The following is an 871,485-nucleotide window of genomic DNA, read 5'->3' as shown; positions in this document are numbered from 1 at the left end:
CGCCGCGCTTGGTACCCCACCATTCACACCGGGCAGGATGGGAAACAATGAAGAAGCAAAAGATACAAGATCCCCCCCCCCCCCCCCCCCGCCCCCCAACACTTCTCTCACGCCGTCTGCTGCTTCATGTCCTGGGCAGGGGCAGTCGGGCGATTCTCCCGGCCGCCCTAACGCCGAGGGAGGTTGCCGTAAGAGCCCTTTCCAAAATTATTCCCATACGCCCCTGAATTGAACCCCTGGGTGATGCTCTGCCGCACAATCGCTGCCGCCGCCTGGCTCGCCGCCATCCTCTCCTTCTGCCGGTGCCTCTCTCGGAGGTAACCTGCCGCCTCGGGCCGCATCCGTAGAATCCGGAGGATCATATCGTCCGAAGGGTCTGCTTGCGCCTCTTTTCGCTTCTCCTCCTTGGCACGCTTCATCGTGCCCAGGTTGCGGCTCATCATGATGGACTTGCCCCGGCGGATTGTGCCCATGCTGCCAAAGGCCCCCGCACCCGAGTTGAAAGTCGGCCCAAAGGTCGCTGGCGCAGACTGCCGGCTGGCCTGTTGCACTTGCTGCTGTGCCCGCTGTTGAGTGGCCGCCACCATGCGCTCCGACGTTCGAATGAGCGTTTCTGTCGGGTCAAAGTACCAGAAGTTGAGCGAGGCCAGTTCGTGCCACTTAGGCGACTTGAGCACCTCTGCCGGAACTCCCAGTACTTCGCCGTCCTCGTCCTTGGCGTTGAAGAATTCAAACAGCATGTCAAGCCACTTGTACACCACGTCGAGCTCGACCTGTGTGAGCGGCTTCTGTGTCGATGGCTTGTCTGACAGCGGTGGCACCAGCAGGCCTTCTATTGCCATGAGGACCTCCTTCCACAAACGGGTCATGACGGCCATCATTGTTGCTTCGGTAAGTGTCTGCTTCATGATGGCAAAGTTCTCGTCGAAGTAGTTGAAGAGCGCCTGGAGCGCGTTCTCGATATCGGCCTGTGTAACCGGCGGAGCAGCGGTCTTCCTAGTCTTCCACATGTTTCCGATCGATGCAGCAATGCCACGGCTGAGCAGGGACTTCAGGGCTTCGTGAGAAAGCGACGCGTTGATGACAGTTGTCAGCTGTGATGGTGTCAGTTGCAACTCCTACACAGCAAGAAGACCGACCGTTGTCAAACCTACCTTGTCTGTGATCTTGCGCACCATGTCTCGCTCTGTCCTCTTCAAGTGTCTGAAGGCCTTGCCGAAGTGGAACTGGATGTCATCTTTCTCACCCTCCATGCTGACTCTGATCAAGAGCCTGCCCTGTGTGTCGAGATCCAGCCAGAACTCACGCGGGAGGTAGTCGCTGAAGTGGACAGGGTCGAGCTTCAGTGAGGTCCTGCCAACAAAGTCATGGTCTCCGAAAGTATCGTAGTCCCACAGTGTCGCGATCACGTTCACTGGCCCGGTGACAGTAACATCCACCGACTCATCCCAGCGCGGGTTCAGCGTTCTGGAAACGACGCGAGTCTTGGCCAGCCGCTTCTGGTACTCATCGACCAAGACCACATACGGGTCACTATACCCATTTGGGTCGCACGCCTTGATGTCTTCTGCCTCGACAACCTTGATCGTAAAAACATACTTGTCCGGCTTGCGATACTGCTTCGGGCCTTCTTTGGACCTAAGCACATCGGCACATCCCTCCACATTCATCGCCTTTTCTAGCTTATCCAACGACTGCATCGCATACTCGATGTTGTTCAATTTTACAAAGGACTGAGCCGCGACGTGTTAGTCAATTTTCAAAAGGTGTGCCGGACACGCGGTCAGATGCTTACCTCCGGATAGAATTGGAACGGCTCTATGCCGTCCTTGGTGGCCCAGGCGTCCTTCGCCATCTGCATGAACCTCTCCTGCGTTGTCCTCTGAGCTGCGGCCAGCTCCTGAGCCGTCTGGCGGTCCATCTCCTTTGCGAACTTGCCCTCCACAATCTCGCAGTATCGGCCGATCCCCGCTGCAAACGCCTTGGCCAAGGCCGTCATGAACTTGGAGTGGTGAACGTCGTCATCCCATTCGAGCTGGAAGATCTGGTCGACGGTTTGGTTGAACAGCTGGAATATGTCAATGATAGACACGCTGTGGCGCTCCGCGTCCGTCGGGATGTTGCCCGGATGATTCGTCCTGACTTGGAACTGGTCCTGTTTGATGGCTTCCTCCACAAACTGTGTCATCCTCGCCTCCGCCTCCCCGATCCAGCGCCAGACAAACTCCTCCAGCACACTCTCAATGTGGAAGGCGAACGGGAGCCCTGGGAGGAACTCGACGTGGATCTTGCGGAGCTCGACCAGCTCCTTGTACAGGTCAAAACCGTCCTGCACGTTCACCTCCTCCCCTCTTTCCTTGGCCGCTATGACGATTGTCTCGATCAAGGCCTTGGCGTCTTCCTCGAAGCTGGGAAATACCGTCTGGACCAGGACCGCGAAGGGCGAGACCCCCATGACCTTAGGGTTCTTGGCATACTTCTTCTTGATCCTCGTGCACAACTTTGTCACTGCTCGACCAAGATTTACGACATGAGAAAAGTCCCAATCTTCTTTGGCTTGGGGAACCTCCTTTTCAAGAAATCCGTGGTACACTTGTTCAGCCTGCTGCTTGAGGCCCTCGGTGAGCGTCTTGGCAAACTCCTCCAGCTCTTCTTCCCGTTCGGAAAACACCGGATCTGGGTACACGTGGTTCATGAGAAGGGCCATTGTCACACCTACGGAAGGTGCCTTGGGTTCATAGCAGTGCATCAGCACGTCATAGACATCTCGGAGGAGGGCATCGTGAAGAGCGTTGAGTATTTGCTGGTACACGGTGAAGTCCACCAACGTCCACCGGCTTGGATCGATCTCTGGCAGGGGAGAGGTGAACAGTTGGATATACGGTAGCTTCTTGGGCTCCGGGGGTGGGTCCTTGACAAAGTCAAAGCAGACATCGAGCTCGTCACCTCGGAGTTCTTGGTCCAGAAATTTGCGCACAGAGACCTCGAGAAAGGTGATGTGCCTGGTGAACTGTGGAATACGCCAGTATGTGGACAGCTCGTACAGCAGCTCCAGGGATTGATGTGAAAGCGGAACAAAGTCCTCAGACTCGGCGTGCAACTGATCAAACGTCATTGCGTTCTGGAGGATCATCTTATAGAACGCCCTCGGGTCAGGAGGAATGAAGGTGTAGCTGGGCTCATCCACGCTGCGTATACTGGAATTGTCATCAAATGAGAGGGAGCTCAGGCTGAAGGACGGGTCGCCCCCAGGGCCGGCTGAATCTGGGTTATTGATCATCTTTGCCAGGTCTGCGAATGCCTGGTCGTCCGAGAAGATTGACGTGGGGCGGACGGGCAAAGGTTTCTCGAAGCTCGTGACAGTCTTGCTGAGATCGGGGCGAACCTTTAATATGTCCAGCATCAGCGACGTCAGGTGCTGACGCTCGCCTCCTTTCCATTCCTCAAAGGACTCGTTGACATCGAAGTCCTGCCGCCTCAGGGCGCCCTCCATATTCGAGTCCAGGCGGTGCTGGTAGGCCTTCAGATCCTTGAGGGCAGACTCCTCGGTCCATATGTTTCGGTTTACATCGACATCGGACTGCAGTTGGGAATTGGTGCGGCCAAAGATCTTGCCCACGATTTGCACCATGTGCATGTCCTTGACCTGGTAACTATGTGGTATGTCGACCTCGATGGTCTTGTGCTCGCCACCGCCCTGGCTGCTGTCAATCGACAGGTTCTCGTCGTTGCGTAGCAGCTTCTGCTCCAGCGTCTGGAGCTTGCTCATGAGCTCAGGCTTGTCCTTGTCGGTGCCGTGCTCCCTGAATATGCTCAGGATGAGCCTCACGAACAGGGCGAGGTGCCTATCCACCAGGATCTTCCAGGTGTGGTCATCGGGGGCTTTCCCTCGGCCCTGGGCTCTAGACGCAGACGAGTAGAAGATGAGAATCAGGGGCTCGAGCTTTCGGTCCTTGTCAAGACTCTTGCGGAAGCTCGACTCCGTGAAAGAGGTGTAGGCCTCGGCGAAGCTCCTCTTCAGGTTCGGGTCGCTGAAGCCCTGCAATTTCTCGGTCCCCCTAACCACATGCCCCATGCGCTTCTCCAGCCAGCCAGGGAAGCTGTGAGGGAGCTTGACCTCCTTGCCCGAGGTTGAGCCCGTGGGGATGAACTCCTTCACCAGCTCGCCGATGTTCTGCGTGTACGTGTGCACCCTGGTGGGCGCCTTGGGTACCGTGACATACTCCTTCCTCTTCTTCTTGGGCTGCAGCAGGTAGTGCAGGAAAGCGACGCTCAGGGCGTAGTTGTACGCATCCTCGTAGCTGACCTGGGACTGGAAGGCCCGCGAGCCGGCCCTTGACCTCCGAGGCGAGCCACCATCCTCGCGCTGCAGGCGATTTATGCTCTTGTTCAGACTCCTGCTGTTGTGCTTGTACTGGCGGTCCGAAGATGTCGACATCTTGAGAGTTGCAGTCTAGGACGGAGTAGCGCAGGGCGAGGCAGGGCGGGGTGTTGCCGTGGCGTGGGTGGAAGTGACGTCCGCGCCCCTTATCTTGACGACAACATCACTCGAGGGGGCGGGTTGCAACAGGACGCACCAGGCAGTTGGATCGTTGGCTCGCGGGTATTGGGGGAGTGGATGCAGCGCAGCTTTTGATGGAGCGGAGGATTGGTTGTAGAACGGGTAGACTAGCTGTCAACAACGGCGCCGTTGGGGTTGCCGGCTACTTTGTATGTTACGTATGCACGTTGGACGTTGTACGTGGTGTGTAGTGTGTATAGTGCCGTATGCACGAACGGTGCGCAGTTGGACTAAGGAGCGTCGGGTCCTGGTCGCGGTGAGAGGGCAGCAAGGGCGGCACTGGCACAACTTTTTGCTTGTTCAGGAGTTTGGTAGATACGGTAGATACAGTAGACCTAGTTGGCTGCAGGGTGTCCAGGCGCAGTGCAGGGACGGGCAGGGCAGGATGGATGTGGAGGATGGAGGGTGGAGGAAGGGTGGACTTGCTCTCTGTTTAGTTCCCACCGATTGCAGCCCAAAGGGACGTCATCAGCCAGCCAGCCAGCCAGTCTGGCCAGTCTCTGCCGGCCATTCTAGCAGCCCAGCGCGCGAGGACGAATGGGAGACAGATGCGCCTGCTCATGGGTTCTCCCTGCCTGTGTCTGTTGTTTGGTGGTTTGACGCCGATGCGGAATCCCCCCCTCCCCTCCCCCACTGGGCCTTTCTAATTCCAGCTTACCCCTTACCGTATCACAGAATTAAACATGCGGACCTGCTAGACTATTATCCAGTGAGACACGCAGATTGTTATGAACGAGCCAGGTTCTCCAACTTTTCTAGTCAGTTGCAGTCGGTCACCTCCCGCGACAGGAGAGAATGCACGGTAGACTATTGCATTATTGTAACCATCCTCCACCGTTCAGACCACTTTGAGCATACTCAAGCCTCGTCAAGTAGCCATCTGCACAACTCTTGGCACTTCGCAGAATTGCCTATGAGCATGCTCCCTGCATGATGCGCAGCAATAACTTTGAACGGCAAGTCAATATCATAAGCTTGACAGCACGGCTTCTCGGCACCGCAACCACGCCGCGCAGTGCTTGATCTCTGCTGGTGATTGCATCTTGGTCCTCTGGTAAACACATCGTCACAGCCATGATGCCTAGGTATCAGTAGCTGCGAGATGGCTACGCGCGAGTACCGCACCCGGCGGTGAGTGTCGGCCCGTACAGGCTATTTTGAGATGCCCAGGGTGCCTGAGGCTAGCTCTCTCACGATCTGTCAAGCGGATACAAAGATGGACACAGCTGTGTCCAGAACCGACGCTGTGGGGCAGTCCTATACGAGTGACAGTTCAAGCTGCAGGAAGACGACAACACGCTCAGAATGCGTGCGATGACGAGTAAAGCGAGCCTCGTGGACGTTGCCGCAGTCCCAGGGTGATAGGTCAGCTCTCTGACCTCGCTCTCGGATTGGCCATTAGCGTGTGCTTGAAATCTGATTGACAAGGAGGATCAGAAGCAAACTGAGCAAACAGGCAGGTGTTTTGCCGTCCCGGCCGAAGAAGTCGTCACCGTCACCGCCTCACGAAGGCTTAGATCTCGTGTTGGAAGAGTCAACGGCGAAGTTCTGTTTCTCCCTGTGGCAGCTGCTGCCAGATATGTATGCATGGTCAGGACGGTTCATATGCGTGAGAAAGTCTGGGCGGGTGGACGTTGCTTGTGGCCGTTGCTTGTGACCGAGACTGACGGGCCCGAGGCCTTAGTCTTTTTGTGAGTGATGCAATAACTGGGGCAGGGGGGCAATCTAACGGAGGCGTTTCGAAGAGCTGGCCCAAGGTTTCCCCCCCTGAAGGGGTCTCACCTGCATGGGGGCAACTGGCCGATCCCCGGGCCTCGATTGAAGATCAGATGGTGTTGCTTAGCTTTGGTGCAGGTCACTAGTAATGTCATTCCAGGGTGCTGGTGCTGGAGTCGTGATCTGGAGAAATGAGCCTTCATGCCCAACCCGAGCTGCCTGTACCTGTTCCAGCTGCTCCCAAGGCGGTCCGTAGTCATGCGGGATGGTGACGCTGGCTCTTATCTCGAGTCAAAGAAACCAGCGCCCACCCGTTCTCGAAAAAACTTAGGCAGGTTGGCTTGGTTACTGGTGATTGAATCCCATGTTGGCCGCGGCCTAGTGTCGAGCGCGAGCGTGACAATCGAAGAAGGACGACAGATATAAATAATCAATAGGACTGGGACTGGACTGGAATGCCACCTCACCTATACACACAGTACGATACCGACAATTGACATTGCAGCTCGCACATCTGCAATCGATGTTGGAGCCAGGAATAGAAACTCAAACCCCAACCTCCAAAACCTACTCGGCCGCCTGGGTACCGAATCTACCTAGGTGCTAGGCTCGATCCTGTATGTACATCATGTAGCCTAGTCACAGTACCTGTGCCTTGTGCCTGTGCCAGTGCCACGGCAAACGCGCGCCGCAGCAGCAGGCAGTCGAGGCTAATAAGATCAGGTCCCAGTAGGTCGGGCACAGGGACGCCTTGCCGTCGAGCCTTGAGCCTTGAGCCAAGCACTTATCTACGTCTTCCTGCAGATTGTCCGTCTATCTATCTGTCTGCCTGCTTACTCCCTCTGTCCATCGTCGTGCGCGCCGTGTCACGCTGGGTTCAACTCATCCTCAATCTGGCTGCTGGTCCCTGAGGATCCACACACATCCTCTGCCGCCTCCTGCAGCACAAGCACGAGCACGAACACAAGCACCATCAGCTCCCTGTACTGTCCCAGCCCAGCCCAGCCTGCCCTGCCCTGCCCTGCCCTGCGCAACCCCGCGACAACTTGAGTGGCCCACATAGCCAGGTGCCCTTGCCATGTTGGACTTCCAACCTCTTTAATAATATCGCAGCAGATCAGATACCAGACCACTCGCCCTCGACAATTAATCCCATCTCCCCATTCGCCTCTTAGCCGCACCTGCACCCATTATACGCGACACAATAGCCTTCCCCTCTACATGACTACGGCCACCGCCCCGTCCCATACGACAGCTCACAACCCCTCGCCCTGCCTCCCGGCTCTGGGAGAGGCCCTCGAGCCCCTGACGCTTCATCATGGGTAACGTCTCGAGCAGGCCCGATGATGGCGCCTCGCTCTATCTCAGGGACCAGAATCGATGTGAGTCCGGCCTCTGCACCTACAGTGCGTCTTGCCTCCAGCCTTGGGCCCTGTGCTGACTCTGCGCCCCTCTCCCCTAGTATCTATCGCATCGCTCGTCATAAGCAATAACCGAAAGCGCACATCTATCATCATCTCTCCCAATGCATTTCCCGCCACAAGAGTATTAGCATCGCGCCCCGCCGGCGACAGCGCCCCAGTTGAGTTTATACAGGTCAGCCCTGTCCCCGCTCCTTTGGTCGCCGTCCCTGTCACGAGGGTCACCAAGAGTTACATCTCATCCTACACCGGAGACTGACTGGCTTGTGTATGATCTGCAGGATCCCGAGTCGGCGACAAACCCCGGCGCGCCTGCCTTCCTGCTGAAGCTCAGCAATGATGACGAGCTCATGTTCACATTTACCTTCAACGTCCGCCAAACACCGATAGCGAGCCCCGACCCGAATGGCAATGCCGTGGACACCCAGATTAATGGCCTCACATATGTCTACGCGCCCACTTCCAAGGAAGTTGAGAACCTCGTCACACGGGAGTTCCACGCCGACCCGAACCTTCACAAGAACTCCAACGTCGAGCTGATTGGCGACTTCACAACTGGTGGCAGCGGCTCTGTCACCTTCGACTGGGCTTGGAAGTGGAAACCCCCCAGAAATGCTGAGGACTCAGGCGGTGGATGGAGGAACTCCTGCAGCGTACGTTCGGACGCCCATGCTGTAATGTTTGCGCCTCTCTGACTCCCTCACAGTTTGTGCAATACGACTCGCGCGCGCATGAGCTGCAGACCCTTGCCAGCTTCTCATTCTGGGTCCAGAGTAGGTCTCACAGACTACTGATCCCCCAGCTACCATATTCTAACTATATACAGACGCTTCGCCCTACCTCAGCCAGCCCAGCTCCCCACCACCCTTTCTCCTGACCGTGCCACCAAGAAGCCGCGGTGCTTCGTCCCAGTCCGTCGATTCGAGAATAAGCACTCTCGAGATTGACGAACCTGCTTCTCCGACTGTCACGGCGCACGACACTAACAATGGGGTATCTCCCTCGGTCACTACCGTAGCCGTCCCAGCCATCCCGGCCATCCCTATTCCAGAGCCAGTAAAGGTCGATGTTTCTTGTCCGAAGCCAAACGAAGATGTGTCCGCATCGGACGATGGGCCTGTGTTCCGCGCGACAATGAAGGCGTTGGAGCAAAAGACAGGGAACATGCGAACACAGATGAAGCGCATGATCAAGAAGGCTGAGGCCGCCCACGCAGCACAGATCGAGGCAAATGACGCCCAAGTGGCTTTCGTCGACTCTCTCAGAGGCGCATCTTCTACAAACGCAAACGCGGTCCAGCCGGCCATCGAACATTACTTTGACAAGATTGCGCGGGAGATACTGAGCTACGAGAGGCAAAACACACTCAACCTGCAGAAGATAGTGATCGAGCCACTGAGCAAGCTGTACCAGATCGACATCAAGCAGGCCGAGGCCAAAAAGCGGGATTTCGAGGAAGAAAGCAAGGACTTTTATGCGTACGTTGGTCGATATCTCGGTCAGCGACATGATTCCGTCAAGGCCAAGCACAGCGATACCAAGTACCAGACGAAGCGGCGCAATTTCGAACTCAAGCGCTTCGACTACTCATCGTTCATGCAGGACCTATCAGGAGGCCGCAAGGAACAAGAAGTGCTGTCACATCTCACTAGATATGCGGATGCCCAGGCTCGAGCTTACCTGCAGGCTTCCAAAAAGGTCGAAAGGCTCCTCCCGCAGCTCGAGGCTCTGTCGAGCGAGGTCCAGGTGGCGGACAAGGAGTACCAGTACCAACGACGAGAGCGCGAGGAGAAACGAAGGCTTCTTGAGAAGAGCAACCTCAACTATGTAGAGCCAGAGTCCATCCCCTCTTCCATCTCAGGCAACAACGCGAACGGGAACACATCCGACACGGAGATGAGCAGGGCAGACAGCACGGGCTCACAGCTCAAGTCGATTGCGATCAGCAGCTCAAACACGCCAGCCCCAAGTGCTAGTGACCTCTCCAGGTCTCCAGGCAGCCTGAGCCACGCCATGCTGGCCAGCCCGTCCCAGGGCTCAAAATTCAAGGGAATCCGGGACTTGGAAGAGCGCGACACGACTCAGACCGAGACGGAATCGCAGAGGAAGGAAGGGCTCCTGTGGGCTCTGAACCGCCCTGGTGGCCACGTCGACCCTCGAAACTTGAATAAGCAGGGCTGGCACAAGTATGTTACTATCGTCCCCAATCCACTTCTTGGCTAACCCCCCTCCCCTCAGGTTCTGGATTGTGCTAGATGGTGGCAAGCTCTCAGAGTACAGTAATTGGAAACAAAGGCTCGATTTGCACATGGACCCCATCGATTTGCGAATGGCATCCGTGAGAGAGGCAAGAAATGCAGAGCGACGCTTCTGTTTCGAAGTCATCACCCCGCATTTCAAGCGTGTATACCAGGCGACGTCCGAGGAGGACATGAACAGCTGGATCACAGCGATCAACAACGCGCTACAGAGCGCAGTCGAGCGGGGGTTGAAGGACCAGCCGGCACATTCCAGCACACCGTCAAACGAATCCGGGTCCTTTAGGAGAGACATCGGGTCCATCTTGACAGGCAAGAGTCCTTCACTTGGTCATGCGCAGGCACACCCGCCATCAGCGGCAGGTATGCCAGGTCGTCGGACGACCGTGGGTGCTCGACCGCAGACCCGGGGAGGCGCCCCGACCGGCGGCACCTTTGACGAGAATCCTGACAAGCTGCTCCAACTGCTTCGCGACAATGACCAAGGGAATTGCTGGTGCGCTGATTGTGGTTCGGGGGCCAAGGTCGAATGGGTATCCATCAACCTCGCCATTATCCTGTGTATCGAATGTAGCGGCATCCACAGGTCACTAGGGACACACATCAGCAAGGTCCGGTCGCTCACCCTGGACATTACGTCTTTCACACCCGATATCGTTGAGCTACTCCTGCTCGTGGGCAACCGGGTCTCCAACATGATCTGGGAGTCGAGGCTGGAACCCGGCGTGAAGCCGTCGCCTCAGGCAACCCGCGAGCAGAGGCTCCGCTACATTACCGCCAAGTACGTGGACAGGGCTTTCGTCGAGCCGATCTCGTCAACACTGTCCAGGTACCCCTCTCCCGATGACACGCTCCTCGCGGCCATCAAGAAGAACGAGATTCAGCAAGTCATCTACGCCCTCGCCCTCCGCGCCAACCCCAACGTCGCCGACAAATCCCGCGGCACTCATCCCGTATTCCTCGCCCTCGCCGCTGCCGACCCCGCCTCCCCAAGCCCAGCAGTTTCACCACAACCACCACCGACCGCTGACGCGAAGACTGTCCCGTTCCCCATCGCCGAAATGCTCCTGCAGAACGGTGCTGAAGTACCCGCTGGGCTGCCCGCATTCCCGCTCAGCCGCAGCGCCCAGCTGTACCTCGAAAACAAGCGAGGAAAGTCAACGCACGGGTCATTCCTGACAGGCAACCTCGGCGTTGACGGTGTGGGGAGCCTGCCCATGACCGGCGGCGGAGCGAGCCCGCTGGCGTCCAAGGACAAGGAGGGCCGGATCGCGAAGCGGGCCAGCGCGGGAGGCAGGCTGGCCAAGTCACCCATTCCTGAGAGATAGGGCTGCTCCGTACCGTTGACGTTCTGGCCAATCCACTTCCGCAGCAGCCACAAGGAGGGTGACCACGCAAGGAGGCTGCTGCAGATGTCATCTTCGTCGTGAACACCCTTAGTTGTTCTTCTTTCCTCCTCCTGTTGTTTTTGTTTCACCGGCGGCAGCATTGGAAGCAGTGTCTGCCCCCTGTCTTTATTGAATGTTTTCGCTCCCAAGGGTGGTCCAGTCGTTGCACGTCACCTATTTCCCATCTGACTCTCTAAGCAATTTGGGATTCCGGGTATCTGAGGTTTCACACTTGAGGGCGTCACGGAGCAAAGCCAGCAAAGCATGAGAGCATCGCCTCTCCCACCTTGAAGTCGCGAGAGTGGTCCGTCTGTTTGCTTTTCCTCGTTGGCTGTCGAGTTTCTCATACAATCATCTATCTGTGGGCAGGGGCGAGAGAAGGTCACACACATATATATATACACGCATTACTCACGCAGTCGTATATCGAACATTCGATGCGATACCGCATAGGGAGACGGTTGGGAAGTGGGGTGCCAGGGGTGGATCGCACCCACAGGAAAGCAGGAAATGTCAGAGAGCGCTTTTTGGAAAGTTCTGGATTGATTGATGGATGGAAGGAAGGATGGACGGACGATGGGGATATGATGATTTTCCGACTACGACGATGATGACGGCTACTACACTTTTCATCGGATTGGTTTGGTCGGTCGGTCATGAGGAAATGGCGGGGGAACGGACGGTGTAAGGATAGGTTCTACAGGTCTAATGGTAATATGGAATGAACGATCGAAGAATATCGATGATCGACTGCTACATTTCAAGTAACCGCTTGCGTACGTACTGCACGAGATAAGCAGCACGATGTAGAGACCGTATGTGATGATTTGGAAATGGGAGACGCCCTAGTTCTGGCCAAGATGCCTTGTGCGACTAGATGGCATCTGGTGGCATAGAAAATTGTATGAACAAGTAATGCATTCATCGACAAGATCACAGGCCATTGTTGTTTTGATAATGTCTTTGAGAGGTCCTATGTACTAATAGACATAACGTGAAGTGACCTCCGACCCCATAACGCCATGGCTTTTCCTTAACAAGTACTGATTCGGCAGCTTCCTCCTTTGTTCTGGTCTGTTGTGGCCTGCCTGCTGTCATTCCCGTGGCACATTCGAAACAATTTCAATCCTTCAACCGTTCTGAAATGACATCTCATGGCCGCGAACCTCCTGAATGTCGGCCAGTGAATAGAATGCATCAATCGTCCCCCGTAAAAGCAACAACGAGATGCAGAACCCATCGTCCGTGAGCAAGCGACAAGATACTCGACATACCATAATCAAGGCCACCCTCAGCAAAATTAAAATCAACAAAACCTCGACAATTCAAACTTCGTCCCTCAGAAGTCGAAATCCATCTCAAACGAGTCGCCCATCCAGTCTCGCCGGAATCGTCCCATAAGGTTCGTCAAGGAAGGCTTGGCAGGCGAGGTGGGGATCTCACAATACTATTGTTTGTTTCCCTTGGCCGCCTTTCCCTTGACAGCCTTCGGCTTCACTCCATTGGCGTTCTTGGTTGATGTCGTCGCTGGACCTGGCTCTTCTGGAAGGTCATCCTTGGTGTAGTGGCTGTTCGCATCATGACTGAAAAGGGTTTCATCGCCCTTGCCGCCCATTGCCACGAACTCCTCCGGGTCCCTACCGTCGAAGGGTCTGGGCTCCGCAACCACCGGCCGAGTATTCTTCTTGTACACAGTGACAGGATCCTTGCCGTTGACACCAGGGACTTCTTTGACTCGGACCGAGTTGATGCTGCTGAGTAGAGTGCGCTCGCGGACGACACCGCGGCGCTGGAGATCAAGCCCGTTAACGCCGCCAACCAAGCCGTCGGTGCTGTCATTTACTGCGGGACCCTTGGCAGTCATCCACGGGTGGTCCAGGCATTGGTCGACAGTGAACCGCTTCTCCGGGTCGACAACAAGCATAGAATCGATCAAGTCAACTGTGAATACCGGTCAATCGGGGATACGATCCAAAGAGAAAGTGTGCTATGTTGACTTACGAGCAGGGTCGCCGACGGAGTCCCAGTACGGCGAAGGATAGTCGAATCTGCCGCTCTTGATCTGCTGTGACAGTGTGTATGGAAAGTCCTGCGAGTACAGCTCATCTGAGAATGGCGGGAACCCGCAGAGGCAGATGTACATGACGACTCCGAGTGACCAGATATCGACGGCCTTCGTGTACTTTCTATGCCTGGTATCGGCAAGGATTTCTGGTGCCACGTAGCTTGGCGTGCCGCAGAGCGTGGTGGTGAATGACTCCTCGCCGATGATCTTCGCGAGGCCAAAGTCTGCAAGTTTGACGTGAAGGTCGCGATCCACCATCAGGATGTTCTCGGGCTTGATGTCACGATGAACAATGTTTCGGTCATGCTGTTGCTTGAGTTAGCAGATGCGACATGGGTGAGGTCGAACTGTCTCACCAGATACTTGATTCCCTGGAACAGCTGGATGAACAGCTTCCGCGTCTCATTCTCGCTCAGCTTCTGCTTCATTACGATGAAGTTGAAAAGCTCTCCCTCTGCCGCGAGCTCGAGCACGAGGAAGACAGCGTGCTTCTCGTTGAAGGTGTCTTTCAAGCACAGCACATTGGGATGGCTGACACCCATAAGAACAGCAATCTCCTGCTGCAGACCGTCCGTCTTTGATCGATCCTCTACGCCCGGAGTCTTTGTGAAGATCTTGACAGCATATCTCGTTCCGGTCGCTTTCTCAACGCACAGGAAGACTTCAGCAAAATGGCCCTTGCCCAGCTGCTCGAGTAAGGTGTACTGCTGGAGGAATGCGTTGCTCTGCCGGGCCTTGGGATACTTGAAGATGAAACGCGCCTTGTCCAGCACTGCTATCTCGTCACCCTCCTTCAGCTCTCGCCGTTGGTTCCGACCAATGATCGCTTCGTTGACAAAGGTGCCGTTGCTCGACAGATCCTCCACTATTGCAACAGTGTCATGGGTCTTGTGCTCTGTGAATAGCAAGCAATGGCGATTTGAGACGCTAGGATCATCCACGACAATATCTACCACAGGTTAGCATCGTTTCTCAAAGAGACGGCTGGCGCCCGCTGGAGCCCGCTGGAAACGTACCACACTCCGGATGGCGGCCTATTAAGTAACCACCAGAGGGAGCATCGCTGAGCTTGGTGTGCTCGAAGCTCTCCTCCTGCTCCTTGGGCGACTTCTTGGCTCCTTTCTTCTTCTGTCCGCCATCGCTCAGCGCATCTGACCTCGGACACGCAGCTCTCTTCCTCATCACCAGGCACTTGCCACCATATTTCGTGTTCAGAGGGAATAGATATCCCCAGACTCCTTCCTTGACCTCATCCTTGACTTCTTTCGAGTATGGCTCGTTCGGGTCTATGACCTGCTGAGAGAAGGCCTGGGTGTCCTGAGGTGGCGACGAGAAGCCTTGAACTTGGGAATAGGTCTCCTGGCTCTTGGTGAGGACCTGGCTGGGGCGGCCCTCGGGCGGGGTGGCGGTACCCTCCTTGAAGCGCGAGCTGCTGTCCTCGGGGGAGATGTGTGTTACGGGTGAGGGCAGCTGCTGCTTGGTGTTGACGGGTGTCTTGACCGAGTGCTGTTGCGACGACAGGCGCTCGGATCGGCGAACTTTCTTGGACGAGTCAGGTTCGTGCTCTGCGGGCGAACCCTGGCAAGGAAGCGTGCGAGTTAGTAATACTGTTAAGCAGCGCGGTAAAGATGATCAAATTTTGTGAAGCGACGCCAAGCAAGGCAACTCTCAAGAACGCGATGCGCGTATGGTCTCTCGGTGGAAGGCAAGCGGATGATGGGTGGGCGTGTAAGCCAGAAGTGGGACTCGGGGACCTACGGCAGCGCGCTTCAATTGGCTCTGCTCGGCACGGGGAGCCATTTTCTTGTAGGTACGCAGGCAATGGGAGCTGCGAACGGGGTGGAGGAGCCAGGTAGGAGCAGGCGAGATGTTGCAATTCACGGTGAGCGGCGAGGATCGTGAGGTTCTGCCTGGAGGGCGGAGGGTTGGTAGTCACAAGTGGGCAAGGTGGGCACGGTGGGCAGGGTAGGCGAGGTGGATAGATAGATGGATGATGTCTGCGTCTACCAGGAAGAGCCGCGAATGCGATTACTGTACAAAAAGGCACCTACCCTGGGGGATTTTTAGTCCTAGTGTGCCAATGTCGCCGCCTGGACGTTCTTTTCCTACGACAAAACCCCTGCAAGTGCAAAGCGCGGGCGCGGGCGCAGGTGCAGGTGCAGGGCCAGAGGCAGGTGCAGGAGGTGCAGGTGCGCGGTCGTCCCAGTCCCAGTCCCCAGGCCCAGGCAGATCAGGTCCAGGTTCCGGGTCCTGGTCCTGGTCCAGGGGTGGCCCGAGGGTCAACTGGTGTGTGTTGAGCCTCCGGTTTCTCAGCTGACTGACATCATTCAGTCTGCATCAAAGGAGGTGGGCAGGCCTGGCAGGTAGACTGGTAGACTAGGAGACTAGATAGGGAGTCTCGGGAGGAAACTGGATTGGGAGCGCATTGCCTGCTTGTAAGTCGAATCATCGAGTGGCTCACCAGTCCCTCCTGAAACATATTGTGACTCGATGCCGAGCTCGGGCGGGCACGCGTGCTTGTCCGCCTATTGTCTCTGCCATCCAGCCTGCTCTGCTCCTTTTCGGTGTGAAGTTGCTCAGCCCTGTTTGGAACCAAGGACTTGTTGTTTCTAATGGCATCAAGGAAGTAGATTATGTATGGAGTTACTGGTATAGTATGCAGAAGGCAATCTCTAACTCATCCCAGACTGATAAGGTTGGCCCAAGTATCGATCGGATGACTCTTCTTGCCCCCCCGGCTCCTTGAGCCAACCGTGAATACGAGAGTGGTGCGCGTACCCCTGTATCACTCACCGTGACGTTGGTTTTCTGTCCAGAAATTGAACGACATGGCCGTCAAGGCCGATAACCATAGAATCAATCAAAGCAAAGTCATGCAATATTGAATATTTTATGGCAACCTTGGAAAACTGCAGCACGGAATGATGACCCCGGCACAACCTTGGAAGCTTGGAGATTTTCTCAGATCCCACTTGACCCTAGGGCAAGCTCGACCGCGAGCGAGGCGTGTGTGATCTATTGGAAACTCAGCAGCATGTTCCTGTCACATGGTCTGCCTGGCCCTGGTGAAGAGAAATGGAAGACATATGCACAGACGGATGGTTGTCTTAGCAGTACGGTCTGCTGGTCGGATGGGTCAGAATCCCGGCCAGGTACTTCGTGACTGACGAAGTGGGCAGCTGAACTTTGGGAAGCAAGCACGCAGTGGTGCGCCACAGAGCACGTCTGCCCCTCACCTGCCCGCGCCTGGCCGCCTCCCCATCCTGCCAGCCTGCCCGTCCAGCCGTTCACGTAGCTCCTGGCCTGAGCTCCTGACCCCTGCCTAGCGCGCTTTTCAAGCCACATGCCACAAAACACTCTCACTGAATTTTCTGGCAAAGTGCGGCGTTGCTTGCCCAAAAAAACGGGGACTCTGCTTGAGCTTGAGCCTGATTGCAAGCGAGCGCCAGTGGGGTCTGTGAATCTGAGGGTGAAAGAAATCTCTCCTTCTGCAACAACCAGCGCCCAAGACGTCTCCGGGTCGACATCCCGCCTCTCTGCCCACTCTCGCTCCCTCTCCTACACTCACTGTCCTCCCGAGTCCCGAGGCCAGGCGCATACTTCCCCGGAGAAGGATTAAAAAAAGAGTCACCCGCAAAAAAAGACACCCAATATGGCGCCCCGTGGCCTGGTCTTCGTCGATGGGAGCAGCAGCGATGTCCTGCAGGAAGTCGCCGACTACGTCAAGGTCAGCGACGAGGTCCGACCACTGCTCGAGAAGAACCAGACCGAGGATGCCATCACGGCCATCGTCAAGGCCTCCTCTGTCCTGAACTCGGCCCCCGAGAAGGAGTTTGGCCCCGCCTACAACCTGCTCATCTACGCCGTCATCAACTACTCGAAAGAACCGAAGAAGCACCTGCCCCAGATCTGCCAAAACCTCACGAAACCAATCACCTCCTCCCCCATAAACGGCCGCGACCTCGCCCTCGGCAGCCTGTCCACCATCTTCAACCTCCTCGCCAAGGACGACCCCATACGGTTCAACGTCCTGTTCCAGATCGTCCGCTTCGTCAAGGCCAACAACCTGTTTGACACCATCAAGCCGGCCCTCAAGAACATCCCCGGCTGGCTCGAGGCCTGGGACACCGATGACGAGGACAAGCAGCGGTTGTACGTCGAAATTGCCGACGCGGCAGAGGCCGCCGACGAGAACAAGATCGCATACGAGTACCTCCTGCAGGCCCTGCAAACGTTCGACGCCGATGACAAGGACGACATCGCCTCCGAGGAGGCGCAGAAGCTCTCCCTGCGCGCCCTCAAGATGGTCCTCGTCATCGACCGGCCGTGGGCCTACGACTTCCAGGGCCTGCGCGTCCTGGCCCCGGTCCAGGCCCTCGCCGACTCCCACCCCGTCTACGCCCAGCTCCTCGACATCTTCGCCGAGCAGGACCTCGAGGACTTTAACGACTTCAACGACGAGCACGAGGGCTTCCTGGAGAAGGAGAAGCTGGACCACAAGACGCTGCAGACCAAGATGCGCCTCCTGACCTTTGCCAGTCTGGCAGCGTCCCAGCAGGAGCGCGAGATCCCCTACGCCGTGATCGCCAAGGGCCTGCAGGTGCCGTCCGAGGAGGTGGAGCACTGGATCATCGACGTCATCCGTTCACAGCTGGTCGAGGGCCGCATGTCGCAGAGGGAAAAGGTGTTCAAGGTGCACAAGACCATCTACCGCGTGTTCGGCGACAAGCAATGGCGGGAGCTGCAGTCGCGCATCGACGTCTGGAAGACGACCCTCAACAACGTCCACGGCGTCCTGAGGGTCCAGCAGCAGGAGGCCGAGAAGCAGAAGGAGAGGCAGCAGCAGGAGCTGGAGAAGAAGCTGGCAGGAGTTGGGTTCAACGACGGCCCCAGCCGCGGAGGGCGCAGGCAGCAGCAACGAACCGATAACGACGACTAGAGACCATGCCAGAACGAAATCATGACGTCCGAATCATGTCCAAGGGTAGCTGAATGAATCCCTAGCGGAAATGCTCCTATCTTCTCAAAGGAGATAATCACCCAGGGAGGGGGCGGACGCGACCCCCTGGGGTTGCCAGGCGTTGGGAGGACAGAGCATAGGTAAAAAATGCTTCGGAATAAAAACTTGCATTTTCGATCCATGTCGTCGTCCCGCTACCAGAGTGTATATATACCGTGACCGTGGTAGCTTTGTTCTATGTTGTATCTTGATAGTCTCTGGACCGTATATCTAATGTCCCGATCCCATCATCAAACGCCTATTCTATGGCTTCTCCCGCTCTCTCTCTCTTTCCCAGCCAGCCAGCCTGCTTCCCAGCCTGCTCGCCCCCACCAGCTCAGAAATCCGCACCCAGCCTCTCCTTGATGGCGGCCTTGGTGTGCTCGGCGACCTCCTCGGGGGGCGGCGTGGCGTCGATCTTGACGACGCGGCCCTGCTTCTCGTAGTACTCGACGACGGGCATGCTGGTGTCGACAAAGGTGCGGAAGCGCTTGCGGATGCTCTCCTCGTTGTCGTCGGCGCGGCCGCTGGTCTTGCCGCGCTCGAGGAGGCGCTCCTCCATGACGGCCTCGGGGCAGTCGTAGAAGAGGACGAACTCGGCGGCGCACACCGACTCCTCGAACTTGAGCGCCTGGTCCAGCTTGCGCGGGAACCCGTCGATCAGGAACCGCCGGCCCTTGGGGCTCGTCGGGTTGCCCGCGATCGACGCCTTCATCGCGTTCTCCAGCAGCGCGATCGTCACCTCCATCGGCACGATCTTGCCGTCCTTGATGTAGTCCTTGATCAGCTGCCCGTACTCGGACCCCGCCCGGTCCTGCTCCTCCCGCAGCAGGTCGCCCGCCGACAGGTGCGTGAAGCCGTAGGTCGAGACTAGCTTGGAGCACTGGGTGCCCTTGCCGGCTCCGGGGCCTGTGGGAGAGGGTGTGTCAGCAGTCGTGTTCTACTCTGGGAATTGGGAGCTGCTATCGTCTACTGAGGGTGGGTTGACTGACCGCCAAGGACAAAGAGTACTGTTGTGTCGGTGATAGGCATGTTGAGTGGTTTCTTTGTGGTTATAGGGTTGAACGCAGGTATTGGGCACGTCTGACGTAAAGTTGATGTTTTGCTGGAACTGGAGGAGAGGAGATGGGGCGCAGAAAAGCAGAGGGCAGGACTCGGTGTAGAGGTAGGTCCCTGGATCTTGTGAAGCCAGCTTCCAAGGTTGGTGAGTGACGTGGGGCGGTTTTCAGGGGTCTCGCCTCGACTGGAGCTTGAAATGGTCGAGAACAAAGAGCTTGCTGGTCCGTGCCCGTGCCCCGTCAAGGTGGGATGGCATGGTTTGTACCGTCTGAAATCGAAACATGCCAACGTCTATTCCCCAATGCGTCAATTATGAGATTCTATATTTTCTGTCTTTTCCCCGTCTGGGTCACCAGTGTTCATGAGACTGCGCTGTGACAATACGCATAGTAGCACTTCCTGGTCCGAACAACTCATGGTCTACATCTGGCTCATGCTCCACCACCAACGCGATCTTGGCCGGCTTATTGAGGCGGAATATTGACACTCAAGATGTTCACAATGCACATCAAATCATGCTCCTCAAGGTGTTCTCACCAATTTTGTCTGGTTTCAAGTCTCTCACTTCCAACGGAGCTCATCGGATTTCGTCTCCATGTCCCGTACTCGTTGACATGCTCGTGCAGTAGTCTCAAAATAGGAACCTGCACGCTCCAAGTTGAATGACCTAAGGTCACAGGAGCATCTCCCGAGACAAATCTCACAAAAAATCACCTCGGACGGGTAGTGTATGCATAAATGTCAAGACATGTGCTCGTCATTCTTTCTAGACTAAACAGTCAAGCAGTCCTACTTGTACAAAGTAGTCCCAATTTCATCAATCCCACACATTAAAAAAGAACGGCTTGCCAGTTCCTCTCATAGATATTTGCCCAGTCCAAGAAAACGCCGGTGGTATAGGTAAGACAGCCCGGCTCAGCGCAGCTGCTTGGTAGACAAAGAAGATCGATCACTCATATATATAGACAATTAGAAACTCCATTCCCTCGCAACCAGTGCACCCCGCATTTTTTACCTCATGTTGAAGCTTGTCTGTGCTGGTGGTGGGCTCTTGATGGCCTGACCAGCGTATGCACCAGGAATCGGCACGCTCTCATACACAGGCTCGTCTGCCGAAGCAGGACCGTGACCGTGCTCGTTGACGGTGATTGAGGGCACGTTGGGTGGCGGTGTCGATGAGGATGGCCAAGAGGCTGTGGGGCTGGGACCCTCGACGGGCGAGAAGGACTCCTTGGTACCAGCCTTGGGGGTCGCGCTGGGTGCCTTGACCGGAGGGGCCTGGAGCTTGAAAGGCTTCTCGGACTTCTGGGCGAAGGTGCTTGCTGGCTCGGGGATGTGCTTTCCGCCGGGAGTGAATGGGTTGCCCTCTTCGATGTCGCCCAGGGAGCGGAACGCAGCGGAGGGCGGCAGGCGTGGGGACAAGGCGTGCTGGGAGTACCCGCCTGGTGACTTGGGCCCGTAGACGGATGCAAAGCCGGGGGACTTGGGCCCGAAGCCGGGGGTGTTGGGGGCGGACTGGGTTCGGAGCTGTGCGAGGTAGAGGTCGGATCGGGCCTTGTCGCGCATGTCCATGGACTTCATGAGCTTTCTCTTGGTGTGGTAACGGTAGAAGACGATCGAGTACAGGGTGATGGAGATCACTTCGATGACAACTTCGATGATCATGCAGATCAGAGACCAGTTCTATTCAACGGTTAGCTTTATTTCCATGTGGGTGGGGGGACGCCAAACAGTCTCGTCTTACCTGGAGTCTGCAAACCAGCGCGTAGTCGACCTGGTTGGAAAAGAGCTGTGACCGGGTGTTCTTGACGCAAGACCATCCCCACATATCCTTGTTGTTGCTGTTGTTCCTCGAGTTCTGCAGGACGGCGATGGCGAGGACCCACATGACCATGCTGACAATGAACCAGCCGACGGCGAAGAGCGTGTAGTAGACTCCGACCTTCTCGGCCCTTCGGTGGCCGCCGCGGCAGTATCCAACAAAGACGAGGATGCAGATGAGCAGGGACAGGCACGATGCGGCGAGGACGAGGCATTGTGGCCAGATACTGGTGTTCGTTGCCCAGGCCGGGAGGTTGTTCTGGGCTGGGAGAGCCTTGGTGGCGTTGAAGATGGCGAAGGAGGTCCCGAGCATGGAGAGCACGATCAGACTGCAGCTAAAGTTGACGCTCCGCAGTGCTACCTTGGCGAGCCGCACCCGTGTCTTGATTTTCTGTCGTGGAGATTAGCTTGGTTTCCGACTTTACTGTTCAGGTGGAGGTACATACCAAATCATTTTGCTGCTCCTTCTCCGTCATCTCCTCCCTCTTCTCCAGCATCTGCTCTTCCCTGAAGGTTGGGCTGAGGGGGTTTAGGCCGCGGCCTGGTGTTCCGGGCGCCTTCATGGCGCTCTTGAGTGGTGATCTCGGGCTCATCGGTACGGCGACGGATTCCCGCTGGTTGCTGATGTATCCGAACCCGATGTCCCCTGGCTGTGACTGGGGAACCACGTTCCTGTCTCCAAAACCGTTGCCTGTCGACTCGACGGGCGAGTGGATGCTGGTGGCCTCGGCGAAGCGTGGTGTCCTTGGTGGCTTGCCTATTGATGATGTGGAAGAGGAGGAATCTGTGGATGCTGACCGCACGGGTTGAAGGTTGAGAGCGGCAGGCCGCCTCTTGTCGTCGTTGATCGCCATTGCGACGCTGGGTTGAGTGACGATGCCAGCAGAGAAAGAAGAAAAGAAAGAAAGTGTCTATGGTCCTGTGAGGAAGACGACACTGAGAAGGAAAGAAAAGAGCTTGTCTATCTGCTTATTTGTGGGAGCAAAAGAGTCTGACAAGGCAAAGGAGATGTGAATAAGAGATGTGGATGAGGCCAGCTATCGAGGAGGTGAAGAAAGTTCCAAGGCCGGGCCTGAAGGGGAGGGCAATGGTTTTCAGTAGCCGCTGGCCACGAGGAGGGACGATCTAATTCGGTCCTCGTGGGAGTACCGGGGAGGTGAGTGGCCTGCATGGGTGGTGTTAGCAGATATTTTGTGTAGGTCAGGTAGGACGATCAAGCAGCGGGCGAGGTTCCATACGCAGGACTGGGGTACACGGCATCCGTCAGCTTCCGGGAAGCTGATAGGGCGAACCGACCAAGGTGCCAATGTAAGCCGGCGATTCGTGATGGAAATAGACGCCCAGCAGGGTGATTGAGGTATCAAGGTGGCGCCCGGGCTGGGAGACTCGAGACGGCGGGATAGATGTTGCCCGTGAGGGTGGAGTGTCAGATCGATGTGGCTCCAGGCGCGAAGCTTCCCCGGGACCTGCAGAGATGGGTCTCACGCGATCGATATAATTTTCCAGAGAGAGGAGAGGACAAAAGACACAATCAGAGGAGATTCGGGAGACTCGAGAAATTCTCGAGCAGACAGGGCGAGAGGGGATAGGTAAGGTACATGTACGGGGGGACGCAGGTGTGGGTGGAAATGTACTGAACAGTCAAATCCACACACACCACCACAATCAGAGCGGGACAATTCCATTGATGAGAGCCGTGGTATTGGGACTGCTGAAAATATCACAGCTCCCCTCCCTCGTGCCTCTGCCCCCTCTCACCACTCACCACTAGCCACTCACCTCTGGCCCCTCAGACTAGGCGGGAAGATGCAGCCGAGGGCGACTCGAGCGACAGGAATTGGCGCCATGAGGGCCCTTGTCGTTGCAGTCCCGAGCTTGCCATGCTGGGGTAGAGAGGGACCAGAGGGAGGACGAGCAGGTGATTGGCCTGGGCGGGGGTGGGCTTCCACTCGCATTCTGCCAGATTGAGGCACCACGGCAGAAATGCAGCCTCTTGGTTGGCGACTTGGGCGGCTACGTGACAGCCTGAGAGGCAGACAGGCTCCAGAGATGGGCAGGCGATGGAGACGGTTGGGAGTCCACCCATCCAGCCATCACACCTTCCTCCCGCACCCGCCTGGGATGAGGTGTGCTACCCCTGCACCCTCTGCACCCTGTCGGCAGCCAGGGCACCCCCCGTCCGAGTCGTCCTGGGCGCCTCATTGGCTGCTCATGATCGACATGCTGGAAACGGCCGCCCAATCAACAGACGGTTGCGTGTGATTCTTGGTCGGCGCATCTGCAGCCTGCAGGCGCCTTGCAACCCTCGGCGGCAAGAACCAGTCGATATCACCATCTGGACGCCGGTCTACGAGCTTGGCCCTATCTGACGAGCTGGGGCTCGGAACCCTCTCCTGTCCCGGTGTCTGTGCAGTCCCATCACCAACTGGGCGAGTGATTGCTGTCAGTTCATGTTAGACTGTATAACTAAGTCCTCGAGGTTTAACTGACTGACTGAGTGACTGAGTGACGAGCCGAGCCTATTTGATGGGGTTGCACAAGCACACACACCCGTTGGGGATCGTCGTTCGTCGGGTGGAGGTCACTCGCACTGCGGGGCCAAATCTCACTCACCCGTCAGCTTCATGAGCTCGTACTCTTTTCCTGTCCTGAACTTCGACAATCGAGTTATTTCTGTCTGCCCTTCACGCATTTGTTTCTGCATGTCGAGACGTCATGTTCAACATGGGAGGAAGGCCTTCATGAGCAGGAAAAAGGGGGCGGTCAGATGGGAACGATGCCATCTCGTTTCCCAGTTTAGCATCCCAATTTCTTTATTCGTCGCCACCCTCGACATGAGACCTACCCCGTGGTCTTTGACAGTACTGTGGTAAAAATAATAGTCAGCCTAGTGCTGGTGTTGCGTCTGTAGCGGCCCCCAGGGAAGAGCTGTGGTTGTGTGCGTACAGATGTCACATGGCCAAGAGGTTATTATCTGACTGCGTCTGCCATAGTACCTGATTTAAGGCGTCTTATGCTCGGGCGCTCCCTAAATATAGCTCAGGCCTTTTGCTCACACCTCCACTGATGAACAAGCTTCGCTATTCGGAGGAGGGGTGATGGGTTGCCGACATTCCATCTCTCCGGCGGCACAGCAATCGTTCTTCAACATCCCACGGCAGTGGAATCGGCTGGATGCATCCCCTCTCGTCGCACAGGTATGGTTGTCTGCTTACGTTGTGGTGCATACGTCTCCTAGGAGATCTCTATCTCAGTATCCAGTAACCTGTTGTGGCACACTGGATGATACCTCCGTAGGTTTGTTTCAAGATCCGTGATATCCGAGCCAATGTATGGCATTCTCGTTGGCTGTGTAAGTCATTTGGCGATTAGGTTGTAAAGCTGGCGATGTGCTATGCTACATCCTGAGATGCCTTAATAAGTGTTGCTTGTCATCATCGAATGATGAGTCCCATGTCTTCGAGAACATGGATTCATTGGCCAAGACGAGGTTGGACTCCAGCTGCTATAAGCCAGACTTATAGCATGCAATAACCCATCGTGACGTTCGTGAGGGCGTCTTTTCCGAGATTCGCCTTACTTGAGCACGACAGCCCAGCTTCACCTGACTCGAGGACACCCGAAGCCAACCGCACCGCAAAGCAGACGACCAAGAGATCGTTAAGCCTGCTCCACCCATATTGACAACAAACGATGATTATGTGATCAACCCAGCGGTGTATGTTGAGGAAATACTTCCTTCCGCCTCTAAGACCCGATTGCTAATGTCCCGGACGCGTGCTAGCTACTCCGAAGACGGCATAGGCCGGCCGTATCACCGCCACGGCTGCCGGTCCACATCGGCCACCAGCCCGTCGCCAGGCTGCTTAAAGCCAGCCATGTTCGGCGGCTGTGAATGATTCACGCTCATCATCGCTCTGTCCAGTGCTCATCCGCTCATCACATCCTCCCAGAAGCCCAACATGTCGCAGACGGCCACCATCTCGCTCGAAACGCTCACCAGGGAGACGCAGCAGCCCACCGGAGACACGACCCCACGGGACGAACCCGGTGATGCCTTCGAATCCGGCCCGGGCTCTCACCAGGAGTTCTCTCTGCCTCCAGTCGACATCGGGAAGGATGCGTGGCTCTTCTTGGCCGCCTGTTTCGTCATCGAGGCGCTGGTCTGGGGTGAGCATGTCCCTAGTCCCGGCAACTGAAGACGCTCTGGCCGGGTCATGTCGCGATCGATACTGACATCTCAGCAGGCTTCCCATTCTCCTTCGGTATCTTCCAGAAATACTACAGCAGCCATGAGCCCTTTATGGGGTCACACAATATCGCCATCATCGGCACCTGCACCTCAGGTATCATGTACTTGTCTGGCCTGCCCGCTCTCGTCCTGAACCGCATGTACCCCCGGCTGGGCCGCTGGTTGCCCATCGTGGGGCTGCTGATCATGTGCCTGTCGCTGGCGTTGAGCTCCTTCGCCACGACGGTGACACAGCTCATCGCGACCCAGGGCGTCCTGTACGCCGTCGGCGGGTCCATCGGCTACCTGCCCTGCATCTTGTACATGGACGAGTGGTTCGTACGGCGCAAGGGCCTCGCATACGGCATTATGTGGTCCGGCACTGGCCTGGCTGGCGTCGTCCTCCCGCTGCTGCTCGAGTACCTGCTCAACGCCTACGGCTACCAGACCACCCTGCGCGTGTGGGCCTGCGCCCTCTTTGTCCTGACCGCGCCCTTGGCCTACTTCATCAAGCCGCGCCTGCCGCCCTCCCCCGTCACTCATCTCCGCGCGTTCAACCTCCGCTTCGCACTCTCGGGGCCCTTCATGTTTTATCAGCTCGCCAATGTCGTCGAAGCCGTCGGCTTCTTCCTCCCGGGCATCTACCTCCCTTCCTACGCGGCCGACACCCTCAAGGCCGGGCCCTTTCCCTCGGCCCTGACTGCCCTGCTCGTCAACGTGTCGTCTGTGGCAGGTTGCGTGGGCTTGGGCTTCCTCATCGACCGCCTGCATGTCACGACGTGCATACTCGCCTGTACCGTGGGCGCAACAGTGGGCACGTTTCTCCTGTGGGGGTTTGCTGTCAACCTCCCCGTGCTGTACATCTTCTGCATCATGTACGGCCTCTTTGCCGGCTCCTTCACGACGACGTGGACCGGAATCATGCGGGAGGTGTCGATGAGGTACAATGCCAGCGCCGGCCACAGTCGAAGTATCGATCCAAGCATGGTCTTTGTCTTGTTGGCGGCCGGCCGCGGGATCGGCAATGTTGTCTCGGGCCCGCTGAGCGAGGTGCTTGTCAAAGGGCGGCCCTGGCAGGGAGAGGCTGGCGCGGGATACGGAAGTGGTTACGGGGCACTCATTGTCTTTACTGGCGTCTCGGCTCTTCTTGGGGGCGGGTCGTTCTTGGGCAGGGTTGCGGGTCAGCTATGATGTGAAGATGTCTTGATGAAAGGGATGGAATTTGAAAGTCTGATCTCAACGATGAGTGCTATGTCTTGCCGTCTCAGTTCCATGTAGATTAGTTATCAGATGATTTCAACTTGAGCCAACGCAGTAGTCCAGACTGGAGACAACATGACAGCTGCTGGAAATTTCTCTGGTTATGATTCAATATCTAGCATTCATTGCTATCCAGCGGACCTCGAGGCGAATTCCTGCCATGGTTCAGGAGGTAATTCATTGCTGAAATGGTCCATCCCAAACACCGACTCCACGTCCGTGTCCGAGTCCAGGTCTGAATCATCATCATCCAGGCGATCATAGGCTCTTTGCCGTCGCCAGAGCATTTTCCCTCCCATCGACACCAGTATTAGCCCAAGCAGCCCACCGCCCATCAACGCCCACGTGCCCGCAGAGATCCCGGTACTCCTGGGCGGCTCAGTGAACGTCCAGTCAGGCTCCTTGCTATCCGCAAGAATGGTGACGTTCCCATGAACCAAGTCCAAGACCTGGGTAGACCTGAGAACAGTCCCTTTGCTGTCCAGTGCATCGGCCCAGAGGCGCTGCAAGCCCGTCCCATTCGCCGTCAACCTGGTCTCGAAGCCGGTCCGTGGCGACCTCGCGAGCTCGCCGCCCGTCCCGCCGCGCACGACCCACTCGCGCACCTCCGTCGCCCCGTTCCAGCTGACGTAAACGCTGAGGTTGCCCTCAGGGTTCTCCCTGATCGCGAGAGCCGGGTCCCAATGCGGCGTCGCCACCCAATCCATCTTGTACGCCCGGTAGTTGTCGAGTGCGTTCGGGATCTCGTCGCTGTGCCATGGCGAGAACTGCACGTCCATGACCGTCGCGCCCGAGGCGGTGTGCTCCGTGAACGACGGGCAGCGACCCCAGCCTATGAAGACATTCTCGATCGTATCGCTCGCGGTGGGGAGGACCTGGACGCTCCCCTGGCTCTGGGCCTGCAGGTGCGACGGGTGAAGGTACTCACGAAGGAGCTGCACGGTCGGGGGCGAGGAGGTGTCGTCGATGGCGATGTGCAGACCGCGCGAGCAGGTCGCGCGGCACTTCCCGTGGCTGGTAGTCTTGACGTGGTTGTCGAACAGGGTCATCTCGGTCTCATTGCTATGGGGCACAAAGCGGGCGTGGTGTTGCCAGCCCATAGTGAGCACCGGATTGAGAGTTTCGACGCCTTTGGGTGGTGCGAGTTCGGTGAAGTCGTTCCGCTTGCCGCCGAGTGTCCAGATGACGTCGCCGGACGTTCCGTTGATCAGCATGACGGAGCTGGTGTGTCGGATCGAGATGAGGTAGTTGCCTGCGTGAGTCTGAACGGAATGTCAGTGTGCTGCCCTCTTGGATTGAAAACCGTCGTGGCACGGGTCAGCTTCATGGTTGCTGGTGATGCTGTACCTTCTGGACGCTGTTGAGGTGGAAGGCGTCCCAGTCCTTCGCCATTGTCTCGAAGGAATCCAAGGGGCTGATGTGATCGAGAGCCCGCCAGCTGAAGAGCACTTCATTTGTCTCGAGGTCGATCTCCTGAAAGAGTGCGTCCAGAACCGGGAACGCTGCAGGTCCCTGCCAGTCCTTCCAGCCCGCCGTGTCAACGAGAACGTCCTCGACTCCCGTGACTAGCGCCGTCCCATGGCCCGTCAGTGCAAACTCATGCAGGTCGCTGTGCAGAGCTATTCCCTGTGCCGAGACGTTGTATGCCAGGCGGTAGTTAGCATCGAAGACGAGCCCGAAGCCATCCCCAAGACCGTAGCCCTTCTTGCCCGCCCAGAAGGTCAGGTACCGTTTCCCGAAATTCTCCTGGACACGAGTGCCAAAGACATTGGCGTACTTCCGGTCCACAAACACCGTGGTCAGGTCCCTAGCATCGAGGATCAAGGGCGACGACAGCGGCGACGCTGGCTCTCCGTCATGTCGAATGAATATGTGCGATCCCTTGTCGGAGATGGCGCTTTCGTTCCACGTGTTTACTTGCAGCACAGGCGAGTATTCCTCACTGGTGATGAACTTCAGGCTGGGCCGGTGTCCCAGCTCGCCGCTATTGTAAAATTGATAGTCCCTCGAAATGTAGTCCCCGCAACATGGTGCAGTGAGGACGGCAAGCCACAACCAGATGAGCAAGGAAGCCATGGCTGTGACAAGCAACGAGGTGCGAAACTTGGCTCCCCCGGCTGCCCTGCTGCTGGACAAGGAGTGCTGTGTTGATAAGGCATGGCGAACAAATGCATAGTAGAACAAAAGGGTATGATGATGTGGACGTGCGCGTCATCTGGAGACACCCATTTTTTACTCAGGGGGCTCGAATGTTCTGGGGATAGCCAGGAGGTCGACGAGGTCCAGTTGAGACTAGCCTTGGCCGTAGATCGTTACTCATCTCGCTCGACATCTTGGTTTGATGGCCAAGCGGCTCACCGTCGACGGCAATGCGGGCGAGGTGAGATGAGACTTGTTGCGGCTCTCCCCAGGATGGCTGTGTGGGTGGACACCTGCCCCACGGGTGGCTTTGATTTCCTGCACCACTGTCGTGTGCTCTGGAGCCAACGCCGGACTTACGAGCGCTCCGGGCCAGTAGCCTGCCAGATCGTTTCGGTCCGGTGCTTGGCATAGGTGAACCGAGATTTCGTTGCGAATTCTCGAGGTCCACGCCCGTCCTTACGCGTCTGATCCACCCTCGTCGTCTCCTTTCCTGCTGGGCCACGACAGCGTCGGGTAGTGGGCAGATACGGCGGGTTAGGGTTTATGCCGGAGGACGGAGTGAGCTTGGCAGTGTCCACAATCTTTTATGCCGTCTGTCTCTTCTCACAAGTTCATGTTGGCGTCGGGGTCGCCGACTTGCTGCGGTGCCTCAATGTCAAGAGTCGTGGACGGCATCGACATTCAAAACAAGAGGGGAACAGCCGTTCCACAGGGCACCCGTGGACTAGCTTGTGAAAAGACAGAAGGAAAGAGAAGGAAAAAACTGTAGCTAACAGCATTGAGTTCGGTGCAAATTCCGAGCTGCGCAGTGGGAAGGCCGGCAACACGCCGAGAGATGCTGGACCGAAGCCGTGCCCACTTCATCCGCGCAAAACGGAACGGCACCACAACAGCCAAAATGATTGTCCTCGGATACGGGGAATCGAACCCCGAGCTGGTGAGTGAGAGTCACCGATGTTAACCATTACACCATATCCGACTACGGTGTGAGGACCTGTTGATGTTTTCGGCCGTTCCGTGGGGTTTATGAAGCAAATTTGGATGGCCGGGTGGGGCCAACAGCAAATCTCGTAGATAAGCTATCAGGGCCCACAAGGTCAGCCATTGGGGGGTGTTGGATTGGCCAGCCTCGATATGCACATGGGTACCTAGGTGATCTATAACTAACATGCTGTTCTACAGCTCACATTTGCCGTCTTTATGATCGACTAAACAAGATCGGATACATCTGTTATCGGCAGACTAGCAGCCAAGCACTTCTTCAACTGTAGCAGCATGATACGCCACGGTGCGTACGCATCTGCTGCTTTCGTGATGGTCTTCTTGAGTTTGCCTTGGATCAAGGTCGCGGCTCAGTGATGTTCAGAACTTGATCTGTCGAACTTGAATCGATGTGAGTTCGGCCATTTCGAGACAGAAATGTTGCTGCCCGGAATGGGCGGGTGGGTGGCCTTTGTGGAAGAAGCCTGAGAAATTCAATACAATTCCAAATTCGTCTAGGCTTCTGGCTGGAAGCAGATTAGTGGCCAGTTCCCGCAGACTAGTTCAGGATACTATTCACGGCTCGCAATTGTGGCATGCAAAATCAATCAAATGAGGTCGTGTTTCAACTGCAGATATGCCACGCATGCTCCTTGGAGGGCCTAGGTAACCGATGGCAGAGAACCTCTGGCAAGTGTGAGCAGTGATATTATCCTCCAAGGATAGCAAGATACAGCGTCCATAACATCAATAAGATATGGACAAGGAGACAAAGCGCAATGAATTTGCCTATCATGACGAAACGAAAAGAGAGGAGGGCGACTGTAGAAGAAAAGCAGAGTATTGGGAACGGGACTGATTTCTCGGGCAGACAGCAAAGTCTTTGGGGGACACTAGACAACCTTTAGGTAAGAAAATAATACTTCTGGGAGAGCAGATCTTACCAGATGGAGACGCAAGTACCTGCTCCAAAATGTGGATCAGTCCGCTGCAAGAGAATGTATCTGGCTCTAGGCTGATGTGACGGTGAAGCTAGAACAGCGAGGCCAGTGTCAGGAGAACCAGAAATCATCCAGCTTGTACGTGTGCACACAGGCACGCATTGTAGAGCCAAACTAAAACAAATGTGCGGTTCTCAACGCAGTCCCTGGATGCTACCTTGTAGTCAAAGTCACAGACAGACAGATATTGAATTAGGGTAGGATCAAAAACCAAAGCAAACGGACAAAGCTTGTATTATCCGGTGAGGCCGGCGCAAATTGGTGAGTTAGGACCCAGAGACCGCAAGTATGGTCTATTCCGTATGAGCTAGGGAACTAGGTCTCCAAATTCAAAGGATTTTCCAAGGCGTCCTGGGAGTGTTCATCCAGCCTCTAAGCTGCCAATCTAGGCAAGGCTGGTGTGAAAATGTTACAGAATGGTGTTCATGCCCACAGATTTCTAACTGATACTGGTCATTCTCTTCTGGGATTCAAGGTCGTCGTACGCGTGTCACGGGATCTGAGCTCAGGCTTGAACTTTAGTTCATATCAACGCCGTCCATAAGAAACAAGCATCTCAGTATGTGGATGTTCCTGGAACAACTCTGTGCAGGTGCTCCAGAATGTTTGGCTGGGCTGAGCCGCACACCCCACAGCTTGGCGTGTGCTTGTCCATTCGCTATTGATATGCCAAACGTGAGGCTTTCAAAAATGCCCTGGCATGTGTGACTGTTTCCATGAGCCATGATTGTCCTAAGTATCTGTATTTCTCTGTTACCAGGGTTGACCTGTTCGTCAATCTGTGATGTTGATGGTACAGATGATTAGCCAGGCAGCCCGTTGCAGTTTCAAATGGTGCGGCTCCTTGGAACCTCAATGATTTTCTCATGGCAGGCAGAGCCATCGCACGGAGTTAGAACAAGTGTGCACTCATATGTAAGATCCCTAAAAGGTCCTTGCCCCTTGAAGGAACGTCCATCCCGAACAGGGGTAAGCCATAAAACCAACACCGCATTACTCTTTCGGGGATGTATGCTGATTGGTCCCCTCTGCTACTCCAATTCTCAGCCTTGCCTATGCTAGTCGAATCGAGCCCTGCCGTTGGGTCATGCCCCAGACAAGGCTGAATGTAAATGGATGAGTGAAGATGACGCGCCTGGGGCTGCACTGAGGACTTGCAATGGCCTCGAATTGGTCCACATGGACATACCACACTCAATCAGGGCGGTTCCGACATCTGGTAATTCCATTCTATACACGCCAGCCGGTCAGTGACTTCTGCACCGTTGTCGATCCACCTCGCAGTTGAATATCGATTCACCCATCAACTATCGGGGTGCAATAACGTGCGAAAATCAATATCCCACAACACTTCCGTCCGATACTTCCCAATACCTACCTGCGCGGATTCTATACATGAGCCCATGACTCCACTTGATGTCATTCGTGCTACACACCATCCCGTCACACGGAAACATGGACATGTGCCCTGAACCACAAACGTAAAGCATCGCATGTATTCCGCATACTCCATTCATCGACCAGGCATGCCTACTGCAAGCCCCGGGATGCACAGGGTCCAAGCACGCACAGACAATGCAAGGAGGGACGCGATGCTGCCCCCGGTGGCATCATCGCGACGCTGCAGGAACGTTCCACCCGGCAGCCGCTGTCGTGGGCCGGAAGTCAGCCGCCTGTACTTGTACCTGTACCTGCACCTGCAACTTGCGCCTGTGCATGTGCCTGTGTATCACCGCCGGCCCGCACCCAGCTGAGATGGAGACCAGTGCGTCCTCGCCGAGAAGTTGGATTGGATTCCCCGGCTTCCGGGTTATAGGTCAGCTCATATGGATGTCTCAACGCCGAAATGGTTCAAGAGCCACCACCCCCCACAAGACAGGGGGGAAGCAAGGGGCTTCTCCCCGCCGTGGCACGAGAAGGATGCTGTGTACGTAGGCACCCGCCAAATCCCCATGGTCAGGCCACATCAACACGAGACAATCGCCAGATCTGCGGCTCAGGAGAATCAGTCCGTCGTCATGGACACGCAGCCGGGCGAGAGTTGCGTCCGTGTTCGGATGCGGAGCTGTTCGACGTGTGCCGAGGGTGGAGATGGGCGCCGCAAAGCACTGGTAGCACTGCCATCAGGCAGTGTCACGCCTCGGCGCCGCCCTCGTCCATTCCTGGATGGAGCTACACGGCATTGGGCATCAAGCAGCGTCGAAAACAACCTTTGCGACGCCACCGTTTGTGCCCTTCGATCCGGTCGGACAGGGACCCTTACACAGGGACTGCCGTGCGCTGCGGGCGCTGGCGTGCTGCAGGCTGCAAGACCGCAGCTCTCTGCTCAGGCGCGGCCTCGTTGCGCGTTCAAGGTGGTCTGATGCGCTGCTCGCCATTGGAAATAAAAGACACCGCGCAAAGGGATACGACCACGCCGTGCCGCGCAGCTTTGCCCAGGAACAGCTTGGCGGTCGTCACCAGCCGCCGAACCCACATGCCACACAGCCCGCCCGGGCTCTCAGACGTGAAGGGCCCCATAGCGGGCGGCTGCGCTATGGGCGGATCTGCTCCGCAAATCTCCCCGGAGCGGGAAGCAAGGGCCAGGTGAGACACCAGCAGGCAGCTAGGCATTTCCGCGCGAGGCCGGGTCAAAGGTTCTGGTTCGTCGGCTGATTTTGAGCAGCGATTTTCCCTGTCCCCGGGCGGATAAATCCGCTCTGGAAAGGGGCTTGAGCGAGTCTCGGCCCGCGATCTTGTCAGGGGTAGGCTCTGTAGTTTATTTTAACGTCCGGCGTCTTCGTCGCTGGCCTCCTTTTTTCCTCTCTTTCTCTGCGTCGTTCTCCCGATGGTCGTCCCTTGCCCGCAGGCCACGATGATACGTCGCCATCGTCTGCCAGCGTGGCGCCTGCACACTGTACGTGGCAAACCTGCCTGCGTCTGCGTCCTCCCGGCTTGTGTTGACACAGCTTCATGCGCTCCCCGCCGCGGCCTTGCATTCTCCTCGCTTCGCCAGCTGCAGTGAGCCTACTGCCCAGAGGGTCGTGTGACTAGTCACCTCGCGGAGGGAACTCCGGGCAGAATTGTGCCGACCAAGAACGACGTTCCTAACCCAGCTCGAACATGTTTCTCGCCCTGTGGCCTGATACTGAACCCCTCTCTTTCTCTCTTGGTCACTGGTGGGTGAACATGACCTCATATGGCCATAGCTAGCGTAAGTCGTCGCAAATGATGACCTCGCCATGGCGCCCCCGCGCTGGACCGACCAAGCCTTAGACGCCCGTGATCGACGGGGCTTGCTGCACCTTGCCTCTGTCTCCGAGGCCTGCGAGTCCAGGTTGGTCTTCTAAGGACCAGTGCAACCTTTTGATACGGCATGCTCGCCATTGGTGCCTCTCCGTCAGGCCTCTCGGTGAGCTGCCACGGAGAACTAGTCCATTGCGACAGTTGTCCTGCAGATAATTATACTTTCACCTCTGCATTTGCAGCCCTCCTCTTCACCGCAAGAATCCGGACGCGCACGATGTGACAGTAGCCATTCTGGACCATCCAGAGACAAATGGATGCTTGTAAATTCATCTTCCCCTTTCCCACATCGCCGTTTCAAGCCCCGACGGGTCCAATGAAGCCGCCTGTAACACGGCGACTCTGTTTGATAGGGGCGATTTTATAGCGGCAGCCATATGGCGATCCGTCAGGGGATGGCGGCTCAACCGGATTCGTGGGTTTCGTTGATTGCTAGCCGCATCAAGCTATAGTGTTTGCTTTGCAGCATATGTCAGTCAGGATGACGCCGTCTAGACGGTGGAATGGCGTACTTACTTAATGTTGCCATCCGCTCCATGCATGCAGACCGGGTACTGGCCGCTGGCTAGGGTTTCGTTGAGCATGCCCGCAGCAGATATACAGAGCGCTCGAAGGTTTGCCCACTGTGCACATCTGGACTGGGCCGTGCCTCGCTAGAACAGGGGTGTTGATGGCTATGTACTGGAAATGTTCGTGGGTGCTCAGCCGTGGCTGCAAGATGATTATCTGCGGCGGGAGGTGATGCTCTCTCGTGGTACATAGGCATGGCTGGACACCTCGCGGCGTAGAGCACATGCATGTGTTTACCAACTGTCGGTAGTTATCGTTCGAGCATGGTTGTTTCGTGCGTAGGGAGCTTTTGCGACAGTGTCACGTCAGTATTACTTCTTGTTCCTCTTCAGGCACGAGGTCTTGAAACCTACGTGCGCTCGCTCCTCAACGACGAGCCTTTCCGCGACACATGTCTCTCGGCTTCCCGTTTGTGGTGTCTCCCGTGGTCCATTCGCCTCCTGTAAACATGTTGGATCCCAGAGACCAGGCTCAAGTCCGTCCGTGGCTGGACGGTGCTGCGGGAGTTGCTGTCCTAGACCGGGAAGCTGCATCGCGGATGAACACTTGCTGCTCCCGTGTCACTCAATGGGCGAAAGTCGCGACAATAATCTTTCGATTGGCCTGTTCCCGAGGGGAACTGGAATGTTGAATGTACTCGTAGCTCCAAGGCACGTTGGGCCCCTTTGAAATGAGTAGCGGAGTCCAGCCCTGGGAGATCACAGTAGCACGGACCAGTGCGTGACTGGGGCTAAGTTGGGAAGCACATTAGGCCCCGTCACTCATCGCCATAGGTAGGTAGGGAAATTTTCTTGACAGCAAGTTTTCAAGTGTTACTCTACTGTATGGGCCAGAATCATTCTGAATTCAACATACTTTGTATTCTGAAAAAGACTTGACCCTATCTTGGTTTCTTACGATGGCGGTCCACCGTCTTTTCCACAATGTGTACCCCTATCTAATTTCTGCTCCTACAACTAGTACCCAACAATTCGCCCAGATTAAGACGTCGCAAATAGCTGCCATAAACGTAGTGAAAGAAGCGAACCAAATTGTTGCTCTAGGAGGTATCCAACTATGCAGACCACGCAAATGCCTTGTCCTCAGAACAAGAAGCCGTTGGACGATGATAATGATATCCACAATCGTGTCCCGGGACGCCATGACCATCCTTTTCAAGCCTTTTCTATGGACCAGAAAACTTTTTGTGTGACCTGCGATTCCCGTCAAACACACAAATGCGCCATCCTGACGCCATTCCAGGGGCCAAGGGCAAATCAAAGCAGACCAAGTGAACGAACACACGCAAGGTATTAAAACAGACCAAAAAGACCAGTTACTACTGCCATGTACAGCATAGATAAATGACTGAGAAGGTGGGGACCTAAATTGTTGCTTTGGAACGGGTAGGGAGGTGGCTGGGATATCCTGTTCGGGGATGCCAACACTATATCTGTTTGCAGCCCGCGTGCCAAAGCGGTGGGGACAAAGTCACCAAGGCTTCAGTTGGGGTGCTTTCGTAGAGGCACAAAATGTTCGGGCATCGGCTCAATGTGCCACACCTTGTCGGACTGCTTTTCAAAAGCATCGGACCATTCCCGGCTCAGACTCGGGGGGATAGACCAGCCGAGTGTGGAACTCCGCAGACGCATGCGAACCAGATGTCGCTGGGAGGCCCCGTCGTTGACAAAGCCATCACGACGGTGAAGAACGGACAGGTTGTTGATGAAGTGAATGTCACCGGCCTGGGTGGCGAATTGGAACTCAGTGGCGCGAGCGATCGCTTCGATGGCATCCAGGGCTTCAATCTGTTGTGCGTTAAGAGTAGGCAGGCGAGTCTTGCGGGGGTGAGCAGCCGATCCCAGGAGAGGAGCACGGCCAAAATTCATGATAAGCTTGCCACTCTCGTGAAATAGAACAGGGCGGCACTGATATCGGGGGCTGGAAGTGTGCATTGTCAGCTCGCTCCTGGATAGCAGAGCATTCACACACCAGAGACTCACAGCGCGAACGGCCAGTCACCCCGCGAGAGGACTCGGACAAGGTCAGGGCGGGTGGCAGCCAGGACGTTGTAGACGGTTGCGGCGGATGCAATCACGCACTTGCCACCGGCAGCGGCAGCTCCTCGAGTGAGCCAGGAAACAATGTCTCCGGCCTCTTCGTTGTGAAAGGTCTGGCATGCAAGAGTCAGTCAATCAACAATTTGAGGGTCACACGCAAAGGGTTCAGGCTTACAATAGGATCTGTAGAGTGGCGATGGTGCTTGTCGTTGGCCTTGGTGGCAACAATATGGACTAATCATAAATCAGAAACCACCCGTGTACTGGTATGCAGGGCAGGGGGGGGGGGAGCCAACTTACCCAGCATATTGCCAAGCTTGTCCTGGCAACCTCGCTTGTCGGCAACGTATGAGGAGACGCCCATATAGGCGATGGTGAGGTCCTCGACACTGTAGTCTCCAGGGTTTATTCCACGTATGACAGAGAACCCGCGGCCGTTGTGGACGTCCAGACTGAGCTCCACAAGCTTCGGGCCAAGCGTGGGTAATCGAAACGTATTTACATTGATCTGGGACCCATCGAGCCCAAGTTCTGCAAGTGAAAGCGATCAACACCAAGTTTGGCCGAGCCGGTGTGATTTGCGAGCTGGGATGGTATGCGAGACCAAGTCAAGGGGGTGGCACGTACCCTTGAAGGCAATAACAGCCTTGTAGATCTCAGCAAGATCGGCCTTGGTGAGATGATAGACGTAGTCCCCGTCAGAGATCCTGGCTCCAATCCAGACACTCTCGCCATCGACGCTGGCGGGAAAGCCCGTGGGGAGAGCGTTCAGACCTGTGGTGGCGTTGCCCGGAACGCTGGCCAGGGGGGTGGATGTCATGGACTGGGCCTTGACAGAAGACATGGTGACTACTTATAGCTGTTTAAAACGTCAGAGTTACCTTTCACATGGTCTGCTCGTGATCTAGAAAGGCCAGCTTGCCTTTATGAACGTGTTTGGAGTGGGAAAGGGGCTGGGGATCGGACAGTCAGTCTGTCTGTCTGTCTGTCTGTCTGTCTGTCGTCAGGAGTGACCCGTGGAGAGGTGATGTGCCAAGCAGGATGCCCGCTCTCAAAGGGACAGTCAGGACGTGGATGGGATCGGAGTTATCTATGAAGGGAATCGTCGGGTGGTGTTGTGTTGCCACCGAGCTAAGATGTGTTTCGAGACCTGATGGAGTTTTTGTGGTTGCGAGAGTCAAGGTAGAGAGGTAAACACAGATGTTGTGACCGTGTGGAGCGCAGAGACAGGACGAGATGTTGGGGACGGGACGTGAAGAAATAAATACTTGGATGCGAGCAACGCTGCAACAAGCGGAGGAACGGAAAAAGCAGCCTTAAAGAAAAGGGCGGACGAGGAACTACTCCTTTGAAGTGCTTCAACTGACGACACCTTGTGGGAGGATGGCAGCAATGCACGCCGGAGGTGACCCGGAGAGGAAAAGCATTTCAGAGCGTTCTTCGAGGACGGACCAGGGCAGCGCTAAAAGCGCAGTCTTCCTGCTATGCATCAAGCTCTGAGGAGCTCATGCGCATTGGGTCCGGCTTCAGAGAAGGAAACAGGAAGAGGGACACGGCAGCTGCAGGCAGGTACCCTTTTGTGAGATTGGGAAGACTTCATTGTATTGAGGACGGTGGCAGCCAGCTGTAGCAGTACGGACTGCACAGTGTTGTCGAAATGATATCCACCATTTGGGGACTTGCATATATGCATGTAGCAGGACCAAGACCCAATTCAACAGCAGTCCCATGAGGTGACGTTGAATTGAGGCTGTCAATCAGCTTCAGTGCAGCCATGGGCTGCCGGAAAGCACCTCTCGGCTTTCTTGAATCGGTATAGGGAGGGGCAGTTCGTCCCGAGGCTGTTACTCGTTGGGCGTCACAGGCAACACCAAGGCCCGTCGGATTGCCCAGGTACAAGAACATCTGGGAACCTTGGGAAACTTGTGATCCCCACATCCGAGACTAACAAAGGACATCTGCCAAGGGAGACAAATCCAAGCCCAGACGGGCTTGGAATCCTGACCAGGGGTTGGGGGAGGAGGGGAGGGGGGTGACTTAGAGCCGTTGATAATGAACATTGATTTGAGATTCGGGGACTGACGGGAGGGCAGTATCAAACTATTACTTACCGCCATGGCGAATGAGGTTCACATCTAACTAAGGAGGGATTGTCTTGGTTCTGCAAGTGGTGTCTGAGGGGCATCGATCCGTGCAAGTAATGCCAGTTCATCAGGGTCAAAAGAAAGGGCTAATACGAGAAAGGGTGTGTGTAGAGAAACAAGTTGGGCGTGCAAAGATCAGACCGGGGCAGAGGTATCTAGCAACTCGGGCGCCCTTGAGGGAGCCGATTCAAGCTCTGGGAGAGATAGGCTTCGTCCGTTTTGGGCCAGCCCTGGGGAGAAACGAGCGAGGACGGCAGTGAAACCGATGCTGCGCTGCATAGCCACTTGGCGTTTTCCCATGCAATCGCATGATGAACTCTGAAGACTGGAGAGCAGCCCGGGGCCACTCACAGCAAGGTAGCATCGACGTACGGCTAGGGAAGGTCCCACAGAGAATTTTTCTAGTAAAATATAAGGAGACGGGAACTTCGGCCAGGGTTCCTGTGGCACCCAACGAGTGGTCGGGTTCCATCCATCAGGGAGGAGCCCAGAGATTCAGGAGGAGTCGATGGCGGGAATGGCCGCGGGAGGGAGCAGGGAATAAGATTGGAAGCCCTGGACACTTACAGTGCAAGGGGGGGGCTGCTGAAGAAAACTCTGATGTCGTCTCTGCATCGTAAACTGTGGGGAGCGCATGTTGATATCCATACACATATGCGACCGCACCCGGCGACACGGCTAGGGTAGTGACCCCCCTTCGGACAAGCGAATCCCGTGCAGTTAGTATTATGTTGTGCATAGCTCTCCGGCCTGGCTTTCGTGGCGCTGTGAAACCTCGGGCGCATGTCTTGACGGCAACGCGGGAGCGTGGAGATGCTCACAATTGATCGATCTGCCTGCCCGTAACCGTGATGGTCGGATTGCCGTGGTCGTGTACAACAAACACGCGTCGCATAATATCGAGTGGGCGGGCGTGTAGAATTTCACTGATGTCAATGGCAGCCAATGACGGGTCTTGGCAGAGATAGGCAACCCCTACTCGTCCTCGTCCCTCGTGCTTGTGCTCCTCCACCTCTCAAAAGCCCCTCGTCCGTAGATGCAAGGGAACCGAGGCAGCTGAGAGCCGCCCGGGGACTCTTGCCAGGGTGAAGAAGCAACAAACACTTGTCACCGGCTGTGGGCTGTCGGTCTAGGGGCTGTCGGTCGGTGGCTTGCAGGCGAGCAAACACCCGTGGCATGTCGCACGGGTGTGTAATAAGTAATATGGCTCAATGATGCCCTTGTACCTCGGTAGGAATGTCGCCTTCGTGGGTGTCACTGTATTGTGGAAGATGAGCTGACGGGGAGGGAGAGAGAGAGAGAGAGAGAGAGGGTGAGAAAGAGACTGAGAAACAAAAGGAGACTCTGGGGCCGCACGTACACCGCCTGGTAGAGTCTTGGTGAGTCTCGGAAACCCTGGGGTGGAACAATCTGGGGACGCATTTTGACAGCGTTCTTGTGTGACCCCGATTGACCATTGATTCCATCAACTCCTCGCCACCTGGTGATTGGTCAGGTGTCGAGACGCTCAACCCGTCGCACCAGTCTATGATCAGTCGACTTGGCTCAGGCCAGGCCAGGAGAGGTCAGGCCAGGTCAGACCAACTGGCAAAAGCAAGCTCAAGTCGGGTGGTCAAGAACAGCATTCCAGGCAGGAAGTCGATGCGTGGGCAGATGGGCAAGACACAAAAAGGCGTCTGCAAAGGCGGGTCGGCAAATGCATGAATGGTTGATTTGTTTGTTTGCTCGTGGGTGTGAAGAATGGCCCCGACCGAAGCGAAACCTTGCCCGTTGCACTATGTTCCTTTCAGGGCTGTCAGGGTACTTGCTTTTTTCCAGCAGACCATACTACGCCTGCCTCCCCCTGCGCCGCCGCGCCTCCCCCCCCCCTTCCTCAGGCCCTAAGGCAAGCTCAACGGGTGGGGAAGCCGACCTTTTTGCTGTTCAAGAGGCGCACACCCCATTTTCGGACATTTCAGCCGGAGCTTGCAGACAAGAAGCATCTCCAGCCTGCCAGCCTGCCAACTCCATCCGACGACGCCTTACGATTTGCCACCAAAGCTGTGATTGCGATCCTGGACGTGCTGGATGACATGGACTCAGATTGTTCGAATTTGAGCTCCGCCTCTGGCTTTTCCCCCTTGTTCAAACTACCTGAGGTCTTCCACTACTCCCGCCTGTCTCTCTCTCTCTCTGTGTGTGCGTGTGTGTGTGTGTGTGTGTCCAGAAAATGACAAACAGAAAAACTGATTATAAAAATAGGGACAAGACGGCTCCATACTACATGCGAATAGGTTCAATAGACCCTTCCTTGGGCGTGCTCCTGAAGTGGCCAAAATAGCACCGGCTGAACCCAACCAGCAAATCCTTGGACCGAGAAAGCAAATACAATGCACCCCCTTGTGGCCACTCCTCAGAGAGTCTTGTACACCCATCTCTCAATATGCGTGCCGGCCCCGCTTCCAGATAAGAATTCCGCACGCTTGTGATGAGGTTTCCGGGCGCCGGTGGTATCGAAACATGAAACGGCATCAAGACTACCACAGTATACGCAGTCCACAAAACCAGAAAGAAAGCACACAGAAGCACTTCGCACACAAGCTAGTCCATCCTCTATCCCCTCCAATCACGCGCGGTCACGCCGATGCCTTTGGGGTATCGACGACTGGAGAGAAGACACCTTTTTTTGCTTTGTGAGAGCGAGGCGTGCGACCGGTGTGGATCGTTGACGTTGCTGGTTGGTGGGGGTGTTCGTGCGTGTCCTATGCGGCAGCTAGGGTAGGCTGCAAGGTGCAGCCATAGGCCCACACCGGACAGCTCTTGCCCTTCACCCGGTAGGCGAGAAGGGACAGGGTTCCGATGGGCATCCATGGAGTCCCTCCTCCGTGGCGAGCTCCTCATGCATGCCTGCTGATGCTGCAGAACGGGTGGCCCACATCGCTTACGAAACTCAATTCTCCGACTGAACTGTGTCGTGCTGTAGAAAGAGCAAATCGACGACCTCCGCCCTCCCCCATCCCCCCACCTAGTCGACTATCGTGTTCTGGGGCGTCCAGTTCTGCTCGAACAGCTGTCTGATGAAGTAGTAGTCGTTGCCGTAGTCCTTGGCCTCATGCAGATCGTCCCACTGATCCTCTGTTCGCAGTATGCGGTCAGCACCTTGATTTCACCACCCGGGCCTTTGCAACTGCCATCCTCCGCGTGCGTGTGCGCGTGAGTGTGTATCGACTTACTGTGCTCCTTGGCGTAATTCCTGGTGTATTTAATAAAATTGATCGACTCTTCATCCAGCTCAGCCAGATTCTGCAGGTCAGAATCCTTGCATTCTGTGGAGAATGGGTACACGCCTTTGTTGCAATAATGATAGTAGGCTAAAAAGATGCTCGCGCCTGTCATAGAACGTTAGTATAAAGCACCGACAAGAGTTTTGTGTTCCCTGGCATCGAAGATGCACCAAATTCGGAGGGACAGCAACCGGGCTTACCCAAGTGATACTGCTCGACCATATCCTTCCTGGCAAAATTGCTCTGTTCGCCCCTGTGGTCAGCCATCCTGATTCTAATTGCGTGCTCACGAAGGCTACTTACTTTAAGGCCATGCTTCTTGGCATAGCTGCGGTCGTGAGCCGTGATAAGGGCCACGTTGTGTAGTAGGATGAACGTGACCAGGTACGTCGTCAGCCAAGTCTTCTGCTTCTTCGCCTGCGTCATGGTCTGCAACAACTCCAACGTCTCCCTTCGAAGCTTGGGCAGCGTCTGGTTGAGGAGGATGAAATCCAGCTGCGCTCCCATGACGGGTGGGATGGGAATGTTCCCTTTGAGTGGTCGGATTCCGAGCGTCTCTTGCCCGATGATCTGGAACGATTTCGTCGTCAGGCGGACAGCTGCCCATAGATCGAGAGTTTTGGAGATAAGGTCTTTCTCTTCCTCTGGCGTCCCCGGCCTCTTAAGTCGCCGGATAGCGTGCTCATATGTCCGCCACAGCAGCTTCTCCTTTGGCCCAAGCAGCGCCTTCAACATCCCATTCAGCCCTGACTTCAGATAGTTGTCGTATTGCGTCCTCGCCCCTTCAAGGTCAACCAGCGCGTACGGCTCTATGTACCAGCGCTGCTCCTTGCCGTTTTCGTACCAGGTGCGGTGTAACCTATCGCCATTCTGCTGGACAAACCGACGAACCCGCAACTGAACACCGTCCGCGTAACCCTCAGTCAGCGTGATGATCTTCACATCGGGAGAGTCCCACTGGCAGATGTCAGGCGCCATCGTGGTGTCTTTCCACCGTCTCGTCCACTCGAGTCCCTTGACCTGGCCCGGCTTGAAGAGCTTGACCTCGGTTATTTTCCACCGTTTGCACGGTAGCCGGTGGATTTTGGAATTGGCGCCAATTTTCCTGCAACCGTCGCACGGCGCGTCGTGGTCGTCAGGGGCGTCAGTGTTGGCCTCGCACTATGTTCAAGGGTCAGTACTTCCTAACGCGTCATCTTGTCATGCATTTCCACCTACCCTGATGCGCTGCATTCGACACCGTATACAACTGCCGATTTTCCTTACATGCGCAGTTTGTTTCCGCTTCTCTTGGTTCCTGAAAGGTCCCCGCTTCGTAATTGGAGGCTTATGATTCGGCATGACCACCTCTAACCCATTGCCTTGTTGAGCTAGCTGGAAGCGGTCCATTTGCTCAGCGTTGAGCCCGTCATGGGGGGTGTAGCCATGTAGAAAGGAATAGTGCGGCGGCGGGGCCTGGTAGCCCACCACGCCTTGGCGGGCGTAGTTTTCCTCTGGCCTGGTGATGCCAGAATGCGTATAAGGTGTCTCTGCCACTGTACGTAGTGGCGCTGCGTTGCTCTGGAACCCGGGCACGGGAAATCCAGGGTCTGCACCTTCTGATTTGACGAAGGTCGGACTTGCTTCTGATTTGAGAAACCCATGGTTCGTCTCCTGGGCTGCGTAAACCATGGTGTCCGGACTGGTGGTAGGCTGGTTGCTGCTTAAGTGACTTGTTGGCTGAAGAGGAGGATAGCCCTGCAGGTGGGCCGAATGATTTGACTCTTCGGCACCAAACATCAACGGATGTTGAGGGCCGTGGCTTGACGTCAAGGGATGCTCGGGGATTTGGTTGTGCACTGGGGACAACAAATCCGCCGAGTACGCTCGTGGTACCACACCATCATAGGAGGTTGTAGAAGGAATAGCATGATACCCTATGAACCGTTTATGAGTCTTTGCGGATCGACAATGGGACATCTTCCTTACCTGTTGTGGCGGCATCGAAACCCGGGAACGTCGGGCGTGTGTCAACAATTCCCAGACATTTTCGAAGGGAAGCAGTGACGCCTATACAAGACGCTTGGCCGTCATCTTGACCGTCAGACCCACCACCGGAGACTGGCGACTTCTCATCGTCGACCTGGCTAGGAAGGCACCTCGAGAACAAGGAAGATATCGGCATGTTCGTTGAGTCAACCCGCTGTCGTTTCCGGGGATATTGTTGGTGATCTGATTCAAAATATTGTTGGTTCTGCTCCTGGAAAGGCTGCTGATGACCGTGGCCTTGTTGGGTATACTGCTGGTTGAAATCTGGCAGACCTCCGTAGGAGTAACGAAGGAAGTCTGAGTTGTTGATGGCTGTGTTTGGTTGTTCTGGGATATAGAACTGATGTGGGAAGGAATATGTGACTGGTCCTTCAAACGAAGTAACAAAGGGCGGGTCTTGTATGACTTGGTCTGATGGATCATCAAGGTAGCCGCGAACGCGGCGTTGGGTGAGGTGGCCGCTCTATATAACATCAACTGGCTGCACCATCAAGACCGAGAGACGGGAGGGTGGGGATGAGAGAGGGAGGGTGCACTATTGAATGAGGGAGAGGTGACACAACCAGGAGACGTGCTGAGCTGGCACAGGACTCGAGGCGACCAACAGACCGAGGAAAGAAATAAGGTGAGAATGTGCTTGTGTTTGCAGCAGCAGGCCGGGACAGACGTCGATGAGGACGGTCAGGGACGAAGAGAGACCGATGATATATCCAATGCAGTCTGCCGCAAACCGGGGAACAGGGACTGGAGGAACTTACCATGACTGCTGCAGAGAGGGTGTGTTGGGAAAATGCCCACACACAGTAAACGTATGAGTACTTCGGTCAGAGGTACCAGGCGCACGAAGCAAGGAACCTGAGCCCGGTGAGTGAGCCAAGCAGCAATGCTAGTTGTTTGAGGCGTTGGTCGTAATGCCAGAGCCAGGAGCCGCAAGTACGGGCGCAGGATCAACACAAAATCGACACAGACAAGGAGAGGGAAGGAAAAAGCCGCCTGATTTGAGATACCGGGGTGGAGAAGGGGTGCAATTAGGTGTCGACGCAGCTGGGGTTCCTCACAGGAAGACCATCACCACGGTAGCAGAGCACCCTTGGCAGGACAGTGTGGACCACTGCAGCAACGAAGAGCAACAATGCAGCAAAGAGGAAGAAAAAAAAGGTGGTGACAGGGTAGTGGGGTGGCTGTATCGAGATGGAGGTGCAGGGGGGAGGGGTGACTGATGCAGGACGGTAAGGTACAGAGGAGTACAAGCTACCTCGCTAAGTCTGCTGCGAACCGTCGTCCACTCGAATGGCTCCTCCAAGGTACTGTTCCCGGCTCTTGTTCTCCTGATGCTCCTGACCGAGTCTGACAAGTGCAAGACGGTGAGCGCTGGCCTAGGGGGCAGCGAGAGCGGCCAAGGATGAGAGGCGGTAGCTAGACCGTAGTGCAAGGTCGGGAGATTCAAACCCACAGTAACAAGAGGTTGGGGTTAGATGAGCCTCCGATGCCTCGATCCGCAGTTCAGCCTCAGATTAGCAAGGACACCTCACCTCGTTCGAACAGACTCTCTCGTTCGTGAGCGTGTGTTAATCTGCACGTATGCCCCTTTGGAGTCGACGGTGTTGCAGTGAACGACCGACTCACAAAGCGCCGCAGCCGCTGAGGTGGCACAGAACCGCCTGAGGGGAAGAGAGAGGTAGTAGCTAGGTTGGCGCCTAGGGTCAAGCTTGGACTCGCAGGTGTTGCTCGAGCATGGGGCTCTTCTGGCCTGTAGTCAAGCGGGCGTATGACGCGGTGTTCCGTGGTTTGTCGTTACGCGCACCCAGCCGGTCAAGCCCACAACCACAACAATGCATGTGCAAGAGTTGCCTCTGATGTGGGGACACGAGGAGACCAGAGCGGGTCAGGAGCGCCTGCAATTGGGAGCCGATCCTTACGACCGGTAAAGAAGCGCCGGACGAGCGCCGCTGTCTTTGATTGCGACGTCAGCGAGAGGATTCCAGGAATGACTAACGCCTTGTGTAGCTCAAGCAGAGGAAAAAGCAAAGGGCACAGAGCAGGAAAGGGGGAAAAAAGCATAAATCAGAGGGATAGGACTCGGTGAGAATGGCCCGGTGGGGAAGCGGGCAGTTGTGGGCGGCGTGCATTGGTGCGCGCCCAAGCGCATTTCGGCAGAGGAGCTCTGCCTGCAAAGCCTCAACCCTCTCACCGGTGGCTGTTGCTGTTGCTGCCGGTGCCATATGTTGCTAAAAGCTGCCATACGCCTTGACGATCTAGCTAAAAGGATCTAGGTAGGAAAGAGGGGTAGTTACAAGTTGAAGACCGTCCGAACCTGGCACTGAAGTGATGGCCGTTGGGGACGAGCCGCCTCGGCCTGGTGCCTCACGAGAGCTTGAACAGGCAAGAGGAAGACTGCAGTTGCAGGGTTGGAGAACTAAGACAGAGCTGCGAGGTCGAGGCGCGGGTCCAAGATCCCAGCGCGGGTGGCGATGCGGGCGGGACAAGGAACAGATAGAAAGGCTCAACGTCGTTTCGTGCGATCCGGTCCTGGTCCTGATCGGACTCGGCTCGTTCCGTCCACAGAAAGAGGGACAGCTCGCACAGAGAGAGCTGTTTGTTGGCCGGTTCCGTCAGTGTCGGGCTAGCTGGCGCTCTGTCTCTCTGTGTCCTGTCGGGCTGCTCGGCAAAACGGCGGGCAGTCAGTCAGCGGCCGGTCGGTCGGTCGGTGAGAGATTGGGCTCAAGAGCAGTCAAGAAGCTGCGCAACAGTGCAAGTGATATGACAGAAGCCGAGGGCGTGGAAAGGAAGCGCTGCGGATGAGTGAGCGGGGGTGGTGGTTTATCGAGAGCGACGGTCGCCGTCCACTTGTCGCGACGGGCTTGCGGCTGAACTGCGACACAGCTGCGACAGTGCCAACTCACAGCTTGCCGTTGTGCTTCTTTTCCTGCAGTCTGCAGTCTGCAGCAGGCGGGCAGGGAGAGAGCGGGCGAGCGAGCCCCAACGCAACACGCACGCGATCGGCAGGGCAAGGGCAGGCCAGGCCAGGCGCAGGAAAGCAATGATGGGCGGATTCGTGACCGAAGCTGACGATGCGGATCAGAGAAGGGCGACCGATGGAGAGCTGGACTTCCAAAGAAGGTTGGTGGTCGAGACGACAGGCAGAGGGCAATTGACGCAGGTCGCCTAGAGTGTGAACGGGGATATTAAGGCGAGAAGTAGGTAGGTAGGTGAGTAGGTAGGTAGGTAGTTAGGTAGGGCGGGCAGGTGGGCAGACAGACGAGCGGGCAGGCAGCGCCAGCACGACGGCCTCGCAATATAGATCGCAGAGTGAGGCAGGTAGCAGAATGGGCGTCCTGCTTCTGGGGTACCGAAGCAAACAGCCAACCTCGAAGCAGCAGCAGCAGCAGCAGCAGCAGCAGCAGCAGCAATGATGGTGGTGGCTGTCTTGGTGGTGGTGGTGGTGGTGGTGGTGGTGGTGGCAGTAAGCAGGCCGAGCTTAGGCCTGAGTGGTCGATCACTCAGTCGCTCGCTTAATCACGCTGTCTGCAGTATTGTTCTTTTGTGCCGTGATAGCTGAGGTGTGCTGTGCTGTGCTGTGCTTTGCTGCGCTGTGTTGTGCAGGACAGAGCGTAGAGGGGGATACGAGCAGCTGTCATGTTCATGCTGGAGGAGGTGGACGAGATAGGCAAGCTTCGTCCTGATGGCTGTTGGTGGCATGCGCTCGGCTCCCGTTGCGGGAAGGGGAACCGTTCCAACGGTGTCGGGTTCGGGAGGCCCAGCTCAACCTGACAGCTGGATTGGCCTGGACTGGACTGGTGTGGACTAGGTTTAGATTGACTCGACTGGACAACAGGCCTGCTGAATGGAGCCATGTTCCCTGCGCAGCACATGGCTGGAACGATAGGAGACGGTCCAAGGGAAAGGGTGTGCGCATGGGCCCGCTAACCTCTATTGTGTGGTCTAGGTCTAGGTGCTGCCAATCTCCTTGGTTCCTTGATCCCGGGTCAGCTCGTGGTCTGACTCGACTCCACCACCTCCTCCCCATCCATCGCATTGCATCGCAGCGCAGCGCAGCGCAGCGCATCGCATGCCATCGAGCCACCATGTCCAAACCTCCTCACCAACGCTCTGAACTTGGCCCCATCGCACCAAGCCAGAAGTACGTACGGTTGCAGGCGTAGGCGCAGGCACAGGCACAGGCAGAGAGGCAAAGACAGAGGCACAGGTGCACGTATTTGGAGGTGCAGCTGCGGTATGCTCGGTCCACCTCGTCAACCTCTTCTACCACTCCCGACAGCACACACCCGTCCCGTTCCATCTGCTCCATCTGCTACCTCTCGACAAGGTATTTCAATCACTCGTCCAGCTTCAATGATCGGCCCGCGGTTCCATCTCTGTCTCCGATGCAGTCAATCAACAGTACAGCCACCTCCAGTAATCTACACCCCAGCCGGCTAAGTGCAGGGGCCCTGGGCTGGAGTCCAACACACCATGGCCCTCCCCCTTGGGTTTGGGTGACACGGGTAGCCACCCTTGGCTGCTCGAGTTTCGAGTCTCATGCGCGAAGAGGGTTGCAACCAGCACGTGTGCTCGCCTCTCAGCACCTGTCCGCATGCACTACGGCACTGCGACTCACTACTGTATGCCATGGGGTGGGGTGGCTCGAGGGCAATCACTTCAAGCTGTTGAATACCATCACTTCGGCCGTCTGGAAAAGACGACGCATCTCCATCCACTTGGTCGTCCTCGCTGGGCAATGCAATGGTCGCTGAGAAGGGGGATGGATGACTCCTGGCCTCGCCTCTTCTGCCAGACTCGCCCCCAGGCTCAGTGGCAATCCCTGGTCACTTTCATCCTCTCAGAGCCATCAGCCGAACTTGGCGCCGCAATAATTGCCCAAATGATCAATCTTACTCTGCATGAGAGACTTCTTGCAGACCGCCATGCGTCCATCCATAGCTGGACGACACCACAGACGCTGCAAGCCAAAGCCTTGCGCACTCAATAGCCTGTTCGCCTGGCAGGCCTCGTCGGGGTCGCTGCGCTTGGTCGGCCTCTCCAATCACTTTCATGCGTGGCTCTGTCATGCCTGTCTTCCACTCACCACGGGCAATGCGGCAATGTGGTTCTGGTTGACGCTGAGCTGATGCAGGTGCTCTCCACCATACCGCCTGCAGGCAATCAGCGCCATTCTACGTGGCCGCCCCGCGCCCTGCTTACTCTGGTCATGGGAACTGCAATCCTCTCAACAATATCAGGATCGTCCACTCCCGAGATCAATGATTGGCAGGCGCCCAACCCAGCAACTGGGTTATTCCAACGTTCCACCACATGTGCGACGCACTTGCTGAGCAAATGACCAACGTGCCTCTTCGCGAACCTCAAGCTTACCAACCCCGTCATCTTGTTGGGTTGGGTCAACAGCTGGCGACGTGTGATAACGACCGCCCTGTTCAGACTCGTGACATGCGAAATCTTTTGGTATTTGCGGCCTACCCACGTCCGGTTCATCTTATCCCGCTGCCAGCAGCGCAGCCGGCGACTCGAGCCCTAGGCTACAGGCTGCGGTGCGTGACCGACCGTGTGGAAGCAACCAAGGTGTCCACACATCCCTGTGACATCGGCTTACCTGCTGGATCGCACGCCCACTGTTTCCAACACACCGGGACCGATCTCGCTTGGGTGTAAGACGCCACTTCTGCTGTTTACGGAAGGCACTGTTGCAAATCGCGCAAATCAGCACAGAGCATTGACTGGACGGCCAGGAGCTTGACCGCATGAGCTGTATCAACATTTCATGTAGAGGGAAACCGAAGAGTCCACGGTCGGATTGACGGAAAGACGGGGCTACTCAGGGGTTCGTGCATGCGGGCGGCCTGACCCGGCTGGCTGGTCAGCCTAGCTGTGATAGGAGCAATGCCGATGATATCGTGCATGGCATCCGGAAACAGCAAAGACTCACCTTTACCCATCGCATGAGCTTCCTTCCTCCAAGCCACTGGGGGATACGGGAGTTCGGGGACAGAAATTAAGCCCGAGCGTGGTCGTTAAGGTCGTCGCGGGTACCGACCATCATCACACCACCAATATTCCAAAACCTCATCACCAAAAACAGGTGCATGCATAAACTTATGAGACCAGGTTGACAATCATCATCAGAGGTCTGCTGGTGATTGCGCAAGACTCTGAACGTCGACAATTGGCATTGCGAGAAGTCCTGCAGCCTGGTCATGGATTGCCAAGTAAGCTGGCAAGCCATTCGTCTCCGCAACTCCCCAATGGCCGAAGCGCAGGAATCACTTGGAATCATGCCGACATGGAAATGGGTGGTTTTTCACTACGCCTAGCTCGGCCGTGCACCAACAAGTTCTCAGGTGAAGCGGTAGTGGCTGCGGCTGAACAATCGGAAAGTTGCCCACGGAGCCTTGTCACCTTTGTGAGCTCAAGCGCTGGCTCGCCTCGCGATCTCCCAGCATTGGTGACGCGCCGTAACAATGATCACTCAGCAATCTGGGCATTGAGCTTGAGATCGATCGCTGCGAATTCGAGCTTGAGCTGTACCACACACTTCACGGCATGCACACTTCGCAGATGCGGGTCCTCATCCCTATGGCGATTCTGACGAGTCACATGCAACAAGTGTCGAACCAGTTCAGTAATCTCTATAACAAGAGTGAGCCCGTAGTATCAGCACGGTCGATTCTTTGGTATCACGATATCCTCTTGCCCCTTATCAAAATGCAAGATATCACTAACAGCACCTGCAACATGACCCTCCGTGACGGTACAAGGATGGCCAACTCATCAACTCCAACTTTGCCACTGCCGCTACTGGAAACTCCCGCTTGAACCCGTTCCACGGGGCAGAGACTTGGAGAGCAAGTACTGCAATACAGACTTGCTATCCCCATACCTTTCCACAGCGCCATTTGACTTGGTCCACGACTCTGACTCCCGCAGATTCGCAGACCGGTAAGTGATGACTGCTTTTTTCAGCATCTTTACCGGTCCAGAAGTCCGACATGGCAAATGGAAACCCGTCAGTCGGCCGTCAGAATTGCATCACTAAGCCGTCACCTTCACTAGCGTAGTGTGATTGAATCCACCTGGTGCAATGAGGCATCGACCGACGAGGCCTGCTCCCAATATGGATAAGAAGAGGTGTTCGCCCACAGCCTTGTGCCCTTGTTGTGGGGGATCTACAGCCGTTTTTGCACCCGTTGTGTAACTGAATCCGCAGCACGGCATAACGCTCGCCTTGATACCTGCGGGCTTCTTCATGCATTGCAACTAAAGAAGCATTTGCGACACATGGCAAAGTCTGCCCGGATCATCGCAATGTGGGTTGCGATGTTGACATTGCTGTCCGCCACCGCTGGCTCACTTGATCGGAACCGATCCCCGGTTGAAAAGCTTGTGACGGGGCACGAGAGTATAAACATACCTTGGCACGTGAGGCATGAGGGAACGTGCCATGGCCGATGAAAAGAACACTACTCATTGCTTGAAGCCCCTGCTTGAAGTTGCCTCGATGGCCTGTCCACTGGACTTGGTCTCGACAGTTGCGTGGGGTGTGCCGCAAGATTCATGAAGTGCTCCATAATTGTTCCTTGTCTACACGTGCAGACAACTGCATTCCCGCGCCTCGCGTGCGCCTTGGTGGTTTGATAGTCAGGCACCTCCCTCTTTCATCGCCAGACGCCCCTTGCCTGAGATACATCCGAGTGACAAGTGGAGGCATGGAGAGCAGACATCAGGACCCGTCGGTAGACAGATAATATTGGCTTCCATATGCATACTCACCGCAATCCAACTCAATCCATGGGCCAGCGAGCGGACTGCATACTGTCCTCATCGCATTAATGGCGGAGCGCCAGTAAGCCAAAGTTACAGAGTCTCTACAACACTACTCAGGGCTCGCTCGCGTGTGTGATGGCTTTCCATTGCAGCATCGTGGGAAATAGGCTTGACGCCCGCGGGTGGGGCATCTTCTTTGCGCGCAGACCCACCCTTTCTCAATCCGTGTCTACCACGGGGTCATTGAAGTGAGGATTCCTGCCCAATGGTGAAGGTTTCGTCAGGTCAGCGGCGTGGTGTTGGAAATCATTCCTCCTGGGCTCCCGCTCGCCCTTCAAGGCGGGATGCAGCCAGGTATATCCTGACCCAAGACAGCGGCTCGGCGGGAATACCCAGCAGACCTGTCCCCTGCATGGATTGCAGTGGGTACCGGATCGAGCACCCCTTGACGGCACCTCGCCCCGCGCCTTGCGGATCGTGAGCTTCAGAAAGGGTCTGTCCGTGAAAATCCGTGTGGTTGAGCTCTGTTTTCAGCCATCTGTCCCCAGGCTGTTCGGACCGGCAGGCTACCTCGAGAGCAGCGCAGGCGGTCTGAAGCAAGACCCGACGGGGACGAACGCTCCGGTCCAGCATCAGGTGGCTTTCCAGCTGGTAGCAAGGTCGTCATCCATGTTGGCCGTTTCAACACCTGAACAGGAGCCCAAGGCTACGGGAGGGGGGATGATCTGCTGACAGCATAATGGGCATGGGTCGTCACTTGGCCTGTTTAGGGCACTACTCCATTCCACATTGGCTTCTGTCGAGATCGCGCTCGCCCTGGACAAGCCCTGGGGTTGGCTGCGGCTCCACACTGGCGCGACCGGTGAGCCACCCGCCTTTTGACTTTTGACCGCTTGACCGGTGCAGGCAGGGCCGAAACGACGAGCGAGTCGACCACCTGCATCTCTTTCTGCCCTATTCGGCTACCGGTGAGGAGGGTTCCAGCGCAAAGCAGGACGCAACTCGCCAAATCATCTGGTCTCCTGCAGGCCTTGGTCCTGGTTCCCATCTGCCAGCGGCTCAATCTGGAAAGAGTGTGGGCACTGCACGCCGGCGAAGGTCGGAAAGGGCCCAAGGACAACCATGGATAGACCGAAGCCAGGGGGGTGGCTCCCCCTTCGCCGACTGCGCCGAGTCGCCAGCATCCACTTCGCAGGTGGAAGTTTGCACGATTGAATTCTAGCTCTCATCCACCCTCTCTGATCGCGTCTTGTTTGCTTCGCTGTCGGTCGGCCGCTTGCTTGATCTGGGCGCCTCATTCTCTCTCACCGGACTGTGCGCAGTACGTTGCGCCGTCTGTCACAGTACTTGTCGTATGTCTTTCTTCGATCGCACAGCCAGAACAGAAAGGTTCGGTCAGTCCGGTATCCTGCTTACACGACACGCGTCAACTGCACTGCAGATACGACCACGACAGGGAGGAAGCAATCCGCCTCGAGTTGCTCGAAGGCGTGCCTACCCGGCGTCATTCCACCTCCGACATCCATGCCGATAGAGGGCGTTCTATGCCCATAGCCGATTGCAAACGAGTGTCGCGGTGTCAATTCCCAGGCTCCTGGCCGGGTTTCAACAGCACCTGGCGGCTGATCCGTCTCGCGAAAAGCAAACAGCCGCACTTGAGCACGAACAGAGTTGGTCACCAGAGAACTGCAAGCCCAAACCCGTCGTTGTTTGCTCTGTCGTCGTCCGACCGGTCCCGTCATGAACTCGCTCCCCAGTCAAGCATGTTGATTCATCTCATCACCTGGTCGTGTGGAATCAGGCCATTTTTGAAGGCTGGCAGGCGAGATCAGACATGGCCTCGGCATTCGCAGAGCTTTCTGTAGTAGATTGCTGCCCATTCTCGTTCAGAGGAAACCGTACTGCCCTGTCCCAAGGACATGGACACACGCCGGCTTCCCCCAGTTCTCTCTCCACGTGGAACCGTACAGTCGAACAAGCTTCGACTTCTTTTTCTCACGCTTGCAGTCGCTCATGATTGATGTCCGGGTCTTTTCTGGCCACCTGGGCAGTTTCCTATTGCGATTCTCTCGAAAGTTGGTGCAAGGAATAGCTTTAGGCATCAGCTTGTACCGCGGGGTCGAGGATTGCCGCATGAAGATGCCCCTGATACTCGAACCGTGCTTCCTTCAGCACATTCCGCTCTAGATATAGATTCTCGCCCTTCACATACTCGTAGGCAAGCGGCTGGGTGCCGTCTCAAAGACTGGGGCCCAGGTCTGAGACAGCGCCGTGCTCCGGTCCGCACCCGGGGCCGAACACGGCTTGCTCCTCATGCATATGTAGACCCATGTCATGCCCTAATACCACCTCAAGCAAAAGCAATCAGAGACGTTGGCGCTGCCGGCCTGTCACGACCAAAATCATTCAAGTCTACCACATTGCCCTTTCCAAGGCCCCAAGTCACTGGGTACTGTAGCCAGATAGTCATGGATGGCACCACCTGAGCAGTGACTGTGTTGAAAGACCCGAGTTCAACAAGAAGGGTGGCGGCAAATTGCGCTCCCGTACCCTATAAAGCGGCCATTTGAGTGACGACTGAACCAACAGAACTGGGTCACTTGTCAAAATTCTGCAGGCCTCGCTCCATGCTTGAGCTCCCTACTCGAAGCAGGCACTTAATTTTGGCGCATAGAATTTGACACCTGAGACGACTCTCTGGCTTCATGCGTAAAAGTCGCCCGCCTCAAGAGCTGCAAATCACCAACCGTGCCGCAATAACAATCAAGGCAAGCAGATCCTACAAAACTGTCCTACCCTGACTCTTCCTAGCCACCTTTCCGTTGACAATGACTGTGCTGATGGCGTATTTGTCAGACTCAGGAAGAACGGGGAGCCGGCACTGTGGCTCCAGCGCAACATCGCTCAGATCTTCGCCTACATCTGATATCAACGTGGATAGTTCAGCATTGCCACAGATCCTTGTCAGTCCTTCACCAGTGCCTCACACGTCTGACTGCTCGTCTTGAACCCTGTGACGTCCTTACTGGTGGTGTCTGGTCCGTGTCCTGCCTCAAAACTGCCCCAGTGCGTCCAAGGTAAGCCACAGTCTGTCCTACTCTCCTGTGGAATGCCTTCAGACGGATACCCTCTGGTGGTGGGCCTGCTGGCAGAGACGCTGCCAGTAGAATGCTCTTCAGTGGGAGGACCTCCACCCTGACAGTGGGACGCTCTCCGGTGGGAAAATTAGCATTTAACCCTTCTCTGGGCTGGAGACTTGACCATAAGGGCTTCAAGCAGGCCCTTAGCCATCCCATGTCTTCTTGGAGTCGCCCAAAAATCCTGACCACATCCTTTAGGCCCAATCATACCAGCCTCCCCTGTACGATCGGGTTGATTCCACCTGCAGGGGAACATTGGGGCCAGGACGTCCAACGACTCGTAACCCACCCACCTCCACCATCCAGATTCCCCGGAGACGCCAGCCCAGTTCTTCGGGCTGCTGTTTTGCTTGGGCAGCATCTCCTATAGGCTGTCTCAGATCGGAACGCCTTCGGTTCGGCACGAACCTGCCGACGCAGGCTCCGGCTTGTCAGATATCAGGTTTGGGATCAGGCACAAACCTCTGGGGTTACGTAGGAAGTACCTAGAATACACGGCCAAATCCTGCCTGACACAGGATTGCTGTTTTCCACAAACACAAACATTGTCCACAGTCGCTCGTTTCTTCCCTTGGACGCATCTCGGGACCAACGGCTCGGACAGTCACCACGGCGTCCACACTCTCCTCCCCTTCTCAAACAAAAGAATAGGTACACCATAGGCCAGGGGCCAAGTTCAACATGGATCTGACCTCAGAGGCAATCCACGACGTGATACACCCGACGGCAATCTACGAATTGCCAATCGACCGCCTTGTGCCAGACCAAAACCAGACCGACTCGCTCGAGACCTCGTGGGGGGAGTCGCAACTGAACCCAAAGAATCGAATCGACAGCCTCGCGCCCTTGAGATCGGCACTCTGGACCATAGATGGCGGAGCCGGATTGGGCACACAATACTTCGCAGTTGCTACCTTCATCAAAGATGCTCCCCCGATGCGCTTCGATGTGTTCATATCTGAGAAGGCAACAGAGTCGCGATTGGTACGAGAACTCCTTGACCTGGACGACGCTTTTCACGCCCGTGATCGCACCCGAGTCCAGCAGCAGGCCATTGCCTCTTACATCGTCAGAGCGCTGCAACTATGGACAACGCAAGTGTGCGGGCTGGAGAGGGTCAAGGACATGTACTATAACCAGCCTTTTGGCACCCGGATCGTCTTTGAGAATCTCCCTCTAAATGTTCGCGATGCCAAAATTGTCATTGGTCCAATGCATAATCTCGAGTACCACCAGCTTTCCCCTCGGGAACTGGGGGAAATGTGGCAGATGGACGCGGAGGAAATGCCACCGACTGTTGATCTCTTCAGCTTGATCCATGTTCGACAGCTGCAGGACAGTGTGTGCCTAGTCAAATATCGTGGAGAGGAGGGGAAAGAGGTGCTCTGGGCGCTCAAGGCCCTCATCAGCAGTGTCAAGTACATGTACCACGAGCTCCGAAACCTCCTGACCATGCCGCTCCACCCAAACGTGCTCGACCGACCAACCAGACTGGTCACGAAAAAGACACGGTCCAACGCGAGGAGGACAGTGGTCATCGGCTTCCTGGAGCCATACTACTCGGGGATCAACCTGCGGGACGCACTGCCGGTGCTGCGGATGAACAAGAAGCTCTACCTCGAGGACCAGGTCCGCTGGGCCAAGCAGATATGCTCGGGGCTGGTCCACATCCGACAGAAGGGCAAGATGTATTACGCGGACATGCGCCTGGACCAGATAGTGCTGACACCCGACAACACGCGGCCCGTGATCATCGACTTCGAGCAGCGCGGCGTGTGGTGCGAATTCGCCTCCCCAGAAGTCAACGCGCTCGAATACATGCGCATCCTCGCCAGCGACGACGAAGACGACGAAGACGACGACGAAAGCTACGTGGCGGTGCCGACGGCGGCCGAGGCGGCCCAGCTCCGCAACCGCGACCTCCGCTTGCGCTACGCCGCGCTCCTCGACCGGCTGCACCCCGGGTGGCGGGACCTCGGCGGCACAGACAACCACTACCACAACCCACCGCACGGCTACAATGTGGCCTGGGCGTGCCTGACGCCCACGGAGCAGGAGCGCGCCGAGGTCTACATGCTCGGCCGGCTGCTGTGGTGCGTCTTCGAGGGCATGAGCGCCCCACAGCGCGGCGCCGTCTGGCAGTCGTACCGCAACGAGCCCGAGTTCGAGTTCCCGGCGTTCGAGCGCACGCCGCCGGAGCTCAGGCCCCTTATCGAACGCTGCACCGGCGGCAGGCGACCCCAGCTCAGCGGCCTCGTCGTCCGGAAGGGCAGCAAGCTCGAGCTGCGTGGTGAGCTCGGGTCATCAGAACTGTTCCGGCCTGCGGAGAGGGATTCAAAATACTACAGGGGCCGGGGAGAAAGAGTTCGCGTGATACGCCAGGTCGCCGCCAACTTCTGGAGGGAGGAGGTCGCCTGGGCTGAGAATTTCCTGCTAGAGAGGGAGAGGAAGATGAAGAATGGGACATGGAATGAGAACATCTTCAACCGGCCTTCGCTTGAGGAGGTCGACGGTGCAATGGAAGCTTTCCAGCGCAAGGTGCTGGGTGAGTAAATTTGTTTGCGAGTGCATTTTTGAGTCCTTTTAGTGACAGTCACGGAGAGTGGTCATCAATACCCTCGACCATTCACGATGGGTTTCGGAGTATTGGAATCTGGGATCTAATGGTTCATAGAGGATAGGGTTCGGCAAGGACTGGCACGAGGACAGATGCTTACGAGCTCTCCGCCTCCTTCCCGTACACCTAAACAGTGAGCATGGCTGTTCATCAGCCCTTCATTTGGCATAGCCTCAGCGATGCTATTATCAAAGAAAATAGAAAAGACTTTCTCTTGTTGGACCAGCTGACTCGCATTGAATGACCTATTACCATGGCTACGACGCAGGGTATCCGTGACTTCCTTGTAAACGACTATTAGATGGAAAATAAAATGTTGGTGTGAGAATGGAAAATTGCACCTCTTGAGTATCAAGACAGGTCTGTCAGACTGAAGGCTTGGACTCGGTGTATACATCGCTCTTCAGGTGCAACCATGAAACTCTTGGCAGTGACAAACCGAGCCAGCACGGTTACTCCCTCCCTGAAAACCACCCTCGCCCCATACAATTCCTCTTTCCTCCTCTCTCTATCTCTCTCTCTCTCTCTCTCTCTCTCTCTAACCTGTCACTTCACTCTCTTGGCTCCGCCCTCTCTCCCGTTCCCGCCACCCCTGCTCCTCTTGCTGCCCGCCGCATTGCCACCGCCCCTTCGACTTGGGCCGGACATGTGGGCTTCCGGGGCTGGAGCTGGTCGACTACTCCTCATGGACAAGATGACGTCCCTCAGTCGACTCACGTACCCTGCAGGCGGGGCGTACGTGCTCAGCCTATCATCGATCTCCTCGAGCGTCTCAATCCACTGATTCTGCTCGGGCAGCTGGGCGAGTACGTCAATCACAAAGGCAGAGGGTCCATGAGTCCGTCCTCCAATGAGTCTGTGGTACAGATTGGTCTCGTTCCGGGATGGTGCTGTTGTTGTCTGTGCAGGGTTTGGGGATGAGCCGCTGCTGCTTGTTGAGGTAGTTGTGGCCGGAAGATGGATGATTTCGCGGTTCCAGTCGAACACAATGATGAACAGGATCCGCACCAGTGCTCGAGCTGCGCTAGCTCGCTCTGTGGGAGCTGATGGTGCGTCGGACCTGTTTTGCAACAGAGACTGGATCGTGGACACGGCCCTCTCGACATGCGCAGCGGCCCAAGGAACATCTTTATGGCCCTCCAAGGCGCTCGTGGCCGTTGAATTTCGGCCAGTATCTCGAGAAAAGGCCGCCAGGTCGCCCAGTACTCGGTCAACGCGTTGCTGGATCTTTCTGAAGGGGTCGCGTGCTCTTGAGCTTGGCTCGAGAAGTCTCAGGAAGTAAGCAAAGAATTCCTTATTGTCAAGGAGCATATTTGCGACAGTATGGGTAAGATCCCCATAAGAGATAACCTCGTCCTCGCCAGGGATGGCCTGTGGGTTGTCGAAAATATCAGGGCGGAAGCGCTCGAAGGCATAATCGTCAAGATCGGGTTCCGCAACAGACGCCAGAATCTCACGCACATCTTGCAAGTGCGCTGGATTGGTCTCTGACTTGAAGTCTGGAGATTTAAGGTCACAGTGTAAGCTGCTGGCTAGCTGGTCAAGGTGGAATTCCGATATCCTCTCGAACGGGTGGCCCATCTCGCTTGCATATCCATCTGGCCCAAGGTGCTCTGGCGGTCCAGACTGATGATCGGCTGTGTGAAAGTTGACCTGATCAAGCAAATAGATCAAATGCTTGCAAGGTTTCTCACTGTCCCCCATGCAGAAACACTTTGGCTTGCGGTACTGATTCTTGGGAGACCCCACACGGATTGGCCTGCGCACGGTTTCGTGCATCTCAAAAGCGTAGAAATGGCTGTCGCCGTCAACAAAAGACCGGCACCCCTGTAGGACGAGCTGCGATGATCCCTCGAATGGATTCGGTCCAAAGAGTTGCCTCACCCCATCCTGGGTCTCATTATCAAGGTTCGAGATGTCGTAGCTGATATCCGTAATTGGCGAGCGGACCACCATCGCAGTGTCTCGGCCATCGTCGTCGTCACTGCCGTCGGAGTCCTGGTCAGAGTCATGGCCAGAGTAGGGCTCCTGTTGGCTCTGGGAACGAGTGGTTGGAGGCATGCTCTCAAGTGAAAGCCGACTAAACCTAGAGACGGGGGCAGAAGAAGACATCAATAGCCTCGACAAGACATGGACGACACAAGTCTGAGTCGGCTCACCCAACCTGTGGCAAGGAAGCGACAGCTATATACCGGGAAAGCCAGGAGGCAGACAGGCGCACCAGGTAGCCAGGTAGATTGCTGGAGCCCCCAAAACCGAGGTGAGCCAGAAGGTGTTGGTTGATGTGGGACGGGGACCGCAGACTTGTTTGGGGTGAAAGTAGATATTGCAAGAGTAAAGTCAGAGGTCAGGCCATGGGGTCTGGCGGATCTGAGGCTGATATCCTTGTACAGCCCAACCGGTTCCCAGCACAGCTTGTTGATCCTCCGAGCTCACTTGAGGTGATGCCAACCATGCAGCAGCAGCAGCAGCACTCGTCTCCAGGTCGTGGTAGTCCCGAGACTCTGCAGCCTATATCTTGCAGCAGGGATCGTGACAACTCTGTCATTGGGGCAGACTGCTAATTTGAAGAGGCACAGACTGCCCAAAGCATGAGCTGCCTGGGCGCAAGAGGTCAGGAAGTGAAGGGAGAGAATGAATCTTTGGCCCAACAGTTGCTGTGACGATCTACTAGATCAAGCAATTACTGGCATCCTGGCAGGATCCCAGGCAAGTAGTCGGACCCCGGAACTGCATCAATAAGGAGGGTCAGGCAGGCAGCGGCCAATGCGGGTTGAGAAGAAGGAGCTGGACTGGGTTGGGCCTCGCTAGGCAAAGAACAAACGATGTGGTCATGGTTGTGGCAGCAGACAAGGTGCATCGTCTTCCACAGTGCAGTGGAGAAGCACGATCGGGTACAGTATCTGACACCCCAAGAAGGTATGCGGCACAGCCCTGTGATTGAGTGGTACATGGATGCTCGGTTGAACAGCCCTTGTCAGCTTCCAACAGCCGCGTAGGCGCAGTAGACGAGCCTTGCAATGGGCGCATGTCATGGTGTTGGTCTGCCGTCCTGGTTGCTGGGGCCGTACTGTTGTCACCCTTTGGAGAGAGGAAGCCGGCGGTGCGCGCGCGCGCGTGTGTGTGTGTTGGGGGGTTGTGTGTGTGTGTGTGTGTGTGCGCGCGCGTGTGTGAGACAGGACCGGGCAGGACAGCCTCACTTGAGGTGTGGACAGTTGGATCTCGAGGCCTGACCATGTTGGCTGGCCTGCACAAAAGGGCATGTGAGAGTCTGTCAAATAGGCTTGTTGGCACAGTCAGGAGTCCCTCGAGATGGATCGCGATGGTGCTGATGACTGTCGTTGAGGAGAGCGACGTGAGGAAGCATGATCCTTGTAGACTCTGTGTGGTGCCTGGGGTGGGTTGGACAAGCAGCAGCAAGCGATAACCAAAGTGCTTGCGCAGGAGACAAGTCATGTCCTGGTCGAATGTCTCTGTGCCCTCAATGCTGCAGGCAGTGGTGATATGTGTGGTCGAAGGAGTCGGATCCGGACGGGTGACGTTGGGTGCATCGTCATTGTCGGTACCTGGACCGATCAGAGCAGAGGCGTTGATTGGGTGGAACGCAGTGCGCCTCTTGATTGCGACCTCGCAGCGCAAGAAGCAGAAGTGCCTAGGTTGTCGATCCAGCAATGGTTATGTGGCATTGTGGTATGGTTTCATGGTTCTCCCATGGATCCCTCGCCTTCGCGATAAGATCCGAGTCTGAGCCTGAGCCTGAGCCTGAGCCTCTTGGCCCCAACAATGAGGGATTCAAGGCAGATCTGACATGTACAACCACACTGTAGAGGCAGCAGGAAAAAGATGAGAGGCATCATCTGTCAGACGGCAAGCCATGTCAGCGTTCATTCAGCTACGGCTCTTTCCGCTATGTCGTACAAATGGCGACACACACATACACATACACACACACACACACAGCCTCACGTCGGATGCCCCAGCCTGCTTCTGCTTCTGTTCCAACTCCTAGCCCCACCTCACTGGCTCATATAAACCCCGTTGCCATCGCCAGCTTCTGCGGCCAGTTCTGGCGGCCCCTCCTACATGTTCCCAACTCCCACTCGCCCCTTTTGCGTCTGTCCTGCCGTCCCACCAACCAGTCAGCCGGACGGGCCGCTTTATGGGCCTCGTCGGTCACTTGCAACCTTATCCAACTGCCCAGCGCCTTCTTCCGTCTGCTATCAACGCCTGTGCCGCACAGCCCATGGATTGGCCTCATTTCAGGCCACCAACCAACACGCCCCGGCTGGACTCTCCCAGAGTGACTATGAGAGCCAGAGGTCTGTCAGTCACAAGGCACACACGCGCACACTCACGCTCACGCTCACACCCTGAGGTATGCGCTTGCCTGATCGCATCAACGAGTCAGTCAATAGTGGCATCCCTTGATGCGACATCAGATGGCAAGTCCGACGCTGCACTCGCCTCGGACTGGGCCAACAGGCGGGCTCTGGCCATCTCGAGATCCCCTTTGCAGAGAACGGCTGCTGTCCTGCAGACAACTGCCTTGCTCAGCCCCCGTGGATCATGAGTGACGGGATCGTAGCTTCCTGGTCGTCTTGAGTCGTCGTTGTTATTTCCTTGTCGATCAGGCCCAGTCTTTGTGCTGGCCAGGTCATCGACAAGACAGGGCTGAGGACTCTGCTGTAAAGTTGCTATTCACGCACCAACTACAGTACAAGCATGTCAATCCAGGGAGCATCGGGCGTGCCTGCGTGTCACCCTCCATCGGAAAAGGACGTCTGACCACGTTTGTGTCACGCGAACCAGCCAGCCGGTAGACGGGCAATGGCTGCCCCGTCCTCAACGTTGAACCGGGCCCGCCCTTCATCTTCGTTTCTCGAAGGTTGCCTTGGGGGCCGGAAAGCTACCAATTCTCGTCACTCTTCTCTCACTGTCTCGTAAGATTTCGTACAACTTGCCCCTTTTACCTAAGCTGCTGTTCAGTCTTGAGGTAGCTGTGCCTCTCCCCAACATGCATGTAGGGCTGCACATCAAATGTCGACGCTCGGTGATGGAGTACACTTCATTTTCACAAGGCACCTGCGCATCTCATCTCCCTCAGCCTTTGTTTCTCGGTAACCCACCAACTCTATGATTTCATCGGCAGCCCCTTTACACTCGCATGCAGCTCCTCGGCCAGTGAAACCATGTTTGTGAGTCGTTGCTCGGTCCAAATGACCGAGTAGGTTGCGTGGGGGCAAGGGAGCTCCGTCCCGGCAAAGCCTTTGTGGCCACCGGATTGGATATCCCGCGAGCATGCACCCACGCGTGCCCACGGTAGGCGAACGAGTAATCTTTTACTGTCTCAGCCCTACGAGATCTACCCGTGGCCCGGGCAATTCTGTGCGACCCAATCATGTTACCACAGCCGTTCGTAAGGTGCCAATGTCATCTGCACGAATGCATGCTAGCCTCAACCACTCTAAGCAGTCTCTGATACCGCGAGTGATCGAATCAGCATATTGGAGCGCGTCTTCTCGCTGCAGCTGTGGGTACTTCCATTGCCGAGTGGCTCGCAGACCCGAGGGATTGGGCTGAGACTCGCTGCCTACATGCTGGACAGCTGAAGGCCGTGTTGCACTCGGTGACCACACCGGAAGGCTTCAGAGGAGCTTGTGTCACCTGTCAGCACCGGCATCTTCGGCCAAGATGCTTTGATTACAAACCATAACACAGGAAGGAAACGAGCGGTGATGACGATCGAGCTCAGACCAGCGCACCTATGGAACAGGGCTGCAAAGCAAGCAGAATCACGTCCTGCATGCCACGGCTTCCACACTGGATGATAGGACAGCCTGAGGTCTTACATATGCAAAGAATACATCTCTTGATTCCTTCACCAAGTAGAATTAATGCATGGTAAGTTTTGAAATTGCTAAGAGCATACTGAGTTTTGCCTAGGCGTTTTCAAATTCTATAACATTTCTTTGAGAAAGCAATATCACACTATCATTGAATGTGTAATGCTAATTACTACCGTCAACCCTCACAAAGTAGCTGTGATACGTAACTTGCGGATTTGTCCAGATCCTCTTAGAATAGGATCTGTAGGGTCTAGCTATTGACTCACATTTGTTGTGGGAGACCTTTTGAGCTTGCAACTCGCCTAATTTCTCTGAATAAACGCCAACGGGCAATCATTGTGAATTGTGTGATGTTAGTTGTCCACTTTCTCAAATCCATTAGATTCTCACCACAAAGCGCCCGGCTTAGCTTGGGAAATATCGTAGTAAAGACCTTGGCCTCCTCTAATAGTGGCCATCAACATCTCGCTGGCCTTTTTTCCTGTGCCGGGTCTTGGTAAATGGAAAAACGATCGGACAGTTCATATGCTTGAGAGCAGCCGTGATGGAATAGTGGTCATCAAGGATTTTGTTCACGACCTCTTCGGACACGTAATGGCCACAGAATGTGCGGAGTGATACAGCGCACGAGAGCTTCCGGAAATCGTGCATAAAAGGCACGGACTTGCTGCTTCTCATGGCGAACGGGCATTTCACCAGCTGGATTGAGAGGTCTTCATCAACTACTCGTGAAACAAACTTCCAGGCCTCTATATTACAATAGCACATACCTCGGTGATTCGGACGAAAGGCTTAAAGTAGCTGTCGTATATACAACTTCCCCCAGACCTAGCAAGTAGCCAATGTTGTGAAAAGACTATTCAAACCCCTACGGTAGTCGAGATGGCCCCTTCCGTCCCAAAACACCCAGATGTCAGCAGCTGAGAGTTTGTGTGCGACCCTAACGACGCAAAGCCTCACACAGGCAGGAGAGTTGACAAGCTTCCTTGCCACGTCGACTACATAGCAGAAAAGGATCGGAAAGTGCCGCTCAGCCTTTGTGTGCCTCGTCAAGTTGCCCGCGCAACGTGTTCGGCCCCCGCAAATCGGTGGATTCCCTCCCCCTAGGCATGCATCTTGAGGGCTCCCGTTCCCCTGCATGGCTTGGTTCCAGCTCATCTCACACAATCAAGCTGTAGTACTAGTCGGGATCTCGACAGAATGATTTCAAATTTGCTGGGACAATACATGTAGTTGTGATCAGTCGATGTTGCTTGTCGGGGTCGGCTCAAACCTGTCTCCCTGGGGCAGCGTGGTCTAAGAGAATCTGAGGATGGCATTTCACCAGGCGATTATGGTTCACTCATAGGAACGGCGAATACTGTTGCTGTAGGATGTAGACCTTAAATGTATTCCAGAAGATGAACACAATAGACACACACAAGCCGACCGAACCACCTTGCCCTTGTTGTTTGCCACCCCAAGAATATTAAACAATAAACCATGCTTGCTCCCCGTTCCTTTCCCTGTCTCCTATCGTTTGCTGACCACGAGTCTCTCTCCTATGCAATTATCTCAAAATCTATACGAATTTGGAAATGCAAGAATGACAAGTGATGGGTCAAGTAGATGTATATCCAAGCCATCTATTTCCCAGTGCGTCCTCAATCCAGGAAATAGTCCAGGCCAGACTCAATGTGCTTCAGTGCTTCACTCGCCGACACCGGCCGAGGAATCCCAGCCTCCTATAGGTGTATCCGTTTCCCGGGATGTCCATCATTAAACGCCGTCGCATGTATGCAGTAGAAGACGAGAGAGAAGTCGTAACGATCATAATTCGTCATCCAGATATTGCTCGTACACCGCATGGCCCAGCAAAGGGCACACGATGCAGTTTGCCGCCGCCCGCAACACTATCGGCTGGGATTGTCACCTCACAGCGCCCCGGAGATCTTCCTCGCCGTGTTTGCCGCCGCGGTTGTTGGGCTGTGGTTGTGTATACTGCCGACCCGGCCACTCGTCTTGCGCACACCGGCCGGCTCCTTGCCGCTGGGGTACCCTCGAAGACTGTCGCCGTTTCGCTTGCCACCGCTGCCACCGCGGACCTTTGTCAGAACGCCCGACGCGGAAGTAGCGCGCATGGGCGAGGTCTGGGCCGATTTAACCCGGCCAAGTGAGCTGCCGATGTTCTCGACGTCGTTGGATGCGTCGTCAATGACCGAGGTGTAGATCGAGGTTGTTGTCGTCGTTGTGTGACTAACAGAACGTGACTTGCCCGAGTTGGGAGAGTTGGAAACCTTCCGTGACGCTCGCATGCGCAGGTGCAGCTCCTCGTCAGACTCGGCGGGCGACTGCCGTTGGACGGAGACGATCTCAGTCTGCTGCTGTGTGATGCCATTCTCCTCCTCAATGGACCGGTATGCACCACCGCGGCTACTATACGGGTGATGGCGGGTTTTTCGCGGTTGCCCTGGGGTGGGCGCTGGGAGGTAGTTCTCTTGGTCCGTTGTAGCATTTGTCCTCTCGTTATCCACCTCGCCCAGCGGTGTCCTATTCGAGGGGCTGCGGTTGGGAGGCGTGGAGGTCTTGCTAGCGCTGCGGCCAATGTTGGCTTTTTGCATGGCGCGGATGGGCGTGCTTGGCTGAGGGTTGGAGGCGGCCATCTCCTTGCGCAGCTTCCTCTCGATGCGCTCCTCAACCCACCATTCCCGGAAGGTACCTTGGTTGAGGTGGAGCCAGTGCTGTTGCGGTCCTACGACCATTCCAGGTCGCATGAATCGCATGTATGCAATGACCTCGTTGGCGGTGAAGCCGTACCTGTAGATGAGGTAGGCTCCGATAAGGCACCCTGTGCGGCCGAGCCCTGCCTTGCAGTGGACAGCAATGCCCTTCTTCCTGACAGTGATCATTTCGTGCGCCAGTCTGATGAACTTACGCACCGTGCCCATTGCTGGGCAGGTGCCGTCTTCGAAAATCATGTCCAGGTGCTGGATGCCCAGGCCCTCGAAGTAGGATGGGGAGTACAATGCCGAGTTCAGTCGCACCACCAGGCCAATGTTGCGCTCAGAGAAGTGGGAGAGGACATTCTTGAACGGTTGTGGCAGTGTCGGATGTGCGTCGACGGCGGCCAGGGTCTTTGGTACGGTTTCCCAGAGTTCAGAGTTCTCTGGGATTTTCGCAACCGGCTCGTGTTGTGGGGAGGCGAAGGCCAGGAAGCTAGGGGTGATCCAGTTGAAGTCGCCGTGCTCTACCCTTTCGAACCTCTCGTACTCGTCCAGGTCGAAGTCCTCGAGGGCGCAGACGCCCTCTTCCTTTGCTTTCCACACACCGTAGACAACATCCTGAACAGTGATGCCGTAGTCGGCCTGGCTATACCCGGCGTCACGGAAAGGCATCAATGGAGGGTCGACCTGTGCAATGGGTGCCAGGGCCAGATGTGGTGGCCAGGATTGAATCAGGACCATGTAGCAAGCCAGCAGTGCAGAGGCATTGGCACGACCTGGGGCAATGGTTAGCTTCGAAAGACGGTTGATAAGGTGGGAGGCTGGGGGGGGGGGGGGACATACTCCTTGGGTCCGCTCTGCTCCAGAACACGACAGGGCGATCCTTGTTCTCCTTTGCACCTAGGATCTCGTGGAATTGGAGGGCAAATCTGTAGAGGTGCCCAATGTGGAGCGGGCCAAAGTCATGGTGGAAGTTGTTGTAGAGCAGAGTGTCGTCTACAGTGAAGTAGTAGGGCTGCTTGTAAGAGGACTTGGGAACTGCCTGGGGACCGTTGCCGGCTCTCTGCGACCGCTTTGTGGGCGATTTCACAGGCCCATCTGGGTAAGGGAAGAGAGTATCCTCATTTGGAGGGTGGATGTACGAGGCGAGATACAGGCGGTCTTCGGAGAATGTTAGTAAGTTTACTGGAAGACGCTGGAGCAGGTAGTCAAGTGGGACTGCGGAAATTGGCGCCCCTGTGCTGTTGTCGACAGCGCCGGCAGCAAAAGAAACCCTCATTGTGGTCCATGAGATATTGGTGGGAATATGGGAAAAGGTGCAGAAATGCAGCAGTGAAAGCATAGAGGTGCGGCTCGCCGCCATTCGGCAGAATACGACGTACCTGGGATATACTCGATGATCTGCCCGAGGTTGGAGCTTTTGGAAGGACCCATGGCCGTCGGCGCCGTTTCTGGCTCGGCGGCTTGGTCTAGAACCGATTGTGCTGTCGAGCTCGAAGAAAGAGCCAGGTGCAGATGCAGATGCAGATGCAATTGCGATTGCAATTGCAGTTGCAGTGAGTGTCGCAGAGTGCAGCGCCTGTTGGGCGGGATGCAGTCCTGTACTCAAAAAGAATATCAAGACGCGAGAGTGCACGTGCGCATATGGCTCAATTGCAAAACAATGTATGTGTGTTGGATTGCGGCGCAGAACAAAAGGTAAGTAGCCAGTATTTACGTCCCAAGGTGAAGGCTCAGGATGGCAAGGTGAGGTGGTGAGGTGGTGGTGAGGGGGAGAGGCAACAAGGAGGCTGGGAGCGAGGAGCTAGCAAGCGCGCTATGCAGAGAAGCAAAGACGATCAAGTCGCAGACTGAGACTGAGATTGGGATTGGGGATATTTGGGATGGAGGAGCAGAGGAACTTCAGAATTGATGCTTGAGAGAAGGAAAAAGACAATGACCCGCAGGATGAAGCTGGGCAACAGCGTAAATATGAGTTTTGCCAGCGGTGTGTGTGAGCTGTGTGTGCAGGTGGCAGAGAAACGGAAATGGATGTTGTCATGGCCCTTGTGTTGCACGATAATAGAGAGCTGGTTTGTTATTGCCTGGAGCTGGGCCCCGTTGCCTCGACTGCAGGCCAATGGCGGCCCCTGTCGTGCTGGGGATCCCATCAAGGGTCCTTTTTTAGGTGGTCGCTTGCTGTCGTCCAAGCAACCAGAACCACCTCGGGACGGGACCAGGCGGACCACGGACGGACCACAGACGGGCCAGCCTGCCAGCCAACGCACCCTGAGGGCACTGCACTGCACTGCACTTCGCTGCAAGCACTGCAGCAGCCTGCAGGTCTGCGGCGTGCAGGCCAGGCCCGTTTTCCAAGCCCCCGGGACCCGCCCAGCTGAGTCCCATGCCTGAGCATGAGCCTCCTTCCAAGGTTCGTCTGGCCCCACACGTCTGGGCCCCCCGTCGTGCCCGACAGCCCGTGTCAAGTGTCAAGTGTCCAGTGTCTGGTGTACAATGGCTGCAGAATGGGCGCTTGGTCTCCTTATCTTATCGGCCCCGAGGTTGGGGCTGCAGAGCTCACAGCTTTCGACCGGAGCTCCCCCGCCAGATCGTCGCCTGCGCGCACATAATAATAAGACCACGCTCAATTGGAATCCTCCCGCGGGCAGAGGCTTACGCCCATTCCAGCCGAACGTCCCAGAGAAAGAGCTTTTACTATCGGCCTTTTCCCTTTTCCCCACACACAAAGATGACCGCTCAGGCCGACCCAGACTTCCCCTGCTCGCTGTAAGTAGGCATGACTCTCCTGTCAGACCGAGGATTCCTTCGCTGAGAGAACGCCTGTTTGTGCGCGTGTGCCCACAGGCAGATCGACGTGCCCTTCCCGACCGCCCGGCTGTCCGCGATCGCAATCAAGGCCATAACCGTCGACAAGGAGCTGTCACCCCTGGTGCGCCGAGAGTTCTCTACCGTCAACGCGTCTGGCGGTGGTGCTGATGGCAATGATGATGATGTCACGGGACAAAACGTCATGAGGGTGAACTACAAGGCCACCACAAACCGGATGCTGCGGGTCTCTGTCAACTCTTTCATGGACAGCCTGTCGCTCATCCTGGAGGTCATGGAGAGGCTCGATGCCGATGTGCTCGAGTCCAGACCGATCGAACCGCAAGCTGGGCCGTTCCGGTGATTCACAACACCCCACACAACCACGTCACGTCACATATTCGCGGCTCCACCCCGAGAGGATTGTTTGAGAAACTGGAATAGAAAGCCTTGTCTTTGCACTTCTGAGTTTAAGAATAGGCCCTGTCAGAACCTTTCCATTCCCTCAGGCGCAGCACCGCGAACCCCTGTCACGCGAAGGAGTCGTGACAGTCAGGATGCTCAACACGCCCCACCAGCCCTAGCAGGCCCCCCATGAAGCGCTGCCCACAAAAATCAAGACTTCGTGACCGTCACCTTGCTCTTGTCTGATGCAGAAAGGTCAGCGGGTCTCCAGAACTCTTGCTGCACCTGACCGCGCCCGGATGATGTTCTTCACCCCGCCCCAGAATTTGGGCCATGAACCAGCGAGTAAAACATTTCAACTCACAGAAAGCCACGTGGTTGCGGATGTGCTCGGCCTTCTCCTTCGTCTGCGGGTAGTACCAAGCTGCATTCTCTAGCTTCTGGCCGTCCGCATGGATGCTGTAATAGCTCGCATCCCCCTTCCAGGGGCAGTGGGTCGAGTGATCCGTCTTGGACAAGTAGTCGGTCTTGACAGACGCCGGTGGGAAGTACACATTCCCCTCGACCTCCTCCCACGTGTCTGTCTCGGCGAGCACGGTGTCGCCGACGGTGGCTTTGGCGTGGCCGGAAGGCATAGTGATGACAACTTGGTGAATAAGTCTGCGAGTGTCTTGTGGTGAATTTGGAGTTGTCTCGTAGTCAGAGCCCGAAGCTAACTTGTCGAGACTATGAAACTGCTCTTCCCGGTTTATATATACTCATAAGCTTAATTAATCAGCATGCTCTATCCGACCTCGTTTGCGGGGTAGCTGTTGGGGTCCGAACGTTAAGACAAGGTAGCTAGAGCAGATGAGAGAACAATAGTCTGTCTTTATGTGTCACTGCGTACCTTCAAGTAGGAAGTAATCATCCTACAGAGCTGAGGTGGTCCTCGCGGGAGGATGCTGGCCAAGTCACACCTTAGAGGCTAGGGGCTCTGAGATGAAAGTCAACTCGTCTCTCGAGGTTGCTTCTGTCACCGCTGAGCTCGCCTGTTGAGGTTGGAGGATCGTCTCCAGGTCGACTGGCCCGCCGCCATACTCGGTACTTTTTTTTGTCCGCAACAAGGCAAAAATAATCTTACGGGGAAAGGGCAGTCATCCATTCTATCCTGATATGCAGTATGCCTAGTGAATAAACCCTGCCCATATCTATATCCTGTTCTGGACAAACAAAACAGAGACCGTCAATCTGATGTGAAACAAACGCCTTGCCGTGCTTCAGATGCTAAGAGTACAATTGTGTACACACACGCGCGCCTACTCAATCACCTCGGCTCAGCCGAAGCACGTCTCCTCGAAATTCGCCAGCTTCGGCATCTCATCCTGCACCTTTAAGAACGTCTCCAGCTCACACCACCCGTCGACTCTGCTGGCGTCGCACTCGGGGAAGCTCCATCCCAGCGGTATCGTCCGCTGATTCAGTACGAAGTGGATGTACTTCGTCTCGCCCGTGCCCTCGCCCTCGACGTAGCCGGTCCTGTCCGCCTTGACGGGCTTGGGCGCCTTGATGACCTCCATGTCCAGCCGAGCGCCAAACGGCGTCAGGTGCGACACAGTGAAGTTGTGCTGGCCAGGGTAGGCTTTGGGCGACAGGGGCGGGTCGTCTTGGAATTGCGTCAGCCCCATCGCGGCGAGCACGGAGACAATGTTTGTGTCGTGGCTGAAGTCCAGGTAGAGGGACTGGTTCAATGGGAAGGTCTCGGTGCTGCTGTCGAGGGTGGTGTTGATCTGGGAGCCCGAGTAGCCCAAGGTGTGGTTTCGCAGCCTGGCCATCACTTCTTGCTGGTATCCGATTCCAACGGCTCGCTGTAAGTGGTATGTCAGTTTTGTGTGCATCTGGATGTTTCACCTCATATCACTTACACCTGTCTTTGATTGGAAACCGCTGTCCCCTGAGAAGAAGAGGTCTATTTTTCCCAATTAGTAAACAAGTGAATGCTGGTCGAGTGGAATACGACCATTCGATTGTACATATTCTCTGGGAGCACGCACCGACTGAATAGCTGAAATGGATCCATTCTTCATAATTGAAGAGGTCGCAGAAGCGACTGAAGCCGTAGGCCACCTGGGTAGACATATGTCAGTGTCTGTGAATAAGCCGTCGCTGGGTGGTGAAAAGGCTTTATGCATGCGCCTCAAGGACACTCACCGTTTCGTACGGGCACATGTTCTGTGCCGCGTATGTATCTTCAATAGTCCAGTCGTACCCTTGGATCATGCTGCTGAGGCGAGCAGTCGCTGCAAACAAGTCAGTCTCGCAATCAAATCTGTAAGACATACAAAAAAAGAGAGTCTTACCCTTTTGCAGATAATTCTGCACCCACTCAATCGTGGCATTTCTGCCACCGTGATCATTGTCCGCGTTCGGGCAGTTCTTATAACCCGCCAGCGAGTTATTGAACCCCTTCTCCTCGATAATGACCTCGATGGTCGCGTTCCTTGTCCACTCCAGCCCAAAGAATCCGGCCACAAAGTACTCGGCCGACTTCAACATCCTGTCCTGCGTGGTGGTCCGCACGATGATCCTGCTGTTGGGGTTGTACAGCGAGGAGTACATGTACGAGTGCAGGATGCCCGAGTCAAACAGCTCCTGCCTGCCCTTGGGTACCAGGATCTCGGCGCCGAGGGCATAGCTCCAGTCGTTGAGGAACTCGAGCGGCCCGGAGGCCTTGAAGCCGGACCCGGTCTTCCTTGCCGCTGCTATCCGGTCGCCAAACGTGACCACGTTGGAGCCCGTCCCGCCCGTTGGGTAACGCGAGCCGTGGCGCGACAGCATCTGGACCTGGATGATGTCGGCCCCTGCCGGCAGAGGGTACTCGTTGACTCCAAAGCCGGGCGACGGGTGGTAGGGCGACAAGAAGCCCATCATCTGGAAGATGCTCTCATTCTTGGACGTCATGCCCTCAATGGGGATGGCCGTCTGCAGCGGCTGGTTGGGCACATAGGTTGCGGTGGGGTTCATGGTCCACGTCTGAGCCAGGAAGGCCGGAGCCCCAGTCGCTGTTGGTCCAGCCCATAGTTCGGGGGACGTCTGGAAGTACTGAGGGACCTTGGGAGTCGGTTTTGAGCAGTCACAATCCGAACCGTGGTGGGGGCGGAACCCGAAGACGCCGGGATTGATTGCGAGGTTCAGGGCCACGATGACTAGGAGGGTGGAGATGACGGTGATGAGGACCGCCCTGAGGTTGATATTGCGCAGGCGGCTGGGAGGGTCGGGTTGATATGCTGGGGGCTGCTCGAGGGGCGTCTCAGTCCCGTCCTCGCCATAGTCTTCTCGTCCCTGGACTAGCTGGTAGCCCTGGGCCTCCTTGGCCTTCAGCTTCAGGGGTGCAGGCCGCATCTTCAACGTCGAGTTGAGGACAGAACGGTCAATAGGCAGAGTGAGTTGTGGTCCTCACATGGACGTCGTTACACAGGGCTCGTTGAGTTGGAGATGCATGTGGAGATGTGTCATAGGGAGCTCCCGAGCGCACGGGCCGCTCGTTGCTATATTTACTTCAGCCTCTGTTGGGTCCCCAGTCCCCACACAACCACCAACATCTCAGGAATGCGTAGGATTTGCGCTATGCATAATGGCATGCTCAGATTCCGCACGACAAGCGGATCTCTTTTATGAGGTCCCACTTGTTCAAGAAGGGGCTGCGCACCATGTCCGGAAGGACAGCGGCTATTGTTCATCGACCATGACCACAGTCTCTCTAGACGACGGCTCGTCACTCTTGATATGTTGTAAGAGATGAGAGGATCAGACACTCTATTCTTCCAGCGTGGTCTTATTATATCAGATCCAATTTACAGACCACTGAGAGCCTGGATTCCTTCAACTGCGTCTCTGGGCTGCTAGCGAGCAGCGACAGGAGATCTTTTTAGGGGACGGCACAGCGTTCACGGCATGGTCCCGAGACGGAACGGCATATTACCCGGTCTCAACGCGGTGGTCCCACGGTGATGTCCGGTACAATTGCAGCTCCGTGGCACAAGTGCGCCCTGCCTTTAGGCTGACAGTTGAAGACGAGCAGCTTGGCCTGCGTGCTTGTCCCACCGCCCTGCCGGATACACGCTGTGCGGCGGACCTGCAGAGTGACTACGGCGAAAAAGCAAACTGCATGTCTTGCAGAGTCGTACCTGCAGACTCTGTCTCGGACCATGGTGCCTAGGCGATTTATGAAGGGGTGCTTTTTTTTTCCGGTTGCAAGTGTAAAGATGCCAAAGAAGAGCTGGGCCGACAGAGCGCCGAGCTCTGCAGGGCGAACCCTGAGAATGAGGGCCATGGCAGATCATCAAGAGTTTCAAAGGGAGTAGATCGGCTTGTCATCTGAGTGCATTTCTCGGACTCTGGGTTGTCTGCGTCTTCAGCGTGGTAGAGTGACTGAGAACGGGAAGGAATCCATTTCCTGTGCCTCCGACAGAGACAGTGAGGCCTCAGTGGCCGTTCTGGGCTGACCTGGCATAGTGATCGAAGTCTTATGGTGTACGTCAGGAACCTCGTGAAGACGGCCTGGCAACATGTGTTTTGACGAGACAGGAGGCACGCAGCAAAGACATAGACACTTCGTGTACTCCTTTCATTTCACTGGGGCCAACGAGTTCCAGCGTCAAACACGCAGACGAGATGATTTGTAGACAATGGCAGGTCCTGATCCGCCCGGAAACATATCAAGGTTACTCGGCAGACTGCCAACGTCCGAATCAGAAGCAAGTCATCCGTCTATGATGGCAAGACCAATTCTCCAGCTTCCACTTTGGGTCCCAGGCGGCATACGAGCGAAACAATTTGATATTTGTCAACTCCAACTGAGCAAGATCATGGAATTGAATTGACCAATCGCCTTACACAATTTGTCAACGGGCGGGTAGCAGTGAGTTGGTTGCTGCTGCAAGAAGAAGTAAAGTCGCAGAGATCACAACTGCCAGCCGAGCCAATTGTGGTGGTTCCGCAAGCTGCAATGTTTTTTACCTGCCTCATGCGGGCTCGGTGTCCATTCAGGATGCATCAACCCATGAATGCAGTCACATCTATTCAGGGGCGGTTCTGTCAAGGCAAAGGAGCACATGTATGTACACGCAGAGGGAGGACGGGGTAGTAGGGGACCGGGGCGATGCAATTACTACGTGCACGCCTGCCCGTAGCCTTAGTAATTCTGCTTCGGGACCACCATACTAAGGATCAGGCCTGGATTTACCAGAATCTCGGCGCAGGCCAGAATTCGAGATGGGATGCCCTCAGGTGTCAAAGACATGGACTTGGACAGTTGATATGGTCTCCATCCTGGTCAATTTCTCGGGGGAGAAGCTGCACGATAATCAACAGATGGCTTCGAGTTTCTGTTCCAGCAGCCCAGCTGGGCAGCTCATACGTGTTGATGATATCCAGATCGACGAACCGCGATGCAGCTTCACAGGTGAGATTCCACTGAAAAGAAGCACAGCTCTGTGTTTGTGAGTGTTGACTGAGAAGTCTGTTCGGCTCCTCCTCGCACACGGTGGCACAGCGAGCATCGAGCAACGGAACATGGACCCCTCGATCAAGCTCGAGCCGAAAGCCAGTCCCGTGGAGATCAGCGATCAGCGATCTGCGCGCGGAAATGTCAATTTGGAAGTTCGGGGTGACGTTGACAAGAACTCGAGGATCCCCCGTCGTCATCACGTGTGCCGGCCCCCCGAGTGGCCGCCCAGCCCGTCTGCCCATCCCATGCCATGGCCGTGGCCCATGGCCCCATGCCAAATCCGGCCGGGCCCCCTGAAGCGAGTGACAGACGGCATTGAGAAATCTAACGGCATCTCATTGGACTTCGGCGCTGTCCTTCTTATCTCTTGGCAAAGGCCCGCCTCTGCAATTAGCCCGAGAGCTTGTTTCGACTTGACCGGGGCCCATTTCCACATCTGTACCATGGCAGTGTCTAGTCGGTAGTGGGAGTGGGACGCTGGGTTTCTTTATCCCTCCTGCCTGACGGAATTTGAAATCGGGGATGGTGAGCGACAAAGCTGGGGTGCATGAGAGGGAGGGATGACGACGGTATGCTTTTTTTTCAGCCCTGACCCGGGTCTGAAGCAGGGCCAGGACGGGCGCCCGTCTGGTCTCACCCACTGATCAGGCCATTCGCCCCGTCTTGGGTGCTGGACATGAGGCCCGACAGCAACCTTAAAAAGTTGCTCACGGCACTGTGGTATTCGCCCATGGCCTATTCTGAGACTCTCAGATAGTTTGCCAAGCCTCTTGGATGCGAGCATGAGAGCTTCTTGGCCGGGGGGCAGGTCGAATCAGCATGGGTGCGTGAAGAAATTTACAATTTTGCACTGCTGGGTAAATGCCGGGTATCGGAGATGGGGAGGCGAAGGCGAGTGCAACGCGGGTGCTGCATGACTGATCTGTTTGACATGGAAATTGGGCGAACATGCTCATTGATTGATCTGCCTGCTGGCCTGTCGCCTGTCAGGCTGTCTGATAGTGGTGATGTGCTGCGGCGGACCATTTCTGGATACTATGTTATAGATACGACCGGAGATATGATAAAAACAATGTGGGTATGCTTTTGGGTGAGGCTCAAAGGCTCTTGCTAACAGCTAGGACAAACGATTTGGTAACGGATTCAGCCCTGTCCCCATTTTTAGGACCCGGGGCAGACCGAGACGTTCATGGGAGTGGACGTGGACGTGGATGTGGACGCGGACGGGACGTCTGGACCCTTGAAAATGAGTGCTCTCATGCATGGCATAGCATGGCACGGCATGGCACATGGGTATGTTTGTTCTTGTTTTAACGTAGACCATCTGGTTCCACGTCTCCGTCTCTCCAGACTTCTCGGGAAGAGACGGACAGACGGACGGCCTGAGAGGAAATGAAGCCGCAGCCCAAGTGACAGTTGATGGCTGCTGACCGCTGTCGGAGCCGTCCCGAGATGTTGAGCAGCCATGGGAGGTATGGGACAAAACCTGTCAGTGTCAATGTCAATGTCAATGTACCGTACCGTAGTGCCACGCTGCTGTCCAAGAAGCAAAGTGCCCAAGCTGTGTGTTCCGTGAGCCCGCCCTCCGAAGCCTTCACCCGGGCACAGACCGATCGACCATACACACAACTCTACTGAGGTCAATCTGAATTGCTACCGCTAGAGCAAACTCTACGCAAGTCATCGACTGGCGTGGCATCCTTTAGGACTCAAAACATCGACAACCTGGGAGGCGATCCATCGTGGCCGTGGCCGATGGGCATCCGATCTTTGCACCCGACCTCGTCCTCGACCTCGCCTTGCCCGATCCGGCAGAAAGCACCCCTGTCGCCGAGCCCCCACACGCCTCGAGTCTTGTTGATGCATCTTTTCTTTTCGTCTCTGCTCTCGCGTCCTGCATGTCAACCCCCAATTGACCCAGCAATGCTTCGGATAGAACAAACACGTTGCATGATGGACAGACCTCTTGCTTTTGCTCATCTCCTCGAGGCTGAACGACCGCTAAGAAAAGCTGTCAAAGGGGGGCAGAAGCAGACTCGGGACTTTGACGTCTGCAGGGGTCTGGAGTACTGCATAGTCAGAAAGAACAGTCTCCCCACGGTTCGCCATTCTCTCGTTTGAGACCCCCCACCCCCCTTGTCAGCCTGCAGGTTTCCCCTACGATCAGATGCCAACGGATGCAGGGCGTTGGAGCCTTTCCGTTCGACTGCAGATGTGCCTGGACCGCCGACTACGGAACGAGCGTTGCGACAGTCGAGCCACCAAGGCAGCTGAAGGCTGAGTGAAGGGCTGGACGGATCACAGCGCCAACCCACACGGAACAGCGCCGGCCGTCGCAAGTAGTGTGTATGCTAGCTCGCGGTAAGGCTGCCCGAGCACAGCTCTCTGTGCGTGCGCGGGAAGGAAGTGGACAGGTCCTGCACAGTGAGAGTACAGAGCCTAAAGTCAGGACAGCACCGATCCAGCCACAAGCCGAAGAACCGCCTTCTGGCTAGCAGATCGACGGCTGTCGGCCAGCCAGGCACGCGACAACTGCAGGGCGTCGTATCACTGTAGCCATGAGCTGATGCCTTCACCAAATCCACTTTCCGCGGGATGGACACCGCGTGGGGTACCCTCGATAACGTCGCCGTCACTTTTAGCCACATCCCCTATATGGCGCCCTGCTAAGGCTCTCAGGTCTTCTCCTGCATGGCTTCAGGGCTCCTGGCTAAAACCCCACGAGTGGCAGCATCTGACAGGGTAATCCGACTGACTGGGAGACGACGTTTCCGACGCCACTGTCAGCACCTTGACAATTGGATTCTTCTCCTATTTACTCTCTAGTGTAGTCCCCTCGGGCACTAGCCGCAGCAGGATCCCACTGCGCAGCTTACATGGGCACAAAGGACTGTTGTATACGGGCCGTCGAAAGCAGAAAGACAGCACACCCAAAACCGTCGAGCAGGGTGGTCTGCACACAGAACGGTCCGTTCAGCAAAGCTTCTAGCCTCTCGCACAACCCAGGTCTGAGTCGCCAACGCCGACCCGGAAAACTCGCCCCAATCGACGGTCGAACCAGTCCATTTGGTAGGCTGGAAGACCCGGCTTCTCGGGCTAATCTCCAAGGACTAGCTGGGGCTGGTTTGTGCCCCCAGAAAAGAACCCGGGGGCTTTTCTTCCTCACGCCTTTCTAGATCAAGCCTCAACACCTGCATCGACGTCGAGACCAGGGGCCCCTGTGTTAGTCGCCCACGCATCTTTGGTCGTCTTGGCCCACTGCTCTCCACCGAGATCACCAAGAGCGCATGCCCGGTCCATATTGTTAGCTTTCATATATTACTACTCTTATCCCGCGTTCCACTTGCCTTGGCGCCTCCTTGACTTTCATCCTCTTCCTGAAATCTGGCGAGTGTCCTCCTGTCGTACGTCGTTACACTTCGACAGCTTGAGTAGCGGCACCCGTCTGTTCCATAAGGGGAAGCTTACATCGCTTCTAACCTCCCCTCCTCACCTCCACCACTCACACTTTCCGACCTCCTCACGACAGAGTGGTAGTACCTTAAGCTTCGCTACGAAGCTCCATACGTCTCAACACCATGTCTTACTCATGGATCGGAGCGCCGGCCGTCTTCAATGGCACCAACGCGGAGACCGGTGGTGATTCTGGTATGTAGCTTAGGACCCTCCCGAGACCCAGCAATGCTGTTGCTGTAAAGAGCTGGTGGGAGTGGCAGTGGTATCTGACACTTATTCCAGCCACCGAGAACCTGAACCAATGGTATCAATCCGGTGACCAGGCCTTCATCATCGTGGCCTCGTGTATGGTGTTGATCATGATGCCTGGAATCGCATTCCTCTACTCCGGCCTCGCTCGAAGAAAATCCGCGCTCTCGATGATCTGGGTCGTCATGATGTCCTTTTCAGTCATCGTCTTCCAATGGTACTTTTGGGGTTACTCGCTCGCCTTCAGCTCCGTTGCCACCAACGGCTTCATCGGCGACCTGCACCATTTCGGTCTCATGAACACCCTCGCCACGCCCTCGCCGGGCTCACCCCTGATCCCCGAGCTCCTGTACTCCTTCTACCAGATGCAGTTCTGCGCTGTCACCGCTGCCCTCGTCGTTGGTGCCACCGCTGAGCGCGGCCGAGTCCTTCCTGCCATGGTCTTCACCTTCTTCTGGGCCACGCTCGTCTACTGCCCGATCGCCTGCTGGGTTTGGAACATCAACGGCTGGGCCTTCAACTACGGCGTCCTCGACTACGCCGGCGGCGGTCCCGTCGAGATCGGCTCGGGCATGTCGGCACTTGCCTACTCGTGGGTCCTCGGACGACGAAACGAGAAGATGATGCTCAACTTCCGCCCACACAACATTTCCCTGATCCTCCTGGGCACCATTCTCCTCTGGTTCGGCTGGCTCGGCTTCAACGGAGGTTCTGCGTTCGGTGCCAACCTCCGCGCCACGATGGCTTGCTGGAACTCTTGCCTGACCGCCATGTTCGCAGCCATGACCTGGTGCCTTCTCGATTTCCGCCTGGCCAAGAAGTGGTCCCTCGTCGGTTGGTGCTCCGGCACCATCTCTGGTCTCGTGGCCGCCACCCCTGCGTCTGGTTTCATCCCCCCGTGGGCGTCCATTGTTCTTGGAGTGGTCACTGGTATCTGCTGCAACTTTGGCACCAAGATCAAGTTTTTGGTTGGCATCGACGACTCCCTCGATGTGTTCGCTGAGCACGGTATCGGCGGTATCGTCGGCCTCATCTTCAACGCGCTCTTCGGCGCAGGATACATCATCGGTCTGGACGGTGTTAACACTGGCGTCATCACGGGCGGCTGGTTGGACCACAACTACAAGCAGCTGTACATCCAGATTGCGTACATCTGTGCATGCTCAGGCTACGCCTTTGTCGTGTCCGCCATCATTGCCAAGATCATCGATCTCATTCCCGGCCTGAAGCTGCGGGCTAGCGAGGAGGCTGAGTTGCTCGGTATGGACGACGACCAGCACGGCGAGTTCGGTATGTCTCTATTCCCTTCCGAAACTCATGTGAAGAATTTTTTTCGTGCTAACCACCCTTACCCACAGCTTACGACTACGTCGAGGTCCGCCGAGACTTCCTTGCCTGGACCCCTGCCCAACAGGAGCAACGCATCGACGGCGTCGGCTTGGTTCCCCAGCACGGTATCGAGGAACACCAACAATTGGCGAACGGCAACGCTTCCAGGGGCAGCGAAGATGCGGAGAAGCGGGCGACCGGGTCTTCAGACAGGTCCAACAACGAAAGGACGTAGTGAGGCACCTCACGTTATTTACTTTCCTCGGCTTTAATATATCATGATATTCGAAGATTGGTCACTCCGGTTCGAGCAGCGTGCTTTTGGATAGAGACAACATGGGATGGTACTACTGGCACTGGCGTGAGGGGTTGTTTTTCATGGACGTAGTCGGTTTGGTCACAAAAAGTCGAGTGGTTCTTGTGCTTTCAGGCTCGTTGGCTTCTTTCACTGAGCGTGTCGACCATTCTCGAAGAACCACTTGCTACGTTATTGCTGGTTCAGACTGGCCTATGTCTCGCTTGTCTTCAATATACCCACTTTACCATTACTACTGAAGCCCGGTTCTGGATTTTGTGATGACCGCGCACCCTGGATTGTGTCCTAGCTTGCCAGATGAAATCAGTAAGCGCAAGATCCCGTTGTTCACCGAGACCGATTAGGCCAAGGGGTGCTGTGGTTTGAGTCGTCCGCCAGGCGCCACAATAAAGGGGTGACCGGCTAAACACCATTCCCCCTCCTCGATGGCCTACTCATTTGCACAAGACTATCTGGCGTGCCACAATTGCACACGACGCGTACCAAGACCAGCTTCGAAACTGCCGTATTCATCGCAATCGAGCAAATAGACGACAGCCAGTCAGGCCCAAGCCCCAACCACCCAGACCCCATCGACAACGAACCTGCACGATTATACTGGACAATTACGGGATGCCAAGGATTTTCAAATTCTCTTATCTCGGGAGCATAACCCTGCACACAAGCAGGGACCGGTCGGCGGTCGACTAGTGTGCGCCATGTTGGCGGGCGGTTCACGGCTTCTGATTGCTGGTTCCTCGGCATACTGATCGTCATCGTGCTCGGCGATACTATTATTATTATCTTCTGCGACAGTCTTCAGTCGCCATCGAGCGATCAGCACATGGTTTGACTTGGGGCAAGGGGCCGGTCGTGATGCGTGTGTCATCATCAAACGGCGCAGGATGTAATGTGACGGGACATGTTATGTTTGCTGTGGATGTGTCCACGGTCTCTCAGTATGAGATCACACTCAACTATCGTGGGCGCATGCTTGTCTGGTGGAGAGAGGCAACGAGTCCGACTCCCCACGGGGGCGGGCACGCGGAAGCGGCATGCAACACACCCCAGAGTCTGGGGCCAGATGCAGGCGGCCGTCTCGTCACAGTCCGAGCAATTACCTGCATCTTGAGATCCACTGCGCCGGTAATGCAGTCTCTTCGGTCCGTCGCCACATCATCAACCACACATCTGGGGGAATTTCTTATCTACTCCACCAGTTGGGCGGGCACCAGCTACTGTTAGCCTACCTCAGCCCTCCGTCTCGCGCCTGGGCAGCAAAGATAAGGGGAGCAGACTTAATGCCCTCAAACCACTCCGACCTCCACGCAGCTCATTTGCATAAACTGCCTGGCACTCAGCTGTCGGGACGAGGCATGGATATCCGTGTCGCCTCCCACGCACGCGGCGTCCAGCCTCACCACGGATATCTGGTTGGGGGCCACAGGACACGCATCGTGCATGCCCAGACGTGAGCACTCAGAATTATACCTGCAGCCCCATGATTTTGCTATCTTTCGTTGGACATGCAACCACTCCGTCCCGGAGGGCTGGTAGGTCTTGCGTCGACCCTAATTGCTGGGCAAGGCTTGACGGACGGGCGGGTTGATGCGCTCACGCCCCCCATAATGCCTCATGGCCCACCCCTCACCCACTCTCGTCACGAACAACCAACACCAGCTGGAGCATCGTGAAATCTGTGGGGGTCCCGGCTTGGCGGTCCCAGTGGGCTGGCTCGCCCCGTCTCCAGGTCTAGACCTGACGATAGGTGCAGCATTGTCATTCATGCCCAAAAGGCATGTAAATTGGCGCTCGTGACTGCGTCGACGTCCGGGCATCGGAGTGAGTGGAGGATCGTCTCCTGCTCGTGTTCAGTTGCTGTGTGCCCGAGGTTCTCGCAGCAGATCTCAGAGCAACAACCCCGTTTGAACGAGGTAACAACCCACAGCTGAAGCGACAGAAGCCAAAAAAGCAAGATGCTACTGTGATCGCACAATGCGAGTGCCTCGACAACTGGACTGCACCAACTCGAGCAGCACTATCTTGGCATCATCGACAGCCAGATGGGCAAACAATTCGAGCAAGGCAGGGACATTGCTGGGAGCTCTTCTTATACTCCTCTCGGACTTTCAATTTTTTTGCAAATATCATACATGAACAGTCAATCGTATGCTTCTGCGTCGGGCTTGGGGCGCATACAATCTGAGCAACATGCCAGCGTTGCACTGCTTTGCGGCAGCTAAGCGAGCCACGATTTTGAGCCGCTTAATCACGTTTAACCTCCGATAATCTTGACACTGCCTGTTTTTGGCTGCAATTTCTGTATCGATATTCGCCTTAGTGCACATCATTCACACATCACAGAATCAAATATGCATTAAACCAATTTCTTTTGGACGGGATTTGTATCTCCATTCTTTGATCTCACTATATACATCGGAATCAGAAAAAGGAGGAGGCCACGCTGCATCAACGCATCACTCAAAAAATCTAAGCGACGGTGAGGGAGTAGGCAGTGGTCTTGAAGACGGTCTCAGAGCCGGTGAAGGGCTCGGTGCCGGCCTGCAGGCTGGTGATCCAGTTGCTGTCGGAGACGCCCTCGTTCTTGACGAGGTAGTTGAGGAAGTCCATCATGTCGCCCGAGAAGTCCTCGATGGGCGAGTCCGCCACGAACGAGTAGACGGTCGTGTCGCCGTTGGGGCCCGAGTACAGCTTGAACGTGTTGGACCCGATGGTCGGCGTCGCGATGGTCGAGCCCGTCGACGAGATCGGGCCCGCGCCGCCGTAGGCCGCCAGCCAGACCATGATCTCGTACGAGTTGGTGCCGCCCTCGGTGGGCGCGAGCCACAGGTCGTACGAGACGTCCGCGACGATGTCTGTGTTGGAGTAGCTGTGCCCATTGTTAGTCCACGTTTATTCGTCGCTGTGCTGGCTTGCTGGGAAAACTCACGTCCACTTCCAGCTGGAAGGAATAGAGCTGACGGCGCTCAGCTGCTTGTTGACCTTCTCCAGGGCGGCGTTGGAGTAGGACTTGACAGAGGAGGAGCCACCCTCCCAGGTCCAGTTGGTCTCCCAGGCGACGGTGGTCCCGCTGATGCTATCGAAGGAGGTGCACTGGGATCCCGAGGTGGCCTGCGCCGCGCCCCAGTTGTTGTGGTAGATGGTGTACTGGCCGGCCGTGTACGAGCCGAACGAGTCGCAGGAGATCTGGGTCGACCGCTTGGCGGAGGGAGCGGCCATGGCCGAGGTCGCGGCCAGCACGATAGCGGCGATTTCAGCAGTGAACTTCATATTGACTGTCGTTGAAGGGTTTGTTTATATATATATATATATATATATGCAGGTGGTTGTGTAAATATTGACTTTGGATTCGAATGAATGAAGGTCAGTAGCACCAGGGCTTAGAAACGAAGGAATTGTAGATGAGTAAAGAGACAGAGCTGAAGAGGAAGCAAGGCGTTCAAGAAATGCATCATGATCATCGTCCCCGCGAGGTTATATTCTCTACGGGATCTCCACACGTACCGGGCCCCTGAGCATGGTGGTTCGGCTGGACCCGACTCGACGGCATCCACATGGGTACTGAAGGCGTGTTTCAAGCAGAGCGAAGGCAAATTAATTGAGGCCCACCAATCCGCTCACTGCCCCGGAGCCGCATGCCCCGATTGATGGGAAAAGGCTGCCCATCTACGTGGTGCTGATTCGATTTGATGCCGCCTGACATACGAAAAGGAACATGCTTGTTTCATGCCCGTTTCCTGTTAACACTGCCGGCGTTAGTCTCGCACAACGTCGTCGACTACCGAGCGGCAGCAATAGCGACAATACTACCTGTTCCCCTGTTGCTGTGTTTCTCCAAATCTTTTGTTTGGCAGATCAGGAAACGCCAAGTCCGAGTCAGCATGTTCATCCGCTGCTGTTTGCAGACAGGATCCCCGTGCAGCACAATGGGCTTGACTAAGTCCCCAGGTCCGTCGCCGTCTGGAACAGGGCTGAGCATCTCCTGCGAAAAGTATAAAAATAATGCCAACGATCATGCGCAGTTCACATTTTCCATTATGTCCTTACCCCCTAGGCGCCCCGGGAGTCAGGAACCCCTCCACCACCCGAGTTGTGGGCAGTTCCCGAGTGATTCGAGATGAAGCCCCCTCCAAAAAAGGAGCACGCCTCAAGGACCTGGGAGACAAAACAAGCTCGTCGAGCTCCAGTCCCGAGACACGACCGAGCTCGTGTAATTCCCGTTCAGGAGAGTCCGAGCTGTTTCCCTCGTGGGCCCTTCTCCCCCAGGGGCCCACCAGCCTCGGCCGGACGTGACGCCATTCCGGGCCATGATCGTCGGCCAAACGCGCATGGGAAGACACGGACACCTCGTCATCTTGTGGGGTCCGGCACGACTATGCCTAGTCTAATTGTCTATGCCGCCTCAGTGGTGGGAAGTTCTGTCGTCTGATCTTGACATGCACAAGAGACATGCGGATCCTTTCTCTAAATGTCGTGCCAATTCGTTGATGGTTTACTTAATCATGGATCAGAATAGAAGGGCGGAGGCACAGGAGCGAGTTTGCCCTTCACGTACCCAGTGCAGGACGACGACCTGGTCGCATACTGGCCCACGCTGTCTGGGTTCCGCGGACCTCGCTGGAGGTGCAGTCTCTCGCAACTCGAGTTCTGGTGGATCATATTCGAAGACAGCCAGGCAAGGATCCTTTTATTTTTCTGGTGCTGCACCTCATGCCATGGTCGTCTGTCTAGCTTACAGTCAGTCAAACATCAACGGCCGATGTCTCCGAGAACATGTTTCCGAGAGGAACGGGCTCCGCTGGAGCTTTTCTCGGGCGTACCGATGGGTAAGGAGTGACAATCGTCGCGACAGTTGGCTGTGTGCGAACATCTTGTGAATTGTGCAGCATTGCAGATGCACAAGTGATGAACCATAAAATGCGTGCGTCACGAAGGAACGGGCCACGACAGCGCCAACCTGTTCTCGGAAGCCGCCCAAGCCAGGCCCTGCATATGCCCAATGTACGTGTATGTGCGAAACGGCCAGCAGCTTGTCTTTGTTTGTACGAGATCATCTTGGGCCAACTGCTGCCGACAAACCATTTTGTACAGGAATGGTCGCGATTACAGCCAGTGGATGATCCCTCGGCACCCCAGTGCCACAACAAGACGACAAGAGCGTCAGCTGGAGCGCAAAGCTGCATCTGTCTGATGAAATCCCATGGACTGCTGTCATGCTTTCCATATAGTGAATATCGTCGAGAGCGCAATCAGCTCTGCGTCTGTTCAGCATTCGATATCAGGGGCCTCGAAATAATCCATAAACTCCCAGTCCCCCCAAGGCGCGACCAAGCTCATGCAAGGTATCGTAGCCGCAGGTTTCCTAGCCCCGCCCAAAATTGGAAATGCTTGAATCAACTGTGGCACCCTTTACGCCGAAAGACGTCGTATCCAGAAACGAAACTGCCAATCAGCAATTACTCTCCTCATGCAATCTGCATGTCCGGGAAGTCAATCTCCTCGCCGTCATCTCCCCCGCCCCCAAACGCCGCGTCGAGTTCTTCCTCGGCAAGGTCGTCCAACATTGCATGCACGACCGCCTCCGCGACTATGTCCTCGTGCGGGTCTTGGTCCATCCCGATGGTGATGTCTTCGTCCTCCGAGCTGTCATCCCACGAGTCGCTATCATCGTCCGTGTCACTGCCACGAGCCTTGTACCTCCGACGGGAACGCACCTTGGAGCCCGCAAAGTCGTCCCACGACCCCGTCTCTCCGTGATCCCGTTTCACGATATCGTATTGCATGATAGTATGGTCTTGATAGTTGAGTATCAACCTCCACCTCCTCGGTGGATCCGGCTCGATCGACCGCTCGCCCCCTTTCCCCACCCGCCGGCGCCGTCTCAACTCGAGCCCTCGTGAGCGGGGCTCGGGCATTGGCGAGACCGCTATGCCAAGTAAGCAGACGAATGGACGCTCAGAATTCTCCTGTTCGTGCTGAAAGGGTAAGACGGCGTCGACGCGGAAGCCACGTCGGGGCGCATTCTTTGCGTGCGGCGGCTTGGTTAAGGTGAGGAGTGCAACGCGTCCGCACATGGAGCCTGCGATGACGAGGTGAAGCTCCGGGATGGTGAGAAGCATGCTGCACCTCTTTCCAAATCCCATGTCCCATGGTGGATCATTGGTGTTCGTGTTCACGTTGTCCAGCACACTGTGACGCGGCGTTAGTGTAGAACATCTTGGAGGGACAAAGCCCGGACAAATACAGAATCAGGTTACTTACTGATGGCAGACTACACCAGTTTCAGTTTCACCCAAGGCGAGCATCTCGGCGTCCTCCTCATTGAACCTTAGAAAACTAACATCTCGCAGCAGGTCTTCCCCATCCCACTGCTGAGCTTTCTGCCGGAACTGGTTGATGTTCAGGGGCACATGCAGCTCGTGTGCTCGCCTTGCAGCACCCCTGAATCCTGCAAATTCGACCAGTGACCTGGCTGTGGCAAACTCGGTGTAGTGGTTGCCCGAGTAAGGTACTATCGTCATGGCTAACCGTATGGGGCCTTTGTCAAGGACGGTCCCGTCGTTGGGGTCGTAGACCGGATGCCAAATCTTGTCCGATAGACGTGGCGTTGTGGCGGTGATTTCCTCGAAATCTGCTAGGGCAAAGGTGTCTCTGGTGATTCCATCGGTGTCCTCGCTGTAATCCTCAGACTGAAACGCGGCGATGCGGTGTTTATGCCTCCTCGAGGCAGCGTCGTACCGGACTTCCGACATGCATCTGGATATGTCCTGCCAAGCACCACGGGCTGTCTTTGCTCGATGAACAGTCTTGTCTGGATGTAAGCCAAGTGCCGCATGGACCGTATCGGTGGGCAGCAGCTGCGCATCTGTAATGGGTAGCACGTTCCAGCCCCGAACAGACCTATAGCGTCTTCCGCCCGGATACTGAACGTTATGGGGGGGAATTCTGACTGGTTTCCGACCAATCTGCCAGATGTCCGCAACGTAGAGATAGCCATTGATATCGATTGCTGCGATCCGGCTACCGTACCCATCGGAGTCGTCGACTATGGCGATGCTTGGCATGTTGGACGCCTCTATACCAAAGGACAGGACAACTCTCCACGTCCGCTGCCGTGCTTGCAACCTCTGTTGAAGCATGTCAATTTTCTCTGCGGTTTCCCCCACTGTCGCCGGGCTTTCTCCAACACTGGCCAGGATTTTGGGCTCGGTTCTCTCGGCGCCTGGTCTGTCCACTATGTGAGCAGGTGAATCTGACTCACCTGTCGACTGTTGTGCTGTGACACGGTCCTTCTCGCATTTCAATGGTGCGCTGCCGACATCTTTGTCTCTTTTTGGGACTTCTTCACCAGCCTTTGGGGCAATGTCGACGTTGTCTGTTGAAGCTCCACTGAAAGCCTCGCTCTCGTTATTCAGCGCGAACGCGAATACAGTCACCTCATGACCATTTGAAGAAACCGCTATTAAGCGAGACTTCTTATGGACTGCCAGGCCCCATGCTGAGATGCCGATATTCTCTGCAAAGAAGTGCCTAGGACGGGGCTGCCGTGCTATGTCGTCCGTCCGCCTTCCGTGGCCTTTCGTGGGATCCATGCGGCCTTTTCTCGCCGGCTCCGGCGTCCGAATGTGTTCCGCTATCGTCGCCGTGTACCAGGCATTGACATCGCCGTTGTCCCTGCTGACCACGAGAATTTCCTGGTCCCCCAGCTCGCCCACGACCATGTGGTTGATCTCGTGTGGGCATCGAGGGTTGATGTGGCCGATGACGTATTCAGACATTGCAGTCTTGCTTTCCTTCGGGTCGAGTATTGCCTCGGGCTCCCTCAAGGCGACCTTGACGCCGCGGCCAAGGCGGTAGACATGCACAAATCCCCGGTATGCCACGAAATACAAGTCATAATGCTGGGAAAGCGCGGTGAGGTTCATCCGTGCTCTCGCGATGCGAGGAAAGTCCTCCCACTGGCCAGAGAAGTCTTGGGGGTACGGCTCATTGTCTTGAGCGTCGAGCATGTCTGAGATTTCTTCCCTGCATCCGAAGCCGAATCGATCCTCTGCTTTTTGCGAACCACGATAGTTCACCATATACCCTGGGACGAATCCCCTGCCGCAGTGATCCGGCTGAGGATTGGCAGCCGACATTGTGTCGTTGTCGTCAGTGATGACATGTGACTATGATTTCGATACGGACGTCGGTGGCCGGACTGGGCAGCTAGAGGTTAGCGGGGCGCAACGGACAAGACTTTATTATGCTTGTAGATTGGGAGTGAGCCCAACCAGACGTGCGGATGGTAGAAGAACCATCCATATTCAGGCTGCCAGTAAATAGTGGAGATACCTCACTGAAGGCAGTGGGAGGAGCACAAGTCGACAGAGTAAGGGGCCACATTGATTGGGGGAATACACCATGCAAAAAGTAAACAGCATGAGGCTCCAAAACAAGAACACAAGCGACAGCCAATCCATCTTCTAGGCCAGGCCACAAACCTACTTTCTCTGTCTGCTAGCTGTCCCGCAATGTATCTCCCAAAATCGTCTGGTCGTATCCTTCAAGAAACATGTCTCCGTCGGGTGAGCAGCAGCATGAACTTGGCGCCGTTTGTCCACACTAGCCGGGTAGAACTGCTCTGGACACGCACGGTGATCGTGAAGAAGAGAACGGATCAGGCCAGCCTGGCTAATAAGAAAGTAGTGAAAGGTTGCTCGTTCACATGGAAAGCAGTACGAATGGGGAAGCTTGAGAGTGTGATGAGGTAGAAGTCGGGGGCGTATCCGTTTCCTTGTGAGGGCGAGGGGAAGCTTTATCACGATAAGACCCCCCACTAATAACAACACCGCCAAACCCCTGCCCCTCTTTATGTCGAGTTCAAAGCTATTGTTCAGCTATCTCCTGGATCATTTGCATTAGCATGACATGTCATATCATGAGAGGGCTGGATGCGACACAGCTTGCTTCAAATGACTTTTCAGCTGGATTTGGATGTGTTCTTGATTCCCTCTACTACCATCTCCCCGTAAATGACTGGCTAATCATGGGTATTTCCACAATTCTCTACACCCTTTTCTCGCGGGACACGAGTTAATATAAATGCAATCCGCCTGAGCACCCAAAACAAACTGAACCAAACGCCTTGCGAAACAAAAAAAAAAGTCATGCTGGCAGGGTGCCGATATCCAGGCAACTCGAAACACCAATGCGTAGCCGTAGCAGCAATGATATACATGACGCCCTATCCCCGTCCGTCCAGCTTCTTTCATGGCCCATTCTCATCGCTGGTTGGTGCTGATCTCGTCATCAAGCATTGGAAATCAATGGCCCTGATGAGAACCCGATCAGATCAACTCCCCCCTCGATCACCGACCACAGTATACGCCAGCGCCTGGCGGGCACACTAGGCCCGCATGAGCTCGGTCATATCCCGCATCCTGTAATCCAGCACCGGCGTCACCCAGTCGTCCTCCACGAGCGAGTAAGTCTCCTTCTTGTCGTCCTTGGGCTTGCGCGGGTTGATGGCCCAGTAGCCAAAGTCGGCATTGATCTCCTTGAGGTAGCGCAGCAGGTTGCCCCAGTAGTTGGCGTCGCCCTGGCCCGGGTGCTGCGGCGCGCCAAACTCGCCGATCCAGACAGGCGCGATGTCGCCCTCAATGAGGTAAGCCCAGTTTGCCTGCATCGCCCTGACGAATGAAGGATAGGGGCGCTTTGAGAACCGGCCCTCCATGCTGCCCCATCCAGACCACGCGTACACGTGCGCGCTGTAGACCACCCTGTTGGGGACGTCGAGCTCGATTGGGCGCGTGCGCGCCCCGGAAAGGTCGTTGCCCGACTCGGTGCCGCCCACAATCATGAGCCAGTCGGTCTTCAGCTTCAGCAGCCTGTTGGCGGCCTTCTCGGCCGCCGTGGCCCATCGGTCCCACGTCATGGTGCCCCAGACGCCGCGCACCTCGTTCCGCAGGTCGGCGCCTATCACGTAGGGGTCGTCCACGAAGCGCGACATGACGTCCTCCCAGTGCCGTATCCAGTCCTCCTCGGTCTGCTGAATCCGACACAGGGGGCCCAGGTGGTCGTTCGCCCAGCCCGCATCACACGGGTCTGCCCCGCAGCACCATGTCGCGTGTGTGATGTGGTTGTTGATTATGACTGCGATGCCCTCGTCCGTCAGGGCGCGCACGCACGCCTCGAACACGTCCATGGCGCGCAGGCCGACCAGGTCCGGGTTTGCCGTCAGGAGGTGCGGAAGGATGTGTGGGTTGCGTATTACCAGCTCGTCGGCGTAGGGCATGCGCACGCTGTTGAAGCCCAGCTTGCGTATTGTCTTGGCGATGACGGAGCGGTGCTGAACGTCGAGGCCGCCGGGGATGAAGAGCTCGTCGGAGGCGCCATACCAGTTGACGCTGGAGAGCTGGAAGCGGCGGCCATTGGTGTCGACTATGTCGCGGCCCCTCGTGGTGAGAGGCAGCGAGTATGTGGTGATGCTCGTCTCTGGCACGGGCGGGAGGAGGGGTTGTTGGGCAAAGAGGCGGGCGCCGGGGTCGGGTATCCAGGGCTCGGAGGAGGCTGCTTCTGCTTTCCAGAGGAAGTGGAAGAAGCCCCCGAGGAGGAGGACGGCGAGGAAGATGAACATTCGGAAGGGTTTGACTTCGAAGTGCCGTATTGACCTCATCGAGCTGAGTTGGCTGGGGTTCTGTGGTTAGATACGGTTCCTGGGGTGGGGGGTGCCCGTGAAGTCGGCGGTATAATCTCGTCTTGGAGGGCGGATTGTTGATATCTAAGAAGGTTGTGTGTATGCCATGTCTCTGTCCAGGGCAGCTTACGGCGGTAGCAGTCGTGTCCCTCGGACTTATACTACTACTTAGCAGCACAGCTGACTGAGGAGATGGCCCTTCTGCGCGCGGGTGAGGCGGAAGAGCAACGCTCGTGATTTCATGCAGCTAGGGCTGCAGGGATGCTCGAAGCTCAGCAGAACCAGCTGGCTGGGCAATGGGGGTGGGGGCAGCAGGATCAAGATTTGCACAATCACTGGCGCTTCGACGGAAGGCTCGGTAGACAACAGCAATCAATGTTGTTGAAGACCGGGTAAGGCAAGAGTCCAGAGCGCAGGTCGGTGAGACGGGCTCCCGAGGCTGGGACCAACGTCAGTGCCGGAGCTGAGTTACCTAATCACCTGGGGAGCTCTTCCCAGAGGGGTTGGGCGGCAGATCCCTGCATAGAGCACTGTTCAATCTCAACTTCAAGGTTAGATTAGATGCCAGACTAGACTAGACTAGACCGTATGCTTCTTTTCTTTGTCTGGCTTTTACCTGGGGTTCGTCCGTTCGATCGTTTCTACTTGAGAATTCATTGGCAGTTTATGATCGTGGAGACTACTGAGGTCGCACTTTCATCGTCTGTAGAAAGCTCCACCTCGACTACTTCGGCGATGCTCTTGATAAGCTACTTTAAAGCTGCAGGTGGGATGCAGTCATGCTCACGCTCACGCTCATGCTCATGCTCAGTCTGGACTCTGCTCAGTCTCGAATACCATAGACAATTATCGGAGTATGATAGATAGGTCACGGAAAAATATATACAAATTCAAATTGGGTATCCTTTTTTTCAGTTCCTTTGCTCGCTGCACACTACATCTCACCTCACCTCACGTGTCCTCGGTCATCTCGGAACCCGTGGAGCACGCGACAGACCCCGAGCCCGACTGCCACCTCGATTGCTCATCACCCGGCTTCTCCGGGGCTGAGTCACATCACATATGGCACAATATGGTCTCCTTCTGTTTCTTCACAACACCTATTCGTCGTGGGCTCCCGGAATTTCTCGCTCATTCCGCTCTCCCCGCTCCGTTGCCCCAAAGAGGGTAATGCAACACACTCCCGGCCCTTGACGTGTGAGCGGATCGTTGAGTCGGTCTTCCAGCCTTCTTCACTCATTGCCGTACCACGGCCTTTTGAAACCTTTCCAATATACATCCAATCAATGTTTCCAGTGATTATGCCCTCAGCGGCGCCCATATGCAGACAGCTCCTAAAGTAAGGAGATTTCCTGTGCAAAAGAGCGCACGATCGACGCCGACGGACCAAGTAAATTAATTCGACCGGGAAGAATAACCTCGTCAACGAATAACACCGCGAGCGCCTTGCTTGGTCGTGGTGTGTGTCTGTGTGCGCGTGTACGCGGAGTAATTGGCTCCCTGGACCTCCAGCTGCGATTTTGTCATGGGAGAGACATGGCAATCGTCAAGCTCATGGAGGAGGCAGCGATGAGTGAAAATAAAGTGTGATACAGTTGCGGGAACGACAGGCACGTGAGTGCATTCTCTCTTGTAAGCAAATCAAGCCGGCCGAAGCTTTGTGTCGTGGTTCATGTACATGCTGTGTGTCGTGTACATATCCATATCTCATCCTTAGCCATGGACCGCTGTCCGTTTCTCTCATATTCTGTTCATCCCCAGAGGATTCATATCTTCTTGACCGTAGCTTTGCTGATGTTGGTGTTGGTGCGCCGTTTGCGGGGGACTCTGTGAGTACTGGCCCGTTGGCGGTGGGCTTCGTGAGTATTGTCTTGCCGCGTTTGCGTCCCAGCTGACTTGAGAGCTCTGGCCCTCTCGCGTCGGTGGTCTTGGGCTCGAGAAGGACCTCACAGGCGCCTGATAGCGTGCCTGTGGTCCAAAATAATCCGGTGTTCTTCGGCCCGAGCTCATCTCGGGGCTGTCAATCGTGGGGCTCGCCGTCGAAGCGAGGTAACTTCTTATGGGAGGATAGATCGGACCCTCTCGAACTGTGTCCGGTGTTACCATTTCGTCCATGTAATTCTTCCCGGAGTCCCGGGATAGCATCTCGTACGAACGTGGGTCTGTATTCATCTTAAGGTCATCTAGCCTTGCATCAACCGATACAAATTCACGCTTGGCAGCAGGGCGGCGGCCCAACAAGTCCATCCAGGCCGTCACCATGGACCAGCGCCCGAGTAGCATGAGCAGCCAGAAACCGTTCATCTGCTCTAGGGTCAGTTGTCTGCGGGCTCAATGACAAAGGACAGAAGGGGCAGGAGGGGACGTACAGCCAGAAGGATTAAGACAGCCCCGACGGTTGCCATATCTACGGCTATGCTGCTAGCCTGGTCGAAGCACTTGTTCTTGTCTCCGTCGTTGAGCGTGATGCAAAGGATCCAAGGCAGCGCGACTGAGGGATCGTGCTTGACGGTCTCAATCGTGTTATCCTGGAACACGAAGACGACGGCGAAGAAGATTACATCGGCAATGATGATCAACACGATGGCGATTCCGCGCCACTGAAGCTGGATAACACGGCGAATCCGGCGGTACGCCTGTCGGGGCGTCATGGTACGGATGCTGTTGGTGTATGAAGGCAGGCCTGCCGAGTTCTCGGTGGTGGCATTGTTGTCAGCCAATGATGCGAGGTAGACCTTGATGCAGTAACCGAAGGTCGCGAACTGAATGATAATGGTGGCGCCGGCGAGGACAAGCAAAGGGATCCACAAATCTGCAAGACTGTTCTGGTGATTGATGTGGCAGGTGGCACCGAAACGAAACGAAACACCGCTCAGTGTGAGAGCCAGGATGATACCAATCGCCGGGAGGCCCCATCCCGCGGCCTGCGAGAACCACATGAAATTCCGGCCGACGACGACCTGCCAGCAGATTTGGAGGTGAAGAGATAGTGCCCTAAGAAAGATCCAGAGGACAGCAGCCCAGCCTCCAATGATGATGAATGTCCCCGAAGCGGCGCATACCGAGCTCGTTCGCATGTCGTTTGGCGTGATGGCGTCGTAGCACTGCTCTGGCTCTCCTGCCAGCGGAATGACGAAACCAAGATTCATAAAGACAACTGCAACTGTCAGGCAGATACTGAGGTAATGCCGGTGCGTCTTGTCAATGGGAAGACAGGCCCAGGACAGCAGCAGGAACACGCAGCAGACGGTGCTGGCCACCGCAACCCAGTTTGCTGCTGCGCTCATGGACTCGAAGCTGTCCGGGTAGGCCCAATCGGTCATGGGACATGGCAGACAGCACGAGTAGCCTGTTCGGTTCATACATAGTCGGCCCTCAACAACTATGTGGCAGTCAGTAAGATGATTGGAAGAGGGGTAGAGACTGTTCAAGCATACATCCGCCATCTCCAAACTGCAACTCATTCAGAAAGACACTTGGGCACGCGAGGGCGCTGATGTTGGTAGAGGTAGTCATTTTGCCTGGTCCCAATTGTGGCCAGAGTCGCTACGTGAGGAAACACGTCGACTCGTCGTGAGAGTCCAACAGGTTATGTCGATGGTGCCGGGAGGACTCCCAGGGGCGGGCGATGAGCCAGGCGCTTTGGCCAGTTCCCCAATGAGGAGGCTGTGTGAAAGGTATCCGCGAAGAAAGCAGGTTTTATATTTCCTCCCTTTGTCACGCGTCGAGCTTCCCGGGCGTCGATATTATGGACTGCAAGCTGTTGGAGCCTCCGGTTGGAAGTCACGGTGAGATGCGCCGGGTTCGGTCCTGTTTCCGTAATATGGGATTATACTGCACGAGGACTTTCACATAATGGCCGTCCCAGAAAACCAGGCTGCAGAAGCAAGGAGCCCTCAGTCGCACGACTTGGAGCTTAAAGATGACGGTAAGAAGAAGAGATGGTTCGTCGAGTGTTGCACATGCACAGACACATGCAGAGTCTGAGGGGGGCAGGCAGGTCGTGAATAGCTTATACCAAAAAAATGATACTTTTGGGAGAGCAGACAGATTATGAGAGTGGCATGACCATACGGAGTCAGCCGATGCCAAAGAGCACAGCAAGTTTCAAAGCAGATGCGAAGCGAATCGAGGTGCCAGGTGAGCCGTGCCGTAAGGAGAGTGGGCAGGATGGAAGAAGAAGCACGAATCCATCATAGAAGGACGGTGGAAGGGCGGGGAGGAGGGCAGGGTGGTGGTATTTACGAAGGAGGATTGATGGACGGATGGGTGTGGGTGGGCTGGCAGGCTGGATGGGTGGGCGGCGGCGGACGCACACGCAGTAGCAAGCGGCACCTGCAGGCGCAGGGAGATGGCCGTCCCAAGGTTTCCCAAGGTTTCCTAAGGTTCCCAAGACCTGCACGACCTGCACGCCTACAGGCTAGGGCGGCCAGGGGCCCCGGGAAGGACCGGGGTGCCGCGAGGTTGCGAGAAAGTTTGTTGTGATGCCAGGTGGGCCGCTGATCCTGTCAAGAGAGGATACAGCGTCGCAGCAGTGGTAAAGCGGGAAAGAATCTGCATCCCGCGCACCCATTCGACGAGCAGGCCCTGCTGAACATGTCAAGAACGGGAAAGGCTCGCTGTGCCGTGGACCGGGGGCACCCCTCCCCAATCTCGAGAGGGCACTGGAGAGGGGCCCACCGACGAGGATGGAAAGTCGTCCTCCCTCACTTCTGCTGGTCCTGTTACTGGCTACTGACGACAGCCTACTGGCCTGGCTGCCTGACTGCATGAGGGCAACTGGATTTGCAAATATCGGGAGGCCAGGGTTACTTGAGAACGCGGTGATTAAGACCGCGGTGATTAAGACCGCGGCTGTCTTGTCTTGTTGACCAAATAGAGAACAGAAGACAGCCAGACTGTTTCTCTCTCTCGCTCTCTCTTCAACGCTCCCCCATTCTCCTACACACTACTCCCCCTCACACTCACTCACTTGCTCCCTCACTCACTTTCTCACTCTAAATCAGGTCGCAAGTTTTTGGGCGCAATGATCCTTCCAAGGGCCATGTGTCTGCTGTCCAGCACTTGGCCTGGCATCATCAGAGAATCCAGCAACAGCAGATTAGAGACTGGTGAGGGGCACCAAGAAGCCACCAAAAGCCTTGGTTGTGGCATGGACGCTCTAGGGCCTCCAGACGGGTCACATCAGGGCCCACGAGGATCGCAGACCAGCTGGGCCGGCCATGCTAGGACGTCCCGGGCAAGGTCACGATTATAGTTGCAGGCACTTACAGATACTGTACGGGGGTACATACAGCTGGTGGAGAAGATCCATCATGCGAGCCCCGGCAGGGGATACGAAAAGGGCAGTTCGCCAGCCAGAGGAGCTCCGGTAGCGACCAACAGCCCTCGACCCATGTTCCTGACAGTCCAAGGTTGTGAAAAGGAGAAGGCTTCCACTGGCTGTTCCAGTGCCAGCGCCAGTGCCAGTGCCAGGACGTGCAGTAACATTGATATCCAGAGGCTCTACCGCGTCGACCAAATAACACAGGCGCCCTTGTCACCTTGACAGCGCTGAATGCCCTCGTCTGAGTGCCCAATGCCGTATTGTAGAAATTGCTCGCCGGGAACGAGGACTGGTCCCCCGTCTAACTTCCCCCTAGCACCACAGGAGGAAGGATCTGCCAAGTTGTTAGTTGGTAAGATGAAGGAGTCGCTTGCTCCTTCACCAGGCCGGTGATCTGCTGTGGTACACGCACTGCGTACATCAGCACCTCAGGCTCAGGTACGAGAGGTACAGTACATCTTCGTTTGGGGGCCACTCGACCAACATTGCCCAATGTGTGTAATTCCGTGACGCTGCCCACTTTCTTAGTCACTGGGCTGTATCATTCATACGGCACATTCCTGTGTACATCTCCACCTTTCTGGGCTTTGCTTTGCTTTGGCTCTTCCTGGTGGAACGGTAGACTGGTGGAACGGTGGAATGGTGGGCCTCGACCAGGCCCTTGCATCCTGGCATCCTGGCAATGGTACTACTCATCATCCTCCTCCTCCTCCTCTCCCCACTCCGCTTGAGCCATCCGCCCGCCACTTGCAAAATCCTCCGCCGTCAATCGCGTGGGCACTGATCAGAGAGAGGCCCTCGGTACCGCATGGATCGTCTATGCTGCTGTTAATATCACTACAGAACTATTTACCACGATCACCAACACGTCACCGGCAGTCGTGATAAACTTTGGAACCTCACGCGCACTGCATCTGCTCCCGTCTGCCGAGGGCTGTCGTCATCGGCCATTGCATATACTGCATGTGCTTTGCTGCACATAGATAGAATACTACGCCGCTGGAGATGAATCTCAACCTAGTCATGAACCTCGACTAAAGAGCCTCTGCCCACCACCCTCATCGAAGAATTCAGCCTCGGTGATATAGCCCCGCCCATCACATGAGACTTGGTTCCTCGACTTGGGCCGTAGGATGGGAATGGGGACAGTTGCTGTCCATGAGGCGCACAGCTTGACCGGCAGCCGTCTCACAGGCTCCGCAGATCTCTGCATGCCTCGGTTCTCCGCAGGCTCGACTCGCTCTCCGCCAGTCTTCCATCCCAACTATATTCATCCGTTCAGAGATCATCCCTCCTCTTCTGAACCCCATGACCCCATCCCCGTTGGATGTAACTTTTAGTTCCCAGACGCGTGGAATTGCCCAACAAACTTTCGGGTCGTGGGCAGGCATGTTCCTGCGTCAGTATCAAAAGTCCCTCCCCGCCATCACGGTTTTTTACACCTCTCATGATTAGTGGATCCGCGCCTCAGCAATTTTGCAATTCCGAGGGTGGCTCCTCCCAATCGAGTAATGGAAACAAAGGCCATGTGCGTGCACCATGGGCCTGGAGAGACCTCCACACTCTCTACCTCCAGAGAACGAGTCCAAGGACCAACCCAGACGGGGGTGGGTGTGTTAATCTCGCCCACCACGTGTGGTGCTCAATATTGTCTCAGCCTTGGATAACTCTATTCCAACATCGAGCCCTCACCATCACGACGGCCTCTTCGGGACCTCATGCTCGGCCAGATGCCCCCGGAAGAAGAGCGGGTGGATCTTGAAATCAGTGTTGCTATTCACGGATCAGGCTACTGCAGCCATGAGTGGCCTCTCAGACCCTTCCTAATGACTCCACAAATTACCGTGGAGATTTATTTCGAAGGCCCTGGCCAAGTACACATTTCCTGGGTGTCCGAGCAATGCGATACCCGATCTCCAACGCCCTATGCATACAAACATTAGGCTGCCGGGCTGCCGGGCTAGCCGTGTTTCCTACAAAGGCGTCGTCCAGTGTTTTACTGTGTACTCGCCGAACGGGCACTCGAAACTCACGGTCTGCGCCAAGCATCGTGGTGGACCTTTTCTTGTTCCTGATCGGGACTCCGGCCGGTGCTGAGGACTGGGTGGGCGTTCCACTACCAGTCAGCCTGCCAGCTCTGGACTGGCAAAAACTTTTTCGCACGCCGGCATCGAGCAGATCCGTCCACAACATCCTCGAATCGGACTCGTAACCAGCCTTTTTGACCAGCCCGCCAATCCGTTCCCGCCTTGCATCCGCTGCTCTGGACGCGGCAAATGTCGACCACTCAGAGCCAACAACGCCATTGGTCAACTTTGATAGGCTAATTGCGAGACCCCTTTCCGCCCGGTGAACTAGCTCTCCGTCCATCAACCACCCCTAAATCAAACTCAATTCGCATTCAATCTTACTGGGGTCTTCTTCTCGTGTCCCCTCCCACAGAAGATCGCGTCTGCTTGGCTTCCACCCCGAACGTATGAATGCAAGCTCGAGCAAGGCTGACAGAGCCGTCTCACTGGCTGTTCACCCAGCACGCATGCTGCACCAACCCTCACGTCGGATCACAGTTGATGGCCACAGACATCACGCCGTGCACGCCTTACCAATGTGCACATCCCATGCAAACACTATTGGGACTAGTCGTAGATCAGGGGAAGTCAATAAGTCAATGGATGCCAAGAACATTCTGGTCCAGACTGGCAACCTCTGAGCAATCGCAGGGCTCCGTTGCTCATTACCTTCATGTCTTTGAGTACCTCTAGCCTATGATGGCACCTAGCTGTGCCGATACGAAATTGCTTGCTGGGCTGGCCGTGCCTCATCACACACTTCGGCGCTTATTCAGTTTGAGTTCTACAGTGTCTACGCAGCGTATAAGCTGCGACACAGAGAGCGTCTCCCGTCCTGGTGCATAAAAAAATATGCCGGGAGATACATGCCACCCAACCCAGGGCGAGAGGGGCCACAGTCCTCTGCTTACGTCTGACAGCTCTCTGTGTCACCACACGCCTCCCCCGAAGGCTGTCAGACATTGCTGCGCATGGCCCTGCAACAAGCCATTCGGCCCGTGCTGCGATCAAGATCTCGAAGAGCCACAGATCCGTTGCGTCTGGAACTTGCCACCAAGTCAACCAGCCCCCACCAAGCATCGACACCAGGGCGGTTTGGATCCACTCGTGGCATGGTGCAAACCGCTCTTTCTGAATGTCTTTGATTGAGACATCGGATCGCCTCTAGAATTCATTTCGTGATTGGCTCGGTCAACGATACGCCACAGCTTCTCCTACTGGGCTGTTGGGCTTCTCCACTGTAGACAATCTGACACTCCACGGCGTGATGCCACTCATTGTCCCCACTCGGTGACCGAAACGGGCTTCCCGTCAGATGGTTTGCTCAGGTCAGCACAGTCTCTGGTTTAGCTTCCCTCGAGACAGACAACGGGACTTGCTGGATCATCTCGTTTCAACTCGAGGCAACGCAAGTGTGATTGTATCGAAGCCGTTGTTGAAACACTGTGGGCGAGGCACTGAACAGCAAATCGCGGTCCCGCTGTGCAGGTAGCTACAGTCTTACATACCACATGGGACGATGTTGTTCTTGTGCCGAGTCTCGGTTTGCGGAACATGAAAATGCTATTTCCAGCTGTGGATGACTGTTTCACTAGGCATCCTGCGAGGCGAAAATGATGATGAGAGATGTTGTACCGACAGCTTGGAATCCTCACAGGCCTCATGATGCTCAGTTAGGGCTCTGAGAGCACGTCATCACACTCTTCCCGCGGACAACTTCCAGGACGGGGTTAAAGACACATCAAAAAGCAATACATGTCGATCCTTTCCCAACCTCTATTGGCGCACTTGATTAAACTATGAGACACGGTCAACATGGCTGCATGGGCAACACGGCAACCCCGAAGCAGCCTTGTCTTGGGGGCCAAATGGCTGAATCGCAGGCTGCTCTGCTCGGGCTTGAGCGTCTTCCAGAAACACTCTAGAAGGCAAAGGGTGATCCAAGACCCCGGGTCAAAATACGGCCCGCAGCCAGGCACCCAACCCTGGGGTATCTAGGGATGGCATGGCCGCATTAGGTACACGGCCTGTCTCCTCTCACTTGCTCCATACGGCACCGATCTCCGATGCACGCACACCAACATTCGGCCGCCTTCGGGGTATCAGTACTTCGGGTACATTATAGCGCCCCCTCGCCCGTTGGGGGTGATGGATGAATTTGTCAATGCCACGGTTGTACTGCGTCGCAATCGACGATACTTTTCCTCTGAAACGTCCTCAACATTTTCTGCGGGCGATGTTGCCCTATATTCAAAAAGACACATTACAATCTGCGTGGCGTCGGCGTGGCGCTGCTCATCGTCGTACCTGCACATCGCCAAGCCGTCTTCATTAATTCCAGCCTGAACGATCATGCAGCCTTTCTTGGTATCCTTCACCATCGCCTACAGTCTCGGGCCATCATTGGAAGGGTCCCTCGCATAAGGACGCACAACTCGCAACGGACATGTAGACTGCAACCTCGTGCGCAAATTCGCCTATAGGATCCCAGGCTCGTGGGAAGGCTGCTGCCCATAGACTGGACATCTTGGTCTCCTGCCAGGCTGCCACGGCCGGTTTGCATTTTCATAAAGTGCGATGCACCCACTGACCCATCAAGGTCGACGGGAGCGAAAGGCATGGGTTACATCGTTTTCAGCCTTCTGCGGCCCTTGCTGACGCAATCGCGAAGCAGTCTGTCATGCCAAATCGCGGCAAAGGGGGCGGACGATGTGTTACCTTCCGTTGCGGGGCATCGCGCAGTCAAGCCTTCGTATGTGAACAAACTGGAGCTTCTAGACTCTCTATCTGTTGCCCGGAACTCCTCGCCGTCTCTTGGCAAAGGGTGGGTGAACGAGTCGGACCCCACAGGCTTGCGTCGTCTCCGCTGGACTTGTCTCTAAACTCTGTGCCTCCGTGTATGGAGATGCATTAGCACCAGACGGCTCTGCTGTGAAGAGCATCCGCGCGAACTATCTAGGGTTGCCAAGGCACATTGACAGCGCTGTGGACTTTCTTCAGTGCACGGAGTGCGTCAGCCTGTCAACTAGCCCGGTGCTTTGCATAATGTTTGATATGCTACGGTTCGTCTCAGTCGAAAGTTCGGGAATACGCGACGTTAAGTGACAAGCAAACCCCAGCTTGTCACACAAAGTCGGAGTCGACGGCTGCAACCACAGCAGCACAGAATCAGAGACAGAGCCGCAAAACTCGTTGACAGCTGCTATCGAGCATGCCACAGTCCAGACCTCGCTAGGTAGTTTCGAAGGTCTCTGGTCGTCGTCTGTCCGAGACAACAAGCGTCGTCGGCGCCGCGACAGCATCTTGTGGAAACCTCTTCTGTGGTTGTCGAATGGGTCGATCCATCCCAGGTCGCCCGAGCGTGTGGGTCGCTACCTGTCTCCGCACTGACTAGGGCCGGGTGATCTAGCCTCGGTGGGTTAGATCTTGCAAAGTGTTGCAAGTGTCAAGGTCCAGGGCTGCAGCTGTTGCCTGTCTTCAACGGCGGGTGTCTCCATTGTGATCTGCGGGCTGCTAGCTGCTTTCGACCGCGCATCATCGAAGACAACGTTACTAGACGGCCAGGCTCGAAGCCGCAGATCGTCGACTTGCGAACGATGCAATGCCGACCTCGGGTCTGCACAGCTTCACGGGCACGTTCTCCTAAAATCGCCGACCAGGAGGAGCCCGACGAAGGTTTGGGTGACACCCCCCACGGACGAGCTATCGCCGGGCCGTCGATCTCGTCTTGTTGGATCATGCCAACGACACCTGCCTAAAATGGGCAAAATACTTATCGGGCCACGTTTCTCTGCCGCTTGAGTTCCACGTCCCTTGGGCCACTTTTACTGCTCGCACCATCTGCCAACAGCGTCTTCATGAAACCGGCGCAGGCCCAGTTTATGTGTTGATCAAGAACAAATTCGAGTGCTCTACTCACATCAGATCGGCCACGACGTTTGTTTCAAAAACCAATAACTACTTTGGCGCAGGTGCCACATTTTGTCCTGGCCAGTCAAGAGGCTGAATCGTCTTCAGAAAGCAACGATGGTTCCTGAATCTGACATCAGCCGGCCGGATTGGCGAACTCCACTTGTGAAGCAACGGATGATTTGGCCCTCATCCAAAGTGCTGAGAAAGGAGCCCATCGTAACAGCTTGGTGGCTTGCACTGAATTTCGATCGACGCCAGGCTTCAATCGAAACTGGTTAGTTGATACTCGGGACGAGCTACTACGTAGGCCCACACTAAACAGCATCGTCTATCATGTTCCCGCTCAGCCTCTATTTCGAAAATGGTAGCAAACTCCGCAGCGAGGTCATCAGCTTCAAACTAAGCCTAGATCCGCCCAGCCGCCAAACAGAAACACTGTCCCAGACTCGGATATGTCTGACGAGTTCGAGAACACAATTGCAGGGAATGGGAAATAGTACCCCCAGGGCTGAGCTCCCGATGGATCCCCTACACAGGAGTTCCTGAAGGGGACCTATCCGTGGCAGCCTGGAGATGCATCCTAAGGCTCAACCAGTTGGAATTATACATGGTACGAGCGCCTCCGTATTTTGTTGTTTTAAAGAGGATCCCTCGCGGTGAATGACATGTCCGACAGGTCGGACAAGCACCCAGGACACTAAACTCACATTGTACCTCAACGTGATCGCCGGGGCCTAAAAGCGAGATTGAGGTCCGCCGTGACGTTAGACCCCGTCCAGCGCCGTCGACAGATACACATAGCAGTGGATCGGCTAGGGCGGACACTGCTCTACTGCATTCCCGCACTCCCTGTCTCGGAGCCGAAACAAAGATGCTGTTTGCGAACATGCGAGTGTGTGTAATGGTAGATATGGATATTGTGCTCATTAGGTTCAGCTGAAGCTATACACTCGGCTCAATGCAGTGTGACAGCCTTTGGATCTGCTGCATGCTAAGCCAAACCCTCAAGAGGCATTCTGCCGGGGCCCAGGCAATGGGCATTTCGGTGCCGGTGTGCAAGCCTTACCGTGAGTCTACGAGGTAGACTCATTGGGGCAGGAGGTGCAATGATCTGCACGGCAAGATATCATGGCTTACCAAGAGACCGGGAGACTCATTAACCCGCAAATTGGATATTGGCGCCGTCAGGCAGGATGGCTCTGGCATTTCGGGAAGTCTCCCCACAGATCCGATGGTGGGCGACGGCGTGAAACAATGTTATTGGACCCTTGACGCGTCCCTGCTGCTGTATCACGAAGACATTGCGAACGCGAACTGCTAACTGTTACGGGAATCGGCTCGCGGGCTTACGGCTTGTGGGGACTCTGTCAGGATACTTGCAAGGGTGATTTCCACGGTCCGATTGAGACGCAGCTCCGGCCAAGACAAGGGGGTCAAGTGGTCCCACAGAAGACTTCTCGAGGCTCTCGTGCAGAGCTACGTCTCGATGAGCATGTCTCTGGGAGCCGCCTCTCAAATGGCTGCACGCAGAAACGCAGCAGGGCTTGCTCACAAGTTCTGATCATGGCAGATGAGAGTCGGAGGGTTTTAGTGCTGATCAGGGGGATCAATTCTTAAGGTCTAGGAATGAATTGCCGAGCCTTCCTGTACACTAGGTATCGATCAGTCTTTCGCTCTCGGTCCCAAGGGCCACCACACGAAGAAACCCCTCCCTCGCACTCAAAACGCCCTGACTGCAGCTGACTGCAGCATCTCCTTGGCGCCATTGACCACTGACATTTCGACCTGGCCTCCTGTGCCTCGCATTAGCCGTTGTGCCTTGCATCGACATGCGCAAGTGGGCTTGACCACCCAGCAAAACGGACCTGACTGTTCGGAATTGTATCCGCTGAGATCTCAGGGTCTACAGGTTCCCCAGTTGAGCATGTTCTGGGCCTGCTACTGGGATAGTGGACCAGACCGGAGCTTTGAGGACCGGGGATGGCTGGCCGGGCCGTGGACGGGGATGGAGAGAAGGCCGGACACGGGCATGGCCGACTACGGGGTCCCGGTCGCAAGTATAGATCACCGAGTCTTCGCCCGGAGACCACAACCGGATGAGGCTCTTCGCACGAGAGCCACATCGTGGTATCAGCAGTCTTATACGTGGGCGGATCGCATATCGTCAAGGGTTCTCCTAGGGTATTGTGATGAGCTGCACACAGTACAGTGTGCGCCGGATCTTCCGAGCGTCGACTGCCCCGAGGGACGCGATTCATGACACGGCATCGAGACTGGGGATTCCAACTTGCAGTACCACGGACACCGGCTTGCTTTGAAGTCCGTGAGTCCATCAAAAAGCCTCGCGAACCCTCAATCCAGACTTAAATACGAGGAGCTACGACCGATGTTGTCTCCACCGGTTGTCAGTGTCAACTACGGCGGTTGTTCAACTGGCGGGCCATGACAAGATGGGAAGCTTTCTCATTTCGTTACACTTTGTCGAGCCCGCGTGAGTTCTTGCATGGTTCTTGCACGCGATGAATCTTTTGGAAACGATCGTGTCTCATGAATCGTGTCTCGGCTCGGTGATACCTGGCAATGTAGGCTTCCATCTCCCTAGATCACCTTGGCGCGGTCGAAGTAATTTCATACACTTCTGCGAGTCAACACTGAGTGCGTAGGCGAGAGCTAGCAAACGCGAATAGTCCAAGTACTATTTAGAGCAGGAAAGTTGTAGCCAAGTGCCGGCTGCCCAGCACGTGGTTACTATCCCCGGAGAATGAAACACCGGCTTGGGTCCGATGGTCTGCTTCGTCGACTTCTTGATGAACGTCATTGTAAGTCTGGCGGAGGCGACCTGTTTAAAAGGAATGGCAGGTTTTGGTTATTGATGAAAAGGCTTTACATCGTCAGCCATGTTCCGCCATGAATATGCCATCATAATGGGAATGCCTCACAATGGGAGCGTAGTGGATACGCATCTGTACATAACACAACTCCAAAGCCAAAGCTATCACGGATCATTGATCCTTCACGAAGATTCAATTGAAGGCGTGTTCTCACATATACACATGAATATCCGGATGTTTTCAAGGATATTGAGTAGGCCACCATCATTGAACGCGTCACTTGTAAAGAATTTCTCATTTTGTACATCCGAAGTCTTCAGTAGCAACTCTGTAGACTATGGTGATTGGCTTTGTCTTTTTCGAAACGAGCCGCAGTCCTCACTTGAACTGTGAGATGCATCCCGTGTGTAAATTTACGTGGCCAAGGATCAAGCTCACAGGCCGGTGATATTAAATGAAGACGAGCGCTTCTGCCACTCTTACTTGAATCTCAGGAAACTAATACTGAGTAAGATCTCTATCATTTTCCTTATGAGGGAAAAAACACAAAGAACGGTAACGCAAAGAAATGGCGAGCACTTGCGCCTCCAGAAAGCTCTTCATGCATGGCTCACGAGTTCAGCCGCCTTCTAGCAATTGGACCTCTGAGATGCCGTCACCATAAGAGACGATGTCAATCACTTTTGGAAGGAACAGTTATAAGACGAAAAGGAGATGGTATGGAAAGGGCGGGAAATGCAACTTGCATTTGATAGTTCCTCCGCCGACATATGTTTGGGCAGGATTGAAGTTGTGAAGAAGCTTGCAGTACGCACTTCAAAAGCATCGTTAAAGTAGTTTCCTGGGAAAACAGAAATGTCAGTCAGCCGCAAGAAACACCCAGTGATCACATACCTCATCCATTACTTGTCCGTTGCTATCAAGAGAATGGAGCAGAGGTGTTCAGAATATCAACACGTGATACATGGCGCTATACTTGGTCAAATGACAGTATCAAGCTCAAAAGTAGCTTCCGTGTAACACCCCAAATCATCAGTCCCGGTATCCTATCTTGGCTGAAGAACAACCCTGTAGCAGGATTTATCATTGTTTAACAAAGGGTTGCTTCTGTTGAGGTACGCTGACATCGTCGCTAGCCGGTGTCAAACAAAAAGCATATTACTATAGTCATGGCGCCGCAAGACGAGTCCGTCTGTTCGAAAATATATTCTCTATCGCAAAATATTTCTTTAGGTACTGGCTAGTCCCCGTCAATATCCCTTCTTGTCGTGTCGACCTTAATATCTCCGGCGTGACCGTTCGGCTTCCAATCTGGGCATTTAATATCACCCTACTTAGAACAGTCATTAGCATGTAGTGAGACTGAAAGAAGATAAAGGCACATCTTAACGCCTAACAATTTGGGATAGCTCATTTGAATTCAAATCACATGATTCAATTCTGAAATATACCTAGAGATCATCACGCTTCGGCACATCCTTCATCTCTCACTCGGCTCTTGCGCTATCAGTCCGGAGCGGCAGAAGTAAGACAGGAACTTGACGAAATCTTTTCGCGAAGTATCGACTATGAAACCACATTCTCTAAACCATACACGGCGCAGCCTCCAAGAATATTCGGCGGACATCGAGACTCGGGCCTTCAGAACATAACGAGCTCAACGTAAGTGTAAGCGCCCGCGGCTCATGCAAAATCCATTTGCACGAACAGCCCGACTTTGTACTGATCCCGCCGTCTATGACTACTGTGTCGTCCTGGATATTTCAGATGGTCCAGGACATCTACACGTCATCTCCAGGGTTTTCGAAGTTCCAGCATTTGCGAGCATGGCCAAGCCCTTGGGTCTGCCTCGGAAGCAGAACTTCGGGATGGCTTATTACGCAGGTAGTCTTGCTAAAATTCACGTTGCATTTCGAGTCTAAAAATTTCAGTCAGAGGCACTCACTTGTCTGTGGTGATCTCTAGAAAGGCATACGGAGAAAGCCAATTTGGCATCTCGGAAAATGAGCTGTTCTGTTTGCCACAATGTGCTTCTAGAGGTTCCGTTTCCATTGTCAACTCAACCTCGGTCTCGACAAGCCCCAGAAGAGCTCCCCAAATTCGCGCGGGCAATCTCTTGACAAATCGCAGGGGTCGATGATCGAAACTCGCGGGAATAGGGGTCACTGTGTCGTCTCAAAATGCAATGCTCTATTTCAATGTTGGTACAGACCAGCGGTCGTGCTTCACTTAATCCATCTAGTGTCATCATCCTTCTTGAAGAACCTGTGCAGCCTCCGCATCTTTATGTGTCCACGTCCATCTCGGTCTCTGCAGACACCTCATGCACGTCAACGAATTTCAGGATCTCGTCCTTCTTGATGATCTTCTCGTTCAGCACCGCGGTTGTACCCTTGGGGAACTTGTATGACTTCAGCTTCTGGCTCCTCTCGTTGGGCTTCACGTAGCCCCGGTGCAGTGTCGTCTTATCCGCCGTGATGACCGCAACATCAACATTGCTTCCTGATCCCAGGTCGTTAAAGATACCAGCCTGGATGGCCTGGCTGCACAGCTCCATAGCCTCCTCCTTGGTCAAGCTAGCTTTCCACGAGCTCTCAAAGACGCTCATGGCCGCCAGCGAGCCGGATCCCATGGTCACGTAGGGGAGCTTGTCGGTACTGCCGTGGGCGTGGACGGTGAACAGGTGGGTGCCAGTGGGGTCGACACCCGCCACAACGAGGTAGGCGCCGATGTAGCCTTGGTATCGGAAGAGATGTTGCTTCAGCATGGTCATGCAGGTCACGACACGCGGCTTGCGGCCGGTGGAGAGGGAGTGCAGCTCCAGGTTTGAGGAGATGATGGCGGTTGTGAACTCGGTATCTGCAGCGGTACCGGCACCGGCGCACCAGATCTGAGGGGCGATGTAGTGTAGCTTCTCGCAATTCTTGTCGGCTACGATGGGGCCCGAAGTGGCTCGGGTATCGGCTGCGATCTGTTTGTTGCTGGTTAGTCTCAACGTGGACGGTCGGGCAGGGTGTCGCAGAAGAGCAGCACGAGAGGCGAGCTCAGCGCGAAGTGAAAGCCACAGGTTGAACAAATGAAGGCAAAAGCACTCGAGAGCTCGAGCTGAGCGGTACATACCACCACACCCCCGTCAAATATGCATCCCACGATGGTGGTTCCTGTGCTGGTGGCCTTGGGCAGTGGAACGCCTCGCGCGTGCAGCGCCGCATTGCGGTTGTAGTTCGAGAAGTCGAAGCCCGGCATTATGGCGGCAGCTCGTGTCGGAGAAGGACTGGCTTTTGAAATGGATCACGAAAGCTGTAGGCTGATGGGAAGGTATCGCAGAGGTTCAGGAGCCAGGTATTGATGAAGGTCGTGGGACGGATGGAGGTGGCCGGGAAGCTGCTGCGTGATGGTCGGTCGTTTGGCAAGGCAAGGCAGAGGAGCTGATGGGCCGGATGACGAGGCTAAAAGCTGCCTTCCAGCTGCCTCCCAAGCGCAAGCGCCCCAGACTGCTATGCACTACACGCCCCCCTGTCACAAGAGAGCTGGGCCTCGTTGGCCCAAGCTTGGAGGGGGGGGGGGAGCTCTGAGCAACAGGCAGGGATCTTTTTTTGGGCAGGCAGCGTCGCGATCTTCAAGTCACGGTCAACCTCCTGCAACCAAACCACATTCATCTCTCTTTGTCTTCCTTTGCCTTGTCCATACCCGCTCCTCTCACTATCTTCCCACCTATTTTGCATGTGCAGCATATTGCCTTCCCAGCGTCTTCTGAAAGCCTACTCGCAATACTGCTGCGGCGGAGTTCTTGGTTGCCCATCTGCAATTCCATGCCCAGAACCTGAGTAGGGACTCGTTTGCCTGGATCCGTCGCGACGGCCAAACGGCACTCGGCAAGATGGACAACGGCGCAGATCTTGAAGTGATTCAGACCGAGGTAAGAGTTTCTCGCTTATAGTTTCCTTACAAACTCGCTGACCATAGCCCGATGTGCAATAGAGTCTCGGATTCCTCGCCATCGCTGGCGACGCGAAGGTCCAGTTGACGCCAGCATGGTCTCCACCGCCCGCTCCGACAGCATCCCTCCTCAGCGTAGCCTCTCGAAAGGGCCTCGTGGCTGCCGCTGGTCCAGATGCCGTATATATTTCGTCTACCGAGTCGGCGCGGAAGGCCTTCTCGGGCGAGAAGACTGGGGACACAGAATTTAGAGCCTTCGAACCCCAAGTCAAGATACCCATGTCCATGCGGATATCGCACCTCGCATTCACCCCAGACGAGCAATACCTCATACTTTCAGCCGAACAAGGCGGCGGACTGGCTGTCTATGAGACGCAGGCGCTGCTACAAGGATCTTCGCAGGCTGCCTTTGAGATCTCGACTAGTGGTGAGAGCATCAGAGCGCTGGTTCCGAATCCCATGCCCGAGCTGGCGGAATTCTGCGCCGTTGTGACAACGAATGGCAACCTTTTGATAGCCAACCTGAAGGAGAAATCGCTCGTCAGCGGTCCAAACGGCCCGGTCGTTCGGAACCAGGTGGCGTGCAGCGCATGGAGCACCAAGGGCAAACAGCTGGTCGCGGGACTGTCCGATGGCACCGTCGTCCAGATGACTCCTGACGGTGCCGAGAAAGCTCAGATTCCCAAACCAAGCGCGTTCGGGGACGTACACGTGTCGTCGATATCTTGGTTAGAGAACCATGTGTTCTTGGTCATCTACACCGAGAACTCGGGAGAACCTCCGGCCTCAGAGTACTGCATCATCACGCGGCGCGCGCCACCGGGCCAGTCACCCTCTTTCGAATCCCGGAAATTGGTCGACCCGGTTCTCCCTTTTGGGAACGAGAAAGCGCCGCACCACACCGTCCTGCGCCTGCGAGATTACCCGCCAAACATCCAAGACATACTCATTGTCGCATCCACGGCGCATGACGGGCTCGGTCTGCTCACCCGCGCCAAGGCACCTTTGGCCAGCGATGCACCTGCGGAGGCCATCACCAACGTCTTTACCACAACAGAATTCACCGATGACTCCAGGAGGGCTGAGGTGCCTTCAGATCCCACCGATTATTCTGCTACGTATCCCATCGGAGTCTCTTTGGATCTGTCTGGCAAGGAGAGTGTCTACAGGCCGATCCCACAAGACGAGGAGTACGAACAATCCCCTGGGCCCCTCCCTGCGCTGTGGGCACTCAACTACAGCGGTGTCTTGTCTGCTTGGTGGGTGGTGTACAATGACGCCATTCGAGAGGGCAAGACATATCCCGGCATGGCCGTGGCTGAAGGTCAGCCCGCCGAACATCCAGCAGCACCTGCCGCCAAGCCATCGGCGTTTGGATCGCAGGCAGCAAGCTCTCCTTTCGGCGGATCATCAGCGTTCGGTACCACTGCGCCTGCTCTGGCTCCATCGACTGGAGCGTCAAATCCTTTCGGAGGAGCGGCGACTGCTTCCTCGGCTCCCAAGTTCGGAGCGCCATCGTTTGGCGCACCAAGCGCACTTGGAGCTCAGCCAGGTGCTTCATCCTTTGGCCAGTCTGGCGGGCTAGGGCAAAAGGTTTCACCTTGGGCTACGGCCTCAGCCGGTGGAGCTGCGCCGTCTTTTGGCTCCCCGGGATTCTCTAGCACTGCGGCGCCGGCGGCCGGGACCTCTGCGGGTGGCAAGGTCTTTGGTAGTGCAGCCCCTGCCAACCCTTCAACGGGTGGCGGTTTTGCGTCATTCGCCAGCAAGGGTGGCTTTGGGTCTCTGGGCGGTGATAGCGGCAGCGGCAGCGGCAGTGGCAGTGGCAGCATCTTCTCCAAGCCCTCCTCGTCGCCGAGCCCGTTCTCTGCGAACGCAAGCGGACAGAGTGTTTTTGGAGGCGGTGGACAGAGCTCTTTTGGGAGTGGGCAAAGCGCTTTTGGGAGCGGTGGGCAGAGCGCTTTTGGGAGCGGATCAGGCACCTTCGGCTCCCGGGATACGTCAGGCAACAACAACACTATATTCCCTGCATCAAGCTCGACCCCGAAGGAGAGCTCTGGTCTCGCCTCAACGCCGTTCGTCCTCGGAACCACTTTCAAGGCAGATCCTGCCTCTGCCAACGACAATGAGAAGCCCAGTGGCAAAGGTGGATTTGGTCTTGGAGGTTTTGGCCTGTCACTGGACGATGCTGCTTCGAAGTCGGCTGATTCAAATAACGCGTCTAAAGACGAAGATATGGATGCGCAGACCACTCCGGTCGAGCAAGAGAAACCGAAGTCCATCTTCGGGCAGCCGCAGCCAAAACAAGAACCGAAATCCCTCTTTGGTGCGCAGTCCCAGGAATCGACAACACCAACGTCCACACCCGCGCCTTCGAAATTCTTCTCTACTGACTCCACGGCCTCCAAACCTAATCCGTTCTCTGGCCAAGCCAGCACGAGCAGTCCTTTTGGATCGGCATCTGCAAAACCTTCCATCTTCGGATCCAACAACGACGCAGGCAAGCCAACACAACCACACAACCCTTTTGCGTCGATGTCTGGCAGCAAACCCAACCCTTTCGCATCGGCGACTCAGAGCAAACCAAACCCCTTCGCGGTCAAGAGCGAGAAGGCAGAGACTCCAGAGGCCGCAGAAGATGCACCTCTGCCGCCAGAGTCAACAAGTAAGGCCGTCTACCCGTTTGGAGATTCCTCGTCTTCTTCTACAGCTTCCGCTAAATCTGCAGAAGGTACCAAGAAGGCTACCGACAAGGCCTCCCTTTCAGTCGAGGACGTTCCACTACCGCCTGGTTCCCCATCGAAAGCTAAGGAGACACCAAAGGATGGCGACGAATCCTCGTCGCCCCTGTCAGCACATGGGACTCCTGTTGTGGAGGAGGCCCCTCTGCCGCCCTTTCCCACGAAGCCCAAGCCTGAAGCTACATCGTCCTTGTTTGGTTCAAAACAAGCTCCAGCGGTCCCTGACGGCTCTGATAGTGCTGAGGCCAGTTCGCAGGAGGACGGAAGCCAAAGCGAGGATGAAGGAGACGCAGGCGAGGATGAGGATGAAGAAGGCGACGGTGGAAGCGAAGGCAGCGGTATCGATGTTGCGAAGGATCTCAGCCCCAACTCGACAGGTGCTGGCCAAGATCAGGGCACTACGCCTCAGAGCTCGTTTGGAGGGATGGGCGGAAGCACCTTCTCCATGGTCTCGAGGGCGGAAGCGCCACAGCAGCCGCGCTCTTCGCTATTTGGCGAAATCAATCGGAGTGCCCCGGTGTTTACGAAGCCTGCCCCACCCAGCCCGCGCTCCCCAAGCCCCGTTAGGGGAGCGATCCCACCGCGCATGTTCCCTGCTGATGGTTCGCGGTCAGTCAGTGCTCCTGGAATGGCGTCACAAATTTTGGGAGGCTCTCGGGCGCAAAGCTCGGGACACGGTGCCAAGACGATCAGCACAAGGCTGCAGCCGCAAGAAGACCCCAATGTTGCGTTACAGAGGCAGGCACAGCAGAAGCAGGCCGAGCAAGACGTACAGAGCTTGGAGGATGACGAGTTCGAACACGTACAAAACTTGCTCGACAGCGAGGTTCAGCCGTCGCTGGACATCGGCGAGTTCAACGCCTTCAACAGCGTCGCAGCAGACGTCCACGCCTCTACAGTAGCTGCTCAGGTAGAAGCCTTGTACCGTGACATCAATGGTATGCTGGTGACCTTGGGCCTGAATGCCCGAGCGCTCAAGGGTTTTATCAGGGGTCATGAGGAGCTTCACGGCGAGAAGACCAAGGACAATCTCGCCAACCCTGATGACTGGGTACTCTGCGAAGCCGAAGACCTCAGCCGTATTCTCGATGACAAGCTGGCTCCCGAGTTGGAAGAGGGCCGTCTCCAAGACGTTGACGACACCTGGGACATGTGCCAGGGTCTTGTTCGGGAGATGCCTAAGCTCCGCGCGAAACACCAAGATGTCAAGCGCGTCCTCGACAGCGTTCTGGATCCCGACCACGCCGCAGCCCAACGGTCCATGCCCCTGAACGCCGAGCAGGCTGCGCAACAGACGGAGCTCCGCCAGTCTTACGCCAAGATGATCAGGCTCATGACCGATGCTGAGGGCGCGTTGACCATGCTTAAGACGAAACTCGCCTCGCTGGGCGGTTCTTCTGGCAAGTCTGCCGCCGTGCCAACGGTTGATGCCGTCATGCGCACTATCACAAAGATGACCTCGGCGGCCGAGAAGCGCAGCGGCGATCTCGATGTGCTGGAGAGCCAGATGCGCAAGATGCGATTCAGCAACTCGGTCGGGCCTCCTAGTCGTGAAGGCTCTCCATTCATGACGCCACCATCCAACAAGAGGCACTCGCTCCTCATGAGCTCGTCGTCGACTCAGTTCACCCCGTCACCGCGCAAGAGCCTGATGAACTCGGTCGAATCGCTCAACGGCAGTGTGCGGGCCACCCCCGGGCCGTCGCCGCGGAAGAAGATCAGTGGGTTCACAGACGAGGACAAGGATGTGATCAGGGGCAAGATGCAGAAGCGGCAGGCTGTGCTGGATCGCCTGCGGAGCAAGTTGATGGAGAATGGACCGAAGATGTCGAGGCACGGGGGTGGGAGTTGAGTGCGGACTTAGTCGACAGGCGTAAGTCGTCATTCGCGGCACACTTTGGCATCAAAGCTGTATGATCGTGCCAGGAAATAGTGCCATAGCACCTACGGGTGAGGAGTTACTGCGGTTCACTGCATGAGATACTGGATGATGGGATGAGGTAGATTAGGATGGCTAAGCCCCTATTCTAGGTAAATGACCGGCATACAAGATGAAGGGCCAGCAGACTCTTAGACTGCTCGCAAGCTGTGACGACTGCAGCCTGGTGGTATTCAAGGAGATCTTTGTATTACATATCTAGAGCTTGACGACTGCTAATCATCTAATCAGTCAATATGGACACCTTCGGTGTAAGCGCAACCCAACCCCCTTACTGCTCACCACCATTCATGCTGTGGACGAACAAGCTTGCCATACTTGATGCGCATGAGGAGCTTTTCGTAGTGTCTACATCATTCCAGTTCGCCCTGCGCTACCACATGTAATGCGACTGGAAAGCTTGAGACGTGGTATTGCTACAAGAGGAGACAGCAACGCCCGCCTTCACTAACGTTGCTCTTAGAAATTGCTCCAAGCTCGTTCAAAGCAGCGGTCACGACTACAAATAAGGTCTCTAAACTTAGCACTTGCCCTTCAAGGTACAATGTGTATTCTAAAACGCTCCAGTGCAGATAATGCAAGCCAAACACCCACGTCATTAGACTACTAGCAGAAGCAGCCCGCAGCGACCAGCCCTAGACTTGGATGGGCCCGGTTTATCTGAGAGAGCTGATTCAACTCGACTCTTGGGGAACCAAGACGGTGCTGCCCTCGACCTCACCATTCTTGTCCTTGTCACCGTAGAACTTGTCCAGATCCGAAACCACCTGCCGGCCGTGCCATTTCTTCATGATCTTATGCCCGTCCAGCCGCAACCCATACTGGTACCAATGCGGCATGGAGGCGAGGGCCGTAAGCCCATTGGCAAATGCGGGTGCGATGATCTGACCGCTCTTGCCGCTCAGCACTTGTCTCACGATGGCCTCGGCAACGGTCTCGGGCTCGAGCGTCGGCATCAGGAAAGGCGCTCCGTTGCTGTACCCATCGAAGAGAGGCGTGCGCGTATATCCCTGGTTTACAACGACAGTGCGGACCTTGCGTGCCCTGTAGCGAGTGGCAAGCTCGGCGGCCAGGCCCTCGTGGAATGCGAGGGCGGCATGCTTTGAGGCAGCGTAATCAACCATGTTCGGAACTGTACAGTTTGCTTAGCTATGTATGTTCGACGAGGATGCCTACAAGCAAATGTCACAAACTCACCCGCACACCATGCTGCAATTGAGGCCACAGTCACAACCATGCCGTGGTTATTCTCGATCAGACTCGGGAGAAATTCCTTGATCATCCAATAATGCGCCAGGGAGTTCACATCGAACGTGAAGCGGATGTCTTTCTCAGAAGAGTCGAGGATAGTTTTACCACGGGCCACGCCAGCGTTGTTGATCAACACGGTGGGATAGCCGACTTTGGAACGGATTTCCTTGGCCACAGCGGCGATCTCCTTGGGCGACGTGATGTCGCACTTGAAGTAGTGGACATTGGAAGCTACCGGAAATTGTCAGCATTGAGGCTCTAGTCTGAATTGTTGAACAAGGGAAAGACTTGCGCGCTTCGAAGGTCAGGGGCTGTATATCCAGCACAACGACCTTGATGCCCTTCTCGCTCAGGAACTTGACCACGTGCCCTCCGATGCCCCCAGACCCGCCGGTGATCAGTACAATCTCCCTCCCTCGCCAGTCGTACTGGTCATCTTGCCAGTTGTTTACTACCTTCGTGGAGTACCAGCTGCTCAGCCGGCGTATGAGCCCCAAGTAGAAGAGGAGCTTGACACGCGAGAAGGCCTTCTGGTGAAGGATGGAATAGTTCTCGCCCTTCTTGGTAAACCTCGCGAGCAGGAGGAGAGGCAGCGTGAAGGCGGGGTTGAAAGCCGTGTTGCCAAGGATGCGCACCACCGTGTCTGCCTTGAAGCCCTCGCGGGGCAAGAGGCCGTTGTGCATCGGCATGTTGGGCCGATGGGTTGCTTCTAGTTTGCTTCACAGACGCGGGATTTCGAAGACTTAGAAGAGAGGCAAGGAAACTGATACCATCACGGAGGTAACAGGTTGTACATGAACGAAGAGACGAGACACCGGGTGGAGCTGAAACGGGATGCCTCGGTGTTTCTGGATGATGGGGGAGCTGCATCCATGGCGGTCGTCGTCCACCAGCACGTTACCGGATTCATGCATGTTGCTACAGTAGCCCGCTCTGATCCCTTCAGATGGTCGTCGTAGCACGTCCCAAGCAGTTGGGATCTTCATATGCTACCGCAGCCGAGGGACAAAAAGTGCGGGGAAGACACAGCTCCCTTGAGGTGTGGAGATCGAGGAACGCTGTTGGGGACAGGTACATCACCAGGGGAAGAGACTCAATCGGGCAGCTCATGCATTGTGAGTCTCCCCGATCCGACCTAGCGGGCCGGTGGCAGCATTCACACATCTAGGTAGCTAGTCTACACACTCGGCACGGCTGTTTCCCAACTCCCACCGACTGCAGCAGAGCCCTCAAATGCCATCCTGCTTGGTAGCCAGCTAGTTCGTCATCTCCTCCTCCCCTCCTACCAGCGACATCAAGCCCTCTCCTGCCCACAGGCAGCCAAAAGCTTCTGTCCCAAAGCCCCTAGGTCCGGGCTCACGCTCAGGTGGCTCTTGAGTGTCATGACGGCCGCGTTCTGCGCGACATCAACCAGATCCTCCGCCCTGCCTCCCAGGGCCAAGCCCGCAACCAGTGTCCCGAGGAACGTGTCGCCCATGCCATTGACCGATATGGGAGTGCCGACCCTCTCTACAGCCGGGTAGAGCCTCATGTAGACGGCCCCAACCGACGGGTGGCCCGGCTGCGCCCTGGTGAGGATGTACCGCTCATGCTCGGGGTCGAACAGGCGGGGGTCGTTTGGCTTCAGGATCGTGGTGAGCAGGGCGCCCTTGTCTCCCATCTTTGTGATGATGGTAGGTATGTACGGCAGCAGCTGGATGCTCTGCACCGGCAGCCCTGCGTCCGTGATCTCTGCCGACGTGAGCTGTACAAACCTCTCCCTCGCGCCGCCGTGCATGCCGAAGGCGTCGATGACCTCGAACCACGGTATGCTGTCAAGGTAGCCATTGTCCTTAGCAGCTGTATACATGGCCGCCAGCTCGTATTGGTTCGGCGTCGCAATGGTGACAGCAACCTGTGGGAAGAGAGGTAGCTTGTGGCCTTCGGGGAACAATCCTGCCGCCTTGACAGTCGACACGGGCTCGTATGCGACTTTCGCACCACTTTGGCCTCCGGTCTTGATCCAATTGTGGATATCCTTTGGTGACCAGTTGCCATCCACCACCAGCCAATTGGGCTTCGTGGCCTTGATGATGGAGGCCCAATACGTAGGGAAGGAGTGTGCGGTCAAAATGGCCATGTCCGCCATTGCTGTGAACAGGCTCTTGTCCGCGTCGTTGACTGCAACGTACTGGGCTGTCCGTGCAGAGGCGTACTCGGGGCCCAGTTGACGAATGAAGTCGGTATCGAGCCCATTCTTTTCCATGCTTGTAAGTATGGTTGCGCCAGCGCTGTCAAAAGGTCGTCAGTCAACGGCCTGTTCTCTGCGGGGCAGGGTGGCGGGCTTACATGTCGCTGCCAATCATGCTACATAACTTGACCTTGAGGCCGCGGTGTATACTCTGCGCAGCCAGCGCAACGTTGTGGCCGACGCCGCCTATGGATTGGGTGATCCCCGCAGGATTGGACGTGTACAGTACGGGTGAGACAGGCTTGGGATCAGTGTATCTGTCGTTATGAAAGTTGCAATTGAGGTCGAGAGCGACCGAGCCAGCGACTAAGATGTCGGCTTTGGATGAACCATCTTTCACCTCTGGAAGTCCCTGCTCCTCCTGCCCCTGAGCATGTAATACTGGTGGAGCTGGTCTGAAATATCTTTCAGCCTTGATGTCCTAGTTGCTTATGATATACATGGGGCTCCTTACTGGTGGTGTGACCTTGCAGTCCCAGCTCCGTTCTCAAGTTTGTAAAGCTCAGAAGCAACTCTTGCTGCCCGGGCCACATTAGACTGTACAAGGTGCAAGTTTGCAGGCGCGCTCCGGTCATTGCTCAGCTCCCTGATCCGCTTGAGTATGAAAGGAGTATTCGCACTCCCAGTGAAGCCCTGCTCGTCCGCATCACGCACCGCTGTGTCAATGATCTTGTCCATCACTTCCCTTGGTATCTCATGCTCTTCAGGGATCGGGTTTGCAAGCAACATTCCACTCTCGACCCCGAGTTTCTCCTGGGCCAGGATTATGGCAGCGGCCTGCTTCTCATCATGTACCGTAAACGGGCTCCTGATGCCGCTCTCTCGGGCCCAGAACGCAGGGAGGTCGACGTCGCCGCTGCGTCCGTCCGCAAAGGTAGCAACGAGTACACCCTGCGTCTCCAGATACTCCAGCGTTCGTGGGATGTCCAAGAAGCCCTTGGGCCCGCTGCTGATCACCGCCACCCTGGTGCGACCAAGCTCCGTCAAGTCTGCGGAAATGTCCATCGAGGTCTCACCGCCGCGGTGGACACCTCCAAGCCCGCCGGTGCCAAAGATGCGGATTCCAGCAGCCTGGGCGAGCAGCATTGTTCCAGCGATGGTCGTGCCTCCGTGGAGTTTCCGCCCCGACATGCCCGTGCCGACAACGTAGGCGAGATCCCTCCTCGAGATCTTTCTCGCGCCCTCTTGGACCATACGGTCAATCTCGGCGGGGCTGAGTCCGACCTTGGCCACGCCATCGAGCACACCTATTGTGGCAGGGACTGCGCCATGCTCACGGACGACAGATTCAAGGAGCTCCGGGAGGTCTCTGCCTAGGGCACCGTGGGTGTAGATGGTTGACTCGAGTGCCACCACTGGCTTGTTTGTTGCGATGGCATCTTGAACCTCGTCTGAGACTGTCAGGAACCTGGCCAGTTCACGCGTTGCTGAGCTTGCTGAGCTTAGATGCAGTGTCTGGTTTGCCTGGAGCCGCGACAGGCAAGTTGACTTGGGCAATGGCCTGGCACAAAGGGCATGCGGAAAGCGCCAAAGGCATGAACGCCGTGTTGAGTGTCTGAGCAGTACCATGGTTGTGGTCTGCAAATGGCTGTTTTATGCTCGGCAGAGAATCCTGGGGGCCCCTTTCAAATACAAGCGATGGCTCGAGAGATACTACCGAGGGTAGGACTTGTTTATGCTCGAACGTGCGTTGGGTCAGTGCTGCATCCTGACAAGCACGTTGCAATTCAGCACTCTGCTTCCACAGCCAGTTTTTGTTTCCAAACAATGCCAGTCGACATCTGTCCGGACCAGAAATTGTCGTGAACTTGGCGTCCAGTGTGTCGTTGGCGGTGGAGCTGTGGCTGTCTGATATCGGAGCTGGCCGATCGAGTCACCGGCCAACGGCTGCGGAGCCCTCTCCGACTTGCCGATGGGTGGATCCTTGCGCCAACGTCGGTTGATGACAAGGATTCTAAGGTATCCACCAATGCCCACTGTCTTTGAAACCTGAGTTGCATCACCGTGCTTCCATCAGACAACCCTTTCCCATGATTTCACGCTGTCACGTCGATCAGGGCGATGGAAGTTGATGCTGTTCGCTACCTGTCCACAGCATGACAGGCCCCGATGGAGTTACTGGCCAGCCAATTTTGTCGTCCCTGGCACGCGCCTAGACAGGACGAACCAATTGACCGCGGCGGAACCGTTCTTCTTGTATACCCGAGCCAGCGGATTTCGGTAATTATTCCAAGTGTTATTGCTGGACAACCCCCCTGCCAGGCGAATTTAAGCTTGTCATGGGAGGGCAGAAGGACCAAACTCGAAGGAAGACTTCATCATCTCAGGTGTCTGGTCTATGCCGTTAACCGGCCCTGTTCCCTTCCCCAAGTCTTTTACGCCAGGTGTCGGCATCCCTCATCTTGTGCCACGCTTGGGTTCATCTCTTCTTGCACGCATCTTACTTTGACTGACCATAACGCGCTCTCGCTTTTTGCTACAGACATATGTAGTTGACATACCCCTCTGGTAGTTTGAAGTCCTAAATTTCATCCCATCTAGTACCATTACTATAACGAGTCATCCGTTGTGTGTGGGACTCTGTCGACCCAAGCAATGTTTTCGCAATTCTGGTCAGCGGCCCTGCTGCCGCTTCTCTTCACTTCAGCCCTATGTCAAAACTTCACCATCTCCAATGGGCAGATCTTCACGCCTGGCTTTGCGGTTCTCGACTCCCCGCAGCCGGGCACGCCGATGGGCGGCGGTATGGCTCATGCCCACCTGATTACATTCCTTCCCACATTACCCGGCTGACTAGACATAGACACGATTGAGATCGCTCTGGACGTCACAGCAAATGGCGTCCTCCCCCTCGACGTTGCCGATGACAGCCCCAGCCGGATAAACAATATCACCATCTTCATGTACAGCTTTGACACGGGCCGCAACTTCACTGTCTCCAACGGCACTGCCTCGGGTAACAACGCCAGCTTGGGGGAGATAATGCTGCAGGAGCCTGGCAGCACAGTCAAGCACGTCAAGTGGACCTGGCCAGCGTGCTTAGTTGGCGACGGCCAACCGGCGACGACTGACAGCGACCGTGGCATCTATAATATCTCGATCAGGCAGAACTTCGTCATGAACAACACTAACCTCTACACCATCTTCGACGTCCCGATCTCTGTGACGAACAGCATCCCGAGCTCGATAAGCCGAGCCCAGTGCGATGCGCTCAACAACCCCTTGCTGACGCCGGAGCAGATCAACGCCTCGGCCGCGAACAGCGTCGGCGTCCTGTTTGCGCCGGGGGGCTCGCAGGTGGTGCAAGTGAAGCTGGACAAGGCGGAAAGCGGCCAAGGCCTTGGAGGTGCTGGTATGCTGAGCTGGAGGAGTGGCGCGGAGTGGCTGTGTCTGGCCACTCTTGCTATGGCCTTTGCTTTCTAAGGCCGGTGTGTCGAGCACATGTTGGGCCGAGTTCAAGCACGGACAATTCAACGATACCCCTTTTTGGTTTCTTGCACTACAGGTGTTTCATCGGCAGCCTCATATACCACATGTAATTACCTGGAAATAGACCTGTCAGTTACTCAAATTCAAACCTGGATAGCGATGCATATGGCCGTGTGATTGCTTGTCACGGATCATCCACAACTGTGATGTCTGAGTATGACTGCGTCGAGACTAGCCAATTTCTTGAATGAGGTTGACCTGCCTTCGAAGTGACCACAGAAATGAAGCCGTTTGACGAGTAAGTGTAATAGAAGCTCGATTTTTAAATGCCAGAGCAAGTTTGCTTTGGGGATCCATAGCGAGCTGGGCGCGGCTGACTTAATAAAGTGGGTCAAGATAAGAGCATCCAGTCCTGGAGAGCCGATAAGCTCCACCACTGCAAGGCTGAGAAAGCGAACCTAAATTTTCTGAAGGTTCTTGCAATTTCGCCGATCACGAACGGCGACTTTCCTCCCATCGCACCTCACTAACCACATCCTCAAAATGTCGCGGAAAACTCAAGATGAGATTGTTGATGAGAGCTCATCGCAGAATGAGGATGACTTCTCCGGTTTTGAGGACGAGGACACTCAAGTGAAATCAAACGACCAGATGGATGTCGATGAGCCCGATTCAGATGAGGACGAACTTGAGCGACTCGTGCTCGGAAACAAAGCAGGGTTCCGGGCCAATCTCTTCAAGAATGTCGCTGATTCTGACGATGATGAGGCTTTGAAGAGTCTGAGATTGGACGATGACGGACAAGCACCTGGGACCACCGGCCATGAGGACCTGGACGACTCGGCTCTCTTCATGTTCGACACTGGCTCGGCGCCAATCGATGGAAAACAGCTCACTGAGACGGCCACAACTGTCGCTAGAGTCGACGAGCCTCAGCCTGCCTGGGTCGACAGCGACGATGAGAGACTGGTGGTCTCGCTCGCCGGCGTCAAGCAGCTGCGGAAGCTGCGTGAATCGGAGGCTGATGACCTGGTCAACGGGACAGAGTATACCAGGCGCTTACGACAGCATTACCTGCGTCTCAACCCGCTTCCCTCCTGGGCTAAGGATACCTCGGAGCGCAAGACAAAGAGGCGGCGAAGATCATCTGCTGCCTCGTCCGGCTCAGATTCTTCCTCGGGTTCTGAACTCAGTGGCGATGACGAGGACATCGCTGCCTTGCCACTGGAAAGATTCCTTCGTGATGCCGGCGCTCTTCAAGGTGATGGTGGGAGGAGAAAGAAGCGCAAGCTCCGGCCCGAAGTCATTGACATCCAGCGCACCCGCGACATCGCCGATACGCACAAGGGCCCCGTCGACTCGATTTCATTCCATCCCCAACACCCAGTCCTCCTTTCCTCATCAAAATCATCAATACTGTATCTTCACCACATTGACCCCAGCGCGCACCCCACGCCAAACCCACAACTCACTTCCGTGCAAGTCAAGTCCGTGCCCATCCGACGGTCCGCCTTTTTGCATCCCAGTGGCGACGAGATCATTTTCGCAGGGCGGCGTCGATTCTTTCACAGCTGGAACCTCTCGACTGGCATCGTGAAGAAAGTCACCAAGATTCAGGGTCACCAGGAAGAGCAGAAGACCATGGAACGGTTCCGGCTCAGCCCTGATGGAAACCACATGGCCCTCATAGCGACGAGTCGGAAAGGTGGTGGCATGCTGAACATTGTCAGCGTAAGTAGCATGCAGTGGGTTGCGCAGGCGAGGCTGGACAGCCGTGGTGGTATTGCAGACTTTGTCTGGTGGAAGGACGGCCAGGGTATCACCATTCTTGGCAGGGACGGTCAAGTTGCCGAGTGGTCGCTTGTGACGAGGCGGACGGTGGGCATTTGGAGGGACGAGGGCTCTATCGGTGGCACCGTGGTGGCCTTGGGCGGACGCGACGGGCCACAGGGAGCCGGAGGGGACAGATGGGTCGCTCTGGGCTCGACCAGTGGCGTGTTGAACATCTACGACAGGAGCGAGCTCATCTCCAAGGCTGAAGGGGACGCTGTGGAGATCAAGCCGCTGCCCACACCCACACGCAGTTTTGAGCAACTAACCACGCCAATAACGGTTACCACATTCAGCCCCGACGGACAGTTGCTCGCCTTTGCCAGCCAGCACAAGAAAGATGCTTTCAAGCTCGTGCATCTCCCGAGCTGCACGGTCTATAGGAACTGGCCGACCGAACAGACGCCAATGGGCAGGGTCACGGCGGTCACATTCGGGAAGTCCAAGGACGCTGATGTGCTAGCGGTAGGGAACGACGTTGGCAAGATCAGGATGTGGGAGATTAGGAATTAGGGGAAGAGGATGGGGGCTGTCAGCATTAGGTTCTCTATAATGCCTACATCATTGGTGTCAATACTCCCACGTTCATCATCCACCCATGAACCTGCAGTTGCATCCCACCCTCGCATTGACGATGCTCACTCATCACTGAAGAGAACCTTCACCAGATTCGATCAGCCCGTGACGTCTGGCCCCAGCCACTCGTGATCTGACACCGACCATCACCTTCTGGTATGTACCCCTAGTTCCTGAAAATGTGAGCCAAGAGGTCACGCAGCGGGCTTTCCAACGAGACCTTGTGGCGCGGGAAGATCTTGCGGGTGCGCAACGTGTACGCCGACAAGTCCCGCTCGCTCTTGAAGAACCAGACGTCTTCGGGCTTGTTCTCGGCGAGAAGGAAGTCAAGGATGTTGACCCAGACACCCCTGAGGGCCTGTGCATCCGCGTATCAGCTTATGTGTGCCCACAAAGTGTCTTTCCCATCAAGTGCCCGTGTAGGAAAGAGGGCTCCTCACCTTCCGGCACTGCGTCTTGCTGGTGTACGTCTCGCCCGGCTTGCCAAGGTCGCAGCAGAGCTGCTTCCACTTGGCCAGGTTGTTGTCATTCGGTCCAAAGTAGCTTTCCCACAATACCTCAATCTTCTCGTTAACCTTCTCCTTTTTCTTGGGCTGTCCTGGCTTTGGACGGATCGAGAGGGTCATTTGCTGGGAGTCTTGAGCCGACATGGTAGACTTTGACTCGAGCACTTGGCTCACGATGCTTGACTTCTGTTGCAGACCACCGGGGGGTTTAGGAGAACTCAAACCAGATGCCAATGTGGGCTCAGGGATGTAATAATCTGGCTACCCCGGACAGCAGTGTCCTGTAGGAGCCCCAGGTGAATGTGGTCGAAGATAGACATTCCAAGTCTTATGGAGCAAAGAAATATATTTTCATATTCCCATACACAAACGGACGACAGATGTGATGTTGCCTTAGGCCACAAGAGCCGTCTGGGCATCGATGTTTTACACGCAGACAAAGGCTCGGTTGGTGTGAGTAGTTGCGGTTGTCTGCGGCTACTGCAGCTATCCATATCACCAAACGGCTGTCTGGGCAGATTTCAGGGTCCTATCTTAGGACCACTCTGACTGTGCAGTCTTGATATTTCAAAATTAGACGAGAGTCAAGGCATTGCTGGGGTTGTTTGAACTGAGACCTGTGGTTTTTGATAACCTCATATCACAGTTTAAAGAGACTGACGTACGAGACCAGCAAAGGGTCGCCAACGTGATGTGTGTTCACTCAAAATTCGGACAAACGACGAACACAGCATTGCGGCCGTACGTAAGCTCTCACACTAAATACTCATGAGACCCTGTCGTTCGAAATCCTAAGCAATCCTTTTCTCAATGTCATTCCCAATCAGTACGTTCAGCCCCGTGGGGCGAAGACCGGGGGCAGATGAACAGGCTGCGAGCAAGAAGTCTTCGATGACTGTAGTAGAGCGGCCCACTCACCTGCATACCCGATATCTGAGATAACACGATTTGAATTATGACAAGAACCTTCCGAGAACTTCCAGGGAATGCTTAAGTGCTGTGGGATGACTCTCCTGGGCAATATGCCCGTAGACTCACGCCCTCGTCCACCTCGCGTTCCTGCCGAACGTGGGGTCGGTCGGTGACTGGCAAAACAGCTTGGGGCTCTCTTTTTTCCCGAGATGGGTGGGACCGCAATCATTCCCGTCATCAAGCGAGGATTGTGGTCTGCTGGTCTTTGTGGATTCGGATCGGGTTGCGCTCGGGTTCTGTGTGGACGGAGCAGCGCGAGGCTCGAGACACGTGCAGGCCTCCCAAGTGGGTACGCCTCTCAACGCGCCTTGTGCGTATCTTACAATTCAATGCTACAATATCCTGGGGAGATATGAGACAGCGCGGATATACGAGACCATATCAGGTGGTGCATGACCATGTGAAGACTGGCAGTCTCACTCAACCGGCATCTGATGGCTGGGTGCGGTCCAGAAATGAGACCACAGTGAGGATACACTTGGATGATATTCATGAGGTGTGTTGATATCCCGGAATCGGTAGCCTTGTCGTGCGTGGATAGCAAGGCGCGAATCGTCAGTGGTCGTTCGTTTTTCTTCTAGACTCGTATAAGCCAGGCCCATATACGTAAAGTGCGGACATGGGCCAGCTTGCACGGGCCCGGCGAATCCTTGGTACTGAAAACCGGACCGTTTCCGACCTACTGCTTCTCTGGGTCAAGGCTAATAAAGTCAGATTAGCATTCATCAAAGAGAAATGTGTGTGTTCTTGGCTGCTGGTACCCGGCTTGCTCGACCAGCTCCAGCGGAGTGGTTCAAGGGTTTACTTTGCAGTACAGGCAGTACGATGGGAGCAGCCATCACACCGCATGCCAATAACGAGGCGTCCACAGTCCAGGTCGCATACCACTGTGCATCAAGCCAGCCATTAGAGCCTGTGTGAAGTTAGTCCACATGGGCTAACTGGCAAGTTGGAATCTCAACAAGCACACGCAAGCCGTGAAGCCTGGTGGCTGCCAGTTGCATTGGCCGCGACTTGAGGCCCGGCGAGACGGAGGGTAACTCCAGATGTTGGTCTTTGCCTGGCAAGGCTCCAAAACCGTGGTGCTGTTGACGAGCCCCGTTTTCTATTTCGCCTCTGGCTAGTCTAGGGAGTCACCATGGCGGCATGGCGGTTAGCTCTAGATAGGTAAGACGTAGGTTGCGGCTTACATTACTAGACTACACAGTAGCGACAGCCGACGAGCGTTTCAGCTTCGGTCCCTCCCTGCTTAGGAATCGCACGTTACTAGGCGTTCGGGACATTCATCTGGTCGGTCCTTGCCCGACAACGACGGCGCAGGACGAATTGTCTGTCGTACAGGCAGTCCATGCGGCCACCACCGCCCGCGTGGTAGATACGAGGCCACGCAGGTTGCCGGTTCTCAATAATTGCAGTGGGTGGTGCATAATGCATGCGCTTAATGAGGTTTTTCGACATTGCTGGGGAAACATGTGGAGGGTATCTCCACAGCCGAAATTGCAGATCGGGTCCATCTGGAGCAATTGGCGAATCAGAGGGCGAGGGTGGGATGCTGAGAAGGGCCGTCCGTTGGCAAAAGGAACCAAGCAGGTAAGAACTAGCCCCATGGAGGAGCAAGATTTGGGATTGTCAGGAATGCATCTCAGACCCCCATTTCATCTGTCCGCCACAAGCGCCTCACTCGTGACCTGCAGCTTGCAAAGCAGCAGCCTCGCGGTCGCCTGCAGGATGAAGAAGAAGAAGAAGAAGAAGAAGAAGAAGAAGCAAAAGCATCTATCATATGACCAGCCTGATCTCGCAACCAGACGCACCCGTACAGGCGAAACGGAAATCATGAGGTGAAGAGGCAGCAGGTCTGGAGGTCGAAGCCTCGAAACGTCGGGTTGTATCCAATTGCAAGAACAGGTGGGTGACATTGGCAATCCTCAAGTCAATTTCCGTTTCGTCCCAAGTGTGGCAGCCTTGCTCCTGCAGGGCCGCAGTCGGGCTAAGACGTGCATTGTCGGTGGGCAGTCTGGGATGTCAGCGAGGGCCGCGAGGCAGATCATGATTTGCATCAGATTCATTGCCCCATGTGCGCCACCCGGGGGCTCAGGAGCATAATTGTGGGAAAGGATCATCAGGAGCCCGTCAGGGGAGACGTCGAGGGGACCTGGAGGATCTCGACTCGGGCTAAGGGCTAAAGAAAGGTGCTGACGGATGCTGTGCCACACGAGAGCAGCCAGCCCTAGTGAAGCTGAAGGCAAAGGATCCGGGTGCTACACGGTAATGTTCGGCTGGGCCCATTGCGAGGCAAGGCCCCAGCCAGGCTCGGGAAAGAGGCGTGCCTGGCCCGTCAGCGATAATGATAATTCTTCACGTCCAGCTTCGATAAGATTATAAGGTTTGGCACCAGGCTGGGCGACAGGTGGGGACGGGATTCCGAAAGGAAAAGGCAAGTCTAGGTTAAGCCCAGGAACTATCGTCATGTACCCCGTACAGCGATGATGTGATGCTTAGGGGCGCGGGGGGCCCAGTTTCAGGTTCCAATACGTATACGTATACGGTATTGCGAGATTGTCTTCTGTACTTCCTAATGGACAAGCTCAAAACGTGAGGCTCTCACCGTAACATCACAGACGCAAAAGCCCGGCAGCTTTCCACTTTGAAGAGAAGCGCAACGGACCTGCGCCCCCCAAAACGCTATCACGCTCTTGGGGGCTTGGGACGTGCGTGTCTCGGCAGTCGTCATCCCTTTCCTGCCCGAGCTTTCAGATACCGCGACGCGGGGCCGTAGGTGAGGCCTGCCGAACCTGTCTTGGCGCGAGCTCCCCTGTGGTGCTGTGCAGCCGGTTGTATTTGGTTACAGCGGCAAGTGGAAAAGAGTCAGCGGCGCTGACCGCTCTGCTGGGCAGGTGAAAAGCATGCGGCCTTTATTATTACCTTTGCCGCCGTCTACCACGATGTGAAGGAATTGAGATGATCTCATGGCTTATGTGTGGGGGGCCACGCCTGACTTTTGAATCGTGCATGCGCACCAAGCCACAACCAACTAGCAGCCAGAGGCAAGAGGATCGAGGAGGAGGACGTAACGGGCTGGCGTGTTTTAGCTGTGCAGCGGTGGCTCAGAGCGAATCTTTCTGACGTGCAGGCGGAGGAGGATTTGCAACTGCCTGTGCTGTGCCTCACTGCGACTGATCATCATCCACAAGGGGTCTTTGATGACGGCACCTCAAAGTCAAGGCCATTTGAGGTCTTCACAAGGCATTCTTTCAATCAATTCTGCCAGACTGACGCTGGGGAAAAGAAAGGCTTGGTCTGTGGATGTGGATGTGTGATGACACTGGTGAGGCAGTGTTCCCACGTTAGCTAGCTTATCAGGTAGTCTAGGTAGCTAGCTGGGGTCTAGCTTCATTGACGACAAAAGAGTACCGTACCCAATGGACACACAGATTGCTGTGGTAGATTACCGCGTCCGGCACCATCGCGGAAACGTTGTCCAAACGGTTCTTGCTGGAGCTGCCACCCCGTTGGCTGCTTCTGATGATGGTCTGGTCGTTGGTGTCGACTGCGTCTGGATGAGCCGATGCAACGTCTTGAGTCGGCTGCTTCTGACAAGATGACAATTTCAAAATCGCGGCACGCCCAGCTCTCACCTCCTGGGCAGAGGCAGGTCTGGGCAGTTCTGGGGCCGGCATGATGGCTGGCTGGCAAGCTCCTTCCCTGTGCTGCTTATTCTTAGAGGCACATTTGCACGTATTTGCTGGGACCGCCCTTTGTCCGTTTCGGCGGCCTGAGAGCTCGGGCCATGTGAGTGGGCCCAGTGCGACGGCAAACAGCGGGCTGTCCAATCACATTGGCTGTTTGGGAGCGGCCGTTTCGAGACGCTGAGAAGGAACGGAGGGCTTGCGCAGCTTCCTGCGCACTTCTATTCGCGGTCCGCACCAGGCCCCAGTTCCCTGTCACCTCGACTGTCACCTCGACTGTCACTGTACTGCGCCGTGGAACCGCAGTACAAGGTACATGCGTGCTCCGTTAGTGCCTGTGGCGCCCCCAAACCCCAGCGCCTTCCTCTGTTAGTGCGTTGTTGCCAAATTTGAAATGACAATCATTGTTTCCAAACGCAGAGCACACCTCTGAGAGCAAGCCGTTTCTGCATGCAGTGGCGTGGCAGCACGCGATATCCCATCTCTCCCTCCAGTCTGCAGCCAACAATTTCCCAGTCACAGCGCGCCGTCCCAAGGTTGCAAGCGAACGTGGCACATACCTACGTACCTAGGTACCTACGTAGGTAGTATAGTACGGTACTGCCCTCGGTCGACGCGAGCCACTCGGTCGGTCTACTGGCGTGCGTGTGCGTCGTTGGGCGGGTCGCTTGCGGTTCTCTGGTGCTCGCGTCCAAAGTCCCTCACTCCCTCTTTGGAGAAGCCGTGGGAGCCTCTTGGGAGGCCAACTGCCTCTATTACCACTACCATTACCACTACTACTGCACCAACCGACCGCACTTGGACCTTATTCCCACTTTCAAGGCTACTTCGGACCATTTTGTACCAGTCGCAGCCACCGAGCGGACTGTGTGGCACTGGCACTCACTCCCTCGCTCGTTCTGGGCTGCCTACCCAAGGAACCTGGACACCTGAATACCTGGATACCTGGCCTCGCTTCCGCCTGTCCTCATTTCTCTCAAACCCCATACAATCTCCACCCGGCTGCATCCTGCACCCTTCGCACTTTGACTTGGACCCGCGGGCGCTATTGTCCTGCCCTGCCCTGCCCAGTCCAGCTCCCAGCTCCAGCCCAGTCCTGTCCAGTCCTGTCCAGTCCTGTCGAATGAACCCCAGTGTCTCCTTTTCAATAGTACCCTCCGTCTGCGCTGCATTTTTTTCCCTCCCGATTAAAAAACGCATCCATAATAAAACTGTTCACTTCTGCCCTGCCTTGCCCCGTCCTTCTTAGCAGCCACGGTCCTCGACGAGACGCGCCTCCTTTTGTCTCGCCTTCCCTTCCCTCCCCCTCCTCCCCTACCACCTCCTCCTCCTCGGCACCGGCTCAGTCCCCTCTAACGGTCCAGACATCTCGGTATCCTCCCTTATCGGCACGTCAAAGGGAACGCGGCATCTCTTGTCGTCAACATGTCGCTCTTCACCTGGTGCACCCGCCGGTGCGGAGGGCTGGCCATGCTCGCAGCTTTGGCCCTCTCCTACTGGGTCGTCAGCAAGGAAGCCATCGTATCGCACAATGATCTCTTCAAGCATCAACAGAGAGACATCCTTAGCCCCATCCCCCAGTCGCCCACGACCGCTGAGGGCGCCGGCATATGGACCGTCATCTTCGCCTATTACTGCCTCTTCATCCATGTCCTCGTCGCTGCCTTCCCTCTCCGGTCCTGCTGGGCCATGTGGGACCTCACCCGCAGCCTGAAGAGGGCCGCGCACAGCAAGGCACTCCAGAGCCTCAAGTTTGCCCACCGACGCCGGGGCTCTTCTACCTCTCTGTCAAGCTCCGAGACCCTGACCTCGTCCCATGGATCCTCCGCGAGCAGCGAAGCCGGCGACCTAGAGGCTGAGCTCTACACAGACGGCGATGCCGAGCCCGATCGCGTTGTCCACGCCATCGTCATCCCAAACTACAAGGAGGAATTGGACACTCTGAGGGAGACACTGGAGGTCTTGGGCTGCCATCCCCAGGCTCGCAATAGCTACGACGTGAGTGCCGAGCTCCCAGATCGCTGTCAGCACCACTCGTGGGTGGAGGTCCTGACACGGTCCATCAACTCCCCGCGATAAAAGATCCCCGCGAGCCATTGAGATGCCTTGACGAATCAGTTCGCCGGGCTGTCACTTCGGAGAGCAATGTCAAGCTAACACGTTCCGATGCAGGTCTACCTAGCCATGGAATCTCGTGAGAACAACGTGGAGCTGAAGGCCATGGGGCTTGTCCAAGAGTTCATCAAGAAGTTCCGCTCCATTGACTTCACAATCCACCCGTCCGACATTCCAGGCGAGAGCGCTGGCAAGGGCAGCAACATGGCCTGGGCCGTTCGCAAACTGAGCGAGAAGTACTCTATGGAAGCTCGTAAGGATGTTATCGTCACCGGCATCGATGGTACGTTTTTGAGTGCTGCCCCGTGTGTTCTGCTGCAGCATGCGTTTCCGATTGCTGCATATCACACACACGATACACTAACATTTTGTGCCTGCAGCTGACAGCCACCTCTCCTCCAACTACTTCGCACACCTGACGTCCATGCACTTGTCCTACCCCGAGACCGCTAAGACGACCATGTACGCCGCTCCAATCATTTTCGACCGCAACTCGCACAGCGTCACAGCCCTCGTCCGCGTCGGCGACATCCTCTGGGCTTCAGCTGGCATGTCCGGCCTCTACCGCGGCTCGACAATTGCCCCGCCGACTTCTGTCTACTCTGTGCCTCTGGAGCTGGTCGACCGCGTTGGCGGCTGGGACTGTGACCCCGAAGCAATTGGAGAGGATTTGCACATGTACCTGAAGTGCTTCTTTGCGCTCAACGGAAACCTGACTGTTCGCACCATCATCAGCCCAGTCAGTCAGAGCAACGTAACTGGCGGTGCTGGTGGCGGTGTCAAGGGCATGGTTGCCGACATCAAGGCCCGGTACAAGCAGGCCATCCGACACATGTGGGGAGCTCTCGACTCCGGCTATGCTATTCGCAAGGTGGTTGAGCTCTGGCAAGAGAGGAAGCATACCTCTCGGTCTTTCCGCCCCATCCACAGCACGCTCCAGGATACCACCGATGTCTACGTCCCGCACAACCAGAACCTCGACCCCGAAGCCCCGCCTGCCGAGAACGGTATCTTCTCTGACGTGACCCACGATACTCTTAAGGGGCCCAACTGGGAGCGCATCGTCTACCTTTTCCACCGCCTGTTCGAAGCTCACTTTCTGCCTCTGCAGACTACCATTCTCATTATTGCTTCTACTCTCTACGTCTGGGCCACCGAGGGCAAGCCGGATGTGCACGGAATCAACTGGATCTTCGATGCGTGCAACGTCCTTAGAACCGCTGGTTTCATGGAGATTGCCTTCCTCCTGTTCCTGTACGAGAGCTTCCACAGGATCTGCGTGCAGACTCGCGAGAAGGAAATGAGCGACGCAGGGCTCTCCAAGGGCATGAACTTTTCCCACCGCCACGTCAGCAAGAACTGGAAGGACTACTGCATGGTCCCTATCGTCGCTCCTCTGTTCGGTGCCGTTCCCTGTGCCCAGGCTCAGGTCTGCCACTTTTGGACGCTCGATCTTGTATACACGGTCAGCAAAAAGGTCACACGACAAAGATCACGGTCTGTGACGGCAGCCGCGCTGGCATAATGACACGATTACGAACCCTTCATTCGCTTCTACCCGACGATAATTTCAACCCATTTTTACCTACCCTTCTTCGACTGGCCTGGAAGCTTCTCCCGCATCTCGACGACGAGATCCGCGCCATCCCCCTTTTACGCTTTCGATTCTGTGCACAGTTTTGGAGACCACGCAGATTCCCTTTTTTTTTGGCGCGAATTTGGAAGACACGGCTTTCTGAGCACCTGTGTAAATAGAGGGGCATCATGATGTTTTGCATGGCATTGGCATTCGGCATCTAGAATGGGGGGCCAACTACAACACTGGGGGCTCTCCAGGAGTTTGGGAGCAATAGCGGCAACGGTATGGAAAAGAGGTATCATGCTTCGCCGCAGACGTTCGCTACACAGAAAGAAAGGCAAGGTCATCGGTCCAACCCAACTCGCGGAAGGCTTCAAGAGACGGACCCCTAGCCTCTCTCTGGCCCGGGGTTGGACTGCGACCTCAGCTGCCCGGAATGGGAGGGCAGGGCTAGCTCCACCGGGCAGCGGTGAACCTGGATACCTCGACGCAAAGAAGGCGGAACGAGGCCAGGAATAATCAAATTTAGCCCGGTAATATCTAATTCTTCATGTATGGTGGTGAGCAGCGTGGGGTATACTACAGGTGTCATGACATGATAAGGACTGGTCAAGGAGAACACACCCATCAGAGAAGCGGCGGCGGCGACTCCACCACGCAGAGGTATGGGTATTGTACGGAATACTTTGTATCATGATCAAGACAGAAAGCTACAGCACCTGCTGGGCCGCCTATGAACAGTTGTGGGGACCCACCACCAACACGCGACAATATCTGATGGATGGAATGAATCAATGAAAGAGAAGCCACTCGCTACATGCTCATGTGCCCCTTGTCCGCTCAATGTGATGGCCAGCCACTTGTCGGTTAGCCCCCAATTGCGAAAACGTTCATACAACCCGAGATAGTCCTAGAGCAAAGTGAGCAGGGCGATGATACGCCCCAGATGGCTCAACTACAACTAGCCTGGTGCTAATGCATGGGAGGCGTCGTCAAACGTATAAGTCATTATTGCAGATTGGCAACCTGTACGTCGTTCTCGCCAGTATGGCCTAGTTTACGGATCAACAGTTCAATCACCATTTGTGTATACAGTATGTGGTCAAGCTGCAGATCAACACTCGCGGGAACAGTCGGGCTGTGACGCGGCCATCACCATCGTGCAGGAGATTTTACTCGATTCCTGCTCGATCGTCAAGTAACTCTTTTCCTTTCGGTTCCCATTCGGAGAGGGGGAACTCGACGGGCGCGTTCACTTTAAGCAGTCGCAAATCTCCACACGGACTCGCTCCTGGAAGAGTCGCAGGATTACCGGCCGTGGGTCGTGTAAGTGCCGAGTGGACTCGGAGGTTGTCAGCTTGATCGCCCAATCACGAGCCAGCAGTCCCTCCGCGAAGTCACGGTGGAACAAAGACGATGCTGGAGTCGGCTTGAAAGCTCCGTCCAGATGGGAATATCCGTCTGAGGGAGCCGGAGGTTGGAGGGTTGAATTCGTTGAGTCGGGCAAAGAATGTATGTATATATATTCCATAGGCAACCTCCGGCGATGGGATGGTGATCAGCAGCAGAAAGAACCCCATCGCATCTTCACATCTTCACATCGAACAATATTCTTATCTACAACACCAATTACAAAGCCCACGATAGGATACGTCTCATCAGGAACCGCTTTTGAAGTAAAATTAGACAGCTCGAGCTTCCGCCATGAGTGCCCGCCAACACCTCCACATAGGGGTCTTCATCCCCTCTGCTTCGGCAGCGCAGCTCCTCGACACTGCATGCATCGACGTCTTCGCCATCAATTCTTATCAATATCTCTCATCAATGCCTATGGTTCCCTCGCACCTATCCTCTCTGGCACCGGAAATCAAAATCTCATATATTGGCAGCCAGAAGCCAGGTGAGATCCCGAGCATTTATCATTTAGTTTCTAGGACACTTCCCAACATATAAAAGCTCTGCCGAGATGTTCTTGTCGAAGCAGAACCTGTCTCTACTTTCCATCTTCTCATCTCTCTCAGCTCTTCACAGAACCCTTGCTGAGGAAGTGTCTTGGCAATCCTCATTCCTTGTGCGAAATCTCCGGTAATGTAGATGGCTGACCTCGACATGTGGGCAGGCTCCCTCGTCAAGCTGACCGCGGACATGAAAATCGAGCTCGGCAACCACTTCTCTGACGGAGACGTCGCCCCGGGAAAGTTGGACGTCGTGCTCGTGCCTGGCCCTGACCCCCGGGATACCTGGGACGAGGACGTCCTGTCGTGGCTACGCCAGCAAGGCGCGACGCCAGGCACAGATATCCTCAGCGTCTGCACCGGCATATACCTCTGTGCCGCGGCAGGGCTGGCGGACGGGCGGACAGTATGTGGGCCGAGAGGACTACAGTCCGAGCTGAGGAAGAAGTACCCAAAGGCGAACTTTGTCGGCGAGAAGCTGAGGTGGAAAAGGGATGGGAACTTCTGGAGCAGCGGGGGTGTTACGAACGGGAATGACCTGGTCGCTGCCTACTGCCGGGAGAGCGGACGCTTCCCGGGGCCGGTCGCCGAGTTCGCATGTGTGATGGCCGACGTAGGGGATCGGCCGCAGCTATATGAGCAGAGTCAGGGCGCGTACACTGTTGGTATAGTGTGGCAGCTGATCAAGGCGTGGTTCCTGGGCGTTGGCAAGACCAAGGCGAAGACTGCTTGATGGGTCTACAGCTTGCGTCAACTTGCGCCTCAGATCTGGTATTTGGTATTCGCAGGGCTAAGAGCGGAGAAGCAGGGAAGATTCGGACTCAACTTTCTTCGATATACATTTTACTGGTTCTAAATCTGCCGCGTGCTCTTTTCTTGTGGTGCTCTCCATTGGTAAACGGCTTATGAGCTCTCAACCTCATTCAATTTACTGATCTTTCGACCTCAAATTGGTTCACTAGTTTGCGTTCTTCAGTATCTTGCACTATTATTAGTCTGCCATAACCCACACCACAAAATTGGCTTCGAGACAAGATCTTAAGACATGATTCGCCAATGGAAACCCACAGGTTGACAGTATTAGATTAATCAATCCTATAAGTGTCACAGCGCAGGACTTGGCATTCTCAATTGAAATACAGACGACACGGTATTGGCACTGTCACTAAGCACAGAAGGAACAGCAAATGGGCCTTAAATTCACAATCGCCCGCTAGCACATAGTTTCAATATCCAGATACCATTAGCTACCTGTTGCTATCTGATTACGTGTGATAGTTCGAATCTCAATGACTAGATCCGCAGAATCACCCATGATGAGCCAAGATCACTTCTTGTACTCTTCATCTGTAGTTGTCTCGCACGTGGGACTGAATTAATAAGTCAGTATTCACTAAAAGATTCGAGTGTCTCTAGGCTTCTAATTGTTGAGAGAACTCACGGCTGATATCCTGCCATATTTGCTGGTGTGTAGTTGAGAATGGAAGAATGTGATGAGTAAATAGTTGGTGTTAGAATTTGTCGATGATCGGATCTGATTATTTTTTCTCTTGATTTCTTTGGTGATAAGTGTTGGGAGAAGAGAATCGTGTTTCGTTTGAGAGCAATGGCTGCATCGTTTTATAGGGCAAATTCTGGCATACACATGAACGACACCAAAGACGTGACTAGCAATCAGCATATGCACCGTTCAGACAGTACAGTGAAGCACTCGTGACCAAATCACAATTCGCGGTCGAGATTCAGTAAGTGAGGGGAGGCCTAGTGACTTGGGGAGTTGTTTGAGAGAGCGGTGTTTAGCTACTGCTTTGTTCACCACTGTTTCATTTGGTTGCTACCTGTGAGGGCCAGACCGTGACAGCCCTGCCACAACTATGTGACAACCGCGATCCGAGGCTCATTCGTCCTAAACAATCATTCACGGCACGCTGTCAGAGACAGTCAGCTAAGTGACGATTCATTGGGTGAGGCGCACATCAGCCCTATAACAACCCCCTGCTCTATCGCACCGATATCTGGCATGGCCCGCAATATAAGCTGGCCGAGAAACCAGCAATCAGTCTCGCGGCCAGAGCCCCATGTGGAGGCCCATCTCGTGCTCGGTGCCATAAGGGGTCATAGCTTCTCTCGAGGCAAAACACACTGTGGCTGGTTGGCACCCGTGCTTGTTCCAAGGACTGACAGCCAACAGCCATCGCGTCACGTACATGGTCGAGATTTCAGAGTGGTCCGTCGGAGTGTCTGCACGACACGTGTGGTTCTGTATGGATATTGCTTATCACCCATGCATAGCAGTCTCTTAAATACTCGGGCATCATCTCCGTTTGGAAGTCCATTATCATGGCCGTCGCATTTTTAATCGTCTGACCTAGGAGGTGGCGTTAAGTTGAAGCAGAGGTAGATGGTGGTAATAATGCTGGGGCGGACGGCAGAGGACTGTCAACAAACAAGACTCTTGCCGGTATCGATATCGCTCCTGCTCCAACGCGGCCCTCAGACCACCTTCTCAAAAGTCTTCTGGATCGGCTTGGCGGCATCGATGAATTTCTCCAGGTCATTGTCCAAATTGGCCAGGTCCTCCCTGCGCTTCTTATTCTCGGCGATGAGCTTCTGCTTCCTCTTGAGCAGCTCCTGGCGCTGCTGCTCAAGAGCCTCCCGCTCGGCGCGCTCGTCCTCTATGCGGGCGATCATGAGCGCATTCTCGTCAGAGTCGGAGTGTTCAGGGTGCTTTGCTAGGAACTCATCGACAGGGGCCAAGGGTAGCTTCTGATACTCGTGGCTTGGGAAAAGGCGTCAGCAGTCTAAATGGGAATAATGGACTGAGGCAGAAGGCTGAGCGTAGAGATGCAGAGATGACATACTCGTGGGTCTCGCAAGCGGCGATCTCGCCTTCGAGGTGGCGCTGCTCATAGTACAGGTTCTGTAGCTGCAGGTGCAGGACGTCGACCTCGTGACGGGCGTCGGCAGTCTGTGCCTTCGTGTCGCGGGCGGCGAGGTAGGCGGCACGGTGCAGGCCACGAAGGTGAGACAGGTTGGTGTTGAGCAGCTTCTGCTCCTTGGAGAGGCTGATTTGCTGCTCGGTGGTCAAGGGAGCGGAGATAGCAGCGAGGCGGTCGGCCAGACCGAGGGCCTGCTCGCGGGCATGCTGCGACGTCTGGAGGAATGAGCGGAGGGCTGGGTCGGTGACGATGGAGTCAATGGTCATAGTGACGTGGGGAATTGGAACGGTCGAGAGGGAGGAGACGCTGCGAGGAGTAGGAGCACGAGCAGGAGCAGGGACACGAGGGCGAGGCGGAGGCGGAGGCAGAGGCAGAGGTGGAGGTGGAGGCGGCGCGTCAACTGGCAAGGCTGAAGCATGGGGAGCTTGGACACCTGACGCCTTCTCCTGCTGCACACCTACTCGGGGCTGACGAAGGCGGTCCATTTCTGATGGGATATGCTCCCTAACAGCTTGGGTGGGGAGGATGCGTGGGTGCTGTTAGGGCAGGGTCTCCGACCGACCTCGCTGCCCAAGTGGGGCTGGTAATTGGTGGGACAAGCGCGGTCGAGGTGCCCGTACCCACCTGCCCTTTTGGCGTGCGCGTCTCCTCAGCATACCCAGCACATGTATTGCGGAGGTACCGTACTCTGGCCCACCTGCCTAGGGGTCGTGGATTTTTGGCAGTCCATTACAGGTGCGTCTATAACTGCTGTATGCGAATAGAAATTCATCTCTGGCCCCTCGCCCCTAATTTCTACACTGAGAGCCATCGCAGCCTACACACGCTGGCGTCGCGTCCCACATCGGCGTGGACACAGCTTCGTTGTGATGCTCGAGATCGGGGCATCATGGATGGGCCCAAGTTGACCCGTCAACCAAAGGTCGGAAATCAACGCCGTCAATGCCAATGCGGATGACGGCTTAGCATTAAGGCGCGGGTGCGTTGTTCGTCATCGGCCAAGCGAGCAACAAAGCAACCAAGCAGCTAAGCAAAAAACACCCTCTGCACGACATCATGCTCCCACAAGCCCCGAACGCCGAGTGTGCCAACGCACAGGCACGTCAGCATATATTGTCTTCTGTGGTGACACACAATTCATCAGCCATTAGCCATCAGCCATCAGCCATCAGCCCCCTCGGCCTCGTCAGAACATTGCTCAGGCATCTGCAGCACCCTCCCAGCCCAGGCCTGCCCTGCTCCACCTCAATCAAAAAGACGGAGATTCAGCTTGTTTCGCAAGCCGTTGGTTCCCGTGCCTCGCCCTTCGCCCGCATTGCCTCAGTCTGTTGGTTGCGGCATATTGTCGAAATTGTTGTTGAGCTCCTGTATCAAAACACCTACTACTTCCTCCTGTCCATTCTCCAACTTCTCTGGCCTCGACTGTCAACGACCCCTTTCAGCCTCTGTCCCGTCCTTTCGGGAACTTAGCCCTATTTGTGCTGCACCGGCTGGGCACCCAGATCCTTCCACCCCCAACATTGGCCAATCAACACAAGGTCCCTCACGGAGATCTGCACAGCGTCAAGACGCAGAGAGCCGATCCCTTCCCGTACTTCGCCGCCCCAGCCGAATCGGGGCTGAATCACAGTGCACTGCAGCCCCAAGAATTATAGCGCGAGGGGTGCATTCTCTCTCTCTTCTTCCTCCCGCCTCGCCTCCTCATCGCAGCAGCGAAAGCCCAGTGCATGACGGCCGTTTGACTCGTCGGCCGGCACTACTCGTTGCTGCGTCCAACACCCGCCGCCCATATCAGCCAATTAATCCCGCCTGCAGAGGCTCGTGCCGCTCCCACATGTCAAGGGGATCTTGGCTCGGTGCTCCGTACCTACTTACCATTCGTCGTCTCGCCCCTCCGTCTTCACTCACTCCTCCGCCTTCTCGCTTGCACCCTCAAGCTCGATCATGATGGACGCTCCCTCGTTGACCATGACCCCCTGCGGCCCCCTCGCTGCTCACGCGAACGACAGCAGCCCACAAATTGCCCAGTCCACAAGTACCGGCACCGATCTTCGCCCTGACGTCCGGAGGAGACGTCACAGCCACTTCATCCCGCGTCGAAGAAAATCTATAGTCTCCTCCATTATGGAGGGCGAGGAAGCCGTCATTCTCAAGGTTTGTTTTGTCTAGGTCCCTTTTGCGTCGCATCCCCGGACACCCTGCTGACCCTCATCTCCCCAGGTTGACTTGTTTCTCTCCGAGCTCGAACGCCGGCTGGAGTTCCTGGAGAACTATACCGACCTTACAGTGGATTCCACTCTGTCGAGGGCCTACAACACACTGCAGATAGTCCGGTCACGATGTAACCAGGTTTCGGAGGAGGTCATCGGCGAGGGCCGGAGGCGCTTCCACGTCATGATGGAGACCATGGAGTACAGATACCACGACGCATTAGCAGCTGCCGACTCCATGAGCGACAAGGCGCGCGTGAGCATCGAGCTGCTTGACTCCATGCTCTCTGACGTGGAGATGCGAGCCCACAAGCTCCGTCAACGTGGACTGCAGAACATGACGGACGCCGCAGAGATTGTCATCGGTGAGGGCCGCCATGTGCTGGACAAGGGTCTCGGCAAAGCTCGCGGCGTGGTCGAGGAGGGTATCCGTGGCGCAATGCATGCCGCTGAGAGCCTCGAGGACAAAATCCAGAAGGCAATGTTGCGTGCCAAGGAGCATGGCCTGATCAGCTACGAAGACCTCCCCGTGCCGTGGAGAGTCAACCCTCACATTGTCCGAGGCTACCGCTTCACGGAAACTTATTCTGGCTGCATCCGGTCAGCTTTTGGCGTCTCAAACGAGCTCGTCAACATCTGGTCCCATGCCCTCGGTCTCATCCTCGTCCTTGCCGTGGCATTCTATTTTTACCCAACGAGCATCAACTTCCACCTCAGCACCAACACGGACGTCCTGATTGCGGCGCTCTTCTTCTTCGCAGCTTGCCAGTGTCTCGTCTGCAGTACGATCTGGCATACCATGAACGCCATCACTGACGTGAACCTGATCTCAACTTTTGCGTGCGTCGACTACACAGGCATATCCCTCCTGATTGCCGCGAGCATCATGACCACCGAATATACGGCCTTCTACTGCGAGCCTGTCAGCCGGTGGGTATACATGGTCGTCACAGGGCTCCTGGGGGTCGGAGGTGTCATACTCCCCTGGAACCCGACCTTTAACAGAGCAGACATGGCTTGGGCTCGTGTGGCATTCTTCGTCTTCCTTGGTGCTACAGGATTCCTGGTAAGTGGTGTCTAATTCCTTGGGCGATGTTGGCTGTGGAAAACTTCTCTCCTCAGCTTGATTCGACCACCCTCTCTTGTTGTTAGCAGTACGTCGGACTGTATCACTGACAAAGCTGCCAGCCAATTCTGCAACTATCCATGTCACGCGGTATCGAGTTCGTCACTGAGTTTTACTCGCCCATCGGCAAGAGCATCTTAGTGTACGTTGCAGGTGCCTTTGTCTATGCCAGCAAGGTGCCCGAAAGGTGGTGCCCCGGGATGTTCGATTACTTCGGCGGATCCCACAATCTGTGGCACTGCGCAGTCTTGGGTGGGATCCTTTTCCACTACACCGCTATGCAAGAGTTCTTTGCACAGGCCTTTAGGCGCGCAGAGGGAGGGTGTCCCGCGTACTAAGATGAACAATATTAATGGTTTCAATCATTACATGATCTTGGACTCGGCCAAGGTCTGGGGTATCATAACATCAACCGCATGGGGTATCGTGTCTAGCAAACGTCCCAACGCCGAGATGCGCCCACCGAAAAGAGGCAATCCAATGCATCCAATGCAAGCCCCCCCCCCCAAAAGTCTCCCCTCAAATGAACCCGTCACCATGATCTCAGCAGGAGGACATGAAGAGTGCGACGGCCAGAATCGCAGTGCCCATCCAGATCAGCGTCCAGCGCTCTCTGTTGGCAGCGGACGACGTGGTCGCGGTAGGTGGCATAGGTACATCCTCCTCAGCTGGTATTGCCCGACTCGAAACCTTTGCAGCCTCCGTCTGGGCGCTGATCTCCATCGTGGTCGTGTGGGCTGCCTCTTCGGAACTCGAAAGCCGCAATCGAATCGTTATTGGACCTTTCGACTCTGGCTGAGACTTAATGGCCACCGAATTCACCGACGCGGTCTTGTTTTGCTGCGGCTGTGTCAGCGAGTTGGAGTGCAATTTTGGGATTTCTCATCAGCCATACCACTTTGTACGGCTCTACAGGGAGACAAGGAGATTGTGTGTCGTCGCCGGCGGCCATCAGCATCAGCCCCGAGGTCCACGAAAGCTGGTCTTGATAGACCAAAGACGGTGTGTTGGCGGTGAAGGCCTTCCAGTAGCCAGGTGCATCCTGAGCACGCTTTGCAGCTATTGGTACGAGGACAATACCGAAGATGATAAGGACAATAGTTTCTCGAAGGGCCGATGTTGGGACCATGGTGTTGTCGAGCGACCGCGACAGGCGAGGCGGAGGTGGCGGTTGAGGCTCGGGAGCAGTGGGGTGACGACGGATGAGGACGTCCAAGGATCGGACCCAGCCTCAAAGCTTATTGAAGGCCGAGCTTCAGATGCAGATGCATGGGCTCGCGGCGGTAGACAGCTCACAAAAGATAGATGATAGAAAGAGCTAGACAAGACGGCGATGATTTTCCCCCCTCCCCTTCAGCTTGACGGAGAGGACGTGGAGGATTATTAGAACAGGCAAGAATAGTAGTATTCGCCCGACAAGCTCCAACGGCTGGGCCCACCGTGACGGTTTATCCAATGTTTGAAGGGTGAAACGAGCGACCTCTGCTGGAGCAGAGACGGGAACAGACAAGGTTGCCTCGTGCTGCGACCGTGGGCCGTGCCTTGCTGCCTGACACTGACTGGCAGGCAGACAGACAGGACTCTCTTGGAGGAAAGGAAAGGTAGTAAATGTGTTGACGACTGGTGGGCAATGCGTTGTTAAAAAAAATTTGATACAGGAAATGAAAAGAAAAATGACGAGACAGACTGAGTGACTGACGGGCAGGACAGGAATGACGGACAGGCCGACCGATAGCAACAAAAAGGCTCAATGCCAATGGCTCAATCTATCTATCGGCCGGACGAGTCCCAGATGGGTGGATCCTGCCGGGCCTAAGACGCTACGACGTCGCATCCAACGCTCGCTCTTTGCCTCCCTCATCCCTCGAATCCCATAACATCCAAGGCAGCACAAGCAGGGTCGGTCGCTTGTGGCAGCCACGGTCGCAGCTGCAAGGGCCGCAGCAGCAAGTAGCAGCAGCAGCAGCAGCAGCAGGAGGAGGCGTCGGCGACGACTAGGCCTAGAGCTGGGCCGCTTTGTTGCTATTATGGCCAGATCCAGATCGATCAAGGCAGCACAGGTAGATTGATTGTGTCAGCCGCGCTTGTTGAGCTGTGTGCATATTCTTGGTTACCCCGGCCGCCCCCCCCCCCAATTCATCCATCACATAGGCTATTGGTAGATACACTCTGACAGGGAGCGGGAAAAAAACCATGGTGTCTCCAAGGGCCATACGTCATAAGCATCTTGGGTCGTGCTCGGACGAAACACCACCTCAATGCGTGTCAAGGAAGCTGCCGAACCTTGTCTCGCCCGGCAAACCCGTACCTCCTCGTCCGGTAATGCAAAGACAGGCCTGTTGTTGTTGTTGTTGTTGTTGTTGGCAGCCAGTGAGCGGGCTGCAGAGGGCTGCAGAGGGCTGGGCTAATTTTGGGTTTCGGGAAGCGGGTTCCTTCTGGAAAGGCTGAACGGCTCCAATTGTTGGCCGCCGTTGGTTGAGCAGAGTAGCATCAAGTGGAGAGTGAGATCACCAGCCATGTCCGGGCTGTGACGCACAAACTTGCCGCAACCGCCTGTGCAGTCACAGATCCACGCCGTACACAGACTGGTTCATACATGGTTGAGTCTACACGCTGCGGGCAGACCTGCGACCGTCGTTCCAGGGGGGCCAGGTAATTCGGGACATGTTTCGTCTGATTCTCAACCGTGTGGGTGTCGCTGGCTTTCGACTGCAAGGCGGGTTGGGAGGCCAAGGCGGCTCGCCATGTCGAGCAACTTGGGACGATGGGGGTCACCGCAGGGGGGCAGATCGCGTCTCGAGGTGGGATCATGCGATCGATGTCTTGGGAGGGAAAACCATGGATACATACATATTACAATGATACCACACGCGCAATCACACAAAGGCAACTCTAGGCGGCCCTCTGTACGCACGCCTTCATTCATCATCATCATCATCGTGATCCTTTTTACTGGTACAGAAGCTCTCGCGTCTATTCGTACATGCGCACAGGAAGGTGATGAAGTATTGCGCCTTTCCCATATCTCTTAGAACCAGTCGCCCTTCATATTACATGCATGCACACCTTCCTGGATGACCACTCTCACACCTGGTCAGAGTCTCATGCCGACCGTGTTTCCTCAGTGGTGTCGTTCGTGATTCATTTCATTAGTCGTCGACTCGTAATCGTACAGCATTTTCAATTCGTTTGACAGTGCGTCCGGTCAAACCTACACCCTTATTCCGGCACGGCCTAGGATGGTGTGTTTGGAACCTTTGGGGATACCTCCGACTCCTGGATTTCTCAACGCCGAGGCGAATGCAGACTGTCTTCCTGTCGTCGCGTCGAGCCTCTGTTCAAGCGCTTTACTTGTCCCGTGCACCACGTTGTCCTGAGGTCCGATCGGAAGAGGAAAAGTGTCGTTCCGGTTTGCACCGTGTGTGCCGCTCACATCACATCGCGTGCGAAACAATCTCAGCGTACACATCATCCGGTAGCTTCGCCAAAAGGGCAAGGGTCATAGCCTGCACCTTCTCGGCATTCAGGGCCGGGAATGTTCGCAGAAAATGGCTGGGGCTAGACAAGGCGCAAGCGTCAGTCACTAGAGATGTCACGAGGGGGGCAAGTTTGCAACTTACTTAGGCGAGGCCATGAGCTCATCGCGATGGATGACCAACTGCGCGGCAATGCAAACGATATTCAGGTGAGGCCCATACGCGAACAAGAAATCCCACAACCTCAACACCTCAGGCAGCGGCGGCGTGCAGGCGCACAGCGTCATCACACTGGGGAAAGCATAGAGCTCCGCCTGCATGCCCTTGGACGTCAGGAACATGCTCAGTTTGGCGTCCACTATTCCGAGCACCTTGTCGACCAGCTTCAGGCCCCGGTGGACCCCATCCATGGCGCCGCGGATGTACCCCGGGCACTCCCTGGTGAGTAGCTGGTGAAATGCCACGAAGGCCTCGGCCTCGCTGCGCGCCGCGTACAGGAAAGGTGCGGCCAGGACGTTCATCCCCTGGACGTAGGTGCCCGCCTCGGGGGCCATGCTGCTCTCGGACCCTTCGGTGGTGAGCGTCAAGGCGCGGGCGCGGTTCTTGGCGGCCGGACTGGAGCCGTGAGATGTGTGGCCGCCGTGGGAGCCGTGTGTTGGTGTTTCCTGGTGGGCGGGTAGGGACTGCCGGCTACTTGGGACAGGGTTTTGCGGCCTGGAGTCGTGGAGTTTCCAAGCAATGGCGTTGAGGAGGCGGATGAGACTGGCCTCGCTGACACGGCGGCGGAACAGAGGGTCGGTGGTCAGGGTGCGGAAGGTGTCGTTGCGTATCTTGGAGTAGGCGGGCGACGCGCCGCGGTGGACAAAGCCGAGGTAGTCGTCGGTGCTGAGGACCGGGGCGTCGAGCATGATGAGCCAGACGTATATGCGTAACTTAGACTGCATGCATGGACGGCGGCAGGTGTCAGTCGGCGGCGCAAAGCACAATTGTGGAGACTCGGAACGGCTTACCATGCCATCACTGTCGCTCTTGATTTCTTGCTTCAAGACCTTGATCCTGGCCGATTCAAGGGCACTCTCGAAATCGCCGTCGGGCGGACCATCTCTGATGAGCCGCTCGAGCGACAGTGCATCGTGAGCGAGGGTGCGACCGGCCAGGGCTCCGCTGTTGCGCAGGGCCTGGGAGGACATTGCTGCAGCAGCAGCGTTCAATTGGAGGGCAACTGGAGCGTCGCTGTTGGCTCTGGCGCGCGAGGGAGATGCGTTGAAGGTGGTGCTGGCATGTCTCCTCGCGGGGGCGAGGCCGCGGTGGTGGTAGTGCTGTTGGTGTTGCTGCTGCTGTACGGCCAGTCGCTGCTGTGCGATGAGGGAGGGTGGGTTCGACACTACCGTCGAGGCCCTGAGATTTGTCGGGCCAGAGTATGGAGCCGGATGGGTTGTGAGGTTGTGAGCAGAGGCCAGCTTCCTAAGAGATCGATGAGTGCCAGAGCCGGGCGAGGATGGCTGTGGCTGGTGAATGTTGCTGGGCCCGGGGGCGAACTGTGTGGGCCCCAGTTGAGGGATGGAGGTTGAGTGATCCTGATTAGTTGGGCTGGGCATGTTGACAGTATCGTGGCCAGAGCGTACTGTACTGTACTGTGTGCTGCAACGATGGGAAGACCTGGGAAGAGCAGGGTCCACTACCCGCTGTCGGCTCGACTACACACGGACTGTGGGCTGTTGAGCGTCGAGTCTCGGTGAACGGGGTCGACGAAGACGCGTGCCCTGTACGTGCGTGTGCGTGTGCTCAGGTGTGGCTGGGGATCTCGGTGACCCGCGCAGCAGGTCGCGTCGACAGCCCAGTGCGTATGACAAGGAGAGGAGGCAGTCTCTGTGAGCCAAGGACCACTGACTCGAGGCAAGCTTTCGACCTCAGAACGCCACCATTGCAGCTATTCCAATTGAGTGTGAGATACCAATTCGAGTCAAGAACGGGTCAAAGGCGGCGTCGGCGTTGTTATCGAGGTCGAGGTCTGGGGTTGAGGTCGGGGTGGGGAGTCGAGTCGAGTCGAGTCGAGTCGAGGGCGGGCTACCAGAGCTTGGGCGCGCGGGGACTGGGGGTTGGGGTCCGGATCCGGTCTTGGGGGGGGGCTGGGCTGGGGGGCAAAGCACGTCCTTCGCGTCATGTTCGCGACCCTGCATATCTTTTCTTGTCCCTTTCTTTTGGCAGTTCTCACAGCAAGCAATCATCATCCGCGCACTGATGCAAACGACACGAAGATGCAGGCTCGATGTGTCCAGCGAATGGTCCGTGTGCAGCACAGCTCCCAGTGATGCCAAAACTCTGCCAGAACGTCTCCCAAATGTCTCCCAAATACTCGTGGACGCAAAGGGACGGACACACGCCCTACCTCAACCTCAACCTCAATCTCAATCTCAACCTCTACCTCAGCCTCAATCCGACGCACCATATCAGCATGCACATCGATCGGGCCATCTGAAACTGCCAGGGCCTTGGTGGTTCCGATCTTGGTTGAAACCGTATCTCTAGCATGTGAGATGTGGCCTGGTCCATGTACCGCAGATCTCTGCACACAGCACAGTATAATGGCATGCCGCGTGCCACGCGCCGTGTGCAGTAGGCAATCAGCAATGTGCAGTGTGCCAGTGTGCCAGTGTCAGATTGTCCAGAGCGTGGGCTTTGAGCCAGCAAATCCCTTGTCGACGTCTCGCCTCGTTCGGCCGCTATACCCAGGCAGGATCCGACCCAGGCAGGCGGGTCAAGACAGTGACACAGTACCTACGTAGGTAATGTGCATACATGTAAAGAGAAGGTACGTACCGCCTGACCGCACAGCAGCAATAGCAGCCACTGTTACTGTAGGTACCTAGGAGCCTAGGTAGGGGCTGTGGTGGTTTTGGCTGTATGGGCTGTCTGGTGGTGCGGTGTGCTGTCCTCGGTGCTTCCCTCTCCCCCCAAAGGGCAAAGGGCCCCACCACTTACCTCATCTCTGCCCACCTAGAACCCACTGCGCCTATTTCCATGCCCCGAGCCTCAACCGCCCAGTGGCCCCTGTGCCCCCAAAAAGATACAAATCATGCTCACGTCGTCGTCCTTCTTCCTGCGTCGTAACAGCCGACGACGCGTCCATGACGTTTCTCTTTGTGGTGACCTGTAGATCAGCATCACGGACCGTACAGGGTCAGGGGAGCCAGCCCAACCCCCATGTGGTCGACGGTCCCTTTATATTTTCCACCCACATGTACACACCTACGTACTGTGCAGAGTCCAGATTCTTTGTTGCAAAGCAGATCTGCACCTGTTGATCCATCCCCCTTGCCCCTTTTCCATCCCCTTTGCCATCTAGTCCTGCCTGTGCCAGATAGATCCGCGCAGAGGGCAGCAGGGCAGTAGGCAGCACCACGCACACAGCATTGTACTGCCGCCGCACACCAGCACCCAGGTAGTTGTCGTCAGCCTGCCCACGGCGTGACGTCTGTTCAAGCCTTTCGAGGGGCGTTGCACCTGTTGGCTAGGTCCTTGGCCCTCCTGCTGAAGCCTTCGCGGGACAAGAATCCAAGCAAAGCTTCGACGGCTTGGTCTCGGTCCTTGTGTGTCCGTCACCCGTCAATCCGTCATGCTGAACCGCGCCAGCCTGTCTGGGCTCTCTGGGCTCTCTGGGCTGTCTGGGCGGCCAGGGCACCAAGACGGGACAACAAGTGATGTGTCGTCGATTCGCCCTCATTCTGTTACCAATTCCCACATCCGGGCAATGGCATCAGGGCACTAAGAATGGTGCAATAGTCGCCATCCGCCATGTGATTGGCGGCTCTGCGCCCATCCCTGGGCCTCATCCCCACACTATCGGGCCTGCAGCTTGGCATGCTTTCAACTTCACACTATCCCATCGCTTGCTGCCGTCTTCACTCGGTCCTCTCTCATCTCATCCGCCTGTCTGCCCTGTCAGCCGCACGTCGTCTATCTGGGTGGCCCCTCGATCCTGACCATGCGATGCCCTCCGTCTGGTCCTCGGTTCCTGTCGCTACATGCACGCCACCACCACAGCACCGCAGCCTCAGATCTCGGACCGGGTGGGGGTTCCCAGATTTTACCTCCCGCCAAGCCAGTCCTTGCGGGACCTACTACACACTGTTGACTCTGGCCTCGCCCACGTTCGCCCAAGTGACCGAACGCTCCGGCCTGCTGCTGTGACAGACGGCACAGGCAAGCCCTTTACTCCCGCGAGAACATCTCCCACCTCGGCCCAGGACAGCCCAGTCCAGCCCAGTACTGGGCTGATCATGAGGCCCCTCGTGCGTGGCCTCTTCAGCTGACACGCCGGCGGGAAGCGCGTCGACAATGGTTTCTCGGGCTATGCATGATAAAGCACATGGGCAAACTGCTGCTAGTCATGTCCACCTCAACCCAAAATGCGAGTTTGGGAATTTCATCTCGTCTTGGGGAAACAACCGCGGCTGTTTTCTCGTTCCTCCTCTCGGCCTCTCTCTGTCTCTTCCTTGCCCTGCCGGATGGGGGTCCCTGAACCTGATACCCACACGCTCCACAGCCTCATAGATCTGTCCCGGTTGTGAGTCGAGTCGACGTGCGGTCTCTCTACGTGATATTACCAAGATACCCACTCCTCACCCTTCAACCCTCTGCCCAGCTTCCCTGCTGCCCCGGCCATGCCCACTCTCACTTCAGTACCGATCCTATCTGCTGCTGTTGTGCTGCATAGTACACACTTGGTAAGCGGTGCAAGTTTGGTACCGTACTCTCTGCCTCTACACAGTACTGCAGAGATGCTGCAGCTGCTAGTCTTGGACTGGCAAGGTTTCTCGATCACGCAATTCAGAGCCTGTCAGCCACCCCCCGGGGTATCCCATCACGGCCGTTCCTCCTTTTGATATTCCATATTTCATAATGTCACAATGCTGCTCGAGCTTAAGAGGCTTCCCTCACAGATCCTGTCTACATCGCCTCTGATCCCCCCCCCTTCCACCCTCTCCTTCCTCACCCTGCCCCGTCACCCTGAGCCAGGCCAGGATACTCAAGTGGGATACCGCTTCCAACCCTGACGAGACCCGAGCCCCGTCTCCTTCAGCTCAGCGGTCGACGCACTTGCCACGCCCGAGACGCCCTTGACGTTCGGGACTTTTACCGACGCAGCTGTCCCGTGGGCTTGGGAGGAGCCGGACCAGATCGAATCGGGCCTTGGTGTGATCTAAACGGATTGCGACATTCACCTACGATACTCGCCATCTCGAGGCCGCCCCCCAAACCTCGTACGGGATATCACCTAGCACAGTCCTCGTGTCCAATCAGCCTGTACCTCACTCCGGCCTGTATTCCCTTTCAAGGGGCCGGTCCACGACCTCACTTCGCCGCATTAGCTTACCGACTACCGCCATCCTGGACCCGAGCGCGTGGGTTTGAAGGGGCTAGCACGCGGCTGAGAGATTCATCATTTTCGGTTTTTCTTTGGCATATAGAGCCAAACCTGCCAGCTCTTTCTTCTGTGGCCCCCCACCCTGGCCTATAGAAAATCGTGCTGTCTGTCACCAGCGTGGGATACTTCAAGCCACACGCCACCTGCGGTGATTTCTCTCCCTCTCTGCGGCCTTACCTCCGCGGAAACCCAGCTCCTTTACGGGTCGGCTACTCGAGAAGGATCGCCCTGCTGAAGGATATAAATCAGAGTCGATACCTGCCTGTTAGGTGCTCATCCTGGCTGCATTTCGTGGTTTGTTGCAGAAAGACTGGATCATCTCTCGCTTCCTGCCGACCGGTCTTCGACAACATCTTCTTCCCTACCAGCTCCTCGGGGCGCCAGATATCGAGATGACCACCCCACGCACCAAAATCGGCCATGGGCTGGCCAAGTTCTTCAACATCGAGCTCCAAAAGACTCAACCTTACGAGGATGAGGTGACAAGAGGCGAGTCTGTGTACTCGACAGACACCTTCGTTGAGCAGCCTCCGACCGCTGGAGAGTACTTCCGAGAACTCACGCCTTCCGGGAGCCAAGTTCTCGATTACATCAGATCCCTATTTCCCTTTCTGTACTGGATTGGGAAATACAACATGCAATGGTTCGCTGGTGATCTTGTGGCAGGTGAGTCTATGCCCATCCCGAAGTGCGTAACATGTTGCTAACAGGAACAGGTATCACAATCGGTGCCGTCGTGGTTCCCCAAGGTATGGGCTATGCCTCACTAGCAAACCTTGAGCCTCAATTCGGGCTATACTCTTCCTTCATGGGTGTTTTGATCTACTGGTTCTTTGCTACTTCCAAGGATATTACAATCGGAGTAAGTTTTTGAGCCGGGTCCCCAATCGCGGAGAAAGAAGAGGACACTGACTCTGCAAGCCCGTCGCCGTCATGTCTCAAGTGACTGGTAATGTCGTTTCCGACCTAAGCAAGGAGTTTCCCGACCTTCCAGCGCACTTTATTGCTTCAGCATTGGCTATCCTTTGTGGTGCCATCGTCCTCTTTATCGGTGTCATCCGACTTGGTTGGATCGTCGACATGATTCCCCTCGTGGCTTTGTCGGCTTTCATGACTGGATCGGCCATCAACATTCTCGTTGGCCAAGTCCCGACCATGATGGGCATTTCTTTCCCGAAGCCCTGGACTACTCGAGACTCTACCTACCGTGTCATCATCAATACGCTGAAGTATCTCCCGAAGACCAAGCTCGATGCTGCGATGGGTTTGACTGCCTTGGTCATGCTCTACGCCATCCGAACCGCGTGCCAGTGGGCTGCAAAGAAATACCCGAGACGTCAGAAATTGATCTTCTTCGTCTCGACGTTGCGCACTGTATTCGTCATTCTGCTGTACACCATGATCAGCTGGCTTGTCAATATGCATCGCCGTTCGAAGCCTGCGTTCAAGATTCTCGGTAGTGTTCCCAGAGGTGAGTCTTTACTTTCTCCTCCTTCGTGCCAGGGGGGAAGCATCTCGCTGACAGTGATTTAACCTAGGTTTCCAAAACGCCGAGGTTCCCAGGCTGGACAAAGATCTTGCCAGCGGTCTCGTGTCATATCTCCCGGCATCGTGCATCGTCCTCCTGATCGAGCACATTGCCATCTCCAAATCATTCGGCCGAGTCAACAACTACGCCATCAACCCATCGCAGGAGATGGTTGCGATTGGAGTTACGAATTTGCTGGCCCCCTTTTTGGGCGCCTACCCTGCCACGGGATCCTTCAGTCGCACTGCCATCAAGGCCAGAGCCGGAGTGCGGACCCCTTTCGCTGGTGTCATTTCGGCGATCGTGGTCCTCCTCGCCATCTATGCACTGCCCGCGGTCTTCTTCTACATCCCCAGCCCCTCGCTGGCGGCTGTGATTATTCACGCTGTTGGCGACTTGGTGACTCCACCTAACACAGTGTACCAGTTCTGGCGCGTCTCGCCTTTTGAGGTCTTCATTTTCTTCGTGGGTGTCTTTGTGACCATCTTCACAACCATCGAAGATGGAATCTACTGCACCATTTGCATCTCAGCCGCGATGCTGCTGTACCGCATCCTACGAACTCGTGGCCGCTTCCTTGGACGCATCAAGGTCCACTCCGTACTTGGTGATCAAGTCATCGGCAACGAGTCGAACCGGGCAATTGGCGAGTACGGCACGTTCGCGGGCCAGAAACACCATCACGAGGAGCCTCAGACTCGTAACATCTTCCTCCCCATCGACCACGGCGACGGCTCCAACCCTGCAGTGGAACTCGACCAGCCCTACCCTGGCGTGTTCATCTATCGCTTCAGTGAGGGCTTCAGCTACCCCAATGCCAGCCACACCCTCGAGTACATGACGGACTACATCTTCGAGCGGACCCGGAAGACAAACATGCAAGAGTTCGCACGCCCCGGCGACCGGCCCTGGAACGACCCCGGCCCGTCCAAGCGGGCTCTGAAGAAGGCTGCGGCTGCTGGTGTGAACATTGATGCGGATAAGGAGAAACTCCCCACCTTGAAGGCGGTCATCCTCGATTTCAGCTCCGTCAACTTTGTCGACATCACGTCCGTCCAGCAGCTCATTGATGTGCGCAATCAGCTCGACCGGTACACGGCCCCCGAGTATGTCGACTGGCACATAGCCTGCATCAACAACCGTTGGACCAAGCGTGCCCTCGTCGCGGCTGGCTTTGGCTATCCGACAGAGCGACCTGACGGCCTGCACCACCGGTGGCAGAGCATCTTCTCCGTGGCAGAGATGGGCGGAGAAGACTCTGCGGCTGCGGCAGAGGAGGCTCGACTGAACGAGAAGACGGTCAGGGATCGTGAGGTTGCGGAGCACAATGTCGAAGCGGCACCAGACGACCGCATCAACATTGCCGAGACGGGCAGTGGCAGCGTGGGCAGCTCACAGGAGGAGGAGATCAAGGGCTTCAGGACAACGACGAGCAAGTCGCCTGGCCTGAGGCAACGGAAAGCAGTCGCCGTGCACGGCCTGAACAGGCCGCTGTTCCACGTCGATCTGACAAGCGCACTGCAGAGTGCCATCACAAATATCGAGGCAAGAACTTCAAGTGCGCCGAGGAGATCGACGGGGAGTGAGACCGGCGAAGCAAGCAAGGACCTCTAGGATGTTGCTCTTGATGTCGGGGGGGGGGGGGGCAGATTCTACGCGCTTGTACCGCTGTCTCGCCCTCGGTGCTTACTGCGTGGTTGTGTCGGTCGCGTTGAGGAGTGTTGCATGACTAAATACATACATACCAGCGAGCGTCGTGCATTCTGAAAACGCCGGGGGTCGGCCGCGACTTCATGTTTCAACGATGATCTATGGTTCGGGACACGAGCTTTGGTTGAGAAGGACCCTTCGTCTATAGGTGTGTAGGCGGGGGCCAATAGACTCGGGTATGGAAGTTCCCGCCGGGGGGTGGACTTGTCTATTTATGATATACCCTTGCCGCACTGTTGGGTACATATATTCTGGATTGGCGGTTGTTTTCCCGTTCAGCTTATGAAGTATATATTAATGATATTCTGTCCATGTTTTGAGCTTTGGTGCCTCTGAAAGGCTCTCATCCGTGTTCAAATGCGGCTGATGCATGTGATCAGTACGACGGGCGTACGTTGCCAGATTGTGTTTTCTTCAGTCAACATCTAAACCATTCAAACATGCAGAAACTGGGAGAGGAGCAGAGCTTTAGTAGTCATCAAGATGGATTCGGCCTCGGTCAAAATTTGAACCAAGGGAAGGTGCAAGTGCTCTCAGACACTTGGGAGCATCGTCTCTCATAGTCCGGCAGCCGCTCATTTCAAGCAGCACACAAGGTATGAGCAGGTCTTCTGGTCCATATCCAGCTTCTTCCCACGACGGCTCCCAACTTGATGCTCGTCACGATTCGGCCCACAGTGATGGACGCGGATTTTGAGACTTGTCGAGGCCGCTTACAGATAATCCGCATGGGTTCGGCGGTGCTGGCGTCACCAAAGTCCTGCACACCGCTCATGCCAAAATAAAAAATAAAAAGATAAAAAAACATAAATTAGGTTGAAACTCTTTTCATTTTCTCCTGCGGGGCTTCCTCCCACCAGCCCGACTTTAGACTCGTTGAAAAGAATGTCAGGAGATAGCTGAAATTCTCAGTCCATCGAGCAACTGGCTATGCCCGCCCTAAACGCCTGTATCCTTCAGCAACCCCATATTCCCACATAGTTTTGAATGAGCCCTTTGTTGGCGACACAACAAGGTTCAAGGGATATAATGCAACGATGGTAAGAAAAGGACAAGTATAGGAGGCGTATCCTCCCAAAAAGGCAGTATTAAATGGCGCAAAAGTAGTAAAGGAGTCAGAGTCCCGGTCCATGAAAACTCCACGCCTATGAATGCATGATGAGGTATGTCGCAAACAGAAGCTAGCGAGGGTGTATGAAGTTGTCTAGCTGCTGGTCGTGTAAAGTCGTGCGGTGGAAGCACCGGTCTCAGCAAGGCGAGCTTCGCCATTTAGACGCAACGGTCTTGTCACGGTCAGCCTAAGTCAGACTGAGGGGCCCATCGCGTTTGTGGCCGAATCATAGTCCTCGCGAACGGTTTTTATGGTGCGGGCGTGGCCATCGGATTGGCGGATGGGCGCGTGAGTGGTAACTGACATGTATAGCCATGGTTTGTCAGATGATGAACAGGTCGTTTTGAGATTTGAAGTTGAGGATAGCTCGGGAGCTGCGCCCATTTTGCTGTCGTCAGTGGTATTGATCAGGAGCGAGTGTTACCAAGCGGCATCCCTCAAAATCAAGAGGTTTAACGGCTCGTGATATCAACGAGCCTTCAGTGGCAGGTTCAAATGAATCAGGATTGGGGCGGCCGAAGCACGAAGGAGCGGAAGGCTTGGAGAGCCTACACGTCAGGCGGGTGCTGCTCCACCATTGCTTGGCCGACGACCTCTAGACAACTCGATCGTCCGACGCAGGTTGCTGAGTTCATCCGTCAGCTCGGCATTGTGTCTCTCTACCCTCGCAAGCCGCAAGTTGAGGTCCTTGGAAGTTGCCTCTGCAGTCATACGCCACTCATGCTGATCCTTGACCTTCTCCTCGAGCTGCTGGATATAGGCCCACAAACCCTGCTCGCCTTGCGCAAACAAGTTTGCGGAGCCATCAGCACTGTTTACGTGGTTGGGTGGCCCTGTTGTTACCCTAGCATGAGTGTGGTCCTGCGCTGCTGGTCCCGCAGGTGGTTGCTGGCCTTAAGTCGAGTCAGATCCGTGCTTGTGGACAGGTCAATGGCTTATATCGTGGTGGCTTACCTTGTGGTGGAGGTAGCGGTGCTCCGGGAGCTATCTCTCTCTCAGACACACGCCGAGTATACGGCTGCTGTTGATACTGGCTGGTTGAACCAGGGGAGTGCTGACGGGTCACGGCGTTTTGATCGTGTACAGCAGGGCTCAAAGGCTTGGGGCTTTCGGTGATGCCTAGAATATGCGACCATAAGCTTCTGCCATAGCTGACCGGTAATGCAGAGGTGTGGTAGAGGGGAGCCGAGAAAAAAAGAAGGGGGGGGGGGGGCAAAAACAACTCACCCGCAATACTGTTGACCATACTTGAGGGAGGTGCGTTTGAACTAGCATTGATGCCACCGCGCTCGCCGGATGGAGGGTAAAAGACTCCTGGTGGCCCTGTCCTCGGCCCAACAGGAGGGTACGTGCGAGAGTGAGGTCCCACAGGTTCAGGAGAGCTAGCAGTAGGTTGCGCCTTCATTGCTGGCAGGCTAACTCGGCGATGTTCTTGGTCGGCCATATCCACATCGCCATTGCCTTCGTAGAGAGCCAGTGATGCATCGTCACCTTCGTTCCGAGACATTCCATCATACTCGCCCTGTTCGCCATAGCTCCCCACGGAAGCCCTGCGACCGGCGCAACCGCCAGCCCCCTTGCTGTGGCGAGCCAGCGCATCTCCACGCGCAAACTTGCGGTCGCATTTTGGGCACACGTGAGGTTTCTCGCCCGTATGTAGTTTTCCATGCCGCTTCAAGTCGTGCAGCCGCCGGAACCTCAGATTACAGGTCTGGCACAGGTAGGGCTTCTCTTGGCTGTGGGTCAACAGGTGGCTCTTCAAATTGTGATGGCGCGTGAACTCGGTGTCACAATACGGGCACTTGTGCTTTTTATTCGACGTGGAGGCAGATTCTCCATTGTTTGGCAGGCTGTAGTGGCGATCTGGAGGAGCTGGGGCGCCCATTGCCGAGCCAGGCTGCAAGACTCCAGGGAAGGAGAGCGAGGTCGGTGTCTTTTCCTCCATGTGCGCCTCGGGCTGCGGCAGGATCAGTTGGCGCTCGTCCCGGGAGTCAATCTCCATAGGGGCCGGGCTGTTTAGAACGAGTTGGGCTCCAGCGGTGCCGGTAGGGCCACTTGAGCTATGAGGACTGATGTCTGTCCTCGCGTCGGACACGTTGGGTTGTGGTATCGTGACTGGCCCACCGAGAGCCTTGGTGGCCTCGGCAGCGAGGGCCATTTCCTCCATGTTTGCTGGCGCATCTTGTGGGCGACTTATAGCCATATTCCCCCCCGACAGCAGCTCATTCAAGGTCCTATGGTTCGGGTTCTCACTGACGCCGGGCGGGTTGCGCCTTTGCTCCTCCTCCCTACGGCGTCGCTCCTCCTCAAGCGCAGCGACGCCGGTGAGTTGGAGCGGCGCAGACACTTGTGCCGACAGGCCAAGGCGAGCGACTTTGGCTGGAGAATACTCGCGGGCGAGCCGGCCGGTAACGGGGGAAGTGGGCGAGGAGGGTGATTCGTCGCGTGGCCGCTTGAGAGACGACTGATTGATTTCACTAGCGCTAGGATCTGGAGACGCGGTCGAGGGTGGAGCTGGAGCGAGTTGCTGCTGCTGCTGCTGCTGTGGTAGAGAAGGAGGAGGTGGTGGTGGTGATGCGGCGGCGGCGGCGGCGGCGGCGGTGATGGAAGGGAGTGCTGTCGCGATGGGCCCGTTGTCCGATGCCATGAGGCAGTACTTGGGCAGTTTCGCGCGCGAGGGTGCGATTGTGAGGGCGGGGGCGGGGAGCGAGCTATTGACGGGGCGCACCCAGTGTTGGCGTCTACCGCAACTGGTTGCGCATGGGCATGCGCATATCTAATAAGCGTGTCGCGAAAGCGTAGCGAGAGTGAAGCGACTCGGTGCAGAAGAGGGTGGAAGTGACGGAATGGCGAGGCTGTGAGTGTGGCGTGGCGCGACGCTGGGGATCGTGGCGCGAGCTCTGCAGACGCAGGGTAGAGCACGGCAGTCTAGGTATTTGTGGTTTGGGACGGGCAGAGATTGGGGCCGTGTGAGGACGGGCCCTGGCCGGTGGGAACGCAGATGCGGATGCGGCTCCGTAATTCTTCCTTTTTTTTCTTTTCACCCCTCTCCCTTGTATGAAACAGACAGTGTGTACCGCGTACAGTATTGATTGCTTGATTGGACCCGGTGGCTAGTTGCGTACGTACAGGTACAGCTATCGTGGTGGAGTTGGGTGGCCGAGCGCAAGACGTCTAACTGGACTGGACTCGACTGGGCTGGGCTGGGCTGGGCTGGCTTGGATTGTTCTTGATGTGATTTGAGTTGGGCTGCTTGTACTTGGGGAAGCCGAGGACAAGGAGGGTTGGAGACAGGAAGAGGCGGGTGCAGAGGACTGGTTGTGTGAGACTGAGTGAGTATGTCTGTAAGCTTGTGTGTTTTGTATGTGTTGTGTGCGTGGTTGCGTGGTTGTGTGGATGTTAAGGTGAAAGGTCAAGCCTCACAGCGGCAGGACTGCAAACTTCTCAATCGCAGGGCCCGTCCAAGAGGCAAAGCTGACCAAACAAAAAAAAAAAATAAAAAAAAGTCGGGAGAGCCGACCTTGGGACGGCGACGACTGGCTGGCTGACAATTGTAGGTAAGGACGACTGAGGGACAGACAGGCGGTGCAGGCCCAGGTGGCCGGGACGGTGGACGGGTGGACGGACGGGCAGGAGCTGGCCTAGGTACGTACGCTATTGGTGCCACAGTAGTCCAGGTTTGGTCGGTACCTGCCGGCCTGCTGACCTGCGCAGGCAGTGGATGTATCGCGCCCAGCTGGCTACGGTGCCATGTACCGCAGCACTGGGAATATGCAGGAGGCTACTGTACGGACAGGCTGTCAGAAGGGGGGGCGGATCAAGAGAAGGGCGGGAAAGATCAGCGTTGATAGCGGGAATAGTCGTTGAGGAAAGAGGCGACAAATGACGAGCGCCTTGCCGAGGTGCTGGTCGCTGACTGGCAGGCTGGCAGGCCGAATTGTACCGTGGTACTGGAGAGATGGCCTTAATGCACATGGCACAGTAGTCCTAGATGGGCTCATGGGCAGCATTTGGGCTGCAGATCTGGGCTAGGGGCTAGGGGCTGGACGACATGGACTAGGACTAGGTGCTCGGTACTCGTGGCAAGATACCTACAGTACTGTGTAGGGTGCTGTCCTGTCCTGTAGGCTGCCCACTGCCCAGGGCTGTCAGGTAAGACTTTGTGAGCTGAACCTCGCTGAGAAGAGAAGCTTGGGGGTTCTTGGCAGGCACCTTGAGCCTGGATGCATCCTACGGCTGGCAGCCCCTTGCCCCTTTGGAGGTTCCCAGATCTGACAATTGACCAGAACAACCTTGGAAACCACGAATGCGTTGCGTCTTGCGCACAGTGGCTCCAGAGCAGGTACGGTGCAGTGCAATGGGCAGGCTATAAGACGGCCCACATATCACTTTTCTCCAGGTCAGGAAGGAAGCCCAGGAGCGCTAGGCCGTGTCGGGTTGCCTCGAGAGGGGCAACTGCTCCGACCCTGTCCTCTGCTGGCCGAAAGAGGCAGGGACCTGCCCCCAGGTGCCGCTGCCAAGCCCCAGCCCAGGTCACATTCGGTAAGAGCCAGCCCATCCTCAAAAGTATCCACCTCCGCCTCTGGGTGCTGGCTGGGTGCTGGCCCTGGGGGCTAGCTGGGTATGCTGGTATGCCTCCTCTCATTGCAGCCAGTGATACTGTAGATCTGCTGTGGTGGTATTGCACTGTGGTCTTCTTCACATGGGCAGACCGTCAGACTGGCAGATCAACCGCCCACCTGGGCTGCCTGCAAATCTCATTCATCACCAGCGCCCGGCACCCAGCCAGCCCAGCATGGATGATGCATGGGGTGGAGGGCCACCGCAACAAGGTGGCTGAAGTGGCTGTACGGCTGGTCCACTGTCCGGGCTGTGTGTGTATGTGTGTGTAAGCGCGTGTAAGCAGAGGTGTGCGTGTGTGTGTGTGTGAGGGAGGGAGAGAGTGAGAGAGTGAGAGAGAACAGCACGCTTGTCTGCTACAAACAGCTCTCCACCCCAGTCCATACAGTCTAGTCTGTCCTTACACGGTACGTAAGTCATGCAGTCAAAAACTCTACCAGTTCTACCTGACCGTTGGACCACGTGAATAAGGCATGTGGGCGTCCCTTAAGCACCGAATACATTGAAAATACATTTTGCCTCGCTCATCGAAATCCCGTCTAATGTCGTGACAAGGAACACATCAAGGTTCAACAACAATGACATTCCAAATTGCACCTTCTGCGCCGATGGACCACTCATTTCTTGCAGAGTTGTCTTCATCGGTGAGACACGCACGCGATTCCCTATCCAATGATAAAGCTAGTACACAGGCTCGCCACCAAACATGCCGAACTCGCCCGCCCGTGTATCAAAATGTCACGCGTGAGCATCCCCACCGCGCCACAAGACATCTACAGGCTTGAAAATGCCGACAGGCTCGAAAGGGCCTCGCCGGAGGAAGAGAACATGGTGTTGAACTCGCACGAGCTGCCCAGCGCCGCATTGTCGAGCCATGCAGGCTCCCAGTAGAACACCCCGAGGCCGTCGTCGACTCCAGCCACCACATCGGCAACGTCCTTGAGCCAGGTGGACTGCCCCTCGGCTGAAAATGGAATGTCGGTTGTGTCGGATGGGAATGCGAACTCTGGGCTGGGGCACGACGTCGGCCAGTTCGTCTCAGCAACGATGAGGCCCTTGCCCCATTTCGATGCAGCATTGCCAAGGGACGTCTTGAGGTTGGCCAACGTGGCATCGGAGTTATAGAATGGGTAGTACGACACGCCGATGATATCGAAGTCGGCCGTCTCGAGCTCGCCTGCGCCCAGGATTCCCGAGAAGTACCACTCCAATGTGTCCCAGTCCCAGCCGTTCGCAATGTGTATCATGATCTGGGGCGCTGATCCCAGGTCCGAATCCTTGATGCCCCATGCCGCGCTGTGAAGGAGCGATGCAATATTTTCAAATGAAGCCGAGTCACTGTACTTGCCCGTTGGGAAGAGCAGACCATTGCCGACTGGTGCGCATTTCGTTAGAAGGGCATTCCCACACACCAAGTTGGACGGTGAGAGGCACAACAGCTTGAGTAAAGGGGTGTGTTGGGGTTACTGACTTTCGTTGCCAATAGAAATGATCTTTGGCGTAATGCCCGCCGAGGCAAACTGGTTGGACAAGTCATTGGTATAATTATATAGCTGCCCTGTCTGCAAGTCAGTCATCAAGACAGCCTGGGGAAGGTTCCGGGGCGCGTACAGGACAAGTCGTCCAGGTCTGTAGGCCATCCCGAGGGGATCGCCTGGTTCCCAGTATCTGCCCAGGTATCGCTGAAGTGCAAGTCGAGGTAGACGCCGAGCCCTGCAGCATCTGCCCTCTTGGCCAGAGCGAGGTTGTAGTCGAGGTCGTAGTTGCCGTCAGAAGGGTTCACCCAGATGCGCTGGCGAACCGTGTTGACACCAGCCGAGGCGAGGATCTTCTCGAGGGACTGCGTGGTGCCACTGGACGTCGAGTATGAGACGCCCGAATTTTCTTCGACAGTTACGGAGGACCAATCCGCCCCCTTGTAGGTGAGCGCTGCCGAGGCGGCCGTAACGAACGATAGGTAATGAGCGAGCATGGTTGGTGATGGTAAAAGAGCGATCAAGACAAGTTATATCGACAAGAAACTGTATTTACATTTGTACTGAAGGGAGAAAAGAATGACAACCGACGCAGCTTGCTACGCTTGTAAAAGCCCTCTCTCCTCCTTCTCTGCCAGCCTCGGGGTGGCTCTTCTCTCATTTTTATCAACACCTTCGACACCCCCTTTCCACGCCCGGGAGCGAGCATGTGGAGCTGCTGCCCACGCCATGCGGTCCCATTGTTGGTCCCATATATATCGCCTGCTGCCATCTCGGCGCATGCAGGAAACAAGAAACATTGTCGTTGGCGGGCGAAACATACCCTTCATCTATCTCAGATGGACCAGGCTGGGGTGTGGCACCGGGAAACTGGCCCATAACCGCAAGTGGAGAGCGAGTACTCTTCCTCTTACACTCCTGCGGTCCTGGGTCCTGGCACCGAAATATTCCTACCCCGGATCCCCGTCAATTATGGGGCTCTTCTGACACCATGCCCCTGGGCCCATGTTGTGTAATTGACGGCAAGCTTCCGATGTCTTGTGCAAGCACTCGCCGCCCCCTCATCTGTACCGTTGGACAGTTACTCGGGCCGTCGAAGTGAATCAAGGCATGTTGAAGGCAAGGAGATATGCGCAAATAACGACTAACAACCTCACCACCGGATCGACGCTGCCATCTGAACAGATAGGACGCACAACCATGCCTCGTAATTGCTAGCTACCCACAAAACGACCGACAGGCTCATCCCAGCACATTCCAATACGCACTGACGGTGAGTGCGCGTACGTAGCACAGCGCCCATGTCTCCTGTCTTCCAAATTTCAGAACATGGAACCTGTCGCAACCGCCATACGGCAAGCCTCTTCTCTCGCTGCGTAGGCAAGTAGAGAAAGTTTCCACACATGGAGAGCACATCAATCCAGCTCCATCATCTTACCGATATCGGTAATACCCAGAACTTTGTCGCTGGCCATACCACAACGCCTGACGCCTGACACCTAACACCCTGCCTGCCTTCGATGCCCCATTCCCGTATGCGCCGGTTTTTGACGTCTGTGTCATCATGCCATGGACCAAATCCGAAGAGCAATCCAAAAGAAACATCCTACCCAACGCACGAATCCACAGTGCGCTTGCGGTCTTCAAAGGCATGGCCTGCTTTCAGCCAAGTGATGACCTTGCCAGTGTCCCCTCGACGACTCATTCCTCCGGTGGAGGATATACGATATTACTGTACCCGTGCCAGCTTTTACAGCCAATCTCGGTGCCGATCATGTGATGCGCCTCCGCCATGACCTTTGCCGGGCTGAGAGCTTCCTGGTCCTCATCGACAGAAAGCGGGTCGTTCCGCTGCAGTTGATCGTAAACCCTTTGCCTCATTTCCTGGTGAAGAATCAATGACAGCCCACAGTTGTGATGCTGTCCGATTTCGAAGCCCATGATCTCCTCTCCGGTCTGTTTGATGGAATTTCTGGCGAACGCGTCCATTGAGCCGACGCCACGGACGAATGCCCACAGGATGAAGGACCCCTTGCGTAGCAGCTCTTCTTTAAAGGCCACAACTTTGTATTGGGTTCCTGTAGGGTCCGACTCGAACATCTTCTCAAAATACCTAGGACTTTGGTCAGTATAATATTCCATTATTGGCAACAAATAAGGAGGGGGCAAACGTGGTCGTATAACACATCGGTTGCCCACGCTCTCCTAACGCATCCTCAAGGCCTCCCAAGAGGGTCTTCTTTGCAAATACTCACCGTGTACAGCCTTTAATCGCTCCCTCGCCCAGGGTGAGGAGCCAGGCGAGATCGAGCGTGGCCAGCTCATGGATCGTGTCGAACTGAAGGCTCCGGTGGACCATGATGGCCGAGTGCTGTGCCTCAGCCTCTGCATCGTGCTGCAGCATGACGCCCTGGTCGAATGCATCGATCTTATCGGTTGCATCCTCATCGACATCGCCCGTAACACCATCACCGCCGACCTGCAATAAGGATAGCCGCCTGGTAATCCTATGCTGCACACGCTGGACTTCTGGCCGGGTCTCAAGGTCAGCCAGGCGGTCAGTGATGTAGAGAGCGCGTTTGAGCCCAGCCTTGAACTTCCTGAGTGAATCATCAGTCATGCCTAATGTCTTCGCATTGTCGGTGAGGAGAAATCCGCTGTTGTCGAGAATAGACCCCATCCGTCGCTCGCGTAAATCCAGCTCCTGAATGGTAGCGAAGGAGTGCTTCCCTGTGACTCGGCATCGCCTCTCGTCTTCGGATGACAGAATCTCACCCAGGGGCGGTAGTAGGAACGTCTTGAGTTTGGCGATGGCGATGCTGCGCTCGTTTTGGGAGATTAGGGCATTGACAGCCTATCCGACGTTAGTATGACCGGCGACAGAGAGTTTCGTGGCCATCATAGGACCAGAGGTAACCATGTTCAACGGTGTCTTCTAGTCCAAATGTGACGTTCCCAACAAGACGTCGGCCACAGGCCAGACTCACGCGGTCAGGATAGCGGCCGGGTTTGTCAGTAGGTAACTGACTTACTTTGCTTGTTTGCATCAGAGTACTCAGCGTCGCTCGATCGCAGTAGTCGGCGATGTCGAGGATCAGCTCCGGACTGACTCGGTAGCTCGTCATAGTGAGGACCGATGGCGATTTCTAAAATATCACAGAAGCGATGCAGTGTAGCAATGCAATTACCGACAAGATGATCTATTGTTTGGCATCGGATAAAGGCGAAAAGCAAGTAACTGGAATCCGAAGACGGGCGGTTGTTGTACCTTTATGGTTCGGTGCAGCCACTGTTGTGTATTTGTGGTGGCGGCAGAGAGGACATGAAGGTGTTCACGTCGAGACCCATTTGCGAACCTTGATGGTCACTCACAGCTTCCGGTGACGCAGCCGCCCCTGGCATTCACGGCTCATTGACGGGTCGCGATTGACCCTCAATTCACCACTGCGAATCAGCGAATGGAAGGAAGGCCCGTAAACGATTCCTTGACGCAAGACTGGGATATGAGACATATTCACAAGCTCTCGTCGATTGACGCCCACGAGGATGAGTAAAAAATTATTTTGAAAAGGCTCGCCCTGAGTACCGCTTTGTTCAACGTATGGTTCTGACTCTGGCTTCCCAGCGAACCCTCAGCAATGAAGAAATGCAATCTGACTCTCCACTCTTGCTTCGGAAGAGTTGGTGAGGTGGGACGAAGTGCCCGGGTGTCAAACTGAACCAAGCCTTGATGCGTTGCCTTCACCGGAGCACCTGACGAAAATTCGTCGCGTGAAGTTGGGTTGCGGGGCGTGTTGATGTGTGCACTTCAATTTGATTTCTTGGAGTCTGAATTCACCTGACACGCAGGCCAAAGTCGTCTATCTTGACGTCGGTAAAATACAAGGAAGCGCATCGCCGTTTTGAGACGCCATCGCCCGTTCGGTTTTGAGGAACACGGCTCAACAGCCCACGATTGGTCTCTCGTACATTGGTGCAATGTAAGCATTTCCTTTCAGGCTGATGATAGTTGAAAGTTGTCGACATGGACTTTCGCCATCGGAAGCAGGAATTAGTAGCAGTTGCTGGTGGAAGGGTTCAAGAGTAACTGCCGCGTGATAAATATTTTCCAATCCCAGAAATTCCCCGCTGTGCTGAATGCCGTGAAATAGAGTGGAACGCCGCAACACCGATTATGCATGTCACCGCGGGATTTTCATCGCCCATACTCGGTAGCGCTGGTGCGCAAGGAACTGCGGCTGACTGTGTCGAGGTTTGTGGGGAGATTCACGCCACGCCAGACGTCTAGAGCATCGACTCCAGTGTCAGTAGAGCTGGCACGCAACCGATGCTGCCTGTCATACAGAGCAAAGACTACGTCTGCTTTCCATCTCGCTCCTTGACTTCCACTGTCTTGCCACCCACGCTTCCAAGCGTTCGGATTTTTTCGACCAGCTCGTGGTTGTTATCCATTGCCGCGATGTCATCGGCACCACCAATGCTCTTGCCGTTGATCATGATGTTTGGCACCGTCTTCCGGCCTGTCATCTTTGCCAACCTGTCTTGTATTGGCCTGCCGAGCTGATGGATGTCCAGCTCGACAACGTAGGGCTCGGGTGTGATGGCATACTTGTCGAGAAGAAGGGCCTTTGCCCGCTTGGAGAATTGGCAGTAGGTCTTGGAGAAAATTATGACTGCAGACAGTGTAAGCTCCCATGGCGCAAGCCAGGCATGAATTCGAGACGCTCTTACCTGGCGATTTCTTGAGTATGTCGTTGATAATGATCTCGACCTCATGGTCCTCGTCGGTTTCCTTTTCTGCAAGCTGATTTCCGGCCTTGTCTTTGGACTTGTCCTGTCCGGCGGCGGAATTGCCCACGCCGATGACCTTTTCGGGCGCATCAGGTCTCGGCGCCTTCGCATTGGCCGAATCCTTAGCCTTCTGTTCGGCAGCCTTCAGTCGGTCTGACATCTCCTTGGCCAACTGAGCGTCGTCGGAATCGCCGTCGCCCTTGTTTGTCCCGCCCTTGGAGTCGAGGACTGACTGCTGCTGCTGCTGCTGGCCGCCACGTGCTCGCTCCAGCCCACTCTTCGTTCGACCGTAAAAGTCACCGAACGTTCTCACGTCTGGGTTCTGCGACTGCCTTAGCTGGGAGGTATAAACCAATGTCATGACAACGATGGCCATCACACCCACGAAGGCCAGGCGCATCCGCCGTGCCGAAGGCATGGTCTGTCCCTATCGTTGCCCCTCTGATCGCCCAAGGAAGCAGATATGGCTGTTGCCAGGTGCGGCACTGATGGAAGCGTGGTCGATGGTCCAACCTCGGTCGCACGAAGTGGCTCGGGCTCCTAGGTGGGCGATGATGCAGGCTTCCTTTAGTTCCGCCTAGTTTGGACGTCAGGCGAGCCGCAACAGTCCTGTGGTCGAGAGTGAGCAGTAGACTGGAGTCGCGTCGATGGCAGTTGTCAGTCTGCGATGGTAAGGATAGGGATTGGTGGTGTTGGACGAGAAGGAGCTTGGTCGATGTTCCCGGGCCCAACTAGTTTCGTTGAGAGGATGGGAGCTGACAGCTTGCAAGTGGCAAGATGGAGAGGTTCTCGGTCGGCTGTTCTACCCGTCTGTGCAGAGCTGATCGACAGCGGCTCGTGTTTGGAAATACCGACTTGCAGTGCACCAGATAGGTGATAATTAGGTAGGTCGACTGCCAATCTGCCAGCTTGCCGTCAGCCTGTACGTATGATGTGTATAGGTAAGCTGCTGCCGCTGCGGCAGCTACGCACTACGCACCAGGGATGGGATGTGTGTGTGTGTGTGTGTGGAGCAAGCTGCAACGACGAGCCGCGCAGTCGCAGCTTGGCGTTTTGCACCTGCACCTGCACCTGCACCTTGCAATTTGCATATGGATCTACGAGGAGAACGCCCGAGCTGAGGACACTTGGGCGCACATGCACCAAATGCGTTCCCGCTGCTGCCAGTGTCGATCACAACCTCGGAACCTCTCCTGACCCTGCGAGGGGCCGCCTCTCGCGCCTCTTGCGTTTCGTCTCAGTGCCGCGACTTCCAGACTCTCCGAGGTTAACGCCCTGCAGTACAGCGCATCTCTTCGCCCTCAAATCGATGGGCAGAGATGAGCCTTTCGCTTGCTGCTTCTCACCACCTCTTTGCGCACGCTGACCGTTCAGCCAGCAGCCAGAGACGGGAAGTTTACTTTTCCTCGCGGACTGAGACATGCTAAGCCTTTGACAATTTCTTCGTGCCGTTTTCGGGAACTCCTGTGGTGATTTTCCGAGCCCCCGTGCTTGCTCAGCTTCGCCGACAACTTGGCGCTCAGCATTGACGCAGCGCGATACAAAGTTGCCTCTCGAACCTCAAGGCCAAATCGCTTTGCCTAGTCCCTGAGCCACCAAGAGCACCACCTGTTCATTCAAGAAGTACCATGGTTTGGGGCTCACGCCGGAGAGGTTGAGCCTCGTTCCTAGTCTGGTCTGGTCTGTTCTGTTTAGCATGCAGTCAGACGTGTTAAAGAGGGCGCCCGTCTCCGGCATACATCCTCTTCAGTTTCAGTGCAACCTGAACTGTCCCGTCCGCCATCATGTACCAAATCACTTCGCAGCATCACCGCGGACAGTCTTCTTTTCATGGGAATTACATGTGTCTGTACCAACTTGACACACTTTGGCCGTCCTTGTCCCAGGTAGAGTCACAGGATGATCTCGTCACTCGTGAGAGGGCAAGGCCTACTCGTACAATTTCTGGCACGCTGCTGTGTACGCAGGCCCAGAGAAGGTGTGAATGTCACGCTGCCGGTCCTTGACGTGAAGACGTGAGCTTGAGGCATGTATAGCAAGCTGCCAGTTGCGATGTGTTGACAGGATAGAGGTCAACAATAGCAGCTTTCCAGTTCGATGGTGTAGCCAGGTTTCGAGTATCATGTACCTGTGGCTAATATACATGGGTGGTGAGACTGCCAACAACACCTGAGTACTCCTCACACGACTCACACGAGTGAACTCGTCGGGCAGCCTCACCACAACGGTCGAAAAATAGCCTCTACTATAGTACATACGATATACCAGTGAACTTTCTAATCACCACTTACCAATCAAGTGCTAGCAATGCCAACACTGGTAAAGAAAAGATGACGAGCACTTACTCAGCTCACCTCCACTCCGCACCAGTCCATCCCGAAGTCGGGGTGACCCCGCCATATGAAGAGCGCGGAGATATCTTATAGAAAGCTCTCCTCACTCTTGTGCCATGTTCTAATTGTTCGCGTAAGTTCGTTAAAGCTGTACTACTATATGCCGAGTAACTGACAGTCTTCCATCAGAACCATCTGAGGGGTTCTGCTGTTACCTTTGCCCCAGTTCACGCGCTATGCCTTGGTATATCGTCTCCCATCGGGACCCCATCAGCTCCTCGCAGCGAGATGAACTCGCAAATGCAATTACGAAGGTTCACACAAATCTGTTCACCACACCATCTCTCTTTGTCAATGTGAGATTCGAAGACGCATCCAAAGCGCACCACTATGTTGGGGGCAAACCAGTGAGTCGACCGAGCTCTCCCCAGCCTCTCCGTCTCGCAAGCATCGCTCCACAGGCGGTGATCATCTCAGCCTGGCGTTCAGGTCGCAATGCTCACCATCGCTGTATTACCATCGCGCAGAAACTTGTGAATTGCATTCAAGCACACGTCCGCTCCGGCCCGTCACGCTCCCGCTCATCATATAATGAACTATGCCGCCAGCTCCGCGCCGCCTGGGAATCGGTCCTGGCAACGACGCCTCTTGACACTATCTCAGTGCATGGTTCCCTCGTCGCGGGTGAGGAAAACGGATTCCTCAGACCAGAAGCTGGCCACGACGCTGAGTGGGTGAGAGAGAACATGCCTGAGTTTGAGCGATTAGCAGCAGCAGGGGACGAGGAGATGAGGGCGTTGGTGGAAGAGTGTAGGACCAGGGGACTGGGCGTCTAGGCCGCGAAACGGGTGCTGTGTGGCGGAAATACAGTACAGACATGGGACTTGAAAGTCCAGTGGAATCTGCAGTCCATGAGTTGAACATTCCTGATAACCACCACTCCATAGCGGACTGTAGAGATGATGGAGAGCCCGCACAGTGTCGGTCGGTTCCCCTCTCCTGCTTGATGGATCTGCCACCCTGCCCTCTAGAACTTGAGTTTGAGGTGCTCGTCTGAGATGCTTCATCTAGGTGGGGTTGATCAGATCAGGAGCCCTTAAATGCGGGATATAGCTAATCAACCGCGTGTCCCTATCAAGGAGCCGAGCAGTTCACTATTAGACTAGCATGAACATAGTACATCAATCCGCAAATACTGCCGAGGTACGCACCCCACGAGGAATACGAGACCCCTGGGCAGAGAATGAATATCCCGTAATGTCAAAGACGGACAAGATTAGGTAGTCCGCTGGGCTTGATTGAGCCAATGAGTAATTCCTGGGATAGATGCAATAGGAGGCAGAAGACCACATAGACGATCTGATGGTGGAAAAGCCACGAACACACAGTACAGTACCGTATCGGGGGCCTGGGATGCCGCAGGTGGGCAGAGAAAGTGGATCAGCCCCCACCCAGCGACCCGACGCAGCGGACCGGGCCGCAACCCCCCGGGGGCTGATGAATCATGCACAGGCTGCGGCAGATGTGCATAGATGAACTGCTGATCTGTGCTGAGGTCAATTTCATGGACGAGTCAATGTTGACTTCAGGGCGACGATGATGGTGACTGAGCATCGATGATCAGGGTGGGGCTGTTGGAAGATTCGGGAGCCCGTATACCTAGGCACTCGACATGCAGAGCTCTGGTACTGACATGTGGTTTCTACCACAGTAGACGGCCGCGCGGGTGGTGCGCTGCTGATTGAGCCTGGAGGGCTGCGAGGCTTGGGACGCGGGAAATCCGCCGTTCCGCGCTCCACGTCTGGTCCCAGCAATGACGTGGACGATGATAGGAGGATGCCGGGAAATGGATTCATCTGCATCTGCATCTGCATCTGCATCTGCATGCAGATGAATAATGCTTGAGCTGCGCGGTGGGCACGCGACAGAATCCAATGCGGGGAATACGTTGAGCCTGCAGCGAAGCAGCGCCGGCCCTTAGTAATCGCTGCGGCAAGCCAGTGTCTAAGTCGAAACACATTGTCCACTAACGCGCGCCTGACATATCGTGGGTGTGTTACCGGGAAAACTGTTGATGTCAGGTTCTGGGTCTCAGGTCCTTATAAAATAGAACCCCCCTTCCGCCGTCCGACTCCCAAGGCACGGCCTTACAGAAACACCAACACAATCCACGCGCCAGGACTTGGACTGAAACAAACTTCACCTCGATATCGACCTTCACCTTTAAACACAGCCCACCTCGCCCAACATGGATGAGATACTGAACAAGCCAACCGCCAGCAGACCCGCCGAGGGTGTATCATTCTACACTCCTGCTCAGAACCCCCCCGCCGGCACAGCCCTTGATTTTGACCCGGAACATCCCTCCAAAACACCCACCCTCTTCCATCCCCTCACTATACGGGGTGTCACACTGGCCAATCGCTTCGTTGTCTCCCCAATGTGCCAATATAGCGCAGACGATGGCCACCTTACAGACTGGGTGCGTACTTGCACTTTCCACCCTGCCCTACTTGGCATGTCTAGAGAGAGGCATACCTTGACTAACCAAAATCTCAAGCATCTTGTCAACATCGGCGCATTTTCCGTGCGCGGCGCCGCCTTGACCTTGATCGAAGCAACCTCGGTGCTTCCCAACGGCCGCATCTCCCCTGAAGATTCCGGCCTTTGGAAGGATAGCCAGATAGCCCCGCTGAAACGCATCACGGATTTTGTGCACTCACAGGGCCACAAGGTCGGCTGTCAGCTGTCTCACGCAGGGCGCAAGGCCAGCACCTTGGCACCGTGGCACGGCCAGAGGGGCAAGCCGCACGTTGCTACCAAGGAGCAGGGCGGATGGCCGGACAATGTTTGGGCGCCTAGCCCCGTGCCCTTCTCCGACACATATCCCCAGGTGGAAGGGATGACAACATCACAGATCAGGGATGTCATCGAGGCGTTTGCCACGGCCTCCAAGAGGGTGTTGGAGGCCGGCTTTGACTTGATTGAACTCCACGGTGCTCACGGATATCTCATTAACCAGTTCATGTCACCTCTCAGCAACGTGAGATCCTCCTCATCTCCTGCCAACACGATGCGTGTCTTGCTGATGTCCTCATAGCAACGAACCGACGAGTGGGGCGGCTCCTTTGAAAACCGCACCCGCTTTCTCGTAGAGGTCATCAAAGCTGTGCGCGGCGCCATTCCCGAGTCAATGCCGCTCTTTTTACGTATCTCCATGACTGAATGGATGGAGTGGAGCGGCAAGGACAGCTGGGAGCTTGAGCAGAGCATCAGACTCGCACACTTGCTCCCCGAGCTCGGAGTCGACCTTCTCGACTGCAGTTCGGGCGGTAACAACCACGAACAAAAGATCATTCTCAATCCCTTCTACCAGGTCGACCCGGCCAGCGTGATCCGGCGTAGCCTAAAGGAGGCGAACAAGAAGTTGCTCATCGGCGCGGTCGGCCTCATTACTACTGCAGAAATGGCGCGCGACATCGTCCAGAGCGAATGTATATACACGGTTGGTGAGGACCCCGAGAAGGGCGCCGTAGACTCGGTCGCCGTAACGGAAAAGTGCGAGGATAGGTCCAAGGCGGATGCGGTCATCATCGCGAGGCAATTTCTAAGGGAACCAGAATTTGTACTGAGGACTGCCCAGCACTTGGGTGTCAAGGTCAAGTGGGCAAATCAACACGGCCGAGCAGGTTGGCCGGAAAATCAGAAAGTATAGCTTGATAAGAGCGTCGAGGCTATAGGACACAAAATTAGCTTCAGCTGCGCCGGAATGCCTTCCCGTACAGACAGCGAGGATCTGACCGTCCACGACTTGCGTTTGTTGCTGTACAGAGAATGTGTTTGGCCTGCACCACCCGGAAAGTCCTCATGTGTCAGCCGGAGAGATATGTAACCTGAATGAAATATTGTCGTTGCACACAATGTCCGGCCTTATCGACCCGGCCGGGGACAAGGCCCATGATGTCCTCAAGGCCCATGTACCCTTACAGGGTCATCAGACCTGATTCTGAATTGATATACTGCCTTGCCAACATCAAGTTCACCAAGGCCAGGAGTACATACCTTGGGATCCCCTTCTTGCGTGGAACGGGTCAATACTGGTCTCGCCTTCCAAGTCAGCCGAATACATAAAGTCTGCTGCATGTTGCAATATTAAGCAAACGGAACAGCCGGGCAAGGCAGCGGCTGACAAGGGATTCTAATCGTTTCTGATGTTCACTGTAGGTGTCGCCTATCTGTTCCCTGCCCACCAAACGCCCTCGCTTGCTCGATACGTACATTGGTGACTCCTGCGGTGGCTCAACAGATGCACACAGCGTGCCCTCAAGCCAGAATGCCAATCACGCCTCTCATTTGAGAATTACCTTCAGATGCAGCAAAGACTTGTATGTTTCATAGCTCAACCTCCGCGCCTGCCCCCGAAGCACTGAGCTCGCTCTCAACCATCGATCGCAAGAGCTGTATGGCAATCTCCCGGCCCAAGTCGATAGACTCGTTGTACAGATCTGCGGGCTCTGGTCTCACGGCCGGGACATGCATGAACAAGACTCTTTTCCGCTCCTCGGCCCGGTGGCAAGTGGCAAGACTGTTGAAGTAAATGTAGTCACAGAGAAAATGGCCGGCATCGTCTGAGGACTTGAGAGTGAGGTTGGTCTGTGCAAGTTGCCCATGTCAGGCTCATCAGCACCCTAGGGTTCATGCTGGCAGCATGGTCGTCGGCATGCACTCACCGGGAGGTACGATTCCCATCTCCTCTTGATGTCTGCCACGTCAAGGTCTGTCGTCAACTGAGCAGGTATCCCGTGCCAGGGGTAGTCGTCAGAGGAAGGATTCTGGTTGGGCAGCTTTTCATCCAGATCCAGCAGTTTGTAGTCGTCCCTGTGGCCGAGCCTTTCCAGCACATACTGCTTCTTGGTGGATGCCATACCGATGTGTAGGACGTAGTCGATCTTGTGCACGCCTTCAAAGTGAGGTTGCCACAAGTTCGGTATTAGATGCCGGACGGCCGAGTACGTGACTCGCACTGGCTCGGGATGGACCACGATTCGGACCGGTGGCAGGGGCAGAGACGCGCCTCGAACGGCGGTCGAGGATTTGGCATTGAGGGGAGGAAGGTATTCGGGTAGCGAGGAGGCGATGTCCCAGCTTGGATTTCGAGGGTACTGGTCCTTGAACGGCTGCATGTGCGCGGTCAGTAAGTGGCCAGGCGGACACCAGACAGGGCCTGAGGCAGACTTACACCGAAACCCGTTACCAGGATGGTTATCTCGTCCTGGGACTTGTCTGTAGAGCCCATTTCGACCAGGAGGGTGGCAGGCGACTGGCTGAAGGAGGCTGGAACGCGGATTGTGTGAAGTGCCACAAGCAGGAGAGCCGCCGACGTGGGGAAGGGTGTGTTGCTCTACTGAAGCCTCTCCACCTGGCTAGGAAGGAGTTGGTCCGAGGAGGTCGTCCGGGCGACCGGAGAAGAGAAGGGGGCAACAAAAAAAAAACAGATGCAGGTTCTTGGGAAAACAATGTTAGCATGATGTAGGGAGGAGTGGGCGGAATTGGTGGTGAAGTTGAAGCGGCCGAGGAGATGGCGCGCTTGGGCGAGGAGGGGAGGGGATAGGCGCGTGGAGGGGTAAGGAAGGAAGGGAGCCGGCTACATATGCTTCCTTCTGGGGTCAAAGAGGCAGGCATAGTGCTTCAATGCCCTGTTATGTGCGTCTGACATACCTGGATACCAAGATGCTTAGTCGTCAGGAGCGATGGAGAGGACAGTTCCGAGGCATGAGGAAAAGAAGCACAGTGCTGTGGAGGGGGGCACGCGGATGTAGTTGAGTTGAGTTTTGAGTTGGGCTGGTCGACTCGGGTTGACTGCACGATATGCGCCACAAGTGCAGGCCATCCCCCGCACGTCCGAATGTGGTAGCATCACACCTGGGGAAGCTAGCGACTGCGACCGCGACCGCGACGACCCGATGCAGGCAGGTCGAAATCAGGTGGTTCGGCGGGGGTGGGAAGGAGGGGGAGGGGGCCACATGTACAGTACATGTACACGCAAATGCACCTGCACGGAAACGGGAGCAGGAACAGGAACAGGAACAAGAACAGGAATACAGTACAAGACGGGCAGGTGGTGAGGAAAGTCGAGATTAGTCGCCTAGGTCGGGTCAGGCCAGGTCAGATCAGATCAGACCGGATCAGATATCACTGGCCGGCGATTCCCTCTGGTGTCGTGCCAATGGCCGGGGCCGTCGCACCGCATTGCAGGCCAGGCAGTACGGAGGACCTTCACCGGGGACCGAAGGGCGAAGGACTGCGGCGGCAGCAGTAGCAGTAGCAGTCGCAGCAAATGGCATAGGCTGAGAACGTTTGTGCAACGATTCTGGAAGACGTCTTCTAGAACGCTTCTTCGGCCCTGCCTTTTGGTCTACAGTAGTCGCGCAACGGGACCCGACTGGGCAATTGCGGGGTGCCATGTGCAACCTATCATCTATCTGCCCAGGTGCCCATGTACCTACCTAGGTACCTGGTCTAGGTACCTGGTCTAGGTAGGGTAGGTACTCCCCCCTGGTACCAGCATGGTACGTACAAATCCCATGCCCCGGTACCTACCTACCGACCTATGATATGTAGCCCACTTCCTCTCTCTCTGTCTGTCTGTCTTTCTCTCTCTCTCTCTCTCTCTTCCTCGCTCGCGCGCGCCCTACGTGGCCACGGCTCCTCTGCTTGGTCTGCTGTGGACATGGCCCACGCAAACACATGAGCCATGTCGTGGGTTTGCTTTGTAGTACAGCACTGACGCTCATAGGGTCTAAGAGGCCAGGTGCTCAGTCTCTTGCAGTGTCTCTGATCCTCGCTGCTACCTACTGCCTCCACCATCGTTTCAACGCGGCCTGCTGGGCTTTGTAGGTCAACGTCGCAGTATGAGGTTGTCTCCTCTCGGCGTTCAATGACGCTGGACAATCGATACTCTCCTTCAGATCGTGGAGGGGAAGGAGAAGGTCGTCCTGTGTCGGGCTCACCCGGACGAAAGCGGTGACGGATTTGGTCCAGTTAGCACTCATCGGCTTCTGCTCGGCTGAGGATGTCTCTAGGAAGGCACACCTGAGGGAGGCGAAGCGCCCCTTGTTGCCATTGACGATGAATGGATGCTCGACGTCGGGCAGGAGAAGCTACGATCAAAACATGCCGCCTCGCATGGTATATAGGGGAGAAGGTCGGCCATAGTCTCTGGAGGAAATTCATCATCATTCATCCACACACGCAAACTATCTCAACCCATACAGCCCAGAAACAACAGTCTTGAGAGCATCGACACGCCTTTCATAGCCCTGTTCTGTTCTTCACTGCTATTCCATAACAGAAGCAAAACAGTGCTAGTAAAAATGCACCACCCGGCTTTCTTCATCCTTGCCATCTTCAGCCTTCTCGGCGTCGCCATCTCCGCTCCAACCCAGATCACCACATCCTCTGCCACAGCGGCTCCAACCCATGTTGCGCCCCCCACCTGCACCACTTACTATCCCTCCGTCCTGCGGCAGCTCGTGGAATCTGCCCCTAATGCCAAGCAAGCCAACACGGCCAAGGATACAAAATCGTTCAAGGTCGCCCGTATGTACAAGCCTTCCCCCGCTAGAACCTTCCACAGTTCATCGCCTCGGGCTCCGTAGCAGGTGACTAACGCGTTAATAGAGTCCGTCTCTTTTGCCGACAATGTCAAGTTCGACCGCATTCACCAGTACGTTGTCTTTGACAACATTGCCAGCGGCTCCTGGGACTGTCAGCTCATGATATCTTGGTATGTATCTTACCGTCGGTCACTCCTTCACTTTGCTGAGGAAATCTAGCTGACCACAGGAATCAGGCCATCTTCTGCCAGTCTCAATGTTTCTACTGCTTCCAGGTTCGGTGCCTTCGGCTCCGCCTCCATCAGCCTGGACGTGTACAGTGCTTCCTACAGTGCTTCCTCCATTGGCTCCCACTCCAAGCCTAAGGCCTCTAGGGTTGGCACACCTGACAGCACGCCTTTTGCGACCTGGCATTCGATGATGAACGCCATGAGGGTTCCTACCGGTACTGACGAGCCGTCCGTCAAGGGTGAGGCCGAGAAGACACATGGCAAGGCCCTGGGCAATACGCGCTCCGTGACACTGACGCCCTTTGGTACCGTTGGTGTCAACCCTGGTGAGTATGGAGTGACCATCAACTCCAAGGCCTGTCCTCGGGCCAATGAAGACGGCGCTCTACGCTTTCTGTTTGAGATCCCCAGTACCGACTCTCGTGATGCGAGCGTTGGTTTTTTGGGAAGCACAGTAAAGGGTGCCGGCGTCTACTTGCTCGCCAATTGCTAGAAGGACAGTCTGTGTGCTACATATTCGGCGGGTGGGAGTGGACGAGAGCTTGTTCAGGGGCTTGGTCGCGGATTGTGCCTGTGAGGTCATTCGTCCACGCTTGTTTTGTTTTTTTGGTGCTGTGACTTGAACTCCGAACGCTTGAAAGGAGAGGGCAACTAACTGTAGACATCCCGATATACCTCGGATCAGGGCCAAGTTGCTTTATGAAGGCTTCCAAATAGCATTGAATGCAGTTCAGCAATGCATCCAGATCACTTGTTCTCTAACGTGAGCTCACTTCGAAAGCAAGCATCAACCCTCCCGTTTGCCGCCAGTTTAGCCTATAGCTAGAACGCGTTCCCTGATGTTATCCGGCTAGGGCTGTAAAATTCCATGATTTTCCCATTCGTGCTGAAAAAAAGACTTCGGGCATATCTACCAAGTCCTGACACAAATGCAATGGCTACAGAAGAGGTATGGTTGAGCCAGCTGGTTACGTAATTTATACAAATCACTGCATGTAGAAGTCTTCTTCAAGTCATAAACATTTCATTATTGGGTTGAGTATCTGTGATTGATGAGCCACGCATTCGAACAATCGGCCGAGCTTGCCGTGGACCGACTCTCCAAGCTTCTTCTCAAACATGACATCCCGTCTTGCAATAAGCAGGCCAAGGGTGGGATGTTGCATATGTCGTTGGTTGCTGTGAGACGCGAGATACCCTAATGTTGAAAAAGACCGATCTTTCCCTCGGGACGGCGGATGTTGTGATCAGAGTGTGGGAGCATGCACACCAATTGATTTAGTTGGGGTTGGGTTCAGATCTGAGTTGGCCATTGCAGACTTTTTGACCCGGCATCTTTGTACAGACCATGGCTGATGCCTTTGAATGGACTTTTCGATAGCATGATAGTGTTCATGTCTTTTCTGTCCTCGGGTAGTCCCAGCCTTACTGAGCAATGCTCTTAGCCAGACCACTGAGCTGAAGCATAGTGATGTTTACGTTAATTGTAAGCTACTTTCAATTACTTTGACAGGACAGTCACAAGGTGGGCTGCAGGAAGGCGACCACGAGGAGGACGGAAATGTTACATGAGAGAGGACATATAGTTGTGGGCATGTCTGTGCTCTCAAGCAGTCATATATTACTCAAAATCGCTTGTCGTTACCATTGACGGCCGGCCAATTCCACATCAAACATTTGCTAATATAACCAGCCTTTGGAGTGTAACATCGAGTGAGGCCCAACAAACAAGTTACTTACCGAGTCATGGAGGCCAAAGCGGTAATTATAATGGCATTTGTCATAACCACGCTGACTTGTATTGATTACAGGGTATCAAATAGTTCTTCTTCATGATTAATGCAACTCTATGAGAAGTCCCATAGTTTCATCTGGAGGTTGTCCTCCACCTGCGAATCTATGTCTTGCGGGAGGAATATCCTCTTAGGAATCTGAAACTCTACCACAGGCGCTTTCCTGATGTTTTTCCCCATTTCCGCCTCGAGCAGGCTAGCGTAGGAGTGGTCGAGGAAGTCCTCCATGTTGTAAATTTGCTTGGTGAATTGCTCTGAAACAATCTTAGCGATAGTGGCAACATTAGGATGATAATGCGACTGAAGCTGCACAATCTCCCAAATACAGCTATCGATGGCTTGCGTCTCCATGGGATCCTGCTCATCTGGGTCGAACGGGTCGCCCATGCCCTCATTGGCAAGTTTCTCTTTCTCCTCCTCTGTCCGCGGCACGCGGTGCATCATGAATGTTGTAGTCGGATGCTTTTTGAAGAGGTTGTACATCCAGGGAATGATGGTGACTACTGCACTTGGTGGTGCGTTCAGACTGAGCCGTGCCAGTCGCTTGATGAAGCTTGCCACGAGAGCAGCGGGTAAATGTGAGGAGGCGACGAATACATCGAGGAGGCGGAAGAACCGAGAGCGATATTTAGAATGAAGTATGTCCGCATCCAGTAGAGAGTACAGCTTGGTGTAAAAGGCAGGATAGTCGAGGTTTCGCTCCTGGATGAGGTAGAAGACACCGGACAGCGCAAGCAGGGACATGGAGCCTCCCGAGTCGTAGCAGTCGGTAAGAAAGTCCATCAGCAACTCTGGCTTGGTGAACCACGGCGCAATGACACTGGACATGATGTCGAGCAGGCGTTTTCTCTGATCTTTGGTCATGTCTCGACCCATCAGGGCCAGCCATGCATCCTGCGCCGCCTTCTTGTGCTTTGAGACCGAGAACAGCTCATGACCTTTTTGCTTCTTGGGCGGGTCGACGTAAAAGTCGGAGAGCTCCTCGCGGGACTGCGGAACGCCCTCGATTGAAGAGAGTAGCTCGAAGACTGCCTCAAACGCAGCATCTTGTTTTGATCCCGAGCCCGAGCCTGAGTGTGCATCCTGCTCCGCGAGTTTGTCCTGGATGGCTTTGAATGTGAAGAGTCTTATGTCATCGTACTCGTCGACAAACTTTTCGACAAACTCCCTCCGCACTTGCTCAGCCCCAGGCCGGCAAAGGGCGACCACAATGTCTCTCAGAAGGACCTTTGGAAAGCTGTGCTCGTCGTTCTCGCGGTAGGGGTACTGGCCGTGGGCCTTAAGGAGCCGCATAGACAGGGTGAGGGCAGTCAGGGCATGTTCGTCGCTAGCGAGGAAGGACAGCAAGACCTCATTGTATTCGGCCAGGCGGTCCCTGAGCCAGTGCACCAGGATGACATCCTTGTCGGAGTGGTTCTTCTTCCTAAGAAGACTGCCGGCAGCAAGGAGCCTGATAAAGACCCTGCAAAGGGCCACTGTAGCGAGCAGTGCTTTTCCTTCGTCTCTGTTGTGGTCTCGGGCGATGTGGAGCAGGGTGGTGATGTTGTTGTAGTGTCTTTTGGATTCGAGAATCGCTGTCTCGAGGAGTAGGATCTGGTCTTGGGCGTCTTCGTCGTCGCCGTGAGCTTGCTCCTGGTTACTGCTTGCGCTCTCTGATCGTACTCGCTTCTTTGGTGGCTCGTTTGTGTCTGGTCTCTTCCGTTTCGCCGCCTTTTCTCCCCTCTGCACTTTTACTGCAGAAGGCATTGTGCTTGATGCTGCTGAGGCTCGAGGTGCAGAGTACTTCGGATCTTTGTCAGAGGTCGCAGGATGTGTATCGGAGTCCAGGTCCAGAAATGTTCCGCTGCCCAGTCCAGTCGGACTGTACTCGAAATCGTCAATCGTGAAGAGCATTTAAAAAATACCGGCCCCACATGCTTTTTTGCTACCACCAAGGTACATCGAGCGTGTACCTGCGGACTGCCTGCCTGAGTGGTTGCGGCGAAGGGAGTGCTATCAGGCCAGCCCAGCTGCACTAGCAATGTAGAGCTTGGCCTAGGCGTGCAGGCGTTAGTGAGTCCGGCTGAGCCTGGTAGGAAGGAAAGCTGGGCGTCCGTGCACGCGGGCAGCTTAGGTACCTGTGCCTGGGTAGGCCTAGTGGAGTGCAGCGGTTTGCGGCTTGTGTCCCGGTCCAGCAAGCAAACCTCTCTCTCCGAGAAAGAGAAGCACCTCCGTCAGCGCCCGAGTGCAAAAGGACCTGCGAGAAAGTGTCTCAACCTCAACACCACCACCCGCCCAGACCAGGCCAGACGCCCGCAAAACCACACCGCATCACATCCCACGACATCACAATGGCGTCCCGCTTGGCTAGAACTGCTGTCGGTGAGTTGGACTGGACCCAATGACTGCTGTCCCTCTGCCTACTGCCTCCTCAATTGACCCCAGACTGGGACTGAGACTGACGCGCTGGATTCGCTTCGCTTTCACAGGGGCTGCCCGTTTGCGGCCTTCCATCATGCCGCGGTCTCTCCCCGCCCTGGCCTCGTCCTCCTCCGCCATCAACGCTGCTAGCGCCCGATACTCGTCCAATGTGCCCGCCGAGGAGCCAAAGAAAAAGGCCCAGTCCATCCTCGATGCCCTACCTGGTAACTCCCTCGTCTCCAAGACCGCCATCCTGTCTTCCGCCGCCGGTCTGTCCGTTTACGCCCTCAGCAACGAGTACTATGTCGTCAACGAGGAGACCGTCGTCGCCTTCTGCCTCTTGAGCGTCTGGGGTGCTGTCATCAAGTACGCTGGTCCCGCGTACAGCGAGTGGGCCCAGGGTCAGAGCAAGAAGATCGCCGGCATCCTGAATGCTGCCCGTTCCGACCACACTCAGGCCGTCAAGGACCGCATCGAGAACGTCCAGCAGATGGAGGGTGTCGTCGACATCACCAAGAGCTTGTTCGAGGTTTCCAAGGTATGCCCAGTCGTCGGGGCCCCCCGCGCCCGCGAAACCCGCGCCCCTTCTCACACGCACCGCATTGCATCGCACAGATTCTGACTCCATTGTTGTAGGAAACCGCGAAGCTCGAGGCCGAAGCTTACGAGCTGGAGCAGAAGACCGCTCTGGCTGCCGAGGCCAAGGCCGTCCTGGACTCTTGGGTTCGTTACGAGGGTCAGGTCAAGCAGCGCCAGCAGAAGGAGCTGGCCGATTCCATCATTGCCAAGGTCCAGAAGGAGCTGGAGAACCCCAAGGTCCTGCAACAGATCCTGGCGCAAAGCGTGGCTGATGTTGAAAGTACGTTTCCCCTGGGGTTTTGTGTACTGATCCATTGAAATGTGCTAATCGCTAACACGGCTCGCAGAGATCGTCTCTTCCAAGGCCCAATAAACATGAAGCATAGACAATGCAGATACAGCATATCTGGGGTTTCCTATGTACCGTCCCTGTGTCTAAAACTACAGACACACTGTGCAATATTCAATTTGAAGATTCTTGGAAGACGAACTCCAGTGCTCTGGACCTCTCCGTCTGTCTGATTGGACCAGCAATAATCTAGATCAGGCGTGAAAAATAAGTACTTGACATTAGAGTGCTATGCTAGAGTATCTTGTCTAACGCGCGCAATATTGTATTCCGCCAATGTCGAGAGATTCAATCTGCATTATTTATTTCCCGTCTGTGGTTGTCAAGCCCGGTGCTGAAAGATCGATCATGACTGGTACCTCGAACACCGCGCCGAGCTCGTCCGGCCTGCGCTGTGCGAAAGTGCAGATCAGCTTCTGGCTGGCGGGTAGGTCGTTCTCCCATCGGGCATTCCCCCAGTAATACCTCGACTCGGGGGGGATGTACAGCTCGCCGTCCGCACCACGGACACCGCCTTGCTCTTCCAGCTCTATCAATGCCTTGGCGCCTTGACAAGTCGCGGTCGTGTCCCAGCCATTCTCACGCCACCAGATCCGCTCGAGAAGGCCCACAGCTGTCCGTCGTATAGTGCCGACTCGACACCGCGTGATGACAAACCCAAGCACCGCTACCACGCCAAAGCTCTCGAAGGTATATCCTGTGCATGGAGCCGGCGAGTACTGATTGGGCGTGCTTCGCTTGTTCGTGTCGCTCTCGCTATGACCGAAGCCCCGTCCTAAAAGCTCCGCACAGAGTTTCACGATGCTCTCGAACTCAGTGTTGTGGGCGTCAAACCCCAGGCGAGTACGATCCAAGGCTTCCGCGGCCCAAATGTATAATGTGTCGTATTGGACGCGGATGAGCTTGAGGCCTCGTGAGCACGCCGAATCTGACCCCGGCGCGAGCTGTAACTTGTATATAAACTGTCGCCACTGAAAGAGATGCGCTAGAAGGTGAGCCTGCTCCTCACACGCTTTCAAATAAATACGTTCTTCGCTGTGTTTAGTGTAGTCGCTGTGGCGTAGCCACACCAGACAGCGCGAACTGAAGGATATCCAGACTGATAAGATTTTGTCCATCGAAGACGCTGTAATAGGCCGCTCGCTACAATTTGGTGGAGGTTTGGAGTCAAGAAACATGGTGCTCGGCATGGTCACTACGTTGTGCTTCTGAGATAGATACAACGGGTTGTGGCCGCAAAGCACTGCGGCATTGCGTGTCAGTCTCAAAACTCCAAACGAGATTGGTTTATGAATGTAGGTGCCGGATGAGAATTTTCTGTGCTTAGACTGCCTTACAAGCTACGACCCAACAAGAATGGTCTTGGCGAGGCAGTCCTTGAGGCAACCGATGCGTACGGCAGAGGTCTGTTATTGAGCATGCTGGAGTACTGCTTACTATAAACTTGCAGCATGAGGCAGGTCAACCTTTCCATTTCTTCATCTATGAGCCGACCATTTGTTCCCCCGGGGGACTTTTTCCTTTGCCATATGTGGCATACCTCTTGTAAAACCTTGAGCCCGGATAGCAGTGCTTCGGCGGCCTGATTGTTGTTCTGGAGCATGGTAAATGCCACGAGCAAGGGCGTTACAATGAAGGCGCTCCTGGAGGGGAAGTTCTCGGTGCCATTGGTCATCATCTCCCGAAACAAAGCGAGGGCTTTAGTGTGATGGCAAATCGCAGCTCTGCCATGGATGTTGAGTGTGGCATCTTTGCTGGATGACGACAGGAGATGCTGATTTCGAGCCACCAGAGGGTACGAGGCCGCACCCAAGGCAAGTATAGCGTGACGGATGCATGGATCTGTGAGAGTCTCACATAGAACAGTTTGGGACCAGAATGTAGAAGGGAGGTACCCCGAAAGTTCCTTCGCGGCCTCGAAGCGAAAGAAGTCAAAGTAAAGGACATCAGCGCCGTCTAAGCGAATGGATGGCAGAGATCTCCCAACGGTGATTTCGAGCCCACGTGCCTGGCTATTGATCTGGCGAGGGAGTAGCGAGCGTATCACTGGCTGCGATTCCCTAGGCTTCAGTTCGCTGAGAAGGGGGCTATAGCCTCTGCAGGACTGTCCAGCCCTCGCGCAACGCAAACAGGTTGGCTTTGCCTCATCGCACTTGACACGACGTTCCTTGCATGTGATACAGCCGGTGCGAACTTTGGATTTGCAGACTCGCTTCCGTGTCCTGGGCTGCAGCGAGTGCGCCGGGGTCTTGGACGATCTGTCGTCCATTAAATGAAGAGGATACAACCTGACAACAGCTACCGACGTAACGGACAGAGTAGCCGCAACCGGCTGCCCAGTATGGTATCTTCCGGGTAATGATACGAAGAACAAGAAGCGACATAGACCTGCGAAGAGGTGTCAATACATTGCTTGACTGTCTGGGAGACAGTGTCCGGGTCATACCGTTATGGTCAGCGCCGTGGTCAATGAGGATCATCAAACCAGACAGGCAGGCCTGCGCGCATGCACCAGTTAATACAGACACATTCGACCCCGGTCAGAAGCGGAGCACCTGTCCGCAGCAAAATGGCTGAATGGACGCCTTGAGCTAGAAGGCATGGATGAATGCATGGGCATCAGCTCGCGAGAGGTGGCCTATCAAATGGGAGGATGTGTCTCGATCCGGTACCTTGGTGCGTCTGCTGCTATCTTGGAATCCTTCCCGACGGGTGAGGTGTACCCATCTCGCCTACCAAGGTCGATAGTCCAAGGTGTCTGGCAGTGCTGGGCGTGCCACACAACCTGCCAGCCGGCTCAGTCAGCTCAATGTTGCTGAGATACTGTGGGTAGGATTTCAGCGGCGCCTGCTTGCTTCAAGGCCCAATCGAGTGAGAGGCATCTCATCTCGCATGAAGCGCGACAACTCTGCGACAGCTTTGCGCGACGAGCCGGCCACTGGGAAGTGTTGGCTGCATTTCGACGCTGTCTTTGAGCGATCAAGCCGGGCGCCTCAGAAGCCAAGCACCATGCAAGACTCTGGCTTTGTCTATGCTTGCATAGTTTCGCGGCCTAATTTCATGGCTCAATGGTCCATTTTGCATATTGCATGCTGCGCGGTAGATGGTACATGGCACGTGTTGCAGTCGAGCAATTGAGTTGCAGTAGAGAGGAAGACAGTATGGGGGTGGAGGGACCTGTTTCCAAGGCGGTGAGCTGAGATGCAGGGGCTCCAAGACATTGAGAGCTCCCCCACGTCACAGGGACCCACTGGAAAACGATTCTGCCGTCCGCCATCGTCTCATTCTCCCAAAACTTGTCGGCCTGATCAGCCCATCCAGCAACCGCTGCGTCGCTCGGCGTTCCCTCCCTCTCTTTTTTCCCTCTCTTCTTCTGCTGGCTATCTGTGCTGCCGTCTTGCCATTCCACTAGGAAAGGACGGGTGAATTCTCTCGTCAAATATGAAGCGCAAGGCGGCATCCCAACCAGGGCTCAAGAGGGCGCCTCCCAAGCGCTCCAAGAGTTGTAAGTCGTCTCTCTGTCTCTCTCTCCTGTCCAACTTCGGTCATGCAAACGGCTGACTGTGGAAGCCATAGCTCTCTCAGAGTCTGAAGCCAAGTCTCGGTTCCGGGAGGGTCTCTTCGAGCAACATGTCCTGGACACCTACACCAAGGGCTACGCTGAATCGTCACCCTACAAGCACAGCGTCATCAATGGCTTAGTTGACGACTCGCTGCTTCGCAAAGTCCGCGCCGAGATCCGGGAGAATGTCAGCTTCACCCCAAAAGAGACCGATATCTACAAGATTCATCAGTCTGGAGATCTGGCCAATCTCGACGGCCTGGACGACGAGGCCCTATCCAAGCTGCCCAGCCTGCTCTCCTTGCGAGACGCCATATACTCGGAAACATTCCGCAACTATGTCTCCCATATCACTGGCTGCGGCCCCTTGAGTGGCCGCAAGACCGATATGGCAATCAACGTCTACACTCCCGGCTGCTACCTGCTCTGTCATGACGATGTCATCGGCAGCCGCAAAGTCAGCTACATCCTCTATCTCACCGACCCAGACAAGCCATGGCAGCCCGAGTGGGGCGGTGCCCTCCGCTTGTTCCCCGTCCTCGATCGCAAGGGCAAGGGCGGCGTCATTGCAAAGACTCCTGGGCCTGACGTTGTCAAGGTTATCCCCCCAGCCTGGAACCAGCTGAGCTTCTTCGCAGTCCAGCCTGGTGAGAGCTTCCACGATGTGGAGGAGGTCTATCATGCTGACACCATGGAGGATTTGGAGAGCCAGGGCGGTCGTGTACGCATGGCAATCAGCGGTTGGTTCCACATCCCACAGGTTGGCGAGGACGGCTACGTCAAGGGGGCTGAGGAGGCACAGGTCAAGAACAGCGGCTTGATGCAACTACAGGGTAATCCGGACCAGCATGACAAGCCGGAACCCAATCCCGTTCCCGTCACGCAGAACAAGACCTTTGACGACTTTGGAGAGTCGGATATCGAGTTCTTGCTCAAATTCCTCCACCCGACATACCTGACACCAGACACCCTGGAGCAGATGCAGGAGCACTTCGATGAGAACTCAAGTATCACCTTGCCCAACATACTTAGCAAGAAATTTACAGCAAGACTGAAGGACTACGTCATCCAGAGGGAAGCCGAGAAGCTGCCGGAGGAAAGCGAAGCAATTGAGCAGCAAACAGGTTGGAATGTCGCAAAACCCCCACACAAGCACCGCTTCTTGTATATGCAGCCGGGACAGGGCGACAGGGAAAAAGTCTCTCCGATCAGGGAATTGCTTGATGACTTCCTTCCTAGTGCTCAGTTTCGGGCCTGGTTGTCCATGGCCACCAACTGCACTATTGAGAGTACCGACCTCCTAGCCCGCCGCTTCCGACGCGGCCTCGACTACACGCTTGCCACTGGCCACGTGGGAAAACCTCGTTTGGAACTCAATCTAGGCTTCACACCAACATCTGGTTGGGGTGAGGACGATGACGAAGAAGCAACAGCCACCGAGGAACAAAACAAAGGCAAGCAGACAAACGGAAGTAAATCCAAGCACAAATCAAAGGGCAAGGGCAAGGGCAAGAATGACGTAGTCGCTGAAGAGTCTGAGAAAGAAGAGCCCGAAGAAGTTGGTGGCCATGAGGTGTACATGGCGGGTGATGATGGCGATGAGGAAGACGCTGCAATCTACAAGTCATCTGCTGATGACGACAACATTCTGTTTTTCCAGGCGGCGGCGTGGAACAAGTTGACTATTGTCCTGCGCGATAGCGGAACATTGCGATTTGTCAAGTATGTGAGCCGTAAGGCCAGGGGCGACAGATGGGATATCAGCGCTACAGTGGATATTGAAGAACAGGATGACGATGAGGATGAGGACGAGGACGAGGAAGAGGACAACGGGGCTGGACCTGCAAATGGGGTTTCGCTGGAGGAAGAATCGGAAGAAGAGTTCCAGGGTTTTTCGGACCATGACGATGATTCTGATTCCGAGTGATGCACATACCGGTCACTTGCACATTGACTGAAGAGAAGCGGGATGAAGAAGGCCTGAAGGCTATCAAGTAGCAATTACATGGGAGTGAACAAAACATTCTCGTATATTCCGTCCGTTCCTCCCATCAGCACGAACAGCAAATTTGCGCGAAACCTAACTTCGCGCCCGCACACTCTAGACCTAAGTGGACGATGACCAGCCTCTGGTGTGTTGTTGCAATTCTCCGGAACCGGATGTGTCACGGGCACAAATAGAGAAATCATATGTTCTCGTGCTGGAAGAATTGAACATGTTGGACGTCTGCACCTTTGAGAATACGTCGGGAAACAACTTAAAGCTCTTGATTCACTTGAGCACTGGCAGTACAAGTGGATTATCTGCTCTGTTCCCCCATATCAAAACACGTTATCAAATCTCTCGCGACTCCCGATGTGATCTACTTGTCTGGCCGCGCAAACTCACAGCAGCCACAACAGCCTCAACAACTAGTCACTCCCGCCGTCCTCGTCGAAGTCAACTCTTGCCGTGGAAAGATACCTCAACACTATTTCTTAAGTTGATGCTTTCCCCCATCCGTCGAAGCCGAAAGGTGTGCTCCTACTGCCCTATCATGATACAGTTGTAATATCAATGCAACCACCAGTAGCATCCAAAACCATCTGCCTATGTTCCCGAGTACGAGGTGTATCCTGTCGCTCACATTTTGGACTCCTGTGAATTAGATATTTCGCCCTTGCTGTGGTCATAATTTGAGCGGCGAGGATATACTTGCTTCAAATGGCCTTGATGCCCCCCGTGGCTGGCAAATTGTATTCCACTACAAGTCAAGTGCGTCTGAGGCGCGGGATCGGATGGCGTACTCGATATCCTGAAAGGAGTCTCTCCCCATGATTACCTGTTGTACATGTATTGCCCGTGAATCTCACGTCTGGAGGTCGAGTTATAGGGTCAGTTGTACGGTTGCCCGGGCTAGTCGCGTATACAAACGTAAGGATTATGGATGCGCAATGGTGGGAGTAGAGGAAGAAAATATATAGATTCTATGTACTCACTCAGGGCGCTGGCCCATCCAAGGGAAAGTCTTCGTTCTCTTTTCTGCCGGAGAACCTCACGCTTAGAGGGCTGAAAGCCTCCAGCTCATTTACCTCCCTACTATGGTCTTTGTCCTCTGTGTTCAACCGGAGCTTAGTCTTGGCCTGAGCAAGTTGCTCCTTGATTGTTGCTAGCATGTCAGCCTCCTTGTTCCGCCTGGCAATGCAGTCTGGACAGATATTCTCCAACCTGATGGTCTGCATCGAGTGGAAATTGATCTTCCCACAGCCAGAGGTGGTCTCTGTGTTCTCAAATGCTAGCTGAAGGTGGCATTTTCGGACCAAGCCTGCGAGCTTTGAGTGGTTGTCGGAAAAGATGATCCGCTTGTACCAGCACATCTTGGACTGGGATGGGAGTACGGTTTGTCATCAACCAAAGGCAGACGTCGAAATGATGAAAATAAAACGATGATAGCTCCCACTGGGATGCCGCAGAGCAATGCTCAAGGGAAAGAGATAGGAGGGTAACAACCAAAACACTATGAGACTGATATATGAAGGACAAGCAATTCCCAGGCAAAACTATGAGTCTGTATATAGTACGGATGACGATAGAATAAAGGTCCTGATGAGAAAAGGGTATTGTACACAAGCTTTTGTCCGAACTGCGGCTCGATATGATATGTGCTGAGAGTCTTTTGTTCTTCTCTTTTATGACTCCCCCCCCCCCCCCCCACACACAGAAGGTCCAAATTAAGGCCCCCATGCCTTTGTACATTTTATGTTCGCGACCCGTTTTTGCAGGAAGCTACTCTCCTTTATTTCAGTGAAGTCGCTAGCCCAACAAATTTGCTCGGCCTTGTACTCGAAGACATGAGGGACATTATAGTTAAGCTTTGCTCGCAACACTCGGAGGAGGTCACCAGCACTTCCGGATATTCCGGCTTCAGGGGATACTACAATGCCGCCAAATTCTAGAAGACACTCGAGATCGGTTGTTGAGTCACCGAAGTAGACGATCTCGACGGGCAGTCCTGGCTTGGTCCTCTGTTGCCGCCGATAGAGACATCGCAGAGCTGATAACTTGTCTGATCCGACAGTAAGAACGTTGGGCCAGCCTTCTGAAGTGTTGTCGTCGGCAGTGACTGACAAAGCACTAATAGACCCGTCGGCTGGGTTGACATCGTTGGCAATAACCGACGAAATGTCTTCCTGAGTCAAAACGCCTCTTATGTATGAGGCAGACCAGTTCACCGAGAGAATTTGCACATCGCTCGCTTCTGGTACGGCCTAGATGAGAGTTAGAAAGGCAGTGGCTCAATGAATTGTCAAGATACATGACGAGAGTAGTGACCCGCTGGGAAGGAAGTTCTTACCGAGTGGCTCCGTATCAGATGAACCAGATCGGGAAAGCCTCGGCGTAGTTTAATGGTACCCTGCTCCCTGTGCTTGTGGCCTGACTGGAACAGGTACTCAAGTGGTACACCACAAAATAATCCCGCGTCCTGTACTCGCGACAGTGAGGCTCGTTCTATCTGTCGGCGCTGGTCATTCGAGAAGTGGTTTCTAGCTACATCCAACGGTGTTGAGTCATCAGCCTGAGTAGCGGGACAAAAGCATCTGTGATACGCATCAAGATCTGCCTCGTAGGACTCGACGACACGACGCCAGCTGTTGGCCAGGGAGTGGTAAGTCTCTGGAGAAGAGTTTGCTTTGTGGTAACTCAGAGCGGCGTCTAGGACCCACGCAATGCTGTCGTCTTCTGTTATCGTACCATCGAAGTCGAAGACTAGCTCTAGAGTCATGTTGGAAATGTCGTGGTGTGAGGCCGACACAGACAATGAAGACCATCGGTTGGATGCCAATGGGGTTTCAAACACAGTGCGATGACTGATGTCTCGGTCAGTCGGACTCGCAATCGAGAATCGGGGATTCACTGACGTGGGATGTGCCTGATATCACTTATGTATTTTACTCCACTGTCAAGTGCCGGTCACGGAGGCTCGAGCATGTCGAAAGTCAGCAAGAGTGACCAACCTGGGGCAGCATGATACGAGACAAGAAGTGACGGAGGAGTAATGTGCTTCGCTGGACTAGAGCGACCGGGTTGAAAAGCCTCGTTCCGACCCCTTACAAAAGCTTCCCCGGCTCATGAACTCGAAATCCTACGTTTGCAATTGCTTCTCACCAAACTTATTTGTCAATCAAATCGATCTTTCTGTCAGTACCCCTATAAGAGCGGCAATGTGTCGAGTCGCGATGTACACGTCGCCCAGCTGCCGGTGCAAATGGCTGCAGATCATCGAGCCCTGCGCTCCAAACGCTGGGTTCAGCCAATGCCAAGGATTTGGCACCGGGAGCGTCACATACCCACCTGAGGAATACAAGAGCTATCAATGCCCGCAACACGTGTTGTTTGGGCAATACGATCGCAACTACACTCGCATGGTGGTCAGGGAGAGACGTGCTCTCAGATTTGGAAGCGGGCCCAGCAGGCACGATCCCGGATTCGAGGTGGGATTGTGTAATGTGATGTGACGGAGTGCGAGGGAGTGATAAGGTCAGTACCGCCTCCAAAAAGGCACAACAGCGATTGAGACCCCCGGACTGTTGACAGAGTGTCTGACAATCAATGTCAAAGATCGATGTACTCCAGCCATTCTGTGAGCTTGCGGAAATCTACAACTGGGCCTGCTCTCTTATCTACAAAGGACGGGGACGGCTTTGTTCTCGCCTCATTCAAAGTTTTCCAGTCTTGGACTGGACCGAGTTGCGCAACAAGGAGATGACCTCGGAAGGGTCTTTGGCCCCGAACACGGCGCTTCCTGCCACGATGACATTTGCGCCGGCATCCGCGGCTTGGTCGATGGTGGCCGGTCCCAGCCCACCGTCCACCTCGATGTTCAGATCGGGGTACTTCTTCCTCAACTCCTGGACCTTTGGCAGCTCGCTAGCCATGAACTTCTGGCCGCCGAAGCCAGGCTCGACCGTCATGATCAGCACCATCTGCCAAGAAAAAGAAAATTGATGTCAGCTCCTGTCACCCGCCAACCTCCCCGTCCGCAATGGCACTCGAGACTGGTGACTCACATCGGGCCTCTCCTTTTCGTTGGGGTTCTCGAGAATATCCCACAACACATCAACGCCTGTCTTCGGCTTGATTGCAATGCCGGCCAGCAGCCCACAGTCGTGGATGTAGCGGATCAATTCTTTGGGGTTTGTCTTCAACTCGCTCTCGCCCGAGGGGGTCTCGGCGGCGGTGGAAAAAGCAGCCTCGTAATGGAAGCAGTACAGATCACAACCGGCGTTCTTGAACTCATTTACCCATCGTTTTGGCTCCGCAATCATCATGTGGCAGTCGAAGGTGCCCCGGCCATGGGCAGTAGTGGGCTTGTCGACGTGGGGACGGATCTTTGCAACAACAGGGGCGCCAAATGTTATGTTTGGTACAAAATGCCCATCCCTGGGGCGAGTGTGGTCAGCCTTGAGCGTAGAAAATCGAAGTCTATGGAGAGCACTACCTTCCCACCAACAGTGAAGGCTCGCAGGAGAGGGAGAGAGCTCACATGATGTCGACATGAAGCCAGTCTGCGCCCTGGTCTATTGTCCTTGCACAATCCGCTCCGAGTTGTGCAAAGTCCGCGGACAAGATGGAGGGGGCAATGATAGCATTGGGAGCCATTCTAGTAGATTGGCAGTGGCTGAATTTGGAAAGCTTGGCTCAGTGCGGTGTCTCGGTGTGTGCGCGTGTGTACGTGGTGTTTTAAATCGAGCAAATAAAGTTTAAGCTGGGCCCAAGGTCCTCACGGTACAGGGCAGCTGGACCAGCTCGGTGCTGTGACGTCGCTTGGTGGCCCAATGCCAGGAGCTCCCATTCGGCGGCAGGCGATCGCTTCCCAGGGGTGGGCACGCCAAAAGACAAAGTACGTACCTAGGTGTCTAAATGGGTACCTTGAATGGATGCTAGCCCACTGTCATGTATCTATACCTACAGCCGTATGCTAAGCCAGCGTTGCTCTGCGTACCTATACCCGTTCCCGTTCCCGTGCCATCCGCTGACGTTACAAACTGTGTTCATCTGGCGGCAGGGAGGCTCAGCCGTTGGCCTTCCCCAGCTCCCCCCCCCTCATCGTGCGGCCAGAGTGCAAGCAAAGCTTCAACAGCACAGCCTTCCAAGCCAAAATCACCTCTCCGACCGGCACCGGCCATTGCGACCTGGCCCTGGCCCCCCGGCTGTGACTGCATCCTAACATTGGAGCCATAGCCAGAGCTATACCATCTCACCACCATTCCGTCAGGACAGGAGACGGCCCAAGAGGACAGACGGGCACGGCATCCAAGGAACTGGCACAGCACACAGGCCACTGCGCTTCTCACCACCCACGATGGAGGCGGCGAGCGCCAGGGCCGCCGCGCGAGACCAGTGGGGGGGATACGGCGGCCATGCTCCCTCACAGCTCCAGCGCTTCATCCAGGCTGCCTGCAGCCCCGAGAACTACGAGCCCAACCTCGCCCTGAACCTCGAGATCTCCGACCTGATCAACTCAAAGAAGGGCACTGCCCCCCGCGAGGCTGCCGTCGCCATCGTCAACTACATCAACCACCGCAACCCCAATGTCTCCCTGCTGGCCCTCAACCTGCTCGACATCTGCGTCAAGAACTGCGGCTACCCCTTCCACCTCCAGATCGGCACAAAGGAGTTCCTCAACGAGCTCGTCCGCAGGTTCCCCGAGCGCCCGCCCATGCGCTACAGCAGGGTGCAGATGAAGATCCTCGAGGCCATCGAAGAATGGCGCAGCACCATCTGCGAGACCAGCCGCTATAAGGAGGATATGGGCTTCATCAGGGACATGCACAGGCTGCTGAGTTACAAGGGCTACACGTTTCCCGAGGTCAGGAGAGACGATGCTGCCGTGCTTAATCCGAGCGATGTGAGTTCGCCGTCCTTCTCACTCCCCAACCCTTGGCAGTACCATCTAATCACCGCTGCGCGCAGAACCTCAAGTCGGCCGAGGAGATGGAGGAAGAGGAGCGTGAGGCCCAATCTGCCAAACTACAGGAGCTCATCCGACGAGGCGCTCCCGAGGACCTACAGGAAGCAAATCGACTTATGAAGATCATGGCTGGCTACGACACAAGGTCCAAGGTTGACTACCGCGCAAAGGCCGCCGAAGACGTCTCGAAGATCCAGGCCAAAGCAAAACTTCTCGAGGAAAGGCTAGAAGGCTTCAAAGCAGGTGACAGCATGACAGACGGCGACGTTTTTGAAGAGCTGGCGTCTTCTCTTCAGAGCGCACAGCCCAAGATCCAAAAGATGTGCGAGGAGGAGTCCGACGACCACGAGGCTGTCGCAAGGCTGCTCGAGATCAATGACAGCATACACCGGACTGTGGAGAGGTACAAGCTGATGAAGAAGGGCGACCTCGAGGGGGCGTCCAAGATCGCGCGCGGGGAGCATGTCGCCTCACAAGCGGCCGTCAAGAGTGCAGCCCAGGAGCTCAACCTTATTGATTTCGACGGCGAAGCAGAGGCCAACGGGCCCTCGGGTAATGGATCTGCGGGCCCGAGTGCAGGCAGCCAGTCCCAGCCCGGCGGTCTTGAGGATGATTTGTTAGGGCTGTCTCTTGGTGACGATGCCGGCACTTTTGGCCAGACTGGAGGAATATCGCTAGGGTTCGGGCACAACGGCAGTAAGTCAACGGTCAACGCGCACACAGGCATTCGCTCACCGAGATCAACAGATGTCCCGGGGCCATCATTGCTCTCTTCGATGACACACAACAGCACTGCCCAAGGTTCAGGGATGACCACGTCTACACCTGACCCGTTTTCATCATTCAATGCCTTCAACTCAGCGCCGTCGACATCAAAGAATAACACCCCACAGCCCCCCAATTACCAACAATCAGCGTTCGCTGTCCCAGCGCAGGCCGCAGACCCTTTTGCCGCTCTTGCCTCCCCGAAATTCGCCACTGGTCTCTCCAACATTTCGAAACCGGCCACTCCGGCCCAAACTTCGGCTGCAGCGCCAGCAGCACCAGCAACGCAGGCCAACGATGACGACGAATGGAATTTCGCGTCTGCCTTGCCTACAGATACTCCGGCGCTGCCCAAAGAACACAGAGCTGTGGTCAACAACACCAGTTTGAAGATCGATATGCTCGCAAATCGGACAACGGGCACCTCCAACAGCATCAACCTCTCATTTGCTTTCAGCAATAACACAGCGCAGCCGATTTCAGAAGTACACTTCCAGCTGGCGGTGACAAAAGTGGGTCTACCTGGCCTGGCCTTCCATAAACAAAGCATTGCATGACTGACAAAAGCCGTTTAGGGATATGAATCCCAACTCAAGCCCCAGACAGGGCGGTCGTTGGAGCCAAAACAAAGCCGCGGGATAACGCAGGCCATCGAGGTCTGGCACGCAGGGGACAGGAGCAAGAAGGTCGAGTCCATCAAGCTAAGGTGGAGAGTGGCGTATAAGGTTGGAGCAGAGCTGAAGACGGAGATGGGAGAGATAGCAGACTTCGGTCTGGCATGATGAACCTGTGAATTTTTGAGCCTGACATCACGGGCTGAAAGCGATGAGAGCTCCAGCAAGTACCCCCCGGGAGGCCACGGTCTTGTTCGATGCTAGCGTATCATTCAAGTGCAGACGAATTACGAGACAAGCTCATCGGTGAACATCAAGAGGCAGTAGGTAGGTGCAAACCCTCCAGCTGCTGCTTACACGTAGTTATAATTGTACAGTCCTCACAACCGTGCTCCATAATGTCTTCTCTAGGATCTGTGCCGCGCTAACGCCTGTGTCTGTCTCCACCGCAATGTGTTTTGTATGATACTACAGCTCACAAGGGGCCTAAGCATCTGCGAATACCTTGACAGCACACCCTTCCAGCTGCAAACGTTCAGTGTAATGCCCTCAATGGGATATCCCCCACCTGCAAGGTAGTCTACAGAAGCAAGCTCCTGCGGAACAACCCCGCATAGAACGATCGTTCAAGGCAAGCTTTCGTGTCTAACGATGAGCGGCCTACGCCTGTATCTAGGCATGGAAGTATTACACACCGAGTGGCAAGCCTCTGGGATCCCTTCGAGCCATACGGCTTCCTCATTCATGCATGATACCCAAACCAACACCGCCAGAACTGCTCCTACTCATAGGCGGCGCTCTTGGGAACTCCCTGGTAAGGTCCACACTGACAGGCGTCTCCCCGAACCCTATTATCCTTCCGTTCCCAACGACTATTCCACCAGACCCGGACCGGGCCATCGCCTCCCCCCCGTCACCTGCAGAGTCAATCTCCGGGCTGCCGGCGCTGTGAACGCTGGCGCCGCCCGACACTCGAAGTCCTGCAGTCGGGCTTTGCGACTGAGCCCGCCCACGCAGCCGCCCTGAAGCTCGCTTGTACCACCTTGGGCGTACCGGCACGCCGGCGCCGGGTGTGCTGGCTCCCGGCCTCGGCCATGGGAGGGGTTCGGGGAGGTAGACCCGAGCCTGGCCCGCAGGCACGTCCTGCACCTCATACCTTGGACGAAGGATCGGGCTTGGCTCCGTGACTGCCGACGGTGGTCCGCTGCGGCCAAGCGCAGGGAGGCGGGAGGCTGGTGGCGGTGCTGAGCCCACGGGGCTAGACAAAGGGCTGGAGTGCCTCCGCCCTCTCATTGCAGTGGCGGACGTCGCGAGCGCGAGATTGCCTCCGCGCCTCTTGCTGGCTGACGATTGGTTACTCGATTGCTGGCTTGAGTCTCTTGACATTGGCGCCGATACTGCTCCCGAAGCCGGGATCCAGATGTGTGGTGGGTATGGCACCGCGTTAAGTTCATTGCCAAAGCCCTGCTGCCCATATGGAAGGTTCAGGGCTTCAAGCCGACCCAGTCCTGGAGTGTAAGAGTTGGTATTCCACTGGTGCAGACTCGGTGGAAGAACACGGCGAGAATCAGCAGTCATTCTCTCAACCGGAAGACCCGGTGGATAGAAGGGAGTGACGCCACCGGGGCTAGACCTGGCAGTCCGCGACCCTGCTACTTGTGGGAATGGCGGCATTGTTGCTACATCCTCTGTTCCAGGCGAGGTCTGGACGCTCCCAGGGGTCAGGGCCGTCCTGCTGTTTGAGCTCTCGTTCGACGACCTCCTGCCAGACGGCCTGAGGCTCTCCTTGAATCTTTTCACGGTTTCGGCAGTCCAAGATGAGCCGGATAGAGGCTGACCGCCAGAACCGCGGTAGAACTCGGCCGCTGATGACTTATCGGTGGGTGTCAGGCCGGAAGCTACCCTGGCGTAGTTGTATTCTCCACGGCTCATGATATCCTTTGGTCTAACGGCCGTGCTAGAGCTCTGGCTCCTTCCCTTGTCCTGTATGACCCTTCCGCCACGAGGAGCCGGTGGCGAGGCCTTGCGCATTTTTTGAAGAGCCAACTCAGCTTCACTGTGCGCGCTCAAACGGCCCTTGCTGGAAGATCTGGAGCCACCTCGTGGCGATGAGGTGTGAAAGAATGGCGATCTCGCGATGTCATGGCTAACACCAATCTCTGAGTCGCTCTTATGATGTCCTCTCTGGTTGATTAGAGAATCGGTCCTAGGCCTCTGATGATTGTGGTATATCGGCACAAGCGTCGTCCAGCCGTTTTGGGCCAGGTCTGGCGAGACCTGGCCGACCTTCGGAGTAATCTGTGGCGTCCGCTCCTGTTCATCTTCGTACTGATCCGGTTCGGCGGGAATGGTGCTTCCGTCGGGGTAGGGAAACGGCAGTCCATCCGCATCAAATCGGTGGCCAGGTACAAATGCGACTGGGGACTGGTAGAACCGAGGGTCGTCCTCATCCATTCGCACCCAAGCATCCTGCTGACTCTGGCTTTGGGAGCTGGAGGTGGCCGAGTCGGACTCTGATAGGCTGTTTGTTTTGTCGAAGATTGAAATTTGTGCTATCTCTTCGGATTGGTCGATAATCATTGCCTGAAGTTTGCTCGACAGCCTGTGAACTTTGTCGTGAATGTCTTCCAATCTCGCCTCAACCTCTTTCCTCAACGACTGTAGCTCCGAGTGCCTTCTCTCAAAGCGTTTCAGGTGCTCTGCGAGTTTCTTCCCGTGTATGTAGAATCTTCTGTAATCGTCCGGGAGGCCGACTTTGGGCAATTCTGATATACGTCGGTCTGCCTCATCATAGGACTTAAAAAAGACCTCAACTGTTCGCTCGAGCCAATACGCTTGCTGACCTTTTGCTGCCAAAGATTCGATGAAATATCGCTGGATGACACTGTGAATCCGTAACGTATCTAGGCTCTCCGATGGCAGGGGGAGGCTTTGATGGGAGCTTCTCGAGCTGGTTGGTGACACATCCTGTGACTCCGTCCTCTCTACCAGCGCGAAGGCGATTAGCACTCTCAAGGTATTACTGAGGCTCCCTTTGCCGTGAGTAGAGGCATCACGCGTCTTGTAAGGAACTTCTTTGCCGAGAGCATGGAGGCCTGCAGAGTTGGCGTCAGTCAGCCGCATATAGAGAGCCCCTGTGTGATAATCTGCGGCGGGATAGGATTTGCAACATAGTCTCCAGATAGATTTTGTCTATCCCCGATCATATACAATCGAGTATCTGGCAAGTTTTCGGAATTTTCCCAGCTTGCAGAATGTCGCGGGTGAAGATAGAACTAACCTAGCGCCATCATTTCAACTGGTATGTCGGAGTCCAAGAAGACCAAAATGGACATGACGTTCAGAGCTGCAGTGGCTCCCCGCGCTTGTAGCTGCTCCAACACATATTCGTACGCAGGTACTTTTCCAATTTTCGGTCGGGTGCGGTAGCGCTTGAGGAAAGTGGCCAAAGGTTCCTGATTCGCCTTTATTTGCTGGGAAATGAAGTGAATCATCAAGGGGAGCCGCCCCAGGATCTGTACCAGCTCTGTCGCCTGGCTGAGATCTTCTTGGTTCCATGGCTTCCTTTTCTCTGTCTCCAGCAGCAGCAACTCTTGAGCATCCTGCGCTGGAAGAAGTGGTAGTTGCAGGAGTTGAGGATTGTTGAAGTGGTGATTGCCAGTGACTGCCGCGTCCGTGGAAGTCATAATGATAGACGAGGAAATCGCATCAGGGACAAAGCGTTCTATGCCCGAGTCAAACATGATCCCATCCAGAATCATGAGCCATTCCCGCAAGCCATTGAACCATTGCCGAACAAAATCAATGATTTTGGTATGGTCTTTCAGTTCGTCAATGTCTGTCTTGTCCATGAGATCCTTGAGAGCAGCGGTCCTTGCCACACGCCAGAACTCGCCTTCGAGCTCCTGGACGGATGTTGCACGCAGCCAAAATATCCCCCCTGGATAATCATCCTTGTGTGCAAAGACGTATTGCCTGGCCATGTGAGTTTTCCCCCCTCCCGGAAGACAGGAAATCAGGACCGTAGAAGAACCTTCCGACCTTCGCTTCGGGTCCTGAAGCATTCTGTGAAGGTCATCAAGCTCCTCTTTCCTGCCAACAAAGTACGAGTTGGGCCTAAACGCCTCGGGGTGTAAAAATATGGTCTCCTGCGAGGCATGCTGCTTCTGTGGACTTGGCGTGCCCCGCTCAGGCGGTGCTGGCTGGACCAAGAGAGGAAGAGGAGATGGAGGAGCGGTTTGCTCTTGTGGAGCCGGCAAGCTTGAAGTAGTCTTATTTTGGTCATCTACAAACAGAAAAATCAGCCCATATACCCTGAGGGCATTAGCGGTCGCCTCGACCACCTGGCCGGTCCGTATCATGTGATTCTGCCGGCTCGATGCTGGACAGAGCGCCGCCACTGCTAGCTGATGAAAGCGCTGGGGTCTCTAAAACTTGGAACATACCAGCAACCACTTGTGAGGAGCCCCCGGACTGTGTAAGCTATAGCCAGAAGTCAGCAGGCTCGTCTTTCTGCCGAGGACATCCATAGGCTCAAGGGGCTGAGGGGTATGCACATATGCATGTATACGCATATGAATATACAGTCCATGCGGTACTTGGGCATCTTCTTACAAATGGTCTCGCTCGTTCGTTCATTTCCAGTTGAGCCCGGACACGACGACTGTCGTCCTCGACGCTCCAACGAACACCCATGACTTCAGGTGCTGCTTGAACCCATTCAGCGATGGCTGTGGAAATTGTTCGATATCCAGGCGCATCAAACCCGTCAAATTTACACATGGTTGAATGCTATAAGTTTCAATGTCAGCGAGACTAGCACAGAGGCCAAGGATGCCAGAGTCATGGTGGGCTCTCAGAGGGCAGCGGTGGGACGAGGGCAGGGACGAAAGCATGATAGAGATCAACGTAAGAGGATGATCTCTTGTTGGATACCCTCGAAGGAACATTCGACCTGCCCACAATGCGTATAATTCAGTAGTAACCTACATCTGCTTCCACGCCATAAGATGTGACACCTGGTAAGCGAGGCGCCGCCGATTTTGCGTCCACAATCAGTGATTTCGTCCCCTTCAGGTCGGTCTTCTGGTTCTCATGGACCATGTGGATCTTGAATCTCTGGTAAATATTGAGAAAATTGATGTTGATGTTATCCAGCGTCTCGTTGTCTTTCCTCAAGCTCTCGATGAGAACCGGCTCGCTGTCGAAAAACTTCCTCGGGACGTGACCGGCCATGCCCTGCAGGGCTAATCCCCAGGATGCGAGCTCAGAGCCATCATGTGGCGTGCCCAGGAAAATAATGCCGTAGGTGGACACGTAGATGGAGCGATAGTCTTCGTGGTCGGCGACACGCACACTGTCTGAATGCTCCAGGGCCCGCTTGACAAGGATGCCGCCCAGACTGTGGGCCACCCATATAATTGGGTTTCGTGTCGTCTTCTTGCTTTTCCGATATGTCGTGAGGAAAGTAACCAGGGTCTGCGCATGCTGGTGGATGTAGTTGGTGCTGGGACCGGTGCCGTGCTTCTTGGACGAGACATCTGCGTTGTACCCATACACCAGAACGTTGGCATACGCGTTCTCTGCCTCCAGGGTTTTGGGGAGGAGGTCGGCTGGCCAGAAAGTGCCGTTCCCGCCTGGGCTCTTGGCGGTCCATGTCCTTTGCGGATCACCATTGAGACCATGGACAAGAACTATATCCACCCTCGCACTCGGGTGGCTGTAGACGGCTGTGATGTCGAAGCGGGAGATCTTTCTGTTGATGGTCCCCTAAATGAGACTCAAGTCAGAGAACAAGGCCCTGGCACAACTGAACTGAAGTAGTGAGACTGAATGCGGGCCGGATCAAGTGCTGACGTGAAGTGCCCAGCAATGTGGAAGTCCTTGCTGACTGTTAATCGATCGCGACGTATGCGGCCCGCTCCGTCGGATATGCGATCTCGCGGGACTCGGGCCCGGGTGGACAGACTCGGAGTATGATCCAGTTTGGGCGGGCATACGCAAACTCGCGTCGAAACTTAATACGGGCTCACTTCCCCCAAGCCTACAGGCAGTATGCGGAGGAGCACTGATATTGAATAGGATGACTCACCATGTACGCAGTGTATGAAGCTGCGACGAGAAGCCAATGCCTCTCTGCCGCACTGAAGTGTGTCGATCGATGGTGGTGAAGCAGACCAAGACGGAGACAACAAGCAGACAAAGTTGCCCGTCCGGTGATATGGGTTCCTTGGCGCCACGCAGGGGATAAAAACTAAACAGATTGAGAAGGTTGGCGATTATAATGGCTCGCCGGGCGATCTTCCAGGTTGGCCATGTGACATGAGCTCAGCAGCTCCCGGGTCGTTAAAGTCTGAGACAGCAGCAGCCACGCGCCCACGGGAGAGGCGCATGTGCAGGCATATAAGCCGAAGACTGCCAGGAGGGAAACCAAGCAAGGGGGAGGGGTGGCGCCCAAGATAGATCAAATCGTCTCTAATATCTGCCTGGGGCATGGGTACGTTTGTACCGTGCATATTGCAGGGGTCCCAAAGGACTGGCAAGGAAGAGACTTGAGGAGATGCACCACAGTAGAAGAGGAGAGGCAAAACCCTACACAGAATTTATTCTACGAGTTACATGAGAGAACCTGCAACAGGTTGTCCTGCAAAGGGACATCCTGCTGGAAGTCCTCCCACCAGGATTTCCAGAGCAGTATGAAGCCGGAATACGGGTTGAAGGGCACTTGACCTTGTGACGAAAATAAAGGGATCAAGATGTAGGCCGTGGGCATGAGCAACCAAAAGGGAATAGGCGCCGAGAAGCAGGGGCAACGCCCGATGACTTGCTTAGCTTGTACTTGACCGGGGGGGGGGGGCCAAGAGGCAGCAGGTACAAAGTAGTATCACAGAGTATGTTCTTTGCCCGACGCACGACGGGCTTCCGTCATGGGACGGAGCATGATCCTCTGTTCCCACCCACCATCATCACTCCGAGAGGATGATTATGCTTTTGATCTGCTGAGCCCCTCAGATCCGCCTGGCGCTGGTGATCCGATCGGTTCGTTTATCATGCAAAGCACCTGGCCCGCATACAACAGCCTAGTATGTCCGCTAGCCCACAGGCGTCCGGGGAACGTCTGACAGCCGGGAACAAGGATGCGAGCACCGGTTGGCGGCGTGTGGCGTCACGAACTGCCCGCCAACTGCTGCTGTCAACGTTCTGCGTCTGCAGATGGATGCAGGGCCCCCTGAATTTCCGCGTCGTGCACCCATTGTCAGCTTATTGCCCAAGCTGTCCTGTTCAACCAACCACGAGGCCTCGTCTTGCTGCTTGTGGAAGCCTTGGGCTGTTCAACACACGACCACTCGACACGGCTGACTCTACCACATTGACACCCACACCATCTTCGTCATTTCTTTCCTGGCAGTGATATAAGTATAGTGATACCCCTTCTCAGGCTGCGCCAGACCGATCACCCTGTAGTGCACTTGATGCTCAATGACTCAAGACGGGGCCGTTTTCCTGTCTAGCGATGTGACGCCATCTGATTCCGTCTTGCTGTAGGTCAATCAATATCCGGGTTTGCCTCGGCTGCATGTCATGAGCACCGTCTGTCCGTCTTGTCCTCCACAAGTAGGATCCTGTCACAGGCGAAAAGAGGCCGCCGGGGCGAGACGCTGGGCTATGGGGCAAGTCGCACAGTGGAGTCTTTATCCTATTTACTTGCGCCTGTCAACTCTGCGCCAGAGGCTCGATTGGCCTCACCTCAAGAGGCTTGCGCGGACTACGGCCTGCCCAGGGAAATTGCGAGACGTACGGCAGGGCGTTGGGGCACAAGGGTACCGCCAGCTAGCTCAGCGCGCCTCGCTTCGTGATAAATAACCTCAGCTGGTGGTATCACGGCCGGGCAGATGTTGACCATGATGGTAGGTGGGCTTCCCTGCAGACCTACGTGGGCAGGGCAGCGCTTGCACAACAAGAACTTGTCCATCGTGGGTCTCATGCAACGTCTGTGCCACTGCGCTGGACTGCCGACAAGGTCATGGATAAGATCAGACCCAAATGCCAGTTGATTAGTCTCTCGCGAGCATAATGACATATTCCCTGGTGCTAAGGCCGAACTTGATCACATCCTTGGGCCTCAGCTCAAGGTATCGTCGGTCTGGCACCTTCTCACCGTTCAGCTCGGTGCCGTTTGCACTCTCCAGATCGATCAGGTACGGCTTGACCCTCCCGATCCTGTCGCCAAACTCGTTCCTCTTCTCCGTGTGCCGGAACTGCACCACCGCGTGCTGCTTGGAGATGCTAGGATGCTCGGCGACCATGTCCACTATTGAGGCCTCCCTCCCCACAAGCCAGCAGCTCCGGGTACCCAGCTCGATCGTGTCCACGACATCGTTGCCTTTGAAAATGAAGAGTTTCCAGTCATCGCGCGCCGGGGGCTTGCGGGCCTCTGGCGGCTCGTGATACTTGAGCGTAATAGTCGTTCCGTCTGCTTGCGTGACCGAGTTGGAGGCAGCAGCGAGCGCACCTGTATTGCCGAAGTTGGGTTTTTCCTTGGGTTTCTCGGGTTCTTCGCCGTTGCTGACTGCGAAGGAGTCCGCCTGCGACGGCAACGGACCAGTTCGTCTGACGACTGGCTGGCTGTCGTCGCGTCCATCCTTGCGTGTGCTCATTTCCTGATGGCGGCTGCTTTCTTTGCGCCCGGTCCCGTCACTGATGTCGGCTTCCAGCGAGCGTGGTCTTCTCCGTCGTCGTCGTCTACGTGACTCTGTGTCTTCAGGCGAGCCCGAGTCCCGTCTTGTTCGCCTATTGTCTCCATCTCGATCTCGCGACCTCTGCCTCGTGGACTGAGGGCTCCTGGAACGCCTCTTGTGAAGGTGGCGGTCTCGATTCCTCTCTGTCGACCTGTCGCGCTTGGTGTGGCGTTCTGGCGAGGCGCGGTCACGGTCGCGATGGCTTCGCTTCCTCGTCCGATCGTAGTCGCTGTACTCGTCGTTGCCCTCGTCAAGTTGATGCTTCGCCCTGTGCGAGTCACCTTGATCATAGATCTTTCCAGAACCCATATTGAAAAAGTTGGCCCAGGACCGGGCGTGTTGGCCCGAAAAGATGTTTGCCGGTCTTGCAGAGTTGAGGGCAGCTCGTACCAGAAATGCAGCCTACGGCCAAATACAACAATAAAGTAACGCCTTTTGCTTGGAGTATTGTTGGGAAAAGAGAAGGATGACTGGAGGGTTGGGCCGGCGGGGAGGTCAGCGGGGGAAAGGGTGTGGTAAATGCTTCGTGTACGCGATACTTGTTGCTTGAAGATCGGCCACGCCAGCTCGCGGGGATCCTAAGGGTTTATCAGATACTACACAGGCCGATCTCAGATGAGATGTTGTCCTGCAAGAAGTTATTTCACTGAGGATATATCATTGGGGGGTTTTTCCATTGGAGACTTTCCAGCGAAGGGTACGTCTACTGGGGATCCCACTTAGGGCCCGTGCAGCAGACCACCTACCCAGGCACCACGCCAGTCAGGCCGTCAGCCAGGCCTGACTCCCAGCTCCCAGCTCCCAGCTCCCAGCTCCCAGGACAGAAGAGAACAGCATAGCACTGTACTGCGCTCGTACTTGACTGCGCAGCCACAGGGAGCCGAAGCACACGACCACCACACTCCCTTTCCTCTCCCGGCTCGAGACGCTCTGTGACCTATCTGACCTCCCTTTCCTCGAGGCTGCCTTCCCTCATCAGGTATGTGAATCGACGTGGTCTCGTCTAATTCACGCTCAACATCTCCTCCAGGCCGGCGACGACAACGCCATCTAGGATTATTCCAGGGGTCCTCTGCCTACCTGCCAGCCCAGCCAATCTCCGTCCGTGGGGCTGCGAAATACGGGCCATCTCCATTTCGTCGTCCATACTCTCGTACAATCAATCCATCAGCGCGCCTGGCCTTTTCCCAGCAGGCAGCACAGCGCCATTGCACTCGGAGGAATTAGACTCTCTCGCCTACGTTACGCACTGGGCCTGGCACGTCGTCGAGGCTTACTTTAGTCCCTCGTCCCGCTACATTGACCCCCGATCGCGACGACGTCCGCAACGCGGCTCAGTCACCGAGCCCAACACCCTCGTCCTCCCCGAAAACCCGCGCCCCGAGCTTGGGCACACTCGTCGCCTTGGCCACCTCACTGCACTCCACGGCTTTGACGGTTCGCGATCGAGTCATTCTGGCCCACGAATTCTGGCCACACCCATACCGCCCAACACACGCACACCATCTCTACACACACCACAATGTCATCGTCTTCGGGTTTGACCAGACGCAGGGGCGGTGGCGGCGGCGTTGCTGCTGAAGGCGAGAGCAGCAACGGTGGCATTCAGCGAAACAACTCCTCAAGCAACTTTGATAGTGCCCCGGAGACGAGCTACGAGAGCAACGAGAATGGCCACAAGATCGCATTCGACCCACGGGACATCAGCGAGAGCACAGAGCGCAGCAAGCAGCCCAAGTTGACTCTGATGGAGGAGGTTCTTCTGCTGGGCCTCAAGGACAAGCAGGTTCGTTCTGTCTCCCCTCTTGTTGGTGGAAATACTGGCGCAAAGGCTCAACCCGATGCGACCGTGCTGTGACTGCGACTTTGTCTGCATCTGCATCTGCGTCTGTGGTGATGCTAATGTCTCGGGCCGGTAGGGGTACCTTTCTTTCTGGAACGACAACATATCGTACGCTCTTCGGGGCTGTATCGTCTTGGAGCTTGCCCTCCGCGGCAGGATTAGCATGCAAAAGGATCCCTCGAGAAGGCGCTTCCCCTTGCCAGACCGTGTCATTGAGGTTGTCGACGATACTTTGACGGGGGAGGTGCTACTAGACGAGGCCCTCAAGATGATGAAGGCAAGCGAGAAGATGAGCGTCAGCTCATGGATCGATCTAATGAGTGGTGCGTAAGCCATTAGGCTCAGGGTCCAGATCTAGATCCCACCCGGGTCCCCCTCTCTTGGTGTCGGGCCGCTGACTTGTGCTCTGGTTGTTGCAGGCGAAACGTGGAACCTCATGAAGATCGGCTACCAACTGAAGCAAGTCCGTGAACGGTTGGCGAAAGGGCTCGTCGACAAGGGCATCTTGCGCACCGAGAAGCGCAACTTCCTGCTCTTCGATATGGCAACGCATCCGGTCGCCGACGGCGGCGCGAAGGAAGAGATCCGGCGGCGCGTCAGGAACGTTCTCACACAGAGAACAGTCGTCCTTCCCGCATCACAGTGGCTCCCCGAAAACCTCGAATTCCGCTACACACGAACAATCGCCATGGTATGCGCTGCTTACGCGGCTAATGTCCTCGAGAATGCGCTGTCCACTCTGGGCCATGAGGCCAGGGAGCGCGCCTTTGCCCAGACGGATGAGCTTCTGGCCGAATACAGCCAGTTTCCGTTTGGGAAGAAGGCTACTGGGAACGGGATTGGCGCTAACCTGCCCCAGGTCATCTCTGAGGTTGGTGTCTGCGGCCCGTAGCTTGTGACTGAGTCCGGTACACTGACAGTTTCTTAGGAGGTCAACAAGGCCAAGGACAAGGAGCTTCAACTTGAGGTTGTGGCTGCCTGCCTCAACGTCTTCACCCGCCTCGACTCTCTCCTGTAATGGGATGAGCGAGGCTTCGCAGACACAATGAATCAGTACAACCCCTAATGACAGTCTTGCTCTGATCCAACATAAAAACGGACCCCTCAAGCACTAGACAATTCGAAGCTATCGAAGCGGCTGGGTTGGCACCTGGAAGAGACTCCATGGACATCAACCGCTCTAGGAACGGCTGCGGAAGAAGGATGGGTGTAAGCGAATGGGTTTTATTCATGCGAACGGCCGGGCGTCCTTTCAACTCAGCGGCACGGGGACATGGAGGAACGACGGCAAAGGGGAGGCTCTAGGGACGCAAAACTAACGAGAATGGCATTGTCGTTATGACCAGAAAACAAAACCCATATTATCCCACTTCGCGGGTGGACCAAAACCAGGAGTTTTCGCAGGCCATCTTTTCTCAAACACTGGCATAATTTTTCAATCACTTCATTTGACACCTTGGCTGATGCTTGCTTGCAAGTGGTTGCTGGACATGATAGTTCTCGTGATTAAGTATGCAATGGCCGACCAGCATCCGTGATCCACTTGTGCCTTTTTTTTCCCCCCCGCAGCTATGCTGTTCACCACCCGTGTGACGCCGTAGTTGTAGAAGCAAGATATGTACAATTCCTCCCCAGTCTATTCCTACCAGTGAGTCGGCGATAGTATGGAAGCTACCAAAACCCCAGTCGCTGCCCGCTCCTCTTTGGCCATTCTACTTTCTCCTGCCAAACCCGCTACCCTCAAAGCCGGGCCGGCTTTTCTTGGCCGGTGACTTGCCACCGCTCTTCTTCTTGCCTCCCTTGCCCGCCTGCTTAGTCTCCTTGCGCTTGCGAATGTTTTCTTCGCGTTTCTGCTGGCGTTGTTTCTGGGCGTGCTGCACGCCCTGGATACGATCGTTCCACTCCTTCTCGCTCTTCTTTTTGGCCTTGTCCTTGCGCTTGACGGCCTTCTTGAGCAGGGACTCGTCATTGTGGACCTTTTCTCCCTCTGCCTTTTTCCTAGCAGCAAGCCACGTCTCCTTCTCTAGGACGTCTTTCCGCTTACTGTCGTCCAGGGCTGCAAGACGCTTCTTTTGAGCCTCGAGTTTCGCGAGTGCCCCCTTGGGATCCATCGGACCCTTCTTCTTGCCGCTCTTGTCCTTCATGTAGCTCAGGTCGTGCGACATTTGTGTCCCGTCGGCAAATGCGACACGTCCGAACGAGAAGTTCAGGTCGTGCTCCGGCGAGCCAAAGCTGAGCATCGGCGAGTTTCGCGCGCTTGCCAGCGCCTCCTCGCGCTTCTTGTCCTCGGCCTCCTTGGCCTGCTGCCGGAGTTCCTTCTTGTGCGCCTTGCGCTCGGCAAGCTTCTTGCGTCGCGACTCGATGAGTTCTTGCCGCGTGCGGATCGGCGTACCGTCAGGTCCATCTGCCTTCCGAGCCGCGCGCAGGGCCGCAATCTTGGCGGCCAGGCGGGCGCGGAGCTCGGTGGTATCGGACGGGATTTTGATTTTTCTGGACTTGTCGGCTGGTGCGTTCTCGCTGGCTATTGACGTTGTGGTGCTTGCGGGCTCAGCGGAGGGCTCGCCGGGTTCGGTCGTGTCGAAGGTAGGAGACGCAGGTGTGGAGACCTGGGATGACGATGTTTGATTTGCGTCCTCGTCGGTCAAGCCCGATACATCGATGGGCCTCATGTCCTTGCGGGTTTGAGACTCCTCCCCTTCTGCTGCTTCCCTCGACTGTCTGACACCATCTGGCACTATCGAGTCATCTTCGTTTCCTGGTGCAGAGACGTCGTCCTCAGCTGCGTCGTCCTCAGCTGCGTCGTCCTCAGCTGCGTCGTCCTTGTTGACGGCTTTCGCAGTCTTTGACTTCTTCTTCTCGGCATTTTTTTCTGTCTTTTTCTGCTTCTTGAGAAGCTTTTTTTCTTGATGCGTTGATAGCTTCGCCGCCTTCGCTTCGTCGCTCGCCTTGACTTCCTCGTTCGCTTCATCATCAACCAACTTCCGCTTTTTGAGACCTTCTCCTGGCGTCTCCTTGCTGATACCTCGCCGTTCTAGGTCTACAGCGTCATCGTCGTCCTGGACACTTCCGTCCTCGCTTGGCTCGAGCTCTTGTGCCTTTCGCTTGTTTCGGATCCGCTCGTCCAAAACCTCCTTGGCGTTCCGGTTCAGCGCGCTGTCAGGATCCAGCTTGCTCCGCTTGGCAGCTCTTGCTTGCTCCTTGGTCTGCTTCTTTCTCTGCCACTGATCCTGTAGTGATGACGTGCGGTGTGAGCGGGGTGGCACAGAGAGAGCATGTGGCCTTGTAGGAGTGGGGTAGGCTGAGGAAAGACATACACTTGTGTCTTCTCCGTAGTATAGCTTGGCTGGAATCAGGGACAGCAGGCTGTCAAAAGCCTCCGAATGGTCGCGCAGGCGATCCTGTAGATTTGTGCGGGTCAGTTGCCATGCGCCCTTGGCCGCGGAACTGGTGAGGTAGCCGAACCTTTAACGATGAGTCCGTCATTTTGTGAGCAAGGCTCTACCGCGCTGATGCTGCCTGAAACAGAGTGGAAGTGTCTCTGAGGACGAGGGTGTGCAGCTGGGGGCAGTCCGTTCTAAGTGGTCATTCTACTCGATGTCGCCTGTTCTGGGAATATGTCCAATCGATCCATGGCGGTTGGAATATTTTTTGGGTGGGGATTCGAAATCTTGGCGCGGTCTTATCTCAGGTTGACGCTCTTATCTCAGATCGACGTGCCCTAGTAGTCTGCCAGCCTAGCTCGAGCCTAGAGTACCTAGGTACCTGTTGAGGACTTGGGAGCCAGGGGTCGATTAGCCGCGCTTGGGCCCGATGGACCCACCCGTCCCGTCCAAAGACACCGGAGGTCTGCGCTGGGATAAGCGCACCCCCAGTCCAAGATCCTGCTGCGGTTTCCTGCTACAAGGGCTGGTACACTTGGTACCTAGGCACATCTGGCATAACTCACCGTGGCGCTTGTGAGCCTAGGAATTGTACCACACTCGAAATCGCAGTGAAAATGGGCAGACTTCCTGAGCAGTGAGACTTTGCACAATGAATACCACTGCCGTTCTAAGGGCCACAGCACTGTCTGCCTTTGCTGAACTACAGACGGAAATGGATGCACCCACACCTCTGCGTGTGGTTTGGCCCTCATATGATGACTTCCTGATTCCAACAAGCTTTTATTGTTTCCGCTCCTCAGCCTTCTTTCCTTCCCATAATCCCAAAGGCTCCCAACGCCGACTCGCAAGCACGATACCCGCGTTGTTGTGTACTTGTTCCAACCAGGCAATACCCACAAAACTCCTAACGCTATGCTGTGGTGCACATCACTCATAAACATCTTTCTTGTTACAGCGTCGACCAGACACTTCTTCCCTTGAATGACATATCCTCTGACTTGTAAGCTCACGATTATACACATCAGACTCCTTAGTCGTCTTGTCAACTGCCTACATGCTCAGCCATACACGAATCTTGATAGGTCCAGGCGGCTGCTCGATTTGTGGGATTCCTCGTCAAGTCCAAGCGGTGGATCATTCTCCTCGTCGCCATCGGGGACGATTTGATCCTCGCTGCCGCCAGATTTGTTCAGTGCCTCAACCTCTGCTAGATCGACCTTTGGCAAGGGCACAAAGACTGGATTGAGCGGTAAAGACTCCATGGCATCCTTTAGACTCTGCCGCTTCCTGAATATTCCAGCAGATGGCTTTGCTTTGAGGGAAGGTGAAAGACTGCCTTTATGCCGCTGCAAGGCCTGAGCACCAATCCGTTGCAAAGGAGTCTGATTCGGAGTATCCGCTGAGGAACGGCCACGTGGTCCTGACTCAAAGCCCTGGGTGCTGGAGGCTGGCGTGGGAAGCCCGAAAGCCATGCGCGTCTTAATTGCGGTTTTGGGCAAGTCTGAGGTGCTCGAGAACTCTTTGATCAAACCGCGTAGTGACTCCTTGGATCTCACCTCTTTCGTGGTAGCTGCTTCAATTGCCAACTTATCTCCAGTGCGGACGGACTCCACTTGGGATCTGACGGGGCTGCCCCGGACAACGTCCTCGTCGTTGGTCTTGTCCGCCTCCGTAGTGCCCGATGATCCTGACGAAGTCGCGTCCTGGAAAATTTGCATTGCTTGATGGCCCCCCGACGCTCTCGATACGTTCCACTCCCCGCTTATGTCAGGCAAGCTCGCGAGTGCCTCATCGATCGAATCATCAGAAAATGCAGTAGTATCGGAGGCTTGCTGATGGGTAGACGATTGTTCAAGAGAGAAGAATCTGCTTTTCCGAGGTGGCTGATTTGCCTCCTCACTTTCTCTTTCATCCTCACAAAGTCGTGCTTTCTTCAGTGGCCTTCCTTCAGTTACCGAGATGCGCCTGGTCGGCCCGGCTGTTCGTCGACGGGTCGACGATAGACTCATGGATGGGTCGAGATCAGAGAGCGTCTGAGAGACAGGTTCTGTTCGGCGACGTTGGATTGAAGTGTATGGGCGAGCCACTGGGGGCCGGCTATCCCCATCGATGTATGGCCTCGGCAGGGGAAACACCCGCGGCGTGAGCCCATTCTGCGTGAGGGCAGCCACTCTCCCGGCATCAAGAGAGAAGCAGTTGCGGTCCATCTCTGCCATGGCGATGCGTCTGTTGTCTTGGAAGTACGCGTCAATGGGCTTACCCAGAGATGGTCTAGCCTGTTGGGCCGCTGTGGCCTTTATGGCTGATGTTCTTGTCGTGTCACTCGTCCCCCTCTTTCCTGGAAGCGGAGCGATGACAATTGGCAACTTGGAAATCGGATCCACATCTCCCAAAGCGATAGCGTTGGCAAGTTCTCGGCTGATTTTGGCGCCAATGTACGGCATTTCCTCGATGTCCAATGTTGATGAAGCAGAAGGCTCGGTCAGGAGGACCAGGTCCTTCTTCTTAGGACAGAAGACACGTTGATACAAGAAAGTCAACTCTGCCTGCTTGTACTGGGCAAGATAGTTCTCTGAGACACGAAACTTGCCGTCAAATTGCAGCATCCGGATCACGCGCTCCGGCGTTTTGTACTTGCGCATCATCCGATACGCTGTCTTGAGCCCCATGTTGTTAATGCCTTCGAGGTAGTCGCAGCCGCTGAAGATGGTCATCTGACGAAACTGATCGTCGGTCCAGCCTGTGAGCGATACTTCACGCACGGCGCAGAAGTCTCTCCGGTTAATCTCGATGCATTGGCCGTGCTGGTCCATCTTGGTGAGCAATCGCTTGGCTCCGAAAACCAACAGGTCAGAGTCTTCTGAGATGATACCGTTTATGAAGCCATGCCGTTCCAGGTAGACAAGTTGAGAGTCAGCCTCGTAGGGAGCAACGACATACGGGACATCTGCTTTCTTCAGCTCCTCAATCAGATGCCTGGCCATTTCCGGGGTGACGTCGATGGCCTTTTGGAGCTCGAGATGGGCCTGCGATGGCTTGCCAGCCTTGATGAGCTCGAGGCCAGCCCTTCGGCTATCCTCGCGACGCTTGGCTCGAGCTGCTTCGGTGTGGGCCTTGCTGGGCAGGAAGTCACCGTCAAAGACCAGGTAAGGGGTGACACCGAAATGTTTGACCATCCTAACGCGATGCATGGCAAAGTCGACATATCTACAGAATGGTCAGAGGGACAGACACAAAGCAATCCAGGGAGGGCAAAGGATGGCATCTTGTCTTACCGGCTGGTGGGCTTCCCCTGTGCCAGCTCTATGGCACAGCTAACAGCGCCTCGATGGAGCCATCCATAAGCATCGACCCCGAGGACCTCACCGGAAAATCTTTTCAGCTCCGTCGGCTTCTGAATGGACTTGAGCAAAGGGAGGAGCCCTGGTGCAGGGATTTAGCGATCTAGGTCTCATTCTGGGGCTGAGAAGGCAGCGATTGATGAGGAAGAAGGTCATGTCATGAGTGCTAGGTACCTTGGATGCCCATTGTCTGCGAGAAGCTTCCTGCCGGCGAGTATACGTGTGGGTGGAGGGCAGGATTGTCGAAGCCAAATCATCAGGAGGCCATGCGTAATGTTGCAGGTGGGCCGAATGTACTGTGCAGTTAGGGTGGAATTGAATGTTGGGCTAGAAGTCGGTCTGGTTCAGCCCACGGCAGGACGGGCGAAAGGGGGAGGGGGAGGACGAGACGCGGTCGAGGCGAGGATGCGTGTGTGTATATGTGCCGATGTTTACTTTGCAACAGGCGCGGCACCAGTTAGAGCCACGGATAAGTGAGAGGGTGCAAGCGGGCAAGACGAGTCGGGCAAGACGAGTCGGGCAAGGGTTGGGCAGGAGGCAGCTCTCGTGGCCCTGGAGGTGATCATACATAGGATCAAAAGACCTCTGCGGCCAAAGTGCAGACGGAAGGAAACCTCACGAGAAGTAATTACTACTAGTCTAGTCCACAGTCCACATCACGTAGCGGGCAGGCGCGTCTGTAGCTCGCGTTCTGGTGGGCCCTACACTACGGGCTGTGGGGCGCCTGCGACAGTGCTTACAGGACTTCCTGTTCCAGTCAAGCCAAGACTTTCCCCAGCAACGGGGCTCCAGGGACGGACCCTAGCTCGAGAACCCTGCTGGTGACCCCTGCACACGGCCGAGATGGAGGGGTGGGAAGGGGAGAGAGAAAAAAAAAAAAGGACGATAGCGTATCTGACCGATATCTACATCTTAGATGGACCTACTACCTACATTTACATCGACTTCGATTTCGATTTCGACAAGCCAACGCCCTTCCTCGCGCGATCCATCTGCTCCAAGTCTCTCCTACCCAAAACTTTTGCCCCAATCCTCAACTCAAAATGCCAAAGTCCCTGGAAAAGACCAGGAAGCGCATTGCCAAAAAGCGGAATGGCAACGTCGTTCTTCATGAGTTCTCCCGCGACACCAAGAAGCTCCACAAAGCTCAAGTCCGTGACGAGCGCCTCGAAAAGCTCGCCGCCGCCAGGAAGAAGCATGATCAGCCCCTGAGTCCGCCACGCCCTGCCCTGCCCTGCCCTGCCCTGCCCTGCCCTGCCCGGCTGACAATCGTGCCCGCTCAGTCCACAGAATCACCTTTTTTCAGAAGGCTGCCCAGGAAAATGAGAGCATACCCTTCGATATGGAAAAGATGCAGGAGTACATCAACCAGTAAGCTATCATGCTTCATATCTCACGGATGGACCCCTGACCACGACACAGATACGTACACCAGCACGACCAAGAGCTTGAGCAGCTCAAGAAATCGCGTCGCCCCGGAAGACCGGCAAGTGTCAAGGAGGACCTTCTCAGCCTGAAGGTCGAGACTCTTAGAAAGGAGCAACAGAACGGATTCTGTATGTTGCGGCAATGCCGTCAGCCCCGTCTCTGCAACGGATGCCAACTAACGCCATTGAAGTTCTCCCAGATCTTTCAAAGCAAAACAACATCGATTTGCTCAATAGATGGGAAGGTGCATGGTCCTTTTTAGCGACCATGTCGTACATTCGCATCTCAGAGGCTGGCACCGTCAAACCGTCCAGCTTCCCACCCAGCAGCCAGTGAGGGCCAGCACCTGGGCTGTTGGATGTCACTTCCTCAACGCCGCTGATGGCGCCGGACTCCGGTCCTTTGGCTCTCTATGCTGTCTTTCCCAGCTGTTAGCCATGATCTGAACCCCCTCAATGAAAGGTCCGTTCAAAAGGGCGACGTCAGCTCAGACTGCCCAGCCTGTGTCGTCCAGCCCCGCGACGCTACAGACGCTATTCAAGCCCTTTTAAGCTTATTACTTGACAGTGCTGCCGAGCCTCAGTAATGTGTCTATTTGGGGTGTGAAGGGCTTCAAAATCAAGTAAAACCTCAATCGGTATTGATTACCGTGTTCAGGGATAGCTGGAAGGGCTTACTCAAAGCGAGAACCACTTTGTTGCCCACAATACCTAGCTGAAGGTCGCCGTCAACTCGTCACATCCCGGGAAGTGCCCTAGCCTGCAGTGCTACAAAGCTCACGCATTTTCGCTCACAACAATACTGGCCCAGGGTACTGCAAGACTTGGTTACTAGTCTATCAAACCCTGTCAGCATGAGATCCGCAGTCAATTGAACTGCAGCCACGAGACCTTAGTGACCACGAAGCCCAGCTTACGCATATCGTCTGAGTTGTGGCCACTCGCCCGCTCACCGCGGCGCTCCTCATCATACCAGACCTCCAGACTTCAGGGTCTTGCTTGTGAGCGTGCAACATTACATTACGACATGGCAAAGGTCTTTCGTCCCCTTTTTGCCGTCTTCGACTTCCTCAGCCCCTGCTTCCGTCCCAAATCCACACCAATGGAATTGGCTGGAAGCTACAAGTATCTCGTGTGATGGCTGGTCTCCCTCGAATGAGAAGACGTTTATGCTACAAACTAAGCCAATTTCGAAACTCCGTGGCCACGTCGATATCTGTGGCTCGCGGGACAATATGGCGGGAAATTGGCGGCCTCTAAATATGCCAATTATGTCATGACTTTCTGTTTATGTTTGTGTAGTCTGCTATGACTAGCACATGTATCGGAAGACGAGACGTCAAAGGAGGACCAAAATCCACGAACAGGAATCTGCGTGTCAGGGCCATGAAAAGCTCTTTGCTTAAAGTCAAAATAGTTCCATATCATCGGCGTCTCAATTTGCAATCTTGAACACATCACATCAGGTCACATCATGAGATCTCTGCACAATAATCCTGCAAAATCAGACCCCATCAGATTGTTACAAAAGCTCTGACTGGCAAGTCTAATGGACCTGTCTACAAGGATGACAGAGATTGAACTCTTCAGAAGCAATTTTGCAGCTATGTGACACGCATAAAACCCTGTACTCTCTTTCGAGGCAAGGAGACGGTCATAATTTCTGAAGATGCTTGCGCAGATGAGCAGCCAAGTGGTGTACTTGGAAGCTATGGGACCGTAGACACATGCCGCATGAGACGGCAAGCCGGTTCTGAGTGTGCAAGGACAGCGAGGTGACGGCCAGAAGGCCCTCATGAAGAGCCTCGGCACGAATGACCCAAGTCGACGTGGGTAGCCACCAGTAATGCTTTTCCGGGAGGATCTCTGATAATGGGGAAAGGGAAGCGCTCGCATTGACCGTACGTTGTGGTTCGGACTCAAGGGGGACACTTGGGATGAACATGTACAGCTCGCAAGGTTGCCAAACTTGTTTGAATAAAGAACGCATAGACATGGGTGTATGATATAGTCAAGTATCCCATAATATGCCATGCCTCATCTAATAGGGTTGGCCCATAGTTAACTATTACATTGTAGACTATTCCATTGGAATGTTGTACTGGCTAAGTAGTTGTGCTGAAGACCAAGCCACATGTCGTGCAAATTAGTATAAATAAGCCTTGTTTCCTGCGGCGCCCTTGATACTTCTGAAGGGCCTATTATCAATTTCATTGCATGCAGTGGTTTCCTTGTTGATTTAAACAGTGTCGCCTTGGTATTCTGATGCCGCGCTCTTTACAAGCTCAAAATGCGACCAAACTTCAATGATAGAGACTGAGTAGAGAACTTGACTAGCAGTGACTAGGTACCAAGGCACCTAGGTAGTTTCTAGATTCTCTGCCACGGGCTTAGTCATCACCAATTGGCAGGGGCCTACTGATTCTGGCCCGTGCTGGTCCATGCTGGCCCATGCTTAGGTAGTCAAAAAAAGCTACCAGCCCAGATCCACCTTGCCTAGCATCATCGTCAGAAGCTCATTCTTGTCCCTCATCCCAGCTCTTTTAATGAAAATTTGATCTCCTCAATCACATCCTGTGTTGCGTGCTTTGACATTCAGCTTCGGCAGCCTCTAAGCAGTCTTCCTTCTTTTCAACACCACTTCAGTTCTCCCCCCTAACCACACAACATGTTCCCCGCACGATCTCTGGCGCGCGCTGCGCCCAGGACCGCGGCGCGCCTGTCTTCCGTCGCCAGACCTGCCACCGCCATACACAGTGCCCTGCTGCGCAATCAATACAGAACCTCCAGGTCACAGGTCTCGGCTTTTTCGACTTCTCTGTTCCGACGAGCCGCCTCTGGCGCGGACAGTGAGCTGAGCGCAAAGCTGAACAGCGAGATCCAATTCGAGACCGAGATGAAGGAGAACGAGCCGCAACCAGTCAGCATCAAGGACTTCCTTGATAACAGCCCATTCGAGATCCAAGACACCCCTGGTGTGCAGAACGTCGTTCTCACCCGCACATACAACAACGAGAAGTAAGATGCTCGCTTGTTGTGCACTGGCTATCCCGCGCCGATTCTAACACATCAGGCTTGCAGGATCACCGTGACCTTCTCCATTGCCGACATCGCCAACATGGAGAACGAGATGTTTGATGAGGACTCCGCGTTGGGCGATGAGGAGGCTCGCTCCCAGGAGAACCCCGAGGACATGGACGAAGCCGAGAGTGGTAACGAGCCCAACGTCACATGTCGCCTCAACATCGTCGTCGAGAAGCCAGGCAAGGGCGCCCTAAACATCGAGGCCATCGCCCAGGACGCCAGCATCATTGTCGAAAACATGTACTACTACAACGATCCGGCCATCGCGCACTCGGCAAGCCCCGAGGCCGAGCACAAGAGCCGCGACATCTACCCTGGCCCGCCGTTCGGCACCCTGGACGAGGACCTGCAGCTCCTGATGGAGGGATTCCTGGACGAGCGTGGAATCAACTCCACCCTGGCCGTGTTTGTACCTGACTACATGGATGTCAAGGAGCAGCGGGAGTATCTGGCATGGCTAAACAACGTCAAGGGTTTCGTGGATGCGTGAGGACTCATTCGAGCTGGGCATGGCTTCCTGAGCGCCTGGATAACGACGGACGACCGACTGTAGTCGTCTTGAAACGGATTTCCACTCTAAATTATGAGATTATGTATTATAAGCAGTGGCTTGGGGCAAGGATATTACTTCACATTCGCCGCATTACATACCCCCCGCCCCCAGGGAAAAAAAATTGAAAATGAACAGGAAGCGTTGATCAAGTCTTCTCGAGCAGCACTTGATATATTACAGGTCTGGCACTCGCGGGTGATGGTGTTTCCATTTGGGCCATGAACGCGACGTGACATATATTTGTAGAGGGGTTGTTTGGTTGAGCAGGAGCTACAATAGCAACAACACATCCTTGGGCCAAATTCACAGAGAGACGACAACCCCGTTTGATACATGCTTTCTTAGTCATTTATCTGATATGTCTATGCTGGGCGTCCTGCCCTAACCTTGCTATGCCCCCGGTTGCTCTGCAGATGCTATTTTCTAGGTGGTCAGTCCAAAGGTGGTCGGCCTCCTGACTCGCACGGACCACGGCGGTCTCTGCGACTTTGTAAGTGCCTGCCCTCTATTCTCATGTCTTATGCCCGTGACTCGCCCGAAATGCACGCATGTAGTCTATAGTGCAGACCGACGCCGGGGAGAGGTGCAGCAGGACGCGCCTTGGGAAGACTTCGCCGCAGCGTGTCACCCGGTCATCTCAGTTATAGCGCGCTCTTACGCCGGGTCCTTTTCCAACGCCTCCAGCTCCTTGAGGACGGATACCTTGGTCCCAATCTTTTTCATCTGTGTGTCCTCTAGCTTCTCACCCCCGGCCAGACGCATCTCGAGATCTTCGATCGCCCGAATCTTCTTCTGCAGGCCCCTCATCTTCTTGGCGTTAGGATTCTGAGCCACGTTCGCGCCAGTTTCATCCCCTCGTGCCGGGCCTTGTTCGACCGTCTCTTGCGGCTGATCCCGCCCAGAGGGAGTGTGGTCCCGGAGCCCGTTGCCGCGAATGTTCTCGTTGTTACGTTGCGTGTTGCTGCGGCTACGGCCCTGGCCATTCTGAGGATGGCGCGAGCGGCTCCTTGAGCTCCCGTGATGCTGGCCCCCGCGGCGTTCACCCCTTCGAGTCTCGCCCCCGGATCCACTGCCGTACTCCTGTGACGGAGGGGCTAACCCACCCTCGTTGCCACCCGATGGCTTTCCCTCCGCGTCCTTGGCCTTCTTGTTCCCACGCTTCTTCTTGTTCTTCAAAGCTGTCTTGGACAAGTTCTCGTCGGCCCCAACGACCTCGGCGCCGGGAACGGATGGACGTGCGTGAGCTGCTCCCGGGACCTGGGCCGGCTCCGCGAACTCGGCGCCAGGAACCTGACGACGAGATCGCCCGAACCCGTTCACGCTGGCGGAAGGAGCGCCGTTGCCCATAACATGAGCGGCCCCGCCTTCATCCTCGCGCTTGAAATGTAACGGCGTCAAAGTGCCTCGCGCGCCCGGGGGCCGGTAGGCACCAACGGGCTTCGATGGTGTCTTGACTGTGCCGAGGTAGGCAACCGCAGACTCGTGGGGCGTCGGGACCGGGTTGAGTGGGTCCACGTTCTGGGGCAGCTGGTCGGCCGGCTGAGGCCGCCACATGACGTTGTAAAGCTCGACCATCTCCTCAGTGTACATGATGGCTCCACCAACATGCCACAGTTTTACACCGTTGTCCACACGCAAGCGCGGCGAGGTCGTTGCAGTCATAATGTAGACGCTGTCAGGGCTCCACTGGCAAACACTAGGGTTGCCACTTTCGATGGTGCAGACCTTGCGATGATCCTTTTCGAGGTCGTACACATCGATCTGACCCGCGAGATTACCGAATCCAGCAACCAAGACAAAACGCCCGGTAGGAGAGAAGATGATGGTATTCCTAGGACCCATTGGGAAGGAATGGGTCGCAACGCCTCGGTGGTTGAAAATAGTGGTCTTGGCGGGCATGTACCCGTAAATCACACCGAACTCCCTCCCATTGGGAGACCAAGACACATCATGAATTGGGCCCTCCTTGTCCAGGGTGACACGGGCGTCGAAAGAGCCGTTGGCGCTCAGCAAGTACATTGTGGTCTCTCCGTAGTAGCTCTTGTTCGACTTGTCAACGTCCGTTTGGGCCAGCACAATCAAGCTGGAGCCCTGCTGGTTCCACTTGAGCTGGACCTTGTCTCCCTTGAAAAAAGTCTTCTGGGAGATGGGGTTCGCGAATTGGGGAACATTGAAGACTTTGACGGCAGCGGGTTGGCCCTGTCATCGTTACCGAGAGTCAGCGCAATCACACAGCAAGAAAGAGTGCAAGAATTAGGGGGCGGGCTGCTTACCTTTCTCTCCGGCACAAAGACTGCCAGGTTGTGGGTGGATCCGGGAGCGAGAGCAAAGTCTGTCACACCCTCGACCCTCAGCTTGTTCCAGACGGTTTTGAGGTCGTTGCTGTCGTAGAATTGGACTTCGTTGGTGACGATGCGGGCGCAATACTTCTCATCGGCCGTATACTGGAGGTTCCATCCATTTTGTGACTTTTGCACAAATTGTCCAAGCGGCTGCTTGGCCACCTCATCGGGAGAGGATTCGATGGTGCGCCAAATTTTCAAATTCTTGGCGGCATCGCCAGCCTCGTCCTTGGAAGGTCGTTCCCAGGTGGCAATGAAGGTGCCTCGGGGGGAAAAGCCCAGCTCGTAGACGGCGGTCAGGGGAAGTGAGGCCAAGACCTGGCCGGCGGAGGTGTCAACAACGCTTACGCCCTCATTAGAGGCCCAGGCGAAGTACCGGCCGCAGGGAGAGTATATGCAGCAGCGCAGGTTCCCTTCGGGCTTGACAAACCCAGGAAGAGGAGCGTAGGCAGGCGCGGCATCGAAGACGCCGATTGCCTTTTGGGTCCGATAGGCGAACTGCAACGGACTGGCCATGACTAGTTAAAGTCACAGGTGATCGTGAAGCAGGGAGGATGGATGGATGAGGAACGGTCGGGTCGGTACTGTTCAACTGGTTTTCGATTACGGTAGGGGTGGAGTCCCGTCGATTCCCTGATTTCTTCGCGTGGATGTCCCTTGTCGAGAAGCCCGGCGGGTTGGCGGAAAAAAACGCTGGATTGGACGGTGTGCAGACAGCCGATGAGTCGAAGGCTCGAGTAACAGAGAGGAGCAGAACTGGAGGCTTAGAGGCGGTTGGCAATGCTTTGACCTTGACCGGGCGTGTATCCTTCTGCGTGACTTGTTGAGCCAAGAGTGCGCCGGTGACTGAGGAGGCGAGACGAGGAGCGTCAGTGACTGTTGACGACAGAGCGGATGGAAGCCTTCAAGTCAGGTTGATGCACACGACCTGGTCCAAGAGATGCGGGCTCTAGTGACGGCCTCTCTGGCAAGCAGTGTTCTCCGCTGGCAAAGTTGATGCTGGGCGTCGAAGACGATGACAGGCCGAAGGAGAGCTGCGCAGCGTGGGAGGTCGAGGCGGCGGCGGCGGCGGCGGCGGCGAGACGAGGCGGGCTGGGGGTGACGGCTTGGGGACAAAGAAGCTACCTACCTAGGATGGTGGCTGAAATGGACCACACACAGGAGGGCAGGGGAGAATGAAAACCAGGTGAAAGAAGAAAATGCTAAGGAAAGCACCCGCGGAGGGACAATTGGCAGCGCGGCAGGGTGCGGTGGGCGAGTGTCTTGGACCTTGCTTGGGCTGGGGAAAGGAAGGGAAGGGGAAAAGGGAGGACAGGAAGAGAGGTGAGGCGAGGCAGGCGAGGCAGAGGCAGAGTTGCAGCCGTGCCCGTGCTTGTTGTTTTGACTCGCCAAGTTTTTTTTTTCCCTTTTCTATTTTTTCTCTCTCTTTCTCTGCTGGCGCCGTGGACAGGTACCTGGATGGCTAGGCTGGGCTGGGCTGGCCGCCCTGCTGCTCGCCCTGCTGCTCTGGCACTCCGGGTAGGGACCAACCTGGGCACAGTCAGCACGCCTGGGGCCCTCGGGCACCTGCCTGGGCGGTCTTGGACCCCTACCTGGACTACTAGGTAGGTACTGGGGTAAAGGCAGAGGCTGCTCGTCACCTGGGCAAGGTCATCTGTTAGTCTTGGCCGTAAGCATATATGCCCGCACTAACAACCCAGCCCGGCTTCTGTCTAACCTAGTGCTGTTTCGGTATCCGGCCCAAGGTCCCAACATCTCAGGACCGTGTGTCAGGCCTTCGAGCAATCCTCAATCAGGCATGGCTCCCGCATGAAATGCCGTACGCCGTGCATACCCTGGTACCTGGGTACTTATCTAGTCACAGTCTGTCTACGTAGACTATATAGATATTCAACTGGTCATCACAAGCATACAAAGGTAGCCAGTCTATACACAGGACCTGTCTGAACCGTTTCTTCAGGACTATGAGACCTTTAGAAATAACTGCCCTGCCACCTGGGGCCGACCCATTCACCATTTTCTTACGTACTTCTCTTTAAATCGCCGTGGTGTCTGGACATTGACCGCGGGGCATCATCTTCCACACACACACACACACACACACACACACACCCCCCCAGTTTCCCACTCGGCCGAGACCAATACCCGGCTCAGAAACCCATGCGTGGCCCAGCATTCCTCAGCGACATGCATGCTCAGCCTCGTCCCTTAGGCTGCTGTATATGTGCGCATACACACCCACTTGCGTCGGAGTCAGAAGAACTTGACCGGGACCACTCTCCGGGTGGTCAGGCGTGTTTGTACTACTCTGTTAAGCGTGGATGGTGATGATCCGCTCATCAACAGTGCCTTTCCGAAAATACTGGGCAGAAGTCGACCTTGGTATGCCTTTTCATGAGGATAGTTAAGTTTCACCGCCCTTTCTCCTAGGCTTCTTCGATGTAAGCCCACCGCGACAAAGCTTGTTACCCGTCCAGGCTCATCGCCTAGGGCGATCAATTGCTTTGCAGCCTCGGCGCCAGTTTAGATGCCATGAGATACTCGGGGAAGTTTGCCTGCAGCTGGAGTCGGCTGAGGGACGAGATTGTTCCAAATTCATATGTTCAAGAGGAAACATTGAGTCTTCGATTGGGGCACGTGGACTCCAGTAGTGTGTACATTAGTCTGGCTGCTTCAGCGACGTCCTCCACAAGCTCACCTCTAAATCTGAAATGCGCATCTATTCCCAGAAGACTTACCTCTAATGTATGACTCTTCACAATTGCGAGCAGCGGGACGACTTGACGAGTCCGGCCATCATGCTGGCTATTGGGGAGGAGATCAGCATTACAAATATGCATGTCATGACCGTGGCTACTTCCTTACTCTCGGCGACGGGGATATCGGTGTTAAATGATAGGCTTTCTGATTAATTATAGCTCATGCATTTGACAAAATTCCTCAAGAGCGAATGAATTCCCTCTCCGACCAAGACCGCAGCAGTCACTCGACAGTAGGGACTCGGTGTGGGGCTGGGTTACCTGGCCAGTCCATGATGTCAACTCATGGTTAGAATAGCTTTCTGGTGTCATGATTACCAACACATGGTTGATCCGAGTAAATTGGGATTATCAGGTAGAAGTAAGTGATAACTCGCACTGTTGCTCGAAAGAGAAAACCCCACCGGCAACGACATTTCCTTTCTCGATAAGCGGAATTTTTCACGGGAGGTTTGATCTGGGAAAACCCTCCTGACCTTGAATCAGCCATGGTCCTCAGCCTTCCCAATTCATATTCAAATTTAGCCTCCGAGGTTTTATCCCTTTGTTGTTAGTTTTTTGGTTTGCCAAGCACACACTTCGTTTAGTCCTCCTACACAATATGAGCGACCTGATCGATTTGAGAACCTCCAAAAGATTGCCCCTGCTCTACCTAGACTGAGAAGGCTCTGTACAGAGCGATGTTATGTCCAAAAGGATTCAATATTAGTATTTGCCTCATCTGTATAAAACATACCCGGGAAAGTCCACCTTACGCTGACAGAAAACGAAATCTATGTTAACAAAAACACACAGTGTTGTGATAAGTACTAATGTTTACGAGTCGATATATCCGCACATATCTTGTCGCCTGATTTAGTAGTGAATAAGGGGTCAGTGAATAAGGGGATCAGTCACGTGGGGGTCGTACCGTTTTAAATAGGGTGCCCTGGGGCACTTCTACCCTCAGAACCACAACCAAGCCCACTTCGAATACAAACAATCGCTTATTTGCCAGACCCAGTCTTCCCTACCACACCTGACCTCTGAAACTCATTGTAGCAGGCCTTGCTGCTGCTTTCTTTTCCTTTTTGACACAGTATCGTTTTGATCTTATGGGTGAGAGTACAGGCAGACAGCAAGTTTTGTGCAGAATTTTGGACACGATTATCGAGCAGCCCAAAGCAAGCCGAAGTGAGTGCCCTAAAGTCAATATAGATGTTCAGGTCAAGTCACTTTTATATGGCGCATGTTTAAGCTACCTACGCAGTTTAGCCGACCATTCTTGCTTCAAATGGTCAAAATCCCAAGGGACCGTACGGATTTGGTTGTGGACATCAGGTAGGTCACAATAGCTTGGAATTTCTTGCCCAGGCCTCGCACAAATTATGTTTGAATGAGGGTGCTACACTTCTAAGCCTCGCCTGCAGCGCAGCCATCATATGACGCAGAATTCATCTGGAAGTAGCAAGCTTTTGCATTGATTAGTCTACAGCCAATCATTCAGGACGAATGCTTGCCACTGGGAACCAAAGAAAACCCATGAATCTCGCAAGCCAAGGCATACCAGTCATTTTCCTAACCACATACCCACTGAGCACGCTACATGCCACTCCTACCCTCTTAGACTTCCATGCACAGCGCACTTTACTTGTATTACAACGGCTCGAAACATGACGAAGCAGTATGCCCTTCGATAGGTATTTCTGAATATGATGAACACCAGCAAAACATTACTCTCTGATACGACTCAACACGAAATGTATTACATGAAAGTGTGATAGCGAGTAGTATCTGTATTAGAAACTGAGGCATTATGTAGGTCCCAGTAGCCGACACATATTTCGGTTCACCATGGGCTGCACAAGGTATCAAATCTGGCTTGTCACCGTCTGAAGTGGCCGGACCTTTGTGGTTTTGTATCCAGTCCGAGTAGTCTGGCCCCGTCCGTTCCCCGAGGCTGGACGCGGATACTGATACTGGAGACCCTCAACCCGGGTTCGAGGACCTCGCGGGCTTGTTGTGCGATGGTATTTGTATTTTGTCTGGATGGAGGAGCAGTGGAGCACTATGAATAATTGAAACTGCAGGAGAACACCAAGACCGGGCAGGAAGACCAAAATATGAGGTAGGCCAGGGACATGCGAAAGCGCTTTACAGCTCAAAAATGGGCTCAGTGGACAGGCGCTCGCCCGCCTTCCATGTTTAGCCTTCCAAGGCGAGTCTCGTATTAGGAATGTTGTTTGACCGGGTTCCCGGTGTGCTCACCCAAGCTGTCGCACGCATTCGGCTGCTCGTCCGTCTCGCATCTGTATGACTTTGTGCGGTGTAAGCTCGGCTTGACTCACGCAATTCACCACCACAAATAATGCTGAATGTTGGGTATTGTAAAATATAATTGCGTCTGTATCGGCACCAGGAAGGTAGAAGAGAGCTGATTTCTTGTCTAGCATTGGCAATGCAGCCTGGATGTATGCTAAGCGCCCATCACCAGTCACCCGAACGGTGGATACTTGTGTGTATAAGACCTGTATGTATGTATAAGTGTATGTATATATGTGTGCTTGAGTGTGTCTGTATCTGGCCTTGTTCCACCAGTTCTTGGTAAAAGTGACGCCGACAAATGACGGTCTACAGAGAACAACGCCGCCCCCGATCCAGAGAGCCATGCAACCTCGAATAAAGTGAGCGTGAAGAGCTTTCGTCCACTCAGAACAGCCTGTGGCCAAGCGACCGAGGCTCGCCCCAAGTGACACCAGGAAAGAAGGTTTCACCCTGATTAAAAGTCGTGCCGTACGCCTGGTCAAGACACAATGCCATCCATGTTCCACTCAGCCTTCTGTGCTCGCCTAAGGACCTCCTGGCCTTTCTCGGTCAGCTCGGGCTGGCCGCCGTTCCCCGTCACCTGTTTGAAGAAGACCGGCTTGAAATCCTCCCCCTTCTTTTCCCTTTCCCTGGCCTTCTCGCGTTGCGCTTCTTCCAGATCCTGCTTGATGGTTGTCGCCTTGGAAAATTGCTTGCTGACAATGGCATCTGTCACCCCACTCCAGAGCTTCAGCGACTCGTGAGGGAGCTGCTGTTCCATGGGCGGGAGACACTTGGGTGCCACGCTGAGAGGTTCAATGTCTATAATCGTTGTTCTTGCCTCTGGAGGGTGAGAATCCTGCACGTATTTGGTCAGTACGAACTGTTGACAACCTTGGCAAAAGTCTGGAAACTTACAAAGGGCTTCGGGCCTAGCGTGAATTGAATCTTCTCCTTCCATGCACCGTGTAACCTTACCACAATGTCCTCTTCAGGCACATCCTTTATCTTGGTCTTGTTGTCGTTGTCGGGGTCGTATTTGAAGACAATTCCATCCATTTTGTTGGTCGAGCCTCTCAGCCATCCCTCGTCATAGTAGTTGAGTATTGCCTTCAGCTTTGTCTGCGGGCAGGTGACATAGGCCATGTCTCCCACGCTCACGCTGAGGGCCCCACGGAGGAGACCGCCCAGATGAGCTGCGGGGTGTTTCAACTGGTATGTCTCATTGTTCCTTCTTTCTAAAGTAATGAAAATGCCTAGGTTGTGCTCTCCCGGGCTGACTTTGATGGACGTGCCGGTGAACTTGGCACTGATCTGGTCAAACCCACAGGCATGAAGACCCTTGTCGGGGCAGTCGACATAAAAGGCACTGACTGGAGGATGGTGGGATGTCTGCTCCGTCAAATATGAGATGCGCACTACCGGGGCTGTTGGGTCCTTAGCCGTCTGTGGAACCGATACGGTAGAGGCTGCTCGTGAGCCACCTGAGCCGAGTCCGGCAAGCTTGCCAGACTTCAGGCTGGAGGCACCACTGCCAGGGATACTGCCGCCGGCGGCGGCGTCCTTGGTCTTGATCCTCGGGGCGTTGTCTTCGGCCTCCCAATTGCACTGCACAACGTGAACTGATCAGTGACATGTTGTGGAGAGCAAATAAGGGGTACGTACCCTGAAGAACTCGCCGAGGCAAGAATTGTATGGTTTGCATGGCTTTCCTTTTGCATACTTCAGATCCTTTGTAAACCAGAAGCGTAGAGCTTCCAACATGCGATCGACGGGTTCGTCGGAGGTGCCGATGGCTATGAATGCATTGGGCGCATCGAGATAGTTCCAGTACTCGAGGTTGGGCGTGGGCTCCAAAAGTTGGGAGGGCAGAGAGAAGCGAACAGAGGCGAGATCGGCAACACCGATGAACCTGCACGGTTGAAAGTCAGCATCGTCAACGCAACACCACAATGTCTGCCTAGCATCGCATCGCGGCAGCACCACGGTCAAGCCTCGGACAGCGGGTGGTGGTCCGCGCAACCACAATCCTGGCTGGGGTCGGGGACCTGATGTGGTATTGCGAGGTCTTGCACCCCGTGCCAAACGAGATATGCGCAGGTGGAGCGGCGGCGGCGAGCGAGATGAATGGATGGCGGTGGGCGGGTGGACAAGACACTCACTTCTTCAGGATGCCAATAAAGATGCGTAGCTTGGAGCTGTCGCTGTGGTTTTCCTCTGTATCAGGGGCTATCGTCGGAGGAGCAGCAGATGCTGACATCTTGGAGGGCAGGAGGGGCGGCGAGACAGCGGAACAAAGGGGCAGAGGCCCGGTTTGCAAGGACGAGCCGTCTCTCCTGTGATGACGGCTGCGGTTCCGGGGTGATAGATGGCAACGACTAGGTGAATGTTACGATCAGAGATGGGGGGCGAAGCGCCTGCTGGCTCCGTGGAAGGTGGCTGGACCTTGGTAGGTGTTAGGGACCGGCGGTGTTGCAGACAGATTCGCAAGTCGTTTCAGTCTGGACAGGAGGAATATGTGATGAAGGGGGAGTCTGCGCAAGGCGAGCCGAGACGAGGCCAGACCGCAGCGTAGCAGAATGCGCAATCGGGGGGCCCGATAAGATAAGCAGCTCGGGCCTGAATAGCATCTTTGTCTATCTACGCAGTCAGTGGTCTAGTCTGTCTCCCTCCTCCTGGCACATGCCATGCTCTGCTGCGTGGCCTGGGTGTTGGTGTCCCTGGCTGCGACAAGCACGAGTCCTAACACAGCAGCTAGGCAAGCTGCAGTGGCATACCGGAGGGGCAGCTGAACTCGCCGGGGGGGGGGGGGGGCTCGCTTTCGCAGCCTCACTCTATGCACCACATGATGGGCGGGACAAGAAGAGACACAGAGGCGCACCGGGACCAATCATCCGGCCACGAGCATCCTCTCTCCCACCCTACCCGCCGACGACCTCAACTCCAGACACCACTCGCGCCCGCCTCTGCTTCTTCTAATTGGCAATTTCAACCTTAGAAAGGACTTTAGAAAGGGTGCTCAATTGCGCGATCGCGATTTTTGGGACATATGATGCTCGCGGGTGCGTGCCATGTCAGCATGCCAGTACTATGCCTCAGCACGTTGCCGTCATCTCAGACTGCATTTCCCCAATGCCTGGGATGAGGCTATCAAACTGAAGACAATAGATCCTCGGATCCCGATTTCCTGGGTCGACCTGATTGGGGACGCCGTCCGCACGGAGAAACGTATGTCCACAACCAAGATGAGCTCGTACGGAGATGAATGGAGCGACTGTTCTTTATCAACCTGGCAGGCCGGCCATTGTGCGCTTCAACCATGTAGGCGGCTTCCAGCGCATCATTTGTATCTATGGTTTCCACCCGGCGTCATCATCCGCCTTGCGACAATGGAATATGGCGACCCTGAGTATGGAAACGGTGATGGGAGTCTTCTGCTCACAAAGCCAACCAAGTTTGGTGCGAACCCAAAAAACTGACTCGAGGCTGACGTCAAATCGCATCCTCGTTCTATGCCCTTGGGGGGGTTGGGGGCAATGCTTCGAGGGTGTGTGTATCATCAAGCATGCCCACAACGCTTTGATGACCTCTACCTCAGATACACACAGAGACGCGAAATCTCAAGCACGGTTGATGCGATTCAGCGTACAACAGAGTCATGGTGGCGATATGTCGTGAACCAGGGATGCCTTTCCCCCAAGCGATTACCGCCGGCGCAAGATGAAGCAATAGGGCAAGGATTGGCCTCTTGGGGGGGCTCGTGATCGCACAATCATGAATGAAGATCTTGTGCACACAGACGATGTCACGAGGTAAGCATAGGTATAGACTACCAATCCTACCTACATGTATACCTACTGTGTGCGATGCTGGTTGGGACTCCTTTAGCCGACGGGACACAACCACGCGCACATTGTACGTATAGTTGTGATTCTTGGGGACCCCGGCCACGACCGCCGAAGCCCCGGGGCGGACAGCCACCTGCCGAAGGTCCCCCGTCCCGAGATGTCGTATCCGGGCAGCAATTGTTGAACACGAGGTCTTTTCACCTGCCTCACCCACGTCCGTGGCAGCCGGGGGGCGGGCTTTGGGGGCCGGAGAGAAGGTTTGCACCAAGCGGACGGTCCCATACCTACCGACCTTGCTCGAGAGACCCCTGAGCATGCCATCCCACTTTACACAGTTTACTGCACAGGCAGGTTCACAGGGCCATCTCGGTTGGTTAGTGCGTCCGGGGGACCCAACACGACCCAAAGATGGCGGCGTGATATTCAGGGTCCAACGAGCCGCAGGCTAGCCCGCACAGCAAAGCTTGGATATGGCACAGGTGTCACCGATCGGGGTTGACATGTCATCAGGCCGTGAGTCCCAGCAAGACGATCGTCGTGCCAAAAATAAGTGATGCACTCATGGAAACATATCTATGGTTATCTGGGTACGAGGATGAGACGCAGGGTCCATGCGTGAGCCGTTGCATTATTGACGCCCCGGCCAAGTTTGTGTGTGCCGTGTGCAGAAATGATCGTCGACCATCTCCGGCCAGCAGCTCAAAATCGACAGCCGGCCGCCTACACAGCCAGGACGCATTCCGGAGCGGGAGCCGTTGGGAAGCCATGGTCAAGGGTGTTCGATCCATCCCGTCATCACCGACACTTTTCCATGGCTGACCCCATTCCCTGGATTCGGCGTTCCTTGCCGGAGTGGGCAGCGGACGAAGGCACACGAGCTCGTATCTCGGCACCCAGACGTACACCTTGGATATATGTGTACCATAGTGGGAAAAAAATGGTTTGATGATCGGCAGCCAAAAAGCGCTTCTAGAAAGAAATCCTGGCTTTAGCCCTCCGGCATTGTGACATGGTTTCGTGGACCCTGGATCGGCACGTTGGCTGCACTCGGTTGGACGCATTACAGTATACACACACACACCCACCCCCCCCATACATACACACCAACATACTTGCAGCACTTAATACATCGCATTGTTGGCGACGGTGAGTATCTATGTGGCGTCGGGTGAGCCAGGCTGTTTTGTGTTGTGCCGAGCAGTTCAGTTGTTTGAACACTTGCAACACCAAGGTGGCCATCAAGCAAATCCCATACAGTGTACGGCAGCATCATCAAGACATCTTGGGCTGTTGGAAATTATTCTCTTGGGGTTTTCCTGCCCTTTACAGACACGGAGGGGCCAGGTGGCGTATGCGCACACAGAGCGTGGCCGGGCATGTAACGGTGAGATTTGCCTCTCGCTATAACGTGCTACGTCCTGCGTTACTTGGTCATAGCCCGGCAGTCTGTCACCTTGCTTTCGCGGACGCTTTTGTAATTATTGACAAAGCATGGTGGCCACATGGTCAGGACGCCAGGACGCAAGACTCGGGGCTCAAGACTCACAAAAGGCCCCCCGTCCATGCATGCAGTCCCTGTCGGGGGCCCGTCGGGAGGTTTCGCTGACATCTCGCGTCGCTGGACGAAAAGAGGTTAGGGCGGAAGAAGCGAGCTGTCACATCCCCACAATGACGACACTCTTATGGCCAAATGAACTCCGTTGCTGAGGGCCGTATTTGCACGGTATACTGCGACAGCCGATGGGCCGGGGCGGACGTGCACGACCGCGGGCACAGACAATCTCTGGTCTCTGTGCCCTGAGAGACGCCGTGTGGAGAGGCAGAGACTGAAACAGAAACAGAGACAAGGAGCACCACTGTTGAGTTGAGTGGTGCTCGCTCACACAATCTATTCTCGGCAGGTCGTCATACGCTCACACATGTGTACACACATTAATACGCACACACGCGCGCACACACACACAGACACAATAAAAAAACGGTAGCGTGCGGAAGGTTGCGGGCGGGGCCACTCTCCGAGGGCGAGCCATGAGTCAACTTCCCTGGGCCTTCTGCTTCGCCAGGAGGGACTCGCGCCGCAGATGTGCGTCGGGCGTGTAGACTGTGACGCAAGGAGGCTGTAAGAGAGCCCCATCCTGCTGGCGAAAAGGAGGATATTCCGAGGCAACCCTGGACGTCCATTCAGGCCATTGCAGGCCGTGCCTTTGCGCTGTTTGCCAGAGACCAAGGGACAGACGGAGGCACGGGATCAGCTCGATGAAGAGGGTGGTTTAGCCGATACAAGCCCATGCTGGGTGTGCCGGGCCGACACTGCTCTGTGCCCACGTGCCTACAATAGAACAGATACAGTATATACAACTGGTTTGCTGAGACAGATGGCCCTGGGTGTGTGTTTCCTGGGTGCTGTGTTATGCTTTCTTTGCTGCTGTGGACCTGTAGCCGTGGGCGTGGGCGTGGGCGTGGGCGTGGGCGTGGGCGGGCGAATGGCAGTTCTGCCCGTCCATCTGGGGAGTTGCCAGTTGCCAGTTGTAGGTTTTGAGTTTTTGGACATGGCATGGCAATCTCAGGATGCGGTGACGTCACAGCCGAAAGCCAATTCGCAAGTCAGTCTCGGCAGGTGTGTACCCTGCGACTGGGATTGCGCTGCGACTGGGGGACTGCGACTGTTGTACGGAGCATAGCCAGTGGGGGTCAGACTTGCCGGGCAGGGAACTCGAGTTGAAATGTTCGCTGCAGGTGGGGACGTCGGTGTGGCTGCAGGGGGGTGGTGGACTCTGGTGAAAATGTTTTGACTGTCTTTGACTGTCTGGATAAATTCTGGCTGAGGCTGGCTGGCTCTACCATCATACTGAGCTGTCAAGGACGTCTGGTCTGCACCGGTATGCCCTGATGCCCCCCCCCTCCCCAGGAGGTGGGGCCTGGAGACATGGATGCGGAGATGGGAACGGGTGGATGGATGCCAGCCATGGACCAGTGATTGGATGGCCCGCTTGATTGAGGATTGGAAATGGCATTTTGCATTTCCGCGCCCGCGCAGGTCCGTCCTCGACACTGCCCTGCTGCCCTGCGGCCCTGCGGACATCTCATCTCGGTGCTCAGGGACTGGATGGTCGGTCAGCCAATTCAGTCGGTCAGTGTCAAGTCAGTCAGTCAGTCAGAATTCCAGTCAAGTCAGTCTCTCTCAGTCTTCAGTTCAGTCTTCAGTTCAGGCTCGGGCTCGGGCTCAGGCTCAGGCTCAGGCTCAGGCTCAGGCTCGACCGCGTGGGTCGGGTGTGGGCCCCAAGCTCCCCTCACACACACGCCGAGCCTCCCTCGAGAGGGCCCAGCGCTGAATTTTGTGATGGGGAATGGCATGTCTGCACTGTCTGCACGTCTGCACGTCTGGAGGGATGGAGGGATGGAGGGATGGATGCCCACCGGAAGCTCTTGCCGTCCCACAGACGCCGGCTTTGTGCGTCGGCTTGACTCGAGACCAGGGCTCCTGTGACGTCAATGTCTCCCCGATCATGGTGAAGATTCATCTCCAACATGGCATTTTCTGATCCCGAGCAGCCCAGGATCCAGGGACTCCGTTATCATGCCAATTAAAAGTACCCAACACGCACGTACCCGTTCTCCTGCCAGTCTGCCGTACGCGGTACACAGTCGGCTCCAGTCGACCAGTGGGTGTGCGTGCAACACCACCAAACCAACCCTTCCCCCAAACCCACAACCCGATGGCTGTCCATGCTGTCTTATAACGCACTGCTAATGTATGCTCACCCTCATAACCCTCACCCTCACCCTCACCCTCGCCCCTTATCCTCACCATGGCCCATCCTAGCCGTCAGCTCGACCCGGGACCCGACATCTCAGGCGCTGGGCTCGGTACAACCTGGGGAACCTTGACCTCGGAGGGGTAGAAGCCGGCGTGCAGCCTCGGCGTCGGTCATTGACGTCCAAGGGCGCACGAGCTTTGGATATTCTTGGTCATCAGCCCTATAATAATATATAATCCAGCCGATACTGGACCTGTGCCTGTGGTGAGGCGTCTCTGTGAATAGAATCATGTTTCAACCATCGTCACAAAGGAGCATTGAACCAGAGTTCAGGTCCCTGCCACGCCTGCCACGCATTGTCCAACCCCTTCCACTAGCCTCAACGTCTTTGCAAAGCCGTAATGCACCCGGCCAAGCACCCCAGCATTTCTATGGCAGTCGACCCTGACTTCTGGGCGTTTACTGTAACCAGATGGAACTGCCCGACACGCGGTCTGGTCTGAAAGTCTGGTCCGCCGAGATTTGGCAAGCACTGGAGTCAATGCGTCCGAGAAGCCACATTGTCCTGATTGTTTCCCACTAGCCACCACTACTTGCCCGTGTACATGGAGATGCCCAGATGATACTTCTAGAAGGCCCATGGAAGCCAGGCTCACAAGCGTGCTCCGCAGCCAAAGCTTGGTAGGAAAGAGCCCCCGAGATCGCCACTGAAGCATCCCAACGTGTAGCGCGGCCCAAGGTCGGCCTCGGCAGCGTTGCGTGTCCAACTGGAAATGGGCCGACAAAAAGTGTGGTAGTGCTCCCGTCGCTGCTTTACTTAGCACGGACGTGGGAACCTGGAAACATTCCAGAAGTACCTACGCATGATGCAACGCGCCAAGAGGGGTCACCTGAATTCCAAGCTTACATAGGTCTCTTCTGACAACCCGACAACACGCCGGCGGCCGTTGCCAGTTAACTCTCGGGCCGCACTGGTGGCACAGACCTGGGAGGCCTGGTACCTAGGCGGTCACGTAGTCTATCATAGTAGTTAGTCACCTGCCCTGAGGCTGTCAGCTTTGCGCTGGACGGGGATTGGCTTAGTCCTGTCTGCTTGTCTGCATGTGTGTCAGATAGGTGGGTGGGCATGGAGCCGGCACATTAACACATGCAGCATCGAGGAACCGGTCGTGACTCCCACGCCGACACGCCGTGCTGGCGAGCCACCGGTGCAGTCCGATCGAAAAGGACACTGGATTCCGTTAGCATACCACTGTGGCGACGTACACGCAGCACCAGCCACGCAAGCCACAGGCCTCCAACTCATTCATTCGATGGGAACCTTCAAAGTAGGGTTAGCGATCTGTTTAAGTTTATCTGTACGGCGATCTGCTAGACTTGGCAGGGTAAGGTGCTGTCGATCAAGCCTTGTGGGCTCTGTCATTCCGCATGTGTCCTCAGCCCCTACCGAAACCCAATGTGGCTAACAGAGCTATCCAGTGAAGGTTTCTCACCGCGGCATGTGGTTTACTAACGGCAGTCGTCTACCACGGCAGTGGTCCTAGCCATCGGCCACACGTACTGCAAGGTCGCCGCTGTCCACCGGGGGGCTGTCAACAGCTGTCTCGGTAGTGGGACACTGCCCAGCGCCGGGTAAGGCAACCGAAGTCCAACGACCTGGTAAAAGCCAGCAGTTGGCCTGCCACGTGCTCCCTTGTCACACCACCCACAGGATACTGCTCAGGGCTTGTGGTGTAGTCCCAGAGCTCGACTTTTGGCCTCTAGCCAGCGACCAACGGAGGAGGCACAATAGCGAATGATCCATGCACATTCAGACCGCCCTGAGACAAAGTTCAGCAGCCGCCAACGGCCCGGGAACCAATGGCGCTCCGTTCAGTACGATAGCAGTTAGTAGTCAGAGGGTGCGCAACTACCTGTGTTGCTAGCCCGCAGCCTTGATTCGCCTGCTGCCGCTCGCTACTGGCACTGGACACATGGCAGAGGTTCTGGCGTCCGTGGTCTGGCTTTTGGTGTAGGGTGAGATAGGTCTAGGAGCGGCGTACCGCGGTGACACAGAGGCTTGTGGCGAAAGCAGCTGCACCGCCTCACGGCCCCCCTGGGCAGGGGTGCTCGTCCTCGGGTGAAGATGCAATCGGGACCTTTTAAAGATTTCGAGGGCGCGATGTAACAACGCAGGTCGTGCCCAGGGGTCAAACTGTCGTCACTCTACTCTGCGATGCTACGGCCTAGTCCTCGCCGAGATGAACCCGGACAAACAGAGCCAAGGCATGGCACGGCAGGGAAAAGGCGAGTTTCTGATGAAGGGAGGAGCTGAGGCACTTGTCTTATCTTCGGTGGCGTGCATGTCAATATCAGCCCCGGTGATATTGCACGATACAGCGTTGTAATAATGCGGCCTAGGGTTGGGCAGGCTGGGAGTCCCTGCGTGGGAAAAAGAATGAAAAAGCACATATGGGACGGGCGCAGCCAAAAGAGGCAAAGGGGTTCCGCTTCACCCAACCCTGAGTATTGCTGTCGGGCTTGGATAGGCAGTGTTTCCGGTGTGTGCGTGGTATATGCTCCGAGCGAAGGTTTAGCCTCTGCATAGTTGGGAATCTAAACCGTATATTGACACTTCGTGGGGTTCACGTGCGTCCTTCCTTGGCGGCAGACCTTGTCGACAGGGTGAGGAGCATACAGTACAGTACATGCAGGCCGTCCCCCCGATCTAGTATCACAGGTCGCCTAGTCCACGACACAAGCAATCTCGAGGATGGGAAGGAAGAATGTGGACGACAAGAGTTTGGACAGTCGCCGGCGCAAGTCCCACAATGCCAAGCGCCGGCACGGTGGGCTGCGAAGAGACATACAGGAACCCCACCGTCACTCGAAGCGAGAGCGGCGATCTTGACGCACATGTCTGCTCAGCCACATGAAGAGCCGGAAGAGCTCAAGCCTCGGAGTGGCCTGACGCACATCGAGCCGTCCAGGCCGTGACTCTGTGGCCCTCGGGCTGGAAGGATTGGGATGGGGTAGAGGGAGGGTGTGCCGCTGCCGTCGCTGCCGTTCGGTTTCCCTCCCCCAAATGTTTGAAGATGTCGCTGGCCTGGGGTTGCCACTTGGAAATGACTGATCAGTGGGCGGATGGATGGTGAGAGCAGGGTCGGTACTGTGTAGACTATTGTTGTGGATTGGACGGGTGACGACGAGTCGATTGAGCCGGGAAGCCTCCCGCGCCCCGAAGCTGTGGTACAGGAAGCAGGTGGGGCCCTTGTCCATGTGTCGACATGGACGGACCGTGGACTGGTGCTGTACACAGTACCACCAGCCGGGGCAGATACTTGGTACATTGCCACGGCCGCCGTGGACTGCCATCAGATGGATGGGTGGGTGGATGATGGGTGGGTGGATGCATGCATGCATGGATGGGTCAGGCTGGAGGAGCCTTGCAAAGCAGCAGATTATGATTGCGGTGACATGGTGGGTTTGTATTGCCCCCCCCCGGTCGCGACCCCTTCTGGTCTCTGTCTCCGAATGTCTGTCCGTCTGGCCACTGCTACCGCTCGCTTGGTCAACACACCGCGCTTGTCTCCTCGAGGATTCCGTCATCGAGCCAGCCATAGGATGACTTTCTAGGTGCGATGTATCCAAGACCAGCCTGATAGCACCACCCCTCCCCCCCTCGCGTGACCGATCCTGTGCAGAACGCCTGCTCACCCCCTCCCCGCTGACCTTTGCTTCTGTACCACATACCCACGCAGCAGATATACGCACACACACACACACACACCACACACACACGCTCACCTACTCACTCACTCACTCTCACACACATACTCACAGCTTCTCCTTGGCTCCCCTGCCACTGGTAACTGGGTACTGGGACTGCTACCGCTGCCGCTCCCGCGCCCAAGGGTCAAGGTCAAGGTCAAGCGAGGCCAATGTCGATCGCGCGCGCACACTGTTCTTTTTATGTCTGTTCTGCTGTCACCTCTTGACGATACAAGTCTACTTAGTAGACAGGTTTGTCTACCTCTTTTTCGCAACATCTCCCACGTCTCCAGCAGACGAAGGCAGTCAGCCAGTCCGCCGTCAAAGCTGCACACTGCACGCTGTGCTCTACACCCGCCAACATCTACCTCTTCTTACTCCTTCCAGCCAGCCATCCATTCATCCATCCATCCATCCATCCATCCAGCCAGCCCTGCCAGGCCCGGCCAATTTGTCTGTCTGTCCGTCCGTCCTGGCTATCTACCTGGCCACCTATATCTGAGCACGGCTCCACCTCCCGCCAGTCGGCATTAGCCAGCTACTCTATCCTATATTTCGCGCCAGACCTCGTCCATCTTGCAATTCCACTTCGTCTCGTCTCGACTCGTCTCGTCTCGTCTCGGCTCGACCTGGCCTGGCTGTGCCCTCTATACGTGTGTGCACGCACTACATATGGTGCCTTGCTCCCCAACTGCTGCCCTCGATTGCTGGCTCTCCCTCTCGACTTGACTTGTTGGTCTTGACCTGATCGGGCCTTTTTCTGTCAAGACCCTGCTCGACTTTTTCTTTCCTCCTTACCTAACGACCCTGGCCTAGCCTGCGCGCAAGCCAGTGCCCTGCTCATAACCCTGCCCTGCCCTGCCGTCTGGCGCAATTTATCTCCGCGTCTTTCTGCGTCCTCCTCCTCCTCCTTCTCTACCTCTATTCGTGCATCTATCTACCTTTCACACCTACACCTACACCCACACCTACGCGCCTCTACATTATCCTTCGCGCCGCGATCTCGCGACTACATCGTCCCCTAGGCCACGGACTTCCAACCCAAGGCCTACCTACCTCACGTTGCCCACTCGCTCGCTCACTCGCTCGCTCGCTCACCCACCAACCCTAAGCTTACGGGCGCTGTCTCTCGTTTTACGCACACCCGCGGCCCTTCAGGCAAAACAAACTTCAGAAGAAAAAGACAACGAGGAAAAGAAGAAGAAAAAAGGTTAAACAAAACGCCTATTCTGGACCAGGATAGCCTACTGCTTGATCTGCCACCAGCGGGACGCGGTTGCTTCTAAATTCTACCCGACAAAGTGCAGTGTGGACTGAGACATCAGGCGCATCCGCAGCCAAAGTTATAAAGAGGCGGGCAACGAGGTCATCAACCGAGAGACGCACTGCGCACCCACACCGGCCCTCACCACTCCACTCCACTCGCGATCAAGCCGACCCGGCCCGGCTTGAAATCGACTCGGCTCGACTCGACTCGGCCTGAGAGGCGCATGACCATTCACCACAATTCGCACCTCATTCAGTCCTGTTCAACGCGCGGTTCCGCGTGCTCTATGAAGTCGCAGCCTCGCCATTGCATCAGGCAGCCTTCCCCACATATTTCCGAGACACTGCAGTCACCGCCACCACGACCACCTGGCCGCCATCGCCCCAGCCTGCTTGGACTCTGCATCCTGTCTAGCAGCCCGCCTAACTCTGCCACCGCAACTTTCGCCGCACCTTTCAATCGAATATAGCCTGTCTACGCTTTTGCTGGGAAGTAATCCCCGGGCGAAGCGCCGACTGTGGTCACAAGCCAAATGTTCCGTCAACGGTGAGTAATCAACAGCACGTCGGCCCCTTTGCACCTCGCACTCCGTCTTTGCGTGCCCCTCATTGTTTGGATGGGCTGGGACAGAGTCTAGCGTGCACAGGCGCTCTCTCGTACCCGTTGGGTCGACGCCTGTGCGAGCCGGGGACGGCGCAGGATACGAGCTCGCGTCGCCCGTTGAGATCCAGACCATGGACGCTAACCATTGTCCTTCGCACCCACAGGACAAGCTCGCAAAAGCCAGGCGACGACCTGATTGCCAACTTCAGGCAGCATTTCCCTGAGGTGGCAGCAGGCTCGTCTGCCGCCCCCTCCTCATCACAGACGACTACCGCGGGAAACCCAGGAGCCGCACCCAATGCGCAAGACAGGTACGTGTGCGGTGCGGAGTGTTTGTTTGTGCCTTTGTGCGTTTATTGTGCGTGCGTGCGTGCGTGGGAGAGAAAGTGCCCGTATGTCAGTCATGTCAGGTTATGAACCGTCTCGACTCTGGCGGCTCCGGGCTTAGGCTACAGCATTTGAGTCTGCTTCCTCGGCGATCGTCTCATGTTGCGCCAGGCCCGGCTTGGCAAGATTTCCCCAAATCTGCCGCTGCAAAGTGCGAAGCCTGGGAAGCAAAACGCGGGGTACTGGCGGGTGCAGTGCCCCCTTCACCCTCTGAGACTCTTGGGGATTTTGGGGGAATCGGGGCGGCGCGCGACATGTCCTGAGGGGCAATTTGGGGCCACTTTGGGGCCCAGCCGCTCACCTTGGCTGTCTTGTTGTGGGCTCAGCCCTGTGCCCAAACGACAACCACCACCACCCTACCCTACACATTGTTCTGTTCTTTCTGTCTATTGTTCCAACTTTCTGTTGCCCGGCGGGATGGACAGTCTCGCCAAACAAACGTCCGCTTACTGACCGCCCCTATCCTCTGCAGGGCTCACGGCTTGGGTCATGACGCCTTCCATGACCAAGATCCCACCCCCAGGGCTTCCAACGAGCCCTGGAGGTTCACTCCGTCCCTGATGGATCCCAACTCCTTCGCCTTCACCAACTTCGCCAATGCTCCGCCGGGTTACTACACTCCCACGCCTGGTGGCACGAACACTCTGTATCATCCACAGGCCGGCGATCTTCACACCCCCACCCTGTTTGGCATGGGCCTAGGCACGCCGCTGTCGATGCCCACAACAGAAGCTGCAATGCAGTCCGGTCCTGGCTCTGGCCCAGGTCCAGTCCCAGGTCCCACCCCGGGCCCTCCCATGATGGACCTTGCCGGCTTCCACCACGGCCCCGCGAACCTGCACCCGGGCCAGTTCCATCAGCAGCCGCACTTCAATCCCTTCGTTCAGCCCCATCCGCAACAGCAGTCCTTCGCCCCCTCGAGTTTCGTCCACCAAGACACTGGCTACGAGACCATGGATCAGGATGGTTCTCCGATGGGTTCTGATCAGGGCGACGAGCGCATGGGCTCCATCGATAGCGCCTTCCATGGCCAGTCCCCCATGCTGGGCTTCCAGCCGAGGCAGCAGTACGGAATGGCCATGCCACTGCCCATGCATCCCTCGGCCGAAAAATACCGGTACCATGTGACCCTCAATGCGCCAACGGCCATGATAAAGCACGCCGATGAGATCCCAGTAACCTACCTCAACAAGGGCCAGGCTTATTCACTCTCCATAGTGGACACGCAGCCTGCCATCCCCATCGCGCCAGGAACTCGGCTCAGGACCTTTGTCCGCGTCTCCTTCGAGGATGAACAACAACGCCAGAAGCCTGGTGTGTGTTGGAGCCTGTGGAAGGAAGGCAGGGGCACTAATGAGGCCCACCAGCGAGGCGGAAAGCTGCAGGCCGTAGAGTACGTCGAGGCTGGCCAACCGGCCGACGGTGATGACAAGCGGACGAGGGTGGAACTGGAAAGCGCTTCTTTTGACGGCTTCTCGGTGATATGGACACCAGGTGTCAACGGTTCCGTTGAGTGTAACGTCGCTGTCCGCTTCAACTTCCTATCTACCGACTTCAGCCACTCAAAAGGTGTCAAAGGCATTCCAGTGCGACTTTGCGCCAAGACCAATGCTTTGGACTCAGAAGGCCCGCCTGCGACGGACACCACGCCGGAGATATGCTATTGCAAGGTCAAACTCTTCCGCGATCATGGCGCCGAAAGAAAACTATCCAACGATGTCGCACACGTCAAGAAAACCATCGACAAACTCAAGCAACAAATCGCGCAGGCCGAGAGTGGGTTGAAGGATTTTGGCAAGCGTAAGCGGGCTGGTGGATCACAAATGAAGGGTGTCGACAGTAGCCAGAGGCCTGGCAAGGTTCAAAAACACAAACGCACGTGGTCCATGTCCTCTGCCAGCTCGGCCGGCGGTGGGAACGGTGGCGCTCGGAATGCGCTCGAAGACGACCTTCATTTCAAATTGCAGACTCTTCAGGACATGTTCACTAGCACGCGACCAGTCAGCGTGCTGTACCTGAAGGGTGATGACCTCGACGACCCAGATGCGCACCCAGTCTCGTTGCCTGGCGATTCTTCTCTCGACCTAACGAAGGTTGAGTCCCGGGAAAGCACCACCTGGAGAGATCGCAGCACTCACAGCTCCGTGACCGGGTCGCTCGTGTCCCCATCTCCCAGCTCATTGTCGCTGCACTCAACTGCATCTGTCACGGTACCGGGTGTGCCATGGCAGGAACGTGCCGCTGTCGGATCTGACCCGTCATCACGACAGGGCTCTCTCCAGCCAAGTCGGGTCCCGAAAGCGGTAGACGCAGGTAGCCTCAGCGGCTGGATCGAGGCTCTGGGCGTGGACCCCTCTTACCGGCCACCCCCCGAGCGATCTGTGAAGCCGATCGCGTGCTTCTACGTGCTGAGGAAGGACGGGGCAGAAACCGAGGCGCGCGAGTATCACAGGGCAATCTATCTCATGCAGCGCACGCTTGCAGAGTTCGTCGCGCGCATTGCCTCAAAATGGAACATCGACGTCAAGCGAGTGTCCCGGGTCGTGCACACCTTGCAGAGCGGGCTGGAGGTCGAAATGGATGACGACGTAATTAAGGAGCTCTCCGAAGGGCAGGATATGGTCCTCGAGATTGTTGAGCAGAAACAGCCCGTAAAGCGCGAGTGGGAGATGTCACTGGACGACGCACCCGGAGAAGAAGACGACGCTGCCATGACACAACCGTTGCAGCAAAATAATTACGAGCTTCGGCTTGCCTTCTGAATCACGACATGAGGAGCGGGGGGAAGGTTTTCTTGATGGGCTTCATTGGACCAAGAGCTACTTAGACTCCAGGGTCTTGTAATCATTAGCAGGTCGGCTCCTCAAAGAGAGTTCATCATCGAACACGAACACGAACACAACTAACTATACACGGGTTGGGTGAATATGTGTTTACCGGCGTTGGCAAAAACACTTCTGAGATACCAAGTCCCTCGATGGAGGGCAGTTTTTTGTTCTTCTTTTTGGGAAATGCCCTCCCTGGCCCAGTAATCTGGCGCGACTCGTCTTTTTTTTTTCTGTTGTGGCGAGCGGCATTAGGCTCGGAGCATACGGCGTGCTATCCTGCTCGAGCAACCAAGCAAGGGCGGCACATCATGATCACAGCTCGCGAGCCGGGCGGGAGCCATCTAGGAGGAAGGGGCCGGGGTATGGGTGGAGCAGACGGACCAGGTGTGTACCTGGTGGTGCGTGCGCGCGCGCGCCCGTGGTTGATCAGGACACAGGAGTACGGCAAGGGCGCGGACCAGCAGGAACAGACGGAGTGTCATCAGTGATGTCGGGCGAGGTCTCGAGTAGGGTCTATTGAGGGTGGTAAAATTTATCCATCCGGCGCTTCATACTGGGTACATACAGACAAGCAGGAGCAGTCCATGTCCCCCAGTCTTCCCTCGTGTACCAAAATTCTGTGGCTGCCTCAAGGGAAATGAATCCTAGCGATGCTCAGCTGTGCGTATTAATTGTAGGCCGAAGGGAGAATATAATGGTGCCTGAAAGGTATGCTCATCTCCGACGACGGGGTCTCGTCACCTTGCAGTGCAGCCCGGTTGCGGCTTGCTGCTGCCGCTTGCAGAAACCCAAAAAATATCTATGAACGACTCTAAGTGAATCTGACCCTATACGTTGCCGTCCTATAGGATAGCCTTCAGTGGGATAACCTCCAGTAGACTGCCATCGGATGGATGGGTGCCATTCACCAGCCCCGTACCCAGACATAGCCGCCGGGAAACAAGCGCGAAGACAAGGCACGCCTTGTCGATGTCACTTGGGAACCCCGACGCACTACTGTTGCATCAAGTGACGCCACCAACGGCCGCCGTGGCCCAAAGAAGGGATGGACAGCGAGAATGGAGACAACAAGACTCTGGTCCGCCCTCGACGTGCAGACTGTCAGTGCTGTGCAGAGCAGTGCATATTCCGTGTGGGCGGGGTTGCCGCTCTGGCTCGGAGATTCCACACCGGATAGACCATTTGAAATTTGATGAGATCCCACGAGGGGAGTCCAGCCAAGATGCCTGTTCTGGGCCGTAGGCGGCTGGTGATTGGGAGAAGAGCCACGAGGCGCTAGGCACGGGTAATTTCGCCTGTCACTCTCATTATTTCACTCGAGAATTTTAGTGCCGGCGACTGATGCATGAAACAAAAACGCCTGGGTGTGTACCGCACAAGAAGCCCGTGACAAGAGGGTGAATGTATACAGGCACGTACAGTAGTCTGGGTGCTGCAGCGAGAGGGTTCTACGGGATGGGATGGGATGGGCATAAACGTCCACGACCAGCTCGAGCGTCACCCGAACGTCACTGAGCGTCACCCGAGCGACACTTATCACTGCCATACTCTCATTTTGCGTGAGACAGACAATAAGCCGAGGTGAGATTGGGAATCTGATTCAGCCAGGCTGGGGCATGCTTGACGATATTAGGCCCGGGTGCCAACTATCCCTCGGTCCACATTAAACTACACTTCGCAGAGAAATGACCTTCCTCCTGTGGGATACTGCCCTATAGAATGAGCTTCTATATACTGTGTTGTGGGATAGTGAGCACGAGTGAGTAATACACTTTCGGACAGACTCCCCGTGCCGATATAGGCTTTACTTGGCCTCCAACACTGTGAAGGGACCTGGCAATGGTTGGGAATATCCTTGCGAATTGGTATGGTGTTGGGATTCCAACTCGCCGTTGAGACTCAGTTAAGCGCTACTCGCCTAGGTCACCGGGAGACTTTGCCGCATCGCAGCTGTGGCATCAGAAGCACGCAGTGGTGTGCTGTGTACTGTAGTGTCTCTCGGTTCCTCGGCACAGAGTAGTATTGGGACGCGGGCAATGGTCACATTGTCTGAACGCGGCCCAAAGTGACAAACATCGTCATTCCGTTCCCAAACTGAGGCCGCCAGTCATCCTCGACAGTATACACGAAACTACGGGTGAGTCCAGGCCTTCCTAGCTCGGACGCCATGTAAGAAAGCTCTTGGGCGAAAGACCCAAGGCTCGAGGATCTTCAGAGCGGCTTCAGGTACGGAGTGGGGCTGATAGCCATTGACGAGGTGACGTCGAGTTAGTCGATCAAGCCACAGTGATCGACACTTGCGTTTCCCTAGAGCCACACCTGAGCCGTGGCGAAGCGTGCGCGTCACGGAGTCTGGGCCAGATGCATATACTGTGTATGCGATTGGGTGGCTTTTCTTTTCTGTGCTACAGCTGCAGCTGGCTGGACGGAGGACGGTGGCTGGCCCCCTTCGTACGTGCGAGGCGCATATCCAATGGCACAGGCAAGTCGAGAGAAAAAAGCGTGGCCCCTAAACGAACAGCATGGTAATGGTGATACAAGACATCGACAAAGGATGTTGCTATCTCGAGGGCAGGGCCCTGTGGGGGTGGCCAGACAGCCCAGAGTGTGACGATACTGCAAGACGACCCAGCGAGTAGTCTAGTCCACTGGATTGCTGCAGTCTAGAGCGGCAGGTACAGCTCTCGGCCCTGACGCGAACACTCGCCACACTGGCTCTGGACCGTTGGTGGCTTTCCAAATGGAAGATCAGAAGGGGAGGGGGGCGTGTCAGGCCGGGGACACTCAGAGGTGCGAACGCAGTGAGTCGTCAGGATCGCTCTCGACCACACGCTGACGGCCTTCGGTCACAGGTGGCCGGTACAATTCCTTACCCCCGGCTCCCGTCAAGTTGGGGGTCAAGTCTGGATGATCCCCAGATGCGGATAGCCGTCTGCCGATCACATGTGTGGCTTTTGAACTTTCCAATCTTGTTGGAGAGGTCGCCTCGGGAGCTAAGACTGGTTCTGTGGTCTCTTGTAATACAGGAGGAGACGCCTCGACGCTTCAGAGCCTGGTCTGGCGGCTGCTGCTCGTCCAATCCATGGGCATTTCTTGCACTGCATGGAAAGAGACCGGTGAATGGCAGCAGAAGCTACTGCTACGCAAAGCAGGCCCAGTCGTCAAGGAGATGGAGAGAGCTGTGTGCTGTTGTGTATGGTGGTGCTGGTTGGAGCGGACTCAGGTACTTGGCTCTTTTGTACCGTCCCATGTACAGCCCACACCACACCAGCAGATCAGCAAAATGGCCATGCTGGGGGCAGCTTTGATGCGGGACATTCATTTTAGCGTCACTAGCCACATCGTCTCCAGGGTTGCTCATCCGTACTACCTCGCTCCTGTATATTGATGACAGGATCCGAACGGTGCCGAGGCGGACCCTGAGGCTGCTGCATGTATGACCGCCAACCATTCCAGCCATGCTGTATGTTTCAGCTGTTCATGGTGGCTTTTGATGTGCCACAGTGCACCGGGTGTTTGAATTCCCGATGCAGTAAACGCAGTACACGCAGACATAGGTCGCCACCGAAGGGACAGGCCTTCGCCACATGCCAGCATGCTGGACCAACTGCATGTAACACGTACAAATGGAGCACTGTCAAGCCACAGGACGGAGGCTGCACCACGTCGAATAGCAATCAAGGGCCAATGGGCGTCTTCTTGTCGAACCTAGCTATATGTCCATTGGGAAATCTCGACAGCTTCTCTCTGCCTACCCAAGGCACATCCATTGGTCACACTCGGGGCTGGAGGCCGCCCATACTTAAGGTCCAGCTGATGCGCAGCTCGCAGGGGTTCCAGGCATCAGGATGGCACGACTTGACCAATACACCCTTTCTGGGTGGGATAATTGTCAAGGGGACGAACTGTGTCTTGTCTCCCACAGCTTGACCTCACAAGCTCCTGTGTCTGGTATGTCAGTCCGTGGGACGGTATCTTGGTACACTGCTTGGCAGGAAGACGGCATGAGCAATATTGCTGTTTTAATATAGCTGATCTTTATGAATGAATATTAGAATTGAATGAGAAACGATATTACATCAGACGGCTTGCAAATAGACCACTCATGCTCGAAGCGAGATACCTGACTGGACCACCCATCTAGTTTCACTTGATACCAAGTTAGTTTGCCCCCGGGGGCAGGGGGAGCCTGTCATTGGCTACCATGTGATCATGACTACTCCAACAATGAGGCCGATGAGCCCGGCGTGTACAGCATTCCGGGACGAGCCCGCAGTGAGGTATGTTGCCGAAGCAGATGGCGGAGGCGAGGGCGTATTTCCTGATGGGACCGAGCCGGCGACAGGATTAGAGGCACCATCGCCGGTCACGCCATCTAAGGAAGAGGCCCCAACTAAAGATACAGTCTCTAGCTCGTGGTTCTCCAGGGTCATACTGGCAACAGGCCCATCTATACTAGAGGGTTGACAGCCGTAGCATTCAGCGCCTGGAGTGAACCCGAGAACCGAAGTTTTGAACACGGATGTGTCGCAGGTAGAACATGCTTGGACGGTGACAGCAGGTGTAGGGTCTGGAGATGCAGTATTCGAAGTCTATATCTCTATGAGCATAGGTTCGTCGCATGGGATCAGATGCCAGGTGCTTACCGTTGAGACCGTCATGAGGTGCATGCCGGTCGGCAGCCCGAACTCGCACACATAGCAGGGCATACTCTGCATGGACGTGTGGCAGATGGAACGTGTCATAATCTCGTACGTCTCGGTAGATGTTGTCGTCGCTGCGCATGGATTTTAGCTTTTCGTGTGTATACTCATTCAGGATGCCTGAGTCACTCACAAGTCTGTCCATCAGGGCAGATCTCCACGACGTCAACCATGACGATGACTTCAATACCCACCCACTTGCCGCATTCATCTGTGGGGTTCGTGCCGCTGGGGTAAGACTGAACCAAGGTGTTGGACGTTGGTACTGTGAGAGATCCTGGCCAGCTGTAGCCACCGGGTAGAGATTCGGTGCTTTCCGTCACGGGGACTGTGCTGGTAGAGACCGTACTTTTCGAAACGGTCTCGCTGGTCACTATCGAAAAAGAACCCGGCTGCGTCGGGTTCCATGAATCCATGCTGTCCGAAAGCGATGAAGTCTGCATCGAAGAGGTGCTCAAGCTGGCTGGGGTTGATAGGACACCCGAGCCCCCTAGGCTCGTAGCAGCCCAGGAAAGCAGAGAGCTTGCAGGTAGCCCTGTTGAGCCTGGAGCCAGGGGACTGCTCGGTGGAGGAGCGCCGTATGTGGGAAATATCACAGAAGGTAGTCCTGCTGGTGTCGACGTTGACAAGCTGGCCCCGCCGGTGTCCGGAGACACGATGGAGGATTCAGTCGCGGGTAGCGATGACGTTCCTATAGGGCTGATCGAGCCTCCTCCAACGGATATACTAGTGCTCGGGCGCGAGGTGTCACTTAGAGCCAGGCTTGACGTTTCCGCCGAGGTGCTTGTGATTCCTCCAGTTGTACTCGCAGGGCTGGAGACCGATGAAACTGTCGTGCTGCTCTTGACCTCGGTGCTGTCTGAATTCAACACGTCCGAAGAGCTGACTACTTGAGAGGACGAAGTCACCGGTGCTGGGCTTGAGAGGGGTGTGACGGAGGACAGTGAGTTCGTAGTGGCTAGCTGTTGCCTGTATTAGTCTTGGAGAAGTAGGCTGTTGACTTATTCCCTTTCGCTCATGATACTTACTGATACTGGGCTCGATCGAGATAAAGAAACTGGTGCTGGATTCGAAGCAGTTGATTTTCCAGTTGAAGTATCAGACCCGCTCGATGGACCGGATGATGCTGGCAACGGAGGAACTGGGCGACCAGCAGATGGTGATGGAGCACTCTCAGACAAGCCCTCGGAAAAGGTAGGAATGGGACTGGACGAAAAGGCAGCCGAGCTCGTCACATCGCCAGTGGGTGAAGGCGAAGTCTGGTCAATCACTCCGCTCGAAGCCGAGCTTGCTGGTAGACTGGAGATGACAGTGCTTGATGTCGAGCTCGTTGGCTCTGGAACGGATACGGTCAGACTTATCGTGCTGCTCAGGACGGAAAGGCTGGTGGACTCCGAAATAGATGCAGCTCCACCAGATGAGGCGGACACCGTCCTGCCGCTCGAAGCCGGCAGGCTTGAAACAAAAGTGCTCGAGACTGAGCTTTTAGGTGATGTGATCGAGACACCCGTGCTTTGTCTTGTGCTTAGACTTGGAGAGATCACCGAATCTGAGATTGGAACACTCTGCGGCGGGGAGGTGGACGTTGTCTCAGCGGCCGAAGACGTAGACAAAGTGTTACTCGTCAAATTTGTAGGGGTTGACTCGACGGCTGAGCTGGGGACGCTACTGGCCAATCCCGAGAACACTGTGGTTATCCCGCTGAATGTTGCACTCGCGCTTGAAGGTGGTAGCGGCGCAGACACGTCGTTCGAACTTGAAGAGGATTCTGTGCTTGGAAACGGTGGGCCTGGGGCAGCGGAACCCGAAAGTGGACTGGTTGGAGATGACAACTCCGTGTATGGCCCTGTGGTTGACGATGTTTCGGCCGACGATGAACTGCCAATCAGTGTGGTGCCTCTACTTGATAGTCCAGAGGGAACAGAACTGGCTATAAGTGAGCTTGCTTCGGCGGATGAAGTAAGCGGTATGTTACCTGGGCTTGATGAGCCAGAGGAGACAGGCCCAGCTGTAATTGAGCTTGGCTCGGCGGAGGAAGAATCCAACAAAGTTGTAGATGATCCGAGGCTTGATGCGACAGGCGGGAGAGTGGCAATTGAGCTGCTGCTGGTCATGAAAGTGGTTCCGTGCGAGGTTCCAGAGGCTGATGAGTCCAAACCGCTGCTTAATACAGTTGACAAGGAGCTTTCGAGCCCAATTGAGAGACTCGTGTATGTGCTTGACACCGCAGAAGATGAAGTGACTGTCCAGGTCTCGACCTCGGTCGTAGTAAGGTCCGTGATTTGGGAGGTCGAGTAATTTGTGGCAATGGTAGTGACAATGCTTGTAGTTATCGTCATTGGCAGGCTCGTGGTAGGAATTGCGGGAGTTGGGCTGTCGACAGATAGCAGCGAGCTTGGTTCAGAAGGAGAAGACAATGCTGAACTTGGATTCAACGATGAAAGCACCGCTGAGCTTGCAATAGTCGTAAAAGTGAGCCAGGATGGTGACGCTTGAGGAGGCGACACGTCTGGGCCTGGTAAACTCGAGAGGGGTGAGGGATTTGAGCTTGATGATGGTAGTCCCGACGGCGAAGGAATCGAATTGGGACTGCTCGAATGCAAGACGCCGGTTGAGATACCTACGGACGGTGCTTCGGAGTTTGGAGGACTGGGCGACGCGACTCCTGATGGCGGTGCCCTCGATGATGATACCCCATTTGAACTAAGGCAAACACTGTCAGCGCCTGAGCATAAGAGGGTGGTAGCATTTACTCAGACTTTGCATTTGAAATCGAACTAGTCAGTAATGTAGACGCAGGCGGGTATGTTCTTGAAGAATCAGTCAGCAGTATGTCATTTTGCCTACCAGCAGGGCACCAGGCTGCAAGAAGGGGCGGGAGAGGGACTGGCTCTGTAGTGAAAGATGCTCTTCTACTTCGAATGTTACATACAAAGTCGTAAGTTCAGTCGTAATTAAGTCGGTAATCTGTGAGGTGGAAGAGTTCGTAGCAAGAGTGGTGACAAAGCTACTGGTGATTGTCGTCGAGGTCACAGGCGCTGAAATGGAAGCCGGAGGCGCCATTGCTGATCCCGGGGATGAGACCTGGGATGACCTTGGAAATAGTCAGTCCTCCTCTCTGTCTAATCGATTATTGGAGCCCTACCCAAGACTAGCACTCGACGCTGGCGGTGCTCCAGTGGCTGATGCGGCAGAAGGCATCGAGGATACACCCAATGAAGCACTGTTGCTTGATAGCGCTAGCTCGGTGCTGTCATAGAAATATTGAGCAACGGGCTGGACTTCTCAAGGCATAAACCAGACGACTTACCTGGAGACCACAATGGATATAGAAGACGAATTACTGCCACCAGAGGGAACAACCGACGATTCGAAGATAGAAAAGGCCGACGACACGGAGCCAGAGCTAATCAAAACGGGCTGTCAATATGATGCCGAATGGAGGGTAATTGAGCTACGGACCTGGAGCCTTCGGTAGGAACAATGGCAGAGACAGTTGATATCGCGACAGAACTTGATATGAGTATGGGGGACGATAGCGTTAGTACTGCGGTGGTGGCTCCCGTTTCCGTGGACATCGACGAGCTCGGCGCCAGTGACGATGCACCTGTAGGCACTGAGACGGTAGGAAACCCAGGCAGGGTTGCCGATCTAGTGGCAACGAGATTCATTATCAGCATATAAATCAACAAGTCTGCTCGTGCCGTAATCTCTTACCTCGAGGTCTCTGAAGATGCCAAAGCCACACTTGATGAGACAACGGTTCCGCTGGGCACAGCGCCGCTGCTTGTAACCGTGCTCGGCAAGGAGGCTGACGATAGTGGCATGATGGACTCTGTGGAGCTATTTTAAAATCAGCACGTGGTGCTCAATTTAGATGTCCAAATCACCCTTACCTGGAATTCGTGAACGGTATTGACGAGCTTGCAGGTGATTCCGAGGAAGAAGTAACATTTATCGCTGAAGCACTGGTATCAGACGCCCCAGCCGACGGAGTGGTCGGAACTGAGGCGGAGGGCGTCCATGACGCCGGAGGGACAAAGCTTTGTCTAAGATTAGTCGAAAGGCCTTCAAAGCAACTCATGTCTTCCCACATACCTCAAACTTGACATGGACCAGGACACGAAAGAAGATTCAATGGCACTGGACACAGTGAAAACTTCGGCGCTGGAAGAAGCCAATGCACCTGAGGATGATATAGGTGTTTCAGGTGTCAAAATACTATCAGAAAGTTAGGAATGGGCAGACTGAGTGAAGTCAATGGATTATGTCACCTCGAGCTTGCTGGCCGTAGTGATGATGCTCCAGTAGGCAGTGTGCTGCTTTCACAATTAGCACAATGACATTGAACTAGGGCTCCCTCGAAGTTCACCTCGAGTTGCTGAAGGCGACAGAAGATGACATGTCGGACAACTTTGTCGTGCTTGAGAGAACCGGCGATGAGCTGTTGCCGCTTGCTACAACCGGCGTGCCGGAGAAGGTCGGCGGGACACTACAACGGTGATCAGCCTTGGGCTAGGTATTCTCACAAGACTAACACACTCACCTCGTGCTGCCAGGCGCTGTGGTAGCCGGGCCTGTCGTGGCGGGGGCGACAGGGCTGCACCTGTGTCAAATTTGTACCGCAGAACCGACCGAAGAACAGAGTATTCCTTACGTTTCAGTCGTCATAGATAGTGAAGATGGAGGTACGGCTCCGCTTGAGAGTACACCCGAAGGAACAAGAAGAGTTGAAGGCGACGAAAGTACCGCAGTGGTGGAAATGGGTGCGGAGCTGCCAAAGTATCAGTCAAGACCCGGAAAACCCCCTTAGGGGGTGGGGGAGTCGAGACAAACCTCGAGTTCGTGAATGACCCCAGGGGCGAAATCGACGCCGAGGACGAGTCGTTCGCCCTGGGTGGGTTGCTGGTGGTCGATGCTAGCACACTTCAGATTTGACTAATTAGTTTTCCCAGATGAATGCAGGAGCCGCAGCGAGTCTCACCTGGAGTTCGCAGATACGGGCGAGGAAGCGGACGAGACCACTGTCGAACTTTTTTTTTGTTAGTCAGCGCGCTTCATGTTGCGCATATTGTGGCATACCTTGAGTTAGTGATAGACGGCAGGGACGTAGAGGACGGGGTAGGCAGAGTCGTGCTGAAGGTGGAATTCGGACCCGGTGGCCGACATACACCCGGGGCGACAGATCCATTGAGACATTTGCAGGATGACGAGCAGGAGCTCTCTGGCGTTCCATTCGAAGGGCCGTTGTCACATTCTTCCTCCAGGCTCGCGTCCCATACGCCATCGCCACAGCCAGCCGGCGTTGCCCCTTTGACAATGATGTAGGGAATTCCATTTGAGCCATCCGCGAAGTCCTTCTGCCCGTCCCCAGTGGCTCCTTGTGCAATGGCAAGCGGCTCGAAGCCGAAAAGACCTGTGGTGGGATAGGATGAGAAGACTTCGTGGACGCTACAGGACCAGTCGCTCAGTGCGGCATCATCGAGCTTGCCCAAGGCAGAGGAGTCAGCGACCAAGTGCGCATCATTGTAGCAGGCTAGCCGCCCGCGGACAGTGATGGTTCCAAAGTAGGACAAGGAGTCCACGGTGGCGGTGTCGACGGAGTCATAGTAGCAGGACAGGGCAAAGTATAGGCCAGTACCATTGCCCGAGGCAGAAAACAGAACAGCGTCATCAATGAGGGTCAGCGCGCCGGGTCGACTTGAAGAGTGGAAAGTGGGATCCGTGCCGATGAGGATGATGTTACCCATCACAGCAGGGCCCCAAACCGCCTTTGTCAGGTCGAAAAAGTCGATTGTGCTGACGGCGCCACAGGTAGGATCCGGGATGATGATGGCCTTATACTTCTCGAAATCAGCCGTGGTATAGCTGGCCCATTCTTCAGGGCTTGCAACATGGGCTGAGATGGCCGAGTCGTCAGCGTGGAATACATGGTAGCTCACTCTGGTGCTGCCCTACCTGTCATCCCAAGAACGGTCGTTGCTTGTATGTATTCCTGGGTGTCAGTCATGGTGCTATAGAAGAGGAGGTCCTCGGCCGTGGCGATGCTTGCCAGCCCGACCGAAGCCAGCCCGGCCAGTGAGCTAGATCGCATGGCAACTACTGGTAGATGGCAAAACAGGCAATGGAATATGGAAGAATCGCAAAAATTGAGAGATAGAGACAGCTCGAGAGAAGGAGAGACACAAGTTGGATGATGTTCAGAACAAGCGACTTTAACGAGAAAGTCGCTCAGTGACGACCAACCGCGCTTTATAGGATGCATCCGACGACGAGGCGACATCGCAACATGACATGTCTCGGGCAACACGAGTCTGGCTTCCAGGACTCACTGTGTCATGGCCAGAGCCACTCGCCGAGGGACGTTGGGTGGCGTCGAAGACGCCCCACAATGAGCACGGAGGACTCAGTTTTTGATTGCGAAGAATCAGGTTGACGGGAGACAAGAGTCTGACCGAGTGAATCAGCGCAATGAGAATGCCGTGGGCTGAGGCGACCCGGGCTCGCGCGCATGTTGGAATGACAGTGATTCCGAGAGCCAACATAGCCCTGGGGGTGATCGGCTAGCTGGAAACGAACCATTTTGGTTGTGGACTCTTGCATGTAATGCTTTGGAAGGCGGAAGCCATGACTATCATCCGGAAGCCTGACGATCAGGAACATGCCGAGGCGGCGAGTCCAGGGTAGAAGACAAGCTATTAGCGGGGGCTGTCAAAACGAGCAGACAGGTGCCACAGCGTCGAAGCCACGAGGAAGTCGCATGCAGATGGCGAGACCACACCCAGGGAGGTGGTGATACAGAGCGAGGGCGAGATTGCAGCCAAAGACAGAAAGCGGCGACATGTCTTGCGATGAGGGCATACACATGTACTTGATAGTTGCACCAGTGCGATAGAGTAACGCTAGACGGCTCATGAGTGCTCATGTTTGAGGCTGAACCGAGCGGTTTAAGCACTTTTAACTCTGGCAGGCGTGAGCAACAGCTAGGGTGCTTAACTGTTCAAGCTTGCTCGGGAGCTCTCCAGCTGAAATCTTGTACCTGCATGTGTCTCGGTGTTGATCCACGCCAGGTGGAGGCAAACACATGACCGACCCAGATCAGAAGCGCCGGGTTGTTGACTGCTTGCCCAATCCCACGCCGCATGAAGACAGTGCCGGCATTTCAGATGGATATCGGGCGGGCAAACGTGAGAATAGTAGTGATTGACGGTTGCGGACTGCTGAGCCTTAAGTCAGCCTGTAGAGATACCCCATATACAAAGTCATCTCGACCGGGCATTTTGGGGTACAACCAGTTATTCCACATCCGACAGGAAGTCATCCCACGCGAAGTTACCAATATCGTAGCGATTCATCCTATGGAAGTCGATCCCGGATGGGATTCATCCCACAAGTGTTGATCTCGCTGGGGACTACTCACGCCTGACACATGAGCACCATCACAGGCCATGGACTGTATCTTCTCCAATCCAGGCCTAATTTGTCTGACGTTTCCCAAGAAAGACGGATCAAGAGGGTCCACTCGGCGCCAGAAGAGACGTCTCAACTGGCCGTAGAATAATCAACCACGACCTGAATGATTTATAGTCAGCTCGTGGCTCGGGCTTGAATGCGCAGGACTGGACTTAGCTATGCGATTACAGATCAGTAATTGATGTTATTGGTGGTACAATTCATGTCATGCTGGGCACACAAATGCAGTCGACTCTTATGCCGTGCGAATCCAAACTCAATTTGCTCTGCTGCTCCGGCAAGACGTGGTGCGTTCGTTGTGTGTTGAGCGGCCTTTAGCGTCGAGTAGAGTGACCAGCCCAAGCAAGCCGGTCTGGGGGAACGCACTGAAAGAAAGGAACTGGGCATGCTGAGACCAGATGCAATGACGTCTAGTTACAAAAAGGACATGATGCTCAAACATGCATTCAAGACAAGGGGCCTCACAACATGCGCGACACACCCAAACTCCCAGCCCAGACTGCATGGGTTCAACCAGCGGCAGTCCCTGCCATCCACCATCACACCGAAGTACACGAGAGAGTCCATGCCGGCAATAAGATCATCGAAGACCTGTCAAACGTGCCCGCCACCAACCATGTTGAGTCCGGGACCTGAGTGGAGAGTCCTTCCCGAGGGGGCAATCCTCGTTGTTCGCGGAACCGGTGGCCGGAGCCGCTTATTTCGAGTCGCGGCTTGCCCGTTGCTTGCCTTATATGCTCATTAGGCCGGCCGGGTTGATGGCCCCTGATTAGTGAAAACCCCGTCCGCCGTTGCTTTGGCAAGCATAGGGATCACACATGAGGCAAGAGCCCAGGTTCACGGGCCATACATATGAGTGAGCCGTGGCTCCAAGTCTATGGAGAAGCCGGGCGGGGGGCGCTCAGGCAGCAGTGCCCTGGACTTTCCCGTCCACAGTACCGTCAAGACGGGGCGCATCGTCGCCAGTAGCAGCCTTTTCCTTGTGCCACTCCTCGGGTGTCTGACATTTTGCAGTCCAGCTGTGGGGCAGGGCCAGTCAGAAATGGGCAGACTATGACAAGAGGGGGCAACGAGGTAGGTACCCAGTTGGCGTTGATATGCTCCCAAGGTGGACCGGACTGGAATTGACTGAACTTACGCGTGGATGGCGGCAATCTCCTCCTTCAAGGCGGAGTTGACTGTAGGCATTGCGTGTCAGCGAGTGAGGGAGATGCAAGGGGATGGCAGTCACTGACCTAGGCGATGTCTCTTGAGCGAGTTCTTCCCGGCAAACTCGGGCGAGACAATCAAGGTCGAGAATGCTTGGCCACAGCCGCCTGCAAGAAAACGACAGGAGCGTCAATGCCACAGTGTATTGGGGGGGGGGGGGAGAGAGAGAGAGTGTGTGTGTGTATGTTTGTGAGAGAGAAAGAGACAGAGAGAGAGAGAGAGATGGGCGAGTTGGCTGGTGGTGATGGGAGACGAGGACGACGAACCAGACATGTCGGTGATGTCGACGTGGACGGCGTTGAGCCGCTCTATGATGGAGGCCTTGAGGGCGGCCTCTGACACTGCAGTGTTCTCCATGACCGGTGATTAGTGAACTATGTAGGGTTGCAAGCAGGCAGCTCTGGGTGGTCAAGGGTATGTGGTTGTATATATGAAGGAGGACTGGGTACTGAAGTCTAGTGTGCCGTCGTCTGGTTTGGGGAGGACCACTGTGGACGGCAAAAGATGGGAAGGTGGAGAAACTGGTGTCGGCTGCTTATCGTATTGTTGAGTGGTATGCAGGTACACACACACACACACACAACCCACACACTTACACACACATACACATACACATACACACTGTGCACTGTACGTACAGGGCACGGTACTACCTACCTACCTAAATATCTAGGTAGGTAGGGGCCGCTATCCGCTACCCACTACCCGCTACCATCTACCAGTCAATGGGACTATGGGACCTCAGGAGCTCTCGACGTCAGTCACCTAGTCTACACAGTAGACAGACAGACAGATACCTACCTACCTACCTGCCTGGGTATCTTCCTACCTGCAGCTTTCCAATGACTTTTCCCACGACACGGCTCCGCCTTATGATCCCTCATCCCCTCCGTCTCGCAATCGCAGTCCCAGTCCCAGTCCCAGCCTTCTTGCTGTCAGCCAGCCGCTCACTAGCCGTCGCCACTCGCTCTTGTCCAAGGACTCAGGGCACCCCCACCTTTACCAGAGCCTGTTCCTCGAGGCCTATCCCACTGTCGTCACGAGGAGGAATGGCCTCAGTCGCCGCGCAACCACCGCAAAACACCCCCTTTGCCCGGGCGGTGGTGCAAGCTCTAAGATCATTGTACATAGTCCCGGCCTCAAGCTCATTCGGCCCCGCTGCCTGGCATCCGGATGTGTCGAGCTGACACCCCAACTCCAGGTACCCCGAAGAGGTCGCCGACAGGGTTTGGGACAACGTCGGCTTGCTCCTGGGCAACTTCGACTCGCCCACCCAGCAGAGCCTCGGCCTGGAGCCCTCCTCCGAGCACAAGACCATCCTCCTCACCAATGACCTGAGCCCATCTGTCGCACAGGAGGCTGTCGACAAGAAGGCCTCCCTCATCGTGAGCTATCGTACGTCTGCACCCTGCGCTTTCCCCCGCCCCTTGTCCAACCTCACTGACCATCGCACCTTCTGCCAAAGACCCTTTCATCTTCAGAGGGCTCAAGTCAGTCGATCTCGTCGACCCCCAGCAAAGGCTTCTGCTCCAGCTGGCCCAGAAGAACATCGCTGTCTACTGCCCCCACACCGCCGTCGACGCTGTGCCCGGCGGCCTGAATGACTGGCTGGTCGATGTCATCTGCGGCTCACAACAGCCTCAGAGCCGTTCTGCGGTCCAGCCCACCTCGTCTCCTCCCCCAGCCGGCTTCGAAGGCGCCGGCTATGGTAGGAAAGTCGACTTTGCCCAGCCAGTCGCGGTGAGCGACCTGGTCCGTCGCCTCGCCACGGGCCTGGGCGGCCTGAAGCATGTCATGGTGGCGGCGCCCAGCCGCTTTGATGTCTCGACGGCTAGGGTGCAGTCCGCCGCTGTGTGTGCAGGCTCGGGCTGGGACGTCCTCAAGAGCTGCGCCGTCGATGTCCTCGTCACCGGCGAGATGAGCCACCACAACGCACTCCGGGCCACCATGGAGGGCAAACTGGTCATCACGGTTTTTCACAGCAATTCGGAGAGGGCATACCTTCGGCAGAGGATGCAGCCGGCCTTGGAGGCGGAACTTCACAGGACTGGCGTCGAGGCACAGATCTTGGTGAGCGAGGAGGACAAGGATCCCTTCGAGATCTGGGATGTTGAGCGCCTCACTGCCGGTTCCGCGCCATGACTGGCCAGCGGGGCCTCGGTCACTGGAATGTCTCATCTACACACGGCGCGTTGAGCATGCGTGCATGGACATATAGATATACATGTACGAGACTGGCCCGGGTGCGCAACCCACTGAATCGGGAGAGGCGAGGTGTTGGATGAGAGCGGTCCGTGTGAACCTTGGGGGACGATCTTGACTATCGTGCTGGAGCCCGGGGTATCATTTCAAGGGCACCATCCAATCTACACTCTTACGAAACAGCATCTTTGATGGCTGCATCACCCTCCGCCAGACATGCATCAACATCTGCACCGCCTACCCCCTTCTGTTTCCAAGCCACGAGCAGCTGCCTGGGCAACGCCCACGCCTGCCTCGCTTCCTCGACCTTGCCCTCTTGCACCAGTGTCCGTATCCTTTCCGGCGTTTCCAACACCCCTGCGACGAGCTCCCTGGCCCTCCTCTTCCTGTCCTGAACGTCTTGCCTGCTCTTGGCATCCTCCGGCTTCGGCGTGGACTGCCTCAGAGCGTCCCTGATTGACGAGGCCTGGGAGTAGATGTGGGCAATGGCTGGGTCGAGGGTCGCAGCCATAGGGTTCAGGGGGTCCATGTTGGAGCGCATCTGCCAAACAGACTGTCAGTCACAATTTCCCGAAGCGCCCCACAACCCACCTGGACCTGGCGGGCTGCCGTACCTTGCGTATTGTCTCGGTGGCGGTGATGAGCTTGCTGTAGTTGTCGTAGACCAGCGCCTTCTTCTCGGCGTCGAGTGCCCGGATCTCGCCCAGGACCCGCGTGTAGGTCCTGAGCAGCTCCTCCAGGCTGCTGTCCTTCAGCTTGGACTTGACGTAGGCGTCGGCGTCGAAGCCATCGGCATCGATCTCGGATGTAGGGACGTCTGAGTGGGGAAAGTCGGCGGCATCGGCCAGGGAGGCGGAGTCTGTGTCGGTGACCTCGAGCAGCGGGGGCGTGGCGGCAGCTGGGGTCTTCTTGAGATTGTAGTATTCACGGAGGGCGGCACGGTTATTGCGCTTGTTGGGTGCGGATGCGGATGCGGATGCGGACGTGGATGCGGACGGATTAGGAGAGCTGGTGGCCGATCGGGGAATGTCAAGACTCGGGCGTGTGGACGAGGTAGGAGTTACGATGGCCTGGGAGGAGGGTGTTCGCCGAAAGGCAGAATGGGGGTCTCTAGGGGAAGCTATGGTGGACATGTCGGCGGCAGCAGGCTGGTTCTGCGTTGGAGTTGGTTGATGATGACGGCGGGATGGCTACTGTGGGTGGACAATGGGAAGCTACCTAGGTGCGCTGTAAACAGCTAGCTGCAACAGTAGGTATGGTGGTAGGTGTCCCATAGATGATCGATGCGTTTGACACATGTAAGTAGTACCCCAGGTACCTGCCCGGGGGGGGGGGGGGTCTGTCTACGCAGAGGATGGCTAGGTACCTCTGATGGTTGGTGGGGCTCTACTATCCTGTTTACTGGGCTTGTAGATCGAAACACGCAGCAGCCAACAATCTTCACTCACCAGTCCCCCACTAGTACATCAATACATCAATACATCAATCAATCCTCACTTCACCCCAACATTGTATCAAAACCAGGCATTCTGCGAGTCACTTGCGGACAATCCACACGAGTTGGCAGAAAGGCTGAAACAATACAAAGGGCTGCGTGTGTGTGTGTGGGTGGGCTTGTGCACATCTGGAGGCGGTCACACTCCATACTGCACACACGCACACCTGGTTCATAATGACCCTGGTCGATCACGGAAATCATACAACTTGGATCTCAGTCCCTCGAGTACGATGAGGAGCAATATCCACTGCCCAACATGAGCCTGTCAGCCCAGATACACACCCAACTGCAGAACCTCAACCTCCCGCCGCCGTCTCAACCGTGGCTACAGGCTCTCATCTCGGCCCGCAACCCCCCTCCTCCCCTCCCTTCCTTGGTTATGACCGTCAAGACCCGACTCCTGGCCTCGGACCTCACCACTCCTGGCTTGCTCGACTCCGATTCAGTCCCAGCCATATCTCTTCCGAGCGGCATCAGCAACCCCGCCGTGCAGGAGACTCGGCTAAGCCACCATGTCTACGTCCAGGTTGCCGACATCGAGGATCTGGCAAAGAGCCGGTGGGAGCAGGTCGAGGAGCTCGAGGCCATCGAGAGGGGCGAGCAGACCCGAGGCCGAGAGATCATCCGCCTTCCTACCAACGGTGCTAATACGGACGAGCACCAGAATGGAACGGCCGATGGACCAGAGGCACAGTTATCAGCGCCGGCGACAGCAACAGCACCAGCACCAACCCCCAACAAGGCCACCCATCGACTAGTCTTGCAGGACTGCAAGGGCCAGACGGTATATGGCCTTGAGCTGACGCGTATCCCAAGGATAGCCATCGGGACACTCAACATCGGCGAGAAGATACTACTCAGAAAGGGTGCCCTCGTCGCAAGAGGGGCCATAGTACTCGAACCTACGACTTGTCACATCTTGGGTGGCAAGATCGAAGCCTGGTAAGTACTCTGGCAAAGATGCCTTGCCGCACACAATTAGGATACCCGTGCGGACGCCTCTGTCACAGTGAGAGCGCAAGAATCGACTGACATGGTCCCAGGCAGAGAGCTTGGGTGGGCAGTCGGCTCGCCAGGTTGAGGGAAGCGGCCGGTCCAGATCAGCAAGGCTGAGGAGGCTTATCAAGTCATTTTCGTAATACTGCCGCTTGCTTATGATGAACGCGCGCCAGGGCTTGTGCATGTACTGTACGCACGTGGCTGATTTATCTCCAACTTGTGGCTACGACAAGGAACAACTATCTGGGTTACATGCGCTACTGCTTGCGCACAACGCCAACAAGGTCGTGCCAACCATCTCTCATCCATGGCGCCAGCACAATCGAGACCTGCGAGTTGAGAGCTCGCCCAGTGGACCCATAAGCCTTCGCCAGATCCTCTGCGCCAAGATGACCCTTGGGTGGAATGGCCTGTGATGCCACACGGACTGCCATCTCCCTTGGAAACTCCTCACTATTGTCTGTCATGTCCCCGAGACCAGACCAGCCGTGTGGCAGATGAGGATAGAGAAGGGTGTCCGTCTGCGCCTGAGCCAGCGGTCCCTGCCCCGTACCCTCCTCCGTCAGGGCTGCAGCCGCTTGTAGAACCTCTCCTATGTACAATTGTTCCGCAGACGTGGTCTTCTCGCTTGTGCGAAGTTTCTCCAACTCAATGCGCACCGCATCAAGACTCTCTTCGTCGTCATCTAGGATCCCTATGACGCCCAGCAGGACAACCGACTGCACATGATCGGGTCTGTCGCCAATGATATCGAACAGTAGGTTGCGGGCCTTGTCTCGGGCACCCTCAGACCCTGTTGCCCACAGTACCTGGGCAAGCAGACAAGCGGCATCAGGATTGTTGTCTGATTCCTGCAGAGCAGCATCGAAGTACGCCACGGCCTCTGTCAGGTTGTTTTGATGATAGTGGGCGAGACCCACCGTCAAGTTCGCAGAGAGCCTCGCCTTCTTTCGCTCTTCTGCCCTCAATTCGTTGTCTGACTCGTCACTGCTGAGTTGCAGAGCCGTCTCGCCACAATCAACCGCTCGATCGTAAGAACCAACGGCGAGATGAGCCCTGGCGAGATCTGTCTTCGCGAGTGCAAATCTCCTTAGTGACTGCGCAGACTCAGTCACTTCGTAATCTGCTTCTAAAACAGAGCACATCTCCTCTAGGACTTTTGCCGATAACTGATGCTCATGACTCCGCTCCTGCAGCAAGGCACGCAGGTGCCCCAGGGCAAGGTTCTGTGGCTTTAGCTCTCGAAGCTGGCCTAGTGCAAAGATCGCCTGGATAAGAGATGTCATACCAGCATCCGTGGAGAACGTCGATATAGAATCAAATATTGACGTAGAGTATTGCTGTCTGGAGATGGACGACGAGGCCTCGGCAATTTCCATGGCATGGGCAAAGAGACCACGGGCTTCTTTCACATCGCCATAGATCAAGGCCACGAGGCCTTGGCCAAGCCATGCGTGGGCGTAGTCGGGGTCGGTGGATTGTGCTCTGGTGAATGCCTCGTTCGCCAACTCCAGGTCGTTCTGGAGCAGCCCAAGAGTACCTAGATTTGTCCACGCCTGAACATTTCGCTCATTCAAGTACAGGCTGCGAACAAAAGAATGTTGTGAGACAGCCGCATTGATCTGGCTTGTAATCACGCCGAGTGCGTTCCAGAACTCCGCGTTGCCAGCTTCCAGCTCTATGGCTCGCTTGAAGCATTTGATGGCGGCTTTAGAGTATCGACTAGATCTGCCCTTGAACTCCTCAGGAAGATTCAGATGCGCACGGTACTCTGCCCAACCGAGGTTGTAATATGCTACACTTTGTGCGTGCGCATCGTGAGCTGAAGCGTGAATAGCACGTTTGTGTGCAAGGATGGTAGCATGGAGAGCGCGGGTGAGATCGACACCAACTCTCTCGTCATCGGCAAATATACCTTTGGCAAATACGACATTGTGTCCAACCCCGTCGACCTCTTTCAACACTTCGAATCCTAGCGCATCATCGTTATCCCCGAGTAGTTGACGAATAATTTCGATGGGCAGATCTGTAACGTGTCCCTGGATGCTTGTAAAAATCGAGCAAGAGTCTGCCACCGTTTTCCAGAAGTTGAACGTGTTCTTGATACCTTCCGGAGCTCTGGTGGCGAACTCCAAGGCGCCCTTGGCTGTTGTCACCGCTTTACCAAAGAGGCCCTTTCTAAGACAGTCCGCTGCGCTATCAGCAAGTGTCTGCATCAGCGCAATGGCCACGCCCTCTTCGTCTGGTCTGTGCAGAGTGACATCTTGGTACAACTCAATAGAGTCGTCAAAATCACCTAGTTGGCGTTTGATATTAGCAAGCATGAACTTAGCGAACCAAGTCTCCACGTCTCCAGTGGCATCTGACATTTCCTCTAGCCTCTGCGCATTTTGGATGGCCTTGGTGGCCGAGACGTAGCGGCCGGAGCTGTAGTAACTCTCTCCGAGTCCTACCCAGGAATGATAATCGTCAGGAGATATTCGTAAAGCGGCTTGGAATGACACAACGGCTTTGTGGAAATCCTGTTTGTGCAATTCTGCGACACCAAGGGCCGCGAACGGCCAGCTGATCCCTTTCCTCTTGGAGCCCGGTGGCGGCTTGACTTTGCCCGAGTCGACAATGCGCTGAGCGACGAGCTCAACTCGATCCCAGTCAGCCTCGTCTGCAAAGGAGCGTGCGAGCCTCTCTGCAGAGACGATTTCAGATGACGACAGCTCGACTGCCTTCTGGAAGCACTTTCTGGCCCTCTTCTTGTCCTTGGCGTAGTCGGCATAATACACACCTAGGCTTGTGTACGCCGGTGCAAAGCTCAAATTGCTCTTCAGGGCTTGCAGGAAACACGAGTAGGCCCCGCCAGGTCCGCGATTTTTTCTCGCGGCCTTTGAAGGGTCCAGTGCCCAAATGCAGCTACCAAGCCGGTATAACGTCTGGGCCAAGAGGTCATGAGCGGCGTCGCTCTTGGCTGTGATCAAGGGTATGCATTGCTCAAGCTCCGCTGCGCTGGTTGAGTAATCACCCTTGAGTGCTTTCACCCAGGCTGCCTCAGACTTAACGCGGAGGTTCTCAGGATCCCTCTGGAGGGCTCGATCCAGGAAGTCAATGGCTTCGTCGTAGTCTTCCTCCTCCTCAAAAATCAAACCCACTCCGATCAGGGCAGGTGTTGATACGGGGTCGCGGCTCAACACATCGTCGAATAACTCCTTTGCCTCTTTATGATGGCGTGGAGACTGGTAGAACACCAGCGCCGTGGCGAGGTGTAGTTTGAACATGTCACTGGTGTCTTGGAAACCCATGCCTGTCTTCTCCCGCTCGTCCTTCAGCAGACGGAGAGCCTTGCGCGTTAACTCAACATTGCTCTCATGTTCCTGCAATGATTCGTAATATTCAACCACCAAACGGTGGGCGAAGAGGGATTTGGTTGTCAAAATCGCTTCTGACATCATGAGCAATCGATCCTCGTCAGTCAACGGAATGACGGTTGTTGGCGCCCCACCATCATCGTCATCCTCGCTCTCATCGCTGGCATGGCCGCCTTCGTCAGGAGTTTCAGGCTGCGGCTCGAGCTTGGGGAATGGCGAGATGTCGCTGCTGAGGTAGCCGGTGATGACTCTGCACAAGTCGCTGTCGGGGAAAAATGTGCAGTAGTCCCAAAGAACAGTGGCATCCCAGTCTCCCGTGTCCTTGCAATCCCTCCAGTCAATATTTATCTCCCATGCGAGCCTGTATGGGTGCTTGATGATGACCATATCCCTGGCTAGCTTGAGGACGACCTGTAACTCCTGCGCCTTCTCTTGGCCGTGAGGAAACGCTAGGAGGCGGTCGTGGCAGTGTTGCAGCAGCTTCTCCTCATATTGGCGACGAACCTCGTCGTCATTGGACCAATTGATGAGTTCGCGATAGATGTGGCCCAGACGGCTGCGGCCGAGCACCTCCCGCTTGACCTCGATGGTAACTTCGCTGACCTTTGCGCCGAGCCTGGTCCTCCGCTCACCGATCAAAGAATTGATCTGCTTCTTCTCGTCTGCCTCAATGATCCTGGCAACTGTCTCATACGTCTCCGCAGGGCGGGTGCGGCCCTCGACCGCCGAGTAGACAGGGCTGTCCGGTAGGGTCAAGCCCAAGGCGTCGACATACTGCTGAGCAGTGCCTTGAGCGCGGGCAAAAGCGATAAAATCGTCTACGATCTTCTGGTATTTGTAGGTTTGGTCAGAGTCCCGGAAGATCTCGGCCAAGTAGACAGTGGCAGTCTGCAGAGAAGAGAGCTTCTTTGGGCCCTGCTTCTCATAGAGCTTGATGAGACCCTGCCAGGCCTGGGGATCATTAGGTTTCAGCTTCGTGGCCGCGTCATACGTTGCCTCTGCCTCATCCAGCCTGTTGGTCTTGTCCAAAGCGAGAGCCAACAGAACGAGACTGCAGCTTTGTCAGTGAATGAAAGATAAAGTGAGGCTGAAGAGCCTCGCGCCCCCCTCCCCTCAACCGCGAGTGGCGCGATGTTTGGACATGAGCTGGGCAGTGCATGGGGCTGGTGTGACCTTACGCTTGGTAGTTTCTAGGTTCTCTCTGAGTGAAGTCCCGAGCCTGTTGGAGGGCATCGTCGTACTTCTGCTGCTTGACAGCATCGGCGATGGCCTTCAGTGCCGCCTTGGAAGACGACATGACGGTAGCTGCTTACAGGGTGTTGGGTGGACGGTGGGCAGGGGCAGAGGCGGTGTCAGGGCCAGGTTTGGTGTCATAATCTCCAGATCCCTCACGCCTGCATCATCCGGTGGTTGGTCGAATTGATGGTGCCAGAGAGGAGTGATCTGAGAGGGGGAGGGGGGCTGCGACTTCTCAGGATGATTTGTTGGTTTCGCAAGAGCGAAGGTCGTCTAGATTGACCAAGTACCTACGGTGGGTTCACCTGTACGAGCACTGCAGTGCTGTCTAGGCGACCCTTGGCCTGCAATTCAATGACGTTGGAGTTCTGGCCTAGGTACCCAGGTACTTGGGTGCCCGAGAATCTTGGGCGGAGGGGCGCGCCAGCATATCCGACCTGCCCACCTATCTAATCGATAAGGAATAAATTTCCATGCTTTCTTGCTCTCTAACAACTTTGCCTCGCCTTGCCTGATCGTGCACTGCGTTCTCACTCCAAACACAGACCTGCACACTTCCTCTTGAAACTCTCTGTCTGCGTGGGCGAGTAGCCGCGACTAGGACACCCGTCTTTCCAGCATGGACATGGACTCGAACCCTGCGAAACGAAGGAAACTAGACCACGAGTCCCACGGTCTCGTCGCAAATGGCAGCGCCGCTCTGGATGCCGCCGCCCAAGCAGGCACTCCCCGACCAAGCACCTTCGCTTTGCAGGCCCAAGAACTTTTGAACGAGGTTCGCCTGGACTACAGCAAGACCTTCGCCGGTGCCGACGATCTTTTGCACCGCATCAAGTCCACTATCGAAGAAACCAAGCCTCATGGCCCTACTCCCGTGAGCGCATCTGCCCGTCCAGCCCCACGACCCACCTAACCACCTTCCTTGCTTTGCAGATTCACCAGGCTTCCAAGAGCCTCGAGGCGACACAAGGTCTGCTCGTGCCCTTTCCCGATCCAGGACCGTCCCAAGATTCGCACTACAAGGTCTCATTCGCCGCTCCGGCTCAGTTCAATGTTGTCGGAAGCTACGTCTCCAAGACAATGGTCAGATCCCAAGGCCGCCATGCCATTGACATGATTGTCGAGATGCCCAAGGACATCTTTCAAGACAAGGACTACCTCGACCTCAGATATTTCTACAAGAGGGCCTACTACCTAGCCGTCCTGACCGCCTCCGTCCGCAACGAGCTTGGCTCTACTGTTGTGTTCGCCTACGAATATTGCAGTGGAAACCGCCTGCTGCCCATCCTCAACCTGGCCTTGGAGAACCACACAAACGGGTACCATATACGGATCATTCCGTGCGCACCACAAGGCTTGTGCCCAAGCCGGAAGCTCTTGCCTACGGCCTGTTGCATTCGGTCTGTCCCAGATGTCGGCGGGGACCCCAGAGCCCCAACACCTTTCTACAACTCTACATTGAAGGCCGAGATGTGCTACTTCAGCTATCTCAAGGTCCTTCGCCAGGCAGAGAAGGCTTGCGCGGCCTTCAGAGACGCCTGTATTCTAGGGCGTATCTGGCTACTCCAACGCGGCTTTGGGGGCTCGCTTTCCAGAGGGGGGTTCGGTCACTTCGAATGGGCGATTCTCACCGCGCTGCTATTACAAGGCGGAGGTCGGAGGGGGGTTGCGCCTCTGTCCTCCTCATTCAGCGCCACCCAAATTTTCAAGGCTGTTGTACAGTATCTCGCCACTGTTGATCTTTGTCGCAAGCCTCCCGTCCTCGGCTCATCTAACGACGGGCTGGATGCTCTGAAAGAATCCGGGCCAATCATTCTCGACGCCGCTCGACAGCTCAATCTGGCCTATAAGATGAGTGATTGCTCTGCGTTCACACTGCAACAACACGCCAGGTGGACGCAAGCATCGCTGGCTGATCAGGCTGCTGACCAGTTCAATCCGACCTTTATCATTAAGGCTAATATGCCTCTTCACAGCTATGACGCTCTCGTACAGATTATGTACCCACAAAGCACAGATGCGCACAACACTGGCGATTACCGGGGTCTGGCGGCCCAACGTGGGGACCAGGCCATGGATGTCCTGAGAAGAGCACTGGGCGATAGAGTGCAGCTCATACATGTAGAAAGCGGCGACGATTCGAGTGAAGCTGCCTGGGAACTCACTTCGTCACCGCCTTCGAGTCCCCCTCACTTGCTGGTGGGGGCGCTCTTCAATACGGCCAACATGGCGAGACAAGTTGACCAAGGTCCTTCGGTTGAGGACAAACAAGCCGCAAAAGAGTTCCGTCGATTCTGGGGTCAAAAAGCTGAATTGAGACGCTTTAAGGATGGTAGTATCCTAGAGAGCTTGATTTGGACGCAAGCTTCGCCGCTAAGCCTCTGGGAAGAGATCACCCGGTATGCTCTCAAATTGCACCTGCAGATACAGGATGATCATCTTGAGTACTACGGGGCCGACTTTTCAGCAATAATCCCTATCAAAGCCTCCGACACGTCTGCGTTCCAAGCTGCCAGGGAGGCCTTCACTATGTTTGAGGCGGATTTACGTGGACTGAGCCATCTTCCCCTCCAGATCAGGCAAGTGTCCGCGGCAGCACCCGAACTACGGTCTGCGTCGGTGCGGCCGCCATCTTTTAGCACTTCAAGAGACACAACGCTGCCGATGGACACCATAGTCTACTTCGAAGCCTCGGGCAAGTGGCCTGACAATCTAGCTGCGATACAGCGAACGAAAGTTGCCTTTCTACTAAGAATTGGCGAGCTCCTTACCGAGTCCAGGGCCGGAGTGGCTTGCCGCGTTGGGCTGGAGGACGCACAAACGGAAATAGAGAACCTGGCTTTCCTGGATATTACGTATGAGGGGGGCACCTCTTTCCGTTTGAGGATACACAGTGATCTCGAGGAGAGTCTGCTGCAGAGGCGAACCGGGGAAAAGACTCTCAACCAGCACGTGCGAACCCAAAGTGCTCAGTTGCATATCTCATTCAAACGCATTTACACACTTCTCCCGCTTCACACGCAGACAATGTTGATACTCTGCACTCGGTTCCCCGCCTTATCCGCTACTATCAGGTTGGTGAAACACTGGTTCAACTCCCACAAGCTCTCGTGCCATTTCTCGGAGGAACTGGTGGAGCTGTTTGCCTTGCGAGTCTTCCTGGAGCCTTATCCGTGGCAAGCACCATCGAGTGCCATGACAGGTTTTCTACGAACGCTGCAATTCTTGTCCAGGTGGGACTGGCGGACGGAGCCGCTGGTTCTGGACTCGACTGGGGAGCTCCCAGGGTCTGAGCGGTCCGCTGTCGCTACAAGGTTGGAGGCCTGGCGCAAGATCGATCCTGGCATGAGCCACACAACGATGGTTGTAGCCACGTCTCAAGATACCTCTGGCACCGCCTACACCATAAAAGATGGGCAGCCTCTGCCGTCGAGAGTCATTGCCACCCGTATGACCACACTGGCAAGATCAGCGTGCAAGCTCGTTAAAGCTGAAGGAGTTGGTCTGGAAACGAGGAAACTCTTCTTGCCTTCCTTGAAAGACTACGACGTCCTGATTCGCTTAAGCGGCAAGGCTATGAGAAGAGCTGCCAGCTCTAATGATGCATTGAAACAGTCACAGTTCAAGAATCTGGATGGCCGAACTGGGCGGGCAATGCAACCTGCGCTTCAGCAACCAGTCAGAACTTTGCTGATGCAACTCAACAACCTCTTCTCCGAGCCGCTTCTCTTTTTCCACGGTGCACCAGAAGACACGGTCATAGCTGCAATTTGGAACCCTCAAATAAAGCGGCGGACATTTAGGGTCAACCTCCCTTGCTCATTCAAACCCGAGGCATGCAAAGACAAGGAGGAAGTTGGTACGAGTGATGAGCGTGTTAATGTTAACCGAGAAGCAATCATTGCCGAGGTCGCCAGAGTAGGTGGGGACCTAATTGAGGGAATAGAGTTGTCGAAATAGCTCTGGTCTACCGAGGCCCAGAGTGTGGAATATTGGTCATGTAATATTCATACCAGTTCATACACTACTCTTAACACATCTGTGAATAGTGAATAATGGTCTAAGGCAAGCCTGACTAAGCACTACCTGATCTTTACATGTGTGTGATAATTATAAAGCTGGTGAAAGCTGGTATTCACAATGGAATGAGTGTGTGGCTCAGCGAGTGTATTGATTTGAACCTATAGATAATTGACAGTCTCCAGGCGTATTGAGCATCTGCAAAATCTCGTCAAATACAAGAGATCGCTTTGCTTCATACATGTTTGCAAACAATGTTACCAAATGTTTCCTGCCGGGCGAGAATGAGTGACAGACAGGCAGTGATACTTCTCAACAGGCGACCGAAGTCCAGAAACCTTGACTTGAGTAGTCCCTGGCTTACTTCTCATTCTCGGCCTTCCTGAGGTCGAAGACTCGGAGCGCTTCTTCAGCCGCCTTTACTCCACTCAGCGCCATGGCACCAAACGTAGGTCCTATTCGAGGTCAGCGTTTCTGCCAAGGCAAGGCCACTATCTTGAGATGGCTCACCCATGCGATTGGCTCCATCAACCTCAGAAAGCTCCATTCCTCCCACGATGAGACCTGGTATAATCTCCCTGGTGCCTTTGACAATTGCGTCCTCTGCCGTCTGCATATCAAGACCACGCATTCCACCGAGTTGCTCCAATTGTTTCATGCTAACGAGTCGCTTCACAGAGAAGGCACCAAACGGGCCGTCATGCCCAGTAGTGCTGATGATCAGCGGGGCGTTGATGGTGTTGGGGTCCATGCAAGACTGATCGTCGTGGTGCATCGAAACCAGAGTCCAGTTTGTAACCACACCTGCAATGCGCACATCACCAGCTCCACCAGCGGAGCGACGAGTGATAAGATCCTCGACAGTGGTAGCATTGAAGAGCTTGATGTTGGGGAACTGTAGCACTTTGGACAGAATAGTCGAGGTGAACAGTGCTGCATGCTTGACCACAACGAAATTGCCCTCGTCCTCAAACGGGATGCCGAGATCAGTCAGGAAGACGTCCTGCAAGCTAATCAGCTGTCAAGAACACAAACGCGGAGCCAGGGCGGTTGACTCCATTGTTGAGCTTTACTCACAGCCGGCTTGCGCATGACCATGGCCGAGAATAACTATTCCGTGGCTTAAGTTAGTAAGAAGCAGACCCCCTAGTTCGAGATCGAGGCACATTCGCCCAACAGCTCGGAGGCTGCCACGGGCACGACTCCGATCTGGGCATGTATGCTCGTAGACGTATAATGAAAAAAATCATGGTAACTCACCTGACCACCCAGCCACGCACCACCGCCGGGCGCGACGCCAGCTTCAATAATTGCAATCTTGAGATCAGGCCGCAGCTTTCCGAGCGTGTAGGCAGCCGATAAACCGCAAGATCCCGCGCCGATGATCACAATGTCAGACTCCGCATATGAGTCCAAATCCGAGAAGTATCGGCTGGTCATCGCACGGGATACTTGGCTCTCGCGAATCGGCGAGAAGGTGAACGAGGCCCACTGGCCCATCATGCTGTCGATGGCCTTAGTATTGGCATCAGGGATGCCACTGTCCTTCTTGACGCCCTTGACAGCCAGGCTGCCCGTGGCAGAATCGGCCGTCGTCACGATGGCAGAGGGAGCCATTGTATGTCTAACATATCTTTGTTAGCTTTAGCTGTCCTCTCAAGATTAGGGAGGATAACGCATGATCCTTTCGCTGGTATTATCCAAGATCAAGTTCCCAAGCCGTATAATCTCAGCCGCTCCACCACGCCCAAGAGTCTCTCGAGTCCTGCAATGCAAGGAGTCTCAAAATGACCATGGCACGAGGGGATTGGCACCGGCTCATGCGTGCTAACTTTACCTGGATACTGATCATTTTGGATGACATGACCAATGAAAGACCTCATGGCTCAGGTTGAGGGACGGTAGTACCGAGCAGTACGTTGCCCTTGGTCAGTGTCAGTCTATGTGCTTGTATAATCACATCGTGTTCAATTGGGTGAGGTACTTTGCGACGAAGATTTGTAAGTTGCTGGGGAAGGTGGCTATGTGAAATCGCCGGGAAGAAAGATGAGGATAGAGATCAGAATGGGTTGAGGCACAAAACCTTCAGGTGAGGGGTTGGAGTTGAGTTTTTATAGTGGACTGACAGCTCCGTTGTCCTCCGCGAGCGGAACTGATTATGATTCACTAATCGTTCTTCTCCTCGGATATGACGACATTGTGCAGCAACACAGCCAGAGGAAGGGATGTATCATAGATTTTAAAACCTTCATTGCTGCAGCCAGCTAGCAAGCACTTCGCAGCTGTGACGGTACGGCTCTTATATACTGCTGAATAGCCAATCTGGCGATTGGTTATTATGGTCTTTTGGCCGGCACACTTGATTTGTAGCAGTAGTCAAGCTTCGTGTCAGCAGCTAGCATATAACTAAATTAAATAATTAAATAATATTACTGTTTATAATAAATAAATTAATTTTTAAAATATTTATTTAGTAATTTAAATAAAATATATAATTTAAATATTAAAATTTATTTATAATTTAAATATTAAAATTTATTTATAATTAAAAATATATTTTTTTTAATTTTTTTTAAATTAATAATAATATAAAATAAATAATATTATTATTTTAAATTTTAAATATAAATTTAATATATTTTTAAAGTATTTAAACTTATATATATAATATAATAATTTATTAAAAATAATAATTAATTTAATACTTAATTTTATTAAAAAATAAATTATTTATTATTATAAATAATTTAATATATTTTATTTAATTTTTATATTTTATAAATAAAAATAAAAGTTTTTTAAATTTAATTAATATATAATTATATTTTAAAAAAAGTTTTATATAAAAATAATATAAAATTATATTATAAGTAATTATTATTAATTATTAATTTTAAATTTTAATAAAAATTATTTTTATATTAATTTATTTTTATATTTTTTATATTAATATTATTATTTAATAAATTAAAATTATTATAATTAAAAAGTTTTTTTATTAAAAAAATAATTTAAATAAGTTTTAAAATAAATATAATAATTTAAAATATAATATTTTAATAATAAAAACTTTTTAAATTTTTATTATTTTAAAAAATAAATTTATTAATATTATTTTATTAAATTTTATTTTTATAATTAATTTTATTAATTTAATAAAATATTTTATAATTTATTAGTTTTTTTAATTTTAATTTTAATTAAAATATTATTTATACTTTATAGTATATAAGCTTGAAATTTATATTAAATTATATTAAATTATATAAATTTTAAAAGTAAGCTAGCTTAAAAAAAAAAGCTTTAATAAAGCTTTTAAAGCTATAGCTGTAGAATAAACAAGCTTTATTAATAAAAGAGTTTTATAAAAACTTATTCAAAGGCTTATAAAAACTAACTGCTTTAACTATAGCTATTAGCTTTAATTTACCCCTTTTTTTTAAAAAAAATATAAAAAATATTAAAGCTTTTTTAACCTTATAATTAAATTAGTAACTTTTATACTTTTTATTTAAAAAACACTTACTTTTATAGCTATTTTTATAATAATTAATAAATTATTATAATTATAATATTTTTTTAGTATTTTTTAAAGTTAATTATTAAATACTATTAAGTTTAATATAAAGTTAAAAGTAAATATAATAATTTTAGTATTTTATTTTATTAATATTTAATTAATTAATAAAAATAGTTAGTTATAAATTAAATTATATTTTTTCTATACTTAGCTATTAATAATAGCTTTTAATTAAGCAAGTAGTTTTATTTTTGCTTAAATATACTATAAGTAATTTATAATATATATTTTTAATTATTTTTATATAAAAGTTTAATTAGTTTTTAATAGCTTTTTTATTTAATTATAGTAAACTTTTAAAGTTAAATATTTTTAATTAGTTTTTAATAAAGTATTTATTAAATTTAGTTTAAATTATACTAATAAAAGTAAAAAATAAGATTTAATAAGCTTATTTATATTATAAATTTTAATAAAATTAAAGAATATAAAGTTAAGCTTTATTACTATTAATTTTTACTAAGTTAATTATATTTATTAAATAAAAAGATATTTATTTTAATAAACTAATTTTATTAAAAAGTTTTAATTATATAGTAAGTATTATACCTTTTTTAAAAAAATTAAATATTAACTATATAGTTTTTTATATTTAATTAATAAATAATAATAAAATAAAATTATAATATATTTTTTTAATATTAAAGTATATTAATATTTAATAACTAATTATAATTTTAAAAAAAGTATATTATATATTTATTAATTTAATATTTTAAAATTATAATAAATAAATTATTACTAATAGTTTTTTATTATAAATACTATAATTTATTTTAGCTATTATTATAGTTTTAAAAAAGTATTTAATAAATATTTAGTTATTTTTATAATATTATAATAGTATTAGCTAATATATTATTTAAGGTATTTATTTTTAAAAATATTTTATAGCTATAATAAAAATAAGCTAAAATAAGTAATTTAAATAATATAATTTTAAATTATTTAAAAAAAGTTTTATATTTTTATAATTAATAAAAACCTTTTTTTTATAAGTTAAATTTAATAAAAGTTTAATACTTTTATTAAATTTTAAAATAAATTTATAATAAAAATTATAAAATTTAAAAAAGAAACTATATATTTTTTATAATAGTAAAAGCTTTTTATTAATTAATAGCTTTAAGCTTTATTAGGTTTATAGTAATGCTAAAGATATCAATAATAAACTTTAAAAACTTAGTTTAAATTATATAAAACTTACACTTTTTAAATTAGCTTATAAGCTTATATTATATAGTTTATATAAAACTTTAATTATATACTAAATATATTTTTCTTCAAAATTTAAATAAATAATAAAATTATTAATATAAATATAATAAAAGTTATTTAAATAATTTATAAATAATTTATTAATATATTATTAAAAGCTAGCTAGTTTATTAATAAGCTTAAAAAGTATAACTTTAAACTTATAAAAATTTTATTATAATTAAAAAGCTATTAAATTTTTATTATTTAAATTTATATAAATTTAATAAAAAGCTTATTAAATATTAATTTTTATAAAAATAACAGCTTTTTTTAAGTTTATTATAATATTATTAATAAAAAGTAATAAATATTTACTTTTTATTATTATATTATTTAATTTATAATAATTAATATAAAAGTATAATTTATTTTTAAGCTTTATAGCTATAAGAATTAATAATATAAATTTTTTATATAAATTATTTAAATTATAAGTATAAATAATTTTAAACTTTTTATAAAATATTTACTTTAAAATAATATATTTAATTACTTTTTTAATTATTTTATTATTTATAATTATTTTTTTAAAAAAATTTTATATTAAAAGTATAAATTTTAATATTATATATATACATTTATATAATACTATTTTTTTATAATATATAGTTTTTATATATTAAGTTTACTAAGGTATTTTAATTTTTCTTTTTGTTTTATTACTTCTTTTTCTATTATAATATTAGTAGTAGTAGGGTTATTAAAGGTAGAAGAATACTGTGTAATATATTATTTATTTTTTATTCTTTATTAGAATTTGCTTAAAAGTATAGCCAGCGGATTTTAGATTTTTAGCCTTTAGCTATTTAATATACTCCTATATTTTTAATATAAATAAGCTTTTTTTATTTATACTTATTAAAGTTTGTTAATATATCATTTTTTATAGTATAAAGCTTAACCTTTTTTAAAAAAAAAGTTATTTAATTAACTAAAAAGTTTATAATTAGCTTACTTTAAATTTAAAATTAAAGTATTAATAATATATATTAATTACAGTATTAAAGTTTATAAACTAGTATTTACTAATAATTACTTTATATAGTATATTTAAAATAATTAGTAATAGCTTTTAATATAGTTTTTTTTTAAAATAGTAAAGTCTTTTATTAAAATAGTATTTAATATTTATAAAGGCTTTTTATTAAAACTTTAAGCTATTTTTAATTTAAAACTTATTAATTATAATAATTAAAGGTTATAATATAATTATATAGTTAACAGAATATTTATAAGAATTAATTTATTTACTTTTAAATTTATTAAAGCTTTTATAATAATTATAGTTAAATTTAAAGTTATAATATATTTTAAAATTATAAGATTTTTTTAATATTTATTTTAAAATGTTTAAAGGTAATATATCTTTTAATTTTAAATCTTTATAATTTTTTAATACTATTGTCTTTATAATAAATATATATATTAAAATAAAATATATCCTTAAGGTTAAGCATTTTTTTAATTTATAGCCTTATATATTTAATTATTATTACTAATTATATTAACTACTTTCTAGCTACTTTTATAATTATAAAAAGTATTAATAACTATCAGTTTATTTTTATAGTGCTTATTATAAAAAAAAAGTTTTTAATAATATATTTAAGCTTATTATAAATATAACATTTTTTTAGCTTTCTAGCTATAGCTTATTATAAGCTATTATTATTATTATACTTTTATTCTAATTTAATATTATAATTTAAGTAATATTAATTTTAAATATTATTAAAAATATTTTAATTATATATTTATAATATTTTTAGTTTAATATATTTAAAAATATTATTAAATTAATTTTATTATTATTATATTTTATTTTATTATAGTAAGTGTTTTTAATAGCTACTTTTATACTTTTTTATAATATAAGTATATTTTATAATAATTATTTAAGTATTTTAATTAGGTTTTTATTATTTAATTTAAAATATTAATTTTATTTTATTTTTAATATTAACTTTTAATTCCTTTTCTTACTTTAATACCTTATATAAAATAATCTTTTTATTATACTTTTGTTTTTTTATTTATATATTTATTAGTTTTAGTATTTTTAAAGTATTTTTAAAATAATTTTTTTTTTAAAAAGCAATATATATATATAAAGCTCTTTTATTATTTAATTAATAGTATATTTAAGATGGTGCGTACGAGAGTAAAGCGCAGCTAGTAGGCAATTGCTTATAAAAGCGCTTGCAGCCTTTTAAGCTTTTATTTACTTTAAACCCTGCCGCTCCTAAGGCCTCCCTTTTAATAAAAGGTAGCGCTAATTTAATTTTAGTTTTAAATTTCTTTTATAATACAATTAAAACTATTTGTATTTATTTTTAATTAATTTATTATATTTAAAAAGCTATAAACTATTTATTTGCTTTAAAAAAAAGAAAAATAAAGAACTATAATATTATTTATAACTAATAAAAAAATAAATAATAAGAATAGTAAAAGATTTAATTATTAGTAATAAGTATATTAAATATATTTAAAAAAAGTATAATTTATATATATAAATAATATTTATTATAAATAAGCTTAATAATACTTTATTTTAATAGTATTTAAATATAAGTATAAATAATAAAGTTTTTAATATTAAAATTTTTATTTTTTATAGCTATATTATATTAAATAAGTATAATAATATAAATAATAATAGTTAAAAAGAGGAATAGCTAATTAACTTTAAATAATTATTTTATACTTTATTTTTTATAATATTTAAAATATATTATTTAAAAATCTTTATAAAAAAATTATAAAGTTTATTAAATTATATTTTAAAATTAAAAAAAGTTTAAATTTTTTTTTAAAATTTATATTTAATAATATTTATAAAGTATATTTATTAATAAAAAATAATATAATAATTTTTATTTAATTTAAAAATAAAGTAAATATTAATTTTAAAAATAAAATTTAAAAATTAAAAGTATAAAGTTTAATAATTATTATTATAATAATTTACATTAATAAAAAAAATATAATTTATTAATTAAAAATATTAAATTTAAAATATTTATAAAGTATTTTATAAATTATTTAATTATAATATAAGTTAATAATATATAAAAGAATAATATTAAAAGTAGTTTTAATAAAATAGCTTTTTTAATATTAATTTAAAAGATAATAATAATAATAATATTATAAAAAAAGTTTTTAAAAAGATATTTTAAAGTAATAAATTAATTTAATAAAATATTTTTTATTTTAATTATTTTTAAATTATTGAAAAACAATTAAATATTTAAATTTAAAATATAATAATATTAATTTTTAATAAAAAGCTATTAAATAATTTAAAAAGCTTTAAATAATAAACTTAAAAATTTATTACTTTCTTTAAAAAAAAGTTTATTAATTATAAAGCTTTAAAAAGTACTTTTATTTACTTTATAATATAAATATAAAGATTAAAAAAAATAAAAAATAAATTTAAATATTAATATTTATTAACTTTTTAAAAAAGGTTTATTATTTTATTTTTAAATAATAAAGTTAAATTTAATAAGATTTTAATTATAATATAAACAATTAACTATATTAATATATTAATAAATATTAAAACTAAATACTATTAAAAGGTTAATAAAGTATTTATTAATATTTTAAAATAATTATTTAAAAAATAAAGTAAAAGTTAGTTTAATTAAGTATAAAATAAATAAAATAAAGTATATTACTTATTTAATACTAACTATATTATTAATAATTTCTTTTATTATATATAGTTTAAAAAGAATATAAAAAAGAGTATTTACTTTTATTATTTAAAAGCTAATAAAAAGAATATTATAAGTAAATAAATATAATATTTAATATAACTATAAAAATTAATTAAAAATTAATTAAAAATTAAAATAAATATTTTTATTAGTTTTAAATATAAAATATAACTTAATTATAAATTTAAAATAGCTTAAAATTTCTTTTATTTAAATTAATATATAATATAAGTATTTATAAGTTTTTAATAAATAAGTATTTACAATTAAAGTATATAATATATTATAAAATTATATAATATAAGTAGTATTATTTAGCTTTAATTATTAATTTAATATAAATTAATAAAATACAGCTTTTATAAATAAAAAAAAGAAAAAAGAATAGTTATAATATTAAGTTTATTAACAAAATAATTAACTAAATATTACTATAATAAATAAAATAGTATATTTAAAAAGTTTAAATTTTTTTTTATAAAAGCTAAATTATAATAACTAATTAAAATATTATATTAAATTTTAATTAAACTTATTAAAAGCACTTTAATAAAAAGAAAAGTAATATAAAATTAATAATTTAATATTAAAAATATATATAAAGTATTAATATTAATAAAATAAAAGTAAAATAAAAAAAAACTTAATAAAAAATAATTATTTTATAAAAATATATTAAAACAAAAGATTATAAAAAATAAAAAAATATTAATATTATAATTATTAAAATAGTTTTTTTATAATAATGTTTTAAAAAAAATTAAAAATATATTATTAAAGCTTTATAAAAAAGGTTTATTAAAATAAATATTACTTTTTAAATAGTATTAATATTATTTATTTTAAAAGTTAATAAAAATTTAAAGTTTTATATAAATTATTATAAACTTAATATTTTTTTAAATAAAATAATATTTTCTTTTTTTAATTTATAAAATATTAAATTAAATCAGTAAAATAAAAACTTTAAAAAAATTAATATATAGTAAGTTATAAATATAAAGTGTTTTTATTTAGTTTTATTAATAATTTAGCTATTTTTTATAAATTTATTAATATAATATAAGAAAGATATTAAATAAATATTAAATAAGCTTTATAAAATAGGCTTTTAAGCTAATTTAATAAAATATAAGTTTTATATTTTTAAATAAATATATTAGCTAAAGTTTTATTAAAAATATTAGTTTTAATATAAATCTTTTTAGTATAATTGAATTACTAAATAAGCCAATTTTTATTAAAAAAAATATAAGCTTTTTTAAAATTTTACAGTTTTTATTAAAAAGTTATACTTTAAATATTTATAATTAAATTATAAAATTATTATTTAATTTAATAAAAAAAATATTTTATAAAGGTTTAATAAACTTTTATAAACTACTTTTAAAAAGCTTAAAGCTATTATAATATTTATTTTTATATTAATATAATTTAATTATATTAAAAAGATTTATATTAAAACTAATATTCTTAATAAAACTTTAGCTAATGTGAGGGCGTGGGGCTGAACGCCAGCGGGGGCCTCTGGGCTGGGACCTACAGGGCCCTTATCGATAAGCTTATCTTATCAGCCCACCGCCATACTGTAAATAGCTTCCAGGGCGCGCGCGCAGCTACGCTGCCCTCGCTTTTCTTTTTGCTAAGCAAACCTTAACAGAAATCAACATATTTTTACAGCCAAATCGAGCCTTCGTGCCGTAACGACGTAGGGACCGTCTCAGCTAATATATTTATTTAAGAATATAAAAATAATTAATATTTAATAATACTTTATTTTTATTTTATATATAATATAAAATTAAACTCTTTTATTTATAATAAAAAGCTTATAATTATATTAAAGTTTAATTAGCTTAATATATTTATAAGCTCTTTTTATTAGTAAGTTTTAGTAACTATTATTTTATAATTTCTATAAATTAAACTTTTAAGATTTAGTAGTAGCATAAGTAGCTTTAAATTTATTAATATAAGGGATATATTAAAAGGTTTTAAAAAGGTAATTAATAATAATTAAAAAATTATTAAACTTTTTTTTTATTATTAAGTATTTTTTAAAAATTTATATTTAAATATTATTAGTAATAGTAAAGAATCAATAAAAGCTTTAAAAGTTTTAATATTTTGCTATATAAGGATTTAATAATATAGTAAAAGTAATTACTTATAAAGTAATAAATATTACTATTTAAGCTTAATTACTAATATTATTATTATAAAAGCTTTTTAATTTTATTTTATTTAAAATATATAGTTATAATACAAAAGTATATATTTCTAATTACTTTTATTTATAAGTTATTATAGTTTAAAATTACTAGCTTATTTTAATAAATAGTATATTAGTTATTTATAAATATTTAATAATAATAGCTTTATTAGGCTAAATTTTAATTTTACTTAAAGTTAAAGTAGTTTTTATTAAATTTAAAAAGAAAGTTTAATAGCTTAAGTTTAAATTATATTAAAGAATAAAAAAGTATAATAAAGAGACTTTATTTACTATTTTTAAATATTTTTTTTTATTTAGTATTAAGTATATTAAAAGTAATATATTAATATTTATTAGCTTACTAATTAATATATTATTAAGCTTATTATTTATTTATAAGCTATATAAGTTATAATTTTTTAATTTAATACTTTTAGCTTTTTTTAAAAAAATAATTAAAAGTTTTAATATATATTTAATTTATTTTTTTTATTTTTATTTTTAAAATATTTAAAAATTATATTTATTATTATATTTTAAAAATTAAATTATTAAATAGTATACAGCAAGATTTAGCTATAATTATTATTTAATTAGCTTATTAGCATTTAAGTAAGTGCTTTATATTAAAATATTTTAAAGCTTAGTAATTAATAATAATTTTAAAAAAATATAAACTAAAGGCTTTTTAGTTTAAGTTTTTAATATTTTAAAGTTCAAATTTTTATTAATAATTTTTTATTATAAATAATATTATTTATTTAAATATAATTTATTATTTTATATAAGTACTTTTAAAAATTAAGTATTAATTTTTTATATTTTACTTTTATAATAAAACACCTACTATTATTATTTTATATAAATTATTAGTTTTTAATTAAATAAGCAATCTATAAATAAAATATATTAATATTAAAGTATTAGTTAACTTTTTTAAAAAAATTTAGAAGCTATTTAATATTAAAAGTTTATTAAAATTCTTTACTTTTTTATATTAAAAAAGTAAAAAGCTTTATTATATAATTATATTTAAATTTAAATTTAAAATAGAAATTATAAAACTTTAAAAATAATTATAAACTTTTTTTTATTATTAATATCTTTTATTAGTATATTACTTAAATTATTTTAAAATTAATAGTAATTTTATTTATTTTTATAATAATATTAAAAAACTTAGTTTTTTTAATATAAAATTATACTTTTTTAATTTTAAAATAAATAAATATATTATTAATATAAGTATATTAAAATATATTAAAATATTTTATTAATACGCTATTTATATATTATTAGAAAGGTATAAGCTTATTATAAAAGCTAAAAGATATTATTTTATACATATAAGCTTTTTATTATATTTAAAAAGTTATAAATTTCTTATTATTTAACTTTATTTTAATTTTATAAAAAACTTATTATATAATAGTACTTATATAAATACTTATTTAATTTAGCTAAAATAAAGTTTTATTAATTAATAATAAAAAATATTAGTTTTTTTGTAATAGTATTAAGGTTTTAATAATTTAGATAAAATAGTAAACTTTTTTTTTTAGTTTATTAGCTATTAAAACTAGTAATATATTAAAGTTATTTATAATCTTAATAAACTTTAAGCTTTTTTAATAATATATTTTAAAGTAAGTTATTCTTTATATTTAACTTTAAAGTAATATTTAGTTTTAAAATAATTTTATAATTAAATAAGTAACAAAGTATTAAGTAATTTAATTTTACTTTATTAAAAGTTTATAATAAATAATAATATTATAATAGTATTATAGCTAAAGCTTATTTATAAAGTTTTAAATTATTATAAAATATTCTTTTTATATTTTATTTATTTATTTATATAGTAATTTATTTTATAAAATAATATAAATTTTAATATCTTTATAAAGCATTAAAGTTATAAAAGTATTTATATTTATTATATTTATATTTATTTTATAATACTTAATTTGATTATTTTTATTTTTATATAAAGTAGAATCTTTTTTTTTATTAATACTGTTAAAATATTTTTAGTTTTTTTATTACTTTTTTTACTGCTTATAGTTTTTTAATATTAAATTGAACAATTTTGCGTATATAAGTGTTAATAGTATACCTTATAAGGTATTTTCTATTTTTTAAAAATTCTTTTTTTTTTAATTTTAAGTAAGTAACTTATTTAGTAAAGATAATTTTATTATATAGTTTAGTATATAAAGTAATATATTTTTAGTTACTTTTAGCTTTTATATTTATTTATATATTATTTTAATAAGCTAATGATAAAAGAAAATTTATTTAAAAGAGTTTTTTATTAAGGAAATAAATATAATATGCTTTATCTCTTTTTTAAAATATTATAATTTATTAATATATATTTAATTATATATTAAAATTATATAGTTATTTTTAGTTAATAATAAGATTATATTATATATTTATTATTATTATAAGTAATTATAAGTATATATAACCTTTAATTATTAGGTTTATAATTAAAGTAGTATTAATTATTTAATTAATTTATTTTTTAAATTTTATAACTAAATAAATATTAAATTTTAAAATATATTAAGTATTAATATTTTAAATTATTTTTATTATAAAGTTTATATTAATAAATATTATACTATTTACTTTTATAAATATAAGTTTTTTAATATTTATATTATTTTTATTATGAGTTATTATATAAAGTATTATTTAAGCCTTATTACTTATTATATAAATAAAAAAGTTATAAAGGATATTAGTAAGTAAGCTTTTTTATTATATAAACTTTATTTAAAAATATTTATATACTTTTTAAAAATAAGTTTAATTACTTTAAGCTTAAATATTTTTTAAAGTATTAGCTAGATTATTATTTAGTTTTAAAGTATTAAATTTAAAAGCATTATAAAGCTTTTTAATTTAAGTAACATTAGCTTATTAGTAAGTATTTTAGTTAAGGTTAGTAGTATACAATACACTTTATTCTTTAAAATACTTATAGCTTTAATAGTCAGTTTTTTTATACCTATAATAAGCTTTAATATAAATAAGTTTTAATACTTTCTTTTTATTAAATCTATTTTACTTTACTTAGTTTAGTATATTAAAGGTAAAAAAATAAATATTATTATTACTTTTATTATTACTATTATAGTTCTTTTTATTATTGCTTTTTTTACTACTATTAAAGTTATTTTTATTATTATTTCTTTAACTACTACTATTATTAGTTTTATTTTTATTATTATTAGTAATAGGTTTTTTGATTTATTTATAAATTTGCTCAATATGCTGCTAATTAAAGTTAAGCTACTATATAAAAAGGTAGTATTTAGTAAAAATAATTCAGTTATTACTTGTTTATATAGTTAAGGGATTAAGGCTAGTTTATTATATATTTCTTACTGTTATTTAGTTTAAGCTAGTTGCTATAGATTAGCTTTATTTATAAATTTATTTTTAAAAGCAGAAGAAGTATTTTAACTTTTAACTTTTAATTTTTTAATTTTTATTTTAGCTTCTTTCTTATTAAAGTTATTATATTGATTCTTAAGCTACTTTTTTAAGGCTGTAAATGTTTTAATTTAATTTAAGTGCTTAAGGTTAAAGAAAGTGCTAATAGTATTAGCTGTAATATTATTTAAAAAAGCTTTTAATAACTATTAATTTTCAGTAAGTATTTAAATAGTAGTTAGTTTTTACTATTAATTTTATTTTTTAGCTTATAAAACTATATTTTAAAAGTAATAATACTTTTATTTAGCTTGCTATATTAAGTTAAAAGCAGGTTAGCTTTAAGAAAAATTTTATTTTATATTTAATATTACTTTTAAAAACTTTTATAATTATAATATTTAAAGTATTATTATGGTTTATAAGTAAAGGGCTTAGTTTAAAATTAAAATTTAAGAATGTATTTTTTTAAAAGAGAAATATTAAATATATTAAGGTTGTTAGTATAATAAAAAGCATATATTAATTTAATAATATATTTATTTAAGTATTAATAGTATTTTACTTTTCTTTATTTTCAATTATTATTAAAAATAAATAGTGAAAAATAATACTATAATTATATTCTTTTTATTAAATTACTATTAAAAATAAATAATAGCTTTACTAATTAAAATTACTTACTTTAATTAATTTATTAAAGTAATATAAAAACTTTTATTAATTTTTAACAAATTTATAGCTTATATATTTATAGTATTTAAATTATAATTAACTATTTATTAAATATTAATTAAGTTTTATATTATATTATAAGTAAAATATTATAGTATTTTAAAATATATAACTTTAATATATTTTTTAAATATTTAATAAATAATAAATAATTTCTTTTTAGTTTATTTTTACTTTTTTAAAGTAATTATAGTTTATAAGCAGCTTATTTATATATTTTTTATAAAACTATTTATTTTATTATAAATATTTTTATATATTTTAAATATAATAATATATAAATATATAAGGTTTTAAATAATAATATAAAATACTAAAAAAGTAGTTTATATATATAAATATTAAATATAAAAAAAATAATAAAAAAAAAAAAGAATTATAATAAATATAATAATATTTTATTAAATATAATAAGAATTAATTAATAAAGTTAATATAATAGAGTTTAATTATTATAATTTATATTAAAAAAACTATTATAAAAGATTAATTATTTTATAATATAAATAATAAAAAGTATATTAACATTTTATTAAAATAAAGTATAAAATATATATAAATAAATTATAAAGTTTATACTTATAAAATAAATAAGAAAATAATAAAGATTATAAATAAGTTATAGCTTTTAATTTTATTATTTAATTTTATTTAATTTAATAAGTTTATTTTATTACTAATAAAACTTACTTTTAATATAGTTTTTAATTATTATATTAATAATAATAAAAAGTTATTAGCTTATAATGATAAAATATTTTAAAGTTTTAATTAATTATATTTTTTAAAAATAAAATATAAGTTTATATTATTTAAATATTTATATAAAATGTTTTTAAAAATGATTTATTATATTTATATTTTTATATTAAATATAATATAAAAAGTTTTTTATAATATTTAATATATTAATATTTAAAATATTATTTAAGCTTTATAGTATGTAAATTAAAAGTTTATATTAAATTATATAGATTTTAAAAGTAAGTTAAGTTAAAAAAATAAAAAAAGAAATTAAATTTTAAAAAGCTTTTAATATTATAGCTATAAAATAAGTAAACTTAATTAATAAAAAAGTTTTTATAAAATTTATTTAAAAGTATATTAAAATTAATTATTTTAATTAGCTTTTTATATTTTTTAAAAAAAATAATATAAAAATTATTAAAACTTTATTAATTTTATAAATAAATTTATAATTAATAAATTTTAAAAATATTAATTTAATTAATGAGAAAAATAGTTTTTATATTATTAAAGTATAAAAGCTATTTATAATATAATAGTAAGCTGATAAAATAAGCTATAAATAAATATTTTATATATTTTAAATTAAAAAATAAGTTATATATTAAAAACATATTATAAAAGTTTAAAGTTTAATATAAATTATATTAATAAATATAAAAATTTTATTTAATATAAACTAAATTAACTATTTTAATTATTATAATTGAAAAATATTTTATTTTTAAATATATTATTCTTTAATAAATTTAAATAATAATAATATTTTTAATAATAAATAAATATTAATTTAAATATAATATTTAAAAGTAATAAATATTAATATAATACTATATATAACCTTTATTTACTTTTAGCTAATAATATAATTTATAATAATTAAATTAGCTATTAATTTTTTAACTTTAAAGTTATTAAAAGCTAGTTGAGTTTTAGTTGCTAGCTGGCTGCTAAGTGCTTAATAGTTAGCTTGTTAAAGCTTTTAAAAAGTGCTTCTAGTAGTTACTGCTTTTAAAAAAAGTATTATTTTTAGTATAAAAAAAGATAAAATAATATATATAGAATTTAAACTTTTATTTATATAAGTTTACTTTTAAATTTAATAATTTATATATATTTTATTTTACTATTTAAGCTATTATTAATTATATATTTATATAAAAACTTTAAGAATAATAATAAATAATTATAATTACTTTATAAGAAAATTATTTTAAATAAACTTTATTATTTTATAATATAACTATTATAAATAAATAATATATTATTAAAATATAAGTGCTTTATTATAAAAGTATTTAAATAATTAATATACTTTATATTATATATTTTTAATTAAAATATATTTAATTAATATATACTTATATAAAAGTTAATAATTTAAGTATTTATAATTAAAAATAATAATTATAAAAGTAAAATTTGCTTAAATTAATAATTATATACTTTATATAAGTTTTTTAAAATTAATAATAATAAATATACTTTTTTAATTAATTATTAAAAATAATTAAGCTTACTTTAAAGTTATTATAAAACTAAATTTAGTAATAATATATTTTTAATTAACCTTTTTAAAAAATACTTATAAAAATACTTAAATAATATAATAACTTTTAAATATATAATATTTAATATAGCTTTTTTTTAAAGCTAGTTTATAATATTATTAAAAAGTAATTTAATAATATTAAGGAAGTTTTATTTACCTTTATAGTATTATTAATAAATTTAAATAACCTTTTATATATTTTTAAGCTTTTACTTTATATATTAAATATTATATTTATAGTTATAGCTTGCTTAGTTAATAAAATATTTAAACTAACTTTTAATATAGCTTTTATTTATATAATAGCTTATTATATATTAAACTTTTTAGTTTTTATTAAAGCTATTTTAGCTATTTTTATAATTAATTATTATTAGTTTTAAAAAAAAACCTTATAATTAAAAAGTTTTTTTTTATAATATAAAAAATAAGTATAATATAAATATTATTAAATATATTTAAACCTTTAAAAGAAAATTGAGTTTATAAACTAAAAAGCTAATTTTATACTTTATTTATTATAGTTTATAATATTATTATAAATATTTATAAAGTAATTTATAAAGTAAATAGTATTTATTATATAAATAAAAGGATACTTTTTTATTATTTTTAAATTTAATAGTATAATAATATTAATTATAATAATACTTTATTTTAATAATAATATAAAAAGTATATTTTTTTAAAAAAAAAGTTTAATTGTTATTATTAGTAATTTAAATAGTTTAAAGGTTTTAAATTAAATTAATATTAATTTAAATTTATTTAAAATTAATAAAATAATAGTATTTAATTATAAATTTTATAATTTATTTTTTTATATAAATAAATTGTTAATTTATAAATAATAAACAGTAAATATAAAGATCTTTAAATTTAAGCTTATTTATAATTTTTATTAAAAGTTTAAAATAATATAATAGTTATAATTATAAATAATATTATTTATAAATTAACTAATTTATAATTAAAAATATTTTAAATATAATTTTAATTTATCTTTTAATAGTATAAATTATATATTTGAAAATAAGTAATATTTATTTAATAATATTTATAAAGTTTTCTTTAAAAGTATTAAAAAAAGCCTTTAAATAAAATTTATAGTAATTACTTTTATAAAAATATTTTTTATAAAAATAAATTATATATACTTAAAGCATTATTATTAATTTATTTAGTTTAAATAATATATTTAATAATATTTTATATACTTTTTAATTTTTTATATTTTATTATTAATATTAAAGCTATTTAAATTAAATAATATATAATTATATTTAAAATAATAGTATTTATTATATATTATTTAAAAAATATTTTAAATAAAATATTTAAAAATATAAAACTATTAAATATTATTAGTATTATTAATATAATTAAGAAAGTTATAATTTAAAATAAATAATAACTTTTTATTTAAAGAAATATTAATATTTATATTATAATTTTATTAAAATTATTTAATAATAAGTTAATATTTAAAGTTTTAATAATAGCTATTTTAAAATTAGTTTTATTATTTAAAATAATTTATTTAAAATTTATAATTAATTCTTTTATTTTTAATAATATAAAGTTAATTTAAAGTTTTAAATATAAAATAAAATAAGTTTAAAAAATAATATATATTTAAATTATATTAAAGTATATATATATAAATATTAATTAAATAAAATTTTATTTTATTTATAAAAAATATATTAAATAATATTTAATTAATTATACTTTTTATAATAAAATAGTTTATTAAAATAATAATTTTTATTTAAGTAAATTATAATATTACTTTTAAATACTTTATTACTTATATAAAATATATAATTTTTAATTTAAAAGGTTTATAATATATTTTTATATTTAAAAGTATATAGCTTAAAAATATTATTAAAAGTATATTTATTATAGCTATATTTATATTAAGTTTTTAATCAGTATTATATTAAAAGTTTATTTTTTAAAACTATTTATTTATAAAAATAATATTTTACTAAAGTTTTAATATAAAATAAATTTATTATTATTAATATTATTTTAAAAAGCTATAAAGTTAATTTTTTTATTTAATATTAATTAAAAAAGAGCTATTTAAATATATATTTAATATTTATTTAATTAATTTAATATTATTTATTTAACTTTTTATTTTTTAATAAGTATTACTATTTTTTATATTTAAAGTAAATTAGCTATTTTAATATAAAATAAAATAAAATAATTAAAAAGATTTATAATGCTAAAATATTATATTAAAATATCAAAAATTATAAGTATAATAAAGGTTTTTAAAGTATTACTTATAAAGCTAAATAGCTTTATTAATAAATATATAAAAAATAGTTTAATTTAAAATAATAATAATATTTTTAAATATAAAAAGTTTAAAATTTTATTTTAAAAATTTTTTATATTTTTTAATAATATTAAAAAAGATTATAATATTATTAACAAAAATATAATAAAAATTATATAATTAAAATAACTTATTTATAAATTTATAAATATAAGTTAAAAAGTTATAAAATTATATTTATATTATAATAAGTATTTTAAGTTTTTAATAATTAATATATATATAAAAATAATAAAAAGATTATATAATATTAATTATTAAAATAATTTTTTTTATTTTATAAATAAGTTATAATTTTTAATTAAAAAAAATAATTATTTAAAATTATAATTTTATTTTAACTTTATAAGGTAATAATTATTTATACTTTATTTTCTTATTAACTTTATATTATATTATAAAATTTAAATAAATAAAAAGTATTAATTTTTTATTAAAATATAATTAATTAAGCTTAATAAATAAACTATAAATTTAGTTTATAATTTTTTTATTTTAAATATTAAAATAATAAATATATTTATTAATTATTAATAAAAAACCCTTTTTTTTATAAATATTAATAAATTAAATATTTTTTTAAAAGTTTAAATATTAAATTATTAAATTTATTTAAAATAATAAATACAAACTTTTTTAAAAAATAATATTATAAAATATTTTATAAAAATATTTAATTTTAAAAATTTAATAAAAGTTTTAAATATAAAAGTATAGTTTTTTAATATTTAAAGCTAAAATAAAAGCAGTTGTAAGTATAGTAAATTATATAATATTATATATTATATTTAAAAAAATATATATCTTTTAATAATTATTAAAAATATTTAACTATATTATTACTTTTTTAATAATTTTATTATTCTATAATACTTTAAAAGGTTTTTTTATACTTTTAAAATAACTATATTAAAAAAAAAATATATATATAAAATTAAATATAGCTTTTATTAAAAATATATTAGCTAAAATTAAATTTATTATTAATTATATTAAAATTAATTTATTTATTATTATTATTAAAATAATATTAATTATAAAAGCTTTTATAATTAATATTATTTTAATAATAATAATAAAGTTTATACTTTTAATAATAATATTTAGCTATATATATTTATTAACTTTTATTAACTTAACTTTTAGGTTTTTAAATAATATTATTTTTAAAAATTTAAAAAATATAAAAGTATTTATAGCTAAAAAGTATATATTATTAAAAGTAAAATTATAATTTTATAATAGTAGCTTATAATTAATTATAATTTAAATTCTATTTTAATAGTACTTTTTTTATATAAAAGTAATTAAATAAATTAAATATAAAAAAAGTTTCAAAGTTATTTTAAATTAAAACGTAAAATAAGTTTTATATTATAATTAATTAATATTTTTAAAAGCTTATTTTAATTATTATTTAAAAGTATATTAAGCTTAAAATTACTATTAAAAATTAGTATAGTTTTAATATATTTAATTATTACTAGCTTATTATTTAAAATATTAAATATATAAAAAATAGCTTTAATAAATTCTCTTATTTATATTAGCTTATTTTTTATTTTTTAATACTAATAAAGCTTTTTAATTAATTTTAAATTAGTAAAAAGCTTTTATTTAATTAAAAGAAATTTAACATTAATATTATTATAACTTATATACTTTATTTTACTTAATAACTTTTTAATAATAATTTATTAATATATAAATTAATAAGAATTAAAACTTTTATTTAGCTAATTTAAATTATTATATTTAAATATTTTTAAAAAGTTTAGCTATTATTATAATTAAAAAATCTTTTTTAATAAAAGCTGCTTAGCCTTTAGTATATAACTTATATAAAAGGCATTATATAACCTAGCTTTTTAAGAGAAATGTTTTATAATAATGATAATAAATTTATTTAATAAGGTTTATCAATAATACTTAAGCTTAAAATTAAAACTAATTTTTTATTAATAATAAAAATTAATAAATTCTTTATAATACTTTTATTAATTTATAATTTTAAAGTAATTATAATAAATAAAGTATATTATATTATTATTATAAATATATATTACAATATAAATATTAAAGTTTTTATTAATAATATATTTTAAATTAATATTCTCTTATTTTAATAATTTAACTAACTTAAACTTAATTACTTATTTTCCTTTATTATTAGCTTTATTAGCTTTATAATTACTATTAAATCTTTTATTAAAATAAACTTTATTAATAGTTTTATTACTAGCCTTTTAAGCTAAATACTTAACTAATAGTATTTAAAAGTATATATAATATCTTTAAGTACCTTACTTTTTTTAATTTCTATAAGTACTTAATTTTTCTTAATTAATACTTATAAACTATAATAGCTATAATAATTATTTTTAAATAAAAATTATTTATATCTTATATTTTAATAACTAATATTACTTTACTATTAATTTAAACTTTTATAGTAAATAATACTTTATAATATAATTATTTAAAAATATATTAAAAAAATAAAAAATAATACTAATATACCTAATTAACTTAAAAATTAAAACTTTTTTTATTATTTAGCTTATAATTAATCTTTTATTAAAAAAATAATATTTGAATAAATTTAAATATATTTAATATATTAATTAATTTATAAAGTTATTAAATTAATATCTAAAATTTTAAATTAAAGTTATATTAAAATATTAATAAAAGTATATATAATAAGTTATAATTATTAAATTAAAAAAAACTTTATATTATATTATTAGCTTTAAATATATTAAATTATTACTTTATTATTAAAAATAGCTTTTTTAAGAATAAAAAATTTATTAATTATTTTATTAACTATATTAATAAGCTATAATTTAAAGTATATTATTAAAACGTTCAATAACACATTTAGCTTTAAAATAATTATTAAATATTTCATTAAAATAGCTTATCTATTTATTAATAGCTAGCCTTACTAATAAAAGCTATTAAAATAATATATTTAATATATTAACTATTATATTAATAATATAAAACCTTAAAATAGTTAATAAATAAATTTATATTAAAATAAACTATTTTTTTTATATAAAACCTGTATTAGCTTATTACTAGCTTTAAGCATTCTTAATTAAAATAAATTAATATTCTTTTTTTTAAAGTAGCTTATAATTTTATATAAAATAACTAAAAGCAGCTAACTTATTAAAATTTTAGTTTTTTTCCTTAATAACTTATTTAAACAAAAAATATAGCTATTTAGTTAGCTATTTCTATACTTAAACCTATATATATAATATTTATTTTAAGTTTTTTTAAATGTATTATATGAAAATAGTTTTAAAATTATATTAATAAATAAAGTTATAAGGCTAATAATAAAACATAAAAGTGTATTATATAAAACTTTTTAATATTAAATTTAAATTATATAATAATAAACTATTAACTAGTTTAAAAAGTATAATAGCTAAAATTTTATTATTTAACTTAAATAATACTATTTTGAAAAATAAATATTTTTTATAAATTAATAGCTTAATATAATAAAAAAAACTTTAATTAATTTTAAAGCTATAATTAAAAAGTAGTTTATAATAAAAGTAATTATAATATACTTTACTATACTTAAGCTAATTAAATAATAATAATTTTTTAAATAGCTTTAGCTAAATCTTATATTTAAAATAATAAATAAGTAATAATATTTATTGTTAGCTATATTAAAACTATTAATTATTATAATAATGAAATTTTAAGATTAAAAAACTTTATAAAGCTTTTAAAACTTTAAGCACTTATAACTTAATACTTTTTTTTTATTTCTTATATAAATACTTCTACCTTTTCCTTTTCCTTTTTAAAAAAACTTAAGTAAATAGAAATTAATACTATAATTAGCTATAATTAACTTTAGTATAATTTATTTATAAGCGCTAGTATATTATATAAATATATAATAGTAATTAAATATAAATAAATTTTCTTTTAGCTTTTATATTACTTAAAAAAAGTATTATAATATATATATAATAGTTTAAAGTATAAAAATATAATAAAATAAATAAATATAAAAATTTATATTTTAAAATATTATTATAATTATATTAGTTATAATATATATTAATAGTATAATTTATAATTATATAAACTTAAAGAGTATATACTAGTTATATTAATATAAAAATACTTAAATATATTTTTATAAATTTTAATAGTAAGCTAATAAAAACAATATAATTAAAAAGCTTAAAATTTAAACTTTTAAATAATTTATAGTTATATATAGTGGCTTATAGTATATAAATTAAAGCTACTAATTACTATAGTTAGGTATAGTATATATATATATATATATATAGTAATAATATTTATTTTTTAAACTTAGAGTTATTAGAAAGTTTTTAAATCCAGCTGCCAGCTGGCTGCTAGGTGCTAGGTGCTTGCCAGCTGGCTTGCTAGAGCTTATAAAAGGAGCTAATGGTAAACTTTTAATTTTATAAGTTTATAATATATTTTTATATTAATAATATTTATATTAAGTTTTAAAATAGTATTATTTTAAAACTAAAATAATATTATATTTAATTCTTATTTTATTAAAATTTGAATATAAAAGGAATTTATTATTATTAATAGTATTTTAAAAAGCTATAAAGCTAGTTTTTTTAAGTTAATATTAGTTAAAAAAAAGCTATTAAAATATAGATTTAATATTAATTTAATTAAAATAAAACTATTTATTTAGCTTTTTATTTTTTAATAAATATTATTACTTTCTAAAATTAAAATAAATTAGCTATTAAAGTATATTATTAACTGATATATTAAAAATAATTTATAATATTAAAGTATTATTTAAAAATATAAAAAGTTATAAATATTAATATACTTTTTAAAGGTAATTAAGTTAAAAGTAATAATTATAAAGCTATAATAAATAATTAAAAACTAATTTAATTAAAAATATAATAATATTTTTTTAAATATTAAAAGCTTAAAACCTTATTTTAAATACTCTTTATATTTTTTAATAATATTAAAATAAATTAAAAAATTATTAGTAAAAATATAATAAAAGCTATAAAATTAAATTAATTTTTTTAAACTTTTAATTATAAATTAAATAAATATTAAATTTTATTTATATTATAATAATTAATAATAATGAAATAAGTTTTAAAATTAAAGTATATATAAACTTAATAATAAAATTATATAGTATTTATAATTAAAATATTTATTTTATGTTATATTAAATATTAAAGTAATAAGTATATATATTAAGCTTTAAATTTTATAAGTTATTTATTAAAAAAATATTTATTTAGTTTTAAAAGTAATATTATTAAAAACTTTATAAAAGTTTTAAATATAAATTCTTTTTTAATTTTTAAAGCTAAATTAAAAGTAAAATTAAATATAATAAATTAAATAATATTATATATTATATTTTAAAAAAGTATATTTTTTTTAATAATTATTAAAAATACTTAATTATATTATTACTTTTTATTAATATTATTATTTTATAATACTTTTAATAGTTTTTATAATATTTTTAAAATAATTATATTAAATAAAAGTATTATAAAATTAAATTTTATTTTAATTTAAAGTATATTAATTTTAATTAATTTTAATATTAATTAAGTTAAAACTTATTTAATTATTATTATTATTAAAATAGTTTTAATTATAAAAACTTTATAATAAATTATATTTTAAATAATATACTTTTTAACTTTTATTAATTTAAAATAAATTATAATTAAAGTTAATTATTATTTAAGAATAAATAATTAAATTATATTTTAATTATACTTTTTTAATATAAAAAAGAAATTAATTAAGTTAATTATAAAAAATACTTTAAAAATACTTTAAATTAATAAATAAAATAAGCTTATATTATAGTTAATTACTACTTTTAAAAGTTTATTTTAATTATTATTTAAAAATATATAAAGTTTAAAGTTAATATTAATTATTAATATAGTTTTTATATATTTTTTAAATTAATATAATAATATATTTTAATTATTATAAATTATATTAAAATATAAAAAATTATATTAATAATAATATTAATAATTATAATAAATTAATTTATTTATAAAATTTTATAATTATAAATAAATCTTAGAAATATATATTTTTTAACTATTTTTTATAATTAAAAAATAATAAGTATTTAAATAAATATTAATATTTTAAAATATAATTAAAATAATATTAATTAATAATTATTATAATAATAAAAAGTTTATAAATTTAATTAAATTTTTAATAATAATAGTTTAATTAATATATATTATAAAGTTTATTTAACTATTTTCATAAGCTAAGTATTATTTAATATTTACTAAATATCTTTAAATTAAATTAAATAAAATAATAAATAAAGCTAAAAGCTATAGCTTATTTAAAATATTTATAGCTTATATAGCTTTTATTACTTTTTTTTATTTTTATATACTATAAATATTAACTATAAAATTTACTTATATATTATATATTTTATTAATTATTTTAATATTAATATTTTATTTAAAAATAATTTATAATTCTAAATTTTATATTACATAAAATTATTATTTAATTTTTTAAAAAGTAATAAAAATAAAAAATATAATTAATATATATAATATAATAATAAGTAAAATATTTTTAAATAATACTATTATTTATTTTAAATTTTAAAATTTATAATATTATATTTTAAAAATCTTTTTTAATAAATTAAAAACAATTAATAATTTTTTTATATAAAAGTATTACAATTGTATAAATAGTAGTATTAGTGTTTATAGCTATATTTAAAGCTAATAATATAATATATAAAATTTTTAATTTAATAACTATAGTTTATTATATATAGCTTTATTAATAATTTAATATATTTTTAATTTAAATTTTTAAATATTAGTTTAATAATCTTATTAAGCTAACTTATCTATTAAATATATTTAAGTTTATTAAAATATTATTTTCTTTAATTAAAAGTTAATTATTAAATTAACTAGCTATATTAATATTATTTTTTACTTTTTTAGTATACTTTTAAATAATTATATTATATATAATATTATGAGCTAAACTTACTATATTATAAAGTAATACTTAGTATAAAGATTTTAATTAATAGTAAAGTAATATTAGCTATTAAAGTATAAGTTATAAATAATCTTTTATTTAAAAATAACTATTATAGCTATTATAATTTATAAGTATTAGTAAAAAAAAACTAAGTGTTTATAAAGATTAAAAAGGGTAAGGTATTTAAAGGTAATATATACGCTTTTAAATACTGCTAGTTAAATATTAAGCTTAAAAAGCTATTAATAAAGCTAATAGTAAACCTTACTTCAATTAAAAACTTAATAATAATTATAAAAAAAAGAATAAATAATAGAATTTAAATTAGCTAAATTATTTAAAAAAAAAAGAATATTAATATAAAATATATTATTAATAAAGATTTTAATACTTATATAGTAATATATATTTATAATAATAATATAATTTACTTTACTTATTATAGCTAATTTAAAATTATAAATTAATAAAAGTATTTTAAAAAGATATATTAATTATTATTATTAATAAAAAACTACTTTTAATTTTAAGTTTAAATATTATTAGCTAAATTTATTAAATAAATTTACTGCTATTATTATAAAATATTCTTTTTTAAAAATAGTTTATATTACTATAGATTTAGTAGGGATTATATAAATAGCTTAGCTATAGCTTAAATACTAAATCGGCTATGCTATATATATATATATATAAATCTTTTAACTAATATATACTTAAATAGTTAATATAGTTAAATTACAGCTATATACTTTTTTTAAATAATAGCTATAATATAATATATTAATTAATAGGCTAAAATATATAAAAATAATTATTTTTATTAAAAAAACCTTATTTAAATTAATAAACTTAATTATAATTAACTATAAGTAATTATAATTATAAGTAATTCTTTTAATATAATTAAGTAAGCGCTTTATATAACGTTTACTTAAATTACTTATAATTACACTTTTTTATAAATAAATAAATTATTATTAAAAAAATAACTTTTAATAAGTTTAGACTATAATTATTTTTTAATAAAAAAGACTACTATTATAAGGTAAATAATTACTATTTAAAGCAAGTTATTAATTATTAATAAATATAATATTCTTTTTAGCACTAGTAAAATTTATTAAAAAAGCTTATAATTATTAAAAAAATATTTTTTTAAATATTTATAATATAAAATATATTAATTTTATTTATATTTAATTAAATTTCTTTTATTATTTTTTTATTTATAATATTTTCTTTATTATTATTACTTTTTTTAAATAATAGTAATTATATTTATATAAATAATTATATAAATACTATTATTATTTTTATATATTAATAATTAAAATTATTTATTAAAAATTTAATAGCTAAGTATTAATAGCTAAATAAATATTTAAATATTATTAATATTTAATTTACTATTTAGCTTAAAAATATTAATAAAGCTTATTAAAAAAAAGCTTTAAGTTATCAATAATAAAGCTAATAATTATAACAGCACTATAGGCAGGTTAAGTAACTGCAAGTAGGCTACAGCGTATAAACTACTTATAGCCTTAAAGCCTTTTACTTTTAAAGCCTAACTATAATTAAAAATATCTTTCCCTTTTACTTTTTTTTCTTAATAAAATAAGGTTTTATTTAAAATTCTATAATAATAAGTAAAACTTAAAAGTTTTACCTTTTTTATATCCCTTTTATAATATAATTTTAAATACTAAGTTTTTAATAACTTATAATTTATAATATAATATTATAGTATAACTTATAGTATAATACTATACTAATATAAGTAATAAATATAACTAATTATAATTAATATTAATATACAATATTTAGTAAATAACTACTAATTATATATAATTTTAGTAATATTTACTTTTATAAAATATATATAAATACCCTTATTATATATAATTACCTTTATTATTACTAATTTTTAATAAATAATATAAGTAATTAATACCCTATAATATAAGTATAGCAGATACTAGTAACCCTACTAATAGCTCTTTTTCTTAAAAAAAAAAGCTTTAAGCTATAGAAAATGTATAGTATTTAAATATAATAATAAAATAAGTATTTTTTCTATAAAACCTTAAATACTAGGTAAATAATTATTTAATTTAAAAGGCTTTATAATTAAATACTCTTTTACGTTTTACTAAATAATTAATAAATACTCTTAAAGGTAAAAACTTTATTAAGGAGGTTTAAATTATATTATATAGTTATAACAATTACTATTAAGCTTTCCCTAATAGTTTACTAAATAATAAATACTATATAAATTTATTAGCAATTTTAAGCAATAATTTATAAGCTAGAATTATATATAAGATTAGCTTATATAGTAGTATTAATAAAACTAAATTTATATTCTATTTTAATACTTTAACTATAAAGAGATAAAAGTAGTTTTTTAGCTTTGATTTTACTATAGGCTTAGCTGCTTTTATAAAGAAAGCTGAGGAGAAGCTTAAAGCTTTATTTTATAAGATAAAGCTATATTATTACGCTTTAACTGCTTTTTATATATAGAGTTAAAACTTTTACTTTTTTATATAAAAGCTTAATTAAAATTAAGTTTTTTTAGATAATTGGGTTTAGGTTATTAGTTATTAATATAATAAGTAGTAGGGTATAAAGTTGAATTAAATTATTGAGTTGCAGTATAAGGTTAATAACTTTTAAAGGAAGTTAAAAGAGGTTTAGACTTTTTGCTTTATAAGACTTTTTGCGGGACCTTTTAAGGGAGAGCTTTTTTGAGACTAACTTTTGTAGTAAGCTGCTGATTACGAGTAAAAGGTGTTTAGTATATAGGACTAAATTAATGAGCTTAAATGCGAGTTATAGAATACTAATAACTAAATTACTATGCTTATATGATAGTAAGTATATACTTTAGGTTTTTAGTTTACTATTAGTAAAAGTTTTAAGTTTATTAAGATTAATGGCTTAATTATTTTTTATAATAATTTTAAAAAGGATATAATAGAATTTAAGTATTAGTTTAATATAATAAAAGGTAAGTTAATTACTAATATAAATTACTTTATTAATAAAAAGGTTAAAATGTTAGCTTTTAAGTTTAAGCTAGAAAGAGTTGCTATTGCTAACTTTATACCTTATATTTAATTATTTAGCTTAGAGCGTATTATAACTATTAATAAGTTAATAAAGTATTTTTAAAATAAGTATTATAATTATAATAAGATAAAAAAAGCTAAAATTAAGTTTTATAAGCTAATTATAAAAATTTTTAATTATTTTTTAGTTTTTAAGAATAACTTTATTTGCTTTATAGAAAAAAGTAGTAAGCTTAAAAATAAATAAAAGTTTTAGCTAAAAAAAAAGATTATTAATTAATTTTAAAACATATTTATTACTTAATTTTTTAATAATATTTAAGATTTTAATAAGATATATAAGTTTTATTAGTAAGTTAATTTAAACTTTAAAATTTAGGTTAAGGTAAATAAAAATAAAAATAAAGGTATAAGTATTAATATAAATAAAGGTAGTAAAAGCTGTAAAAAAAGTGCTAATATTAATAAAAAGAATAGAAACTTAAATATTAAAGGTAGTAGAAAAGGTAATATTAAAAAGCTTTATAAGCGTAAGTAGGCTAAGGGATATTTAACTTTAAATAATATTATTTATTTTATAGCTAAAGGTTATTATTTTAATTATTATAAAAAGGGTTATTAATTTTATAACTATAGTATTTTTTATTTTAGCTTTAATAATTTTAGTATAAAGAAAAATATTATAGTTAAGCTTATTGTAATTACTAAGTAATATAAATATAATTCCTTTTTTTATTAAAAAAAGCTTAATAAGCTTTTTTTAAGCAGGAACTGCTTTAATACTAATTTGGAAAATAAGTAATTTTAAAAAATAAAGATTCCTTTTTAAAGCTATTAGTATAATAGTTTTTTTTAAAATAAATAAATAAAAAGATTACTAATATAATAAAAATAAATTAAATACTTATTCCTTATAACTTTTTATATTAATATATAAAAGAAATACTTTTTTTTATTATAGCTATATTAATTTTTAATAAATTATTTTTTACTATATTAAATTATTTTATTAATATAAAAGCTAATAGCTATATATTTATAAGTATAAAGCTAGTATAAAAATTATAAAAAATATTATAATTTAAATATATTATAAAATTTACTTTATAAATAATAGAGGGATATAATAAAAAGTTAACTTAATTAATTAATATTGCTTTATAAATAAACTTATAAATTTAAAATAAGTAATTAAACAAAATATTTTTATAATAAATATAAAATATAACTTTATACTTAAATATAAATAGTTAAAATAATATAATATTATTTTAAACTTAAAAAGATATTAACTCTTTTACTTTTTAAACTATTTTATTAACTTACTTAAAGCTATTACTTTTTTAAATAATAAAAATAAAAGGCAATAACTTTTTAAATTTTTTACTTATAATAAAATAATAAAGGAAATAAAACTTAAAAACTGGAAAATTTTTTAAGCTATAAAAGCAATTAAAAAGAAATTAAAACTTAAACTATATATTATAAAAAAGGAAATAATAAAGAATAAACTAACTATAAAAAAATAAAACTAAAATTAATATACTAAAGTAAAAGTCTATTAATATATTAATAAATTAAAATAAAAGCTTAGCTACTTATAAAACACTTTAACATTATTAAAAAAAAAAGTTTTATCTTATTAAAAAAATTATAGCTTATAGCCCCTTATTAAAAAGGTATTAGCAAACCCTTATATTTATTAAATAAAAAATAAGCTGTATAATAAAAAATAAAAACCTTCCCTAAAAAAGCTAACTAAAAAAAAAAGAAAACTAAAAAACTTAAGGTATAGTTTAATACTATAAAACTTTATATTCTTAAAAGAAATAAATATAAATAGTATTATTATAAGCTAATAAATATTATTATTATAAATACTGCCCTATTTATATAATACTTTAATAATAAAAAGCTTATTATTATAAGCTTAAATAAAATTAATTAAGTTATTATAATAAAGCAAAATAAAAAGAAATAAAATAAAGAATAAAATAAAGTATTATTCTTTAATAATAAAAAACTTTATATTAAAATAAAAAAATAAGTATTAGCTTATTATTATAACCTTTTAAATATATTTAATAAAACTAAATTAAATACTTTATTTTAATATTATACTAAAATAAATTATTATATATAATTAAATAAAAATAAGCACTTTAAAAAGCTTTAATATTCCCCTTTATATAAAATATTATTAAAAAAGTTAAAATTTATAAAAGTTTATATAATAAAAAATTTAAAAAAAGGTTTTATAATATTAAATAATACTTTTTAAGCTATACCTATACTAATAACTGCTAAGCTAAAAGGTGTATTACAGTTTTATATAAACTATTATAAACTAAATACTTTATTTTATAAAAATAAGTACTTATTTTTACTTATTAAAAAAACCTTTACCTAAATTTAAAATATTAAAATCTTTTTTAAAGTTAATATTTAATAAGCTTTTTATTAAATATATATAGCTTTTAAAAAAAATAAAAAACTTACTATATTTAAAATATATTATAAATTCTATAAATATAAAGTTTTACTCTTTAAGCTAGCTAATAAACTATTAACATTTTAGCATTTTATTAATAATACTTTATAAAGGTATTTAAATGTTTTTTATATAGCTTATATTAATAATATTCTGATTTATTTATAAAATTAATAAGAATATAAGCTGTATATTTATTTTATATTAAAAAAGCTAAGAAAGGCAGGTTTTTAAGCTAATATTAAAAAATATAAATTCTATATTATTTAAATAAAGTTTTTAAAGTTTATTATTAGTAAGAATAGCATTATAATAAATTAGAAGAAAATTGGAGTAATTAAACAGTAAAAAAAGCCTATTAATATAATAAAGGTTTAATTATTTTTAAAACTGTATAACTTTTATTAATAATTTATTTCTATATATAATTAAATAGTTAAATTAATAATTATTTTAATTTAAAAAGGGTTAAAATAGTAATAAAGTAAGCTTAAATAAATAGCGTTTAAAGAGCTAAAGTAGCAAATAATAGTTATACTATTTTTAGCTTATTTTTAATATAATAACTTAATTAAAGTTAAAATAAATATATTTAATAGTATTATAGTAAAAGTTTTATTCTAACTTTAAAATGATAAGGCCTAGTACTTAATAAGCTATTTTTTTAAGTTTATATTAAGAGTAAAGCTTAACTATAGTATTTATAATAAGGAATTAATAATAATAGTCAAATTTTTATACTTTTAAAAGGCTAAGCTAATTAAACTATAAGTATTATAGTTTAAAATAATTATAAACTATTAGGCCTTTAAATTCTTTAATACTAAAAAACTATTAACTATATAGCAGGCTAAATAAGCTAAAAAGCTTTTTACTTATAACTTTAGCTTTATATATTAACTAAAGTTTAAAAATATTATAGTAAATATATTATTAAAACTACTTAAAAACTATTAAATACTAAAGCAATAATAAGCTAATAAGCGGATTATAGCTATTTTTTAACTAGCAAAGTACTATAATACCTATATTTTAAACTATACCTCAACTATTTACATTTTAAACAGTATAAAGGACTTACCTTTACTTTTTAAAACATTCCTAATAAACTAATTACTTAAGGCAAACACAAAAAACTCAAGTTTAAAAGCTTACTAATAGCATACTAAAAATAAAACTAACAGCCTATAGTTTATATATAAAAATAAATACATTCTTTTTAAAAAACAGCTAGTAATATTTGCAAATAAATACCTCTATGTAAAAGCAATTAAAAACCTATACTATAGAGTAGTACCAGCCTACCTAGATTATATAAAAATATATAAACTAATAGCTAAGAAATACTAGTAGCTAAGATTTAATAAATATATAAATAATTTTATTATTAACTATTTATATTACCTATTAAAAGACCCTTAAAATAAAACACTTAAACTATTAAAACTAATTACTATTCCTAATTAACTATAAAAGCATATTATAATCAACTTTAAAAAGGCACTAAAGTATAAAGACTACAGCTATAACTATACCCTAGTAATTATTAATAAATTATTTAAAAAGTTATAAACCCTTTCTTATATAAAGTCTATAACTACTTAAAATACAGTATTATTTTATTAAAAAAAACTATTCTATACTAATAAATTCCTAAAAACTATAAAAAGTAATAAAAGCTTATAATTTATAACATAGTTTACAAATAAAATATTTAAAATCTTTAATATTAATTAGCAGCTATCCTTCTCCAAATACTTCTAAAATACAAAATAAGCTAAAGTCTTTAACAAGTACTTTAACTAACAATTAAAGCCTTTTATTAATTATTTTTAAAACAATTAGTATTACAAATACCTTACTATAAATATAACCTAGCAAATATACCTCTACAAAGTACTAAACAGTATATTTCCCTTTAAAATCACTTATAAATATAAAATACTATCACATTATAATTAAAAAAACTATATACAGAACTTTAAAGGTATAGCTATACAAAAAAAGCTATTATACATTAATACTTAAAAAGTTACATTTATCCTATAATAATACTTTAACTTTATACAATAAACTAACAGCTATACACAGAATTACATAGTTAAGTAAGCAAATAAATATTAATAAGAGCTAAATTTTAATATAAATAACTAGTTCTATATAATTAAAAAGTTTTAATCTACAAACTAGCTAAATAATAAGCTAAACTTTCCTATAACCTGCTTATTATATAAAATTATAGCATATAAAAATTATTTCTTTAAAGTAAAAGTACTTATAAGCTAGAAAATACAATATATTTTCCCTTTAAATTAATTATAATTAAACCCTAAAAACCTACTGCTAAAGCAGAACTTTAAGCAGCTTAAAGTAAAATTAGTAAATAATAAAAAAGAATAAAAAGTTAATTTCTTAATAACTTTCTATATCTATTATAGTATTTTATAATATTAAGTATAATAATATAGATAAAACTTGAACTTTGAATTTTATAAAATAAAAAGCTTTAAAAATACGCTTGTATAACTATATAAGTTTTATAAAAAGTATTTTAATATAAAAGGTTTTTTATATTAACTAGTAGTTTAAAAAGCAGCTTAATTAAATAATAAAAAAAACTTACCTTATAAAAATAATAACTTATTAATAAAAATAAAGGGATTATAGAAATTATATATATTGAAAAGGTAAAAAAAGTAAAAGTTAGGGATATAAATTCTTAGATTAAGCGAATTATATAACTAACTATAGAAAAGCTGTATAATAGGGTATATAGGCCCTTAGTATAGTAGTAACTTCCTAAGTAATCCCTTTTAGCTTAAAAAAGTTAAATTAAAAGGTTGTTAGTTTAACTCCCTATATAAGTACAAACTTTTTTAAAGGGGGGGTAATATAATAGCGCTGCGGGTAGGTTAAGTAACTATAGGTAGGCTACAGCGTATAAACTACCTATAGCTTTAAGGCCCTTTACTTTTAAAGCCTGATTATAATCAGAAGTATTTTTCCCTCTTACTCTTTTTTTTTAGTAAAATAAGGTCTTATTTAGAATTTTATAATAATAAGCAAGACTTGAGACCTTTACCTCTTTTATATCCTTTTTGTAATAATAATTTTTAAAAAACTTATAAAGTAAATTATAACTAATAAATTATTTAATTATAATTTTTTATTTATTATTTTAAAACTTTATAAATTAATAACTTTAAATATAAAAGTAATATTTTTATATTTTTAAACTTATATTTTTAAAATAAAAGTATTAAATTATTAATTATTTTTACTATTTATAATAAAAATAGTATTTTTAACTTTTATTATATTAATAATAAAGTTAAAAGTTAAATTTATATATTTATAAAAAACTATTTTTAATTTTTTTTTAATTTTTTTAAATAAGTTTAATTTATTTAAAATAAGTAATTATAATAAAGTTATAATTTTAAAAAAGCTATGCTTAATTATTATTAATATTAGTATTTTTAATAAGGTTAAAAAAATTAAATTTTATTATATTTAATAATAATTTCTTATATTTTATAACTATTTTAAATTATTTTTAAACTTTTTAGTAATTTTAATAATATTTTATAATAAGCTATAATTAATTAGCTAATTTACCTATTTTTTATTTAAGCTATTATATAAATTTTAAAATAATATAATATTTTTTATATATTTATTACTTTCTTTTTTATTTTATTATTATATAAAAATAAATCTTATATTAACTTTATTTAGCAACTTTATAATTTTTTTTATAAGCTTTTTTAAATTTAATAAATAACTATTATTATATATTTAATTTTATTTAAAAAAGTTAATATTAATTAGCTTAGTATTTATATTAAAATTATATAATAAATTAATATTTTAATTATTTTTAAAATTAGTAAAAAAATTATATATTAAATAAAAATTTATATTAATAAATTAATTAAAAAAAGTATTTATAATATTTTAACAGTAATTATATAATTTTATAATATTTTTACTTTTTTTATTATTTATAAATTAATTAAATTATTATTAAAAAGCTTAATAAAGTATAAATTAAACTTATTAATATTAAAATTATATAGTTATTTATATTAAACTATTATATAAATAATTATATAATATATTTAGTTAAAAAGTTTAAGTAAAATTATTAAATTTAAAATAATAAAAATATTTATATTTATTTAAAGCTTAATAGTGCTTTTTATATTAATATTATTTATAAAAAAGATAATAACTACTATATTTATAAAAAGCTTATTTATTAAATAAAAATTTATTATTTTAAATTTAATTAATTTAAAGTTTTAATTTTTAATAATATATATTAAGTTATATTTAAAAAAACTTTTTATAAAAATAATAAATATAGTAATTTTACTAATTATTTATATAATATTATTTTTATTTAAAAAAATAAATATAATAATAATTACTTTTAAAGTTAATTTAATAATAAAATTAAATATGTTTATTTTATTAATTTTAATACTAATAGTAATAAAAATAATTACTATAATTTAGTATTATATTTAAAAAATAATAATAAAGTTAATAAGCTTTTAAGTAATATTTTTATTAATATTACTTTTTAAATTATATAATATTTTAATTACTTTTAAAAATTTAATTAAAAAAATTTATAATAATTTTAAAAAGTTTATATATAAATTATTAAATAATATAATAATATAAATAAATTTATTAAAATAATTTTATAAATAACGTTTTATAATATTTAATTATTAATATTATTATAGCTTTATATTTAATATTAAAAAAATTACTTTTTTTTATTTTAAAAAGTATATTTTTAAATTTTTATATTTCTTTTAGTAATATTATTATAAACTTTTTAAAAGTTATTATTTTATATAACTATTTAATATTTATAATAATTATAAAAGTTTATAATTTTATTAATATTATAAATTATTTATATTATTTAATTAAAAGTTATTTTTAAAAAATTAATATATTTATAAATTATATTAGTAATTTTTAAAAATAAATTATTATTTTTTAAAAAAAAGTTTAAAAATAATAATATAAAATTTATAAAATAATTATAATTTTATTTATTATTAAAATTTGTAATTAATAGTTATTATTTATAATAAAAATAAATATAAATTAATGCTTTATAAATATTGCTTTTTTTTTTTAGCTTTATTTATATAGTTTAAAATTAGTTTTATATTTTATATTATATTTTTTAAAAAAGCTAATAAATATTTAATAATATTATTCAATTTAAAAGAAAATTATTTAATATACTATTAATTTTATAATATTAATTTTATTAAATTTAAAGTATAAATATTATTATTTTTATAAATTATAAGTTTTTAAAAACTTTTAATATTAAAATAAACTAATTATTTAAAATTATATATTTTTTTAATATTATTAAATATTATAATATATATATAATTAATAAATTTAATAAAGTAAATATATTAACTAATTTTTTTTAAAAGTTATTTATAAATATTTTTATAAGCTTTTATTATTTATTTATTTTTTTCAAAAAAAGGAATTTATTAAAATAAATTTACTATTTTTATAAATTAAATTAACTAAATTTTTCAAAAGTATTTAAATATTTAAATTCAAAAGTAAAACTTTTTATTATTATTAAAATAAATTAAATATATAAATATTTTATTATAATAAATAAAAAATTATATAAAATTTAAATTTATACTTATTAATTAAATAACTTTTTATATAAAGCTAATATAATATTAAAAGTAATACTTTTATTATTAATTTATAAATTTAATAACTTATAAATAATTATAAAAAAGCTATATATAAATAGTAATTATATTATTATTAATAATACTTTTTATAATATTTTTAAATAATATTAATATTTAAAATTACTTTAATAATATAATAAATAATTATAAAGTATATTAATTATTAATTAATAAAATTATTATTTTAATTTTATTTAACTTTTAAGTAATTATATTATTATTATTAATAATATAATAAATAATTAATTTTATATTTATAAATAATATATTAATATTTATAATTATAAAATATATTATAAAATAAATAAAAGTAAAAGTTATATTAAATTAATAATTTAAAAATATTTTATTATTATTTATAAAAATTATTAATATTTATAAAATATTATATAAATAAATTTTTAATACTATAAATTATTTTAATAATAAAATAGCTTTTAGTTAAAATAAAAAGTAAAGTTTATAATTATATTTAATAACTTTTAATTATTTTTAAAAAATAATAAAATATAAACAATTAATAGTAATTTTAAATATATAATTTATAAAAAATAGTTAATTAATTTAAATTAAAATATTTAAATATTTATAAAATAAACTATAATATTTTATAATTAAATTTTAAAACTTTATAAATATAACTTTTTTTTTATAAAATATTATTATTATTAAGTTAAAAGCTTTATATTATTTATATATAAAATATTAATAATTAAAAAAAAATTTATTTAATAATTTATTTAATAATATAAAGCTTTTTTTATTTAAAGCTATATTAATAATTCAAAAGTATTATAAAATTAAATTTAAATATTTTTATAAAAAAATAAAGTATTTTTATAAATTTATATTTTAAATAATTAAATATTATAAATATATCAATATATTTATAAGTATAAGCTATATAATAATAGCTTATAAGTAATAGCTTTTTATTATATAATATATATTCATATATTAAAAAGCTAAAAAAAATTTATTTTATAAAATAAATATAATAAAATTAACCTTTTTTTATTTATATTATTAATAATTATTTAATTAAAAGGTTATAATATATAAATAAAATTATATTTAAAAAAAATTACTATTATTTAATTAAGTTTATATAAATTGATTTTTATTAAAAAAAGCTTATAAAAAATATTAAAAAAAATAAAAAAATATAAGTAAAATTTAAACTTATAGCTTTAAAAATCAAAATAAAAGTATTTTTAGTTTTTTTATTATACTTATTATTTATTTATATTTAAATTTTTTAATTTTTTAAAAATTATTATTATATACTTATTAATTAAATTATTTAGCTATTAATTTATTAATTTTATAATATAAATATTTATTAAGTATAATATAATAGTAATAGTATTAAATATATAAAAGTAAGTAAATATATAAAAAGTAATAAAGTAATATAAAAAAAAGGTTATAAAAAGAATTATTAAAAAATAATTAAAAGGAATTATTATAAACTATTAGTTAGTATTAGCTAATTGCTAATATTTTAATATAATAAAAAACTTTATAAATTTAAATAAATTAGTTTTATAATAGTTTATTTTTAAAAGCTATATTTAAATATAGCTAAACTTTATAAAAAAATATTATTTTAATATATAAATTAAAGATAGTTTATTTAAAAAAAGGGATAATATAGATTTAGTAGGGATTATATAAATAGTTTAGCTATAGCTTAAATACTAAATTAGTTATACTGTATATATATATAGATTTTATAGCTAATATATATTTAAATAGTTAATATAATTAAATTGCAGTTATATACTTTTTTTTAGTAATAGCTGTGGTGTAATATGTTGATTAGTGGGCTAGAATATATATTACTACTTTTAAACTAATTATATACTTAAAGCTAAATAGCTTTTATTAAAAAAGATTTTTTAGCTATAATAATAGTTAATTCTTTTTAAAATACTTAAATATAATAATTTAATTTAATTAAATAATAATTTTAGCTTTTACTAATTTATATATTAATAAATTATTATTAAAAAATTACTAATTAAAATAAATTATATACTTTATAATAATATTAATATTAAAAAGTTTTTAATTAAGTAAAAATTTTTTGCTAACTTTAAATATATATTAATTAAATAATTTTATTAATATTAAAAAATTAAAAATAACCTAATATAAATAAAAAAGTTTTTTAAAGTTATTTTTTATATATTTAATATTTTAAATAGTAAATTAGTAATAATTAAATATATTAAAACTATACTAATTATTAATAGTAATTTTAAATTTAATATACTTTTAAATAATAATTAAAATAAACTTTTAAAAGTAATAATTAATTATAATATAAACTTATTTTATTTTTTAACTTAAAGTAATTTTAAAATACTTTTTATAATTAATTTACTTAATTATTTTTATATTAAAAAAGTATAATTAAAATATAATTTAATTAAATTTTTTAAAATAATTAGCTCAAGTTATAATTAATTATAAGCTACTATTATAAAATTATAACTTTGCTTTTAATAATATATACTTTTTAATTAAAAAAATATATTTATATTTTTTAAATTTTTAAAAATAATATTATTTAAAAACTTAAAAGTTAAACTAATAAAAATTAATAAATATATTTAACTAAATATTATTATTAAAAGTATAAATTTTACTTTTTTTATATTAATAATATTTTTTATTATAAAGGTTTTTATAATTAAAATTATTTTAATAATAGTATTAAATAAACTAGCTTTAGCTTAGCTAATACTAAATTTAATTAAAGCTAATATATTATTAATAAAAATAAAATTTAACTTAACTAAGCTTTTATTTAATATAGCTATTTTAAAAATATTAAAAAAACCTCTTAAAGTATGATATAAAAATACTATTATTCGAAAAATAATAATATAGCTAAGTATTTTTAATAAATATTAAAAAATATATACTCTTTTAAATATAATATATAGTATTATATAACTTACTATACCTTTATTTACTTTTATTTTAACTTTAAATACTAGAAAACTATACTTTTATATTTAAAACCTTTATTAAACTTTTAAAATTAAGTATTTTTATAAAGTTTTTTATAATATTACTTTAAAAAAAATTTATATTTATTATTTAAAATAAATTTAATGCTACCTTTAAAAATAAATAAACTTAATAGCTTAATATTTAAGCTTTTAAAAAAATATTAAACTTATTAATATTTATAAAAAAATAAATAAAAATTTCTCTTATTAATAATTAATAAAAGTAAAAGCTTAATATATATACTTATTACTTTAATATACAAAATAAAGAGGCTATAAACTAAATATATAATTAATTTATTAAGCTTAGTTAGCTATACTTTATTAAAAAATTAACTTTTTTACTTACTTTATTTTTATAATATAATATAAAGTTAATAAAAAAAATAAAGTATAAATTATTATTAACTTATAAAGCTTAAATAAGATTATAGTATTTAATAATTACCTCTTTTTTTTTTAATTAAAAATTATAGTTTATTTATAAAATAAAAAATATATTTTAATTATAAAAATTAGTTTACTATAATTAGTTATTAAAAATTTAAACGCTTATTATAATATAAATAAGGTTTTATAATTCTTTAGCTTATATATAAATGTTTATAAATAAGTTACTTTAACCTTATAGCTTTTATTATATTTTTATTAATAATATTATAATTTATTTTAATATTATTAAAAAATATAAAAAATATTTAAAATAAATTTGTAAACTTTTTATATTTAAAAATATTACTATTTTTTTAATTAAATTATTTTTTAAATATTTATTAGTTAAACTATTTAACTTTATAGTTAATACTTTTAACTTAATTAATTTTAAAAAATATATTAATACTTTAATATTATAAATCTTTTTTAATATTTTCTTTTATGTTATATTAAAATAATTAATTTACTTTAAATATAAAAGATAGTAATACTTATTAAAAAATAAAAAGCTAAATAAATAGTATTAAATTAGTTAAATAAGTATTAAATATATATTTAAATAGCTAGTTTTTTAGCTAATATTCATTAAAAAAGCTAAATTTATAGCTTTTTAAAATACGATTAAAAATAATAAGTTTCTTTTATATTAAAAGTTTAATAAAATATTATTTTTATAAATAAATAACTTTAAAAAGTAAATATTTAATATAATACTATTTTATTTTTAAAATAATATTATTTAAAAACTTAGTATAAATATTACTATAATAAATATAATTTTAGTAATATTTTTTAATTATATACTTTTAAATACAAAAATTTATTATAAACCTTTAAAATTAAAAATTATATATTTAATATAAGTAATAAAGTATTTTATTATAAGAAATATAATTAATTAAATATTGCTTAATATATCTTTTATAAATAAAGCAAATCTTTATTTAATTAATACTTTTATATATATATTTTAATATAGTTTAAATATATATTACCTTTTAAACTAATTTAATTTTATTTTTAATTTTTAAGTTAACTTTATAATATTAAAAATAAAGAAATTAAATAAAGCTTTAAAAAAAACTATTTTAAATAATATTTAGTTTATAGTAAAAGCTTCTATAATGCTTAAATAGTAAAATTAATTTTAAAATAACTATTATTAAAACCCTAAATATTGACTTATTATTAAGCAATTTTAGTAAAAATTATAGTAAAAATGCTAATATTTCTTTTTATAAAAAGCTGTTATTTATTTTAAATTATAAGCTTTTTATTATATTAATAATACTAATAATATTTAATAGCTTTATATTCTTGAAAACCTTATTTAAAATATTTTTTAAATAATATATAATAAATACTATTATTTTAAATATAATTATATATTATTTAATTTAAATAGCTTTAATATTAATTATAAAGTATAAAAGATTAAAAAGTATATAAAACATTATTAAATATATTATTTAAATTAAATAAATTAATAATAACGCTTTAAGTATATATAATTTATTTTTATAAAAAATATTCTTATAAACGTAATTACTATAAATTTTATTTAAAAGCTTTATAAATATTATTAAATAAGCTTATTTTTAATTAGTTATTAATAACTACTAATAAATTTATTAAATAAATATTACTTATTTCAAAATATATAATTTATATTATTAAAAGATAAATTAAAGTTATATTTAAAACATTTTTAATTATAAATTAATTAATTTTAAAAAATATTATTTATAATTATAATTATTAATTTATCTTAAACTTTTAATAAAAATTATAAATAAGTTTAAGCTTAAAAATTCTTATATTTACTATTTATTACTTATAAACTAATAATTTATTTAAATAAAAAAATTAAACTATAAAATTTACTATTAAATATTATTACTTTATAAACTTAAAACAGATTTAAATAAATATTATTTTAACTTTATAGTAAAATTTACATAATAACTATTTAATACTAATATAGTACTTATTATATAAAATATTATTTAAATTTAAAATTTTTAAACTATTTAAATTATTAATAATAATAAGTAAACTTTTTTTTTAAAAAAAATATACTTTTTATATAATTAAAGTAAAGTATTATTATAATTAATATTATTATACTATTAGATTTAAAAAAAGTAATAAATTATACTTTTACTTATATAATAGATACTATTTATTTAGTAAATTGCTTTATAAATATTTATAATAGCATTATAAATTATAGTAGGTTAAGTATAAAATTAACTTTTTAGCTTATAAGCTTAATTTTCCTTTAGAATTTTAAATATACTTAATAATATCTATATTATACTTATTTTTTATATTATGAGAAAAGAACTCTTTTTACTAAAAGGTTTTTTTTTTAATTAATAATAGTTAATTATAAAGATAGCTAAAATAGCTTTAATAAAAATTAAAAGGTTTAATATATAATAGCCTATTATATAAGTAAAAGCTATATTAAAGGCTAATTTAAATATTTTATTATATAAATTAGTTACAATTATAAATATAATATTTAATATATAAAGTGATAATTAAAAAATATATAAGAGATTATTTATACTTACTAATAGTACTATAGTAATAGATAAAACTTCCTTAATACTATTAATTTACCCTTTAGTTATATTATAAACTAATTTTAGGAGAAAGCAGAAACTATATTAAATATTATATAACTAAAGGTTATTACATTATTTAGATATTCTTATAAGCGTTTTTAAAAAATGCTAATAAAAATGCGCTATTATTAAACTTAGTGTTATAATAACTTTAAAATAAACCCTGTTATTCTTAATAATTTATTAAAAAAATACTTACTATTAATACTAAAGCGCTTATATTAAATATATAGCTATTAGCTAAAGGGAAATTTACTTTTATAGTTATTACTTTTAATAATATTCCTCTTTCTTTTACTATTACTTTTAATTATATACTTATTTATTTAAGAAAAATATAGTTTTACTTTAAAGTATTAATAATAATAAAACTTTATAATAAATGCTAATAAAATTTAAAGTAAAAAAGTATATTAAAGTAAAATTTTAAATTAATTAATATATTTTTATAAATATTTAATATTAAATAGTAATACTTTTAAGTAGCATTTTTTATATATTTATCCTAAAAATAAAATTTTATAATAAATTAATTATAATATAGCTTATATATTAAAGGTTTAAATAATAAAAGTTATTATTATTTTATAAGCATTTAAATGATTAGTGTATATTTAAAAGCATTTTTTATAATAAAAAGTATTAAAGGAAAAAAAGTAAATATATATTAAATAAATATATTTTAATTAAATATATATTATATAAATTTTATTAATTATTTAATTATTTTTTAAATAAAGCGCTCATTTTTAATAGTATATTATTTACTCATAATAGCTATATTACAAAATAGCAAAATACATTTAAAACAAATTCCTTACAAAGTAAATGCAATAATTTATTATTATTTTTAAAGCATTTATATAAGCAAATAGCTAGTAGTAGTTTAAGTAGTAAAATAAAGTGTATATAAACTACTAAGTTTAAATAATGCTGGCTTTTTTTATAAAGTTAAATTATAAAGCAAATAGTATAATATATTACTTTTAAGTTTAAAAGTAAACTTAAATAGTTAAAAGTTTAAATTTTATATATATTATTTTATTTTATTTTATATTAAAGTTAATACTTTTTTTTTTAAAAAAAAGGTAATTGCTATAGCTAGTTATAAGTACCTTTTAAAACCTTTAAAAGGCCAGCTGGCTGCTATTTATTAACTAGCTAGCAAATAAATTTAAATAACTTGCTTCCTATTACTCTAAATCTAGTAAATAAACATTATCACTCTTTATATATATACACTATATTTAACTATAGTAATATAATTTAAAATAATTTAACTATATTAATTAAATTAATTAATTTAAAAAAAGAAATATAATTAGGAAAGTAATATATATATTATAAAAATATAAAAATAAGATTAAAAATATTTTTAAAATAATATTAAATTATTAAGCTTTTTTATTAGCTTAATTTTTTTCAAAAAATATTTATATCTATAATAGCTTTAATAATACTTTTATAAAACTATATTTAAAATAATAATATAATATTATATAATAATAATTTTTATTTTATATATAAAGATTTTTTTAATTATAATAAATAAAAAAGATTTTAATTTCTATAAATATATATTTAATACTTTATTTATTATAATATAATTAATAAGTATTTTTTATAAATATTTAAGCTTTATTAATTTATATTTATTATTTTTTAATATAGAAATTTAAAATAATTATTTATTAAAGTATTAATAAATATAAATATAATAATAAAAATTTAAAAAAGTAGCTATTATTATAAAATAAAAACAATAAATTTAATATAATTAATAATTTTAAAATATAAATAAATACTAGTATTATATAAAGTTTTTATAATAAATTTAATTTTAACTTAAATAACTTTAATATAAGCTTTATTAATTTAAATATTAATTAATAATTAAAATTTAATTTTAATAGAAAAAATTATATTAATAAAAGAGTTTTATTAATAAAAACTTTAATAATATAAAATTTAATATTTATTACTTTTATAAGGTAAAATAAAGTTAAAAAAATAAACAAAATAGTAAATAATTATATAATATTATTAAAATATATAGTTTAAATAGTTTTATTATTAACATAAATAATATAAAGCTAATAATAGTACTATTTATATAAAATATAAAGGGTTTTTATAATATTACTATTATTATTAAAAGAAAAAGTATTAAGTTTTACTAAAGCAATATTTTAAGCTTAAAGAATAAATAAATAAAATATTTAATTTATATTTACTAAAAAAATAAAAGTTAAAATACTTTATAACTTATTTTAAATATATTTATAAAAAAAGTAGTAAATTTAATATTAATAATATATTTTTTAAATAATATAATACTATTAAAATATAATAAAAGGTTTTATTATAAAAATATAATAAAATGTTTAACTATTAAAGTAAATATATTTAAATTATTAGTAAAAACTTTTTATATTAATATAGCTGTATAATAAATATAGCTAGAAACTCTTATAGGAAATAGAAAAAGGTTTAAATATTAAAGTTTTAAGTTTTTTAAATATAAAATAAAGCTTTATTAATATACTTTTTTAATAAGTAAATCTCTATCTATAGTATATTTATTTTAACATTAAAGAGTTTTATAATAATATTAAAATTAAAGTTTTATATAGCTATAAAAATACAATAAAAGCCTTTTATAAAAAGGTTAAATAGTAAGGGAGCTATACAGATGTTTAGCCAAAAAGTATGTTGCCAAGGAGCAGGGGTGTCTAGTTAAGCGGGAAATCTAACTTAGGGTTATAGCTACTATACACTCCTTCACTAGGGTAGGGGAGAGGGGGTGTCAGGGTCTAACCTGGAGAGCTACCCCCCTTTCTCACCCTCCTTATAGGGGGTGTCCAAGGGTTATCTCCAACCCTGTTGCCCTGCTAGTACAGTAGCCCCTGCTCCTTAGCGATGTACTTTTTGCTTAGACCTTTGTATATAGCTTAAAATATAAATACTTTTTTTAATAATACTACTTTAGCTATATTAAGCTAAAAGCTTTTTTAAAAAGTAAATAATAAATAAAGTAAAATATATTTTTAAAATCTTTTTTTATTAATTAAATATTATAGCTTACTTTTTATACTATATTAATTATATAATAAAATATTATATATTTAAATAAAGCTTACTTTTTAAAAATATTATTATTGAATAAAGTAATAAATTTATTAAAATTTAATATTTTTCTTTTAAACTAGTTTTTAAGAAAAGTAGATAAATAACTTAATAATTTTATAAAAGATTATAAAAAAAAGGTTTTATTATTTTTTAAAAAATAAATTAAAAAGTTATTTTAAATAAAAGTAAAATTATTTAATAAAATAAAAAAATTAAATTTACTATTATATTTAATTAAAGTATTAAAGTATAAAGTACTATTAATTATAGTTTTAAGGTTATTAAAGTAGCTTTAAAAATCTTTTATTTAAATTTAAAAAATAAAAAAATAAAATAAATTTTATAATAGTTTTTTATTTAATAAAAGTAAAACTATAAAATACTTAAATAAAGATTTTTACTAGTTAATAGTATAAATACTACCTTTTTTAATAAAAATTAAAAATATTTAGCAATTTTTTAAAATTAAAGTATTTATTAATAAAATAGTTATTACTATATAGAATATATTTATATAAGTAGTTATAATTAGCTTTTAAGTAAGTTTATTAATTAAAGTTGTTATAGATATTTTAAAATTATTTAATAATTTAATTAGTAAAAAAGCGCTTTTTTATTATAGCTTTATAAAAATAATTTAGCTTTATAAAAAAAATTAATTTATTATTCTTATTTAAAGAATTTTATAAAAATAAAAACTAAATAATAATTAAATAAATTTAAAATTTAACTTTTTATTAAATAAACTAAAAAAATATAAGTTTATTATTATTATAATTTTATTATATTATTATTTATTAAAAAAAGTATTAAAAATAATATTTTAAATACTAATAAAACTTTATTTTTACTATATAAAAAATATTATAAATAAAATTAATATTATTAATTATATTATTAATATATTATAAAAAGTAAAAAAGAAAAGCTTAATATATATATATTATTAATACTATATTTTAAAATTTTTATTTTAATTATATGCTTATAAGTATTAAAAAATAAAATAATTAAAAAATAATAAAATACAGTGTTTAATAAATATTTCTTTATTTTACTTAAATATATTAAATTTTTTTTTAAAAATAAATATAAATATAATTAAAAACATTATATAATTTAAGTAAACTTATAAGCTTTATAAAGCTATATACTTAATAAAGAAATTTAATTAAAATAAGTATAATAAAATAATATAAAAGTATTTTTAAAAAATATAATTTTATATATAAAATAAATGTAATTTATAAGCAGATAATAAGTAAGGAAAAAAGAAAAGATTAAAATAAAAATAAGCAGGAAAGGTATTTATTTTCATTTACCTACTTTTATATATATACAGATACTATTAACTATTTTATACTAATTTATTTAAATAATATTTAAAAATATAAGTAATATATATAATAAATTGTTTAAATTATTAAAATTATTAAAAGTTTAATAAAATTAAGATAAATTTATATTTATAAAAATAATATTAATTATTTAAAATATTTTAATTAATTTAAAATATAAAATATAAAAGTTATAATAATAAAATATTAATTATATAATATTAAACTTATAATAATAATTAAAGTATTTTTTAAAGTATATTTATATATATTATTTTATAAAAACTAAATATTAAATATAAGTATTTAATAAATATAAAAAGAAAATTTATTATTATATTAAATAAGTTAATAAATATAAAATTAAATAATTAAACTTATTTTTATAATTTAATATTATAATAATTTATTAAAAAAAACTTTAATAATTAAATAATTAATAAAAAGTATTATTTAAAACATAAATAATATTATATATTAATAATAATATAGCTTAAAAGTAAAATAAAACTAGCTAGCTATAGCTTATAAAATAATTATTATTATTTAATTTTATTAATTAACTTTTTTTATAATTAAAAGAATTTAAATAAAAAAAAAAGTGTAGTTATAAAATAATAATAATATATTATTTTATAAAAAGTTTATTTAAAAACTTTAAAAAGTATTAATATATAAAAAAATTTAAATTTTTTAAAAATATAATATTTATAATAAAAGCTAATTAATAATATATAAGCTATATAAATTATTTTAATTATTATTAATATTTAAAATTAAATATAATAATATTTTATTTATTTTAAATAAATTAAAATAAAACTAAACTTTTTATATTAAACTTATAATTTATTTTAATAAAATAATTAAAAATAAATTATTTATAATAATATAAATATATGTAATTAATATTTTATTATTTTATATTAATTAAAAGTTTAAAAGTAAATTTAAAAATAAAAATATTATAAGTAATTAATTATATAAATAAAATTAAATAAAAACTTAAAATTTATATAAAAAAATAATAATTTTTTTTTAAAAAAATATACTTTTAAATTAAAAAACTTAAAAATAATTTTAATTTTAAAAAACATTAAACTATTTTAAATTAAAAATAATAAATATTAAAAAATAATATTAAATTTAATAGCTATAAAATAAAATAAATATTTAATTATAAAATATTTTATTAAATAAAGAAAACTATAATAATTAAAATAAGTTTTAAAAATTATTTAAAAATTAAATAAATTATTAAAAAATAACTTTAAAATTATTATTAAAAGCTTAATTTAAAATATTTATATTAATATTATTTATTATTAAGTTATAAAAATAAAATAAAATTAAAGCTTATAAAGTAATTTAATTAAATATTAATTAAACTTTTTTTTTATTATTAAAAATAGCTTTTAAATTATTTAATAATAAATATATTTTATATAGTTTATATTTATAAAACTTATTAATATATTTACTTTATTACTTATATTAATAGTTTTTATAATTTTTTATTTAAATAAATTTATATATAAAAGTAAATATTATTATATTTATTTTACTAATAATATAATAACACTACAAGCAGGTTAAGTTACTGCAGGTGGGCTAAAACGTATAAACTACCTATAGCCTTAATGCTCTCTGTTTTTAAAACCCTAACTATAATTAAAAACATCCTTCCGTTTTCATTCTTTTTCTTAGCAAAATAAAGTCTTATTTAAAATTCTATAATAATAAGTAAAACTTAAAAGTATTACTTTTTTTATATTTTTTTAATAAAACATTTATTATAAATATTATAATATATACTAATATAGTGTTATTTATAAAAGCTAATAAATTTAAATAGCTATATATTATAACTTTAATATATATATATATAGCTTATAGTAATTAAAATATTAATTTATATATATATAATTTTAAAATTAAATTATTTTATTTTTAAAAAAAGTTATAAATTTAAAACTTTATAAATTAATTTTATAAAATAATATATATTTTAAAAAGATATTTTAAAATAATAATTAATTTTATTATTTATTTTAAAAGCTAGTTTATTTATAAAATATATATAAACTAGTATAAACTTTAAGCTTATATACTATAAAGCTTAAATATTATTTTATAATAAGCTAGAGAGGTATTTAAAAGAAAAGTTAATAACTTTATAATTAAAAAGCTAAGCTATAAATATTAAAATTTAAAACTATTTATAAAATTTTATTTAAAATATAGTAATATAATCTTTTAATTATATAAGCTAGTAATTATTATAATAGTAAAGTTTTTTAGTTTTTTATTTACTTATAAGTATAAAAATTTAATAAATAATAAATAGTTTTAATTTTTAATTAAATAAATATAAGAAAAATTATAATATTAATAATAGTATAATTTATTTAAAACTAAAATGCCTTTATAAAAGCAAGTGTATAAATAATAGTGTTAGTGTTTATAGTAAGCTAATTAGTTTATTAAGCCTACAGCTATAAGTAAACCTTAAAGGGAAATAGCTTTTAGCTGCTTTTTATAATTAAGCAAGCAACTTATACTTAAATAAATATTAATATCTCTATATATATATTATATTTAAGTATATAACTTAGCTAATAATAATTAATAGTTATAAAAATAATTATAAATAGCTAAATATTAAAAGAAATAATTTACTAATTTAAAATTTAAATATTATTTATATATACTTTTTATAAAACAACTATACTAATATTTATTTATAATTATAAACTTATATTTACTATAAGTATTCTTTATAAATATTAATAAACTATTATATAATTAAAAAGATTTAAATATAATAAGTATATTTTTTAGCTTAATTATTTTAAATGTTTATTATACTTTAAATTAAATATCAACTTTTATTAAGCTTTAATATTTATTTTTATTAATAAGAAAATTTATTATATTTTAATAATATTATAATATATATATATAAAGGCTATTATTTATATATACTTACTATATAATTAGCTAATAACTTTTAATATAGTTATATTAAATTCCTTTTATTTATACCCCTTTTATTAATTATAAAAACTTTAATTTTTTTATATATTATAATACTTTATTACTATTAAACTCTTATTAATATTATAATAAATAGTAGAATTAAATATAATTTATTTTTTTAATATTATATAAAATAATATTTATTTTAAATACTATTAAATAAAATAATTTAATTTTTCATAAAAAAAATAATTATATTTAAATATATATTTAAGCTTAAAAAAGCTTTATATATTAAAAGTAATTATATAAGTTTTAATAAAAACTTTAAATATTTAAAAGCTTTAATAACTAATTTTAATTTATTAAACTTTTTAAAAATATTAAAATTAAAATAAAGTTATATTTAATAATAATTTAATGCTAATAAAAATAAAAATATAACTATTAGTAAATATTTTAATATTAAAATTTTATTTACTATAAATAGCTTTAATTTTAAGTTTAAAATTAAATAAAATAAAAAAATTAAAAAAATAGTAAAGTTTATTAACAAAAATTATTTTAAATATAAAAAAAAAACCTAATAATAATATTAATAATAAATTATTTTTAATAATAATAATTATAATAATATTAATTATAATAATTCTTTTTTAATAATTTTATTAAATTTATAAATATATTTAAAAGTTTTAATTTTTATTTAATATTTTTATTAATTTTAATTATTATTAAATTATTAAATTTATTTATAATTATAAATAAAAATAAAATATATTAAAATAATAAAATATTAATATTTTTTAAATATTTATAAAATTTTAAAAATTAAATTTAATTAATATTAAATAATTTTTTTATTTATATAATATTAATAAATTAAATAATTTTATTAAACTTTATTATAAAATTAAATTTTAATTTAATATTAATATAAATTTTTAAAATTATTATATAAATTAAAATGTTAAAGTTTTTTTAACTTTTTAATAAAAATATTTAAATAAAAATTATATTAAAATTTTATAAATATTAATTAATAAACTAATTTTATTATTTTTAAATTAATTTATATTAATTAATAATTTATATTTTTAAATTATATTATTTTAAATTTAATTTAAAAATATATTATATAATAAGTTTTTATAATATAGTTTATATATTAAAGATTTAAATAATAAAAATTATTATTATTTTATAAGTTAAATATTATTTTATATTTAATAAATATTTTTAATTAAATTTTATAAAAGTTAATTTTTAATATTTATAAATATATATATATATATATATTTAATAAAAAACTGCTAGTATATAAATAATAGTATTAGCATTTATAGTAAAGTAATTAGTTTATTAAGTCTATAGCTATAAGTAGGCCTTAAAGGAATACAACCTTTAGCTGCTTTCTATAATTAAGCAAGCAACCCACACCCAAATAAACACTAACATCCCTAAACGCGCATTGAATTCGAATACGTAACCCAGCCAACAGCAGATCTTTTAGCACATATGCGTTTCTCCGGCTCCTGTTCTAATTCGACTGAATGAGCTTATCCTCATCAACTTTGTCCCTCTACAATTATATCTTCCACCGACGCCCATTATTACATGATGACCGATAAGATTCGATCTCCTCAAGCAACACTGATACCTTTCATCTCAGCCGAGGAGGCTGCCACGATGGCGTACCCGCCTGATGCCCTTCCGGGTGCTCGCGATATAGACACATTTTATGGCGCTATGCGAGTCTATGAGTGGGGACCAGCGGACGGGGAGAAGGTCTTGTTTGTTCACGGAGATGCCACTCCTTGCTTGATTTTTTCCAACATTGCCCAAGGGCTTGTGGATGCTGGACACCGAGTGATGCTTTTCGGTGAGTAATGTCGTCGAAGATATGGGCATATCAACTCCGGCAATAGATAAAACAATGAGACTGCTAACCGAGTCGTCGCTAGATCTCTGGGGTCGAGGATATAGCGATACCCCACTCTATTGTCGGCACGACGTTCGGTTGTTTGCATCCCAGATGCTTTTGGCACTCATGTCATCGCCACTCTCTTGGATGGGAAACGGCACGAATCTCTCAATCATCGCGTTTTCCTTGGGCGGTCCAATCTCCTTGGCATTCGCTGGTGCTTACCCCTCATCAATTCGATCTCTGGTGCTTCTCGGTCCGGCAGGTCTCCTCCGCAACCTACCAGATGGTTACGATGACCAGCTTATGCATCAGCCCGAACTTGCACCATCACGTGAATCCATTCGTGAGAAAGTACGACAAATGCTGGGAGTAGCTCCTTTTGGCCCAGCCCTGGACATTCAACTTGATCAGAGGCGAGTGGTGCCAGTGGAAACGAGCCCGTCCCGCGTGGAAAAGAGCTTTAACATGCAAGGAATCCTTCAGTGGCAGTTTGATCATCATCGAGGCCACATTCATTCTTTCCAGGATACCAGTCGTTACGGTCCGCTGCAGAATGAAGATTCGTGGAGGAAGGTTTGTGACATAATTACTGGTCGCACACGATCCGATACTGCCCTGTGTAACTCCAAATTGCTTGTATTCTTCGGCCGAGACGATGGCGTCGTGGTTGGAGAGGAGACGACGGAGGATATCCTGAAGTTGCTACCACCCAGTCATTTGCAAATTGAATATCTACCAGGAGGACATGGGTTCCCATACCCAAACAGTAAGAAGATTACTGAAACTGTTCTTTCATTTTGGAATCCTAAACTTCATAAATACTAAAACAGATGGTCTTTTTTATTTATACTATTATAGTTTTATATTATTTTCTTAAAACTTTTATTTAATTTATAAATTAATGTATTATCAAAAAATGAAAAATGAAAAATAACAAAATATTTAATTATTTAATTATTTATATTTATATTTATTGTTATTAATTAATATTAGTTAAATTTTGTATTTAAATATAATATATGCGAAGATAGCTTTGGCGGAGCCCTTGAGGCTGCAGCTGCAGGTTAGGCAGGCCTTATCGACAAGGGAGCTTCTGCAGGGGCTCCTATGGGCCCTGTAGGGACCAACCGCCTGTGTGCCGCCCTAGCCCTCAGCCACCAGCCTCAACTACTCGCATGGAGTGTTGATGTCCTTCTTTTCCCCACTTGCTACTGCCCTGCACGGGAGGTTTATATTCAATATCCCTGCACACGTAGCAGCTCGCTCATCTGCATTGTCGTCGAAGTCGTCAGGATATTTTGAGTATTTGCTGGCGCGGTTGATTAGGGACACAAGGAAACCAGTCAATTTTCAGTGCAAGAAGCTGTCCGGGCAGTCCAGAGACTGATCCATGAAGAGTCTATGGTCAGAGAGATTTTAGGTCACTGATCTGTTGACGAGAACAAGTTGATGTACGTTGTTGTGTCCTCAAGGAGAAGGGGTGCGCAGTCTTCTTATACAGTACCTATTATCGTAGTCCGCTGTAGGAGTCCGCTGTATAAACGTCAGGCTTCACCTGTTATTCGTGGTCTTCTTGTTTTCCTTTTTGTCGCGCCAACACAGCTTCTCCTCATGACCCTAATGTAGCGATATGACATCTTCGTGGTAACCTAAAAATGGCTGTCCTGACTATCTGTGATGCTGCCTGCGACTGATGACATGACTCTGGTTATATGATGTGACCGCTGCGAACATCACACAACTGACATGGCTGGCTGCGTACTTCAAGGGGCCGAACACGGTCAATGACAGATCACAGACAGAAATGTAAAGTAAAGAAAATCATACTGTAATGCGACATGTTCTCTTTACACTACAATATGCCAGAGTATGAACACAAGATCCCATTGTTTGAGACCATAGCTGCCTAAAGCGTGTATTTTCTGTTTGCTCCTACTTTATGCTATTCTCTGTCAATTGGTCTGTAGCATTTAGATTACGTGCGTTGGTTGGAAATAGGCCGCTCTTAAATAGTCGGTGATGTTTCAAATTTATCTGTTAGATTCAAGGGATACGTATGAGCGACCCTGTGGAAGGCTTTGGTCTTATTTCACGGGCCAGGAGTCGTTCACTGTTTGTATTTTGAAGAATAATTCGGTGGAGTAAGTGAGGGCCCTAGCAGATTGAAATCGGGTCACTTCAAGCAATGATTCAATTTCAGGGTTGAATACGACCAGACCTATCAAAGACGATAAAGTGCATCTTCTTCCTCACCATTGAAGCAATCCAACTGGCACAACCGAGCACCTTCATGAGTACCTAATGAAATAGCCTCGTATTCACCCTGTCATATACTGTCTGACCCGTGATGTCTGTCCGTGGGCACGCTCTAGACGGTCCACGACTAGGTTAATCATGCTCCAATGAGAGTATTAGCAGATTTAATTGCCCAAACTGTGGCTTTGCATCGCATAGGGGTAAGGCGTATGGTTTCCAGTGTGCTGCTAAAGGGTTCTACAGCTGAATTTTCGCGTTCGGTCCACGAATGGCGGTATGACCTCGCTACATGTCCCAATACATTGATTTCTCCTTTGCCGGAGCAGAAGACTTGTGTCGAGGACTCTGCATAATGACAGGAGTTCATCCTCCCGGGCTCAGCTAGCAGTCTTCGTGGCGCGGATCCCGTATTATCGACCTCTAGACGGCTCTGCACGACCTGACCATTGCATTCCCGGGCGTGCAAGACAAGTAGCATTTCCTCTGCCGCTAGATAAACAATGGTTGCTCAAAGCTTGCCAGCCTTGGATGCCCCCATATTAGTATCCTAACTACTGAGTCAACACAGAGTATGCACAGCTTTGCTTTTAACAGGACTTCCATCGACAATGACTATGAATGACGCCGCCACGAGAGACAGGTCTCCGCCCGTCGTGTTTTTCGCTAACACGATTGACTGCTCCCAACCTAGTAAATAGTTCGACCAAGCGTCAGATATGCGGATCGCACAGCTGCTATACTCCCACGATGTCGAAGACGACCATTTTCGAAACAACTCTTTGGCAAGCTACCAGTTTCGCAAGCTTATTCGGAGACGTGTCAACGAGAGTGCACACCAGGGGACTTTCAATATCTGATGCGATGATCTCCTTCTACACGGTACGTAGATGAATTGGAAGTGCCTCATCGGCGTCTTGAACTAGGAGGTCGGTTTTCCGGCACCAGGTCTTACATTTGCGATCTTATCCGATGGCTATTGATGGAGGAAAATCCCGATTCGGCGCCCTTGAAGCCACATGTCAGACCCAAATCCTGGACGAGTTCATTGAACATACTGTGTCTCAAGGCTACAAGGGCGTCAACGACGGCGGGAATGAGGAAGCAGGCGTAACTATAACCATCTACGAAATGATGCAGCCAGTATTTACAAGCGGAAAGCTTTTTGAACGAGGCGGCAATCTTCGTCACGAGGCTGGGAAGAAGTTCTCGAACACACTGATGAGCTGCATTGGGTTTTAACGGGACCAAGGACTTTCAGAGCAGACTACACTTACTTCTGCCACTTGCGCAGGAACCGATCGGATGGATTGTGCAGAAATTAGTCGCGGTGAGAGCGGAAAAGAGCTAGAGACTCCTCATAGCCAGGATTCTAACCTAGGTGGGTGAAAAGGGAGCACTTGTTAGTAGTTGCCCCTAAGTCAAGAGTGTATGAAACATACATATCTAGTTGATTTTGATATGTGACTTATGCTGAGCATATTTGTCCATACGTCTTCTCCAACAAAGTTATATGTATCATCGCACGGCTGACAGCACACACTAGAAGGATCGTAATCGGATACATCACGCCTCTGCCCCCCTCGTATGTATTTGTATTCCTTCATGAGCTACACCTGCGTCATATGCAGGCGGCAGTCCACCTTGAAATTAGAAAGCGACGTTCTCATGACGCAAAATGAAGTTGGGCGCTCGTCTGAACTGCGCCGCGCTAGGCTAAAGTAGATGAAGATCGATCTTGTCGTATCAGCCAGGCCCCTGGCCGTCCTCTTTTCGCAAGATGGGACGACGTCAATGCCGTTGAGTAATCCTGAGGAGTCAATTTCACTCCGACGAGACATCCTCTTTGTAGACATGTGCACCTGTGAGCCCGTCGACGACGCCTCTGGAGCACAAATCGCCCCGTATGAAGGGAGGGTAGATTTGAAGTCGTGTGGCTCCACAGACACACAGTAAAAGGTGTACTGCAAACTTGTACCGGTCTAGTACTGGCGTGTCAAGTCAGCCAGACAAGGTGCTTCTTTCAGTTCACAGCCCTCCGCCTCGACCATGGGTCATCATAGCTGGCACCTGGAGTCTTGGATTAGGGCGAATCTGCTCGCTCTGCTCACTCATTATTCATCGTCGCCCCGGTGCCGTCATCCCCCATTGCATAATCAATGGGATCCGCATTTGGCCCCAGAATGCTTTTGCTGAAGGGGCACCAACGGGTAGACCTGACTCGAGACGGTGCACTGATTACGACCAGGACATGGCCGCGAGACCTTAATACTACGCCCTGATTATTCATGTGTTACTCGAAGTTCGTTTCCCATGACACCTACCGTATTCGTGCCATCCGTCGGAGGTCAGCTTAAACTACTTAATTAGCAGAAGCCGGCGAACTTTGGCACCTGCACCGACTCCCGGATGTTCCCGCCCACATATCCGCTCCCCTCGCCCACCTGCCGAGGCCAGAATACTGTTGCTACCCACTTTGTGAAGGTCCGCAGCATGCATTACTACCCTCCCTGCTTCGGCACCTCCTTGACGCAGCTTGGCTCCCGAAGCTTATCTTAAATAGAGTAGGGGACAAGAGGTCTTGGATACTCTTGTTTGACCTCCTTCCAAATGAAGACTAGACGGTCCACTGCACGCTCTCCAACAAGTGGGAAGATGCCTCCTGGTAGTTGCTCTTGGAGGTTCACCTCCTTGACGAGGGAACTTCTCCGGCCTGGCTTATCTTCACCCTTGCCATCGGACAGATGTCTGTAGCGGAGAGAGCAGAACCGATGGAGTATTTATACAGCAAGAGGGTCTCTGCACAGCATCATGGAATCTTTCAGCGGATGCCTCTTCAGTCAGCTTCCATCCGCGAAGTCTACCGTCCATCATGATTGCCAAAGCTCTTCCCCTCGCTCTCCTTGCCGGTGCTGCCTCGGCCGCCTGTCCTCTGTCGGTCGAGATCGCCAGTTCAGATAACCATGTTGTCAACGTCGCAGTCACAAATACGGGCGAAGAGACTCTTTCGATTTTTAAGGGCAACACGGTGTTCAGTGACCACGCTACCAAGGACCTCTTGGTAACCGATGCAGGTGTGCAGAGCAATTCACTAGACACGGGTCGAGCTACATATTCGGAACACTGGCTAACAAGACAGCAGAGGGCAACGCACTTCCGTTCGAAGGCGTCTATGTCAACTACAAGCGAACCGGCCTGGCTGCTTCTTCGTTCCAGCAGATCGAGGCTGGCCAAACTGTCACCGTCCCAGTCAACGCAGCCAAGAGCTACAAGCTCAGCGGCATCTCGCAGGCCAAGGTCACAGCCATTCAGGGTTTCCGCTTCGCAAATGGAACCGACGCGCCTTCTTCATTTGGAGAGCTATCTGCTTGTGAAGATGTGACATCCGGCGAGGTGGAAGTCACCCCGGACCAGGCTACAGTTGCGGAGTATGTTCTTCAAGTCGCTGCCGTTGCGGACTCTTTACTGATACCCGCGTATTTAGGCAGCACCTTTCGGGCAAGCGTGAGGTTCACGTCTCGTCTCGCATCCAGAGGCGCTCCATCACGTACTCGTCTTGCTCTACCTCGCAGACTAGCACTCTGAAGACCAGCGTCTCCGATGCCATCTCAATGGCCAGTGCCGCCTACACTGCTGCTGGGTCCGCGGCCGACTACTTCACCACCTGGTGAGTGATCCCGAGCTTCCCTGCGTGGTTTGAGCGAGTTAATTGCTGACTACCCCGCTAGGTTCATATCTACCTCGAACGAAGCAAAAGTCCGGACCATCTACAACGATGTGGCCAATGTACAGACTACGTCGCCTGAAATCTCGTGCACCGACATCTATGGTGACTGCAGTGGCGGCGATGCTTTGCTCTATACCGTTCCGTCCGACAACGTGATTGTGCCGTGTCCCAGCAACGGCTTCTGGGACTTCCCCGAGCTTGCATCTCAGTGCTCAGGCGACGACTATGACAAGGCGGGCAGTATCCTTCACGAGATGACGCACTTGTACGGTACTTCCGACTACGCCTATGGTCCGACAGCCGCTAAGGCTCTGTCGGCCACGAAGGCTGCTGCCAACGCGGACACGTATGAGATGTACGCTGAGAGCGTTCGTCTTGGCGGCTGCACCACCGGTTAAGCATGTGCAGTCAACGCATGTATAGGGCTGAGAAAAGTCCCTGGTGGTTCTTGAAACATATGACATATCTAGCAATTCAGACAGCACGGCGCTTTGACACACCTGTATGCCCTTGTGGATGGGAGAAGGCCCGCCGTAAGCTTGGTGGCTGAAGTTGTATATAAGATGCTCAGCGACTGAAATCACCCTCTTTAGTGTACAAACTTCGATACCACTGGTTAATCTTTTACTATCAAGAGTTATATTCCCTATACTATGCAATCGAGGTGGTTAGTTTAAAATTGAAACTGACTGCTAGATCATGTAGCAAGGGCTGTTCACGATACAGTACAATTTTATCAAAACAATTAAAGATGGATCTACATGCACTATTTCACATTCATATGTGCTGGGCAGTGGAAACGGATATTTTTTGAAATATGCCACCGAGAATTGATTAAATATTGCCTCTGATATATTTTGAACTTTGAATGATAGATATGAAATATCCAGTTCTACAGTATAAACTTGATCGGTTAACCACTGGCGACTATATATTCCACTCTACTTCATAAACAATATAAACTGGGTGAGACCTTATATGCTCAGAACTCGGGGTGGTAGCACTATTCTAGGTTAGCTGAAAATCAGGCCCCCCATGCACTCTATCCTTGCACAAACGATGGTAGACAAAGCGGCACTTACGTAGTAGACCCTCAAGAAGCTTGGATCGACCGTGGTACCGATCGTCGCTGTCTGGTTTTTCTGTAATGTCGAGTAGTCGAGCTCAGAAGCGGGCATGAAAGCCTGGTCCGGAGTGGTAAACCAAGCGACCTGGGCAATCGCCGCGTCGACACTTGTGGCTCCCACCTTCTCAGGCTGGAAGGTGGCCGTGCCCCAGTTCCCGTCAGCGTCAGCAGTTTCAAGCAGCGCGATGTCGACCATCTTGGGTGGGCGGGGAGAGCCAAAGCCGATGCTGCCGGCGGGCTTCAGAACCAGAGAGGCCTCAAAGGGGGCGACGGGGAGCTTGAAATCTACGATGCCGGTGCCACTGGTTGTGCCGGTGACGGCGATCCGCCCTTGCAATGTGATGTCGAAGAGGCTGGCATCGGGGCAGCCTGTCAGGATGGGTTGGTCAGCAAGTCTCAACCCGTGGGGCGCCGCCGGGGCCGTGGATAGCATGTTGTCCGTTACTGTTTCTTGGTGTCGTTGCAGGCATCGCCAGGTAGTACTCACGGGACCAATCAGCACGAACCGTCCAGTTGCTATATGTGATGCCATCACCTTCAACCTGGGGAGTGGGGATGGCAACGGCAGTGCCGGCCAAGGCGGCGAGGAGAACAGGAGCAATCATCATTTCGATGTTTGGTATTTGGATCGTGACGAGCGGGGAGTTCACTGTCGCAGGATTGCTCGAGTTGGTCGGAAATAAATCAGCGGAACGATTACAGACTCAAGTTGCAATGTGACAGGCAGGCTCTTATTATAACAATAACACTTCGGCCCGCCCGACGCTGCGGTCACCCCTTTAAGCTTAGAATTAAGTTGGGTCTGTTGGGCCAGGCGCAATGACAGGAATAGGCCTGGACAATAAGGGATGGAGCCAAGGTTCGTGTTTTCCGTTCCGGTGGAGCAATGTGGATTGATGCTAGTCACCAGCTGCCTTGGCTACACTTGTCGCCAGCATGAGAATACGAAATGAACACTCGAATAAGCTTTTGTCAGACGCCCCTCGGTTCGTGTACATATACATCCTGGGCAGGCCCTGGTCTAACACAATACACAAGACACTTTCAGTCACCCGCATTTATAGATCCATCAATTACATTACCTTTGTTCTACAAACCCGCTGGCAGAGATTACCGTGAAAATGAAGACTGGTTGTCATATCGTAAAGCCCCCCACACCGCATTACCAGACCTATCGGTATCTTGGCTGGACAACCAGGTCGCTATGTGCTTCGATTTTGGGTAAAAGAACGACCACGCTCGCTATGTGCTTCGATTTTGGGTAAAAGAACGACCACGCACAAGTCTACACCAGACCACATATAATTGCCACTGTTGCCCCTGAGATCAAGCACATCGCTGCTTTGGACGCCATTGGCGTTCGTACTAATTAGTCGCACCCAGTCGTCACTTTTCATAGTACATGCTCGTCTAAGTGAGCCTCCTGATACTAGGACAGCATGGAACCATGTTACTCACATCTTCTTGCTAAATTTCATGGTCTGCTTGAGACCTCGCAGAACTAGGCCGAGAGCACACTGAAGCTGGAGGACTCGCACACGATGTAATGGGCGAATGTAGGAAAATCCTATCGCGTATTGAGTTCAATGGAGGTCTCTCAAGCTGCAGTCGATTCTTAATTGAGCCCCGTCGTCGACATCCTGGCCTATTTTGAAGCCACTCTGTTTCTCTCCTTGACTAGCAGCTTCCTCCCGCTTCGTCCTCTTATATCTGTCAAGCTATCGACAAGGCAATAGACCGAGTTATAGGCGACAAAGATCAAGCTCGCCGATCCAGCTCTGTACCACCGACACGCAGTTCTTTCTCCGAAGAACCCTCCAGTGTTCCACACTCTCGCCCAACGCCATCGCAGCCCTGGTTTGAGCCAATTTTGCAACCTGTTTTTTTTTTGTTGCTCCCACCCTTGGATCGGAGTTGCTCTTCGAGCACGACGCTGTGTTCCGAATCTCTTGTTTAACTGCTAGCTCGTCCACCGGATATGCTGTGGTCGGTAAGGTAACAGCAGACTGTAGTTTGAATCTTGAGGTACTCTGAAGCAGTTCCACTCTGTGCACTTAGATTTTTGTGATGCCTCGCTGCGTTTTGCCCTGCAGGCTTGGATAAAGCACCGTTCCCAAGCTGACTATAAGCCTCGTCCCAGATAGCAGTATTGGCTCTCGTGTTGGTATTAATCTGGACCTGCAGTGGTTGAATAAAACAACCACTGTTGGCCGTGCAGTATTACCAGGCACAGTCACAAGCTTGTCATCGCACTTGTGCCTTCACCTGCTCAGCTGATTCTATTGTACACTATTGACACTGGCTACCTGTATGCTACCGCAAACACAACCCGCCATGCACTCACTACTCGCCCACCTGCAACCCATTCCCAGCATTGAAGTGAAACCCCTGAAGCCTACAGCAGCATACGCCTGGGGTCCTCAATGTACTCCTTGATCTTGACCAGGAACTGGACAGCTTCCTTACCGTCAAGCAAGCGGTGGTCATAAGTCAGGGCGAGGTACATCATTGGCCTAGCCTCGACCTTGCCATTCACGACAACGGCCCGCTCCTTGATCGAGTGCAGACCCAAGACGGCGGTCTGTGGCAAATTGATGATTGGCGTGCCCATCAGTGAGCCAAAGACACCGCCGTTGCTGATGGTGAACGTACCGCCGGCCATGTCCTCAAGCGTGAGCTTGCCGTCGCGCGCCTGTGATGACGACGGGCGTTAGACGTCTGCCCATATGTGCGTGGATCGAGTACGGGACTTCACATACCTTTTTGCCCAGGTCGGCAATGGCCTTTTCGACCCCCACCATGTCCATCTTCTCGGCATTCCGCACGACCGGTGTCACCAAGCCTTTTTCGGTAGCAACGGCAACGCTGACATCCACGTAGTCCCTGAACACGATCGTGTCGCCCCCGTCAGGCCCCTCGATAGATGCGTTGACGGCAGGAATGTCTTTCATAGCCAGGCAAGCGGCGCGAGTGAAGGCGCTCATGAAACCAAGCTTCACACCGGTCTTCTTGAGCACCTCGTCCTTGTAGAGCTTCCGGAAGTCCATGATGGACGACATGTCGACCTCGTTGAAGGTGGTCAGGGAGGCGGCGGTGTTTTGAGACTGCTTGAGGCGCTCGGCAATTCGCAGGCGCATCCTGTTCATCTTCACACGGCGCTCCTCGCGGTCGCCCAAAGGAGCAGGCGCGGGCGCGTCTTTCGCATCCTTTGCCGGTTTCGAGGAAGGGGGGGTTTCCTTTTTCTCGGGGGCCGCAGGCGGCTGCGCGGGCTTGCTGTCTTGTTGCTTTGACTCGGGTGTTGACTCGGGCTTCTTCTCCGGCTCGTTGGTCTCTTCCTTGGCCTTCTCTTGAGGGGGCTCTTTGGGCTCGGACTTGTCGGCGCCCTCGGGAGGGGCGCCTCCGAGCTCCAGGCGAACGATGTCCTGGCCCACGGTAACAGTGTCCTCCTCGTTGACGAGGAACTCCTTGATCGTGCCGGCCTCGGGGGCGTTGACAGCGACGTCGATCTACAGAGAGAGGCTGGTCAGCATCACCTTGGACTAGCCGGTTGTGTACCCAGACAGAGAGACACAGGCGGGCCGTCAGGGGTAAAGGGTGGAGGAGAAGGGCGGGTTTGGGGGGGGGGGGGAGGTGGAGGAGGGAATGGGAGAGTGCGAAAGGGCTGACGCACCTTGTCGGTCTCGATGGTGGCAATCTCCTCGTCCTGCTCGACGAAGTCGCCGACCTGCTTGCTCCACTGTTTCAAGGTGCCTTCTGAAATGGACTCTGCCATTTGAGGGACCTTGACGACCTTGTCGGCGTATGTGCGAACATGTTGCATATAGGCGGGCAGAGGCAGGATGGTTGCTTGGTGCTGGAGGGATTGCAAGGGGCGCAGATGGACAGCGCGCGCTGTCGTGCGCAGAGTCCTCAGCATGTTGGGCGACTTGGGTGGTGGGTGATGGCGCAGGCGAGCAAGCAAGCAAGTAAGCAAGCAAACAAACAAGCGAACAGCCGAGCGACAGGCAGACAAAGCCAGGTGCCAGTGGCTAGGTAGAGGATAGAGGAGAGGAGAGAGTGTATGGATGGTTTTTAGTCGCAGCGGTGGGAGAAATGCAGCCGGGCCAAATCTGGAAGCGGATCTGAAGCAGCAAGCAAAATGGCTCTCCCTCTGCCAGGATTGGGAGGTAGGTGGTCAAGGTGTCAAGGTAGGACGTCAGCGGTCCTCGCCGTGGCCGGGCGGGTATGTGCCCCGATTTCTACCGGGTAGCCGGGAGGACGGGCGACAAAAACGCGAATTGCGACTGGGGCAGTCAAGACAGAAGAGGCGAGAGGGAGGCAGGTTCCCTCTCTTCGTCTCTCTCTCTTTCTCTCTTACGCTCTCTTACACTCTCTTGTGGACACCGAGGACGAGGACGTTCACGAGGATGGGAACAAGGCCGAGGACGAGGAAAAGACTCTTTCTTTATTAGGTACCTAGGTAGACTACATGCAGCATGCAGTTGTGCACCTGAGGTAGACTAGACTAGACTAGACTATTTAGATAGTCTACCTAAGTACTTGTCCTCTGCTCCGTGTCCGAAGCACCAAAGCGCTGACACGGATCCGATCCCAGTACCTTGTTCTCCATACTGAGGCACAGTGAGCCCCAAGTACCTGTTCCCAGCTGTTGTGCCTGGGCGCACCTGTGTCAGTGCGTCGTGCATCAAGACCAATCAGAATTTGATCCGCCACGCTGACCAGCAGCCCAGCAGCCCAGTACCAAAGCAGCACCCAAGCACCCCTGGACGAAGAGCTCTCTGTTACCCGCCCTCGCTTCCCTGCCGCAACTCCGGCCTAGCAATCGAGGCATCAATTGAGACTCGACATCCAGATTGAGACCGTGACCGTCGACGTCCTCAGTTCTACCCAGCCGGGACTGCCACTGCATGCTCCATCTGACCCAAAGCCCTGCAAGGCAGTAGGAGCGCTCGACTCAATACCGCTTGGGCATATCACACCCAATCCCATCCAATTCAATCCAGTCCAATTCAATCCGATCCGATCCAACTTATCCTGCACGACCGCAACAGGTCTGCCTCGCCCACCATGTCGTCCCGGCAAGCTGCCCTGTGAGCACCGTCCTCCCCCCATATTCATCCTTCATCCGTCGCACGCCATGTACCCAGATACCATGCACCGCCCTATAGCCGAAGTCGAGCGCGACTCGCTGGCTTTCGGTCGCTGGCCGCTGGTCGTGGATCGCTAATCGTGGATCGCTAATCGGTGCCTCTTCGCCCACAGCTCCCTCTACCGGCGCTCCTTGAAGCTTGCACTTGACTGGGCTGTTCATCGACATCTCTGGCGCGGCCAGGCCATCTACATTCGCTCCCTTTTTGAAGCCAACCGGAATATTACCGAACCTAGACAGCAGAGGGTATGTCACGTCGCGCCAGATAAACCCCCCGCCCACCCGTCTCGTCTAACACCGCACATTGACGGGTCGAGGCTGACCATGGACGGCTCTTAGGCATTGTTGAAAGAGACAGAGAAGCTCCTGGACTCGTGGAAACACCCAGATCCCTATGCTCCTCCCACCGCACCCGGAGGTACGTTCTCCTCGTTCCAGGGCGAGGCCGTTTCTGGTCTCGTCGACGCAGACCAAATGCTGACTCTGGGATACACAGGATCCAAGTACGAGAGAAACCTGCCGGCCCCAATACTGGAACGTGAGTTACCCGCCCCCTTCCCCTACGGCGACGCTGAAGCTAACCTTGGCTGCAGCTCCTCCGCCTTTAAAATACTAGACGTCATATCATCGTGCGCAGGTGCCAATGGGCGTGTACATAGCAGGTGCAGTGTTACAGGAAAACAAAAATGGAAAACGAGACAATTTCAACAGTCGTTCTTGCGGCACTCGCTTATCGCTCCTGAGCTGGCCTCTCTGGCCTGGCTCTGCGCAGAGATGGAAAGAGACTCTGCTCATTGTGTCCCGGTCAAACCCGTCTCGATTCGGTCGATTCGACTGGCAGAACTAGCACCCAGAGCGCGACGTGCGCTTCACAGCAGAGGCAGAGACGCATGCATAAAGAACTGGCCAATTCACTGCAGAGGGAGAGGGCCGCCGTCCTCTGTATGCGCAACCGAGACCCAAGCCCATGCTACATTTCCAAGGGCGCTGAATCAGACCGGCCGGGACTTGCCTATGAGACTTGGCGCAACAGCCGGTACAGGTCCTGAAGGGACTGTCAAAATGATTACTGCAGATGCTGCGAGACACTGGCCAGGGCTGAAAGGACAAATCCGAGACAACCACGTCACGAAGCAATTGAAGGGCTACAATATTTGTTGTTCTTGATGTGGTATTCATTTCATGACCATGATGATCCCTTGGGAATTAATGTACAACCCAAACGTGCAAAAACACAACCGTAAAAGTGACCCTGTAACCGTGACCCCGTGTCATGAACAACCCAAACGTGCCGACCGGAAAATGAAAAGCAAAACCGCAAATACCCCAAATCTACAGCTCTTGGCTCGCGTTCTTGCCCGTCTTGCCGGTCTTCTTGGGCAGGAGGTCTGGGAGACATGTTAGACAGGTGCATAGCATGATGGATGCAGGAAGAAAACGTACTTTGGTGGATGTTAGGCAGGACACCACCCTGGGCGATGGTGACGTGACCCAGGAGCTTGTTCAGCTCCTCATCGTTCCGGATGGCGAGTTGCAGGTGGCGGGGGATGATACGGGTCTTCTTGTTGTCACGGGCGGCGTTGCCAGCCAGCTCGAGAATCTCAGCAGCGAGGTACTCGAGAACGGCGGCCAGGTAGACGGGTGCACCGGCACCGACACGCTGAGCGTAGTTGCCCTTGCGGAGAAGACGGTGGACACGGCCGACGGGGAACGCCAGACCAGCCTTGGAGGAACGACTGTAGAGCAACGATCAGAGACTGGTCGGATGAGGTGGGGCAAGATGAGAGACGCGATCAAAACGCGTCCAAATCAAGGCAGTCAGGGGTGGACTGGGTTGAGTACTCACGATTGCGCGCTCTTGGAGCCGCTGGCCTTGCCGCCGGACTTGCCGCCTCCAGTCATTTTGATTGTTGTGGGTGTGTGGGAAGTGGTTGGGAGATAGAAGTTATGTTTAGGCGACGTAAACGTCTGGGTTTGATGGATGCAGAAAGTGGTCGTTTGTTTGTGATGATGTTGCGAGATGTGATGGGATCCGGTGGAAGGAGAGGGAGTGGTGGGGGGAAATAGGTGGATTAAGTACTTGTCTGCCGGGGGCCGCAATTGCTCCAGATCACGGCTGCAGCGCGCTTGGGTGTGGAAAATCGACCTTTCCTGATTCGGCCCCAAGTAGGTGTCACCCCTGCTCTGAAAAACAGAAGTGGCCAGGCAGCCAATCAATACCACCGAGCGGCTTTCCTGGTTAATTTCGCCTGAAAGCTTTGGGTAAACAGACGAATGCAGGGATCCTCAGACGCCTGTAAAATGACTTTTTACTTCTCCACACCCCGTGTGACATCTTTTCAGTCACTCTGTCCATATGCACGGTCCACAGGAAACGTATAGTAGACGATCTACGACATGTCTTCTGTCTGGCTGCGTGGGCTACGGTGTGCAGGAGCCATAGACTAGCTGTAAAGTGCCGTCCTGCAGCAGCGCCCGCGATCCGCAAGTTGCAACTTGACTAGTCTATCACTTCCTGTGTCACCCTGCTATGGGATAACAAGCCATGGGATAGTCTCCTGCGTATTGCTGAATAATGTGTCATAATAGGATAATCCTGTAGCTGTTGCCACTCTTGGTGGCCCCCATGGTCTGTACTATATAGTGTGTACGTGCATGTACCTGGGGCCGCTTGATGACAGCCTTGTCGTGTAAGCTGTGACTTGCACTGCCGGTCTTACCTGCACTCATCATGTCATGTCCTCTCTGGCAGCAGATATGGCCAATACTCATAGCTGCTTCAAATATTTTATGCATATGGCAGCAGGCACGTATCAACTTGCCACATCATCCGTACTGGGAACGCAAGTTGGACGTCGTCTCAACCATTTGGTGAGATGGAAACAATCTAATCTGTCTTGAGCGGAAAAATTGGGAGTGGTGGCTGTATTCACACCGAGATAGATACAAAGCATCAGGTAGGAGGAACACATTGCTAATCAAGTCGCAAGGCCCGGTGGGTCTCGCTTCAAACTACATTCCAGCTCATCTCCATCTGCACATGTGACATGTGGACGAAGAAGGATGACAACTGAGTCCACACAGCAGGGTGTGCCATGGATAGATCATCTACTCGGCATCTGCACATTCCCTGTGGTGTGGTCCGTGCATAACAACAGAGCGAACTGGCAGCCCTGGGAAAACATTGGCAAGCGAGAGGACCCACAAGAGTTAAGCGTGGAAGTAGCGGTCTAGGTGTGTAGGTAACACACTACTTCCACGACTGTTTTTGTTTATTGAACAAGAGAGAAAAATGGCGCACCACTAGTCACGCACCACCCGGCTAACTCTTGGCCGCAGATTCCCTGCCAGCGCGTGCTAGCGCCCCGTGCGTGCCCACCCCTTCAGCAGCCGAATCGGGAAAGGTCGGTTTTGGACACTAGCAGTCGCGCTGCAGTGTGATCTGGAGCAATTGCGATCCCAGGTAGCCGACTACTTAATCCACCACTTTCTCCCCAAGCTTCCACTCTCCGCCTTCCCACCTCTCCCATCCCATCAACATCTCAACGCTCAACCCCATTTTCTTGCGACAACACACATCTTTGGATTCTCCATCCATCTGCATCAGCACTTCCAACTGTCCACTTCCCCCCCACCTTCTCAATAATATCACCAAAATGCCTCCCAAGGCCGCCGACAAGAAGCCCGCCTCCAAGGCACCCGCCACTGCCTCTAAGGCTCCTGAGAAGAAGGATGCCGGCAAGAAGACGGCCGCTTCCGGAGACAAGAAGAAGCGCACCAAGGCTCGCAAGGAGACCTACTCCTCCTACATCTACAAGGGTGAGTTGTTCCACGACGCGTCTTTCGCACAGTCCGCGTCACCTTCTTGGTGGTGGAGCCCCGCGCTCTGCTCTCACACGCGACTTGTCCCCTTCCGATCCCGACACATTGGCTGACTCAACGCGTTGCAACAGTCCTCAAGCAGGTCCACCCCGACACTGGTATCTCAAACCGTGCCATGTCCATCCTGAACTCGTTCGTCAACGACATCTTCGAGCGTGTCGCTACCGAGGCCTCCAAGCTTGCCGCCTACAACAAGAAGTCCACCATCTCCTCCCGAGAGATCCAGACCTCGTGAGTCCACCTTGCTGCCATGCACCACTGCCTGAACGCGTGACTAACAGTTCCGCCACAGTGTCCGTCTTATCCTGCCTGGTGAGCTGGCCAAGCACGCCGTGTCTGAGGGCACGAAGGCCGTCACCAAGTACTCTTCCTCCACGAAATAAGCGGTGTAGGCAGGGTCTGGTTTTCCTTTTTCTCTATGGGCACAGGATGAGCTTTGGCATTTGGTACTTGATGAGATATACCAAGGCCCATGATCCTTGGGTGTCTTAATGCGTCACGGATGGTCTTGTTTTTGGGGGCAATGCTTTTTCACACGGTCAACGGGGTTTGCGGCTGTACAAATACTCCTTCAGAATAGGGTTTCGGAAGCAATGAAATGGTGCATATGAACAAGAATCCTTCTGATTGATCTAAACGCGCTGGACTTGTTTCGTGACAGATGGGCCGGTTGTCGCGCTTTGTCACATTGGTGTGTCAGTACATTTCGGGGTTCAGCAGCGAGGACCATGGCTCAGGAGCATTGTGTCGCTTCAGGTTTAAGGTCATGGCCGACGGGGCGCGCAGCAATTATTCGGAACTGCATCGAGCGGGCCCGATATGTACACGATCCTGCTTGCTTAAGTGTCACCAATCTTTGAGCTGAGTGTGACCTTCTCGACTGCCGTGACGGGCATTGCGCCCCATGTCGGGCCTCTAAAATTGTTCTACTACTAGTACAGTCGATATGCACAACATGGCCCCTCAGGTGAGGCTAGCAATGTCTTGTGCAAGAAATTCCAAGGGGCAGATGCTATATTCCAAGGCGACAATTATTCGAGCCATGACAAAACAATTTGCTGCCCGCGGTGTCCTCCCACATCTTGCCAAAGCCGATACACTCGGGTGGTGTTCGATGCAGGTGTCTTCCAGTCAACCTGAGAGATCCGATCAACCCAGGCCGGCTTTCGTACGCTTGACGACCTAAACGTTGCAAGTCAGCCGTGTCCTTCCCCACGATGCTGGGTGAAGCCGGAGAAACAGAGGAGCTGAGACAGAGAAGATATTCGGATTTCTTCCCTGAGCCGCGGGCTGTCTCGACGATGTGGGAATTAAAGCGAGCAAGGCATGACTTACTGAGGCGAGGGGTTGGAGAATTCCCTTGTTGTCCTATTAAGTAGGCTGTCAGTGATGGCTACACACCCAGACGCCAGCACGGGTACCGCGAGGTCGTCAATGCCGCTGGACTGCCAGAAACGTACCTGTGATCCCAAGGCCATGCCCGTGGACCACCCCATCTTCTCTAGCATGGCTCGGCCCTTATTGGCCTGATCCAGCTCCGGTGCGCCGCCTCCGACCACCTCACCGTCTTTGAGCGTGAATGCTGCGTGGTTGACGCCACGACCTGGCCTGCCGGTGCCGCCACCGCCGCCACCGCCACCCCTGGGCGCCCTGCCCTTCACGTCGAGGCGAGGGAAGTATCGGCGTCCAGCGCGGGCAAAAATCTGTTCAAACGATGGTTCAGAGTACCTGACTGTTCTCTTGGTACGGTAGAGGGAGGGTCTGCGGGTTTCACCGTGGCCCGCCGACTTGGACTTGATGTTGAATTTGTTGGCCAGCTCATGAATGATCTTGCGCGCAGAAGCGTCCATTGGGGGAAATGTGAGGCTACAAGGGACAGAATTAGCCCGCTGCTTGCCTGGTCTCGCTGCCGTCAAATGCTTACTTTTCATCGGTTCCACACAGGAAGGTTCGAATCTCCTCCTTGATCTGCTCCAGAGTCATCCCAGTCTGGTATTTCACCCGAGGCTCGTTTGGATCGACATTCTTGCCGAGTAGGCCCTGCGCACGTAGCTCTTCGCGTTGCTGTCTCTTTTCCTTCTTGCGGAGACGATCAGCCTTCCAGGTCGCTTGGAGCGTCTCTTCGAGCTCAGAGTCTGAAATATCAAAGGTCGGCTGTCCGCGCTTGCTTTTAGGCTTCCGCGGCGGGTTATGTCGGCCCCAGTCCATCAAATCTAGATCATCGAATGCGTCTGCAACTTCTCTTGCGCTAGGTACCGGTCCACGCCTACTGGTCTTGGCCGTCTTTTCATACTTGAGATTAACAGTGCTTTCCTTACGTGCATGAGCGGTCTTCTTCTTCGATGATGACATCCCGCCGAGTTCATTTCCAGCGAGTAGCATGAGTTCGTCGTCGTCCAGGCCAAGCTCTTCTTGTTTAGCAAGCAGTCGAGCCAAAGCCTCGTCTGCCATGTCAGTGTCCTCAGCGGTGGTAGATTCGCCAGCCTCAAACATTTCAGGGTCTCTGTCACCGCGAGGGTCGTGAATACCCTCGGAAGTGTCACTACCAGAATCTTCGGGAATGACCACATCGCCTTCTGAGCCGCCGAGATCCAGATTGCCCGAGAATGCCGCATACAGTGGGGCTCTCTCGCCGTCCCCGTCCCCATCACCGTCCTCCTCATCGTTCTCACTCATATTAGCAACATAATCAGCGAATATCGCGTCCTCGTCGTTGTGGCCACGCAGTTGCCAAAGTGGCGGCGAATCAGGGCACAAAGCCGGGGCCTTGGCTTGGGTTGGCGTCTCTAGGGATATTTCTTGGACTGTCTTCTCGACAGCTTGAATTTGTATCGTGATATTGTCGGCCACAGGCGCAGCGGCATTGTCGATGCGAGAACCGTTTCTTCCCTTAAAGAGGATGATGTCCTCGCTCGAACTCGACTCATCACCCGAGGAACGATGGTCTGGAATGGTGACAGGCTGGGCATGGCGGCGGGAAAGAGTTTGGTCACCGCTGGTGTCTATGAAGAAGGATGGCTCTTGATCAGCCTGCAGCTGCAACTCGTCACCAACGGCCGCGGCGCCATCCGGGTTCTGCTTCGGACATTGCGCTTGCGATGTCTCAATGACGTTGTCGGTGTTGAGTCCAAATTGGTCGAGATCCTTCAGAGGCTCGACCATCCCGGCACTCACGAAGACAACAGGATGAGCGCGAAGCTTTACCTGCTGATCCCAGCCCTTCCGGTGCTCAGCCGTGTTCCTAGCCTCGTCCGCCAGAGAGAAGCCTGCGACAGGAGGTCAGAGCGAGGCACAGTACAGCGTGTTCTTTCACGGAGACCAACCGTGAATCGTGGCAGCTACAGCCTTTGGCACGAATTGAGAGGCGATACTCTGCTGTGCATGTTGGGGCCCAGGGGCTGCTGAGATGGCCCGGTAGCGAGCTGCCTTTGCAGCCCTGCCCTTCTTACTCTTGGCCATGCTCAGAACAATTTTGGTATCAGTGGTACGTTGGCCATGCGAGAAAGTTGATTAATGAGCCAAGGCCTGGAAGGTTCAAGGCTCTCTTCCTCTCTCTTCCTCTCTCTCTCTCTCTGTGTGTGTCTCTTTCTTTCTGTACTTTGTCGACTGCACGAGCAGCGGCTGCTGTTCAGCGCAATGTTGCTGTTGTGCCCAAAATTGTGCTGGAGAAATAAATCAAGACTATGATGAGGCGGCGTGGATGAAAACCAGTTGAAGGAGTCAACTGGAGTGTTGCAATTTCCGTGTTGCAGAGAAGGTCGATTTTGAACGATGACGCTGATAATGATTGATGATGAGCGGGCACTACCAACAGTAGGTATTTCTCAAGCAGTCGCCTCCAAAAGTGCCCACAGAAAAAGGGTCCACGACTTGGTGTTCAGGCAAAGTACCTAGGCCAAAGCTTCGTGCCTGTGCGGGTGCGCAGGTAGGTACTTGTACATGACAAGGAGCAGCTACCTGCTCACCCTGGCCAGCCGCCGTGGTCGAGGTGATGGGTGACCCACCAGCCCACCAGCCCGACAGGTCAGGCTTGCAGGGTTAGTGGGGTCCTGGGAGGTGATCAAGTGGCTCGCGACCCTAGGAATGACATGTGCTGCTCTATCTCCCATCTCCCATCCATCATCCACCATCCATCCATACAGCGAACATCGACGGCCAGCCTGCCCGTCTCCTCCCCACTCCCTTCCCTCTTACACGACATATATTTACACCGCAGATTCCCTCGTCCATCCACAGCAAGACATCCTCCTGCGAAAGAGCTGGCTGTGCGATAACCTCCGACTCCAACCCTCCATGGCTGCGTGAGGGACACGGGCTCCGATCTAGGCAGGCAGGCATCTTGCCCTGTACTAATCCAACAGAATACCTACTCATACGCACATCAAGGTGGTGTCCGTTCGTTGCCTCTCACACGCCCTGGTGCTGCCTGGGCAACCCACCCTCTTTCCAGACACGAGAGATAGCCTCGATTTGCCACATCCACATCCACATCCACATCCACACCCTCACCACGGCGAAGCATCATGGCCGACATGTCCCAAAGAACCCAGCAGGCTGTTGACACTGCCAGGGAGACGGTCATGGCCGGTGCCGCCGAGGCCGGGCGCGTTGGGCGCCGCATCGTCAAGATGATTTGGGATCCACAACCCATTAACGACCGCACCGCCAACAGACCCGTCTGGTGTCTGGGCTGTTCCTATGCCCACGAACCTGCCGCCCGCAAGGAATCCGCCTCGGGGGCCACAGCTTCCTCCGAGGCCACGCCGCCAACAACACCATCGGCCACCGCATCGCGCGCAGCCGCAGATGCCGCCCCCGAAACCCCTCCCGATTCGAATTCCAGCAGCGTCTCATCCTCGCTGGCTTATGAACCCTCGGCCGAAGACAAGGGATGGCCTTCCTCTTTCATGGACGACTTCGAGTCCCGAATATGGATGACCTACCGCTCTAACTTCGAACCTATTGCCAGGTCCTCGGACCCAAAGGCCGCTGCTTCTCTTTCTTTCGCCATGCGGCTCAAGACTCTCGCCGACCAGAATGGATTCACCTCCGACACGGGCTGGGGGTGTATGATACGCTCGGGGCAGAGCCTGTTGGCCAACACTCTGTTGATCTGCCAGCTTGGCCGCGGTGAGAGCTTGTTGCCTAGATTTACGCCTGCTATTTAGCGCTTTGCTGATCACATCCCCCTTAGGTTGGCGTCGAGGTACGGCTGATCGTGAGGAGCGCCAACTCCTGGCTCGCTTCGCAGACGACCCGCGGGCCCCTTATTCCATCCACAACTTCGTAAGACACGGCGCTGTGGCCTGCGGGAAATACCCAGGAGAGTGGTTCGGGCCATCAGCGACGGCCCGGTGCATCCAGTGAGTAACCATGGCCAGTCTGTTGACATGTCTGCGGAGCTGACGCTTGTTTAGGGCTCTGGCCAGCTCAAACGAGACATCGCTGCGCGTCTATTCAACAGGTGACCTGCCTGATGTCTATGAGGATAGCTTCATGGCAATCGCGAAACCCGACGGCGAGACTTTTCATCCAACCTTGATACTCGTAGGCACACGGTTGGGGATCGACAAGATCAACCAAGTCTATTGGGAGTCACTGACCGCCACGCTCCAGCTGACGCAGTCTGTCGGCATTGCTGGGTACGCAGCTACACTATGTGCCCGTCGAGCTGCGCCCTCGCTAATATCTAATTTGACGCAGCGGCCGCCCATCACAGTCACACTACTTCGTCGGTGCGCAACAGTCAGGCGACAATTCAGAGCCCGGGTCCTACCTTTTCTACCTCGATCCACACTTCACCCGGCCTGCCCTCCCGTTCCATGAGGACGTCAACAAGTACTCAAAGGACGACATTGACTCGTGCCATACGAAACGGCTCCGTAGATTGCATGTGCGCGAGATGGATCCCAGCATGTTAATTGGGTTCCTGATCAGAGACGAGGACGACTGGGACACATGGAAAGACTCGGTAAAATATGTCCAGGGCAAAGCCGTCATTCGGGTCTCCGAACATGATCCCGCACGAGGGCCCCCTATAGAGAGGGAGGGCGCCATTGACGAAGTTGAGACGCTGAGTGATGACGATGACGATGATTCCGTCGTTAATGCGTGATACTTCCCTTCAGCTCAGCTTGGTCTTCTGTCTCGACGGAGTTCTGTGAGGGATGGGCCGGTGGCCGTACTCAGAGCCGCCCTTATGCATGCACATTGCGGGTTTTCAGGCGTTCGTGAGCAGCGGGCGGGGCATCATCTGGATGGGCGTTGCTGCTTTGACACGACAAGGGCATATCTAGGTATACCTAGTGACAAGAGAACAATCATCTCTTCGATCCTTTCTTACCGGAGTTACCGGTTTTTGTTGCCGGTTTTAGTCCTACGTGGTCTTCTTCTCTGATGTGCTTGAATAGCTTCGTGCGGGACTCGAAGTCTTCGTTACACACTTCGCATTTGTTCTGCATGAGCCTTTGGGTTAGCTCTGCCCAGTTCCCAACAAGGTCGAATCTCAGCCATACCGAGGACATCTGGGCCGCTTGTTTAGCTGACTTCTTGGCCCTCTTCAGCTTGGCCTTGCCCATTCCCTTCTTGGGCGCTGAGCCGTCTTCGAGGGTCACCTCTTTCAATTGTGACTCGAGCTCGTCACCGCTGTCTTTCCGGCTGGGACTGTCCGCATTGGATCCGGGTGCAAGACGTCCCTCGACAACTTCGCGGGGTGCATACTCGTCGTTCCACGTCTCAGAAGACGACCCGGTCTCATCATCTTCGAAATCCTCTTGTGATTTGCCGATCCCTGTATCAACTTTGGCATCGCCTTCCACTGGCTCCTGCGTAGCTTTGGGAGCTTGAGGCTCCTCGTCGCCAGGCTCTCCCGGGCTCGCGGGCTCATCGAGGTCAAATGTCAAATCTTCCTCCTTCATCTGACGCCGCAACTGCTGTACGGCCTTGACATGCTTCTTGCTCTTCTCATGGGCCTCGTATTGTTTCTCACTCTTGAACGTCTTGTTGCACACAACGCACTCGTAATGCTCCACCTCGGACTCCTCCTCGCTGGTCGCAAATTCGTCATTGTAGTCTTCATTGTCTCCCTTGGACTGCGCCCAGTCTGCGACGTAGGCCTCGCTCAACTTCTGCTGGTTCGCCGCACGGGCTCGCTCAGCCTGAGCAGCCGCGGAGTCGCGCAAGACCTTCTGCCTCTCCGCTTCGGACTGCGTATTTGGCACGTACCGGGGATCACGTTTCTTGACGAATGCGACAAGTGACCTGACGGCGTCGTTGAAGTCACGTATGGCGTCGTCGCGCATCTTCTTGTTCTCCTTGTCCATCAGCCGACGCACACGGCGGTCGGGGGCGTCAGACAGCCGCCACTTCTCCTTCCAGCTGAAGGACTTCTTGGTCGAGAAGCTGGACCAGGCATTGTAGAAGGGCTTGGCGACGTCGTCAAAGTCGTCGTGGCTGGAGCCAAAGGGGGGATATTCGGCCCGCGCCGCACCTTCCCAGTCGCAGGCCGCCTCCTCCTCGGTAGCGAGCTGGCCAAAAGTGATATCCAGTATGCCAAAGAAGCCATTGGGGCTGTCGTTGAAAGGGACAGAGCGGTTGAAGCGCCCCATCAGCGTCATGATCTCCTCAGTGGTGGTTAGGCGGACGTTGTAGTGCTCGGGAGGGGCATCGTCAGAGTCGGCGTCGCCGCGGAGAATGGCGTCACGGTGAGAGTCATACCAGGCTCGTTCCTGTGGGTCGGAGAGAATCTCGTAGGCGGTCTGAACCTCGGCGAACTTCTTGGTGGCGTTCTCGACATCGCTAAAATTGCGGTCCGGGTGCAGCTCGAGGGCTTTTTTCTTGTATGCCTTGCGGATTTCCGCATCGGCGGCAGAGCGATCCACGCCGAGGACTTCGTAGTAGCATGTCTTGCGGGCAGCCGCAGACCCGTCATGAGCGTTGCCGCTGCCTGTGCCTGTGCCTGTGCCTGTGCCTTCTTGCGATGATTGCTGGGCGCCCATGGTGTCAGGGCTGACAGGACTGACAGATAGCTAGCCAGTCGAGTCGGTGCCGAGCGGGAGCATGAGAAGATTGCTCACAAGACTGTCTAACAAGTTTCTCGGACAAGACGTAGTCCAGGTTCTAGGCCCAGACCGGGTGGGGCATTGCTGTCTGATGGCGGGGCATCGATGATAGTAAAGCATTTGAGGCCAGACCACCAGAGGGGGGGGGGGATTGGTGCTGCCTGGGTCTTGGCACACAACCTCAGCTTCGGCTGTCTTGGAGCAGTGTCCATCACGAGAAGGGTGAGCGCCTTCGAGATGGAACCCGACCACTTTCGGCGCGAAAGCAACAGGACCGATAAAACACCTATGTAGACATGTAGGGAGACTTTGGTCCCGGCTGAAGCGTACTTTGGGTGTGCTAAAGCAAGTGCGGCGGGTAGATATTTTCAACAAAGCGCGCGTACACAGTGATGAATAGGAATCTAGATGATGACCGATGCAGAAACAGAAATAAGTGTTGTGGGAGGCCGTGGGCCTTGTTGCGCGCATTCTACTGTTACGGTAGACCAATGCTGTCAAGCTTGGTGGTGTCCTGACTCGAGCTGCTTCAACTGGGCCAAGGAACTGGTAGAGAAGCGCTTGATTGAGCGTGGGTGACGATCTGGGTCTGCATCAAGGTCTTCCGCAACAGAGCCGACTTGACCTGACCTGACCTGCAAAGGGGCAACGGCGCCAATGTCCGCCGCGCAGAGAATTCCCACTCGCCCTTCATTGCTTCTGCTCGCTGTCAATCTCGGACAGAGCCAACAATTGCATGGTTACTTGGGCCATTTCGCATCGTCCCTCCCCTCAGACTCACGGCTGGCCAGGCTGTAGCCAGACATCCCCAGCTTCCTCCGCGACGACACACGGTCGCCATCGCGTCCTGGGCCGAGATGCATCTACCGGCGACGCTGTCACTTGTTGCACTACCCATTCCCAAGCTGCGTTCGTAGTCGTGCGCGGGGCCCTCGCGGACCACGCCCGTCGTCATCGTCATCATCATCAGCAGCAGCAGCAGCAGCATCTTCATCATCCATCAGCCCTTCCTTCAACGCTCCAGGTCCAAGATGAAGTTCGCGCACCAGTTCAAGGAGACCCTTGAACGGGAGGCCTTTCCTGACCACTGGCGCGAGGCCGCCATACCTTACTCGCAGCTTAAAAAATGCCTAAAGAAGGTTCAGCAGGAGCTGCAGAGCCTCGGCCTTGACAAGGGCACTCTGCAACAGCTCCGGGCCGCCCAGACTATGTCCCCCGACGGCGTGCCCGTCCCGATGGCCCGCTACAACCTCGACCAAGCCCCCTCGCACTCGCTGCGCCCGTGCCTGACCGTCTTTGTACATCTTCAGGATGGCCAACCTGTCGATGCTGCCCTTTCTCCTGCATCGAGGGAACTCCTCCAAAGGCTGTCCGGGAAGCAGCTCCCCCTGCTAGGCCTGGAGCCCGTCCCGACTCCGGACGCCGTGACCACGGACCATGAGTCCCAACTGCCCGAGGGGCAGTCGGTGTTAACCGAGGCGGGAATCGAGCGCATCGAGATTCCTTTGGTCTTCGATGGCGAGTTCTTCAACATCCTCCAGAGCGATGTCGACAGTCTAGACATCCTTCAGCAGCAAGAGGAGAAGTCTATGGAAGGCGACATCACCACCCTTGGCCACGAGGTTTCGGCCGTTACCAGGCCCTCAAAGTTCTCAAAGTCGGACCTCAACCGCTGGCGAGAAATTTTTGACGTCTACGTCGATGCTCAAATCTTCTTCTCCTCCCATGAAATCGACCATGGCTCTCGGTCGAGCGCAAGAGCCGTGCAGAACCTTGTTTGGTTTCAGAAGGAAATTCAGAAGCGTGACTTGTTAAGCAAGTTCAAAATGCCATCCAGCCGGCTCGCCTATAACCGCTTCCTGCAGCTCAACGCGACGCTGCTCCAGAACCTCAAATTCCAGGAGATCAACAAGACAGCTATCAACAAAATCCTCAAGAGTGCGTGACATGGCCCAACGGACCTTCCTACTGGCCTTCCTGGCATACAGCAGGCACTGACATGACAAGCAGAATTTGACAAACGGACGAGCCTCGGCGCATCTGTCTCGTTCCGCGCAGCCGTTCGGTCGCAGAAGTTTCTCGCCGGGAACGTGGCCAAGAAGATGTGTGCTCAGCTCGCCCATGAGGTCGTTTCGGTTGTACCCCGAGTCGATGACTACACCTGCCCAATCTGCTTCTCCATTGCCTGGTACCCTGTCCGTCTAAGGTGCTCGCACATCTTTTGTGTCCGTTGCGTCATCAAGATGCAGCGGGAGAGCAAGAAACAGTGCCCCCTCTGCCGCGACGAGGTTGTTATGGAGGCTGATCTGTGTAAGTGTGATGGCGCACTCACCTCACCTTGCCACTTGTGCAAAACCCTCGGCTAGGATCAGAAGCCATACTAATTTTGATTGGCAGCAAACATCGACAAAAACCTGGAAAAATTCATGCGGTTGTATTTTCGCCGAGAGACAGACGAGAAGCAGAGGGCTAACGAGATAGAGAGAGGCCGAGAGATATTCGGGGATGAGTACAAGCACTCGGCTTGCACTGTGATGTGATGTGATGTGATGTGATGCGATGTTAATGGCAGACACTTTGATACCCATGCACGCAGTAGACAGTATGCATGCAGTTATGCGTCGTCGACGCACCTAGGACAGGATAAAAGCGGAATACAATACCAGACGCAATCACAGTGATGGGGCCCTTTTTTCTCCTTCGATGGGTATTGAACAACATTTTTACCCACCCCGCACCCCATATATCTACTTCGTTTCCCACGTCTGTAGTTGATTTCGGGGTGGGGTGAAACATATGATCTAGGGTTAAACCCTACTTTGCTGGCCCCAAACTACGCCAGTTGGGAACATTGAATTTTCGAATCGCACGCCCATCTGGATTCACAAATACTGCAAGCTCACCAGGTACGGCAGCACACTTGAGATGACAGACTCGACTAAGAGAAAAGCCGGCAATGACGCTGCAGGTGCTCCTGCTTTCAAGAAAAAGAAGGTAAGTCCCTGCTCCGACGGACAAGGCCATATGCAATTCTCGACACAATATCTCGTCATGCTTGCCTCGAAGCAGCCTCACCTCATGCCTATCGGCGAGCTAGTCTGACCAAATTCATAGAAGGGCAATAATGGCAAGTGGAGAGTGCCGAAGGCAAATGCCTCAGACAGACCCAAAGCCAATGTCATCGAGCCCGGCGACATGGGCATCTGGGTAACCTGCCCCCTGCACGTGAAGGGCAAGGCTGCAAGGGAGATGGAACTTTTGTTCGATGAGGTCTGCTGGCCCCTGGCACTCCAGATACACGAGACATGCTCACAGTGCTGCAGTATGCCGACAAAATGTACGGGATCAAGTCGAGCTGCGACGAATCGGATGCGGGAGACGAGGACATCGAATCCGCCATCCTAAAGGAGGTCAGCGCCTTAAAAGACAAGGGAAAGCAATCCTCCGACCGTGTTCTCACAGAAGTTCGCATCAAAGAAGAGTGCTTGCTTTTCATGCGATGCAAGGCTCCCATAGAACCGGTCGAGTTCTCCCGGCGCATCTGTCAGGATGCGGCTAATGCTGGTCACGGAGGGGCCAAGGCCCGGTATCTCAACAGGCTGACACCACTCACTGTCATTGAAAAAGCTTCCGAGACTGGTCTGGATGAAGCGGCCAGAAAAGCCCTTGCCTGCCACTTCAAGCTCAAATCGGCGGACACCAGAGAGCACGCGAAGTCCGAAGCCACAGGTGACCAGGCGGAGAACGAGCATGCTGGGGCGGATCACGATTCTCAGCCAGCCACGGTAAGGTTATGAGTCCGCATGATTCATATTTCCACTGATTTCTGGGCCTACAGTTCGCTATCCGGCCGTCCATCCGCAGTCACAATACTCTGAAGAGGGACAATGTGATCAAACGTATTGCAGATACCATTGATCCTGTGCACAAAGTGAACCTTGGCGCTCCAGATAAGGTTATACTAGTGGACATCTACCAGGTATGGCCATGTGTCCCCCTTTGCGATATCCAGATTCTAACGGATGCACACAGACCGTATGCGGGCTGAGCGTCGTTCCAGGCGATTGGGAGAGTCTGAAGAGATACAACCTGACTGAACTGTACAAACTGTCAACCGAAATCAAGGAAGGAACAGTAAAAGCCGAAAATAGTAGCGGCATCTAGGTCCGTTCAGGGACCTACGAGTTCAGCCATCATAGGGCACATCGAGCATCAGTCCGTGCTTGGGTGACTGATTCGGCCCATACCTGACCGTGTCTGGGGAAATCCTAATTACTCTATCATCCTTCATAAAGCACATTGTTCGAGCGTTTTCCTCGTTGGACAATTGCTACATGTCTACGAGCTACAATCAAGGCACGTCGGCTCTTGCATGCAATAAAGCCTTTTATTACAAATTCGAAGAAGCCAGGTGACAGAGACGCAAGTAGCTTATTCACATGGGATCTAAGGAGGGCATGCATAGAATTCTTGTTCCGATATGGGCACTAGCGCTAGCGGCCCAGATAACTGGTCCAACATGAGAACCAGGTCAAGACTTCAAAGAAGACACGCGAGGTAGAGTCAGGAAAGCCCAGTCCCTAAGAAATTTTAGAATCAAGACGTCGCGTTCCCGAATGGCTTAGTTTCAAATCAATGGATACTCGTTCATTTTCGTTTAATAATAATGATGGGGGAAAACAAACTTGTATGAGAGTATTTGCGATGTAGCAAGGTTCTTCTAGATGTATTATTTAGGAGGCGGCTGACTCGGAATGGGAAGATGTTGGTACCATAATCGATGGTTGCATGTGGGGTCCTAGACCTTGAAAGTGATTAGATTTGATGTGTGATTGTCATTGGAGGAGGGCAAGGATCTTTTTGTTTCTTGATTTATTTCTTTTCTTTTCTTTTCGGAAGAAGAAAAGGGAGCAAAGAAGATGTCCCAAAGAGGTATCGCTTCTGTCATATCCCGTAGTATTTTATATAGCATGTATGACGAAATAGAGATATCATTACTGCCAATATACTTATCATACATGGATGTTTGACAACTAACACAGAGACCTCATGACTGTTTCACCTTCTAAAAAAATGCAAATTCTCTAGTGTAAATTCTCTGACGTGACAGTTTGACCAAAGCGGAACACCAGGCTGAATAAAACATTTCTGGGTGGATAGGGAGCAACGACAGTCGTCTGATAGAGTAAATAATCGGGTAGGTGTAGTTGGATAGGGGGGGGGGGGGAGTACGAACGAACATGTCCCTTGAGTCGTCAACTTTTACACCACGCAGTTGCTTGAGACCTGTAGCCAGAACTTCAACTGTAGATAGTTGAGCTAGGCGCAGGTCGTTTGGCGGGGGTCGAGATAAGAGTTCTGTCAAAGGTGTCTCGGCATACCTAAAAGGTTCTTTGTATCATGTCAGAGTAGACATATATCCCATAATCGCTATTGCCAGGTATTCATTGGAGACACAAAACCCACGATTCAGCTAGTAAAACGCGCGTTCATGTATTACGTTGACTTTTGCCCGACAGTGTTTTTTTGCGACAGTGTTACTTCATACAGAAAGAGGCGAAACTGTATTCTCACCAGACAACAAGGATGGGGTGATGTCTGTGGAACAGGTTGTCAAAATTCCTTCGCCCAAGCCCTGTGACTGCCTTGTCCATCCTGGCAACTCATCCAGGAGCTGTCCTCTACTGTCATTCCCATCAGAGGCTCGGGTCTCTTCTCCCTAGACTCCTTGGCCTCGAGATCCTACTTATGTTATTTATACACCCCCCCTTAAAACTCCATCTCCTCAGTTGCCTACTCTGGTTCTTCCCACGCATCGAATATATCCGTGCTGGACCTAGCTATAGTTAGGAGAGGTCTTATTTATCCGATCCAAGAGGTGGTCGCCAGCTGGCAAGAAGTCATGCGGGCAGTAAAGCGGGAGATTTGCAGCTGTATCGTGTTTGCGTGACCCGTGTATGCAATCAGACAGCCTTTAAAGATGAAGAACGACAGAAGTACAGAGATGGCGCATTTCTAGTGCATGAAGTTGGAAGTCGCCCCTAAGGATGACTTTGTTCATCCTCACCTTCGTCACGAGGTAGCCGAATGCCCATGCCGGCGAGCATTGTTCCGACGGGCCCAGCCATACCAGCCTGGCCTTTGAAGCTCTCCAGGATGTTCTTTGCCAGGTTATAGTCGATGTCAACTTCGTCGGACTCGCTATCGTCATCAATGCCACCAAGGGTTGTCTTCCCCGACGCTGCTCCCGCCCTGTTCTTGCCCTTGTCTTTGAGAGCCCTGGAGTCCTCCGGCCTGGGGTCCAAAGCCAGCGCCCCGTGCTCGTTCAATTCTAACTCCATCTGCTTTGATAATTGCATAATTTCTTCATCTTCACGATCAACCTCTGGCACATCTGCCACGGATGCCTTCCTGTTGCGCCCATGCGCGGCCTTGTTGGCGTCCACCGGCAGCCCCATCATCTCACGCATCATGCGAGCAAATTCTTCCTCATCAAAGCTGATTTCACGATCCTCGCTGTCGGTATCCTCTTCGTAGTCTTCGTCGTCTTCGTCCTCATCATCCTCATCCATCTCATCATGTTCGGCTCCGTCAAGGCCCGCGCTATCGTCATTTAGGAACGCCTCGAAGCGCGATACGATCCTTCGAAGATCAGCATGAGCACTGGCGTCACCGAAAGCGCCCGCCTTTGGGGTGTCTCTCCTGCCGTCAAGCTCCTTATCAAAATCTTGAAAGTCTATGTCCATCCATGAATCGTCGTCATCGCGCGTGCAGTCCTTCCAAGATGCGATGTCAGCATCCTTGGGGAGGACCGAGTCTCCATCCTCGGCCAAGTCTTCTAGTAGGAGGGCAATTTCCCGGACCGCACGATTATTATTCTTGGCTGTGGTTTTTGCCAGCATCTCAAACCCGCAAGTGACCTTCATGCCTAGCTCAAGCATTGCGTGCTTCTTTTGGGCGGCGCTGCTGCCGTCGGCGGCTGCTTGCCTCTCTGAAGACACAAAAACGTCATTCCAGGAAGAAGGAGCCGGAAAGACCTGAGACTTCAGCTGTGCGTAAAGAACCTTTGTGAATTTGACGCTCATATCAACGAAGTCCCTCGGCGGAAAGATAAGTAAGTCGGCAGAAGATGACGTTAAGGGTTTCATGGCGATGGGATCTCTGAGGTAGAATGCCTCCACAGCCGGCGCAATGGCCTTTGGAACCTCATGGATCAAATATGCGAGTCGCCTCGGCACTGAGACTACGGCGTGGTGTATAGAGTCCTGGATTTGGGCGGGATACTTTTCGAGTCGGTAGAAAGCCTCAGCCTCCACAAAGGGCGAGTGTATGAGTGTGTGAGCAGCGGATTGGAGAATACCGACTGCCTCGGAGAGCATCATGTTCTTCTCAGGGTTTGAGCGAACATCTAGGGTAAGAGGTATGATGCGCAATTGGCCGCCGTGTACCCACGCCCTGTTGGCATCGTTCTCCGGGCTCAACCACTTTGGTAGCACATTGGCAGCCTCAACAAGCAGGAACTCGCCATCGCTATCGGAAACCCGCACCCACAGGTCGGGAAACTTTTGAGTCAGCTCGCGAAGTATGTAGACAATGAGCCATTCATCCTCTATCGAATCTCCATAGTCGGTGATGCCGTGCAGATAGACCAGGCCTGGCGGTTTCTGTCAATGAGATCAACCTTGCAGCGGCCCGGGGGAGGAGGGTTCGTATCCGCACCTTTGTCGGTTGTGACCTCGAGACCGAAGGCATCACGCTGCCATATATATTCACTTGTGAGCTGGCTCGAGAGCTGCACAGCGGCCTTCCGTACAGTTTCCAGGCGCGAGAATATCTGCTGGGGCTGGAGTTGGCTGTCAATGATGAACAGCATGTACTCGACACAGTTCTCGGGCAGACATCTTTCGAAGCCCTTGAATGTGCCATCTGAAGTACCTGCTGATTGGGGGCCAGCTTGTTCTGCCATTCTCGTCCGACAACTCGTCCGTCAAGGGGCTGTTGTGGGTGGCTCTTGTCAGGCCGAGTGGAATGAAGCCTTGCCCTTGGCTTTCCGAAGTGATATGCAGGTACAGTCGTGAGTGGTGGGGCGTAAGAACGTGCAGGCCTGCTGTAGGCTGGCCAACATCCACCTACTATAGCATTTATGTGGACCAGCACCACCGCACAACAGCACCACCGTTTCCAGGTATCTATCTATCTATCTATCTGTCTTAAGTCTGACGCTCAGCATCCTGGGCTGCAGGCACCTGCAGGGAAAGCCTGCCTTCTGCACACATTCTTCATACAACCTTGGAACCTTGGAGCCTCGGAACAGCTGGACCTGCGCTGTCGTCTGCTGTTAGCGCTGCCCCAAAAACCAAGTACCTCAACCACAGCGGAGCGGTGCAGTACCTACCCAGGTACCCACGTCCCAAAACGCGGTGCGCGTCTCCCGTAAATGCGCCCAACCGCGATTGCGACAGCGATGCTGTGCAATCACTCACCTACTCAACATACCGCCATAGCAGCCTCCCCGATACTGCAGGGTGATCTCGAAATTGAGGCTTGCGAGGGTCATTCTTATCTCTAAAAATGCCTGGACTTACGGTAAACAACATCAGCGCCGCGCCTCGAAAGCGTGGTCGACGCGAAGAAGCCGGCGACGACAGCGAACAAGAGGATGAGCTCGTGGATGTTCGACAGGCAAGCTCTGAGCTGCGAAGCGAGCCAGTACGTCCTGCCGTCTCTTCTGCCCCCGTCCAAGCTTCTGTGCTTGTCGTCAGCGAACACGGTACATGGCACAAGCTTTGCCCCAGCTGACATGAGGTGTGTAGCAGAGGAAACGCGCTCGTCTCTCGCAGCCGAATGATGTCCACAAGAAGTCTGCGCCGCCCAGAGCCGGGGCTAGGGCCATTCGCGAACCTTCAAATGCATCCACGGAAGAAGACGGTGATGTCTCGATGGAAGAGGCAGCAGATCGCTACGATGAACCAGCAGCTACGCAATATGAAATCATGCGAGATGCAGGCTTCAAACATCTGGAGCATGCCGACGAGGACGACCGGCGCGCCACTCAGAGGCTGCAACAGAAGAGCCTTGCCCGTCGAAGTAATCGCGCTGGGGATCTGAACCACGCTGCTGAGAACGGCATCCTTGAAAGCATCGAATGCATCAACTTCATGTGCCACAAGAGACTACATGTCGAGCTGGGCCCACTGCTCAACTTTATTGTTGGTGAGAATGGAAGCGGCAAAAGCGCGGTTCTCACCGCGATAACCCTCTGCCTGGGCGCGAAAGCAAGCTCCACAAATCGCGGCGGAAGCTTGAAGAACTTTATCAAGGAGGGAGCAGAAAGCTCAGTGTTGATTGTCAAGATCAAAAACCAAGGCCATGATGCATATCAGCGCGACACTTACGGCGACGTCATCATCGTCGAAAGACACTTCAATCGGAATGGTGGGAGCGGCTTTCGCCTCAAATCCCAGACAGGCAAGGTAATATCAGACAAGAAGTCCGAAGTGGACCAGATCGTCGAGTATTACTGTCTCCAGGTCGACAATCCATTGAATATTCTTTCTCAAGACAACGCACGGCAGTTTCTCAACCAGGCCTCGGCTAAGCTCAAATACAAGTTCTTTCTCCAGGGCGTCCAGCTGCAACAGCTTGACGACGACTACCGCGTCATCGAAGAGTACGCAACCTCGAATGAACACAAAGAAGGCGACCTCGAGATCAAGTTGGAACACGCGCAAAGGGAGTATGAGAAGTCGAGAAGGGAGTATGAAATCTTCTTGCAAGCCGAGGACATGCGCAAAGAGTGTCGCTTGCTGTCTCAAAAAGCGATCTGGGCCCAGGTGGTTGAAGCCGAGCGCGAAGCAGAGCGAAACGAACGGAGAATCGACCAGGCCGATGGAGAGGTTGCGGACGCACAGCACGTGCTCACGCAGAGGACTCAAGAGCTAGAGGTCGTGGATGACCAGCTGGCACAGGCCGAGGAAGCTCTGCGAGTCACCAAAGAAGACGGGGAGGTCCTCAAGACTAACGTGGATAAGGCGCAACAGGAAGTTGGCGATGCGCAAAAGGACCTTGAGAAAATCCACAAAGACGAACGTGATGCCCGATCTCAGGCACAAAATGCGTTGAACAGCGTCAAGGTATATCAGGACAAGATACAGGTGGAAGAACAACGATTGCAAGACTTGAACGGAGATGCCCATGCCCGCAAGGCTGAAGAGTTGGAGGCGGCCCAGGCCAAGTCCCGTGAAGTCGAGGCGGAGTCCGAAGATGCCAGGCAGCGCATCCCTAGTATCAACAAGACCTTAGAGGCCGCAAACAAAGAGTCTCAAACTATCGACAAGTACATCGTCCAGAAGCGGGACGATATCAAAGCGACACAGAACAGGATCAAGGAGCTGGAGCGAGGCCAAGCATCGCTTTATGAGGGGTACGAGCAACAGGTGCCGAACCTACTCAGGATGATCGAGCACGATGCAAACTTTGATAACAAGCCCATCGGACCCATCGGCGCCCACGTCCAGGTCAAGAAGCCCGTTTGGTCGCCCATTTTGGAGAGAACGTTTGGGGAGACGCTGAATGGATTCATAGTCACGAGCAAGCGCGACCAACAGCGGCTACGTGACATGATGAAGCGCTTGGGCTTGAACAGGTGTCCTATCTTCATTGGAAACAGCAGACCGATTGACACCTCGAAGACAGAGCCCGAGGAGAAGTTCGACACGATTTTGCGGATCCTCAAGATCGATCAGCCACTCATTCGGTCCCAACTGATCATCAATCATCGTATTGAGCAGACCATACTCGTTGAAACAAAGCAGGATGCTGATCGCATCATGGTGGTTGGCTCTGCACCTCCACGCAACGTTGCTGCCTGCATTCATCTCTTCAAAGAAAGGGGGTTTGGATGGGGTGTGCGCGTTGTTGCTAATGCAAATAGGATCAACTCCTCTCCGATCCGCCCGCCAGATCGGAACCAGAAGCCTCGTCTGCGGAGTGACTCCCTCCAAGAAACATCTGTTCAAAATGAGAGAATGAACCATCTCGAACTGGAGCTGAGAGAACTAGGGAATCAGAAGCACCAGCAACAGCAGACTGTTCAGCAGTGCCGGCGGGAATTGGCAGAAGCTAAGAAGACCGTGGACCAGAACAAACAGAGGTTACGAGAGATCCAGGTGGAGATCGAAGACATTCAACGTGACATTGACTCCTTCGATGGGGCTGATGGGCGGCTCGAGATACTTCGCGAAGACCTGAAGAAGGCTCAGGACGATCACGACTTCCACGGCGGTCAATACGGTTCGATTACTCTCAGAAAAGCAGAGCAGAATGGCCGGGTCGAGGCCTTGAGAGGGGTCTTGAAGAGCGAGAAAAAAAACCTAAGAGAATTCGAGGCGAGATTGAAGAAGGCTGAAGATAAAGTGAAGAGGTGCACCGACTCACGCAGCATCTCAGTGCAAAAGAAGAACGAGGCCCATGACAACCTGCAGATGGCGCAAAACGAGAAGGCCAGGCTGGAGGGCAAGCGAGAGCGCCTGGAGGAGACAGTCCGCGGACATACCGCAGAAGCATCAGAAGCGTGTCCACAACGGGCCCACGTTGGTGAAGGAGAGACATACGAAGCAATATTGACCAAGTATCAGTCTTTGCGAAGGACTCTCAAAGAGCGCGAGCGCAAACGCGGCACGACTGACGAGCAGGTTATAGCTCGAGCGAACACAGCCAAAGCAGACCTCGAGCAGCTCAAGAAGGAGATAGACCTGGTCAGCTCGGCCAACAAGGGGTTCAAGAATCTCCTTAGGAATCGGCTGGAGAAGTGGAGAATGTTCCAACGCTACATCTCTTCGAACTCCCGCGCCAACTTCATGTTCCTGCTCAGCGAGCGTGACTTCAGGGGCAGGCTCATACTGGATCATGAGGCTCACACTCTCGAAGTACAAGTCGAGCCGGACAAGACTCGCAGAAATGCTGCGGCTCGCAACACCAAGACACTCTCTGGAGGCGAGAAGTCTTTCTCTTCCATTTGTTTGTTGCTGGCGATATGGGAAGCCATGGGCTCACCACTCCGCTGCTTGGACGAGTTCGACGTCTTCATGGACAACGTCAATCGCGCCATCAGCACGAACATGCTGGTACGGAGGAGATACCCCATAATGCTGAAGGGACGCTGTCACTGACACACTGCAGATTTCCGCCGCGCGCAGCTCGATCAGCCGGCAGTACATACTCATCACACCCAACGCCATTGAGGGACGGGCGAGCTTGGACAAGGATGTGAAGGTCACCAGGTACGTTAGAATGGTTTTCCGATCTTAGTTCCCAGTAAGACTCTAATTGACTGACCGACTCCAGGTTGACGGACCCCCGTCAAAGACGGCTTGCAGACCTTTAGACACGGTGATCTGTGTATTTTGCCCTGATAAAGTGAGGCTACGCCACCTTGCACTTGTGACGGGATCCATGGTCGTTGGGCCCGGCAGAGGGGGTTGCGGCTGCGATGCTTTGCATTTGGCATCGCGAATTTCTCGTAGCATTATTTACATCTCCTGGCCTGAGCACTGCTATTCTTAGACGACTCGCTGCAGTCAAGGCACAGTCCTATGATCTTCAACACTCGTTTGACGCCGAGGGCTCGGCAGCAGAGCGGCCTTCATTAAAGACCAGTCTCATCTTGGTGTGTGTTCCCAGCTTATAGTTTGACGGTCTCTTCAAGTAGAGTTCTCCATGGCCGTGCTATATCCGTAGGCCCTTGCTCCTAAGGACATTTAAGCCCGCACTGGCTGTAAAGCCCACCCAGGTCCCTATTGACCTCAACGTACCGCCAATCTCCTGTGTCTCGGCTAGTCTCCTCTGGAGGAATTTCCTCGTCTCGGAAAATCCATCGGAGTGGTCGGTCGTCATGAACAACTCGGTTGATGCATAGATGGTGGACAATGACGCGCGCTTGGTGTACCAGGAAGGGTCCACGGCCGTATCGCCTACGAGAAACCATATCTCGTCGGAAAGCTTGGCCAGCTCACCGAGGGATACCGGGACGCAGGACGGTTGAGCCATGATGGCTAGTGCCTGCTCCGCGAGATCTCTTGTCAGCTATTCTGGTGCGTGTTGAGATTGTCTCGACTCACCTCTTGGAGCTTTCCAATGACATGTTTGTTTCCCATGAGCCTCTCCCACGTCAACATTTCGACCTTGGCTCCCAGACCGAGTCTCGGGGCCTCCTCATCCTCGAACAGGCGCTTCGCCTTTCCGGCCAGAGCCTCCCGCTGTGCCACAAGGTGCCATTGGACCAGGGTGAAGACTCCGTCGGTGAGTAGGTTGGTACTTATATCCAGGTAGCCAGCATCTCTCGCGCCGAGAGCCAGGGCTTTTAGTGTGAAGCCATGCTGAGGAATGTGTGCGTATGCTGCGGTCAAGATTGCGCGCTCGGTCGGGGAGAACAGGCCAGGAGAAGGCGGGTGGTCGTAGGAGTGATACGAGCGGCGGTGGGACAGCAGGGAGGAACTCTCGGGCAATGAACGCCGTCGTGATCGGTTTGGCCGTGGTGAGGTTGCGGGGGTAGTTGGCGTGGCGGAGGTGGTTAGATGGCAGCGTTTTTGACGGAGCAGGGCGACGCAAGCTGGAGGGGACGCGCAAGGCGCCCGCTGTGGCAATCCATGTATAAGCCTTCCTGCTGTAAGGTAGGATGGTGCGCAGTATGTTAACCTGCGAGCGATCGGAGCCATGGTTGTTGTCGATACTGAGGATGCCTTGCCCTAGCAGATGGTGGAGGTTCACTGCAAGCAGATCATCTCATGACGCGGGTATCTTTGATGGGAGGAAAAAAAAGTGGCTCCACATGCAGGCGGGTACCGGTAGGCACCTGTGTACCTAGCTCGCCTAGGTAGACTACAGTAAATAGTCTACAAAGTCTGGGGCGTGTGCTCTCCAGGGTTGTTCCCGTATTGTGAAACTACCTAGGTACTTGTAGGCTGCACAGACATCACTAGGTACTTGATCGAGAACGTGCAAGTTGTAGAAAATGGTGCTGTATCTTGTATCGGTGAAAGCACTGGAAAATAATCAACATGAACTTGATGCTTTGTTTCATGCTCAGATACATTATCAACAGTCATTACTGTGCTACCATGCTTACTACTGCGGCACTGTGCCAGGGTGCGCACCTCATGAAATCGGGGGTACCTGTACGTGCGCCTGTGAAAAAGAAACGGGTACCTCTCTCATGAAGTGGGAATTCTGGAGCTGAAGGTCCGTGTTTCCGCCCTGTCAGGCTGGAAGACCCGACGAACCTTGCAGGACGTATTCAACGTCGAGAGTTCTACAAAGTCGACGGTGCATCACACTACGATGCCTCACACGTTGCCGACGGGCCGTGGAAGCTGGTCGCGAAACACCCTTCTCTTCGCCAAACGCGGCACCCAGCTCATGACTGCCCAGAGTCCATCCAGCCCAAGAGCAACGCTTGCTAGCATTGCTACACACACAGTCGGGCCGGTTCGCTGCACCCGTTCTCAATCGCCCTATTTCTGGTGAGGCTGCCCCCAAGCCTCTCAACCACATCGAGGCACAGTGGCCTCGCCACCTAACCACATATTCTATTCACCAGCCCGTGCAGGCTGCGTTCTCGTCATTTGGCCCCCTCCCCAACCCCTATTATCTTTGCCCTGCTCAGCAAGTGCTCACTAGCCCTCGTTGATCTCCAGCGCGCCCTCGGCTGGTGCAATTCTCCGGCGCGATGACTTCTCAAAGACGCGCATGGATCATAGATCAGGTTGGGAAGCCTGAAGTTTCCAGGGCCAATCACCAGGCCATCTCCCATGACAGGTCATTTGTGGCTTGGCCGGTCAAGTTGCACAGAGACAACCTCTCAACCAACCGACAATCCCTCTTGACTCGAACGACAACCTTGGTAACACTGTATTACCTTACTCGGTTCTTTCCAGGCAAGGCGTTCCCCGCTCGAGTCTCCGGGGAGGCATTGGCTGGACTAGAAGCTGTCGCCGCCGGCTATCTGTTTACTCCAAGGAGGATTGTGCTAGAGTTTCATACCGACCAAGCATATGGGCTTTGCGCCGTTTTGAAGCCGATTGTGTAGAAATTGATCACCCCAGCATCCATTCTCCTATGTCTTTTCAAGGGATGGCCCCTTGCCGGGAAGTTTGGCGGTGTGATATGCCCATTCGGTCCTCCCACCCCCCCTAGCTCTCTTCTCAAGCTGGATCGCATATCACATACTCATTGCGGCAGGCCACTCGTCTGCTCATAACGGGTCAGGCGCCTTGACCAGGACTACTGGATGGACGTAGACTGGGTTCCCAGCATGTTGGTGAGGTTTGGTGACTCCCACGGTAGCTGGACAATGCCAATGACAAAGCCGAGGTGAGCTGGGGCCTGCTGGTGGAGTCCGGCCGATCATCCTCGTCTACACCAGAGAAGTGAAAAATCTAGGCGCTTGACCTGGCACTGTTATGCTTTCGGCGCATTGAGCTCTTGGGTGGCCTCTGCTTCTGCCGGCAGGGACCGCAACCGCAAGACACCCGGCGCTGCTGCTCGTCGTTCCCGGATCATTTTGATCCTGCTGGCGGCAACGTCGCATTGACTCCGGGTGGGTGGGATTGGGCACTCAAGACGATTTGGAGTGCAGGAGGGCGCAGGCTGTGATCCGGGATATTGCAGCAGGAGTGCCTCCATGGAGGGTGTTGGAGCCTGCGTTTCGGCAGGAAGCCTACCCACCCAATGCTCCGAAATTTCAGTTATGGTAACTGGACTCTTCAACAGAACCCAAGGCGAGATCTGCTTTGTGCATAAATGATTGTACATGATCCGCAAGCAGAAATAACAAGGCGAAAAATGCTCAAGGGTCCAGTGAAATGGTAGCAATCAGTAGCGGTCCCCCAATCCGTCTTCCAATCTCGATAGAGGACAGTGACGTGTTGCTCCGTTTCCACCTTGCTCCCTAAGTGCAGTGACATACTGAAGCCAGACATGGGCAGATAAAACGGGCAGCACTCCGTAATCTGTGTCGCCAACGAGCCACGAAGGCCAAGACCGGCAGTGCCAGCTGCGAAGTCTGCAACTCTACAGCGTATTCAACATATGTGCGAGCATATATGTTTTGTAGGCCCAGAAACTTGCTCCTTCGATGTTGCCAAAACACGTCTTTTAACGGACGCGTGAAGATTAAGCTCTGTATGAGAATCGGTAGAGAGCCAATCCAGACGTACCAACATAGGTGGCGGCTCAAGACACTACGGGGAGGGTGTTTAGTCCGCGCTGGAATTCGAACAGGGTGTGGTAGGTGGATTTTCCAACGAACTGTTCGCCTGCCGGCGAGGGAGGACGTCAATGATGGCTCCTTAGAGTCAATGATCTAGCTGTTCACTAGCTATTCGGACATGTGAAGGCTAGTGTCCTGACATCTCATAGAGGTATGGAGGATCGCATGCTCGTTCTTAACAGACCCAGCCAGTTCTGTGGGATGGGCGTCTGTAGTTTATGAGTCCGTATGTGTACGTGGTGCAGCAACGGTCGAATGCTAGCCGCAGCCCTGGTCAACCTTTGAGTGTCTCCGATTGTGAGAGACCCCCTCCTGCTTTTGAGCCCTGTCGGACATGTTGCCTTTCAGGAGCCAGGTTGCTTCCCGAGCGCACGAATGATTCGCTCCGATCACTTCATGTGGACGCCCTCAGTTGGCGCTTGTTGTATTAGCTTTGGTGGCTGTAGTGGACGGTGCAGGATGTACACAGTATGGGTGATTTTCTCGACGGCAAAGGCGAGGCCAGGCTTGCGCCTGCTTGTCGACCTGCCTCCTTTTTGGGGGGTCCATAGCCCGGCGTACTTAACGGACGCATTGATATGTTTGTGTTTCCCTCGGACATGTTCTCCGGCGTCGGGACCCCAATGCAGTCTCCTGTCGAACCTGACCTATGCACCAGGAGAAGTCCTACACCTGCAGCTCCCTGTCGTGTATCTTTCGCGAGGCCTTGAGTCCTGTATGGAGGGCCCAGTGAGGCCAGTCGACAACGAACGAGTACGGCCTTGCCCACTGTCAGCTATTGCCAGCGCAGGGCTCGGCCCGCATGCTTTACTGCCCTGTGAAGTATGTCCATTAGTCCACAGGACACTGACTTGCTTCGCCCGTCAGCGGACAGAAAAAATGTCGTGCACGCTCATGGAGACTGACTGCATGCTCAAGACAGCCATAAGGCAGCCAGGCGACGCTCCAAGCTTGAGGGAAGAAGGAGCTGAGTTCTGCGGCAGTCGAAAAATCCCCACCGGTCAAGCGCCCAACTTTGGCGTGTCGCCCCTTCGTACAGTAACGAAGCTCTTCTGTCAACATTGACCGGGAGAGTCAATGCCCAGTTAGTAGACGGAGGCCAGCGAACGATTACAGTGTCCTTGAGCGGGCGGACTGGAAAAGTGAATGCGAGCTTTGGGGAGGAATGAACACAGAAGAGTACAATACAGTACAGTATTGTACAGTAGATCCTGGCTGCCTCGTACTCCACGACGGGCTGCTGATAGGACAAAGAGCTGTGATTCCCACCGCTGCACATGCATGTGGTTAGGTTAGGGCGTACTGCATGGCAGAGTTACATGTTGGCCAGATTTTACCGGAGTGTACATATGCACTGGGGCTGTACGTGCTCAAAGCTCGCGACCGGGCAAACCGCCCCATGAGCTTCTCATAGGTGGTAGGGAGTTTACCAGAGCACAAGGATGACATGGCTTGGTTGAGGATACCCCCACGCGGTCGTGTTCACTGGCCAGCTGGAGCGCTGGACAGGCTGACAGAGGTTGCAGAGCATTCGGCTGAAACCATGTTGCCTTCACTTGTATCCGCGTGCGTGCATGCGTGTGTGTGTGTGTGTGTGCCCAAGGGAGTGGCCATGACTACGCCAAACCACCAGTCGAGAGGTAGTGGCAGACAGGAGGGTTGGTCGCAGAATGCGTGGTGTTGTCTCCTCTCGATGCTTGGTGTACTACCACACTCGGGGTGTGCGCACGTAGGTACCTACCCATGTAGTCTGGGTAGTATCTATTGTGTTAAGCAATATTCAACTCAAACGGGGTTTTCCTTCTTGGCCTGCAGCGCTAAGGCTGGTGCTAACCTCGCAGTACGGATCAGAAAGAGCAAACTGCGACCTTCCGTTTTCTCCATGACCTTGTTAGCCGACCGGGGAAAAAGCAATATTTGGGATCCTTCGTCGAGTTCAAGAGTTGGCCGCGACATCAAACTGCTACTGTGCGATGTCTGACTTGGATTCCATTTAGTTCACTCTCAAGGTGTCCAAAGCCACGAGGCCTGGCGTATAGAGACATGTCGAAAGCAGAACAGCGATGGTACCTCCCACAATTGACTCGTTGAGTAATTGTCCGTCTGTGATGCTGATCAGGTACTAAGAAATCTAGATACCCAGGTCCCAGGTAGGTAGGTACCTAGGTGTCCAGATGGTGATCAATCAGTTGAGTGATGATGAAGTCGCCCCCCCCCTCCGCCATAACCTTCCCCCTCTGCTAGGCCTCGTGGGCGTGAAACCCTTCCCAAAGCAGGTAGCTGCGCAGTTCGAAACTGCCCGAGGGAGCATAGCACCGACTGCAAAAGCCTGCCCCCACTTCACCCTTGCTCGACCGTACCCACCCCAGCGCCGAGCCAACCAAAACGCGTAGACACCCAGACTAACCTTGTGCCTGCCTTGACCATGCAGCCAGGACCGCAGACGGTTGGATTTCTACAGTAGAGAGGAGAGAGAGAGAGAGAAAAATCCGAGCTGCCTCGCCTCGTCCTGTCGTGTTTGTCAACCCCGAAGCTGCACACGCACCGCAGACTAGATACCTAGCCTGACCTGTTCCCTCCCTCCCTTCGTACCTCCTCTCTGCCCACGCGCCATTGGCACCGACGGCAACGCAACGCAAAGCAACGCAACGCAACGCGACCCAACCATCCGCCCCCATCCCAACCCAACCCGCAGCTCGCAAACCTCGTGGCGCGAGGGCCGGCAGCTCTTTTGAAGCTTGGAAAGAAGCGCCAGCAACTTGTTCTCCAGATACCCGGCAAGTTGGAGCCTCCCTGGAGATCCAGCTGCAGACTCTAGACTCCAGACAGGCCCAGGCCAGGTCCCGCTCCATCTGCCATCTGAATCCGACAGGACGACCGCCCTGCCCGCCCTGCCCTCCTCCAGACTCCGAGCCCCAGACTACACACAGTCTCTACAGGGCTGCCTGAGCTCGGCCGTCCCCTTCCTTCTCAGGTCCCGGCCAGACAGACTCCTCCTCCTCCCGCGACTCACCGAGCCTTGTCTCATTAGAGCCTGCGTGCAACCACCTCGCTCTACTGCTATCCACATCCGAACAAGGTCCATCTTCCCATCTTCTCTGTCCTGTCAGTCCTGCCCTGTTAGTCCTGCCTCCCATCTCTGCCACTCCGCGCCACCTGCCTGCCTGCCTCAGTAGAGCTTCCCAGGTACAAACAGCAAAGTTTCGCTGCCTTGCTGCCTCGCATTCTTGCAGTCTCACAGTCCCACCATTAACGGGCAGCCACCACGTCGCTGCCCTTGTCCTGCCGCTCCTGCCCTTATTACTGGGCGCTTCCCCGTCTCGCCACTTTCGACGTTTCGGTCGCGCACTCTACATACAGCCTGCAGAAATCTTTTTGGCCAAGCCTGCCTAAGCTGACACCTCGACTGCAGCAGGATTGGATTTGACTGGACTGATACTAGCCAGAGAAAGAGAGTAAGAGAGAGAGAGAGAGAGAGAGACAGACATAACGAAAGAGCGCAAAGAGCAGAGCAGAGCAGATCAGAGCAGCACCCTGCATTCCTTTCCACCCTGCCCAGGTGGTGCTCTTGATCCCGCCACAGCACACCTTTGTTGTCATCACACCAGACCCCGAGCTCCCGAAGTGCGTGTGTATCCTCGCTTGCGCATGTCCTTCTACTCCGCCATCGAGCGTCTGCTTACTTACCATCCTCTCAGCACCACGCGCCTGTTGTCCTTGTCCAGCTCGCCGTTCCGCGCGAGTACCAGAGACGGCCTCCGCAGTAGATAGCCACTCGCCTCTCCTCGCCACGCCTCGCCTCGTACCTGACCTGACGGGCAACCTTGCGACTGAACACGACGTCAAATCCCAGCCAAACAGCCGACCACTCCTCGTCCTCTAGTAGACCGCGATCTACCCGACAATTGACAATGGGTGAGTGGCTTTCCTTGTTTACAACCATTCGCCCGCATAGGCCTCTGTCCCTCGCCCTCGCCCTCGCCTGGGCTGTCTGTTGTTTCCTGTGGCTTTGGCGCCCGGCTCTGGCACCCTCCTCCCTCCCTCACTGTCACCATATGTCGCTCCACGGGGTCCTCTCTCAGCAGCCCGGGTGAGACAGATGTCCACCGTCCAATTGCGTATACCTACATGTTCCCAGCAACCAGAGGCGTTCCCCACGCCGGGGGACGTATTCATGGCTCCGTCCACCCAGCGCTTGCAGCTGCGGCGTTGGGCATTCCACAACTCTCTGTTCCCTGACCCTCACACCCTCTTAACTGGCCCTCGCGCTTCGCCCTGCAATCCCTCACATGCACCCTTCCTGCTCTTTGCACGTTGCCTGCTTCGGCCTCGCATGCGCTGGGCTATGTACCTTGGCCCCTCCCCCCTCCGCCCTACGCTTCCCTCTCACCAAGGGCCGCGGGCGCTTCCAGCCCGGACAGGTACCGCTACTTTAACATCTCACCCTACCCATTCGCACCTCGCTACTGCCGCCAGACGTTGTCATCTGCTGCGGTCCCATCTTGTGGACGGGCGGGCGGGCGTAGGTGTGCTTTACTTGCCTACCTTGCCTTGCCTTGCCTTGCCTTGCCTTGCCTTGCCTGCCCGCCTGTCCGCCCGCCTTGCTTGCTTCAATGAGCTCACCCCTCTTGATGCATACATACTCATGCGGTGCCTTCCCACTATCGGGTGTATCCCCACGCTCATCCTCGCCGCTGCTGGCTGGCCCCCAACACCGGCTGCTCCTCGATTGCCACGGCCTACAAATCTGACCCTACATCTACCCACCGCGCCCCTCCCGCTTCCCTCCAGTCCATTCGTTCTCATCTTGTTCCTTTTTTGGCACCGCGACCGTCTTAATTACCCTCTGCTCCAGGCTCTAACCTTGAATACTTTATCCAGCAGATTCTGGCGACACCTACCGTCCCGTGAGTATTGCACCCTCGCATTCTTTCGTTACTGCTCCCTGTACTCCCTCCTCCTACGCACCGGGTTTTGGCTTGCGTTGCCGACCTCCGTGCGATGCGTTTTGATTCTGTTGGCGCACAATCGCGCACACGGGAGCCCTCCCCCAACACCATCAAGGTTCTCGACCCGCCGCTAAGCTGTGGGCCAACCCATGCCACCAAGCGACCGGGCCGAGTACAATTTAAGCTCTGGCCCTCACTCCCCCATCACGTCGCCCGGCTTGGCTTGTTATAGTCTGCTGCTCCAGCGCCGCCAACAATCATTTGCACTGCACATTGAAATCCGATTTGCCATCTGAGGGGAATCACCGACTGACCACACATGCAGCGCGAGAGATCCCGATCTCGTCGTCGATCACGGAGTCCAGTCCGCTCGGCAAACCGCGGACACCGTTCCCTTTCACCCAGAAGTGGTTCTCGCAGTCCTAGGCAACGACGCTCGCGAAGTCCCATGACCGGCCAGGGCGCACCTGCGGGAGGATCGGGCCAGGGCTACAGGCAGCCACACCAGTCTTACGAGGACCGCCAGCAGGCAAGAGAGCAGATGATGAGTACTGTCCGGGAGAACTCGCAGCAAGACCGCCGCGTCTACGTCGGCAACTTGTCTTACGATGTCAAATGGCATCATCTCAAAGATTTCATGAGGCAGGGTGGGTCTTCCTGGGAAGGGCAGAGAGAAGATCGCGGGACCATGGCACTAACGGGGTTGTTGTGCTTGTAGCCGGAGAAGTTCTCTATGCCGATGTCTTGCAACTTCCCAATGGAATGTCGAAGGTGGGCGTCTACAAGTAGCTTCTGGCTGGTTTCATTTTATTTCCCTTGCGGTCTCCCCTCTCATGGCACTTTTGATGGAACTGTTGGATTGACGGGTTGGGACGTTGTCCGCTGTTGCTTGTAGGGATGCGGGTAAGCGACACCGCCAGTCAAGACATTTGTGCCTCCTTCGGCTGCTAACTTGGTATAGAATTGTGGAATATGCTACGAGGGACCAAGCCCAGAATGCTGTCCAGACTCTTAGCAACCAGAACCTGATGGGCCGCTTAGTCTATGTCAGAGAGGTGAGATTGCTTCTACTTGTGCGCCCTTCACGCCACAAGGCGACATATTGATGTTGGAATAGGACCGGGAAGCTGAGCCTCGTTTCAACTCCGGCGGCCCTGGAGGTGCCGGTGGCGTCGGCGGCGGCGGCCGCGGCGGATTCGGGCATGGTGGCCCCATGGGCTTCCAACAAGGTGGCCATGGTGGATATGGCGGCGGCATGGGCGGCGGCAACGACCGACAGCTCTACATATCCAATGTTTGTAGTTTCCGAGAATGGCGTGGTGCGGCCCCCGGCGTTGACCTATTACTTACGATGTCCTAGCTTCCCTACACTGTCGGATGGCAGGATCTGAAGGACTTGTTCAGGCAAGCAGGTACGATCGGAACTCTCTCATTGAATGCATAGGTCTCCCCTGTTGGTGGGCAGCGGAACGCTTACACAAAATAACAGCCCGCACTGGCGGTGTCATCCGCGCCGATGTTCATCTGGGGCCTGACGGGCGACCCAAGGGATCGGGTATCGTGGTGTTCGAAACCCCCGACGACGCTCGAAATGCGATCCAGCAATTCAATGGCTACGATTGGCAGGGCCGCATCCTCGAGGTGCGTCCTGACCGGTTCGCAAACTCCGGGATGGGCTTCGGTGGCCGAGGAGGCTTCGGCGGCCGTGGTGGCTTCGGCGGCGGCTTTGGTCGTGGCGGCTTTGGCGGAGGTCGCGGTGGGTTCGGCGGAGGTTACGGACAAGGTGGGCGTGGAGGCGGCTTCGCAGCTGGAGGCTTCGACCACAACGCGGCTGCCTCTGTCCCGCCCAATCCCTTCACCGATTTCGCTACAGCGGGCACCGAGAGAAGTGAGATTATCTACGTGCGAAACGTGAGTTGACTTACCCCAGCTTGGAACATTCCCTTGCTACTTCTCCCTTCTCCTGGTCAGGACTCGCTGACATCTTCTGCAGCTCCCTTGGTCCACCAGCAACGAGGACTTGGTCGAGTTGTTCGGGACAATCGGTAAAGTTGAGCAGGCTGAGATCCAGTACGAACCAAGCGGCCGCTCCCGAGGGACTGGTGTCGTCCGATTCGATGCTGCCGAGACAGCCGATACTGCCATATCCAAGTTCCAAGGATATCAGTATGGTGGCCGTCAGCTTGGACTTAGCTACGTCAAGTACCTCCAACCCGGTGGTGGTGACGCAATGGACACCGACCACGGTGGCATGACCCAGAGCGACATCATGTAACCGCCCTCCTGACCGACGCGAACATGCGACAGATGCCATGAACCGTTTTTTTTTTTCCTTTTCCAAAAACAAATGGTTGGGCACATCTTCTGGTCCACTCGTTACCCATGTGGTTTAATACTTCATCCTTGACATTTTCCCTATTGCATCTCTTTCAATCATTCGAACGACCCTACTGCACGTTCAGGTCTCGGTCGTCCAAAGCGATGGCTCCTTTATTCTGTCGGCGAGACGACGCGGATCGGACCAAAACAGGCAGGAAGAAGAAAACAGAAAAGAAGTGATCGTGGCATGGACCGAGATTGATACGAGCGGCAACGAGGCAACAGCCCAATGCGCTTCGATTTGGTGGATTTGACGGAGGATCGGAACGCTCTTAAGTTAGATTGTCGAATAGCATCTGATTCTCATCGGGAGGCGTTGCTGGGGTCGGCATCGGGCAATGGCGTTATGGTGCACGGGTCGACAAGGTGATATGATCGCGTATGATTGCTCGCAAGAGGCTTGCTCCGGAGACCCTCATCGGAAATGAGGACCGGGGTTGTAGGACTGCTCGGTGCCATATCCTCGGCTTTCCGTTGACGAAGGACGCATCACACGGTGACCGGGCCGGTGTCTTGGCAATTTCGCATGCAGGCTTAGTAGGAGGGTGAGTCTTGTGAGATGTGATTGAATGGGTGGCTTGACCTGGCATCACAGCCCACCACTGATGGGCGGCGCGTTGAGTCGGACGTGGTGGGACTCATAGCCACGAGCATTAGCTGAATTTCTACCAAGTAGAGATAATCCAGAGTGATATTGGCACCGTCGCCCTCAATGCATCTGCAGAATCTGTTGTCCTCTGGGAATAATCCGCATGTCCCTTCGTATGTCAGGAGACGAAGCAACAGCCTGCCAAAACGTCTCCAACATCTTCTACATCACTTTGACCTGCTGATTTGTTTTAGCGGGCACCCCACTCAGTACTCGTCTGGCCGGCGCCGGCGGCGCGCCGGCGATTGCCTGAGACGAACCAAGTTTCTGCGTAGACAAACATGCAGTTTGCTGTTTCTGTCATCCCAACTGATCGGCTGACTCTATTTCAATATGGAAACTGCAGGCCATCCAACAAGGGGCAGTGCAACAGACGATTTTTCATATATAATTTTAATCGCACGGTCAACACCAGTAGCGGCCAGATTTTTTAGGATGTCATTAGGGGTCCTACGAAGCAGCTGCCACTGACAGAGACCCTCCAAAGATAGAGAAGGTTTTTATTTTATTTTATTTATACAACACAACACATATTGAAAGGGCGCGCGCGCGTGCGTGCACACAGCTTGTATCCGGGTGCTGCAGCAAAAGGAAACTGCACGAGGCAGGCAATCAAATCTTGGGTGAAGCAACCAGTACCAGCCTACGACAAGATAGACACTCAGAAAACACGTTGCCTAGGTGCGTATGCAGAGAGATCGTCACAGGAGTGAGAAACAGGAGTCGAGTTGAGCGAGGGCAATGTGCGAGATACATTATCTGAAGTGCGCGTGCTGTGGGAGACGATGGGAGGCACACAAGAAGCTCGCCAGCTGCGATGAACCTGATGCAGATGCTAGGTGCCCGGACAACCTCGTCATGTATGTTGGTATTCCAAGGAGGCCCGAAAAGGGGGAATGCGAGGATTGCAGACGAGTCAGGGAGGTGTTGGAGAGTCTGGAGGACGGAGATGAATAGAGGAGGGATGAGAAACCCAGCGGCAACTACAAGAGAGCACAGTCTTGTAAGTGGATGATCCTTGGGCTGTTCGAAGGGCGTCATTCATCTCTTATTTCCTTTGGACGTTGCCTCGGCTCCTTGTCTCAAATGATGCGAACTCGATATCTCCTGCACCCCTCTCCGAGAGTGACAGGTTCGCCAGGCCATGGTGCTACCGCCTCGATCAGCCATGGAACTTTGCTATGCTGCTCCTCCATTGGGCATGGTCAAGCGTATCCCAGCTTTATGCCCTCGTGGCCGTCCACCATTGGCATGCGCATTAGGAGTCTACAGCATGACCTTTGACCCCACCCTGAAAACCAGGTTGGAATGCGACGCCTTGCCATCCCATCAAGCCGTTGTCTTCTTCTTCTTTGACTTGGTCTTCCGTTTTGTCCGAACCCTAGGCTTGAGCGCGAGCATGCCGGCCTTGCAGATCTCGGCGTAACGTGCGTAGAAGGCATCCAGGGCGTCAGACTGAACAACGGTAGCCAGTTTCATCTTCCTGCCGGCTTTCCTGTCTTCGCCGGACTTGCCGTTGGTGGCGCGGACAATGACAGGATAGGAGACGCCGTCATCTGTGCCTTTCAGATCAGCCAGAGGATCATCAGCCGCTGGCACGGGGGCACTGGAGCCATGGGCCACTACAAGGGGAAGTTAGCATTTTTGACCAGAGCACGAACGGTGCACCTGCCCCTATGATTCTGCCAACTGGGCGTGCATCGTGCCTGATGCCGGCGAGGGATGCGCACTAAGCCGAGCAGGTTGGGAGGGTCGTACTTCGTTTCTGGCTCAGGAAGACTGAGCCATGGTCCTTGCCCTTGCGAGCTGTGAAAAGGTCGCCGAGCTTGGTGAAGAACTGATTGGGCTGTTAGCCAGCTGCGCGCACAAGCAAGGTCTTTCCTGGGGCGGCCATACCTCATCGTGGGAGAGATGTGGCTCGGGCATGATGATGAGTAGTCGAGCCTTGACGGAAGCAGATGGGTTGATCCACCCCTCTCCAACACAGTATGACCGGGTGAAAAGATTGATCAGGGCCGCATGAGCGATGAGTGATATGCGAGTCTTGTCATCAAAGGTCTCGGACACGTTGAAGGCGGCGGTGGCTGAAGAATATCTGGGTAATGAGTGGGTGAGGTATGAGGGTGTCTGTCTGGTGAGGTTGGCAGTGGGCCCGCACAGGCAAATGTTAGCGTTGCCCCAAGCTCCTCGACTCCCGCACAGGCGGGTACCGTGTTGGAAATGTACAGGTACATGTACACACAAGTAGCCCCATGTCAGGTCCACAGTTGGAGGGCTAGGGCCCACCTAAAATTCAGACCGTCGAGGCTGGTGTAAGACTACTCGAACCATCCCGTTCTTGCTTGCGCTTAGTACTTTGCATATAATAACATTTTTTTTTATGAAAATAAGAAGAGCCCAACAACGGTTCAAACAGCATTGGACGGTAGTATTCACCGTCAAGGCTGAGAGAATCTGACCTATGCAGAGACCTTTTTGGGAGGAATAATTCGCAAAACACCATCAACCGCGTAGGGGTAGCTGCCTCCAGGCGACGGCTGCAGCTGCAGAAAGACTCCCCTGTTCCTCGTCTCCGGTCTCATAGCCTATCATCATACACGTTGTGCGCCTTGGTCTTCGGCTTTTGGTCTTCTGCCCCCGTGGGGACGTCTCGGTGCACTATGCCTCCTCCAAAGAGAGGACGTGAACCGCTCCGGCCAGCCCTTCCGGCCAGCCTCCTCAAGGAGGTCGGCAGCAAGCCCACCTCAGACTCCCGCAGGCCGTCGCAAACTCAAACCCGAAAGGACCGGCGGAAAGCCGAGAGGACCCAGAAGCGCCATCGCGATGCTTCCAAACCCAAGCACAAGCCTGCTGCTGTTGCTGCTGTTGGCAGTGGCGGTAGGCGTCGGCGTGGTTCGAGTGAATCTCTTCCACACAAGCCTCTGGCCATGAAGAAAGCTCCTGAATCCAGCAAGCCAGCTGCTCCAGTGTCGGATGAGGAGGGCGATGAGGAAGAGGATGAGGATGATGATGATGACTTCGGCGGCTTTTCGGAGGAGCTCTCGGATGAGGAAGAGGAGCCCCGCAACTCGCTCCCGTCAAGGGCAACCAAGGACAGGCTGGCTGAAGATGATGCAGAAATTGCAGATCTCGAGAGGAAATTGGGTATCAAGCAACGAAAAACTTTGCCCAAATCGTTTCATGAGGATGGCCTTGACGAGGTTCTGGGTGAGTTGGCTGATCAAGACGACGACGAGGCCCTGGTTGCGAAAAGAAAGAGGAAGGCCGAGGCAGATGAATGGCTGGCACAGAAAAGGAGAAAGGCCACACAGCAGCCTGCAGATGACAGCGACGAGGGGAGTGACGACGACTCCTCCTCTCTGGCCGGTCTCGAGCATGGGAGCGACTTGGACGATAGTGATGAATTTGACGATGACGGGGATGTCTTCGATTCAGAGCACGAGGCGGAAGAGGCGCCCGCGCGGAGACGTGAGAACCCGTACGTGGCTCCAGTGCCAGCAACACCGGCCGCGCAGAAGTACGTCCCTCCGGCGCGGCGTCAGGAGAGCGGCTCGGACGCAGAGCTCTTATCCCGCATCAGGAGGCAAGCCCAGGGGCTCATCAACCGTCTCACCGAATCAAATTTGATTGCGATCCTCGGCGACATAGAAAAGCTTTACCGGGAAAACCCACGGCAGCATGTCACATCCGTGCTGACCGACCTTATTCTGGTCCAGATCTGCGAGCCTACCAGCCTGCCAGATACTTTGTTGATCCTACATGCCGGATTCGCGACTGCAGTCTACAAAGTCATTGGACCGGATGTGGGAGCCCAGCTGGTACAACAGACGGCCGAGAGGTTCCACCTTTACTACGCCCAGGTCCCTGGGGATGCGTCACGGGACGTCTCGAAACACACCTCCAACCTCATCACATTCCTGGCGGAAATGTACAATTTCCAGCTCATTGGGTGCAACTTGATTTTTGACTATATCCGACTCCTACTGGACCATCTGACCGAGCTCAACGCCGAGCTCCTCTTGAGGATCGTTCGAATGGCAGGGCAGAACCTGCGACAGGATGACCCATTGGCGCTCAAAGACATTGTGGCCCTGATCCGACCGGCGGTCAACAAGGTCGGCGAAGCGAACCTCTCTGTCCGAACCAAGTTCATGATCGAGAGCATCAATGATTTGAAGAACAACAGGGTCAAAGTGGGGGCGAGTGCGTCGGCTGTGAACCAGGACCACACAACGCGCATGAAGAAGCTACTGGGCTCGCTCAACGCGAGGAAGCTCAAAGCAACGGAGCCCCTGCGCATCGGCCTGAGGGACATGGAAGAATCGGACAAGCGAGGCAAATGGTGGCTTGTCGGAGCGAGCTGGGCGGGCCGGGACGGTGCCGCAGGGAAACAGGACAAGAATGACGGGGCCAAGGGAAGAGCGGGGGCCAGTGGCGAGGAGGAGGAGGAGGACGACGACTCGGAGAGCACCACGCTTGACAGTGACGAGGAAATGGTGCCGGACCTGCAGGCGCTTGCGAGGGAGCAGAACATGAACACGGACGTGCGTCGATCGATATTCATAGCCGTCATGTCAGCGAGTGACTACGAGGACGCGTATGGGCGGGTGATGAAACTACGGCTCAGGAAGGACAGACAGAAGGAAGTGGCATATGTGGTGATGCAGTGCGCGGGAGCAGAGCAGCAGTACAACCCTTATTACGGGCTGGTGGCGCGCAGGCTGTGTGGAGACGGGAGGATCAGGTTCGCGTTCCAGGACAGCCTCTGGAAGCTGTTCCGACGGCTGGGTGAGTCGATATTCGGCGAGGATGCCGAGGAGGAGGAGGACGACGACGAGGAGGACGGCGAGGACGGCCGGGGAGAGGGCGAGGCGAGGGAGGCGCGGCGCATCTTCAGCGTGGCCAAGATGTTTGGGTTCCTTGTGGCCAACGGGGCGCAGGGGCTGGGGGTGCTGAAGTGCCTCAACCTGCCGTATCTGAGGGCCAAGACGCGAGACTTTGTCGAGGTGATGCTCATCACACTGTTCCAGGAGCTCAAGGCGGCGGGCGGCTCGGCCACAAAGGTGTTTGCGGCGGTGGCTGACATGGCGGAGCTCTCCAAGGGGCTGCAGTGGTTCCTGAGGAAGAGGGTGCGCAAGTCGGACCTGCTCACCAGCAAAAAGGAAAAGAGGCAGGTGAAGCAAGGCTGTGACGAGGCCATGACTGCGCTCGCCGCCCATGAGGAGCGCGCAGGTGGGGGCAATTAATTAACTGACAGGCTGTAGCAGCAGAAATTTGCTAGATAGAGAGACAGGGTGAGAGCTGTTGGATGTCACCTGCGAAGACTCATTCTCGGTAATTATTGGCTCCATGTCTCTCTCTACTCGACGACGTGCGGACAACGTGGGAGAGTATGTAGACTATGTGATGACACGATACACCTAGGTTAAAATTAGACAGACCATACAATCCAACGCATACATGCACACACACATTCCCACATGGACAGAGAGAGAGAGAGAGAGAGAGAGAGAGAGAGAGAGAGAGAGAGAGAGAGAGAGGGAGAAACAAAGAGTCTCTGATCTGGAGCGTGTGGTATATCTTAGATCATCTACTGTGTAATATCTAGACTATCTAGTCTACGTCGGTAGCGGTAGCCGATGGGTGATCAGTCATCAACCAGCACTACGCCGACGGTGGGTGACTCCCGGGAACCTTGGACGGAAAAGAACGGGTCTGGGGGGAAGAGAGGCAGGGTTTTAAGCCGGTCGGCCCAGCCGATGCAGCCCCCAAACCTCATGTATCAGGCCCCAACCGTTGAACGGGAAATCTCCAAAAAAAAAAAAAAAAAGAAGAGCTCACATCAAACACTGCTTGCTGCTTGCTGCTGCTGCTGTTGCTGCTGTGTGTGCCTGTCTGGACCGTCTGACCGTGCATCTACACCTTCGTCTCCAGTCCAGGTGAGGTAGGTGACTTGTTCTGTCCTATCCCGTCCATCCACCCAATCCTTATCCCAGCCCAGCTCAGCCAAGCTCGCCTTCGCCCCCCCCCCCCATCTCCCCCAACCCGGAGGCCCGAGTCCACAGTCTACACGCAGCCCACAGCCCCCAACCCACAGCCTCTAGTCCCCGAGTCCCGACTGCTGCAGCTGCAGCACGATCAATTCTTCTCCCGCATCGCCGCTCTCAACTTCGAGTGCCTTCCCTCCACGCCCCGCCCTTTTTGCCTCCTGACAGACCACTGACAGACTCGTGACAGTCCTGTCCAGCCCAGCGGTCCTCCTGTCTGCTCGACTTGCTTTGTTGTCTCGGGCGCCGCCTACACCACACCACAGCACAGCATACCTACACAGCCAGCATAACATACTATACCCGTCATGCTCGCAAGCCGGTTAATACCGCGGACTGCGGTCCGCTCTGCTTTCACCAAGCCGTCCCTCCCTACTGTCGCAGTCCCGAGATGGCGACGCTCATACGCCACCGAGGCTGAGGAGAAGGACCTTGTCATCATCGGCGGTGGTGTCGCTGGCTACGTTGCCGCCATCAAGGCTGGCCAGGAGGGTTTGAAGGTGCGTGCAGCTTCCCACCAGTCTCCGTTGCCCTGCCTCCCGCGCCCGCCTGCTAACCCATCTCCACCCCCTTCCAACAGGTCGCTTGCATCGAGAAGCGCGGCACCCTTGGCGGCACATGTCTGAATGTCGGCTGCATCCCCTCAAAGTCCCTCCTCAACAACTCCCATCTCTACCACCAGATCCTCCACGACACCAAGAACAGGGGTATCGAGGTCGGCGACGTCAAGCTGAACCTGGCCAACCTCATGAAGGCCAAGGACACCTCCGTCGCCGGCCTCACCAAGGGCGTCGAGTTCCTCTTCAAGAAGAACGGCGTCGAGTACCTCAAGGGCTCCGGCTCCTTCGTCAACGAGCACGAGATCAAGGTCCAGCTCAACGACGGCGGCGAGACGAGCGTCATCGGCAAGAACATCCTCATTGCCACCGGCTCCGAGGCCACCCCTTTCCCCGGCCTGGAGATTGACGAGCAGCGCGTCGTCACCAGCACCGGCGCCATTGCCCTGGAAAAGGTCCCCGAGAGGATGGTTGTCATTGGTGGCGGCATCATTGGCCTCGAGATGGCCTCGGTCTGGTCCCGCCTGGGCTCCAAGGTTACTGTCGTCGAGTTCCTGAACCAGATCGGTGGCCCCGGCATGGACACGGAGATCGCCAAGCAGGCCCAGAAGATCCTGAAGAAGCAGGGCATCGACTTCAAGCTCTCCACAAAGGTTGTCGACGGCGACAAGTCGGGCGAGACGGTCAAGCTGAACGTTGACGCCGCCAAGGGTGGCAAGGCCGAGTCTGTAGGTGCTCCCTCCCAGGCCAGGTCTGGCCTCTCCGCAGGCCGCGCCTGCTCGTCTACAGGACGGAGTGTCTCTTGAGAGGGGGGATTTCTTTTGCTGACCAACATCTCTTCACTACACAGCTCGATGCCGACGTCGTCCTCGTTGCCATTGGCCGCCGGCCATACACCGGAGGACTAGGCCTGGAGAACATTGGCCTCGAGCTTGACGAGCGCGGACGTGTCATCATTGACCAGGAGTACCGAACCAAGATCCCCCACATCCGGTGCGTGGGAGACGTCACCTTCGGACCCATGCTGGCCCACAAGGCCGAGGAGGAGGCCGTTGCCGTTGTCGAGTACATCAAGAAGGGCTACGGCCACGTCAACTACGGATGTATCCCATCGGTTATGTACACATACCCCGAGGTGGCATGGGTGGGCCAGAGCGAGCAGGAACTCAAGGCAGCCGGCACCCCCTACCGTGTCGGAACGTTCCCCTTCAGCGCCAATTCCCGTGCCAAGACGAACCTGGACACGGATGGCCTGGTCAAGATGATTGCAGACCCCGAGACGGACAGGCTTCTTGGCGTGCATATTGTAGGTCCCAACGCCGGCGAGATGATCGCCGAGGGCACGCTGGCTCTGGAGTATGGTGCTTCGTCCGAGGACATTGCGAGGACGTGCCACGCGCACCCCACGCTTGCTGAGGCGTTCAAGGAGGCTGCGATGGCGACGCACGGCAAGGCTATCCACTTCTAAGCGGAGAGGATGTATATTAGGTGTCTGTTCAGCATTGTACATGAAAACCACGCATCACTGCTAGGACGGGAGAGTCTAGGGTCAGGTGGTGTGAAGGAGTAATAATGATAGAGCAGCTAAGGGATCAAAGAGAGGGAGAGGGGGGGGGGGAGAGAGAGAACAGAGCGAGAACAGAGAAAGAAAGCCGAAACGGGAATAAGTAAAATGTTTCAAAGGCACAATTCTCAAGTTTGTGATTGATGCCAGTTTCCCCGCCCAGACTAGTCTTGATTTCACAAGTGGACATTGCAGGATGGGCAGCTGAACCTGTTCAGGTTAATCTGAGCCCCAAGGCCAGCGCCAGATGAAGGGCCGTTGAAGCCATGGGCGAGGTTCAGGCCACCGCCGCACCCGGAACTGACGCCACCAAGACCGAGCCCAAGGCCGTTGAGGAACATGCTGACGTTGTTCAGGCCTCCCAACCCTGCCAGCCCTGCCAGCCCTGCCAGCCCCGCGGCGCCCATCTGCGATTGCTGGTGGACGTGGTTGGCGGGAATGACGAAGACGTTGTTGGTGCCCATGTGTGGCTGTGTGGCGGTCGGACAGGTGTGGACGCAGGGAGCCAGGCACCTGTTGACGGGAGCGGCGCCGTGGCAGTGAGAGGCCGGCGAGGAGGGCGAAGGGGTGCAACCCCAAAGGGCACCGCCGTGGCAGCCTGCGTCGCCGAGGCGGGTGAGGTGGTTCTGCAGGATGAGACGGGCGACGAGGCTGGAGACGGTGTCTAGGCTGAGGCCGTTGAGGCTATTGGGGTCTCCACCGTTGCATTGCGGGGAGAGAAAGTCGTGATTCCTGCGCGAGGGCGGCCCGAGGTGGTTAGATGTGACATGGAGGAGTGCATACTTGGGTGAAGGGCCGGGGTAGGGGAGACGGGAAAGATGAGAACAAGTGGCAGTCGACGTACAGCCTACCGCTCCGGCTTCCGTATCCTGCACCGAACGCTGGACCGGCACGTCAGCATGGTGAATCGTGAAACGACCCAGGGATGGGTGCGAGGGAAGGAAGTATTACTCTGCTCAGCCCAGCCGCCTGGCTGGTGGACGAAGGTGTAGGGCCAGTATGCGCCGCCGGGATAGCGAGGCATGGTGGTTGCTGTACCAAGTGGGCGCCCACAAGCTGAGAAAAAAGGATGAGGTTGTGGGAAGCACGTGGGTCATGGCGTTTAAGCGGGAGCGCAGTGCGATATGTTATACACGAAATCCATAGCTTGTAGCTTCTTGGACATGACACGATAGTCTATAATGTTTGCTGTCGGCGTCACACCATTTCTACACCTCCACGACCTGGGCGAGCCACGAGTTTGTGAGTAGGGGACGGTGACTAGACAAACATGCACAAGATCTTAGTGAACAGTTTACCGAGGGTTTTATTTGAGACGAAAAGGCGGTCACCAAACAGAACCAGAACCGGATTGTCGTCTAGACAGAGGACGTGGACGTGGACGTGGACGTGGACATGGACGAGGAAGAGGACAAGGACAACATACCGTGCGACTGAGTCCATGAGAAGAAGAAAATATATAGAGAGACCCCCAGTACGTAAGGTGAGGCTTGGGTCAAGACGCATATGGAAGACGTAGATAATACAGGCGCATAGTACGTCGACGGCTTGCGGTCGATTGGATCGGAGCGGCCTCGGCGTTGCATGACGGAAACTCGGGGCCGGGGCCGGGGCCGGCGCATGTTGGGCCAAGATAATCCGACAGTCCGTCGGCCCACCTCCGCAACGCTCTGGGTGCTACTGTTGCCGCTGTTGGTGCCAATGCAGCAGCAGGAGCACCCAGAACATCAACTGTCTACGCCGAGATTCACCATCAGCTACACACAGGCAAGCAAAGCAGCCGTCCCGTGCGAAACAGCCGAAACAGTTGCAGTGCGGGCCGATACCCGCTTGCCCTAGTCGAGCGAGGCAAGGCGAGGCGAGGCAAGGCGAGGCAAGGCGAGGCAAGGCAAAGCAAAACCCAGCAAAAAGTCAAGCCAGTCAAGTCGGTCGAGTCGGCCAGGTCGTACGATCACCATCGCAATTGCCCACCGCCAACGCACCAGCAATCGACTGTTGGCCTGTCCATCGTATCATCCAGCTCTTCCTGTCACCTACTGGCGGTCCATCCATCTCTTCCTCTGCTTGATTTGGTTTCCCTCTTCACTCCTTCTCGAGGCCGACTCAATTCACAGAGGCCCAGCCTTCCCAACACGACACGGTCGCACCCTGGCTTCGATGTCGGTAGCGAACGACAGCCTCAATTGCCCTGCCCGACCCAAACCGACCCAAAATTGACGCGAAACCCCGCCATGGACACCAGCAAGCGTCGGGCACCAGCCCGTCAATACCCCGTCATGACCCCGAGGGAGGTCGAACGCCTCATAGCAGATGGCAGGACCATTGTTATCCTGGACCAACATGTCCTCAAGGTTGATGCTTGGATGAAGTACCATCCTGGCGGCGACAAAGCTATTCAGCATATGGTCGGGAGAGATGCCACCGACGAGGTCAACGCGTCCGTCCACTCCCTTCCCTCGCTCCCTGTCGCACCGTCCTGGATGGCTGACTAGAAACCTTTCTGCGCAGCCTTCACTCCCCCGAGGCACGGGCTATGATGAACAAATATAGAATCGGTCGGATCGACCATAGATGGAAGAATATGTTGCCCCCTATTCAGGGCGGCGTCTTCACCCCCCAGCCAGGCCCTGATGGTGGCTTAGATGACCCCGGGGTGGAGTGCCCCCCGAAGGACTCCCCGACCTCTAGTCATGCTAGCTCTCGATCCGTCTCGCCTGTGTTTGACGCACCTGGGAATCATGGACAAGCTCTGCGCAGCCGCAAGACTGGCGCCGCCTCGCCCTCGTCCATGCGGCCATCTTCCGCCACCTCGGTCACATCCGCTGACGACGATTCGGATGGTCACGACTTCAGTAAGGACAACCCAACAGATGGCATGAGCCTCTTGGACCGCAGGACAATGCAGGAAATCAACCAGGATCTTGAAATCTACCCGGCCTTGGACCCTGCCACACAAGACAACATCGTGGACAAGTACCGCCAGTTGAATGAGAGGATCAGGGCCGAGGGACTCTACCAGTGCAACTACTGGGCCTATGCCGTCGAGTGCTTTCGCTACACCCTGTTCTTCGGCCTCTTCGTCTTTTTCCTACGCTGGAGGTGGTGGGCTACGAGTGCATGGTGGCTTGGTTGCTTCTGGCATCAGCTGGTCTTTTCTGCCCACGATGCCGGCCACATGGGCATCACCCATAACTTCCACGTCGATACCGTCATTGGAATCATCATAGCCGACTTCGCGGGCGGCTTGTCCCTGGGCTGGTGGAAGAGGAACCACAACGTGCATCACATCGTGACCAACTCCCCTGAGCACGATCCAGACATCGAGCACATGCCCTTCTTCGCCATCTCGCACCGCTTCCTCCAGAACCTGCGCTCCACCTACTACGAGCGCGTCATGGCCTATGATGCGTTCGCAAAGGTCCTATTGAAGTTCCAGCACTACTCTTACTACCCAATCCTGCTCTTTGGCCGCTTCAACCTCTACCGTCTCTCGTGGGAGTACCTCCTCGGCCGGCAGGCTCCACGGAAGGGTCCAGCCTGGTGGCACCGCTGGCTCGAATTGGTGGGCCAGGTCTTCTTTTGGTACTGGTTTGGCTATATCGTGGTCTATAAATCTATCGACACAAAATGGGCCCGCTTCGTGTTCGTCATGGTGAGCCATATGGTGACCATGCCTCTGCATGTGCAGATCACGCTATCCCACTTCGCCATGAGCACCGCCGAGCTGGGCCCGGATGAGTCCTTCCCGCAGAAGATGCTGCGGACCACCATGGATGTGGACTGCCCCTTGTGGCTGGACTTTTTCCACGGTGGGCTTCAATTCCAAGCCATACACCACCTCTACCCGCGTATCCCAAGACACAACTTGCGCAAGACGCAGAAGCTTGTACAGGGGTTCTGTGAGGAGGTCGGAATCCCCTATGCGCTGTATGGCTTCGTGGGCGGCAACAAGAAGGTCATTGGCCGCCTGGCGGATGTGAGCAGGCAGGCGGCCATCTTGGCCAAGTGCCAGCAGGTCCTGGCCGAAAGCGGCGATCCACTACATCATCACTGATGTAGTTTACGAATTATTGAGATGATTTGAGGTGGTCCGGTGATTCGATTGTGTCGTATCATTCATAGTGTGACTCGAGAGATCGCCGGACAACACCATGATGAATGAGGGATATGTACATACACGTTTCGGAGTCTACTCCATGAAGAAGCCTCTTTTGGCTCGGGCGCGGTCCCTGGTCGTGAGGTCGCATTTCAATAAACGAAGACGAAAGCTATTGGGCCGCGACTCATCGATATAATTGAAGCAAAGCGTGGCGTAGTTTGGCTAGCTCGAAGACTTGGTTGATTGTGACTCCTGCAGGCCTCCCAAAATTCGAATCTCTTTTTTTGTCTTGGTTGTTCCTTTTTTTTTTTGCAGCGCCCCTCTCGACAAGCGAATTGGTGATGATCATTATGTGCCGGCGGATCAAACGTGCGCAGCTGTGGGCACGACTTTGAGGATATGATACGTCGCATGGCAGCGAGATATGCAGGACGCCGTGCTTGCCAGATAGGCGAGCCTCAGACAGGTCCAAAAAAAGGTGGGAATTGGCAGCTCGCTTACGCTCGGCAAGCGACCCTCCTCTCCCTGGCAGCCCTGGGCAGTCAATGTCACTCATGCCATGTGGCTCTCGGATGCAGCAGTACAAGGGTTACAGTGGGCGGATGCACGCCATTTGCCCAGCAAAGGATGATGGGTCGCATCGTCCGGTTGTCAGGCGCGCCAGGGCCCCAACAACGTCATGTGACGTGAAGGACTCCGCGAGCTTGTTCTCCTTTGCTCTCCCTCCCTCCCTTTGTGTTTATTTGCGTACTGCGGGAGTGGGGACAGACTCCCGGTCGATCTTGCTGCAGCCCCATGGTGGAACTTTAGACTTGAAACAAACAAATAAAGCGATCACCGTGTTCCGACCGGGGTTCGCCAGAGGCATTCAGGGTTCACCGACAGCGAGCCGGGACGCCAGCCACGTTTTGTTTCTTTTCTTGGTTTATTTGAAGTCGCTGCCAAGAGGTGAACTGATAGGGGAGAAGTAAGTTCAGCTCGCCTGAGGGCCAATCTGCGCTACGTTTGTTATTAGAAGCACCATGTCGTTTACTTGCGGTAAAGTTTCGTGTTGGAATGAATGAGATGCAATAAGGACAGGGGAGGGGAAGTTGGAGGGTGACGTGCAAATCTCAAGCAGATCTGCTCTTTTTTCCCCCACAAAGGAGGAGGGGAAACAGAAGAAGCAGGGCAGCGCAGGAGATGACCGGATGTGTGCGCTTCGGTGAGATCGGGGTCGCACAGGCGTTGAAGTGCCAGGCAAGGAGAGGGGGGGAGGGGTCACCGAGTGACGTGACACTCTGCGCGTCTTTGTCGTGCAACTTTCTCGCTTCCCCGGAATGGTAATCCTGAGTTCCTGAACCTTGCCATCCAGGCTCAAAGGTGAGCCCCTCAACATTCCGAAGCGGTGAGCCACTATTTGCCTTGGGCCCCCGGCTTCTGAAGACCCTCGATGTCGCAATGAGGCTTCAGCACCGGTGCGAAACGTGCGCTGCGACTCACGCATAACTATGTGCAATAGCATTTTGTTCTTCGTCGCGCTTCCGCATCCCGCCGCCGCAGATTTGCGCACATGGCACAGCAGGGTTCAAGCACCCAGCCTACCATCGAGACGTGGAACACGCAGAAAATGACAGGCCGGGGTCCCGGTTTATCAGGCCCCCACACCGTTTTCCCTGGTCACCCGGCATGTGTCGGTTCGCGAGGGAACCATGAATGCTGCGTGTTCCTCGCTTCGGGACTTGATTTGCTGCATTTAGTACGGCAGCGACGAAGCCCATCGGAACATTTTCCTCGTGGTCTTGCTGCAGTGTCCCGTCCGACTGATATTGCTCGGGTACGTACTCGTAGCAGCCGGAAGCGTGGCCGACGTGTGTGGACTCATTAAAGATAGTGGGCCAGATCGTAGCCCTCCTTGGGACGTGACAACGTACCCTCAGTGACAAGACATGGGTCGTCCGCTATGGAGCTTGATCCTCGCTCCAGCTCACAACTCTGCCTCTGCTCGGACCAACAAAGCAACGATGCCAGGGGACGTTCACACCGAGTTTTCTCGACATGGCCACCGTTGTTGGCCTTGCTGGGCTGAACCACGCCGTATATATCAAGGCGAAGGGACGCCCGTGTAATGGATCTGAATATGTTCCCCCATCTGTCACCAGCGCGAAACGAGCCTTTCAATTCTGCAACTAGGCCCACGACCACACCCAAAGACGCAGAGAATACAAACCCTTAACTCCATTTGCTGCTCTCTGCTTTCGCCCTTGGGTGCTATTGTGCATCCCAGGTTTCAACAGCTTGTCAGCGCCTCACAGCCAAGATAGCCAGTCTCTGTTCAACTACGTGCGCGCATCAGAGCCACAAGCCCGCCAAGCATCATGGGTAGAGGCAAGATGGATGAGGCTGCCGCCGCACGGATACGCAAAGCCAGGGGGGAGAAGGTTGAGTGACCCGCCGACAACCGTCTCAAATGTCTGGTCTCTAACCACACTGCTGCAGGACGACTTCGCAAGACGAGCCGCTATGGCTGCCAGAACAAATAAGGACAGCTCGGGACAAAACGGCCAGGGTGGAGGGCAGGGCGGAAGCAGCAGTGGAGGTCAGGGCGGGGGAGGGAGTAAAAAATGAGAGTCTGTTGGCAGGTTACAGCTCGGAACAATGGCCGACGGGCTCAGACATTGATATCCTGGGGGTAAGATGCAACAAAAAAAATGGGGCGCATTTCGGTCTCTGGAGTGGTTGTCAACGCGGGGAGTAAGGTTTGCAGAGGAAGTTGGACATGGTCAGGTCGCAAGCATCCGGTTGGGCGCTACCGGGCAGCGAGTGGAGTTTGGAGTTCACAGATCGTCAGCGCAGACTGAGAGCGACGGGGTTGCCGTTTTCTTCGTGCGGGAGAAGGCATTATCGAGTAGTTGGATGTACTGCTATGCCTCCTCGGTGGCTGTCCGATGTCACGCTCAGACGGAGTCCTGCTATTGCCCTTGGGAACTTTACCCAGAGATGGCGGCTGGGTCAGTGAGGCATCGAAAGACGCCGGTCACCTCGAGGTGCCAGTATGAATGCCGCATCGTATCAGCAAATAAGCACCAGCATTATCAAAAACTCATCTCGCAACATTGCGATGACCAATTTGCCATGGTGGCTGGGGTTCACCGATGTAGCCCTACGAACCACCTTTCAAACGACAGGGACGTTGGTGACGTGGAATCTTCAGGTGACACAGCGTTGTGCGTTGTGCCTGCGCTTTGTCTGAAACTGAGCGCGACACCGGAACGCTTCCGAACTGGCGGCCGGTCAACCCGGTCAACCCGGTCAGGGTCGGGTGATTGTCGGGGCCCTTCAGCCCTCCCCCGGCTTTGGCTTACAAGGCAGACTGGAGGGAGATGGCGAGCGACCCGAGCAGGCTTCGAAAATGCCTGGGTTAGGGGACGGGGAAACCTGTTACAGCTAGGCGGTAGTGTGGCGGTTTTGCATTCGCATTCTGCTTTTGCCTCCGAGTGTGGCCCTCGTTCCTGCCACCCGGCTTCACTTCCTATTGTCTGGGGAAGAAAGAAGGTGGCAGCCGGGAAAGAGAGCCAAGAAGATCTCGTTCGACGAAGACCCGATGCCGGCTCGGAGCGCTGAGAGAGGCGTTCCCGCAGGCCTGGGCATGCTGCGCTCGTGCATGCGTGCGTGCGCGCGGGTGCCCAGGATTATGGGAAGCATGGAGCCGGGTGCGATGGCGTGGGGAGAGGCAGCACGGTCTGAGCAGAGCGACGGTGGAGACGAGCCCTGGCGTGGAAATGTTGAAATTGAATCAGGAGTGCAGCACTGCGTACGCCAGTAGTAGCAAGTGGCATGTTGCAGACAGGGACACAATTTAAGGTTCTGGGGCACCGGCTGACGTATCATCGTCTGAAAGCCAGGGGAAAGGGGCCCGGGACAGGCGAAATTGTCCAGAACGCCAGGCTGGCCGCCGACCCCCGGAGCACAGTGGTGATTTGACCTCGGGAGGCGACGAGACCACGAGACGACGAGACGGACAAGGTAGCCGTGTCAACGGGGTGCCATTCTCTGTGGCAGCAGTGTAGCATGGCAACAGATGGTGCTTTTCCATCCCCAACAACCTTGGCACTCAGCAGATTTGGGCGCTACATGAGCGCACGTCATGAAATTGGCTGATCGAAAGCTGAATTGCCGGCTTGTGAAGAAGGCCCGATGTTGCCTTCTCTCAATTGACTTTCTCAGTGCCCCTGCCAGACGACTTGAGAGTTAGGAGCAGCACACTGATGTGCCACGGAAATTTATATGCTGGAGTTGAAGCAAACACAGATGTTGGTGCTCTTGTTGTTGGTGGCATGACGTGGTTGTTGGTCTTGTTGTCGGCGCCGTCGCTGTCGCCGTCGCCGTCGCCGTCGCCGTCAGGATACCGGCCGAGATGTTGTGACGAGGAGCTGGAGGTGAAGGTTGCAACGATCGATCGGCTGGCCAGAGAAGGAGGCGCGGCGAGGCGGTTGCACGGCGCTGATTAAGCAGCACTCGAGCTCCCTCAGCAAGACCTGTCGCTCGAGCGGGGCTATCTTGATAAAGACCTACACAGTAGGGGGGGGGGGGGGTACCCCAGCACGCCCAGCACCTGGCCAGGCGACGTCATCTCACTGGTCTCACTGGTAGGTCGCCCACCCAAATCCGTCTATCTACCAGAGCTGTAATCAGCGTGACGGTGCGGTATGCAGATGCCTCCACCCCACATCCTGCAGCCCTGCACCCCTGTACTGCTTGACGACGGCACCCAGCCTCCTCCAACGTCAACAACCAACCCGACCAGATATGCTGTAATGTGCTGATATTGCCGACATCAAGTCACTCTTGCTTCGAGCCACTCTACGCATCTCTTCGTCTTTTGCCCATCGCATGCCTGTGCACATCTGAGCCGACATTGCCTGCCTAGGTATCCGCCTGGAGGGGCCTGCCCAGGTCGAGCTCGCTCTCCGCGGTCCGCACACCGACGATACCCATCCCAACATCCAGCTTCCACCACCGACACCAGCTCGTCTCGACCTCTCTCTTCCTCTCCCTTGCCGGCTCATATGATCTGACAAGCAGCTCACAGTGCTGGGCTGGCCTTCGTCTCCATCGTGGCGTGACGTGGCTTGACGCGCTGTGCCGCGCTCTGCAGGAGCCATGGATCCAAACGTCCAGCGTGCCCTAAACGACAAGCTCTACGACAAGCGGAAGGTCGGCGCTCTCGAGTCTGTACCATCACCACCATTCCACCTCACTTGCCAGCTGCTGAATCCCCTCTCAGGCTCGAACGCGTCATTCGTGAGCTAGTCGCGGCCAAGGACTATTCTAGAGTCACCGCTGTTCTTGACCAGCTTTGTAACGAGTATGCCTATGCGGTTCACCAGCCTCATGCCCGTAACGGCGGTCTGATTGGCCTGGCAGCCGCTGCCATCGCTCTTGGCCCGGAGCTCCCACGCTATCTCGAGGTCATTGTCCCGCCCGTGTTGGCTTGCTTCACCGACCAGGACGCACGAGTTAGGTACTATGCATGCGAGGCCATGTACAACATTGCCAAGGTCGCCAAGGGAGAAATACTCAAGTACTTCAACCACATATTTGACGCCCTGTGCAAGCTAGGCGCCGACTCGGAGTTGTCCGTCAAGAACGGTGCAGAGCTGCTAGACCGGCTCATCAAGGACATCGTCTCAGAGTCTGCCGCGACCTATGTCAGCGTGCTCGAGCTCCCAAACACAAGGGGCGACGGTCTTGATGACGAGATCAACAACGATAAGGACATTGTTGAGGAGCCACCAGATCTTCCTACTGCCTTCTCCTTGAAGCAATTCATTCCACTGCTCAAGGATCGTAGCTACACCATCAACCCCTTTACCCGCACCTTCCTTGTTGGCTGGATCACCCTCCTCGATTCGATCCCAGACCTCGAGTTGGTTACATATTTGCCCGAATTTCTCGGGAGCCTGCTCAAGTTCCTGAGCGATCCGAACCGGGACGTGCACCAGGCGACCCAGGCTTGCCTCGACAAGTTTCTAAATGAGATCAAACGTATAGCTCGGATAAAGAAGGGCATCGCCGAGAGCAAGAAGTCAAAGGGGGACGGCAAGAGGAAGCGTGAAGAATCCATCGACAGCGGTAGCGTCCAGGCTGGCCTTGAGGAGGGCGACGAGGTTGCTTCGACCTTGGCCGCCGAAGAGGACGAGACCAGCAGCGAGGATGACTGGGTCCCAGGGCAGGACGTGCAGGTCAATTACAAGGCCGTCCTCGAAATACTGACCAACTTTCTAGACCAGTCCAATACGACAGCAGCCCCGAAGCCGGGCGAGCGCGCCGTATTGGCAGTCACAACGGACGAGGATGGCTTGCTTGAGTCCTTGAAATGGATCGTCGAATTCCTGGATATCTGCCCCGAGGAAGTCCTGCCTTTCACACCAAAGATACTGGCCCATTTGCTCCCCGCAATGGCCAGTGGCGTTGAATCAATCCGTCTGGCAGCTGCAAGGGTCAACAATGCACTAATGAACTATGTCGTTTCGCTTTCAGATGAGCCAGAGCTATTTCTATCGCACCATCCATCAAGAGCCGCGGTCGCGGCTGAGCATCAGGATGGGGCATCTAGCAACCGGGCATCCCTATCCAATTCTCGGGAACTCGATACTCGGAGCCCCACACCGAACTTGAAGCAGGGGCAGTCACCCGCCGACGGAACACCGAGGGGACCAACGCCTGCTCCCTCAAACCATCCACAGGCGGACCTGGACTACGCAGCGGCTGTTAATTCTTTGACCTTGCTATTTCTGAACGATCACGAGGCCACCCGCGTTGCGGCCCTGACATGGCTGATTATGCTTCACAGGAAGGCGCCGCGAAAGGTTCTCGCCTTCAACGATGGAACCTTTCCTGCGCTGCTGAAGACACTCTCCGATCCAGCCGAGGCAGTGGTGACCAAAGATCTGCAACTCTTGTCCCAGATATCCAGGAACAGCGAGGACAGCTACTTCACCAACTTCATGGTCAGCTTGCTCCAGCTCTTCTCCACGGATCGGAGACTATTGGAGACTAGGGGAAACCTCATAATCCGGCAGCTGTGTGTCAGCTTGAGTGCAGAGCGCATTTATCGCACCCTAGCCGACTGCATAGAGAAGGAGGAAGATGTCGAATTCGCTAGTATCATGGTACAGAACCTCAACAACAACCTCATCACGGCTCCTGAGCTCTCCGAATTACGGAAGAGATTGCGGAACCTCGAGTCAAAAGTGAATTTCTTTTTATTTTTTTATTTTTAAAAAAAGTCCATTGCGTGCATGGCATGGTTTCAGTGCTGGCGCTAATCGAGATTTCCACAGGATGGGCAGACCTTCTTTGTCGCCCTATTCAGATCATGGTGTTACAACGCCGTGGCGACGTTCTCGCTCTGCTTACTTGCGCAAGCTTACGAACAGGCGTACAACTTGCTTCAGATATTGTTGGTCAAGTCCCGCCGGATGACACCGTGTTGGGCGGTTTGCTGACGCGCTGGAATTTAGTGCCGAGCTGGAGATGACGGTTAACATCCTCATCCAAATTGACAAGCTGGTCCAGCTGCTCGAGTCACCTGTCTTCACATGTAAGCGTTGGCCTCGTGTCTGCCTCAAGTTGCAGGGTCGGAGCGCTGACTCCTCACAGACCTTCGACTTCAATTACTAGAACCGGAGAAATACCCCCATCTTTACAAATGTCTCTACGGACTTCTGATGCTCTTGCCACAATCATCCGCATTCGCGGCGCTCAAGAATAGGTTGAACAGCGTCAGCTCTATAGGATACTTACACATCGCACCAAGACCGTATGTCCCAACGAATGCGCCTCTATCACACTCTCGACAAGGGTCTGTGGTGGAGGCGATTCAATCTCTTCAAGCCCCTTCTTCACGTCCAAAATTCAGTACAGGATTTGATACTCATGCTGCACATCTCAGTAATGCCGCGACACCGAGTTCAGCGTCGTTCGACAGACCCAACCGACTCAAGGGTCGAGAAGAAGGCATCATTCGCTGGGGTGAACTGCTTGAGAAGTTCCGCAGCGTTCAGGAGCGCGCGAGGCGAGCGCAGAGGTTGGGGGGCGATCGAGACGATCAGCCAACTCTGGGAGTGGGGGATCTGCGTATCCTGGACGCGGCCGAAATGGCTCCTCCCAAGACAGTTGTTGGCCGCCCCGGGGCTGGGCCGCCCGTTCCTGTAAAGGACAGCCCTGTGCCGACGCCGCCAGCTGCTAAGCCCAGGTCGGGTCTCGGTAGGCAATTTGGGAGGTTGGGGGCCTCAGTGTCGGGAAGGGGAAAGAGAGGGCCATAGTGATAATGTTTTGATCATCGGGTATTGCTTCGTGTCTGGCCAAGTCGGCATAAACACACCTTGATGATGGCGATAGTGTGACGAGGACGAGGTCGTCTGTAACCGAGGAAATCATACTGCACAAAAGACGTGTCGTTGGTCTGGGCGTATCATCTTGTCTTCCTCGGTGTCTCCCTCTCGACGAGTCCTTCAAAGACGGCGTCACGCCGCTCTGTGATAGTGCGCAGTTCCTCGCGAAGCCGGTCCAACTGCTGACGGGCACGGCCCACATCCGCCGGCAAACCCTCAAACTCGTTAACCTGCTGGTCTAGATGGCGCCGGAGATCGAGGAGCTCCAGATACTTTTCCTCTTCCTGCTTGACTTGTTGGATGGTCGGGTTGGGCACGCCAACCGTCCGCGCCAGAGAAGCGACTTTATCCTGCATCTCGGGCAGCTTCTTGGCTATGGCCTTGACCTTGCGCTGCAGGTTCAGGTTCTGCTGGGCTAGATCGGCTGGGGCGCGATACTGGTCACCGCAGACGTCCTCGAGCAGTTCGTGCAGCCTAGCGGATTCGGACTGGGCCAGGCGCTGAAGGGTTCCAACCCTGGCGACAGCTTGTTCCATGTCAAAAATGCGCGTCTGCAGGTCGATCAAGGCTCGGGCCAGCCTTGCTGGCTCCGGAAATGCCATGCCTAGGTGCCCAGCAGAAGAAGCCATGGCATCCAGCGCCGTCTTGCCTTCTCTGGTGAGGTTGTCCTCGATTGCGGCGTAAAACACGTCCTTCAAGGCGGTGAGATTTGTTGGCACTTGGCTGGCCTCATGACCTACACCGTGGTCGGCATCTCTGGCTGTCGAGATGTCCTCGAGTGCGGTGGCGTCGACTTGGCTGACCAGACGACGATTTTCATCAGACGTCTCGTTGAGAGCAGCCAAGGCGAGAAGGGCCTTGAGGGTGTCTGGATTGCGTTCAAACTGTGGGGGAGTGCGGCCGTCGAACTTGGATGTGAGCCAGCTGTCGACATAGTTCCAGTCTTTGGCGGTGGATGCGGCGAGGCGGGCGACGCTTGGTGAGAAGATGGCTGTGTCGGGCGGAAGTCGGGCCATGGCCATCTGTTCCTGGGTGTCAGACCAGGAACACCCTTATGTCAGTCTGCTAGATTTGCCGAACAATTTGTTCTAGGTTGCAAGGAAAATAAAAGGCGTTGGAACTTGCAATGGACGCGATGTGGTTGGGATGAAGGGTGCACGTGCGTGTGCGCGTTGCTAGTCTATGTACATATCTAGATAGGCGGGACGGTACTGTGCTTGGGGACTTGTGCTCCACATCGGTACCCCAGTCGGCCATTCCCAGTCTACACTAAGTCTTAGCTGGTCATTTGTGGAATTGACAGACAGGTACGGTGCAGGAAGTCTCCAATAGGCCACATGTCTGCATGTACGGAGTACGTACCGTACCGCACCGCACCGTCAGTACCGTCAGTCTACCACGTCCGTGTCCTCTTTCGGATCTAGATCCGGCGCATCGACTAATGAATTCCATAGCCTCGATCCGATCCCCAGCGACACGGGTCAAAAGGCCAACTTTCCCTTTCCACCTACCGCCGTCTCCATTGCTTTCTACTTCGCCATATCCTTCATAAGGACAATTGCCCTGGCACCTTCATTGCCTCGGTGACTGGCCCGATCCATTCTTTGTTGTCTTTGTGTCTGCCTGCTCCTGTGCTTGTTCACTTGTTCAGCCTGTGCCTCACAGCTTCAACTTGTCCGCCTCTCTTCGCCCATCTCCCGCCCTTGCGCAACCGACCGACACAGCACACCCTTCCCCCCCTCCTTCCCACCAAGGCCTCTTTCGTTTCTGCATAAGCGACAGCCATGCATGTTCGACTCTCCACGCTGGCCCTGGCCGCCAGCCTGCTATCGTTATCGCCATCGATAACCATGGTGGCGGCCCTGTCTGCCAAGGACATCCCCTCCGACACTCCCATCTCCGCCCTGCTCAGCTCAGCCCAGCAGCATCTCGCCAGGGGAGAGACGGGCGACGCCCTCGTATACTACGATGCCGCTGTCGCCAGAGACCCCAGCGACTACCTTACCTACTTCAAGCGCGCGACCACCCATCTCTCCCTCGGCCGCACCTCCCAGGCCGCCGACGACTTTCAGAAGTGCCTCCAGCTCAGGCCCGGCTTCGAGGGCGCCCACGTCCAGCTGGCCAAGCTGAAAGCAAGGTCAGCCGACTGGGATGGCGCAAAGGAGCAATACACAAATGCCAACAAGGGCCAGGGCTCTCCCGAGATGGACGAGCTGCTCGAGGCCCAGGGCGCAGCCAAGCTGGCCGAGGCCGCTCACGCAGCTGCCAACTGGGACGAGTGTGTCAACCAGGCCGGCGTGGCCATCATGGTCGCAAACCGCGCCGTCTCCCTGCGGGAGCTGCGCTCGGCCTGCCGCTTCGCCAAGGGGGAGGTCGAGGAGGGCATGGGCGACTTGCACCACATCGTCAACCTGAAGCCTGGCGACACCTCGCCCCATGTCACCATCTCGGCCATCACTTTCTTCGCCCTCGCCGATCTCCAGCAGGGCATGGCACAGATCAGGAAATGCCTGCACTCCGACCCCGACTCCAAGATTTGCAAGAAGCTGCTCAAAGAGGAGAAAGCAATCGAGAAGACAATTGCCAAGATTGAGAAGGCTTTTAGCAAGAATCAGCCCATGACAGGAACCAAGCTTCTGATCCCTTCGGCCGAGGAAGCCGGCCTTATCCAGGAGGTCAAGGAACAGGTGGCAGAACTCCGACAGCAAGGTGTTATCCCCGCAGCCGCGCCCAACTCTCTCGTATCCAAACTCGTCGAAATGGCTTGTCAAGGTTACTATGAGGTGAGTTACCCAACGACGCCGTCGGTGTTGGAGCCCCCTTTCGTGTTGACTGACATCGTCTCGCAGATGAACGGCAAGAAGGCACAAGATTACTGTACTGAATCCACTGCCTTGGATGAGAACTCGTTCTATGGCTTGCTCCACCAGAGCAAGAGAGCGCAGGAGTCTGAGGATTACGAAGGTGCTGTCAGGTTCTTAGAGAAAGCCAAGGAAGTGAAGCCCGAGAAGCAAGACGTCGTCAACCCCCTCCTGCGCGACGCCCAGATCGAGCTGAAGCGAAGCAAGACCAAGGACTACTACAAGGTCCTGGGGGTCGCCCGCGACGCGGACGAGAAGCAGATCAAGTCGGCCTACCGGAAGCTCTCCAAGCAGCACCACCCGGACAAGGCCGCCAAGCAGGGCCTAGCCAAGGAGGCGGCCGAGAAGAAGATGGCGTCCATCAACGAGGCGTACGAGGTGCTGAGCGACCCGGAGCTGCGGGCGCGCTTCGACCGGGGCGACGACCCCAACTCGAACGAGCAGCAGAACCCGTTCCAGGGCAACCCCTTTGGTGGCCAGCCGTTCATGTTCCAGCAGGGCCAGGGCCATGGTGGCCAGCAATTCCAGTTCAAGTTCGGCGGCGGGTCACCATTTGGCTTCTGAATCTAGATCTATGGCGTTTAATACTTTTTTGTGCTTGCATGGCGTTTAATACTTTTTTGTGCTTGCATGGCGTTAGCTGCTGGAGCGGGATCCAGAGGGGGCGGGGCTCAAATAGGCTTGAAATGAAGATATTCACGCAGGGAAAACGATGGGCCGAAGAATATGAAAGCGCCTCGAGAGGGGCGAACTGGCTACGCGTGAGATAGTGCATCAATACGTGTAGCCAACATCAAGTCCACATCATGAGCTGATTCTGGCCCCCACGTCTCATTTCTGTCAACCTTTTTGCCGGCTGGCTGGGAGTCTAAATATCTTCCCGTCACGAAGCCGCCCAGAGACAACGCAGCTGCTTCAAGACGCGGGCCTAGAGACGGGTGGGGTATCAAAACACACATCCAGGGTTCTTTTCATTCACATTGTCAGTGTGGCAGGCAGGAAACAGAACGACAGACGCTTGCGACCCGCTCTATAGATCTAGTAGTACCCGCACATCCATATCATTCATACATTGCAGCCTTGCGATTTATGTACATATAAGGGCGCTTAGCCCTTGCTGAACGCCGAATGAGATCGTCGTCAAAAGACGTCGGCCCAAAGAACGGACGTCTATGATGGCCCATCGTGCACGGGTCGGAGCTCCGGGGCAGGGCGAGGCGGACGGGGCCGCGCAGCAAGCGACGGATGCCGCAGTGATTTGCGGCACAGCCACTGTGGGTTCGGATCGGTGCCGACCCGCTGAAAGACGGTTTTCAGATTCGCCATGTTCCAAGACCTGTCGAGGGAGATACAGGGTGAGAAATTACTTTCTCACACTGGTGATGCCCTCATTACGAATCGTTTGAGCGGATGAAGTATGCCCTGGAGTGCGCAGCTTGTCAGCAAGCCGAAACAGCCCGGGCCACAGGCGTGCGAAAGCGAGGGTGCGTGGATCATAGAAGAGGTTGAGTAGAGAGGAAGAAGGGGGGGGGGGGTGACAACGTAAGAGACACTTACTTTGAGAACTCGTACGCCGACCAGCAAATGGCCGTGCTGGGCATGGTGGTGACGATCCTGGGCCGGACGCCTTTGAAGAAGCCCCTAAACCCCTCTCTCCGGTACAGAAGCTGGCATCCTGCTTTGAAACCGTTCACTGTTCTCAACTCGGAATCCGTAGCTGTGCCCCTGGTCTGGAGCATAGTTTTGATGACATCCATCGGCGTCGTAAGGCCGGAAGCGAAACCACCGGCAACAGCACCAGCCACGCAGTGCGTGAAGGGATCATATTCCTTACTAGGGTTCATGGTGGTGGATATCGACTCGTAGGCGAGAAACTGGAGAGCGGTGAAAGGCACGGTCATGGAGAGCGTGGTCGGATACGAGACATAGAAGGCGCCGAGCCCCTCGGTCCTGTAGACGTACTTGGCGCAATCGAACAGAGACCGGTACATCTTGCTCGAGTTCTTGATCTGCATTCTCTGCTTGATGACTGTTGCAACGTTGTCAGCGGCGCCGTGACTAGCCTCGCCGAGCGGGCTGCAATAGGCCACACATGGGTTTGTCTCGTACCATCAAAAGGATTCATGAGCGCATCACTCGCAATGGTTGCGGCGGCTCCACTGGTGGCTACTGGGGTCAGCTGCTGGATATGCTGTGCGCTCCATAGCGGGACTCTAACCTGCTGCCAAAGGATGGTGCACGCCGGCCTTGTTCCCGCCCATGACGTGTTTGACGGCTTCGTAGGTTGCGAAATATACGGCATGTGCCGGCCCTGCGCCAACGACCACACTCGACATGCCTCGCCACAAACTCAGGACCCCTTCGCCGGTGGCCATTTTGTATGTCCCTTGTATCACACCGTTGTAGACGGCGGTGGGAGACGGATTCAAGACTTGCATTCGAGTCTGCGGCGCATTGTTGGTTAGGTGGGATGATCGACCCAAGGGCTGCGATGGAGGAGCCCCCGCGGGGGCGCACGAACCTTGATAGCATCGATGGGGTACATGACTGTGTGCTCCTGTTGCTGCGGTCAGACTCTCGACTCAAGCGTGGGAAGGGAAGACGGAGAGGGCTGGGCGGGCTGTACGTACGGCTATACCGGCGAAGGCACCGGCAGCCATGTTCTGTAGCAGGCTGAAGTTGGGCGGTAGCGATTCATAGCTGCGGCGCGGCCGAGGGCCAGGTCAGCATGTGTGTGGTACAGGACAGGTGGACATGGGGCGGGCGGTAGATAGCTTGTCGAGCCGTGGTTGAAGAAGCCATGTGAGGGCTGAGGAGCCAAGGACAACTCACTCGTAGTCCTCTTGGTCCTCGACGGGCTCGGCATTGGGCTGGGCCATTTGGGCCGCAGCGGCAGATGCTTCGCCGAAGGACTTCTGGAAATCCAGGTTGGTAATGACGGAGGATCAGGGGCCTTTCGTAGGCGACGGGCGGAGGCAGAGGGCAGAAGTGTCGAGTGGCCAATGCAGGGCGCTGGATGTTCCTAGAGATTGGCGCAAGAGTTCAGCTCGAGGTGTCGCGAGGCGGACGAGGCAGCGGTTGAAGGGGAGCAGGGTGCTCGATATCTGGAGCTCTCGCTTGATGTGGTGACGCAATGCAAGGAGGACAGAGTGCAGGCACAAGCACACAAGTACAGGACAGCTGCCGCAATATAGGAATTGAGAGGAGGGGAGAGAGAGTAGGACGTGGCTCCGTGGGGGAGGGTGCCAGTGCCAATGGCGGTTGGTGGTTGTGATGTGATGGTAATGGATGGCCGGTGAAGAGGATTTCTCTTGACCAATGCAGAAGGTTTGCGCAGAGGCAAATGGGGCGCACGTACGGACGGATTGGATTACTGTGTACGGTAGCACAGCACAGCACAGCACGGCCCAGGCGCAGCGCAGTAGCTAGCTCGTGGACGGGCGGGCAGGCGGGCGGGCAGGCAGAGAGCAGGTCCAAGCCGGAGCAGACGGGAACAGAACAGGTGGGTGTGTGAATTTCTCAAACAGACAGCCAGCCAGCGCCCCAAACTCAGCAGCAGCAGCAGCAGCAGCAGCAGCAGCAGCAGCAGAGCAGAGCAGTGTCGAGGCGAGTCAAGAGCCAGAATTGCCAGAATTGCTCACCTCGGTCAGGCACTTGAGCACTCGGGCAGGTCTAATTGACATTGACTGATCTTTGTCGGGGGCGCGGAGACGCTCAGATGTGCTGTGGACGGGTGGTGGTCCATATAGGCTACTACTGGCTCACAGTACTCATCATATTCTTTCTCTCTCTGCATGATAAAAAACTGAGCTGGGGTGAGCTAAGGCGTTCGTTCCTTCTTCGGAGCACCGCAGACAGGGGTGGCAGGTGAGGGTACGTACCCCCCCAGAAACCCCCCCCCCCCGAAACGGGGCCAGGCTGGGAAACGGACCCTCTATTTTCTCGGATCTGATAAGGAATTCTCACTCGGGCAGCCACGAGCGTGACATGGCACGCATGGCACCCTACACACCACCAGGGCAGTTCCTGCCGACCTGGGGACCCAGTGGACCCGAGGACTCCAGGACCCATGAACCCGAGGACCCAGACTACCTAGACTACCTCTAGGTACCATATAACCATGTACCTGACTGTCCTGCCAGCCTGCTCAGCACACACACACCATGTACTTTGTGTGGTAGAGCAGGGCAGGGCAGGGTACACAGTACAGGCAGAACAGTAGACTACATGCCTTTCCATCCGGCCTCGGTCCTGTCCTCTCGCTCTCCTCGTCCAAATTCGGGTCAGCCAACAAGCCGTCTGCCCGTCTGCCCGTCTCGACAGTCAGCCATCCGTGCCACACACACACCCTTCGCCCGCATGGCCACAGTCACACATGACCCGCCCCCCCCTTCCTCTAACCATGCACACCTTGAAGTACTTACTGCATGGACACATACATGTACACACACACACACACGCAGACACCATGGGTGGTGGTCTTATTGTATAGACAATGTGTTTTTCTATATCTTTACCTGTCCACTCCTCCAACGACTCCCAAACTCCAAGACTCCAGGCCCGCCTGTCATGACACGATCTGAGCACCTTGCTGGCGTCTCACAGGTCGTCGAACCGCTTCCCTGCCCTCAAAGGATAATCACAATATGTTCCGTCCCCTCCATCGTCTCTACTCCGACAAACGCCAATGTCCCGACCCGCCCCGCTATCATATTCGCATGCTATATCATCGCAGCCCCCCCGGCATGTGCTGCAGCTCTCGTTGGAATTGGTACATCATCCCAAACACCCCATCTTCCCTGTCGCCGTCGTTTGTCGCGCTATTGTCGCGACCAAGGGCTTGCGCCGGCGACGCCTGCCACGCAGACTCGTCCAGCCCATGCCCACTCTCGTACGCATCATCCTCCTCGCGCCGCCTCGCCTCGCCCTCATTGTTCTCGCCTTCAAACCCCTCCTCGATGATGTCCTGCTCGTGCCTGCCCTGGCGCGGCCGATGCATGCTCCGGCCCAGTGTCGAGACCTGTGGCTGGTGGTGCGGGTCTAGCAGGATCGACGCCATCGGTGAGAGCGCTGGTGGCCCTCCCGCGTGCCTCGGCCCCCGGCCCGCGTGGGACGGTCCTCCGGGTCCACGGCTTCTGGCCCGTCCAACTTCACTGCGGCCCATCCGCGATGCCGCCATGTCTGCCGCCAGCGTCGGGGACTGCAGGCTGGGGAATGCCGGCGGCGGCTGGAACTGGTTCCGCGCCCCCGGTGGAAGGTGGCCCGGGATCCCCGTCCTGGGGTTGATCACGTAGTTGTCAAGGAACCCGTAGTATGATGCCGCCATCTTGCCATGCTTTGTCGCGTAGTAGTCCTCACGAGTGTCAGTGTCTGCCTTTGGCTTCCCGACGCCCCTCTTGAAGTCGAACTCGGCGAATGAGCAAATGTACCCCAGACCGTCGACGTGGATGGTGAACTCCCGGAAGAAGTCGACAATCTGATCGCTAGACCGTGGCAGGCTGACGGAGAGGATGAGCGGGGCGATCAGGATCCCAACTATCTCCTCCAGGAAAATCACCAGTTTGTTCTTGTACAGTGATGAAAACTCATCCTTGACTGCGGAGCTATGAAGCCCCAGCCCCTGCCAACGGTCCGGCTCGTAGTGAGTGTACTCAATCACTTGCCTCAAGGCGTACTCGGGCTCAAAAACCGTATTCTCCTCTGGGACCATGCCTCTGGCAAAAGCCCACGCACCAGCAAATATCGGGAGATAGAACAGAACCGTCCGGTCAGGCGTGAGCTCGAAGCTCAGGAACGAGTCGGTGTCCACCATCGTCCCAATCATTAGAACAGTAGCAAGGGCCCCGGCGATAAATGTAACGGTCCTCGCCATGCGCGCCGTCATTTCCTTAGGGAACTGGTCCAAGTAACGAGTCGCAAAAGGATATGACATGTTTAGGCGCTCTTGGAAGATGTGGGGAAGCTCGTTGAATTCTCGGAACTTCCATTCGGCTAATGGCGTGTACGCTCGCGTGCCCAAAGCCGAGGGGTTCTTGTGGTATTCCTATGTAACAAGTCAACACTCGAGTCCGATCAGGCTACACCAGGCCAGGCGCCCAGAAGTTTCAAAGCTTACGTGAAAGTAGGTCAGAAAATGCATGACGAACAAGTAGCCAGCCATGAACGGCGCTATCATGAGGGTCATGACTCCAGCGAAGAGGAACCTCGCCCGCAATTTCTGGCTCAACTGGCCTCGACGATCCGACTTGAGAAATTCTTGGTTCACTTGGCCACGTTCGTCGAAGACGTAGTCCATGATGCTAAAATTCAAGGTCCACTCGAGGAGCCGGGAGAGAAACTGGCGCCCACTCAAGAACGGCAAGGGGATGGTCAGGTCTAGGATATCCTTGTTGATCAAAGCGATGAGGAAATTCTCCCTTCGCATCAGGCGGTTAGCGATGTCGTGCGCATCAAGCCTCTCCTTGGACTGGCTCCCGAGCCATCTCCGCTGGCGGGGGGTCAGATGATCGGCCGTCTTTGGGTTCTGGTCCCGGAGGCCCATGATGCGGACCACGACGTCTTGCCACGAGACGGTCTGCATATCGTGTTCTGGGATTTCGAGCAGGTGAGAATAAAAGTCTCGGATGTGCAGAAGGCGCCGAATGTCGAGAGGAATCTGGATGGCTTTCCAGATGAAGTAGAAGACGAATATCCACAGGCCAAAATTCCAAAGCCCGGACATTTTCTTGGTACACTGGGGTACAAGGATCTGGTCCATGGTCTTGCTGTTTGGAATTGTGGCATAATTGACGCATTGTGTCAAGAAGGTGAGGAACGCGACAATAAAACCAACCTCGACCAAATGGAGGAAACGATCCAGGAGAATGCACCATAGGCCGTTACCCCGGTAGTAATCGTAGACGTCCTGCATGAAGCTGTCGAGGTTTGTGACGTTAACCCATCTCCACATAGCCTTCTGCTCGGCCGTCCCAGTAACAACGCTGCCCACAACTCGGTTTGAGCGAGCTCTAGTGTACGGAAGGGCCGCTGAGGAGTTCTCGTTGTGATGTAGCCTCTGCTGATATTGAGTCGCCTCCCACTGGGCACGATTCCTCCTGGTCGAAGGCCCGGGGACGCCATGGGGCCGTGGGGGCGTCGTTGTTCTCGACTGCCGGGTAGCCCGACTCGCAGGATCTGGGGCATTGTTCTCGACCAGGAGTGAAGCGGGGACATCGTTGTCCCCTTCGTCATCTGGATGTGGCCACGCAGTCTCGTGTTCTCGGGAGGCAGGTCTCTTGTTGCGCCGGCGATCCGGGCGAGCATCACTGGCTTGAGTCATCCTGCTGTGTTCGATGGCGAGGGTGTCGGGATCCAAGTCATCTTCCTGGAAGCTATGGTTTAGGTTCTCGTCGTCCAGAGCGAAGCCAGCGCGGTCCTCGATGTCGACATCATCGTGGCGAGAGCGCAGTTCTTCATAGAAAGACCTCTGCTGGCTTGCAGGAGCGAGCCTTGAAAAGAAGTTGGACGTCATTTTTGAAGCAGGCGGTCTTCGCTATGTTTGGCCGAACAGTATCTGTTGGGGGATCATGATAGCAGGGCGGGGGCAGAGGCGGGAGGCGGGAGGCGGGAGGTGGTCGGCGTGCGGCGTGCGGCGGTCGGCATGCGGCGGGGTGTTTACTCTGCTCTTCTCGTGGATGGGGAGGGGCCGAAGGGGTTACGCATCTGGAGATGTATATCGTAGGGCGAGAGGGAAGGAGGAGGGCGTCTCTCCTCCAAAGGGCAGCAGCAGGTCAGGTAGGTGGGTAGGTGGGTAGGTAGGTATGTAGGTATCCAGTAGTAGGCAGCCTATTGCTGCCTGGGTCAGGTGGGCTTTGGGTGTTCTATCACAAGGACGGCAAACAGACGACGTCCAGACAGGTTCGGACCTTGCAAGGCAAACAAGTGACAGTGACCGCAGCTGTCCATGGGGTCTGATGACGCCAGCACCGGGAGCGGTAGGCGGTCAGAGACTCCACACCCCGCCCAGCGCCCTGGAACCTGGAGCTCCAGCTCCCCTTACCCACGCAGCCCCCCCCCTGACAGCTGGCCATCGTGCGAGCGGCGCGGGGGGAGGCCAACCCGCGTCGTCCAGGCTGTCCACTCACTCCAGCCATATTATCGCGTCGATTAAATTAGGTAGGGTCTCGGTGTCCCACCCAATGTTCCGGCCCCTCTACATCGGCAGCTGACCTTTGCGGGTGCCTTCAGTCCCTGTCGCAGGCCGGCCCAGGAATGATGACCTCGGAACCTCCCCTCCCCTTGGGCCATGTCCCAGCCGGTGGGAGCTCTGTGCCACAGACGCCCACGACAGCATCGACCTTCAAGGGCCCAAACCCATTCTCATCCAAGGTCACGACCGTCCTGGCCACCTCTTACGCCGACTCCGAGTTTCGCGGTGCTCTTTCACTCATAGACGACCGCGGCATCACCAACTCTGCTGCAACCCGCCGCCAGGTGCGACTGCAGCTCCAGAAGGAGGTCATCGACAGTAATGGTAACATCATTGTAGAGTTTGGGAGAGTCGCCGATGTGAGAGCCCTTCTCCTTTCCTCATGGGAGAGCCTAGGCAACCCCTCCTAACCTAGCAGTCGTTCTAGCAACTGCGCCGTATAGGTGCTACTATCTCCAAACTCAACAAGAGTTATGATGAAATGAAGACGCACATTTCCGCCGCCCATGGCGCAACTGCTTCTGTCACACATGACGCCTCTTCCCTAATGACACAGCGACGCCAGGTTGAGACCAAGCAACAGGTGCTTGCGTCTTTCAACAAGCACTTCTTGCTCTCAGAGGACGAGTTGTCTGCCCTGAGCTCGACCGCAGAGCCTGTTGATGACGCCTTTTTCACCGTCCTGGCCAAGGCCAAGGGGATACGCAAGGACTGCGAGGTCCTGCTTGGTTTTGAGAACCAAGCACTCGGGCTTGAAATCATGGAGAACACGTCCAAAAACCTCAACCTGGCCTTTCAAAAGCTGTATCGATGGATTCAGCGTGAGTTCAAGACCTTGAACCTCGAAAACCCTCAGATGGGGTCCCCCATACGACGCGCCCTGCGTGTGCTGGCAGAACGCCCCTCCCTCTTCCAAAATTGCCTGGATCTGTTTGCCGAGACCCGAGAACAGCTTCTCTCGGATTCTTTCCACACCGCGCTCACAGGGTCCTCGGCGTCTGGTATCGAAGACCGGTCAGTGAAGCCCATCGAGCTGGTTGCACATGACCAACTGCGGTACGTGGGAGACATGCTCGCGTGGATACATTCTGCAGCTGTTAGCGAACGAGAGGCTCTGGAAATACTGTTTGTTTCCGAAGGAGACGAGATCGCCAAGGGGATCCAAGCTGGCCGCGAAAATGAAGTGTGGCGCTTCATGGATGAGGGCGACGAGGGCGAGGCTGCTGTTTTCGACCCCATCAAGGCTCTGAATGAGCTGGTGGATCGCGACATGTCTGGCGCTGCCAGGATCTTGCGCCAGCGGGTGGAGCAAGTCATCCAGACGAATGAAGACGTCATCCTGGCATACAAACTCGCCAATCTACTGAATTTCTACCGTGTCACCTTTTCCAAACTACTCAGCGCGGCTTCGGTTTTGGTGGAATGTCTTCAGGGTCTTGAGTCTGAAGCACTGCGCCAGTTCCGGTCGCTTATGAGAGACTACGTGGGCAACCTTCAAGGGGAGTTCCAACAAACGCCTACAGGCCTCGAGCCCCCCGATATTCTGCACGAAGCGCTCGAGCAATTATCAGCCGTCATGAAGACGTACGACACATCTCTCACGGCCTCGGACAGGCGGGAAGCTGATTTTCAGCCAATCCTGGCCGAAGCCTTGGACCCTTTCATGTCAGGGTGTGAAAGCATGGCACAGAGACTCGAAGCCCCCTCGGAATGCATCTTCTCCATAAACTGCGCGCAAGCCGCCATCGAGACGATCTCGAGGTTTGACTTTGCTCGAGGGCGCGTGGACAGTCTGCAAAGGGAGGTTGACCAGCGTTGTCAGGCGCTGGTGGACAGCCAGTACCTGTTCTTCAGGAGGGAGTCCGGCTTGGATGTTTTGCTGACGGCGGTTGAGTCTATGAAAGAGACGAAGGAGGACATCGAACACCTGCGAGGACTTGAGCCTTTCCAACCGGGCTCGCTGGAGCTCACAAGCAGAACGCTGGACAACTTCCTCGCATCAGCTCTGATGGATGCTATGGAGAACATCCAAGAGCTGCAAGACTCCCGCCTCGCGCGGGAGATCACCGAAGAGGCAGCAGAAAAGTTCCTCGCCGACTTTGGTCGCCTGGAAAACATGCTCATGTCTGCAGACGAGGCTGCAGAGCGGAAAGGCAGCGGAAGTGGAGCGGAACAGGATGCGGTGAGCCTCCGCATAGCCTTTCCAAGGACGGCCGACGAGATCCGCGTCCTGCTCTCATAATGGCCCTGGGTGGGACCCTGGACGTGTAAAACGAGGCTATTTGTCCCAACTTTATGCGTGATGAAGTAGTGGACAATGCAGGACAGCGCAGAAAGATAGACAGAAGCAAGTAGCAGATGGCGCTGGCCGTGCATGAGTGCTGTGTCTATGTCGCCCGTCTCATCTTCGAATATCCTGTGGCTGTCATCCAGAAATAGGTGTTGTAGGAGCAAACTATGGGCCTCGACGGCTGCATCTGGGGTCAGTCTCCATAAATGGCTGTTCTGGAGGGCTGGGGATGACCCCTGCAAAACCTAGGATCAAAAGGTACCGCGGCACCAGAGGCTGATCAACTGGGACCTCACCTTCGGGTTGGGGGCTGCCTACGTCACCTGCAAGTGGTCAGCCAGCGGCCCGGGGCAGTCAGCAGCCAGCTTGGGTACTTGGGCAGTAGTCTAGGTACTTTGGCGCCCCGTAGCCAGCCTAGGTTAGATACCTGCCTCAGTGTGTACTGTGTACTTATCAAGACAGACCTGATGGGTAATGCAGGTTGGTGGTCTATCCTCGAGGGGCCCAGTCAACTCCACTTCCGTAGACTCTTCGTCCCGCAACGCGAACCACTTGCGCGACCGCATACATTCACGCACAGCACAACGCAACTGGGCACATCCATACATGCTTGCTGGGTACTTATGACACCGAATATCTGCTGTTCGCAAACCACAAACCACCTCCCCCCAAGACCCCACGAATCGGCTCCAGCCTAGCAGACGGCACTCCTCTATCCTGGCTCGAAGAATCGCGTAACCTGCTTCCAGGCGGTTGTCCCTGCAGCTGTCGTGCGTATGCCCACCTCATGAGTTACAACCAAGGCCCGGGGATGGTCTGGACGGCGGCACAATGCTTCGAAACAAGGCTACACTGCCTGCCCTGCAGAAAACATACGATGAGAGCTACCTGACATGTTCTACCGCCGTGTACTATGAGGGCCAGGTAAGCGTCCCCACGGGCTCTCTGCCTGCTGCGCTCCCAATATCCCAAGTACCCGCTCTCTGGTGGCTGCGAAATCAGCTGACGGCTTTCTATCAAGGGCAACGAGAAGGAGGCCATGCGCTGCTGGAAGTCAGCCCTCAGCAACATATACGACCACAACGCCAATAAAGTGCCATCCACATACGATCCCAGATCCGAGACTGAGAGAGCATTGATCGAGAGCCTGAAGAAGCTCGAGTTACAATGCAAAGAGCGCATCGACCTCTTGGAAGCCTTGAGAATGTCCCGTCAAGAGGACGCCGCCAACACCCCAAGAACACCATCAAACGGCAAATTGGTCGAGTATATCGAGCCCTCGGACTTGGAACCAAGAAGCAGTACTCCGGGGAAGGGATGGATAGGCGACGGGACAATCCCTGCTATCACCTACCCCGAGTTGTCAAGGCCAGCTTTGCCGCCGCGACCGGCCTTGAACACTAGAACGTCTTCTGAGCAGGCCGTGGTGGGAGGCAGGCGCACCAGCGCTGAGGTTGGAGGCTCATCCTCAGGGTCGAGGCTGCCAGGCTATTACACACCCTCTTCAAGCAGGCGAACTTCACGTTCGCCAAGCCCCGAAAAGTACATGATGAGGACCACATTGCGCTCGAACAAGTCTGGCGAAAGACCCGCCAAGTCTTTCCGTCGCCCCTTGCCTAAGGCCATCGACGAACCTGGCGCGAGCAGGGCTGCCACACTTGCTTGGAGCGCCCTCGGCACAAGAAATAAGTCATCGCTCGGGCGTGATGCAGACGCTTCTGCAGGCCAGAGCACAAGTCTCCCATCGTTAGACGCCGGTGGGTACAGTTCGAGGAGACAAGATACGTCCTCGCCGACGCGGCAATGGGACAGTCACTCGCGCAGACTAGTCAAACACAGAGATGAGGAGACCGGGGCGGCGGGAAAGAGACGCAGCACCGAGCTGTCGAACACCGTGTCGTGCGCGGAGGATTTGAGTTTCGGACCGTCCGCTCTCTCTGTAAACGCTGCGTCGAGTGCCCTGCAAGGGCCACCTGGGCCCGAGTACCGGGAGCATGAGCGCACATCCCGACATAAATCGGATCGGGCGGCGAGGTTGCAGGCCAAGCTGTTGCGGGGCGATCAAGATCACACACCGAGCCGGTCTAACAGCAAGAGCAGAAGTAGCACAAGCCTCCCTATGCGCACCAAGGCGAGCAACCCAGAACGAGAGCGCGTTTCGAGTCCCAGCTGGGCGGCCAGTGCAAAGCCAACCCCGCTTCGCAAATCAGCATCCGAATCGAGCCTAGAAGGGAGTGATTCTGGCTTTGCGTCCTCGCGTCCGAAAAGACGGGTATCACAAAAGGAACGGGCTTTGACTGCGAACTCGAGGAGCCATTCGCGGTCAAATTCCAGACCAAATTCTAGGAACAACTCGGGAGAGTCAGGCGGAGACGACGCAGCGCCAGAAAAGTCGTGGAAGAAGAGGAAGGCGGAATTGATGAAGAATCTGCCCCCGGGCGTGGACAAAAACGCTGCTAAGCAGATTCTGAACGAGATAGTTGTGCGCGGAGACCAGGTGCACTGGAGCGATATCGCTGGGCTCGAAGCGGCGAAGAGCGCGTTACGAGAAGCTGTGGTATACCCTTTCTTGCGACCAGACCTCTTCATGGGGCTTCGGGAACCTGCGCGAGGCATGCTGTTGTTCGGCCCCCCTGGAACGGGCAAGACAATGCTCGCGCGGGCTGTTGCTACAGAGTCAAAGTCGACTTTCTTCTCCATCTCGGCGAGCAGCTTGACAAGCAAGTATCTGGGAGAATCGGAGAAGCTGGTCCGGGCCTTGTTTGGGCTGGCCAAGGTTCTGGCCCCTAGCATCATCTTTGTCGACGAGATCGATTCGCTCCTCTCACAGCGATCGGGCTCCGGGGAGCATGAGGCAACGAGAAGGATCAAGACTGAATTCCTGATTCAATGGAGCGACCTACAGCGCGCGGCAGCCGGTCGGGATTCTGGGGATAAGGAAAGGGGTGATGCCAACCGTGTACTAGTGCTTGCGGCTACAAATCTTCCCTGGGCCATCGACGAGGCTGCGCGCCGAAGATTTGTCAGGCGGCAGTACATTCCTCTGCCCGAGTCCGATACCAGAGCCATCCATTTGAAGACCCTGCTGGGGCAGCAGAAGCATAGTCTGACGGACGAGGACTTTGCGAAACTCGTCGAGTTGACTGATGGTGAGCACGACACGACCAAGTCTTGACATGCTTAAGCCGGCGGGATGTTTGCTAACCCATGTCGCTCTAGGCTATTCGGGATCTGATATTACTGCACTGGCCAAGGACGCTGCTATGGGTCCCTTGAGGTCCCTTGGCGAGGCATTGCTACACATGACAATGGATCAAATACGGCCCATCGCGTTGGAAGATTTTGTTTCTAGCCTCGCAAATATACGGCCCAGCGTAAGCAAATCGGGCCTCAAGGAGCACGAGGATTGGGCATTGGAGTTTGGGGAGCGGGGGGGTTGAGCTCATCATATTGGGAAGATGCCATTTTGCTTTTACCGTCGCTGAATAGTATCGAGGTGTCAATGTGCCTAGGAGGCTTTGCAGAAATGGGACACAGGCATCAGTCAAGCTGATGAATGCTCCAGTGCCGGACCCATCCTGCTTGGTCCGTAGAGCAAGTCATACCTGTACATCCCATATGATACACATGCATGCGTACATTGCTTGTGTGATTATACACTGTTCCTTCTGTCCTTGAGGGGACATCAACTCGGGCCTGGCCCGGTTGTTCTCCATGCATCACCGCCTCGTAGGCCTCCCCGTTTGCCTCGGCCAACGGCCGATCCGACCGCCCCAAGTGAGCCCGGACTGCTTTGTCTGCCCAGCCACTGCCCTGCTACCCGTCGCCATGCCACTCGCTACCACAGCCTCACGGCGCGCGATAGCCCAGTTCCTTGCCCAGCCGCGTGAGCTCTTCCATCTTCTTCTCGGCCTTGGTCACGGCCTTCTCCATGGCCAGCGCGTGGTTCCTCAGCTGCTTGCGCTCGGCCTTCTTGGCCCGTTCGGCGGCGTGGGCGGCCTCCCTCTCCGCGGGCGTCGGCACGGGCGGGCGCTCCTCGATGGGCGGGCCCCAGGGCGCTATTATGCGGTTGACGACGTGCCGCTTCCACTTGGACGTCCGCCAGCCAGACGATATGCTCACGATATCGCCGGTCCGCAGGGAGTTGTTGGGGTCATGCACCAGGTGGCGCTCGAAGCTTTGGAAGTTCTGCGGCGAGGCGGAGTGGCCGGGCATGTCAGCTGCTGGAGGCCGTGTGGGTGCTCAGAGCACAGTTGCGGGCGGGCTGGAAGGCGGAGGGGCCGGTGGCTTACCTTTTTCACCTTCTTGTTCCACTCTTCTTTTGCTATTTTCACCTTGACCGTGTTGCGTGCCAGCCCTGCTGAGACGACGACCCCGTTCATCTCCCTGGCCAGGGTCCCCGAGGCGGTCCTCGTGACGGTCTTTGCCGCCGCCGCGACGGAGGGCGTCACAGCTGTGGCTGACATTTGCGCGCTGCGGGCTGCCAGTATCGATGGGGTGGTGCTGTAGAACCTTGCCCAGGGCCACTTCGTTCGCTCCGCAAAAGCTTCGACTGGATAATACTGCAGTTATGAGGCGAGTTTCTTGCTCATCGGCTCGCATGCCGTGAGGTCGCGTGGAGGCTGCTTAGCCAGCTTCCAAAATTCAACGGCCTGCGCCGGCTCGGCACCGGCGTAGACCCTGACCCTCATCAAATGCCCGGGGGCCACCCCCATGTGGAGGGGGTAGATAGCTTCCACTTCAACCAAGCCAACCCATCTAGCATGGAATGGAAAGTATGTCTGAAGTGAAGAGAAAACAAGCCATCTGTTGATATCCGCCATGTTCTGTGTGTTCCGTCGAGATCTCTAAGACGCTCGCAGTGTAGCATTCGCCCACACCAATGACGGGTGTTCACTCATTGGGCAATAATTTATCTGTATTTTTCAACTCAGACTCGCTACATACATGTCGGACGACAAACGGCCCAAGGGGCTACGATGCCAGCGAGGCCTCCTTGGTCGCTTTGAGGGCGCTACGAAATATAGAGACCAACAGGTCCGTCTCCTCCAGCCCAAGACTGATGCGGATCAAGTCGGGGTCAACACCAAGACTCGCCGCCCACTCCTGCTCGGCATAATGCGCAAGAAGGACATATGGTGAAGTCAGCGTGAAGTTCGTGCCTAAACTCGGCCCCTTGGCCGTCTCGATGCTGTCATAGAACACCATCGCGTCCACCTTGCGATGGAAGACCACAGAGAGAAGGCCACCGTACCCCTTGCCTGGTATTTTGCACGCGTCGTAGTTTGCCCTGTCCTTGTTGTACTTGGGGTAATATACCGTCTTGACTAGGTCGTTCGAGATCAGCACCTCGCAGATGGCCTCGGCGTTGGCGTTGACGCGATCGATGCGCGTGGCGAAGTCGCGGCTGTTGCGCTCCAGAAAAATTGCGTCCTCGGGCCAGTACGTGTCCTGGAACTCGCGTTGCGCAACAGCCGTGAGCTCGGCGTAGTAGCGGCTCTTGGGGTTTAGGACGGCGCTGCCGCCCATGACGTTACAGTCGCCCGAGAAGATCTTGGTCAGGCTGCTGACCACCACGTCGGCATACGGCAGCACGTTGATGTTTGCGAACGTCCCGATGGTCTCGTCCACGACCACGGCGAAGTCGTACTTGTCCGCCAGGGCGCGGATCCGCCCGAGATTCGGGCAGCTCAGCAGCGGGTTGCCTGGGAATTCGCAGAACAGGCCGAGGAATTTCTCACCAGACTCGAGCCTTTGCTCCAGGTCATCCAGGTCCTTCTCGGATGCGCGGCCGTAGAATAAGCAGCCAGGGCCAAACTTCTGGAGAATCTTCAGAGTGTCAACATATGGAAAGCCAAAGTTGATGCTTTTCTGGCTGCCGCGGGCCCTCAGCAGGAGACGGTGCGTGTTGAATATAGCGTTCATGCCACAGGGGTAGAGATAGATGTCGCGCTCTGTTAGGCCCTTGACACCTCTGTTGCTGGGCTCGGCTTGTGGCAACGGGTGGTTCTTAACATCGACGTCGTGTGTCAGCGTGCCAGCAATGCGTCTCCTGATGGCTGTCTTTGCTCGCTGCACGAGGGATATATCCAGATTCCTGCCAAAGCGCTCCTCGACAAAGCGAGATGACTCTTCCGAGTCGGGCGCACCGGAGCCGTTCCCGTTCCTTGGTGGTGATACTGTCTCGTCAACAGACATGGGTCTCTGGTAGCGCTTTGGGCCCTTGCAAGGCATTTTCCGGAGGGGAGAAGTGGGCGGCTTGGGCGAATCATCTGGCACGAGCAGGCCCTGGTCGAGGAGGCTGCTGCAGAATTCGGCGCGTCGGCTGGAGATGCCATCGCCACTGTGCTGCCAGTACTGCTTTGCGAGGGGAAAGGCTTCGGGGACGAAGAGCACGGCTGACACTGTTGGGCCGATAGGCTTCAGGGGCGCAGCAGATGGGCTCGAGGAGTCCAGAACCAAATGGACAGTCTCGAGCTGCTCCAATGCCGAAACGGGGGCTTTGCCCTTGATGAAGTCGACACATCTCAGCGCGATAGTCTCATTAGGAAACAGCATGGCTGACTGTCCTGGTCGACCGAACTTGTCCGCAATGTCCTGGGCGAGAGCAGCTATACTTCGGTGGATGAAGAATCTGGGATAGCCGGTTGTCATGCTATTCACGACCCATTTTTCGCCCTCTTCGTAGCCGACATTGGACTTCCAAGTAGGCAACGACACACTCACAGCCTATAAGATAAGTGTCCGTTGTCAGCAAAACACTCCATCATCCTGAGCCGTGTCTTGTGTGTCCTGGAACATACGTGGGCTGTGTCCGGGGGAATGGACTCCCCTAATTTGAGGTGTGGCATCGCGCCGCCGGGTCAACGATGTCTTGCAAGACAAAGGGCTGAAGAGGCGGAGTAGACCGGTCTGTTCTGATATGTTCTGATATCAAGGTGGTTACAATTGCCAGGGATCCAGTGAGTGAGTGAGGGAATGGTCAAGCCGTTTCTGCTCAACTGCGGCCGTTTAGTGCGTGTTGGAGAGGCGACTTGATGACTGATCGTAACAGCAATGAGTGAGTCAACGATAGACGGCTGAAGGGTAGTCAGATAGTCATATAGCCAAGGCACAGCAGTGCAGTCTACCGCGGGGTTTGCAACTAGGAAGAAAAATACCCATCCATTCACTGGGGACTCATTTCTCACCAAAAGGTCCGCTGCAATTGATCCACGGCAGATGGCTGATAGATAATTCTCATTCAGTCTCCGCCCCTCCTCAACCCCCGGTCCGGGGCCGTTGTAATTCCACAACGGAGCTAGAACATGGGCCGGCCGACTATCGGAGCCACAATTTGGGGGTGGGCAAAACTTCGGGAGGCGGCACAGTGATTAAAGTCCATTGTTCTCATTTGCACCGCCGACCCCACCCTCCCAATAGCGTTCTCACACTGCAGCATGGCGGTACAAGGTTGGCCGGCATTCACAATTTGCACGGAGAAGGAGTAGGCTGGGATCTCAACAAACAATTACCTAGGACGAGACCAAGTTGGATGCAGGTCAATGTCAATAGTATGGAATCCGGTGGGAGAGCGTTGCGAAATTCACATGACCGAAATATGTCGCCATCCATCATTGCACCATCTATATCCACGCTATGCCCTGCTTGGGATGCGAATATATTCCGTACAAGCAGATCGCTCTGCACCGGATGGTGTATGAGATGTTAGAGCCCTCGGGGGCATCGCTGTCGTCACGAGCATTTTCGTCCTGTATGCCGAATCCACTAATACCCACCTAGCCGTGAATAACAAGGAAAGGAAACCTGAAAAGTAAAAGGAGGGAAAGACAAAGTGTCAGTATCACCCCTCCCTTATGCATAACCAACCCCGGCGACATCCTTGGGTGACCAATTATCAGTGTTCAACCTGGTCTTGCTCATTGATACAACCTCTCACTCCTTGGAATACCCACACAACTGATGCTGTCACTAGGTGCAAGACTCTCCAGGTCATCATCCGCATAGCTGCTCCCTGCACCACTCGCGGGCAGCGGGACACGTCTTGCGGAGACATAGCTATCAGGCCTCCGCGGCGTTGCGGCAGACATCCGGCTGTTCGCCTTCGATGCCGCCCGGGATGCATGTTCGGACTGCGCTGCTGGCGGCCCACGAACAGTGCTTTGTGTGCGATGGCTCGCCGCTGAAACATAGCTATAGCCGTCGCCCTCGGGTACGTCGTACGTACTGCTCCGGCGAACCGAGGGCGGGTGCTTCGACGATCTGGACGTATGTCTCGAGCTGGTGTGACTGCGATGGTCTGGCACCAAGACATCCTCCATCTCGCCCGTCCTTGCACTGGACCTGGAGCTTGCGTGGCTACGGCTGCCAACGTCTGTCAACAGGAGCGGCTTGCGGTTGGTCGATAGCTCGCTGCGCGTGCGGATACTGGGTGCACCAGACGGCCTAGAACGTCGGCTACGGGCGTCGTCATAGTCAACGCCGGCGTCTCTGTTCCCGGCTGGTGGTGCCTGGGAGTATGAGTGCCTTGACATAAGGGTGGGAGGCGGCCGGCGGTCCGCTACCGACGTACCGCCTTCGCGCGGGCTGCGAGAGTCTGGATACGGGCGTGGAAATGTCGACCGACGCTGAGCCATCGGCTGTTCAAAGCCTTGCGAGCCCCTGACTACGCCATACGTGATCCCGGCCCCGAGGGCGGCGCCGGCTGCGACTCCCATGAGAGCTGCCCCGACAGCGCTGAGGCCGTGAGAGCTCTGTGACGGCGATTCCGTGGGGTCCATCGGTTCGAGTAAGGTGGTGGTGGTTGTGACACTGCGGCGCAGAATGGAAGGGCGCTCATCGTACCGGCCGGGCTGCCTGGGTGACACCAGACTTGGCGAGGCCGGCGCGAGTGGCGCAAAAGACATGCTTGCGGCCGAATCGCAAGCAACGTCGTAATTCCAGTGAAGGATGCGACTGGCCTCACTATGGGTTGATTGGGTCTTCCTGACGGTCGAACCACCATACCATTCCGGATAGTCCTGCACTGGAGGCACATATACAACCTCCATCTTGATAATGTTGCCGTCGAGGTCCGTCTCGGTGGGATCCGCGCCAGTCTTCGACTGCACAAGCTCTGCCCCAAAGGATGACTCTTCAGGCTCGGGGTAGTCGCCAACTTGTATGGCGCCCGAGTCCACTCCCTTGATTCTCTGGACCAGCGCCCGGAAGTCCCTGACGGCCCCCGGAGAGGCTGCAGAGAAGACGATACGCGAGAGCTTGAGAGGCCGAGCTGAAGTCGGCCTAACCTGGCGTAGCTCGAAAACTGGCAGCGGGGGCAAGGTGGCTATGCCGTAGACGATGGATGGCGAGCCTGGTATGTCAGGGGAAGGACTGGCTGCAGAGATATACCGCAGGCCCAGCGGATGGGTGACTGTTGAGTAGAAGGAGGATGAGGCAGCAAGATTGCTCACCTCAAGAAAGGGGAGCATCGAAGACATGTACGAAACAGCCCGGGCAGGGGGCCTGGCTGTTGAAGTACAGGGGACAGTGGAGGGTGGTGAAGGGAAAGCAACGCTCAGACTCGGGCAGCCTTGCACGGCGCCGTACACTACAGACTCGGCAAGGCGAGACGAGGCGAGACCAGACCCTGGACTTGTGGCTTGGGCGTGGTAGAAGCTGGAGGCAGCAGTGTTGCCTGCGTGCCCCTCCTACAGCACACGTAGGGGAACGGCGACAACCACTGGGGCGAGGGATGGGGCAAGCGTCGTGCTGTATGCGTGTAGCCGCCGTGGACGCGCCTATTGTGCTGGGATGTGCTTTGACAGAGGAAGAGCAAAGATGCAGAAATGGCCAAATGCGGAACAGCAATGAGACTATGGACTACATAGTAGGTATGTGTATTTATATGAAGCCATGATAGGCGATGTTACTGTGAACAGATGGCGAGGAGACGAGGCGAGTGGCAGGTTGCGTATACTGTACACAGCACAGCACTGTGCTAGGATCTTGGACGGGAGTCGTGTGTCCCACTTGGTCGTCATGGCTGAAGCGGCTGTCGACACCGACATTTGAGGAGCGAGAATAACTAGCTTGATAACTCGCACATACTGTAGACAGACCACGTAGATCAGTCATAGTACATAGGCGTAGGTGTGTTGCGTGGTGAGCGGTACGAGTCGAGTCAAGTTGCTGGCAGCACGTCAATGGACGGCCTGACAGCACGCGGCCAGAGATGCTGACCTTGACCATTCAATGTGGCAGAACCCTTTGGGCCTCTTGGGCCTTTGGGCCTTTGGGCCTTTGGGCAACTGGAGGAGCTGACGGCCCTGGCGGCTCGTCTGGTTTTTGCAACAGCACGACTGCCTCGTTTGGATAGTGATCTCGGTCTAGGGGGGCAGAGCCGGCCGAATTGGAATCGCAGGAGCTGCAGCGAGGCGGACGTGGGCCGCGCTTGCCATCGAAGCGGATGATGTTCTGGTGCCCAACTATGCCGGGGCTCTGCAGCAGATTCCTGCAAGGAGGGGCGCGTGGGGTGTGAGGCGATGCGAGGTGGTGGGTGGTGGGGACGCCCGGGGGAGGTTGTGCGATGCATAGAACTCAGTAGAGCACAGCTCGAATGCGGCTTGCAGTTGGACAATAAGTCATCTCGGATGGCTGGCTGGCCATGGCTGGCCAGGAGCGATGGAAGGGGGCTGCATGCTGCAGGAGCCACTCGGCAGCACTTTACTCTCTACACTTCTTCTGCTCACGTCTACTCTACCCCCTCCTGACCCTCCATGCCGCCTTTAGTCTGGGCATTTTCACATAATCACATTGCATTCACATTCCATCCATACCTACCTAGGTCGGTATGTCTTCTCGTGGTAATAGGCACCTTGGTCACCCAATTGGCCGTGATATCCAAAGGGTCGGCCATTTACAACAGACACGGCACGCACATGCGTGCGCGCGTACACAGTACAGTGTATAGTCCAGGTTGGCCCCCCCCCCCCCCAAGCCATCACCACTGGCAACTCGAGGCTGGCACTAACCAACGAGCCCCAAGCCGTGCGTGGCCAGGGACGCTGGCCAACCTGACACTGTCGCTCGACCGATTCTGCTGTGGACTGACCGGCCGAGTGAGGGAAGACACGGCCACATCTGATTGATCCGTCTTGGGTCAGTGTTGAGCAGCCAGACCCGCTCCTGACAAAGTCTGGTGGCTGGCTGGCTGCCCACGCCATCTTCCGAGAGGGCAGCCTCACTCTCGACCGGAGTAGCCAAGCGGAACAGCGCCAAACGAGCCGAGTCTCCGGGACATTTTGTACTCTGGGACGGGCAGCTGCCATGCCTTCACGACGAGGAGGGAAAGGAACCCACTGAGTACGGCACATCTCTCGTGCTCTCTAGTTTGGCCGTTTTTGACCTGGTCTTGCGATTACTGTGATGTTCACACGGCCCACCCGGTGGTGTTCAACCAACGTACATGGAACGTACAAGACTGTCCACCCGCAAGCAGTCATCGTCCCATTCCCTCTTACGTCACGTCGCATTACCTCGTGAACCGCGCGAGTGGTCCCGCAAGTGAATGTATCCTCCCCTCTCCAACTAGACACGATCCACATCTTGAAGCGCGGGCCCCCATTCGATTCGGCATCCAGCTTGTTCTCTACCATCTGCCACCCTGTGTCCTATGTCTCCTGTCACGGCGGTAATCACCACGTGTGCAATTCAGTGTAAGCGGGCTTGCTGGCCAACGCCCTCGAGTCCAAGCAAAGAGTGCACAAACGTCATCTCCAAGACTGGTTCATCACCAGCTTCTTGTATTAGTAGGCTCTTATTTGTCTGATTCACATCCAAGTCCACCTCTTGCATCCTGTGCGCTCCTTCCCGAGCTTCAATCCTTGAGCCACACGCCCGGCATTGAAGCCTGTACCAGTCCAAATTTGGCTACTCGCAGCGCGCGCTAATCATACCTTTCCAGCCTGCGACAAACTCAGAGACTGCTGGCTGCAAGCCTCCAATGGATGTCTTTGTAAGTCACGTCATCACCAGGCACTTGTCCGGGAGAGGTGGTGAAGGACATCGCGGCAGCACTCTGCCTGATTCATGCACAGACGAGCAGAGGAATCCCGAAATAAGAAAACAGGGGGGGAAACGCCTGACCAAGTTGAAGTGGTCTAGACAAGCATTAAACAATGCTCCTGGATCCGGTGTTGAACGCACTTGTTTTGGTTGTAAAAACAGCGACAGTGTAAACACAGACGACCCAAGCTACGTGGCGCATGCCCCACCGTCGTCGCCATGTTGTGATAGCTAGTACGGCGGAGCAGGCCCTTCCCTGCCTCCGAGGTCTCCTTGATCCGTCTCTTCTTTCTCGGCCTTTAGGTCATCGACACGCACCCCGCACGTTGACCCGGGCCCTGCCTACAAGCGCCGCGGCGCCCCAGGGAAGATGGAGCTGTTCAGAGCACGTCCCAAGCGTCCTCGGCGGCATGGCAGAATTTGCTGCAGGCGACACTGGCGGACAAGCTGAAGTTGCTGATTGAGATTTTCTCGTCCACGTATGCGTCCGCAAAGTTATCAGGTCCTTTGGCCATGGCGCCAACGAAGACGCAGATGCTCTCGTCCGACTCGAGCCCGTCGATGTAACTTCTCACGTGTGTCACAGGCGCATCAAAACTGAGGGTGACCTTGCGGCACTTGGGAGGGAGGTGTTCAGTGATGGGGTTGTTGATGACGCGGAGAAGCTTCTCCTGTGAGTTGGTCGACCTGATAGATAAGCGGTGTAGCAGCTGGACCATGAGACCGGCAAACCGTTTGAAGGTACGGGGTATGCGGACCGAGGGCGAGACCTCGATCAGGACGCCTTTGGCGGTGGATATGTAGATCTGGAGCCTGCCTGCCTTGTTGATAGGCGAGTCGAGGAGGGTGAGCAGACACTGAAGACGAGAGAGAGCAGATTAGTACATGACCAGCATGTTGAATGCAGAGCGTCAAAGCAGATGAGGTTCGTGTTGAACGCCAACCCCAGCGATTGGTTGTGTAAGGTGGGGTTGGAAGCTTCAGAGGGAGAGGTCGAACCTGGTGTGTGATGTCGGGTCTTGCTTCGGAGATGTCGCGGTTCATCTTGCGCATGATACCAATGTGCTCATCGCTGTTGAGAAGAGAGTACTTGTCCTCGCGCTGGACGCCCATATGGCCGGGTCGCGAGTGTGAGGATTTGTAAGTCTCGAGCGAGGCGTGCGAGAGAACGACAATCAGGCGCTTTGAATCCTTGTCGGTTGGCGGGATCGCGACATGCTGCTCGGCGACCAGCTGGGGCAGCTCGGGCGGGGGGAGTGACTGGGTTCCTGCCATGGCAAATAAAATAGGTTAGACCGGCGATTGATCAAGGTCCACGAAAAAGGAGAAGAAAGCTGATGTGTATTGCTCTGGCTGTGGCTTGGTTGGGGTGAAAATTGCGTAGGGCGTACGGTAAACGGATGGCATGTTGTGGGCCAACGACCTGACACGCGCGAAGCGGGTGGGGGAAAAGTCGAGTGTGGGCGGAAGGGCGGCGGAGAAGGGCAGTGGCAGAAGGCGCGTTCGGCCCTCACACTCCAACTGCAGCTCCCAACTCAGCGTGTCTCCCTGATCCAAGATGCGGATGCGAGGGGCACAAAGTTCATTTGATTGTAGGTGTGAAGGACGAGGGTTTGATAATGCAGGGGAAGATGGGCGCAAGACAGCGGCAGGACTTGGGAGAAGAGATGGTCTGGTCTGCTCGTCACATGGAGTCACATTCTGGTACCACTGACGACTGCGTCGGTGGCTACACAGGCTCGAGTATTTGTAGTTCGTGACGGCGACGGCGAGGGTGATGCATCAAGACATCACCAAGGGCCGGGGATGACGCCGAGTGGCGCTGATGGACAGAGACATGAACGAGGACGAGCACGAGCACGAGCACGAGCATGCCCGAGAGGAGAAGTGAAGCAACTTACGAGGTCGTTTGGCACGCCGGTTCGGAGGTGGTGAAGCAGACATGGTGAGAGGAGTATGATGATGAAGATGATGATGGTGATGATGATGGCAATGAGTGGGCGAGTGGCTGACTTGAGAATGGATGTTGTCACACTTGAGAGACGGACGAGGGAGGAGAAGAGTGTTGTCGTGATTAAAAGGCACGTTTGCAGTGCTCCACTAGGTGGGAGAGCCACTAGTGAGCAGTCAGAAAATCTAAACGGCGGGCGGAAGCGGGGAAGAAGACGACGCAGCGCATTCTAGACCGGCTGACATGGCTCGGAATAGGCTCCGAACTAAACGATGACTCGGGCAATAACCAGCTCCGGCTGTACGGACTTGCAACGAGTAATTGGTCTATCTAGAGACCACTGGAAGAATGTCTGAGACCACCGTAGACTAGACTGACTGCAAACATTTCGGCGTCCGAGTGATTGTGCATATTCCAGCCGCCAGCCCATCTATTCGCCGGATCCTCCGGGTCATCTTTACATCCACCTGCATAACCTCCGCAACTCCATGTGGGAGATCGGCTCCTGTCGTGGTCCAAATTCGACGCCAAGAGCCCCCACCGGGTCATTCTCCCTCTTCCCAATGCGCCTGACTCGGGACGCAGACGCCGACGCCGCTCTTGCTCACTCGGGGTCAACTATCGCGCAGCATTCCACGTACAATACTGTATGGAATGGAATGGAATGGCCTGGCACGGCATAAAAGTCGAGGCCAAGACCACATCAGCAATATTGCAACAAGTGGTATGGCAAGGGCTCGGCCGGTCTAGCAGGGTGCGGCAGCAGGTGGGCGATGATACAGCGTACCCGAAACCAGAGTCCGTCCGGGCACCGGCGCGGCACAACACCCACCGGGCAGATCGTCCACCTGGGTAGGAAGTGATGACTGGCCTGCTGACACACTGACTGACTAGACAGACGAGACAGACGACTGTATTTCATCGTACCGCAGGGGAGGGGACGGGACGGGAAATAGCGAGGACGAGGCCCACTTTATTGCTGTTGCAATTATTTACCCAAGTAGTGCCAACGGTCTGTCCTTTGTTCTGCCAGGCCCGTCTGTGCCTGCTGTGGCGGAATGCAGTGTGGACACAGCAGGGACCAGAGTAAGCGCAGCCTGACCTTGTCTGGGGGCAGTCGGATGGGCCAGCCCTGCTCTGCTGTTTTGATCGACGTTTCGTTCTCGTCGCATCTTGGCGACGACCAATCCGGGGCCCACAGCCGTTGTTCAGACGGGCAATTCTCCTGCCGTGGCTTGGGATGGAATCCCGATCCCCTTCCATTTCACTAAAAGTTTTGCAGCCTTGTCGTGCCGTGGGTGCCGTGGTGCAGCACGACACAGCAAGTATCTCCGAAGTTGTCGCCGAATCGACAGCCTGGACCGGCCGGCCTGGCCTCGCATGGAGACTGGCTTGTCTACAGCATTGCTCAGGCTGTTCCATCTTGCCATATGGCAATGCTTGGCCCAAGGGTCTGCGAGGAGGCGGCTGACAGCTGCCATCTCGTCCTCGATTCCGGCAAACTTGATTATGTGAATGTTTCAGACGAGGCGCCCGCGCCTACAGCCTTGCAGGCGCGCGCACGTACTCTGCTATACTGTACCGTGCTATAGATGTGGCTTGCAGGTGTGAGCACGTTCGCTCTCTCTCTCTCCCTCTCTCTCTCGCGGATTGGGCAGAGAGGAAGTGCAGCCAAGAGTCCCTGTCCAGGGGGCGCGACGGTGACGATGAACTCTCTTCGGCTTGTATAGAGGGCTTCTCGGATTACTTAATCTTGTCGAGGCTGTCAGGGAGAGGAAGAGAAACTGCCGTGCATGGCGCCCTTCGAAGTGGTCGTTTCGCCAAGACGAAACCATGGCGTTGTTTTGGTCAGCCGGCCTGAAGAGGCGCGCATGCCGACATGCCTGCAGACTCGATGATGGGGGCGTCATGGGTTGTGATCCTGACTTTGTGTTTCCCTGGTGTGTCGTTTCGCAACGTGAGCCCTCTACTCCATTGTATTACGCAGTATAGAGATCTTGGTTATGAATCAATCATGTCTTGGCTCTGGGGACGAAACAAGGGCTGGTGGAGACTGCAGACTGCAGTCCCAAGGCGCGGGCAAACACCCAAGCAGAACAGACAAGCTTATTTGAAATTGGCTTGCATTTTCCGAGGGCTGGGCGTGATGCCAGACGTGACTGACTTTCAGACCTTGGTGCTTCATCCGAATTGAGGCTCCGACTTGCATTTGGCAGCCCTGCGGACAGGATGGTGGGCCCAGCATCATGGATGCAGTTGAGACGGTAGTTTTGGCAGTGGCTGCTGACATGAATGGACTCAGGTACTGTGTGAGGGACACAAGGTAGGCAAGGAAGGCCAGGAACACCAGGGACGGGATCATCAGGATGACGCTGAGGCTGAGGGGAGGGAGGGAGGCAAGCTGGCTGGCTGGCTGGCTGGAAGGGTGAAAGGGTGAAAGGGTGGAAGGGGGTGAAGGGGGAAAGAGGACAGCCCTGCAGCGTGGGGTCGCGGGTTCTCTAACAGATGCCGTTTCGGCGGCCCACGATCAGCTAGATGGTGTAACTCGCCGGCCTGTGAGCCAGTGAGCTGGGGAGACCCAGAGATTACGGGCCCGAGTCAGCCTGGAGAGCCCAAACCTTGAAAGAAAAGAATCCGAAAGGGAAAAAAAGATTTGTGCAGATCGCCGTGGGGTTTTGGAATACGTACTGATACTCATGCTCACCGTGATGATCCTACTGTACTCCGAGTGTCATGGCATGGGTCTGGCAGGTTGAGCGATACTCACCACTACGGTTGTGCGATGCCAAAGTACTGTGCATTGCCAGTAAGTTCCAACAACAGGGGTGCAGCCTGGAAGCACCGAGTTGACAGCCTACCTGATGATAAAATGTCATGTATGGATGGCAGGCAGGCAGATAGACAAAGTACAGACGAGATGGTCTAGTCAGGACGAGACAGGGCAGCCGACACGTCCAACGTCTCTCGATCCGATGGCAGCCCCCGTGCCCCCCCGGTCTGTGCCAAGCTGCCACCGCTGTGGTAAAGCTGTGCAGGGAACAGGGACAAGCAGTACAGTAGTGTAGTAGTACCCGCTTTTGATTAGAGCCTCCTCAGACACCGGACGTCACCTCCACCCTCTTTGCACCTGTTCCACCTTTTTCCACCCTGCAGCATTGGGACATCCAAACTCGAGTTCGGGCCGGTACTTCTCTGCCCCATACTATCTACTGTGTATTCTGGTCATGGTGCCTGGTTCGTGTGGGTACTGCATCGGCATGGCATGGCATGGCATCGCATCTCATCTCATTTGTCCCATCTCCATCCCCATCTCCATCAGTCGCCCTGCACCACGAGGGCTTGCTTGCATGGACACTGTGGGGATGTTTTGCCGCCCAAAGAGATAAACTTGTCACGGCCATCATCATCACCTGCCATCTCAATACGCCATCTACTACTACATACAGTACACTAGAGACATCTGCGACGCGGGCCTTGTTCATCCAACCTTAACAGCGCCAAGCTTTTCGGCTCTGGGGGCGCTGCCCCATTGGCTTCCAAGCCTCGCGTAACTCTCTCTCTCTCTCTCTCTCTCTCTCTCTCTCTCTCTCTCTCTCTCATCTACCTAAACTACAAATCTGTCATGTCAACAATGAATGGATAGCTATGTCTCCTAGACGGGGTCATCTGTTTCCGTGGCCTTCTCCTGCCCTCGAAATCAAACCCCTAGCGAGATAGTCTCTCTGAATCCTGCAATCATGAATACCGCGGCATCATCGCCAGTTGCAGCCGTCCTGGGACCGATTTGATGTTGTACCTCTAGACTTGTTTGCCTATTTCCCCCCAGCACTTGGTTCAGTGCGGTACATACTCTCGGACGTCTAGGCATCTTCCAAACCAGCAGGGCTTCATCGGCCTCGCACAGGGCCGGGCACACGTCCATGGGTCAGGTACGCAGGTACGGTGCCTGTGCCTCCCCCACACCCCTGCCCACACCCCTGCCGGCGGCCGGCTTGGCTCCTGCGACGACATCTTCGTCGCATGAGGTTTCACCTCGAACGGGATCTTCTTACCCTGCCATCACTTTGTAGAATCTCCTTTCGACAGCCGGCCATGTCCATGCCAGACATGGTGTTCGTCTCTGGGCCTTCCCGGCCGTGCCAAGCACTTCCCGCCGCCGCCTGCATCCCATATATCAGCTTTCTTCCTCGGACGGCCTTTCAGATGATTTCTTCCCCTTCCTGCCGCTACTTTGACTGACGCAAACTTCTTTTCGCTCTCTATACTGAAGTTCTTGCAAGTCGAGACTACCGACTCACGTTGATCGTGGTCCAACTCACCTAGTACTTTCGTAATTGTCTTCTTCGCGTCGGCTGGTCTTCGCGTCGACTGGTCCCTTACATTCATTCTCTTGTCCTCGCTTCTTTTACACGCTCCCTCACGGCACCCGAGAAACAATGGTCTCCAAGACATTCCTTAGCGCTGCGGCGCTCTTCACCCTGGCCTTTGCGCAGAACAATAAGGGCGGCAACAACGGTGGAAACCAGAATGCTGGAAACCAGGGCAATGGAGGCAACAACAACGCGGCCGACTCGACGACATTGAGCCAAAACGCGATCCAGAGCGGCTCTTTCTCGGATGGATCCCAGGGTCTCGGAGCTGAGGATGGACAAGCCGCTTCTCTGACCTCGCAGAACAACTTCATCAACGAGTGCGCTGGCAAGACCCTCACCAACGGTCTTCAGATCACGGACGGCTCGTGTAACGGTATCCGTAAGTAAAGCATGCGCCCCTTTCGTTTTCCCCCGAGTCCAACCCTCATGTTTGGCTGATTGGCACGACAGCTATGGGAAACATCCCCGCCAAGGCCCAGATGATCTCGTCCATCATCACCTTCCCTCAGAACGGTGATAGCGTCCCGGCGCAGCAGGATTTCACCATCTCTGTCCAGACACAGAACCTCGAGGCCGGCTCCTTCACCAACGCTGATGCGACCTACTATGCCGCCCCTCAGACTCTGAACGGACAAGGGCAGGTTATTGGGCACACCCACGTTACCGTCCAGGACTTGGGCAACTCCCTGAACCCTAGCCAGCCCCCAGACCCGACCCAGTTTGCCTTCTTCAAGGGTATTAACGATGCCGGCAATGGCAAAGGCCTTCTCTCTGCTGATGTTGCTGGCGGTCTCCCCGCCGGAAACTACCGTCTCTGCACCATGACTTCTGCTTCCAACCACCAGCCTGTTCTCATGCCTGTCGCTCAGCGTGGGTCTCAGGACGACTGCACCAAGTTCACCGTCACCAATGGCGGTGGCAACAACAACGCCGGCAACAACGCCAACGCCAACGCAGGCCAGAACGCCAACGCCAACGCAGGTCAGAACGCCAATGCCAACGCAGGCCAGAACGCCAACGCAGGTCAAAACGCCCAGAAGGGCCAGCAAGGTCAGCAGGCACAGCAGGGACAGGGCCAGCAGAAGCAGAACGGTCAACGGACACGTAGACTGGCCACCGATAAGCGCAGCCGGCTCGCCCGCATCGCCACTCGTGACTTCGTCGCCTGAAGGCGGATGGGGCAGGGACCAGTTCTATGAATAGCCGTGTCGAGAGGACATGGGTCCTGGACGACATGACTGAGTCTTGTCTGTCACTCACCTTTGGGGGGTTGGTCGCTTGGTGATTTTGGGGGTTGTTGTGTCGGGGGGCCGGTGGGTGGTTGGTTTGTACCGTGCTAGACGCGAGTGAGAATGATAATGGTGTACATAGAGTCGGTAAGAGAGGTGTGTACGGCAGCTACTTCACGCTTGAGACGGCTGCTTATTCTACGATGATTATTTCCTTATACTCTTCTTAAACTAATTCATGAATACGTTGGTGTCTATCCTGTTTGTGCACCCCGCGCAGCAAGCCCAATGATCCTGACGGATTGAAATCAACACATTTTATTAATCCTAACAAAATAAGGCCATGAAAGCTGTTGGAAGAAGGACACTCGAGCAGGAAGGAGCCCAACCGCCACCTCCCGCTCAAGCACCCGGCTCCCAAAGCACACCCAAAAATGCAACGAAATGACAGACACGAACAGGCATACCACCCCGTTCTCCATGGAGTTATTGAAATGCCGACCAATTGACTGATCAACAAGCCATGAGACGGCAGTTGACCAGGCCGGATCCATGAATATTCGATGCCCTCCAAGCGCCGAGGACCTGAGACAGAGATCGACGACAAGAAACGCCCACATATGTCGGGTGATCCGCCGTCCGAAAAAAACACACGCGTCAACGCCTGGTATCAAGCCTTACCTAGGATTTTTATCTCGATTTCTTATTCTTGACCCCTCCGCGTCACAATTAGATGGCCACGGCAATCCTTTCTGGGCGCTTAATGCAGCATTCGTGAGCGATCGTCTAGACGGCGTTGTAAACGTCATCAGGGACGCCGGTTGCTCGGACGCTAAGGAGGCGTGGATGAACCGTCTAGTGGCTGTAAGTGCGGCTCTTGTAACCAACCCAAAAGTAAGTCATGGGCTGCAGGCGAACAGATATATCCCTGAACAGTTTCGGATTGAGTTCGCGCTGCCCAATTGTGCCAAGCCCGGGGAGAGGTTTTGTTCTGTTTGTGCTCATGTCATGATTTTGCAAGGTGTTTTGAGAGCGAAATATCTCGTTTGTGATCCACTTTTGAGCTGAAGTCATTTGTGGACATTCAGACGAACAGAAGTTGGGACTACCTCATCTTTGCAAGTTATCTAGCATTGGAACAGGGGTAATGCCCCCCACAGAGTTGCTAGACCGCTGCTTTAAGCATGAGGCACGCACCACGGGTGGGACTGCAGTAGTGTGACAGCAGAGACATTGGACTAGACATCAAGTTCGGATGGCCGCAATATACGACTCAGATATAGGACGATGATCTCAAGCGCGCGTGAACTCCAGCAGAATGTCGAGCGGGCAAGATACCGCCCTCTCATTCTCCATGGATTTCAATTCAGGCTTGTGTCTCTTCACAGTACGGTGATCGCCCATCGCTCGTTGCTGAGTGGGCTAGCTGGCATGCTGCCTGCGATGGAATATCGAAACTTCGCAATTCTTTGTCGTCCCCCTTGCTATGGCAACATTATAGCGACTCAAGCCGTCTGGTGTGCGGAATGTTGTGACAGAGGGCCGAGTATGTAGTCAGTCAATTCTCTGACTGCCTCGTCATGACTTCGCATTATTCTTCGCAGCAGCATTCGCCACCATAAGCAACGGCCTCGGCGCATCCATCTTTGGCATGTGCAATTCGACAAATTGCAGATTCCTCGCCTCGTTGAATTCCCTATCCGTCAATAGCCTGTTCAGCTCTTCCTTGGTCTTCACGACGTGTGTCGAGACCTGCTTCAGAGACGCCCCGAAGGCCGCAGGAGTATCTTTGAACTTCCATGGTGAGATATCGTTGTACTCGGCATCAGCGCCGTGGATGAACCGCTCGATGGTATATCCCTCGTTACATATACAAAAAAGTGTGACGCGCAAGTTGTGCTTGATCATCGTGCTGACCTCCTGCGCCGTAAGCTGGAAGCTGCCATCGCCCACAAATAGTACAGTTCGCCTGTCGACACCCGCGTCTTTTGCCGCGAGCGCAGCGCCCTGACAAGCACCTACGGACCAGCCGATCGATCCCCATAGGGTCCTGCAGGATCTAATCAGCTCCGTAGAATTGCAGAACAAGTTTTGTACACATTGGTAACTGAAGGGGAAACCTTCTTCACAAGGCCAATCTCACTGGCTTCAGCCTGGCAATTGGCTTGGAAGCAACCAGCGAGATAGCCTGTGATGTTGCGAAAGACCATCCACCAGGAGTTGAGAATGATTTACCGAAAGCTACTCACTGGTTTAATGCGGTAACGTCCTTTGGGAACTTGGTTTCCCAGATGCCAAAGTTCGCCGTACCCGTCTCCGTTATGACGATGTCACCTTCAGTCAGGTATTCGCCAATCCGTGGCCATAGCCAGTACTGGGTAATCGTATGCGAGCCGTCATCATTGGCGGCGACCTCATTCTCCACCCTGGGGGAAGGTGATGCAGAGAGCCTTGTGGTGTCGACCGTATCGATGATCCTCCGTAGGACGCCCTTCATGGTCACCCCTGGATACTCGGAGTATCGTACTGTGCAATGGGTGCTGTGAAGGTCGATAGTATTCAGTTGTGACAGCCGGTACGAGAATCCCGCGGTGTTGAGATCACTCTACGAAAGGCATCAATTAGCCTGGCCCAGAACACATGCAGTCTCAACGGAAGGGTCTACCTTGAGAGAACCGATACTCAGGACTAGGTCCGCAGCCTCTACGGCCTTTGCAACGTTCGGATGGGATGCGTTGCCGGCGTAGATACCTCCGTAAGTCGGGTGTTGCTCGTCAATAGCTCCTTTACCCATAGGAGCTACGAACACTGGAAGGCTTGTTTTGTCGAGCAGCTGGTGGACCTCGCTCACAACACGATGACGGATAGCGCAAGCGTCGACAAGAATGATGGGATTCCGGGCCGCATATAAGTACTTGAGGATCACATCAACAACATACGCCTCTTTGTCAGGGTCATTCAGTGGGTCAGACAAATCGATAGGTATTTTCAGGCGGGATCCCTCAACCTTCTCTTCGATCATGTCTGAAGGCACCATGATGTACACTGGCTTACTGTGGATCCAGCACTCGCGAATAGCAGTATCGATCTCAAGCGCGATCTGGTTCGGTTGGTTGAGCTTAGCGACGTAGCACGAGATCTGGCTTGACATGTTTTTGAAGACGTTGAAATCTCCATTGCCAAGTGTGTGATGAAGTAGCAGCCCGTTCTGCTCCGATATAGTCGACGGGCAGCCAACAATGTGGATAAGAGGCACATGTTCCGCGTAGGCCCCTGCTATCCCGTTCAGGGCGCTGAGTTCACCCACACCAAAGGTGGTCACGAGGGCAGAAATGCCTTTGACACGAGCGTACCCATCTGCGGCATAGGCTGTGGAGTGGGTCAGCTACAATCACCGCCCATATTCTCTGAAAAACAACACTCGCCTGCGTTAAGCTCGTTCACGTTACCAACCCACTTCAAGCCGCACTCTGAAATATAGTCGAGGGAGGCCAAGTTATAATCACCAGGAAGACCATGAATGGACCTAATACCCACTTGATGCAGTCTTGTGAAAAGGTACTTGGCCACATCAACAGGCTCTTCGAGGCTCTCCAGCCTGTAATCGACGGAACCCATTCTGTACTTTCCGAAAGAGATCAAATGAATAGAGAGAGGAGTCTGAAAGCATCTGAGGTGATGGATAAATAGGCTTCACTTGAGGCCTTCTCATGTCGCTTGACATGGAAAACTTATATCGTCCAAATGGGCCGGCTAGCAGCGGCGACGACAAGAAAGGCTTCAGAAGGACGCAGGAGAAATCTCACGATGCCGAGCACTGGGTCTCTACGTCAGACCACCGACATGACCGAGCGGGCCGATTCCACATGGCGGAAAGAATTCCTCGTGCTTCCTGGTTGACGAGGCACTTGTTTTCCCGACAAGTTCGCCACGACAGGCCGCAATAAGCACGCGGAAACGAGGGCATGATCCGATACATCTGATGTGCTCTGCTGCATTGCTTTGACAAAAATCTCTTCGTTGAAGAATGCACCCGATCTCGACAGCTGAATTCTGGAGGCTGGCCAATGGCTTAAAAACAATGGACCCAGTTTTCTGCTGTACAGTACGGCACTCTGGGCGACGGCACTTTGGGCCCGCGGTGCCCACAGTATCGCTGTCTCGTGAGCACTCAAGGTTGTGAGTGTCCCCGAAGTCTTTGTTGCTGCCCTGTGAACGCTTCTCGTATGACCAAAGTGCGATAACCTTAACTGTGGCTGTCGGTATCCAAGGCCTGTATAAGTCAATCTGTCCAGGGTATCTTTTTTTGCAGTTCTGTTGGCGCATGATTTGAGCATCCAGAGTTGATCTGATCTATTCATAGGAATTACACGTGAGTGGTGATGAGTCTGCCGACTCCCTATATCAAAGAGCCGAGTCTATTTTTCCCCTGTAGTCGTACATTAATATGCCGTTGAGGAGCCGGATCGTAGGATGGTGCGGTCAATCGCATCTCCCGTCCTTCCACCCCGTGCGCCATCTCTCCTCCCACTTGGAGCAGTCAAAGACAGGCTTGCCTAGCTTCTTGTTGACGTCGTTGTGGGCGTCGCACAGCCACTTGCCGAACTCTCCACGGCTGCCGGCCTTGACCGGGTCCTTCTGGATGTAGCCCCGGAAGTCGTCGGCGCAGACCCAGCATGGATACAGGCGGGAGAAGAGCTGAACGAAACTGACTAGGTCGTTTTGCTGGGATGAGCTTGGAGTGGTAGGGTATGTTGCGGCTATTGAGTGGAGGAGTGTCCATGTGCTCCGTCCGAGGGTCTCGACGTCGGCCGGGCAGTCGGTAGCCGGGGCGGTGGTGACGGTGCTCGTCTTGGATGTGGTTGAGGCCGGCGTCTTCAAGGACCTGGCCTGCGCGGCCAAGGCGGAGAAGGCGGTCTTGCTAGAGCAGGCACGGCAACTATCGACTGGTGTCAGTTGTTGCGCACACCAGATCCTATTCCAGATGCAACATACGGCTTGCCATCGGGTCCGAGGACGACTCCGGGGGGTAGTGGTTTCGCGGCACCCGTCGCTACAGCGGTCGCGTGGCCGTTTGCCTGCGAGTCGTTACGTTCTGTTTGGTCTGCCATGGCGCAATGCTGCTATGCTCTGCTCTGCCCTGGCCTGCTCTTCGTGTGACAGGCTCTGCTGCGCTGTTGTTGTTGAGCCCGACAAGCTTCTTCCCGTTGACGTCGTCACCTGCTTGAGCTAGGCGAGTGCCTGAGATGCATTGTGGAATTTGGGACTTGGGAGATTTGTAAGCCTCGCAGCGTTGTCCCGAGGCGACGCCCAAGAATACCAATCTCTTTGGATTGGTATAGGAAACCAAGCTGAGGGACGTCGGCTCAGACAACAGACAGGGCCAAGAGTTGTCGTGCCCCACTAAGTCACCCGGGCACTTTAACATTGCACTACTTGCGCGAGACTTTGGCGCGATCTGCAATTAAGGCCTACCCGTACAATATACCCGGTACCTCAAACCTCATGACAAGCAAATTCGAATCGCTCTTGCTTGCTTGTTCTGCTTCTTGCCTCAGACAGTTCCTCGTCGCATTCAAATGTCACCATCAGCAGCAGCTGGCGTAGGAGACGGAGCGGTGCCGATATTACTACTGAAAACCAAATCGACCCCCGGAGACAGCTATGAGGATATCTTCTCGCAGCCGCACAGCGGCCTATCCTTTATCCCATCGTTCGTGCCAGTTCTGGAGCACAGGTTCCAAGATACCGGCATGGCCCGAGTCCGGTCTGTCCTCAAGTCTCAGATGGTCGGCAAACACTTCGGAGCAGCATACGGTGGTCTCATATTCACATCCCAGAGAGCCGTCGAGGCCTTCACACAAGTTGTTCAAGATGGCCTAGGTGAGGAGCTCATCCTTGATCGCCTCGGCCCTCGCTCACAACCACCGGCTCACATTAACATGTAGGTGAGAAGCAGGGTGACTCCTCCAAGAGTGCTCTGGCATGGCCCTGCCTCCAGGAGGTCCCCATCTACAGCGTCGGACCGGCCACCACAAGGGCGCTCAAGGCTGTTCCCCAGGACCCGCCTCTGCAGGTATTCGGCGAGCACACAGGCAATGGCGACAGCCTCGCCCATTTCATCCTGGAGCACTACGCGCAGTGGTACACAGACCGGCCCGAGGAAAAGCCTGCGTTACTGTTTCTGGTGGGCGAGCAGAGAAGGGACATCATTCCCAAAACTCTTATGGATGACAAACTGCCAGATGACAGACGAATCGAGGTGGAAGAAGTCGTGGTCTACGGCACTGGGGTCATGGAGTCGTTCGCAGACGACTTCCAGAGGAGCCTGCAGGAGACGCAGGGGAGCAAGATGGTCTGGATTGTCGTCTTCTCCCCCACGGGCTGCGATGCCATGCTGCGCGGCCTGGGTATGATCGACGAGACCACAGGCAAGGCAAAGCCGAATGACCCGAACAGGACGAGGTTTGTTGCCACGATTGGGCCTACAACAAGGAATTACCTGCAGAGGACGTTCGACCTTGAGCCAGATGTATGCTCTGAGAAGCCGAGTCCAGAAGGCGTCCTCGAGGGGATCCAGCAATTTATATCGCAAATGCCATGATCGATACGGGTGGAAGCGGAAAAGGCAGTGTCGTGCCCCGCCCAAGGCCAAGATATCACGATCCTAGCGAGTCTGACGGCACCAGAGCTTCGATCATAAGAGTTGTAGCCAAAGGTCTCCGTCGAGTTGGATGGGGCCAGGCCAACCGCCATACTGCTCCCTGAAGAACTGTAGACGAGCACCAGAGTCACTCCACATTAGCCATGCCCTCCCTCCCTACCTAGGTAGGTAGTACAGCAGATCCTGAAATGGTGCCCGCGCAACAGGCAGCTGCAATCGCCGTTGCAACTTGATCAGCCATAGTAACTTAGTCACAATGGGGCCAGATGTGGTACGATGGCCTGGCAGACGGGATGGTTTCCAGCTGGGCATCAACAGTGCAGTACTGAGCCGCTGAAGCGTCGGCTTGGCAGCACGTCATAAGCTGTCCAGGGCTGGGGTTCTGGATGTCAGCCCAGGATAAGCCCTGTGCAATCGATCTCCCGGGGGCCTGGGGTAGCGCCAAAGTTGGATGGATCCCAATACACCCTGACATCCATCCACGCATTCTTGTTCCTGATTGCTTGTTTGCCATCACCCTTCACCAAACAGACCAAAACAGAGCGAAACAACCCACTCCTACTCCAGTCTGCCGTTCGTTTCTCCTTGTCCTCGGTCTTGTTAGAGCCTGAGCAAGCGAACGCTTCGTGCAACCCGCCCTCAACGAGCGAGACCGCCAACGGTGACATGGTGCCGTAAGTGAGACACGTTGACCGTTCTCAATCCAGCCCGAGAGAGAGAGAGAGAGAGAGTTCCACGCACCATATCCACCCTGAACAAAGGGCAGCTGCTGGCTGGCCTCCTCGCACCACCTCCCTCTCTGGACTCGTAGTCACATACACGATCTGTACATGACTTAATGCCCCTCCACGACTCCTCAACCAACGGCGACATGTCCTACCACGACCGACCAGTCCGCCATGGACAACCAGGCGACTACTCGCCCTCCTCGTCTGGAGCCGCCACTCCCACCACCTCGGCCGCATCCTCGACTTTCCTCACACACTCATTTTCCGGCCTTGCCAGTGGATTTGGCGGTCTTGTACGCCGCTTTTCAGATATGACCGCGGTGCAGGCGGGTCACCAAGGCCCCCCAGACGACATCTCCAAGACCTCTGCCTCACACGGCAGCCCTCATTCTCACTCAAACCACTGGAACAATGGCATAAATGGTGTCTACACTCCGCCAATAAACAGATCTGTTTCGCCACTGAGGCCACCTCCCCTTGAGCCGCTAGAGCTAAAAGGCTTCAGGGAGGATACCACACAAGCGGCGAGGCTGTTGACGCCTGCGGTCGCAGAGGAGATCCGAATCATGGTCCCGGAGCGCCAGCGCATTGAGGAAGAATGGAATCTTGTGTACAGCCTCGACCAGGATGGGGCGAGCTTAGGGACCCTATATGAGAAGTGCGGTCCATACCAGGGCACGCGAAACAGCTTTGTCCTCGTCGTCAGGGACAGCTACGGTGGCGTAAGTGCTACACATGATATGATCCCTACTGTCAGTGACTGCGTGACTGACTGAATTGTTGACACACCGTATAGTTATTTGGCGCCTACCTATCCGAATCACCACACCCGTCAGCGCATTACTTTGGCAACGGAGAATGTTTCCTCTGGCGAGCATCTGTCCTCGCAGCCTTGCCTCCTCCACCGTCAGAGGATACGACAAATCTCACACGCGTGACAACCATCGCCAGCCCCACACAATCTCGTTTCCCAAGATCTCAGCCACCACCACCACCACCACCAAAGCCAGAACCAGAAGAAGACCTCCTAATCGATTTCTCTGACGACCTGCCATCTAAACCAGCCTCCTCGACCGATCCTGTGCCCTCACTACTAGGCGTGGCCCCAGCTCCTCCTCCGCCGCAAGCTGTTTCGCCCGCCAGGACCCCGAGCCCCAACATCCCAATGAGCCCGTCTATCCGTTTCAAGGCGTTTCCGTACAGCGGCGAGAACGATTTTTACATGTACTGTGAATCCCACTGGCTATCAGTAGGGGGCGGCGACGGACATTATGGCCTGTGGCTGAACGATTCGCTGGCGAGGGGCGTCAGCTCGCGCTCCCTGACGTTTGGGAATGAACCGCTGAGTGACGAGGGCGAGAAATTCGGGGTTCTCGGCGTCGAGATGTGGCTCATTGGCCGCGGAGGACGGCGCTGAGGCGATGCGTTGGGTTGGGTGATATGCCGTCGTCCAACAACCCCTTTAGGTCAAACAGCCTCGATACGTATGTCATCCGCTTTGACTTTACGGCGCGATGCTAACTAGGGACACCTAGCAGCAATCCGGTGGGAATTGGTCACCTCAAGAGCAAATCTTGAGATTAGAATGTTTTCGATCTTTGCTTCTTCGGCAGACGGGGCTTCCGAAGAGAGATGCCCAACATCGGAGGCAGGAGGATGAGGTTGAGCACCGCGAAGGACGAGAATATCAGCTCCAAGAGCATGTTTTGATTAATGGCCGGCTGACGAGAAAGGGTTCTATCGATTTCGGAATATGGAGAGAGTAATTCAGACAATCACCGGCACAATTAGGAGCAGCTAGGGAGCGCCGCGGAAGCAACAGCAGCATGTCTTGTATGTTTCGAGATACCCAGGAGAGATCCCCCCCGCGAGTTGAAAGCATCTTGGACGAGGGACGAACTACGTATATACCATAGTTGTGAGAACAGGACCAGAAATCAATCATGTGCCAGGTTCCGATGGGCTGGCGATTGAGTTTGTTTGAATTTCGCCCAAGGTCGCAGTGAGGGGGCCACCCCATTGGCGATCTGCCCGTCATCTCAGCTGCGGGCTGGAGCAGCACTGCATAGGTGAGGGGGCCGTGCAGCAGGTGTCTTGTCATGCTGTGCCCCAGGACAGGTGACACACGCAGGAGGGCACAGGGAATTAGGATTTGGCAAAAGAGATGATGGCGGAAGGATCAGGCAGGGTCTGCAATGCTTTGCATTTGGCTTGTGATGGGGGCAAGGACTCGCGCAGAGCGTCCGTCCACCCACATGTGTGCGTTGACATGGAATCGACTCGCACTTACACAGGAGTCGAGAACTACCTGCACGACGCCTGCAGCTGAACAAATGACTGAATGTATTGCAAAGTCTATGGTGGTCCCCCTTACCAAGTCACTTGTGTGACTTCCAACCTCCTACATAGATTTCTTCTCTAGAGCCATGGGCCCGTATCCCTGCTTTTCTCAGGGAACGGCACAATGACAAACTCGGCGGTAGCACCCCTGAGTTCATCCCTTTCAGTGGCTCCGACGATGAATGCTTTCGAAATCAATTGACCGAAATCCCACAAGACCTGGCACCGAAAAACAGCTACTGTCCCTTGCAACTCTCTGCTCTCCTAGATGATGACGATGGAATCCACCGCCCATTTCCAATGCTGCCTCCCCTCCTGAGTGTCAAATATCGTATATCCAGCTCAACGTGTGGTATCACAGCCATGTCCGAAACATCTTCAATTCCTGCTTTTTCTCCGTCACTGCGAAGTCGGTCGGGGTCAGCGTCCCACAGTTTGTGACCGCCTGATTACCGCATAATCTCTTGGTAGATCAATTGCTTGAGCTGGTCCTTGCTGAGGTTGTCCTTGTGCTTGTCAAAGTCAAAGAACTCCTCGGGAATTGGTGGCGCGGTCGGCTCGTCGTCGGGGTCATGATAAGGCTCCAGGTACGGGTGCTTCAGCGCCTCCTCCACTGTTATGCGCTTGACAGGGTTGAAAGCCAAAAGCTTCTCGAGGAGGTCCAAGGCCAGGTCAGAGGTCTTGGGGAACAGGGTGCGGAACGGGACCTTCTTCTTGAAGGGCAGCGAGCGGATGTACTCCCGAGCTCGGCGGGACTTGATGCCGTAGTAATCCTCCATGGTCGGTGTTCCGAGAACGTCGAGGATGAGGGTCAGCTGGTGATGATCTGGAAAGGGTTGTCAGTCAGACACTCTCAACTCGGCGGCGAGCAACGCAAGATTTGCGACTTACAGTCCTTGCCTGGGAACAGAGGCTTGCCGCTCAGCATCTCGGCGAGGATGCAGCCCACAGACCACACGTCGATGGCCTTGGTGTACTCCTTGAAGGTCAACATGATCTCTGGCGCGCGGTACCATCTCGTTGCAACGTATTCGGTCATGAAACCAGAGTTGTCCTCCTGAGAGGCTGCTGAGCGAGCAAGACCGAAGTCGCACACCTTGAGATCACAGTTGGCGTTGAGGAGCAGGTTGGAGGGTTTCAAGTCTCGGTGGAGGACATTGGCCGAGTGCATAGCTTTCAATGCCCGGAGGGTCTGGTAGATGAAGTATTGGCAGTGGTCGTCGGAGAGGTCTTGAGTGCGGATGACACGGTGCATGTCAGTCTCCATCAACTCCTGGAAAAGGCAGGTCACATGTTAGCGCGGACTCTGCTGATGAGGTAGTCTTGGGTCGCGGGAGACATACCTGGATCAGATACACCTCGTTGAACGTCTCGTAGCTCCGGGGCTTCTGGATGTCGAGGATGCTAATGATGTTCTCATGGTTGAAGTAGCGCAGGAGCTTCATCTCACGAAGGGTTCTCAGGCAGAACATGGAGTGGTCGAAAGGTGTGATCTTCTTGATGGCCACCTTCTGCCCGGAGGGCTTGTGTATCGCCGAGCTGCCGAGCTGATCAGCAAAGACGACCTTTCCTAAGTTGCGCCAGGGTGCAGACTCACCAGACAACACCGTATGCTCCCTCGCCGACGACATCCTGGATATCATATTGTTCGCTCACGTTGAAAGAGATCTTGCGGGAGCCCGCGGGGTTCGGAGGCTGGGCTCGAGACATTGTGAAGAATGTGGCCGAGGCAAGCTTGTCGCAATGACAGAGTAACTGCTAGGTCCTGGTAAGTCGACACAGGGCCGGTACGGCAGCAGTATCAGTGTTGACGACGAGAGAGATAGGCCGGGAACGGTGCCGCAGAGACCGCGCAGCGTATGTCCGAAGCAGCAGAGACCAGTCAGGTCCGGACGTGGAACTGTACAGGTAGTGGGTGCGGCGATGGCAGCGAATCGTACCAGGCCTGCCAAAGGTATGGAGGGCTCGAGCGCTGGTGTGCAGCCGTCTCTTGGGTCTCGGGTGCAGTCAAGGCGCTGCTGAGTCGGGGGGGTGAGCTGGTGACTTTCCAGCTGAGGCCTAGATGTGCGACGGCGACACGGTCGAAGGGCGGGAGGGTGCTGGCAACGGGAAGATGCCTGCTTCGAATTGAGAGGTCTGCAATGCAAAGAATTGAAGAGAAGGCAGACTGGATGAAAGTCTGGTCTGGCCTGGTCGAGTTGGGTCGAGAGCAGAGAGGGAGACAACCAAAGCTGGGACTTGGCCCTGGAGGGAAAGTGGGGTGGGGGGGGGGGATGGCTAGAGGGCGGGGTCTTGCTCCTCGTCCTCAGTTGCTCGTCGTCTGGTGCTCGTGCTCGTGCTCGTGCCTGTCAACTTCCTCAGCCCCTGTTCCGTTCGTGTAGTTGGTTGCAGGCAGGTGAGCTGTGCGTTGCAGAGACACAATCTGTGGGAGTCGAATGGTCAGTCAGCCCGTGATGCGATGCGATGCGGTGCGGTGCGGTGCGGTGCGGCAGGAGAAAGGCTTAGTAGCACCCAGCTTGCAGCTCGGAGGGGGACAGGCTATAGGAGACGGGGCGGGAGGGCAGGCTGAAACAACAGCAACGGGGATGACGGAAAAGGCATTGAGTCGCAGCGCAAAAGGTGAGGTCTAGAGCCCTGGTCTCGGGTGCCAGAGGGCTCGAGAGCAGGTGTTTGGGCTGAACCCTGGGAGCGGGAGAAGCGCCGACAAGCATACCTAGCTTGCCCCTTCGAACCTGCCTGGAGCTCGACAGCCAGCGAACCAATGTCTTCTAGAACCACCACCAGACTGACCCGGGCCCGAACCTGCAGCACAAAAAACTGCAGTGCAGTGCAGTATGGTCCAGTGTCCGGTGTCGAGTGGGTGCGGATGCAAGGGGGGAGGGGGTAGGGGAACGAGGGGGTCCTGTAACAGAGCTGCGGGCCGAGATAACTGTATTCTTTCGTCCGATACAGTCGCAGACTCCTGAGTGGAGCAGCTGGGGTTCTGCTGGGACTTGGGACTTGGGACTGGGACTGGGACTGGGGCTGGGGCTGGGACTGGGACTGGGACTGGCGAGGAGAACAAGACCGAGAGAAGATAATAAAGAGAGCAACAAGAATAAGACAAGAAGAAGAAGCTGGATTGCACGAACCTTTTGCAAGCTGGAGGCGGTTGCTTGGAATGGGTTTGGTTATGGGTGGCAGACAGACTCGGGAACAAGTATCCAGGAATTCCCGTCTCAACAATTGGCTCTCGTGGATGGCTGGGCTCGACAGGACTATAAGGTGAGGTGAGGTTAGGTGAGGGGAGGTCAGGTGAGCTCAGGTCGGGTCAGGAGAGAGGCAAGGCGAGGAGGTGCTCCTTGCATTCAAACCCAAGGTGAGAGAATACGGAGTCAGAAAGAAGGGTCGAGAGGTGTTTCTTTGAGCGAGAGAGGGGTATCCGTGTCCTGGTGCCGTGGTCTTGGTCTAGACTATGTACTCGGGTAGGCAGAGCAGAAACCTAGATAGGAACGGGCATCGGGCTGGCTTATACGGCGGCAGACGTGATAATATGTAGTCTAGCAAGAGCGAGCGGTGGATAACAATGATGAGAACAAAACCTAATGGATTACCACACCAGACTGCTGTGCACGGAGAGAGAGAGAGAGAGGTACAGAAAGCGAGACCATCTGACTCTGACATCCCACATCCCACATCCCACATCCTCTCCTCTCCTTGCCTCGCCTCGCCTCTCTCTCTCCTCTTTCTCATGGCCCCTTTCAGGTTCAGGTCCAGGGGCTTCAAACAAGACAATGAACCAACCTATCTTAATATGGTGCTGGGCTGGGCTGTGGCAGCAGGCCCTCCATTCCCATTCGAGCAGTGCGACCGGCTCATGGGCCACCTCCCAAGGCCAATGTCACCATTCTGTCACTCGCTCGCTCACTCCCTCTCTCTCCATCTCACTCTCTCACTCGCCCACTGGCCCCGGCTAAGCTGTCATTCCCAGACCGGAAGGGCTGGCTGGCTTGCACTCCTTTGTCGCGATCCGAACCTTTCATTCGGTCACGGCCCTCCTGTCAGCGGAGCCGTCAGCTGAAGTGAAGCATTCTTGTTGCTGGACCCTGGTGAGACAAGACGGTGGTCTAGATCCGCGAGATCCACGGCATCCATTGAACAACGTCGTGGATTATCATCATCCAGGACAACCGTACCGTCAAGTGCCAATGATGTAGAAACCTCACTCAGCCAACCACACCCGCCAGCCATGGAAGATGCTCCGACGAACGCATGCCGCACTCACAACCACACACAGCCTGACTAGCTAATCAGACAAGTGCCGTCAGGTCCAGATGTGACTGACCCCACGAGCCAACCAGCGCTCAGATTACGCGCCAGCCGTAAGCTGCTGGGCGCGTGTGTTTCAGCGCACATTGGTCTCTGGTGGCCGTTTCATCCACTGGGTCCGTTGACGAGCCCACATATGTGACCGCCCCATCTGCCTGCTCGAAAACGGGCTCCTGTCTACTACTCCTCATCCATCCCTACCTACTTACTGTATGTATCTACTGTGCCCCTTTGTCTTGTTGGGCCGCCAGGCGGCATCTATTTTTGGATGACGGCCCCGGAGGAGGCACCAAAGGAGTCGGCAATCGCTCCAGTAGCCCTTTCGCCTTGCGGCCACGGTTGGGGCGCTGGTCTGTGGATGGGGCTGCTTACCGGCATGCTTGAGCCTCAGAGCATACCCACACAGCCACAGGGCGGCCATTTTCAAGGCCTGGTGACCTCATGCATCTGCTAACCGCGGACCTGTCACCACCACCACATTGGAAGCCGCAACGGGCTGGCATAAAGGAGGGAAAGTGGGCCTTGGTTCATGGCCTCCGTTTGGGACCGCCTGGGGGACCGTGTGACTTCGGATCCGGCCCGGAGGGGGGGCTCACTGAGCTACGGGTCGCCGGTACTGTGGCCGGGCAGTCTGCTAGTGCATGCATTTGATTCGAAACACGGCATGTGCTTTTGTTTCCTGCATGAATTCGTCTCATTACTAAGGCCAGGCCCCGCCGGGCCAGCTTAATCTTGGCTGGCCGGCACGGACCCGAGGCCGGTGACCAGTCTAGCCGGTGATTGCACAGAGCTGTCCTCTTCCTCCCACGACCACCGCCAAAGGCCATATCAGAGATGCGGTTGGGAATCTATACATTTGTTGTCGCTACTTAAAACATGCCGCTCATAGCTGCATCACTGGACGACCTGGTCGGAGATTTGTCAGTACACGTCAGACCAAGTAAGTCAAGGTGGTGTTAGAATTGTACCTTCTCTCGCAGCACTCCCATCCATTGTGCGAAACTCATTCCTTGATCTGCCCGGTCCTCTACCAACAACGTCTGCGCCCAGAGCTTCAAGCTTGGCTCGCCATCCTCACGGACAATGTACAGGTGAGGCAGGATGATACTGCCAACACCGCGAGACCTGTAGTCCCTGCTCTTCTGGATGACCGCGCGGACCCGCTCGTTGAAGTCGTTCTCCAGCTCTGCCAATGTCCCCTTGCCAACGTGAAGCTGTGTCCGGTCCGCAACCCCGAAGACGTCTTGCAGCAAGGCTGGCACTGTATCCCGTCCGACCCACAGGAACTGTGTCTGGCCGTCATCAATGAGGTAAAGGCCATATGACACGAAGCGCTCGGAGGACAGGTTCAGAGGTGGTGGCAGGACAATCTGGCTTGTCTCGGGGTCTGGAGTGCCCGCAATGTCGGGCATGTCATGCAGGGAGTACAGCCGAGGGTAAATATATTGCATCAATAACGGCAAGGGGAGCGTAGAGAGCTGGCAGAGCGCTGCGGACCTGAGGTCCGAGGGGATCTGCGCCGATTTCCGCAGGCCTACGTTCTTGATCAGCCCAAGGAACAGGGCTGGTAGGCCGCGCAGATTGGCTGGGAATTGGAGACCACCGCCCATGCTTCCGCCGGCCAGCTCTTTCCTAAATGTCTGCAGCAACTCGATGATCTTGCTCTGCAGCGAGTCACGTGCAGAGTCCAAGCCGTTGCTCAATGCTCTCTCTACTGCCTTGTGGCTGAAGTAGGTGGTGACGGCGCACTGGTCAGCAGAAGCGTACACATCCGCCAAGCTCTGAGTGGTGGGTAGTGCCAAAGTCATGACCCGAATGCGGCGCTCGCCATTACACGTAGTATGGAGGACGGCTGCCTGCATACAAATCATACTCTTGGACAGGGTTTCGTCGATAGCGACTTCGACCACGTAGCACTGGTCGCGAGGGAAGGCCGGGAACGCGCAAAGGTCCGAGCTTCGGTTGAAGAAGTTGCCGTAGAATGTGTTCATCCTCAGACCAGTAGTGGCGCGCACCCTCAGCACAGCCTCCAGGCCGATCTCAGACGAGAGGTAGTCACTGAATTCTGACGCGAATTTGATCGCGTCCTCGGGTCGTCCAGCATTCCACCCAGGGTAGAACCACGTTTGGCCACCGGTGTACCGTGGAAGGTTGCTCAGCGAGGCGACATCCTGATACTGCGAAGAAAACAGGAACATGTCGATTGAAACTTGATTCTTGGAGCACTCGACGGCAAAGCTCTTGTAAAAACTGTTTGCGGTTTGGAGCAGACTGCTTTCCTTCGAGGTGCCAAGAAGCTTCTTGTCTTCCCTCATTTCAAGCTTGCCGTGGCCCAAATTCGGCAATGAGGCACTCAGGACAACAATCTTACCTCCAAGTGGAGAGATTAGCTTGTGACCGGATCGGAGAGCCGAGCCCATGCACGATCCATTATTCTGGTTGTTGACAAACATCTCCGGAAGCTTTGCTAGGAAATTCTCGATACTCTGTCGCGACTCCGTCAGGGGCACCAGAAGCTCAGTAGGCACCGGCATGAAGGGCTCGTCAAGATCACTGACGACAAGCATACTGGTTTCGCCATTTTCGTCGGAATCCTTGGGGATTGAGAAATAGTGCAAGCTGGAGTCCACGGCGACGAAACCGAGGCGAGTGCGCCGATCCGCATTGGGTATCCTATTGAGACTGTCCAAAATCGTCCGCGCGCTGGTCGCCAGAAGTCCCGTAGACACAGCCGCGTAGCTCACGTCGAACAAGAAGAGATAGACCAAGGGCTGTGGAGGTCGAACCATGTACTCCTGGGGCGCGACGAACTCCACCACAGAGTGGTTCAGCTCAGCCCGTTGCCACCGATCAACACTCTTTTGGGCTGCTGCATCCCAGTCAAAGGCCTGAGGAACGTCGTTTGAGAGGTTGCACATGTTGCAGCGCCATCTGTGCCCGTGGTCGAGGAAGGTAACGTATGGGTTTATGTACGACCGACACCTCCGACAGCGAGAAATGACCTGGTCTTGGACGACTGGAACTGGGTCATCTAGGTCATGGAGCGATGTGTATGGCTGTATGACGAGGGCAAAAGGCAGCTTAGACTTTTTGAGGAGGGAGTGCGTCGTGGGCACAGCATTGAGCGTGGATCGGATGAACTTTGGTGGGCAGTTCGCCTCCGGAGAAGGAGTACAGCTGGACTGTCTTCGGGTCAGTGTCTGCAAGTGCGAGGGCTGGCGGCGAACCTACATTTGGGGGAAGGATGATTGGAGGAGGTGGGAGATCCAGCTCGGATACGTTGAAAGGCTGGTTCAGAAGGTCGGTAGGGTAGAGCTGGTTGAGGGGCCCGACTCGTGGCTGGCCCTGAGGAGGCATTTGCTGAGGAGCTGGCTGTCCCGGACCCGGCCCCATCTGCATGCCTGCCATGCCCTGCGTGATGCCACCCACACCAGCTGCACCAGGGGCAGGAGGGGCGCCATATGCATCGGGCGGCTGGAAGCCCGGAGTGGCGGGAGCCGGCGAGCCGTAGGTCTGGGGGGCACCATAAGAGGCAGGCTGAGGTTGTGCGTCCTGGCCTGGGTACCCGTAGCCAGCAGCCATGGGCTGAGGAGTGCCGAACTGGCCGCCGCCTGGAAGCTGGCCCCCTACAGCAGCATTCGCGCCGCTGCCGACATCGAAGGCCTGGGCAGCGTAGGCTCTCTTCTTCTTCTTGGCTTGTCCTTCGCCAGGTTGCTGGGTCGCCTGAGGTGGAGGCGAGCCAGCGGGGTTCGCGTAGGCTTGGCCATCATCAGCATAGGGGACCTGTTGGCCTTGTTGTTGGAAGGCGGCCTGCTGGCCGTAGTCGTTGGGTGCCGACATGATCGCGCCAGAGGAGGCGAGGCGGTGGAGGGCAGGACAATGCTCAGCTGCGCCGATGATCTCCAGCCGTGCCGGACACGATTGCTACGGATGCTGGATTGAGAAGAAATGAAGGGCTGCCCGCGATGTGGTTGTGTGAGGGTGACAGGGGGCGAGGGCGTTGTCGTGGTGGTGTCGAGGGGTGGACGGAGGAGCTGTGAAGCTTTGGGTCCGGCCTGCGTGGACAAGTAGGACCTAGGTGGCAGCTCTGAGGTCTGGCCTTTTCCTGATTGGGAGGCGCAATGACAAGCTGCCCTGGGCTGGGACAGATCAACCTTGGAGCCTCGGAAGCCCAACAAACCGGGTAAGACGAGAAAGACGGGTGGATGGGCCGATGCTGGGGACCAGCTCCGGTGCAGAGGGGGACGATTGGGATCAAAAGTGGCAAAGAGGACAGAATGTCTCTTGTTCTTGTTCTGGACCAACCCAGCTCAAAGTTGCGAGTCTGAGTCCTAGGTCTCTGGAGGTGAGGCTAGGCAATGCTACACCTGGCCCTGGCAGCTAGCAGCGACTTACTGAGTCTACTCAGCGGGCGTCATGCCGCGTCCAACCTCCACCTGGCAGCCTCGAGCCTCGCTGGCCTTACTGTCGCTGGAGCTTCAAGGCCAGCTCATGTGACTAGTCACGTGGGGAGGGGGGAGTCTCATGTACCTGTGTACCTGTGCACCTGTGCACCTGTGCACATGTGTGCCTGGTGCCTTGTGCACGTACCAGCAGGCAGGCTGGCAGGGGCAGGCTGGCAGGCAGGAGAGCATTGGGCCCGCAGCACCTCGGCAGATGCGGGGTCGCAGCCATTGCTGGCCCAAGCTTCGATGAATGGATCCGATGGACAGACAGTGATTAAGCGGAGGTCTGCAGTGGGCGGGCAGGTGGGCAGGCGGGTCAGGGCCTTTTCCTTAAGCAAGACGAGCAAGCAAGCTCCCCTCATAATCTCCCAGGGGCCCTTCAGCCACCTTGGTCGACCTGACTGGCACTGGGCGACCTGAGCCGGCTACCCGTTTTCCTACCGCAACACATTCCCTGGGCATTTACTTAAGACAGGCAGCTCCTTGTCCAGGCTGGTCTTTCTCCGTAGTCACAGCATTCAAGACAACAAAATCGATCCCTCGCGTCAAAGATTCCAATCCCTCGCTGTCCCTGAAAGTATTAAGGTTGCTGCTGCCGGCCTTGGGGTGGATCTATCACATCTCAATCAATCGAATCGGAACGCTGTCCTTCAGGCTCCTCGCCGCTTTCCGATCCCCAGGCGATCCTCTCCGCAACCCACATTTGACAACGGGGCACTGGGCGTTTGGCGAACGGAGCCACGGGGTACCTGGACAGCTGTCGAACCTTCCGAGTCATTCCCTCCTAGGAAGCATACCGAACGGGCGTACCAAGACATCATGGCCTGGGGGAAGGCAAAGCCTCAACCACCTCCCTCGCTGCTCCGGCAAGTCCAACCACAGTCCAACCCCGTCGCATGCTCAGGCTAACCGGTGTCCAACTACGAACATACAGCCAGCTCGTGCCTCTCATCATCTTCTTCATCGTCCTGGCCGGCCTGGTCTTCGTGGGCTACCATGTCTACCAGAGTGCCACCAAGATGAGTGGCAACGTGTCGGAGCGCATGGGCAAGAAGAACGTTGTCTGGACCAAGGACGGCCTCAAGGTCGGCGTCAAGCACGTCGAGAACGAGAAGGAGGTTGACGCTACCCAGCGTTGGGTTGTCAACGCATGGAACCTGCGATCGGATAAAACCGGCAAGAAGGACAAGTGACCTGGCGCTTGAGGTGTATATTTCAAGATAAACGCTTTCTCACTTGACCCATCTGTTTGGATGCCGCCGATCGATACCCAGCTGGTTGTTTTTAGATTTCCTAGGATGAGAAGGTCCAAGATGGTTACGAGGCGCGGTCCGCCCAGCCTGACGGAACAGGCAGACCCACTTGGCCCTTGGGAACTGGTCTCGGTGATTTCGCGAGTCGGTTGCCATGTTGAAAACTGGCATAGGTTAAGGCAATCATGAGACTACTGAATTGACTTGGGAAGCGGAGCATCTGTGCGGTGTCCATATCTCTGAATTAGGTAACATCTGCGCTGCAACTTGGTAGTTTCGTAGCACGGCAGTGGCAGTAATGCATTCAAGACTTTACTGCAGTACACAATGTCATGAGTTCGTGTCTCAGAAACTCGGCTGTTATTTTCGTCACTATACTTATTGAATACTACACCAATGTAAAAGCATGCGCGTAATCAGGAATACTAAGAGGTTCTGAATTCAGCGGTCATTCAAGGATAAGGACCGACTATGTAGATAAGCCCGAATAAACTCCAACCCATAATGCTGACAGTTCCCAAGGTTCGCTCTGCTGCCCTCTAAGGCTAGCTAGCAGTTGTTCAACAGCCATTTCCAGATCTGGCCCAATTCTCCTGGAATGAGCACTCTCGTACAGTACGTTCTCTCGAGTGAACCCTCCCTGGATCCCAAAAAGTACTCCACCACCATGAGAATCTTTGAATAGGTTTAAGATGCCCCCAAAAAATAACAGACTCCAAAGTCAAGCCGTCACAAAATGTCGTGAGACATGCATCAGAACGGTGCCGCAGCCACGACCGTACGTACAAAAACACAGCCCGAGAAGATAAAGGTATACATGGCGAGCACGTCAGCTGCCCTGGCGATAGGTCCCTTTCTCAAACGCTCAGCCAGCTCTTGGCGACGTACTCCACGCCAGGACCTGCGTTGTTCGACGCATTCTGCAGGAGCTCCTTGCGCTTGCGCTCGAACTGCTCCTTCAGCATGGCCTCGCGCTGTTGCAGCGGGTTCATCGTGTAACCGGCTGTTGGAGGCGCGTACCGCGCCGACATAAGCTTGACAAAATTGTGCGCCATGGGGTACGGTTGTGCCATGAGCCCGTCCCGGCGGATTAGCATGGATGGGATACGGACGTTGAGCTATTTTGCGCGTGGCAGTCGTGTCAGTAATATATTCAAGGGGGGCAAGTAAAAGCAGTCTCCGGGCAAAAGCTCACCTGGCACAGAATATGCGCGTATTTCACGCCCAGCTCGTCCGCAATGTACTTCAGCCTTCCCTTGAGCCAGCTCCTCTGCGCGTCTGTGGTATAGTCCTGGCTCTGGACGCACCCGAGCGGCCACGTCAGGAAGTACCCAGCCAGCCCCTTCAATGAGTCGTCATCGCCGCACGCGAACCCGCTCAGCTGCTTCTCCAGCAGGTGCTTCCTCTCGGGCTTCAGGTGCCAGCCGAGGTGGTACGGCACGCTGGCGATGATGTCTGTTATCGTGTCGACGCACGTCCTCGCGGCAGTCGCGTACTCGGGCGTCGTCCTGTAGTCCACGGGTGAGCACACCCACGCGGCGCAGCGCACAATCACGGACGCCAGCACTAGCCGGGTCACGCGGACCATGTTCCACACGCTGGCGATGTAAAAGTCACGGTAGACATCGACGCGGCCGGGGAAGACCTCGGCCCTGCTGAAGTCGCCACTGGGCACGCTGTCCTCCCACGCCACTGACTTGTACCCCCAGCTGTCCGGCACATTCTTCATCCACCGCACACACTCCTGGTCGACTGTCTGCGCCCTCCGGATCAGCGTCAGCATGAGCTCGATGTTCTCTGGCGTCCGCGCTACCGTCGTCATTAGCCTCGTCACCTCGGCCCGCAGCTCCGACGTCTTGATATTGATTTTCTGGCACTCCGCCGCGCTCGAGTCCTTGACCGCGTCGCTGATCCACCAGTCGACGCCCATGATGGGCGCCTTGCCCGACGTCAGGGTGTGGATGATCATCTGCGTGCGCACGGCGATGAACAGGAGCAAGCCAGTCTTGGTGCGAAGCTGCTTGCGGCCGCGTTGTTTGACCAGCGAGATAGCTCCCTCGATGTGGGAACCCCAAGAGAACATCCCCATCTCCTTTGCTGTTATGTTCTGTGGATAGGAAGGATTTCGGTCAGTACTCATGAGAATTTGACCATCTCACAGTGGGGGCGCAAACACACCTCGTATAACCCCAGTAGTAGGACTGCCGCAAGCGTGCCGTCTGTTTTTGAAGCCTCCGGGTCCTTCAGCGCTGTGTGTGTTGCTGCCAGGGCCTTGGTGTACTCTGAAAGCGCCTTGTCCGGAATATCCTCAGAAGTCGATCTCACTCGGTTACCCAGGTGGGCCAGGGAGCAGGCGTTGAAGGCATGTTGGAGATGGCTGTTCTGGGCTTCCGACTTCATCAGGGGTAGCAGGTAATCCATGAACCCTCTGGTACTGCCCTGCCGCGGCACCAGGATGAAGTTGGAGAAAAAGTGGCACGAGGCCAATTGGTCGGTAGGGATGCTGAGCAGAGGCGAGATGCTCTCGCCGGTGGGTGACCTGACAAACTCCTTGGCGATAGGCGACAGCGACTCGATTGACGATGGAGAGCTGGCGATGCTGCTCTTGTCCGAGGATGATGAGGCGACTGAGCCTTTCCTGTTGGCCTTCTGTGCTCTCCTTTCCGTGGCCTTGGTCTCATTGCGGAACACCAGGTCGAACTCGTCCTTGTAGCCAGGACATTGTCTTCGTGATTTTGCACACTGATTGCAGGTCGGCTTTGCCTCGTCGCACTAGATGGATCGTCCATGTTAGTATCGGAGAATATGCTCGCGCCTCGGGGAACTTGGGTTGTGGCGTCGATTGCCCCCACAGGAACCAACCTTTATTCTTCGAGTGCGACACATCTGACAGCCCCTTGAGGGCTTCCCACAGTAAACCATTATGGCGAGTCACCGCGTCCAAGCAGGCGGCGCTGGGTTGCGTTTACGACCTAGGAGGATGAGGAGGAGGATGGGTTGTTTTCCAGGTGAAGTTGGCTAGGGTTTGCAATATCCAAGAATTCGGTTCTCCAGCCAGTACTTAACAACGAAGATAAGGCGGCAGCACGTCAAGGTATTGTATGCTCTCTCTCTCTCTCAGATGGGGGTTAAAGTTGGTAACGGAAGGTTGCCGTGATTGCGCCTTCGCTAGTCGAAGGGTGGTCTCACGCAGGGGAGTGCGCGATCGACGGAGTATGAGCGGCGAATGAAGACGCTGAAACTGACCGTACCTCTTCTTGACGGGCGATCATTTGTGAGCAAGCTATAGGCCGGAAACAGAAACCCCACAAAATGGTGGTAAGATGTAAGTGAAGATCCAAGAATCAAGTCGGACAGAAGCGGGACGGAGTTGTGTGCAGGAGGGCGAAGGCTGGTCGCCCCAAGAATGGCAGAAATTGGGGATGTCTTGGGAACTGGGGACCAAGGCCGAGGTTTCTCTGGGCCGTCTGGAGTGGTTGTTTCGATCGACGCAAAGATGATAGGACGAAGTTGTACTCTACCGGCGAGCTTCACACGCGGGACTGGCAGGTGGCACCGGATCCGATCCCGGGCAAAGGAACACAGGAGAATATAGAGAGATTCGAGGCTAATGCGGCTTGGAATTGCACTGGACGAGACGGATTGGCAAGTCAAGGGCAGAGCATAGAGAAGCAGCGGTCAAGCCGGGCGAGGTGAGCGCAACGGGCAAGCAGCTGGATGCCTCAAGAGATGGTTCAGACAGAACTGTATCAGAAAGAGGGCTGAAACGATGGAGGGCATCTCATGGGCATTATGTAGCATGGTAGCATTGACGAGTGAGGTGGGCCCGCATCTACGAGGGTAAGGATATACCCAGCTCATCATGATCCCCGGGCGACTAGACTGCGAAGCAATGCAACGCATTCACAGCACCGGTCTAAGGCCCCTCTTCCTGCCTCCGCTCCTTAGTGCACTTAGCATGGCGTTGCGGCCAGAGGAGCCGTACCATGGTAGGAGGAAAGCAGAAGGTCCATCTCTGAGCCACATCGCGTGCTTGACAACAGTAGCGCAACCGGAAGATGGAGCTGAGACAGCAGGGCGAACTAACCCAAGGTCGCAACAGATCGACTTTGACATATACACGCCCTACAACAGTGCTGGCTGTGGCAAGTGAGGCCGTATGGAGCGAACGAGGGAGCTTGACGATAAGGGGGCCGTCGAGGATGCTATTCCAAGCCGGACAGGTAGCGCAGCAGCCCAGGGACGGCGATCGAAGTCAGGGCAAGAACAGGCGAGTTCACAATCGTGTGTGGCAGCGCCACCTGGCCTGGATGGCCTGGATGGCCTGCATAGTAGACGTATGCTGGCTAGGCGGGTTGGCATCGCTGGTGGGCCCTCTGGGCTTCATTCCAAAGAGGCAGACGCTGGTGTTGATCCCTCCTCGTACCTGATCAGACATTTGCTTTTGAGCGCGGGGGGTGAGGTGAACTGGCTGATAGGTGATAGATGACCAGGCAAGACCCGACCTTGCGCTTTGACGGAGAGTCGAAACAAATGGCGGCTGCCAAGCGCGATGGTGAGGGCCCCTGACTGGCAGCCTTTCCCGAGCCTCACGAGTAACAGGGTTGTACTCGGGGCAAACATGACGTTGTGCCAACATGACACTGACGAGCGCCGTTATATGCGTCCGAACGACGACCAGACGACGACGGCAGCGGCAGCGGCAGCGGCAGCAGCAGCAGTGGGTCGCTGGCAGGCTGATAGTCAGCACGTAACCTTCGCGGTGGCTCCATGAGGTCAAAAGGTCAGAAATCAGAGTCAGGACGTGGCATCGGGCTTTGCTCTGTCCTCTCTTTCACTGTAGAAGATTAAATTCTCCGACGATGCCGTATTCGAAGGCTCCACCATTTCCACAATCGACGGCCCAACTCCCATTGCTCCACCGTGCCTGACGGGTGTGAGTGGGTATGCCGCACAGGAAGTGGAGGCCGGGGAGAAACAGGACATCCCCATTCAGGCCCATCAGGCCCGTGTGGGAGACTTGGGGCGCGGGGCATAAGGGTGTTCATGCCCCTTTGGCACCCTTGTCATCCTGTCGTCCCGTCGCTATCACGAGAGACGGCGGCCTGCGCCGCACTCGTGGACGTCATGAGCGCACAAGTCAGTCGACGGCAATAAGCACAAGAAGCAAAGAGTAGAGGCCGGTGTGTCGTACAAGGCATGGTCCGAACCCAGCGATCTGGAATGCGGCAGCGTAGCGTCCAAGATCTCGCATGTGGCTTTTTTCTTGCACATTTCCGCGCAGCCGGCAGCCTGGCAGCCCAGGGGACAGACAGGTCTACTAGCAATTGGTCCGTTGCTGCAGAAGCTTCCATGGGTACCGGGTCGAGGAACCCGAGGGCCAGCCTGGACTGGCCCGGTTTGTGTTTATGAAGTGAAACGACAATGTCGATGTGTTCGCCCCAAGATTCACGGCATCCTCCCATCCATCACATGACGTTTGATCGCCGGCGAGGGGCAGCCTTCGCTACCAAGACTTGTTGCGAGTGCACTTTGCTGGCGCGCGGTTGACGGCGCGGTAAGCTGCTTGCAAGCAGACTGACCAACCTAGAAAGATGAGACCTCGCGAGCCCACGATGCCTGCCGTCTCCCCACGGCAAACTCCGGCGAGTGCCAAGGTCATTGCTTTTGCTCCCGCTCCCACGGACCCCAGGCGCGAGACCTTGTCGGCAGGTGTCTGTCTTTTACGGGAGGCAATCGCCGACTCTCTGCAGCTGCTATCACTGGTCGCGCAGATTGGGCCAATGGGTGCTCTGCGACGGTTCGAGGGATCCGTGGTCACTTAGGCTCGATAAGGAAAATGGTGTGAGGAGTCTCATGAGGTTAGAGAAAGGACCGCAAATATGGTGTTCGCGCATAGCCAAAGAAGTAAGAGTTATGCACAATGCTGTGTGAAGACCAACTCGGTGAGCATATCCGGCTGGCGGCAACCTGCGTGCTCATTTCACAGCAAGAGAGGGAGCAAAGATGCCGAGAGGTTGCTGAGAAAGCTGGCTCGAACTCCCGACGACGAAGAAGTCGCCAGCAGCATCAACTGTACAATTAGCTACACAAGTCCCTATGTAGAGGTCCCCGGCCAGAGAACACGTCGGGAAAATCAGACGACGGTCGCCTCTGGTAACCCACCCCCCCCCCACCCCCCTTTTCCCCTTTCACTCTTTCGCCAATCCTACTTGTGCACAGCCAGACGCAGTTCTCAGCCGTCAAACAGGCCCGCCACCCCGGTAAGATCTGGCGAGTCCCGCCTGCCACCTGCCCGGCCGTTCGATGGCGGGGCCGTCATGAACTCTTGGGCCATCTTGCTGCGGCCAGACGACTTTTTCTTGAACCCTGACGGATCAGAGCTCTTCTGCAGTTTTCCCATCTCCGAGATGCTCACCCCCTTGAGGTCCTTGAGCAGATCCAGGATATGGCCGCGTTGTAGCCGAGGGTTGGACACCGCCCGACCGATGTTTGCGATGCAACCATCGACTTCTTCGGGCTTGATACTTCCAAGCGAGCACAGCACATCGCGTGGTGTCTGTGTGAGCGGGCTGTAATTGGCAACGATGGCTGCCATGACGTTTCCAAGCTCCCGCTGCAGTTCCACAAAGTAGGGATCGTGCAGAGATGTGATGCATGCCTTGAGAACGTCTGTCGAGATGAACTCTCTGACGGCATTCGCAGTGTCCTCAGGAATTGGAAAATTGTCAGACGCCTGCTTAGACGGCGGCTCCGTCTGCAGCAGTCTCTCGGAATTCGCGTTGTTGCTCCGGAACTCGGGTATGATTGAGCGGAACACGCGAAGCACGACTCCACAACACCTACCGTCATGCATAACAATGGCATGAGCCATAAACACCAGGAGCGGCTCGATAACAGATGAGTTCATCAAGCAGAATTTGCGGAGGGAAGGCTGCTGGGGTGCAAGCTCAGACCCTAGCTCAGTGTGCGTCTTTTCTTTCGGGGGCGAGTCTATAGAAGAAAGTAAGCAGGGGGTGCTGGAGCACCATAGTCGGTAGCAGTAGTCACTTACCCAACCTCGCAGGATCCAGAAAGTCCGCTATCATCATGACCGCAGAATACGTCAGCTGGCGCAGAACACTTTCCGCCTTCATTTCCTCCGTCAGCTCATCCGCAGCGGCCTGGATATTCCCTGCCTGTTCCAGTTTGTCCCACTCAGACTTGATCTTGGCGTCCATCCGCTGGAAGCAGCCTGCCAATATCGGGGGTAGGAAGTGGCGCCGAAGCTCAACGGGACACATATCCACCAGCAGTCTGACGAGATTGAGGAGAGCTATGAGCTGATGCGGGGAGAGACAGTAGGAGTCCGCGAACAACGCATGGGCGAGTGGCCCAGGAAGCTCTTCGAACCCATAAAACTGTTGCTCGAGGCAGCTCATGCAGAAAATGACAGAGTAGCAGAACTCGCGAACGTAGCGGATCTGACCACGTATTGATGATGCCAGGCCTTCCAGAGTGTTCTTCTTATTGATCACTCTGGCGTAGAAATCATCTTTGCTGCCTTCAGATATGCCAGCTTGCCAGAATCTGTCCGTGAGCACACGACCGACAATAGATTGCATTTCGACGGGCAGTAGCATCCAATTACTAGGATTGGCAGATGCATGTGCATGGCTGGGCCAGAGTCAGCAATTGTATAATGTCTGCATCCAGAGTCGTAGCTCACCTTAAAAACTGGAGCAGCTCGGGTAATATGATGGGGAAGCTATCTTGCCACAAGGCGCACGACGCAAGATATGATGGGGATGACTTCTCGAGTTTGTCTACTGAGTAGTTTAAGAAAGATTTCGTAGCACGCAGAGGCAAGAGCTGTGGCGAAATTAGCATCGGCATAATAGTTGAGGCTTTGAGGTGCTTACCTGCTGCCGCTCCTCCAGTTCGGCCTGTAGGGCAGCCCCCTCGGCGTCAAGCTCGACCGAGCCCCAGTCAGAGATTTGGTCGACCCGGTGGTTCGCCAGATACCTTTGCGCTTTGTCAAGCCCGGTAATTTCACAAAAGCCTTCGTATGTTGCGAGAGCACGCTTCAGGCCCTCGTCTCTCCATTGTGCCTTTACCGGCTCGACAAAGGACTGCAGCCGCTGAATACGGGTCGACTGGTCAATGTTGGTAGCACGATGGATAATTATGAAGAGGAAAGTCTTGTAGTTAACCAATCTCCGCTCGTCCAAGGTCCCCGAAGCGCTCATCTCGTTGATCTTGGCCTCCAATTGGTCGTAGACGCCAAGCAGGTTGTCCGGCATCTTGAAGGCCAGCCGTTGAAGCTCATTTAGACTCTCGGCTTGAAGATCTTTGATCGCCTCATTGAATGCTCTATGCTCAGGATGAGTCGCGGGCCAGGTCATCAAAATGTGCTCAAGAACCTTGAGCATAAAGCCGTTGTTCTTCTTCAAAGCAGTGGTCGAGAAGGCAACCAGAAGCTGGAGAAGCCGCTTCTGAATCAAAGGGTCTTCGAATTTCATGTCAATCAGTCGATTGCACCATGCCTCGAGGTGCTTGTCCAGCTGCGCTTTTTGCGCCTCGGCTTGCTCTGGATCGACGCCTTTCGGGGGCCGTGACCTCACATAACCTTTCAGCGCGGATTCTATGACGGTGAATTGAGCATCAACGCGCAGATATGCCATTGAGCTTTTGACGTAGTTGGCTGGGTTTATTGGCGGCTGTCCATCATATAGATGCTGCAACACGGTGTCGGTCTGCCCGAGGATGTAATTGATGGCATCTGAGAGTGTCAGCTCCACAATGCTCTCGATCACCTGGGAGCTATAACGTCTGTAGTTCCCCAGGAAAGCATGGCGTTCCGGGATCGTGTCGGTGTCTTCCATCAGGAGAATCAGCGTAGGATCTGGTGTGTCCTCCGGCAGGCTCTCATATCGGACCAACCTGGAGCTGCACAGCTCTAGCAGGGGTCCGACAAGATGCGTCTTCACTATGGACGGACCCAGCGCCCTATGACTGAGCAGCCTGGTCCAGGTGACAAGAACTGGGATTGAAACGACCAGACTTTGACTCTGAACGACTTGGAGGAGGAACTCCAGGAAGGGTTGGATGTCGGCATTTGGAGGAATCAAGCTAAACTTCCGATCCAGGTAGTTGCCTAGATGTGAGACCATCTGCGTATGTCAGCATACCCAGGTACACATCACGAATGGCAAGTGCTGGCCCTTACTTCTGAAAACTTCTTGGCGAACAAATACTTGTCGTCATCGATGTCCTCGGCGTCAACTGTGGACCAGGCAAACAGTTGGGAAAAGCGTTCGACACACGGCTTGTCATACATGGGCAAGACGAGGGCAGAGAACTGCTCGTCGCCAAAGTTGCTCCGAGAGTAAAGGGCATGGAGAGCTTCGAGTGACGCCTGCACAGGTTAGCCTGGTACTCGGTGGCAGCAGGTAGGACGGCATACCTTTTGGACAGCCAGGTGAGGCGCGACAAGGCCTTCATAGAGGTAGTGGACGGTGTTTGCGACAATGACGGATTTCGGGAAGGCCCACGGTAGAATGACAGTGAGCAAAACGAGGGCCTTGACAGCGGTTGATCGCACATCCTCGTTGCCCTGGATGTCAGAGGCGAGAGCCTCACCAAGTAGGCTGACGGCGCGCTGAAGCCAGCCTTCAGAGCCAAAACGAACGGGCGCGCCGGCCTCACGGTTAGGGAAGTCCTCGGTCAGGACGGACGCAGGCATGAATATATCAACAACGGCCTTGTCCAGAACGTTCTCGCGCATTGCGACAATGGGGTCATCCCCACCGATGATTTCCTCGGACAGCGACCCGAGCACGGACAAGACAAACTCCTTGTGGGCCCCAAACCCAGGCAGCTGCCAAAGCTGGACGAGCATCTGGTCCATGTCCATCCATTCGGCGCCCCAGCATCTCTTGGCGACTTCAACCCAGAGCTGTGCGATCTTGTTCCTGATGTACTGCGGGTCCTCTCTCGACGCCTGCTGGGCAAGCTCCAGGACCCATCCTCTCAAGCAGGCAGCCTCCTGGTCGTCATACTCGGCCCAGTTGTGTATAATCGAGTGCTCGAGGAGTGACAGGCCGTAGTATCGGACGATGGGCGACTGCGACTTGTCCGAAGCGAGGGTAAAGCCGTGCGATGGGCCCTCCTTGAGGGACTTGACTTGTTCGAGGAAGGACTGGGCTTCGATGCGTGTTTGGTTTGCTGACCGTGGATTGTAGACTACGTCGAGAGCGGATAGGATCCTTGGGACTATGTCGCCGTTTGCGCTGGAGTTGAAGCTGGAGTTGGCTTGGCCGTGTGGTGCTCCGTTTGCACTGCCAGAGCCAAAGCCCCCATTTGAGTGCAGAGTCGCCATTCCCGATCCCGATGCCGATCCTCTGGCAGGTGAGGCCGAGGGAGTACTGCCTAGGTCCGCCCACACTGATGCGAGACTCTTGTACGAGAAGCACGGCTAGTCCATTGCATGAAAAGGGCACCTCAGGGATAGTAGGAAGCGCGACAGAGTCACCAGATAAAGCCGGGCCTTGGAGGCTGGGGTGACTTCGGCCGGGTGCGCTTGCGCTCTCGCTCTCTTATCGTTTGGTTTGTGGCAGGACGGGGCAGAAGGAAAGAAATTTCGGGTGGGCAGGCGCGAGGGCGACAGTGTCACGAATGTGTGCAAAGCAAGGAAACAAGTGGGCAAAGGGGGCTCTGTTGGTCTGTTCTGTCTGAGTCTTTGACGGCCGGGTGGGCATGCGCAGACAAGAAGACGGCCGGTGAGGTTGAAAGCTGATGATGGGTGTAGCACTCCCTAAATTTTGGGCGCGCCGGAAGCGTGTCTGACAGTCGACGTAGGCGGGTCCCCTCCATCAGCGGGCCACCTTTCTAGCCCTGTCTGACCTGAGCTCGAGCAGGGATCCAGGTGTCTGGCCCAGGTGTCCGCTAAGGGCCCCACCAGTGAGTGAGTTAGTGACAGAATGACACGAGGATCCCGCCCGACAGGGGTCTGTCTGGCTGACTGACTTTCAGTTCTGCCTGACTTGGAATTGTTCAAAGAGCCACAGACACGCAAAGACACCAAACCCTCAGCTCTTTCCCGCGCCGCCCTCTTCATTTTGCAATATTTCTCAACGCATTTCCTCTGTATATGCACACAAATATTGCCATGAGTCTCACCAATCCACTGCTTCCATGACATCCACGGCTATTCCTATTGGTTGGGTCGTGGTCCCAGTCGAGTTGAGGTATGCCCAGCATTTGTGAGCTTCAGATGATAAACATGAACCTAGGCAGACAAATGATAGGGCTTCCCTCATTCTTGTATTTGCATAATTCTATTATGAAACACAATGAGGCATCAGGAGAGCCTTCCAAAGAATAGAATTCTCGTAGAAAAGGTGGTGCATCCCTCATTTTCCTCTCATTTTATTTCATATTACTGATATAACCATGTCTCAGTCTATATTGTCCCGCAATGGCTTGCACAGTGACATGATATCCCCATGTACCTTCTACTTGTCTCGCAGAGATGGTAACTACTTCTCACCCGGCACGGTGAGTTCGAACACTTTATCGTGTGAATCATTAGCAAGCCCCGTTCATTAATGACCAATGGAAGAATTGGGACGGCATCATGCCCCGAATATCGAACAGGTGGGAACTTACAGTGTACAGGAGCGGTAGAGAACTTTCGCGCTGGCGTCCTCTTCTGGAACAGGTAGTCCAGCTCGGCAAATGTGCGATTCTTCGTCTCGGGCAGGCAGAAGAAGATCCACACGGCCCAGATGCAGCACAGCCCGAAGTACAACATGCCGGCTTTGGCGCCCCAGTTCCACGCGTCGCTGCTCGAGTTCAGCATGCGCGGGTTGAGCTGCTGCAGGATGATCTGGCCGACGACGTACATCGCGCGGCCTAGGACTATGGTTTGCGCTCTGACACGGCTGGAGGGCGTCTCGCCCACGATAGTGTAGGTCGTGGGGCCGAGTGAGAGCTTGAATATCAGGTTTACAAGGATCATGACCACCGCGACAGCTATGGCGACGTTGTCTGCGCCCGGTACGAAACCAAGGATTCCGATGATCAGCATCAGAAGGCCGATGCTCGAGGACCCAAAGAAGAAGAAAATGCGGCGCCCAATCTTGCCCATCAGCGAAATGGCGATCGCAGTGCCCAAGATATTCACAGACTGGATACCCATGTTGTAGTTGAAGGCCTGGACCTGGGGCATGCCAGCCGACTGTAGGAATATAGTGGCGTACGCGCAGATAGCCTGGCCATTGAGGATCTGGATGATCCAGGCCATGCAGACGACACCGGTTCGCCGCAAATTAGTGCCGCGGAAACAGTCGCGATAGGTCGCGCCCGCTGCCTCGATCTTCTCCATCTCGTTAGTGTGGATCATCAAAGCGATTGTCTGCTATGCGTCAGTTATCTGCTACGGAACCCGAAGATAGGCCTTCTGGACGTTTCTAATGAAAGACGGATAGGCAGCCGTGGCGAGACAAGGATTATACTGACCTCGGCCATGGACTGCTCGGTGTAGTGGTCCTTGCGCGCGAGTCGGCGTAGAGCCTTCTGGGCATCTTCGATGCGGCCGCGGCGAACCAGGTACCAGGGACTCTCAGGCGCGACGAAGCCGACGATGAACAGAGGTACAACCCAGACCCATTGTAGGGCATAAGGAATCCGCCATGCCAGGTCACCTCGGAGGCCCAAGGAGCCACGCAACACTCCGGCAGCCAGGAACGAACCACAGCCCCAGCACATAGACACCCAGGATGTGAGGTAACCTCGCATAGCTGTGGGACAGATCTCGGCGGCGTAGGCGGTGGTGAGGGTTTGAAAGATACCCCAGGGAATGCCACACAAGATGTTGGCCGCGAACAGCATCTGGACGTTGACGGCGAAGAACAGGGTGAAAATTGTGGCCCCCATCAAAGCCATGGAGCCCATGTAGACTTTGCGACTCCCGTAGCGAGACTGCAGCCAGCCGTTCAACAGGAGGCCGATGATACTGCCCAGATTGTTTCCGTTGCCAATGGCCGCTTGCCACGAACTGGGTATGTGTTGCTTGCCGTTTGCATCGGGCCATCCGAACCTGTTGAGGTAGGCCTTTTGTCCAAAGAAATTATTGATTAGACCGACATCCATTCCTTCCATAACCAAGGCCAAGCTAAGAAGCATGCTATAGGTAGCAGCGGGCCAGTACCGTCTAAGAAGTTCCTTGCGAGGGAGCTTAGTTTCTACCTCGCTGGCGGCTGCTGCTGCTTCGACAAGGGCGATGTCGGGATTATATTCCGCATACTCAGCCTGGTCAATGGATCCGGGTCTGGCTTTGGCCACAGACTCGGCCTGACCCTTTTCATTGTCGGCCATGTTGTCAGTATCGAAGTGTGGCGATTAGCACAGCGATGGCGACTGGAGCTGAGAAATAGGCAATGCGATAAAGAGGCAAGATGAAAGCTCACTCGGACGGTACACAGAGGAGAGGAGGAGGAGGAGGAGGAGACGCTCAGGAGATAAGCGCGTTCGAACGTTGCATTCTGTATACTGTTCGTCCCGATGGTCTGGTCCCAGTGTTCCATGCCAAGTTGCCAAACCTTGTGCCAAGTAGGCGCCCACCAACCATGTGTCACTTGAGCAACTATACCAAGACAAACTCGCACAATTCAAACCCGAGTTCCTATTAGCCGCCCTCGCCTCAACCCCCGCAAAATCCCCATGGGGAACAATCCCATGGGCCCACTCGAGGTTCTGGCCCCTGGCGGATACCTTCAGCTAGCTCAGCTAGCCTCATCCCATGACCACAAGTCTTCCAACCGGAGATATGTTAAAGTGACTTCCAAGACACCCCGGAGCTGGATACTCACTAGGACATCTCTGCACCGACAAACGGGCGCCTTTGGACCGAAAGACGGGCGTCTTTAAACCGAGGGAGCAGCATCGGGGCAGGCGGGGAAGTGCATCCTTCAAGCCAACGGTTTCGTGGAAGGACCAGGCTGTTGAGGTGTCGGTCAGGAGAGAGCGTCAGTCAGACGAGGTGACTCCTTGGACTAATTAAACTAGCCCAGGCCAAGATCTGTGCCTTATCCTCATGCATTACTGGACGAGCGGCTGCAGGTCTCAGAGTACCTTCCCCATTGGTTGCTCGCTTACCTCGACCTCGGAAACATCCTGTCGAACGTTGGCGATCTCAAAATGGCCTCCCTTTACCTCTCTTGAGTATGGTGTCCGTCACTGGAAGCGGTTGGCATCGACACGGTGAGATATTTATGAAAGTCTCAAAAATCTGACAGGAGATTCCAGTTCAAGCTGCTCGCCTGAGTCCCTGCAACTCTTTTGCTTGGCGTTATTTCGGGCCAACCAAAGTTTGTGCTTGATGTTTCCCAACTATCTGTTTCACAGCTTTGGTTGCCGGCTTTGCTGTTTGTGTGTCTATAAAGCCAATCTTATGGCAAACATGAAGAAAAGTGCCTTAGTTAAAGTAGAAGTCACAGAAGCGGACATCCAAATTGCTTGGATGATATAACAGACACGTAAAATTATAGTATCAAACTTGAAGTACACTTCCTCTATAACTTTGCAGGACCAACTAGCATGTCTCTTCTGTAGAAAAAGAGCAGCTAGTATATATACTATCTTTCCCTTGACTACACTTTCCCCTTTACTTTATACTATTAGGCATTATATTTTATAATACTTTTAGCTACACTTAAAGTTTATATACTTTAAATATTATACCTTAAGGCTTTTTAAAATTATTATAAACTAATATAAATAATAATAAATTATTTAAAAAAAAATATAAACTAATTTTAATTAATAATTATTAAAGCTTTTAATTTTTTATTCTTTTTTTACTTTTTTATAGTATAAGGATTACGCAGGTACACGTTATTAGGGAGATTTTTAAATAGTGAAACAGCTTAACGTAGCCTGTCTTGGCCTTTTGAAAGTGACCTTGGCGTCCTTGAATACAATTGGCATCACAACACCGCCCGTTCAGTTTATACAACAGAAAATTGCAAAGTTTTTAAAAATAGATATAGCATGTAGCTAAAAGGAAAAGAGCAGACCATCACATCTATTCAACCCACATCTTACCCTCATAAAGGCTACCTTTTTCATAATGAAACATGTTGATACCAACTTACTGCTTACCAGACAGCCAGGCACATGTCTCGCCAAGGCACGGTACAACTCGACTTGATCTATTGTATGGGTCGTGATGAGCTTTGTTGCGATCAAGAACAATATGCAAAAACAAGCTCAGGTGAATCTGTTTACCAATTGGACCACGAGACTGCACGGCCAGCTGAATTTTGCCTCCACTTGGAAAGAAGTCCCGATGTTTGAGCTTATGTTCTGGCTCCGTTTTCACTATTCCGAGAGACGGCGAGAAGAGATTCACAAAGTGCAAGTGGAAGGGAGCATAGTGTCGTTCGCGTTGCAGTCCGGACTGTGTCTGTATGCGAACGCGAAGCTCACATCCAGGAGCAGTTTCAAGCAAGGGAAGGAACATGATCTTGAAGCAAATGAAATTCGCCGTCACGGTCGAAAAGGCGTCTGCGAGAAGCCAAGAGGTCCTTCCGATGTGAGAGAGCGAGTACAAAACGACTTGGCTGGGCTGTTCGATTCAGGATGGGTGACTGGTTCTTTGGGCTCAGCAACAGGAAGTCCAAGACAGGTAAAAGCGTATCCCAGGCAGTATACCAGCTCGATCTATTTGAAGGCCAACATTTTAGGCTAGACCCAAGATGAAGGTCTTCACTATCGGACCAGGGGTTAGAGAAGTCCTCTCTCAGACTGCATTCCTAGTTACAGGCAGGAGCGGTGCCAGTGTTTCAGGACTGAACACTCAAGCCATTTGATTTTGTGTTGTCACAAGAAGTCTAAATATATAAATAGCACTAGCTTAAAGTTAGTTACAGCTACGTAATTGCCCTGAATTCCTAATGCAGAATCAATGTCTGGATTTGTCAGGCTGGTAGGCCACTTGGACCCATAGAATCAGGCTGCATCGGCGGCGGGAATTCTCGTTCTCCTGATAAGACCATCGCAGGACTTTGTATTCAACAATTTTCCACCAACGAGTCTGCAAGCCCAAACCACAATCATGGAAGCCCTGGACGCTTCAGACACGGCCCGATTTGAAGGCTTTCACATCATAAACAAAATTTATAAAACTATCAATGGGCATACTATAGACCTGAACATACTGTATCCGAAGACTCTCTCCGTCTCCGACACTTCCGAATTGGCATCTCCGGTGCTCTTGAGATTCCATGGGGGCGGCCTCGTTGCCGGATCCAGCCTCTACCCACCATTCTTTGCCCCTTGGATGCTCCAGCTTGTCCAATACCATTCCGCGGTCTTAGTTTCGCCCAACTATCGTCTGATTCCCGAATCCACGGCCCAGGAATTAATCGATGATGCAAACGATGCCCTGATATGGGTCCGACGGGAGCTGCCACGGTCATGCGCGACGAGGCTGGCATTCAGGTTGACACAGATCGCATCATGACTGCTGGTGATAGCGCAGGAGGCTACCTGAGTCTCCATGTCGGTCTTAGCCATCCAGCTGAAGTACGGGCTGTCACCGCTGCCTACCCACTCGTGGACGCGGCCTGTCCGCATTTCATTGGTCAGTACACCAAGACGGTATTCAACTTACCGACGATACCCAAGGAAACTGTCTCGACACAAATGACAGAGATTGCGCACCGCAAAACCAAGGAGATTGTATCTTCGGACCCACTTCTGCGACGCGGTGGACTTATGTTTGGTCTGGTTCAGCATGGTCTGTTCGGCGATCTTTTCCCTACGCATCAGCGAAACATATTCCCCGTGTTCCAACTTGAAGATGGTGCTCGTTTCCCGCTGGGTGGTGTCCTCGTGTGGCACGGCAAGGACGATTCGGTCGTTCCCGTCGAGGGGAGCTTGAAGTTGAAGAAAACAGTCAGCGAGCTTGACCCCGATCTTGACTTCAGATTAGTCATCCGTGAGGGAGAGCACGGCTTTGATCACGCTACCAATGTCAACGATGAATGGGCAGCGGAAGCATTGAATGGCTGCGTGACGTCTTGGCTACAGTCCTGACCCTAGGGCTAGCAAGCGTGAAAGAAATGAATTTTGATGGGCTGAAGTTGCATTATAAATTCCAAAAAAGTCCAAAAACAAAAAGGCTTCTTTTCATCACTTGGAGTACTGTTAGCAATTTCAGGCTTTCAGTGACAGTCCAACCACCATTCATATTGCTCTGACAAAAGCTTGAGTCTCCTGGGCCAAGACCTAACATTTGTCTTTGACAGCCCCTCTCGTAAGAGAGTTCACTGATAATAGAGCATGCTATACATTCACAGAAGATTGGAATACTTTGCTTTATATCACAGTATTCGCCCTTTCTACCTGTAGTTCCCCGTTAGTCATCTTTAAGCATTCGTACTGGAGAGCAAGCATAGCAGTCACTCATGTGAGTGCGCAACAAAGCCATGTCTAGCTTTGTTTTCGAGATGCTTTCTTTTCCCGGTCGAGCAGTCTTTTCCAGTAAAGAACGATGACAGTTGGGAATAGGTATGAACCAGCCCCTATCCAACGAATGCTCAATCATGGTATCCCGTAAGACTTCAGCCCGAGATGCCATGCAATGAAGCTGAAGAGCAAGAAGATGAGAAGAGAATGTCCAGAGGCCAAAGCTATTAGCACCTTGCCCCTATGATTTGTCTCGTCAGTCATGAACCTCTGAAATATATGCCAGAAACAAGGTTGTGTAAGGAATTCTAGGGAATCACGTCGAAATGGAAAAGACCATGTCCAAGACGTCCACAAAAGTCAACCGCTTTTAGGGAGTACGTAATCCCTGCTCCAACAGCTGCCGAACTGGGGGTGGAGACTCGACTGGAGCCTGGACGACAGAAGGAGAAGAATGGACATTTGCTCTTCCAGATCAGAAATTAAAATCAACAACCTCGTTGAAAAGTCACCAGCACCTTTCAGGTCCGTGTCTTAGGTCAGCCTCTCGGCCCCCGGCAGGTCCGGAGGTGGTCTTGATGAAGGCCTGTGTTGTCTGTAGCTCGTTGGCATAACCGGCAGGAGTAGGCAGTGACCATCGGTGCTCGATAATTCTTGACTTGTGGCATATGCCGGCCCCTTAGGTGCTCCAACTTGCCACAGCCTTATCGGTAGCTCTTTTAGGCATCTCGAGGCTGGCCCGGTGGTAGATGAGCCCCAGAGTTGTAGTGCCTCTCTCTGTCCCTTCCTGAGCTTAAGACCACATTGACACAACCCCTTTTGCAACGATATTGATGTTTGCTGGTTTTATGACGCCTAAAGAGAATGTCAGATATGGAGGTTTTTTTTTTTCCTTTTTTCCTTTTTTCCTTCTTCTTTTTTCTTTTTTGGGGAGGAGGGTCATGAGAAGATTTGCCTTAAGAGCCGATTTACTTGGGAAAGTTTGAGTACATACGAGCATTAATCAGGCGCAGTATATGCCAGAAGATCAGCTTTGCTGCATGATGCATCAAACCCTGCCCGACGACGCAGCTGGAAAATCCAACCAGTGACTGGAACAGTGTCGTCGCCAGAAAGGTAACTGCTGACACTAGTGGCTTGGGGCCTTATTACGCTTACTGCCAGCACATTATCGCTTGACTGCGATTGTGTGCGCAGCAGAGATCTTACACACATATGCACTATGCGGATACTTAAACAATTCTCTCGCAGTATCACGATGGCGCTTGCAACTGACACCGCAAGCCACTGGAGAGGCTATTACTTTCAGCCACTGAAGTGCCAGCGAGGGAAGTAGTGAGCAGTCTCTGGCACTATCTTGATCATCCGTATCTTCGTTTTACATGAGCGTGCCGTCATCTTGCCATCCACCAAGAGACCGGGGTACTTTAGTGAACATGTTGAATCCCTCGTCTGGCTCAAGATAAAACGCATTCAACTCAGCACTGATATGAATGGGCTAACGTGTTGCTAAACTCGTGTCATATTAAACAGTTGACGCAATGCGACAAAGTCCAATGAGACTCCTTACTACGGTATACCATACGGGAGATGGTCTTGCGAGCGATCATTTCAGAGCGGGTCATTGTCAGGGCGATGCAAGCGTTTGGTGGATGGAACATGCTGAAATCAGAATTTCCGCTGCAAGAACAAATCTATTCGTGTTCTCTCCCTCCTCCTCTCTTTTCCTTTTTTACTTTACTTTTTTTGTGTTGAGAAGGGGGGTCTGCACCTTTTGCGTCCGCGGCGTGGCTGATCATGGCAACAGCATCGCACAAGTGAAGCTTGGTTCTAATTCAAGTTAAATCGAATTTGTGCCGTAAATCCGAGACCACATCTTTTGGTCTTTTGCTTCAACCAATTGTGCTGAACTGCATCGGCTCATAGGCGGCTTCCGCGTGTGTATAAGCAGCTCATACCAAAAAGCCGAAGCTGCTACCAGCTATCCTGTTCACCACTCCCACTCCCACTTCTACATTCACTTCCGCTTCAAAGTTTTCTGTTATCGCACATGGAAGGATCTGTAAGGTATTACTAAGTCGTGAGCGGGGGAGAAAAGCTGTCCGTGGGCGATCTCCTCCTCACTGAAGTCTGGTTATGAATATGCTTCATTTGGTGTTCCCATAGCTGGACGGATAAAAGGACAGGAGATATCAGATTTGAGATCATAGTACCTGAGAATATGAATGAAATTTCTAGTTCTATCTAATGAAACGGCCTCGTAATAACTCCAAAATCCTAGATAGCTCGAACTGTTAGCGATTAGAATTAAGAAGCAAGTTTTGGGCAGTGTTAGGGGGGAAAGGTACAGGACGGGAAAATGCATATTTATTTGGAGCTCACGGTTTTCAATTGTTGAGCAGTGCCATAGGATAGCCAGCTAAGATGGCCAAACAATGTCGGAGTGAGGATCTCAGAGCCAAGGTGGCATACCGGGCAGGCCAGAGGATTTCTGTACCACTGGTGGCCTGGGCTGTCGGCTGTTACACTCGGACACATTAGCAGCAGGGGTATTCACGACCTACGCAAATCATTACTTCTCGTACAAAGACTTAGATTACAAGATCGTAGCCCTTTTGTTTTGGAGTTAATTGACGGACTGTATTGCGTTACTAGTATCTCTACGTAATAATCAATTTACTGTGCATAAATTCTGTCGATCTAATTTGCTTTGATTTTTTCCACTTCTGCTAATGTCCTGCCTGCTAGTGTGGCGTATCAGACCTACACCCTCTGTGGCATATGACCAGTTGGACTGAGCCACGTGTCTGCCATACGGTTTGCAAGAACCTCGGAGGTTAGCCGGGTACTTCGAAGTACATAGAAAGTGGCAATCTACCCAGGCACGCCCTTGCAGGTTATTCAACAAGATATTGATACTGGAACTTTTTCGCTAGGAGGTTACTCTACAAGAGGTTATCCTATAGCGTCTAAGAGACTATCCCGCAGAAGATTATCCTTCAGGGAAGAGCATGTACCAGGAGGGTTTCTCTACGGGAAAGAGTGTGTACCAATCAAGTTCTGTACAACGTTCGGGATCCTCGTGGGCTGCAGAAATGCTGTAGTCTGTGTTTGGAGCCACCCCGTCTCACGACGCTCCTCATATTTCTTTCCACTTTTACGACTTCACAGCTACAACTTCTTAACGGATCGCGATCAGCTCCTCTGATTCACAATGTCGACTTGGCATAATTCGGGCTGCAGAAAACCAGACGTAGTATCCGTGGATGATATTCCCGTATGCAAGAGCTGTGGCTCAGCCTGCATTCGGCAGCAGCCTACGGATGCTCGTGAGCTACGCGTGGTAGTGTCGAGGGGTCAAGAAGGCCCAAGTGAGCTCAAGCTTGCGTGGCCATCCACGATTACTTTTTCACAACTCGAAAGTCTTCCGGAAGGTTCCGAGATCAGACTGCGATTAGAACAGCTGACGATGCTCAGGGGCCGGAATTCACCTCACGGGGAAGGTTTTCAAGATCTACCTTTGAACGAGAATACCTGCGTCAATATAATACGCCATCGAAACGGCCAGATTGTTGACCACCACGAACTCGATACACAAAATACGCCTTCATTTCAAAGCTTGTATAATTACGGTTTCGATGCCGAAGATGATCGTTTCGTCGAGAGTCTGGAAAATGACTTGAGAAACGGCGTCAGTGATCTCGTAGACATCCTGGAGATGGATTTGAAGAATATCTCGCGACGGGACGTGGACGAGACACTGCGAAGGAGCCAAAGATCAGTGAAGGGAAATAATCCCAATCGATGCCGCTTCCCGCCCATGTCAGGTCCTCGGATGAAATACCAGTCGATGTTGACTCAAGCTCCCACGTCGATGTCACGGCTGGCAAAGTCACATGCTCCGCCAATACATCCGCTGAATAGGAGGGTCGATAGGCGAAATTCAAACTCCGAAGATCAATGTCTTACACTTAGCCGCATGTACAAGGACTTGGAGGGAAAGGACCAAATCCGCCTGCTATATTTGAGCCCCGAGGACGCTGGACATGGAATGGTTCCCCGTGAACGAGCTCTTCATGGCTATTTAAAGCATGTGAGTCTTGCCGACCGCCCAGGATTCATCGCAGTATCATATACGTGGGCTTCTAAGGGGGGCGACAGAAAGGCGTCAAAGACGATATTCCTAGGCGATAGCTGGGAGCCTTTGGCCATTACACGTAATTGTGCAGACGCACTCCGCCAACTACGCCACGCTACAGAGACTCGCGCAGTATGGATCGATGCCGTGTGTATCAATCAGCTCAATGGAGTGGAAAAGACACACCAGGTCGGAATTATGAGGGACATATACTCTAGCGCCGAGCTGGTCAAGATATACCTTGGATGGGACGGCGTGTACAGGAAGCACGGCTTAAGGCGAGTGCGCGATTCACTTTTCTGCGATGGAAACACGGCAAGGCTGACGCAAGCCGATTACGATGATGTTGAGGCGCTCTTTGAACGGCCTTATTGGTCACGGATATGGGTGGTTCAAGAGGTCTTTCTTTCGAAAGAGGCCGTAGTATTGATTGGAGACAGCTCTATACCACTGTCATCAATTTTGAGGACGGCTTTTTGCTCATACTTTCCGACATGGGTCTCTCTGGCCCAAGGCTCCAGAGCAGGGAGAATTTGCCCACTGGGCAATGCAGAATCGTTTTCAGAGCTCCTTTTCGCTACATCGTTCTGCAATGCATTGGATCAAAGGGACAGAGTTTTCGCCTTGCTCGGATTGGTACAAGGTGCGAAATTGGAAGGCCTTGTAGCGGACTACTCTCAGACAGCGGCTGAGATTTATGTTGGCTTGACTGCGTACTTCCTCATCAAGCATGGACAGTTCAGACTTCTGAAGCTGGCTGCTATCGAAAATCGGAGTTCTGGCATATATGACAACACCGAGAGACGTTTTGCTGGAGAAAGGCCCTCGTGGGTCCCCACGTGGGACTATTCGCTGCGAACAGATCTAAACTCCATCGAGCAGCACCTTGTGAAGTGCTGCACTAACTATTGGAGCACTGAAGAGTTCATATGGGACGAAGTGCGCGAATCATGGGTGAGCACTGGAAAACGAATGTTGAGGGCATTCCTCGAGAATCTCACACCGGCATCTCCTAGCCGAAGGATCAGTATGGAAGGAGACATCAACGAGGACAACCCAGTTCCACGAGTTTTTCAAGGCTCAGGTGCGCTTCTTATCCGTGCATACTGCGTATTGGATCTGGATATGGCTTTGCACGGAGGCGCTTTTGTGGCAGACCTTTCTGGAGCAGGACTCGTCCTGCAGCCTCGGGTCAGCTCGCTGGGTTGGAGACTTCATATACTCTCAGATTCGGCATCTATCGAACGCGAAGATCGCTTCGTTGAAATTCCGGGCTGTGATAGCTTCCTCCACCTGAAACCAGTTGGGCGTGTCCCTGGAGCATATCGACTTGCGTCCATGTGTCTCATCGCTTTCGTAGCCGACAAGCATTCTGATATGGCACTGTTACTCACACGGCTTGAAAACTCGTCATCTTGCAGGAATCACCGTCTGTTGAATCGACTTATCCCGTTTCTATCGAGAGACCTACAATACCTCCAAGACTGGATGTTCGCAATGCGTTTGAATACGTGGCTAGTCCCTGCACGAGTGACGAAGAACACGGACCAGCTCGGTCAGGGTTTGTCAGCCAAAGAGATAAAACAGTATCAACAATGGCTGATCTACATCACCCAATATTCCACATCAGTCTTGGGTCAAGAAGATAGACCGGGCACGGGCGAGCTCGACGAAGTATTGGGAAAGCTATCGTCGCACTTGGACGAATGGCAGGAAATCTCCCTGTGGCAAAGAATATGCGGCTTACTGGAAGCAGTCGACTGGCAACAATACCTTATGTTCCTGACAGATATGAGATTTCGTCTGCATCAGTATTTCTTGCATTGCTCAAACATGGACAACGTTGAGATGTCCAGCTTCTGCGAGGATGCCGTTGAGAGCAAACTAGAAGGGTTACTTATCGATATATCGAGGACACTGCCGCTTGAGGATGAGCGATTGTATTTCGGTGATGTAACGCTATCTGACGCGGTGGCGGAAGTTTGCAATGGCAATGTGGTAGAGGCTTGCCGGAATATGACCATTTGGGCAAATGAGACGGAAGACGGCATATTTGGTCCGTGGATGAGGCTGGAAGCCTTCCTCAGGCACATGCTGCACTGTCAAGCAGACAGTAACAGAATGCTGGACAAGTTTACACAGCGACAGGTGCTGAAACAACTGTATACGAGATGGGAGCCGCAAGATTTCCTTTTATATTGAATGAATGCCTCGAGGTGGTCTTCCACCTTAAGCTACCTTGTCCCATTAGTGAGGGGTGCAGTTTAACTCCACTTCAAACACGGACATTGCTTTCTCGAGAACGACAAAACACCGACAACAAAGCACTCATTCATTGGAACCAGCACAGAACGAACTCAATCACAAAACTGTTAAAAAATGTGGTCTCGGGGAATCGACACAGGCCCGGTTTGAACGGACGCCTCCGAAGAGAATAGATATCATGAAGTAGAATTCAAGTCTATCGCATTAGACCACTCTGCCACTGTGCCGTTGAGGAATGAGGAAAATTTTGATATTATATATCCGATATTCCCGAGGCGTTCCGAGTGGGCCGGCGCCACTCGCCCCCGAGCGGTCTGACGTGGTTAGCCTGCACAAGGACGTGGGCAGCTTATTATCGCACTCATACCTTTACTATGCTATACGCCTTGGACAGTGTACATGTAGGCAAGGAAGTATATGCAGTTCTCAATCCCGAGCAAGACAAATTTTTGATTACTCCTTGCTGATGACTCACTGTACTGTTTGTTACCTGCGGCTTATACAAGTATCCAATCCGAGAAGTCGTGTCATTGGTTAGTGCAGACCCGCGAAGGCATTGCTTGAAGTAGCCTGCATCCAAGCTGGCGGAGAAAAAAAGCAGCAGGGCAAGAGTTTTCAAAGCGCAACACAGCAGAACTCCAATGCAACAACCAGGAGTCCATTCAACACCACCATAACACTGCAAAGCTCTCCTGTCCACTAAAGCGGCACAAACAAATAGAAAAGGCAACCCAGTTCGACCAAGCCCCAACATTGAACCGAGATGAGCCGCTCGAGTGACAAGCAAATGACCGACAAGGAGGTCTCGGCCGCCTTTACTTCATTTTACCTTCAGCGGGCCACTAAAGAGTTCGCAGAGGACCTCGACAAGATTCGCAATGCTGATGATTTCAAGAGCGAAGCAATTCCCACTCTGGTCAGCGCATTGTCCCAGGGTACCGCCATGTTCTCGTCAGCAGATCAGCGCAGGATCGTCACGGCGGATGGTCCGGTGAAGAAGTCAGCTTGAGCATGTCGCAACAATGGGTAGAATATGGGCATTTGAGGTTGCCTGTTTTGATCGAGGCTGGCTCAAGCAGCACGACGGCGGTTCCAATCCGAGTCGGTCCGTCCTTCTGCTTGAGCGCGAAGGGCAGTCTTCATTCGTCTTGGTCTGGTGCAGAGTCCTCAGAGAACATTTGCATTTACGGATTACGCTCATGACAAGACAACTTGGGCTGATTGCCTGACTGCCACAAAGGGCGGGAGCGGCGGGATAGGCCGAGAGAATGTTCAGAACCCCGATAAATCTCATGGCGCCTGTAGTGCGAGGCCTGACTCTCCCTCGAATTTCGAATCAACCACATGCACTCAATCACTCAAGGACACAATTTGTGTTGTATGGATAGGTGTTCAGCAGCACTCAACAGGCGCACGTACCATTTTCACAGACGGAGAACAATCTTTTAACTCTTCGGTCGGGCTGTGCCCCTGGTCTGGGCTTTCAAGGGATGGTACACATGAGATGGTACACATCGAAAATAAAATATTGATAACCAATACTAGTAGTCTTTGATCTTGCTTCGAAGCGTCAACTGAACTCTTTTCTGAGATCTTTCAAGGGCTCTGACCAATCAATCAGGGGTGCTGAAAGAAGTTGAATTCACTTCCTGAGCATAGCTCTACCTAGTCCTAAACTTCCTTGTTCATGTCGCCTTGACAGCCTCCACAATTTGCTCGGTTGCTCCCCCAAGTTGTTCGCTCGGCCTCAATACTCGCAACGCAACGCGCTTAGAATGCTGCGACGTTGTTCGCCTGTCACCTCCTAGACCATTCAATGTCGGTTGGGTGAAAGACACCCCAGAAAAAGACTGACCTGAGGGGGCAATGCCCTTCCGTGGCCTTTCCCTGACAAGCCTGAACTAGGGTCAGAGGTAAGAGGCCAAAGATGCAAGGCTCCACTCAACGGCATCACGGGTAATACTGACAGTATAGTGATTACGGAAGAAGAGCAAGAGGGCCCATAAAACGTTAGTATGACTCATCGATAGTGGCTCAATGCTCTTCACAACATGGCTTGGTCAACACTCAAGGTGCTACATTACAGGTTGCGTGGCAGATTTGAGCCTGTCCTTGGACGTGCTACACAACTCAATCCCTGGCGAGGAGCTTGAATGAAAGATGCATTGAAGTAGAAGGAATTCTCCTCAAATGAGCAAAATTCATTCAAGGTGAGGGCTGGCGATAGTGGCAGCGCCCAGAAATGCAATGCTTACAAAGCCTAGTTACCATTTGACGCTCACATTATGCGCCAGATTACATTTTGTGATATACGAAATGCATCATGCAGAGCATATTCGGTATATACTTTAAGCATTAGCAGCGGCAAGAAAGGGGACATCCAGTCTTTTAGCAAGAGCATCCATTTGTGGATCGAAGAAACGATATGTTGAACAGACAGCACTGGATCCATCTATAGATCGAAGAAACAATATGTCAAACACGCAGCACTGAATTCATCTCCCGTCCAATTTAAGAGTGCAAGTCCGTCTTTCACGTCTTTTACCTTTCATCCTTCATCCCCACTACCCTTCACATCCTCTTGACATATTGTTTCTTACCGTGCTCAGCAAACATGAAGCCACTCGACAAGGGTCCTTTCGAGGATGTCATGAAGATCGATGACCCTTGTGCCCATTTCATCGGCAAAGATAACCCCGGAGTTGAAGTTGATGATGGCTTCTCTTTCAAGATGATCGTTGGAGGAATTTGTCCGGATGGGGCTGGTGTCAAAGTGGAAATCCAGCATGAGGATGCTTTGTGCCCTGCGGAGCAACTTTATGTCAACTGCTTAGACCTCGGTGTCGACACTCTGGAAGAAGTGGAGGTCATCTTGCGCGGCTTGGACAACAACCCGTTCAAGCGGCTCAAGAGCCTCATGCAGGAGATGGGACCGATCATCCGCCAGTTTGGTGTTTGGCAAAGCGGCTCAGAAATGGTATGTCACGGCCCGCTCCACAACCATTGCCCTGTACTAAGACAGCCTATCAGCACTATGACAATGCGACTCTCAATATCCATGGTCGGGAGTATTACTTACGAACACAGTTCCTCAGTGCAATCGCATTTCTCAACAAACTCATCAACATTCATGATGAGGGAGGCAATTTGTGCCAACTGGTCAATGATCTGGTCTACTTTGGATTTCAGTATGGAGACATGGGCAAGGAGCTATCCAGAGGTCTTGTGGAACTGGAGAATCATACAATCATGCAGGCGACCCATGACGAGAACACAGTCCGGAGAATTGCATCCGTGAGCCCACTTTGAATACATCAAGGCTACCTGGGACGCGCAACTAATCATATCACAGGCAAAGTCCAGTGTCTACCGAATCATAGCCACCATGAGCTGGATTCAGTCGCAGCTCTGCACTAGACTTTGGTCGCCCAACGCAGTCGACCTTGCACTGGGCACAGCGGTCTTGTCGTCAGCCGGCCATCTTTCGAGCCCTCCTGGTCGCAGAGCCATTCTCGGACGCAGCAATGGTGTCACCGACCTCGACGCGGCTACTGGCTCCGGAGCAGCAGGCGACATCCAGGGATATCTAGACTCTGGCGATGGAGACCGCGAAGAGACACAACAACGTGAAAGTGATTCTGAAGAGCATGGTACCAATGGCACCAATTCAGACGATGCCGAAAACAATGGTCAGGCTGAGAACACTAGCGTCGACAATCCAGAGGATGGCAATGATCCGGACGGGGACCCTGCCGAGCACGTGAACGCCAATATTGCTGCGAGACCGACAGTCACGTTCTTCATCATCCGAAATTTCAACCACGTCAGGGTGGTGAAGGCTGTCAGAATGTATCGCGACACGCCAATCGGCCGTGCGCTTGAGTACTACTGCTCTAGAAATGAGATTCCATACTGGTCGGTGTGGTTCAGTTTTCTAGGAGAGCCGGTGTGGCCGGTGGAGACTCCTGATGATGTAAGTCGTGCGCGTGGATCGTTGTCATCTGAGATTTAGTACTGACAGATTGCCTTAGATGGGGTTGGATGACGACGATGAGATCTTTGTCCACAGGTACTAGGTTGGTGGTTGCGACCAGTCATTCTGGTATTTGCAATCAGATGAAAACACGTCTTTTCCCTATGATGGCTTCGTAAGGGCGATGCTGCTTGTGGTATTCAATGGTCTAGAGGGGGGGGGGTCATTCGCGGTACATGATGCCGGATAAGAAATTTCGGAACGGAAAGAAGTGCGCTGATTTTATTTTCAAGATCAATGGCCTTCGCGCGGTTGGCAGGTGGTGATGTGATAATCGAACACAATACATGCCATTCATTCACGCGGAGCTTAAGAAACAGAATATCCAGGCATGCCACGCGCTTTTTGACTTGCATGCTACGAGGAACCATTTCATCTTGCTCCTGGTCGCCGCAATTTTATGTTTTCTTCATTGTGTTGTGTGACTGTTCCTGTTCACTGTCTCCGGCATTCCACAGGAAGCGCAGCTTTATAACTTCGGGTTCCTGCTACCTCCCGATCGACGTCGTTTTGGACTCTTCGTATACCAGGATTTGGCATCAGACAACAAGCCCTGAATGGCGACCACGAGGGCGGCCAACCTATAACGAGAATCGTCAGCTGTAGTGCCTTTTACCGCAGTGCTATTCACTCTAAATTACCATGCGGCATGCGCAGCAACAATTATTTGGCACATTCACTTCCCCTTGAATTTAATTACGAATCGGGCACCTTCTCCTCAGATTACTCATGGCAATTTCCGTAATGCAATTGGCGAACTAATGATGATACGAGGATTTGAGAATCCAAGTTGTGTCATGTTGTCTCTCCTTTTCGGTGACAAGTAAAATCCTGTCAAAGTCGTTGAAGAGCCACTCAAAGTTAGTATCTCTCTGCATAATGTATGCTTTGAACTCTGCCTTAATCCTAAGCATCCTTCGTTACAGGAACAGGGGTGCGAGGAATTTTTGTTTTGCGAGCAGTGGCTTGGAAAACGACAATTCATTTTCTTCAGATCCACACCCTAACGATTGTTGAGCACGACCAGGGAGCTCATAAGTTTCGATTGTTATGGGCCACAAATTAAATTGATTACTTAGAAGCTGGCAACAAGCTGCTTTTTTACTCATGGACTCATGTATGCCACAGTGGTAGCACTCGTAGTTGGTCCTCTACTGTTACAAGGCTGTGATCCGAGCGTGTTGTTATCGGACTCATCCTTGTCTTCATCATTCACACCTGGTCTGCCACTCTTAACAGTGTTCCAGGGTGAATCGTCGAAGTCAACATGGGTATCTTTTCTTGCTCAAGTCGTGAACTGACATGCGTCTCCTTCACAACCATCGGTGGCAGTCTCGTGAACCGATTTAAAAGGCTCTCAGGGACCCAAATTTGAGACGATTCGGCGGGGAGGGGGAATTCAAGTTGATGGTAGAGAAAATTTGTGCCTCAAGCCTTGCTTACTAAATGTTACTAAATCTTGATGTTGATTACATTGTCCAAAACGCGTTCAAAAATGCAAGACCAACAATCTTTGTCGGCATAGACATGTCATTCTTAAATGAAAGAAACCATTCTTCCTCTCAGGAAACAGGTGCCCAGGTTTTCTATTAAGCCCTCGACATTCAGCTTAGAATCACTTGAAAACCTTCGGACGCCAGCGACCATAGTACGGCAGAGCCCAGATACTCCTGCTTGATCGACAGATATAGGGGTGGGCCTATCGCTCTAGCACACCTCGCACTGTACCGGGATTGACCCCTTCCATTCTGAACATGGTTTAAAATCAACGAGAGAAAAAGTTCATCCAAACCATTCCTGACAAGACCAGAAAAGATGACGTGGTGTAAAACGATTAACGGTACTCTTAGTACTGAATCCTGGCCATCAGCACAATTAGGTCCAAGTCATGCAATGTGTTAGGTCATCGCCGACGAGTAATAAATTGATAATTGAGCAGACGACACGAATGATCGCGTGTGCCTCAACAGCATAACTCATAAACGGCGACCCGTGGATGACTCTCCCACAGGGCGTAGTCAAACTCATGCCAACACCACCGAATCTGTAGATAGTAAATGTCTGTGTATGGATTGCCACAACGCAAGCCCACATTCTATCTATCCATTTCATGCATTTGAATGTTGACAGGATATAAGCAATCATTGATGTCCAAGACTTTTAGATGCGCTCGGACATCAAAGCAACAGACGCCAGGCTTCCCTGAAGAAACATTGTCTTGTCAGCCAAAAGCATACTCCGCATAGTGACTTGGTGCCTAGCCCAATTATCATAGAGCTCGGTTGTTTCTTGTGAGGCAATATCCCGAGCATAACGGCTGACATCTGTCAGACCCGCAGAATCTTCTCACTCCCTAAACAACATATCCCAGCTACATTCTGGTGAGTCTACATCACTTTACTTGGGATCGGGAGTGTCATCCTTCACTTGTCCTGACCTCAACACCAATAAGTGACTGGCACTAGCAGAGGAGCTCTTAGATCCAATCAAGTGCTATGTCTGCCTCTGTAGTCTCACAATATTGGTCCACGGCCGTCTGAAGCATCAATAAACAGGCTCATCAAGAGCTCTTAGGGCATTAGAGTTTAATATGCGTAGGTGTCCAGGATGATATTAATAAGAGTCTGGCAAAATGTGCGGGCTCCTTCTTTCTTTCCTCCTTTCGCTTTATGGAAAGAACCAAAGAAAAGAAAACCTCAGGTAGGGGGATGGCGGAAGTAATCAATTGTACACACTGATGCTCCACAGCTCCACCAGCTCGAGATCCGTCCAGTCGGAGAGCGTACCACAGGATAACCTGCTGTACGATGTCTGCTGTGTAATAAAGCGTTATAACATAACCTATGATGGGATAATATACTATGGGATAATCTGTTGTGGGATAATCTGTTGTGGGATAATCTATTGTAGAATAATCTACTGTGGGAAAATCGATTGTGGGATAATCTGTGGTGAGACAACCGGCTTGGGATAACCAACACCGTAGTGGCCTCATGGCCCATGCGCCCCAGCACGACGCACCCGCCTATTCAGGTAGCTATAGTGATGAGATAGCGGCGTCTGTGATAGCTTGAGGCCATATTTTGTCTTCTCCCTCGGGCGTCCAGGGTTCTGGGGTTTGGTGATAATCCCATCCAGCTTTATACGGTTCAATCTTCCCTGACGGATGCTTACACAGGCTCGGTATCTTGGCGAGGTTTTGGATCCCCTGTCCGCAGCCTGGCCATCTTTCGGGACACCACCAATAAATGAGCCTTGCGATATATAGACTCTGGCCGACGCCTATTGGTCAAAGCAGCTCTTGCCGCTTCGAAAGAGGCAGAAATGTTGGGTTATTCTCTGCGGCTATGGACTACCTAGGTAGCACGTAAACTAACTCAAGCCTCTCTTCGGCGCCCCTCACTTCCCGTAACCTGGCAGTGAAAAAGGCGTGAGATTCGACAAAGAGGAGCAAACAATTCCCGTGAACCAACTTCTTTCTAGGAGTGAGGCAAAAAGAAGTGCAAAATATGAGCTTCCGTGCAAAATGGCAAAAGATTTACATCCGATCTCCGATACGGGGAATCGAACCCCGGGCGCCGCGGATCTCGATATGAAAACGCGGAATGTTGGCCACTACACCATATCGGATGTTACATTTGCCTTATTCACAGTACTGACATACCCAATTGTGTTGGGCTACTCCACCCACGAACAGAGGCCCTATGAGCATATGATGCATCGTTGCAAGTTTGGAACCCCAAGCAAGCTTTGACAATGACCTAGATCTCCCCGGTCCCAATTCCGTGACCTCAGGTGGAAGCGGTGTCACTGCAGTCTTTTTGTTGACAATGGTATTGACATCGGGCGTGGATTGCTCTGGCCCTAGGATTTGAGTCAGCAGCAAGTTCCAAACAAACGTTTCTGACGCATTGGAAATGTTGATGCCTTGTCCAGCTTGCCTCATCGATAGTGTTGACTCAGTAGACGCGTTGATTGGTGTAGAAACGCGTGCAACGAGCCTGAGACGGAATGGGCCTGCTTCGAGGGGCGAAAGGCTGGAGAATTCGAGACGAGAGGGCAATCGTCTAGATTTCATTGAGCCCAGACAGTTAAGGGATCGACCTAGGGGAAGCCGAGATGGGATCTGGGGAAGGGTTCAGTTCTGAGATTGAGCGTTTGTGGCGCGTTTGTGCACACTACCGTCTCGGAAGTTTTGGCATGTTAGCATGGATAAGCAAAGCCCAAAAACAAGCAATTGCCATGAAAAGTCTTGTGAAAATGGGTAGAAATGGGTGCAACTGTCCAGGTGTGCCTGTGTGACTGTGTTGTTTTTGGGTGTTCGAGCTAGGAAGTAGTTGCTTGAAAAGGCAGGTACGGAAAAGATGGGATTGTTGACTCGTCGAAAGGCGCTGGACTCACACAGGAGGACAATTATATCAGGGCCATTAGTCACCGGGTATACCAGCAAGGCAGCGTTGGAAGAATCAGATGCCAGAAACGGAGGCAGGGGAATGTTTGAGGTGGTTGGTGTAAAGCAGAGCTACGCTGATTGTGCGGAAGTGTGGGAGGGTGCCAGGACGAGACATACCAACATGCATCTAAGCTACCTGGCAGCTTGTGTTAATCCAGCTGGCAACTTTTGGCCCGTGACCACAAGTAATTTGTACATTTCAGTAGCAGTCTACGTGATCACCAACAGACTCAGCATCGGAGATATCAGACAAATCCTTTCAGGCTTCAGGGAGAATGGGTATGCCCATCATGGCCTCTTTTGGGGTCTCTTTTGGGGTTCCAAGCTTGCCTCTAATGTATCATACACACACTCATGGCGAGTCATCGGCTTTTGATCCTTAACCCACGACGATTGCTGCTCAAACCCTCTAACTCTACCCAGACTCTTTCCCTACGCCGCCCAGACATCCTGGCCTGACTTCTCGATCCAGTTACCCAGCTGGTTGACACTGCTGTCCCACTCGGCCAGACGCGACCGCATGCTATCGATCTGCTTGAAGTCCAGAACCTTGGGTTGGACCCAGTTGATGTTCGCCACCTCATCCACCTGATCCACAGTTCCCCGGAGCAGTCCCAGGCTCAGCGCCTTCATCACCAGGTGCTCGATCTCGTGGGGCTTCACCTTTGTCTCCTGCTCGATCGTTGCGAAGCTCATCGCGCGCTCGTGGGGTGGCCGCCGGAAGACGGCTTCTGTGAGTGCTGCCAGGTAAATCTTCTCCCGCAACTTCTCCTTGTGTTGGGCCAGGAGCTTGTCGGAGTTGATGCTGCCAGACAACTGGTCATACTTCACCAGGTCGCCTGCGTTGAATGTGAAGAGTAGCTCCCGCAACCACCGGTCCTTGTCGTTGCTCAGCGCGTCCAGTACAGGGTGCAGCAACAGCTCGCCAAAGTTGTAAATGCTCGTCGAAACCAGTGCCGCGGTGGCCAGATCATATGCCCGTTTGCGACACTCAGCGGCGTCCAAGCTCTTGATGTCAATGCATGCTAGGTATAGCAGTGCGTTCCGATAGTAAGATGCGAAGTCTTGCTTCAGGTAGTAGAAGTCTGCGTTGATCTTGTAGAAAGCAGCATGGACGACCGTTTCAACGGAATCGAACACGTCCAGCTTCTTTTCGGCCTTGTCAAGGTCTTTCCGCGCGTCTTCGAGGTTGCCGAGGTCGAGCTTCACCTGAGCCACCGCTACTGTTGCGTACACATAGGCGTTTCTTGAGTTCGGGTCTTCCTCCTCATCGGCGCTCTTGCTCTTCTTCTTCTCCTCTTCGGGGTCCACCTTCTTTGCAACAGCCTCCGTGAAGCTCAGCCGTTCTTGGAGATCTGCCTGCTGTTAGCCGTATATTCTCGTGGTATCGCGCGCGCGACTCTTCGGATACTAACCAGAGCATTGTTGCGCGGCCTTCAGGGCCAAGTCGACAAGCTTCAGTTGGTTGATCTTATCGGCGAACTGGAGGATGAAGTTGTTGTAGATGGGGAGACGGAAGGAGGCGCTCTCGGGGTTGTTGAAGATGGTGATGAGGGTCTCAGTCAGCTCGTGCCACAGCTTCTGTTCCCACAGGTCTTGAAGGCGTAAGACATCAGCCTGGAGGTGGTCTGGCGACTGGAGAAGGATCTCCTGCAGGAACGCCTGCGTGCTTTCGTCGTTACTCATGGTGTCGTCTGTGCCAAACGGGGAACGTAAGAGGTGCGCTGGACTGTGCCCTCTAATGATGCGAGCGGCCCGTGTGTGTTGTCTAAGGAAATTATCGTGTACTCTGCGTGTCTCGTTGAAGAGATCGTCGAGGCGTAAAAGAGGTAAGTTAGGAGGGAAAGGAAGAGACCGTTTGGGAATTCGAGGTTGAGTGGCTGATATCGTCGTTGGCAGGCAGTGGTCGCTGGGTCGACGCGGCTGAAGTGCAGCCTGTGGTCGAGCTCCAATGTGGAAAGAGCTCCATGACGCTCCAAAATGACCTAACCCAACAAGGGGTGCTTCTAACGGAAGGGGGAAGAGGGGGGGGGGTGTTCCATACCTCCACGCCCAAGCTTAGGTAAGTAGCCCGGCCTTTAGCTGGCCCAAGCGTCCTTGACGGTCGGCATTGTGCTTGGGAATTGGCAGCGTCTGGTTGGAGCTTCGAAGTTGTCAATCCAGGGCGAAGCTTCATCGAATTCCTGACGACAGTCGACAGCCCATTGAACACAACACCGGCCTTCTTGCGACCCCGGATATAGCAAGGATGGCTTCCATACCAACCGCAGCGCGGTCCTTCCCCAAGATCACTCGGAAAGCCATCCAACAACGATCAATATCGGACGTCGCGATCACACGCACGGGGAAGCCTATCTTCAGAGTTCAGGGTGGAAGGTAGCCATTCCATAGCCCCCTTACTACGATCCAGCTCAGCAGCTGACACATACTCGAACAGGTCGGCGCTAGGCGGTACGAACTCACGACAGTGCTCTGTGTTGGCAAGACAATGGATCTCTGACTTGGCAGCGCAGGACATACGGCTACGGTATTCGGCGCAACGGGACAGCTCGGACGGTACATTGTGAACCGATTGGGTATGCTAAAGATGAGGGCTACGCACTGTAACAAAGTCGCTGATGAAGAACCGCACAGCTCGGCAAGGATGTCAGGTCGTCATCCCGTACAGAGAGGAGATGGCCAAGCGCCACCTCAAGGTGACGGGAGATTTGGGCAGAGTGGCTTTCATTGTGCGTGCTAGCGGATTTTCTGACTCCTTCAGGGCCGATTGCTCATCTACACCCAGGAATACGATCTCCGGAACACCGAGTCGATTGAGGAGGCCGTCAGGCACTCGGACGTTGTTTACAACCTGGTGGGGCGGACATACCCAACGAAGTATGCCAGCCTGACAAACCGAGGTCAAGAGCTTTGAACTGATATCCGAACATAGGAACTTCTCTTTGGAGGATGTCCACGTCGAGGGCACAACTAGGATCGCCGAGGCTGTGGCCAAGTACGACGTAGACCGCTTCATTCACGTATCATCCTACAACGCCGACCCCGACTCCCCAGCAACATTCTTTGCGACCAAGGGCCGTGGCGAGCAGATCGTCCGAGATATCTACCCAGAGACGACCATTGTGCGACCTGCGCCGTTGTTTGGTTTTGAGGATCAGCTCCTGCTAAAGCTCGCTGGCCAAACGAACCTGTTCACTTCAAATCACATGCGGGAGAAATACTGGCCTGTTCACGTAGGTCTTAATCGTGTCCCGTCGAAGCAGGGTGTAGAACTGACCGTGTCCTAGTCCATTGACGTCGGCCATGCCCTCGAGCTGATGCTTTACGACGACAACACGGCGGCACAGACCTTTGAGCTCTACGGGCCCAAGCAATACTCCACGGCGCAAATTGCGGAACTTGTCGATAAGGAAATCTTCTCTCAGCGACGACACATCAACGTGCCCAGGCAATTCCTCGAGCCCGCTGCAAAGCTCCTCAATCAGGTGCTTTGGTGGCCGTGGATGTCCGCTGAACAGATCCAAGTGGAGAACATTGACCAGGTAATCGACGAGAAGGCGAAGACCTTCAAGGATCTCGGAATTGAGCCAGGTGACATTAGCAAGTTCACATACCACTACGTTGTAAGTGATCTATTCACTCTACCGACCCAAGGCTTTGTTGTACTGATACCTCCGTATAGCAAGGCTTCCGTAGTGGTGCATTCTACGACCTGCCACCAGCAAGCGAGAAGGAGAAGAGAGAGGAGAAGAAGTATCTGCATGTCCTTGATGACCAGTAAAGAAGGAAGGGGAGGGGGGAGAACGGCCTCGGTTACCTCGACATTCCGGAGGTGCACGGCCTGTAAATATGTAGCTAGATTTCTTTGCTTTTCCGAATCGAGTGCAATGCGAAGAACCAGAAATATGCACCGTGAGTGACTGAGTGCGAATGCAAGATGATACCCTCGCTGTTGTATTTGGGCTTCTGTGGTCTGAAGGACGGGGCCTGAGGCTCTGTTGGGCTCGGAATCCCTACCAGTAAAAATCGACACCAACGACACCTCTGCAATCCCAGTGGCATTGTCAAAACACCAAATCCTCAGCTCCACAGCCAGCATTCTGAGTCCTCGAGCGAATTTCCGAACCCGGTTTTCCTTAATCGTATTCATTCCATTGACAGCGGCCCAAACATGGCGGATGCCGACGATGAGCCCATGTGAGTATAAGAGAGAGCGACCCGCAAGATCCAAGTGACGATCCCCAGAGAACGGCCAATGAAAGACTGCAGTAACCAACGAGGGACAACCCCGTCTACACAGAATCCTGTCGGCCCACGCCCTCGACGCCCTCCAGGAGTTCTACTCGGAGCGGGATGCCCGCGCGAAGCACTTTGAGCAGCTCAAAGCCGCGGCCGAGGACCGCGAGGCGGCAGGGCGTGAGGCGGCGCTCGTGTACCCGCTGTCGATGGAGACTTTCGGCGAGGACTGGAACGAGTCGCAATTCTGGGTACGCTTCTGGCCCAGCCTTGAGAGCCCGCCCATTCAGGCTCAAGGTGAAGGGAGTGGCTGTGTGTGAGATGGGGAAAGAAGGTTGCTGATGCGTGCGTGTATGTCGCTCACAGTACTCCGACGAGACGGCCAACCTCCTGGCCAGGCAGCTTCTTGACGGGGCCACGTCTGACACCAAGATCGCTGTCGTGTCGGCGCCGAGCGTCTTCGTTGCGCTGAAGAACATTCTTGTAAGCGTTTCCTGCGTGTGTGTATTTATATCTCATTCCTTGTGACATGTGCGTTAACAAAGGTTGTGGGCATCGTCGCCACCCGGGACCCCTAGGCCGGCCCTCACACTCCTTGAGCACGACCACCGTTTTGGCGTTTTCTCCGAGTTCCTGTTCTACGACTTCATGCAGCCCGTCAAGCTCCCCGGTAAGCTAATCATATCATACTATACTCGGCATTCCTCGTCCTCATTCCCCTCTCCAGCCAACTGCCTGTGCCCTCCGTGCCTCCACTCCCAGATCACGGTGGAATATGCTACAAGACTGACCCGCAGATGAGCACAGCCCACCTCAAAGGCAGCATAGACCGCATCATCTGCGATCCGCCCTTTCTCAGCGAGGACTGCCAGACGAAAGCCGCCCTGACTGTGCGGTGGATGGCCAAGCCGGCCGCCGATGTCAAACTCATAGTCTCCACAGGCGAGCGCATGAGGGATTTGGTAACCAAGCTGTACCGGTCGTTTGGTCTCAAGACTACCGACTACGAGCCGGCGCATGCACGTGGGTTGAGCAACGAGTTCTTCTGCTACGCTAACTTTGAAGGCGAGGCATGGAAATGGAGACCTGAGGATCGATAGCGTTGGCCGGTTTTTGGGAGCGCTCTCTTGATACATAGTATGTCGGGCAGCAAAGAACCTAATCAACTATGGACAAGCAGAATAAATCTGACTCAATGATCTTTCTTCTCGCGGAACGCCTGCCGATAATGCTGGGCGAAACCCATCCGACCCGTTGGTTGCTTTTTGTCTTCCCCACAGGTAAAAGAGCATGAAAATAAAAGAATATCCCAGACACCGTGTCTGTATGCATACACAATCGTTACCTCAAAACGCAGAAATCCAAGAAACTCCGTACATCAGATCCGCCAAACTCGTGACACTCCCCCTTGTCACGCCAGCGTCCGGACGATGTAGAACAGCAGATACGCCTTAGCAGCCAGCACGTCGGCCTTGGAAGCCAGCTCCACTCGGTGATCATTAAATGTGAACCACTGGTCTCTCGTCAGTTGCAAGTACATGGTTGAGTTTGATGGTGACTCAAATGGACTGGGTCTTACCTGTTCGCCCACACGACAGTAGCAGATGTAGTGGCCGGTGTCGATTTCGCCAACGTGCACGACGGCGCACATAAGGTCGTACGTGCACGACCTCGATAGCTCGTACGTCTCCTTCGCATCTGCGCTCCTAGCGCGATTTGTGTAGGGCAACATGTTGAGCTGCAAGGGGAAATGAACCTGCGTCTCGATTTTGGCTGCAGACTTGTCCCGGGTCCCATTTCGAAACTCAAATCGCTGCGTTCGAAGTCAGTAGGCCAGCTTTGCAGGACCGAACAGATAACCGAGACCAAACATGAGGACAAAAAAGTTCTAGGTGATTACCTTGAGCTGAATGGACAAAACATTTGGCAGCCTCTTAATGCTCGTATTGCGCCTCGCTTGCTGGGTGCCATCGCACTTATTGCAGCGGTACTCGCATTTGTCCGACTTGACATACTCGTCCTCGAGACATTCTTGCAGAGTCATGGACGTCTTGCCGTGGTTGGCCTTCTTCCCTCGCTTCTGCGCCAGGTTTTCCAGGCCTACGCTGAGGTCCAGAAAAGACTGTACCTGGTTCGTAACGCCGCCACAGTTCTGACATGTCGTCGTGGTCTGTAATTTGCCATAGTAAGTCTGGTGGATGATGCAGTTGCAGCTGTGCTCACTGCCAATCTCAGGCCTCTTGCCGTCGCCATTACGCTCGTGCAGTTCCTCGGCCAGAAACTGGAAGAATTCATGGGCATCCTGCTCTTTTGTCGTCACCAGATTCTCGAATGCCTTGTTCTCTGATATCCAGAAGCTCGACAGGATGTTTGCTGCCGTGTAACCATTAGTAACCTCGGAGCCCCAAAAATCCTGGAACATGTCGTCCATCGCGCAACTGAGGCAGTGCGGTACTTCGCAGGTACTGCTCGAATGGCCGTCACTCAGGTAAAAGTTCCGCAGAATGGGATTGTGCAGGAAACTTTGGAGTATGACGTTCTGATAGCAGGTTGCCCCAGCGTTGTATATACCACGCAAGCCATCTGCGCGACAAGACGGCATAATCGTATTAGCAGTAATGATCTTGGGGTCCTCCTTGATGGCCTCCGCTAGAAGCTCATCGTACTTCCTCTTTCGGCCTACCGGTCTGTCAGCTTGGATGTGCATCGCAACAGGTGGCGGCGCGGTAGTTTGCCAATCCATCATGGACTTTCGTTGTAGAAGGATGACGAAAGTGGGTATCTTACTTGAGAATGTGCCTGTGTCAATCTTGCGGTTCCGGAGGTCCTCCAGGGTTGGGTCCCAGACGAAATCATCGCACATATGGCAAAATAGTGACCCACTCCTGGAGTCGATGACTTTGCCCGCGCGTGTCAGCTTGAGGCAGACTGTAGTGCGGTCGATTCTCACGACAACTTACAGAAACGGTGGCCCTTCTTGGTGCCGTGCTTTGCCATGGTCTCCTCCTTCTCGATGGCCGGGCACTGCAGACAAAGGTAATTGCTAGTCAAGGTACTGATGACTTTTCCGTCAGAGTCCTTGCGCATTTGGGGGATTATGGGAACGTTGTCGAATATGGAGCGCAGGATGGCCTTGTAGTGCTGTATGCATGAGTTCGTAGTCTCCTGATTCTGGCTCAGAAGACGCTGTGCATGTTCTACATCTCATGTCAGTCAGCTTGCTCGTGCGACAGCTGCTGCACATCGAAAAGGGCAGATCCGTACCGCAGCCGAACACGGGAATGCCCTGGACGGGCGAGTTGATTTTGACATTCTTGGGCGAAGCCGGCGTTTGCGGCCGAGTTGCCATTTTGAGTGGCGCTCTCCCTCCCCTTCCAGTCTCTTTTTATGTATCCTGGGCCCCAGAGGGAGTCTCTGGCAGGAGAACAATCTCTTGGAAGCCTGTTTCGCGCAGGGCTGAACTCAGTTTCGACTGCAGAAACAGCGGCGAAGGCCCGACCGGGAGGAACAAGTTGTCGTGCCGACAAATGGCGAACTCCGCCAGTCCGGTCCGGTTCAAAGCTCGGGGCCAACGACCAAGAGATCGCAAAGTGTCGTCCCACAGCGTGTCTTTGATGATCACGCAGGAGCCGCAGTTCGGCAGATGAGATTTTGCAAAAGAAGGGTGCGTCGGATGTCGGCGTCGATGTCGGCGTCGATGTCGATGTCGATGTCGGTGCGGACGAGTATGCGATGCGGGAGGGAGGGCGCAAGAGGGACCTGCCGACTGCGAGCCAGGAGTAAGTCAGCCTGCACGCACCTCACAGCTTGGATACGGATTGAGAGGGACTGCTTCGTCAATCGTGCTCACCAGGACTGTTTAGTATAGGAAGCAACCAGATCAACTTCGACTGGGAGCGGCTTCAATAAAGTCGTCAATTAACACATGCTATTATTCTATCGTCCAGCTTCACCAGGGTGGTAACGCGGGCGGGTGCTTGTAAATTCTTATCGGCCACATCAGGAACGGCCTAGGGACCTGGAGCAAAAGCTTATCGCCATGCTGGGTGCAGGGATCGTTCAGCGTGTGCCTACTGTGTACAGTATGCTGCACGAATAAGAAGATGTGCCTGTTCTCCCCACTGTACCTTTGACACGCCAGGTACTTACTTAGACTACTTTTTTCTTTTCTTTTTTGCCCTGTTACTGTTCGATTTACCATGTAGATCTTTCATATATTCCAAGCTATTTGATCCCCAGCAGGCAAAGGGGCATCTGCAGATCATTTCACAATGACCCATGGCAAGAACTAATTCCTCTCCTCCTACTTCAATTCGCGCGAGGCTCAGAGTGTCACACGAAAATTGGAAATGCTTGGGTTTTCAGCAGAATGGAACGCAGCAAGCACACAGTCCATCCAGCATGGCTCTCCTCCAACGGCCATTCCCGGCGCCGGCTCGGCGAACTTGACCTGGGCAGGCAGGCTTATGCCCGTTCGCACCTCATCGGGCCTCTACATGGCGATGCCTCGGCTCTTGACCAGCAGCCGGCACCAAAGGTCATTCCCCGATCCCAGGCTTAGATACATCATCAGCAGTAGGCTCAGCGTTGTGACGCACTCGGGCATTGCAGCAGCTGAGGACTGAATGCGCCCGACACTTCCAATCCTCGCAAAGTCCAAAATGGCCGTCCAACTCGCCCATCTGCCCGAGGTGCAACGGCTCAGTCCGGCCTGCATCCGAATTCTCGGCGGCAACCCCGGAAAGTTCACCCTGCAGGGCACAAATACCTATCTGCTGGGCACTGGAAGCCGGCGTCTCCTCATCGACACCGGCGAGGGGAAACCCTCGTGGATCGCAGCTCTCAAGCGGACCCTGGCCGAGGAAAATGCCGTTGTCTCCCACGCTTTGATATCACACTGGCATGGTGACCACCAGGGCGGCATCAAAGACTTGCTTGCATTATCAGCGGAAACTCAAGTGCTCAAGAACCAGCCCGAGGACGGCCAGCTGGACATTGCCGACGGCCAAAAGTTCAGCGTCGATGGGGCAACCCTGACTGCCGTCCACACCCCGGGCCACACTGTTGACCACATGATCTTCGTGTTCGAGGAGGAGAAGGCCATGTTCACCGCTGACAACGTGCTCGGCCAAGGCACAGCGGTGTTTGAGGACCTGGCCACCTACCTGACCAGCCTGGACAAGATGAAGGAGCTCTTCGATGGTAGAGCGTACCCTGGCCACGGACCGGTCATTGACGATGGGCCTGCCAAGATACGGGAGTATATCTCTCATCGTCAACAACGTGAGGACCAGATCACCCAGACTCTACAGTCCGTCAATAAGGCAACCGGGACTGCTTCATGGGAGCCGATGGAGCTGGTCAAGATTATCTACCGCGACGTACCCGAGACATTGCACCTGCCAGCCCAGGGTGGGGTCATGCAAGTGCTGCAGAAGCTGGAGAAGGAGGGCAAGGCGGCTAAGGAAGGCAGCAGATGGGTTTTGAATGACCGATTAGCCCTATAGCCAGCCAGGCAGCCCATGAACAATTAGACATCGCGTGGTGCTGTTGACAAGCGGCGCACGACTCGTTCTGAGCTCAATAAAGTGTGTCTCAACCCCACGCACATAAGGCTGAAGAAAGACGTCACCTCGAGAAGGGTGGGGCCCAAGACACACATGTCGAGAGTCGTGGATTGCTCGAAATTTCGGTACGTTCCAAGAGTGGATGGCATATTAGACTTTTCATATCAGGCAGAATCTGGCCATGTGAAGCTATAGTGTCCTGGTGTCATGCGACACTAGTCACGGCTTTGTGCAGGCACAACACATGTATCACGTCACGAAAGCAACGCATTTTCCAATACCAGAATGCTCGACCGCTGTTTTAAGACCGTTCTTCCAGTCTTCCAGGTCAAAGGTTATTGTATCCACAAAACCCTTTCCTCTGGGAAATAGCCCAGTTTAGAACATCTTACCGAGTTGGAGGATGTCTTCTCTCTCATACATCCCTTCACCTGTGAGAAACGGCGTTGTGATTCACTCGATTTAGGGGGTTCGTTTACGATGGGTGCCTTACCCTTCAATTTCAGGTACTTCATCATGATCTCAGGTCCCATGACATTTTTTGCAGAAGCTTCTGGAATGCGTCGACATGGACGCAGCCGAGGGCGCAAAATCCAACACAGCATTAACCGCACCGAACTCTTGGGGCGCCATGGCATCCTTATCCTCATCACCAGTGATCTTTACCTTCTCAATACATCCCATTGGTGACCGTTACCCGACAAGCTTTTACAATGCTGCCCGTTTCTGCTCATCCCGGCCCATGACGATCACCATCGCGCCTATCGCGATGGCAAACTCCACACCTGCGCTGCGGTAGATACGCCATGCGCGTCAGGTTTGGGATCGAGTACCCCAGACCCTCACACAGCCTCTTCTCGTCGAGCGGGAACAATTCTCCATTGGCAACTTGGCGTGTTCCGCAAACGTTCCATCACACCAAAAATCCCGCATCAGCTTTCTGCTACCGTCGGTCGACCCCTTCGTAGGTGGCGCGGAGGAAGGAGAAGTCTGGGTCAGGGCCAATAAAGATGAAAAATTATTGCTTGGCAGGAAATTAGGCAAATATTGTGAGGTCTGATAGGAAAAGGCTTGCTGAGATGGGTGGGTAGCTTGGGAATGAGAAGCTGTCTTTATACTACATCTAAGTCGTGCACCGCCCCATGAAGAGACCAGCATAAACGCCCCTAATTTCACAACCACCTTATGTCATTTGAATGCAATTGATTGGCAACTGAAAGTCAATTGTCATGCCCTGGAGAAAATATGCGGTGCCCCGAAATGGTGATGGCAAAGCTCTACCTGGCTGAGGAGCGAGGCTCAGACCTGTTTCCCGATTGGGAAGGTTCTTCGAAAATAAGTACCCAAGTACCTTAGCTACTGCAAAATGACCCGTTCTTTTGCGGCAATGCACGAATCACGTTTCAATCTGGAACCACAACAACTTCGTCCCATGCACTACGTATCCTATCCGCTGCCAACCCAGGAGAGAGCGCAGACTATATGTTCGTCGGATTAGGTGCGGGCCATACCTTGGAGAAAAATTAGCACATGCGGCCAGTTAATTCATTGTGCAAGATGACCAACGAAGTCGACCGATTTTCGTATCGCTCGATGTGACTCGCTTCGAGATGCCCCTCGATTTTTTGACAGCCTTGGACACAATGTGCGCGCAAGTTCATCAAATGCCCTGGGTACTTGGATCTCACCGATCTTCGTGTTCGGGACGAGACGCAGGCTGTCGTGCGCATGGCCCAGAAGAGTACGCTGTCTCTCCAGGCTGACTCTTCTGGCCCGCCTCCTTCGAAATCTATAGCTGCGTCCTCGATATACAACAATTACAACACAACTACGCTGCGACCACACAGTAAGGTTGACCTTTCTAAGTCTGCCATAATTCGTTCTATCCCTCAGCCCGTGGAAGATATTGCAACAGTCTTGTTTCTGGCAAATTACGCGCCAATGTCAAAACTCTCTTCCGTACTATCCCCTCACTCGCCCCATCTCAGCAACCCAGCTCTCGACGCACTCCGTGCCACCTCTTCAGCCTATCTTTCCATGACACTCTCACCATCCGCCTCAAATACTTTAGCACACACCACATTTTAAACGTATGGTATCGCCCTCTCCCACACGAATTCCTCTCTCGCAGACCCCAGCTCTGCAGTCACAGATATGACCCTCCTCGCCGTGCTCCTATTGGCCCTCTTTGAGTGCCTCGCCCTCCGGGGACAATCCTCCCGCACCGCTTGGCTCGCCCATAATTGCGGTGTTCTGGCCCTATTGCGCCTGCGTAAACGGCAACGGGGCACAATATTTTCCCCATAGGCGCGAGAGCTCGACCGCCTGGCGACCCGGCAAGTTCGAGTAGCTGGCGTGTTGCGCGCCGAACCGGCCCAGCTACAAACTGGGGATCAGACGGAACAAGGGGAGACGGCGGCAGAGCACAGGGTGAACAAGCTGTTGGACCACATCATCAAGCTGAGGTTGCTGACGCAGTCTTCCGACGACGTTAAAGATGTTTTGGAGGTTGCGCGGCGGACGAGAGAGCTCGATGTGGGCATCGCCTCGAGGTCGGCCTGGCCTCTGCCACGTCCTGACCCTGGCCTGAATACGCGCGTGCTGCAGGGTCGTGGCTCACGATGCGCATCATACGCTTTTTTCAACCATAAGCTCCAGTCCCAGACCTTTGATACCGACGACCCCGAGCTGATCAATGAGGCCATTGCGATCCGGAACATGGGCCGCAAGAACAACGAAGACATAGCCGCCGAGATCATAGCTATGGTTCCAGACTTGTTGAGCGCGGCACGCGAAGGGTCCAACCTGGCAGCGGTAGCGCGGCATCTGATATGGCCGCTGGCGCTTTTCGCTAATTCAACCCACTGTCCAGCACCTAGGCGTGCGTCTCTCTTGGAACAGCTCAAGGAAATCACTCAGAAGTGGAGCCTAGTGCCGCCGACGGAGTTAGCTAAATTGCTCGAGAGTTCGGCGCATCCGGAGGACTGGTATAGTGACTCTTCCAGAAGTGTCCGATTCTTCCATAACTGACTGTCCACAGGCTCCTTCTATGTCACATGTCCTGAAGCAGGGATTTCCAAAACTCAGGCACGAGGCCCTTGCTCAAGAACGGAAGGATATGTTTGTCTTGCTTTCGCCCCAAGTGTGTTACTTCGACCCTGATGGAATTTTGAATACTCTGGAGGTAAGAGATGGGCAGCGTTACCTAGACACAGAGTCTTGATTCACTCGTGTGACTGGGGGCTCATGTTACGGACATGGGTTGCGGTAAAGCCCCACTCAAGAAAACGAAGGATACAGTTGTTTTCGCAGCAGGCAAGCACTGATTCAAATGGATACCATCGTATCGTTCAGCAGAGAATGTGGCTGGCAGAACTTCGAGGCAAAGACGAAGTAGCAGGGGTCTGTCATCAAAAAGTCGGAAAAGCCCTGCCAGAGACGACAACCGAACCCTGACTGTCCTCCTCCAACTTATCCACGCGGGCAGAATGGGCAAGCTGGACCACATTTGACCCGAGAAATGGCCCGAGGAACCTACCCGCTCCGCCTCTGTGGCGAGATGAGATGGGAAGGAATAGTTTATAAGGGGACTGCGTAGTTTCCAGTCTGGTACGCGAGTATGTACCTCAGGTGTCAATTTGACCGCCAAGTTCGACAACAAGTGCGACCATGAATGACGCGTTCGACATTGCCAGTAGTCTAGACGGCTACAGCAACCTCTTCCGGTAGCAAGACTTCGAACTCGACAATTTTGGTCCATTCCATCCAGACGCTGTGTCCCAGAGTTGAGGCAGGTGTCTGCTTTGTACGGAGCGAAGAGCCACTCCGCCACTTAGGGGACTTCAAATCCGCCTCTGGAAGAAAACTTCAGTTCTAAGGCTTCAAATGATCCAAAATCACTGTCAACTTCGGCGAGTCCAATTTTGACTACTCACAATTACTGTTTGGATTTGTTGGTGTAGGGGAGATTCTCTCGCCACCCTAGCCAGAGTCTGTTTTCACGAAAGACAGTGTCTTCCATTCCATCAACCAGTGCTCAGCCAGCTTTATCCCATTGTCGGTATTGAACGTTCATTCTACCACCGAATCCAAATCGACGGACTCAAATCAAAGCAAAGAGTTCCTGATGAGGGCAAGCTTTTCACCTGACAGAACTTACATCACTTCTCTGTAAAGCTTTTACTCGACATCTTCTTTCAGAATTTTGCGTTGATGTAGCTGAACCTAATAATACAGATGCTGAAATATTAATATCTCTGAACCGCCAATCCTGCCTTGGCGTCCTCTCCTCAACGAGCCCGGTTTAGTGCCGGACCATCAGCCGATGAACACCTAGGTATTACGAATAGGACTTCAAAATACAAGCAAACATCGAAACCTCCCGTTTTAGGTTCAGAGAGGCTTGATTACAAAGATTAATCGTAGTCTTACGCATCCTTAGAGCCCTCACAACGAAGGTGGGGAAAACAATTCGGAGGAAAGGGGGTCTAGCCGTTCCTCGATTGTGAGGTGTAAATTGACCCTTGATCCACCGGAAACTGGGATCGACTGCAAGGCTGGGGAACGAAGAGGACATCGTTTTGAACTTGGCGCAGGAAATGCGGCGTATGAAAAGTGGCCCAAACAAGTTGTTTTTTCAGAAGCGTCTGGACGTTCACCGGGGACAATGTGAGCCGACAATTTGTGCGCAAACATTGAGTTACCCGAGCCTTGAAGCACGCTCCGGCGAACTCTCATTGACGAGACCTGATCGGCTAGGGGCTTGCTATTCAGTCTTTTTGATTCATTTCGGTGAGAAGCAAATTGCATTGAACGTTCTGATGTCTAACAATAGACAGCAGAGGAACAGAGAAGTGAGTGTGCCATTTCTCCGGCCCTGCGGAATTTCGCACGTCCTGAGCGATTTGAGCCTCCAGAGCGTCGAAGCTGCCAACGGCAGACAATGGGCACGGCGAGCGACTCGGCTGGGCCTTGCATACAAGTCACGGAGCACGACGTAATGGGCATGTCACTGAAATCACAGCGCCATCTGTATGTCACTATTTGATACCGCCGCGGCGGGCCGGTTCTGGAACAGAGGTCGACGAAGACGGGCGAGACCCGCCGCTTTCGTCGCAGGGATTATGCGACTCCAACCTCGTCATCAGGCTGGGATCGGTGGTTTCGCGGGAAAAGTGGGTACCATACGCCGCCCGGGAGAACGGTGACCGTCCGGCCTGGGGTGCCATGTCCAATTACAAAGAGAAGGGGCATCTCTGAAGAATAGTCTTGGCGCGGACGGTTATGTCTTGAAATACTCCAAATTCGACCGAGTCTGGGCGTGTACGGAGTATGTGAGTGCCCGCTGTCCTGGGCATGGAGCCCAGGCGCGGAAACAGGTAGCCAAGAGCTATTTATGACTAACTTTCTAGACATGTAATCTTTGACTAGGCCCTTCCGCAGACGCATGGCGGAACTTTGTGGTATTGCTTTCAGCGGCTGGGTCCAACAGTGTCGGGGAATTCGTGCAAGCACCGAACCCCGATGGCGACGGTGTGACTGATCTGCGGTGATAGATCGCGCCCGGCCAAGAGAAGCCTCTGTGGTTGATGGTGGGTACCGGTATCACAGTAGTACCGCTACGCGCCGGCGTTGCAGTAGCGAGCGAGCCCGAGGTGAGGAAGAATGGGTGGAGGGGGGAGAAACAGAACATTTCACGGCAGCTTCGGAGCAGAAATGTCCTGACCTTCTCGCCCTGCGTGCATCAGGATGGGCGAATAGTTGCATGACGACCCTGCACATGTCAGGTCAGACAAGCAGGACATAGGCAGGGAAGCAGCACATTGCTGCCGGCTTAGCATAGCATCAAGTTGTTAGAGTGTCTGCCTTTTCCCGCCCCGAACTCCGAGTCTGGAGAGCCCCGCAGCTAAACCTGGGCGGCATGCCTACTGTCACAGTACATGGCCATGTGCCGCTATGAATCAGATTCGACTATGTCGTTCATGGCAACGGGTGGTCAGAGTCTGGCGGCCACGATGGGGGCCCGACGTGTCCGAGCCAGATTTCGTGGGTTCGGTTAGGACCCGCCCGCAACTTTTGCGGTCAGGGATCAAGACCCAGAGAGACAGAGGCTGGCAGATCTGGTGTGCCGTTGCGCGATCGCTTTCAACGTTGGCCAAACCAGCCCCACAACACGTTGATTCCTCTGCCGTAACACAGCCGTTTGCCGGGTTTAACATGTCTCGTGACGATGCCATGTAATGTAATTCTACTTTGCTGCAGGATGTCGCTGACGGTGGTTGTTTTTAGCGGGCGGGAGCGCAGAGCTGAGAGATACTGCACGGCTCCTTATCGCAATCGCAAGCACAGGGCGGTAGTGAGGCTCCGTGGATGCCGGCAGTTTCTGACACTGTGACATGGGGGCTCCGGAGTGACGTCGCGGCACTAGTCGGGCCCCGTGGGTACTGACAAACTGCACGGCACGGCGAAATCGACGATCGCATCAGCCCAAGGCCGATGCCGACACTGGCTAGTACCTGCGCTCCAGGCTCGCAGGATGGAATCGTACGAGGCATCTTGGTATCTGGTCAAAAATGCGGCCACCTGTGTCGCGGTTGGACGCAAGCTTGAGGCGAAACGAAACGGGGGCGCTCCTCAAGGGGTCAATCGTCAGTTGGCAAAGGACGAAGCTGAAACCCAGCTTCCCGTCCTTGTTGGATCGCACAGCACCGCACGGCATGGGAACTCTCAGGATGCTCAGACGCGCAGGGCGCCCAGCAAGCTCAGGACGTTCTGGCTTCAAGGAGTCCAGGTGATGGGACAAACATGGATGGATTCCTGGTCGTCTCGTGGGGTCCGCCCCGTGGCGCCCAGGCAAAGGAACCGCGGGCTGACCAAGACCATCCCGGGATGCCCTCTGTCGCATATATGTCCAGGTCGACAGCACAACCGGAACCTATTGTGACTCACAAGGCGATCGTCTTGCACTTGTGCATGCAGCTGGCGTTGATTTTCTACCGTTGACCGGTGTGGTGGGAGACGCGTGAGTCAGCACTTGAGAGAGGAGTGTTTGGGCTCATCGATGTAGGTCTGTGTCAGGCAGGCAGGCGGCCAGGTAGGCAGGGTGGCATGTAGTTCAAGTTGGTGTCTGACTGGGCCGGAGTTTGCGGATGAGCCGGAGGAGGAAGAGGACGACGGCGGCGAGGGCGGGAGAAACGCGAGGACGAGAACGGGGCTTGATTGTGGTTTGTCGAGCGTCGAAGAAAGCAGCCAACCAGCCAACCGTTCCAGATCTGCGAAACCTGGGTGCATGGGGGTACATGGGTACCTGGGCACCTGGGCACCTGGGCACCTGGACACCACAACGACCCCGCACAGTGTACAGACAGTGTGTGCGATTCGTGAGCCTCGCCCAGCCTTGGGGGGAGCTACAGCTTTAGCTAGCTTCTTAGCTTGGTGGCCGACCGTTGGTTTTTCTTTCTTTCTTTCGTCCAAACTGCCCAGTTACGCCGCCTCGGCAGCCTCGGATCTTGGCCTCTGCCCTAGGAAGCCCCCAGGAAGCCCCCAGGGAACCCAGGGAACCTGAGGAGCCCAAGGGAACGGCCATGTCAGCACGTCGTGTACGTCGTGGACAAGGCGATTGGTGATGAGGTCATCCCCTGGGAAAATGGGGAAAAAATAGCCCCTGCGCGCGGCGCCAAGTACCGCGACAAGCTGCATCGTCGAGGGTGGTGGGTGGTGGGTGGTGAAAATGATCGTGGCCTGGTTCCGATCCCACCACTTGTCTTGTGCTGCGCTGCGCTGCGCTGCGCTCTGCTGCAGTCGGGAATTAACTGGATCTGCTCAGACCGAAACGGAGTCTTGCATGGGAGGAAAATGTCCAGTTCCTCCGATTCTCTTTCGTTGATTCCCATTACCAATCCGCAATCCGGCTGGCGCTCCCTGGCTCTGGCGCCCCCCCCCCCCCGGTCATGGGAAAGAAAGTCCTGTACTGTACCGTACGTACTCCATTCTGCACAGCTCTGCACTCGGTAGGTGCCACCTGCCGCCCCATCGCAACCATGAACGGGTCCAGTCCGAACAATATAACACGCGCCCGCCTCGCCGTCCCATGTCTCGTCTGCCTCAGCCTTGAGATCTCTGTTTCCTGTCTCAGTCTTATCCCTCCTCCCGATCCCACTCCCATTCCCACCACCACCCTCCCACAGCCCAAGCTACTTATACCCAGTGTACCCAGTATACCATAGCTGTTGCCTCCCAGCTGAGATCCGGTTGAAGCACACCGATATCTCTGCGACGGCAACTTAATTTTATAACTCACCTGCAGCCAGCTGTGAACAGCGCTCCGCTTCTCGGCAACAGTCAAGAAGACTCCTGCTTGTCGGAGGGTCACGCCCAGAGACAGTCCGAATGCGATCGGCTACAACACCAGCCCTCCATCTGATTGCAACAGCTGCGGTTCTGGGGGCCCTGCTCCCAGCCGTGCTGGCGCATGGAGATGAGGGCATGGACATGGACGGGGCCATGGACGGGGCCATGGACGGGGCCATGGATATGGGCGCCCAGCAGCCGGACAGTGACGCCTCAGACTATCCGCCCAACTATTTCAGCCATCCAGAGTACAGGGGGACTCTGGTTGCTCACATCGCACTGATGGTGTTGGGCTGGGTCTTCGTGCTGCCCCTAGGTAAGTCGTGGTCGAGTTTCCCTTTCGCGTGAGGCTTCCCGCTGACCCTTGTGCAACAGCGACCATGTTCTCCCTCGCGCGATCACGGTACACTCTCCCCACGCAGTTCGTCTTCTTCGCGGTCAACGCCCTCGGCGTGCTGTTCAGCGCAATCTACAATGCCAAAACCCCCGATCTATACCCCAACAATGCGCACCACAAGCTGGGCTGGGTTTTGACCTGGATCCTTTCCGCGCAGGTTGTCGTCAGCCTGCTGGGCCGCCTCGCAGGCGCATTCAGCAAGAGTGCCGGCGGTGCGCTCAACGCTGCGGAGCGCCAGGGCTTCCTCCCAGTCTCACGAGCTGCCATGGACGAGCACCACCGGCTGCATAGCTCACCGTACGACAATTTGTACCGCCACTCAGACGACAGCGGTCACGGCACGGAGCCTCGGACCGAGTCGCTGAGGAGTCCGTCCTTCTCGTCGACCCCTGACACACTGGCCAGTCCCAGCGCCGAAACGGCGCACAAGACATTCCACGACGACGACGACGACGATATTGAGGCAGACACCGATCTTCCTCCGCGGGGAGGTGCGATCCGCAATTTTGCGACCAAGATCGGCAGCAAGATCTCGTCGCGCGCGTGGGGAGTCTTGATCTTTGGCTACAACGTCGTTGATCGCACGAGCATGATACTGGGCTTCGTGGCCCTGTGCACTGGCGTGATTACTTACGGCCGCTTCTTCGAAGGGGGAATGATCTTCACAGGTCTCGCGCATTGGATCAAGGGCGGCATTTTCTTCTGGCTGGGCATATTCACTCTAGGAAGATGGGCTGGGAGTTTCGGTGAACTTGGATGGGTAAGTCCTCAGCCCTACCGCTGTAACCGGCAAGCAGCATCAATTTGTCTCGCAACAGGATACTGACGCCGTGGTACGTGGTACAGGCATGGAATGTGAAACCAAAGTCTGCCAGCGGCCGGTGGACACCATCAGCCGAATTCGTCGAGAGCGCTCTCATCTTTACCTACGGCGCAACCAACATATTCTTGGAACACCTGGGCAGCTGGGGCGGTGAGTGGAGCTTCGAGGACCTCGAGCACATCTCAATCACCGTGCTTTTCATCGGAGGTGGCCTGGTAAGTAGTTATCCCTGTCATTGAGCCTCATCGCCTTACCCGGCACGCGCTACTGCACCAACGCGGGCGACGCTAACCGCTTGCAATTCCAGTGTGGCATGTTGATCGAATCCACACGCATCCGCGACCTCCTGAACACCACCGTCACAGAGGCAGCACAGGAATCCTACGATGAGGACGAGCGCGAGACGGCCCTCGAAGAGCCGCACACCTACAACTTTTCGATGAACCCGATCCCGGCGCTCGTGATTCTCCTCCTGGGAATCATGATGTCCAGCCACACGCAGCAGTCCATGATCAGCTCCATGGTGCACAAGCAATGGGGCAACCTCCTCACGGGCGCCTCTTTCGCCCGCGGCTTCTCGTACGTCATCACGTACCTGAGACCGCCCACCTCGATCCTGCCCTCGCGGCCGCCCACCGAGCTCCTCACCAGCTTTGGGTTGATGGCAGGCGGCATCATCTTCATGGCCTCGAGCGGCGACACCGTCAATGGCATGATCCACCAAAACCTCGACGCCATGTTCATGTACACCGTGACCATGGGCCTCATCGGCGTCTTCATGGCGTGGGAGATCATCCTCATTGCCATCAAAGGCTGGGCCGTGCGGAAGGAGGCTGGCAAGCCTAGGCCGGCCCGGAAGTACTTCTCGGCGTAAATGTCAGCAACAACAATTGCCCGGAGATGTGGTTGTTGGTGTGGTGATGAAAATTCCCTTCTCACTACCAAGGACTTAATGGGTTCATACCGCACGACCTAGCGTGCGCGGAGTTTTTTGATGAACTTTTTCCTTTCTTTTCCTTCCCTTTTTTGGAGTCCGATCGTCCATGATACCCAATTTATACCAAACCGACCATTGCCAGCATTTACATGGGATGATTGACAAGGGGGCTGATGTAAGCAGATGAGGCTGGGGTTCACGAATGATGGGCTGGCATGATACCCCCTATTTGGATATGAAACGCATTCGTTATTGTCTTGATTTGGTTCTATAGAACGAGCAGGTCAGGGGAGCAAGGTGATACCTGACGGCTTTGTAGCGGTCGCCTTTCTGATCAAGGTTGTAGACAGCGTGTGAGCTTGAGCGAGATAGATGGGTGTGTGAATATAATGAACTGGCTTCGTCGGACTCGAGACCTTCGTGCGATGGGTGAGAGAATTCCGTGTAGAGGTCGATGATCAATCATGCGTGAAAATTGTTAGGTTATTTATTTGCTATGTTGGATATGTCATTGGTGCGCCTGTGATGCCAGTTGGCGCTCACTCGGGCTGGATGGTTTCATGATCGTTATTGTGGTCGGGGACGTAGATATGGACAAGTGAAACTCACCGACCACGCAGCCACTGAGGTGGCCGTCTCACTCGTGTGTTAATGACCAAAGGATACATAAGTTCTCAGGAGAATGGATGTGTTGAGCTCTCATTTTATTGTGATAACTGTGAGGTTGGGCGAGGAAGGGTCGATGAGAAGATGGTGGGGGACATCCGTGAAGAGGCGATGGGCAAGCGAGGGTTAGACGTAAGGCTCACAGCACAATGGCGAGGCTGCGCACAATGTCTTACACTCACTCACTAAAAACAGATGGAAACTTGGACGAGGACAGTATCGAAATGGTGGCCATGCACGGCCGAGACGGCAGAATGACCAAGTTTGTAGGAGAGTTTCGTGTCACTAGCACCCGATATTGCAGCAGTGTCTCACTTTACGACACAACGACGAAATCACACGGCAGAGAACAATTACTAGGCACGTTCTTGAGCAATAACATTATTGAATTCAATCCCGCACAGTCTCAAGGGCCGAGCCGTTCATCCTCACTACTCCTTTCTTCTGAGTCGTAAGTCGGTTATGTACGCGTACTGTTTCGAGTGTGTGTATATACAGTTTCGCCTATCAATACATGTACTTTGGTGACTCGCTCTCTTTCTCGGAAGGATTCGCACCCAAGAGGGCAGGGGGGATGGGTCTCTGGACAAGCATCCGCTCGTCCCACAATCGAGGCTCGCCTCGGGAGGACCAAACGCCAGCCTGCTTCGCTTTCATTCGTCGCTGTCACTTTTTCCTTTCCTTTCCTTGCTTGCTTGGTTCCGCTTATTCCCCGGTGTTTGTGGCGCGTTATGTACAAGATTTTCTGGGTTGTTGGTTGGTGGTCGTGTGTCTCGTGGATGTACGTGGATAGGGGTTGGGATATCGAAAGACAAAAGAAGCAAGAAAAGTAGTGGTGGTATCGTTGATAGAGAGGTAGGAATTCATCATAAAGCGTAGCCCATCTTCACGCTGCCCTGGCTCGTCCTGCGGCTGCTCCCAGTGTACACAGCCCGGGGCCCGACATCAGGGCCCGGGTCGCTCCAGTCGTCCATGCTGCCCTCGCTAACGCCGCTCGTGTACTTGGAGCTGCCCAGGCTGTTATCCCTAGTGTGCGCGGCAGGCACTGGCTTCCGGATGACGTCGCCTCCCGGCACCGATCTGACACCGGACTGGTGCGCGATCGGGATGCTCCCGCTGGTGCTGGGGTACCGGCCGGCGCCGCTGCTGCCGACCGTAGAGAATGTGCTCGATGCAACGGCGGACCGGTCGAACGAGCCCGAGCCCTGCGATAGCGGCTCCAGGTCGAAGGGGTCGGATCGGAATTTGTTGCGCCTAGTGTTGAAGCTTTCAAAGCTCGCGGTGCTTTCGCGCATATACATTGTCGACTCGTATCCGCCTGGCCGTGTAGTCGCGCCACTGGGCGGACGTGAGACCCCGTTGACCACTCTCAGATCCATGACCTGGTTCAGGTCGATAGTGGTGCCGACGGACTGGCCTCTAGAACGGCGGATGTCGGCCACGTAGGTTGATGGTTGAGGAGGATAGGCGGGTCCTGGAATCGCATTCGCGTCGGAAAAGGGATTGTTGGCGCCCGAGACAAGGAGCGGGGCCGGTTTGGCACTGTTGCTTGTCATGGCGTTCGCGTCGCTAAATGGGTCCTGGGAGAAATTCAAGTTCAGCCCTCCCAGCACGGAAGACTCGCTGCCACCGCGTGTCCGTGACATCCGGCGTCTCTGGGCCTCGCGATCCAGCTCGGTGTCATCCATGTTGAGTAAAGTGAGGAAGTCGGGCTTATTGGTTATTGGCCTTGTTCTCGGATTCTCCTTTTCCTTCATACTGCCACCAAGTCCGCGGGCGGCGAAGATGTCGTTCTTGTTTTCATTCCATCCTGGATCACGCATCTTGGGCCCTCTAAGCTTGGCCAAGATAGCCCATATCTGGTCTTTGAAGGATGTGTTGCCTCCATCTGGTGCCACTGCCGACGAGTTCTTCCTGCCCCCTTCGACAATGGGTGACGAATCCATGAACTGCGAGTTGCCCCTGTTCATATCAACACTGCGCCCACTGTTTGTACTGGAAATGCTGCGTATGCTGCCGCTACGCGCGATGCGGCCACGAACTCGGCTATACTGTGCTCTCAGGGCGACCTTGACCTTGGTGGAGCGGGGGGTAGGCCCTATGCTATCCCGCTCGATCATGTATCCCCCTTGACGGTCCCTTCCGAATCCTGGATCAGCGGACAGTGGTGTGAGTAGTGTACTTCGCCGCTTCCTTAGCATCCGCCTCCTCCAGAACCATATGAGAAAAGCAACCAGGCTGATGACCGCTACGCCACCAACGACGCCACCGGCCACAGCTATAGTCGAGCCAGAGCCACTGCGGCTGGCACCTCCGCCATTCCCACCAACCGGAACGACACCTACGCCGGACGTGCTTTCGACAGCGTCTGGCGCCTGGGGGTTGTTTGCTGGCGTCCCGGGAGTAGCACCTATCGTAGTTAAGGGCACTGCTGAGGACGCAGTCCCGGATGAAGCGAGCTCGCTCTGAGGTGGTGAGGCTGCTGCGGGATTTGCCACCGATGGGGTGGGCACGACCGCTATCGAGGTGGACGCAGTGGTCGGGACCGCTGCGACGCTGGTGTCAGCTACACTAGCCTGTGGTTGTGGCGCGACCGCTACCGAGGGTATTGATTCTATTGAGACAGAGCTAGAGACAGAGCTAGAGCTGACGGGAGGAGGAAACTGCGGTATTGACGTTGAGGATGTGGCCACGGCAGGCGGCGGCGCGACGACGACCGGGGCGGCGGTCGTCGGCTCCACCTGAGGTGGTGGCACCAGCACTTGCGGCTGTGAGGCTGGAGTTGGTGCAACTACAGGCAACAGCGAGCTCGACGATGACGATGACGAGGACGACGAGCTCGACGAGGACGATGAAGAAGACGTGCTCGTACTTGTGGTGCTCGCCGGCGGAGGGCTGGCCTGGGTGCTGACGGATCTCGGCACAGCCGTACACCTCTTGCCATTGAGCGTCGTCACGAATGTCCCCGCGGTGGGGAAGTTTGGGCTCGTCGACATGATGGTGATGTCCGGGTGCCCGGTGTATGGGCGTCTAAGAGGGGCGATTCCAGTCGCAAAATCCGCTCGAAAGCAAAGTTCTCACTGTACAACAGGAGAAAACCCCCTCTCTCAAAGGGGGGCGAAAGAAGTGAAAAGGCAGGCCACTTGGGCCATCAAACTCGGTTCAGACTCATCCAGGTGAAGGCGCGGGCCGTCGAGAAAGGTGGTGATGGACGTTGTTGTCGTCGTTTAAAGTGTGCAACGGGCACGAGAGTGAGGCTGGCAGGACAGACGAACAGACAAACAGTCGAGGCCGACGTGGCACGGAGACGGCGAGGGTGGTGAATGGTTTTGTTGGACGAGCAGAGCGGAATTCGGGCGCGAGATGTTTGAGAAAGAGCAGATTCAGATCAAACCGTGGAGGGAAACCTGCGACAGGGCAGGGAGAGGCAGGGCTGGCATAGCAGGCAAGGAGCAGGCAAGGAGCAGGAGGAGGAAGAGAAGAACGGACGAAGGGGAGGGAAGCGTGAGGTGTCACACAGTCGCAGGCGGAGGGGATCCTTGGGTTCGTTGGAGTTGCACATCCGGTGCCGAGCAAAGAGGATCATGGCAGAACTGCGGCATGGGCGTCGTCGAAACAAGAGAGGTGGATCCGCCTGGTCGGGGCATGAGGGAGGAGGACATGGGCTGGGAGGGAAGTGATGTACCGGCCACACACCAGACGCCCACAGTATACGGCAGTACGGTCGGTGCAGAGTACTGCAGAGTAGAGACTAGGAGGGTGTGTGGGACACGGCAGGGGGCGCTGGCGGCGGGCGGCACCAATGTCGTCGGGCATGGAGGCGGCGGTTGACTGAGTTGAGCGAGACTAGCGAACGGTGGTGTTTGAAGTAGAAGTGGACGAGGCTGGGATTGGCCCGGGACGAGAGGGGTGGTGCGTGCCCATGTCAGTCCCAATGCGTCGTGCCTGTCGTGCCTGTGTCTCTTTTCTGCCTCTGCTTTGGGTGGTGGTAGTCAGAAAGGTCGTGCTGTGGGTAGGTAGTGGTGGTGGACGAGCCAGACAAGATGGTGGTGAGCCTCAATGTCCCCCCTGGTCATGCCTGGTCATGCCTGCCACACCCTGCACCTTGGCGCCGTTGATGGAATGGCGCTTTGATGCTGCAACCCCTGTCCTGCGACACGTTTTGCAGCATCCAGGCCAGGGGTAGACTACCTTAACCCGGGTACGCGTAGTCGGCTGCCCACTCTGCCTCTTTGAACCTCTGTGCCTCTCTTCCTTTCTCTTGTGCAACAGTACAGACAGCATTCTGGTCTAATTACTGTACTTGCTCTGCAGTATGCAGTACAGTATAGTATACACCACCATTGCACAGATACCGGTGACAGGGTGTGCCAGGACCCCAGGTTTGTGCTTGGTCGTTGATGCAATCAATCACCATGCGTAATTGCAGTCTTGGGTTTGGACGAGGCTGTGCTTGGTGTGCTTGGTGCTGGTGCTGATGCTGGTGCTGGTGCACCTTGCCGTCGCCGTTGATGCAAGTCATCGTGTGTGTGTGTGTGTGTGAGAACGAGACCAACGGCCACTCACTGTTAAGGTCAAGCTCAAATTTGTTGTCCCATCCCATCGACACTTTGCTTCATCAGGACAGTGAGGCGTCTCGCCTTCCCACCTGGATGAGCACGGTGACACAACACACACGCGCACACACACATAACATCCAGCGCTACAGTGCGTTGTATTGCGTGCCTGCGTGCTGCTTGCCGCATACTGCGTGGTGCGTACTGCGTGCTTCGTACCGCGTATTGCAGACCTGATTAACTAAACCGAGAGTGAGTGAGTGAGTGGGTGAGCAGGGAACGGCGCTTCCCCATGAAACAGGCGGGCACGGCATGGGTTATGTTTTAGGTTTCAGCCTCCCCATTCTGGGCTAGCACCATACCGCACCTTCTGCGATTGGGTTAGAGTGGAACCAACACTCGAGAAGCCCCTCCTCCCTCTTGTCGGCCGACGGCATCGGCGTCGGCGACGGTGGCCCTCGACTCAAAACCACTATACCGTCCATTCATCGCCCAGTCAGTCGCTATGGCAGAGCGCGGCAGAACACGGCAGATACGAGGGCTGCTTCATGTCCAACCCACCGGGTCACCCAGTCCATGCCGTGGGTTTTGTTTGGACTGGCATATTTGCCTCGCCCACGGACACAGTCACGACAAACAAACGTCACCAAACTCTGCTGTTGGCAACCATATCAGTGTCCAAGGGTCCAAGTGTCCAAGCCTCCACGCCACCGACACATAGGACACATACAGAACACACACCAGCCCTTGAGTTTTTCCAACCCTGATGAGGACAGATCAGCCCCAGGGTCCTCACGCCATCACCCTCATCCGATCCTCTCTTCGACAACACCGACTTGGGTTGACACGCGACGTGTTACGCACTAGACGCAGCTCGCCTTCTCCCGCCAATGCCAACACCCCCTTTTACTCAGGGCTACAGCTTCAAAAGATGGGAGGACTGCCGGGGAGCAGAGACAGAATCAGATGGCTGCGTGCCTCTCACTCGCTCAAGTGTCCGTTCTCGCCGCAGATCATAGGAACAAGAAAGACCCTACTGGCCAGCCCGTCGCTCACCCGTCAATCATCCGGACTTGACACAAAGAACTAGTGCGGCCTTGTCGTCGTGGTCGAATCGAGAGCGTCTGACGACGACTCAAGCACTTGGCCAGGCGGATCACGGATGAGACGGGCTGGTCAATGGCTGTCGAGTGTCTAGGCCCAAGCTTCGAGTGAGCTTCGGCCTGAGCGGTCACTCGCCCGTTGCGTTACGGACTGCCAGAAACTTGCCCACAGACGCTGCTGCTGCTGCTGCTGCTGCGTTGTGAGATGAGACTATCACCATGTCGCGAAATAAGGCAGTATGCTATAGTAGAACCAGGAAACCAGCGAATCCGCTGCAGCAGCGACCGTGACGTTGTGTTTCCGACCGAGATATCGACAAGTCAAGCGGTTTCCGGCCCCAGGATCCACTGCACATCACACCGATCGGGAGCAAATCCCAGGGCCTTCCGAGTCTCATCTGCGTGCCTGTCGACCGGCAAAGAGTCCCCGTCAAGGTTGAGTTCGTTTCTCCCCCGCCCCGCCCCGGGCTCAAGCTCAATCAATCATTAAGTTGCATTTGCTGTCGAGATCCCGTGTCACTGGTAAGCTTATGCACCACCACATCTCCACCGCATGGACAACCTTATCGGTGCTTGGATCTTTTAAGTGCTACACGTGTAGATACAGTATATGCGCGCTTGATAAGGCCCTCGCCTGATCAATGCTTCTTGTAAAGCTGCAATGAGGATTATCCCTACCCCATGCCACCCTCTCTTTGACCCCTCGAGCGCCCACTCCCCCACGGGAGGTCTTCTTCCCAACCCACCACCACCAATCCAGACCCAAACACTGTACAAAAACTTGTAAATGCGTCTGAGGGTTCGGGTTCGGAATCGGATACAAGGTTGAGTCAGGAATTCTGCTACAGAATAACGAACGGCATAAGTTGTGATCGACTGACTGACTACAGGGCATCCTGACAGTCTCTTTTCAAAGTCACCATCACCATCATGAAAACATCAAGGTTGCTAAGTGCTGGCTAATGGTTCAGGTACAAAAAGAAAAGTACGTTCAACATACCAAGCCAGCCCCGCGCAGCCCATGCATCAATCCGATCCCAGCCAAGCCCATAGATGGCAGGGGATGGGTGGTTCGAGGGCGCCTATTGAGCTCCCTGCAGATGCAGGTTGACGCAGCACAACGCAATAAGCCAATGCATTGCATCCATTGCCTTGCCTCGCCTTGCCTGCTGCCGCATTACCGTGTCGCGCTTGCAGCAGAAGCTATCACCTACCTCGTCCACCGCCAGTATCTTTCCATGCTGCTCACATTGGCAGTTCAGTGATGGCTTGATCAGGATCACGATCTGCAGAGAGGAAGAGTAGGACGTCTCGGCAAACAAGTCGTCGATTACTCTACCTCGATTGATTCGATCTACATTGCATCTCAACCGAGCTGCTGTCCATCATCATCATTATCATCATCATCACAATCATCACCCGCATCTCTCTGTGGCGGTTCTCATCGGTAGACCTTGCTTGGTCTGATCAGCGTGACTGTCGACAGGACAGACCACTCATCATCGCCTCTACCATCGGACAAGGCCAGCACCGTGTTTGAGTCGGGCTGATCGTGCCGATCACATACCCCAAGTATCGCAACCATCAACCGCGCCCATGAGCCTTCACCCATCTGCACCAGGTCTAAACTAGCTCTGGCGTCGAGCTGCCACTTTCTCCGACCTCCAACCCGGTTTCGCTCCGAGGCCGTTCTCGGTAACGGAGACTAAACAGAACATCATGTTTGGCAGCCTCTCGCAACTCAGTAAGTGCTAGCCTCTAACCTTACCTGTCTGTCTGCTTCTACCTGCCTACCCACCCAGCACACAGTTGTGTTTTGATACGGCGTGGCACTTCACGTTATGCTTTCCCGGCCAAGACGTCACAACCTGTCACCGTGCTGTCGTTCCTGCATTACTCGTCTTCAGACGAACTACCTGTCGCGAAGGGAAGCACCAAGCGTCAGGCACCATGCGTTGAGATCCGGCCGTCACAAATGCATCCGAAAGTCAAGCATCTCGCCGCTGCCAGATCACGCTCGTCAAGCTCGAGGGTAGTGCAGCGGCTCGGGGGTTTCAACCTCTTGTCATGCTTGACATTGTATGATCGGCCCTGCACCATGCCACACCCCAGCCCCGGGAGCTGTACTGCTGTTTCTTGTGTGCATCACTCATCTGCGTCACTTGTCGCTCTTTGCCACCTCAACCGCCCTTCACTTTGTTGCCATGCCGCAGTCATTTTGTTCCGGCTGACCGAGTGCCCTCAGTCCCCCCGGTGCCTCCGCCTCCCGAGGGCCCACCCAAGGATGCTCCACCACCAACACCCGTCGACCTGCCGCGATGTCGGCCAAGGGCGTCCGAGGGCCGATCAGTTGCGCCCAGTGACTCGGCAGGCGCCCCGGCACCACCCCATCTGACGTCCCTCCTGCAGGATCTTGTCCGCCCGCCAGATCAAGTCGATGTAGCTCATCTCGAGGCCATCGGCGTCGACGTGACCGCAGATGTGCCACTTACCCAGCTTGTGCCAGACCCATCGTGTCTGCCAGACTTTGCCCAATGGGACACCCTGTCTCGTGAAGAGGCACAAGTTAGTGACTCCGAGTCCCGCCCGACACTCAACAATGGGCGACTGGCGTCGGGGCCGTCCAAGTACGCCGAACTGCGGCAGAGTCTTGCCACCGATAACGAAAAGGCCTTCCGGGCTGTCAGGAGGGTGGCTCCCAAGCCTGGGGAGCAGTACGTGAGGCTAGGCTACTGCCATGAGTTCTTCCGTCACCTCGAGGCTCTGACTGGTTTCTGGGATGACACCTCGAAACCCAAGCCACCAGACCACACGGGCGGCAAGCCTGTGGCAGAGGGTGATAGGAACTACGGCTGGTATCGCACGAGTGCTGGCAGCGTCATGCCGGCTCAGTACCGCACCCAGCTGCTCACGTCCTTCCTGAAGTTGATCATTTACGATTTTTCATGTAATGTCATGTCAAGGCAAGAACCACGCCTGTACATCAAATCGCCCCTACCAGAACCTCAATCTACACCGGTGTCACCCGCGCCGCCCCGACGTCACTCGTACTTCTCATCCGGTTGCAACTTCGTGTTCCGCATGCCCTCGGACCGCGAGTCTGCCAAGCGCGGTATCGTCGAAGGCCCCATTGCGGCAGTCAGCCCTAGACACACCACTGTCTTCCCGCCACACGGGCGCGAGCGCGAGTCCGTCATCGACCTGTCCAGGGAGGTGATCGCGGCGCTGATCACCGCGCAGCACAGGGCGCGTGAGGGCCGCAAGGAGGAGCGTGTCGGCAAGGACGCGTGGTGGACGACGAAGCCGCGCTGGGGCGGCGGGCCTGGCGGGCCCATCGGCAAGGAGGCTGAGGCCCTCGAAGCCAGGGACACGACGGCTGTGCTGATCGGCGACAAGGACGAGCGTCCGGTGGATGCCGGGCGGTCCGCGGCGGCCGAGGGAGAGCCCGGTGACGTCGGGGCCCCTCCCATTGTCAGCCCGCGGCAGTACATGCTCCCCTCGCCGTCGTCGCGCGGTGGCACCGGCCAGCTGCAGCCTCCGCACCCCAAGCGGCCGAAGAGGGGGCTCGCCGTCTACGATGCGTACAGGATGGTGCGGCCGCCCGCGCTGCACTGGGATCCCAAGACGCGGTACACGCCTGTGGGGCGGCAGCGCGGCGTGGACTACGACGACGTCTTCGTAATCTCGTCGCTATTCCACCACATGTCTGTCCTGCGCGTCAGGGTGCCCGATCGCCTGCTGCAGGTGCTGGACGGCGCCCCTACTCCGAACGGCAGGGACTGGGGAAAGCTGCAGGTGTGGCGGACGCGGTGGTTCGACTTCTTCGTGCCAGATGACAGGGTTGATGCCATGAAGGCTGTCTGGGGTGTTGTTGCTTACGCCATGAGGGCGATGGAGGAAGAGGGGAATGCGGGAAGTGAGATGGACGTAGACAGGGGAGGGCCGGGTGCAAGGCGTAGCTGATGGGGATAGGATTGCCACTTGCTATGTGTGGACCGACGGGCGCGTTGTAGACCTGCCGCTTTCGACAGACTTGGTCTCCTCATCAGGGCTCGGTCACGGTTGGCTGGTTGCGTAACATTGGGCCTTGGCTACGTCCTTGACGAGGTATGCATCCGGAGGGCCGGGATCATAAACTTGGCGGCGGTTTCGAAGGTAGTGGCACATACATGGGAGTAGACATGCCGAAAGGCGGATAGAACACGCAATACAGGACGGCAGCTAAACTAGCCGATGAGAAAAGTGCTGCCTTTTGTGTTCGTGTGTGACGTGAACTTGCCGCAGTAGTCACAAGTCAAAGGAGGCATCTGACCCTTTTCGCTTGTAGTGTTGGGATTGCGAGGCAGTGTACAGTAGCCACCAGACGCCTCAGCTCAGACCCGAGTAAATCGTCAGCTCGCTTATCTCGGTAGTCCAGCTTTATAGGTATCCTGACAATCACTGTGGGGGAATGAAATAGGTATGTCCAAATTTTGTGGTACAGTAAGCGTGTTTCACCGATCTGTGTCTAAAAACGGCTTTGATTATACCTTCTCTTGAATCCTCCTACCTGAAAGATACCTGGTGTTTCTATCTAAGCTGTCATCATTTATCTTCGCAGTTCGTCTGACGAAGCTATTTGGATACAGTGGCATTTTTTTCATAGAACACATCGAATATGGGATCCTGTATACAAAGTGATAGCAGCATTCCCCTTTTTGCCCTCCGTTCTTACGCCTTGACGAGAGACTTTTGATGCTTTGCTAATGGTCACACTCGGTCTAAAAGAGCTCGTCTTGGTAGAATTTTACTCCAACTGGTGAAAATTATCTCATAGGCTACTACTGTACTTAAAAAAAGGTTCATTTCTCAAACTATATTGCAACATAACCAAAATAGCTGTGTGGGCGTAAACATGCTTCTGCGCGTATTGCCTGGCAATGCCTAAACCCCGCTTCAAGTTTATATGGCCAACGAATTATCTCGATTGCCATTACAGTCTGTAGTATCCAAGTAATTCGAAAGCATTGAAATCTAAATATGTCTATGGTTTGTGCCTGCCAGATTGTCAGCATGAGTGGACAAGTGCCCTTTACAGAACCGAATTACACAGTCGGACTTCATCCTGGTGTTCTTCGCTACCTGTGTACAGCCTCACATAATGTGTAACATATAGCCTTGAGGGAGTTGGACTTGATTCAATCGGATTAGTGGACGAGTGCGTGCTTGAAACTTTTCTTTTTGCCCCCGGGGGGGGGGCATCTAAAGACAGAGAGCATTAACATCAAACGTCTGTCTAATGAAAGCCGATAGTTGTTGAGGCACCTGGATACGGACCGGACAATCCATTTATTTCTCACGTGAAATGTTCTTTATTAATATGCGTGCAATTAGGTTATTTCCCTATATCATCTTTGCTTCTCTTGCCACTCTGAGTACACTATCCAGCACTGCTACCTCATCGTCAGAAAGTGGACCTTTGCCAATGACCATCATTTTCAGCCTAACATGAGCGACACGGCTCGGGCTAGACACGGTCGCACCTTGCCAGCCCAGCTCGGGAGTAACACAAGCCATCGTATTTCCGCTGCTCTCCTGAAGATGCGACACGGAGTGAGTAGGTCAATAGACACGACGTGACCCCAGGACTAGCCGCTGGTGTGCGAGCGCGCTGTACACGCTTTGGCACACTGTTGGTTTGATGTAATTTTCTGCCCTCACAGGCAGAGGAGGTGAGCTCCCCCAACATGACGAGTGGGAAGTTGCGAACCATCAGCTGTGTTAGGGTACAGCGTTGCCCAGGTGGCTTCACTTCTATTCTTCATTATCCTCGCGGGGACCGCGGATGGATTTCATCGAACTAGCCTTTCCTGTGTTGTGCCGTCGAAGCCAGCTGCCTAGTTCTCTGAAGGAGTGATTACACAATGAAAATCTCTCAACTGCAAGCTCTTGCGCGTCCTGGCAATGGATGTTGCGATTGTTTAGGGATCAAGAGGGCCTCTGAAGTCCTTCAAAATTATTATGGCTTTCTTGCATGTGGATATTGAATTGCGGCCACGCTGTCTCGGCCTGTCCAAGAAGAAGCTGCGAAGCCTCCGGTGTGTGCTGTTGCCTACAAGGCCCCCATTACGAGCCGTCCCCCGTCCTCCTCACTTCGTGTTCTCAGAGGTTAAGTGATCGTGTTCTCACTGATTCGGTGCTAAGGCCTCCGCAGCTAAATATGAGCTGTGGTGCTTTCGTAGGTGCCATGGACTCGGCGGGAATGCCACGATGAGGGTGACGGGACCAACTGCTGAAGGAGTGCTCTTGTTTCGATGATAATACCGAGGACGGAAGGGGAGTCGACGAGGGCAATCATTCAATTCTTCGTCAATGTTGTTAGTGATTTGGGTAAGAAGGTTCTTTTCAGTGGGGTGTTTGGCCTACTCTAAGGAGAAAAGCAATGTTTCTGGCAGAGTCATCACCCCAACATGGGGGTTGCGCCCTTCTTCGGTGTCGGCTACAAATTGAGTAGTTAGTACACACACGCGTATACATACACGTATAAGCGGCCCTGGAGGGAACCTCACTCTGGACCTTGATGACACGATTATTACCTATCTCATTTTTTCTGCTACTCTTTTATAATGTTCCTTTGATTTGACTGCATCATAAAGTCAAATAAAATTGTAGTTCCCACAGGTGGCCATCCATTAGAGACAACTGCGTCCGTGTGGCTTTGACGTCTCACACCATCTACGCTACGAGGTTTTACCTAATTTCTTTTTCGTTCTTCTTTCTTCTTTCTCTTAAGGGAGCAAAATTCTACGTTAAGTATTATTATGAAATGCATGGCATCGGAGGCTGATGCCAGATGAGCGTGTCAGATCTCTGCTCCTGGATCCACATAGTGAGATCAATCGCCAACAGCTCTTTCCGCATACCCAGGGCTGTTTGAAACCTATCGAGAAGCACGGTTCGTCGGAAAAGCTCCTTGCCCTTTTTGAGTATTTGACCCTGATTATGGAGTAACTGCATTAAAACAAGCGGCCTCATAAAGGACTGGACCACGTCAAAGCCTAATGAATAGTGCCAAATAGCTTGTTTGCTTGACGTCTTGAGAATCGGGCGCCAGCAAGTTGTGTCAGTCTCGTGCGATTGGCCAGGGGCGAGCTCATGACTTGGTGGGCCACTCGGCTTCAAAGCCAGACCAGGCCATCGAGAAGCCATCATAACGACAGGCAGGCCTGGGCCGTGGTGGCAAGATTAAGCACCACGCCCCGGCAAGGCGGCTGATGTGAGCTAAGTTTAGACCCCGGTCGAACACAGTACGACAGTAACTGTAGATGGCAAGTCGATAGTAGAGGCGATCTTGTCTCAAATGTCACGTCAACACGGGGTGGGAGGGGGTGGAATGTGGGTTCCCAAGGCGCGGGCCGCGATGGTGTATGATGAAATGAGCATGGCAGCGTGGATGGCCCCCACAAGGACGTTGAGGGCACGAGGAGGAGAAGAAGAAGCAAAGAAGTGGCTCGGTGGGGGGCTGTCATTGGCCTGTTAACGCAGCGAGGGCGACGTGTTTCTTCAGCCGACGCCGGCACTCCCGCGCTATTTCCCAGGCCAAAAAGCATGGCAGGGCAAGACGGGGCAAGGCGAGCCGGGCTTAGACTGCGGATGCGACCTCCAGTAGGCGCAGATGGGCAGGCCGATGGCTATTCATGAACCCCAAGTGACGACTTTTGCTGTCATCTGCTGCGTGCAGAGCACTACCACGCACACGCACACGCACACCTACTTGGACATTTTTCTGACTGCATGGACGGCGTCTAGAGATTAGCAGAACAGATTGGAGGTCGAGGACCGAGGCGACGGCCAGCTGAGGGCAGACGGGCAGGCCGGGGGGGGGGGACTTTTGGAGGATGTGACGATAGGAGGACAGCGACAGAAGGGTTAGATTGCTAGATGTCCTGGGGTGGTTGCATGGTTGCATCTCGCAGAGGTGGCAGGTTTAGGAGGATGGAGGTGTAAGAGGCGCCCGGCTAGGACGGCGCATATGCATGGCTGGGTAGGCAGTAATAGTCAAGGTGCAGGTGGCCTGCATGGCTGCACGCCTGTACGCCTGCATGCAACTGGGAGCTGGGTGCTGGGAGCTGGGAGCTGGGCTGCTGGCGGCTGCGGCCCTGGCCCTGATCGGCGGTGCTGCCATGGGTTGCAGTCACTTGGCGGGCAGTGCTTCGCCTTGCGGGCAAAGCCGACGCGTGCAATTCTTTTCTGTTGCACACACAGTCAGTGATGGCATCGACATCTCCGGGGAAAAATCGCAATTGCCATGCGAGGGAGGAAAGGCATGATGATGTGATCTGGAATTTTTTTTCTTCTTCATCGACAGTATACAGTGCGCAGTGAGAGTGAGATTTGGTGCTGGTACTGGGAGAGGGACTTTGCTGGCTGGGGCGGTAAGGTTTTGGAATGAAGCCTTATAGTTCTTCCTCGCATCACATCATGTAAAGCAGCAGCAGCAGGTGATGGGGAAACCCAAGCAAGCAAAGTACATTGGGTGCTAAGGTACATTAGCAGGAGATGACCCACAGTAGATTGGGCAGGAGCGTCATGTACTGCGTACACTGCCTCCGCCGGGGCCGAGAAGCGATCCCTCGCCTTTTCCTCTCCGCTCCACTCCACACAGACAAGCCCCAAGGGGACCCCCCCAGGCCCCAGGCCCCTTCCCCCCGAAGGCCCAAGTCTCATGGGCCATGCCCCCGTGCCCAACCAAACCTTGGGAAGCTAGGCTCCTACCGTACTCCAGTCCACCTTCCGCTGGACCAGCACAGCACAGCGCACTCGCAATCAGGCGCTGCACTGCGCAGCAACCGCACCTGCACCTGCACCGCGCCTTCTCCACCTGTGATGCTCCCTGCTACCCTTTCCCTACTCCCCTGGCCCCCCTTGTCCCTCTCTCTTGTGTTGTGGGACAGAGTAGACTACTATGGTAGAGAGTACTGTATGTACAGTACATACCCTTCTCTTAGAGCCTTGGCCCCTCGTGGGCTTGGTCCGAGCACACTCACACTCTCTCTCGACCGTTCTGTCTTGTCACCGTTGTCACCTGTGGGTTCTATTCACGGAACCCACACTGTGACTGTGGCTTAGGCCAGCGATCTTGAAATCCGAATGGACAAAGACCCTTTAACTGCCTTTTAGCCTTCGTTCGACCTCAAAACCCCATCTCCATCGTTGTGTCCCGCTCATCCTCTCTCACCGCCGCCTCCTGTAGACAAGTCCAAAAGAGCAGTCCCTCGCGACTGAAGAGGAATTGAAATCCTGTTCTGTCCCCAGTCCAGAACCAGTGTTATATACATCCTGCAACTTGCTGCCCTGGGACCCCGACCCCCCCCCCCCTCTCTTCCGAGGATCCATATCCAACCCACCTGGGCACCCAGCTCTTGCTCAGCCCGCCCCGAAAAAACCCACTGACGGACAGACTGACCGGGCTCTGACGTCGTGCCTATACCACGCCTTTTATCGCATCGCATCGCATTGCATCGCGTCGCGACTCGCCTCACCACACCACGCTTGGCCTCATCTTGCGCCGTTCTCCCGCAGCCCTCTTCAGCCCTCTGTTCCTCTCGACGGCTCTGTAAGAGGGTGCGCAAAACAATATTCCCCCGCCACGACGCACGACGCACGACGCACCTCGCACCTCGCAGCGCACGCCGTCATGTCTGGCTATCCCGGCTACCAAACCTCCTACGGTGGCGCGCCCCCGCCAGGAGCCTTCCCCTCCTCCCAGGGCTACTACCCGTATGCTGTCTGCCTATGCCTCTGCCTCTGCCTCTGCCTCTGCCTCTGCCTCTGCCTCTGCCTCTGCCTCTGCCTCTGCCTCTGCCTCTGCTACTGTCTGACACGAACATGACCCTCTCTTTACGAACTCCATACTGACCACCGTATTTGTCCGTACCTAGTCCTCCACAGCAGAATTACAACGGCTACGCCCCTCCCCCCCAGCCTGGCTACGGCTACCCGTCTTCGCCTCAGCCCTACGGCTTCAACGGCGGGGTACGTACGACTGCGGCTCGACGCCCATCGCGCCCGCCATGCTCCTCAAACCCACCTTCATCGTATCCAACCGCATCGCATCGAATCCCATTGCTGACCTTGTTCGTGTTCCACAGCCCCCACCGCCGCAGCAGTACGGCTACAACGCCGCACCACAAGGCCACTACGGCCGACCAAGTGAGCAGCTCCTCTCTCTCTCTCTCTCCGACCGTCTCCCGGGACCTGGCCGCCGCGACGCCCCCCTTCTGACAGAGTGCTCGCTTTCCAGATATACCGAACCCGAATTCCTACAACCACGCACCTCGCCCACCCCCAGCCACCCCCCAGCACTTCGGCACCGGTGCCCCCACCAACTATGCATTCCAGTACTCGCAATGCAACGGCCGGCGAAAGGCCCTGCTTGTCGGAATCAACTACTTCGGCCAGCGCGGCCAGCTGAGAGGCTGCATCAATGATGTGCGCAACATGTCCGCCTACCTGGTTGAGCACTTCAACTACAAGCGCGAGGACATGGTCCTCCTCACCGACGACCAGCAGAACCCCATGAGCCAGCCTACCAAGCAGAACATATTGCGCGCCATGCACTGGCTTGTCAAAGACGCCCGCCCCAACGACTCATTGTTCTTTCACTACTCAGGTGCGTTCCTACGGCCAGACTTGTGTGGGCGCGGCCAGCTAACACGGTTGCAGGCCACGGTGGGCAGACCAAGGACCTGGACGGCGACGAGGAGGATGGTTACGACGAAGTGATATATCCGGTCGATTTTCGGCAGGTTGGGCACATCACAGACGACGAGATGCACAGAATATTAGTCAAGCCATTACAGCCTGGCACCCGGCTGACGGCAATCTTTGATTCATGCCACTCGGGCACGGCATTGGATCTGCCCTACATCTACTCCACCCAGGGCATCCTCAAGGAGCCCAACCTGGCCAAGGAGGCCGGCCAGGGCCTGCTGGGCGTCATCGCTTCCTACAGCCAGGGCGATATCGGCGGCATGATCAAGAAGGGCATGGGATTCTTCAAAAAGGCCACCGGCGGGGAGGAGGCTCACAACCGTGCTCTGGCCACAAAGACCTCACCAGCAGATGTCATTATGCTATCGGGCAGCAAGGATGATCAGACCTCGTACGTATCTATTCTGTTCATGTCAAGCATGTTTGGGTTTTGTCTCTACTATTCTTGGGCATGGAAAGATGAACACTTTCTGGTGCAAATGGGAATCAGATCTCAAAGTGCTGGAATAGGAATTAAGGCACTGAAGGCTTCTCCCAATTTACCAATTTTCTTAAATTTTTCCTTCGCGCTCATCCCCCTCCCTCCCGCGGTTTCATCCCGAAAGAACCAGCGAAGAAACAGGTCTTTCAGAGGCAATTGCTCTTCGTTGAAGTTCAAGAACCACGGAGTGCTCTCATCCACGTTGACATCTTTAAGCTTAAATCTCATCTCTCTTTATTCAAATTTCATACCTCATATACCACGTACACATGCTAACCTCGATATCAGGGCCGATGCAACCATCGCCGCTCAGGCAACTGGCGCCATGTCATGGGCCTTCATCACCGCCCTGAAGAAGAATCCGCAACAAAGCTACGTCCAGCTTCTGAACAGCATCCGCGACGAGCTCGCCAGCAAATACACACAACGGCCTCAGCTTTCGAGTAGCCATCCTCTAAGTAAGTCGCACACGTGAACGTCTGGTAATGAGAAATACTTTAGTCTCAACCATACTAACTACATATTTGCAAGTAGATACCAATCTTCTCTTCGTGATGTAGAAGGACCGCTCGTGCACGTTATAGAAAGAAGCACGGCACAGCACGTCATGTCATGAGCCATCCAGCATGACACGATCATGGCTTACGGATAATTGTAAATGCAAGAACCAGAACTGCGCGGGGACGCGCACCAAAACGGGCGGGAGTCTGTGTGAATGGCAAAAAATGTTGGGGTTTTTGAATATCAATCAATTAATTTCGAGCTGGCATTGACTACAGCACAGCGAAAGGTTCTACATTTACCCCTGTATGAGAGTGCTGGGAACGACCGGCGACGACGAGCCATAGGTTATGACGTTCTGGGACGATGACGGGATAGGGAAATGGTTCTTGTTGGATATGAGCGGGTGTATAGCATTGGGTAGGGTCAACATAACTTGGGTATCTCTATGCATCATCATCATCACCACAAGCCCTCACTGGGATCTAGCTATTAGCCTGCTCCCCTGTGACAAAGAAAGTAGTGAGAAAAATCGTCACTCCGCTGGCTTTCTTAATTTTGGCATCACTGAAGAAACGCTCCAGTCGCTCCTCGTTTGGCCTCGGAAGAGATGTTCATATACAACAACAGCAACCTCAAGCCTCCGTCATAACACCGTCCTCGGCCAGGCCGATTCACCCTTGTCCCGACAGCTTTAACCCACCGAACACCATGGGGACCCCTGGAGCACGACCCTTAAAAAACGCCCAGAATCTATGCACGCATAACAACATGCCGATATGCCACAGAACCCTGCTCAACCCTCAACTCCCTTCGCCCATGCAATCCATCAATGCATTTTATAGTCTTTTAAAAGAACAACCCTGTCCCTGTGTGTGCCGCGTGCAGCAAACGCCTGGCCGTCCCAGCCGTGATGACCTCATGAACCAACCCTTTGAACAAGAATCGGGCGCCACTTAGCCCTCCCGGGTCGTCCTCACGGGAGCACGACCCCCTTCAGCCTCCCCTCGCCGCTGGCCGAGGGGAACCCGGGTCGGGCGCGGGCCTCGCGGAAGCGCAGCTGGTGCATCTTGATGCGGTCCTCGCGCTTGTAGCTCTCCCACTTGTCCGCGAGCATCTTGCGCGTCTTCTCGTGCTTCTGCCACTCGCGCGACGCGATCCGCAGCTTCGCGATGAACCGCAGCGCAATCGCCAGCCGCTTGAGCGTGAAGGGCCGCTTGGTGTTGGTGCGCGCATTGTGCGCCGCCACGTGCGAGTACGGCCGCTCCTTCATGCCCAGCTGTTGGAAGATGCCCTCGAGCTTGAGGAGGTCCGCTTGGTTGCTGTTCCCAAAGTTCATCGGTTATTATTCGGTGCTCGCACGACAGATAACAACCAGCACGTGACTGCGAAGGAGGGTTGGGACTATACGTACCATGTATCCCTCGCGCTGAGCTCCAGCTGCAGATACTTCTTCGCAAACGCCGCGTCGTCGCGCATCCGCAGCTCCCTCTCCCACCGTGCCTGCATCCACTCCATCTGCATGCACATGCCTCGCATCTGCTTGACGTGCCGGTGCTCCGCCGCCTCGGCCGCCCGCACGATCGCGTCCGTGTGCACCTGGGTGTCGTTATCGTCCCTGAAGTGGATCACCCGGGCCGCGTTGTCGTCGTTGGCGGCTTCTGCGGCGCTGTCGTCGTCATCCACCTCTTCCAGCTCGACGGCCCGTGGCACTTGCTCGCTGACTTCCTTTGCCTTGCCCTTGCCCTTCCATGACGAGGATACAGAGGATACGGTGACGCGCGCTCGGGCCACGGCTGCTGCCGCCTTGGCTGCTTCTGCCATCTTCTCGGCTTCGTCCTTGCCCTTCTTGAGATGCTTCATGTCGCGCTGCAGCTTCTCCACGTCAGAGCGGTATTGTGCGCGCTCGGATCTGGCGCGGTCGAGCTTGACGCGCAGGGTTTTCTCGAGTGTGACAAGCTCGTCGAGGGCCTCCTTGTGCTCACGCACTTCTCGTTCCAAGGCGTCCGCATCAACTTGCGTCTTGCGGAGTATCGAGTAGAGGTCGTGGCGCTCCTCCCGCGTCATTTCACTTGTCACAGTGCCGTTGCCCACGCTGCTAACACTGGAGGCGATGCTGGAATCGTGCATGTGGTTGCGCATGTCGCGCCGGGTGGCCGCCAGAGTATCGGTCATCGAGTCGCGCTCCTTCCTGTATCTCTCGGCCTTACGCTTGTACTTGTTCGATGCCTCCTGGAGATCGGCCCTTGCCTCCTCCGCCGCCAGCTGGGCGTCCTCGAGCGCTTGCTCCAAACCCATCTTCTCATCTTCGACGTTCTCAAGATGTCGCTGGAGATCGCGTTCCACGGACGCCGCGTTGCGCTCTGATTCACGAAGCTTCTTCTTCAGGTCGCTGATGGATTGGTGAGCAGTGGAGAGCTGATGACGAAGCTCCGACACCTCGGCTTTTCGGGCAGAGGCATTCTCTGACATTGGTGACTGAGCCATGCGCGTGATATCCGCTTCGTGGGCTCGTCGTTCGAGGTCACCTATCTGGCGCTTCAATCCCCGAATTTGCGCTCTGTGGTCTCCTTCCTTCTGCATGAACTCAAGTTCCTTTTGCCGTGCTGCAGAAAGGTCACGCCTGATCAGCGATAGTTCGCTGTTGCCCTCCAGGGTATTGATCGGAATGGTAGCCTGGGCAAGCTGATGCTCGTAATTCTCAATCTTACGCTCCAGCTCTCGAATGGTACGCCGAGCTTTGGACACATCGTGGGTGTCCGGGACCTGTGCTTGTCTGACTTTGGTCTGCAGTGAGAGGATCTCCTGGTTGAGGCGCTCTTCCTCGACTTCAGCCTTGTCGAGCTCATCCTCCAGAGTCTTTTCTAGGGAGTCTCGCTGGTCCGCCAGGACCCTGTTGTCCTCCTTGAGACGACGGATCTCGTTCTCAAGACGTGCTTTTGTCGCCCGCAAATTGATTCTCTCCTGGTCGATCTGGAAAGTGTCGTTGTCTTGCTGTTTGGAGCGCTGCAGTTCGACATCGATCTCATCTCGTTCTGCTTGAGTCTCAGCCAGTCGGGTCTGAACAGAGTGAAGCTCAGCCCGGATGCTTGTCAATTGGCTTTGAACGTCCTTCTTCTCCTGTGTGACTTGTGCAATGTTGTATTTAGACTCGGCAAGCTGGCTCTCCAAACGCTGGACGGCTCGGGCGTTGTACTGGGCCTCCTCGTGGGACGCATCGGTCGAGGCTCTGGCTGACTCGGTGAGCCTCCGCAGCTCCTTAAGCTGCTGTCGCAGTTCGTCGCATTCTCGTTCGCTGACTCTCTTCTCTTGGTTAGCTTTTGAGAGATTGGTCTTGTACTCATCGAGCTGCTTCTCCAGACGCTCCATTGCCTTTGCATTCAGCTCGGCTGTCTGGCGGGAAGAGTCTGTCGAAGCATTTGCAGCGTCTGAAGCTCGACGCAACTCTCTAAGTTGCTGACGCAGATCATCACACTCCTTGGACAGAGTCTCGATCTCTTGGGCTGACTTCTCGCTCTCCTCGTCCAGTGCCACCTGAAGAACCTCGACCTCGTCTTCCAAGCCCTCGGCCTTCTCAGCCGCTGTCTGTTTATCCAGTTGTGCCTGTCGAAGCTCATCACGGACAGCAGAGAGCTCGCTTCGAAGATCCTCCAGCACCTGCTGCCGATCAGAGAGGTCTTGTTGCAGGTCATTGATCTGCCGGCTGAGGACCGCCTCCTCGTTGTGATGCCGGTCCGTCTCACTCTGAAGTGCTCGCTGTAACTTTGATTCTTTGTCGTTTAGACTGCCCTCGGCATCTCGTAACCTCTCAATTGTCTTCTGCAGTCCAAGCACGCGCTCTTCTGCTCGATCCCGCTCTGACTCGAGGTTGTGCCTCTCAGTTTCCCATTTCTCGCAATCATTGTCGTAGAGGTTCTCCTTTTCACGGACCTCGGCTTGTAGGTCAGAAATCTCGTTGTTCAATTTGTCAAAGTCAGCTTTGTACTGTACTCGCAGTTCCCGTTCAAGGCTTAGTGAATGTTGCCGTTCGTGTTCCAGGTCACCTTGGAGATCTGACATTGACTTTTGCAAGCGGGTGATATCTCGCTGAAGAGAAGCCGACTCAGCAGTCAGGGCGTCGTGCCGGCTCTGAAGCAGGTTCTTCTCATCGCTCCTGGAATTCAAGTCCGCCTGAAGCTCTTCCATCCTGGTGGCAAGTGACCGTCGTTCGCGTTCTGAAGCCTCATGCTCTTGGCGAGAATCCTTCAGCTTGAACTTCAAATCGTCGACTTCCGCCTGCTTGGTATTGAATTGATTTTCCAGGGATTGGTATTCGTGACGACCTGCTTCGACCTCATCCTGAAGCCGCACAAGCTTCTCCTCCAGCTGTCTTGGCAAGCCCTTTGTGACTACCGACTTGTTGGCCATCTCTTCTTGGAGCTCCTCAAGATCGGCCTCTGCACGTTCCTTTTCGGACAATGCGTCTTCCAGCTTGTCTTGGGCGTCATCGACTTGTCGCTCCAGGTCTCGAACGTTTGCCTCGAGGTCCTGGATGGATTCCTGGGCCTCTTTGAGTTTATCGCTGGCTTGTGCCTTTTCCTCCAACTCAATCATGCGTATTTGCGCTTTCTTTGCCTTGTCCTCCGCCTGCTGAGCTCTGGATCGGAGATCACCCAACGCAGTCTCGTGCTCGGTGATGACTCGATCCTTTTCCTGTAGGTTGGCTCGCAGGTCGTCGATGTCGTCCTTGAGACGATCAACCTCATCTTGGCTTTGGTCATCGGTTTGTCTGGCTCTCGATCTCAACTCGTCCAGCTCGTCGTCACGCTCACTGATAGCTCGCTCCTTCTCCCTGAGCTCGGCCTCCAGATCGCCGATCTCGTCCTGGAGCTTCGCCACTTTGTCGACGTTTTGTAAATCAGACTGTATTTGATGTTGCATATCTTCCAGATCTGCCTCTTTGTCGTCCAAGTCTCGACGCAGTTTTTCGATCTCGGCTGAGTGATCGTGAGAACCCTGATTTTTCCTTGCCAATTCCTGCAATTGTGTCATCTGCTGGCGGTAGTTCTCGAGGTCCTTCTCCGCCGATGTCAGATGCTTCTTGTAACGCTGCAGTTCCCTTGACATGGTGACCTTGTCCACCTTCAACTCGGTATTCTCCTTGAGAGCTGCCTCGCCGAAGCCGGGCCCGGCTTTCCGCAGCGCTTCTTCAAGAAAATGGATTTTGAGCTTCAGGCCAAAGTTCTCCTTCTCGATCTTGTCTATCACATTCTCCTGCTCGCGCAAAGACAGCTGTTGGCCGTCCTGCAGTGGGCCTCCATCGCCGCCCTTGCCGCGTCGCATGATCATTGGTGTCGAGGCGGTACTATCGCTGTCGGCTTCGGGCAATGGTGTGCGATCTACATATGACTGGTCCCTGGATCTATACATGCTGCTCTCGCCGACCTGGACGGGACTCATGTCTTCGCTGATTTTACCCAGCGCGGGCGTGGTGAGGCCGTTTTCCTTGCCACTGCGCCGGCGGGCACTATTTCGCGTGGCAGACTTTAGGAGGGGGGTGAACTCGGCACCGCCGATGCCGCCGGGGAGGTTTATCCTGTCGGAGAAAGGAGCGCGGTTCTTTGTGGCGCGTGGGGTCCTCAAGCCTGGGCGGGCGGAGCCGTTGCGCAGAGACTGGAAGACGTTTGGCTCCTTGCTGGGGGACTGGAAGGAGGGTTCTTGGGTGATATCGAAGTCTGGTGCCCGACTGAGGTATGTCGCGTCGCCGACATTTGTCCTGGGCGTGTCAAGCCCTATGCCGGGCTGCACCATGGCGTGTATTGGCGGGAATCAGTTCGCAATGGAGATGACCGGGGCGAGGAAGGCCGTAAGACGCGTCTTTTAAGGCTTTCCAACTGCTAAGAGCGTCGTGGTGTGTTTGATACAGAAGGACATATGGGTCAATTGGATAGTAGAAAGCTAGGTATGGGCTCCTTATTAGTAGGGTGCAACGGTAAGCCGTGTTGAGTTGGGAAGTGCAGAAGCAAGTCGCGTCGTGGTGGCCGTGAAGGCGGACGGACGGCGGGTTGTTTACTTTGATGGCCCAGACTGCGGCTCCCTTACCACACGGTTAGCAGACGCGACTGCGCTGAAGGTTCGTCAGGCTCTTTGGACCCTGCACATGGGCTGCAGGCCTGGGAAGCTTCGGCCAATCAACTCACACGCACTGACCCCACCTTGTCCAGCCAGCAACCGTCGTTGCCAGTGGCCATTCAGGTACCTAAGTACCTACTCTGTAAGTCTATAGGGCTTGAGTCCATGTTATGTATCGTGTGCTGTATGACACTAAACATTTCAATCGTTGCATCTGGTCAAGCTGGCATTCGTTGGTTTCTTTGCATGCATAATAGGTCCGTCTACTAATGACTGCGCGGGTCTGCAACTCGATATCCTGGCGGGCAGGAACCGTCCTGTCTGGCCTGTGCAGTACCTGACGTGGGGCATCCCTGCTGGCCTGCCGCCGCATTGACTAGGCCCAAAACGGCAAGGGCGATCCATCAATGGCGCTTGCCGGCCGAGCAAACTTTCTCCACGAAATTCTCGAGCCTCAAAATTTACCCGCAGACTGCACAGCATAAAAGAGCTTCAAGCTGTCACTCAATCAGACGACAGCCTCACCGCAAATACGCCCAGGACTCGGCCAGAAATCTGTGACGTCACACAATAAACCACAAATAGACGTCGAAATGTCCTTCAGAGGAACTCCGCGCGGTCGCGGAGGTTTTGGTGGCCGGGGTGGTGGTACGTCTTGACCAGCCAACAGGCCATACCTACCGTTTTTCTGCATGCGATCGTCAAGCTGACCACTCACTCGTGACAGGCCGCGGCGGCTTCCAACAACGCGACTTCGGCCCACCATCCGAGGTGCAAGAGATGGGCAAGTTTCTTCACGCCTGCGAAGGCGAGATGGTCTGCGAGAGCATCAACCCCCGGGTCCCCCAGTTCAACGCCATCATGTACCTCGAGAACAAGACCTCGGTCGGCAAGATAGACGAGGTCCTCGGCCCCATCAACCAGCTCTTCTTCACCATAAAGCCCTCTGAGGGAATCCAGGCCTCCAGCTTCAAGCCCGGCGACAAGTTCTACATCGACGGCATGAAGACCCTGACCATGGACCGCTTCCTGCCCAAGCCCAAGCCATTGGCCGGCCTGCCCAAGGTCAAGAAGCCCAGTCGCGGTGGCGGTGGCGGATTCGGTGGACGAGGTGGTGCGAGAGGCAGGGGAGGCCGTGGAGGTTTCGGAGACCGTGGTGGCCGTGGAGGGTCAAGGGGAGGCAGCTTTGGAGGCCGGGGCGGTGGCCGTGGGGGCGGTGGTGGCTTCGGTGGACGCGGTAACTCGGGCTCAGGTGGTTTCTCACGAGGCGGCGGACGTGGTCGGGGCGGCTTCAGCAGGGGACGCGGTTAGAAAGATGTTGCCCTTCCCGTTGCACATTTCTCAGTTTTATTTTTTTTTGCAGTTGGGATATCAAAGATCTCCCACGGCTGGGCACATTCTCGGCGTTCGGAAAAAAGGAAAGAGGACTCTGTGTTATCTGAAAGATTTAAAGCAAAACAGCCGGGTCGTTCTATGCCCTGGTAATATTCGACTCAAACCTCTCCTAACGCCCAACTTGTTGGAAATGCCCATGGCCAGGCCAAGGCAGCGATGGGCGCAGGTGATCACTATGCGATCGCAATTATGGCGTAAAGGGGACGACTTCTGCCAAAGGGACACCAGCCTTGGAGGCATGGATCCTCCAAGACATGACAAACGAAGACTGTTTGCACGGGAAAGGCAAAAAAGGATCCAAAAAGGGGGGGAAGGTGTACAAGTCCCAGGAATTGAACAGGAAACCTCCCGAGGCCGTAGTTGCTCACTGATCCCTAAGCAAGTTAGGGGACCGAAGTCACCAGCTGCACCAAGATGACCTCCTGACCATTGCTCGTTCAAGTGTGGGAAAGGTTTGCTTATAAAGAGGGGTCCCGCTACCTAGACTGTGAGACCCCGATGCGTTTGTATTTCTGTGCAGTGTGCATGAGATGTCCTTAGCCGTTCCTCTACCTCGTACACATCTACCCTGCCTTCGCCCCCGCCTCGGCCACATGCGAGGTCCTCTTCTTCGATCGCAATGCAAACACCGCAGCCAACAATAAGCCCAAACCTCCCAAACCCAGGCCCAAATACTGCGCACCCCTGTAGCCAGCTAACACATCACTCCGGCGCCCTCTCGCTGCCACCTCGACAGACCCCGCGATGCCCAGCGCCAGCGAGATGCTGTAGTTCACAGTCGTCACCACGAGGCTGGCCGCGGTGCCCTGATGCTCCTTGGCCATGCTATTGCTCAGCAGGATCGAGGCCGCTGGGTTCGACATGTCCATCCCAAACGGGATGATCAAGACCCCGATGAACGAGTTCAGCCAATAAGTCTGTTTAACGGGCGCGAGAGCCCAGAGAAGGCTGCCCACAAAGAACGCCCACATACTCATCAACAAAATAATGTACGGCTTGACCTTCTTGCCGAGCAGGAAGCCTGCCAGCATCGACGCTGCAAGCCCCGACACTGGCGCAGGCGACAGGGCTGCCGAGGCGAGCAGGGGTGAGTAGCCTCGAAGCTGTTCCATGAAGCTCAATGCGTCTGGTCAGGTTGTTAGTCATCGAGTAAACGACTTCAAGTTCGTGCAGACTATGTGATGTGACCCTGACATAACATTCCAGGAGCGACTGTCTTCACACACTTGGCGTACCAAGAAGCCTAAGTCTCGCAACACCGCTGGAAAGACACTTACAGTATACCCAGATCGAGAAACATGCCCACCCAGCCCCGGTACAGCCCAGCACGAAATTCGTGGTCGGCGTCATGCTCGCGATGGGGACTAGAGGGTGGGACGCGTGTAGCTCAACGTAGATGAAGCTCGCCAGGAGCAGCACCCCAATGATAAGGATGAAGTACGTGTAAGGCGTGCTCCACGAGACGATCGGCGCTTGGTTCAAGGCGAAGTTGAACAAAACCAGTCCCGATACGCCCAGGAAGATGCCCGGGCCGTCAATCTGCTTCCACAGGCTGACGTCCACCTGTCTCGTCGTCTTCTCCGCGGAGGGCAGGACCAGCACCGAGACGCCCGCAAGCCCGATACAGACTGCCGCCATGGTCCAGAATGCCCACGGCCACGACACCAGCTGCGCAAAAAGGGACGCCATGGCACCGCCCGTCACAAAACCAAGCGGCGCCGCAGCGCCGAACAGGCTCATGACGACGTTCTTCCTGGGGCCTGGCGGGTACCCCCGGCCGATCATGGCCTGGCCGTTAGGAACGAGCAGCGCCGCCCCGATGCCCTGCATGGCGCGGCAGAAAATGAAGAAGACCGTACCGCCCCCGGATGGACCGCGCTGGACATACTCGCTAAACCCGCCGACGAGCTCCCACAGCCCGAGCCAGATGAACCCTATGATGAAGACCTTCTTGTGCCCAAATATGTCTCCCAGTCGGCCGGATGGGAGGACGAAGGACCCTGAGGTCAGCCCGTAGGCGGCTGAGTACCACGAGAGACTCCCGGGGTTCGTATCCGGGAATGAGGTGCCGATGATGTGCTGTGGGACGAGGGCCTGGGCTAGCCCAGCTAGCATGAGTACCTGGGCGAGGATTATGACCGCGACGAAGAGGACCTCCCTGGATGCTGAAAAGCCGTAAGGTCTGTTCGGTGGTGGTTTTGCGGGTGAAATTGATGCTCGGGATTTGCCTCTACTGCTTTGGCTTGATGATTGTTGGTCTTGCCAATGTGAATCTCGGAGCGACGCACCGAGATCGCCTGTGTCGGTTCGGATGTAGGTATACCTGCCCATCCTGAGAACGGGGGAGAAATATTCGTCCCGAGCTCCATCCACGTCTTTGGAACCGCCAGAAATTATACCCGGCGGTGGATGTTCCAGAGGCCATCGTGTTGTAGAGAAACGACTGTTCTGCTCCGAGTCTTGGAAGAAGCTCGATCGTGACTTGTCGTAAGGCTCTTGTTCCGGCGTATAAGGATACTGCTCTTCGTATACAGGCTGTATCGGCCACGAAGGGAGCGCCTTGTGAAAAGCCTCGGGAGGCATACGCCACTGTCCAGCTCCCGCAGCTGAGCTCTTACTGACCATAGTAGAGCCCTCAGACAATGTGGTCCTCCGAGATGATCCTCTCAAGTTCTGGTGGCTCATCCGCCGGGTCGTTGACGACAGACGGCTCGCCTGAGTAGACAGACGTGGCGGAGGCTGCACAAATGTGGCTGGAAGATGGCCATCTTGACGAGACATCGGGGGTGTCAAATCCTCTGGAAGTCGAGACGCAATATCTCCATCTTCTGGGTTGTGATCATCCTGTGATTGTGGGTGGTCTTCTTGAGATAGTGCTGCCACCAATTGCTGGATTGACATAACTCGACCCCGGCTTGAAGTTGTTGGTGGATCCGCTCTGGGTTCATCATGCTCGTCTTCTGGATGTCGATGAGGCAATGATGTTGTCCGCCTTGAGGAGAACTCTTCATGCAGTAGAGTCTGCCGTCGAAACGATGCAGTCGCGGCGGTCATCGCATCAGCCGCTGCTTGCATGGCTTCCGTTGCCATCCTCAGACCGTCTTGCATATCTGAGTCGTGCGGCAGCACGGAATCCGGCCTTTGGCTCTCCCATGGCGACTCTTCCATTTTCGTCGAAGTCTCAGTCCTGCTTGTGGCGACCTGATTGCGCTGGTGGGAGTTCTGTAAGAGAATGAAGTTGTCGTCCCCCGTCTTCCTATATCAACAGCGCGAAAACAGGACACGAAGACCAAGAAGAGACTGTGAAGACGGAAAAATCACAGCCGAGTACAGTGAGTGCAGTAAAAATTAGTCGATGTGTCGCCTTGTTGAAGCCGGATACCCGTGGCAGTGGCAGAAAACTCAACCGATATTCTACCAGGAATATTGATCGATCTTGAGTTGCAACGCCCACAACGCACTTCACTTTTTCCTCGCTCTAAGTCGACACTTGTATCAATCCCACGTATGCAATTTACTCCGGGATGCAGGCTCCGGGATAGTGCAACGACAACGCAACATATGCTCACCGTGAAAGGCTGGCCAACACCTTGTCAGCTGGCCAACCTGTCTATCACATCGTATGTGATTTTTCTCAACATGATCATCCGAAAGTTTCAGGGAGCGAGACGGACTCGACACGATTCTATCTGGTCTCTGGAACTTTTGACGTTGAGATGAAGCAGATTGTATACTGCAGATGAACCCCGGTTACACGCTATGATATCTCGCGAACATTCCAGACGAATAAGCTCCCTCACCATTCGGCCCTGGCCAGGTGAGGAGACGCTCGACCTCTCTAGTCCAAGCATCTTCGTCGAGAAACCGAGGACTTGAGTGTCATTTGCAGCATCGCGTCAGCGACAGTTGAGGCATTGATGTTTTGTTCTCCGCGACCGATGCAAGAATTTTGTGGCTCGATAAGCCCATGTAGCTTCGCAACAACGTGTCTGAGGCTCGAGGCTCGGGTGGTTGACTGCACAGTGCGTCTCCATCTTGGTCATTGACGGGATCTAACAGACTCGGTCTTACGGGCCCGAGCGGCTGGTTTGAGAACAGTGGCAGGCTGGATCTGTGTCTGTGAGGCTAAGGTGTTTCGTTTGAAGCCAGTGCCTGGAGACGCTTCGGGTCAAGTTGACGACAAAGATTTGACCCCTAGTCTGACACTTGACAGCTCGAGCGGCAATGTCAAGGGGATTGGAGCAAGTGGGGGTATCCCTGGAGAATACGACGGACATCCCCATATCTCGTCCCTTCAGGCCAGAACCACGAGATATAGTTCATCCTTTCCCATCATTTATGCGAATCACTGGCAACACCGGCTCGAAACAACCCGGGAAACAGGGGACGCCACGTGGGACATCTACTCTGCCTGCCACTCATGAGCTTCTAGAAGGCATGAAAACATGCCCATTGGGCACTCATTCTCTCCAGGTATTATGTAGCTTGTCAGTGCACTTCACGTCTCTTCCGAATTCCGGTATCCTACCTGTGAGTTCCCAGAGATAATCGGATACATTTCAATGCTCTTTGGTGTTTGGCTAACAAAATTTACAGCCCGTGGTCCGGGCCATTAGAGATTGGTATCAAAGGCTCGGCATCTAGTTGCGATTCACGGCATCCACCGCGCAACGACGTCTATGTCTCACCATACTTAAACACCACAACAACGACTTCAAGCACATGCGACCATATCCACAAGAAAATATCGGATCCCGTTCGCTCTCCTGTAATCAAGCTTGTGAGAGGTCGATTAGTAGTTGGGTCGGTGACGACCAGCGAATCCCGACTGTTGCATGTTTTCTTTTGGCTCTTTTTGCTCGGACGGGGAGGATCCACAATGTGCGTACTCGATGGTGCTGCTGTGATGAACGATTGATTGGAGTCAGGATTTGAGATAAGATTTACGCTCTGGCGAAGGAAGTCAGACGCAAGATGTTGATGTCCCCTGGAAACCCCTTGTGCGTTGTGGCAGCCTTCCGGCTGCGCCTTAGTAGAGTTGAAGAAAGGTGTAAGACCTTCTCTCGTCTGACTCGGATGGTCTTTGTCGAATGACAGCTTTGACGATAGGTGATGCCTCTAGGCTTGGCAGCATGCTTCACTGCACCATGAATTCCGAAGCGTTGCGTCTCGTGTCGGCATAGTCCTTGCCTGTCTAAATTGTTCCAATGCCCTTGGTCATCTCCAGCTTCAGCAGTCCTGCGGTGATGACATTACAGCTTGTACCTGGCCATTCCCTCACAAGGTCAAAAGTTCCTGAAGCTTCGAAGCTTCGGATCAGGTCATTTGATCGTGAGGTTTGCCTAACGAGTCGACTGCAAGGCAGTCATTCACTGGTCTAGTCGCAGCGGAGCACTCGGGTCAAGTCACATGCTGGTAGGCCGATAATGAGCAGAAGCCTCCGAATGAGGACCTTGTCAATCCGGACGTATATTGCGGGGCCTCGGGCATGGAGCCGCGGCATCTGCCTATGGACCCGCTGAGATGGCGATCATGAACCGGGGCCACAGAGCGGAGCGCGCCGTAGGATTGGGACTACACAGGTCTATTTATACTCGATTGGCCGGTCACTTCGACACCGATGAGTCCCAGTAGCTAAACATTTTCCGCAACCGAAAACTTGTCCCACAAACATGGCGCCGTCCTCTACCAAGCAGTGGATTCTGGCGTCGAAGCCATCCGGAGCCCCTATCTTGTCTGGCCCTGACGCAACATTCAAACTCCAGACGGCAGGGTTGCCTGCCCTTAAGGAAGGTCAAGTGCTAGCCAAAGTGAAATATTTCTCCAATGACACGGGACTGCGCAATTGTAAGACTAGAAGCTATTTATCTTGCTCCACAGGCGTCTCGCTGATGAATCCGAACCTGAAGTCATCGCGAGCACGGTGGCCCCGGAGCGGTTTTATGTACCCACTGTCCCCGTCGGCTCTCCAATGCGCTCCGGTGTAATCGCCGAAGTCATTGAGTCTTTATCGGCTTCTTACAAGCCAGGAGACTTGGTCATGGATTTGTTCGTTAGCCCCCTTCCATTCCCAAGTTTCCCAGCAGCAAGAAGACCTGCCAAAGCTTCCAGATAAAGTGTGGCTGACGTCGCATCTCACAGCCATCTCGGAGTTTGGAGCGAGTACATCGTACTAGAGGCAGCAACATGTCAACCTCTGGCCCCACTACCCAATGGGCTCCCCTTGACACACTTCCTGGGTGCCTTCGGCGCCTCCGGCCTGGCGGCCTATGGCGGGCTTTACTTCGCAGGTGAGGCTAAGCCGGAGCATACCATCGTAATCTCCGCAGCTGCCGGTGCCACTGGTTCGATGGCCATTCAGATCGCCGTCAAGCTTCTCAAGGCGAAGAGGGTGATCGGCATCGCCGGGTCGGACGAGAAGTGCGCATGGGTCAAGAACGAGCTCGGCGCGCACGAGTGTATCAACTACAAGAGTCCTACGTTCTGTGAGGACCTCAAGGCCGCTACGCCGGACGAGGTTGATCTGTACTTTGATAATGTGGGCGGGTTTGTGCTGGACACGATGCTGACGCGGATCAAGAAGTTTGGGACCGTCGCCGTTTGCGGTGCTGTCGCTTCATACAATGCCCAGGACAAGCCGATGGAGCTGAGCAACTGGTTTGAGCTTATCTCCATGAGGATCACGATCAGGGGATTCATCATGTTGGACTACATGGACAAGGTGTCTCAGATCCTCGCAGAGCTCATTGGCGCTGCTGCTGACGGGAGGATAAAATTGGACCACGGGGAGACCATCGTTGAAGCGAGAATTGAGGAACAGCCAGAGATATGGATGCGGCTCTTTAGTGGCCAGAACCAAGGCAAGCTTCTGACGAAGTTGATTGTTGACTGAGGCGGTGACTTCTTGGGTGTGCGAGGACAAAAACCACATATTGAAAATAATGCTAGAAATCTAGCCATAGATATACGCGAAATGACGTGGACCGTCTTGCTCTTTGGAGATCATTCGGAACGAGAAGCAGATACTGTTCGACAAAGCATTGGTGTGCAATTTTGACCTCAGATTCTTCCACGATCCTGAGCCTGGATCGAACCACTTAAGCACTCTTGTGGATCAGAAAACGCTGACAGCTGTAGCGTGGGCCCATCCACCGCAGGTTCCCAATCTCAACAATTGTCAATATTGTTTTTCTTTGGGGTGAGACTGCTCGTCTGATACACCTTGCGAGATATTGAGTCTATTGAAGATAGGACACTTTGAGATCGCGACGAAGGTAAGAGTAGACTTGCGAGCATCGGTCATGCTCGAAGGGTTGAGAATCCTTCTCGAGGCGACAGACCGTTTGTTTTGTAAAGCTGCAGGGCTCCCATTTTGTCCTTGGTTCGAGCCCTAGTGCTGAACCCAGGCACGCTCCATTTTGAAAAGTCAACACAAACACCAAATGGCTAGCTGGACCGTCATGATTACTTTTGAAGCCTAGAGGAAATTTGCAAATTTGGTCTCAGGGAAGCCAGACCTGATACTCACGAGGCGTTTGTTGGCATTCTGGGAAGCCAAAAAGAGACCGTCAGGTCATCGATACCAAGCCTGGAGGCTGAACCTCGATACTCCCGGACGCACCAGGTAGCGAGGTCATCTCACCGAGGGTAATTCGAACCGGTGCCGTGATGGTGCGCCACAACCCCTACACCACTCACACGGTCGTTTCGAATGGTCGTTAGGAGGGAAGCGCAGCATTGGTATTTAAGGTGCGGTCATCTGATATTGAGGTCGCTGGCGAAAGGGGAAGAGGTGAATGTGTTTGGGCAGCCAGCAGGCTTTCATTCACTTGCCATCAGCTCACGGGTTGGGACAGCCAGGCCACCACAGCGAATTCCAAGTGTGAGAGCCTCAACATGGCTCCGTCTTGAATCCTGACAGGGTGTAGATCGACTTGTCTCATGCTTCTAGAACCTTGAAAGTAACGGAAGGAAATCACATCTGCTCAAGCACAAGGCATCGCGGCACTCCGTCACCTTAAGAAGCGAGTTCGAGTCGGCAAAAGGCCTAGAAGTCACACTGAACATGCGTCTTGCGGGCAGGGCACAAGCCTGAGTACAGTGAGCGTTGGCACCCATTTCCATGTGAGCATGCTTGCAATTGCGAAGCAGTGATACCAGAAGCCACTTCGCACGAGCTCCCAAGTTGATGAGAGAAAGCCACGAGCTCAATCGTCATCGCATGTCTTAATCTTTGAGATTCCTTCCACGCACATGACGTCTAGTTCCAGAGGCGTTGGACGGCCAGGGAGAGAATGAAATGATGTGGCCCCGACCAGTCGTCAACAATAAGCACGATCGGGCCTGGAGGAGTGCGTGAAATTTCTGTCGTTCATTCTGAGTTGACGAATCCAATTTCCAGCTCGAGCACTAAGTCCTTCCAGCGACATCAAAGAAGAAGCAAGATATGGCCGACCTCACTCGAGGTGCCCTCACCCATGGCTAATGCATAGGTCACACTTCAACACTGGTAGAGAAGGGCAAAGACAGTGAGGCTTCAAAAAGGTCAAGAAGCCATGCAGACTGACTAGGTTGGTGTATAGATATTGGACCGCCAGAGATTCATCGACCATTCGACACAATGATATGAGTCAAGTCGTAGGCGGAATCCAATCTTCATATAGGAAAGGAGTCAACTGGTGCGATTCCGAGGTCAGAAGATGGGCCCCCGGAAATCGTGACGTCGCACAGGACAAGGCAAATTGGCACGAAAGCATCCCTTTAACAGGCCGGGTATATCTCTACTCGTGTTTTGCACAAGAGTCGAGATTCAATGTTGCTTGTACGAAGTAGAGAGGCTGCTGGGATCTGGAGGCACTACCTCGATAGGAGAAAGGGCTACGCAGCCAAGCTTGGTACGCCCCAATAACCCCTTCTCCCGTAAGTACTGTGCGACCTATGGAACTCCCATTGGTATTCTAGGTTCCGGCCTTCGAGATTTGGGATCAGGACCAATGCAAGGTCGGGCTTTGAGACCATACGAGGAGAGATAGAGGCGCAGCTTAGAACCTAGCCGAGCGGGCAGGGACTGGCAAAGAACATCAGCAGCGAATATGGGCATACTCATAAGGTCTCGTCATCAAATTGCAAACGTTGAAATTTCCAAGTGAGAGAACTCAACCTGGGATGGTCTTGTATTACCGACGAGCGTCTTGCTTCAGCGACGCTATCCTCGTCACCATCACACCTCCAGCCCTGAGGGCCACCACCCTTGGCTTGCTCTATGCCTTTAGCTGACCATCCCCTATAGCCGTGCTGATAGAAAGCCGGCCATCCTGATGCGGAGAATGCTGAAAGCAGGACCGTCGTGCGCAACTCGAATGGAGATTGCCCTCGATTGCAACTCCAGAAGCATGGACCGAAACCTCGTATTCCACTTTGCTGGGGAAATCCCTTATGTTTTCGGATTGCCAGCCTGGACATACATCAACGCAACTGAAGCGCTGGGCCCGGATTTCCGGGGCCTGTTGCCGGAGTGGAATCTTTGTCCTCCCTTCGTGAAGCGGGTATCGTAGAGAGCAACTGCTAAAGCTTTGAGGTTGAGAGAGTCAGGCAGGGCCAACAGATAAGTAGATAGGCAATCAATCGATCCGTCCGTGGCCCTCAGGACATGTCGACATCCTCGGTCTTAGGCTTTCCAGGGCCCTTGTTGTCGGTCCAAAGCCCCGTAGCGGCCTCAGCCTCCTTCTGCGTGTACGGCTCCTCCTTCAACTGCTTGACCCTGTAGATAAGGCGTCAACACATGCAAATGAATGATCATGGCGACGGTATATGAGAACTCACCTTCGCTTATGAGGCTTGCCACGCTTATGAGCCACGAGGGCCGACTCGGCCTCGTACCACTTGGCGCATTCCACGCAGTAGTGCTTGCCTAGGGCGGGCAGATCCTCGACAAGCTTGGTGTCTTTGTACTGCTTGAGGTGCTTGGGTGACAGCAGGTCGGCCTTGATCTGGTCGATGTCCCTGATGCAGGGCCGTTAGTGTCAGGCTCATTCGCTCAGTGGCGGTTTGGTGAAGAGGTTACTCACCTTCTGTATCGCCGAGTCTTTGTCAGCGTCCGCTTGTTTTCGACACCCATTTCGACTGATTGGAAGATTTGAAGTGGGGTTTGAAAGTTATGTTTGGATATGTGGCGGGTATGGATTATTTGATGGTCGTCGTGAGCGTGGCGTTTTCACATGCGATTTGACTGTACGGTATGTGAAAGTTTTGATGAGAGTGAGTTGAAAATTCCCCGAGGCTACCTAGTGGTTTTGTGCCTAAAATGACAGGGTGGTGAAAACAAGCACAGACTACACATCTCAGACTGGCCTAGAATAAAACAGCTATATTGCTATCCGAGTCTTACACTCCTACCAAGTTCAAATTGAATTAACAATATAACGTTATGATTGTAGGTAACAAGGCTACCAGGTAGTATTGCCTACCAAGTGATTGTGCTTTGGAGGATACAAAACTAGTTTGCTGGCTACTCAATAGCAGGGGTCTTACATGGGAGGGCTGTGTGGTGAAAGGATTCCGCATAATTTTTACCAGACAGCCAGGTCGGTCGCACCAAGGAGCAAGACCCCTGATGGCGACGCGAGGGTTCGTGCTATGTATCAGAGATGAAGTTCCGATGGCTCTTCGCGCGTGCAGGGCCACAACCGAGTCGGCTTTGGGCCGAAAAACGAGGTCGTCGTGAACCGGCGGCTTAACGCCTTTCTTTGCCGAAGCGGATTCTCGTAGACCGAGGTGTCGCGGCCCCCGTGGCAATCGCCAGACCCACACGAGCTTCCCAAAAAAGCGCGCTCCTCCACAGGGCTCTCCAGGTTCTGGGGCATCGGATGGGCCACTGCAACCTTGGAAATTCACCCCTCCAGCCCTCCAGCCTGTCTAGGCTGGTCTGCAGGCCGTTGAAAATTTTCAGGACTTAATTTTGCCGCACTGCCGCGTTACAGATTGGGGGACCGCGACTATTTTGTCCCGATATGCCTGTCTGGCCGGCGTTATGTTTACGGGATTGCATTGCGTACTTGGTCAGCGTCGCCGCGAAATCGAGATCAAGGGCACTGCTCACCAGATGCCTGCTAGACTACTTTTGAGGTCAGCATGAGGGCATCCCCAGTTTTCGGGATGCGGCTGGGAGCTTTGACCAGTGAACGGGGCCTGATTCAGCAGCCGAGGGTGGTACGTAGCCACAGTGGCAGGATGGTAAGCTCAGTGCGGCTGGTGGGCGGCCGGGTGAAAGGGCTGGCCCCACGGAGGCACCGGTAGCGCAGTCAACAATAGCCCCGACGCCGAGACCGTGTCGCTGTGAGGCATTTGCAGAGCAGAGGTGGCTGGCATGGCTTCAATGCAACCAAGACATTGATTGGCCTGTCATTGTCGGTTGAACTTGTCCTATTGCTCTAATGATATGAGAAGGTTATCCCAATGCCATAGAGCAGGTGTCTCCAGGAAGGTTTCAAAGGGAGATTGCCCTACAAGAGAACATCGCAATAGTGATTAATTCATGAGAAGGTTATCTAATGCCGACAACAAGTGTCTTCAGGAAGATTACTGCAAGGGAGATTGTCCTACGAGAGATTATTCCATGAGAGGTTATCCCACGACAGTTTATCCCATGGCAGGTTATCCCATGAGAGGTTATCCCACGACAGTTTATCCCATGGCAGGTTATCCCATAAGAGGTTATCCCAATGGAGATGATCCCATTAGAGATATCTAATTAGAGACTATCCCACTCTTCAAGCCACAGTCTCTGTACCGATCTTCGGTAATAAGGACAATCACAAGCATGACACAGTCCCACGCATGTGCGTGCTCTTGGACGGGTGGATGCACCAACTGGCTGGGGAAAGTGACCCTGGTGACCCGACAGGTCGGAGCATAGCCTACTGTCTACTGTATGCCTCTTGGCAGTAACTTATTGTTAAACACCCATCTTCAACGGTCGTGGCGGATCTGGAGGTTGCACAGTTCCGGTCGAAAATACGTTTCCTCTCCGAGCGGCAGCCCGGCTGAACACCGGCTGACCGGCGGCATCCCTGTGACGTTTTGTCGACACAATCTTTGGGATCCTTGCCTCCGAGCATTTGAAAATCAAACGCGCGTGATTGGCTGGCCCGGCTATGTCCAAGAGGTAAAACTGGGGGAGACGAACCTCGGTGGGGCTCGAGGTGAGGTGGCAGGGGTGCCAGCTTGGGTGCGTTGCTCTAGCGCCCAGTGCCAGTGCCAGTGGCTCTGCCCTCTGCGGCCGAGGGCGAGGAGAGAGAGCCACGGGCCACGGGCCACGGGGGGAGTTTCCAAGGTTGCTATCTAAAACCTCGTTGCTCCTCTCACACTTTTCACTCGCATTCCTTCCTTCCACGTTTTCCCTCCTCCACAATCACGATCAATTCTTCTTCCTCCCTCCAAGAACCAGGTGGTAGTTCAATGCCTCCTTTTCAATACTGAGAGCTCCATTCCTGTGACCTCTCTCCTCTCCACTCAGATCGTTGATTCCACGCGCACACCTCCCCTCAGCCAAAGGGACCCTCCTCCATAATGTTGGCCTCTCGTCAGGTTTTGGGCCACGTCGCCCGGAGCCGTGCCGCCGTCGGCTCTCTGGGCCTTCGACGATGCATGGCCACCGTCACAGACTCTCCTCTTGACCGCAAGGTGCGTTGTCTACTCTATCTGCCGAGCTGAGCTTCGCATCCGCACCGCCCGTGTTTGTGTTCCGAGCTGCCGCTGACGTCAAGCTTCTTGCATGTGAACAGGTCAAGCAGAACAACTGGGAAGAGGGCAACTTCATCAACTACAAGAAGATGTCTGAGAACCTTGCCATTGTTCGCAGCAGGCTCAACCGACCCCTCACATACGCCGAGAAGATTCTGTACTCGCACTTGGACGACCCAGAAGGCCAAGACATCGAGCGTGGCAACTCTTACCTCAAGCTGAGGCCAGACCGTGTTGCTTGCCAGGATGCCACCGCGCAAATGGCCATTCTCCAGTTCATGTCCGCCGGTATGCCCTCGGTGGCAAACCCCTCCACCGTCCACTGTGACCACTTGATTGAGGCCCAGATTGGTGGTGAGAAGGATTTGGATCGCGCCGTCAGCATCAACGAGGAGGTCTACAACTTCCTGTCCACTGCCTGTGCCAAGTACAACATTGGTTTCTGGAAGCCCGGCTCTGGTATCATCCACCAGATCCTGCTCGAGAACTACGCTTTCCCCGGTGGTCTCCTCATCGGCACTGACTCTCACACCCCCAACGCTGGTGGTCTCGGCATGTGCGCTATCGGTGTTGGTGGTGCCGACGCCGTCGACGTTATGGCCAACCTGCCCTGGGAGCTGAAGGCACCCAAGATCATCGGTGTCAAGCTGACTGGTACTTTGTCTGGCTGGACTTCGCCAAAGGGTGAGTTATGCCCTCGCCGCCGCCGAGTGAAGTGCTATACTAACTTTTACTAGACATCATCCTCAAGGTCGCTGGTATCCTCACTGTCAAGGGTGGTACCGGTGCGATTGTGGAGTACTTCGGACCTGGTGTCGACAGCGTTTCTGCCACTGGCATGGCTACAATTTGCAACATGGGTTTGTTCTCCCAGCATGTATCGCCTCAGGCTCCGTAGCAGGTGACTAACGCATAGTAGGTGCTGAGATCGGTGCGACGACTTCAGTCTTCCCCTTCAACGACCGCATGTACGACTACCTCGCAGCCACCAAGCGCAAGGATATTGGTGACTTCTCCCGCGTCTATGCTAAGGAGCTGCGTGAGGATGAGGGCGCCGAGTACGACCAGCTGATCGAGATCAACCTGTCCGAGCTCGAGCCTCACATCAACGGTCCCTTCACCCCCGATCTGGCCACCCCTATCTCCAAGTTCAGCGAGGCTGTCAAGGCCAACAACTGGCCCGAGGAGCTCAAGGTCGGTCTGATCGGATCCTGCACCAACTCCTCGTACGAAGACATGTCCCGCGCTGCCTCCATTGCTGAGGATGCCATGGCCCACGGTCTGAAGGCCAAGTCTGCTTTCTTCGTTACCCCTGGCTCCGAGCAGATTCGTGCCACTATTGCTCGCGACGGTCAACTGAAGACCTTTGAGGAATACGGCGGTGTTGTCCTGGCCAACGCTTGCGGTCCTTGCATTGGTCAATGGGACCGCCGTGATGTCAAGAAGGGCGATGCCAACTCGATCATCTCCTCCTACAACCGTAACTTCACAGGCCGAAACGATGGTAATCCTGCCACTCACTCTTTCGTTACGTCTCCCGACCTGGTCGTCGCTCTGACTGTTGCTGGATCGCTGTCCTTCAACCCTCTGACCGACAAGCTCAAGGACAAGGATGGCAAGGAGTTCAGCCTGAAGGCTCCCTCCGGTGACGGCCTCCCAACGAGGGGATACGACCCGGGTATGGACACCTACCAGGCCCCTCCCGCCGACCGCTCTACCGTCCAGGTCCAAGTTTCTCCTTCCTCAGATCGTCTCCAGGTCCTCCAGCCCTTCAATGCATGGGACGGAAAGGACTACATTGATAGCCCTATCCTGATCAAGACCCAGGGCAAGACCACCACCGACCACATCTCTATGGCTGGCCCCTGGTTGAAGTACCGTGGCCACTTGGACAACATCTCCAACAACATGCTGATTGGTGCCATGAACGCGGCCAACGGCGAGGCCAACAAGATTCAGAACATCACAAACGGCTCATGGGATGCCGTGCCAGCTGTTGCTCGTGACTACAAAGCCAAGGGTATCAAGTGGGTTGTCATCGGTGACTGGAACTACGGTGAGGGTTCTTCCCGTGAGCATGCTGCTCTGGAGCCCCGCCACCTTGGTGGAGTCGCCATCATTACCCGATCCTTTGCCCGTATTCACGAGACCAACCTGAAGAAGCAAGGCATGCTGCCGCTGACCTTCTCCAACCCTGAGGACTACGACAAGATTCCCACAGATGCTAAGGTTAGTTTTCAGATTGCAAGCATGGATGAAATCTCACATACTAATCCGATTTCTACAGGTCGACCTCAAGTGCACTGAGCTCGAAGTTGGCAAGCCTATGACCATGGTCGTCAAGCCCAAGGACGGCAAGCCATTTGAGGTCAAGCTGTCGCACACCTTCAACGCCGGCCAGATCGAGTGGTTCAAGAACGGCAGTGCTCTGAACACCATGGCCAAGGCCAACAAATAAATATGAACACCTTCATACCGGTGCTCGAACACCTGACTGTGTTAAGATATAAGATGAGAAGCACGACCATCATGGTCCAAAGAAGGACGAAGATGGGGCGTGGGGAGGACAAGAGACGATGAAGACGAAACTTTAAATACCATACTGGCTTGTTTTCGGCGGAGGGGTTCTCGGGTTATGGAGCTCATCGGTTTGGAACTTTACATCACTGACAGGCAAAGTCGCATTTTCTTTTGGTTGTACAAATGAAATCATTTTAAATGTTCAAAATCAATGCCCAGTGTCAAAGCGTATTCGTGACATGAGAGCAGCAGTCTGAAAAAGGCATGACAAGACGATGTTGCGGTTAAAAGCATTTCTCCACAAAATGCTGGAGCGTGGTTAATGTGATAGTTAATTACCAGGGTAGCGAGATAAGAGATAGACACCCTTGCTGGCGCCTTGTATCTATTTGCGACACCACGAAGGCATGCGATCTTACTGTCCCGATGCCCAAGTCGTGTCACTAATTTCTGTGCCAGCAACATCATCGGTGATTTTCGAGCGGAATACCGTTCGCAAAATGACCACGAACTGGGTCTCTCAGCTCAAGAAAGTTTAGGACTCGGACTCCACTGGACTATAACGTCGGCAAACCCGGGACACGTGCGCATCCCACCTTCTCTCTCTTCCTCAAGCAGCCTCTTGCAACACAATTGCCCGCGAAATTGCTGCGATGTCGACACCAACACTTCAGTCATTCAGCGCCGGACGCGCAAAATCATACGTATACAAGCTACCTCTCTTCACGAGGCTTGTCGTGTTCATCATCGTGGCCACGTGGGTCGGGGGTGTGGTGCTGGGGTCGAGATGGGACATCCAGGCGTGGGGGGCGCTGGTGCCGGATGAAGTCAGCTTGACCAGCTGTGAGTGCTGTCGCCCATGATATCCCTTGACACGGGGGGCAATTGGTCAATGGAGGCGACCGGAAGTGTGCGGATGCGGTGTCAGAGCTGATGGTTGTTCACAGTATACCGGACTAACACCTACCCCCTGATACACCTCAACTTCCTGCACATGATCATGAACGTCTTCGCTTTAACACCTCTTCTGGAGCGATTTGAGAGCGAATATGGGACACTGACAAGCTTGGCGCTGTTCTTTGGACGTGAGCATCACCTGATTCTTCTCGCGCCCCCAACTCTTTCTGGCTCTTCTCTGGAAGCAAGCTGACCATAAGCCGAAACGCCAGCCTTCTCAACCCTCCCAGCGGCTCTCTACATCCTCGTCGAAAAGGCCATCCTCCACTCGAACAACGCCGTCATGGGCGCGAGCGTGTGGTTCTTCCTGCTGCTGGGCGCGGAGGCAATGCGAACATACCGGACGAACCCGCACTTCACGATCGCGACATACAACATCCCGACGTGGACGACGCCGCTGGTACTGGTGGTGATAATCGCGGCGCTGGTGCCGAGCACGAGCCTGCTAGGCCACGTGGCCGGGCTCGCCGTCGGCTACGTGTGCGGACTGGGCTACCTCAAGTTCCTGTCGCCGCCGGAGAAGGCGCTGCGGTGGATCGAGGCACGGCTCAAGCTGTTGCAGAGGCTGCCACGCTATGTGAGCGTGGACCAGAAGACGTACGGACGCTTCGGGGTGCTACCGAGCGCAGGTTCTAGTAATGGGGCTTCGCAGGGCGTGCCGTTGGGCGTTGTTGGTGGTGGTGGGCAGAGGTTGGGTCCTTAGGTGGCAAAGCCGGGTCGCTTGGATTACCTTTTGGGACAGGGCTATTTTCATCACTGGAAAAGTGCATGTTACGGTGGTCAAAGAAGGGGCTTGCTGGCGTTCATGGTCGGGCAGATATTACGGTCTGGGCGGAGTCCTTTACTTTGGTAGCTCACGGAGCCATTTAATAATTTAGCTAGTTGAAATCGGAGAGCTGAACAGGTCAATTGGCCAGGACAAATCTCATTTCACAGCCATGATTCGTGGTAGCTTCGGTCAGAAGTGATTGCCATTTGTATGGCTCCTTCGCAGGCAGAGCGTGGAATGCATATAACGGGGATGTTATGCAATTTATAGCTTCAAGCCAGGTAAGCTCCTGGAAGCTCCGTCATCAACAACACCCCAACTGTAGAATAATAGCAGAATCGGGTATTGCTACATCACAACTCGGGTTTTGGGGAGCAAAGTTGTGTCCGGACTCCATGGATCCTTGTATCTGAAGAGTGATTCTGCTGGGTATCTCATCGGCTGGCAGGCGTCTGAAGGGACACCTGCTGCCAGCACCTCTCCTTTCCACACCCCGAGCTCCCCCTGAACGCCAACCGCAGCAAGGGCTCTAGAAGATGTCGCGGCTCCTATGTAGGTCGCACCCAGATCGCCCTCTGACTGTCCTTATCAGGATTCTCGACAAGCACTGCATCATGGCTGACCTCTTCTGCTTAAGCTGGCGCCCTGCGCCTCCGTCGCGACCCGCGCCTTCTGAAGCTGCCGCCCTACATCTCCCTGCTGTGCATCGTCGTCGGCGTCGCATGGCTGCTGATGCTACCGCAGAACGACTACTCGCGGCGAACCTACATCTCCGAGAACGCCCTGCTGCCGGGCCAGGTGCACACGTATTTTGGCGGCAGCGACCAGAACGTCTTCCGGGCGTACAAGCATGAGGTGGACGGGCTCGTGGGGCGAAGCAACGTTGAGGTCAATGACGGGCTGGAGGGCATCTTCAAGGCGGTAGGGCTCAAGGTCGGCCGACAGGACTTCACATACTCGAGCTCCGGCAACACATACGCCGGCGAGAACATCTACGCCATCCTGCAGGCGCCGCGGGGCGACGCTACCGAGGCCATCGTGCTGGTCGCCGCATGGAGGAACGTCAAGGACGAGCACAATAAGCGGGGCGTCGCGCTCCTCCTGACGCTGGCGCGCTACTTCCGGCGGTGGTCGCTGTGGTCCAAGGACATTATCTTCGTGGTGCCACCGGACAGCCTGGCGGGCCCGCAGGCCTGGGTTGATGCTTACCACGACGCGCACGACACGCGGCACATCGACCCGCTGCCGATGAAGTCCGGGGCGCTGCAGGGCGCCATCGCCCTCGACTACACGCAGGAGCACCGCTTCCAGTCGGTTCACATCGTGTACGACGGCATCAACGGGCAGCTGCCCAACCTGGACCTCATCAACAGCGTCGTCAACATTGCGGGTGGGCAGATGGGCATCGGCGTGTCGATACAGGAGATGTGGTCGCACAGCGACTCGTACGACGACAGGCTGCGCACCATGCTGCGCGGTATGATGAAGCAAGGCCTAGGAATGGCGTCCGGCCCGCACAGCAGCTTCATCCCCTACCACGTCGACGCCGTCACCATCCGCCCATACGGGGAGGGTTGGCAGGACGAGATGGCCATGGGCCGCGTCGTCGAGGGCACCTTCCGCTCCCTCAACAACCTACTCGAGCACCTGCACCAAAGCTTCTTCTTTTACCTACTCATGCACAAAGACCGCTTCGTCAGCATCGGCACGTACCTACCGAGTGCGATGCTGGTCGCGGCGAACTTTACGATCATATCGATTGCGCTGTGGGTCAAGAGTGGACAGGCTGGGGAGCCCGAAAAGCCAGCAGAGACGGGGAAAGAGAAGGGTGCGACCGATGAAAAGGGGCCGGCCGATGCTATTTTGACACCGGCCACAGAGCGGGATCTTTTCCTGCCTTTGGTTCTTGTCACTGGGTGCCAATTCCTCGGGGTTGTGCCGTTCTACATCTTCAACAACCTGCCAGAGGGCGTAAGTCTCACCCCGTCGTATGTAATACATTGGAAAACAGACAAAACTAACAACTCGCAGATGCACACCCCCATCTTCATCCTCTTCGCAATCCTCAACGTCGCCCTTCCACACCTTGCCTCCCACGTACTGACAACCAACTTCCGCCCGACGCTGCAGCAGTATTCTCTAATGCAATCCTTCTCCCTGCTCCTCCTGGGCATGTTTCTCTCATCCCTGGCGACACTGAACTTCTCCCTCGCACTGATGGTCGGCCTGCTGTCGACGCCGCTGTCGTTCGTGCGGCCGTGGCCCGCACTCCCCGCCGCGAGGTGGGCGTCAACGCTGTTGCTCAACCTGCTGGCGCCCATGGCCGTGCTGGCGCTATGGAGCGTGTACTGGTCTGGGTGGGGCAACCTGGGCGAGGTGCTGCGCGAGGCGGCGTTCGGGTGGCGCGTCTGGGGCATGTACACCAGTGTCGTCGTCTGGGGCGTGTGGTGGCCCGCCTGGCTTGTTGGCGCCATCGCAGTGCTAGGGCGGCCGGGGGCGGAAGCGAAGACGACGAGGGCTGTAGGCCAATGATCTCTTTGCTATTACCATCTGTACGGGTGTTGAAAGCCTTCTTTTGCAAAGATACCATAGATAGATCTTGAATTTACATGTTGCTTACGGTCTAACTAGTGCATAAACGTTTCTCATCGACCATATGTCAATGATCTCGTCCACAGGAGTCTAGAATTCTAGTGAAATGGATTAGACTGCTTGTGGGCACCTCCTTGTAGCAATATCACACTACAGACGGGGATTACTTGGGCGGAGTTCAATTCCTGGGCCTCCTATGTTTTTCTTCTCTGGCTTCCTTTTTGTTATAGGCATTTGCTTTGGATTCAACCCCTCCTAATCTTTCGATAGTGCAAGAAATCTGCCAAAGCCCCCCGGCCTTGGCTTGGTGGGAAGCAGACTGACTTGTTTCGTTTGTTATCAGGCTTGACTTATTAAATTGTCACTGGGAGTCTGGTGTAGCGGTAGCATGGGTGTCTCTGCACACCGAAGAGTGGTCCTATCGGACGGCACAAGTACCACAAGTGCCTGTAGGATGCCATGGGCTGGGTTCGATTCCCGGGGGCTCTCATTTTGTTTCTTTTCTTCTTTTATGCAGCAGCTTGGGGCATGGGTTTGGGGAGGGGGTTTTGATCCACGCCTTACATAGGATCAAGCGATCAAGACATCAACATCCGACGCGCTTGACCAGGTAGGAGACTGCATGCGCGTATGCGGACAGGAGAAGTTCAAGTTTCTTCTTCTTACCACCTGGTTATAGAACTATTTGCAAGGACGCAGGATAAATCTTGATGCCTGACTTCCTCGCAGTCCACTTGCTGATGAGGTTCAACACGTAGACATCTTCCCAACTGCATCAGAGCATCCCGAAGTACAATGCAAAGCCAATGGACATGATTTCGTACTTTTCTTACACCCGGAGTATTTTTCTTCGTTCAAAGCTTCAGGTAATGCCTCTGATAAATTTTCGGGATACAAAAGTCGAATCATCATCCCCAACTCCAAGACATGCAGAGTGCGGCAGCCCACCTAGGTATCATCACCTCATGCCATCCCGGTAACACGGCGACCTCCTGTCCATGGCCCCTTCATTTACTCACTGCCAATCACTCTGTGTTCAGAACGACCAGAGGCAAAGCAGCCTATCGTAGAAACTCGTCGAAACACATGCAATCTTCTTTCCCTCCCCTTCGCCGAAGAACTCCCGCCCGTCAACCCACGTGTAGTCGCTCCCATAGTTCATACTCTTGTGCTCTGTAAAACGCTTGACGACTTCGATACGGTCGACCGTGTCGATTGTTCCCTGGAGGCGGACAACCCTCGCACCGGCGTGCATGCACGACACCAGGAGTGTCACCGTCCAGCAGTCCCCCGGGTACGCACTAAGTTCCTCGATGACCTTGAGCCGCCACACGCCGCCGCCGAGGTTCTCCCTCTGCAGCAGCTTGTTTCTCCGATAGTCGTCTGCCCTGTAGGGGGGAATGATGCCCCATACCGAAAGGTGGTCGCTGTAGCTGCCTGTTAGGACGACATAGTACCCGTCGGAGATGTTGAGGCGTAGTGGTAGGATGGCCGTCACACCTGCGTCGTGACGGAGGCCTTTCCTGTTGGGGGTCGAGACGAAGGTCTCGTCGGTATCGGAGTCTAAGGCCGTGGCAGATTCGGGGTCATGGCTCAGGTGCGCACCGGAATCGGACCCGGAGCTTGAAGCCGTGACGTCTTTGACGTCCGGGAATGTGCTGTGTGAGTCGAGCAGAAGCTTGGAGTCGTCGCCCCCGGAGAACACTGTAGAGAGCGTCTCTCCTGAGCTTGTCTTTTGGTGTGATACTGGTGAAAAGGCGACGCACCAGGCTTCCGCTTCATGCTTGAGTACAGTGCGGAGCCTTTCGAGCTTCATGTGGTCTTTGTGGATACGGGCGAGGATCACTTGGCCTGTGGATGTGGTGACGGCCATGAGGCCTGGGATTTCTGGGTGCCAGGTGAAGTAGGTGAATAGGTCGTCCTTGGATAGTTCCGGTATACTGAGAACACTCAAGGTCTGGATGTAGTTTTCTGCCGAGCCTTCAGTCGATGCTGACGGTTCGATAGTTAATCTGAAAATGGATATGGTCCCCGTGCTGGAGACTGCTGCGCAAATGTCGCCTCGGTCTGCCTGTGGCGCAAAGTGAAGGTCAAAGACTGCAGAAGGCTGGGATATTGTCTGCTTTATGTGCCTATAAAAAGAATTAGAATGGCACCTGAAGGGTTGACCAGAATCATCTGAGAGATACATACGCCTGTCCATCCTTGAGCTCGAACACGATGATGCTCCCTGACCTGCTCTGGGATTTCTTTGCCTCGACCTCCACCTCGGGCTCGTCCTGGTCCTCGGACTTGACAGTTTCCCTTTCTTCTGCCTCATTCTTCTCAAGATTGTATGTACCAACCAGGAAATGTGAGGGATAACGAGGACAAAACTCGACGCAGCTGGGTGGGAGGTCAAGCGTCAGCGACTGGAAGGACTTGATCTCCTCGCCTTCGTCGCCCATTTTACCAGCAGCCTGCTAGGACAGGACGCCAGGTCAGCTTCAACAGATTTTGATCGTGAATTTAAAATCAAAAACAAATCTCTGCAGACTGTGTTGCCTGCTTGCGATGATTGAGCAATGTTGCTCAGATTGAAGAAAAATGCTGGGTATTTGGTCCGTTATGTGCAAGGGTTGCAGGGGGTTCTCGATGTTGACTTTACAGGGCAGCTTGCAACCCTGGCTCAGTGACATCCTGCGTCCAGGTTGAACGCGCCTGTCGTTTCGAGTGTTGTTGCTGTCTTTCAATTGTCGTGTTTGTCTTGTCGTTTCATTTGATCGATTAAAAGTAAATCACCAGTGTTAGTGTCCTAGGCTGCGCCGGCACGATGGACTCAGATTCCGATTTCTACGGTAAGCCGCTTCACACCATCTCATCCGACACAGCCGGAGCCAACTCACTAACACGCGTGCGAAGGGGACGAGGAGGAGGTAGCCATGCTAGAGTCCAGAGCACAAGAGTTCGATGTACAGGCCTACTGGCGCCATAGCGAACAGACTAGCACGGTGCACCCAGGCTACAAAAAGGAATCTTCCTCATCGTCGTCCTCACCGGCCAAGGCGCCTGCGCTGCACAACCCCTACGAGGGCCAGGTCTCAGCCAAGCAGCTGAACGAGACTATTGCCGCCTTCCTGGCGCGCCTACCACCCGCCACGACGGATGTCACGCCCGAGATCCCATGGATCTACGTAGCAAACCCCTTCATCCCGCGCGAGGGCGGCGCGGGCACCGAGGAGGCCCCCGCAGAGTCGGGCGCGCAGCTGCACACCTTCATCGAGGGGGGAGGCGAGCGGCTGGGGCTGTTCGGGGACTTCCTGCGGACGGTGCAGGAGAAGAAGGGCGGCCGTGCCAGCACGGCGATGAGCAGGCAGATCACGACGGAGCGGGAGGGGTGCGTCAACGATGTTCTGATGCTGGCGAGACTTATGAAGGTTAGGACAGGCAAGGTAGGTCATTCGTCCATCTCAAGTTGCCCCTAGGTCCTCCTCTCGCTCGTGCTGCGAATGCTGACGTTAGGAACGGCAGTGGATGCTCTTCGTCGAGCCCGCTTTCGTCAACGACGTCTGGGAGAGGGTGGCCCAGGCCACGGTCAAGAACGAGCTGGGGATCGCGGCCAAGGTGGCGCCGCGCGAGGAGCGCGGCTCGGTCAAGGAACGCCTGGTGTGCATATACACGTACGACTTCCGCGACAAGGACGACATCGCGCGCGTGCTGCACCGCCTGCGGCAGTTGGAGCTCGTGCGCGACCGGGCGGCTGGCAAGCCCATTTACTATAAGGCTGGTGCGTGTTGCTCTTTGATCCGCTTTCGCAAGTGGAAATTTGCGATAAGCCATCGCTGACCGGTACACAGATGCATTCACATACCTGGGAATAGGCTACGGCAATCCTTGGGGGATGAGGGCGTCGCTGTACAACTCGAGGGACATCTTTGCGTATCTTAAGGAGAAAGACGGCAAGGCGTCGAAGAGGGCAGTGAGCAAAAACGATGAAAATGAGGATGAGGATGGGTGGGCATTTTGATCTTGCCGGCGACCTTTAAGATCTGTGTGTTACGTCTCTCAAGCGAGCTGGGATTCCAAGTTGTATGATACCCTTGCTGCACATGTTGCCTGATGTCGCTGGTAGACAAGATTGATGTCCAGCTCTTTTCGGACAAGCGGAGTAAACTGAAGCATTTCGCAAATTTCATTGTTGTTGCGCCAGAACAAAACTATATCTCATGTCTCCAAAGAGGAGTGGGTATACGTTACGCATAATACATGCCGCGTGAAAACATCTACAGTCCTCAGACCGATCGATAGCCGCCGAACCACCGACCTCTAGAACCTCGCGGACGCCTCTCATCTCTAGACTCTCTCCTGTATATGTGAAAAGGAATATATCGTCCGAGAACCCCGATATTTGATCGATTAATCCTCCTCTTCAAACACCTGAACCTTCTCCGCATATTGTGATATGTTACTCACGACGTAGTTGTTTATCGTGTTTCCCCTCCCGGCAGCCACCCTCAATATCAGCTCGTTGAGCGTCGACCTGCCGAGAATATCGACGTGGTCCGCAGTGTTCGGCCCGCCCCGCGGATTGAACCTTTCCGGCTCATGGGGCATCTCGACGACCGTGACTTTGACTCCAGCAGGGTTGTACCGCTTCATATGCCAGCCCTTGTTACACATGAAACCGGAGCTTAAGAGGTTCACCGTACCATCGCCCTCACCCATAATGACGCCGTGGTCGACCACTCCATGTATAAGCCCCGTATCGATCGTGATGTTGAGGTTTGATGTCGCCTCTGGGGTTCGGTAGTAGTAGGCACGCTCGGTCGGCTTTCCGACACCATAGAAGCAGTAGACCTTCAAGCTGGGGGCAAGTGGCAGGCGCGTCTCCAGCGGATTGATCCATTTTCTGTTGTCGTGCTCGTTCTCCTCGACCTCTTTTGTCGTGCGGGCGACACCGTGGGAATAACTGCCACGGATTTGATCCTGGTACCAATCCTCAGTTGAGTTCATGAGATATCGCATCGTCCCGTCAACCGTCATATTCTTCTCAGGGACAGTCCAGTTGACACCCTGGCGAAAGTTGAGGAAGGACCCGAACGAGTTCTCCTGGCCTGGCAGATCGTCCGGGGCCCCTGACAGATTGCCCCAGACAGCGTCACCTCCGATTGGGAGCATTGATGAGATGCCAGGCATTGCGCGGAACATTTCCGCTCTTTCCTCCCTGCTCAGGAATTTCTCTAGGCCGTAGACGGCAAAAGCGTTCTCCAGCATTTGCAGTCAGTATTTTTGTGTTGGGAGGCAGGGATTCTCTGGGTTCTGGCTCACAAGTTGGGCTGTATCCTTCATTTCTCCGGAGAGAACAGCCGGAATATCCTTCACTGCCCCTAGCATGCAGCCGCTGACATTAATCCAGGCCTCGACGTGCTCCTCGACCCAGGAGTCACCGCCACGCCCGCCGTGCTCGGACGCCACCCAGTGGAAGAAATAGAAGAGGACCTGGCTGCCCATGCTGTGCGACACGAGTACCACCTTGCGATTCATGCCGAGCTTTGCGGCCTCGACGTAGAGCTTCAGGCGCGTGAAGTACTGGTCCCTAACCTCGAGATTCTGATACGACAGCCGCCAGTCGTAGGCTGCCGTGAAGGAGTTGGTGGGGTCATAACCCAGCGACGCGAGGTTCTCGTATATCTTGCTCCATATCCAGTAGCCCGTGATGAAGAAGTCGGTCGCGTCAAAGCCCTGGGCGGCACGCAGCTTGATGTTTGGCGGGTCCAGGCCGGTCTTCTTGTCCAGCATGATGTGCTTCTTCCAGACCTCCTTCTCCATCACCAGAGCCCTCATCATAGTCCAGGACCCCCACAGGCGTTTCCGGAAGTAGGGGCGAGAGGCATTAGCAGTCCCCCACGACTCGAGACCAGTCGAGATGACGCCAGGAATCATGATCATAGGGTGGTGGGCCTCGAGGCCCTCTGACCGCACCTTCATGCCGACAGAAAAGGCATCGTAAGAATCCACCAGGTCGCGCTCTCCTTTCTGTTGGGTTGAGATAAAATTGGGTCAGGTATAAGGCCTTTTCATAGATGCTATATTGTCTATCTTGGGTGCAGAACTTACCACCAGATCGCGCACATCCTTGACCAGGCCGGCGGGCAGGACATCCAGCAGGCTGTCGACGCTCAGCTCGCCAATCTCGGGGAAGTCGATCAGGTCGTTGCTCTTGGCAAAGAAGCCGGCGGCGATCAGGCCAAACAGACTGCCGAGCAGGAAGATGGCACCGGTCCTCCTCTTGCGCGTCTTTTGGCTGTGGTGGACGACCTTGACCTTGTCGCCGGGCCGGATGGGGCTGTCGTCGCGCTCAGGCGTGACGGATATGGGGGTCTCGGGTGGAGTGCCGTCCCCTTTGAGAGCGACTCGGCGGCGCAGCTCCGAGGCCATGGCATGCAGGCAGGGCGGCTGGCTGGCAGGCTGGGAGGCGTCGAGTGCGGTCGCCTTGGACGTGCGCTGGCTGTGCTGTGCTATGTGCTGTGCGGCAGAGGGGCTGCGGGTCCACTGGCTGCCAGTGAGCTCTGCGCTCGCTGCTGGCGGGTCGATGTTGTTGATATGTCGATAATGTCTTGGAGCTAGTGTCAGCCCTGTCTCGGGAGTCTCTGCAAGAGGGAGAGGGAGCCAAGGCGAGGGTATATATGAATGGCTTTCCTTCCCGCGTCCCTATGGTCTGCGCGAGGTTTAATTTTGGCCGAGATCGACGTCATGGGTGCTGTGCGGCAGCGGCGTCGGGGGCCAGCGTCGGGGCCGGGTAGCTCCCCTCCAGGCCCAGGAATCTGGCTGGCTGGCTGGCTGGTAGCCTGGTAGTCAGCCATTCCCATCTGGCCATGCACCCCATGGAAACATCCAACCGCAGGCGCCTTCCAAGGGTTGGCTCTGGGCGAGCAGGGGGTGGCCCCTCCATCTGGGCGTGCTGGCTCGCTGGGTACTGTGTAGAGACACTCCGACCCCCTAACCCCTTATCCCTGCCATGTCTCATCTGGTGCCCGTTGACTGACACTTTTGCTGTATACAGCCAAAAGCAGCTATGGCAGTTCCGTCTAAGCATGTGAAAGCTCACACATCAGCTGGGAGCTGGCTGATGGCTGTCATTGGGTATGAGTCGACTGACTGACGGTTGAAATTTTCCCTCTCTTTTCCCTTTTTTTGACAGCCCTCTCACTGTCCTTAATATCTTTCCGAGAGTTCAAGACCCATGAGTAGGAATATACCGTCTCCGCATCTGGCGAGTCCCTAGCGTAACGGTTTCCCAAGTTGGCTGCGCCTAGACGGTGCAAACGGAGTCGGGAAAAGCTGCATACGGCCACTTCTCACCACGCTGACATTCCTCTTCCACTTCGAGCCCGCCCGCCCTCTCAGAGCAGCCTCACTGGCTTGACTCTCACCTGCCCACTCATCCCACTCACTTACTCTTGTTCGCATTTCGCACAATGATCCTTTGGAGGCACGTCTTTGTGCTGCGCTCATGATTTCGCTCTTCTCCTTTTACTTATTGTCGTCTCTTGTAATTGTTCTCGTCCCCGCGGTTAGAAACCTCTCAAAGTCCAAGATGAGTCTCCCGGCCGAGCTCGAGTACATCCAGTACGCCCACCGTCTCGAGGCTCAGTATCTTCCCTCCATACGCGCCTTGATCTCAAAAGACTTGAGCGAGCCCTACAGCATCTATGTCTACCGGTATTTTCTGTACCAATGGGGTCACCTGTGCTTCATGGTAAGACATGCCTCTCTCACTCTTACCCTGCCAGGACATGCCACCACACCTCCGCCCCCAACGTGGACACACCAGTGCTTACCCGCGACTAGGCGCTCAATCCCGTGGACTCCTCTCTCATAGGGGTGATAGTCTGCAAGCTGGAAACCCACTCGTCGCACTCACCGCCCACGCGCCGGGGCTACATAGCCATGCTTGCGGTGTCCTCGAACTTCCGCGGCCAGGGCGTGGCTACTGCGCTGGTGAAGAAGGCCATCGACGCCATGGCAGAACGCAACGCCGACGAGGTTGTGCTTGAGACCGAGGAGACCAACATTCCCGCCATGCGCCTGTACGAGCGGCTGGGATTCCTACGGTCCAAGAAGCTGCACCGGTATTATCTCAACGGGAACAGCGCGTACCGGCTCGTGCTGTTGCTCAAGAGCGTCGATCCGGACTCGGCGACCGACTTTGCGCTGGACGAGAGCGAGAGGCAGGGATAGGGTCCTGCTGGCTCCCAGGGCTTGGATGGTAATGGGTCTGGGTCAGGCGAAGACGCGGGGGTTTCTATGTCCACCACGCCGCTCAGCTTGCACACGATGTCGAAGGCATCCAGGGGAGACGGCCATCGGACCCCCGAAACCGTATAGGCGTGCCTGGAACAGCTCTATTGAGGTCTTGGCCTCACATGGTTGCAAATAACGACCTCGACGATGGACTCAACGGGAGCAAACTGGCTGTCACCTAAACAGCATTGCGACCGAACCAATGGCGTCAAGGGCTGACCATGGCCAAGGCCTGCGCAAAGAACACAGCACCGTCCCTTCGTGGGGAGGAAGCTACGATCGAGGTTGAGGCGGAGGACAGACGAAGGCTTGACCGGAGGTAGTTCGGAGGTCCAGCGATAGTTCCTCACAGCTCGGCGTTTGGGTACCGCACGGCATATCTTAGTTATGGAAGCATCAGAGTGCATTCAGGCGGCGAACTGGTTTGCGGGACTACTTAATCATTTCAATACAAGATATTCTTCTATCATGGTTAAGCTTTGCCGCCGTGCTTGTCGAGCATGGAGTCTGTCGTCTGTCGGTCTTGGCTGACTGCAACGGGGGTGGCTGACAGAAGTGAAGGGGCTCTTCGGGTCAACCGTGCTGCAGCCGTGCTGATGGATGGTCCAATGTTGCACTCGCATTCTCTCTAGATGTGTTGTGGTGTGTGTCTGGAAGAGACGGCATAATAAAGACTCGCAGCACCTATCCCCTCTTGAGGGATAGTCTGTTTCGGAATGTCATGAGGGCCAGCCGTCGAGATGGCTTCCAAGTGGCCAGCACACGAGATCAGCCAGATCAACGAGGGAGCGGGAGAGCTTGGCCACACATACTCAAAACGGCTGCCAAACCGGGATGCGTCGCGGCGGGGTCCGTATGCGACGACTCCTTTCCCCACATTTGGCCCTGCTCACGGGTGGGTTTAGACTGACTGCACTGGACTGCACTGACTGACTGACTGCACAATTGCAGTGGCTGCACCGCACTGCACTTTGTAGGTGGGGGGGGGGGGGGCTGGCAGTCTGGGCGGCATTGGCGGTCCCATGCGCTGCACCTGCAGGTGCGGCCAAGTAAATTGAATCTCCAACTCGTTCGTATCTTGAATCTATTTGTCTGTCCCGTCTGTGTGCACGCACCCGACCTCGGGACACTTCCCACACCCAAAGAACACAAACAACCCCAAGCCAACCCGCCTGGGCAGTCTTGAGCACGGAACTAACCCGCCTTTTTTTTTGGTTCTACTACTACTAACAACATCACACCAGTCCGTCCTCGTGCGACACGGCTGCTTCGTGATGATAGTGCGCAAGCTTGCGGTTTCCAACCTTCAACATGGCGGGCATTGAAGTGTCCGTGGAGACAGAAGAGCAGTTCTGGGACGGTCAGTCTCCCACCATTTCCCACTCGCCCGCGCGGACCTTTGGTCGCGACACCCAGATATGGACGTCGGTGCTGATTACTCGAGAATCCAGAGCTCCAAGAGATCGTGTCGGTAGCACAATGCGACTCGTATGAGACCATCGACGACTCCCTCCGCTCCTGGCTCTACCTCGTCTCGACATGCCGGGACAACTTCCTACACAGCGAGGACGATGTCGCCAGCTGCTCCCAGATGCTCATCGATAGCCCCATATTCTGTGGGCACCAGGACTATGTCCGGACCCAGATCATGTACAGCCTGCTGCAAGAGGACGATCCGACCACCCTCAACGTCATCGCGAACTTCCTGCTTCTGGACGGCCGGTCCGACGAGACCACCTTCAAGTCCATGATAGACGAGGGCTGTTTCCCAAAGCTGGTGGAGCTGATAAAGAGCCGCAGGGATGATGACCGGAGGCTACACCGACTGCTACTGGAGCTGATGTATGAGATGGGACGCATCGAGCGCCTGCGGGTCGACGACCTGCTGTGCGTCGACGACGACTTCGTCATCTACATGTTCCAGCTGATCGAGGGCCTCTCGGACGATGTGAATGACCCATACCACTACCCGATCATACGAGTCTTGTTGGTGATGAACGAGCAGTACATGGTTGCCTCTACTACAGCCGCCGTCGATGCTTCCTCGCCAGCAGTCCCTATCACGAACCGGGTCATCAAAATACTCAGCATCCACGGCCCCAGCTTCAGGACCTTCGGAGAGAACATAATACTCCTGCTGAACAGGGAGACGGAGACGTCGCTGCAGCTTCTGATACTGAAGCTGCTCTACTTGCTGTTCACCACCAAGGGCACCTACGAGTACTTCTACACCAACGACCTGCGCGTCCTCCTGGACGTCATAATCCGCAACCTCCTGGACCTTCCCGACGAGTCCATGTCACTGCGGCACACGTACCTCCGCGTGCTGTACCCCCTCCTGGCGCACACCCAGCTGAGCCACCCGCCGCACTACAAGCGCGAGGAAATCCTCAAGGTGCTGTCTATCCTGAGCGGCGAGGGCAACATCCACTTCGCGCCCGCGGACGAGACGACCCTGCGCCTGGTGGACCGCGTGTCCAAGGTCAAGTGGCTAAGTGAGAGCCCCGAGGGCGAGGTCGCCCGCAAGTTCCTGGGCATCAGCCTGTCGGGCGCCCAAACGCAGAGCAACGTCAGCGTCGTCGACGTCGCGGCCGTCATGGAGAAGCCGGGCGTCAAGACACCCAGCCGCCGCGCCGCCGGCGACGCCAAGGCCGCGGAGCTGAAGGAGGAGCTGGCGGGGGCCGCGCCGCCGGGGACACACGACGGGGCACCCGCACCTGCGCCGCCGAAGCCGAAGAAGGTCCTACCTGCGGTGCCCAGGCACAGGCACGGAAAGCCTACCACGCCCATCCTGCCCGAGGTGCTGGTCAATGGCGGAGGGAACAACAGCGCTGGCGGCAACAACGGCAATGGCGCGCCGCCCACGAAGAAGCTGCCGCCCAAGACGCCGCCTCCCCGTAGGACGAGATTGAGGGCCGCCGAGACGTGCAGCGAGGCGCCCCCAGCGCCCCCGGCGGCACCATCCGCACAGGCATCGTGATACTGAGCGGGTCTCCTCTTCAGGTGGTTTGGCAGTCCTCGGGGTGAGAGACGTCTCGTGTCAGATGGACAGAGCGCCCGCGAAGGGCGTAATATTACATGCTATTCGACTCTTTTTTCCCTTTTAATATCATGGCATAGCATCACGGAAACGGCGCATAGCTTCGGAAGGGCTGGTTGTCTTTTTCCTTTTTTGTTTCCCGTGCCGACGAGGCATCATGGACAGGGTTGGTGGGGAGTTGGGATTGGAGGTGCGGACTCGGGGGGCAAGGAACACTCTTAGGGTAATTAGGAATAGGACAGAGGAATATATGCAAGAGCATCGACATTGGGCACATGTGTGTTGGTTGTATTGATGTGATGATCGGGTTTCTTTCAACCCCCCTTTACTGTGCTTGGTAGCACCTGACATCAGGGACCCTAAGGATCTCAGAGCATAGCAGTGATGCCTGAAGATATGGGGCAAGGGACCGATGAGGTGTGCGTATTTAGATATGAGCGTTAAATCCGTGACATGGTGTGGTTTGTACTGCTCCAGCAGCAGCTTCTGCTGGATTAAACCCCCTTCCAGACCTGATCAACACCATCCACTTAGAGAATCAGCCCTCCATTGAATTGACTTATCACGGATTACCCTCCTCCACGACCACCTGTATGAACCTTGAAAATACGCTGGACCTAGTATATTTCCCCCACATATTCTCACTCCCACTTGATCAAAGACACACTGCAAACAGGTCGGACACGAGTGACAATAGCAATTCTTTGAATTCATACAGTCTCAAGCACAGGCCATAATCAAACAAGCTACTCGTATTCGCAGATAAGGAACAAAGGGGAAGGAGATCAGGGAGACCTGAAAGCGCAACGGGTATTTAGACAACTCCAGAATAGAAACCCAACCCCGCTGCCTCTTTATCCTCGTGTATTCCGTGCCTTCCCATGCCATGCTATACCAAACACCATTCCTTCACGCGCTTTTTTTCTAGTTTGCCGATGCTTTGGGGTACTCGCCGGGGATGTGAAGGTTTGAGATAGTCGGCACGGTGATCTGGCTGCTCAGCGTGGCGTCACTCTCAGTCCTCTCGCTCGGGGCCGGCCTGCTCAGGTATCCTGCCGTGTTGTTCGTGTGCTCCGCCGGCATCGGTGCAACTGTCGTGTGTGGGAGCTGTTTCAAGTTCAAGTAATGATGGTCTTGGGCCAAAACGGCCTTGTCATTGTTCAACGTGCCATCCATATAAACACCTGTGTTGATGACACCACCACTCCGGTCGTTGAGCTCTTGAGGCTCGTTCCTGCTAGCAACTACTGGGATTGCAGCAGCCTCGACCGGCCCTCCTCCCAGCCACTCGGCTTCGTGACTGCTCTTCCTTCGCATCCTCAAAGTCTCGGTCCTGTTATCCTCGTTCTGTGCCTGTCTGGCGATGATTGTGGCTGGGTGTTGGTCATAGAGGCCGGATCTATCCTGTGTGTGAACCGACTCGCTCGTGTAGGGGTTGATGCCATCCTCTTGTGCCTCCTGGCTTGCCTCGGCAGCACGCGCGTGGGATTGCTCGATCGGAGCTTGAACGGTACTACCATATCCGTATCCCGGGTCGTTCGGCGGCGCTGTCGTGGATGGGTAGTGCTGTTCAAAGCTGCTTCCGGGAAGGGCCCCTGCCGCAGCTACGATATCGCTGTCATTCCTAGGTTGATGTTGTTGTCTGTCGTTGAAGCCCTGCGAGCTTGAGCTAGAGGGCGACAGAGGAGCCTGTAAGCCTCGTTGTGCGGTGACCTGGAGATCTGACGGAAAGCGCCCACCTGGAGATGGACGTCTCGGTACGTCTTGCTGATATCCTGAGCCGGGTTGACCAAGGGCCGCTGCGGAGTTGTGCGCCGAATACGGCTCGTCGTCATCCTCGTCAACAACCCCATCACTAGACACTGATCGTCGCGATGACGATCGGCTGAAGCTTCTTGAGTGGCCACGGACGAATTCGGACCGTTCCTGGGGTGTCTTCTCGGTGAGGGCTTTGATGTCTTCATACCAAGCCATCATGGTGTCGAAGCTTTCGGCGCGGAAGACCCACGAGTGTCCTCTATGAACGCCGCCGGTCTGTCGGCCTTTGAGAATGAACTTCGGCGAGCTTCCACCGACCTGCGAGCGAGATCCCAATTTTTGTTCCGGCAGATAGAGGGACATGACAGGAGACTGAGTCTTGTCCGCAGATTTGAACTCATGAAGATGAGTTGGAGAGAGCACATACCTAGATGTAGAAAGTCAGTTGATACGCATTGACACCCAAGCGAGGATTGTACTTGCCACCCAGCACTATAGCTTTTTAAGTACTTGGTCTTTCTTTCTAACAGACCGGCTCTGATCTCCTGACAAGCATAGTGGTCTTTCCCAGGATAGTGAATGTGCTGGGAGGACCGAATAGGAATGTTTGGGTCCACGAATTGGTCGTCCCTTTTCACAAAGCTGGCCCATTCGTGGTCCTTGGGCATCGCGATGGGTCCAACGCGAAGTTCCTCGATAGCGGTCCAGGCAGCCTCGGCTAATCCAAACTGTTAGCGAAACCCGACGAGGTTGATAAATTTGGGGAGGAAAGGCTGAAGAGGGCGAGAGTCTAGGATTCGAAAGACGAGGCGCGGATTCCTTACATTCTCGCTTCATGATGCCCGCGTAAGCATTGTAAGATTTCTGAATTTCTCCAACGACAATAGACTCGAGCTCGCGGCCAGAATTCTCCAGATTCAAGTATGCCTGCGTTGTCTTAGCATATAATGTGGGGCTGCATTTCGGTCATTCTCACCTGGTGCAAGTAATTCTCCTCGTCCAGCTGCCTCTCGAGCTGTCTATCCACAGCCAGGCGGAGCAGGTATGGATCCTCCTTGCCAGTCGTCAAGGAGGAGTCAAGGTCGCTTTTGCCGAGAACTTCTTGGAGGGTGCTGACGACGCGGGCCGTTGTGTCCATTTCCTTTTCCACGGAGTTCTTGAAGTCACCCGACAGACCTTTGATTTCCTTGATTTTGAGTTGCAAATCGCTCCTCAGGCCTGTCAGAGCCAAGATGACGTCCTCCTCGATTTCGCGAGCTTTGTTGGCTTCGATGATGGCTTGTGAGTTGTAGTTGCGCAGAACCTGCACCGCATCGTCGAGTCCACCAGAAGACAGGAAGCCTGGCGGCATGTGAACGTTGTTCAGGACGTTCGCGAGCTTCACCAGCGATTTGGACTTTGTCTCGTAATGGGTCTGGATCTCCTTGAAGTAGGTGATCAGGTCTTTGAGGACCTTGCGCCATTCTGTGGAGAGCTGGACTCAGCTGGATGGTTCGGCATCGCTGGGAGACTGGAGTACTTACCCTGGAAGCGGTTCGCCAGTGCTTCAGTGGGATTGCCGGTGGTGGGCACGGGGCAGTGAAAGGCGCTATGCAGCTCGTCCTCGTCCGGGTTGCTCTGCAGGGCTAGGCTCCTGACACTGCCGGCCTTCATGCTCCGGCGACTGCCAGAGCGCCTCATGCTGCTAGCCCTGCGCAGCGAAGACCTCTTCTTGAGGGTGTTGTTCCGCGACAGCTGGACGCTGCTGTGGCCATCCAGGCCGCCCAGGGCACTGCCGGTGGTGGAGCCGGAGAAGGAGTTGGAGCGATGTATGCTGCCCGCCATGTTGTCGGTGCGACGGGGGACGGGACCGTTGATGATGGAGCTTCCACGCTGGCTAGCATCCCATTCTTCAGTGAACTTGGCGGCGCCGCCGAATCTCGTGGGTGCGGGCGCGATGAGATGGTCGATATTGGCGTGGTGATGCGAGTTGGCGAGGGTGTTGGAGAGGGTCTGGTCGTTGTCCTGGTGGCCGGGAAGTTGCGGATGGTGGCTGTACGACGTCGTGGGATAGGGATCGGCGTGGTTTTGGGTCGATGACGAAGGGCGATCCAGAGAAGGGCCGTGGGTAGCAGCAGGTACGGGCTGGTGGTAGTAAGTATTGGTAGAGTAGTCGTAGCCTATGATTGTCCCATTTGCAGCAGAGGCAGAGGCCGAGGCCGAGGATGGGAGAGCAGGACCACTGGCATGCGGGGGATTGGCGGCCATGGTGTGAGCGAGAGCGTGGGCGTGAGTGAGTGCGTCCGAGGACTTGTTCAGCACGAAACAGATGATGCTTGTTGACGTAGCTTGCTAGCTGCTGGCCGGCCGTTTCTGGTACGCTGAGCGCCAACGCCGCTGCGTCAGCCGCTTTGGTCAGTGCCAATCAACCGTTTAGGTTCTAGCACGTCACACAGGCGATGTTTAATCTATGATTTGGATTGTGGACCCTTCGCGGGATGAATCCGAGTAGATGGCAATTGGGTTTGGAAGCAGGTCTGGCGGTTGTCTCGGCCAGGAGGAAGGGGTATCGCTGCTAAGAACCAGTTGCAGCAGCTGAGGGTAGCTGAAGGTTTGATTTCCGGAAGGACGAAGGTAGGGTAGGTCGACTGAATGAAAGCGGCGAGAGGCAGAGGAGGAATTGGATTTGGATTTGGATTTGGATTTGGATTTGGAATAGATTATCAATTCCCTACATTGGGCAGTGACGCAAAGACACAAGGCACAAGGCATGGACGGTAGATATGGAGGTACGTACATTCATTCATACATATACATACATACCCAGACAGACAAATAAATGGCCTACATGGCAGCATGGTCAGAGTCAGAGTCAGAGTCAGATGCTGATGGCGCAACAGCAACAATCTTGGAAGGACCCTTGGTCGGCAAAAAGGTCAGGTTTTGCGGCTGTCAGGGTGTCAATTAGTGTGGGTGAAGCTACCCAAGCTGGCCACCCTAAACACCCAAACTGGACCCTTTCCAAGGTTCACGACGACGGCTCGACACACCCGGCAGGGATCGCAATTGCAAAGTCTCCGATGTTTGAAAGTCTGGGGCAGCTTAGCCGACCTGGTGGTCCCAGAACGGGGCTCCCGACGCTACGGTTCCTCAGCCCCTAGCATCCACAGTAGCTTCGCCTGTGCTGCTGCTTGGTCGTCACAGAAACTCCCCTCTCCGGCAGACATCTCAGCACCTCAGCTCCACCTGCGCTCCATGTAATACTTCCTGTACACTGCTTTGGCGGGTCGTGTACATACATGCAGACATGCAGCCCACAGGGATCCCAAGTGTTGGCATGTGAAATTCATATCCATATAATATTTACACAGTTGAGTGCGAGAGCAACAGCTTGTACGATAACCTCACATGAGGCAGATTCCCACCTTTGTAGCCTGCCTCTCTTATCAGCTGGTATATTTGCTATTGATGCCATTGAGCAAAGCTCTGTAGGGTCCCTGCTGTCGATCTCTCCCCTTTGCGAGTTGCAGCCCGACAGATCGATCCAGGTCACCGTTGCTTCGTTGCACCATGGTGTCCCAAAGAGGCGCTTCCTATGACGTAGCTTGCTGACAATCCCTGGCCGTCGATGCTCCCGGACGTGTTCGCGCTAATCCCTTTCTGAGCTACGGATGGAATGGTAGCAAAATGAGTGGGCCGCCCTCGCCGACGACATTTCTCCAGCGTCGCGGCAGTAACTTCGAACATGCACAGCCTCGGCACTAGGTCCTGCAACGTCAAGACACCATGGATAGCGGCCGCAGCTCTTTTCCGCTTCGGGGCGAGTATTACCAGTGTGCCAGTGCAATCCAGCTCAGAAGAGATGAGATGAGGGCAGATCCAGCGCAGCGAGGCTAAGAGCTCGCATACGACATCAAGTCAGGGCCGATCGGGCACCTCTACTTGGACAAGGATGCCCTGGGCGCTGCCATTCGACAATGTCTGCATTGTTTTCAGGGTCCAATCCGGGCAATATTCCCAGCTCACCGACCAAGCTAATGTCCAGTTTCAGTCCCGGGATAAGAGCAAGTTGACCAATGCGGTGAGATGCTACCACTCCTTACCAATTGTATTGAGGCCTGTGGTAGAGGCCCCATGCCATGTGCAAATCACAGACATTCTCGCTTGTTGGCTGGCTTTTGCCTGGTGCTGACTGAACGCGGCTATCATCTTTGTATGAGGAAGGCGAAGAGGGCAGATGAGGCTGTCTCAGTCACGCTCTCGGCAGAAAGAAGAATTTAAAACTTATCCCGTAGTCTAGGATGTTGAACGAAATCGCCTCAGTTATCTTTGGTGACATACACCACAGCACTGATGCAGCCAGAACGCCCCATAGACCGCGTTGTACAACGTAGCATGTAGGCGAGCTTCCAAAAGAAATGCATGCTTGGCATCATCTATGAAGGATGCTGCCTAGGACTACCTAGAAACGAGGCGCTGTTCCTGCCTGCAGAGTCCAATGGCAATGTCGATTTTGCGTCGTGTCTCTGCAAGAAGCACTTTGGCGCCCATCCTCAGCCTCACTCCAACACCCGAGCCACCCCACCCCTCTGCTGTCTTTATCTTAAGCCAGTCGAGAAGAACGCACTTATCCAGCGTGGCAGGTGGGATTCGGCGAGAAATATCAGTAGGCTTCTCTATTCGACAGCCTTGCGAGCTGTGATGTGCGGGGCCATGTATCTACTCAGGTACAGCCATGGCCCTCAATCTACCCCTGGGCCAGAAGGTTCTTGTCTCTTCTTCACCAAACCGCCGTAATAGAATTTGAGATCCCCCCCGCTCTTGCTGTCAAGGATGAGCAACGAACTTCAAGAAAACAGCCGCCGGGAATCATTCCTCGTATCCCCGGAGAGTGACAACATCCAGAGCCCCGATATAGCCCGGCACATGGATGATGACGACACGCATGAGAAGGAGTGCTTCAACCCGATCGAGCTCGACGGCCCAATCGTCCCACGTGAGAGACACTTCAGCGAGACATTCTCCGCCATAGCTCCACAAGTCATCAGCACGAACATCACCTGGCCAGACTCATCCAGCCTCAACACAACGGAGAAGTCGGCAGCGGCCGAAGTTGCTGTCGTGCCAAACGAGAGACATACTGGTTTAGTTCCGAGGGGGGCCGGCACACTATGGAGGCGGATGTCCAAGACAGTCCGGAACGTTCTGATCGTGCTTGTGATCTTCGTCGTCATTGTAGTGGTCGCCAGTGTCCTTGGGGTCCTCCTCGGCCGCCGGCACAAGAGCAGCGAGGGCCTAGTCGAAGGCCAGTACGACATCCTCGGCACATCGAGGCTGGCCGCAGTGACTTTCCAGAACGAGGGCAACATCACAGACAAGTCGGTCTTCTTCCAGCACTCGCCGTCGCTGGCCATCATGCGGGCGCGGTGGAATGACTCCGCCACGGGATGGACGTTCGAGAACGTGTCGCAGTCCATGATGGACGGCGGCTCATCCATCTTCCCAAAGGCCGGCACGCCCCTCGTCGCCGTGGCGCCGGATGCCGTGGATCGGGAGGACCTACCGCACTTCTGGGTTGATCTATATTTTATGTCGCTGTCCAATGTGCCTTACCAGATCTGGACGTGGAGTGTGCCGCAGACAGACCCTTCCAAAGACCTGCTGTGGCACCAGGAGGGCCTGCAGACATACCAGGTCATCTTCACCACACAATTCGCGCGGGGCACGCAGCTGGCCGCGTATCGCGACCAGTGCGCGGCCGACATTTGCTCGCAGGACAGCCGGCTGCTGTATCAGGGCGCCAACAACGACCTCATGCTCGCGTCAAGCCCGGTCAGCAACTGGATGATATGGAACGTGACGAACCTTTCGGGCGACGGGGTGCCTGAGCTGCAGCTGCCCGAGCTAGAGACGAACTCCAGCCTTGCCGTGACCCGGTTCTCGCCCGGCCCCGGGGTGGAGCCCAGCGGGATGCGGATGTATTACGACGTGAGTCATCAGTTGGAGGAGTACATATTCGTGAACGGGACGTGGACGAACGGTATGGCACCATGCTAGCTCTGACTTTCAAACTCACACACTGGCGTGAGTCGCATCGCAGTACCTCTGACAGACAAACTCCAGGCAGTTTCGAGGCATCCCTAGACGACCAAGTCACGCCCCCCGAGGTGGCCGTCGTGGCGTATGCGAATGAGATTGGTGGCGGCCTAGACCACACCCTCCTCACCATCCTTTTCCAGAATGGCACCGTTGTCGTTCACTGGCAGGAGTCGCTCGACGGACCATGGCAGATGGGGTTTGCGCCGGCCGAGGTGAATGCGACAGCTCTCGCTGTGGATTATGACCTACGGGCGTATTTTCTGTCTCCTAGGGGGCAGATCCAGGAGTGGCAGATCGATAGGTCTGATCCGACTGCGTGGAGCTGGGTAAGTAATGTGACCACTGCGCAGGACTGAAAAGGACTCGGGAAGGGAGTAAATGACAGTAGTCATTGTGTAACTTGATTGATATACAAACCTGCGTCCTTGTACATGCCGCATGCCGGGACTTTTTAAACATTATCTCGAGCGATCAGCATTCATGAGCAATGCTTAAGGTCCCACAAGAGCGAGCGAGACCTTATTTGGTTCTACAGCTCGAAAAATGGTCAAATTGGTCCGTTGGCCATGATCACCTGCAGCTCAGAGAGTTATTTTCTGATGTCAATCTAACGTCCATGATTAGGTGATTGATGGTTCTATGTATCAGAGGTTTTGACAGCTGCCGCTGTATACATCTGGTGAGTATAGACGGATCAGCACCCGTAATGGGATTCGTGACGTGGTTGTGTAAGCGGATGGAAATTGAGAAGTTGATAAAAGGCTCAACCGAGTGACAGAGAAGCTTTCCAAGGTCAAGATGGTTATCTGGGGTAGCAACACACGGGCGCACGGCTACAGTATTGCTACGCAGGCACGGCAGGCCCGGCGGGTAGCAATCATTTAGACTAGGTGACGCTAAGACATTGAGCTTCTGCAGGGAACCTTAAGAGAGCCTTGAGAAGCTCGGGTACTGTGGTCCACAGTAACTTTTCAGAACCCCTGCCACAACTACCCGACCCTTGAATCAACGACCTCATCGCCAATCCGCAGATACACTACACTAACCTTCATAATACCATGTCCCACTGACGTCGACGTCGACTGTCGAATACGCTTGAATTCCCATACTCTATAGTTTGCTCCTCACATGCTAGCCGCCTGGCTTCGCATCGTCTCGAAGAAGCTGTCAATACGGCCGCAACCTCCCATGGCCCCGAACTATGGCCCTGGCGCCCTGGCCCAGCACGGCCAGCAGGCGCCTTTGACCCCGACCTCTATGAGCAGGTGGTCCGTTTCTACCAAACAGCTACCACCCGCGGAGGACATCAAGTCACTACACATCTACGACTTTGACAACACACGTAAGTCACACCTGCGGCCTGTGGTCCACGCGAATTGTCCAGTCCGTCGACGCTAGAACTAACCATACACCCTCCTGTGTCACAGTATTCAAGACCCCCTTGCCCAACCAGAAGCTATGGAATGGAATGACGATAGGCCTCCTCTCCAACCAGGACGCCTTCGCCAATGGCGGTTGGTGGCACGACTCGCGCATCCTCGAGGCAACAGGCGAAGGCATCGAGAAGGAGGAACCGCGTGCATGGGATGGCTGGTGGAACGAGAAGATCGTGGAGCTTGTGAGGCTCAGCATAAGGCAGAAGGACGCCCTGTGCGTGCTCCTGACGGGGCGGTCCGAGTCTGGCTTCGGCGAGCTCGTCAAGCGCATCGCGGCCTCCAGGGGTCTGGACTTCGACATGGTCTCGCTCAAACCTGCCGTCGGCCCCAACAACGAGCGGTTCAACTCCACCATGCACTTCAAGCAGGTCTTTCTGCGGAATCTCATGGAGACGTATAAGCCTGCCGAAGAGATCAGGGTCTACGAGGACCGTGTGAAGCACGTCAGGGATTTCCGTGACTTCTTTCAGGAGTACAACAAGAGACTACAGATCGCTGGCGCGGGGGCTGCAAGGAGTCCCATACTCGCCGAAGTCATCGAGGTCGCAGATATGTCCACGAATCTGGATCCTGTGGTGGAAATTGCCGAAGTACAAAAATTGATCAACGATCACAACGACACAGCCCTGAGTCGAGCCAAGGCGAAGGAGAAGCTGGTGATGAAGAAGACAGTCTTCTTCACGGGTTACATGATCGATCAGGCGGATACTAAGAGGCTGCTCACTTTGGCCCAGATCCCCCAAGGAGTTCCCGCCCAGGACCTAAAATACCATGCCAATAACATCATGATCTGTCCGCGGCCTTGTCCAGCTAGTATTCTGGAGAAGGTAGGTGGCATGGGTAGTAAGATGAAGTGGGTAGTCACAGGAACGGCCTGCCACGACAACAGCATATGGGCTGCATGTTTGAGGCCTGTTCCCAGCACCGCGAAATTCCATACCGATAACCCCAGCCCGCTCGTGGTCCTGGCATTACGAAAGGGGGCCAAACCTATCGATGCTGCCAAGATCAAGAACTGGCAACCTGTCCCACCCGACAAGGCCTTCGAGTTTGAGACAACCGTCAACGAGAAGGTGCTTTTGAGGATCGAGCCAGAGGACCCTAGTGAGAATGCTTACGAGAGCCTGTTCCCCAACAAGACTTCTAAGAGGAAATACGCGGGCGACGATTCTCCGAATGACCGGGGCAGTGGCCATTTCAACCAGCGGAAGGAGCATTTCAACAACCAGAACAACAGCGGCAATAACAATAATAACCACGGCGGAGGAAGAGGCCGAACAGCCTTTGGTCAGTTCCGCGGCGGCGGAGGGGGCTTTCGCGGGGGCCAGGGAGCCAAGGGCGGACGAGGCGGGGCACGCGGCCGCGGGGGGCGCGGCGGGCGAGGCGGCAACCATTACCGCTCGCTGGACGACGTCGGCACGCGGGACTTCAGCGGCTCGTCGAGGCCCAACGGTGGCGCTTCCGGTGGGGGCGGATCCGAGAACTTGCAGAACTACTACTAGCAGCGGCAAGTCGGAATTTCGCCCATCCAAGGAGACGAAAACAAGGAAAACAAATACCAGCATAAACCCATCAAGAGGTCCCATGAGAGTAGCAGGGACCCTGCGCCTCTGGCTGCGGCCAAGGGGTTTGGCGTAGAGCGCGCCGCGAGGACTACATGCCAGGTCAATGTCAAGATGACAGGCTTCGGCGGCGTGAGGCCTGACTTCTCCCGTAACTCGTCCGCGCGTTTACCAACCGCGCCCTGGAATCGTGTTGCCCCCCGGCTGTACATGGACATGGACGACGTGCGCGACGACGTCCCCGAGGCGGCAGACCTACAAGACTATTACTAGCTGCTGACTATTATGTGTCTCACCCGACGCCCCGTCCGATACGGTGGAAGTATCGCTACTGCAGCAGAGATACTGAGATTTATTATGTACGTATATATACGCATGTTTCTATACCCTATCCGTTTAGCGGCGGCAACGGCAGTGAGAATGTCGGAGGTTTATCTTTTCACAACCTGGTGAAAGCGTAAAGAGCCAGCCTAGCAAAGGAGTTTCGGCACGGAGAAAGGAAGCAAGGAATCAAACTAGGTATGCCCCCTTTCGGGCCGGATAGGGAAGGGCATTTACGTTCTTGGCCCCACCGTGGGACGCGGAATGTTGTTGTAGAGGTCAAGGACCAATTGTAAGGGGTAAACGGCATCGAGTTGGAATCATTAGAAGCGAGAAACGACGCTTGTAATCCATTTTTTTTTTTGACGCGTCGAACGACATTTGTGTCGTGCCAAGGCTTTGAAGACATTCTCGACCCGTGTTTAATTGCGAGTGACCTCTACCTCGGGGGTTGTGATTCTTACGTGAATGCAGCTTGCTTTCTAACTTTTTGAGAATGCTGCGAAGCCACCGAGGGTGCGCAAGGATGTGATGGTGGCAATGGGTCGTCCTAGCAAAATAGTTCGATCCATCCAGTTACTCCGCCATCATGCCCTTATAACGAGATCAGTGTCTCCTAGTCGCTGTCCTCGTCATCGTCGTCATCATCGTCATCATCATCATCACTGTCCGCCTCCTCAAGCCAGTCCACCAGGACCTTACACCTGCCCCGCACAACAGTCATGCTCTCGCCGTCGGCGGCGCGCTTGTCGGCCCACCACGCCAGGATGCCGTCCTCCTCGACGACGTCCTTGTTGTACATATGCTGCAGCATGGCGGCGAGCAGTGTGCCCGCGCGCAGCGTCTCGACCTCGCTATGGCCCACGAGCGCCTTCTGCAACGCGAGTATGAAGTCGACCTGCTCCGCCACGCTGCCGGCGCCCACGCCCACTTCGCGGAGGAATTTGGCCGTGCCGTGCTTAGAGGCGATGGCCTTCTCTGCCGCCTTGGGCGGCTCCAGCGGCCCACCGTGCCCGGCCTGTAGGAGCTCCGCCGCCCGACGCACGAAAGCCGCTGCCACCGCCCGCCGCACTGACGTGTCCGAAGCGTCCTGGCTCAGGCGTAGGCCCATGAACTCTAGCTTGGCGCCGTCGAAGTCGTTCTCATCGCCCCGAAGAGCATCGAGAAGCCCGTTGACCGCCTCCTTGTGGAAGGCTGCCTTGCTGTGGCCTGACTCGGAGTCGTCTGAGGCGAAAGAAGAGAGACGTGAGCGCTTAATAGGATCGGCTGCGGCGGCGGGCTCGTCGTCTTCTGAGTCGGATTCGATCTCTGAGGAGAGGGTGGAGACGGATGATGTGGAGATGTTGAACTTTTCGATCGAGTAGATGAGGGGTTTCTGAAGCTGGGATGGGTCAGATGGGTCGATGTCGTCCTCTTCCTCATCCTCATATCTGAAGACGGCGCCCTTGCCCTTTGGTCCGAGCAGCTTGGTATCGTTCTTGACAGATTTCTTCTCATATGTGAGGACCGACAGGACTGTGGAAGGGGAAATCGAGATGTCGTCGCTAATTGTGACTCCATTGGATATTATTGATCCTGCGCCGATCTTGCAGTTCTTGCCTACAGTAGCGGATTCACCGATAATAGAGCGTGTCACAGTCGTGCCGTCCTCAATCGTCGCGTCGTCCCATATGTAACTGTCCTCGATGGTGACATTCTTGCCGATGAAGCATCGTCTTCCCACAACGCTGTTGGATATCCTGCTGCCGGTGGACACAGTAACTCTGGCACCAAACACTGATTTGGAGGCGAATGTGTCTGATTCAAGTATGACTCCCTTCTCTCGGCACACACCTCCTTTAGTCATGACATATGAGTGGCCCGACACAAGGTTTGACTCTGGAACGAGAGGGAAAGTCCATCCTCCCAGAACGTCTCGCGTAATGGAGTCATACATTTGTAAGCTGCTGGCCCTTGCAGCGTAGCCATCATCCATGATGTGGGTGTAGATGAGTTTGCCGTTTAGCTCCCAGTCCTTCAAGACACCGTGCAGGAAATTCTTTCGTGGAAGTTCGTAGTCGAAGCTTTCGGACCACAAAGCCAGAACGTCAGGTGTACAGATATCGATACCGGGGTCGATAAGGTCTGTGCGGATTTCCAATGCGTCGTGCTCGAAAATCGTGGGGTCCAGGGTGGCATAATGGTCGCTCTGCAAAGGGTGCATCTCTTCGTAATGCAGACACCGGTTCGTGTTTGATTCGACAGCAAAGATAGGCGTGAAGCCCTTTGATTTGGTACGGTGCTCGCTCATGCCACCGGATCTTAGTACGACGGTCATTATGGCGTCCCGGTTCGCCTCACGCCTGGCCTTATGGGCTGCAAGGGCAGCATCCAACTGGATATTTGCAACACAGTCGCCGTGTACAAGGATGAAGTCGCCCGAGACCAAGCCTCGCCCATCCAGATCGCGGAGGAAGTCGCCTACGGAGCTAGCGTCCGAGACTCGTATGAACTCGAGGGACGTGAAAGGGTTGATCTTGCTGGTGGGGCTCCATCGGGGATGCTCGTTTATGTAGCTCTCGATCTGGTCGGTGTGGTTTCCTGTGTATATGATGACATCCTCTACCCCGTTCATGTCCAAGAACTCGAGAGTGTACTCGATCAGGGGAGTGTTGGCCAGAGGCAAGAGACACTACAGGCGGGATATCGTCAGTGTGGGCGGGCGCGCAAGCGAGAAGGCGATGGGGCTCGGGTGCGGCTCACTCTTGGCTTCTCGAGAGTAAATGGCACATATCTGTCCTGGAAGTAGTCTGCCAGGATCTTGCGGAGCAGGAGTTAGCGAGACATTCTCGACAAGACTGTCTTGTTCATACTCACGACTGCTTGGAGGGCATCTTCGCGCTTCTCGTCTGCTCCAGCCTTGCCACCGGGCTTTTTGCCCTTGGCAGCGGCACCTTTGCCGCCTTTTTGGGACATGACGGGGGATCTGGAGGCAGTGGAGGTGTTTTTTGTATCGAGACAGCGGCGGATCAGCAATGGCTGGTGGAAATCAAGTCGAGATACACGTCATGGTCAAAAAGCTGCAGAGTGTGTTCCCTTGCAGCCTTGAGTGACTCAACGCCCAAAGGGAGGGCAAAAAGTAGGTGGGGCAGACGGTGTCCCGCCGTGGCAGGGGCCATTTAGCTCTTGACCAATCACGTTCAGATCGCATTTCTGAGCCTTGCGAGAGCTAGTCGAGGCCCTGAAGGCGCCCCTGTCCTCTATGATTAACCATGATTAACTCCCAAGTCCGTCTGCACTGCAGAGGGAAATTGCCGTGATGGGCTCTGAGGAGCAAGGCCTCATCAACCATTTGATTTTGGAGAGTTCTGCCTGGGCAGCAAGTATCTCGGTGTTAGCTCCTCGCCCTGGTTTATAACACACTATACGCAAACCACACACGCCGAGCTGCAGCATCCCTGGCAACGATGAGGAGCACAAAGTCTATGTTTGATCGCGTCAACGCAGTGCTACGGACCTACGACGTCCTCCTGGCTGTCTCGGGAATATTGTGCTCTGTCTCAGTCCTCCCACCCTAGCGCAGGCATCAAGATTGGCCTGGTGCGATGACAACAGCTAGCCACAATCATGACCATGATATGACCATGTTCATGATGTGATACCCTCGAGTCACAAACATCCGTGCCGGAACGGACGCTCTGAGATGTTGCCTGAGTGTTGGCACTGACACAGGTCAACATGTTCCCGCAAATGGATGGCCTCTTGTTGCCAGTGCCCTGCTTCGATGAGAGAGGACAGGCTTGAATGCTCGTGGTCAACAAACAATCTCGCCCAGCATTTGCAGACAAGCCGACAGGAAAGACAAGAGACAAGAGATGGCTTGACCTGCCAGTCTGGATCTCTGATCTGTAACCTATGGACTCTTCCAGACCCTGCAGCCATCCTTGTCTCGTCCAGTCGTCGGCGGCGATCCACCCGCTCACACGCCTGCACGAACAGTCGCGGCAGGGATCCCGCGGCAGCCCTCAGTCAAGACCACGGTCAAGAAGCTCTCCGCCCTTGTGCTCGGCTGGTCTAGGTCGAATCGGGCACTATACCACCTGCTGTACATCCTCCTACACAGCACTACGACAGAGTCAAGTTTCAAACCCGCCTTATCTGTCCGGCTGTCAGTCAGTCAGTCGGTCGTCATGGCGGAGACTGGGGCGTAGCGTCCTCTTCATCGACTAGTAAGTGACTCCCGTCCCGGGGTATCATTCCAGCTCCACTAGCATGGTCATTCGTCCGTCTGCTCGCCCTATGGGCCCTCTTCTGTTCACTACGGTACATGGTCTAGATACTAGACTAGATATGTATCCCGACTATGTTGTGTCTCTCTCTGTCTCTCTATCTGCCCACGCCTCCCATCTTCCCATCTGCAATGTCAACCAGGCTGAGACGGGCGCACCAGGCGCAGGGCCAAAGAAGAGAGGTGCTTGCGTGCGACGGGAAGCCGCATCATCCATGCAGAGTCAAGTTGCAGGGTGTGGATCGATCCCAAGAGGTCCATGACAGTCTGGGCCCTGGTCATGACCTCCTTGCCGGCACAACATCCCCTCCTGATTCGACAATCCGACAATCCAGCTGGGACCGGACGGGTAGACAGACACACAAACACACAAGGCGCGACATGAGCATAGTCTGGAAGCCCAGCCTACGCTTGCCTACCCTTCCTTATTCTCCCACTACTATCACCGCCAGAGGTCCAGACGCCCTCCTCCCCAGTCTGGACCCTTCTCCGTTCGTGCCTAGCGGCGGAACGACGAGGCTTACTTACGACCATCTCCCTCCCCCAGACCATCTTAGCTCCAACGGCGCCGGTCTTTGACAGGCCCAGACCGATTTCCTTTGGCTTGTTCACTGCCTTTACTGGCTTCACCTGGGGTCTAGCCCACGGCACTCGGGCGACGTGACGGTCCCATTTGTTGGTTCAATGTAACCATCAGCAGAGCCAGAGGGAGGGGGTGTGGCCCGGAACACTCAGGTACACTGATATTTAAGCCAGCCCGCCTTGCTCTCGGCCATTCTGGCTGCCCATGCAGTGAAACTTTGTGAGGTTTGCTTCACCCCTCTGGTTCTCGCCGGGGGAGCTTGGGGGAAAAGGGCTCCGCCGGCGGACCCTATCATCATCCCGTGCTGACTTGGCTGACTGACTCTGCCCTGCTCCCCCTTCTGCCTTCACTGTTGTCGTTGTCCTCTTCTGCCCAAAAATCTTCATCCCAACTCACACACGCCCGTCCGTTCATCCATCCGGGCTCACGGAAACCCACAGACTGGTTGTTGCGACGCCCCAGTGCTGACGGGCAGCCCAGGCCCATAGCAGCACTACCTAATCCTTCACGCAGTCCCCTGCCTCCGCTCCGCTCGGACCAGAGACCCCTTCCTGGCTCACGGGTGTCACTCACTCGGGGGGGCACTGCCACCTCCCGCACGGCAAACAGGGCCACAACTCTCTTTTTGAGCGAAGATGGTGCCAGAAACAGCATCTCCTGCGGTTCGCGTGGGGCTTAAGCTTCCAATTTACCCCGGCTGTTATTGGACCACCAGTTCAAGAAAACCAAGGGATCCAAGGAGGAGCTCCGGATCTTACAGTGCCCAGGGTATCGGGGTCTCAGGGAGCCAGACGGGGGGAGTGGGCTGGGTTGGTTGGCATTGCGGCTGTTGGCAAAAACAGCGCGGTATATAGATCCACTCACTCATCCGCCTTCATCATCATCTTCTCCCCACCCTGTCCCGTCTCGTCCAGCCTACTAGATTGCTACCTCCTCGAGTCGATGGTACCTGGCCACTAGCATGGCAGCGACATCAACTAGGTCCCTTGATAGACACACTCGACGACCAGCACGAACTTACCTTACGAGTGTCGAAACTAAAAACTGCGCGGCTATCATCATCATCATCTCGACTTGTCTCTAGGAAATTATTTGGAAACGACGACGTTGAATTTTAGACAGACACCTCTGTCTCCACCGAGCTTTCGTTGGTACGACGGGTCCGACCTGAGCAGCACGTCCGAGCGACCCGATGAGGATCTAGTCTAGCAGTTCATCCGCCACTCTGTGGTTCTCATTGACCGTATGGGAACAAGACGCGTTCGAGGAACTGGTTGATAAGACCGATCTAGCAGCTCGCCAACCACGCACAATCACCACCAAGTGACTCTCGTCTAGGCGAGCTCGACCCATCCGAGCGTACGACACGCCCAGGGGACCTCGTGAGAACATCGGCTTCACAGCTCGCCATTCACCCCGTTACTACCTCGTCATGTTTATTCAGGCGGGCCCAACCTGAAGACTCGATACGTTCGGTGAAACGGATGGGAAGAACGATCTCGCTCGCAGCTGGACACACACTGATCCACCATTACGTGGGACTCCGTTCAAGCCTTCCTCGACATGTTCGAAGAAAAGAAACACGACTAGTATGGACTGCTACGATCGCACATGACGGTCCCGAGCCGACAAGACGAGAGAAGGCGATCACTCCAGCAGCAGCCATGACGAGAACGACAAGAGTCAGCCAGGCCAGGCCAGGCCAGTCATCAGTTTAGGTGGCCCAAGTTCTTTTGACATTTCTCATTATTGACCCGGAGTTCGCCAAAGAAGATAAGGGGAAAACATCAGTCAACAATCCTCTCTTCGCAGGAAACCCTTTTTTTTTGCCGCCGAGATTTGTTTTCTTCTCTCTTGCTCTCCGCCTAGCTTTTCTTGCCCCTTCATCAGGAGATGCTATGCATATGTAAGTATATATGCTCATTGTTCCTCTCGCTCCAAAAGAACACTTTGGACATCTCACCTCGGCTCATCACCAGGGAAGAGCCTCCTCACGTACATTCTTACGCAACCCTAACACTACTAAACACACATCAATATGCAACAAAGGGCGAGTCAGGAGCTATCGCGCCATCGTAACGATCGGATGAAGTGTGTGGGGACGAAAGAAGCGAGAAGCCCTAAGAAACGCCGTCGGTCCCGGCCAACCATTGAACTCCGTATATCATATGCGACGTTTGGCTACCGTTTATTCGCCAAGATGACAAAGACCCAGCAATAAAAAAATGACCACATCGAAACCAGCTTCTCGAGAAACACCAGTGCCCGTAGAGAGCACACAGATGGATGGTATCTTTTCCCCTCGGATGGGGGCAGACGCGAGTACCCGAACCGACAACATTCTATGCGACACCACGAAGCCCAGTTGCCTGTCTCAAAAATATGACCGGCCGGATTTCCCCAGCGGCCGATCTGCACAGCGCGCTGCGCCAGTCTCTATACGATGGGGCGGATTCGAATCCAAGCAAATCGTCGTTATTGTTGTATATACCCTCCGGCGCCGGGCCCGGGCCCGTACATTCGTTGTCTTTTCTCCGGCCGCTCGTCGCCCATGTTATCGGGCATTCGCGAAATGGGCGGCGTACCGACCTGCGGGGGAAACCCGCCCCGGTGCATGCCCCCGGGTGTCAGGACCATCTGGGGACCGCTGACGCCGCCGCTGGCCGTTATATATCCTCCAGCATCTAGGTTGGGTGACGCGTGAGCTAATTGTTGGCCAGGCGAGTGCCATGAGCCGGTTGTTGCTGGAGACTGGATTGGGGTCCCGGATTCGAACTTGACAGTACTTCCCGCCGTCGACATGGTTCCAGAAGGCATACCTGAATATGAGGGCGTCGAGCCTGAAGGCACTGGCATGGGGGCGACTCCATTGGGCTCTACGTCTGCTGCGGCTGGGTTTTTCAAAAGGTGTCGAAGATGTTGCTTCAGGATCCTGATCATCCCGTCCTTGGTGAAGGGTTTTGCCAGCACACCATTCATTCCTATGGCACAACCAGATCAGTTTCTGCTTAAACACAATCGAGAGGGCAAGTGAGTGCTTACCCCAGCTGTAATAGCTCGATATATCCTCTTGTCGGATATTCGACGTCATCGCGATAATAGGGACTTGTGAGTTTACAGCCCTGATATACACCGTCGCCGAGATACCGTCGCAATTGGGCATGATGATGTCCATGAAGATGAGATCAAACCGTTCGGGATCATTGTTGATCTTGTTGGAAGCTTCCTCGCCGTCTCTCTGCGATTAATTGTTAGATCCATATCATTGATTTTTCTTTTTCGTCGACCGGGGAACTTACCGCAACCTCTACAGAGCACTCAACCTGGGACAAGAACTTGGAGCCTATCCTGGAGCAGGTTTTGTCGTCCTCAACGAGGAAGATTCGAGGTTTCTTGGGGCCCCACAACGAAGTATCCATATCTTTGCCTGGCGGAGGTGTTATTTGTGCTTGTGGCTCTGAGGGACCGCTCTGATTAACAAAATAGGGAACATGTTGGATATGATCTGGATGGAAGGGATCGATACCGACTGTCTGTCCCACGGGATACACTAGGTGCCGCGGGTCCTCGACGAAGGGGTTGTGCATCATGGCGGCCGGCATTGCGGCGGCCGCGGCCGCGGAGCTGGGTTGAGGGTACATGGCGACCTGGGAGCTCGCAGAGTCTGGGGGCGTTTGCGTCTGCCAGGCCATCGATAACCGGTGGAAGGCGCGGTCTGCGACGGGATCTGGCTCGATGCCGGTCATGAGCTCACGCGCCCTGCGCAGCTCGGCGGAAGGCTCGTCGTTGCCATCTGGAAGGACGCCCAAGGTGCCGTTGTGGAAGTTGGCCGAGGACTGCCCGGAATGATTCGAATGCGCCGAGTGCCGACTGTTGCGCCTACGTTCATCGAGACTAGTGAGGTGGTTGAGCAGCTCGTGATTGACCTGGGTCGTCATGTTCAGGTTTTTCTTGAGGGATGTTATTTCATCTATCAGTACCTTGTTGGACTGGGCCAGGTTGAAGTAGTTCTCCTGCAGCTGCTGGACCTGATGCTGGGTCGCGTTCAGGGTCTCGCTCAGGAGCGCGACTTGCTGGTTAGCCGGGAAGGCTTCCTCAGTAGGCTGGGCTTTCCTTGGTGCGGGCGCCTTGCGACGGATGTTGTCGAGGTTGTGCTTCTGGTCCATGCGGAACTCGGGATGCTTGAACTCCCAGGCCTGCAGAGACGTTGTGAGCCAGAATAATTCTTCCGGAACCATGCGAGGCGCTGTCACAAACCTGTGGGCCATATGGGGACTGGCCATTCTCTTCATTTTGTCTGACTTTGTGGAAGTCATACTTGTTTAATTGGCGAACGAAGCTGGCAAAGTTGCTGTGCTTGAAGTGCTTTGGTAATATCGTTTTTGTAAACTTCTCGTTCTGTTCACCGCATCATGCTTAGCACACAATTCACCGCGAATCAGGCGACTGTCGGGGTCGTACCTCGAGGACAACGAAACTGTCGCCCTCATTCCCCCAACGAACTACCGAGGCGTATTGAGGGTCTTCCAGCATCCTTTATTCCGGATTAACAAGGGGCGCGTCGCGATACGGGAGGGGGAGGGCATACTTGTAGAGCTTGCGAACCTGTCGGTGATGTCAGCGTCGGATCTTGGGACTATGATTGCGATCTGGAACGATGCAGGAGGGCAATTTGGGGTTAGGCTGGACTCACGAAGTCGCTGGAATTACTTCCTCCCGTCTGCGCAGCCATGTCGCCTTCAGGCGGCATGTCGATGCCGGCGTAAGGTGAGCTTGAGGTGTGAGAGATGTAGTCGTCCTTCCAGACAGGTTGTCGAGATCCTGCCGACCCTGTCCCTTAAAACATAGCCCGGGCAGACCAGACTGAGGAGTTCGGATGGCAATCGCCGGGGCCAGAGCGCGGGCGGGTGGATCTGTGCAGTATGGTATGCGATGTGTGTGCGCGCGCGAGATCAATTTGCGATATTCGAGGGAGATGAAGGTCGTTGTTGAGGCCGAGTTCAGTGGTGGTTGATTTGGCTGGTACGTAATCGAGGGCAGCAGCTGCTGCAGCGGGGAAGTTGGCGGCTGGCTTTCGGTGGGATCGCGGTGCGATGGAATTGGTAGTGCGAGTGTGTGGATGTACGTGCGTGCGTGCGTCTTTATCCAGCAAGCGAGACAGAGTGTCGAGGCGCTCGTGGGCTGAATTCTAGGGGAGACCGGTTCGATTTTAGATTGGGCCGTGTGGAACTGTCAGGAATGTGTCGCTTTGAAGCCAGAGGAGGGCTCTCTTTTTTTTTTCTCTTGCTCCTTCGAACTGATGGGGGGACTGGTGGTGCCAGAGGGCCCTAGTAGACTATAATCTAACAATATGGATACGAGAGACGCAACTCAAATTGTTAGGAGGGCTGGAAGGAGCGGGTGCATGTGCAGGTGCAAGTGCGGATGCAGAGGCAAAGAATTGGCAGGCCAAGGCAAGGTGAGACCCGAGAAGAGAGACTCTGTGCCCAGCGCAGCATGGTCCCAATGGGGTTGAATCAGAGGAGAGGAGCAGGGCGGACGCTGGTCGCTCGAAGCCGAAAACCAAATCAGATGAGGTCGGATAAAATCATTCAAATCAAGCCAAAGTAGGGCAGGTCAGGTCAGGTCAAGTAAGGGAAAAGGCAGGGAAAGGCAAGCCAAGTCAAGTCGACGAAGTCACTACCCAGTTGATGAAGGCTTTTGGCACTTTGCTCTTCGCACTGCTTGCTTGCTTGCTGGCTCTCTGATTGCTGGCTGCTTTGGCTGCTGATTGCGAGTGGTGGGGATCAGGATCGGGCAGTAAGGATGATGGGATTGGGGGACTGGGGTTAGTTGGGAAAGCCGCCAGACCCAGAGAGGCCAGGACTGAGTAACCAGCAAAGAGCGACAGCGACAGCTACAGCAACAGCAGAGCAGAGCAGAGCAGATCAGATCAGAGCAGAGTACCTAGGTAGAGCAGCAGCAGCAGCAGCAGCATCGAGCCCGAGCGGAGGCAGACTGTGCTGTACATCATGCAAGCTGAAGGCGGATACATGACGTTACTGCCAGATTCACACAGAAGATGAGGTACCGTTCCGGCACGGCAAGCCAATGCACCGTGCTGTCCATTTCCAAGGTTCCAAGGTTCTTCTCGCTGGCCCTAGCTTAGCCTCTGTCTGGCTGCAGGCCCTGCCAGTCTTGCCGCTGATGACTGCAGCAGCCCACTTGCCTGCTTTCCCACCCGCCAGCCCGCCCACTCGTCATCCACCAAGTCCACCCACAGACCAGACAGGGGAGGGCCCAGCTGTGGCCCTCAAGGAAGGTGCCCGTCATCAGCGTGGAGGGCAGGGGCACAGGGGAGGCAGGGGGGCAGGGGGGAGAGTCCAGCTGGGGCCGCCAGCACTTCAGCACCACAGCACCACAGCGTCGGATAGAGGCGGAGAAGGAAGCCGCCCTAAGAGTACTAGCGCGAGATTCACCACTCGGGGGCTTGCCCGATGGGGTAGGTGGCTCATCAGCCCCGAAACTGCCCAAGAACTCAAAACAACCGCCAACGACTCGAGCAGGGTCGAACCACCTGGCACATGCGGCAGCAGAGCATCAACCCGCTCAATGCCCTCACCTTCCTCTGCAAGGGTGAAGGCTGGATCTGTTTCTACCTTCTATATCTGGGTGGTGAGACCACTGACTCTGAGGTGAGCTTGTATATATTTATGTGTGTGTGGGTGTGCATGTCTGAGGGACGACACCCAAAGAGGAGACGGACGAGAAGGAGAGATGGAAGGGAAATAGAAGAACAGAAAAAAGGTCACTGTCCGAGCTATGATGGGGGCGGTGGGGGTGGATTAAAGGATCTTCTCACCTCGAACTTGGCTCATCGTCACTCAATTAGGGGGAGATTGACGACGATCACCAGATAGTGGCCTCCAATCTTCCAGCTCCCTCCCTCCTCCTCCTCACAGCTGCTCTCCCACTCTCCTTCCCAAGCCTTCTGGCTCTTTGATCAATCTGGTGCTCGTCCTGTGGGCTCCACACTTTTCGCCTTGCCTTACGTAGCCAGCTCCATCGTGCTGGGATCAATTGGCTCATCCGACATTGACGATGCAGATTTGTCTGCGCTTTGTGCGGCCTCTCTCTCCCCCCCCTTCGCTCGCCTCAGTCTCGTTGACACAAGCACCACCTGCCAGCCGGCGCCGTATCTGGACAACAGGTACGTATACACATAGCCTATCGAGGTAGTACGGCACGCTGGATTGGTCTCAGCGGCCGGGACCCGAGCCGAGTAGTCCAAAGGCATTCTTGATCCCGTCACATTGCTGTTAATGACTGTCAAATGACAGAGCAGCTGGGCTACATACAGATTGCGACCACGGCAGCACCTCTGCAGTCTTCCGTGCCTAAGCTCCCACTGCATCCGAGACCGAACGGTGTCAAGCAGTGTCGGCCTTTATTGGTCTTGGTCATTCCCCTTGGGTGAACTCTAAAGCAAAAGCAAGCATGCCGCCGGGAATGCCCTCATGATCCGTCCAGGCAGTGGCATCAACCGTGCCCGGCTAATGGGGTGGTGGAGTGGTGACCATTTATCCCTACCGTGTCTCCCCCAGAGCATCCAGAGTCTACACAAGCACTGGCACATGCGGGTGTGGTGACTCCCGTGTGTGTACACCTCGCACACTCTGCCCTATGGCCTTGAACCTCCCGAGATGCAGGTTCATCCTGTCAACCTTCTTCGAAAGCAGCCGCGCGAGACCAAACCCAAACCTGTCACCGCACCCGATCCGTCGGCGACAGCGATATGGCTGCCATCTTGTATGCTCCCCACGTTTTCCCCCTGGTGGTCTGGTGGTCTAGACCTTTCCACAGAAACACCCAAGGTCCCTGACTTGCAAAGCTTAAGCGAATCGCAGCCCGCCCAGCGTGCCTTTCCGCTGCATGGGGACCCGTTCGCCCTCCCAGGCTGCCAGGCGGTCCAGAGGGATCTAGACCTCGAGATCTCTCGTCGCCCTGGCGGTACTTGGGACAGCTGCTGCCCACACGGCGGCTCGTTTCGAGCTCCCTTCCCTTTACCTTACCTTACCTTACCTTACCTCCCCCTTCCCGGGACGCAGCGGCCCCCCAAGCCGGCTTGGGTGGGCACTCTACTTTCAATAAGCTTCTGACTACCTGTTCAAAAATACGGTGAACTCGCACGCTCAGCAAAGAGCCTCAGACGCTCGTCTATTCGGTAGATCTGGCTCGGAGACTTGAAAATCTCCTTCGGGACCGGGGCCACCGAAAGAGCTCATTTCAAACATGGGCACATGGTCGCAGGGTTCATCCAGCGTGTGGTGTTCGTGTCTCATCCCGAGTCCTTGCCCCCTAGGTCTGCTTCAGCTTTGATCAGTCGAGGAGGCATCTAACATGCCCTCAATACGATCTCGCCATAGGGGAAGGTCGCCTCTGTGTGAATCTCAGGTTGTACAACCCGTTCAACCCCCACCCAGCATCCGTTGAGCTATTACCCGCCTCAACCCTCAATGGTCGCCGTTTGTCCTCCCGACGCCATCTGTACACAGCTGTCTCTGAAAGCAAAACACCGGAACCTTCCGCTCCCATTCCCGAGATACTTCGGGCAACTCACACACACATTCCGCGCGTTTGACTTTCCGCCTCAGAGGCTGACATCGGTCGGGCCGAGACAATAGATAGATATAAGCCGAGTCCTGCCACAGGCACACGGCGAAGACGATCAATGTCTGCTGAGCTGACCCTTATTCTGAGCATAGTAACGGACATCTAGCGAAGGGTAAGACAAGGCCGTTGGTTGCGACTTCAACAAGACTTTTCGTGGGAATCATAGTTGCTCAATCATCTTCAAAAGGCGTACACACCCTGGTTGCTCTGTGTGACTGACGTGTCGTCCAACATGAAGTCACACTCTCACATACCCTCATCAACGAATTGGATCTCGGAATGAGCTCCTAGAGGGAATCTCGGTAATGAGTGAGACTCTTTGGCCACCACAGGCATACCTCATAGTACAGGAATATTAATGAACGGGACGAACTCGTAATAAGCAGTAACCTTGCCATCTGAGCTCAATAGGTAGCTCTCTGGTGGCGGTCGAGAGGCATCGAAGTGAATATAATCATCAAGCACCTGATAGGTGGACAACCCAAGGCTGAGCCTGGTTCGACACAGTCCACTACGCACATTGAGGTCTAGGACAAGGCACCTCGCACAAGAGCAATGGCGAAGGAACGATAGCAAGCGCGATGGTGCTGAGACCAGAGTCCCCCGGGCAGTAGAAGCAGCCCGTGTGCGACCATTGGGCGAAGTGATGAAATGTGACCTCTCCATGTGCAAGCACGGGACTGGCTCCCATGCGAGATCCCATGCGTTCGAACCCTTAATGGCCCTCTCTATTAATCTGCGCCGGCCAGGTTCTCCAGAACTCACCGCATAAGATCGCGAGAGAGGCCCAACCGATCTATTGGTCCGGGCCGCCAGCCGCCATCTCGGCGGCAGCCACGAGATCGAAAAGGGCAAACCTGGGGGAGACATCATCGGCGCCTTGGTTTTGTCTTGTCGGACCAAGCATCGCGACCAAACCTACCTATCGAAGCAGATCCAAAAGCTTGGAAGCGATTTGTTTTAGCCCTACATGATCAGAATAATGCGAGCTCAAACGTCCTAGAACATGCTAACGGGACTATTTACGATCACGTCGCACCTTATGCCAGACACCCAGCGGACTTGGCCACTTGGTGGTGAGGGACCAGCAATAATTGAAAGCATATCCAGCCCTCAAAACAACGGATGTGTAGTCCTGTGGCAAAATAGTCAAAAATAGAAGCGATAAACTTCAAAATAAAAGGTTGATGCCAGCAGTGCGGTTCGAACGCACGCATCCTTTCGGATAGCAGAGTATTAATTGCTTAAATCTGCCGCCTTAGACCACTTTTCGGGTAGTGTGAGCGCGCGTATTTGGAGAGTTGGGGAGTCTGAGCAAAGTCTTACCTCGGCCATACTGGCAAATTCTGATTGGTCCAGAATGCCCAAATTGGCGACTTATATACCAACACATGCGTACTGTGAAACTGCGCAGCTGCTTTTCTAGCCATCTCGTCCCTGCAGAAGAGCAGGGACTGCCAGAGAAGGCCTCCTTTATCCTGCTTTGAGTGTAGCTGCCGCTATCCTGTCGGATTTCCTTGTGATGCGTGTCATGTCGACTCGCGGAGAGCAGTATGCTCTGCTCACGTTCCGGGAGAGTGCAATGAGGCAATGATATACAAATGATGATGTGGCGAGGCCTGGGACCTAGAAAGGGGAACAGAAAAGCGTCTCGCGGCAAAGGTCAAGGCAAAGGAAGTGGCAGGCCTGGCAGCAAGCGCGAGCCCTCGTCGTGTTGCAAGAGCGCGTGAGACCATCAAGCAGAGTTTCATCTACAGTGTTGGACTTCTGAATCAGAAATACAGAATGACATTCGACTCGTTCAAAATGAAGACATACGATTGCACTTTGGCAGTCAAAGTCACGGAAATTAATCTGGTGGGGCTAAAATGGGGCCACGGGCATTGAAGGGCAATTTCAACATAGACAGCACTATTACAAGTGCGGCCCTTTTCTTTGCCACGCCAGGGATGAACCGGCGATAAAAAATTCCTCATTCAAATTCTAGGGGTATGGACGACTGAAGAAGATAAGGAAGGAAAAGGGATCATCCGCTTCGTTATGTGAACTGGTAGCCATGCTATCGTGCCAACTCCATGATTAGTCATCGGGGAAGTATTCCTTGATGTTCGACACGAAAGTGCACGTCTTGCGGTCGAAGCGCTTGAAGAACTTCCCCGCGACCTGCATCAGGGCGTCGGGGATCAGCCTCGGGTCACGCACGATCTCGATCCTGTCCTGCGCGACGACGTGGCGGTCGTGATCGTGCTTGCTGCGGTGATGTGTCAGTCAAGAATCATATGAAGGGTCGCGATAAGAGCGACGTTCCAACGGTCAGAACTCACAGGCAGGTGTAGAATGTCTTCTTCCGGAGTCGTTGCCTGACCGTATCGCTGTCCGTCCCAGAGTCCCCCATGTCATCCATTGCCTCCTCAAATGACATGTTGTGAGGCGCGGGCAGAGACTGGGTGCCCCGTTCGCCCCAGCCATTGATGATTCCGATGTAGCCATATCGCTTATGCCGGAAAACTTGCCCGACAGAGTACCACACATTCTGGTGAATTTCCTGTGTATACCGCCGGTTGACTGTTGGCTGCCTATTGTCCATGTTGCGGATGATCCCTAGCATTTCAGGGACGTTTTCCCACGTGAACCTGATGCGTGGCTGTACAGACTGCGTGTAGATTGTGTACAGGGGCAGTATATACTCCTCGACCATCCAGCCATCTTCGGGGAACTGCTGCGCGAGCTGGTTGAGGAACTGGTCGAGGGTGCTATCCCACTGGAAGTTGCTCACAGGGGTCATCAGCAGATTGGCCCATCGCGCGGCGTACGCGGCACTTTCCACTGTCAACTTGGAGGCAGGACGGCCATACAACGCTGCCAGATCTTCCTGTCTCGTGGTCCAGAACGTGCCAAATGTAGCCGCCAGACTCCTAGAGACCCGTTGCACCATAACTGGTACAGGTGCGGCAACCAAGAAGGCTTCCCTGCCGTTTATCCAGTCCAGCTCCACCAGTCGCGACCGCAGGTCGTCGAACTGGACTTCCTCGCTCGACCCGTATGGGTCCAGAAACATCCTATCCACATCCTTGACAGGGACAGACGACGCCTTCCCGTTGAGATCCTGCCCAGCTGGTGCCAGAACCATTGCATGCACATGGCTTGGGAACGCGCAGCACACCGCGCGTAATCCAACCCTCTCGGCCAGGGAGGCGTAGATTGCAGCAGATATGATGGGAAGAGAAGGGTGTTTCTCATCACGCAAGGCGTGGCCGATGAGACAATTTCGCAGGTTGCGGTAGTTCTCATCAGGCTCGTCCATGCCGACCAGGTTTCTATTGCGCACCCATTGCAGCAAAGCGAGCGCCTTGTCACGCGCGCAGAGCTCATTGGGTTTATCCTGCTCCTGGAGGAAGCTGGCGGCTAGTCGGTCGAGTATGACGCATGTGTCGTCGATGTCGTCGTCCTCCCCGCGGACAAAGAACATGTCGAAGGCTGCAAGGGCGCGGTCGAGGCCCTGAGCGGCCAGGGGTGCGCGCTGGTACTGGGACCACTCGTGGACTGCGATGCTTCTGTGTATACTGGCCAGAGCCGTGTTCGCATAGTATCGTCGGGCTAGAACATCGTCGGCAGAGTCGTCGATCTGGCTCTGCCCCACAAGGAAGTCTTTCGCATCGTAGCCGAACCTGCAGATCTGGCCGATCTTTTGTAGGCGCCCGACCTTGGTCGCGATGGTATCGTCGAGCAGCTGCGATATCCCTAAGTTCCGCCTCTTGCGCTTCGTCCATAGTTTCTTCCAAGCAGTCTGCGACGCCCTCAGCGAGAGTTTGCCGCTGAGGTTGTGCGAATGGTCCCAGTACCGGAAGGAAGAGAGACAGTAGTACCTCCACAGAAGGGCCTCATTGGCGAGACGATTGAACCTCCTGGAGACAAGCTGTACGTGCGCGCAGCTATCCTCAGGTGAGACGTACTGGAGGATGTGGCGGATGATTTCGTCCGGGACGCAGTCGAGGGATGCCATGGCGATACTCCCTAAATATTGTTCCCCTGCGGTCTGGACGGCCTAGTAGCAAGTGGAGAATGGATATGAAGCAGAGGACTGGGGGCTCACCCCATATTTTAAAGGTTGCGACGGGTGAGGAATGTTTTGATTCGGTGTTTTTTTTCTGGTCGGTATCGAAGCCAATCGCAAATGGAAGTCACCAAAAGTTGCCGCTAGGTCGAGCCGATTCAATGTCGTCAGGACCTAAACCGACAGGGGGGCGCAAAATGGATTCTTTTGTCCGATACCGATGCCGATGGGTCAGTGGGTGAGGTGCAAAGTGGAGGAGGCCTGGGACGTGCACAATCTTGGAACCTTGGAAGCCAAAGCTTGGGGACCTGGGGGCCACACCGGGGGAGGGTCCTGCAGGACCCAGAGACCCAGGGACCCCCTCCTAGCACTGGTTATCCGCTGCGACTTGGCTGCCAAAGCAGGCATTTGAGCCGCGAGCGGCGTGCCGTTTCGTTTGGCCAGTCTTACGGGCAGTCCAATGGCAAGGCCTTCCTTCTCCTTCGATCTGCGCTTCTTGAGCTGCTTGTGGCACAGCAGGCTTTGCAGTGGCCGGGCTGCTGGCGCGATTGAATGACCGACCATGCAGCAAGCCAGCCAGCACCTAAAGTGTTACGGAGCTGGTCGATAGCTGGTCCCTAATAATAATCCGTGATCAGAGATCAGGATTCCTTCATAAAATATCTGTCTACTGTACTCCTACTCCCATCACGGCTTGCTGTGCTTTGCGCTGCTGCCCATCAGCATATTCAGTCTGTCCATATATCTATCTACCTTCGTTGATGTCGTTCCACTCGACCGCGGCTTTTTTGGTTAAACCTGTGTACAATTGCCTCAGGCCCATGCCCATGCTCTGGCTGTAGCAGTAGCACAATGGGTCTCATCCTGAATCATCTGCTTGCCATTGGCACTCTGCTCAACACATTGCTCATCACTCCTGCCCAGGCTGGCAGCGACAATAATAAGTTTGACTGGGAGACATGGGGTCCCTACAGACCGAATTTATACTTTGGTGTTCGTCCACAAATACCCGAAACCCTTCTCATGGGGCTCATCTGGGCAAGCGGAGACGACCGCAACAGACTTGTTGACAGTATGTCGCTCCCCAACAAATGGTCCTGATCAACAAACCTGTGCGAGTACTCACATCATGTTACACAGCCTTACGGGACACTTGTGAGCAGGACGATGGCGTGAAAGGGTATGGTTGGACAACCTACGACCCACGCGTGGGCGGCTCCCAGCTCATACACGACCAAGAGCTTCAGATTGATCTCACCACTGAGTTCATCAAGGCTGAGGATGGTCAGGGCTGGTCCGCCAGAGTCACCGGCACACCTCGGCCAGGTGCTCCCGCCAACACCAAAACGACTCTCGTCTTCCACGTCGCCTTGGAAGGCATGACTGGGTCGACATCCAAGAGTCTGTACTGTGAACATCTTAACAAGGGCACTGGGCATTCGCTAGCTTTCGGCGCGTCTTGTCATGGCCAGGACCCCAAGCTGGGGCCTTTTGATCTCGTCGTCAGCACTGACAGCAGGGAGAACATCATCCACCGCACCGCTGTCAAGAGTGTTAATATTTCCGAGGACAAGATATGGCAGGCCAAGTGTAAGTGGGAAATCCAGCGAAGGGAGCTAGTAAACACCTACTAATCTGAAATTCCCGCAGCTGTCTTCACTGATCTACTCAGGAATGACGATTCGCAAGACTACAGAAAGGTTGTGCCATCTAGTAATACTGGCGAAGGCAATATCCACTTCGTGCATTACAATTTCATTGGCGCCTTCTCGGCAACATTTAATTATCGCAACTCACGTAAGTCCGATGTGGAAAGAAATCGAGGGCAGGATATTGACTGATCTGGCCACAGCAAATGTCACGAGACTAGACGATTTGCGCGCGTCATTTCCTGCGCAAGTCGACAAAGTGTTCCCCCGGTCTTCCGCTTTCCGTGAAGACAAATTCGCAGTCTTTGCTCAAGGACTTCTGTCAAACCTCCTCGGTGGCCTAGGCTTCTTCCATGGCGACAGCAAAGTTGCTTCGAAACTGCCCGAGTATGAAGAGAAAGAAGTCGACTTCTGGATGAAGGAAAAAGCGGCCATGGCTCGCGCCGAGGTCACTACCACAGAACCGACCTCACTCTTCTCGTTCACACCCTCAAGATCCGTTTTCCCTAGAGGTTTCCTGTGGGACGAGGGCTTCCATCTACTGCCCGTCATCGAATGGGACATCGATCTGGCAGTCTCCGTTATCCGAAGCTGGTTCAAGCAGATGGATGCCGAGGGTTGGATCGCACGCGAACAGATACTGGGGCCTGAGGCGCGCAACAAGGTACCGCCTCAGTTCCAGACCCAGTATCCCCACCATGCGAACCCTCCCACAATGCTGGCGCTGGTCTTGCCTGCTCTGCTCAAGAAAGTGACGAAGCCCTCCACCTACTTCGGCCATCCATCAAAGTATCTCGCCAGTGATGAGGCAGGAAAAGCCCTGATCAAAGAGCTGTATCCCCTGTTTGACCGGCATTTCTCGTGGTTCCGCCGCACGCAGGCCGGCGACCTGAACGCCTGGCCACGCCCAGATGAACACGTGCTGGTCGAGAGCTACCGCTGGCGCGGCAGAACCCCCAAGCACACACTGACGAGCGGACTCGACGACTACCCCCGAGCGAACCCGCCCCACCCGGGCGAGCTGCACGTCGATGCCCTTGCCTGGGTTGGTGCTTCCGCACGCGCCCTGATGCAGGCGGCCCAGGCCCTTGGCGATAAGAACGCTGCGGATGTTCACCGGGAGCAGATGGTGGCGGCCCAGCACAACCTTGACGCGCTGCACTGGGACGAGAACGAGAAAGCTTATTGCGACGCAACGATCATGGGGCACGATGCCACCGCGAATTTCCAGCACGTGTGCCATCAGGGCTATGTCTCATTATTTCCGCTTCTCATGGGGCTCATGAAGGCAGACCATCCGCACCTCCCAGCAGTGTTGGATATGCTGTCCGACCCACACAAGCTGTGGTCGCGGCAAGGCCTGCGAAGTCTCAGTTCTGAGGACCATGGCTACAGGAAAGACGAGGACTATTGGCGCGGAGCGGTGTGGATGAACATCAACGTGCTGGCCGTCCAGCGCCTGAGGGCTGTGGGTCTCGAGAGCCATTTAAAGCCAGCAACAGCCGTCCAGGAGCGGGCCTTGACCCTCGCGGCGGACCTCAGGGACCGAGTGGTCAAGGCAGTGCAAAGGAGCTACCAGCAAACAGGGTTTGTGTGGGAGCAGTACGACGACAAGACGGGTAAGGGGAGGCATAGTAGGGCGTTCACTGGCTGGACCGCGTGCGTGATCATGTTGATGGGCCTTGAGTTCACGAGAGGGCAGGCCATGGAAGAGGTCATCGAACATGTCTTCGAGGACCTGAGCCGGGACATGGGCATTTCCATGAGAACGCCTCTCATCTTGCTGGTGGCTGTCCTGTTGGTTGTGGCGTTCAGGCGAAAGGTGATGGGCTTGATTGCGTCTGTCGTCGAGTACTGGCAGGAACGGAATGGAGGCAGGACGGCCAGGGGCAGGTATGAGGCCGTTGAGCTGAACGACCACAAGCCGTGAGGCGGTGTATAATCTGTACAATATTTACCTAGATTTCTGAGTCGTATATGTCTTTATCGAGCTACATAATGCTCCAGTATGGGGCCATTGAACATTCAGCCTCCCTCGTGAATGAGCAAAGGTCAACCAGGATATTTGAAGGATACTGAAAAGCACCGAGGAAGGGTAATACAAGTACCAATCCGTTTATCTGGGCACACCTTGTGCAGCTCTGTACACCCCTGACCCTTGGCACTTGGGCTTGGGAATTGGGTGGAGGGGTCGACTTCGCGGGGCAGAACCTTCAATTCCCACCTGGCCAGAAGGTGGTGCATATGCTGCAATTGAAATTGGAGACACGCACCATTTTCGAAACTGCAACGAGCACCACACCTTTCGAACTCAGCCCAAGCCTGTGAGTCACCGAGACGACCGGCCTGTAGCACCGCCGCCCTCGCTGACTCCCTCACTCACTCACTGCAGGTATAAGTGAGGCGAAAGGTATTCCGTGCCACAACTCTTCGAACCCGCCCGCCGTTTAGTCACAGGCTTCACACACCACCCGACCGACGACCATGGCGGACGCCGCAGCACCCAAGCAGAAGGCTTCCAAGAAGGAGAAGAAGGCTGCCGCTCCCAAGGCCGAAGACTCGGGCCCCTTGGAGATGCAGCCTCCTCCCTCCTTCCTGCAGGACAGACTCGATCTCTTCGACCGCCTGAAGGCCAAGCAGGACGAACACGCCGCCAAGCAGCCGCGCGAGCCCATTAAGATCACCATGCCAGACGGCAAGGTCATCGACGGCACATCCTGGGAGACCACGCCCGGCGACATCGCCAAGGGCATCTCCAACTCCCTCTACAAGCGCACCGTGGTCGCGAGGCTAGATAAGGACGACGAGAAGCTGTGGGACCTGGACCGCCCGCTGGAGGCGAGCTGCGCCCTCGAGCTCCTCGACTTCGACCACCCCGAGGGCAAGAGAGTCTTCTGGCACAGCTCGGCCCACGTGCTGGGAGAGGCCTGTGAGCGCCGCTTCGGGTGCTCGCTGTGCATTGGACCCCCTATCGACACAGGTTTCTACTACGAGATGGCCCTCCCAGACGGCGCGGCCGTTCAGAACTCGGACTGGAAACCGCTCGAGACAATCGTGAGCAAGATCTCCAAGGAGAAGCAGAAGTTTGAGCGTCTGGTCATGTCAAAGGAGGAGCTCCTGGAGATGTTCAAATACAACAAATACAAGGTACGAAATCCACGGCTGGCTTCTGGTCGTGACAAGCCTGGTACATGCAATTGGTACTAAATTTGAACTCCTCTAGCAACACATCATCAAGGACAAGATTGCCGATGGAACATTCACCACTGTATATCGAAATGGACCGCTTATCGATCTCTGCCGAGGACCCCATGTGCCCGACACTGGCAGGATAGAGGCCTTCTCCATTCTCAAGAACTCGGCCAGTTACTTCTTGGGCAACCAAGAAAACGACTCTCTCCAGCGTGTCTACGGTGTGAGTTTCCCAGACAAGAAGAAGATGGCTGAGCACAAGAAAATGCTTGAGGAGGCCGCCAAGAGAGACCACCGGAAGATTGGAAGGGACCAAGAGCTGTTCTTCTTCGACGGTGTCAGCCCTGGTTCGGCTTTCTGGCTGCCTCACGGCGCCCGTATATTCAACAAGATTGTCGAGTTCCTCAAGGAGCAGTACTGGAAGAGAGACTACGACGAGGTCATCACCCCCAACATGTATAACGCGGACCTGTGGAAGCAGTCCGGCCACTGGGCGCACTACAAGGACGACATGTTCATCCAAAAGGTGGACAAGGAGGAGTTTGGTCTGAAACCAATGAACTGCCCGGCTCATTGTCTCATGTTTGACAACCGCGAGCGCTCACACAGGGAGCTGCCTCTGCGCCTGGCGGATTTCGGAGTCTTGCACCGCAACGAAGCATCCGGAGCGCTGTCAGGTCTGACACGTGTGCGGAGATTCCAACAGGACGACGCCCACATCTTCTGCCGACAGGACCAGATCAAGCAGGAAATGGACGACTGTTTCGACTTCCTGAAAGAATTCTACGGTTTGCTGGGCATGGGTTTCAAATTGAAGCTATCTACAAGGCCAGAAGGCTACATGGGCGAGATCGCCACCTGGGACATGGCAGAGGCGGCTCTGAAAGAAGCGCTGGACGACTTCACCAAATCTATCGGAGCTGAGTGGGAGCTGAACCCCGGCGATGGTGCCTTCTACGGGCCCAAGATTGACATCAAGGTTGTCGACAGCCTGGGCAGAGAATGGCAGTGTGCCACAGCTCAGCTGGATTTCGTCCAGCCTGAGAACTTCTCGCTCGAATACATGACCGCCGAGGGCGTCAGCGCGACGGCCAAGGCGAAGGAGGAGAAGGACGCCGCCAAGCCAGCTCCGATCCCAGCGGCCACGGAGGAGAACGCCGACAAGGAAGTCAAGCGGGCGACCAAGAAGCCGCTGAGCCCCGGATGCGCGCGGCCGGTCATCATCCACCGCGCCATGGCCGGTTCGGTGGAGCGTTTCGCGGCAATCCTGTGCGAACACTACGGCGGCAAGTGGCCACTGTGGCTGTCGCCGCGGCAGATCATGGTGATCCCCGTGGGCAAGGGCTTCTACGGCTACGCCGAGGAGGTGCGGCGCCTGTTCAAGACGCGCATGCGCATGTACGTCGACGTCGACACGAGCGGCGAGACGCTGCCCAAGAAGATCCGCCGCGCCCAGCTGGCGCAGTACAACTTTGTCTTCGTCGTTGGCGACGAGGAGATGCGCAACCGCCAGGTCAACATCCGCTACCGTGACGACACTGACACCCAGTCGCGCGGCACACCCGTGTCGCTGGACGAGGCCGCCGAGAAGATCGGCAAGCTGAGGGACGAGCGGGCTATATACAACCCGTTCCCGGCGGCGAAGGAGCTGCCTGTGCAGACCAAGGAGTAGCTGGCGAGGGGGGGTGGTACTTAAATACGGAAAGTGAACGGGGGCGAGGCCTGCCTTCATCCCGATCTTGTAGCAGCGAGAATCGCGAAGAGGAGTTGAAAAGATGAATAGAGAAGAATTTTATTGGCCCACCATTGCCTTGGGCCATATTTGATATTTTTGTAAACCTCGTTTCTCCCATCATGCTAAAAAGGTATCATTTCAACAAGTGCCCCTTACAAACAATCCGTATAGAATTCTCCATCGTTTCTGTCAACTCATGACTCCGTGAAGTACTACCGCGGGAAAGAAGAATGCACCAATAACAGGTCTCAAAACCCTCACACCGGAGTAGCCCCATCAGTCGCTACACATATCACACGCACTAGGGCAAGGCCTAAAGCCCATCTCAATCAAGGCTTAGGGACGTGGATGGTCTTGCTCGTCATGAGGCACCCGTGCAGCATGAAGACGGCGACGATGGGGTGGACGGCAAAGGGCGTGCCGCTGAACCACACGCCGCCCGGGATGTTGTCGTGGACCCAGCCCTGCGAGACCCAGTAGGCCATGACAGCGTCGAGCCCCAGGCTGGTGGGGATGGGCGTGCCCTCGAAGTAGCGCGCCTTGCCGGTGGCGTCCTTGGGGATAGCCGTGGCCGTGACGTTGAAACGCGCCAGGCGCGTCAGCCCGCACAGCACAAAGAAGGCCAAACACACATGGTCCAGCGTCGTGCGCATGCCGATCGAGAAGGCTACAACGGCCGGGGCGAGTCCGAACGAGATCTGCGGAGGTGAGGAATACTTGTCAGCTACGTTGCTGTATCTTCTCGGATGACTTATCGGGAGCAGGGATGCAGGTTCAGGGGAGGGGAGGGGAGGGGAAAGTGGTTGAGTGGGCGGTTTGAATATCCAATGTATAGGAACGTACCAAGTCCGCCAGACTGTCCAGCTCCTGGCCCATCATGCTGCTCTTCTTCCTCCAACGCGCGACCTTGCCATCCATGAAGTCGAAGAACAGGCCGAAGGGCAGGAAGGCTAGGGCGGCGTAGATGTTGCCGCGCGAGTAGTCGTCCTGGAGGCAGTACCGCAGGGAGGAGAAGACGGACATGATACCGCAGAAGCCTGGCAAGGTGGAGGAGAGTTAGCCGATGTCGTCTTCATCACAGCCACGGAGGGAAACCTGTAGGTGTCTCGGGTCTTCTTACCATTGAGCTCTGTAATCAGGTCTGCCAGGTGCATGGCCCGGATCAAGGAGAAGTGGCCCGTCTCGGAGGACAGGAGGTCCTTCTGCTTGTCATATGCTGCGTCCCGAGGAAGATATCAGCGCTTTAGTTTCTATAGAGGAGGGTGCCGGCAAGAATAACATACACGAAACTTGGTCAGCCTTTTGGGCACCGCCATTGGTGGCGGCTGAAGAGGTTCTCTTGGACATGGCAGCGCTGGTGGTGCGGCGAGGTGTAGTCGGTGTGGGAGCGAGGACAATCCTGTCGTTACGTTGAAAAGCTGTGAGGGAAGACTTTGCTCAACAGTTCGTTCCTGGCGCGAGGTGAGGAGGGAAGAGACTGATCAAGTAAAAGGTTGAGAAGTTGCCTATGACGGTAGTGGCACGGTGGTGGTACGGGAGAGAGTGTGTGGTGTATTATCGCGCTGCACGCCAGTGGTGGTTGAGAGGTACGGAGAGCAGTAGTGCAGAACCACAGGTTGAAGCTTTTCTTGGCCTGCGAGGGCTCCAATGCCGTCATCTCCCATGCTGGCCGCCCTGTTTGGGGCCTAGATCGTCACCCAACCCACCAGGGGGGGCCAGGGTCCAGCCTCTGAAGTCACAGCTTGCAGCTCCCCAGACCTTCCAGACCCAAGCTGTGCCGTACCATACCGTCGTACTAACTCAATCCCCACGTCACAGAGACGTACCGCACCGTAACATACCGTGCCGTTCCATGGCTCCTTGCAGCTCCGATTGCATTGAGCTCGTCTTCATATGCTATACGCTCACGTCGATGCATGCAATTTAGCACATGCTGCACCAACCGGATGTCCGGTTCCTGTAGCATCTCCTGCCTGATAATAAGGTCACTCACAGAGGAAAGGCAGGATGGACAACAGCAACTCCTGGTGACCATCTTGGGCGGCCGCGATCTCTCCATTTGGAATCTTACTGCCTTTTCTATAAATATATACACATCACCAAACCTATGTCTATGTCTATATCAAACCCAGTCAATGCATCAGAGCGAGTATCTGAACCCAGGATTATCCAGCTCAGTCTCGTCGTGCATCCCCCTCTCGATCGCAGCCCGGTCATTGGTGTGCCCGGCCGCGTCTCTCGCCTTGTTCACCCGCCACATGTAAATGTACAGCACCACCACCGACAGCAGCTTGATCGTATACCCGACCAACATGGCAATATATGCACTATGATATCCGGCTATGATGAGGAATGAGAAGTTAGCATTGCTGCGCTGTTGTACGCTCAGGCGAGGCACCCCATGGCACCATTTTAAGGGATGAAGTCATCCCTGCAGCAAGGTGGACTTACGAGCTTCACTGTCAATAAAGGTCTGTGGCCCGATGATGTTGCCAATGCAATAACCAGTGAACAGTATCGCAGCGGTCAGCTGCTTCTTGGTGCTGCCCGCGACGTTGGATGAGATCATCGTCAGCGACATGCTGAATCCCAGCCCTTGGAAGTAGCACAGCCAGAGTGCGACAAGACGTCCCCACTTGAAAAACAATCACGATTAGTTCTCACTGTGCATATATACTTTTCACTGCAGGATGGGAATCTCACCTTGTTGTCATCCGGCAGCCCAACGAGCAGAGCCGCACCGATAATACAGATCGTGTTGGCCACGATCATTGTAATACATCGAGTCTGTGGCCATTTGGTACAAATCCACCCGCCAATAATGAGAGCCAGGAACTGCACCGCACCGCCAGGAATCTGCAAGTACTGCGAGCCAAGGGTGTCGAAGCCGAAGGAGTTGATAATAATGCTCGTGAAGCTGGTGATGGCGGCGTTGGGCACCTGCGCGGCGACAGCCAGGACGAACAGGATCCACGTCTTGGGATCTTTTGCGCACTGCACGGCCTGGTACTTGCGGAAGTGACGGTTCTTGACGCCCTGCTTGTTGCGGGCGACGCGGTCGACGGCGATGGCCTTCTCGCGCTCGTCCAGGAACCTGGCGGTGGACGGCAGGTCCGGCAGGACGATGAGGCTGACGAAGCCCCAGAAGACGCTGAGCGAGCCGAAGATGATGAAGACATACATCCACTTCGCGATTCCCGTGGTGATGTGGCCCACGGCGTAGCCGATCAGCCCGCCGAACATGGTCGCGATGCCGTTGGTGCAGTAGTACGCCTCGAGCCGCAGCGGCTGCTCCTCGGATGTGTACCAGATGCTCATGATTAACACGAAAGCCGGGTTGATGGCCGCCTCGAAGAAACCCAGCAGGAAGCGGTTCGTCGCGATGCCCGCGAACGATGTGCATGCCGGCGTCGTCATCAAAATCGCACCCCATAGCACAGTGATGATGCTGACGAACTTGCCGATCGGAAAGGCCTGGAGCGCGAACGATGATGGGAATTGTGCGACGAGGTAGCCGAAGTAGAAGATGGATCCTAAGGGGGCAGTGTGAGTTGGACCAGCCAAGTGGTAGTCGGGGAGGGTGCGAAGAACAAACCTAGCCATGAGTAGTCCTGCCCGTGCAGGTTTGTTCCCTTCTTGAGCCCATACACACTGGCGAAGTTCAAGGAATCTGTCCGGAAGAGAGATGTCAGCGTGGAATCTCTTTAGAAGCCGCAGATGGGCTCTCCTCAAGTCCTTTATACTCACTCTTGTCCAGGTACTGCAGCATGTATGTGATGAACAACACAGGAACCACCCTCCAGTCAATTTTCCGCACCACGCGCTTCGCCTCTGCCGGGTCGACCTGGAGGTCCTCGGTCGCCTTGAATACCTGGTAGCTGTCATCGAGGGACTCATCCGAGCTGGACTCGACGCCGTGGTCCACGGATGCAGACGCCGCGGTGCCCGCCTCGGCCGCAGGGGCAGAGGACACAACCTCCCCGTCCTTCTCCACGCTGAAATCTTTCGCGGAGGACATCTTGGGGAGAAAAGGTAACGTCAAGGCCACTTCAGGGGGAAGTACAGAATTAATAGACCAAGAAGGGGCCCAAGAGATGCGGCTCGAGCTAGACTAGACTAGACCTCTCCCAAGCAGTCGGTTCGCGAGATCAGATCGAAACAAGTTTACGCTAGGCCAGGCTGTCTCGGCTTATTATATTAACTCAAGCCTCAGGTCCAAGAGAAGAAAAGCTTTCGCCCAGGGCATCAGGGGGGGACGTAATCCACGGGGATATCAGAGCTGGCCTGCGAGCACGCAATGCGGGTCATGACGGTAGAACTCAGGATATCGCTCCCTGGCGGGTCCTCAGCTACCCCCTCTCGGAATTAGAGCTTTCATGCACAGGAGAAGGGAGCGCACATGGTGGGTGGGTAAAGAGTCCAGGGGATAAGAGGGTAGAGCCCGTATTAGTGAGTAACTGGGGAGAGTTCATGGTAGCACCCCATCCGCAAACAGGCATGTGCAGCGACAGCCGGGCAGCGTGGGGTGGGAATTGGGACAGGGCATCACCCCTGGACCAACAGACCACTAGGTCCCGATATGCAGTCGTTCCTCAGAAGTGTTTTCCTAAGAGGGGGTTGAGGGAAGGGGATGGGCGGTTTGGGGTGCAATACCCGGGCGCGGACTTATATGACGAGATCTGTGGTCAAAGCACGTCAACGGCCGGCGGCCAACCAGACTGGCCGAAATCCAACCACCACCACCGAGCGGGGACCGGCAGTCATTAGCAGGACCGAGGCTTTAGTCAGAAGAATTCAACGGGTGCTCAAAAGCTGGTAGGCTACAGTACAATATTATACAGACAGGCACGGGTGTCCAGTATTCGGCCGAGCTGTGTGATGTCTCGCATCGGATCCGAAGGAGCTGGAGGTGGCAGAGTGAGGTTGACATGTCAGCTAGAGAATTGTGAGTTGATACATGTATTGTATACTATCTCATCCAACCGCCCGTCGCCCCTCGATGTGCAATGACGGAGAGTGAGACACACGCGTGGGAACAAACTGATTATCTTCAAATCCGAGAAATCGGATAATGCCCACCTGCCCAACCAAAGCAGGCATTATGTACTCTATGCAAATGCACAAACCAACGCGCCATCCCTCGCCCCCTCGCCCCCTCGCCCTCGAAACACAAAGAGGGCAAGCCAAGCCATAGAAAAAGGTGTACAGCTCCGCGCCTTCGTACGCATGGAACCGCATGGTCTGGAGAGACCTATCATGTCCAAATCCGCGGTGGGTATTGGATAATTTTGAAGGAGAGACAACGCCAGCCTCGACAATATCAGAGGTCCCATGCTGATTAGCAATTAAACTCGTGTAAACTGTTGCCTCCTCCCAGGAATGTTGTCGTGTACCACCTTGTGTAAATGCAGTTTCGTCAAGTTATCGCACCGGCCGTTCGTGGCGAACGGCTGTCATCCCTTCGACAAGTATGTGCGTGTGTGCCCCATCATCTCTCGGATGCTTGGCATCGTCATGTTGGACTATGTGTCCAGCCCACAGCTGTCTTGCTGGCTGCCTTTCTAGCAGTCTTGCTACTTATTACTTCCGAATGATGACACCAAAGCCATCAACCCACTGGGCGCAAGAACCCCAGACGCCGCAGATGTTGTATCCGTAAGGAGGGATGAGTGTGTGCCTTGTAACAGTCGTCATTAGCTCCACATCTCTCGGCCAGAGGAGGGGGTTTTGCGTTTCACTCACATGTCTCCTCCGTGACTGTTTCCGAAGAACGGTGAACGGTTGCCCAGACTCGTCAGAACTTGTATGCCATCGATCCAGAAACCAGATCGGACAAGGAAGCCTGAAATGTACTCGCCCTTGCGAATATCTTGACATTCTAGTATTAGTACATGCCTGGATTTCACCGTGCAGTATTTATGAGCTGAGATTCGGGACTTACCGAGGTCGAACACCCCGACTTGCACGTTGCCGCCAACACTACCAAATATCTGCTTCGAATCATCGTCATAGATGAACTCCATGCCATCCAGTGCAGCGCCATGGTAGAATACGATGCGGCTGAGCACCCTTTCTTGCTTTGTGGCGCTCGTGAACACGAACTCGATCGGTTTAGTCCCGTCCATCTCACTCGTGCCTAGCTTCTTGCTACGGTATGCCGTCCATCCCGTCACGGGGTTGCCGACAGTCAGCTTACTCTCCTTGCCGCATAGAACCCGTACATCCTCAATCTGCAGATCTCCGCCGCTCTGAGACTTGACGCCCAGCCGTATCTTGCCCTTACGCTTGTTCTCAGGAAGACGTTTCCGAAGATCTTCTTCAGAGACCACGAGTTGTCGCTTTATGTGTTCACCTTCAGTCGGGCACTCCATCCAAGTCGTACAAACGTCGTCTCCGTCGCCGTAGATCTCAATAAAGGATATGCCAGATGGCGCTGTTATTGCCACCTTGCCATCCTCCATAGGCCAGGCTTGCACGGAATCGTCGGGGTGTCGTGGCGGGTCGTTGGGAAGCGAAAAACAGGGATGACTTCGGAAACGCAAAAGGTCAAGACGATGCCAGGTGCATTCGTCTGCTTGGGCGACAGGTCCACCCTTGGATTTTGTTCGAGTGCAGTAAGCTTCGTGTGTCACAAATGAGCGGTGTAAGTAGACATAATCCCGGAGCATCACGCCGTTGGCTTGGTGTGGACAGCCGAAGAGGTGACCCGTCTCGTGCAGATGTGCACCGATTCCGATATTGGCATTCTCCCAGGAGCTACCAGCCTCATTGCAGTCATTCGCAACATGTTTCGTGTCTGTAGGAGTACAGTCGGTGAAAGCGGGGACGACTTCCTCCAGCATCGTAGGATAGCTGTGCAGACTGTGTGACCCAAAGATAGCCAACTTCAAATCTCCGCTGGAGCTACCAAGCGCAGCATGGCCTCGAATGATCTTCTCCTTAGGGTCCCATTGGCTGTCCAGAAACATGCATGAGACGTACTGCTGTTGCCCTGGCTTCAGGTTGAAGTACTTCTTCACAGCGTCCGCGGCGATCGGGAACAGCCCGCCCTGGTCCGCGGCGTCCTGATACTGCTGTGCAATGTTGAGGTCACGGATCTCGGCCAGCGTCTTGTCCATCCGGATGACGTGGATTCGAGCCTCGTTGCGCATGCGTCCGTTCTCGTGGTCTCTGGCGCAAGTTGTGCCCTGTGTCCATTCCTCTTCAAATCTAAACGTGCGGCGCCCAAACTTGTTGCGGAACATCTGCTCAGCCGTGTATGCCTGCCATAAGTAAGCAGCCATGCGAAACTTTCGAATAGCCACTTCCAAACTGTTCCCTTCTCGCTCGGCTCGTGCCGGGGGTGCATCGAAAGTGCCAGGCGAGTCCTTTGCCAGTAGGATAGCAAGTTGCAGCGGCGGAGAATTGGACACGGGCATCACATTAATTGTCATTTGCGTAGAGTGAATCGGATTCGTCGTGTTGCTGTTCGGAAGTTTGGGGCTAGCAAAGTCGAAGCGCAGCCTGTTTAAGCCAGACTGCAAATAGACCAGTGCCTTGAATTGGCAGTCGTGCACCGGCCATGAGACTGCTGGGTAATCATCGTCTATTCGCGAAACTGTGACCTCGCCGTCGATGGACCGTCCACCAGGGCCAGGAACCATGCCTGTAATGATGAGGACTTTCTGAGAGACCTATGAAAGTTGCCAACGTTAGTCAAACACCAGCAAATCAAAAGAACCAAGTCAAGTATCCTTTGCACAGCAGCACGATTCAGAAAGCCGTGGACTTTCCCACTGAATCGAAGACACAACGCTGCTGTTCCCCAATGTCCCCCTCTCGCCCAAAAAAATTACTCATGGGGCTGGAACTTACCCATGCTCCATGTCGAACATTATCAATCTGTGGCGCATAAGGCGACACAGGCAGTTGCGGATATGGTCCCCGTCCTCCTAACGCCGGCGACCCCAAACCCGTCATGCCCGACACGCTGTTCCGGTTGGAACCATTGGTAGCCGACCGCAGTGGTGGTCGGAACTGGGGGATTGGAGGGACTGGCGGGGTCAATAAGTCGCCATTGAGCTTCTCTTTGGATAGCTGGTGGTTCAGAGCGGGATCTGACTGGCCTGCCACGGACGGTGCAAGCGAAGGAGGGGTCAATGAGCCGCTCGTTGGCGTCCGGCCGTTGCTTGCGTCACTTGAAGTATCGTTGGCATCTGTGGTGGACTTCTCGGTCTTGAAACTGGCCTTTGATCGTCGTCTGATAGACTTCAGGGTCAACAGGCTCGGTGCCATAGCTGCTGGGTGAGCTCAAAGCTGAATTGCCCGGCGGCGGATTGGCAAAAAGGTCGTGGAGAAGAATTGAGGGCTGTTTGTGCTGGGTTATGTGCAGGACACGTCGGGAGTGTCTGCGCGGTCGTCCAACAGCTTTCGCGTTCGGATAACACAAGCTGTATATTGCCCACGAGTCTCGGGATGGCCGGCCAAAGAAGAAAGGTGACGGGATCGTCGCGGGACTAAGAAAGGTCCGACATGTGAATGTGGTCGGAAGTGAGGGGAATTGCTGCTATGAGGCAGAGAAAGTGTGGCCTCCCACCATGGAAAAGAAAAGCAAGCTCGTGAAAATCAAGGGGGTGTGGGATAGATACGCAATGAGCTCAGTCAGGTCCCAGATGAATTGGCCGGAAGTGCAGGGTGGGCCGGGTGAGCAAGGTGGGCTGGCCAGGATTCCTTGCTTGAGTTGCCGTAGTGTTGCGACGGATGTGGATGTCGAGGTTGTGGCCGGATGCTTTTAATAAACGGATTCGTCTGCGGCGATTGGGCGGGAAAGGGCAGTGCAGGGAAGGAGGAGCGAGTGGGATGTGCGTGGGCGTGGGACGGGAGTTGGACGGGGGCTTCCAGGTTCCCACTCTGCTCTGCACGACCTTTCAATTCAGTGCGTGGATCAATGATATCTCGCTGAATTGGGTGGATTGCCCTTTGATGACGTCGGGCCGTTTCGAAATTTCGGTGGTATTGGGATAACGGAGACTCGGAAGCCCAAAAGAAGCAGAATGGAAGGGCGCTATGGGCCAACGGAAATAGTCCGGCGCAGAGACAGAAAAGAGCCAGGTTCTAAGATGGAAAGAGGATGGAAGGGGGGCTGGGCTTGGGACCCGGCCGAGGACTGATTGTAGCTCGGCCCTGCTGGTCTTTTGCCTAGGGAAGATACGGTCAGGGGGCTGCTGATGATGATCTTGATTCAGAGAGAGAGAAAGGAGGCTGACCGAAAAATAGACAGGCGAGAGTCGTGGATTGGTATGGAGAAAGAAAGAGAGACTGAAGGAGTGATAAACACCAAGTGGAAAGTAAGACAGACAGGCAGGCAGGCAAAAAAAGGACAGATGGTGAGGATGCTGTGCGGTGCGATGCGATGCGGTGCGATGCCGATGCCGATGCAATGCAATGCCGGTGGATGGGCCGACGTTGGACTGATAGAACAAACAGCAGATTAAGAGCCAGCCAGCAATACAGGTCGGTGTGCTCAGCAGGATCGTGGTTTATGACTTCCTGGAAGGATGGTCTCCCAAGGTTGCAACTGTGAAAAGCGCAACCTCAATTGCCTGGTTGATTGACTGGTCGATTGATTGAAATGTTTGCTGGGCTGGGCTCGGGCAGATCAGACGGTTGAACGAGGTGGACGGACTGGACGGACGGACACAGGCCTGACCAAGAAAAGGTGGTCTGTCTCTGTCGGTCTCTGTCTCTGTTGGTCTATCTGGTCTCGTCTCCTATCAGGGAAAGTGGGAGGCAGTTCCAAGTTTCCTTACGCAACGCGCGGACGCACTTGCCTGACCAGACCAGACCAGACCAGGGGAGGGGAGGAGGAGGATGGCAGGGCACATTCCAAGGAAATTAAGAGATTTGTTTCAGCCCTTTAAGAAGCAGAACCGAGTCCCATCAATTCGGGGAGGGGAGGGCGGGCTCTGCCTTGAAATTCTTCCACGTGTGCCGTGTGCCGTGTGCCGACTGTTGGCTGTTGAGTTGTTGAAGGTGGAAGCAGCAAGCTCTGACAGCTCGTGTAAGCCCCGTCGTTCATGCTGTGCCCATGCAGCCATTCGCCATTCTGCCCATTGTGATATTGTGATCAAGGCAGGGGTGGCTGATCCCTGCCCGGCTGTGGATCTGTTTCTCGACTGACCCTTGCCCGTTTCCTAAGCTTGACACTCAATTGACTTGCCGATGGAGCTGTTTCAGCATCCCAAAAGCTGTGTCTGCACCGTACTCATTACTCTGGACCACGGCATGGGACGGAAACAGCTTTGTGAACGACTCAGCACTGTCTCCCTCCAATCTACTGCACAACGTAACAACGCCCACCGGCCAACCTTCGGTGCGTGGAGAAAGCGACTCGCTCACCAGGCGACGGTGTCGCAACCTCGACAATGAAGGAGAGTCGTCCCGTCTCAGTGGAACCGAATCCCACGGTCAATCATGAGCTGGCCGCTACCAGTTACTCTCCAGTTGCACCAGCGGTTGCGCGACTAATTGTGTATCTCTTAGCGCAACTAGCTTGTCAGTGCGTCCCAGTCTCTACTACAGTAGCTCGAGCAGGTACTCTGAAGAGGAGCTATCAGAAGCTCGGATGATTGGGATTTTCGAGCAGAACCCACGAGTGTGTGCAGAATACGAGAAAGCCGCATGCCGAATCCCCGTGCAGGCTACATGGTAATATGCAACCCAAATAATAGCAGCTGACCCACCTTGACAAAGCTCACCTTTGTACAAAGACGCCTCTCAAGCCCTGAAGATCTTTGATGGAGAAAAGCATAAGACGACCGGGTTCCTACGCTTCGCCTTGACATTATCACGGGCTGCGTAGCCTCTCCATGCGGGCGTCCCGTTGACATAAATGCAGGGTGCTGTGGGCTACCGTTTCGTGACCACCGAATCGACTTTATACATGAGATCTTGTAAGTCATGGAGATATTAAAGCGGTCGCACAACATCTCCTGAGCGTCGACGGTATCACACCCGCACACCTTGATGCAGGCCTCTGCAGTCTAGCGGACGCGGCCAGATCGGCGGCTCGTCCCCTCAGGCTGGGCTGGCTGCTTGGCCAAGCTGGCTCGGCCCACCAGATCCGATCCTCCCTTCGTCTGCTGCGCGATCTGCACATGATAAGGACGTTGCATCTGCCAGACAGGGCGACGCGGCCGCTGCCCAGGGAGGCCAGCCTGTCTAATATAACTGAACCAGTTCAACACTCTCCTCGTTTTGTCAAAAGAGCATTGAGACAACGCTGGATCACTGCGCACATGGAACTCAAATCACCGTTGTCGTCGTCGGCCTTTTTTGTCGTCATTTCCCCGTCAGCAATGGTTCGGCCGGACCCGTTCTGATGCAGGTCGGACTTGCTGGCGCGCTCCACATCTCACCACCTGGATGGAGGCTGTGGGAACGGTTGGGATGATGTGCGTTGCTGCCAACGGTGCGACTCTTGACCCATCCATTCTGTCCATACGAGGTGATCGCTGGCCGACGTCTAGTTCAATCCGCTCGTGATGATGCAGCTATATAATACAACTCTGCTGGCCAGAGCCTCCTTTCTCAACCGCCACATGTGAAGAGTGAGCGTGCATTGTGTACGTACATTGACAGTTCATAGTAGTCATGGTATTACAGAGATATAGCATTGTCTGAATTGCCTAAAGAAGACGAGGAAAGCCCCCGACATCTCGATCGAGCGATCCACTTCGCGGAGTGATCTGGGATCCCCAGGCCCGCTCGACATGGGGAGCTTGAGTTTCCATGGAAACTGGCCAATGTGAATGTCGCAAGGGGGAGGAGCAGTAGCTTGGATTTCCAAGAAGCTCCCGAGGCCCGACCTGGCCACTCTCTTGCCAGCGAGTGGGCAGGGGTTTAATTGAAAGTCGCATCGCACCAGCGCTTGCCAATACTTTCTGGACCGGGTTTTTGGGAATCCCATGTATATATAGATAGTAGGCGCCAGCCGTGTGCCAGATGTCGCCATTGATTGACCAGAGAGGTTTGAGACTCCGTGCAGACGTCAAGACATCTGCTGGCTGGCCGTTTCAAGCAACTCCAGGCGCCTACACCCGACAGCTGCCGACCGGACCGTCAAAGCGCGGAGCTCCACGCGTGCGCAGCTGAATCCCGCCCGAGAGCAATTGAATCCATCTGCCTGCTTGCTTGCGTCGGATAGCGGTGTTCGATCAAACCGGTGCAGTCTCGCCCTGTCTTGCCACACCAGACGACCAGCCAGCCTGATCACTTGATTCAAGAGTCGATCCTTGCATTCCAGGTTTTGTTGTGGGGGTAAACTGCCTCGAGGTTGTCTTATCCTGTCAGGGGATCTGCGATAGTATCTTTATACAGAGTAGAACAACGCATTGACAGAGGAGAGGGTATTGATTGGAGCACGTCAGAACTGAAGGGTATTATCGAGGGCGAGGGCGAAAGGCTATCAATGCATCTGAGCAGCTGAGTAGGATGAACGGTGCAGCGCCTATGCCTGTGTTGGTTGTCGAGGTTGGCCCAGAAAGGTAGACAGACTAGTGGGCAGAAATGAGTGGATCGCACACTCCCACCGAGTTGGTCTAGCTGCAGCTACGCCGTACTGCGAAGACTAATAAGTCGTCGAGCAAGCAACTCCCGTCCTTCCTCATGGATCTCCTGGCCTGCCTGGGAGACCTGACACTTTTTTGCTGGGTGCCAATCGCCGGCCATGCAAGCACTACCAGGCATGGCGGTCGGACGACACTAACCAGAGTTAGTTGGTGAACTGATACCTCAGCCTGGTCTTGTCCCCAACTGCCCAGGTGCACCTGGGCAACTGGAACGGAATGCCTGGGCGCCAGCGCCAGTGCCAGCGCCTGCACCCAGCACCCAGCACCCAGCTTGCCCTCCTCGCCCTCCTCCCTCTTACTCTGCCTGTCAACTCCCTGCTGAGACGGCATAATCCTCATTCCCGGCCTCTTTTGAGGCGTTTCCCATCCTTGGTCGAACGTGGTTCTCCTTTCACGATCTCTGATGCGAAAGGCGCCTACCCAACCCTGTCCCCGACTCAAGCAAAGAAAGGTCTGCCTCGGGGGTGCGGACGCACGAGTTGCAAGCGCAGCTCAGTGCAGTACATCAACCACTAGGCGCCCGGCCATTTTTACCGAGCCGTCGTCTCATTGGCACCACCAAGAAACTTCTTACCCCGATTCCCACTTCTCGACCTGGTCTCTGGCCGTGAACAACCCACTTTGACGACCATCAGCCCAGCCTCCGTCAAACCTCATGTCAAGATCGATAAGCATGTCATCGGCGTCGACCCAGCAGCCTGAGGCTGTGGCCGACAAGGTCCTCAAAAGGGCTGAAGTGGGCAAGGTAAGTCTCTGCTGCCGCTGCCGCTGCTCTTCACGGCCAATTTCCCCCCGGAGCCCTCCCTCCCTTCGTTTGTCTGTCCACCTGGGCATGGGCATCTCGTCCCCGGGCATCAGTAGCCGCTGACCATGGGCCCATCCTACCTCTCAGATGGCCCGCCAACTCCAGAGCCGCCTGGCCCTAGCACAATTCAAGGCCAAGCGAGGCTGGGAAGACCTATCACTCGACGTTATCGAGCCCAAGATCGAGGAAGAGCTGCGCCAGCGGAAGGCTGCCATCCGCCGCAGACGCATTGCCGACGGTGAAATCCTGTCCGACTCGTCGTCGAGTGCATCCGACCTGCCATACCCCACAAGAGCCCTGATGAGCTCTCCGCTAAAAGCACCCTTTTTTTCCGATGCCATCGGCTCCAGTAACGGCAGCACCGGCCACCGCAAACGCACATATATATCGAGCTTCGACGTCGATGTCAACCTGTCCTCCAGTCCCACCAAGCGTTATAGAGTCTCGCCCACAGCCCACAAGTCTTTTTCGAACCACGTATCGTGGAGTGACACCCACCAGTTAGCAAAGTCGTCGCCTATCAAGCAACGCCGCCAGACACACTTCAAGACCTCCAACGGGCCCGACGTGTCCTTTTTCCAGTCTTCAACAGGTCTCGACCGCAGTCTTGCTTCTCCCAACTTCGCCGCCCCCGATGACGATGATGATGAAGACCTCCTACCTGCCCACTCCTTCCAAGTGAATGGATCGAGGTCCTCGCCGCCCAGTACACCCCCAATGCGCAACCGACGCCTCCCCCCGAACAACGCTGGCAAGGACGGTGCCAACTTTGAATCAAGAGACGAGGGTGCACAGCTGCTACTATACATGAAGTCGTCACCAACCCCAGCCAATCTACCTCCCAGGAGTCAGATGGAGCCGCCTTCCACGCCACCCCCGAAGCACCTTGGCTTCACACCACAGGCAATGTCGACACCCAACCTGAACAATCCCTTGTTCCCCCACACGCCAGGCCAGGGCTTTGACTTTGCCGATTACCTCACCTTCACGCCCAGTCCGGCGCAGAAGTCTTGGAAGACCCCCAATGGCATTGGATCTGGCAGGACTCCCCGGACCGTGGCGAGAAGGCGGCTCGGGGCTCTTGATCAACCATGATTACGGCCTAAGGCTTTAGGCCCTCAGGATCTCTCGTATTGTCCTGTTCTACGATTAATCGGCCGAGCATCTACCGCCCCGGCGGCCGTCTCATTTCCTATGTACATGATACCTGGGCTGCAACAAGCCCCCGGGACCCGACCAAGACCGCCAAAATACCTGCGAGCCCTCCGTTACTTTATGTTTCTTTCCGAGCTGCCCCCAGTATTGCGTAATCATTTCCGGCCCGATGCACCAACCTCTATTCTCGTCTCGGAGAGACGCACACGAGCAGCAAGATGTCAGCCAGCCGAGTGCACACACGCCCCATTGCACCGACAGGGCTTCCCACGGATTATGCCCCTGCCATATTATGCGTTTTTGCTTCTGTACGAATTTGCATTTAGGATGGATAGGAAGAAAGGATTGGAAGAACGAATCAATGATACTAAGTTTTGGATCAGTCAGAAAAAAAATCGAAGGAGCTCAGACGTTGCATTGGGGGAGGGAGGCTGGAGGAAGGAAGGAGGGAAGAAGGCGCGGCTGCCCCTCATCGAGGTAGGGAAGCTGTTTCGCCCAGGGAGACGCGCACCGCGACTTTACGCGAGCAGGTCGCGGCGGGAACCTTGTATTTAGCCAATCAGAGCCGGCGTGTCCCTCCAAGTGGAGAGCGGGATGACGTCAGCGAGCCTCGGCGATGGTCGATCGGAGTTGCTTAGGTACCCACATTTGCGAATGACTAAGTTGAGCTTTGAGCTTCTCGAGCTTTGATGCGTGCGTCCTGAGAAAGAGTTCGTAGACGTGATGAGACGTCGGCGGTGCCGTGTCTGTCCTGTTTGATGTCCTGTGCCACGCAAGGTCTTGAAACTGAAGCGTCGACTTCGGGATGTAGGACTGCGGTGTCAGGAGGCTCTTTCGGCTCCGCAGGTCTTATAACCTTTCATCAACGCAACGTCTGGTATCTCTTATTCCCCATAGAACACTCTCAGTTTTCTTTTCTTCGCGACTAGGCCAGGCGACGCGTCTGAGAGAAGACTCATTTGACAGAGCTTATTCTATGTCCCCGTTTAGATACTGCTCTTCATTGCATTGTTCCCAGGCCATTCCTAGGTGCGCTGGCTTTAGCCATGCCGCTTCTCAATTCGCGCTCGTTGTTTTCATGAAGTCCTTGTTTTTGTTTCCGTGATATTCGCACCTGCTGAGCAAAATCACTGTTGCAGGTGCTCATCGGACTTTACCTGTCTATTTTCTCCATTCTCTAACTAGGTACTCTGATCCCCCGAACGCTGCTCCTAAAAAGCCCGGGAGGGCTAGCCCGGCCTACAACTTCCCACTTCCCCTTCTGGCCTCCAAAAAAGAAAAGAAAAGAAAAGGGTCTCTCTAAACGACCAAATCCATCACCACGTTCATGCTCCTATAGGAATTTCTCCGCAGCTTATTCCTTCCCTCTTCTTCGCGTCCTTACACCGAGCCAGCGGACCTCAAACCACTCCATCCGGATCCCAGAGCTAACAGGCATGGAAGCCTTAGGCGGGGAGCTGGGCAGACTCTGGCGGCGAGTCCTCCTGCGACTCGGGTAGCTCAGGAGGCTCCAGCAGCGAGTCCTCTTCTTGTGACTTGGGGAGCACCGAGAGGGTGGGGTCCCCATCGTAGCGGACGCTGTACGTGCCACGTTGCTTCTCATCCCTCTCCCATCTGGAGTGTCCAAACTCGTAGCCCATGACGGAGGCGTATGCGGCGAGCCATCGTCCCTGGCGCATGTGGACGATGTCCTGGGGCCAGCCATTGGAAATGCGATTTGCCACATCGTACGACGTCATCTCGTACTGTATGACCAACGCGATGGTCAGTTCCTTCGAGGCCGAATTCTCCGCCAGGTCCGCCAACAAGGCCCAGTATGCACGGTCAGAGGAGTGTTCCTCGATGGTATGCCAGATTCGAGTCTTCGGGTCCATGGCCTGGACGTCTTCGATTGGGCAGGGGCAGTGGGTAGTCAATTCGTCGTCACTGAATGGACAGTAGCTCGACTTGATGAACTCATAATCCCATGGGAACGTGATCTCCAGTAGCTTGAGGTCGGGCATGTTGCGGAGCTGGCGGAAGCATTTGTACACAGCACGGTCATAGTTGTACTCTCCAAGAACGCGACCTCGCTCCTCGTATCTGGCTCGGAAGCCGTATCTCGGGGGACGCATGCCCCGGCGTGCCATCAGTTGCTCGAAGTTCTTCCATCCTGTCTTGGAGGAAAGGTCTTGGCTGTATCCGTACGCACGGTTGGGTATCTGAACCGTGATATGTTTGAGAAAACTACAGTTGGCTGACCTGATTGTGTGCATGAAAGCCGCCATGACCTGGAAGCCGTTGACGTAACTGAAGCGGAAGTTGTTTCCCCCGTAGAAGAATTCGCGGACCTCATCGCAGACTTTCTTGCAGACGCGCATCACTCGCAGGCCTCTCTTCTGAGTGGCGTACGTCAGGGCTGAGTTCTTGGCCCGGCTGCCCTTCTCAGCCCACTGCTTGGGGGCCCAGAGTTCGAAGAAGTTGTCAGGGACTTTGAATAGGTGCTTGTAGACTTGAAGGCGAATCTCTGCAGGGAGGTCATCGCAGAAGCTCAGGGTCTGCTTCTGCGTGGGCTGTGGATGAATAGGTTAGAGCTCATCTCTCCTAGAAAACTGTATTATAAGAGGGAGATATTGTGATACTAACAAAGTCTCTCGCGAATTTTCTTTCACCAAAAAGCACCTTGTACTTCTTGTATGGCTTGGCCTCCTCCTTGGTGCATATCAGCCAAGCCTCAGTGGCAGGCTTGCTGTTGCCCGTGGCATTCTTAGTTCTTGATGTAGAGATTAGTGTCGAGAACAGAGAGAACCTAAGGTTGGCATCATGTTGGAGAGCCTGGACATACCCTTGAGTCTTGGGCAGCACTGCCCAAGAGGGCTCATGGCTCCAGTCCCATTGCGCGGAGTACCAATCTGACTTGAACTCCATGTCGATGGTTGTTTCAGATGAGGTTTATTCTCTTGTCAAGGATTGAAGGAATGTGTGTATAGGGCCTGACTTGTCCCGAGGCCTTTGGTGAGAAGGGTAGGTAGGCTGAAGAACCAAGGACGTCGGGTGCCAAGAGCGGTCGAAAAAGGCTGCCGGGTTGATCTCTTTAAGTAGTCTTCTAGATCAAGTGACAGTGAATACTCGTAGTGAATCAGAAAAAAGTTATATGGTCAGAAGTTCACCGACAAGGGGACGAATAACTCCCCTCATGCGAAATTGATCAAAATTCCCTGGCTATACACATGCCTTTGATTGATTGAATGAAGAAGACCAAACGATGTGGCTATGGTTTGTACAACTTGTGATTGTTTATCATGTGTTCAATTCGTAGGAAGCACTATTGAATTCGGCCATTAAAATACTGCCCTAGCAGAAAAATACTAAATTATTTTTGTTTTGAATGTGGGCACGGATTGAACTGGCCACGCTAGGTTCGTCTTTAAGGATGTGGTTGATCAATGTAAGAGTGATCCGGCGCGAAACTACTATAGAGACTATCTCACAACAACGTATCCAAGGCGTGTGAGCAGCGCACAAATTCAATAATGATTGGCTCAGAATTGATCAAAGTCCTTGCATACGGAGCCACTTTAAGGAGTGAAGACTCTTGAAATGAATCTGGAAAAACAGGATGATGAGCAATTCCGTCTAAACAATGTGAAGGAAGATGGGAATTGAATTATTTATAAATTGAATTTGTGACATTCCCTCCTACTGACTGTCCGCCGTGAGTCACCCGTGTAACATGTTGCAAGGTTGACGTAGGCTGGACCAAATGCAAGCAATACTGTATGTACGGCTGCAGCAGAATATAACAGTTAAGACTGTACGAATGGAGGAAGGCAAGCACGGCAAACAGAGGTGGAGGATTGGTATTTACCCAAAGATGATGACAATGTTGACGTATCTTCCAGCTTTGCTTGTACAACTCCATCATAAGCTGACTCTTGTCCATCATAGTTCATGTCCCCCTGCTTGTGACTCCAGTTATATGCCACCCATGGTTCTCTCCCACACAAGCAAGTAAAGCCTTGTCAAAGCACGGTGATCTGAACTTGATTCAAAACTCAGCTTGTCAGCAATACTGAGCTCCAGCGAATAGGTGACAATAACTTGAAAGATCTCTGCATAGCTTACAAAGAAAGAGATCAGGTCTACAACCTAAGATGTCCCAAATATCTAGAACGACCAGTAGCTAGGTATCTTGAACAGCTATCAATTGGACTTGGGAAATAAAGACTATGGACATGCGAAGAGGTGTGAGGTACAAAATCTGCAGCAGAAATATCATAGAAAGTCATAATAAGACAGAATACCATATTCTGGTGAAAGGCGAGCTGCGAAGCTGCTTCTAAAGCACTCTACCTACTTACCTCGCTCTAACCAGCCGTGGACGGTCAATTAATCAGCCACGTCCTTTATGGACCCATCACGGCACCCCTAAAATGGCATACACCCGCCGGACTTGCCCTCGATGGCTTCTTCCAAGCTTGAATGCCATCTCAGCGTAAGTTCTGAAAGATAATCTTGAGTGACAAGACCTTCTGAAAAGCACTCTACAATCTGGTCCTCCCCAAATATGAGACTGGCCAAATTCGTGTCGCCATCCAACTCCATGTGGGCGGATGAGCTCTGAGTGCTTCTAAAAGGGCTATCTCCTATCTTCCTACAGATTCCCTCCATCAAGCCGTCGGCTCACGACAAGGAGATCTTCCATCTGTGCATCTACTGGGCGAAGCATTCTCGTGCAACGCCCCATCAATTGGACTCATCCAGCAGCCTCTCAAGCACACCCAGCTTGGCAAGTTTCTCGACCCACTTGTTGGCGAGCGGCATATAGTTCTTCTTGCGTCCTGTGCAGTTTTCCTCGACATCGTGGATCTGGTGCATCTCTTGGTTATATTCGCTCTGGATCCTGGCCTGCTCAGTTTCCAGACGCCGCACAAGCTCGAGTTTTGAAGGGCCATCAGAGCCCGCCAGTCGTGACTCGTCTGGCTCAGTCTCGTCAAGCATCGCCCAAGACACACCATATTGCCGTAGCTGAGCCTCGTTGACATTCTCCAGGTAGAAACGGCCCTCAACTGGCTCGGGCTTGGTGTCGTCGGAGGCTGCTGCTCGCGCCGCTGACAAGGTCTTGATGTTGACGGCAAGCTCCTTTCGCAAAGCCACAGTGGGGCTTTGGCAAATGGCAAGGATGCTTGAAAGGTCCCCGGCGACAGAAAGCTTCTTGACGAGTTCTTCGATGGCGAGAGGGATCCAGGTCTCTGCCGACGCCTCGCCCAGACAAACGGGGTTCCACTCCAGTCCATCCAGAACCCAGACCTTTCCATCCAAGGGGACGAATGCCTTGTAATGGCACGATTCTTCATGCCTTTTCTTCTTGGGGTTGGGACGCTTCTGTGCCTTTGTCTTCCGCTTGCCACGATTCTTTGGAGGGCTTTCGGCCATCGGCACACCTTTGCATTCCTCGTACTCATTCGAGAGCAGGAGATCTGCATTCAGAAGCTCGAGGCGCCGGGCGTATGCATTGTGAATTGTCCGCATGCTTGCATCTGACTCGAGTCGGTAGCCGCGCTGGAAGGATGGGAGGTCTTGTGTCGTCTTCTTGAACTCGCTCAGCTTCTCCCCAAGTTGGACTTCTGGCGAGTTCATGAGAATGTTGAGCAGAGCTACAGTGGCGCACCCGTTTGCCATGGTTTGATTCGCAAACCAGAGGGATTTCGGGGCTTCTTCAGTGTCCTCGTCATCCTCCTCGGCATACTTGCACAGAAGGACAAAGCCGAGTACGGGTTGTGGGAGGAAGTCAACCTCGTCTACTGAGAACAGCTCGGTCACCCTTAAGTCTTGAGCGCCGAGGTCTAGAAGCAAGCCGTTGAAGAATGCCTGGGGTGAATTAGCGACGGAATGTGAACTGCAGCAGGGTGCAACTACGTAGTTGTGACCAAGACTTACGGGATCAGATTCGATCTCCACCCAGGCCTTCCACTCGTTCTGCTCAACGTCCCTGATGGGTGCCAAGGCATCACGCAGCAGGTCCTCAGGGGGAATGCTCAAGTTGTGTTCAAGCGTGCTCTCACTGCGAGCCGCCTCTGAGATGACGGTCGATGCCTTGGTGGCAGCGCCCCGCTGAGGTCGGGTTCTCTTTTGCTCCGGCTGGGTATCACCTGAAGAGGAGGGGCTTGGCCGCTTAGTGGCCATCTTCGAAATTGTGAGCAGTGCTGTTCGGTTTAGAGACGATACGGTAGGCACCCAAGTCGTGGGATGAGTTCCAAACGGCCCAACAGGACGTGATGGGCGTATCGGTGTTGTCTTTTTGGTGTAGACAGGGGTTCAGAGAGACACAATAAGACTCCTGTGTTTGTTGGCAGCTAGGTGGAAGTGGGAGGTTTGGCTGCGCCTCAGGTTGCTCAGGGACAATGAGAGGCACTGTAGTGTAATTTCTTGAAAGGGATAACTGCCGCCCAAGGTTCAAAGTTCACTTATCGATACGGCCTACAGAGAGATTTGTTGAAAAGATGCTGCATCATCTTGACAGTCACTTGTGTAATGGGTACTTGATAAAGGGCGGCCTCAAAGCTGGATATTTGCAGGAGAGAAGGTGCTGTAGCAAATCTGTGGATTGCTGCAGCTATGCCAGAACAATGAAGCAGTCAAAGCCGGACAGAAGGCCACAGGCTTGGATGGTCAGAAATGAGGCTCAGTGCAAAGCTGGACCTGGTTGAAAGACAAAGAGTTCCACTGGTCGATTCAATTCCACACAGCGGCATTCATTCTTATCCATAATGAAAGGACAAGTGATGGACAGGAGACATGAGACTAGCACCCTGACACAGACGAGCTATGGCAGGTAGGAGAAGCTCGAGTGAGGTGGAATGCGCAGGTACTTGGGTACCTATGTACACTTGCGCAACGGTGACATCCAATCCAATCATTGGAGACCGCCACGAAGCAGGGGACTAAGGGGCCCACTGTACAGCTACACCCCTGCTCCTAACCCGCCCATGCCCTGCTGCGCTGCGAGAGCCGGTCGTTCTTTTTTTCAAGGCGCGTCAACTGCCCTGTGTTGACGTCGCGGGACTGGTTGCCAACCAAGACTTCTGGACACGCCCACAAAGCATCCCGAACCCCCAAGGCGAACAGCACAGCTGGAAGCTCTCTCTGGCTCGAACGGATTCTTCTCGACTTGCGATATGATGACCTAGCAGGAAAAGTGCGCCGACTCTCCCCTGTTTATCTGCCTCGTCACAACTTGTTCCCTGACCATCTTTACAGCTATCGGCCGCAGAGAGCTTACCACGACACCCACAACCACCACGACCACCATCGTGTACGCCTTACGCTGATCGATCTTGCTTCCCTCGACAGTAATGCTATGAATGAAACACCAGAAAGGGTCACGGGGGCGTACCCCGCCACCCCTGGCACGAATGTCCGAGGCAGAGCTCCTCCCACACCAGATGGAACCCCCGAACGAGCGCTGCCCAACAGAGGGCCAGCGGCAAATCCTCTACCACTGGCCCCCGAGAATCAATCACGACAACAACCCGGGAGCAATCCGGTGATACCACTTACCATCCTCGATGCGCCTACACAGCGCTTTTATGCCTTCGGGTTTTACATAGCCCTTGTGGCCTGGAAGCTCTACGAATGGGTGGGCTTGATGGAGGACGAGTCCAACTCGGTCTGGCTGTTCCTCAAATGGAACGTCATCGACCTCATATTCATCATGGGCCTTCCTGAGCTTAGGATTCCTTGGCTGGAGCTGACACAGCCTGCATGCCTTGTCTTATTCTTCGGACATGCCATTTTCAACTTCGTCCTCATGTTCAACATCACGGTAGGCATCCACGCGCCCCAACTCCCGAACCTTCGTCGCTGACTCTCATAGGCTGGCTTTACGGCTGCGCTTCTTGCTTTTCTCAAGGTCTTTTACGATCGCGAATTGGCCATATCCGAGCATTACGTCCAGCCGGCCCATGTCTTGCACAATGCGTCTGTTATCCTAGGAAAACAAATTATCAACATTTTGCCCGAAGGGTATGTTCAATGCCCCCATGGCCACACGTGGTGTAGCTAACGACTTGCAGCTCTGCCGTCCTCAACCCTGATGGCCAGGCCTTTTGCCTTGGAGACTCTCAGCCTACGATCACGTTGCCCCTGCTGTTCAACGAGACTGTCCCGATCGAGGTTGAGATCATACGCGTCGACCTCGAGACCAATGTTCAAGAGACCTTAAAGCTCGGCAAGGACCAGATCAGGACTATCACGAAGATGGCCAAGAGACTAGCGGACAGTCCAGAAGAATCCGAAGTCAAATTCGACTACCCGGTCAAGAAGCCCGGCGTCTATAGGCTAGGGAGGGTTCTTGACGAGTACAAATTGGAGGTGCAGCGCTTGACTGGGAACACATTTGTTGTCCCGTGTCCAAAAGCTCGAGTCCTGCCCTCGGTGTCCTCTGATCGCTGCCTGGGCGACCTGTCAGACCTGTCGCTACAGGTGGAGGGTACACCTCCACTGAAAATTGTCTATAGCCAGATGATCAATGGCAAGGACCATAGCTTCCACTTCCAGAGCTTGCAGCCGGAAGGCTTTTCATCTCCGCTGATGGGCTCGAGCAGGTCGTCGGCCCTGGTCCTTCCCGACGACGAGTCGTATGTCACATGGGCACGAGCACAGGTAGTGACGGTGGGCTTGAACGAGTCCATGAACTCCGGAGGAGAGTGGCAGTATTCCGTGGACGAGGTCCAAGACGCTTTTGGCAACGTCGTCAAATATGCCTCGCCGGCGGATGACCCAGAGATGCGACCGAAACCCAAGCATCTAGTACAGCAATTCAGCGTCAAGGACCGGCCAACGGTGAGCCTTTTCGATTGCAATATGCGCCATCCCCTCAAGGTTGCGAAAGGCAAATCTACGAGCCTGCCTGTCAAGTATGAGATCGCGGAGCAGAAGAGCACCAAACATACCATCACCTGGCTCTACTCGCCTATCGACACACTCACAAAGAATGGCGACCACGGGGAAGCAGTGACGACGGGTACGTACCACGCAAAGAAGGCAGACGACGTGCCAAGTGTTTCGGCACCTGGACTGTACACCCTCAAGTCTGTCTCGGCTGGCGTTTGTGAGGGCGAGGTGCAGGAGCCGTCATCGTGCCTCCTGTTGAATCCGCTCGAACCGAGCCTCGTACTGCGGTCGAGCGACATCCCAGACAAGTGTGCAGGTAACTCCATCGGTATTTCTGTGGACTTCGACTTTGTTGGCACCCCACCTTTCGTTGTTAACTACAAGGCAATTCACAACGGATCTCCCGAGAGGAGGAGCTTCAAAGCTACTAGCATGAGGCATCAAGAGGAGTTCATCCCCACCGTCGCAGGGACACACAAGTATATCTTTGAGAGCATCAGTGACAGGGTATACCCTTCGCAACAGCTCAGCGGGCCGGGCATGACCCTGGAAACCACTGTCAAACCTGTGGCCTCGGCCAGCATCCGCAAGCCTTCTCAGGTTATCAACGCGTGTCTGGAGGAGGAGGTTCAGGTTGATGTGGTACTGCAAGGCGAAGCACCTTTCACCCTGGAATGGGAGCTCGTCCACGACGGCAGGAGAAGGCAACACAAGATCTCGGATATCCAGGACAAGAACTTGAAGATCCAGACACCGCCGCTGACTCAGGGTGGAGAATACTCAGTCGCTCTGATTGCTATCACCGACACATCAGGCTGCCGTTCTTTCTTGCAGGATGAGATGAAGATTTCCGTCCGGCGCCAGCGGCCTCGGGGAGCATTTGGCCAACTGGACGGCAAGTTCAGGACGAGGACCTTAGAGGAAGCCAAGGTCAGGCTTCCCGTCCGTCTGAGCGGAGAAGGGCCTTGGGACGTCTCCTTCAAGAACTTGGACGACGGTGACACGGCGCAAGTCAGCAAGCGCAAACTCAAATCTGGCAATGATTTCTTGACTGTGGACAGACGCGGAGTCTACGAGATCGTCGACGTATCTGATAACAAGTGTCCTGGTGTTGTCGACCCTAGAGCAGCACAGTTCGAAGTCGACTGGCTTCCTCGGCCAGAACTTGGCCTTGTGCAGACCCCCAGCATCTCGCTGGACCGCGAATACGTCTACTCTAAGAACGAAGTCTGTGAGGGAGACATTGACGGTTTTGAGATTGCTCTTAAGGGTGAGTTCTCGTATTCTTCCCACCCCCGCTCACCTTCCCCCCCCCTCTTTGATGGTGAACAGACTCGTTGATATACTGACCTGATGCAGGCTCGCCACCATTCCATGTTGAGTATCAAGTTAAGCACAAGGATGACAACGGTGGTATGTCCTCGCCGCACAAAAAGACAGTCGATGCCGCACTTGGCAAGGCCTCAATACAGATGGACACATCAACACCAGGCCTCTATGCATATCAGTTCACTGGGGTACAGGACAGCGTTTACGTGGACAACAAGAAGCTCAATTCCGTTACGTTACACCAGACGGTCAACCCCAGGCCCGATGCGTCATTCATCAAGCCCGGTCAAACGTACAAATCCTGCATGGCAGATCAAGATATCGAAGAAACTATACCCATCGAGCTCAAGGGCACTGCACCATTCTCGTTGGAGATAGAGATCAAGCATCAATCAGGCGCCGGCTTGGAGACCTACAGAATTCCGTCCATACCGACAAACAAGTTCGACATCCAGATACCCCGGCAGTATCTCAAATTGGGTGGTCAGTCAGTCCGCATCCGTCAGGTTGGTGATGCTCATGGTTGTCGACGGACCTACGATACTGGTGGCCCATCTGTTCAGGTTCAACTCTTCGACGCACCAACTATCTATGAGCTTGAAGGTAGACAGGACTATTGTGTGGGTGAGCGTATCGGGTATACACTGTCCGGCACGCCGCCGTTCGAGGTTTGGTACACCTTCGATGGCCAGCAACGCAAAGCCAAGTCTCCGACCACCAGTTTCCGCCGCTTGGCCGAGTATGCCGGCACCTTCGCTATCACGTCGATCAGCGATCGAGCATCCGAGTGCAACTCCAACGTCAACATCACGAAGATCATTCATCCGATGCCATCTGTCAAGATTTCTAAGGGAAAGACATCGCGAGCATCTATCCACGAGGGCGGAGAGGTGAACATCCTTTTTGAGTTCACCGGCACGCCGCCATTCGAATTTGTCTACACGCGGAGCACGAACGCGAAGAAGGGCCAGCGGAGCCAGGTCCTTGAGACGAGGGCTGACATGAGCTATGAGTTTTCGAAGGTGGTCAAGGCGAGCCAGGAGGGTACATATGAGGTCATCTCAATCAGAGACCAGCATTGCTCGTTCCAGACGGCCCAGGTCCACGGGGAGACGAGCGATAAGCTGTTGCAGTACTGAGTTGTCCGTGGATTGGAAGTGAGATATAGTGGTGGACCTGAGACGAGGAAGACGATGGAAATGGATTTATCATAAATACCCAGGCAGTGTTGGGGGGAGTAGATCACGGTCCGGCTAGGATTGCATGAGCATGGCGTTTTTTCTATGTTGTGTTCTTTTTATGGGAGGCACTTGTTGTGCTTTGGAAAAAGAATGGATCTGTTTGTTTGACACAGCCGCGAAGCAAGCAGTGCCTGTGCCTCTGAAGCAATGCTGTCCCAAGGTCGATTGAATGTGACGTTTACAAGAGGAATCGCCTTCGTTTCCCAATGCACCGGCATGTGGTTACAGTCAACAAAGGTATGTCCGATCATGGTACTCTGTGGCTCGAGCTTCAATTGACGACAAGATACATTTCCAGAGTTTTTGGCCTGCTCAGAAGACGTGTGGTGCATACGGCTTTTGACGCCTTCCTCTCCGTCCTGAGGATGTGTTTAGTTGCGTGAGCGGGAGCGGATTTCTCCGTGAGCGCGTCTCGGGTCCTGTGCCCCAACGTTTTGATGGCAAGGTTTCTCCGCGAAGCTCGGTCACCCTTCATTTCGACAGAGCGTACAAGCTTGATGGATTTCGCCTTGCGACGCCCACGATTTGCTTCAGACTCAGGGCGAGCCAAACGCACTACTTTGGCCAATGGCCACTCTCGCCGGATGGGAAAACACCAAGACTAATTGCAGAGTAGTGCATTATAGATGGGATATTATCCTCGGCCAGAGATAGCTCTAAGCGATCTGGTATATCTAAGCCTGGCAGACTACTCTGGTCTACATTCACTCTTGGGCGTTATATTATCTCGATAACCCCCGAACCTCCACTCATATTTGACGTCGTACTGTGTCTCCTCCTCACACCGAACAGCTTTCCCCCCGACCTGCCACCGCTCTCTTTTCTCTTCGACTTGCCACCACCACCTCCCGGGCCCGGAGCATTGGCGTCGTCTCTGAGGGATGATTCATCTACATGGCTTCTTGGAAAGACTCCGAATTTCCCTTTCGAAGTCGACCCGCTCCAACACCATGCCTCCTTGCCCGCGTCCACCGGCCATCCCACATTCGTCAGCTTCTCGCCCTTATCAAACCCGAGCCAGCCCTCCTTAGCGGCCGCGCCAGGGTCGAACTTCCACTTCGCCACCACGACCACTCCACTTGCCCCGATGCCGTGCAAAAGAGGTGGTGCGTCGAGTCTTCCCGGCTTTGGCTTCTCCAGCTCGATGCTCTTGGCGGGGAAATACCCCCATGTCCCATCGTGCCACCCTGTGCACCACTTCCCGGCGTACTTCCCTGGATACTCGACCCCAACAATCCGCGAGCCCTCGAAGAACTGGAGAAGGCTGTCGGAGTTCTTCCCATCCGGCTTGGGGAGTTTCTTCTCCGCGTACCGCTGAACATGGCCCTTCACGGCGGTCGCGACGGGCAGCTTGGCCACCTCAGGCGCCACCTCAGGCGGAACGCCGCCGGGCTGGGGCGGCTCGGTGAGCCACAGGTCGAAGTCGTTGACCAGAGGGTCCGTGGTAAGGATCTCCTTGCCATACAGCACAGTCAGACCCGAGACGTCCGGCAGCGGCTGCGGGTGCGCGGCCAGATGGCGGAAGAGGTCATCGCTGCTCTTGAAGACGGTGGCGTCGCCCTCGCGCACGACACAGCCCTGCTGCGCGCAGAACAGGCAGCCGTAGAAGGCCTCGCTGGGCCGCGGCGCGCCAAGGTGTGACTTGTAAAGCAGGCGGATCCGGAACAGCACGCCGCCGGCGCGCGGGAACGTCGCGCGCGGGAACTTGTCGCGCACGTCCAGGTCCAGCTCCGACCACGCATGCCCATATGAGCACCCCGCGCACCGCGCCGTCGCCGTCGACTGCCCCGCCACGTGGCCTGCCAGCTTGCGCACGCCGTCCTCGTGGCCCGACGTCCGGAACTGCTGCGCCCCCGGGCAGAAACCGCCCAGCGCGTACAGGCTGCTTCGCGGGCCCATGGCCACGTCCGCCTCGCGGGGCTGCTGCGAGCCTGCGGAGAAGTTGGCGGTCGAGGCGCGGTCCGAGACAGAGAGGACGGTGCGTGTCGCCCAGTCCTCGGAGGAGGGCCCGGGCGCCTGCGTGGCCGCGTCGGGCAGGCGGTGGTGCTCTGGGTGCTCGAGAGCGGCTGGTGGGAGGGAGATGGGTGAGAAGGAGGCTTTGGGCTGGGTGCTGGGTGTGTCACCCGGTGTGATGGGTGTCCTGCCACCGTTGAAGGCCTTTGTGCTGTGGGCCGGGCCGGTCTGGATCGATGACATGCTGGTGGCGTGGCTCAGCGTCGCGCTCCGGGTTGTCTCGGGACTATTGGGGCCCACGGAGGGGCTGGTGTCGGCCGAGTCGTCGACGCCGAACCTGCTCAGCTCCGATATAATGGGCGTCAGTGCGGTGTCGAAGTTTATGAATGAATGCCCTGTCCTCCTGGAGGGCACGCTTGCGTTTACGGCGTGGTCTTCCGGGATGGTCGTCTGCTGAAGGCTTTGGATTGCCTGTAGGGAGTGCGGCTCGAAGCGTGAGGGTGGACGGTGTCCGTGGTATCGTGGATTTGATACTCCAACTTGGTCGCTCACCCAGGCGGTTGTCCTCGTGCCGGTTTGTGGCTGCGGCATGGGGAATTCGGGTATCTCGGCGGTGCTGCTTGCGTCTGTTGTCGTCAGGCTGGGCTGACGGACAAGAGTGGTCTGATACGGCGTTTGGGTGCTATGTATGCCCAGACTCGACGATGCTCGGCTCTCTGGCCGATCATATGCGGTGTTATGAGTTATCTGCGGAACAGGAGGCGCCTCACCGTCTGCTGTGTAAGCTGGTGGAGGCAGGCTACCAACACTGAAGGCACTGGACGCCCGCGAGTGTGCTGTGCCATTGCTCCTCAGACTGCGCTGGGAGCCCGTATTCAGTCTCGCGAGGTCACGCTTGGCAGGCGGCAGTCTGACACGGGATACTGGAACTGGCGCCTCGGATGCGTCGGGCGGCGGCACGGGTGTGCTCTGTTCAGTGCGGTCTGGAGAAGGCGTGCCTGACGGAGGCAGAGGGGCAAGTGCTGATGGCGTCGCTGCACGGCCTCCTTTCCTCCCTGGCGGCGTTGGTGGCCTTGGAGACTTTGGCCCGTGTCCCGCTCGCGATGGGCTCTTCAGGGGCAGCGGAGGTAGGGGAGGAAGGGGCGGGAACTTGGAGGGCGGTGGCGGCGAGTAGGGCGGAGTGATGGGCGTGTCAAGCTTCATCTTCTTGATGATGTCGATCACGTCCATGGCGAGCGACTTAGTAGCTGCCTGCAACTCGGTGAAGCGCTCCGGCTCGAATGTATCTGGCTCGGCATAGTCTTCGAAGTCGTAGAGCAGATCGTCCAGCTTGCGCCGCTTCTCCTCGATGGCGGCATTCTGGCTCAGGCTGTCTTTGAATGCATCGCCGTACTTTTCGACCTGGCCGTCCCAGAGAGGCTGCAACCTCTTCAAGGCCCGCTCGCCTTCCCTGACGACAGCCACTCCGGCCTTGGCCATAAGTCGTGAGAGCTCGGCATCCTCACCTGCAGCACTTTCCGCGTTAGAGACCGCCTCCTTTCCTCGATCGACAACTTCCTGAAAAGGATTGAGGATCAATTCCTCGGCGTCGACACCCATGTTGTCCCTACGTCAATTGTGCTATAGGATGTGCGGACAGGCTTCTTTGCTGCGCTCGGCCCACGGACCGGGACAGGTGGTGCTGAGGGGCCGGAGCGGAGCGGGACGAGATGGAGCCCCAAGGCTTGGAAAATCGGTCAAGTCGGAGATCGTGCCGGATCTCGAACACAGTAACAATCACGGTGGAAGATGCTGCATCGAGCAGTTCGGACAATTCTCGCTGGACGTCCCGACTGCACGTCCTTTGGAAAGCAGTAACTGACAACGGACGAGCAAGAGATACAGGACTCCTCGGCTACAAAAACAAAATGGGTAGGAGACTCGGACTCGTTGGTTAGAAGAGGAGACCCAGTGTCCAATGGCTTGGCGGCGTGCATCTGGCCCCCAGAGGACCCCTGATACTTACATGGTCCAAAATTTCTCCCCAAAGCTTACATCCTGCCTGGCCTGCCCACCAGGCACGAGTCGCCCAGCTCAACCCAGGCGCACCCTGTCGGAGGATCCACCTCGCAGGGTATCATTGAGGAAAGCTGTGCATCAGACACGCTATTGGAGCGAACCAACACGGCTCGGTCGGCCATTCGGGCCAGCCTATGCCCTTCCTGCCTAGCCACTTAGACTTTGTGGCCCATCTCCTGCCCTCCACTCGAATCTTACCCAGACATTTGAATGGGTAAACGAGAGGTAGTTCGATAGATCCGCGGGTGTGACTGAGCAGGAATGCCCCAGTCCAGCGATGTGAGTGGCTTCTCACGCTGCGATTTGGTCGTGGGCGTTGCTGAAACGAGTGTGTGACATTATTCCGGATGCACATCTATCACATCACCGCTTCACATCCGCGGTCCTGGCTGTTATCATGCATTGCTGTCCGCGTCTATCGCCCTCGAAGGTAAGTGGGCGGGTGGCGTTTCTCAAATTTGATGGCATCCTTCAAACCCCTCTAGGCCCCCCCGTCGAGTTTGAAACTAAATCGCTTAATTACTTTCCGTCTCCCGTCCCGCATATCTTGCTTCGCGGCATCGAGCCTTCCGATCGCTTAGGAGCGTTGGCTACTCTCCAATGTTGATGTGGTGCAAGATCGAAGCCGGGTTGCCTGTGCAGCGACGTGGTGGCCAGATATGGATTGCTCCTATCGAACAGGTATGCCCCTGCAGTCGCCTATTGTTATTAGGTCAAAGTTTTGAGGTTGTTTGGTAGATGTACAATATGGCAAACTGGTTCCAATCAAAGCATCAGAATCAGGAACAACATTGAAGTCTCTCAGTGTGCCGCTCTATTTCATAGGTAAGAGCTTCCTTCGAACATCAGCTCCATGACACCAGGGATGCACTGAGTGGGAAAGCCAACGGGCATATTGGAGGCCAGTATCAGATCGATGTTTGACTCTGTTGAGTCACCCTTTGGTTCTACAAAGATGCTGGAGAGAGGCAAAAATCCAAAGCTCAGGCGCGTACGGGTGCATGATCTTGGTTGACGTACATGTAGTAAGGGACATCCTTGACTCCTTAGATGAGCTGTTCCTCTTCGTTTGTCTCTTTAATCATATAACGTAGCCGACTTATATGATCTTGATGGACTCAAGTCTCTTCATAGCAAGATGGATATCATCTCAATGCAGTGTTTGCTCAAGTAAGCCATATGAAAGCGTACTGAAACCATCCAAACATTGATTTTGTATCTTTACTGCTTTGATTGTGTGATATCTTGAATGTTGTTCGCTATCTGTACTCGGCCGATGTGATGCACTACGCCTGTGACAGATATTGTGCAAACACCGTCACATAAAGACTCACAGGTAGCGCTGGCATTCCCTATTGTTCATCTGTCTCCAAGCACTTTGTCTCGCATGCTGACAAGGGACTGATTGTTTATTGTTGACTCTTTAGCATCAAGACTTACGAAACTGACACCTACAAATGGATCAGACCAAAGGCTATCAATCATCATGCGCACATGTATACCTTTAAAGTTACCATTTACAGATGGAAGCCAAACCTTCTACTACAGATCGAAGCAAACGTTTAAATGAGGCCTCTAAAAAGGAAACCCATGGAAGCTTTTAATTTTGTCTGGCAGTACTACAAGCCTGCTGCAAGGTCACGACTTGCCTTACCTTTGAAACAGACAACAACTCTTCTTCGCAACCTGAACCAATACAAACAAAATGGAAGACCAGAATATGGACTCATCGAGCAAGGTCCTGCATTTTCAGGGCTCTCGCAGCACTTCGCCTGAGCAGCGCAACCCTTCAGGTACCCTTCCTCCTCAAGCTGCCGAAGCCCCCGAGTTCGTCCCAGGTGGGTCAACTCATCACTCTGTGTCACCTCAGCATACTAACTACCAGCAAGGTGACCAGAAGACTTCCGACACCAGCCCCGAAAAGGGAAAGTCCCCCAAGAAGAAGCTGAAGAAGCTCAAAAAGGCTGAGAAGAGGGCCGAGGACAAGGCTCAGAAGGAGAGGGCGATGGAGGAGGAGTGGTGGAGTGGTGATGACGTTCTCGTCCCCAATCTGAAGTAGTGCAAAGTTCTCCAGATTAAGCAGAGCCAAAAAGCAACCATTCTGATTGAAAAGCCTGCCTAGTTATGCAAGAGTACGTGGACTGATGCCTCGTCATCCGGGGTAGGGGGGGTTCCGATGGAGACATGATGTTTCTGAGACCGACCGGACCCCTCTACCTCAAAAGGAACATGCTCAAGAATCGAAGAAGGAAGAAGCCAGAGCGCCAATAACAAGAAGTGAAGAGTGAGGAGCTAGCTGTGGGCTTCAGACGATCAAGTATGACAAAACGATCTGAAGGCAAAGTGGCTAGCTGTAAGCCGTGAATCCTCATGTGGCAAATGGACGATTGAATTCCACAGATGTAATGCTGGGGTATGTGAAAAAGAATCTCTGTAGGTAATGCTGATCAGCCACCTCGTCGATCTCAGTGATAGGCTCACTACTCATAAGGTCGTTATTGGCCACCATGCACAATGATGTCCTACAAGGATTCATCGAGACCTGTCATAAGTGGCACTTTGTTTAGTATTGGACTACATGCAATTAGCCTTGACTCAATGAAAGATACTGTGATACCGGACATGGCAACCCGTTGGGGCTCTCCGTCAAGCATCATCGGCCATTTTGCCCATTTTGCCCATTTTGTGCGGCCGTAGATCTTATAGAGGAAGAGCAATCATGAACCACATTGGTCCGTCTAAGTTGTTCTCGCGGAAACAAGCTCGACATGTCTCCTCCACGATGTTTGCAACTCGTGCACCCCCAAAGATGGCAGCTTTTTTCGCATGGCAAAACAGTATTCGAAAGTATTTCTCATGTGCTTTCAGGACTTTTGTGCAGACCATCTCAAATAAGCTGATTAGTGGTTGGTTTGAGCAAAGAAATTTGCCAGGTCAACGTACAATCCTTTGTCTCCAATGTGTTAGATCGTGTTCCTTTCCGAGATCGCGACGCAGTCCTTAATGGCGAACACCCCAAAATAATGGGCAAGACACCTTTTTGTAGACATTGCCTGATTTCTGGCCGGAAAGTCCAGAAGGAGGCCAATCTCGCCCGCCACGGATGCAATGTAGAGGTCTCAACCTGTCCAGATCCAGATGGAAGAGGCACATCAAAGTGGTAAGAAGCGTAAAAATAGTCCGCCATGGGCTCCTCCCGTTGCAATGGCCCAGAGGATCTCAAGGCGGGCGGCGCAGTTGGGACAGCGGCTGGCTCAATGGTTCGCATTGGGGCCGGAACATGGGGCCACACCGCACACACACAGCTGCACACACCAAGTTTAATTTAAGCTCCCGGTCATTCCTGATCTCCGGCCGGGCAGCACCAGCCGCAGTTCGCAGCTGAAAGCCCAGCGCGCATTCGCTTTGATATTGAACCACCTCGATATTGAACATAATTGCCATTGCCCCTCCCTCTCTCATCTGTCATGCTTTGCCTCTCCTCATCAACGGATTGCCGCGCTTCTTACGCTTTTTTTGAAAGCTGACTGTCAGCCACACCCAATCTCTAACGATCTACTGTCAGCACGCAACGAACCTCTAGTCAGCGCCACATCGCCTGCACTTATATCAAACTTACACCCAGCAGCAATAAGTTACCAAGACGCATATGGCCCTGCCAACATCATCGCCCTTGGCCTCAGTGTCGGTTCCATCTCTTGGACGGAACGACCAGCGAAGGTGTACGATGGCCACCACCGAACCCATCTTTGCCCATAGATGCGCCGTGCCAGCTCCGCTTCGGATTTCCCCAAAGCCAGTCAGCAACCCCGGCCACAGACGCGCCAGTTCGGACCTGAGAAGCCCCCCCTGCCCATTGCGATCCAGGCTGCCGGGTCAGCCAGTCTTCGATCCTGCGGAAGGATTCAACCCCGAGACTTTGCGAACATCCAACAAGTGCAACTGTCCGAAAAGCCCAGCATCATCTCTCTCCTCGCCACTGTCGCCGCGGCAAAGCTTCCTCAGCGGCAACAGAGGCCCGTCTCTGGATTTCTCCTCGCTGTCCATGAGATCAGAGACTCTTCGTCATGAGCTCGAGGCTTGTGTATGCCACCAGGGCGAGACAGCTCGGTTCCCTGGCTCTCACGTGCCTCCTGAGTCTGACCGGAGCGACAGAGACAGTATCAGCTCGGGTTACACATCAATCTACTCAAATTGAGATCCTAAACGGGACCATCCAAGGAGGCCGGTGCCGGGAGACTGACGTGGACTATTTCTTCTCGATCCCTTATGCCAAGCCGCCAGTAGGAGATCTTCGCTTCGCACCCCCGGTGTCTTATTCCAATGCATATGACGGAGTTTTGGATGGGGAAACCGCCGCACCCGCATGCCCCCAATTTGGCACGAGTTACGTGGAAAAGGGACCACAGCATGAGGATTGGTTAGCTGAGCCGCGCGTACATTATGACGACGTTTACTAACTCGATTAGTTTGTTCGTCGATGTGTGGAAGCCAGCCGATGCAAGTCCAGCCTCGAGGCTGCCTGTGAAGGTCTGGATATTCGGCGGCAGTGACGAGGCAGGCGGCATTTCTGACCCGACCTACAATGGCTGCTACTCAGCCACAGACTCAATAGTGGTGTCTATCAACTATCGTGTTGGCCCTTTGGGCTTCCTCGCACTTCCTGACCTCGGACTTAATGGCAACTTCGGCATCATGGATCAGATCTTAGCCCTTAGATGGGTTCAAGAAAACATCGCTTATTTTGGCGGTGATCCAGTATGTGAACACATAGTCCACTTACTTTGGTGTCATTTGGAGTGCAGATATAGATGCTATGATCTGTGATCTGGTGCTAACCGACAGTGAAGAGTAGAGTCTTACTCTTCGGACAATCAGCGGGTGCTTCGAACGCCTTCGCTATTGCAACAATGGAAAATGCCCCAAAGCTAATCAGTGCAGCCGCTTTACAATCAGGTGGAGGTCGCGACTACGCTACCGCAGCCCAGGCAGAACCATGGCATCGCAGCTTTGCTGAACAGCTGGATTGTGAGAACATCGACGTAGGTCATCCCATCGAGATACCATGTGAACCATCGCCATTTGACACTGATGTCAATTACTAGATGTCTTGCCTCCGTTCTGCTTCCGTTTCCTCTCTCAAGAAAGCCCAGCTAAAGATGCCCAGCAGCTCAGTTCCAGGCGCAAGCACTCTGCTGGAGAATGATGGTACCGGTCCAGGCTGGGGTCCCTTGGTGGACGGGGACCTCATTCCTACTAATCCGGGAGATGCAGGTGTCCGCATCCCGTCTATTTTTGGTTCCAATTCCCAGGAGGGTAGCTTGCCTCTTCTGTCCAGATACGGACCGAGAGTCACGAAGCTCAACCAGTCGACGTATGACAATTTTCTTAAATTCAATTTTGGTCCACTTGCCTCAACGGTAAACCAAACATACAGCCTGTCCAAATTTGCTCGGACAGGAGGCCCGGGGTATGCCGCAATGATGACGGTCTTGACAGCTCACTCCTATCGATGTGCCGCGTACCGTGGACTCAAAGGGGCGGTCAGGAACGGCGTACCTGCTTGGACATACAGCTTCGGCCATACACCCTCGTGCGCTTGGTATCAAATGATCCCAGATGCGAGGCCCGTTCTGAAATTACTCGGACCTACTCACACAGCCGAATTACCCTATGTATTTAACTTGACAACCCATATGCCACCGCCGGATGGGAATTGCCAGTTCAATGAAAATGAGAAAGAACTTGCTGCAACGATTTCGACGCTTTGGACGAACATGGCGGCGACGGGAAGACCTGGGACCGCGAGCCAGTGGCCAGAATGGAATATGGAACAAAGCTACGGGGTCAATATAAACAGCCGTCTAAACGTTGGCGCTGTGGACTACTCCATGTGTGCTGCCTTCTGGGACCAAATCATGGATGGTGTCAAGAGGATTGCTCAACCCACCAATGGCCTCGAAATACAAACCCCGGATCTTAGCGAACCATGGCCACCAGAAGATTTGGCTCAACAACCACTGAAAGACATGTCAGGGTCTTATACACGAGTAAGTCTTCATGGTGACCTCGTGCGGAATACCTTCTTCTGCTTGTTACCCAGGCTGATGGCAATACAGTCACAAGAAGCTAAAGACCAGACTTCAAGTTTTGTTGAGGATGAGCTTTGAGGAAGCTCCAACGGAATGACAACCTTTGGTTATCATGCTTGAAAGTTGTTGACAGGGGTTGTGTCAAGAGACAGAGCAGCATTGGTCCCGTGTCGCTTTGAAGCACACCACAAAATACCTGGATTGATCAGGGACCTCGCCAGAGACATCATATAGGTGCAATATCATGACTTGCATGACTTGCAATGTATGATACGAGGCTGAAAATGGATTTTCAGATCGGATTGTCACCGCTTTAAAGACTCGTCCATGGGGCGGGCCACTACAGATATATGACTAAGTACGTACGAGCTTGAGCTCGGGTGTCCGCTTCGCAGCCACAGTATCTCTGGGACCAAAAAAAAACATGGGGAGCTATCGTGTAATTGGTTATAGAATAATATCTTATGGGATAACCTCCTCTAGGATAATCTCTTATAAGATATGTTCCTGAGAGAGAATATTCTAGATAAGGAATTAACCAAGTTAAAGGGTCCCCGCAATGATAAGTTGCGATCTGGAGAGTGTGGCGGTGTTGTCCCAAGAGTGTATGTGATATGATGCTCGATATCAATGTGCAGCTTAATGAGACAGACACCCCCTTCAAGGTTCAACAGCTTAATGAGCGGAACGGGTTCAAAAATTACAGCGTACGTCTAAAAATTGATTTTCGATCATGATGCATCAGACCACGTTCAAGTTTTTGATACTTCGAAAGTAGAGTACTGGTCTCGTTGCTCGTTTAGCTGGCTCAGAGCCAATTTCGAATAGAGGTCTAGGGTAAGTTTGCTTAGTAAGCAGCTCTCGAGTGGCCCTCCACCCCTTGCGTCCTCCCTGTCTCTCTATGCACATCCGAGCAAGGGACAGGTCAGCTCGCTTACCCTAATCTCTGTTCCCCCATCATTTCGAATGACAGTTAAGGTGACCTCAATGTCTTCTTGGACTTCCACTTGCAATCCCAAATCGCCGGTATCCTCCCCGTCTCTTCACTTGCCATTGTCTACATTGGCCTACCATGCTAGACCTGCCGAATGAGCTGTGGCTGCATACTTTTTCGTATCTGAGATTGAGACTTGATCTACATGAATTCCCACGCCAGCCATACCCTCGATATATCGTACAGTGTGCCACCCTGGCGAGCATTGCACGCGTCTGCAAGCGCTTCAACGCAATGGCGGTTCCGCTACTCTACCACACCTTACCGGTCCCCTCTCATTCGTCAATGAGTGATCCTCTTGCCAGAACACTCAGTACGTCGCCGCGTCTGGCACAACTCGTCCAGGAGGCTGATATCAGGACCCAAGATGGATTGAACAAGGCGCTGCGGCAAGCTCTCGAAGCTGGAAGTTGGACGCAATCTACACATATCACCAATTTTCTCCAGAAATGTTTGGATGGGAAAGGGGTGGGGAACGCAGAAGCACACCTTGCCTTGTTCCTCTGTATGCTACCAAATCTAAGAGTGGCTGAGCTAGAGATTGACATCGGCGCCGAGCTGATGCTGGATTTTGTTACTTGGCCAGAAAACCTGTTATCACGAATCATGGAGTTGCGCCTGAGCAAAAATGCAGTGAGGTCATGGACGAATATAAAGGGTATCGACTATCTGATGCAATTGCCATCCCTACGAAGCCTGTACGGTGCCGAGATCCGCTGGTACCAATACCAAGGTCCACCTCTCGATTTGCAGCATCTGTTTCTGCTCAACTCATACCTTGATTCGAGTTCATTCGACAACATACTATCCTGTTGTGTCAGCCTTGAGACGCTACAGATTCACTGGGCACCCTTGTTGAGACATACCGAACTAAGCTACCATGACTTCTCTCGGATGGGCGATACCCTTAGAGACTTTGGAACGAATCTGGAGAAATTAGACCTCGATCCCTACCTCGGTCCCTTCTGCGCAGAAGATTCATCGGGGAGATTAGATTCCCTCCGCTCGTTGACTCGCCTGAAACAGCTGAAGCTACCGCGGGAAATGCTGGTAGGAAGGGTCAAGGGTGATACGAACAGCGAGGAGGTTCAAAGTGACGACGTAGCTTTGCAAGAAGGAAACCCGAGACTCATAGAACTCCTACCGCATGGACTTGAGCATTTGCATCTTTACTCCTGTCAGAAGGATCTAGAGGCTCTGGACGGCGAACTACTAGAGCTTCTCGAGTCTGAGCAATTTCCAAGGTTACGATGTATTCGGGTCGACCGCGATAATTCATTTAGCAAAGATCTGTCCAACCTCAGCTGGACCGCCGAGGACGACGAACATGGAATAGCTCTGAGAAAGAAAGGCGACCTAGGTGCTGGCATCCCACATCGATTCGGGCCCAGAACATGGGTACTTCCAAGCCTTAGCTAATCAAGTCGTTTACGCCCTGCATAAATGTACACAATATATATTCAAGCTGTCTTCGAAGGCTTTGTAGCCAGTCGCTGTCTTCAGCTCACGGCCCCGTTTCACGATTATGCCTCCCAAAACCACCAACTTGGTCGTCTCTTTTGTTTTTGCGAAGTCGGCTGTGAAACATTCAACAGAATAGCGAAAGCCCATTCGGACGTCGCATTGTGGGGCTCCGTCAGGTTGGCCTTCATCCAGCAGCTGTGCTCCGTGCCATTGTCGCCTTCGAGGTACCCCCACCCGGCCCCTGTGCAATTGGACTGCGAGGCGCAGGCGTCCATGCAAGCATCCATGCTCGTGACCTTGACGTTGCCTACGTCGACCGCCTGGTCGCCGGAGAAGTCGATACCGCAGTACTGCTCGAACTGCTTGGAGTCGGCGTCGGACGTGTACAGAGTGTTGTTGGACCCTGGGCAGGTGATGTTGGAGGTGTCCGGTGTGGCAGAGGCAGACGCCGAGGAAGACGTCGCTGTTGGCGTGCCCGTCGAAGTTGGCTTGGCTGTCACATATACTGTTGTTGCTGCTGATGGTCTATTCCGGAATTAGCCACGGAGTCTGGTGGGAGGTTGTTTTGGCTCAAACGCGGGTAGACTCACGATTCTGTTGCTCTCGCAAGATCCGCCTTCGCGTTGCGCAGATTTCTCTGGCTTACGCCCAAGCCGGCGCTGAGCCCAATAACCGCGGCAAGGAGGATGAGGAGGGCAACAAATATGGCGAAGCAAGTGCTCCTCTTTACACCCGACGATGCGGGTGCGCTCGGTGCGGGCTGCGCGTATCCGGATGCTTGGGGAGCATAGCCATAGCCAGTAGGGTTATAGCCATTTCCATTTGTGAATTGCTGCTGGTTTGGGTTATATCCCATGTTTTGAGGCGCTCCTCCCATTGTGTGGCCCTTTTCGACAGCCTGTTGCGGTTGGTAGTATTGCCCTTGGGCCGGCTGGTACTGTGCGGCCATCTTCAGCTTTACTTGACTAGGCGAGCACTGGTTGAGAGATCCTGGTGTGTGTTCTATTGTAGAGGCTCGAAGCTGGGCCGTGTAAGGGGACCGCGCGAAAGCTCCAAAATGGTTTCACGGGGTATCCTCTGCACTTATCTCTTCCCAGTTCCTAATACAGCATGCCATCCTAGACATTTTCTGCAGGTCTAGTCCTCACAACTTGCTTCTTGTGCCCTGGCGACTAGGAGTAATTGCTGGCCCCAGCTAGCGCATTCAGCTCGCTGAAGGATCACACGCGAAACTCTAGATCTGCTCGGTGGACAAACCCACTTGGAAGCTTAAGTCGCTCCGTTTGGCCCGGGAAGCGGCTGAGTAAGAGCTTGCTTCCAGGCAGCTGTTTTTAGAAATACAGTGGTGGTGTTGTGCTCCCGTGGCACCCCTGGCCAAGGGGACATCGCGCGGATCCTGCAGAAATAGCGGGAGCTGGGAACTCGATCTTTTGCAGGTGGCTTACCTCCCTAATGCAACCCTGAGCGAGGGAGTGGAAGGAAATCTTCGATCCTCAGCTAGAGCCTTTCTTAATCCATTGTTGATGGGAAATCATTGGAGGCGGATAGAAGACGAATATCCTCTATCGTACTTATGGCAGATGCAAGTTGGTTACTCATTTTGCACATTTCCACACCCCTGTCCGCGGTCCGATAGGATTCTAGCATCTATCTCACTACTCTTCTAAATACTGATCCCTCGCTTAGTTGCAGCTCGGTTGCCGTCGGTAGACCTAAAGATATAAGCCATGCTCAAACTCAATCAAGCACATACGGCCACAGATACAGGAAAATACGGGATCCCGTCCGCTCTCCCATAGTCAAGCCTGTAATCGCTGGATTAGTAGTTGGGTCGGTGACGACCAGCGAATACCCGGTGCTGTATGTTTTCGCCTTTTTTGCTAACTTTTTGTTGTATCCACTCCAGTGGAGCCAACTTTACTGGCTTTGTAGTCGAGGAGTTTCCCGTCCACTCTCGGTAGTTGGCCGGCCCCGAAGCCGCTCTAACGATTCTAGACCGTGTCCGTCTATCATCAGGTCCGTCGTGTACTGCTGATGAGGGTTAGCGTCAAAGAAGAATATAAAAGAAGCCCGAAAGTAATTCGTAATAGATTGCACTATAACACTAGGAAAGGGGCCAAATTGCATTCAATGTAGCCCTAATTGTGTATTGACAATGTGGGTTGGGAGAAGAACAGCAATAGTATCGCAGACAATACTCATAGAGGCTGTTGCGAGGAAGACAATTATGATTGAATCAGCACGGCTGTCATATGTTTACAAGCGACTTTCAGCGAAAGCTTGAATGGCTGCACTAGATTCAAGCGGTACTTAAGCCAAAGAGCTGAGCTTGTTCGGTCCAGATGCCGACGCCTTCAACACAGAAGGATGGCTTGACAGGGAGAGAGCCAGGAAGATGACACCTTTCCTATTTCATGAGCGTCATTGCCCCTGCAACAATACCAACTCCTCGACTTAACAAGAGATCACAAGGTGGCGGTTGGGAACAGGTTAAAATCAGTGTCCGGGCCGGAACCTGGATCATCCTGACGTATTTAAGGTGGCAGCATATTTTATAAGGGACCATGAATTCGAGCAGATTAATCTGAGAAAACCCTGCAAATTCGAGACTAGACTTACAACGACTCCCTGTAGCATTGATGAGTGTTTCCTTGAATTCGTTTTGCGGTGATACTTAGGACAGCTCGTGTGTGATTGAGCCAACCTCAGGATTTATTTTACAGAGGTCCGATTACGTTTGTAGTAGTACCTCTCGTCTACCGGGCAATGGACATTGTGCAATGGCCACAATCGTGCTAATCGAAGGCAAACGTGGGTAGGACATCCCAACGCTACGTCAAACTTCTCATTGAAATGTAATTTGAAAGCTTTATTCCTGGAACAATTTATGTCGTTGCAGAGGTGTATTGATCGTGCATTTCCCAAACCTATGAGCATGTCGCCACCGCGCCTCCTGGAGCCACATATGTCGTTGGGTCGAATCCGTTGTAGAAATTGGGGATGTAGATGTCGGTATCGGTCGCTTTGTAAGCTCCCGGGAGTTTGATACTCGGACTGCAGCTTCCTGAGCTTGAGCCGGAGACGCGTATTTGCATGCAGCCAATGTAGAATTGAGCACCACCCTGGGTTTGTGAGCCGTGAAGTGCGAGCATCTCACTGCGAACCTGTGTGTGTCCGTCAGTCAGTCATATCCAGCATCTGCTTCAGGGCCAGGCTGGGCTTGGGGTGTGGGCCAATACATACCAGATAATCACCACTCTTGAGCTTGCTTGGCAATGTGAACTCGTGTGTCATATTCTGTGCTTCCATGATCTCGTTCGCCCACTTTCCGTTCTCGTAGTCCAACTCGTCGATCTTGACCCACGAGCCTACTCCGGTCGCTTGAGAAGCATCGCTGACAGGCCCGAACAGCATGTGTGTAATGGGACCAGGGTGCGTGGACGAGTCCCATTGAACTTTGATCGTATCGCCTGCCTTCGCAGCAACAGTCGTCACTCCTGATGGAACGTTGTTTCCGTTGACGTTACACGTGATGTCGTTGCTGGTCACATCCGTAACGGGATTATTGCTCGGAGCTCGACGGATTCCAATTTCGTAGCCAGGAGAAACATCATTGACCCAGAACTGATGGAGGTTTTGATGTGCAGTCGCCACTGCTGCCAGCGTAGAAACCAGAATAATGGGAGCAAGCATATTTGCGGATGACTGAGTTTCTGGCGCAAATCCAAGTGCTGCGTGTGATGGTCTGGCACTGTAAAAGGGCGTATAAAGACAGTTTACATCTGATGTGAGGCTGGACTACAAGAATCCAGTATCTTATATATAGCATGCTTGCTCATTCTCCTCTAGCATTTCCCTCAAGCCGGCTCCACAGCAAGGCCACGGACTAGAAGTAACTTGCAAGCCGGGGCTAGACATGATCTGATTAATTTGAAGAGCGTGAGTCTTCAACAACAGATCTGCAGTACCCGACTGGACGGAAAATCCAAGGCTCGGCCGCCAAGGTCGGGCCGTCAAGCTCCGTTTTAATCTACCTGAAGCCTGCAAGCCTTAGCAACTGGCCAAGTGAAGGCTATGACGGTGATATTCATAGTATGAGAACTGCTGCGGACTGGACTGCCCGTGGGCTGTGAAATGAACTATAATGTTTGTACTGTATCAGGCAATTTTCGGATGCAAGGGGATGTGTCCCGTTGTCCACATGGAGGAATCACATTTGGTGATGCGGAGTGAGCCTCGGCTCTCATCTTACATGGTGTGGGTACTGTTTTTTCAATTACCCCCGCGAGTTATGAAATCAAAACCTCTGACACTCCACCCAAATTCACACATGTATCCAATGCATATATAGATGGTGAAGAGATCATATGGGCAGTCTCTAGCGTCCGGAATGCGTTGCTTACCAAGCTTTGCAGAACCGGGTGGAATTAGCCTACTATCATGGTTTCGCTCTCTCGCCCTATCTTTGGTCTATACTGTGCGAAGTACGATGATGTGTTATCATTCTTGCAAGCCTCACGAGAACATTATTTCAAACTGTCCCGATCTGATGGGAGACCGGTTTTCTGAGCATTCAACTCTTCTAACATAGTAACCGCAAGGTCGCATAAAATTACTGATGGGGGCTTGGTCTCCACACCAACTCCTCCGGAACGCCGGACCAAGCCTCCGACACCATTATGATTTCATTCATATTTTGTATTTGTAGTCCATTCTTTAACAAGGTCTGTTGGCCCAATGGCAAGGCGTCTGACTACGACTTGTAAAGCTATCTTACAAGAATTCGCTATCAGGAGATTGCAGGTTCGACCCCTGCACAGATCAAAATTATTTCATTTTGAAACGTGTCTCAATTTTTGGATTTTTTTTTTTACATGCCCAGGACCAACTGTGGAGATACTGAAGATTGCCCGATGACTTCAGAATGTGAACTTCGGCTACAGAAAGTGAGTTTGGGCTGCATGTAACTAAATTTACGCGACTGGAACTGCCTGGTTCCCCAGTTGTACTGGTCTCCCGAGTGAGCCTGGGATACAATCCACAAGCCTATTCCGCCTTTCCGTGCCTGGAATGTTATCATATTTTTACCTTGCTTCAACAGCCGGGACTGATTTATCTTTGCCGTTATTCCATCTATCTTTGGGTTCGACAAGATACTCACCGGTAATTTGTCCGGTTACCGATATAGCCAATTCCTGACACCTAGGAATCTGCGATAATATCGGCATCCTTCTCAATATCAGCAGTCTTATGCTCCTTTGCAATATGATCAACCAGATCCTCGGGTGTCTCGCACAAGACAATCACTGTAGAATCTCCACGTGGCCCAGCACATAGTCCACACGCGTATTCTCCCATCGGCGTGTGGCATTTGACCACGAACCTCGCAGGAATGCGAAACGTGAGTTTCTTGCCAGTCTGCTCAGTTACCGCCACAACTTCCTTCCCAGTCCTGCTGCGGCCACGAGACACGTCCCCATTGTCTGGCGACTTTTCTTTCTTGTGCGGGCCTTTAGATGACTTCGGCAGCCCGGGACTTGGTGCGCGCGGGTGCACTGTAGCCGGCGGCAGTTTGCCTTTGATGGGGAAGTCGACATCCCACATATCGTCAGAGTCGACTGGGATCCGATGTTTACATGCCGGGCAACGGCTTTCCCGACCCGGATCGAAGGAACGCGCCAGAAGCATCTTCGGTGAGCGCTGGAGATCGATGCTGTAGCGACAAAAGAAGTCTTTGGCAGTTCTCATCATCGAGGATGACCGCGGGGGCGGAGGTGCCGTTGTTTTCGATCTCGATGGTGGTGGTAATAAAGCTCTTGGAGCAGGGGGACGCCGAGGCGACGAGCCGCGGGAGCTCAGTTCAATTATTTCCGCCTCCACGGCTGCTGGTGTTCGTGGCGGTGGAGCTGACTGCACAAGCCTCTGATACTGACCCTGCAATGCGTCGAGGGACCCATTCCGTGCTGCCCTGGATGCGTATATCAGCTTGTTCACGCCATCGCGGTCGATATGGCGACCGCTGTAAAGTGCATCCTCGAGGACACCGACTGCAACCTTGTTAGTCACTTTCCACTACTTCTATGCGTGCAGACGAAGGCATGACAGATGCAGGGGCGAGAATGACGGTGAGATAACAGATGCCTGGGCCTGACCCATCTCTCACCAAAAGTTATCCTCCAAACATAATAGCAAGAGATATTGTTCCTCTAGCCCACTTACTCACGGTTTGCTGAAGCAGAATGATCTGCTTTTGAAGCTCGTTCTCGGTAATCACTGCTCAGTTATTAGTCTGGCCGTGTGCATTGCGAGGTTCATCCCATTTCGGCTGCATTGAAATGGCAGCGTTTCATTCACGCCGGTAGATTGGGTTCATGGCCGCATGAGAGATCAGCACTGTCACTTACTGTCGCCGACCGCAAACCGTCGACCGAGCCTATCGTAGCCGACATCATATTCCTGTTTGATCACAGGCCCCGAGGTGTTGAGGTTTCTTTCAAGTTCATCTGGCTTCTTCTGATCGCTTTTCCCTGTGCTTTTCATCTGCTCGAGTTCTCCCTTCAATTTCTTGATCTCGTCGTCCTGGCCTGCATCTTTCTTCTTCTGCCCACCGGACAACCGCTCATACAAATTGTGAGAGGCTGCAAATGTTCCGACGAGCGTGGATACAAGCGTTGCTACAATGAAAGTTTTCTAGCATAGTCAGCGACGCTATACGTCCTGGTTCTACTCATAAAAAAACCCAGTCCATGCTGTCCGGCGACTTACTTTGAGGCTTGCCTCTTCGATCATATTGGCATAATTCATATTGACTTTGTCCGGTACCAGCACCGGCATTGTGCTGGGAGCTCTTGACGTGACTTCATGGAGACATTTGATGTTGTGGTCGGGTGGATGGCACGAGAGTAAAGAGTGGGAGGAGTCTCTGGCAACTCCGGAAAATTGTCAAACTACGCGAACGGACGATCTAAATCCGTATGCCGAGGAGTTTTGGGTCCTTCTAGACGTTGAGTCGGCGACGCGCCAAGAATCCCGAGCGAGAAAATCACAGGCTCACAATTTCTAGGTTTTCATTCCTGCAAAGCAAACATCAATGTGCTCTGGTCGACGGAGGGCAACACTGGTCCGATATCGAAGTTGGGTTCCGGGCGCTGCGTGGTGCCCAACCACCACGCTACGAGTCTATGTTTTTGTTCCGTGATTTGAGCTTCTCGCTGCCGTCAAAAGCGACTAACTGGGATACTCCTGGTTGACGAGATGACGTTTCACCGCGCCGTCCAAGACACACACCACGTGCCCGACGACGAGCCTGACCAACCCAGCCGTCAGTGCTCCACACCGTGACAGCCTAATCAGCGACAGACCGGTCAGGCGCAGGGCACGGCAAATCACCAAAGATCGGCAATCACGTCGGACACTGATGCAGTGTCTCTGAAGGCCCGGGCCGATGTGCAGGGCATACTAAAGACCAAAGGCTGTGCCCTGAATGTTGCACACACAGCGCCCGAGCTGCCGGGCTGCTGTCAACTTTTAGATAAGGTTCAAACCTGTCGTGACTCAGTGCTTCGGCGCTTCATCAAGCACCTGCTGAGCCTCACTAGTGACCATATCCTTCTCGATCATGGATGATACCAACTGACGAATCCACCATTGACAGTCCCGGATTTCTACCCGCACACGGCCCTGCCCTCAAAAGCACATATATCAGCAACCTCTGTCTGATGTCATGTAGTTTGTATACGAAATAGCATCTTGGAACTCCATGGCAAGACAAAAAACGAGCGACTCACATTTCTTGAAGCTCCATGGCCCAGGCTTCGTCCCGGGGCATCGATCGAGAGCGCCAGTCGTTCCAACTGATTATATGCCGTCGCATCTTTTCCATCTGGAGCAGTGCTTTCAGTTTTGATGAGTTGCTCTGCTATCGTCCCCAACTTCAGCATTGCTGGTGGTTTCTCCGGGTCCTCACTTGGGGCGTAACCCCTTTCAAATTCGTGCACAAAGCCATGAAGAGGATCGCCTCGAACGTTAAGCACAGTACCTCGGTGCGCGCCTGCCTGGTAGGGAACGAAAAGAGCCCAATGTGCATGGAATAACGGTGATGGCAGATAACAAAGGAGGAAAATATCAATTATTTGAAAATCAAGTGCTGGAGCCGTCAAGATCGAATCGGCGGTGGATTTTTGTGCGTCGGCCATCGGGGATCACGTATATATGGTATGATTCAAGTACGGAGTGGTGAAGACGAATGAATTTTCCAACACAAGAATGCAGACAGAATTGATGCATAACAACGCCGTCATGGTTGCCTAAGAGCAGAACCAACAGGCAGTGCATAGCCCGGCTGCTCGGCTGCCTGCTGCCTGGGACGCTCAGCCACTATTCTACGATCAGACCACGATACGATTCCACTTTTAAGCCGGAAGCATGGAATTTAGTTTCAAGAACAGATCTCTCGAACCAGAGTGATGAACCTCGAAGCTGCCATTGCGGTGAAGACATGCCACCAGCCATGGAGCTCGAACAAGAAAGCCCAAGGCAGCCCGATAGCTCCGCGAATATCTCTCAACGGGTAGCACAACTCTAAATCAATCAGCCACACTATTATCGCTAAAACCATAGTCCCAACCGCTGTCCAAAACTGCCTGGCGAGCCTCGATCTGACAACCGCAGACCGTTCCCGAAAGTAGATGAGGTACAGCAATCTTGGCCAGATGAGGTTTTCCATTATTGCGAATGCAACTAAGTGAATGAGGATGTGCTTTTTCTGGTAATAAATGGCAGAGATTCCCACCACGGTAGACACTAATATTATCGTGATAGCTTTCTGAGCGGTGGGTTTGAAGCCCGTGGTGTAAAGTGGCTGCAAAAGGGCAGAGCCAAGCATGAACATGGACATTTCATCTAGAAATTGTGTCTCCGGATGCAATGTGGCATGGTAAATGAAGGAGAACGCTCCCACGAAGAATAACGAAATTGCCAGGGCGTCCATGCCAAAATATCTACCCATTTGGCCAGCGCGGCATGGCGATTTCAAGGCGTAGTAGACTACACTCGCACATTAGCTCCTTGGAATTAGATTGATGACAGTATGGCGATATTATACCGTATGCAAGGTTGCTCAAAGTATTGATGAACTCCGCGATGTACTTCGTGACAGCGTAGTCCTCCTCACAAAAGCTAGCAACTCATTTCAGTGTTTGTCTGGAGCACGCACATGCTCACGAGCAATGAGCTGATTTCTTCAAGCCAGGCACGAAAGTTACTCACTTTGCGCTGCTCGAAGGAGTTCCCCAGAAGCCCGTGGCGGCAAGGGGATCGCCATGGTACACTCGATTATGATGAGGCATATTGTGTAGCTGTGTGCACCTTGTCCTGTTTTTGCTGGGTTTCAAAAAGACAAAATTCTTCGGAAGGCGCGGGAAAAGACCTAGGCGATGAAGGATCAGGAGTGATCCGAAACAAGGAAGTGATCGCATTCTGTCATCACTTGCTATTCCCGTTATGGCATCAGTGCGCCAAAGCGTGCATCATCTCATCCAAGAGTTTCTCGCTTAGGCGGACTTCAGGAGTTGACATGGGCTCATCGACGAATTCTTCCAATCTTGTCTAGCGCTCTTGTGTCAAAAAGCAAAAATGACTTTGCAGAACAAGATTCAGTGAACAAAGCATTCGTTGAGCTATCTAACCAATCATGAGATCAGCGAACTGATCCTGAGCATCACGAGACTTTTTAATTGAATGCGAAAATAAGTAGTGATAATTCATTTCGATATTGCACAGCCTTATGTATCAATATAAAAAAAGGTTTCCACTGTCTGCAAGATTGCGGTCATCGATTGTTTCTTCTTGAGATTGGTTCAAGTGTGACCAGGTGGCTCATGCTCTCAGCTAGCACCAGAAACCTGGTCAGCAAACACCAAAATTGTTGGAAGTCAACTTTCACCTCGATGCGAATGTCTTTAAATTATACCAGGAAATAACTTGCTCTTTACATGAGTAGGAAGTGGACAGCTTGTGCGCAACTCTAGATTGGCTGTATGATCGCGGTCAACCCTTTCTCTTTGCCTCTCTTTGCCTCTCTTTGCCTACAATCAAAGGAAGGACAGCAAAATGGCCTCACGCCCGAATTCGAACCGGGATTTCCAGCGAAGGCTTCTTCTGAGTGACAAGCTGGTGTGTTGGCCTCTATACTGCGCAGGACTGTGGGTAGTTGATATCGTGGCCGAAGCTTTCCCCATAAGGATGCTTGCTGGAAAGCCAGGGCAGTGGGTGAGTTCAGATATTCGGCATTGGCATTGTGACTCTGTGCGCACTCCAATAGGTGATAATATGCCGCACGCTTTCCACATATGTCTTGTGATACATATAATGAGGCAGTAAGTCTACATGTGTGTCTTAGCAATAGCACATACGCTAATAAAACTTCGTAGTCCTACAAAATGCTTGATCACTACACTTAGTCTATACGCTGAATCTAGACGATAAATCACAACAGAAATTCTACAATCCGATCGGAGTACTTTCCGCAGGTACTCAAGCTTACTTGTACGAGCTAATCTCGGATTCACAATATTCCCAGAACCGCTTCGCGAGGCCAGTTCCGCCTTGCTCCTTTGACTTGATCCCCACGGCAATGTCGTCCCGTATGGATCCGAAACGGCCCCACGGAATCAAGTAGGACCCGGTATTTTGCACTTTCAAGTCTGACGAGAACCCAGCAAATAGCTCAGTGTAGGCGCCGAACTTGGCAGGCTTGAACATGATTCCCTGATGGTCCGTCAGTCGACTTGCAATCAGCTCGAATATGACGCCGTACTAACCATTGCAGTCTGCATTACCTTATTGTCACGCTGTAGCTCCGTCCTCATAAGCCCAGGATGTAGACTCTAAAGCTTGGTAAGCGTTGTCCTGTACGCATTTGAATGTGAACTAGAGCCCGTGTAAACTCACCACGCTCACAACTCCATTCTCAGCGAGACGCTCGCCCCACTCATGAGCTAGAAGCACATCTCCAACTTTGGTCTGCATATATTGGTCCATGCCTGTGGGCAGGATCTTTGGCTTATTCAGCGCGTCATCCCAAACTATTCCACCTTTTGGTGATCCTGAATTGATCATTGATGACACCCATACAACTCTAATCGAGTCTTGCTGGACCGACTTATTCCGGGAAGTCTGAATCAGCGTTGGCGCCAATATGTCCGTCAGCAGCTGAGGGCCGAGGCAATTCGTAGCCATCCGCAATTCATGGCCTTGGGAGCTTTTGGCATCATTCGATGTCAACATTACACCGGCGTTGTGGAAGAGAACGTCGAGCCTGTCTTCTTTTTTCAGGAAATCTTGGGCTGCGGGTTTGACTGTACTCAGATCGGACAGATCGACCACAATGCTCTCGAGGCGGCCGAGGCTGGACGGAAATTCCTGCTGTATGGTATTGATGGCGTGTTTGATCTTGCTTTCTGACCGGGCGGCGATATAGACAGTGCCGTTCTTTTGGTAAAGCATTTTGGCGAGCTCGAAGCCAACTCCAGAGTTTGCGCCAGTGATGATGAATACCTGTCAATCATTAGCTGGGGTAATTTCGTTTGATCGGAAGACTAAGGGGTTGGTTACCTTTCCGGCCTGAGTTCCGACATGCTGCTCTGTGAAGCTTGGTTTTGGCGGAAATACATCGCGGAAACCAACCATGATTGTAATTATGACTGTGAATTTTACAATTGTGGAGTTTAAGGTACTGAGAAAGCAGTGAGACGGTGCAGTGCAAAGTGGAATGTGGGACTAGTCCTTTGGCCCAGATCGATGTCCTTTACGTTCCGCTGAATTTATACAAATTCTAGATGAAATCTGCTAAGCTCACTTGCTCCCCCTTCAACAAACCCTCAGGGTTTGACGCGTCAGTCATCATCTGTGCTGCGGTCGTCTGGCATCTGGACTTCGGATTACGGCTGTCTTGGCGGGTCTCGAAGGAATGTCCAAGCCGGAGATAGATGGTCGGTTTCCAATAATCCCGATGCTTGTTCGAATTTGGACTCAAATCCTGCACCAAATCCGACAGGCATCCAATGTCTTGCGCAAATCTGTGGCTTGTCCTGCCAAGCGTCCTCACACATTTCATCGTAGCCCCAGAAAGTGATGGCCAAGACAGTCTATATTTGATAGCCTCGAATCAAATCAGAAATTCGCAAGGCAACGAGACAGACTGACGGGTGTGATTAGGCCATTCTCTTCCTGAAAGCCGTCGTCTGACGATTGCAACACTGCCCAAAGTTGGTCCGATGACCTTGCGTCTTTGTCATTCGGAGGATGCGGACTTCTCTGGAGCTCTTGACGCAGTGGTAAGATAGAATTCTATCTCAGGCGATGGTGCGGATGGATATTATGATCCCGGTGAACGCAATGTCGGTCAGATTGGCGACGCGAAAAAGACGTAGAAAAGGTCGGGACAACTGTATACATGACACTATGTGTTGCGACGTCCATGTAGTATAGTTACGGCGACAGTCTGGGGGTGTTTTGGTTCATATGTGTAGCCGGTCTGCAGAGAGAATTCTTGGATCGCCTCTGTGGACCCCTTCCCCCTGCCACATGTAGCTGTAGAGGCTATCACTCTTTCTGCGGGTTTTGGTTGGCTCTGTGCTCGTCATCTAAGGAGACGGGCCTCGGCGGCTGATCGACCATTATGAGACAGTAAAAGAGAAGCAAGGTGGCCGGCGGATCTATCTTAATTTTCGGGAACTCCTAGAAATTACCTTCCCGCTCTTCTACCAAGTACTATTACTGATGGTAGTTGGTTTTGAATGCAGAGGTTTCGTGAACCCTTCTATAATGTTCCTCAGGCCGACCCTGCCGACCGATTGGCTTTAGATTGAAGTTTCTTGGTCACTAGGTCGCAACGTCTTCGTCAGTGTCAATCTGGACTTGGAGACAAAACGGCCAGTGGTATGCTTAGCCAATGGGCCAGCTTGCAGATAAGGCGCTCGAAGCAACTTCGCTAAGCCCTTTTCTCATCCCTCAAATAGTTGGTTGGCCTAGTCGACTATTGATATGTTGGCTTGTTCCCTCGGCCCAAGAACCGAAGATCACTTTTCATAAATAACAGAAGCAACGCTCATGTAGCCATGAACGACATATCATTGATATCTCTGTATTGCTACAAACAAATCTATTGATAGTTTCAAGACTCTATATTTCTTTTCTTGTTGCGTTCGAGGTTCCAAAGGCATCTTTCACCGTTGCATAAGAATGAAGCTAGACTGATGGCCATTTTGCGTATCCTAAAATCATAATCCCCTCTTCAATCACGCAATACGGGTTACATCGAGCTTATACAGTCTTCGCGATCCATGCTTGCGAGTAGCGCGGATCTCGTCATATGCACCGCCGATTGCCACCACCCTTCCCCCGCTGGCATTGAGCCGATAATTGGCCGTGCAAACCCTCAACATCAGATATGACCATTGATACCAGAATGGGCGCCTTCAGATCCGATTTTCCATTTGATATCGCAGGCTGGCTTTCCACGAGGAGTGTCTGTTGATGATAAGCAGGCACATGGCTCATATGACAATGGAATGGCGCCATCCGGTAATACCCACCGGATATCGCTGAAGTCTACAAAAGAAGCAAAGACTCCAAATAAACTCAAACTTCATTTTCGCATTTTGAAAGGTCGCCAAGGTGGATAGCCGTCTACGAAAGCTTGTTGTCAAGCCCCTGGCGCCAGTCTTCCTGAAGATTTACAGGCAAGTCGAGAAGAAGTCCCGAGGAGCACTCAGCAATATCGCTATTCCTCCGAGAACATAAAAGATGTCGGACTCAACAGAGATCAAGACCGGGCCTCAACTGCAAACCTTTTCGGAGAAGACGGGGGATGCCCGAGAAGACTCTCTCGATGTTAGACAACAGCGACGAGGCTCCTTCTGGAGAACTTTCCAGCGCTTCATTTGGGACGATCCGGACAAGCCGGCCTATGAAAAGAAGTTTCTCTTAAAACTCGACTTTTTTCTACTGACTTACACTTGCCTGGGTTACTTTTGCAAAAATTTGTGAGTGGTTCCAAAATGTCTCAAGCTTTCTATCAGGCATCGATGATGGGAGAAGATGGCACAAGAATTCAAAAAGCGATATCCTTAAGATACTTTGAGATGCATTCATGAAGCCTGAATAAAATTCTTTTGAGAAAATCAAATCACTAACATAATACTTTGAACAGAGACCAAGCCAACATCAGCAATGCATACGTGTCAGGGATGAAAGAAGCCCTAAGCATGCATGGAAATGAGCTCACGTACGCATCTAACGTCTTCACAGCCGGCTACGTGATTTCCCAAATTCCAGCCGTGATTCTTGTCACAAAAGTACGGCCTTCTTACATCATCTCCACGTTGGAAATTCTCTGGGCCATTTTTACCTTCTGTGCGGCATCCGTTAAAACCGTTCCTCAGCTCTATGCGATTCGCTTTCTGGTTGGGCTCTGCGAGGGCGCTTTTTTCCCTACGATAATCTACCTCATCGCGAGTTGGTACACCAAGAGTGAGCGAGGGAAACGGGTCACTCTGTTTTATTCCACCGCTACCCTCTCACAAATGTTTTCGGGGTACCTCCAAGCTGGTGCGTACGATGGCCTGAATGGGAAGATGGGTCGCGCAGGATGGCAGTGGCTTTTTATAATCGTAAGTCCTCATACATCTGAGGGATCTTGGAACCTCTTCCAATGCCGGTCAAACAATTTGGTGTGAAGGCATACTAATCATAGAATTCCATAGTGTGGCGTGATCAGCCTTCCCATTGGAGTTCTCGGTTACTTTTTTAACCCTGACTTCCCAGAGAACACCCGAGCGTTCTATATCAAGCCAGAAGAAGCCGTATTTGCTCGGAAAAGACTCCTCGACGAAGGCTACAAACCGCTAGGGGCATCCGCATGGAGCAAGAAAAAGATACTCCGCATTGTATCATCCTGGCAGTTCTGGGTCTTGTCGTTTGGCTACTTCTTCGTGCAGTCCAGCTTCCCAGTCCAACAACCCTTCTATGCTTTGTACTTGAAGGCTACGGGGCACACAGTCTATCAGATTAATGTCTGGCCAACCGGGCAGGCCGCGGTCGCCGTCATAACTCAGGTTCTCGCTGGCATGCTTTCCGACTCACCTCTTCTACGAGGTCGGAGGTGGCAAGCTATTCTAGTGATGCAAGGCGGGACCATCTTTGGCTGTATTGTCCTTGCAATCTGGGACGTTCCTCTAGGGCTGAAATACTTTGCATTTTACATCTCTTGGATGTCTGCTGGTGTTCCAGGTATTTACTACTCATGGTTTCCTGATCTGATGCCAGAGGATCATGAGATGAGAGGTTTCTTGACTGCCTTCTCGAATATCTTTTCATACGTCAACCAAATTTGGTATACAGATGCAGCTTGGCGCACCTCAATGGGACCGGAGTTCCGAGCCGGTTTTATCGCTGCTGCAACTTTTGGGGTAATTCTCATATCAACCGCCTTGCTGATGCGTTGGCTTGAGAAAAGGGATGTTCAGCAGAGGAAGCACGTCCAGGGAGGCGAGCCTACGGTGGAGCCGGATTTGGCTGCAACTTTACAGGGAAACCCTGCTGCTGTAGTATAAATTTGCTTCTGGACATCTGAATGCATGTATGACATATTCGTACAGCACTTCAGAGACTCTGCTGCCTGCGCGTTTAGCACGTGACTGCAGGATGGAAATGCGGCGTGTACCCGGTATCGACACCGCAACCAAGACTGAGCTGCATCTGCAATACATCTTTCATCATTGTTAAGAATGAGACAAAATTAGGTCAAACGCACGATATTTCCAAATAGTCAAAACTTCGGTCAGATTTCTGGTTCAATCGTGCAGACTTATGTGAGCACGAATACGTTGGGTACAGAGCGTAGATTTCGGCTACCAGGAAATAAGGGCAAGAAGCAGGCAGTCTGCAACTTCCCGCAGTATAAATACCAGCTAGAAGGTTTGAGGTGACCTGGGCGTAGCCGAGTAAATTGTCAGTCAGTGCATACGGTCGGCACAAGACTCACAGTATGCCTTGACAGCTTTCATGTGGCAATTGATTTGTAGTGGCACTCAAGGTTTTTAATGAGCACCGTTCTCAGAGTTGAAAGCGTGCCCACAGACTCCCGGTTTTCGAGAACCTCCGAATGATGAACGCAAAATCAATCGCTCTATGGTACAACGTGACTTCTGAAATCGTACACTTTTTTCGGCATGTTCCGTGATAGGCAAGTGCAAAATATGCTAGTCGACTTGTCAAAGGTCCTTTTCCCCCATATGGCGGGACTGTACGGTCGGTCGGAGCATCATTCCAATTTGCCTCCCTAAGAGCACTTCTAGTCTCCTATAATCTTAGTACGTCGTACCAGAGGCATTCAAAACAAGGAACTTCACATTCCCCTTAATATAGAGAATACTCCCTTGAGGTCAAGCCGCCTTTGGGAAGGTAGGTGCTGGTTGAGTAATGAATTGCAACTAATCCTTGCCAAGAGCACATATACCTCGGCATCCCTGACAGGCCCCGTATGATACGATGGGACTGTGATCTCGGAGGACGCCATCAATTTGGGTTGGCATGCTCCGGCTGCGGATACAACGCCGCAAGACCACCAATCAGCGAAAACGCATATTGTGATGACGGGTGATCCGAGTTGCAAACAAGCTATCGCTTCGGAGAGGCTCCGTAGATCATAGCGGGATGGAACCTCGCTGTCCAACGTTCCTGGGGTCCACGGGCCGCGAGACAAAACCTGGCTTAATGTGTATGTTGGAATTGAAAAGAATGTGATTCCTCACAATTTTGGGTCATCCCATGCGGTCTCCATAGGCAAATTCTTCGTGCTGCTCAAGCTTGTTGTCTTCTGTCAAACATCATGATACCAAAGTTCTCCCTCTTGTTCGTGGCGCCGTTGGCCGTCGGCGTCCTGGCTGATGGGAACTATGCCTGGCAAGCACCATCATCAACTGACCGTGAGTCCATCTCCAAGTACTCGTAACATCACCCACCTTTAAAACTATCTTGTAAAGAGCTATGTGTCCTGGGACAAAGCTGGGAATGATTCACATGCTAACTATTATTTTGACCAGGACGAAGTCCTTGTCCAATGGTGAATACTTTGGCCAACCATGGCTACCTCCCCCGTGACGGCCTGAACATCACGCTCGAAGATCTTTTGACGGGCTTCACTAATGGCATCAACCTGGATCCAACGGCAACACTTCTTGTTGGCGTCAAAGCCCTGGAGACGTCAACGACTGGTACCAACTCATCATTCAACTTGGATGATCTTAGCAGACATGGCAGTACGTCATAGCTTACCCTTCAGATTTTCAGACGGACTTTTCTGCTCACAAATGACAAACACAGTCATCGAACACGACGGCAGTCTAAGCCGTGCTGATATCTACTTTGGTGACAACCATAGCTTCAACTCGACCATCTGGGAGACAGTGGCCTCATACTTCACTGAGGATACCATCGACGTCAAGACCGCTGCACGAGCACGGGCAGCCCGTCTAGCAGCGGATGCGAAAGAGAACCCAGAGTTCAACATGACGTCCAGCGCTGTCAACTTCAGCTTGATTGAGTCTGCCTTGTATCTGTCAGTCTTTAACAACGGATCGTCTTCCACAGCAGTCACGGAGTGGGTCAAGGTTATGTTTCGTAAGTCTGAATCTTGGCCTCTTTCACACAATTCGTAACTCCTGAGCTGACATGTGGTAATAAAGAACACGAAAGGCTGCCATTTGAGGAGGGTTATACCAGACCAGAGAGCATAGTGAGCACTGCCGGTATACTGGCGAAAGAAGCCGAGGTGGCTGCTGCGAGCATTGGATTATGAGCATAAAAGCAATAAATCAAAGAGCTGATGCTCACATCAATTTGTTAATGAACCATTTCCCCCGTATCATTGTCTTGAGCTTGATCTCGACGAATCTGCAAAGCTCCCACCTTCGCCTGCTACCTGAACATCCAAAACCTAGAAGACCTAGATGAGTCGAGACAGGCATGTTCATGGTTGCCGATCAAGCTGCACAACTTAAATGGGGTAATAAGCTGCGGAGGAAACCGCTGTAAAATCACTTGATACAAGATAATTTGGCGTGTGATATCCTGGCGTATGAGAACATTTCATAGGGTACCCTGTTGTTGCTGTGTTATAAAGTATAAGATAACATGACCCGTTGTATGCTGTCTTTGTATGCAATAAATCATTGTGTACATATCTATTGCAAGGTACAGGAATGAGATAAATGAATGAACATATGCTGGTGCTGGTATGTGCGCCCGTGGGCAAGTGCGAGTTCAATCTTCTAATTCGATCGACATGATCCTTTCGAAATTAGAATGACGCTTGAGCATCCGTCAAGGTATTTCTCGGATCAAGTTGATCTGAACTTCAAACGAATGCTGAGCATTCGTGAGCGGTATGATGAGGTTTCAAGTGCTGTTCAGGGCCTGGGAATGGGAAATGCTCCCGAAAGAAAGTAACTTGAATCGCCAGAAACACATCTTTCGAGCTTGATCCAAACATATCCATGGAAGCTCAGATGCATGCAAGGGCGAGCATGGCTACGCAGAAGGGCTAAGAAACCAACTATAGTGAAAGGAACACGCGACCTATGGATGGCTTCTTCAATAATTACAGTCCATCGCTCTTTGAATTGCTATCCAGAGGCTTTATGTTGAAACATTTTGAAAATTTGTGCATTGCAAAGCTGTTGCCAGCGCGTCGGTGGGCACTGGAGCTGAGTTGCGCCAACCAAGGACTCGGAAAACTAGCCACTTAAGGGCCTTCTAACTTGCAGACGAAGACAACAAGTTCAAACTCCCAAAATGGGCGCTTACGGTTGACAAGCAAAGACTTCCACAGGAAGTCCCGGGCCAGATTGCCGAGCTTGGGGGACGACTCGCCCAATTTACGTTCCTAGTTTTAGGACGTGGGCTCTTGAGATTTGACCTAGTGATATTAGGCAGATTTGCTCTACGGACCGGAACTGACCGCGGGCCTGTGGCATTCCGAGCTTGGGCTGTCTCATTCGCCCGAGGTCCTGCTTGTCAAGCCGCGCGACATCCGAAAACACACTGAAGCCCAATCAGTTCGCCGCTGAACAGCAGTTGCATGTTTCCAGGCCTTGGGGTTCATGACAGAAAGTTATTAATAGTTTATTGGAAAAATTGTCGTCGGAAGCTTCCTTGACCGTCCTGTGTGCCGGAGCACCGGAGCACTCACCTACTCCGTATCCCCGCTTCCTCCGTGACTGCCCCGGCCCCGCACAAAGCCAGCTGCCGCGGTCAGGAAAATTGTTCCCCCCATTCAATACGTCGTATTTATATGTCCCACATAGTCTGGTTGTCTCACTTCATTTGAAGCAGTTCGCAACTTCGGTCCAGATACCCAAGTAGTAAGCAGTCACGAGAACATGGCATCAAAGACAACAATTCTCGAGCACCCTTCCGTGGGGCAAGTCCATGGAGTGCAGCCAAAGGGACAAGCCCATGTGGAGCAGTATCTCGGCATCCAGTATGCAACGCTAGAGAATCGGTTCGCTAGAGGGAAGTTGGTCGAGACGTACACGGCCCCGATCCAGGCAACAGAGACAGGGTGAGGCACTGTTCAGACTTATCCTTTTCACACGCCTTGGGCTGACATCAGGCTAGTCCTCTGCCTGTTGCTGATCCCAGGAACTGTGACAATGAGCACCTATTGCTGCAGCACAGCCTCCCTCATCCCAATTTCAAATTCAGCGAGACTGAATGTCTGACCCTCAACGTATCGGCGCCATCCCTTGACGCCCGGGGTACGAGAGCCGAGCCGTTGCCTGTCGTTGTCTTTGTACACGGTGGTGGGTTTGTTACAGGGAGTGCAAATTGGCCGCAATGGGACCTCGCTCGCCTAGTAGAGCGAAGTGTGAAAGTCGACAAGCCAGTCGTTGCCGTCGGAATTAAGTAGGTGCATGTTTCACAGGACCCTTCCGTTCGGTGATTTTATTAACGCAGTAATCACCAGCTATCGTCTAGGCCCTTTTGGCTTTTTGGCCTCATCAGCCTTGAGAGACGCGGGTTTCAAGCCCAACAATGGTCTCGATGACCAGAGACTTGGGTTGCGCTGGGTTCAGAAGAACATCTCGGGCTTTGGAGGAGATCCGAGCAAGGTCACCTTTTTGGGAAGCAGTGCTGGTGCTGGTAGGTCTATTACAGAAGACATGCTGCGAACCTGCGAGGACGAATAGGCTGACATCGCCATTAGCGTCTGGCTTTTTTCACCTCCAGTCTTCTGAACCCGTTTTCAGCCAGTTGGCCGCATATGGTGGCAGCCCCCTCATCCAGCCAATTCCTCTAGAAGTCACAGAAATCGCCTATAGCATTGCGGCAAAAGTTCTGGGAATTGACAGTCTCTCCCCAGCTGACCAAGTCAAGTCACTCCTCAAGATTCCCGCCGAGGAGATCTCGGCCAAACTTGCTGGTCTGCCCGTTCCCTTATCTGCAGCCCTCGATGGGGACGTCGTGCGTTCTAAGACGACCTACACCGCGCTGGCCAACACTCCTTCACTTGAGAAGGCATTCCCTGGCGTTGAATGGTGCAAGACCATCCTTCTGGGAGATGGGCAATTCGACGGCATGATCATAGGTCTGACAGCTCTGGCTCATCGGACTGACAACCTGTCTACGTCCCTCAAGAATTGCCTCAACACGATCTTCGCAGACGACCCGGCTAAAGTTAAGACTATCTTGGATGGTTACGGTATCAACGATTCCAACGCAGACAAAGTTCCCGTGTTCAACTTTTTGAACGACATCGGCTTCGCCCAGCCCGCAAAAGCCACGGCGGAAGCATGGGCTGGAACTGGTGCGAGGCTCGGGACAAAATCTTTCCTTACCCATTTCAACATGCCCAACCCCTGGCCCGGCATGTGGCAAGGCCAAGCTACTCACGCGCTGGACATTGCAATTCTGTTGGGTAACTACAATGACTTCCTCAGTACGGGCCAGAAAGCGTGCTCCGATCAGATGTCTGGGGACTTGCTGGCTTTCGCCTATGGCAAGGAGCCATTCTCATCCTACACTGCTGGCAATGATGGTGTGTCGAAAGTGTACAAGGCGAATGTGGATGCGAGCAATGACGAATCCAACGTAGCCAGGGAGTCTGACGAAGGCGAGACGGGCCGCAGGCGGATTTTAGACGATGTTGCGGCTGGAGACCCGACCGTGTTGGACAAGCTTTTGGATGTTTTTGGCCTCTTCGTCCAAGGACCCAAATAAACGCAGATGGAGGTGTATGAGCAATTTGTCACAGCCTGGTATACCAACTCCTTCTGTTGTATTGTTGTGCTGTACTTGAATGGGAAGGAAAGGATCGAGCCAGAGCGTCTATACTTCTTTGAAATGCTTTGAAATTCACAATATTCCAAAATGTTGATAAGGGAACTTAACCTTGGCAGACTCTCCAGATTTCGCCTTGCATGTTTCTTTTGCAGACCTGCAGCGTTCCCTGTCCTCGTACAACCGCCACTGTCCATATTACATAAATAACTATACAACAACATCCTGGGGTTCTACATCTATCGAGTTGATAGACTAACACTTGAGGTATTTCAGTGATATTAGATTTTTCGACTCGGCCACATTGGTTGTTCTAAATAAGCCGTGTTCCAGGGGACAGTGCGCCGACATCTCGGGCCAAAGAAGAAATTAACGGAAGACGCTGTATGGAGAGAGAGTGCGTGAGGAGACCTTGACACACGTTTTGCTGTATAGTAAAATATGTATATGTACATACCGTCGAAAATATACAGGTATCTAGACTTTTCCTTTCCATCCTCCACCAAGCCTTCTCTGCTTCACCACCTTAGCTGCCATCATAAACCCGCCACCCAGAATCATGGTCCCTCCTGCGAAAGCCTGCGCGCCGTAGTACTGGCCCCCACAGCTGCTGATAATCGCGCCAGCAATCGGCGGCCCGGTGAGAGTCGCAAAGCTGACAATCGTGAAGACCATGCCCATCCTGGTGCCCGACTTCCTCAGGTCCGTCGTCAGGCTGCTGAGCCCAGCAGGGAAGAGGGACTGGATGCCCCCGGCAGCTATGCCGAAGAACACGGCCCATGCGTACAGGCCGGAAGGGTTAGTCACGGCGATCCAGGTGAGCTGGCAGACGCCAGCGATGACGGCCGTGGGCACGAAGACGTTGATAGGACCCCATCGGTCGGCGAGATGGTTTGGCACTAGGCGGCCAATGATGCCGATGCCATTCAGGAGGAGCAGAAGGTTGAGCGAGTCGACATAGGAAAGGCCGATGATGTCGCGAGAGTAAGAAGCTAGATAGTAAAAGGCGAAGTAGACGCCGAGAAAGCACTGGGAATTGCATCGTGTTAGCATTCGATCTAGATTCACGTGCTATAAATAGCCCATGGATGTTTTCTAGGCCAGATAATGATCCTCTCTCGCAAAAGGGAAGGGGAGACTCACAGAAAAGCTTCCAGCGGCGTAAAAGGTGTACTCGAGCTCCTTGAAAGCAGCCCACTCGACAAGCGCCCCAGCTTTCCTAGGCGGGATCCTCCGCTTCAACCCAATATTTGCAACGATCAGGCTCGTGAGCTGGATAAATCCGATCGCCCTGACTGTCCAAGGAAACCCTGCCGTGGGCAACAGCTGCCTTGCCATTGCAGGGAAGATGAGCCCTCCTGTCGCACTTCCACACGCCGTCATGCCTATCGCCAGCCCTCTCTTCTTACTGAAGTACGTTGACACGGTCGCAACTGTGGGACAGAAGAGACAGCCGTTTCCGATGCCCATGCACACGCCCTGGGCTAGAAAGAGCTGCCAGTACTTAGTGCACACTGATGTGGTGAAGATACCTAGCAGCTGGAAAGTAGTTCCGAGCAAGAATACCTCCCGAAAGTACTAGAAAATGTCTGTCAGTCACTTTGGAGTTTAAAATCGATGAATAGAAGCAAGGCTTTCTTCTACACTGCTTCTAGAAACTCGGCCTGCCCAAGATGTGCTGCAGCCGGAGATGACAAAGCATGAGGGCAAGTGAGGCAGTACAAAAGTAGGGGTAAGCCAAGGATCTCACTTACTCCTGCATCTGTGATTCGACCAGTAAACGTGCCAATAAAGAACAACAGAAACACCTGGATAGAGCCTATCCAGGAAATCGTCGCAGGTGGGAGGCCAAGCTCAGTAGCATAGTATGTTTGAAAAACACCAAACGAGTTGATATATCCCCAAGTATTCATGATAACCAGGTGGCCTGCTGCGACAGCCGTCCAGGCCTTCAGGCCACCGTCAGGCGGAGGGCCAGGGTTGAAACTCGATCTGCTCGTCGTGCGGCTGAGAACGCGTTCAGCGAGGCCAGAGACACCACTGCCACGGCTGCCATGATCCTCGACGGCACCTGGTGCATGCCCAGCACTGTCTTCGAAGTCACTCTCATCGAGTTGGACACCGGGTATAGCCTGCGTGTTGGAGTCTCGCGTCGCCAATCTTCGGAGCCCAGCAGGTTGCTTCTCCGAGTCATTGTGCGGGAAGTCACCGGCTTTGCCGCAACCTTGTATTTCGTCGATGGAATCTCTGCCCTTTTCTTCGGTACTAGTCGACGGATCAAGGTCGGAGCTACCGCTGCTTGTTGATTGGGAGCGGGCCATCGTCGGCTTGTGGCAGGGGCTGTCGGTTTCCCTTTGTTGATCGCGAGTACTAACGAAATCTTGATTCGATGGCAGGCCGAGCAGTTGGTTTTGCCTGATTTTACCAAGGGAGTAAAGCGAGAGCAGCTAAGGGAAGAGCGAAACAACACAATGTCGTAGTTTCATCCTTGTTTGCAGATAACAGGTTTCGATGCTACTAAATGGCCAGACATTGAGCAAAAAGAGGTCACCACTCAAGTATAGTGCCTATCTAAGGGGGTTGCCCTGGCAGAGAATGCAAGAGTAATCTGCCACTAACTTTCCTGTAGACAGAGAAGCAGTGTAGATTTCTAAGCTGGGCGATACCAGCTATTTAATCATTACTAGCACCAATTTTTCGGGAAAGAATTCCCGATCGCTGCGAAGATTAGCTCCCTGTTGTGTGGGGCGGGAAATCCTGCCCCCAGGCTTTTGGACTAGTTATGACAAACTCAATGCTTTAAAGATCAGTGGACTCACATATTTTCTGGGGAAGGGCGCCGAATGCATGGGGAACATCGTGGCTTAACCGGTTTTGTATTATTCCCGGCAACGAAAGCCCGGCCTATGATGCGGAGACCCGTGGACTGGGCCGAGAGCCGGATAGGCCGACCTCGGCGCGTTCGACCGATCTTGGCTGGAAGTAAAGCCCTTTGACATCTAGTGACATGGACCTTGAGAAGAGAGATCGCCTCGTAGCATGGACAATGGGGTTCAGATCATAAATTATACACTCGCATTTTCTATGGTAGTCAGTTGTGATCCGCCGCGAAGCTCGAAGCTCGAAGAGACCAGAGACTATCTTCGCCAGCATAGAAGGCGATGTGATTTGTGTTCCATCTCCTTCCTTTGCCATTACTGCCCCGAAATTTTGGTTCCAAAATACATTATGATGAGATGAACAAACGAACAATCTTTTAAACAGCAAGTGAACAACCACTCAAAAGAGATGGCTCCCAAAACATCAAGATGAGCAACAATTATGTCTGGTAAAGACAATGAACAAGAGAAGCCGTTGAGCATGGACCCTCAACCGAAATGGACACCAGCACATAAAGGCGGTGTGATGGCATGATAGATCAGGGATGGCCAATCTTGACAATTTGAGTCATTCCGTGACCGCGGCCACGCTTTGGATAAATGTCGCGCACACCGGAGCGGCATATAGCAGCCTCGCACGAAGTGTCAGTCCAGGTTACCGCCATGTCGTCTGCCCACCACTTCTGTGGCTGGTCATTCGCGGTGACATCTATGAGGAGAGACGTGAGGTTGGACAGTCCAGCTGTTGCGTCTGCAACAAGAGACCCAAGTTTGCAGTTCATCTGACGCGCACAAGCGCGCGTGCTGGACATCTGGGATCCTACAGTCATCTCGGTCTGAGAATCGTCGTCCCATGAAAGACCAGTGATGTTGAACATGCACTTGGCTTTCTTGGAAGCGCATCCAACCCGCAAGCCGGCGAAGTCAAATCGGAAGCATGGGTTTGCTTGAAGGTTTCCGACACCCATCTTCGCCTGCTGATCATCTTTTATGACAATTGGAACCTCGAGCATTAGGTCTCCGGAAGATGGCTTGTAGGGCGCAACTGAAGCAGGGATGATTTTGAAGGCCTCTGACCACGTGAAATGGCGGTAGGGGCTGTACATCGGATCAGGTGCGATGTCCTCAGGGTCGGTGCCAGGCGCCAAGTGAAGACCGGGAAGATTATCGAACTATTTTGATCGTCAGCGAGGGCACAAGCATGATGATCCAAGAGACACTTACATCAAGTACTACATTGCTTTGGGTCACGAGATCATCACATGAGGGTGCCGCCGTTTCTGTAGGCTCTGACCGGGCCTTGATGACTGAAGAAAGAGTTGACCGTCCTTCGACAGAATTGATTTGGGTGGACAGTGCCTGATCAGGTTGAGCTGGACCAGACAGTGCGCGTGCTGATTCGGAAGTCGTAAATGGCGGCGGGACGGAATGCGGCGGCGCGGACTGAAGAGGTGCTCCTTGAACAGGCGCGCCTTGAAGAGGACCACCTTGAGAGGGACCGCCTTGAGAAGGACCACCTTGCGGAGGTGCGCCTTGTGGGGAGCCTTGAGGGGAGCCCTGGGAGGGCGCGCCCTGAGGAGGTCCACCTTGAGAAGGAGCGCCTTGAGGAGGGCCCTGAGAAGGAGCACCCTGTGGAGAGCCCTGAGAAGGAGCACCCTGTGGAGAGCCCTGAGAGGGAGCACCCTGAGGAGGCCCGCCTTGAGAAGGTGCGCCTTGTGAGGGAGAGCCCTGAGGAGGAGCGCCTTGAGGAGGCGCAGACTGCGGGGGAGATGACTGAGGAGGCGCGCCTTGAGGAGATCCAGACGGAGCGCCTTGAGGAGGTGCAGATTGGGGAGGTGCGCTTTGAGGGGGAGCACCTTGCGGAGGGGCACTCTGTGGGGGTGCAGATTGAGGTGGTCCGCTTGAAGGAGGAGCACCCTGAGGAGGAGCACTCTGAGGAGGCGCACCTTGGGGAGGCGCTGATTGTGGGGGAGCAGATTGAGGTGGCGCAGATTGACCAGGTCCACCAGATGCAGTCGTGTTGGAAGTGGGAGTAGGGGTTGTGCTGTTGAGCGGCGTAGTCGTGTTCAACGGCGGCTCTGAGGTGGGCAACGGACCGCTTGTGGCATTTGCCGTGGGACTTGCAGGCAGACTTGAGTTGGCCAGGGACGACGGCCCTCCTGTTGGCAGGATAGAGGGAACGGTCGTGTTAGCTGGCGCAGTAGCTTCAGGCCCAGAGGGTGTAGGCGCAGTACCATTTGACATGCTGGTCACGTTTGCGGAAGGTGAGGCAGTAACAGTACCGTTGGCAGAAGTCGGAGCTGCACCGCCTTCAGATGTACCAGCAGATGGAGGAGCGGTGGGAGCCGTCCCATTACCCGTGGAAGGTGGAGGAGCAGCACCTGATGCTGAAGTTCCATTGCCAAGTGGTGGAGTGGGCACGGTGGTATTGCCAGGTGCTGGAGCTGTCTCAGAGGTAGGCAGTGGGCTCCCTGGGCCTGGGCCTGTTGAGGATGTCCCATTGATTGATGTACCGTTGGTAGGGAGAGGCAAGTTCTCCGTGGTTGTATTCAACGGTACAAGGACACTGCTGGTGGCAGAAGCTGTTCCGTTTGTCGGAAGCGGGAGTGCCAAGGTGGTGGAATTCAAAGGCACAATGATACTGGTAGCAGTCGACGCTGTCACATTGGTCGGAATGGGGGAGGCCGCTGTGGTCGAATTCAACGGCACAGCAGTGCTCGTCGAAGCCGGCGCCGACTCAGACGCGTTGCTTGGTGCAGACTCGGAGATTGGCAGTGGAGAGCTGGCACCAGTGCCGGACGGCGGCAGAACAGATGTTGTGCCATTGTCTGTGGGGAAAGGAGGCGGTGTGGTAGAAGAGCCTGGCAACGGTGGTAAGGAGGTATCTCCGGTTGGCAGAGGTGCGAAGACTGTGGTCGAGTTGGCGATGATGATGAGGCTTGTTGCGGCAGCTGATCCACTGATGCTAATGGTCGTAACACCGGTGATGGCACCAACAGACGAGATTGCGCTGATGGAGATGGAAGCGGATGTTTCGTTCCCAGTGGGCAGCGGTGCGATAAGAGTGGTCGAGTTGGCGGGAATAATCGCACTTGTCGCGGGAGCTGTTTCATTGATGATGACGGTCGTGAGGCTGCCCGTGACTATACCTGACGAAGGGAGTGCAGTTTCAGAGGCTGAAGGCGAAGACGCGTTGCCAGTAGGGAACGGGGCAATGACTGTTGTGGAATTGAGAGATACGATGACACTGGTGGCAGCAGCTGTTCCATTGGTAGAAACAGTAGAGAAACTGCCTGGAATTCCACTTGCGCCAGTAGTGCTATTCGCAAATGGTGCAGAGGACGGAAGACCTGAGGTACTGGGTGGCAATGAAGGCGGCGGCTCAGGCGTCACGGTTGTCACAGATGGTACAAAGGAGCTGTTCACACTCGACGTGCTAAGCGAAGGACCTGGAAGTTGATTAGAAATAGAGCTTCAAAGAGAGAAGTTCGGACTGGAAGGAAATGGAAGAAATACCAGTTGACACCAACACAGTGGCGGTGCTGAATGTTGTCACGGTTGACACCGTGGTGAAAGATGTCCCGACTGCACCCGCTGATGCAACGTAGGTGAAATCTGTCGACTCAGTCAGAGTGGCGATAGGAACACTACCTTCCGATATGGTGTAAGTGAAAACAAGAGAGGTGACCAATGGCGAAGGAGGCGGCCCAGGGACCTCAGTTGTTCCGGAGTACAAGGTGGTCGTCTCGGTGATGACTACTGGAGTTTCAGTAGATGGGCCACCAGTAACTGGCGTGGCTGCCGTGATGGTGATGACCTGAGCTGATGAGCCCGGTACGCCCGGCAGAGTCACTGTGAAGACAGTAGGAGAGACAGGCGCAGGAGCCGCTGTAAGAGTGACAGAGGGTGGGGTGGTAGCAGACGATGGTGGAGGCTCTGCCGAGGCCACAGGCGTAGACGTCGACTCAATTGATCTCGAAGTTGGAGTGGCCGTTACGGTTCCAACAGTGAGGGTGAAGCTGGCCGTAACCATAGAGTGACTGGAGCTCGATGTGGGAGCTGTCTCGACCACCGTATAAGTGCTGGTCTCAACGACCTGAGGGCTATAACCAGAAGTAATGGTCGTGGTGAAGAAGTAGGTTGTCAGACCTGGGCCAGCAGTTGGAGCACCGGCAGGAACTGAAGGGGTTGTGCCACAACCAGAGTCAGGGCACGGCTCAGTGAGAGTGACAGTACCAGTAAAGGGGGAACCTGCAGGGCCAACGGGAATGGTGAAAGTCTGCGTGGTGATGATGCTACCAGGACCAGATGCAGCCTCCGACTCTATCTCACATTAGCAGTCAGACTCGAGAAGTAAAGAGGAGTTGGCCTAGAGCCTGAAGAGATGCTAAATCGACTTACCTGAAGCAGGACCGGTACCCGATGTGGCCGCGGTGGGAACAGAGTACGGCGTGGCAGAAAAACCGGAAGAGACAGACTCGGGGTAGACAGTGACAGTGGAGACGGCGACAGTCTCGGTGCTGATCATGCTCATGACAGTGGTGCCAAAGGCAATACTGGGCGCAGGTGCCCCGACGGTGATGAAAACCGTCTCGGCAGCACAAGTTGCGCTGTCGCTGCAAGCGAGAGAGCACGTATGGTCAGCATCGGCTTCCTAACGACAAGTGACTAGATCTGCATGACGTGCAGGCCTGCAAGAGCGATCACGATGTCGACCATGATACCATCTTACCTGGGAAATTCTCCTCCAAGTGACTCAGTACCGGCGTCCAAGGAACACTGAGTCCAGGTCCCTCGGGAAGAGACGGCTTAGTCCAAGCGGATGTCCAGTTTCCTCGTTGGCTGTTGGTTCTTCTTATTTCCAACAATCCCGTTGTCTTTCACAAAGACTCAAAGACTTCAACACAGCCAGCCAGCACCCTTACACTCATGATCGGTCAGAGGATTCGACTGATAACAAGTTCCCGTCCTCTCTTGGTAATGAGCCAATAACCACGCAGCCAAGAGAGCAGGCCTCTGCAGTGAGAGGAAACAGGGTCGTGTGACGGTAACATTGAGGATCGGCTGTGGTGAGCATGCTGACTTGAACCATAGGTAGCATTGGATCGTATCTCTCTTATCTCGTGTGGCTTCGGAAAGACATACCAGCGATTACGTCTAGCGCTTGAGGTGACTTTCCAATACAAAAGCAGCCGCATCCCGTTTCGCCCCCACCGACCTTTTTATGAATAAGACTTCCTGGTATTTATATCTCAACAGTCCGAAAAAACTCCAATATGATCATCATGGCCTGGTCGGCCTCAACGCTGAACAGCCAAAACTCCGATGCGCCTCTTCTGCGACCCATGTTCACCATCGACTACTTGTTGCTGTCGTGGTTTTGACTCCGCCAGTAGTTTCAATCATACGATGTTGCGAGAACCAGTCAGTCTCGCTGAGGTTGCGCCTTTAGGACGTCGAACGGGTCGAGCGGCACGGCTGTGTTTTTGACGAATCCGCACTGCAACAAGGTCTGCGAGCTGTCCGGACCAGCGACCTGCCTTGCGTTGCGGAAGGCAATATTCATAGCGCTGAATGCTGGCGTAACAGAATTTGCGGCAGAAACGGCGCCATGCCAGGGAGGTTGTCTCCCAAGAGAGGATTGTGGACTTGAGAGGGAGGTGTCGGAGGTCCACGAGGAGAACCGAAATGGCGCTTCTCTGTGGAGGATGCCGACTTGTTAGCCACCCAGGTGGCGATGTTCTAGGCACCTGCTGGGAGGGCTTCATCGGTGCTGGTCTCTAGTACCGGTACCGCTCTCATCGCCGATGGCGGTGACGACCCGCTTCATCAGCTATGAAGGCCGAACTTCAACCCCACTGCGAGACCCACGGCAGAGGCCGCCACCAGCAGCAGGAGAGTCAAAATCCGGCGCCAACCTCCCAGCCTGGCTACCCAGGCCTCATCCCGGACCTGGGTTAGTTTCTCGTCTATCCCCGCTTCGATATCCGGCAGGTCCCCGCTGTTCGTCGCCCTCGAGCTGAACGTGCTCTGCCGCGACGGCGCTCGTGGGGTGGGCGACTGCGCTACCCCGACAAGGTCCCACGATGTGATATAATCCTCTCCGTACCGGTAGTATGGGCCTACGCTGGATATCCTCGACCGTCGTTTGACATCCGTGAACATGGAGTTCTCGTCCTCTAGGATTTTTGGCATTCTGTTGATGCTAATTGTGGAATTGCGGTGGATAGTCGAGGGTCTGCCGGATGTGAGAGCTGGTGGAGGAGACTGGACATTGTCGTTTGGGGGCTTGGTTGTTGATGGGAAGGCACCAGGGAAGGTCTGCCTCTTCTCCCTGCGTCTGTCCTCGTTGATGTCCATCTTGGCTCTGAGTATGAAGTGTTGTGTGTCAAACAGGATGAGTTTGTGTTTGAGCAAAGAGTCTGAACCTGACACAGTTTATGGAAACTCCGCAAGAGACACTACCAAGCCGCGACGAGGTTTCAGGGCTAGATTTCTACCCAAAACTTCATTTATGGGTCCGGGCTCTCAGCCGTGGAGTGATCGGACGGGTAGACCGAGCGCTTCAAGGGTAAACGAGTGTGACGATGCGGCGCAGCAAAGAAAGGGAGAAGGCATCAGAGCACGCAAAAAAGAGTTGACACATCAGTCATGGGGAATCCGGGGCGCCACCAGTTCTCAGCAGCGGCACGGCAGCCACCACCGTACTTATTGAGCTGAAAAGGAAAACCACACGGACATTGAACCTGTCGGAGAAAACAAGGTTCGTCTAGCCCAGGCCCTCGGGTCTTCGGAGGTAGACAGGGAAGGAGAGAGAGAGATCGACGACTAATGTACAGAAGCGTGGCGCGGCAAGAAAGCAGCTGCATAAGTGCTCGACGCAGGCTGCTAGGAGGGCGGAGGGCGGAGGGAGGACAAGAAAAAAAAAATAAGTTGGCCCTGCAGGCTCGCAGGACTCGCCCGTTTCTCGTCCAGCCCGCGCAGCTCGTCAGACGTAGCGATGCACATCATCAACAGGGGGCTTATATTGCGTGACCACAGACTCGGGACACAAGGCATCCGGCAATGGCGGATGCAGCGCGGGCATGGCATTACGTTGCGAATCGGGACAAAGTGCCGGCCTCTTTCATATACCGGGCTGACGACGATAACTTCTAGACGCGCAGTCCACCTTCCCGACCGGGCCAGCAGGGACTGACTGGCACCGTGCCGTGGGGACAAGGGAGTATATCCATAACACCTCATTGGGCCCCCCAGGATCTCGTCGCGGAAGGTAGTAGCAGCCGCCTCTGCGTTCGAAGATTAGAATTAGGGTTGTGTAACCTGCTGGCAGTGGCATGCGGCAACGACATAGTCCAGAAACAAACAACAAACATCCCATCTTTCCGGCCATTATAGTAGAGGTGAACTGAGAGGGATTTGCCTGCTACCAACCAGGAACCAGACGGCTAATTTCAGCCACGCTGCGTCGCTCGTGGCAACTTAGCCCTTCTACACACAGTAACTAGACTAATTACCTCCTCCACACCCCCCTCCCCTCCCTCCAATTCCTTTGCCCCCTCGCGGGAACGAGCCGAGCCATAAGACACCACTCAGAAGCACTCTACTCCAGACGGCGCCGTCAGGTCCCAGCCCGGGGTGTTCGCACCACAAATCAAGGCAGCGGCCACAATATAATAAGCGTAAGCGGAGCCCCAGCCCTAGCTCGAGCTCACTCGCCAGCTGGGCCTAGCCCCGTTCCAGCTGCCCTCTCTCTGCCTCTCAGGCCTCTCCACGAGGGGGCGTGTGATTACTGCCAAGTAGTCGAAGGAAGCTTGGGGAAGCTTGGGCCCCTCCCCGCCAGGGACAGGTGAGCTATGGAGGTCAAAAACGCTCGGCCCAGCTGAAAAAATAAAAGTGGTCAACAGAAGACTAGTAGACTGCGTGGGTCCAGAGACATAAAGCCACAGGCGCTTCGGGGCTAGCAAAGACCATGTCTCAGCTGGCTCCATTCTCGAAGGCTGCCCGGTTGGGCTACCCGCTCGCTCTTTGGGGTGGGGAAAAAAGATGAGCGGGACGGGAAACTAGCTAGCTCGATAGAACCTGACTAAAACCGCTCGTAATAGAAGCGGTCGTGCTACGTGACCCCGGGGGTGTTTGATTTTTAGTCATTCGCTCGATTTCAAACGTGTTGCAGGTGCAGGTCTGACTGCGTACATGAATATCAGAGACACACACACAGAAAAAGCGTGTGTTTGCGGCAGGAATTGCGAAATCATCCCATCATGTATGTGCGGTTGGCCCCGTGCAACCTCCCTTGCCTATCCCTCCCCCCCTCTTCTCCAGATGGATGGCACGCGCCGCACACGCGCGCACGAACCGGCCCATGCCGTGCCCTCCCTCCCAAATCCTGCGGTGTCACGAAGCTATTAGGCCTGGGTTATCGTCGTTCCGGTTCGGTCGGTCCGTTTGCGAGCCTCATGATCGCCGTCCATGTCGTGTAGCCACATGTAGGTGGGGCTTGCAGCGTGTGTGGCTTGCTGTCTTATTTGTGCTTTTTCTTTCCTTTCCAAGACCTTTCCAAGGTTCAAGGGTCAATACCAAAAGCCATCATGTCACCAGTGCGGCCGTAATCTGGGCAAGGCTGATCTGATTGTTCTCTTGTATCTCTCCGGCGCCATTAAGAACTATCGAATCCTGCTTGTGCGCAGGTATCGTGGCCATGGCCGCGATGACCTCGGTGGCTTCATGCTCCAGGCAAGATATACACCAAGGCGCGAAAGGTATCATGCAAAAACACCTCAGTATTATACAGAGGCCTCTATAGTACCGGATTCACTTTTAAGAGCTCCCCATGCCATTGCTCATGCATGCGTGCCAGCCTCTCATCAAGCAGTCAACCAATCCAAGCAGAGTAGAAGCCAAACAGGCCGTCTTGTCGCCGACAAGATGGATGCAGGAACTTTTATGCAACATACCATGGTCTCATTAAACCCTCTTCGTTCCCTCTCGCCCAAAAATGCATCTTTCGTGATTCGTAAGCCGCGATGCTTCGTGATAAGTGTGTTGTTTGTCTTCTGAGTCCAACAGTCGAAGACGTAGACTGGCCCACAAATAGCTTTGATGAGCCCCTCATTATCCCAATCCCAGAACTCCAGCCGCTCATTTTTCTTGGCAGTCAGTCTCCCCATATCACGTTACTTGCTGGGCTCTCCCCATCAGTTAGATTATCAACTTCCACCACCTGTCTCATCTCGTTACAACTGCTCGGTCTAAGGTCCGTGCAGCTTCTCCCTCAGATAGACCACAGCTGCATATCCCGCGCAACACTGTGTGCTCATATTGTGGCTACACCACGGGCATTTGACGCACGTGGTCACCTGCCCGGACACCCCAAGTCTCTTATCCCTGACCGTGTCCTCGGGCCGCGCCATGGCTTCGTACACCCGTGACGGCATGTCCTGGTAGAATTTGCAGCTGCAGCACTCGACAAACATTTTGGCGATGGGCTTGAGACCTGTCGTGTCGAGGTTGCTGTGCCTCAAGGAAGGAACAGCAGGCCCACCTGATGGTTTGGGATGGCTGGATAGGGCGAAAGATCGAGGCACCGGCGGGCCCATGATGCTGCTGGCAAGCGTGGTCGTGCTGCCGGGGAGCGAGGTACTGCTGCCGCTGGTCATCGCTGTCGGGGATCGTGGGGAGGCTGGGGCTGCTTTCCTGGCTTGCTGTAGGTGCCTCGATGCTGCACTTGGCGCTTGGAAAGAGTCGGGGGTTCCGGCTCGGGTTTCCTGAATTGGGTATGGTCGGTCATCGACTTCGTCGTGCGTCGGCGATGCCTGAGCAGGACGGCCGTTGGTTCGCGGAGGGAGGGCCTGGTGGCGAAGCGCCGGAAGGAAGCTCGTGTCGTTTGTGGGTGAAGGAGCGCCGGAAATGGTTTTCTTCGCATACGCTGGGCTCTTCACAACCTCGAGCTTGACACCTCTGAAGGTCACTTTAGTCCCGTTTGGAGGATTCCTATCCAGAGAAAATGGCTCGATATCCGACATGGGTGAGCCCAGGTCTTGGAACGAGGTCTTGACGTCCAAACTCGTCAGAGCACTAGTGAAAGAAAGCTGATCCATATCAAGAGGTTTCTTGCCCAGTGGCCATAGTTCGTCTTCTTGGGGCGGCGGTCGTGCAGGTACATCGGCGAATCGAGACCTAGGCTCATTTGCAAGATTCCATGACTCACTGAAATCACCGGTTGCAAGATTGAGATCGATGCGTGGTGAATTTGCCCGAGGAGCAAAATTGCTGGACGAGTGAACGACCGCTGAGGATGGGTTCTGCAAGCCCAGACCACTTGCTCCATGCGTAGAGACCAACGGTGTCTTCTTCATTTCGTCAACGCGGCCAGGCTGATTGTCCTTCAATGACTGCGGCCGTGATGTGTCCGGGGTCGTCACTGGTGAAGGCGGTATGGATTCAGTGTCGGGATGGGATGATGAAGACGAAGCCCCCGAGTCCTTCGAACCATGACCCTGCTGGCGCCCAGGGTGCTCATCGGAGCCCCTATTTCCTCCACCACTTGTTGAAGGCCCCGCCGTTGAACTACTTTGAAGAGGATGAGAATTGTCGGAGAGGGTTGGCGTGATGTCGCCACCAATGAGTGTATCGTCTGTCCCCGTACGGCGGTGTGAAGAGGGTTTCAGGTCAGGGCCGGTAGAAGACCTGAAGCCAGCTTTGATGGTCTCTCTGAAAGTCTTCTTTGGGACCTGGGACACAGGCCTTGCACTGGTTGCAGGGGTGAGCTGAGGACTCATCTTGGCCTTAAGTGAAGCCGACAAGCTCGCGGGGGGTGAGAGCGGGCTTTCAATCGGCGGTGAGAATGGGCGCTCAAGGAAAGTAAAGTTATCCTGCTTCAGCCCGCTGGTCTCTTCAGTTGAGAACGAGGCATCCCTCGCCGAGTCTGGCGGGACAGCCATCATCGAAGTCGTCCTGTTCTTGCGCCCGTTCTTCCAAGACAGAGGTGGGAGGCTGAGTGCGCCTCGTCTCTCGCTCATCGGGGTCGATGCGCCTGAACGACTGTAGACATCGTAGCTCTGGGCGCGAGCCTGTGAATTGGCCGAATCGCTCCTCTTCCGGCCTCGTGAGAAAAGTGAGGAGACCGTTTGCACGGAGTCCTGCGAACCACGTCTGTCCAGATAAGGCTTGGGGTCCTCAGAAGCCTTGGAGGAGGAAAAGAGTTTAGAGACAACGCTACTGAGAGAACCACTTCGCTTCCTGGCGTGACCCTTTGCTGGAGGTGGCTGATTCAGGAACGGGGTCTTGGAAGCAGTTGGGGGGTATGAGGTCGGTGAATTGGGCCCTGTCTTCTTTGGTCTCTCGCTTGATGCAGGTCGTGACGTCTGACTCTGTTCCAACACTTCTGGCCCTGGGCGCTCGGCGGATGGAGCCCTCGAGTTGACCAGTCTCTGCATGGCCGCTTCGCGTTCTCGCTCCAAACGTACGCCACCAATAAATGCAGGACTCCTGACCACAGTTTGAGTTGTCTCAATGGAGCCTAAGTTAGCAGGGAGCGCCATTGTCTGAGGCCTGCTTCCTTCGATTTGTGCTTCCACGGAAGGCGGCTCCGATGGTCGGGTGTCGTCGAGGCTCATACGGTCCAACAGAGGCGCAGACATAGCCCGAGGGTTTATTTTTGGTCGATTCTCCATTGCCGCAGGAGGGGGCTCCTTGGTCAGCCGCTTCTTCACCAATTTCGTCTGGTTCGCTGCTGCTGCCTCCTTGTCTCTCCTCCTCTTCTTTCCGTAGTCGTCCCAAGTTGGTGAATGACATATTGAAGAGGTCTCCGACTGCCCGTCGTCCGAGGGGAGAAACGTCACCGTCTTGGTCTGTGGGGAGCCAAGACCCGCGGTGGCCCTCACCACTGACGGCAGACTGTCGCGATCTGCCGAGCCCTTCCTCATTTCCTTCAGAGGAGCTGGCCTCGTTCCTGCCGGCTTCGCAAACCTCTCCTGTGTCGTGGGTAATGGCTGAGTATGGACTGTTAAAGGCGGCAAATTATAATTTGGCATTGTGGATTTTCTTCGGTCGTCCTGAGGCGGCTGTGAAGAATCTCGGCGGCGGGTGAGCAAATTCGACTTTGGGCGGGCAGAAGGTGAGTCGCTGCGACGGCCCGGGCCAGCCGCATAAGGGTTTTGTTGCATTCTCGCCATCTGTGCGGGAAGAACAAAGTCAGAGATTTATTACTTGGAGCAAAACGGCTTCCTTTTGCACACGGGTGGTTGGTGATGCCAAGGGGGCCGGCGCATAAACTCACCTTTTGCTTTCTCTCGATTTCAAGCATGCGCTGGAGACTTGCTGCCCTAGAAGGGACTTTTGGGCCTTTGCCCTGCTCTGTGTTCGCCATGGCTGAGACCGCGTGGCGAAATTTGAGAGACTGTCTCGGGAGTCAAATTGACTGAGGCAAGGGGGTGAAGAGGACCAAATAACCTCCAGCCCACTTCGAGTGACGGAGCTGCAGGTGTCTGGTCAGCCCGACCACGCAGGTCGAAGTGGTCGATAAAGCTGGGCAAATCTGTCTGTCACGTATACGATGCAGCTTTGGTTGGGACTAAAGAGAGGCGAAGGATGAGGTGGTCCCAGAAGCTGCACTGTGGGGTATATTTGGTGTTTTAGCCCTCGCACGGCTGAGGGTTGAAGATGCAAGTGCGGCAGCTCTGCTTGCAAGTTGGCGCGCCAAGCTGGCACTGGGACGTGGGACGGCCAGGATCGTAGGGCGGACGGGGGACACGGCAGCCTCAAGTCAGAAGGTAGCGTGCGCGTGGCCGAAGTCGTCGGCAGCGGAGATGAGGTCAGTTGCAAAACGAATGTCTTGGTCGATTAGCGCCTGTCCGGCAAAAAAAGAGGTGAACGAAAGGTTGGCAATGGTGGGAACCGTGAGGTGGTGGTGTGGATGGGTGCCTGGGGGGATATGCGAGTGAAGTGGCGTGGAGTGGCGTATTAAAGTGTGCAGTTGCTGGCGTTGCTGGGCAAGTCAATCTGGGCCGAAGTAACCTGACCGGTCGATCATGAGGAGAAGTGACAAGACAGCTGAAAGAAGGGAAGGGTGGGTGTGGATGGTCTGACGAGGTCGGACAGGAAGTGAGCGAACACCGAACGGGCTGACTGGTAAGGTGAGGGATGATTCTGAGGGCGCCCGGTATGTGGTCGGTGGCTTTTTCGAGGAGTGAGGGATAGGTGAAGAAAAAGGGAAGCGAATGAAATGAATGGACAAAGCAGCTACCTAGGTACCCCTGCGATGGTGATACCGGGGAAGAGTCCAGCTAGGATTCAACAGCATCAACGGCAGGTGAGGCAGGAAGTCAGATCGAACATGGGACGATGAGATGACGGAGGGAGGGAGAGAGGCAAAGTGAGAGAATGTGTGTGAGAGAGAGAAAAGAAAAGAAAAAACATCATAGCAATCAATGGACGGCTTACCTGGCCAGGATCGATCAGATCAGATTTGATCGTGCCAAAAGCTAGGGCTCTGTTCGTTGGTGGTATCGATCACCGTCAAGGTCGTGTAGTTGGTGGAGCTGGAGCCGAAGACGGCAACTGGAGACTGGACGAATACACACACACAGCCCACAGCCCACAGTACCTAGTAGGAAGGAGGTAGCCCGGCCTGGTGTTTCGCGACCCCTTCTTCCAAGATTCCCTTTCGGCGTTGCACCTGGGGGCAGTTGGGGCAGTTTCGCCTTGCTTCCTAATGCTACCTCGTCATGGCACGCTCGTGGCACGACCGAACCTCAAACTGGCGCCAGCACGCCTTCTTTTGACGACAGCACTAAGAGCCTGCTTGCCAGCCTGCCCAGCTTTGCCCAGCCTAGCAACCCAATTCAAACCTAAGCCCCAGCTAGTCACCCCCTGTGTGATACTGAATTTGCTGTGGTGGCAGGGTGGCAGCTAGCACCGATCAACATGCAGGTCGACGGGGGCGTGGTGGGCTTGGAGCGTGGACATTGACATTGACATGGACAAGGGACATGGATCTGGGGCATGGGACAGAGACAAGGACATGGTTTGTATTGGCCTGAGAGAATGCGGGTGAGCGATTGTGGATTTCCAAGTCCCCTTTGGGGTGCTACTGTCATGGAGGCGTGCTAGGCCGGGGGACGGATGAGGAGAGGAAAAGTTATTCTTATTACAGTATTGGCCGCAAGATACGAAGAGGCAGATGCTGATCACTTGCTTCGCTCTCGGCCGGGCCCAGCACAACACGACACGACACGACAACGCACAACGCGATCCGATACGACACAAGACGAAAACGACAGAACGAGCACCCTACGCCGACTGATGGATACAGAACAGCACAAGAAAAGGACTCCGCCCTGCCGCGTGTGTGACCATTGGGGGCCCACGCATGGGGACCCGTTCGTGCCATTCTGGTTGACGCCGAGCGGTGTCCGCCCTTTGTGGGCAGTCAGCAGTGGGCATACAGGCAAAGTCCGGCGGGATCGGCATCGCTGCCATGGCTGCCATGCATGCACACGCATGGCCGAGGGAAACCAAGCACAGCAGCATCCCCAAAATCCTCAGCCGCTCTGCAGCCGCTCAGCTGGAGCATGGAGCATGGAGCATGGAGCAGACAGGCGGGCGGACAGGCGGGCCAGCTTCTTCACCGCTGCCCGCAGTTCACATGCTCGCCTGCCACCTGCTGCCTGCATTGCGCATTGCGCATTGCAGTGCATACATGTACATGTAATGTTCATCTTACATACATACTTGCAGTGCAGTGCAGTGCTGTGCATGTGCTGGCTTATTGCGGGGACGCCTCAATTGTTGGGTGAGGAGATCAAGATCAAGATCAAGATCACGATAAAGAAAGAGGCAGGCGAGGAGGGGCGAAGAGAAAATGCAACCACCGACCATGGACCAAAACTTGGCAGTACCATCGCGGTGGAAGAACTGCAGATGTGGAGGACCGACGCTCGGGTAGCCTGTCCAGTCCCTGTCGTAGGGCAGGGGGCCCCCCCTGGCTGTGGTCTCCGTCAATGGTCCTTCCACTCCTCGTGCCCTTGTGTCACCGTCGCCGGGTGCCGTGGTTTTCGCGTGCCTTTTTTGGTACGGCAATAACAACAATGAGCAAAGTCTCACCACCTTCGACGGCTTCTTCTCCGTGCTGACCATGTCACCTGCGTCCTCCAGCCTACCTAGCACCAGCGGCTACTGTAGTTCCGCTGATGCAAATCATCACTAGCCTACCAATGTTTTGTGCTGTGCGCCAGAGGAAACAGTCGCCAAGACAGTCAATACACGGTCACCGGGCGAGCCTTGCCATCCCTGGGTCAAGAGAAACCGATGTCGACATTCAATCAATCGGCAATCTACCCGAGAGTGTTTCCAGAAAATCCCAGGGAAGCCCAACCCCGGGCCAGCCTGCAGTTCCAGTTTGATGTGATGGATGCGCCTTTCTTGCTCCCGCCGATACGAGCTCTCCGAAATAGCCCTTTTCATGGCATGATCTTCAGACATCCTCGCCCCCTCCTTTCCACCCTTCCCCCCTTCGACCCAAAATGAATAGGGAATCTCCAGCATTGGAGCCGAAGGCAGAAAGAAGCAAGTGTGCATCATCGTCTTTGCAACGGTTCCCGGTCCCAAAACGGACCGCTTTTTTTTCTTCTTTAGCTCTTTCCAATTTGGCTACCCTTCCCGACTGACTCGACGAAAAAGTCTTGAGGCGCGCTGGGCTCATCAGAGCAGCGCCGATCAGTTGTTTCGAGCACATGGGAGAACCCGCGCCGCACGGCGAGCTGTGCGTAGCGGGCCCCGCTTGAGCGCGTCCCGCCCGCCCATCGCCACGAGTCTGTGTGCCGCGCCCAGGCCTCGTATCGTGAGACGGTAGCCTCTTTGCAGTCCGAGGAAGGAGGGGCTTTGTCTCAGCGCGACGCATCTCTGGCACGGTTGGCAAAATCTAATAACTCTTATGGGGAGGACTCTGGTGGCGCTGTGACCCCTTTTTTCTTGGACTCCCTCGTGGTAGAATCTTGCCGCCGCTTGTTGGCACTGGTCCCAGGGTCCTGGACAAGGAGAAACGTTGGCCGGCCCGCGCGACAGTGGATGCTTTCCTTCGGCCGAGTCACAAGCCGGGCCGCCGGTCCACCACCGACGACCAGTTCATGAACAGAAGTGGAGCCAGTGCGAAAAGTCAATCTACGAGCTGACCAAAATCGTCCTGAAACGGTATTTCATCGCATTTGGAAGAGGGTATCTACGCTCATGGCAATGTGGAAGGAACACAGAAAATACAGGCGGAGAGATAATCCGAGAGTTCCGTCCGGACGACGTCACCCAGAGCTCGCCGTTAGAACCGCCCAGCTAAACCCAAAGCAGCCTACATCGTTGGGCACCGCAGGACACGCCGCGACCGTTGCTCGTGCTCTTCGCCATCAGACCGCTCGCCCTCCCGCATGTCCCGGTGCTCCAGGCGCCTCTCCAAGTCTTCCAATCTAGGGCACATGTGCACCCACATCTCCTCGCCCGGCCCCCACGTTTTGAGCCCAAACAACGGTCTTCCCCTGGCATCCCGGGGCACATTCGCTGCCTCGGCGTTCTTCCTCTTCCGCCACGTCTGAGCCCACAAGCTCTGCAGCCGCACCTGGAACTCGTTGTCGATCTTGAGCCGGGCCGCCGTCCACTTCTCGTCCGGTCGGTGCTCCACCGAGATCTGCGAGTCCGGATGCGACTTCAAGAGCAGGCCATCGTCGACCCAGTTGCTAGTATCGTAGGACGAGGTCTGGGTCGGGGGCAGGACGATCTTGAGGAATTCGAGGGTTGGTGCGATGGTGAGGTAGATCCCACGCAGCGGATGGATGAGGGTCTTGATGAACAGGTCCATCCATTTTGGAAACAGGACCGCGAAATCCGTCTGCGACATGTGCGTCGAGCCCCGCACAGTCGTCATCCAGCAGAGCGCGTCGTTCTGCGCGGCCTCCTTGCAGATGTCCTCGATCTTGTTGTAGTTCTCGCGCCAGTGCATGAACGCCTCGGACCCTATCGAGAGCAGTGGCTTGGTGATCGTCTGCTCTGCGTGGCCGGGCTTCACCTCCGGGGCCGCCGGGCCCCAGGCATCCAGCAGTATGCCCTGGCCAATCCAGGGGAAATGGTCATTGAGCCTGAGAATTTGTACTGTGGTCGCGCCGCCGAAGCTGTGGCCCATGGCCGTGACGTTCTCGAGGGATAATCGCCCTTTCCAATCCGCCCAGTCGACACCGTCCAGTCCCCGGGAGCTTGACCCTCGGTTGGGCTTCTTCCTCAGGTTGTTGTCTCTGATCCGGTCTTCCGGATCGCCAGCATCGATGATCTGTAAGACCTTGTAAGCTTCTTCGATTTCCGCCAGTCGCATCTGGATTTGAGCGTCCCGCAACTCATGGTCAACTCCTATCGGATTGTGCGGCGCAGTGTCCTGCGCGTTGTCTTTAGGGAAAATGTAGTCCACCATGTAGCTCCGGGTTGCCTTAGGTTGTCCCTCGTTCCTACTGTCCGTGGCCTTCTGGGGCTCTGATTCAGACGCGCTCTCTCGCTTGTCCCTGCTGAATTCCGGTGAGTCCCTCTCCGCCGGCACATTAACATATGACCTCGCCCCAGAGCCATCACGATGCTCCATAGCCACCACGACAAATCCGTAGGAGGCAAGATCTCCACAGACAGTCGAATACATTGTCCTCGACCCTCCCAGCCCATGGCTGAGCACAACCACGGGGAATTTCGGCCTGAGGTCCTCAAACAGCCTCTGCCGCGCAGTGGCCCTCACGCCCGACGGCCAGCTGTTAGCCAGCTTCGCGTTCCGGAAGGCGGGCAACTTGGTGAACATGCAGGTGGTTGCCATGTACGCAGTGATGGGCAAGTGGGGGATGTTAAAGAACTTGGCGTAGCCCTTGCACGTCGGCACGCGCGGCCGGGGCAGCCAGGGCACGCGGTGCTCCGCCGCCGGGTCGGCGTTGGTCGGGTAGTAGACGGAGAAGAGCACCGTGTCGAGCTGCAGGGCCGGGCGGTGCTCCCGCTTGATGCGCGAGAAGGTCCTGGGCTCGTCGACGGGGAGCTCGACCTCCATGTAGCCGACGCTGTATGGGCCTGTGTAGTAGGGCAGCGCGTGAAAGATGCGCTCGCGCCATGTTTTAGGGGGTGGTGGAGGGACGACTGGCTGCTTTTGTTGCGGTCTTTGCCTTTCGTTCTCTTCCATTCCTGCTGTGTTTGGACCGCTGGGTCCGAAGGAACGCGAGAATACAAAAGGCAGAGGTTATCGGTCGATCAGACTTGGTGAGGTTCGTAGAGTCTTCGTAATGTTGTAGGTTTTACCCATTGAAACACCATGAGTCCTGGACGCTTTCTTTAAGTCGCCGACAGATGATGTATTTTCTATATCTCTTGGCACCATAAAACATTCGAAGACTCTTCTCACGACAAAATACATTTGTGTGACCTTAACGGATTTCTTCGCAACCAGGGAGACGAGAGAAAGTTCCTGGCCGAGTGACGTCACTCCAAGGGGTAAAACGCAAGTGAGCACTTCGAACGTGAAGCATGCTGGACCGAAAGCTCCGGGTTTTCGCACCCCGAGCGACGTCACTTGAGGCCGCTCGAGCATCCATCATGAGGATTTTTTAGACGACCATCGAATGCCAAATCTGTCGAAATGTCATCTGGTCTGATCTTGCGCTTTGGTAGGCGCCAAACCGCATATGCCTCCTCATGCGAGCCGCGTGTAGTGCGGCAGTCGGCAAGCGCTGGCTGTGGCTTCGGGATGGGAGACTTAGTGATAGTCTTACACGCCCAAACCTCGCCGGCCCCATCGGTCCCATCTGTGTAACATCCGACAGATACAAACATGACAGCACGCGCTTGTATCACGGTACTGTATGACTGCAAGGGTTCATGGATAAATATTGTAGGAAACGCCTCTTGCGCCCCCTTCTGCACCCGGTGCTTACGCGGTCCTTTTGTCACGGGTAGCAGCAGGACTTGGCCGTTGCACAACATGATACATGATGCCAAAGTTGCTTGCTACTACTAGTGCCACAGGGATAGGTCACAGCCTTCATACGGCCACCAGCCTTGTGAGCCTCGAAGCTGGAGTCCAGCTGTAGATCAGGCTCCAACTACTCCAGTTTGCCGCCGCAATATGTTCTTGTTACGCGATTATTTATAGTTGCAAGCGTTCAAAGCCACCAAGGGAAACGATCCCAGTAAGATACTTCAGGGCTCAGGTTGTACATCTCGTCACTATCAGTCCCCGCCAGTCCCAAGGAGAGTCTTTCAGCAGCCTCGCAGCTTGACTCTCAAGAGCTGAATACTTTGGGCTATTGAGCTGCGAAAATACGTGGGTGCAAGTCAATTCTATTCTTTAGGGTGAAGACGTAGCGAATTATGAAATGTACATTATGATGTAGAGTCTATGATGCATAAGTGTCAAGCAGAACCAAACTGACATCTTTGCCCCTGAAAACCGACCACCGTCTATCTGTTTCCAAAACTAGACGCCCTTACGCCACTAATCTATGCTATACAAGCACCAAGCACCAATTACCATGTATCGTCACGACAGCTGTGCTTTCGCAGTTCCTCGTTCAATATCTCCAGGCTCCTTGCGCTCCTGAGCTTGTTGCACAAGAGCCTGCTTCGTCACATGCTCCTGCTGCAAGGTGTAACCCTTGACACTCACGCTCAACACCATACAGAAACCCGCGAACGCGATCATGCTGACATAGATACCCTGGAGGGCAGAGTTATAAGCATCCACCAGCTCGCTCCTCTGGTGCCCAGGGTCCATCGCTTTGATGATCTCGACCACGATCGTTGCGTCCCGCGAGTACTGGTCCGCCACGCCCGCGAAGTCCGGCAGCTCCAGTAGCTTCCGGCGGAAGACGTTCTGGAAGATGACGCCGGACACGGCGACGCCAACGGCCTGGCCAAAGGTTCGCATGAAGCTGAAGAACGCGGCCGCCTCGCCGTTGAGCCCGGGCTCCGACGCCGCCTGGATGCTGAGCGCCATGGCGGGGAAGAGCATGCCCGTCCCCAGCCCTATCGGGATGTTCAGGAAGATCCAGGCCACCGTCGAGGTCCCCGGCTTCAGGAGCAGCAGGAGGCCGGCCCCGAGCGTGGTCAGCGTCCAGCCGGCCCAGAGGGACCAGCGGTAGTGGCCTGTCTTGCCGGCGATGATGCCAACTACGAGGCCGGCGGGCGCAACGGTCAGGGTTTCGGGGAGGGCTGCGACGGCAGAGATGACTGGGCTAAAGAACTTGACGCCCTGGTAGTAGAGGACTGTTCAGGGCTTATTAGTAGACGTTCGTGTGTGAGTGACTAGTTTTGGGGCAACTCACTGAGGAAATAAAGGACACTCCACAGAATCATGCCATGGAACACCGTCATGACGTAGGACACAATCATGTCCCGGTTGTTGAATACTCCTTTGTGGATGATGGGCTCCGACGCAAAGCGGAATTCCCAGTATGCGAAGGCAACCAAGCCAAAGGGCCCAATGATCAAGGGCAGGAGCACCCTCCAAGAGCTCCAGTCATACATTACGCCGCCTGTGGTGAGACCGAAGAGGAAGCCCGTTGAGCTGACTGTGAACAGCACGGAGCCCAGCCAGTCAAATCGTTTGAGCTTGCTCACAATGTCGCCGGGTATCTTGGTCTGATGCAGAAAGAGAACCACAAAAAGGACCCCGATTGCGATGATGGGCAAGTTGATATAGAAGATCCACCGCCAGGTGACATCCTGGGCGAATCCCGCTCCGATCAGGGGCCCGGTTACAGTCCCGATCGACCAGAACCCACTCATAATGCTGAACCATTGGCCCCGAAAGGCAAGGGGGACGAGGTCAGTGATGACGACCTCGGTGAGGGCCAGGATGCCACCTCCGCCAACACCTTGGATCGTGCGGCCAGCCAGAACTACACTGAAGTTACCCGCTAGGGCGGCGACAAGGGAACCGGCCGCGAAGAGGACGGAGCTCAAGTAGATGAGATACTTGCGGCCGAAGATGTTGCTGAGAGACGCCACTGTGGGCTGCAACACGGTGGAGGCAAGCAGGAAACTCGTGCCCGACCAGAAGGCCTCCAATGCCGTGCCGCCCAGCGCGGAGCTCATGGTCGGCAGGGCGACCGACAGCGTGGTCGCGTCGAAGGCGCAGGCGAGGCCCAGCACGCATAGTGCGATGAAGGCCAGTACGAAATCCTTGGTAGGCTTGAACACGGGCTTGTCGTCGACAATCTCTAGCCTCCCCGTGCTCCGGACTGTGGGTATTCTGTGCAGGTCGTCTGTTGCAGGGGCTTCCTCCTCTCCTGATGTCGGGGTACTAGACCCTGGATCCATAATAGACTTAACTCGTTCCTTGGATGTCATGCTCGAAGTATCTTCAGCCATTAAAATGAATAATGCGGCTATAAGAGGGTGTATTTATGAGCTCTCAAGAAGCACAATATTGTATCAGGAATGAAATTGGAATCATTTATATCGTGACGGATGTAAACTCAAGAAGTGGCACTCGCATTCCCTCTGTCCAGAGATATATAATGAAATAGTTACGAATCAACCAAACCCACCCCATCCTCTGGCTCCGCCGGACTTTTCATGACAAAAGACTACTTGTATGATGCCGACTTGCCAGCAGTGAATCACTCTATGGCGAATGCGAGGTATGGATGAGAAATGTGATAATTTGCGGGTCAAAGATTGCTCCGCGGGTAGCGAGCGATCCAATGGGGGTTAGCAGCTTAGAAGGATCGCGAACGCGGCTGGAAGAGTTGAGATGCGGCGAGAGGTTGCTCCCTCTCCGCCGGAGCCATAAGCACATGCTGATAATGTGCTGATTCCCCTGGGGAGGAGGAGTGAATCATACGACGCATACAAAAAAAATTGCACTTGCAAGCATGGAATGAAGCCTTCGTCGTCGTCACGGCTGGCGTTCCAACTTGAATGATGACTTGGAATTCGCGCCTCCATCGTCACCATCCCTGTGATGCGTGCGCACTGCACAGTCCTCGAGCTGACACTTGGCTGAGGCTGTGAGTAAAAGCAAGATTGTCGGTGCTCGACGGTCTGGTCTCGTCATGCCTTGCCTGCAGATTGATGATCAGGGGCATGAACGAAAGATAGGCACAGGCGTCGTCTGAGAAGGTTGAGCCTCAACAACAGAGTTATTGAGACGAGAGCGTAGATAAGGTTCTGCTGGTACCACTTGATACACGACCGCGGATGCTACCCGGAGAGCGTGGGCATGTCTGAGAGCTGATCGTCCTATGTTTGTGTAGTCTGGTTGGTTCTGTGGCAGTAGGCGATTTCACTACAGACCAGTTCTTGAGATGCCGCATGGAACACCTGGGCACCTGGGCGTGTCCGGCACAAAGAGGATGCTTCTGGACTGAGCCTCAGCCACGAGGCAGGACGAACTGATGCTGCTGTCTGGAGGGAGACTAGACAGACATGGCAGCGGATGAATTGCTGTTTCATGGCCCCTGCTCCGTCGGCTAATTGACGCCCCGAACCGGGCAACACGTACAGTACAGTTCCTATGTACAGCACCAGTCCGTCTACATCTGCTGTACTGCACAGAAGTGTACGTAGGATTTGCCAGTGATCTGCCATGCTCAGGCCTGAGCTGATGTCGGTCACTGGACTCGATAAGGCCTTGATCTTCCCGTCCCTTGCTCGGCCGAGGCGAAGGGCTCTTCGGCCCAGGGATCAATCCTTTCATCGCCTTCGATCCACTTCCAACGTCCAGACAAAGCTTACTTCATCGTCCAATCCATTCAAATTCAATATCACGGGACAATCATGCTGTTCACACATGCACTCACGCACGCACGCGCGCCTCGGCTAGGGACTGTCGGATGCTGCACGTTGGATGGATGAGGATCGGTCGGCCCTTCAGCCCAAGATGCCAAAATGCTACACCATCACATCACCATGGCCCGGGTTGTTTCGTTTCATGCCCGCTCAACCCCAGGTTCGCCCACCACGTTGTGATGCCTGCCTCATCGGCTAGCAGGTTCGATCACCCCCTGACACGCCCCAATCATACGGGAGCGTCTTGTTTTTAAGTTTACCTGCCCGGCAGGTCGACTCGTCCTGCCAGTGGCCCGTCTCGTGCATGCCTGCACTGCTCTGCTGCCAGCTGCTGCTCCCCATGAAACAGCGACGGCTTAGCGAACGCCGATATCCTCATCGTCGGGTTTCACATCTTCAGACGAGTGCCCTCTGAGGCTATCTGCTCCTCGTAGCCAGCGCTGTCTCGTGCTGTCTCGTGCTGTCGCCTCTTCGCTCCCTGTTTTACCACCCTCCCACCTTTTCCGCTTTGACTCTTCCATCTTCGGCTTCGAGCCGACCAATTCGTATGACCTGCATAGATCGTGGAGCGCTCGGGACTTTTTCTCTGCGACCCATATAGAGTGAAAACCACTGCCACATGGGCTCCCTCCGCCGCGCCTGTTCACAATCTTCGCCACGCTGGGTCGCATTCGTCTGTCAGTAGCTCAACATGGTCAACACGGGAAAGCCTTCGGGCGGCTGCAAGCTCTGTCGCGCCCGCAGAATCAAGTGCGATGAGGCCAAGCCTTTCTGCTTGAAATGTCAGAAATCCAAGCGGCAGTGTCCCGGCTACAGGGACCCCTTCGACGGCAAGATCCGCGATGAGACTCAGGCAACTATCCGAAAATTCAAGAGGACGCGCATCGTCATCGAGAAGGAACAGGTGCTGGAGGACCAGGCTTTGATGGAGGCAACGAACGACGATGAGGCCGAGGATATCAAGGCGAACCCCCCGGAATGGAAATGCGGCTTCTTCGAGGGCAGGAGAGGCAGCGACTCGGGCAAGTCATCGACGTCCGTCACATCAAGCAATTCGTCGAGTTCTTCCTGGGAAACGATACACGAGGACTACTTCGCTTCGCTTGTGACCCCCGTGGAGCAGCAGGCAACTTGCTTCTTGCTGTCTGACTATGTTCTCGTCTCAGAGATGCCCGGAGGGCGGAGGGGATATTACAAGTTCGCATACAAGATCCTGACCAAAGGTGATCCCTCGAGATGTCTCTTGTCGGCCTTCAAGGCTGTTTCGTTTGTGGCTCTGGCCTCCCGTCCGAATTCTCGTCACCTAATGATCGAGGCTGAGTCCTACTACTCAAAAGCCCTGAGGGAGGTCAACAAGGCTATCCAGGATCCTGCACAGGTCAAGAGTGACGGGACACTGGGTGCCGTGTTGCTGCTGGCATTTTACGAGGTGAGCTAAAAATCCCCAAATTATTCCAATCCAGGAGCTTACGATCGGTCCCATGGCGAAGACGTTAGCATCCACACGTGAAAGGCTAGATGAGTATGTCAACCACATCAAAGGGGCTGCCCAGCTCGTCAAAATGCGAGGACCAAATCAACAGGAGACCGACGAGGGTGCAGAGATGTTCGCAATGACACGCAACCAATACCTCTCCATCCGCAGCATGTCGCCCACAGTAGAGCACGATGACTACTCCTGGCTGCTGCGCCAACACTGTGGCGAGCCGTATGTCAGCCGAGTTGCGACCCTCACCATCGCGTGCAGCGAGATCCGCATGAAGACTGACCGACTTCTGTCCGGAGGAAATCGAGACCCGAGGAAGATCCAAGGCGTACTGGAGCTGCTGCGGACGGCACAGGCCATGCAAAAGAAGTTGTTGAGTCTAGACCAGCCTCAAAATGCTGTATGGTCTGTAAGCACCGTAATCCGAACCTCTCACAGGCCACGCGACGACGACGAGGACCCACCTGGAGAGGTGTACACTTTCCACAATCTTTACACTGCCATGATCTACACAATTATCTGGTGTTCTCACATTTTCCTCACGACCTGCATATTCCGCTGCATGGCCTGGCTGGTAGCTCCCGACGACTGGAAAAACGGCGAGGACTACGAGGCTGCCGTGAAAGCCACCAAGCAGCGCATTGCCGACATCGTCGCCGCGACCCCTTATTGCTGCTCTTGGAACGGATATGACGTGGAGTATGCCGACTTTCCTGTCGGCATGCCCAGCGCGGCCGCCCCTGCGAAGGGCGTCGCAGGCCTGGTCATCTACAGGGCTGCCTTTACCGCTTTGGTCTCAGACTATGCTACTCCGGAGCAGAAGAGATACCTGCATGGCCGGATGAGATTTCTGGCTGACGTTGTTGGGATCAAGCAGGCGAATGTCTTGCTCAAGGTACGTCTCCTGTCCTCTGACTTCAGTAGTGCTTAGGTAGCGCTTTGCATGTTAACAACTGGCCTAGACAAAAGACGAATCCGCGACTCCCTCGCGCGATATTGAGCGAGACAGAATGCGGAGATAGGTTGCAGCCTTCTCAATGTTCTGTTTCCATCCTTGGGTAAAAGGCTCGGATTAGGCGTTTCTGTAAGGTTTTCAGACGGGGAGCATTGTCTTAGCATTTGCTTCTGGGCTCGCAAGGCGCGGACACTCGCATTACGGGGTTTCAAGGTGTTTGGTCATGATATACGCAGGTCTGATTTACTTCTCCTGACGTTCATTAAAATACACTTTTTCTAGGGCCATGGGACCGGCTGAGCTTGAAAGGCCACGTCATGGTCATAGCCAAATCGACTTATTCTCCACCGCGAACTCCCTGAATGTCTTCGGTTTCCTACCGGTCACGCTGAGAACCACATCGTTTGTCTTCTCCTCCGATCCGTTCTTGATCGGGGTGTCCATGGCCGCTAGAACCTGCGCATATTCTTCGGCCATTCCGCTGTTTTTGACATGGTGCTCGGCCAGCTCCTCTACGCTAAGGTCGACATGCACGATCTTCTTGCCGACCACTTCGCTGAGAATATCCGCACACTGCGATCCAATTAGTCCACCAGCCCCAACACGCCGACACCGATGGCCTTAAAAAAATACCGGGCAAAGTCGACTCACCTCTGCATAAGAGAGCAGCTCGGGCCCCAATATAATATAGTCACCATTAGGCGGTGCCTCGGCCGTCAGCGCGGAGAATGCACACGCCGCGATGTCCGTCTTGGAGATCCAGGGTATCTTGCCGCTCCCGGAAGCCGAGTAGGCCTTACCCTCGTCCCTGACTGTCTTCTGGAGGCTCTGCTCCGCCCAGTTGTCCATGAACCAGGTCGGCCTCATTATCCCGAAACCGACCTTTCCTGCAGCCTCCAGCTCCTGCAGGTACTTCACGGTCCCGCCGAAGACAGGCCCGCCGGCTTCGATTGAGGTGGCGCTCCTGGGGGTGTGTTAGCCTTATTTCGGTCTCCGCTGTATGGTGGTGCACTCGGTACCAGATTTTCCTAAATTCCCGGATACTGGAACCTGAGTTTGGGGACGAGCATACTGTAGTACAAATCGCTTCACTCCGTACTGCTCCCTGGCGAGGTTAATGAAGTCATTCATGATGGTGCTGGCCTCAAAGATTGGTGGCGAGATGAGATATATCGCTGTTATGGGCGAGGTCTTGGTGGCCGTGATAAAGGGATTCGACCATGTCGTGCGGTCGAGCCAGTCAAACTTCACAGTTGGGTGAGGGGTCGAGGCAGTGGCTGAGGACGAGGACCGCGAGGCAACGAGATAGGGCGTGGACGAGGTCTGGCATAGCTTGGCGATACACAGGCCTACTTTGCCAGTGCCTCCTGTCAAGAGGACCGTTCCTGCAGTTGAAGACATATTGGGAGCTATGAGGTACCGCGTGGTCGAACCAGCTTCTTGGGTTGATATTCGGCTGAAGGCTCCGGTATATATAGCGTGTAGTGGGTCAATCCAATCACAGGCTTTTACAAATCAATGAGCCAACAATTCCCCCGAACGTGTGCATGGGCGAGGTCTGGACAGCTTATTGACTTCCAGTCCAGGTGCGTCGTGATGTTTCCCCGCTATAATTCCTCGTAGGATTGACTGCCCGTGTCTAAGACGCCTGAGTGGTCTCCGGTAGATCCGGACCCCCGACGGAAGTAAAGATGTTATATCCGATTTCCAGCCAGAATAAATCACATAGTTTCAATTACCACAGCAGGAGATTTTTAGTCTATTTAATCATTCCATTTACAAGATCACGGCCTGTTCACCTCCACTTTGGCTCTACCAGTGCGCGGAGTCGAACGGCTACTTTAAGGGCAAGTCGTCATCTCGCTGTCGAAGTTCCCGTCCAGCACACAGAACGCTAGCAGTCCCGGGCTCTCGGTGTGTTGTAACAAGGCAAGAGATTTTTGAGACCTACATAAGAGGTGTCGTATCAAAAGGCTAGAGGTGCATGTGGTTGTACGGTCAGGGGAGACACAGCCTTTGTGGCTTGCATTTAGCTACTCCAAGCCTCTGGCACCAGTGATGGCGGACGAATGATGGCTTGGGATCATGGTCCCCCCACCACACCACGGCTACACATAGCCGCATCTGCAGGCTGACGAGTAGGCACTTCTGATGCCTGGTGAGTCTGACGACCATGGGAGCGTTATTAACATGATGACATTGAAACAATTCCTCACCTGCCTTCCAAGAACAAGATTCAGAGGCTCTCGCTTTGGTCCTATGGTATCGCCCACTTCTTGTCGTCATGGTTCTGGACCCTTTCACTTCGCTTAGCCTCGCCTGCAGTGTGGTTCAATTTGTTGACTTCACGTCGAAGCTGTTGAGTCAATCCAAGGAAATCTACGACTCTGCGGTGGGATCGACCAAGGATAGTGAGGACCTGGAGGAAATCTGCACCGAGCTCCGCGATCTCAGCCAGCACATCGTCACTACATCCTCATCTCAAGCATCAAGATTCGGTGCCCTCGACAATAGGGAACAGGCCATACAGAAGCTCGCGCAAGAATGTTCGGCCACAGCGGACGAGCTCATTACAGCTCTGCGGTCACTTTCGCTCAACAAGTACCCTCGGCGTAGGGCTGCATCCGTCTACGCTGCCCTGCGGACCGTCTGGAGCAGACGTAAGATCGAAGCCCTGGAAGCTAGGATGGACAAATATCGCGATCAACTAGCGGTCAATATCATAGCGCTCACTAGGTAAGCAGTGTTGTGACATACACGATGAAGCTCACTGACGCCAATTCCGAAGCGACAAGAACGGCACCGTTCTTGAAGCCCTTCAAAATCTCAAAGACCAGTGTCATGACATGCAGCTGAAGCAGGATACTCGACTTGGCGATGTTGAGAAGGTCCTCGCCGATATCAGAATCAAAATTATGGCAGTATCCAAGGGCGCGGCACTACAAAGCGGAACAGAACACAACCTGCCGGACCCTTCTTACGGCTTGCCCAAAAGGTTGTCCGAAGTTGCTTCGCTAGCCAACACGATATCCGCCGAGCAAGAGGTTCTCACATCCCTGCACTACAAGGTCATGAAGACCCGTTATGAGAGCATCCCGGAGGCATACCAGCAAACCTTCGACTGGATCTTCAAGGCCTCACGCTCGTCGTCGGTGGGATCGAAAACCACTTTCCGCAGCTGGCTAAAATCGAAGAGTGGGATTTTCTGGATCACCGGCAAGGCCGGTTCCGGAAAGTCGACATTGATGAAGTTCCTCGGCTCGCACGAGCGGACGTCGAGAGCGCTGAAGAGTTGGGCCGCCCCTGACGCATGCGTCATTGCCAACTTCTACTTCTGGAGCCTCGGCACGGAACTGCAGAAGACTCAAGAGGGTCTGCTTCGATCGCTGCTCTTCGAGGTTCTCAGGCAATCCCCCGACTTGATGCCGACTGTCTGTCCCGACCGTTGGAGATCGTCACAAATCAGCGGCGCAAGGAATAGTTTGATCACATCTTGGACCTTGTCCGAGCTTCGAGAAACCATCACCAGGCTCTCGCAGGCCAATGGTCTGTCGAAGAGGTTCTGCTTCTTTATCGACGGTCTCGACGAATACTCAGGGAACCACCTAGAGATCACCAAGATCCTCAGGGAGCTGTCCTCCAGCCAGAACATCAAAATATGTGTCTCAAGCCGACCTTGGAACGTATTCGAGGACGAATTCGGTCGGGATGACGACAGGAAAATCTACATCCATGATCTCACTCGAGGGGACATCACGAAATATGCCCAGGGAAAGCTTCAAGAGCATCCCAATTGGAGGCTGATGTCCGTCCAGAGCACGAGATACGATGCCTTGGTCCAAAATATCACAGATAAGGCGCAAGGTGTCTTTCTATGGGTGTTCCTCGTCATCCGCTCGCTTTCGGAGGGTCTCACTAATGGTGACACGCTCTCGATACTCGAGGCCAGGATTCGTCAATTTCCAACAGACCTGGAACAATATTTCCGGCATATGCTCAATTCTGTCGAGTCCATCTACCACCATCAGATGGCTGAGACGTTCCTGGTTGCTCTGAATGCATCCCGGCCGCTATCCCTCATGCTTTACTCCTTCCTAGACGACTTTTCAGGGGCTCCGGGCAGGGCTCTTACCTTTCCCGTGCAAGGCATGGATAATTATGATATATCGTTGCGACACCAGCAGATGAGACGGAGGCTCAATGGAAGATGTAAGGGCCTCCTGGAAATATATCAGGACCCTGGAAGTGTGGATTACTTGGGGTATCGAGTTGAGTTTCTTCATCGGACGGTACGAGACTTCCTGGACACCAAGGAAATGGCCAACTTCTTGCTAGAAAATGCGCCAGATATCGACACCAATGAATCGACCCTACATGGGTTCATAGTCCTTATCAAATCGCTACCTCAGAGGGAAAGCTATCTGGCAGAAGGCGGCCCGTTGTCCAGCCTCCTTCTGGAGGCTTTCCATTACGCCTATGTATCCGAGCGCAAACGCGGTCAACCCCAAACAGACCTGTTAGACGAGCTCGAAGATGCCTTGGATACTCTATCTTCCACCCTCAAATGCAGAATTCCTTGGTACACGGGGTGCTACGGCACCGCCACCGAGCCGAGACCTATTTGCACAAGCTTTCTGGAGTTCTCAATTCAGAGTGGCCTGGAACTTTATGTCAGAGATCGGCTCACGAGAGCTCTCCCCATGGACAGCGACGTCTCCGAGGACAGCTTGCTCAAGTGTGTCTTGGCGCCGTCACCCTACCCTTCCGCCGAAGAGCCAGACCTGACCGGCCTCCTGGCCTTCCTGCTCTCCCGCCGCCGCACCCCGGCTGTGCCGGACGTGCAATGGCACGCATTCATCCGTCGGTCCGTCTCGGCGTTTTGCGGCCAGACTAGGGTCGCCGAGAATCCAGCCTCGGCGCGCTGCCGGTGCCGCATGATCGAGCTGCTGCTCAAGCACGGAGCGGACCCGGACGTACAGTGCGGCGACACGGATCTCTGGAACGACCCCATCATCCAGCAGGTCCGTGCCAACAGCTGGGAGCCCATCTGGTGGCCGCTTCTGAAGTGGGCGCTGAGGGACACTACCGCGTCGTCCGAGATGCTGGACGTCGTCGCGCTCGCGCTGTGCGCCTTTCTCCGTGCCGCGCCAAAGAAGAAATACGCGCTCGGGGCGGCCTCCCACGGCAGGTACGGGTCGGTGTGGACGGATTTGTGTTCTGAGGTCTTTGACAGGAGGGGGACCGCCGCCGGCGGTGCCAAGCCGGCCAAGCTCGAATTCGAGGCAGCGGTGCTGAGGGCGTATCTCGTCTATGGCGGCGCGGACCCAGGCAAGGTTGAGGGCCTCAGGGAAAAGATCGCCGAGCACTTCCCCCAGAGGAGGTTCTCCAGGCCTCTGCTGGACGCGATCGACGCCGCGATCGAGGCTAAGGTGACGCCTCGGCGGGCTGCTGACGAGCGGCCGCCTGTGCCGCAAGGTGCTCTGGCATGGCTGTGGGCGAGGACGGGCGGTCTGCTCTTGGGAAGTGGCACCTGAGGATTTGCAAAGACAGGAGTGGAAGGGCGCTCCGAGCGATTTCTGATGTCATAATCAGCGGTTTCATGTGCCTTCATGCTTCGCGGCGGACAAGCCAAGACCAAGGCAAAGTTCTTGCAGACTAGGCAGAGTGATTTGTGTCACGACCTCATGCTTCTGAAATCAACCTTCAGACTTCAGACCCGGCGACTTTTGTCATATCCCTTTCCCAGTAAAGTTCTCTGGGGCATAGCGCCTCTGTCCGTCCTGATCTTGCGCGATTGGGCGTGAGCGGGGGCTCAGATGTGCCACTCGAAACAACAAATGATTTCCTTCCTCGGAATAGTCTGACGTACATCGACGATTGCCGGGCGTTGGGCGTGCCGCCAAGTGTCCGTAGTCTCCGCCGCCGCGTTATGGGTGACGGCAAGCACGTGAGGTGGACTTTTTCGACGCGCTGTCTTTGAATTAGGTCGTAAATACACAAGTCTTGTCTTAGCCGTCGAGCTTAAATCCGAGGGATCCTTCCCGTTTGGAGCCAAGGATAGAAGGACTCGTCAACTTTCTAGACCTTGTTCAGCAGCTGTTTGACACATTGGTTTTGACCACTGGAAAATTATGTTCAAGGTTCATGTCTTTTTTGCCCCCAATACCGCCTCTTGCACTTCCTGACTTCCCGAATTGTAATGACTGACATTTGATGGTGAGATTGTCTATGATGTGTGTATAGAGATAGATAAGCACTTACCGTAGTCATCAAACATGTTGTTACAATAGCACCGGTGCTAACACGTTTGAGACCGTGACACGTTTTCGCGCCCCTGGCCGATTGTTGTACGGAGAACCAGCTTGTAGACCTAATGATAAGAAGGTAGCCCGTTCAGTCGATGAGTCCCAACGCGCAGATTTGTAAAAGCATTACGGCGCGGTAAGTCCCCTAAGTACACCGATATTCCACTGTGTACATCCAATTCTGTACGTGTAGCAAGTATCGCAACAAGCCGTCCCTGGTTTCCCATATAACGAGAGTCTTGAGCAGTACTAGAAGCTGCTGTCAACTCGAGCGAGCGAATGGATCGTCGCCGTGTTCAGGGTTCTCGCACAGTGGTTTGTAAAGAGACAAGTCGCAGTCGAATTGATGAGAAAGTATGTGTCCAATCGCAACCGACCATACCATACTGCGGCCCAATGGCGCCGAACTCACAATAGCAGACCTGGGCAGCCGTCACGTATGTCTTGTATGCCTCACCCGCTACCCAGGCTCCACGCCGGCCCCTTTCTACCTAGGCGCCTGCGTCCCAGTGTCTGGAGCGTTTGATTGGATAGCTTCACAAGTTTGTAACTCTGGACTTGAGATTGATTTGCATGAGAAGTAATCAGATGTCGGCTGGTATAGGCACTCGCCCTAGGTTTGTCACAAAGTTCGATCGAAAATGCGCCCTGGGCATTGGACGAGCTCCCCGCAAAATAGATAGTGATGCCATTGCTTCATCAGTGATATTAATACCACAGCATGCGTTTCGATTCATGGATTAATCCTTCGCGGTTGATCTTCGGGGCGGCCATGTATGCTTTCGTCGTCCGTCGTTTTCGAAATCTGTCGGTTGTAAGCAACACCGAAGGCTTTTTAAAGCATATGAATGTTGAAGTAGAGATTAGTTCACAAAGGTGAAGGCTGGAGTTTCAGATCAGAACTGCATATGGCTCGGTAGGTAGGTGCTATGTGTACATTCTGGTGTCGTCTCAGCATCAACCGCCGACAGCCACTCGCTTCGATGACCACGGGTTCTTGTATGAGATTCATCATCAGCTTTTGTTCGCTTTCGTGCTCGCGTCGCTATGATTGGGGATACAAATAGCTTTCATAATCGAGTAGCCACTAGCCGCCTGGTACCCAAGGTACTTGAGATGAAATTCACAGCCTTACAGACTCCTAGCACCAGTACGTTACATCATAACGGTCTGGATTCAGCACCTCAATCAGCTATGACGCAGACCAACGTCCATGACCTCCCGCAAGTAGTCGTCCGAGGTTACATGCAGGGCAGCCCAGGCGATCAGGGCTGGATCAGTGGTGTGTTGACATGCCATGATCAGACGGAGTTCTGATACCACTTGGGAGCTGCCGGTTAACAAGTATTAATGCAACCAGAGCTATATTTGTACTCGGCATATTTTCATAATCACTTGAATCTCAAACTTAACTTGACGGGCTTTGTACGCCGAACCTGACAGAGAAAGAGTCAGGCTCACCCCCAATCATCGATGATCATCGCGTCGCGATTTTCTCAGGTGTCCAATCTTTCTATGTACTCTCGGGATCTTCGGGTATGTGTTTATCAGTGCTTTGTTCGTCTTAAATGTATGCATGAAGTTCGACCGAGAAGCTTTTGCTGATTAGATGCGTCTGAAAACTGCCGACTATACGTGGGCTTGGGGTTGAGTTAGCCAGCCAGTCAGGTCTAATACGGCAAAGGCCCGACCGCTGCACTGAAACTCTGTTTTTCTTGTTATCAAGAAGTATGCCTTACCAGACATCCAAGAAGGGCAATTTTCAGTGCTTGGGTTCGAGCCTTTACTTCACTCCACGTTTTGTCTCAAAGCCAACGGCGCATGATCGTCGCCGCACATCCCCATTATTCGTCCGGTCTCGAATCCTTGATTATGATGACTTACACCAATGGTCTGCCAACATATGCCGGGCCATTTCCGCTGAGATGATGCTAAGACGAACATACTGGAATAATCGGACTCCTCTAATACTCTCTTTCTGATGGCTACATAAATTTTCCCCACGTCGAGGCCGGCCTCACTTTACTTTCTGCGCAATTATGGATATAGAACGGCAATGGCACGACTTAATGATACGTGCTGCAAGCTTTGACTTGGAAGGCAGGCAGAGTTGCAATATCCTCGTGCCTGTCAACTGTGGCAATGGAGTTTGTTGCCCACCAGCCAGTACCTGCGTCGCTGCTGGCAGTGGGAGTAATTGCTTGGGCCCGATCGGCGGAATAACCGTGAGTAACTCCTCAGAATGCTCTCATTTTTGCGGTTGATACTAGATGTCTTTGGATCTCCTGAGAATTCTGGGCCAATTTGAATAGTTTGAGGCCGCTGAAATGGCTGGCCACTTATGTACGCCATGATCGTCTCTCGAAAGACTACTAACCAGTCGTGTTCAGGTACCAGGGCTTACTGTGAGCGCACCAGCTCCGGTTTCGAGTGAGTTCAACGTTGAGGACATGCAAGTCCTGTGAGGCCTTACTGACATCATCACAGCATCTGCGGCTGCGCCGCTCCCTCCGACAACAGCACCATCGGCAGAGACAACTACTTCAACGGCAACACCACCGCCAGTCAGCTTGACAACTTCGACATCGACACCGCCGCCGATAAGCTTGTCAACTCCACCAGTGGCTCCGCCGCCGTCAAGCTCGACCACCTCGTCAGCCATACCACCGCCAGTGATACCACTGCCAACTAGCTCAACGAGTTTAACGAGTCTTGTCAGCTCCACAGCAACTGTCGTTCCACCATTCGAGTCAACTTTCTCTACGTCTTTAATATTTCCATCGTCGTCGACTGGATCGACGAATGTAGCGGGAGGAGCAGAAGGGGGCCAAAGCACCAGTAGCTTGTCATCATCACGAACCGCATCAACAGGATCCACGGGGGCTGCTGTAACCATCCCGCCGACCACAAATGAGGCTAATAATGGCGGCTCCGGCGGAGGAAACCGACTGGATACGGCGGATTTTATCGGCATTGCCATAGGAGCAGGGGTTGCCATTGTTTTGCTGATCGCGATAATAGCCGCCGCTGTGATTTTGTGGCGGCGAAAGTCCTTGAGAAGCTTGAGAAGCCGACCGAGGGATTCAGATGCGCTTCCGATCGCCAGGGCCATCTCCCCGCAGCACCAGAGCCTTCATGCACCTTCGGAGCACTACAGCGTGGATTACGACAGCCGAGGACCAGATGAGCCGTGGGCAATGTCTGGTGCCCAGCCAACCATGACCGAAACTGCTGCTCCTCAAATTCGCGGCACCAGTTGGTTCAAACTACCGTCGCCTGTCCGAGTGCACAGCGGCAGGTCGTCGACGTGGTCGAGACCCGGACCGGCGACATCCCTCCACAGTCACCCACTCGTCCGCAAATCATCAGATGCGAGCGTATCTCAGCACAGCAACAGGAGTTCCGGCGGTGTGCCGCGCGTTGTCCGGCAGTCATCCTCGACGTATCGGCGGCCCGAGAGTCCCCCGAACGTATCTATCGACCGGCAAGCCAGGGGCTCCGAGTCCGCGAGCCTAGGCAGCCTCTCCAGCGAGGCAGAGAGACATCTAGCCGTCGGACAAAGAGGAGACTCAGTAGTTGGGGCCAGCAATCCATTCGATTCACAACGCGGTTCTGGGACCTCAAGTGCGCAGAGACAGCCTATGGCTCTGTTGCCCGTCTTTCAGCAGCCGGTGTACGCTCAATTACCTGGGAATTCAGGCGCGATCGTTGAGTTGATATAGAGGGAGCCACGTTCAGATTAGATACATTGGAGGAGTAATTGGTTAATGTCAGACGATGTATATCTAAAAGCCATTTCCGACTGTTTATAAAGAGGTCACTCAAAATAGCGAAAACGGTTGGAGGTAGATAGTGTAACACGAAGCCATGCATTAATTTTCTGAGCAAGCCATGTTTTGTTGCGGGCGCCGATTACCACGGCACTCGAGAGATTATGAACGTTCGTTCGAGCGGCCTTCGTTCCCTTTTAACCCATCTTCTCTGTTATCTTGAAACTCGAGCCGGCTTCACAGCACTTTGGTGAAGGATTAGAAAACTCAATCAAAAGACTCCAAGTGTTATCAATCACAAATGATCAATCTCGTCTTCCGGATATCAGTGGAACATATGAGGTTGTTTTGCTGGATCACCCACAGTCGGTGCTGCGATTAGACTCGGGCCCTTCGTTGAAGAGGAGTGACAACATCCTTGGTTGGATTTCAAAAACGAAAAGGCTTCCCAAAATGTAAAGTGATGGTCAATTCCTTCCTGTGATACCTGTTAGTCAAAGGAGGATATCAAGACTGTCACTTTGTCCTCAGCCGAGCTAGAGATTCGGGTACCATAATTAGCAATTCTCTTCTTTGTTCGACAATAGCCACGGCAAGGAAACAATAAAAGAGCCGCCTCACTCTGCGTCCAAATACAATGGTTTCTTGTCTACGGCAGTATTCAACTTTTTATAACTCGACATTGAAGATAATAGACTTGTTCTACCCGGGCGGCTGCTGGGAGTTTATATCCACATACATGCGCATGAGCAACCCAAAATGGCACCCACAAAGACACAGAAATTCAGCGACCAAGGCCCTTACAGCCAGAAGAACACCCAAATATTACCAGAACACACGATATACACATGTCTCAACTCCAAGATCACCTGTATACATTCAATCACCCTCCAGTTCCATCGCTGGCGTGCGCGAGTCTTTCCAACCAAGCGCAGACACTGCAAATGTTCTCCTACCTGCCCGGGCCTCTCCTCGCGCAGACAAGGGCATTCTTCGAGACAGAAGCGCTCCTCCCCTCACAGCTCCAGGCAAGGGACAACTTTATCTTTCTTTTCCGCCTGCACCAGGACGACACATATACCGAGCAGACCACGCTCGAGCAGTTCATGGTGTGCCTCGATGAGTTCTTCTTCGCAGGGCAGCTCACGCGCGGGGGCATTTTGCAGCGTCTCGAGTACGAGCCGGACATCTTCGCAAGTGCCCCGACAGAAGGGTACGGCAGAAGGGGTCGCCTTTCGCACGGCGACGTGCGCACGTCCACGCCCTTTGGGGAATCAAGGCTTGCGCCGCGGCCTTCTGACGGGAGGTGGGTCGTCACGATCTCCATGGATCCGAACGACCAGGTGGATGGTCTGCCACACCCCCTGCACAATCTCCTGGAGACGCTTGTTCACGAGCTGGTGCACAGCTTTCTGCACTCTTTCCTCTGCTACTGCGGGCCCTGCCGCGCTGAAAAGACGTGGGCGGGGGTGCTAGGGCCTACGGGCCACGGCCGGTTGTTCGTCGAGCTGTTGCATTCTATCGTGCGCGTGATTCGCGGATGGGACAAGGACCTAGCTGCGTTGTATGTGTTGGACGATTTCAGCGATGCTTAGGTCACGAAGGCTGTGTGATGAGAGTGACTGGGCTATGAGGCCATGTCACAGATGACAATGCTTGCGTACTATGACAGCACGCTGAGCCCACCCCGTAGAGACGTTGTGAGGAGGCGAAGTTCGATAACGACGGTTGAACCGATCGGTAGATTAAAAATGTAGAATCGTAAGAGTGACAGATATCCCACCGGTTTGTGAGTTGTGAATCCAAGTATCAAAATCTGACACGCCGCGTATGCTATAAAACAGACAGAGACCATCCATAAATTTCGTACAACATTTTTGCCAACGCCATCGCCATGCCTTTGAGATAAGAGGAAATCAGGGGTCTCGGCCTCGGTGACTAAGGTTAGTGAGAGGCTAAAACCTTTGGAAATATGCATCTTGGGCGTCAATGATGACACGTTCTTTCTAAATAAATGGCACGAGTCGAAGGGACTAGTGCAACAGCTGGGCTGGTTCCACAGGAACACATTGATAGGGGCGTTTGCATACCCTGGACAACGGAGCACCCGGCGTGGAAGGGCTGTTCAGTAATAGCCTCTCGTTCCTGACCCAGCGAACGTATGAGCGGCCATCTCCAGCATACGTGGGACAGCCTCATCGGTCTTGAATGTCTCTCTTTGACCTTGACCGACCAGCGTAGACGTTGACGATAGCGGCGTGCTTATATTCGACGGTGGTCCTATGCTGCCAGGGCTTCCGTGGGCATGAAAAACAACTTGGGGGCCGGTGCTCCAGGGCGTATCGATACGCTCATCAACAAAGTTTCCGCTGCAGCCGACGTCGTAATACCTCGGTTGGGAGCTCTCGACAACCGAGCTTCTTTCCACCTCCTTAAAGTGCGCCAAGTCCGCTTCCATATCGCATAGCCTGAGTGTGCCCCTCCCGGCCCACTCGTCGATCACGGCGGCGATGTCTCTGAATCCCTGGGTGTGACCGCCGCAGTGTCTCGCCTTGAAACCGCAACAGATAAATAAGTATGAGTGAATGAGCTCATGCAGGAACGTCGAGATGAGTAGTCGGCGATTGTAACTTGTGTCTTTGAGTAAAGGGCTGCTCAGTACGATGAGCGTCTCGTATCCTGTCAATGGAGGCTGAGCCTCGCGCAGCGCAGTCGTGCCAATGATCCGACTGCTATAGTCATCCTGCCCGCTCGACGACCATTCCCATTGCACGCGGCGAGACAAGCGGCCCTGAAAGAAAAGCTCGTCTGCAGCGCTGAAGATGGACTCGAGAGCGGTGTCGTCAAGTGGGAAGTCGGCACCCCTGTGGTCTTTGGGGTGGATGAGGCTTCGCAGTATGCGCTCATGTCGCTTCACGTCCCGCCGCGGGTTGTTCATGTAGCGCCTCACCCGGGCTGCAGCAGCTTTGTCTTCTTCGGGCGAGAAGTCATTGCACTCAATCAGACTCGGATGAAGATCTGGTTCGGTCAAGATGGTGCGCCCTGAATTTGTTCGTTCCATGAAACAGGCCACCGGGGCGGGGTCTGGTGACAGGTGGCCATCGCTGCTCGGGATGATATTGTGGCGATGCTCGTCCCGCTCTCCCCTCAAAGCTGGTGTTCCTTCTCTGATGACAAAGAACTGCGGTTGCTTGGGTGACCAGCCCACATCTGGTGGTGTTCCTATGTCGTGGTCGAGATCCCAACTCCTCGGACGCGGGTAGAGCGACGCCTCGTCTGAGTCGTACTCGTAGTAGTCATCATGAAGGATGACAGGTAATCTGACTCCCCTGTGCGATGAATATTTGTGTGGGCCATGGTCATCTGTATGACCGGAAGAGTGAGCGAGAGCGCCTCCAGCTCCAACCCAATGCGCCATTGAACATTATAGAACTGCTGTTGTGGGACGGATCGAGTCAACAACGGCGTTGGTGGAGGAAAGTGCAAGATCAAAAGTGCATAAGCGCAAGCAAGGGTAGTATAAAAGACGCTGGGCGGGAGAAGGAGATGATTAAGCGCATAATTGAGATCAACAGCGTGCCAGTTGTTCAAGTCATGCTCCGTGCTTTAGGTATGCCGATGGCAAGAAGTGGCACTGGACTGTCTTAGACGGCCCGCCTCACTTGCATGGAGCGTGTACTTGGCTGGCGGGGCAAGACTTGGGCGCCTGTGAAATCTTGAAAGTCTCAAGTTGGGATATGCCTTGGGAGGAAATGGAAACCGGAAGGGAAATAGGGGACCAGCGATGGGATGGAGTGCGACTCTGCCATGGCAGTCCCTGACAAGTCTCGGACCCCTGCAAGAAACGTCGTAGTCGTTCCGACACCGAGGAGCCCCACGGCAGAAGAGGCCAACAGACAGGACAGGACACAAGACAGCCTCGAAGTCCAGATTATGGATTGTTGACATGTACAGCAGACAAGCTAGACTACTGCATCCAACGAGATTGAATGGCAGTCCCGGCAAGCGGTGTGTCTCTGTGTGTGTGTGTTGATTTCCAATGGGCTGGACCGGTATGGGTCCTGCTGCTGCTGCACCCGTGCTTGCAGGAGACTAGTCTGGGCCTCTTGACAGAGAGGCGACAACAGTTCCTGACTGTATTTGCATCGTGTGTACGTGTACATCTTGGGAGCGCACAGCAGCAGCTGTCAGCCAGGTAGATTGCAGGAACTAGCTGCGGGTGGCTCAGCGCGGTGCCATCTCGAACCGCTGTTTCTCTGCCGTGCGCCAACGTTGGTGTTTCAATGCTGTCGACGTTGCGCGCGGGCCTTGTCACTTGTGTAGCGGTCTGATGTTTTCCGGCCGTCAGCAGCAGATCTAAGGGACCGCACCTGCGCACGTAGTAACCTGTGGACTGGGAAGGATGCTGGCAGGATGCTGGCAGGCTGTCAGGCCTGCCATGCCAGGCAGGTAGTGTAGAGGTCGAGTGATGTCCGTTCGTCGTTCCTCAGGCACAGGAATAACGAGGCGGACACCTGCAGACGGCCAGACGGGCAGAGGAGATTGGCGTCGCGGCGATCTGCAGCGAATAGGGACTGCGCTTCTGGCCACCAACTGGCCACCCCCTTCCCCATCCCATCATTGGCCGTATGCCCCTGGCTGATTGGTTGATATGCACCGCCTTACTTTCGATGGAGCGATCGGCCATGTGGCGCCGGCCCAATCGTCCCTGGGAACCAAAAGTCTGCCCTCTTCCGAGGCTCGTCACGCTCGTCTTCTCCACAATACATACTTCCAGGCCCCTCCAATCCCGGTCCATGCAACTGTGCAATGTTGGAGCCCACGCCAACCCAGAGAGCTGCAAGCCTGCAACACGAGGACGTCAGTGACGGGACCACGGGCTGCCCATGGTGGCAGTTCACCGGAGCCGCTATCGCCTTCGGGGCGTTTCAGGGGTCCACACCTCCCCACAGGGCTCGGTAACGGCATAAAGACGAGCTGGGCTCGCTGGCTCGGCACGACCTGTGCTGCCTGTGTCTGTCGGGGGGGCTTCGGTCAGTCTAGTGTGCCAGCGAGGCATGGAGCCCGTCGCAAACAAGTTCCTCATGACCGAGCAAGCAACTGGCACGGCATTGAATCTCTGTGCGCCTCTCTCTCTCCCCCGCGCCGGCCACGCCGGTTCCACGTCGAGCCTTTTATGCAGGCCCATGCGGACGCTCCTCCGGTCTGGTTCGACACGCAACACTCCCGACGGAACACGGCGCAGCATGACGGCATTGGCCAACATACTTCGCCTCGTCGTCTCGGGAGGGCTTCATGGGCTTCATTTAAAGTGTGCTGGTCTAGGATGGCTGAATGGATCTGCTTCAGCATCTGCCCCTTCCGGGTGCCACATCCCAGTGCTGTTGTCTCGAGTAATGTGTGCTACTGCACGAAACTGATATCTATTCGGTAGGAGGGTAACCACCGTCCGGATGACACACACACAGGCTGTCAATTAAGACGGGCCACATCCAAGCTCGGGATCGGCTCCCAGCCTCCAAGCCTTCTATGAACAAGGTTAACGCTGGTCACTCGCTGTCGTACAGTGCATTACGTGATTCTCCCTCGCCTCCTCCTGCGACTAAGACACTGCCAACTTGGTCAATGGAGCATAAGCATTGGCAGTGCATGATACCTCTCCGTTGTCACAGGCGCAATGGTCAAGGGTTGCGTGTGCTAGACCCTAAGCCCGAGATTCCTGACGAATCGTACATCGTCAGCCTGCCTCTCGAGCGCCCGCCGCATCTTGTCGCTGAAGATCCTTTCCTCTTTCTCCTTCTCTAATTCTGCAGCTGACCTTGCTTCTTCCTCGAAATCCTCAGCTGTGAAGGCGGGCGAGGATGTGAATGTAACCAAGCCGAGGTTCTCACCGGTCCAAAACAGCAGGTCGTTACTATTGACGGCGCTTTTGGATCCGGTCTGCGTCGCAAGCAGTTTTCTTGCGATATCATCGGATCCCGGCATACTTGCGAACAAAGAAGGGGCCTGCGCACGCTCACAATGGCCGATCTTGACTCGTCGCACTTCTGTGAAGCCATCCCTTTCAAACCATTTGATCCGCCCCGATCCGTCCGAGCAAACGAGCCGCGTGCCTTGGTTTGTGCACGAAAGTAGCTTCGAGTCCGAGGATGATTGCCGGTTCTTGAAGACCGAGTTCGACAGACCACCCGGCACTGAGGTCGGCAACTGAGAAGAGGGCTGTAGACCGTACATCTCCAGAGAGCCTTTAGTATTGTATTCACCACATGCAATAAGCGTCTGGCCGCCAGGCGGTGTGGTCTTGGATCGATCGATTTGGTGAGGCGACAACAAGCCCTCCCTGCGAAGCTCGTTGTCCACTGCCGAGAAAGGGACGGGTAGCGATGTCAGGCTAGATAGTCGCGCGCCCGAGTGGAGGCTTCCCTTGATTGATGGGAACATTCGTCGATCATACAACAGGATACTGGGGAAGCGTCCCGCGACATAAATCTCGTCTGCGATGTCTGCTTCTGCTCCAGGTCGCTGCATATGGAGAATACTGAGGGGCCCGGGGTGAGATAGTGGTGCATAGGGAGGCAATGGCTTGTCGTCGAACAAAGCCTTAAGACTTCTATTGTAGAGCTGCTGTGCCTGCAGCCCATTTATCTCGTCAAGCTTCTCCGAACTATCGGTCTGTTTTCCTGCACGGTATCTGTGATCGTATGGATGGACTGGGAGTTCTCGTCAGTAAATTATGCCCACTCGCGCAAACAACGTGTCGATCCTGCGAAACTCTTGAACGTCCATCTTTCTAACGTTCCTCATACATGGAGACAACCAGCCTCGAGATTGCCTTTGAGATCTCGGAGAGAAGCTTGTTTTGTTCGTCACTTACTGCCATTATTGGTCCCAACTGTTAGAGGAACGCCTGCATCTGTAGTGGACAGAGCGGTGATGGACCACGGGAATGATTCGCATCCCACCACCGTGAGCCTGCGTAAATCCACCTCGATTAGATCTGTAGAGTTCCCGGTTAGCATTGAACACCACTTCCAAAGTGTATGAGACCACTGGGCAAAGATACTGTGAAGGTTGTCAGACTTACGGTTTTGGACGGCGAAGAAAGCAATGTGTAGTCTACTGTCCACGCTGACGCACTCAGTGACCCCCGAATCGATCCGCTTCGACCGGCTACTATTGTCCGCAGAAGGACCATCAATGTACAATATACCTGGCCGGCTCTGAGCGAAGATTGCCCCTTTGCGGCCCTTCGCCCCCGTGACATCCCACAGGCAGACAGAACCGTCGTCTAGGGGTGACACGGCAAAGACCGATTCCAAGCCATGACGTACTTGTTGATCGTTGTCTGGTCGGTACAGCGCAACACCTCGTGTCTCGATGTAAGTGCTCTCGGCTCCATCTCTCAGCACCGGCTGTTGCAGCCAGTTGACAGCGACAGGCGCATTACGTTGAATGTACTCGTCGTACCAGTTCACGTTTTCCCCAGGGTATGACGGGTCCCAATTCTCCATAATTCGTACATGCTCCTTTTTCCTAGACTCAGCAACCTCAGCCAGACTCGACACTTGATGCTGAGTGGTGCCTGAGGTGCCTGAGGTGCCTGAGGTGCCTGAAGCATTCGACTCGTCTAGCCGTCCCAGGAGCGCCTGCCGTCGGTGTAAGGAATCGAGATAGGTGGACCTCTTGAAGCATTCTGAGCGCCAGAACGGATTATCTCGACAGATACGAAGGAGTTTCTTTGAGATGAGTTGCAGGCTTGTGCTCTCGGACGGCTCGAGAACTAGGGGAAACAACTCGGTCAGTCAAGACTGGCCAAGCTGCTTGCCACCAGATGCGGTGGGTGTGACGAGTGAGGAACCAACATGATATGATTTGTAACAGTATCTCATCTGGGAGGTCTGGGAGCCCTACGGGCCGACCATGTTCTTCGGACTGCATCTGAGCGAGGGCTTGTAGTGGCGAGGCTCCGGGAATTCCGCGGTGTCTCGACCCCCCATCCGGAGGCCAAGTGCAAGGCAGAGACCAAGCTCTCTCACTGTCTGAATCCTTTGAGGAAGTGTGTGGGACGGAAGGAAAGTATGCTCGTATTGCTAAGCTGTAAATGAAGGGCAATGCATGCAAATCATCAATATCACAGGAGGGTGGAAAGCTTAAAGGCAATAGACTCAATGAGGAAGAAAACAACAGCAGATTGGGAGCTTGGAGCTTAGGGGGCCTGGAGATCCGGGGAAGCACGACTGTTGTACCCAGCAGTCAATCAGACAATCACTCGCGGAAGAAGGCCCCACTCACCACAACCCTACCCCCCATACCCACCGCCTAGCGCAACGGCTGGGTGGGAAAGCCAATCGGGCCCTACTCAGGCACGCTAGATAAGCGAGGGCGGGGCTCAGGTTCATGCCTCGTAGAGGGACCCCTGCTGGTGGTTCACAGAGCCGCTTTTCAACCTCACTCCTGTGCTTTGCCCAAATGCGGCACAAGAAGACCTCTTTGTCCGTCTTTTCATGCTCCGAGTCATGGCATCTGCAACCTATCTCTAGACTGCGCTCTTGGATGATCTAGCTGCTCAGTGTCCACTTAGTTGCATGTCTGCTCCCATCACTGTCCCACTATCATGGACACCACTTGATTGAACCCAAGAGCCAAAGGCTGGCCCGACCGTAGTGCTTCAAGCCACGGGTATCAACGCTGGACCAATCCATAGCACCCGATGTGGAAAGTCGCAACTGACGGGATCTTTCAAAGAAGACTTGCCTGACTACGACTAAGTGCGTTCCAGGACAAGACCTGGGAGACGATAAACTTGACTTTGTGCCGTTTACTATCAAGAGACTTACCACTCTGCATATGTCTTGTGTTATGCACATATTACGGAAAGAGAGCATTTTGTTTCCTGGTCTTTTGACTTGGCTGAGGCCAACCTATCTTTGTTTCTTAAGCCCCTTCCCAGGATTCTATGAATTACCTAGGTATCATGGTATTAATTGAATTGAATTCTTACACAGATTTCAGGGAAGTTATACATATACAATGAAGCCAACCCCTACTCATTTAAACTATTGCTCTCAGACATAGGAGGGCTGGATTACCCATGGTGAGTCCAGCCATTGTATGCTAGCGACTCCTCTAGAAATTCTCCGGTTCTATCACCCGGTGGACAAGAGGCCACGCATATAGTGCACAGCTAAACAGGAGCACACCACTATTATATTTACAAATGTGATTTGGCTGTTGTCCATTAATCTTACTCTCCAATCTGATCGTATAGTACACCACCATGGATGATATCAGCTGAAAGCGTTGTTCAGGGACATGACTGGAATTGAGCTGTACCAAGTTGAAGCTATTTCATCCTCTTGTTTTCTTGGTTGGTGATAGGAGCTGGAAGTATATTTGTCCGAAATCTCTCTGTGATTTTGATAGCTTCACAGCTTCTCCCAATGTGAGCATCATACGATGTGAAAGCGAGTCCTGAAAACACCAACCTCATCAGCAACACAAACCCTCACACCATTGCCAGCATAGGTATGCTTATACAGGCCTCAGAAGCTGATTTGTCCAACAACCCACTTCTCGTCTCTTGTCAGAAATAAACCGTTCATCCAAAAGTCTAGTCCAGTACCTTGTTTGGCCTTGCTGACAGTCCATCCATCAACAGGAACCCCCTCATCGCGTCCCCGGCGCGTCCATACGCGCGTGCTACGCGTAGCCCAAGGCTCACCAGGTACTTCGCCCTGTTTGCTTGCTTTCACCCCCTTCACCATCCATCATCATCTCAGAAACCTGCAATATTCACACAGACAAGGCCCCCACCCACCTGCCTGCTCGCTTGTGTCTGCAGTCTTGACCTGTTCTCTCAATCATCCTGACCCTTGCCTGCTCGATCTCATCCCTCATTCACCATACCCTTCGCTCTCCTGGAGTACTCCCTCAGTCGTCCTCTTTTTTCCATCTTTGCCTTTTCCCTCGTTCTCTTGGCATACTAGCCTATCGCGCGCATTGCCGTATGTTCATACTCATTTCGCGACTCAATTAGGTGAGAAACGGCACCATGGCGAAACCTCAGCGCCAGGCGGAAGGTGGAAGGGACGGTGCCTGCCGTCCTCCAGCCAAACAACAGAACGACCACTCGCCGTCGGATGCCGGAGACCAGTCGAAGATGGTGTCCTCCGCTTTTCCCAGCAACCAAACACGCCCGCTTTTCGGCAGCCTCGAGGAAGCACACTCCCGCATAACTCGACTGCGACCAAGTGGCGGTTCCCGGAGCGTCTCTCGAGAGACCAGCTACAGCGGAAGCGGAGATGACACGGTCCTCAAGGACATGAGGTCTTTGTCCCCCACCGATGCCAGAGCCATTTACACAAACGTTGGCTACCCAGTGACCCGCGCGTTTGGGCGTAGCTTGACTGATGCAGTCAATCGCACGGTCGATGAGCAAGCACTGGTGCCGTCGCCTTTGCTTGTCCAGAAACAGCCCACCGCTGATCCGCAGAAGAACAATGTCTTCATCACCCCACCGGTCTCTAAGACCGCACCGATCGTTTGGCAGAGTCCGGACGAACTGTGGCAGAGTCCACAAGCCTATCTCACTGAGGCTCGAGCTTTTGCAGAGGCGCACACATCGAACCAGCCGCCGCCCTACTCGCCTGTAAGCAGAGCGGATCGCACCATTGACCACTGCGACCCAAAGACTCAGAACTCCTATGTCAATCAGTCCGAGTCTGGCTCTCATGTGCTTCCTGTCGACGGAGATCAATCAATTCGCAAACGCCCGGGCGAAATCGAAGCGAATGCTACGCTTGGCCGTATAGCTGAGAAAGGGGTTGGTGTAGTGCCCCAAATTTCCCTTCCAGAAGTCCCGTCATTCCATCACACAAATTCATTTGCTGCCTCAGCTCGACCCAACCTCACGGAAGCTGTGCTGGGAGGATTGAGTGCTTTGCAGGCTTCAGAGAGTCCCTCTCCCAAGCGACTGTCGTATTGCAGTGACAGTAAGGATGATCGAGCCCGCATCGGTAGTGATCTTGGAGTTGGATCCGGCATTGGAGTTGATTCTGATGCTGGAGCTGCGTCTGAAGAGAGCAAAGTACCCCAGTTGTGCCCCCCTCCTGCTCGCATGCACTCTGCAAGGCGACGAGAACGAGGCAGACAGAGCTTGCTCAGCAGTGCACGCTCATCGATTACTGGTGTGACAGAAGGCTCGGAAGAAGATCCATTCCATTACGACAGCGTGTTCCTGCGCCCCTCAAGAGAGCGAGAGGTTTCTGCTTATCTGCGTCAAGTCAGTGGTGTTGAGCGTGGAAGTACAGCAATCATTTGCTCACCAGATGGCACTCCTCTGAGAAGTCCACGTCCTCTTTTGGACAGAGACAGCCCCTCGCCTGAGGTGTCACCACTTCGCTTGCCGCAGCGTACAGCTGTAGGAAATGATGCAAGAACCCAACAAGATCAAGAGTTCTTTGAGCCCAGTGCAATCAATCCTCAATGGACTGTGGGAAGCCCTGCTGTTGTCAGAGTGCCGGTGGGGGAGAAGGGCCATGCCCACCAGAGGCAGAACCTGCCAGAAAGCCATGCAGGTGGTGGAGGGGGTTTGCATAAGCTGGTGTTGGAGGGACTGCGTGATTGTGAGGAGCAGAGCCGTCTCCCGACTGGAAATACAGAAGGTTAGGAAACTGAGTACACCGGTCATGGAGGATGGTCTGGATCTGAGATTGGTGGTGCCGGCCTTGCTTTCAACACAGAGTTTGGCACAGGTGGTTTCAAGCAGTGTGGCAGCTCCATTGCGAACTATTCTGACTGCGAAGCTCCTTTAGATGCAGCTTCGACCAATCCCGGTCTTGGAAGCTCTCTCACAGGTCCACGAGCAGGTATTTCGCAGCCAGCAATTGGTCCATTCGACACGCAGCCTCGAATTGTTCACCCACCAGGCACTGGCAACAAACCTCAGGACCTTCGATACCGAAAACACAACGTCAATCAGGCACCACTGCCAGTCTTTGTTCCTGAACAGCGGCATCATAGGGTCAATGGACTTTTTCAGGACACCTCAAGACCTGTCGCCAACACCAACCCAGCCAGCAACAGTCAGGATCAGAATCGATCCCAGTTCTTCGGTCAACGGACCCCAAGTGCGATTCGAGACCCGTTTCTACAAGCCAACAGCAAGCGGACGTCGTATCGGTCTTTCACTCTTCATCCAGGCCTAGCGCCCCGTCACCCCTTTACTGAGCTGGATTCTGATGACGGCTCTCTTCACGAATTACAGCACATCACTTCTCAACCAGATAGCAGACGGCCAGGCACTTCAGGCAAACGTTGGGACGCTTCGACCGAACTCGACCCAAACAAGCAGCTGACTCTCCAGCCCGATCAAATGAGTCAACAGCGTCAAATGCCTCGGCGGCGTACCCCATGGCTGGTCCCAGTGACCGATCTGTCAACCCCCTCAGGAATGCCGCAGGCTCACCTCAACAGCCGCAATCGTGGCGATAGTTTCGAGTCGGGCGCATCTATCAGCCTGATTGAGTCGACTCAATTCGACCTAATTCCTCTGGCAGTTGCGCAACAAAGGCAGGCTATTCGACTCGCCAGCGGTCAAGAGGATCAGACTCTCACTGGACGCGCGCGTCTTGAGTCGATGAGGAATGTCAGCTGTAACACCGATGCCAGCCAGGCCGGCTCTCGGCTTGAGACACCATCTTCGGTCGTTACTCCCAGCACTCGCAAGGTGTCCCGATTTGTTCCTCGTGGGTTTGCCCAAGCCTCCAGTCCTCTTTCAGGGCGTGACGAGAACGATACTAACGGTAAGATTTCCACAGTGAACATAAAAAAGTCGATCCGCGACCTCAAGAAAAGACTGGGCTAATCTTACAAGAAGCGCTCGTTGCTGGCGGCGATAGCCATCCGACCATCAGTACCACCACCGGATCTGATTTGACTGTCACGACGATCCGCCAACCGGACGGCACTCAGTACCGCATTTTCGACCCCGCTCCACGTCTTTACCCCTGGGATAGACTTCATCGGCGAACTGCGGCCCAGAAGTCTACCGATCGATCCCTGCAGCGCATCACTGGACGAATTTTCAATAATCTGGACGATATGGAGCGCGGTGCAGTATACCGACGCGTTCATGACACTGAGCCCTGGCTTTCCGACAACGCTAAGGCAAAACGACGTTCTTTGTTTCTCATTGTCGCGCTTCTCTCCATTTTCCCTTTCGTCTCGCCGATTGCCCTCTGCGGCGGCTTCAACAGCGTGCTGTCGTGGCACACTCATGGCGAGGTCGACCGTTTCAGCACTAAGCAGAGACGGTGCCTGATGATCGAGGCGATCATCGCTTTTCTTTCTGTTATTGCAATCATCATCTTTGTTGTCATCAAGTACGCACTTCACCACTAGGGATCTGCGCCTTCAAACTTGAACGACGACTACGAGCGTGATACACGCCACATCACGGTCTTCAAAGACGTTGTCAGGAGGATGACATGTGCACTTTGCGCTTCTGCTTTTCGGCTACGATTCTCGATTTTACGTTACGCAATCCTTGGTCATTTCAACTGCTGCTGTCCTCAGGCAAACCCGACCAGAGGCCAGCTTTCCGACCGTTGCACACTCAACCTCATAGTACCATGTCTGAATAAGGAGTGAGACCTCGCAACTCTCCTGTGTAACTGCCTCATAAAGCGGCAGTCTTCAAAGAACTCGATCTTGTTGGGCACAGCAGGATGGATACAACATCAGCAACTGCAAACCTGCACACAGGATGCCATCGAATACCAACTTGTTTCACACTCTCGTTTTCGTTCCTATTTCTTTTCAAGCGGTTCGGAATGAAAGCCGCTTCTCCTACTCTCATACCTCCTTGCCAAAATCTCTCCTGGCCTCGAATTCTGAGGGAAATCATCAGCAAGGCGTTCAGTGATGGATCTGCATTCGAAGCAGACTACGGTTCTGGACACGCATCACAAGGCGTTACTTGCAGCAAACCAGCATGATGGCTGCAATGAAATTGAATCAGATTTGTTCCACGGTCCTTCTCACAATCTCGACTTTTCTTCTTCTGTTGGCTCGGATAGGTACCAGACCTTCTGGCCGTTTACTAGGGAGGCATATCTTTAAGGGAGGCGTTCAATCCAGAATCTGCATGCAATGGAAGTTCAGGCAGGAATTTGTTTGTGTATCTCGATCCGCCCAGTATTATTAGGAGCTTGCGGAAATTTGGACAGGACGGGCTGTCTACATTTGTTGTACTTATAAGTAACTTGTAAATTCTGTAAAACTTTCGTGTCCTCCGTGATGTCCCCTGTGTGACAGTGATAGATGACGCTATAGCAACAAACATGGCCCATGAGAGGCTGATTCATAACCCAGAAGAGCATCACATTGACCTACCTGCCGTTGATGGCCCTCAGCAGATCTGCCAACTCGTACGACGCCAGATAGTCGTTGAGAACATGTTCACACTGGTCAAATTGCGCACAAGCTAGATTGTAGGATGAGTGTAGACTCACAAGACCTCAGGTTTCGGAACTTGGAAACTGTTCTCTTTATTATGCAACTTGTCCTTGTTCTCAGGAAAATAGGGAGTAAAGAAATCCCCCCTGAGAATCCCACTTCTCCGGTGCCCCATTTATATACGCAACTTTTCTAAGAGGAAAAATGACAACCCTTTTTTATCCGCGGAACACTCATCCACCCATCTCTCTGTTTATTGCCCAAAGACAATTGCCCGCAGCCTATCCTTCTCTCCACTCTCCTCGCACATACCCCTGAACACACCCTTCCCGCCGTCCCGCTCCCACAGCTCCTGGGGCGTGCCGTACTCGGCCACGCGGCCATCACCTAGCACGAGAATCCTGTCAAAGTCCGCGATGGTCGACAGCCTGTGCGCAATGACCACGAGCGTGGCGTCGGTGAACTCCTCCCGAATAGACCGCTGGATGAGCGCGTCAGTGGACATGTCCACCGCGCTTGTGGCCTCATCAAGGACCATCACGCGCGGGCGCGCGACAATCGCACGCGCCAGGCAGAGAAGCTGGCGCTGGCCTTGGGAGAGGTTCAGGCCGCCCTCGGAGATCGGCGAGGCGAGGTCGGTGAAGACGTTGGTGTTGGTGTTGCTTGCGCTGTCGGTGGACGAGGATGCGACCGGGGTCGCTGTGCCGCCTGTGCCGCTGATGAGGTGCACGCGCTCGAGGGAGTCGCGGAGCTCGGCGTCGGTGTGCTGTTTGAAGGGGTCAAGGTTGGAGCGAACGGTGCCGGAGAAGAGGACAGGATCCTGGGGGTCAAAAGTCAGTATGTGGGTTTCAAGGAAGATGACAACTCAGTTGTGTGTACCACTCACCTGAGGGATGATGGCCAACCGCGACCGTAGGTCATGAAGCTTGATCTTTGAGATATCCAACCCGTCGATGTGGATGGTTCCCGACCTCGCCTCCAAGAACCGGAACAGCGCCAGAGTCAAAGAACTCTTGCCTGCACCTGTGCGCCCTACGACACCGATGCGCTCATTGGTCTTGACGCTGAAGCTCAGGCCCTTGAGAACAGGCGGAAGGTCTGGCGCGTAGCCGACAACAAGATCGTCGACCTCGATGCTGCCTCCGGTAGGCCAGGCGGCGGGCGGGCTTGAACCATCGAGGGTCTCGGTGGGTAGCTCGGTGTACTCGACGATCCTCTCCGCGGCGTTCATGTTCAGCTCCACGTTTGCATACAGCCGGATGGTCCAGACGACACAGTTAGAGAACTCCAATGCAAAAGCCAAGGCAAAGCCAGCCAGAGCGGCGTCAATACCGGGTGTCAACAAGATCAGGAGAGAGACAATAATCGCGAAAAGCGAGCCGACAAGCGCCATGCGCCAGCCCATCCACCGATTGAACAGCCAGAGGTGCCACGTCGCAGTGTCGTAGTCATCTATCTTCTTAAACATCCTCTCGACGTAACTTTGGGCTTTGTCGAAGCCCCTGATAGTGGCCACGCCGGTCAGAGCTGAGCCAAATTGCTCGAAGACCGGGGACTTCGCGGTGCTCTCCAGCCTCTTGACGGGCCGCGCACCGTCAAGATAGATCAGTGCGAAGCGTAGGCAGGCGAGCAGTAGCACAAAAGCAAACAGGACGAGGTAGGGCGACACAAATAGCGATGCAACGATGACTCCAATGAGCTGGAGGAATGAGCTACCACCGAAGGATACGGAATTGGCGAGCTGCGAGTCGATAATGTGGAAATCGGCCGTGAACCGGTTCAGGATGCGACCTACGGGGACGGTATCTAGCCAACGAAGCGGCGCGCGGAGGATCACGAAGTTGAGCTTGGCGAAGAGTTGGCGGGACGCTCGGATAGAGCCTGTATAGGTGTAGTAGAACTTGAAAGTGGCGACGAGAGCGGTGCTGAAGGCGACCGCAACGTAGATTCCCAGGTAGTAGCCAAGGTTGTGGTGTGCAGTGGCAGTTTGGGTGGAAGTTGAGATGTGGGCGTGGGGGTGCACATCGACGGTCTGCTGCAGGGAGAGAGCATATGCGTACCCGTGATCCTTAGAGGCGTTCACATGAAATGCGTTGACGGACTCTTCTTCGTAATTGCCTGTCCAGATCCGCAACCACCAACTTCGCCCCAAAGCTAGGCCTTGGTTCAGGAGGAAGATGGAGACGCAACTTGTCCAGAAGAGAAAACCGCCAGAGTCTTTCAGATAGACCCCATAGACATGAGTCTTGATAGCGCCTTGCTCACGCTTTTCGTCCTCAACGAACTTGCGAGGGTCATTGTCCTGCTTGGACAGCATCTTTTTCAGTGTGTTCCCACTTGCCTCGTCCTCCTCTGAGTCCTCGTCAGAAGGCTCGTTCGAGTTGACCGCTGTAGCATTCTCATCCTCACGGATCTCCTCGTCGGTCTGCTCGTGGCTCTTGATAAGATCAAGCGTGCCGTCATTTTCGAGTTCCGAAAGAAGGCCGGCATGCAAAACCTTGCCATCGCCCAACTCGACGAGGTACTTGGTCTTAGCCTGGCAAAGTGCGACGTGGTGGGTGACGAGTATTCTGGTTCGACCGGTTGCCAGCTCGCCCGTCAGACATTCCTCAAAGATGTGACGACCGACGTGAGCATCAACAGCCGAGAATATATCGTCGAACACAAGTATGCCTGCTCTCGAGTAAATGGCTCTTGCAAGTGTTACGCGCCACTTTTGTCCACCGCTAAGATTGATACCATTGGCGCCAATCTCAGTCCTCTCGCCATCTGAGAGCATTTCCAGGTCCTTCTTGAGGGCGCACACCTCGATGGTCTTCTGGTATCTCTCTTCATCGTGTGGCAACCCAAACTCAATGTTGTCCCTGATACTGGCGTTCTCTATCCATGGAATTTGCGCAACATAAGCAATCGCTTCAGGAATGATCCAATTCTCCCTCGTGGCTTTGTTGTCCTTGCGATCCTCGACGGAGGGTGGTTTGGGCAGCGAGATGCTTCCAGATAGAATATCGACCTCTCCAAGAATTGACGCGAGCATTAATGACTTGCCAGTCCCGGTCTTGCCAGAAATGACACTGAGTTCGCCCTTCGGGAATGTCACAGTGACATCTCGAAGTACGAACCTTTCATCATCATCCAGCTTCTCATCCGCTGGCCATGCAATAGAAACACCATCAAAAGTGACCTCATCGGATTCCTTGGCGGCCTTTTCAATCTCGGGCGACTCCAGGTACTCCTCAATACGCTTGACAGAAGTCCAGGCATCCAGAAGGTCAGTAGTCAGTTCGGGGATGACGGAGAGTGTTACCTCGAGGGCTCTAAAGACTCCGAGACTAACGAATGCAACGGAGGGTAACAGGGTGCCGTGCACCGCGGCGTAGACGGCCAAAGAGACAGCTGCGAGAGCAATTGGACTGGTGACCCAGCAGCCGAGCAATACAGTGTCATTTGCAAACACGTCCCATACAGATTTGAGTTCCTTTTCTCGGACGTCTGATATCTTTTTTTCCCATTCCGGTTCCAGGGCAGAAAACTTGATCTGTCGGATTCCTTGAAGCGCCTCGTTGACGACACCAAGCTTCTCGTCGCGCACCTTCATCAGCTGGTCTTGAGCTGCGGCATAACGCTTGGAGAAGTATATGTTCACTGGCATGATGGCGAGCATGGTGGAGAATCCGGCGATAAGAGCTTGCCAGCCAAGCAGCGAGACGAGGAAGGCTAGCGAGACGAGGAGCTTGAACAAGCTGCCCGGAAACAGGTTTTGGAAGGACATGAAGTCTGACACACGCTTAGCGTCGACACCGATCAAGTTGACCACACCCTGCTTGCTCTTCTTGATCGCTTCGGCCTCATCTTCCTCGGGTTCCGGGATTTCTGGCCGATCCGTTGCCGTCGACTCGGGAACAGTTCCAGAAACCGCTGGTTCGGGGTTCTCGGCTGTGTCGGCGTTGTCGGGCGTGTTTGTTGTCGTCTTCTTGTTGCTGGATCTTCCACTGCCTTTGACATCCTTCTTCCGCATACTTTTCTCGAATATCAACGCGCTTACCTGTCCTCGGACAGGAATAGCTAGCTCCGAAAACGAGAGCCAGAAAACATGGCTTTCAATCCAGGCCTGCGCGACGATCACGATTCCGAGCCACAGAACCCACATGTACACACTCAGAGAGAAATTCTCTTGGCGGCTCCTATTTTCCAGAATCCGAAGGAGCTGCAGGATTACCCACTGAGGTCCAAAGTTGAGGAAGGATGTGATCAGTGTCAGAAGCCACTGCTTAGCGAGGGCCACCCTATGTGCAAGAATGATAGCTAGCCAGAGCTGTCTTTTCGATGCACGTTTCTTCCAGTCGGCAGACAGCTCGGCAGCCCGTGTGTAATGATCGGGTCTTGGTAAGTCGTCAAGGTCTAGCTGGTTCCGCTTACCAGCCATCTTCAGTAGATGAGCCGGCCAGCCCCAGGTGAATCGGTTGAGAGCAGTGGACGTGTACATCCGGTCGATGGGGTTTCCATCTTTATCAAAGACCTCAGGCCTTCGAGGAATACACAGGCTGACCGCCGCCAGACCAACAGTTGACACGATCTCCACAATCCGCAGAGCAAAGTGTACTGGATAGTGTGCCAGCAATTGCTCGAAGACCAATGTGCCCTGGACAAGAAGAATAACTGTGAGAACAAGGCAGGAGAGGAACGAGTACAGGCCAAGATTGTAGGCTTGAACTGTCTTCCTGCACGCAGCAATGGCAATGGCCTGAAACAGAAGGAGAACCTTTGGCGCGCCAATTGGTCAGTACTTAGGTATTCAAGTAGAAAGAGTGTAGGGACACAGGTGGATATGGAGAAGGGACACTTCTTTACTCACTGAAGCACCTGCACTAAGCCAGTTCTCGAGGAACAAACCATCCTGGCCGATGTGAAGGGTAGCAAGCACGGCCGTGGCGACAGCAGTGCTGCACGCAAGCGTAGCAAAAATTACAATCAAGGTCTTGGAAATTTTAGAAGAATAAGCCTTCACGGATTCTGGAGTAGCCTTTCCATCTTCGTCTTCGTACGCGTCTTGCTTGGGCTGGCGAGTTGTGAGCTGCAGGATAAAAGTGAAGACGGCCGGAATTGACACCAATGTGATGATTCCGAGGCCGGTTGCAACCGCCACTACCATAGAGTAGTCATGGCTCATGTTGAAGAGGTAATCACGCCCAGGCTCGTCAATCAAGGCGAGAAATATAAGGGCGGCAAAATTGAAGGGTGTGGGAGTTGGAAGTCAGATTGGAGGCTCAATGTGGCCAAAGGCTTCGATTTATTTGAGCTGCGGGCCGGGCTGCGAAGGAAGGGAATACGACGGCATGGGTCCGATGCTCTAGATTCTGAATAGGCAAGAGCACGCAAGCGTTCCCACTTGTTGAACTCCGGTATTCTTTTTAGTTGACGGCCGCTTACCAATCTAGACGCAACAAGATAAGGAGTCACGGAAGGCGATTCTGTGAAATAGACTATTATGCGGGCGGGCTACCAAGAGGGTCAGGCTTGAGAGCGAGTGGCCTGGGTGACCAGGCGGAGAGATTCGAGAGCGAGGAAACGAGAATGATTCCCAAGTACGGACAGAAAAGGCGGAGATGAAGAAAATGAATATGACCTCGCCGTAGGACTCACCACTACTGTAGTGGTGTGAGCGGCTCTGCAGACGGTCATGGGCCCACCTCCACACTAACGTGTATGCGGTCGTCCATGTATCTCTGTACACAGCAGTGGTCGACGGCGTCAACGGGCGGTCGTTGACTCACGCCGGGGCAAACAGGGAAGACGTGAGTGAGATTGGAGGCGCTTCACTAGCTGCAGGATCCAATGCTGCAGGGCTACGGTGCGGTGAGCAGAACGGCAACTAAGGGTCCAGGAACTGATAGCTACCCGAGATGGAATGGTCATTTGATTTGTTGCCTTCGAGATTGGGCCGGTTCCTCTCGGGAGGTCCTACTTGTTACAGTACGGGACACACCATCAGGACCGGGGTAGTCATCCAGGCAGTCCAGGCAGGAGCATACAGTACCATGAGAAAGTGGCGGCTTCAGGGACTAGGTAGACCTGGTGTCCGGTGTTCATACAGTAGTGCGCAGTGGTTCTGAACGAATCCACCTGCACCGGCACCGAGAGAATGGAGCCTGGGAACGGAGAATTGCGCATCTTGGCACGGAACTGCCAGCTGTGCGTATATGGGGAATCAACCATCCAGACGGAGCCGGGTTTGAGTCAAGGATGCGGAGGCGGATGCCTTGTAGGCGGCCAATTGTGAACCCAAGAAATGAGGCAACATTGAGAGACTAACACGCCTGCGCAGCCGCGTTAGCGACTTACTGTGCATGTGCTGCTTTGCAACGCCTGTGTACGTTGGTCCGAGGGCGTCTCCCGCCCGTCTCCCGCCCGTCTCCCCCATAAATGATGCATCCAGCACGAGTTGGTGCTGGCCTTGTTCCGGGCCCGAAGAATGCCGGGCCGAGACCTCGCAGGCATTCCGAGCGCCGCAGGGCCGCCTAACTGAACGACGGAGCCGCGCAAAAAGACAAGAAATGCAGTTTTAAGAACAGCAAATGCCGAGGCGTGCTTTGGTGGAGGGTATTCTTCATGCCTGTCTTGGTCAGTCAGACGCCCCGGCAGCATGAGAGGAGAGGGTGGTAAGCACGGGGTGTTTGAACTCCGACCTCATAAAGCAGTCTAGTCTAACCCCAGTACGATACTGTTAGTCTGGTTCCCATGGACCCGGACTCTGATCCTGCAAACGTTGAAATGGGATGGATATCCCGACCCTGCAATTGCTTTTGACTCACGAGTGATTGTTGCAGCAAGACTCTGGACGAGGCGACGAGGCACCCACCCAATTCTAAGCGTGCCAGCTCAATTGAGGACGATGGTTGTCATGTTGGCTTCCATGAAGTGCATTCGCCCGTCTGTAGACTCCCAACTCGATGTCGGGGAACGCAGACCCCGCACCTGAAGATGGTGGAGGGGGCGACGTCTGTCGTGCGAGTCGCATGTTATCAGAGGCTCCTCAGGACGAGCAAAGAGAGAGGAGCGCCCGTGCAGCTCTTCTTTGACACAAGAGCGGTTGGCGCGATCCAGACGAAAAGCCAACTTGGTGGGTGTTCCAACCAAAGGATCCAGGACAAAACGGACCAGACGGGGCGGCCCTCAGCTTGCAGTCAGAGCCGGCCCAACCAACTCATTCTCTCCCTCTCTCTCTCTGCATCTCCGCAGAGCCAACTCTCCGCATGGTGTGCCCGTCTGCATGTTTCGAAACTGCCCAGGTGTCACTGAAGTGCACCCGCAGGTCCTCGCTGGTCTTCAATCTCTGCTGTCATTGGCCGTTGACATGCTTGTTCAATGTTTGGCGGGGGTGTCATGACGGTCAGGAGACAACGGAAGCTTGTCCAAGACGGTAGACTACTGTAGGAGTGAGGGAGCTTGCAATGCAGCCTTTGTGCCCGCTCCCAACCATGGACTGCACGCAACCGTACGAAGGAGACAGAGAGTGTGTGTATGTGCATAGCAAGCAAAGCACAGCCTTGGAACCATGCAGTGTTTGGAACATTGATTGATCAATGCAGTGGACTCAGACACAAGTGGACCTGGATCCTTTGAAGGAGCAGAGGAGCCTGCCGGGGACGATTCAAAACAACGTTGGGCCCTTTATCGAATCCAGGCAAAGCTAGGCTGGGGCCAGAAACGTCGACGTTTCTATTCAGAGCTTCTCAGGCGGCCGTTGCAGCACCATGTTTCCCGCCTGTTGTGCCGGCGCGGGGACTGGCCCGTTAGGCAAACGATAGGCGTGCCAACCTGGGTGCCGCTGGGCACCTGGGGAACCAGGGCACCTCCAAGGCTGGGCAAGTTGGAGGAGGCGGGCCTGTTCTGCTCTACTTTGCTTGGTCTGCCGGTCTGCCTAGGGGAGCTCCTACAGCAAGGTTCCTTACTAAAAGCGTCTGCAGACAAGGAAGTAGTGGTCCAACGCCAGCCAACACCTTGGACCAGTTGCCAGCCCGCCCACTCACTCACTCACTCACTCAATGCCTGGCTGCTTGGAAACTGAGATCTGATCTGATCTGATCTGATCTGCAACAGCACAAGACAAGGCAAGACAGGCCCAAATCCACCTCGTCTGAACCAAACACACATGTTCTCTTCAAATACCGCCGTCTCTCCTCCACTCAACCTCAATCAGCCATTCCGAGGTGCTGCAGCGATACATCCAGTTGTCCTCAGCCCAGAACAACATCCAAGCCCGGTGCAGTCGACACAGACAGACAGCCCTGCCAATTCCGCACCAGCTCCCGCCCGCCTACCTACCTGACCCAATCTTCCGCAGGCGCAGACCGCTCGCGGGAACGAGCTTCGAGTCGCGTCAAGGCACGGCCTCCACCCAGTACCAACGCGCCTTGTCGAATCCAACCCAGCCCGCCGCAACGCACGATCCGGTGCTCGACAGCTTGGTCGAGCACACATGTCACCATGAAGAGCACTCCCTTGATCATCAACTGGCATGATCAAAATGCTCCCATCTATTCCGCCCATTTCGAACCCTCGGGCAAGGGCCGTCTAGCAACTGCCGGTGGAGACTCAAACGTCAGAGTACGCTGCCCACCCCCGGGATCACACAAACATCCCCTATCTGCCACCCTCATTGCCGCCAGCAACCTGCATCAATGACCTACGCACGCTCTAGCTGACCTTATGTAGCTCTGGCAGGTCGAGAAAGATGGCGAGGATAGGAAGGTCGAGTACCTGGCCACCCTCTCCAAGCACACCCAGGCCGTCAACGTTGTTCGATGGTCTCCGAAAAGTACTTCCTTGTCCCCCTCCTACCTACGTCGGCCGACAAGCTTCTGACGAGACGAATCCCAGGCGAAACTCTGGCCTCCGCTGGTGATGATGGTAATGTCATCATCTGGGTCCCCTCCGAGTCCAGCAACCCGGCCTTTGGCAGCGACGGCTTCGACGATAAGGAGAGCTGGCGAACAAAGCACATGTGCAGGTCCTCTGGTTCTGAGATATATGACCTGGCCTGGTCTCCCGACGGTTCATACTTCATCATCGGGAGCATGGATAACGTCGCGAGGATATACAATGCCGCTACTGGTAAGGGAAAGGACCCCGAGCCCGGTGTTCCCGAGCGTTGCTGATGGCTATGGCAGGTACACTAATACGCCAAATCGCTGAGCACAACCACTATGTCCAGGGGGTGGCATGGGATCCCCTCAACGAATACATCGCGACTCAGTCTTCGGATCGATCTGTGCATGTCTATTCCTTGAGAACCAAGGATGGACAGTACACACTGAGCAGTGAAACCGACAAGTGCCCCAAGATTGCAAGTCACATGAAGTCTGATCTGCCCCCTCGGCGCATCTCCTCAAGCAGCCCGGCGCCGCCCGACTTTGGCCACCGGGCCCAGCTGTCTGTCATCGACGCCGTTCCAGGAATGGCCCCCGGTCCTACTTCTGGCACAGTAATAGGGTCGCCAGTGCCGTCCGCTCCTGGCACGCCAACTTCGGTTGCTCTGCCCATGAATCCTCCAAGCGTGATCAGCCACAGTCGAAGATCGTCTTTCTCTTCGTCCCGCCGCTCTGTCTCCCCGGCGCCCTCGATGCCTCTGCCTGCTGTCATGCCGATGGAGGCTTCCCCGAAGCCCCTACCCACAAGCACGAATGTCAAGAATGCCAGCCTCTACGCTAATGAAACCCTGACCTCGTTCTTCCGGAGGTTGGCTTTTACACCAGATGGTAGTCTGTTGCTAACTCCTGCTGGACAATACTCATCGCAACAGACACAAGCAGATGGCAAGCCACATTACGAGGTCGTCAACACGGTGTACATTTACACGCGAGGCGGCATTAACAAGCCACCAACCGCCCATCTTCCTGGGCACAAGAAGCCATCGGTCTGCGTGCGGTGTTCTCCATTGTTTTATACTCTTAGGACATCTCCACCAACTACCAAATACATCACCATCGACACTTCGTCATCAGAGGAGCCAATACCATCGTTACCAGAACCTCTGTCAAAACCGTCTCCTGCGCCATCTGTCATGGATCCACCACCTCCGCCGTCCTCTGAGCCCATGGGAAGGAGTCTAAGCACCGCCTCAGAAACAACATCCACGTCAGGAGGCCCCAAGGCGGCTTTCGCCCTGCCATACAGGATGGTCTACGCTGTTGCAACGCAGGACTCAGTCTTCATTTACGACACTCAGCAGCAGACTCCCATTTGCATCGTCAGCAACCTACATTGTGCAACTTTCACAGACCTTGCATGGTAACACACGTTCTTTTCCTTCCAGTGCATATTGGGTGTGCTAACTCATCACAGGGCGGCCGATGGCACAACACTGTTCATCACATCGTCGGATGGTTTCTGCTCGACGGTATCTTTCGGAAGCACAGATCTTGGTGAAATTTACAAAGGCGACGTCTCCGCACACAAACGCCGCCAGGATAATCCAGAGACCGCGGCGACATCAGCACAAAATACCCCTGTCCCAACACCAACCTCTCAGTTCGCACCGCCATCGCCATTCCCCAATGGATCTCAACATCGGCATCGTGACTCGACGAGCTCCTTTGCAGCCCCCTCCCCACCGCCAGCAGCAGCTTTCGCCAACCAGCGGCCGTCGTCTCCTGCACGGTCTAACTCTACATCTTCTGTCATCACACAAAGCTCTACCGCTCCTCCACCAGGTCCTCCCACTCTGGTTGCAGGTAGTGTGCCTGGCTTGACTGCCACAAATTCTGGCAAGGTGACCGGGGTGCCTATCGCGACTCCGCCAGAGACCCCTCGCAGCACGGCTGGTAGTGTGGCCGGTACTAAGAGGGATCAGAGTGAGAGCGAGAAAGAGGACTCGGGCTCGAAGCCCAAAAAGAGAAGAGTCGCTCCCACGCTCGTCAGTGGGCCTGGCACTGATCCGAAACCTTGAAAATAGACTTACATTGTCAGGAGGCTTGCTGATTGAACAAATCAAGGACAGCCCTCACGATCACTAGGAGTCAACTGCAGTAAAATTGCCCCGACGGACTAGGAGGATGTATTCGCGAAAAGGGATAATAATCACTTGTTTTTGGAAGCAAACCTCCTAGCGCGCTCTCCCTCAGCTTCGAAAGCTTCTACATATCAACAGCCTGGTGTCGAATCTCAGGCACGAAAGTACGATGTATCATACGTGGAATGTAATCGCCATTCATTGGCTAACGGTTACTTGGAGTTTGCTTTTAATCAGGCGCGGTAGGCGAGGATTCAACTTTGAAACGACACAGCATTTCGTGTACCTGAACTTTGAAGAAACATACAGCAACAGAACCTGTCTCAATACGGCTTGGGCAGATGCAAGACTGATGGCTTGTCATTGATTCTGCCATTAGTGAAACTTACACCAGCAAGATGGCTGATCATCGTAGACAGTGGTGTGATTGATCGAGCCATGTGTGACACGAGGTCCATGCTGTATGCAAGCAAGTTGATTCGAGGGTTGCTTGCCTTAGGGGAGTACAACTGAGTAGCTTCCACGCGTCTGCTTGTCCTACCCAGACACATCCCTGTCAAGACCACCAAAGCAAATATAAGGAGCTCCGAGATACCCGACATACCTCTCAACTCAGTACATAGATACCGTATGGCATCTCAGAGAAATCAATCGATCGGGTTGAGGAGACAAGCTGGTTCGTACGGTGAGCGGACGTGCTCGATTTCCGCGCAGTCAGGGCTCAGGTGAACCAAGAAACGTCATTGTAGGGTTCAACCCTTGGCTTGATGTTGAATTGGACGGGAGGTGAGCCAAGTCAGCTCTCCGGAGACCATCACGTCTTCGAGCTCCAGTGTTCCTTGTTTGACAGTCATCTACTTCTGGAATCCTCTGTGATACGTATGAGTGCTAGAGTACACCGAAACTATTTAAGTCGATGTAAATACCCGACGGTCTCTAGGCCGTTGAAGAGGGAACCACAGTGGCAAACGCGGCCGGGAACGCGCAGGTGCCCGATGCACCCTGAGGCGCAGAAGCGACACAACAAGCCTGAGTATGTCCAATTCACCTCACGCAGCGAAATGATTAATTCTCTGCTATTACTTTCGTTGTGTGGTGTACGTTGGCTGATGGTACATTCAGATGTGTGATATTGGCAGACTAGTGCTTGAATACTGAACCAGCTTTATCTTGTATGCGAGACCGTCCAGCGTCACATCAAAACAAAGTCTGGCTCTTGAAAGATGAGTTCGCCTTCAAGAAAGAGGAAGGCGAGCCCCGAGCTCGTGTCGAACCCGTTTATCAAGAAGCGGAACCTGGATTGGTCAATATCACCGCCACCTTTCCGGAACCCTGATCGGCAGCATCGTGAGACAGACGGCCAAGGAGTCAAAGCCCATGTATTTGATTATAGTAATGAGGCCCGGTCCAACACAGCAGAAGGCTCCAAGGATGTCCCTGACAATAAAGTCGCTCAGGATTCAGAACAGGACACAGGCCTCGCGGCTGCGAACAACACTCAAGAGCAACGCGACGGCCCCTCAGGCTCTGCGCTGATCGAGAACAACAGCGTCAAAATTACCGACCACCTGGCGTGGTTCTCAAACCTCCTTTCAAAGGCAGCTCTTCAGCCTTTCCCAGAGAACCAACCTCATCTCCCCATTCCCACGTACCAGTCTCTCTATACCCACTCCTTCCAGTCCCCCATGGGAGCCCACTTCGTCGTCACGCAGCACGATCACCCGGTAGCAGGGCCGCACTATGATCTCCGGTTGCAGATCAATGGGGACTCGTCGTGTAGCTGGGCAATTATGTACGGGTTCGTGTTTCCTGCAGTTTCTTCCCCTATCCAGCGCTCTGGTGCATAGGCGAGGTGGCTCAACATAGCAAATCAAGACGGCCCCAGGATAAGCTAAGCCATGGTTGAATAGAAAGAAACTTGACTGACAAATCAGACAGCCTTCCAGGAGACCCAAACTCGCGCGGTCGAACGGGTCGCGCAACAGGTGCGGGCGTGCTTCGCAACGCGACCGAGACGAGGGTTCACTGTCTCTGGAACCACCTGGTCGAGACGGCCAGCTTGCACACGGGCAGCCTTCTGGTGTGGGACACGGGCTCGTACGAGGTGCTGCGGCCGCGGAGGAGCAAGTACGCACCAGTGGACTCCCAAGAGGGTAAATCGGACGACAGCGATGGCAAGTGGCATCGCTGGGAAAGGCTTACGCAGCAGGAGAAGCTCGCCAAGGCTTTTTCCTCGCGGAAGATAAGGCTGCGTCTGAACGGTTCGAGGCTACCCAGGGGCTACGCCCTGAATCTACGCCTTACGAAGGATGAAGACGCGGCTGGGCGTGCAAAGGCGGCCAGGCCTGCGGGCACGCGGAAGAGAAGGGGGAGGAAGACGCCCACCAAAAAAGCCCCGGAGACGAGCAGTGACGGCGAAGATGACTCTGGCCCGGACAGACGGCCAGACCGTGGTGGTGAGGAAAAGGAGGAGGAGGAAGAGTACAACGACGGTTCGGCAGCTGTCAGCAAGAAGGACTTAGACGGCATTTCGGAAATGGAAAAGGAACTCCGTGAGCTCGAGGATGCCGAAGTCCGCAGGACTAATGCATACCCTGGGGCCGCCAACACTATTGGAAGTGTCCATCAGCGGAAATGGTTCCTATCACTGGACAGAGAGGCATGTGGGTTTGCGAAGATGAAGAAGGAAGGCAGAGTGTGGTGGGAGCGGCAGGATACTGCTGACGAAGACGGACTTGGTAGTGATCAGGCTCAAGGCAGATTTCGGTGGCCGTTTTACGTGCGCGGCCCCGACCTCGAGAGAAGCATTGTCACAGGACGGCTTGGGGCCGAGATCCTTAGGGATGAAGGTGTTGTTGGGTATGTTGGGAGGAAAGGATGGAAGCCTATTCTGAGGTGAAGGAGCATCGCGAATTCCAATGCACAGCGTTGAGCCTCTTCCAATATAAATGCAACGTCTCAGCCACAGATCTACCTCTGCGTGAACTTAAATTGAAATAATGATTACTCTTTACATCGATTCTTAGATGACTTTTAGGGAACTGGCGTTTGAAGATGACAGCAGTTGATGGAGTGTTGAACTGATTTCGTTTTCGCAAGACGTATGAATTGGTGAAGGCCGAGTTGCCAGAGTCCCTTGCCCTCTAAGTAAACAACTGATACCCGAAGCTTCTTCCCCGTAGAGAAAAAGGGCACGTCGTAATTGTGCACTGCTTCTCACAATCCTCACCAAACCGAGCTCAGTACATTTAATTGCGCAATGTTGGACAGTGTGATATCTGTCGCGATGAAAATATTATATTACTACTCAATCGCTTCTCAACTTCATGTTGTAGCTGCAACAGGATGAGCTCTGCAACTTGCCGTAGGTGACCCGTGGCGTCCTCGAACGCCTCTTTGCTCCGCACTTCACTCTTTTCTTAAGTACTAATCAATTACAAGAAGCACAATGTCATTTTCCCCTTGGATCCGTGGTACTGATATGACGACCCTTACCACTCATTTCTAATTCGGGCCCAACGTTGGATGATACTGCTGTTGGTGACTGACAGGTTGGCCCTGTGCTTCATAACTACCAACATGCGGACCCGGAACTTGTCCCGCTCCGAAATTGGCTCCCGTATGCTGCGGCTGGATCAGACCCTGCTGCTGCTGAGGGTTGTAAGGATTCGGCTGAGCCACGGCGCTGGGGCTCGGGACCGGCGGAGGCTGGTACATCTGCTGTCCCTGCACTGGGCTTGGTGTGGCTACGGCCGTATGGTGGGAGCCGGCATACTGCGGCTGGGGAAAGACGTTGTGCACCGGCTGGGCCTTCTCGGCCTGGACAGGACCGGCTGTTGGGAACGCGCCCTGGGTGCCGAATTGGGGCGAGACTGGCCTGTTGTGAAGACCGGCTGAGCGGTGTCGGTGCATCATGACGGAGTGTATGGCCAAGGAAACGATGAAGAGGATGCTAGTGTTGAATGTGAGCACGGAACGTCCTCTCAAAGAGGCAGGTTTGGAAGACATGGTTCGCGGCGGGCTACTCACAATTCTACACCACCTAGCCCAGCTGCAGCACATAAACACGCCGCAACAATCAGTTCAGTTCCCACGAGAGCATACGTGGCACAATCATAGTCGTAGTCGCAAATCGTGACTCCGTCCATCCAAGGGGCTACCTGGGAAGCGAGCAGGGCAAAGGAGGCAATCCAGAAAACGATCCCGAAAATGTCCAAGGCCAGAATAGCCCAGTAATTGTCTACTCGGCCAGGGTGCTTAGTATTTGGCATGATGGTAGTTCCCGGTGGCGGGATGCACAGTGAGCTCAAGAGTGGGAAGATGCACTTACAGGTGACAGCTGGACCAAAATGGGCAACAATACAGTAGACTGTGATGATAAGAGTTGCTACAGCCTGATTGCCATCCATGTTAGATGCGAACAGTGTGATAAAAGCACTGGGAGCAGGACTCACGGCAAACAAACTCAAGGCATTCCCAGAGAAGCTGATAAGGGTGAGCGAATATGCGCAGAGACCCAGGATGACCAGCGCGAGGATGAGCTGGACGACGCGCAAGGCGATGAAACCTCTGGGATAGAGAGGCATGTGCTCGCGCCCCGAGGGGCGATGAGACGAGTATTTGCTGCTGTTCATGATGACTGGCTTTTGAGAAGACGAAAACAAACCAACAAGGCCAGGGACGCGAATTTGTCCAGATGTCGAACGTCTCAAATTCCAGCAACAATTTCTCGTGTGAAGAAATAATATTACAAGAATGCCGAATTCTGAGCAAGGTTTTCGAAGCAGAAAAGAACAGAATCAGGCGGAGATTCTGACTTCGACCTCCCCCCAGAGGACTCAGCCTTTGTATACGCCCACCACGCTCGAGTCCTCACCATGATCAAGTCCGAACAAGATCAGCTCTGCCGCAGCCGCAAGGCAGTAGCGCAGCATGGCGTCTGTATCCAGAGGCCCAGCGCCAGATCTCGCACCAGCCTTTGAATCTCAGCAGGCAATATTGAATTGCCTAGGCTAGAAACGGACGAGAGGCTTGACATGGGATCCCAAGGGCCCAACCTGTCCCAATCTGGCGAGTTTTCTTTGGCCTAATTCTCTGGTAGAGACCTATATGCGCGCGCTGAGACACCGTCAGCGCCAAACTTCGCCCAAAACCTCGCCAGCATGCTGGCGCCGTTCTGCGGCTTTAGTTCCACAAAGTCCTGATCGTATGTACAGCGACCGTGGACTAAAACTGTCATTTCCTGTCGTAGGGCCGGGACCTGCACGGATCGCTTGAGGCTGAAAGCCTCGACAGCTGATTCGCGTGGGCAGCGAGTAGCACGGCAGCCCTGAGGTATGCGGCTGAAAATGAGCTCCGAAGGGGAGCTGAAGCCGGACTACATGCGGGCTGCCGGTCATCCTTGCGCAAGACCTGTTGACATGATACTAGCAGAATGTCTTCTTTTTTCTCTGTGGGCTCATTTCGTCCAAAAAAGTCTTTTCGATGGGAAGGCAAGGGGACTTTTCGTGCCTCGCGTACGGACTGTCGACTAGGCCCATCGGCGTTTGTGGGCAAGCAACGTGCAGTTCGCTGGCGGAAGATGCCAAAACCGTCGAAATGCATCTTCTCAGGCTACCAGACCTAGCTTGGTAATTAATCAGTTGTCAGAACAACAGTTGCTTGTTTGCCTAGGAACGGAAATAAAAAGCTGCTCTGGTGGGCGAGTGGCCACGAAGCGAGGCGACTTTACCCCTTTTCGTCTGGCCGCCATGGATCGCAGCTCACGACGCACAAGTGCTCGTGCTGGGGCAACACTCATTCCTGCTTGGGTATGACTGACTATTGAGCGCTATAAAAAAAAAAAGACAAACCCTGGAAGCATCATCAAAGTCCCAAAAGCCTTAGTCGTATCACCTTCGTATTTCGCAATTTATTCGATCCCCAATGAAAAGGGGTTTTTCGATAATGAGTGACAGAAGACAAAGAAGCCAAGTTGACCCGATAAAGCCAACCACGGGAAGACATCTATCTGTACGGACAGCGAACGCAAGGACAACACTGTCGACGTTGTTCTCTGTAGGCTCGTACACCTTCCAATCAAAAAGCAACGCATGAAAACGCCTTGTTCACTTGACGATGCCACTCGGCTGGGCTGGATGTCTCAAACTAACCACTTGGGCGGCGCTGTCCTGCTGCGGAGAAGAAATGAGCCCCAAGGCTGAGCCCAGCATGCCTGCTCGTCGGTCTGCTGTGAAGTCGAATGAGATCGTGTCAGTGATGACGCTCGTCCAGGGCAAGCTTTGTGATAAATAGGCGAGGCTGGATGGGACCCATACCTGGCGTGAAGTCTTGTAGCCGGTCTTTCCAGGCCATCTCGTTGCTTTGTTCTCGCTGTACCGGTGACAAGCCCAGGAACCTCGACAAACCTTGAGGCTCAAGCTGGGGGCTATCAGCAGCACCCAACAGTCGATCACTCATCAAATATCACTTGCACCGTGTCCAGAGGACTCGAGGTAAGAGCTTCTTCATATTGCCTGCGCAGGACAACTATAGACAAACAGCTGCGTTTCCTCTTCTTGTTTCCCTCCCCCTGTTTGACTGACTCTCAGCCAAGCCCTAACCGGGTCCGGATCTGCCCAAAAAAGGAAATACGTATTTACATGCCCATCTATCAAACGTCTGCCCCCGTTTTCCCATAGAGGCATATATGTACATTCATCCACTGACAGGTAATACAGTGTTCCGTGAATTCATAGGAACCGTTTCTCAAGAATCAAGCATCTTGAGAGGGTCAGAGCTTGTGCTGACAAAGAAAGAACGCCGCAGCCGTGCCGCATTAAAATGGAAAACCGAAGAAAAGACCAAAAAGCCTCTCGCTTCCTCTCCCCATGCGGCGTGCATCAGAGGTGGAGAACGGTCGTGGCGGCGAAATGCGTACGCAAGAGCGAGCAAATAGAGAGCCGGGTATCAAAGCACACAAAACATGCTGGCGAGGAACTCGGTCGTAAAAGTCGAGAGAGTGCTATGGCATACCCCTTCCAGCATCGCAAGGGTTCGCCAGTCATAACGCTTAGCGCTGGTTCACTAAACATCGCAATTCCAATCCTAAGAGAAGTCGTCGCCGGTTGAGATCAACTGGTCGATGCGCTGGACAAGCTCCTTGGTCTCGCGGGCGATCTCAAACGCAATTGGCGGCAGCGTCTGTGTCCACATGCGCCACTCGCGGTCACGATCGTCCTTGCCATCGGCTGCCAGGTCTTGGCCGCGCTCGCCAGCCTCCATAAGACGCTGCTGGGAGTCGGCAAGGCGTCCGATCATGTCACCATTGCCTGCTGCCTCGGTCTCAGAGATAACCTTGCCGACCGTCTCGACGATAGAGCGGATCAACGGTTCAATTCGGCTGATGTCGGCGGCGCCACGGATTAAGCCTACAAGGCTTTGGATAGTCTGCACCAAGATGGCGGTCTGATCGTCAAGATATACCTGTTTCACGTTTGTTAGTATAATCGTGCCAGAATCGCCCCGAGTGGAACGATTGTGAGCTCACCTTAAGATCTTCCGTCCTGGAGTCAACTCGGCGCATTCCGTATCCATTCGACGCGGGTGGGAATCCGTTTCCATTTGCCTTGTTGTATGTCTCAACTGACTCACGCGGCGAGTTCAATGGGCTGTACGCAGACGAGTCCATGCTGGACCTCCTTCCAAGCCCCTGGAAGGGAGGGGGAGGTGGCAACTCTTGCGGGTAAGGGTCTTGTTGATAGGCACTCTGTATGGACTGCGACTTGGCGGTTCGAGGTGAGAACACACCGACAGAGCCCACAGGTGTCATTGTGCCGTCATCCTCTTCCTCGAGCTCTCCGTCGGGGGTGATTCGGATCTTGACAACCCGTAGAAGATCGACTATCGCTCCAACAAGGTTGGAAGCCGCAGCGTCGAGTACAGATATCGGTGACATGCCAGCTGACGTTGCGAATGTCTTCGCAGCGGTGATTAAGTTGTTCGCCATCGAGGAAACACGGCTCTTGAGCTGCTTCCGCTGTTGTTGCGACTGGTCGTTGCTTGCTGGCGCGGCGTCAAGATCCTTAGTGATGCGCCGCACACTCATAACAACGGATTTCATCGAATCGATGACCTTGTCTGGTTCTTCGACACGGGCACGCCTGAGCAACTCGTCGATGGCAACCTGGAACTTGGTGACGTGGACATCCTTAACAAGGCCAGAATCAGCAGTAAAGCCCTTTTCACGGACGTAACGGCCCGCGTCTTGATCAACAGACATGCTCATAGACGACGATCGCATGCTGCGTAGCTGAGTCCTCGCTCTAGCGTAACGGTTACGCCAATCCTTGACTTCCAGCTCCAGGGTCTCGATCGTCTTCTCGAGTTCGCCTTGCTTGGCCCACGATGAACCGCTCTGCGCAGACAGCATCTTCATCTCCTTCAAGAACTCCTGGGCTTCTCGTCTCACTTGCAAAGTCGTCTGTCGCTGCTCGTCTAGCGCCGCTCGCAATTCATCGTTTTCGCGCACCAGCTCGGGATCGTTCCGGCCTGAGCCCATTTCTGACACAGAAGACCGAGCCTCCTCGATTTCCTCTCGAAGTTGTCGGGTCTCGTTGGCATGTTCGTCTCTTAGCCGCTCGAGCTGGTCTTTGAGGTCCTCATTCAGATTCTGGGCCTCCGCGAGCTGATTCTCTAGCCCCAAGCGCATGTTTGACAATTCCGTCTTCTCGGCGTTTGCGGCAGTGGATCTGGAACGTTCGCCATCAAGTATCTCGTTTAACTCGTCATCTTTCTTTCTCAACTGGTCCTCCATGCTGTCCAGCTTTTCACGTAGCTCTCGTATTTGTACCTCATAATCTTCCATCATTCGTTTGTCATTCTGTCATGCTTGGTTAGACTCACCATCCAGCATCCGCGCAAAACTTTCACTCACTTCTGATGGGATACCATTCTGCTCCCTTCCACCCAGTGAATAGGCGCTTTGTGCCTGCTCATCTTCGGGTCCTTCATCGTCCTCCTCAACCATGGTACTCTTGTTCGGTATTATCGTATTGCTCTGAAATTGTTTCGGTGTTGGGCGATCGTAGCCACTAGGTGGCATTCCGGGCGAAGGGGGGATGTCGTAGCCATCGATTACTGACCCAGGTCCACGTATGGAACTAGCATTACTAGGCTGCCTTCTACCCATACCGCGTGGGGGATATCCGCCCATGGGAGTCCCAGCTCTACTAGGAGCCCTCGTCGAAACCGGACTCGACAACCGCGGGATGTCACCAGCCACGAAGCGTGGATACCGTCGTTCCAGCTCGCAAAAGACATCTGTGGCGAGATCGCGGAAGCGAGGAGGGCCGAGCGAGGAGAGCTTCTGTCGAGCCTGGTTCCGCTTGGGGTGGAAGGTGTCCTCCGGAATTAGGTATGGTGGTGGACCGACATTGGGCGGTGCATTTGGAGGTCTTCGGCTGAAGGCCTGCCTTCGCAGCAACTCGTCGAACACATCGGTACTAAGTTCGAGAAATTGAACGCCGGTCAGGCGCTGTAGCTTGTCGCGGGCCTTGTTCGCAGGTGGGTTCGGCTTGCCGTCGCGCGATGTTTGTGATAGGTAGCGCTTGAGCGCCACATAGTGCTCCCCTAATACTGCCTCGACATTTGCCTCTCGCCCACTGCGACCGCTCTCGCTTCTCGCATAGATATCAGTTGCCGTGCTCGATCGGCCGACAGAAGGTGGCGGCGAGGGCCCGCCGGCGCTCCTTGGACCTGGTGGGAAACCACCGTTCATCGGGTCGTTTGGTCCTCCTCCTCCGGAATACGGTGGTGATGCTAGTTGACCCTGCTCTAGGATTGGATTTGGGCCTCGAGGTGCATTCGGGGTAGGACCATCGTTGTTCATTTCTTTTCCAGTCGGCCAGATTGTACCTGCTGTAGACACCGGGGATAATGGGGGGTTGGCGCGAGCAGCAAGCATAGTTCGTCGGGGGGTGGCTCGGTTGCAGGAGGCTGGTCTCGAGGTCTCAGGCCGGTCGGACTGGGCGCACCGAGTGGTTCAGTCCTCGACAGCCAACGTGGTCGCAAATGACACGAGGCTGGTCTCCTCTCTGAGAGGGGTAGCCGCTCTGTTCTGCTCTGCACGGTCGCAGACGGTGATTGTCACCGTTGCCGTCAGGTGTGGTGCAGAATGCGGTGTAGGAATGCAAAGTGCGGGACGATGCCGCGCTCCGGTTGACTCCGTCGCCCGCGTTGCAGAAGTGGGCAGGCAGCTGAGCGAGGGTGAGTGCTTCAGCAGAAATCCGAAACGTCAACTCGGCCGGGCAAGGATGCAAAGCCCCAATTAGGGCGAGTGTCTCAATGCGGGAGGGATGGGGTTGGTGGTTGCAGCCCAAATCGTGGCCGGGCGGTAAGACAGATGACCGTCTGTGCCCCCCGGGTGGGAAAAAGCGATCACAGGGGATTTTAAGTTGGCGGCCCAAGTAGCCTCGTTCGCCTTGGCCTGCTGTGTGGTGATTGAGTTGTGTGGGGAAGTGTTGTCGATTCAAAAGTCAAAAAGAGCCGCCGTTTCGCCGCTGTGACAAAGGTCGGCAATGCAACACGGGGGGGATTTGCGGGCGGAAAGGTTAAGTAAGGCTGAAGCAAGGAGAGATGTTAAATGAGTCGAGGTCGAGCAACCAAAAACGACATCTGCTCCTGGAATGCCAACTTTTTGACGCTTGGCCGCAGAATATCCGTAGAGACCAGACTGACACGACAAGTCCAGTTCCAGTTCGGTGTGTGCGGAGTTCCCCTGGCCGTCGGGCGTACTATCGATATCGGACGATTGACCGTGCTTGAATCGGCGGGCGACGGGTCGCTTGCTCCAAAGCTTGTAGGGTAGACGGGGGTTCAGTTTGCGACCAGAAGTGAATCGGTTGCAGGTTGTAGTCCTCGTCGTCGTCGTGAGAGAAAGTTCACAGACAGGATGGGTACGTTAGGGGGTTTGTTGGAGGATGTTATGGATTCGAATTACTATGACTTGGCGGGTAGGTGAAAGTAATCGTCGGAGTGTCATATGCATCTGCTTGACTCGATGCGACCCGAATCGAGGCTGGCTGGAGAGGGGCGACGGCGCGTTCGTCTAGAAGGAATCGACGTCGAGCTCGAGCTCGAGCTCGAAAGAGACCAAGCAGTCGCGACGGCTCGTGGCGTGGCTTGTGTGGAAAGCTCGTGCTAAAGGACGAGCAGAGCTGAGCGCAACAGAGCACAGCACAGCACAGCACAGCAAATGAAGACTGGCCGGGGGGGTTGGATTAAGCGAGTGAGCGGTTGAGAGATATTCCACGCATCAACTACTACCTATGCGTACAAGGCAAGAACAAAGAAGGGGCAAAAGGAGCGTCGAGAAGAGCGTGAAGAAAGAGGAGAAAAAAAAGTGTCTCCCAGGCTGGACTGTACGAATTGAAGATCGACAAGGACGGACATGCAGAGGTTCCCGCAAAAAAGATGCAGCCAGACGGGGATGGGATGTGTTGCTTGAAGAGTGCTTCTAGATGACAGGCCAGGGCTTCTCTCTGTCTTCCTTTCTGGCTGCTTGCTCCCCCCCTGGCTAGACCGGATTGTACCTGGCAGGGTCGGATTCATTTGATTAGCAGCAAATCCTGGGCCCAATCGTGGCAGCACGGCAAGAAAGAACGTCATGGGCTATCGATCTTACTGCCAACTAAGGTAGGTACGGTAGGCACGGCAGGTACGGTACCTTCCTGACAGCCAGCCAACCTGGGCAGGCTGCCCTGCCTGGGTCTTCAGGGTGTTCAAGCAATTTCTCCCCAGGGACGGCAGCTTGGCAGTGCCCAGACGTGCTTGCAACATGGAATAAAGGAGGCCCTGCAGAAGTTGGCGGCGGCGGCCTGGACGCATGGAAGCGACGGTGGGAAGGAGGCCTTTCCCGGCGCCTTCCCCAGCGCCAGGGGGGCTCCTGCCAATGAGGAGCCGCCTTGTCGACGTCCCCAATCTCCAGTATCCCATGCCCCCTGGCCCACCCCCTGACCCGCTGCAACATTGAAGCCGGGATTGACAACAAGGCGTGGGGCGCCATCCAGCCCGCCGATGCGCCGTGTGACCGACTAGATGCCCAGTCTACCTAGGTACAGACAATGCTAGACCAAAAAAGTACTGTCGTTGTACAGGCGGAGATATCAGAGGAACCGCTTTTGACTTCGATGACGGCTCGAGCCAGGCAACTGTGGTCACTGGCCAGCCAGTGTACCTGGTTGTCGTTGTTGTTACTTTAGTCGTCGTCGTCGTGGAAGAACCGCCGTTGCATGGACTTTCCATGGGGAAGACATTTTCACCACCCCGCTGACATCCCGCACTAGAACCCGGCGGCACCCACGCCGTGAGCGGTGAGATTCTCCTGCATGCCGCGAGCACCTGTGTTCGCAGTACTGTGTAAGCGGCCTACTGGATCTGTACCTGCCGATCCATCGGTCTCGACCGTCAAGAAGAACAGGGGCCAAGGAGATGAAATCACTGGAAGCCGGCAGCCCATTTCATTCATAGCTCTATGATGGGCCGAGGAAGAAGTCAAATGTCTCTATCTATTATGCTTGGCAACTACCCAGGTACCTAGATCTCTCGAGATACCTAGGGAGCGTAGCTGTGTAATCTTTGTACGCTCCTCGCGGAGCGAGTACATATGCATCACGACTCCTTCTCGCCAGGGTAGAGGGTAGAGGAGCATAGCTGCACTCCTGGAACTGGCAACGGGTGGGACCAGACAGCTCAGAGCGCAGCATTGACATGTTGCAAGGTCCAGGCCTTGGAATTCGAGAAGCAACTTGGAAACCCATTTCTCGACGCCCGTATATCCATTTACCCACCCGTCTAATTAGTACCCCAGGAAATTCCACGTTTGCGCCCGCAACCGGGCCTTTATCAATCAATAAGCCACGCAGCCTCGGAAGGCCCTAAATCAAGATCACGAGAGAGATCAACATCTGTATTTCCTCTCTGATCTTGACGGCCGTCAAAGCTGATCGACTTGTTCCCAGAGTTGACAGTCGGACCGGGCCACTGTGGGCCCGTGAGTTTCCTCAAGGGGGGCATTGTCGTTGCGGGACGGGCATCATCGTCGACAAGGCTTCGTGTCGCATCAATCGAGAAGCAGATTGCAATCTCGGCCCTCATGAGGCTGTGCAGCCTTCCCTTCTCTCCCGGGGCCCCGTCGACGGACCCCTGTCAGCTCAGCCCTCAGGTTCAATTTCAGAGCCCGGTAGCTACGTACACTACCTTGCCGATTGGCTCCATGGTCGGGGGTCCTTAAAGTGTCATGTCGCATTGCTAAACTTCATCCCATCTTTGTCCAATTCCTTGCCCCCTCTTGGGGCACGAGTAAACGTGGTCCCTTTCGGCATCTGACAGAAGCTTCGATATTTCGAGTCAGGCCGCAGCGTCGTAAAATGCCCAGTCAATACATGTACCGCTCAGACGGTAACACGCGGGTTCCCTCCGCGAACTCTGCCGAAGTCCTTGTTACGGGCACGACGAGACGGTTCCGGACTAAGATGGTTCCGAGAGTAAATAGTAGATAGGGTATCATCAGTTGCTTCTATCCTTCACCGATGGCAGGCAAGGGCACCATCTCGAAAGCCTGGGCATGTCCGCCACCCTGCTCTGTACACGTATAGATAACGAAACGCAGACCTCCATGAAACGCGTCCAACTCCGAAAGGTCAAATCGCCTTGAGCTTGACGGGAGCTACCGTCCAAAGCCAAATTTGTGTTGTTGGGAGGAAACATGTCGCCCCGCCGTGTAGTTCCTTGAACGATTGGTTGAAATACACTTCAGTGCTGTAGTAGCACCCGTTGCGATCAAACGGATTGCAAACATTCCTCAAAACCAAGACAACGTCCACGTAGCAGGAAGATTTGGCCACCGCTCTTGCCACTCTGCTAGGACATCGGGGACCCGCTCGTCGAATCCCGATCGCGCAGCTGCACTTCCCCCATCAAACGCAGCCGCTCCGACAGCCTCACGCTCCTCCTGTGCGGCCTTGTTCAACGAGTCGGCCAGGTCGACCATGCCCCGTCCTCCAACAGACGCCTCCTCATGATTGTCCTTAATATCAATGTTGATGACGTGAACTGGCCGGTTGAGGGGTGAGCCCCTCGCAAGCAGGTCATCGACCACGTTATCCCAACACCTCTCTTCGCAGGTGATAACGACGTCGACTAGCCCCATCTCGGTGCCCTCGCGGCCCTGGTCTTGATCACGACCATGTCGTGGGTGCCCGACCTGCCAGTCCTGCCACCTCTCCGGTCCCCACTTGATGCCTCGGTTCCGCCCGAGCATGTTCAGCAGGCCGTTGGCGCGGTAAAGGCGCGGGTCCTTACCCTCGAGCTCCTTGTACATGCTGTCATATGAGGTCTTGTTGAACTGGTAGACGTTGGGCTGCGTGATGGTCGGGCCCGGGAGACGAACGAGCGAGCCGGTGCCGAAGGATATTACGGGGTAGCCGGCCTGGGCGAGGCGGAGGTGGCCTTCCATGGATCTGTTTGGCTGTGTTAGAATGGATGCGGCACACGATGTGGGAAGTCGTGGAGGGGCGTACCTGTTCTGGTTGCTTGCGCACACCGTGCAGAAGCGCAACTTGTAGCCCTCTGCTTCCTCGCCGCCGCCATTCTGCGCCACGGCAGCAGCTGCAGCCCCATTGGTAGCTTCGACAGTCGCCATGCTGTGCTCGCGGGAGGGAGGCTACCGCAGATCCTGCTTGCACGAAGTGTTAACTAGACTTCGATACAAAAAACAGACCTAACAACGAGGAACGAGAATGGTGTTGGTAAAGTGCGATCAGAATTAAAAGCGTATACGGTATAATGAGAGTCATCAAGGGGTTCAGACAGCTCCAATATTAAATATCATCATGTCACAGCAGATGGATTGAGGCAGAGGGGCATCATACCAGGCGTCCAGAGTCCTTCGTGTCGAAACTAGTCGTCACGTGGCTTGGATTGTGTTGAGACAGGTATCCCGTCACAAGACGGGCAACGCCTCGGGATCTCTCACTTCATCCGTGAGTCTGGCTGGAGGCGATCACGACCGCTGATTGGAGTCAACGTCGTGGTTGTCCGTCACGTCAAAAGAGGTCGAAAAGCAGTGGTTGCCAGCAGGAAAAAGCTCTTGTCTGACAAGCAGACGCGGCAGGTGCCGGGGTGGGGCGGCTGTCCTGGAGTGGTGCTGCTGTGTGATTGGTGGCAGCGAAAGCGCCTGCCGGTGTCGCTGCCGACTGAAAGGGATGGGAACGTCGACCTGAAACAGACGACTTCAGCAGGGATGGCTTCTTAAAATAGAAACGGTCTGTCAGCCTTGTGAGCGTGATGAGGTCGAAAAGTCGGGACTGCGTACTAACACCTCCTCTTTTGAAATGGGGTGAAGGCCTTACAGTGCTTGCTGCCTGGACAGGTACATACGAATGTGTATATGTATGAAACAATTTGACTCAGACCAAACACGTTGATAGGTTGCCCAGGCCTGCCCACATATTGATCAGAAGGTAGGCAGACATTACTTGGATCTCTACTGGAAGAGGCGTGCCAGACTGATGGTGTCGTGCTCACCAACCTACGGTCTCCGACGGCATGCATGCGTCGGGTCACAGTATGCGTCTCGAGGGACGCTGGACGCTGGATGCCCGTGAACAACCCAGCTGCGTTAGTCCGTCAGCATTCCTGCAGCTGGCAACGACAGCAGAGAGCACTCGAGAAGAGTCATGATGGTCTCGGCCGAGATCCACAATACAGGGAAGAAGGCATCGGACGATCCGCTGGATCTCGATCAGTTCATTTGTTGTTCTGCGGGTCCTCTGACGCTCAGAAACAATGCCCAGCGAGGCTGACGCCGACGACGACGCCGACGACGACGAGAGCCTCGGGGGTGACTGTACTGTGACGATGCTAGTGTACTGGCGGCGATGACGGATCTAAAACACGTGTGTTGTTCTAGTGCAGTACAGGTCTGGTAGTGAGGCGGTCGTAATCAGGCCGGTCCTATCTCGGTTGTAGATCTTATGGCATGAATCACAAATGCGTGCTGGTCTACTAATGCATGGAGGGAAGGAGGTATAGTACTCTGGACTCTGGGACCCGGGGTCCTCGTAAACCCCGCCATTCTCAATTGTCGCCAACTTGGCCGGCCTCGAGCTCGAATGTACAGCAATAGCAGTACGCAGCAGTGCGTAGATGACCATACGCGGACAGACAGAAAATAGACGCCACAGCAAGGAGATCAGTTCATCTCATGACGTGCAGCAGTTATGTACAGTGACCGTGTGGTCTGAGTGTGGTGACAGGGCCCCCCACCGTCGCTCATCTTCCGTGAGGAGTGCTCTCGGGTGACATGTCAGTCAGCCGCCAGTCCCCGTTAGAAAGTTGGGTTCGACCATTGAGCCGCCTCAGGCGGTAGGCGGTAGGCGGTAGGCAATGTAGCTTCGAGCCCTGCGAGTCCAAGACAATGAGCAGCTCGGCGGCCGGTGTCTCAACTGCCCAGTTGGTCGGTCCAACAGTCAAAACCCCCCCGTCGACTCTAGGTTCCAGACCGCGCTCACGGACCAGCCTGCAGCTGACATCCAAGCGGCATCCCGCTCCACAGCTAGCTAGCTAAGCTACCTCGTGCATTGGTGGGCAGCTCCTCTCACGCATTGGCTGGAGCGGGCACGCAGAGGGGAAGGGACGAGTACGAGAGCGAGGGGTGGGTTTCGGCGGCTGGGCTGGCTGGGCTGGCTGGGCTGGCTGCTCGCGCAATGTTTCGAGTGGTGAGTGGTGAGTGGTGAAAGGTGAGAGCCGTGAGGACGAGGTGGTTGAAGAGCGCGCTTAGTAGCCCTGTCTGGTCGTCCGTCCCGAGGACAGGGCATGACAGGGCAGGGCAGGGCTGGGCTGGACCGCCCAGGTGCCCAGGTGCCTAGGTGCCTAGGTGGGCTGGGCAGGAGAGGAGGAGGAGGAGGGGAGGAGAGGAGAGGAGAGACATTCTCAACTCTGGCAGGGCGGCGGAACTGGACCAAGATCCCCCAACCCAACCCAATCCAACCCTGCAGATCAAACTGACTGTTTTTGGTCCAGGTGGATCCAACCGTCAGGCCTTTCCAAGGTTCCAGTTCGTTCCTCTCCCGCGCACACAGGCAGACTGGGAGACTGGCAGACTGGATTGCTTGCACACACACACTCTGAGTACTCACACACACACGCACACCAAGGCACATGGGCCACATACCTGGTAGTCTACAGTACCAGGACCGGACTACAAGCCTCTTTCTTCCCCCCCTCGATCCCTCACAATACCAATACCATACCTAGACTCGACACTACACCGAGAGTCGACCCGACCATCCGGATCCTCGACGGGGTCCTCTTCTGAGCCTCATTTCAGCCCACCTTCAATCTCCCATCCCATCCCATGAATAGCATCACCGGGCTCCTCTGCATTAACTCAATTTCTCGACCCGCCATCGCCCCGGCCTGCTGGTTTCTTGCGCTGCGCTGCGCTGCGCTGCACTGCACTGCGCAACCCAACCCAACCCATACCCATACCCATACCCGCCAGCCCGCCTTGTCCCCACGCTGTTTCGTCAGCAGCAGCCATCCGTCTCGCTCCTTGCCTCTCCCTCCCCCCTCCCCCTCGGCCACTGACTGCACCGCACTGCACCGCACCGCACTGCGCTGTGTCTGTGAAGCCGCCCGCCCACCTGGTCGCAGCCACCGTCCGAGGCCCATCCACACAGCCAGACGACTACCCTGTTGATCTGAATCGAATCGAGTCCTTCTCCATTCTCCACAGTACTCGAGGCTGATTCCTTGCACCACTGCAAAAAGATTTCGCTTCGCGCCGTCTTCCCATCTGGCAAGCCCTGCCAGGCAAGGCCAAAGGGATCCCAGGGCCACCCCACGCCTCTCGCTCCGAGTCCAGTCAGGTCTCCTCGCCCTCGCAGGATCGCTCCTCCCCCTTCCAATTGACCCAATTGCTCCTTCAACACCCTATCACTACTACTTTCACGAGGCGGCCTTCAACGACAACGCTCCGCAACCGAGAGCGACCCAAGATTGGCTTTGGGCTGGGACTACTTGTATTGGGCACGGGCAAGGCGGTGCTCACTGCCCGGGCCGCGGTATCCTTTGCGACATCGCACGCGACTCACCCACGGCTTGACTCCAGTCGAATATGACCACAGCCATGTCCGCGACCTCCTCGCCAGCTACCTCGCCCCCTCCAGCCGTTTCCTCTCCGACGTCCAACCCCAACCATCCGCCACTGCCCCCAATCATAACCTCCTCGCCGCAGGCAAAACGATCTACGCTACCCCGGCCAGTCTCCATGTCACAAGCATCCAAGGACAGGCTGTCGCAATATTCCGTCGGCTCCGTGCCGTCTCGGTCGCGGCCGCCCTCTCACATATTCCCGATGTTCCCCTCTAGCCTCCCGTACACGCTTGTGCGGGACTTCGCATATCCGCCCGCCCATCCCATGCACTATGGCCCTCCGCCAGAGCCATCGCAACCTCCCTCGGGCATGTCCACTCCGGCAAGTGAGTCACGCCGCCTATCCGACCCTGCTTGGGAGGGCAAGACGAGCTGGGACACCGGCGCGTGGGAGAGCCTCAGCAAGGTCAACGATTTAGCGCCAATCTACCTTGGGGACGGGCCTCCCTGGAGCGAAGACGAAGACCTTCAGAGCCCCGTGGTGAGCTCCAGGCACCGGAAACACAAGTCGTCTGGCGCGGCCTTCATGCAGAGCCGTCGCCGTAGCAGCCGCGACCAAGGCGGTTCAAACGTCATGCACGCGGCGGATTATGACGAAGAAAGGGGCTACTACATAGGCACGGGTGGGGACGGCAGCGAACGATACTATGTGAACCAGGGCGGAGAGGCGAACGGGCCAGGCGGCGAATATGTCACATATCCGCCGACCCAAGCGCGGCACTCGGGAAACCCTTATACTCTGGCTGAGCTGCAGCCACGGCAGTATGCTGAACCCAATGGCGGTTACCATGATGACTCTGACGATTCTAGTACGGGGCGATCCCCTGGGTACGACCAGGAAGACCAATCTAGGTACTCCAGGGACTATCAATTCACAATCACCTCGCCCGACGAGGAAATGCACGGCAAGGCGGTCGCGCTGTTCGACTTTGAACGGGAAAACGAGAATGAGCTGCCACTGGTGGAGGGTCAAATAATATGGGTTTCTTACAGGCACGGGCAGGGATGGCTCGTGGCGGAAGACCCCAAGACAGAAGAGAGCGGCCTGGTCCCTGAGGAGTATGTGCGGCTGCTCAGGGACATCGAGGGCGGCATGACGAGCTTGACCGGGCAAGCTGAACCACTCTCCGGGAGTCCTGGCGACGTGGGCACGCCAACACAAGCCGAGCACACGAACCTTGGCCACAATCCTCCGACTGCAAGTACCTCCTCCAACGCCAATGGATATCATCAACCAGTCGTCTCAACTTTCTCTACTTCTAGCAAGGACCTTGAGCCGTACCCACACCACATGCTAGGCAACCAAGCCGGCCATGTCCCTCCCCAAGTCGTGCACTACCACGGTCAAAGAGGCGGAAGCCAAGCCAACACACCGACGCTCTCAACGCACCACGACACCGGCTTTCTACGACGGGGCAGCCAGGGAGGCGAGGAGATCCCACCGAAGAAATACGAAGGCCAGACCAAATCCGATACGAAGCTGGAGTCTCCAACCGAGGACAGGAAGACGGAGGCGAAATCATGAGGGGGCGGAGTCGAAGAACGCCCTGGAGAAGAGGGCTCCAATAATAAAATTCACGCCGGAGAACGGGGCCCTGTATAATTGGCCAAGTGTAATTGTAACGACCTTTTCGGGGCGGAGCGTTGCTTGTACGGCAAAACAACTTTTGTGACTGGATCAGCACGGAGTGGCGTTTGAACAGTCAATGACTGTTTATGAAGGAGGCGACAAGGGGCAGGGCAGGGACTATATTTCTTTGCCTGTGTTGTGATATTCTGGCAGGTCGGCGAGCCACCAAAAGCCACAGAAGGATTGTTGTCAGGAAGTCACGGGGGAGGGAGTCTCCGGTCCAGAGCAAAGATTGGATCTTGCATTTTAGGAGTACATCACACGGTGATCTGGAACGGCAGAGTGGGCACATCGCCTCTTGAGATGGAGTCTTGCGTCCGCGATGAAAAGGTCCCCATATAGCCGATGCGCTTTGTATAATGTTTCGAAATGCCAGATAAATATACTGCTGGAGCCACGGCAGTCACGGCCGTACAGCTTGTCCACTTCCGTCCTCTGACCTCCACATTGTGATGGAGACTCATCACGCATGCAAGACACAGCTGATCGATCCATCAATATGCAGGCTGCAGCAGATGCGCATCATGGCCTTGGTAAGACCATGGCCATGTGGAGAACAATATATGCACATTTATGTACAACAAATCAGCTTACCAAGTTTCCCTCAATGACTCTCCAAGACCTGATCGACGTGGTCGACTGAGTCTGGTATTGGATCAACAAGAGCGACGAATCTGTCCCGCACATGATAGCTGCACATCAACACGATCGTCTCGCTGCCCTCCGAGCTGGCTTTGTGTCCGGCCCGAGCACACGCGGTGGCTATCGGCTTCACGGCCGAGAGCTACAGGTCGCACTTTGATATTGAGTAGCCTCTAATTGTCCTGGTCACTTGTCCGAGTGTGCTCGAACATCTAATCTAGTAGTATCCTGGAGACATCGTCTAGGCTCGGTCTTCTTCTGCTTACTTGCCCGGGTATGATCGGGCGGATTGTGGGACAGAAGCTCGAGAGCTGCTGAGGCGCATTGGATGTGATGAGTTTATTTGCAGGGTCTCAAGTCCAGATTTGACCAACTGAGAATCTCCTAAACCTCCAGAGCATCTAGGGTTTTAAGAATTGAAAAGCAGTGGCATAAAGAGCTACTGGAACCTTTCAAAGTAAGGCGCTGTGGCTTGCTTGTATGATGGAAGACGTATGTTACCTTACGTCATGCTCGGGTCGCATTTGTAAAGCATGTTTGGGAGGGTCCGATGGTCCGCAATTCCGAGCTCAGCAATACAGCTCCCGCAGCTTGCGTCTCTCCCTCAACCTTACCCGGACGAGATCTTCAACTCTTGTCTCTGGTGACGCCGTCGTTACGCTTTCCAGATACGTTTGACAAGTTTCTTCTCGGACCAATCCCAATTCTCCCACTCAATTGGTTCTCCTACTTCACTACAATATGTTCGCTCGATCAGCATTCCGGGCGTGCCAGTCGGCCCAGCCCATGAAGCATGTAAGTTCTTACCCCAGCCTGCTCCGGGCTGTCGGCCCCTGCCTGTGACTGACCATCGCGTGCGCCAGCAAATCCGCCGCTATGCCGACAAGCCTTCCGCCCCCTCCGGTGGGAGCAACAACACGCTCCTCTTCCTACTCGGTGGCGGCGCGGCCGCCGCTGGTGGCTACTACTACTTCACAAAGAACCCAGGCGCAGCGCAAAAGGCTGAGGCAAAGGTCAAGGAGGTCATCCCCGGTGGTGAGGTCAAGAAGGCCCTGACGGGTGGAGACCAAGGTTTCCTGTCTCTGAAGCTGGATGATGTCGAGATTGTGAACCACAACACCAAGAAGTTCCGGTTCAAGCTGCCCGAGGACGACATGGTATCCGGCCTGGAGGTCGCCAGCGCGATCCTGACCAAGTTCAAGCCTGATGGTGACGCGAAGCCTGTGCTGAGGCCGTACACGCCTACCTCCGACGAGGGTTAGTTGTGCATTATCTCCTCTGATAATTGTTGTCTTGCCCATATGCTAAAACATGTTGGATATACAGACGCCAAGGGCTACATAGAGCTCATCGTCAAGAAATACCCTGAAGGCCCCATGTCCACCCACATGCACGACATGGTACCCGGCCAGCGCCTCGACTTCAAGGGCCCTTTGCCCAAGTACCCATGGACGGAGAATAAGCACGAGCACATCGCCTTGGTCGCCGGTGGAACTGGTGTTACCCCCATGTACCAGTTGTGCCGCGCCATCTTCAACAACCCCAACGACAAGACCAAGGTCACCCTCGTGTTCGGAAACATCAGCGAGGAGGACATTCTGCTGAAGAAGGAATTCCAAGACCTCGAGAACACATACCCCCAGCGGTTCCGCGCGTTCTACCTGTTGGATCAGCCACCAAAGGATTGGGCTGGCGGCAAGGGCTTCATCAACAAGGAGCTGCTGAAGACAGTCCTGCCAGGGCCCAAGGACGGCAACGTGAAGGTCTTCGTGTGTGGACCTCCTGGGTTGTATAAGGCTATCTCGGGCCCCAAGGTGAGCCCCAAGGACCAGGGCGAGCTGACAGGTATTTTGGCGGAGCTCGGATACACCAAGGATCAGGTCTACAAGTTCTAGACAGTCGGTGGGGAAAATGGTTCATTGACAGCAACAAACACGCATGAGTGTGAGTGTACAACTACAATAAATAGACCAACATTTAAGAAGAGCCGAGTCCAGCTCATATTGCATTTAACAAGCTCAACACCTCATTTCACTTCGGTGCTATTTCAGCATATGCGTTTTGCCGGGTAGTGCGAGCCTCCGGCCACACGAGGTTTCTGTCTTCTATGTTAGCCCATGGCGCTTAACTTATCCCTTTATGCTGGGTCTGGGTTCGACCGACAGCTCTTCGATCTATTATAAGGCAGTCGAGCCACTGCAGCAACTTGATAATTATACTAGCAGTAAGCTGAACCATGGTGAAAGTGGAGAAAGATAGCCCGCCTGGTTCTCCTGGAGCTTTTATAAGTCTAACAATTCTGGTCTCAATTAACCCCACAGGACTGGTGGACATTCTGCCTTGTCAGTAATGATACCCATCACATCATGATGCCTCTCTATGTCCAGATACTCGCCCGCCAGCCTCCACCTCGGAGCCATCCTCACCAACGCGGCCCTCGTCTGCTCCATCCCGCGCTTCATATCCGGTTGGCCGTTCTCCTTCCAGTGCCAGTGAAAGGTCGCCAGCGCACAGTAGACGGCGTCAAAGCAAAGCGGGCTCATCCGATCAACAACATCTGGCTCACCGGCGCCCGCATCGGTCATGCTCACGTCTGGGGATGTCGCGGGGCTGTGGGACAAACTCATCAGCTCGCTCGAGAAGTCCTGGATCTTTTTGCTCATCGCCGTGAGGCCGTTGATCGCCTCGACCTGCATCGCCAGCTCCTCTTCGGTGCGGCCGTCCTCGCTGCCGACCCCTGCGCCTGGGCGCATATGCTCGGGACAGCTGTATAGGTCCAGGACCATGATTATCGTGCTCCACACGAGGCACCGCGAGGGGCTCACCGCGAAGTACGTCTCACTACCAACCCCACCAGCATTTGATATGTCTTTCTCGATGGCGCGGCTGATTGTGTGTAGGTCACGGATTATCTCTCTGACCTCCCTGATGCTAAACACATCCTTATCCTGATCCTTCTCACCCGGGCAATGCCACGAGTCCTTGGCCCCGCGGCGGACATACCGCTTCGTCGCCCCCTTGCAGTGCGCCATGGCCCTGGAGGTGAGCATCGACGCCTGCGCCAGGCGCGCAAAGGGGCCGGCCGCCGGGTCCTCCAGCGGCGTGCTGGTGGGCCTCTGCAGGGAGAAGGCCATGTCGCCCGTGTCCCAGGCGTGGTCGTCGACGGGCAGCATCTCGTATTCCATCGGCTCGTCCGGGCCGCCGGCGAAGCGCTTCTTGGAGCCGAGCGAGATGGCCCTGTCGAGGATGTGCGTCGCCCACCACACCCTGCGGCGCTCCTCTGCCTCGGTCCAGGTCGAGCACTGGCCCAGGATCGTGCACGACTCCTGATATGACGGCAGGCCTAGCATCGCTGCGTAGCGCACGCAGCTGCCCGAGGTCATCCACGCCGCTGGGTAGACTGAGTGCCCGAACTCGTAGAGGGCGACTAATATCAGAGCTTGCAGGTATAGAATGGAGAGGGTGCCTGCGGATTCAAGTTGTGCCAGAAAACGTTTGCACGCAGTGTACAGATGCGAGTCTGCTGCAGAACGCATCTCGGGTGTCGGCGCGGTTGTGACGAGCCTCATGGCGAGGAATAGGAGGGCTAGATCGGGCCCGCCGTCAGAAAGCGAGATGCCTAGATTCATGCGTTTCTTGGAGATGAACGGAAACCAGCGGTGGATGGTATTGAAGTATGATGTGGCGGTCTCCTCTACGACGTTGCTGGAGGCCAGGATCTCAAGGACTTCCTAGTACTTGTCAGCTCCCTCCCTTCTCATACATCTGCGAATTAAAAATGTAAAGCCAGGGCTGATGAAAAGATGACAATATGTGTTCAGGAATAATAGCAGATACATTCAGATGTCAAATACCTATTGAGGAATCTAAATGCGCCTTTCAGCAAATGATCACTTGAGTGTATGAATGATATCGAGAACTAGCAGATTTGTTCTCAGATGAACCCGCCGCTTCGACAGTACCTGCAAACATAGCGATAGGTAGTCCATATGTCACACTGTTTCCGTCCGGGTTGCGTTTACAGGTATATGATCCTACGCTGGGACGCTATAATTAAGGAAGACAAGGTAGATATGGGCACAACTGTGTGCTTAAAATCCCGTAAAGTCTCCCAATCTCCTGTCATATGTGCATGTTCCCGTCGTCTGTGGTGCGGAAGGGTGACACTCGAGCACCCAGCTTGAGGCTAAATTCAATAGCAGATAGCAGGACTCGGTATTCGTTGAGCGGAACAAGCTTTTAGCAAATTGGACTTACCATCGGTATATCAGTGTTCGGATTAGGCACTGAGATTCCGCAATACTTGTAGATATCGCTGTCCAGAAACATGACAGCAGGGAACTTGGTCCTCCCGAAAGCTGCTTGGCCGTCCACCCACAAATCACCCCTCGATCTGGCAGCCCCTAGTCCTGCGCTGTCCGGGCTGGACTCGGACCTCCCAACATATGTGCTGGAGCCTGGTGTGCCGTTGATCTGGTTATGTTGAGGCATGGCTCTGGCTGAGTCCAGCCTCGCCTCGATCTCTGCCAGCTTCAACTGAAGACTCGCAAAGGCCTCCGCCGAGGGTGTCGCGCCCGGAGACGCTGGGTCTGAGTAGTCGCATGCTCGATGCAATGAGGCGCACCTGGAGCACGCCGGCAAGATCTTGTCACACCTTCGCTTTTGTTTCCTGCATGTTATACAAGCTTGTACGGCTCGTGAGCCGTTGGCGCTGTACATGGCTGTCTCTTGTTCCCGGGGTAAGAGAGAGAGCGCCATCTTCCGCGATGTGCAACGTTGTAACAAAGTATTCTGACGAGGGTTGGAAGAGTTGGATTGATGAAGCTCGCCGAAAAAATATTGAGACTCGTCTTGGAGGGAGCTGAGTGAGCATGGCTCCTGATGAGTGTACCGCCAGAGCTGAAGTAAAACGGAGGAAACGGAGATAACGGGGGTTTGTCTAATCCGCGCTAAGTGAGCGTCTCACCTACGTTATGGTCATCCACAGCTGGCTTAGCAAGCATTTTAGCGCTAGGAACGGCCCAAGTGCCCCCTGGGCAGCTTAATTTGACCTCAGCCCGCCCCAAAAGCGCACCTGACGCTTGAAGTTGGCATTGTTGTCATTGCCCAGGACTAAGCTGCCGGCAAATCCAGATCAGCCTTCTTCTCCCTCTTTTTCTCGCCAGCTTCTGAAGTTGGTGACCTTGCGTGAGAGAACTTCGAAATATTCGCAAGCGCTATGAATCTGTTTGTGTGTCTTGATGTGTTTGCGTAGCACGTCGCCGTCAAAGGACGGCCCAGTGTGTGATGGCCTCAGCCCCTCATCAGGCTCCCTTTGGTGACACCTGGCTCTGGATCCTTGAGCACGCTTCCTACCGTTTCTGGTTGTAAGGCCTGGATTAGGTTGAAAAGAAGAACCTGGTGGCACTTTTCGTTCCATGATGGTTCACCAAGGAGACAACCCTTGATACTTGTGCGGCAATGCCTTCTACGTCGCACCTTCCTGTGTTGGGGCAACAGGATAGAAGTAGTCCATCATACATCATACAGACCCATACAGACCTAGAGTGGATGACTTGCTGCACATTATCTTGATGAAATATATCTAATAGGCACAAGCCCTTTTTCAGTAATCGAAAAGTGATATTTCACAGAACACACACAACTTGACATCCTCAGTCTGCGATCAGCACATACCGTTGCTTCAATATTTGCTTTGGGCAACTCAATATCACTAGGCAATGGCAATTCCAGCCTCTCTCGTCAGGAAATTCCGGCCCCTGGCTCGCTGCGTCTTCCTCTCCGCTTTCTTCCTAGTTTCCATTACCCTCGTATACCAGCTCGATGCGATTCCTGGCCGGGACATCTTCGCTACCTCAAGATCCTATATCATCGATCGACTACCTTCACGTACAACCACGGAGCTAGAAATCCCCTCCGAGTCCTACGCTGTCGAGCTCAGTTATCTCAAGTCTTTGGACCTGACCAGCACAATCAAGCATTCTCGTCGCTGCGTCAAGCCCCTGTTCTCTGTGGGTGTAGATCGAGATGCTGTTGCGAACATCAGCTCTCGCCTCCTCACCAGGAAAGGGACGTTGAATCTGATTGACGCATCCACAATCAATGCCGACGCCATACCCTGTGATCCACTCGAGCTTCCCGTCCCGCCGGCGTATCCTAAGAGTGAAGGACAATTCGCCCATCTCACCTTCGGTGTAGCTACTACATATGCTCGCCTTCAGGACTCCAAACCTTTCTTCGCGCACTGGCTGTCCGAATCCGGGTCCAACCTAATCGTCCTCCTGACTGATGGCCTTGAAGAGTTTGAAAACATGGATATCGCCGCTCTCGAGGCAGAGTACAGGACCGAGGGCATGAATCTCACCCTCGTCCCAAAGCATCGCTCTGAGCATTCCACCGAGCAATCCCATGTCATGATTATTCGGGACATGCTTGAACATGCCCGAGAGACAGGCACAGAAACACAATGGCTTGGAATCCTCGACGACGACACCTTCCTGCCCTCGCTGCATGCTCTCGCAAGCGCCTTTGCCCAGTACGACCATACAAAGCCTCAGTACCTGGGACAGACTACAGAAAACGCACACATCCTCCCTATCGGGATTCTAGGAGGCTTCGGTGGCGCTGGAATTTTCCTGTCGTGGCCGCTGGCTCAGCAACTTGAGCCACATCTCGAAAGCTGCCTCGAGAAGTTCCCCAATCGAGGTGGCGACATGCAGATCATGAGCTGCGTTTATGCGCACAGCTTCGCCAAGCTCAAAATGGTGGATGGCTTGTATCAGATGGACATCATGGGGGACACGGCAGGCTTCTACGAGTCTAGCAGGCGGGTTCTGTCTCTACACCACTGGAAGAGTTGGCACTGGTCTCCAGTCGACAAGATGGCTGCCATCACAAAGATCTGTGGTGGCTGTTTCCTGCAGAGGTTCGCCTTCCCGGGGGACGGCAATCATGCTCTCACCGTATTAAACAACGGCTACTCAATAAACATGTATAGTGCTGACCTGGAGGAACTGCCGGATCTGAGTATGACGGAGCAGACTTGGGACGGAGGAGAGGATGGGGCATATCAATGGAGCTTGGGCCCTCTGAGGCCAAAGGTCGACAGGGAAAAGAAGAAGTCGTATTGGCTGCAGACGGCTGTTGCTGGCGAGAATGGTGCTCTGACCCAGGTCTATATTCATCGGGGCAAAAGGGATGAAGGAGAGATTGACGAGGTGATTGAGTTGGTTTGGCAGCCTTATTGAGAGCATTAATCACGAATAGACTTACCATGACGATTGTGTTAAAGATAAATTTTGCAAACCCTAGGAAAGATTCCCTCGCTCGCTGACTATCTGACTGCTGTGTTGGATGTCACTAAACTAGAATTTGATGAGGAAAGCGCTTGCCCCATCGACGCTCACCAGATCATGATCGTTCTGAGCGTTCTGAGCGTTCTGTGCTTGGCCCGAAGAGTTGATGGTGTTGTAACCAAGTCCACGGTCAAACAAGCAAAGGAATTTTCGTCAGAATCCTCTCCGGGTGCTTTCAAGGCTAGGAAAAGTCATGACCAATATTTGTGTATTATATTCATATGCTAGCATACTGGTACACATGTTTCCACGGCCCAAGGTACGACACGGTATAAACATCCACAAGCCTTCCTGCTCGCTTGTGGGAAAAGAAGAAAGAAACCCATTTTCTATGCCCCCAACGCCTCAATGCAAGCCATGCATATGCCAAGTAGTCAAACTGTCAGTAAAAAGCAACATGAGCAATGCGACTAGAAATCGTACTGTTGCTATCCCAATTGCACCTGAGATCCCCTTAATTACGTGCCCAGGTCCTTACCTGTCTCGGACACCCTTCGAAGCCGCGTCCCAGGCGCCGAACCATTCATAGTGCCATAGCCAGCACTGCCCTTCGAAGCCCGCGAGTTGACCCTTGTCAGCGGCGGCAGGTCCTCGTCGTCCTCGTCGTCCGGGTCGGGGATCACGACGTCCTCCCGCGTCCCGACCAGGTCTGTGACGTCGCCCGCGATGATAGCACGGTTGGCGGGCTGGTCATCAACATCACCCGCCTCGTCCAGCAGCGCCGACTCGTCGTCCGTGTCCTCCTCGCGGCTGGGGCCCTCGCCCTCGACGATCAGCCACGCGGGGATGGCCTGCAGCACGGCAACCGCGGCGAGGAGCCACCAGGCCGGGATCACATAGCCCCTCTTGACGCCCCAGCTGAACGTGGCACCGGTCATGGTAGGGCCGACGGCCCTGCCGAGGCCGGAGAAGGTGGTCGCGAAGCCGTTGAGCGTGCCGAGGATGCGGACCGACGGCGCCGAGTTGGTCAGCAGGATGGTGATGCAGGGGAAGCCGACGATGACGGCGAAGCCCTTGATGAGCAGCAGAAACATGAGCGCCGCGAACTGCAGGCTGGCGTCCTGGATCAGCGCCGTGTAGGGGATCAGCACGTAGACGATGGGGAAGAGGACCGTGCCGGCCTTGAAGCACGTCAGCGCGCCGTAGCGCGAGCACACCGGCGGGAAGAGGAAGAACTGGATCACGCCGCACGCGAGTCCGTAGATGGTGAAGATGGTGCCGATCTTGTTCGAGTTGAGCCCGAAGCCGCCCGAGAAGTGGAACGGCAGGTGCGTATTCTCACTGTCTGGGACTTGGCGTGGGTAGTTCAGGAAGACTGGGAGCACCTGGTCGAAGGCTACCGAGTGCAGGGCCAGGACTGTGTACGCGATAATGTTCATGGTGACTTGCGGCGTGAAGATCTCCTTCATTGTTGGCGGTGGGGCCATGGATTTCTTCTTGAGAACGACACCTGATTTGGGCAGCAGAGGCGCCGATGCCTCGGCATCCACGAAGGAGGGTCGGTGGTGACGTTGATGCTGGTGTTGGTGCTTGTGGCGGGGCCTGGTCCTGAAGGGCTGCGAGATCTTTTCTCCGAGTATTAGGCCCCAGTCCCTCTCATGCCGCTTCGTCTCTAAAGTCTCATGGAGGAACAACACTGCCACAACAACGGAGACAAAGAAGAAGGCACAAGCCACAAGGTTGGGCAGCAGGAAGGGGTACTTGTTGAACAGCCAGCTATCGCCGAAGAGTCCTGGGTACTGTTCTGCAGGTCGTGCGAAGAAACCTCCAAAGGATGGCCCGAAAACGGAGCCTATACTCCAGACCAGAGGCATCAGCGAGAACGCGCGCGGCTGGAGTTCCTTCTGAGGAACCATCTCAGCGACCATAGTGCGTATAATACCAACTGCGGCGCAAGTTAGACACAATTACGAGTAGGGTTGTAGTGGAGGAAACATACCATTTCCGTTACCAGCACCCATAATAAAACGTACGGCGACAGCCATAGCGAGACTGGAGGCCGTCCCCCATATTATGAAGCAAATCATGGTGGAGACGAGCCCCGTTATTATAGTCGGTTTGCGGCCAATCTTGTCTGATAATCGCCCCCAAGGCACTGCGAAAGCGCTTTGTGATATCGAGAACGTTGAGCCTACGAGGCCGGCCCATCTTGCAACATTGTTATCTTGTACACCGAAACTCTTGATCATCTCTGGTAAGTAGGGGAAGACCGACGTCAAGGCCAGCGGCTCCGCGAACCTGGCGACGGCTAAGAGGCATGATGTTAGCGAGCCACCACGAAGACGAGGGATGGTACCTGGAAACATGCTATTCTGTTCCCCCCAGCTTTCTCAGTATTCACCATCAAGTCCATGCCATTCGTCACGTCAAGTATCCGTATCGTGTTGTGTTGTGATGTGGTGACTCTGCCTTCTCCCATGAGAGTGCACAACCCAGTCAATACAACTGCCCGGCACGCAACTAAGCAGTCGGCAATAGGGACTACTGGTGAAAATCCCCAGCTTTTGTGGACCAGTTTGATACGACGAGGCTTCACTTGAGGCATGGCGGCGACACGGAGGCATACGAATGCATGGTCCAGACAGGGGCGCAGGAGAATGTTCCGTAATACGCGAGGGCTGGAGGTCATAACTGCTTACCCAGAATCGCGAGCTGCTTTACTGGGAGCTTCGGTCCATTGGAAGACATTGTGAAGTCACCGAACGCGGAGAGCACGGCGAAAGTATGTCTATTGTGTGTAAGGGTATATGTAACTAGAGGGCTTCGTTATGCAGGATGGGAGATCCAAGTAGATCTTGTCTAGAAGCGATTTGAGACGACAGGGACTCCAGTCGACAAGAGAGGAACTCTTGGGTTCTACGACTGTGTTTGTGGCCAATAATAAATTATGAGGCACGACGCGTCGTCGAAACCACGAGAGTGTTGGAGTGCGACGCAAGACAGGAAGACCGAGGCCACGAGAAGTAAACAAGCACAGGGAAACGTCACAAGTAATAAAAGAAAAGAAATCGCAGTCTTTTGACTGAAGGCCGCCACCCCACAAGGCAAGGAACGGTCTTTTCAGAGGCGAGTCACCCGGCTGCAAAGAAGTGGGACCGCAGCGGTCGACGATGGTGCGGATGTCCACTCAGATCTCGCAGAATTACAAGCCAGGAAAACCTGGGCTGCACAGCCCGGCCTCGCCTAGTGTTACAGGGCGCACAGAGTTGGCCGGTCCTCCGCCGATTCAACCCAGCCTCTGACGGGGTGTGGCCGAGACAAAGGCGGCGTACAGGAGAGAGACAGAGGAGGGGCCTCGGGGCGGCGGTTGTGGAGGGGAGATGCACCCCAGTCTCGGCTGCTAAGAGGGGACACCGCTCTTGTGCATGGTCGAGACCGTTTCAACGACTCGACCAAGAACTACACATGCGCGGTCTTTGCCGCCTCTAGCAGAGTCATCTGAATGGTTGCAGCTGCATGTGCATGTGTTGATTCGTGTTCTGTGTGTGTGTATGTATGTGCACACTTGGTAGTCTTGCTCGCTCACACGGCCGATCGATCCGTTGTCGGCCATGTCAAAGTTATCGAAGGAAGATAGGATGGGTTGTATTTCATGCGGGCATAGTCCCATGACCCAAGTACGGACTTAACGGCGGGCGACCTGAACAACCACAGTCCAAAATATGACGTCGCCCCGCTTTTCCGTTGCGAGGCTACGCCGCATCTCAGCAGGCTTTGCTGATCCGCACTTTGAGCAGTGCTGATTGGCACATGTCTCGATATGCCTTGCCTGCAACGGCAAGGCGCCGATGTCGAGATGGCTGCACCCAATGTTGTGACAGTGGGTTCTCATTGGAGACGCCGAACTCTGCTCCACCTGCGAACCCTTGGATCCAGCTGCGCAGGTGCTGCGGCGGGGCAGAGGCAGTGGAGGCAGGCGGCTGCTAGCAGAAGTTCATCTTGGCAAGAATCGACGACAGCCGTGGTCACGATCTGGACCCTCAAATCCGAGCACCGAGTACCGAGACCTGTGGTGCCGAGAACATCGGCTGAGAAGAATTGAATTTGACAACAGCATGCTGACAAGGCTATGCTGTGTAGCAAGATGACGTCTCAATTGCGATCTTGATGCCAGAAAGCGTTGCACCTGTCGTTACACTCGAGCGTGTGCAGGGAACATGCGAAGCTTGTTCTGTTCACCAGCGGGTTGCGGTGAATCTGGGTGACATTTCCACAGCCGTAGCTGGGTCGCCTCTCGCGCCTCGCACCAAGAACTGCACCACCACGATCCTGAGGTGTCCAGAATTGCTGAGGGCACATCAGTCACTGGCGACATGATGAAGCGGTGAGCACTGCAATCGAGGGCATCGTGGAGGTGTATCAAAGACTCTTGACCAGAAAGCCGGCACTTGGAGCGCTCAAGTGTCTGCTCCGGTCCGGTGCACATATGCATCGATATCTGACTCTAGGAGCCAATAATGCATGTGAAAAGACCCTGACAAGCCGGCAGAACTGCGGGTGGTGCGTAAGCACAGTTTGACGACGGACAGCGTGCAAGCTGAGCACGGCCGCAGATGTGACCTGCGTCAAAGCAGTTCAGGCCGAGCATGTTCGAACATAGACGCGATGCTTTGAAACTGGCCCTGCGATGCCACTGTCGAGACTCTGGATAGAAGACTGGAGTTCATGCAGTTATAAGATGATTTATAGCATAGCTGTCACGTCACTAGAAAAGAGGGAGAGTGTCTCATCGGGGCTCAGGGCTTTGCCCAATCAGGCAGCTCGGTGTGAGCTGCCCGCAGTCGGCCGTTGCTTGCCGCTGCCGGGATGTTATGATGTCAACCGGGCCCGTTGATAACGACATTGAGCTCGCGACACTCACAGTGGAAGCTTGAAGCTCCCTTTCTGTTAGTGAAAGTGCTACCCCGTCGTTCAGGTCCTTATCTTCGAGTCCACAATTGTGAGACTGCCGGTGGATCACATCAGTCCGCGCTGGAAGCGAACATAGCTGCATATCCTGTACCGGCAACCGTGCTTGGTGAGTTTCCCTTTGCTTCAAGTTCACCTGTGGCTTGCGGCTCTTCAACGGTTGTGCAACACTTGTACAACATCTCGACGCCAGACGACAAGACTAGGTCTTCTGCCTGTCACACCATCATCATGCGGCTGACAAGCAAGGAAAAGCCGGACCATAACATGGTCAATCCCGAAAAGATGGCGGACGAGCACACGCCTCTCATCTCAACTGTGAGGACCGCTCCTCCACGCCAGCGCTATCCTCACCATGCCGTGCGCCGCTTCTGCACAATCGCACTATCCTGTAGCCTCATTGCCTTGTTTGCCACCTTCCTCTTCGTCTTCGGCTTCGGCGGTCCTATTGAGCGTCATGAATGGGACTTCTCGTGGCCCGACTGCAAGGAACGGCATCTGAGCTATGAGGAGCTCAAGAAGATACTGCTCGACACACCAAGCAGTGAGAAGGCCGAAGAATGGCAAAAGTATTATACTGAAGGGGCTCACTTGGCGGGACAAAACTACTCTCAGGTGTGTATATATACGCCCCCGCCCCTCCTTTTAATTCTCGTGTGATTTGGTATCTCATCGCGAAACAGGCGCTGTGGACCAAAGACAAATGGGCAGAGTGGGGCGTTGATTCATCAATTGTCACCTACGACATCTATTTGAACCGGCCCGTTGACCACCGACTGGCAATTCTGGACAAGTCAGGCTCGGATGACGCCTCGACTTGGAAGGTATCATTCGAGGCCTCGCTTGTGGAGGACGTCCTCGACGAAGATCCGACTACTGGCTTTGATACGAGCATCCCGACATTCCATGGCTACTCTGCCAGTGGCAACGTGACCGGCCAATTTGTCTACGTGAACTATGGAACATATCAGGACTACGAGGATCTCGTCGAGGCAGGCATCGACTTGGACGGGAAGATCGCCATCGCCCGTTATGGCGGTATCTTCCGCGGCCTGAAGGTGAAGCGAGCCCAGGAGCTCGGCGCAGTTGGCATAGTTCTCTACTCTGACCCTGGTGACGATGGAGACGTCACTGAAGAAAAGGGCGTTGAGAAGTATCCCAAGGGCCCAGCGCGTCAACCCAGCAGTGTGCAGCGCGGAAGTACCCAATTTTTGAGCTTCTCCCCAGGTGACCCGACTACTCCTGGCTATCCGTCAAAGCCTGGCGTTCCCCGTGGACCCACCGAACCATACATCCCAAGCATTCCCAGCATTCCCATCTCCTACGAGGATGCACTGCCTATCCTCAAGGCTCTCAACGGCCACGGTCCTTCTGCAAAAGACTTCAACAAATACTGGAAGGCCGACCTGGGTCTGGGATACAAGGGCGTGAATTATAGTGTCGGCCCATCACCTGAAGACGTTGTTATCAACCTGTACAACAAGCAGGACTATATCATCACGCCCAACTGGGATGTCATTGGCATAATCAACGGATCCATCCCTGATGAGGTGATAATTGTGGGAAATCATCGAGATGCTTGGATCGTTGGAGGTGCGGGTGATCCCAACAGTGGATCAGCTGTTATCAATGAAGTTATCCGCAGTTTTGGAGAGGCCCTTAAGAAGGGTTGGAAGCCACTGCGAACAATCGTGTTTGCCTCCTGGGATGGGGAGGAGTATGGTCTGCTTGGAAGCACCGAGTGGGTAGAAGAGTACCTGCCGTGGCTTTCGCATGCTAATGTCGCCTACCTGAATGTTGACGTTGGAGTCAGGGGCCAGGAGTTCCACGCCTCGGCCGCTCCTCTCCTCGACAGCCTTCTTTACGACATCACTGCCCAGGTGCCATCACCTAACCAGACTGTTAAAGGTCAGACCGTGTACGACACTTGGGACAAGAGAATAAGCACGCTTGGCAGCGGCAGTGATTACACAGCATTCCAGGACTTCGCTGGTATCCCCAGTATTGACTTTGGGTTCGGCGCTGGATCCAAAGATCCGGTTTACCACTACCACTCCAACTACGATACCTTCCACTGGATGGCTGAATTCGGCGACCCCGGTTTTGTCTACCATCGAACAATGTCACAGATTCTCGCACTCGCCACGGCTAAACTCGCCGATGAGCCGGTGCTGTCCTTCGAGGCGGCTACCTACGCCACGGCTCTTGACAAATATGTCAGCAAGGTCGAGGAGAAATTGGCGGCCGCATTGATCCAGTCGGAGCCCACGGACAAGGATGAGATTCTTGCCATGCGCGGCAGTGTCATCCGCCAGGAGGCTGAGGCCCAGGGCGAGGTTTCAGGTTTCCGTAAGAGCCTCGTGAAGCTGCATGAGGCCATCGCGGGCTTCGTGACCGAGGCGAGCAAGTTGGATGCCAAGAAGACTGAGCTGCAGAAGGAGGTCAGCGAAGAGATCCCGTGGTGGAAGTGGCCCAAGAAGCTGAGGCTGGGCTATGAGATCCGCAAGGTCAACACAAAGTACAAGTACCTGGAGAGGGACTTCATCTACCCAGAGGGTCTGGATGGACGTCCCTGGTTTAAGCACGTTGTGTTCGCGCCAGGCTTGTGGACTGGCTATGCTGGAGGTAGGATCCCCTTTCCCTTGGAAGTCAATTCACATTGGATGGCTAAACATCTGTTCCTGTTTATTTTTCACCTGTTCGCATTCATCGTGTGATAGTTTCTTGCTGACCTGATCTACAGCTGTCTACCCGGGTTTGGTGGAGAGCATCGATGCGAAGAATTATACCAATGCAATCCGCTGGTCTGGTATTATTGAGGATTCCGTCAAGACGGCTACTGCCAATATCAAGGTTGGTCATCACGGCTAGATGGTGAGGCGATAGGGGTAAAATAGCGTGCAGTTCGCAAACGAAGACAGTTCGAGTATCATGACGGCGACGCCAAACGATAGAATGGAAATATTGTTGACCTTATTGAGATGAATTCCACGTTCTGTTCTACTTCAGCCTCCGCGGCCAGAATTGATCATCTCTTGTATATACGTCCTCCCCAAAACTTAACGTAGGGACGGAGTTCGTACAAACATCTCTGCGGAAGTCTCGAACTTGTGAGAAGTCCATTTATTACTCACGAATCATGGTTCTCACCAAAGTCGAATCATACTATGAAATTGCCCATGTAGGGACAGTGACTCACCGTCTATCACGTACGATGTTGTTTTCCTACCAGGCGAGTATGTCTCCACCTTTGTCTGGGCTCGACCTTCTCCTCACCAGTCGTCTCGCCGTCGCACCGCTTTGAACATTACCAGGCCAAGCGCCAAACGCGGGCAGGTCCTCGTGATACGCTTCTCCAAAACGCCAGGGGCTCATCCCGGCGTGCACAAAGGCCCCTGACCTTAATGCACGTCATTAATAAGATCGTTCATGCCGTCGCCATGGGGGTAGCTTGGCCATTGTTTGTCTTGGACTGCGCAATCAACAAATTGTTTCTTTTGCGACTTCTCCGAAATAAACAACCCTGACGAAGCCTGCTCCATGAGACAGGTCAACCAATGTCTTGAAAGCAGCACTCCATCATGAGCGACCGAGGACCAGGCAGCCGCCGCGCCGGCAGCGCCAGAGGGCGCAACTCATCCCGCTCTGCGACTTCGTCGGCGCGCTCCTCGGCCGCATTTGAGCGTGACCACGACCAGCACCTGCAACCGCAACAACGGTATAACCCCAGCCTGCGCTCCGTCAGCTCGCGCTTTTCCCTCTCCGACCAGTTCGCAGCCACCAGAAGGGAGTATGAGTTTGGCTTTGACGACGGCGCATCCTTCATCACGACAGATGCCGAGGTGGAGACGGACCAGGAAGACACCCTGACGGGCACTGGGAGCTTCGACGGAGTTATCGTCACTCCTCCCGCATCGCACCGTGGTGCCGGCAATGCGCCGAGACAATCAGGGATAGAGGGGATACGGCGCTCGCATTACGAACTGTTGTCAGTTCCAGTGGGTAACGAGGCGTCTGAAAGAGACATCCGTCGGGCTTATTTCCGACTTTGCGATATCCTTCGCTCAGACAGTATCCCAGCGCAACAACAAGATGTAGCCGAGCGGTATCTTGGGCATGTTCGGGCTGCGTTCGAAACTCTCATCAGCAAACACAGCAGAGACGACTATGATGCCTCACTACTAGACGAGGAGCTTGAGGATGCCACACTGTTGTCAGGCGAAGAGGGTGAAGGCGATGGCGACACGCGACAAGCTAGACGAGTAAATACTCAACTGGTGCGGGAATTGCGGCGGCAGCAAGAGCGGGAATCAACAGACATAGGATTGCACATGGATGTACAGTCCATAGTCTCCTCAGGCCACCGAGAACTTTACCTTCAACGCGGTCTACCAGCAACTTTGTCTCTCACCCAGACTTCAATCACTTCCATTCCAGCCATCAGTCAAGCTTTAGAGCCCAAGCTGCGACAATTCCGAAAGTCTTTGGGCGGCGCAGCAGCTTCAGGCGCTGCGAAAGTCGAAAAGAACGAGCTCTACTGCACCACCCCCAATGTTACCCTCACATCTTCAATTTTCGCAACAGATGCGAAAGACTCCTTCCTCCCTCCTGCTAGTGTGTTAGCCCGCCAACAGAACCTCAGCCATGACACCCTTCCAAAAGACAGGCAGCTGCAATGGTTCTCATTCTACTTTGCACCCACCCTCAATCTAAAGCTCCGGCAGGAGCTCTTCGTCCGGGAGCCCGGGCTCTCTGAGGCTGCACTGAGGCGAACACTACCAGATGCCGTAGTGGAAATCGAGACCGACACTCTCAATGCTGCGTCTCTCACGGCGAGAGCTTCACATGTACTGCGCTTCAATGGCGACGAGGAGGACGAGCACCAACCGGCCGAGCCACTGCACACTGAGGCGAGCGTATCGGTAAGCCGGGCGTGGCCGGCTGCCAGCTACAAGCCGAGATTCGGACTCGGTCTGCACCGGCGTGTGGGTGGCCACAATGGCGGTACTGTGTTTGCCTGTACGGACAGTGGGACTCCATCTCTCTGGGAAGGGCTTTCACCGTCTTCGTTTTTCAAGGATTCCGTGAGAAGAAGGCTCGACCGAGACTCAACTGGGGCTTCCTGGCGCAACTACATGAGTCAGCTCTCACAGATGTTCGGACCAGGGGGCATGCCGAACTACTACAGCCCGCCCACGCTCGAAGTCGGATACAAGTTCGGTGCTTTCTCTGAAGATACCTTGGGACTACGTTCCGGCCGTGCTTTCACGAAGCCAGCAGGGAGTGGACTACGACGGCTTCACGATAGTGTGACCTTATGTGGTCCAGGCGAGGGAGGATCGTGGACGATTTCCGGCGCGTTGACCCCTGGCGGAGTGGCCGGATATTTGAGGTTCGGAAGGAACCTGCTGTCATCACTTCCTGATCTGGAGCACAGCCTGATTCCGAATCGGTTGAGAGGCCTACTTGGCTGCCGCTTTGAAGCTGAGCTATCCACGTACACATCGAGGCCCAGCAACCTGCTCGGCAGGGCGCACTCGCTGGGCAGGTCAGAGATCATCCAGCTGGCCGTGCGCGGGCTCAAGAAGTTCGGAAAGTCGTCGAAAGTAGGCCTCGAGATGTCTGTGAGCAGTGCCAACAGCAGTCTGGCTCTGTCACTATATTACTCAACAAAGAACAACAAGAGCCTGACCATCCCGTTGATGCTCTTCCGAGACCAGCCCTCCCACTATCAGTTCCTCGCCAAGTTCCTCCTGTGGGCCGGCTTCCTGCCCGCCCTGGCTCTCGCAGCACTCGATCACTCGCGGACTCTCCTGCCCCGAGCGTCCGCCGCTTCCCAGGCAGAGAAGAGTCGGCGCTCGCAAGACATCCAAAAGTATATCGCCGCCCGCCGCGCCGAAGCTGATGACCTCGTCACCGTTCTCGCCGAGCCCATTATGCAAAGACAGCGGGTTCAGCGCGAGCGCGGCGGTCTTGTGATACTGAGCGCGAAGTACGGAGTCATCGATGGCCCGTCCACTTCTCACCCCTCAGACTCGTCCACGGGTCCTCCTGCTATCCAATTGGGACCGAGCTGGACCTCCCCAGAGGAGGTCGCCGATGTCACTGTGGCGCTGGCGGCGCTGGTAGACGACGATGGAACACTCAAGATCCCCGAGGGGCTGAGGAAAAGCCGACTGCTCGGCTTCTGGGATCCCAGGCCCAGACGGACCAAGTGTCTTCTCGTGAGGTACATGTTCCGGGGTCAGGAGAAGGTGAAGGAGGTCATGGGGAGAGAGGAGCTTGCGTTGCCGTGAGTCTAGGACGGCGGGTGTTCTGTACGATGTGATGCATATGATGTCCCAGTAACTGCATGAGTGATGTTGTATGAGAAGTCATGATGGATCTGGAGTCTGAATGTATATTTACTTGCAAGCCGTGGCACCGGTTTCGTGATGTTACCTGGTAGATACGCTCCTCACAGTGACGCGTGAGCTACTCACGCTGGGTGGTCGTGTTTCAGACGGCCCCTCTGAAATGGTTGTATAATCCAACTCTTTACAGGTCAAATAGGGGCTTCGTGCTCGCATTCTCCCTCTGTTGCTTGTAAGCTTCACAATACATCATGACATCGACAGCGTTGTGTCCCAACAAGCGGCGCCGGAACCGACTCCGACGAGATCATCCACTTCTTACCACCAGAATTTTACACCATCACGGACTGACTCACCCCAGAGAGTATTACGCTTGAGTACCAGCTTCTCGGCCAAGTGTAGGACTACGAAGAAGCTATACATATCCCCGCACCCAAGGATCAAGCAAGCTCGTTGGATGCCTGGCACTAATGCGAAAATTATCTCTTTAATAGTCACCCGTATGGTTTCCCTCTGCTTTTACATTTGAGCCTCAAGACTACCCCAAGGCAGAGGTTGAGCAAGATATGTTGGCAATACTTTAATTTGCCAGCAACGCCTGATAATATGGGTGGCCCAATGAAGAGGGGTCTCGTAAAGAAGCGATACAGCAGAGGAATCAAAGGACAAGATAAATGCGACGATTCTCTGATTTTAAGACGTCCAGTCAATATTTGATGAGGTTCTCCTCTGTCGACTCCCAGGAGGTCTACGCTATATGCCCACTAATCAAGACCAACACAGTCTGGGCGGCCCCCACAGCACCCTCAATGCACACAACCCATGATATATCCCAATTTTCAGTACCGAGCCAGGTCCAGCACGCCAGAACTCCTATAGAAACCATGCAATTTAGATCGCAACCGGCCGCAAGATTCAAGCTCAGGCGTAGAGCTTCTTCTCGTACGACTCCATGTTGACACCACCCTCAAGCTGGGCGCTGGCGGTTCTGATCTCAAACCGCACAACACTGTCTTGGACACCTTGGTGAAGCTCGTGCAGGCTCTTGATTCCGGCGTCCTGCATGGAGTGCTTCAGACCAGCCGCAAGGTAAGGCACGAACTTTGTGATCGAGCCGCGGTGAGCGACAGCACCAGCGACACCCTGGGCCACCAGGACGCTGTCACCCTCAGAGAAGTACCGAGCCGTTCCGGCGTTGCTCTTTTGGCTATCAGCGCCACCACCTCCGGCCTTCTTGTCCTGCATGGCATCGATGCTACCCATACCACGGTATGCCTTGACCAGTTTGCCCTCTCGGGAAACAAACGAAGTTCCAGGAGACTCGGTGGTACCAGCCAGGAGACCACCCATCATGACCGTAGAAGCGCCAAGGGCAAGACCCTTGACAATGTGGCCGACGTTCTGAATACCACCGTCGGCGATGCAAGGCACGCCAAATCTGGCAGCAAAAGCACTGACGTTGTAGACGGCGGTTGCTTGAGGACGGCCGACAGCCATGACTTCCTGGGTGATACAAGCAGAGCCGCTACCCATGCCGATACGAAGACCGTCAACCCCAGCAGCAATGAGAGCAGCAGCCTGCTCTCTGGTCACGACGTTTCCGCCAATGACGTCGAGCTCAGGGAACTCATTCTTGATCCACTTGATCATCTCAATCTGGAACATGCTGTTTCCCTGGCTGCTATCGAGGATGACGATGTCAAGACCAGCCTCGACGAGCCCGCGCAGCCGGATCTTGTCCTCTGGTCGGGTACCGATGGCCGCAGCGCAAATCAGCTGCTTGGAGTCGGGAAGCTTGGAGGCGAGGGGGAAGTTGAGGTTCTTGCGGAGATCGGAGCGGGAGATCATGGAGACCAAGTTGCCATCCTTGTCGACAATGGGCAGCTTGCCCTTCTTGGACTTAGCCAGGATGTTGTTGGCCTCTGCGAGGGTCACACCCTCTGGGGCAGTGATCAGATCAGTGACCATAACGTTGGCGACGGGCTGGTCGTCGACGTCCTCGAACTGCAGGTCTCGGTTGGTGACGATACCCAAAAGCTTGGAGCCGAGCTTGCCATTCTCTGAAACAACAAGATGTCAGCTGTCTGTTTGTTTCATGATGTTGTGTTTGTTGTTGATGTGATTGTGATAGAGCAGGAATGTCATTGAAACAAGTTTCTCCCCATGACGGCGACCGTCGATACGGTGGAACGAAAGTTATATAAAATTGGGATTATAATCATGATAGCTGGCTGATGGAGGTATTACGGATAGTTGACCCGAGAGGAGGCACTCACCAGTGACGGGGAAACCACCAAAACCCCACTTCTCCTTCAGAGCCTTGGCCTCGCCGACATTGGTCTCTTTGGTGATCAGAACGGGATCGTTGATGAAGCCATTCTCGAAGCGCTTGACCCTGCGGACCATGTCTGCCTGGGCTTCCGGGGAGCAGTTGTGGTGAATGACACCCACGCCACCCTGCAGGGCCATGTGGATGGCCATCTCGTGCTCAGTGACGGTGTCCATGGGGGAGGAGACAAAGGGGGTCTTGAGGGTGATGCGCTTCGTGACGGGAGCGTCGAGAGTGACATCGGAGGCGGGGAAGCCAATGTAGCCAGGCAGAAGGAGGAAGTCGTTGTAAGTCAGACCTCCATGGACCTTGGCATCCATCAGGTCCTGAATGCCGAGCCCATCGCGGCTGTCGTACTCCTTGAGGAGCTCCTCGGCCTTGGAGTAGTCAAGGGCCTTGGACACGCCGTTGACGGGGGTGGCACCGTTTGAGGAAGGCATTTTGATGTTGGCCAGGTCTGTCCCGGAGACTCAATTCAGAGATTGCAGCAGGGTGCTAGCCAAGAAGAGGACGAGATGGGTTGTCAGCTGTCTTGACTTCTCGACGGGGAGGGTTTCCCAAGAAAAGAAGAAGAAGAGAAGAAGAACTAGGCAAGCCCGTGAAGCTCTTGCATTAAATCAATTTTTTTTTCAGAGAGGACCCCTGCTCACTACCAAAACTCGACGCGCCTACCCCACTTTCGCGACTTTGTGTGTTAGATTGGTGCTATCGATAGTGGTGCTTATCGATAGGGCCTCTTATCGATGTGCAGTCTTATCGATAATGAGGGTGTTTCTTTGTCAGCAAGTGGGACCTCCCTCCTGTGGGATGCCAGGCATCAGGCATCCGGCATCCAGAGTGTTGGGACCTGGGAAGGGAGAAACGTCGACTGCAGTAGCGTGGTCTGCATGGCTAACCTGCACCTTCTCGGCCCTATGCACTCGCGGATCGATTCATTCGAAACCAAGACTCAGCCTTCAGAAGCAAGAATGGCATTGTCCTGTCTCAGGGCTTGAGTGACAGAGTGAGGGGTCAGAAGTCTGGCCCTTCAATGGTTGTGTTCCGGCCTGCAGCAGTGCCCAGGTGTGGGTCCTTTTTTCCCTGTCCCCAGCCACCTCAAAGCTCCAACAACAGCCAGCCAGACTGCCGCCCTCTTGCTTGGGCCACCCGATCTTTTCCATGCCCAGTGGGACCTCAATTGGCAAGCGTGAGAATGTCCAGCGTACTCTGATCGGATTTTTGCTTCTTGCTTTGAGGTGTTCCTTCATTTTTCTTTTGTCTCAAGATAGATCGCTGATCTGAAGTTGGTCCAAACTTGTCGGCCCACCCCGTGTGACGTCTATTTTCCGTATTTGGGCTGCCAGCTTGGCGATCACGTTCCCGCTGCTGCAGCAACCATCGCGCGTCAAAACTGTAAACAAGGCTAACGAACCCCCGCCCCTGCTTTTCTCCATACGGTACCATCCTCCTGCTGTGACTCTGTGCCTTCGGGCAAGGATCTTCCAAACCTGCCCGAGAACCGAATACTGGTGGCTGGTAGAGAGCACTCTTCTCTGGCCTGTACATACTGTCACCAGGAACCAGTTCCATTCCATCGGCATCAGCTTCTTCTCGTCGCCGAATCGGTCGTCTCTCCCTCCCACCCAACATCACTTTACACGATATCATCTCCTTTTTTTCTTTGCGCAGTGCGCGCCCTCATGTCTCATAATACGCGTCGCCGCCCGGGTCCGTTTGCGTGTTGATCGGTGCGGCTTCCTGCACTGTGCTGGCCCTGCTTCTAGGATTTCTTGTTTGCTTCGTCTCGACACTCAGCTCGACATCCAAGCCTGTTCGACTCCACCGCTAATCCACACTGTTGACCACATCAGGCCCCGGGGTCATTCCTTTGCAACAATCGCCTGCCTGCCTGCCTGCTTGCACAATCCCCAAACCCCCGACGAGCCAGCATTTTCCAATGAGGACTGAAGGCCTTTAATGTTTTCTTCCATCTCGAAATCCCAACAGCCTCCAGATAGAGCGACTTCGCTCTCGCTGTTGATAGCGCCTTTGCACCATGTCGTATCGACCCCACCCTCTACGGCAAACATATACAGCTGACCACATTGACCGCCACCCGTCGACAACCTCGTCGGCTTCTTCGGGCTACTCCTTCTCCTCCGGCCAGTTCGACTTAAGTCGCCAAACCACTCAGTCGTCTTCAGCATCTAGCGGTTATGGATCCATGGGTCACAAGCGCGGCAAGAGTGAGGCCAATGGCCGGCTCCCACCTTCGCCCATGAGCCCAGATACTCGTCCCCAGACCAGCACCGGCAATATGTACAGCGCCGCAAGGCAATCACTAAGGCCATTGCCACAAGCTCCCGTTTCAGCGCCCACCACCCCTCCTCGTGAACCCTATCGCCACGACCGAGGCCAATCCATTGATATCGGGAAACTAGCTCATTTTGAAAAGGAGCCCTCTTCTCCGATACCCCCATCTCGGCCACGAGCTTCCACCATCCGCCCGCATTCAATGATTATGACGCGCTCCGATGGTGCCATGACGGGTACCGCTGGTCTCCCTCCGCCACAAGCACCTCTTCATCAGCCCCATGCGGTGCAGCTTGCTAGGCCCGACCTCATGAACATGGGCAGATCGTCCACAAGTCAGCTGCGCACTTTGTCCAAGCTGGCCCAGTCCGGTGAGGCAGATGAGTTCGGCATCATGGCTCCTGCGCAGCAGGTCGTCGGCATGCGCAACCGTCGCAGGCTCCAGAAAGAACCAGGGTCAGGTCCTGCTGGGCAACGGAGCAGTGCTTACGGCTGGGAAGGCAGGAATTGGATGGACAAGCAACGACAATTCCTGCAAGCCTACGAATACCTCTGTCATATAGGAGAAGCCAAAGAGTGGATCGAGGATGTCATACACAGATCAATTCCCCCAATTGTTGAGCTCGAGGAGGCATTGCGAGACGGCGTCACGCTCGCAGAGATAGTTGAGGCACTCAACCCCAATAAGAGGTTCAGGATATTCCGACACCACCGACTCCAGTACAGGCATTCCGACAACATCGCTATCTTCTTTCGCTATCTGGACGAGGTCGCGTTGCCGGACCTGTTCAGGTTTGAGCTGATCGATCTCTACGAAAAGAAGAACATCCCCAAAGTCATATACTGTATCCACGCACTCAGTTGGCTACTCTTCCGCAAAGGAATAGTTGACTTCCGCATCGGTAACCTTGTCGGACAGCTGGAGTTCGAGCACCATGAACTGGAGGCTATGCAGAAGGGTCTGGATAAACTCGGCGTCAATATGCCCAGCTTCGGTACTATGGGTGCCGATTTTGGCGAGCAAGCACCGCCTGAGCCAGTGGAGACTGAAGAAGAGAGGATCGAGAGGGAACTTTCGGAGCACGAGAATACCGTCATCGAACTGCAAACTCAAATCAGAGGCGCTATGTGCAGAATGCGTCTGGGCAAGGTGATGCAGGGTCTCTGGAACACGGAGGATTGGTTGGTTGATCTTCAATCACGCATTCGTGGAGACTGGACCCGCCAAGTAATCGGATACAGACTGCAGATGAGACGCTTCGCCGTCAACCTCCAAAGCGCAGCTCGAGGCTATCTTGTCCGCCGAAGACAGGTGCAGAAGGACAGGCTCTGGAAACATGTTGAGGGCGACATCCTCGACCTACAGAGCATGATACGGGCCGCTAAAGTCCGTAGCGAGGTACGCGACGTGCGCTCACAACTGGCTCGAGTGTCCGGGCCTGTTCGCGATGTTCAGGCGGCTTTCATGGGCTACCTTACCCGCCAGAACATCGTTCGCCAGAAGCAGGAGACGGCTAGCATGGCTGGCCCTATCGTTGGGTTTCAGGCTGCTCTCCGTGGAGCGCTTCTGAGGAACAGGTTGGGCGACGACCAGGAACTCCTTGCGAAACAGGCTCAGGCCATCACTGGCCTTCAGGCCGCCGCCCGGGCAATGCTGACTAGAAACCAGGCCGCCGTGCAAAGAAAGACCCTTGAACATTATACCCCGGAGTGGGAGTCTCTTCAGGCTGCTTGTCGCGGAAGAAAGGCAAGGATGGCTGTCAAAGAAACGAGAGCCGAACTAAGACAGCACACATCAGCAATAGAGTCGCTGCAGGCATCTATTCGTGCAGGCGCTGTTCGCAGGAGGGTTACGAAGCTTCTTGATGATCTGAGTGACCACGAACTTGAAGTGGTCGATCTCCAATCCGCCATTCGGGGGATGCTACAACGACAGCAACTTGCCGACGACCGCCAGGCGCTGGCGGAACAAACGCCTTTCATCACCTATTTCCAAGCATGCATACGTGGCGACTTGTATCGCGCAAAGCATTTCACATTACTCGAGGAGCTCGAATCTCATGAGGAAGCGGTGGTCGGGCTGCAGTCACTTATCAGGGCCGCGATGCTTAGAGAAAACGTCGGTTTCCTTATTGCCGCGCTCGAGGAGGAAGAGGAGTCCATCGTCGCCGCCCAGGCCGCCGCAAAGGCCTTCATTGTTCGAGCAAGGTTCGAAGAGAAGAAACGATTTTTCAATGAGAACATGCAGAAGGTCGTCAAGATTCAGAGTTTCGTCAGGGGAAAGCTCCAAGGCGAAGCGTACAAGAGTCTGACAACTGGCAAGAACCCACCAGTTGGAGCGGTCAAGAACTTCGTACATCTGCTCAATGACAGTGACTTTGACTTCCACGAGGAGGTAGAGTTTGAACGCATGCGGAAGACGGTGGTTCAGCAGGTCAGGCAGAATGAAATGCTTGAACAGTACATCGACCAACTGGATATCAAGATCGCGTTGCTGGTCAAGAATAAGATCACTCTGGATGAAGTTGTGCGACATCAGCACAATTATGGTGGACACGCGGGCACACTCCTCGCGAACAGTTCCATGATCACAACTAACCAGTTCGATCTCAAAGCCCTCAACAAGAGCTCCCGAAAGAAGCTCGATTTGTATCAGCAGCTCTTCTTCAACCTGCAGACACAGCCTCAGTATCTGGCTCGCCTCTTCAAGCGTGTCCGCGAGCAAGGCACCGCGGAGAAGGAATGCAAGCGTATCGAGATTCTGATGATGGGGTTGTTTGGATACGCTCAAAAGCGACGCGAGGAATACTACCTCCTCAAGCTCGTGGCGCGTTCGGTCAAAGAAGAAATTGAGGCATGCAATGCGCTCCAAGAATACCAGCGAGGCAACTTCTTCTGGACTAAACTTCTCAGCAACTATACCCGGTCTCCACGCGATAGGAAATACTTGAGAGACCTTCTCGGGCCCCTGATCCGGGACAACATCATCGAAGACCCTGCGTTGGATCTGGAGAGCGACCCGATGCAGATATACCGGTCTGCTATCAACAACGAAGAGCTCCGGACCGGCCAGCCCAGCAGGAGGCCGCTCGACATTCCTAGGGAACTGGCTATAAAAGATCCGGAGACCCGCGAATTGTTCATTGACCACCTCCGGGATCTTCGCGAAATCTGCGACCAATTCCTGCTAGCCTTGGAAGACCTTCTTCCTCGACTGCCGTATGGGATGCGATATCTGTGCCAGCAAATGTTCCAGTCACTCTGTCACCACTTCAAGCGAGAGCCACAGCAACACCTCCTCCAGATGGTTGCCAACTGGTTCTGGCGCTTCTATCTTCACAACGCATTGACTTCGCCCGAAAACGTCGGTGTAATCGAGAAACAGCTGAGTCCTCTGCAAAAGCGCAATTTGAGCGAGGTCGCGAAGGTGCTTGGGCAAGTCGCCTCCGGACGACACTTCGGTGGCGAGAATGTCTACCTGCAACCACTCAACGCTTTCATCGGAGACTCAATCGAGCGCCTAACTCACATCATGAGGGAACTCATCTCGGTGCCCGACGCTGAAAGCACCTTCGACATTGATGAATTCAACGACTTGTACGCAAAGAACAGGCCAACACTGTACATCAAGATGAGCGATATATTTGCCATTCACAACCTGGTGGCGACCGATCTCCCCTTCATTTGCCCCAACCGTGACGATGTGCTGCGTGAGATCATGCAGGATCTTGGTAGCGCCAAGAACAACGAGAACGAGATGACAGCTACGGGCTCATCCGATATCCAGATGTTCCTCACACCGAAACTGCATGATGTCGATGATCCTGAGGCTGAGGTCAAGGCTTTGTTTATGGAGACGAAGCGGTGCGTATTGTACATTATACGCGTTCAAAGCGGTGCGCATCTTCTCGAAATCCTGGTCAAGCCAATCACGCCAGAGGACGAACGTAAGTGGGATATGGTGCTGCGTGAAGACTTCTCCGGAAACGATAACACCAGAGGTGCCTACTCTGATGCCAACATGGTCGATGTCACGAGGATGTCTTACCACGAGCTCAAGCGGACAGCGCTGCAAAACGTCATGGCACTCGAGCATATGGGTCGGATCTCAAAGCACAACTACTATCAAGATGTGCTCAACGCCATCGCTCTCGACATCCGCACCAAGAGCAGAAGAAGGATCCAGAGGCAGCGGGAAGTGGAGGGTGTGCGTCTCACTCTTGGCAACCTTCACGAGAAGGCAAAATACCTCGAGCAACAGCGGAAGAGCTACGATGACTACATTGAACAGGCCATGTCAACGTTGCAAAAGAACAAGGGGTAAGTCTCAACATCAAACACATACGAACCATGCCATGGGTGCATGCTAATCCTGTCACAGCAAGAAAAAGTTCCTACTCCCTTTCACCCGTCAATACAACCACCAGCGCGAGCTCGAACGCAGCGGCCGCGTACCGAAATTCGGCTCGTACAAGTACAGCGCGCGGCAGCTCATGGATAAGGGTGTGCTAGTTCAATGGACAGGCACAGCGGACCGAGACTGGGACAAGATCAACCTCACTATCTCTTGTGACCAGGTCGGAGTGTTCGCGATCGAGGGCTCACGGGGCCACATCCAAATTCCGGGCGCAAGTGCCTTGGTTCCCATCGAGGACTTGCTGCAGGCGCAATTTGAGAGCCACCAATTCATGACGCTGTTCGAAGGGAATCTGAAGCTGAACGTCAATTTGCTGCTGCATTTGGTGTACAAGAAGTTTTATAAAACTCAGTAATGAGCAACCGGTCTGGCCCGTGTGGGAATGTGCAGGCAAGCGCAAGACTTGCACGTCGGACATGAAAGATGATGGATGACTTGGACGAGGATGAGGGCCATCGCTGGTCACAAGACTTGACGCAGGAAATGAATGGTAAAGGAAGGATGCTTGGCAGAGATTTGAAAGGATCGGATGGACTCATGGATATACCTTTTTACCCCCACAGGCAGAGTCGGTGTTCAAGGCGTGTTCTGCATCTGCTTTCGAATTGAATTGATTACTGGAACACATGAAAAAAGTCACCGAAACTTTGTAAGAGTGCGGATTACGCAGTCCATTCCGTAGTCTAACCGTTACGTCGTTATACATTCACAGTAGAAAACGCCTGTTTTGTCTCACCTCCTGAACTTCAGTCTCTCCACCGATCTCAACGCCAAATAGGCCACAGCACTGAAACCAAACGCCAGCTCAAAGCCCACATCGCCACCAAATTCAGCACCGCACAGCCGCCCTATGGGCCCTGTATACCAAACCTGTGCCATTCCCAAGACCGCCCCCATCACGCCAATCAAGAACGCACACAGCGCAGAGAAGCCAGGAGGCAGTCTGCCGGGCGTGGCATAGTCCTCCACGGCGTATCCACACTTCCTGCGGAAGACAAAGTGCTCGGTCAAGGCGATGCCCTCATAGATGGCTAGCCAGTACCCGATGACGAGCATGAAGTTCTCCAGCACGACCTCGAAGTTGCCGTATCCGGGGATCGAGATGGCGACGTAGACGGCCGTCGCCACCGCGGGCCAGACGAAGCGGGGGATGCGCTCGGTCTGCCTGGCCAGGACCTGCAGCGACAGGGACACGCTGTAGATGTTGGGGCAGTTGTTGGCGATGATGCTCAGCGCCAGCACGACCAGACAGAACTTGCCGAACCCGCCCAGTGGTGGGACCAGCACTTTAGCCAAGACCCCACCAATGTGATTGGTTTCGTATGCATCCGCGTAGCCTTGGTCCAGCACGGAGGCTGTCATCACCGCGGTGCCGAGGAGCTCTGTGAAGACCAGCGGGAAGATCAAGCCCCCAAAGGTCCAGCAGAAGACTGACCGTCTAGAGCGAGTCTCGGGCTGATAGACAGCATAATCGGCAGCCATGGAAGTCCAGCCTGTCGCGAAGCCGAACACGCTCGCGGCGAAGCTCAGGATGTTGCCAGCCTCCCCGGCCCCTGCCGTGAGCGGCAGGAGGGAATTGAACTTACCCGAGACGCCGAACTCACCCGCGACGATGCAGAAGATGACCAACACGGGGATCCAGGACCAGCGCTCGTAGGCATGCACCAGCCGGTAGCCGAAAGTTGTGATGAGCAGAGTGGACAGCGATATGACTAGGATTCCAGCCCAGCCGGGTAGGGCATGTGGCCCTGGGTTGACTGCGGCCAGCAGTTGAGCCCCAACTATCACATTGACAGAAGACCAGCCTAAGCAGGCTAAAATATTGAAGATAGCGACTGGTAAAGACAATTCTGTCAGTCATACACCCATGGGGGAGAGGTATGATGTTCAAAGGCTAGAGACCCGGGGATGTGATGGGTTCTATTGAGACTCACTGAGTTTGACACCATAATAACCAAAGTAAAATCGAGACAGGACCATCTGTCGGAGACCAAAGCGAGGTCCAAAGGTTGAAAAAAAGCAGACCGGGATGATCCCCAGGATATTGATAAAAATGATCGTCAATGCCGCGTCAACGAAGCCAAGCCCAAAGACAGGCTGTGCTAGGGCTCCCAAGGCAAAGGTCGAAACGGTCATGTTTGCTGACATCCACTAGAATCGGGTCAGAAGGGTGGGATCTCGCCGGTGAAGCATATGTCTCATCTGTGTCGCTTCCTGGCCGTGAGGGTTCTTACCAGAGTCCCAAGCTTGCTCGCGCGTGTGTCGGTCCTCTCGTCAGGAAGCACTCGCTCGATGCCCCGTTGCTCAACACCAAACCTTCCGGCAAAGTCCTGGACTCTCGCAACGAGGCCCCTTTGCTTATCATAAGCCGGATTTCTCTCCTTGCCAGGATATACCACATCTTCGCTCTCCATTATGATGTCCTTTCCTTCCATGCTGCTTCCCCTTTCCAACTTTGTGTCTGGAATTGGGAAGACCATCACGATTATATTCTAATCTGAAAGATGTGATAGAGGTGCGGTGGAGAAAGAATTGGAAAGCCCCTGGCTATCTGCGAGGGCTCCCGATAAGGTTGGCTTGGCAATTACCTGGACGATATCGTAAGGCCCAGTCGAAGGAGAGATAACATGCCGGTGCGTATACCGGAACACGGAAGCGTACGGTAATGATGTTGGATGACCGATATGCGCGGATGAGGCGTGCATTGATCGCATGGAAAGATTTGACCAGTGGGTTTTATATCATAATAACAAGTCTTACACAAGAAGCAGACAAGAACATACTGTGCAGCCACTATCAACTTCAGTGGCGGCATCTACAGTGAAGCTAGAGTCGTGTAAGCTCTAGAGGATTGAGGATGCGTAGGTGGATGGATGCTGTGATGCGCGACCATCGGCAATCTGCTGACGCGCCCCCTGACCAAGATGTACAAGATGCATATCGCATTGTCCCTTGCAGTAGACAAACCTTTCAACTGGGCAACTCTCGGGCTCGCATTGGCAGAGCATCTAGGATGAGCTGTTACTAGCTGCAAGCCTCAATGCATCGGTCGCGTTTGGTGGAGTGTCAAGATGGGCGAACGAAGATCATCCAAATCCAATCAGGAAAATGGTAGACAAGGTGCGTGCTGCGACTCGTCACGATTCTGTTCGCTGAACTGTTTAGCAATCTCCCGTCGTGGAGTATACAGTTTGTTGTACCGGCGTGTGAGGTGATGCTTTGTCACCATGAGTTGTAAGCACAACAAAGTAACTGAAGCTCAAGAAACGGTATGAGGCTTTTCAAATGCCAAATAGCCACACCTCCAAGTTTCCGATAGAAGTCTTCGCCATTGGAGAACCGCGCCGTCGACTTCTTCAGCCACTAGTGCTGTGGTCTCATGAGACACTCGGCTCACAAGTGAGTCCATGCTCCAGTCAAGAGAGTGACTGATGAGCCTGTCGGGACACACATGAAACTGCGCATCGGTGCGTTTGGCTCTCTTCCCACCTTATCCAGCATAGAGATTGCACTGAAGTGACGAGTTGACAGAACCTGGGTACGCGGATCCTGAAGCGCTTCTAAGGGTCAACGCTGTTTGTGTATGGTAGGTAGGTCACACTTGTATACCCTCCAACCAACGCTGTCATACAATGCAAATCAGGAGCAAGGGCGTGGTCTCCAAGCCACTGGATAGAACGGCACACCAAGGCTGATTTGATACATCTTGCTGCCAGAAGGTGATTTGTTGCTGGTTTCCCAAGGCTGTACATTTCTGTAGTAGTCGGCAGTTTCGCTCTGACAAAGCCAGTCTTACGATGCGTGTACTTGCTAGTCTTTGAGGCCTTGAAGAGCCGAGCTGGGAAATACAAGTGCAGCCATAAGGTCGTAGACAACACTGCGGCAGAGTCGCTCGATGTTTGCGTGTAATGTGCGTATGACAGGAGCTCGCCAGGCTGACATGACTCTCCTACCTGGTCAGGAATTGTGTTCTCTCGCTAAACGCACAGCGGTCTCGCAGTCGTGGAGCGGCGGTGGAAAAGGAGTCATCAGAAAGTAGGTCTGCAGGCTTAGCGAAGTGATTTGTGAGACAAATCCTAGCCTGTGATACCTAGCACCGCTTCTGTGTATTACATTGTGGTCGTTTGGATTTGCCAGTCGTTCTCAAGTGGCGGGCGGATGCTCCTGCCAAGGCCATTGTCGTAGCCTCGAGGCCGCATCACGTCTGTACTGCTTTGAGGGGAGTCGCAGTAGTTGATACAGGCCTTGAGATTCGTCGGGGGCACTGCCTCTTAATTGATGTACGCAACCGTTGGGTGATTGCAGTTCCAGATCATATCTCTTATGACCTTGATGCGGTCCGTACAGGCCACGTGAGGGTAGCCCACAAATCAAAAGATCCATAAATGTCCGAGAACCAAAAGAAACGGCATCGTGCTACTCAATGTGGCGGCCAGTGGGTTGGTCGGTCTGGCATCCCTTGACCTGTTGTTGTAATACAGAATAGTGGCGACGATGCCAATATCTCAAACATGCAGACTCTCTTTTCCGCTTTGTGTGACTGTGCCAAGCCTTGACGAGTGCGTGAGTGGCATACTGGCTAGTACGTTCACAACCCAAAAGACGGGCACGTCTCGCAACGATGGATGCGTTCCTCTTTACGTCTCAGGTGCCACGGCAGAGCTGGCGCCCTGAACACAAGGATGGATGGCCATGACCGTACTGATGGTTGTGGATGACCGATCTGTAGCTCGGAACAAGCCGCAAAACTTTGATGGGATGGAGGATCATTGCCCCATTCCTGCCTGACTTGAATAGCCACTGCTTGCTATGTGATCGATCTCGACGCTTGCACTGCACGAGGCATGTTTTCCGTTTATGCCGTGAGTGTGGAACATCTTGGACGGGTGCGTTGGTCATTCAACGCATCACTCTGGGTGTCACAGCATTGTACCGCCGGCGACACCCCTTGACGCAGGAACAATTGCTGTTCTGGAGCCACCCCAGCCGGTCTGGGTGCTTGCCGGAGAATGGACCCGTTGTTAATTGGTGTTTTCTACTCAACCCCCTTACCAGTGTAAGAGGCGCAACTGAGCGTGGACACAAGCATTCAGAATCGAGTCGAAAACAGGCCATGTGCTTTTAGAAAGTCAGGGATGAAAGATAGCCGCGTTATCCTGATCTTGATTTCAGTGTCCTCTCTCATGATGTTGTAGATTGTGTTGAACGATTAGTTGCAATTAGGAGGACTCAACTGCCAACCCCGAGCGAGATTCACTTGGGACAAGTGAACACGGAAAGCGCCGCTGGATTGCCAAACCCGACCCTGTCAGCATGAAGAGTCTCGTCGAATTATGATGGGTCCTAGAGGATCGAAGGAAGAAGAGCAGGCAAGGAGTGCAGGTGCAGGTGCAGGTGCAGGACCAGCTTTGTGCGTGTGGGTCTAGCAAGCAGATGTGTGTTTGGTGAAGACGGAATGAAGGTGACTACCGATGACACTGCTGCTTCCAAAAAATGCCTACCGTTCCCGCTGATCAGCACTTGCACAGCACACGTGCACCCGCAACATGCGGCAGCAGTTTCAAGCAAGGGATCGTAGCTTCCCCATCGAGGCATGACCCTTCGTTGGCGCATAATTGCCTGCCTTTTCTATTTCTCCCTGGCTGTGGTGCTAATGACAACGATCCAATTGAAGGGTCACCGTCCGATTGCGCAATGCTGTAAATGTCCTACAGTATATGGGTACCCAGGTGGTTACTATGTGTCAGCGTTTGATGGCGTTCATCCCGTTTCACACGCCGCGGCCCACTCGCTCCGTTTCGTTCCTTGCGAAAAGACCCACAGGCGAGATATGCTTCATCTAACGAGATGCTGATAATCAAACCTTAGATAACATCCCTGTAAGGCTGACTGACGGCACACGCTCTAAGTGACGCACCGCCCCACTGTGTCGCCTAGGCCGCTTTGGTCCACATGAACATGGCCTGACAAACCACCTAGCTACCCAGCGCGTTGAAGGTATACAAGACTTGAATTATGGTGTCCAAGTGTCCCTACAAGACAGCAACGTGCCAGCCAAGAAGCAGAGCGATCCGCCACGGCCATACTGAAGACAAGTGTTCTTCTGCGCGACTTGGTCCATGAAGTACCCAGGTGAGAAGAACATTCATATACAATATTGGAACTGCTCTCTTTTCTTCCAGGTGAGCCATCACAATTCTCTGCTTAGTAGACAATCTCAACCACTTCATTCTCAGCAGGTGTTTTCTCTTTGCCAAAATGACATCAGGTACAACTGGCTTGTATATATGCCTGGGCAACATTGCCTGTGTATTTACATCTCTCCATATCACATACATGTGCACTCAACCGTCAACGACCACATCTTCACGCCACACGATGTTATCCCGCTGTCCAGTCTCCCTATGTACAAGAATGAGTAAGCGTGCAGTGAGAGGCACCCCCAAGCATGAGCTAAGTCCACCACACTGGGACAACCTTCCGCACCAAATGCCTCACTGCCCTGCAATTCTGTCAACACAATCCCCGCGAAAGTGTTCGTGATGAAATTGGAGAAAGTCGTACCTAAAATTCGTCCACTCATCTAGAGCTTGACGCAGCAGTAGTCACTGCCACCAGTGTGTTGGAGGCACTGGTAGCCCTCGTTCTGCAGCACTGCGTTGCAGGCATTGGCGCAAGTAAAGGCGCCATCATAACAACCCTTAATGTCCTGAGCAGTGACACGCGCGTCTAGGGTAGCATCTCGCTCGGGAAGGACGGCTGCGTTGGCTGTCGCCAGGGCGGCGACGAAGAAAAGGACCGACTTGGTGTTGAAGAACATCTTGATTTGCTTTGTAGTTCGAAAGGAATGGTTCGGGGCTAGTAAGCTCTGAGTGTAGGAAAGAAGATAGAGCACCTGCCGTAATTGACCCAAGGATCGAATTGCCCTTTTATACACATGTTTTGCTTCATCGCTGAACCGCTCAATTGCAGTTGTGCTCGACCTCCTCGATTGTGGCTCTCTTCATGACTCTGACTTACTCCATATCAATAAAACGTGGGGAGACAGCGAGTCGAAAGTCGACTTCCCCCTGGGGTTTCTCAAGTTTAAGCGGAGTCTTTGTCTCTTGGCAAGCTAAAAAGAGTCTCTGTATGACAATTGAACACATCAGGGCGGCAAGTCTTTACGTCAGCCAAAGAATTACTTGTTAAGTCTCTATTGCAAGAGCAGGAAGTAGTGCACATTCAACTAATCGCAAACCTCAAGGGCAATCTTGATTACATTTTCTAAGTACTCATAAATACAGTATTGACTCAAACATATAGACTATGAAGATGAGACAGGACCATTACCGCCGTAGAGTACTGAAACAATCTCTATCTCGTGGTCCAAAGATCCAAGGGAGGGAGAAAGGGCATACAACGAATACCGTTAGTCGTGTTGGATTCCCGTTGTAGAGCTGAATTGTCCGAAGATGGCAACTATACGAATATACGAAGACAAGCACAGCACTTGCTGTCAAATGACTGTCTGATGCCGTATTGATCAATGATCGTGAGTCACTACAAGCTCACGTTTGCTAGTTGTGGAGTTGCATGGCACGGAAGCAGAGAAGTGGTGTGCCTAACTAGCTTCTCTGACCAACATTCTGAAAGAGAGTGGATAGACACGCTTCGGCTTCTCAGCAAACATCGTGCAAGGCCCGCGGCACTACCGGGTTACGAGCTGACGATGGAGCCATAAATAGGCTCGGAGGCAACATGTCACAAGGCTCTCGGGCTGGGCAGGTGTGGCGCAAACAGCCACGCCAAATCCTCTTGCGGACGGTCAGCTCGTTGCCCCTCACCTGGGGTCCACTGAGGACTGACTTGACTACTCTGTACGAAACACAGGATAAAGACGGTCTTCTGTGTACAGATGCACCATGTAACCTGTGTGGACGGGTGGGACCCCACTTCCGGCAAGGTCAACCGACGAGAGTGGACCCCCCTCGAGCCAAGCTTTTGCGGGCTCGGTGGCATTCCAGTTGCCAGTTCATCCCAGCCGGCGCAGTATCGAGTAGAGTGGCCGTTGATTGACCGCAATCACAGTGACTGGGCGTGTTTACTCCCGTAGCATGCTGCCTGGCTGCGTGGGTTTTCTCGCTTATTTACTGCTGATCCCACCAACGGAGGCGAGCCCACCGTTGTGGTTTGCCTACAGTTATGTGACCATGCTATTCTTCCGTTAGCCTGTTGATCTTTTCATATGGGTCCATGGGTCCATGTGTGATGCCCCCAACCCCATCGAGGCCATCCATCGCCCTGCAGGTGAGGTGAGCCGGGCTCTGGCGCCGTTTCTCTGACTGCCAGCGTTATTATCTACCCATCCAGTGATGACTGCATGTATATTTCCTTGTGCCCCCCGTCCCATCTACCATCTGTCCTACCTGAGTCAACTGCCTCTCTTTCCACCCCCCCCAAGGCTTGCGCTACCTCTCGGGTTGACTTGAAGTAACCCATCTTCCCCCACGCTGGGCTCCCACTCACCTCAACTCACTTGAGGCTCTTTTATCCATTTGAATTCGCAAGTCACTTCTGCAACTGATTATTCCTTCCTTTCAACCCATACAACCCAAACTACCTCAGCCAAGATGCAGTTCCGGCTCGCAATGCCAGCAATGCTGGCCGCCGTCCTCTTCGGCAGCATCGCATCCGCCACTCCCGTCCCTTGCCCGGACGTAAGTACACCCCGCCATGTGCTCTTCCATCGCATGTAATAGGTTGCTAAAAACGTATTGGCACAGTCAAAACGAGATCAAATACTCATGGGCAAACTCGAGCCCGAGGCATGCTGCTCCTACGGCATCTGCAAGGGCGACGTGGTTGTCCAGGGCGGATGAGCGGGCGTCGACAGCCACAGATTCCACTGCTCAGACTCTGTCCCAACACGAAAAACCCACTTCTTCCCGAGGCCTCTCAAAAAGAGGTCCTCTCTGCATTTTTTGGGCGGACGGATTCACCGACAGAAAGCACGACCCTGACGAGCAAGATTGCGACGTTGCCGAGGGAATTGACGGGGGGAGCGATCCTAATCTCCAGCACGACATGCATTTTCACGGCGTTATCCGCACAATTGGTGGTCGATCATCCTTTTGTGGGTCGACCCAACGACTTCCTTTTTTTTTTTCACGATGACATCCATCAAATCCATCTACGGCGCAACGGCGGTAAACATTCTTCAGACTCTCGGCCCCCCTTTTTTGAGGCATTTACACAGACATGATTGTATTCGACATTGATTTCCAAAGACTCGACATGAACATTACTTTCTCCAGGTCATCACGGCATCTGCTGGCATGCGACCGCCGTGGGGGGGAATTCAAAGGGAGCTGCACACGAACCGACAGGATGGGACGCACAGTGGGGCGGGAAAAGTGCGAGGCCAAACAAAGCTTCGGCTGGAATGAACAAGCATGCTTTTGGTGCGGCTAGAATGTCTTGGAGGCCTGGGAAGGATCCGAACATTCACATGGCAACGGCCAGCGCAGCGGCCGCCTGCATTATCACGCATTAGATACCATAGCATCGTCGAATGAGAGACCTGCTCTATTCAAAAGTCCCCATCGTTGCCGTCGCCTTCTAGACCCGTCATCCATTCCAGTAATACGATCTTCATGACATTGCAGTGTCATTGATTTTCGTATGCACCTAGTTGATCGGAACAGCACCCGAGGCTCATTTTGACAGTCTCTTGTTATCTGCCCATTTGAGCTTATTACCACGGATCAAATGCAAGGGTAACAGTCAGCACGCAGCCAACTGTAATTTGATTCCATACTTGGGCCTTCTAGCCCTTGGCGGATGACGTCCTGCCCTATCGTGAGACCAGCCGCATGCAGCCACCTCTAGGCGGCATTCCTAATCAGTCTGTCTCGTATTCCGTGCGCTCCATACCGTCTACAATGAGACATTCCCACGATTCCGTCAGCCTTCGACGCTCTCATTGTTGTTAGTGCTGCTGCTGAGCCGGGGCGCACAGATATTTCCTCAGACATTCGGGAATCGATTGCATGTGAAGATTCAAAACGCCCTCGCACGACTTCGCTTTGTTTGCCTCGCAATGAGGCTCATGATTCAGCTGCTGTAAAAGTCGTCGAGTCTATGACAAACCCGTAAGAATGCTTGTGAATGGCGTCAGCTCAGACGATCTCAAGACAGCCAGGACGTCAGATGTGGCGTCCCGTCAGGCTCAAACCAGTGACTCAACGGTTTTGTAGATGAAAGCCTCGCCTCCAAGCACAAGGCGAAAAGGTTTGAGGACCACGAAATATAGAACAGGACAAGGAAAGAACAGAACTATCGATTTCTTGAAACAAAGTGGACTCACCGCAACGTTCGCCAAACAAACCTCAGGCGCACCCTCCGTCGTGGTCGCGCAGCAATCTTCAACCAGGACGCAGTCCCACCCGGCATTATACGCATCCGTCAGCGTCCCCAGCACGCACTGGTCGGTGTTGACACCGGCAAACAAGAGCGTCTTCTTGCCGCTCTCGGCCAAGTATCTCCACAGCGGCTGTGCCTCGCACCAGAGCCCGCTCATGCGGTTCTTGGCGCAGTGGACATCGCCGCCGCCGCCGCCGCCGCCGTCGTCGACGGCCCGCCTGAGCGGCTCGTAGATCTCGGCGTTCCACTCGCCCGCGACGAGGCACCGGCCCTTGCCGTCGCCCAGGTCGACGCCCAGCCCGGCCTGGTCCTTCTCCCCGGCGACGACGGCCCGCGCGAAGCCCCGCGCCACGCCGGCCGGCAGCGCCGCCAGGTCGGCGTCCGTCAGCCCCCAGTTCAGCCACGCGACCTGGATGCCCGCCTCGCGGCTGCGCTCGATGACCTGCAGCAGCGGCCCCACCGCCGCGAGGCCCGCCGGGTGCGAGCGGCAGGACGGGTGCAGGAAGAAGTTCTGCATGTCGATGATGACGAGCACTGCCGCGGCCGGGTCGACCAGGATGGATGTGTCGGCCGGGCCGCGTGAGGTGCGTATCTTTAATGGGGATGGCGAGTCCCCCCCGCGGGTGAGGTCGTAAGTTTTGGTGAGCCTGTCATATGTCCATTGGTTACCGGGGGGCCCAAAGGTGAGGAGGGCGTTGTTTTTCGGTTCCATCACGGCGGCGCACGCAGCACGCAGCTCTTCTTCCTCAAGGAGGTCCGGCGTTAGTGGCGGCGAGAAGACGCTCAGAGGGAGGCTCATTTGGGTCAGTAGTCCCCGCCTCGAGCCTGCACTCGAGACTTATCGGGGAGGTCGTGGATCTCTCGCACTCTGTCGAGGCCCACCTCAACAGCGTCACATCAAGGCATTGAGGCAAGAGATAAGCTGCCGCAGGATGCGGGGACCCGGTGGTGGTGGCGCCGTTGGTTTCCAACGCTCGGCACCCGTCGCACCCGGTGGCCGCCTCCCGTATTGGCAGGGATGACTTCCAATAATGCGTTGCCGTGCAATGCATTCCAGCACGGAGGCTTCTGACTCGTCAATCATCTCTATTTGTTTCATGGCGTCTTGCTCGACTTTTGCTCTAATACTCGGAATCTGTAGTCAAAAAACACAAAACAGCAAAAGTTGAAATCTCCGCCAGACGCCATGCCATGATCCTCATAGAATAACTCACACACTGAAAGGACCTCTTGCGCCAACTCCGAGCATGATAGGTCTTTCAATCGATGCCTCTGGCCCTCAGATTTCAAACCGGCCGAGAGCGTCTCCTCCGCGTGACAAATGACTAGTTCATGTCCATACCATCGTCGTCTTCTGCCTCCTCGGCCTCGAGCGACTGTGTCACGTTGCTCGAGATGCTTTCCTTCCTCCTCTCCATATATGAACCACCCCCTTCGAACATGTCGAGCTCCTCTCCGCCGATCACACGGCCCTCAGTGTCAATTTCTTGCGAAAGCTCTACAATCGCAGTTCGCGGAAGTCGCAGGAAACCAGTGGTGCGCACTATGCGACCCCAATGTGTCAGGCAAAATCCAGCCGCCCGCTTGCGCAGCCACTCCTCGTCTGCAAGCCCTGCGCAGTACCAAATTATGCAAGCATGATCGACGTCTAGTTCACGACTCAGACGGTTGACACACAGGAGGCGTAGGTGTGGAATGTTGTAGATGTTGGACATCACCAAAAGCCCAGCAATGTCCGCAAGGTCTCTGCTTGGGCCGTCAACACCCTCGTCCTCGGCAGTAGCATCAATGCGATCTGTATAAAGGTAGTAAAGGAACGCTTTCACCACGGAGTAGGGCTCAGGAATGTGCATCTTTTTGTTGTGGAATTCGGCCATGTGTGAGTCCCACAAGCGTGCGAAATGCGGCCAACGGAGGTATAGAATGAGGCGATGTACGTGGATAGGTGGTGATGTCGGTGAATCTGGCGACAGCCAGGTCTGGTCGCCGTCGGCCACGTCAGTCGCCCGAATAAGGGCTGAACCCAGCAAGTCTTCCTCGTTCGGGTCACCAGAAAGTGCCGTGACGATGAAATCTGTGCCGCTTCCTGACTCTGGAGGTCTGTTGAACGCTTTTGCCAGGTCTGCGCCTAGGCCTTTGGAGGGTGTATCCACACGACGGGTCCTTCCCATAGGCTCTGCAAGTTCGGTTCGCGGTTGTGGTGTTAAATTGTTGCCCAGAAAACCGTACCTGCGGAGATCAATCTCCATAATGTCACTCAGCTGCTCCTCAAAGCCGTTGGCGGCAACATCGAGAGCAGAAGCATCGGTAGGGCAGCCCAGCAGCCATGCTTTGGTGCCATCTTCATTCATCGTGCAGTAATGCCACCTGAAGCCAGATTTGAAGACCTCGCGACCTTCAGCAACTTTTTGCCATCGAAGCTCTCCCAACTCAAGGGCATACAAAGCACATTCCTTGGACGTGATTGTAGCAGCCGGCGTCACGAAATCAAGTAGATTTCCAGACGAGTAAACGTGAAAGTGGATACCCGGTCCTTGTGATGGTACGTTAGGGCCGGATATGAACTTATGGGAATGTATCAGGCCTGGCGCCATCGGCGCATAAGTTTTGATCTGGAACGAGGGAGTGTTGACCTGCTGCGTCCGAGAATTGGCAGCATAACCAGACGCACCAACAATCGGGGACTGGCCCATCGTATACGGTGGCCGTGGTGAGCTTTCGTTACGACTCCCCAGGCCTGGCCGCTCGTAAGTCCCAAACTGAGGCGCACTTTCGAATGCTGGGCTGCCTTTCAAATCAAGCCACCACAGATCACTGACTTTGTCCATATCTTCGCTCAGACCGCCAAAGACCCATATTCTATCGCCCCTGCAAGAAGTCAGTACCAATACAAGCCGGGTGGACCGTATAGCTGATTGTCACACTTACCATATATAAGAGGAATGGTCAAACCGGCCGACGAACCGCCAGGCGCGGGACCATGTGAAGGTCTTGAGGTCAATGTAGCAGATATCGTCCAACACATAGTTGTCGTGACCTGTAATTCCCCCAATAATAAATAGTTTGTCTTCGTGCAAGAGGGCAGAGTGACGTGCGCGGCCTTTCGGGATGGGGCCAGACACCTGCGGTTGTGTCCAGTGGGCGGTCTTGAGGTCAAAAATGATAAGGTCGGAAAGGTAGGTTCTATGCTCGTTCTCGCCGCCGAACACAAGAAGTTTGTCGCCTTGATACAAGGTCGCGGTATGGCCTAGCTTTCAAGTCAGCAAGTTGGTGGTAGCGAGGTAATGTCCAGCACTGATAAGAATACATACCCATGCGCACCCCAGGAATGTCTCCGTAGTTATCCACTAGATTCCATTGGTGGCTGACAATATCAAGGCGAAGAACGTGATTGTAGACTTCGTCCGTGTACTGGTCGAATCCGCCGAAAGCATAGATCTGGTTGTTCCCGCAGTACGTCACAGAGGCGTTGACAAGACATGCAGGGCGTTGGCCCAGAGTGCGGGTGACCTTGGGCCTGTAGCCGTCTGATGCGACTTTCTTCATGGGAGAGCTGGGCATGATGTAAGTGTTGTTGCCAGATGAGCCAGTCGCTGGGGTGCGGCTGAAGGGGACCAGGGACGTGGAAGGGCCTGCCGATGCCGATGCCGCTGGCGGCTGACCGCCGCCAAAGAGAGGCTGCGGGGTGGAGGGTTGCGACATGGTGTGAGGTGGGATAGGATGTGTGGTGAAAGGTTCGACTGCTCACTGCGGCAGCATTTCGAAATTCGCAAACTGCTACCGGGGCGCACAGCAGTGGCAAGGTTGGAGTCGGATGCGAGGTGGTTGGGGGTCCTGGCTGTTGTTGCCTCCTCGCCACCGCTCGTCGAGTCGTCCGTACTCAAAGGGTTTCCAAGGCTCAGGGTTGTTCGTCTGTCACGGGCGGCAGCAAGTGCGAGCGAGTGCAATCGTGGGTGTCTGCAAGTGATAGAATAATGCAGGCCTCACAGTACTCCTTTGACTGCGCGTCTGCAGATGGGACGGGGTAGCGACGTTTGCGATGGAGCGTTTCCCCTGATGTGACGGAAAGAGCCGACTTGGGCTGAAACCTTGGAAATCCGTGCCTGGGTAACGCCAGAACAGGGCAGGGGTTCCGCATCGGGCAAAGGCCAGCGCAGTTGGGGGGGGGGGGCCAGGGGCGAAAGCCGCGGGGACCCGTCTGGTGGTTGGAGTAGGCCACGCCAGGCTATCGCTCATGTACCTCAATGTCGTCGCCACACAACTTCTATCAATTATCCTTCACAAAACAGAGAGGTTCCTAGTTGAATTAATTCAAGGGTTTGGCAATTCAATTAGCACAGCAGACAGCCTGGTCTGCTCACGGTCATCTGACACTTAGGAGATCACCCAGACAAGGGCTTACAAGCTTTGCCAACTACCCAAAGTCAACATCAAGGGACCACAGACGCAGTAGATACTCTAGTTTCGACATTATCGAGAACATTAAGGTACCTGAACATTGTGGACCCGTGCGGTTGCTGGGGGCTAGCGCCTCACTTATGCTCTTCAAGGTGCGCATTATGATCCGTGCCACAGCCGATGTGGGCGACTAAGCGTGAAAATCATCCAGGTCTCCAAAAACAAACCCCCAATTATTCAAGTCCCCGATTATGCAAATCCCCTAATTCTTACGAATCCCTGGACCCTTGTGGTTGCCGTGCCAGCATCTAGTCCCCCCCTAAATTTTGTTTACTTTATAAGACTCGGTCTCCCCCTTCGAGACTGACATCCTTCTCACACTTCGCAAACACACTTCACATCACAAAGCGCGCGCAAGCATCCAAATTCTCTCTGAACTCTCTCTACCTCTACGTCACCTAAATTTCTCTCTACCTCTCAAAACAACTGCTACTGCGCGCGAACAATCAAAACCACACAAACCAGGCAACACACATTGTGCCTAAACATACAAGCAAAGCAACTGCTACTGGGCACACATAATCAAAGCAACTGCTACTGCATATCAAATCAACACCACACATACCAGGCACACACACTGTGTGCACACTCAAACAAACTGTCGCTGTGCAAGCACAACCAAGCCAACTGCCACTACGCACACACAACCAAACCAAGTGCTGCTGCAAAATCAATCAAAATGGCTACTGCTTCAGTAACAACGCCACTCAAGTCCCACACAGGACTCTTCTCCTCCCGGACCGCCGGCGGTCGCATGCCTCTTACTCCATCACCTCGGTCACGCTCTACAACAGTGGCTGTCAACCTGGAGTCATCACCTTTCACGCCAGAGCGCACAAACCAAACCAACGCCCAACGAGCATCCCAAAAGTCAGTCTACGGAGGAAACCTCTCAGCACACCTCGCCCGCTCGAGCGCCAAGTCAAGGCCCTCTCAGCAGAACTCACCCAAGTCCAACATCGTTCGCTCTACTGCCACCCCCAAGAAGGCACTCGAGCTTGGTGTGTCTGACTTCACTTTGACCGGAACGGGCAGACACAACAAGCCCAGATCCCCTATCAACACAAAGTCAAAGTCCACCGCCTCCAAATCAACCTCCTCCAAATCAAGGACCAAAGCGGTTCCAACCCACGCCGCTGATCGCTTCATCCCCAACCGCGGCGCCAGCTCGGCTGTCGCTAACGCCGGCTCTGGGAAGCTCGACGGGCCCTCCAAGAAGAAGAAGATCACCATCAGCTCTGACTCATCGGCCATCCTGTCCGCAGCTGCAGACGACGCCATCGCTGCACTGGAGAGCTTGAACATCGAACACGAGGCAGACACTTCATCAGACGACATCTCGCGCCCCTCACCCAACACAGCCGCTTACCAGGACTCGCTCGCTAATGCTTGTGGTGTTAGCATGAACACGCGTATCCTCGAGTTCAAGCCCGCTGCGCCCGAGTCATCGAAGCCTGTCGACCTCCGTCAGCAATACAACCGGCCCATCAAGCCAGCCAACGCCAGCTCTGCCCAGTTCAGGCGTCGTATTGCCACAGGCCCCGACCGAGTGTTGGATGCACCTGGCCTCATTGACGATTACTACCTCAACCTCCTCGACTGGAGCTCTGGCAACCAGGTCGCTATTGGCCTAGAGCGAAACGTCTACATCTGGTCCGCCGACGAGGGTAGTGTGAGCTGTCTGCTCGAGACAAGCCCTGACACTTACATCAGCAGCGTCAAGTGGTCCGGCGATGGCGCCTACGTCGGCGTTGGCCTTGGGTCTGGCGAGATCCAAATCTGGGACGTCGCTGAGGGTGCCAAAGTCCGCAGCATGTTTGGCCATGACACCCGCGTTGGTGTCTTGGGCTGGGACAAGCACTTACTCTCCTCTGGCGCACGAAGCGGCCTGGTCTACAACCATGACGTCCGCATCGCCGAGCACAAGGTCGCCGAGCTCGTGTCCCACACCTCTGAAGTCTGTGGACTCGAGTGGCGCTCTGATGGACAGCAACTTGCTACTGGCGGCAACGACAATCTCGTGTCCATCTGGGATGCTCGTTCTCTGTCCGTGCCCAAATTCACCAAAACCAACCACAAGGCTGCTGTCAAGGCCCTTTCCTGGTGCCCTTGGAACACGAGCCTACTCGCCACCGGAGGTGGTTCTTACGACCGACACATCCACTTCTGGAACACAACATCTGGAGCTCGGGTGAACAGCATCGATACGGGCTCCCAAGTCACCAGCCTGCGCTGGAGCCCTCACCACCGCGAGATCGTCAGCTCGAGTGGCTTTCCCGACAACTCACTGACCATCTGGAGCTACCCAACACTTGTGCGAAACATTGACATCCCTGCTCACGAGAGCCGAGTGCTACACAGCTGCCTCAGCCCTGACGGACAAATGCTCGCTACTGCAGCCGCGGATGAGAGCTTGAAATTTTGGAAACTCTTCGAGAAGAAGCCTGGCGCGACTGGACTCGCGGGTGCCGGCTCTTCCAGCAAGGCCGCCATGGTCAAACAAATGACGATTCGTTAAATACAGGGCACCACAGCCCCGGAGTTGAAGGAGTTGAAGGACTTGAAGGAGTTGAAGGAGCGGCTATCAATTGCATTTGGAATGACTGGTGGACATTCTTTCCGGCTTAGAGGCCTGTTATGACTCGTCTGTAATTGATAAATTGAATACAAAAAGGGGGTCCCAACATTTGTTCAGTCCTTCGCAGTGTGCGTAGATAAGAATGTGCTGTGATGTTTCACTTCTGTATACTCATTGTTCATGATCTATGTGATGTTCCAACAGGTAAAATGGTAGCTTAAAAAACTGTCCCCAGAGGTTATCTCCCAAGAGGTTGTGGTACAACAGGTTGTCCTGTACCAATTTCCACGTTCCAGTGAACAACTCTGCTTAGGTGACCTCGACCTCGAAGCTATCAACACGACGAAGCGAATCTTCCGATGAGTCCCCGCCGTAGACCTGAATCGTAGACCATGACACAGGCATCGCCGCCCAGGTGGTGCAGCTGTGTGTATCGCTAACACGTTGGTCAGCTCTTTCGAATCTTGGATACTCATCGAGTGCTAGCAGAAAGTGGGCGATTGCTAAGCGCACCAAGCCGGGGGCGTCTTGGCAGCTTCCAAAGCAGCCACGTCTCGGTCCTTCGCGGTTAGCACCCTGGTGCTGGGGTTCTATGTCCGAGCCAGCGAACCTTAGTAATGCACGCAGAATGACACAGCAGCCGCCCCTGAATTGGACTCCCGCGCGGTTGAGAGTGCCTGTATGCTCGTGCTGACCACCACCCTAGCACAATAGCATAGCTAGGTAATCGAGCAGCCACGACAGCTTCGACGTCGAGTCCCACCAGGGCCTTGGGAGATGATCGCGAGCCGACTACGATGGGGTAGGGCGGGCTAGCTATGTAGGGAGACAGTGTCGAGGTGTATAAGTAGGTCGGTCAGTCTCTGGAATGAAAGGTCTTGAAGCTCTTGTCCATCAGACATCATCACATTCAATTTCACATCTCACCAGCTCACATCTGTGCAATTACCAACATATCAAGTTCTTTACAAGATACTTACTGAGTCCACCAACAAGATCATTCGCAATGGCCTCCAAGAAAATCATCACCGTCTTTGGCGCCACTGGCAAGCAGGGCGGCTCTATCGTTCGCACGTTCCTGAACGACCCCAAGCTGAAGGATGCTTGGGCCGTCCGAGGAGTCTCTCGAAGCGTGGAAGGCGATGGAGCCAAGAAGCTCGCTGCTCAGGGGGTCGAGGTGGTTGCTGTAAGTCTTCCCTTGACGAGCGCCTTCTGTGAATCCGCCGCGATAACTAAACGATATCCAGGCCGACCTTGACGACAAGCCGTCCTTGGTCAAAGCGATGACTGGGGCTTCGGCCGTATTCACCATGACCAACTATTGGGAGAAGATGGATATGCAGCTCGAGATCCAGCAGGGCAAGAATCTTGCCGACGCTGCCGAGGAGACCGGGGTCAACCACTTCATCTGGAGCTCTCTGCTCAACATCACCAAGCGTAAGTCCCGTGCCTCACCCCCTTACCTATAGTCAAGTGCCCCTCCCCCCGACGCCACGTAGATAGGGGCGAAAGCCGCTGACACATTTCTACAGTCACCAACGGCAAGCTGCCCCACGTGTATCACTTCGACAGCAAGGCCATAGTCGAAGACTACGTTCGCGAACTGGGCGTCCCTGCCACATTCTTCATGCCTGGGCTATTTATGTCCAACCTGCCCGGCGGCATGATGCGGCAGCTACCGCCCAACAACGCGTGGACGCTCGCGCTGCCGGTGCCCGAGGACGCGGCGTTCCCGCTGTTCGACCCGCCCGAGGACGCGGGCAAGTGGGTCAAGGCGATTGTGCTGAAGCGCGACGAGCTGCTGGGCAAGCAGGTGTACGCCGCGACGGCGTACATGACGCCCCTGGAGATCATCGAGGGGTTCAAGAATGCGTTCCCCGAGGCGGGCGCGACGGCCACGTTCTTCAGGACGTCGCACGAGCAGTTCCTCGACGCCATGACGGGCACCGGCATGCCTGAGTTTGCGGCCGTCGAGATGCTGGAGAACCTGAGGCTGCTGGCTGAGGGCGGCTACTTTGGCGGGAAGGAGCTGTCGCTGGATATTTTGGAAGAGAAGCCGACGACCTGGGAGGAGCACCTGAAGAAGAACCCGGCTACCAAGGACTTGAAGTAGATAGAGGAGCAGCTCCGCCATTTTCTTTAGGATCGCTGTTGGACATTCTTTCCGGCTCGCAGGCCAGTCTGACTTGCCCGTAGTTGACTAATAAAGAGAAAGGTTCCCGTTGCTTGTTCAATTCTTTGCATTAAATTGGATGTAGATGAGAAGATGCCGCAGTATTGCATCTCTGTATGCGCATTATCTGTATTTGTGTATTGTATTGTATTGTATTGTAGAATCAGATGAAAGGACAGATCAAGAAATGCCTGCGGTGTAGTGAGCAGGCCCAGAGCAAGTTGAAAGGGCTGGGCAGCCACTGGCCACAGGCTGTGGCAACAAACAGCCAAGATTTAGCGCCTTCCAGTCAGTTGCTGCTGAGACGGCGTGGACGGCAGGGGGATTGGAGGGGATCAGAGGGACTGGCAGCTTAGCTAAGCGGGCAAAGTACTTAGTCGCCCTTCCCAAATAAAAGCGAAACCTTGGCCATTACAACTCCTGCTGTCAAGACCGACTCGAGCGTCAGCCAGCGACCAGCTTGCGCCCAAAAGCCCCCCATCTGGAACAGAATACCATCGAGGAGAGTAGGAATTCCACGGTAGACACTGGATTTGGTGGATTGCACAGCAGTTTTGCGGCTCTGAGGCTCTGAGGCCGCAAGGGGAGTCGTGGTGATCGATCGCTTAGGGAACCGAGGGCTCTCTCTAACTGCCTTTCGCCCACCTGAGCCTGAGCCTACTGCTGCAGCCGTCGCATTCGCTCTCGTCGCAGCAAAGCGTCACCCCTGGACCACCGCTTGCACTGCACGTTTGTTGCATCTTGCCGCGGTCACTCACCACATCGCAAACGGTAAACTACGGTGCAAGCGACATTCAAACAAGAAAGGAGGAGAAATCACAGCCAGGGCAAAAGACCGGAAGTTAGCAGCCCACCTGAGCAGGAACTACGCATTCGTGGCAGCCATCATCACCACGCATCTCCTGACCACAACCTCTCACACATTCAAACCCGCTCTCTCATCCACTCAAAGAGGAACTCATCTCCAGCGATCAAAATGTCGAACGCCTCAGTTGGCAACATCTACCACCAGATCATCAATGAGGTGATCGAGGCGTCGCGGGTCGACTTTGAGGACCAGGGCGTGGGCGAGGAGGTCCTGGAGGAGCTGCGCAAGGTGTGTTTCTTTCTTCCCTTTTCCTCTGATACGTCACACAACCCCGAGCCAGCTGTCGTTGCCGTTTCATCTGCGTCAAAGGAAGCTTTGCTTGACTTCATCTCTCCCAAAACACAGTGCATTCCGTGCATCGAAGTCGTTGCTGGATTTGCATTGTGAAGGTCGTGACTCCTCCCTTTGAGGGCGAAACTGGCCGCCGTCCTGGCTGCCTGGACTGTTTGCAGTGCTGCTGCGGCCAGTGGCGCGGATTGCGGGTCAGAGAGCGAAGAAGGGCGGCGGCTGGGGACTGAGTCTGACAGGAGGGTGACCGGGTGCTATTTGGGTCTTTTAAGCTCAACCCCTGCCCAGCAAGACTGGATTTGCCACCCCAGTCAGCCTCCCCTCCACTGTGATTGGAGCCAAGCCTCACCCCTTCACGTGCACCCAAGCATGACATATGACGGGGATACAGCAGGCAGCCTGGCACCAAGCCCCCCCCCCCCTCCCAAATTTATTGCTCTATACCGGCCAGTGGTTATGATCAACTGCGGCTTTCAGGAATTTTTATCTTGTGTTACAGTTGTACTACTTGGCTGCTGCTGTCGTCGTCATGGTGGATCAATGCTTGCAAACCGTCTTGCAGACCTGGAATATGCTAACGCTCGTGGCCTTGTAGGGATGGCAGATGAAGTTATCTAAACTCCAGGTCGCCGCCTTTCCTTGGGACCCTCCACCACCTCCTCCGGTGCAAGCGCCGGCCCAGACCCAGTCTCAACCTCAACAGGCTGCTCCTGTGGCTCAGCCAGCCCCAAGTGTTCCCGCTGCTCCCGTTCAACAGATGGGCGCACCGAGCTACACAACGGCAACGCTCAGCCCCCAGCCTGCACCCAACGCCCAACCCCAGCCATTGGCCAATGGTCTTCCTGGGCCATCCCAGGTTGCGGGTGGATACAATGCCAGGCCTGATTCCATGAAGCCCGAGCCTCTTATCAAGCAGGAGCCAGGACTTGCCAACAACGGCATTCAACAAGCCCCTAATCAGGGAAACCCATCTTCGTACGGCGGCAACAATCCTGCAAATGTTGCTGCTCAGCGCGCCGCTGCTCAGCTGCAGAACACATATGGGTCTCGAGCTGCTGCCAGCATCAGCGCAATACAGGGCTATGGTCAGAGTGCCCAGCCGCAGAATGCTCCCCGTCCGGGCGCTCCTGGCCAGCCCAACCAGGGACAGCGTCTTCCACAGCAGGCTCAGTACAGCCAACAGATGGCCAACCAGCTTGCCATGCAGCAACAGCAGCAGCGCGGAGTGCAGCCGCCGCCTCGTCCCGGACAGCAGAACAATGGCTTCCAGCAGTCCCAGGTCGACGGTGCCGCCGATGATTACGAGGGCGTCTTGATGCGGAGAGATCAGAATGGAGAGACTTCCGAGGTTGGTCGTGTTGAGATTGACCGCATGCTCCATGACCAGATCGCTGCTCGAGCCAAGCAGATGGAGGGCGGTGGCCTGATGCTACCCCTGAAAGAGGCCACCAAGCACAAGTCTATCGGCAAGAAGACTGCTTCTAGTGGTCCGTCGGGATTCGACGGCGTCGACGACGACATCAAGAGGGAGGAGGTGGACGAGGACGCCATCAACTCCGACCTTGATGACCCTGACGAGGTTGACATCGCGGATGATGACGACGAGGAGAATATGGGACACATTATGCTCTGCATGTACGACAAGGTCCAGCGCGTGAAGAACAAGTGGTGCGTGTCCCCGAGAGTATCTAATCATGATGCGAATGCTGATTTCGAAGCAGGAAGTGCACAATGAAGGACGGAGTTCTTAACGTCAACGGCAAGGACTATGTCTTCCACAAGGCAACTGGCGAGTATGAGTGGTAAACTTACTCGACGATTCGACGAGCTTGCGATGAGATTGAAGGCGTTCTCAAGACCGGCGTCAAAGTTTGGTATCCGTGTTTGGGGCGAGACCTGAACGACGATCAACGGCCGACTCTCCTTTATCATTGAGTGAACTAGGGCCGCTTTATGGATGAGTCCGCTACTTGCAGCGATTGTGTCATGAGCATCCTGCCAAAAACTGACACAGGTGGCAGCAATTGATGAGATCACTGAAAGTTGGAAAGAAAGAAAAAAACCAAGAATGCGGCTCCGTCCTCTAGTGGGACCACATCAAGATATCATCTGGCGTTCGGAGGGCTGCATTTCCTTTTACTAATCCTGCTTCCAGGTGGCAGGGGCGCATTACAGGAACACGGGTTGGTTGTGTGATACATCAAGATAGGCAGATTATTATGCAGTAGCCGCTATGAGAGCCTCGATACTGCCTTCGAAGGGATGCACTAAATTCATTCATGCTTGAAAAAGACATTCAAAAGATCAGCGAAGACTCAGGCCGCTGTAAATTTGTGAATATTGTTAATTCCAGGAAGCCTTGTGGAGCTCAAACCATGCTCAGGGGCATGGGTGCATCCATTTTCCTCTGTTCTAGTAATATCCCCCTGCCGACTTGTTCTAGCCTTGAGGACAGGATGGCAGAGCTGTGGGCTTCGGATCAACTCCCCCAAATTTAGTCTCGAGTTTAGGTGCTTTCACCACACCATCAGGTGCCCGACCTACATGGGCATCGTTAGCCCAGACCATACTCCAGAAGTTGCAGCACGGCTTCCAAGTCAGGATTGGCACCGAAAGCTAAACCTATCTGAGGCAATTTCTTCGGCTTGTCTTCGCCATCGTGTAATCTCGAGAAGAGCCTGTGGTTGATCTGGTCTCGCGCAATCAGGAAGAAAAGAGAGGCAACCCTGGAACGATCCGGGTGACGCTCGGTTTGTGGGCCTGTGAGGGTGGACTGGTTGAACAGAAACAAGGTGAAGCCGTAGACTCAGTGACTCCATACTTGCACGTGCTTGAACAGGGCCCTGTTCGAGGAATGCCAGGTCCGTTTTGTCTCTCGCCTTGACTGCTGATCTAATGATTTGCTTTGGCCGGGCCTCGAGGTAAATGCGTCCTTTTGGATTGCGAAGATGAAGCAAACAAAGTGGCCAATGATACTACATACCTCCCACCTTGGATTTTGTGCTTCAAGACACAATTACGCACCCACAAACTCAATCGATTGGTGCGGACCTCGACAGTTCTTTCATAGTGAACTGGGCAAAGGGAGACCTGACACGTGGTCAGGCTCGTGTCATGGTCTCGATTATTTGGCTACAAATATAAGAATTCAATTGAGATGCTCCTTCACATCTGGAAGTAATCTCAAAATGGACGTTCTTTACCTAAACTGATGCTTATCACTCGGGAGAATCGTAGGGTGTGGAAGGGGACGTGATTACCGGGTCTAAAGAGTGGCTCACTGTGCAAGATTTGAAGCTGTCCCACAGACTGAGTCGGTCTCAATAGGGGTATGCAGTGGATACCGCAAGTCTTCTGAAACCTTGTGTAACCAACATGAGTAGTAGTTGAGCGATAAGACAGTGACTTGTTGGTGTATAGGCAGGGTGATCAGCTGTGCCGCACACTAGCTGAGTGGCACAGTAACACAGTTTCCCAACAAAATAAAAACGAAATGAAACGTTGGAACATGTGCTCCATGACGAATCACTCTTAATTTCAGGTCCTTCCTGTTATCACAGTCAACGGATGGAAGCTTTCGTGGCCTATTGTGTAGTCGTCCTGCAGCCTTCGGGTGGAGACCTGTCCAGCAACAACGTGAAATATTGTCAGTCTTTCGGAAATGGCCCCTTGAGTAACCAAATTGATTCCCTGCAAGTTTCATCGGAGAGCATTGCATGTAGAGTTGGGTTATATTCAATGACATAGGTATCTACTCTTCCTCGTGTCTTTGCACGCCCATAAAATCCAAATGTCAAGGGCGCTTGCCACGCGACTCCCAATTCGAGGAACTAGAAAAATTTCATTTGACGCACCTGCATATCCAAAGATCTCCAAGATCCTTGGTCGGAGATAGATGTGCATGTCAAAGATGAAGAAACATCTCTGGTGAAGTCGGAATTGCCGGGACTGAAGGAGACTCTTGGGATTGGCTGGTCCTGGATCCGGAATCTCCGACCATTTCGGAATGCGTCAAGTCAAAGCGCCTGCGGGCACAGCTCAATTGCATGAGTCTTTGGATCCGGTCGGATCGAAGCGAGAGACGTGATGGGCCCCTCTGTAGTCGTCATCTCGTGGCCTATCGTCCGTCGTTGGAGTCCTCAGCACGCCAGGCAGAGCGCCCGTCCGGACACCACATAGAAAAGCCATTGCTAGAAAGTAAGCCAAGTCTATGCGACCTTTGCTAACGATCTACTACATTTCGATCTGTCATTCTGTAAGCCTATGTGTGTGCCTGCAGGCGAAGCGGAATGAATGTGCCACCACTCAGCCTCGCAAGGCAGAACCAATCTTCTCGGGCAACGGTGCGGCTTCAGCGCAACAACCAAGCTCCAAGCTCCTCTTCCTTGTGTGCGCGACGAACCAGCTCGCTTTCGGTCGAGTGAATGAAGCAAATTCAGTCAGCCCACCTGATCTTAAATTGACATTTCCAACGCTGGTAGCGGCAATAAGATAGGGATGCCTGCTCATCACATTCCACATGAGGAAGAGTGTCGCGACACATCCCATGGTTGGGTCATGGTCCGGCTAAACGGCTGTAGAGCTCCCATTGAAGCAAGAAAGCTCTCTTTGGGTTGACTCTGACGGCGATGATCCCACAGCCACCATATCCTGAGAGCCAGTGTGACTGAAAGTACAGCAGCTGCCCACCCAAGCCGGCATGCGGAGGGAGGCAAGCTCAAGTACCCGTAGAATATTGTCAGCTCAACCAGCCGCCTCATCGAGTGCCTGACCCAGAGTCTTCAGAAACACAGACAAGAAGCCGATTTGTGTTCAATTTGACGAGGGGGGCACAGTCTGAGGATCGCCTTTCTGGGAGGAAGGAGCTCTCAAGTCGAGGGACTCTCGGTGAGCCCGGTGGTGTTCGTACTCGACGCGCTCTAAGAAATCAGTGATAGGCAATGCTCTGCTGTAGAGATAGCGTATTTGGGGAGGCAATATTATTGTCAAGACCCACTGGTGCTGCCAACACTTAGCTGGCACACTGCCCGATGAGGTTCACTCAAGAAAGTTGCGGAATCTTCGTGGCCAGTCTCTGAATGTTGTGTTGGAACACTGAGTTCATGTTCACCCACTTGCAACCAGTCGTAGAGTGTGGCTCCGTCAGCTCAACGACAACCATCGTGGGTTTTCGAGAGGACGATGAATGATCCAAAGTGGTACTGAGCGTGAGTTTCTTGACGCCTTTCTTCAGCCAGCCTCGTCTTGAGACTGAAACCCAGGTCAATATTGAATCGTTGATCTAGTAGATACTTGGGTAGATGGATCATTCCATCGCTCAAGGATACCCTCATAGCAATGGGACTCTGGTCGTGGCCCATACGCGATATCAGCAACGCGCCAGTGGCCTTTCAGCTCGCGGGAGCTGACCACACAAGGTTCGGCTGTTCGGTGCGAGCCACTCTGCGCAGGCGGACAGGGGTAACAAGCATGGGCCAGATCGGGACAGCAAGCGCCATGCTTCGATCGATCAGGACGAACCAGAACCAAGGGCAGATTAGGTAGAGGGGAATGTTGCATTGCATCACATTCGCATTTGGGCTCACCGCGCTTCTTAGACACAGGCGACGACGACGAGGCGCGTATCACCACGGGTGGGACGAGTCAGCGGGGGGCCCAGCCTCGTTCGAGCAGCAGCTATTCAGGACCGACCAGGTAGTCTGGGGTGGGTGCGGGCCTCGGCCAGGGAGGTAACTTCCGCTAGAGAAAAGCACGTACAGACGGACAGGAAGTTGTACCTGTACATCTGAGCCCCTGTGCCCATACGTGCGTACTGCACTGGCACTGCGCGATGACCGGCGGCAGATCAAAAGGTGGGCCGATTTGTTTGGCGGGCGCGACTCCTGAGCCGAGCAGGATCACGAACTACCCGAGCGCATCTCGGTCCCCCAAGTCCACCATGACACAAGGCCAGCGAGATTGAGCAGGACTGATGCTTTCCTCGCCCGAGATAACCCACAGACCAGCAGATACCGCGATATGCAATCAAGGCTTGCCACGAAGTCGAGATTCTCACACTGCCCTGGCCTTGATCATCGAAGAGAAACTCGCTATGCGAATCCAAGATGTCGCCTTCAAATACCCAGCCATCCGAGTAAACATATCCAAACTCCAAAGAACCCGCACTCATGAAGATTCGAGCTCCACAACCACAACGTAAAAGTCGGGATTGTGGTGAACACGACCGCCCCGTTGTACCGCTTCGGAGGGCCGCCGGCCCAGAGAACGAGACCATTGCATACTGAGGCTTTGCTCGAGCAGATGTCATTGAAGAGAAGATAGCACAGCGTAGCCAACGATTGTACAGAGCACGAAGATACTGCAGTGGGAAAGCATAGAGGGGAGAGACCGTCTGGCCTTCGTCGACTTTCGTCGCCTTTCAAGGCTGCGCTGACGAAGACGAGATCCGAGTACGGATAACAACATACGCATTGGCTCTCTGGTATCAATGTCCTAGCATACTTGCGGACTCGCAATAGCAATACCTGAAGCACACGCACCTCACAAATACTTCTCGAAAAGAGACACCAAAGAAACCGACCAATACACCTATTCCTCCCAAGCCGAAATTTTGCTTCGCGGACACAAGCAAGAGAATTGGAGACAATTGTACATCCGCAGAAGGCGATTGCTCAGCAGACTATTGCTTGTCTAGGCATGTCACATCTAGTTTTACTAGTTGAATCTTTTGGCCGCTTTCGCGCCTCAAAGTTGTGTTGGTTCGACTTCAAGCTCCAGCAATGTAACCCAGTATCGAGACACAATACTAATCCTCACAAAGTGGCACGCCGTGACAGCAGAGTTACCTCGGCTGTTGGAACCACACAATGACATATCTACATTGGAACCAGAATGGTCATCCGTAGTCGCGACGCGAGAAGGTCAGCCCACGAAGATGGCTACCGAGAGACTGGATCATACTTTACTTCAAAGAGCATGCGCCGCTTCAGGAACGATCCTTCAACACAGCCTGGGACCGGACACGCCTAACTGCAAGTGTGAGAGTCAAGCTGTATGCGGACCGGGAACACAAAGAAAGTCACAAAGTGTGGCGCCCAGTCTCAAGGTGACCAGACATCGAAAAATGATATGTGAGGAGAAAAGCGGCCGTCATTTGCCAAGAACAGCGACCTCGCACAGAGAGACTGCAGGATTTTGAGTGTGCGCGTTCCATCTGTCAACGACACTAGATCAGGTATATTAAGTCAAGTGACTCCCTAAACAGTCTCTCTATGCCTACCGGGCAAAGGAAGGAGGTCAAGTGCGCTATCCGTGCTCTATCCGAGGCCAGGCTTGCCGCCCAAGAGCCAGGAGGTTCCCACACACTGTGGCGACTCCAAAAGGACACGGCATTAGCCTGCTGCTTGACACTGAGAACATGCCTTTGTGTAACGCGAGTGTGCGGTCCCTCCCCTCCCAACCCCTTCAGGCCACCGAGACGGCGGTAACCGGGACCCGGGACTTTTACCCGCGGCACGGGACGGCAAGGTTCTTTTGCACCTCCCTTGTCGGACGCTTGCGCCCGGGCTTCCCAAGATAGGCGAAGTGATGTCTCGGAGATCAAGGTGGTGCCAGCGCAAAGCGGCCCTGGCAGTTTTGCACTGCGCCGTTCGCGTCGCGACTGTCCCCACGCCGGCGGTATACTGTGTGTTAATACCATTCCTCGTGTGTGCCGCTGTTCTAGTGGGCTGATGGAACCTGTTAGTAAGACCGTAAAGGTTGACGCCCGTGTTGGTGTAGGGAGGGCGGCAACGGCGTTCGCGCGAATAAGCTGTATCTACGGTCAGGTAGGTAAGGTATTCCGAGGTTGCCTTTCCGTTGAGGTTGTTGGTGTTGGTGATCCCACCTCGCGTGATCGCACCGAATCTGGGCCCTGTCCCGGTCGGAAGCAGCTAGTAACCAACAGCAGTGGAGGTACCTGCCACGTTCTTGGTAAGTAGAAAAAGTAGGTCGATTGGATCTGTTGGTTTGGCATCACAAGGGAATGGCCTCGCCAGTGCTTTTTCGGCTTCATTTCTTGATGGCGATTCCCAGCGGTGATCCGTTGATCGCCACAACAGGACGTGGCCGTCTCTCTATGACGAGTTGGTGTAAATGAGATCTGATAGCGAGGTCTGCATCTAATAATCATGTCGGACAAGTATCCGAGCATAGGTTTTGAGGATTTACAGGTGCCACTTTTTTGGGGCAGGGGTCTCGCCATGTGATGGTTGATCTGCAGCACGGCGACTCGCCTGCCGCCGTCTCCGCAACGCACCAGTGCGTTCGTTGGTGACCCTACGGCAAGTTGTTGTAGCCGGCTTTGTCGAGACCAGGAGAAGCCGCATGCCTGCATTTCTGTTGATATTCTACCGGCTTAGGACGGCCCCACAACACGGACTTCCTTTTCCTGTTTCCGCATCCACCGGAGACCTGGAAAACGACCACGGAGCCAAAGTGCTCGGAAACAGGATGACGATTTCATCTCACTGAGCCTCATTGACAAGGGACGATAAAGTCATTTGCTGGCGACACAATTTCGATCTGAGCTTGTTTCGGAATGGCCGAACCCGACGTGTCGAGGATCGGGAAATGAAGTTGAGCGATTTGAACACAGCTGTGGTTTTACAGCTAAGCAACATGCCAGCCACATGGCCAGTGGAGCCTCCATACCTGCCTGTCCGGGGGGCGCATTACTTTCCAATCACCATCGGCGTTGGCTTCAGCCCGGTCCGGTTAGGACTCGCCGGGGCCCCCACCCCTGGCCACCTTCCAGTGTGCGAAAAAGACGGGCCCGACAGCTTGGGATGGGGTCTATTATGGGAGATTGGACTGCACCCGTCACAGCGGAGTCGAAGGCCGCCCCGGCTTGGCGTTCCGGTGCTGGGAGCGGCCGATGTGCTAGATGAGGCAAATAAGAGGGACACTATGTTTGAGCGACCCCGTGTTGCAAACAGCCCATCTCGCACTAAACTTAGCACCATTCAAATGATATCAGCTCTGCGTGCAATTCCGCATGGACGCTTTGTCCGATGAAATCTCCCTGCTTTGCATGGTGCTGGTAGTACTTGCCTTGCATGCTGACTAGAATTGGAGGTCGCATGTGAGATATTTGTTGAGTGGTGACTGAGACTGCGACCTGCTGGTCCGGGACCTGAGCCATCGAGCGCCATGCCATCCGAAATTTGATACGTCGGGCCAAAGTTCTATTAACAAAACCAAAAATGGTTGTCATGAGTGGGGAAGGAGGTGTGACGAGCTGAGAAAGTGCAGCCAACATGTAACAGAGTACGGTCACGGGTGCTGTTGCATGCCAACGCGATCTTTGAGCTGCAGTGTTAGTCAACTGGCTTCTAAATGAAAGCATATTTGGACAAAGAAACAAGTTCTTCGCAACGACTTAGAGGTAGAACGCCAGCCTTGGCCCTACAATCGATATCTTTTGAATCCGTCTCCCCAATGGAAACGTGCCCAAAATGAGGCTGGCGAATGGCCTCAAGGCGCTCAGTGTGCAGCGGGAACTCCCAAGGCGGACAGGCGTTTCCATCAGGCCCAGCTGTCGTATATGTCAGACAGAGTGTGCCTTCTGATGGAGCATGGTCCCTTCTCCTCGTAGCAGTCATATGATGGGTTCGAAAGGCGGTGTGAGCGGCGAGGTCCGACTGCAGGAAAAAGGCCAAGGGTCGCAGAAGTATTGTGATGACTGCAGTACGGTCATGAGATGGTACACCAGTAGATGCGGCCGAACCTCATGTGGGCATGTCACTAGTGTTCTGCTGAGATGCCGACATGATGGTAAAAGGGTGCTCTCCAAAAACAAGCACTTCACTGAGCCGCACATGAAGTCGGGTCTAGAGCTGGACGCTGTCATAGACATACGTTGATAAGGACGTCAAAGTTGGGCGGAGTCAAACAAGGGGCCGATTGTGTGTAATGACGGTAACAGTTTTGCATACAAAGCTGGCCCAGATCCACGCCCAGGGTCCAAGGAAAGGTGGGACAGATGGTGCGGGTGTTCCACGTTGCTGGGCCACAAGTCGACTTTCCCCGACCCACACAGTGAAAATGGACAAAGCCAGACGTGGGAAGCCTCAATAGTGAGGTCTTGATGAGATGTCGGAGGCATTCACAGTCCCGGATCCTCAGGGCCCAAATCTTCAAGGCCATATCGTCGATGCATATGGCTACTGCTTAGGTTTTGCGGTATGAGAGCAGCATCGGAGACAGAAACACTCGTAGCGTAAAGTGAGATGAGCATAGCGGAATGTAAATGTCTGGCACAGCGATGATTCATACCACGCTGAGCACACTTACACCTTGTGTAACCTGTGGATAGCGTCTGTTCACTCCTGCAGCCAAGACCCGTGTGACGGTACTGTTGTTCATGGATAAGCGCCAGCTTCGGAGCACAATTTACCTCAAATTGGCTGTGCCTTCTCCAGGGTTGTACCGCACCAAGCGCCGCGCCTATCGGAACACTGAGAGACACTCTGGCGGAACTCGTTGCAGTGGCTCGAAGACGATCGATCGCTCTTCACCGACTGATGTTGGAAGACTGCCGCGGAGGGGTGATGTTCGGGGGACACAAGGATCTGGTACGTTATTCCTGATTCAGGCAAATTACGCGCTACTTTAGCGGGCTTTGAGTGGTAATGCGTTCCGCCGTGTCGGTAACCAACCATAATCGTTCTTCTGACAGGAGAGTCCCACCCGATTTCCGCGAGCCCTCGGGTTACCGCCAAGTTCAATGGGCCGTCCACCTTACCCACTGCGCACCCAAGCACTCCAAGCTCGCAGTCAGGGCCATCCAAGGGTCTCGGAATGTTGCAGCCTGGAGGGATTCGCTCCACGTGTTGAAACTGCTGGCGCGGGGCAGATGTGGAACCAGAGCATGCCCCGAAACAACAGCATCGACCAATGTGCACTGCCGTCCGACCCTGCTGGCAACAAGTCTGTTGGCATGATCTGGATCTCGTCTTCCCCGTCGATAAGGATGCTGCAGCTCCTCGCCTCAGCCTCGCTGAATGAGATGCTTTCATTGCCACCAAAAGACGGCACATTGACGACTGCCTGCACTGTAGGGCTCCCTGTGTTCCAATGTGCTGAGGTCGCTAGTAGCCTTCATTGGGGAGCAATTGCAACGGCCGAGGGCTACACTCGAACAATGCAAGGGTCGGGGTCCAGTGGCTGTGGAAGTGAACGAATGGACGGATAGACACTATCGTGTGGGTTACACAAGGAACGCAACAAATAGTCCCGTGCTTAGACGGCGTGATTGCAGCCATTAGAGGACAGGAATCCACACTGAGTATCGTTTCGAGTGCGGGTGTGTCGAGCTCCTGGTTGGTCGTCTGTCCTTGCCTCATGGATCTGTGACCTGCATGTACAATTCAGCCTGCAGGAATGGACAGGAAGGGAAATTAATGGGACGTCTGGCTCGAATCACAAGCCGCTCCCAAGAGTCAGATTTATCCCGGACGGCCCGAGTTCTCAGCCAGGCCTAGGAGCCTGTCCTGCCGAACGGCCTCGTGTCTGCTCACGCCACCCAGGATCCATGTCCGTACCGAACGGCATCAGAGTGGACTAGTGTATTCTTTCGGCAGCATCTTTGTCATCCTCATACTTTTGCAAGATGTCGATCAGACTTTTTGTGTAACATGAAGCACCTGTCATGCTGTCTATTCCAGCTTCACTGGGCCGAGAGGCATCTCGAAGTGAGTTGGGACACTCGCTTGGGAGATCAGATTGTATGCAGGCACCATGCGCCTACGAGTGGCTCTTGTATGCTTTGCACACCAGACTTGTAGCCAGGGGAATAATTCTGAGACTGGGCGCGGAACTATCGTGGTGGATTTCCGTAAGAAGACCTCAATGTATCCGGGAGCGTGTGATCCAGAGTGGAGTTCGTTCCACGCAGCGCAAGGTCCTCCGAGCAGAACCTCGATGACAACTGGTTGGGGACTCATGGTGTGTGCCCCGGCAGACTCAGCGACCTCTGAGCCACTCGGGAGGGTTCAGGATGCATATTCGACCCGGCATTGTGGTTCAAACCTTCTCTCAGGCCAATCCGATTCATTCATCCCTCACCCTCCCAGCGTCGTTTAAGTAAAGCAGCGGGTCCGTGTGTACCAGGAGACATGGTTCAAGTACCTTGAAGTATGTGAACATCGCCTAGGTCCGTAGCAGAACGGAAATTGTGGAGAAGACGAAGAAGAGGCAAAATCGTACCCCCAGGCCTAGTGGAAGCTCATGAAATTGAGCCCTGGTGGATTGGTACCTGTGATACTGAATCGAGAGTCTCCTCACAATCACGTTGAACATACTCGACCGGGGTGGAAGAGATCTGAGAGGCCAATGGATAACATTGATGATTTCGAGATATCTGCTCAGGCAAGCACTCAGCAAACGATGCAAGGCTGCCCGAGTTTGTTGCCGCGAGTTGGGTGGTAGTCAGCGCTAAGGATCGAGGTCGATGCTCGCATCCCAGTCGGAGGACTGATGATCATGGTTGTTCCGATATTATATACAATCTTGTCAGCAGATGCGTGGTGAGGGAGCGAACGGCTGGGGGGGGGGGCAAGGTGTTGACCAAGAGTAAGTGAAGTGTGTTGCAAGCCAAGTAACGGAGGACCCCAACTCCAGAGCTAGCCTGCATGCGGTCCGGCCTTGAGCTGCATTGCCAACGCAGAGAATCACTGGTCAGAGGGTGGATGCGCGCTGCGTGCTGCGTGCTGCGTGGTATTTGATGTGAGGCGATACTGATGCGAGGAAAGGAAGGAGGTAGATTGAGATACTGCACGCGATGCTTCCAAGGCTGGTGGGTGGGTACCGGGTGCACGGGCCAGAAAGATCCATCAGAGTGATGGAATGGCGGACGCCTCTCTGCGATTTGACTGGTGGTGTGGCTTTGCTGTCGAACAAGCAGTACCGACCGTAAGTACAGGTACAGCAGGTGGCCTAGCAGGTACCTAGGTACCGCAGTGTTCCTCCTGTTAGGTGCTAAGTGCCAGGTGCCAGGTGCTAGGTGCTAGGTGCTAAGTGCTAGGCCATAAGAATAAATGCAGCGGCCCTGCCGTGGTGGGCAGTGGATATGTTGGTTAGGCGGCCCCCCCAGTCCCGCCCTGGCCCATCCCTGAGCGCAGATCGGAGCCGTCGGACAGGCCCTTCTAACAAGGGCAATCCATGTCGGTGCTTTCCCTTGTGTGCAACCTGAACTGGACTGTCCCTCCCCAACCACTTGGTCTGCCCATGTAATTCTGCTGTGCCGTCCCTGCCTGCTGCTGCGTAAAAGACCAGGGAAAGGAGGTGGTACGGTACAGAAGTGGCCCGCCCAGTCCTGTCTGCGTGTAGACATGTAGGGGAGTAGGGTATTACCGTGCATGCACGTCTTCCATTTTCTGTCAGTCACCTTGTTCGCATTTGCACTTGCCAGCATTGCGCATTTCCCAGGGGATATGCTCCCCACTGACCAGCATCCATCTCTCTGCGGCACCTGCGAAAGTTCGTGTCAGTCATCCATCCACTCATCCAACCATCCAGCCTCTTGCAGCCAGTCAGGTACGTACCGTGCTTGGGTACTCGGTGACTTGGTGTACATGGGAGCTTGGGCACCTTCCGAGGTTGGTATTTCGGCGATCTATAATCCATCAAGTCAACACAACAACATTGGAGGCCAACAATAGAGCCCTCTTCATTGTTATGGTTATCCTCATTGCCTTCGATGATGGCAGCTGACCGTGTTTTATGTGCCTCCCTGTTTGTCTGTCTGTCTGCCAGCCTGTCTTGCTGTCTTTCTTGGGCTCACAGCCAGGTCATCTACGCTATCGCTGCATTCGCTACATATGCCACTGAACTCTCCCATCGGCCTTCATTACCAGGCACGCTGGACAAGAGGCAGTAGATAGACGGCACAGCTGCGCGTGTCGTCTATTGTCTTTGGCCGACACCCCAGTCCCGGACCCGTCAACGCTTTGTGCCTTTGTGCCTACCGTATGCCTTGTTCTGCCTTGTGCCTCGTGCCCTGTGCGTTGGCTCTTGTACCGCTACTCGCACCTCTCCTCTCCTCTCCTCTCCTCTCCTCTCATCTACTTTCCTCTCTTCTCCCTCCCTGTGCTCTCAGATCTCTCCCAGCTCCACTCCCTGCTTGCTAGTCTCGCTCGTGGGCTCTGGGTTCTACCTAGCTATGTAATGTGACCTGACCCAGATTGACATCACACCTGGGCACACAAATTGTACGTAGCAGGACAGGGGCCGCAGCCATTCATTCGTCGCCTGGCAGGGGTGGCCAGCATTCTATAAAAATTTCCCGATTCTGCTACAACATCATCCTTGCCCTGCCTCGCCTCTCCACCGCTCACAAACACTGGACCCGCGCTTCCAGTGATGACTTAAGTCATCTGGGTCCACCTCACCTCACCTAGCCTTCCTCTGCTTCACCTTGACCTCTTATTCCATCCCGTTCCGACCCCTTCTGCGCTATCTGTCCTGTCCTGTCCTGTCCCGTTCATATTCTGTCCTATTCTGTCCTGTCCCGTCCTCTTCTGGTCTCATTAGTTCTGTTTCGATCTGTCTCCCAGCCCACGTCGCCGGCCCACGGCGCTAGGACGACGGTTGAGTACTTTGGGTCGTTACTGCGGCCCTCGTTCAAACTCTAAACCATTTGGCCTGCTCTCAGGTCCTTTCTACAACAGCCAGACGTCTTTCCTGGTTCTGTCCCGACGACGCAATTTACGGACATTTAACAACTCTAGACCATTTCATACCCACGTCTCACGCGACTATACAACAATTGCATCGGCCACCCGCATGTCGAGACCTGCGCAGCCTCGCTTTACGCACCTGACTGCGTCTTGTCGAGTCCCGAGTCTCAGCCAGATATCGTCTCCAGAACCTGCAAAGTGAGTTTCAGAATCCTTGCTCCTTTCTTTCTGTCTTCCATTGTGTCACACAGGGCCTTGATTCCGTTGTTTGGCTCCATTGCGGAAATATTGCGTCGAGTCTCCCTCCGACCTCCACACCTATCTGTACCAGCCTCGTCGCTTCTCGGCATACTTGCAGCCTGGTTGCTGGTTTTCCCGAGGGCCAAAGGTTGCAACGCCTCAGGTGTATGTCCAAATTGCTTTCAGAGGAATTGCAGCACTCTGTGCACTCTAAGGAGCCAGGGTCATCACTCGCAAGGTCGTGTGCCCCGTCCTCACTATTCTTGAGGCCTGCACTGAGCCAGTTCATGCTCTGACGCGCCCATCATCAAGAACGATCTCGGGGCAAGATCTTGTTGCGTGTCCCTTAGTTTGTGCTGGGACGGACCAGGCTGTGCTTCTGAGGTTGGCTGTGAAGACGTCGGGGCTTTCAGAGCTCCGTAGCTCTCTGCAGAGCCACGAGCTACCCTGGCTGAGTTGGGCATGGCCAAGTCTGTGCGAGTACCGGACGCTACTGTATCTCACCGGTATCCTGTCGTTTTATTCCCATCTGCATTGCATGTGTCTGCTCGATCTGCGCAACTTGCATGCCCACGCAAGGCAAATCGAATCGAAATAGACTGGGGGCCCCCCCCAATCCTCACCGGGGTCCAAGTCTAAATCTGTCTCGCCCTACGCGCCCTACCGCGAGGCCTCGTCGTTCCATCTCTCATACTCATACAAAAACCTCCTTCCCTTTCCGTGCGCCTCAGCTTGCTCAGCCTCGACCTTCGACCTGGATGATCTGCATCTCTCCTTTCATTGTGCACCTCAGGACACGTGTGCCTAGCATGTGCTGGGCGCTTTCGAACCGCGTCTACATCAACCTTCCGCCCAAATCATAGATCACCGTGTCTTTCATTCCTACCTCTCACCGACAAGCACTGATGACATTGTGGCCACCACAACCATTTCTCTCCCGGCTTTTCAGCTGCGGGAAACAATTTGAGCCAAGGCGCTTCGCTAACGGCGTCTCAGGATAATTTACGCTCGCTATACGCCGCCCCACAACTTACAGGTCGGGGCTCGCATTGCGCCTGTCCGTGGCCGGTATGGCAACTACTAACGGGTACACGAATGGCCACCCGCCAGAACCAGCTGGGAAGGGTCATTATACAGAGAATGGCCGTCATTACCAGTTATGGCATGCAGGCCAATACCCCTTCCCAATCGACGAACGCGAGCTAGATCGTCTGGACGCGATGCACAAGTTCTTCCTGGTCGCCCGGCGCTACCTACTCTACAGTCCACACATCAGCCTGGATAATATAACTGGTCTGAAGATATTGGATCTCGGATGTGGCACTGGAATGTGGGCTCTCGACATTGCAAAGAAGTTCTTTAGCTGCCCCCATTCTCATGTACAAGGCGTAGACTTGTCAACGCAAATGCAGGCATCAGAGATCTACCCAAACAACGACTTCAAAGCCATGGATATTGAGGAGCCATGGCCGTCCTTTCTTGAGGAGGGTGCCTTCCATCTGATCCACGCTCGCATGCTTGCAGGCAGCATACACTATGAATCATGGCCACGGGTCTACAGCGAATCTCTGAGGTAGGCATCTCGTAATCGTTGGCAACACGAGATCCAAATTACTCACTGACAGCCGATAGTCACCTGGTCCCCGGCAGTGGCTGGTTTGAACAAGTCGAGGTCGACTGGTACCCTTGCAATGATGACGGACCTGTGTCTAGCCACCTCAGGTACTGGGCCGAGGAGCTGCATAATGCGATGGATGCAATGAAACGGCCTCTTAGAGTTGACTCCAGAAGAACCCAGCAAATGCTCGCCGACGCAGGGTTTGTCGATATCAAACAGGAGGTCATCCACTTGCCTGTCAATGGAGGTTCTGATGACCCGTACGAGATAGATGTCGGCAGGTGGTTCAACCTTAGCCTCCACAAGAGCTTCATGGGCCTCACCTTGGCTCCTCTGTACAGAGCCAAGGGTTGGAGACCCGAGGATATTGAACGGCTCGAGAAGGATGTCCTCGAGGAGGTCTCTCAGCGCGGCAACCGGGCATACTGCAAAATGTAAGTCATGTCAGAGGTTGACAATCCCGGCGACCATTAGACTTTCAGCACCTAATCAAAGAACAGGTATATCTGGACGGCGAGAAGGCCCACACATCATGTCCCGCGATGAAAAGCTCGCAGAAACCACTGTCGATGGAGTAAGCAATGCTTTCGTGCTTTCCAAGGAGCTTCAAACAGGAACATTTTTCGTTATTTCCCTCTGTCAGCCTTCGGATTGAGAAACAGCACATGGTCACATGCGGCTGCAACCTCATTTCTCTCAGCGTGGGTTCAAGAGCCATGCAGGCCACCGTGGCCGCGACCGCGGCCGCCGCCAACCACCACACCGTAGCCTCACAGGGGTAGTGGGCCACAAGAATCAAACAGACGTTCACCAATGATTTGACGCGCGGTTCTATTTGTTTACACTACAATGCGCGGCAATCGGTTCGCGCGCGGTCTCGTGGGCTTGGACGTCAGTAAAACCCCACCGGTAATTTCCAGAACCGGAATCCCTCTGTCATGCCGCAGAATCTTACTTCGGTGTGCAGCAGCAACAGCAGCAGAAATTATCATCGATGGCAGCTAAATAACACTTGATGTTGGAAATGAAGGGCTCGATTTCGGGCACAGCCTTCAGCGCCCTCTTCGTCGTTATTCCTAGCAGAACCAAAGCTATTGGTATTGCCCTTTCCCTCTCCTCAGGCGTCTAGGCTGCCTCTTTCTGGTTGGTCGTACTCGGTGCGACGATATGGGGACTCATTAGGGCAAGCCTCGGTGTTCTATTTTACCACTCTACATTGGGCACAGGCGTTCTGCTGTTGGTAATTTTGGCGTGCATAGATGGGTCGCAACGGTGTGTCGCAAACGGCAGGAGGTTTAGGACAAAGTTTCTCACCATCAGGTCATTATTATTTTGCTGGTCTTTGTTATTATTTCCGGGTCGGTCTTTGCAACTGGAGCTCTGGTCTCGGCTCGGGTCGCCCTTCAGGCTCCAATTTTGAAGTTTTGTTGGCTCTACTTTTCAAACAATTCATCACGGCATTCTCCTATGAGACCCTTGTTGGTGGGCCTCCTATCTGGCCTTGCACCGTGACAACCACGATGTTTCCCACAATCGCACTGCGTGTCGCCAACCCCCTCCTTTCTGGCGATCTCATCATGTGTCCATGCCCTATTGCCGGGACAGCTTGCACGTACTGTCGGCAAATGTTGACAATCTCCAGCGATATCCTATTTCCTGCGTGATCGGTACCGGCCCTTTAGCCTCGTCGGAACAACCCAGAGGATCACGGACCGACTCGACTAACCTGTTCCAAATGTCATAGGCCTGGGTACAAGAATTGGCCCAGATAGAGGCGTAACGCTTATGTTGTTCGATGGTCTAGCCGGCCATTTTGGTCCCTCCAGATGCCCGTGGTTTCCGGAAGGCTGTGTGGTCGAATGAGTACCACTAATCTGCAAGGCGAACTACCAACAGCATAATGCGAGACGACCACTCAAACAACGAAGGAGGAAGGAGTCTTTGGATACGAACATGGGTGGACCCAAATTTCGACCCAATAATTACCAAAGGGTCCAGTTCGTTACAATCATGGGCCAACGCCGCCGATGACGATGGAGCATAATCAGCACTCCATGTTCGTCCATACAACATAACCTTTCGAGCAGATCGAGCATTTGATCGCGCGTACCAAGCTGCTGCTTTCCCAACATCAAGGGGCTGCATGGAGCAACGATATTCATAACCACACAGACGCGACGCGGTCCCCAGGCCCTGCCTGGCCACTGTGCGACCATCAAGTGCGCCGGCCCTGCTCTCTGTTCCCTCTTTTCGAGAAGCCTGCCTACTTAGGAGGTCCCTCCCAGACCATCCTCACCGACCAGGATAAAACGTTCTGTGCAAGGGTGGACGCGCCTTCGTCATACACTGCGGCCAAGCAACATGTGTTCACGCAGACGCAGCATGTAGGCACATACATGCGCGCACTTGACCAGAGCAGTGTCTCATGAACATTGCATACATGCACACACACTGCGGACAAGGTTACGACGAACGCCCAACTGCATCGAGAGCGCCCATCCAGAGAAGCCCACGTATCAGCCTTCCTGCAGGTGTCGACCTCGTCCATGGGTCATATGATGTCCCAGCCATGAACAGCAACAATGATATGTAAGATACAAACGCACTTTGTGCGACATCCGCGCCTATACCCTGCCAGGAACCGCCCCCCTCCCCTGCTGCCCTCGCTTGCGTTCGGTTCCTCCCCACCCGCCCTCGACGACGACGTTCTGCCAGCACATCGCCCAGGATACACTACACCAAAGCGACAGTCAATGTCACCCCATATATGAACCTAGTGGATGTTGCCTGTTGCCCCCTCGAGGTTACATACCAGGCATCCCGACTGCGGGTGGCCGGGACACTCAACCACATGCGAGTTCCTGACCCGGCCAAACGGAAATGCGCAGGCCACGGACACTGGCGTCTCCCACCCCTCTCCCGTCAGGAATTTGCCTCGTCATGGCATTCTTCTTGTTTCCTCACTGCCTTTTTGCCCATTCCTTCCTGTTCACGCCATGCCATGCAGCCTAGTGGAACTTCCCACCCACCTGATCCAGCGCCTGCATGTACATGAGCTCCACGCCACTCCCACCACGACGGGACTCCCATATCTCCACGCAGAGTCTGCCTTACTCGACGACCTTTGAAAAGTCTGCCTTGACCATCAAGGCTGGATCCGGTTAGTTGTGGTGGGCGGCGGTGCGGGTGATGTCGATGTCACCATGCTTCCCCTGCCGCTTCCTAATTTCTCGAACATGTGGTGATACCTTCCTGGAGTACCAGGTACGCTGGGAACGCGCAGGCCTTTTGTGGGCACTGTACTCTCCATTTTCTGCATAGTTCCAAACCAGTGTATGCCAACGCATTATAGACGCAGTGTCTGTCTGCATGTAGTCGGTATGTCTGTTTTTCCTTAGTGCTCAGCAACAGAGTGGTAGATAGATAAATTGGCCGGGTGATGGCATGGCATCGCATTATGCGAGGGCAAACCAACTGTTGACGACCAGGGGACTCGGAGCAGCACCCTCGCTGGTCTGATATTAATAACAGAAGCATGGAGATGGCAGGTCTAGGCCGAGATTGTCATCGACTTGACATACGAAGTGACTTTCAGCCGCCGTGGCAACCAAACCGCTCCCTCAGATGTCGCCTCTCGATAGTGTTGTTGACAAATTAAAGACGGCAGAGCCGCGGCAGGACCTCACCGATTGCGTAGTCCGACCACACTGCAGCTTGATGTGACATTGGTGGTACATGATACAAAAGAAAATTCTATGTTGCCTGCCTTCCCCTTCCACCTGCCTTAAGAAAGATGTACAAGAAGGGCTAGGTAGATAGACTTGCACAATTTTCCCTCGCAAGATGTCGCCAAAACAGAATACGCGACATAGACAGTGCCATTGACCACTCGCCGTGTCCCAATGCGTCCGCATGGTCCGCGTTGGGTCGGGTGGAGCATGCATGTATGTCGTCAGCAAGGGAAAAAGATTTGGAAGTTGTGTCAAGGCATTTTCCTTGATCCCCGTTATCCGAACCGCCGTCTATTCCTGATTCTCTATAGCTGGTCAGGTCAACCAGTTCCTCCATCGAAACCGCCAAAATGGCCACCCATCTCCACACGCACACACACACACACGCACACACACATACACACAGACACAGGCGCACACATGACGAGGTTTGCCCAGCCTGTCGTGCTCCGTCTGCAACACGTCGATTACTGCAGGCCATCACTGCGAAGTACCAAGACTTCTCGCACCTATTCACACACTTTAAACACCCCTGTCGACGACTTCGTCACCCCTCTTCCCCTGTGCAACCCGAGAACGTCTAGTGGTGGCCGTGGCCGGTCTCGCCGTGGTATCCAATCAACTTCCAGCGGCCGACCATCTCGCCAACGGTGAAGAATCCCAGCACCTCGGCGAGGAGCACACCACCTCCGACGAGCTGCGCCCTCGAGAGGTTCCGGATCTGCTGGACGGCCGAGGCCGGGGAAGGCGCGTTAGCGGCGGTGCTGGAGGCGGACCGCAGCAGCGTCTGGGGGTTCTTGACGGCGTTGACCGCGCGGTTGAAGTAGCTCTGGACGGTGGTCAGGGAACTACATAATCGACATAATTAGCAGCTGTACATTCTATTTATCTCGGGAGAGCTCGGTCGCTGAGTGAAGCTTGTTCGCAAACAGATAGACCAGTGGCAGTGAGCTTACGGTGGCTGCATCTTCTGGCCTTGGAAAACCAGCTTGCTCAGCTCAAGGCCGACTCTGCTGTAGTAGACGACGAAGGGGACCTGGCCTGGAGACACGGAAAACACAACCAATAGTTAGCGCCAATTTCATCCCACGGTATCACATCCCATCCCATCACCTATCCGGGAGCTTTCTTCTCTCCTCCTGCCCGACGTGGGGATGTGACATACGCTCAACAAAGCCGACGAATCTCCCCGTGCGGCCGCCGACCTTGCCCAGCGCGCTGGTGACGCCCTTGGCGGCGTTGGCGGCTCCGGCGAGCGCGGGCCCGGCGGCGGAGGTGACGCGCGACAGGCCCTGGGCGGCCTTGGACTGGATGTTCTGGGCGGTCTCCTTGGTGGCGTCGGCGGCCTTCTTCGCCTGCGCGGAGGCGGCGTCGGTGGTCTGGAAGCGGCGGGCTGCGAAGCGGAGGTTCTGCCTCAGGAGAGGACGGGCGACGACTGCGGACGACATGGTGGACGGCGGGTGGGGCCCCTTCTGGTCTGGTCAAGTCCTGTGTTCCGAAGCGGTCAATTGAGGGGAGAGACGGGCCACCTGGTGGTCGTGGTGAGAAAGGAGCGTTTCGTCGGCGGATTGGCGGGAAGCGAGTCGGATTGAGGTCGCGGCGATGGAGGTTGAGAGCGTAGCTTTTGGATTACCGGCCACCCTGCAGACTTGGGTCAGGGCCAGGCGAGGTGCGTGCTTGCGAAAATTCCAATGGAGCTCGGAACAGAACGGGGAGCCGGTTTTGGCGAATCAGAGGCGCCTAATTGGGAGCTACAGTGGGTCCGCTGGCTACGTAAGCAGCTGGCGAGTACGTACCTTTTCCCGAGGTGAAGGCTTGTTGTTGATATCATGGTTTTCTAGGACTGCTGCCATCCATCTACACATATGAACTGGCATGTCTTCGTAGAAGTACATTCATACACTTAGCAGGCCTATACATCTAACTTCATGTGCATATCCTATACCAGAACATGCTTCCCTAGGTCTTTGCCTTTTTCCCTTTTCCTTTTCCCCGTCCTCTGTTCCGCGTGCCAGCCTTGCCATTTGTCACTTGCCTGTCATCGTCAACAAACTCCTCATCACGATCATTATCATCCGCGTCATCGTCGCCGTCGCTCTCAACAACAGCCGTGGCACGAGCCTTGCGTTTTCGTGTCTTTGCGCCGCTGCTCCTCGAAGAATTCTTTTCAGATCCCTGAGTGGCCGATGTGCCCTCACCGGAGTTGTCTGCCTCTGTCCCAGCAACTCCAGCGTTGGCTCGCAGCCTATTCACCGCTGCGGCCATTCTCTTACTCCCTGCTTGTCTTTGCCTAGGCGCAAAGGCCTCCTTGGCACCAACGCCCACACTTCCCTCGAAGTACCTCGTGATGTTGCTCTGTGTGCCTTCCATATCCCTGCGGTTCAGATCTCTGATCACCGGCACGAGCACCTCGTCCGTCCGCTCTGGGCTCCACCCGATCGTCGCCATCAGGAACCGCCGCAACCCCTCCAGGTCCGGCGCCCCCCATTGGAATGACTCCGGGTTCTTGTCAACCTCAGGCTGCAGGTAGGCGTCGTAGACAGGCGGGCTGGGAAAGCTCGGGGGCAGGAAGAGCTTGGTGGCCTGGCTCTTGCGGAACTTCTTCCGGAACGCAGATTGTGCGTCAGCTTCCTTAGGCCGGTTGAGGTCCTGCTGCACCTCAGTCCACCATTCCTTGAACGCAGTCAGGCCTTCCCTCCCTGGAAATTCTGAGAGGATCTCCACGGCCGTGACAGGGCCGATTCCCGGGAGGCCTTCAGTGTAGTCGGATCCTAGGAGGTGAGCTATCGAGATGAGCTGGTCACGGGATAGGGAGAGCTCCTTCTCAAGATCGTCAGACAGGTAGCACTCGACAAACTTGTTGCTGTTGAACATGTTTTTGTAGATCCTCGTGCCACCGAACAGGAAAATGTCGGAGTCGTCAGTGACAATACCATCGACGAGTCCGAGGTGTACCAGCTCGGCGCACTGAGCTTCAGCTTCCATCGGGGCTGTGATATACGGGATGCCAAACAAGCGCAGCAGGGCCTGACACTCGGTCACCATGATTTGTGTCACCTCGTCAGCGTCACGCCTATCTTTCTTCTGCTGGTTTCTTAACGCCCGTAGCTCCCGCTCGTAGTCTTCCTGGTTCTGGTAAGCTGGCTTGTTGTTCAGCTGACTTGCGAATCGAGCATGTTCTTCGGCCTCCTCAGCCATCTGCGCCAGGAGCTGTTCTTCCTCGGGATCGCTGAACTCCTCGTACTCGCCATCCGAGAATAGGCCATCATCGTCTGCTGCAGCCGGGTCAACAATTGGCGCGATTCCTTCGACTCTTTCCTGCTGAGCAATCGGAGGTGTTGGAGGCGTGACTTCCCCAAAGCCAAGTTCTTCGATCTGAGCTGGCTGTTCAGCTGTTAATGACGCCTCGGTAATCTTGGGTTGCTCTTGCGGCAGCTCAACATCCTCAAATATCATATCCTCGGCAGCATCTCCCTGCTGCTCTTGTTGCGGAGAGGATGCTGCTGGGGGGCTGTCTTGTGGCAAATCGATATTTTCGAATTCCATCTCAGATGACAGAGAAAGAGGTGTCTCCGTCTGGTCCTCATGAAGGCCCTCGCCCTCGCTGTTTTGACTGATTACATCTCTTGACACTGCTTCCGGACTTGTTTTTGTTGGATCTTCAGAATCCTTCGAAGGCGGTGGCAACGTGACTGTGAAACCTGTATGTGCATTCGGGGCTTCGTTCGCGTCTGAACTCCCAAGTGAAGCAGACTTTACTGGAGGAGCATCGACAATTTCAATGTCATCATCATCGTCATCAGATGATTCAATCTCGACAACCTCGTTCCGTCGCTTCATTCGGAGACGCTCCTCCTCCTCAGCTAATCGCTGGTCCTCCTCATTCACCTCGGTCTCGATAAGTCGCTGCTTCTGCATTTTCTCCCGGATATCCGATTCGTCATTGATCATCCACGGAGGTAACGGTTGCGGTGCTTTCTCTCCGCCGGCTTCTTTCTCGAATCCACCCTCAAAGTCATCGTCCTCGGGAGGATCTGGTTCTTTCGGGCCAGCCGGCCGAGCCTTGTCACTCGATCTCTCCTCAGGCAATTCGATTTGAAAGCCACCCTCCGACTCGAAGATGTCTTTGATGCTTTCTTCTGGTTTGGGCGCGGACACGGGTTTCGGCTTCTTTTCAAATAAGGAGGTCCTCCAATTCAGCTTCTCAAAAGGTAAAGGCCCATCGAAAGGATTCTTGACGTTGGGTCGGACCGTTTCCATTGATTTTGGTTTCACTGCGGCCTTCTTCTTCCTTGCAGCCCTCAACGCCGATTGCAGGTCTTCCTCACTATCACTGTCCTCACTTTGCTTCCTCTTTGCGACAGCTGCATTTGCCCGGTTGTTGATGATATGGGCAACCATGCTACCGCTTGTGGACGCAATTGGTTTTGGCGTTTCCACTGCTTTTTGCTTCCAGTCAGGGATCTGCACGTCCTCGAATACGTCTTCTTGCGCCTCTTCCGCCTCTTTGTCGGTACCATGTTGGTTTCGAAGGGACATCTCAATTGCTCGTGCAACGTCTTCATCTTCATCTGCCACTAGTTCATCCTCGTTTTCTTGAGCCACGAATAGATCATTGTTGCCTTCGTATTCGTCCCCGAATAGCGACTCCACGTTCTGATCTTCATCTTGGAAACCCACTTTGTGGCTTTTGACCTTCGGTAGACGATTTAAGCCTTCTATAGGCACATCCTCAAAGTCGTCGTCCTCGCTTTCATCTGCATCTTCGTCCTTGGCTTCGAACTTGAAGTGCAACTTGTCAACGTCAATCGGTTTGTGGGCTTCGCCCAAGTCTTTCTCAGTGCTGACAACACCCAGTGCCCAGCCACCATCCGCATTCTCGTTCCTCACGAGGATATACTCCCGGTTCCTCTCTCCAGCAACTCGTCCGCCACCGGTGACTGTCAAGTCACCCCCCATATTCATTTCGAACATGAGTCTCTGCGTCAGACGATTCCGCTCCTGGACGCGCTCGATCTGGAACCTCGAGAAGTCCATGCGATTTGGAAACATGATGCCTAGCTGCTCTTTACTCAGTCCCATCCTGAGCCGACTCCGCAACCTCGCCGCATTGAGGATATTGTACCGGTCTGCGGGTGGCAGACTCTTGAAGAAGTCGCCATCAAAATCGATCTTGCTGAAGTCGTACAAGTTGACATCCTCACCGTTGTGGAACTGTCTCGCGTAGTCCTCCAGCTCCTCCACGCTCATGATACGGGGGTCCTCTGGCTTTCCCATTTTTTCGATGCTGGTCCCCAGTTCCGGTAGGTGGTACTGATCCTGCCTGAAGAATTTTCTCTCCTTTTTGCGTTCCTCCTGCGGCTGAAAGGCCTCGTCGGCGTACACCATGTTTTCCATGTCGGGAAGCTCCTCGCCGGGTGCCACCCCATCCTGAGGGCTAGCATCCCTTTGCCTCTGGCTCTCCTTGCGCTTCTCCTCTTCCTCCTGTGCGATCCTCTGCATCTGCACAGCAAGCAGTTTCCCCGCCGTGCGCACCGCATCTTCGCGTCTGCCCTCCCTGCGCCTACGCCGGCCTTGCAGGGTAGCGCGCTTCAAGGCAGGAGCCCCACCGTCGAATACGAAGACAGGTTTGATGCCGAACCATAGGAGCTTGCATATCCTCCGGAAGAAACCGACGACGTGGCTGTTGCGCAGGGCGTTGCCCTCCTTATCGCGCACAGCTTTGAGGAACTGGTAAATCCAGATAGAAGCATCCACGGCAAGTCGCTTGCGATTGAGAGTGGCGAGATTTGTGGGCCGGGCGCAAGGTTGCACGACCGTCCAAAGACCGTTGACACCCATGGCGACAGCGTCTCGGGTTCAGCGGATCGGACGTAGTGAGAGAAGTTGAGAGTGGGTATAGGCAGATCCGTATGAAGTGCCTACGTGGGAAAGGATAGGCTGATCGTCATGACTCCCATGATGTCTGCGATTCTGGCACACTGCTAGAATGCTATCTATCGATCGACAAGATGAAGAAAAGAGTCACGGAATACTCGGTATGACTGCTTTCAACTAGGCTACCGGGTATGTGAATCTAGGGGAGTAGGAAGCGCCTCTGGGCGCGTTCAGCCTGATAAGCGGCTTATCGCCCCACCAAATGCCGTCATCACTCGCGAAGCCTCCGCCCCGTCACGGGACGGGAGCGTCACGGAAAAGAAGCTCCAGGCGTTCGTCGGTCCACTCCGAGCTGCAGCCCTTCGACCTCGACCCCGGAGGGTCCACCTGGCTGCCGAGGACCGACCTCAACGAGCTCCGCACCCTGAGCGATCATAGAGACCGACAATCACTAGTCCTAGCCATACTTCTCAGGGCTGAGCCGAGCACTGGATCATGGCGGCCTCGGAAGACAGGATGGACAAGGATGAAGCGCGAGGCTTCCTCGAGTCTCTTCTGAACAAGAAGCTGCGCATCCACACGACAGACGAGCGCATGTTTTGGGGCGAGTTCAAGTGCACCGATCCCGTGGGTTACACGTCTTCACCCATTCAATTGGCTACCGGTTCTGACGAGGTCAATTGGCTGACCTGCCTTAGGATCGAAATATAGTTCTAGCACACACCTACGAGTACCGCCAGCCCTCGCCCGAACAGCGTGCCAAAGCAGCAGCTGCCGCCAACGCCGACGCAAGCACCATTAAGATGGAGTTGACGCACCGCTACCTTGGGCTCGTCGTCGTTCCCGGGGAGCACATCTCGCGCATCGAGAAGGAGGACTTTGCCAGTCAGGTGAAGAAGGAGTAAAGGCCGCCCAGCTTCGCAAGAGAAACCTGCGACAGAGGATCTTAGTCTCGAGCAAACGCCCGGATAATGAACAGTCGACAACGTCACGCGACCGCTCTTGCCAATCCACCATGGACACACAGGACGGGGACACCCAAACGAGAAGGCAGCTGTACATCTCACCGGCACGCGCGGGTCATGGAATGCCGCGATAGCCAGTGGCGTGAACCAGGCAGTATTTCTTTATAAATCTGTCCGTTCAGCACAGTTCCATGAGAAGCGTGGGGACGACCATGAACCGTGCTGTTGGCAACAAATGGGAGCAGTAGCCCCGATTTCCAGAAGCGACGCCCAGGCTCAGACCCTCGAGTTCTTCCGGATATCTCATTCCTCAGCCGCACCTGCAGGCTCTGCAGTGAGACTCTCTCGGAATTTTCAACTGAGGCAGATGAAAAACGGCGGTACTGTCTACCGCCTATCTACCAATTGGTATCTTTAACTGCCGATCTCCGCCCTTTTCCCTTCGAGCCGAGAGACAAGCATTTGGCTGAAAGAGGTTGGCCGAGAGTAGTGGATGACAGGGACTCACCTTGAGCATGGAGTTATGAGGATGGACTTGCGTGTGCCAGGTCATAGGTAGCTCCATGTGTATATCTCAAGCCCCCGATCAATGTGGACGACATAATTTCATGGGCAACCAAATAGTCACATGCTTTTCTTACGTCTTCAAAGTGGAAGCTAGACATCTGGACTCAAGCGTTGGTAAAGTGAGAAGGCGTGTTCATTCTCGATATCGGAAAAGACTTGCGTTTGCGCTTGGAATTGATATCAAAGCAGTTATGAAGTGAACCAGAACCACGCCCCACCCGTGATTTTCCGCCTGCAGCCCTGTGTTTTCCAAGCGCCTTTCCACGCGTATATTCCAAGTCGAAAACCACGAGCCTTCGAAACCGCAGCTCGAGTTGCCATGACAATTAGTAAGTAGCGTCATTATAAACATTACACTATAGATTTACTCCTGACCGAATCATGTCAGCTAGATCAAGCAGCAACAGCCTCCTGTGTGCGCCCACGGTGCTCGCCGTTCAATCCGTTCTCGCTTTCCACCAAGTCGTCGTCCTCCTCTTCCTCGTCCTCGTCCTCATCGTCGTATTCGCCCTTATGCTGTCCGGCTGGGACCCAGGAGTCCCGGTCATTAAGCGGGGCGTCCTGGTGCGACAAATCGTGGCCCTCCGACCTGGCTTTGATGTTGTTGCGACGGCGGGTGGACAGCGTCCGCGCACGGGTCGACAGCTTGGAGGAGACGGCGGCCTTCTGAGTGACCCAGTTTGTCAGGGCGTCCTCGCAGTCCTGGATGATGGCCTTGCTGGCCTCGTATCCGTCGTAGGCGGCACGTGTCTCTCCGGGTGTCACGGGTGTGTCGTCGATGAGCTCCAGCAGATGCTTGCCGTACCCAGCAATGATAGCCACTTTTTCACAGTGCTCCCGCAGGGCGTCAAACTGATAAGTGTATGCAGCCTTGATCTTCTCCCGAGTAATGTTGGACAGCTGCGCTTCGGCGACCAGAGACTCTGCTTCGGCGCGGACGAGTTCTTGCTCGAGAACGACAATCTTGGGGGAGTTGGGCTCTTTATATTTCAGTTGCGCGATCTGGTCGGTGATCTTCTGCTTGCGATCTCTACTCGGCTGCACCGAGGCCTCGATGTTCCGGATGCTCTTGATGGTCACGCGGTACTGATCGTAACGATCGACATACTGGTCCTCGAGCTCGCCGATTTCGTAGATTAGGACACCAAGCTTGTCCGTGACGTCTGAGACATCCTCGTCGCAAGCCTCGCCCCAAATAGAGAGTTGTTGCTACAATCTCCAAAGTTAGAAGCACTCGGGATGTGGGCCAGGCTGGTTTAAGACGTACAGCAACCTCCATTCGCTCCTTTGCCACTGTTTCCAGGCTGCGCATGACGTTCTTCTCCATCTTGACCAGTTGCGACAGCTTCTTAGCTAGGTCCGGGCCGAAGGCGCCCGCGGTCTTTCCTCGAAGAGCATGACCTATTCAGCCTGTTAACTGAGGTCTCTTTTCATGCACATCGATTGCAATTGATGAAGATTGGAACGTACCGAAGCCGCCGCGGCCGAAGAGACGGCCTGACTTTGTGGACGAGGTCGGTGGGGGAGGATTCTGGCAACGCAGCAATCAGGCTATATTCTCTCCGGGTGGCGCGGCCAGCTTGGGACTCACCTGAATCTGAGAGGCAGTTGGCGCCCTCGTCTGGCGCATAGAATAGGTGCGATGCATGTTGAGCGGTTCTGATTGTATCAATAAGGGAGGGGTTTGTTGCTGGAAGACGTAAGTGGGTCAAGGACAAGTGGTGGAAATGGATGTTGATGATTGGTCTCACGAGATATCTCGTGGTGAGGCTTGTAAGTCCAGGTGGGCCGTCCGGAAGGAGATACAATTGTGATGATAACAGAGCAGGGGGTTGGACAGAAACTGGGGGAGCGTCGGGTGTAAATAGTGGAGGTGAAGGGGACGAAGGCGAAGATCGGTCAGGAGGTCGAGGCCGAGATGGCAATTCGTTCGCGGACAATGGCAAAGCTGAAGACCCCTGAGAGCCCGAGAGAGAGAGAGACGGGCGACGTCATATCCGGACTGAGTGGCAGAGCTAAGGGATGCTAGAGGATGCTAAGGGATGGTTTTAGCGCTCTTTTGGGAAAGCCCCGTTCGCAATGTGGCGCTGGCAGTTCGAAACCGTGCACCACCGCCTGTTTAGGATCGGCCAGGCTGGGTTGATCTTTCTGTCTGGGCTGTATCTGTCTGTACATTTTGCTGAGCACAGAATGTTTCATCCACCAAGTCATCAGTGCCAGTGCTTGAGATGATGATGATATGATTGTGCGTTCACACTAGGCCGTAGGAATTCCAAACTGTTTGAAGAAAATTGAAACGGCAGTCTATCTAGCTCAATCCGTGCACTTGCCGTTGATGACTGATTCCGTTCCTGGACAAGTCTCGCCAATAGACAGATCTAGAGGAAATGATAACATTGCTAGATATCGTGAATTCCGGTTTGTTTACAAACGCCGCTCCACACCTGCGCTTGTAAAGCATTTCGTATTCCCGATGTTCGTGAACAAGCTCTTCATTTACACACAACCCACGTGGAAGTACAGAACCCATCGGGCAGAATATCAACTCTGTGGATGCGCAAGGCTTAGGCTTACATCCATGTTCTGACACCACTACATACAGGTAACCTAGAGAACCGAAAATAAAGAAGTTAGACAATTAAGCCCGTCCCCTTCTCTATAATAATCTGCCCGGGCGATCTAGTAGATACCTGTGTAGTGCATATATTTACTCTATGAAAAGTTGACGGTCGAACAGGTGTAAAGAGGCACAGGGTTTTCGAGGTTTGCCCTGAACCCTGTTGCACAGTAATGTAACTGACTGTCCCACTGAAGGTGGACACCCTGCAACCCCTACCCATGCCATGAACAGCTCCTTCCATTCGGAGCCTTCCCGCTGAGCAGTTGCAGGTGCACGCGTATGGCAACGTCGATTAATCTCACCTGCACCGCACCTGCATCCACACACCTGAACGCGACTTGACCGCGTTAGAGGAGGACTGCATCCTCCAAACCACTCTCAACATGTACCAACAGTCCTACTCTCTTTGAAGTCATCCTCAAGATCCAAGTAATTGAAGCTTCCACTGCAGCAGGCTTGGACTCTTTCATCCAATTCCAACATCGGGCCAAAGCTCTTACGCGTTTGCAATACGAGCCTTCCATTTTTCTTGCCATCTCCACATCCTCAGTCTCCAGTCCTCACTCCTCACTCCTCACTCCCAAGCACCAGGAATCGATCCTCCAGTCACGCCGGAGCCTTCACTAGTCTGCTGGCTTAGACAGCAGATCGACGTCTGAGCTGTTCGCGACTCGAGATCCATCAGTCTAGCGAGCTTGGATCGTATTTAACAGCTCCATCTGGCCTGCGATATATCCCCCAACAGACCCGAGACTACAGCCTTGTTGTCCCTGCTCCGCCCAAAAACATCTGAAATCACCGTTCTCGGTAGCACTACCATCTACCCTTGGACTCGCAAACCCTAGAATTGGAGCAGCCCCGTTTCTCTGAGTTTGGAAACCGGCAAAATCTTGTCAACAGACCCCAAGCGGCTGTGCTCTTAGTCTTAGGCCCATGCTTGCAGAATCACGATCTTGAGGCTACTCATCATTGGCCCGGCCGACCGCTACGCCATCCGCGACTTCGACGATCATGACCAAATCCGAGTATCTCTCTACGTAGTGATTGAATTTGGCTGAAGCCGCCCTAATGGATCTCATCGACCTCACCGGTGACAGCGATGCCGACATGGCAACCAGTCATGAACCAACGAAGCGCATCGGAGCGAACGCCTCGCCGCAGATTAAATTCTCAGAGAGCCGTTTCCAACTCCAGGATTCATTGCCTTCTCATGGCCATGCCAATCCACGACCAACTTCGCGCTCAAGCGAGCCATCGGGGTCTCGTCCAAGGGGCCAAATGAACACAACCCCATCCAAGCCCACCAAGTCCGAATCCTCATCTGCTCGGGCCCACAGGGTCAGCAAGGCTTCGCCAATCCAGCTGACTCCAAACCCAGTTCTCAGAATGGCTCCTCGCAGTACCACACCACAGCCAAGCAGAGATGCGCTGTCTCATCAGGCGGTCGAGAGCAGCCCTTCGTTCCAGACTCCCCGCAGGGACGATTGGAATGTGGACAGGATCGAGCACGCTCTTTTCGACTTATCGAAGGAGCTTGATTGGAACCACGCCAAGCTGGTCAACTACAACCTGCGGACTGCCGCCGCACAGAAGACCCCAGGGCGACGACACGTGAGCTCTACTGCGTATCTGGCCGACCTCAGATTGTCTGTGCTGCCATATGAGACCTCGCAAGAGGGCACCATGAAAGTCCATCTCAAGACACATGGCTCGAAGGATACGGCTCGTGCCAACTCGGGGAGGAAGAGGATGGCTTACGAGGTCGTCTGCATCAAATCTGACAAGCCACGAGTCCCGCAATACAAGTTCCATCATGTGGAGATCTCGAGGAATATCTTGACTCCGAACACAATGTTGAAATTCATTCCTCATCTCCGTGACATGAAGGACAACGAAGAAGAGCGATACACTCGCTGGATCAAGGAGCTCGAGGCGATGGACGCCCAGTCCGGTTTCAACGTTACTTCTCTCAATAGGGGCGACAAGATGAGAAAGCGACTCCGGGAAGAAATAGCTGCCGAGATCTCCCTTTACATTGACCGGTGGATCGCAAAACTGGGCCTGGACAACTGCAGCAAGTCCACCCTCGTCCGCTACATGGCCACACATTCTGAGCACAATGACAAAATGACGCCACAGCAAAAGAATAGCATCATCCACAGACTCGAAGACGTGAGCTCACCACGCGCCACCAAGACTGCGAAAATGTTCACGGAAGCTTTCAACCACCTATGGAAACACACCGAACTTACGCTGAAAGACGTGCTCGCTCATGACGAAACGGTGGAGGCCGTTGTCGAGACCAAAAAGCTGGTCAAAGACGAGAAGCCTGAGGCTAAATCAAAGGCGGCTGAACGGCTCTTGGAAATGGTCGAGAGCAATTTGCTGACCTACACCATTCTGGGCTGCTTATACTGCTATTCGCACTCCTGTGAGCATGGTGAATATGACCGCGACAACCAGCGGCGATCACTTGGTGTCGATTTGATAGGGAGATTCGGTGGCTTGATGAGGCAGAACTTGGCTAAACACCTGCGGGACTCGGATGCCTCTGCACAAGGGTCACCGGCTCGTTGCCGAAATCTATGCTGGCAGGACTACAGATCCGGCAACATCAATGCTGACGTGGACCCCTGGTCTGACGATGAGGTCGCACTCCTCCGAGGTCTCTATGCTGCTTCGGCCGCCAGTCCAAGACTTTGTTCGAATTTGCCTTGCCTTGTTTCAACATTACTGGGACGGCCATGTTGGGATGTGTACAGGAAACAGCTCCAGCTTGACTTGGACAAATACGAGTCTCTTTACGAGCTTGCGAGTCCTGATACTGATCCACCAAAGGTCAAACCTTTGGCTTGGTACGACCGTCACCGAAAGGAACTCAGGCAGGACTGGCAAGACCACCTCAATGCTCACGAATTCACCCGCCGCGAAGTCAAAGACCCTTGTACCCACAGCGGACCCTGTGGCAAGGGTTGCCCATGTGTTGATGCGAAGCTTCTATGTGAACGCTTTTGCCGTTGCACAGCCGAGAACTGTGCCTACAAGTTTACAGGCTGCGCTTGCAAAGCTGAGGGCAAGACTTGCCTGCAATCGAAGAAAGAAGGCAAGCCTTGTATCTGTGTTCAGCTCAACAGGGAGTGCGACCCCGTGCTCTGTCAAGGTTGTGGCGCTTTCGAACGGGCAGACCCCAAGAATGCCCACGATACAGAGCTGCACTCATATGGCTGCCAAAACGTGTCTCTCCAGCGTGGTCTTTCCAAGACTGTCTTGCTGGGTGAGTCTCAAATTGAGGGCTGCGGATATGGCCTATTTACCGCCGAAGACATTGCCCAGGATGAGTTTGTTATCGAGTATCTTGGCGAATTGATCTCACACGACGAGGGTGTCCGGCGAGAGGCAAGACGCGGCGACGTCTTTGACGACTCTAAGCACAGTAGCTACTTGTTCACCCTGCTGGACTACGAGGGCATCTGGGTCGACGCAGCCATTTATGGCAATCTCAGCCGCTACATCAATCATGCTTCCGAGTACGACAAGGTAGGAAAGAAGTTGGTCAATATTGTGCCCCAAATTTTGTTTGTGAATGGCGATTACCGCATCAAGTTCAAGGCGCAGCGCGACATCAAGGCGGGTGAGGAGCTGTTCTTCAACTACGGAGAAAATTTCCCCAATCTCACCAAGAAGCTCCTTGACTCGAAGGATGAAGAAAACCGACCAAAGCGCGGCGGCAGTGTTAGAGGTCGAGGTGGCCGCGGCCGTGGTGGACGAGGCAGAGGCAGAGGCAGCCTCAAGATCACTACCACCGGGACTAAGAAAGCACCTAGAGCCTCCTTGGATGAGGACGACGAGGTGTCATCGATTGAGCCCGTCGCCGTAGATGAACAAGACAACGAAGATGATGGGGACTTTCGACCGGGGCGTTCGTATAGACCTAGGAGAGGCGGCACTACTTTGGGAGCGCGGGGTGGACGCAAGCGAAAGAGGCACGCCTCGCATGAACTCGACCCCGACGATCCGCCACCTGCTCGTGCCACTAGAGGCGGACGTGTTAGAGGCAGAGGTTCGCGTGGGCGTCAGCGAGGCGGTGGCCGCGGTGGACGTCGCACCGCAACAAATGTCGAGTCCACAACGACGACTGCAGCATTTGCCTTGGACGGAACAGACGAATCATCTAGCAATGGCACTGCGGCTTCCATCATTGAGGCCGCGCCTACGATGACGACGCACGCAATCCTCGGCACACCTAGTAGCCGTGCCGGGCGTGGCAAGCGTCGGAAACAACTCGATGGTAACGACTCCGAATCTGAATTCAAGGTCCATGTCCCTAGATCAGGGGGCAGTCAGCACAGTCCCAGTTTGAGAAGGCGCACAAGGAGAGATATTCCGGACTCAGATGAGGAAATGGCGGACTTTGAGCACGAAGACAGCTTCACCCGCGGAGAAACCGCGGATGGCAGTAGCCCGATCGACCGGTCGCAACGCAAGAGGCAGAGGCCGGCTAGGTACCGCGATCTGGAGGAGTAGGACTTCACCATGAAGCGTGCTCGGCGCAAGCTGAAGGGGTTCGGCAACTCAGTGCTGGGCAGTAGCGGTGAGACGCAAGATATGGTGGAAGAATCGTTTTCCAAATGCACTGAAAATCGCGCTGAAAAGTCTGTGGCCAAGAATATCCCAGAAACCCCAGACACTGAAATCAATACGTATGGCGAAAGCACGAGAGGATTGGAAGCCAAGAAGAGTTCTAGGAGACAATTGGCGAAGCAGAAAGGCGTCAGAAATGATCCACGTCCTTCGACAGAGACCTTAGTCAACAGACATAAGTATGATGAGGGTCTGCGACGGGGCTTGCTCCAGGCTGCGAGAAGCAATGATCCTCTTCCGGAATGGTTGCTTCGCCGGAAATCCTATGATCGTGCGGGCGAGTTCTACGTCCGTCTGAAAGCAGAATTAGTCGCCCCGGAGGAGCGTGATCAGGCGAAAATCACACGTCTGCTAGCTGAACTTCCTTCTTCACAGCAGCAAGGCACAAATTACTACGACGACACCAATGAGGCAATACCCAGACATGGCATTGATCAGGTCGAGGTGGCCGATAGGGAGGTTATCAACGAGGAACTATTGGCCCGAGAGGTGAAGGGCGATCGCGAAGTGTTTGAACCCTCGACGGAGTTGCAATCATACGCCGGAACACACTACAAGGCCCTGCGCAGAGGCCTACTCAAAGCTGCACACAATGGCACTGTCCTTAGCGACTGGTTGAAGCTCCGCAACCCCTCCTCCCTGGGTGACTTTTGGGTTCGCTTGAAAGCGGAGCTGATGGCTACCGATCGTGATCAAGCCAAGATCAAGCGTATGCTGGATGAATTCAGGGCTTCGGACCAGCGAAATGCGGATGCCACTCGCGATAGACTCACTCTTGCTGAGGCAATAGCGGATGCAAACGAGAAAGACGAGGACGATTCAGAGCAAGAGGGATACCCTGGAATGGACGAGGCAGAAACAAAAGTGCAAGGGCAACCAGACATGGATATTGACGAGGATGAGGACGACGACGTCTTTGTGCGTCGACCCAAGAGGCGTCAGCACCCGTTAGCTAGGTAACAAGCCAAGCAGGGGCTTGAGAAGGACTAGAAGCCTATTCAACCAAGACAACACCATTAGGAGATGCTTGACTTGCAGCCAAGCTCTCATGAAAGGACAGGATGAAGACAACGAAAAAGGTGTGTCGGACATTTGTTGGAACAAAAGGACTCGCGTCAAGCAAGGCGAGAGGGTCGCCGAAGTAGGTTCCTCATAGTACTAGAAGCAAACCATGCGTAATATACCCATAGCTCAATCCCATCGACAATGCTGTGCTTTCACAATGATACAAGCCCATCATCCGTCTGCCTGGAACCTAAATGGCCTAACCTGAGACGCTGTGGTGGCCCAAGGACGCGTTTGACGCTCCAGTCGTAGGAAAGAAAAAGGGAGGTGTGTCACAACAGTCATCCTCGCTTCGCGGTCGTTTTGCACCACCGAAAAGTTCTTGTGTAAGTATCTCATCACAGAAGACACAGCAAGTAGTCTAATAAAACCCATATCTTGATATTCGCGCACACATCAACACCTTAAAAACCGAGTGCTGTCATAGCCAAGGTGACCTCAATAAGTCTCCTTGTCGTGTAGAGCTTCCATTGGGGGAGAAAATACATGTGTACCCATACTCAGGAGAATCGTCACCCATCTTACACACATCCCGTCACATAGAAACGTCGTACCCTGACCAAAACGCCTAGCTCTGCATCCAGTCACACACTACTCTCTTCTACCACCGCCTTCGACAGTTATAGGCACAGACAGTCAACGTGCCCCATCTGATTCATGTCCATGCACCTGATTAACATGCGCCCGTCTTATGCCACCTTAGAAGGGATTTGCCGCGCGAAGGGCCTCACTAGTCCGTGGATAGCCGAAGCCTCCGAGTCTGACCTCTTTCACGAGATCTTGACCTTATGAATATCCACGACCAATTGTGCTTGTCTTCCCGCCCAGACTTGCTGCGGGGCTGTAGTCGTCCTTGGGTACCTGACGCGTTCATAGCATCGAGTTGACCTGGAACCGCTAGCTGCCGCCTTTGATCCTTCCGGCCGCTGTTGACCCCGGTTGTCCTTCATGTTCTCCTTCTCGTTCTAGCCTGGTTGCATTTGAAACGTCTTGCTCGCCTTATGCGATGCGATGGTCGACTGTTTCTCCTTCTAGCCTTCTACCGGCGCGAATGGAAATGGTATGTTTGACATTTGTCGTATATAAAGACGATCTTGTCATTTAATTTGTATGCCGTCTCGTTGGTCGTTGCCGCTAGACACTCTGGGGATACACGTTTGCAGGCTGCGAGTAGTGTTAGCATGAGAAAGTAATAACTGTCGTGGAAAGTGACGACCTACCGGACTGTTCAGCATTTGCTGTCTTTTGTTCCGACCCTTCTTGATATGGCTCTTTAATGCATTGGAGTCTAGGGGCTTCAGAAGCTCAAAACTACACAACAATTCAGAAGAGACTGACATAACAGCGCCCCAGTTGTCGAATTCGCCGCAATACTATAGAAAGTCAGCATAAGCGCACGGAGTAGAACTGACTTAATAGGACCATGTCTTACGTTTGGCGCGCTGAATACAGTGACTAGCACTCTGTCCGTGAAAAACTCGTACCCATCTTCGACAACCATGTGTGCACGGCAAACGAGGTCGAAGTCATGTGTCGTGAGGAAGTCTGTGATGACCTTCTTTCCAAAGCAGTAGCTAACACCTCTTTCATTCGCTTCCCAGTCCGCATCCATATCAGCTGGGTCAGACCACAGTAGGTCGTTCAGCAGCCCGTAGTCGGGTACGTCGGTTGGTCGAGCAATGTTTCGGATGTCGTCCATGTCCCTAAGCGCAGGCGACAGACCGCCATGCACGCAGAAGATCTTCCCTGCGACAATAGCAGCAATGGGAAGGGTGTTAAATGTGTCAATGAACGTCTTCCAGATCTTGACGTTACATCTGCGCTTGCACTCGTCGTAGAAACCGTAGACACGCGTGACGTTGGCGCACTCATGATTGCCGCGAAGAAGAAAGAAGTTCTCGGGGAACTTCAACTTGTAGCAGAGCAGCAAGAGAATAGTCTCAAGCGATTGCTTACCTCGGTCGACGTAGTCACCTAGGAAGAGGAAATTGGCAGATGGCGGGAAGCCGCACATCTCGAACATACGGATTAGATCCGTGTACTGCCCGTGAACGTCGCCGACAATTTTCACCGGGGCATCTAATTCCAGCAGGGCAGGCTGGGCCAGAAGCACTTCTCTGGCACGCTGGCAAATAGCCACGATCTCTGCGTTCTTCAAGCAGACACTCTTGGTCACCTTGCCAGCATATCCGGCATCTAGTAGGCGCTTGATGAAATCATCCAAGTCGATATCTTTGATCTCACTCATGGCCACACCTCCAGCGGGATCTTGACTCGACGACGTGCCTCCGTGGATAGGGTTGACGGAGTTGTCGCGCCTGACCAGTATCGACTGGCCTGGTTGTTGTGCCTCCCCATTCGGATCCGGCACCCCTGAGGGAGGCGCGTCGGACACGTGATCAACCTCGCCAGATGCTTGGGCAGCGCTGACATCATGTTTGCCCGACATGCCAGATCCGGACTGTATAGGGGACGGCGGGGGTTGCGCATCGTCTAGCGGAGATGTCACGCCGGTATCGATCGACGAGGGGGAAGTCGGAGACACGGCAGGATCGGAGGATCTGCTGCGAGAAAAGCGCCCGCTTCGGCCTGACTTGACCGACCCAACATCAGACTTGTCGCCGGCGTCGCCATTAGATAACAGCGCGGAGTTACGCGGGCTGTCGGTCTTGGCCGAGGAACCTGGAATCTTGGACCTGAGGGTCTTGAAGGACCTCGTCGAGTCCTTAGTGTCTGACTTGCTGAAGGAGGGGTATGACTGCAAGCCGTCCGGGCTGCGGTCGCCCGCGCCGGCAGAGCTGTTGGGCCTCGGTGTGCTGGTACCGTCCTTTGATGGCTGGTTACCCATTGCGTGTGTGGCCTTGGTCGGTCTAGATTGGGAGGTCAGAAGTCCGGCAGGCTAAACGGTGTGCGCGTTGGAGGTATGTGGTCTAGTTGACAATGCCACGATAGCCTGTCGCTGCACCCGTCTTCGCCGTTGGAAGGAAGTGTTTGTGTGAGCCCGCTATGCGCGACGTGGTGCTAGGGAGGATGGTAGAGTCTGACGAGTACAGCCACAAGACGCGTGGCGGTGATGGGACGTGGTCGGCCCTGTATGGACTCCGTGTTTGATGATTGGCACGAGGATCGTGGGAAGTTCGTGTCGAAGTGGAAGGATGGGTCGAGGGTGGAGAGCAGGGTTCACGAGCAGGTGCCGATGTTTCGCGGGCGATGAGGTCAGGCCCAATGGACTAAAGGGTGGAGAGCGAGGGCGGAGGTGGTCTAGACGCAGGGCGGGAAAGACGAAGAATTGTCAGCCTTGCTCTGAGAAGCGGAGTTAAGATGGAGGGCGAGGTGGCAATGGCGGGGCGGATGACGACGGAGGTGAAGAGGCTGTGAATACGACCGTGCAGGCAGAAGCGTGGGCCGGAGATTCGAGCGGGAGTTACGGGAGCGTGGACGGAGGTGGACGTGACGGTGGGCTAGCGGAAATAGGGAGAAACAGAAGGGCAGTCAGCCTGACTCACCGTTCGGAACACCGAGAGCGACCTGGCGGTGGGATGGATGTTCAGGTAGGCAATCGAGGAAGGAAGGTCGGGGGCGGGTTGTTTGAGGGACGGGCCAAAGTGTTTCGTTGGTGGTACCTCTGTTTCGGTGAAGGAGTGACTTGGGGCCCGGAGTGGGTTTGGCCGGCAGACAGCCAAGAGAAAGTGGCTGGAGGCGAGGGCAGGGAAGGGCAGGAGACGATGCCAGTTGCCAATTGCGGATCGTCAGTCGTCAGTCGTGTGCCTGTCGTCTGGCGGGGTCCAAGAGCAGGAGGGTTGGTTGGCTTTGTTGTGATAGATCGGGTAAAAAGAGACAGAGAATAGATAGAGGGAGGGAGGGAGAAGGCGCAAGAGAGGTGTCAAAGAGGCCCGTTGGAGGGGCAGGGCTTTGTGGAGTCGGCGCGGAAGCTTGGGGTGACGCTGGGCTGGCCGGGTCCGGGAGGGTCTTGGTCTTTGGTCTTGGATCTTGGATCTTGGACAGTACCTGTTTATTAATTATAAACCTTGATGGAAGCCCTTTCTTCCAGCTCAAACTTTGCCTCAGTGTCTGGGTAGAAGGTCGGATCGGTGGGCAGTCCGCGTTGTTTCAGAAGGATCGGACCGACAATCAGTCAAGCCAGTCAGTCAGATGTGGGAGGAGTTCTGACGGTATGGAGATTGACTGGAGCGGGTTGAGGGGAGAGGCACGAGGTGGAAATGCGCACGCATATTACGCATGTACGCAGATATGCTGCAGAGCAGATGCAGGCGCAGGCCAAGTCGCAGTCGCAGTCGCACTCCTAAGGACGAGAGCGAGAAGGAGTAACAGTAACAGTAATTGTAACAGTAGCAGGAACAGTAGGGACAGGGACAGAGAAGGGCAGGACCACCCTTGCTGCCAGGTCTTGCCCAGGTCCTGAGGTCTTGGTGCGAGATGCCGCCTTCGTCTCTGTCTCTCGCCTCTGTGACCAAGTCGCTGGGGTCTGGGAGCAGCGAACAGCGGTCGTGATCTTGGTTCGAATTGAGGGCTTGGCGAGCATGACTGGCGGCTTGGAAGTTCTGGGCGCTCCACGATGGCGGTTCCCAGTCAATCAATCGGTCGCCCGCCCCTCTGGCTCCGTGATTAAATTCCACCTGGGCACTCTACTCAGCTTCCCCAGTCCTGGACCAGTCCTGAATCTGGTCCTCGGGCTGGTTTGCGTGTATGGTATCTCGGTATCCGTACTCATGTACCATGCGGCGAACTTCGACCCCGTCTGTGCGCGATGGTCTTTTGTCCTCTTTTGACTCTAGCATCTCGTGCTCTGTCTGTCTTGTGTGACCAAAAACTTGAGGATCGTCGCCGCGTTGCCCATAACGAGAAGGCGGGCCAAAAGTCAATTTGGCTCGACTGTGGTCTGGATGGTCCTGGACGTTCTGGCTGATGTGGTCGACGAGTTACAGCGCGCAGACGCGCAGACCGGCAGGCGGGCGCCTGAGGCGGGCAGATGCCAGACGCAAGGTGCGGTTGGCAGTTGCGTCCGACCAGCCGATCGCACCAGCCCGCTGGTCTCTGTGCAGCTGCCCCATCTCGCCCATACATCAGACCCTGCGGTGCCTCCCCACTACTACCTACACAGGAGGTGCTCAGTGGTGGTATACTAGTATACTACATACAGTACATAGCACCAATATTCTACCTGTTAGGCCTGTGCAACGCTTCTGCCGTGTAGGCCGTGTTGTCCAGGTCTTGATTCGCCTATCTTTTGTCGTAGGTGCAGCTGCTATGGGGATAGGAGATGGTACAAAGCACGAAGTACCTACCCATCTTGCCACACCACCACCATCCCCCCGCCTCTTTCTTACCCCACGGCCCTGGCCCCGGCCCAACCAGACTGTCAGATGCTCCTGCTGTAACTTATTTGACAGCAGTTGGGTTTGACCAGCTTCACACTTCAGCAGACACTCCTGACCACATTTTTCGGGGTACAGTAGCCCACTCTGTCAGTGAGTGTCATCGAAAGACAAGCCTGCCGTGGCTCAAATACGTCCTGCGCCTGGTCAGACGAGGGTCGGCTAGCTCATAAGCCACCACGCGATGGTGCTTGACCAGGTGGGCCAGACACTACGTCAGCATAACAGACACCCATCTCCTCCTATTGCACCAGCCACAAGCCCCGGAGAAGGCGGGGCAAACGGATTGAGAGCTTGATGTTGGCAGAGCAGGCATTACAATGCCAGCTATGGAAGGCCATCGTCAGGAACAGTGCCAAGCGAGCCTATCGGCCTTGGCCACATGAGAAAAGACCTGGGGAACACCGCATAAAATAGTCTCTGACCCGCGCCCTCGCTTGTTTGACGTCTCCTACTAGCCCGCTCGCCCGCCTGGCGGCACGCCTTATCGTGCCTTTTGAGACAGGAAGACTTCTGCGCTGGCAGCTTGGGCGGAGTGTTGTTTCAACCAGCCGCGTGGCGTACCGCTCTTTCAACATGCCCGGGAGCGTCTCGCTACCCCGCCATGATATGTGTGCGTACGATATGATATCGTGATGTGTGATATCGCTATCACGACCTGCCTCTTGTCATGGGAGCACAGGGAGAGTCATGTTCACTCGGTGGCCACGGGGACATCCTTGCCGCAGATCCATCAGCCCGGAGAGAAGAGAATTCGGGCCTGCGCCCGATGGGTGTGCTCACTTTGCGGAGGGTTACAAGGCTATATTTCTAGCTTTCGCCTCACCTGCAGCCAAGTTTAGGTAAATGAATTGTTGGTCATAACTCGCAGCCATGTGGGTCAGTCTATGGAAACCCCGGCTCTCATGGGCATATGACTCGATGTGTGTATATGCGCGCGTTGGATATTAAAGACTGGCGCATATTTTTGACTGTGTTGGGATATATAGAAACAGAGGCAAGAAGGTCAGGGGACTATCTTAGTTTTAGAGTATCTCATATGCAATTCTCCAAGATAGAGGGCATGCCTATCCAATGAGGGGATCGAGTGGGCAGTGCTGCCTATTGCATGGCCACCTTTCTCCAATATCAACTCTATACAGTCCAGAACTCCATACCGACTCCAGCAACAACAACCCGCCCTTCACCTAGCTGCTCGAGATCTCCACAGTCGGCTACAGCGCTGTACCGGTCGCCAACCAGCGACACCTTCCCCAAAACGCCCTCGCCGCCGGCCGCTGCGACCCAGGACTTGACCCTCTGGTCATTACTGGCCGTGCACAGTCTCGCCCGGTACGAGCCTGCGGCTCCGTCGGCCTCGAGCCCTACGATGCAGAGGCCCGTGATGGCGGCGGCATGGGCACCGTTCACCAGAGACCTGGACGCGATCCTGAAGCTCTCGCCTGCCCAGTCTAGGCGGACGTGCCCGATGGCGTTGTCATCGCCGCCGGTGAAGATGGCGTAGGAAGGCGTGGGGTTGACTTCGGGAAGTTCCCTTAGATCGATGGCCTTGACGCTGCTCTGATGCAGCCGTTGCGCATCGAGCAGCTCGTACTCGGCTGGCGCCGAGAGCGTTGTCGGTGTCCTTGTCTTCCAGAGAGCAAGGTGCCCATCTGTAGACGCAGTCAGGACGTGCAAATCCCACGGCCCGTCGAGCTCTTGTTGTATCCTGAGATGCCGAATCTGCATCATACAAGCGCCCGTATACTGGCCCTGGGCCAGAAGCGTGAAGCCCTCGTCCCTGGAATACCGATACGTCTTGAGAGTCGAGTTGGACAAGACCAATGACAGGCAAAGGACCTCTGCCCCATCCTGCTCCCTCTGAATGGGATCCAGGACCTGGACATCGAAGCTCATGATCCGGAGGTCACCATCGCGCGTCTTGTCGGGATAAACACCCTCGCAGACCACCGCGATGCCCTCATAAGCAGAGCGCTCGAGCCATGCGACCCGCCACACGAACAGCTCCTCGCCTCCGCTACTGCTGACCAGGTAGCTCCCGCCGGCCCACCGTAGGCACTGGATGCCAGCTGTGTGCCTCTCTACGACGGCGAGGCAGCTCAGCCCTGGTCCTGGCTCTCCGCCTCCTGTGTCGCCCCCATACCGCCATATCCGGATGTTCGTGTCCTCCGCGGCCGTCGCGAGATAGCCGCCCTGCGCCGCCGCCACCGTCTTGATCTCCCTCCCGTGGCCGCCCGGCTTAACCGAGCGCTGCGAGACGCTGTCCTGCGTGTAGACACACGTGCGTGACGCCTTTGTCCAGACGAAGGAGACCTTCTCTGGGGTAGTCAGGTCCACATGATATGTGAAGGCGCGGTGCGCGCCGCCGCACTCGACGCTTGCGAGCTCCTGCTGCCGGGTCTCGTTCCAGACCACGAAGTCCTTGCTGCGAAAGCCGCAGAGGATCAGTTGTGGCTTTGAGTCGGGGTCGGTAGCCATGGTGGTGAAGAAGCCGCTTTCGATCATAGGCCCTAATGGCGGAACGGCCTCATGGCGAAGGTGGACGGTGAGGGCGTTGTCAGACCCGCATGGCTGTGTGGTGATTTCATATGTTCTATAGCGACCGTCTCGGGAGGTCGTCAGGAAGTAGGGACAGGATGAGCCTGTTTTCGCAGGTAGAGACACGATGCTAGACACTGAGTCTTTCGAGCCGGGCCGGGTGGCGTGAGCTACTTGTCTGAAGCCTCCTGTGGGTTGATCGAGTTTGTGCACTGAAAGTGCACCGATACGAGAGCCAAATACAATAAAACTCTGGCAGATCCCTGCTGCAGTTGGTATGAAGCCCCTTTCTAGCTTTATAAGAGTTTCGTGGATGACAATGCCTTCTGCGGTAGGGTCTAGTAACATGAGCCTGACATCTGGGCTCCCCATGGTTGTCACAATGATGGGAAGCTGACCAGACTCTGCCTCGCGTAACTCGAGTCCCCGGAAGGCTTCTAGTGGAAGAAGGAAGACATCTGCGATCTTTCTCGGCAGTTTCACCACCGGTCGGATGACCCCTTGGCCATATATGTAGAGTTGTCCGCTGGGAGACCCGATGAGAGTGACGTCCGGACCTGCGCTGCGGACGATCTGGTACTTTTGCAGGTCATCCCGTATTGGCTTCGGCACTGACACTTCCTTCCATGACACTCCAGATGCATCGAGGGATCCAGTCAAGATGCGCCCCGATGCCGTCGTTGCAATGATAGATTTTGCAGACGGGAGCCCGTACATGTGCAGCGGCTCGCTGTCCGCAAGACCGGTGTCTGCCGGTCGAGGAACGGCTGAGTTAATTTCGTCGGCCGGGGGCGCGCCTAAGAATGCTGGGGTGTCAACGTCCAGGACGGAGGAAACTGTGTCCCCCATGTGCCATAATGAACTCTCCTCGATGAGTTGAATCTTGCCATCGCTACCCCCAGTAGCAAGTAGAGTTTTGCTTGGCTGTGATGGCGTCGGAGAAAGCACAGCGCTCGACCAGATGTGTTTCCCATCGTGGTTGTGAAATATCGCCTCGTGAGTGAGACTGGCCACCGGAACTTGGCCATGCTCATTAGACTGCGTGTGTTCGCTCGTCTCACTGAGATCAAGCCTCCACCTTTGCGCAGTGGCGTCCTCCCCGAAGGAATACAGCTTCACGCTCCTTGCTTTCTCACTCGAAGAAAAGTGGTCAAAACTCTGAGGGGAGAAGCGCACATTCCATATCCTCGAAACGTGTCCCATAGCCACCGCCAGAGACTTGGAAGATTGTTGACTTGCCATTGCCTCAAGAGCCCCCGTCGTCGTGTTCTCCCCAAAGCCGGTCTCCCTCGCCTCGGTGAATGTGTGAGCGGGCAAGGCCTTCCCTCCGCCATAGCCTGTATCGGTGATATTCCATACCCGAATCGTCCGGTCATCGCTGCAGCTCGCCAGTAGCCTCGACACCTCCTTGGTGCGTGAATCGACTACTAGCTCGGGGGAGATGTCAACACCGAATATAGAGCCCTCATGACCTGTGAAGACGTGCAAGACTTCGATCGCGTCCTCACAACCAGTGTCGTCGTCTGTGACACGGCACTTCCAAACGACAATCTCCCCGAAAGCAGTCCCTGCCGCGACCAGGACCCCGTTTCCGGAGGTCCACCTGACCTGCGCCGAGTACAAAATCGGGCGGGACGGCGGCGTCCTCAACCTCCCAAAGCGCAACCTTCTCCCCCCACCCTCCACAATGCCTCCGATGCGCAGTGGTAAGACCTCGTTGTGCGCAGTCACGACCGCGGCCAGGCCAGGTTGGTCGGGGGATACGGCGCCATGGTAGACCCAGTCCGGTGCCTGCAGGACCTGGCACTCGGGCACGACGTACTCCGCGTCGCCCCCACCCTCCTCGAGCTGAATTAGATCGGCGAGTTTCGTCTTCGGCAGGACCGTCACGAGTGGCCCGCCCCAGATGAGCACGTTTGAGGCCTCTCCAGTGGAAATGCCCTGGATGGGCTGCGCCTTGAAGACGTGCACCGTGGCGCGCAGCCGCTGCGTCCCTGCATCGTATATTTTCAGGTGGGTGTCCTCGCCGGAGAGGATGTAGACCGTTCCATTGTCCGCGGGCCTGAAAAATCCCAGTGCGGTGACCGGGCAGTGGACGTGTTCCCGTTGCAGGCGGGGAGGCACATGGTGGTTCATGTCGAAGTGGTGGTGGGTTTGAAAAATTGCGGGTGGTGAGTCAAATTTTGGCGGCACCGAGACTTTGGCTACGAGCACAACAAAATCAGCTACGAGACCGACTCGAGATCGCGAGCCTCGAGCGACATCCTCCATTCTTTGAATACGTCAGAAAATGAAAACCAACCCGGATAATTCAATTGACAAAACGATTTCTCCTAAGACATTTTTGATCCTTGTGAGTGGATTCGCATGTGAGTTGTGCGTATGTATGTAGAACCATTTCTGAAAGTCGACAGTGGCTACCATTATACGAGACCAATATCTTTAAGGTGTAAGGCTCGAATATTTACAAAGCATGTCACAAATCTTGAACGGGATCGATCATCATCTTTCTAATGTATCATTTCATTTCCTCCCGAAAGTTTAGCGGGTATCATGTCCTGTAGCACTAACAGCCTACTTGATCCATGTCGTAATATCCCTCCTCCAACCAACCGGAGGAAACAGTCGTGATAGCCCAACATGCCCCTTCACCTAGGGCCCGGAACGCCATACATGCAAGGAGAAGCCAAAATTAAGCAAAGTCAAGAAGAAGTATTTCCATCCGTCATCGTTGACGGCCAATGTGTTTTCGTATGTCCACTAGTATCCGACGGCCTCGCGAAAGCGAGATTGTCAGGTGCTCAGCAGTAGTTGCTTAGGAGCGGTGTTGATATGGCTCGTAAGCCAGATCGTTGCGCCCTGTTCGCGGGTTGCCGTAAGAAGGAGCCTGGCCGTATCCACCGCCATAAGCAGTGTTGGTATAGCCAGTCTCGTGGCCAGCACCGTAGGTGTTGTTGTGGTGGGACTCGCCGATAGGTGCGTAAGCTCCGGACATGGGCAGCTTCTCGGTGTCGTCGAGGTGCTTCTTGCGGCCAAACCCGCCGGTCTTGCCACGAGACCGGTTGTGGTCGGGAGCGCAGCAGCAGATGGTGAACATCCAGAAGAAGGCGGCGGCGATGGCGAAAGCGGCACCGATCCAAACGGCTGCCAGGAAGTTCGTGTTGATGGAACCAGTGACACCGTACACCTTGGCTGTACCCTCAACGACGCCGACCACGACGGAAGCCATGGCAGTGGCCAGAGCAGCGGCAGCACAGACGGCAACTGCAGCGAAAGCAGAGGTGATGAATGTGCAGCACGAGAAAGCACGGGAGCAGTTGGCGAAAATGCCCAGGACCAGTGAGATGCCGAGAGCGACGTAGGCGATGATGAAGACAACCTCGGTCCACTTAGTCACGGTGCTGAAGGTGTTCATGGCCGTCTTGATGCTGTCAGGGATAGTGACATTCTCGCCAGATGAGCCGGCCACGGCGTCCAGCTTGTCCTGGAAGCTCTCGGTGGCGTTGGATGCCCAGTCGAACTGTGCCTTCTTGCACGTCTTGCCGTCGGCCTCGGTGGTTTGGCAGTAGCCCCAGAGACTGACGAAGTAGGCATCAGCCAGGCCGAGGTCGGAAGCGGTGATGTTGGTACCGCTGATTAGACCGGAAATGGCAGACTCGGCATCGGCTGCTGAAGTGGCACCTGCGGCGGCGGCGGCGGAGGAGGCAGTGGCGAGAAGACCGGAGGTATCGCCAGAAGAGCCGCCAGTGGCAGCAATGATGGAGTCTGAAAGATCACGCTGGTGCAGGCCCCGGTCGCTCAACAAGCTGGTAATAGATGAGGAGCTGATGGAGAGGTCGGTGACGTTGACCTTGAACAAGTACATGCTCTTGTCAGTTACTCCTGAGAGACCGGCGACCAGCATGGCGATCAAACTGGCCACTGTCAGGATGAAGGGCAGAGCCACACAGAATATCCTTCCTATGTTGCCCATTTTGAGAGTTCCTTTCGGCTTCGTTTGTCGTAAAGAAATCGGGGATAATAATTTGGTGGTTAGAGACGATGGTATGACGTCGCTGCTGTTCGGTCCGGGGTGTTGGTCGAACGAGATTCTCGAGAATGAATCACTCAGGTGGAGCCTTGGGCTTGGTGATGTTTTGGGGAAACACCAACGATGGAATACCAAACCTGTGAGAGGTAGATAATGAGTTTTGAGAGCGAGAGGATGAGGAGGAAAGAACCAGATGTAGGGCATAAACAAGCTGGCAAAGGGGAATGAAGCAGATAAATAAAGACACAACTTGCAAGGGCCCTGAGGGTGGTTGGCTGGGCTTGGCTGGGCTGGGCACCGCAAGGCAGGACAGGACAGGCCAGGGCCCAGGGCCCAGGGCCGGTGGGATGTGGGATGTGGGCGAGCAGGGGCTGTGGCTGGGTTTCTGGTTGCGCAGCCAGCAGCGCTGCAGGCGGCACACGGCCTGACGGCAGGGCAGCGACCCTTTCGCCCTTGGCTTGGCCCTTGGGTCCCTCAACGTCACCCCTGCCAGGTACGGGGTCTCCAAGCCTGGCTTACCCACTTTTCTCAGCTGTGGTTGTCTGGCTTGTTGCCGCAGCAAGAAAAAGATTTGCTGCCCAGCCGAAGATCGCCTGTGCTTTGTGAATTGCCAGTGGCGCAGTAACGAAGGGACGGCCGCCGCCCGCTTGCTGGTTTGCTGCTTGATCGCGACCGGCGTTCGGGATCAGGGACGAGCAGCTGGGGAGATCCTGACGACAACACGACGATAACACGCTGGTTGGTTGCTCTGGCTGTCTGGGCCGCTCTGTTCCTTTGCTGGTTCGGTGACGAAAAAGCTTGGCCGGCGATGAGTTGTCTGCTGGTTCTGCTCCGCTTGTTGGATGCTGGTCCACGTTCTCTCCTCTCGAAAATCCCATCAGCAGCTTGGTGGTGCTCACGAGCCCCATACGCGACCAGGATGATGCAGCGTGCTTCGCATGTTTCTGTGGGGAAAATGACATCGCAAGTCCGGCCGAGGTGCCATCCTTCATCTTCTGTTACTGCACAGACTACGTACCTCACCTCCATGTACTATTGTCGTGCATGTATCTGGTGCACATCTGCATAGCACAACAACTATCTGCTAGGCTACCGGCTTGATGAGGCTTACCAGGCAGGCCCTTTACAGAGCGGCCGCTTCATCAGATTTACACCAGACACATCTCACTACACCCTGCGACAGGCCTGCGTGAGCATGACCTGCAGCTGGACAGGAAAATACATGGTCTACCTGCAGAGGTCCTGGGCTCATTACCACAATGTGCTATGCTGCAGGTTGGCTGCGAGGGAGGCGTGGCCCATGTAGACATTAGTTCCAGAGCTTTGGGACAAGATGTTCGACAGCTGTGCTCTGGACCATGTCCAGCGACCTAAACAGTACCGTGGGAACAATATCGCTCACCGACCGAGCATCACAGAACACATAATAACACCAGGCCACACAAGCCACCAGCGGTCCACATGCTCAGCCAACCGCGTTGACGAACCACAAGGCTGACGCAGCACGAGCGCCGTGTGCGGAAAGGCGAGGGCGGTCGTATGAGCAAGCAAACTAAGTGCTTACCCGCCGACCATGTCACTGTGCCGGCATTTTGTCATCCGTGGCTTGCTGTCCCCAGGCCTGAATCTAGTTTTTTGTTCTGAAACCACCTAGACACTTGGTTCTACCACATGTTATGGAATGAGGTCACCGATATGCTATTGTAAGGGATGAGGGAGGGTGCAGCACAGAGGGATCAGCCTTGATCGGCAGGTTGAGTCGCCCAAGCAACGTCCAGTAACCTCCAGTCATGAGCCACAGGCACTTGAAATACGAACTCCTCCCCTCCATCCTGATTTGCACGGCAACCAAATGATGATTCGCTTGCACGGCCGTCTCGTCCCATCTCGTCTCTCCCTCAGCATTATTAGAATCGTCAATGTCTTGGGTGGTAAAAATGTGAACAGGCCATGCGGCATCTGAGCAGCGAAGGGCAGCCTCGCCTGACTCGTTTCATCAACCCGAGAGGGGATCCACGCAATTCCAACCCGCCACATTACGACAGCGTCTCCATACGATACAGGCACGAGCCGAAGGCTGTGCAAGCCTAAGAGAAGCTCAGGCCACGTCCCGTTACGACCCCGGGGGGCGCGACTCCAAAAAACATTTTAGCTCGTGGGCCTCCCTCTGGGCATACTAAGAATAGCACCAGCCTATGAAATATGCCACTTATGTGCTCAGTAATATAGCCGTTGAGGCTGTGTGCTCTCCGAGAATTGCTTCCGAGCCTTTTAACAGCAGGCCGATGCCTCGGCCGGCCGAGGCAACGGCAACGCGGCCTGATACTGGCCACCAGCTTCTTCGGCCCTCCACTCGCGGTGCCGAGAGTCCAGACACTCGCTTGCCTGAGTGCCGGGGGAATGATGGTTTTGCTTCGCGTCTGTCGCATGATATTGCAAGCGAACTCGCAGCCCGAGACAGGCTTGGCCGCGACTCTGGGCCCCAGACACGGACTGCCGCCTCAGGTTCAGTCTCGTCTCGACGTATCCACCGACTGGGAACGAATCGTTCCGCTGTCGCGCTGACTCGGAGGGCTCTTAGGAGCCAAGTCAAAGAGATACTAATTAGCTCGCGATATTTACGACCCCATTCTCGATGCTCTTTCGGTCGACGATACATGTCCCACTTGACATCAAGCACATTTCGAATCTCACTCTGTGGTGGTCACCTCGTTGGACGATTTGTCCCCCTCATCCTTTGGTTCCGCCGGCGCTTCAATTGGGACTCATAATCAGCTGGTAATTGGGCGCAGAGAATGGCAATGTTGTATCTGGGTTGGCCTCGTGCGCACTGTACCTGTCTTCATCGGCCACAACAGCGTCGAAACACGCTCCGCGATGTGCTCCAACGAAACGAGCCCCCTGAACTCTGATCCTGTCGGTTTGAATCAGAGTAGTAAGCTGGTAAAATACTTGTTCATATCCTTATTTCGGATCGAACTCCAAGTAGTCCGTCAACTTAGCTAGAAGGTGCAGCCTGAGTCTGGAGAGATGACCTTCCGGCTTGATCTGCCTTGCTCCCACTGTAAGCTACTTCTGAAGAACTAGCATGAAACTGTGGCCCGTGCATATACAGAGGGTTGACTTCCCGCCCACTACTCCTGAGGGAGGGGAGAGTGAGGGTATGACCCTAGGCTAAAATGTAGTTGTGCTCCTGCATCTCTCATAGAGTCTTCGATGATCGTTCCGCCTTGGAAATGTTGATGCTCACGAGCTGCATTACTCAATGGAGATCAAGATGTATTCTGGATGAGGCCCTTCTTCGAGAAAAGACGAAGTGGAACGGCCCAAATGCGCACGTTGATCCATAGGCTCCTTTGCCGTTAGTACTTGCACCGTCTGTTCTGAGAAGGTTTGCAATTGCCTTGCATGCTGGCCATCCAATCTCCAATCTATGGTAACACCCAAACTTCTAAAAGTCCACGACATATCTTGACCTACGTTGGTCACTATTTCCCATGTCGATCGACCTTAACTGGGAGACCCTCACTACCGGCCCTGATGGCGAGGCGCTCGCCCACAGCATCCGTGACTTCATCCACACCAAGTTTCAGTCGGTCCCGCTACCTCGCTTCATCAAGTCTGTGACAGTGCACGACTTCGAGTTCGGCACCACACCGCCCGAACTCGAACTCAAGGACATCACGGACCCACTGCCTGACTTCTACGAGGAGAACCTCGCGGCTGATGACGAGGACTCCGACGATGACGATGACGATGACGATGAGGAGCGGCACTTCGACCACAGCCTCGGAGGTGAGGGCACAGGTGTCCCCGAGGAGCTCTTAGTCGCGTCGGAAAGGAGGCGCAGGAACGGCCAGGGCGCGAGGTTGACCGCGATACCACCGCACATCAGCACGACGGGCTTACCCTCAATCACGCCGTTTAGAGGCGGGCCCCTGGCACCGATGCAAGATCTGGGGAGCCCGTTCCTGGGCACTTCGACGCCAGGCATACCGGGCGGGACGTCTAATCTCAGCTACTTCCACTCTCACCTCATGGGCGGTCCATCTGGGACCCAGACGCCCCTGGCTGCGGTGGCGGGTGCACACCTGGGCAACAACAACCACCACAATCATCGTTGGGCGCCTGAAGCGGGTGGTACTAGCCCACTATCGACGACAACTACAGCGCCGTTCCCGGACTCAATGGGCAGACAGCGGTCAGTGGACGGTCGCGCGTCGAGCCACAGCCGGAATCCCAGCCAGAGCTCGGGCTCCGGGGCGGACTCTTACAATACCATCAGCGGCCTGACCCCAATACATCTAAGCAATACGGTCCTGCGGGAGAAGTCCAGCGTGTCTACTTTTGCACCGACTTCCTCCGCGGGGACGTCAAGGCCGCCCACGCGGGACAACACGAACGCATCTGCATCGATGCTCGCTGGGTCAGCAATCACAGAGGATGAAGAGCACCAAGACGATCAAGACCACAAGGACCAGCGCCGATTCCGTGAACCGAGGATCGAGGACATCCAGGCCGTGTTCCGGATCAAGTATTCCGGCGACGTCAAGCTGTTGCTCACAGCGGACATCCTTCTCGATTATCCCATGCCCAGCTTCGTTGGCATACCACTACGCTTGAGCATCACGGGGCTATCTTTCGACGGGGTCGGGGTCGTTGCCCATATCAGGAAAAGGGTGCATTTCTGTTTCTTGAGCCCGGAGGATGCGCTCGCTGCTGTTGGAACTGACGAGGCCGAGCAGGCCGGGGACGCGCCTGGAGGTGCTGGCTCATCTAACTTACGGCCGGGCAAGATGGGTGGTTTGCTCCAGGAGATCAGGGTGGAGAGCGAGATTGGGCAGAGAGAAGGGGGCAAGCAGAGCCTCAAGAACGTGGGCAAGGTGGAACGCTTTGTGCTGGAGCAGGTGCGGCGGATATTCGAAGAGGAATTTGTCTATCCCAGTTTCTGGACGTTCCTTGTATAGCATGGCTCGCGACTCAAAATAAGAAATTTAAGGAGCATGTCATCTCAAGACATTCTTTGAGAATAACTCTTGCTTGTGCCCCTCCTAGATATTTAACTTGCCCATGTCAGGATCATTACCCGTGTCTCATGTCAAAGTAGACTTGAAACCTTGATAAGCCGAGTTGATGTCCAGCTCCAGCTCCCTCGCCTGTGCCTCGCTCAGCTCCTCAGTCGCCTTCATCTGGTTGAGCGTGATCAGCCACTGCACGATCTTGCCCCGGTTCTCGAAGTCCCTGTCCGTCACCTTGTTCACCGACTGGATGACGTCCGTGAGCAGCGGGTGTAGCTGGTCCTTCGCCAGCAGGCCCAGCCGCAGCGCGTCCAGGAAGGTGATGAAGTCCTGCGTGGCTTCGAGGATAAGGGCACCACTGGTGTTGCCGGCCGCCGCTGCAGCAGGCGCGGAACCCGACGAGGCTGTCACCGCTGTGGAAGGCATGCCAACGCGAATTCGCTCTGTTGCACGGGGAACTTCGAGCTGTGATCAATTGTCAGAACTATCCTTGAAACCCCCTTTCTCCACAGGCCTCTGCTTTTGTTCTTCAGTCTGTCACTCGAAGCCAACCCCTGAACTTACATCCCACTCGGCCTTGAACTCCTCCAGCCCTACGAAAGCTTTCGCGACAGCCTCATCGGCCAGAATCGACTTGTACTGCTTCAGCGATCTCTCGCAGATTTCAGTATATTCTGCCTCGGGTATGGCATCTTTGAGAAATGCCTTCTCCAACTCATCGAGAGTGATGATGATGCTGAAGATTTCAGCAAGCGAGTCTTGCAGGTCTCGCTCGGCGCGAGTGTCGGCAAGTTTCACCTCCTGTGGATATGATGTTAGCGAGTCTCATACTGTGCAAATTGGTGAGAGACGTGCCTCATCCAGGTTGATGGTAGCCGACAGCGCTGTGTTCGGGACGTAGCTGTGAGGCGTGGGCGCATATGCTTGCCTTGGCATCATCTTATCGGCGAAGATAGATGGTCAAGCGTAATGACCATGTTGTCGATGAGAGAGAGGCTTGATGCGCACGCTTATACACCTGAGAGCTGCCTGCTCAAGTGCTATTGGGCTCCTGCCAAGGACTGAGGCATTCAAGGGTTGGACCCCGATATTCTAGTGGATCTGGCCTACCCACGCTTATGATCCTGGTTTCGGGGTAGATAACGATAAGCCTGTAAAATTTCCAGAATTGAGGTCGCATTCTCCTCCAAGGGAACTTTTTTTTCGCAGTATTCACAACATCCTTTGAACTTGCTCTGCTCTTTGCCATTGAGCACAGTCGCCCGCAAAAATGGCGCCAACAAAGAAAAACGCAAAGGCGACCAGGAAATTCGAGAAGAAGCACCTCAAAGGTGTTATCGACAAGCGCAAGGAGGACTCAAAAGTCAAAAAGCGAATCCAGGCAAAAAGCAAGAAACAAACGAAGCGCTCAAAGGACGATGAGTTTTTCAAGGGCCCCCAAAATGACACCAAGGGCTCCAGCGACAAGAAGAAGACAGGCGCCACCGTCAGTAGCATGAGCGTCGACGACTTCTTCAGCGGCGGCTTCGAGATCCTCGACAAGGGCAAGGATAGCAAGAAAGCTGGCAAGCTGGGGAAGAGGAAGCGAGGTGGTCACGAAGCGGACGAATCCTCCGAAGAAGGCAGTGATGCAGGAGCACCGGCATCTGCTGATGGCAGCGACGCTGAATCAGACGAAGACAATGTCGGCCTTGGAAAAGAAGACATGGAGGCATTGGCCAAGGACGACCCGGAGTTTTACAAATACCTGCAGGAAAACGACCCCGAGGCATTGGATTTCGACGAAAACGTAGACCTGGCCGAGATCGACGAGCTGAGCTCCGGAGAAGACGATGACCGACCGAAGAAGAAGCAGAAGAAGGGCAAGAAGGCGGCCGAGGAAGAGTCGGACGACGAGTTCTCATCTCGAAACGAACTTACAAAAGCGATGATTGCACGATGGAAAGCATCAATAGAAGAGAAGAAGTCGCTGAGGGCCGCGAAACAGGTGGTTCTGGCCTTCCGGAGCGCTGCGCATCTGAACGAGGATGACGAGGAGAACAAGCAGAAGTTCTCCATCACAAGCCCAGAGGTCTTCCATGACATTCTTGTGGTTGCGCTGAAACAGATTCCTGAGGTGTTACAACATCATGTTCCCGTCAAGGAGACGGCAAGCGGCAAGGTGTATGTCCCGACCGACTCGAAGAAGTTCAAGACCCTCTCCATACTGGTCAAGAGCTTTACTGCATCCGTTCTTCACCTTCTGGGTACCCTCTCAGACGACGCCACACTCAAACTTACCCTCTCTGCCCTTACACCGCTACTGCCATACCTCCTGTCTTTCCGCAAAGTCCTGAAGAATCTCATCAAGACTGTTGTGCACTTCTGGTCTCAATCCTCCAGCAGTGAAGCCACCAGAATCACAGCATTCCTAGTATTAAGAAGGCTTGTGGTCATAGGCGACAAGGGTATCCGTGAGGCTGTTCTCAAGGTTGTATACCAGGGTCTGATCCAGGGCAGCCGGACGACAAATCCCAACACCATACAAGGCATCAACCTGATGAAGAACTCTGCGGCTGAGCTATGGGGTATTGACCAAGGTATCGGGTACACAACTGCGTTCACCTTCATCCGTCAACTCGCCATCCACCTGCGCAACAGCATCACCCACAACCAGAACGAGTCATATAAAGCTGTGTACAACTGGCAATATGTGCATTCTCTGGACTTCTGGTCCTGTGTGCTGTCCGAACACTGCAGCATGCTGAAGGAGGCTGAGACGGGCAAGGAGAGCCAGTTGAAGCTGCTCATCTTCCCGCTCGTCCAAGTCACGCTGGGTGCCATGCGCTTGATCCCAACCGCCACTTATTTCCCTCTGCGATTCCAGCTCATCCGCTCTCTCCTGCGACTCTCTCGCGCTACGAGCACATATATCCCCTTGGCTTCAGCCCTGATCGAAGTCTTGAATTCTGCCGAGATGAAGAAGCCCCCAAAAGCCACCACCCTCAAGGCACTGGACTTCAGCGTTCAATACAAAGCGCCCAAGTCATACCTGCGCACTCGTGTTTACCAGGACGGTGTCGGCGAGCAGGTCGTGGAGCTTTTCTGCGAGTACTTCGCGATCTGGTCTACCAACATTGCGTTCCCAGAGTTCGCACTGCCCGTTGTGGTCATGCTTAAACGATGGCTCAAGGAGGCCCGGGGCAACAAGAAGGGTAACAGTGGCAACAAGAACTCCAAACTGGGTTCGCAGATTTCCCTTCTAGTGCAGAAGCTGGAGGCGAACGCCAAGTTCATCGAGGAGAAGCGGTCCAAGATTGAATTTGCACCCAAGAATAGGACGCAGGTGGACAAGTTCCTCAGCGGCTTTGACTGGGAGAAGACGCCGGTGGGCGCGTTCGCGGTGGGCCAGAGGAAGCAGAGGGAAGAGAAACGGAAAATGTTGGAAGAGGCACGCAAGGAGGATGACAGGAAGAGAAAGGAAGAAGAGCAGAAAAAGATTGAGGGGAGTGATGATGATGAGGAAGGCGAGAGTGATGGAGAGGAAAGTGAGGAGGGCAGCGAGGGAGAGGAAGAGGATGAGCTTGAGGAAGAGCTCTCTGGGGATGAGGGAGAGTCTGAGGATGAGGACGAGGATGAGGATGAGTGATCTCGCTATAGACTAGCTTTCCGTTGTCACGGGGCACGGAGCGAGAGAGTGTTCTAATCAGATCAAGGCCTGGTCTGTCCGAGTTAGTCAAGCTCAATACCCATACTACTATACAATACGTAGCATCACCAATGCTTCAATTCCCAAATCAAGCATCGTCCTGCCTGTGTCCAAAGGCCCAACATTACCACGGGGGTGGCCAACTCCATCGGCAGCGACGCCGTCGTACCGGCTACTCAAAGCAATCCACTTTGTCAACCGCACGGTCTTGTTGCATGCAAGCTCTCATCACTTTGCCAACGGGCAAGTCATATACAGCAGTCTATCTATGTGTTAATTCCTCGGGCTCCCATCTTCTGTATGTTGCACTAACCTCAGCGTTGTCAGCTGGAAGGGGCGCCAAGTACTACAGCAGCGCTACTCTATAGAAACATGTTTTCAAAGTCATCGTCCTGCAGAATGCAAAGTGTGACCAGAGAGAAGGCGCACCCGGCATAACGAATACCAACCACACAAAGTCCTCACTCAGAAGAACTAGTCGACGGAGCGTACTTGCGCCTCTTGGCCCTGCGAGCACGCCGAGGAGGAATATCCTCCGCGGCGTTGTCGGAAGCGGAGGCGCCGCCGCCATCGTTAAGGGAGACGCCATCATCATCCTTCATCTCCTCGTCACCAGCACCGTCTTCTTCTTCGTCGTCGCCGTCATTGTCCTCGTCAGCCTGCTCTCGGGTGCGTTTCGTGCCCCTGTCCTGCTCCTGCGAGGCAAGAGCGGCTGCCTCCTCCGCCCTGTGCTCCTCTCCCCTTACTAGTTTCCTCCAGGTGTACCAGGTCATGTTCTCCTTCTTAAGCCATGCTGCCTGCGTGAGGCCCTCCTTCCCCCAGAGGGTGTTAGCCGCCCGCCACTGCTGCATCGTCAGGCCCTCCCTCACCCATGGCTTGTCCCATGCTCTTCTTCGCTCGCGGTGGGTCTTCCATTGGTCTCCAGGGCTGGATGCGTCGATCATCTCAGTGTCCGGCTCGTCTATGCTTGGACGTGCATCTGGTACAGTTGTACGTGCTGGAGCCGTCTGTGGCAGACTTGCCTGTGGCAGACCTGTCTGAGAGGTAGGGGTGCTTGGCTGAGAACGCCCATGGATGGGCTGGGCAGCTGGAGTGCTCGAGTTCAACCCAAGTTGTAAAGAGAGCGCCTCGAGAGCCGCCGTTTGGGCATTTCTCATACCGCCGTCATCTTCGGGCGGAATGTGGGTTTGTTGCGCAAGATGGCCGGTGTGTTCTGTCGTAGAACCAGTCCTCCGCTCCGCTAGCTGCGGGTCCTACCCAGCAGTAGTGGGCGCAGGGCGGAACGTTGGTGCTCGCAATCCTGAGGCAGGGTTGCCTCCGAGCTGCTGCTGGACATCAGGTCTGTTCGGCAGACCGGGCGCTGGTGCCAGCAGTCTACCATGCTGTCGCATATTCGCAGTCGGCTGTATGCTAGGCCGAGTTGACATAAATCCGCCTCGTGCCCTGAAGGGGTTCCGAAAGACACGGCGCTGTAGCCTGGTTGCTTGAGGCCGACGCGAAGGATATGCGTTGGCTAAATTGCGACGAAAGAGACTGTATGCTGTGTCCTCAGGAATCGGCGGCGTAGACGTAGCTGGGACAATAGGAGCGGGCTGGACTCCTTGCTGATGCATCGTAGCATCTCCCTCGATAAAACCTCTCCAAGCGGGTCTCTGACGTGGTGGTGCTTCGAGCACCTCTGTAGCAGCCGTTGGATCGTTGAGGGGGTCGGTCAGAAGCTGACCATAGCCCGGTGTTTGACGGGGCGGCTGTGTCTCGCGTGACATACTTGAAGCGGCGAGGCCTGGAGTGCTTGGAGGCTGGGTCTCAAGTAGAGATATAGCCGCGGGAGGCCCAAAAGTAGGTGTATTTATGGGAATGGCTACAGAATAAGGAGCAAGCATAGGTCTGTAACTCGGTGCGGCCGCGGGTTCGGGAACCGGAGGCTGGTTCATCACATGCGTCTGGTTGGGCACAACCAGAACTTGAGAAGGTTGAAGACATGATGACTGGCTTACAAACACGGGCCCAGCCGCAACAGTAGGAGAAGGCGCGGACGAGGGCGTAGAAGTAGAAGTAGACGATCGAGTCAGATCAATTACTTGCGCAGTAGGCTGAGCTCTAGGCGCGGGCAACGGGGCAGATGACCGAGGCTGGTCCAATCGCTGCGGAGAAGTGGTTTCCGGGGCGAAGACAACAAATCCCTCTGGATCGTAAAATGCATCCTGGGAAAGTCTGAGAGTATTACTTATTAGCACAGTATGTATCTAAAGGAGAAATCAAAGCATAAAGGGCGAAAGAACTCACGCGATAGGAGCCGAGGCTAAGCTCTGGCTGTTGCTGTCTTGAACTGCGCCGATGTGACGAACAGCACTGAAAATGATATGAGCGAGGTGTCTTCAAATTTGCTTTGGTTTAGCACTCATTATCGAGCCAACTCACCCGTGCGGAACGCTGGTGGCTTGTGCTAGGCGTAATCGTCCTTGACCCGAATCGACAAGTGCTGGGTGGAACCGGGCGTTGTATCTATGTTGATGTTCTTAGAAATCCGAATCATGATCGTTTGACAATTGAAGAGTCTGGGATACTGAGACGCGTGATGCGTAATAATGGTAGACATACCTATGGACGAACTCATCTCGCCAATCACTGTGTCTAAAAGGCGTCCATATGTTCCAGGTAGGATACACCATGTTGGAAATGGATTGTAGGTGGCTTTACAATTCTGTCGATAGAGGGCTTTTCTTTGTTGTTCGAGTTCAACAGGATGAAGGAATTTGGAGTTCGAAAACCGATAAGGAACACCAGAAGCTGATATGCAGTCCCGCAACACAATCACAAACAACTCTTGGATTCACTTGTTTTCATCTGGAGTACCACTTGGTCTGAAATTTACAATAGGAATGTCTGCCACAGTTTTTCTATGCACAGCTAATTGAATATGTAAAGACCTCCATCTATCTAAGCAGCTGTTGAGTTGTTGAGGGTTCCAGAGACTCCAGTCATTTAATCTCATTGTGAAGTAGAAATAGCCAGGGCCGCTTATGGAGCTGTATGTGGATTTCATTATCCATGCTGTGAGGAAAGCTTGGGTGTACACTTCTCTCCTTTGAAAAGGTAAATGAATATGAGAGATAAAATCAATTTCTAATCATGCTTTGATGACGTTGGACAGTCCTCTTGCACGTAATGATTTGGATTATGTTGTGCCAACAAAAATGTTTAGGTTTGGTATAATGTTGCTGGCATTGCTACATTTCCATTCACCCAATCCCTAAGGCCACCTAGGTGAATTTTTAGGTAGTGGTGAAGTACAGGCAACTATGTACCCACGGATTTGACAAAAGAAGACACCGCATCAAAAGCGAGACCGAGATACGTCTCTAGCCAGGCATCACTTCCTTCCCGTCCTCTGGCACGAGATTGAAAACTTCATATACATAACTCCTTACATCATACACACGCGGATTCACTCTGCTCTCGCTGCCTTGTCATCGTCCATAGAAGGCCAAGAGGATAGAATGCAGAGCTACTTCGGTTCTGATGCAGTATATATCATAAAAGAATTCCCAGCAGAGCTCCAGACGGGCTGTTCCACGGCTAAGAATCCCAAGGATTTGAGGCCAAGGTTGGTAACCCGAAAGATGGGAGAGGAGGCGACGCACAAAGAGACAGGCTGAGTTAGGCCACTGTACTGACCGACACCTTGGTTTATTGGGATACCAACCTTGGTATAGGTGAAAGAGAACAATAAGGGTGCCACATACGACCTCTCCTGGTGTATCGCTTCGTTGCCTACTACAAGGGCCTCGGAGACGCCGAAATCCCCGCTCCTCAAGACTAACGGGTGGCAGTAGGAAACGCAGCCGCGTCATGACAGGTGGACCTGGACGATCCCGCCAGCCTGCAGCGATCTTGCGACTGCGACTCAAGAGACGTCGAAGCCGATAAGGCCACGGCTGGGTTTCGCCTAGGCCGCGAAAATGTCGGGAGCTGCGGCTGGTGAAGAGATTGTCTGGAAGACACCGCTACATAGACTTCCTTACAGGATTCTCCAGCCATAATATTCCCAGTGCTGATACCGCAGCACCGTCATGTTCGACTCTGCAAACCTCGGGAGTCTGGCTGAAGCGATCCTGTTCTATAAAGAAAACTTGGTATTAGCACTGTATTGGAAGATTGTAATGAGAAATCAATCTGGCTCAAATTTTGACAAGGCAGTCCTCAGCCCCGACATCGCGGACGCACCGAAGTCAATACAGTTGATTAGCTTATGAAGGCCTCACTCGGGAGAACCTTTCACATAGTATCAACGGATATTAGTGATGTGAGACAAGGCTAGGATGGCTACGGAACGGCAGTGCATCAAACTTGATGAGATTACGTGTAAAGCTAGGCAAGACATGCTTTGTTCCGATTTGCGGCGTCTTTGGAAGGGTATCACTTACACTATATGTTGCTTATCTGAGCTCTTATTGATGCAAAATTGGCATCCGTGGATCACAAGACCTAATAACGACGACCAGGGGCACCGGCACGGAACCCCGGCTACCCGACTAGGTGTGGCACAGGTCACTGAGGTCGTAGTTCCTTTTTTTTTTAGGGAAGAAAAAAGTAGTAATGAAAAAGGTCTAGTACTGGATGAAGAGATATCAAACATCCATCACGCCTTTCCAAGGTCGTGCTGCCGGGATAGGATGCCGTGTCTGCAGCCTTGCGGGCCCCTGCAACATTGCTCGCCCGCCAACACAATGTTGTGGGGTCTAGACCACATTTTGTGGATCAATACAATGCAGGCAGGATCACGAATGCCATATCGCTCGGCACTCGACAGCCTCCTGGCCTGGTCAGCAGGTATTTCCTGTTTGTCTGAAGCGGTAGCTTCTGTCCCGGAGTGGCACCTTGGCGAGGTCTTGGGTGCCAACATTGAAGATCACTAGTCATAAAGATCACTTTCAGCCTTTCAATGTTTTATCACATGAGATGCTGAATGTAAATAAAGCACAAAGCAAGGGATGATAGACCTGCGATCTTGTGGGCAGTTCAATATTTCATGATAGGCTCAGATGGCAGTTGGAGGAGGCTTAAAAGCATTCGGCTTCTTATTAAGGTTACAACTTGATCTTGTTTCTTTCCAATAATCACCTTACCCAGTGATCGTCAATCAAATACCGATCCGGTAGTGATGGCGGACCATGCCTGTCCTCATCTATAGCAAGATCCGCTAATCAGGGACGAAATATCATACCATTGACCTGGTATCACTAACAATCGTGCTCCACACTGTCGCATAATCCTGGCAAGACAATATGAAACATTCCTGTCATTGGCCGGCTGTCACCCCCCTTCTGTCGCCAAAAGGACTATAAGAGTAAATGGGACATCACCCTCCGCTGTCACACCTGGACTATCCGTCTTGGCGTTCCGAGTTTACAAACAGCGGAGTGAATGGCTCTGTGCGCTCTGCTTGCGGTGTTCTGGCCCAATGATGTTGATAGATAAATCAAGAAACGAATATGGCGGCGCTAACATCAATCATGCTGATCTGGAAGATCCAGTATAAGAAGGGTTCCGGAATCTAAGTCGGGCATTTTCTCTACATTGTGTTGACACAGAACCGGCGATCTGCAAATATCACCTCGTCAACGGGTAAAGTCAGGATGCCGTCACTCAAGCTGGTCGCTGCCGCAGTGTGTGGCTTTGCAACTACTGCTCTTGCCCACGGTCTTGTCTCAGGATTCGTTACGGATGGCAAGTACAACCAAGGCTACATCTGTAAGTACTTCACCCCGGCCTGAACAGGGTCAATTCTTCGTAATTTTCGCATGGTCGATCCAGTGTATGTGTACCTCTGTTATTGAACAGCAACTGATCGACGAATCTTACTACAGTGGATTACTACTACCTCGTGAAGAATGGAGGTACTCTCCCTGCGATCGCCGGATGGTAAGATCTTCCACACTTGCCTTCTAGCCTGTCAGACTTCAAGACTTGCTGACACAACTCCAGGTACGAGGAAGCTCTTGACCTCGGCTTCGTACAGCCCAACAACTTCGGAACACAAGACATCAACTGCCACATAAACTCTGCTCCAGGCAGCATCGCTGGCACCGTGAGCGCCGGCGGTACTATCGAGTTCCAGTGGACCACGTGGCCCCATGGCCTGGGTCCGATGCTGACCTACATCGCGCCCTACAGCGGCTCGCCCTCGTCCATCGACAAGTCCAAGCTCCTCTGGACCAAAATCGACGAGGCCGGCATCAACTATAGCACCCAGGTCTGGGCAGCGCAGGAGATGATCGACAACAACAACACGTGGACCATCACCGTGCCCAAGACGCTCAAGGCCGGCACGTACGTCTTCCGCCACGAGACCATCGCTGCCCACGGCGCGGGATCTGCCAACGGCGCACAGGCGTATCCTTTCTGCATCAACATTCAGGTGACCGGCTCGGGCACTTCTGTTCCATCGGGGGGCACCCTCGGTGTGAACCTGTACAAGGCCACCGACCCCGGTATCCTGTTCAACCCCTACACCACCATTACCAGCTACACGATCCCGGGACCGGCGCTCTGGACTGGTTGAGTAGGACTGGCGGTTAATTTACAATTGATTGTATATATTTCTGTTCGTGATGCATGCTCCTTACTCAAGAATGGAGCCGACAATGTCTATAGCAATCAAGCATGCGCAATATTGACTATCACCGACACACTGCATGTCGGGACGCAATCTTGACTCTAAAATCTCAATCCCTCCCGATTTGCTGCCCATGTGAATGGCGCCCATAGCAGAAGGAGTCGCGATGCACTCGCACGCCACAAGACATAGATCGAAAGCCCGGTACGATCAGCCAATAATGCTACTATTTTCGTGGGCCCAACGGGCAGTCCGCCGGACTGCCAATCTATGCACTGAAGCAGATGGCTTCCGATAGAGCCACTGCCGTCAAGCAGCTCTACGAAATTGACCTTTACGGAGTCTGCTTCGGCCGGAGTTGGCTATTCATTATGAGACTTCCCATGCACCAGTGTCCTCGAGTTTACGCCTGCAAAATACATCACAATTCAAGTCGTGATACGGTACGAGTGTATTGTTCCAAGCGCTTCAAAGTCATGCACGTCCGGCACAAGTCCAAACACAAAGTAATGAAATATGATGCAGTGAACAATATCCGCAAGTCAGATGTTCACTCAACATCAGTCAATGATTCCACCAACTCAATAGTCTTGTGGTCGTCCAAGGCCGCAGCATACCGCACAGCCATGGCATGAACCTGTTCCCTGGGCTGCATGACATACGGGCACATGATCCAACCAACCCCCGCAAGGAAAGATTTCCGATACTCGTCGAGGACATGTCTCTGCGAGCTTGAGAACGCAGGGGCCCCAGAGCTGGCCAGCTTCTCGAGGTAGTGGTCAAGAATCTCCATCTCGTGAGCCCTCCTGTCCTCGATGGTCAGCGCCCCGCCGATGAAGTACGCCACGTCATGGAACGCCGAGCCGATGTGGATCACCTGCCAGTCGAGGAAGCGCGGTTGATCCTGCACGAGATACGTGTTTCCCGTGTGCGGGTCGCCGTGCACCAGACACTGGAAAACTGGGTTCCTGGATTGGTAATGCTTATTCAAGGCGGCTGTCATACGCTTCTGGTCTTTGAGGTATTCATGGATGCCGGGTGGCCGATCATCAGCGCGGACAACGGCCTCGTACGTCTCCATCAGTGACAGGATGGCCTGATCGTAATGGGCCGTCAGCCAGGGGTAGTCTTCGGCTTTGGCGTTCCATGTCCCAGCGTGCAGGGCCGCGAGCTGCTCGACGCCTGCTAGAGCCCGCGAGACGGGCCATGGCTGGGCTGGATCGCCAAACTGGCAACCCGGGGCGTCAAGGTCGTCCATGATGACTATACCCTGATCAACCCCATTATGTCCGGCCCAGTGCGATCTGGGCAGGCTGATCTGCGCAAGATTTGGCGCGACTCGGTTGAAGAACTCGACTTCGCGAAAGTAGATGTTGACAATCCAAGGATAATGGGCTATGATCTTTGGGTCAAAGCCGCCCTTGATGCAGAGGAAGGTTGGTCTACTGGCAGTTGAGATATTATCATCATCGAAGACTACCGTGGCGAAGACTTTGCTGGCAGTACCATGCACGACTCTGGTGATTTCAACGCTTTTCACCTGTTGTCCGAATACATGGGTGAGCCACTCAGCGACGATGTCCTCCGGCACAGCAGGAAGCATACCGTCAACAGGCTTAGCAGAAGTGACGGCCGGGACAGCGGCCATTGTGTAGGAGGCTCAAGATCTGGATTGAATTTGTTGGAGGATGTCGAGGAAGGTCATACGTGTAATCCTCGGCAGCAAACCCTTCACTATGGCAGCCAAGACCACAATCACGTTACCAGCTGACACTAGACCTTGTGCACCACGATTGCACATCATTTGTGACAGATTTGTACAAATATGGTGAGGCGCCATATTTGAAGATCGACCGACCCAGGATGTGAGGTGCTGAGGTGAGACTGACCGCTATTGGTGGTCCTGATTTCGGTTAGAGCCAGTACCAAACCCATTAGAAAGAGCCTACAAGAATACTCTAGTGAATTTCCATGCGCGATTGTATCAGTGGAGTCTCTCCTTGAAGATTATCTCCGGATTTCAGACATCGGAATCGCTGTGAAATCAATCATCATGAGATAGTACGTGGACATCATTTAATAAGCTGTACAGCGCTTATACCCGTTCCCTTATAAGCCACAACACCAGCCAGATTGCAAAAGATTCCCGGGGGAAACGTAACATAGACATTTCCTCTCAGACATCTTGCAGAGCAGATCGTTTCAATTTTCACACGTATGCAGCGGTTTGATCAAAAGTCAAGTCAATTCTCCTGCTAATGGCTAGACTGAGAAAGCGGCTTGATTCTGCGTGATCTTGAAAACCGCTCCTTTCTCACGTACGGCTGCCACACTGAAGCTGTGGCATCTCATTCTATGCACAGCCTAGCAAACAGGGACAGCAGTCGCTGATGGGTGGCTTACCCGAGCATCGTCTCGATTCATTCTCTCGGTGTAAATACCAGGTCAAGCTTTGGACAAGCAAGCGTGAAGCCATCGACCAAGCCATTAACAAATGCCTCCCTCGTCTGGCCCGCAGCCAGTTCCACGTTAAATCGATGAAGTATTCGGCTTGTCACGCCGCGGATCTCCATCAAGGCCAGTGCCTTACCGACACAGTTATACGGACCTGGTCAATTTACATGTGAGCATATGCTAACACAGAAGTAAAACGTGCGGCGTTTTATTATGATGATTGAGAAACCATTGGCTCAGGAGACTTACCAATCGAAAAAGGCGAGTACACAGATGCGTTCTTGATCAGCTCGGGTCTCGTAGTCCATCGCTCCGGGATGAATTCATCAGGACGCTCGAAATTTCGCTCATCTATTATATTCCGTCAGCTTGGAAATCTACAAAACCTCATTCAGCAGTGAACTCCATACCTCTGTGTATAGTGTAGGTCGGAACCTGTATGATTGTACCACCTGGGACAAACAAGTCTTCGCTGATCTTCAAGCCCTCAGGCGGCGTGATCCGCTGAGGACCTGATGGGACGACCGGAAAAATCCGCAAAGCCTCGTCGATACAGGCCTGCAGGTACTTGAGCCTCGACAGAGAGTTGGCATCAGGCTCCGGGTTCTCCTGGAAAAAATCATCGAGCTCCTCTTGAAGTGCTTGTGTCACTTCAGGGTGGGTGGCTAGCTCCATGAAAAGACAAGACAGCGCAGCCGCTGTTGTATCACTAGGGAGACGTGTTAGTTCGAAACGGAACCCAAGAAATCATTCACATGTGATGAATTCTCGTTGCCAATAAATGCTCCTACCTTCCTGCAATCGTGATAGTGAGGCCGTCAGCATTGAGATCCAGCCTCTCCTGTTTCGTTCGTTGGGGCTTGGAATCGAAATCATCGATGATCCAGCTGAAAACGTCAGGAATATCCGGTGGATTCTATATGATTGTGTCAGTATTAGCACCTTATTTCCCTCTAACTAGGACTCACCTCAATCCTCTTCTTCACTTGTTGCGCAACCCACGCCTTGAACCTGACATTTTCTGCGCTAACAAAAGGGAGACTCCCAATGATCCGGAAAGCCCACATCATATGCCCAAATACCCCGAGCATGAACATGAACCCATGCAGAGTTTTCATGGCATAGTGCACCTCGCCACGGTCTAACATCTCAAAGCTATCGCCTAGGGACAAGTCGCCCATGACGTCGAACGAGTAGAAGTTGAACCACAGGGAGGCGTCGAGCGGCTGCTTCTGGTGGCCGTCGATGTGAGCGATGAGCTTGTCAGTGTAATGAGAGACACGAGGTTCGTAGTTGCGTAGCGCCTTCGTGCTGAAGCCCCGATCCCAGACCTTCCGCCGCGATGCGTGCCGGTCGACGTCCCTATCTGTTTGAATGGAGGTGTCTGGTGTGAGTGCTTGATACCAAGGCCCCTTGACGCACTTGGTACCGAGGTGGACAGCTTGGAGAGCCTGTGGATCAGCAATGGATAGGGTTGAGGCCCCTTAGCCGTGTCAGTATTGCTTCTACCCTCTACTTCTCAAGGATATCGCCCACCTATCCGAACGACGTCGCCGTAACCTTTATGGAGCTTGTCAAGCTCGACGAACTCCTGATGTCTCTTACATACCACCGCGGTGATATAGAAATTCGACGCACGTGCCAGGAATGGACCAGGAAATCGCTTCAGCCGATGGAATCCAATTCGATAGACGATCATGCTGAGAAAGATCCCCAGCATCGAGCTTCCGACGAGGTAGGACGATCTCCAGAGCGCAGATAAGAAACTCATCCCGGGAAGGCCCATTTGATACAGCGCAAGTGCGAGGGGGGCTGCTGCTGCTGTGGTCAGGAGTCTGAATACCGCGAGGTCCCATTCTCCTTTTCTCAGCACAACTACATGAAGACCGACGCCGAGAAGGAAGAAGGTCGTGCCATCAGGCAGGTGAACCATGTTCGCTGCTGTTGATCTTGTTCAGGCTAAGTGTCTTGCATCTGGCTTCGTAGTTGCTTCAGAAGGTAAGACAGGAAGGTAGAGTCTTGCAGAGAGCCGACCTTCTTGCCTTCAGAATCCTAAATGTGCATCAAATAGTTCTCCTTAGGCTCTGTTGACAGGCAGGTATAGGCGAGTAGAGGTGAGATGTGATGCGCGGAGCGAGACACCGTGACCAACTCCCTTATGCGAGGGCACTTCGTCCGACCCGTACTCGCAAAGCAACTAGACTAGTCTACTGCATACTCGACGCTGTGCCCAGTTCGCAACGTGAGACCCCTGACGCAGTGCTACGGTATGGCTGCATGGCATCTGCTCGCTACCTGAATGCCGGCCGCAAAACAGACCCGGAACCAGACAAAGCAAAATTACTGTGTCACAGCCCAGGCAGTACTGTGTATCCAGTCGTTGATCCTCACCCCCGGCCAGGGTCCACTCCTAGTGTAATGGCTGCCAGCACGTCGGCGGGGTTCATATATGGCTGAGAAAGCGCCGTGATGATAGTTTCCGCTTTGGGTAACTCACTCCCGGCCGACGTGTACGTAGTCAGTGGTAGTGTTGCAGCATGCAGGGATACTTCATGTTCGTTCCGCAATCGTGTCTTACAAGATGCGATCGCAATGTGCAGCCTGCGGACTGTTCAAGAAAGGCATGGCCACAAGCAGGAACCCGGCCCATTGCTGTTCGTCTTGCGTCCAGCGGGGTCGAGTCCATGAAGCTAGGTCAATTCATGCAAGAAGCTGATGTGCCCGCGCCTCCTTTCCACCTGGACTATCACCACTCACGTGTTATATCCATCTAGAAAGGAACACCACAGTCACCCTCCTGTGTGCTGGTTGCCTATTTCGCGGTAACACTACAAATGGTATTGCTCGCTAATTATGCTCCGTTAAGTACTATATGCCCGTTGCGCCAGTGGCCTCGGTACGCTTCTTGCCTGCCCTTTATGCACTAAACTCATAACCGGCCGTATGCGCATATCCATTATTAACACGACACTTCCTCCCTCAAGCATCCCCTTCAAAAGCCGACCTTGGGCCTTCCAGTAAACCCCTCTCCATCCCACCGTGACCCGGACCACCAAAGTGGTGCCAGCAGTTCGGCGCCTGCAGTATGTACCTCGCCATGGCCTCCCTAAACCTGCTCTTATACTCCTTGGGTGAGGTAACCGTCGGCTTGTTCCTGCCACCGCCGGCGAATCCGCGGTCTTTGATCCACGACTCGAGACGTTTGTCCCAGGTGTACGTACGAATGCAGTCAATGATGCCAACGACCAATTCCTTACGGGACTCATCGACTGCGATCATGAGCGAGTAGTCCATGACATTCTGTCTTGCAAGGAAGAGCGTATCATTCCAGACCTAGTGACGTGGCGTTCTGATCAGCATCTTTTCCGCGTCAAGGCATGGGCTTATGCATAGAAAGCAAGGTAAAACTTACAGAAGCCCTCAGGAGCTTTTTACTATGCTCCCTCGCGAAGAGTGGACTCTCGTAAATGTACTCGACCATGTTTTCGTCCAGGAGCACCTCATTCTGCTCGCCAGTGGACTGGATCTTGCGGTTCCTCATAGATCCCTTGAGATCAAAGATGCGCGTTGGCGAACGGTCATAGAACAGGTTCTCCATCACCAGCAGATCCAGCTTGATCTCAGTCCCAGTTGCTGGGTTCTTGACGATCACCTGGAAGAAGCCCAACATTTTGGCTATTACCGATGGCAGGTCGTGAAACAAGGCCTCTGCCATGATGTTGAAGTAAGCTGGTGCGAAACGTAGGAACGCGGACGTCTCGATTGGTGACAGAGACTTCATCACAAGCCTGTCGTCGAGGGTCTTCAGGAATACCGATTTCGTTTTGCCGCCTTTGGAGTCCCATTTGAGGCAACGCGACAAAGACTCGATGATGCGGTCCGCGGCACCGCACTTCCGGCGCAAGGCGTCGAATTGTTCCGCGTAGAAGATCTTGCAGAGCATCTTCGCCGAGCCTTCTGTAAACTGGTACTTCAGATGTGTACCTGTGGCACGCAGCAGGCTCTTTTCCAGTTCCTCTTCACCCATGAACTCGTCGCCAAGTTCTGATGGGTCGAGGGACTTCGTGTCGCTGAATGCTTCACCTTCGCTGTCCTTTTGCTCACTCATTTTCCACTGCCGTTGAATGACCGCCAGCTTGGCCTTGTAGTCCTCAGATCCCAAAGCAAAGGCGATAAGAGAACTGGGCTCATCCTCTCTTACGATCACGTCAGAATCAGTGAAGATGTGATCGGTGAAGTTCATGGGGTAATCAAGCTGTGGCCAGCCACTTGCAGAGCGTTCGGCCCAGAAGGTGGTGAGCATCTTCATGAGACTGGTTTTCTGATGTTTTGGCAACTCAAGAGGTATCTCCTCGCTTGAGTCCAGCGAATCCGCGATTTCTTGCACGTCGGGCAGGATTTCTTCGAGGAGCGAGCCCTCGACATCGCTACCGGGACCGCCCTCGACTTCGCCTTCAACTTCATCGTCAGAGCCAGCTTGACTGACTGTCTTCTTCTCGTTATCATGCTCAGCGCCGGTGCTGTCGGGCTGGGAAGTAGGCTCGGCCGTCCCGATCGTATCATTACCAGCAGCGGTCTCATCCGACGTTCTTTGAGATTCGGGCGCTGTTGTTGCATCGTCTAGGGTGGACTCTGTCGTCTTGGCGTGGCTCTGTTGGCTGCCCACCAAATGATCGTCATCCGACGGCCCCGGTTCCAAGACAGCCTGGTCCACATCGTCGTAGACTTCTACTATTGCCTTCGCCGAAGTACGTGGCAGGAATGCGCGAGAAGATTGCAGTTTGGCGGCTCTCTGCTTGCGATCGCGGATGCGCTCCCTCTCGAACTCACGACTCAGTTGCTCAAAGTGCCGAGCAAGGTTCGATACCTTGGTCTCCTTCCTCTTGTGAACGTACCGCGGGATCGAGGAGCCCCCGGCTTTCTTGGTCTTGAGAGCCGAGAGACCAAATCTATCCGAAAGCTTGGATTTGTCGCTCTTCGAGGACTCGGCGTTTGATATACGCCGAACGTCTCCTCCCGGAGGCAATTCAGCACTCTTAGGCACATTGCCCTGAAGTGGCCTGCCAATTCCTGACTGCGTTCTGGGGAGAACACCTATTGGTTGAGAGATGGCACGAGTGATAGGTGGTGAAACGGTCAATCCCGCTCTACGGGACGGGCCCCGCTCTGATACCTTCGGAATATCTTTGCCTTCTCTGCCATTGCTTGCCTCTGCAGCCACAGCTTCTCGTTGCTGGCGCCGTAACTGCTCCACTTTCTCCGTTAGTGACAACGAGGAATCGGGCCGTAAAGAAGTGGACCGTGAATGGTTCCGAGAAGGTGCTTTGGAATGCACTGGAGTTGGGATCTGGGTGACCGGCAACGTCTCGGTGTCTAGGGTTTCTGTGGGCGGCAGTGAATCTGGCTTGTTCTCGCCTGCTTCCACTTGAGGCACCCGTGGCTCTTCGAGAGCTGGGTCTTCCTTGATTGCGTCATTTTCGATGTTGCTGGTGCCATCTTGCTCAGCTGCGTGATCTTGCGCTGCTTCATCCTTGGGCGGCAAAGGCTCGCTGAGCGGAGCTGGAGCTGGAACCTCGACCTCCGGTTTTGGTGTCTCGGTGTCATCATGGTCTGTCCTTTTCCCCTCTACCGTATCTTCAGCTTTGTCCAGGAGCTCGTCTGCTTTCGGTGATGTTGCAGGCAAGTGCGGCTCACTGTGGACTTTCTCGTTGATTTCGACTGAATTCTGAGTTGTCGGCGGGGAGGTCTTCTCATCCGTATCCGCTGAGGCAATACTGGTCCCATCCGCAGAAATAGGTAGAGACTCTTTGGAGTCGTTGTCGGAGAACATTTTCTTCAATTGATTGATGGTTATTTGCCTGACATCTTTATCGGATAGGAAGTCCGCCTCGAACTTGGCAAAGGAAGAGTCCCACTCTGCGACTCTCTCAATCATTGTGCGGACAATGCGGTTGAGCGGAATGACTTCGTAATATGCCGAGTTGATATACGTGGCTTGTAACTCGCGAATCATCTTTGGCTGGTCCTCTTGGGCTTTCCTAGTCAGCCTTTCGATTTCGGCCCTGCAGGTATCCGCCTTTTCTGGCAGGACGCTGTCAATGCGGATGCTCTTGAGCCTGGTTTTGACCGAGTTCATGAACCGATTCCACCTTTGCTCTTCCTTGGTGAAAATGTCATTTTTCAACCTCAGATCGTTGTCTACTTTCCACGTGATGCGGGTGCGCGGCACTATGATCTCAAGGAGATCAATAGGGTCAAAGTGAATCCTCATGGACGTGTCATGGTAGTTGAAGTAGCGGATATGCTCCTTTTGGTAATCGTGTGGGCACTCCAGGTCCGGCCAACACTTGAGTCCTCGGCCCCAGAACGATAGCTCCAGGTATTTTCCAAATGAGTATTTTCTCGCAGTAGGTGACAAAGACCCAAAACCCATGTCTTTCTTGCAAATCTTGCAATAACTCCAGAGATAGATGGGATCATCTACATCGTCCTCATCTTGCGGAATCACCTCATCCTTTTTCAGTAAAGTGGGGTCGAAAGGGAGAGGCGCATTCTTCTCAATGAAGACGGTGATGTGTGCCTCGTCGTGGACATAAGTACGGTGATGTTGAGCCATCTGACGATCACAGCCATTAGCGTGACATATGGAATCAGCACTTCCGCAGAGGTCCTCGATGTATTGGCCCAGAGTGCAATCCGGGTCCATATTGTCGGCAGGGTCATCGTGATAAAAGCCAAAGGCGATGAGTCCAGGCTCGGAGCAGGGAATCTTCGTTTCTGTGCAGATGACGGAATAAAGAACGACGATGTTCTGGTGCGAGCAAGGGTCAAAGAGGTCAAGGGCACCTGCAATGAAGTTTTCCCACTGACGAGTTTGTGTTTTGTAGTTGTACAGCGCCTTGTCGTACTCCGCGTCATGGACTGCGTGGAGGACTTCCATTATCTGCCGAGGAGCCTTCTGTCCGATCTTGTGCACCATTTCTGGTTTGATTAGTTGGAACTTTTGCGGCTTTGCCTGATCGTTCTCTCCGAGTTCCTCGACCATATCTTGGTCGCGCAGCCGCTTCAGATACACCAGTCGGCGTTCTTGTTCTCGTGCCTTGACGAGTAGGTAGGGCTGCGTGAACTTGACGAATGGCGACGCAGATAGGATTTTGGTCTCGTACTTCGCAACCATTTCACTGTAGAATTGTGGCGCTGGCACATCTTCAGGAATATGACTGTCGTGTGTCGAATGAGCGGAGTGTAGTGATAGCATACTTGGGGTCTTCTCGGGAGGTTGAGGTGGCAAAGCATCAGCAGACTGGCTGTCCTCCGTCTTGGGGTCGGATTCAGCTTGAGACTGTGTACTTTGTTCGGTGTCCACAGGTTGGTCGCCGTTCGTTGATAGAGCTCCCAACGTACTCTTGTTCTCAAAACTCGGTAGTGACCTGAGACTTTGGCCCAGACCATCTTTCGACGGTGTCGGCGTAGGTGCCGTATCTGGGTCCGTACCCATGTACACGAAGTGATCCCGCAGTAGCGCGGCCTCCAACTTTAGATTGTAGACAACGTAGATCATGAACTCCGTGACACTCTTCATCTTGTCGAGGACTTCCGTGGAGGCACCTCGAAGAGCGATGGTACAGCCCAGCTCTTTCTTGCAGCCGGAAATGAATATGTAGGTCTTCTTCCGGCCTGGAAAGCTATTGTTCACATAGGTTTTGACCTCGAATCCACCAGCCTGGCCGACTTGAGTTGGAAGAACCAGCATGTCCAAGGTTTCGATGATGTCTGCCTTGGCACATCGCGACACAGCTTCGATAACTGCAAGTTTGACGTTGTATGCGACAGCTATACCAGCCTCGGAAAGATACTGTAAGGCGACGCCTGAGACGGATTTATGTGCGAGCAGTACGTGAGGCCGAAGATTGATAATGCGGTTCACTACCATGCGCAAAAATTCCTTCTCCTGCTCAATGACAGGCTGCAAGCTCATGAAGTGTTGTTGCTGATGACGTTGATACTCGATAGGGAAGGACACGAGGACAATGCGAGGACTGAGAATCCTCCTGGGCATGCTCTTCAAGGCAAGATTCTTGGTGAAAATGACCCCTGAGACATAGCTGGTGTCGCTAGGTTTACCGCCTGGAATCTTCTTCAGCTTAACGTAGTGCCTGATGTCCATCAAGTCGCCGGTCCGAGTGTCGGGGTCTACGTCATTTGAGCATCGAACAAGGATTGGTATGAGGGCTTTTTCCCAGGCAAGAGGGTTTTGAATGTCATTGTCTTGAAGCAATTGACCGAAAAGAGTCTGGACATGCTGTAAGCTGGCTGCTGGTAGCTCATCATCTTGTGTCGACTTCTTCCGAATGGTATTGCTCCTCATCAACGATGTTGGCTCTATTGGTGTTGTCGGATCAAATATTGCAAGCGACTCAGTTGATGCGCCCGGACCTTTGAAGATCCCAGATCTGGGGCGAGGCGATCGAAGATGATGGGCCGTATTACTCGTGGTACTCATATTCCTGCGGCGACCTGACCTCCCATGGTTTATCACCGTGACACCGGCATTTCCATCATCTGGTGGTCCGCGGCTGGTGAAGCTCATGCCGCTGATGCTCTTCTCACCTCGAACCTTGTGCCTGCGGCCTGCGTTCAGAAATGGGCCAAAGTTTGACTTGTCAGGGTCGAGACTAGATGGGGTTATGTCGCTGGTGTTCATGGTGGCAAATATGCTCATCTGCTGTTCATCACCGCTCGATTCGTCAGACATGTATGGAGCAAGTTCGGGATCAATGATGTTGTCATCATGGAAGGCCGGCAGTTTAGGCTTTCTTTGCAATTCCTCGTTGGCCGATTTGCGAAAGGGCGCGGAGTCGTCTTGTACTGGAGAGCCCTTCAACCGGTTCAATAGATTGTGTTTTGAATGATGCCTCCTGTGGCCGGAAGACTGCGGTCTGCTCGCTGCTAAGGATCTCAGAGACCGCGATGAGCTCGGCCGGCTTAGTTGTGGAGCAGCGTCAATCTCAAGAATTGCAGAGCGCCTGTTTGCGGAATCACCCCCGGTTCTCCTCATGGCCGGAATTGCCATCATTGGAGCTGTTGCCATTCTGTTGTCGTCGTGGTCCTCTAGCCTCTCAGATATGCTCATGTTGTCGTCCATATTCGCCTTTGCAAACGGGGCAGGCTTCAGAGGATTTGATCGAAAGATGGCAGGTAGATAGGAGTCGTTGTCCGAATCAGACCCGCTGTCATACCTGCTGTTTATGACATCTAGACAAGTCTTACAGACTCGTAGGGTGCCTGCAACACCGAATCTCTGACCAGGTATAGTTGAGGTACACTTGGAGTCAAAAATGCAGCCGCAGGTGCGGCAGTGATGCTTACGCCGAAAAGCAGAGAAAGGCGTACCACATTGGAAACATTCCTTGGTCGTCTCATCTGCCATCCAGAACTCCTTGCTGAGAACCTGCTTCCTCATCATTTCTAGCCGGTTGCTGACGCCCCCAGGAGGCCCCTCGACAGCGGTCGTGCCCGGGATTTTGATACCGCCGCCATGGAACTGCTCTGGCCGTTCGTTGTGGCGAAAGGACTCGTGGTAGACGGAACCATGCGCTGACATATTGATTGGGCTTGGCTCAGCGGTTCCTTCTATGGACGACGATCTGGAATGAATCTCGGCTGATGTTCTGGACCGACTTATCCGATCTATCACGGCTGGCTTCTTGAGGCCGTCTGTTGGTTGACGCAAGCGGGGAATTTCAAGCCCACCAGCTGTCGAATTCGACTTGACAAGACTCAAGGAAGTGTCATCTGAGGCAGCATCATGACTGAAGGAACCGTCCCTGCGGGTAGCTCTGGGATTGGCCATCATGTCACCATGGGAGAGATGCCGGGTTTCTGATGGATCATAGACACTTGAGCCTCCAGAGGCACTTGTGGTTCTCAACTCAGGCATTTGGTTGATGCTTCGCCTGCCAGTTTCCTCGACACGACTCGTGACCCCTCGCGTCGCATCTTTATCCTTGAAAGCGCTGACTGTTATTGGTGCTACAGCCGTTGCGGCAACTGAGGGAGCAGCCCCCTTCACAATCTTCGGGAGGCTGGGCGCGCTTTTCGCTGTGCTAGTAGTTGTAATGGAGGAGGCCTTGGATGACTGTGCAGGCTGGGAGACGCCTTCGGCTGGTATCGTTACATGTGAGGATGTCGCGGTTGGTGCGTGGTCGGGAAAATTACTCGCAATACCCTCGACGCTTCTCACAGACGCAACGGATGCTTTGCCCTTTCTGGATAGCCCTTCGTTGCGTTCAATGACTTCCGGCTCTTGCAACGCTGTCTTGCCACCCACACCGACAGCCTCTTTGAAGCGACTGTAGAGCCCGCTGATACCCTGGTGCACCAGGTCGCCAGGAGAGCCTTTGCCTTCTATGGGAGCGGAGGCAGGAGGCGGGGCGAAGTCGTTGAATGTGGTCAAGACACCTGACTGGCTAGCAGACGTATGTATCTTGTCCAGCGCCTGGGCCATATGCTCCTTGTCTACCTGAGAAGTAGTTGAGATGGAGTTGAAAGAATCGCGGCGGGATTTGAGGTCACTGATTGTGGAAGCGGTCGCCGGGGACAGAGGTGTCCTCGGAGGTATATTAGGATCCATATCGTCTTTTGTCTTTCCGACCAATATGACAATCGTCGTGCGGTTTCGGTCCGGAGTCTCGAGGCTGGAGCTCCCAGGTGTCTTTCGAAGGTCAAGGCAACCGGACGACTTGAGAGGCAGGCGAACAGGTAGTCATGGCTCGAGAGTCGGTGAAGAGTCGTCTTGTGAGGATTTAGACTTGGTGATCACCTTGCTGCCTACTACTGAGAGCGCACAGCGCGCTACGTCAGCGTCTGAAAGCTGCAAGCTTGTATAGGCAGGATGGGAGTAGAGGGGAAAGGAGGGAGGGAGTTTGGGAGTCATAACAGGCTCACATTAGACCAATCAACAAGCGTACGAGGGAGCACTGTGCATAAGACTGCTGCTTCCGCAGCTATCCGTGTTGCTTATGCTCCGGACGTAGTAGACTAGTCCACAGCTTCACGACATTTTCCAGAGCGCGCAGGCACGGGAGCAGCAGCAGCACAAGGGTATAGAAGCAGGGCAGCTAACGTGGCAAATCAATTCGGTCGATATGTGAGGAGAGTGGGGGTGGTGGCGACGCATGGGACGCAGCCGTGTTGAGTTGGGTGGGTTGGGTGAGAAAGATGCAAGATGCAAGCGAGGGTGGCATGTGTCTCTGGCACACCTGCTTGCCTTGCGAGGGCTTGGAGGGATGGGATAGCAGGTCGAGTCTTAGTCGAGGTTGAGGAAGCAGATCTTCTGCAAGTCGATTGGGCTGGACTGGACTGTAAGCCACCCGCCAGCCCGCTAACAACCTTGTCTTTCCTTATTGCTGGTGCAACTGTAACGCGGGGCCAGGATCGGCATGAGGCTGCTGCGTCATTGGGAAAGGTGAGTGGCAGGTATTCCCGGACCCTTCAGCTGTACCCTGCCCTGGCCACTTGGGTACTTGGGTACCTAGATACCGACAGCCTGCATCTAGGCACTGCTAGGTACTGTACGTGCAGCTCTCGAGTGCCGCACAATGCGGTACAGACTATAACCTTGCAGGGCCAAGAAGCACATGACAGCGAGTGGAGGACCCGCTGAGGGAAACCAGCAGTGGGCGCGCATCACGACCCTGCAGACGCGCCTCACTTTATCGAGTCGCGTCCCGCTGTCTTGCACCCTTGGTCGACCCGGCGTTGGGTCAGTTCCCTCGCCCCAACTCAGCCCTCCACACACGACATGCCAACACCATTGATATCGGTACTTCTATGATTCGAGTGGATCATTCTCCGGGCCTGGCAACGATGCCCACCGCCTTCTCTCAGGATTTTGTCCAGGCAGATCGCCTCATCAGACGCCGTTATGTTCAGATCCCTGGGAAGCAGAAAGACCTGTTGGAGAGACCTGATGCCTGGTCTGAGAACCTCATCGGTGGACCCCGCGGCATGATCAATGTTCCTCCAGAGGTCCTCCAGGATGTCAAGGACTTTCACACGCGCATACATTCAAAGCCGACACAACGGCCCAGTTCTACCCATTCAGCTTCTCCAGCTGAATCAACTGCTAGACTCAGCCAGGACGACAAAGCTGCTGATGAGGCCACACAATTATCTTGGTCTCCGTCTCCGTCTCGTTATCCGCCTAGTGCTCGCCCGCTTCAACTCTCTGAACAGCAGGAGCTGGATTCACCATCCAGAAGTCAGCCGGCCTCCCAGTTGCCAATATCTCAGAAGAGGAAGGTACCTCCAGTACCATTCGACGTCGCCCCTCCAAACAGCACCGCGCAGAGCGATGCAGTGCCATATGAGCCCCTTTCAGCCTTGGGCCAAGAAACACATCCACCCGTCAATCGAGGCGCAAATCGACTTGTAGCGACGCAGTCGACTCCGCCAGCAGCCACGCCTCCATCCGCTCAGTTGGAAGTCATCCCAAGCACTTTCAATGGCCCAAGAGAAGGGGCCAGTGAAATAGCGCGTCTTGCATTGAAACGAAGGCGTTTAGGGGACACGAGACTCCCAGACAAAGAAAACGAGACAATAGTACAAACGCTGCCGTTGTCCAAGGCTGAACCGAGATCACAGTCCAAGGCGCCTCTCAACGACCAGAATAGTTCAACCACCAGTGCCTCCACGCCATCTTTTACTTCACAGGTTGCATCAGGGCATCTGCAGCACAGTACTCTTGTCCAGACAGCATCCGCATCAGGGTCCAACCAACGGAGTTCTTCCAATTACGCCCCGACGTACGAAGGACGGCCTCGCGATACTCCAACACAACAGAAAACGGTCCTTCGACATCCTGCAAGCGGATCTTCCATGGCCCCAGCGCCGGCCCAATACCCCACAGATCCAAGTCACTTGAACCTTACCGAACAGCCTCAGACCGATGTAGGACATATCATTGGCCATCGTACACCGTACGAAGAGTTCAAGGCGGCATATCCGGATTACGAAGAAAGCCTCAGAGCTTTCATCAGGGCATGTCTATCTGTTGAAAAGTTAGAGTATGAACGAGCACTCCCAGAGTTTCTATACGATGATTTCGTTCGGGTGTACTCGACACTCTATATGGACTACTACGCAGAGGCACAGAACAAGAATCACAGGGAGGTACTCAAGGCTACCCAGTGGTACAACGAGAATGTACAGGACATGGTTTACACCAAAAAGGTCATCCGAAGAGACAACTTGCCTACCATCTTGAAGGCACATGCACCCGCAGTGGAACAAATCAGAGAATCCATTCGCAAAGCCTTCGAGGCACGCCCATTAACTGACGATACCGAGTCAAATGAGGAGAGTGATGAAGATATGGCAGATGACGGCGACCAAGCCCAGCAACAAGGAGTGGAGGAAGAAAATTTCGAGCCGGAGAAGGTGACCGAATCGAGGCAATCGCCAGAATTTCACATTTGTTCCCCGGGGCCAGAGGCATTCATACCTAATGTAGTTGGGAATGATGAAATGGAAGAGGTTCATGAACCAGTTGTGTCAATGCCTGCTTCTGTCCGCACGAGGCAGCGTAGCGGAACAGTCGAGGAGGAACACAGGGACGGCTCACGGCAAGACGACATAGCCGCACCTGAGGTTGGCTCCCACGTGTCTAGGGCCTCCCCAGAGCTCCATTTCCAGGCGCTGGAAGGTGTCATGGATGACGAGGTGCCTTTGAAAGGGGCTGACCGAGAAATGGAGAGGACATCTCCCGGAGTGAAGTCCCCGACCCCTCGCCAGACCCGACGAAAAACACCCTCGCCCGCTACTTCCGCTCTGAAGTCAGGATCCCGTCAAAGCAGACTTGTGGCACCACTTCCATCATCAACGCCTTCAAGTGTCTTGGGCAATGATGATCAACCAGCCAATGACAGAACAATATCTCCTCCCCCACAGAGGAAGGCAAAGCTGAGCTCGCCAGCATTTAGGTCGCAGGCTGAGTCCTCCGATGACGAATCAGATTCATTCGATCCGCCCGTCCAGAAAGCAGCGATGCCACCGCCGAGGTCTTCAATAAGAGACGCGCCGGCGTTCCTGACACAGGCACAATCAATATATGAGATACCAGGCACGCCCGACCGGTTATCCGAGGAGCCCATGCCACCACCACTTCCGCAGGCGGTGGCTCGAACTCCTGCAGCCCTTCAGTCTCGCACCATCTCAGGGCTGACGACATCCACCGGGGCAGTCATAGCTTCAAACCCAGATGATGCGGGCCAGAATCCAATCATTGAGCGCGGGAGGGTCCATTCCCGGGGAACTATCAGATCAAGCCTGGCAGCGAGACACAGTCCAGCATCATCGGATAGGTCACGCGCCAGCGTACTTTTCAAAAAGCGAGCGGGCGAGACGAAAGAGGAGCGGAGCAAAAGGCTCAAAGAGCACATCAGAAAGAGGCTGTCGGGGAAGACGCCTAGCTCGACTCCAGCAAGCACAAAGTAGCTTATGGTCTTTGAGGTTGTGTCAATGGGCTGCGGTGCATATCATTGGAGCAAGGATGCAACTAAGTTGGCATGGGATTGTGTTTTAGCGAGTGAGATACCCATATTCGCAGAATTGACGAGCTTTCTCTTTATTCAGATATGAGGGATAGGATTGCTCAAGCCAGGGAGCTCGAGATCTCAAGTAACTAACTGATCGATGCTCACTGAGCTTGAACATGACATTGTCAACAAAAGCCCAACAGTTGAGACCGTCTTGTAGTTTTAGATGCCGAAGATTCGGGGATCTGGGTGCCAGGAGCCACTTCTTTCGGGGCCAATCGGCACCCCAGCTAGCATTGCATCCCGAATCTCTTCCGCTGGCCGACGTCCTCGGGGCACGAGTCTGCTTTTAAGTGATCGCTCCGCAGCCCAGTCCACATGATGAGAGCAATTGCAAGTGACTAAAGATGCTTTTTATTCACAGATTGTTTGTCTGTCCCAACTAGCCAGTGTCTTGAGAGGTATAGCGTTCCTGGATGGGTGTCAACGCGTGGCGCATGCATAATTTGGTCGTCATGAACCAAGAGATCTACTGCAACCCCCGAGGTTGCAGTGTGCAGCGGCTCTTGCAGGCGGTAGAGGCGCGGCGCGACCTGCCTACGGGTGTCGCTAGGCGAGCGCAGCTGAGTGGTCGATATCGGCGTCTCAAATGATGGGACCGACGGGCAGCGTAACACGGCAAACGGGCAACTCGAGCACTCACACCCCTACCCTACCCTTGTCAGATCATCGGAGTTCCTGACAGGAACCGGAGCCTGCAGTCAGTCGTACATTTTGTCTGATATATCCCCCGGTCTCATCTCATCTTGAAGTCCGCTCGTTTCTTCCCCTTCATGATGAGCATTGGCCCTTCATTGAGGCGATCCGCGATCATACAGAGGCTTTGCAGCAGCATCTCTACATCACCACTCACCAAACCACATCGGCTGAGCCACGGCTTTCCGCACCACAGCCCGCAACACACCTCTGCGTATAGGCTCGGCTTCGTCTTTCCGAGGATGGCCTCGACACTGCCTCGACTGCCCGTCTTCGAGGCCATCTCGGGCCACGACCCCAACTCGACCGTGGTTGTCCACTCAGCTTCCCAGCGGACCTTCAGGTACGGCGAGCTGCTTGGCGATGTGTGCCGGATGCGCAACCGGCTGCTTGAGGCTGCTGGCAAGGATGACATTCAAGGCGAGCGCGTTGCCTTCCTCGTGGAGAACAGCTACGACTATGTAGGTAAGCTTGAAGCGAAGCCGGGAGACTGGCAGTTCTCACTGCTCTCATTCTTGAATGTACACTAACATGATCCGCAGTCACATGGCTGGCCGTCCTGGCAGCAAGGGCAATAGCCGTGCCCCTGTCGCCGGCTTTCCCAGCACCAGAGCTGCAATACATTCTAGGCCACAGCGAGGCTCTTCTCCTGCTTTCGTCCGCGAAATTCTCCACCAAGGCTGAGGAGACCCTCGGCCTGCCACTGGTGTCGCCACCGAAGCACGTGGAGATCGCCAAGCACCCATCCGCGTCCCCTCATGAGTCGGTATCCCTGGAGGGTGACGACCCCGGCGCGGCGGGCATGATGCTCTACACGTCGGGCACGACCAACCGGCCCAAGGGCGTGCTGATCCCGCAGTCCGTCATGACGGCCCAAGCGCGGTCGCTGCTCAAGGCGTGGGAGTACTCGCCGTCCGACCGCCTGCTGCACGTGCTCCCGCTGCACCACATTCACGGCACCATCAACGCGATTCTCACGCCGCTGTTCGCAGGGAGCAGCATCGAGTTCCTCTACCCGTTCAACGCGGACGCCGTGTGGAAGCGCTTCGCGGCGCCGTTCCTGCACAAGCACGAGCAGCACGCCGAGGCGAATGGCCACGCCACTACGAACGGCGTCAACGGCACCACAAATGGCGTCAACGGCCATGCCAACGGCACTACTACTATTACTAACGGCGACAGCGCCCACCCCCAAGAGAAGATCACATTCTTCACCGTGGTACCAACAGTCTACTCCCGCCTGCTCGCTACCCACAAGGCACTCTCGCCACAGATGCAAGCGGCCACGCGCGAGGCCATCTCTCCCGAGAACCTCCGCGTCTGCATCTCTGGATCCGCGGCGCTGCCAACGCCCGTCAAGCGCGCCTGGAAGGACCTGTCCCACGGCAACGTGCTGCTGGAGCGATTCGGCATGACCGAGGTCGGCATGGCGCTGTCGTGCGGGCTGGACTTTGCGGACCGCGTCGACGGGTCCGTGGGGTGGCCGCTGCCGTCGGTCGAGGCGCGGCTGGTGGACGTCGACTCGGGCGAGGTGATCGCGCACGGCGAGGAGACGGACGCCGAGGGCCGCGAGCGCGCCGGCGAGATCCAGCTGCGCGGGCCGACCGTGTTCAGGGAGTACTGGCGCAACCCGGAGGCCACGGCGGCCGAGTTCGTGGCGGACGGCGTAGCGGGCGGCGGCGGCGGCGGGAAGTGGTTCAAGACGGGCGACGTGGCGGTCAGGCGGCCGGTGCCGAGCGCGGGCAAGGCGGCGGGGCGCGTCGCCAGCCAGGACTGGACGGGCGCGTCGGACTTGTACTTCATCCTGGGGCGCAAGTCGGCCGACATCATCAAGTCGGGCGGCGAGAAGGTGTCGGCGCTCGAGGTGGAGCGCGAGCTGCTGTCGCTGCCCGAGGTGGCCGAGGCGGCCGTGCTGGCCGTGCCGTCGGGCAAGTGGGGCCAGAAGGTCGGCGCCGTCATCATCCTCGACAAGGAGACGGGGCCCGAGGGCGGCCGCTGGACGCCCATGGACATGCGCCGCGCCCTCAAGGGCCGCCTGGTCAACTACAAGATCCCCCAGGTCCTGCGCGTCGTCGACCACATTCCGCGCAATGCCATGGGCAAGATCAACAAGAAGCAGCTCGTCAAGGCCGTGTTCCAGGACGACTTCAGCGGGGATGAGTTGTAAGATCAGGATGGTTTCGTGGGGGCTTCGCTAGGCGCAGGTGGTGAGAAAGTGGCATGAGAGCCGTCGCTCTAAAACTTGTGTGATTGTGGTAGACTATTGTACTGTACCAAACACCCCAGCCATAAATGGTTTGCATAAGGTTGGCATAGAGAAAATACACTCATAGAGGCCCGCACCAGGTTGCCGCCGCGGCCATCGCCGCCAATATATCATCTGTTGACGAGCTTTGGCGATGTGACCATCACTGAGACTGCCTGCCTCAAATGGCCAAGACACTGCCTCAAGGCGGAACGCATGTCGAGTCAACACCAACACGCAATTTCAAGAATTTGTCGGAACTGTCACTTTGTACCCTTGCGGGTCTCTAAGCTAGCTAAATAATCAACGCCTCATTTCGTGACGGACGATATGGAACCCATATTTCGTCCGGTGTCCACCCAAAATGCAATGCTTTTTGTTCATTCAGCCCAACTTTGGCCTTTCAAAAATAATATGCAGGGTATTACCGGGGCCTAGCAATGCCACTTTGCCTGGTGGAAGCATCTCCGGCTTCATCAAAGTCTGTGCCAAGTAGCAGGCAGAGCCTCGACAGCTACACCCGCCAAGGGCCCCCCCAATGGTCGAGTACTTATGCCGTAGCAATTGGTGATGGTTGTTGTTGAGCATTACAGTGGGAATTAGACCGTGATCTTAGCTTTGGCCCGCGTGCTACCAGCATGTGCAGCCTCGGTGTGGCTCGAGAACTCGAGCAGCTCGTTGGGGGGCAGCTTCAGGACATCCTTGACGCGGCGGCCAATGGTCATGAGAACCTCCTTGCCCTTCTCGGGAGTCCGGCCCTTGCCGCCCGCCACATCACCGTCACCACGGTTGGGTATGCTCTTGCCGACAGTGCGAGTCCAGACGCCGATACGGTAGAACGCCTTGCGGACGTTGACGACCACGCCCATGACCTCACCGTCCTCCTCATCCTCCAGCGTGTTGCCGATGGCGGCCAGCATGACATGCAGCCACAGCTCATCGATGTTGACGCTGCGCTTGTCCTTGAACTGGTAGGACCACTTGCCGCCGTGCTTGTTCTGGGGATCCTCCCACTCAGGCCGCACGCCGGCCTGGAAAAGGTGGTAGTCGGACTTGAGGGCGAGGTCAGAAACGGGCGCGATGTTGTTCTATCCGATACAGTCAGCTCTGGTTTGTAGGGTGAATAGGGATTGGATAAGGACATGTCGGATGATGGACTCACATAGATGCCCCAAAACTCCTCGACCGAGTTGAAGGTGATGACCTGCTTCAAGAGGTCGTTCCAGTTGTCGCCCTGTTGTCGAACCAGAGTGTCAGCGGGCTATCATGAACGCAGAGGGGAGCGTTTGTCCCTGACGAACCTTGCCAGAGGGAGGCTTGGTGAACCACAGGGTCCAGTCGTGTGCCAGAGGGTGCTTGACGTTGAAGTTATCCTTGTCGTCGAAGACGGTGACGGGCTTGCTGGAGGACGAGGCAGCGGCATCGGTGGAGGCGGAGGGGTTGTTGCCGCCCTCGGGGGACACAGGAATGGTGGATAGGTCGACTTGCTCGGCCATCTTGAGTTGGTGCTGTGGAGTGATTGTCGCGAGGGACGTGGGAGGTGGGAGATTGATAGTGAGCGATTGGTTGTCGCAAAGAAGATGTTGCGTGGGTGGGAGAGCGTGGGCGAGGCTGGGTGGGAGGCAATGTTCGTCGCGTGTGGAAGGTTGATGGAAGGAGAGGTGGGAGTGGAAGGCGAGTTGAAGTTTCCCTTGAAGGAAGGCGCGATGGTTGCGCAAAAGTTTGGGGCTGTTTGTCGGTCGGTGATGGCAGTAGCTGGGTTGGTGGTGGTGGTGAGGTCGGTGGTGGGTAGGGTATTGGCAGGTGGGCTGCAAAAAGTTCGCGACTACCCCAAGACTCGGTTCAGCAGTGTAAGTAAGAGACCGCCGATTTTTGGTCCAACACGCACCGAGGGTTCGCCTCTTGTACCTAAGTAGTGTTCCGCTCCACGCTATTGAGTGCCTTGGGGAATCGCGCCGAGGCTAAGTTAACAAGTGATTTATCTGTAGCTTTGCGCCAGGCAAAGTGCTATGTCGTCTCGTCTTGTGTTATCTCGCTCGTGTCACCAAATGGATTTTCGGAGTTTCCACCTTTCAAAAGTCAAAAAAGGCATCTGAGGCGGCAGACGGATAGTCTAAGCCTACTTGCTGCGCCAGTGGCTTACATAATGCCACCCTTGTACACACATGCAACATGCAACATGCAACAGAGGGTGAGACTTCGCAACCGCAACCGTAATTGAAGGCAGTCAACACCAGGAGCACCACCAGCTTAGAGCTTCGATGGCTTCGACAGAATCAACAGCATCCATCCTGGGTGTCTTCAGGCTGAGCCAGGCCGCATTTCTTCTTGGGCTACCACGCAGCTCTGAAGATATCGTACCACTGAGTATCTCATTTCAGAACCGTCTCGGTTGGCCCACTCTTGATCCCGACTGCAACCTTCAAGATATGCCAGGAGCAACCCACTGTGCATAGGTAGCTTCTGGTCTTCAGAAGACAATGCAGATGCGTTCTCTCTTACGAATGCTTACAAAATTTCTTAAAACTCCCACAGAAAGGGCGTCGAGTCCTGGAGATCAATCATTCCGAGGAATTGCGCTGTGATCATTCCTACGGACTCACCACTAACTCCAAGTGGAGCGCACCATGTCGGACCGCAATAGATCACGGCTTTGCAATGACTGTCTGTCACACTTGACACTTTTCAAAGCAATTTGCTTTAGTATCCTTTTCTTCAGGCAACGCAAGACAAATTTCTGCCTACACGCTTCATCAAGTAGGTGATGTGCTCTGGGGGTATACAAAGATGGCCATCTGATTGCGCCCTTGTGTTCCGCATTCAGGTCATGCATTTTAAGGCAAATTTCTCATTGTTGCCAGTTGCTCTAAGTAGCAACTTCATCAGCTCGACTCGCTACGGTATATGTGTTTCTTGTTCTGGATACTTCCAAAATCTACCGGAATTGTCGTGCTGCTTCTCTTTGTCATGTGCGAAACCGGCCACCGAACGCGCCCAATCCTTCACCAGGCCACAAGCTTCATGAAGACAAAGCCGATGCAATTCCCTCGATCCGTCCGTTCAGAATGATAAAAGGCATTAGTTCACTTTGTCGCCGCGCTCTGAGGACGGGATAAGCTACGATCCAAAAATACTCGACACGCCCTAACGTCAACACGACTACAGCTGCCGATTTGGAAGACGAGTAGATTGGGCTTGGAACGGGAGAGGCGACAAGCAACGTCGAAGGCGCTCAAGAATCAGCCATCATGTCCCAAACCCAAGTAGCCACGGTGTCTGGTGCTGGAGTTGCATCTGGCCCGCGTGGTGCTCCCGGTGCTCCTGGTGATCCTGGTCCTCCTGATGGTGGCCCCGGGCGCGCTCCTCCTGCACGTCAGAACAACGGTCCGGACTACAGCAAGAAGCCCAATGTTCGTCCCCAGGGCGATGAATCCGTGCCCGATGCCGAGTGGGCCAGATGGCGTTTGTACAAACAGCGGCCCGATATTCGAGACAACTTCCCCGCCTATTTCCCGGACATGCGCAGGCAACTGCATGAGAGATGCGCGGCGCAGAACCGAGCAGCCGACGACCAGGCCACTGATCCGCCAAGGTTCAAGAGGCGGTCCCTCAAGGAATTGAATGGACATTACGAGCCGACGCAATTAGGGTTCGCTTCTCTGACCACATTCTACGACGAAGCCGACAGACTAAATGCCAAGCTTTCCCGTCGAGAACGTCTCGACACTGATGAAGAAGGAGACAAGATTCCCTCACTCTGGTTCGAGAGAATGGCCCACGACTTGTTCGCGCGAGTATGGGAGTTCTCTTCCGATACTTTTGGTCTTCATTCAATAACCGAAAGTCACAATGATATGAACTGGACGCGCAGATGGCTGCATAAGCTACCTAGGGAGTTCGTGGACATCGCATCACAAGTTGCGAGAGGCGACCCTACCATCGCCCCTCCCAAGGAGTCGGACCCCACTAACTGGGAATACCTTTTTCTCGATCAAAACTCCCGTGTCAAGCTCATGGTCGGAATCATGGCCAAGTTACTCGAAAAGAATGTGTTCAACTCTCTTCTGTTTGGAGCTAGGGATGAAGAAAAGACAGCTTTGGAATCCGATGATCGTGCCACATCGTTCGTTGACAATTGTATGTGATTTTGTACTTGATCTACATCTAATATCTGCTGACATAGTGGCTGAAAGCATACCAGCGCAATCGCAATCGCTCAGCGACCGTCAGGACTTTTGTCCAAAGCACCCGGCCCCCTTTAGGCACTGGCCTTCCCGACCTCTTCACAGACAACTTCTGGGACGAAGTTGCGACTGTCACAATGGGTATCCTAGATCTTCTACTTCCCTTCATCAACATAATCGGAAATGATATGCGACACGTCCCCTGGCCACCACTGAAACAGGTACACCAGCGGCTGCACGACATCGTCGCTGAGGCCGCGTGGTTCACCAACGGCATGCGCGCTACCAAATCGGTCTTTTGGATTGACTTTCCACTCCCAGGCGAGATAAATGATATTAAACATGAACATGCCATCGATGACATCTGGAATCGATCCAAGGCTCGCGCCATTGTGAGCGACTCTGCCGACTTACAACGATGGCAGAATGAGAGGGATGCCGCGCTCGCTCAGCAGCACCCGGGCGTCCCAATAACCGAGGCGCATCGGGCAGCCTATGCGGCCCAGAAGCCGCGTCCTAATGTCCGCCGTACCGCCAAAGTCCAGGTTGCCATGTGGCCCTTCATCAAGCGTTACACCCCCGTGCGAGAGAGGGACGCAGGCGATGGTGCTTACAACTCGGGCGAAATCATCACGGAGATCATGAAGTCGCAGACCGTCTACTACTATGGAGATGACTCGGACGAGGGCGACCTGAGGGAGCGACTGACGCTAAGGGAGCATATCGGTGACCGCCGCTGGGCGGAATGGTTTTCCTGGCACTCCTTGCTGCTCCTCGCCTTGTTCGTGGTGCTGGTCTTTTTTCTCACAGCGCCGAATTTGCGCCGAGAAATGGATTATGAGCCCTGGTCCCTCAAATCGACATCACGTGGCTATGAGTTCTCTGGGAGGAAAAAGTCTACGACGAAGACTATCGTTGCTGTCCCCATCGGGACTGAAATCATTGCAGAGACCATCGTGGGGGCCGAATCAGGGCCCACGATCGTGGTCCCTGCTGATGATGTGCCCGGCACTGAGGCCAAGAAAGACGAGCCTTCCAAGTCACAGTCTGAATCTCATGTCTTATCTGTCTCCAAGGTAACGGAAACGATCAAAGAGACAATGATTCAAAGCAGTGACGTGCCGTCTCTAGAGGAGGCAATAGATGCGAAGACCGCGTCCACGGAGGGCGCGAAGGATTTTAGCGATCCTGACGCACTGAAAGAGGCCCAAGCCGGATATACCAAAGTGGTTTCGGATTGGATCAAATCAGGTGCGGAAATAGCTGATGCCTCCCGTTCTTCTTCGTCCGAGCAAAGTAGTATTGGCTCGAGCCCTGAGTCTGAAGGAGATGCGGCCGACTCGCAAGATTCCGAGTCTGGTCAGAGTAGCGTTGATCCGAGTCTTTTGTCCGCCTTCTCGCCCTCTAAGGCCGAGCAGAAAAACAGGGATGAGAGGATCTCGTCTGAGAAAGAGGCGTCCTCCTCACGCTTTTCTGCGTCCGAGCAGAGCAGTATTAGCTCGAGCCTTAAGTCCAAGCAGAGCAGCATTGATTCAAGCCTTGCGTCTGAAAGAGACGCGGTCGCCTCAAGCATTGCGTCCAAACAGAGCAGCCTCGATTCGAGCATTGCGTCTGAAACGGATGCGGTCGCCTCGAGTATAGCATCCGAGAAGCCTGAAGGGAACTTGCGACGAACCGCATCCAACAAGGGCCGCATTGGCTCGACCTTGATGTCAGTCAAGGATTCAGTCGCCTCGGGCATCGCGTCTGCGAAGGATGCAATAGCCTCGGGCGTTGGGTACACAGATGAAGCCCCCACCGCCAGTGAGGTCGAAGCCACTACTGAGTTCGAAGTCACTCCTGAGGTCGAAGTCACTCCTGAGGTCAGCAAGCCGGCGCAGGTGAAGAAGAAGGTGACCACCACTATCACGGTGCAGGAAGACACGGTGGTAGAGGTAGTCACGGTCACAGCGCCGGCGAAACAGGCTCAAACAAGTAGTGTGGTCTACAAGGTCAAAGAGAAAGGTACCAAGCCCGTTGATATCTGATCCCAAGAAAGATGATGGACTGATGCGGGCACTTGGCGGCTTCGTGTTGGAATATCGAGACAGCGCCCTTGGTAATAACTAATGCTAACATGAAACCTCTAGTGCCCTCACTCGAGAAACCTTGGCGATGGATCCGGTCGTTATGGCAATCCATTTACACGTTTTTGCATAATGTTCTCTATTTCATGTTTGGGGGTTTCTTCCGGTACCCAGTTACCAGTCTCATCTTTATTCTATGCTGCCTCTTTGTAGGACTATGGGTATTTCAGAGTTTTCTGGAGGCATTCGTGCCCTAAACAGTGGTAGCAGGTGAGTCTCTATGCAGATTGATATGGTCGATAAGACTGTCGTTTTGCCTGTCAACTGGGTCCCTTGTTTTGCATGTTGATGAGAATTGAACCTGACAAAAGCACGTAAACAGCAGTGATAATGGGCAAAGGATGCTGATGGGGTCGATGGTGGTATGTACAGACAGGAGAGTCATACTCTCCCGATCCAGCTTAAATATCGCGTATCTGCACAATCTCAATCTCATTTGTTATGTTCGCACTTGGTATGTCCATGTACAATGAACGGGCGATCTGAGCGTCAACAAGATATCTTTGTGTAGGAGCCGCCCTGCGTCTACTTGTCCATGTGCTCAATGCGAATGCCAACTGCCCTTCTGTGGGCCTCAAGCTCCTCCACCTTGGCCAGCTGCATTACGGCGCCGCCCACGTTCCGCAGGCCCTCCGCCGTCAGGTTCGCGCTGGTAATGTGCTTGATGAAGGAGCCGAGGTTGACACCCGAGTACTGCTTGGCGTACCCATATGTTGCTGTGTTGATTACCAGTCAGCTATTTTTCAAATAAAGTACCGGGTGAAAGACATTGTTGACTTACGTAGAGAGTGGTTCACACCAGCAGAGTAGTCACCCACGCTCTCGGGCGTCCACTGGCCGATGAATACACTGCCAGCATTCATAACCAATTCCGACACCTTCTCCGCATCCTTGAGTTGCAGGATCAAGTGCTCTGGTGCATACTCGTTGCTGACTTCCATAGCCTGCTCGATCGTCTTGACCTGGATTGTGACCGAGTGGGCGATCGCCCCACGCACAATCTCAACTCTCGGTAGTGCCATGGCCTGCTTGTGCAGCTCGTCCTCGATAGCCTGCAGTTCCTTATCGTCAAGATCCACCGCGATGAGAATCACTTGGCTGTCCACGCCGTGCTCAGCCTGGCTGAGCAGGTCGCTCGCCACAAACGCAGGATTGGCATCCTTATCGGCAATGACAAGGACCTCCGAAGGACCCGCGGGCATGTCGATGCTCACGCCGGCGTTCGTGTCGTTGCTGACGTACATCTTTGCCGCAGTCACGAATTGGTTACCAGGGCCGAGGATCTTGTCCACTTTGCTTACGCTTTCGGTGCCGTACGCCATGGCCGCAACAGCCTGGGCACCACCAGCCAGCACGATGCTCTCGGCGCCGACCTTGTGTGCGGCGTAGACGATTTCAGGGGTGACACTGCCGTCGGAGCGCGGTGGTGAGGCAAGTACGATTTTCTTGCAGCCGGCGACCATGGCGGGAACGCCAAGCATGAGAGCTGTGGATGGCAGGACAGCCGTGCCACCGGGCACGTACAGACCCACGCGCTCGATGGGTCTTGAGAAGCGACTGCAGACTACTCCGGGCATGGTCTCAACGCGCAGAGGCTTTTCTTCTTGTTGCGCGGCGTGGAACTTCTTGATGTTGTCGAAAGACACGTCGATGGCCTTGATAGTCTCAGCGGGCAGCTGCATGAGGGACTCGGGGAAAGGGGCCTTGATGACTGTGGAAGTCAAAGAGGCAGCCTTTTCGAATTTTTGAGTGTAAGAAAGAAGTGCCTTGTCGCCGTTCTTCTTGACATCGTCGATAATGGGTACGACAATCTTCATGATTGAGTCGGCAGACTTCTGTGATGGTCTATTTAGCACTTGCTGAAGCTGGCCAGGTGCTAGCGAAGAGAGGTCGTGACGTTTCATGGAAATCCGGTCTGAGGATGACACAGGACTAGAGGTGGCAGGGGCGGTGACAGCTGCTGTGGTAGTGCCGTTCACAGGCTTGATACCCTCCTTCTCAGCCCACTTGCCCTTCGCGTCACCTGTGCGCCTCTTGACCTTCCAGCTCTTGGCGTCAAGGCTCCTCTCAATGTCTGCCAGACCTACGCCGGCCGCAACAGCCTTGGTGAGGGCAAAGTAGATGAGGTCAGCCGCCTCGAATGCAACATCCTGCGACGACTTGGCATCGCACAGCTCCTCGGCCTCCTCCATAATTTTGGCCCGCAGAAGCTTCTCATCATTGAAAAGACGCGCTGTGTAGGACCCCTCAGGCGCAGATTCCTTCCTGGACTTGAGTGTCTGCTCCAGCCTGGGTATCCCCTTGAGCTCCCCGAAGCACCCGAACTGCTCAAGGTGGCAGAAACGGCCCTTCTGCCTGACGACAAACTTCAGGGCGTCGCTGTCGCAATCCAAGGAGATCCTCACGAGCTCCTGTGTATCTCCTGAGCTTGCTCCCTTGTACCACAAGCCTCGCTTCCTGCTTTGGTACACGCCAGTCTGGGTTCTCAGGGCCTCCCCGACACTCTCCTCGCTGCTGTAGACCAGGCCGAGAGCAATGCCATTCTCATCCGTAACGACAGTCGGAATGAGGTTGTCTGGCCGGTCCGAGCTCCAGGTAGAGCACAAAATCTTTGACACTGATAGCTTGCCGCTGGCCTCTTTGGCGGTGGTCAGGTCAGTCGAGGGAAGGATGGGAGTGGCTCCCAACTGGGCAGCGACATCTATGAAGTGTTCGAGGATTGCCCCCTCGACGGGCTTGATGAAGAGGTTTTTGACCTTGGTCGACTTCGCCTTCTCCAAAAAGGGGCCGACCTCACACGTGGAGTGGTCAAAGTCTGAGATGAGCAGCCCGTGCTCGGTGGCCGACTCAAGGCCACTGGTTTTTGTGACGACAGGTGCTACCCTTGAGCCATACTCAGTGTATTCTGGAAGGTGCTCGGGCTTGACGAAGACCTTCCGTGCGCCGGCATCGAGCAGAGACAGGACGTCGTCCCTGGAGTCGAGTCGAGTCACATCCAGAAACGGCAGAAAGTCGACATTGTGCTGGCTGAGGAACGCCAGGGTCTGGTCCAGGTTGTCTGGAGTGACTTCGGCGAAGACAGAACCAAGGCGGCTGATCTCGTCCCGACTCAGACCCTCTGGCCCTGCCAGGCCTGGGAGCACAGCAACGCTGATAAGGAAAGGGAGGGGTAGAGTCGTCTCCATGGCGGTTTCCGAATGACAATGACTGGAAAATCGACTTGAAGCTGGGTAATTACCAGAGAGAGCTTGCTGGGAGACGACCTCAAAATGATCTAAGAGACCAGTCCAAGACGAATTATAGACAGTCTCTTGTCTTACAAGTCACACCACTGTCAATGGTATGAGTCGAAGGTAGAGTCATCTAATTGGAAAAGTTCAATTCGCTAGTATCACATACTACGTAACAACTGGAGCTCCTGCATCGGCCGGCTGCGGCAGGGTACACGAATGTACACTCCGCCAGGATTAATTTTGTTAGTTTGGCGCTAAGTGGGCTTAAAGTAGTCCTTCTCCCCATAAGTCACTTTACACCCAAACTTAGCCCTATAGATACCTACCCTTTAAATAGCGCATTTTGCATTTATAGCTTCTTTTTAATTAACCTATACTTACAATTAGCTATTATTACTAAGTTAACTACTATACTAATTATTTAACTTTAATATAAAATAATAGTATTTAAGTTACCTTTAGGCTTCTATAGCTAACCCTTAAGCAAAGTTAACTTTAATCTTTATTGTTTAATATCCCTTTTGCCTACTACAACTATTATATTATTTAGCTTTTAAATACTTTTGTAACAATTATAGCTGGTTCCTAGCTGATAAACCTAATAAGCAGGTTTATATTTAAAGAACATTTAAAGTAGTAATATTTTAAGCAATATATAATAATAATAGATTAAAAGCTTTACAGTTATTCTAAGTAAATACTTAGATTAACTACTAAAGAATTATCCTAAGCTAATATTATTTACTAATAATAAGCGTAATCTATATAGTTTATCTTTTTAGCTAAAACAATAGGAGCATTACTTTAGGCAGCTTATTTAAAGCGTTGCTTACTTAGAGCAATAAAAGTATTAGATTATTTAGATTATTTAAAGTAAAGCATTACTTTAATTATTTTAGTTATCCTTTTGCTCTATTATATAACCTACTTTTATTATATAGCAAATTCTTTTAGGCCTGCTTTACTAGCCTGTAGGGTTTATCTGCACCTTTAAAGTGTCACGAACGTGACAGGAATAGAACCAGGGGAGCACTGTTGGTCCCCTGAAGGCGCAGATAAACCCCACAGGC

The 871,485-nt window shown here is 52.2% G+C and overlaps 231 protein-coding genes across 231 annotated transcripts; 108 read left to right on the top strand and 123 right to left on the bottom strand.

The window, feature by feature from the left end:
• Nucleotides 1–167: 167 nt before the first annotated feature.
• On the bottom strand, nt 168–4,438 carry J7T55_004193 (c2 calcium lipid-binding domain-containing protein; the record flags this gene model as incomplete). Its single annotated transcript, XM_053144880.1, has 3 exons — nt 168–1,094; nt 1,155–1,733; nt 1,796–4,438. 3 exons carry the CDS (start codon nt 4,436–4,438, stop codon nt 168–170), a joined length of 4,149 nt encoding a protein of 1,382 aa, XP_052992693.1.
• A 3,157-nt stretch (nt 4,439–7,595) lies between these two features.
• J7T55_004192 (rf gtpase activator) lies at nt 7,596–11,284 on the top strand (the record flags this gene model as incomplete). The annotated part of the gene is made up of 6 exons (XM_053144878.1): nt 7,596–7,659; nt 7,740–7,873; nt 7,980–8,351; nt 8,405–8,471; nt 8,525–9,884; nt 9,937–11,284. 6 exons carry the CDS (start codon nt 7,596–7,598, stop codon nt 11,282–11,284), a joined length of 3,345 nt encoding a protein of 1,114 aa, XP_052992692.1.
• Nucleotides 11,285–12,791: 1,507 nt separating this feature from the next.
• J7T55_004191 (camk rad53 protein variant) lies at nt 12,792–15,888 on the bottom strand (the record flags this gene model as incomplete). Its single annotated transcript, XM_053144877.1, has 7 exons — nt 12,792–13,285; nt 13,346–13,715; nt 13,766–14,358; nt 14,426–14,987; nt 15,168–15,319; nt 15,461–15,692; nt 15,871–15,888. 7 exons carry the CDS (start codon nt 15,886–15,888, stop codon nt 12,792–12,794), a joined length of 2,421 nt encoding a protein of 806 aa, XP_052992691.1.
• A 1,173-nt stretch (nt 15,889–17,061) lies between these two features.
• On the top strand, nt 17,062–18,348 carry J7T55_004190 (pci domain-containing protein; the record flags this gene model as incomplete). The annotated part of the gene is made up of 1 exon (XM_053144876.1): nt 17,062–18,348. One exon carries the CDS (start codon nt 17,062–17,064, stop codon nt 18,346–18,348), a length of 1,287 nt encoding a protein of 428 aa, XP_052992690.1.
• A 397-nt stretch (nt 18,349–18,745) lies between these two features.
• J7T55_004189 (uncharacterized protein) lies at nt 18,746–19,440 on the bottom strand (the record flags this gene model as incomplete). Its single annotated transcript, XM_053144875.1, has 2 exons — nt 18,746–19,317; nt 19,401–19,440. 2 exons carry the CDS (start codon nt 19,438–19,440, stop codon nt 18,746–18,748), a joined length of 612 nt encoding a protein of 203 aa, XP_052992689.1.
• Nucleotides 19,441–20,478: 1,038 nt separating this feature from the next.
• Nucleotides 20,479–22,142, bottom strand: J7T55_004188 (uncharacterized protein; the record flags this gene model as incomplete). The annotated part of the gene is made up of 3 exons (XM_053144874.1): nt 20,479–21,150; nt 21,212–21,679; nt 21,735–22,142. The coding sequence occupies 3 exons, from the start codon at nt 22,140–22,142 to the stop codon at nt 20,479–20,481; spliced, it is 1,548 nt and encodes a 515-aa protein (XP_052992688.1).
• A 1,344-nt stretch (nt 22,143–23,486) lies between these two features.
• Nucleotides 23,487–23,980, bottom strand: J7T55_004187 (uncharacterized protein; the record flags this gene model as incomplete). The annotated part of the gene is made up of 2 exons (XM_053144873.1): nt 23,487–23,713; nt 23,902–23,980. 2 exons carry the CDS (start codon nt 23,978–23,980, stop codon nt 23,487–23,489), a joined length of 306 nt encoding a protein of 101 aa, XP_052992687.1.
• Nucleotides 23,981–24,616: 636 nt separating this feature from the next.
• Nucleotides 24,617–26,710, top strand: J7T55_004186 (MFS general substrate transporter; the record flags this gene model as incomplete). Its single annotated transcript, XM_053144872.1, has 5 exons — nt 24,617–24,640; nt 24,903–25,006; nt 25,073–25,099; nt 25,214–25,458; nt 25,536–26,710. 5 exons carry the CDS (start codon nt 24,617–24,619, stop codon nt 26,708–26,710), a joined length of 1,575 nt encoding a protein of 524 aa, XP_052992686.1.
• Nucleotides 26,711–26,907: 197 nt separating this feature from the next.
• J7T55_004185 (uncharacterized protein) lies at nt 26,908–28,855 on the bottom strand (the record flags this gene model as incomplete). Its single annotated transcript, XM_053144871.1, has 2 exons — nt 26,908–28,041; nt 28,127–28,855. The coding sequence occupies 2 exons, from the start codon at nt 28,853–28,855 to the stop codon at nt 26,908–26,910; spliced, it is 1,863 nt and encodes a 620-aa protein (XP_052992685.1).
• A 3,874-nt stretch (nt 28,856–32,729) lies between these two features.
• On the top strand, nt 32,730–33,558 carry J7T55_004184 (uncharacterized protein; the record flags this gene model as incomplete). Its single annotated transcript, XM_053144870.1, has 2 exons — nt 32,730–32,948; nt 33,031–33,558. 2 exons carry the CDS (start codon nt 32,730–32,732, stop codon nt 33,556–33,558), a joined length of 747 nt encoding a protein of 248 aa, XP_052992684.1.
• Nucleotides 33,559–36,239: 2,681 nt separating this feature from the next.
• On the bottom strand, nt 36,240–37,641 carry J7T55_004183 (uncharacterized protein; the record flags this gene model as incomplete). The annotated part of the gene is made up of 5 exons (XM_053144869.1): nt 36,240–36,678; nt 36,741–36,910; nt 36,973–37,031; nt 37,098–37,328; nt 37,425–37,641. The coding sequence occupies 5 exons, from the start codon at nt 37,639–37,641 to the stop codon at nt 36,240–36,242; spliced, it is 1,116 nt and encodes a 371-aa protein (XP_052992683.1).
• Nucleotides 37,642–41,945: 4,304 nt separating this feature from the next.
• Nucleotides 41,946–44,993, bottom strand: J7T55_004182 (uncharacterized protein; the record flags this gene model as incomplete). Its single annotated transcript, XM_053144867.1, has 7 exons — nt 41,946–42,055; nt 42,154–42,309; nt 42,405–42,447; nt 42,508–43,365; nt 43,471–44,120; nt 44,173–44,572; nt 44,991–44,993. The coding sequence occupies 7 exons, from the start codon at nt 44,991–44,993 to the stop codon at nt 41,946–41,948; spliced, it is 2,220 nt and encodes a 739-aa protein (XP_052992682.1).
• A 10,839-nt stretch (nt 44,994–55,832) lies between these two features.
• Nucleotides 55,833–57,704, top strand: J7T55_004181 (uncharacterized protein; the record flags this gene model as incomplete). The annotated part of the gene is made up of 1 exon (XM_053144866.1): nt 55,833–57,704. The coding sequence occupies one exon, from the start codon at nt 55,833–55,835 to the stop codon at nt 57,702–57,704; it is 1,872 nt and encodes a 623-aa protein (XP_052992681.1).
• Nucleotides 57,705–58,314: 610 nt separating this feature from the next.
• J7T55_004180 (uncharacterized protein) lies at nt 58,315–59,829 on the bottom strand (the record flags this gene model as incomplete). Its single annotated transcript, XM_053144865.1, has 1 exon — nt 58,315–59,829. One exon carries the CDS (start codon nt 59,827–59,829, stop codon nt 58,315–58,317), a length of 1,515 nt encoding a protein of 504 aa, XP_052992680.1.
• Nucleotides 59,830–65,527: 5,698 nt separating this feature from the next.
• Nucleotides 65,528–67,750, bottom strand: J7T55_004179 (uncharacterized protein; the record flags this gene model as incomplete). The annotated part of the gene is made up of 3 exons (XM_053144864.1): nt 65,528–67,092; nt 67,160–67,477; nt 67,699–67,750. 3 exons carry the CDS (start codon nt 67,748–67,750, stop codon nt 65,528–65,530), a joined length of 1,935 nt encoding a protein of 644 aa, XP_052992679.1.
• Nucleotides 67,751–69,044: 1,294 nt separating this feature from the next.
• J7T55_004178 (transcription factor pcc1) lies at nt 69,045–69,485 on the top strand (the record flags this gene model as incomplete). The annotated part of the gene is made up of 2 exons (XM_053144863.1): nt 69,045–69,082; nt 69,161–69,485. The coding sequence occupies 2 exons, from the start codon at nt 69,045–69,047 to the stop codon at nt 69,483–69,485; spliced, it is 363 nt and encodes a 120-aa protein (XP_052992678.1).
• A 251-nt stretch (nt 69,486–69,736) lies between these two features.
• On the bottom strand, nt 69,737–70,161 carry J7T55_004177 (uncharacterized protein; the record flags this gene model as incomplete). Its single annotated transcript, XM_053144862.1, has 2 exons — nt 69,737–69,768; nt 69,891–70,161. The coding sequence occupies 2 exons, from the start codon at nt 70,159–70,161 to the stop codon at nt 69,737–69,739; spliced, it is 303 nt and encodes a 100-aa protein (XP_052992677.1).
• Nucleotides 70,162–70,842: 681 nt separating this feature from the next.
• On the bottom strand, nt 70,843–72,907 carry J7T55_004176 (cid phosphatase; the record flags this gene model as incomplete). The annotated part of the gene is made up of 5 exons (XM_053144861.1): nt 70,843–71,373; nt 71,431–71,474; nt 71,560–71,632; nt 71,717–71,805; nt 71,866–72,907. 5 exons carry the CDS (start codon nt 72,905–72,907, stop codon nt 70,843–70,845), a joined length of 1,779 nt encoding a protein of 592 aa, XP_052992676.1.
• Nucleotides 72,908–74,779: 1,872 nt separating this feature from the next.
• Nucleotides 74,780–75,478, top strand: J7T55_004175 (uncharacterized protein; the record flags this gene model as incomplete). Its single annotated transcript, XM_053144860.1, has 2 exons — nt 74,780–74,969; nt 75,060–75,478. The coding sequence occupies 2 exons, from the start codon at nt 74,780–74,782 to the stop codon at nt 75,476–75,478; spliced, it is 609 nt and encodes a 202-aa protein (XP_052992675.1).
• A 3,114-nt stretch (nt 75,479–78,592) lies between these two features.
• J7T55_004174 (mmonium transporter mep1) lies at nt 78,593–80,283 on the top strand (the record flags this gene model as incomplete). The annotated part of the gene is made up of 3 exons (XM_053144859.1): nt 78,593–78,662; nt 78,753–80,009; nt 80,078–80,283. 3 exons carry the CDS (start codon nt 78,593–78,595, stop codon nt 80,281–80,283), a joined length of 1,533 nt encoding a protein of 510 aa, XP_052992674.1.
• Nucleotides 80,284–82,833: 2,550 nt separating this feature from the next.
• Nucleotides 82,834–83,634, bottom strand: J7T55_004173 (uncharacterized protein; the record flags this gene model as incomplete). The annotated part of the gene is made up of 2 exons (XM_053144858.1): nt 82,834–83,233; nt 83,294–83,634. The coding sequence occupies 2 exons, from the start codon at nt 83,632–83,634 to the stop codon at nt 82,834–82,836; spliced, it is 741 nt and encodes a 246-aa protein (XP_052992673.1).
• A 2,195-nt stretch (nt 83,635–85,829) lies between these two features.
• Nucleotides 85,830–88,502, bottom strand: J7T55_004172 (uncharacterized protein; the record flags this gene model as incomplete). The annotated part of the gene is made up of 3 exons (XM_053144856.1): nt 85,830–86,553; nt 86,626–87,229; nt 87,326–88,502. 3 exons carry the CDS (start codon nt 88,500–88,502, stop codon nt 85,830–85,832), a joined length of 2,505 nt encoding a protein of 834 aa, XP_052992672.1.
• Nucleotides 88,503–89,752: 1,250 nt separating this feature from the next.
• J7T55_004171 (endoglucanase e1) lies at nt 89,753–91,021 on the bottom strand (the record flags this gene model as incomplete). Its single annotated transcript, XM_053144855.1, has 1 exon — nt 89,753–91,021. The coding sequence occupies one exon, from the start codon at nt 91,019–91,021 to the stop codon at nt 89,753–89,755; it is 1,269 nt and encodes a 422-aa protein (XP_052992671.1).
• A 1,761-nt stretch (nt 91,022–92,782) lies between these two features.
• Nucleotides 92,783–94,558, bottom strand: J7T55_004170 (uncharacterized protein; the record flags this gene model as incomplete). The annotated part of the gene is made up of 3 exons (XM_053144854.1): nt 92,783–93,346; nt 93,412–94,424; nt 94,480–94,558. 3 exons carry the CDS (start codon nt 94,556–94,558, stop codon nt 92,783–92,785), a joined length of 1,656 nt encoding a protein of 551 aa, XP_052992670.1.
• A 12,906-nt stretch (nt 94,559–107,464) lies between these two features.
• On the bottom strand, nt 107,465–108,426 carry J7T55_004169 (proteasome subunit beta type 7 precursor; the record flags this gene model as incomplete). Its single annotated transcript, XM_053144853.1, has 2 exons — nt 107,465–108,151; nt 108,301–108,426. The coding sequence occupies 2 exons, from the start codon at nt 108,424–108,426 to the stop codon at nt 107,465–107,467; spliced, it is 813 nt and encodes a 270-aa protein (XP_052992669.1).
• Nucleotides 108,427–109,060: 634 nt separating this feature from the next.
• On the top strand, nt 109,061–113,709 carry J7T55_004168 (uncharacterized protein; the record flags this gene model as incomplete). The annotated part of the gene is made up of 2 exons (XM_053144852.1): nt 109,061–109,099; nt 109,162–113,709. The coding sequence occupies 2 exons, from the start codon at nt 109,061–109,063 to the stop codon at nt 113,707–113,709; spliced, it is 4,587 nt and encodes a 1,528-aa protein (XP_052992668.1).
• A 761-nt stretch (nt 113,710–114,470) lies between these two features.
• Nucleotides 114,471–115,736, bottom strand: J7T55_004167 (uncharacterized protein; the record flags this gene model as incomplete). Its single annotated transcript, XM_053144851.1, has 3 exons — nt 114,471–114,928; nt 114,994–115,278; nt 115,325–115,736. The coding sequence occupies 3 exons, from the start codon at nt 115,734–115,736 to the stop codon at nt 114,471–114,473; spliced, it is 1,155 nt and encodes a 384-aa protein (XP_052992667.1).
• Nucleotides 115,737–116,341: 605 nt separating this feature from the next.
• Nucleotides 116,342–118,846, bottom strand: J7T55_004166 (uncharacterized protein; the record flags this gene model as incomplete). Its single annotated transcript, XM_053144850.1, has 3 exons — nt 116,342–117,317; nt 117,376–117,672; nt 117,732–118,846. The coding sequence occupies 3 exons, from the start codon at nt 118,844–118,846 to the stop codon at nt 116,342–116,344; spliced, it is 2,388 nt and encodes a 795-aa protein (XP_052992666.1).
• A 1,026-nt stretch (nt 118,847–119,872) lies between these two features.
• Nucleotides 119,873–120,700, top strand: J7T55_004165 (uncharacterized protein; the record flags this gene model as incomplete). Its single annotated transcript, XM_053144849.1, has 2 exons — nt 119,873–120,020; nt 120,081–120,700. 2 exons carry the CDS (start codon nt 119,873–119,875, stop codon nt 120,698–120,700), a joined length of 768 nt encoding a protein of 255 aa, XP_052992665.1.
• Nucleotides 120,701–121,249: 549 nt separating this feature from the next.
• J7T55_004164 (wd g-beta repeat containing protein) lies at nt 121,250–123,049 on the top strand (the record flags this gene model as incomplete). Its single annotated transcript, XM_053144848.1, has 1 exon — nt 121,250–123,049. One exon carries the CDS (start codon nt 121,250–121,252, stop codon nt 123,047–123,049), a length of 1,800 nt encoding a protein of 599 aa, XP_052992664.1.
• Nucleotides 123,050–123,278: 229 nt separating this feature from the next.
• Nucleotides 123,279–123,762, bottom strand: J7T55_004163 (uncharacterized protein; the record flags this gene model as incomplete). The annotated part of the gene is made up of 2 exons (XM_053144847.1): nt 123,279–123,470; nt 123,553–123,762. The coding sequence occupies 2 exons, from the start codon at nt 123,760–123,762 to the stop codon at nt 123,279–123,281; spliced, it is 402 nt and encodes a 133-aa protein (XP_052992663.1).
• A 5,939-nt stretch (nt 123,763–129,701) lies between these two features.
• Nucleotides 129,702–131,916, top strand: J7T55_004162 (sphingomyelinase family; the record flags this gene model as incomplete). The annotated part of the gene is made up of 3 exons (XM_053144845.1): nt 129,702–130,274; nt 130,449–130,674; nt 130,772–131,916. 3 exons carry the CDS (start codon nt 129,702–129,704, stop codon nt 131,914–131,916), a joined length of 1,944 nt encoding a protein of 647 aa, XP_052992662.1.
• A 1,758-nt stretch (nt 131,917–133,674) lies between these two features.
• On the top strand, nt 133,675–134,658 carry J7T55_004161 (uncharacterized protein; the record flags this gene model as incomplete). Its single annotated transcript, XM_053144844.1, has 2 exons — nt 133,675–133,870; nt 134,090–134,658. 2 exons carry the CDS (start codon nt 133,675–133,677, stop codon nt 134,656–134,658), a joined length of 765 nt encoding a protein of 254 aa, XP_052992661.1.
• Nucleotides 134,659–136,418: 1,760 nt separating this feature from the next.
• J7T55_004160 (uncharacterized protein) lies at nt 136,419–137,349 on the bottom strand (the record flags this gene model as incomplete). The annotated part of the gene is made up of 2 exons (XM_053144843.1): nt 136,419–136,704; nt 136,787–137,349. 2 exons carry the CDS (start codon nt 137,347–137,349, stop codon nt 136,419–136,421), a joined length of 849 nt encoding a protein of 282 aa, XP_052992660.1.
• A 1,459-nt stretch (nt 137,350–138,808) lies between these two features.
• J7T55_004159 (uncharacterized protein) lies at nt 138,809–140,538 on the top strand (the record flags this gene model as incomplete). The annotated part of the gene is made up of 3 exons (XM_053144842.1): nt 138,809–139,018; nt 139,085–140,140; nt 140,263–140,538. 3 exons carry the CDS (start codon nt 138,809–138,811, stop codon nt 140,536–140,538), a joined length of 1,542 nt encoding a protein of 513 aa, XP_052992659.1.
• Nucleotides 140,539–140,743: 205 nt separating this feature from the next.
• Nucleotides 140,744–141,329, bottom strand: J7T55_004158 (uncharacterized protein; the record flags this gene model as incomplete). Its single annotated transcript, XM_053144841.1, has 2 exons — nt 140,744–141,040; nt 141,096–141,329. 2 exons carry the CDS (start codon nt 141,327–141,329, stop codon nt 140,744–140,746), a joined length of 531 nt encoding a protein of 176 aa, XP_052992658.1.
• A 2,305-nt stretch (nt 141,330–143,634) lies between these two features.
• J7T55_004157 (uncharacterized protein) lies at nt 143,635–145,274 on the bottom strand (the record flags this gene model as incomplete). The annotated part of the gene is made up of 2 exons (XM_053144840.1): nt 143,635–143,758; nt 143,821–145,274. 2 exons carry the CDS (start codon nt 145,272–145,274, stop codon nt 143,635–143,637), a joined length of 1,578 nt encoding a protein of 525 aa, XP_052992657.1.
• A 3,312-nt stretch (nt 145,275–148,586) lies between these two features.
• Nucleotides 148,587–152,246, top strand: J7T55_004156 (uncharacterized protein; the record flags this gene model as incomplete). The annotated part of the gene is made up of 6 exons (XM_053144839.1): nt 148,587–148,624; nt 148,760–148,874; nt 149,410–149,770; nt 149,821–149,966; nt 150,026–150,575; nt 150,643–152,246. The coding sequence occupies 6 exons, from the start codon at nt 148,587–148,589 to the stop codon at nt 152,244–152,246; spliced, it is 2,814 nt and encodes a 937-aa protein (XP_052992656.1).
• A 1,762-nt stretch (nt 152,247–154,008) lies between these two features.
• Nucleotides 154,009–156,100, bottom strand: J7T55_004155 (uncharacterized protein; the record flags this gene model as incomplete). Its single annotated transcript, XM_053144838.1, has 3 exons — nt 154,009–154,286; nt 154,408–154,572; nt 154,681–156,100. 3 exons carry the CDS (start codon nt 156,098–156,100, stop codon nt 154,009–154,011), a joined length of 1,863 nt encoding a protein of 620 aa, XP_052992655.1.
• A 2,746-nt stretch (nt 156,101–158,846) lies between these two features.
• On the bottom strand, nt 158,847–160,045 carry J7T55_004154 (uncharacterized protein; the record flags this gene model as incomplete). Its single annotated transcript, XM_053144837.1, has 3 exons — nt 158,847–159,448; nt 159,545–159,631; nt 159,685–160,045. The coding sequence occupies 3 exons, from the start codon at nt 160,043–160,045 to the stop codon at nt 158,847–158,849; spliced, it is 1,050 nt and encodes a 349-aa protein (XP_052992654.1).
• Nucleotides 160,046–161,249: 1,204 nt separating this feature from the next.
• On the bottom strand, nt 161,250–162,673 carry J7T55_004153 (uncharacterized protein; the record flags this gene model as incomplete). The annotated part of the gene is made up of 3 exons (XM_053144836.1): nt 161,250–161,661; nt 161,804–162,402; nt 162,581–162,673. The coding sequence occupies 3 exons, from the start codon at nt 162,671–162,673 to the stop codon at nt 161,250–161,252; spliced, it is 1,104 nt and encodes a 367-aa protein (XP_052992653.1).
• Nucleotides 162,674–163,901: 1,228 nt separating this feature from the next.
• J7T55_004152 (glutaredoxin-c4 precursor) lies at nt 163,902–164,757 on the bottom strand (the record flags this gene model as incomplete). The annotated part of the gene is made up of 2 exons (XM_053144834.1): nt 163,902–164,221; nt 164,280–164,757. The coding sequence occupies 2 exons, from the start codon at nt 164,755–164,757 to the stop codon at nt 163,902–163,904; spliced, it is 798 nt and encodes a 265-aa protein (XP_052992652.1).
• Nucleotides 164,758–166,908: 2,151 nt separating this feature from the next.
• J7T55_004151 (uncharacterized protein) lies at nt 166,909–167,508 on the top strand (the record flags this gene model as incomplete). The annotated part of the gene is made up of 2 exons (XM_053144833.1): nt 166,909–167,079; nt 167,200–167,508. The coding sequence occupies 2 exons, from the start codon at nt 166,909–166,911 to the stop codon at nt 167,506–167,508; spliced, it is 480 nt and encodes a 159-aa protein (XP_052992651.1).
• A 1,412-nt stretch (nt 167,509–168,920) lies between these two features.
• On the top strand, nt 168,921–170,676 carry J7T55_004150 (nadph dehydrogenase; the record flags this gene model as incomplete). Its single annotated transcript, XM_053144832.1, has 4 exons — nt 168,921–169,154; nt 169,233–169,715; nt 169,773–170,361; nt 170,504–170,676. 4 exons carry the CDS (start codon nt 168,921–168,923, stop codon nt 170,674–170,676), a joined length of 1,479 nt encoding a protein of 492 aa, XP_052992650.1.
• Nucleotides 170,677–171,064: 388 nt separating this feature from the next.
• Nucleotides 171,065–171,968, bottom strand: J7T55_004149 (pyroglutamyl peptidase type; the record flags this gene model as incomplete). Its single annotated transcript, XM_053144831.1, has 3 exons — nt 171,065–171,325; nt 171,403–171,849; nt 171,912–171,968. 3 exons carry the CDS (start codon nt 171,966–171,968, stop codon nt 171,065–171,067), a joined length of 765 nt encoding a protein of 254 aa, XP_052992649.1.
• Nucleotides 171,969–174,045: 2,077 nt separating this feature from the next.
• Nucleotides 174,046–175,011, top strand: J7T55_004148 (uncharacterized protein; the record flags this gene model as incomplete). Its single annotated transcript, XM_053144830.1, has 3 exons — nt 174,046–174,271; nt 174,353–174,458; nt 174,525–175,011. 3 exons carry the CDS (start codon nt 174,046–174,048, stop codon nt 175,009–175,011), a joined length of 819 nt encoding a protein of 272 aa, XP_052992648.1.
• Nucleotides 175,012–176,365: 1,354 nt separating this feature from the next.
• Nucleotides 176,366–178,057, bottom strand: J7T55_004147 (uncharacterized protein; the record flags this gene model as incomplete). The annotated part of the gene is made up of 1 exon (XM_053144829.1): nt 176,366–178,057. The coding sequence occupies one exon, from the start codon at nt 178,055–178,057 to the stop codon at nt 176,366–176,368; it is 1,692 nt and encodes a 563-aa protein (XP_052992647.1).
• Nucleotides 178,058–178,641: 584 nt separating this feature from the next.
• On the top strand, nt 178,642–179,663 carry J7T55_004146 (ATP synthase subunit 4; the record flags this gene model as incomplete). The annotated part of the gene is made up of 4 exons (XM_053144828.1): nt 178,642–178,672; nt 178,780–179,249; nt 179,348–179,570; nt 179,638–179,663. 4 exons carry the CDS (start codon nt 178,642–178,644, stop codon nt 179,661–179,663), a joined length of 750 nt encoding a protein of 249 aa, XP_052992646.1.
• Nucleotides 179,664–179,941: 278 nt separating this feature from the next.
• On the bottom strand, nt 179,942–181,317 carry J7T55_004145 (uncharacterized protein; the record flags this gene model as incomplete). The annotated part of the gene is made up of 2 exons (XM_053144827.1): nt 179,942–180,583; nt 181,180–181,317. 2 exons carry the CDS (start codon nt 181,315–181,317, stop codon nt 179,942–179,944), a joined length of 780 nt encoding a protein of 259 aa, XP_052992645.1.
• A 1,763-nt stretch (nt 181,318–183,080) lies between these two features.
• Nucleotides 183,081–185,128, top strand: J7T55_004144 (pkhd-type hydroxylase tpa1; the record flags this gene model as incomplete). Its single annotated transcript, XM_053144826.1, has 2 exons — nt 183,081–183,144; nt 183,216–185,128. 2 exons carry the CDS (start codon nt 183,081–183,083, stop codon nt 185,126–185,128), a joined length of 1,977 nt encoding a protein of 658 aa, XP_052992644.1.
• Nucleotides 185,129–186,180: 1,052 nt separating this feature from the next.
• Nucleotides 186,181–187,964, bottom strand: J7T55_004143 (uncharacterized protein; the record flags this gene model as incomplete). The annotated part of the gene is made up of 3 exons (XM_053144825.1): nt 186,181–186,564; nt 186,952–187,449; nt 187,536–187,964. The coding sequence occupies 3 exons, from the start codon at nt 187,962–187,964 to the stop codon at nt 186,181–186,183; spliced, it is 1,311 nt and encodes a 436-aa protein (XP_052992643.1).
• A 934-nt stretch (nt 187,965–188,898) lies between these two features.
• J7T55_004142 (uncharacterized protein) lies at nt 188,899–189,841 on the bottom strand (the record flags this gene model as incomplete). Its single annotated transcript, XM_053144823.1, has 3 exons — nt 188,899–189,165; nt 189,250–189,622; nt 189,726–189,841. 3 exons carry the CDS (start codon nt 189,839–189,841, stop codon nt 188,899–188,901), a joined length of 756 nt encoding a protein of 251 aa, XP_052992642.1.
• Nucleotides 189,842–190,544: 703 nt separating this feature from the next.
• On the top strand, nt 190,545–192,700 carry J7T55_004141 (VHS domain-containing protein; the record flags this gene model as incomplete). Its single annotated transcript, XM_053144822.1, has 3 exons — nt 190,545–191,090; nt 191,156–192,430; nt 192,494–192,700. 3 exons carry the CDS (start codon nt 190,545–190,547, stop codon nt 192,698–192,700), a joined length of 2,028 nt encoding a protein of 675 aa, XP_052992641.1.
• A 570-nt stretch (nt 192,701–193,270) lies between these two features.
• J7T55_004140 (uncharacterized protein) lies at nt 193,271–198,626 on the bottom strand (the record flags this gene model as incomplete). Its single annotated transcript, XM_053144821.1, has 6 exons — nt 193,271–195,627; nt 195,813–196,913; nt 196,978–197,014; nt 197,147–197,323; nt 197,522–198,301; nt 198,624–198,626. The coding sequence occupies 6 exons, from the start codon at nt 198,624–198,626 to the stop codon at nt 193,271–193,273; spliced, it is 4,455 nt and encodes a 1,484-aa protein (XP_052992640.1).
• A 1,960-nt stretch (nt 198,627–200,586) lies between these two features.
• Nucleotides 200,587–201,579, bottom strand: J7T55_004139 (uncharacterized protein; the record flags this gene model as incomplete). Its single annotated transcript, XM_053144820.1, has 1 exon — nt 200,587–201,579. One exon carries the CDS (start codon nt 201,577–201,579, stop codon nt 200,587–200,589), a length of 993 nt encoding a protein of 330 aa, XP_052992639.1.
• A 1,213-nt stretch (nt 201,580–202,792) lies between these two features.
• J7T55_004138 (uncharacterized protein) lies at nt 202,793–204,131 on the top strand (the record flags this gene model as incomplete). Its single annotated transcript, XM_053144819.1, has 4 exons — nt 202,793–203,056; nt 203,190–203,436; nt 203,533–203,984; nt 204,042–204,131. 4 exons carry the CDS (start codon nt 202,793–202,795, stop codon nt 204,129–204,131), a joined length of 1,053 nt encoding a protein of 350 aa, XP_052992638.1.
• A 694-nt stretch (nt 204,132–204,825) lies between these two features.
• Nucleotides 204,826–206,596, bottom strand: J7T55_004137 (uncharacterized protein; the record flags this gene model as incomplete). Its single annotated transcript, XM_053144818.1, has 3 exons — nt 204,826–206,340; nt 206,428–206,511; nt 206,576–206,596. The coding sequence occupies 3 exons, from the start codon at nt 206,594–206,596 to the stop codon at nt 204,826–204,828; spliced, it is 1,620 nt and encodes a 539-aa protein (XP_052992637.1).
• A 958-nt stretch (nt 206,597–207,554) lies between these two features.
• Nucleotides 207,555–210,024, bottom strand: J7T55_004136 (exonuclease 1; the record flags this gene model as incomplete). The annotated part of the gene is made up of 3 exons (XM_053144817.1): nt 207,555–209,703; nt 209,772–209,919; nt 210,012–210,024. 3 exons carry the CDS (start codon nt 210,022–210,024, stop codon nt 207,555–207,557), a joined length of 2,310 nt encoding a protein of 769 aa, XP_052992636.1.
• An 856-nt stretch (nt 210,025–210,880) lies between these two features.
• Nucleotides 210,881–211,601, top strand: J7T55_004135 (uncharacterized protein; the record flags this gene model as incomplete). The annotated part of the gene is made up of 4 exons (XM_053144816.1): nt 210,881–211,049; nt 211,121–211,208; nt 211,260–211,393; nt 211,465–211,601. 4 exons carry the CDS (start codon nt 210,881–210,883, stop codon nt 211,599–211,601), a joined length of 528 nt encoding a protein of 175 aa, XP_052992635.1.
• Nucleotides 211,602–213,932: 2,331 nt separating this feature from the next.
• Nucleotides 213,933–214,838, top strand: J7T55_004134 (mitochondrial glycoprotein; the record flags this gene model as incomplete). The annotated part of the gene is made up of 2 exons (XM_053144815.1): nt 213,933–214,282; nt 214,346–214,838. 2 exons carry the CDS (start codon nt 213,933–213,935, stop codon nt 214,836–214,838), a joined length of 843 nt encoding a protein of 280 aa, XP_052992634.1.
• A 717-nt stretch (nt 214,839–215,555) lies between these two features.
• Nucleotides 215,556–217,759, bottom strand: J7T55_004133 (uncharacterized protein; the record flags this gene model as incomplete). Its single annotated transcript, XM_053144814.1, has 2 exons — nt 215,556–217,100; nt 217,175–217,759. The coding sequence occupies 2 exons, from the start codon at nt 217,757–217,759 to the stop codon at nt 215,556–215,558; spliced, it is 2,130 nt and encodes a 709-aa protein (XP_052992633.1).
• Nucleotides 217,760–222,784: 5,025 nt separating this feature from the next.
• On the bottom strand, nt 222,785–224,545 carry J7T55_004132 (uncharacterized protein; the record flags this gene model as incomplete). The annotated part of the gene is made up of 4 exons (XM_053144812.1): nt 222,785–223,144; nt 223,204–223,893; nt 223,951–224,197; nt 224,448–224,545. 4 exons carry the CDS (start codon nt 224,543–224,545, stop codon nt 222,785–222,787), a joined length of 1,395 nt encoding a protein of 464 aa, XP_052992632.1.
• A 10,895-nt stretch (nt 224,546–235,440) lies between these two features.
• On the top strand, nt 235,441–238,660 carry J7T55_004131 (uncharacterized protein; the record flags this gene model as incomplete). Its single annotated transcript, XM_053144811.1, has 3 exons — nt 235,441–235,454; nt 235,676–235,822; nt 236,371–238,660. 3 exons carry the CDS (start codon nt 235,441–235,443, stop codon nt 238,658–238,660), a joined length of 2,451 nt encoding a protein of 816 aa, XP_052992631.1.
• Nucleotides 238,661–243,545: 4,885 nt separating this feature from the next.
• On the top strand, nt 243,546–244,323 carry J7T55_004130 (uncharacterized protein; the record flags this gene model as incomplete). The annotated part of the gene is made up of 2 exons (XM_053144810.1): nt 243,546–243,662; nt 243,721–244,323. The coding sequence occupies 2 exons, from the start codon at nt 243,546–243,548 to the stop codon at nt 244,321–244,323; spliced, it is 720 nt and encodes a 239-aa protein (XP_052992630.1).
• A 123-nt stretch (nt 244,324–244,446) lies between these two features.
• J7T55_004129 (uncharacterized protein) lies at nt 244,447–245,727 on the top strand (the record flags this gene model as incomplete). Its single annotated transcript, XM_053144809.1, has 1 exon — nt 244,447–245,727. One exon carries the CDS (start codon nt 244,447–244,449, stop codon nt 245,725–245,727), a length of 1,281 nt encoding a protein of 426 aa, XP_052992629.1.
• A 102-nt stretch (nt 245,728–245,829) lies between these two features.
• J7T55_004128 (uncharacterized protein) lies at nt 245,830–249,523 on the bottom strand (the record flags this gene model as incomplete). The annotated part of the gene is made up of 12 exons (XM_053144808.1): nt 245,830–246,132; nt 246,277–246,513; nt 246,593–246,679; nt 246,892–247,080; nt 247,147–247,264; nt 247,326–247,472; nt 247,802–247,921; nt 247,976–248,029; nt 248,266–248,334; nt 248,414–248,461; nt 248,512–249,328; nt 249,388–249,523. 12 exons carry the CDS (start codon nt 249,521–249,523, stop codon nt 245,830–245,832), a joined length of 2,325 nt encoding a protein of 774 aa, XP_052992628.1.
• Nucleotides 249,524–251,803: 2,280 nt separating this feature from the next.
• J7T55_004127 (uncharacterized protein) lies at nt 251,804–252,468 on the bottom strand (the record flags this gene model as incomplete). Its single annotated transcript, XM_053144807.1, has 4 exons — nt 251,804–251,921; nt 252,041–252,080; nt 252,138–252,218; nt 252,378–252,468. The coding sequence occupies 4 exons, from the start codon at nt 252,466–252,468 to the stop codon at nt 251,804–251,806; spliced, it is 330 nt and encodes a 109-aa protein (XP_052992627.1).
• A 692-nt stretch (nt 252,469–253,160) lies between these two features.
• On the top strand, nt 253,161–254,253 carry J7T55_004126 (UPF0135 protein; the record flags this gene model as incomplete). Its single annotated transcript, XM_053144806.1, has 3 exons — nt 253,161–253,234; nt 253,313–253,506; nt 253,577–254,253. 3 exons carry the CDS (start codon nt 253,161–253,163, stop codon nt 254,251–254,253), a joined length of 945 nt encoding a protein of 314 aa, XP_052992626.1.
• A 232-nt stretch (nt 254,254–254,485) lies between these two features.
• On the bottom strand, nt 254,486–255,446 carry J7T55_004125 (uncharacterized protein; the record flags this gene model as incomplete). The annotated part of the gene is made up of 2 exons (XM_053144805.1): nt 254,486–254,854; nt 254,928–255,446. 2 exons carry the CDS (start codon nt 255,444–255,446, stop codon nt 254,486–254,488), a joined length of 888 nt encoding a protein of 295 aa, XP_052992625.1.
• A 621-nt stretch (nt 255,447–256,067) lies between these two features.
• On the top strand, nt 256,068–256,843 carry J7T55_004124 (uncharacterized protein; the record flags this gene model as incomplete). The annotated part of the gene is made up of 2 exons (XM_053144804.1): nt 256,068–256,753; nt 256,822–256,843. 2 exons carry the CDS (start codon nt 256,068–256,070, stop codon nt 256,841–256,843), a joined length of 708 nt encoding a protein of 235 aa, XP_052992624.1.
• A 224-nt stretch (nt 256,844–257,067) lies between these two features.
• Nucleotides 257,068–261,466, bottom strand: J7T55_004123 (superkiller protein; the record flags this gene model as incomplete). The annotated part of the gene is made up of 2 exons (XM_053144803.1): nt 257,068–261,220; nt 261,348–261,466. The coding sequence occupies 2 exons, from the start codon at nt 261,464–261,466 to the stop codon at nt 257,068–257,070; spliced, it is 4,272 nt and encodes a 1,423-aa protein (XP_052992623.1).
• A 558-nt stretch (nt 261,467–262,024) lies between these two features.
• Nucleotides 262,025–265,439, top strand: J7T55_004122 (uncharacterized protein; the record flags this gene model as incomplete). Its single annotated transcript, XM_053144801.1, has 3 exons — nt 262,025–262,279; nt 262,339–265,323; nt 265,422–265,439. 3 exons carry the CDS (start codon nt 262,025–262,027, stop codon nt 265,437–265,439), a joined length of 3,258 nt encoding a protein of 1,085 aa, XP_052992622.1.
• A 346-nt stretch (nt 265,440–265,785) lies between these two features.
• Nucleotides 265,786–267,277, bottom strand: J7T55_004121 (uncharacterized protein; the record flags this gene model as incomplete). Its single annotated transcript, XM_053144800.1, has 5 exons — nt 265,786–265,880; nt 265,936–266,428; nt 266,503–266,535; nt 266,686–267,049; nt 267,258–267,277. The coding sequence occupies 5 exons, from the start codon at nt 267,275–267,277 to the stop codon at nt 265,786–265,788; spliced, it is 1,005 nt and encodes a 334-aa protein (XP_052992621.1).
• Nucleotides 267,278–318,611: 51,334 nt separating this feature from the next.
• Nucleotides 318,612–320,220, top strand: J7T55_004120 (uncharacterized protein; the record flags this gene model as incomplete). Its single annotated transcript, XM_053144799.1, has 3 exons — nt 318,612–318,873; nt 318,956–319,684; nt 319,991–320,220. 3 exons carry the CDS (start codon nt 318,612–318,614, stop codon nt 320,218–320,220), a joined length of 1,221 nt encoding a protein of 406 aa, XP_052992620.1.
• A 1,701-nt stretch (nt 320,221–321,921) lies between these two features.
• On the top strand, nt 321,922–322,413 carry J7T55_004119 (uncharacterized protein; the record flags this gene model as incomplete). The annotated part of the gene is made up of 2 exons (XM_053144798.1): nt 321,922–322,053; nt 322,120–322,413. The coding sequence occupies 2 exons, from the start codon at nt 321,922–321,924 to the stop codon at nt 322,411–322,413; spliced, it is 426 nt and encodes a 141-aa protein (XP_052992619.1).
• A 1,630-nt stretch (nt 322,414–324,043) lies between these two features.
• J7T55_004118 (deuterolysin metalloprotease) lies at nt 324,044–325,296 on the top strand (the record flags this gene model as incomplete). The annotated part of the gene is made up of 4 exons (XM_053144797.1): nt 324,044–324,245; nt 324,314–324,599; nt 324,656–324,838; nt 324,900–325,296. 4 exons carry the CDS (start codon nt 324,044–324,046, stop codon nt 325,294–325,296), a joined length of 1,068 nt encoding a protein of 355 aa, XP_052992618.1.
• Nucleotides 325,297–325,880: 584 nt separating this feature from the next.
• J7T55_004117 (uncharacterized protein) lies at nt 325,881–326,632 on the bottom strand (the record flags this gene model as incomplete). The annotated part of the gene is made up of 3 exons (XM_053144796.1): nt 325,881–325,901; nt 325,981–326,393; nt 326,512–326,632. 3 exons carry the CDS (start codon nt 326,630–326,632, stop codon nt 325,881–325,883), a joined length of 555 nt encoding a protein of 184 aa, XP_052992617.1.
• A 1,787-nt stretch (nt 326,633–328,419) lies between these two features.
• J7T55_004116 (uncharacterized protein) lies at nt 328,420–329,940 on the bottom strand (the record flags this gene model as incomplete). Its single annotated transcript, XM_053144795.1, has 3 exons — nt 328,420–328,716; nt 328,784–329,530; nt 329,695–329,940. 3 exons carry the CDS (start codon nt 329,938–329,940, stop codon nt 328,420–328,422), a joined length of 1,290 nt encoding a protein of 429 aa, XP_052992616.1.
• A 1,151-nt stretch (nt 329,941–331,091) lies between these two features.
• J7T55_004115 (uncharacterized protein) lies at nt 331,092–332,222 on the top strand (the record flags this gene model as incomplete). The annotated part of the gene is made up of 5 exons (XM_053144794.1): nt 331,092–331,114; nt 331,287–331,419; nt 331,513–331,591; nt 331,670–331,711; nt 332,074–332,222. 5 exons carry the CDS (start codon nt 331,092–331,094, stop codon nt 332,220–332,222), a joined length of 426 nt encoding a protein of 141 aa, XP_052992615.1.
• Nucleotides 332,223–332,505: 283 nt separating this feature from the next.
• J7T55_004114 (histone h2a protein) lies at nt 332,506–333,075 on the bottom strand (the record flags this gene model as incomplete). Its single annotated transcript, XM_053144793.1, has 3 exons — nt 332,506–332,561; nt 332,617–332,909; nt 333,020–333,075. The coding sequence occupies 3 exons, from the start codon at nt 333,073–333,075 to the stop codon at nt 332,506–332,508; spliced, it is 405 nt and encodes a 134-aa protein (XP_052992614.1).
• Nucleotides 333,076–334,829: 1,754 nt separating this feature from the next.
• J7T55_004113 (histone H2B) lies at nt 334,830–335,438 on the top strand (the record flags this gene model as incomplete). The annotated part of the gene is made up of 3 exons (XM_053144792.1): nt 334,830–334,992; nt 335,127–335,286; nt 335,348–335,438. The coding sequence occupies 3 exons, from the start codon at nt 334,830–334,832 to the stop codon at nt 335,436–335,438; spliced, it is 414 nt and encodes a 137-aa protein (XP_052992613.1).
• Nucleotides 335,439–336,204: 766 nt separating this feature from the next.
• On the bottom strand, nt 336,205–338,514 carry J7T55_004112 (uncharacterized protein; the record flags this gene model as incomplete). Its single annotated transcript, XM_053144789.1, has 5 exons — nt 336,205–336,237; nt 336,391–336,423; nt 336,516–336,921; nt 336,980–338,321; nt 338,379–338,514. The coding sequence occupies 5 exons, from the start codon at nt 338,512–338,514 to the stop codon at nt 336,205–336,207; spliced, it is 1,950 nt and encodes a 649-aa protein (XP_052992612.1).
• A 1,064-nt stretch (nt 338,515–339,578) lies between these two features.
• On the top strand, nt 339,579–341,170 carry J7T55_004111 (uncharacterized protein; the record flags this gene model as incomplete). The annotated part of the gene is made up of 4 exons (XM_053144788.1): nt 339,579–340,185; nt 340,250–340,418; nt 340,473–340,697; nt 340,759–341,170. 4 exons carry the CDS (start codon nt 339,579–339,581, stop codon nt 341,168–341,170), a joined length of 1,413 nt encoding a protein of 470 aa, XP_052992611.1.
• A 205-nt stretch (nt 341,171–341,375) lies between these two features.
• On the bottom strand, nt 341,376–343,052 carry J7T55_004110 (uncharacterized protein; the record flags this gene model as incomplete). Its single annotated transcript, XM_053144787.1, has 1 exon — nt 341,376–343,052. The coding sequence occupies one exon, from the start codon at nt 343,050–343,052 to the stop codon at nt 341,376–341,378; it is 1,677 nt and encodes a 558-aa protein (XP_052992610.1).
• A 1,094-nt stretch (nt 343,053–344,146) lies between these two features.
• Nucleotides 344,147–347,279, top strand: J7T55_004109 (ring-14 protein; the record flags this gene model as incomplete). Its single annotated transcript, XM_053144786.1, has 8 exons — nt 344,147–345,053; nt 345,126–345,425; nt 345,513–345,624; nt 346,022–346,109; nt 346,230–346,385; nt 346,439–346,900; nt 346,954–347,094; nt 347,148–347,279. The coding sequence occupies 8 exons, from the start codon at nt 344,147–344,149 to the stop codon at nt 347,277–347,279; spliced, it is 2,298 nt and encodes a 765-aa protein (XP_052992609.1).
• Nucleotides 347,280–349,156: 1,877 nt separating this feature from the next.
• On the bottom strand, nt 349,157–351,081 carry J7T55_004108 (uncharacterized protein; the record flags this gene model as incomplete). The annotated part of the gene is made up of 2 exons (XM_053144785.1): nt 349,157–350,769; nt 350,835–351,081. The coding sequence occupies 2 exons, from the start codon at nt 351,079–351,081 to the stop codon at nt 349,157–349,159; spliced, it is 1,860 nt and encodes a 619-aa protein (XP_052992608.1).
• A 605-nt stretch (nt 351,082–351,686) lies between these two features.
• J7T55_004107 (dna repair protein) lies at nt 351,687–355,500 on the top strand (the record flags this gene model as incomplete). The annotated part of the gene is made up of 4 exons (XM_053144784.1): nt 351,687–351,824; nt 351,929–355,240; nt 355,296–355,396; nt 355,461–355,500. 4 exons carry the CDS (start codon nt 351,687–351,689, stop codon nt 355,498–355,500), a joined length of 3,591 nt encoding a protein of 1,196 aa, XP_052992607.1.
• A 38-nt stretch (nt 355,501–355,538) lies between these two features.
• On the bottom strand, nt 355,539–356,830 carry J7T55_004106 (uncharacterized protein; the record flags this gene model as incomplete). The annotated part of the gene is made up of 3 exons (XM_053144783.1): nt 355,539–355,600; nt 355,928–356,174; nt 356,234–356,830. The coding sequence occupies 3 exons, from the start codon at nt 356,828–356,830 to the stop codon at nt 355,539–355,541; spliced, it is 906 nt and encodes a 301-aa protein (XP_052992606.1).
• Nucleotides 356,831–364,779: 7,949 nt separating this feature from the next.
• Nucleotides 364,780–366,606, top strand: J7T55_004105 (RNP domain-containing protein; the record flags this gene model as incomplete). Its single annotated transcript, XM_053144782.1, has 8 exons — nt 364,780–364,978; nt 365,050–365,102; nt 365,227–365,234; nt 365,293–365,386; nt 365,449–365,625; nt 365,692–365,743; nt 365,821–366,242; nt 366,325–366,606. The coding sequence occupies 8 exons, from the start codon at nt 364,780–364,782 to the stop codon at nt 366,604–366,606; spliced, it is 1,287 nt and encodes a 428-aa protein (XP_052992605.1).
• Nucleotides 366,607–368,688: 2,082 nt separating this feature from the next.
• On the bottom strand, nt 368,689–369,285 carry J7T55_004104 (uncharacterized protein; the record flags this gene model as incomplete). The annotated part of the gene is made up of 3 exons (XM_053144781.1): nt 368,689–368,981; nt 369,118–369,196; nt 369,256–369,285. 3 exons carry the CDS (start codon nt 369,283–369,285, stop codon nt 368,689–368,691), a joined length of 402 nt encoding a protein of 133 aa, XP_052992604.1.
• Nucleotides 369,286–370,019: 734 nt separating this feature from the next.
• On the top strand, nt 370,020–372,605 carry J7T55_004103 (uncharacterized protein; the record flags this gene model as incomplete). The annotated part of the gene is made up of 1 exon (XM_053144780.1): nt 370,020–372,605. One exon carries the CDS (start codon nt 370,020–370,022, stop codon nt 372,603–372,605), a length of 2,586 nt encoding a protein of 861 aa, XP_052992603.1.
• A 1,109-nt stretch (nt 372,606–373,714) lies between these two features.
• J7T55_004102 (uncharacterized protein) lies at nt 373,715–375,431 on the top strand (the record flags this gene model as incomplete). Its single annotated transcript, XM_053144778.1, has 3 exons — nt 373,715–373,906; nt 373,987–374,691; nt 374,814–375,431. The coding sequence occupies 3 exons, from the start codon at nt 373,715–373,717 to the stop codon at nt 375,429–375,431; spliced, it is 1,515 nt and encodes a 504-aa protein (XP_052992602.1).
• Nucleotides 375,432–375,703: 272 nt separating this feature from the next.
• Nucleotides 375,704–376,551, bottom strand: J7T55_004101 (uncharacterized protein; the record flags this gene model as incomplete). Its single annotated transcript, XM_053144777.1, has 3 exons — nt 375,704–376,259; nt 376,372–376,408; nt 376,479–376,551. 3 exons carry the CDS (start codon nt 376,549–376,551, stop codon nt 375,704–375,706), a joined length of 666 nt encoding a protein of 221 aa, XP_052992601.1.
• Nucleotides 376,552–383,815: 7,264 nt separating this feature from the next.
• J7T55_004099 (uncharacterized protein) lies at nt 383,816–384,238 on the bottom strand (the record flags this gene model as incomplete). The annotated part of the gene is made up of 2 exons (XM_053144776.1): nt 383,816–384,108; nt 384,181–384,238. 2 exons carry the CDS (start codon nt 384,236–384,238, stop codon nt 383,816–383,818), a joined length of 351 nt encoding a protein of 116 aa, XP_052992600.1.
• A 530-nt stretch (nt 384,239–384,768) lies between these two features.
• J7T55_004098 (uncharacterized protein) lies at nt 384,769–387,935 on the top strand (the record flags this gene model as incomplete). The annotated part of the gene is made up of 6 exons (XM_053144775.1): nt 384,769–384,836; nt 384,893–386,861; nt 386,952–387,070; nt 387,132–387,211; nt 387,271–387,430; nt 387,563–387,935. The coding sequence occupies 6 exons, from the start codon at nt 384,769–384,771 to the stop codon at nt 387,933–387,935; spliced, it is 2,769 nt and encodes a 922-aa protein (XP_052992599.1).
• A 149-nt stretch (nt 387,936–388,084) lies between these two features.
• On the bottom strand, nt 388,085–389,026 carry J7T55_004097 (uncharacterized protein; the record flags this gene model as incomplete). The annotated part of the gene is made up of 1 exon (XM_053144774.1): nt 388,085–389,026. The coding sequence occupies one exon, from the start codon at nt 389,024–389,026 to the stop codon at nt 388,085–388,087; it is 942 nt and encodes a 313-aa protein (XP_052992598.1).
• Nucleotides 389,027–389,788: 762 nt separating this feature from the next.
• On the top strand, nt 389,789–391,429 carry J7T55_004096 (tpr domain-containing protein; the record flags this gene model as incomplete). Its single annotated transcript, XM_053144773.1, has 2 exons — nt 389,789–390,787; nt 390,854–391,429. 2 exons carry the CDS (start codon nt 389,789–389,791, stop codon nt 391,427–391,429), a joined length of 1,575 nt encoding a protein of 524 aa, XP_052992597.1.
• Nucleotides 391,430–392,256: 827 nt separating this feature from the next.
• J7T55_004095 (uncharacterized protein) lies at nt 392,257–393,744 on the bottom strand (the record flags this gene model as incomplete). Its single annotated transcript, XM_053144772.1, has 7 exons — nt 392,257–392,287; nt 392,423–392,894; nt 392,975–393,031; nt 393,084–393,309; nt 393,387–393,422; nt 393,496–393,565; nt 393,698–393,744. The coding sequence occupies 7 exons, from the start codon at nt 393,742–393,744 to the stop codon at nt 392,257–392,259; spliced, it is 939 nt and encodes a 312-aa protein (XP_052992596.1).
• Nucleotides 393,745–395,591: 1,847 nt separating this feature from the next.
• J7T55_004094 (uncharacterized protein) lies at nt 395,592–398,375 on the bottom strand (the record flags this gene model as incomplete). The annotated part of the gene is made up of 2 exons (XM_053144771.1): nt 395,592–396,908; nt 396,981–398,375. 2 exons carry the CDS (start codon nt 398,373–398,375, stop codon nt 395,592–395,594), a joined length of 2,712 nt encoding a protein of 903 aa, XP_052992595.1.
• A 743-nt stretch (nt 398,376–399,118) lies between these two features.
• On the top strand, nt 399,119–401,295 carry J7T55_004093 (uncharacterized protein; the record flags this gene model as incomplete). The annotated part of the gene is made up of 2 exons (XM_053144770.1): nt 399,119–399,412; nt 399,610–401,295. The coding sequence occupies 2 exons, from the start codon at nt 399,119–399,121 to the stop codon at nt 401,293–401,295; spliced, it is 1,980 nt and encodes a 659-aa protein (XP_052992594.1).
• An 879-nt stretch (nt 401,296–402,174) lies between these two features.
• J7T55_004092 (uncharacterized protein) lies at nt 402,175–404,783 on the top strand (the record flags this gene model as incomplete). The annotated part of the gene is made up of 3 exons (XM_053144768.1): nt 402,175–402,267; nt 402,365–404,492; nt 404,563–404,783. The coding sequence occupies 3 exons, from the start codon at nt 402,175–402,177 to the stop codon at nt 404,781–404,783; spliced, it is 2,442 nt and encodes an 813-aa protein (XP_052992593.1).
• A 409-nt stretch (nt 404,784–405,192) lies between these two features.
• Nucleotides 405,193–405,809, bottom strand: J7T55_004091 (uncharacterized protein; the record flags this gene model as incomplete). The annotated part of the gene is made up of 2 exons (XM_053144767.1): nt 405,193–405,531; nt 405,636–405,809. 2 exons carry the CDS (start codon nt 405,807–405,809, stop codon nt 405,193–405,195), a joined length of 513 nt encoding a protein of 170 aa, XP_052992592.1.
• A 508-nt stretch (nt 405,810–406,317) lies between these two features.
• On the bottom strand, nt 406,318–408,194 carry J7T55_004090 (uncharacterized protein; the record flags this gene model as incomplete). The annotated part of the gene is made up of 2 exons (XM_053144766.1): nt 406,318–408,072; nt 408,147–408,194. The coding sequence occupies 2 exons, from the start codon at nt 408,192–408,194 to the stop codon at nt 406,318–406,320; spliced, it is 1,803 nt and encodes a 600-aa protein (XP_052992591.1).
• A 1,068-nt stretch (nt 408,195–409,262) lies between these two features.
• J7T55_004089 (uncharacterized protein) lies at nt 409,263–410,822 on the bottom strand (the record flags this gene model as incomplete). Its single annotated transcript, XM_053144765.1, has 1 exon — nt 409,263–410,822. The coding sequence occupies one exon, from the start codon at nt 410,820–410,822 to the stop codon at nt 409,263–409,265; it is 1,560 nt and encodes a 519-aa protein (XP_052992590.1).
• A 2,946-nt stretch (nt 410,823–413,768) lies between these two features.
• J7T55_004088 (nucleolar essential protein 1) lies at nt 413,769–414,663 on the bottom strand (the record flags this gene model as incomplete). Its single annotated transcript, XM_053144764.1, has 2 exons — nt 413,769–414,245; nt 414,388–414,663. The coding sequence occupies 2 exons, from the start codon at nt 414,661–414,663 to the stop codon at nt 413,769–413,771; spliced, it is 753 nt and encodes a 250-aa protein (XP_052992589.1).
• Nucleotides 414,664–415,259: 596 nt separating this feature from the next.
• On the top strand, nt 415,260–416,931 carry J7T55_004087 (uncharacterized protein; the record flags this gene model as incomplete). Its single annotated transcript, XM_053144763.1, has 5 exons — nt 415,260–415,333; nt 415,758–415,986; nt 416,062–416,191; nt 416,238–416,425; nt 416,695–416,931. The coding sequence occupies 5 exons, from the start codon at nt 415,260–415,262 to the stop codon at nt 416,929–416,931; spliced, it is 858 nt and encodes a 285-aa protein (XP_052992588.1).
• A 2,844-nt stretch (nt 416,932–419,775) lies between these two features.
• Nucleotides 419,776–420,881, top strand: J7T55_004086 (uncharacterized protein; the record flags this gene model as incomplete). The annotated part of the gene is made up of 2 exons (XM_053144762.1): nt 419,776–420,091; nt 420,163–420,881. The coding sequence occupies 2 exons, from the start codon at nt 419,776–419,778 to the stop codon at nt 420,879–420,881; spliced, it is 1,035 nt and encodes a 344-aa protein (XP_052992587.1).
• Nucleotides 420,882–422,519: 1,638 nt separating this feature from the next.
• J7T55_004085 (pyruvate decarboxylase) lies at nt 422,520–424,559 on the bottom strand (the record flags this gene model as incomplete). The annotated part of the gene is made up of 4 exons (XM_053144761.1): nt 422,520–422,991; nt 423,191–423,546; nt 423,607–424,310; nt 424,475–424,559. 4 exons carry the CDS (start codon nt 424,557–424,559, stop codon nt 422,520–422,522), a joined length of 1,617 nt encoding a protein of 538 aa, XP_052992586.1.
• Nucleotides 424,560–425,423: 864 nt separating this feature from the next.
• Nucleotides 425,424–426,052, bottom strand: J7T55_004084 (uncharacterized protein; the record flags this gene model as incomplete). The annotated part of the gene is made up of 2 exons (XM_053144760.1): nt 425,424–425,862; nt 425,937–426,052. 2 exons carry the CDS (start codon nt 426,050–426,052, stop codon nt 425,424–425,426), a joined length of 555 nt encoding a protein of 184 aa, XP_052992585.1.
• Nucleotides 426,053–426,520: 468 nt separating this feature from the next.
• On the top strand, nt 426,521–427,545 carry J7T55_004083 (uncharacterized protein; the record flags this gene model as incomplete). The annotated part of the gene is made up of 2 exons (XM_053144759.1): nt 426,521–426,824; nt 426,890–427,545. 2 exons carry the CDS (start codon nt 426,521–426,523, stop codon nt 427,543–427,545), a joined length of 960 nt encoding a protein of 319 aa, XP_052992584.1.
• Nucleotides 427,546–428,476: 931 nt separating this feature from the next.
• On the top strand, nt 428,477–429,750 carry J7T55_004082 (uncharacterized protein; the record flags this gene model as incomplete). The annotated part of the gene is made up of 2 exons (XM_053144757.1): nt 428,477–429,055; nt 429,130–429,750. 2 exons carry the CDS (start codon nt 428,477–428,479, stop codon nt 429,748–429,750), a joined length of 1,200 nt encoding a protein of 399 aa, XP_052992583.1.
• Nucleotides 429,751–431,122: 1,372 nt separating this feature from the next.
• Nucleotides 431,123–432,383, bottom strand: J7T55_004081 (mitogen-activated protein kinase; the record flags this gene model as incomplete). Its single annotated transcript, XM_053144756.1, has 4 exons — nt 431,123–431,499; nt 431,565–431,946; nt 432,017–432,212; nt 432,271–432,383. 4 exons carry the CDS (start codon nt 432,381–432,383, stop codon nt 431,123–431,125), a joined length of 1,068 nt encoding a protein of 355 aa, XP_052992582.1.
• Nucleotides 432,384–435,875: 3,492 nt separating this feature from the next.
• Nucleotides 435,876–438,821, bottom strand: J7T55_004080 (uncharacterized protein; the record flags this gene model as incomplete). Its single annotated transcript, XM_053144755.1, has 3 exons — nt 435,876–435,887; nt 435,950–438,163; nt 438,213–438,821. 3 exons carry the CDS (start codon nt 438,819–438,821, stop codon nt 435,876–435,878), a joined length of 2,835 nt encoding a protein of 944 aa, XP_052992581.1.
• A 1,501-nt stretch (nt 438,822–440,322) lies between these two features.
• On the top strand, nt 440,323–440,619 carry J7T55_004079 (uncharacterized protein; the record flags this gene model as incomplete). Its single annotated transcript, XM_053144754.1, has 1 exon — nt 440,323–440,619. One exon carries the CDS (start codon nt 440,323–440,325, stop codon nt 440,617–440,619), a length of 297 nt encoding a protein of 98 aa, XP_052992580.1.
• A 917-nt stretch (nt 440,620–441,536) lies between these two features.
• J7T55_004078 (uncharacterized protein) lies at nt 441,537–443,951 on the bottom strand (the record flags this gene model as incomplete). The annotated part of the gene is made up of 4 exons (XM_053144753.1): nt 441,537–441,797; nt 441,875–442,786; nt 442,858–443,451; nt 443,931–443,951. The coding sequence occupies 4 exons, from the start codon at nt 443,949–443,951 to the stop codon at nt 441,537–441,539; spliced, it is 1,788 nt and encodes a 595-aa protein (XP_052992579.1).
• Nucleotides 443,952–446,294: 2,343 nt separating this feature from the next.
• Nucleotides 446,295–446,504, top strand: J7T55_004077 (uncharacterized protein; the record flags this gene model as incomplete). Its single annotated transcript, XM_053144752.1, has 1 exon — nt 446,295–446,504. One exon carries the CDS (start codon nt 446,295–446,297, stop codon nt 446,502–446,504), a length of 210 nt encoding a protein of 69 aa, XP_052992578.1.
• A 410-nt stretch (nt 446,505–446,914) lies between these two features.
• On the bottom strand, nt 446,915–451,039 carry J7T55_004076 (uncharacterized protein; the record flags this gene model as incomplete). The annotated part of the gene is made up of 6 exons (XM_053144751.1): nt 446,915–447,672; nt 447,734–448,335; nt 448,388–448,530; nt 448,581–449,831; nt 449,888–450,076; nt 450,125–451,039. 6 exons carry the CDS (start codon nt 451,037–451,039, stop codon nt 446,915–446,917), a joined length of 3,858 nt encoding a protein of 1,285 aa, XP_052992577.1.
• A 1,159-nt stretch (nt 451,040–452,198) lies between these two features.
• Nucleotides 452,199–454,038, bottom strand: J7T55_004075 (maltose permease mal61; the record flags this gene model as incomplete). Its single annotated transcript, XM_053144750.1, has 3 exons — nt 452,199–452,230; nt 452,329–453,076; nt 453,181–454,038. The coding sequence occupies 3 exons, from the start codon at nt 454,036–454,038 to the stop codon at nt 452,199–452,201; spliced, it is 1,638 nt and encodes a 545-aa protein (XP_052992576.1).
• Nucleotides 454,039–457,113: 3,075 nt separating this feature from the next.
• On the top strand, nt 457,114–457,761 carry J7T55_004074 (uncharacterized protein; the record flags this gene model as incomplete). Its single annotated transcript, XM_053144749.1, has 1 exon — nt 457,114–457,761. The coding sequence occupies one exon, from the start codon at nt 457,114–457,116 to the stop codon at nt 457,759–457,761; it is 648 nt and encodes a 215-aa protein (XP_052992575.1).
• Nucleotides 457,762–461,347: 3,586 nt separating this feature from the next.
• Nucleotides 461,348–464,473, top strand: J7T55_004073 (uncharacterized protein; the record flags this gene model as incomplete). The annotated part of the gene is made up of 1 exon (XM_053144748.1): nt 461,348–464,473. The coding sequence occupies one exon, from the start codon at nt 461,348–461,350 to the stop codon at nt 464,471–464,473; it is 3,126 nt and encodes a 1,041-aa protein (XP_052992574.1).
• An 826-nt stretch (nt 464,474–465,299) lies between these two features.
• J7T55_004072 (ribosome assembly protein 3) lies at nt 465,300–465,545 on the top strand (the record flags this gene model as incomplete). Its single annotated transcript, XM_053144746.1, has 1 exon — nt 465,300–465,545. One exon carries the CDS (start codon nt 465,300–465,302, stop codon nt 465,543–465,545), a length of 246 nt encoding a protein of 81 aa, XP_052992573.1.
• Nucleotides 465,546–467,150: 1,605 nt separating this feature from the next.
• On the top strand, nt 467,151–468,612 carry J7T55_004071 (uncharacterized protein; the record flags this gene model as incomplete). The annotated part of the gene is made up of 4 exons (XM_053144745.1): nt 467,151–467,513; nt 467,624–467,830; nt 467,889–468,509; nt 468,568–468,612. 4 exons carry the CDS (start codon nt 467,151–467,153, stop codon nt 468,610–468,612), a joined length of 1,236 nt encoding a protein of 411 aa, XP_052992572.1.
• Nucleotides 468,613–473,454: 4,842 nt separating this feature from the next.
• J7T55_004070 (uncharacterized protein) lies at nt 473,455–474,708 on the bottom strand (the record flags this gene model as incomplete). The annotated part of the gene is made up of 2 exons (XM_053144744.1): nt 473,455–474,377; nt 474,438–474,708. 2 exons carry the CDS (start codon nt 474,706–474,708, stop codon nt 473,455–473,457), a joined length of 1,194 nt encoding a protein of 397 aa, XP_052992571.1.
• Nucleotides 474,709–475,270: 562 nt separating this feature from the next.
• On the top strand, nt 475,271–478,358 carry J7T55_004069 (NADH-ubiquinone oxidoreductase 40 kDa subunit mitochondrial; the record flags this gene model as incomplete). Its single annotated transcript, XM_053144743.1, has 13 exons — nt 475,271–475,398; nt 475,460–475,473; nt 475,536–475,598; nt 475,657–475,718; nt 475,784–475,899; nt 475,955–476,255; nt 476,310–476,645; nt 476,705–476,799; nt 477,079–477,219; nt 477,323–477,509; nt 477,625–477,741; nt 477,859–477,928; nt 478,066–478,358. The coding sequence occupies 13 exons, from the start codon at nt 475,271–475,273 to the stop codon at nt 478,356–478,358; spliced, it is 1,923 nt and encodes a 640-aa protein (XP_052992570.1).
• A 311-nt stretch (nt 478,359–478,669) lies between these two features.
• Nucleotides 478,670–480,607, bottom strand: J7T55_004068 (ubiquitin carboxyl-terminal hydrolase-like protein; the record flags this gene model as incomplete). Its single annotated transcript, XM_053144742.1, has 6 exons — nt 478,670–478,771; nt 478,838–479,071; nt 479,159–479,937; nt 480,046–480,156; nt 480,219–480,455; nt 480,523–480,607. The coding sequence occupies 6 exons, from the start codon at nt 480,605–480,607 to the stop codon at nt 478,670–478,672; spliced, it is 1,548 nt and encodes a 515-aa protein (XP_052992569.1).
• A 178-nt stretch (nt 480,608–480,785) lies between these two features.
• Nucleotides 480,786–481,883, top strand: J7T55_004067 (uncharacterized protein; the record flags this gene model as incomplete). The annotated part of the gene is made up of 4 exons (XM_053144741.1): nt 480,786–480,811; nt 480,885–481,037; nt 481,273–481,340; nt 481,627–481,883. 4 exons carry the CDS (start codon nt 480,786–480,788, stop codon nt 481,881–481,883), a joined length of 504 nt encoding a protein of 167 aa, XP_052992568.1.
• Nucleotides 481,884–481,919: 36 nt separating this feature from the next.
• J7T55_004066 (uncharacterized protein) lies at nt 481,920–482,765 on the top strand (the record flags this gene model as incomplete). Its single annotated transcript, XM_053144740.1, has 1 exon — nt 481,920–482,765. The coding sequence occupies one exon, from the start codon at nt 481,920–481,922 to the stop codon at nt 482,763–482,765; it is 846 nt and encodes a 281-aa protein (XP_052992567.1).
• A 345-nt stretch (nt 482,766–483,110) lies between these two features.
• On the top strand, nt 483,111–483,624 carry J7T55_004065 (GroES-like protein; the record flags this gene model as incomplete). Its single annotated transcript, XM_053144739.1, has 2 exons — nt 483,111–483,152; nt 483,373–483,624. The coding sequence occupies 2 exons, from the start codon at nt 483,111–483,113 to the stop codon at nt 483,622–483,624; spliced, it is 294 nt and encodes a 97-aa protein (XP_052992566.1).
• Nucleotides 483,625–484,979: 1,355 nt separating this feature from the next.
• On the top strand, nt 484,980–486,222 carry J7T55_004064 (uncharacterized protein; the record flags this gene model as incomplete). Its single annotated transcript, XM_053144738.1, has 4 exons — nt 484,980–485,075; nt 485,133–485,639; nt 485,866–485,945; nt 486,138–486,222. The coding sequence occupies 4 exons, from the start codon at nt 484,980–484,982 to the stop codon at nt 486,220–486,222; spliced, it is 768 nt and encodes a 255-aa protein (XP_052992565.1).
• A 4,991-nt stretch (nt 486,223–491,213) lies between these two features.
• On the top strand, nt 491,214–493,268 carry J7T55_004063 (uncharacterized protein; the record flags this gene model as incomplete). The annotated part of the gene is made up of 4 exons (XM_053144737.1): nt 491,214–491,490; nt 491,550–492,331; nt 492,418–492,609; nt 492,702–493,268. 4 exons carry the CDS (start codon nt 491,214–491,216, stop codon nt 493,266–493,268), a joined length of 1,818 nt encoding a protein of 605 aa, XP_052992564.1.
• A 1,595-nt stretch (nt 493,269–494,863) lies between these two features.
• J7T55_004062 (uncharacterized protein) lies at nt 494,864–496,993 on the bottom strand (the record flags this gene model as incomplete). The annotated part of the gene is made up of 1 exon (XM_053144735.1): nt 494,864–496,993. The coding sequence occupies one exon, from the start codon at nt 496,991–496,993 to the stop codon at nt 494,864–494,866; it is 2,130 nt and encodes a 709-aa protein (XP_052992563.1).
• Nucleotides 496,994–501,375: 4,382 nt separating this feature from the next.
• On the top strand, nt 501,376–503,619 carry J7T55_004061 (uncharacterized protein; the record flags this gene model as incomplete). The annotated part of the gene is made up of 2 exons (XM_053144734.1): nt 501,376–501,400; nt 501,902–503,619. The coding sequence occupies 2 exons, from the start codon at nt 501,376–501,378 to the stop codon at nt 503,617–503,619; spliced, it is 1,743 nt and encodes a 580-aa protein (XP_052992562.1).
• Nucleotides 503,620–509,332: 5,713 nt separating this feature from the next.
• On the top strand, nt 509,333–511,449 carry J7T55_004060 (uncharacterized protein; the record flags this gene model as incomplete). The annotated part of the gene is made up of 7 exons (XM_053144733.1): nt 509,333–509,415; nt 509,577–509,670; nt 509,787–509,847; nt 509,939–510,307; nt 510,361–510,799; nt 511,178–511,347; nt 511,424–511,449. 7 exons carry the CDS (start codon nt 509,333–509,335, stop codon nt 511,447–511,449), a joined length of 1,242 nt encoding a protein of 413 aa, XP_052992561.1.
• Nucleotides 511,450–512,366: 917 nt separating this feature from the next.
• Nucleotides 512,367–517,180, bottom strand: J7T55_004059 (uncharacterized protein; the record flags this gene model as incomplete). Its single annotated transcript, XM_053144732.1, has 2 exons — nt 512,367–512,712; nt 512,805–517,180. 2 exons carry the CDS (start codon nt 517,178–517,180, stop codon nt 512,367–512,369), a joined length of 4,722 nt encoding a protein of 1,573 aa, XP_052992560.1.
• Nucleotides 517,181–518,094: 914 nt separating this feature from the next.
• Nucleotides 518,095–518,812, top strand: J7T55_004058 (h aca ribonucleoprotein complex subunit 1; the record flags this gene model as incomplete). Its single annotated transcript, XM_053144731.1, has 2 exons — nt 518,095–518,149; nt 518,229–518,812. 2 exons carry the CDS (start codon nt 518,095–518,097, stop codon nt 518,810–518,812), a joined length of 639 nt encoding a protein of 212 aa, XP_052992559.1.
• Nucleotides 518,813–519,459: 647 nt separating this feature from the next.
• On the bottom strand, nt 519,460–522,930 carry J7T55_004057 (uncharacterized protein; the record flags this gene model as incomplete). The annotated part of the gene is made up of 6 exons (XM_053144730.1): nt 519,460–520,022; nt 520,174–521,061; nt 521,185–522,152; nt 522,466–522,506; nt 522,697–522,767; nt 522,879–522,930. 6 exons carry the CDS (start codon nt 522,928–522,930, stop codon nt 519,460–519,462), a joined length of 2,583 nt encoding a protein of 860 aa, XP_052992558.1.
• A 1,638-nt stretch (nt 522,931–524,568) lies between these two features.
• J7T55_004056 (uncharacterized protein) lies at nt 524,569–525,788 on the top strand (the record flags this gene model as incomplete). Its single annotated transcript, XM_053144729.1, has 3 exons — nt 524,569–524,743; nt 524,806–524,944; nt 525,038–525,788. The coding sequence occupies 3 exons, from the start codon at nt 524,569–524,571 to the stop codon at nt 525,786–525,788; spliced, it is 1,065 nt and encodes a 354-aa protein (XP_052992557.1).
• Nucleotides 525,789–527,988: 2,200 nt separating this feature from the next.
• J7T55_004055 (uncharacterized protein) lies at nt 527,989–528,450 on the top strand (the record flags this gene model as incomplete). The annotated part of the gene is made up of 2 exons (XM_053144728.1): nt 527,989–528,041; nt 528,186–528,450. The coding sequence occupies 2 exons, from the start codon at nt 527,989–527,991 to the stop codon at nt 528,448–528,450; spliced, it is 318 nt and encodes a 105-aa protein (XP_052992556.1).
• An 88-nt stretch (nt 528,451–528,538) lies between these two features.
• Nucleotides 528,539–529,013, bottom strand: J7T55_004054 (uncharacterized protein; the record flags this gene model as incomplete). Its single annotated transcript, XM_053144727.1, has 3 exons — nt 528,539–528,656; nt 528,719–528,898; nt 528,964–529,013. 3 exons carry the CDS (start codon nt 529,011–529,013, stop codon nt 528,539–528,541), a joined length of 348 nt encoding a protein of 115 aa, XP_052992555.1.
• A 2,450-nt stretch (nt 529,014–531,463) lies between these two features.
• Nucleotides 531,464–534,095, top strand: J7T55_004053 (aconitate hydratase; the record flags this gene model as incomplete). The annotated part of the gene is made up of 5 exons (XM_053144726.1): nt 531,464–531,577; nt 531,679–532,321; nt 532,375–532,497; nt 532,557–533,866; nt 533,925–534,095. 5 exons carry the CDS (start codon nt 531,464–531,466, stop codon nt 534,093–534,095), a joined length of 2,361 nt encoding a protein of 786 aa, XP_052992554.1.
• Nucleotides 534,096–534,810: 715 nt separating this feature from the next.
• On the top strand, nt 534,811–535,817 carry J7T55_004052 (rhomboid protein 2; the record flags this gene model as incomplete). Its single annotated transcript, XM_053144724.1, has 3 exons — nt 534,811–535,000; nt 535,105–535,242; nt 535,327–535,817. The coding sequence occupies 3 exons, from the start codon at nt 534,811–534,813 to the stop codon at nt 535,815–535,817; spliced, it is 819 nt and encodes a 272-aa protein (XP_052992553.1).
• A 602-nt stretch (nt 535,818–536,419) lies between these two features.
• Nucleotides 536,420–538,415, top strand: J7T55_004051 (uncharacterized protein; the record flags this gene model as incomplete). Its single annotated transcript, XM_053144723.1, has 3 exons — nt 536,420–536,435; nt 536,521–537,854; nt 537,915–538,415. The coding sequence occupies 3 exons, from the start codon at nt 536,420–536,422 to the stop codon at nt 538,413–538,415; spliced, it is 1,851 nt and encodes a 616-aa protein (XP_052992552.1).
• Nucleotides 538,416–539,511: 1,096 nt separating this feature from the next.
• J7T55_004050 (uncharacterized protein) lies at nt 539,512–540,922 on the bottom strand (the record flags this gene model as incomplete). Its single annotated transcript, XM_053144722.1, has 2 exons — nt 539,512–540,607; nt 540,669–540,922. 2 exons carry the CDS (start codon nt 540,920–540,922, stop codon nt 539,512–539,514), a joined length of 1,350 nt encoding a protein of 449 aa, XP_052992551.1.
• A 365-nt stretch (nt 540,923–541,287) lies between these two features.
• On the top strand, nt 541,288–542,481 carry J7T55_004049 (uncharacterized protein; the record flags this gene model as incomplete). Its single annotated transcript, XM_053144721.1, has 4 exons — nt 541,288–541,312; nt 541,377–541,906; nt 541,986–542,241; nt 542,312–542,481. The coding sequence occupies 4 exons, from the start codon at nt 541,288–541,290 to the stop codon at nt 542,479–542,481; spliced, it is 981 nt and encodes a 326-aa protein (XP_052992550.1).
• Nucleotides 542,482–542,870: 389 nt separating this feature from the next.
• Nucleotides 542,871–545,594, bottom strand: J7T55_004048 (diacylglycerol acyltransferase; the record flags this gene model as incomplete). The annotated part of the gene is made up of 4 exons (XM_053144720.1): nt 542,871–543,719; nt 543,783–544,490; nt 544,572–545,070; nt 545,563–545,594. 4 exons carry the CDS (start codon nt 545,592–545,594, stop codon nt 542,871–542,873), a joined length of 2,088 nt encoding a protein of 695 aa, XP_052992549.1.
• Nucleotides 545,595–546,051: 457 nt separating this feature from the next.
• Nucleotides 546,052–546,695, top strand: J7T55_004047 (n-terminal acetyltransferase c complex catalytic subunit mak3; the record flags this gene model as incomplete). Its single annotated transcript, XM_053144719.1, has 2 exons — nt 546,052–546,213; nt 546,306–546,695. The coding sequence occupies 2 exons, from the start codon at nt 546,052–546,054 to the stop codon at nt 546,693–546,695; spliced, it is 552 nt and encodes a 183-aa protein (XP_052992548.1).
• Nucleotides 546,696–547,498: 803 nt separating this feature from the next.
• Nucleotides 547,499–549,738, top strand: J7T55_004046 (ldb17 protein; the record flags this gene model as incomplete). The annotated part of the gene is made up of 4 exons (XM_053144718.1): nt 547,499–547,653; nt 547,710–547,731; nt 548,040–548,118; nt 548,210–549,738. The coding sequence occupies 4 exons, from the start codon at nt 547,499–547,501 to the stop codon at nt 549,736–549,738; spliced, it is 1,785 nt and encodes a 594-aa protein (XP_052992547.1).
• A 984-nt stretch (nt 549,739–550,722) lies between these two features.
• J7T55_004045 (uncharacterized protein) lies at nt 550,723–553,803 on the bottom strand (the record flags this gene model as incomplete). Its single annotated transcript, XM_053144717.1, has 5 exons — nt 550,723–551,983; nt 552,067–552,274; nt 552,381–552,483; nt 552,533–553,020; nt 553,080–553,803. 5 exons carry the CDS (start codon nt 553,801–553,803, stop codon nt 550,723–550,725), a joined length of 2,784 nt encoding a protein of 927 aa, XP_052992546.1.
• Nucleotides 553,804–556,368: 2,565 nt separating this feature from the next.
• Nucleotides 556,369–560,905, top strand: J7T55_004044 (uncharacterized protein; the record flags this gene model as incomplete). The annotated part of the gene is made up of 5 exons (XM_053144716.1): nt 556,369–557,575; nt 557,659–557,960; nt 558,751–558,976; nt 559,062–560,534; nt 560,604–560,905. The coding sequence occupies 5 exons, from the start codon at nt 556,369–556,371 to the stop codon at nt 560,903–560,905; spliced, it is 3,510 nt and encodes a 1,169-aa protein (XP_052992545.1).
• A 664-nt stretch (nt 560,906–561,569) lies between these two features.
• J7T55_004043 (uncharacterized protein) lies at nt 561,570–563,908 on the bottom strand (the record flags this gene model as incomplete). The annotated part of the gene is made up of 4 exons (XM_053144715.1): nt 561,570–562,729; nt 562,787–563,624; nt 563,696–563,752; nt 563,810–563,908. The coding sequence occupies 4 exons, from the start codon at nt 563,906–563,908 to the stop codon at nt 561,570–561,572; spliced, it is 2,154 nt and encodes a 717-aa protein (XP_052992544.1).
• A 4,370-nt stretch (nt 563,909–568,278) lies between these two features.
• Nucleotides 568,279–570,553, bottom strand: J7T55_004042 (response regulator-2; the record flags this gene model as incomplete). Its single annotated transcript, XM_053144713.1, has 7 exons — nt 568,279–568,784; nt 568,846–569,041; nt 569,103–569,999; nt 570,061–570,201; nt 570,265–570,337; nt 570,392–570,408; nt 570,497–570,553. 7 exons carry the CDS (start codon nt 570,551–570,553, stop codon nt 568,279–568,281), a joined length of 1,887 nt encoding a protein of 628 aa, XP_052992543.1.
• Nucleotides 570,554–576,534: 5,981 nt separating this feature from the next.
• On the bottom strand, nt 576,535–578,458 carry J7T55_004041 (f-box domain-containing protein; the record flags this gene model as incomplete). The annotated part of the gene is made up of 2 exons (XM_053144712.1): nt 576,535–576,706; nt 576,780–578,458. 2 exons carry the CDS (start codon nt 578,456–578,458, stop codon nt 576,535–576,537), a joined length of 1,851 nt encoding a protein of 616 aa, XP_052992542.1.
• Nucleotides 578,459–579,532: 1,074 nt separating this feature from the next.
• J7T55_004040 (mannosyl-oligosaccharide glucosidase) lies at nt 579,533–582,088 on the top strand (the record flags this gene model as incomplete). Its single annotated transcript, XM_053144711.1, has 4 exons — nt 579,533–579,581; nt 579,650–580,099; nt 580,160–580,306; nt 580,362–582,088. The coding sequence occupies 4 exons, from the start codon at nt 579,533–579,535 to the stop codon at nt 582,086–582,088; spliced, it is 2,373 nt and encodes a 790-aa protein (XP_052992541.1).
• A 554-nt stretch (nt 582,089–582,642) lies between these two features.
• Nucleotides 582,643–585,022, top strand: J7T55_004039 (threonyl-trna synthetase; the record flags this gene model as incomplete). Its single annotated transcript, XM_053144710.1, has 2 exons — nt 582,643–583,305; nt 583,382–585,022. 2 exons carry the CDS (start codon nt 582,643–582,645, stop codon nt 585,020–585,022), a joined length of 2,304 nt encoding a protein of 767 aa, XP_052992540.1.
• Nucleotides 585,023–585,414: 392 nt separating this feature from the next.
• J7T55_004038 (uncharacterized protein) lies at nt 585,415–586,432 on the bottom strand (the record flags this gene model as incomplete). The annotated part of the gene is made up of 4 exons (XM_053144709.1): nt 585,415–585,783; nt 585,929–586,122; nt 586,206–586,301; nt 586,369–586,432. The coding sequence occupies 4 exons, from the start codon at nt 586,430–586,432 to the stop codon at nt 585,415–585,417; spliced, it is 723 nt and encodes a 240-aa protein (XP_052992539.1).
• Nucleotides 586,433–587,225: 793 nt separating this feature from the next.
• Nucleotides 587,226–589,103, bottom strand: J7T55_004037 (uncharacterized protein; the record flags this gene model as incomplete). Its single annotated transcript, XM_053144708.1, has 5 exons — nt 587,226–587,425; nt 587,537–587,720; nt 587,789–588,618; nt 588,681–588,755; nt 588,833–589,103. The coding sequence occupies 5 exons, from the start codon at nt 589,101–589,103 to the stop codon at nt 587,226–587,228; spliced, it is 1,560 nt and encodes a 519-aa protein (XP_052992538.1).
• Nucleotides 589,104–590,665: 1,562 nt separating this feature from the next.
• On the bottom strand, nt 590,666–593,359 carry J7T55_004036 (uncharacterized protein; the record flags this gene model as incomplete). Its single annotated transcript, XM_053144707.1, has 4 exons — nt 590,666–590,762; nt 590,828–590,954; nt 591,027–592,758; nt 592,940–593,359. The coding sequence occupies 4 exons, from the start codon at nt 593,357–593,359 to the stop codon at nt 590,666–590,668; spliced, it is 2,376 nt and encodes a 791-aa protein (XP_052992537.1).
• A 4,989-nt stretch (nt 593,360–598,348) lies between these two features.
• Nucleotides 598,349–599,593, top strand: J7T55_004035 (uncharacterized protein; the record flags this gene model as incomplete). Its single annotated transcript, XM_053144706.1, has 2 exons — nt 598,349–598,438; nt 598,586–599,593. 2 exons carry the CDS (start codon nt 598,349–598,351, stop codon nt 599,591–599,593), a joined length of 1,098 nt encoding a protein of 365 aa, XP_052992536.1.
• Nucleotides 599,594–601,098: 1,505 nt separating this feature from the next.
• Nucleotides 601,099–602,560, bottom strand: J7T55_004034 (uncharacterized protein; the record flags this gene model as incomplete). Its single annotated transcript, XM_053144705.1, has 3 exons — nt 601,099–602,205; nt 602,279–602,405; nt 602,478–602,560. The coding sequence occupies 3 exons, from the start codon at nt 602,558–602,560 to the stop codon at nt 601,099–601,101; spliced, it is 1,317 nt and encodes a 438-aa protein (XP_052992535.1).
• Nucleotides 602,561–604,378: 1,818 nt separating this feature from the next.
• J7T55_004033 (uncharacterized protein) lies at nt 604,379–605,818 on the bottom strand (the record flags this gene model as incomplete). The annotated part of the gene is made up of 2 exons (XM_053144704.1): nt 604,379–605,503; nt 605,573–605,818. The coding sequence occupies 2 exons, from the start codon at nt 605,816–605,818 to the stop codon at nt 604,379–604,381; spliced, it is 1,371 nt and encodes a 456-aa protein (XP_052992534.1).
• Nucleotides 605,819–606,402: 584 nt separating this feature from the next.
• Nucleotides 606,403–610,995, top strand: J7T55_004032 (uncharacterized protein; the record flags this gene model as incomplete). The annotated part of the gene is made up of 5 exons (XM_053144702.1): nt 606,403–606,467; nt 606,665–607,457; nt 607,509–607,657; nt 607,708–609,797; nt 609,887–610,995. The coding sequence occupies 5 exons, from the start codon at nt 606,403–606,405 to the stop codon at nt 610,993–610,995; spliced, it is 4,206 nt and encodes a 1,401-aa protein (XP_052992533.1).
• An 819-nt stretch (nt 610,996–611,814) lies between these two features.
• Nucleotides 611,815–614,649, bottom strand: J7T55_004031 (uncharacterized protein; the record flags this gene model as incomplete). The annotated part of the gene is made up of 1 exon (XM_053144701.1): nt 611,815–614,649. One exon carries the CDS (start codon nt 614,647–614,649, stop codon nt 611,815–611,817), a length of 2,835 nt encoding a protein of 944 aa, XP_052992532.1.
• A 2,164-nt stretch (nt 614,650–616,813) lies between these two features.
• J7T55_004030 (uncharacterized protein) lies at nt 616,814–617,167 on the top strand (the record flags this gene model as incomplete). Its single annotated transcript, XM_053144700.1, has 1 exon — nt 616,814–617,167. The coding sequence occupies one exon, from the start codon at nt 616,814–616,816 to the stop codon at nt 617,165–617,167; it is 354 nt and encodes a 117-aa protein (XP_052992531.1).
• Nucleotides 617,168–618,867: 1,700 nt separating this feature from the next.
• J7T55_004029 (uncharacterized protein) lies at nt 618,868–623,613 on the top strand (the record flags this gene model as incomplete). Its single annotated transcript, XM_053144699.1, has 8 exons — nt 618,868–619,149; nt 619,215–619,528; nt 619,578–619,866; nt 619,959–620,150; nt 620,214–620,482; nt 620,546–621,158; nt 621,839–621,907; nt 622,381–623,613. The coding sequence occupies 8 exons, from the start codon at nt 618,868–618,870 to the stop codon at nt 623,611–623,613; spliced, it is 3,261 nt and encodes a 1,086-aa protein (XP_052992530.1).
• Nucleotides 623,614–623,717: 104 nt separating this feature from the next.
• Nucleotides 623,718–624,607, bottom strand: J7T55_004028 (uncharacterized protein; the record flags this gene model as incomplete). Its single annotated transcript, XM_053144698.1, has 2 exons — nt 623,718–624,183; nt 624,249–624,607. The coding sequence occupies 2 exons, from the start codon at nt 624,605–624,607 to the stop codon at nt 623,718–623,720; spliced, it is 825 nt and encodes a 274-aa protein (XP_052992529.1).
• Nucleotides 624,608–626,585: 1,978 nt separating this feature from the next.
• On the bottom strand, nt 626,586–627,351 carry J7T55_004027 (uncharacterized protein; the record flags this gene model as incomplete). Its single annotated transcript, XM_053144697.1, has 2 exons — nt 626,586–626,822; nt 626,902–627,351. 2 exons carry the CDS (start codon nt 627,349–627,351, stop codon nt 626,586–626,588), a joined length of 687 nt encoding a protein of 228 aa, XP_052992528.1.
• A 1,509-nt stretch (nt 627,352–628,860) lies between these two features.
• J7T55_004026 (uncharacterized protein) lies at nt 628,861–630,492 on the bottom strand (the record flags this gene model as incomplete). Its single annotated transcript, XM_053144696.1, has 4 exons — nt 628,861–629,705; nt 629,878–629,931; nt 630,063–630,348; nt 630,424–630,492. The coding sequence occupies 4 exons, from the start codon at nt 630,490–630,492 to the stop codon at nt 628,861–628,863; spliced, it is 1,254 nt and encodes a 417-aa protein (XP_052992527.1).
• Nucleotides 630,493–631,212: 720 nt separating this feature from the next.
• J7T55_004025 (uncharacterized protein) lies at nt 631,213–631,598 on the bottom strand (the record flags this gene model as incomplete). Its single annotated transcript, XM_053144695.1, has 2 exons — nt 631,213–631,338; nt 631,446–631,598. The coding sequence occupies 2 exons, from the start codon at nt 631,596–631,598 to the stop codon at nt 631,213–631,215; spliced, it is 279 nt and encodes a 92-aa protein (XP_052992526.1).
• A 2,599-nt stretch (nt 631,599–634,197) lies between these two features.
• On the bottom strand, nt 634,198–635,346 carry J7T55_004024 (uncharacterized protein; the record flags this gene model as incomplete). Its single annotated transcript, XM_053144694.1, has 3 exons — nt 634,198–634,425; nt 634,609–635,214; nt 635,272–635,346. 3 exons carry the CDS (start codon nt 635,344–635,346, stop codon nt 634,198–634,200), a joined length of 909 nt encoding a protein of 302 aa, XP_052992525.1.
• Nucleotides 635,347–637,464: 2,118 nt separating this feature from the next.
• J7T55_004023 (uncharacterized protein) lies at nt 637,465–639,272 on the top strand (the record flags this gene model as incomplete). The annotated part of the gene is made up of 3 exons (XM_053144693.1): nt 637,465–637,703; nt 637,871–638,330; nt 638,424–639,272. 3 exons carry the CDS (start codon nt 637,465–637,467, stop codon nt 639,270–639,272), a joined length of 1,548 nt encoding a protein of 515 aa, XP_052992524.1.
• Nucleotides 639,273–640,549: 1,277 nt separating this feature from the next.
• Nucleotides 640,550–641,518, top strand: J7T55_004022 (uncharacterized protein; the record flags this gene model as incomplete). Its single annotated transcript, XM_053144691.1, has 4 exons — nt 640,550–640,646; nt 640,764–640,979; nt 641,044–641,340; nt 641,406–641,518. 4 exons carry the CDS (start codon nt 640,550–640,552, stop codon nt 641,516–641,518), a joined length of 723 nt encoding a protein of 240 aa, XP_052992523.1.
• Nucleotides 641,519–643,100: 1,582 nt separating this feature from the next.
• J7T55_004021 (uncharacterized protein) lies at nt 643,101–644,940 on the top strand (the record flags this gene model as incomplete). Its single annotated transcript, XM_053144690.1, has 4 exons — nt 643,101–643,282; nt 643,339–643,626; nt 643,688–643,863; nt 643,928–644,940. The coding sequence occupies 4 exons, from the start codon at nt 643,101–643,103 to the stop codon at nt 644,938–644,940; spliced, it is 1,659 nt and encodes a 552-aa protein (XP_052992522.1).
• Nucleotides 644,941–645,477: 537 nt separating this feature from the next.
• On the bottom strand, nt 645,478–647,321 carry J7T55_004020 (major facilitator superfamily transporter; the record flags this gene model as incomplete). The annotated part of the gene is made up of 3 exons (XM_053144689.1): nt 645,478–646,029; nt 646,144–646,494; nt 646,755–647,321. 3 exons carry the CDS (start codon nt 647,319–647,321, stop codon nt 645,478–645,480), a joined length of 1,470 nt encoding a protein of 489 aa, XP_052992521.1.
• Nucleotides 647,322–648,418: 1,097 nt separating this feature from the next.
• On the bottom strand, nt 648,419–652,598 carry J7T55_004019 (uncharacterized protein; the record flags this gene model as incomplete). The annotated part of the gene is made up of 7 exons (XM_053144688.1): nt 648,419–649,051; nt 649,104–649,186; nt 649,324–649,719; nt 649,826–651,328; nt 651,396–652,202; nt 652,281–652,495; nt 652,549–652,598. The coding sequence occupies 7 exons, from the start codon at nt 652,596–652,598 to the stop codon at nt 648,419–648,421; spliced, it is 3,687 nt and encodes a 1,228-aa protein (XP_052992520.1).
• Nucleotides 652,599–653,304: 706 nt separating this feature from the next.
• On the bottom strand, nt 653,305–654,239 carry J7T55_004018 (uncharacterized protein; the record flags this gene model as incomplete). The annotated part of the gene is made up of 2 exons (XM_053144687.1): nt 653,305–653,578; nt 653,734–654,239. 2 exons carry the CDS (start codon nt 654,237–654,239, stop codon nt 653,305–653,307), a joined length of 780 nt encoding a protein of 259 aa, XP_052992519.1.
• Nucleotides 654,240–657,130: 2,891 nt separating this feature from the next.
• On the bottom strand, nt 657,131–660,249 carry J7T55_004017 (uncharacterized protein; the record flags this gene model as incomplete). Its single annotated transcript, XM_053144686.1, has 2 exons — nt 657,131–659,854; nt 660,160–660,249. 2 exons carry the CDS (start codon nt 660,247–660,249, stop codon nt 657,131–657,133), a joined length of 2,814 nt encoding a protein of 937 aa, XP_052992518.1.
• A 3,972-nt stretch (nt 660,250–664,221) lies between these two features.
• On the bottom strand, nt 664,222–666,069 carry J7T55_004016 (Platelet-activating factor acetylhydrolase 2; the record flags this gene model as incomplete). Its single annotated transcript, XM_053144685.1, has 1 exon — nt 664,222–666,069. The coding sequence occupies one exon, from the start codon at nt 666,067–666,069 to the stop codon at nt 664,222–664,224; it is 1,848 nt and encodes a 615-aa protein (XP_052992517.1).
• A 1,353-nt stretch (nt 666,070–667,422) lies between these two features.
• On the bottom strand, nt 667,423–669,203 carry J7T55_004015 (uncharacterized protein; the record flags this gene model as incomplete). Its single annotated transcript, XM_053144684.1, has 2 exons — nt 667,423–668,147; nt 668,207–669,203. The coding sequence occupies 2 exons, from the start codon at nt 669,201–669,203 to the stop codon at nt 667,423–667,425; spliced, it is 1,722 nt and encodes a 573-aa protein (XP_052992516.1).
• Nucleotides 669,204–671,367: 2,164 nt separating this feature from the next.
• On the top strand, nt 671,368–673,184 carry J7T55_004014 (uncharacterized protein; the record flags this gene model as incomplete). Its single annotated transcript, XM_053144683.1, has 3 exons — nt 671,368–672,105; nt 672,260–673,057; nt 673,125–673,184. 3 exons carry the CDS (start codon nt 671,368–671,370, stop codon nt 673,182–673,184), a joined length of 1,596 nt encoding a protein of 531 aa, XP_052992515.1.
• Nucleotides 673,185–673,438: 254 nt separating this feature from the next.
• J7T55_004013 (uncharacterized protein) lies at nt 673,439–674,518 on the bottom strand (the record flags this gene model as incomplete). The annotated part of the gene is made up of 3 exons (XM_053144682.1): nt 673,439–673,690; nt 673,769–674,081; nt 674,190–674,518. The coding sequence occupies 3 exons, from the start codon at nt 674,516–674,518 to the stop codon at nt 673,439–673,441; spliced, it is 894 nt and encodes a 297-aa protein (XP_052992514.1).
• An 883-nt stretch (nt 674,519–675,401) lies between these two features.
• Nucleotides 675,402–678,651, top strand: J7T55_004012 (uncharacterized protein; the record flags this gene model as incomplete). Its single annotated transcript, XM_053144679.1, has 2 exons — nt 675,402–675,853; nt 675,906–678,651. 2 exons carry the CDS (start codon nt 675,402–675,404, stop codon nt 678,649–678,651), a joined length of 3,198 nt encoding a protein of 1,065 aa, XP_052992513.1.
• A 3,121-nt stretch (nt 678,652–681,772) lies between these two features.
• Nucleotides 681,773–683,144, top strand: J7T55_004011 (uncharacterized protein; the record flags this gene model as incomplete). The annotated part of the gene is made up of 3 exons (XM_053144678.1): nt 681,773–681,852; nt 681,910–682,094; nt 682,294–683,144. 3 exons carry the CDS (start codon nt 681,773–681,775, stop codon nt 683,142–683,144), a joined length of 1,116 nt encoding a protein of 371 aa, XP_052992512.1.
• A 992-nt stretch (nt 683,145–684,136) lies between these two features.
• Nucleotides 684,137–684,787, top strand: J7T55_004010 (uncharacterized protein; the record flags this gene model as incomplete). Its single annotated transcript, XM_053144677.1, has 1 exon — nt 684,137–684,787. One exon carries the CDS (start codon nt 684,137–684,139, stop codon nt 684,785–684,787), a length of 651 nt encoding a protein of 216 aa, XP_052992511.1.
• Nucleotides 684,788–685,317: 530 nt separating this feature from the next.
• J7T55_004009 (uncharacterized protein) lies at nt 685,318–686,610 on the bottom strand (the record flags this gene model as incomplete). The annotated part of the gene is made up of 1 exon (XM_053144676.1): nt 685,318–686,610. The coding sequence occupies one exon, from the start codon at nt 686,608–686,610 to the stop codon at nt 685,318–685,320; it is 1,293 nt and encodes a 430-aa protein (XP_052992510.1).
• A 2,279-nt stretch (nt 686,611–688,889) lies between these two features.
• J7T55_004008 (F-box only protein 31-B) lies at nt 688,890–691,130 on the bottom strand (the record flags this gene model as incomplete). Its single annotated transcript, XM_053144675.1, has 4 exons — nt 688,890–689,902; nt 690,067–690,189; nt 690,277–690,972; nt 691,055–691,130. The coding sequence occupies 4 exons, from the start codon at nt 691,128–691,130 to the stop codon at nt 688,890–688,892; spliced, it is 1,908 nt and encodes a 635-aa protein (XP_052992509.1).
• A 2,113-nt stretch (nt 691,131–693,243) lies between these two features.
• On the top strand, nt 693,244–696,593 carry J7T55_004007 (uncharacterized protein; the record flags this gene model as incomplete). The annotated part of the gene is made up of 3 exons (XM_053144674.1): nt 693,244–694,855; nt 694,934–695,995; nt 696,070–696,593. The coding sequence occupies 3 exons, from the start codon at nt 693,244–693,246 to the stop codon at nt 696,591–696,593; spliced, it is 3,198 nt and encodes a 1,065-aa protein (XP_052992508.1).
• A 1,309-nt stretch (nt 696,594–697,902) lies between these two features.
• On the bottom strand, nt 697,903–702,819 carry J7T55_004006 (uncharacterized protein; the record flags this gene model as incomplete). Its single annotated transcript, XM_053144673.1, has 3 exons — nt 697,903–698,469; nt 698,536–702,411; nt 702,505–702,819. 3 exons carry the CDS (start codon nt 702,817–702,819, stop codon nt 697,903–697,905), a joined length of 4,758 nt encoding a protein of 1,585 aa, XP_052992507.1.
• Nucleotides 702,820–706,136: 3,317 nt separating this feature from the next.
• J7T55_004005 (uncharacterized protein) lies at nt 706,137–708,597 on the top strand (the record flags this gene model as incomplete). Its single annotated transcript, XM_053144672.1, has 5 exons — nt 706,137–706,256; nt 706,365–706,467; nt 706,530–706,763; nt 706,820–707,939; nt 707,994–708,597. 5 exons carry the CDS (start codon nt 706,137–706,139, stop codon nt 708,595–708,597), a joined length of 2,181 nt encoding a protein of 726 aa, XP_052992506.1.
• A 1,286-nt stretch (nt 708,598–709,883) lies between these two features.
• Nucleotides 709,884–711,559, top strand: J7T55_004004 (uncharacterized protein; the record flags this gene model as incomplete). The annotated part of the gene is made up of 2 exons (XM_053144671.1): nt 709,884–710,452; nt 710,599–711,559. 2 exons carry the CDS (start codon nt 709,884–709,886, stop codon nt 711,557–711,559), a joined length of 1,530 nt encoding a protein of 509 aa, XP_052992505.1.
• A 605-nt stretch (nt 711,560–712,164) lies between these two features.
• Nucleotides 712,165–713,294, bottom strand: J7T55_004003 (uncharacterized protein; the record flags this gene model as incomplete). Its single annotated transcript, XM_053144670.1, has 4 exons — nt 712,165–712,612; nt 712,690–712,900; nt 712,991–713,054; nt 713,115–713,294. The coding sequence occupies 4 exons, from the start codon at nt 713,292–713,294 to the stop codon at nt 712,165–712,167; spliced, it is 903 nt and encodes a 300-aa protein (XP_052992504.1).
• A 2,452-nt stretch (nt 713,295–715,746) lies between these two features.
• J7T55_004002 (uncharacterized protein) lies at nt 715,747–718,528 on the bottom strand (the record flags this gene model as incomplete). Its single annotated transcript, XM_053144668.1, has 3 exons — nt 715,747–716,124; nt 716,189–717,520; nt 717,575–718,528. 3 exons carry the CDS (start codon nt 718,526–718,528, stop codon nt 715,747–715,749), a joined length of 2,664 nt encoding a protein of 887 aa, XP_052992503.1.
• Nucleotides 718,529–722,500: 3,972 nt separating this feature from the next.
• Nucleotides 722,501–723,340, bottom strand: J7T55_004001 (uncharacterized protein; the record flags this gene model as incomplete). The annotated part of the gene is made up of 2 exons (XM_053144667.1): nt 722,501–723,158; nt 723,219–723,340. The coding sequence occupies 2 exons, from the start codon at nt 723,338–723,340 to the stop codon at nt 722,501–722,503; spliced, it is 780 nt and encodes a 259-aa protein (XP_052992502.1).
• A 3,489-nt stretch (nt 723,341–726,829) lies between these two features.
• J7T55_004000 (uncharacterized protein) lies at nt 726,830–728,380 on the top strand (the record flags this gene model as incomplete). Its single annotated transcript, XM_053144666.1, has 1 exon — nt 726,830–728,380. One exon carries the CDS (start codon nt 726,830–726,832, stop codon nt 728,378–728,380), a length of 1,551 nt encoding a protein of 516 aa, XP_052992501.1.
• A 1,488-nt stretch (nt 728,381–729,868) lies between these two features.
• On the top strand, nt 729,869–731,022 carry J7T55_003999 (nadh-cytochrome b5 reductase; the record flags this gene model as incomplete). Its single annotated transcript, XM_053144665.1, has 3 exons — nt 729,869–729,922; nt 729,991–730,384; nt 730,454–731,022. The coding sequence occupies 3 exons, from the start codon at nt 729,869–729,871 to the stop codon at nt 731,020–731,022; spliced, it is 1,017 nt and encodes a 338-aa protein (XP_052992500.1).
• Nucleotides 731,023–731,436: 414 nt separating this feature from the next.
• Nucleotides 731,437–733,846, bottom strand: J7T55_003998 (uncharacterized protein; the record flags this gene model as incomplete). The annotated part of the gene is made up of 2 exons (XM_053144664.1): nt 731,437–732,858; nt 733,385–733,846. The coding sequence occupies 2 exons, from the start codon at nt 733,844–733,846 to the stop codon at nt 731,437–731,439; spliced, it is 1,884 nt and encodes a 627-aa protein (XP_052992499.1).
• Nucleotides 733,847–734,847: 1,001 nt separating this feature from the next.
• On the top strand, nt 734,848–736,374 carry J7T55_003997 (glycosyltransferase family 31 protein; the record flags this gene model as incomplete). Its single annotated transcript, XM_053144663.1, has 1 exon — nt 734,848–736,374. The coding sequence occupies one exon, from the start codon at nt 734,848–734,850 to the stop codon at nt 736,372–736,374; it is 1,527 nt and encodes a 508-aa protein (XP_052992498.1).
• Nucleotides 736,375–736,940: 566 nt separating this feature from the next.
• On the bottom strand, nt 736,941–739,170 carry J7T55_003996 (MFS transporter; the record flags this gene model as incomplete). The annotated part of the gene is made up of 3 exons (XM_053144662.1): nt 736,941–738,367; nt 738,422–738,730; nt 739,122–739,170. The coding sequence occupies 3 exons, from the start codon at nt 739,168–739,170 to the stop codon at nt 736,941–736,943; spliced, it is 1,785 nt and encodes a 594-aa protein (XP_052992497.1).
• A 2,451-nt stretch (nt 739,171–741,621) lies between these two features.
• Nucleotides 741,622–744,261, top strand: J7T55_003995 (uncharacterized protein; the record flags this gene model as incomplete). The annotated part of the gene is made up of 3 exons (XM_053144661.1): nt 741,622–742,005; nt 742,074–744,015; nt 744,134–744,261. 3 exons carry the CDS (start codon nt 741,622–741,624, stop codon nt 744,259–744,261), a joined length of 2,454 nt encoding a protein of 817 aa, XP_052992496.1.
• Nucleotides 744,262–744,971: 710 nt separating this feature from the next.
• On the top strand, nt 744,972–748,094 carry J7T55_003994 (uncharacterized protein; the record flags this gene model as incomplete). The annotated part of the gene is made up of 3 exons (XM_053144660.1): nt 744,972–747,682; nt 747,934–747,975; nt 748,025–748,094. The coding sequence occupies 3 exons, from the start codon at nt 744,972–744,974 to the stop codon at nt 748,092–748,094; spliced, it is 2,823 nt and encodes a 940-aa protein (XP_052992495.1).
• Nucleotides 748,095–748,664: 570 nt separating this feature from the next.
• Nucleotides 748,665–750,512, bottom strand: J7T55_003993 (inosine-5monophosphate dehydrogenase imd2; the record flags this gene model as incomplete). Its single annotated transcript, XM_053144659.1, has 2 exons — nt 748,665–749,803; nt 750,020–750,512. 2 exons carry the CDS (start codon nt 750,510–750,512, stop codon nt 748,665–748,667), a joined length of 1,632 nt encoding a protein of 543 aa, XP_052992494.1.
• A 1,595-nt stretch (nt 750,513–752,107) lies between these two features.
• Nucleotides 752,108–757,136, top strand: J7T55_003992 (uncharacterized protein; the record flags this gene model as incomplete). Its single annotated transcript, XM_053144657.1, has 2 exons — nt 752,108–756,684; nt 756,746–757,136. 2 exons carry the CDS (start codon nt 752,108–752,110, stop codon nt 757,134–757,136), a joined length of 4,968 nt encoding a protein of 1,655 aa, XP_052992493.1.
• Nucleotides 757,137–757,513: 377 nt separating this feature from the next.
• J7T55_003991 (uncharacterized protein) lies at nt 757,514–759,261 on the bottom strand (the record flags this gene model as incomplete). The annotated part of the gene is made up of 3 exons (XM_053144656.1): nt 757,514–758,616; nt 758,716–758,932; nt 759,016–759,261. 3 exons carry the CDS (start codon nt 759,259–759,261, stop codon nt 757,514–757,516), a joined length of 1,566 nt encoding a protein of 521 aa, XP_052992492.1.
• A 4,103-nt stretch (nt 759,262–763,364) lies between these two features.
• Nucleotides 763,365–763,601, bottom strand: J7T55_003990 (uncharacterized protein; the record flags this gene model as incomplete). The annotated part of the gene is made up of 1 exon (XM_053144655.1): nt 763,365–763,601. One exon carries the CDS (start codon nt 763,599–763,601, stop codon nt 763,365–763,367), a length of 237 nt encoding a protein of 78 aa, XP_052992491.1.
• A 3,268-nt stretch (nt 763,602–766,869) lies between these two features.
• Nucleotides 766,870–767,984, bottom strand: J7T55_003989 (uncharacterized protein; the record flags this gene model as incomplete). The annotated part of the gene is made up of 2 exons (XM_053144654.1): nt 766,870–766,923; nt 767,130–767,984. 2 exons carry the CDS (start codon nt 767,982–767,984, stop codon nt 766,870–766,872), a joined length of 909 nt encoding a protein of 302 aa, XP_052992490.1.
• Nucleotides 767,985–768,510: 526 nt separating this feature from the next.
• Nucleotides 768,511–770,887, bottom strand: J7T55_003988 (uncharacterized protein; the record flags this gene model as incomplete). The annotated part of the gene is made up of 3 exons (XM_053144653.1): nt 768,511–770,053; nt 770,114–770,432; nt 770,497–770,887. The coding sequence occupies 3 exons, from the start codon at nt 770,885–770,887 to the stop codon at nt 768,511–768,513; spliced, it is 2,253 nt and encodes a 750-aa protein (XP_052992489.1).
• A 1,435-nt stretch (nt 770,888–772,322) lies between these two features.
• Nucleotides 772,323–774,161, top strand: J7T55_003987 (wd repeat-containing protein slp1; the record flags this gene model as incomplete). Its single annotated transcript, XM_053144652.1, has 1 exon — nt 772,323–774,161. One exon carries the CDS (start codon nt 772,323–772,325, stop codon nt 774,159–774,161), a length of 1,839 nt encoding a protein of 612 aa, XP_052992488.1.
• A 1,066-nt stretch (nt 774,162–775,227) lies between these two features.
• On the top strand, nt 775,228–776,334 carry J7T55_003986 (uncharacterized protein; the record flags this gene model as incomplete). The annotated part of the gene is made up of 3 exons (XM_053144651.1): nt 775,228–775,407; nt 775,469–775,658; nt 775,754–776,334. 3 exons carry the CDS (start codon nt 775,228–775,230, stop codon nt 776,332–776,334), a joined length of 951 nt encoding a protein of 316 aa, XP_052992487.1.
• A 1,036-nt stretch (nt 776,335–777,370) lies between these two features.
• J7T55_003985 (uncharacterized protein) lies at nt 777,371–779,356 on the top strand (the record flags this gene model as incomplete). Its single annotated transcript, XM_053144650.1, has 3 exons — nt 777,371–777,490; nt 778,146–779,218; nt 779,272–779,356. The coding sequence occupies 3 exons, from the start codon at nt 777,371–777,373 to the stop codon at nt 779,354–779,356; spliced, it is 1,278 nt and encodes a 425-aa protein (XP_052992486.1).
• A 14,557-nt stretch (nt 779,357–793,913) lies between these two features.
• Nucleotides 793,914–794,907, top strand: J7T55_003984 (methyltransferase; the record flags this gene model as incomplete). Its single annotated transcript, XM_053144649.1, has 3 exons — nt 793,914–794,080; nt 794,140–794,559; nt 794,769–794,907. The coding sequence occupies 3 exons, from the start codon at nt 793,914–793,916 to the stop codon at nt 794,905–794,907; spliced, it is 726 nt and encodes a 241-aa protein (XP_052992485.1).
• Nucleotides 794,908–798,436: 3,529 nt separating this feature from the next.
• Nucleotides 798,437–799,304, bottom strand: J7T55_003983 (ATP synthase subunit g; the record flags this gene model as incomplete). The annotated part of the gene is made up of 3 exons (XM_053144648.1): nt 798,437–798,704; nt 798,813–798,897; nt 799,022–799,304. 3 exons carry the CDS (start codon nt 799,302–799,304, stop codon nt 798,437–798,439), a joined length of 636 nt encoding a protein of 211 aa, XP_052992484.1.
• A 511-nt stretch (nt 799,305–799,815) lies between these two features.
• J7T55_003982 (uncharacterized protein) lies at nt 799,816–803,697 on the bottom strand (the record flags this gene model as incomplete). Its single annotated transcript, XM_053144646.1, has 1 exon — nt 799,816–803,697. One exon carries the CDS (start codon nt 803,695–803,697, stop codon nt 799,816–799,818), a length of 3,882 nt encoding a protein of 1,293 aa, XP_052992483.1.
• A 531-nt stretch (nt 803,698–804,228) lies between these two features.
• Nucleotides 804,229–804,638, top strand: J7T55_003981 (lsm domain-containing protein; the record flags this gene model as incomplete). Its single annotated transcript, XM_053144645.1, has 2 exons — nt 804,229–804,360; nt 804,432–804,638. 2 exons carry the CDS (start codon nt 804,229–804,231, stop codon nt 804,636–804,638), a joined length of 339 nt encoding a protein of 112 aa, XP_052992482.1.
• A 1,020-nt stretch (nt 804,639–805,658) lies between these two features.
• J7T55_003980 (sphingolipid long chain base-responsive protein LSP1) lies at nt 805,659–806,913 on the bottom strand (the record flags this gene model as incomplete). Its single annotated transcript, XM_053144644.1, has 4 exons — nt 805,659–806,474; nt 806,533–806,666; nt 806,736–806,796; nt 806,857–806,913. 4 exons carry the CDS (start codon nt 806,911–806,913, stop codon nt 805,659–805,661), a joined length of 1,068 nt encoding a protein of 355 aa, XP_052992481.1.
• Nucleotides 806,914–808,953: 2,040 nt separating this feature from the next.
• Nucleotides 808,954–812,409, top strand: J7T55_003979 (uncharacterized protein; the record flags this gene model as incomplete). Its single annotated transcript, XM_053144643.1, has 1 exon — nt 808,954–812,409. One exon carries the CDS (start codon nt 808,954–808,956, stop codon nt 812,407–812,409), a length of 3,456 nt encoding a protein of 1,151 aa, XP_052992480.1.
• An 81-nt stretch (nt 812,410–812,490) lies between these two features.
• On the top strand, nt 812,491–813,486 carry J7T55_003978 (uncharacterized protein; the record flags this gene model as incomplete). The annotated part of the gene is made up of 1 exon (XM_053144642.1): nt 812,491–813,486. One exon carries the CDS (start codon nt 812,491–812,493, stop codon nt 813,484–813,486), a length of 996 nt encoding a protein of 331 aa, XP_052992479.1.
• Nucleotides 813,487–814,725: 1,239 nt separating this feature from the next.
• J7T55_003977 (serine threonine-protein phosphatase pp-z) lies at nt 814,726–816,439 on the bottom strand (the record flags this gene model as incomplete). Its single annotated transcript, XM_053144641.1, has 3 exons — nt 814,726–814,755; nt 814,812–814,964; nt 815,024–816,439. The coding sequence occupies 3 exons, from the start codon at nt 816,437–816,439 to the stop codon at nt 814,726–814,728; spliced, it is 1,599 nt and encodes a 532-aa protein (XP_052992478.1).
• A 3,682-nt stretch (nt 816,440–820,121) lies between these two features.
• On the bottom strand, nt 820,122–823,661 carry J7T55_003976 (uncharacterized protein; the record flags this gene model as incomplete). Its single annotated transcript, XM_053144640.1, has 1 exon — nt 820,122–823,661. One exon carries the CDS (start codon nt 823,659–823,661, stop codon nt 820,122–820,124), a length of 3,540 nt encoding a protein of 1,179 aa, XP_052992477.1.
• Nucleotides 823,662–824,340: 679 nt separating this feature from the next.
• J7T55_003975 (uncharacterized protein) lies at nt 824,341–825,498 on the bottom strand (the record flags this gene model as incomplete). The annotated part of the gene is made up of 1 exon (XM_053144639.1): nt 824,341–825,498. One exon carries the CDS (start codon nt 825,496–825,498, stop codon nt 824,341–824,343), a length of 1,158 nt encoding a protein of 385 aa, XP_052992476.1.
• Nucleotides 825,499–829,052: 3,554 nt separating this feature from the next.
• J7T55_003974 (mitochondrial inheritance component mdm12) lies at nt 829,053–830,522 on the top strand (the record flags this gene model as incomplete). Its single annotated transcript, XM_053144638.1, has 1 exon — nt 829,053–830,522. One exon carries the CDS (start codon nt 829,053–829,055, stop codon nt 830,520–830,522), a length of 1,470 nt encoding a protein of 489 aa, XP_052992475.1.
• Nucleotides 830,523–830,648: 126 nt separating this feature from the next.
• J7T55_003973 (uncharacterized protein) lies at nt 830,649–831,550 on the bottom strand (the record flags this gene model as incomplete). Its single annotated transcript, XM_053144637.1, has 3 exons — nt 830,649–831,038; nt 831,138–831,374; nt 831,548–831,550. 3 exons carry the CDS (start codon nt 831,548–831,550, stop codon nt 830,649–830,651), a joined length of 630 nt encoding a protein of 209 aa, XP_052992474.1.
• A 293-nt stretch (nt 831,551–831,843) lies between these two features.
• On the top strand, nt 831,844–834,201 carry J7T55_003972 (nucleolar complex protein 2; the record flags this gene model as incomplete). The annotated part of the gene is made up of 1 exon (XM_053144635.1): nt 831,844–834,201. One exon carries the CDS (start codon nt 831,844–831,846, stop codon nt 834,199–834,201), a length of 2,358 nt encoding a protein of 785 aa, XP_052992473.1.
• Nucleotides 834,202–834,722: 521 nt separating this feature from the next.
• J7T55_003971 (uncharacterized protein) lies at nt 834,723–836,933 on the bottom strand (the record flags this gene model as incomplete). Its single annotated transcript, XM_053144634.1, has 5 exons — nt 834,723–835,501; nt 835,640–836,475; nt 836,548–836,613; nt 836,683–836,766; nt 836,863–836,933. 5 exons carry the CDS (start codon nt 836,931–836,933, stop codon nt 834,723–834,725), a joined length of 1,836 nt encoding a protein of 611 aa, XP_052992472.1.
• Nucleotides 836,934–839,900: 2,967 nt separating this feature from the next.
• On the top strand, nt 839,901–840,826 carry J7T55_003970 (glycosyl hydrolase family 61; the record flags this gene model as incomplete). The annotated part of the gene is made up of 3 exons (XM_053144633.1): nt 839,901–840,015; nt 840,132–840,186; nt 840,250–840,826. The coding sequence occupies 3 exons, from the start codon at nt 839,901–839,903 to the stop codon at nt 840,824–840,826; spliced, it is 747 nt and encodes a 248-aa protein (XP_052992471.1).
• A 604-nt stretch (nt 840,827–841,430) lies between these two features.
• On the bottom strand, nt 841,431–842,528 carry J7T55_003969 (uncharacterized protein; the record flags this gene model as incomplete). The annotated part of the gene is made up of 1 exon (XM_053144632.1): nt 841,431–842,528. The coding sequence occupies one exon, from the start codon at nt 842,526–842,528 to the stop codon at nt 841,431–841,433; it is 1,098 nt and encodes a 365-aa protein (XP_052992470.1).
• Nucleotides 842,529–843,300: 772 nt separating this feature from the next.
• On the bottom strand, nt 843,301–845,267 carry J7T55_003968 (benzoate 4-monooxygenase cytochrome P450; the record flags this gene model as incomplete). The annotated part of the gene is made up of 7 exons (XM_053144631.1): nt 843,301–843,488; nt 843,584–843,685; nt 843,745–844,043; nt 844,126–844,250; nt 844,303–844,700; nt 844,757–844,817; nt 844,881–845,267. 7 exons carry the CDS (start codon nt 845,265–845,267, stop codon nt 843,301–843,303), a joined length of 1,560 nt encoding a protein of 519 aa, XP_052992469.1.
• Nucleotides 845,268–846,313: 1,046 nt separating this feature from the next.
• Nucleotides 846,314–853,967, bottom strand: J7T55_003967 (uncharacterized protein; the record flags this gene model as incomplete). Its single annotated transcript, XM_053144630.1, has 2 exons — nt 846,314–846,667; nt 846,747–853,967. 2 exons carry the CDS (start codon nt 853,965–853,967, stop codon nt 846,314–846,316), a joined length of 7,575 nt encoding a protein of 2,524 aa, XP_052992468.1.
• A 1,235-nt stretch (nt 853,968–855,202) lies between these two features.
• J7T55_003966 (uncharacterized protein) lies at nt 855,203–857,830 on the top strand (the record flags this gene model as incomplete). The annotated part of the gene is made up of 1 exon (XM_053144629.1): nt 855,203–857,830. One exon carries the CDS (start codon nt 855,203–855,205, stop codon nt 857,828–857,830), a length of 2,628 nt encoding a protein of 875 aa, XP_052992467.1.
• Nucleotides 857,831–858,869: 1,039 nt separating this feature from the next.
• J7T55_003965 (uncharacterized protein) lies at nt 858,870–860,794 on the top strand (the record flags this gene model as incomplete). Its single annotated transcript, XM_053144628.1, has 2 exons — nt 858,870–859,092; nt 859,170–860,794. The coding sequence occupies 2 exons, from the start codon at nt 858,870–858,872 to the stop codon at nt 860,792–860,794; spliced, it is 1,848 nt and encodes a 615-aa protein (XP_052992466.1).
• Nucleotides 860,795–861,471: 677 nt separating this feature from the next.
• J7T55_003964 (eukaryotic translation initiation factor 4e) lies at nt 861,472–862,368 on the bottom strand (the record flags this gene model as incomplete). Its single annotated transcript, XM_053144627.1, has 3 exons — nt 861,472–861,960; nt 862,035–862,106; nt 862,174–862,368. 3 exons carry the CDS (start codon nt 862,366–862,368, stop codon nt 861,472–861,474), a joined length of 756 nt encoding a protein of 251 aa, XP_052992465.1.
• Nucleotides 862,369–864,120: 1,752 nt separating this feature from the next.
• Nucleotides 864,121–867,083, top strand: J7T55_003963 (uncharacterized protein; the record flags this gene model as incomplete). Its single annotated transcript, XM_053144626.1, has 2 exons — nt 864,121–865,009; nt 865,066–867,083. 2 exons carry the CDS (start codon nt 864,121–864,123, stop codon nt 867,081–867,083), a joined length of 2,907 nt encoding a protein of 968 aa, XP_052992464.1.
• A 624-nt stretch (nt 867,084–867,707) lies between these two features.
• Nucleotides 867,708–870,367, bottom strand: J7T55_003962 (histidine biosynthesis trifunctional protein; the record flags this gene model as incomplete). The annotated part of the gene is made up of 2 exons (XM_053144624.1): nt 867,708–867,898; nt 867,964–870,367. 2 exons carry the CDS (start codon nt 870,365–870,367, stop codon nt 867,708–867,710), a joined length of 2,595 nt encoding a protein of 864 aa, XP_052992463.1.
• Between the last annotated feature and the right edge of the window lie 1,118 nt (nt 870,368–871,485).

The sequence above is a fragment of the Diaporthe amygdali genome (genome assembly GCF_026229845.1).
Source record: "Diaporthe amygdali strain CAA958 chromosome Unknown NODE_18_length_871485_cov_64_394520, whole genome shotgun sequence".
Taxonomy (NCBI): Eukaryota; Fungi; Ascomycota; class Sordariomycetes; order Diaporthales; family Diaporthaceae; genus Diaporthe; species Diaporthe amygdali.
The sequence above is the reverse complement of the archived record's forward strand: the minus strand, read 5'-3'. Positions and strand labels throughout refer to the sequence as shown.